The 1,074,896-nt window shown below is 36.3% G+C and overlaps 41 protein-coding genes, 12 long non-coding RNA genes and 1 pseudogene across 89 annotated transcripts; 40 read left to right on the forward strand and 14 right to left on the reverse strand.

The window, feature by feature from the left end:
- The first annotated feature begins 5,653 nt into the window (after positions 1-5,653).
- LOC147760083 (uncharacterized) lies at positions 5,654-6,202 on the forward strand. The gene is made up of 2 exons (XR_015331139.1): positions 5,654-5,914; positions 6,129-6,202. It is a non-coding gene; the product is annotated as an uncharacterized LOC147760083 (long non-coding RNA).
- Positions 6,203-10,179: 3,977 nt separating this feature from the next.
- LOC106160165 (uncharacterized) lies at positions 10,180-28,897 on the forward strand. Of its 3 annotated transcripts, none has more exons than XM_086995686.1 (16): positions 10,180-10,307; positions 12,404-13,574; positions 14,244-14,293; positions 14,616-14,786; positions 15,956-16,179; positions 16,442-16,608; positions 17,690-17,799; positions 18,036-18,138; positions 21,426-22,111; positions 22,447-22,623; positions 22,814-23,002; positions 24,221-24,405; positions 24,616-24,718; positions 24,885-25,043; positions 25,203-26,192; positions 26,518-28,897. In XM_086995686.1, the coding sequence occupies exons 1-16, from the start codon at positions 10,191-10,193 to the stop codon at positions 26,941-26,943; spliced, it is 5,028 nt and encodes a 1,675-aa protein (XP_086851812.1). In that variant the 5' UTR covers positions 10,180-10,190; the 3' UTR covers positions 26,944-28,897. The 3 variants fall into 3 exon arrangements, with proteins under 3 accessions (XP_086851812.1, XP_086851811.1, XP_086851813.1); XM_086995685.1 differs by having other exon boundaries at positions 15,956-16,175; positions 16,438-16,608; XM_086995687.1 differs by having other exon boundaries at positions 14,247-14,293; positions 15,956-16,175; positions 16,438-16,608.
- Positions 28,898-33,878: 4,981 nt separating this feature from the next.
- On the forward strand, positions 33,879-40,993 carry LOC147760084 (chloride channel protein 2-like). Its single transcript, XM_086996435.1, has 10 exons — positions 33,879-34,131; positions 35,229-35,313; positions 36,059-36,217; positions 36,530-36,599; positions 37,112-37,222; positions 37,744-37,841; positions 38,477-38,592; positions 39,428-39,561; positions 40,115-40,442; positions 40,792-40,993. The coding sequence occupies exons 1-9, from the start codon at positions 34,004-34,006 to the stop codon at positions 40,336-40,338; spliced, it is 1,125 nt and encodes a 374-aa protein (XP_086852561.1). The 5' UTR covers positions 33,879-34,003; the 3' UTR covers positions 40,339-40,442; positions 40,792-40,993.
- Positions 40,994-79,570: 38,577 nt separating this feature from the next.
- Positions 79,571-84,265, forward strand: LOC147760085 (uncharacterized). 4 transcript variants are annotated; one of them, XR_015331211.1, is made up of 3 exons: positions 79,571-80,437; positions 82,123-83,107; positions 83,570-84,265. It is a non-coding gene; the product is annotated as an uncharacterized LOC147760085 (long non-coding RNA). The 4 variants fall into 4 exon arrangements; XR_015331210.1 differs by lacking the exon at positions 79,571-80,437 and having other exon boundaries at positions 80,444-82,334; positions 82,544-83,107; XR_015331209.1 differs by lacking the exon at positions 79,571-80,437 and adding an exon at positions 80,444-82,060 and having other exon boundaries at positions 83,013-83,107.
- Positions 84,266-88,089: 3,824 nt separating this feature from the next.
- LOC147760086 (uncharacterized) lies at positions 88,090-94,392 on the forward strand. Its single transcript, XR_015331191.1, has 3 exons — positions 88,090-89,133; positions 89,348-89,398; positions 93,757-94,392. It is a non-coding gene; the product is annotated as an uncharacterized LOC147760086 (long non-coding RNA).
- Positions 94,393-96,656: 2,264 nt separating this feature from the next.
- Positions 96,657-112,224, forward strand: LOC106152255 (uncharacterized). Its single transcript, XM_086996325.1, has 10 exons — positions 96,657-96,767; positions 97,154-97,278; positions 101,872-103,042; positions 103,707-103,756; positions 104,079-104,249; positions 105,173-105,392; positions 105,656-105,826; positions 107,037-107,146; positions 107,383-107,485; positions 110,208-112,224. The coding sequence occupies exons 2-10, from the start codon at positions 97,162-97,164 to the stop codon at positions 110,237-110,239; spliced, it is 2,145 nt and encodes a 714-aa protein (XP_086852451.1). The 5' UTR covers positions 96,657-96,767; positions 97,154-97,161; the 3' UTR covers positions 110,240-112,224.
- A 7,359-nt stretch (positions 112,225-119,583) lies between these two features.
- LOC106176382 (uncharacterized) lies at positions 119,584-136,277 on the forward strand. Its single transcript, XM_086995313.1, has 18 exons — positions 119,584-119,837; positions 124,272-124,309; positions 127,989-128,295; positions 128,628-128,760; positions 128,966-129,019; positions 129,263-129,360; positions 129,503-129,790; positions 130,062-130,252; positions 130,439-130,772; positions 131,174-131,827; positions 132,078-132,213; positions 132,435-132,821; positions 132,961-133,029; positions 133,224-133,294; positions 133,468-133,609; positions 133,741-133,870; positions 134,062-134,313; positions 134,607-136,277. The coding sequence occupies exons 2-18, from the start codon at positions 124,272-124,274 to the stop codon at positions 135,124-135,126; spliced, it is 3,804 nt and encodes a 1,267-aa protein (XP_086851439.1). The 5' UTR covers positions 119,584-119,837; the 3' UTR covers positions 135,127-136,277.
- Positions 136,278-145,137: 8,860 nt separating this feature from the next.
- Positions 145,138-155,327, forward strand: LOC106165765 (uncharacterized). Its single transcript, XM_086995126.1, has 2 exons — positions 145,138-145,389; positions 152,682-155,327. The coding sequence occupies exon 2, from the start codon at positions 152,684-152,686 to the stop codon at positions 154,973-154,975; it is 2,292 nt and encodes a 763-aa protein (XP_086851252.1). The 5' UTR covers positions 145,138-145,389; positions 152,682-152,683; the 3' UTR covers positions 154,976-155,327.
- Positions 155,328-156,040: 713 nt separating this feature from the next.
- On the forward strand, positions 156,041-171,193 carry LOC147760087 (uncharacterized). The gene is made up of 2 exons (XM_086995128.1): positions 156,041-156,620; positions 170,364-171,193. Exons 1-2 carry the CDS (start codon positions 156,098-156,100, stop codon positions 170,753-170,755), a joined length of 915 nt encoding a protein of 304 aa, XP_086851254.1. The 5' UTR covers positions 156,041-156,097; the 3' UTR covers positions 170,756-171,193.
- An 11,306-nt stretch (positions 171,194-182,499) lies between these two features.
- LOC147760088 (uncharacterized) lies at positions 182,500-192,517 on the reverse strand. The gene is made up of 2 exons (XM_086995353.1): positions 190,840-192,517; positions 182,500-187,111 (listed from the first exon to the last, which is right to left on the reverse strand). Exon 1 carries the CDS (start codon positions 192,318-192,320, stop codon positions 191,088-191,090), a length of 1,233 nt encoding a protein of 410 aa, XP_086851479.1. The 5' UTR covers positions 192,321-192,517; the 3' UTR covers positions 182,500-187,111; positions 190,840-191,087.
- Positions 192,518-193,093: 576 nt separating this feature from the next.
- Positions 193,094-201,006, forward strand: LOC147760089 (uncharacterized). Its single transcript, XM_086995348.1, has 5 exons — positions 193,094-193,550; positions 196,871-196,995; positions 197,374-198,556; positions 199,293-199,325; positions 199,631-201,006. The coding sequence occupies exons 2-5, from the start codon at positions 196,879-196,881 to the stop codon at positions 200,386-200,388; spliced, it is 2,091 nt and encodes a 696-aa protein (XP_086851474.1). The 5' UTR covers positions 193,094-193,550; positions 196,871-196,878; the 3' UTR covers positions 200,389-201,006.
- A 539-nt stretch (positions 201,007-201,545) lies between these two features.
- LOC147760090 (DIS3-like exonuclease 2) lies at positions 201,546-203,985 on the reverse strand. Its single transcript, XM_086995374.1, has 3 exons — positions 203,882-203,985; positions 203,269-203,436; positions 201,546-202,459 (listed from the first exon to the last, which is right to left on the reverse strand). The coding sequence occupies exons 1-3, from the start codon at positions 203,957-203,959 to the stop codon at positions 202,427-202,429; spliced, it is 279 nt and encodes a 92-aa protein (XP_086851500.1). The 5' UTR covers positions 203,960-203,985; the 3' UTR covers positions 201,546-202,426.
- A 2,346-nt stretch (positions 203,986-206,331) lies between these two features.
- On the reverse strand, positions 206,332-213,103 carry LOC147760091 (uncharacterized). The gene is made up of 2 exons (XM_086996326.1): positions 212,505-213,103; positions 206,332-212,347 (listed from the first exon to the last, which is right to left on the reverse strand). Exon 2 carries the CDS (start codon positions 211,651-211,653, stop codon positions 206,332-206,334), a length of 5,322 nt encoding a protein of 1,773 aa, XP_086852452.1. The 5' UTR covers positions 211,654-212,347; positions 212,505-213,103.
- Positions 213,104-222,344: 9,241 nt separating this feature from the next.
- LOC106168600 (uncharacterized) lies at positions 222,345-570,812 on the forward strand. Of its 9 annotated transcripts, none has more exons than XM_086995335.1 (17): positions 338,738-338,844; positions 339,277-340,527; positions 343,202-343,450; positions 343,665-343,745; positions 343,966-344,031; positions 344,588-344,644; positions 345,033-345,107; positions 348,822-349,121; positions 349,560-349,699; positions 349,865-351,079; positions 351,221-351,269; positions 352,065-352,750; positions 353,083-353,259; positions 353,615-353,803; positions 566,681-566,929; positions 567,313-568,032; positions 568,365-570,812. In XM_086995335.1, exons 2-17 carry the CDS (start codon positions 339,585-339,587, stop codon positions 568,788-568,790), a joined length of 5,622 nt encoding a protein of 1,873 aa, XP_086851461.1. In that variant the 5' UTR covers positions 338,738-338,844; positions 339,277-339,584; the 3' UTR covers positions 568,791-570,812. The 9 variants fall into 9 exon arrangements, 8 of the variants coding, with proteins under 8 accessions (XP_086851456.1, XP_086851455.1, XP_086851461.1 ...); XR_015331025.1 differs by lacking the exons at positions 566,681-566,929; positions 567,313-568,032 and adding an exon at positions 354,337-355,443 and having other exon boundaries at positions 338,739-338,844; positions 568,365-570,452; positions 570,499-570,808; XM_086995330.1 differs by lacking the exons at positions 338,738-338,844; positions 339,277-340,527; positions 566,681-566,929; positions 567,313-568,032 and adding exons at positions 222,345-222,828; positions 236,961-238,268; positions 354,337-355,443 and having other exon boundaries at positions 568,365-570,809.
- LOC147760092 (uncharacterized) lies at positions 283,538-313,895 on the forward strand. Of its 2 annotated transcripts, none has more exons than XM_086995349.1 (6): positions 283,538-283,826; positions 284,225-284,349; positions 291,860-293,039; positions 310,312-310,383; positions 310,668-311,338; positions 312,786-313,895. In XM_086995349.1, exons 2-6 carry the CDS (start codon positions 284,233-284,235, stop codon positions 312,822-312,824), a joined length of 2,079 nt encoding a protein of 692 aa, XP_086851475.1. In that variant the 5' UTR covers positions 283,538-283,826; positions 284,225-284,232; the 3' UTR covers positions 312,825-313,895. The 2 variants fall into 2 exon arrangements, with proteins under 2 accessions (XP_086851475.1, XP_086851476.1); XM_086995350.1 differs by having other exon boundaries at positions 283,539-283,826; positions 310,312-310,344.
- Positions 313,259-458,533, reverse strand: LOC147760093 (DIS3-like exonuclease 2). 4 transcript variants are annotated; one of them, XM_086995369.1, is made up of 6 exons: positions 455,526-456,402; positions 454,764-454,911; positions 320,009-320,139; positions 319,577-319,681; positions 318,749-318,937; positions 313,259-313,946 (listed from the first exon to the last, which is right to left on the reverse strand). In XM_086995369.1, the coding sequence occupies exons 1-5, from the start codon at positions 455,526-455,528 to the stop codon at positions 318,815-318,817; spliced, it is 510 nt and encodes a 169-aa protein (XP_086851495.1). In that variant the 5' UTR covers positions 455,529-456,402; the 3' UTR covers positions 313,259-313,946; positions 318,749-318,814. The 4 variants fall into 4 exon arrangements, with proteins under 4 accessions (XP_086851495.1, XP_086851492.1, XP_086851494.1 ...); XM_086995367.1 differs by lacking the exons at positions 313,259-313,946; positions 455,526-456,402 and adding exons at positions 457,174-457,312; positions 458,025-458,533 and having other exon boundaries at positions 318,751-318,916; XM_086995366.1 differs by lacking the exons at positions 454,764-454,911; positions 455,526-456,402 and adding an exon at positions 321,020-321,826.
- Positions 323,673-328,544, reverse strand: LOC147760094 (hydroxysteroid 11-beta-dehydrogenase 1-like protein). Of its 2 annotated transcripts, XM_086995372.1 has the most exons (5): positions 328,373-328,544; positions 327,733-327,863; positions 326,192-327,572; positions 324,711-324,924; positions 323,673-323,998 (listed from the first exon to the last, which is right to left on the reverse strand). In XM_086995372.1, the coding sequence occupies exons 1-3, from the start codon at positions 328,461-328,463 to the stop codon at positions 327,426-327,428; spliced, it is 369 nt and encodes a 122-aa protein (XP_086851498.1). In that variant the 5' UTR covers positions 328,464-328,544; the 3' UTR covers positions 323,673-323,998; positions 324,711-324,924; positions 326,192-327,425. The 2 variants fall into 2 exon arrangements, with proteins under 2 accessions (XP_086851498.1, XP_086851499.1); XM_086995373.1 differs by having other exon boundaries at positions 323,694-323,998; positions 324,711-327,572; positions 327,733-327,922; positions 328,373-328,499.
- On the forward strand, positions 361,077-383,270 carry LOC147760095 (uncharacterized). Its single transcript, XM_086995528.1, has 2 exons — positions 361,077-362,649; positions 383,213-383,270. The coding sequence occupies exons 1-2, from the start codon at positions 361,115-361,117 to the stop codon at positions 383,268-383,270; spliced, it is 1,593 nt and encodes a 530-aa protein (XP_086851654.1). The 5' UTR covers positions 361,077-361,114.
- Positions 374,217-485,630, forward strand: LOC147760096 (E3 ubiquitin-protein ligase NHLRC1-like). 8 transcript variants are annotated; one of them, XR_015331032.1, is made up of 4 exons: positions 381,194-382,364; positions 383,213-385,015; positions 395,568-395,754; positions 396,099-396,379. XR_015331032.1 is itself a non-coding variant. In XM_086995359.1 (3 exons), the coding sequence occupies exon 3, from the start codon at positions 484,680-484,682 to the stop codon at positions 485,613-485,615; it is 936 nt and encodes a 311-aa protein (XP_086851485.1). In that variant the 5' UTR covers positions 374,221-374,299; positions 374,449-374,620; positions 484,300-484,679; the 3' UTR covers positions 485,616-485,630. The 8 variants fall into 8 exon arrangements, 3 of the variants coding, with proteins under 3 accessions (XP_086851485.1, XP_086851484.1, XP_086851483.1); XM_086995359.1 differs by lacking the exons at positions 381,194-382,364; positions 383,213-385,015; positions 395,568-395,754; positions 396,099-396,379 and adding exons at positions 374,221-374,299; positions 374,449-374,620; positions 484,300-485,630; XR_015331028.1 differs by lacking the exons at positions 381,194-382,364; positions 383,213-385,015 and adding an exon at positions 374,232-374,620.
- On the forward strand, positions 405,019-411,042 carry LOC147760097 (E3 ubiquitin-protein ligase NHLRC1-like). The gene is made up of 3 exons (XM_086995529.1): positions 405,019-405,970; positions 410,178-410,408; positions 410,861-411,042. The coding sequence occupies exons 1-3, from the start codon at positions 405,019-405,021 to the stop codon at positions 411,040-411,042; spliced, it is 1,365 nt and encodes a 454-aa protein (XP_086851655.1).
- On the forward strand, positions 411,300-419,529 carry LOC147760098 (uncharacterized). The gene is made up of 3 exons (XR_015330978.1): positions 411,300-411,355; positions 413,499-413,549; positions 419,278-419,529. It is a non-coding gene; the product is annotated as an uncharacterized LOC147760098 (long non-coding RNA).
- Positions 425,401-451,652, forward strand: LOC106166602 (uncharacterized). 3 transcript variants are annotated; one of them, XM_086995345.1, is made up of 4 exons: positions 425,401-425,528; positions 425,915-427,094; positions 427,848-427,880; positions 449,661-451,652. In XM_086995345.1, exons 1-4 carry the CDS (start codon positions 425,412-425,414, stop codon positions 450,428-450,430), a joined length of 2,100 nt encoding a protein of 699 aa, XP_086851471.1. In that variant the 5' UTR covers positions 425,401-425,411; the 3' UTR covers positions 450,431-451,652. The 3 variants fall into 3 exon arrangements, with proteins under 3 accessions (XP_086851471.1, XP_086851472.1, XP_086851473.1); XM_086995346.1 differs by having other exon boundaries at positions 449,664-451,652; XM_086995347.1 differs by lacking the exon at positions 427,848-427,880.
- Positions 463,777-467,883, reverse strand: LOC106179749 (uncharacterized). The gene is made up of 4 exons (XR_015331154.1): positions 467,334-467,883; positions 467,165-467,188; positions 464,740-464,814; positions 463,777-464,107 (listed from the first exon to the last, which is right to left on the reverse strand). It is a non-coding gene; the product is annotated as an uncharacterized LOC106179749 (long non-coding RNA).
- On the forward strand, positions 494,610-512,506 carry LOC147760099 (uncharacterized). The gene is made up of 12 exons (XM_086995530.1): positions 494,610-494,748; positions 500,479-500,655; positions 501,093-501,289; positions 501,543-501,756; positions 502,134-502,287; positions 502,747-502,943; positions 507,128-507,358; positions 507,793-507,948; positions 508,163-508,213; positions 511,029-511,079; positions 511,926-512,171; positions 512,484-512,506. Exons 1-12 carry the CDS (start codon positions 494,610-494,612, stop codon positions 512,504-512,506), a joined length of 1,836 nt encoding a protein of 611 aa, XP_086851656.1.
- LOC106162638 (uncharacterized) lies at positions 512,561-518,933 on the forward strand. 2 transcript variants are annotated; one of them, XM_086995351.1, is made up of 4 exons: positions 512,561-512,680; positions 514,901-516,083; positions 517,228-517,260; positions 517,570-518,933. In XM_086995351.1, the coding sequence occupies exons 1-4, from the start codon at positions 512,588-512,590 to the stop codon at positions 518,316-518,318; spliced, it is 2,058 nt and encodes a 685-aa protein (XP_086851477.1). In that variant the 5' UTR covers positions 512,561-512,587; the 3' UTR covers positions 518,319-518,933. The 2 variants fall into 2 exon arrangements, with proteins under 2 accessions (XP_086851477.1, XP_086851478.1); XM_086995352.1 differs by having other exon boundaries at positions 517,573-518,933.
- LOC147760100 (DIS3-like exonuclease 2) lies at positions 521,664-522,408 on the reverse strand. Its single transcript, XM_086995375.1, has 2 exons — positions 522,305-522,408; positions 521,664-521,846 (listed from the first exon to the last, which is right to left on the reverse strand). The coding sequence occupies exons 1-2, from the start codon at positions 522,380-522,382 to the stop codon at positions 521,715-521,717; spliced, it is 210 nt and encodes a 69-aa protein (XP_086851501.1). The 5' UTR covers positions 522,383-522,408; the 3' UTR covers positions 521,664-521,714.
- LOC147760101 (uncharacterized) lies at positions 569,699-785,644 on the reverse strand. The gene is made up of 3 exons (XR_015331036.1): positions 785,508-785,644; positions 785,252-785,421; positions 569,699-569,777 (listed from the first exon to the last, which is right to left on the reverse strand). It is a non-coding gene; the product is annotated as an uncharacterized LOC147760101 (long non-coding RNA).
- Positions 577,879-581,075, forward strand: LOC147760102 (chloride channel protein 2-like). Its single transcript, XM_086995531.1, has 5 exons — positions 577,879-578,429; positions 579,272-579,803; positions 580,055-580,124; positions 580,641-580,838; positions 581,041-581,075. The coding sequence occupies exons 2-5, from the start codon at positions 579,543-579,545 to the stop codon at positions 581,073-581,075; spliced, it is 564 nt and encodes a 187-aa protein (XP_086851657.1). The 5' UTR covers positions 577,879-578,429; positions 579,272-579,542.
- LOC106177565 (chloride channel protein 2-like) lies at positions 585,313-602,985 on the forward strand. Its single transcript, XM_086995718.1, has 5 exons — positions 585,313-585,452; positions 599,847-599,951; positions 600,287-600,373; positions 600,741-602,068; positions 602,229-602,985. The coding sequence occupies exons 1-4, from the start codon at positions 585,426-585,428 to the stop codon at positions 600,858-600,860; spliced, it is 339 nt and encodes a 112-aa protein (XP_086851844.1). The 5' UTR covers positions 585,313-585,425; the 3' UTR covers positions 600,861-602,068; positions 602,229-602,985.
- On the reverse strand, positions 602,873-610,038 carry LOC106155813 (11-beta-hydroxysteroid dehydrogenase 1-like). The gene is made up of 6 exons (XM_086995532.1): positions 609,863-610,038; positions 609,572-609,673; positions 608,752-608,965; positions 606,686-606,823; positions 603,262-603,389; positions 602,873-602,941 (listed from the first exon to the last, which is right to left on the reverse strand). The coding sequence occupies exons 1-6, from the start codon at positions 609,989-609,991 to the stop codon at positions 602,873-602,875; spliced, it is 780 nt and encodes a 259-aa protein (XP_086851658.1). The 5' UTR covers positions 609,992-610,038.
- Positions 620,557-626,186, forward strand: LOC147760103 (uncharacterized). The gene is made up of 2 exons (XM_086995354.1): positions 620,557-621,691; positions 625,915-626,186. The coding sequence occupies exons 1-2, from the start codon at positions 620,764-620,766 to the stop codon at positions 626,169-626,171; spliced, it is 1,185 nt and encodes a 394-aa protein (XP_086851480.1). The 5' UTR covers positions 620,557-620,763; the 3' UTR covers positions 626,172-626,186.
- Positions 626,465-632,627, forward strand: LOC147760104 (uncharacterized). The gene is made up of 3 exons (XR_015331034.1): positions 626,465-626,655; positions 629,080-629,130; positions 630,142-632,627. It is a non-coding gene; the product is annotated as an uncharacterized LOC147760104 (long non-coding RNA).
- Positions 632,568-639,164, reverse strand: LOC147760105 (uncharacterized). Its single transcript, XM_086995338.1, has 7 exons — positions 638,672-639,164; positions 637,848-637,934; positions 637,536-637,619; positions 637,075-637,161; positions 636,459-636,530; positions 635,665-635,880; positions 632,568-635,177 (listed from the first exon to the last, which is right to left on the reverse strand). The coding sequence occupies exons 1-7, from the start codon at positions 638,954-638,956 to the stop codon at positions 633,147-633,149; spliced, it is 2,862 nt and encodes a 953-aa protein (XP_086851464.1). The 5' UTR covers positions 638,957-639,164; the 3' UTR covers positions 632,568-633,146.
- Positions 639,220-646,757, forward strand: LOC106164006 (uncharacterized). 2 transcript variants are annotated; one of them, XM_086995356.1, is made up of 8 exons: positions 639,220-641,329; positions 643,349-643,515; positions 643,869-643,955; positions 644,334-644,387; positions 644,610-644,694; positions 645,063-645,268; positions 645,884-646,097; positions 646,420-646,757. In XM_086995356.1, exons 1-8 carry the CDS (start codon positions 641,140-641,142, stop codon positions 646,509-646,511), a joined length of 1,095 nt encoding a protein of 364 aa, XP_086851482.1. In that variant the 5' UTR covers positions 639,220-641,139; the 3' UTR covers positions 646,512-646,757. The 2 variants fall into 2 exon arrangements, with proteins under 2 accessions (XP_086851482.1, XP_086851481.1); XM_086995355.1 differs by having other exon boundaries at positions 639,233-641,329; positions 643,866-643,955.
- On the forward strand, positions 669,379-679,852 carry LOC106158520 (uncharacterized). Its single transcript, XM_086995533.1, has 14 exons — positions 669,379-669,412; positions 671,746-671,920; positions 673,282-673,310; positions 674,922-674,948; positions 675,423-675,478; positions 675,683-675,722; positions 675,940-675,994; positions 676,477-676,553; positions 677,037-677,098; positions 677,333-677,568; positions 677,778-677,873; positions 678,180-678,239; positions 678,449-678,546; positions 679,268-679,852. The coding sequence occupies exons 1-10, from the start codon at positions 669,379-669,381 to the stop codon at positions 677,498-677,500; spliced, it is 723 nt and encodes a 240-aa protein (XP_086851659.1). The 3' UTR covers positions 677,501-677,568; positions 677,778-677,873; positions 678,180-678,239; positions 678,449-678,546; positions 679,268-679,852.
- LOC106181119 (uncharacterized) lies at positions 683,540-732,159 on the forward strand. 3 transcript variants are annotated; one of them, XR_015331026.1, is made up of 10 exons: positions 683,540-683,690; positions 684,063-685,245; positions 685,992-686,024; positions 686,332-686,381; positions 695,856-696,040; positions 696,260-696,362; positions 696,529-696,687; positions 696,847-697,788; positions 698,025-699,464; positions 732,130-732,159. XR_015331026.1 is itself a non-coding variant. In XM_086995337.1 (9 exons), the coding sequence occupies exons 1-9, from the start codon at positions 683,574-683,576 to the stop codon at positions 698,448-698,450; spliced, it is 3,198 nt and encodes a 1,065-aa protein (XP_086851463.1). In that variant the 5' UTR covers positions 683,540-683,573; the 3' UTR covers positions 698,451-699,508. The 3 variants fall into 3 exon arrangements, 1 of the variants encoding a protein (XP_086851463.1); XM_086995337.1 differs by lacking the exon at positions 732,130-732,159 and having other exon boundaries at positions 698,025-699,508; XR_015331027.1 differs by lacking the exons at positions 695,856-696,040; positions 696,260-696,362; positions 696,529-696,687.
- LOC106157924 (uncharacterized) lies at positions 712,753-723,770 on the forward strand. 3 transcript variants are annotated; one of them, XM_086995362.1, is made up of 7 exons: positions 712,753-713,040; positions 713,355-713,556; positions 713,986-714,080; positions 717,673-717,762; positions 721,025-721,129; positions 721,464-721,550; positions 721,918-723,770. In XM_086995362.1, exons 1-7 carry the CDS (start codon positions 712,909-712,911, stop codon positions 722,035-722,037), a joined length of 831 nt encoding a protein of 276 aa, XP_086851488.1. In that variant the 5' UTR covers positions 712,753-712,908; the 3' UTR covers positions 722,038-723,770. The 3 variants fall into 3 exon arrangements, with proteins under 3 accessions (XP_086851488.1, XP_086851489.1, XP_086851490.1); XM_086995363.1 differs by lacking the exon at positions 717,673-717,762 and adding an exon at positions 719,162-719,197; XM_086995364.1 differs by lacking the exon at positions 717,673-717,762.
- On the forward strand, positions 734,680-787,545 carry LOC112041646 (uncharacterized). Its single transcript, XM_086995336.1, has 12 exons — positions 734,680-735,843; positions 748,086-748,334; positions 748,549-748,629; positions 748,849-748,914; positions 751,533-751,589; positions 751,978-752,052; positions 752,944-753,243; positions 753,700-753,839; positions 754,005-755,225; positions 755,470-755,518; positions 782,892-785,125; positions 785,474-787,545. Exons 1-11 carry the CDS (start codon positions 734,922-734,924, stop codon positions 784,265-784,267), a joined length of 4,536 nt encoding a protein of 1,511 aa, XP_086851462.1. The 5' UTR covers positions 734,680-734,921; the 3' UTR covers positions 784,268-785,125; positions 785,474-787,545.
- Positions 765,057-778,898, reverse strand: LOC147760106 (uncharacterized). Its single transcript, XM_086995534.1, has 2 exons — positions 777,680-778,898; positions 765,057-765,183 (listed from the first exon to the last, which is right to left on the reverse strand). The coding sequence occupies exons 1-2, from the start codon at positions 778,896-778,898 to the stop codon at positions 765,137-765,139; spliced, it is 1,266 nt and encodes a 421-aa protein (XP_086851660.1). The 3' UTR covers positions 765,057-765,136.
- A 4,461-nt stretch (positions 787,546-792,006) lies between the features above and the next one.
- LOC106166130 (uncharacterized) lies at positions 792,007-798,082 on the forward strand. Its single transcript, XM_086996328.1, has 6 exons — positions 792,007-792,229; positions 793,078-793,278; positions 793,556-793,750; positions 793,967-794,233; positions 797,048-797,257; positions 797,901-798,082. Exons 1-6 carry the CDS (start codon positions 792,007-792,009, stop codon positions 798,080-798,082), a joined length of 1,278 nt encoding a protein of 425 aa, XP_086852454.1.
- Positions 798,083-811,221: 13,139 nt separating this feature from the next.
- On the reverse strand, positions 811,222-816,541 carry LOC147760107 (hydroxysteroid 11-beta-dehydrogenase 1-like protein). Its single transcript, XM_086996329.1, has 5 exons — positions 816,292-816,541; positions 815,650-815,780; positions 815,388-815,489; positions 812,604-812,817; positions 811,222-811,454 (listed from the first exon to the last, which is right to left on the reverse strand). The coding sequence occupies exons 1-5, from the start codon at positions 816,380-816,382 to the stop codon at positions 811,222-811,224; spliced, it is 771 nt and encodes a 256-aa protein (XP_086852455.1). The 5' UTR covers positions 816,383-816,541.
- Positions 816,542-881,427: 64,886 nt separating this feature from the next.
- On the forward strand, positions 881,428-889,298 carry LOC147760108 (uncharacterized). The gene is made up of 3 exons (XR_015331033.1): positions 881,428-881,851; positions 882,066-882,116; positions 888,683-889,298. It is a non-coding gene; the product is annotated as an uncharacterized LOC147760108 (long non-coding RNA).
- On the reverse strand, positions 885,262-887,859 carry LOC147760109 (uncharacterized). 2 transcript variants are annotated; one of them, XR_015331202.1, is made up of 3 exons: positions 886,889-887,859; positions 886,360-886,429; positions 885,262-885,833 (listed from the first exon to the last, which is right to left on the reverse strand). It is a non-coding gene; the product is annotated as an uncharacterized LOC147760109 (long non-coding RNA). The 2 variants fall into 2 exon arrangements; XR_015331201.1 differs by lacking the exon at positions 886,360-886,429.
- A 229-nt stretch (positions 889,299-889,527) lies between the features above and the next one.
- Positions 889,528-978,265, forward strand: LOC147760110 (uncharacterized). 2 transcript variants are annotated; one of them, XM_086995340.1, is made up of 10 exons: positions 889,528-889,804; positions 890,207-890,331; positions 891,344-892,526; positions 962,430-962,479; positions 962,802-962,972; positions 968,537-968,756; positions 969,020-969,190; positions 970,407-970,516; positions 971,922-972,024; positions 978,060-978,265. In XM_086995340.1, exons 2-10 carry the CDS (start codon positions 890,215-890,217, stop codon positions 978,179-978,181), a joined length of 2,247 nt encoding a protein of 748 aa, XP_086851466.1. In that variant the 5' UTR covers positions 889,528-889,804; positions 890,207-890,214; the 3' UTR covers positions 978,182-978,265. The 2 variants fall into 2 exon arrangements, with proteins under 2 accessions (XP_086851466.1, XP_086851467.1); XM_086995341.1 differs by lacking the exons at positions 889,528-889,804; positions 890,207-890,331; positions 891,344-892,526 and adding exons at positions 956,200-956,327; positions 960,590-961,760.
- On the forward strand, positions 895,621-908,146 carry LOC147760111 (caspase-2-like). 2 transcript variants are annotated; one of them, XM_086995360.1, is made up of 6 exons: positions 895,621-895,821; positions 901,302-901,521; positions 901,784-901,954; positions 903,170-903,279; positions 903,516-903,684; positions 906,317-908,146. In XM_086995360.1, exons 1-5 carry the CDS (start codon positions 895,636-895,638, stop codon positions 903,663-903,665), a joined length of 837 nt encoding a protein of 278 aa, XP_086851486.1. In that variant the 5' UTR covers positions 895,621-895,635; the 3' UTR covers positions 903,666-903,684; positions 906,317-908,146. The 2 variants fall into 2 exon arrangements, with proteins under 2 accessions (XP_086851486.1, XP_086851487.1); XM_086995361.1 differs by having other exon boundaries at positions 903,516-903,618.
- On the forward strand, positions 920,017-922,383 carry LOC106154116 (putative nuclease HARBI1). Its single transcript, XM_086994791.1, has 2 exons — positions 920,017-920,271; positions 920,574-922,383. Exons 1-2 carry the CDS (start codon positions 920,087-920,089, stop codon positions 920,803-920,805), a joined length of 417 nt encoding a protein of 138 aa, XP_086850917.1. The 5' UTR covers positions 920,017-920,086; the 3' UTR covers positions 920,806-922,383.
- LOC147760112 (uncharacterized) lies at positions 927,513-929,214 on the forward strand. The gene is made up of 3 exons (XR_015331257.1): positions 927,513-927,719; positions 927,944-928,195; positions 928,355-929,214. It is a non-coding gene; the product is annotated as an uncharacterized LOC147760112 (long non-coding RNA).
- On the reverse strand, positions 931,118-932,475 carry LOC147760113 (hydroxysteroid 11-beta-dehydrogenase 1-like protein). Its single transcript, XM_086995535.1, has 3 exons — positions 932,216-932,475; positions 931,599-931,729; positions 931,118-931,294 (listed from the first exon to the last, which is right to left on the reverse strand). Exons 1-3 carry the CDS (start codon positions 932,304-932,306, stop codon positions 931,118-931,120), a joined length of 399 nt encoding a protein of 132 aa, XP_086851661.1. The 5' UTR covers positions 932,307-932,475.
- LOC147760114 (E3 ubiquitin-protein ligase NHLRC1-like) lies at positions 942,700-944,482 on the forward strand. Its single transcript, XM_086995536.1, has 2 exons — positions 942,700-942,803; positions 943,227-944,482. Exon 2 carries the CDS (start codon positions 943,535-943,537, stop codon positions 944,480-944,482), a length of 948 nt encoding a protein of 315 aa, XP_086851662.1. The 5' UTR covers positions 942,700-942,803; positions 943,227-943,534.
- An 11,794-nt stretch (positions 978,266-990,059) lies between the features above and the next one.
- LOC147760115 (fibrinogen-like protein 1) lies at positions 990,060-992,032 on the forward strand (annotated as a pseudogene).
- Positions 992,033-1,017,121: 25,089 nt separating this feature from the next.
- On the forward strand, positions 1,017,122-1,018,451 carry LOC147760116 (E3 ubiquitin-protein ligase NHLRC1-like). The gene has a single exon (XM_086995540.1). The coding sequence runs from the start codon at positions 1,017,122-1,017,124 to the stop codon at positions 1,018,064-1,018,066; it is 945 nt and encodes a 314-aa protein (XP_086851666.1). The 3' UTR covers positions 1,018,067-1,018,451.
- A 4,718-nt stretch (positions 1,018,452-1,023,169) lies between these two features.
- On the forward strand, positions 1,023,170-1,028,152 carry LOC147760117 (uncharacterized). The gene is made up of 2 exons (XR_015331235.1): positions 1,023,170-1,026,670; positions 1,026,885-1,028,152. It is a non-coding gene; the product is annotated as an uncharacterized LOC147760117 (long non-coding RNA).
- Positions 1,028,153-1,029,387: 1,235 nt separating this feature from the next.
- LOC106163440 (uncharacterized) lies at positions 1,029,388-1,054,737 on the forward strand. Its single transcript, XM_086995541.1, has 16 exons — positions 1,029,388-1,029,456; positions 1,030,287-1,030,551; positions 1,030,937-1,031,061; positions 1,037,173-1,038,343; positions 1,040,053-1,040,102; positions 1,040,451-1,040,621; positions 1,042,837-1,043,056; positions 1,043,319-1,043,489; positions 1,044,701-1,044,810; positions 1,045,047-1,045,149; positions 1,048,669-1,049,354; positions 1,049,678-1,049,854; positions 1,050,155-1,050,343; positions 1,051,994-1,052,251; positions 1,052,608-1,053,288; positions 1,053,669-1,054,737. Exons 1-16 carry the CDS (start codon positions 1,029,388-1,029,390, stop codon positions 1,054,050-1,054,052), a joined length of 4,830 nt encoding a protein of 1,609 aa, XP_086851667.1. The 3' UTR covers positions 1,054,053-1,054,737.
- Positions 1,031,909-1,034,376, forward strand: LOC147760118 (uncharacterized). The gene is made up of 3 exons (XR_015331215.1): positions 1,031,909-1,032,156; positions 1,032,887-1,032,961; positions 1,033,666-1,034,376. It is a non-coding gene; the product is annotated as an uncharacterized LOC147760118 (long non-coding RNA).
- Positions 1,054,738-1,074,896: the final 20,159 nt, after the last annotated feature.

Raw genomic sequence — 1,074,896 nt, forward strand, 5'->3', positions numbered from 1 at the left:
TGTAGCAATATTGTTTAAATTGAAACACCCTAGTGTTGCACGCTTCAAAATTGCGAGTGCTTGGCGTCGAGTTCACCTCGCGCTAAAAAAAATGGACAAAGCTGAATTTTCAATATATATATACTGCCAGAGACCCAGTTTAACCAGCTTTCATGATTTAGTTTTTAAAACTTTGTACAATTTAAACTTCTTATAGAGATCTTCAAATAGAAAATTTCGGACACCTGAAACGGGGCACCATTTGCAATCACCCGCGTGGATAAATCTTCCATTTTACCGTTCTGAATCTATTTTTTATGACAACTAACCTTAAGATTCCGAATCCCTAGATATCCCCGCTTCTTTTTATATATCTATCGTTTAATCACATCAACTGTTGACAAAACTACACATGAAAATACGAAGAGCTCAAAAGTCGTCCATTTTCACTCGATTTTGCTGAAAGTAGTGCGAAAATGGCCGTCGCTTCAGACAGTGTGCACGTGCAGCTCGGAATCTGCGGACAGACTGCTGGTCCAACATAAGTTAAAAGCTTAAAAAATGATGTTGGTCCTACGTTGGCCCAACGTTGGCCCCACATCGGATCAACGTCAACAAAATGACGTTGGCCCTACATTGGATCAACGACAAAAAAATGATGTTGGTCCTACGTTGGCCCAACGTTGGCCCTACATCGGATCAACGTCAAAAAAATGACGCTGGCCCGACATTGGCCCAATGACGGCAGACCAACGTCAACAGTGCCGACGTTGGCCCAACGTTGGCCCGATGGCGGCATGCCAATGCCGACCAAGTGCCAACGGTGCCGACGTTGGCCCAACGTCATCTTGCTATCTGGGGGTATAGCCTCATTTGATGTTCTTTTAACTAAGTAGGCCTACTGGTGCGTGCGACTGGGCAAAGCAGTTATGTAGCTGCACAAATTTTGTAGCTGTGTTTCTGTGGATAACACTGGATAAATTAATAAAATGTTTGTTAGAATCTTTACACCCCTGCGTCTTGTTGCTCTTGAATGTTATTGTTCCTTAGTCAAAGAAGTTATTGAGTTAGTTTTTACAAACCTACAGGGCCCTTTGCGCAATGCATTTGCTTTATTATCTTATGTACGTAATCACAAACTAATAAACAAATTATGTATTTCCTCTTCCTAAACATTTTAATGCAACCTTTGGGGGGGGGGGGGGGTATTTTATTTTATAAAAATTCACACATTTGCATCTTGAGTTTGACTCTCTTTTTTAATGCAATACGAGCGTTGGGACGGACAATCTCAAATATTCGTCGTGTTGATAAAAATAAGCTGTACATAGAAGGAAAAATAAGTGCAAGATTTCTCTCTTGTTTCAGTTTTTACTGCTGTTACTGTACAAACCAGCAACTAATCAGGTAACAAAAACAGGGGTGGATCCAAGATTATTTGAAGGTTGGGGGGGGGGGGGGGGAGTCCGCGGTAAGCGTGTCATTGTTGTAATATTATAATATATTAATATTTAACCTTTCAAAAAATTTAGATGTTCAAAAAACAGTCCTTGGATGCGAAGCCGACCCTCTGGCGTGGGTTTCGGGGCCCGCTGAAAGGCATTTTAGAGAGTACCATTTGGCATGGTTTACAACTATGATTCAGCTGGTGAAAATTCTAATTTCAAGAGGGGATCATTGGTGTGATATTTTTCATAAATCGAAAGGGGGGATGTCAGGATCCCTACATAAATCCGCCACCTAAAATGTTCACCAACCTGTATCGATCAACTGTATCGATCTTCTGAAGGAGTGAATGAGTATATCATCTAGTAAGGTCTTGACTTCCTAGCCCGTAGCTGTGTTTCAAGCATAATTAGATGTTTTGAAGGTACATTAAATGAATATGACATGAATAAAAAACTAAGACCTTTAGTTTAAGAGAAAGTCTCCCCCCCCCCTCCCCCCCCCCCCCCCACCCCCCTTAATCATAAAATGTTCCTGACGCCTTTTTGGCATTTGACAACCGTTTTGGTGGGTTTTTCTCTCTTAAAAATTTGCTTACAGCTAGGATAGACGATAATAATTTTGGTCCTAGCTTACAGATAGCCCCCCTACTCCCTTTCGGCCCTTTGACCGTAGATAACTGATCAGCATTTTCTGACCAAACTTTCAAATAAGAGGAAACACGTGCTGCGATAAATCATTAAACAATAAGACTGATTTTAAAGAAGTAAGACTGATCAAGGATGAGAACAAAGACAAATTGTTTAAGTTTTTAATCGTGCCGTTGAAGCTAAATGGTAGGCCTATATTATCTACAAATCAGCGGATCTACAATAAACAACAACAAAAATATGACAATAACCAAATACTTTATTAAAACCTAATTTTCCATGAAAGTTATTCACAGTGGATAGAGAGTTAAAACAGTCTGATTAGAATATATTTTCAGCACACAAACAGCTGGCACATGCACTGGGTGCAATAGGCCTATACCTGTCTGTTGCACAAAGTTGAACTCCCTTGTGCACACTAGTAATGGATCTCTGTTTCTGTTATGCCTTTAAGTGGAAGTTGTAGACCAACGTCAACAGCATATCCCAAATTCTGCATTATTTATAAAAATAATTCATTGCATTTAAGCTTTATCTGACAGTATTTAGTCACCAATAACTTGCAGCCATAAATCATTTCTCTGTCTGTGTGTCTGCACGTCCGTTTCTCCATTTTCATTCATAAAATGAAAATCAGAAAAACGAACGGACTTTCGTTTTTCTATTTGAATCGAAAATTGAATAATGAACACTTTTCGAGCCTGTCATTTCCTCAAAGACACGGATAAAAGGGTATTTTATGATTTATTTCACGTGTTAAACATTAGAAAAAATGAAAACGGTCGATATTTATATTTTTGTATCACATCGGGGATCTGTCGATATTGTATTCTGCATTTTATAGTAAAATATAAAAAACGAGGGCAATTTCCATTTTTCCATTTTTCATTTTAAATGGAAAAACGAAAACTGAGTTTCATTTTCCACTACATTTTGGCCATTTCTATAAAATGAAAATGAAAAACGGCCGTTTTTTCATTTTCTGACGAAATGGAAATCACTTTGCCCCCCCATACACTGACCGTATATGTATGCTGATTGCCATTTCAAGTCTAAATTAAACAAACATCAACGTTGCCTACAAAACTGATACAACTGCACCAAATATCTCTTGCTATATGAAATACTTGTTGAAATGATGTTTTCAATAGAACTTATATTTTGTTTCATTTTTTTATTTAATCATGAGAAAAACATTCTAAAATGTTTAATCCCATTTCTTAGTATTATCATTATGCTTCACATATATATCAAGGCTGTTGCAATGTTTTTTTTTTGTTTTTTTTTTAACTAGTAAGCAAAATCTCTTACACTGCTACAGCATATCATCTACTAGCTACAATTTTTACATCTGATGGTTTTTAAATTAAAACTTACTGTCCCTGTGATTCATCAGCTGAGATTTTTTTTTTTTTTTTTTTTTGAATAAGTCATATTGTGTAATATTATTCTGTGTTGTTGTTAAAGGGATAACAACTGTTTGTATGATATCCATATTTACTAATAAATATATTGTAAACAACTCATAAAAATATAACAAATTATGTTTTACCACTAAAATGGCAGTCAACACATTTATTAGTACCACCAGCCTGTAAGCTGTTGGTACTCCTAATTTTATTCCCGACCCGTCTCATACAGCTCCACTAGCTCCGCATTCTGGAGCTGGATACAAGTCACCATTCTCCTCCTAGACCCCAAGGACCCATGTCCCCATCTCTTGGATTTAGGTCACATATTATCTCAATTTGAACCCTTTTTTTTGGCTCAGTTGATGCATTATCCTGGGCATGACGTTCGTTGAAACGCACCCTTGTCAAAATTTTTGAAAATTCGATGCCAAATATCTCTCAAACCAAAGGAATTATCGGAAAAATTACTATAGAATTTTGACCGAAAGTCATATTTGTAGATTCCAGATATGCCCTTGGATTTGACAGTTGACCTTTATCTCAAGGTCAAACAGGCCAAAATCTCCAAAAAATGGGGATTTAAAAAAATATGTTTGTGCCAATTTTTAGAAACTACACCGACCTAAGTGGGGGGATTACAATTTGGGACTTCTTCGGGAGTTTGGGGTCAATAGGTGCATTTTCACAGGAGAGGCAGCCGTTAGATGCCAAAGCTGAAAACTCTCTATTAAACCAGAACCCTAAATACAAGAGACCTCTTGTTTTTTGCATTTCGTAGAGCTTGTCAAGCTCAATTGATACGTACTGGGGTTGGAATCCATTTTTTTGTTTGTTTTTGATATGTAGGTTAGGAGTTGTGCTATATAAAAAAGTACATTTCAATATTCAGTAGTGAAGCAAAATGTGAAATACTCAAAAACTGGCAGAGATACACCCATGGTTACTATTGACCTTGAATAAGAAGTCACATACTGGCAGCCAAACTGTGACCTTGAAATTGACCTTTGACCTACTTTTTCATCTTAAACTAAGTCTTGCAAATTTTTTGCCTCTTTTATCTGCAAAAATGGCAGAGATACACTTATAGTTACTATTGACCTTGAATAGGAAGTCATATACTGGCAATCTTACTCTACGCTGCTTTGTAATCTGGAACATAGTCGATCTTACACGTCAGACTTTGTGTGCAAATCGACTTTGTGATTTATGAAAAATGTCTGTATACTTCACTTTGTTCTTCAGCAGTGATTCAGTATCCAGATTACACACCCTTTTTATCTATCTGTCTATTTTACTCGAAGTTTGTTTTACCCTGATATAAATAACGCACCATAGTATTTTTGGGAATTTCTCAATTCAATTCAAAAATTTAATTAAGCTGCGATTTATCGACTTTTGTCATCGTGAAAATGTGAGATTTTACATAACACACTGTTACTCTCAAGCACATATGCAGGCATCCACCTCTCTAGATTTTCTCTCGCTTCCTCTCTGCTATCACTTCACAATAAATATAACGTCTGCAAACATCATCGTTCACCTTATCCATGAGTCCTTTTGTCAATCTGAAGCATAACATTTGTATTACCAGGTGAGTTTAATGAACGGCTTCGCCGATTGTGTGAAAGTGGTAAGATTCCAGTATACCGACAGCGAGTAGCTATTGTTGGACCTTACGGTGTGGGGAAGACTTATCTCGCCAAGCGCCTCATCCATGAGGAATATATCAAAGAAGAAGATGCAAATACAACTGGCGTGAATATATACCGCCATAGGTGTGTTGTCCATAAAGCTGGCCGATCCTGTTGGATCAGAGGAAAAGGTAAGCAGAATATAGGAAAACATTTGACACATATGGAATATGTTTATAAAGAATACAAAGAACAGAAGATAAGACATTTTCAATTTTACCACATAATTCACAATAAGGAATTATACATACGTGTACGTGTGGGTGTCGAAATGTGTCCTTCCCTATCTTAGTATGGTAGACGAGGGGCTGAGTGAAATAGTACCTAAATAAGTGGTGCCTTTGTATTGTTATCAATCAATTAACATACATGACACTTTACAATCTACTCCTACAGCCCATTGATTATTTTTTAACTGGGTACAAACACGATAATTTCATTCTCTGTAAAAACACCATGCTTTATTTTACTAAATATTGAATTGAATTTTTCAACGGTGTAGCCTGATACGTACACTCAGAAAGGGTACATTTAGATACAACGCTTGATCTACCTGTATGATCCTTCCAACTATTCTCAGATGATCCAAAAGACCAGTTTGCACAAAACATGGCAATTGGAGTACAGAATTCAGATACGTTTTGTGAGCCGGACTTAACAGTATTGGACCAAACGCCACTAGAGGAATCCCCACCAGATTCAGAAGAGAATATTAATAACATGCTGACAAATAGAGGTATTGTACATGATTGTCTCGAATAGTTCATCTTGGTGCAATTTAAACAGATATTTGTAGTTATTCTTCTTTTTTGCCAAGAGATTCCACCTTCTATGTGTTTTTCTTTGGCCATTCCACATATATGTGCCTTGAAAACATTTTTGTTTACTTCAAGGTTGATTCTTTTTCTGTTAGAATGTTGTTTGATATTATTCTTCTCTTTATTCTACAGCTGCTTCCCCTGATGACAGTGAATCACCTGCCTCTCCTGACAAAGCAGCAGGTAAGTAGTTCACATGTAGTAAAACAAAATTCTCGTGTGTTGCTCAGAATGTTCGAGAGTTTTTCTTAGCTTGTTGATAAGGTATGTGAGTTTCTATCTTCTTATTTTCATCATACTGGGACTTTGAACTCACATGGGCATGAAGCCTGGTGGTAATCAAATTTTCTTAATGTCCATGTTTTTAATAGAATATAATTAAAATTTTGTGGTATTTATACAGTTGACCATTATGTTATATTGCATCAAAAACCTACTTTGTGCACTATCACCATAACGTTATAAAAAGAAAACTGTTACCTATTTTATATTTACAAAAAATGATTCTTAGGATTGACAAATAGCTTAAATTAGAAAAACCAGCTCTTTTGAATTATCCTTTTTATCGAATTATGCATTTTTTGTGAAATTTTTATTTATCTCATTCTGGTGTGAGCTTGAACTCTCATGGGCCTGAAGCCTTATGCTTTTACTTACATCGTTATATACTGTTGTGCATAATTAAATTTTGGGGTTGACTGTGCAGTTAAGCATTGTATTACATTAGAACTGACAGCCTCCTATTTTGTGCATTATTATTTTCTGCTTTTTTAAAATTGTGACTTAGATATTTCATGGGCCTGAATACCGTTGCTAGTCACATTTGGGTGACAAGCCTCTAATCTTCCATTGGGTAACTACTAGCTAAATTCAGAGCTATAAGGTCACTTGCCTAAATTAAGTTTCAAGTGGCAATAAAATGAGATCATATAAAACACACATGTTGAGATTCCCTGTAAACTCCCATAGGTTAAGTTTTCTGCCAGATAACAGTGTCCATAATAGGGAAGCAGTGATAATTATGCAGATAAATGTTGTTTAATTTTGCAAATTAGTTTTCAAAAAATTATTTTGTATAATGCCAACATTAATGCTAGTTTTAAAAGCAGCTTTACTGAAATGTTTTGTTTTTAATTTTTTTCAAACACTGAGGGTTTCAACTCAATTTTTAACTCCCCTCCACCTGAAGCTCTGCACATTTTCTGTTTTCCCACAAAAGCAGTTGTATTGGTATTTATGTATTTCAGCATTATGTAACATTATATTATTCTATGCACTGCTTTCATATGTCAAATATTGTGATTTTCATTACTAGTATGTGAATTTGAACTTTCGTGGTCCTGAAACTGTAATCTTATCATAGGGGCAGATTGGGATCGTCCTCAAGGTTTTCAGGAAGACGGTCAGATTTTAAAGTTAACATTGACGGGTATCTAATTTTTTTGTTGGAAGACCATCTAAAATGGAGGGTGGATTAACAAAGATATTTTAAAATACTGTCAGAAAATACATTTGGATCCGCTCCTGTTATTGACCATGTTACCTGTTGTGCATGACTTAAATTCAGTGTCGATTGACCGTGCTATTACAAGTATTATTTATTATTGCATCAAAATGAGAAAATAACCTATTTTTTGCATCTTTATTTATTTATTTATTTATTTATTTATTTATTTATTTATTTTGTCTGTAGACTTGTCCTTCAAGAAATACATGCCTTCAAGAAATCGACGAAAACTGGAAGTGCATGTTTTTTGCACTGTTTTTCCTGTCATGCCCATCGTAAACACTGTGTTGTCAAGTAAAAGGAAGCATCTGATACAAAGTATCAAACGCGGCATTGACGTGCTTGCTTGCGATGTGTTCAGTACACTTTGTTTACACTGACAAGTCGAGGTCAGAAATGCACAATGTTTTTCTATGTAATTACGCAGTTTCAATTTTGATTAGTGAATTTTCTTTTATCTGCATGGTCATTTTCCGAACATTTGTATAAGCCACGAAATATTTCTCATCGGAAAATCACCCAGCAGCTTTCCAAGTACAAGCGAGTGACGTCATGACGCACTTCCGGTTTTCGTCAAGATCTTGAAGGGATTAGCGTTATGGTTTGCTGCACATTTAAAGCGTTCTGTCTCTAAATGTACTTGACTGCTTGGATTGAAATTTACAGAACTTATTCTTCACATGATATCACACATATGTGCTTAATTTGAGAGCTTTAGCTGTTATATATTTTCTACAGTGCCCATTCAAAATTGAAAAAGAGCTATTTTCCGTCAATTTTTCTTGAAGGGCAGGTCTACATTTGACAGATTTGCTGTCTTGTTTTATCTGGGTACAAACACGACAATTTAATTTTCTGTAAAATAAGTCTTCTTTATATGACTGAGGATTATTTTTCTTTTTGCCAAGGGATTCCACCTTCTATGTGTTTTTTGTTGGCCATTATACCTTATGTGCCTTGAAGACTGGACACTTGATACCAATTATACTTGATCTTATTAGATGCATTTTCGATGTAATTTATTTATTTTTATACAATATTTATAGACCAATATCCCAAAGTTATATGTTAAAATTTTGTAAAGAAATTCCTTTATCTTAGCCACATTTTTGTTTACTTTAAGATTGAGTCATTTTCTGCTAGAATGGTGTTTGATATTCTTCTTCTCTTTATTCTACAGCCGCTCCACCTGCCTCTCCTGACAGAGCAGCAGGTAAGTAGTGCACATGTAGTAAAACAAGATTCCGTCTTTTGCTCATAATCTGCAAGAGTTGTTCTTAGCTTGTCGATTAAGTATGTGAGTTCCTGCATTCTTATTTTCATCAAACTGTATTAATAATGTTATATTAAAATTGACTATACCTTACAATTTTAATTGATTTTAATGAATGTTAAAACATTCAGTATTTATCACCCAGTTATGTTTTGAGCTTACTCACTTGTATTCAACAGAGAGGATACATTTTTAAGAAAAAAATGTTTTTTTTTTGGAAATTGCCGATAAACCTTCAGAAACAGATGAAAGCTTCTAATTTATTTGATAACTGTTTCACAAAGTTAATTGACACTAAATACATTCAAATTTTGTCAATGATTACAATACTTTTTTATGCTAAAAAGTTTTATTTTAACCACACTGTTTATTGTACAGTCCTTTTCAAAGGTGAAAGTGGATCTCATACCTCTGGGGAAGAAAACATGAGTAGTATAAGAATGTTGACGATATGTCGATGTATGAACAGTCCCTGACAAATGAAATAAATTAGATTGAAAGCATGTCTATAAAGATTAAGGTCTAGTCTCTCACAACCCCCCCCCCCCCTTGAAGAAGGCACATCAGCTGAAAACTCAATTGGGCGCTTGATACCAATTATACTTATTACATGCATTTTCAATCTAATTTATTTATTTTTATACAATATTTATACAATATACTGCGGGATTAATACGATGATTTGGATAAATATGCACGCATTGCAATACATAACAATATGCATTATGCTAAAATCATTTAGTTTGGACATAGCTTATTGTATTCATTGCAGTGGCAGAAAGGAACCATCTAGATGATATTGACAAGGAGCTATTGGAAAAAATTGAGAAAATTGCCCGAGGGGAAGATGTGGAGCCAGAGAAACAGGTCACAATTTGGGATTTTGCAGGACAGGATGTCTACTACACCACGCACCAAACATTCCTCTCAGAGCGGATCATCTACTTGTTGGTATTCCGACTTGACCAGGACCTCGATGATAAAATCCGTGTATACAGGGGAGAGAAGACGCTGAAAGGTATTGTTGAGCTTTATATCTTTACATGTATAAGCTACTCAGGGCCCTCATGTAAATAATGGCCTGTCAACTGTGTGTAATTTCTTTATTAAAAGGTCCACATTTTTAAATCTCTCTATTGCTCTTAATATATATATATATATATAACATTGAGATTTTAGTAGCGTTAATTTTAAATGGTTCCGATGAGTGTTTTGGATTTTAATATTCTAGTGATTTTAAGGATTTTAGTTATATTTACCATTGTAAGCCGCCCAATAAGAAACATTATTATTATTATTATTATTATTATTATATTATTGGCGCTATTTTTTAGCAATGCTGAGGAGAAAACACTGATTAATATTCATCTTTGCATTAACATCAAGGCTTTGTATGTATTTTTCAGAGTTTATTATGTTTTGGTTAAACTCAATCCATATGCACACTATTGGAAAATTGAGGGAAGAAGACAAAAATGCCATGCCATACGTCTTGATTATTGGAACTCATAAGGACATGTTATGCCCACAGGTGAAAACGCTTTTCTTATCACAATTATTCAATTACTACCATACTTATTGTACCACCAGCGTAGGCGCTGGCGGTACACATGGTTTTAGTCCCGACCCGTATGTTCCGCCGGTTCCGTCGGCTCCTGCGGCTCCGCCGCCAAGTCACCGTTACCGCTTCTCCTCCTAGACGGTAAGGGCCTCCATACCCATCTCTTCGATTTAGGTCACCTATAATCTCAACATGTCCACGTAAAATTTGGGCTTTGTCGGTGTTGGGGTCTAGGTGTGGCACTTATTGCAATGCACTCTTGTCCAAAAATGGCAAAATTAAATGCATATTATCTCCTCTACGGAAGGAATTATGGGAAAAATTTCTACAGACAGCTTTCCAAAAGTCATATGTGTAGATTTCAAATATGCCCTTGGATTTGACCTTTAGAGTTTCGAGTTACGCTGTATCCAAAAGTACATATTGGTGGTGAAAGCAAAATGTGCAGTACGGTAATGGATAATAAATTTTGAACTCCGGAAAAATAAAACATAAGGCTTGGCAAAGCAGACAACTTGTGGTCAAAAATGATATTCTTTCATCAAATTTGAACATCTGGAACTTCAGAGCACCTCCCATTTCAAGAATTTTTACCAAAATGATGTTTTCTTTATTTAAATTAATCTTTTCTGTAGGAAATTTATGGCACATTATGGTAACTCAAAAATTATAACATTTAGTCCCTTATATCTCCAAAACTGGCAGAGATAGGTCCATAGTTTCTATTGAAGTTGAATAGGAAGTCATATACTGGCAATCTACATGTGACCTTAAAATTGACCTTTGACCTACTTTTCACCATGAACTAAACTTTGCAAATTTTAATTCCCTTTTATCTCCAAAACTGGCAGAGATAGGTCCCTAGTTTCTATTGAACTTGAATAGGAAGTCATATACTGGCAATCTACATGTGACCTTAAAATTGACCTTTGACCTACTTTTCATCATGAACTGAACTTTGCAAATTTTGCTTCCCTTTTATCTCCAAAACTGGCAGAGATAGGTCCCTAGTTTCTATTGAACTTGAATAGGAAGTCATATACTGGCAATCTACATGTGACCTTAAAATTGACCTTTGACCTACTTTTCATCATGAACTGAACTTTGCAAATTTTGCTTCCCTTTTATCTCCAAAACTGGCAGAGATAGGTCCATAGTCTCTATTGAAGTTGAATAGGAAGGCATATACTGGCAATTTAAGAGTGACCTTAAAATTGACCTTTGACATACTTTTCACCATGAACTGAATTTTGCATATTTTGCTTCCCCTTTATCTCCAAAACTGGCAGAGATAGGTCCATAGTTACTATTGAACGTGAAAGGAAGTCATATACTGGCAATCTAAGTGTGACCTTTAAATTGACCTTTGACCTACTTATTATCAAGAACTGAACTCTGCTAATTTCTTTCTCTTTTAACTCCAAATCTGGCAGAGATAGGCGAATAGTTACTATTGAAGTTGAATAGGAAGTCATATACTGGCAATTTACTGTGACCTTGGAATTGACCTTTGACCTACCTTACGATGAACTTAACTTTGATTGTACCATTTTTAGTTATATATATATTTTTTGCATAATTTGAAAATTCTTGTTGATTGCATTTTTACAGCTTGTTAAGCACAAGACTGGTGGCTGTGTTCCTTATTTTGTGTATGTGGGGGTCTATACGAATGCGCTTGCTCCAGCTGGTGGTACAATATTCAGAGGCGATATCGCCTCTCTGATCCTCTAATTCTATGTATAATTTGTATCCCTTCAACCATATCACGATTCCTGACGAGTGACTTAATTATTTAGAAACTTTTCACTATGTGACTATTTGTGGATGGCATGATTTAATGTTGGGGGAAAAGGGTGTCCCTTGCCCACTGACTCCATCCTAATTTTATAGGTTCATTGCAGCACACCCATTTTTCAACTTGAACGAAGTGGACTATATCATATACACATATATACATGTACATACACACACCCTGGTAGATGTTTTCTTTCGCTCTGACACTTAAGCATTATTATATAGTAGTGAAAAACTACAAAAGAATCTTAACATCTTTTCATTCATAGGGCGAGGTTGAAAAGATTTTTGATAAACTCAAGAAGTGTCTCGATGACAAGCAGGTACTCAAGGACCACGTCTATCGATATTTTGCCATAAGCAACTTGGCCGAAGACGATGAGGAGTTTGCTGAAATAAAAAGAGCGATCGAAGATTTGTGCGGTTATAGCAGCGACAGTGAGGCTACCGTTCAACATCTTCCAGTGAGTTGGATTAAATTGGAAATGAATTTGGCAAAGAAGAGTGAAGAAACACCCATCATAAGTATTGAAAAATTGATGGAAATGGCGCAAAGGGTAGGACTCCCTGATGGAGAATTACAAGAAAAATTCATTCCTTACCATCACCGTCAAGGCGACATCCTACACTTTAAAATTGATGGACTGGAAAGTGTCGTCATAATAGATCCACTTTGGTTAGCAGTTGTGTTTTCTGCCATCATGACCCCAGCCAGCATTCACTCTGGATGCAGTCGCGGCCATGTCCTGAAAGATGAGCTTGAAAGAGGAGTCCTAAAAGAGGAGGTATTTGATGAGTATCTAAAAGAATTCAAGATGGCCGAAAAAAAGACTGAAATCATTCGACTTATGCTGCATTTCGACTTGATGTTAGAAATATCCCAATCAGTTGAAAACCCTCTGCCTGGACATGGAAAAAGAAGATTCCTCGTACCCAGTATGCTGGTATCAAATAACAGTGCGAATGAGACAAATCCGCAGAAATATTTGCTTATCGCATTCCCTCATATTCTGTTTCCTACTGGGTTATTTCATCGTCTGACCATCCGTCTTCTAAGGAAGTATAAAGCTCAGCAATATAAAAATAACATCCCAGTTGTCGGGTTTGACAGCGCCTCCTTCCGCCTGGCTGATAAACAGTCGGTGCTGCATCTCGCCATTGAAAATAAGGCCATGAAGTTGTTTATAACTAACGCCACTGGACTCCCTCCAAGGACTCACGTGTATTCAGAAGCAAGAAAAACAGTTGAAAACGAGTTGACAGTCCTTCGGGATACATACTGCCCCAGGATGCATTTTGGCTACAGCATCAGGTTAACAAATGACGGACCCAATATTCCAATAAATGCACATGACGTCCAAACAGCCGATTCCATATGTGCGTATGTAGAGAACTCTGAAGTGTCGGTAGATTTAAGGCCATATCGCGTTTGGTTTTCCGGTAAGCAGTTTGAAATATCACGTAATGTTGTTGTGAATAGACATTAGGCCCTATGCTATTTTAACATAGAACATGCATTCCGTGTTAATTGGTTCACAGATCTTAACATTTTAAAAGATCCCTGATTACACAGCATGTAATATCTGAAACCAGATACCATTAGAAAATTTAGGTTTGATTAGTTTTAATTTTCAAAGTAATTTATCTGGAAAAAAGTATTAAGGATATTTCTGTTTTGTACATATATTTTTGAAAATATTGATTTTTTACACAAACACTAATGACATACAATGTTAGTTATTTCTTATGAATACTCAATTGTATATGCAATAGACTAAAAAATGCACAATTAGAAATTAATGGGAAAATTTATATTAATCTACCCTTCTTAAATGAACTAGGTACTTGTTTGTAACATTTTTATTAGAAACAAAAGGCAAGATATCGTATTCAGATTTTACTCAAACGTTGTGAATTAGCAACCTGTGATAACAAGTCATTAGAAACATGTCAGTGAGAGATAAACCCAAAATTAACAATCATTTCGGAATGACACTTGGATTTTGCAAGGAAAAGTACGGCGTATGATAGGACATAAAGTATTTTGATGGGGCCCTAGAGGCCAAGTACCAATATATAATATATATTAGGCCAATCTTACCATTTTAGCAGCCCCAGAGAATCAAGACCGTCGTGCAGCCAAGTGTCCTGAAAACGAGGCAAGTTATGAGCTTTTAAATACGTTTGTGTCTTAGTACTGCGCAGCAAACACATAACGTTATTATAACGTTACCATATCATATGTCCAAAAACATTTTGGTAACATTATAGTAACGTTCTGTGTTTGCTGACCATTATCCTCACTTGCACAAGTTTTAGTAAGACCATGAAATTAAATGTACTCGTATATACACAATCGTAAGAAAAATTGGATACACTTAGGCATAAATGCGCACTTTTCACTCTGTTACACTTGCTATACGACCTCCGATATTTCTAATGATAAATTTCACATAAAGACAGTGTATGTGTGCGTTTCAGTACAAGAACGATTCCGAACCGAGAGGTCGTGCACTCATTATCAACAACAAGACATTTTCCGTGGACTGGCTTCCAGAACGTGATGGTACCGAGGTAGATGTTGTTGCCTTGAGGAAACTATTCCATTACCTCCATTATGAGACAGACGTTATCAGTAACCTGACCGCAAATGTGAGTTCATTAATAAGATCATGGTGTGTTTGTAATAAAACGAACATCGTAAAAGCCAAATGGCTTTTAGGTTTCAAAGACTAACACACTTTTTGGTGATATCTAAATATATTTATCAGTGACACAAAGATGATACAATTGATACTTGAACCTTTTGGTTCAAAACAGGTGTTGTCAAACAAACTTTTCGGTCACATTTTATTATGTTTATCTATTTCACTGCAATGTATTTTTCTACCAAAATGAAGCTTTTCACTCGTTTCTGTTCATTGCATGTATTTGTATTTATATGAGAGACATATGGTACACTGTATAGTTATACAACATTGGTCAAAAAGGTTGTCCCACCCCTATTTCCATGTACTTCTATTTACAGGTGATCACCTTACAGCTATAAATTGTTAGAAATAGATCACTGAATTGGAGTGTGCAATGCAAAGGAGAACCAACCCCATAAAAACCTGGGCCAAATCCCCCAAATCTTGTTTAAGAAGAATCGGACAATATTCCACAAAGCAGAATTGTAACCCGTGTTGAAGGCTTGTCGCGCCGTCTACAGGAGATAATTGCAGTACGTGGTAGACGCACACGCTGTTAGGCACATGACCTTTAACGAGCATACACTAATGCTAATTGTGTGTGAATTTGGTGACATTTGATGCCGTCTTTTCAATTTTATAGACATTTCTTTACATCTGTAGAAGTCACAGAGAAACAGTCGATTTGAGGGGGTTCCTCTTATAAATTTTACTAAATGGTATAAAATATGTATATTTTCATCACTATTTTGTATTTTTAAAACCATTAATCACGTTAGACACGGTATCCGTAATAAAAAGCACTATTTCTAACAATTTATAGCTGTAAGGTGATCATCTGTAAATAAAAGTACATGGAAATAGGGGTGGGACAACCTTTTTGACCAATGTTGTATACAGACAGACATGGCGCACAATCTACAAATATACCACCATATGTCCGTCCTCGGTGGCTACTGCCTTTCACATTCTCTGTTAGCGTCAAGTATGAATTGATGCTGCCATTTTGCTTTACGCTGTCGTTGATAACCCAATTCCGTATGTACCACGTCTCTGCAGTCATTGCATGCTATTTCGTTTGAAGTACACTATGTTTTTATGTCACTACTTCTTTTATTTTAATATGTAAAGGAAATGAAGGAAGAAATAGAACAAGAAAGTCAAAGAGACGATCACAAGATCTACGATTCGTTCATCTTGTTTCTACTGAGCCATGGTACCGAGGGTGCTGTTTATGGAACGGATGGCTATCCTTTACCCTTCAAATATATCAAAGCCATTTTGAATAACAGGAAATGTCTTGGCCTGTCGGGCAAACCGAAAATGATATTTATTCAGGCTTGCCAGGGAAGTAAGTTATGGAATGTATTACACAAGCTTGAATACCTGTGATGAAAATAACATGCAAAATTATTAAACAAATGTATTGAGATATTAAACTGTATTAACAGTTTGTCTCCTTTAAATTATATTCAGCCACACGAAACGAATGACGCTTAGTATTATGTAATTGTTTAATTAGTTAATACTGATATCAATTCTAACTTATATGTAAACATGTAATCCACATAAGAGTGTATGGGGTATTTCATTTTTTTTCCATATTCACCCAGAGAGAAGGGACAGTGGGACACTCCTGGACGGACAAACAGTTCAACAACCACAGCAAGCACCACCTGCAGCAAACCTTGGCGATGAGGTACCCGATGCGCCACACGAGATTCCAAAGCCATCCAATGATCCGACGATGTCCGATTTTCTCGAAGTCCATGTGACTTCACCAGGTACTTTAACCGTGTTTCTTTGTATGCCATTTTACTTAGGCCTTACAAATGTGTTTTTCATCAGAAAAAAAAATCAAAATGATAAGGTGCACGTGGTGATGCTGGGATTATGGCATTTTGCCTCAGGTAGAAGATGGTGTGCATTTTGTGGTCTTTCGACATATTGTGGAGAACTGTATTGTACGTGTATACTTTAAAATGCGCACTACATTACTGCACCAGTAAATACTGAAAATGGTGCATGTATTTTTATACAGTATCAAATAAAATATATGTGCCAAATTTAATTAAAATTTACGTACATTTTTGCCATAATGCTTTTAAAAATGCGTTCAAGATCACTACGAAAAACGAAAGTGTGTCGAGACGTTACCTAATTGTATTTGGGAAGCTGTCAGACGATTTCTTTCGAAAAAAGACTTTGTAGCTTATGCAAATGTTGAGAAAAAAACATGCCGATTATGGAAAATTCAATTATCAAAATTTAAACTACGTAATTTGACAGATTTTAATTTAATTTAATTTAAAAATCGCTATCGTGTATTTTTGACATTGAATTCTCAGTGTGCACAAAGTGTAGGCATCGAAGGCATTCATGAATGTCGACACGTTTGATTCTTTGAATCAGACGTGTGGCAGGCATATCAGCAAAACAAAATGCATCGCCAAGGACCCGAATGCCATGGCAAAATGTTTTAAGTTTACTTTGTTATTTTGATACAAATAAGCTTCCGGTTGACATAGATTTGACTGGTCTCCAACTTTTCATGCTGCACTGTGCCTGACCGAAAAAAAAAAAACCCTTAAAATGAGTAGTGATTCAGTGTTCCAGTGATGCCTGCGATGGCTAGAAACGTGACCCGTATTATTGGCCTTTTGGAGATCATTTCAGGTCGGTTCACTGTAACACTATCGGCAAATATACTTTACTAATAGTTCCTCGATCTATGCGATTTATGAAATTTGCTTTTCCGCACTCTCAGTGAGACTAAGTACTGTTATATTAACAAAATAAAAATAAACAGTACCGTTGCATCTACGAGTAAATAATACATTAAGGCTTCAGTATTTTCTGTTTCAGATTACGTATCTTGGCGACACACGGGAAAGGGAACATGGTTTGTTCAATCCATTGTCGATACATTTTATCGTGAAGCACACAAATATGACGTTTTACAAATGTTGGTGAATGTAAGTACTGAAATAACATGAACTATATTATTTTACATTGAAAGTGTGTTAAATTCATTAGAACACCAATCAAATATAAAACATAGCTACCAGAAGAAGTGACATGTCGTAAGAGGTGACTTATGTAAATACAGTCCAACATGCACAGACTTTTTAAGAACCAGCGAAATGCTTTTCTGTATATTTTGACAGTTTAATCAGAACTGTTCACTTCATGTAATATTTTATTTCACCAGGTCAATCACGCGATCTCTCAAAAGCAAACAATAGAGGGCAACAAACAGGCACCAGAGATAGTTACCAGCTTACGAAAGAAAGTTTTCTTCAACATAACTCCAGGTAAGCAAAAAGAGTCGCATCTTCCCGAGGTGTATTCGGCCGAATAATAAAGACTCGAGATCAAAAGTAAGCAAAAACAACGAACCTGGAACGTGTTAAGGTACAAACAATGCTGCCAGTCCTGCTGAAGATCTCATCCTTTTATCAAATGTCTCAAATCTGCCACCCAGTTGCAGACCCTACCTACAAAATTGTTTCCCAACTTCAATAAATTATTCCCAACTAAAGCTGGAACTTCAAGGTTATGATCTTCATAAGGTTATTTTTCTCATCAATGTTATTTCTATGTGTTTCTACCTAAATTGCACCACAACTCCTAGCATTCACGCACCTCACATTCATTTATCAGTACTTACTCCTCCTGAAGTGATTTGGGACTACATTGAATCAGGTTATCCTTTGGGCGGATTACTGGCACAATTTAGTCTCCTTCTTACAGATTTCAAATATTCAATGTTACATGTTGTCCCTAAATCTGATCTTCACAAAACTCGTGTAATTTACGATCTTTTTTTTTATCCCAACCTGGTCTCGGTTGATTCTAACATTCCAAGAGAGTTCTCTGTGGCACAGTACGACTTCATTGATGCTGTTATCACGCAGGTCCAACATTTTGTTCGTGGTGCTCTTTTAGGTATATCTTATATTCAAGATGTTTTCCACATTTTACCGATTATCAACTGCGTCCATCCCTTAAAGGCCCAGTGGGTCACCTGTGACCTACACATTTGACACGTCCCCACCCACACCACACAAAATGAATCCACTTCATTTTGCCATTTCCTATTCCCTTTGACGTAGTTTATCTTTGTTGACCAATTAGAAGCTAGATCATTATCCTTCACTTCACTCAAATATGTCTGCTTCCATAAGAAGGAGTTAATGCTATTGTCTAGAGGGTTTTTATGTGTCTGTATTGTCATCTCAAGGTAAATAATAATTTCAATATTCTGGCTTTTCATTCTAAATACAATAGTCTTAAACCACACAGAAATGTTTTATACAGTTGTTAGCTAAGCTTCCAGGTTTAATTTTATTTTTTATGTTGTTATTGTAATAAAAAGAGGTTTGTGATATCTTGAAACTTAGTCCAGTGTGTCACCGGTGGAACATAACCAAAAACTAGGTCAGTTTTGCCCAAAACATTTTTTTTCAACATTTATTGATAAATATGCTTATTACAACCCTATTACCTAGGTATTAAACTTTTCATGCAAGAAAAACATGTCTTGGGCCTTTAAGGGTTTTTCCTGGATAGATCTGTTTTATTATGAGAAATGTTTGCCAATAGGTGCAAGTTGTTCATGCCAGATTTTTTAATCTATGAGTAAAGCTATGCAATGGATTATGTTGGAGAGATTTCATTATTCGGCCATGTCCCGTATACTAGATGATATCTGTTTCATTGGACCTCAAAATTCCAAGAAGTGTCAGGTTGATTTTTTTTTGTGTTATGCACATGGATAAACGTTTCCATTAACGCAGTAAAAACCTTTACTCTGACCACTTGTTTAATGTAAACAACCTTTACTCTGACCACTTTTCTTTATTTTATCTCATCGAAATAGATTCAATACAAATGAAACCTTGGATAGGCTTTTAGGGTTTAATCTGAAATAAAATTTCAGGCATCGGTCAAACGTGTCTAATTTGGTTCAGTTTTGTTGTGGGATATGGTTGATTGGGTGAGTAATGACCCACCCACTTATTGTCCATGTGGTTCAAGTATGGTGATTTTGATGATCAAGGTAACTGCTTACTCCCTTGTTTCATAAAGTTATCTGCTATTCGAGGTTCTCTGTTCGAACCAGTAATCTCATTGTGCAACCTCAAATTACTCCTAATGTGCCCCCTAGTCATGCGATTCCCAGATTATAACTTACTTTGATGTGTTTAGGATCTTATTATTTTTTTACTATAAAAAATGATAATTTTCAGTCATATGCACTTTACCTCATTTGCCTTTGAGCAAAAACAGAGCTGCGTTGTGCTAATGATCATTTGGCTACATAAAACAGCAATTTAGATAATTGTGTTTATGTAGGGAATGTCTACATCAGTGAGATTTAAGTCATCCAGCTCTTTAGCTGCTTGATATTTACCCACATTGTTACGTAGTGCAGTATAAGCAGCTACACTGGAAGATTACTTGCTTCATTATTTCATTTTTATTTGGACACATTCCACCTTCCCGCATCACCCGCCTTAGTCCTTTTGTTTTTCTCTATTTTTTTTCTTTTTTCACTAACCAGAGTCTCTATTTCTGCGCCAATAACTATAACTTTGTACATATAACCCTCACTGGGGTAGCGCTAACACTCGCCAGTTTAGCCAAATGCTAAAACTTGCTGAAATTGGCTAAAGAAAAAGGGCTTGATTTGACTTGTTGTAGTCAAATTATAACCATTTTGATAACAATTTGACAAAAAAGTGGTGATTTGCCTAAGAGAAAAAAAAATAGCTAGCGCTACCCTAGCCTCACCTGCCTTTGTCGCCACCGATGCTGATGCCATGTACTTTAACTCTGAGTGGAAAACCATATACACTTCTGTCTTTAAAGCTGCAGAACCAACGAAAAAAAAGGCCCAGCTGGCTTGATCAAATTATTCTTTCAAAACTGATGTTTTTTTTTTTTTTTTTACATGTTTTAAGAGATAATAACTCTTCGTTTTGGCAAAATAAATGAATTTTCCTGGAGTAAACAACACTTTTCCCATACTTACCAATGGTTAATGAATCCATTTTTACATTCAAAGTAAGTCCCTGTTTTTTTTTCTAAAAAGTTTGTTTTTTTTGTTAAAATCTCTTAAAAGATTATAACAGAGTACAGCTATCAATGGAAGTCACGTGATCTGAAGACAAGCTCAGATATCAGAATAATAGCTTTAACTGCTGTTTTTGTGGTAAAACAGAATAACACATTTCAAGGAAAACTGATAAGTGTACCTAAAGCACAGATCAAATGACTAAAATGCAGGTTGAGCTTCAAACTTTTGGGTTTGATAGACCTATCATAAATGATGTGCATGGGGACTTTGGATTTAAGTGGACCTGGGGATTTGGGCTGTGCCCGGGAGGAGGGATAAATAAATATTTCTACATTTTAATTTCTGCTATCTTCTCCTATACAATTAGAGGGATTGCATTTCAATGTTGATAGTCAACCAAACATCAGGGATGCATGTTTTTTTTTTCTTTTTTTTTTTTTTTTTTTTTTTTTTTTTTGATCAGGAGAAATATAGTTCTATCAATTGATTTGACAATTCTTTTTCAATACTTTGCTATAGGAGACAGAGATGACGGTATGTCTCAAGAAGAAAGAATTTTAAAATTACCTGCACCACCCCAGACCAGGCACTCTGCCTCACAAGGCAGGGAGGAGATCAGAACAGATGATCTCAAAGATACATTCCTGAGGAAATTCTCCATCACTCCAGAAGGTGGACATGTTCACCTGAAGGAAGTTGGAGTATTCCTATTAGTGCCTCCAGGAGCTCTGGCTGAAACTACACAAATGTTCATTGGTATTAGTTGGAGAGAAGAAGACATGCCACCGCTGCCACCGTGTCAGACTAGAGCAAGTCCAGTTGTTGTCTGCGGACCACATGGCCTGACATTCAGAAAACCAGTGTACCTGTCATTTTATCACTGCATATCAGGCACACGTCAAAGAAAGATGGGAAAGATCTGTCCTGAAAATGTAACTCAGAATTCAAGAATGGACAATCCATTTTACGTATGGCAGTCAGAAACTCACTTAAATGCCCCTTGTAAGTGGAAAGTATTGAGCAGTGATTCTGCTGTTTTGACAAACAACAAATGTGTCTTAATTGTGAACCAGTTCTGCAAACACAGTTTGTCATGTGACAGTAAGCGTCTTTCTGCCTTGGTGTTTGGGTCATTTCAGCCTGGATATGCCCCGTTGCTGCAACTGATGGTGTGCTGTGTCAATGACACCCCATATGAAGTTGAGGTGAGGCTTATTCTTCAAGCAGGTCTCTTTCTTTGTAAATGTTTGGACAATTCCTCACATACTGACATAATTTCAATGTAATAGCTGATTGTTAAAACTTTGTAAATTGTAATTAGTTACTTCGTTAAGTATTCTTAATTTATGCCAATTCTTTTAAATTGAAATATGCATTCTTTTTCAATTGAGCATTTTCGGGACAGCCCAACATGTCATATGTTTTCATATCTTTTGTGCTTATTTGTGGAGATTGGTTTTCGCTCCTTATCTTTTGATACCCCTGAAATGCTTGTATGTTGCTGCTGAATGGTAAATATTTTTTGTTGTAAATGTTGTAGAATGTGACAACTAAAACTAAGGAATCCCATGAAATGAAGATGTTAGCTTTGGAAAAGAAGTTTGAAATCTTGACGTGTAATCACAGTATAAGTGAAGGAAACGAGTCCTATGATGTCATCCTTTGGTTAGACGGGTTCGGGACAAAGTGGAACATGCATGAAGATTGCCCTAAAAAGGTTTGATTTTTTTTTTTTTTTCAATATTGTGTAACAAAGATATGTATACTATAATAAGAAGGCTATTTTAGGCATAAAGAGCATGTACTGTGATGATCATTGCTGATTGGTGTGAAAATATCAGTTTCTTAGATAATGATAGAGAGAGTGATCGATAGAATAAGTTTAAAAATACCGTTTTGCATTTTAGGTTATTAAGTATGTGAAATTGTTGAAAAACTACCCAGAATATATCACATATGCCCTGAGCCCTAAAATGGTAGACAGAATTGATGTGTTTGTCTGCAAGATACACATCAAGCAGGAAATAGCCGAGGCTCAGGACATGAAAATTAAAGACCTGACATCCACTGAGTTTAACATCCACTGGAAGTTACCGGTAAGTCAGTAGGCAGAGACATGCTGAAACTATTGGTCCGTTCGGTCATGACACCATGCACCATATGGTATGGAATGCTTGACATTGACCTGTTATAATGCATCTTGTATGATTTATATACCATAGTTTGTTCAAAGACTCATCTTCCTAGATACATGTATGTTTTAAATATCACCAGTTTTTGACTGATTTCTTTTTCCTTTTTCAACTGACCTTTCATAATACTACAGGGTTGCCAGTTAGTTCGGAAAATAAAATTCCCAGACTCTTTACTGTTCGAGATTTTTTTTTTTATTTGCTGCCTAATACCACCTAATTTTCCTGGCTCCACCTCACCAACAACCATCCAATTCATCCATAATTGTTTTTTTTTTTCATCAAACCAACTTTTATTATGTTACGCGTGCGCCATTACCTCCATCTCTTTTCATACACATGCCCCGAGTCCAAGCTTATGACCTATTTTAATGGTACATATTTTAAATCCTGATGTTGCCAAATAGACCTTTGAGTGGAGACCTGGCACATTGAGATTCAAGTCCTGCTCTCAAAACAATTGACTGGCCTTGGTATTATGATAATAGGTCTGCATATCAGGTTTTTCATGAATTTATGGCAACATTGTGAAATTTTTTTCTCATCTGGTGTTTTCATTGTGTGGATATAAACACTCATGGACCTGAAGCTTTATGCTAGTTACATATTCCAAATCTCCATGTTATAATTACCTACTGAGCAGTGTTTGCCACTTATACCCCCTTTACACTGGACGGCGTCCTTTCTGCGACCATGAAATTTGGCATCGCTGTGGTCTTAATAAGGAGGCAGGAGTATTGGTTTTGTATCAGAATGACTGCTCAATGATCGACCAGTTGTCAGCACGTAAAGTGTTATAATTTTTTAACTCTCAAATGGGGCTGAACTGCTGGATGCAGATAGGACGCCGTCCATTGTAAAGGGGGCTTTAGGAAAATAAGTTGGTGGACCGAAAGCTCAGCCATCTTGAAAATTAGCTGGATGGAATGCCTGCCGGGTGGGAAAACTCCTCTGCTCATTCTAAAAGTTGTCTGCCCCGGGCAGACGGTCCAGCCTTAATTTCTAACACTGCTACTGAGCATAATTAAACTTTGGTTTTGCTGTTGTTGCTTAAAAAAATCTATTGATTTCTCCTTTTTGTTTGCACATTTGACAGCAACCTTTTCATTTCTCTTCTTTAAGAGAAGGCAAGGAAGTCTTTCTGGCCCTTGCAGAAATGCAGAGGAGGATCACTTCAGCAATATCCCTGTGTTTGGAAAAATCCTGCTCAGTATGAAGTATGACTACAGCAAAGGTTGGCTGATTATACATATTTACCGATGCCAAGACCTTGCTCCAGCTGATGTGAAGAAGAATAGATCTGATCCGTGAGTTTTTCTTTTGCTGTGTTATTTGCAAGATACGGTATAATTTGAGATCTTAATACCATGTGAAAGCAAAACATGTCATTTGTAGCTTATCTCCAACAAAAACAAAATTCATGGTGTTATCCAAATGTGTCAAACTTAACTCATTCACCTAATTTTTACACTGTTTAATTTATGATCGTAATATTTTGAAATATCTCTGGGTTGCAGCTATGTCAAGACCTACCTCTTGCCAGATAAATCAAGAGGTGGGAAGAGAAAAACAAAGATAAAGAAGAATACATTTAATCCAACATTTGATGAATTGCTGCATGTAAGTTTCAGCATAAACTGTAAAGAAAATAAAGAAAATACTGTTCTTTTAGTTGGTGCAAGGCTAAGCATTCATGGTGAGCAATTCAGTGCATCAATAAATTGTTTTTTAATTAATGTACATGTTGTGATTTATCTGCTGACAGTCACCCACTATCCTGTTTCAGTACACCATCACTAAGAATGAGCTGGAAAGAAGAACCCTGTGGTTGTCAGTCTGGCACAGTGTCACATTTGGCCACAATGTGCTCCTGGGTGATGTTGTTTTGCCTCTTAATAAACAGAACTTCAATGACACCTCACCACAGTGGTTCCAGCTATCAGGAGTAAGTTGGAGAAGTTACAGTAGTATTCAAAGCAATGTTAAATATCAATTTTAAAAGCAGGTTGAAGCATATACAGCTACTTTTTAATGATGTTAATTATAATTTACAGACACATTGTGTTAATTTAGTTTGTGAATCCCAAGTTTTTCTGCAATACAGGACCATATGGCTGCTGGGGATCGAGACCAAGGCGTTACTTATGTTACTGACCCGCACAGCATCAAAACAACGAGAGGGCAAGTTCTAAACCAGGCTGATGTGGGCAACCAGTGGCAAAGGTCAACATTATTGGAGACATCATTACAACCCAACTTTGACAACCAGCAGGATGACTTCCAATCCCAGACAACAAGAAAGACTGTTGTATCAGACCAATACCAACAAAACCAACCATCATCACAACCTACCTTTGGCAAGCAGTCGTTGCAACAAGGCAGTTTCCAATCTCAGACACTACCTGGTGAGTCAGCAGGACCAAATATATCCTATCATCAACAAGTAGAATCCCAGCATAGCAGGCTACCTCAGGAACCTGTCACTGACCTCCACCTGCAGGAACAAGGTGGTGACCACATTCAAACAAGGAGGAAATCAAGCCATGACTTCCCATCTTTACCCCCACAACAGGACCCTGTGGCTGCTGAGGATCAAGACCAGCTTGCTACTGACCCTCAGACTATTAGAACAAAGGGAAGCCAAGTTCTTAACCAGGCCCATGGGGATAATCAGTTAGAAAGGTTACCTGCGGCAGTGACACATGAGATTGCTGGAGTTCTAAGACAGATTCCCACTAATACAAGCAGCATGCATATTACATTCAATGTTCAGCAGGTTTACCACAATTACTCAGAAAAGGAATCAATGACAAGCATGAAAGAGAAAGATGTAACAGCGTCATTTCATAAACATGTCCCTACAAGTGTGAAAAAACGACTGAATGAGACATTTTCTCAAGATGATGTATGGAACCAAGTAAAGAAGATGTATGGCATTTCAGATGAAACCCCATGTCCTCCTGATGTTGTGTCTTCTTTGTTGTCACAAGTTGATGGTTCCATTGCATCTTTCATCAGTGTGTTGTTAAAGTTAAAAGAACGCCACAGAGAAGGGCAGCAAGACATTCCACAAGACTTGATTAATGAAGTCAAGGTAATTGATAATATGGTCTAAAATATAGTCAAATAAAGTAACCAGTCTTTTAAATTTTAAAATGACAATGTTTTTTTTTTTTTTTTTTTTTTTTTTTTTTTTTTTTTTTTTTTTACTCCAAAACCATTTTTCAACGTATTCTTTCTCTGTAGTATAGTTCATTTCTTTATATTCCAAGTGAAAGAGTAAGAACTAGAACTAAATGTATGAGACAATGGGTTGGCTGTTTGGGATTGTTAAGTGAATTGTAAGTTGTTTATACAACGTCATGGTTTGAATGAATAGAAGTTGTAAATAAATGTGACCTATTATATTTCTCTTCTAGAAAGGACTTATGAGTGAAATGGAGTACAACAGACTGAGAGAGAAAGTGGTTGACTTTGCTGAGGAACTTTCGATTCATATAGAAAGAACTTTAGATTACCTGTATCAGTTTAGTGTAATACCAGATGAGGAGACAACAAAGCTTAAAAATGATGCAAAGAGAAATCCACAAGAAGCTTGTAGAAATTTGTTTAAAGCACTCCTTGCGACCAGTCCTAAAAAAGAGCCAATTAAACACCTGAAAGCTGCATTCAGGGATTGTGGTCTTGGGTATCTGGCAGATGAACTAGAAGTCAGCTACCAGGACGTAGAGGATGAAATACAGAAACATGGAAGTGGCCGACCTTCTTGTGAAGAGCCGTTGGCGATAGGAATGTCAGCTCCCCCCACACCTGCTACAGGTGAAAACCCTATTGGAGAACATTAAAACTATGTGTACAGTATTTGACAGTATGTGTCAAGATTGTTTATGCTATTTGGGTCACCGTGGACTAAGAACGTATGGTGTATTGCCACATATATTGACATCAGACAAATAAAGTGACTCTCTGTATTTACTGATTTTGAACAAGCTTGCTGTTAAACTATAGTGACGTTCATATTTGCAGTTCAGCATCAACTGTGACCCTAACTTTTAACAGGAAGATGACAGAAATTTTAAGCAAAACCCATTGGCCCATGAAACCATCAATACTGTTAGGGGACTTCAATGTTGATTTGTCTTACAGTAGATTTAGAGCTCCTACAACCTCTGTTTATGTTCCTCTTTTATAATACCACCAACAAGTTATTGTCTCACCAACATTGAGGTGTATCAAAGACACACTAGTGTTTTTGACCATTTTTTTATGTACAAGGTGTAAAACCAGTAGAAACAGGTACACTGCACCTATTACAGTGTCATGATCCTGTATATGCTATTATACCCATCTATGTACAAGGTGTAAAACCAGTAGAAACAGGTACACTGCACCTTTTACAGTGCCATGATCCTGTATATGCTATTATACCCATCTGTTTAAACTAGCTTATAAATTACTCCTTTAGTTCATTCCCACAAACAAAAATGGATATTTGTAAAAAGCACTGTATATATGTTAAAAAGCATCCATATGTATTTTATGTAAATATATTCTGATAATGTCAACACCATGTAATTTATGTAAATATATCCCCTTAAAGATGGCAACACTACAAATACGTGGGAAGGTGTTTTAATATGTAAAAGAATAGTTTGTAAAGTATAGTTTGATAATTTTACTAGTGTATGCATGTAAGTCCATTTATTATTTTGATATTATTCAAGGTGGATGTTTTTATATGAAGTACTGTATTAAATTATATTTACAAGAACACTGTATATATGTAGAAAGTTTTAATAAGCACTTTATGTTGATATATATTCCCTGAAAGAAGACAGCACCACAGATATTTATCAGGCCTACCCAACTACCAGACTCGGCACATAAGGTTCCTGAATTAACCGGTATATCGGACCACACTACCCGTTTTCAAAGGTGTGTGTCAGATCGCATTTCAGAGTATCAGTCAGAACACTGACAGGATGAGCCTGCAGTTGTCCTACAAAATTTGTTCTGGGGTATGATACTCCAAAATGCAATATGACACACACACCTTGAAAACGGGTAGTGTGGTCTGATATACTGGTTAATTCAGGATCCTTATCATGTGCCGAGTCTGGTAGTTGGGTAGGCCTGTTTATGTGTGCAGAAAGTTACAATATGTTTCATGTACAGGTATGATATTATAGTATACTTTGTTCTCATTCACAGAGTGTAGATTGACAGATATCTTAACTTGCTTGTTTATGTATATAAGTTCATCAATTAGTTTTACATTACCCATTGTAGATATTTGAATATTTAAATTTTTTTGTATTTTTTTAACACTGTATATGTGTAAAAAGTTTTAATATGTAAGTTAAGTAAATGTATTCAGTCAACAATATGAACATCATATATCATATCTTAATTCAGTATATTTATATATTCCCTCAAATATGTCAACAGCATATATATATATATATATGGAAAGATGTTACAATACGGAACATATTGAATGTATTTGATCTAATATGAACATACATGTACATTTATGTATATTAGTTCATTAATTAGTTTTAGATTATTCATGGCTTTTATTAAATCACCATAAATATATACGGAAAGATGGTTCAATATCCAGCATATGTTAAGATATTATAAGGTCACTTACAGAGAACTTAGATTGAAAGATGTTTTAATTTAATAGCTATTGTACGGGTGTGTATACGACTTCATTTATCAGTTTTAGGTTAATTATGTGTCTTTTGCAAAATTACCACAATATGGACCTTGCAAATAAACTAATTTCTAATTCAAGTTGTCTTACTTGTATCTTTAAAATATAGGCCTTTATTTCGCCTTTCTTTTATGATACTTTATAAAAGCAAATTTTATTATTTAAAGAAAGGGAGGGTTCCAGATGTCAGCCACTGAAAATTATAACACTTCAATACAACATAATAGTCAAAATTGCTGCCCAGATCACAGTGCTAAAACGTATTTTGATAGAAAACAATCCTCAGAGAGACCACTAGCCTCCAAAAGCATAACATGTTCACCGTGATACAGCTGCTATAAAAGGTAATTGAAATGCAGTCTAAGAGAATATCTTATTCCAATAAACTCTATATCTGGGTACCAATGTGTCATTTGCCCAATATCTAAAGTAGCCTCAATTCCCAGATATCTTCAGAGAGAGAGTAGAGCGTTTGCCTCTGCTTTATAAACACTGAAACCTCTTATTTTAACTTCTTCAAATTTTAGTTTCCTGTAAACAACACAGATACGGGGAATTTATATAAAATAATAATAAAAAAGAAACATAATACTCGCATAAATAAAAAATACATATTTGATGATCTGTAGAAAATATAGAGCCTAAAAGTGCATTTATCAACCTGAAATGTATTAAGTTGAAGCCGTTTGTTATTTTGTGTGTAAACATGCACATAAATACCCAGTACATCGACTGCGTATTCTTTTTGTCTCCCTACCGTGTGTTAATAGATATGTTTGAATTAGAATAATAAGATTGTCTTACTCAGTGGCGGATTTAGGGATGGGGTTCAATGGGGTCCTGACCCCCCCCCCCCCTCCTTCGGTTTCTGAAAAAAAAAATCATACTAAATATTACCCTTTTGAAATGAGATGTTTAAGTTGCTGATTTATAGTTCTTAACCGTTCCAAAAGGCACCGTTTGGCATTCAAAACACCAAAATATTTGGGGGCCCTTCAGCGGTCCCATAACCCCACCACAAGGAGGCTGAGGGTCGGCTTCGAATCCGAGGCCTGTCATTTGTAAAAGACACTGTCACCCCCTTCAAAACCTGGATCTACCCCTGTCTAACCACCTGTATAATGCGTTCAGGAGACAAAAATGGTATCTTCTTTGTAAAATTGTTTGGCAAATATGTTTTCTCAAAATTTGCATCGTTGCAATTGCTTTTACACGTTTGAACGTTTTGAAATTATTCTTTCTTTTTATAAGGGGTTGTTTAAACCAAAACCGCCCAAGTGTGGGTCACCTTTGATCCCATTGCGCTCCACTTCGTAATAAGTGAACCCAAACTTAAAGGGATAATAACTCTTCGTTTCGGCCAAAAAATTAATTTTCCTGGAGTAAACAACAATTTTCCCGTACTTACCAATGGTTAATGAATCCATTTAGACATTCAAAGTTAGTCCCTGTTTTTTTCTAAGAAAAGTTTTTTTTTTTTTTTTTGTTAAAATCTCTTAAAAGATTTTAACAGAGTATAGCCATCAATGGAGGTCACGTGGTCTAAAGACAAACTCAGATATCAGAATAATTAATAGCTATAACTGCCATTTTTGTGGTAAAACAGAATATATTATATTTCTATGAGTTATTCACAATGTTTTTATTGTGAAATATAGATTTCATACGAAGAGTTAATTTCCCTTTAATATAAGCACAAAACGAAGGCACAGGAAAAAAATTAACTAGGACCGCTCCGTGTCGGGTTCTCAAACAAGGCCTCGTGCACATCATCATGTTTGGAGACTGGCGTTGCGTAAGATGACATACATCTGTACGGCACCCGGGCTATCTATTGTAACTGTAGATGTAAACATATACAACCAAGCTGGTGTGATAAGGTAGAAAGTTTCCATTTGTTGTAAATGTTATCAACGAAGCTTCTGCGACTCCGTGGTAATTCCACTGTCTTAAACACACGTATTCCTTTGCACGTGGGTTCGAATGCTAGAGTTCTAAATGCAATATTTTTGCTTAATAAGATTTCTGAAAATCGCATTTTATTACTATAAGAAGTAAAACGTATACATGGTGGGCGGTGGGTCAGACACAGCGCTGTCGTTAACGTGCGCGGTTGCAATAAATAAATAAACAAATAAAAAATAAAAATAAATAAATAAAAATCCAAAACGGTCATCAACCGTGATAACAGAAAGTCACGAGTTTGAGTCCCGGATAACGCATATCAGTCCGTCACAACAACGACCTGGCCCTGCAATCAGGAAGTCACGGGAACGAATGCGGCCTCTTGTCGGTCTGGGCAAAAAAACAAAAAAACTTTTCTATAAGCCGGTATAGTTTAGACTATGTGATCAACTTAGCAACTTATTGCTTATCATAAAGTCTGCGTCGTCAATAATATTTCCTTTTACTTTACTTTAAGTCTTTTAAATGATGCTAAGGTGGGGATGGTCTTTGTTCTCTCCCCTTTACCTGCTACACCACAGATCAAACACGAATAAAGTCAGTAGGTAATGGCGGCATGTCATACTTCTCAGCAAGTTTTTTTTTTCAAAAGTCATGTCGCGTTATTACTTTACCCAATCATTTTGTTCTTCCATGTCCACCCCACTGGTTCCCTGCTTATCAGAACTGTTCATATGATCTTACAGTGCCTGGGGAAAATCCACAGTCGACATTTCAAAAGGCAAAACTACTCAAAACTTAAACCGCTTTCACAAGTGCGAAACGCTTTGGCTCTCATCGTGCTCTATAACGTCACAGGTGCAGACAAAATCAGTGTAATTTCAGTAATCTGTCATTAATCTCTCTTGAATTAGAAATTTCTTGTATCAATATCTGCGGGCCCCCGGACACAAGATATTGTTTTAAAACGCCTTAGGTTGTATTGTGCATAGCAATTGTACAGTAATTTTACAGTGGCTGATTTACTACATTACTATAGCTTTTGTAAGCAACGTGTTCAAATAAACCAAAAATAGTTAAGTTTTAGTCCAATTTTGTTCAATTTTCTTTTTTTTTAATCCCCAAACAATTTGGTTTAACATGGAGTCACCCAAGAGGAACATAACCTTTATTTTACATTCTCAGGTGAAGCAGAGCTTTTTGGGAGTTGTACTGAGATGGCTCCAAATCACAAGTCTACAGCACGGCCACTGAGAACCAACGTGCTGCAGGATGAGGTGACCGTTAGTGAGGACGCGGAAGTGACCATTACTGTGGACAACACAGAGTTCGTGTTCTCTGCCGCCAGCGAGGTGTCAGAGTTCCTGACGTCAAGTTATGACGTCAACGACACGTCATTAGTTGACACCATCCCGGACCCAGAACCAGAGATTTTCTACAGTAAGTCGTAATTTTATCAGTTGAATTCGTTCCAAATATGTGGGAAACTTATTTATACACATGAATGACACAAAACACACACATACACACGCGCGCGCACGCACACACACGCACACACACAGAAATAATAAAAATTAAACGTTCACTCGAGAAAAATGTTGGACCTTAAGTATGATCTCAAAATCATGGCGATGGTCGATCTTTACATCTACATGTATTTAACATACTTGTACAGTGTATCCACTCATTTTCTACAGTGTGATACATGTACTATCGAAAAAACTTGCCAAGTTAAATCATTATAAAATCATAATAATGGCCGTAGCGGGATCTCGCGGCTTCGCAGCCTAATGTTAAAGACACAGTTCACTCCAGGGAAATGACGAAGGCTTGTCATTGGAAGAGTTATGTACTGGGAGGGTGATTTAGTAAAAGGGCAAGTCACTGGAAAAGGGTCAGTCGCTTAAATAAGCAATTCACAGGAGGGATGAGGTGATTGCACATTTAGTTTTCATCATTTGTCTGTTTTATTATTGTGACATTCATTTTAGCTGAGCCTATAGTGTCTGAGTTGTAGAACATGTCATTTGCTTGATATGTTAATATCTGTGTCACTGTGATTGGATTATATGTGATTGGATTTATTTGTTGACTATAGCTCAGCATTTAATACTATTGTACCAAGCAAATTGTATTTTAAACTTTTGGATGATCTTAATTTTCCACTAGCACTCTGCGATTGGATTTTAGATTTTCTTTTAAATAGAAAACAGTCAGTAAAAGTCGGTTTTAACTTCTCGGACACTATAGTTTTAAACACTGGCACACCCCAGGGCTGCGTCTTATCACCTTGTTTATATACGTTATTCACCCACGACTGTGTGGCGAGGGAGGAAAATACATTTTTAATGAAGTTTGCCGATGACACAACTTTAGTCGGCTTGATACACCATAATGATGAGAGGTCATACAGGCAGTCGGTTACAAGTTTAGTAAATTGGTGCACAGACAATGACTTGATATTAAATGTGAGCAAAACAAAAGAAATGATCATAGACTTCAGAAGAAATCAGACAAGTAAAAATCCCTTGGAAGTTAACGGTAAAGCGGTCGAACAGGTTTCTAATTATAAATTACTAGGGGTTCAGCTGAATAATAGGTTAACCTGGGGCGATAACATCACGAAGCTATTGAAAAAGGCACGTCAACGAATGTATTTCTTAAGGAAATTGAAAGCTTTTACCAGAAATGTGTTTATTCTAACGAACTTTTACAGGTGTGTTTTAGAGAGTATTTTAACTTATTCAGTAACTGTTTGGTATGGACGTGCAACTGTGGAGGAGAGGAACAAGTTGGAAAAGATCGTCGAAACTGCAGAGATTGTAATTGGCACAGATCTAACTCCCGTCCATGCTATATATCTAGACAGGACTAAAAAGAAAACATTATCAATAATGACAGACAGTTCCCATCCAGCCCATACCCTTTTTAAATTTTTACCTAGCAATTCGAGACTCTTAGCTTTTAAGGGTAGTAAGCGATTTTTAAATAGCTTTTATCCTTCGGCAGTAACTATTTTTAACTCTAACATATAATTTTAATTCTCATTCTTTATATTTCAATGGCGCTACTACAGGGCAAAAGATTCCCGATTTTATACATTTGTATTTTATTGGCTTAATAAATTATATTATTATATTATTATTATATGAGGAATCACAAGTTTTGAATAATTTCAAAGCAGTTCTTAACAAATAAGAACTATGCTTGCAGTGCAGTTTATATAAAAGGGAGTATGTTTTCTATTGGTAAATGATGCATCAGGTTAAAATTATTGTCCGATGGTACCTTTTCTTTCCTTTTACAGATTGGTGTGTGGGTTTGGCGGTGCTCTGTTCATTTATTTCCACAGGAAAATTATCCACTTTATACGAAAACAGAGGAAATTGTCCTCCTTTCTCCAGAAGAAGTAAGTACCAGTTACAACAGGAGTCATCCACTGTATGTGACTTACAAGAGGGTAATTATATGACGGTGTATAGTACAAGTAAGTATCAGTTACAACAGGAGTCATCCACTGTATGTGACTTACAAGAGAGTAATTATATGACGGTGTATAGTACAAGTAAGTACCAGTTACAACAGGAGTCATCCACTGTATGTGACTTACAAGAGAGTAATTATATGACGGTGTATAGTACAAGTAAGTACCAGTTACAACAGGAGTCATCCACTGTATGTGACTTACAAGAGAGTAATTATATGACGGTGTATAGTACAAGTAAGTACCAGTTACAACAGGAGTCATCCACTGTATGTGACTTACAAGAGAGTAATTATATGACGGTGCAACTGATTTGCACATGTATATGTCACATACAATAGACCACAAGTGTTTGTAGAGCTGCTTCAAGCATTTATAGGATGATTACACTTGTATTTTGCTTACAACACAGTGAAGCATGTTAATATAGATGAGCGAGCAATTATCCCATTGTTGCTAACAGTAAATGTTTTTATGATTGTTATCACATAAGGAAATGTTTGGGATAATTATGTGAAAAGGACATAGTGAAGATACCTTTTATTAGCATTCAGTTTATTCCCATTTTTTTGTGTGATATAATGTGTAGTAAATATGACATGTTTTATTTATTTCAGTCGATTCATCTATCCAACTGTGATAACATTTTATGTGTAGATATAATGTGTAGTAAATATAACATGTTTTATTTATTTCAGTTGATTCATCTATCCTACTGTGATAACATTTTATGTGTAGATATAATGTGTAGTAAATATGATGTGTTTTATTTATTTCAGTTGATTCATCTATCCAACTGTGATAACATTTTATGTGTAGATATAATGTGTAGTAAATATGATGTGTTTTATTTATTTCAGTTGATTCATCTATCCAACTGTGATAACATTTTATGTGTAGATATAATGTGTAGTAAATATAACATGTTTTATTTATTTCAGTTGATTCATCTATCCAACTGTGATAACATTTTATGTGTAGATATAATGTGTAGTAAATATAACATGTTTTATTTATTTCAGTCGATTCATCTATCCTACTGTGATAACATTTTTGATATCCACTCTATCCTTTCCCTTGGGGCTGGGGCAGTATACAGCTGGAATGGTAAGTTTTCTGGAAACATTTTTCACAAGACAAGGGCTATCTCAATTGAAACAAACAAATGATTAGTTTGTCCGATTTTTCCAACACAACTTACCAAACCTTTTCTGCATTAGTAATAGATACCTCAAAATGTACTGAGATTATACTGGAGAAAACTGCAGTGGTATCAAAGCATAAATTACTTTCCACACACTTTCAGTTACATCATGGAGAAGTTCAGTGTACTTTCACTTCATACACCAAGAAGACCACTGTTCTTTTATTTGACTTACTTGAGAAGTCCACTGTACCTTCACTTAAATCACTGAGAAGTGCACTGCTTTTAATTTGGCTTACTGAGAGTCCAGTGTACTTTCAGTTAACTCACTAAAAAGCCCACTGTTCATTTTATTTGACTTACTGAGAAGTTTAGCGTACTTTCAGTTTTCTCACTAAAAAGTCCACTGTAATTTCACAGGCCTACCCAGCTACCAGACTAGGCACCAAATGTACACATTTCACAGTATGATACCCGGAACAAATTTTGAGATGAGATGCACCATTTTCCAACCCCCGATGCACACCTTGAAAACAGGTATTGTGGTCCAATCTACCGGTGAATTAGGGATCATTGGGTGCTGAGTCTGGTAGTTTGGTAGGCCTGTTTCAGTTAACTCACTGAAAAGTTCAATGTACTTTCAGTTAACTCACCGAGAGGTTCAATATTCTTTCAGTTAACTCACCAAGAGGTTCAATATTCTTTCAGTTAACTCACCGAGAAGCTGTGAATGAGTTGTTCAGTAACTTCACATGGTCCACAGGGAAAGCAGAGAACTTAGATCTGGACCAACTAGAGGTCCTCAGTCACTGGAATCACCCGGACACCAGCGTCTATGTCACACTGACTTTGTTTATTATTATACAGGTGAGATTTACTGGCTGTATGAGAAGACCAGATATCAACCCCAGTCTAATTGTATGAAGGTTTTAAGAGTTCCAAATTGGAAAATATATCAGTTTTAACTTAACTTTAAAATATGCCGTGTGTCAATGTAAGGTTTAAATATAAATATGGATATTTTAGATATATATAATTTTAAATCTTTGTGCACTGATTTTTATGGTGTGGTATGATCTTTCAGGTTCAGTAAGGTACAGTGTAATAATGGAGTGTTGTATAGAGTGATCTCACACAAACAGTTAACTTGTAATAATAATGGATTACATTTGTTTCCAGTTTGTGACAGCTGCTTTGGCTGGTTCTCTCCCCATTCCTGCTGGAGTGTTCATTCCTGTCTTCACTATAGGTAAGTTGTGTCATCATTTCAACACTTACTGTTGCCTTGTCAACTATTCCCCATGCTGCGGACTGCGCAATGACATATTAAAGGAAAGCTTTTTTAATAACATTTCATTTTGTTTTGTTGTGTTTGTTAAAATTGATAACATGACTGTTCAGCAGTAGGTATGAGCAGTTTGAGTTCAGGTACATTGATAATTCTTTATTCATTTGAATAATTTTCATCATCCTTGAATAATAATCTACTAATTAATTATATATGGGTGGAAACTGAATTTAAAAATGATGCAAATGAAAGAGAATTTTAATAATTATGCTGTTCCGTGAAAAGTTTAACTTGAAAAGCACTGACCTTGACCTACAGTGACCTTGACCTACAGTGACCTGTCCACTCTGGTCTCACAGTGTCACACCTGAAGATCGTGACAGCTGTTGTTGTGGCTGAATGCCCATTTTCCTTCACTATGCTGCCATCTTCAGGTTAAAATTAGCTAAGAGAATGTTCTTAATTATTCCCAGGTGCTGCCTTTGGTCGTTTTGTAGGAGAGTGTTTGGCTACGTGGTTCCCCAGTGGAGTGAGGATGGGGGATCAGGTGTCTCCTATAGTCCCTGGAGGATATGCTGTAGTAGGTAAGTGTATGACTACATGGTATCCCAGTGAAGTCAGGATGGGAGAGCTGGTGTCTCCTATAGTACCTGGAGGATATGCTGTAGTAGGTAAGTGTATGACTACATGGTATCCCAGTGAAGTCAGGATGGGAGAGCAGGTGTCTCCTATAGTACCTGGAGGATATGCTGTAGTAGGTAATATCATGTAACTCAGCAGTACTCTCTATCACTGTTAAGATTCATATTAGAGTCCTCTACAAACCCATGATAGTAACTACAGGTATGAAAATTGATCACTTCAATTATACTTGATCTAGTGTGTCAGGTATTTTAAATATTTGAAAAAAAAATGAAAATTATTATTCCAAAATGAGTTTTTCAGTACATTATTTATTAATAAGTCAGCTGTACATGTATCTTAATGCAGCAGCTATTGCTCTTTAAGCTGGCTGATATCGCATTGGAAAAAATGTCAGTAGTATGTTCCTTTCGATGTATTTTTGCTTACATAATCATAAAATATGCGTGTATCATTTGTGTAGGAGCTGCTGCTTTGGCAGGAAGTGTTACCCACACCATTTCCACCTCTGTGATAGTGTTTGAGCTGACGGGACAGATATCCCACATTCTACCTGCTGTGGTAAGACAACTGATTGTTTGATAAATGTGATAGTGGTTGAGCTAACGGGACAGATATCCCACATTCTACCTGCTGTGGTAAGACAACTGATTGTTTGATAAATGTGATAGTGTTTGAGCTAACGGGACAGATATCCCACATTCTACCTGCTGTGGTAAGACAACTGATTGTTTGATAAATGTGATAGCGTTTGAGCTAACGGGACAGATATCCCATATTCTACCTGCTGTGGTAAGACAACTGATTGTTTGATAAATGTGATAGCGTTTGAGCTAACGGGACAGATATCCCATATTCTACCTGCTGTGGTAAGACAACTGATTGTTTGATAAATGTGATAGTGTTTGAGCTAACGGGACAGATATCCCACATTCTACCTGCTGTGGTAAGACAACTGATTGTTTGATAAATGTGATAGCGTTTGAGCTAACGGGACAGATATCCCATATTCTACCTGCTGTGGTAAGACAACTGATTGTTTGATAAATATGATAGTGTTTAAGCTAACGGGACAGATATCCCACATTCTACTGGCTGACAAGATTGTTGGTCTTTGAAAAATTTTAATATATTTAATCAATTTTATAAAGCCAACACTTATTTTACATTTTCTATATATCATTTGTATACTCCAGATAGCAGTGTTGATAGCCAATGCAGTCGCCCACAGCCTTCAGCCGTCCATTTATGACAGCATCATCCAGATCAAAAGGCTGCCTTACCTGCCCGATATAATCCCCACCAAGTCCAGGTAATATGTGATATCATCCCCACCAAGTCCAGGTAATATGTGATATCATCCCCACCAAGTCCAGGTAATATGTGATATCATCCCTACCAAGTCAAGGTAATATGTGATATCATCCCCACCAAGTCAAGGTAATATGTGATATCATCCCCACCAAGTCCAGGTAATATGTGATATCATCCCCACCAAGTCCAGGTAATAAGTGATATCATCCCTACCAAGACTAGGTAATATGTGATATCATCCCCTCCAAGTCTAGGTAATATGTGATATCATCCCCACCAAGTCCAGGTAATAAGTGATATCATCCCTACCAAGTCTAGGTAATATGTGATATCATCCCCTCCAAGTCTAGGTAATATGTGATATCATCCCCACCAAGTCCAGGCAATATGTGATATCATCCCTACCAAGTCCAAGTAATATGTGATATCATCCCCACCAAGTCCAGGTAATATGTGATATCATCCCCACCAAGTCCAGGTAATAAGTGATATCATCCCTACCAAGTCTAGGTAATATGTGATATCATCCCCACCAAGTCCAGGTAATATGTGATATCATCCCTACCAAGTCCAGGTAATATGTGATATCATCCCCACCAAGTCCAAGTATTATGTGATATCATCCCCACCAAGCCCAGGTAATAATTTCAGTACAAAACATTTTTTCTGTACGTGAAATAATCCATGTCAAATGTGTTATCATATCCTTCTTGCAGCCCATATTATGTACTTGAGAAGGACTTCATGTGATATATATATATATATATATATATATATATATATATATATATATATATATATATATTTTTTTTTAATGTCTGGTGTCTTTGCAGCACTTACAATGTGTTTGTGGAGGACTTCATGATCCGTGACATCAGGTTTATCAGCTATATCGCCACATACCAGGATGTGAAGAATCTATTGGAGACATCCAAGTTAAGGACATTCCCATTGGTGGATGCCCCAGGTAAAGTACACAGACATGTGTGGTAGCACTGGTAAAGTTTTGATTCTTTCCTACCAATCAAATGGAGAAGTGCCTGAAATCCCAATCAGGAATCTCTAATGTGTTTTTAACCAGGGATGGAACCATGGTTCGTGGAAGCAGTGTTGAACCAGTAAGGTTTTTTGTTTAAAGCATAATATATGTATGAAAGCTCTTCTGTCTGCCCTTAATTTGTCCTGTCTGTTATACCTTGAACATAGCACTGGCATAACAGGAACTCTGCTAGATTCTAAGACATGAGATTTAATAACTGAACTATATGCACAGTTATGTAGTCTTCTTACTGAGTGTTATATTCTTGGATGTCAGTTTTACATGATATTATCAGGTTGTATTGATGTATTTCATTTTGGCACTTTCCTTTGATATTCTAATGAGCTTTTTCATCTAACAGCTTAAACTGAAACACATTAATTTTTAAGTTTTAGGACACTAATATATAGTTGGGTGTGTACGGTATAATGCTATGCCATTCAGAAGACAATCATATCCATTATGTTGTGTATATTTCCAGAGTCCATGATTCTCCTTGGGTCTGTACAGAGACTGGAGCTGGATCTGCTACTGGAGGCTCAGCTTGGAAACAGCGCCGCCTGGCAGCAGTGGAAGAGGCATTACATAAACGGCAACAGGAAGAGGAGGAGAGGAAGAGAGCCAAGGAACAGCTGGAGAAGAGGAAGTCCCAAGGCGATACCGAGGGGACGCGACCAATGGCGGCCTGCAGTGGAGATATGTTGAACGCTGTGAAGGTCCACCGTCAGCCGTCGGCCAGGTTTACGGTGACCCCTGCCGCCAGCAAGGTGGACAGTGGTGGACAGGTCCAGTTGAAGCTGGACTCCACGGTAAACAGTGTGTGTGTGTTTGTGGATTTGAATGATAATCATAGGGACCATTCCACAGATTTTTGGAGCAATCTATCTCCCAGGGGAGCCTCACTAAATTACTATCAACTTAACCGGCTTTAGTGTCTTTCAGGCCTAGTAAAGCTGTTAGGGGGTAATTATCTTTACCCCCTAGCTTATTTGGTGGCTGTGACAGACATTTAAGCCAGTTATTTTAAAGCAATTTATTAAGACTTCCCAGGGATGGACCGATCTAGGCATGAGAACCCAGTCTTAATCTTTATTAACCAGAGAGTTGTGATAATATATGTGAAATGATATTACTACATTATCTCTGCCATCATTCCAGCCACCAGAACAAACAGCTAATGGAGACACGCTGAAACCACACAAGTACACCAAGGCACCACAGAGAGGGATATTAAAGAAGAGTCCCCGTCCCAGCCCCCGGGCTAGTCCCAGGGCCAGTCCTAAAGGAAGTCCTCAGTCTTCACCTCGCTCTAGTCCACCAGGGTCTGCCAAGACAAGCCCCACACCCAGTCCACAGTTAGGTTAGCCAGCTCTGGGCAACTACACTGGTCTGAAAGTTAACTTTTGATGGATTAAGAATATGGCTAAGTTAAAGGACTGTCTAGAAAATATTCCAGTTTTTGTTAAAATCACACTGCAATTTCTCAGAAAAAAAAAGAATGGTAGGCCTATGGTGTATATAATTTGGTATAAAAAAACGAATGATCATGAATAATTATTTAAAATTACTGAATTAGAGTAATGTGATTATTAAGTAATCTTTACATTAGATTGATACAAGATGAGGTTAAAAATTGCTTACATTTAAAAAGATAATTTTAACCCTCTATAACAGGTACCTATATAGTATATACACCCTTAGGTTTATTTACCATCACACTATTGTTTTCCATGTACCTTTCTCTGTTTATTTTGATAATGAAGTTTAATTGATTTTGATTTTACAGAAAAGAAATTCAGCATTGGGCTGGCAAAGATTTTCAAATCTCGAAGTAAAGAAAATATCGCGGACAGTACGGCTTCCGAAGATGATGAAGCTCAGGTAACTTTGGCAACAAACTGATAAACAGCATGGAATATTTTAGTTTAAAAGTCAATATTTACAGGGTTCTGTATTCTACTTATGAAGGATTAGCAGTGTGAGGACTCAAGTATATCTACATTATATTATATTATACATAGCATCGTGATTATCATAAGAGACATATATATATATATCTATATCATATTATATATAGCATCGTGAGGGTAGTGGCTAAGTTTACATTTATCAATTTATCTGTGTTTAATATTATTTTTTATTTATTTATATCTTTTGCATGTGCTGTAAGTCTGCATACATGAAGTACCAGTTTGAAGTGAAAAGTTAATACTTGAAGATATATAATATATATATAGTAATAGAGTGACCATGATGTAAGGTTTTAGAGTATGATACTGATATTTAGGTCATCCAGCACTTGGGTTACACCATTAAAACTACCTGAAGGTCAACATACCTGTATCTACCAGGTTTGTCAACTGTTTGCCCTCTGAGTCAGTACAACAGTTAGTGTGTGGTATTACACCATTAAAACTACCTGAAGGTCAACATACCTGTATCTACCCAGGCTTGTCAACTGTTTGTCCTCTGAGTCAGTACAAGTGTCCTCCCAAGGAGGCTTGACATCATCGACTAGTAGCTAAGAAAAAAAGGACGTAAGCGACCTTTAAGATTCTTTGTGAAACTCGACTTAGTGACGTAATGACTTGGTAACCAAGGTCTTAGTTAGGGAAACCGACCTAAGTTTTTTTGTGAAACGGGGGCCTGAAGGTCAGCATACCTGTATCTGTCCAGGCTTGTCAACTGTTTGCCTTCTGAGCCAGTATAACAGTTAGTGAATGATATTCCCGTGCTTTAAAGTCAACTTCTGTGTGCAAGTTGCACTTAGTGATGCACTTAGTGATTCATTCTCATGGTCTGTCTGTTTTGGAGAAATGAACATCTTGACTGGAAATGAAATGGTCTTGGTATCATTTGTATGTATGCTATCATATTATATTTCACTATTGACAGGATTCCTCCCTGTATGAGTTGTATGTATGTTATCATATTATATTTCACTATTGCCAGGATTCCTCCCTATATGAGTTGTATGTATGTTATCATATTATATTTCACTATTGCCAGGATTCCACCCTGTATGAGTTGTATGTATGCTATCATATTATATTTCACTGTTGACAGGATTCCTCCCTGTATGAGTTGTATGTATGTTATCATATTATATTTCACTATTACCAGGATTCCTCCCTGTATGAGTTGTATGTATGCTATCATATTATATTTCACTATTACCAGGATTCCTCCCTGTATGAGTTGTATGTATGTTATCATATTATATTTCACTGTTGACAGGATTCCTCCCTGTATGAGTTGTATGTATGCTATCATATTATATTTCACTATTGACAGGATTCCTCCCTGTATGAGTTGTATGTATGCTATCATATTATATTTCACTATTGACAGGATTCCTCCCTGTATGAGTTGTATGTATGTTATCATATTATATTTCACTATTACCAGGATTCCTCCCTGTATGAGTTGTATGTATGCTATCATATTATTTTTCACTATTGCCAGGATTCCTCCCTGTATGAGTTGTATGTATGTTATCATATTATATTTCACTATTGACAGGATTCCTCCCTATATGAGTTGTATGTGTGCTATCATATTATATTTCACTATTGACAGGATTCCTCCCTATATGAGTTGGACCCTGAGTCAGACAGGTTCTTACACAGGCGTGGCAAACATGCCCATGTAAAGTTGGTAAGAAGATGGCTGCTGCTTAACAAACCACTTTTTATTTGATCATGTGACTTGTTATCTAGTCATGTGACCACAGCTTTTGACCACATGTTTTGCCATTGTTTCACAACTTTTGACTGCAGTGTGTAGGTAATTTAATTTTTGTAGCAGATTGCTGTGATTGTGTTTTATCATAACCCATTTTATGTTTGTAGTTTCAAGCAAGACTGTTGCCATTGTGTGGCTTAGTTTTAGTTTTCTTATATGGTAAAATTTTCAGAGCTGCCCTTGTGTCTGTAAGTATAGCTTGATGATTGCAGTTGTCAAAGTGTGCAGGTTGTTATCAATTTTCTGTTTGGATTTTGCTAAGAATAATATTGGAATGCTGTTGTTTTGCTGTGATCATTTTTGAGGATGAGACAAAGGCATGACTACAGGTAATGTTGTTATAGATAGACTTAGGAAACTATAGAGAAATACACTTATATAGCTGATTAAAAAGAACAGAACCCATTTGTCAAAATGTAATGAAAAGTACATTCTAATCATTTTGTAGGGGTGTTCTAACAAAAACAGCATCTGCACCAAAAGCTGCTTCTGTTTTGATATTTTTTTCTGCTCGCAGTGAAAACCAATATGTTTTGTCTACAAAATCATTTTCATTTGTATTGAAGCATATAATTTGAGACTCTGACTGCTTGGATTGATATACAGTTTTATTTTATAAAAAATTGTATTATTATTTTCTTTCTTGTCATCAATTAATAGTCTTCACATCCAAAAGAACTTCATAGCAACCAAGATGAGACACTATAAAACCTGGACTGGTTTTCTAACTGTTCATGTAGTTCAAACCCCATAAATGTGTCTGGCATATTTAATAAACGACACATGCAGATATCAAAGAATCGTCAAAAGTTGGAGCACATTTACTCTCCCTAAAGGTTGCCGCCTTAGTGCAGAGTATCAATTTGTGAAATTGTCCTCTCTTGTTGTTCACTGGCTGTGGTAATTGAGTTGTGTTATCTTGTAAACTGTTATGAGGGGAATTATGCAATGGCTGCTGCCCAGAAACCTATTAAATATATAGATAAACACTGATTTATAACATTCTCAACAGATGATATTGTGCAAACAATTCTGTTGGGAAGTATAAATTGGCATATGAACAAAAACCAGTTGAAAATCAAGATGAACATGCACTGATATTGACAGGGGTCAGCTGCTCTCTGCTTTCTCTGTGCACCAGTTTATAATTACTAGTTGTACATATTTGGGGAAGTTCCTTAACTGACTGCCACTCCCCCACCACTCCTTCACAATGGTGATCTTCATCTGAAATCTACTAATGAGACTATCATGTTTCTTACTACTATCTATACTTTCCTGTGTACATCATTAATACCTTGCATGTTGAGGCCTGGTGGCCTAAAATATCTTATGATTTATGGTGGTTCATCCATTGGCATGCTTTAATAATATGTCTTTATGTTTACTAACACCTTTATTATTTGATTTCAGTTGTCAAGAAATACCCTTCCTCCTTACTTTCTCTTTAAATTTTATAGTACAGGGATGGGAGCATCCTCCTTCAAATTTTGAATTACAGGGATGGAAATTTCCCAAGGTTTTAGCAGAAAAGACAACTACATTTTGTTAGAAATGCTACAAGAGTAGGAGACGTCAGTGTTGAAAAGTAGGTGCAGGTTCCTTTCTCTCCAAACATTGTTTGTTCCCATCCCTGTACATGATATGTAGCAGTTAAAACACCATTAAACCAGCACTTTGATGTGCAGCATATTTAAGACACCATTCCCAGAGCCTATCGCACTAACTTTGGATCGGTTCAGGGGGATTCCCACTAAATTGCTATCAAATTAAGCAGTTAGATGTCTCTCACACCCACTGAAGCTGTCAGGGGGTAATTAACTCATTAAGCAGCTTAAGTAGGTGTGCCAGACATCTAAGCTGCTTAAACTGAAAGCAATTTAGGGAGAAACCCCTTGGAGATAGTTCAATCTTCTAAGATCGATCTAGGCATGGTAACCCAGTCTTATACCTTATTAGTCAACTCTCACTAGTGGGCTAGATTTGGTCTTAAAGTGCAATTTAAGTTCACACGTGATCTTACATGATCTTAATCATTACTTTACAGCAGTAGTCTTGAAATGGACTGAATCTGCTTTTAAGACCAAAAATGATCTAACATCTACTTAAGTGGTCAAGCAGTTTCCTCCCCTCAATGGGGGATACACAATGGGGGATACCTCCCCTCACAAAAGAGGACACCTCTGCTCACAATAGGAGAATGTGTAAGGGGAGACAACTTAATTGGCTGTCAGACTAGAAATGGTCTTACTCATGTTTTAACATCATGTAAGACTATTTGTGTTCTTAAATTGCACTTTAAGACCAAATCAAGCCCACTAGTGTCTGTTATGTGCATGTGCAGCATATTTAATACCTTATCAGTCAACAATGTACCTTGATAGCATGTGCATGATATCCATACCCTTATATTTTCAGATCACATTATTGTCAAATACACAATTTTCCAAATATTTATTTTAAAGCAAGGCTTAAAGTGATGGATTGTCATATGCACATATTAATTGTTGATGTTTAAGGATGCCCAGTATGTAGAACATTATTATTAACAGTGGATTTCTATTAATATTGGGTTGAAAGTTACATTGCACTTGCTGTTTCTTAGATAGTTTAATTTGCAGTCAACAAATTTAGGTATTACACTCTCATGGATGTAATCAACATTGATACAATATTTATTTGTCAGAAAATTATTTATTTTTTATTAATTTTATTATTATTATTTTATTATATATATATATATATAATTTTTTTTTTTTTTTTTGGCTCAGAATGTTCTATTTCTTGGCTTGTACTGAAATGTGAGTGTAAACCTAGTATTTGTTGTCATGGTAATTCTTTCTGTTGCATGTTTTTCTTCATTTTCCTTTCCCTGCATTTTCTCCACTAGAGGTCTCTTCTAGATGATTTCCCCGAGCAATATACTGACTCTGTGCGAAGTGGCAAAAGTGTTCAATTTAATGTCATGGACTTACAAGAGGTAAGTTTAACATCAGGACTTACAGGCCTGAAGCCAGGGGGTTTGGGGTTCAAAGAACTCCCTTTTTGCTGGGAAAAGGTCCTCTCTGGGGAAAGTTTTATCTAGGTACACGGGGTTTCATGATTAAAGGTCCACTTTTTCATAAAAAAGACCCCCCCCCCCCTCCTCTTGAAATAGCTGGCTATGGGACTGACTTTCAAGAGGTAAGTTTCATGTAATAGACTTACAGGAGGTAAGTAATTGAATTATTCTTCTGAAACACTGTCACTACCCATGTCAGTAATTATCATTGCTGTTTTAAAAGTACTAAGAATTATAGTTATGTGACAGGCACTGCATCCAGGAGCTAATTAAATGATATCATGGTGGGTCAGAGGTGAAGTGAAGGTCAGGGAGGGTCAGAGGTGAACTGAAGGTCAGGGAGGGGTCAGAGGTGAACTGAAGGTCAGGGAGGGGTCAGAGGTGAAGTGAAGGTCAGGGAGGGGTCAGAGGTGAACTGAAGGTCAGGGAGGGGTCAGAGGTGAAGTAAAGGTCAGGGAGGGGTCAGAGGTGAACTGAAGGTCAGGGAGGGATCAGAGGTGAAGTGAAGGTCAGGGAGGGGTCAGAGGTGAAGTGAAGGTCAGGGAGGGGTCAGAGGTGAAGTGAAGGTCAGGGAGGGGTCAGAGGTGAAGTGAAGGTCAGGGAGGGGTCAGAGGTGAACTGAAGGTCAGGGAGGGGTCAGAGGTGAAGTAAAGGTCAGGGAGGGGTCAGAGTTGAACTGAAGGTCAGGGAGGGGTCAGAGGTGAAGTAAAGGTCAGGGAGAGGTCAAATGTTATAAAGGTCAGGAAAGAGGCAGGTGTCCATCACAGGGTCAGTTTTGGGTCAAAAGACCAAGAAACGTGTCAAGAAAAAAGTTGTATTGAGAGTCATTTAACAATTGGGCATATAGCAGTTGAGTTTCTTTACATGTAATAATATTTATTAATTATGATTTTATAGAGATAAACATTGTTTCCTTATTTTTTGAGATTTCCTAGGCTTACATAATATTTCATATTTAAAAGCTTATTTGAAGGTTGCTTTTTAGAGGTGACTGAGTAAAATGCTTTTCTTGCTAGCTTATAAATGTGTAATTATATTTTAGATGTTTAGCTTTCCTAAAGAATATTGTATCAGTTGTGGTGATACCCTAGTAGTATTATATCCCAGACACTGGTTTAGGGGTGTATGGACTACAGGTTTTCTGTCTTGTAATTTTGTCTGTCCAATAAAATTACTTCACTTAGTAAATGTATTACAAAACAATTGGTCAGCAGATTGTATTAATAACTAAAATTTTCAGACTTTTTTTAAGATGAAGAAAAGGTAAATGGTGTTAGTGAATATTATTGATATTACTTTGTATTATGGTAAGTTGATTTCAGGAATGTCTCTAGTATGGTGTGATGTGTGATATATTTGATATGTTTATCATGTGTGTGTGTTGTGTTTAGAATTTATTTTGTCATGATTATAGAACTTGCAGTGATGAGAGCCACAGTGTCTTCACTAGAACAGCTTGCAGTGAACTGACACATGGTTACTACTTTAGAGAGTATCTAGAACCAGTTTCAGAAAATGACTTAAAAGTTTGCTTTTCTTTGAAGTCTTTATTGCATTCAACATAAATTCTGAATTAAAGACGAGACTTTTAACTTAGCTGAAATCACCCTACCTGGTTAACAATAGAATGTTATTTTAAAACCCGATATTTTATTTGAAAGGTATAGGTGATGAGATCAATAACCTTTATAAAGATGTTGCGTAGTTTATGTATTAAAATGGCACATTTCTATACTTCAAAAATAACTGATTTCAAAAAGTTATCATTCTGTCATTGGATTATTTCTCTTCATTTGCAAGCCTCCACAGAGAGTGATAGATTTGAGTGAAGAAGAGGTAAAGTACCAGTAGCATGATGTGTGCTGTGTTCATTTATAAACTGACATCAGAGAAGACTTACATCCGCTGTGTTATGTTAGAACAATTAGGCTTCGTTCACATGCAATGTCTATTTTCTAAATTCTATTTTCTATTCGCGCTATCTTATGATCACGGTCTGTGCACTGAATATCCCGCGGCGTAATTACTGGCAGCGCGAGCCAGTTACTATAAGTTACTATAAGTAACTGGCTCGCGCTGCCAGTAATTACGCCGCGGGATATTCAGTGCACAGACCGTGATCATAAGACATACCGAAAATAGAAAATAGAATTTAGAAAATAGACATTGCATGTGAACGAAGCCTTAAGTAGTTTTTCTTCAATCAACAGCTAATATTTGGCAGCAAATATTGCCTCATTCCATGATGTAGATACTCATGAGAGACATTGAAATATTGGAGGTAATTATTAGCTGCCAGTATTCACTGGTCATTGAAGAAAAATGTCTTTATTCTTAAACTGACATATTGTTAATGTTGTTTAGTTCAGTCAAACCCAACCAAAGAATTTAAAACCATGTTCAGAAGAGGCAGATGAAGGCGGTTATTTTGACAGAAGCTTCGAAACCAGAAAGAAAGTGACCAAGTGTATAATAGGCCAATTTATCTGCTGCTTCTTTAAAAATATATGTTACATTTTGTTTACTTATTGATGTCAGGGGCATATAATAAGGGTTGAAATGTCAAATAATTGACATAAAGTGTGACCTATACCATCCCATCCCCAGGTACTCATAGTAGTTAAGATGTGAATTATGGTTTTATCCTAGATATTCAATATTAGTACTTGAACCTAACTCACACTGCTTCATTTTGACAGCCTTAAGTCATGCCAAAAACTATAAGTATAATAGTATAAATATTTCACAACTGTCACTATGAATGAAAATCATAATATTTAATCAATAACAAAAATAAAAAAAAAATAAGTCTTGAGATTCAATTTTGTAAGAAACTTACATAAAAGTGTATCACATTCTATTGAATTACAACTTTATAGGCTAAGAATTGGTTAAATTCCTTCTTGGATCACTATAAGGCTTTTGCAGTTAAGATGGAAGGCTTTATTATATGAAGCAGGGTCTGGCTCTGTAGATATTAATGACAACCTGTTTTATTGCTCTCTGTAGATGTAAAATGACACAGTTGTTATTACACTGGGTCTGGGTCTGTAAATTCCATTGCTGGTCAGTTTTATTTCTTCCAGTAGTCATAAAATAGCACAGCTCTCAGTGGCAGATATTAAGAGGGGTGTCAGGGGGGTCCTGACCCCTCCCCTCCCCTTTGATTACTGAGAAAAAAATCACACCTATAATTCCTCTTGAAATTATAATTTTGTGTAGCTTAATCATAGTTTTAAACTATACCAGATGTCACCATTCACCAAATAAAATACCAAAATATCAGTGTTTGGGTGTAGTGAGACATCTTTACAATGTTTTTTTTAAACATGGTGTGACATTGTTTTGACAGTGGTGTGGTATATTTGGACATAGTGTGACATTGTTTTGACAGTGGTGTGGTATATTTGGACATAGTGTGACATTGTTTTGACAGTGGTGTGGTATATTTGGACCTAGTGTGACATTGTTTTGATGTTAGTGTGATGTTGTTTGGATGTTTTGACATTTTTACAGTTTTTTTTTTCTCGGACATGGTGTGACATTTTTTGACAGTGGTGTAATATTTTTGACAGTAGTGTGACATTGTTTTGACACTGATGTTTTTTCTGTAGCAAAGACAGTGGGAGGAAGAGCAGTTGAAATGTCAGGTGAAGTTTGAAGAGGCTCAGATAGACCCCGCCCCCTTCCAGCTAGTGGAGAGGACTTCCTTACAGAAAGTAAGATGAAAAAAAAACAGAACATTTAGAAAATGCATGGCTGGTTTTCAAGAATGTTCATTTTATCTGCATCTCTGTCTTTTACATAAATAAAACTTTCCAAAATTCAATAATGACTGGGGAATTGAAAAAAGAGAGGATCATTTAATCAAAATAAAATTTAGCATCAATGCAGAGGAATCTGTCGAAGTGTTTCAGCTTATTCTTGGAAGAAATGGATCCATCATAATGGCATGGGAGAACTGAATTGTACATGCATTCTTTACAGTACCTAAGTAGTTAAGACTTCACCGTTTCACTTCTTTCTCACTATGTGGTTGTGGCTATGTTTCAGGTTCAGGTGGAAGTGAGGGAACGGTCGGATAGTGAGGCTTGAACTACATCAACTCATCAGATAGTGAGGCGTAAATAATAATTGCTCATGGTCAGTTTGGGACAGAAAGGAAAGTGAAGCACATGGAAACTGAAATATTTTATCAGGACATGAAATATGCCAGAAGACAGTGAAGAGAACATTACTAGGAGCTGTGTACCAGTAGAGAGAGAGGAGAGTATGAACTCTTTAACATTGGTGCTGTGGTCACAATACTTGGTGTTTACCATGTACCCCCCTCTCACTGCTGACATTATGCATTTAGGGAGTTATCAAAATAAAGAACAAAGAGATATGGCATGTCATGATAGTCCATGACTTGACAGTCAGTGTCATGGTAACCATTGCCATGACAATATGCCATGACAGTGCATGACCTGACATTCAGTATATGGTAATTGTTGCCATGACAATATGCCATGACAGTGCATGACCTGACATTCAGTATATGGTAATTGTTGCCATGACAGTCCATGACCTGACATTCAGTACCATGGTAACCATTGCCGTGACAATATGGCATGACCGTCCATGGCCAGACATTCAGTATCATGGTAACCGTTGCCATGGCAACATGGCATGACAGTCCATGACCTGACATTCAGTACCATGGTAACTGTTGCCATGACAACATGCCATGACAGACTATGTCGTCATATACAGTTACACAGTAACCATTGTTTCAGTTCATAATAATGCCAATATCATTTTATCCATGTTAAATTTATTTGGGTCCTTAAGTAAATAAATACATTGTAACTACTGGTGTATGGGGGTGGGGGGGGGGTTCATGCCAAGGCAGTCCTTTTGTACCCAGAGTTTAAGAGTCTACTGTAGACTGACCTGTGTAATCATCATGTCTTCCAGAAAGGGAGGGGAGACATGATGATAATACAGCTTACTGGTAGTTTACTGTAGACTGACCTGTGTAATCATCATGCCTTCCAGAAAGGGAGGGGAGACATGATGATGATAATAGAGCTTACTGGCAGTTTACTGTAGACTGACCTGTGTAATCACCATGCCTTCCAGAAAGGGAGGGGAGACAAGCTGATAATAGAGCTTACTGGCAGTCTACTGGAAACTCCAAAACTCTGGATGCCATTTTAGTCATATATTTGTATATATATATATATATAAACATTACCATATTTTTTATATCTCTTTTTGTACAGACTGCATTATGATTTAAATTAGCTTTTTGAATGGTCAAATGACCCCTTGTTTTCCTTGTTCTGTTTATTTCAGTCATTGGCATATTATCATTATTCATAAATTTCAATTATCACGAAACAGATACAACTGTAACAGTGAATTTCCCTCTTAGTCTGGATGACTGGTGCTATATTTTGGCCAAATTGCTCAAAATGTGGAAAAAGCATGAAACTTGGCACAAATGTTCTTTGGTCTATACTGATCATTTTCAAGGGCAGTGCCCAAAATTTCAAAGCGTTGCTTAGCAACCGTTGCTATGGAAGTGAATTTCCTTAGTAACAAGCTAATTAGACCTTTCTTGTCCAGTTTAAATGGTTTAGAAATGCTAATAACTATTTTACAGGGCATCAGAACTATCACTAGACTATTCAAAAGTAATTAAAACCCAAATTAACCTAAGCCATGATTGCTAGGCAGTATATTACCCTAGCAACAAGCATTTAAAGTTGCGTTAGTCTATTAAGTAAGGCAAATCTATAATACTAGCTAAGAACTATACTTTTGAGCAAGATATTCATACTTTTAATATACTTACATGCACACTAAACTTTACATGGCTTAAAAGACCTCTTTATGAAGAAAATAAGAGTAAGTGGAGAACCTATTTTCTCGGCGAAATGTCAGGAATTGGTAGTAACAAAAGGTGGATTAAAAATACTAAAAGCAGCTTCTTATCACTTTTGGCAAAGATGAATGGTTCTTTGAGTGAAGTTCAGGAAAATTGCATTTTAACCCCAGACGAAATCCTATCACAACCATTATGTCAAAACTCAAAAATTGAAAGAAATTGAAAAACTGTTTTCCATAAAAGATGGTGTAAAAATGTTTTCTTTTTTTACACATGATATTATTACAATGATATTATAAATGACATTTGAAATCCCCTTTGTCTAGAGGAACTCGACAAAAAATTAACCTTAACACCAACTTTCTGGGCTAATTCAGCATCCAAAAGAGCTTGCCATCTGAATGGCTATCTCTTCCCATGGAAGGAAATTGAGCATAGCAATCCAAGAAATAATTGACTCAATTAAACAAGTTACCAAACCATCCAGATATTTTTTCGCAAAAATCCTCCAAAGCCATATAATATCACTAGATAAAGGTGTAGGTGAATGGCAGAATATTTAAAAAAAAAACCTTGAGTACTGATAATTGGGAACTAACATTTAGGAAACAGATCACAAGAAATTGAAGTTTCTCCAATTCAGAATAAATCATAGAATATTCAATACTTATGCTTATCTTATGAATTTGAGAATTTTGCAATACTGCTAGGGAAAATATTCAGTTTCTGTTCGTTTTTTGGGATTGTCCACATGTAAAAAATGTTTGGATGTGCATCATTTGCCCAGCTAAAGATAATTTAGGTGTGGTCATTGATAGATCTCCAGAGATATTTGTATTTGGGTTTGTGCAAGCATACACTATTTATGTACCTATCTTAATAACTAAGAAACATGTGAGTATATGTAGAATGAGAACAGAAAGATGGGAAGGAACTGGAGGGTATGTAAAATGCTACAGAGATACCTGTAAATATATTATTAAATATATATTATTAAATATATATTATTAAATAAATAATGTTTAATACTTGTTGCTAGGGTAATATGCTGCCTAGCAACTGTTGCAATGGTTTACTTGGATTTTTAATGTCTTAAAATAATATAGTGATAGTTCTGATGGCTTGAAACATTATTAAGAGCCTTTTTAAATCATTTAAACTGAACAAGAAAGGTCCAATTAGCTTGTTACTAAGGTAAATCACTTCCTTAGCAACGGTTGCTAAGCAACGCTTTGAAATTTTTGGCACTACCCTTGAAAATGATCAGCATAGTCCAAAGAACATTTATGCCAAGTTTCATGCTTTTTCCACCTTTTGAGCAATTTTTGCACCAGTCATCTAGACTATCTGGGTTTTAACTGTTGTTTATATTTAACAAAAAGAAACAGCACTATGCTGTCAAGTGCAAGGAGCCAAGTTGTTTTAAAATAGGTTGTTCTGTTAAAATAGACCGAACTGTTTTTATACGCTGTGGTATACAGTGTTTGTCCACATAAATAGAATTCCTCTCTCTTCTTTAGAATGTCAATTTAATACTTTTGATTTACTGAACAGCTGTGGCCAACAAACATATATTATCTCTATCTTATAAAGTATAAGGGTGTGTGTATGTGTGTGATCATTTGTGGATATGTAACAGTATAAGAAACGTTGTGCAGCATAAAATTTGTTAAAACTACATAGTCATAGATAGCCTTGTGTATAAAGTTGGAGCCATGATATGTAAAAAATGAAGTCCTCCTTTTCAGATATTCTAGTCTTACATACAGTATGTACATGTAGTATTGGGCCAGAATATCACTTGGTTGTTGTGGGATTTTGTACTTTTTATTATTCAGTCAGAAAAATTTCATTAGCATGGTGGGCCTCATATAATATGCTTACAAACTTCAGCATTGGTCGATCAAACATTTACATTGTTTATGCATCAATTATGTGCATATGTTATTGTTTATACAGAATGAAGTTAATCCAAGCCTGATATGCGTATATATTAGTGTTATGCAAGGTGTATTTAATAATAACTAACAGCAGTATTAACTACAGACTTCAGTGCAGTGATTTAGATGGCATCATACCAGGAAGTTTATCAACACTTCTGTCTTCTCTGTACTGCTGAGATTTGAGACACAACTGTTGACCTTTGCAATTATTGAAAAATAAATATATTTTTCTTGAAATACAAGCTATTGTCTGTCTTGATTGACAGTAGACAAAGTTGTACATATATGCTTTAAAGAAGTTGGATGAAAATGACTACTACTGGTAAGATCCTAAAAACATTACTTTTCATTTGCAATTGAAAAACGATTCCGTATAAACTTTTGTAGTTCTAAGGTATAAGCTAGGGTGATATTTACAAGACTGAAAAGCTTTTAAGCATACTTTTATCAGCAAATTTTGGAAACAGTAACCTTAAAGATATGAAAATTTTGGATGGTATATCAGTGCTAGTGTATACTTCATATTGCCTAGTAACAGTTGCCTTGGTGATCTCCAAGGCAACAAGTTCTGGTTCTACTGGCTGTATGGTGTTGTGCCAGTCACTGCCAAACATGCCTACGAATGATTTCACCGCTCTCTCCGTCCCTGAAAAGATAACTTTAGGTCGGATTAACTGAACGCAGGTAGAAAGACCAAGGAAATATTTAGTTGTAATTAATTACTTATTGTTTTGAAATTGAAAAATGATGGATTTAAGTTGGAAATTAGGATTACTGGAAGAGGGCACTGAATAGGTGAAAATACAACCTCTTTCATATCAAATTCACATGATAGATATATTTTATGAATGTACATATGAACCAAGCATCGGTGGAGTGTGGATTCCCAGTAACACATAAACCACTTCTACTAGTTTCTTATACGGCTCAAATAAAATCAACATGTTAAGGGATAAACTGAATAAATCACTCGTTCTGCCAAAAAAGAGCTTTAGACTGCTCTTTTCTTTAAATTTTTGGTCAAAAACTTTATCTACTTTCCTGACCTAGTTTTCTGCCACATTGATATACAGCAGCAAATCCATTCAGATATGATTTTTCGGGTAAAATTAAAAAGTGTCTTTTGGTTATCATCTTAGTTATACTACTAAAAACTATATGCTGGCATTTTGGTTAGCTTTTATGGCAAAATGTGCCAGAATTTAAGACTGAAAGATTTATTTACTCCTTTATTCCATATGCACCTTTAAATCGTGGAACGCAACTTATTTTGTTCTATGTTCAGTAGTTTCAAAGCTCCAACAGCAAACATGAAGTATTTTATTATTACGTGTATAATATTGTAATGCTATCTGCATGTTTTGTACAACTTCAAAACGAACTGGAAATTTAGCAATAAAATAACATTTGTGTCATTACTAAAATTTTATCAGCATTCTTTGGTGGCACCAGCATTCCAATTACATGCAAGCACTGGTAAATATATATAGGTACTTTGTACGTGTGAAATAAGAATAATAATAATAAATACGATAACAATAACACATACAAATCACGCTGGACTACCAAAAATTACATAAATTTACTTGTACTTACGTGTAGCTCCTACCATACACAAGGCAACAGACACCCCAGAGTTATAGAGAGCCAGTTCCTGTACTTACGTGTAGCGCCCACCATACACAAGGCAACATACACTCCAGAGTTATAGAGAGCCAGTTCCTGTACTTACGTGTAGCGTCTATCATACACAAGGTAACAGACACCCCAGAGTTATAGAGAGCCAGTTCCTGAACTTACGTGTAGCGTCTATCATACACAAGGTAACAGACACCCCAGAGTTATAGAGAGCCAGTTCCTGTACTTACGTGTAGCGTCTATCATACACAAGGTAACAGACACCCCAGAGTTATAGAGAGCCAGTTCCTGTACTTACGTGTAGCGTCTATCATACACAAGGTAACAGACACCCCAGAGTTATAGAGAGCCAGTTCCTGTACTTACGTGTAGCTCCTACCATACACAAGGTAACAGACACCCCAGAGTTATAGAGAGCCAGTTCCTGTACTTACGTGTAGCTCCTACCATACACAAGGTAACAGACACCCCAGAGTTATAGAGAGCCAGTTCCTGTACTTACGTGTAGCTCCTACCATACACAAGGTAACAGACACCCCAGAGTTATAGAGAGCCAGTTCCTGTACTTACGTGTAGCGTCTATCATACACAAGGTAACAGACACCCCAGAGTTATAGAGAGCCAGTTCCTGTACTTACGTGTAGCTCCTACCATACACAAGGTAACAGACACCCCAGAGTTATAGAGAGCCAGTTCCTGTACTTACGTGTAGCTCCTACCATACACAAGGTAACAGACACCCCAGAGTTATAGAGAGCCAGTTCCTGTACTTACGTGTAGCGTCTATCATACACAAGGTAACAGACACCCCAGAGTTATAGAGAGCCAGTTCCTGTACTTACGTGTAGCGTCTATCATACACAAGGTAACAGACACCCCAGAGTTATAGAGAGCCAGTTCCTGTACTTACGTGTAGCTCCTACCATACACAAGGTAACAGACACCCCAGAGTTATAGAGAGCCAGTTCTTGTACTTACGTGTAGCTCCTACCATACACAAGGTAACAGACACCCCAGAGTTATAGAGAGCCAGTTCCTGTACTTACGTGTAGCTCCTACCATACACAAGGCAACAGACACCCCAGAGTTATAGAGAGCCAGTTCCTGTACTTACGTGTAGCGTCTACCATACACAAGGTAACAGACACCCCAGAGTTATAGAGAGCCAGTTCCTGTACTTACGTGTAGCGTCTATCATACACAAGGTAACAGAGACACCCCAGAGTTATAGAGAGCCAGTTTCTGTACTTACGTGTAGCGTCTATCATACACAAGGTAACAGACACCCCAGAGTTATAGAGAGCCAGTTCCTGTACTTAGGTGTAGCTCCTACCATACACAAGGTAACAGACACTCCAGAGTTATAGAGAGCCAGTTCCTGTACTTACGTGTAGCTCCTACCATACACAAGGTAACAGACACTCCAGAGTTATAGAGAGCCAGTTCCTGTACTTACGTGTAGCTCCTACCATACACAAGGTAACAGACACTCCAGAGTTATAGAGAGCCAGTTCCTGCCTGAGGACGCCAAAGGTGGTGGTGTGAATTAACAGCGTGGTGTGAATTAGTACATACGCTGTAGTGACTTATTACTTATTATTATTATATATACAGTCATCCAGAGGAAACAGTTCAAGTCTTATGATGTTTACTGCTATGAAATACGCACACTGGTCTGGAAGAAATACAACAGTGGTAGAAAAAGTTGTCCCACCCCCGGTTTCATGTGCTTTTATTTATAAATGATCACATCACAGGAGTTAATTGCTATAAATTGTGTTTTTCATTCCAGATACCATAGCTAACTTGATTAGTGGTAAAGAAAATACAAACTAGCGGTGAAGATACCAACATTTAATACCATTTATTCACATTTATTACGTGTACCCCTCAAATCCGACGTTTCACTGTGATTTTCACAGAGGTAAAGAAATGCATGTCCATTAAATTGAAATGACACCACGCGCTAGCGCTAGCACATGAAACCTTTTGACCAATGTTGTATATACCATAAAACTAAGAAGAGCTAGGTCGTGATTATTTCAAATGAATTCAATATTAAATCAAAACACTCAACCTGTCTGAAAAGGTCTTCTGCAAGAATGTTGTTCGAGACTGAACAAACGGTAATTTTTTTTTTCATCTTCTTGTTATTTGAGACGTTTTATTTCAAGTGATTGACAGGCAGACGACATACCCACCCGCAGTAGAGGAGACCACAGAAAGGTGACCACGACTATTAGTCAACAGAGGTAGTGCATGGGACGCCAGATGAACAAATGACCGGAAGTTAACGTCCATACTGGTGGTCAGTCTCGTGAAGTTATCCTCTGTCCCCAGCCACGGCTGGACGTTAGGCGATATAGCATGGTTCAAAATCAGTATGTCCAGCCCGCCGAGTTTGTTTTCCGTAAACTTGGTTTATGAAAAAAACAACAATGTTTTTATAATATTTAACCAATCGTTTGTTGCAATTCTAGAGACATTTTGCAGTTGTGCACACTTTAATTGCTGTACTGTTTTCACTGTTCGTTTAAAATTGCTTTCGTTTAGGTCACAAAAGTCGTCACGCTTGTTTCCATGAATATTATATTAATGATAAAAAACTAAACTTGGCATCCAATTGCTCATTATTCAGACATCTTCTTGTATATTTGACAATACTGTAATTCACAACGTTCACATTGTTCAGGACCCATATACTGTAACCCCTCTACCCATGATGACTGCCGAAATTGATAATGCCAAAAGTTTAGCTGGGTCCCCGATCTTAATTGCCCTGAGTTGGCAGACTTTGTCCAAACATATCATACTTCACAGTTCCTGACCACTTGTGTCAGTGAAGTTGAGTTATTTACCTGGTTGATTTCCATTACAGGCTTTTGTAATAAGCCGCTGCACACCTGGTTAAGAGATAAAATCGGCCTTAACTGCCGATCGTTATCTGTGATCGGGAATCTTACAGTGGTACGTAGATTGCAAAGACTCATTTGCTTACCTGGATGAGCATATTATTCACATCTCTTTGAAAAGAAAACCATATGGAAGCAACTGATAATATCAAGGAAGGTTTCAATTGTACTAATAACTGATGACGTTGCATATTGTTGACGTGCTGGTGCTGACAAGATATTGAATGAGTATATTATCTCTTCTGCCAGCACTATGATGCCAATCTATAAAAAATTATTTAATTTGGTATTAGATACTGGTATTTTACCAGAAGTATGGTTAATAGGCACTATAATCCCAATCTATAAGCAAAAGGGAAACATAAATGACCCAAAGAACTATAGGCCAATTACTTTACTCAGTTGTCTGGGCAAAGTATTCACTTCTATATTATGTAAAAGACTAACTGATTACTCTGACAACTTTATGCTGTTACAGGTGTAACGTTAGTAAGTGACAGCATGCAGCGAATAAGAGCGGGGAGTGTTTTGTAGTGTCACTTTAGTTGATTGACACGGCCTTATTGTACTTAAGCGAAGAATGTAATGTAGACGGGGAGAACGATGTAAGAGGTTGAACGATGAGGAACAAACTGTAGATAGCGTAGTTAGAAAGCGATAATAAAGAATATGGGAAAACATGGAATTGTTTAGTTATTACCTCGCGCCACCAAGACAAAGTCAGTAACGTCGTCACATATGGTGGAGGATGCAAAAAGAGGAAGAGACTTTCAACATGAATAATGTCAGATAGAGAGGGACCAGTCACCAGACAGACATCCAGAGGAGAACGTATTCTATCCGAAAAGAGGATGGCAACGGGACAAACAAAGGAAATGAAAGGTAAGGAAGAACCTTTTGATTTTTTAGATATTCGAGACCATTTAGAAGACATTCACATGAAATTAGATGTTATGGGCAAGGGTGACCCTCTTTTACAAGCAGTTCAGAGGCAACTTACAGAATTAAATGAAAAACCAACTTCCGTTTTTGCCGGTCCAAATATCGATACATTCTTTGGCTTTTCAACAGAAAACGCGCGGTTATGGCTTACGAGGTCTGAAAATTACTGCAATTTGAATAAATATTCCCCAGATCGGAAATTGCATGCCTTTATGCTATACATGAAAGGTCCAGCTGAAATATGGTTATCCGAATTGTCTGACGCAAGAAAATCGAGTTACGATGTTCTTAAAACCGAATTTCAAAACAATTTCGACAGACAAACGTCAAAATGGACTAGAGAACACGAACTCGGAGAAAGAAAACAAGCAGAAAATGAATCCATCGAGGTTTACATCGCAGATATGCGACACCGTTTTTCTCTGCTTAATAAAAGCGCGGACGATAGACTCGCGTATTTCGTGAGAGGGTTACGGAACGAAATAAAACGTTTTGTTATTGCGCAAAACCCATCTAATTTAGAAGAAGCAGAAAATCATGCACGATTAGGGTCAACAATTGCATCAATACCAGTTGAAAACGAAAAGCCGGAGATCGTAACATCTGTCTCTGGAATTGAGAAAAATCTCCAGCGAATAATGGAACAGCAGGAAAAACAAATTAATGACATTCGCCGGGAAATTAGACGCGAGCAAGTAGGAAAACAACACTTTGCGGGAACACCGTACTGTTCTTACTGTCGTAGGAACGGGCACACATATGCTGCGTGTCGGCGTCAAAAACAGACCACAGGGGGGCCCCGTTGTTTCAAATGCAACAGATTTGGGCATATACAGAAATTTTGCAGATCATTTCCAAATTCCCGACAACAAAATACTCGAGGGAGGCAAAACTTTTACAATGGGAACCGAAATTTAAACTAGAACGGCAAAAATCACAAATTGGAAAAGAACGGGGTGAATTTTGCCAACATATTTCTAGGGGCACCCGTTCGATCATGGCATGTGAAAAGGAAATAAAATTAGGGAAAAACAATTTTGTAGAACTGCTCATCAATGGAATCAAAATTAGTGCTTTGATAGATACAGGATCATATGTTACAATTGTGAATACCGACCTATTACGGAAACACGACACTCTAAAATCACTACGTATCATAACATCTACAGAAACGACAGCTGTGGCTGCAAATAACACACGAATCACATTGAAAGGGCAAGTGTCAGTAGATTTGCGTTTCCCTGGTGGATACAATTCTGTTAACACGTTAGTGCAAACAGCTGATAATATTGGGTATGATATGATTATTGGGAATGATTTCCTGAGAGAAAACAGAGCGATTATAGATTTCACTACCCGCACGAAAATGCAGTAGTATCGAAGTAGCAAAGAAGCATTAACGCAGTAGTGGTATGGAGCATATTTGCAGTAGAAATGCAGTATAGCCTACTGCAATTCTACTTCAAAAATTACATAGGGTTGTACAGAGGAGGAGCATTAATGCAGTAGATTAGCAGCATGATAGAAGCATGTTTCAAATATGCTAATTAGCTCCCACATCGAAGCAGATTTGAAGCATGTTTGCAGTATGATTGCAGTAGTCTACTGCGCTGGAGTATCTACTTCGTTTTCGTGCGGGTAAACACACGGTCAGACTTTCAAAGAAAAGTTACCCAGTCAAGGCTATTAAAAATGTTTTGATACATGCGGAATCAGAAGTTCTTTTTCTCTGTGCTATCCATGCGAATTTACCCAATGGAGTTGAAGGAGTTGTTTACAAAAACAAAAATTTATCACATTTGCCTTTTGAATGTGCGAGGGTTTTAGGTGTTACTAATCAAAATATGATCCTTGTGCGATGTATAAATACTGCGAAGTATCCTTTTCTCATCAGGAAAAGAACAAAATTAGGATGTTTTTCAATTTTGCCCCAAGATACAAAAATTACTGAATTTTCAAACGATACAGAAAAGTCGGGAAGAACTATAGCTCCGACGACGGTGAATGAAACAAAAAATGAAGTCCCTGATGTAGATTTCAGTGATTCAGATATCACTAGTGAACAAAAAGCAGAATTTGTTGATTTGTTGTCAAAATATGCGGACGTATTTAAACAACCTGGGGAGCCTTTGAAAATGACCCCAGTCATTGAACATGATATCAGAGTGGACCCAAATCAAATGCCCATTCGTTCGCAAATGTATCGAACGTCACCAAAACATCGGAAGATTATAGAGGAACAGGTAGGGAACATGTTACAAGAAGGTATTATAAGACCATCTGTCTCTCCGTGGAGTAGTCCGGTCGTTTTAGTACAAAAACCAGATGGCTCATATCGTTTTTGCATTGATTACAGAAAGCTGAATGCGGTTACAAAAGATGATGTTTACCCTTTACCGAGAATTGACGATACGATAGACGCGTTGGGGTCAATTAAACCGAAATTCATGTCAACGTTTGACCTTCAAAGTGGATATTGGGAAGTAGGGTTATCAGAAAAAAGTAAACCGATGAGCGCATTCGTTTGTCATGCCGGTCTTTTTGAATTTAACAGAATGCCGATGGGTCTTAAAAGTTCAGGCGCAACTTTTTCACGAATGGTAGAAAATGTGTTTCGAGGTTTATCATGGAAAACACTTTTCTTGTATTTAGATGACATTATAGTTGCGAGTCCCACTTTTGAAGATCACCTTCGTGATGTAGAAACTGTTTTCCAAAGGCTAAGAAAAGCGAACTTAACATTGAAGCCATCTAAATGTTTTATTGCACGAAAAGAAGTCAAATATTTAGGGTACATAGTCTCCAAAGACGGTGTTCGTGTTGACCCTATGAAGTGTAAGGCGGTGCAGGAATTCCCAGTCCCTTTAAATGTTAAACAAGTACGCGGATTTTTAGGATTGGCAAATTACTATCGGAAGTTTATAAAAGGCTACGCTGCCATAGTTAGACCTTTGACAGCTCTTACACAAAAGGGGAAAGAATTTAAATGGTCTGAAGAATGCCAAACGAGTTTCGATACCCTGAAGACTGCGCTTACATCTGCTCCAATTCTTGCGTATCCCAATTTTAATCTCCCGTTTATTCTTTACACCGACGCGAGTTCACACGCGTTAGGCATGGTTCTATCACAAATACAAGACGGTAAAGAAAGAGTCATCGCTTATGCCGGGAGAGGTTTAAAAAGACACGAGAAAAATTATCCCATTACGGAATTGGAAGGATTAGCAGTTGTACAAGGTATAAAATATTTCGATATCTACCTTAGGCATTCCAAATTCAAAGTTATCACAGACCACGATAGCCTTAAATGGTTATTGTCACAAAAACAACCGCGTGGAAGATTGTGTCGATGGATACTGACTTTATCCCCGTACAATTTTACTATTGAACACAGAAAAGGAAAAAACCACGCGAATGCAGACGCGCTTAGCCGCCGCCCTTACGACATGGAAAACGATGATGAAGAATTAGACTTGGGCAAACTTTATGACACAACGCAGAGTTCAATTCCAAGTGACGCGTGTTTGAACAAAATACAGATGTCAGACCCCATCTCAGGACAGGTACTTGACGATAACTCTAACAAGAGTGACAACATATCAGATAAGTGTGGAATGTTTTTAGCAATTAAAGGGAAGACAAAGAACACAAATCGTTTGTCAAAATGTCAAGACTATCAGTCATTTGTTTCAAAAGAAGAATTGCTAAAACTCCAGCGTGAAGATAAGAACCTTGCGTCAATTATCGCGTATTTGACATCAGATGAACTACCACTTGGTAGTAAAGAAGCTCGACGTTTGTTGTTAGAAATCGGAGATTACGTGATGATAGACGGTTTTTTACATCATATTTATGTCCCCAAAGGAAGGAAATCACCCCACTCAGAAGGTTATTTGCAACTTGTTATTCCCGACAAGTTGAAGTACAACGTTTTGTCTAGTTTACACGATGATATCACAATCGGTCATGGGGGCATTCAGAAAACATACTTAGCATTGCGGATGAAGTACTTTTGGAAAGGTCAATTCGCAGATGTGGTCGATTACGTGCGTTCTTGTGTTGAATGCTTGACAAAGAAAAACCCTCCAAAAGATTTCAGGGCTCCGTTGTTACCTTTGCCCGTGGAAGGTAGCTTTGATAGATTGTCTGTTGACTGCATAACATCTCTGCCAGTTACGAGTCGAGGGAATAAGAATTTGGTTACATTCATAGACAGTTTAACCGGATGGCCAGAAGCATTCCCGGTACCCGATATTACAGCACCTACCATTGCAAGATTGCTTTTTGATGAGATAATATGTAGGCATGGGGTACCCAAAACTTTGTTAAGTGATAGAGGCAGTAATTTCCTCTCAGACATAGTGATGGAGTTATGCAAATACACAGACATGTCAAAAATTCAAACCAGTTCGTACCATCCCATGATAAACGGTCAAGTAGAGAGATTAAATGGGTTGATTATGAAAACATTATCAAATTATGTTTCAAAGAATCAAAAAGATTGGGATTTATTTGTTAACTCAGCTCTGATGGGTATACGAGTTACACCTAACGCGAGCTCTATGATGAGTCCATTTTTCCTGTTATATGGCAAAGAGGCACGTTTACCAATTGATGTAGCTCTTCTGTCCCCAGTGATAAAATCTCCATCAATGAACTATCACATTCAAAATTTGATAAAGAAATTGAGTGTGGCTCAAGAGATAGCCCATGAGAATATAGAACAAGCAAAAGAGAGAATGAAAAGATTGTATGATAGGAAAGCTCAAGATGTGAAATATCAAATAGGCGATCGTGTATTCGTTTACAACCCAGCTGTCCCGAAAGGATGCACTAAAAAGTTAGCACGACTCTATCATGGTCCATTCACTATCATAGATATGCCTACACCCGTTAATGTGAAGTTAAGCCGTGTGTCAGACAATCATGTAGTGAAAACTCTTGTCCATGTGAATCGTTTGAAACTGGGGTACGACAGGAAAATGAGACCGCCAGATACTGAAATTCCCGATTTAAATAATGGTGACGATACACAATTACAAGAAGAAGATTTCCCAAGTGATAGTTTTATCACGGAGCCGGAAAATGAAGTACAACAAGAGAATGAGGCTGGAGGACAAGTTGATTTGCCCCAGACCACTGATGAACTATTTGAAGTAGAAAAAGTCTTACGTGGTCGAGTGAGGAAAAACGGTGAAACACAATACCTCATTAAGTGGAAAGGGTTTCCTCAAAGTCAGAATACTTGGGAACCCGTTGACAATCTCAATAAAGCCACATTGGATTACATTAAAGAGAATAATATTAAAGTGACGGGAAAGAAAATTAAGTAGGGGGTGTGTCAATGAAATAGAACACGCCCGTTTAAAATTTGTTGAACAGACGCAACTGACATTAATACGCTGTATGACGGACAGTAAGATGGGAGTAGCAAACGCGACGAAGTTGAATTCTAATTGGATAGAATTAAGATATATTCATAAAGAGACTATCTTAAAGTGATGTCATTAAACTTTTTATGGAAAATATTAAAAGATCCTCTTCAATGTCAATGCCATTGACGTTTGTTTTTTAAACATGTACGCTAAGTCTTTTCTAGGACAATACTATTAGGAGTTCAACGGCGATATGGTTGTCCCTCATTTTCCCTCGGAATCCGTAAAAGATTCACGTAAGTAAGTGTGAGTATTGATTAAAGAAATAATTTGAATTGGTTGTAGACTCGTTATAAAATTTGTTTGGTGAATATATTTTGTATGTCTTTTATTTCCCGATACCTGCTAATTTAGATAAATGTAAACATTATCCATCTTTTGATACGTCTAATGTTTATTAAGTAAATTCATTTCCGTTTACATTTTATGCATCTATTGACCTTAAGAATTTTACAGGTTGCGGAATGTTTGAAGAGATGCCAACAGCTGAGATATCTCACTTCACTGTTGAAAAATTCGTGACAAGACGGAGAACTGCATTTGAAAATATTTTTTCTGTTGACTTGAACAAAAATGTTGCACTAATCAATATTGATAAAATAGTTTATTTTTCCAGGTTAGCCAGGCAGCGAATGAATTTTTCGTTGTTCGCCTACTCTTGTAATTTTAATATCCATCATAACGAGTTTTTAATTTTCTTTTACAGGATACGACACTTAAATGGCATTCACTTTAATTTCAGGCAATACTAATTATTATTGCACCTTTTTTTCGGTTTAGGACTCTTGGACTTACAGTCTGCGTAATTTCAGATGATGAATCATAATTCTTTTCATAAGAATACCCCTTCTGTTTCGCCCACTACCCCCTTGCAATGTCAAACATCATTGACAGTGCGCATGCACCTTTGAAGGTGACAAGCAAATGTTAAGATTATGATTAATCTACGTTATTGGAAGTCCCTTCAATAAAATTATGTTTTCGGGTTGCGAAGAGTAAAATTGGAGAATAGTTTGAACTTTCTCGACAAATTGCCTTAATTAAAGTCCTAATCACTGGCATTTCGACGATCTTCTTAAAATGATCTTGTCAGTTGATAATGTGGTTATATTGGCAATCAAAAGATCGAGTGGAACAAATGATTTAATGAGAATAAATGATGCAAGGATAAATGACCTTATGTGAATTATATTTGATATATTGTGAGGAATAAAATGATTCATATGTGACATATATCAATGTGGTTATGGATAACTGAATATGTGGAGTTGAGGTATAAAAGTGTGCGCATGACGTCATATAAATACTAAAATCTGGGACGCCAGATAAATATTAGCATCTGGGACGCCAGATTGCGTTATTATTATTTTTATTATTAGCATAAGTATTATTGTTGGAAAAATTATCGTATTATTAGCATGGTTCCATATATGTTTTATTGTTATCATAGTCTTTTGGATGGATAATACTATGGCAAGTTAAAATCTTGCCTGTTAAATGTGACTGTATTCAAGTTTGATGATGATTGTTATAATATACGTAGTTAAGTTTTTCTTGACATGCATTTCTGCTTCATTCATTTTGGATATATTCGTAAACGCTGGACATAGACATTCGTGGATATAAAGGAAACTGTGAACATTTATCTACACGTATGCCAACGTGCGCGAATAAGACGTTTATCCATATACAATGAGTGGCAGATGACAATCGCTATGCACTGTCTAGAAGGACGGATTTGACATTATATGATAACTGAACTTTCGTGCTAAAATTCAAAAATGGAGGATATAACGGGCTATACCAAATGGAACTTTTCATTTGAGTGGATATGAACTTTAAATTTTAGAGTTAACTTTGATTTATATGTTATTGCATGTGGTTATAATGACACATTAAGTATTGTGTGTTGAATAATAAATACGTTTAGTATTTATAATATATCTATATTCCGTTTGTCGGTCTTATAATTATTAGTTATTGATATTTAACTATACAGTTATTGGTACAGGAACAGTGTACTTAACTTTTATAAAGATAGAGACGTGAAACTAATGATATGCATTATGGAAGATTCTTACTTAATTATTTTTCGGTATGTTTTTTTTGTTCAATCGTGGATTGGGTTTGATATAAAACGATTGTTTCTCTTATAGCCATCAAAAGAGAGCGCTACAGTGTGGACAAATATGAAGATGAACGGGTACTTCATCATGAACGATGCGCTGGTCACACCGTTGTGGTGAATGCTGCTCATTAGACAGGGAAGGTACCGCCCAATTGTCTCACTTGGTGCATTCCTACTAAATCTAAAATGACAACCAAGAAAAAGAGAGAAACCGTAGAAAATGTGTCAAAGCCATAATAAGAGAGTAACAGATTTAAACATCCGCGCGGAGAAAACAAATAAAAATATCTGTGCTCTTGGGCCGCACATTGGAAGGTGTAAATGCCATTACGAAATATATCCACGAACATTTGTATTTTCATAAAAATTTATCAATCTATCTTCCTTTAAGTTATATTTGGGGTTTCATGTCAATTGTATTTCTATCTTATCGTAGGTTTATAATACAAAATCTATGTACTTAGTTTTGTTTTGCTTGAATTTATGATAATAGACAAATGCAGTGTTTAAGAAAGTTTATTTTTAATTAAGGAATATTTTAATTTTAAATATGCCTGGGGACAGGCATATCGTCCCCGGGAGATAATGTAACGTTAGTAAGTGACAGCATGCAGCGAATAAGAGCGGGGAGTGTTTTGTAGTGTCACTTTAGTTGATTGACACGGCCTTATTGTACTTAAGCGAAGAATGTAATGTAGACGGGGAGAACGATGTAAGAGGTTGAACGATGAGGAACAAACTGTAGATAGCGTAGTTAGAAAGCGATAATAAAGAATATGGGAAAACATGGAATTGTTTAGTTATTACCTCGCGCCACCAAGACAAAGTCAGTAACGTCGTCACACAGGAAAACCAAGCTGGCTTCCGAGCCAACTATTCTACCATTGATCACATATTTACATTAAATACACTATAGACCTTTCAGTTGCATCAAAAAAGAAATTACCCCTGTATATTGTGCTTTCATAGATCTAAAAGCAGCTTTTGATAAAATATGGAGGGCAGGGTTATGGGGGAAGCTAATGAACCACAATGTAAATGGAAAATGTCTGAACGTTATTGTAAACATGTATAATGGCTGTAAATCTAGAATATCTTTAAATGGTATGTTATCGGAATATTTCCCATGCAAAACAGGAGTACGACAGGGCGAAAACCTATCACCCTTCTTATTCTCAGTATTTCTAAATGATCTTGAAGAATTTCTAAAGCAAAAAGATGTCACAGGCTTATCACATGTAACAGATGAACTAGAACATGAACTACACATATTAATGCAAAAAATGATCATACTATATGCAGATGATACGGTTCTCCTAGCAGATTCAAAAGAAAACCTACAATATCAACTTTATTGCTACTCCACCTACTGTCAGATATGGAAGTTAGAAGTAAATGTAGAAAAGACAAAAATCATGATAGTTTCTAAGGGCCGCACCCAAAAGAATATAAAATTTACTTTTAATAACCAAAATGTAGAAATAGTTAATTGTTTCAAGTACTTAGGAGTTTATTTCTCTAAAACGGGATCATTTTCAGAAACAAAAAAGTATTCAGCAAAGAAAGCAACTAAAGCTATGTATGGGATATTTAAGAAAGCAAGGCATCTAAATCTAAGCATTGTTGATCGGCTATATCTCTTTGATAAGATTATTGTTCCGATTTTATTATATGGATGTGAAGTATGGGGATTTGGTAATTTAGAAATCATAGAACAGGTGCACTTGAAATTTTGTAGATATCTATTAAATCTAAAAACCAGCACTCCCAAGATAATGATATATGGGGAATTAGGTAGAATGCCATTAAGTATTATTATAAAAGGAAGAATTGTATCATTCTGGAAAAACTTGCTCACAGGTAAACAAAGTAAATTTTCATATATATTGTATAAACTCGTTTATAACAAAGGATGAGTGCGAATAACCATTGGCAAAGTGCCCATCTTCAGAATTTAAAAATAATTTGCTATTATAAAGGTTATGCATATATTTGTTGCATGGAAAAATATTATTTGGTTTGAGGCATTGTAACTTAGTATTTTAATGAGTTATATGTGGGGGGGGGGGAGCTGGATTTACCTGTTGTATGCAGTCTAATGAATCAGAGCAACTTGTTTCAGCATTTACATGTTACAAAAACGATTTTTTTCTAATGAAACTTGTCTTGTGATGTAAAAAAGAGTTATATGTTAAATAATTGTGGTGTGGCAGAAGTAAATGGGAAAGTAATTATTGTTTCTTTTATTCTAGATAAAAGAGGGAGGGATGGTATATTACGGTATTTTCTCACAGAAGCCATCACTGAATTTACTTAACTGTATAAAAGTCTTGTTACTAGAAAAACTTGTTTCAGCGTATTTATTAATTTTATATAACTTTTCTCACAGACCAGCATTTGTTGGTCTAAATAATTGTATTTTTAACCAATACACATTTCTAAGGAATAGTAAAAAATGCTAAAAGCAAAAGGCTATTACAGTAACAACAAAAAAATGTGTAAAAGCACTCTAAACAGCTATTTGGAATGTTTCCATAAACCATAAAATAAACATGGTATAAATTGCACCAAAATAATGATAAGGTATAACTAAAAACTAAATGAAAATATAGTACACATAATAACAGTTATGGCCAATAATCTGTATGACAATGAAATTAAATCACCTAAAAAGTACTTCATATATGATTATGTAATGATAAAGACCTTGTATAGAATGCAATTCAAGAGTTATTTTATACAAAATATACAAATATGAGTATTAAAAATGTATAATGAAACAATAGATAATTAATTAGATGTGCTGTCCGAAACACATTTTGTCTTGCTAATACTGTCACCACTTGATGTTGGTAAATGTGAGGTATCCAAACAGCCTTCTCCACAACATAATTTTCGATTGTATCCCTGCCTCATGTCAAACCCCATATACCACAGGACTGAAGCGATATGTGCACAGCTTCCAACTGTCTATGAACCAGCTTTACACTGTCAGTACCCGCCACTGATGGGTCTAGTTTTGCTATGGGAGGTCTGAATCCATATTGTGTACTGGTGGCTATAGATGTGTGTCTTAATTAACTATTTTGGATCTGATTAAATCAGGTGCATTCTTGCATACACTGATTTCAAACTGGCCATCTAGCAAATGCTCATCAGTATATTGGCTAGCTTGCTTTATCTGGTAAGCTTCTGGTAATTATTATAGGCTGTTGGTCTCTTGTATGGACTATTTACCAAGTCAATAGGTTTTCACTGACAAATAAAGCCATTCATAGCATTTTGGTGAAAAAAAAGAAGAAAAAAAACTCTGCAAAGCTATTATGAATAGTGCTGGTGTGGAAGATTAGGTCATAAGTAAGAAAACTAGGGTGTGTGTGATGGAGCCTTTTATTTTACTTTTTATGCAAAATAGACATGAAAGAGGACATTTACACAACAATTTTGGTTGTACAAAATGTACTTTCATGCCCATTAGAGGGGGTTGGGTCATGCCACCCTTATGTGTAGAGGTCTATTACAGCATGCATGGGTCTCTATATAAAGTAGGAGCCACCACAATGTACATCTGCTATTATGATAATTAATATAACTTTGAATATCTGAAACACATTTTACATTTAATCTTTCTTTATCCTAAGAAATAAGAATGAAAGTAAGATATACTTACTGTATTTGGACTCGATTTCCTATCCATATTTCCTTTTTTTTTGATGATAGCATGCATTACATATATGAAAATGACTTTTTTTGGTTGTAATTGAAAATATTTTACTGACTCTAACCCCTATTTTCCTTTCAAAGACCTACATTTTATTTTGGGTTGTTCTTTTTGTACAAAAGTTTCACTGTATCTGCCTAGCCACCCTAAGTAAGCATGTGGCAGCTACCTCATGGCAGGAATAAACATGGCCGCCTGCTAGCATATGGACTGAAAATGTCCCTATTTAGTTTGAGTACATATCGAGCCCAACCCTCAGACAAGCTGATTTTCACATATATCTCACCTTATATTCATATCTTTTCAACCATGGATAATAAGCTTGTCTGAGGCAGGGGCTCATATAAAAAATGAACATCTTTTATCCTCAAGTCACTGTAAGATTCTTCTTTCAATTAGCACTACATGTATAAATAAAGCAATCAAAATATTGATCACAAACAATGATTGGCCACATGTTGCCTTACTTTTTTACATGGGCACCTTCTGTACCCAATTACAAAATTTCACAGTTGTCACCTTACTGTAGCTAAAGATACGTAGCATTGCAATTCAGACCCCCCCTAAAACACACATTTTCATGAATATCTGACAAGGTCATTTTGACATTAATTTTTCATATTTCAAATTCAATAAAAATAATTTTTTTAAGTGGATCATAAAAGTGTAAGACCCCAACTTTAATTTGGCATCAATTTTTTTCCATTCATTCACTATTTATTTTTCATGTACAAAAGTGGGCACTTTTACCCCCTTATTCGCACTCATCCTTTATGCAGGGATGTGAATGTAAGTGGATGGGAAATCTGAAATCCATTCTGGATAACTGTGGTTTAAGTAATATATTTAGCACACAGGACTTCTGTAACAAGGAATGGCTTATAAATTGTGTTAAACAGAAATTGCAGGATCAGTATATACAAGAATGGAATTCAGATTGTAACAACTCTAGTAAAGGGTTAAGCTATAGTATTTTCACAAACTCAGAGTTTAAATGCAGGAATTATATACTTTCTACTTTATGTACACACAAAATAATTACAATAGCTAGATTCAGAACAACAAATCATAGATTACCAATTGAAACGGGCAGATGGAAAAAAATACCTAGAAATTTGAGATTATGCAACTTGTGTAAAAATGAAATAGGGGATGAATTTCATTATGCCTTTGAAGAATCCTTTTTTGCAGAAAGTCGAAACTTATATATTCCAAAAAAAGCATGTATTAGACCGAATGTAATTAAAATGTATGAAATATTTTCAACGAAAAATAAGAAAAAACTGAATAATTTGTACAAATTCATTAGTATTGTGAATAAGGGGGTCAAGCCTTCAGGTTGATGTATATATATATATGCTCTCTAAACTGTAAATGTACAGTAAATGAGAATAAACTATTCTATTCTATTCTATTCTATTCTATTCTATTCTATATTGCTGACACATATGACGGGTAGATTTTCAAGCTTACTGAATATATTGAACCGGTACCGTTTAACTCTCAAGCACGCGTACAAAAGTGAAATGGTGGAAACTTGCTGTGCACCAGGTGACACTACCAACACATTAATAAAATCTTATGGTATTTGTTAAATTTCAAAGATCAACGGAAAAGTAAACGACTGTTGCAGGCTATAGGTCGTGCAAACGTGACTAAAGACGGGATTGTTGATCGAAACAAAATTTTGACGTATGTGTGTATAGTTCATTTTATTATAGATAAGGAGAAAGTCATTGTACCTTGTTTGGAATTTATGTTTGTCATTTGTTACATGAATAAATAAGTAGTATTTGCAAGGAATTGAGATTGCATCTTGTGCTGGCGTGTGTGACGGTATATCAATTCGTTTAGTTAAAATTAATGGACTAAAACGTCGGACTCTTTTGTTGTAAGTTCATTGAGGGCTTTATAAAGATAAGATAAGAAAAAAATAAACGTCAATATATTGACAAACCCGTGAGTTAATGTCTAAATCTTTAAGTATTCAAGTAAAATATAAAAAAGTTGTCATAAATAAAGCAACCTTAACTGGTAAAATAACATACAGCTTTATTACCGTATTTGCTATTCAATTTAATTTTAATTCTGTCTTCCATATATTTTGCCAATTTTCGTACCATAAAAGTGCACAATAAGATTGTAAACACTCAAAGACGCATAGCTGCAAAAATTAATACAGGTTACACCACGTGTCTTCTCTTCCAAAACGTTAGCAAGCAACTGTTTATGCTGTCCTTCCATGTACGGACCAAAGAGGCCATGGGACCGATGACATTGCCCCTATCACGTTCCCCTGGCTATTGCAGCAGCAGGTGATTTAATCACAATTTGTAGAAATCTTATTCTAATAACTTCTCAGTGTTGCACATTTTCGAGGCCTTTCTTACGATCCACGTTCTAAGAAGCCATTCCTATATCACCAACTTGTGTACATGTATATACTTAGGGTGGACATTTGCGTATGCAGTTAAGACCAATTTTATCCCGTAACAAGTTAAACAGTTGCTTATTACAAAGGCCTGCTAACTCAATAGTCCAGTTAAATTATTCAACCCGCCAGACACAAAAGGTCAAGCACTGCCTTTGCATAATCTTCTGCTGTAAACTTCCCGATCACAGATAACGATTAGATCGACAGTTATGTTAAGGCCGATTTTATCTCTTAACCAGGTGTGCAGCGGCTAATTACAAAGGCCTGTAAAAGAAATCGACCAGGTAAATAACTCATCCTTACTGACACAAGTGGTCAGGCACTGTGAAGTATGATATCTTCGGACAAAGTTTGCCAACTTTTACATAGAAGTCAATGCGATCCGCCATGTTGCCCGATTTGTTTTACCCCAGATGCCGGTTGCTAAGGCGCGTGACGTCAGCCCGACTGTCCCTATAGCCAGAAACGTATTATTCTCATCTAAATCGTTAACTTTAGGCAACTAACCAGAAATATCCGAAAGGCTAACCTTTCTCGCTGATAACAATACATCCATGGTCTAATAATTTTACTTGCTGTCAAAAATATCCAACAATAAACACGAGCATAAAAATCCCGCACACTACACTCTCTCCCCGAATGCGCATGCGTACAACTTTTCGTAGCGACTTACAACAAAACGATCGGACTTACGTGAAAAGTTACAATAATTTGTAAGTTACAACCTTTCGAGAATACGGCCCCAGTTGTTAATAGATGGCGCAGCGAGTAGTTTTTAGAGGACATTGTGTTTTTGGTGAAAAGATGAAAAACCACCTTCGTCGGGGTTTACAATTGTATTTTTTATGGATTATGCGATATAGGCCTATTTCTATTATTTTCTTTTTACCTACACAGTTTGGTAAAATGCTTTTTCTCCTTGATTATTTCGGTTTATAGAAATATAAATTTTAAAAAATTGTTTGAAAAAAATGAATGTAAATTTGAATTTTTACAAGTGTTAATTTCTATAAACATATACAGTAGGTTCAAGCTCTATTTAAATAAAAGAGAAAAATAACAGGAATAAAAGTTTAAGCAGAGTTTCGAATTGTTGATATCGAATATAAAAAAATAATGGGGGATATTTACTGGTCGTTGATGCTGTTTCCCCTCTCAAGCTCTGACTTAGCGTAGTGGAAACCAGATTTGAAGAGTGACAAGCCCCCGAGTGTCCAGACCCCGAGGCCCACGCTAAGGAGGCGAGGGCCATTCCCTAAAAACGCCCCCCCCCCCCCCAGCAAATAACCTGTATCGGTCCCTGCGTCCCCCCCCCCCCCTTCAATGAATCCTGGATCCGCGGGGAAGGGGGGCATGAATCTCTGTCAACTCCTGCCTTCGCTTTCTATAATGATCTCTTCACACATCTGGAACCAGTTACATTTAGGTGAAAACGGCACAGCAGGCCAAGAAATCTTTTAAGTTAATAATTTTGATATTGTCATTTTTTCATTCTTACAAAGATTTTTAAAAATACTGTCTCCTAGACATATCTGTTAAATATATCCCGACTTTTCTTTTCTTTTTTAAATTATATAATCTTATATAGAAATGAAAAAATGAGTTCAGGAATTAAAGCCGAAAAGTTATTGAATGATCAGAGAGAGAGAGAGAGAGAGAAAGAGAGAAAGTGTGTGTGTTTTGCCTTATAACTCCTACCTCCGCTTTCAAAAATAAACTCTCCAGCCGTGTGGTATACATTTGGGAGAAAAGGACACTACAGGTCAGGACATCTGGTACATTAATATTTTTGATACTTTTCTTTTTTCGCTTTTACAAAAATTTGTAAAAATTGTATCTCCTCGACATACATGTATCTGTTAAATATCCCACTAAAATATCCCCAAGTTATATAATCTTATAGGCCTATAGAAATTAATTAAATGATTACCCATGATATGATAGATTTTTGTAAGATACTGGGGGGGGGAGAGAGAGAGAAGCGGGGCGAAATTGTGCTGGAATTTTGGGTGAACTCGGACTGGCTGTGGTGTAAAAAAAATGGACATCGGACTCAGGTCGGACTTGAAGAACAAAACAAACAAGCACAAAACAAGCACGAACGTAATCTCCTCTCAACTCATCTAACACACTCACGTGGTCAAATACACCCCAGGTCAGCCTCCAGCGGTCATGTAGATACTCCCCCGCACCGATAATCCCCCTTAGTAATTTTTTGTATAGGCCTAATGCGCATCGATGCGGCCCCACACCGATAGATCCCCGCAACGGTACATCCCCTCAGTAGGCCTATATCTGTAATTGTGGGGATATAGGCCTACCGGTGCGGGGGAGTATCGGTGCGGGGACGTATCGACAAGTAACCCGCCTGCCAGATAACATGCCACCAGTGGGTCACCTGCGGCTATAAACAGCAAACAGCCACTGGTGGACCACTGGTGTAGGGTCTACTGCTCGTGGTTAGCTGGTGGCAGATTGCCGTTGGTAATGTAGCTGGTGACCGGTCCACCGGTGACCCATTCGCGATTTTCTCATCGTAATTGTTAAGTGTAGCTTTTTTTTTTTTCAAATACGCGTATGCGTATTGTAATAACGTCACCTCACTTCGGCGGAAGTGTTTTTTTACCTTTGTTCACTCATTTGGGAGTGCGCAATTTCCTAGCATTTCATTGGCCTATAAAATTTACGTGACGTAGACTTACTGCACGCGACGGCTGCACGTGACGTCTGCGTCGATCACTCTACTCCGCCTGACTGCTGCCACTGGGCTTTGATTTCACTATATTTCATGCAAAATAGGTAAGCCTAATAATATTTAAATACACTGATTGCCAGATCTTTTCAATGTAGGCCTACATGTAGGAAAAATGTTGATTTATAAAACAGCTTTTTAAAAAATAAATTCTGGAAATTAGTACATTGTTATTGAGTGGAAGAAACAAATCGCGAAAGCTCCACCTAGGCCTACTATAGCCCTATGAGATATAGGTATGAAAAAAATTGATTATAAGATTCGTCTTTTGTATTTGAAAGTTTGGTATTTTTGCCACTTGAAAAGATCGAGTCAATTAAAAGGTATACATTTTCAAAGTGTATATATTTTTAAAAAATAAAAATGTAGTTAATCAATGTGTTATGAAGGGTTTTCTGTGGCTTTTATTTACGTAAATTTCATTTTGATAACAATTAAAATGGAAAAGACCCATAATAGATTTATGAATTACATTGATAACAATTGGAAAAAGTAAAGTTTGCATGCATCTTAAAATAAACCTTGGAATATTACCAGTGAACATTGGCCCTTTTTCTTATGTGGTCTACCCTGAGTGTCAGAGCAACGTAAAAACTAGCTTGCTAAATATCCCTACCTTGTAGTGGAGTCGCTTTTACTAGTACCTGGTATTACTACTATGGGTTAGGCCTATATATGAAATCAAGATCGAGCTGGCAATACCGGAATCTAGAACCTAGGGTAATGTGGTCCCACCTAGCGGAATATTATTATTAAAATATCGGCAAAACGTCTGACATATGTAGGCCTACAATGACTTGAAAACTGCGCTGCACTCCAACGAGACAGATGCGGCTAATTGCTCATTCAATTTGGTAGTTGTGCCGCCACCTTTATTTCTTATTTCAATTTATTAAACCCTTGACCCCAACGGCTCATCAGAATGGAATACAGTGACAATATAAAGTCACATCAACGAACTACCACAACAACAAAAACTACTACTGATACAAATAATAATAATAATAACAATAATTCATTATACTGACGCTAATCTTAGCTCCGATGCACATTGTAGGTATTTCCCGAAGTTGTTTAATTGTGAGACATTGTTAAGTGATAATAATTTAATTAGTTTGAAGACTGCGAGCTTTTTGACCTTTTAACATATATATATATATATATATATATATATATATATATATATATATATATATATATATATATATGAAGCCAGGGATCTTCTCTTGAAATAGTATTTATTTCAAAACATTTAAACATCACGGTCTCCTCTGCATTCACAGCAGCGAGGCGGTCCGGCTTGCTAAAATTCTCAAGAGACTTGCTTAAATTTGTAAAAATAAATAAATAAATAACTCTCGCTGAGATAAATTACTACTAACAGTATTTTTTTATTCAGGTTAGCTAAAAATTATAAAGATGGTGAAGTAGCCATTCCTACGGATCATGTAGAAAGGTGATGAATAAGAAAATATATGGAAAAATTGGTCGTTTATAAATGACCAATATCTGAAGAAATAATACAGTTTACATTCAAGTTGTTTTGTGTTCTGACCACCAATATCTGGCATATGCATATTTGTCATATTAAGATTTTTCATGTTTTTTAAAAGGCAATTCGGTGTTAATTAAATTAAGACTAGCCATAAGGAAGTGCACATGGTGCATTTTGTGCGTTTTGGTAGTCATTTTAAGGTATTTTCATTAATTCCAATCAGATTTCTTTACCGATAAATTATTCGTGTTATGGTTTTCAGAGATCGTTTCATCTTCACCACCCTCCTGCAGATAAAAGCTATGCTGAAGAATAACATTATTGTTCTTACAAGGTTAGAGCAAAGATTGAAACAGAACAGAAGTCCTGATGACAATATTGTCTCAACTGACGAGTTTGCATTTCCTATGGAGACTAGAGAAGATGTGGCAAGGGTTGAAAACATACTTAAAGATAAGCATAATGAAATTACTGGTAAGTTAAAAAAAATAATAGTGTGATTAAAATTAATGTAGTGATTGTTGTGCTGAAGCTACATATGGAAAAATAATAAGTTGATTTTTAAAATAGTGGTTATTTGATAAATGATTAATATGACATTTTAATCTGAACACGTATCATTTGTTGTATGAATAGGGCCTATATAGAAATGTGCTTTACTTATTAAGAATATTTTATATTTATTTCAAAGGTCAAACCACCTTGCCACACTGGGAGGGTTTTCCTCCAAGGAAATGGTACAGTGTAGATAGAATCATGTCTACTATTTTTAAAACTAACATATTGCATGCCAGTGTAACTGGATTGGGAAGTGCGGAAAGGTTGCACTAAAAAACCTGGCCTTTACAAAAGCAATGGAATGTTTGCATTTCGTAATGATCAAATAATGTTTGCTCAGATATATTTTTACATATTAATTGTATTATTATCAGGTCAGCCTCCAGGGGTCATGTAGATACTCCCCCGCACCGATAATCCACCTTAGTAATTTTTTGTATTACGTGCATCGATGCGACCCCACACCGATAGATCCACGCAACGGTAGCCTACATCCCCACACCGATACTCCCCCGCACCGGTACTTACCCTCAGTAGGCCTATGTTTGTAATTGTGGGGATATACAGTAGGCCTACCGGTGCGGGGGAGTATCGGTGCGGGGACGTATCGACAAGTAAACCGCCTGCCAGATAACATACCACCTGTGGCTATAAACAGCAAACAGCCGCCGGTGGACCACTGGTGTACCGCTGGTGGTTAGCTGGTGGCAGGTTGCCGTTTATAGCCGCCGGTGGACCACTGGTGTAGGGCCTACTGCTGGTGGTTAGCTGGTGGCAGATTGCCGTTGGTAGGCCTCATGTAGCTGGTGACCGGTCCACCGTGACCCATTCGCGATTTTCTCATCGTAATTGTTAAGTGTAGCTTTTTTTTTTTTTTTTTTTTTTTTTTTTCAAATACGCGTATGTGTATTGTAATAATGTTACCTCATTTCGGCGGAAGTGTTTTTTTTACCTTTGTTAACTCGTTTGGGAGTGCGCAATTTCCTAGCATTTCATTGGCCTATAAAATTTACGTGACGTAGGCCTACTGCACGCGACGGCTGCACGTGACGTCTGCGTCGACCACTCTACTCCGCCTGACTGCTGCCACTGGGCTTTGATTTCACTATATTTCATGTAAAATAGGTAAGCCTAATAATATTTAAATACACTGATTGACAGATCTTTTCAATGTAGGCCTACATGTAGGAAATATGTTGATTTTTAAAACAGGTTTTTTAAAATAAATTCTGGAAATTAGAACATTGTTATTGAGTGGAAGAAAGAAAACGCGAAAGCTCCACCTACTAGGGCCTATAGCCCTATAAGATATAGGTATGAAAAAAATTATTATAAGATTCGTATTTTGTATTTGAAAGTTTGGTATTTTTTGCCTATTGAAAAGATCGAGTCAATTAAAAGGTATACATTTTCAAAGTGTATATATTTTTAAAAAATAAAAATGTGGTGTATCAGTGTGTTATGAAGGGTTTTCTGTGGCTTTTATTTACGTAAAATTCATTTTAATAAGAATTAAAATGGAAAAGACCCATAATAGATTTATGCATGATATTGATAACAATTGGAAAAAGTAAAGTTTGTATCTTAAAATAAACCTTGGAATATAACCAGTGAACATTGGTCCTTTTTCTTTTGTGGTCCCGCCTAGCTAAATATTATTATTAAAATATCGGCAAAACGTCTGACATATGTGATGACTTGAAAACTGCGCTGCACTCTAACGAGACGGAAGAGACTATAATTACTCACTCAATTTGGTAGTTGTGACCGCCACTTTTATTTCTTATTTCAATTTAATTTCAATTTATTAAACCTTTGACCCCAACGGCACATCAGAATGAAATACAGTGACATTATAAAGTCATATCAACGAACTACCACTACAACAAAAACTACTACTGATACAAATAATAATAACAATAATTTTAATCTTACACCCCATTTCCAGAGATTAGATCGATCTACTTTAGATCGACCTAACTCCCTGGGGGTTCACGCTAAATAGCTGTCAGCCGGACGGACACGAAAGTTAATTACATCCTTACAGCTTGTAGTAGGCCGGACGGACATTTTAGCCGGATTATCTGAGAGTAATCTAGTGAGACTCCCCGCGGGAATAGATCGATCTAAAGCTCTGGGAATAGAGCCTTAGCTCCGATGCACATTGTAAGTATTTCCCGAAGTTGTTTAATTATGACACATTGTTAAGCGATAATAATTTAATTAGTATGAAGACTGCGAGCTTTTTGACCTTTTAACACACACACACACACACACACACACACACATATATAGATATATGTAGGCCCTATTATATGAAGCCAGGGATGTTCTCTTGAAGTAGTATTTATTTCAAAACATTTACACAACACGGTCTCCTCTGCATTCACAGCAGCGAGGAGGCCCGGCTTGTTAAAATTCTCAAGAGACTCTCTTAAATTTGTAAAAATAAATAAATAAATAAATAAATAAATAAATTAACAACCCTCGCTGAGATAAATTACTACTAACAGTATTTTTTATTCAGGTTAACTGAAAATTATAAAGATGGTGAAGTAGCCATTCCTACGAATCATGTAGAAAGGTGATGAATAGAAAATATATGGAAAATTGGTCGTTTATAACTGACCAATATCTGAAGAGATATTACAGTTTACATTCAAGTTGTTTTGTGTTCTGACCACCAATATCTGACATACAGTGTATGCATATTTGTAATGTTAAGATTTTTCATGTTTTTAAAAAGGCAATTCGGTGTTAATTAAATTAAGACTAGCCATATGGAAGTGCACATGTGTAATGAACCTTTTACATATGCCTATGACGAATGTCCTAAACTTATATAATTTTGTACGCTTAATTCAAGCGTGGGCTCGGAATAGGACATTACGTTTTCGTCTAACTTAGTGGATAACGCGATCCAAAGACTCCACAGTTCGTGTCAGATTTACGTAAGGTCACTCAAAGAAAACCCAAGTCCACATAATGATCAGTTAAATGATTTATTCGTTGACGCTAGGTAACTACATATTCTAAATGAAGCCTGCAACTCTTAACTCGTCAGCTCCGTACTCCGTCGCTTCCAATCTCCTTCTCCGCTGCTTCCTTCTACGTGTCTCCCTCAATCTCCCCGTTCAAATCTCATCACTTACTTTAAATACTATTTTGTTATCTTTACATGGATCCAGTGCTGCACTAGTATGAGATTTACGTCAAACCTAAATACCTTTAATTGTGAAGTTAATTTCTTTACCTCGGCGTTATACAAAGAGGCAACCACATTACTTAATAACTATTGGACTAATATAACACATTACGTCATATGACTTCGTGTTAAGGTCCACTAAATGCATGTGATGAAATCACTCATTTACATATTATGTTTATACAATCAGGCAGCATATTATCATTCACCTTGCTTCAGTCTTGAATGAATATTTATCATCCTCTGTATTGGCATACCTGATAAGTACAACTGATATAACTTTCTCTCACTTGTTATCTATTGCATTGCAATTAGTATTTAAATGAGTTGCTGCCACTTCGGCATGCAGATAGATTCCCTGTAGATAATGTGTATAAATGCTGAATGCTTGGACTTAATAAAGGACTTTTAGACTTGGAACTGAATATGTGAGTCTGTGGTTATATTCCCTCTCCCATGTATCAGTGACAGGTAAAATATTAGAAGAACCTGGGTAGGGTGGAACATGGACCCCTACATTCGTACGATCTTTATGTCGGACCCGACACATGGTGCATTTTGTGCATTTTGGTAGTCATTTTAAGGTATTTTCATTAATTCCAATCTGATTTCTTTACCGATAAATTATTCTTATTATGGTTTTCAGATAACGTTTCATCTTCACCACCCTCCTGCAGATTAAAGCTATGCTGAAGAATAACACTATTGTTCTTACAAGGTTAGAGCAAAAATTGAAATAGAACAGAAGTCCTGATGACAATATTGTCTTAATTGACGAGTTTGCATTTCCTATGGAGACAAGGGAAGATGTGGCAAGGGTTGAAAACATACTTAAAGATAAGCATAATGAAATTACTGGTAAGTTAAAAAAATAATAGTATGATAAAAATTAATGTAGTGATTGTTGTGCTGAAGCTACATATGGAATAAATAATAAGTTGATTTTTAAAATAGTGGTTATTTTATAAATGATTAAAAAAACATTTTAATCTGAACACTTATCATTTGTTGTATGTATATATATAAATGTGCTTTACTTATTAAGAATATTTATATTTATTTCAAAGGTCAAACCACCTTGTCACACTGGGAGGGTTTTCCTCCAAGGAAATGGTACAGTGTAGATAGGATCATGTCTACTATTTTTAAAACTAACACATTGCATGCCAGTGTAACTGTATTGGGAAGTGCGGAAAGGTTGCACTAAAAAACCTGGCCCTTACAAAAGCAATGGAATGTTTGCATTTCGTAATGATCAAATAATGTTTGCTCAGATATATTTTTACATATTAATTGTATTATAATGATCCTGAAGTAAAGTTACAGTTCAAAATGTAAAGGTTGTTTCTTCTGAACAACTTTGTCTTTTTATGCTTTTTACATATATTCTCTTAAGGATAAACGCATATCAACCTATTTCTGTCCTTTGGCGAGACCATTCTGTTTTGTAACTCCTGTTTGAACCATTTTTGTTTACTGTCCAATTTAGCACTGTTAAGATAGGAGGATTAAGTTAAGTTTTTTATATTTTCACAGATGCAGGTAGATCGAGAGCTACGGAGGCTGAATAAGACATGCATCAAATTGTGGCTCAAAAATGCGCATGACAGGGATGGCGGCAGAAAATTGAGGTAAATCAAAACAAGGAAAAAAGGAGGTAAATAAACACACTGGACAAAAGAAGTGTCACCCCCTGCAGAGTAATGAAAGTTATAATGCCTGGGTCTACTCCTAATATGACTATTGAGTATAAAACCGCTGTACTATGGAATTGTAGGCCTATTCTCTTTTTTTTTTTTTTTTTTTTTTTTTGTGAATTTTGATGTTTATAAAATGATACCAGGAGCATATCATTCCAGAGTCATTTATCTCCCCCAAAGTATTGGTTCACTTCTATTGTCCAGTGTGTGTAACAAAAAAAAAAAAAAAATAATAAATAAATAAATAAATAAATAAATAAATAAATAAAAATAAAAGAAAAATAAATCAAAATAAAATAAAATAAAAAAACACTGTTACAGGTGATAATTGTGATGAGAAATATTAGTTTTACGCATATCTATTTTATCTGACATTAAATAATTATTTTCCAGTTACCTTTGTACGGCATTTCTTTTGCGCGTCTATAGTTTTGCTATGAAAAAAATACCGGAAGTCGTGTTGCGCAAAGGATTATGGTCTATATGAATGAGGCGCCATTTTCTTCAACAACCAGGAAGTAACAGGACGGAGATTGTGGGATAATGTTGAACATATTTGACAAAGAAAGAGATATGATCTGACCGACTTGTAGGTATATGGAGCAAGTGTTTATGTTACTGTGATCTCCAAGCTGCAGCACCAGAAGTAAACATAAAGTTTAGCAATCGCTGACAGAAATATTACAGGATCTACTGTCGGAATGGAAGCCATGTTAGGGCAGTCTAGACGAGGTGTAAATCCAAGATCAGGACAGGTGACAGTACAGACACAACCTCCATTAGCTGAACAGGAAACAAATACAACATTAGCTACACATCCTCATGTTTTCTTAGAGAAGGCAGAATGTGTGCGTTCCTTCAGTCCTAAACTGGAAGATGATAGAAGAGGAATATTCATAACTGGGTTAGCCATAGATAAGGAACACATGTTTGTTGTGGATAATAAAAACAACAGAACAAAAGTATTCACACATGGAGGACAATTTAAGTTTGACATTAAAGTAAACAATCCATATGATGTGGCTGTGTCAGAGACTGGTCACCTGTATATAACATCACTGGGTGACAGATGTGTCCAAGTGTACTCCACCAGAGGGGGAACACTGTGTACATGTGCTGTCACCTACTGATCATCTGTACAAGTATAAGGGCAGCAGAGAAGGCAGTGAACTGAGGTTTCCAAGTGGAGTGTGCACAGACAGCTATGGTCACATCTTCATTGCTGACAGTGGTAACAACAGGATAGTGGCACTGAGTCCACAGGGACAGTTTATCAGATACATTGTCACTGAGGATGATGGGTTGAAGTTTCCCATTGCAGTAGTCATCAACCCTGCTACTGGTCAGCTGGTGGTGGGAGAGGGGAGAGACAATGTTAAGACATTCCAGTACATTGAACTGAAACAAGGTAAGTAACATGTATTAACTGTGGATAGATATGATTATTATGTAAATATTTTGAAAGTTAATTAGTCTTACAATGTTTTTATCCATAAATATGTTTGCCTTTATTTCAATAAAAAACTTTTTAAGCATATTTAAATTCAGTGAGCACACAGCTGTGCTTTAGTAAAAATGTATGTAGAGTGGAGACATTTTCTATAGTTAATACTTTACTGTTACTGACCAATTTCCATGAACCCATTATAGTGATTAGGATTTTGAATAATGATGAAGAACTCTTTTTAATGGAATTTATAGTATGCTTTATTTGTATTTTTATTAAGTCAGAAGAAAAACATCTTACATTGTTTAATCCCTGAACTTCTTGTCCATTTGTCAGTGAAGAACAACTCAAATCTCACAACAGAACAGTCCAATTCTTCATATTCTTCATCTTGTAGCTGTTCATGAAAGCTTAGATATACCTAAATTCTCAAATGTACTTTGTCAAGTTTCTTGATGTCTTACCACTTCTAGATTCAAAGACATTTCATCACCAGTTTGTTGTTAACACACACAAATAAATTAAATGTTGAAGTACTTTGGATGATACCTTATTTTCCTGACTTTGTGGATTGTTCTTTGCAAATAAAACTAGCAGACGACCATTTTTCATGAAATGGAACTACATTTCACAGGAAGTAGTGTATTCATACACAACAGTGACCTTGGGTTTGGAATACAAAAAAATAGTACATGCATTCATACTGTCACAGCATGTAAATTATAATGAAATATACAAAACTAAACACATTTTTATGTAACACAAAAAGTTAAATGCATTTTATTTATTTATATATATATATATATATATATATATATATATATATTATTATTATTATACTGGATAAAAATGTTGATGAAATGGTTTTGACCACCTTTTTGGACTTTTTAAACTTCATGCTGATGGACCCACATATTTATGTCAAAGTCCCGGACCAAATCTAGTCCCATGCATAAAAAGCCCAGACCCCATGTTTATTACGCCCTGGCTGGGCCCATTCTTAATTGTGTTTGTTTTGTTAACAGCATAGCGGGCAAGTTAATTGACCAAGTTAATTGGCCAAGCTGCCAGTTTGTTTGTATGGCATGTGCAGGGGATGTCTTATAGAATAATAAAATCAGACAGAATATGCTGTGATTCCTAAATAAAATAGATGGGGGGGGGGGGGGGGGTAGGAGACACCAAGGGGCTCATGATTATAAATACCATATAGCATTAATAATGATGGTTACATCCCAGATATTTTGCTCCTATGAACAGTGTCTTTGATATCAGTCTATCGGCAATCTCCAATCATAAATTGTTAATTTATCAGACACTTGTAACATTAACCACATTTAATTGTTCACCCTGATTGTGAAACAGCCGTTTGCTCCAGATGTTCTTAGTCTTCTCCAAATTAAAAAAAATATATATGGATGTTGATAAAATTTATTCTGAACAGTCTATAAGCCAGGCAGATTCAGTACAATGGCATATGTATTTGTAGGTTGATAAGTTATTAAATAAAGAAAAAAAAAACTTCATGTAATAATCATAATAGTGATACATAATACATGTATGATGATACATTTCACCATGTAATGATGCAAACAACATCAAATGGAAACAAAAATAAACTTGTTATTAAACCAACTCAACAAATGTTTGTGCCAAGCAGATATTTAGCATTGTACAATGTACATGTATTTCAGGAACTGCTCAGAATTATGCTGATTGCCATTTCAATTCTAAATTAAACAAACATCAACGTTGCCTACAAAACTGATACAACTGCACCAAATATCTCTTGCTATATGAAATACTTGTTGAAATGATGTTTTCAATAGAACTTATATTTTGTTTCATTTTTTTTATTTAATCATGAGAAAAACATTCTAAAATGTTTAATCCCATTTCTTAGTATTATCATTATGCTTCACATATATATCAAGGCTGTTGCAATGTTTTTTTTTTTTTTTTAACTAGTAAGCAAAATCTCTTACACTGCTACAGCACATCATCTACTAGCTACAATTTTTACATCTGATGGTTTTTAAATTAAAACTTACTGTCCCTGTGATTCATCAGCTGAGATTTTTTTTTTTTTTGAATAAGTCATATTGTGTAATATTATTCTGTGTTGTTGTTAAAGGGATAACAACTGTTTGTATGATATCCATATTTACTAATAAATATATTGTAAACAACTCATAAAAATATAACAAATTATGTTTTACCACTAAAATGGCAGTCAACACATTTATTAGTACCACCAGCCTGTAAGCTGTTGGTACTCCTAATTTTATTCCCGACCCGTCTCATACAGCTCCACTAGCTCCGCATTCTGGAGCTGGATACAAGTCACCATTCTCCTCCTAGACCCCAAGGACCCATGTCCCCATCTCTTGGATTTAGGTCACATATTATCTCAATTTGAACCCTTTTTTTTGGCTCAGTTGGTGCATTATCCTGGGCATGACGTTCGTTGAAACGCACCCTTGTCAAAATTTTTGAAAATTCGATGCCAAATATCTCTGAAACCAAAGGAATTATCGGAAAAATTACTATAGAATTTTGACCGAAAGTCATATTTGTAGATTCCAGCTATGCCCTTGGATTTGACAGTTGACCTTTATCTCAAGGTCAAACAGGCCAAAATCTCCAAAAAATGGGGATTTAAAAAAATATGTTTGTGCCAATTTTTAGAAACTACACCGACCTAAGTGGGGGGATTACAATTTGGGACTTCTTCGGGAGTTTGGGGTCAATAGGTGCATTTTCACAGGAGAGGCAGCCGTTAGATGCCAAAGCTGAAAACTCTCTATTAAACCAGAACCCTAAATACAAGAGACCTCTTGTTTTTTGCATTTCGTAGAGCTTGTCAAGCTCAATTGATACGTACTGGGGTTGGAATCCATTTTTTTGTTTGTTTTTGATATGTAGGTTAGGAGTTGTGCTATATAAAAAAGTACATTTCAATATTCAGTAGTGAAGCAAAATGTGAAATACTCAAAAACTGGCAGAGATACACCCATGGTTACTATTGACCTTGAATAAGAAGTCACATACTGGCAGCCAAACTGTGACCTTGAAATTGACCTTTGACCTACTTTTTCATCTTAAACTAAGTCTTGCAAATTTTTTGCCTCTTTTATCTGCAAAAATGGCAGAGATACACTTATAGTTACTATTGACCTTGAATAGGAAGTCATATACTGGCAATCTTACTCTACGCTGCTTTGTAATCTGGAACATAGTCCATCTTACACGTCAGACTTTGTGTGCAAATCGACTTTGTGATTTATGAAAAATGTCTGTATACTTCACTTTGTTCTTCAGCAGTGATTCAGTATCCAGATTACACACCCTTTTTATCTATCTGTCTATTTTACTCGAAGTTTGTTTTACCCTGATATAAATAAAGCACCATAGTATTTTTGGGAATTTCTCAATTCAATTCAAAAATTTAATTAAGCTGCGATTTATCAACTTTTGTCATCGTGAAAATGTGAGATTTTACATAACACACTGTTACTCTCAAGCACATATGCAGGCATCCACCTCTCTAGATTTTCTCTCGCTTCCTCTCTGCTATCGATCACTTCACAATAAATATAACGTCTGCAAACATCATCGTTCACCTTATCCATGAGTCCTTTTGTCAATCTGAAGCATAACATATGTATTACCAGGTGAGTTTAATGAACGGCTTCGCCGATTGTGTGAAAGTGGTAAGATTCCAGTATACCGACAGCGAGTAGCTATTGTTGGACCTTACGGTGTGGGGAAGACTTATCTCGCCAAGCGCCTCATCCATGAGGAATATATCAAAGAAGAAGATGCAAATACAACTGGCGTGAATATATACCGCCATAGGTGTGTTGTCCATAAAGCTGGCCGATCCTGTTGGATCAGAGGAAAAGGTAAGCAGAATATAGGAAAACGTTAGACACATATGGAATATGTTTATAAAGAATACAAAGAACAGAAGATAAGACATTTTCAATTTTACCACATAATTCACAATAAGGAATTATACATACGTGTACGTGTGGGTGTCGAAATGTGTCCTTCCCTATCTTAGTATGGTAGACGAGGGGCTGAGTGAAATAGTACCTAAATAAGTAGTGCCTTTGTATTGTTATCAATCAATTGACATACATGACACTTTACAATCTACTCCTACAGCCCATTGATTATTTTTTAACTGGGTACAAACACTATAATTTCATTCTTTGTAAAAACACCATGCTTTATTCTACTCAATATTGAATTGAATTTTTCAACGGTGTAGCCTGATACGTACACTCAGAAAGGGTACATTTAGATACAACGCTTGATCTACCTGTATGATCCTTCCAACTATTCTCAGATGATCCAAAAGACCAGTTTGCACAAAACATGGCAATTGGAGTACAGAATTCAGATACATTTTGTGAGCCGGACTTAACAGTATTGGACCAAACGCCACTAGAGGAATCCCCACCAGATTCAGAAGAGAATATTAATAACATGCTGACAAATAGAGGTATTGTACATGATTGTCTCGAATAGTTCATCTTGGTGCAATTTAAACAGATATTTGTAGTTATTCTTCTTTTTTGCCAAGAGATTCCACCTTCTATGTGTTTTTCTTTGGCCATTCCACATATATGTGCCTTGAAAACGTTTTTGTTTTCTTCAAGGTTGATTCTTTTTCTGTTAGAATGTTGTTTGATATTATTCTTCTCTTTATTCTACAGCCGCTTCCCCTGATGACAGTGAATCACCTGCCTCTCCTGACAAAGCAGCAGGTAAGTAGTTCACATGTAGTAAAACAAAATTCTCGTGTATTGCTCAGAATGTTCGAGAGTTTTTCTTAGCTTGTTGATAAGGTATGTGAGTTTCTATCTTCTTATTTTCATCATACTGGGACTTTGAACTCACATGGGCATGAAGCCTGGTGGTAATCAAATTTTCTTAATGTCCATGTTTTTAATAGAAGATAATTAAAATTTTGTGGTATTTATACAGTTGACCATTATGTTATATTGCATCAAAAACCTACTTTGTGCACTATCACCATAACGTTATAAAAAGAAAACTGTTACCTATTTTATATTTACAAAAAATGATTCTTAGGATTGACAAACAGCTTAAATTAGAAAAACCAGCTCTTTTGAATTATCCTTTTTATCGAATTATGCATTTTTTGTGAAATTTTTATTTATCTCATTCTGGTGTGAGCTTGAACTCTCATGGGCCTGAAGCCTTATGCTTTTACTTACATCGTTATATACTGTTGTGCATAATTAAATTTTGGGGTTGACTGTGCAGTTAAGCATTGTATTACATTAGAACTGACAGCCTCCTATTTTGTGCATTATTATTTTCTGCTTTATTAAAATTGTGACTTAGATATTTCATGGGCCTGAATACCGTTGCTAGTCACATTTGGGTGACAAGCCTCTAATCTTCCATTGGGTAACTACTAGCTAAATTCAGAGCTATAAGGTCATTTGCCTAAATTAAGTTTCAAGTGGCAATAAAATGAGATCATATAAAACACACATGTTGAGATTCCCTGTAAACTCCCATAGGTTAAGTTTTCTGCCAGATAACAGTGTCCATAATAGGGAAGCAGTGATAATTATGCAGATAAATGTTGTTTAATTTTGCAAATTAGTTTTCAAAAAATTATTTTGTATAATGCCAACATTAATGCTAGTTTTAAAAGCAGCTTTACTGAAATGTTTTGTTTTTAATTTTTTTCAAACACTAAGGGTTTCAACTCAATTTTTAACTCCCCTCCACCTGAAGCTCTGCACATTTTCTGTTTTCCCACAAAAGCAGTTGTATTGGTATTTATGTATTTCAGCATTATGTATCATTATATTATTCTATGCACTGCTTTCATATGTCAAATATTGTGATTTTCATTACTAGTATGTGAATTTGAACTTTCGTGGTCCTGAAACTGTAATCTTATCATAGGGGCAGATTGGGATCGTCCTCAAGGTTTTCAGGAAGACGGTCAGATTTTAAAGTTAACATTGACGGGTATCTATTTTTTTTGTTGGAAGACCATCTAAAATGGAGGATGGATTAACAAAGATATTTTAAAATACTGTCAGAAAATACATTTGGATCCGCTCCTGTTATTGACCATGTTACCTGTTGTGCATGACTTAAATTCAGTGTCGATTGACCGTGCTATTACAAGTATTATTGTACCACCAGCATTAGTGCTGGCGGTACACATGGTTTCGGTCCCGTCTGGATCGTTCCGCCGGCTCCGCCGGACGGCTACCGTTACCGCTTCTCCTCCTAGACGGTAAGGGCCCCCGTACCCATCTCATGGATTTAGGTCACCTATAATCTCAACTCGTTCCACGTAAAATTTGGGCTTTGTCGGTATTGGGGTCTGGGTGTGGCACTCATTACAATGCACCCTTGTCTAAAAATGGCAAAATTAAATGCTAATTATCTACCCTATGGAAGGAGTTATGGGAAAAATTTCTATAGACGGCTTTCCAAAAGTCATATGTGTAGATTTCAAATATACCCTTGGATTTGACCTTTGACCTTTACTTCAAGGTCAAATGGGCCAAAATTTTCAAAAAAATGAAATTTTTTACGAAAAATTTTTTTTTTGCCCTGTTATTAAGACACTACACAGACTTAACCAATAATATTATTGGAAAGTGTTACCCTTCAGGTCATCTTTCATCTCCATGAATTTGTGGTCAATCGGTGCATTTTCACAGGAGTAGCGGCCATAAGATACCGAAACTGAAAACTGTCTCTAATTCGGGAACCGTTAATGCTAGAGACCCATTCTTTTTTGCATTTTGTAGAGCATGTAAAGCCCAACACTGAATGTGGTCTCGGGTTTTTTTGTATTCCATACGGTTTTCGAGTAACGCTGTATCAAAAAGTACATATTGGTGGTAAAAGCAAAATGTGCAGTACGGTAATGGATAATAAATTTTGGACTCTGGAAAAATAAAACATAAGGCTTGGCAAAGCAGACAACTTGTGTTCAAAAATGACATTATTTCATCAAATTTGAACTTATGAAACTTCAGAGCACCTCCTATTTCAAGAATTTTCACCAAAATGACATTTTCTTTATTTTAAATAATTTTTTCTGTACGAAATTTAAGGCACATTATGGTAACTCCAAAATTATAACATTTAGTCCCTTATATCCAAAACTGGCAGAGATAGGTCCATAGTTACTATTGAAGTTGAATAGGAAGTCATATACTGGCAATCTTACTGTGACCTTGAAATTGACCTTTGACCTACTTTTCACCATGAACTGAACTTTGCAAATTTTGCTTCCCTTTCATCTCCAAAACTGGCAGAGATAGGTCCATAGTTACTATTGAACTTGAATAGGAAGTCATATACTGGCAATCTAAATGTGATCTTAAAATTGACCTTTGACCTACTTTTCACCATGAACTGAATTTTGCAAATTTTGCTTTCCTTTTATCTCCAAAACTGGCAGAGATAGGTCCGTAGTTACTATTGAACTTGAATAGAAAGTCATATACTGGCAATCTTAATGTGACCTTGAAATTGACCTTTGACCTACTTTTCACCATGAATTGAACTTTGCAAATTTTGTTTCCCTTTTATCACCAAAACTGGCAGAGATAGGTCCATAGTTACTATTGAACTTGAATAGGAAGTCATATACTGGCAATATAAATGTGACATTAAAATTGACCTTTGACTTACTTTTCACCATAAACTGAACTTTGCAAATTTTGCTTTCCTTTTATCTCCAAAACTGGCTGAGATAGGTCCGTAGTTACTATTGAACTTGAATAGGAAGTCATATACTGGCAATTTACTGTGACCTTGAAATTGACCCTTGACCTATCTTACGAAGAACTTAAATTTGATTGTACCATATATATTTTTTGCAATAGTTTAATAATTCTTGTTGATTGCATTTTTACAGCTTGTCAAGCACAAAACTGGTGGCTGTGTCCCTTTTTTTGTGTATGTGGGGGTCTATACGAATGCGCTTGCTCCAGCTGGTGGTACAATATTCGGAGGCGGTATCGCCTCTCTGATCCTCTAGTTTATTATTGCATCAAAATGAGAAATTAACCTATTTTTTGCATCTTTATTTATTTATTTATTTATTTATTTTGTCTGTAGACTCGTCCTTCAAGAAATACATGCCTTCAAGAAATCGACGAAAACTGGAAGTGCATGTTTTTTGCACTGTTTTTCCTGTCATGCCCATCGTAAACACTGTGTTGTCAAGTAAAAGGAAGCGTCTGATACAAAGTATCAAACGCGGCATTGACGTGCTTGCTTGCGATGTGTTCAGTACACTTTGTTTGCACTGACAAGTCGAGGTCAGAAATGCACAATGTTTTTCTATGTCATTACGCAGTTTCAATTTTGATTAGTGAATTTTCTTTTATCTGCATGGTCATTTTCCGAACATTTGTATAAGCCACGAAATATTTCTCATCGGAAAATCACCCAGCAGCTTTCCAAGTACAAGCGAGTGACATCATGACGCACTTCCGGTTTTCGTCAAGATCTTGAAGGGATTAGCGTTATGGTTTGCTGCACATTTAAAGCGTTCTGTCTCAAAATGTACTTGACTGCTTGGATTGAAATTTACAGAACTTATTCTTCACATGATATCACACATATGTGCTTAATTTGAGAGCTTTAACTGTTATATATTTTCTACAGTGCCCATTCAAAATTGAAAAAGAGCTATTTTCCGTCAATTTTTCTTGAAGGGCAGGTCTACATTTGACAGATTTGCTGTCTTGTTTTATCTGGGTACGAACACGACAATTTAATTTTCTGTAAAATAAGTCTTCTTTATATGACTGAGGATTATTTTTCTTTTTGCCAAGGGATTCCACCTTCTATGTGTTTTTTGTTGGCCATTATACCTTATGTGCCTTGAAGACTGGGCACTTGATACCAATTATACTTGATCTTATTAGACGCATTTTCGATGTAATTTATTTATTTTTATACAATATTTATAGACCAATATCCCAAAGTTATATGTTAAAATTTTGTAAAGAAATTCCTTTATCTTAGCCACGTTTTTGTTTACTTTAAGATTGAGTCATTTTCTGCTGGAATGGTGTTTGATATTATTCTTCTCTTTATTCTACAGCCGCTCCACCTGCCTCTCCTGACAGAGCAGCAGGTAAGTAGTGCATATGTAGTAAAACAAGATTCCGTCTTTTGCTCATAATCTGCGAGAGTTGTTCTTAGCTTGTCGATTAAGTATGTGAGTTCCTGCATTCTTATTTTCATCAAACTGTATTAATAATGTTATATTAAAATTGACTATACCTTACAATTTTAATTGATTTTAATGAATGTTAAAACATTCAGTGTTTATCACCCAGTTATGTTTTGAGCTTACTCACTTGTATTCAACAGAGAGGATACATTTTTAAGAAAAAAATGTTTTTTTTTTGCAAATTGCCGATAAACCTTCAGAAACAGATGAAAGCTTCTAATATATTTGATAACTGTTTCACAAAGTTAATTGACACTAAATACATTCAAATTTTGTCAATAATTACGATACTTTTTTATGCTAAAAAGTTTTATTTTAACCACACTGTTTATTGTACAGTCCTTTTCAAAGGTGAAAGTGGATCTCATACCTCTGGGGAAGAAAACATGAGTAGTATAAGAATGTTGACGATATGTCGATGTATGAACAGTCCCTGACAAATGAAATAAATTAGATTGAAAGCATGTCTATAAAGATTAAGGTCTAGTCTCTCACAACCCCCCCCCCCCCTTGAAGAAGGCACATCAGCTGAAAACTCAATTGGGCGCTTGATACCAATTATACTTATTACATGCATTTTCAATCTAATTTATTTATTTTTATACAATATTTATACAATATACTGCAGGATTAATACGATGATTTGGATAAATATGCACGCATTGCAATACATAACAATATGCATTATGCTAAAATCATTTAGTTTGGACATAGCTTATTGTATTCATCGCAGTGGCAGAAAGGGACCATCTAGATGATATTGACAAGGAGCTATTGGAAAAAATTCAGAAAATTGCCCGAGGGGAAGATGTGGAGCCAGAGAAACAGGTCACAATTTGGGATTTTGCAGGACAGGATGTCTACGGTAATGTGCCAAGCATTTCGACCGGCCCAGTCAATCCGACCACAAAAATTATTTTATAAAATTAATTTTTCTGGACTCAAACAATTAGTCCATACGTCAAAATCATGGGACAGAATTTTTTTCTTGTTCCGATTGTTCGACCACATCGTCGACAAGACTCGGTAAATTTTCAAGCCAGTGAAATAGATGCTGCATGCCTCGGCCCTTTGTCAATTGTTGTCCTTTCTATAGCTCTCGTCAATGAGGAAGAAACAATTAATTGAAGATCTAATCTGGAAGCATGACGTACCTGTCTTTTCCTTTGTCCCCGATGACAATAATAGTGCTTATAGACATACAAATTTTGCTATTAAGCAGACTTGCCCTCGCTGACTGATTCATCACGCCCGTAACTGGGGCGAGGGGGGGGGGGGGTTAAAAAAAGGTCTATTCTGGATGAAACCAAATATCGACAGTGGGTAAAATACGTCGTAAACACCTTCATATAGACCATATATCGCGTTTGCTAGCAATAAAAAGTTTGGGAAGAAAAAGCAATTTATTTTCAAGTTCGATTGAAATATATATGCAGATGGGGAAACGTTCTTGAAGTCAACACAGCAAGATCTTACATTTACTACAATCGACCGAAAGATCAGCGGGATCGACCGCCCAGACTTCTTGGCGCCAAATACCACGCGCTGTCAAAATCTGACGAACACGTGTCGCTGTTCACCTACATGGATAACTGATTTGTCAACAATAAAAATGACGTCTTCCTTAACTCCATGGGAGCTTCATAGAGAGTTCCACTGGGTATTTACGTTACCTGTGAGTCACTTTCTATTTCCCTAGATGCATGAAATGTTGATAATATTTAGCGTAATCCACGACGAACTCCATTCCTGTGACCCCTCCCCCAAAATGGGACCGTCTTCATTAACATGTGGTTTGCGCTATGCTGGAACAGACCAGATAAAACCAGTCTCTCATTTCTGCATGTGCTCAATTCTCACGTCAAATTATAAATGCACCTGTTTTGTGAAAATTATGGCAAGTAAATGCTTTTTTTACGTTCGGGTTGTATCAGTGGGGTTTTCAATATGCACCGTGGTTTGTGCACAGCGAGAGCATATAAGTAAGAAAATCGGAAGAATGCCAGCAAAATACTGTATGTCTATCGGCACAGGTACGCTCCGTATTTTGCCTTTACTCAATATGTTTTTATATGACATGCTTTTTAAATAAGATACTTAATAGTAATTTGAAGTTACACTGATTTCCGTTTGAGTACCAGTTGGTATGCTTTGATACGGGTGATTGAATTTTCTTCGGAAGTACGTACGTCTACGCCTCGACGCTGAGCAAGCCTTGCGGGTTGAAAACAACTGATCTCAGACTGGTAAAAAATTTCAGTTCGGTTGATTTCAGTTGTCATATTAAAATTCAAATAGGGCGTACGTAGATCACATAACTAGTTAAAGTCCACTTAAGCTACCGGTTTCAAATATAAGTGACCGGCCTTTGTTTACAACACCCGTCTCCGGGGAAATACTCGTCCAACTTGTGAAGCGCATCATGAAAGTGATCGTAGGTGAGGGAAATGTATAATTAAAAATTATAATTGTCGTCTTTTTTAATGTTAAGTAATGTTAGCACATATTGTACACAGCAAAATAAGTTTTCAGGAGGATAAAACATGCCTGAAACACATGTTAGGCGAAAATTGCGGCTTATCTTGCGTAACACTTCCGGTAAAATGCAATACTTCCGGAAAGATGGACGTTTTGGCAGATGCCCCTAACAATCCGACGATATCAAAGGTTTCCATTTGCTGTATTTTAATCAATTCGACCAAACTGACATTTCCATGAAATTAATTAATTAATCTTGGTCGAATTGTTTGGCATATTACCGTACTACACCACGCACCAAACATTCCTCTCAGAGCGGATCATCTACTTGTTGGTATTCCGACTTGACCAGGACCTCGATGATAAAATCCGTGTATACAGGGGAGAGAAGACGCTGAAAGGTATTGTTGAGCTTTATATCTTTACATGTATAAGCTACTCAGGGCCCTCATGTAAATAATGGCCTGTCAACTGTGTGTAATTTCTTTATTAAAAGATCCACATTTTTAAATATCTCTATTGCTCTTAATATATATATATATATAACATTGAGATTTTAGTAGCGTTAATTTTAAATGGTTCCGATGATTGTTTTGGATTTTAATATTCTAGTAATTTTAAGGATTTTAGTTATATTTACCATTGTAAGCCGCCCAATAAGAAACATTATTATTATTATTATTATTATTATTATATTATTGGCGCTATTTTTTAGCAATGCTGAGGAGAAAACACTGATTAATATTCATCTTTGCATAAACCTCAAGGCTTTGTATGTATTTTTCAGAGTTTATTATGTTTTGGTTAAACTCAATCCATATGCACACTATTGGAAAATTGAGGGAAGAAGACAAAAATGCCATGCCATACGTCTTGATTATTGGAACTCATAAGGACATGTTATGCCCACAGGTGAAAACGCTTTTCTTATCACAATTATTCAATTACTACTGTACTTATTGTACCACCAGCATAGGCGCTGGTGGTACACATGGTTTTAGTCCCGACCCGTATGTTCCGCCGGTTCCGCCGGCTCCTGCGGCTCCGCTGCCAAGTCACCGTTACCGCTTCTCCTCCTAGACGGTAAGGGCCTCCATACCCATCTCTTGGATTTAGGTCACCTATAATCTCAACATGTCCACGTAAAATTTGGGCTTTGTCGGTATTGGGGTCTAGGTGTGGCACTTATTGCAATGCACCCTTGTCCAAAAATGGCAAAATTAAATGCTTATTATCTCCCCTATGGAAGGAATTATGGGAAAAATTTCTACAGACAGCTTTCCAAAAGTCATATGTGTAGATTTCAAATATGCCCTTGGATTTGACCTTTAGAGTTTCGAGTTACGCTGTATCCAAAAGTACATATTGGTGGTGAAAGCAAAATGTGCAGTACGGTAATGGATAATAAATTTTGAACTCCGGAAAAATAAAACATAAGGCTTGGCAAAGCAGACAACTTGTGGTCAAAAATGATATTCTTTCATCAAATTTGAACATCTGGAACTTCAGAGCACCTCCCATTTCAAGAATTTTGACCAAAATGATGTTTTCTTTATTTAAATTAATCTTTTCTGTAGGAAATTTATGGCACATTATGGTAAATCCAAAATTATAACATTTAGTCCCTTATATCTCCAAAACTGGCAGAGATAGGTCCATAGTTTCTATTAAACTTGAATAGGAAGTCATATACTGGCAATCTACATGTGACCTTAAAATTGACCTTTGACCTACTTTTCACCATGAACTGAACATTGCAAATTTTGCTTCCCTTTTATCTCCAAAACTGGCAGAGATAGGTCCATAGTTTCTATTGAACTTGAATAGGAAGTCATATACTGGCAATCTAAGAGTGACCTTAAAATTGACCTTTGACCTACTTTTCACCATGAACTGAATTTTGCATATTTTGCTTCCCCTTTATCTCCAAAACTGGCAGAGATAGGTCCATAGTCTCTATTGAACTTGAATAGGAAGTCATATACTGGCAATCTACATGTGACCTTCAAATTGACCTTTGACCTACTTTTCACCATGAACTGAACTTTGCAAATTTTGCTTCCCTTTTATCTCCAAAACTGGCAGAGATAGGTCCATAGTTTCTATTGAACTTGAATAGGAAGTCATATACTGGCAATCTAAGAGTGACCTTAAAATTGACCTTTGACCTACTTTTCACCATGAACTGAACTTTGCAAATTTTGCTTCCCTTTTATCTCCAAAGTTACGCTGTATAAAAAAGTACATATTGGTGGTGAAAGCAAAATGTGCAGTACAGTAATGGATAATAAATTTTGAACTCCGGAAAAATAAAACATAAGGCTTGGCAAAGCAGACAACTTGTGGTCAAAAATGACATTATTTCATCAAATTTGAACCTCTGGAACTTCAGAGCATCTCCCATTTCAAGAATTTTGACCAAAATGACCTTTTCTTTATTTTAATTAATTTTTTCTGTAGGAAATTTATGGCACATTATGGTAACTCCAAAATTATACCATTTAGTCCCTTATATCTCCAAAACTGGCAGAGATAGGTCCATAGTCTCTATTGAACTTGAATAGGAAGTCATATACTGGCAATCTACATGTGACCTTCAAATTGACCTTTGACCTACTTTTCACCATGAACTGAACTTTGCAAATTTTGATTCCCTTTTATCTCCAAAACTGGCAGAGATAGGTCCATAGTTACTATTGAAGTTGAATAGGAAGTCATATACTGGCAATCTAAATGTGACCTTAAAATTGACCTTTGACCTACTTTTCACCATGAACTGAACTTTGCAAATTTTGCTTACCTTTTATCTCCAAAACTGGCAGAGATAGGTCTATAGTCTCTATTGAACTTGAATAGGAAGTCATATACTGGCAATCTACATGTGACCTTAAAATTGACCTTTGACCTACTTTTCACCATGAACTAAACTTTGCAAATTTTGCTTCCCTTTTATCTCCAAAACTGGCAGAGATAGGTCCATAGTCTCTATTGAACTTGAATAGGAAGTCATATACTGGCAATCTACATGTGACCTTAAAATTGACCTTAGACCTACTTTTCACCATGAACTAAACTTTGCAAATTTTGCTTTCCTTTTATCTCCAAAACTGGCAGAGATAGGTCCCTAGTTTCTATTGAACTTGAATAGGAAGTCATATACTGGCAATCTACATGTGACCTTAAAATTGACCTTTGACCTACTTTTCATCATGAACTGAACTTTGCAAATTTTGCTTCCCTTTTATCTCCAAAACCGGCAGAGATAGGTCCATAGTTTCTATTGAACTTGAATAGGAAGTCATATACTGGCAATCTACATGTGACCTTCAAATTGACCTTTGACCTACTTTTCACCATGAACTGAACTTTGCAAATTTTGATTCCCTTTTATCTCCAAAACTGGCAGAGATAGGTCCATAGTTACTATTGAAGTTGAATAGGAAGTCATATACTGGCAATCTAAATGTGACCTTAAAATTGACCTTTGACCTACTTTTCACCATGAACTGAACTTTGCAAATTTTGCTTCCCTTTTATCTCCAAAGTTACACTGTATAAAAAAGTACATATTGGTGGTGAAAGCAAAATGTGCAGTACAGTAATGAATAATAAATTTTGAACTCCGGAAAAATAAAACATAAGGCTTGGCAAAGCAGACAACTTGTGGTCAAAAATGACATTATTTCATCAAATTTGAACCTCTGGAACTTCAGAGCATCTCCCATTTCAAGAATTTTGACCAAAATGACCTTTTCTTTATTTTAATTAATTTTTTCTGTAGGAAATTTATGGCACATTATGGTAACTCCAAAATTATACCATTTAGTCCCTTATATCTCCAAAACTGGCAGAGATAGGTCCATAGTCTCTATTGAACTTGAATAGGAAGTCATATACTGGCAATCTAAATGTGACCTTAAAATTGACCTTTGACCTACTTTTCACCATGAACTAAACTTTGCAAATTTTGCTTCCCTTTTATCTCCAAAACTGGCAGAGATAGGTCCATAGTCTCTATTGAACTTGAATAGGAAGTCATATACTGGCAATCTACATGTGACCTTAAAATTGACCTTTGACCTACTTTTCACCATGAACTAAACTTTGCAAATTTTGCTTTCCTTTTATCTCCAAAACTGGCAGAGATAGGTCCCTAGTTTCTATTGAACTTGAATAGGAAGTCATATACTGGCAATCTACATGTGACCTTAAAATTGACCTTTGACCTACTTTTCATCATGAACTGAACTTTGCAAATTTTGCTTCCCTTTTATCTCCAAAACTGGCAGAGATAGGTCCATAGTTTCTATTGAACTTGAATAGGAAGTCATATACTGGCAATCTACATGTGACCTTCAAATTGACCTTTGACCTACTTTTCACCATGAACTGAACTTTGCAAATTTTGCTTCCCTTTTATCTCCAAAACTGGCAGAGATAGGTCCATAGTTACTATTGAAGTTGAATAGGAAGTCATATACTGGCAATCTAAATGTGACCTTAATATTGACCTTTGACCTACTTTTCACCATGAACTGAATTTTGCAAATTTTGCTTCCCTTTTATCTCCAAAACTGGCAGAGATAGGTCCATAGTCTCTATTGAAGTTGAATAGGAAGTCATATACTGGCAATCTAAGAGTGACCTTAAAATTGACCTTTGACATACTTTTCACCATGAACTGAATTTTGCATATTTTGCTTCCCCTTTATCTCCAAAACTGGCAGAGATAGGTCCATAGTTACTATTGAACGTGAAAGGAAGTCATATACTGGCAATCTAAGTGTGACCTTTAAATTGACCTTTGACCTACTTATTATCATGAACTGAACTCTGCTAATTTCTTTCTCTTTTAACTCCAAATCTGGCAGAGATAGGCGAATAGTTACTATTGAAGCTGAATAGGAAGTCATATACTGGCAATTTACTGTGACCTTGGAATTGACCTTTGACCTACCTTACGATGAACTTAACTTTGATTGTACCATTTTTAGTTATATATATATTTTTTGCATATTTTGAAAATTCTTGTTGATTGCATTTTTACAGCTTGTCAAGCACAAGACTGGTGGCTGTGTTCCTTATTTTGTGTATGTGGGGGTCTATACGAATGCGCTTGCTCCAGCTGGTGGTACAATATTCAGAGGCGATATCGCCTCTCTGATCCTCTAGTTCTATGTATAATTTGTATCCCTTCAACCATATCATGATTCCTGACGAGTGACTTAATTATTTAGAAACTTTTCACTATGTGACTATTTGTGGATGGCATGATTTAATGTTGGGGGAAAAGGGTGTCCCTTGCCCACTGTACTCCATCCTAATTTTATAGGTTCATTGCAGCACACCCATTTTTCAACTTGAACGAAGTGGACTATATCATATACACATATATACATGTACATACACACACCCTGGTAGATGTTTTCTTTCGCTCTGACACTTAAGCATTATTATATAGTAGTGAAAAACTACAAAAGAATCTTAACATCTTTTCATTCATAGGGCGAGGTTGAAAAGATTTTTGATAAACTCAAGAAGTGTCTCGATGACAAGCAGGTACTCAAGGACCACGTCTATCGATATTTTGCCATAAGCAACTTGGCCGAAGACGATGAGGAGTTTGCTGAAATAAAAAGAGCGATCGAAGATTTGTGCGGTTATAGCAGCGACAGTGAGGCTACCGTTCAACATCTTCCAGTGAGTTGGATTAAATTGGAAATGAATTTGGCAAAGAAGAGTGAAGAAACACCCATCATAACTATTGAAAAATTGATGGAAATGGCGCAAAGGGTAGGACTCCCTGATGGAGAATTACAAGAAAAATTCATTCCTTACCATCACCGTCAAGGCGACATCCTACACTTTAAAATTGATGGACTGGAAAGTGTCGTCATAATAGATCCACTTTGGTTAGCAGTTGTGTTTTCTGCCATCATGACCCCGGCCAGCATTCACTCTGGATGCAGTCGCGGCCATGTCCTGAAAGATGAGCTTGAAAGAGGAGTCCTAAAAGAGGAGGTATTTGATGAGTATCTAAAAGAATTCAAGATGGCCGAAAAAAAGACTGAAATCATTCGACTTATGCTGCATTTCGACTTGATGTTAGAAATATCCCAATCAGTTGAAAACCCTCTGCCTGGACATGGAAAAAGAAGATTCCTCGTACCCAGTATGCTGGTATCAAATAACAGTGCGAATGAGACAAATCCGCAGAAATATTTGCTTATCGCATTCCCTCATATTCTGTTTCCTACTGGGTTATTTCATCGTCTGACCATCCGTCTTCTAAGGAAGTATAAAGCTCAGCAATATAAAAATAACATCCCAGTTGTTGGGTTTGACAGCGCCTCCTTCCGCCTGGCTGATAAACAGTCGGTGCTGCATCTCGCCATTGAAAATAAGGCCATGAAGTTGTTTATAACTAACGCCACTGGACTCCCTCCAAAGACTCACGTGTACTCAGAAGCAAGAAAAACAGTTGAAAATGAGTTGACAGTCCTTCGGGATACATACTGCCCCAGGATGCATTTTGGCTACAGCATCAGGTTAAAAAATGACGGACCCAATATTCCAATAAATGCGCATGATGTCCAAACAGCCGATTCCATATGTGTGTATGTAGAGAACTCTGAAGTGTCGGTAGATTTAAGGCCATATCGCGTTTGGTTTTCTGGTAAGCAGTTTGAAATATCACGTAGTGTTGTTGTGAATAGACATTACGCCCTATGCTATTTTAACATAGAACATGCATTCCGTGTTAATTGGTTCACAGATCTTAACATTTTAAAAGATCCCTGATTACACATCATGTAATATCTGAAACCAGATACCATAAGAAAATTTAGGTTTGATTAGTTTTAATTTTCAAAATTATTTATCTGGAAAAAAGTATTAAGGATATTTCTGTTTTGTACATATATTTTTGAAAATATTGATTTTTTACACAAACACTAATGACATACAATGTTAGTTATTTCGTATGAATACTCAATTGTATATGCAATAGACTAAAAAATGCTCAATTAGAAATTAATGGGAAAATTTATATTAATCTACCCTTCTTAAATGAACTAGGTACTTGTTTGTAACATTTTTATTAGAAACAAAAGGCAAGATATCGTATTCAGATTTTACTCAAACATGTTATGAATTAGCAACCTGTGATAACAAGTCATTAGAAACATGTCAGTGAAAAATAAAACCAAAATTAACAATCATTTCGGAATGGATTTTGAAAGGAAAAGTACGGCGTATGATAGGACATAAAGTATTTTGATGGGGCCCTAGAGGCCAAGTACCAATATATAATATATATTAGGCCAATCTTACCATTTTAGCAGCCCCAGAGAATCAAGACCGTCGTGCAGCCAAGTGTCCTGAAAACGAGGCAAGTTATGAGCTTTTAAATATGTTTGTGTCTAAGTACTGCGCAGCAAACACAGAACGTTATTATAACGTTACCATATCATATGTCCAAAAACATTTTGGTAACATTATAGGAACGTTCTGTGTTTGCTGACCATTATCCTCACTTGCACAAGTTTTAGTAAGACCATGAAATTAAATGTACTTGTATATACACAATCATAAGAAAAATTGGATACACTTAGGCATAAATGAGCACTTTTCACTCTGTTACACTTGCTATATGACCTCTGATATTTCTAATGATAAATTTCACATAAAGAGGGTGTATGTGTGCGTTTCAGTACAAGAACGATTCCGAACCAAGAGGTCGTGCAGTCATTATCAACAACAAGACATTTTCCGTGGACTGGCTTCCAGAACGTGATGGTACCGAGGTAGATGTTGTTGCCTTGAGGAAACTATTCCGTTACCTCCATTATGAGACAGACGTTATCAGTAACCTGACTGCAAATGTGAGTTCATTAATAAGATCATGGTGTGTTTGTAATAAAACGAACATCGTAAAAGCCAAATGGCTTTTAGGTTTCAAAGACTAACATACTTTTTGGTGATATCTAAATATATTTATCAGTGACACAAAGATGATACAATTGATACTTGAACCTTTTGGATCAAAACAGGTGTTGTCAAACAAACTTTTCGGTCACATTTTATTATGTTTATCTATTTCACTGCAATATATTTTTCTACTAAAATGAAGCTTTTCACTCGTTTCTGTTCATTGCATGTATTTGTATTTATATGAGAGATGTACGGTACACTGAATAGTTATACAACATTGGTCAAAAAGGTTGTCCCACCCCTATTTCCATGTACTTTAAAAACCAACCCCATAAAAACCTGGGCCAAATCCCCCATCTTGTTTAAGAAGAATCGGACAAGTCTTTTCAATTTTATAGACATTTCTTTACATCTGTAGAAATCACAGTGAAACAGTCGAATCGAGGGGTACCTCTTATAAATTTAACTAAATGGTATAAAATGTGTATATTTTCACCACTATTTTGTTTTTTTTTTAACCATGAATCATCTTAGACACGGTATCCGTAATAAAAAGCACTATTTCTAACAGTTCACAGCTGTGAGGTGATCATTTGTAAATAAAAGTACATGGAAATGGGGGTGGGACAACCTTTTGACCAATGTTGTATACAAACAGACATGGCGTACAATCTACAAATATACCACCATATGTCCGTCCTCGGTGGCTACTGCCTTTCACATTCTCTGTTAGCGTCAAGTATGAATTGATGCTTTACGCTGTCGTTGATAACCCAATTCCGTACGTACCACGTCTCTGCAGTCATTGCATGCTATTTCGTTTGAAGTACACTATGTTTTTATGTCACTTCTTCTTTTATTTTAATGTGTAAAGGAAATGAAGGAAGAAATAGAACAAGAAAGTCAAAGAGACGATCACAAGATCTACGATTCTTTCATCTTGTTTCTACTGAGCCATGGTACCGAGGGTGCTGTTTATGGAACGGATGGCTATCCTTTACCCTTCAAATATATCAAAGCCATTTTGAATAACAGGAACTGTCTTGGCCTGTCGGGCAAACCGAAAATGATATTTATTCAGGCTTGCCAGGGAAGTAAGTTATGGAATGTATTACACAAGCTTGAATACCTGCGATGAAAATAACATGCAAAATTATTAAACAAATGTATTGAGATATTAAACTGTATTAACAGTTTGTCTCCTTTAAATTATATTCAGCCACACGAAATGAATGACACTTAGTATTATGTAATTGTTTAATTAGTTAATACTGATATCAATTCTAACTTATATGTAAACATGTAATCCACATAAGGGTGTATGGGGTATTTCATTTTTTTTTCCATATTCGCCCAGAGATATTGGACAGTGGGACACTCCTGGACGGACAAACAGTTCAACAACCACAGCAAGCACCACCTGCAGCAAACCTTGGCGATGAGGTACCCGATGCGCCACACGAGATTCCAAAGCCATCCAATGATCCGACAATGTCCGATTTTCTCGAGGTCCATGCGACTTCACCAGGTACTTTAACCGTGTTTCTTTGTATGCCATTTTACTTAGGCCTTACAAATGTGTTTTTCATCAGAAAAAAAAATCAAAATGATAAGGTGCACGTGGTGATGCTGGGATTATGGCATTTTGCCTCAGGTAGAAGATGGTGTGCATTTTGTGGTCTTTTGACATATTGTGGAGAACTGTATTGTACGTGTATACTTTTAAATGCGCACTACATTACTGCACCAGTAAATACTGAAAATGGTGCATGTATTTTTATACAGTATCAAATAAAATATATGTGCCAAATTTAATTAAAATTTACGTACATTTTTGCCATAATGCTTTTAAAAATGCGTTCACGATCACTACGAAAAACGAAAGTGTGTCGAGACGTTACCTAATTGTATTTGGGAAGCTGTCAGACGATTTCTTTCGATAAAAAAGACTTTGTAGCTTATGCAAATGTTGAGAAAAAAACATGCCGATTATGGAAAATTCAATTATCAAAATTTAAACTACGTAATTCGACAGATTTTAATTTAATTTAATTTAATTTAAAAATCGCTATCGTGTATTTCTGACATTGAATTCTCAGTGTGCACAAAGTATAGGCATCGAAGGCATTCATGAATGTCGACACGTTTGATTCTTTGAATCAGACGCTTCATGTTACTTGATAGCGCAGAGGCATGCCAGGGAAAACAGAGGAAGAAAAACAAGTTCTGCTTTTTCTTGATTGAAGGCTTCGATTTGTTGAAGGGCAATTCTGTATAGCCTGGTTTTCAAAGATGTGGCAGGCATATCAGCAAAACAAAATGCATCGCCAAGGACCCGAATGCCATGGCAAAATGTTTTAAGTTTACTTTGTTATTTTGATACAAATAAGCTTCCGGTTGACATAGATTTGACTGGTCTCCAACTTTCCATGCTGCACTGTGCCTGACCGAAAAAAACCCTTAAAATGAGTAGTGATTCAGTGTTCCAATGATGCCTGCGATGGCTAGAAACGTGACCCGTATTATTGGCCTTTTGGAGATCATTTCAGGTCGGTTCACTGTAACACTATCGGCAAATATACTTTACTAATAGTTCCTCGATCTACGCGATTTATGAAATTTGCTTTTCCGCACTCTCCGTGAGACTAAGTACTGTTATATTAACAAAATAAAAATAAACAGTACCGTTGCATCTACGAGTAAATAATACGTTAAGGCTTCAGTATTTTCTGTTTCAGATTACGTATCTTGGCGACACCCGGGAAAGGGAACATGGTTTGTTCAATCCATTGTCGATACATTTTATCGTGAAGCACACAAATATGACGTTTTACAAATGTTGGTGAATGTAAGTACTGAAATAACATGAACTACATTATTTTGCATTGAAAGTGTGTTAAATTCATTAGAACACCAATCAAATATAAAACATAGCTACCAGAAGAAGTGACATGTCGTAAGAGGTGACTTATGTAAATACAGTCCAACATGCACAGACTTTTTAAGAACCAGCGAAATGCTCTTCTGTATATTTTGACAGTTTAATCAGAACTGTTCACTTCATGTAATATTTTATTTCACCAGGTGAATCACGCGATCTCTCAAAAGCAAACAATAGAGGGCAACAAACAGGCACCAGAGATAGTTACCAGCTTACGAAAGAAAGTTTTCTTCAACATAACTCCAGGTAAGCAAAAAGAGTCGCATCTTCCCGAGGTGTATTCGGCCGAATAATAAAGACTCGAGATCAAAAGTAAGCAAAAACAACGAACCTGGAATGTGTTAAGGTACAAACAATGCTGCCAGTCCTGCTGAAGATCTCATCCTTTTATCAAATGTCTCAAATCTCCCACCCAGTTGCAGACCCCACCTACAAAATTTTTTCCCAACTTCAATAAATCATTCCCAACTAAAGCTGGAACTTCAAGGTTATGATCTTCATAAGGTTATTTTTCTCATCAATGTTATTTCTATGTGTTTCCACCTAAATTGCACCACAACTCCCAGCATTCACGCACCTCACATTCATTTATCAGTACTTACTCCTCCTGAAGTGATTTGGGACTACATTGAATCAGGTTATCCTTTGGGCGGATTGCTGGCACAATTTAGTCTCCTTCTTACAGATTTCAAATATTCAATGTTACATGTTGTCCCTAAATCTGATCTTCACAAAACTCGTGTAATTTACGATCTTTTTTTTTATCCCAACCTGGTCTCGGTTGATTCTAACATTCCAAGAGAGTTCTCTGTGGCACTTCATTGATGCTGTTATCGCACATGTCCAACATTTTGTTCGTGGTGCTCTTTTAGGTATATCTTATATTCAAGATGTTTTCCACATTTTACTGATTATGAACTGCGTCCATCCCTTAAAGGCCCAGTGGGTCACCTGTGACCCACACGTTTGACACGTCCCTACCCATACCACACAAAATGAATCCACTTCATTTTACCATTTCCTATTCCTTATGTACTAGTTTATCCTTGTTGACCAATTAGAAACTAGATCATTATCCTTCACTTCACTCAAATATGTCTGCCTCCATAAGAAGGAGTTAATGCTATTGTCTAGTGGGTTTTTATGTGTCTTTATTGTCATCTCAAGGTAAATAATACTTTCAATATTCTGCCTTTTCATTATAAATACAATAGTCTTAAACCACACAGAAATGTTTTATACAGTTGTTAGCTACGCTTCCAGGTTTAAATTTATTTTTTATGTTGTTATTGTAATAAAAAGAGGTTTGTGATATCTTGAAACTTAGTCATTTGTTTACCTCTAAAGCCCAGTGGGTCACCGGTGGAACATAACCAAAAACTAGGTCAATGTTGCCCAAAACATTTTTTTCAACATTTATTGATAAATATGCTTATTACAACCCTATTACCTAGGTATTAAACTTTTCATGCAAGAAAAACATGTCTTGGGCCTTTAAGGGTTTTTCCTGGAATGATCTGTTTTATTATGAGAAATGTTTGCCAATAGGTGCAAGTTGTTCGTGCCAGATTTTTTAATCTATGAGTAAAGCTATGCAATGGATTATGTTGGAGAGATTTCATGATTCGGCCATGTCCTGTATACTAGATGATATCTGTTTCATTGGACCTCAAAATTCCAAGAAGTGTCAGGTTGATTTTTCTTGTGTTATGCACATGGATAAACATTTCCATTAACGCAGTAAAAACCTTTAGTCTGACCACTTGTTTAACGTAAACAACCTTTACTCTGACCACTTTTGTTTATTTTATCTCATCGAAATATATTCAATACAAATGAAACCTTGGATAGGCTTTTAGGGTTTAATCTGAAATAAAATATCAGGCATCGGTCAAACGTGTCTAATTTGGTTCAGTTTTGTTGTGGGATATGGTTGATTGGGCGAGTAATGACCCACCCACTTATTGTCCATGTGGTTCAAGTATGGTGATTTTGATGACCAAGGTAACTGCTTACTCCCTTGTTTCATTAAGTTATCTGCTATTCGAGGTACTCTGTTCGAACCAGAAATCTCATTGTGCAACCTTAAATTACTCCTTATGTGCCCCCTAGTCATGCGATTCCCAGATTGTAACTTACTTTGATGTGTTTAGGATCTTATTATTTTTTTACTATTAAAAATGATAATTTTCAGTCATATGCACTTTACCTCATTTGCCTTTGAGCAAAAACAGAGCTGCGTTGTGCTAATGATCATTTGGCTACATAAAACAGCAATTTAGATAATTGTGTTTATGTAGGGAATGTCTACATCAGTGAGATTTAAGTCATCCAGCTTTTTAGCTGCTTGATATTTACCCGCATTGTTACGTAGTGCAGTTTAAGCAGCTACACTGGAAGATTACTTGCTTCGTTATTTCATTTTAATTTGGACACATTCCACCTTCCCCCATCACCCGCCTTAGTCCTTGTGTTTTTCTCTATTTTTTTCTTTTTTCACTAACCAGAGTCTCTATTTCTGCGCCAATAACTATTGTGGTTTCATATCTATTTTATTCTGAATTAATCTTGGTTGCACCCATTAAACTATATTATTATTATTATTTATATTATGACATTTATATAGCATGGGGTGTATGATAATCCTCCATTTTTGTAAGGTTATATCTCATTATTCTTCGTCATTAATAAATGACAATTTTCAGTCATATGGACTTTATGCTATTTACCTTTGAGCAAAAAGCTGAGCTTTGTTGTGTTGGTGTGATTATTTGGCTACATGAATAGAATATTTCATCCACAGAGGTGTCTCTTGGCTGTAAGATAATATGAAATAATATTCAAATAAATCTGAACTGAAAAAAAAATTAATTAATTCTATAAAACTCAATATTTTGAAGAAACATGTTGTTGTAAAGAACAATTTTCTTGCTGCTGTCGTATCACCTGGTAATTGTTTGTTTTCTAGGTGAAGAAGAGTCAGTCCAAGACCAAAACTAAAGACAACTGTCGATGGTTTCATGCACAGAGAGCCCGCAAACGAAGTACACACACTGGACAATAGAAGTGTCACCCCCTAAATCAGAGTAATAAAAGTAGGCAGATCTTCGGTACTTATAATGTCTGGTCTACTTATAATGTGACTAATGAGTATGAAACCGCTATACCATGGAATTGTATTGTTGGTCTTGTACATGTACAGCAAATATTATTCCTGTCTTCCTCCAGTATGGCAAGATACAGGCAATTACATAACGGTTATATGCGTCAAGTTTTTAACCTGAAGAGACGGAATATAGGCAATGTCAGAATATCGACACAATTGAATTGTTCAGTCAGAATCGTGCAGAGGGTCTGGTCTCGGTATGGAAACACTGGATCAAGAGACAAATTGCCTCTGATGGGTTGTCCAAGAAAAACTACTGGTCGTGAAGACCGACGACTGATTTTGATGTCCAGGTTGTCAAAGTTTGACACTGCTTGTCAGTTGACAACACAGTGGAACAATTTCACACATAAGAATGTGTCTGTGAAAATTGCTATGCGTCGGTTAAATGCTCAGAGAGTGTATAACAGGGTAGCAAGACAAAAAAACTCTTATATCATTACAAAACAGGCAAGGTAGAGTGAACTAGGGTCAACAGGATCTGGAACTGGACAGTCCATGGCAATTGGTCCTATATATTTTTTTCTGGTGGGTTTCGCTTTGGTCTGACCTCTGATGACAGATGGGTACGATGCTAGCGAACTGCTGGTAAAGCATTTGAAGCACATGCACTGAATTTTTGAACCCGGAGCAGCATATTTATCATGGTGTGGGGCTGCATCAGCATCCATTGCGTAGGCGAATTGGTAGTGGTTGATGGAAACATGAATCACTAGAAATATATCGATGTTTTGGAGTCAGGCTTGCTACCATCTATTACTAACATGTTTGGTGACAGGAGTTATCCATTTGTTCACCAGGGTGACAATGCTCCTTGTCACAGGCCCAGAGCAGTTGATGATTGGTTTGAACAACAGGACATTCGCAGGTGATGTGGTCTGCCCAGAGTCCGGATGCACGACCAGATGCAAACATACCTGTAATAGAAAATGTGTGGAATGATATGTCAAAACTTTTGACAAATGTCCGTCTAACCAGTAGAGAATAATAGTTATATTATATAGAAAATAGTTATATTCAGTGTTTCACGCTTGGGCCAGCATAATCCCTGAACTCATCAGACAATTATATGAATCCTTGCCTCGTAGGCTGGCACCTATTATTAGGTCACTTGGCTATGCCACAAGGTACTGGACCTGAAAGTGCATATTTTGGTAGAATGTATACTTGGTTCTCATTTTGTGATTTTTTTTTGTGAAATTTGATGTTAATAAAATGATACCAGGAGCATAATATTCCACAGTCATTTATCTCCCCCATAGTATTGGTGCAGTAGGGGAGACACTGCTATTGTTCAGTGTGTGTACTTGCATTTTTTACTAGATTCTATTTTAAAATGGAGATATTAGGCAGTGCTCTATGAACATTTCATTCGCCTTTGGTGTAAATATTACAAAGGATTACGCAGTGCAGAGGTCAAATGTCTGATATTAGGGACATTCTGTCCAGCTCTTAAGGAATTTTGGGGTAACATTTCATTAAACAGACTTGTAATTATTTCTGAATATATGTCTCGCCGTCTACAGGGGACACATGCAGCACTTAGACATTAGCTTCTACATAACGCAGTCTGATGCGGATAAAATATATGCTCTTGTTGATAATGTACATAAATTTGGTGATAGTTGGCGGGGTCTTATCACTAAATGAATATTTTTACCTCTCTGGAAATCAATATAGAATATCAGATAAGATGGGCATGAATAATTTAAATCTGCAATGTGGTATAAGATATGGATTTTCACACTGGTATTTTGTTTTATGTACCTTAGCCCATGTTGATTACAGTGTCTGCAATAAAAATATTAGAGACAGTTAACAGGTCTGATGCGATCATTTGTAAACGAAAGCACATGCAATTGGAGACGTGAAAACCTTTTTGATAAGTGGGTATGTTATAATAGAAATATAAGGCCACACTTTTTTATTTTTATGGATGACATCCTCTGGGGACCCCAAAATCGGTGCGAGTGGGCGAAAAAAAAAAAAACAGTCTAAAAAAAAAAAAACCTGCTTAAGAAAAGTTATGTGTTCAGTACACAGCTGGAAACACTAATTTACCACAGAAACATGTATCAAACTAACAATATGTCTTTATCCATGTTCCCAAAATATTAAAGCATTGTGAATATGGCCTACTTCGTAGAAAGGTAAAAAGTCATGAATATACCTTCGTAGAAAGGTAAAAAGTCATGAATATATATGCTGCATATTACCAAATCTATTAAAGGTTATTTCATGCATTCTGTTGGTATAGCAATCAATAAAACAAATATAATAAAATATAATAGCGTGTCTTTATTTGTACTCTCAGAAAATTAAAGCATTGTAATCACTTCACAGAATTGTTAAAAAAAATGAAGCAAAGATAGGCCTATGCTTCCTACTACCAAATCTAAAAAAGGTAATTTCGGTCGATGCCATTTTGTCTACTTCGACTCACACGTAGCAGCCAACTATCAGGTGGCCTGTCTGACCTTCAGTCCACCAAATACCACGACGCTCTTGTCGACCCTTTTTTCGCTACAAAAAAACCTGGTATGTGCTGCTTTGGACAGAATGTCACTGAAATTTTCCGGGCGATGATCGCTGGCCGCGGCCAGCCTTTCGTATAATTGTAAAAGGGTGATATCTCCATGACAATATCAATGGCAAACCAGTCCAAAACGATGGCCCCGTTCTCTTTATGACTTTAATTGTCGTGTATTTTGAAATGAATGCTAGAGATGAATTTGACGACAAAGCTGCCATATTTCCACGTGGTGATAATACGCATGCGCAGAAAGCTCATTTTCTGCACTCGGAACTACTCAGATGTCTCCGCAGTCTACAAGACAGTATGGAGCTTGCGGAATAAGCCGAGGATTGCCGATTGCATTTTCCGGTAAATTCAATAAAGACGTTTGCGACAACCGACTTCCTTGGGGGGGGGGATTTTTTTTTTTTTTTTTTTTTTTTTTGGAGAATGGACGAAAATCAGTGCGCGCGCAGGATGTCATCCATAAAATTAAAAAAGTGTGGCCTAATATACGTACAAAGAAAATTTTGTAATAGACTTGCATAGTTGGTTCTGATTTTTATTCGAATATTAAAGGTAACAAATGTATTACAAAACATTTGTTTATTTATATAAGCTGTGAATACCTGTAGCTACGATGTAAATTCAAATGTCTGCCGGGCATTCTATTCATAGGCGTCCGATTTCCAACAACTGTACCAGCACAGCTTTTTCTGACCGTACCATTGGCGAATCCACTGGGGCAAAGTAAGCCCTCTCCCTCATTTCTTAGCGACGAAACCACATGTGGGCATGTATTATCCTTACCCCACTCTTTCCCTAACAGACAAAACCAGTCAATATTCCAATTCATGCGCTCTTTATTACAATAAAATTGTCCTGGGCTCGGAACCTCAAAAGGATCGCTATGTTGCGCACGCGCTATAGCATGGCTAGCGTGCGCTATCCCGTATCTCGAAAGCTTCGCAAATCCCGGCCGTGCGCTAATGTCCAAATCGCCATAAGTTTCGAGGCTATTATTTACGGCCATACAAACTAGACGCAAGTGTTTTTACGCATGCGTACTTGGTCATTATACTGAAATCGTCATGGCGGCTAGTTTTGTTGTTATAAGAGAAAAATGCCAGGAAAATGCTAAAAGAAGGTGTGTGAGACATAAAGATCCTATGGTAGAGTTCCAACCCCATATTTTTCATAAGAGATACTGCATGACACAGGAGAATGTGCTCAAACTGACCAATATTATTGAGGAACCTCTGAAAAGACCGACTACGAGGTCTTGAGCACTGTCACCCACTACCCAAGTTCTTGCTGCTTTACGTGTACTTGATACTGGGTCAGATCACAAGGTGGTCGGCGACAGCCTTGATCTGTCACCAATGTCGGTGTCCAGAAGCCTCCATGCTGTGGTAGATTCAATTTTAAACAGCCATGACCCAGCACTGCAGATCCAGTTTCCAACTGAAGAGGCAGATGTTAGGAGAGTGAAGAAGCAATTTTACGATATTGCAGGCTTCCCTAATGTCATCGGTGCCATCGATGGTTCTCTAATTCCAATAAAAGCTCCATCCCAAGATGAGAATTTGTTTGTGTGTCGTAAAGGCTTCCACGCTCTTAATATTCAAACAATAGTGGATGCCAAATTGAAGTAAGTTAATTAACATTTTAAAGGCATTCAGATATTAGAAAAGCCTTTAGATCTACCCTTTGGCTGTTTCATGTTTGTTTCTATAATTAACTTGTTAATTTCATTACATTATATAGGTAGTGTAATATACTGCATTATTATCCAATGTTATTTTATTACCACTTATCAAACTTATAACTTGAATTATTATTAATTTTAAATACCTCAGAGAAAATTAAATTTCAATGTACATTAGCTTAAAAATATTATTTATCTCTTTATATATATATATATATATATATTATTGTTATTTTTATTTTCATTATTTTTATTATTTCAGGTTTACAAATGTAGTTGCAAAATGGCCAGGTTCAACTCATGACAGCTTAATTTTCAATCAATGTGCTATACACGAGATGTACGAAGCAGGAATGCTGCCAAGGAGTTATCTACTCGGAGACAGTGCATATGCTCTGTCTCCTCTCATGATGACACCAATCCTGCACCCGATCACTGCAGAAGAAGAGGCCTATTCTGAGAGCCAAAGGAAAACCAGGAGTGTTGTTGAACAGGCACTTGGTGTAACTAAAGGCAGATTCAGGTATGTTTACCCTTTATGGTATATAAATCTAATCCCTATTGTGATAACACCCATTAACTAAGTTTGTGTATTTACTTTCATCAATCAGTTCCCAACCTACATTCAATAGGGTGACTCCCCTTTTCACCCACACCCACACATAATTATAAAACCTGGCAAATAATTTTGTTTCAAAAGTCTTGGTTATAAATCATAATAACGTTAACTAGTCAAAAAAAAAAGTCTTATAAATTTGTGATTTATTGTTTCCTGTAAGAAATATAATCAAATGTTCTGATACAATAATATCTTCTTTATTTTAGGTGTATATACAAGAATGGTGGCCATCTCTGGTACACCCCAGAGATGTGTGGGAGAATCATCATAGTCTGTTGTATCCTGCACAATTTTTGTCAGGAAAACAACGACCCGCACCATGAGGATGAAGATCCTGACATTGATGCAGGTGTTCATGACAATGTGTTCGTTGGTCCTGTACTTCCCTCTGGTCTCAGGACCAGGGAAGAAATAATCAGGAACTTCTTTACACATTAGTCATGTACACCTGCCTCGATGTCAGGATCTTCAACTCAGCAGCCACATGAATCTGCCTTATGGTACACCAAGAGCCTTTTCAACAACACCTCTGTATTTTGACTCTCAGAAAATGCCTCTTCCTCTCAATGATCGGCCCCAGGATTAATGACATCATGATTGGAGACAGTGGAAATACTGCCACTGAGTGGGTAGCCACGTGGCATTTCCTACCTTGTACATCTCTTGTATGGTACAGATATTGAAAATAAAGCTGTCGTGGGTTGTTAGCCAGCCCACCTTGGAACTACATTTCCACACTTCCATATTCTCCTGGTATTTTTCTCTAACTCTCAGTTGGATCATTTATGAATCATTGTGGGATGAATACGGATTATTGTTTCATTAAACAAAATAATGAAAACTGATGTTCTCTTTAAAATGTCATAATTTATTATATTTTGCATATAATACTAAGAACTGAAATTCAAAATAAGTGTACAAAATGACAAAAGTGTACAAATTTGATTTAATATAACAGCTAGTGTTCATGCAGGAAATTTAATAACAAATTCCAGGAATCAAAAAGACTGACACTTTAAGTCAATTACTTTTGAAGTACACTTTCAATGCAAATAGGGCAAAATAAAATCACTTTAAAGTTTATGTAAGAAACAAAACAGACGGTCAAGTTATGTTTTACATAATTTTTTATTTCATGAAATAATAACATTATGAAAATATAAAAATAATATTATAAACAATTTCCTAAATGTATATTCTTGTCTAAATTAAAGTTAATAAGTACAATATAAAAATAAAGTCCTTTTCAAGGACAAAAGCAAATGAAATCTATCCCTTCTAAAAGATTTGTAACAAATTCCAGTTCTTTGCCGAGGTCATAAACTTAGTTTAAAATACAGCACTGAATGATCAAACTGATTCACATATTTAAAATTTACTGAATGAAAAATACTCAAAATTATCAAAAATAAATTGCATAAATTAAAGGAAAAAAATAATACAGTCAAGTTGGCATGTATATCCTTATAATCATTCTTGTACGTAAAAAAATAAGTAACAAAGTTTTATTTTTCATTATATTTGTGGTGGCAGGGTCCACAACAGGGATTTTGACAATTTTGATTCAATATAACATAATACTCAACAGCATATTCACTACAAAATTAAAATAATATAAGTATATGTGAAAGTTCACAGTACAGGGATGATGACTGCAACAACAGATGCAACTAATGGCTAGTACAGTGATGTACAGTAACATACAGCTAGTATGTGTCTTGGCAAAAACATAAAATATCATGATCCCAATAAGATGCACTCACTGGTAAGTATCTACAAGAGACTCGCTCTTCAGTACATCCAACTTCATTTCACAGTATTCTGTTATTTTTTCAAATAACACTTAGTTACTTTTGTCAATTTCTAATCTCTCCCTTTCTAATTGTAAACGCTCTTTTTCTACTTTCAACCTCTCCTCCTCTAATGCTAAGCGACCCTTCTCTACGTTGTAAAGCCTTTCACTTACATCTGAAATTTGAAGATGTAATTAATAATTAAATATAAAAATGATATAATAAGAACTCAATCTTTTCAATATTCTAAATTTTACAGATACTGTACTTTTAAGTCAATGTGATAATTTTTCATAAATGAACATATTCCTGTTGAGTTGCAGCAACAAAAATGAAAAGCCGACCATCTGACAATGTTGAACGCTTTCATAAGCTATATGTTTGAAATTACCAATAAAGTTTCATTTGTTAATAGGTATAGAAATAATTAACTCATATGTTTCAACAAATTATAGACTGAAAAGCACACCTGGCTGCCCACATATGGTAATGCCTATCACAGCCCTCATTTCCCTGATGAAGTCTGGCTGTAAGCAAACACTATATACATAGGTATATACTCCCCGAACAAATGATTTAAGAGCATTACTTATTCAAACACAAATGTAAATATTAATGTTTATATACCTTGTGATGATGTATGCACCTTCTTCTTTCTACTGGATGAACCGGTTGCTGAAATCGGCATTTACATGTTAAAATTAGCTGATATAAATAATAATAATCAAAATGCATTTTGATCAAGTGATTATGTAATGTCCTAAATTCATGTGTTAAAATGGGTGATGTAATTATACATTAAAATATGCAAGTAATCAGAAGCAGTGAACATTGATTGGAAAACAAAATAAATACATATATTTTAATAAAATCTAAAATTAAACATAATAAATACCTCTTCTTTTAAATGGTACATGGCAGGAAATGTTCATAGCTAACAAAGAAAATAGCAATACTATATATGAACATATGATGATTACCTTTCCCTGATGTTAACAAATAATATATCTGTATAAGGATGGGTCCCACTCTACAGTGACTCTTGTAAAGTGTAATCTGCATAACTGAATGACATGCCTCCTCCAGCGGCTACAGGGTACTGAACTTGCATGTGTGCTCAGATTAATTACCTCCTAGGTGTTGAAGAAGGCAAGTCACACAGTAAAGGTATAAGGATCTCACACAGAGTTGTACCAACCCAACTCAATGTAATAGGCTGTGTTTCCCTGTATGGGGATCTAGGAGATTGCATTCTTTTAATTTTAATTTCAATGTTTCTCTCAATATGATAATTTATATTGTTTATATTGTTCATAATGTTCAAAAAGGGCAATAGAAAAGACATCAAGAATTACAGACCCATCTGCCTACTTTCTAACTTGTATAAGATTTACACCAAAATATTGACTGAAAGGCTAACAAGACAACTAGATGAAGCACAGCCAAAGGAACAAGCAGGTTTCAGAGACCAGTACACCACTACCGATCATATGCACACTGTCAACCAGCTCAAAGAGAAATGTCTCGAGTATAACATTCCACTTTGTGTAGCATTCGTTGATTATGAAAAAGCCTTCGACTCAGTAGAAACCCAGTATATACTGGCATCCCTGCAAGATCTAGGGATCGAAGATGGATACATAGACGTCCTCAGAGACATATACACCGATAGCTCTGTAACAGTCAAACTGCACAAAGACCACCAATAAGATCAGGATCAAGAAAGGTGTACGCCAAGGAGATACAATCTCTCCTAAACTGTTCACAGCAGCATTGGAACGTATATTCAGGGAGCTGGACTGGCAGGACAAGGGCATAAACATAGATGGTACCAAGCTCAATCACCTTAGGTTTGCAGACGACATCATAATAGTAGCAGATGATGCAAAAGACCTCGAAGAAATGCTGCAGGCGTTAGCAGATGAAAGAGCAAAAAGTGGGCTAAAGATGAACATCAGCAAGACAAAGGTGATGTTTGGACCACTAACCACCCCTTGCACAGTGAAGGTCAATACCAAAGAAATAGAAGCAGTAGAAGAGTATATATATACCTTGGGCAACGGTTCAGCCTTAGGGATCGAACACTGGAGAAAGAAATCAAACGAAGGATAAAAGCAGGATGGGCAGCATATGGGAAGCACAATGACATCTTCAAGAGCAACCTTCCTACCTGCCTGAAAAAGAAAGTGTTCAATGCATGTGTGCTGCCGGCAATCACCTATGGTTCAGAGACCTGGGCACTGAATGCCTCCATGGAACACAAGCTACAAGTAGCTCAGAGAAAGATGGAAAGGATTATGTTGAACATCAGTCCAAGAGAGTGGAAAACAAATGTATGGTTACGTGAACACACCAAAGTCAAGGACGTACTACTCACAGTTAAAGAAATGAAATGGAGGTGGGCAGGACATGTCAAAAGAATGAAGGACAATAGGTGGACAATCAGGCTTACAGAATGGACCCCAAGGTATGGACAAAGAAAAAGAGGAAGGCCGGTCAAACGATGGAGGGATGAATTAGATGACTACTGGAAGTCTTGGAAGAATTGCGCATTGGCCAGGCAAATCGGAGCCAAATTGGAACCCCCCTCGGCCAATCACGTCTCTTCGCTGGTTCCAATTTCACTGAAATTGGAACCTCGATTGACCAATCAGGTGGCCCCTACGTTCCAATTCTGACAACCGGCCTCGACCTCGTTTCGCGTCATGACACAGCTCGACTTTGGTAATGGTGGACGCTTTTCCTCGCTTCGCAACTTTTGACGGGCCGTGCAGCTAAACAAGAGGACGATCTCAAGGTAAATCGATCTCATTCGATAGAAAAATTAGGTAACAATGCCATTCGTACTCGAAAATTGCGTAATCAAGCGAATATCAAAAGTTACGGCGATTTTTAGAGTGGGCAGGGGCTTTCGGGAGGGGGGGCTCTCACTGACAGCTTAGGGTAGTGTGTGTGTGCGTGCGTGTTCATGTGCTGCGATATGCAGAAAGTAAGGCTAGAAAAAATAGAATATATGTATTTTCACATAGGTACATGTGTGCTTCGAAAGAATATATAATTAAAATCATGTGCACATGTGCTGTTTACGGTCACGGTAGCCTAAAAGCGGGGGGGGGGGGGTATTAACAATACCAATATTTACTGATGTCCATATTAACTCGGGTCAAGTGAAAGCAGAATATCATTTTTTTAACATCCATTTAGTGTGATGTTCCCTTGTTAAATTACCCCCTTACTATTAACCGATTACAGTGACGTCATATTTGCTCCGTAACACTCGTCCAGCGGCCATTCTGGAGGGAAAGAACGACGGGGAACAGTAGCGTAAATATAGGTGAACCAAATAAAATGAAATAATCTTCATATCGTGATCAAGTACACCAAAAGGAAAATAGTATATACATGTGAAAACTTCAGCTGATCAGCGTGATTGACCCATATAAACTCAAGACAGTCCAAAGACGTGAAATCCTGACCTACCCCTGTATCCCAACATCGTGGAATGTTGTCAGAAGCTACATGTAGTTCAGTTATCTTGTACTTCATTTTTCTTGTTCATTGGGTAATAAAAGTTATAGCTTTAGAGAGTTTACTGTGTAATCATAAGTTCAACCTTTCATAGAAGCAACTTTGTACATAAAGGATAGATATTAGGAGAAATTTGAGCTGACTATCGGGATCAACCCTTACGGACTCAAAGAAGAGAGTATGCAGGGTTGTGACAAGAAATATTGCTGTCAGATATGATTTAACTGTACATGAAGCTGTCAGAAATTATTTCAGCATTTTTGTGCTTCATTTTGGTTCATTAAGAAGTATTTGTAACATGACTGTTGTTTGAGAGTTCAATATTTTACCATGAATTCAACCATTCACAGTAGCAACATTGTTAGCATTTTATTATTAGTCCAGACCTTCACAGAAGCAATGTATTTTTCAAACTTATGACATTCAATGTAACATAACAACAAGTCAGTTCATGAATTGATCTTTATTTGATTGAAAATATAGGAATGCACATTTTGTATGGATAAAAGTAAACATGAAATGCAAAACATTGTTGCACAATTCAATGACAGATTATCAGGGTCCCTTTCCTTTTGGTTGATAACACTGACATGAAAAATATTTCCATACTTTTAATGATGCAATGCAACATGTACATGAGCATATTAAGTCGAATCAAGCCACCATAATTTGAGAAACCTGTTTAGTATATTTTTAATCTATGTCTAGAGAAATGCTTGATTGAAGACTCTCAATTGATATGTGCTGTGTGGGTATGTACATATTAGGCCTTAGATGGTGTTACTAAGCAGTTTGTAATTTTATTTAGGAGAATTCCACAACTGGTGGTCACAATTTAAAAATGCACAACAGTGACAACCTACATGTACAACAGCCATCTGTTTCTGCATATCAGACCATCTGTGGGAGGTGCACCATACAAAATTTTATATTTCTTGCAAACTTTTCCATTTAGCCTTTAAACATATGAGAAAGAAAAAAGTGTTTTCATTTCTTCTTGTGCTTCTGCTCACAATTCTAAATAAATAGAAAACCTGTCCTTGTTGTATGCAAGCTATCAGGATAACAACTTTAAAACAACAAATGAACAATGAAATAAATAAACAAATCCAATTAAATAACTCCTGTCATGCACTGAATTTCACTCTCCTGATGTTCAGATCCTGTCTCCTCAGCTGGTCACAAAGATATAAGAATATTTTTTCGCTGCTTCTACCTTGTGTGCCATCTAGCTGCCTTTTGTACCTGTCACCTTTTTTTTTTTTTTTTTTTTTTTGATAACCAAGATTTATTTGCACCCAATCATTCAGTGTGGCTTGGTGGGAAAATTTCAGATCAATTTCCTAAATGTAAATTAACAAAAAAAGGTAACAATAGTTATTTTTATTCATATTGTAACTTGCATCATAATACAGTAGGAAAACACAGAATTCAACATTTTTCAAATTCATTTCATAAGTTCATTCAATTAAATGGTACCTGAGCTAGAATATATACTTACAAAACAGATTTACTCTTAACACAACACTAAATCTAAAATCAAGCCACTAACTTCCAAATACACATGACACAGGTAATTGATTTAATTGGCCCAGCTGAGCTGTGTACATTGTACTGTAGCCTTGACACTAATTGACAATAATGCTAACCAGGTATTAAAGAGGTAGATGACAGCAGATAAAATCCAAAGAGCACCATAACTGATAACAAATTACACCCAAGGCAATAAGTGAGTCTTCATAATGAAAGTCAAAACCCTGCCTGGGTATTTCCACAGGTTTTTCTAACACACTCCTCACCAAGACTTTTTGGGCACTACTAATATGCAGTGTACGTGCGCTCATATCTTATACACCTCGGTCATTGGTTTTCAACTTTTTTTCTTTTATGGTAAAGGCTGCACAGCTGGGTCTTCATTCTTTGCTGTAAAATAAATTAGTTTTATCCTTTACTTGTCCGATGAGTCTTGATTCAAAGCCACTCCTCAGTCTCTCCTCCGTTTACGGTTTTGGTCCCTACACCTTGGATTGTTACCACTGCAGGCAGTCTGTGAACGCTTGTAAAGTTATTTATCTTCTCTCTATCATATACCCTGCAGTAAATCATCATTTTACTCTGTTTAATATCTAAGAAAACACAGAAATTAAATGCTAAATTGTACATGTAGACATGATCATGCGCAGCAGACGATTCCGGTCTCCCTCCAGTATGGCTGCCGTTTGTTTTGATGACGAGGGCTACAATGGGTTAATATTCACCACACTCAGTTTTGATTGACAGTGAGTGTTGTAATTTTTTTACTATTTATTTTTAATTTTGTTTATTGTTTCCTTATGTTATTGCTTTTTATTTTTTAAATTCTATTTAGTGAATGGCTTGTGCATGTTTAGTTATAGTTGAGCTTCTCTATACAGCATGTTTTTGAAAAAATCAAATTAATCATACTGATAATTTGGAGGGGGGGTGAACTATATAGGCTCATATGTAGTAAATCTCTTTCCTTATGTTATTGATTTTAAATATTCCAATTCTATTTAGTGAATGGCTTGTGCATGCTTAGTTATATTTGAGCTTCTCTATGCTGAAGGTTTTCGCAACTTAATCAAATTAATAATAATGAAAATTTGGAAGAGGGGGGGGGGGTGAGCTAAAGGCCCATATGTAGTACATCTCTTTCCTTATGTTATTGATTTTAAATATTCCAATTCTATTTAGTGAATGGCTTGTGCATGCTTAGTTATATTTGAGCTTCTCTATGCTGAAGGTTTTTAAAACTTTAATCAAATTAATAATAATGATAAATGGGGGAGGGGGGTCACAGCAATTTCCCACAATGTGTACATGGATTTGTTTTGGATAAGGTTGTTTCCTTCTTATGATTGCTCACATAGGGTCAATTAACCCTAGGGAACCATGCGGGAAAACACACTTTGTGTCTTCCCCATAGTTTTAATCCTTTGTAAGTACATCCCCTTGTTATGTTATCTGTTCATCTGCCTGTGACCCCCCTCCAAGTGCAGCTGCTGATGTGCTGGGAAATGTTTCAGGCAATGAAAAACAAACAATGGGTTTAAATTACATTGTGTGAGTAGGAGCCTTACTTCCTTCACATCTTGTGATCTTACAGTTGTTTAGTGGTAAATCTTGCACTGTGTGAATTTGTATATTGATGAATGGTGGCATATGTGTACAAGTGTGTGATCAATTACACCAGTCTATTGTGTCCCCCCCCCCTCTTCTGTATGGATAACACCTAATTATTGCACCCCAGAACTACCTGTTGACAGTTAATGGTCACCTGTGTGCCTTTCTTTTCTTAGAAGGGTGTTTGTTAATTGCTTTGTTAAGGTACCATCTCTTAATTCTATCTTGGCAAGGTGAACAGAGCCTATTCCTTGGATTTATTTAAATGTCCAGAGATTCAGTTAACTGCAGTGCCTTAATTTGAAATTTATATTATAGATTAATACTATAATTAAGTCACTATATGCCTTTTCTGACTCAACTTAAAATTGTTTGAAAGGATAGTCTTTTTCTTGCATATTTAAAATGAATATTTGTTATAATTGATATTAATGAATATAAATTATTGCTATGAATGAATAAATTGATAACATTACATTAGGGATAATTATGCTGGAACTGAGATTGAGTAATTTGTTTATGTGTTACTTAAGTAATTATATTTTTCTTTAAATTACAGATGAATCCAGTTTTTACTAGACTTAGCGATAGACGACTTACAGTAGTAATAAAAATTAAGTTTCCGTTGTACGACGTTTTAAAAACGTCAGAAAGGTTTTAATCCCTATACTATGAATAGAAGGGGGCGGACAAACAATGGAGAGCCGTCTAATCCCTTCAAAATTCGAACGCCAAAACACAATAGTTTAGACGTAATAACACACAATACCTTAGGCGAGTGAACCCCATGACGCCTGTTTCTGTGGTCCAGCGCGAGCACGACAATCCGCTGTGACTAGGTGTAATTAACAGCAGGATACATCAGCCAGAAAGTGCCCATTGTTTGTTGCGGCGATAGGATTATACTCCCGTGGCCACCTATCCTTTTGTTCACTAGCTTGGCACGCGCAGCTGATCATGTTTTAAGTGTTGCAAGAAAACTGCTAGTTTAATTTAGTATCAGTTTTTTAATTCAACATGAAGTGTTCTGTGGTCAAAAATTAAATTTGATAGACATGCATCAGCATCGTACATCAGCATGATCAACAAATCACCCCGTCTCAAAAAGTTTAAAGATGCTCCGTACACAAATTTCCATCATCGCTACCTGTGTAAAAATACATTACTGTTTAGAGATAACAAAGAAACATTATTAAAACAATTTATTCACATTACAAGCTGGCGTGTTGCCTCAATTACTACATTAAGTTACATTTAATATAAAATAATAGAGCGAATCCGTAAAAGGATAATAATAGAAAGTCTTAATAAATAAATATATAAACAGGCCCGCAGCCAGGGGGAGTTCGGGAGGTTCGAAAAACCCCCTTTTGCTTAAAAAAGGCCCACTCTGGGTAAAATTTGACATAAATACATGGGGATTTTTCGGTAAAAGGTCCAATTTTTCAGAAAAAGACACTCCCTCTTTAAAATTGCTGGCTACGGGCTTGATAAATAAATAAATAAAAATATTATTTAAAGAATAAAGTAAATAATTAGGTTACATTAAGAATCAAATAAAAAATAGATAAAAATTAGATGATTTAAATCATTAAATTAAATTAATAAATAATAAATAAATAATGATTTAATAATTGAATGAATTAATCGCTGTGAAGAAATAATCATTGTCGCAGCTAACGCGGTGAGTGTCAACCCACATAACTTATAACTCAACGTACTTTCATAAACATGTAGTGTGACCACACTGTCAGCCACCCCCCTTGTTGCACGTTGCAAGCGATTTGTCTCATAACTATGACAAGGCGTTCTTTTTTCTTGTTGTTGTTTAAAAACGGACCACTTTGTCAAGGCTAATTGCTTAGCTCCCTGCGCGTCATATGTACTTAGCTCTTTGCGCGACCTATGTAAACGCTAAGATATGAATGTTAGACCGGGTAGTTGATTGTTTTGCCCGGGCGCCGCACTTATGCTTTCTTACTAGAGCGATCTAGAACAAGTCGCTAGTTTGCCCTGTTTGTAACTAAAGCAAAATATGTTCGACATGCCGTTTCTGCACGACAGCCGGAGACACAGTAATTGTATAAGGCATGGTTTAAGCTTGTTCGAGAGATAATAACAGTCGCGTTTAACAAAAGATGGTAAGAACCCCTCCTCTTTAACTGATGTCTTACACTGTTAATATTGACCGCACTTTCATATATTATGTAATACACTGTCAGACTTTCCCCTGTTGCACGTTGGCGTTGGATTGTACTGGTGCCTCTGTCAATGCACCTCATTTAGTTTAAATATTTTTACCGCATAAACCTTTGTGGTTAAGAGTTATTAGTTTAGTAGTAGAAATAGGATGCTTGGACAAAACGCTTCTAGTCAACTCGCTAAGACCTAGGGTGTGATGCTGCTATCATCCGAGGAAACACCTACACTGAATCCTCTACCTGAAGTCCCCCTAGCTGAAACAAAAAATGCCCCTTGAACCGGTCCATTTTTAAAGCGTCGAATCATTTTTGATATCATTGAGCGTTAAAGCGTAGGTTTATTCAACATGACCTATTTTGTAAACAATACTTGCCTAGATTTTACTTGGATTGATCATAGTCACTGTTTGGCTACTCGCCTATAATGCGTGCTGAATGACAGACAACTTATAAATATTATCTGTGTTACTGTGTTTATGACCACGTTAAGTTAAAATAGAACGGTATCGGTGATTTAATCCATCCAACATATTTATATTTCTTCTTTTAAATCCAGTGTTAGGTTAACATCAAGTCAAAGCAAGCCTTGCAGATTGATTTTGTTTAAATTTTCGTAAATTAAGTAAAGCTAAGTAAAGCCTGTTTCTAGTTCATCCACACTATAAAACTGCATGAAGGATAACAAGTCTCTGAAGCCAATTAACTTTCACAATGCCCTGTGCTTTAGAGTCCCATGTTATACTGTACAATAAAATGAGTATGGCCTGAGAGAAATATAAATATGAGGCCGTGTATGAAGATGTTTCAAATAATAAAAATCAAGAATTTATACATGTTAGGTACATGCACATCACTTGATAAGCCATTTCACAAAAATGGCATCTAATTTTTCAGATAAACCCCCACTTTTATCGATCTCAACGCCTTGTCTGATGTTTAAATGTGGGCGTATACTCCAATATTAATTGCGAACAATATCAATAGCGACTCGAGATCGTTGCCTGTTTTTCACACTTTTACACAAACTCATGAAGGGTTAATAAAAGGATTCGCGTTGCGACATCTATCTCTTTCTTTCGAACAAGCAAATTAAGGGCTGACCCGAAGTAAGCTTTCATAACTAATTTCTCTTTGACTGTACAGGGGTATATTGTAATTACTCCACTTGGTCGCCTCCATTGTCTTGTAACATTGACAAAGAATGTGTTTTCACACGCTAGTTTACATAACTCCTTTGCCTTGTGTCTTTATCAAGGTTATAATCAGTTTGAATAGGTTGTCTTGCCTCACTTAAAAAGGGAGTTGTTCTTCACACTGGTTGTTGCCTACATTTGTGTAACTTATGCTAACCTACTTTGTACAAATATGGTTTTAATAAATCGCCAAAACTATGACACTAGTGAACATTGTGTATCAAACATTTTGATACGATTAAATAAATGTGCAAGAAGGATTACGGAATGAGTTACTATTTACCTCCCCCCCACGCGCCCTTCAAAAAATGCTCTTTTGATTTCGAAATGAATTTGTTTTTAACGCAAAGAAGTCCAATACCCCTTTCACGACTCAGTCATTGTACAGCATGTTATATTACTCTTTACCCTTTTTATTTGACACTGTCTCTGTTTCTCTCCCCTTTTACTTTCTCTTGTTAGAAGGAGGGCAAATAATTAAGCATTCAAAATATGCATCACCAATCTTCAGAAAAGAATGAGTGAATGAACCATTGGGCTGGCCCACAACGTCCGACACAGCAGAATAAATTCAATAACAGCTTTCACAGATTTAACTGCAGTTAGCTGTACAGCGTCACTATATACATAATCCGCTGCACGCGCGAAGCTGTTGAACAAAAGGGTAGTTCTCTAGGGAAGACCTTTTGTTTACATAAGTACTCTAAGGGGGCGTGCCTAACCAGGCGACAAGAGGATTAGGCTAGTCACTATATTCCGTCAAATTCGTTTAGCGACCCTATCATTATCACACTCCCTCTATTGTATTTTCTGACGTTATAATTGTATCTAATCTTCTTATGGTAGATGGAAAAAATGCACACATATATAATCTTATGACTGTAGACTAGCAGATTCAGTAGAAGCTAGATCAGTAGAAAGTAGGAACAAGATAGCACCTGTAGTGAAGAGCTTGAGTGGGAAAGAGGTGGCAGCAAAGGCGGAGGCATCTGTGAGGGAGAAGGGGGGTGATCCCAGGAATCGCACTGCTGTACTGGGGCAGCACGTGCTACAGTTTGGTAAATACAGGGGCCAGACCTTCCTTTGGCTGCTAGAGAACAGCCTTGGTTATGCTGCCTGGATTGTGTCCTCGACAGGCAGGGAAACCAAGACAGACACACCTCTCAGTGAGAATAAATTTAGTTTGAAGGTATGACAAAGAGACCTATGAAATGTTATTAAGAAATATATGTGATATTTTAAAATATAAGGTACCCAGTGACTGTAAATTTATGTTTAACTTAGCTAGGTGGATAGATATTGTTATTTGAAAATTGATTTTTTTTTTTGCATTTGTTTATTTGTCTTTGATTGATTGAAATGAGGATATGTTTAGTGACATATTGTGTATACTTTTTATTATGTGGAAATGAGGTGTAGATGGCCTCTAACATTTTAGAACTCTATATGGTTATGATTAATTTTTCTTATTATATGAACAGCATCATATCAGCACTTTAAACACTGAATCAATTTCTTTAGGAATACATGGAATCCTTTCCTGAGGGAAAAGAGGCAATTGAATTGAAGAAAGAAGAGCAGCTGAAGAGGCGTGCAGCAGTTAACCCAGGGGTTGTGAAGCTGCCACGCCTTGATACACCAAACATTGTAGAAGGTAATATTTAAAATTGTAAAAATTATTTTGATATGAGCCAACATTTTTCTATTATTAAGTAAGCTCTGTGAATAGGCAGATATTCTTATGTGTGAAATAATAATCTCCCAATAACACCTATTGTGATAAATAAAGGTTTTAAACATTGTTTCACTCGAATATTGTAAATATTTTTTTCATTTATTTGTATTATTTAATTTTGTAGAACAAGAGGTGACTGACGAGGAATTGCTGGCAATTCCAGAGCCACAGGCAACATGTATGTATTGCTGATTAATTTAAGCAGTCTCCCTGCAAGTTCTTTTGAATATTATAATCTTTATGATACAGTACTGTGTATACATATCCTGCCTGTAATTGGATTGAAAATTGGTAGTTTAGGATGTTTAAGACTCTGCTGAGCTGCTTTTTTTATCTAATTTGTTTAATGTTACATGTGTGTCATCCTTGATGCCAAGAATATATATATGCTTATTATTATTATTATATTTTTTTCTGTTAGCATCAGCTATTTCCACCTCCACGAGGGATTTACAAGCCATGACAGTCCGGCGCATGCAGGCACGTGCGTCGGCATCCCAGATGGAGGCAGAAACAGAGGTTAATAAGCATACAAAAATATCTTTGAAAATTATATGGATGAGATTTTTTAATTCATAATTTTGCCTTCGCAGATTACAGTACACACACACAAACACACACCTAATTGTTAAATATATAAAATCTGTTTTTTTCTTGTCAGGTGACCTTGCCTAAGGGATGGCAGAACACGCTGCCCCCCCCTGATCAGGCTTGGCTGGCCAAGGTCCTGTTCAGGGTAAATCCTGTCACTGGAAAGCGGGAGCTGGCTCCTAAGCTGACCATGTGGCATTATCCACCAGAGCCCCTGCAGGTCCACGGGGTTCCTCCATCTTCCCCAGATCCCTATTTTCTACGACCATTTTTCCTGTGGGCACCACTTCGTGTGTGGAACCTGAAGCTGAAATGCCACCCAGAGTGTGTTGCTAAGCAGGCAGCAAAGAAGACCACGGTTTGTTCACATCAGCATATTTTAATTGATGACTAACCTTAAACACTGCTTAAGTACAAACACAATTTGTTCTCGTTCTTTCCATCATTTGTATATAACATGTATATATTTGTTAAGGCTTATATTTATGAAAAATAAAGGTTGTATTTAATGAGATAGAAATATATTAAGTTGAATTTTTAAGGTTGAGTTAATCAGTGACTGTCCATTTTTTTTTTTTTTTTTTTTTCGAGCACTAAGAAATTACTTAATGTTTTATTTTGTGTTGCAGTATCACCTCACTCTGGCAGGGCTCTACCAAACAGTCAGAAAAGTACTAGATGTAGATGGCTGGTACTATATAGGATGCGAGTACCTAGAATGCAAATTCTGCAAAAGGAAGTTTGCAAGCTGGTCCCCCCTTGTCCTTGACCAGCTAGACCTGGGGCGTAGAAGCTACTTTCCAGCTATGCTGACATTTAGGTAAGATGAGAAGTAATTAGTTTTCTAGTTTAATTGTTATTTTGTCAGATTGCTCATCATAGGAAGCAGTAATAGTAACTTGCACTGTTTGTTTGTTGACAGTAATAGAAAAAAAACTCTAACCTATGAATGTTGGGCATGATTTAGACGCAATTTTTGCTGTAACAAAAATTATTTGGATTTCAGGTACACATGCGACTTAAAGGTGGTGCGACTCCTTAGACAGAGGACCCTGGGCAACTCGGCCACCAAAGTTATGCACCAGGTTGAGGAGCAACACCGAGAGGCACATGCTCTCCGGCAGCTAAGGTATCTGCAGGCTCGGGAGTCATTCCAGGCAGCTGGGCACATGGTGACGGTTTTCCCTCCCAGTGCTCAGCTTCCAGTGATGCCTCCTGTTCCCAAAGTGCCTTGGTTGCTGGGAGTATACCTCAAAGATGTTTTCACACGGCTAGATGACAACAAGGCCGAAATCACATCAACTTTTGGTGACGTATTAAAAATGGATTCAACTAAGAAAGTGGGTTATTTATTTTCCTTGTTTTACCTTCCACTAACATTTTTTGTAATGAAGTAAACTTGACCATGATAAGAGTTTAACCATTTTGTCAAAGCTCATTACTTTAAAGATGTTTCATACAGTATACATTTTTTTATTTGTTGTTTTTTAAAGGTGGTTTTGAAAGTTAAATAACTATGATCATTTAAGGCAGATATTGAAGTTTTTCTTAAAAGCATTTATTTTCTATCTTTTAGGAGACCAAAAAGCTTGCTGGACACACCCAGGGAACTGGTCTGCCTCTTAAACAGTATTGTAATATGTGCACCATGACAAACTGATTTGATAGTTGATGATAAGTAACAATATTTGTGTGCCTCTAGTAAATGGTTTACTGTAATGTCTTTATATTTTCCTTTTAGGTTGCCAAAAAGCTTGGTGGACATGCGCGTGGCACGGCATCTTGGGTGACCAATGTGGGGAATGAATTTGGCCAGGTCCTCATGTCTGTCCTTACCGATTCAGAAGGCATTGGCTTGGATGTGATGGCAGAGGGTCTTATGGGTAGGTATGCAGCAGCAGGAGTTCCACCTCCTTCACTGTTGTATGTAGATCGTGACTGTTGCTCTGAGAGACTTCGCTTGTCTTTCCACCAGTGGGAGTCACTCAACATTAGATTGGACATTTGGCACTTCATGCGTCGTATTGCAGCTGCCTGCACCTCTGAGAGTCATGCTCTATATGCCGCTTTCATGGGTCGCCTGTCAGGGTGTATATTTGAGTTTGATCCAGAGGATGTGGCGCGGCTTCGTGCGGCAAAGGAGGCTGAACTCCTCTCTAGTGGTGTGTGGCGTGCCTCTGAAGCTGATCTTGATCTTCATATTACCAAGAAAGAGCTTCAGTTGCACTGCAAGCGTAGAACTCGAGGGGTTGAACAGACTCGATCCCTCATAGACAACCTGCTGTCCTCCTTCTCCTCCGAGTCTGGCAAGGACACCATGGGTATACCTGTGCTGGATGCAGACCTAGCAAACCAGATCTGGGATGAGCAAAAACGCCATTTGGCGTGTATTCAGGTAGGATAAATTATTATTTGTGCACCATATACAAATTAATTGAAATATACCCTAGATTTTTCTTTCAGACACCAAACATGACTGTTATATCATATAAGTGGTTAAGTTTGAATTCTCTGCCATTTTTTCAAGTATAATGCATTTGGTTCATGTATTCATTTTATCTAGATCCTCATTAGTGCAGCTTTTAAAAACTTTGAAGTTCATCTGATGAATTTTTGTAATTCTTTTTCATATCATGATTATGAAGGATCTTGAGGGCAAGAACCTGTACACACAAATCAGGACAATAAAAAAGGGAGGCATTGAATTGCCCGTGTATCGATGTGCAAGAGGCTCTGTTTCCTTGGAGTCATTTCACAACCACATTGTCAGATTCATACCAGGTATGTTATAGGGAAATAAAATTTAAATAAATTCTTATTTTCGTATTATATTGTGTAGATATTGTTTCACTGAAATCAAAGGCATTCTTCCTATTTATTTGTACTTTTATTATTAGATTGAAAAAGTTTGAGAGAAACTTTTTGTTTACTTGATAAACTGTATATAAGATAATAAGATCTATAATGCCAGCTGCTTACATTCACTTGCACTATTCAAACAGGTACAGTCGCCAACGACAGCCATTTCCAAGCATACCTTTTGGAGGGCATTGTGCGTTGGAATAAAGACAGAGAGCAGGCTGCACAGGGGCGGGAATCTGGGCACTTCTATAACAGTGCTGTTCAGCTGGAACTGAACAGAGCCAGTGCACAGGTGTATGGTGAGCCTATCGACCCATCTTTCCATCCTCCTTTACAGTACACTGGGGAAATGATAGGGGTGGAGTACCTGTATAACCAAACTGGTAGACGGTGGACCTCCACAGTAGTCCTTGATCCTGACACAGTGGACGACATCAAGGAGGATGAAGAAGAGGAAGATGAGGGGTATGAGGAAGAGGAGGAGCAGGATCCCACTGTTGGGATCTTAGCTCAGAGGAGAAGGAAAGGTATGCATGATTTGTTTTTGTTGATTTTGATGATTGCAATTTGTTTTGTTATGCAGTCTATTTATCTTTTGTTCCCTGCATGCAATTGTTTTCAGATTGATAGTGCTGTCTCAGAGTAGCTTATACTATTTGCTTCTAGGTGATGACCCGGTGGAGGGGGAGAGTGGAGATACTCATGACCCAGAAGCAAATAGAGGGATGGATGAAGGTATGATGATGATAATCATACAGATGATACAGTGATTAAATGTTCACTTGATCATGTTTTGCTGTTAATGCTTTTTTCCCCGTTTGTCTACTGATTGGCTGATGGGTAATATACTATGCATGCTGTTGCTTATCACAGAAAACATCTTTAAAGTCAGAGGTCATAAAATAGGGCATATTTATTCTCATTTTCAGGTGATGTGCCACATTTGGAGGAAGTGGCTGGCCACGACCCTACCCATGAAACACAGAGCACAGAGCAATCAGTGAGTTTACTATCTTAACACAACTTATTTTCAGTTTGTTTTTGATAAATAAGAAACATAAATACAAACATGCTCTATTTTGGAAATTATTTGTGGAACTTTTTTTTTCATTTATCAATCTTTTATTTAGATTTATTTGTCTTCTTCTTATTATTATTGTTATATTTTTGCAGGAATCCATTGGACCAAAAGGAGTGGTGGGATGGAAGGCCATCCAAGATCTAGCAAAGGCCTTGTTTGCTCTACATAATGCACCAACTATGACAGAGGCTGCAGCAGACAACCTGATATCTCTCTGGGGGAAACTGCCTGCAGGTACATGTTGTTCATTTGAGATGGCATTTATAGGCATAAAACACATGATGGAAACAATGCATGTAATGTAGTATTAACATTCTCATGACTCTGATCTGGTTATGTGTACAGTAAACTTGTGTGATTTATAGGATTACGTGAAGAAAGGGTGCAGTACCCATCAAGATATAGAGCAGACACACAACACTCTGGTCGGTTCAGAAGAAAGAAGCCCTCCCCCAAAAAGCAGTCAGGACAACAGGGAATTGTGAGCTTGAGAAGGTAAGACTTTTTATTGCATTTTCTAAATTTCAACATGATGAAGTTATGCACGCAACTAGTTTAAATCCCTTAAAAAATAACTGCAAAAAACTGTCATTTGTGATTAATTTACTTCTTCAAAGAGCAAAATTAGGGACAAAATCTTTCCAAATGTGAAAGGAGGATAGTTTATTATTTCCATGTTTTTCCAGAGCAATGGTGGGAGCATCAGCAGGCCCTGCCACAGCAGTGGATGCTTCTCCACTGGTAGAAGCTTTATGTGTTCACCTTGAGCGTAACAGCCCATCGCCTAAAAAGCAGCGTGGACGACAGTCGGCATCAAGATGGAAAGTGATCCTGGATAAATACCACCACATCCGGAACCTTGTCACCTTGCATGATAGACTGATGAGCCAAACCAACATCCAGCTGTATGAAATCAACCAGACGACACTGCTGAAATGGTAATAATTTTAAGCATGTACATATTTCAGTTATTTTAAGTGTTTCTTCAGTTGATTTGTCAGTAAAAATACTACATATCAAAAGTGTAATGTGTGGGAACAAATATTACTACTGAAGAGATATTTCAATGCGTTTTTTTTTTTTTTTGTTGTTGTTGTTGTTGTTGTTGTGATTTTAAATATTTTTCCTTCAGTGTAGGACAGAGCAGTTAAAGAAGATTTTTTGTTATCAATCAATAATTTTGATAACATTCTTTCGTCAGTTTTGTAACTTTGATTAACCTTATTTCTAGGTGGAATGACAGGCAAAAGGGGCTCGAAAAAAAGGTCCTGCTGCAAGGCTTGCCTCCACCTCCTCCTTTGATGGCAAAGGAGAAGCTACTGCCTGCCCTCCGGCGTCCAGTGAGCCCAAAGGCAACACCACCAGCACCCACAGAGCTCCTTCCAAGGCTGTTGCCCCAGCCCAGTGCCCCTGTTCATGTCTTTGCCAGCATACCATCTGTAGCACCCCAGGTGAAGGTAACAACACCAAGTCCCCAGGGTGAAGAAAAGCTGCCAAAGTCCACACTGTTTTACCAGCGTAAGATGGCAGCAGCAGGAGAAGGGAAGAGGAGATACGCGAAACATGCTGCATTTACAAAATGCAAACGCTGCAACCAGGCAAAGCGTAAAGAAACTGGGCACAGTCGTCACCTTGGACAATTAGGTCTTGATGAGTTCTGTCCTGCCGTCGAGGGTACCCAGTATCCAAGTGTTCAGGCCTGGTTAGCAGCAAGGAAGTTGGTAAACCCTCCCAAGCCAAAGAAGACATAGGGCTCTGCAACTTTGGACTTATGTGTATAGATGTGTACATAATTTATTTTACTTATTTTTAAATTAATATCATGGTTCATTTCAAGGCATGTTTAAATATAAATTCATTTTGTTGATATTTGATTTATTTATTTATTAATTTTTTTGCTCATATAAATGTTCAGTAATTTTCATAAATTAAAAATTATCATGCACAAGCTACAAAATTTTATACTACCTTTATCTTATGGCCAACCTGGATGTAGGCCTCGTTTAGTAATGTATAATGTATTATGTATATTTATGTTGTACATTTGTATTTTCTGGCACATATCTGAGTACATTTTTACCTTGTGTATATTCTCTTTTATTTACTGTTGCATAGTTATTAATTAATTTATTTTTTGTACATATTTGTGCATTGTTACCTGTGTAATGTAGACTTACCTGCAGATGAAGGCAGAACGGCAAAACGGAGAGTAAACTCCACTTCAGCTGGACAGAGCATGGAAAAATCCTACCCCCCCCCACTTCCTTCCATACAATTCCCAACATTCATTAAGGGAGTGGGGTTGGGCAGCCCGCTCGCAGCATTTTCTTGCAGTCTGTCATTTTTTTTTTGTAAGATATTGTAATTTTCTTACTAAAAACTTGTAACTTTAATTGCATTTGTAGAATATATCACAGTCTTAGTACATACCAATTACAGTAGTATTTGTCAAGTATAGCATCAGTTGGCCTTTTTTTGTGTCTTTTATTTATTTTATTTATTTACTTTTAATTTTTTTTTTTGTAAATCTGCATAAATTTCATTCTTTTTTAAGTGAACAAATGAACTTTTGTGTTGGTAGAATACATGTTTATGTACTTACCTTATATTTCTTTTACATATTTTATTTCATAAGTCAGTCTTTTTGCTAGATATTTTCAATTTGGTTTTTAAAGAGTGGAAATATTTTTTTAAATGGAGGCCTATCAGTACTGTTATGCTGTACATAAAACTTGTTAATTTTTTTAGTGTAAGTACATTGTTCTTTTTGTATGAAGATAATTTTTTTTAGTTAGCCTACTAGTGAAAATAGTTTTGTTTGTTTGTTTGTTAAGTGCATGCATGCCACTGTAATATATGTTCTTTATTTGACTGTAATAAACGGTGTTTTTTGGGAAAGAAAGATGTTTGTTCAGTTGTTGCTCTTTTTCCTCCCTCTACTCTTCTTCCTTTCACTATTAACATATAAAAAATTAATTTATGTGGACTAGGGATTAATATCAATAAGTAGATTTTCTAACTAAAAATGAAAAAAATAATCATTTAAATTTTCTCAAAGTTAATGGATTATGCTTTATTTTATGAAATGCATTGCAGAAAGATCGTCTGTATAATTAACTAGAATTTTATATCAAAATAAAAGTTAAAAAAAATAAACTATATGCTTTTAGTTTAAATTTCTGCTCCAATCAGGTTACTTCAAATGCTGTTAAAAACTTTCAAATACCTTACTTAAGTTATTTAATAATTTTTAATTATTTTTTGGTGTGAGGAGCCTTTTTTAAAAAGTTTTTAAAACCTATTTATAACCTAGTGAGACCCCCCCCCCCCCACGGGGAGAGATCGGTCTAAAATCTGTGGGAATGCAGTCTTATTATTTTTTCAAATACGACTGCAGTACCTTTAAATTGTTTACCAAATGGTCAAACTACACCAGAATGTGGCAAATTCTATTATTTATCATAATTTTTTTTTTCTTCACTGTTTTTTTTTTTTTTTTCATTTTTTATTTTAAAAAATGAAAAAAAAAATCACCAGTTTTACGTAATAACTTCCACATAAGTACAACACTGTATCAGCGTTTGGTCAGTTTTGCTTTATTAGCGCATCATTTTCAGTTGTTTCTTATTTTTCTTTTTTTATTAAAAAAATACTCACCTGTTGTACCTTGGTATTTTGTACCTTGAAACTTCTTCTGTAATTTCATTAAATTGCAATCATTTCAGACACAAGAACAACACTGTATCAGGGTTCGTAATTTTTGCTTTATTAGCGCTTCATTTTCATTTATTTCTTACTTGGTTTTTCTCATTATTTATTTTAAAAAATCTTTTAAAAATCACCAGTTGTACTTTTAGACTTCCACTGTAATTTCTTTAAATTGCAATCATTTCAGTAACCAGAACAACACTTATCAGCGTTCGTATCTTTGCTTTATTAGCGTTTTATTTTCATTTATTTCTTATTAGGTTTTTCTCATTTTTTATTTAAAAAAAATCTTTAAAAAATCACCAGTTGTACTTTAAAACTTCAACTGTAATTTCTTCAAATTGCAATCATGTCAGTAACAAGAACAACACTGGTATTTTTGTATCAGCGTTCGTGTCTTTGCTTTATTAGCGCTTCATTTTCATTTATTTATTATTTTTTTTTCCTTTCAACTTTCGGTCTTTTCGGTACGTCATGCCCATTATCGCATAGGTCAAGGTCGCGTTAACCAATTAAGGCCCGTCGGGTGGATCGACCCCCAGGGGGTACTTTGGGGTACTTCTTTTTTTCTTGGGGGCCACTTTCATGGAATTTCCGACGTTACGGAGGCCCCTTTTTTCGCATTTTTTTTGCGTTTTTTGCGTTTTTTTCCTTCTTTTTTCGTATTTTCCTGGGCTCAAAGATTGCGTGGTATTTTCTACCCATGATGACTGCCGAAATTGATAATGCCAAAAGTTTAGCTGGGTCCCCGATCTTAATTGCCCTGAGTGCCAGAAACGTATCATTCTCATCTAAATCGTTAACTTTAGGCAACTAACCAGAAATATCCGAAAGGCTAACCTTTCTCGCTGATAACAATACATCCATGGTTTAATAATTTTACTTGCTGTCAAAAATATCCAACAATAAACACGAGCATAAAAATCCCGCACACTACACTCTCTCCCCGAATGCGCATGCGTACAACTTTTCGTAGCTACTTACAACAAAACGATCGGACTTACGTGAAAAGTTACAATAATTTGTAAGTTACAACCTTTCGAGAATACGGCCCCAGTTGTTAATAGATGGCGCAGCGAGTAGTTTTTAGAGGACATTGTGTTTTTGGTGCAAAGATGAAAAACCACCTTCGTCGGGGTTTACAATTGTATTTTTTATGGATTATGCGATATAGGCCTATTTCTATTATTTTCTTTTTACCTACACAGTTTGGTAAAATGCTTTTTCTCCTTGATTATATCGGCTTATAGAAATATAAATTTTAAAAAATTGTTTGAAAAAAATGAATGTAAATTTGAATTTTTACAAGTGTTAATTTCTATAAACATATACAGTAGGTTCAAGCTCTATTTAAATAAAAGAGAAAAATAACAGGAATAAAAGTTTAAGCAGAGTTTCGAATTGTTGATATCGAATATAAAAATATAATGGGGGATATTTACTGGTCGTTGATGCTGTTTCCCCTCTCAAGCTCTGACTTAGCGTAGTGGAAACCAGATTTGAAGAGTGACAAGCCCCCGAGTGTCCAGACCCCGAGGCCCACGCTAAGGAGGCGAGGGCCATTCCCTAAAAACGCCCCCCCCCCACCCCCGGCAAATAACCTGTATCGGTCCCTGCGTCCCCCCCCCCCCCCCCCTTCAATGAATCCTGGATCCGCGGGGAAGAGGGGCATGAATCTCTGTCAACTCCTGCCTTCGCTTTCTATAATGATCTCTTCACACATCTGGAACCAATTACATTTAGGTGAAAACGGCACAGCAGTCCGATATCTTTTACGTTAATAATTTTGATATTGTCATTTTTTCATTCTTACAAAGATTTTTAAAAATACTGTCTCCTAGACATATCTGTTAAATATATCCCGACTTTTCTTTTCTTTTTAAAATTATATAATCTTATATAGAAATGAAAAAATGAGTTCAGGAATTAAAGCCGAAAAGTTATTGAATGATCAGAGAGAGAGAGAGAGAGAGAGAGAGAGAGAGAGAGAAAGAGAGAAAGTGTGTGTGTTTTGCCTTATAACTCCTACCTCCGCTTTCAAAAATAAACTCTCCAGCCGTGTGGTATACATTTGGGAGAAAAGGACACTACAGGTCAGGACATCTGGTACATTAATATTTTTGATACTTTTCTTTTTTCGCTTTTACAAAAATTTGTAAAAATTGTATCTCCTCGACATACATGTATCTGTTAAATATCCCACTAAAATATCCCCAAGTTATATAATCTTATAGGCCTATAGAAATGAATTAAATGATTACCCATGATATGATAGATTTTTGTAAGATACTGGGGGGGGGGGGGGAGAGAGAAGCGGGGCGAAATTGTGCTGGAATTTTGGGTGAACTCGGACTGGCTGTGGTGTAAAAAAAATGGACATCGGACTCAGGTCGGACTTGAAGAACAAAACAAACAAGCACAAAACAAGCACGAACGTAATCTCCTCTCAACTCATCTAACACACTCACGTGGTCAAATACACCCCAGGTCAGCCTCCAGGGGTCATGTAGATACTCCCCCGCACCGATAATCCACCTTAGTAATTTTTTGTATTACGTGCATCGATACGACCCCACACCGATAGATCCACGCAACGGTAGCCTACATCCCCACACCGATACTCCCCCGCACCGGTACTTACCCTCAGTAGGCCTATGTTTGTAATTGTGGGGATATAGGCCTACAGTAGGCCTACCGGTGCGGGGGAGTATCGGTGCGGGGACGTATCGACAAGTAGGCTAAACCGCCTGCCAGATAACATACCACCTGTGGCTATAAACAGCAAACAGCCGCCGGTGGACCACTGGTGTACCGCTGGTGGTTAGCTGGTGGCAGGTTGCCGTTTATAGCCGACGGTGGACCACTGGTGTAGGGCCTACTGCTGGTGGTTAGCTGGTGGCAGATTGCCGTTGGTAGGCCTCATGTAGCTGGTGACCGGTCCACCGGTGACCCATTCGCGATTTTCTCATCGTAATTGTTAAGTGTAGCTTTTTTTTTTTTTTTTTTTTTTCAAATACGCGTATGTGTATTGTAATAATGTTACCTCATTTCGGCGGAAGTGTTTTTTTTACCTTTGTTAACTCGTTTGGGAGTGCGCAATTTCCTAGCATTTCATTGGCCTATAAAATTTACGTGACGTAGGCCTACTGCACGCGACGGCTGCACGTGACGTCTGCGTCGACCACTCTACTCCGCCTGACTGCTGCCACTGGGCTTCCATTTCACTATTATTTCATGTAAAATAGGTAAGCCTAATAATATTTAAATACACTGATTGACAGATCTTTTCAATGTAGGCCTACATGTAGGAAATATGTTGATTTTTAAAACAGGTTTTTTAAAATAAATTCTGGAAATTAGAACATTGTTATTGAGTGGAAGAAAGAAAACGCGAAAGCTAGAGCTCCACCTACTATAGCCCTATAAGATATAGGTATGAAAAAAATTATTATAAGATTCGTATTTTGTATTTGAAAGTTTGGTATTTTTTGCCTATTGAAAAGATCGAGTCAATTAAAAGGTATACATTTTCAAAGTGTATATATTTTTAAAAAATAAAAATGTGGTGTATCAGTGTGTTATGAAGGGTTTTCTGTGGCTTTTATTTACGTAAAATTCATTTTAATAAGAATTAAAATGGAAAAGACCCATAATAGATTTATGCATGATATTGATAACAATTGGAAAAAGTAAAGTTTGTATCTTAAAATAAACCTTGGAATATAACCAGTGAACATTGGTCCTTTTTCTTTTGTGGTCCTGCCTAGCTAAATATTATTATTAAAATATCGGCAAAACGTCTGACATATGTGATGACTTGAAAACTGCGCTGCACTCTAACGAGACGGAAGAGACTATAATCACTCACTCAATTTGGTAGTTGTGACCGCCACTTTTATTTCTTATTTCAATTTAATTTCAATTTATTAAACCTTTGACCCCAACGGCACATCAGAATGAAATACAGTGACATTATAAAGTCATATCAACGAACTACCACTACAACAAAAACTACTACTGATACAAATAATAATAACAATAATTTTAATCTTACACCCCATTTCCAGAGATTAGATCGATCTACTTTAGATCGACCTAACTCCCTGGGGGTTCACGCTAAATAGCTGTCAGCCGGACGGACACGAAAGTTAATTACATCCTTACAGCTTGTAGAAGGCCGGACGGACATTTAAGCCGGATTATCTGAGAGTAATCTAGTGAGACTCCCCGCGGGAATAGATCGATCTAAAGCTCTGGGAATAGAGCCTTAGCTCCGATGCACATTGTAAGTATTTCCCGAAGTTGTTTAATTATGACACATTGTTAAGCGATAATAATTTAATTAGTATGAAGACTGCGAGCTTTTTGACCTTTTAACACACACACACACACACACACACACACACACACACACATATATAGATATATGTAGGCCCTATTATATGAAGCCAGGGATGTTCTCTTGAAATAGTATTTATTTCAAAACATTTACACAACACGGTCTCCTCTGCATTCACAGCAGCGAGGAGGCCCGGCTTGTTAAAATTCTCAAGAGACTCTCTTAAATTTGTAAAAATAAATAAATAAATAAATAAATAAATAAACAACCCTCGCTGAGATAAATTACTACTAACAGTATTTTTTATTCAGGTTAACTGAAAATTATAAAGATGGTGAAGTAGCCATTCCTACGAATCATGTAGAAAGGTGATGAATAGAAAATATATGGACAATTGGTCGTTTATAACTGACCAATATCTGAAGAGATATTACAGTTTACATTCAAGTTGTTTTGTGTTCTGACCACCAATATCTGACATATGCATATTTGTAATGTTAAGATTTTTCATGTTTTTAAAAAGGCAATTCGGTGTTAATTAAATTAAGACTAGCCATAAGGAAGTGCACATGTGTAATGAACCTTTTACATATGCCTATGACGAATGTCCTAAACTTATATAATTTTGTACGCTTAATTCAAGCGTGGGCTCGAAATAGGACATTACGTTTTCGTCTAACTTAGTGGATAACGCGATCCAAAGACTCCACAGTTCGTGTCAGATTTACGTAAGGTCACTCAAAGAAAACCCAAGTCCACATAATGATCAGTTAAATGATTTATTCGTTGACGCTAGGTAACTACATATTCTAAATGAAGCCTGCAACTCTTAACTCGTCAGCTCCGTACTCCGTCGCTTCCAATCTCCTTCTCCGCTGCTTCCTTCTACGTGTCTCCCTCAATCTCCCCGTTCAAATCTCATCACTTACTTTAAATACTATTTTGTTATCTTTACATGGATCCAGTGCTGCACTAGTATGAGATTTACGTCAAACCTAAATACCTTTAATTGTGAAGTTAATTTCTTTACCTCGGCGTTATACAAAGAGGCAACCACATTACTTAATAACTATTGGACTAATATAACACATTACGTCATATGACTTCGTGTTAAGGTCCACTAAATGCATGTGATGAAATCACTCATTTACATATTATGTTTATACAATCAGGCAGCATATTATCATTCACCTTGCTTCAGTCTTGAATGAATATTTATCATCCTCTGTATTGGCATACCTGATAAGTACAACTGATATAACTTTCTCTCACTTGTTATCTATTGCATTGCAATTAGTATTTAAATGAGTTGCTGCCACTGTGGCATGCAGATAGATTCCCTGTAGATAATGTGTATAAATGCTGAATGCTTGGACTTAATAAAGGACTTTTAGACTTGGAACTGAATATGTGAGTCTGTGGTTATATTCCCTCTCCCATGTATCAGTGACAGGTAAAATATTAGAAGAACCTGGGTAGGGTGGAACATGGACCCCTACATTCGTACGATCTTTATGTCGGACCCGACACATGGTGCATTTTGTGCATTTTGGTAGTCATTTTAAGGTATTTTCATTAATTCCAATCTGATTTCTTTACCGATAAATTATTCTTATTATGGTTTTCAGATAACGTTTCATCTTCACCACCCTCCTGCAGATTAAAGCTATGCTGAAGAATAACACTATTGTTCTTACAAGGTTAGAGCAAAAATTGAAATAGAACAGAAGTCCTGATGACAATATTGTCTTAATTGACGAGTTTGCATTTCCTATGGAGACAAGGGAAGATGTGGCAAGGGTTGAAAACATACTTAAAGATAAGCATAATGAAATTACTGGTAAGTCAAAAAAATAATAGTATGATAAAAATTAATGTAGTGATTGTTGTGCTGAAGCTACATATGGAATAAATAATAAGTTGATTTTTAAAATAGTGGTTATTTTATAAATGATTAAAAAAACATTTTAATCTGAACACTTATCATTTGTTGTATGTATATATATAAATGTGCTTTACTTATTAAGAATATTTATATTTATTTCAAAGGTCAAACCACCTTGTCACACTGGGAGGGTTTTCCTCCAAGGAAATGGTACAGTGTAGATAGGATCATGTCTACTATTTTTAAAACTAACACATTGCATGCCAGTGTAACTGTATTGGGAAGTGCGGAAAGGTTGCACTAAAAAACCTGGCCCTTACAAAAGCAATGGAATGTTTGCATTTCGTAATGATCAAATAATGTTTGCTCAGATATATTTTTACATATTAATTGTATTATAATGATCCTGAAGTAAAGTTACAGTTCAAAATGTAAAGGTTGTTTCTTCTGAACAACTTTGTCTTTTTATGCTTTTTACATATATTCTCTTAAGGATAAACGCATATCAACCTATTTCTGTCCTTTGGTGAGACCATTCCGTTTTGTAACTCCTGTTTGAACCATTTTTGTTTACTGTCCAATTTAGCACTGTTAAGATAGGAGGATTAAGTTAAGTTTTTTATATTTTCACAGATGCAGGTAGATCGAGAGCTACGGAGGCTGAATAAGACATGCATCAAATTGTGGCTCAAAAATGCGCATGACAGGGATGGCGGCAGAAAATTGAGGTAAATCAAAACAAGGAAAAAAGGAGGTAAATAAACACACTGGACAAAAGAAGTGTCACCCCCTGCAGAGTAATGAAAGTTATAATGCCTGGGTCTACTCTTAATATGACTATTGAGTATAAAACCGCTGTACTATGGAATTGTAGGCCTATTCTCTTTTTTTTTTTTTTTTTTTTTTTTTTTTTTTTTTTTTTTTTTGTGAATTTTGATGTTTATAAAATGATACCAGGAGCATATCATTCCAGAGTCATTTATCTCCCCCAAAGTATTGGTTCACTTCTATTGTCCAGTGTGTGTAACAAAAAAAAAAAAAAATAAATAAAAATAAATAAAATAAAATAAAATAAATAAATAAAACACACTGTTAAAGGTGATAACTGTGAAGAGACATATTAGTTTTACGCATATCTTTTTTTATCTGATATTAAATAATTATTTTCCAGTTACCTTTGTACGGTATTTCTTTTGCGCGTCTAAAGTTTTGCTATGGAAAAAATACCGGAACTCGTGTTGCGCAAAGGATTATGGTCTATATGAATGAGGCGCCATTTTGTTCAACAACCAGGAAGTAACAGGACGGAGATTGTGGGATAATGTTGAACATATTTGACAAAGAAAGAGATATGATCTGACCGACTTGTAGGTATATGTAGCAAGTGTTTATGTTACTGTGATCTCCAAGCTGCAGCACCAGAAGTAAACATAAAGTTTAGCAATCACTGACAGAAATATTACAGGATCTACTGTCGGAATGGAAGCCATGTTAGGGCAGTCTAGACGAGGTGTAAATCCAAGATCAGGACAGGTGACAGTACAGACACAACCTCCATTAGCTGAACAGGAAACAAATACAACATCAGCTACACATCCTCCTGTTTTCTTAGAGAAGGCAGAATGTGTGCGTTCCTTCAGTGCTAAACTGGAAGATGATAGAGGAATACTCATAACTGGGTTAGCCATAGATAAGGAACACATGTTTGTTGTGGATAATTGGAACAACAGAACAAAAGTATTCACACATGAAGGACAATTTAAGTTTGACATTAAAGTAAACAAACCATATGATGTGGCTGTGTCACAGACTGGTCACCTGTATATAATGTTGTGATCGAAGTTTTTTCCTTCCTCCACCTGGTCTGCTCTTCATGTGCCAAGATAGGCCACCTCAGGTGAGTGAGCTAGGCCAGGTGGGGACAGCACGCCCCCTGCAGGAGATCGTCACTATTGTGACATCACAACTGTCACAGATCATTGTCTAATATTCTGCACTCCGTACCGGACGTGTCTAGATTGACGATCCATCTACAATTCTATCAAAGAGCATAACAATAGACAGCGATCACTCACCAATTCAGTAAGTAGACACAGTGAATACTTTATTGGCGACAAGGCATTCGTAACTTGTATATTTGCGGGCCTAAAGCTTAGTTTTCGCTGCGATCTAGCTGAAAGTAGTTTGCGCGGGAAATTCCTTTGTCTAACATCCATTTGAATAATTGGGTGGAGCGGCGGTCAAAATTGTTGTTTCAATTTTGGATCGTAAAGGTCACCGCATCAGGAGACACTGATTTTCCTGCACATCTACGTTATTTTTCAGTACTTACGTGAAAAGGTCGGTGATATAAAGGAGACGTTGGTCTCATTATCCTGTGCATTGTTACGATCTCTACCGAAATTTTCCAAGACTAAGGTGCACACGTAATACTTTGGTTTCTTTGTTTATTTAGTTTATTTAAAGAATAAAATACTGACTTCTGTGTTGTTGTTATTTATTCTTTTGTATTTTAGGCGGAATTCTGAACAGAATTTCTGTCTGATTTCAATTTATTGCGTTGTGTACCAAAGTCTTTGTTTTCCAAATTTGAACTCATTGTACGTTTTGGGAATCTATTTATAGCGAATTTCACTATAAGCTTGGTAGTGTATTGTGCTTTGATAAGTGAAATTATTTTGAATCAATTTATTTTTTGCTTTCAAATGTACAATGGCGAGTGCATCAAGGTTGCAGGTCAATCGTGCTACTTACGATGAGCTCGTTACGCTGCCAGGTATAGGTCCTAAACGTGCAGAAAGGATAATATATGCTAGAGAACATGGGATCCCCGTGACCAGATCCAACATTTTGGAGATTTGTGGATCCAATCTTGGATCAAATGTAATTGAAAATCTCTCTTTTGGCAGTACTCACAGAAGTGAATTTGAATCTGAAGTCGACGTGGGTGACCTCGATACTAGCACATTATCCACCGAAAAAAGTCAAAAACCCAAAATGAAAACTTCTAAAGTGACTTCCTACATTCATAATGAAGGAAGAGCGGCTGCTGAAAGCTATAGGGCAGAATTTGAAAGAATTCTCAAAGTGGGTGAGGAAATTAATCAACAAGAAAAAATTTCACGCAGTAAAAACATTCAAAAAGCTGCAACTTATTCTCCACCAACATATTTAAAATTAAAAGCTCGTTCAAAATCAACAACTGAGCAGCAATTTATCAAACCAAAAACAAAATTACGTTCTCACTCAGCTTTGGACCCCAGAACTTTCACTTCGCAGCCAGCCACTTTAGACCCTGAATACGATCTTTTTGCTCTGCCTATTGAGAGGCTGCGTGTCGATAACAAAGATCATACAACTTCTTCCGCGCATATAAAGCCTCCAGGCCGTGTCATAAATTCCGAGACTGTTACTACTTTACCGACTGGTAGGGAAAGTAGTCGGCGACCAGCTCCGTCTGTCCATCGGGTTGTTTCGAATTATGATCTGCCACAGATTCATGTTCCTACGCCCGGACGGCGGCAACTTAACGTTGAGCATAATGTTGCTGATACAGTCGAACGTAAACATGATTACCGGCCGAGTTCAATAGAGAAACATCATACGCGCCATAGAATTTCGTCTCCCGTTTTCCGCGACGAACCACTTCTTCCCGAAAGCGATGAAAGTGAAAATGAATATTTTACAGTACCAAAACCAGTACGTCCTAAACCTAAAAAGGACAGAGGGGACCCCAGTGATTTACCCAAAAAATTGTCTTTTGACGGAAATTGTGAAAACTGGGAGTCTTTTAAAAACAGATTTGACAGTTATCGCCAAGTGAAAGAGTGGTCGGAAAATGAGTGTCTAGATTACCTTTTATGGAGTCTGGAAGGCGAGGCTTTGGCTTTGTATAACACCAATCTCAGAGCAAATAAAAACATGACGTATTCAGCCTTAATGAGTGAAATGGATTCAGTATTCGGAATTAAAAAACATCCCGATTCAGCTCGTTTGGCATTTCATACAGCAGTTCAATCTCCCAACGAAACCTTGAATAAATGGCTGTGCCGTGTTTTGTTATTGGCCAAAGATGCTTATCCTGATGAATCAGAATCCTTTAGAACAAAAGAAACAATATCTAAATTTTGTCAGGGCTGCATTGATCAGGATGCCGGGCGTTACACTCGTTTAAAACATCCAGCAAGCATCAGCGAGGCAATGACCTACATGGTGGATTATCAGCAAGTCTACAAATCATCACATATTCAAAAACCAACACGAAAAAATCGTGATGAATTACAAATTAGTTCTCTAAATCTAACAGCTGATGAAAATCAGCAATTTCCAACTGAAAATGTAGAACAACTTGTTGAATCCATCGTGGAAAAACGCGTTAGCCAGTCACCTAAATTGAATACAATTCAGTTTAATTCAATGGCAGAGTTGGAATCTATGGTTGAACGCTTGGTCCGGAAATTCACACCTAAAACAACACCTGTGTGTTTTTTCTGTAAAGGAAAGGGCCATTTTAAACGAAATTGCCTAAAATATAAAAAATTCTTACAAAGAAAAAATGCTGAAAAACAACAAGCACGGGCTGATATAACGAATCCAACTCATTTAAACTAGAAGGGTCCAAGGGAAATGACCGTAACCTTGGAAACCCGACTGAAACCGGTCACAAAACGGGTGAAACCATCGTGACTTCATTGTCTCAAACACGAACCGTTGACAATACTATCCCCGTAATGGAAACATTGCATCGTCCTCATCATTCCGAGTTAGAATGTGGTCAAAATCCTGTAATTGATGAACTTGGGGTTTTTCGATCTTCATTCGTTCCTTTGGTAGTGGCGGGTGTACATGTAATGGCCAAAGTTGACACCGGTGCGCAAGTTTCTGTCATGGCTGAAAAAATATTCGAGCAAATAAAAAATAAACCATCGCTCAAGAAATATTACAGTCTTACTCTTGCGGCAGGGGATATACAAATCGAAACTCGTGTTTGTGAGCCAATTTCCATCGAACTAGATCGTTTCAAAATCAAGGAATCTGTTCTGGTAGCGCCGATACATGACGATTTTTTGTTAGGCCACGATCTAATTGCCCAGTTTAATGCGAGCGTGCATTGTAATTTGGGTTACATCCAAATAGAAGGGCGCGACATACCTATGCAGCAAACGGAGTCGCGTGCACAAGACATTAAAATAGCTCGGGTTAGCGTTTCACGAAATGTAGTAGTACCCCCAAATTCAGCACTAAGGATAACGTGCGAGATCGACGAAAAGTTAGAAAAATACGTCGTCGAGGGTAAAGAAGAAGAGGGACTACTAATACCGAGAACTGTCTTGTCCGAAAAATCAAAACCAGTCGTGTGCCTCTTAAATCCATCAGATCAATTTAAAAAATTAAAAAGGGGTCATGTGGTCGCTACGGCTTGCGAAGTTTCGGAAATTTTAGAAAACCCTGTTTCGCACTTCGGTTTACATCGAGTGGGAGGGGGGTCTACTAAAATTGACCAATCCAGCGCTCGTGTTGTCGGTACCACTGATGAGACAATGACTACCGATCTACTGGTGGGATTACCTGAAATTACTCGTGTAAAATCAGCCGTCCCTAGAACCGGTAGGGATTCTACAAACACACTTGTGGGATTCAATTTACCAGTGGAGCATTCAATTTACACTCCTAGAACTAGTAAAATCCCTAGAACAGGTGTGCACCCAAATATGACAAAGCTTGTGGGATTAAATTCTACTGGGGTTTGTGGTGTTAATTCCCCTAATTTTGAGAATATCCCTAAAACAAGTGCCCGAATTAAAAATGACATAAAAAGTAAACAACTTCTGAAGGTGGGTGGAAGTACTCAGGGCCCTTTAAGTGCCCCATCTGCCGGAAAGGGGTTCGTTGAAGAAAAAATTAACACCGAAATTTTCAAGTCACCTGTAAAGGGGTCACCTCAGGTGCGGAATTTTAAACAAATCGCTGGTGACGTTCACGCCGGACAAGATTCTTCTGGACGCGTCGCTAGCAAATCATCAGAAATTCCTGACCATGTTAATGTGGTTTATGAAACATCAAAGAGGAATTTAAACAAAATTCAGAGTAAAAAATTAAAGAATGTTCTATCTGAATTTCAGGATGTTTTTGCTAGAGACGAGTATGACCTTGGTCGGTTTAGTGCCATCGAGCATGGTATCGATACCGGGAATGCCAAACCTCTTAAAACGCGTATGCGGCGAACTCCCGCGTGTTTTATTCAAGAAGAGGAGGCATTATTAACAAAAATGTTAAAAGCCGGGGTCATCCAAGAGTCTACGTCAGAGTGGGCATCAGCACCAGTTTTAATTAGAAAACGTGACGGTTCCGTCCGATGGTGCATCGATTATCGCGCCTTGAACAATGTCACGGTCAAAGACACGTATCCATTACCCTTAATGGAAGATTGCAAAGATACTCTGTCGGGAAACATCTGGTTTTCGAAGTTAGATGCCAATTCTGCGTATTGGCAAGTCAAAATTAAACCCGAAGATAGGCATAAAACAGCTTTTATCACGAAATACGGATTATTCGAACATGTCCGTATGGGTTTCGGCTTGACCAATGCTCCTGCGACTTTCTCCCGAGTAGTCAATTTACTTATGAAGGGTTGACATGGAAAACAGTTTTGGCATTTTTGGACGATATTTTGGTAATGGGGAAGTCCTTTGAAAATCATTTAGAAAATTTGAAAGAGGCTTTGGGAAGATTTCGCCAGTTCGGTATCAAATTAAAGCCAAAAAAGTGCGTTTTGTTTCAAAAGGAGGTTGAATTCCTGGGGCGGATTGTTTCTAATAACACCATGAAAATGAGCCCTAAGGATATTGAAGTTGTAACTTCTTGGCCACAACCCACTTGTTCTAAGGACGTTGAAAGGTTCTTAGGATTGGCAAATTATCACCGGACATTTATAAAAAATTTTGCGGAAATATCCCATCCTCTGAGCAAAATTAAAGGTAAACATGCCTTTGAATGGGGACCAGATCAAGCTCAATCTTTCGAAGCGCTCAAAACGGCATTGACTACACCACCAGTCTTATCATTACCAAACGCAAACGATCCGTTTATTTTGGACACCGACGCTTCAAATCACTCGATTGGTGCAGAGTTAATACAAGTGCAAAACGGCGAGGAGAAAGTAATTGCGTACGGCAGCTACGCGTTAACTCCCGAACAAAAGAATTATTGCACCACGCGAAAAGAGCTTTTGGCTATCGTGAGATTTACCAGACAATTCAGGTATTATCTTTTGGGCCGAATATTTACCGTTCGCACCGATCATTCAAGTCTGACGTGGTTACTGAGGTTTAAGGAGCCTCAAGGTCAACTCGCGAGGTGGATAGAAGAGCTTTCGCAATTCAATATGATCGTACAACATCGTGCCGGAGCTAAGCATAGCAATGCCGATTCGTTGTCTAGAATACCCGACAATTTGGCACCGTGTAACGAGTATATTGCGGGAATAAAGCCGGAAAATTTACCTTGCGGAGGATGTAGTTATTGCGTCAGAGCCCATGAAAACTGGGGGAGTTTTTTCGGTGACGTCGATGAAGCGGTCAATTTAACAGAAAAGAAAAAATTGTCATCCAAATTTACTGGTAAATCTACAAAAAGTCAACGCGATCTGACATCCTCATTAAATACAGTCAATCTGGGACGAGAAACGGGTCCGGAACATCTTTTTTATTGTCTCCTAGATAAAATTGTAGCCCTCTCTACCGATGTAGCTCTGCAACCCGAGGAATCTCATGTAGAAATAAATGCGTGTGGTCCGGAGGCGAGGTCAAATCCAAACCCGGATATTCCTCAGTGTTGGGGTTTTTCTATGGAAAAATTAAAAACTGAACAAGCAAAAGACCCTGAGCTTAACATTTTACGAGAGTGGTTGTACAAAGGGAATACCCCAGATCAGGGTGCACTCTTCCGATCAAGCCCAATCTCCAAAACTTACTGGCTGAATAAAGAATTATTCAAATTACATCATGGAGTCATTTTCAAAACTGAAGAGGAAAGCAAAGATCTAAAATTAGTCATCCCAGAATCATTAAAAAATTCTGTTTTCAAATTACATCATGATATCCCTTCAGCTGGTCACCAAGGAGTGGCTAGAACAAAAACAAAAATCAAAGAAAAATTCTACTGGCCCCATATGAGCAAAGAAATAGCCAATTATGTCCTGAGTTGTGACATCTGTAATAAAAATAAGAAAAAAGGGTGTTACGGAAGAGTCCCCCTGACTGAATATGTTGCAGGTGCTCCGATGGAACGGGTTCATATTGATTTCTTGGGACCGCTACCTAAAACAGCAAAAGGTAATGAGCATTGTTTGGTCATGGTTGATCAATTCACAAAGTGGGTAGAGTGCGTACCGTTGCCTTCTCAAACGGCTGAAGTTACCGCGAAAGCAGCAATTGACTGTTTCTTTTCTAGGTTCGGTTATCCCTATCAACTTTTTTCTGATCAGGGACGGAATTTTGAAAGTCAATTGTTCGGGGATTTGTGTAGGGCTTTACATATACACAAATCACGCACTACTCCGTACCGACCGTCTGCAAATGGACAGGTTGAAAGGTTCAATCGTACCCTGATGGATGCCGTACGGTGTTTTTTGGGTAAAAATCAGGGTGAATGGGATAAATATGTCCAGCAAATTGCAGGCGCGTTGCGTGCTTCTGTAAACAGAAGTACGGGGTATACCCCTAATATGCTCATGCTTGGGAGGGAGGTCAGTACTCCAGCCCAAATTATGTTCCCAAATCTGAAATCAAAAGAAACTGACTATGGTGAATACATTTCAAAGTTAGTACAAAAAATGAAATTAGCTCATATTACAGCAAGAGCCAATTTAAAAACAACTTCAAAACGCATGAAACGTGACTATGACCTTAAAATCCTGCTTAGACCTTATGCTGAAAAGGATTTGGTTTATGTTTTGGATACAGCAACAACTAAAGGCAAATCACGAAAATTGTGTTCACCATGGAAAGGACCCGCCATCATTGTAAAGAAATTATCTGGCTATCTGTATCGAGTGAAGCTAAAAAATGCAATCTTTGTAATTAACCATGACAGGCTCATGCCCTGTAGGGACAGAAATGTACCCTCATGGATTACAGAATATTTAGCTTCTGATGAACAATTTCAGCACTCGAGTAACAGTGAGGAAGAAGATTTGACACCATACTGTATTTGCAGGGAGCCTTATCAGGGCAGATTCATGATTCAATGTGATTACTGTCATGAATGGTATCATGGATCCTGCGTCAATGTCACTTCTACCGAAGCGATAAACATTGATAAATACAAGTGTGTAAAATGTCAAATCAAATTATTATTTTTCATTGTTATTACAGATATGGCCAATACTATCACGGAAGTAGCACCTGTTGTGAAGGAGACTTCACTCAGATTACAGCATTGTTCACCTATAGATGTCCCTGGAACCCAGTTTGTCCAGGATTTGGCCCAGGCTCTGCCTGGGGAAGATCACAGCAGCTACTTCAAAACACTGGTGGCTGGGATGGCTACCATTTATAAAAAGGAGCTTCGTGCTCCCGGTAGGTATGCCATGTCTCTGGCATGGTTGCAGCAAGTGGCCTACCAACTACAATCTAGTGGGCTTGCGTCTAAAAACTGGATTGAGAAGAATGTTTGGCGCCTTCCCAAAAATTTCACCCCTCCTGCACGAGTTTTGAAATCTGCTCCCTCCGTGGAGTACGATGGACAAAAAACTCGTGATTTCAGGCTTGGGAAGGACCCAAACATTACACTCATAACCCAGGTGGTCGATGGGAGTGGCACGGTCCAGCCTATGGAGGTGGAATCGCAATTGGATGAGGCTGAACTTGGTGTGGGGTCAAGTAACATCGACCCCAACTCCAGTCTGGACTCCATTGAGGAGGACAGACTTCTTGGAGTCCCAAGGGAGGCCAAATGCAGCGTGAAACCTCCAGCTACTCCGGAAACTCCTATGCCAGGCGCATCACTGCTGCAAAATACCGCCATCCCTTTTAACTTTTCTATCTCCTCTTCTTCAGGTTCACACCTCCCTGAAGCTGCTGCTCCAACAGGGATCCAAGTTCCTGTTCCTGGGCCTGTACCATCTGAGCCCATGGGGGGCAGTAAGCGTAAGGGGAAGAAGAGAGCTCCTTGGTGGAGGCGTGGCAAGAAACCTGGCAAGGGGTTGGTTGCTGCAAAGTCTGGGGTGGATGGGCATGTTGAGTCAGCGGAGCTGTCTCATCCTACAACCAGGGAACCGAAAAGGTCTAGCCAGACACCATCCGGAGTGGTTGGACCTGACCCCAAAAGGGCCAGGAAAGATCACTCCGAGATGCAATGTGTGGTCCCTGGGTGTGGGGTGAAATTCAATGAGCAGATGCTCAGGCAGCATTCGCTGGGGCTGCATGTCCCGTCTATCTTTGATGAGCGCGCCAATCCTGAGCCCAACATCTTGGGTGTAATGGTTAAAGCACTGGAGATGCTTACTTTCTTCATTTTTGGTTTTAAAAAAGAACTGGACACTTTATACCAGTTCATTTCGGCTCTTCCAGATAAATTAAATTTAGCCCATGGCACTTTTTCTTCAATCCAAATTACTGCCATGGAAAATTTCTGTAAATTTCTCAATAAACCGGTCCCAGTGTGTTTCACCTTATACCCAGCTAACTCTGTCGGGGTCCTGGTGGATTGGAGAGTCCTGACACAGCTGTCTGCTTCTATAACGGAGCAGCAGAGGTCGTTGTGGATTCAAGGGTTCACCAGGCCAGAAACTTGTCTGGAGGCGGGGGAACAAAGTAAGTCAGGGAGGCAAGCTTTCGATAGTCACTATCATCTAGATAGAACCCTGGCTGCCTTTGGTCTTCCATACTCTGGCAAGTTAGAGGGTCTTAAGGGTTTGCTTCCTGTTTGCTCTGGGAAAGAGGTAGAGTTGGTGGGAACTGTAGCTATTTACTGCGATCCCAAGACATATCCTACTAAGGGGTATCTTTCCACTCTGTCTGGGATCGAGTATGTAGCTATTGGTTTTCACCCGAGGCTAGCCGGCAAGCTTTCTCAGGGCAATCTGGACCAGGCAATTAAGGCTTTCTCAGAGTTGGTTAAGATGCCGCTAGTAACAGCTTTTGGCGAGGTAGGTTTCGACCACACTGAAGCCATGTCTAAATGGCAGGATCAGGTTGAGTTGCTCCACAGACTTCTGCCTTTTCTAGAGGCCAGGCATGTCCTGGTTGTGCACTGTAGGGGAGTGAGGGGAGACTCTGGAGACTGTGAGTTCGCCATAAGATCTCTTTTGTTTCATCTGAAACTGTGTGGCGTTCCGCAGTCCCAGAGGATCCATTTTCACTGCTTTACAGGCACTAAGGCCCTTCTCGAAATTTGGGGAAGGCAGCAACCAAATACCTTTTTCGGTTTCACCCGGGTTGCTGCCACCTTTAACAAACACCAGTTGGCAGCACTTAGGGCGGTGCCCGACTCCAAACTTCTTTTGGAGTCGGATGCCCCCTATTTCGCTCGCAAAAAGGGGGGCCATTCAACACCCTTTACTCTCTATGAAACGGCAGAGATATTGGCGGGGCACAGAGGGGTGGATGTCTCTCATATTTTAAAAATCACTACACAAAATGGTACTTCCTTGTATAAAAGGGAGTAACCAGGAATTTGGAAAACAAAAATTGAAAATATGACAAAATTACTTCTTTTTTGGACAATTTAAAAATTTCTAGAAAATTATGAAAACTATTTCTTCTTAGTTCTTACTAAATTCAAATTTCACTGAAGCCCCTCTCCTCTTCCTGATCCGGGAGATCATCGGAGCTATGAAAGTTACCATCAGTGGGCCCATTTTCACCTTATTCATTTCTTTATTTGATTATCATTCATTATTTATTTATATATCATTTACAGATACAAAGATGCACAAGAGCACAATGGCACCTGTAGCACTTATATATATATCTATCACTTGTCAAGTTATGTACACAAATATGTGTATTTCAGAAGCACTATATTGCAGGACGCAATACAGCACCGCAGCACAGTTTATTACTCTGTACTAGGTACAGTGCACCAGCACAAGTGTTTATTTATTTCCATTTTATTATTTATTTAGTATTCTGATCTTCCGCCAAATCCTAGGAATGTCCCCAAATTTTTGATTTCATTTTTCGGCTTTCCAGTATTTATTTTTGTGGATAGACTATCACTGTATCAGTGATGTGACTAACTGCTGAATCAACAGTTGTCACAGTTTAATCCTATATTTTTTCTCGTCAGACTATCACTTCGGTGATGTCGTTAGCATTAACGTCAGTCTGATCGAGGCTGGAAGCCATTGTTATTGAAAAATATTTTTACATGTTTAAACATGTATTGCTATTACTGGGAAAAAACTTTACCTTTTTTCGGCTCTTTTTAATAAAAGTGGGGGGAATGTTGTGATCGAAGTTTTTTCCTTCCTCCACCTGGTCTGCTCTTCATGTGCCAAGATAGGCCACCTCAGGTGAGTGAGCTAGGCCAGGTGGGGACAGCACGCCCCCTGCAGGAGATCGTCACTATTGTGACATCACAACTGTCACAGATCATTGTCTAATATTCTGCACTCCGTACCGGACGTGTCTAGATTGACGATCCATCTACAATTCTATCAAAGAGCATAACAATAGACAGCGATCACTCACCAATTCAGTAAGTAGACACAGTGAATACTTTAATAACATCACAGGGTGACAGATGTGTCCAAGTGTACTCCACCAGAGGTCAGCAGGTGACAACCATGGGTCAGGGTCTACTGGAGTTACCACTGGGTATTACACTGAACAGACAAGGTCATGTGATGGTTTGTGACAGTGTAAAGAAGTCCATCTTCACATTCCATGCAGACAGTGGACAGCTCCTGAACACTATTCCACTCAGTATGTGTAGAGACCCAGCGTACATCACAGTGAACAGTGTGAATGATAACATTGTGATATCAGACATGGGGGGACACTGTGTACATGTGCTGTCACCTACTGGTGATCATCTGTACAAGTATGACGGCAGCAGAGAAGGCAGTAAACTGAGTTTACCACAAGGAGTGTGCACAGACAGCTATGGTCACATCTTCATTGCTGACTGGGATAACGACAGGATAGTGGCACTGAGTCCACAGGGACAGTTTATCAGATACATTGTCACTGAGGATGATGGGTTGCGGCGTCCCAGTGCAGTAGTCATCAACCCTGCTACTGGTCAGCTGGTGGTGGGAGAGTGGTGGGGCAATGTTAAGACATTCCAGTACATTGAACTGAAACAAGGTGAGTAGTTCATGTATTAACTGTGGATAAATATGTTTATTATGTAAAAATTTTGAAAGTTAATTAGTCTTACAATGTTTTTATCCATTAATATGTTTGCCTTTATTTCAATAAAAAACTTTTTAAGCATATTTATATAAATTCAGTAAGCACACAGCTGTGCTTTAGTAAAAATGTATGTAGAGTGGAGACATTTTCTATAGATAATACTTTACTGTTACTGACCAATTTCCATGAACCCATTAGTGATTAGGATTTTGAATAATGATGAAGAACTCTTTTTAATGGACTTTATAGTGTGCTTTATTTGTATTTTTATTAAGTCACATGAAAAACATCTTACATTGTTTAATCCCTGAACTTCTTGTCCATTTGTCAGTGAAGAACAACTCAAATCTCACAACAGAACAGTCCAATTCTTCATATTCTTCATCTTGTAGCTCTTCATGAAAGCTTAGATATACCTAAATTCTCAAATGTACTTTGTCAAGTTTCTTGATGTCTTACCACTTCTAGATTCAAAGACATTTCATCACCAGTTTGTTGTTAACACACACAAATAAATTAAATGTTGAAGTACTTTGGATGATACCTTATTTTCCTGACTTTGTAGATTGTTGTTTGCAAATAAAACTAGCAGACGACCATTTTTCATGAAATGGAACTACTTTTTACAGGAAGTAGTGTATTCATACACAACAGTGACCTTGGGTTTGGAATACAAAAAAATAGTACATGCATTCATACTGTCACAGCATGCAAATTATAATGAAATATACAAAACTAAACATTTTTATGTAACACAAGTTAAATGCATTTTTATTTATTAAAATAATTTATTTATATTATTATTATTATTATTATTATTATTATTATTATTATTATACTGGATAAAAACATTGATGAAATGGTTTTGACCACCTTTTTGGACTTTTTAAACTTCATGCTGATGGACCCACATATTTATGTCAAAGTCCCGGACCAAATCTAGTCCCATGAATAAAAAGCCCAGACCCCATGTTTATTACGCCCTGGCTGGGCCCATTCTTAATGGTGTTTGTTTTGTTAACAGCATAGTGGGCAAGTTAATTGACCAAGTTAATTGGCCAAGCTGCCAGTTTGTTTGTATGGCATGTGCAGGGGATGTTTTATAGAATAATAAAATCAGACAGAATATGCTGTGATTCCTAAATAAAATAGATGGGGGGGGGGGGGGGGGGGGGGGGGGGTAGTAGACACCAAGGGGCTCATGATTATAAATACCATATAGCATTAATAATGATGGTTACATCCCAGATATTTTGCTCCTATGAACAGTGTCTTTGATATCAGTCTATCGGCAATCTCCAATCATAAATTGTTAATTTATCAGACACTTGTAACATTAACCACATTTAATTGTTCACCCTGATTGTGAAACAGCCTTTTGCTCCAGATGTACTTAGTCTTCTCCAAATTAAAAAAAAAAAATATGGATGTTGATAAAATTTATTCTGAACAGTCTATAAGCCAGACAGATTCAGTACAATGGCATATGTATTTGTAGGTTGATAAGTTATTAAATAAAGAAAAAAAAACTTCATGTAATAATCATAATAGTGATACATAATACATGTATGATGATACATTTCACCACATTATGATGCAAACACCATCAAATGGAAACAAAAATAAACTTGTTATTAAACCAACTGAACAAATATTTGTGCCAAGCAGATATTTAGCATTGTACAATGTACATGTATTTCAGGAACTGCTCAGAATTATGCTGATTGCCATTTCAATTCTAAATTAAACAAACATCAACGTTGCCTACAAAACTGATACAACTGCACCAAATATCTCTTGCTATATGAAATACTTGTTGAAATGATGTTTTCAATAGAACTTATATTTTGTTTCATTTTTTTATTTAATCATGAGAAAAACATTCTAAAATGTTTAATCCCATTTCTTAGTATTATCATTATGCTTCACATATATATCAAGGCTGTTGCAATGTTTTTTTATGTACAGACACAGATGTGTCTGTACATATAGCCATCATCTGCGTCTGTCGTCGTCGTCGCCGTCGTCGCCGTCGCCGTCGCCGTGCACTTTTACCAATAACACGATAAGTGGAAAACCATTTTGCCTTTTGATTTGAAACTTGCAGAACTGATGAATATTCATAATACGCAGGTCAAGTTCGAAAATCAGCATGATCGGGTCACTCTTAGGGAATTTATGCTGTTTTTTCACTTTTTTCAACATATATGCAGCACCGATAACACAATAAGTGGAAAACCATTTTACCCTTTGGCTTGAAACTTACAGAACTGATGAATATTCATAATATGCAGGTCAAGTTCGAAAATCGGCATGATTGGGCCATTTTTAGGGAATTTATGCTGTTTTTTCACTTTTTCAGCATATATGCAGCACCGATAACACAGTAAGTGGAAAACCATTTTACCTTTTGGCTTGAAACTTACAGAACTGATGAAAATTCTTAATACGCAGGTCAAGTTCGAAAATCAGCATGATTGGGCCATTTTTAGGGAATTTATGCTGTTTTTTCACTTTTTTCAGCATATATGCAGCACCGATAACACGATAAGTGGAAAACCATTTTACCTTTTGGCTTGAAACTTACAGAACTGATGAATATTCATAATACGCAGGTCAAGATCGAAAAACAGCATGATTGGGTCATTTTTAGGGAATTTATGCTGTTTTTTCACTTTTTTCAGCATATATGCAGCACCGATAACACGATAAGTGGAAAACCATTTTACCTTTTGGCTTGAAACTTACAGAACTGATGAATATTAATAATACGCAGGTCAAGTTTGAAAATCAGCTTTATCGGGTCATTTTTATGGAAGTTATGCTATTTTTTCATTTTTTTAGCATATATGCAACATTGATACACGATAAGTGAAAAACTGTTTTACCTTTTGGCTTGAAACTTACAGAACTGATGAATATTCATATTACATATGCAAAGTTTGAAAATCAGCGTGATCGGACCAATTTTATGGAAGTTATGCTGTTTTTTTCACTTTTTTCAGCATGTATGCAATACCGCTAACGCATTTCAAGAAAAATCAATTGGCCAATTGTCTTGAAATTTACAGGGGAGATCAGTCTTACTGAAATACAGATGGAGTTTGAAAATGGTTCAGTTTTGGTGAAGTTATGCCTTTTTTTGTATATAAGTGTTTTTTTTTTTTTCCTTTGATTTAATTCTTAGGCATGTTAAGAATCTCCTCTGTGAACTAATTAAATATGTAAAGGTGTTCTTTTGACATTTTCTGCATCTTAACAATATTGTTAGTTGATTATATAAAAAAGATGGTTAACCTGTTATTGTGTATTATATAACAAAGTGTCAAAAATGGAAATAATAATAAACTCATATCTTTACAGTTTGTCAGATTCAATCATTCACCATGTTCAGAATCTCAGAATGGAGCAAAATGGCAATTTAAAATTGTTCTATTGATATTTTTCCTATGACAGCAATTTTCTTAGTTGTTCATTTAAAAATGACAGTAAATTGATTATTTTGTTATATGAAAAAAAGATGTTGAAAATGGAAAGAAAATCAATTCAATACAGTTATCTTTTGTTTACATTTTAGCATTTTGAAAGTGTGACTCTGAACTTCCATGGCCTTGAGGACATTTCCATGTCACATTTTCTGTAAATCCATGATACTTTTATTTTATTATTAAAAATTAATGGTCATTATATTATATTGCATAAAAGTTGAAGAAAACCCTAATTTTGGAAATGGCTGCCGGAATGACCACTAAGGAAAAACCATGTTACTCATGATACTCAAACTTACTGAAAAGTTTCGTAAATCAGTGTGATTGTTTTCCGTTTTGGAAGCAATGTAGCTCTATAGAGTGCTATATGGGGCTACTGTGTATGGATGGTGGTAATTGCCCCTTGGGATAGTCACAAGCTAAATTCAGAGCTATAAAATCATTTGCCTAATTGATTTCCAAGTGCCCATTAAATAAGATTACATAAAACACACGCTGAGACTTCCCAGTAAAGTCCCATAGGTTAAGCTCTCTTAACTGTGTCACATAATTAGGAATCTATGATAATTATGCAGGTAAATGTTGTTTAATATTGCAAATAAGTTAAAGCAATAATAACTCTTCCTTTGAGATTCAAAATTCCGCATGAAATACATTGTAAACAACGCATGGAAATATATTCTATTGTATTTTACCACTAAAACGGCCGTTATTGTAGTAAAACTAAAATCTGTGCTTGTCAATAGGGCTTTCGAAGCTTGCATCAAGGCATTCGTTGCTAATGACGTAATGGTGTCACGCGGATTCTCGCGTTCATTCGAGACCAAAATAACATATGGCGCCAAACGCATTAATGCGGACGCAGACGTAAGTTGCGAGTTTTTGTACAGTGCGTCGGATAACAAAAAGCCCAGAACGGCACACATTGTGGATATTATGTATTTTTAACAAAAAGACGAATATATCTCATGAATCTTATATAGTGTTGTTGTTGTCTGCTTTTCCCGCGGTTTTAAGTAGGTCAACAGTGACTATGCGATGTCAGAGAGAGCTCCGTCAGTTAAAATCTCTTAAGAGATTTTAACAAAAAACCGTACGTTTAGGAAAAAAACCCTGGATTAACTTTGAATGCAGGAATGGGGTCGCTGACCATTGGTAAGTACGGGAAAATTGCCGTTTACTCCAGGAAAATCCAATTTTTGGCCAAAATGAAGAGTTATTATGACTTTAACAAAACAAAACAAAAAAATAGATGAATAACAGTGTCTTATTATCCTCAAACACATTGGGGTTATTCATATCATGTTATTACAGCAAGATTAAAAGTTTGAATAGTAGCTTTAATGGGATATTTTTGTGTTTTCTTTTTAATTTTTTTTTTCAAACACTGGCATTTTCAGCTCCCATCCACCTGAAGCTCTTCACATTTTCTGTATTTCCACATAAGCAGTTGCATTGGTTTTTATGTCTTTAAACATTATGTAATATTATTTTATGCACTGTCATCATTATTTAGATATTGGGATTTTCATTATGTGAATTTGGTCCTGAAACTGTAATCTTATTGCAGGGGTGGATTGAGGCCATCTTCTGGGTCTTTCAGATTTTAAAGTTCACATTGATGGGCATCTCTTTTTTCTGTTGGAAGACCATCAAAAATGTAGGATGGATCAACAAAGATAATTTGGAATACTGTCAGAAAATATCTCTGGATCAGCTCCTGTTATTGACGATGTCACCTGTTGTGCATGATTAAATTTCAGCGTTGATTGACAGTGCTATTGTAGGCATCAAAATTGACAAAATGAACCATTTTCTGCATTTTTATTTTGTGTTTTTGTCTGTACATTTGACAGCTTTGCTGCCTTGTTTACTTTTTTCAGCATATATGCACCACCGATAACACGATAAGTGGAAAACCATTTTACCTTTTCCCTTGAAACTTACAAAACTGATGAATATTCATAATACGCAGGTCAAGTTCGAAAATCAGCATGATCGGGTCATTTTTAGGGAATTTATGCTGTTTTTTCACTTTTTTCAGCATATATGCAACCCCGATAACACCATAAGTGGAAAACCATTCTACCTTTTGGCTTGAAACTTACAAAACTAATGAATATTCATAATGCACAGGTCAAGTTCAAAAATCAGCATGATTGGGTCATTTTTAGGGAATTTATGCGTTTTTTTTCACTTTTTTCAGCATATATGCAGCACCGATAACACCATAAGTGGAAAACCATTCTACCTTTTGGCTTGAAACTTACAAAACTGATGAATATTCATAATACGCAAGTCAAGTTCAAAAATCAGCATGATTCGATTATTGTTAGGGAATTTATGCTGTTTTTTCACTTCTTTCAGCATATATGCAGCACTGATAACACAATAAGTGGAAAACTGTTTTTTCATTTGGCTTGAAACTTACAGAACTAATGAATATTCATAATACGCAGGTCAAGTTTGAAAATCAGCAAGATCGGGCAATTTTTATGGAAGTTATCCTGTTTTTTTTTTTTTTTTTTTTTTTCAATTTTTTCAGCACTTTTATAACACCAATAACATGATAAGTGTAAAAATGTTTTTCCTTTTGGAGTGAAATTTACAGAACTGGTGAATATTTATAATACGCAGGTCAAGTTTGAAAATTGGCATGATTGGACTAATTTTACAAAAGTAATGCTGTTTTTTTCCCTTTATTCAGCATACATGCAACACTGATAATGCATTTTAAGGAAAACCAATCAGCCTTTTGTCTTACAACTCACAGGAGTGATCAATCTGACCAGTATACAGATCAAGTTTGTAAATAAGCTTGATCAGTTAAGTTTTGATGAAGTTATTAGCCTTTTTGTATATAAGTGGTTTTTCTTCAGATTTAATTCTTAAGCATGTTAACAGTCTCATTACGGAACTAATTGGATATGTAAAAGTGTTGTTTTAACATTTTCTGCTTCTTAACAATATTGTTAGTTGATTATATAAAAATGACGGTAAACCTATTATCGTGCATTGTGTAATAAAGTATCAAAAATGGAAAGGAACTCATCATTGCAGTTCGTCAGATTCAATCATTCACTATGTTCAGAATCTCCAAATGGAGCTAATTGGACATTATAAATTGTTCTATTGATATTTTTCCTATGTCAACAATTTTCCTAGTTGATCATTTAAAAATGACAGTTAATTGATTATGGTTTTATGTAAAAAAGGTGTTGAAAATGGAAAGAAAATCATTTCAGTACAGTTATCTCTTGTTAACATTTTGGCATTTTGAAAGTGTGACCCTAACTTCCATGTCCTTGGAGACCTTTCCATATCACATTTTCTGAATATCCATGATACTTTTATTTTTTTATAAAAAAATTGATGGTCATTATGTTGTTAAGTATTATGTTATATTGCATGAAAGTTAAAGAAAACCCTATTTTGGACACTGCTGCCAGGATAGCGATTAAAGGAAAACCATGTTACTTATGATAATCAACCTTACTAAAAAGACTGAAGTGCAGCTTGTGTTTGAAAACCATCGTAATTGTTTTCTGTTTTGAAAGCAATGCAGTACAGTGCTATTTGGTGCAATAAATGTATATGGATAGTAGGCAGTTAATTCAGGGTTATAAAATAATTTGCTTAATTAATTTTTAAGTGGGCATTAAATGAGATTACAATGAAATCTCAATGTGTGTTTATGTAAAGTCCCATCGGTTTAGCTTTCTTAACTGTGTCACATAATTAGGAATCGATGATTATTATGCAGGTAAATGTTATTTAATATGGAAAATAAGTTTACAAAAAAAATTTTGTGTAACGCTTACATTAATGCTAAAGATGAATAACAGTGCCTTATTATTCTCAAACTCAATAGGGTTATTCATATCATTTTAGTAATTGTACAGCTAGATTAAAAGTTTGAAAAGCAGCTTTATTGGTATTTTTTGTTATGTTTTATTTTACATTTTCTTTTAATTTTTTATGCTGTTTTTTCACTTTTTTCAACATATATGCAACATTAATAACACAATATAAGAAAAACAGCTTAGCCAATTGTCATTATATTCACAGGAGTGGTCAATCTTACAAAAATGCAGGTTGAGTTCGAAAATCAGCGTTATCGGGCCATTATTTTAGAAGTTGTACTTTTTTTTCAAATTTCCTCAGATTCAATTCTTAGGCATGTTAACAGTCTCATTATTGAACTAATAAGATACGTAAAAGTGTTTGTTTGATATTTCCTGCATCTTTACAACATTGTTAGTTGATTATGTAAAATTGATGGTAAACTTGTTATCATGTATTGTAATCAAGTGTCCAAAACGGAAATAAACTCATATCATTGCAGTTTGTCAGATTCAATCATCCACATCTGCCATGATGACCATGATGGGAAAACCGTGTTACTTAAGATTGTCAAACTTTCAAAAAAGAAACACAGGACTAAAATGCAGCCCGAGTTGGAAAAGCAGTCTAATAGGCTTCTTTTTCTGGAAGTTATACATTTTAGTGAAATATTCATTATCTTTTTGGCATATTCATTGTGGGACTCGGAGCTCCCATGGACATGAAGCCGGATGGTAATCAAATTTTCTACATGTTCATGCTATTTATAGTCAATAATCAAAAATTGGTGATAATTATTCTATAATTTATTAGTACCACCAGCGTGTACGCTGGCGGTACTCATGGATTTAGTCTCGACCCGTCTCGTACGGCTCCGTAAGCTCCGCCGGCTCCGTTGGCTCCGCAGGGTGTCGTGGGATACAAGTCACCGTTACCGCTTCTCCTCCTAGACCGCAATGACCTGTGCCCCCATCTCTTGGATTTAGGTCACATATAATCTCAACTTGAACCCCCTGGTATTTTTGTCTCAGTCAGTGCTTTGGCCTGGGCGTGACGCTCGTTGAAACGCACCCTTGTCAAAATTTTGGAAAATTCAATGCTAAATATCTCCCAAACCGAAGGAAATATGGGAAAAATTACTACAGAAGTCTGACCGAAAGTCATATGTGGAGATTCCAAATATGCCCTGAGATTTGATTTTTGACCTTTATTTCAAGGTCAAACGGGCCAAAATTTTCTAAACATGGGACTTTTCTGCAAAAAAATATTTGTTTGTACCAATTTTCAGAAACTACACAGACCTAAGCTCTCATATTATGGCAAGGGGTTACAATCAGGGACTCCTTTCATCTTTGAGAGTTTGGGGTCAATAGGTGCATTTTCATGGGAGAAGCGGCCATTAGATATGAGACTGAAAACTCTCTCAAATTCTGGAACCGTAAATGCCAGAGACCTTTTGAATTTTGCAATTTTTAGGACTTGTCAAGCACAATACTGGAGGTGGTGTCAATGTTTTTGTTTTCGATACGGTTTAGGCGTTGCGCTATATAAAAAAGTACAACGCAATATTCAGTGGTAAAAATAAAATGTGAATTACTCCAAAATTAGCAGAGATATGCCCATAGTTCCTATTGAACTTGAACTGGAAGTCATATACTGACAATCTAACTGTGACCTTGAAATTGACCTGTGACCTACTTTTCATTATGAACTGCACTTTGCAATTTTTCTGATCTTCATATCTCCAAAACTGGCAAAGATACGACCATAGTTACTATTGAACTTGATTAGGAAGTCATATACTTGCAATCTAACTGTGACCCTGAAATTGACCTTTGACCTAATTTCCACCATGAACTAAACTTTGCAAATTTTCTATCCTTTATATCTCCAAAACTGGCAGAGATACATCCAAAGTTACTGTTGAACTTGAATAGGAAGTCATATAGTGGCAATCTAACTATGGCCTTGAAATTGAGCTTTGACCTACTTTTTATGATGAACTGCACCTTGCATGTTTTCTGGCATTTATATCTCCAAAATTGGCAAAGAAATTCCCATGGTTACTATTGACCTTGAATAGGAAGTCATATACTCTGACCTTGAAATTGACCTTTGACCTACTTTTTCACCTGGAACTTAACTTTGCATATTTTCTTGCCCCTTATATCTTCAAAACTAGCAGAGATATGCCCATAGTGTTGCCCAAGGTTTACTCTTTTGTCAGCATACTACAGATGCAACAATGATAACACATTTCAAGGAAAACCAATAGGTCTATTGTCTAGAAAATCACAGGAGTGATCAGTGTTAGGAAAATACAGGTCAATTCCAAAATCTGCATGATTGGACCATTATAGTTATGTTTTTTTTTTTTTTTCATTTTTTTTACATATTTTGAGAACTCTTGTTGATTGCATTTTATAGAGCTTGTTAAGCACAAGACTGGAGGTGGTGTCCCTTTTTTTTTTTGGTTTTCCATACGAATGCGCTTACTCCAGCTGGTGGTACAATATCCGGAGGCGGTATCGCCTCTCTGATCCTCTAGTTATGTAATGTTACATCAAAATTGACAATAATCTTTTTGCACTGCTACTGCAAACATTACGAAAAGAAAACTGTGTTATTTATTATTATATTTAACTTAAGAGTATGATTTTTAGGATTGGCATGCAGTTCAAATTAGAAAGCCAGGTCAATTTGGTTATCATTTATTATTGAATTTAATGCAATTTTGTGTGAAATTTCATTTTGCTCATTCTGGCACTTTCTAAGTATAAACTTGAACTCTGATGGGCCTGAAGCCTTATGCTTTTACTTTCGTCGGTGTTACCTGTTGTGCAAAATTAAAATTTGATGTTGACTGTGCAGTTAAACATAATGTATTATTGCATCAGAAGTGGTGGTCTCCTATTTTGTGCATATTGTTTTGTGCTCTTCTTAAGTTGTGACTTATGGGCCTGAAAGACCTTTGAGAGGGTCAGTCTATAAATTTCCCTTGGGTATCACTTCGCTAATTTCAGTTATAAAGTAATTTGCCTATTTGATAGGCTACATAAAGCACACTTGTGATTTGAGATTACATAAAGCACACTTGTTGATATTTCCCTGTAAACTCCCATAGGTTAAGCTCTCTGTTAGATTAATAATAAGGAAGCAGTGATAATTATGCAGGTAAATTTTGTTTAATATTGCAAATAAGTTTTTAATATATATATATATATATATATATATATATATATATATATATATATATATATATATATATATATATATATATATATCAAACTGAAAGATTAAAAGTTTGAATAGCAGCTTCATTGGAATTATATTTACCTCTGCCAAGGAGGTTATATTTTCACCCCTGTTTGTCATCAACATAACTCAAAAAGTTATGGACCGATTTTGCTGAAATTTTCAGGAACTGTCAGAAGTGGGCCAAAGAGGACAAAAATCAATAATAATCAACAATTGCTACCTTGGCAGAGGTCTGCACTCCTGGAGTGCTTTTCTAGTTTTGTTATGTTTTCCTTTATAATTTTTTCTCAAATACTTGCATTTGTGACTTTTAACTCTCATCCGCCTGAGACTCTGACATTTCTGTATTTCCACATAAGCAGTTGTATTGTTTTTTATGTCTTTAAACATTATGTTACTTATGTAATATTTTTTTATGCACTGTCATCATTTTTCAAATATTTAGACTTTCATCATGTGAATTTGAACTCTCATGGTCCTGAAACTGTAATCTTATTGAAAGGGTAGATTGAGACCATCTTCTGGGACTTCCGGAAGACAGTCAGGTTATTAAGTTTATATTGCCTGGTATCTATTTTTTCTTCTGTTGGAAGACCATCAAAATGGAGGATGGATCAAAATAGATACTTTGGAATACTGTCAGAGAATATCTCTGGGTCCGCTCATGTTATTGACCATGTTACCTGACAAAATGACCTTTTTTGCATCTTTATTTTCTGTTTTTTGTCTGTACATTTGACAGCTTTGCTGCCTTGTTTTAACTAGTAAGCAAAATCTCTTATACTGCTGCAGCACATCATCTACTAGCTATAATTTTTACATCTGATGGTTTTTAGAAGTTACTGTCCCTGTGATTCATCAGCTAATATTGTTTTTTTTTTTTTTTTATAAATCATATTGTGTAATATTATTCTGTGTTGTTGTTAAAGGGATAACTCATAAAAATATAACAAATTATGTTTTACCACTAAAATGGCAGTCAACACATTTATTAGTACCACCAGCCTGTAAGCTGTTGGTACTCCTAATTTTATTCCCGCCCCGTCTCATACAGCTCCACTAGATCCGCATTCTGGAGCCGGATACAAGTCACCATTCTCCTCCTAGACCCCAAGGACCCATGTCCTCATCTCTTGGATTTAGGTCACATATTATCTCAATTTGAACCCTTTTTTTGGCTCAGTTGGTGCATTATCCTGGGCATGACGTTCGTTGAAACGCACCCTTGTCAAAATTTTTGAAAATTCGATGCCAAATATCTCTCAAACCAAAGGAATTATCGGAAAAATTACTATAGAATTTTGACCGAAAGTCATATTTGAAGATTCCAGATATGCCCTTGGATTTGACAGTTGACCTTTATCTCAAGGTCAAACAGGCCAAAATCTCCTAAAAATGGGGATTAAAAAAAAATATGTTTGTGCCAACTTTTAGAAACTACACCGACCTAAGTGGGGGGATTACAATTTGGGACTTCATCTTTGGGAGTTTGGGGTCAATCGGTGCATTTTCACTGGAGAGGCAGCCGTTAGATGCCAAAGCTGAAAACTCTCTATTAAACCAGGGGCCGGTTTCACAAAGCAGTAGTTAGTTAGAACAACTAACTACTGAACTACCTCGCTAACGAGCAAACTTAGCGATTTTCGAGGGGTGTTTCACGAAGCAGTCGTTAACTCATTGCTAAGTTCAGTCATAAAGTTCGGTCGTTAGTTCTCTCGTTACTCACCGTAGTCTCGAAACCGTCTGCCGGAAGTGGAACTCTTGCGTAAAAGTGTCACGAAAGCACAAACTCTCCATTTTTTGGTGGCTGGAAATGCATTAGAACGTCTGCTTTGAGGTCGTCGTAAAGGATCTCCACCACCTTTTTGCCGCTCTTTTTGTCACAGCTAGGCGCAACCTCTCATAACTTGCATCATCGTGTGTATATTCTAATAGATTCTGCCTTTCATGAAAACGTCGTAGTCTACGTTGCCGTCTGGCGGTACGGATAGCAAGAAAAGTAGCCGCCATATTGGATACAAAGACAAACGACAGACAACGGTAACTAAGCAACCTTTTTATTTCACTCATTACGCATGCGTACAATGAAACTCTAGAGTTAGCGACTGGTCTGACCAGTCGTTAAATATCCAAGGCAACAACGAGACAATAACGAGCGAGAGAACTAGCGACTGCTTCGTGAAACGGCACTCTAACTAGCGAGAGGCTAACTACCGATCGCTAACTAACTACTGCTTTGTGAAACCGGCCCCAGAACCCTAAATACAAGAAACCTCTTGTTTTTTGCATTACGTAGAGCTTGTCAAGCTCAATTAATACTGGGGTTGGTATCCATTTTTTTTGTTTGTTTTTGGTATGTAGGTAAGGAGTTGTGCTATACAAAAAAGTACATTTCGATATTCAGTAGTGAAGCAAAATGTGAAATACTCAAAAACTGGCAGAGATACACCCATGGTTACTATTGACCTTGAATAAGAAGTCACATACTGGCAGCCAAACTGTGACCTTGAAATTGACCTTTGACCTACTTTTTCATCTTAAACTAAGTCTTGCAAATTTTTTGCCTCTTTTATCTGCAAAAATGGCAGAGATACACTTATAGTTACTATTGACCTTGAATAGGAAGTCATATACTGGCAATCTTACTCTACGCTGCTTTGTAATCTGGAACATAGTCCATCTTACACGTCAGACTTTGTGTGCAAATCGACTTTGTGATTTATGAAAAATGTCTGTATACTTCACTTTGTTCTTCAGCAGTGATTCAGTATCCAGATTACATACCCTTTTTATCTATCTGTCTATTTTACTCGAAGTTTGTTTTACCCTGATATAAATAACGCACCATAGTATTTTTGGGAATTTCTCAATTCAATTCAAAAATTTAATTAATCTGCGATTTATCGACTTTTGTCATCGTGAAAATGTGAGATTTTATATAACACACTGTTACTCTCAAGCACATATGCAGGCATCCACCTCTCTAGATTTTCTCTTGCTTCCTCTCTGCTATCACTTCACAATAAATATAACGTCTGCAAACATCATCGTTCACCTTATCCATGAGTCCTTTTGTCAATCTGAAGCATAACATTTGTATTACCAGGTGAGTTTAATGAACGGCTTCAACGGTTGTGTGAAAGTGGTAAGATTCCAGTATACCGACAGCGAGTAGCTATTGTTGGACCTTACGGTGTGGGAAAGACTCATCTCGCCAAGCGCCTCATCCATGAGGAATATATCAAAGAAGAAGATGCAAATACAACTGGCGTGAATATATACCGCCATAGGTGTGTTGTCCATAAAGCTGGCCGATCCTGTTGGATCAGAGGAAAAGGTAAGCAGAATATAGGAAAACGTTTGACACATATGGAATATGTTTATAAAGAATACAAAGAACAGAAGATAAGACATTTTCAATTTTACCGCATAATTCACAATAAGGAATTATACATACATGTACGTGTGGGTGTCGAAATGTGTCCTTCCATATCTTAGTATGGTAGACGAGGGGCTGAGTGAAAAAGTACCTAAATAAGTGGTGCCTTTGTATTGTTATCAATCAATTGACATACATGACACTTTACAATCTACTACTATAGCCCATTGATTATTTTTTAACTGCGTACAAACACGATAATTTCATTCTCTGTAAAAACACCATGCTTTATTTTACTCAATATTGAATTAAATTTTTCAACGGTGTAGCCTGATACGTACACTCAGAAAAGGTACATTTAGATGCAATGCTTGATCTAACTGTATGATCCTTCCAACTATTCTCAGATGATCCAAAAGACCAGTTTGCACAAAATATGGCAATTGGAGTACAGAATTCAGATACGTTTTGCCAGCCGGACTTAACAGTATTAGACCAAACGCCACTAGAGGAATCCCTACCAGATTCGGAAGTGAATATTAATAACATGCTGACAAATAGAGGTATTGTACATGATTGTCTCGAATAGTTCATCTTGGTGCAATTTAAACAGATATTTGTACAATGTAGTTATTCTTCTTTTTTGCCAAGAGATTCCACCTTCTATGTTTTTTTTTTTCGTTGGCCATTCCACATATATGTGCCTTGGAGACAGCATCCCAAATTTTATTTTATATGTTTAAATTTTGTAAAGAAATTCCTTTCTAAATTCTTTTATCTTAGCCATGTTTTTGTTTACTTTAAAGTTGAGTCATTTTCTGCTAGAATGGTGTTTGATATTATTCTTCTCTTTATTCTACAGCCGCTCCCCCTGATGACAGTGAATTACCTGCCTCTCCTGACAAAACAGCAGGTAAATAGTGCACATGTAGTAAAACAAGATTCTCGTGTATTCTTAGCTTGCCGATTAGGTATGTGAGTGTCTACATTCTTATTTTCATCAAACTGGGACTTAGAACTCACACGGGCATGAAGCTCAGAGGTAATCAAATTTTCTTAAAGCAATAATAACTCTTCGTTTTGGCCAAAAAATGAATTTTCCTGGAGTCAACAACAATTTTCCCACACTTACCAATAGTTAATGAATCTATTTTTATATTCAAAGTTAGTCCCTGGTTTTTTTTCAAAAAGTTTGGTTTTTAGTTAAAATCTCTTAAGAGATTTTACCACAGTATAGCCATCAATGGAGGTCACCTGATCTGAAGACAAGCTCAGATATCAGAATAATAGCTATAACGGCTGTTTTCATCGTAAAACAGAATATATTATATTTCTATGAGTTATTCACAATGTTTTTATTGTGAAATATAGATTTCATACGAAGAGTTATTGTCCCTTTAATGTCCATGTTTTTAATAGAAGATAATTAAAATTTTGTGGTATTTATACAGTTGACCATTATGTTATATTGCATCAAAAACCTACTTTGTGCACTATCACCATAACGTTATAAAAAGAAAACTGTTACCTATTTTTTTATTTACAAAAATGGTTCTTAGGATTGACAAACAGCTTAAATTAGAAAACCAGCTCTTTTGAATTATTGTTTTAATCGAATTATGCATTTTTTGTGAAATTTCTATTTATCTCATTCTGGTGTGAGCTTGAACTCTCATGGGCCTGAAGCCTTATGCTTTTACTTACATCGTTATATACTATTGTGCATAATTAAATTTTGAGGTTGACTGTGCAGTTAAGCATTGTATTACATTAGAACTGACAGCCTCCTATTTTGTGCATTATTATTTTCTGCTTTTTTAAAATTGTGACTTAGATATTTCATGGGCCTGAATACCTTTGCGAGTCACATTTGGGTGACAAGCCTCTAATCTTCCATTGGGTAACTACTAGCAAAATTCAGAACTATAAGGTCACTTGCCTAAATTAAGTTTCAAGTGGCAATAAAATTAGACATGTTGAGATTCCCTGTAAACTCCCATAGGTTAAGTTCTCTGCCAGATAACAGTGTCCATAATAGGGAAGCAGTGATAATTATGCAGATAAATGTTGTTTAATTTTGCAAATAAGTTTTCAAAAAATTATTTTGTATAATGCCAACATTAATGCTAGTTTGAAAAGCAGCTTTACTGGAATGTTTTGTTTTTAATTTTTTCAAACACTGAGGGTTTCAACTCAATTTTTAACTCCCCTCCACCTGAAGCTCTGCACATTTTCTGTTTTCCCACATAAGCAGTTGTATTGGTATTTATGTATTTCAACATTATGTAACATTATATTATTCTATGCACTGCTTTCATATGTCAAATATTGTGATTTCATTATGTGAATTTGAACTCTCGTGGTCCTGAAACTGTAATCTTATCATAGGGGCAGATTGGGATTGTCCTCAAGGTTTTCAGGAAGACGGTCAGATTTTAAAGTTTACATTGACGGGTATCTATTTTTATGTACAGACACAGATGTGTCTGTACATATTGCCATCACCTGCGTCTGTCGTCGCCGTCGCCGATGGCGATGGCGATGCCGATGGCGATGCCGGCGCCGTGCACTTTCCTTGTAAACACGATAAGTGGAGGGCAGTTTTACTTTTTGGCTTTATATTTACAGAGCTGATGAATATTCATAAAATGCAGGTCAAGTTCGAAAATCAGCATGATCGGGCCATTATTGTAGAAGTTATGCTGTTTTTTCACTTTTCAGCATATTTTTCACATTTCCTCAGATTCAATTCTTAGGCATGTTAACAGTCTCATTATTAAACTAATAAGATACGTAAAAGTTTTTGTTTGACATTTCCTGCATCTTTACAACATTGTTAGTTGATTTTGTAAAAATGATGGTAAACTTGTTATCGTGTATTGTGTAATTAAGTGTCAAAAATGGAAATAAACACATATCATTGCAGTTTGTCAGATTTAATCATCCACTATGTTCAGAATCTCATAATGGAAGAAATTGGACATTTAACACTGCTCTGTTGATATTTTTCCCATCTCATCAATTTTCTTAGTTGATCATATAAAAATGGCAGTAAACTGTTAATTTTGTTATATGTTAAAAATTGTTAAAAACTGAAAAAAAAAAACATTTCAGAACAGTGCTGTCTTGTTTACATTTTGGCATTTCAAGTTGTGACTTTGAAATTCCATGGGCCTGAAGACCTTTGCTAGTCACATTTTCTGAATATCCATGATACTAATATTTTATTATTAAAAATTGATGGTCATCATACTGTTAAACATTATGTAATATTGCATCAAAATTTGAAAAAACCTATTTTGGGCACTGCTCCCATGATGACCATTTAAGAAAAACCATGTCACTTACTGTTCTCAAACAGTACAGTAAATATATATAGATGTGTCTGTACATATTGCCATCACCTGCGTCTGTTGTCCCCGTCATCGCCGTCGCTGGCGCCGTGCACTTTCATTGTAAACACGATAAGTAGAAGGCAGTTTTACTTTTTATGTACAGACACAGATGTGTCTGTACATATTGCCATCACCTGCGTCTGTCGTCGCCGTCGCCGATGCTGATGCCGATGCCGATGCCGTCGCCGTGCACTTTCCTTGTAAACACGATAAGTGGAGGGCAGTTTTACTTTTTGGCTTTATATTTACAGAGCTGATGAATATTCATAAAACGCAGGTCAAGTTCGAAAATCAGCATGATCGGGCCATTGTTGTAGAAGTTATGCTATTTTTTCACTTTTCAGCATATATGCAACACTGTAAACACATTTTAAGGAAAACCGTTAGGCCTGTTGTCATGAAACTCACAGGAGTAATCAATCATACTAAAACAGGTCAAGTTCGAAAAATCAGCATGATCGGGCCATTTTTAGGGGAGTTATGCTTTTTATGTACAGACACAGATGTGTCTGTACATATTGCCATCACCTGCGTCTGTCGTCGCCGATGCCGATGCCGATGCCGATGGCGATGCCGTGCACTTTCCTTGTAAACACGATAAGTGGAAGGCAGTTTTACTTTTTGGCTTTATATTTACAGAGCTGATGAATATTCATAAAACGCAGGTCGAGTTCGAAAATCAGCATGATCGGGCCATTATTGTAGAAGTTATGCTGTTTTTTCACTTTTCAGCATATTTTTCACATTTCCTCAGATTCAATTCTTAGGCATGTTAACAGTCTCATTATTAAACTAATAAGATACGTAAAAGTTTTTGTTTGACATTTCCTGCATCTTTACAACATTGTTAGTTGATTTTGTAAAAATGATGGTAAACTTGTTATCGTGTATTGTGTAATAAAGTGTCAAAAATGGAAATAAACTCATATCATTGCAGTTTCTCAGATTCAATCATTCACTATGTTCAGAATCTCAGAATGGAAGAAATTGGACATTTAACACTGCTTTATTGATATTTTTCCCATCTCATCAATTTTCTTAGTTGATCATATAAAAATGGCAGTAAACTGTTAATTTTGTTTTATGTTAAAAATTGTTAAAAATGGAAAAAAAAAAAAATTCAGAACAGTGCTGTCTTGTTTACATTTTGGCATTTTCAAGTTGTGACTTAGAGGTTCCATGGGCCTGAAGACCTTTGCTAGTCACATTTTCTGAATATCCATGATACTAATATTTTATTATTAAAAATTGACGGTCATTATGCTGTTAAACATTATGTAATATTGCATCAAAATTTGAAAAAAACCTATTTTGGGCACTGCTCCCATGATGACCATTTAAGAAAAACCATGTCACTTACTGTTCTCAAACAGTACAGTAAATATATATATAGATGTGTCTGTACATATTGCCATCACCTGCGTCTGTCGTAGCCGTCATCGCCATCGCCGGTGCCGTGCACTTTCATTGTAAACACGATAAGTGGAAGGCAGTTTTACTTTTGGGCTTTATATTTACAGAGCTGATGAATATTCTTAAAATGCAGGTCAAGTTCGAAAATCAGCATGATCGGGCCATTATTGTAGAAGTTATGCTTTTTTTTCACTTTTCAGCATATATGCAACACTGTAAACACATTCCAAGGAAAACCGATAGGCCTGTTGTCATAAAACTCACAGGAGTAATCTATCTTACTAAAACGCAGGTCAAGTTCGAAAATCGGCATGATCGGGCCACTATTTTAGTAGTTATGCTGTTTTTTCATTTTTCAGCATATATGCAACACTGTAAACACAATATAAGAAAAACAGATAGGCCAATTGTCATTAAACTCACAGGAGTGGTCAATCTTACTAAAACGCAGGTTGAGTTCGAAAATCAGCATAATCGGGCCATTATTTTAGAAGTTATGCTGTTTTTTCACATTTCCTCAGATTAAATTCTTAGGCATGTTAACAGTCTTATTGTTTTTCTAATAAGATACATAAAAGTGTTTGTTTGACATTTCCTGCATCTTTACAACATTGTAAGTTGATTATGTAAAAATGATGGTAAACTTGTTATCGTGTATTGTGTAATAAAGTGTCAAAAATGGAAATAAACTCATATCATTGCAGTTTGTCAGATTCAATCATTAACTATGTTCAGAATCTCAGAATGGAGGAAATTGGACATTTAACACTATTCTATTGATATTTTTCCCATCTCATCAATTTTCTTAGTTGATCATATAAAAATTGCAGTAAACTGTTTATTTTGTTTTATGTTAAAAAAGTGTTAAAAATGGAAATAAACCCATGTCAGAACAGTGCTGTCTTGTTTCACATTTCCTCAGATTCAATTCTTAGGCATGTTAACAGTCTCATTATTTAACTAATAAGACATGTAAAAGTGTTTGGTTGACATTTCCTGCATCTTTACAACATTATTAGTTGATTATGTAAAAATGATGGTAAACTTGTTATCGTGTATTGTGTAATAAAGTGTCAAAAATGGAAATAAACTCATATCATTGCAGTTTGTGAGATTCAATCATTCACTATGTTCAGAATCTCAGAATGGAGGAAATTGGACATTTAACTCTATGCTATTGATATTTTTCCCATCTCATCAATTTTCTTAGTTGATCATATAAAAATTGCAGTAAACTGTTTATTTTGTTTTATGTTAAAAAATTGTTAAAAATGAAAAAAAAGAAAAAAAAACATTTCAGAACAGTGCTGTCTTTGTTTACATTTTGGCATTTTCAAGTTGTGACTTTGAAGTTCCATGGGCCTGAAGACCTTTGCTAGTCACATTTTCTGAATATCCATGATGCTAATATTTTATTATTAAAATTGATGGTCATTATGCTGTTAAACATTATGTAATATTGCATCAAAATTAAAAAAAAAAACTATTTTGGGCACTGCTCCCATGATGACCATTTAAGAAAAACCATGTCACTTACTGTTCTCAAACTTACAGGAAAGAAACATGGGACTAAAATACAGCTTCAGTAGGCAATGCAGTCTGTTTGGTAATTCTTACTGCCAGTTAAACGGTTTCACATATTGGCATTTTCAAAGTGTGACTTTGAAGTTCCACGGGCTTGTTTATTATTGCATCAAAATTGGCAAAATAACCTCTTTTGCATCCTTTTTTCTGTTATTTTGTCTGTACATTTGACAGCTTTGCTGCCTTGTTTTTTTCATTTTTCAGCATATATGCAACACTGTAAACACAATATAAGAAAAACAGATAGGCCAATTGTCATTAAACTCACAGGAGTGGTCAATCTTACTAAAACGCAGGTTGAGTTCGAAAATCAGCATAATTGGGCCATTATTTTAGAAGCTGTTTTTTCATATTTCCTCAGATTCAATTCTTAGGCATGTTAACAGTCTTATTATTAGTACCACCAGCGTGTACGCTGGCGGTACTCATGGTTTTAGTCCCGACCCGTCTCGTCCGGCTCCGCCGGCTCCGTTGGCTCCGCCGGCTCCGCGTACTGGCGCCGGATACAAGTCACCGTTACCGCTTCTCCTCCTAGACCGCAAGGACCCCTGTCCCCATCTCTTGGATTTAGGTCACATATAACCTCAACTTGAACCCCCAGGTTTTTTTGTCTCAGTCGCTGCATTGACCTGGGCGTGACGCTCCTTGAAATGCACCCTTGTCAAAATTTTTGAAAATTCAATGCCAATTATCTACCCTACGGAAGGAATTATGGGAAAATTTTCTACAGACAGCTTTCCAAAAGTCATATGTGTAGATTTCAAATATGCCCTTGGATTTGACCTTTGACCTTTATTTCAAGGTCAAACGGGCCAAAATTTAAAAAAAAATGAAATTTTTTAAGAAAAAAAATATTATTTGCCCTGTTATTCAGACACCACACAGACTTAACCAATAATATTATTGGAAAGTGTTACCCTTCAGGTCATCTTTCATCTCCATGAATTTGGGGTCAATCGGTGCATTTTCTTGGGAGTAGCGGCCATAAGATGCCAAAACTGAAAACTGTCTCTAATTCGGGAACCGTTAATGCTAGAGACCCATTCTTTTTTGCATTTTGTAGAGCATGTAAAGCCCAACACTGGAAGTGGTCTCCGTTTTTTTGTATTCCAAACGGTTTTCATGTTATGCTGTATTAAAAAGTACTTTGTGGTGGCACATTATTGTAACTCAGAATTGTAACATTTAGTCCCTTATATCTCCAAAACTGGCCGAGATAGGTCAATAGTCATTATTTAAGTTGAATAGGAAGTCATTTACTTGCAATCTAGATGTGAGCTTGAAATTGACCTTTGACCTACTTTTCACCATGAACTGAACTTTGCAAATTATTGTTCCCTTTTATCTCCAAAACTGGCAGAGATAGGTCAATAGTTACTATTGAACTTGAATAGGAAGTCACATACTGGCAATTTAACAGTGACCTTAAAATTGACCTTTGACCTACTTTTCACCATGAATTGAACTTTGCCAATTTTCGTTCCCTTTAATCCCCAAAACTGACAGAGATAGGTCCATAGTCACTATTGAACTTGAATAGGAAGTCATATACTGACAATTTACTATGACCTTAAATTTGACCTTTGACCTACTTTTTACCATGAACTGAACTTTGCAAATTTTTGTTCCCTTTTATCTCCAAAACTGGCAAAGATACGCCCATAGTTACTATTGAATTTGAATAGAAAGTCATTAGAGGCAATTTATTTTGACCTTAAAATTGACCTTTAACCTACTTTTCACCATGAACTGAACTTTGAAAATATTTGTTCCCTTTTATCTCCAAAACTGGCAGAGATAGGTCCATAGTTACCATTGAACTTGAATAGGAAGTCATATACTGGCAATCTAAGTGGGACCTTGAAATTGACCTTTGACCTACTTTTCATCATGAATTGAACTTTGCAGATTTTCTTTCCCTTTTATCTCCAAAACTGGCAGAGATAGGTCCATAGTTACTATTGAACTTAAATAGGAAGTCATATACTGGCAATTTACTGTGACCTTAAAATTGACCTTTGACCGTCTTTTTACTATGAACTGAACTTAGCAAATTTTCGTTCACCTTTATCTTCAAAACTGACAGAGATAGGTCCATAGTTACTATTGAACTTGAATAGGAAGTACACTAGCAATCTGTGACCTTGAAATTGACCTTTGACCTACTTTTTATGATGAACTGCTTTTTGCATGTTTTCTGGCCTTTAAATCTGCAAAATTGGCAAAGAAATGCTCATGGTTGCTATTGAACTTGAATAGAAATTCATATACTATGATATTGAAATTGACCTTTGATCTACTTTTTCACCATGAACTGAGCTTTGCATATTTTCTTGCCTCTCATATCTTTAAATCTAGCAGAGATGTCCCCATTGTTTCCCCTAGGTTTTATCTTTTGTCAGCATATATGCACCATTGACAACGTATTTCAAGGAAAACCAATAGGCCTTTTGTCTAGAGAATACAGGAGTGATCAAGGGTATGAAAATGCAAGTCAATTCAAAAATCTGCTTGATTGTATCATTTTTAGTCATATTTTTTTGCATATTTTGAGAACTCTTGTTGATTGCATCTTATAGAGCTTGTCAAACACCAGACTGGTGATGGTGTCCCTTTTAGGAGGGGGGCGGGGGGGTCCATACGAATGCGCTTACTCCAGCTGGTGGTACAATATCCGGAGGCGGTATCGCCTCTCTGATCCTCTAGTTTTACTAATAAGATACGTAAAAGTTTTTGTTTGACATTTCCTGCATCTTTACAACATTGTTAGTTGATTTTGTAAAAATGATGGTAAACTTGTTATCGTGTATTGTGTAATAAAGTGTCAAAAATGGAAATAAACACATATCATTGCAGTTTGTCAGATTCAATCATTCACTATGTACAGAATCTCAGAATGGAAGAAATTGGACATTTAACACTGCTCTATTAATATTTTTCCCATCTCATCAATTTTCTCAGTTGATCATATAAAAACGGTAGTAAACTGTTAATTTTGTTTTATGTTAGAAATTGTTAAAACTGGGAAAAAAAAACATTTCAGAACATTGCTGTCTTGTATACATTTTGGCATTTTCAAGTTGTGACTTTGAAGTTCCATGGGCCTGAAGACCTTTGCTAGTCTTATTTTCTGAATATCCATAATACTAATATTTTATTATTAAAATTGATGGTCATTATGCTGTTAAACATTATGTAATATTGCATCAAAATTTGAAAAAAAAAACTATTTTGGGCATTGCTCCCATGATGACCATTTAAGAAAAACCATGTCACTTACTGTTCTCAAACTTACAGGCAAGAAACATTGGACTAAAATACAGCTTCAGTAGGCAATGCAGTCTGTTTGGTAATTCTTACTGCCAGTTAAACGTTTTTTTTTTTTTTTTTGTGAAAATTTAATTTTTCACATATTGGCATTTTCAAGGTGTGACTTTGAAGTTCCACGGGCTTGAAGACCCATGCTAGTCACATTTTCTGAAAATTCTTGATACGTATATTTTATAATTAAAAATTGACGGTCATTATGCTGTTAACCATTATGTAATATGGCATCAGAATAGAAGAAAACACAATTTTGGGTGCTGCTGCCATGATGACCATTATGGGAAAACCATGTTACTTATGATTGCCAAACTTTAAAAAAAGAAATACAGGACTAAAATGCAGCCTGAGTTGGAAAAGCAGTCTAATTGGCTTCTTTTTCTGGAAGTTATACATTTTCAAAGTGTGAACTTGTTACACATTTTACTTACATTGGTATTACCTGTTGAGCATAATTAAAATTTGATGTTGAATTTGCAGTTTAACATAATGTACTTTTGCATCAGAATTGACAGTAGCCTATTTTGTACATAGTTATTTCCTGTTTTTTGTCTGTACATTTGACAGCTTTGCTGCCTTGTTTTTGTTGGAAGACCATCTAAAATGGAGGGTGGATTAACAAAGATATTTTAAAATACTGTCAGAAAATACATTTGGATCCGCTCCTGTTATTGACCATGTTACCTGTTGTGCATGACTTAAATTCAGTGTCGATTGACCGTGCTATTACAAGTATTATTTATTTTTTTATCAAAATGAGAAATTAACCTATTTTTTGCATCTTTATTTATTTATTTATTTATTTTGTCTGTAGACTCGCCCTTCAAGAAATCCATGCCTTCAAGAAATCGACGAAAACTGGAAGTGCGTGTTTTTTGCACCGTTTTTCCTGTCATGCCCATCGTAAACACTGTGTTGTCAAGTAAAATGAAGTGTCTGATACAAAGTATCAAATGAGGCAATGACGTGCTTGCTTGCGATGCGTTCAGTACACTTTGTTTACACTGAGAAGTCGAGGTCAGGAATGCATTATGTTTTTCTATGTAATTACGCAGTTTCAATTTTGATTAGTAAATTTTCTTTTATCTGCATGGTCATTTTCCGAACATTTGTATAAGCCACGAAATATTTCTCATCGGAAAATCACCCAGCAGCTTTCCAAGTACAAGCAAGTGACGTCATGACGCACTTCCGGTTTTCGTCAAGATCTTGAAGGGATTAGCTTTACGGTTTGCTGCACATTTAAAGCGTTCTGTCTCAAAATGTACTCGACTGCTTGGATTGAAATTTACAAAACTTATTCTTCACATGATATCACACATATGTGCTTAATTTGAGAGCTTTAGCTGTTATATATTTTCTACAGTGCCCATTCAAAATTGAAAAAGAGCTATTTTCTGTCGATTTCTTGAAGGGCAAGTCTACATTTGACAGATTTGCTGTCTTGTTTTATCTGGGTACAAACACGACAATTTAATTTTCTGTAAAATAAGTCTTCTTTATATGACTGAGGATTATTTTTCTTTTTGCCAAGGGATTCCACCTTCTATGTGTTTTTCGTTGGCCATTATACCTTATGTGCCTTGAAGACTGGGCACTTGATACCAATTATACTTGATCTTATTAGACGCATTTTCGATGTAATTTATTTATTTTTATACAATATTTATACAATATCCCAAAGTTATATGTTAAAATTTTGTAAAGAAATTCCTTTATCTTAGCCACGTTTTTGTTTACGTTAAGATTGAGTCATTTTCTGCTGGAATGGGGTTTGATATTCTTCTTCTCTTTATTCTACAGCCGCTCCCCCTGATGACAGGGAATCACCTGCCTCTCCTGACAGAGAAGCAGGTAAGTAGTGCACATGTAGTAAAACAAGATTCCGTCTTTTGCTCAGAATCTGCGAGTGTTGTTCTTTTTTTTTTTTTTTTTTTTTTTTTTTTTTTTTTTTTTTTATTGACATCACAAAACAAAACATACATTTTCACACTAAACACATATTACAACATATATGCAACAGACACAAACTAACATACAGTAGTCTCATTGGACATTAACAGCACAAGGGAGTGACAGAATACGTTGCACAAAGTAACAGTACACATAACACAAACTGATTAACATCGTTACAAATAAACAAACAAACAAACCAGCTTATTATCATATATGAGTCGCACCGGATTCTACATGTTACTACGTGCCATTTATACCACAGTCACAATATATGTTATTATGCCGATTTTCATAACAGAAAGCATCACTCACTTACATGATCATACAGAACAAATAAGCGTACAATAGTCTCCACTTAGCTGTGAACCCAAGTACACATAACAAGTTACTACACATGACACGATTAACATATAACGTAACATATAAACAAACAAACCAGCTTTTATCATATACAAGTCACACCGGATTCTACATATTACTAGCGTAACACAAAACACAAACTGATTAACATCGTTACATATAAACAAACAAACCAGCTTATTATCATATATGAGTCGCACCGGATTCTACATATTACTACGTGCCATTTATACCACAGTCACAATATATGTTAATATGCCTATTGTCGGGAATAACAGAAAGCATTACTCACTTACATGATCATACAGAACAAATAAGCGTACAGTAGTCTCCACTTAGCTGTGAACTCAGGTACACATAACAAGTTGCTACACATTACAAACTAACGTATAACAAGTATCCATGAACAATCTGGTGCAACACAAAAGACTTACAGTACGGACTATCGAGATGTGAACTTAGGTACGCAAAGATATTAGACATGCACAATTAGCTATGACTCCAAACAGTAAGAGGTTGTCATACCCTCGACACGTATTGTATCATTCTATGTAAGTCTAAGTATTAAATTGTGCAAGCATACGTACATGGCCTTAAGGTGGCCCAAATTCTGTACTGAGTCCAGATATTTTTTAGCAAATTCGACGAAAGAAATAAGTAATAATTGTTTGTTTCTGCACCTAAAGCTGTAGATATAGTATTTGATTAACATATTTAGGACATTATACGCATCTTTGTTATTTTCTTTTTTGTCAAGAATTCCAAATATAAATGTTATTTTCTCTAAAGTCATATTCAGCTTGTCTTTGATTACATTTAAAAAGGTCTCAGTTACAGAACAATCCCATAGTACATGAATAATTGTCTCCGTCTCTTTCTCGCACCTTTTGCAAAGGGGGGTGTTAACCAAACCAGTTTTTGCAAGATAACTATTTGTCGGTAATATATGTTGATTTATTTTATACTGGAACCATTTAAATTTAGGACTGATAGGAAGGTTGAAAGGCAGTTTATTTATTAGAGACCACTCTTTGTCATTAATATTAAACAATTTATTCCAATTAATTTTGCCCTTTGAAATAGAAGCATTCTTACTAAGTATTTTATAAAAATCTTGGCAGCCCTTCTTACTTTTAAAGAAGATACTTAAATATTCTGGGAGTTTAGGGAGCATTACTTCAGATTCGTTTATATCATGCAATTTCAAGTATCGCTTAATAATGCTTACCACCCCTTGATATTCTAGGAAGTTGGTCTGAATACCATATCGCTTATTTATTTCTTCTTGTGAGAAAAAGGTAATTGTTTTAGTGTCTTTTATAAAGTCCCTTATTGCAGATATACCTTTATTAAACCAGTGCTTATAGTATATTACCTTACTGTCTACTCTTAGGGCTTCATTATACCAGACAGGGGTGTCCAACACGGGCTTGTTTTTCCCCCTTAACTTGTCTTCCTTAACCCTGAGTTCTTTCCATGCAAGTAACACATCCCCCTAGAACCGGTTTTGGCAAACTTTTAGACATTTATTCAAATACTCATTACCACCCACTGACAAAAGTTCGAAATTTAGATATTTAGCTACGATAATTTGCCATTTTTTCCTTTTTGTATAAATACGTCTAATCCATGTTAATTTTAGTGATGATATCAGTGAAGGCAAGTGTATCATTTTGATACCACCTTCATCGTAATTTTTAATAATTATATCCCGCTTAACTTTATCGATCTTTGAGTTCCACAAAAAGTGGAAGAGGTCACTCTGAAGGTCATTGATAAACCTTTGACTAGGATTCGGTAAGGATATAAACAAATGATTTAATTGGGAAATTATTAAGGATTTTATAATTATACACTTGCCGATGGGGGTGATCATTCTTCTGTTCCATCCATTAAGAATAGACTTAATTTTTACTAATTTCTTATCAAAATTAAGTTTGGGGATTTGAAATAGATTAACATGAAATTCAATTCCTAAAAGATTAAACTGGTGCTTTCCCCAATCAAGATGCATATGTGGCAAAAATTTTAAATTACTGAACTTCATACGTCCTATCCATACTATTTTGGTTTTATCTTTGTTTATTTTCAACCCTGATATTTTTGAAAATTTATCTAATTCAATCATAAGTTCGGATAAAGACTTTTCTGAGCCATCAAGCATCACTGTCGTATCGTCTGCGTATTGAGTTAATAAAATGGGGGCGTCATCAATAGTGATACTTTTTATATTATTGTTATTCTTGAGTATTATTGAGAGTATTTCCGCACATAAAATAAACAAATAGGGGGCTATTGGGTCTCCCTGCCTGCAGCCTCTTTTAATGTAAAAGGACTCTGAGAGATTGCCTCCTTGATTTATTGCTGCTTGTGCACCCTTATTAAAAGTATTTATCCATTTGATAATACTTTCACCAAAGTTAAAAAAAACTAGTACCCTGTCAATAAATTTCCACGACACAGCGTCAAAGGCCTTTTCGAAATCTAATAGCACTAACATTCCAGGAATATCGTTATCTTCTGTGTATTGCATAATATCGTATACAGTACGGATACTTTCCCCAATGTATCTCCCGGATATAAAACCGCATTGATCGTCTGAAATAAGTTTGCCCAGGTATTTCTTGACTCTGGATGCTATGACTCCGGAGGCTATTTTATAGGTAACGTTTAACAAAGAGATCGGTCTCCAGTTTTTCAAGTATTGCTTGGGCTTTTCACCCTTAGGGAGACACGTAATTACACTTTGTCGCTGTGTAATTGAAAGTTGACCAGTCGAGTAACCCCAGTTTATGGATCTAACAACAAAATTGCCGAGCTGTGACCAGAATACCTTAAAGAATTCGACAGTGAACCCATCCGAGCCTGGACTCTTATTACTTTTCATTTTTTTTCAGAATTTGGGAGGCTTCATTTAGACTAATTATACCCTCTAGTTCACTTGACTCAACATCTGTGAGCCTCAATGGATAATTGTGCGGTAAAATTGTGCTTAAGTCAACATCAATCACTTCATTAGACTCTGCAAATATCTGTTCGTAGTAGCATTTAATTTCTTTTAAAATTAATGTTTGGGTAGTAATTTCTTCTCCGTTATCTTTAACTATCTTAGGTATTATTTTTGAAGTGAAATTTCGGTTTTCTAGGTTTAAAAAATATTCAGTGGGTTTTTCACCCTCTTCCAGCCACTTTGTCCTGGATCTTATCATACTACCCCTTATTTTATTTTCCCTGATGTATTTTAGTTCCTCTTGTAATCTCTCTATATTATTTGCGTTTAGATTGTAATTTCTCTCCAAATTACTTATTTCTGTTATCAATTTTTTTTCTCTGTCGCCAACTAATTTTTTCTTATAAGATGAAACGGAAATGGATTTGCCCCTGATCTCCATAAGTAGGGTCTCAAGAAAAAGTTGATCATTTACGGTAAACTGTATGTCAGAGTCCGGAATTGAGCAGATATTATTTAGGTTATAGACAGGAAGTGCATACTGGATTTTTATATTATTAATAAGTTGTTTTATATTGTCTATATATTCTATATCATCAAGCAGAGAATTATTGAATTTCCATAACCCTTTACCTTTCCTAAATGGGTTAAATTCAATATTAATCCCTACAATGGAGTGGTCGGATCTATAACTCGATTCGATAAATGAGTTTTTAATACTTCTTACAAGGTTTTCTGTCACAAGGAAAAAATCTAGTCTCGCTTGTTTAATGGGATTTTTTCTCCTCCAAGTATATCTCTTATAACATTCATGTTGTTCTCTATACACATCAACTAAATCATAAATTTCAATAAGTTCTAATACTTTTTTTCTTGCTTTTGGGTTGTTTATATGTCGATATGTCTGATCATAATCTATTTCTGGATTTAGAACCAAGTTGAAATCACCACAGATAATAGAGTACTCATTATCGGTATCCTGTAGCCCCAATTCTATCTGTTTATAGAAGTCGGGAGAATCAAGATTTGGACCATATATATTGATCAATGTCACTTTTCTATCTTCTAATAAACAATTTTGTAATAGAAAGTTACCCGCATCGTCTTTTTTTTCACTGATTACTTTAACATCGGCAGTGTTATTTAAAAGTATAGCGACACCCCTCGAGTTCGACCTGTACGAGCTAAAATAGGCCTTATATCCCCACTCAGACCTAACCCTTGATTCTATTTCAGACGTAAAATGTGTGTCTTGTAGGCATAGGATATCATATTTCTGTTGCCTTAAATAAGAAAATATGTCTTTCCTTTTTTGTCTATCCCCAAGGCCCTGGCAGTTAACGGAAACAATCTTAATACAACTTGTCATTTGAATATACGGCTCTAATAAATGTCGAGGTTAGCTTTTTCCCTTATTTTGCTTTTCATCGCTCTCACCTCAAAACAACTTTTTACCACCACCAGATTGGCACCGTTCTTCCAAATAGCTCCACCTATCATCAACATAAAAATATAATGCAATAAGTACACATTAATTCTACTAGTGGACGAGTATAAGAAAAAAGGTAAAATTAACATAATTTGTCATTGTAGGCTACCCAGACAGCCTCAATAATCTGGCCCACGTCTGGCCCAGATCTGGCAACGTCTGGCAATATCTGGGCCAGATTTTGCCAGACACTTGCCAGATCTGGGCCAAGTCTGGCAAAGTCTGGCATTTATGCCACATTTTGCCAGACACTTGCCAGATCTGGGCCAAGTCTGGCAAAGTCTGGCATTTACGCCACATTTTGCCAGATGCTGCCCAGACTTGGGCCAGATATAGTACTTTCATTTTCAATTTTTATTTTCTATTTATTTATTTTTTATTGACCAGTGAGCTGAATGCATTGAACTGACGTCATTTGATAAATTTTGATTTAATTTATCTCTCTCTTTTTTCTTCAAAGTCCCCTCCTAAGTGTGCTATTTGTTTAATTTGACTTGACATTTGAATGAATTCACTGATCTAAAACTTTTTTGGACTACTCGTTCCGCTGTTGTAAGATTCCGCTTTTTATGCTAAGCCGGTCAAGGACCCGGATGTAGCGTTTCTTAGAGTTATGGATATGAAAAAAGCACAAGCGTATCAAACTGAAACAATTTCGTTGAGTGATTTGATTCGTGGTGCGATTTATTTCGAAGGCATCAACACTGGCGACGAGGATAAACACTAGTGCAAAACTGTGAGTCAAGTTTCTTTGAAAAAAATGGAGAAAAAATGTGAAATTACGGAATTCGAACCGTACAGAAGTCCGGAGACATTGGGTCACGCTCGACGCGATGGCTAGACAGTTTAAACTTTTCGCTGACGGAAAAAGATTGATCTTTTCAAAACCAACGAACGGCATGAATAATGAACAAAGATAGAAAATTAAAAATACATGACAAAGGAGACGCGCGCTTATGTTGTATTCAGCAGGGACAGGTGTACAACTTACAAGATATTTTCAGGACTCTCCCAAACACAGGTTAGAAACATGAATATACATAAGACAGTTAATGCTTTGAATGAAATTGGAACACCAGAAACTGAGTATGATGAAACTGAAGTCATTTGACAAACCAAGCCAGTCTAAACATTACGAGTTTAGACATGAAAAACGAAGTAGAAACTCCCTGACTGAGAAAACATGGAACGTTGGATCACTTTGCAAAACTCTGCAAAACTGAAACTATTATTCATGTAAATGACAGCTTTGAACATGAAAATCCAGGAGTGCATATACATTTGGTGTGGGAACCAATGCACAGAAGACATGGAGGAAATAGAGGAGGTGTTAATCTCAGTGTATTACCAGATTCAGGTGCATATTGTAATATCATTGATGAAAATACATGGAGAATGCTGAAATCCAAGAAAAATAAATGTGGCTCTTGTGGAGGACCAGAAAACAAACAGTATTATTCATGTACACGTCTGAGAAACCTTTAAAAGTGAAGGGAACATTTGAATATGACGTAAAGGCAAGCAAAGGAAGAGACCAGTAGTAGTGAAAGGACATGGGATTTGATATGAGTTGATTAGTTTTGAGAATTTTCAGTGTGGTTTAAGGAATAAAAGTTGGAGTTCATATGCTATTCTGCAAATGTTAGAAAAGACATTTTAAAGACTGAACTGTCAATTAACATGTTTTGAAAGGACCGTTTCTCTCCAAGAAAGGAAGGGATGTTGTGTTTGGACTTGACATTTGAATGAACTTTTGTTAACTTGGTAGAGTTACTTGTTCCATTGTTGATTCCTTTAATAATTATAAGCTTGTCAAGGAGGCGGGTGTATCATTTCTTAGTGTTATGGATTTGAAAAAAGCGCAAGCATTGCAAACTGGTTCAATTCATTGAGTGATTTGATTCGTGATGTGATTTAATTCAAAAGCATTGATACTGGGGTTTGTTTTTGTGCACATGTAATTCTCTTTTAATTGTACATCTATATCTGTGCTGGAGTATACATATTTTTTTTTTTCAGAATTTACATGTATGTACAGTACTGTAGCCAGCATGCAAGTTGAATTGAAACAGTTACTGCATGGTTATTTATAATTTTGTTATAACTCTCCATCATCTAAAAAAGAATGTTTTTTCATTCATTATTCAAGATTTATTCATTACAAAACTATATTCATTAGTGATTATTATTATTAATGATATGTTTGAATTAGTTTAAAAATGACAATGTATAATATTATTTAGGTTGAGGTGTGCAAAAATATTTCCCCCTCAAATCCCCCCCCCCCCATGTACATGCATAATTAATTACAATTTTTGTAATTTGTGTTAATTCAGATTCGATGAGCAGCTTTGTGTTGAAAAAAAAATTGTTGTTATAACTGTTTTCTTTACATGTATGTAAGTGACATTTCCTCCTGTTAAGTGTCTGTATATTTGCCTTTTTGCAGTGTGGTTTTTTTTTTTTTTTTTTTTTCAAACATACAAATTGTTTTGTACAAAAAGACAAGGAGTGGCCCTTAATTTGTTGCATGTTAGTTGCCAGCAAGGTTATATAATGTGTAATAATTTTGTTTAGGCTTTTAGCACAGAATAAATACTTGAATCTTGAGTCTTGTATGTCTTTTTTTATAGTTATCTTATTGAATAATTAAAAATAATTAAAAAAAGAAAAAAAAAAACAATCTGGGCCATATGTGGTCCATGTCCGGCCCTAATCTGGCCCACATCCGGCATGCCATACCTTTGCCAGATATTGCCAGATCTGGGCCAGATCTGGCCACATGAGCAAATGTGAAATAATAAAAAAAAAAACAATCTGGGCCATATGTGGTCCATGTCTGGCCCTAATCTGGCCCATTTGAATATGATCTGGCCCATATCTGGCCCACATCTGGCATGCCATACATTTGCCAGATATTGCCAGATCTGGGCCGACATCTGGCCATATGAGCAAATGTGGACTGGGCCAGATGTGGCAATGTCTGGGCCAGATCTGGCCCAGACATTGCCACATCTGGCCCACATGTGGCAAGCCATACCTTTTGCCAGACATTGCCAGACGTTGCCAGATCTGGGCCAGACGTGGGCCAGATCACTGAGGCTGTCTGGGTATCTTATACTGTAGTGCAACAGCTTATCCGAGGTAAGGGCGTACGCCTTGAACCTCTCGCACTTACACTTGCTAGGTATTCCCTTTCACTTACACAGAATAACATGAGCTGTAAACTGTCCATTTTGACATACACACTTACACAAACGTTCACACACACACATATCCACAATACACGAGTCATCACTACAAAATACCTAGGACGTACTACGAGTCCTAGAAAAGACAAAGCAGCGGTAACACTCACGACGCTTGCATACATCAACTAGCCGTCGGTCACGTGCACAGACACGGTGATTGTATTGTTGTTACAAACTGTAAAATATCGGTATGTTCTATTTTACACATGTCGGCTGGGACGCCAAGGGGCCCTTTTTGCGTTTGTGACATGAGCGCATAATAATAGGAGTTTAGTTCCCCGTCATTGCCTATTAAGCAATATATATATTGAGCAATGTGCACATAATCGTAGCCAAATACTCCCAATAGGTACGATGTCCCCTTCTATTCGGAGCGTACGTATACCAACCGACAATGAAAATTGAGCATTGTTGAATACATCTTATATTTGCATGTATTGTCAATAGCTTAGCTAGTAGTACCACATGTATAACAGCATACCGTATCTCGAGAAACGAGAGTGTGTGGTCATCCGGTGCCCACATCAGCAAGACGCCCCGTGAATACCTGTATTATAAAAATACATGATCAATAACTCAAAACTATATACAATTATTACTATCAAGTAAACAACCGAGACACAGATAATCTGTACATATATTTACCATAGAAGCAGCTCACCCACACAGGCGTTTGACTATATATGTATATATACATCTTATCAAACAAACTAACCTAGCCTACACGATCTAATCTAATTGGAGAGCGTCAATTGCGGACTCTTGATAATAACTGAATCTCTCTGAATTTAAGTGCTGTCCAACCACCCTTGACACTACAATCAATCTATTTTCTACCCTCTTGGCTTCTAGGAGGTTGGCCAGTGTTTTGGCTACACTTACATCGTTATTGTCATTGTAATATACTGTCCAGGCACCGCCACTTTTTATTCTGTAGGCGTAAACAAGCGAGGCTCCGCTTACTTGGCCGCCTGCTATTATGGAGGCAAGCGCAGATTGTGCGTCTTCGACTGAATTCACTCTTGTAGAGATTCCCATAAAGGAGTTACCCTTTGCTTTAGTTTTCTTTTCAGAGAACTTTATTTCATGTCGATGGTTTTTCCTATGTGTTGGTAGGTTTTTTAAACAGTTATCGGGCTTGCGATCATCTGGGGTATATAAGGAGTTATTTATATAGAGTTTTTCGCCCACTAACCTGTGTTTGATATTTTTTGCCCTTAATTCTTTCATGACGGGATAGAGCGTTCTTCTTCTTTCTTCCACCTCCTTGGGATACTGGTCAGTTATCCTTATGTAGGTGCCCTTCAGATTTTTGGTATATTTCATAACAGTTCTTTTGTCATGGAATGTCGTACATTTTGCTATTATTGCCCGCGGTTTGGGTCCGTTAGTTACCGATCCAATGCGATGAACCCTATCAAAAGACACGGTTTCTTCCGCGGGGATCTTCATCTGTTGAATCAGCACCTGTCTCAGTGTATTCTCCACGTTTTCCTGCGGTCCAGTCTCGGGAATGTTATGAAATAGTAGGTTATCTCTCATGGATCTCGTTTGTAGATTTATCATTATCTGGTGATCCGTGTCGACTTGTCTTTGTAGGCTTTGTACTCTCTGCTCGCTAATATTGAGTTGTTCTCTTAGCACATTGTTCTCAGTTTCAAGAGCACTTACTTTCTCGTCCAGTTGGGTCATATTTTCATCGAGACTTTTAACCGAAATCTCAACTTGTTTGAGAGAATCTTTGAAGGTTTTTGTAATGGCGTCCAGTTTATCTTCGAACTTTGCCAAACAATCACTGATAATGTCCCTGATTTCGGTATTGTCTGTAATGAGATATTTGTCACCCTCTTTTTTTCTTGAGCTTTTATCCATATTGCTCTCTTTGATGTGGAGTTTGGCCAACGGTGTGTTTTCTGTACTGGATGATGAACTATGGGAAGTCCTTTGTCTTCCCCGTTTCATTGTTTCATTGGCGCGATTTTTAAACGCACAAAAAATTCTCTTTTATCGTCACAGTACCGGGAACCCTGCCCCTTTCCGCTGTCATTTCACTTTATATTCATCCTCACACAGTCAGCCACAGTCCAACTACAACCGATCATATATAATTTAAGTATTTTATCACCGTGGCCCCAGCTTGAGTTCTACACCGCCGCCATCTTGTTCTCGTTCCGAGTGTTGTTCTTAGCTTGTCGATTAAGTATGTGAGTTCCTGCATTCTTATTTTCATCAAACTGTATTAATAATGTTACATTAAAATTGACTATACCTTACAATTTTAATTGATTTTAATTAATGTTAAAACATTCAGTGTTTATCACCCCGTTATGTTTTGAGCTTACCCACTTGTATTCATCAGAGAGGATACATTTTTAAGAAAAAAATTTTTTTTCGCAAATTGCCGTTAAACCTTCAGAAACAGACGAAAGCTTCTAATTTATTTGATAACTGTTTCACAAAGTTAATTGACACTAAACACATTCAAATTTTGTGAATAATTACGATACTTTTTTATGCTAAAAAGTTTTATTTTAACTGCACTGTTTATTGTACAGTCCTCATACCTCTGGGGAAGAAAACATGAGTAGAATAAGAATGTTGACGATATGTCGATGTATGAACAGTCCCTGACAAATGAAATAAATTAGATTGAAAGCAAGTCTATAAAGATTAAGGTCTAGTCTCTCTCTCTCTCTCTCTCTCTCTCTCAAACCCCCCCCCCTTTGAAGAAGGCACATCAGCTGAAAACTCAATCGGGCGCTTGATACCAATTATACTTATTACATGCATTTGCAATCTAATTTATTTATTTTTATACAATATTTATACAATATACTGCGGGATTAATACGATGATTTAGATGAATATGCACGCATTGCAATACATAACAATATGCATTATGCTAAAATCAGTTAGTTCGGCCATAGCTTATTGTATTCTTCGCAGTGGCAGAAAGGGACCATCTAGATGATATTGACAAGGAGCTATTGGAAAAAATTGAGAAAATTGCCCGAGGAGAAGATGTGGAGCCAGAGAAACAGGTCACAATTTGGGATTTTGCAGGACAGGATGTCTACTACACCACGCACCAAACATTCCTCTCAGAGCGGATCATCTACTTGTTGGTATTCCGACTTGACCAGGACCTCGATGATAAAATCCGTGTATACAGGGGAGAGAAGACACTGAAAGGTATTGTTGAGCTTTATGTATATATCTTTACATGTATAAGCTACTCAGGGCCCTCATGTAAATGGCCTGTCAGCTGTGTGTAATTTCTTTATTAAAAGACCCACATTTTTAAATCTCTCTATTGCTCTTAATATATATATATATATATATATATATATATATATATATATATATAACATTGAGTTTTTAGTAGTGTTAATTGTACCACCAGCATTAGCGCTGGCGGTACACATGGTTTTAGTCCCGTCCGGATCGTTCCACCGGCTCCGCCGGCTCCTGCGGCTCCGCCGGACGGCTACCGTTACCACTTCTCCTCCTAGACGGTAAGGACCCCGTACCCATCTCTTGGATTTAGGTCACCTATAATCTCAACTCGTTCCACGTAAAATTTGGGCTTTGTCCGTATTGGGGTCTAGGTGTGGCACTCATTGCAATGCACCCTTGTCTAAAAATGGCAAAATTAAATGCTAATTATCTACCCTACGGATGGAATTATGGGAAAAATTTCTACAGACGGCTTTCCAAAAGTCATATGTGTAGATTTCAAATATGCCCTTGGATTTGACCTTTGACCTTTATTTCAAGGTCAAATGGGCCAAAATTTTCAAAAAAATTAATTTTTTTACGAAAAAAAAATTATTTGCCCTGTTATTCAGACACCACACAGACTTAACCAATAATATTATTGGAAGTTGTTACCCTTCAGGTCATCTTTCATCTCCGTGAATTTGGGGTCAATCGGTGCATTTTCACGGGTGTAGCGGCCATAAGATACCGAAACTGAAAACTGTCTCTAATTTGGGAACCGTTAACGCTAGAGACCCATTCTTTTTTGCATTTTGTAGAGCATGTAAAGCCCAACACTGGAGGTGGTCTCCGTTTTTTTGTATTCCATACGGTTTTCGAGTTACGCTGTATCAAAAAGTACATATTGGTGGTGAAAGCAAAACGTGCAGTACGGTTATGGATAATAAATTTTGAACTCCAAAAAAAAAAAATATATAAGGCTTGGCAAAGCAGACAACATGTGGTCAAAAATGACATTATTTCATCAAATTTGAACTTCTGGAACTTCAGAGCACCTCCCATTTCAAGAATTTTGACCAAAATGACCTTTTCTTTATTTTAATTAATTTTTTTCTGTAGGAAATTTATGGCACATTATGGTAACTCCAAAATTATAACATTTAGTCCCTTATATCTCCAAAACTGGCAGAGATAGGTCCAAAGTTACTATTGAAGTTGAATAGGAAGTCATATACTGGCAATCTTACTGTGACCTTGAAATTGACCTTTGACCTACTTTTCACCATGAATTGAACTTTGCAAATTTTGCTTCCCTTTTATCTCCAAAACTGGCAGAGATAGGTCCATAGTTACTATTGAAGTTGAATAGGAAGTCATATACTGGCAATCTAAATGTGACCTTAAAATTGACCTTTGGCCTACTTTTCACCATGAACTGAACTTTATGAATTTTGCTTCCCTTTTATCTCCAAAACTGGCAGAGATAGGTCCATAGATACTATTGAACTTGAATAGGAAGTCATATACTGGCAATCTAAATGTGACCTTAAAATTGACCTTTGACCTACTTTTCACCATGAACTGAACTCTGCTAATTTCTTTCTCTTTTAACTCCAAACCTGGCAGAGATAGGTCCATAGTTACTATTGAAGTTAAATATGAAGTCATATTCCGGCAATTTACTGTTACCTTGAAATTGACCTTTGACCTTCTTTTCACCATGAACTGAACTTTGCATATTTTGCTTCCCTTTTATCTTCAAAACTGGCAGAGATATGTCCATGGTTACTATTGAACTTGAATAGGAAGTCATATACTGGCAATCTTACTGTGACCTTGAAATTGACATTTGACCTACTTTTCACCATGAACTGAACTTTGCAAATTTTGCTTCCCTTTTTTCTCCAAAACTGGCTGAGATAGGTCCATAATTACTATAGAACTTGAATAGGAAGTCATACACTGGCAATCTAAATGTGACCTTGAAATTGACCTTTGACCTACTTTTCACCATGAACTGAACTTTGCAAATTTTGCTTCCATTTTATCTCCAAAGTTACGCTGTATCAAAAAGTACATTGGTGGTGAAAGCAAAATGTGCAGTACGGTAATGGATAATAAATTTTGAACTCCAGAAAAATAAATCATAAGGCTTGGCAAAGCAGACAACTCATGGTCAAAAATGACATTATATCATCAAATTTGAACATCTCGAACTTCAGAACACCTCCTATTTCAAGAATTTTGACCAAAATGACCTTTTCTTTATTTTAATTAATTATTTCTGTAGGAAATTTATGGCACATTATGGTAACTACAAAATTATAACATTTAGTCCCTTATATCTCCAAAACTGGCAGAGATAGGTCCATAGTTACTATTGAAGTTGAATAGGAAGTCATATACTGGCAATCTTACTGTGACCTTGAAATTGACCTTTGACCTACTTTTCACCATGAACTGAACTTTGCAAATTTTGCTTCCCTTTTATCTCCAAAACTGGCAGAAAGGTCCATAGTTACTATTGAAGTTGAATAGGAAGTCATATACTGGCAATCTTAATGTGACCTTAAAATTGACCTTTGGCCTACTTTTCACCATGAACTGAACTTTGCAAATTTTGCTTCCCTTTTATCTCCAAAACTGGCAGAAAGGTCCATAGTTACTATTGAAGTTGAATAGGAAGTCATATACTGGCAATCTTAATGTGACCTTAAAATTGACCTTTGGCCTACTTTTCACCATGAACTGAACTTTACGAATTTTGCTTCCCTTTTATCTCCAAAACTGGCAGAGATAGGTACTATTAAACTTGAATAGAAGTCATATACTGGCAATTTACTGTGACCTTGAAATTGACCTTTGACCTACCTTATGATGAATTCACTTTGATTGTACCATTTTAAGTTATGTATATTTTTTGCATATTCTGAAAATTCTTGTTGATTGCATTTTTACAGCTTGTCAAGCACAAAACTGGTGGCTGTGTCCCTTACTTTGTGTATGTGGGGGTCTATACGAATGCGCTTGCTCCAGCTGGTGGTACAATATTTGGAGGCGGTATCGCCTCTCTGATCCTCTAGTTTTAAATGGTTCCGATGAGTGTTTTAGATTTTAATATTGTAGTAATTTTAAGGATTTTAGTTATATTATCCATTGTAAGCCGCCCAATAAGAAACATTATTATTATTATTATTATATTAATTGGCGCTATTTTTTAGCAATGCTGAGGAGAAAACACTGATTAATATTCATCTTTGCAATTACCTCAAGGCTTTATATACATTTTTCAGAGTTTATTATGTTTTGGTTAAACTCAATCCATATGCACACTATTGGAAAATTGAGGGAAGAAGACAAAAATGCCATGCCATACGTCTTGATTATTGGAACTCATAAGGACATGTTATGCGCACAGGTGAAAACGCTTTTCTTATCACAATTATTCAATTACTACCATACTTATTCTATGTATAATTTGTATCCCTTCAACCATATCACGATTCCTGACGAGTGACTTAATTATTTAGAAACTTTTCACTATGTGACTATTTGTGGATGGCATGATTTAATGTTGGGGGAAAAGGGTGTTCCTTGCCCCCTGTACTCCATCCTAATTTTATATGTTCATTGCAACATACCCCATTTCTCAACTTGAACAAAGTGGACTATATCATATACACACATACACATACACACACCCCGGTAAATGTTTTCCTTTACACTGACAATTTAACATTATTATATGGTAATGAACAACAACTACAAAAATGTCTTAACTAGTTTTTATTCATAGGGCGACGTTGAAAAGATTTTTGATAAACTCAAGAAGTGTCTCGACGACAGGCAGGTACTCAAGGACCACGTCTACCGATATTTTGCCATAAGCAACTTGGCCGAAGATGATGGGGAGTTCGCTGAAATAAAAAAAGCGATCGAAGATTTGTGCGGTTATAGCAGCAACAGTATTGCTACCGTTCAACATCTTTCAGTGAATTGGATTAAATTGGAAATGAATTTGGCAGAGAAGAGTGAAGAAACCCCCATCATATCTATTGAAAAACTGAGGGAAATGGCAAAAAGGGTAGGACTCCCTGATGAAGAATTACAAGAAAAGTTCATTCCTTACCATCACCGTCAAGGCGACATCCTACACTTCAAAGTTGATGGACTGGAAAATGTCGTCATAATAGATCCACTTTGGTTAGCAGATGTGTTTTCTGCCATCATGACCAATGCCAGCAGTCAACCTGGAGGCAGTCACTTTGATCTCCTGAAAGACGATCTGAAAAGAGGAGTGCTCAATGAGGAGGTATTTGATGAATATCTAAAACAAATCAAAATGGCCGAAAAAAAGACTGAAATCATTCAACTTATGCTGCATTTCGACTTGATGTTAGAAATATCCCAAGCAGTTGAAAACCCTCTGCCCGGGTCTGGAAAGAGAAGATTTGTCGTGCCCAGTATGCTGGTATCCAATAACAGTGTAAATAACGCCTTGTCTGAGACGGATCCACAGAAATATTTGCTTATCGCATTCCCTCACATTCTGTTTCCTACCGGGTTGTTTCATCTTCTGATCATCCGTCTTCTTAGGAAGTATAGAGCTCAGGAATATAAACATAACATTCCAGTTGTTGGGTTTGACCATGCCTCCTTCCGTTTGGGAGACGAACAGTCGGTGCTCCATCTCGCCATTGAAGAAAGGGCCATGAGAATGATGATAACAAACGCTACTGGAAACAAACCAAAACCTGACATATACTCCAATGCACGGGAAACCGTTGAAAAAGAACTGTCAACTCTTCGGGACACGTACTGTCCCAGGATGCAGTTAGGCTTTTGCATTCGGTTAAAAGACAAAGGAAAAGATATTCCAATAAAAGCAGAAGACGTCCAAGAAAACGATGAGATATGTAGATCTGTAGAGGGCACTGAAATGCCAATCGATGTGACACCGTATCGTGTTTGGTTTTCAGGTAAGCATTAAAATTTTAGGTAGTTTTGCTGTGAACAGACATTGTTCCTGAATATAATTAGGGGTAATGTAGTCATTGAAATCGGTGTTAAACTGATGTAAATGCAACTAATCATATTGGGTGATGTACTAAGATTTACATGAAGAGAATTAATATTTCAAATTGTTGCCAATAAACCAAACTTTATATATTTTAAAATAATGTAACTTGATAAATACCCAAAGGTATTTTTTATAATCCCCGAAAATGATATATCAGCATTTTTCCCCTTGGCAAATTTTGCCCATCGCCTTTGTTAGAACAATATAAATATCTCCTACAAAATCATGCAATTTATATTTTAATCATTCCAACAATATGAGTTTTACATGGGCATCAACGTCTGTGTGAGGGTAAGACTGTTGCAATTCTATGTACCGAACATTTTTCATATAAACTGTCCCATATTAGATTTATTACCCAGCCATGCACGTGGCTAGAATTGTTTTAACTTCTAATTTAAAAACAAATGCCCAAGCATATTTGGAAAACATTTAATGACAAAAATAAATACTATGCCCTGGTCGTATTTTGAGAATTTACCTGCGGTGCAGAAGGTAAATGTACAGCAGGTTACCTTTTGCTCACAACACATATCTATTAATAAGTTTCTTCATACTTAAATTACATGTATATTATTAATTGCTAATTATGGTTCATCATGTGCATATTCTTGTAATCCTTCTTATTCTTACAGTGAGTGCACAGGCAGTACAAGCAAGTGATCCAGGTAATTTTGTATTTGGTAGTGCTTAGCTTAGGCTAAGAAGTACAAGCATTATTCTTATTTTTACTTCTATTTTTATCTTTTAACTTACAAATCTTCAATATAAAGAAATAGCGTATTGTTACTAGCATGTACCCCCTGTTCATATGACTACATTTCACTGACTACATATTTCTCCCATAATGCAGTGGTGGTTGCCGTATATTTTACACAAACACACACACACACACTAGTATACTACTCTATCTCTCTTTCCCTATAAAATTCTTGTTCAAAAAGCATTGATCATTATCATATGTTTCTATTAGTAGGTGCGAATGCCCCAGATGTGTCACAGAGGTTTGCAAGGCTGAGTTATCTCGTTGTTGAACTTGGAACAAAAGTCATAAGAACTTTCTTTCTCAAGGATGTTGTTAGGCCTAGCATCACTAATGGTGAGCACATCAGTGATAAAGATGCAGTGCTTCAGTTTTTTGGTAAGCATGACGTGATAAGGGAACTTGAGAAACTCAAGAAAACAAAAGTCATATATGCTTCTCAGTGGAATCTGTTGTACCCTGCCTCTGGTCATACAGATGTGGAAACGTTTGACATTACATTGCTGGTGTTATTGATAAGAAATCTTCACCCAGACAAAGCCAACCTGAAATGGTCAGCGCTCAAAGAAAATACCACTTTACCTTCCTCTCCACAAACAACACAAGGTTTCATCGACCACATCCAACGGCTTAAGAATGTCAGGAACTATATACAGCATTCCGCCACATTTGGGATCCAAGACATGGAGAAATTCTGCACAAATTGGGAAATCGCCTGTGTTTCTGTTCTAGCACTTGGTGCAGATCCAAAGGAAGTGAAAAAGATACAGGAATTCAACTTTAGCAAACAGGAGATAGATACAATAGTGTGCGAAATACGCAGCTCGGCCGAAGATAACAAACGGCATTTCGACAGCAGATTTGACAGGCTTGAATTACTAATATTTTCCTTTGTACGTGATGTTCGCTTTGCCATCTTCTTTGTCGTCCTCATTGCGTTAGCCATAAATTACCAGTGGTGGATTTAGGGGGCGGAGAAGGGGTCAGGGGGATCCTGATTTCTAAAAAAAATCACACTAGTATTCCCCTCTTGAAATTAGAATTTTGACTAGCTGAATTATAGTTCTAAATAGAACTGAATGACACTGTTCTCCCTATAAAGTATCAAATTTCTTCGGGGCCTTTTGTATCTCATGGAACTGAATCAGTTGCCAGTTTTTCATGTTACCCGTAGTGCATTATACAAGAGGGTAAGAGTGATTATGCTATTATGTAACAGTGCATCAAAATTGGCCAAAACATTATTTTGTGCACTTTTTTCTGTAGTCTGAATATTTCACAGTTTAACTTTTGCTGCCTTGTTTCTTGGTGTCTGTATATTTGCAAGCTTTGTATATTTTTTAATTGAAATGTTGAAATATAAGTAAAAGTAAAATGTCTGGATATTAGGTAAGATTTTTGAAAATACTTACCAGATTATACATAATATTGCTTATTGTAAAAACTTCCAAGTCTAAGATTTCATTCTAGAGTTTTATCATGTCTATTAAAAAGTTTTGAAGTGCAAAACTTGTTTGCCAAAAAAGTGAAGGTTATGTCAATGTAGTATTTTTAATAATTATCCATCCATCAACTATTATAGCATCGTTTTGTTTTTGTCGTTTCACATATTGATTGAATCATTTGGGAAGCAACCATGTGCTTCGCGCAGTCATTGCGTAAAAGATGTTATTACATACAATGTGTAACAGTGATTTCAGTATTTTTTATCTACAAATTACAAATTCTGAACATTCCGTGAATGGGACTCTGCACCAAACAGTTTCAAATAGTCACCCCAAGTTTGTAAAAGCTGCACTTGGTTGGGAAATTCAAGAATGAAAAAAAAAGTTCTATTCAAGTTAATCTTTTACTTCATATTGTATCTGAATACTGTATATTTAACATGGACATATCACTAATGAAAGACAGTTTCAAAGGCAGCCAAATGAATGTAATAACTTGCATTAATATATTATCAACAATTTCATTGTAATAAACCTAGGAAAACTGACAACTTTTTTTCATGCTGTCTAAGACCAACCTCTTCCTAGGGCATGGACACAGAGGGCCATGGAATAAATACTACAACAGCATGCTTATAAGCCATTACAATGTTCCAATAGTATTCAGTGAATGTAAGATAAAGTACAAAAAGCAGTAGGGCTCATAATTGTACATTAAATACATCTTCACCCAGAAATGTTACAAAATGCTGGTCATCAAGTACAGCTTCTTCAAGATTGCAGAAAACCTTGTTCTACTGAGTATGATTTGAATTTAACCTTTTTTTTTCATCTTATACTTTTTGCACTTAAACAACAACCGTTATTTTGCCAAATTGGTTATAAATATTGAATATACATTCATCTGGATAAAAATGACTCCTTTATCAAATGTACCATTCCACTGTTCTGCATTCATGTGTGCAATCATTTGACACTGTGACAGTAACTCCACTTTTCAATAACCAGTTCAATTTTTTTCCACCCAGCTGATAAAATAAATTTACATAGAAAAGCATGACAGTATCGACTGTGCAGCAACAAAATAATTACAATTAGAGGCATTTGACTCTACATCAAAATTTTACAGAAAAATTTCCACAGGTAAAGCACTAAAATGTAAAATTATTTTAAATAATTCAAACTTGCATTAAAAAACATTACAATTAAAATTAATACCTCTTTAGGTGTCAGAAACATTCACTGATAAAACATAAAAAACTAAAGATAAAAATACTGATGAACCAGAAGATACCAACTTCTCTCCACAGTCAACAAGAAATGTCAACTCTCACAACAACATACTGGAAATGTCTTCTAAATAATCAGAGTGGTTGCCTAGGCTGAAAAAAATTATCTGCTGTCTCAGTCCTGCAACTGTTTCACACCTTGACTGAAATGTACTCAAATTTGGTACATTTTTTCAAATTATCCCTCAACTGCTAAAGGAATTGGCATTTTCCACATGCTACTTGTTCAGTGAAATAAAAAAAAAGTCATCTCATTGGTAGCTGTGGATCTTCTAAATGGTCTCCACTGGTGTATGTACTGTGGCCTGGAAAGAGAATACCAAAGTCGTCAGCATGGTCATAGAGTGCTCGGCTACTTAATTTGCTTATACTGGTAACATTGAATCTATTTTATCGTAAGAATTGTAACAATGCAAACTTTAAACATAATTACAGTTGTCATTTGCATAAATGGAGATCAGTTGCAATAATTGACCTATTATATCAATTTGACAAGTATCTCAAGCAGTGCAGTGCATGTTGTACTATACTTGACTAACCAAACACACAATTTCCTGTACAAGGATTTGGAGTTACATTACATCTAAATTCTAAAATCTGAGTGACCTGACACCCACCATACAGAATTAAAGATATATTATAAATATTGATTCTTCCTGCTCACTTTCTTACTTATCCCCCCACCCCCCCACCCCCATTGAGAGATAGGAGATACAAATAACTTACAACCATTCTGGATGAGTTCCCCCCCCCCCCCCCCCCCCCCCCCATTGAGAGTTAGGAGATACAAATAGCTTACAACCATTCTGGATGAGTCCCCCCCCCCCCCCCCCATTGAGAGTTAGGAGATACAAATAGCTTACAACCATTCTGGATGAGTCCCCCCCATTAAGAGTTAGGAGATACAAATAACTTACAACCATTCTGGATGTGCCCCCCCCCCCCCCAAGGGCCACACATCCATCCACGGTTTCAGAAAATAACTGATACTTCCTATGCACTTTTTATTTGACATCTACCCCCTCCCCCTTAAGAACTACTTTATTTTCATGATCAACATTCCAGATGACCTCCTCCCCCCTCCCTCCCTACAGGCCTGAAAACAATTACTTACATTCCACTTCAGAGGCTGGTTATCAGCCTTAAGAATACACTGGACATGAGTGAAGATGGTCACTTTCTGGGTGACCTCCCTGCGGTGGTCATCATCTGGGGCCCACACCAGGGTCAGCTCAGGACATTTACGGACCTTCTGGTAGGAGAAACTGATCAGGGGAAGTTTCTGGAAACACGAAGCAATGGTCTTTATCATATAAAAAAGACGTACACAGTTTGCACATCAGCAATGAAACTGTTCAAAGGATGTCATCAAAATTTCCCTGAACTTTTTACATAAATTATGCTACAGAAAGTACAAGTAAAAACTATGAAGAGGACAGCAATATATTATGTATATATATAATATAAAGTGACTGAAAAAGTAAGCGATGGCAAACACTTAATACACAGAGACCAGGGGAAGATCCAGAGATATTTTCTGACAGTCTTCCAAATTATCTTTGGTGATCCATTCTCCATTTTTGATCATATTCTGACAGAAAAAAATCAGATCACCATCAATGTCAACTTGAAAAATTCTGACCATCGACCAGAATACACTTTAATTCCATCTGCCCCTATAGACAAGCATAGATAAAGTACCCCGACCCTCCACTTTCCATACTCACATCACAGTGCACTCTCTTCACCACTACAAGCTTTAGCACCAAAACATCAAAACCCTTGTCCAGGACTCCCATCACCATCCCTTGTCCCTCTAGTGGACCACATTCCTGGAAATAATAAGGTATGACAAAGTCATATATATCCTATAACTTGTTCCTCTAGTGGACCACATTCCTGGAAATAATAAGGTATGACAAAGTCATATATATCCTATAACTTGTTCCTCTAGTGGACCACATTCCTGGAAATAATAAGGTATGACAAAGTCATATAAATCCTATTACTTGTTCTTCTAGTGGACCACATTCCTGGAAGACATAAGGTATGACAAAGTCAGATATATCCTATTACTTGTTCTTCTAGTGGACCACATTCCTGGAAGACATAAGGTATGACAAAGTCATATATATCCTATAACTTGTTCCTCTAGTGGACCACATTCCTGGAAATAATAAGGTAAGACAAAGTCATATATATCCTATAACTTGTTCCTCTAGTGGACCACATTCCTGGAAATAATAAGGTAAGACAAAGTCATATATATCCTATAACTTGTTCCTCTAGTGGACCACATTCCTGGAAGACATAAGGTAAGACAAAGTCAGATATATCCTATAACTTGTTCCTCTAGTGGACCATATTCCTGGAAGACATAAGGTATGACAAAGTCAGATATATCCTATAACTTGTTCCTCTAGTGGACCACATTCCTGGAAATAATAAGGTAAGACAAAGTCAGATATATCCTATAACTTGTTCTTCTAGTGGACCATATTCCTGGAAGACATAAGGTAAGACAAAGTCAGATATATCCTATAACTTGTTCCTCTAGTGGACCATATTCCTGGAAGACATAAGGTAAGACAAAGTCAGATATATCCTATAACTTGTTCCTCTAGTGGACCACATTCTTTAGATATTCTCATCAGATAGATAAGGTGACTTCTGTTTCTAGTGATTTTGAGCAAACCTGCTGAAAATCTACAATGGGACAATCCATGATGCAATATAGATATTCCCCACATTTTATACTAATAGCATTATTTGTGTTGTGATACTCATCTGTACTAAAACAATTTAATGACACGTTTAGATGTGTCCTCAGAGAAGTATCTGCTGCTGTTTACCATCATCAGAGCCAGTGTAGACATTCCAGTACTTGTAAATATTTAGCTGACAATAATGACACATACTTAATTAAGACAATCTAGAAGTTGTAAAGTACTTGTATATATTTAGCTGAAAATAATGACACACATTTAACAAGACAATCTAGTAGTTGTAAAGAACTTGTATATATTTAGCTGAAAATAATGACATATATTAACCAAGACAATCTAGAAGTTGTAAAGAACTTTCAAATATTTAGCTGAAAATAATGTTATATACTTAATTAAGACAATCTAGTAGTGCTATATATATTGTAGCCACTTGCAATACTCACACACAACAACAACAGCTTTGCGTCGTTTTTACTGATTTATTAAACCTTAAACCGTCAACTGAAAAAAAAAAATAATTGAAATAAAATATGAAAATCATCTCATATTCTTGCCCTAGTTCTTTTATATAATGCTATTAAGTCACTTAAATAACATCTTTACTTAACAGTTGCATGTTATCCTATCTTTATCTCCAAAATATAAGTAACTCTTACTGACTTTGGGCTATTCTAGTGTAATGCAAGCGACTGGGTTCTAAATGATTGTGTAGTAAATCTCATCTGGCGCAACTAACACAATGAAAAAATACGCTTTTAAAAATAACATTGATTACGAACATAAAACAAACAATCTTTAACTCGCAACTAGTACAGCTACATTCTCGTTTCTAAACAATACACTACACTTTACTGAACTTTCTTTACTCCAATACTGAAAGGCACAGTGATTGTGTTACATGTACTGTGCATTGTACATCAGACCGGCATTTCTAACGCTACTCAAAGTTGCAGTTTACAATGGAAAACTAATTTTATCTTCTCGCAATTATCTTTAAATGAACTTTCATAACTTAAAATTAATTGCTAACCTTATGGGCCAGATTCCTGTTACAAAAACACTTGTAATTACGGCTGTCTCAGCATTTAATATCAGCCGATCTCATTCCACATGGAATCACATTCTATCCCATCATTATCATAAGCGCGCTAAAAACAATTGTTATTCAACACCGATGCGACAAACAAGTGAGTAGCGCGTCCGAAGTAAAGAAATAAGATTTATCTATAAAACACTGCTCTGGCAGTAACACTCCCCAGCCAAAATCTAATTGATTTTCTATACAAACAAACAAAACTAACTTTCACATGAAACAATGTAACTGGTAAACTGTAACTATTAACTCACTATACAATAGCTTTGGTACTCCCAAATACCATTAGATCTTCACTTATAAGTTCTTGAACATCATGTATCACAAAACCATACTCGAACCTTATTCTATGGGAAACTTACAACTTATCCCCTTCTAACAACAAAACTAGTTTATGGATTGGACGTTCTAATATAGTAGACGTAGAGGAGGGGATGCCTTTGGCAGAAAGATCACGATTCCCCAAATGAATCTTCACTCTGCGAACTAATCCGTCCTCATCTATGCTCGCCTCTGTCACTCTGGCAAGTCGCCAGTCTCCTCTGTATAATCCTTCATCTTTGAGCAAAACAATGTCTCCCACTCCTAGGTTTCTTCGTTTCCCATTCCACTTTGTTCGTTGTTGCTGATTAAGAAGGTATTCCTTCCTCCAGCGACTCCAGAAATTATCCGCTAACACTTGTACTTGGCGCCATCTTTGCCTTGCATACAGGTGCTCAGGTCCAAACTCTCCCAATGGCAATATTACCTTTGGCTTCATTGTCAACAAATGGTTCGCAGTAAGTGATTCTGGACCAAGTGGATCATGTAGGTTCTGTACGGTCAAAGGTCGACAGTTAATAATGGCCATGACTTCATATAGGAAGGTTCTTAAGGTGGTTGTGTCAATACGAGAACCATGTTGCTCCAACATTGCTGCTAGTATACTTCTGATGGTTCTAATGTGTCGCTCCCACACACCTCCCATATGGCTTGAGTGTGGGCTGTTAAACACAAAATCACACTTGTTCTCAATCATAAATTTCTTCAATTCGTCATTTTTGACCTCTTCTAGTGATTTATCTAAAAGCACTCTTGCTCCGATAAAATTTGATCCCTGATCACATCTGATTTGCCGTATGGGACCCCTCAAAGCCATCACACATCTTAAAGCATTTATGAAACTATCTGTCGTCATGTCATCCAGGCATTCGATGTGTACTGCTCTCGACGCCATGCAGGTCACTATCAATCCATATCGCTTAACTTCACGACGACCTTCTTTCACAGGGAAGGGGCCAAAGCAATCAATGCCGCAGTAACTGAATGGGGGTGAAGGTTCTGTTCGATCCCTTGGTAAATCTGACATCCTCTGTTCTTCACTTTTGCCCCTGTTTTTTCTACAGGTTACACATCTGTGTATTGCAGAAGCAACCGTCTTGCCTATACCAATGATATAGTACCCTTGGCAACGTATCTCATTCAGAGTAAAACCTCTTCCCTGGTGGGCTACCTTCTGATGGCAATGACGCACAATTAGGTCTACAATATGTCCTGACTTTGGCAAAATTACAGGGTGTTGTACTTCGTAAGACAGTGAGGATCGTGTCAGACGTCCTCCTACTCGCAGGGTTCCTTCTTCGTCAATATAAGGATCCAGCTTGGAGAGAGGGTTTTTCTTCGGAAGCGATCCATCTTTGATTTGCCTAATTTCGTCTTGGAACCGTTCAGCCTGAAGCAGCTTAAGAATAGTAAGTTCAGCCTTTCGTCGGTCAGCAGACAATGATGAACCCATTTTGAGTAGACGTTTTCTAATGGTTGTCACTGCTGTAATGGCATTGGTCCAGGATGAAAATCTATTGAACTTCTGTGTAAATGTTCCTGCCTTTTCTGTAGTCTCCACTGCATTTACTGTTGCTTTCTTCAACTCTGGATCATTTGGATCAACCTCTGGATTTTCTTCTACCATGCTTAGAACTGGGTTTCTCAGGAATTCTGGGCCTTTAAACCAATTTGATGCCATCAGTTCCTCTGGATACAGCCCTCTAGAAGCATGGTCGGCCGGGTTATCATTGGTTGGCACGTAGTGCCACTGACTAGGGTCAGAAGCGTTTTGAATCGTCTGAATCCTGTTGGCTACGAAGACATGAAATCTTCTTACATTGTTCTTCAAATATCCTAGCACTATCTTGGAGTCTGTCCAGAAATACTCCTTGAGGTTTTCATAGGTTATTTCAGACTTCAGCAGAGTACTCATCTTGGTCGACATTGTGGCTGCTGTAAGCTCTAATCTCGGAATTGTAGTAATCTTGAGTGGCGCGACTCGAGATTTGCCCAACATGATACAGCAGTGGCACTCGTTTTTGTTATTCACTACTCGAAGGTAGGAGCATTGGCCATATCCTCTGGTACTTGCGTCTGAAAAGTGGTGTATCTCTGCTGTGACAATTTTTCCAAAGTCTTGGGGAATATAGCATCTTGATAAATGAATTTCCGCTAGCTTTGGCAATTCACGCAGCCATTTCTCCCATCTTGGTCTGAGTTCTTCTGATATTGGATCATCCCAGCTGGCTTTGGACGCACACATCTCCTGCAGTATCTGTTTGCCTAATAGGATAAATGGTGCTATACAACCCAGGGGATCATAGACAGAGTCAACAGTCGAAAGAATTCCTCTTCTAGTCATCGGTCTTTCATTCAGTGTTAACTGAAAGCTGAGCTGGTCGCTATGGGTATCCCACTGAATTCCCAATACTCTCTCTGTGGCAGGTAAAGGCAAATCAACAGTGGTGCTCTGTGTCCCTCTTTCTGATACGGGAATACTCTCCAAAACTTCTTGGTTGTTGCTAATAAACTTGTGAAGTCTTATATTTGCTTTCTGAAATAGCTGACGTACGCCTTCAATAAGCTGCTTTGCCTCCTCAGCAGAATCAATGCTTAATAACAAGTCGTCTACGTAAAGGCAATTACCAGCTACCCAGCAAACCTTCTCATCAAATTCTTCTCCATGGTCTTCAACCAGTTGTTTCAAAGCAAAGTTAGCACACGCAGGGGAACTGGCAGCTCCAAACAGGTGAACTGTCATCCTAAATAGCTTAGGTGTGCCTTCTAGGTCTCCATCCCACCACAGGAACTGGAAGTAGTTACGATCTCGTGGGTCTACCTTGAACCGATAAAACATTCGTTCTATGTCTCCTACCACGGCTACTGATCCCTCTCTGAATCTCAGGAGACATCCTATCAGACTGTTGGTGAGGTCTGGACCTGAGATGAGGTTCTCATTCAGGTTAATGTTCTTATATCTCGCTGCGCAGTCAAATACTACCCTGAGCTTTCCTTTACGTTTATGGTAAACTCCATGGTGCGGCACGACCCATCTGTGTCCTCCAGCTACATCTTTGTCTGGAACAGGTTCAGCTTCTCCGCTTTCTATCATCGTGTCCATGAACTTCTTATATTCGGCGGCAAATTCTTTGTTTGCAAATTTCTTTCTCAGATGCTCAAGTCTTCTCATGGCCATGGGCATGTTGTCAGGCAACTGTGGGGCATCAGTTCTAAATGGTAGAGGCATGGTATAGAAATTGTCTTGGTCTTGATAGATTGTGTCTTTCATCTTCCTTAAGAACTTCAAGTCATCCTGGGACAAGGACTCTTCTGACTTGTGCTCATCCCTGAAGTCCGCTTCCAGTAACTGAATTATCTCTGGCTCAGTTACTGTCTCTTTAACCTTTGTTCTGTGGACAAAAGTCACTTCTCCTCTATCATCGACTCTCAAATCCTTTTGTATTTCTTTCCTCATCACTCTGTGACTGAGGTGATATTCATCTGTGTCTTCTCGTCCGGTCCTTCCCACGACGCTCCATCCCAGGGGTGTCTGTACTCCATAGGGTTCCTCGTTTGCTCCTACTCTGACACTAAGGGGTACCAATGCACGAGAGCAGTTGTAACCTATAAGTAAACCTGCGTCGCAATTCTGGAGCGGTGCAATTTGGCTCTGTATATTTTGCAGGTGATTCCATCTTCTCGCATCCGATGGTCTAGGTACATGTTTCTTGTTGAATGGTATGTTTTCTCTTGTATAACAGGTTGGTAGTGCTATAGTTTCTGTTAAGTTAAGACCTCTTACAGTCAATCCTGGAACCTTTGAAGTTTTGACTACATAGCTGGAGTTGACTGTTGAAATCCTGATACTTGTAGGTATGCTTTCTGCATTCAGCTTGGCTGCTAACTCGTCGCTAATGAACGTAACATCACTTTGACTATCTAGAAGAGCATATGTCAGGATTTCATTCCCGGAATTTCCTACAGATACATAGACTGGAATTGTCATCGAACTGATAGCTCCCTCTTGGCAAGTACTTGACAATGTTCTTACATGTTGATCTTCTGGGTGTAGGGCTTCGTAGTCCCCATGTAGTATGGCAGGGTGTTTACGACCACATCTACTGCATTGTTCCTTCCTTTTACACTCCTTGGCTAAGTGACCGTTTCTAAGGCAGCTTAGGCAAAGACCTCTTTTCTTTATAAACTCCATTCTTTCTTGTGGCGTTTTTCTTTCGAAGTTTCGGCATTCTCTGATGTCGTGTCCTATTTTCTCACAGAATGTACAGGCATTTTTCGTGACAGGAGGCGTTGGTATAGCTTGATCGCTCGTCTTCGTCATAAGGCTGGTGGAAGTGGGGGTTTTCTTGCTAAATGCAGTTTCAGCTGGTCTCATAACAGGGTTATTTACAATGTCGGATTCCTTTTTTACAAACTCTACAAACCTCTTGAAGCCTGGGAAACCTTGTGATTCTTCGACAATTCGGGCCCATCTTCGTGTGATCCATTCAGGTAGTTTCTGAAGTAACTTCCTATTTTCCCGACAGTCGTCCAGGATCTTCAACTCTCCTACATGACCTGTTGCTGCTAAACACTGCCTGAGAAAATCTGATAGTTTTCTAAGTCCCTTACTGTCTCTACTGTTAATCTTGGGCCACTTTTCTAATTTGTCTCTGAAAGCCTCTGCTATCAAAAATTTATCACCATATCTATCTTCAAGTATCTCAAGGGCTTCAATGTAAGCCTCTTCTGAATCTAAGTAAAACAAATGATCCACTGTCTCTTTAGCTTCTCCTCCGAGGTACCTCTTTAGGTAGTACAGCCTCTCACTGGGTGGGATATTTCTGCTTTCTATTAGAGTCTTGAATGCTAGTCGCCATGTTACATATGCTAGATAATTTCCCTCAAATACAGGTGGCTCTGGAATCGGTAATCTACTCAGGCTCAACTTCTCTAAGGCCCTCACAACATCATGGCTATAGCTGCTGTCTGACTCCTTCTTAGTAGTATCTTCACCTCCCAATGCTTTCCTAAAGATTTCTTCCCTTTTCTTGCTTTCATTCAGTTCTGATTCTAACAAGAGCCGCTTTCTTCTCTGCTCTAAACGTATCTGTTGCTCTTCTATTTCTTGCTGTGCTGTAAGGTACTTCAGCCTTTCCTTCAAAGCAGCCTGTCTAGCTTCTTCTTCTAACTGTCGCTCCTTAAAAGATACGTTTGAGCCGGCTTGACTGACGGAGTCATCTGGATCTAATTCCTCAATTAGTCTTCTTCTCAAATCATCTTTAGGCGATATGTTTCTGAATGTTACTTCTTGGTCAGTTGGTGCCTGAGAAGGAACTGTCCTAGTGCTGGGAGTCTTGGTAATGGTAGCTGCATCCATTTTTAATGTCAAGCAGTGAGCAGGTATTCTTAGAAAGGAGGGAGGGGGCAGGTGGTATGGGCAGCGTAACTTATTTGAATTCAAATAAACTTATCTACACTACACAAGACAAGTAAATTTCAAAATGTAGACAGTTTCTCTATAAGTAATAAGCTAGCTAAAACATTTGAACATCAACAGCAAACATGTAAAATTGCCGAGTATCTCAATCTTAACAAACAAATAAATTAATAATCATATGTATATTTAGATAGCCAATAATATATTCAGCTACTCTGAGATCTACTAGTATTTATAGTTATCTGTGGATATGAAATCAAGTGTCAACATATACTCGAGAAAGTCTCAATTTCAGCTTTATTGCAAGCTGCGGATTGGATCTTAGCTCAATTTCCTTAATTACAGTCCCACCAGTAACTGCTAGTACTTGACTGGGCCGGGTCATCTAAATAATGGCTGTTGACTGGCTCCAGGCATCTCAGATATCTAGAGTTACCACAGGTTGTAAGTAGGTCATAAATTCTGTTTTCTTGGTTCGGTTGTTCGGTACGGGCCGTCTCAGGGCTTTAGTTGCGGACTATTGGTATGGGCTATCTCAAATCCTAGTCGTTGACTGTAGCCACTTGCAATACTCACACACAACAACAACAGCTTTGCGTCGTTTTTACTGATTTATTAAACCTTAAACCGTCAACTGAAAAAAAAAAAAATAATTGAAATAAAATATGAAAATCATCTCATATTCTTGCCCTAGTTCTTTTATATAATGCTATTAAGTCACTTAAATAACATCTTTACTTAACAGTTGCATGTTATCCTATCTTTATCTCCAAAATATAAGTAACTCTTACTGACTTTGGGCTATTCTAGTGTAATGCAAGCGACTGGGTTCTAAATGATTGTGTAGTAAATCTCATCTGGCGCAACTAACACAATGAAAAAATACGCTTTTAAAAATAACATTGATTACGAACATAAAACAAACAATCTTTAACTCGCAACTAGTACAGCTACATTCTCGTTTCTAAACAATACACTACACTTTACTGAACTTTCTTTACTCCAATACTGAAAGGCACAGTGATTGTGTTACATGTACTGTGCATTGTACATCAGACCGGCATTTCTAACGCTACTCAAAGTTGCAGTTTACAATGGAAAACTAATTTTATCTTCTCGCAATTATCTTTAAATGAACTTTCATAACTTAAAATTAATTGCTAACCTTATGGGCCAGATTCCTGTTACAAAAACACTTGTAATTACGGCTGTCTCAGCATTTAATATCAGCCGATCTCATTCCACATGGAATCACATTCTATCCCATCATTATCATAAGCGCGCTAAAAACAATTGTTATTCAACACCGATGCGACAAACAAGTGAGTAGCGCGTCCGAAGTAAAGAAATAAGATTTATCTATAAAACACTGCTCTGGCAGTAACATATATATATATATATATATATATATATATATATATATATATATATATATATATATATATATATATATATATATAATTGAAAACACTAACAATACTTAATTGAGACACTATAGTTCTTGTAAATATTGAATTGAAAATATTCATAATAATTAAGATGCCCTAGCACTTTTATAGAAGTTGCCAATATTGAATCGAAAGTACTAACAATACTTAAATAAGACACTTAAGTAATTGTAAAATACTTGTAAATATTGAATTGAAATTACAGACAATGCTTGATTAAAGATGCATACAAAGTCAATTTTTTGTCACAAAAACCAACCAAATGCCAGCATATAGTTTCAAGTAGTATAACTAAGAGAATTACCAAAAGGCATTGTTTAATTTTACCCGAAAATGATGTTTGAACAGATTTTTCTGCTGGCATTCTAAGCTGTATGTCAATGGGGCAGGAAAGTAGGTCACAAATGTAGGTTAAATTTACAACCATAAATTTAAAGAAAGGAGCAGTCTGAAGGTCTTTTATGGCTGATTGAGTGATCTATTCAGTTTATCCCTTGGCATGTCGAATTTATTTGAGTCATATAAGAATCTAGTAGAAGTGGTTTACATGTGTTACTGGGAATCCATGCTCCACCGATGCTCGGTTCGTATGTACCTTTAAGACAGTGCTCTCGTACATGTACTTGTTAAGTAGTTGTAAAAATTGACTTAAATAGGCCTACTGACAATATGAAATGAAGACAGTCTAATACTTGTAAATATTGAATTGAAAATACTGACAGTACTTAAGTAATTGTAGAATACTTGTAAATACATAACTGAAAATACTGATAATACTTAATTGAAAGCCTCTAGTAAATATTTAGCTGAAAATTCCAACAAAACTTAAATAAGACACTCCTGTAAAGTACTTGTGAAGTACCAGTAAATATTGGATTGTAAAATACTGACAACAGATAGAAAAGTTTGGCGTAGTCAAACGACATTTTATGGCGACAACAATCTCCAGAGCTTATTTATGCACATGTCCATTCTGCACATGCTCAATTGTGCACTAGAGGGGTAATCTCCTTTGAGGCACATGTTGCTACTTATACCATGGGGCATCACTGCCTGGCCTCAGTTTGCTTGATTCATCTGTTCACGAGCATGATACAATTAAGCTACAAGTTATATCAAATCTGCAACTGAAATCTTCAGTTCAAAAAATTCCATTTTACCACAAATGAAATTTGTGCAAAATTGTTGGTAAATAATAACTTTTGCTGACTCGTCGCATCATAATTTTTAGGATGATGAGTCTCATTGAATATTTGATATATAATCTTTATCCCTAAGGCCATAACATTTAATACAGGCAACAATTTGCTACATTGTTATTATTGTAAAAACGATTAGGATAGAGGGGTTATATAATAAAAGCGGCCTGGTTTGGCTAAATCACGAACAAACAATATTCCTTGTTGCCTTCTTTCTTGCTATGAATGAGACTATAAAAGTTGGTGGTACACTGAGATGGAGGAGACATAAAGTTAAATATATATATATATAACTCTCAAAATAACTGATTTAATGTGGATATATAGATAATCCAGTTATTACAGTTATCACCTTAACATTCATATCTTTTGACATTTGTGTTTATTTCAATATATGAATTACACACCAGTGTATGTCTTGTTTTCCTTTTTATGGACAGACTCTGTCTGGACATTCACTCCTCAGCCGCATCTGCTTTTGTCTATAGTGCTGCCTATGCTGTACTTTCTTCATTAACACACAACATCAAATATGTTCATAAATATACGGGCAAGCCAAAGTCCCTACAGAATTTAATGCAGATGGAATTTAACCACGTTGAAAAGACGATAGATTGACACTCTCCATGATTAAGACAGTGCTCTAGTACTAGATAGTACTTGTTAAGTAGTTGTAAATAACCATTTTGGTAAAAAATTCATCACAGAAAACACTATGGGAACAGCCCTCTGATTCACAACACATAACAGTTTAAAGTTTGCATTTTAACATTGAGATATCAGGCTTGCTCAGTGACTGTGTACATGTGCTGCCACTTACTGGTGACCAATTGTACCAGCATGGCACAAGAGGCAGAGGTGCTGGTCAGCTGTATGTACCATGGGTAGGGTGTACAGACAGCTATGGCCACATCTTCATTGCTGACTGTTATAACAACAGGATAGTGGCACTGAGTCCACAGGGACAGTTGATCAGATACATTGCCACTGAGGATGATGATAGACTGGTGTATCCTACCTACAGCAGTAGCCATCAACCCTGCTGACCTATTGGTGGCGGCTGAGGCATAGAGTGAATTGAGGACCTTCAATACTCGAAATGAAACATATTGCTCAGATTTTACATATTGTAATACTGGGCTCATTAACTGGAAAGCATCGCAAATCGCTACTGAGTACAAGCATGGTGATTTGTTGCAATTCCATAACTCATAAGCATCACAATTTCCAACCGAGTGCTTATAGTAATAGTGGTATCACCTTTAGTCTGAGGTCATTATTTGTGGCGATTAAATCCCATCGCAAAGGCCTTTTGCACATACATGATTAGTCATTTTATGTGTCTTTCATGTAATTAAACATACAGTGTCTTTCATGTAATTAATTGGGTTTCTAGGGATAATAGCATATGTATAACAATGCATGAAAGCTAATGAAAGATGGAGTCACTCGGCACCTCTGATAGAAAAAAAAAAAAACTTGCGGTAAATTTTCATGTGCTAAAGTCATGTTTTGTCATGCATAAAAAATCAACTTTTAACATTTCATATATCATGTTATATTTTCTGATGACTGTTCATCTGTGTAGTCTTTCTATAATAATTATCTGTCAAACAATCAACAATCACAACAGGAAGGTCACTTTGTTAACACTGAAGTAAAATACTGAAAATACTTTATGAAAACGACATCCTTCTTTCAAAAACTGACGTGCGGGTTATCTTCTGTATGATCTCCCCACTAAAGCATAGACATATATGCAAAAGTCTTCACATTTATCGTGTAACATCTTTGATCTTGTAATATGTTCATTTCAATTAAAAATAATTAAAAAGAACGGCTGTTTGATGATATTCTTTTAATGAACTGGTAAATTTTTTCTGGGACTTATACGATTTTATAGTTAATTTTCATTTCTCCCATTTTTGTTTGTAAAGCACAAAAATGCACAGACTTTGTGTACATTTAAGATCAAGTATCCGTAAAAGGCGAGTAATTGAGAATTATTGTCGACATTTTAAAGTCAAAATTTGGGGTTTTTTTTCATATGGATCATTTGTTATGAATATTGGCATACAGAGATACAGAGACAAATAATTTTAAGTTTCAAAAATAATTCCAAAGTAAAAAAAAATACTTAGCAAAAGAAATTGGCACTGGCCCAACACAAAGTCTCAACAGTCAATACTGAGTAGGGCCTCGGAATGCTTCAATGCAGGCCGCGATCTGTTGGTGCCTGCATACTTCAGATAAAGCCCTCGTCACACTTATTCGGAATCAGCAAGAATGAAGAAGAATGAGCCTGAACGAAGAATTTTTAAAATTCGCACCACATTCGGGGAAAAATTCAAATTGACCTTAATAATTGTAAAAGTACCGTTGGAATACTCAGAATGCGATTGAATTCACCTGGAATGATGAGTGCACTTTCGACTGTATTATCTCTCAAAAGCAGTTCGAATGTAGTTGGAAAATTAGGAATATTTATAATGCTGTAAGAAGGCAGTAAGAATATTTTGAATATACTTTGAAAGGCGCACTAGTGCAGTTTGATTGCTGGCAACATTAATATTTCAGCTCATCCGAGGCACATTCGAAACATTCTGGCGGGATATAAAATCCCCGTCACACTAGAGGCGGAATGATTAAGAATGGCGTCTGAAATACAATTCTTTGTGCATTCCAGGATATTCAAAGAGCATTCTAAAACATTCTAAAAATTCTGAGTCCATTCCAAATATTTTTACCCTTTCTTGTGGCCGGGTTGAATGTTTTTGTCATGTCAAAAACTTTGGAAGTGCATTCCAAGAGGAAATTTATTGAATGACATTTGAACAGTATTCTAACTGCACTATGACTGCATTCTAAATATTATCACGGCATTCTTACAGCATTCGAAACATTATGACCAGTTACCATTCCTGTGGCATTATTTATACACTATTGGCATCGTGTTACATTCTAAACATGTGAGAAAGTAATTTTAATTAAGTATTTTAGGTATTTCAGCTGCGTTATGTTTAATTTTTTTTACATTTCAAACCATAATTGGCAGCCATACCGGGAGCAGTTGACTGCATTTGAGTTCGCTTCATGTATCATTCGAGGCACCTTCTAACATACATCTGCCTGCATTCGGCCAGCAGTCAAACCACACTCGTGCGGCATTTGAATTTCATTCGGAATATTCTGACTGCAATTTGAAATTTTTACTCCCGATTATGGCACGAATTTTTCAATTAATTCATTCTGGCTGGTTCTATCTTGATTCCTGCTGGTTCCGAATAAGTGCGACGGGGGTCTTAAGTCGCGTGCCAGTTCGAATATCCCTCGAATGTGATCAGAATGTTTCGAATGTTGTCGGAATGCTGTGAGAATATTTAGAATGTAGTCACAGTGCTGTTAGAATGCTATTCAAATGCCATTCGATAATTTTCCATTTGAAATGCACTTCGGAAGTTTTAAACATTCAGGCCGACCACAAGAATGGGTAAACCTATTTGAAATGCACTCGCAATTTTTAGAATGCTCTCTGAATATCCAGGAATGCACAAAGAATTGTCTTTCCGACGACATTCTTGTTCATTCTGCCTCTAGTGTGACAGGGGTATCAGGCGTCAGATGGCGTTCTTGGAATCGTATTCCACTTCTCTTGCTGTAGTGCATGGATCAGCTGCTGGCTTTTAGGCCACAGTGTGTGTGTGTGTCTGTGTGTGTGTGTGTGTGTGTGTGTCTGTCTGTCTGTCTGTCCGTCTGTCTGTCTGTGTGTGTGTGTGTGTGTGTGTGTGAGAGAGAGAGAGAGAGAGAGAGAGAGAGAGTGTCTGTGTGTGTGTGTGTGTCTGTCTGTCTGTGTGTGTGTGTGTGTGTGTGTGTGAGAGAGAGAGAGAGAGAGTGTGTGTGTGTGTGTGTGTGTGTTATAGTTGCCATGGAGATAATGTGATGTGCTATTTACACTTTACACTGTAATACAGTATGTGGTAGATTATCAATTGAGAGAGTAGAATCAAGGTAGACACCAAGATTTTTTGGCAGTCCGTATATGAACGATACTATCTCCAATCCTGATAATGAGATAATGAGATTTTGAGTTTACTTTATATTTTGTGGGGGAGAAATGGCCAGAAACTTGATTTCATCGTTCATTATCATTTCAATCAAAATTTGTTCCTAATTGTCCATACCTCAAGGTCTGAGCCAATAGGTCATCATTTGTTCTATGGCAGCTTCATGGTGCTAAATGTCACAGTGGATGTGTCACTGAGTGTCATCGGGATATGGTGATATCCTCGGTAAAACACGACAGTGGTGGTCTGTGGGGGGAAGAGATCTGTTACATCTTACGAGCAACGTATATATTATGGAATATACTGCCCTGTACAATTAGCATACATAAAAACGAGTTCGAGGCATGTATTTGCTATTTAATTTCAAATTGTCAGACAAAATCGCATAATCTTATAAGGATAATCTTGTTCCAGTTGGTTCAGCTACATACATAGGAAGTTAAGCTTCTCTACATCCATATCTTACAGTAATTTACACTACTTGACCGTGGATATATATACATTGTTCTGCTTTAATTATCTTACATAAAAACAATCCCTTAAACAATGCACGCTATAATGAATGTATCATAGAAATACTCCAAGAGATACTTAATATCTAAATAGACGCTGCTCTGAAACCTAAGCTATGCGTTATATTACAATTGTAATCTAAAGTATATTAACACACACATATATACATGTGACCAACATACATTTACACCAATAGTTAATTAACACACACATATATACATGTGACCAACATACATTTACACAAATAGTTAATTAACACACACACATATACATGTGACCAACATACAATTACACCAATAGTTAATTAACACACACATATATACATGTGACCAACATACAATTACACCAATAGTTAATTAACACACACATATATACATGTGACCAACATACATTTACACCAATAGTTAATTAACACACACACATATACATGTGACCAACATACAATTACACCAATAGTTAATTAACACACACATATATACATGTGACCAACATACATTTACACCAAAAGTTAATTAACACACACATATATACATGTGACCAACATACATTTACACCAATAGTTTATTAACACACACATATATACATGTGACCAACATGCATTTACACCAATAGTTAATTCCAATATTCACATTTCTCACTTTCATTTATTTATTTTGCAAGTTGTCAAACACTTTTTTGGGTCATAAAAGGGGACATATAATGCTACCAGCTATTTGCTTCTTTCTACATAAATCCTGTTAAAATAATATATAGCACGTACTTACCGTTGTCTTAGGTTATCAAAAATGCAAAATGTATACAACATGCAATATGATCGGCGTGTATTATCGTTTCCCTTCTTTATTTAACAACACCCGATCTTTTTGTACATGGAGTGTTTCATATTGACGATGCACACAGGTCTTGGACTTTCTTTAACCTGAAACACACAAACACAAACACATATATGTACTTATTGATAAGGTACGTACTATTTAAAAGTTTAATATAAAAATAAGTGATGTGCGTACATGTATGTCCATTTGTGTTTATATGTGTGTGTGTGTGTGTACACGAGAAAAAGACATATCTTGAATCGCGAGCAGCGGACACTTTTGTATTGGCCTTTACAAGCTGATAACAAGTTTGTAGAACACGACGCACAGGCTGCCCTGATCTTACACTCCTTGCGTTATATTCTGGACCTCTTTTACATGCCCCTCCCCCCCAATTTGGCAACTTGAATTTGAACACTGAAAATTACATTCAAATGAACATTTAACACTGACACGTTTTGTTCACTTTTAAAGCGGTAGTAATTTGAATAAAGCAAGTAGGAAATTCAAGAAACAATCACATGCATTCACGTCAAACTGGCATAGAGAAATGCAGTTTTCAGTTTCTTCCAAGTTTTTAGTTAGAAGGAACTTAATTTTCAATTAATAATAATAATAATAATAATAATAATAATAATAATATATTCTGATTTTTATGATTTAAACAGGTCATTTGACCTTAATTGAACTATATTATTTTGTTGGGTCATTTCATAAAATACACCTCTGCAAGGAGAATTCTTTATCAAACAAAAAGCAAGGTATATTAAATTACAGATGAGGCAAATAAAATCAAATAATGCAATGCTTTAGTAGACGCAGTTATTATGTCATAGTGCTCAGGTATTTCCAAGGACTTCTCAGGGATCCAAGCACCCCTTGTGGTCTCTGCATTACTTTAAATGAAGTTAAATTCTGAAGATATACATCTATGTGTATGAATTTATAAGGCTGGAGACATTGCCCTCAGTTCTTTTTTTTTTATTTATTTAATTAATTATTTTATTTCGCTGAAGTTCAGTGGTTAACAGTGTCTGTTTACATATAGGATAATGCTCTTCTGATACAAGTTGGGCCTTTGGGTTTTCTGTACACAATGATCACACCGTAAGTGTTTTAAGAAAAAGTCCTTACATGTAACAGCTCCTTGTACTTTATATATCATTTGTCTGAAGGGAACCTCCACCTTTCGGATCTCATTGCCTTAATGGTATGATTCAATCACCCGTCATTATGTCAACCATATATGAAATGGAGCGTGTGTATTGATTCCTGACTTTCATAAGGGGTCTTTCAACCAATTTCATATCAGATACTGGTAGAAAAGAATGAGAAGACCTTTGGTGGAGGGTATAACCACTGCACATGCTTGGCACGTTTACACTCACCACTAGAATAAAGCGCAGGGCGCTGCAACTCAAAAATGAATTAAAATATCCGACATTTACTGATGTTTGGGTAATAGGGCGCATTCCCATAGATTTTAGATCGATTTATCCCCGTGGGGAGTCTCACTAGATTACTGTCAGATAATCCGGCTTAAATGTCCGTCCCGCCTACTATATGTACAAGATGTAAGGGGGTAATTAACTACCATGCGCGCTCGGCTGACTGCAATATAGCGTGAACCCCCAGGGAGTTAGGTCGATCTAGTTGGATCGATCTAAATCTCTGGGAATGCCGTCATAGACGACGTGCAATTCTTCCTTTATGCAAGGTTAGGGAGACAACAGGGATTTATGGTTACAAACTGAAATAATATACCTGGAAACTTATCTGAAAACTTAGAGCAAAGATAAATTTAGCCTGCAAGTATATGATATCTTCAATATTATAAATCCATTACTCAATAAAAACGCCATTAGAATGAAAAGTATAATGGTAATAAAATTAAAACGCCACACAGGTTACACAAAGTGACAAGGAAACTTATCCGTGGCAATAACTGATATCTATGAATCAAGTCACAGAAGTACAACGAGTTATTTCAATGACAGTATCCTCTTTCAGCAGTCACTGTGCTGGTAGGTACACATGTATGCTAGTACCTGTTATACAACGAGTTATTTCAATGACAGTATCCCCTCTCAGTAGCTACTGTGCTGATAGGTACACATGTATGCTAGTACCTGTTATACAACGAGTTATTTCAATGACAGTATCTAGTACCTGTTATACAACGAGTTATTTCAATGACAGTATCCTCTTTCAGCAGTCACTGTGCTGGTAGGTACACATGTATGCTAGTACCTGTTATACAACGTGTTATTTCAATGACAGTATCCTCTCTCAGCAGCTACTGTGCTGGTAGGTACACATGTATGCTAGTACCTGCTTTAAACACATATGACATGGTTACTTGGATATTGAAAAAGGCCGGAACACATGGGACATCAGTAGAATTGAGAAAAAAATGTGTGTAATCGTAAATCATAATTTTCAACAACATTTTCTATTATAACATGTGCAGGTAACTTAAGTCACCTTGTTAAGATAATGGCACACAAAGAGCCGGTTGCCCGCCATTTCTTAAAAAGGGAAATCCCCGCCCTAATGTTGTAGATTGATAGTTTTCTGGCCAATAGATGTGTTTGTAACACTACATCCCAGACACATTTCCTGGCACATGTACCGTAGGTATGTGATTTTTTACTGGTCACAAATCCTCGAGCATCATCAAACCCCTTTAACCGTTTAACCCTGCAGGCAAACATGCAGCAGTTTATCAGAGGAAGGATGCGACAGTTGCTAAGGATCATATTTACCTTATGTGGGGACGTTTGAGATAACGGACATAAATGCAGAAAGTCAAAAGTGTGAGTGTTATTTAAACTGTATTTACTCGACCACACAGAGCACTTGTACTCGCTGATTAATTTCAGTTACAAAGCAACAACTGCGGCTATCAAAATAACAAGATGTAAGCCATATAGACAATCTGCGGGCTGTCATTCCTCGCTGAATCAGCGGCCTACTGGTCCTACAATAAATCTAAACCAGCTACGCCAAATACTTTGATGTTGTCACTTGGATATCGGTCGTGCTTGTTTTGGCAGTTATTAGTTGCTCCCCTATGGTAAGTAAAACTCGCCTCTGATATTTTGCAGGTAGCTTTGATAGAGCTTTTTATCCAGTTTCACCTATATTATTGAGGACATTAATCAGTGGCGGATTTAGGGGGTGTTAGGGGGATACTGACCCCCTTCTCTTTCGATTTCTGAAAAAAAATCACAACAATGGTCCCCTCTTAAATTTAACCAAGGGGGGGGGGGGGAGGGGTCGCCTTTGCACCTCCTTCAAATAATCCTGGATCCATCCTTGATTATGATGGAAATGATTGAAAACTCATTGATAGCTTCGATGAATCGAATTATGGAACAGATTCAGGAGCACAAAGGCACTGTAACGTGGGAGTATATGAAGTGATTTGTAGTCATATAGTAGTTGGAATTGTTTTAAAAGAGTATTAATTTCAGTCTTTTTTTCAAGGCTATGCTTCACAAGAGTGTCCTTAACAGAAGGAAAATCAGTTTTTCACTGCTTTCTTGGACTTTACTCTGAAAAAAAGATCGCAAGATTGTCTAGATTTCCGTAGGGATAATTCTTGAAGCCGAGTCATAAAAAGAAAACATAATATAATTTACTGCCGTATTTCAAGTTCAGTGTTATTGTTCAGTATGTCAGCTCAGCGTAGCAAGGACTGCATGTACATCGTGTGTACAAAGAAATAATTTTGGGTGACTATATTTAGAGAGAGCACATCGTAACCAACCGCTTATCGCAGGCAATACAAATAGTGATGTCGATTACCGTCATCACAACGTCAAAGCTGTTTCTGCTGGCAGAAATAGAAATTAAAACTAAGATGTATCTTTGAGAGTTCTGTTGACAACTGAGATATCTCTGTCTGATACACAGTTGTCTAACATATTCTCTTTTGTTGTTCTAAACTAAGGTTTTAACTGTAATGGTATAGGTCCTATACATACATGTATATTCTTCCATAATACACCACCGTACCATTCCACTATAGTTCTGCCTAAGTAACTATAGATGGGAGACATCTTCGGAGAATCCCATTTATGTAACCATCTATGTTACTCAGTGCTTACTGCATGGAGAAATTGTATGCAGGTACCACACTGTCCCGAAATTGACACGGGATGGACACAAGATATATAAAAACTTTAAATAAGGTTCTGATCGTGAAAAAATCAAAGAAAAGAAAAGGCACCACAAGCCGTTGACAAAAACATGTAATTCATTCAATGATAATTATAACATTCTGTTATGTGCATGTATAAAATACAAAATGTTAAACAATAAAAAGATAAAAAGGTAGAATTTGGTCAGATGACCGAATGTAATACAATGGAACATATTTCAAAATATGAAAGCTATGGGGAATATATATATCGCCGTTTTTACCCTCAAAATAATAAATAAATAAAATAAATAAATAATTAAATAACCAATTACAAATACAGAAACGGCACGTTCAGCCGACGCTGATGTTTCGTGCATATTGTGCATGATAGCAAGTTTTCGTCCAAAAACGGCTCAATTTTTTAAAGAAAAGAAACCTGCTTGTCAGTAGACCAGGTAAAGACATGATTCATGATGTTAATGTCACATCACCATAACACGATATCAGTTGATTATATTGCCAGAAAAATCCCCTCTGTTGTGTTCGACAGATGTATACAGTATCATAGTATCATAAATTACATAAAGAATCAATTTATAATAGAAAGATTTAATGCATTAAAAAAGCTAAATTTAACAAACTTTGAAAAAAAATGGGAAAATTGGTCAGACATGTTTGAATTTAATTAGCTTCAGCAAAATAATATATTCGCACTTTTTCTTGTTTAATAATCTATTGTAGTTTTGGTTGAATACATTGTGGTATCGATCTTTACTATTATTATTATTATTATTATTATTATTATTATTATTATTATATATATATATTTTTTTATTATTATTATTACACCTATTGTTCACGAGATTAAAATCTTATATTCGTGTGTGTGTGAGAGAGAGTGTGTGTGTAAGAGGAGAGTGAGTCTGCATTTACCATATTTGGGTATATGTACATTCTTACACTGAAAAAAAAAAAAGATGTATACAGTATCACTTATTACACAGTCCTGCGTTCTTGGCACTGGTTACACTAGAGTGCTGATTATATTGTCGTACTGCCAGAAAAAACCTCTCTGTTGTTCTCGACGGCTGTATATACATGTAGTATCACTTATCGCACGCCCTTTACTGCCTCTTTGCCAAACATATTTGATTAATTGCATTTCTTGTGAATTAAACATGTAACATTCACAGGGACTGATATCTATTATCCATCCCTTTTGTAAACTGTTGCATCCTGTACGCATTTTTAGCAACGAAAAAAACCCCGCTAACATTCGCCCATTATGTCGTGAAAGACATTGGAAACTTAAACAATTCTGTTCGTCAAAGTTCTCCTTTACCTGAACACCCACGAACACCGTTTTAACACCAACATACTGACACCATTTAGTACTCCAAAACCCTGTCAGCAATTTTTTCTTAAATTTTCATTTCGGATATTATTGTTGCTAAAGCAAAATAGTGCCTTTGTTTAGTTAAGATCTGTAAATAAAGGATCGTAACTCCATAACAAAAGGATTAACAAAAATATCGGCAAGCAATTGTAGCCCACTGACTCGTGGTCAACTATGCCAATTTTCGTGATACAATCTTATTTGTGGATAAAAGTATGCCCCAAACCGATTTCTATCCCACCGCAAAAAAGAAAGAAAAGAAAGGTTAAATTATAAAACTTTGAGCTGATTGCAACGAGAACTATAACGTCGATATTTTGTATTTTCGAGGGCATTTTTTTGTTTTAAATCAGCAAAGATAGATCCATAACTGAATAATTAGATGCAGGAAAATATCATTTTCGATATCTAGAGGATAACAAATGCTTAAAATACCCGTCAGCTTATTAATCCCTAACAATCTGCACACAGCTTATCAGACCGAGTCCTTGGGTGACGTCACCACTTATTCAGCAAGCGGGGACTCCGCCTGACGCAACACCAGCCCTATTTAAAAAATCTCTGAAAATTTTTGTTAATTAGGTATGACTTCCTTTTTTTCAGATACGTTTTAAAAATACGGTTTTGGTAATTTCCCTTCTCATAATAAACAAGGAAAGGTGCTTCAAGGGGGGGGGGGGGAGGGAGGGGGCACAAGTTCAACGTTCACCATTTGTATGAATAGTGCTTTTGTTGGCCAGCACCGCACCGACTTTTTGGAAATTTAAAATAATGAGAGAACTCTTAACTTGCACGCCTTTCTAAGGCGCCAATGCATTTTAAAGTCATGTGTCTGTCTACATAGGTTTATAACCCTGAGCTACGCAAACTTAGTTGAAGTTATAACAACAGTTAAATTATTTCCATCGATTGTTAACGCTGCATAGGGACTGCAGTGTTACAGAAAGGAAACTTGTACCGAAAAACGGGAAATTTGTCTTGAATAATTCCTCATTGTGTAACTCAAGTTCAACAAGGTCGTTACAAATACAGTCTTCTCAAGACAACTTCTCTACAGAGTATATTCAATGGACACTAAATCTAATTTCATTTAACTGACCCTGTCACCTGTATGTAAAGATATGCAAGCTATGATATCATTCTCTGTTTACCTGCAGACGCCATATCAATAAAGTTAACCTCTATAACCAAGATAAACTGATCAGGGCATGGGAATTCATTGACATCAGAGCTGGGTGCTGAGATATTACTGTTTGAAGAGATTAAATCTGTCTACTCTTGTGGACGCAGGCTGGCACTGTGACAGTCACTGTATGTTTAAGAGGGAGATAGGACACTGTCACCCGAGCAATATATACCAGCTCACCTTGAGCATCAGAGATGTTTTGGCATTTATCTTGAGAGAGTGGCTGTCTATCATGTCACATACATACTAGACTAGTAAACTGAGCGAAAAAAATGGCCTAACCCAGGACTAATTGCAAAAAAAATAAAATTGTAATAATGTTTTTTTAGAAAGCTAAATATCCAAATTTCAACATATTAAAAAACTAGAAAAATTTTAATAGTGGAAAATGTTTTTAAGGCAGTTTTCCAAGATGGCCGCCAATATATTAAGTCTCTATAGGCAAAGGGTAGCGCGCCTCGTTTTTGCCAGGTACGATATGGCGAGATGGTGTAGCCTTGTAACACCAGAGGAAAACTCTCACCATACATGCTTGCTCCGTCAAATGTGTCCGTCCCGGTAGCCATGAAAACCTTATTTAATCCCTGGTGCCGCGTCTGATACATGTACATGTACTTCAAAGCGCATAGTGATACACATCTTGAAAAGCGATAGCGCGATCCATTTATTTATTCTGGATCATTTGGTGCCGCGTCTGGTAGTTAGGTAGGCCTGACAAAGTAATCGGATGGCATTGTTTGTATCTGTGTTGAGAAAGTACCCGTCACTCATGTTAAAACGAGTTTTGATAGGTAACGATGCAGGATTGATTTCAATGATTTGGCACTTGTCAGGTCAACTGAATAATCCAGCGATTATTTTAGAAAACTCACCTTGCAAAATGTCATCTAAGTATATATCTGGTAGTAAGAAGGTGCTCAGCTGCACAACAAACAATGAGTCTATTGCAAAAAATGCATGTATTCATTTCTTTGTGTGTATGTAGAAGTTTCGTCAATTTTTATTAATTTTTTTTTCATTTTATTTTATTTTCTTGTAGATTAATTTTGTCTAAAACTACATAAATCGACTTTGTTTGTGTTTCCTGCTACATATCATTGGTCCCCTAGTTTGTATCATCTGGCGTTGTCTCTGGGCAGAAATGCCGAACAAAATGGCAGAACGCTGACAATCCTATCGCGCCATCGGAAAATGTTACCAAAAAACGATTTTTGACATCTCTAAGTCCTCAAAGATAGTAGACAATGAGCAAGGGTTCCATCGATCTAACTTTGCGGGAGTTCTTGCTAATATGACTTCGGTATAATCAGCTCAATTGCCTATATAGTGGCAAGCCCCGTTATAGCAGTAACTAGCAGCTTAATTAGGCGTGTGTTCATTTAAGTCTTCGGTATAATCAGTTCTATTGTCTATATAGTGGCAAGTCCCGTTGGGTAACTAGCAGCTTAATAAGGCGTGTCAACATTTAAGTCGCTTACACTGAATACAATTTAGTGAGAATCCCTACAGAGTTAGAACTTTATCCAGCAGTCACGGCTCCACTCCCGTGTACTTCCACCTAAAAATGAAAGCTTCACGTCTTACACAAAACAGAATCATAGAAACACTACTATGTTCTAATATGCAGTTTGAAAAAAATAATAACTTCCCAAAATTAAACAGAGATGCGTTTTGTCCAACAGTCGACGCTGTAGCTACATTTTGGGAAAAATTCGTTTTTGGTTTTAGGATTTTTTAAATATCGGAATCAAACTTATTTCAACGGCATCATTAAGCGGGATGAAAGATTTTTTTCAAATGATACTGGGAAACTTTCTTGTTTCCATAATCCTATCGTAATAGCTGGATCCATATAATTCCTCGGGGATTCTTACTAAATTGCATTCAGTTTAACTGCCTTAAATATCTGCCCCTCCCCCCTCGTAACTTGAAGTACTTGGATAAAGTCAGTTATGGGAACGCAGTTTTAAACAACTTCCTTCTGATTTTATGGTCTTTTACGTTAAATTTATCTTTACTTCATTGACTTCATTGGGCTTTTAACCTACAAAGACGGTAACTTTTAAATAAACAATTTCCTCCAAACTCCCTGATAACAATATGTAGGCCTAGTTCACATACTTCACAACAAGTTGCGTATTTTTGTAGGGATCAGTTCCTTATAGGGAGCTTTCCAACAGACGTTTTTCTTCTATTCTTTGAGGATTGAAAGAAGTGCAAAAGACTAGGACAAAGAGACCAAAGTCTGCCCTAGATTGATATGATCATACATGAGGCGTTTCAATATTTTAAGTCAGTTCGATAGCCGTCCTGGTATTAGAGAACATCCCAAAACCGAAAATGATATTTTTTTTTTCCCCAAAAATTAATTGGTCTTTTCGGAAGTTTGTTTATTTGTTAAAACCAAAACAGCAAATTAGAACAGGGATATTAATATTGACTCTACATCACAAAAAATAAAGCAATTATTCCCAATGCTATTGCCAAATTTATAATTTTCCGACGTCAACGATATTTTCAGATTATCCAGTTACAGCACATTTTAAAACTATTTTTTGCTGTCAGGGATCTCTAAGAGACCATCCCCACAGATATTTAGATCGATCTAGCCGCCTGGGGAGTCTCACTAGATTGGTGTCAGCTTAACCGGCTTAAATGTCCCGTCTACTGAAAGCTGTAAGGGGGTAAATGACTTTCGTGTGCGCTTGGCTCCTGGAACAGAAATTTAGCGAGTTATATAGCAATTTAGGGAGCAAGATCGATCCACTTGGATCGATCTAAATCTGTGGAAACCCAGTCTAAGACCCCATTCCCACAGATTTTAGATCAATCTATCCCCGTGGGGAGTCTCACTAGATTGGTGTCAGATTAGCTGGCTTCAATGTCTGATCAGCCTACTAAAAGCTGTAAGGGGGGGGGTAATTAACTATAGTGCGGCAGACAGCAATTTAGCGTGAATCCCCAGGGAGTTAGGTGGATCGATCTTAATCTGTGGGAACGCAGTCTAAGAGACCATTCCCAGAGATATCGTACTAACTTTGAATCGATCTATCTCTAAGGGGATTCTCACTAAATTGCTATCAACTTAGGCGGCTTAAATGTCTGTCACACCTACTAAAGATGTTAGGGAATAATTAACTACCAGAGGCCGAGCGTGCACGAAAGTTAATTATTCCCTAGTTGATTCGAAAGGCATGACAGACATTTAAGCCACTTAAGTTGGTAGCAATTTAGCGTAAACCCCTTTAGAGTTAGACTGATCCTGTTGGGTCGATCTAGACATGGGAACCCAGTCTTACACAGTGTTATAAATTAGGGAGTATTCAGATTCAAGTTAACATACATCTAGACATGGGAACCCAGTCTTACACAGTGTAATAAATTAGGGAGTATTCAGATTCAAGTTAACATACGTCTAGACATGGGAACCCAGTCTTACACAGTGTAATAAATTAGGGAGTATTCAGATTCAAGTTAACATACATCTAGACATGGGAACCCAGTCTTACACAGTGTAATAAATTAGGGAGTATTCAGATTCAAGTTAACATACATCTATACATGGGAACCCAGTCTTACACAGTGTAATAAATTAGGGAGTATTCAGATTCAAGTTAACATACATCTAAGCATGGGAACCCAGTCTTACACAGTGTAATAAATTAGGGAGTATTCAGATTCAAGTTAACATACATCTAGACATGGGAACCCAGTCTTACACAGTGTAATAAATTAGGGAGTATTCAGATTCAAGTTAACATACATCTAGACATTGGAACCCAGTCTTACACAGTGTAATAAATTAGGGAGTATTCAGATTCAAGTTAACATACATCTAGACATGGGAACCCAGTCTTACACAGTGTAATAAATTAGGGAGTATTCACATTCAAGTAAACATACATCTAGACATGGGAACCCAGTCTTACACAGTGTAATAAATTAGGGATTATTTAGATTCAAGTTAACATACATCTAGGCATGGGAACCCAGTCTTACACAGTGTAATAAATTAGGGAGTATTCAGATTCAAGTTAACATACATCTAGACATGGGAACCCAGTCTTACACAGTGTAATAAATTAGGGAGTATTCAGATTCAAGTTAACATACATCTATACATGGGAACCCAGTCTTACACAGTGTAATAAATTAGGGAGTATTCAGATTCAAGTTAACATACATCTAGACATGGGAACCCAGTCTTACACAGTGTAATAAATTAGGGAGTATTCAGATTCAAGTTAACATACATCTATACATCTATACATGGGAACCCAGTCTTACACAGTGTAATAAATTAGGGAGTATTCAGATTCAAGTTAACATACATCTAGACATGGGAACCCAGTCTTACACAGTGTAATAAATTAGGGAGTATTCAGATTCAAGTTAACATACATCTATACATGGGAACCCAGTCTTACACAGTGTAATAAATTAGGGAGTATTCAGATTCAAGTTAACATACATCTATACATCTATACATGGGAACCCAGTCTTACACAGTGTAATAAATTAGGGAGTATTCAGATTCAAGTTAACATACATCTAGACATGGGAACCCAGTCTTACACAGTGTAATAAATTAGGGAGTATTCAGATTCAAGTTAACATACATCTATGCATGGGAACCCAGTCTTACACAGTGTAATAAATTAGGGAGTATTCAGATTCAAGTTAACATACATCTAGACATGGGAACCCAGTCTTACACAGTGTAATAAATTAGGGAGTATTCAGATTCAAGTTAACATACATCTAGACATGGGAAACCAGTCTTACACAGTGTAATAAATTAGGGAGTATTCAGATTCAAGTAAACATACATCTAGACATGGGAACCCGGTCTTACACAGTGTAATAAATTAGGGAGTATTCAGATTCAAGTTAACATACATCTAGACATGGGAACCCAGTCTTACACAGTGTAATAAATTAGGGAGTATTCACATTCAAGTTAACATACATCTAGACATGGGAACCCAGTCTTACACAGTGTAATAAATTAGGGAGTATTCAGATTCAAGTTAACATACATCTAGACATGGGAACCCAGTCTTACACAGTGTAATAAATTAGGGAGTACTCAGACTCAAGTTAACATACATCTAGGCATGGGAACCCAGTCTTACACAGTGTAATAAATTAGGGAGTATTCAGATTCAAGTTAACATACATCTAGACATGGGAACCCAGTCTTACACAGTGTAATAAATTAGGGAGTATTCAGATTCAAGTAAACATACATCTAGACATGGGAACCCGGTCTTACACAGTGTAATAAATTAGGGAGTATTCTCATTCAAGTAAACATACATCTAGACATGGGAACCCAGTCTTACACAGTGTAATAAATTAGGGAGTATTCAGATTCAAGTTAACATACATCTAGACATGGGAACCCAGTCTTACACAGTGTAATATTTTAGGGAGTATTCAGATTCAAGTTAACATACATCTAGACATGGGAACCCAGTCTTACACAGTGTAATAAATTAGGGAGTATTCAGATTCAAGTTAACATAGATCTAGACATGTGAACCCAGTCTTACACAGTGTAATAAATTAGGGAGTATTCAGATTCAAGTTAACATACATCTAGACATGGGAACCCAGTCTTACACAGTGTAATAAATTAGGGAGTATTCAGATTCAAGTTAACATACATCTAGGCATGTGAACCCAGTCATACACAGTGTAATAAATTAGGGAGTATTCAGATTCAAGTTAACATACATCTAGACATGGGAACCCAGTCTTACACAGTGTAATAAATTAGGGAGTATTCAGATTCAAGTTAACATACATCTAGACATGTGAACCCAGTCTTACACAGTGTAATAAATTAGGGAGTATTCAGATACAAGTTAACATACATCTAGACATGGGAACCCAGTCTTACACAGTGTAATAAATTAGGGAGTATTCAGATTCAAGTTAACATATAAGCAGGATACATTCATCTCTGTGGGGATTCTCGCTAAATTTCAGTCAATGTAATCAGTTAAATAGTCTTACTGTAATACACGCCACCTCGAGAAGTTAATAGGAAAAGAAAAGTGATCACGCCAGCATGATGTAATGTGTATTTGTCTTTAACGTGTGAATGCAGCTGAACAATATGAATGCAGCCGAATATCATCTACACTTTATCACCTATCTTATATGTGTGTAAATAAAGGCTTAGTGCCAGGTTGACACTTGAAGTTTGGGATTTGAACACAGCAGTCGTGTTTGTCTCTACATGTCATGGCGGAGGGTAACCTTTGTGGATGTGATTTTCTACAAGTAGGAAGGTACAGTTTTATAGTAGGGCAATTTTTTTGGTCTTCATTTCGTTAATTTAATTGATTGCATGGTCGAATCAGGGTTAATTATTGCACTTTGTCGCGGTGAATCACTAAACGTTTTTCATTGGAGTTAGTGACCATTGTAGGTTGCTAGCGTGCCTTTTTGCATTTTAGTGACAGTCTTTAAAGAAATAGGAAAAACCCAGCAGGAAAAAACATGAAAGTAAAGCTTTCCATTCTGCTTGATGTAATCTGTTTACCAGATATCCTCTTTCGGTTTGGTAGCTTTAGTCCTTCTTGTGTTTGTCTAAAGAAGCGTGGACCAGTGTTGTAACAAATGGACAATGCTAATTAATTACAAGAAAACAATATGTGAACATTACAGGCCCAAACATAAAGAACGTACTGCAGGTTTTGTATGTTTTGGTGGTCACCATATAGAATGGGTTGATAAGTATAAATAGCTGGTGTCTTATGTAAAATATTTTTTTCAATAAACTGCAAAATTTCTATCTGAATCTGCTACTATAGCACTGGGTTTAATTACGGCAAAATGAAAAAAAAAAAACTTGATCAAATGGGATTCTACACATGCCTCAAATTGTTGAACAGCCGTGTGACTCTAAATAATTTTCGAGCATGGGTCGATATGTTTGGGTTTATTGGTAAATGAAAACCGTGGAAATGTTCTATATGACGACTCAGGTCGGATACCATTGAAAGTTGTCAAATGGCTGAACATACTCAGATTTGGAACAGTTTGTTACTCATCCAAAATGAATTAAATGCCTGTGAAAAAAATCTTGAAGATTATAAATTGGGGAAAATGGTGTTCCAAAGTTAGATTCTAAGATTGTGTGGTATGAAAATTCTTTTCTTTTTTTTCACAAATCAGTTGTTGATACAGAAAACATTTAGCACTTCTTCTCTGAAATGGTGTTCCAAAGTTAGATTCTAAGATTGTGTGGTATGAAAATTCTTTTCTTTTTTTTAACAAATCAGGGGTTGATACGGAAAACATTAAGCACTTCTTCTCTGAAAAATTCCTAATTTATTTTAAAAAAAAGACATTTTGAAATTCCCTAAATCTCCGAACATATTTGACATTTAGAAAAAGAACTAAAAACTGAAAAGTGCATACATAGATTTAAACAGGAAAGAAAAACATTATATACAGACACTATAATTGTCTGTATATATTCTGATCGGTCTCTCTGTCCGTGTCGTCGCTGTTGCTTACTGCCGCCCCTCCCTGGCATTTTGCTCAGGCTACGGCCCTGTTACGGTAATTATTTTTTTCACCATTTAGGTCACATTTGCCTCATATTTAAGTATTTTTGTTGATGTGTATTTTGTTGATGTTTCTTCTTTTTGTTGTCTGTATATTTACTAGCTTTAATGGTCTAGTTTATAACTTTTTGGGTTGGCACTTTACCTTTACCTAGAAACTGTACGTCACACAAACATGACCATTAATGAAATGATATCCCAACTATACAAAAAGGAATTACAAGATGAGAATCCTCTCTTACTTCGGTGCACTGCTTATATTGAGAAAAGATATAAATTTCATGAAAAAATGGGTATCTAAACAAATGGTATGAATGAAATATTTAAGGTTTAAGTGAGTGTGTGTGTGGGGGGGGGGGGAGTCAATTAGCAACATTTTTTGTCACGATTTTTGATATAAGGCAGAAAAAATGTATACAACAGGTGTGTTACGAGCCCGAAGGACTGGGTGTTCAATGCACATTACAAGTAAATAAAATGATTATGTTGATATGATAAACGCAAGGGGTTCAGTCATAGCTAACAATTAATAATAACACGATAACCCACAACAGCACTGCTGCATTACTTATTAACTCGAGTCTTCTTCCAGTCATGTTGTAGGCCTACTTTGGACTTATCTGCTGACAAACACGTGATGGGGCTAGAAACAGTGACAAGTAGATTTAGTACAATAATTATCCTTCACTTTGATATCATTTTTGTACCTCGTCTTACTTTATTCTATCAAGAAAAGGTGACTCCCGATTTCGCCACACAGAATAATTATTGAACACAGCTAATAAATTTTACCTACAGTTCTAACTCCCTCAATTCACAACAGATAACTTATTAAGACAAGAGAGAGAGAGAAAGAGAAAGAGAGATGAGACGGGGGGGGGGGGGGGGGTGTCAAGAAATAGCCTACCTTACTCATGTTACTGGGTATATCTTCTCACTGCGATATATCTTCTCACTGCGATGGCTTTCTGTAATACAGCTGATAGCAATTATCCCTGGCAGAAAACGGCACAACAGGTCAGGAAACAAGCCACCTTGATATAATTGATACTATAAAAACTTTTACAAAGCTTTTCAAATTATCCTTTCCTATATTTGTATTTAATGTTCAACAGTTTTTCTTTTGTTTTGTTTATTATGTCGTTTATTGAGAAATATGTTTCAATGATTGCGTGAGTTAGAGCAGATACATTGATAAAAGAAGAGAGAGAGAGGGAGAGGGGAGGGGGAGAGAGAGAGAGAAGGGAGGAGGGTAGCTTTATATGTTGCCATGCGCACGCCTTGTCACTCTCCAGATCTTGTTTCCAGGGCCGTAGCCTCCGGGGTGGGGGGGGGGGGGGAGGGGGGCAAGGAGGGCAGCTGCCCCTCCCCCTGGAATTTGGAATTTTCCACACCGTGATAGGGGGACACACACCCCCCTTGGGGGTTTCGCCCCCTCATGTCCGCTTACTGCCCCCCCCCCTGGCATTTTGCTCAGGCTACGGCCCTGGTTTCTATCAAGTTAGAGCAGGTAAATTGATGAAAGAAGATAGGAAGACAGAGAGAGAGAGAGAGAGAGAGGGAGAGGGGAGGGGAGAGAGAGCGAGAAGGGAGGAGGGAAGCCTTATATGTTGCCATTCGCGCGCGCCTTGGCACTCTCCAGATCTTGTTGCTATCACGTTTACTCAGAGCTTTCAAGCAAAACGACAAGCGACACAGAAATCGGTTACCCTATTTTTTGTATCCCTTTTTACCTTTTACAAAAAATTAGAAAAACGGAACTTTTTCATAATGATCTGCTCATACAGATAATTCCAGAAACAGGCCTACGCTTATTATAAATTCAGGGTTGGTCTTAGAAGCCATAGATTCTATTATCATTTCACCAGATTAAAAGAGAAGACTCTTTCCAGACCCCCCCATCTCCAGTCTGATACTGAAAAGCTAATCATGGTTACCTTCGCCTTCCTGTGGGTAGGGAAGATCATGATTTCTTGAAATTATTTTTCTAAAAGCGTACAGATGACATTCCCCCCTCCCCAACATACTGTTGTACATGTACTGGTAGATTTGCAAAAATGACACCTTAAAGACCAGGGCCGTAGCCTCCAGGGGGGGGGGGGGGGGGGGGGGGCAGGGGGGGGCAGGGGGGAGGGCAGCTGCTCCCCCCCAGGGCTGTGAGGTGCAAAAAAAAAAAAATAATAATCGCAAAGATAAAAAAAAAATATTAATAAATAATTGCTAAGTTGGTATCAATTCTGTGAGAAAATGCACTCATGGCCACTAGACAATCATTCAACAATATGTTTACAAAGGTGTACTGTTTACTTGTGTGTACTTAGCGGATTGGCTCTCTTGCTTGTCCACAGAGGAAGTTACGTTATTCCTGATCCTGAGACAATCTACGAAATGAAGTCCAATTGGCGTGTTGTGTTGAAAAAATGACTGTACTTATAGCAAAATGAACCCACAATTTCTGACTTCTAATTGAGCAATAAATAACAGTTAAAATGCACCAGAATGCAGTAGGCCTATTAGGGCCTATACATACAGTTTTTAAAAATTTTCCACACCGTGTATTATACATACAGTTTTTAAAAATTTTCCACACCGTGCTTCGCCCCCTCGTGTCAGCTTACTGCCCCCCCCCCCCCCCCTGGCATTTTGCTCAGGCTACGGCCCTGAAGACAGACGCGAATACTTTTAATCTTATGTCCCCCAGCCAGTTAGTCTGCAATCTCAAGATTATTATTATTATTATTATTATTATTATTATTATTATTATATTTTATTTTTTTATGTGAGGATTCTTGTGACCTTTGGTAATTACTAAGATGTCGGAGTCATACCATGATTCTTCTTCTTCTTCTTCTCATTATTATTATTATTATTATAGAACAATCCTTATTCCTTGCAGATACCTGTTTTAAAATTGACATTCTACTGGCACCTGAACTCGCTGTGTCATCTATTATCCACTGCTCTGTGATGCCGTTTTGTTTCTCGTGGACTGTGATGCCGTTGCCGCCATTCTGTGTCCTGTCCTGGCCTTTCTCCTAAGCGAGTCAGTGCTGTATGTGATAAATAGGCGCCATTTTCTTCAACAGCCAGGAAGTAACAGGACGGAGATTGTGGGATAATGTTGAACATATTTGACAAAGAAAGAGATATGATCTGACCGACTTGTAGGTATATGGAGCAAGTGTTTATGTTACTGTGATCTCCAAGCTGCAGCACCAGAAGTGAACATAAAGTTTAGCAATCGCTGACAGAAATATTACAGGATCTACTGTCGGAATGGAAGCCATGTTAGGGCAGTCTAGACGAGGTGTAAATCCAAGATCAGGACAGGTGACAGTACAGACACAACCTCCATTAGCTGAACAGGAAACAAATACAACATCAGCTCAACATCCTCATGTTTTCTTAGACAAGGCAGAATGTGTGCGTTCCTTCAGTACTGAACTAGAAGATGATAGAAGAACTGTCATAACTGGGTTAGCCATAGATAATGAACACATGTTTGTTGTGGATAATGAAAACAACAGAACAAAAGTATTCACACATGAAGGACAATTTAAGTTTAACATTAAAGTAAACAGACCATGTGATGTGGCTGTGTCACAAACTGGTCACCTGTATATAACATCACAGGGTGACAGTTGTGTCCAAGTGTACTCCACCAGAGGTCAGCAGGTGACAACCATGGGTCAGGGTCTACTGGAGTTACCATGGGGTATTACACTGAACAGACAAGGTCATGTGATGGTTTGTGACGGAGGAAAGAAGTCCATCTTCACATTCCATGCAGACAGTGGACAGCTCCTGAACACTGTTCCACTCAGTATGTGTGAATACCCACTGTACATCACAGTGAACAGTGTGAATGATAACATTGTGATATCAGACACGTGGGGATACTGTGTACATGTGCTGTCACCTACTGGTGATCATCTGTACCAGTATGACGGCAGCAGAGAAGGCAGTAAACTGAGGTTACCACATGGAGTGTGCACAGACAGCTATGGTCACATCTTCATTGCTGACACTGTTAACAACAGGATAGTGGCACTGAGTCCACAGGGACAGTTTTTCAGATACATTGTCACTGAGGATGATGGGTTCCTGTCTCCCACTGCAGTAGTCATCAACCCTGCTGGTCAGCTGGTGGTGGGAGAGGGGTGGGCCAATGTTAAGACATTCCAGTACATTGACCTGAAACAAGGTGAGTAACATGTATTAACTGTGGATAGATATGATTATTATGTAAAATATTTGAAAGTTAATTAGTCTTACAATGTTTTTATCCATGAATATGTTTGCCTTTATTTCAATAAAAAAACTTTTAAGCATATTTAAATTCAGTGAGCACACAGCTGTGCTTTAGTAAAAATGTATGTAGAGTGGAGACATTTTCTATAGTTAATACTTTACTGTTACTGACCAATTTCCATGAACCCATTATAGTGATTAGGATTTTGAATAATGATGAAGAACTCTTTTTAATGGAATTTATAGTATGCTTTATTTGTATTTTTATTAAGTCACAAGAAAAACATCTTACATTGTTTAATCCCTGAACTTCTTGTCCATATGTCAGTGAAGAACAACTCAAATCTCACAACAGAACAGTCCAATTCTTCATATTCTTCATCTTGTAGCTGTTCATGAAAGCTTAGATATACCTAAATTCTCAAATGTATTTTGTCAAGTTTCTCGATGTCTTAATTACCACTTCTAGATTCAAAGACATTTCATCACCAGTTTGTTGTTAACACACACAAATAAATTAAATGTTGAAGTACTTTGGATGATACCTTATTTTCCTGGGGCCGGTTTCACAAAGCAGTAGTTAGTTAGCGATCGGTAGTTAGCCTCTCGCTAGTTATAGTGCCGTTTCACGAAGCAGTCGCTAGTTCTCTCGCTCTTTATTGTGTCGTTGTTACCATGGATATTTAGCGACTGGTCAGACCAGTCGCTAACTCTAGAGTTTCATCGTACGCATGCGTAATGAGTGAAATAAAAAGGTTGCTTAGTTACCGTTGTCTGTCGTTTGTCTTTGTATCCAATATGGCGACAACCTTTTTTTGCTATCCGTACCCCCAGACGGCAACGTAGACTACGACGTTTTCATGAAAGGCAGAATCTATTAGAATATACACGCGATGATGCAATTTACGAGAGGTTGCGCCTAGCTGTGACAAAAAGAGCGGCTAAAAGGTGGTGGAGATCCTTTACGACGACCTCAAAGCAGACGTTCTTATGCATTTCCAGCCGCCAGAAATTGGAGAGTTAGTGCTTTCGCGACACTTTTACGCAAGAGTTCCACTTCCGGTAGACTGTTTCGAGACTACGGTGAGTAACGAGAGAACTAACGACCGAACTTTACGACTGAACTTAGCGATGAGTTAACTACTGCTTCGTGAAACACCCCTCGAAAATCGCTAAGTTTGCTCGTTAGCGAGGTAGTTCAGTAGTTAGTTGTTCTAACTAACTACTGCTTTGTGAAACCGGCCCCTGACTTTGTGGATTGTTCTTTGCAAATAAAACTAGCAGACGACCATTTTTGATGAAATGGAACTACTTTTCACAGGAATTAGTGTATTCATACACAACAGTGACCTTGGGTTTGGAATACAAAAAAATAGTACATGCATTCATACTGTCACAGCATGCAAATTATAATGAAATATACAAAACTAAATACATTTTTATGTAACACAAGTTAAATGCATTTTTATTTATTAAAATAATTTATTAATATTAATATTATTATTATTATTATTATTATTATTATTATTATTATTATTATACTGGATAAAAACATTGATGAAATGGTTTTGACCACCTTTTTGGACTTTTTAAACTTCATGCTGATAGACCCACATATTTATGTCAAAGGCCCAGACTAAATCTAGTCCCATGCATAAAAAGCCCAGACCCCATGTTTATTACGCCCTGGCTGGGCCCATTCTTTATGGTGTTTGTTTTGTTAACAGCATAGTGGGCAAGTTAATTGACCAAGTTAATTGGCCAAGCTGCCAGTTTGTTTGTATGGCATGTGCGGGGGATGTCTTATAGAATAATAAAACCAGACAGAATATGCTGTGATTCCTAAATAAAATAGATTGGGGGGGGGGGGGAGGAGACACCAAGGGGCTCATGATTATAAATACCATAGCATTAATAATAATGGTTACATATGCACAACTCCTTTCTTATGTTTAAGTCATAACATGGTAAATTGATCTGATTATCACGTAGGTGTAATATTTGGCCTTATCAAATATGTTTTTCATTGCATTAACAAAAATAAGTAAAATGTGTACAAAAGCCTGTTTCAGCAAAATGGTTTAAAATAATTTTTACTCAGAACATATCTTTGGAAGAACCTGCTAGGGGAGAAGACATATATGTTGTGGGAATTATACACCAATATCATATTCACCATAAATCATTGACATAAAGAGCTAGTGCATCATATTTATGACCTAAGTTGAAAATGACCCATCGTAACAGCTAGGAATAGGCACTTTTTGGACACATAGTTGGCCATATTTTTGTAAATTGTAGTCGGATTATTATAATTCTTTTTTTATTTTGCTCCTATGAACAGTGTCTTTGATATCAGTCTAACAGCAATCTCTAATCATAAATTGTTAATTTATCAGACACTTGTAACATTAACCACATTTAATTGTTCACCCTGATTGTGAAACAGCTGCCTGCTCCAAATGTACTTGGTCTGCTCCAAATTTAAAAAAAAATATGGATGTTGATAAAATTTATTCTGAACAGTCTATAAGTCAGGCAGATTCAGTACAATGGCATATGTATTTGTAGGTTGATAAGTTATTAACTAAAGAAAAAAAAAAAACTTCATGTAATAATCATAATAGTTATACATAATACATGTATGATAATACATTTCACCACAATATGATGCAAAATTAACACCATCAAATGGAAACAAAAATAAACTTGTTTTTAAACCAACTCAACATATGTTTGTGCTACAAAACTGATACAACTGCACCAAATATCTTTTGCTATATGAAATACTTGTTGAAATGATGTTTTCAATAGAACTTATTTTTTATTTTATCTTTTTATTTAATCATGAGAAAAACTTTCTAAAATGTTGATTCCCATTTCTTAGTATTATCATTATGCTTCACATATATATCAAGGCTGTTGCAATGTTTTTTTTAACTAGTAAACAAAATCTCTTACACTGCTACAGCACATTATCTGCTAGCAACAATTTTTACATCTGATGGTTTTTAGAAGCTACTGTCCCTGTGATTCATCGGCTAATATTGCTTATATCTCAAGGTCAAATAGGCCAAAATCTCCTAAAAATGGGGGTTTAAAAAACATATATATGTTTGTGCCAATTTTTAGAAACTACACTGACCTAAGTGGGGGGATTACATTTTGGGACTTCATCTTCGGGAGTTTGGGGTCAATCGGTGCATTTTCACAGGGGAGGCAGCCGTTAGATGCCAAAGCTGAAAACTCTCTATTAAACCAGAACCCTTAATACAAGAAACCTCTTGTTTTTTGCATTACATAGAGCTTGTCAAGCTCAATTGATATGTACTGGGGTTGGAATCCATTTTTTTGTTTGTTTTTGATATGTACCCAGACAGCCTCAGTAATCTGGCCCACATCTGGCCCAGATCTGGCAACGTCTGGCAAAAGGTATGGCCCACGTATGGCTTGCCAGATCTGGGCCAGATGTGGCAATGTTTGGGCCAGATCTGGCCCAGACATTGCCACATCTGGCCCAGTCCACATTTGCTCATGTGGCCAGATGTCGGCCCAGATCTGGCATTATCTGGCAAAGGTATGGCATGCCGGATGTGGACCAGAAGTGGGCCAGGTTAGGGCCGGACATGGACCACATATGGCCCAGATTGTTTTTTTTTCTTTTTTTTTAAATTATTTTTATTATTCAATTAAGATTACTATAAAAAAAAGACATACAAGATTCAAGATTCAAGTATTTATTCTGTGCTAAAACCCTAAACAAAATTATTACACATTATATAACCTTGCTGGCAACTAACACGTAACAAATTAAGGGCCACTCCTTGTCTTTTTGTACAAAACAATGTATGTTTGAAAAAAAAAAAACTACACTGCAAAAAGGCAAATATACAGACACTTAACAGGAGGAAATGTCACTTACATACATGTAAAGAAAACAGTTATAACAGCAATTTTTTTTCAACACAAAGCTGCTCATCGAGTCTGAATTAACACAAATTACAAAAATTGTAATTAATTATGCATATACATGGGGGGGGGGGAGGAGTTTGAGGGGGAAATATTTTTTCCTTGACAAGCTTATAATTATTAAAGGAATCAACAATGGAACAAGTAACTCTACCAAGTTAACAACAGTTCATTCAAATGTCAAGTCAAAACACAACATCCCTTCCTTTCTGGGAGAGAAACGGTCCTTTCAAAATATGTTAATTGACAGTTCAGTCTTTAAAATGTCTTTTCAAACATTTGCAGAATAGCATATGAACTCCAACTTTTATTCCTTAAACCACACTGAAAATTCTCAAAACTAATCAACTCATATCAAATCCCATGTCCTTTCACTACTACGTACTGGTCTCTTCCTTTGCTTGCCTTTACGTCACATTCAAATGTTCCCTTCATTTTAAAGGTTTCTCAGACGTGTATGAATAATACTGTTTGTTTTCTGGTCCTCCACAAGAGCCACATTTATTTTTCTTGGATTTCAGAATTCTCCATGTATTTTCATCAATGATATTACAATATGCACCTGAATCTGGTAATACACTGAGATTAACACCACCTCTATTTCCTCCATGTCTTCTGTGTATATTGCATTGGTTCCCACACCAAATGTATATGCACTCCTGGATTATCATGTTCAAAGCTGTCATTTACATGAATAATAGCTTCAGTTTTGCAGACTTTTGCAAAGTGATCCAACGTTCCATGTTTTCTCAGTCGGGGAGTTTCTACTTCGTTTTTCATGTCTAAACTCGTAATGTTAAGACTGACTTGGTTTGTCAAATGACTTCGGTTTCATCATACTCACAGTTTCTGGTGTTCCAATTCCATTTATGTATATTCATGTTTCTAACCTGTGTTTGGGAGAGTCCTGAAAATATCTTGTAAACCTGTCCCTGCTGAATACAACATAAGCGCGCGTCTCCTCTGTCATGTATTTTTAATTTTCTATCTTTGTTCATTATTCATGCCGTCCGTTGGTTTTGAAAAGATCAATCTTTTCCGTCAGGTTAAAACTGTCTAGCCATCGCGTCAAGCGTGACCCTAATGTCTCTGGACTTCTGTACGGTTTGAATTCCGTAATTTCACATTTTCCTCCATTTTTTCAAAGAAAGTTGACTCACAGTTTTGCACTAGTGTTAATCCTCGTCGCCAGTGTTGATGCCTTCGAAATAAATCGCATCACGAATCAAATCACTCAACGAATTGTATCAGTTTGATAAGCTTGTGCTTTTTTCATATCCATAACTCTTTAGAAGAAACGCTACATCCGGGTCCCTGACCGGCTTATCATAAAAAGCGGAATCTTAAAACAGCAGAACGAGTAGTTCAAAAAAAGTTTTAGAACAGTGAATTCATTCAAATGTCAAGTCAAATTAAACAAATAGCACAGTTATGAGGGGACTTTGAAGAAAACAGAGAGAGATAAATTAAATCAAAATTTATCAAATGACGTCAGTTCACTGCATTCAGCTCACTATAGTCCATAAAAAATAAATAAATAGAAAAAAAAAATTGAAAATGAAAGTACCATATCTGGCCCAAGTCTGGGCAGCATCTGGCAAAATGTGGCATAAATGCCAGACTTTGCCAGACTTGGCCCAGATCTGGCAAGTGTCTGGCAAAATGTGGCATAAATGCCAGACTTTGCCCAGATCTGGCAAGTGTCTGGCAAAATCTGGCCCAGATATTGCCAGACCTTGCCAGATCTGGGCCAGACATGGGCCAGATTACTGAGGCTGTCTGGGTAGGTTAGGAGTTGTGCTATATAAAAAAGTACATTTCGATATTCAGTAGTGAAGCAAAATGTGAAATACTCAAAAACTGGCAGAGATACACCCATGGTTACTATTGACCTTGAATAAGAAGTCACATACTGGCAGCCAAACTGTGACCTTGAAATTGACCTTTGACCTACTTTTCATCATGTACTAAGTCTTGCAAATTTTTTGCCTCTTTTATCTGCAAAAATGGCAGAGATACACTTACAGTTACTATTAACCTTGAATAGGAAGTCATATACTGGCAATCTTACTCTACGCCGCTTTGTAATCTGGAACATAGTCAATCTTACACGTCAGACTTTGTGTGCAAATCGACTTTGTGATTTCTGATAAATGTCTGTATACTTCTCTTTGTTCTTCAGCAGTGATTCAGTATCCAGATTACACACCCTTTTTATGTACAAACACAGATGTGTCTGTACATATAGCCATCATCTGCGTCTGTCGTCGCCGTCGTCGCCTTCGTCGCCGTGCACTTTTACCGATAACACGATAAGTGGAATACTGTTTTTTCTTTTGGCTTGAAACTTACAGAGCTGATAAATATTCATAATACGCAGGTCAAGTTCGAAAATCAGCATGATCGGGTCACTTTTAGGGAATTTATGCTGTTTTTTCACTTTTTTCAGCATATATGCAGCCCCGATAACACCATAAGTGGAAAACCTTTTGGCTTGAAACTTACAGAACTGATGAATATTCATAATACGCAGGTTAAGTTCGAAAATCAGTGTGATTGGGTCATTTTTAGTGAATTTAGGCTGTTTTTTAATTTTTTCAGCATAAATGCAGCACCGATAACACAATAAATGGAAAACCGTTAAATCTTTTGGCTTGAAATTTACAGAACTGATGAATATTCAAAATAGGCAGGTCAAGTTCGAAAATCAGCATGATCGAGCCACTTTTACGGAAGTTAAGCTGTTTTTTCACTTTTTTCAGCATTTTTGCAACACCGATAACATGATAAATGAAAAACTGTTTTACCCCTTGATTTGAAACTTACAGAACTGATAAATATTCATAATACACAAGTCGAGTTCGAAAATCAGCAGGATCGGGCCACTTTTTTGGAAGTTAAGCTGTTTTTTCCCTATTTTTTCAGCATACATGCAACACTGATAACACAATATAGGAAAAACAGATAGGCCAATTGTCATTATACTCACAGGAGTGGTCAATCTTACTAAAACGCAGGTTTAGTCCGAAAATCGGCATAATCGGTCCATTATTTTAGAAGTTATGCTGTTTTTTCACATTTCCTCAGATTTAATTCTTAGGCATGTTAACAGTGTCATTATTGAACTATTAAGATACGTAAGTGTGTTTCTTTGGCATTTCCTGCATCTTTACAACATTGTTAGTTAATTTTGTAAAAATGATGGTAAACTTGTTATCGTGTATTGTGTAATAAAGTGTCAAAAATGAAAATAAATACATATCATTGCAGTTTGTCAGATTCAATCATCCACTATGTTCAGAAACTCATAATGGATGAAATTGGACATATAACACTGTTCTATTGATATTTTTCCCATTTCATCAATTTTCTTAGTTTGTCATATAAAAATGGCAGTAAACTGTTTATTTTGTTTTATGTTAAAAATGGAAATAAACCCATATCAGAACAGTGCTGTCTTGTTTACATTTTGTAATTTTCAAGGTGTGACTTTGAAGTTCCATGGGACTGTAGACCTTTGCTTGTCACGTTTTCTGAATGTCCATGTTACTAATATTTTATTATGAAAATTTGATTGTCATTATGCTGTTAAACATTATGTAATGTTGCATCAAAATTTGAAGAAACCCCTATTTATGGCACTGCTTCCATGAAGACCATTTTAGGAAAATCATGTCACTTACTGTTCTCAAACTTACAGGAAAGAAACATGGGACTAAAATACAGCTTCAGTAGGCAATGCAGTCTGTTTGGTAAATTTTTCTGGCAATTAAAACAATTTTTTTGTGAAAATTTAATTTTTCACTTATTGGCATTTTCAAGGTGTGACTTAGTACCTCCACAGGCTTGAAGACCCATGCTAGTCACATTTTCTGAAAATCCATGATACTTATATTTTATTATTAAAAATTGATGGTCATCATGCTGTTAAGCATTATGTAATGTTGCATTAAAATAGAAGAAAACACAATTTTTGGTGCTGCTGCCATGATGACCATTATGGGAAAAAATTGTTACTTATGACTGTCAAACTTTCAAAAAAGAAACACAGGACTAAAATGCAGCCTAAGTTGGAAAAGCAGTCTGTTTAGCTTCTTTTTCTGGAAGTTATACATTTTAGTGAAATAATTATTATTATGTCTTTGGCATACTCATTGTGGGACTCGCGGCTCCCATTGACATGAAGCTGAATGGTAATCAACTTTTCTACATGTCCATGCTATTTATAGTCAATATTCAAAAATTGGTAATAATTATTCTGTAATTTTTTATGAAATGTTACATCAAAATTGACTAAAATCTTTTTGCACTGCTACTGCAAACAATATGAATAGAAAACTTATTATTATTTTTAACTTACAAGTATGATTTTTAGGATTGGCATGAACTTCAAATAAGAGAGCCAGCTCAGTTTTGTTTTCATTTTTCTCATTCTGTCACTTTCTAAATGTAATCTTGAACTCTGATGGGCCTGGAGCCTTGTGCTTTTACTTTCATCAGTGTTACCTGTTGTGCATAATTAAAATTTGATGTTGACTGTACAGTTAAACATATTGTGTTGTTGCATCAGAGTTGGCAGTCTCCTGTTTTATTTTGTGCATTATTTTTTCTGCTTTTCTTAAGGTGTGACTTATGGGCCTGAAGACCTGGGATAGACAAATTTGTGTGGTCAGTCTGTAAATTCCCTTTGGGTATTCACTAGGCTAATTTCAGTGCCACAAACTCATTCGCCTAATTAAGCAATTAAATTAAGCCATTAAATGAAATTTCATAAAGCACCCTTGTTGATATTTCCCTGTAAACTCCCAAAGGTTAAGCTCTCTGCCAGATAACATATCGTTCATAATAAGGAAGCAATGAATAGCAGCTTCATTGGAATTATATATATATTTTTTCTTTTTAATTATTTCTCCAACACTGGCATTTTTAAGATGTGATTTTTAACTCCCATCCACAGGGCCGTAGCCTCCAGGGGAGCAAGGGGGCAGTTGCCCCCCCTGGGATTTGAGGTGCAAAAAAAAAAAAAAAAAAATAATAATAATAATAATCAAAAAGGTAAAAAAAATAATTGCAAAGTTGATGTAAATTCTTTGAGAAAGTGCACTCATGGCCACTAGCCAATCATTCAACAATCTGTTTACAAAGGTATACTGTTTTTAGCAAACTCAGTTCATGCCAATGCACCAGAATGCAGTATTATACATATAGTTTTTAAAAATTTTCCACACCGAGGGAGGGGGACAATCCCTCCCACACCCTACCCCCTCGGGGGGCTTTGCCCCCTCGTGTCCGCTTACTGCCCCCCCTGGCATTTTGCTCAGGCTACGCCCTGATCCACCTGAGGCTCTGCACATTTTCAGTATTTCCACATAAGCAGTTGTATTGGTATTTATGTCTTTAAACACGCTGGAATATTATTTCATGCACTGTCATCTTTTTTCATATATTGGGACTTTCATCATGTGAATTTTAACTCTCATGGTCCTGAAACTGTAATCTTATTGAAGGGGTGGATTGAGACCATCTTCTGGGTCTCCTGGAAGACAGTCAGATTTTAAAGTTTATATTAACCGGTTTCTGTTGGAAGACCATCAAAATGGAGGATGGATCAACAAGGATACTTTGGAATACTGTCAGAAAATATCTCTGGATCTGCATCTGTTAGTGACCATGTTACCTGTTGTGCATGATAATAAATTAGCGTTGACTGACTGTGCTATAATAAGCATACATTATTGCATCAAAATTGACAAAATAACCTATTTTGCATCTTTTTTTTTCTGTTTTTTGTCTGTACATTTGACAGCTTTGCTGCCTTGTTATCTATCTATTTTACTCAAAGTTTGTTTTACCCTGATATAAATAACACACCATAGTATTTTTGGGAATTTCTCAATTCAATTGAATTCAAAATTTTTAATTTAGCTGCGATTTATCGACTTTTGTCATCGTGAAAATATGAGATTTTACATAACACACTAATACCCAATGCATTTTCCATTTGAAAAAAAAAAAAAAAAAAACATTTCCACCAATTTAGAGTAGGTATGAGGGAGTTTTTGTGCAGGGGCGGAGCGATAAGGGGGAGTATCGGTGCAGGAAAATATAAGTACAGGAAGTATTGGTGCGGGAAATTTAAACTGTGACGTACCTTATACACATGTAGGTACTGGGAATTGTCGGCGCGGGGGTTGTATAGGTATAATAGTACGGAGGAGTATTTGTGCAGGGACTTAAAGCACAGGGGAGTATCTATCAAGGGACATACACAGATAGGTACGGAGAGAATTGGTGCCGGGGTGTATAAGGTATGCTGCCGTTTAGTAGCAGTAGCAAAAGTGTACCAGTATTATGTTAAAAATTTGACGTTGTGACAGGAAAGGTAGTTTTAATGGGTGGATTCAAACATGGTCGTAGGCACGATCTGTATATATTTCTGTAACATACATTGAGCACTCCAATAACCTTTTCCCAGCCTATTTTGTCTTGATATAATCCTCTTCTGTGCTGCTCCTTCATTTAGAGCGCATTCTCAACGAATTAAGCCAGGCTTTACAAAGCCGGTGACCTAAAAATGGCGGACGTACATGAAAGAAAAACCGCCTAATCTTTTAATAGTCTCTCCGCCTCCTCACACGTCGTCCCTGCGGGGTACAGTAATTAAATCGCGTCTCCGTTCGCCATGTGGAAGCTACCTGAGAAATATTAAGTGCGCATGCTCATCAGTTAAACTCGTGGTGAAGAAAGCATGGCGGCTAAGGCGATCGAAGGAAAAAAGCTCTTCTGTTCTATTATCTTTGAAAACAGAGACGAAAAAGGAATAATTTGGCCAGTAGAGCAGCAATGAATCGACTATCTACGGAGATAATATCACCAGAGATATCCACGGAAATATTTATGTTCGGAGCCGAGATTTAATTACAGTACCCCGCAGGGACGACGTGTGGGGAGGCGTGTGAGAGGCGGAGAGACTATTAAAAGATTAGGCGGTTTTTCTTTCATGTACGTCCGTCATTTTTAGGTCCCCGGCTTTGTAAAGCCTGGCTTAATTCGTTGAGAATGCGCTCTTACTGTTTAAATTCACTTCCTTTCTTGATTGACACTCCTTCCATCATCTCATCATCATCATTTAGACATAGCTGTTCAGTCTTGCTACTACTCACCTCCATCCTGTTACTCTCAAGCACATATGCAGGCATCCACCTCTCTAGATTTTCTCTCGCTTCCTCTCTGCTATCGCTTCACAATAAATATAACATCTGCAAACATCATCGTTCACCTTATCCATGAGTCCTTTTGTCAATCTGAAGCATAACATTTGTATTACCAGGTGAGTTTAATGAACGGCTTCAACGGTTGTGTGAAAGGGGTAAGATTCCAGTATACCGACAGCGAGTAGCTATTGTTGGACCTTACGGTGTGGGAAAGACTCATCTCGCCAAGCGCCTTATCCATGAGGAATATATCAAAGAAGAAGATGCAAATACAACTGGCGTGAATATATACCGCCATAGGTGTGTTGTCCATAAAGCTGGCCGATCCTGTTGGATCAGAGGAAAAGGTAAGCAGAATATAGGAAAACGTTAGACACATATGGAATTTGTTTATAAAGAATACAAAGAACAGAAGATAAGACATTTTCAATTTTACCACATAATTCACAATAAGGAATTATACATACATGAACGTGTGGGTGTCGAAATGTGTCCTTCCCTATCTTAGTATGGTAGACGAGGGGCTGAGTGAAAAAGTACCTAAATAAGTGGTGCCTTTGTATTGTTATCAATCAATTGACATACATGACACTTTACAATCTACTACTACAGCCCACTGATTATTTTTTAACTGGGTACAAACATGATAATTTCATTCTCTGTAAAAACACCATGCTTTATTTTACTCAATATTGAATTAAATTTTTCAACGGTGTAGCCTGATACGTACACTCAGAAAAGGTACATTTAGATACAACGCTTGATCTAACTGTATGATCCTTCCACCTATTCTCAGATGATCCAAAAGACCAGTTTGCACAAAATATGGCAATTGGAGTACAGAATTCAGATACGTTTTGTGAGCCGGACTTAACAGTATTGGACCAAATGCCACTAGAGGAATCCCTACCAGATTCGGAAGTGAATATTAATAACATGCTGACAAATAGAGGTATTGTACATGATTGTCTCGAATAGTTCATCTTGGTGCAATTTAAACAGATATTTGTAGTTATTCTTCTTTTTTGCCAAGAGATTCCACCTTCTATGTGTTTTTTGTTGGCCATTCCACATATATGTGCCTTGAAGACAGCATCCCAAATTTTATTTTATATGTTTAAATTTTGTAAAGAAATTCCTTTCTAAATTCTTTTATCTTAGCCATGTTTTTGTTTACTTTAAAGTTGAGTCATTTTCTGCTAGAATGGTGTTTGATATTATTCTTCTCTTTATTCTACAGCTGCTCCCCCTGATGACAGTGAATTACCTGCCTCTCCTGACAAAACAGCAGGTAAATAGTGCACATGTAGTAAAACAAGATTCTCGTGTATTCTTAGCTTGCCGATTAGGTATGTGAGTGTCTACATTCTTATTTTCATCAAACTGGGACTTAGAACTCACATGGGCATCAAGCCCAGTGGTAATCAAATTTTCTTACTGTCCATGTTTTTAATAGAAGATAATTAAAATTTTGTGGTATTTATACAGTTGACCATTATGTTATATTGCATCAAAAACCTACTTTGTGCACTATCACCATAATGTCATAAAAAGAAAACTGTTACCTATTTTTTTATTTACAAAAATGGTTCTTAGGATTGACAAACAGCTTAAATTAGAAAACCAGCTCTTTTGAATTATTGTTTTAATCGAATTATGCATTTTTTGTGAAATTTTCATTTATCTCATTCTGGTGTGAGCTTGAACTCTCATGGGCCTGTTTTTACTTATAGTCCAAGAAATTGGTGCAGAAAAAAGGGTGAATTGTGCGTTTTTTACCTACAAGCATGAAATTTGCCACAGTTGTAGATAATGGAATTCTAAGCTTTTTTGGATATATGGGCATGTCTGAAAATTCCAGTATGGCCGCCAAATCCAATATGGCCACCACAAATACTCTTTTAAATTAAAACATCTAATATATAGTCCTAAAATGGTTTAGAATATCATTTTATAGCTGGAAAATATCATGCTATGAATGAATTATCAATATCCGCTTCTACAGGTGTATAGAATTCCAAAATGGCCTCCAAAAGTAAAATAAGCAGTTTACTTACGTAAAATATGCAGCAGTTTTGTAAAATCATCAAGCACTTACAATTACAAGCATAAAAATTGGCACAGTTATGTAGAACATGATTCTAAGCAACGTTGGATATAGGGGCATGTCTGAAAATTCCAATATGGCAGCCAATTTCAATATTGCCCCCAAAATACCCTTTCAAGGTGAAAGTTATTTGTATAGTCTTTTATAAAAATATCATTTAATGGTTAGAAAATACCATTGTATGTATGAAGTATCAGTATCTGCCACTTAACGTTTTAAAATTCCAAAATGGCCTCCAAAAGTCAGCAGACCACAACTATTGAATTGTAATCACTCGTAAATAGGCATGTGGGCTTTGCAAACTACCTGTATAATCAGCATATTCCTACCTGTGCAGGAGCTATTCTACAGAGTTAAAAAAAAAAACATCAAGCATGATACATTTATTATGTACTGAAAACAGTCCTTCTTTTGATAAACCAACATAAGTAGTTTGACTTTTTGCTCTTGATTCTCATTTAGATCAATTCCCAGTTAGCAATCTTCTTATATGGCACTCATGACTGACTCTCCCTTTCTAAGAAAAAAAGCATCGTGCAAAATTCATAAAATGTGAAAGAAACACCAGAATAACTTAGCCTTAAAGAGGCAAATATAAAAAACTTGGGGTGTACCAATTTTGTCTGTTGGTTATGATTCTTCAGCTAGATCAGTGCATGGCGCTTCATCAAATGCTCGTAAATATAAAAAAATGACAGCTAATCAAACATACAGGTCTCAACAATTTGGTGTTTTTTATTGGTAAAGTACTAAAAGCGGGGCACATTTGCACTCGATAATGTTATGATGTTATCTTGTGCTTTAAAAGTAAATTAGAAAAGCTTCTTATTTAAAAAAATTGGCTTTAGTACATTCGCAGTAATGGCTACCGAGAATTTAGTGAAAATTTATGAGCAAAGAAATACCTGTACCCCAAACAGAGGGCAGGTGTTGATACGTGCTGTATCAAAGAGTTGCACTGCAGACTTCACACTTCGTGCACTAAAAAAGAAGCACTGATAGGCGCCAAACTTTGGTTTTCATTTGATCATTTGGCAACTTGTTTAGTTACAAACTTATACTTTCAAAAAACTGACATGAAAATAAAAGAATTAAAATCCTCCAGACAGTTAATACATACAAAACTTCCAAAAACGATGTATTCTGAGGATTACACCAAGAAATTAGTGCAATATGGACTTTGAAAGGTAAATATTCATGAGATTTCCGGCATCATTGTCTCTGTGGGACAATCCAGAATGAAGCCATGAGGAGTATTCACTTACCCAGCTTACAAAATCTACCAGGTAGCTCCTACCACATCTGTTTGTGGTTATGTGTGCAGTTGCTAACTGTGGTGAGGGGAGTCAGAAGCATTGGAAGACTGGTGCTATAAGGGTTCACACTAGTAACCTACATCTACTAATATGCCCTACCACACTTTCATATTCCTATTGACCCTCATGCATGTAAACTGATGCTTTCTGGTGTTAAAAACGACCAATGCCTCTTGGTATTTTGTTGGGGAAAGTGGATTACATGTAGAAGCTTTAGCTTTAAGGAAATACTGGGAAAGCTGAGGGAAACACAACTACTAGTAAAGCTAGGCACACATTGATGAATGAAAATTATTTAACCAAATTAGTAGAAATTTCGGTGTAGCTAGCTGTTATCCTCTGTTGAGATATTGTCCATTTACTAAAGTAAAAGGTTGACCGCCCATAAAATGTGCAACTCTTACTTGATAAAATAACTTTCGTTAATTTGAAACTTATTTGTGAAAATACCTTGACATTTTCATATCCTTGACATTTATAGAATTGCTGCATGTGGTGTCACAACTAGACCAAAAGGAGTCCTGTTCCATTTTTATGTACAGACACAGATGTGTCTGTACATATTGCCATCACCTGCATCTGTCGTCGCCGATGGCGATGGCGATGGCGATGCCGGCGCCGTGCACTTTCCTTGTAAACACGATAAGTGGAGGGCAGTTTTACTTTTTGGCTTTATATTTACAGAGCTGATGAATATTCATAAAACGCAGGTCAAGTTCGAAAATCAGCATGATCGGGCCATTATTGTAGAAGTTATGCTGTTTTTTCACTTTTCAGCATATATTTCACATTTCCAAAGATTCAATTCTTAGGCATGTTAACAGTCTCATTATTAAACTAATAAGATACGAAAAAGTGTTTGTTTGGCATTTCCTGCATCTTTACAACATTGTTAGTTGATTTTGTAAAAATGATGGTTAATTTGTTATTGTGTATTGTGTAATAAAGTGTTAAAAATGGAAATAAACTCATATCATTGCAGTTTGTCAGATTCAATCATCCACTATGTTCAGAATCTCATAATGGAAGAAATTGGACATTTAACACTGCTCTGTTGATATTTTTCCCATCTCATCAATTTTCTTAGTTGATCATATAAAAATGGCAGTAAACGGTTAATTTTGTTTTATGTTAAAAATTTTTAAAAATGGAAAAAAAAACATTTCAGATCAGTGCTGTCTTGTTTACATTTTGGCATTTTCAAGTTGTGACTTTCAAGTTCCATGGGCCTGAAGACCTTTGCTTGTCAAATTTTTATGTACAGACACAGATGTGTCTGTACATCTTGCCATCACCTGCATCTGTCGTCGCCGTCGCCGATGCCAGCGCCGTGCACTTTCCTTGTAAACATGATAAGTGGAGGGCAGTTTTACTTTTTGGCTTTATATTTACAGAGCTGATGAATATTCATAATACGCAGGTCAAGTTCGAAAATCAGCATGATCGGGCCATTATTGTAGAAGTTATGTTGTTTTTTCACTTTTCAGCATTTATGCAACCCTGTAAACACATTTTAAGGAAAACCGTTAAGCCTGTTGTCATGAAACTCACAGTAGTGGTCAATCTTACTAAAACGCAGGTTGAGTTCGAAAATCAGGATAATCGGGCCATTATTTTAGAAGTAATGCTGCTTTTTCACATTTCCTCAGATTCAATTCTTAGGCAGGTTAACAGTCTCATTATTTAACTAATAAAACACGTAAAAGTGTTTGGTTGACATTTCCTGCATCTTTACAACATTATTAGTTGATTATGTAAAAATGATGGTAAACTTGTTATCGTGTATTGTGTAATAAAGTTTCAAAAATGGAAATAAACTCATATCATTGCAGTTTGTCAGCTTCAATCATTCACTATGTTCAGAATCTCAGAATGGAGGAAATTGGACATTCCGTCACTGTCACTGGCGCCGGCGCCGTTCACTTTCATTGTAAACATGATAAGTGGAAGGCAGTTTTACTTTTTGGCTGTATATTTACAGAGGTGATGAATATTCATAAAACGCAGGTCAAGTTCGAAAATCAGCATGATCGGGCCATTATTGTAAAAGTTATGCTTTTTATGTACAGACACAGATGTGTCTGTACATATAGCCATCATCTGCGTCTGTCGTCGCCGTCGCCGTTGTCGCTGTCGCCGTCGTCGCCGTCGTCGCCGTCGCCGTGCACTTTTACCGATAACACGATAAGTGGAAAACCATTTTGCCTTTTGATTTGAAACTTGCAGAACTGATGAATATTCATAATACGCAGGTCAAGTTCGAAAATCAGCATGACCGGGTCACTCTTAGGGAATTTATGCTGTTTTTTCACTTTTTTCAACATATATGCAGCACCGATAACACGATAAGTGGAAAACCATTGTACCTTTTGGTATGAAACTTACAGAACTGATGAATATTCATAATATGCAGGTCAAGTTCAAAAATCGGCATGATTGGGCCATTTTTAGGGAATTTATGCTGTTTTTTCACTTTTCAATATAAATGCAACACTGATAACACAATATAAGAAAAACGGATTGGACAATTGGCATTATATTCACAGGAGTGGTCAATCTTACTAAAACGCAGGTTGAGTTCGAGAATCAGCATAATCGGGCCATTATTTTAGAAGTTATACTGTTTTTTCACATTTCCTCAGATTCAATTATTAGGCATGTTAACAGTCTCATTATTGAACTTATTAGATGCGTAAAAGTGTTTGTTTGATATTTCCTGTATCTTTACAACATTGTTAGTTGATTATGTAAAAAAACATTGTAAACTTGTTATCATGTATTGTGTAATAAAGTGTCAAAAATGGAAATAAACTCATATCATTGCAGTTTGTCAGATTCAATCATCCACTATGTTCAGAATCTCAGAATGGAGGAAATTGGACATTTAACACTGTTCTATTGATACTTTTCCCATCTCATCAATTTTCTTAGTTGGTCATATAAAAATGGCAGTAAAATGTTTATTTTGTTTTATGTTAAAAAAGTGTTAAAAATGGAAATAAACCCATTTCAGAACAGTGCTGTCTTGTTTACATTTTGGCATTTTTATGTACAGACACAGATGTGTCTGTACATATAGCCGTCATCTGCGTCTGTCGTCGCCGCCGTCGCCGTCGTTGCCGTCGCCGTCGCCGTGCACTTTTACCGATAACACGATAAATGGAAAACTGTTTTTTCTTTTGGTATGAAACTTACAGAACTGATGAATATTCATAATACACAGGTCAAGTTCGAAAATCAGCATGATCGGGTCACTTTCAGGGAATTTATGCTGTTTTTTCACTTTTTTCAGCACATATGCAGCACTGATAACACGATAAGTGGAAAACCATTTTACCTTTTGACTTGAAACTTACAAAACTGATGAATATTCATAATACGCAGGTCAAGTTCGAAAATCAGCATGATCGGGTCACTTTTAGGGAATTTATGCTGTTTTTTCACTTTTTTCAGCATATATGCAGCACCGATAACACGATAAGTGAAAAACCAATTTACCTTTTGGCTTGAAAGTTACAGAACTGATGAATATTCATAATACGCAGGTCAAGTTCGAAAATCAGCATGATCGGGTCATTTTTAGGGAATTTATGCTGTTTTTTCACTTTTTTCAGCATATATGCAACCCCGATAACACGATAAGTGGAAAACCATTCTACCTTTTGGCTTGAAACTTACAAAACTGATTAATATTCATAATACACAGGTCAAGTTCGAAAATCAGCATGATTGGGTCATTTTTAGGGAATTTATGCTGTTTTTTCACTTTTTTTCAGCATATATGCAGCACCGATAACACCATAAGTGGAAAACCAATTTACTTTTTGGCTTGAAACTTGCAGAACTGATAAATATTCATAAAACGCAAGTCAAGTTCGAAAATCAGCATGATTCGATTATTGTTAGGGAATTTATGCTGTTTTTTCACTTTTTTCAGCATATATGCAGCACTGATAACACAATAAGTGGAAAACTGTTTTTTCATTTGGCTTGAAACTTACAGAACTAATGAATATTCATAATAAGCAGGTCAAGTTTGAAAATCAGCAAGATCGGGCAATTTTTATGGAAGTTATCCTGTTTTTTTTTTTTTTTTTCAATTTTTTCAGCACTTTTATAACACCGATAACATGATAAGTGTAAAAATGTTTTTCCTTTCCTTGGATTGAAATTTACAGAACTGGTGAATATTTATAATACGCAGGTCAAGTTTGAAAATTGGCATGATTGGACTATTTTTACAAAAGTAATGCTGTTTTTTTCCCTTTATTCAGCATACATGCAACACTGATAACGCATTTTAAGGAAAACCAATCAGCCTTTTGTCTTGCGACTCACAGGAGTGATCAATCTGACCAGTATACAGATCAAGTTTGAAAATAAGCTTGATCAGTTAAGTTTTGATGAAGTTATTAGCCTTTTTGTATATAAGTGGTTTTTCTTCAGATTTAATTCTTAAGCATGTTAACAGTCTCATAACGGTACTAATTGGATATGTTAAAGTGTTGTTTTAACATTTTCTGCTTCTTAACAATATTGTTAGTTGATCATATAAAAATGACCGTAAACCTATTATCCTGCATTGTGTAATAAAGTATCAAAAATGGAAAGGAACTCATCATTGCAGTTCGTCAGATGCAATCATTCACTATGTTCAGAATCTCCAAATGGAGCTAATTGGACATTATAAATTGTTCTATTGATATTTTTCCTATGTCAACAATTTTCCTAGTTGAACATTTAAAAATGACAGTTAATTGATGATGGTTTTATGTAAAAAAGGTGTTGAAAATGGAAAGAAAATCATTTCAGTACAGTTATCTCTTGTTAACATTTTGGCATTTTGAAAGTGTGACCCTAACTTCCATGTCCTTGGAGACCTTTCCATATCACATTTTCTGAATATCCATGATACTTTTATTTTTTTATAAAAAATTTGATGGTCATTATGCTGTTAAGTATTATGTTATATTGCATGAAAGTTAAAGAAAACCCTATTTTGGACACTGCTGCCAGGATAGCGATTAAGGGAAAACCATGTTACTTATGATAATCAACCTTACTGAAAAGAGTGAAGTGCAGCTTGTGTTGGAAAACCATCGTAATTGTTTTCTGTTTTGAAAGCAATGCAGTACAGTGCTATTTGGTGCAATAAATGTATATGGATAGTAGGCAGTTAATTCAGGGTTATAAAATAATTTGCTTAATTGATTTTCAAGTTATTTCAGGGTTATAAAATAATTTGCTTAATTAATTTTCAAGTGGGTATTAAATGAGATTACATAAACACACATTGAGATTTCATTGTAAAGTCCCATCGGTTTAGTTTTCTTAACTGTGTCACATAATTAGGAATCGATGATTATTATGCAGGTAAATGTTATTTAATATGGAAAATAAGTTTACAAAAAAAATTTTGTGTAACGCTTACATTAATGCTAAAGATGAATAACAGTGCCTTATTATTCTCAAACTCAATAGGGTTATTCATATCATGTTAGTAATTGTACAGCTAGATTAAAAGTTTGAATAGCAGCTTTATTGGTATTTTTTGTTATGTTTTATTTTACATTTTCTTTAAATTTTTTTATGCTGTTTTTTCACTTTTTTCAACATATATGCAACATTAATAACACAATATAAGAAAAACAGCTTAACCAATTGTCATTATACTCACAGGAGTGGTCAATCTTACAAAAATGCAGGTTGAGTTCGAAAATCAGTGTTATCGGGCCATTATTTTAGAAGTTGTACTGTTTTTTCAAATTTCCTCAGATTCAATTCTTAGGCATGTTAACAGTCTCATTATTGAACTAATAAGATACGTAAAAGTGTGTGTTTGATATTTCCTGCATCTTTACAACATTGTTAGTTGATTATGTAAAAATGATGGTAAACTTGTTATCATGTATTGTGTAATCAAGTGTCCAAAATGGAAATAAACTCATATCATTGCAGTTTGTCAGATTCAATCATCCACATCTGCCATGATGACCATGATGGGAAAACCGTGTTACTTATGATTGTCAAACTTTCAAAAAAGAAACACAGGACTAAAATGCAGCCCAAGTTGGAAAAGCAGTCTAATGGGCTTCGTTTTCTGGAAGTTATACATTTTAGTGAAATATTCATTATCTTTTTGGCATATTCATTGTGGGACTCGGAGCTCCCATGGACATGAAGCCGGATGGTAATCAAATTTTCTACATGTTCATGCTATTTATAGTCAATAATCAAAAATTGGTGATAATTATTCTATAATTTATTATGTAATGTTACATCAAAATTTACAATAATCTTTTTGCACTGCTACTGCAAACATTATGAAAAGAAAACTGTGTTATTTATTATTATATTTAACTTAAGAGTATGATTTTTAGGATTGGCATGCAGTTCAAATTAGAAAGCCAGGTCAATTGGGTTATCATTTATTATTGAATTTAATGCAATTTTGTGTGAAATTTAATTTTTCTCATTCTGGCACTTTCTAAGTATAAACTTGAACTCTGATGGGCCTGAAGCCTTATGCTTTTACTTTCATCAGTGTTACCTGTTGTGCAAAATTAAAATTTGATGTTGACTGTGCAGTTAAACATAATGTATTATTGCATCAGAAGTGGTAGTCTCCTATTTTGTGCATTATTGTTTTGTGCTCTTCTTAAGTTGTGACTTATGGGCCTGAAAGACCTTTGAGAGGGTCAGTCTATAAATTTCCCTTGGGTATCACTTCGCTAATTTCAGTTATAAAGTAATTTGCCTAATTGATAGGCTACATAAAGCACACTTGTGATTTGAGATTACATAAAGCACACTTGTTGATATTTCCCTGTAAACTCCCATAGGTTAAGCTCTCTGCTAGATTAATAATAAGGAAGCAGTGATAATTATGCAGGTAAGTTTTGTTTAATATTGCAAATAAGTTTTTAATATATATATATATATATATATATATATATATATATATATATATATATATATATATATATCAAACTGAAAGATTAAAAGTTTGAATAGCAGCTTCATTGGAATTATATTTATTTACCTCTGCCAAGGAGGTTATATTTTCACCCCTGTTTGTCATCAACATAACTCAAAAAGTTATGGACCGATTTTGCTGAAATTTTCAGGAACTGTCAGAAGTGGGCCAAAGAGGACAAAAATCAATAATAATCAACAATTGCTACCTTGGCAGAGGTCTGCACTCTTGGAGTGCTTTTCTAGTTTTGTTATGTTTTCCTTTATAATTTTTTCTCAAACACTTGCATTTGTGACTTTAAACTCTCATCCGCCTGAGACTCTGACATTTCTGTTTTTCCACATAAGCAGTTGTATTGTTTTTTATGTCTTTAAACATTATGTTACTTATGTAATATTATTTTATGCACTGTCATCATTTTTCAAATATTGAGACTTACATCATGTGAATTTGAACTCTCATGGTCCTGAAACTGTAATCTTATTGAAAGGGTAGATTGAGACCATCTTCTGGGACTTCCGGAAGACAGTCAGGTTATTAAGTTTATATTGCCTGGTATCTATTTTTTCTTCTGTTGGAAGACCATCAAAATGGAGGATGGATCAAAATAGATACTTTGGAATACTGTCAGAGAATATCTCTGGGTCCGCTCATGTTATTGACCATTTTACCTGTTGTGCATGATTATAAAATTCAGTGTTGACTGACAGTGCTATTATAAGCATTATTTATTATTGCATCAAAATTAACAAAATGACCTTTTTTGCATCTTTATTTTCTGTTTTTTGTTTGTACATTTGACAGCTTTGCTGCCTTGTTTTTCACTTTTCAGCATATATGCAACCCTATAAACACATTTCAAGGAAAACCGATAGGCCTTTTGTCATGCAGTGATTGCGAAAGCCGTCGGACCACGGCCATATGCCGGCAAAAGTTCTGTGGGCTGGAAAACCCTTTTAACTCATCGGCCCACATGTCCGACGGACTAAAGTCAGTTTCTTTAACAGACACCTCGCCTCATATTTGAATTTATCGTAAAGCTCTAAGTACGCACTATTCGCAAGTAAAACTTTAACTTGCGCCATACTGGCGCGTTTTGTAATAAAGCTCTACGTACATTATGATGTCGCTCGAAGTGTGCGTAGCCATGGTGTGAGGGCTGACATGTGACCCGTTTCACAAAAAAATGTATCGAAACTGAAACAACTACAGGTCAATGAAAAACGTACTGCTCAAGACTCTGAAAACAGGCCGCTCAAACTGCTTACGACTGGCCACGCGCGGACCTCTGAGAACACCTAACTACACGTGCTGGGTAAACAAGTATGGCTTCCGTCGGACTGCATGTTGAGTAAACGATAAGTGAAAAGGAGAAATATTCATTTGCTTTTTAGATGGGTGCTCTTAACTAATTTAAACGGATATTTTAAGTCATATTGCGCCTTTAGCGGTGCTATATGTCAAAATGAGGGACAACATCATTTTCCATGCGGAAAATCCGCAATGGCACAGTCAGGGTGCAAAACTGTCCATTACAGTATATTCATCTAAACTTTAGTCTTAGATATTGAATAAAAATTCTTTTCAGACTCTGGCCCGTAGCCAGGGATGGTTCAGGGGTTTCGAAAGAACCGCCTCTTATGCTGACAAAAGGTCCACTCTTGGTAAAATTTGATCTAGGTACATGGCGTTTTTATGGAAAAAGACCCTCCCCCCCCCTTTTAAAATTGCTGGCTACGGGCCTGCTATGAGAGCAATAGCTTTATTTTACAATAAAAATGGGATTTGTCTACCTTTTCCATGTAGTGCAATTATTTGGCATAGTGCAATTATCAATTCTGAAGATTTTTCCATTAAGTACTGTACAATTTTTCAGACAGTATGTTTATTTTTGAAGATTTTTCCACACACTACAATTATTTAGGACTTCAGAGTAGTAGCATTTAGCCTTTTTTCATTGATTTTAATCATATAAAAAATATTGAAATACAATGAATTTTCTTTAAATAATTCACGGCACACATTTTTAAAAAATGGCACACTTTTTTTGACCAAGTGGGCCAAAATGGCCCTACCAGATTTTGACCCAGGACAATCCCTGCTAACAGACAAGCATTTTTCCAAGAGTGAAAATCTAAAAAACGTTACAAAAGTTGGAAGCTCCACTTCACTATGACTTATGTTTTAATTTAAGTCAAAAATTGGAATAAAATTTACAAAGGATACATGATCTTGTGTTAAAAGATTAGAAATTAAGATAGGCAACCCAGATGTAAAAAGGATAAAACTTAAATGCCAGAAAGCAACCAAAATGAAAGACGTTTAAACTTAAACCTTTAAACATCCTATTACATCTGGCCTGAAAATTAAAAAGCAACGATTTAAAATGCCAGACAATAATATTCATCAAAAATGAAGTGAAAATATACAGCTTGATTATTTTGTTGTGGGCCGGTAAAAAAAGGTGTGGGCTGACAAAATTTAATTTGCTCTAGCCCACATGTCTGGTAAGTTTTCAATCTCTTTCGCAATCACTGGTCATGAAATTCACAGGAGTAATCGGTCTTACTATAACGCAGGTCAAGTTCGAAAATCGGCATGATCGGGCCATTATTTTAGTAATTATGCTTTTTTTTTTACTTTTCAGCATTTATGCAACCCTGTAAACACATTTTAAGGAAAACCGTTAAGCCTGTTGTCATGAAACTCACAGGAGTAATTAATCTTACTTAAATGCAGGTCAAGTTGGAAAATTGGCATGATCGGGCCACTATTTTAGTAGTTATGCTGTTTTTTCACTTTTCAGCATATATGCAACACTGTAAACACAATATAAGAAAAACAGATTGGCCAATTGTCATTAAACTCACAGTAGTGGTCAATCTTACTAAAACGCAGGTTGAGTTCGAAAATCAGGATAATCGGGCCATTATTTTAGAAGTTATGCTGTTTTTTCACATTTCCTCAGATTCAATTCTTAGGCAGGTTAACAGTCTCATTATTTAACTAATAAGACACGTAAAAGTGTTTGGTTGACATTTCCTGCATCTTTACAACATTATTAGTTGATTATGTAAAAATGATGGTAAACTTGTTATCGTGTATTGTGTAATAAAGTTTCAAAAATGGAAATAAACTCATATCATTGCAGTTTGTCAGCTTCAATCCTTCACTATGTTCAGAATCTCAGAATGGAGGAAATTGGACATTCCGTCACTGTCACTGGCGCCGGCGCCGTTCACTTTCATTGTAAACACGATAAGTGGAAGGCAGTTTTACTTTTTGGCTGTATATTTACAGAGGTGATGAATATTCATAAAACGCAGGTCAAGTTCGAAAATCAGCATGATCGGGCCATTATTGTAAAAGTTATGCTTTTTTTTCACTTTTCAGCATATATGCAACCCTATAAACACATTTCAAGGAAAACCGATAGGCCTTTTGTCATGAAATTCACAGGAGTAATCGGTCTTACTATAACGCAGGTCAAGTTCGAAAATCGGCATGATCGGGCCATTATTTTAGTAATTATGCTTTTTTTTTCACTTTTCAGCATATATGCAACACTGTAAACACATTATAAGAAAAACAGATTGGCCAATTGTCATTAAATTCACAGGAGTGGTCATTCCTGCTAAAACGCACGTTGAGTCAAAAATCAGCATAATAGGGCCATTATTTTGAAGAAATGCCGTCTTTTCACATTTCCTCAGATTTAATTCTTAGGCATGTTAACAGTTTCATATTTTAATTAATAAGATACAAAAAAGTGTTTGTTTGGCATTTCTTGCATCTTTACAACATTATTAGTTGATTATGTAAAAACGATGGTTAACTTGTTATCGTGTATTGTGTAATAAAGTTTCAAAAATGGAAATAAACTTATATCATTGCAGTTTGTCAGATTCAATCATTCACTATGTTCGGAATCTCAGAATGGAAGAAATTGGACATTTAACACTGCTCTATTGATATTTTTCCCATCTCATCAATTTTCTTAGTTGATCATATAAAAATTGCAGTAAACTATTAATTTTGTTTTATGTTAAAAATTGTTAAAAATGGAAAAGAAAACATTTCAGAACAGTGCTGTCTTGTTTTAATATAGATTTTTAAATATTTAAGACATTGCAGAAATCTTGAGTTTGGCAGTTTCTCCATGAAACACTGCTTTTTGGTCATAGCATCCTATAGTAAACTACCCCAAACATATACCCAAAACCCCCAAATCAAATGTCAAGTTTGACCTTGACCCTCATTTTCAAGGTCATTTGGCTATTTCATGGAGAAATATTGAAGTGGGCTAAAAGTGATGTTTAGTTGACCCCCCCTCCCAATTCGCACATGCTCTTTCAGAATATAGGGTCACATTTAACCCATGACCTTCACATGACCTTGTAAGAGCATTTTCACACCTATTTTGCAGGGGAATCCTCCGCCACTGGCTTTAGCCAGTTGCAGTCTAGTTAAAATTTGATGTTGAATTTGCAGTTTAACATAATGTACTTTTGCATCATAATTGACAGTAGCCTATTTTGTTATATCCTGCTTTTTGTCTGTACATTTGACAGCTTTGCTGCCTTGTTTATGGTCATTTGGGTCTAAATGTAACTAAAGGAGCGAAAAACCAAAAAAGAGTAAAGACTGTTGTCAGTCAGATTATATGGTAGTCTTTTTATGTACAGACACAGATGTGTCTGTACATATAGCCATCATCTGCGTCTGTCGTCGCCGTCGCCGCCGTCATCGCCGTCATCGCCGTCGTCGCCGTCGGTGCCGTCGTCGCCGTCGTCGCCGTGCACTTTTACCGATAACACGATAAGTGGAAAACCATTTTACCTTTTGACTTGAAACTTGCGGAACTGATGAATATTCATAATACGCAGGTCAAGTTCGAAAATCAGCATGATCGGGTCACTTTTAGGGAATTTATGCTGTTTTTTCACTTTTTTCAGCATATATGCAGCACCGATAACACGATAAGTGGAAAACCATTTTACCTTTTGACTTGAAACTTACAGAACTGATGAATATTCATAATACGCAGATCAAGTTTGAAAATCAGCATGATCGGGTCACTTTTAGGGAATTTATGCTGTTTTTTCACTATTTTCAATATAAATGCAACATTGTTAACACAATATAAGAAGTTAAGATGTGACTTTGAAGTACCATGAGCCTGCAGACCTTTGCTAGTCACATTTTCTGAATGTCCATGTTACTAATATTCTATTATTAAAAATTGATGGTCATTATGCTGTTAAACATTATGTAATGTTGCATCAAAATTTGAAGAAACCCCTATTTTGGGCACTGCTCCCATGATGACCATTTAAGGAAAATCATGTCACTTACTGTGCTCAAACTTACAGGAAAGAAACTTGGGTCTAAATTACATGTGTACAGCTTCTGTAGGCAATGCAGTTTGTTTGGTAATTTTTTCTGGCAATTAAACAGTTTTTTGTGAAAATTTTATTTTTCACTTATTGGCATTTTCAAGGTGTGACTTTGAAGTTCCACGATCCTGAAGACCTTTGCTTGTCACTTTTTCTGAATGTCCATGTTACTAATATTCTATTCTTAAAAATTGATGGTCATTATGCTGTTAAGCATTATGTAATGTTGCATCAAAATAGAAGAAAACACAATTTTTGGTGCCACTGCCATGATGACCATTATGAGAAAACCGTGTTACTTATGACTATCAAACCTTAAAAAAAGAAACACTGGACTAAAATGGACTAAGTTGGAAAAGCAGTCTAATTGGCTTCTTTTTCTGGAAGTTATACATTTGAGTGAACTATTCATTATCTTTTTGGCTCCCATGGACATGAAGGCGAATGGTAATCAAATTTTCTACATGTCCATGCTATTTATAGTCAATAATCAAAAATTGGTGATAATTATTCTACAATTTATTATGTAATGTTACATCAAAATTGACAACAATCTTTTTGCACTGCTACTGCAAACATTATGAAAAGAAAACTGTGTTACTTATTATCATTTTTAACTTCCAAGTATAATTTTAAGGATTGGCATGCAGTTCAAATTAGAAAGCCAGGTCAATTGGGTTATCATTTATTATTGACTTTATGCAATTTTGTGTGAAATTTTCATTTTTCTCATTCTGGCACTTTCTAAGTATAAACTTGAACTCTGATGGGCCTGAAGCCTTATGCTCTTACTTTAGTCGGTGTTACCTGTTGTGCATAATTAAAATTTGATGTTGACTGTGCAGTTAAACATAATGTATTATTGCATCAGAATTGGTAGGCTCCTATTTTGTGCATTATTGTTTTGTGCTTTCCTTAAGATGTGACTTATGGGCCTGAGAGGCCTTTGAGAGGGTCAGTCTGTAAATTTCCCTTGGGTATCACTAAGCTTAGTTTTGAGTTATAAATTCATTTGCCTAATTGATTATTAATAGGCCATTAAATCAGATTACATAAAGCACACTTGTTGATATCTCCCTGTAAACTCCCAAAGGTTAAGCTCTGCTAGATTAATAATAAGGAAGCAGTGATAATTATGGAGGTAAATTATGCAGGTAATTATATATATATATATATATATATATATATATATATATCAAACACGAAGATGAAAAGTTTGAATAGCAGCATCATTGGAATTATATTTACCTCAGGCTCTGCCAAGGAGGTTATATTTTCACCGTTTGTCTGTCATCAACATAACTCAAAAAGTTATAGACCGATTTTGCTGAAATTTTCAGGAACTGTCAGAAGTGGGCCAATGATTAGTTTTTGGTGGTGGTCTGGCTCAATTATCAATCAATAATCAATAATAATCAACAATTGCTGCCTTGGCAGAGGTCTGCACTCTCAGAGTGCTTTTCTAGTTTTGTTATGTTTTCCTTTATAGTTTTTTCTCAAACACTTGCATTTGCGACTCTTAACTCAAATCCGTTTGAGGCTCTGCACATTTTCTGTATTTCCACAGAAGCAGTTGTATTGTTTTTATGTCTTTAAACATTATGTAATATTATTTTATACACTGTCATCATTTTTCAAATATTGAGACTTTCATTGTGCGACTTTGGTCTCTCATGGTCCTGAAACTGCAATCTTATTGAAGGGGTGGATTGAGACCATCTTCTGGTTAGTCAGGTTATTAAGTTTATATTGACTGGTATCTATTTTTTTTCTGTTGGAAGACCATCAAAGTGGAGGATGGATCAACATAGATACTTTGGAATACTGTCAGAAAATATCTCAGGGTCCGCTCCTGTTATTGACCATGTTACCTGTTGTCCATGATTAAAATTCAGTATTGACTGACAGTGCTATTATAAGCATTATTTATTATTGCATCAAAATTCACAAAATGACCTTTTTTATGTACAGACACAGAAGTGTCTGTACATATAGCCGTCACCTGCGTCTGTCGTCGCCGTTGCCGTTGCCGTTGCCGTTGGCGTGCACTTTTACCGTAAACACGATGAGTGGAAAACCGTTTTACGTTTTGACTTGAAACTTACAGAACTGATGAATATTCATAATATTCAGGTCAAGTTCGAAAATCAGCATGATCGGGCCATTTTTAGGGAAGTTATGCTGTTTTTTCACTTTTTTCAGCATATATGCAATACCGTAAACACGATAAGTGGAAAACCGTTTTACCTTTTGGTTTGAAACTTACAGAACTGATGAATTTGTATAATACGCAGGTCAAGTTTGAAAATCAGCATGATCGGGTCATTTTTAGGGAAGTTTTGCTTTTTTTTTCACTTTTTTCAGCATTTATGCAACACCGTAAACACGATAAGTGGAAAACCGTTTTACCTTTTGGTTTGAAACTTACAGAACTGATGAATTTGTATAATACGCAGGTCAAGTTCGAAAATCAGCATGATTGGGTCATTTTTAGGGAAGTTTTGCTTTTTTTTCACTTTTTTCAGCATATATGCAACACCGTAAACACGATAAGTGGAAAACCGTTTTACCTTTTGGTTTGAAACTTACAGAACTGATGAATATTTATAATACACAGGTCAAGTTTGAAAATCAGCATGATTGGGTCATTTTTAGGGAAGTTATGCTTTTTTTCACATTTTCTCTGATTCAATTCTTAGGCATGTTAATAGTCTCATTATTGAACTAATAAGATATGTAAAAGTGTTTTTTTGACATTTCCTGCATTTTTACAACATTGTTAGTTGATTATGTAAAAATGATGGTAAACTTGTTATCTTGTATTGTGTAATGAAGTGTCAAAAATGGAAATAAACACATATCATTGCAGTTTGTCAGATTCAATCATCCACTATGTTCAGAATCTCAGAATGGAGGAAATTGGACATTTAATACTGTTCTATTGATATTTTTCCCATCTCATCAATTTTCTTAGTTGGTCATATAAAAATGGCAGTAAACTGTTAATTTTGTTTTATGTTAAAAAAGTGTTAAAAATGGAAATAAACCCATTTCAGAAAGTGCTGTCTTGTTTACATTTTGGCATTTTCAAGATGTGACTTTGAAGTTCCATGGGCCTGAAGACCTTTGCTAGTCACATTTTCTGAATATCCATGATACTAATATTTTATTATTAAAAATTGATGGTCATTATGCTGTTAAACATTATGTAATATTGCATCAAAATTTGAAGAAACCCCTATTTTGGGCACTGCTCCCATGATGACCATTTAAGGAAAATCATGTCACTTACTGTTCTCAAACTTACAGGAAAGAAACATGGGACTAAAATACAGCTTCAGTAGGCAATGCAGTCTGTTTGGTAATTTTTTCTGGCAGTTAAACAGTTTTTTGTGAAAATTTAATTTTTCACATATTGGCATTTTCAAGGTGTGACTTTGAAGTTCTATGATCCTGAAGACCTTTGCTTGTAACATTTTCTGAATGTCCATGTTACTAATATTCTATTATTAAAAATTGATGGTCATTATGCTGTTAAACATTATGTAATTTTACATTAAAATTTGAAGAAACCCCTATTTTGGGCACTGCTCCCATGATGAGCACTTAAGGAAAATCATGTCACTTACTGTTCTCAAACTTACAGGAAAGAAACATGGGACTAAAATACAGCTTTAGTAGGAAATTTAGTCTGTTTGGTAAATTTTTCTGGCAGTTAAACAGTTTTTTGTGAAAATTTCATTTTTCACATATTGGCATTTTCAAGGTGTGACTTAGAACCTCCACGGGCTTGAAGACCCATGCTAGTCACATTTTCTGAAAATCCATGATACGTATATATTATTATTAAAAATTGATGGTCATTATGCTGTTAAGCATTATGTAATGTTGCATCAAAATAGAAGAAAACACAATTTTTGGTGCTGCTGCCATGATGACCATTATGGGAAAACCGTGTTACTTACGACTGTCAAACTTTCAAAAAAGAAACACAGGACTAAAATGCAGCCTGAGTTGGAAAAGCAGTCTAATTGGCTTCTTTTTCTGGAAGTTATACATTTTAGTGAAAAATTCATTATTATCGTGTTGGCATATTCATTGTGGGACTCGGAGCTCCCATGGACATGAAGCAGAATAGTAATCAAATTTCTAAATGCCCATGCTATTTATAGTCAATAATCAAAAATTGGTGATAATTATTATATAATTTATTATGTAATGTTACATCAAAATTGACAAAAATCTTTTTGCACTGCTACTGCAAACATTATGAAAAGAAAACTGTGTTACTTATTATTATTTTTAACTTACAAGTATGATTTTTAGGATTGGCATGCAGTTCAAATTAGAAAGCCAGCTCAATTGGGTTATCTTTTATCATTGAATTCATGCAATTTTGTGTGAAATTTTCATTTTTCTCATTCTGGCACTTTCAAAGTATAAACTTGAACTCTGATGGGCCTGAAGCCTTATGCTTTTACTTTCATTGGTGTTACCTGTTGTGCATAATTAAAATTTGATGTTGACTGTGCAGTTAAACATAATGTATTATTGCATCAGAATTGGTAGTCTCCTATTTTGTGCATTATTGTTATGTGCTTTTCTTAAGATGTGACTTATGGGCCTGAAAGATCTTTGAGAGGGTCAGTCTGTAAATTTCCCTTGGGTATCACTTGGGTATCACTCAGAGTTATAAAGTCATTAATAGGCCATTAAATGAGATTACATAAAGCACACTTGTTGATATTTCCCTGTAAACTCCCAAAGGTTAAGCTCTCTGCTAGATTAATAATAAGTAAGCAGTGAAGTGAATTATGCAGGTAAATTTTGTTTAATATTGCAAATAATATTGCAAATAAGTTATATATATATATATATATATATATATATATATATATATATATATATATATATAAGATTAAAAGTTTGAATGGCAGCATCATTGGAATTATATTTACCTCTGCCAAGGAGGTTATGTTTTCACCCCTGTTTGTGTGTCATCCACATAACACAAAAAAGTTATGGACCGATTTTGCAGAAATTTTCAGGAACTGTCGGAAGTGGGCCAAAGAGGACAATGATTAATTTTTGGTGGTGGTCCGGATCAATAATCAATCAATTATCAATAATAATCAACAATTGCTGCCTTGGCAGAGGTCTGCACTCTCAAAGTGCTTTTCTAGTTTTGTTGTTTTCCTTTATAATTTTTTCTCAAACACTTGCATTTGTGACTTTTAACTCTCATCTGCCTGGGGCTCTGCACATTTTCTGTATTTCTACATAAGCAGTTGTATTGTTTTTTATGTCTTTAAACATTATGTAATATTATTTTATGCACTGTCATCATTTTTCAAATATTGAGACTTTCATAATGTGAATTTGAACTCTCATGGTCCTGAAACTGTAATCTTATTGAAGGGGTGGATTGAGGCCATCTTCTGGGTCTTCCAGAAGACATTCAGGTTATTAAGTTTATATTGACTGGTATCTATTTTTTTCTGTTGGAAGACCATCAAAATGGAGGATGGATCAACATAGATACTTTGTAATACTGTCAGAAAATATCTCTGGGTCTGCTCCTGTTATTGACCATGTTACCTGTTGTGCAAGATTAAAATTCAGTGTTGACTGACAGTGCTATTATAAGCATTATTTATTATTGCATCAAAATTGACAAAATGACCTTTTTTGCATCTTTATTTTCTGTTTTTTGTCTGTACATTTGTCAGCTTTGCTGCCTTGTTGCATCTTTATTTTCTGTTTTTTTGTCTGTACATTTGACAGCTTTGCTGCCTTGTTTTACTTTAAAAGGGTTTTAGTGGGCATATTAGAATATTCAGACATGTCCCTATATAACAAATTGCTTAGAATCCTGTTCTGTGCAATTGAGCCAATTTTCATGCTTGTAGTTTTAAGTGCATGATGAATTCACCATACTGCTGCTGTGAGTGGCCTTTTTTTCTTATTTTTGGATGCCATTTTGGATTTCTATACACTTAAAGAATCAAATATTGATACTTCATGCATACCATAGTCTTGTCTAACCATAAAAGTTATTATAGGATTATATATACTTGTTTTAATTTTTAACGGGTATTTGTGTCGGCTATATTGGATTTGGGGGCCATATATTGAAATTTTTAGACATGCTCATACATCCAAAAGTGCTTGGAATCCTGTTTTACAACTGTACCAAATGCAATGCTTGTAGTTTTTGATGAATTAACCACTCTGCTGGATATCTTGGATTAGTAGAGTGCTTTTTACTATTGACGGCCATTTTGGATTTAATACACCTAAAAAAGCAAATATTGATTCTGAATTCATACCGTGGTGTTTTTTAACATTTGTATGATATTTACGCCCTTAAAAGACTATATACTTGAAGTTTTAATTAGAAGCCGTATTTTTTGGAGGCCATCTTGGATTTGAAGGCCATTTTTAAATTTTCAGATATGCCCATACATCCAAACTTGCTCAAAATTTCATTTTCCACAAACCTGCCAAATTTTATGCTTGTAGTTTTAAGTGCTTGATGAAATGGATATCTTGAATAAATGGTCTGCTTTTTTTTACTTTTGGCGGCCATTTTGGATTTAATACACCTGAAGGATTCATACCATGGTGTTTTCTAATCTTTATATGATATTTTAAGTCATTAGAAGACTATGTACTTGAAGTTTTAATTTGAAAAGGTATTTTGGTTGCCATATTGGATTTGACGGCCATTTTGGAATTTTCAGACATGCCCATATATCCTAATTTGCTTAGAATTTTATTGTCCATAAGTGTGCCAAATTTCATGCTTGTAGGTAAAAAATGCACAATTTTTCACCAATTTCCTGGACTATTACATCGTTATATGCTGTTGTGCATAATTAAATTTTGGGGTTGACTGTGCAGTTAAGCATTGTATTACATTAGAACTGACAGTCTCCTATTTTGTGCATTATTATTTTCTGCTTTTTTAAAACTGTGACTTAGATATTTCATGGGCCTGAATACCTTTGCTAGTCACATTTGGGTGACAAGCCTCTAATCTTCCCTTGAGGAACTACTAGCTAAATTCAGAGCTATAAGGTCACTTGCCTAATTAAGTTTCAAGTGGCAATTAAATGAGATTATATAAATCACACATGTTGAGATTCCCTGTAAACTCCCATAGGTTAAGTTCTCTGCCAGATAACAGTGTCCATAATAAAATGAGATTATATAAAACACACATGTTGAGATTCCCTGTAAACTCCCATAGGTTAAGTTCTCTGCCAGATAACAGTGTCCATAATAAAATGAGATTATATAAAACACACATGTTGAGATTCCCTGTAAACTCCCATAGGTTAAGTTCTCTGCCAGATAACAGTGTCCATAATAGGGAAGCAGTGATAATTATGCAGGTAAATGTTGTTTGATATTGCAAATAAGTTTTCAAAAAAATACATTGTATATAATGCCAACATTAATGCTGTATATGAACAACAGTGCCTTATTATCCTCAAACTCAATGGGGTTATTCATAACATGCTTATACATTAAGACTAAAAGTTTGAAAAGCAGCTTTACTGGAATAATTTTGTTGTTTTGTTTTTAATTTTTTCAAACACTGAGAATTTCAACTGAATTTTTAACTCCCCTCCACCTGAAGCTCTGCACATTTTCTGTTTTTCTACATAAGCATTTGTATTGGTATTTATGTCTTCAAACATTATGTAACATTATATTATTCTATGCACTGCTTTCATTTGTCATATTGTGATTTTCATCATGTGAATTTGAACTCTCGTGGTCCTGAAACTGTGATCTTATCATAGGGGCAGATTTGGATCGTCTTCAGGGTTTTCCAGAAGACGGTCAGATTTTAAAGTTTACATTGACGGGTATCTATTTTTTCTGTTGGAAGACCATCAAAAATGGAGGATGGATTAACAAAGACATTATAAAATACTGTCAGAAAATACATTTGGATCCGCTCCTGTTATTGACCATGTTACCTGTTGTGCATGACTTAAATTCAGTGTCGATTGACTGTGCTATTACAAGTATTATTTATTATTGCATCAAAAGGAGAAATTAACCTATTTTCTGCATCTTTAGTCACGATCTTCTGCATGGTTTTAGTCACGACCTGTCTCGTACAGCTCCGCCGGCTAATGCGGCTCCGCCGGCTCCATAGTCGGGCGTCGGAAACAAGTCACCGTTACCACTTCTCATCCTAGACCGCCAGGACCTGTGTCCCCATCTCTTGGATTTAGGTCACATATAATCTCAACTTGAACACCCTGATTTTTTTGTCTCTGTCAGTGCATTGGCCTGGGCCCGGCGTGACACTTGTTGAAAGGCACCCTTGTAAACATTTTTGAAAATTCAAGGCTAAATATCTCCCAAACCAAAGGAATTATGGGAAAAATTACTACAGAAGTCTGACCGAAAGTCATATGTGGAGATTCCAAATATGCCCTTGGATTTGACTTTAGACCTTTTTTTCAAGGTCAAACAAGGTCTAAAAATGGGAATTTTCTGCAAAAAAAAATTTTGTTTGTGCTATTTTTTTGGAAACTTCACAGATCTAAGCTCTTCTGTTATAGTGAGGGGTCTCAATTGGGGACTCCTTTCATCTCTGGGAGTTAGGGGTCAATCGGTGCATTTTCACGGGAGAAGCAGCCATTAGATACCGAAACTGAATTCTGGAATGGTAAATGCCAGAGACCTTTTGTTCATCTCATTATGTAGAATATGCAAGTGCAATACTGGAGGTGGTGTCCATTTATTGTACCACCAGCGTTAGCGCTGGCGGTACACATGGTTTTAGTCCCGTCCGGTCCGTTCCGCCGGCTCTGCCGGCTCAGCCGCCATGTTACCGTTACCGCTTCTCCTCCTAGACGTTAAGGGCTCCCATACCCATCTCTTGGATTTAGGTCACCTATAATCTCAACTCCTTCCACGTAAAATTTGGGCTTTGTCGGTATTGGGGTCTAGGTGTGGCATTCATTGCAATGCACCCTTGTCCAAAAATGGCAAAATTAAATGCTAATTATCTACCCTACGGAAGGAATTATGGGAAAAAATTTCTACAGACAGCTTTCCAAAAGTCATATGTGTAGATTTCAAATATGCCCTTGGATTTGACCTTTGACCTTTATTTCAAGGTCAAACGGGCCAAAATTTTCAAAAAAAAGAATTTTTTTACGAAAAAAAAATTATTTGCGCTGTTATTCAGACACCACACAGACTTAACCAATAATATTATTGGAAAATGTTACCCTTCAGGTCATCTTTCATCTCCGTGAATTTGGGGTCAATCGGTGCATTTTCACGGGAGTAGCGGCCATAAGATGCCGAAACTGAAAACTGTCTCTAATTCGGGAACCGTTAATGCTAGAGACCCATTCTTTTTTGCATTTTGTAGAGCATGTAAAACCCAACACTGAAGGTGGTCTCCGTTTTTTTGTATTCCAAACAGTTTTCGAGTTACGCTATCAAAAAGTACATATTGGTGGTGAAAGCAAAATGTGCAGTACAGTATAGTCAGGAGGCTATGTCCAAATTTTATCCAGAATTGTGCAATAGATGATAAAAGCATGAAACAATAGATGATAAAAGCATGAAACTTTCCACGATGAATGACCATTGGGTGTTCGTCTATTTTGGATCGGGGGGTTGACAAACACCCAATGGTCATTCATCGTGGAAAATTTCATGCTTTTATCATCTTTTGCAGAAATCTGGATAAAATTTGGACATAGCCTCCTGACTACTTTTCAACATGAACTAAACTTTGCATATTTTGCTTCCCTTTTTTCTCCAAAACTGGCAGAGATAGGTCCATAGTTACTATTGAACTTGAATAGGAAGTCATATACTGGCAATCTAAATGTGACCTTGAAATTGACCTTTGACCTACTTTTCACCATGAACTAACCTTTGCAAATTTTGCTTCCCTTTTATCTCCAAAACTGGCAGAGATAGGTCTATAGTTACTATTGAACTTGAATAGGAAGTAATATACTGGCAATCTAAATGTGACCTTGAAATTAACCTTTGACCTACTTTTCACCATGAACTGAACTTTGCAAATTTTGCTTCCCTTTTATCTCCCAAACTGGCAGAGATAGGTCCATAGTTACCATTGAACTTGAATGGGAAGTCACATACTGGCAATCTAAGTGTGACCTTGAAATTGACATTTGACCTACTTTTCACCATGAACTAACCTTTGCAAATTTTGCTTCCCTTTTATCTCCAAAACTGGCAGAGATAGGTCCATAGTTACTATTGAACTTTAATAGGAAGTCATATACTGGCAATCCAAATGTGACCTTGAAATTGACCTTTGACCTACTTTTCGCCATGAACTGAACTTTGCAAATTTTGCTGCCCTTTTATCTCCAAAACTGGCAGAGATAGGTCCATAGTTACTATTGAACTTGAATAGGAAGTCATACACTGGCAATCTAAATGTGACCTTGAAATTGACCTTTGACTTACTTTTCACCATGAACTGAATTTTGCAAATTTTGCTTCCCTTTTATCTCCAAAACTGGCAGAGATAGGTCCATAGATACTATTGAACTTGAATAGGAAGTCATATACTGGCAATCTAAATGTGACCTTGAAATTGACCTTTGACCTACTTTTCACCATGAACTGAATTTTGCAAATTTTGCTTCCCTTTTATCTCCAAAACTGGCAGAGATAGGTCCATAGATACTATTGAACTTGAATAGGAAGTCATATACTGGCAATCTAAATGTGACCTTGAAATTGACCTTTGACCTACTTTTCACCATGAACTGAACTTTGCAAATTTTGCTTCCCTTTTATCTCCAAAACTGGCAGAGATAGGTCCATAGTTACTATTGAAGTTGAATAGGAAGCCATACACTGGCAATCTAAGTGTGACCTTGAAATTGACCTTTGACCTACTTTTCACCATGAACTAAACTTTGCATATTTTGCTTCCCTTTTTTCTCCAAAACTGGCAGAGATAGGTCCAAAGTTACTATTGAATTTGAATAGGAAGTCATATACTGGCAATCTTACTGTGACCTTGAAATTGACCTTTGACCTACTATTTATGATGAACTGCACTTTGCATGTTTCCTGGTCTTCGTATCTCCAACATTGGCAAAGAAATGCCCAAAGCTACTATTGAACTTATATAGGAAGTCATACACTGTGACCTTGAAATTGACCTTTGACCTATTTTTTTTACCACAAACTGAACTCTGCATATTTTCTTGCCCTTCATATCTTCAAAACTAGCAGAGATCGGCCCAGTGTTGTCCCTAGGTTTTCTCTTTTGTCAGGATACTGGTATATGCAATACTGATAATGCATTTCAAGGAAAACCAATAGGCCTATTGTCTAGAAAATAACAGGAGTGATCAGTGTAAGGAAAATACAGGTCAATTTGAACATCTCCTTGATTGGACCATTTAAATTGTTGTTTTTTATTTATTTATTTATTTATTTATTTATTTATTTTTTTTTTTTTTTTTTTTGCATATTTTGAGAACTTTTGTTTATTGCATTTTATAGAGCTTGTCAAGCACAAGACTGGTGGTGATGTCCAATTTGTTTTTTTTTTTTTTGGGGGGGGGGTCCAGCTTGTGGTACAATATCCAGAGGCGGCCATTATACTTTTTGTGCCTTGAAGACTGGGCGCTTGATAGCAATTATACTTGATCTTATTAGACACATTTTCAATGTAATTTATTCATTTTTTTACAATATTTATACAATATCCCGAAGTTAAATTATATGTTAAAATTTTGGAAAGAAATTCCTTTATCTTAGCCCTGTTTTTGTTTTCTTTAAAGTTGAGTCATTTTCTGCTAGAATGGTGTTTGATATTATTCTTCTCTTTATTCTACAGCCGCTCCCCCTGATGACAGTGAATCACCTGCCTCTCCTGACAAAACAGCAGGTAAGTAGTGTACATGTACTAGTAAAACAAGATTCTCGTCTATTGCTCAGAATGTTCCAGAGTTGTTCTTAGCTTGTCGATTAAGTATGTGAGTTCCTGCATTCTTATTTTCATCAAACTGTATGAATAATGTTACGTTGAAATTGACTATACCTTACAATTTTAATTGTTATGTACAGACACAGATGTGTCTGTACATATTGCCATCACCTGCGTCTGTCATCGCCAATGGCGATGCCGATGGCGATGCCGGTGCCGTGCACTTTCCTTGTAAACACGATAAGTGGAGGGCAGTTTTACTTTTTGGCTTTATATTTACAGAGCTGATGAATATTCATAAAACGCAGGTCAAGTTCGAAAATCACCATGATCGGGCCATTATTGTAGAAGTTATGCTGTTTTTTCACTTTTCAGCATATTTTTCATATTTCCTCAGATTCAATTCTTAGGCATGTTAACAGTCTCATTATTAAACTAATAAGATACGTAAAAGTGTTTGTTTGACATTTCCTGCATCTTTACAACATTGTCAGTTGATTATGTAAAAATGATGATAAATTTGTTATCGTGTATTGTGTAATGAAGTGTCAAAAATGGAAATAAACACATATCATTGCAGTTTGTCAGATTCCACTATCATCCACTATGTTCAGAGTCTCAGAATGGAGGAAATTGGACATTTAACACTGTTCTATCGATATTTTTCCCATCTCATCAATTTTCTTAGTTGATCATATAAAAATGGCAGTAAACTGTTAATTTTGTTTTATGTTAAAAATTGTTAAAAATGGAGAAAAAAAACATTTCAGAACAGTGCTGTCTTGTTTACATTTTGGCATTTTCAAGTTGTGACTTTGAAGTTCCATGGGCCTGAAGACCTTTGCTAGTTACATTTTCTGAATATCCATGATACTAATATGTTATTATTAAAAATTGATGGTCATTATGCTGTTAAACATTATGTAATATTGCATCAAAATTTGAAAAAAACCTATTTTGGGCACTGCTCCCATGATGACCATTTAAGAAAAACCATGTCACTTACTGTTCTCAAACAGTACAGTAAATATATATAGATGTGTCTGTACATATTGCCATCACCTGCGTCTGTCGTCCCCGTCATTGCCGTCGCCGGCGCCGTGCACTTTCATTGTAAACATGATAAGTGGAAGGCAGTTTTACTTTTTGGCTTTATATTTACAGAGCTGATGAATATTCATAAAACGCAGGTCAAGTTCGAAAATCAGCATGATCGGGTCATTATTGTAGAAGTTATGCTTTATTTTTCACTTTTCAGCATATATGCAACACTGTAAACACATTCCAAGGAAAACCGATAGGCATGTTGTCATGAAACTCACAGGAGTAATCTATCTTACTAAAACGCAGGTCAAATCCGCATGATCAGGCCACTATTTTAGTAGTTATGCTTTTTTATGTACAGACACAGATGTGTCTGTACATAAAGCCATCATCTGCGTCTGTCGTCGCCGTCGCCGTTGGCGTGCACTTTTACCGTAAACACGATAATTGAAAAAATGTTTTCCCTTTTGGCTTGAAACTTACAGAACTGATGAATATTCATAATACGTCACTTAAGTTCGAAAATCAGCATGATCGGGTCATTTTTAGGGAAGTGATGCTTTTTTTTTCACTTTTTTCAGCAGATATGCAACACCGTAAACACAATAATTGAAAAACCGTTTATATATATATAATCAAAGATTAAAAGTTTGAAAAGCAGCTTCATTGAAATTATATTTACCTCAGGCTCTGCCAAAGAGGTTATATTTGTACCACCAGCGTTAGCGCTGGCGGTACACATGGTTTCAGTCCCGTCCGGATCGTTCTGCCGGCTCCGCCGGCTCCGTTGGCTCCGCCGGCTCCGCCGGACGGCTACCGTTACCGCTTCTCCTCCTAGGTGGTAAGGCCCCCCGTACCCATCTCTTGGATTTAGGTCACCTATAATCTCAACTCGTTCCACGTAAAATTTGGGCTTTGTCGGTATTGGGGTCTGGGTGTGGCACTCATTGAAATGCACCCTTGTCCAAAAATGGCAAAATTAAATGCTAATTATCTACCCTACGGAAGGGGTTATGGGAAAATTTTCTACAGACGGCTTTCCAAAAGTCATATGTGTAGATTTCAAATATGCCCTTGGACTTGACCTTTGACCTTTACTTCAAGGTCAAACGAGCCAAAATTTTCAAAAAAATTAAATTTTTTACGAAAAAAATTTTTTTTGCCCTGTCATTCAGACACCACACAGACTTATAATATTATTGGAAAGTGTTACCCTTCTGGTCTTCCTTCATCTCCGTGAATTTGGGGTCAATCAGTGCATTTTCACCGGAGTAGCGGCCATAAGATGGCGAAACTGAAAACTGTCTCTAATTCGGGAACCGTTAATGCTAGAGACCCATTCTTTTTTGCATTTTGTAGAGCACGTAAAGCCCAACACTGAAGGTGGTCTCCGTTTTTTTGTATTCCGTACGGTTTTCAAGTTATGCTGTATCAAAAAGTACATATTGGTGGTGAAAGCAAAATGTGCAGTACGGTAATGGATAATAAATTTTGAACTCTGGAAAAATAAAACATAAGGCTTGGCAAAGCAGACAACTTGTTGTCAAAAATGACATTATTTCATCAAATTTGAACTTCTGGAACTTCAGAGCACCTCCCATTTCAAGAATTTTGACCAAAATGACCTTTTCTTTATTTTAATTAATTTTTGCTGTAGGAAATTTATGGCACATTAAGGTAATTCCAAAATTATAACATTTAGTCCCTTATATCTCCAAAACTGGCAGAGATAGGTCCATAGTTACTATTGAAGTTGAATATGAAGTCATATACTGGCAATCTTACTGTGACCTTGAAATTGACCTTTGACCTACTTTTCACCATGAACTGAACTTTGCAAATTTTGCTTCCCTTTTATCTCCAAAACTGGCAGAGATAGGTCCATAATTACTATTGAAGTTGAATAGGAAGTCATATACTGGCAATATAAATGTGACCTTCAAATTGACCTTTGACCTACTTTTCACCATGAATTGAACTTTGCAAATTTTGCTTCCCTTTTATCTCCAAAACTGGCAGAGATAGGTCCATAGTTACTATTGTATTGAATAGGAAGTCATATACTGGCAATCTTACTGTGACCTTGAAATTGACCTTTGACCTACTTTTCACCATGAATTGAACTTTGCAAATTTTGCTTCCCTTTTATCTCCAAAACTGGCAGAGATAGGTCCATAGTTACTATTGAAGTTGAATAGGAAGTCATATACTGGCAATCTAAATGTGACCTTAATATTGACCTTTGACCTACTTTTCACCATGAACTGAACTTTGTAAATTTTGCTTCCCTTTTATCTCCAAATTTACGCTATATCAAAAAGTACATATTGGTGGTGAAAGCAAAATGTGCAGTACGGTAATGGATAATTAATTTTGAACTCCAGAAAAACAAAACATATGGCTTGGCAAAGCAGGCAACTTGTGGTCAAAAATGACATTGTTTCATCAAATTAGAACATCTGGAACCTCAGAGCACCTCCCATTTCAAGAATTTTGACCAAAATGACCTTTTCTTTATTTTGATTAATTTTTTCTGTAGGAAATTTATGGCACATTATGGTAACTCCAAAATTATAACATTTAGTCCCTTATATCTCCAAAACTGGCAGAGATAGGTCCATAGTTACTATTGAAGTTGAATAGAAAGACATATACTGGCAATCTTACTGTGACCTTGAAATTGACCTTTGACCTACTTTTCACCATGAACTGAACTTTGCAAATTTTGCTTCCCTTTTATCTCCAAAACTGGCAGAGATAGGTCCATAGTTTCTATTGAAGTTGAATAGGAAGTCATATACTGGCAATCTAAATGTGACCTTAAAATTGACCTTTGACCTACTTTTCACCATGAACTGAACTTTGTAAATTTTGCTTCCCTTTTATCTCCAAATTTACGCTGTATCAAAAAGTACATATTGGTGGTGAAAGCAAAATGTGCAGTACGGTAATGGATAATTAATTTTGAACTCCAGAAAAACAAAACATATGGCTTGGCAAAGCAGGCAACTTGTGGTCAAAAATGACATTGTTTCATCAAATTAGAACATCTGGAACCTCAGAGCACCTCCCATTTCAAGAATTTTGACCAAAATGACCTTTTATTTATTTTGATTAATTTTTTCTGTAGGAAATTTATGGCACATTATGGTAACTCCAAAATTATAACATTTAGTCCCTTATATCTCCAAAACTGGCAGAGATAGGTCCATAGTTACTATTGAAGTTGAATAGAAAGTCATATACTGGCAATCTTACTGTGACCTTGAAATTGACCTTTGACCTACTTTTCACCATGAACTGAACTTTGCAAATTTTGCTTCCCTTTTATCTCCAAAACTGGCAGAGATAGGTCCATAGTTTCTATTGAAGTTGAATAGGAAGTCATATACTGGCAATCTTACTGTGACCTTCAAATTGACCTTTGACCTACTTTTCACCTTGAATTGAACTTTGCAAATTTTGCTTCCCTTTTATCTCCAAAACTGGCTGAGATAGGTCCATAGTTACTATTGAAGTTGAATAGGAAGTCTTATCCTGGCAATCTAAATGTGACCTTGAAATTGACCTTTGACCTACTTTTCACCATGAATTGAACTTTGCAAATTTTGCTTCCCTTTTATCTCCAAAACTGGCAGAGATAGGTCTATAGTTACTATTGAAGTTGAATAGGAAGTCATACTGGCAATCTAAATGTGACTTTGAAATTGACCTTTGACCTACTTTTCACCATGAACTGAACTTTGCAAATTTTGCTTCTCTTTTATCTCCAAATTTACGCTGTATCAAAAAGTACATATTGGTGGTGAAAGCAAAATGTGCAGTACGGTAATGGATAATTAATTTTGAACTCCAGAAAAATAAAACATAAGGCTTGGCAAAGCAGGCAACTTGTGGTCAAAAATGACATTATTTCATCAAATTAGAACATCTGGAACTTCAGAGCACCTCCCATTTCAAGAATTTTGACCAAAATGACCTTTTCTTTATTTTAATTAATTTTTTCTGTAGGAAATTTATGGCACATTATGGTAACTGCAAAATTATAACATTTAGTCCCTTATATCTCCAAAACTGGCAGAGATAGGTCCATAGTTACTATTGAAGTTGAATAGAAAGTCATATACTGACCATTTTTAATTATATTTTTTTGTATATTTTGAGAACTCCTGTTGATTGCATTTTATAGAGCTTGTCAAGCACAAGACTGGTGATGGTGTCCCTTTTTGGAGGGGGGGTCAATACGAATGCGCTTACTCCAGCTGGTGGTACAATATCCGGAGGCGGTATCGCCTCTCTGATCCTCTAGTTTCACCCCTGTTTGTCTGTCATCTACATAACTCAAAAAGTTATGGACCGATTTTGCTGAAATTTTCACGAACTGTCAGAATTGGGCCAAAGAGGACAATGATAAGTTTTTAGTGGTGGTCTGGCTCAAAAATCAATCAATAATCAATAATAATCAACAATTGCTGCCTTGGCAGAGGTCTGCACTCTCAGTGGTATTCTAGTTTTGTTATGTTTTCCTTTACAATTTTTTCTCAAACGCTTGCATTTGTGACTTTTAACTTTCATCCGCTCGAGGCTCTGCACATTTTCTGTATTCTTTTAATGAATGTTAAAACATTCAGTGTTTATCACCCCGTTATGTTTTGAGCTTACCTACTTGTATTCATCAGAGAGGATACATTTAAAAAAAAAATTTTTTTTTTTTCGCAAATTGCCGATAAACCTTCAGAAACAGACGAAAGCTTCTAATGTATTTGATAACTGTTTCACAAAGTTAATTGACACTAAACACATTCATATTTTGTCAATAATTACAATACTTTTTAATGCTAAAAAGATTTATTTTAACCGCACTGTTTATTGTACAGTCCCTTTCAAAGGTGAAAGTGGATCTCATACCTCTGGGGAAGAAAACATGAGTAGTATAAGAATGTTGACGATATGTCGCCGTATGAACAACACCTGACAGATGAAATAGATTAGATTGGAAGCATGTCTATTAAGATTAAGGTCTAGTCTCTCTCTCTCTTTCTCAAACCCCCCCCCTTGAAGAAGGCACATCAGCTAAAAACTCAATCGGGCGCTTGATACCAAATATACTTATTACATGCATTTTCAATCTAATTTATTTATTTTTATACAATATTTATACAATATACTGTGGGATTAATACGATGATATATATGAATATGCACGCATTGCAATACATAACATTATGCATTATGCTTAAATCAGTTAGTTTGGACATAGCTTATTGTATTCCTCGCAGTGGCAGAAAGGGACCATCTAGATGATATTGACAAGGAGCTATTGGAAAAAATTGAGAAAATTGCCCGAGGAGAAGATGTGGAGCCAGAGAAACAGGTCACAATTTGGGATTTTGCAGGACAGGATGTCTACTACACCACGCACCAAACGTTCCTCTCAGAGCGGATCATCTACTTGTTGGTATTCCGACTTGACCAGGACCTCGATGATAAAATCCGTGTATACAGGGGAGAGAAGACCCTGAAAGGTATTGTTGAGGTTTATGTATATATCTTTACATGTATAAGCTACTCAGGGCCCTCATGTAAATAATGGCCTGTCAACTGTGTGTAAATTCTTTATTAAAAGACCCACATTTTTAAATCTCTCTATTGTTCTTAATATATAATATATAATATATATATATATATAACATTGAGTTTTTAGTAGTGTTAATTTTAAATGGTTCCGATGAGTGTTTTAGATTTTAATATTGTAGTAATTTTAAGGATTTTAGTTATATTATCCATTGTAAGCCGCCCAATAAGAAACATTATTATTATTATTATTATATTAATTGGTGCTATTTTTTAGCAATGCTGAGGAGAAAACACTGATTAATATTCATCTTTGCAATCACCTCAAGGCTTTATATGTAATTTTCAGAGTTTATTATGTTTTGGTTAAACTCAATCCATATGCACACTATTGGAAAATTGAGGGGAGAAGACAAAAATGCCATGCCATACGTATTGATTATTGGAACTCATAAGGACATGTTATGCCCACAGGTGAAAACGCTTTTCTTATCACAATTATTCAATTACTACCATACTTATTACTACCACCAGCGTGTACGCTGGCGGTACTCATGGTTTTAGTCCCGGCCCGTCTCGTCCGTCTCCGTCGGCTCCGTAAGCTCCGCCGGCTCCGCGTTCTGGCGCCGGATACAAGTCACCGTTACGGCTTCTCCTCCTAGACCGCAAGGACCCCTGTCCCTATCTCTTGGATTTAGGTCACATATAACCTCAACTTGAACCCCCAGGTTTTTTTGTCTCAGTTGGTGCATTGACCTGGGCGTGACGCTCGTTGAAATGCACCCTTGTCAAAATTTTTGAAAATTCAATGCCAATTATCTACCCTACAGAAGGAATTATGGGAAAATTTTCTATAGACGGCTTTCCAAAAGTCATATGTGTAGATTTCAAATTTGCCCTTGGATTTGACCTTTGACCTTTATTTCAATGTCAAACGGGCCAAAATTTTCAAAAAAATGAAATTTTTTACGAAAAAAATATTTTTGCACTGTTATTCAGACACTACACAGACTTAAGCAAGAATTATATTGGAATGTGTTACCCTCTGCAGCCTGGGAGCCACCGGCTGATTTGACGGTTATTTTGGAAAATATTAGATTTGGCCTCGTTTTCAAAACGTGGAGTGGTAGCCCCAAAAATATTTGGCGGGAGACGAAGGCATGGAGACAGGTAAGTTGTACATGTGTTTGTGGAATGAACAGTAGATTTAAATACTAATGAATTTGACGGGACAATACAGTATATGCATAAGTTACATTTTATACACCGAATAAGTCTTTGTGTATCGATTTCACTGAGTATTCTCTAAAGTTACTGGCGATTAGCGAAATGGCTGCACACAAAACGTCATTGTAAACATTGACTTTTGAACTGTGCCAAATGCAGCTTAAGGGTTTTTTTCTTTATCTGTTCCTGTTTTTTCATAGTTTGGCAATATTTTTTGAACATATCAAATTTTTAAGATGTGCGATGGCCTGTAATTTGTAGAATTTCAACATTTCCAACAAGCTGTATATTCACCGTGCCGGGTACCTATCATTTAGTTGATCGAGTGATGGCAGTGGCTTTCTGGTCTCATGCATGGAATGAATGTCACCGTATAAGTGAAATGTTTGAATCTTGGCTTCTCATGCAATATCTTCGTGTTTTAATGTGAAAAGGATGAAGTGGATTGCGAAATAACATTGTCATCCAACCTGCATACACGTATACGTATGTGCATATCGTGGTGTACCAGTACTTGTTTGCAAAGCGGTGGGGAGGGGGGGGGGGATTGGTACCAGTAGTTGTGAAAGATACAGCAGGGGCGTAACTAGACCTTTTAAAATTGTACGCACAGAATTTTAAAATTCCCAGGTATAGCTAAATGTAGATCGACTTACGCAAAAGATGAAGGGCAGTTTAAATTATATGTGCCAAATATAATAGCTTAGTTTTCACCGTTTATAAAATCATTACTTAAAGTTCAAAATATTCCCTCAATATAATTAAGTTCCAGTAAATTATTTCACCCAGAACCAACGCTTTTTCCGGGATTGGGGTACAGGCCATACATAATTGCCATCTGTATCTTACTTCAAAATGTCAGGGCCTCAAAGTTTTCCAAAAGCCGTGAGCGGGGGTGGGGGTGGGGTAAAAATTAATGGAATCTTTTTTTAATAATAAATTTCATTGGGAAAGAGGGTTAAAAATAATTGATACCGATCTCCCGTCACGCTCTTCCACGAAAGAACGCCCTTGTATGAATATAAAAATTGCCTTCTCGTCTCGCTCGGATCGCGAACGATCTCTGGCTGACGATCTTCTGCGAACGAAGTCCATTGAACGAATGTGAAAATTGCTTTCTCTTTTCGCTCAGATCATGCTCGATCTCCTGCTGAAGATACGAAAATTGGCTTCTCATCTCGCTGCGGTCGGTAACTATCTCTTGTTCCCGATCCTCGGTTAACGAAGTCTCTTGAACAAATATGAAAATTGCCTTCTCGTCTCTTTCGGATTGCGAACAATCTCTCGCCGAAGATATAAAAATTGCCTTTGTTATGTATTAGCTTTGTCAGGTGCCATACGTATAAAGATCCGAAAGGTGTCCCCTTTCATAATTTGGCGGCAAGTTAGGTCATATTTCATTTAGGGCCTACACGTGTTTTGTACCGTATGTAGATCATTCTTGTCACTTCTGCATTATATATTTTAAAGTCAATGGAAACATTTTATTGTGTTTTGTAAGCTTTAGGAAGTAGTTACGTCGTGACTGAAAAACAGCGTGCACTACAAAGTAGTATAATATTCATACGTCAAATTACTGCAATGGATTTTCATACGACGTCCACAGCTACCCCGACAAGTCAAGACTTTTTTAATCGTAAGCCATCCAGCCTTCAAAATTTGAAAACATAGGCCGTCCAGTGATGACAGCGGCCGTTCAATTGGCAGCTGGAGGGCTCGCTGAAAAAAGCCTTGCTTAGAATGGTATATTTATTGAACTAGGGGCTTACTGACACAAACTTTGAAAACATATGCAAATTATGCCCGCTTGTATCAAGCTAAATTCTAAATAATGGTGAGGCACCTTTGTTCGATGTGGTTTGTTGCGGTTATCCCGAGTTGTCAGAAAATAATCTTAAGAACAGTTGATCGTTGTAGGATTCTTGCACCTTCTTGCTATCCATGGCAGGGCCGTAGCCTCCGGGGGGGCAGGGGGGGCAGCTGCCCCCCCCCCCTGGAAATTGGGGTGCAAAAAAAAGAAAATGATCGCAAAGGTAAAAAAAAAATAATTGCAAAGTTGGTATTAATTCTGTGAGAAAAGGCACTCATGGCCACTAGACAATCATTCAACAATCTGTTTACAAAGGTGTACTGTTTTTAGCCAACTCAGTTTATGCCAAAAAGCTCACCCTCCGTGTTGTGTTGAAAAAATGTACTTATGGCAAAATGAACCCACAATTTCTGACTTCTGATTGACCAATAAATAACATTTAAAATGCACCAGAATGCAGTATTATACATTAAGTTTTTGAAAATTTTCCACACCGTGGGAGGGAGGCACCCCCTCCCCCCTCGGGGGCTTCTCCCCCTCGTGTCCGCTTACTGCCCCCCCCCCTGGCATTTTGCTCAGGCTACGGCCCTGCATGGTCAGCTTAATGATGAATCTTCTAAAAGTTGAACTTATACATGGTATCGTCCAAAATCAAACAATTATATTACAGGATAAAGCTCTGTTTGTTTGTGAAAATTGCCCATATCACCCTGTTAGTTTAGGGGGTTAAGCTGGGTCAAGTCCGTGTCAAAATTCTTTAGAGCTTTGCAGGAAATATTTTTTTGTTTCTCTGGCTCCTTATAAAGCCCGTTGTCCAGATTTTATCTAGTGTCCCCAGGTTTGCTGGAACTGCTCTTTGAAAATAACACAGGTAGATTTTTATCTGAGATAAATCTCGCCAGCGAGTGTGCATTCGACACACTTAAGACAAAGGCTACCTGAGAGTTGAAGGGCATTCAAACCTTCAATTAAGAGGCAAAGGAAGTTCCAGCTAGATGGACGATTAAGATAGGACTTCTGGAGGTAGCTAGTATTGTTTATTTACCTCAGTTCTGTGAAAGCAAACGAGACGGGGGGCGTCAGAACAATGGTGCATATACGATTCATACAGAAGATTTGTACATTCAGGTGACTCTAACTTGCAATCGAAGAGGATTTTCGATTATTTTTCGTGAAAAATACACTAAATTTATAGAGAATAATATCATGATTGGCTAAAAAAATTGTACGCACAGTGCATCCGTGCGTATGCCTAGTTACGCCCATGTACAGTATTGTAAACTAACCATAGGCATGTTTTGAAATATATGAATCGTAAATTATGTCTTTTTTGCTGGGGGCGGGGGGGGGGGGGGGTTAAATGTATCAATTGTGTTAATTCTTTTAGAAAAAAAACATGTAAACACAAAATAAGTTTTATTGCATTGGTTGGGGGTTTTGAGGAGAAGAATGTCATAAAAATGCAAGTTTAAAAAAGGTGAATAATATATGTATGTGTGTATGTACATAAAATGAAACAGGCTCTTCAATGATGAGGGCATATGATAGTGACGTGGTGCTCTGACTTGCATGTGTTTTCTAATTTTTTCATGCCTTGATTCAAATTGGGTTTTTGAATTATGATGGGTGTGCAACTTTGCCCAAAGTTCAGTTTCAAATGTTTTTTTAATAATCACTGTTATGAATTAAGTATAAATAGTGCAGTTTAAGGTAAAAATTGTAAATATAGTGCTGTTTAAGATTGATTGTTACAGTTTACCTATTACAAAGATTGCAATAAATTATGATAAATTTCAGTGTGTATGTGTGTGAGCAATTGATAAATGTAGTTAGATTTTTTTAATGATATTCTTTTAAAAACTCTATTATTTATTCTAGGCTTGAATAGCATGAATGGGACCAGGATTATTCTTTTTGTCGTGCAATTATCATAACAAAAGCGCCCATCATTTCCAAATGCTGTGTGGCAATGAACACCACAACCTCTGGGATACTTCTAAGGGATGAAAAATATGTGCTCTTGCTAATATAAATAATTATTGGTTATCAGTACATAGAAATGCAGTTTGTGAAATCATTTTAGGTTTTAACCACATGAAGTTAGTTAAAAGTGTATGTGCAAATAAGTTAACAATACATTGTTTTATTTTTACTGTGCAGGTTTTTTTATATATGTGTAGCTTATAGATAATATCTACTTATCAGAATACAAGTAAAACAAGTTTATTCAAATGCAAATATGGATTGATACCTGGTATCACTGAAAGAAAATTAACATGACATCTTTGGGAAAATTTATGAAATTATATTATTTGTAAAAATTCTGGTCCACTGTGTAAAGGGGAATTGTGTGTTAGATGGTTAAATATATATAAATGTGTACCAATCAAGTAAAGTAGCATTGAATTATCACCTACTGGGTAATTAATGTACAATGTAATGTAAAATAACTATTTTGCAATGTACATGTCTCACTGGTAAAATATTTCAGGCTAGTTGAATTTTATGTAAAATTAAAATAAAATATATAGCAATGTGATTAAATGTAAATTGTCTTTCATTTGTTATTTTTCATATTTAATGAAAGGAATACCCTCATCAGTTGGCCTCATGTAATAAAAAGGTTTATCTACAATGAAAAAAATGTTAAAATTCATTTGTATTAGCACCGTGGTAAGTGCCAAGAAAAAAATTATTTCATTGTCCCCAATACCCAGTTGCTCTATATAAGTAATACTGTGTGAAGGAAAAACTAAAACGAGACTGAAGCCCATGAGAAAGCACTAAGTCAAAGCGAGGCTTATATGCGGATATCGTAAGTGAGAGTTTTCAGGCTGACATGGCCGTGAATTGATTTGTGCCATTCACAGCTTAAGGCAAAGTTCTTTACATGCTTACATTGACAGAAAGCTGAATAAATTTTCCACAACTTGTAGTAATTTCAAGTTGTGCGGAGGCCTCTATAGGTACAAAAATCAAAATCAAAAACCAACTTCCGTAATAGCTTTAATAAAATTTCGATTTCAAACTCATTTTTCAACATTAAATATGCTGTAGATCAACTTTTGGGTCATCTCACATTATTCGAAATTTATTTCTCAATATGACAATGTACATATTGTAACCCCAAGTACGTTAATAGCAGAGATAATACACCGTTTATGACACCCTATAAATCTCAAAAAATATTGCCCAATTCAAATTCTCAAACTTCCGGTTTGTTTAATAGCCACCTAGCGGCAGACCAGTGGCTCCCGGGCTGTGGGTCATCTTTCATCTCCGTGAATTTGGGGTCAATTGGTGCATTTTCATAGGAGTAGCGGCCATAAGATACCGAAACTGAAAACTGTCTCTAATTCGGGAACCGTTAATGTTAGCGACCCCTTCTTTTTTGCATTTTGTAGAGCATGTAAAGCCCAATACTGTAAGTGGTCTCCATTTTTTTGTATTGCATACGGTTTTTGTGTTATGCTGTATTAAAAAGTACTTTGTGGTGGCACATTATTGTAACTCAGAATTGTAACATTTAGTCCCTTATATCTCCAAAACTGGCGGAGATAGGTCAATGGTTATTATTTAAGTTGAATAGGAAGTCATTTACTTGCAATCTAGATGTGACCTTGACATTGACCTTTGACCTACTTTTCACAATGAACTGAACTTTGCAAATTTTTGTTCCCTTTTATCTCCAAAACTGGCAGAGATAGGTCAATAGTTACTATTAAAGTTGAATAGGAAGTCATATACTGGCAATCAAAGTGTGACCTTGAAATTGACCTTTGACCTACTTTTCATCATGAATTGAACTTTGCAGATTTCTTTCCCTTTTATCTCCAAAACTGGCAGAGATAGGTCCATAGTTACTATTAAACTTAAATAGGAAGTCATATACTGGCAATTTACTGTGACCTTTAAATTGACCTTTGACCTTCCTTTTACTATGAACTGAACTATGCAAACTTTCGTTCATCTATCTCCAAAACTGACAGAGATAGGTCCATAGTTACTATTGAACTTGAATAGTAAGTAATACACTAGCAATCTGTGACCTTGAAATTGACCTTTGACCCACTTTTTTATGATGAACTGCTTTTTGCTTGTTTTCTGGCCTTCAAATCTGCAAAATTGGCAAAGAAATGCCCATGGTTGCTATTGAACTTGAATAGAAGTTCATATACTATGATGTTGAAATTGACCCTTGACCTACTTTTTCACCATGAACTGAGCTTTGCATATTTTTTGCATCTGATATCTTTAAAACTAGCAGAGATGTGCCTATTGTTTCCCCTAGGTTTTCTCTTTTGTCAGCATATATGCACCATTGACAACACATTTCAAGGAAAACCAATAAGCCTTTTGTCTAGAGAATACAGTAGTGATCAAGGGTAGTAAAATGCAAGTCAATTTGAAAATCTGCTTGATTGTACCATTTTAAATTATATTTTTTTGCATATTTTGAGAACTCTTGTTGATTGCATCTTACAGAGCTTGTCAAACACAAGACTGGTGATGGTGTCCCTTTTAGTAGGGGGGGGGGGGGTCCATACGAATGCCCTTACTCCAGCTGGTGGTACAATATCCGGAGGCGGTATCGCCTCTCTGATCCTCTAGTTCTAATTTGTATCCCTTCAACCATATCACATTGCAATTCCTGATGAGTGACTTAATTATTTAGAAACTTTTCACTATGTGACTATTTGTGGATGGCATGATTAAATGTTGGGGGAAAAGGGTGTTCCTTGCCCCCTGTACTCCATCCTAATTTTATAGGTTCATTGCAACATACCCCATTTCTCAACTTGAACAAAGTGGACTTTATCATATACACACATACACATACACACACACACACCCCGGTAAATGATTTCTTTCGCACTGACAATTTAACATTATTATATGGTAATGAACAACAACTTCAAAATTTTCTAAACTAGTTTTTATTCATAGGGCGACGTTGAAAAGATTTTTGATAAACTCAAGAAGTGTCTCGACGACAAGCAGGTACTCAAGGACCACGTCTACCAATATTTTGCCGTAAGCAACTTGGCCGAAGATGATGGGGAGTTCGCTGAAATAAAAAGAGCGATCGAAGATTTGTGCGGTTATAGCAGCAACAGTATTGCTACCGTTCAACATCTTTCAGTGAGTTGGATAAAATTGGAAATGAATTTGGCAGAGAAGAGTGAAGAAAACCCCATCATAACTATTGAAAAACTGAGGGAAATGGCGCAAAGGGTAGGACTCCCAGATGAAGAATTACAAGAAAAATTCATTCCTTACCATCACCGTCAAGGCGACATCCTACACTTCAAAGTTGATGGACTGGAAAATGTCGTCATAATAGATCCACTTTGGTTAGCAGTTGTGTTTTCTGCCATCATGACCACGGCCAGCAGTCAACCCGGAGGCAGTCACTTCGATCTCCTAAAAGACGATCTGAAAAGAGGGGTGCTAAAGGAGGAGGTGTTTGATGAATATCTAAAACAAATCAAAATGGCCGAAAAAAAGACCGAAATCATTCAACTTATGCTGCATTTCGACTTGATGTTAGAAATATCCCAATCAGTTGAAAACCCTCTGCCCGGGTCTGGAAAAAGAAGATTCGTCGTGCCTAGTATGCTGGTATCCAATAACAGTGCAAATAACGCCTTGTCTGAGACGGATCCACAGAAATATTTGCTTATTGCATTCCCTCACATTCTGTTTCCTACCGGGTTGTTTCATCGTCTGATCGTCCGTCTTCTTAGGAAGTATAGAGCTCAGGACTATGAACATAACATTCCAGTTGTTGGGTTTGACCACGCCTCCTTCCGTATGGTTGACAAACAGTCGGTGCTCCATCTTGCCATTGAAGAAAAGGCCATGAGAATGATGATAACAAACGCTACTGGACACAAAACAAAACCTCACATATACTTAAACGCACGGAAAACCGTCGAGGAAGAGCTGTCAACTCTTAGGGAGACGTACTGTCCCAGGATGCTGTTTGAATTCCGCATTAGGGTAAATAACAAGGGAAAAGATATTGCAATAAAAGCAGAGGACGTCCAGGAAAACGAGATCTGTAGATCTGTAGAGGGCTCTGAAAATGCAATTGATATGACACCGTATCGCAATTGGTTTTCAGGTAAGCATTAAAATTTTACGTAGTTTTGCTGTGAACAGACATTAAGTTGCTATATAATTAGGGGTGATATAGTCATTGATATCGGCGATTCCTCAAACTGATGTAAATGCAACTAATAATCTTGGAAGATGTACTAAGATGTAGGTGTAGGGAATTTATATTTCAAATGTTTGCCAATAAACCAAGCTATATGTAATGCCATTCACGCAAAAAATGCAGAAGTCAATTCAACAATCTATCGGCACTATTTAACAGCCAAAACCTACTTTAAAGGGATAATAACTCTTCGTATGAAATCTGTATTTCACAATAAAAACATTGTGAGTGACTCATAAAAATATAATATATTCTGTTTTCCCACAAAAACGGCTGTTATAGCTATTATTCTGATATCTGAGCTTGTCTTTAGACCACGTGACCTCCATTGATGGCTATACTCTGTTAAAATCTCTTAAGAGATTTTAACAAAAAACCAAACTTTTTAGAAAAAAACCAGGGACTAACTTTGAATGTAAAAATGGATTCATTAACCATTGGTAAGTATGGGAAAATTGTTGTTTACTCCAGGAAAATTCATTTTTTGGCCGAAACGAAGAGTTATTATCACTTTAACTATCTAAACTTAATTCTACTAAATTAGTTTTTGTCATTTTAATCATTCGTCAAAATCTAACAATCAATAAATGATTCAAAAGTCAGTTACTGCAACTCAACAATTAGTCACCGCAACTCAACAATGTATTTTTGCGTGAATGGCATGAATGCATGGAACGCCATTCACGCAAAAAATGCAGAAGTCAATTCAACAATCTACTGGCACTATTTAACAGCCAAAACCTACTTAAACTATCTAAACTTAATTCTACTAAATTAGTTGTGGTCATTTTAATCGTTCGTCAAAATCTAACATTCAATAAACGATTCAAAAGTCAGTTACCGCAACTCAACAATGCATTTTTTGCGTGAATGGCGCGATGCATGGTGCGCCATTCACGCAAAAAATGCAGACGTCAACTCAACAATCAGTTACAGCAACTCAACAATCAGTTGTCGCAAATGGTCATTCGCGGACTTAACACCAGATGGCGCGCGCGCACCGTCAGCGATCTGAAACGTCCTTGACCTTTTTGCATGTTTTCAATTCCGCATATTATGCGAGTACATGTGGTTCATCATGTTCGTATTGTCATGATATAGTTAAGTATATATAGTAGGATTGCGTTCAATCACAACATACTGAAATTAGATATGGCAATGAACCACATGTACAGCCCGGGAGCCACCGGCTCATATGACGGTTATTTCAGAGAATATTAGATTTGGCCTCGTTTTCAAAACTTGATGCGGCGGCTTTACCCAATTTGGCGGGAGGAGCAGGCATAGAGACAGATAAGATGAACAGACGTTTATATGCTGATATGTTGATAATTTTACTAATGCACTTGACAGAACGATAAAGTATATTCTCAAGCTATATTTTTTATAACAAAGTAGTGTTCAAGTATCGGTTTCACTGAATCTTTTATCAAGTTACTAGCGTGTTCCAAAATGGCGGCACACAAAACCGAAATGTAAACACGTTCTTTTGAATTGTGCCAAATGCAGATGAAGGTGATTTTCCTTTGTCTGTTCAGTTTTTTTTTATAGTGTGACATTTGTTTTTGAATATGTTAAAATTTTAGGAAGGAACCTAACCTTCCTAAAATTTTAACATATTCAAAAACAAATGTCACACTATAAAAAACACATTTTTACTCCTTTGTCAGGAGACAAATGTATGATATCAATATGAGTGAATTTTTATGTACAGACACAGATGTGTCTGTACATATTGCCATCACCTGCGTCTGTCGTCGCCGTCGCCGATGCCGATGCCGATGCCGGATGCCGATGCCGATGCCGTCGCCGTGCACTTTCCTTGTAAACACGATAAGTGGAGGGCAGTTTTACTTTTTGTCTTAATATTTACAGAGCTGATGAATATTCATAAAACGCAGGTCAAGTTCGAAAATCAGCATGATCGGGCCATTATTGTAGAAGTTATGCTGTTTTTTCACTTTTCAGCATATATGCAACCCTGTAAACACATTTTAAGGAAAACCATTAGACCTTTTGTCATGAAACTCACAGAAGTAATCAATCTTATTTAAATGCAGGTCAAGTTCGAAAATCGGCATGATCGGGCCACTATTTTAGTAGTTATGCTGTTTTTTCATTTTTCAGCATATATGCAACACTGTAAACACAATATAAGAAAAACAGATAAGTCAATTGTCATTAAACTCACAGGAATGGTCAATCTTACTAAAACGCAGGCTGAGTTCGAAAATCAGCATAATTGGGGCATTATTTTAGAAGTTATGTTGTTTTTTCACATTTCCTCAGATTTAATTCTTAGGCATGTTAACAGTCTCATTATTGAACTAATAAGATACGTAAAAGTGTTTGTTTGATATTTCCTGCATCTTTACAACATTGTTAGTTGATCATGTAAAAATGATGGTAAACTTAATATAGTGTATTGTGTAATAAAGTCTCAAAAATGGAAATAAATTCATATCATTGCAGTTTGTCAGATTCAATCATCCACTATGTTCAGAATCTCAGAATGGAGGAAATTGGACATTTAACATTATTCTATTGATACTTTTCCCATCTCATCAATTTTCTTAGTTGATCATATAAAAATGGCAGTAAACTGTTTATTTTGTTTTATGTTTAAAAAATGTTAAAAATGGAAATAAACCCATGTCAGAGCAGTGCTGTCTTGTTTCACATTTCCTCAGATTCAATTCTTAGGCATGTTAACAGTCTCATTATTTAACTAATAAGACATGTTAATGTGTTTGGTTGACATTTCCTGCATCTTTACAACATTATTAGTTGATTATGTAAAACTGATGGTAAACTTGTTATCGTGTATTGTGTAATAAAGATTCAAAAATGGAAAAAAACTCATATCATTGCAGTTTGTCAGATTCAATCATTCACTATGTTCAGAATCTCAGAATGGAGGAAATTGGACATTTAACACTGTTGTATTTATATTTTTCCCATCTCATCAATTTTCTTAGTTGATCATATAAAAATGGCAGTAACCTGTTAATTTTGTTTTATGTTAAAAAAAATTGTTTAAAATGGGAAAAAAAACCATTTCAGAACAGTGCTCTCTTGTGTACATTTGGCATTTTCAAGTTGTGACTTTGAAGTTCCATGGGCCTGAAGATCTTTGCTAGTCACATTTTCTGAATATCCATGATACTAATATTTTATTATTAAAATTGATGGTCATTATGCTGTTAAACATTATGTAATATTGCATCAAAATTAAAAAGAAAAACTATTTTGGGCACTGCTCCCATGATGACCATTTAAGAAAAACAATGTCACTTACTGTTCTCAAACAGTACAGTAAATATGTACAAATTTTTGTGTACATATTGTCATCACCTGCATCTGCCGTCGTGGCCGTCACTGTCACTGTTGCCGTCGCCGTGCACTTTCATTGTAAACATGATAAGTGGAAGGCAGTTTTACTTTTTGGCTGTATATTTACAGAGCTGATGAATATTCATAAAATGCAGGTCAAGTTTGAAAATCAGCATGATAGGGCCATTTTTGTAGAAGTTATGCTGTTTTTTCACTTTTCAGCATATATGCAACACTGTAAACCCATTTCAAGAAAACTGATAAGCCTGTTGTCATGAAACTCACAGGAGTAATCAATCTTATTATAACGCAGGTCAAGTTCGAAAAACGGCATGATCGGGCCACTATTTTAGTAGTTATGCTTTTTTTTTTTCACTTTTCAGCATATATGCAACACTGTAAACACAATATAAGAAAAACAGATAAACCAATTGTCATTAAACTCACAGGAGTGGTCATTCCTGCAAAAATGCAGGTTGAGTTAAAAAATCAGCATAATCGGACCATTAAAGAAATGCTGTTTTTTCACATTTCCTCAGATTTAATTCTTAGGCATGTTAACAGTTTCATTATTTAATTAATAAGATACATAAAAGTATTTGTTTAGCATTTCCTGCATCTTTACAACATTATTAGTTGATTATGTAAAAATGATGGGAAACTTGTTATCGTGTATTGTGTAATAAACTTTCAAAAATGGAAATAAACTCATATCATTGCAGTTTGTCAGATTCAATCATTAAAATTTGATGTTGAATTTGCAGTTTAACATAATGTACTTTTGCATCAGAATTGACAGTAGCCTATTTTGTGCATAGTTAATTCCTGTTTTTTGTCTGTACATTTGACAGCTTTGCTGCCTTGTTTTTTTTCTCAAAAACAAGTTTTATATCTTACATTACATATTACAACCTTCATTTGTTGACCATTTTCAATAGATAAACACTTTGCATAATACAATGCCAGTATTACATTGTAAGTGTGTTTTCAAATTGCACATTTTTGCACGGCTTTACCCAATTTGGCGGGAGGAGCAGGCATAGAGACAGGTAAGATGAACAGACGTATGCTGATATGTTGATAATTTTACTAATGCACTTGACAGAACGATAAAGTATATTCTCAAGCTATATTTTTTATAACAAAGTAGTGTTCAAGTATCGGTTTCACTGAATCTTTTATCAAGTTACTGGCGTGTTCCAAAATGGCGGCACACAAAACCGAAATGTAAACACGTTTTTTTGAATTGTGCCAAATGCAGATGAAGGTGATTTTCCTTTGTCTGTTCAGTTTTTTTTATAGTGTGACATTTGTTTTTGAATATGTTAAAATTTTAGGAAGGAACCTAACCTTCCTAAAATTTTAACATATTCAAAAACAAATGTCACACTATAAAAAACACATTTTTACTCCTTTGTCAGGAGACAAATGTATGATATCAATATGAGTGAATTTTTTTTTCTCAAAAACAAGTTTTATATCTTACATTACATATTACAACCTTCATTTGTTGACCATTTTCAATAGATAAACACTTTGCATAATACAATGCAAGTATTACATTGTAAGTGTGTTTTCAAATTGCACATTTTTGTTATAAGGAAAAGTTTATTTTTGTTAAAAATCTCCCCTGCACAAACCTGCAAAAACATGGGTTATAAGTTTGTAAAGGAAAATTGTTTCATGAAAAAAGAACATTTGTAAAATTCTTTTGTTTTAATTTATAAATATTGTGGATTTTATGAAACAAAATGTACCAGTAGTTGTGTACACTCTAGTTTGTAGACTAAGATGTATTTCCTAAACTCTTCAGGGCTTCATCTAAATGGGATCTTAATTGATTTAAAGAAACGCATGTTTGCCACAGTTCAGCTTCTGATGATGAGCTTCATTTATCTATACTGATACACTTTAAGAGTAAAAAGTGCCATTTTAGATAATTCAGTTGTTACCAGCTTCCCTAATAAATTACCAAGATTGTGATTTATTATTTATATTGATTTTAGTGTGTATTGTTGTTTTGGTTGTGTGTGTGTGTGTGTGTGTGCGTGTGTGTGTGTGTGTGTGTGTGTAAAAAATATATGCAGTTACAAAAGTTTTCCTGTAAATTACTTTTTAAACCTTTTTAATATTTAATCTAATATTTTTCTAGGCTTGAAGAACATGAATGGGACCAGGACAAATGCGTTTTCCAATTCCTTGGCCTGCAGTTTTTATGACAGAATCACCTATCATTTCCAAATACTGTGTGGCAGTGAGCACCATCACAACCTCTGACATTCTTTTAAGGACTGATAAATATTTTGTGCTGCGCTAGCTGTTGCTTATAATAATATTTTTTGATCATCAGTATTACTACATTTGTCATATATTTTACAGTATATTTGAACCATGCACCATAGGTAACATATGCGAAGTTTAGCTTTTGCATAAATGACATGCCTTGTAGACAGAAACTTCTACTTATAAAAATAAATTCAAAGTATGGATTGGTACAGGACTAACTGGGCATCAGTGAAAACAACTGCTGACCCAAGGTAAATTTATAAAATAATATTATTATTAATATTGATCCTGTTTTTAAAAGGAGTGGTGTGTTCATTGGTTAACTGTATGTACTGATTAAGTAGTGTAAAATAATCGCCATATTGAAGTGTTGCTAAAATAAAAAATAATTTTTTTTGCCACAAATATACAATGTGTATTACATGTATGAAAATAAAATAAAGAAAATTGAATTGATGTTTCTTTTTTTCTTTTTTTTTCATAAAAAGGGACTCTTATCAGTTGGACTAAATAAATAAATGCTTATTTACAAAGAAAAAATATGAAATGTTTATTTTCCTCTATTTATCCTGTGCAAGCTTCATTTCACTATATAGACAATAATGAGCGGTGGAAAAAAACGAGGTCAGAATACCTACAGGATGTAATGAGTCAAAACGAGGCTGGTATACGGTTGTTGCAAGGAAGACATTTTTTGCATACACGGGTGTGAATTGATTTGTGCCATTCCTGGATGAAGGTAAAGTTCCGTACATGCTTACATTTACAGAAAGCTGAATAAATTTGCCACAACTTACTGGTAATTTAAAATTGGAACCTGTTCTCTAAGAATGCAAGCATTTGAGTCAAAGTTGAACTTCCGCTGTAGCTTTAGTAAAATATTTGGTTTCAAACTCGCTTTTCTACACAAAAAAGGGTTTAAATCAACTCGAGGAGCTTCTGACATGATTTGCAATTTACTTTTTAAAATGACAGTGTACATAACAAAACTTTTATACCCTTAATAGCCGAGATATTCCACCGTTTCTGACACCCTATAAATCTCAAAAAATTTCACCCAATTCAAATTCTTCAACTTCCAGTTTGGTTAAAAGCCACCTAGCGGCAGACCGGTGGCTCCCAGGCTGTGTAGTTCCTACTCGAATAATATGCGGAATAGCACAGGTCTCAAACTACTGCGCATGCGCGAAAAGTACGCTGTTTGAAATAAACAAATGCATTTATTTTCTCTTCACAAATAGGGTAATTTCTTTCGCATTTATAGTGTTATATGTGGCACCAAGGGGATTTTCCACCCCTCCCCCACTCTTGATTAATAAAATTATCCATCGGGAGGAATGAAAATTATATTGCAAAATACATTATAAAGCGTAGGAAGGTTAATTGCAGATAATACTGTGAGGATATTCTAGGGGGTCATGCCGATACTCCCCCGCACCGTAACTCCCCCGTACTAATACTCCCCCGCACCGATACTTCCCCTTAGTAAATTTTTGCATTATGCACATCGATACGACCTCACACCGATTGATCCCCGCATCGATAAATCCCCTCTAAAATTGCCGTTATACGCACACCGTTACTCCCCCGCAACGATACTCCCCGCATTATTACTCCCCCTATGCAATTTCCACGAAACTGAGGGTCTGGGTAATGGAGAGTCATCCCTTCATTTAATTATAGGCCTACAGGTTAGGGTCAATCGACGTAAGTGGGTCAAAATCTAGGGCGGGGCTGAATTACCTATGCAAATTGATGGGAACCGGACTGTCTATCATGGGAGAGTATGTCACCTTGCATCAATTTTTTTCACATATAGATTTGAAAAATTGGTCAACGCCTTGGAAGCACGGCCTGCATTGTATAAGAAATACTTTTTTCAAATGGAAAAACGCTTTGGATATTGGTGAGATGAGTAAAAAAAAAATGGCCACAGGGAGATCCTTGGTGATGTTGTTTTTATGCTATTGCGCAGTGCATACAATAATTGCTTACAATTGAACATCGAAGCCGTACAAAAGAAGCCGCAAAATTCCTAAAAAATCTTGGGCGACAACACATTAGTCTCATTCACAACCGGCCGCATGGACTCAACGACCCGTTTGAGTCCAAATTTTGCGGAGAATCTCACGTGCCACGCAAGTCCTGTATGCGAAATTATGAGTTCGCATGCACGTATGTAAGCACGTACGGAGGATACTAAACATTTCCAATAGATGCTACAAATAATCTTTGTTACGCTTTATTCTACAAATAATCTCAAGTTACGCTTGCGGCCTCGCTGTTTAAATAACCTTTAAACAGCGGGGCCGCAAGCGTAACTTGCTCCCTCCGCAAGGAGTTTGCGAGGAGTTTGCAAGTGAGACTTGCGTGGTCCAAGACGCACGTCGTAAGCAATGAGAGAGAAAGTGCCCTTTGCGTGTTGAGTACGGCGCACGCCCTCACATCTATGATGAAGTAAGTCGAAAACACGGCGGGACTGCGAGAATAATAGGTGTGCTCACGACGCATGCTCGTTGTCCAACAATTTTCAGAAATTTTGAATTTTGCTCAATTCAGATTCTAATGTGCCTCCAAAAGACAAGGGAAAGAAGTTTAAGAGCAGAAAAGAAGGTTGGAGGAAGATAACAGAAAACGAAGCGCTTTAGCACTGCTTTTTTATTATTTAATAATTTAACAAAATCATCGTTGCCTGAAGAAAAGACATAGCTGCGTCATCTTAGATTAAAACTAACGTTGCCTTAACTAAATAAATAAAAGGGCGTATAATATAAATACGGTAACTACAGTAGGAGAACAATATTTATTTTGCACAAACATTTCTCAAATTTACAAGGCATAGCTATAGGCCCAGGGCTCGACAGTAACGCTGGCCCGCTGGCCCGGGGCCACTGAAAACCGGTTACGGGCCAGTAAATCACATGTGTTACTGGCCCGAAGGGCAAGTGGGGTTTAATACGCCGAATAAACGTAATATTTGACGATACCTCGCTTCTCGGTAAAATCCCAAGTCCTAAAGTGCTAGCGATCGGACCTGCTTTTGCGTAAATAGCTGTGCCCCCCTTTCAATTGGCGCAAATCTGTTATTTGCAAAAACTATTTTGAGAGGGGGGGACAGTGAGGAACAGAAGAGCAGCTGACGTGTTTTGCATAATTTAATGCATGTGACTTGTTATAGCCAATCAGCTATTCGATTTTTGACCTCGCTGAGTACAATGCTAAAAGTTTGTGTGTCACTAACCACGCGCGCACTACGAGATCACGCAAGCTGGAAGCCATTATTGTCAAACATGAGACAAGCTAAATTGACTAATTTTTGGCCTAAAGTTTCAACGGACCCGAACTTGGAGCCCGTGCCGGAAAGTAGTGGGGTTACTTCAACCGAATTATCCACAGGCTTCAGTTATGAACAAAAACGCAAACGTGAATTCCAAACGCAATGGATAAAAGAATTCCCCGGAATTAATTGGACTGAAGAAAAAGGAATGACATGCACCACGTGCGTGGAGCATAGCAGTTGCAGAGCGAGCGTGTTTGTAACCGGGTGTACAAACTTCCGGAAGCATTCAATAAGATGTCACTTTGAGTCTTCTCAACACCTAGATGCAGAGAGGGTGAAGGCATGTGCACAGAGGGGCCATATAGGACCCTTAGACAGGATCGTGAGAAAAATCGGAGAAAAAAACAAACAGTTACTCACATATCTTTTCAACACTGCGTATTGTGTTATTCACGAGGAAATGGCTTTTACCACATACCCAGTTTTATTAAAGCTTCAAATAAAGAATGGATCGGACCTACGCCGTTGCCAAAGCTATGCCAGTGACAAGGCCTGCGCCAGGTTAGCGTACCTTTATGTATTAAATTATAAATACACAAAGAATCCGGTTCAAACTGCCTGTTGTTAATGATATTTTCAGTGAGGTAACTGACAACATTTTTGACAAGATTTAACCTTTCGTGGGTAACAAATGCAGTTACAATTCAATGTCATTGTCAATTTTTGTAATCTCTACTGTTTTGACGTTACTCATTAGGCTTTATTTATTTATTTATTTATTTATTTATTGTAGTGGATACATTAGTAAATTTAGTTACAGTTTTAGTAACAACTTTGTTCTTTATATCCAATAAGGTTTACCAAGTACATTGTGCAAGGGCTAAGAGAGCCATTCATTGAGGACATACGTGATACCGATGTGCTTCGCATAACTTTTGATGGGGCAACTGATTGCAGCGTTTCGGAAACTGAAATCGTGTATTGCAAGTATATGCAGCAACAAGCATAATGTGTATTATCTGAAAATATCACTTACATGAAATATAAAAGAAAAACCTTGAGTGAAACAATCATTCTTGAATATTTAATTAGTAATGCTGATATTGATTTAAACATATGTTTTAGATGTGTAAAAAGTGGAGAACCAAAAGAAGTTTTAGTTGCCTTGGAGGACCTGGAACATGCACACGCTGATGGTGTTATGAGTGCCATTTCAAGGGGTATGAATAGAATTGCAGGTAATGGTTTATAAAAATTACTGGAACGAGTGTAAATTTTAGAATGTCTTTATTCTCTGGCCAACAGATATGTTATTTTAAATGCAATAAAATTTTCGTAACAAGTCATTATAGAGGTTTTAAGCACTGGTTGCTTATAATGCACATAAAGGTTATTTCAAACGAACTGTTATGAATTTGTACTGATTCCATGTCTGTTCTCTCTTTCTTTCTATTAGATTTTTTTAGTTATTTTCATTGCATTGATTTATGTTCAATATTTGCTTTTTAAACTGTAGTAAATAAAAATTAATTTTTTTTATAAGGTGCAGACTGGCTCACCAAAGTTGTAGGAGCTGGATGTGATGGAGCATCAGTAAACTTAGGACCAAACAACAGTGTGGGTACTCGATTGAAAGATGGAAGGCCGTATATAACGTTGGTTCATTGTGTTGCACACCGTCTGGAACTGGCAGTGGTCAGTGCTATTAAGGAAAATGCTTATATGGCAACAGTTAATGATATTTTGAAGAAAATACACAAACATTATCACTATTCCCCCAAGGCACTGAGGGACTTACAAGCTATAGCCGTCTTCATGGAAGAAAAGGTTATCAAGCCAACTCGTCTGCAAGGAACCAGATGGGTCCCCCATGTTTTAAAGGCCTCAAAAGTCCTGATTTCAAGTTACCAAGTTATTACTACACACTTTGAGCATGTGGTGGAATCTCCACCTGGATCCCATTCCATAGAGGTGAAAGGAAGGGCAACATTTCTGGCCAAAAATCTGAAAGATTTTAGAGTGTTGAGATTTCTCTTTCACATTAGAGATATATTAGAAGTGGTATCTAATCTATCACTTGCAATGCAGTGCAGCAAAGCTACATGTGTTGATTTCCTGGACAGCTATGAAACTGCTCTCATGCTACTTACGGAGTTGCAATATACCCCTGGTATAGAATACAGCAGTTTCTTGGCTGAGGTCAATTCCCCTCCATATGGGATGTTTAGGGGGGTGCAGCTGGAGCATATTGAGCAAAATCCTGTGAGATACCAAGACCTTGCTGATGTTTGTGTTCTTGTACAAAATAAAGTCATCACCAGATTAGAAAACGAGCAGGATCCTTCCATGGCTGTGTTGAATGCAGGGCGTGTCTTTGACACTAAGGAGTGGCCTTTGGATCGCCAGAACTTAGCAGGATATGGGAATGACAGTGTAGGGTATCTTGTGAATCATTTCAGGCCTGTTCTTCAGAATCTTGGAGTGTATGATTTTCCCAGTATACGTAATGAGTGGGCTCGCATGAAGGCCATATTGGGAGTGAGACTGCAGAGAAATCCAAGACCGACTGTGCAAGAAATATTCATCACGCATGCAGATGATTTAAAGCATATTCTTAAACTTGTTGAAATAGTATTGGCAATCCCTGTTTCCAGTGCTAACTGTGAACGTGGATTCTCTGCACTGAAGAGAATCAAAAGTGATTGGAGGGCATCTCTTGCTACCGTACAAACCAATGATTTGCTTTTTGCTTCATTGGAAGGCCCTGACCTTGAGTCATTTTCTGCAGAAAGAGCCTTGCATCTCTGGTGGACAGAAGCTCAGAGACAGCGGCGCCCCCAGTTTCAGGAAGCACCCGTTGATGGAGATGCAGATGAACTGTTCAATTTCCTCTTGAACCACAATGATTAAAGGACAACTCAGTGGGTTAGATTAATGTATAGAAGCAGGTTCTATGTAAAACTTTGATCAGATTTGTGTTTTGGGAGATTGTTTATTATTATATGAATAAGTCTGGGTCACAAAAGTCCTGTTAAGACAACTAGAATAAAGAATTAGAAAACGAAAACTATTTATCATGATTTCGGAGCACAGCCAGAAGTACTTCAGGCTCAAGGTCACGACCTCGATTTTCCCATGCTTACGACCAATCACAGCAGGCTTCAGTCAGAATGAGATAGACGTCACGACTACACAGCGAAACTTGTCAGACATGTAAGTGCCGCCTGTCCATCTTTTCGGTACATGTACCGATCAAAAACAGAAAAAGTAAAGCCCAAAAACGCTCTTATACACGTAACCAACTTTGTATGAGCACAAATATTGCCATTTATTGTGAACGGGATAATATGATAATGAGACACACTTGAGACCTGTGAAGCGCATACTCACGTGTCGAGGAGTAGTTTTGCCATTGCCTCGTATGTGAGTCCTAACTCAGCTTTAAGTGTCCTCCACCGCCCCACCTCCCTCCCAACATACACAGTCTGACTGCTTCTTCGTCTGTCTCTAATTTCTTTCGTATCTTTCGAACAGGAGTGGCTATTTTCTTTCGCCCCCTTTTGTCGCTCTCCTCTTCAGACTTGACGCGCGTCTGAGCCATGTTTGCTGTTTTGGCGCCAAATAGTAACATCCGGGTCTCAGCCGTAGTACTTCATTCATAGTAAACCGCGAGACTTAGCGAGAAATTGCGCGTTCTGAAGCCGTACTGTGAGGTGGTAGCTGAGTATTTAAGACGAGTCGTCTTTTATTATTTAATGGAACTTAAAAACGGTATTAGGTAGCTTCATTTTCTGAATGGTTTTGGATAGGATATACCTTGGTCATTATGGGGAAATTGGTGAGTTTTCCAGGAAAATTCATTTTCGTGCTATTTTAAGGGTTTAACGCGCTGAGACTGTCTTTAAAAACTAATTTAATAAATAGGTTATGTGTTTAAAAGGATCAAACAATGTTTCCAAAAGTTTATTCTTAAATTGCCTGTAATAAATGAATAGTAAGCAAATAATAGTTGCGACTTCTGATGTCATGTTGGGCAAGTGGAAAGCTGAGTCGGGCCAGTGAGTTTCATGCCTCACTGGTCCAATGGGCCAGAAGAAAAAAAAGTTAGTGTCAAGCCCTGCAGGCCTACGTACTGTTAAGCTGCACGCAAAGTCTGAGATCGACTTTGAGCAACGCCCTTTTTTTCCCCAATATATTTCGAATAAATTGTGTCAATCCCCTATGTGTCCCAAGAGGGTGGTGCATCTTGAAAAAAAAAAATAGCATAATAGAAAGGGTTTTGAATCACGATTTGTGTTTACAAAGCCCAGGGAATTTTTTGCTTTGGGGGAGTAGTGTTTTTGCGGAGTATTGGTAGGCGGGAGCATCAGTGGGGGAAGTATCGATGCGAGGATGTAAAGAAGCTGGGGAGTATTGGTGCGGTGATGTAAAGAAGCGCGGGAGTATCGATGCGGGGACGTATAGGCATTCTAGTCAGGGGCGAACTCGGCCAATATAAAAATTTTAACTTCGTCTTACGATTTTGGAGCGCCTGTTCTAATTTTTAATAGCGAGGCAATGGAACCAAACAAAACGAATCTAAAAAGAATTGATATTTTTTAATAGAGGTTATAGCCGGGCGTATATCAAAAGGCGGCTCGTTTATTATTGTGATATGTAATAATAATTTATGTAAAAGATACGATATAATAGGTTCTTGTCGATTAGCTTTATTGATTTTTATGTACAGACACAGATGTGTCTGTACATATTGCCATCACCTGCGTCTGTCGTCGCTGTCGCCGTCGCCGTCGCCGATGCCGATGCCGTCGCCGGCGCCGTGCACTTTCCTTGTTAACACAATAAGTGGATGGCAGTTTTACTTTTTGGTTTTATATTTACAGAGCTGATGAATATTCATAAAACGCAGGTCAAGTTCGAAAATCAGCATGATCGGGCCATTATTGTAGAAGTTATGCTGTTTTTTCACTTTTCAGCATATATGCAACCCTGTTAACGCATTTTAAGGAAAACCGATAGGCCTGTTGTCATGAAACTCACAGGAAAAATCGATCTTACTAAAATGCAGGTCAAGTTCGAAAATAGGCATGATCGGGCCACTATTTTAGTAGTTATGCTGTTTTTTCACTTTTTAGCATATATGCAACACTGTTAACACAATATATGAAAAACAGAGTGGCCAATTGTCATTAAACTCATAGGAGTGGCCAATCTTACTAAAATGCAGGTTGAGTTTGAAAATTAGCATAATTGGGTCATTGTTTCAGAAGTTATGCTGTTTTTTCACATTTCCTCAAATTCAATTCTTAGGCAAATTAACAGTCTTATTATTTAACTAATAAGATACATAAAAGTGTTTATATGACATTTCCTGCATCTTTACAACATTGTAAGTTGATTATGTAAAAATTATGGTAAACTTGTTACCGTATATTGTGTAATAAAGAGTCAAAAATGGAAATAAACTCATATCATTGCAGTTTGTCAGATTCAATCATTCAGTATGTTCAGAATCTCAGAATGGAAGAAATTGGGCATTTAACACTATTCTATTGATATTTTTCTCATCTCATCAATTTTCTTAGTTGATCATATAAAAATGGCAGTAAACTGTTAATTTTGTTTTATGTAAAAAAATTGTTAAAGATGGGGGGGAAAACCCATTTCAGAACAGTGCTGTCTTGTTTCACATTTCCTCAGATTCAATTCTTAGGCATGTTAACAGGCTCATTATTGAACTTATAAGATATGTAAAAGTGTTTGTTTGACATTTCCTGCATCTTTATAACATTATTAGTTGATTTTTAAAAAAATGATGTTAAACTTGTTATCGTGTATTATGTAAAAAAGTGTCAAAAATGGAAATAAACTCATCATTGCAGTTTGTCAGATTCAATCATTCAATATGTTCAGAATCTCAGAATGGAAGAAATTGGACATTTAACACTGTTCTATTGATATTTTTCACATCTCATCAATTTTCGATGTTGATCATATAAAAATGGCAGTAAAATGTTAATTTTGTTTTATGTTAAAAAAGTGTTAAAAAGGGAAATAAACCATGTTGAAACGGTACTGTCTTGTTTACATTTTGGCATTTTTATGTACAGACAGAGATGTGTCTGTACATATTGCCATCACCTGCTTCTGTCGTGGCCGGTGTCACCGTCGTCGTCGGTGTCACCGTCGTCGCCGTGCACTTTCCTTGTAAACATGATAAGTGGAAGGCAGTTTTACTTTCTGGCTTTATATTTACAGAGCTGATGAATATTCATAAAACACAGGTCAAGTTTGAAAATCAGCATGATTGGGCCATTATTGTAGAAGTTATGCTGTTTTTTTTTCACTTTTCAGCATATATGCAACACTTTAAACACATTTCAAGGAAAACCGATAGGCCTGTTGTCATGAAACTCACAGGAAAAATCGATCTTACTAAAACACAGGTCAAGTTCAAAAATCGGCATGCAGCCTGAGTTGGAAGAGCAGTCTAATTGGATTCTTTTTCTGGAAGTTATTCATTTTCAAAGTGTGAACTTGAACTCCCATGGGCCTGAAGATTTATGCTTGTTACACATTTTACTTACATTGGAATTACCTGTTGAGCATAATTAAAATTTGATGTTGAATTTGCAGTTTAACATAATGTACTTTTGCATCAGAATTGACAGTACCCTATTTTGTTTTTTCCTGCTTTTTGTCTGTACATTTGACAGCTTTGCTGCCTTGTTTAAGTATTTGGAGACTAAAAACACAATTTAAGCTGAATGGTTTCAAATCGAGGCACCACGTATTTTAATACTGTTAAAACCACGGAAAAGGTCAAGGACGTTTCAGATCGCTGACGGTGCGCGCGCGCCATCTGGTGTTAAGTCCGCGAATGACCGTTTGCGACAACTGATTGTTGAGTTGCTGTAACTGATTGTTGAGTTGCGATAAGTGATTGTTGAGTTGCAGTAACTGACTTGAATCGTTAATGATTGTTAGATTTTGACGAATGATTAAAATGACCAAAACTAATTTAGTAGAATTAAGTTAAGATAGTTAAAGTAGGTTTTGGCTGTTAAATAGTGCCGATAGATTGTTGAATTGACGTTTGCATTTTTTGCGTGAATGGCGTTCCATAAATCTAAATGCAACCATATAAATATTAAAATAATATAGGCTTAACTTAGTAAATTCTTAGTCAAATGTATTTTCATAATCCCCGAAAAATGATATTTTACACATCTTATCAGTATTTTTCTGTACTTTATAACCATTGGTAATTTTCGCCCATCGACTTCGTTAAAACAATATGAATATTCTCCACAACACCATGCAGTTTATATTTTAATCAGGCTAACAATACGAGTTTTACATGGGCATCAAAGTCTTGGTGAGGGTAAGACTATTGCCATTCTGTGTTGCGAAAATTTTTCATATAAACTGTTGCATATTAGATTTATTACCCAGCCGTGTACAGTGCTAGAATTGTTTTAACTTTTGATTTAAAAACAAATGCCCAAGCATATTTGGAAAGCGTTTAATGACAAAAATTAATATCAGGCTATCCAACTACCAGACTCGGCACATAAGGATCCTTGAATTAACCGTTATATCGGACCACACTACCCGTTTTCAAGGTGTGTGTTAGGTCGCATTTCGGAGTATCATGCCCCAGAACAAATTTTGTAGCACGACTGCGGGCTCATCCACGCTCGGCTGAACAACCTTAAACTGTACTCTAGCTTTAGAGTACTCTATTTTATTGTCTCTTTGGGGGTATATGGGGACTTTACGACATTCGGTTTAAATGTTTTAACCACTTTTGATAGGGATTTTTGCATTGTATTAGATTAATGTGGCGGTCTAAGGTTCATCTAGGTGGCTTTCAAATTTATGCACCCGGTTTTAAAATCAAATAGCAATTTTACGACAATCGTTTACTATCCAATCAAGGTGACAGTCGAGCGTGGGCTCATCCTGTCGGTGTTCCGACTGATACTCCGAAATGCGATCTGACACACACCTTGAAAACGGGTTTTGCAGTCCGATATACCGGTTAATTCAGGATCCTTAGGTGCCGAGTCTGGTAGTTGGGTAGGCCTGAATATGCCCTGGTCGTATTTTGACATTTTACCTGCGGTGCGGCAGGTATACATGTGCAGCGGATTACCTTTTGCTCACAACACATATCCATTAATAAGTTTCTTCATACTTAAATTACACGTATATTATTACAATTGCTAATTGTGGTTCATCATGCGCACATTCTTAAAATCCTTATTTTTACAGATAGTGCACAGGCAGTACAAACAAGTGAACCAGGTAATTTTGTATTTGGTAGTGCTTGGGTTAGGCTTAGAGGTGCGTTCATTATTCTTATTTTTACTTTTATTTATTTTTTTTTACAAATCTTCAATATAAAGAAATAGCATAATGTTATTAGCATGTACCCCCTGTTCATATGACAGCACATTTCACTGACTACATATTTCTCCCATAATGCAGGGTGATTGCCGTATATTTTACACACAAAAACACGCACGCATGCACGCACACACACACACACTAGTATACTACTCACTCTCTTTCCCTATAAAATTATTGTACAAAAAGCATTGATCATTATCAGAATTTTCTATTTGTAGGTGCGAGTGGCCCGAATGTGTCATTGATCCATAAACAGAGGTTTACAAGGCTGCATTATCTCGTTATTGAACTTGGAACGAAAGCCATTAAAACCTTCTTCCTCAAGGATGTTGTTAGGCCTGGCATCACTGACGGTGGGGACATCAGTGATAACAATGCAGTGGTTCAGTTTTTAGGCAAGAAAGGCGTGAGAAAGGAACTTGAGAAACTCAAGAAAACAAAGGCCATATTCGACTCTCAGTGGAATCTGTTGTATCCTGCCTCTGGTCATACAGATGTGGAAACGTTTGACATTACATTGCTTGTGTTATTGATAAGAAATCTTCACCCAGACAAAGCCAACCTAAAATGGCCCAAAGCAAATGCCACGACAAGTACCCCTCCACAAACAACACAGGGTTTCATCGAACACATCCAACGGCTTAAAAATGTCAGGAATTTTTTACAGCATTCCGCCAAATATGGGATCCAAGACATGGAGAAATTCTGCACAAATTGGGAAATCGCCGGTGCTTCTGTTCTAGCACTTGGTGCAGATCCAAAGGAAGTGGAAAAGATACAGGAATTCAACTTTAGCTTACAGGAGATAAATACAATAGTGTGTGAAATACGCAGCTGGGCAGAAGATAACAAACGGCATTTCGACAGCAGATTTGACAGGCTTGAATTAGTAATTAAAAATATTTATTTCCCTCTGTATGTGCCGTTCTCTGTGCCGTCGTCATTGCGCTTGTCATAAATTGAAAGAGGCAGATTTTTTTTTTTTTTTTTTTTTTTGGGGGGGGGGGCGGGGGTCCTGATTTCTGAAAAAAATTGCGCTTACATTTCCCTCTTGAAATTAGAATGTTGACTTGCTGAATTACAGTTCTGAATAGAACCGAATGACACCGTGCACCCTCTAAGTATCAAAATTGTTTGGGGCCTAAAGCAGGCCTTCGAAACCCCACGGCAGGGTGGGGTGGCTTGGCATCTGTGCCCCTCCTCTTCAAATAATCCTGGATCCGTCCCTGAATTACCGTAAGTGAAAGGGTTAGTTGATGTTCGTCTTCAGTTGTACGTGGCATATGTGGATGGTCCAATGCCAGATTGAACCTTCACATTTTTACCTAGTGATATTTTTAAAACACAATTAAAGCCTACATATAGTTTACATTTACACCGGCCCGTGCGCTGAAATTGTCCATACTTTTTTTTTTTTTTTTTTTTTTTTTGAAATCGTCCGGAGCTAGGGTCTACGGCAAGTATGTCTACATTTAAATGGCCTAAAATCAGTACGATTTCGCACGGTCATCGTCTACCTCCTCTCAGACGCCGTATGATAAGGGTATTACGGGCAGTATACGTGCACCGTAGGGGAAGGGGGGTTAGTCCACCCTCGGGGCAAATTTGCACACACACACCCATATCTCGAAAGTGAAAAGTTGAATTCCGTCCTCCGCTATATTACACGTGGAAGTGCGCTATCAAAACAAAAATCGTGGGCTGTAAGACTACGTAGTGTTCTATTCCTTGTCAGTCAAAACTCAGTTTTATTACCTGGTAAAAAAAATCAGACTCTATTTACTGTCTTTTTTTTTTGTCGACAGAGTATTGATTTACATTAAGTTTGCATTAAGTTCTATTGAGGCAAGTCAGCTACTTTTGCACGGGGCTTAGCTAGTTCACTCCTGGGCGGACTTGCCTCATTACATAAAACCTCTTGTTAAACATATTTTCTAATGAAAGTTTATGTTTTTTTTAATGTTTTATTTTTTAACAGGTATTCTAAGAGCTTTGTCGTATTGACATGGTGACATTACAGTGGCGGATTTAGACGTGGGGTCAGGGGTTCCTCCCCCACCTCTTCGATTTCTGGTCCCAGCTTGAATTAGTATTTTGACTAGCTGAATCATATTTCTAAACCGCACCAAATTGCACCGTTTGCCCTCTAAAGTACCAACAATTTTCGGACCCCAAACCCCATGCCAGGTGGGGTGGAAGTGGGGGGGAATCAGGGCTTCAGTTTTGCATCAGCGCCCCCCCCCCCCCCCTTCAAATAATCCTGGATCCGCCCCTGTATTATATGTGTTATTACCAAACTAAATTGTTGATTCAAAGACATTGTATTTTATTTTCAGATGGTGGAGGAACGTATAAGAAAAAAACCTAAAGTATGATGTAGAGACAATAAAGCATGCCATACAACATTACAGACCCACCACTGATGGATATAGAAAAAACTTGACATTCCATGTTCAACCTTAAGAGATTATATTAAGAAAGTGCCTGAGTGGGAGTGCCTCAAACTAATATCATTTGATAATCAAAATCCAAAGAAAAAACTTTTACTATTTAGAAAATGCTGACAGTGAAGATAAATGTGTTTGCATGGAGTCATGGTCAAACAGTAAAGCACATGAAAAGTGGATGGTATGTTGTGCATGAAATATGTGGGCCCACGAGGAGTGTGCGGACTCCCTTGGCCTGCCTGACTTTACGTACGTTTGTCACAACTTTGATTCTGATTAATAACTGCCAAACCATAATTTTTACTTACAATTTACTCAGTGGCTTTGTTTGGTAAATAGGCAGGTTGCTTTTGAAAATCAGCATGATCAGTTTACATTAACTGTGATAATTGTTTTTTTTTTTCTTTTGTGAAATCTTCATTATTCACATATTGGCATTTTCAGTGGCTTTTATATCTCATGGAACTGACTCAGTAGCTAGTTTTTCATGTTACCTGTAGCGCATTATGTAAGAGGTTAAGAGTGATTATGCTATTATGTAACAGTGCATCAAAATTGGCCAAAACATCATTTTGTGCACTTTTTCTGCAGAATGTCTGAACATTTGACAGCTTTGCTGCCTTGTTTCTTGGTGACTGTATATTTGCAAGCTTTATTGTCTAGTTTTTAATTAAAATGTTGGAATAGAAGTAAAAGTAAAATGTCTGGATATTAGGTAAGATTTTCAAAATACTTACCAGATTACACATAATATTGATTATTGTAAAAACTTCTAAGATTTGGTTTTACAATAATATACTGGAAAATGCCTTCTTAATAATTAGAATGGTTGCCTAAGCTGGAAAAATGCATCTGCTGTCTCAGTCCTGTAACTGTTTCACACCTTGACTAAAATGTTCTCAAATTTGGTAAAATTTTTCAAAATATCCCTCAATTGCAAAGGGAATCGCCATTTTTCACATCTCTCTTGTAAGTGAAATAAAAGAATATGTCATCTCATTGGAAGCTGTGGATCTTCTAAATGGTCTCCACTGGTCTATGGACTGTGGCCTGGAAAGAGAACACCAAAATCGTTAGCATGGTTACAGAGTGTTCGGCTACTTAATTTGCTTATATTGGTAACATTGAATCTATTTTATCTTAATAATTGTAACAATGCAAACTTTATACATAATCACAGTTGTATATTGCATAAATGGTAATCAGTTGCAATAATTGACCTATTATATCAATTTGACAAGTATCTCAAACGGTGCAGTGCATGTTGTACTATACCTGAGGAATTGCTAACCAAACTCCCTGGGCACAACTCCCTGCACAAGGATTTGGAGTTACATTATATCCAAAGTCTAAAATCTGAGTGAGCTGACACCCACCATACAGAATTAAAGATATGGTATATTATAGATATTGATTCTTCCTACCCACTTTCTGACTTACCCCCCCCCCCTCCCCCTTGAGAGTTAGGAGATATAAATAACTTAAAACCATTCTGGATGAGCCCCCCCCCCCCCCCCCCAGGGCCACGCATCCATCCACGGTTTCAGAAAATAACTGATACTTCCTATGCACTTTTTATTTGACATCTACCCCCTCCCCAGTAAACGAGCATATTTTCCCCATTGAGGTTGGAAAAAATTGGTGACAAAGGTTTCTCAACTGATTCTGGTCCGTTGAAGGCTCAGTATAGCCCAAAAAAATTTCCCCATGAATCCCCCCACAAAAATCCAAAATGGTCGCCATTGAATTGGGTGGGTGGACTTGAAATCCACAACTTGGGAACCCAATGTCACAGAGACATGTTTTAAGTATCAACTTCTACTAAGTGAGGGATCCCCAATCTTTTGCAACTAGTCTCAAGGTCGCTGGAGGTCAAGGTCATGACCTTATTACAAGGTCAAGGCAATTTAAAGGAAAAAACCCCATAATGTCCAAATGACAGTTTCCCAATGTAACAGAAACATGTTTTAAGTATCAACTCCTACTAAGTGAGGGATCCCCAATCTTTTGCAACCACTTTCAAGGTCACTGGAGGTCAAGGTCATGACCTAATCATAAGATCTATACATTTTGTGAGCAAAAAAAATGATGTGCTGTCCATATATTGGTAACCTAATGTCACAAAACATATTTTAGTATCCACTATTATTGAATGATGCACCGCCAATCTTTTGCAAATTTATTCAGAGTCATTTGGGGTCAAGGTCATGACCCTGCAAGGACACTGCATTTTTCAAGCAGAAAATTCCCATATTATCTAAACCTTTGTAATTGGATGTCACAGAAGCATGTTTAAATATCATTTCCTACTAAGTGAGGTTCTGATAATAATATGCAATTGCTTTCAAGGCACCAGAGGTCAATGTTATGACCTTATTTTCAAGGTCATGGCATTTTTAGCTCGGACAAAATGCCATCATGTCTACATTTGGATAACCCGGCCAATGTCACAGAAACATGTTTAAAGTATTGATTCATACTAAGTGACATATTGCCGATCATTTGAAACTATTTCTAAGATCACCACAGGTCAGGGTCATATCCTTATAACAAGGTTGTCATAATATTTAAGAAAAATTGATTTTTCACTTATCAAATACAACACAGGTGATTGTTTAAAGAATATTTCATTACAGAAAAGGCATCGCTGCCACTGCATAGTACTCATTTAAATAAATGGCATTCAGTTTACAAGGCTTAAAGATATACTGTACCCATTTCAAAATCACTAGGGCCTATGTGTTATATCTATGTTTAAATAAAGCTGTGTGTTTTACATTTTACAGGAACTAAAAGTGAACTAAAAGCTTAATAACAAAATATAAACTTGTTTCATACTGGGCAAAGACAGCCTGTTATACAATTACCATTCTAGCCTCACATAAGACATGTAAAAAATTGGAATATTCAGAATCTTATTACAGCATTCTATACTACTGCAATGGGGGAATTATGTCATGTTGGGTATATATATATTTAGATAAAATATTATGGAATTAGAAATGGGGACGTTTTATATTGAACACAGGCTGGGGGTACAAACTGCCAGTAAAAAAAACAATCATACAACCGGTGGTGAGTTTACAAGGAATGAAACAACCACATCAGAAGTAGGTAAGCAGTTTCCCTGGGGAAATATAACCAGGTGGGATGGCACCTTTTTATGGTATTTACCTTCTTGCCCAGAAGTCAGATTGCTACACCATTTGAACATCCGTAACAAATAAGTTGGGTTTCTCTCCAGCTTTAAAAGAAATATCAAATGTTGATTTCTCAGATATTCACTTCCAATGCTTCTCTCAAATCTTCAAACTTACTAGCCACAAGTTTATCACAATTGCTAGCTGTGGGTCTTTAACAATAGGTCTACATGTATATGTGGCATAGCAGAGTTAGGTATGGGTCAATAAGAGTCCTTTTCAGAGAAGAAATGCATTTTTCTGGACAAATTTAAGGAGCAATTCGACTGCATGATGGACAGTGATTAAAAGGCAAATGTGTCCTCTGCAGATAAGTTGGACTATTTGCTTCAATACAACTTGTGGATTAGGTAGTCTGCATTAATGCACAACATTCGATAAGCATTTATTACCACCTGATTACTTAATATTTGTCAGAAGGTTATTTCTACGTGGTCAGCTTCAAACTGAAGGATACAAAGTCCTTTACATATGTGTTAGATCCTAGCCCACAGCTAGAACCGTTTGTACGTCCCTTGTCCTTGGTGCTTTGACCATCAAATACAGGCCTGTAGCCAGTGGTGTTCTGGATAAAATTTTATCTAATTACACAAATATTTCATGGTAGAAGGTCCACTTTTTTCAGAAAAAGCCCCCCTCCCCCTATTTGAGACCGCAAGCTCGACACAATGACTGTCAACTGAGCTGCAGCAAAGTAAACAAAGGATGATGACGAGAGCCTGTAGCCAGTTTCCTATCCTAACAGACCTGATAAAAACTTCCAGGTTGCAATCATGTCTCAGTACTAGTTCTCCAATCTGACAGGAGCTGGCATGATATGAAAACATGTAACTACTTTTGACACAGATGAGCACACCACGAAATAGCAGCTTTAAAGTTTATCGACCAAAACATACTACACCTTCTAGTAGAGTGTTCACTTGCGGTGAACAAGTTCTTCCCAGCAAATGACCTGCTTATTTCAGAATCCCACTGCAGGACCAAGAATTGGGATATTTAGGAAAAAGATGCTGAAATGACACTCAAAGTGCACCATCTACAAGTTTGTCTTCACACAAAAAAACTTATTAATTTCCCACTCAGCACATTAAAATTACCCAATTAACCCAAGTACAGACTTGTGTCAGCATGCTCAGTAGGCTTGGGAGAGGGTATAGCTTTTAGACCTCACCCATCCATGATGGAGCTAAAGGTTTGAATCGACCATTAAGAATCAACACACTTTACCATTGGCAATTCAGTAATGGCTGGCCTTTGGTTGTCATAAAAGCAACCAAATACAGATACTGATTAAATGGACAAATAAATATGCTTTATCCACTATCTCCTCTCTACAATGGCACACAGATACTCCAAAGTAGATCATACATAAAAAGGTGGGACAAGAAGGCTTTAGGTCAATCATTGGGCAGACAAGAAGAGAGCTTCTGCCTGTAGCACCTGTATTAAAAGTTAAAAGTATTTACATCAAACCACAATGGGCTCAGGTCGCTCTATAAAATGTAACATTTGTCATAAAAAAATGGAGATGCATATTTTGCTCTTAAACAATCTTATGTGTTGTATTTAGCACACCCTAGAATCAAATTTTCATTAAATTTCATGATGACCTTGCAATAAGGTCAAGCCTGTACCTCCTAGATTTTGGAAATAGTTGCAAATGATAAAGAGGGCCCCATTTAAAAGGCATTAATTGGCACGCTAAACGCGTTTCTGACACATTTGGTAATTGAGAAAGTATGGAATTTTGCTTGAAAACCTCATGACCTTGTAATTAGAGGTCAAAAACTTAATCTCTGGTGACCTTTAAATTAGTTGCAATTGATTGTTTACTTCTCATTTAGAAGGAATTGATACATTAAACATGCATGATTTAGTGACATACGGTTACCAAGATACAGATAATATGATATCATTCACTTGGAAAATACCATGACCTTGACATTTTTTAATAATATTGGCCTCTGCTGACCTTGAAATTAGTTGCAAGTGTTTGGCAGTGTCCCACTTGCTTGGTATTGTTTCTTATAACATGTTTCTATGACACTGGGAAACTGTCATATAGACATTAAGGGGTTTTTTTGCTCCAAAAATGCCTTGACCTTGTAATAAGGTCATGACCTTGACCTCCGGTGACCTTGAGACTAGTTGCAAAAGATTGGGGATCCCTCACTTCGTAGGCGTTGATACTTAAAACATGTTTCTGTGACATTGGGAAACTGTCATATAGACATTATGGGTTTTTTTTCTCCAAATATGCCTTGACTTTGTAATAAGGTCATGACCTTGACCTCCAGTGACCTTGAGACTAGTTGCAAAAGATTGGGGATCCCTCACTTAGTAGGAATTGATACTTAAAGCATGTTTTTGTGACATTGGGTTCCCAAGTTATGGATTTCAAGTCCACCCACCCCATTCAATAGCGGCCATTTTGGATTTTTGTGGAAAATCAGACTTTGCCATGGGGGGATTCATGGGGAAATTTTTTTGGGCTATACTGGGCCTTCAACGGACCAGAATCAATTGAGAAACCTTTGTCATCAATTTTTTCCAACCTAAGTTGTTTATTGAGAACTACTTTATTTTCATGATCAACATTCCAGATGACCTCCTCCCCCCTCCCTCCCCACAGGCCTGAAAACAATTACTTACATTCCACTTCAGAGGCTGGTTATCAGCCTTAAGAATACACTGGACATGAGTGAAGATGGTCACTTTCTAGGTGACCTCCCTGGGGTGGTCATCATCTGGGGCCCACACCAGGGTCAGCTCGGAACATTTACGGACCTTCTGGTAGGAGAAACTGCTCAGGGGAAGTTTCTGTATGCACAGAGCAATGGTCTTTATATATAAAATAAATAAAATATAAAAGATGTACACAGTTTGCACATCAGCAAAGAAACTGTTCAATAGGAGAATTCCATCAAAAATTTGCTAAACTTTTACGTAAATGATGCTACAGAACTAAAATCTCTGAAAAGGACAACAATATATTATGCATTTACATAATTTAAAATGGCTAAAAAAGTTAGCGAAGAAAAACACTAAGACCCCATTCCCATAGATTTTAGATCGATCTATCCCTGTGGGGAGTCTCACTAGATTACTGTCAGCTTTGCCGGCTTAAGCGTCTGTCCGCCTACTGAAAGCTGTAAGAGGGTAACCAACTAAGATGCGCGCTCGGCTGACTGCAATTTAGCGTGAACCCCCAGGGAGTTAGGTCGATCTAAATATAAATCTCTGGGAATGCACCCTAAATATACATCAAGGGTGGATCGAGACATTTTCTGACAGTCTACCAAATTATCTTTGGTGATCCATCCTCCATTTTTGACTTTCTTAAACAAAAAAACAAAACAAAACAAAATTCTGACCCTCTTCAAGACGACCCATGCTTTAAGTAGAACCAGAAAGGGCTTCCCCCACCCTTGTAAACAACCATGTACAAAGTACCCAGACCCCTCCACTTTCTATACTCACATCACAGTACACTCTCTTCACCACTCCAAGCTTTAGCACCAAAACATCAAAATCCTTGTCCAGAATTCCCATCACCATCCCTTGTTCCTCTAGTGGACCACATTCCTGGAAGACATAAGGTATGACAAAGTCAGATATTTCCTATCCTTTTTTCCTCCAGAGGGCCACACTCCTGAATTTTACTCCATTTCTGAGATACGTCCTATCCCTAGAAAATGATATTTGACAAAGTACATCTGCACAGTGGAAATGTGTTAAAAAACTAAAAAAAAAAAAAAAAAACACTTTACCATGGCGTTCTTCTTCAATCTCATTCGCCATTGCCTGCGTAAGAGGACAACTGGCAAAATACCCTTGGAATAATGATACCTAATATACACTAAACAGAACATATTTTTCAATTCCAGTATAAGATAAGCTGGCTATTTTCACCTTGACATATATGGCAAAGAACATGTCACTGCTGATTTCCTGGACCTGTTTGGAAGCATTCTTCCTGTCATCGCAGTGTTCTGCCTGTCTCTGTATGGACTCCTTGGACTTACTGGGAGGGTCACAGTAGCCTGGAATTATGAGTGTTCTGGTGATAAAAAGGTACTGGTTTAACATGATAAGTAAGCTGTAAAATATAAAATGACCCCCAGCAGTCTGTGTGGTATGACATAGAACACTTACCCAGAAAGACACCCAGCAGTCTGTGTGGAATGACATACTGTAGAACACTTACCCAGACAGGCATCCAGCACTCTGTGTGGTATGACATAGAACACTTACCCAGAAAGACACCCAGCAGTCTGTGTGGTATGACATAGAACACTTACCCAGACAGGCACCCAGCAGTCTGTGTGCTATGACATAGAACACTTACCCAGAAAGACACCCAGCAGTCTGTGTGCTATGACATAGAACACTTACGGCCGTACCCAGACAGGCATCCAGCAGTCTGTGTGGTATGACATAGAACACTTACCCAGAAAGACACCCAGCAGTTTGTGTGGTATTACATAGAACACTTACCCAGAGAGACACCCAGCAGTCTGTGTGGTATGACATAAAACACTTACCCATACAGGCATCCAGCAGTGTGTGTGGTATGACATAGAACACTTACCCAGAAAGACATCCAGCAGTGTGTGTGGTATGACATAGAACACTTACCCAGAAAGACATCCAGCAGTGTGTGTGGTATGACATAAAACACTTACCCAGAAAGACATCCAGCAGTGTGTGTGGTATGAGAATAGAACACTTACCCAGAAAGACACCCAGCAGTCTGTGTGGTATGAGAATAGAAAACGTACCCATACAGGCATCCAGCAGTCTGTGTGGTATGACATAGAACACTTACCCAGAAAGACACCCAGCAGTCTGTGTGGTATGAGAATAGAAAATTTACCCATACAGGCATCCAGCAATCTGTGTGGTATGACATAGAACACTTACCCAGACAGGCACCAAGCAACCTGTGCACAATGACATCAGCATATCTCCTAATGGGGGAGGTGAAGTGAGTGTAGAGAGGAACACTGAGGGCATAGTGTCTGAATGCGTCCTCATCATCAATACAGCCAGTGCAGAAATAACGGGCAGTCTGAAACACACGGTGGAAGGGAAATGTTTCACTCATTTCATTGAATAATACTTAAACATCCTACCTCTCTCTCTCATTAAAATTTGATGCCAAAAATATAGCAAACTAAGAGACAAGGCAGCAAAGCTGTCAAATGTACAGACAAAAAACAGAAAATAACAATGCAAAAAATTGGCTACTGTCATTTTTGATGCAAAAATACATTATACTAACTGCAAATTCAACATGAAATTTTAATTCTGGTCAACAGGTAATACCAATGTAAGTAAAATGTCTACCAAGCATAGGGCTTCAGGCCAATGGGAGTTCAAGTTCACACTTTGAAAATGTCAGAATGAGAAAAATGAAAATTTCACACAATATTCCATAACTTCAAAAATAAATGAGCTGGCTTTCTAATTTGAACTGCGTGCCAATCCTAAAAATCATACTTGTAAGTTAAAAATAATAAGTTACACAGTTTTTTTTCATAATGTTTGTAGTAACAGTGCAAAAAGATTTTTGTCAATTTGGATGTAACATTACATTATAAATTACAGAATAATTATCACCAATTGGACATGTAGAAAATTTGATTACCATATGGCTTCATATCCATGGGAGCTCTGAGTCCCACAGTGAATATGCCAACACGCTAAAAATGTACCCTCTACCAGGGCGAGTGATAGATTCTTTTACAGATACTCACAGATATGTCTCAAGCTAGACAGATAGTCACTCACAGTCGAACTCACCCTGTTGAGGAATCTCAAGGCTGATTACATGGCTAATAATCGTTTGCATAACTGCTCAGGCACTGCCACTTAGCAGGTCCAGTCTAAGTCTGTGTGACAGCAATCAAGACAGTTAATTTCTCTGACTTCAATCACTTGCTCTTCTGTGACAGATAAAAAAGCCTGGTTGTGTAACGAGCAGTTATCACATGGTTGTGAATCGAAGCTCATGCAGAGCAAGTACAAAGCCTTTGGCGCGAGGGCAGAGATAATTGCTCCCACATGTGATTCCTCAACAGGGTGGGTTCAGCTGAAAATGACCATCCAGCCAGCCAGAGACACATCTGTGAACATCTGCAAAAAATCCATCACTCACCCTGGTAGAGGGTACTAAAATGAATATTTTACTAAAATGCATAACTTCCGGAAAAAGAAGCCAATAAGACTGCTTTTCCAACTCAGGCTGCATTTTAGTCCTGCGTTTCTTTTTTGAAAGTTTTACAATCATAAGTAACATGGTTTTTCCATAATGGTCATCATGGCAGCAGCACCCAAGATTGTGTTTTCTTCTATTTTAATGCAACATAACATAAGGTTTAACAGCATAATGACCATCAATTTTTAATAATAAAATATGCGTATCATGGATTTTCAGAAAATGTGACTAGCATGGGTCTTCAAGCCCGTGGAGATTCTAAGTCACACCTTGAAAATGCCAATATGTGAAAAATTAAATTTTCACAAAAAAAAAAAAAAAAAAAAAAAAAAAAAAAAATTAACTGCCAGAAAAAAATTACCAAACAGACTGCATTGCCTAATGAAGCTGTATTTTAGTCCCATATTTCTTTCCTGTAAGTTTGAGAACAGTAAGTGACATGGTTTCCTTAAATGGTCATCATGGGAGCAGTGCCAAAAATAGGGGTTTCTTCAAATTTTGATGCAACATTACATAATGTTTAACAGCATAATGACCATCAATTTTTAATAATAAAATATTAGTATCATGAATATTTAGAAAATGTGACTAGCAAAGGTCTTCAAAGTCACACCTTGAAAATGCCAAAATGTAAACAAGACAGCATTGTTCTGAAATGTTTTTTTTTTTTTTCATTTTTTACAGTTTTTTAACATAAAACAAAATTAACAATTTACTGACATTTTTATATGATCAACTAAGAAAATTGATGAGATGGGAAAAATATCAATAGAGCAGTGTTAAATGTCCAATTTCCTCCATTCTGATTTTCTGAACATAGTGAATGATTAAATCTGACAAACTGCAATGATATGAGTTTTTTTCCATTTCTGACCTTTTATAACACAATACACGATAACAAGTTTATCATCATTTTTACACAATCAACTAACAAAATTATAAAGATGCAAGAAACACTTTTACGTATCTTATTAGTTCAATAATGAGACTGTTAATATGCCTAAGAATTGAATCTCAGGAAATGTGAAAAATGGGAGCAGTGCCAAAAATAGGGGTTTCTTCAAATTTTGATGCAACATTACATAATGTTTAACAGCATAATGACCATCAATTTTTAATAATAAAATATTAGTAACATGGACATTCAGAAAACGTGACCAGCAAAGGTCTTCAGGCCAATGGAACTTCAAAGTCACACCTTGAAAATGCCAAAATGTAAACAAGACAGCACTGTTCTGACATGGGTTTATTTCCATTTTAAACCCTTTTTTACCATACAGGTACGTATATAATATTGTAATCCTATCTGCATATTTTGTACAACTTCAAAACAAACTGGAAATTTAGCAATAAAATAAAATTAGTGTCATTATTATAATTTTATCAACATTCTTTGGTACCGCCAGCATTCCAATTACATGCAAGCACTGGTAAATAGGCACTTTGTACGTGTGAAATGAAAATTACAATAATAAATACGATAACATTAACAAATTCAAATCACGCTGGACTATCAAAAATTACATAACTTTACTTGTACTTACGTGTAGCTCCTACCATACACAAGGTAACAGACACCCCAGAGTTAAAGAGAGCCAGTTCCTGCCTGAGGACGCCAAAGAACCCCTGGAGAGCGTACTTAGTGGCGGTGTAAACGGCTGTATATGGAGTGGCGGTAACTCCTGAAATAACAGCGTGGTCTAAATTAGTACAGATACTGTAGTGACATCTTCAGTCATCAAAAGGAAATAGTTCAAGTCTTATTATGTTCATTGCTATGACATACGCCCACTGGGCTATAGGTACCATAAAACTAATACAAGTATAGTCGTGCTATTTTCAAATATATTATTTTATAAATATATTCATATAATTATAAATATATAATATTAGTTAGATTAGATTGACAGAATTGTAGGAAAATAAAATGATGGAGTTTGAAACACGTGACAGTAAACGTTTGAACATGTGTGACAGGAATGGAAGACCGGGCTCCCATATGATTAGTACAGGTTAGGGTTAGCGTTGTGACAGGAATGGTAGTCCTAGGAATGGAAGTCCAGGTTCACATATGATTAGTACAGGTTAGGGTTAGCGGTGTGACAGGAATGGTAGTCCTAGGAATGGAAGTCCAGGGTCCCATATGATTAGTACAGGTTAGGGTTATTTGGAGTTTTGGGGTTATTTTATTGGACTGTACAAAGTTGTGGAGAATGGACTACAGCTCGTGTCAAACTGACCACTTCTGACGCGTCTTCAATACCACAGCAACACATTCAACCTCTCTGAAACAGTATTCTGCTAGTGCATTTTATGGAATTGAACTTTTTAAAATTCTCTTGTTATTTGAAACTTTTTTGTTTGAAGTGATTGACAAGCATACGACCTACCCACCCGCAGTAGAGGAGACCACAGAAATGTGACCACAACTCTTGGTTAACAGAGGTAGTGCATGGGACGCCAGGTGAACATATGACCGGAAGTTAACGTCCATACTGGTGGTCAGTCTCGTGAAGTTGTCCCCTGTCCCCAGCCACGGCTGAACGTTAGGGAGTATGGCATGGTTCAAAATCAGTATGTCCAGCCCTCCGAGTTTGTTTTCCGTAAACTTAGAAAAAAACAATAACGTTTTTTTAATATTTAGCCAATCGTTTGTTGCAATTCTAGAGATATTTTGCAGTTGTACACACTTTTAATTCTCACTGTTAATTGACACTGTCCTCACTGTCCGTGCTTTCGTTAAGGTCGCAAAATTCGTCACGCTTGTTTCCATGAATATTATATTATATTTATAAAAAAAGAATAAGATTGGTATCCAATTCCACTTTATTCAGACGCCGTCCCGTACATTTGACAATACTGTAATTCACAGCGTTCACATTGTTCAGGACCCATATAACCCATCTACCAATTGTCGGGAGCGCACGTGGATCAAGAGACGCTTCCAATGACCTAATTACGTAAATAGACTTCATTAACTTTGTGCGCTGATTGGACATTGGTCCTCCAGCAGAAAATCCACCTAAGATCATAATGATAAAGGAAACTAGTATAAAAGATCATATTTGTTGTCCCCACAAAATGAAAAAGACACCTTTTAGACCTGGAAGACGGGCCCTTTTCTTCCCGGACCCTTTCCATAGGCTAAAGAAAGTTTGCTGGGCATACTCTAGATAATGAAAGAGATTTAGACTACCCTCCAACCTCTGTCTCCATTGCTATCCTTCGTTAACCGTAACGAAATTGTCCCTTTTTGCCCAATTCACTTCTTTCATTATATCTACAAACTTACCTCTAATAGTGACATTGTCCCATTGGGGTTTTTCAATAGTCACTAGGACAGTCCACTGAGCCTTCATGACTTTCAATGGCTGCCGTTCCATAAGGAGGACTCCGTCCGTTAACTTCGTGAACTCCCCGTGAACTCCCGATGAGAACAAAAAGATTAACAAAGTTAGTAGGAACCTACATGTACCTGCTAACTTACCTAGTGGGAAACTTCCATCTCCACTTCCTTTGCCACATCCTCGTGGTCTACAGCCTGTGCCACATCCTCATGGTCTACAGAACCGTCCTCCATTTCCTCTGCCGCTTCCTCGTGGCAGGTATTGCCTTTTTGCTCTGTCGCTTCCTCGCGACAGGCTTTCTTCTTTGGTTGCTCGTGAACCAAGTCCTCTGCTGTTTGCATGCATCTTTTTCTGTGTCTAGTGAAGTGTGAATGTTGGGGTACGGTGGCTGCCTGTATGCGCCTTTTCCTGTACCTGGTGTTGTGAGTGTGTAGGCACTGTGTTTCGCTTTGATGCTACTGGAGCTTCCCACTTGTGAACTGATTCAGTGTCTGAGTTGTCAGTGTCTGAGTTGTCGGAAACACTTACCGTATCACCTACCTGGCCCTTCGCAGGTCTGGCTACTTGGTCAGCAACTCTGTCCTCAGCTGCTAACTGCCCCTGCCTTGCGTTTGGAGTTCTTTTTAACACCCTCGGACGTCTGGCCCTCGGCGCTATGCCATCCCAGACTACACCTCTATCAACTAATCGGATCTTATCTCTATTAACTACTCTGGTCTTACCGGTCTGTTGGTTAATTAGCCAGAATAGGTTATTTCTTCGGCGCGTCACTGTCCATTGGGGGTCCCACTTTGATCCAAATGTAATATTATCAGGTGCATATATGATCACACTATCACCCACCCCAATCTTGTTCGCGTTTGCCTTTGCGTCATACCGTCTTTTCTAATCGGCCTGCTTGTAAATTGTCGCGCGCGGTGATCAGGGCGTCTGATAAGTCACTTCAACGGCCTTTTAGCGCGAGGGGGTCATTAGACACGTTAAAGGTTGCCGACAGCGGCATTCGCGGTCTTCTTCCGTACACTAGGAAGAATGGGGTAAAATTTGTGGCTACCGATACGCTGGTTCCATAAGCAAAAAGCGCGTTCGCGATGTTTTCCTCCCATGCTCTCGTGTTGTTATTTACAACTCTGGTTATCAAGCCCTTGAGTGTTTTATTGAATATTTCTACTTTCCCGTTACACCGCGGATTAAAACTCGTGGTTCTCCTGTGATCTATTCCCAGGCCTTGCAAATATGAGCGAAATTCGTGCGCGCTAAATTCACTGCCTCTGTCCGATATTATAATTTCGGGCACTCCGTGTCGTGGAAAAAATTCCGTAGCCAGCGCGGCTTGTACTGATTCGGATGTTTTATTGGGAATGGGAAAACTTTCGGCCCAGCCACTAAGGTGACAAACAAAGTTTAGACAATATTTGTTGCCTCGCGGAGACTCTTGGAAAGGACCGATTAAATCCATACCAATGTATCTGGAATGGGTACGCGGGTAAAGGTAACTCGCCCAAGGTGGTTCTTTGCGGTCGCGTTTTGTGTACCAGACTCGTGGGACATTGTTTTATCCATCGCGTCACATGCTTTCTCATTCCCGGCCAAACGTACGCGTGAGTGAAAGCTTCCTACGATTCAGTACGTTCAGTACACAATGATGACTGCCGAAATTGATAATGCCAACAATTTAGCTTGGTTCCCGATCTTAACGTCCTTTTGCGTGTGTGTACAGTGTACCTTGATAATCCAAGCTGTCTCCTCCATGTCTCCCAGGTCAATGTGTGCGTGTGTGTGTGTGTGTGTGTGTGTGTGTGTGTGCCTTGATAACCCTAGCTGTCTCCTCCATGTCTCTCAGATCAGCTACTGTGTACACATGGTTAGACTCAGGTGCCGGAGATAACTTTTTACACTCTGCGATGACCTGAAACCGTTATTATGGAAAGATGTAAATGACACCCAACTGATTATTCAAATAACAACCCCAATCTGTAAGTTATAGAGCAGCTTGTGTAAAGACAAATAAAATGTTAATAAAACACATTGCCTTAGATACGAAATGAGAAGTTATACCGGCAACTGACCTTTTTTAAGAGATTTTCCCTGCGCGCCGTCAAAACAAGGTTTGCTCCCATTTTGGCGAAATGATACGCCACCTGTTCTCCAATTCCAGAGGACGCCCCGGTAATGAGCACTCTCTTGCCTCTCACCATGGCTGTGATAAAACCGATATGCTTATATCAGCCTATTATCATTTTGATTTCTGTTACAAATCTGGAAATTTAATAAAGCACTGGTATTTTTTTTTTAATTCATGTGTAGTGGCAAAGTTTCATGTGGCTTTATCTTGGGCAGACGAAGTAGATTGTGGTTATGATTTTGAAGACAAGGAAAGATATGGTAGGCCTACATGTACGAAATTCATGCGTTAGCACTCCTTTTTTCGGCTTAATGTATGTGTTTTCTGGTTGTGTTTACGTTGTTTAGCGCGGAGAGTGAGAGAGAAAGAGAGAGAGAGAAAGAGAGAGAGAGTTGTACACAAAATATGAACGACTTGCGTTTTTGTCAGCATCACCAAACTAAGTTGATCTAACTAAAGTCATTAATCGTTTACGCACACAGATTACAAATATCAGTCCCATTTCAACCGTGTAGAGTACAGTAGACTATATGAACATGTACATCAGACTTAGATAAGGACCTGCAAAGACCGTTCATGCTCACCGGGATCAAAATCATCCACGTAGAGGGTGGCGATGTAGACGGCAGTCACAGTGAGGAGGACAGCAAACAGTGTTTTTGTCATGGAACCCATGTTGAAATATTTCTCACTTCCAGTTCTCAAACAAAGAGCATATAGGCCTACCAGTACGTGATACCCTCTGCATCCCTGAGTGACCTTTTAATGTATTCCCGGCCTACTCCCCGTTCTACCAGTAGCATTGAGACCTATCGTTATTAAACTATGAACATAACATTACTGATTAGGTACGCGATAGCCTCTGCATCCCCGAGTGACCTTTTAATGTATTGAGACCATTCATTAGAGACCTATCATTATTAAACTATGAACATAACATTACTGATTAGGTACGCGATAGCCTCTGCATCCCCGAGTGACCTTTTAATGTATTGAGACCATTCATTAGAGACCTATCATTATTAAACTATGAACATAACATTACTGATTAGGTACGCGATAGCCTCTGCATCCCCGAGTGACCTTTTAATGTATTGAGACCATTCATTAGAGACCTATCGTTATTAAACTATGAACATAACATTACTGATTAGGTACGCGATAGCCTCTGCATCCCCGAGTGACCTTTTAATGTATTGAGACCATTCATTAGAGACCTATCATTATTAAACTATGAACATAACATTACTGATTAGGTACGCGATAGCCTCTGCATCCCCGAGTGACCTTTTAATGTATTGAGACCATTCATTAGAGACCTATCGTTATTAAACTATGAACATAACATTACTGATTAGGTACGCGATAGCCTCTGCATCCCCGAGTGACCTTTTAATGTATTGAGACCATTCATTAGAGACCTATCATTATTAAACTATGAACATAACATTACTGATTAGGTACGCGATAGCCTCTGCATCCCCGAGTGACCTTTTAATGTATTGAGACCATTCATTAGAGACCTATCGTTATTAAACTATGAACATAACATTACTGATTAGGTACGCGATAGCCTCTGCATCCCCGAGTGACCTTTTAATGTATTGAGACCATTCATTAGAGACCTATCATTATTAAACTATGAACATAACATTACTGATTAGGTACGCGATAGCCTCTGCATCCCCGAGTGACCTTTTAATGTATTGAGACCATTCATTAGAGACCTATCGTTATTAAACTATGAACATAACATTACTGATTAGGTACGCGATAGCCTCTGCATCCCCGAGTGACCTTTTAATGTATTGAGACCATTCATTAGAGACCTATCATTATTAAACTATGAACATAACATTACTGATTAGGTACGCGATAGCCTCTGCATCCCCGAGTGACCTTTTAATGTATTGAGACCATTCATTAGAGACCTATCATTATTAAACTATGAACATAACATTACTGATTAGGTACGCGATAGCCTCTGCATCCCCGAGTGACCTTTTAATGTATTGAGACCATTCATTAGAGACCTATCGTTATTAAACTATGAACATAACATTACTGATTAGGTACGCGATAGCCTCTGCATCCCCGAGTGACCTTTTAATGTATTGAGACCATTCATTAGAGACCTATCATTATTAAACTATGAACATAACATTACTGATTAGGTACGCGATAGCCTCTGCATCCCCGAGTGACCTTTTAATGTATTGAGACCATTCATTAGAGACCTATCATTATTAAACTATGAACATAACATTAATGATTAGGTACGCGATAGCCTCTGCATCCCCGAGTGACCTTTTAATGTATTGAGACCATTCATTAGAGACCTATCGTTATTAAACTATGAACATAACATTACTGATTAGGTACGCGATAGCCTCTGCATCCCCGAGTGACCTTTTAATGTATTGAGACCATTCATTAGAGACCTATCATTATTAAACTATGAACATAACATTACTGATTAGGTACGCGATAGCCTCTGCATCCCCGAGTGACCTTTTAATGTATTGAGACCATTCATTAGAGACCTATCATTATTAAACTATGAACATAACATTACTGATTAGGTACGCGATAGCCTCTGCATCCCCGAGTGACCTTTTAATGTATTGAGACCATTCATTAGAGACCTATCATTATTAAACTATGAACATAACATTACTGATTAGGTACGCGATAGCCTCTGCATCCCCGAGTGACCTTTTAATGTATTGAGACCATTCATTAGAGACCTATCATTATTAAACTATGAACATAACATTACTGATTAGGTACGCGATAGCCTCTGCATCCCCGAGTGACCTTTTAATGTATTGAGACCATTCATTAGAGACCTATCGTTATTAAACTATGAACATAACATTACTGATCAGGTCAGGTTAGTACATAAGATAACAGGTACGTGTGAGGTACACTGGCTGGCAGGAGTCTAAAGTCGATAATACTGAGGGCTTGTACAGGGGGGGGGGGATAAGACTGGGTCTGCTGTGTTAAATCCTATATAGGCACATTCAACTGAAACACTTACCATACATATTATTTAGATATTTATATTTTTATAATGAATACTGCGGATATTAAGAGGACACGAGACATTCACTTACACTTAACATTTAAAAGGTTAAATAAATAAGACTGAAGTAGCCTATACATGTGGCTAGAAACAAACGGTGGTATGGAAGTGTTAGGTGATCATCATGTACGTGTTGCCTACACACAGACACTTGTCTTGTGCGTTCTTGTTTATGTTTTCTGGTTCAGACAGGACAGTCGGTAATTAAGGGGATATGTATAGACAGTTCAAAATAAGAGAACGATGTTATACACAGTCTCAAAGCGTTTGATTTTGAAGAACTATAAAACTTTTTCAAATTCATAACAATTTACCACTACACACACTGCTGGCAGCATTAAGTGTAATACCAGTACATATAAGATCAGCATTAGCATTCCTGCTTTGGCCAGGTCAGTACATATAAGACTAGGTTCCCATACCTAAATCGATCTAACAGGATCGATCCATCTCCACGGGGTTTCTCGCTTAAATTGCTTGCAGCTTAAACGGCTTAGGTGTCTGGGACCCCTCCAAAGCTGCTAAACAATAGTTAATTACCCCCTATCAGCTTCAGTAGGCGTGACAGACATTTAAGCCACTTAAGTTAATTGCAATTGAGTGAGAATCCCCATGGAGAAAGTTCGATCCAAAGTTAGTACAATAGGGTCTGGGAATGGTCTCTTATACCAGTACACAAACTCGATGGTTGTGTTGTAGCAAGTTCATTTTATTTGTATGCTATCATTACTGTGGAGTAAAATAAAATAAAGATGTTTTGGGTGATCTGTCTTTTCCTGATATGCGAGGTAGGTGATCAAAATCTTAAGGGAAAACAGAAGCTTTATTTGTTTTTCAACATTATTCAAGGTTGCCTACTAAATGTGACGATGGTATTGACTTCTGTCTTTTGCTGACAAATACCACTCAGTTATAGTCGTTCTTATTATTTATTTACTACTTCCCTGTTGTTACTCGTGCTGCTTCCAACATTTCTATTTCTACCTCTTGCAATCTTTAGCGGCCTTCTCTACGTTTACCTTACATTATAAATACCATAAGATCATGTCAATCAACTCAAGTTACTCTACAAAACACTCCCCGCTCCTGTCAATTACTAACATTACATAAATTGCATCAGTTATTCTAAAAGATCGAGGGTCTTGTAAATAAAAACGGCCATCAGCGGCTGAGTTTTGAAGATGAAACTTGTGTATGTCTTAGGAAGCATTCACATCGAGAAGAGCCGAGGTCTAACAAGGCCGCGACCTACATGAAAGGGAAATCGCTTAATCCTGTAATGTTATCTCCGCCTCTCACACGGCTTAGGACCACGCGTCGTCCCTCGACCGGTTGAAGTATGCCGAGATTGAATTAGAGTGCCCCTGCAGGGACGACGCGCGGGGAGGAGTGTGAGAAGGCAGAGAAACTATTAATGAATCAAGCGTTCTTCCTTTCATGTAGAACCGCCATATTTAGGTCGCAGCCTTACTAGACCTCGGCTCTTCTCGATGTGAAAGCTCCCTTAAATTGTTGCTTCTAGTGTGCATTAGGAGACATAAAGGACACATACGACATCAAAGGGATTTAATCTCGGCTCCGATGTTTAATTGCTAGGCCCCTGCAGCAACGGCGCATGTGGAGGCGGGGAGACCGTCGAGAATCAGCGGCAGCTCTTGTGAAGTGTGGTCGGCCATATTTAGTCGGCGGATCAGTTAATACTCGGATCATCTTTTCTGAATGGAGCCTTAATCTGTGTTTGTTATTCAACTTCTATTGAAGTGTCTACACTCATATTTTGTTACTTACATCATAAGATACAGTGGCGGATTTAGAGGGGAGGGTTAGGGGGACCTAATACCCCTTCCTTTTCTCAAAAAAATAACACTATTATTCCACTCTTGAAATTAGAGTTTTAACTAGTTGATTTATATTCCTTAAATATGCATACAAAGTCAATTTTTTGTCACAAAAACCAACCAAATGCCAGCATATAGTAACAAGTAGTATAACTAAGATAATTGCCAAAAGGCATTGTTTAATTTTACCCGAAAATGATGTTTGAATGGATTTTTCTGCTAGCACTCTATGCTGTATGTCAATGGGACAGAAAAGTAGGTCACGAAAGTAGGTTAAATTTCCAACCAAAAATTTTAAGAAAGGAGCAGTCTAAAGCTCTTTTTGGGCTGATCAAGTGATCTATTCAGTTTATCCCTTGGCATGTCAAATTTATTTGAGTCGTATAAGAAACTGGTAGAAGTGGTTAACATGTGTTACTGGGAAACCACTCTCCACCGATGCCCGGTTCGTATGTACTTTAACCGTTTCAAATGGAACCGTTTGACCTTCAAAACACCAAAATATTACGGCTCCCGGGCTATCGATTGTAATTGCAGATGTAAACATGTACAACCAAACTGGCCCTCTGCGTGATAAGGTAGAAGGTTTTTCATTTGATTTCAAATCTACCAATGAATCTTCTGCGGCTCCGTGTAATTCCGCTGTCTTAACACAGCTAGCTTACCGCGGTACATGTATAGCCTTGTACGCGGGTTTTTATGCAGTGATTTTTCTAGATTTTTTTTCCTGAAAATTGCATTAAGAAGAAAAACGTATATTAGGTGGGCGGGTGGGTCAGGCACAGTGCTGTCGTTGGCGTGCACGGGTGCAGGAAAAAACAGTCCGTTACAACAACGACCTGGCCCTGCAATCGAGAAGGCACGGGAAAAAGTCGATGGTTTAGAATACGAGGGTTGATTGATAAGTAGTGAGCCTCGTGTGGAAGGGCCGGGGTTAAGCAGGGATATCCCTTTTTAGCCCTTCTATTCCCTGACTATTTAAAGGTGTGTAGCCGAAGTTTGGTGTCATTTGGTTAGTTGATGTCGACGAGGTAGCACTCTCAAATAAGCAAGGCAAGTGACATTTGCAAAATGCCCCTGCTCACAAGCCTGTCATCGCCATGGCTGCAATCAACGAGTGTGGCTTTGAACTGATAGAACATCCACCTTATTCGCCTGATCTTGCTCCCTCTGACTATTATCTATTTCCCAAATTGAAAAAGGCCATTTCAGGTACTCACTCTGTGTCAGATGATGACGTCATACGTGAATTGGAGGGGTTTCTGAACAGCCAAGAGAAGGGCTTCTATAAAAGTTGCAAAGAGGCTCTCAAAACTCGCTGGAAAAATTGTATAGATACTCAAGGAGACTATGTTGAAAAATAAATGAAAAATATTTGTAAAATGTGTACCCCTTCTATATGAGGCTCACTACTTATCAATCAACCCTCGTAAGTGATCGATTTGACAACAAAATTTTTACTGGTCATTATCTTAAAGTATTCCTTTCTCTTCAAATTTTGCTTTAGAATATTAAAGTTTACTATTTAGATTGATTTAGATTCTTTGGAATGGTGCCTGATGACATCGGTATTATAGTTTCACAAGATTATTCCTCTCTCTTCACTTTTTTCACTTAAAAATGATGTTCAGGCGGGGATGGTGATAAGCCCCCGAGTGTCCGACCCCGAGTCCCACGTCAAGGAGGCAAGGGCCATTCCCTAAAAACGCCCCCCTCTCCTGCAAATAACCTGTATCCCTCCCTGAGCCCCCTCCCCCCTTTCAATGAATCCTGGATCCGCGGGGAAAAGGGGCATGAATCCCTGTCAACTCCTACCTTCACTTTCTATAATGATCTCTTCACACATCTGGAATCAGCTACATTTAGGAGAAAACGGCACAGCAGGCCAAGAAATCTTTTACGTTTATAATTTTAATTCTGTCTTTTTTCATTCTTACAAAGATTTTAAAAAATACCGTCTCCTAGACATATCTGTTAAATATATCCCGACTTTTCTTTTCTTTTTTAAATTGTATAATCTTATATAGAAATGAAAAAATGAGTTAAGGAATTAAAGCCGAAAACCTATTAAATGATTAATATTTATGATACTTTTCTGTTTTTGCTTATACAAAAATTTGTAAAAATTGTGTCTCCTCGACATACATGTGTCTGTTAAATATCCCACTACAATATCCCCATATAAGATAAGAGGGAGAGAGAGAGAGAGAGAGAGGCGGGGCGGAATTTTGCTGGAATTTTTGGTGAACTTGACCTGGGTGTGGTGTGAAAAAAATGGACATCGGCCTCAGGTCGGACTTGAAGAACAAAACAAACCAGCACAAAACAAGCACGAACGTAATCTCCTCTCAGCTCATCTAACACACTCACGTGTTCAGATGCACCCCAGGTCAGCCTCCAAGGGTCATGTAGATACACCCCCGCACCGATAATCCCTCTTAGTAATTTTTTGTATTATGCGCATCGATGCGACCCCACACCGATAGATCCCCGCACCGATACTCCCCCGCACCAATACTTCCCCTCAGTAGGCCTATATGTGTAATTGTGGGGATGTAGCCTACCGGTGCGGGGGAGTATCGGTGCGGGGACGTATCGACAAGTAACCCGCCTGCCAGATAATATGCCACCAGTGGGTCACCTGTGGCTATAAACAGCAAACAGCCACTGGTGGTCCACTGGTGTACCGCTGGTGGTTAGCTGGTGGCAGGTTGCCGTTGGTAATGTAGCTGGTGACCGGTCCACCAGTGACCAATTCGCGATTTTCTCATCGTAATTGTTAAGTGTAGATTTTTTTTCAAATACGCGTATGCGTATTGTAATAACGTTACCTCATTTCGGCGGAAGTGTTTTTATTTACCTTTGTTCACTCGTTTGGGAGTGCGCAATTTCCTAGCATTTCATTGTCCTATAAAAATTTACGTGACGTAGGCCTACTGCACGCGACGGCTGCACGTGACGTCTGCGTCGACCACTCTACTCCGCCTGACTGCTGCCACTGGGCTTTGATTTCACTATATTTCATGTAAAATAGGTAAGCCTAATAATATTTAAATACACTGATTGACAGATCTTTTCAATGTAGGCCTACATGTAGGAAAAATGTTGATTTATAAAACAGCTTTTTAAAAAATAAATTCTGGAAATAAGAACATTGTTATTGAGTGGAAGAAACAAAATGTGAAAGCTCCACCTAGGCCTTCTATAGCCCTATAAGATATAGGTATGAAAAAAATTGATTATAAGATTCGTATTTTGTATTTGAAAGTTTGGTATTTTTTGCCTCTTGAAAAGATCGAGTCAATTAAAAGGTATACATTTTCAAAGTGTATATATTTTTAAAAAATAAAAATGTGGTGTATCAGTGTGTTATGAAAGGTTTTCTGTGGCTTTTATTTACGTAAAATTCATTTTAATAAGGATTAAAATGGAAAAAGACCCATAATAGATTTATGAATGATATTGATAACAATTGGAAAAAGTAAAGTTTGTATCTTAAAATAAACCTTGGAATATAACCAGTGAACATTGGTCCTTTTTCTTTTGTGGTCCCGCCTAGCTAAATACTATTATTAAAATATCAGCAAAACGTCTGACATATGTGATGACTTGAAAACTGCGCTGCACTCCAACGAGACGGATGCGACTAATTTCTCACTCAATTTGGTAGTTGTGATCGCCACCTTTATTTCGTATTTCAATTTATTAAACCCTTGACCCCAACGGCTCATCAGAATGAAATACAGTGACATTATAAAGTCATATCAACGAACTACCACTTCAACAAAAACTACTACTGATACAAATATAATAATAATAATAATAATAATAATAATAATAATAATTCATTATACTGACGCTAGTCTTAGCTCCGATGCACATTGTAAGTATTTCCCGAAGCTGTTTAATTGTGAGACATTGTTAAAGGCCCAGTCACAATGTCGGCGATCTGTCGGGGATTAGTTTTGGCCGGGGGTCGTCGTAGAAAATAAAAAAAAATCCTTGAACAATCCTAGCAATAATCCTAATAAAAGTGGAGCAGTCACATTGTCTGAGATTTTGACCCGGTTTTGTCGAAAAATCGTGGGATTAGCCTCCGATTGCATCGGAGGCGATCGGAGACGATACCTGCGAGCGTCTTTTCTCTTAATTTTTTTCCCCCTGGGTATATGTGGTTATATATGGGTATATATCCGGAGGACGCCTCCGATTAATCGGAGGGCATCGTAGGTCATCGGAGATTGTGTCTGGGATGCCCAAAATGGGTGAAAAATCTTGCGAGCAATCTTAAAATTTTAAGTTCAAAGTTGGGGACCGCGACGGGTGTGGCGATGTCTAAAAAATCTGCGACAACCCGCAGGCGTCCGGAGAGCGCCTCCGACGGGTGCAAAATCGTGAGATCTGTCTCAAGATTTTGTTAAAATTTCCCGGGTTTTACCCATCCCCGACGCATCGCAACTGATTTGTGACTGGGCCTTAAGTGATAATAGTTCAATTAGTTTGAAGACTGTAAGCTTTTTTTACCCTTTAACATATATATATATATATATATAGATAGGCCTATATGAAGCCAGGGATCTTCTCTTGAAATAGTATTTATTTCAAAAGATTTACACATCACGGTCTCCTCTGCATTCACAGCAGCGAGGCGGCCCGGCTCGTTAAAATTCTCAAGAGACTCGCTTAAATTTGTTAAAATAAATAAATAAATAAATAAATAAAACCCTCGCTGAGATAAATTACTACTAACAGTATTTTTTTATTCAGGTTAACTGAAAATTATAAAGATGGTGAAGTAGCCATTAATTTCCTACGGATCATGTAGAAAGGTGATGAATAAGACAATATATGGAAAAACTGGTCGTTTATAACTGACCAAATATGTCTAGAGATAATACAGTTTACATTCAAGTTGACCACCAATATCTGGCATATATATGCATATTTGTAATGTTAAGATTTTTCATGTTTTTAAAAAGGCAAATAATTAAATTAAGACTAGACATAAGGAAGTGCACATGGGGCATTTTGGTAGTCATTTTAACGTATTTTCATTAATTCCAATCTGATTTCTTTACCGATAAATTATTCGTATTATGGTTTTCAGAGATCGTTTCATCTTCACCACCCTCCTGCAGATAAAAGCTATGCTGAAGAATAACATTATTGTTCTTACAAGGTTAGAGCAAAGATTGAAACAGAACAGAAATCCTGATGACAATATTGTCTTAATTGACGAGTTTGCATTTCCTATGGAGACTAGAGAAGATGTGGCAAGGGTTGAAAACATACTTAAAGATAAACATAATGAAATTACTGGTAAGTTAAAAAAATAATAGTGTGATTAAAATTAATTAATGTAGTAATTGTTGTGCTGAAGCTACATATGGAATAAATAATAAGTTAATTTTTAAAATAGTGGTTATTTGATAAATGATTAATATAACATTTTAATCTGAACACTTATCATTTGTTGTATGTATAGGGCCTATATATAAATGTGCTTTACTAATTAAGAAAATCTTATATTTATTTCAAAAGTCAAACCACCTTGCCACACTGGGAGGGTTTTCCTCTAAGGAAATGGTACAGTGTAGATAGGATCATGTCTACTATTTTTAAAACTAACATATTGCATGCCAGTGTAACTGGATTGGGAAGTGCGGAAAGGTTGCACTAAAAAAACCTGACCTTTACAAAAGCAATGGAATGTTTGCATTTCGTAATGATCAAATAATGTTTGCTCAGATATATTTTTACATATTAATTGTATTATTATGATCCTGAAGTAAAGTTACAGTTCAAAATATAAAGATTGTTTCTTCTGAACAACTTTGTCTTTTTAAGGTTTTTACATATATTCTCTTAAGGATAAACGCATATCAACCTATTTCTGTCCTTTGATGAGACCATTCCGTTTTGTAACTCCTTTTTGAACCATTTTTGTTTACTGTCCAATTTAGCACTGTTAAGATAGGAGGATTAAGTTAAGTTTTTTATATTTTACAGATGCAGGTAGATCGAGAGCTACGGAGGCTGAATAAGACATGCATCAAATTGTGGCTCAAAAATGCGCATGATAGGGATGGCGGCAGAAAATTGAGGGAAATCAAAACAAGGAAAAAAGGAGGTAAATAAACACACTGGACAAAAGAAGTGTCACCCCCTGCAGAGTAATGAAAGTTATAATGCCTGGGTCTACTCTTAATATGACTATTGAGTATAAAACCACTGTACTATGGAATTGTTTTTTTTTTTTTTTTTTTTTTTTTTTTTTTTTTTTTTTTTTTTTTTTGTGAATTTTGATGTTTATAAAATGATACCAGGAGCATATCATTCCAGAGTCATTTATCTCCCCCAAAGTATTGGTTCACTTCTATTGTCCAGTGTGTGTAACAACAAAAAATAACAATAATAAATAAATAAATAAAGAAAGAAAAATAAAAGAAAAATAAATCAAAATAAAATAAAATAAAAATCACTGTTACAGGTGATAATTGTGATGAGAAATATTAGTTTTACGCATATCTATTTTATCTGATATTAAATTATTATTTTCCAGTTACCTTTGTACGGCATTTCTTTTGCGCGTCTATAGTTTTGCTATGAAAAAAATACCGGAAGTCGTGTTGCGCAAAGGATTATGGTCTATATGAATGAGGCGCCATTTTCTTCAACAACCAGGAAGTAACAGGACGGAGATTGTGGGATAATGTTGAACATATTTGACAAAGAAAGAGATATGATCTGACCGACTTGTAGGTATATGGAGCAAGTGTTTATGTTACTGTGATCTCCAAGCTGCAGCACCAGAAGTGAACATAAAGTTTAGCAATCACTGACAGAAATATTACAGGATCTACTGTCGGAATGGAAGCCATGTTAGGGCAGTCTAGACGAGGTGTAAATCCAAGATCAGGACAGGTGACAGTACAGACACAACCTCCATTAGCTGAACAGGAAACAAATACAACATCAGCTACACATCCTAATGTTTTCTTTGACAAGGCAGAATGTGTGCGTTCCTTCAGTACTAAACTGGAAGATGATAGAAGAATACTCATAACTACTGACATAACTGGGTTAGCCATAGATAAGGAACACATGTTTGTTGTGGATAGTGACAACAACAGAACAAAAGTATTCACACATGAAGGACAATTTAAGTTTGACATTAAAGTAAACACACCATGTGATGTGGCTGTGTCACAGACTGGTCACCTGTATATAACATCACTGGGTGACAGTTGTGTCCAAGTGTACTCCACCAGAGGTCAGCAGGTGACAACCATGGGTCAGGGTCTACTGAAGTTACCACGGGGTATTACACTGAACAGACAAGGTCATGTGATGGTTTGTGACAGAGAAAAGAAGTCCATCTTCACATTCCATGCAGACAGTGGACAGCTCCTGAACACTATTCCACTCAGTATGTGTGAAGGCCCAGTGTACATCACAGTGAACAGTGTGAATGATAACATTGTGATATCAGACATGTGGGGAGACTGTGTACATGTGCTGTCACCTACTGGTGATCATCTGTACAAGTATGACGGCAGCAGAGAAGGCAGTAAACTGAGGTTACCATGTGGAGTGTGCACAGACAGCTATGGTCACATCTTCATTGCTGACAGGGTTAACAACAGGATAGTGGCACTGAGTCCACAGGGACAGTTTATCAGATACATTGTCACTGAGGATGATGGGTTGAGGTATCCCTGGGCAGTAGTCATCAACCCTGCTACTGGTCAACTGGTGGTGGGAGAGATGAGGGGCAATGTTAAGACATTCCAGTACATTGAACTGAAACAAGGTGAGTAACATGTATTAACTGTGGATAGATATGATTATTATGTAAAAATATTTGAAAGTTAATTAGTCTTACAATGTTTTTATCCATGAATATGCTTGCCTTTATTTCAATAAAAAAAAACTTTTTAAGCATATTTAAATTCAGTGAGCACACAGCTGTGCTTTAGTAAAAATGTATTTAGAGTGGAGACATTTTCTATTGTTAATACTTTACTGTTACTGACCAATTTCCATGAACCCATTAGTGATTAGGATTTTGAATAAGGATGAAGAACTCTTTTTAATGGAATGTATGGTATGCTTCATTTGTATTTTTATTAAGTCACAAGAAAAATATTTTACATTGTTTAATCCCTGAACTTCTTGTCCATTTGTCAGCAAAGAACAACTCAAATCTCACATCAATTCTTCATATTCTTCATCTTGTAGCTGTTCATGAAAGTTTTAGATATACCTCAATATATCTCAAATGTACTTTGTCAAGTTTCTCGATGTCTTACCACTTCTAGATTCAAAGACATTTCATCACCAGTTTGTTGTTAACACACACAAATAAATTAAATGTTGAAGTACTTTGGATGATACCTTATTTTCCTGACTTTGTGGATTGTTATTTGCAAATAAAACTAGCAGACGACCATTTTTCATGAAATGGAACTACTTTTCACAGGAAGTAGTGTATTCATACACAACAGTGACCTTGGGTTTGGAATACAAAAAAATAGTACATGCATTCATACTGTCACAGCATGCAAATTATAATGAAATATACAAAACTAAACACATTTTTATGTAACACAAAAAGTTAAATGCATTTTTATTTATATTATTATTATTATTATTATTATTATTATTATACTGGATAAAAACGTTGATGAAATGGTTTTGAACATGGTTTTTGGAACTTTTAAACTGCATGCTGATGGACCCACATATTTATGTCATACACACTAAACATAGATGAGAAAGAATATATATATATATATATATATATATATATATATATATATATGTATATATGGCCTAATATGTATGCACTACAGGTTCAATTCCAAATGTTTCTCTTAAAAAACATTTAAATAAAAACAATTTCCTAGAATGCTTGAAAGTGAAAATTTCTAAGTATGATTTATTTCAAACAGAACAACTTTATGGCTGTTGACACTTCTGGATAGTCCGATTATATAGCCAAAATTAACCATAAAGCAACCTACTATAGGAATAAATAACAAATCATAAATAAACATCAATGCTGTCATATCATACATAATACAAGAAAAGTGTATGTCTACATGCAAATGTACAGTGTGTATCTGTTAATTGCCAGAGTGTAGCGGCTAGTGGCTAGCTTCCAGCAACCCTGCGGCTTACCTCCGGCAACATGCACTGTATATAGCTGAGACAAGCTGCTAGCGGCTAGCCTGTGGGGATACTTTCCGGCAGCATTTTTATGTTGCTGGAGTACTCCTGCTATACTCCGGGAGTACTTCAGCAACATTTTACGTTCTGTAAGGGCATGCATTTTTAAGTTTTATAGTAAGCACACAGCTAGGTGTTAGTAAAAATGTATGTAGAGTGGAGAAACTTTTTACTGTTAGTGACCAATTTCCATTGAACCCATAAGAATTATGAGTGAGAAATAGACACCTGCCCATCAGGCAAGTACAATATGTCTGTAAATCTACCTGCCCTGTTCCAAATGTACTTGGTCTGCTCCAAATAAAAAAAAAATGGGTGTTGATAAAATTTTTCTGAACAGTCTATAAGTCAGGCAGATTCAGTACAATGGCGTATGTATTTGTAGGTTGATAAGTTACTAACTAAAGAAAAAAAAAAATTTCATGTAATAATCATGATAGTGATACATAATACATGTATGATGATACATTTCACCACATTATGATGCAAACACCATCAAATGGAAACAAAAATAAACTTGTAATTAAACCAACTCAGCAAATGTTTGTGCCGAGCAGATATTTAGCATTGTACAATATACATGTATTTCAGGAACTGCTCAGAATTATGCTGATTGCCATTTCAAGTCTAAATTAAACAAACATCAATGTGGCCTACAAAACTGATACAACTGCACCAAATATCTCTTGCTGCATGAAATACTTGTTGAAATGATGTTTTCAATAGAACTTTTATTTTGTTTCCTTTTTTTTTTTTATTTAATCATGAGTAAAACATTCTAAAATGTTTAATCCCATTTCTTAGTATAATCATTATGCTTCACATTTATGTAAAATATATTACAAGGCTGTTGCAATGTTTTTATTATTTATTTATTTATTATTATTATTATTTTAACTAGTAAGCAAAATCTCTTACGCTGCTGCAGCGCAGTCTGTTTGGTAAATTTATCTGGCAATTTAACAGTTTTTAGTGAAAATTTAATTTTTCACTTATTTGCATCTTTATTTTCTGTTCTTTGTCTGTACATTTGACAGCTTTGCTGCCTTGTTAATCATTTTCACACCATCTTTATCTTTTTCTTATTTGTTTATTTATTTATATATATATATATATATATATATATATATAGATTTTTTTTTGTGGATCTGAAATATTCCATTTTGAATATCCACTTTGTATTTGAAACAATATAATGATGTTTGGTTGAGTTTTGTAGCAGAACTATGACTAAAAGTGCAGCTATAATGTTTCAGGTCAGTTTTCAGAGGAAATCAATAGACAAGACCCACTACTGCAAGAAGCATATCAACGAGCATGTAAGGATGGCTTTGAAAGAGTGAAGAGGGCAAGGGTGATGCTACTGGGCCATTACGGTGCGGGTAAAACACACCTGAGAAAGAGGCTCCTCGGAAAGGAATATGATGAAGATAAAGATCCAATCACTAATGGTATAGAAACTGACTATGTTCTTGTACAGGAGGGTTGGAATTCAGATGAAGCTGGTAAGAATAACTAAACAAGAATTAAAAAGTGTTTCAATATTGAAATTCATTTACTTCATATATTTCAACTCTTAACATACGACTTGAAGATTTATTAATCTGCAAGGACAATTCTTTAAATTCCTCCTTGTTTATTATTTATGAACAGGAACTAGATCACCTCAGTCTCTTTTTGTTTCATGACAAATAATAAAATTATTATTTTAATTTATAGAGTGTCATGGGCCAGCAATTTCACGTTTGCTTGCTGTTAACACGAGAAAGATACATGAGGAAATCCGGGCAAGTCATGCAGGTAATTCCTGTGTGTACAACTAACTACTAGAACTAGAACATGTTTACAGTATATGTAAAGTGTCGAGATGATTAACTGCAGAAACATTTTCTTATATGAAACGAGAAAATAATTAATCATAAAAAACTTAAGATAATATTATAAATATATTATATGCATATTCTTAGAATAATTTTAATGAACATTTGATTAATTTGAATTTTTTAATGAATTATTGTAGAGTTACAACCCTTGGGTCAAGTTGTGGAGGCAACTAATGCACCAACATCAGAGAAAGTGGAGAAATGTAAGTACTGTGATACTCAAAATATAGAGATGTAGTGATATAAAAGTTGCGGGAGCATGAGATAGCTCAAGTCATTAGTTCCTATACATGTGATAAACAAAAAGAAGAAACAATTAGAAAAGAAGAAAAAAAATTGATCGAACCATATGTTTGTTAGTGTTCATTCACATGTTTCTTAGGGTTCTTTCTTTTAAAAAAAGGATATTATGACAAAACATCAGTCTAAGCAAATACTTTGGAGTGATCATGAATAATGTTATCTTGAAGTACTCTGTAGAAGAATCCCCATTGTGATGATATCTTTGTGTGTCAGAATGCCATTTAAAACAATCCTTAGTCTGTTTCCATTTTATATATTTATTTATTTATTATTACATTTTGTTATTTAACTATTACACCACAACCCACTTTTAGTACAAACAGCAGTGATGGATCAAAATGCATACTGATTGTAAGAAAAAATACTGAATATTTCATTTACCCACATCATCTTATCTCGTTATGTATATGTTGTACCACACAGATACATTAGTCCTTTACTTTTTTTCTTGAAAAGCCACATCGAAGTCTCCAGAAATGCAGTCTGATGTTATTCAAGAGAAAATTATAGCAGGTATATCAAACATTATACAAATATGAAGAAAAGAAAACCATTAAAAAATGGAGCACACCTCCCCTCACAATAGAGGACACCTCTGCTCACAATAGGAGAATGTGTAAGGGGAGACAACTTAATTGGCTGTCAGACCAGAAATGGCCTTACTCATGTTTTAAGATCATGTAAGACTATTTGTGATCTTAATTTGCACTTTAAGACCAAATCAAGCCCAATAGTGGCACATGAGTATTATGACGGAGCATAAAGATTACAAGTTGCATAGTTATATGAGATCTTAATTTTATAGGCTTTTGGTGGATTATGCATAAAGATGCACACTGCACAAGTAGAAAAGATCTAAACATGTATTTAATTTGCATTGTTTTTCTCTTTTTATGGCAAGTTTCTCCAAAACTTGAAGATGAGAACACTTTATCAACAGGTGGACAAATTTCGGCAACACAGGACAAGGAAAGGGGTACAGTAGGGTTTTTCACATCTTAGAAATTTGTTGCAATTATCCTAACCCATAATAAACTGCTATCAATATGTAATGACAGATCAGGATGCACAGTAAGGCAGGTAGTCTATTTTCTCTGAATCAAAAGTAGTATGACAATAAGACAAGACATATTACCATGCAGTTTTCTACTGGGTATCTATCTGTACTAGAAATTTTGTTAAAATATCCTTCCCAGACAGCCTCAGTGATCTGGCCCACATCTGGCCCAGATCTGGCAACGTCTGGCAATGTCTGGCAAAAGGTATGGCCAACGTATGGCTTGCCACATGTGGGCCAGATGTGGCAATGTTTGGGCCAGATCTGGCCCAGACATTGCCACATCTGGCCCAGTCCACATTTGCTCATATGGCCAGATGTCGGCCCAGATCTGGCAAATGTATGGCAAAGGTATGGCATGCCAGATGTGGGCCAGATCATATTCAAATGGGCCAGATTAGGGCCAGACATGGACCACATATGGCCCAGAATGTTTTATTTTTCTTTTTTTTTAATTATTTTTAATTATTCAATAAGATTACTATAAAAAAGACATACAAGATTCAAGATTCAAGTATTTATTCTGTGCTAAAACCCTAAACAAAATTATTACACATTATATAACCTTGCTGGCAACTAACATGTAACAAATTAAGGGTCACTCCTTGTCTTTTTGTACAAAACAATGTATATTTGAAAAAAAAAAAAAAAAAAAAAAACTACACTGCAAAAAGGTAAATATACAGACACTTAACAGGAGGAAATGTCACTTACATACATGTAAAGAAAACAGTTATAACAACAATTTTTTTTCAACACAAAGCTGCTCATCGAATCTGAATTAACACAAATTACAAAAATTGTAATTAATTATGCATGTACATGGGGGAGGGGTTTGAGGGGGAAATATTTTTGCACACATTGTCATTTTTAAACTAATTCAAACATATCATTAATAATAATAATCACTAATGAATATAGTTTTGTAATGAATAAATCTTGAATAATGAATGAAAAAACATTGTTTTTTTAGATGATGGTGAGTTATAACAAAATTATAAATAACCATGCAGTAACTGTTTCAATTCAATTTGCATGCTGGCTACAGTACTGTACATACATGTAAATTCTGAAAAAGAAATATGTATACTCCAGCACAGATATAGATGTACAATTAAAAGAGAATTACATGTGCACAAAAACAAACCCCAGTATCAATGCTTTTGAATTAAATCACATCATGAATCAAATCACTCAATGAATTGAACCAGTTTGCAATGTTTGCGCTTTTTTCAAATCCATAACACTAAGAAATGATACATCCGGCTCCTTGACAAGCTTATAATTATTAATGGAATCAACAATATGGAACAAGTAACTCTACCAAGTTAACAACAGTTCATTCAAATGTCAAGTCAAAACACAACATCCCTTCCTTTCTTGGACAGAAACGGTCCTTTCAAAACATGTTTATTGACAGTTCAGTCTTTAAAATGTCCTTTCAAACATTTGCAGAATAGCATATGAACTTTTATTCCTTAAACCACACTGAAAATTCTCAAAACTTATCAACTCATATCAAATCCCATGTCCTTTCACTACTACTGGTCTCTTCCTTTACGTCACATTCAAATGTTCCCTTCACTTTTAAAGGTTTCTCAGACGTGTATGAATAATACTGTTTGTTTTCTAGTCCTCCACAAGAGCCACATTTTTCTTGGATTTCAGCATTCTCCATGTATTTTTATCAATGATATTACAATATGCACCTGAATCTGGTAATACACTGAGATAAACACCGCCTCTATTTCCTCCATGTCTTCTGTGTATATTGCATTGGTTCCCACACCAAATGTATATGCACTCCTGGATTATCATGTTCAAAGCTGTCATTTACATGAATAATAGTTTCAGTTTTGCAGACTTTTGCAAAGCGATCCAACGTTCCATGTTTTCTCAGTCAGGGAGTTTCTACTTCGTTTTTCATGTCTAAACTCATAATGTTTAGACTGGCTTGGTTTGTCAAATGACTTCGGTTTCATCATACTCACAGTTTCTGGTGTTCCAATTTCATTCAAAGCGTTAACTGTCTAATGTATATTCATGTTTCTAACCTGTGTTTGGGAGAGTCCTGAAAATATCTTGTACACCTGTCCCTGCTGAATACAACATAAGCGCGCGTCTCCTCTGTCATGTATTTTTAATTTTCTATCTTTGTTCATTATTCATGCCGTCCGTTGGTTTTGAAAAGATCAATCTTTTCCGTCAGCGAAGAGGTTAAAACTTTTTAGCCATCGCGTCGAGCGTGTCCCTATTGTCTCCGGACTTCTGTACGGTTCGAATTCCGTAATTTCACATTTTCCTCCATTTTTTCAAAGAAAGTTGGCTCACAGTTTTGCACTAGTGTTAATCCTCGTCGCCAGTGTTGATGCCTTCGAAATAAATCGCATCACGAATCAAATCACTCAACGAATTGTATCAGTTTGACACGCTTGTGCTTTTTTCATATCCATAACTCTAAGAAACGCTACATCCGGGTCTTTGATCGGCTTAGCATAAAAAGCAGAATCTTACAACAGCGGAACGAGTAGTTCAAAAAAGTTTTAGAACAGTGAATTCATTCAAATGTCAAGTCAAATTAAACAAATAGCACACTTATGAGGGGACTTTGAAGAAAAGAGAGAGAGATAAATTAAATCAAAATTTATCAAATGACGTCAGTTCAATGCATTCAGCTCACTGGTCAATAAAAAATAAATAAATAGAAAATAAAAATTGAAAATGAAAGTACCATATCTGGCCCAAGTCTGGGCAGCATCTGGCAAAATGTGGCATAAATGCCAGACTTTGCCAGACTTGGCCCAGATCTGGCAAGTGTCTGGCAAAATGTGGCATAAATGCCAGACTTTGCCAGACTTGGCCCAGATCTGGCAAGTGTCTGGCAAAATCTGGCCCAGATATTGCCAGACGTTGCCAGATCTGGGCCAGACGTGGGCCAGATTACTGAGGCTGTCTGGGTTGTCTACTATAAATATGGCAATTTTTTTTTATTCTCAATGCGTCTCACCCACATTAGCATAGTATGTTATGGCATAAGGTAATGGCTTCATCATTTCAAACTTGGAATTAATGAATTTAGCAGATACTGTATTTTTTAAGTAACAAATTCTAAAATTAGAACATTCATATTTAATGGTAACAGCACAATTGAAAAGCAGACACCCTAATAGTTCTTTTCTATACAGTAGAAGCACCAAAATGCTACATTAGAAATTGTCAGTTATTTCAAAATTATAGGACCATTCCCAGTCCTTATCATACTAACTTTGGATTGATCTATCTCTTAGGGGATTCTTGCTAAATTGTAATTATTTAAAGTGGCTTAGAAGTCTGTCACACCTACTGAAGCTGACAGTGGTAATTAATTATCCCTGAACAGCTTTAGTAGGCATTCGAGACATCTAAGCTGCTTAAGCTTAAAGCAATATAGGGAGAAACCCCTTGGAGATGGACCAATCCTGTTAGATCGATCTAGGTATGGGAACCCAGTCTATGTCTCTGTTGAAATGATCAGCCATCACTGTGTAAACCCCTCTAGCTTTTATACTGTAGTTCATACAAGTAATTGATTAGATTTGTGTGTATTCATTTTTAATACTGAAATATGCAAACTGTGTACATTTATATTTTTAGAACATCAGCCCAGCCCTAGTAGTTCCAAGGAGGCTTTGTCCTATTTAAAAACAGAGGAGAGTATGGAGCTCCCGCCTGATGTCTTAACACATTTGACAGAAAGCTTGTACGACATTGAAAATCCACCAGCTCGTCTAGCAGTCTGGGATTTTGGAGGGCAAAGTGTGTATTACAATACCCACCACACATTCCTTTCTTCCAGAGCTATTTACATTCTTGCCATTGATATGAGCCTTGCTTTAACAGACAGGCTTGACGACCAATGGCATGGTGCTGAACACTTCTCAGGAACTATTCTTGGTAAGGAATCCACCAGCTCACAATTGTGCATCACTTAGTGAGTATATAATTAATATTCAGTTGTACAAGTGTTTCATCAAATCATTTTACTATCAATTGTGTTGCTGTATACCAGCTAGCAGATATGAAATGTTGATTGTAGTTAAAATTCTTAAATTGAATCTGGTTTGCTCAAAATTAATATATGCCTCAGTAAAATTTGGTCTTTTTTATCTATTTATATAATTGTTGTTTTCACGTAGCATTTTCAGGGCTTGCTTGGGAACAAAGCACTATTACTAGTAAATATTACTGGTATATATATATATATATATATATATTATCCATAGAATACTCATATTTCATCATTTTAGTGAGACAGCTTTCTATACTCAAACAGATCAAACAGCAAAAAGTGATAGTACAGTACATTTTGAAATGTGTCTGATATATTTCCAGACTTTACTTATTACTGGATAGATGCAATCCATACTTATGCGCAACAGCAAAACATGAGTGAAGATGGGGTATTGTCCCCCCGAATAATCATTGCTTGCACACATAAAGACAAATACCTGGAAAATGTTCCCAAAGAAAAGGTAGGCATTAGTACTAAAACAAACAAAAATAATAATAATAATAAATTAATTAATTAAATTAAACTGTTTGTTCTTAAAAAAAATAGTTATGACAATTGACTGATAAAATATGTGATTGAAGCTTGCTTGCAGTGTGTTGAAAAACATTCTCCCATTCTCTTACAGCATGAAGAAGAAATAAATGCGTACTTTGATAAATTGTGGCAGCATATACAACAGAAGAGAAGTGGTGTGCATGTTGATCCTCGCTTCTTTGCAATTGACAACACATGTCAAGATGAAGATCAAGAAATATCTGATCTCCGTCGATATATTATGAAAATTGCTGAAAGCCAAAAATCTTGGGGAGAGAAGAATCCAATAAGATGGTTTAGATTAGAAGAAGATCTTCAGCTGCGACGAGCACCTGAGAAACGAGGAAAAAGGTGGATAAGGTATGAGGAGCTGCAAAATTTAGCTCTTAAAGTTGGAATGCAGGATGCCATTGAGCTGAAGTCATTCCTCCAGTTCCATCATGACATTGGAGATCTTATGAACTTTCAGACTGATGATCTTTCAGACACTGTCATTTTGAATCCAACATGGCTGATAGATGCATTCAGGTCTATTATAGCAGTTGATAAACACCATGTCAAAGCCAAAGGGACTCCGTATTGGTCTGCATTAAAGAGGGGCATCTTAGATGAAAGACTTTTGGATGAGCTATGGGGAGTCGACAGCGAGTTGAAGCCCATTGTAATTGGTGTTATGGTACAATTCAACATACTGTTGGAACAGGATGTCAAGCCAGGTACAACAGAAAAGCCTTCTCGACAGTTCTATGTGCCCAGCTTACTCCAGATATGCAAGAATCCAGAATCTGGGGTTGGCAGTGAAGGAACACTATTCATACAAGGGAAAGAGAACTTTATGCCACATGTGCTTTTCAACCGGCTTACAGTGAAATTAGTTCAAAACGACACATCTGCAGGTAGGAAAGGATTAAGAAGAGGTGACTTTTTTCTCTTTCAAAATGAGTTGTACTACGATTATGCTGTATATGTAATCGATCCACTCAGAAGAGCTCGTTGTGCTTTGAGAAAGTCAACAAAATCCTCTTCCATCGAACTGATTCCCTTATATCCCCCAACGACAAAGTTTGACAGAACAATCCGAGGGGCATATGCTAAGTGGAAGAACCATGTTTCGATGCAAATTCAGCAAGTTAAGCAGACAATCTGCCCACATTTACATCTAGAATGGTGTGTCAGAAATCCAAGAAAGCCAAAGGTCAGAGATGAGCTGATGGCAATGGATCCGAAGGAGACTGATCTCACAGAATGTGGGCTACCTGAGGATTCAGTGTACAGACTATGGTTTATGCCAGACTCAAGTGAGAAGGTAAGTCATGTAAATATATTATGGAAGTGTGGCTCAGTTATAACTTGTACATGAATATTACATGTATCTTTGTGAAATATATTTGTTTTGTAAATAAATGAGTACTCTGAGTATCTGATCACTGTTTTTTTTATTCAACAGGAGGATAGTGTTACTCCATCTGCCACAACATTACCAAGTGTTACTGGAGGTAAATTATCATAGAACTCTACACACCCATGAAATATAAATGTTAAAAAGCATTATTTAGTTATTGGTGTTGTTTAAAAATTCTTTGATACCTTGATTTTGTTACAGTTGGATTTTCCACTGCGCAATTTCATTTGTTTGTTGTTTTGCTTCCAGTTTGAAGTCTTTTTATGAACAGACACGTTGTGATTGTACATATAACCCTCACCTGCTCTGTTTCTGCCAATGCCCATGTTGAGGTTGATGTCATGCACTTTAACTCAGAGTGGAAAACCAAGTAGACTTTTGTCTTTAAAACTGGAGAACTGATGAATTTTAGTAAAGGCTCAGTTCTAAAACTGACTTGATCATATCATTCTTCCAAAACTTTGGGATTTGATAGACAGATCATCAGTGATGTGCATGGGAATTTTGGAATTTTAGTGCACCTGTGGATTGTGCTCTGCTGTGCCGGGGGTCGGGGGGGGGGGAATGATTATTTTTACATTTTAATTTCTACTATCTTCTCCCATGCCATTGACGTGAAGACATTTTAACACTAATAGACCTAACATCAGGGATGTGCTGGGGTAATTCAGATTTACAATATACTTAGGTGTTGGGAATGCCCCAAATGTATTCTATTTTTTTTTTCACATCATAACTTTTGATATTTGGCCCAGACAATAGCAGTGAGGAAGTTGACATATTTATTTATTGAACCTGTAGGTTTTGTTCAGATAAATTACAGTTAAACAATGATCAGGAGAAAGACAGTTGTATTAATTTTACATTTTCTTTCAATACATTGCTATAGGAGACAGAGATGGCGGTATGTCTCAAGAAGAAAGAAAGTCAGAGTCACCTGCACCATCCCAGACCAGGCACTCTACCTCACAATGCAGTGAGGAGATAGGGACAGATGCTGTCAAAGACACGTACCTGAGGAGATTCTCCATCACTCCAGAAGGTGGACATGTTCATCTGAAGGAAGTTGGAGTATTCTTGTTAGTGCCTCCAGGAGCTCTAGCTGAAACTACAGAAATGTTCATTGGTATTAGTTGGAGAGAAGAAGACGTGCCACCGCTGCCACCGTGTCAGACTAGAGCAAGTCCAGTTGTTGTCTGTGGACCACATGGCCTCAGGTTCAGAACACCAATGTACTTGTCATTTTATCACTGCATTTCAGGCACACGTCAAAGAAAGATGGGAAAGATCTGTCCTGAAAATGTAACTCAGAATTCAAGAATGGACAATCCATTTTACATATGGCAGTCAGAAACTCACTTAAATGCCCCTTGTCGGTGGAAAGTATTGAGCAGTGATTCTGCTGTGTTGACAAACACCAAATGTGTCTTAATTGTGAACCAGTTCTGCAAACACAGTTTGTCATGTGACAGTAAGCGTCTTTCTGCCTTGGTGTTTGGGTCATTTCAGCCTCAACATGTCCCCTTGCTGAAACTGATGGTGTGCTGTGTCAATGATACCCGAGATGAGGTAGAGGTGAGAATTAATTTATAAGTGGTTTTCTTTTTTGATTGTTATGACTATTCCTGACATATTGGCATAATATTGGTGCTGTGGATGATTGCAAATAACTGTGTTAAGTTGTAATTGGTCACTGCATTAAGTGCCTTTGTTAATTTTAATTCTTTCGAATAATGATGTGCATTATTTTTTCAATTGTTTATTTGCATTACATAACCCAACAAATCTTTTTGTCATCATCTCTGTCGCATTTGTTTGTGGAGATCATTTTTTCTCTTTATCTTTTGATACCCCTAAAATGTTATGTTGCTATTGAAGGCTAAATACTTTTTGTTGGAATGTTGTAGATTGTGAGAACTTATGCTAAGGAATCACTCCTCATGGAGATGTTAGATCTGGCAAAGAAGTTTCAATTCTTAACTTGTGAGTACAGTGAGAGTGAAGATAAGGAGTCCTATGATGTCAGCCTTTTGTTGGACGAGTTTGAGACAGAGTGGGAGTTGCATACAGATTCTCAGGAAAAGGTAGGCTTTTATTACTTATATTTTCCAAAATTGTGCAACAAAGATAAGCCATTTAGGCGTAAAGGGCCTGTATTGTGATGATTATGGCAAAATTACTAAGAGAGCTATAACAGGCCCTTAGCCAGCAGTTTCAAGGGGGGTGGGTTCTTTTTCTGAAAAAGTGGATCTTTTACCATATAATTCCCATGTACCTAGGTCAGATTTTACCCAGAGTAGGCCTTTTTCCAGCAAAAAGGGGGGGTTCTTTCGAACTCCCCGAACCCCCCCCCCCTGGCTACGGGCCTGTATAATAATAGATAATGATAGAGAGAGAGTGATAGGAAATAAGTCTAAAAAAGACCCTTTTGCATTTTAGGTGATAAAGTATGTGAAATTGCTGAAAAGTGACACAGAGCATGTAACGTATGCCCTGAGCCCAAAAATGGCAGACAGACTTGATGTGTTTGTCTGCAAGATACACATAAAGCAGAAAGTATCTGAGGATCAGGAAGAGGACATCAAAGTGCTGACATCCACTGAGTTTGACATCCACTGGAAGTTACCAGTAAGTTAGTAGAAAACTTGGGCAATAATAATCTAATGGTACATCATCATATTCTCATTGTGCTGTTGTCTTTGTATGATATCACAGTTACTGTAACAATATACAATTATAGCACCTGTTATTCCACCTGAAGTTTCAGCATCGTTCAGTTATCCCAACTTCGGGTTGGACCTTATCCAGTAGTGACTTAAATGCAATGTCTGTAATTGTTTTGATTCGTGTTCACAAATTTAAAGATAATATACTTAAAACACATTGATAGCTTATTGATGACAGCTCAAACAGTGGCAGTGAAGATCCAAGGTAAAGATTGAGGTAAACTCACTAAAATTATGGCCTCAGGTGACTGCCTCTAAACCAGTTGGCTATCTTCAAAATCCATGATTATGTAAGAATTTTTAGTGACCACTTTAGTGTTGATTCATAGAACCACAATAGTTGGACACCTCCTTTATAGCATTTAAGTATTTAGTTAAAATATTTACTACTGCTAAGCCACTTACCTAATGCTTATTTCTTGTTATATTTTTCAGGTTGCCCCCCCTATGGACTTATACAATCTTGATAGTTATTCTGGTGGTCCAGCAAGCCTAAGATCTGCTCCACAATGGAGTTCACACCCATTGCCAGGAGATGAACTGCAGAGGCATGGTGGCAACCATTTTCAGTCACAACCAAACCAGCAGTATTACAAGCAAGAGCCATACCTACAGAATCAACCTAGGTTTCAATCCAACATTGGTGGTCAGCAGGAATACTTCCAATCTCAAACAGCAAGGGAGATGGCTGTACCAGGCCAATACCAAGCAAATCCACCACCATTTCTACCCAACTTTGGCAACCAAAGGTTGCAACTAGGCAATTTCCAATCTCAGACACTGCCTGGTGAGTCAGCAGGACCAAATATACCCTATCATCAACAAGGCAATTTCCAATCTCAGACACTGCCTGGTGAGTCAGCAGGACCAAATATATCCTATCATCAACAAGGAGAATCCCAGCATAGCAGACTACCTCAGGAGCCAGTCACTGACCTCCATCTGCAGGAACAAGGTGTTGACCACATTCAAACAAGGAGGAAATCAGGCCATGACTTCCCACCTTTACCCCCACAACAGGACCCTGTGGCTACTGAGGATCAAGACCAGGGGGTTACTGACCCTCAGGCCATCAAAACAATGGGAAACAAAGCTCTTAACCAGGCCCATGGGGATAATCAGTTAGAAAGTTTACCTACGGCAGTGACACATGGGATTGCTGGGGTTCTAAGACAGCTCCCCACTAATACAAGCAGCATGCATATTACATTCAATGTTCAGCAGGTTTACCACAATTACTCAGAAAAGGAATCAATGCCAAGCATGAAAGAGAAAGATGTGACAGCGTCATTTCATAAACATGTCCCTACAAGTGTGAAAAAACGACTGAATGAGACACTTTGTCAAGATGATGTATGGGACCAAGTGAAGAAGATGTATGGCATTTCAGATGAAACCCCATGTCCTCCTGATGTTGTGGCTTTTTTGTTGTCTCAAGTTGAGGGTTCTATTGCATCTTTCATCAGTGTGTTGTTAAAGTTAAAGGGATGCCACACAGAAGGAGAACTAGACATTCCACAAGATTTGATTGATGAAGTCAAGGTAATTGACCATTTGGTCTAATGAAGTAATCAGCTTTTTGTGGAATTTGTCACTTAAATAAACAGTATGACATGTTTTGGCTTCAGTGATTTTACACTATGGATACCTCTGAAATATCTGTACTCCTTGGCAAATTTATCTCTTCAAGATCTTCATAAAACGTTATTAAGACTTATATACAGAAAGAGAAAATAATGATATTTTGATTGTAACTTGTTTTAAATAGCAAACAATTGATTGTTGCCAGAAGTGAACTTTATGATAAGGTTTGAACAAGCATCTATCCACACAAACTACTAACTCACTTTATATTTCTTTTCTAGAATGGACTTAAGAGTGAAATGGAGTATAAGAAACTTAGACAGAATGGAATTCGCTTTGCTGAAGAAATTCATATTGACATTGGAAGAATTTTGAATTACTTTTATCAATATGATATGATACCCGATGAGGAGATTACAGTGCTTAGAAATAGTGCCAGGGAAAATCCACATGATGCCTGTAGAAAGTTGTTTGAAAGACTAATTGCAAGCAGTCCTGAAAAACGACCCATCGAATGCTTGAAAGATGCCCTCAGACAATACCAACATTCCCATCTGGCAGATGAACTAGAAGTTAGCAGCCAGTATGTAGAGGATGAATTACAGAAACAGGAAATTGGAAGTGATCGGCCTTTTTGTGAAGAGCCGTTGTCGTTAGGAATTTAAGCTCCACCCATACCCTATTGGAGCACATTAAAACTACTTGTGTACGGTGTTTGACAGTATGTGTTAAGATTTTTTATCCTGTTTGGGTCACCGTGGACAAGGAACCTATGGTGTATATCCACCATATTACTTGCATGCTTTAGATATTGTCATCAGATAAATAAAGTGACCGCTGTTTTTAGTGATTTTGAGCAAACTTGCTGAAAATCTACAATGGGACATTCCATGATGCAATATAGATATTCCCCACATTTCATACTAAGAGCATTATTTGTGTTGTGATACTCATCTGTTCTAAAACAATTTAATGACACGTTTAGATGTGTCCTCAGAGAAGTATCTGCTGCTGTTTACCATCATCAGAGCCAGTGTAAACATTCCAGTACTTGCAAATATTTAGCTGACAATAATGACATATATTAATCAAGACAATCTAGTAGTTGTAAAGTTCTTGTATATATTTAGCTGACAATAATATCATTAATAATTAAGACAGTCTAGTAGTTGTAAAGTACTTGTATATATTTAGCTGAAAATAATGATATATATATTAACGAAGACAATCTAGAAGTTGTAAAGTACTTTCAAATATTTAGCTGAAAATAATGTCATACGTATACTTAATTAAGACAATCTAGTAGTGATATATATATATATATATATATATATATATATATATAATTGAAAACACTAACAATACTTAATTGAGACACTATAGTTCTTGTAAATATTGAATGGAAAATATTCAAAATAATTAAGACGCCCTAGCACTTTTATAGTAGTTGTAAATATTGAATCGAAAGTACTAACAATACTTAATTAAGACACTTTAGTAATTGTAAAATACTTGTAAATATTGAATTGAAATTACAGACAATGCTTGATTAAAACAGTGCTCTCGTACTTGTTAAGTAGTTGTAAAAATTGACTTGAAAATACTGACAATATGAAATGAAGACAGTCTAATACTTGTAAATATTGATTTGAAAATACTGACAGTACTTAAGTAATTGTAGAATACCTGTAAATACATAACTGAAAATACTGATAATACTTAATTGAGAGCCCCGAGTAAATATTTAGCTGAAAATTCCAACAAAACTTAAATCAGACACTCCTGTAAAGTACTTGTAAAGTACCAGTAAATATTGGATTGTAAAATACTGACAACATAGTTAAATATATATACCTCTCTAAATAACTGATTTAATGTGGGTACATAAATAATCCAGTTATTACAGTAATCACCTTAACATTCATATCTTGTGACATTTGTGTTTATTTCAATATATAAATTACACACCAGTGTATGTCTTGTTTTCCTTTTTATGGACAGACTCTGTCTGGACATTCACTCCTCAGCCGCATCTGCTTTTGTCTATAGTGCTGTCCTATGCTGTACTTTCTTCATTAACTCACAACATCAAATATCTTCATGAATATACGTGCAAGCCAAGGTCCCTACAGAATTTAATGCAGATGGAATTTAACCACAGTGAAAAGACGATAGATTGACACTGTCCATGATTAAGGCAGTGCTCTAGTACTAGATAGTACTTGTTAAGTAGTTGTAAATAACCATTTTGGTAAGGATTTCATCACAGAAACCATAACAGCCCTCTGATTCGCAACACATAACAGTTTAAAGTTTGCATTTTAACATTGAGATATCAGGCTTGCTCACTGACTGTGTACATGTGCTGCCACTTACTGGTGACCAATTGTACCAGCATGGCACAAGAGGCAGAGGTGCTGGTCAGCTGTATGTACCATGGGTAGGGTGTACAGACAGCTATGGCCACATCTTCATTGCTGACTGTTATATCAACAGGATAGTGGCACTGAGTCCACAGGGACAGTTGATCAGATACATTGTCACTAAGGATGATGATAGACTGGTGTATCCTACGTACAGCAGTAGCCATCAACCCTGCTGACCTATTGGTGGCGGCTGAGGCACAGAGTGAATTGAGGACCTTCAATACTCGAAATGAAACCTATTGCTCAGATTTTACAATTGCAATTCCATAACTCATAAGCATCACAATTTCCAACCGAGTGCTTATAGTAATAGTGGTATCACCTTTAGTCTGAGGTCATTATTTGTGGCGAGTAAATCCCATAGCATTGTCAGGTACTGATGATATACAGAGGTCATATATTCCAGAATAAGTCATTACCACTGATTTATAGCTTTCATTTTTGTTTAATATGTTATTCATGAAAGAGTTCATGAAAGATTATTTTAATTTGTTAAATCGTGATCTTATTCTTTTTATATTCAAATAATTGAATACTGTGGGTAAAATTGGTCTTCCACTTCTTATTTGCATTTTTCCTTTACTACAAGATTATTTTTGAACAGTTGCAGCATTAAAAATTTAAATAAATAGCAATCTGAAAGAAGAATTTTGCATAATTATTAAATGATAATAGGAATTTTGGATTAAGAAATTAGTTAAATACTGAATAGTGATATGGTCAGTCAATTTATGTAGAATCTGATAATATGATTGAAAATACTGATTGAATTCTTGGCCTTGCACTGGGCAGTTTTACATTTGTGCCAAGTGCTCTTTTTGGACTCCATTGTACAATGGTATAAAATCTTCAATTGTCATGAAATTTTTTAATCAGACTCTGTATGTCACTGCCATCAGCTGGTGCTATCGGCAACGAATTAATTTCCCTTTGTTTCTGAGTGAATCTACCGTCTAAAATCACTATTACTGAAAATATTTGCGTTTTGCTGAGGGTAGTCTAGGCAGTATACGGCAAACTTCTTAGTGCGTGTGTACAACAGATTTTTTTATGTACAGACACAGATGTGTCTGTACATATAGCCATCATCTGCGTCTGTCGTCGCCGTCGTCGCCGTCGTCGCCGTCGTCGCCGTCGTGCACTTTTACCGATAACACGATAAATGGAAAACCATTTTTGCTTTTGGCTTTAAACTTACAGAACTGATGAATATTCATAATACGCAGGCCAAGTTCGAAAATCAGCATGATCGGGTCATTTTTAGGGAATTTATGCTGTTTTTTCCCTTTTTTCAGCATATATGCAGCACCGATAACACGATAGACTCGCCCTTCAAGAAATCGACGCCTTCAAGAAATCGACGCAAACCGGAAGTACGTGCTTTTTTTCGCTATTTTTCCCGGCATGCTCTGCGTAAACATACTGCGTAGTCAAGTAAGTTGTAGCGTCTGATACAAAGTATCGAACGCAACATTTAAACTTTTGTTTATAATACAAAAAGCGTTGATAACGACCTTACACATGTTGTAGAAGAAGTTAGTTGAACAGAAATAATGTTTACTTACATAAATTTCCGTGCTTTTATGCTCTTGTCGACGTCCTATTATTTGCGCATCCTTCGTATGAGTAAATTTAATTTATCATTATTTGTTGTCGCCGGTGAAACTTTGTAAGTTCAAATGAAGTAGAAAAATACCACATTCATCTGCTTTATATATTCTAGATTTTTAAAATTCTAACAGGTGCGTGTCCTTTGTAAGAAACGTTACTGGCTGATTGATGTTTTCCACATATTATCCCAGCCGTAATTCTCTATAGGGCTACCCTGGATGTTTATCACCTCCGTATTACCCGACGTAGTATTACAGGTAAAATGTACACGGCTTGTAAACACATTGCATCAAACTTAGTGATAAACACAAACCTTGAATAAAGGCATCTTAAGTATCCAAATGATGTCCTTTGTTTTTGTCTCCAATTCATCTCTCTTGTGAGTGTAAATAAAATCGTCCCGATCAATTGTAGTTAGGATTGTTTTCTTGTTTGAGTCAATAATGTGTGTCACAACATACGTACACATGTAGTAGTTTGGTGAATTGCCGCTAGAGACCCTTACAATAGTACTGTTACAAGACGGGTTACGTACGTAACTGATATTGAAGTTTAATTTAAAAAGAAATCCTTTAGAATATCCAACTTTAGCAAAGGATGGCCTAGTTCTGTTTGTTTATCTAAAATAAAAGCCCAAATTATGTGTGTTTACATTTTAAAACAACATTAATTAAACCAAAAATGTCAAATCAGTTTTCAGAATGCCACGGAAATATAACTTAGAACAATTAGATGCAGCTGTTTTGTCTGTGCAAGCAGGCACGTACACGTTGACTGAAGCGTCACGCGCTTTTGGTGTGCCAGTAACAACGATTGGTGACCATGTGTCAGGTACCGAATCTTAGAATATACAAGTAGTGACTATAAAAGTAATGAACCGGTGAACAATATACGTGAGCATATACGCTGGTAATGACGGTATGAGTTGCATTTTATGTTCGTATTAATAACAATAAAAACAAAGAAAAACTAAAACGTAAATTGGTTTGTAAATAAAAACGTTTTTATTTTAATTTTATGAGTATTTGTTGTTTAATTCTTGCCTTGGGCAAATTCTCTTTCCTGTCCTGCTCTTAAGGTATATCCTGTTTCACTTCATTTCTCTGTCTCTCTCTTATATGCGTCTATCACAAAAGGAAGACTGAAGTTTACACCTAAGAAAAAACCGTTAATGAACCCAGACGACGAGGAAGCCCTAATAGCCTATGCTATGCTTATGGCTGACTGGGGTTTTCCTCTGACAAGAGACCTGATGGGGCACTTTGCAAAAGGGATCATGAAAGAAAGGGACCCAAATGTGGAGTTTCTTGCATCGGATGGTTGGTGGTGGCGCCTTAGGCAAAGGCACCCCGAGCTCTCTCTAAGAAAGCCGGGATTAATCAATAGGTGTGCCTGTGACTGAAAATAATAATGATTGTGGTAATAATAATGATGGTCATTGCAAATTCAATTTTTTTACAACCTAAAATGTTCACATATGAGTGTGGGCTTTTTTCCTCCATTTAACAAAAGCATTGTGTTAAAGGTACTTAAAGGCAAAATCGCTGTGCTCTAACCGTTCTAGAAAATTATTTTTCAGAGGCAGAGCCGTCATGTCGCAGCCATCCGTTGCAGAATCGCATTTTGATTTACTAAAAGAAACCCTCGCACTGCACAACATTACCGATCCAAGTAAAATCTACAATGTAGATGAGACTTACTTTCAGTCTAAAGCAAGCTCGAAAGTTGTCGCCAAGAAGGGAAAACAGTTCCCATATGAAAGAGAGGTAACCAATGCCAACCATGTTACTGTCGTGGAGTGTGGCAGTGCCGTTGGCCAGCTGCTGCCACCGATGATTATATTCGAGGGCTGTCCCCCAGCACCTGAAGCCATACAGCAAGGGCCGGAAGACGCCCTTTATGGCTCCTCTGAGTCGGGGTACATAGACTCTGACATGTATTTGCAATGGTTTGTCAAAATTTTCTTGAAACACGCCCCCTCTGCCAGGCCCTTGATATTGTTGCAAGACAACTTAGCAGCCCATGCTTCCAAAGGTCTTATTGACAGTGCTAAGGAAAACAACATCATTTTATTTAATATCCCAGCCCACACTTCTCATTTTTTACAACCCCTGGATCAAATTTTTAAAGATCTAAAATTGGAGTATAGAAAAATTGCAAAATCCGCCAGTCTTTTACGGAAAAACCTTCTTATCACTAAAGCAACTTTTCCAGCAATTTTTAAATCTGCTCGAAGGAAAGCACTAACACCAGAAAAACTATCAGCGTCTTTCAAAACTACAGGGATATGGCCACTCAACCCAAAGGCTATAAAGGCAGATAAATACATAGAAAACGACAGAGCACATAAGAAGACAAAGACAAGTGGAGACGTGTGCTGCCTCATATTGGAGTGCAGCGGTGACGACGAAGAGAGAAAAGACCAAACCACTCAGACATATTACGATGACAATGGACAGCCGACAGACAAGACGGACTCGATGACGCAAACAGACTCTACTGACGCGACACCTGTCTGTTACTGTGGTCACATATGCAAGATTGAGCAACACCCAATGGTGAAGATGGGCATAGTGTCTCCAACCATCGCGAAAGTGCTGATTGTACCAGCAGAAGGGGCACCCATGAGAAAAAGAAGATTTGCAACAGATTATAGTAGATCGCAAGTACTGACGTCGGACGAAGTGATGGCAGAAAAAAGAAGAAAAGAGGAAGAAAGCCAAAGGATTGTTCAAGAAAAACAGAAGAAAAGGGAAGATGCCGCTAAGCGAAGGATAGAGAAGGAGGAGGAGAAGAAAAGAGCGGGCGAGGAGAGGGAGAGAAAGAGGGCTGAGGCACACGATCGAAAGGCACAAAAGGCCTTGGAAGTGGAACGGAGAAAAGAATTAAGAAGACAGGAGAAAGAGAAAAAGGAAGAAGAGAAAAGGAAAAGAGCATATGAAAAGAGGGCAAAAAGAATGGGCATCGTGGCAGGAAATTTCTTCATTGAAGAACCGCGGGAAGGAACCGTGGCACCAAGTAGACCTACACCCCGTCGGCCGGCACCGATATGTACCGTATGCAACGGTATGGAGCCACCAAGTACTAGCACAACTGAGTTGGTGGAAGAAGTGTACGAGTTTATTCGGTGTGTCGTTTGCAATGCGCAAGAACATCTTTCTTGCGCGAAAACACCCACATTTTTGGACGTTTTTTTATGCCATAACTGCTGGCAGGCATCAGAATAAAAGAGTATTGGTTTAGTTCTTTTCAACATGTATATTGTTTATTATTATAATTACAGTTTTTCAACGTATTAATATTACAGATAAAGTAATGTACATAAATTTGTGGCCCTTCATTTGCCCCTTCATGTCTGTTGTAAATTCTGTCGTCTGTGATTGTTTGTTTTCTGTCACATTGTTCATCTTGAAATGATAAAATGTGTGTGTATTCTTTTTTCCGTTTTGATTAAAATGGGGCGGTATACGTAATTAGGACTACCTCTGTATATTATAAGATTGTAGTGGAAATATAAGTGGTCTTTGAGAAAAGTAAAATCTTTTATGACCAAACACTATTTGTGAGTCTAGAGTTCGTTCTCAGTACGTTTACTTAAGTTCAATTTCTAATACACTTTCTATAAACATATATGACGCCTTACACGCTTCAGACATCATTAAAAGCCGAATTCGTGAATCGTTTGAACTTTCTTGAAATGCTATGAAAACATGAGACAACATTGAAATATAAATCGAAATAAAAAAACAAAACTTAGTCTTAAATAGCTTTTTTTACTTTAAAAAAAACTATATGCGTGGTTTGCAAAGTCATTTACTTAATATTTTGATAAAAAACGAAGTCCTTCTCAACAGAAAATCATCCAGCATCTTCCCAAGCACAATGGAATGACGTCACGACGCACTTCCGGTTTCCGTCGAGATCTTGAAGGCGTAAGTGTTATGGTTTGCAGTACATTCAGAGCGTTCTATCTCAAAATCTACACAACCAATTGTATTGAAATTTACAACATTTATTCTTTACATAATATCGCACCTATGTGCGAAATCTGAGAGCTTGAGCTTATATACTTTTTCAACAGTGTTCATTCAAATTTGAAAATGAGCTATTTTCCGTCGATTTCTTGAAGGGCAAGTCTAAGTGGAAAACCATTTTACTTTTTGGCTTGAAACTTACAAAACTGATGAATATTCATAATCCGCAGGTCAAGTTCGAAAATCAGCTTGATCGGGTCATTTTTAGGGAAGTTACGCTGTTTTTTCACTTTTTTCAGCATATATGCAACACTAATAACACAATATAAGAAAAACAGATTGGCCAATTGTCATTATACTCACAGGTGTAGTCAAACTAACTAAAACGCAGGTTGAGTTCGAAAATCAGCATAATCGGGCCTTTATTTAAGAAGTTATGCTGTTTTTCACATTTCCTCAGATTCAATTCTTAGGCATGTTAACAGTCTCATTATTGAACTAATAAGATATGTAAAAGTGTTTGTTTGATATTTCCTGCATCTTTACAATATTGTTAATTGATTATGTAAAAATGATGGTAAACTTATTATCGTGTATTGTGTAATAAAGTGTCAAAAATGGGAATAAACTAATATCATTGCAGTTTGTCGGATTCAATCATCCACTATGTTCAGAATCTCAGAATGGAGGAAATTGGACATTTAACACTATTGATATTTTTCCCATCTCATCAATTTTCTTAGTTGGTCATATAAAAATGGCAACAAACTGTTTATTTTGTTTTATGTTAAAAAAATGTTAAAAATGGAAATAAACCCATTTAAGAACAGTGCTGTCTTGTTTACATTTTGGCATTTTCAAGATGTGACTTTGAAGTTCCATGAGCCTGCAGACCTTTGCTAGTCACATTTTCTGAATATCCATGATACTAATATTTTATGATTAAAAATTGATGGTCATTATGCTGTTAAACATTATGTAATATTGCATCAAAATTTGAAGAAACCCCTATTTTGGGCACTGCTCCCATGATGACCATTTAAGAAAAACCATGTCACTTACTGTTTTCAAACTTACAGCTAGGAAAGAAACATGGGACTAAAATACAGCTTCAGTAGGCAGTGCAGTCTGTTTGGTAATTTTTTGTGGCAGTTAAACAGTTTTTTGTGAAAATTTAATTTTTCACATGTTGGCATTTTCAAGGTGTGGCTTTGAAGTTTCATGATCCTGAAGATTTTTGCTTGTCACGTTTTCTGAATGTCCATGTTACTAATATTTTATTAATAAAATTTGATGGTCATTATGCTGTTACACATTATGTAATGTTGCATCAAAATTTGAAGAAACCCCTATTTTGGGCACTGCTCCTATGATGACCATTTAAGGGAAATCATGTCACTTACTGTTCTCAAACTTACAGGAAAGAAACATGGGTCTAACATACAGCTTCAGTAGGCAATGCAGTCTGTTTGGTAAATTTTTCTGGCAATTTAACAGTATTTTGTGAACATTTAATTTTTCACTTATTGGCATTTTCAAGGTGCAACTTAGAACCTCCACGGGCTTGAAGACCCATGCTAGTCACATTTTCTGAAAATCCATGACACGTATATTTTATTTTTAAAAATTGATGGTCATTATGCCGTTAAGCATTATGTTATGTTGCATCAAAATAGAAGAAAATACAATTTTTGGTGCTGCTGCCATGATGACCATTATGGGAAAACCGTGTTACTTATGATTGTCAAACTTTCAAAAAAGAAACACAGGACTAAAATGCAGCCCGAATTGGAAAAGCAGTCTAATTGGCTTCTTTTTCTGGAAGTTATACATTTTAGTGAAATATTCATTATCTTTTTGGCATATTCATTGTGGGACTCTGAGCTCCTATGACATGTAGCCGAATGGTAATCAAATTTTCTACATGTCCATGCTATTTATAGTCAATAATCAAAAATTGGTGATAATTATTCTATAATTTATTATGTAATTTTACATCAAAGTTGACAATAATCTTTTTGCACTGCTACTGCAAACATTACGAAAAGAAAACTGTGTTACTTATTATTATATTTAACTTATAAGTATGATTTTTAGGATTGGCATGCAGTTCAAATTAGAAAGCCAGGTCAATTGGGTTATCATTTATTATTGAATTTTATGCAATTTTGTGAATTTTCATTGTTCTCATTCTGGCACTTTCTAAGTATAAACTTGAACTCTGATGGGCCTGAAGCCTTATGCTTTTACTTTCATCGGTGTTACCTGTTGTGCAAAATTAAAATGTGATGTTGACTGTGCAGTTAAACATAATGTATTACTGCATCAGAATTGGTAGTCTCCTATTTTGTGCATTATTGTTTTGTGCTTTTCTTAAGTTGTGACTTATGGGCCTGAAAGACCTTTGAGAGGGTCAGTCTGTAAATTTCCCTTGGGTATCACAAAGCTAATTTCAGTGTTATAAAGTCATTTTGGCCTATTGAATAGGCCATTAAATGAGATTACATAAAGCACACTTGTTGATATTTCCCTGTAAACTCCCAAAGGTTAAGCTCTCTGCTAGATTAATAATAAGGAAGCAGTGATAATTATGCAGGTAAATTTTGTTTAATATTGCAAATAAGTTTTTAATATATATATATATATATATATATATATATATATATATATATATATATATATATATATATATATATATATATCAAACTCAAAGATTAAAAGTTTGAATAGCAGCTTCATTGGAATTATATTTACCTCTGCCAAGGAGGTTATATTTTCACCCCTTTTTGTCTGTCATCAACATAACTCAAAAAGTTATGGACCGATTTTGCTGAAATTTTCAGGAACTGTCAGAAGTGGGCCAAAGAGGACAATGATCAATAAAAATCAACAATTGCTGCCTTGGCAGAGGTCTGCACTCTCGGAGTGCTTTTCTAGTTTTGTTATGTTTTCCCTTATAAATTTTTCTCAAACACTTGCATTTGTGACTTTTAACTCTCATCCGCCTGAGGCTCTGACATTTCTGTATTTCCACATAAGCAGTTGTATTGTTTTTTATGTCTTTAAACATTATGTTACTTATGTAATATCATTTTATGCACTGTCATCATTTTGAATGAGATTTTCATCATGTGAATTTGAACTCTCATGGTCCTGAAACTGTAATCTTATTGAAGGGGTGAATTGAGACCATCTTCTGGGTCTTCCGGAAGACAGTCAGTTATTAAGTTTATATTGATGTCTATTTTTTTTCTGTTAGAAGACCATCAAAATGGAGGATGGATCAAAATAGATACTTTGGAATACTGTCAGAAAATATCTCTAGGTCCGCTGATGTTATTGACCATTTTACCTGTTGTGCATGATTAAAATTCAGTGTTGACTGACAGTGCTATTATAAGCATTATTTATTATTGCATCAAAATTGACAAAATGATCTTTTTTGCATCTCTATTTTCTGTTTTTTGTCTGTACATTTGACAGCTTTGCTGCCTTGTTTAAAAACCCTAACGATATTTGGTAAGGAGTTGCTTGAAGCATAGCACAGCGTTGCTGTCTATCGGCATCAGGCCGTTAGTTTGTCAATTCTCACGAATTACCCACGAATCGCAAACCCATTCATTTTCCTATGGCAATCTAGCAACTCGTTAAAAATGCACGCATGCGCAGTGGGCTAGGTGTGACGTCATGCAGTGCATTTCTGGGGATGCTGGCGGGATATAAAATCCCCGTCACACTAGAGGCGGAATGATTAAGAATGGCGTCTGAAATACAATTCTTTGTGCATTCCAGGATATTCAAAGAGCATTCTAAAACATTCTAAAAATTCTGAGTCCATTCCAAATATTTTTACCCATTCTTGTGGCCGGGTTGAATGTTTTTGTCATGTCAAAAACTTTGGAAGTGCATTCCAAGAGGAAATTTATTGAATGACATTTGAACAGTATTCTAACTGCACTATGACTGCATTCTAAATATTATCACGACATTCCGACAGCATTCGAAACATTATGACCAGTTACCATTCCTGTGGCATTATTTATACACTATTGGCATCGTGTTACATTCTAAACATGTGAGAAAGTAATTTTAATTAAGTATTTTAGGTATTTCAGCTGTATTATGTTTAATTTTTTTTACATTTCAAACCATCATTGGCAGCCATACCGGGAGCAGTTGACTGCATTTGAGTTCGCTTCATATATCATTCGAGGCACCTTCTTACACACTTCTGCCTGTATTTGGCCAGCAGTCAAACCACACTCGTACGGTATTTGAACTTCATTCGGAATATTCTGACTGCAATTTGAAATTTACTCCCGATTATGGCACGAATTTTTCAATTAATTCATTCTGGCTGGTTCTATCTTGATTCCTGCTGGTTCCGAATAAGTGCGACGGGGGCCTTAAATCGCGTGCCAGTTCGAATATCCCTAGAATGTGATCAGAATGTTTCGAATGTTGTCCGAATGCTGTGAGAATATTTAGAATGTAGTCACAGTGCTGTTAGAATACTATTCAAATGCCATTCGATAATTTTCCACTTGAAATGCACTTCGAAAGTTTTTAACATTCAGGCCGAACACAAGAATGGGTAAAACTATTTGAAATGCACTCGCAATTTTGAGAATGCTCTTTGAATATCCAGGAATGCACAAAGAAATATCTTTCCGACGACATTCTTGTGCATTCTGCCTCTAGTGTGGCAGGGGTATAAGGCGTCAGATGGCGTCTTTGGAATCGTATTCCACTTCTCTTGCTGTAGTGCCTGGATAAGCTGCTGGTTATTAGGCCACAGTGTGTGTGTGTGTGTGTGTGTGTGTGTGTGTGTGTTTAAGTTGCCATGGAGATAATGTGATGTGCTATTTACACTTTACACTGTAATACAGTATGTGGTAGATTTACCTATCAATTGAGAGGGTAGAATCAAGGTAGACACCAAGATATTTGGCACTCCGTATATGAGAGATACTTGAACCACACTATTTCCAATCCTGATAATGAGATTCTGAGTTTACTTTATATTTTGTGGGGGAGAAATGGCCAGAAACTTAATTTCATCGTTAATTATCATTTAAGTCTAAATTTTTTCCTAATTGTCCATACCTCAAGGTCTGAGGCAATAGGTCATCATTTGTTCTATGGCAGCTTCATGGTGCTAAATGTCACAGTGGGTGTGTCACTGAGTGTCATCGGGATATGGTGATATCCTCGGTAAAACACGACAGTGGTGGTCTGTGGGGGGAAGAGATCTGTTACATCTTACGAGCAACGTATATATTATGGAATATACTGCCCTGTACAATTATCATACATAAAAACAAGTTTGAGACACGTCTTTTGCGTCTTTAATTTCAAATTGTCAGACAAAATCGCATAATCTTATAAGGATAATCTTGTTCCAGTTGGTTCAGCTACATACATAGGAAGTTAAGCTTCTCTACATTCATATCTTACTTACAGTACTTTACACTACTTGACCGTGGATATATATACATTGTTCTGCTTTAATTATCTTACATAAAAACAATCCCTTAAACAATGCACGCTATAATGAATGTATCATAGAAATACTCCAAGAGATACTTAATATCTAAATAGACGCTGCTCTGAAACCTAAGCTATGCGTTATATTACAATTGTAATCTAAAGTATATTAACACACACATATATACATGTGACCAACATACATTTACACCAATAGTTAATTAACACACACATATATACATGTGACCAACATACATTTACATCAATAGTTAATTCCACTATTTACATTTTTCACTTTCATTTATTTATTTTGCAAGTTGTTAAACACTCTTTTCTTGGGTCATAAAAGGGGACATATAATGCTACCAGCTAATTGCTTCTTTCTACATAAACCCTGTTAAAATAATATACACTACGTAGGGGAGAGCGGGGTTGGTTGGAACAGTTTTCACCTTTTTTGCGATATCTCAGCAGTCAAAGCTTTCGGGACAAAAATAAAAAATCTGATAGGGGAAAATTATATGCCGCACTTATCTATGAAATAAAACATCAAGTAGGTCTTTTTATTTTAGAGTAATAAATGCTCAAAGTTGGCTCCTAAAACGTTCCATCTCACCCCACCCGCGGGGTCAGTTGGAACAGGCAGTGGGGTGAGTTGGAACAAGAGGGCGAGTTGGAACGCTTGCATATAAATTCAAAGTATAATTCATTTTAAGAGTAGGTTTATCTATATTAATTTCCCAACAAGTACGTGTTACTTTGTATTCGTATCTCCATAGTTTGTAAGCATTTTTTACGTTTACAATTTGCTTTCAAATAGTCTTTTCGATGTATAAACCATATCCAGTTACACTTCATTTCATAATGATAACAAAAGTGGTGTAGTTTAAGAGAAAAGAAATTGAACTCATATAACTCAACCTATTAACAACAGTATGTTAGACCTACAAATGAAAACTGTATCTCTTTCAACTCAACAACTCAGAATCAAAATCGCAGTTCTGACATATGTAGGCCCTACACTTGGTCAACCTTTGTACAGTCTTCATGTGACCACTTTAGACAAACAATGCATTTAACCCATTGCTCTTTTGGTCGGCTGTTAATGAACGGCTCCCCACAAACCAGACATGGCCACTCTTCTTCTGACTCAGAATCGCTGGTCATCTTTAATTTCCCTTTTCTTGATTTTCTCTATTGACTAGAAATCTTAAACTGTTTTTTATTTTTGTTGCGCTTGTCCTTTTTAATTTTGTTGGGCTTGGCCTTTTCTTTTTCGAGTAGCTCATTTTCAGGTGTGTCAGTTAGTACTGCACTGCATTGTTTTCTTCTTTTAATCTTTGGAATGCGACGGTGAGCCTTTGGAAAGGGTCTAATTATTGCTGGACTTGAGCTGTTTGGGGTTTTTCTTAAGTGAGCTTTAGTGTGCTGTAGCACCTCTTCCGGTGAGGGCAACTGAGATTTCAACTGAATCTTTGTCTAAGTTACGAGGTGAATGTTTGTCCTTTCTGGCGGATTTTGTACCGTCGTTCACTAAACATTAACAGCAACCCCCAATCCATTACACAAAACATTTAAAACCACATCGGCAGAATTGGTGTTGTATAGTTTATCCATAACATAGGCTCTCAGCTAGAATATTTTCATTTTGCCGCGAAAAGCAGAGTAATAATCAACATTTCCTTCCACATCTAAAAGCAATTTATCGCAAAAAGCAACTGTGGGCATGCAGACCCCTTTCGACCAAACAGCTAGGAACTGCATTTAACAAGCAATGACCCCCCCCCCCCCTTGTATCTTCTACACGCATGTACATTCCGGCATCTTGGAGATGTTCTATCAGCTAGATTCCGTCTCCAGTTGGAGTTGTACTGGGTTACTACGTTACTACTCTCTTTAAAGTTGAAATTAAAACATTTAGAGAGGTTTAAAAAATGAAAAACACCGTGCGGGGTGGGTTGGAACACCCCTGACAGTGTTCCAACTGGCCCCATGTCAAATGTTCCGACCAGCCCCCATGACGTCATGGCCTACTTATGACACTGTATTTCTTTAACACGTGGGAAGTGATTAAAAAAAACAAAAGCCTTTTGAACATCAAGGTGGCCCTAAACGCTATGCACAATTTCAGTGATATAATCCTTATACTTTAGTTTACAGCACGATGAATGTCAAAAATATGAAAACTTACTTCGAGTAGCGAAAATAAGTTTTTTTCGCATAAAACTTTTACTGCATTTTCGAAACTTCCACAAGTTTACCGGATGAATGACCATGCCACGTGACATTTTTATGCTGAAGGAGCACATGATCGGTCTTGTGATTTAAGAAATAAAGCCAATGTTCCAACTTACCCGCGTTCCAACCCACCCCGCTCTCCCCTACTTACCGTTGTCTTAGGTGATCAGAACTGCAAAATATATACAAAATGCAATATGATTGGCGTGTATTATCATTTTCCTACTTTATTTAGCAACACTCGATCTTTTTGTACTTGGAGTGGTTCATATGGACGATGCAAACATGGCTCGGACTTTCTTTAACCTGAAACACACAAACACATACACATACATGTACTTATTGATAAGGTACGTACTATTTAAAAGTTTAATATAAAAATAAGTGATGTGCGTACATGTATGTCCATTTGTGTGTGTGTGTGTGTGTGTGTGTGTGTGTGTGTGTGCACGAGAAAAAGACATATCTTGAAATCGCGAGCAGCGGACACTTTTGTATTGGCCTTTACAAGCTGATAACAAGTTTGTAGAACACGACGCACAGGCTGCCCTGATCTTACACTTCTTGCCAGTATATCCTACCGCGCATGCGCTATATTCTGGACCTCTTTTACATGCCCCCCCCCCCACCCCAATTCGGCAACTTGAATTCGAACACTGAAAAATTACCTTCAAATTAAAATTTAACATTGCCAAGTTTTGTTTACTTTTAAAGCGGTTAAAAGTAATGCATAGTAATTTGAATGAAGCAAGTAGGAAATTCAAGAAACAATCACATGCATTCACGTCAAATTGGCATAGAGAAATGCAGTTTTCTGTTTCTTCCAAATTTTTAGTTAGAAGGAACTTAATTTTCAAATAATAATAATAATTATAATAATATAGTCTGATTTTTATGATTTCAACAGGTCATTTGACCTTAATTGAACTACATTATTTTGTTGGATCATTTCATAAAATACTCCTCTGCAAGGATAATTCTTTATCAAACAAAAAGCAAGGTAAATTAAATTACAGATGAGGCAAATAAAATCAAATAATGCAATGTTTTAGTAGACGCAGTAATTATATTATAGTGCTCAGGGATTTCCAAGGAATTCTCAGGAATCCAAGCACCCCTTGTGGTCTCTGTATTACTTTTAATGAAGTTATGTTATGAAGATATACATCTATGTGTATACATTTATAAGGCTAGAGACATTGCCCTCAGTTCTTTTTATTATTATTTAATTAATTATTTTATTTCGCTGAAGTTCAGTGGTTAACAGTGTCTGTTTACATATAGGATAATGCTCTTCTGATACAAGTTTGGCCTTTGGGTTTTCTGTACACAATCATCACACCGTAAGTGTTTTAAGAAAAAGTCCTTACATGTAACAGCTCCTTGTACTTTATGTATCATTTTTCTGAAGGGAACCTCCACCTTTCGGGTCTCATTGCCTTAATGGTATGATTCAATCACCCGTCATTATGTCAACCATATATAAAATGGAGCGTGTGTATTGATTCCTGACTTTCATAAGGGGTCTTTCAACCAATTTCATATCAGATACTGGTAGAGAAGAATGAGAAGACCTTTGGTGGAGGGTATAACCACTGCACATGCTTGGCACGTTTATACTCAACTCAAGAGTAAAGTGCAGGGCGCTGCAACTCAAAAATGAATTAAAATATCCGACAATCACTGATGTTTGGGTAATAGAGCGCATTCCCATAGATTTTAGATCGATCTATCCCCGTGGGGAGTCTCACTAGATTACTGTCAGATAATCCGGCTTAAATGTCCGTCCCGCCTACTACAAGCTGTAAGGGGGTAATTAACTACCGTGCGCGTTCGGCTGACTGCAATTTAGCGTAAACCCCCAGGGAGTTAGGTCGATCTAGTTGGATCGATCTAAATCTCTGGGAATGCCCTCATAGACGACGTGCAATTCTTCCTTTATGCAAGGTTAGGGAGACAACAGGGATTTATGGTTACAAACTGAAATAATATACCTGGAAACTTATCTGAAAACTTAGAGCAAAGATGTATTTAGCCTGCAAGTATGTAATATCTTCAAGATTATAAATCCATTACTCAATAAAAACGCCGTTAGAATGAAAAGTATAATGGTAATAAAATTAAAACGCCACACAGGTTACACAAAGTGACAAGGAATCTTATTCGTGGCAATTACTTATCTCTATGGATCAAGTCACAGCAGTACAACGAGTTATTTCAATAATTGTATCCCCACTCAGCAGCCACTGCATTGGTAGGTACACATGTATGCTAGTACCTGTTATACAACGAGTTATTTCAATGACAGTATCTTCTCTCAGCAGCTACTGTGCTGGGAGGTACACATGTATGCTAGTACCTGTTATACAACGAGTTATTTCAATGACAGTATCCTCTCTCAATAGCTACTGTGCTGATAGGTACACATGTATGCTAGTACCTGTTATACAACGAGTTATTTCAATGACAGTATCCTCTCTCAGTAGCTACTGTGCTGGTAGGTACACATGTATGCTAGTACCTGTTATACAACGAGTTATTTCAATGACAGTATCCTCTCTCAGTAGCTACTGTGCTGATAGGTACACATGTATGCTAGTACCTGTTATACAACGAGTTATTTCAATGACAGTATCCTCTCTCAGCAGCTACTGCGCTGGTAGGTACACATGTAGGCTAGTACCTGCTTTAAACACGTATGACCTGGTTAGTGGGATATTGAAATAGGCAGGGACACATGGAACATCAGTTGAATAAGTGTAGGCGTAAATCATAATTTCCAACAACATTTTCTATTACAAAATGTGCAGGTAACTCAAGTCACCTTGTTAAGATAATAGCACGTAAAGAGACCTTCCCGCCATTTCCTAAAAAAAAAGGGAATTCCCGCCCTAATGTCGTAGATTGATATTGATAGTTTTCTGGCCAATAGATGTGATTGTAACATTACATCCTAGACACATTTCCTGACACGTGTACCGTAGGTATGTGGGTTTTTACTGGTCACAATTTGTCGAGCATGATGAAATACCTTTAACTGTTTAACGCTGCAGGCAAACATGCATCAGTTTATCAGAGGTATGGTGCGACAATTGCTAAGGGTCATTTCTGCCTTGTGTGAGAACGTTTGAGATAAAGGACATTAACGCTAAGAGCCGAAGGTTTGTTTCATTTAAACTGTATATACTTGTCCACACAGAGCACTTGTACTCGCTGACTACTTGCAGGAACAAAGTAACCACAGCAGCTATCAGAATAGCTACATGTGAGCTATATAGACAATCTGCGGGTAGCCATTCCTCACCGAATCAACGGCATATTGAACCAGCTACGACATATTGAACGGCATATTGAACCAGCAACGGCATATTGAACCAGCTTCGATGTTGCCCCCTTCTGGTAAGTATATAATATGTCAATTTTCACAGTTAATTCCATCTCTCTTGTATTATAAGTATAGACTCCGGTGCGGATTATGGACCTATATTTGACTTTAATTAATTTATCACAGTCTGTGTATACAAGCGACTTAAAACTCGCCTCTGATACTCTGATACCTGCGTCTATGATAGAGCTTAACATGTTTCCCCTATATCATTGGCGTCATTTATCAGTGGCGGATTGAGAGGTTGTCAGGGGGATCCCTTCGATTTCTAAAAAAAGAAATCACACCAATGGTCTCCTCTTGAAATTAGCCAAGGGGTGGTTCGGTTTTGCGTGCCCGGATCCCCCCTTCAAATAATACTGGATCCGCCCCTGATTAAAGATGGAAAATGCTAAAATAATGGCTCACTTGTGGCGTACTTAGACCCCGGATTATGGGAGGAAACGAAAGTGCGTTGATAACGTTGCGTGAGGTACATCAGAAGAATGCCGAGCACAACAGAGGGGGTTTTTCTGACAGTACATCAACACAATTAGCTCATGTACTTGTACAATTACTTCAAATCTAGGTCTAACAGCACAATACAAATTGCACAATACAAAATGACGAATATGCTATGGGCCCGATAGTCGAATCCTTTGGTGTACTTTTCTGTAAGTGATAACTACAGAATGCATCCTTTAGCGTTAGAAAGGTAAAATTGACTTGGTTGCTACTTCCGAGACATTGAGCTTTTTCAATGTGGCCGTCAGTTTTGTGGGGAAAATAATAATAAAAAAAAAACAACCAGATATACTTTATTTGTAGCTATCGTCAATATATACCCTGCATTTTTTCCTATCAATGTGGTTAGTTGACCAGGCAATAGGAGCAGTCAAATCGACATCTATTCTCTTGTGACCTTGACCTCTACTGTCAGAGGAAAGGAAAATGACCCGCGTGAATATTTAACGGAGTCATTCCCTACCAACACGTTAAGGTCATGTGGGCCTTATTACATTTACACACACAACATCTTAAGGGTGACGTTATTTTTGCGATTTTGGGGTAAATTTGAAGAATCACGATTCTCAAATTTCTTCTTTACCTGAACAGCCATGAACACCGTTTTAACGTCATTTTAATGAAACATTGTAGTACTCCATAACCCTGTCAGAAAGTTTTATTCAGATATTATCGTTGATAAAGCAAAATAGTCATTTTTATTTAGTGAGCTTATGTAAATAAGGGCTTCTTATCACATTATAAACTATTTTTTAAAACCAAAATGATGGAAAGGGGATTGTAGGCCATTGACATGTGGTCAACTATGACAATTTTCATGATATAATTTTGTTCAGTGATAACGATACGCCCCAAACCGATTGCTATCCCACCTCAAAATAGAAAGGTGTTCGATTGAAGATTAAAGCTTAGAGTTGCCTTCTCTTAAGCACTGAAGAAAAAAGCTTTTAAGTTGCCTATGCTTAACACTTCTACGAGAAATATTACGCCAATATTCGATGACATTTTATTGCTTTAAATCATCAAAGATAGACGCGTAATTGAATAATTAAATGCAGGGAAAAATCTCATTGTCGGTTTCCAGATGTGCTTAAAATACCCCTAAGCTTCGTCAGCTTATTTTTCCCTAACATCCAGCATGCAACTTAACAGCCCGAGTCATATGTAGTGGCGTTACCACTTATTTAGCAAGCGGTGACCCCGCCAGACGCAACGCCTGCTCCATTAAAAAGCTCTGATTTTTTTTTTTTTTTTTTTTTTTTTTTTGTGAATTAGGTATGACTTCCTTTGTCCTTTCAGGTAAGTTTTCTAAAATATTTATAGGTTTGATAGTTTCCCTACACGCATAATAAACAAGGGAAGGTACTGCTACAGGGGGGGGGGGAACACAAGCTCAACGTTCACCATTTCTAGGAAAAGTGATCTTGAAGGCCTGGACCTCGCTGATTTTGAGAAAATGTTAAACAATGAAAGAACTATTAACTTAAACACCGTTCTAAAACGGTGGATATCCTTTTGTTCACAATGTTGTTTAAAGCCATGCGCTTGTCTTCAAACAGTTAAAACCCTGAGCTAAGAAAACTAAGTTGCAAATATAACATCATTTCCATCTATTGCTAATGCTGCAGGGACAACTTGTAATGCAAACAGGGAATTTGTTTTCGCTTATCTGCCATTGTGTTATTCAAGATCAACCAGGTCGTTGTAAAGGCAGTCTTCTAAAAATAAGTTCTCTTTTATTAAACATACCAAGGTACTTGTAGGTAAAGGTATGCGGGGTATGGTATTATTTTCTGCTTACCTGCAGACGGGGATAAAAAGAGAGTTAACCTCTATAACCAAGATACTTTGATCAGGGCATGGGAATTTTATTGACGACAGAGCTGGGTGTAGTGATGCTCTTTGCCTACGCCTCTTGATGCAGAATGGTATTGTGACAGTTAGTGCTCGTATGTTGAAGAGCGGCATAATACACTATCATCTGAGCAATATATGCAATATATAACACCTTGTGCATCAGAGATGTTTTGGCATATATCTTGAGAGGGTGGTTGTGTATCATGCCACATGCATAGCGAGTGAATGTACTATTAGACGCAATTAATCTACATCTGCGGCTTAATAAAAATAAAAGTAATGTCTACATACACAAAGATATTAATAGGTGCACCTTTTTTGCAATCGACATGGGGTTGGGAGACTCTTACTAACTCTTTTACTAGCTTCATAGATGGCATTTTGTAAGGCGAGTGTTCCAAAAAAAACAATGGGTTATTTTCAGCTGACCTATTACGAGCCACATCATTGATATCAATTCTGCACCATTGCCTGTCAAAATCAAAAATCACGGGTACTTTCTCAGCATAGATACAAAAGATATTATCTGATCTCTTTGCCAATAACAGAGAAAGAAGCTCCCATAGAAACGTCCAATTGCAACCTCACGCCCATTTACTGCAGTTACATATAATTACCTTTGGCTGCATTTAGAACAGGGGACTAACTAGTCCGTGGGTCAAATATGGCAACCCACTAAAAGCTTGCCTTCTAGTCCGCTTACAGACACTGAATAAATTTCCCGTGAGAAGTATTCAATTGAGCTGGTCATATTTGATCCGCTGTTGTGAATGCGACCTACAGTATATATATCTCCTGCTTTGCGTTATTAGGCGAGGGGATAACAGAAAAAATCTCAGCTAAGAAATTGACTAATATGCTCTGTTAACCTGCCTGCGAATATTTTCTGTCCTTTAACAGCTGTCCAGATCGCCGAGAAAGGTGAACTTTCCCCATCTAAGACTGGGTTCCCATCGTAATAGCTGGATCAATCTGAGTCTGCGGGACCTTTTTTCTAAAATGCTTTCACTGTAATAAGATTAATTGTCTGGCACGCCCGCATGGGTACCAATGGGATTATTAACTATGATTAATTACGCCCTAGCGGCATGATTAGGCGTATCAAATATCTTAGCCGTTAACACTTAAAGCAATAAAGTGAGAATTTCCCTGAGCTAGATCGTAGGATGGATTTGTGGGAATGCACCCTATAAGAAACAGATCGCTACAAAAATCACCCTATCTGTTGTAAAGTACTTAAAGGACAATGTTCATGTAAAAATCCATTTCTCGAATTTTGAAGATACAGCACTCAATCTATACACTAGAGGTATGTTTTAATCGATCCCCGCCATTTAAAAATTATGAAAACAATCTATTAGTAGAAAAAAAGCGTTTTAGTAAACCTCACCTCAATATGCAAAAATGAAGCAACAGATCTGGGTCACGTGGTACTGTGACGACAATCACGATAAAGGTCTATGAGACTCAACTGAGCTGCAGGTGCATACAGACGGAGAAGTTAAGGAAAGTTGTGTTGAACGGAGTTGAGGAATTTTCGTTATGCCTCGGTGTGTTGCCGTGGGATTCACCAAAATTGCAGCTCTCGCTGACAATCTTTCTTTGTCTGTGACGGTCTTCCGTGACTTACTTACTAACTTCGGTGACAATAGTTGCGATGCTCTAGATCATGGTCACCTCAGGTGGTTTAGATCATATCAAGAGCTGGTAGTCTTTCAGATTAACTGTCATCAGTTGGCAAACTTACTGATTGCTGATGCATTTTAAATGCATTGTAGTTGACCAAAAGCTCGTTTACAACAAACCTGTTAATTATGCACCGCTGCAATTCCCAAGCCAGGTAATAACAGGTAAGAAACTCGTCTTGGTGGGCTTTCATATTTTTCAATATATCTCATTTATTTCATGGGGTTATTTTATTGGTATTTGTAAATGACGTTAAATATCAATACTTAAACAATTAAGTTCAAACACGGTCGCGAACATTAATAAAAGAAATTGCTCTCAGGGTATCTTGAAGCTTCCGTGGAAGAAAACGTGTTGAGGAAAAACAGGAAAAAGAGCGTTATATTAAAGAAAAAATGGGAACTGCTATAATAAAATGGTTCGTTATCCTAATTCGTTTATGCTTTGAGGATTTGTTTCTGAAGATTATTTCATCTGAAATATTAAAGAATTTAAAAGATTGATTATTTTATAACTTGAAACGCAAATTCTGCGTCAGTACGCAATTTTTTTTTGCAAATTTGTAAGCTTATAACAACGTGCTATAAAGATCTACTCAAGAAAAAAATTTGCTTGGGTAAAATTGAGTACGGAATGAACTGGAGACACTTGGCTTGTCATTTAGTTTACACGAAAATATGTCAGGTAACTTTATACTGTCTTTGAAAGAGTAAAGATTGAAAGATAATTTTAGACAAACTTTGACGGGGGAAATACCTACAAAGAGTAATGGGCTATTTCGCCAACATCTTGTTAAAAATTTTACACTGCAATTCTATTCAAATAAGCTAAGGAACTAATTGCCAAATTAATACTCTCATCACATAACAGGGGGTCAACCAGACCTGCAAAAATTGTACGCACATATTTAAAAAGATTACAAGCACATACAGCAAAATGTAGACTTACGCAAAACATGAAGGACAGCGTAATCACAGCAAATGTACCTCATATAGTAGCTTAATTTCCATTAATAATAAAATCATCATTTAAGTCAAAAATATTCTTGCGATTTAATAACTATTTTAATTTACCCAGAACGGTATATTTATTTTAAAGGCGGTTAACTGAAATATAGTTTTATGATTTGTTTGTGAAAATTGCCCATGTCACCCTGTTAGTTTGGAGGTCTAAGCTGGATCAAGTCCGTGTTAACATTCCTATGAAGTTTTGCAGGAAAAATTCTTCCTTTCTTTCTCTAGCTCCTCGATAAACCTGGTGTTCAGATTTTATCTAGTACCCCCAGGTCTACGGGAGCTGCGCTTTGTAACTAACGCACAGGTAGATTTTTACCTGAGATAACTGGAGAAAAGCTTAGATAGAGAGTGCGTTCGATACAAGCAAGACAAATTGAATGCCATTTAACCCTCTAATTAAGAGGTAAAGGAAGTTCCAGGTAGATGGATGATTAAGATAGGACTTGTAAAGGTAACGGGCATTGTTTACCTCAGTTTAATAAAAGTATGCAAGACGGAGTGTCAGCGGTTTAATAAAATAAATTGAATTTCACAAATAACATGGACCTCATATGCAATAATCAACATTTCCCTTAACTCATTCAAATGCAGTGTTTTATACAACTTGGGATAACCATAATGAAATGCTTGTTAAAGAAATGACTAGACGGGAAATGGTTTTACACAGCTTCACGAGGATTTAGACCCCTCGGGTAAGAGATTTGAATGAGTATAAACTTTTATCAGAAGCCAGAGAAGTCATCTTACAGGTAGACAATGCAGCTCAGTTTGACAGCTAAGCACGCTCTGTTCTCCAGTGGCTCGATTGTCGTCATTGGACCACGTGACCACGTAGCTCATTAACTCCCAGGCCGAGCAAATAGGACGTTTTTTAAAGCCAAAAATTTACAAAATGAGCTTTTAATTTGTGTATTTGGATAAAGATATCGTTAGTTGGGCATGTTTTCTGAAGAATATGTTCCGTTCAGGCCATTCTGACGGCATGAAGCAAACCCTTTAAACTACAGATTGTTATCGGGGTGGGGGGGGGGGAGAAAATTGTTGTTTTTAAGTTAGTGTTTTGAAGTCAAATCCCAAATAACGTAAAGGCAAATTTAACGTAAAGGAAAAATAAAATCAGAAGGAAGTCATTTAATTGCGTTCCCATAATCTTGTCGTTCTAGCAGAACCGTTCCATCTCAGTAGGGATTTTCTCTAAGGCGAACTCAATTTAATCAGCTGGACCCCTCGCAAGGTAACATGAACAACATGATAGACCACAAAGTTTTCCCGACTTTACCATAATACTTTAAATTACGAGGTGGCGTGTCAGGCATTTTAGGCGCTTAAACTGAATGCAATTTAACGAAAATCCCCGAGGAGTTAGATTATTCCAGCTTGTACGATAGGGTTATAAAAGCACTTCCTGAGAGAATCTCCTGGTATAATTTGGAAGTGCCCCCCCCCTTTATGACGCCGTTTAAATCACTTTGACAGCTCTCCTGGCATTAGAGAAAATCCTGTAACCGAAAACTAATATAGCTGCAGCGTCACCATCTGGACAAAGCACATCTATGTAATTAATAGTATTTTTGGGATTTTTTTAAACAGCAATTTAGAACAGGGACATTATTTTTATGATTTTATCCGTTTCGCTGTCACCCACCTTATAGGGGGGAGGGATAACCAGTGGCTCACATGTGTCTATCGACATTAGTATTGTCTCTACACTGCAAAAAAGAAGGTACCCAGATAGCAAGCATACGTTGGGCCAACGTAGGGGAATCGTTGGTTTGTTGGCACATAGTTGGCGTTGGTAGTAATACGTTGGCCCAACGTTGGCCCAACCACATCATAATATGCACAACATAACTGCAATATGCTCACGTTGGCCTAACGTTGGGCCAACGTGTGCATATTTGTTGCATACGTTGGCCTAACGTTGGGCCAACGTATCCAATTAACAACTCAATAGAAATGAATAATGTTTCTGTTATAATAAAAATGTTTCTGTTCACAACTGAGAATCACATGTGCTTATGTATTGATCAGTAACATATAGTTTTTAGGATTAATTATTTTTTATTAAGAGTTTGTCAAATTCCTTGGGCTAAAAAACAGTGTTCTACTTTTATTTGTCTTCCAAGCTATATACTCTCATATATATATTTCATTTTGTCTTTTTTTCTGAATGGATATAGTATATAGTACATAGACTTCACCTATAAAAAAATCACTGAGTGAACAGGTTTATATTTTTAAATAATGCTGTGAAACATATTTATTATTATTGCTATTATCATTATTGTTATTGAAATCAGACAAATGATTGAAATCTTATTATAATGTACAATTGCACAATATATAAATTTTAAATTTTATAGTTAGCATCAATTGACTTTTGATTAAAGTACACTGGTAACTTTCACTGGACCAGATTCATTACAAGCCAGGTGTTTATCTTAACTGTCAGTTTGATATAAACAGTTTGCCTACTGCCTGCTCAAACAGGTCAAACAACTATACATAGCACAGTCTTAAGCGCGCTGACCGTTGAGCCAATTCAAAAATCTAAGCCAGAAGGTCAGAAATGTTCTAAGGAAGAGGCAAGAATTACGGCTGAAAGCATTGGTTTCTGGATATAAAAAGAAGACATCTTTTTGGAAATTAGAAAATGAATAGATAAAGAGACAGGATAAGAAGTGAGCATGTACTGGTAAGTGACTTTTTAATTGTGTATTTTCCCATTATTTACTGATGCACCAGGATCCATACAGCCTTGAAAAGTGTTCAAATTTAGTCCAGCACTTTGGACTAGTTTAAATGTAACTAGTTTAAATGGCTCTAGTTTAAATGTAACTTTGAAAAGTACTTGAAAATGCTATTATGCTTGAAAAAGGTTTGCATTTCAGCATTTTGTCTTTATAAAAATATTATTTAAAACTTTGTAGTTTATTGAGATGAATACAGACAGTAATTCACAGATGGGGGTAATACCTTTTAACACATCATTACTTGTACTTTTATTTTCAACTTTTCATCATCAATGTGTTACAAAGACAAAGTTTAAATGAAATGAGTCCTTTTTCCTTTGGTATGTACACTTTAATATAACTGTATTAATGTATAACTTGCCCTCATTAGTTAAAATCATTGAAAATGATTTGAATTAGAGCCTTAAAAGTCCTTGGAAGCCAATTGTTCTCATGTGTCTGTATGAATCCTGGCCAGTAAATTCTGTGATAGAGTTGTTGGAATGATTAAATGATGTGGAATTTAGTGGTACATTACAGTTGTCTAAAAACTGAATTCATGGTCAAGTATACACGTAAGAACTAATTTAAATAAATCACTATAAATTACTGCACACAAGACACACACTTTTAAAGTTAAGATATTGGCTTTTGCCTAACTTAGAAAAGGTGGGGAGATTATCATATAATACACACCTACTAGTACTAGTTTGTATATGAAATATGTAATGGGGGAAGAGGTACAGTCATGTTATGTATCATACCAATTCTAGCATTATATTTCAAGTGTTTTTAATATTTAAATTTGTAGGTGCAGCACACTCTTCTGTGACTGTTCAGAAAAAGATGTTGAAGATACACCTAACTAATCGTGCTTTGCCAAAGATCATGCAGGTGCAGGACAGGAAAGAGAGAAAAAAACACAAGATTGAACTCATATGACCACTGATTTGATTTTTAAATAGACAATGTCTGAGATTTTGCCTGATGGAGGAGACTGTGATTTTATAGACTTGACATATAACTTATGAAAGTTCCTATGAAAAGCATCTTACCTGACATTAACAAGGGTTTCAGGTTTAAAATTTAATTTACTGAAAATGTTTTTAAAAATTGAAATGGGGCAAAAAAAGACTTTACTAGTAGAAAATTGCCTTGACTCCAGGAATAAGGTGAAAAGTCATAGGACTGTTAAAATTTTTTTGATGTGAATCATGTAACAATTGATATAAGACACATTATTAATGTTTAAATTTAATATTATAATATCTATTAAAAATTTTCTTTGTTGTCTTTTTGTATTATATTTCAATTCACATATCATTATTTAGTTGGTGTAATGTATTTGTTTTATGTAATGTTATGAATTAATTAAACAGTTCAAAATATATCACTAATCTTTTTGTTTCAACTACAATTATTAATTGACAATTTTCCAGGTGTAGTGTAAATGATCACAGGCAGATCAAGTCCTCTGAAGGATTCATCCCTTAGAAACCTTGCCAATTTTTCAGCCATATCTTGCAGTTTGCAGATTTCAGATGCTCAAGATATTTCATCAGGACATTGATCTGCCTGTGCATCAGATGTGTAATTACAGTGCCCTACTACCTATGTGATTCCAAAAAAAAGATTTTGCCTTTAGCTCAATGTTGGGTTACTGTAAATCACTGTGCCCCTGGTTTTAGGTTGGGTCATAATTTGTTGTGCAAATTGCAGATAACTTGGTGACCAGTTGGCCTACCATTGGGCCAACGCGGATACATTGTTGGTTTGAGGTTGGGTAATTGTTGGACTGATGTTGGTTATTAGTAGAACCAACGTAATTGCACTGTTGGTTACAGGTTGGGTAATTGTTGGACCAATGTTGGTTATTAGTTGGCCTAATGTAGGGCCAACGCAGTTTGGTTGGGTAATCGTTGGACTGATGTTGGTTATTAGTAGGACCAACGTAAATGCACTGTTGGTTACAGGTTGGGTAATTGTTGGAGCAATGTTGGTTATTAGTTGGCCCAATGTAGGGCCAATGCAGTTTGGTTGGGAATACGTTGGCAATGCGTTGGCATTAAAAAGACGTTCAGCCAACCGTTGGCCAAAGTGAGCACTTAGATGGAAACCCAACGTTGGGCCAACGTTGCATGGTCAACCAAGGCAACGTTGGGCCAACGTTGGCCCAACGTATGCATGCTATCTGGGTATTGGCAAGCTATTGCAACATACGGTTTTCGCAACGTCAGCAATTATTTCATATTTTCAGATTACATCGCCTTTTAAAACTACCCTTTGCTATCAATGCAACAATGTGAGAAATTGGGGAGTAGGTATTCAGATTTGAGTTGTCTGACACGTCCCCACAGAAAGGGGAAAGAAAAGTGATCACGCCAACATGATGTGATGTGTATTTATCTTTAACGTGTGAATGCAGCTGAACAATGTGAATGCAGCCGAATATCACCTACATTATATCACCTATCTTATATGTGTGTAAATAAAGGCCGAGTGCCAGGTCGGCACTTGAAGTTTAAATTGGGATTTGAACACCGCAGTCGTGTTTGTGTCTACATGTCATGGCGGAGGATAACCCATGTGGATGTGATGAAATACCATTGGGGAGGTACAGTTTATAGCATTTATCTTTATTGGTCATCATTTCGTAAATATTGCTGAAATACAAGGTTGGAGTAACATTTTTATAGTACAATTATCTTTATTGGTCATCATTTCGTAAATATTGATCTCATGGTCAGGCCAGTGTGTATCATTGCGCTTTCTCGCCACTACAGTACAACCAACGATTCATGCAGGGTAGTCTCCGCTAAAAATCTGTCATTGGACCGTTTCCAATCGCGATCTGTCATTGTAAAATCAGTGATTCTCTTACAGCAGGTTCCGATTGCAGTCTGCCCTAAGAGAATTTACCGATTCGTTTGTTTCCTCAGCAAGTAAAAATGCAAAATAGATTATCTGCTTTTTAAATGTCCACTTTATTAAAAATGTCATACTGTCTGCAGGTTTTATTGTAATGGGTTTTAATATACATTGTAAATGTTGATCTTATGGTTAGGTCAGTGTTTATACCTGTAATTGCGTTCTGACGCAGAGTATTCCTTACGTTTTTCCCTTGAGTCCATGACAATTGTGTATTGCGATCCTTTATTTGTGTTAAAGGATTTGCTTCATACCGTCAGAATGGCCTCAACGGAACATATTCTTCAGAAAACATACCCAACTAACGATATCTTTATCCAAATACACAAATTAAAAGCTCATTTTGTAAATTTTTGGCTTTAAAAGTCCTATTTGCTCGGCCTGGGAGTTAATGAGCTACGTGGTCACGTGGTCCGATGACGACAATCGAGCCACTAGAGAACAGAGCGTGCTTAGCTGTCAAACTGAGCTGCATTGTCTACCTGTAAAGCCCCCTTTACAATAGACGGCGTCCTTTCTGCGTCCAGCAGTACGGCCCCATTTGAGAGTTAAAAAATTATAATACTTTACGTGCCGACAGCTGGCCGATCATTGAGCATTCATTCTGATACAAAATCAATACTCGTTCCTCCTTATTAAAACCACAGCGATGCCAAATTTCATGGTCGCAGAAAGGACGCCTCCCAGTGTAAAGGGGGTATAAGATTACTTCTCTGGCTTCTGATAAAAGTTAATACTCATTCAAATCTCTTATCCGAGGGATCTAAATCCTCATGAAGCTGTGTAAAACCATTCCCGTCTAGTCAATTCTTTAACGAGCATTTAATTATGGTTATCCCAAGTAGTATAAAACACTGCATTTGAATGAGTAAAGGGTACTGTGGATTATTGCATATGATTAATTTTATTAAACCGCTGACACTCCGTCTTGGATACTTTTCTTAAACTGAGGTAAACGATGCCCGTTACCTTTACAAGTCCCATCTTAATCATCCATCTAACTGGAACTTACTTTACCTCTTAATTAGAGGGTTAAATGGCTGGCGATATTTATCTCAGGTAAAAAAAAAAAATGCTTTAGTTTCAAAGAGCAGCTCCCGCAGACCTGGGGGTACTAGATAAAATCTGAACACCGGGTTTATTGAGGAGCTAGAGAAACAAAGGAAGAATTTTTCCTGCACAGCTTCATAGGAATTTTAGCACGGACTTGATCCAGCTTAGACCTTCTAATTAACAGGGTGACATGGGTAATTTTCAAATACAAAATAAACAAATAATAAAACTATATTTCAGTTAGCCTCCTCTTAAATAAATATACCGTTCTGGATAAATTAGAACATTTATTAAATCGACAGAAAATTTTTGACTTAAATGATTATTTTATTATTAATGGAAATTAAGCTACTATATGGGGCACATTTGCTGAGATTACGCTGTTCTTGATGTTTTGCGTTAGTCTACATTTTGCTGTGCGTGCTTGGAATTTTTTAATTTTTTATACTCACGTATGTAAAACTGCACATTTAGTAAACATTAAAGTAATGATTTTTCCCATGCTACTTATAGCAAACAATGCTCTTTTACCTTGATCTGCTACATGTTTTTGGGTTTGACAAAGCATACAAATTTGCAAAAAGTTTTGTGTACAGACGCAGAACTTGTATTTCAAGGTATAAAATGATAAGTCTTTTAAATTATTTTATACTTTAGATGAAATAACATTCAGAAACAAATCCTCAAAGCATAAACGAATTAGGATTACGAACCATTTTAGTACATAAGTTCCTATTTTTTTCTTTAATATACCGCTCTTTTTTCTGTTTGTTCTTCAACACGTTTTCTTCCACGGAAGTAATGCCTGGGCATACGCATGCTTCAAGTTACCCTGAGAGCAATTACTTTTATTAATGTTCGCGACGGTGTTTGAACTCAATTGTTTAAATATTGATATTAAACGTCATTTACAAATACCAATAAAATCACCCCATGAAATAAATGAGATATTTTGAAAAATATGAAAGCCCACCAAGACGATTTTGATACCTGTTATTACCTGGGTTGGGAAGTGCAGCGGTGCATAATTAACAGGTTTGTTGTAAACGAGCTTTTGGTCAACTACAATGCATTTAAAATGCATCAGCAATCAGTAAGTTTGCCAACTGATGACAGTTAAGCTGAAAGACTACCAGCTCTTGATATGATCTAAACCACCTGAGGTGACCATGATCTAGAGCATCTCAACTATTGTCACCAAAGTTAGTAAGTCACGGAAGACCGTCACAGACAAAGAAAGATTGTCAACGAGAGCTGCAATTTTGGTGAATCCCACGGCAACACACCGAGGCATAACGAAAATTCATCAACTCCGTTCAACACAACTTTCCTTAACTTCTCCGTCTGTATGCACCATGCAGCTCAGTTGAGTCTCATAGACCTTTATCGTGATTGTCGTCACAGTACCACGTGACCCAGATCTGTTGCTTCGTTTATGCATATTGAGGTGAGGTTTACTAAAACGCTTTTTGTCTACTAATAGATTGTTTTTATAATTTTTAAATGACGGGGATCGATTAAAACATAACTGTAGCGTATAGATTAAGTGCTGGATCTTCAGAATTCGAGAAATGGATTTTTATATGAATATTGTCCTTTAAAGTATTCACTGGTTCTACTTACTGAGTCAGATTGTATATCGCTGTGTATTGTCGTCTCTGTTATCCTACACGTCTGCACGGTAGCTGTATTAGGGTGTATTTCCAGAGATTTAGATCGATCCAAGGATTAAAATTTAGATCGACCTAACTCCCTGGGGGTTCAGGCTAAATTGCAGTCAGACGAGCGGGCACCAGAGTTAATTGCCCCCTTACAGCTTTTAGTAGGCGGGATAGACGCTTCAGCCGGCCAAGCTGACAGTAATCTGGTGAGACTCCCCACAGGGATAGATCGATCTAAAAATCTATGGAAATGGGGTGTTAGCGATAACTCACCCGGATAAGGCGGGGATATTGGGCTCTCCACCTGGTGGGCGCAGTACTTACCGTAATTGCGCACACGTTCTCTGAGCAGGGAAGAAGGGAAATACACACTGTTGTCTTTCAGTGACATTTTAAGTGAAATTCCAGATATGTCACTATAGTCGAGTAGCCAGAACGCTAACCCTGCAATGTTTTTCCTGTAACCTTTTTTCCAGAAATGCATTCTTTAGGCCGAGAGAAGAAAAATTAGCTTGGTTGCTATTTCCGAGACACTGAACATTTTTCAATACGGCCGTCACTTTGTGAGAAAATATAGAAAAACGACCAGAAGTCGCCGGGTATACTTTATTTAGAACTTCTATAAACATTTTTCATATCAGGAGAGCACAACATTACTAGTTTATACACTTACGCGCGAAACATTTAGCAAAAAGACAAAATGGCCGTCAAAATATATGGCAGAAAGTAAAAAAAAGTTGCAAATTCAGTTCGCTTTTTGCATATTTTGTCTTAATAAAAGCATATCCGCCTTTTCTATTCATGTTCATCGTGATCATTTGTTAGCCATGATCCGTAACTCTCAGAAACTGCTTATTTGACATTTATCAGATGGTGACAGGCGGTGTCATCTCCCGAGAGTCCATTTACCACTCCCACGAGCCCCCATAGTGAAAGCCTACTTTGTTATATCTTACAAGCTTTTTAAAAAGCAATCATTTCATCTGGGCTTTAAAACTTAGAAAAACTTATTAAGCTTGGCTTTCTATGCAAGTTTATACTTACGAGGCATTGATAGTTTTTCAAAATTCAAGATGGTCGTCAATCTGTTGTAAGAATAGCAAGAGCCATACATTCAAATCAAAATGTGTATGCTTCACTCCATTGCTCGCCATTGCATATTATGTGTACATCCATGCACATTGCGGTCATTTATTTGATTTCATTTCATAAATAATGGTCTCCAAAACATAATGGAAAGGGCAAAAAATTAAACAACCGTAAAACTACATGCCCTTTAACTGAAATTGACCTTAAATGGAACAAAACGATAAACCTGCGGTCAAGACATAGCACAGAATGAAACATATTTTAGGTTAAATAATACAAAAGAGAAAACCAATATGTCCGTCAATGCTACTTTATGATCAAACCAAACATTAATTGCGGATATCTTAGTTCTGACTACTAGTTTTTCATTCAAAATCAAATATTACATGGTGGATGAGGTCAGTGGATGTGGATGAGATGTGCAAGGTATTATCATCCCAGTGTGTGTAAACTAAATCATTCTGAAATTTAAAAAGGCGTCAGATCGTTTTTCTTAGGGTTGGATTATTTTTATCCTCTTTTTGGAATTTTTAAAATATTTTTAACACCTATGGGTTAAGGCATTTTTGTTGTATAATTATGAATTTGATTATAAATAATCAAGACCCAGGCGGCGGCATACAAACCCAGTGTATGGGGCACATGAGGTCAGCTATTCTTGACAACGTGGCATAATTCGGGGATATGATAGCTACCCATGTATTTGAAATGTTGTTTTTGCCAATATACACTTACAGCCTATGGAAGCTTTGAGATAGGAATGTATGCATATTTTTAATTGAAGGTGAGTTGTAATAATTCATTGTGGATTAATTGATGATTTAGTGCTCGGGTAGTTGAGATAATGATGAGCTGTCATGTCGTCATACCGTTGCACATGGTTTTGCAAAAGTGGACCAAATACACATTGAGCAATAATCAGTGGGCATCTGCACATTTTAAGGATTGGTTTTGGAGCCTATAAAGGCCCATAAAAGGCCAGCATTGTTGTTAGTCCAGTGAACGGAATCATGCCATATTGTCTATCATGTGAACAACGTACGTCTCTGGGCGCTGGGTGTGAGGGGAGTCTGATTTGGGCTACAGTGTATGGGCTGTTCCCAACCCACAATCAGGAACCTGGTTGAATGACACAACATGCCAGGCTCTGTTGGAGATAGACTGCAGCCAGGGCGAGAGAGTGTCAACTCCCGACCAGGATCGCTGCATCAGGTTGCATCACCTGCGGGACCAATTTCGCCATATCAGTTGTACAGCAAAAGAAGCACCCAGGAGGAAGAACAACCGGAGCAGCAGCCAGACTGTGCGTCGACGCTTGCCGGAGGTCAACCGTTGGTGGTCGTTGATTGCAACATACCAGTAACTTCTTGTCACAACAAAGATCAGATTCTGCTACCTCACATGACCTCGTTCAGCAAACTGATGTCACCGTTTCCCAACAGGACAAGACCCGTCCACATTCGGCACAAATGATCCATGCGTATCTGGAGACCCAAGGGTGGATTTCCTACCCCGGCCTGCCTATTCTCCGGATATGAATCCGATTGAACACTTGTGGTACTATCTTTGCCGTCCGTTGGCCATGGCAGCAGCTGATCCAGGCACTACGGCAAGACAGGAATAGGATTCTGCATGACATCATCCCATTTATAGCCCGAGAATGCGCCAACGGATCATTATTAATTTTACCCTCCCCCCGTCCCCACAAACGTACTTGGTTGGACTCTCTGTAAATTTAGGGTCCCGATTACAGATTAACATTTTGGACTCCCTGTACCACAAATCCTGCGGAAAGCCCTGCTGGCCCTTGAAAAAATTTCCATCAGACTGAGACTGTATTAAAAAGAGAATGTAACTGTCAGTCCTATCAATGACCCTCTTTTATAGAGTCTTAGTATAACTATACCTTACTAGGACACCTTGTCAATAAATAAATAGAAGGGTTTAATGTATATTATGGGCATTTTTACAATCCTGGGCACTTTTCAGATTTTCCCACATATTGCTAATTAACAAATTACATACATATGATCAAAAAATTCTTTTATCACTATGTTAGAGAGTGGTGTAAGTGAAGATAAACACTGAAAATAGAAACCAAATATCAACTCCGAGTCCAAAGTTATGCTAAAGCAAATCCCGAAAAATGACCAAACAAATATCCCGTTTTAGTCATATGAAATAAAAAGCAATCTGAAATAAATTAAAACAGTGTTTGAAATTGCATTTTTTAAATTATAAAACACTCAGTAGTAAGGTGGAAGCAAAAAAAGTTTAAATATTAACAGGAGAGAGGTGTATCCTAGAAAAAAAAGTATTTTAATGGCATGCTGGTATTTCCGTTAAACGAAATGTCCAAACCGAAACAAAAATATATTACTTTCAGAAAATATATCATAAAACATACAGTATAATTAACCATCCTAATCATTATTTGGATGTATTGGTATTGTTTGTATCAAATAATGAAATCTGCGCGATGATTCTGGAGCTTGACATAGAGTGCAAAATAACCCTACCGTGTTTTTCCGTTAAATTTGTCCATTCCGAAACATTGGGTTTCTCTTACATAAAAAGAACATGTTGATACCTAGCCTGTAACAATATATATTTCTCTAAAGCCCAGGACATGTGATATTTATTTTTATATAAGAAAACCCCAGTGCACAGAAACCCATTTAACTGTGGCCTTTTTTGAGATGCTTGTTAAAAATTGTCCATTCCGAAACAAAGTACCTTTACATTGCCAATGTTATAAATAGAGAGAATTCTGTCTTTTTAATGCTGTATTTTTCACTTGGCATGAGCAAATTACCGTTAGAGCATCATGCATATGACATAAAAATAATAGAAAAACATTTCTTTAGTGGCATCTTTTTAAATTTTTATATCTATCCTCAACAAAAAATTCATTTTTGCAAGTCAGCATCTTTTCTTTGGATCTACTAGAACTTCCATTGCATATTTCCCAAAAGTTCATGTATTTCAAAGTCAAATTAACAATTAATTGAAGAGATTATAACAGTATAAATAGAAATAAAGGCAATTTGGATGCTTTGTATCGGAAAGGACATTTTTAACACATTGTCTAAAACACTTGTTTACTCTTTGGTCTGCTCATCTATTTATTATTCCTGAGGAAGAGGATGATGGGAAGCACATCAATTTTATGTAGAATATAACTTTGAATAATATAGCTTACCTTACTTTAAATATTGCTTACTTATGATGTACTTAAAAGTATTAGAAAATAGTTATGAGGATACACATGTTAAAGTTGCGAGATTCAGTTCACTGGCAGGGTTTACGGAGGCACTTGCAGGCAGACACGTGCAGGTTATACTTAACTTCCTGTGATTATTTATAATATATACATACGTCAGTATATATATATATCATTTAAGCAGTTTCGTAAATGTTAAATAAATGTCTATTCCGAAACACAGGACATGCCAAAAAGGACATATTTAAAAATGCAATTACTAAATTTAAACCTGACCTTGTCAAATAATATTTTATACAGCTATGAGCTGTATCAAAAGGAAGTAGAATAGGGTATAATGGAGTGTGGAAGACTCTATTTAATGTCATGATCAAATACTAATGGAGAAACATTTCAAAAAAGAATCAAAAACTATCCAAAATGACCAATTAATGTAATAAAAACAGTTCAGTTTTAATCTAGTTAACTCATATTTTGTCCAATGATTGCTTCACCTGTACCTTGTAAACCAACATACTATGAGATCTTAAGGCATTTTCATAAATGTTAAATAAATGTCCATTCCGAAACAAGGACATGTCTAAAAGGACATATTTTTAAACATGTCTTTACTGTTGGTAAATCTGACATTGTCAAATAATATTTTATACAGCTATGAACTGTAACAAAAGAAATTGCAATAAGGTATAATGGCGTAAAGAATACCTGGAATATATCTTAGAATCAATATTTAATAAAATATCTCAAAATATCTCAGAATCGAAAACTTCATGGAGTCACATTTAATACTGAAACAGGAAAATTACAAAATATCATTGATTCGTCAAATTTTGGATATTTTCATCCATTTTTTTGCAAAAACATAAAAGAGCAATAGTCTCTGAGTAAAAGTAAGTGGTTTTTTGGAGATCAATACCTTAAATTATCATAAAAGTCAAACACTTCAAGGTTTAGCTTATGAAAATTAAAAAAATGATTTTCAAAATTCAAATAATCATATCTTTATACAAACACAAGGTTTTTATCTCGGGATTGTCATTTCTTATACCCTTCAGGTCTATACTTTCAAGAAAAGTACAAATTTCAACACAATAATGACTTCTATTTTTGACCCTTGGTGGGAAAAAAAGGAGCCCAGGATTGTAAAAATGCCCATATAACCTTGGGTTGTGTGATAGACATGTAACTTTAGTTTACAATCTGTGATAACTTTATTTTGTCAAGACGAATAAATCTCTCTACTGCATTGAGTAAATTCCAACATACCTTGAACCCTACTATGTAGAAACAGTTGTGATCAGAGGGGATAACAGAACAATTAAAACATCTTGACGCCATTTTTATTTACTACAAATATAGCGAAAGTCGACTGATTTTCTACAACATTCTTGAAAGAAAGAAGCACAGCGACCTAATATCCGCGACCAAATCGGCTATAATATTTGCTAATGACAATTGTGTAAAGAGACCAAATACATTTATATGTGTATGTTAGAAAAGTTTCTCTTTTGTATTTTGATTCATTACCACTTCTCCTTTTCCAAATCTGAAATTACTTAATATCCAATGAAGAAATACCCCTGTATCTAATGAGTTCATATAAGCAATATGGTCAGAATTAACCACAGATATGACAGTTTTATTTAGATCTACTAGTACCTAGCCACAACAACATTTCAAACTAAGGGCAACACAAACGTGGTCTTCATGTTTGTTGCATATTGTAAGGCAATGTTACATCCAAGCTGTAGTGACATTGTTGCTGCGTGGTTAAAGATGCTGTAAGCATATCCCAAAAAACTCCTTGTTTACTGCCTTGCGTACATTATAGTTGATAACAGATAAATCACCAGTATTCAGTTACTGTATTAATTAACTTTTATACACATCATCTTACGGGTGACGTCATTAATATGATTTTGTGGCAAAACTGAAAAAAGTGTTTCTCAAATTTCTCCTTTACTTGAAGAACCACGAACACCGTTTTAACGCCAATTTAATGACACCTTTGAGTACTCCAAAACACTGTCAGCAATTTTTCTTAAAATCATTATTCAGATATTATCATCGATAAGGCAACATAATCCCTTTCTTTAGTGAGGATCTGTATATAAGGGCTCGTTAACTCCATAATAAAAGTATTTAAACCAAAATGACGGAAAGAGATTGCAGCCTATTAACTTGTTGTCAGCTATGCCAATTTTCGTGATACAGTCTTATTCAGGGATACAGTTACGCCCCAAACCGATTGCTTTCCCACCTCAAAGTAGAATGGTGCTAAATTGACAAATAAAGGTTTTGGATTTGCCGATAATATATCGCCGACAATTTATATTTTTGAGGGCATTTTATTGTTTTATATCAGCAAAGATAGACCCACTATTGAATAATTAGATGCACGAATATCTCATTATCGCTATCGCGATGATAACAAAGGCTTACAATACCGTTAAGATTCGTCAGCTTATTTATTTCTAACAACCAGAACACAGCTTATCAGGCTGAGTACTATAGTGGCGTCACCACTTATTCACCAAACGGTGACCCCGCCTGACGCAACACCTGCTCTATTAAAAAAAATATCTGAACATTTTTGTGAATTAGGTGTGACTTCTTTTGTCTTTTCAGATAAAGTCTCTAAAATATTTACAGTCTTTGTAATTTCCCTTCACATAATTAACAAGGAAAGGTGCTACTACTGGGAGGGGGGGGAGTTAAACGTTCATCATTTGTAGGAATAGTGCCCTTGCTGGCAAGGACCGCGCCGATTTAATGAAAACTTAAGCACTCTTAACTTGTACACTATTCTATCTTAACTTGTACACTATTCTAAAAAGGTGGATTACGCTCTGTTGCCAATGTTCTGTAAAGTCATATGCCTGTCTACATAAGGCTTTAGCCCTAAACTACGTGAACTAATTATTTTGCAAGTATAACAACAGTTAGTTATATTTTACATTATTTCCATAAATTGTCAAAGCTGCAGGTGGACTGCAGTGCTATAAAAAGGAAACTTGCAACAAAAAAATTGGAAAATTGTCTTGGATAATTTGCCATTGAATAACTCAAGGTCAGAAAGGACGTTGCAAAGGCAGTCATCTCAAAATAACTTCTCTGTAGAGTATATTCAATAGATACTACATTTGGTTTTATTTTACTGACCCTGTCACCTGTACGTAAAGATATGCAAGGGATCATTTTCTGTTTACCAGCAAACGGGGATGAAAAGAAAGTTAACCACTATAACCAAGATAAACTGATCAGGGCATGGGAATTTATTGACATCAGAGCTGGCTGCAGCGATACTCTTTCGAGAGAACGCACCGTGACGGGTTAAATCTGTCTACGCTTATGGATGCAGAATGGTATTGTGACAGTCAGTGAATAGCTAAGAGCGAGGTAAGACCCTGTCACCTGAGCACTATTTGCTATATATATAACACCTTGGCATTCCAGTGCGCATTAGACCTGTATTCAGCATATTATTAGTAATTCTTGAATTTCCCACATCTTCCTGTAAATCACCAACACGCAACCATAAATGTTTTTGATCTGTATATCTGTTCTTGAGATGGCAATTGCTGATTTTTTGAGTCATTAAATTTATAATGTAGATTAAGACTGGCGATTTTCACATGTGGCGGTATTAAAGTAATAGTGGTTATAACTTGGTCTTCTCTTGTTTGTCTTTAGTCTTACTTGATCATCTGTATAAATAGTCTATCACCAAATTCAAACTTCAGTACTGGAATTGTTCGTTGACAAGGCCATTCAACTGTGGTAAGTGAAGATTTCCTTTTACAAGTTTAGTTGTAATCTATCTGTATACTGAAGTACTTTGTACCTTTCAGTGGAGATGCCTTGAGATGTTTTGTAGCCAGACAGTCGTTATTTTCAAATAGGCTTAGATTTCTGGCACGCCCACTGAAGCTGTTAGAGGCTAATTAACTATCGTTTAGCGACTTCAGTAGGCGTGCCAGACATAAAAGCCCTTCAAATTAAAAGCAATTTGGTAAAAAAAAAACTCCTTGGAGATAGGTCGATCTAGTTAGATAAATACAGGCATGGGAACCCAGTCTAAGAGACCATTCCCAGAGACTATCGTAATAACTCTGCTCGAACTGAAAGCAATTAGGCGAGGGACCCCGTGGATTTGGATGGGAACCCAGTCTAAGACTGTATTCCCATCGTAGTAGCCGGATCGATCTAACTTTGCGAGACTTGTCGCTAAAATGCTTTCACTGCTATCAGATTAATTTCCTCACTCGTTGAGTTACCAGGGGGAAATTAGTTATCAATAATTAACCCCTAGCAGCTTGATTAGGCGTGAAAGTTAGATTAGCCACACTGAATGCAATTTTGTGAGAATGTCTTTGAGTTAGATCGATAAAGCTAGCAAGATTGGGTTTATGGGAATACTCTCTACATGGAACAGATCGCAACAAAATCACGTGCCTTGTTGTGAAGTATGTGATCAACAGTTTGCTATCACGGATTGTGGAGAAAATTGTTTGAAGGTTACCGTCTTTTGAAGTGAAATCCCCAATGAGGTACTGTATAGACAAATTTAACGTGTAGGACAATTCACTCAGAAGGAAGTCGTTTAAGACTGCATCCCATAACCTTGTCGTAATTAGCAGGGCATTTCTATCTCAACAGGGATTCTCTTTAATACCCCCGTCACACTAGAGGCGGAATGAGCAAGAATGGCGTCGGAAAGACAATTCTTTGTGCGTTCCTGGATATTCGAAGAGCGTTCTTAAAGCCACTAGTAGCAAGACGACCAAAGGCATAGAAAGAATACCCTGGGCTTATAGGTTTTTATAAAAAAATTAAACATATTTCCCAAAAGGCCAATTAAAGACAGAGATTAAGTGCAGTGTCAAACGGCTGACGCTATAGCGCCAATTTGGGGGGAAAATGCTGTTTTCGGATTAGGGATTTTCTCCATAACCAAGACAGCTATTTAAGTGATTCAAACGGCCTCATAAAGATGGTTGAAAGCACTTCAAATGGGTGTGAGGGAATCGTCTTAGGTTGCGTTCACATGAAAAATCTAAATTCTAAAAACCTAAAAATCCATTGACGGCATCTAGTGATCACGGGCTGTACCCTGAATACCCCGCGGCGTAATTAACTAGCAGGCGGGGGTGGGGGGGGTGTTAACCAGCGGCTCATATGCGTCTATCGACATTAATATTGCGTCTACACCGCTAAAAATAAGTTTTAATTATTGGCAACGTTATTGCAACATATGATTTTTGCAACGTCAGAAATCATTTCATATTTTTACATTATCCAGTATTATCGCATTTTAAAAATACCCTTTGGTATCAGGGGTCTGCTATAATGTGAGAAATCAAGGAGTAGGTATTCAGATTCTTCATATTTCAGCTCATCCGAGGCACATTCGAAACATTCTGGCGGGATATAAAATCCCCGTCACACTAGAGGGGGAATGATTAAGAATGGCGTCTGAAATACAATTCTTTGTGCATTCCAGGATATTCGAATAGCATTCTAAAACATTCTAAAAATTCTGAGTCCATTCCAAATATTTTACCCATACTTGTGGCCGGCTCGAATGTTTTTGTCATGTCAAAAACTTTTGAAGTGCATTCCAAGAGGAAATTTATCGAATGACATTTGAACAGTATTCTAACTGCACTATGACTGCATTCTAAATATTATCACGGCATTCCGACAGCATTCGAAACATTGTGATCAGTTACCATTCCAGTGGCTTTATTTATACACTCTTGGCATCTTGTTACATTCTAAACATGTTAGAAAGTAATTTTAATTAAGTATTTTAGGTATTTCAGCTGCATTATGTTTGAATTTTTTTATATTTCAAACCATCACTGGCAGCCATACCGGGAGCAGTTGACTGCATTTGAGTTCGCTTCATATATCATTCGAGGCATCTTCTTACATACTTCTGCCTGTATTCGGCCAGCAGTCAAACCACACTCGTACGGCATTTGAATTTCATTCGGAATATTCTGACTTCAATTTGAAATTCCCTCCCGATTATAGCAGGAATTTTTCAATTTATTCATTCTGGCTGGTTCTACCTTGATTCCTGCTGGTTCCGAATAAGTGCGACGGGGGCCTTAAGTCGCGTGCCAGTTCGAATATCCCTCGAATGTGATCAGAATGTTTTGAATGTTGTGAGAATATTAAGAATGCAGTCACAGTGCTGTTAGAATACTATTCAAATGCCATTCGATCATAAAAATCCCGCAGACTACATTCTCTCCCCGAATACGCATGCATGCGTACATCTTTTCGTAGCGACTTACAACAAGTCGGAGGCAGTTGTAAATTTACGTGCATATTTACAAGAGTTTGTAACTTACAAAACTTCGAAAATACCAACTGACAAGAACGATCGGACTTACGTGAAAAGTTACAAGAGTTTGTAAGTTACAACCTTTCGAGAATACGGCCCCAGTTGTTAATAGATGGCGCAGCGAGTAGTTTTTAGAGGACATTGTGTTTTTGGTGCAAAGATGAAAAACCACCTTCGTCGGGGTTTACAATTGTATTTTTTATGGATTATGCGATATAGGCCTATTTCTATTTATTTCTTTTTACCTACACAGTTTGGTAAAATGATTTTTCTCCTTGATTATATCGGCTTATAGAAATATAAATTAAAATTGTTTGGAAAAAATAAATGTAATTTTGACTTTTTACAAGTGTTAATTTCTATAAACATGTATGTTCAAGCTATTTTTAAATAAAAGAGAAAAATAACAGGAATAAAAGTTTAAGCAGAGTTTCGAATTGTTGATATCGAATAAGAATTAAAAAAAAAATAATGGGGAATATCTACTTGTCGTTGATGCTGTTTCCCCTCTCTAGCTCTGGCTAAGCGTAGTGGAAACCAGAGGCCAATTCCATAAGAGCATTCTAATTTAGCATGATACTAGGTCTTAGAATGATTCTAAATCCCTAGGTGTATACTTGTTAGCAATCAACTAATTTCTCTTCCATAAAACCATACAAAGAATCATTCTTACTAGTAGTTTGCTAAGATTTGGCTAGAATGGTGTCTTCATAGGAAAACCACAAAACCACAGGGTCAGTTTCGCCAAACAGTAGGCAGTGACAGGGTGAAAGTTAAACTGAGTGCAGGCTGAGGGAAGTACTGGTCAAGGCATTCCCATGTATTCTATAAAAGCCCTATACAGAAAGTGGTCAAAATAGCAACTTCAGCTTCAGGGAAGATACAACGAAAGCCAAATTATTCGACACACGAAAATCTCTTTATAGCCAAATGCTATGAGGAATTTAAGGACTCATTAGATAATCAAAACAAGGATGCCAGCACCAATGCTAGGAAAAATAAAGCTTGTTAAAGCAAACTGAATCAGCACAAGGCAAGGTTTCCTAATGTTTCGAGATCTTTGGAAGACTTGAAGACAAAACTGCCCAAACTAAAAATGGAATCTCGTGCAAATTAATTAAGCAAGAGAATCCAAAGTTAAAACAAAAAATATTGAAATTGGAAATTGAACTTTTGGAACATAAACTTAATGCAAGCACACATAAAGATGACACTGACCATTTATTATCACTGTATTTAAGTTTGTGACCAATACCATTTATCCACTGTCTGTAAAATAATTCTTAATGTAAATTGTAGGACATTTGCCTAAAACATTAAATCTGGTGTCAGATCATTAAATACAATGTTCTTTCTTATTTCATTCTCTCAAGCAAGAGTAAAGTTTAGGATCTATTTTGTATAAGTAATGCACGTACTCTGTGTCTATTTAACTGTAATAAGGTAATAAGGCATGGTTTCTCCCGGTAGGGTGGGTAATGTCATTTTTTGACAATGTCAGTTTTCAGCAAAATGCCTTCTCTGGGAAATCTATATCTTTTTACAAGTTCCACATCATCAAAAATGTTCAACGTATTCCTTCTATCCCGAAACACTCTCCTAGACATATCTGTTAAATATATCCCGACCTTTCTTTTCTTTTTTAAATTATATAATCTTATATAGAAATGAAAAAATGGGTTAAGGAATCAAAGCCGAAAACCTATTGAATGATCAGAGAGAGAGAGAGAAAGTGTAGGTGTTTTGCTTTACAAATATCCCCAAGTAATATAATCTTATAGGCCTATAAAAATGAATTAAATGATTACCCATGATATGATAGCTATTTGTAAGATAAGAGAGAGAGAGAGAGAGAGAGCCGGGGCGGAATTTTGCTGGAATTTTTGGTGAACTTGACCTGGGTGTGGTGTGAAAAAAATGGACATCGGACTCAGGTCGGACATGAAGAACAAAACAAACAAGCACAAAAGAAGCACGAGCGTAATCTCCTCTCAACTCATCTAACACACTCACGTGGTCAAATGCACCCCAGGTCAGCCTCCGGGGGTCATGTAGATACACCCCCGCACCGATAATCCCCTTTGGTAATTTTTTGTATTATGCGCATCTGGTGGTTAACTTATTTCTGGTGTCAGGTTGCCGTTTATAGCCGCCGGTGGACCACTGGTGTAGGGCCTACTGCTGGTGGTTAGCTGGTGGCAGATTGCCGTTGGTAGCCCTAATGTAGCTGGTGACCGGTCCACCGGTGACCCATTTGCGATTTTCTCATCGTAATAGTTAAGAGTAGCTTATTTTTTTTTCAAATACGCGTATGCGTATTGTAATAACCTTACCTCATTTCGGCGGAAGTGTTTTTTTTTACCTTTGTTCACTCGTTTGGGAGTGCGCAATTTCCTAGCATTTCATTGGCCTATAAAATTTACGTGACGTAGACCTACTGCACGCGACGGCTGCACGTGACGTCTGCGTCGACCACTCTACTCCGCCTGACTGCTGCCACTGGGCTTCCATTTCACTATTATTTCATGTAAAATAGGTAAGCCTAATAATAATTAAATACACTGATTGCCAGATCTTTTCAATGTAGGCCTACATGTAGGAAAAATGTTGATTTATAAAACAGCTTTTTAAAAAATAAATTCTGGAAATTAGTACATTGTTATTGAGTGGAAGAAACAAAATGTGAAAGCTCCACCTAGGCCTTCTATAGCCCTATAAGATATAGGTATGAAAAAAATTGATTATAAGATTCGTATTTTGTATTTGAAAGTTTGGTATTTTTTGCCTCTTGAAAAGATCGAGTCAATTAAAAGGTATACATTTTCAAAGTGTATATATTTTTAAAAAATAAAAATGTGGTGTATCAGTGTGTTATGAAAGGTTTTCTGTGGCTTTTATTTACGTAAAATTAATTTTAATAAGGATTAAAATGGAAAAAGACCCATAATAGATTTATGAATGATATTGATAACAATTGGAAAAAGTAAAGTTTGTATCTTAAAATAAACCTTGGAATATAAACAGTGAACATTGGTCCTTTTTTCTTTTGTGGTCCCGCCTAGCTAAATACTATTATTAAAATATCGGCAAAACGTCTGACATATGTGATGACTTGAAAACTGCGCTGCACTCCAACGAGACGGATGCGACTAATTTCTCACTCAATTTGGTAGTTGTGATCGCCACCTTTATTTCGTATTTCAATTTATTAAACCCTTGACCCCAACGGCTCATCAGAATGAAATACAGTGACATTATAAAGTCATATCAACGAACTACCACTTCAACAAAAACTACTACTGATACAAATATAATAATAATAATAATTCATTATACTGACGCTAGTCTTAGCTCCGATGCACATTGTAAGTATTTCCCGAAGCTGTTTAATTGTGAGACATTGTTAAAGGCCCAGTCACAATGTCGGCGATCTGTCGGGGATTAGTTTTGGCCGGGGGTCGTCGTAGAAAATAAAAAAAAAATCCTTGAACAATCCTAGCAATAATCCTAATAAAAGTGGAGCAGTCACATTGTCTGAGATTTTGACCCGGTTTTGTCGAAAAATCGTGGGATTAGCCTCCGATTGCATCGGAGGCGATCGGAGACGATACCTGCGAGCGTCTTTTCTCTTAATTTTTCCCCCCTGGGTATATGTGGTTATATATGGGTATATATCCGGAGGACGCCTCCGATTAATCGGAGGGCATCGTAGGTCATCGGAGATTGTGTCTGGGATGCCCAAAATGGGTGAAAAATCTTGCGAGCAATCTTAAAATTTTAAGTTCAAAGTTGGGGACCGCGACGGGTGTGGCGATGTCTAAAAAATCTGCGACAACCCGCAGGCGTCCGGAGAGCGCCTCCGACGGGTGCAAAATCGTGAGATCTGTCTCAAGATTTTGTTAAAATTTCCCGGGTTTTACCCATCCCCGACGCATCGCAACTGATTTGTGACTGGGCCTTAAGTGATAATAGTTCAATTAGTTTGAAGACTGTAAGCTTTTTTTACCCTTTAACATATATATATATATAGATAGGCCTATATGAAGCCAGGGATCTTCTCTTGAAATAGTATTTATTTCAAAAGATTTACACATCACGGTCTCCTCTGCATTCACAGCAGCGAGGCGGCCCGGCTCGTTAAAATTCTCAAGAGACTCGCTTAAATTTGTTAAAATAAATAAATAAATAAATAAAACCCTCGCTGAGATAAATTACTACTAACAGTATTTTTTTATTCAGGTTAACTGAAAATTATAAAGATGGTGAAGTAGCCATTAATTTCCTACGGATCATGTAGAAAGGTGATGAATAAGACAATATATGGAAAAACTGGTCGTTTATAACTGACCAAATATGTCTAGAGATAATACAGTTTACATTCAAGTTGACCACCAATATCTGGCATATATATGCATATTTGTAATGTTAAGATTTTTCATGTTTTTAAAAAGGCAAATAATTAAATTAAGACTAGACATAAGGAAGTGCACATGGCGCATTTTGGTAGTCATTTTAACGTATTTTCATTAATTCCAATCTGATTTCTTTACCGATAAATTATTCGTATTATGGTTTTCAGAGATCGTTTCATCTTCACCACCCTCCTGCAGATAAAAGCTATGCTGAAGAATAACATTATTGTTCTTACAAGGTTAGAGCAAAGATTGAAACAGAGCAGAAATCCTGATGACAATATTGTCTCAACTGACGAGTTTGCATTTCCTATGGAGACTAGGGAAGATGTGGCAAGGGTTGAAAACATACTTAAAGATAAACATAATGAAATTACTGGTAAGTTAAAAAAATAATAGTGTGATTAAAATTAATTAATGTAGTGATTGTTGTGCTGAAGCTACATATGGAATAAACAATAAGTTGATTTTTAAAATAGTGGTTATTTGATAAATGATTAATATAACATTTTAATCTGAACACTTATCATTTGTTGTATGTATATATATGAATGTGCTCTACTAATTAAGAATATTTTATATTTATTTCAAAAGTCAAACCATCTTGCCACACTGGGAGGGTTTTCCACCAAGGAAATGGTACAGTGTAGATAGGATCATGTCTACTATTTTTAAAACTAACATATTGCATGCCAGTGTAACTGGACTGGGAAGGGCGGAAAGGTTGCACTAAAAAACCTGGCCCTTACAAAAGCAATGGAATGTTTGCATTTCGTAATGATCAAATAATGTTTGCTCAGATATATTTTTACATATTAATTGTATTATAATGATCCTGAAGTAAAGTTACAGTTCAAAATGTAAAGGTTGTTTCTTCTGAACAACTTTGTCTTTTTATGCTTTTTACATATATTCTCTTAAGGATAAACGCATATCAACCTATTTCTGTCCTTTGATGAGACCATTCCGTTTTGTAACTCCTGTTTGAACCATTTTTGTTTACTGTCAAATTTAGCACTGTTAAGATAGGAGGATTAAGTTAAGTTTTTTATGTTTTCACAGATGCAGGTAGATCGAGAGCTACCGAGGCTGAATAAGACACATGCATCAAATTGTGGCTCAAAAATGCACATGGCGGCAGAAAATTGAGGAAAATAAAAAAAGGAGGTAAATAAACACACTGGACAAAAGAAGTGTCACCCCCTGAATCAGAGTACTAAAGGTTATAATGCCTGGGTCCACTCTTAATATGACTAATGAGTATAAAACCGCTGTACTATGGAATTGTATTCTTTTTTTTTTTTGAAATTTCATGTTTATAAAATGATACCAGAAGCATATCATTCCAGAGTCATTTATCTCCCCCAAAGTATTGGTTCACTTCTATTGTCCAGTGTGTGTAACAAAAAAAAAAAAAAAAAAAAAAAAATAATAATAATAATAAATAAATAAATAAATAAATAAAAATAAAAGAAAAATAAATAAAAATAAAATAAAATAAAAATCACTGTTACAGGTGATAATTGTGATGAGAAATATTAGTTTTACGCATATCTATTTTATCTGATATTAAATAATTATTTTCCAGTTACCTTTGTACGGTATTTCTTTTGCGCGTCTATAGTTTTGCTATGAAAAAAATACCAGAACTCGTGTTGCGCAAAGGATTATGGTCTATATGAATGAGGCGCCATTTTCTTCAACAACCAGGAAGTAACAGGACGGAGATTGTGGGATAATGTTGAACATATTTGACAAAGAAAGAGATATGATCTGACCGACTTGTAGGTATATGGAGCAAGTGTTTATGTTACTGTGATCTCCAAGCTGCAGCACCAGAAGTGAACATAAAGTTTAGCAATCGCTGACAGAAATATTACAGGATCTACTGTCGGAATGGAAGCCATATTAAGGAAATGGAGAAAGTTTAGACGAGGTGTAAATCCAAGATCAGGACAGGTGACAGTACAGACACAACCTCCATTAGCTGAACAGGAAACAAATACAACATCAGCTCCACATCCTCCTGTTTTCTTAGACAAGGCAGAATGTGTGCATTCCTTCAGTGCTCAACTGGAAGATGATGATAGAGAAATACGCATATCTGTCATAACTGGGTTAGCCATAGATAAGGAACACATGTTTGTTGTGGATAATGAAAACAACAGAACAAAAGTATTCACACATGAAGGACAATTTAAGTTTGACATTAAAGTAAACAATCCATGTGATGTGGCTGTGTCACAGACTGGTCACCTGTATATAACATCATGGGGTGACAGATGTGTCCAAGTGTACTCCACCAGAGGTCAGCAGGTGACAACCATGGGTCAGGGTCTACTGAAGTTACCATGGGGTATTACACTGAACAGACAAGGTCATGTGATGGTTTGTGACAATAGAAAGAAGTCCATCTTGACATTCCATGCAGACAGTGGACAGCTCCTGAACACTATTCCACTCAGTATGTGTGTAGACCCAATGTACATCACAGTGAACAGTGTGAATGATAACATTGTGATATCAGACTGGGAGGGACACTGTGTACATGTGCTGTCACCTACTGGTGATCATCTGTACCAGTATGACGGCAGCAGAGAAGGCAGTAAACTGAGTTATCCACGTGGAGTGTGCACAGACAGCTATGGTCACATCTTCATTGCTGACTATGGTACCCACAGGATAGTGGCACTGAGTCCACAGGGACAGTTTATCAGATACATTGTCACTATGGATGATGGGTTGGAGTATCCCTGTGCAGTAGTCATCAACCCTGCTACTGGTCAACTGGTGGTGGGAGAGTATGGCAGCAATGTTAAGACATTCCAGTACATTGACCTGAAACAAGGTGAGTAACATGTATTAACTGTGGATAGATATGATTATTATGTAAAATATTAGAAAGTTAATTAGTCTTACAATGTTTTTATCCATGAATATGTTTGCCTTTATTTCAATAAAAAAACTTTTAAGCATATTTAAATTCAGTAAGCACACAGATGTGCTTTAGTAAAAATGTATGTAGAGTGGAGACTTTTTCTATAGTTAATACTTTACTGTTACTGACAAATTTCCATGAACCCATTAGTGATTAGGATTTTGAATAATGATGAAGAACTCTTTTTAATGGAATTTATAGTATGCTTTATTTGTATTTTTATTAAGTCACAAGAAAAACATCTTACATTGTTTAATCCCTGAACTTCTTGTCCATTTGTCAGTGAAGAACAACTCAAATCTCACAACAGAACAGTCCAATTCTTCATATTCTTCATCTTGTAGCTGTTCATGAAAGCTTAGATATACCTAAATTCTCAAATGTACTTTGTCAAGTTTCTTGATGTCTTACCACTTCTAGATTCAAAGACATTTCATCACTAGTTTGTTGTTAACACACACAAATAAATTAAATGTTGAAGTACTTTGGATAATACCTTATTTTCCTGACTTTGTGGATTGTTCTTTGCAAATAAAACTAGCAGACGACCATTTTTCATGAAATGGAACTACTTTTCACAGGAAGTAGTGTATTCATACACAACAGTGACCTTGGGTTTGGAATACAAAAAAATAGTACATGCATTCATACTGTCACAGCATGCAAATTATAATGAAATATACAAAACTAAACACATTTTTATGTAACACAAGTTAAATGCATTTTTATTTATTAAAATAATTTATTTATATTATTATTATTATTATTATTATTATTATACTGGATAAAAACATTGATGAAATGGTTTTGACCACCTTTTTGGACTTTTTTAAACTTCATGCTGATAGACCCACATATTTATGTCAAAGGCCCGGACTAAATCTAGTCCCATGCATAAAAAGCCCAGACCCCATGTTTATTACGCCCTGGCTGGGCCCATTCTTTATGGTGTTTGTTTTGTTAACAGCATAGTGGGCAAGTTAATTGACCAAGTTAATTGGCCAAGCTGCCAGTTTGTTTGTATGGCATGTGCGGGGGATGTCTTATAGAATAATAAAACCAGACAGAATATGCTGTGATTCCTAAATAAAATAGATGGGGGGGGGGGGGGGGGGGGGGGGGGGGGTAGGATACACCAAGGGGCTCATGATTATAAATACCATAGCATTAATAATAATGGTTACATATGCACAACTCCTTTCTTATGTTTAAGTCATAACATGGTAAATTCATCTGATTATCACGTAGGTGTAATATTTGGCCTTATCAAATATGTTTTTCATTGCATTAACAAAAATAAGTAAAATGTGTACAAAAGCCTGTTTCAGCAAAATGGTTTAAAATAATTTTTACTCAGAACATATCTTTGGAAGAACCTGCTAGGGGAGAAGACATATATGTTGTGGGAATTATACACCAATATCATATTCACCATAAATCATTGACATAAAGAGCTAGTGCATCATATTTATGACCTAAGTTGAAAATGACCCATCGTAACAGCTAGAAATAGGCACTTTTTGGACACATAATTGGCCATATTTTTGTAAATTGTAGTCGGATTATTATAATTCTTTTTTTTATTTTGTTCCTATGAACAGTCTCTTTGATATCAGTCTATCAGCAATCTCTAATCATAAATTGTTAATTTATCAGACACTTGTAACATTAACCACATTTAATTGTTCACCCTGATTGTGAAACAGCCGCCTGCTCCAAATGTACTTGGTCTGCTCCAAATTAAAAAAAAAAAATCTGGATGTTGATAAAATTTATTCTGAACAGTCTATAAGCCAGGCAGATTCAGTACAATGGCATATGTATTTGTAGGTTGATAAGTTATTAACTAAAGAAAAAAAAAAAAAAAACTTCATGTAATAATCATAATAGTGATACATAATACATGTATGATGATACATTTCACCATGTTATGATGCAAACACCAAATGGAAACAAAAATAAACTTGTTATTAAACCAACTCAACAAATGTTTGTGCCAAGCAGATATTTAGCATTGTACAATGTACATGTATTTCAGGAACTGCTCAGAATTATGCTGATTGCCATTTCAAGTCTTAATTAAACAAACATCAATGTCGCCTACAAAACTGATACAACTGCACCAAATATCTTTTGCTATATGAAATACTTGCTGAAATGATGTTTTCAATAGAACTTATTTTTTATTTTATCTTTTTATTTAATCATGAGAGAAACTTTCTAAAATGTTGATTCTCATTTCTTAGTATTATCATTATGCTTCACATATATATCAAGGCTGTTGCAATGTTTTTTAACTAGTAAACAAAATCTCTTACACTGCTGCAGCACATCATCTGCTAGCTACAATTTTAACATCTGATGGTTTTTAGAAGCTACTGTCCCTGTGATTCATCGCCTAATATTGTTTTTATCTCAAGGTCAAACAGGCCAAAATCTCCTAAAAATGGGGGTTTAAAAAACATATATATGTTTGTGCCAATTTTTAGAAACTACACTGACCTAAGTGGGGGGATTACATTTTGGGACTTCATCTTCGGGAGTTTGGGGTCAATCGGTGCATTTTCACAGGAGAGGCAGCCGTTAGATGCCAAAGCTGAAAACTCTCTATTATTCCAGAACCCTAAATACAAGAAACCTCTTGTTTTTTGCATTACGTAGAGCTTGTCAAGCTCAATTGATACGTACTGGGGTTGGAATCCATTTTTTTGTTTGTTTTTGATATGTAGGTTAGGAGTTGTGCTATATAAAAAATTACATTTCGATAAACAGTAGTGAAACAAAATGTGAAATACTCAAAAACTGGCAGAGATACACCCATGGTTACTATTGATTTTGAATAAGAAGTCACATACTGGCAGCCAAACTGTGACCTTGAAATTGACCTTTGACCTACTTTTCATCATGTACTAAGTCTTGCAAATTTTTTGCCTCTTTTTATCTGCAAAAATGGCAGAGATACACTTATAGTTACTATTGACCTTGAATAGGAAGTCATATATACTGGCAATCTTACTCTACGCTGCTTTGTAATCTGGAACATAGTAAATCTTACACGTCAGACTTTGTGTGCAAATCGACTTTGTGATTTCTGATAAATGACTGTATACTTCTCTTTGTTCTTCAGCAGTGATTCAGTATCCAGATTACACACCCTTTTTATCTATCTATTTTACTCAAAGTTTGTTTTACCCTGATATAAATAACGCACCATAGTATTTTTGGGAATTTCTCAATTCAGTTGAATTCAAAATTTTTAATTTAGCTGCGATTTATCGACTTTTGTCATCATGAAAATATGAGATTTTACATAACACACTAATACCCAATGCATTTTCCATTTGAAAAAAAAAAAAAACATTTCCACCAATTTAGAGTAGGTATGAGGGAGTTTTTGTGCAGGGGTGGAGCGATAAGGGGGAGTATCGGTGCAGGAAAATATAAGTACAGGAAGTATTGGTGCGGGAAATTTAAACTGTGATGTACCTTATACACATGTAGGTACTGGGAATTGTCGGCGCGGGGGTTGTATAGGTATAAGAGTATGGAGGAGTATTTGTGCAGGGACTTAAAGCACAGGGGAGTATCTATCAAGGGACATACACAGATAGGTACGGAGAGAATTGGTGTCGGGGCGTATAAGGTACGCTGCAGTTTAGTAGCAGTAGCGAAAGTGTACCAGTATTATGTTAAAAATTTGACGTTGTGACAGGAAAGGTAGTTTTAATGGGTGGATTCAAACATGGTCGTAGGCACGATCTGTACATATTTCTGTAACATAAATTGAGCACTCCAATAACCTTTTCCCAGCCTATTTTGTCTTGATATTATCCTCCTCTGTGCTGCTCCTTCATTTACTGTTTAAATTCACTTCCTTTCTTGATTGACACTCCTTCCATCATCTCATCATCATCATTTAGACATAGCTGTTCAGTCTTGCTACTACTCACCTCCATCCTGTTACTCTCAAGCACATATGCAGGCATCCACCTCTCTAGATTTTCTCTCGCTTCCTCTCTGCTATCGCTTCACAATAAATATAACATCTGCAAACATCATCGTTCACCTTATCCATGAGTCCTTTTGTCAATCTGAAGCATAACATTTGTATTACCAGGTGAGTTTAATGAACGGCTTCAACGGTTGTGTGAAAGTGGTAAGATTCCAGTATACCGACAGCGAGTAGCTATTGTTGGACCTTACGGTGTGGGAAAGACTCATCTCGCCAAGCGCCTTATCCATGAGGAATATATCAAAGAAGAAGATGCAAATACAACTGGCGTGGATATATACCGCCATAGGTGTGTTGTCCATAAAGCTGGCCGATCCTGTTGGATCAGAGGAAAAGGTAAGCAGAATATAGGAAAACGTTAGACACATATGGAATTTGTTTATAAAGAATACAACGAACAGAAGGTAAGACATTTTCAATTTTAGCACATAATTCACAATATTAAGGAATTATACATACATGTACTTGTGGGTGTCGAAATGTGTCCTTCCATATCTTAGTATGGTAGACGAGGGGCTGAGTGAAAAAGTACCTAAATAAGTGGTGCCTTTGTATTGTTATCAATCAATTGACGTACATGACACTTAATAATCTACTCTTGCAGCCCATTGATTATTTTTTAACTGGGTACAAACACGATAATTTCAATCTCTGTAAAAACACCATGCTTTATTTTAATCAATATTGAATTAAATTTTTCAACGGTGTAGCCTGATACGTACACTCAGAAAAGGTACATTTAGATACAACGCTTGATCTAACTGTATGATCCTTCCAACTATTCTCAGATGATCCAAAAGACCAGTTTGCACAAAACATGGCAATTGGAGTACAGAATTCAGATACGTTTTGTGAGCCGGACTTAACAGTATTGGACCAAACGCCACTAGAGGAATCCCTACCAGATTCAGAAGTGAATATTAATAACATGCTGACAAATAGAGGTATTGTACATGATTGTCTCGAATAGGTCATCTTGGTGCAATTTAAACAGATATTTGTAGTTATTCTTCTTTTTTGCCAAGAGATTCCACCTTCTATGTGTTTTTCGTTGGCCATTCCACATATATGTGCCTTGAAGACAGCATCCCGAATTTTATTTTATATGTTTAAATTTTGTAAAGAAATTCCTTTCTAAATTCTTTTATCTTAGCCATGATTTTGTTTACTTTAAAGTTGAGTCATTTTCTGCTAGAATGGTGTTTGATATTATTCTTCTCTTTATTCTACAGCCGCTCCCCCTGATGACAGTGAATTACCTGCCTCTCCTGACAAAACAGCAGGTAAATAGTGCACATGTAGTAAAACAAGATTCTCGTGTATTCTTAGCTTGCCGATTAGGTATGTGAGTGTCTACATTCTTATTTTCATCAAACTGGGACTTAGAACTCACATGGGCATCAAGCCCAGTGGTAATCAAATTTTCTTACTGTCCATGTTTTTAATAGAAGATAATTAAAATTTTGTGGTATTTATACAGTTGACCATTATGTTATATTGCATCAAAAACCTACTTTGTGCACTATCACCATAACGTCATAAAAAGAAAACTGTTACCTTTTTTTTTATTTACAAAAAATGGTTCTTAGGATTGACAAACAGCTTAAATTAGAAAACCAGCTCTTTTGAATTATCGTTTTTATCGAATTATGCATTTTTTGTGAAATTTTTATTTATCTCATTCTGGTATGAGCTTGAACTCTTATGGGCCTGAAGCCTTATGCTTTTACTTACATCGTTATATACTATTGTGCATAATTAAATTTTGGGGTTGACTGTGCAGTAAAGCATTGTATTACATTAGAACTGACAGTCTCCTATTTTATGCATTATTATTTTCTGCTTTTTTAAAATTGTGACTTAGACATTTCATGGGCCTGAATACCTTTGCTAGTCACATTTGGGTGACAAGCCTCTAATCTTCCCTTGGGTAACTACTAGCTAAATTCAGAGCTATAAGGTCACTTGCCTAATTAAGTTTCAAGTGGCAATTAAATGAGATTATATAAAACACACATGTTGAGATTCCCTGTAAACTCCCATAGGTTAAGTTCTCTGCCAATTAACAGTGTCCATAATAGGGAAGCAGTGATAATTATGCAGATAAATGTTGTTTAATATTGCAAATACGTTTTCAAAAAAATTATTTTGTATTATGCCAACATTAATGCTGTATATGAACAAAAGTGCCTTATTATCCTCAAACTCAATGGGGTTATTCATATCATGCTAATACAGTAAGATTAAAAGTTTGAAAAGCAGCTTTACTGGAATAATTTTGTTACGTTTTGTTTTTAATTTTTTCAAACACTGAGAATTTCAACTAACTCCCCTCCACCTGAAGCTCTGCACATTTTCTTTTTTTCCACATAGGCAGTTGTATTGGTTATCATGTCTTTAAACATTATTTAACATTATATTATTCTATGCACTGCTTTCATTTGTCAAATATTGTGATTTTCATTATGTGAATTTGAACTCTCGTGGTCCTGAAACTGTAATCTTATCATAGGGGCAGATTGGGATCGTGTTCAGGGTTTTCCGGAAGATGGTCAGATTTTAAAGTTTACATTGACGGGTATCTATTTTTTCTGTTGGAAGACCATCAAAAACGGAGGATGGATTAACAAAGATATTTTAAAATACTGTCAGAAAATACATTTAGATCCGCTCCTGTTATTGACCATGTTACCTGTTGTGCATGACTTAAATTCAGTGTCGATTGACCGTGCTATTACAAGTATTATTTATTATTGCATCAAAATGAGAAATTAACCTATTTTCTGCATTTTTATTTATTTATTTATTTATTTATTTATTTATTTATTTATTTATTTATTTATTTATTTATTTATTTATTTTTTTTTGTCTGTACATTGGACAGATTTGCTGCCTTGTTTTATCTGGGTACAAACACGATAATTTAATTTTCTGTGAAATAACAGTCTTCTTTACATGACTGAGGATTGAATCAAAATTTTCAACTGTGCAGTCTAATACGTACCCTCAGAAAATAGTAAATTTAGATACAACTCTAGGTCTGTGATCAGAGAATATTAATAATATGCTGACAAATAGAGTTATCGTACATGATTGTCTCGAATAGTTCCTCTTGGTGCAATTTAAACAGATACTTGTAGTTATTTTTCTTTTTTGCCAAGAGATTCCACCTTCTATGTGTTTTTCGTTGGCCATTATACCTTGAAGACTGGGCGCTTGATACCAATTATACTTGATCTTATTAGACCCATTTTCAATGTAATTTATTTATTTTTATACAATATTTTTACAATATCCCAAAGTTAAATTATATGTTAAAAGTTTGTAAAGAAATTCCTTTATCTTGGCCATGTTTTTGTTTACTTAAAGATTGAGTCATTTTCTGCTAGAATGGTGTTTGATATTCTTCTTCTCTTTATTCTACAGCCGCTCCCCCTGATGACAGTGAATCACCTGCCTCTCCTAACAAAACAGCAGGTAAATAGTGCACATGTAAAAAAACAAGATTCTCGTGTATTGCTCAGAATGTTCGAGAGTTTTTCTTAGCTTGCTGATTAGGTATGTGAGTTTCTACTTTCTTATTTTCATCAAACTGTCTGTGCAGTAAAATTGGCAATACCTTACAATTTTAATTAATTTTAATGAATGTTAAAACATTCAGTGTTTATTACCCCGTTGTGTGTTGAACTTACCTACTTGTATTCATCAGAGAGGATACATTTTTAAGAATAGTGGTTTCCCCCAAATTGCCAATAAACCTTCAGAAACAGACGAAAGCTTGTAATATATCTGATATCTGTTTCACAAAGTTAATTGACACTAAACGCATTGAAATTATGTGAATAATTACGATACTTTTTATGCTAAAAAGTATTATTTTAACCGCAATGTTTATTGTACAGTCCCTCTCAAAGGTGAAAGTGGATCTCATACCTCTAGGGAAGAAAACATGTAGTCTAGATGATTCGTGCAAAAATTGATTAATAGGTGGAAAAAAGCATGAAACTTGGCACAAATGTTTTTTTGACTATGCTGATTATTTTCAAGGGTAGTGCCCGAAATTTTAAATCATTGCTTAGCAACCGTTGCTAAGGAAGTGATTTACTTTAGTAACAAGCTAATTGGACCTTTCTTGTTCAGTTTAAATAATTTAAAATGGTTTTAATAATGCTTCAAGCCATCAGAACTATCACTATACTATTTTAAGCCACCAAAAGCCTAAGTAAACCATTGCAACATTTGCTAGACAGCACATTGCCCTAACAACAAGTATTTAATAATATATATTTGATAATATTTTATAATATATGTTCAGATATCTCTGTAGCATTTTTCATATCCTCCAGTTCCTTCCCGTCCTTTTGTTCCCATTCTACATATACTAACATGTTTCTTAATTATTAAGAAAGGTACATAAATATTGTATGCTTGCACAAACCCAAATACAAAAATATTCGGAGATCTATCAATGACCACACCTAAATTATAGCGGGGAAAATGATACACTCTAGCGCCCAAACATTTTATACATGTGGGAAAAAAAAAAAAAAAAAAAACCTACAGAATATTTTCCCTAGCAGTGTTGCAAAATTCATAAGATAAGCATAAGTATTGAATATTCTATGATTTATTCTGAATTGGAGCGACTTCAGTTTCATGTGATCTATTTCTTAAATGTTAGTTCCCAATTATCTGTACTCAAGATTTTTTAAACAGATTTGTCTGCCATTCACTTACACCTTTATCTGGTTATATTATATGGCTTTCAAGGATTTTTTGTGAAAAAATATCTGGATGGTTTGGTAACTTGTTTAATCAAGTCAATTATTTCTTGGAATGTTATGTGTAATTTCCTTCCATGGGAAGAGATAGCCATTCAGATGGTAAGCTCTTTTGGAAATAGCCTAGAAAGGTAGTATTTTAAAGTTGATTTTTTGTTGAGTTCTTCTAGAGAGAGGGGATTTCAAATGTCATTTATAATAAATATCATTGATGTAAAATAAGCCATTTATACAACATCTTTTATGGAATTTTTTTTTCCATTTCTTTCAATTTTTGAGCTTTGACATAATGGTTGTGATAGGATTTCATCTGGGGTTAAATTGGGATTTTCCTGAATTTCACCCAAAGAACCAATAATCTTTGCCAGAAGGGATTAGAAGTTGCTTTTAGTATTTAGAATTTTTATTACACCTTTTGTAACTGCCGATTCCTGACATTTCACCGAGAAAAACGCTTTCCACTTACTCTTATTTTCTTCATAAAGAAGTCTTTTAAGCCATATAAATTTTAGGGCCTTGGTAAAATTTTTATTTGCGGTACCTTTTACCGTCCATTTTAGTAATCAGATGCCATCTTTGCTCATTTTATTTTGGATCTTTTCCCATTGCTAATAAAGTTAAATATGATATTTGCATATTTTTAAGTATTGAGGGAAGGGGGGGGGGGGGGGCTGGAAGGAGAGTTTACACAGACTTGACATTTAATATGGAATATTTCAGTTTCGATGGTATGCCTAGGTAGAAATGTGGTCTTTTTTTTCAAAAAATTCCGATCTCATATAAAATATATGAATGGGGAAGTGTGTAATCAGGTGTGTCGCTTCCAATTAAGTGAATACCAGGTTTGTTGCGCTGCTGCATTATGTAATATGCAGTCATTTAATTTGGTAGTACGCCTTTGGGCAGGTCAAAGATTGGCTTTGGCAAAGCATGGTTCTGTCAAAAAAGTATACATATGTCGGCAACTTCTGCATAGAAAAATTTGAAATTTTGCATGCAAGTGGTCGGTTTTGCAGTGTGTAAAATGAGCTATGCAGTGCTTTACAAATTTTTATGTCTCCTTGATTGAAAAAAGTTCAATACGGTGTCAGAAAAAAAAAGCATTAAAGTGACAAACACAACTATGATGTTCGAAATTTGGCCGATGCCGGCCGCTTTTATTGTGAATCCTTCTACTAAAATGAAATGAAGTTATTTTAAAAAGCTAAAATTGAATAATTGTGACAGTGCCAAATTACGTACCTTTTATGCCTGAAAAGACTTTATTTCATATATAATTCCCAAACAACATAGTGCAGATGCTTTAATTTGTGGGGTTGCAAAGCTAATAACCATATATTTACTTGTTTGTCTTTCTTAAGATGCACTTTCAGTTGTAGTGCCCTAAGTATATAAGTAAGTGAACCCCAGTATTCGAGATGTGTGAAGGGTGGGGGTTGATAGACATTTTTTTACCTCCGTGGAAATGACAGTGGAACATCGGATTTGAGGGAGTACATGTAATAAATGTGAATAAATGGTATTAAATATGGATATCTTAACCGCTAGTTTGTATTTTCTGTACCACTTATCATGTTAGTTATGGTATATGGAATGAAAATCGCCATTCATGGCAATTGACTCCTGTGATGTGATCATTTATAAATAAACGCACATGAAACTGGGGGTGGGACAACCTTTTTGACCAATGTTGTATAAGAGTTGTCTTGCGAGATGAACATATCTGAATCAGCACTACGGTGCCATGTCATCAGATACCATGTGCTCACTCTGGTTGGACTTGTGTGGAACAGTGGACTCTTGTGGACACATTTGCCAGAATCTATTGTTCTGCCCAGAGTTGCTGCAGTGTGCACGTAGGAGCAGATGTAGAGGCTGACAATGTGCAAGGGCAAAATGCACTGTATATTGCACATGCAAGGGGGATTGTAACGCCTTAAATATTTCAAAGTTTATAAAGAGTTGTTAGGTGATAAAAACAAGGAAATGACTAGTTACTAACTTTGAACACGCTGCCTTGAGTATTTGCAGCGGCAATGCTTACGGGATTGAAAGTATGAATATCTTGCTCAAAATTGTAGTTCCTAGCTAGTATTTTAGATTTGCCTTACTTAATAGACTAACGCAACTTTATATGCTTGTTGCTAGGGTAATATACTGCCTAGCAACTGTGGAAAGGTTAATTTGGGTTTTAATTGCCTTAGAATAGTCTAGGGATAGTTCTGATGCCCTGAAGCATTGTTATTAGCATTTCTAAATCATTTAAACTGGACGAGAAAGGTCTAATCAGGTTGCGCAACAAGGTTATTTTCAGTTGCACCCTGAATTACGCTCGCTTGCTCCGCAAGGTGTCGCCTATGGTGGTGGGGCAGCACAGCACATATGGTAACTGTGGCGAAGGTGACAGGTACTTCAACGCATTTTTTCATAATTGTCATTATTCCTCATTCTATTCACAAATTTGATATTTACGGCAATGGAAAATGTGGCACTGGCAAAAGTGGGTCTTGGTGCGTTGACAGGCTGCACAGGTGTCCCCAATTAACCGCCGCCAGAGGAGAGACCCCAAGCATTAAACAACACAACCTGTAGATATTGGAAATTTGGCAAAAGTTAAGCAACTGAGGCTTTATTAGATATGGGCAGAAATGGAGAGGAATATCCAGTGACATGTTCAAGTCTTGGCCCTTGACACCAGTAACGCACCCCTTAGTCAAGAATCTGAACAAATCAATGTTGGGCAGGTATGCTCTATTTTCTACAGGCGTTTTGTGATTTTATCAACTTGATTGTCAAGTGCCAGACCTTTTGTTCCCAGGTACTACTTCTCCTAATAATAATAAGCAAACTTTATCAGATAGCAATCTGACACTAACCATGCTGCACTAACAGAGCTGTAAACCCAGTTATCAGTGCTGTCATCTTTACCTGTATCTCTACCGGTATTATGCCAATGGTACGTTTGATATATTTCAGTACGGAAATATGCTTTGATGCTTATATTTATTTGTAATACGTTAGCATCAACCTGTTTAAAAAAAAAACTCGGAACCTTTCAATGTTATTACAAAATAACAGTATAATGATGGGAAATGTTATAGTTAAATGCTTAGTTAGAAGAAATAATAAAAACATATTATGTGAAATATAAAAGGAATTGATTTTATTTGGGTTATTTATTTATTTATTTATTTATTTATTTATTTATTTATTTCAAACCAGCATAAAATTTGACTTTCTCTTGTTTAAGCATAGCCACTTTATCAAAATGTGCTTGAACAAATAATAACAAACAAACATGATGGAACATGGAGGTCAATTGCCACAAAACTAAGTTGATTTGTACTTGGTAGCTTGAGAAATAATATCAAGTATTAATTGAGCAGTAATAATACCACAGAGTTAACAAGGTCACAAGGATAGGGTGTTATGTAACAAAATTCATGCATAACTTCCTGTGGCAGTGTCCTCCCCAACCTATCGTGCACCGCAGGTTTTGATTTTTAATGTCATAATTTTTTTTTTTTTGTTAGTTTGATCTATGTATCTGCTATTCAAATAATATCGTTTGGAAAATAACTAATTTAATTATGCTTTTGCAACATGAAATTATCATTAACTTTGCTGGTTCACGTGTACACAGTACTTTGCTATCAGTGCTGCTCTTTTCTGCCCAACTCGCCAATGACGGGCTAACCACACCGTTTCAAAACAACATTGGTATGATCCTTTACTTTTGGTGTTGGTAGTTTCGTCCCAGGGACATCGTCTTCGGTTAAAAACAACGAATCGTTTTCACCCATTTTGCACTGCTCCTGTACAAAATGTCCGCTTGCTGCCCGCCCAGTTGAAAAATCGTAGCACGTGGGTAGTTACGCAAGATCTGTGACGTGTAACGCGCGCAAGGTTATTAGCTTGTTAGTAAGAAAATTCACTTCCATAGCAACGGTTGCTAAGCAACGCTTTGAAATTTTGGGCACTGCCCTTGAAAATGATCAGCATAGTCCAAAGAACAATTGTGCCAAGTTTTACGCTTTTTCCACATTCTGAGCAATTTGGCCAATATATAGCACCAATCATCCAGACTAATGGGTAGTATAAGAATGTTGATAGTATGTCGATGTATGAACGATCCCTGACAAATTAAATAAATTAGATTGAAAGCATGTCTATTAATATTAATATCTAGTCTTCCTCTCCCCTCCCCCCCTCCCGAAGAAAGCTCACAAGCTGAAAGCTCGATCAGGCGCTTGATACCAGTTGATGTTATTAGACGCATTTTCAATCTAATTTATGTATTTTTATAAAATATACTGCGTGGTTAATACGGTGAATATGATGAATATGCACACATTGCAATACATAACAATATGCATTATGCTAAAATCAGTTAGTTCGGACATAGCTTATTGTATTCCTCGCAGTGGCAGAAAGGGACCATCTAGATGATATTGAAAAGGAGCTATTGGAAAAAATCGAGAAAATTGCCCGAGGAGAAGATGTGGAGCCAGAGAAACAGGTCACAATTTGGGATTTTGCAGGACAGGATGTCTACTACACCACGCACCAAACGTTCCTCTCAGAGCGGATCATCTACTTGTTGGTATTCCGACTTGACCAGGACCTCGATGATAAAATCCGTGTATACAGGGGAGAGAAGACGCTGAAAGGTATTGTTGAGGTTTATGTTTATATCTTTACATGTATAAGCTACTCAGGGCCCTCATGTAAATAATGGCCTGTCAGCTGTGTGTAATTTCTGTATTAAAAGACCCACATTTTTAAATCTCTCTATTGCTCTTAATATATTGCTATATTCCTATATATATATATATATATATATATATATATATATATATATATATATATATATATATATATACACAGTGTTCTCCACAACTTGAAATTATAAGGTGGGGGAAGGGCAGTTATGGTGAGGGTCTCCGAAAGCGAGCGCCAAAGGCGCTCGCCATGCTAGGGGGGTCCGGGGGCATGCTCCCCCGGGAAAATTTTGAAAAATTGGTGCAAATACCTGCATTCTGGGCAATTTTAGAAGTCTAAAAGGTCATTTTTGTGGTAAGAGAATTCATCATTACTTTAATGATAACTATGATCATTTTGTAGAGGTTCCTGTGTCAAGTTTTACTTTATATAAACAATAGTCATGATTCTGAATTAAACTTCACTTTTATTTTTGAATAAATCTCTGAAACATAAGGCATTTCACATTGTTTTTATGGCTTCATTGACGTCGGGTTACAATGAAGTTAAGTTAATAAAATGCAGTGCACTCTTCTGAAACAATCTAGAATTTGTACTTGTGAGTTTAAAACTTATTTTACCTCTGGGATAAAATAAAATGTCTACAGGGCAATCATACACCATGATAGCCTTCACCACCAGTTGTAGTGCTAACTGTTGAAAGATGGAAGAAAGAGAATTTCACCTTCCAGCAACAAGTTTGGACTTTTATCATAATCATTGTACAGTCAGATACAGTTCAGCTGTCCAAAATTGTATGTTTTCCAGTATCAACTGCAGGTAATTATATTGATGGCACCAAATATTTCACATTTTAACATCACATTTAAACATCCAAAGAGATCTTTCTGTTTCTCATTTGGGACCAAAGCCTAGCTGCCTCCCTGTAGTCAAATTCTTCTAGAGGAGGACCTTGAATTGACACTAGAAGAAGTGCATTCAATACATCTGAAGTTAGTCTGTTCCTCAGCCTGGTTTTCACTCTCTTCAGAACAGAAAATCCTCTTTCACAGTCTGAAAATTTAAGCATAATTCTATTGGTAATCTATTAAACTAATAGGGTATTTGTGCCCAAGGGTAATATATCTATTACAGACACCATCTACTTAGAAAATTTAATTGTTATCCACCTTTTAATTGAAAAATGTTATTTCCGTCTTACCTGCAGTTGACACTGGCAAAACCATGCAAGCATGGGAAAAGTTTCTGAGTGCACAGTGACAAAACTTCCCAACACATCCTGGAAAGTGTATTTATCTCTCTTCCATTTTTGAAGAGTTGGAACTGCAGTGGTCCACTCACGGCACAGGCATTCACGGTCTATGATTGCCCTGTAGTGGTCTGCTATGAGCTGTGCCAGAAAATAAAATTAAAGTATAAATATCTGTAGTAATAATACAATAATATTAGAAGACCAACTTGGAAAGGTAAGTAATGGAATACAAACTTTTTTCAATTGGTAAAAAAAGGGTTTATTAAATCTTATATCCAGTTAAAAAAGAAACTTAATTCCTTATGTATTTATTGAATTGAATTGCTTCATGCTAGTAATAGATTATAATAAAAAAATATCTGTAATAATAACAAATCTAATAAAAAACAGTGGTATGATACCTCTATATCTTCAAGACCATAACTTTCATCCAATGCACCCAGGTCAACATTAGGCAGATTGTCAGGGTTAAAGATATTGTTCAGCAAGTGGAATATACCAACGTCTGGAAATCTTTTCTTTACCTGGTCTATAATGTTCTTAATTAATGTGTCATGGGTCTGAAAAAGCAACATACAGTAGGAATTGAAAGCTTTACTTATAATTTGGAGTCATATATTGATACCATATTTTTACTTGTATGTACAGTAAAAGACAAGTAATTTATCAAAACAAAGAGTGGCAGTATGGCATGAACTTACATTCTTCTTGAAATCATCCAAATCCTCTTTTTTGTATGGAAAGTGGAAACCATTATTGTTCAGATCATCAAGCTGCTGAGGAACGGATCTGAAGTTTTCACCAGGTCTTATCAGACGGGTCTCCAGCACCTCTACTGTAGTTTCAACAGATCTCTGGATTTCAGTAAAATCCACAGCTCTAGCCTGAAGGATTTCAACATAACTTATATCAATAAATAAAAACACTCACATTGGTAATAAGAGGTTGCTTTGAATCAATGTGTACTCAAAAATGCTCTAAACTTATGCCTGCAAATATAATCCTATATGCTTTGTTCCACGTAAACTATGGTATTAAATAGCAATAACAATCTAATAATGGTATAACTTGAGAATTATTTTAGTGTTCACTTACCTGAAATATTTTACTTAAGATTGTCAAGTGTGGCAGAATGTCACACATGGTGTGTAGAGTAGCGACAAACTGCCAGTCCTCAACAAATTTTGCTAGGCCAAGGCCTTGGGCACAGTTTCTTTCTGCAGCCTCCCTCTGCAGCCTCATGATGAGACAGGGGAGGATCTCCATGATCGTGTGTGTGGCGCTGTCATGGGACGTCCACCTGACAGCCTTGGCTTGTTTGGGCTTGAGTAGAGGCTGTTCCATGTTCTTCTGCATGAAAAACATTGTAATAACAAGCATCATTCACATGTACATTTGGCACCACATTACACATGAGTTTTCATTTCAAAAAATTCATTCTTAAGGTAAAGCCTGTGTTTTTTAAATACATTAAAAATAAATAAGTTACAGCTTAAATATTTACTAATATTAAGAGTGTCCCTATTATAACTGACATGATAAATCTATTGAAAAAAATGTAGGCATCTCCTTTCATATTTTTTTTTAGTTAATTATTATACAATAAAACCTTCACTGACCTGTATTTCTCTTAACCCATTTGTTCTTACTGGACTGTTTTCATAATAATAAAAAATGCTGTCCAAGATGTCATTGAACTTTCTGATATAAGGCAACTCCAAAGCTCCCTGACTAGCAGCAAGGGCCAAGCGATGAGCAACGCAATGGTTGGACACAAGAAAATCAGAGACTTCCTAAAAATAAAAGAATGGAAAACATCAATCTTAAATGGCTAAATAAACGCCAGAAACATACAAGCCAAGTCAGAAATGCATTTTACCAGATGGTTCAAAGTATACATACCCTCTTAAGTTTTGCAGCTACACCATTTTTTCTGCCAACCATCACAGCGGCACCATCACTGCCAACCCCTGCCAGTCTTCCAACCAAAGGGATGCTGCACCTAGCAAACTTGCCCATTATAGCATCTGTGATGGTGGCAGATTTTCCATCAGGGATCTGAACGCAGTAAATAAATATATAAATGCTAAGTTTTTTTGCACTGTTTCTTGAAATATGGGAGAGTCAAACAGAAATTTCAAGGATTGACAATGCTATTTCCTATCTTTCTTCCTGTAAATTTTACTGTTAATAAAATCAGTTAAGAAATACATGCTTTCCTTTATGATGTTATATTACAGATAAGAAAATAACATTTTTTAAATGAATACCTCTTCCATGCTGAGAAATGCAACCTCCATTCTCCTCACGCCATCTCCAAATTTCACATATATTACCAACTGCTTAGATACAGCAATATCTGTGGTTTCATCAATAAGGATACTGAAGAAAGGACTCCCAGAAATTCTCTGCAGGATTCCCTGGTGGATAACTTCACCTAATTAAAGTTGTTGAACATCTATTGAAATACTCCCAGTAAAATTGTGATCTTCCTTATTTGATGTTCTTCTTTGAAGTATAATAAGAAAAAAATTAATAAATACCACCCAAATGATGTTATAGCCTTTTTAAACTTTTTTACTTTTTCTGTTACATTTTACATTCAATTGTTTCTTATACCAAGTTAAAAAATCAAAACTTAAAGCTTTTTACAAAACTTACCACAACATAGCACCATCTCCTGCATAGTCCTTTCACTGGTGTAATTGCAGTTTTCTGCACACTCTGAGAGCTTTTGCAGGTACTGACAACCCATGAATTTGCACAACTCCAGGAGGTCTTTAAAATTAGTAGTGTGTGGGATTTCTTTCTTCATTAAAAAGTACATGCACTTCAGTGCACCAATGAAAGCCTCTGTTTCCACAGACACCACATCCTGCATAGCAGCTGCTATCCCTCCATCTACCTTTGATTGTCTGTATTCCACCTCCAAACTGTGAGACACCTGATGCATGGTGGACTGTTCATGTCTCTTAATGGTGTCTTCCCTGTACGTCTGGCACCCAACTTTGGTCTAGATGTCAGTGCCTTTCTTGGACCTTTGACCATGGCTTGAACACCAGGCACAAAACATACCTGAAACAATGCATTTCTATGGTTAAACAATGGTATTTGATGTTTATGTAGCTTTACATAATAATTTAACGACGCAACGATCTTCCGTCGGACAGATATACGATAGCATCGACGTTGCTGCCTTTGCCCTGCTCTAAATGACTGTGAATGAACCTTTATTGATGTTTAAATTAACAAATGGGTTCAAAGTCTCGTAAAGCTTCTCACATTTTAAAAATAATCTAATCATTCCGGATTAAAAACGTATGAATACATCATCTCATTGGGATTGCTCACGTTCAAGTGAATTGCGGGAAGGGCAGGTCTAATATTCAAGACTGTCAATCTACTTCCTTATACAAGCATAAAGGCGGGGTAAACGGAGCACGTGACAAAATCAGCCTATCGCTATGCAAGACTACTTTTCACAAACGTCATTCATGAAGAGCACATGGTCGAAACTGGCTAAAACTGCCTACGTGATCGGTAAATGTACAATGTATCTTTTCGATATATTAGCGGTCACGTTTTCTTGTAATACGAAAGAAATACATATGTATTTAAGCAACATCCCTGTATTAAAATGATTGGTTTGGTTTTATTTTCCAGTTGTATATAGATTCCAGTAAGTAATGAGGTAACAAACGCAAGATATGGTGAAATTTGTAAAATTTTATAACGATAATGATAAATCATGTAGTCTACTTACCTTCATCGGGTTCATGTCGAAGCCATGTATACTTTTTCAACCACGGAGCGTAAAACTCCGTCCTATGTTTGTTTTTTTTAGGTGCTGGTTCGCTGGTCGTTTCGTCATTTACCTGTACGGAATGTGACTCTCCGCGGGTTTTGAAAAAAGACGTCAACGTGCTCTGCTTTGACGCCATGCTTAGAGATCTTATTTTTGCAAAAAAATTCTGTAGATAAGGCGGGGTAAATGGAGCACGTGACAAAATCAGCCTATCGCTATGACTACTTTCCACAAACGTCACCCGTGACGAGCACATGGCCAAAATTGGCTACAACTGCGTACGTGAGCGGCAAATGTACAATGTATCTTTTCGATGTGTTAGTGTCAAAGGGATGCAAAAACGACAGTCAAGCTATGCAAGTTCAAGTTTAATATCTCACTTTTCTACAAGAAAATAATCTGAAGGTCTGCTCATTGCTCAAAATAAAGGTGGCGGGCCGTTTACATAAGGTGGCGCAAAACTCAATAAGGTGGCGCAGCGCCGAGATAAGGTGGCGCAGCGCCACCTAAAAACAGGTCGTGGAGAACACTGATATATATATAATAACATTGAGTTTTTAGTAGTGTTAATTTTAAATGGTTCCGATGAGTGTTTTAGATTTTAATATTGTAGTAATTTTAAGGATTTTAGTTATATTATCCGTTGTAAGGCACCCAATAAGAAACATTATTATTATATTAATGGGTGCTATTTTTTAGCAATGCTGAGGAGAAAACACTGATTAATATTCATCTTTGCAATTACCTCAAGGCTTCATTTACATTTTTCAGAGTTTATTATGTTTTGGTTAAACTCAATCCATATGCACACTATTGGAAAATTGAGGGAAGAAGACAAAAATGCCATGCCATACGTCTTGATTATTGGAACTCATAAGGACATGTTATGCCCACAGGTGAAAACACTTTTCTTATCACAATTATTCAATTACTACCATACTTATTCTATGTATAATTTGTATCCCTTCAACCATATCACATTGCGATTCCTGATGAGTGACTTAATTATTTAGAAACTTTTCACTATGTGACTATTTGTGGATGGCATGATTTAATGTTGGGAGAAAAGGGTGTCCCTTGCCCACTGTACCCTATCCTCATTTTATAGGTTCATTGCAACATACCCCATTTTTCAACTTGAACAAAGTGGACTATATCATATACACATATATACATGTACATACACACACCCTGGTAGATGTTTTCTTTCGCGCTGACACTTAAGCATTATTATATAGTAGTGAAAAACTACAAAAGAATCTTAACATCTTTTCATTCATAGGGCGAGGTTGAAAAGATTTTTGATAAACTCAGGCAGTGTCTCGATGACAAGCAGGTACTCAAGGACCACGTCTACCGATATTTTGCCATAAGCAACTTGGCCGAAGACGATGAGGAGTTTGCTGAAATAAAAAGAGCGATCGAAGATTTGTGCGGTTATAGCAGCGACAGTGAGGCTACCGTTCAACATCTTCCAGTGAGTTGGATTAAATTGGAAATGAATTTGGCAAAGAAGAGTGAAGAAACACCCATCATAACTATTGAAAAATTGATGGAAATGGCGCAAAGGGTAGGACTCCCTGATGGAGAATTACAAGAAAAATTCATTCCTTACCATTACCGTCAAGGCGATATCCTACACTTCAAAGTTGATGGACTGGAAAATGTCGTCATAATAGATCCACTTTGGTTAGCAGTTGTGTTTTCTGCCATCATGACCAAGGCCAGCAGTCAACCTGGAGGCAGTCACTTTGATCTCCTGAAAGACGATCTGAAAAGAGGAGTGCTCAATGAGGAGGTATTTGATGAATATCTAAAACAAATCAAAATGACCGAAAAAAAGACTGAAATCATTCAACTTATGCTGCATTTCGACTTGATGTTAGAAATATCCCAAGCAGTTGAAAACCCTCTGCCTGGGTCTGGAAAGAGAAGATTCGTCGTGCCTAGTATGCTGGTATCCAATAACAGTGTAAATAACGCCTTGTGTGAGACGGATCCACAGAAATATTTGCTTATCACATTCCCTCACATTCTGTTTCCTACCGGGTTGTTTCATCGTCTGATCATCCGTCTTCTTAGGAAGTACAGAGCTCAGGAATATAAACATAACATTCCAGTTGTTGGGTTTGACCACGCCTCCTTCCGTTTGGGAGACAAACAGTCGGTGCTCCATCTCGCCATTGAAGAAAGGGCCATGAGAATGATGATAACAAACGCTACTGGAAACAAACCAAAACCTCACATATACTTAAACGCACGGAAAACCGTTGAAAAAGAGCTGTCAACTCTTCGGGACACGTACTGTCCCAGGATGCAGTTAGAGTTCCGCATTCGGGTAAATGACAAAGGAAAAGATATTCCAATAAACGCAGAGGATGTCCAAGAAAACAAGATATGTAGGTCTGTAGAGGGCACTGAAATGCCAATTGATGTGACACCGTATCGTGTTTGGTTTTCAGGTAAGCATTAAAATTTTAGGCAGTTTTGCTGTCAGCAGACATTATGTTGCTGAATATAATTAGGGGTAATGTAGTCATTGAAATCAGTGATACTTAAATTGATGTAAATGCAACTAATCATATTGGGTGATGTACTATGATGTCCATGAAGATAATTAATATTTCAAATTGTTGCCAATAAACCAAACTTTATATATTTTAAAATAATGTAACTTGATAAATACCCAAAGGTATTTTCATAATCCTCGAAAATAATATCTTTTCAGATCTTATCAGCATTTTTCCCCTTGGCAATTTTTGCCCATCGCTTTCGTTAGAACAATATAAATATCGCCCACAAAATCATGCAATTTATATTTTGATCATTCCAATGATACAAGTTTTACATGGGCATCAATGTCTGGGTGAGGGTAAGACTATTGCAATTCTATGTGCCGAACATTTTTCATATAAACTGTTGCATATTAGATTTATTACCCAGCTGTGCACAGCGTTAGACTTGTTTTAACTTTTAATTTAAAAACAAATGCCCAAGCATATTTGGAAAACATTCAATGACAAAAATAAATACTATGCCCTGGTCGTATTTTGAGAATTTACCTGCGATGCAGAAGGTAAATGTACAGCAGGTTACCTTTTGCTCACAACACATATCTATTAATAAGTTTCTTCATACTTAAATTACATGTATATTATTAATTGCTAATTTTGTTCATCATGCGCATATTCTTGTAATTCGTCTTATTTTTACAGATAGTGCACATGCAGTACAAATAAGTGATCCAGGTAATTTTGTATTTGGTAGTGCTAAGCTTAGGCTAAGAAGTATGCACATTATTATGTACAGACACAGATGTGTCTGTACATATAGCCATCATCTGCGTCTGTCGCCGTTGTCGCCGTCGTCGCCGTGCACTCAGCGATAACACGATAAGTGGAATACCGTTTAACATTTTGTATTCAAATTTACAGAACTGATGAATATTCATAATACGCAGGTCAAGTTCGAAAATCAGCATGATCAGGCCATTTTTAGGGAATTTATGCTGTTTTTTCACTTTTTTCAGCATATATGCAGCACCGATAACACGATAAGTGGAAAACTGTTTTACCTTTTAGCTTGAAACTTACAGAACTGATGAATATTCATAATACGCAGGTCAAGTTCGAAAATCAGCATGATTGGGTCATTTTTAGGGAATTTATGCTGTTTTTTCACTTTTTTATGTACAGACACAGATGTGTCTGTACATATAGCCATCACCTGCGTCTGTCGTCGTCGCCGTGCACTTTCACCGATAACACGATAAGTGAAAAACTGTTTTACCTTTTGGCTTGAAACTTACAGAACTGATGAATATTCATAATACGCAGGTCAAGTTCGAAAATCAGCATGATCAGGCCATTTTGATGGAAGTTATGTTGTTTTTTCACTTTTTTCAGCATATTTATAACACCGATAACACGATAAGTGAAAAACCATTTTACCTTTTGGCTTGAAACTTACAGAACTGATGAATATTCATAATACGCAGGTCAAGTTCGAAAATCAGCATGATTGGGTCATTTTTAGGGAAGTTATGCTGTTTTTTCACTATTTTCAGCATATATGCAACACCGATAACACAATAGGTGAAATACTGTTTTACTTTTTGGCTTGAAACTTACAGAACTGATGAATATTTATAATACACAGGTCAAGTTCGAAAATCAGCATGATCAGGCCATTTTTAGGGAAGTTATGATGTTTTTTAACTTTTTTCAGCATATATGCAGCACCGATAACATGATAGTTGGAAAACCATTTTACCTTTTTGCTTGAAACTTACAAAACTGATGAATATTCATAATATGCAGGTCAAGTTTGAAAATCAGCATGATTGGGCAATTTTTATGGAAGTTATTCTTTTTTTTTTTTCAATTTTTTCAGCATTTTTATAACACAGATAACAAGATAAATGTAAAAACGTTTTTCCTTTTGGATTGAAACTTACAGAACTGATGAATATTTATAATACGCAGGTAAAGTTTGAAAATTGGCATGATTGGACTATTTTTACAAAAGTTATGCTGTTTTTTTCCCTTATTCAGCACATATGCAACTCTGATAACGCATTTTAAGGAAAAGTGTTGTTTTGACATTTTCTGCTTCTTAAGAATATTGTTAGTTGATTATATAAAAATGACGGTAAACCTGTTATCGTGCATTGTGTAATAAAGTATCAAAAATGGAAAGGAACTCATCATTGCAGTTTGTCGGATTCAATCATTCACTATGTTCAGAATCTCAGAATGGAGCAAATCAGACATTTGAAATTGTTCTATTGATATTTTTCCTGTGTTAACAATTTTCCTAGTTGATCATTTAAAAATGACAGTAAATTGATTATTTTATGTAAAAAAAGGTGTTGAAAATGGAAAGAAAATCATTTCAGTACAGTTATCTCTTGTTTACATTTTGGCATTTTAAAAGTGTGACTTCCATGGCCTTGAAGACCTTCCCATATCACATTTTCTGAATATCCATGATACTTTTTTTTAATTGATGGTCATTATGCTGTTAAGTATTATGTTATATTGCATGAAAGTTCAAGAAAACCCTATTTTGGACACTACTGCCAGGATAGCGATTAAGAGAAAACCATATTACTTATGATACTCAAACTTACTGAAAAGTTTAATAAGACTGAAGTGCAGCTTGTGTTGGAAAACCAGTGTGATTGTTTTCTGTTTTGGAAGCAATGCAGTTCTACAGAGTGCTATATGGTGCAATAAATGTATATGGATAGCCAGCAGGGTTATAAACTAATTTGCTTAATTAATTATGTACAGACACAGATGTGTCTGTACATATTGCCATCACCTGCGTCTGTCGTCGGCGATGGCGATGCCGTCACCGGCGCCGTGCACTTTCCTTGTAAACACGATAAGTGGAGGGCAGTTTTACTTTTTGGCTTTATATTTACAGAGCTGATGAATATTCATAAAATGCAGGTCAAGTTCGAAAATCAGCATGAGCGGGCCATTATTGTAGAAGTAATGCTGTTTTTTCACTTTTCAGCATATATGCAACCCTGTAAACATATTTTAAGGAAAACCGTTAGGCCTGTTGTCATGAAATTCACAGGAGTAATCAATCTTACTAAAACGCAGGTCAAGTTCGAAAATCGGTATGATCAGGCCACTATTTTAGTAGTAATGCTGTTTTCATTTTTCAGCATATATGCAACACTGTAAACACAATATAAGAAAAACAGATGGGCCAATTGTCATTAAACTCACAGGAGTGGTCAGTCTTACTAAAACATAGGTTGAGTTCGAAAATCAGCATAATCGGGGCATTATTTTAGAAGTTATGCTGTTTTTTCACATTTCCTCAGATTCAACTCTTAGGCATATTAACAGTCTCATTATTGAACTAATAAGATACGTAAAAGTGTTTGTTTTACATTTCCTGCATCTTTACATTTTTACATTTGTTTTACATTTTCTGCATCTGTAAATATGATGGTAAATTTGTTATTGTGTATTGTGTAATGAAGTGTCAAAATTTGGCATTTTCAAGATGTGACTTTGACGTTCTATGGTCCTGAAGACCTTTGCTAGTCACATTTTCTGAATATCCATGATACTAATATTTTATGATTAAAAATTGATGGTCATTATGCTGTTAAACATTATGTAATATTGCATCAAAATTTGAAGAAACCCCTATTTTGGGCACTGCTCCCATGATGACCATTTAAGGAAAATCATGTCACTCACTGTTCTCAAACTTACAGGAAAGAAACATGGGACTAAAATATAGCTTCAGTAGGCAATGCAGTCTGTTTTGTAAATATTTCTGGCATTTAAATAGTTTTTTGTGAAAATAAAATTTTTCACTTATTGGCATTTTCAAGGTGTGACTTTGAAGTTCCATGAGCCTGCAGACCTTTGCTAGTCACGTTTTCTGAATGTTCATGTTTCTAATATTCTATTATTAAAAATTGATGGTCGATATGCTGTTAAACATTATGTAATATTGCATCAAAATTTGAAGAAACCCCTATTTTGGGCACTGCTCCCATTGTGACCATTTAAGAAAAACCATGTCACTTACTGTTTTCAAACTTACAGGAAAGAAACATGGGACTAAAATACAGCTTCAGTAGGCAATGCAATCTGTTTGGTAATTTTTTCTGGCAGTTAAACAGTTTTTTGTGAAAATTTAATTTTTCACATATTGGGATTTTCAGGGTGTGACTTTGAAGTTCCATGAGCCTGCAGACCTTTGCTAGTCACGTTTTCTGAATGTTCATGTGACTAATATTCTATTTTTAAAAATTGATGGTCATTATGCTGTTAAACATTATGTAATATTGCATCAAAATTTGACGAAACCCCTATTTTGGGCACTGCTCCCATGATGACCATTTAAGGAAAATCGTGTCAATTACTGTTCTCAAACTTACAGGAAAGAAACATGGGACTAAAATACAGCTTCAGTAGGCAATGCAGTCTGTTTGGTAAATTTTTCTGGCAATTAAACAGTTTTTTGTGAAAATTTAATTTTTCACATAGTGGCATTTCCAAGGTGTGACTTCGAACCTCCACGGGCTTGAAGACACATGCTAGTTACATTTTGTGAAAATCCATGACACTTATATTTTATTATTAAAAATCGATGGTCATTATGCTGTTAAACATTATATAATGTTGCATCAAAATAGAAGAAAACACAATTTTTGGTGCTGCTGCCTTGATGACCATTATGGGAAAACCGTGTTACTTATGACTGTCAAACTTTCAAAAAAGAAACACAGGACTAAAATGCAGCCCGGGTTAGAAAAGCAGTCTAATTGGCTTCTTTTTCTGGAAGTTATACATTTTAGTGTAATATTCATTATCTTTTTGGCATATTCATTGAGGGACTCGGAGCTCCCATGGACTTGAAGCCAAATGGTAATCATATTTTCTACATGTCCATCCTATTTATAGTCAATAAACAAAAATTGGTGATAATTATTCTCTAATTTATTATGTAATGTTACATCAAAATTGACAACAATCTTTTTGCACTGCAAACATTATGAAAAAAAACTGTGCTACTTATTATAATTTTAAACTTACAAGTACGATTTTTAGGATTGGCCTTCAGCTCATGAGAAAACCAGATCTATTGGATTATCATGTTTATTGTATTTATGCATTTTTTGTGAAATTTTCATTTTTCTCATTCTGGCACTTTCTAAGTATAAACTTGAACTCTGATGGGCCTGGAGCCTTATGCTTTTACTTTCGTCTGTGTTACCTGTTTTGCATAAGTTGATGTTGACTGTGCAGTTAAACATAATGTATTATTGCATCAGGATTGGTAGTCTCCTATTTTGGGCATTATGGTTTTGTGCTTTTCTTAAGGTGTGACTTATGGGCCTGAAGACCTTTGAGTGGGTCAGTCTGTAAATTACCCTTGGGTATCAGTAGATTAATTTCAGAGTTATAAAGTCATTTGCTTTAATAGGCCATTAAATGAGATTACGTAAAGCACACTTATTGATATTTCCCTGTAAACTCCCAAAGGTAAAGCTCTCTGCTAGATTAATAATAAGGAAGCAGTGATAATTATGCAGTTAAATTTTGTTGAATATTGCAAATAAGTTATATATATATATATATATATATATATATATATATATATATATATATATATATATATATCAAAGATTAAAAGTTTGAATAGCATCTTCATTGGAATTATATTTACCTCTAGCTCTGCCAAGGGGGTTATATTTTCACCCCTGTTTGTCTGTCATGCACATAACACAAAAAGTTATGGACCGATTTTGCAGAAATTTTCAGGAACTGTCGGAAGTGGGCCAGAGAGGACAATGATTAATTTTTGGTGGTGGTCCGGATCAATAATCAATCAATTATCAATAATAATCAACAATTGCTGCCTTGGCAGAGGTCTGCACTCTCAAAGTGCTTTTCTAGTTTTGTTGTTTTCCTTTATAATTATTTCTCAAACACTTGCATTTGTGACTTTTAACTCTCATCTGCCCGGGGCTCTGCACATTTTCTGTATTTCTATGTCTTTAAACATTATGTAATATTATTTTATGCACTGTCATCATTTTTCAAATATTGAGACTTTCATAATGTGAATTTGAACTCTCATGGTCCTGAAACTGTAATCTTATTGAAGGGGTGGATTGAGACCATCTTCTGGGTCTTCCGGAAGACAGGCAGGTTATTAAGTTTATATTGACTGGTATCTATTTTTTTCTGTTGGAAGACCATCAAAATGGAGGATGGATCAACATAGATACTTTGTAATACTGTCAGAAAATATCTCTGGGTCTGCTCCTGTTATTGACCATTTTACCTGTTGTGCAAGATTAAAATTCAGTGTTGACTGACAGTGCTATTATAAGCATTATTTATTATTGCATCAAAATTGACAAAATGACCTTTTTTGCATCTTTATTTTCTGTTTTTTGTCTGTACATTTGACAGCTTTGCTGCCTTGTTTCACTTTTTTCAGCATATATGCAACACCGTAAACACGATAAGTGGAATACTGTTTTACCTTTTGGCTTGAAACTTACAGAACTGATGAATATTCATAATACGCCGGTTAAGTTCGAAAATCAGCATGATCGGGCCATTTTTAGGGAAGTTATGCTTTTTTTTCACTTTTTTCAGCATATATGCAACACCGTAAACACGATATGTGGAATACTGCTTTACCTTTTGGCTTGAAACTTACAGAACTGATGAATATTCATAATACGCCGGTCAAGTTCGAAAATCAGCATGATCAGGCCATTTTTATGTACAGACACATCTGTGTCTGTACATATTGCCATCACCTGCGTCTGTCGTCGCCGATGGCGATGCCGATGCCGGCGCCGTGCACTTTCCTTGTAAACACGATAAGTGGAGGGCAGTTTTACTTTTTGGCTTTATATTTACAGAGCTGATGAATATTCATAAAACGCAGGTCAAGTTCGAAAATCAGCATGATCGGGTCATTATTGTAGAAGTTATGCTGTTTTTTCACTTTTCAGCATATATTTCACATTTCCTCAGATTCAATTCTTAGGCATGTTAACAGTCCCATTATCAAACTAATAAGATACGAAAAAGTGTTTGTTTGGCATTTCCTGCATCTTTACAACATTGTTAGTTGATTTTGTAAAAATGATGGTTAACTTGTTATTGTGTATTGTGTAATAAAGTGTTAAAAATGTAAATAAACTCATATCATTGCAGTTTGTCAGATTCAATCATCCACTATGTTCAGAATCTCATAATGGAAGAAATTGGGCATTTAACACTGCTCTGTTGATATTTTTCCCATCTCATCAATTTTCTTAGTTGATCATATAAAAATGGCAGTAAACGGTTAATTTTGTTTTATGTTAAAAATTGTTAAAAATGAAAAAAAAACATTTCAGATCAGTGCTGTCTTGTTTACCTTTTGGCATTTTCAAGTTGTGACTTTCAAGTTCCATGGGCCTGAAGACCTTTGCTAGTCAAATTTTTATGTACAGACACAGATGTGTCTGTACATCTTGCCATCACCTGCATCTGTCGTCGCCGTCGCCGATACCGGCGCCGTGCACTTTCCTTGTAAACACGATAAGTGGAGGGCAGTTTTACTTTTTGGCTTTATATTTACAGAGCTGATGAATATTTATAATACGCAGGTCAAGTTCGAAAATCAGCATGATCGGGCCATTATTGTAGAAGTTATGTTGTTTTTTCACTTTTCAGCATATATGCAACCCTGTAAACACATTTTAAGGAAAACCGTTAAGCCTGTTGTCATGAAACTCACAGGAGTAATCAATCTTACTTAAATGCAGGTCAAGTTCGAAAATTGGCATGATCGGGTTACTATTTTAGTAGTTATGCTGTTTTTTCACTTTTCAGCGAATATGCAAAACTGTAAACACAATATAAGAAAAACAAATTGGCCAATTGTCATTAAACTCACAGGAGTGGTCAATCTTACTAAAACGCAGGTTGAGTTCGAAAATCAGGATAATCGGGCCATTATTTTAGAAGTTATGCTGTTTTTTCACATTTCCTCAGATTCAATTCTTAGGCAGGTTAACAGTCTCATTATTTAACTAATAAGACACGTAAAAGTGTTTGGTTGACATTTCCTGCATCTTTACAACATTATTAGTTGATTATGTAAAAATGATGGTAAACTTGTTATCGTGTATTGTGTAATAAAGTTTCAAAAATGGAAATAAACTCATATCATTGCAGTTTGTCAGCTTCAATCATTCACTATGTTCAGAATCTCAGAATGGGGGAAATTGGACATTCCGTCACTGTCACTGGCGCCGGCGCCGTTCACTTTCATTGTAAACACGATAAGTGGAAGGCAGTTTTACTTTTTGGCTGTATATTTACAGAGCTGATGAATATTCATAAAACGCAGGTCAAGTTCGAAAATCAGCATGATCGGGCCATTATAGTAAAAGTTATGCTTTTTTTTTTCACTTTTCAGCATATATGCAACCCTGTAAACACATTTCAAGGAAAACCGATAGGCCTTTTGTCATGAAATTCACAGGAGTAATCGGTCTTACTATAACGCAGGTCAAGTTCGAAAATCGGCATGATCGGGAATCTCAGAATGGAAGAAATTGGACATTTAACACTGCTCTATTGATATTTTTCCTATCTCATCAATTTTCTTAGTTGATCATATAAAAATTGCAGTAAACTATTAATTTTGTTTTATGTTAAAAATTGTTAAAAATGGAAAAGAAAACATTTCAGAACAGTGCTGTCTTGTTTTAATATAGATTTTTAAATATTTAAGACATTGCAGAAATCTTGAGTTTGGCAGTTTCTCCATGAAACACTGCTTTTTGGTCATAGCATCCTATAGTAAACTACCCCAAACATATACCCAAAACCCCCAAATCAAATGTCAAGTTTGACCTTGACCCTCATTTTCAAGGTCATTTGGCTATTTCATGGAGAAATATTGAAGTGGGCTAAAAGTGATGTTTAGTTGACCCCCCCCCCCAATTCGCACATGCTCTTTCAGAATATAGGGTCAAATTTAACCCATGACCTTCACATGACCTTGTAAGAGCATTTTCACACCTATTTTGCAGGGGAATCCTCCGCCACTGGCTTTAGCCAGTTGCAGTCTAGTTAAAATTTGCTGTTGAATTTGCAGTTTAACATAATGTACTTTTGCATCATAATTGACAGTAGCCTATTTTGTTATTTCCTGCTTTTTGTCTGTACATTTGACAGCTTTGCTGCCTTGTTAGGGAAGTTATGCTTTTTTTTCACTTTTTTCAGCATTTATACAACACCGTAAACACGATAAGTGGAATACTGATTTACCTTTTGGCTTGAAACTTACAGAACTGATGAATATTCATAATACGCCGGTCAAGTTCGAAAATCAGCATGATCGGGTCATTTTTAGGGAAGTTATGTTTTTTTTTCACTTTTTTCAGCATATATGCAACACCGTAAACACAATAAGTGGAAAATGGTTTTACCTTTTGGTTAGAAACTTACAGAACTGATGAGTATTTATAATACACAGGTCAGGTTCGAAAACCAGCATGATAGAGCCACTTTTATGGAAGTTATGCTGTTTTTTTTTTTTTTTTTCATTTTTTTCAGCATATATGCAACACTGATAACACAATATAAGAAAAACAGATGGGCCAATTGTCATTGTACTCACAGGAGTGGTCAATCTTACTAAAACATAGCTTGAGTATGAAAATCAGCATAATTGGGCCATTATTTTAGAAGTTATGCTTTTTTTTATACATTTCCTCAGATTCAATTCTTAGGCATGTTAATAGTCTCATTATTGAACTAATAAGATACGTAAAAGTGTTTGTTTGACATTTCCGGCATCTTTACAACATTGTCAGTTGATTATGAAAAAATGATGGTAAATTTGTTATTGTGTATTGTGTAATGAAGTGTCAAAAATGGAAATAAACACATATAACTGCAGTTTGTCAGATTCAATCATCCACTATGTTTAGAATCTCAGAATTGATATTTTTCCCATCTCATCAATTTTCTTAGTTGGTCATATAAAAATGGCAGTAAACTGTTAATTTTGTTTTATGTTAAAAAAGTGTTAAAAATGGAAATAAACCCATTTCAGAAAAGTGCTGTCTTGTTTACATTTTGGCATTTTCAAGATGTGACATTGAAGTTCCATGGTCCTGAAGACCTTTGCTAGTCACATTTTCTGAATATCCATGATACTAATATTTTATTATTAAAAATTGATGGTCATTATGCTGTTAAACATTATGTAATATTGCATCAAAATTTGACGAAACCCCTATTTTGGGCACTGCTCCCATGATGACCATTTAAGGAAAATCATGTCACTCACTGTTCTCAAACTTACAGGAAAGAAACATGGGACTAAAATATAGCTTCAGTAGGCAATGCAGTCTGTTTTGTAAATATTTCTGGCAATTAAATAGTTTTTTGTGAAAATAAAATTTTTCACTTATTGGCATTTTCAAGGTGTGACTTTGAAGTTCCATGAGCCTGCAGACCTTTGCTAGTCACGTTTTCTGAATGTTCATGTGACTAATATTCTATTATTAAAAATTGATGGTCGTTATGCTGTTAAACATTATATAATGTTGCATCAAAATAGAAGAAAACACAATTTTTGGTGCTGCTGCCTTGATGACCATTATGGGAAAACCGTGTTACTTATGACTGTCAAACTTTCAAAAAAGAAACACAGGACTAAAATGCAGCCCGGGTTAGAAAAGCAGTCTAATTGGCTTCTTTTTCTGGAAGTTATATATTTTAGTGTAATATTCATTATCTTTTTGGCATATTCATTGTGGGACTCAGAGCTCCCATGGACATGAAGCCAAATGGTAATCATATTTTCTACATGTCCATCCTATTTATAGTCAATAAACAAAAATTGGTGATAATTATTTTCTAATTTATTATGTAATGTTACATCAAAATTGACAACAATCTTTTTGCACTGCAAACATTATGAAAAAAAAAAAAACTGTGGTACTTATTATAATTTTAAACTTACAAGTACGATTTTTAGGATTGGCCTTCAGCTCATGAGAAAACCAGATCTATTGGATTATCATGTTTATTGTATTTATGCATTTTTTGTGAAATTTTCATTTTTCTCATTCTGGCACTTTCTAAGTATAAACTTGAACTCTGATGGGCCTGGAGCCTTATGTTTTTACTTTCGTCTGTGTTACCTGTTTTGCATAAGTTGATGTTGACTGTGCAGTTAAACATAATGTATTATTGCATCAGGATTGGTAGTCTCCTATTTTGGGCATTATGGTTTTGTGCTTTTCTTAAGGTGTGACTTATGGGCCTGAAGACCTTTGAGTGGGTCAGTCTGTAAATTACCCTTGGGTATCAGTAGATTAATTTCAGAGTTATAAAGTCATTTGCTTTAATAGGCCATTAAATGAGATTACGTAAAGCACACTTATTGATATTTCCCTGTAAACTCCCAAAGGTAAAGCTCTCTGCTAGATTAATAATAAGGAAGCAGTGATAATTATGCAGTTATATTTTGTTTAATATTGCAAATATATATATATATATCAAACTGGAAGATTAAAAGTTTGAATAGCATCTTCATTGGAAATATATTTACCTCAAGCTCTGCCAAGGGGGTTATATTTTCACCCCGTTTGTCTGTCATGCACATAACACAAAAAGTTATGGACCGATTTTGCAGAAATTTTCAGGAACTGTCGGAAGTGGGCCAGAGAGGACAATGATTAATTTTTGGTGGTGGTCCGGATCAATAATCAATCAATTATCAATAATAATCAACAATTGCTGCCTTGGCAGAGGTCTGCACTCTCAAAGTGCTTTTCTAGTTTTGTTGTTTTCCTTTATAATTTTTTCTCAAACACCTGCATTTGTGACTTTTAACTCTCATCTGCCTGGGGCTCTGCACATTTTCTGTATTTCTATGTCTTTAAACATTATGTAATATTATTTTATGCACTGTCATCATTTTTCAAATATTGAGACTTTCATAATGTGAATTTGAACTCTCATGGTCCTGAAACAGTAATCTTATTGAAGGGGTGGATTGAGACCATCTTCTGGGTCTTCCGGAAGACAGTCAGGTTATTAAGTTTATATTGACTGGTTTCTATTTTTTTCTGTTGGAAGACCATCAAAATGGAGGATGGATCAACATAGATACTTTGTAATACTGTCAGAAAATATCTCTGGGTCTGCTCCTGTTATTGACCATTTTACCTGTTGTGCAAGATTAAAATTCAGTGTTGACTGACAGTGCTATTATAAGCATTATTTATTATTGCATCAAAATTGACAAAATGACCTTTTTTGCATCTTTATTTTCTGTTTTTTTTTTTTTTTTTTTTTTTTTTTTTTTTTTTTTTTTTTTTTTTTTTTTTCTCTGTACATTTGACAGCTTTGCTGCCTTGTTCATATATAGGGATTTTCATCATGTGAATTTTAACTCTCATGGTCCTGACATTGTAATCTTATTGAAAGGGTGGATTAAGACCATCTTCTGGGTCTCCTGGAAGACAGTCAGATTTTACAGTTTATATTAACGGGTTTCTGTTGGAAGACTATCAAAATGGAGGATGGATCAACAAAGATACTTTGGAATACTGTCAGAAAATATCTCTGAATCTGCTCCTGTTATTGACCATGTTACCTGTTGTGCATGATTAAAAATCAGTGTTGACTGACTGTGCTATTATAAGCATTTATTATTGCATCAAAATTGACATAATGACCTATTTTGCATCTTTTTTTTTCTGTTTTTTGTCTGTACATTTGACAGCTTTGTTGCCTTGTTTCATTTTTTTTCAGCATATATGCAGCACCGATAACATGATAAGTGGAAAACCAATTTACCTTTCAGCTTGAAACTTACAGAACTGATGAATATTCATAATACGCAGGTCAAGTTCGAAAATCGGCATGATTGGGTTATTTTTAGGGAAGTTATGCTGATTTTTCACTTTTTATGTACAGACACAGATGTGTCTGTACATATTGCCATCGCCTGCGTCTGTCGTCGCCGTCGCCGGCGCCGTGCACTTTACTTGTAAACACGATAAGTGGAGGGCAGTTTTACTTTTTGGCTTTATATTTACAGAGCTGATGAATATTCATAAAACGCAGGTCAAGTTCGAAAATCAGCATGATCGGGCCATTATTGTAGAAGTTATGCTGTTTTTTCACTTTTTAGCATATATGCAACACTGTAAACACATTTTAAGGAAAACCGTTAGACCTGTTGTCATGAAACTCACAGGAGTAATCAATCTTACTTAAATGCAGGTCAAGTTCGAAAATCGGCATGATCGGGCCACTATTTTTGTAGTTATGCTGTTTTTTCATTTTCCATCATATATGCAACACTGTAAACACAATATAAGAAAAACAGATATGCCAATTGTCATTGTACTCACAGGAGTGGTCAGTCTTACTAAAATGCAGGTTGAGTTCGAAAATCAGCATAAACAGGGCATTATTTTAGAAGTTATGCTGTTTTTTGCACATTTCCTCAGATTCAACTCTTAGGCATGTAAACAATCTCATTATTGAACTAATAAGATACGTAAAAGTGTTTGTTTGACATTTCCTGCATCTTTACAACATTGTTAGTTGATTATGTAAAAATGACGGTAAACTTGTTATTGTGTATTGTGTAATAAAGTGTCAAAAATGGAAATAAACTCATATCATAGCAGTTTGTCAGATTCAATCATTCACTATGTTCAGAATCTCAGAATGGAAGAAATTGGACTTTTAACACTGCTCAATTGATATTTTTCCCATCTCAGCAATTTTCTTAGATGATCATATAAAAATTGCAGTAAACTGTTTATTTTGTTTTATGTTAAAAAAAGTGTTTAAAATGGAAATAAACCCATGTCAGAACAGTGCTGGCTTGTTTCACTTTCCTCAGATTCAATTCTTAGGCATGTTAACAATCTCATTATTTTAACTAATAAGACATGCAAAAGTGTTTGGTTGACATTTTCTGCATCTTTACAACATTATTAGTTGATTATGTAAAAATGATGGTAAACTTGTTATCGTGTATTGTGTAATAAAGTTTTAAAAATGGAAATAAACTCATATCATTGCAGTTTGTCAGATTCAATCATTCACTATGTTCAGAATCTCAGAATAGAGGAAATTGGACATTTAACACTGTTGTATGGATATTTTTCCCATCTTGTCAATTTTGTTAGTTAATCGTATAAAAATGGCTGTAACCTGTTAATTTTGTTTTATTTTAAAAAAATTGTTAAAAATGGAAAAAAAAAAAAAAACATTTCAGAACAGTGCTGTCTTGTTTACATTTTGGCATTTTCAAGTTGTGACTTTGAAGTTCCATGGGCCTGAAGACCTTTGCTAGTCACATTTTCTGAATGTCCATGATACTAATATTTTATTATCAAAAATTGATGGTCATTATGCTGTTAAACATTATGTAATATTGCATCAAAATTTGAAAAACACCTATTTTGGGCACTGCTCCCATGATGACCATTTAAGAAAAAACATGTCACTTACTGTTCTTAAACAGTACAGTAAATATGTACAGATGTGTCTGTACATATTGCCATCTCCTGCATCTGTCGTCGCCGTCACTGTCGTCTTCGCCAGCGCCGTGCACTTTCATTGTAAACATGATAAGTGGAAGGCAGTTTTACTTTTTGGCTTTATATTTACAGAGCTGATGAATATTCATAAAACGCAGGTCAAGTTTGAAAATGAGTATGATCGGGCCATTATTGTAGAAGTTGTGCTGTTTTTCACTTTTCAGCATATATGCAACACTGTAAACACATTTCTAGGAAAACAGATAGGCCTGTTGTCATGAAACTCACAGGAGTAATGGATCTTACTATAATGCAGGTCAAGTTCAAAAATCGGCATGATCGGGCCACTATTTTAGTAGTTAGCTTTTTTTTTTTTCATTTTTCAGCATATATGCAACACTGAAAACACAATATAAGAAAAACAGATAGGCCAATTGTCATTAAACTCACAGGAGTGGTCATTCCTGCTAAAACGCAGGTTGAGTTCAAAAATCAACATAATCTGGCTATTATTTTAAAGAAATGCCGTTTTTTTCACATTTCCTCATATTCAATTCTTAGGCATGTTAACAGTTTCATTATTTGATTAATAAGATACGTAAAAGTGTTTGTTTGGCATTTCCTGCATTTTTACAACATTATTAGTTGATTATGTAAAAATGTTGGTAAACTTGTTATCGTGTATTGTGTAATAAAGTTTCAAAAATGGAAATAAACTCATATCATTGCAGTTTGTCAGATTCAATCATTCACTATGTTCAGAATCTCAGAATGGAAGAAATTGGACTTTTAACACTGCTCTATTGATATTTTTCCCATCTCATCAATTTTTTTAGTTGATCATATAAAAATGGCAGTAAACTGTTACTTTTGTTTTATGTTAAAAAATGTTAAAAATGGAAAAAAAAAGCATTTCAGAACAGTGCTGTCTTGTTTACATTTTGGCATTTTCAAGTTGTGACTTTGAAGTTCCATGGGCCTGAAGACCTTTGCTAGTCACATTTTCTGAATATCCATGATACTAATATTTTATTATTAAAAATTGATGGTCATTATGCTGTTAAACATTATGTAATATTGCATCAAAATTTGAAAAAAACCTATTTTGGGCACTGCTCCCATGATGACCATTTAAGAAAAAACATGTGACTTACTGTTCTCAAACTTACAGGAAAGAAACATGGGACTAAAATATAGCTTCAGTAGGCAATGCAATCTGCCAGTTAAACAGTTTTTTTTTTGTGAAAATTTAATTTTTCACATATTGGCATTTTCAAGGTGTGACTTTGAAGTTCCACAGGCTTGAAGACCCATGCTTGTCACATTTTCTGAAAATCCATGATGCGTATATTTTATTATTAAAAATTGATTGTCATTATGCTGTTAAGCATTATGTAATATTGCATCAGAATAGAAGAAAACACAATTTTGGGTGTTGCTGCCATGATGACCATTATGGGAAAACCATGTTACTTATGCTTGGCAAACTTTCAAAAAAGAAATACAGGACTAAAATGTAGCCTGAGTTGGAAAAGCAGTCTAATTGACTTCTTTTTCTGGAAGTTTTACATTTTCAAAGGGTGAACTTGAACTCCCATGGGCCTGAAGCCTTATGTTTGTTACACATTTTACTTACATTGGTATTACCTGTTGAGCATAATTAAAATTTGATGTTGAATTTGCAGTTTAACATAATGTACTTTTGCATCAGAATTGACAGAAGCCTATTTTGTTATTTCCTGCTTTTTGTCTGTACATTTGAAAGCTTTGTTTCAAATATTGAGACTTTCATCATGTGACTTTGGTTTCTCGTGGTCCTGAAACTGTAATTTTATTGAAGGGGTGGATTGAGACCATCTTCTGGGTCTTCTGGAAGACAGGTTATTAAGTTTATATTGACTGGTATCTATTTTTTTCTGTTGGAAGACCATCAAAATGGAGAATGGATCAACATAGATACTTTGGAATACTGTCAGAAAATATCTCAGGGTCCGCTCCTGTTATTGACCATGTTACCTGTTATGCATGATTAAAATTCAGTGTTGACTGACAGTGCTTTTATAAGCATTATTTATTATTGCATCAAAATTGACAAAATGACCTTTTTTTGCATCTTTATTTTCTGTTTTTTGTCTGTACATTTGACAGCTTTGCTGCCTTGTTTCAGCATATATGCAGCACCGATAACATGATAAGCGGAAAACCATTTTACCTTTCGGCTTGAAACTTACAGAACTGATGAATATTCATAATACGCAGGTCAAGTTCGAAAATCGGCATGATTGGGTTATTTTTAGGGAATTTATGCTGATTTTTCACTTTTTTCAGCATATATGCAGCACCAATAACACGATAAGTGGAAAACCAATTTACCTTTTGGCTTGAAACTTGCAGAACTGATGAATATTCATAATACGCAGGTCAAGTTCGAAAATCAGCATGATTAGATCATTGCTAGGGAATTTATGCTGTTTTTTCACTTTTTTCAGCATATATGCAGCACTGATAACACAATAAGTGGAAAACTGTTTTTAGTACCACCAGCGTGTACGCTGGCGGTACTTATGGTTTTAGTCCCGACCCGTCTCGTCCAGCTCCGCCGGCTCCGCCGGCTCCGTTGGCTCTGCCGGCTCCGCCGGCTCCGCCGGCTCCGCGTACTGGCGCCGGATACAAGTCACCGTTACCGCTTCTCCTCCTAGACCGCAAGGACCCCGGTCCCCATCTCTTGGATTTAGGTCACATATAACCTCAACTTGAACCCCCAGGTTTTTTTGTCTCAGTCGGTGCATTGACCTGGGAGTGACGCTCGTTGAAATGCACCCTTGTCAAAATTTTTGAAAATTCAATGCCAATTATCTACCCTACGGAAGGAATTATGGGAAAATTTTCTACAGACAGCTTTCCAAAAGTCATATGTGTAGATTTCAAATATGCCCTTAGATTTGGCCTTTGACCTTTATTTCAAGGTCAAACAGGCAAAAATTTTCAAAAAAATGAAATTTTTTACGAAAAAAACATTATTTGCGCTGTTATTCAGACACTACCTAGACTTAACCAATAATATTATTGGAAAGTGTTACCCTTTGGGTCATCTTTCACCTCTGTGAATTTGGGGTCAATCGGTGCATTTTTATGGGAGTAGCGGCCATAAGATACCGAAACTGAAAACTGTCTCTAATTCAGGAACCGTTAATGCTAGCAACCCGTTCTTTTTTGCATTTTGTAGAGCATGTAAAGCCCAACATTGTAAGCCCAACGTTTTTTTGTATTTCATACGGTTTTCGTGTTATGCTGTATTAAAAAGTACATTGTGGTGGCACATTATTGTAACTCAGAATTGTAACATTTAGTCCCTTATATCTCCAAAACTGGCACAAATAGGTCAATAGTTATTATTTAAGTTGAATAGGAAGTCATTTACTGGCAATCTGAATGTGACCTTGAAATTGATCTTTGACCTACTTTTCACCATGAACTGAACTTTGCAAATTTTTGTTCCCTTTTATCTCCAAAACTGGCAGAGATAGGTCAATAGTTACTATTAAAGTTGAATAGGAAGTCATATACTGGCAATCTAAGTGTGACCTTGAAATTGACCTTTGACCTATTTTTCATCATGAATTGAACTGTGCAAATTTTCTTTCCCTTTTATCTCCAAAACTGGCAGAGATAGGTCCATAGTTACTATTGATCTTGAATAGGAAGTCATTAGAGGCAATTTACTGTGACCTTAAAATTGACCTTTGACCTTCTTTTTACTATGAACTGAACTTTGCAAATTTCTGTTCCCCTTTATCTCCAAAACTGACAGAGATAGGTCCATAGTTACTATTGAACTTGAATAGGAAGTAATAAACTAGCAATCTGTGACCTTGGAATTGACCTTTGAGCTACTTTTCACCATAGATTGAACTTTGCAAATTTTTGTTCCCTTTTATCTCCAAACTGGCAGAGATAGGTCTATAGTTACTATTGAACTTGAATATGAAGTCATATACTGGCAATTTACTGTGTCCTTAAATTTGACCTTTGACCTACTTTTCACCATGAACTGAACTTTGCAAATTTTTGTTCCCTTTTATCTCCAAAACTGGCAGAGATAGGTCCATAGTTACTATTGAACTTGAATAGGAAGTCATATACTGGTAATGTACTGTGACCTTGAAATTGACCTTTGACTTTCTTTTTACTATAAAATGAACTTTACAAATTTTCGTTCCCCTTTATCTCCAAAACTGATAGAGATAGGTCCATAGTTACTATTGAACTTGAATAGGAAGTAATACACTAGCAATCTGTGACCTTGAAATTGACCTTTGACCTATTTTTTATGATGAACTGCTTTTTGCATGTTTTCTGGCCTTTAAGTCTGCAAAATTGGCAAAGAAATGCCCATGGTTGCTATTGAACTTGAATAGAAATTCATATACTATGATATTGAAATTGACTTTTGACCTACTTTTTCACCATGAACTGAGCTTTGCATATTTTTTTGCCTCTCATATCTTTAAAACTAGCAGAGATGTACCCATTTTTGCCCCTAGGTTTTCTCTTTTGTCAGCATATATGCACCATTGACAACACATTTCAAGGAAAACCAATAGGCCTTTTGTCTAGAGAATACAGTAGTTATCAAGGGTAGGAAAATGCAAGTCAATTCGAAAATCTGCTGGATTGTACCATTTTTAGTTATATTTTTTTTTTTTGCATATTTTGAGAATTGTTGATTGCATCTTATAGAGCTTGTCAAGCACAAGACTGGTGATGGTGCCCCTTTTTGGAGGGGGGGGGGTCCATACGAATACGCTTACTCCAGCTGGTGGTACAATATCCGGAGGCGGTATCGCCTCTCTGATCCTCTAGTTTCTTTTGGCTTGAAACTTACAGAACTAATGAATATTCATAATACGCAGGTCAAGTTTGAAAATCAGCAAGATCGTGCAATTTTTATGGAAGTTATCCTGTTTTTTTTTTTTTTTTTTTTTTAATTTTTTCAGCACTTTTGTAACACCGATAACTTGATAAGTGTAAAAAAGTTTTCCTTTTGGATTGAAATTTACAGAACTGGTGAATATTTATAATACGCAGGTCAAGTTTGAAAATTGGCGTGATTGGACTATTTTAACAAAAGTAATGCTGTTTTTTTCCTTTATTCAGCATACATGCAACACTGATAACGCATTTTAAGGAAAACCAATCAGCCTTTTGTCTTGCAACTCACAGGAGTGATCAATCTGACCAGTATACAGATCAAGTTTGAAAATTAGCTTGATCAGTTAAGTTTTGATGAATTTATTAGCCTTTTTGTATATAAGTGGTTTTTCTTCAGACTTAATTCTTAAGCATGTTAACAGTCTCATTACAGAACTAATTGGATATGTAAAAGTGTTGTTTTAACATTTTCTGCTTCTTAACAATATTGTTAGTTGATTATATAAAAATGACGGTAAACCTATTATAGTGCATTGTGTAATAAAGTATCAAAAATGGAAAGGAACTCATCATTGCAGTTTGTCAGATTCAATCATTCACTATGTTCAGAATCTCCAAATGGAGCAAATTGGACATTATAAATTGTTCTATTTATATTTTTCCTATGTCAACAATTTTCCTAGTTGATCATATAAAAATGACAGTAAATTGATTATTGTTTTATGTAAAAAAAGGTGTTGAAAATGGAAAGAAAATCATTTCAGTACAGTTATCTCTTGTTAACATTTTGGCATTTTGAAAGTGTGACTCTGAACTTCCATGTCCTTGGAGACCTTTCCGTATCACATTTTCTGAATATCCATGATACTTTTATTTTTTTTATAAAAAAATTGACGGTTTATTGCTGTTAAGTATTATGTTATATTGCATGAAAGTTGAAGAAAACCCTACTTTGGACACTGCTGCCAGGATAGCGATTAAGGGAAAACCATGTTACTTATGATAATCAACCTTACTGAAAAGACTGAAGTGCAGCTTGTGTTGGAAAACCATTGTAATTGTTTTCTGTTTTGAAAGCAATGCAGTAGAGTGCTATTTGGTGCAATAAATGTATATGGATAGTAGGCAGTTAATTCAGGGTTATAAAGTAATTTGCTTAATTGATTTTCAAGTTATTTCAGGGTTATAAAATAATTTGCTTAATTGATTTTCAAGTGGCCATTAAATGAGATTACATAAACACACATTGAGATTTCATTGTAAAGTCCCATAGGTTTAGCTCTCTTAACTGTGTCACATAATTAGGAATCGATTATTATTATGCAGGTAAATGTTATTTAATATTGAAAATAAGTTTACAAAAGAAAAAATTTGTGTTACGCTTACATTAATGCTAAAGATGAATAACAGTGCCTTATTATTCTCAAACTCAATAGGGTTATTCATATCATGTTAGTAATTTTACAGCTAGATTAAAAGTTTGAATAGCAGCTTTATTGGTATTTTTTGTTGTTTTATTTTACATTTTCTTTTAATTTTTTTTTCAAACACTAGCATCTTCAAGATGACACTTTCAACTGTCATCCACCAGAAGCGCTGTGTATTTTGTTTTTCCACATTAGCAGTTGTGTTGGTTTTTGTCTTTAAACATTGTGTAATATTATTTTATGCACTGTCATTATTTTTCACATATAGGGATTTTCATAATGTGAATTTGAACTCTCACATATGGTCCTGAAACTGAATCTTATTGACCATGTTATTCTGTTGTATATATTTTTGAAATTTTTATCTTTTACCTACTGGCATTTTCAGTGTGGGACTTTTAACTCCCAAGGGTATGTAACAGTTCACTTTTATTGATACTACCTGTTGTGCAATATTTGCAACTTGATGATGATGATGACAAGTTCAGATATCAGATATCAGAATAATAGCTATGACTGCCCTTTTTGTGGTAAAACAAAATATATTATATTTCTGTGACTTGTTTACACTGTTTAAACTGAAGTTGGATGATTCATATCATGGTTATGCAGCTAGACTGAATTGAGCCTTAGTGGAATATTTTTGTAATTTTTTCTTTAATTTTTAATTTTTCAAACTGGCATTTTCAAGATGTGACTTATCACTCCCATCCACCAGGAGCCCTGTACTGTAACTTTGTAACACTTTCTGTATTTTTTTAACTTACAAGTATGATTATATATATATATATATATATATATATATATATATATATATATATATATATATATATATATAAAATTGAGTTTAAGCAATGAGTTTAAGAAATGTTCACTTTATCTCATTCTGGCATTTCCAAAGTTTAACTCTTATCAGCCTCAAGCCTTAGGGACTATTTCCAGACCCTATCACGCTAACTGTGGATCGATGTATCTCCAAGGGAATTCTCGCTAAATTGCAATCAATGTAGGTGGCTTAGCTGTCTGTCACGCCTACTGAAACTGGCATGCCAGAATCCTAAGCCACTTAAACTGAAAGCAAATTAGTGAGAAACCCCTTGGAGTTGGATTGATCCTGTTACATTGATCTAGGTATGGGAACTCAGTCTAATGCTTGTTACACATTTTACTTTCATCCTAATTCAATGTTATGCAGAATTAGAATTTGATGTTGGCTATGTAGTTACAGTAAGCATAATACATTAATGCATCAAAATTGACAGTATCCTATTTCCTGCGCTTTTTTCTGTTTTTTGTCTGTACATTTGACAGCTTTGCTGCCTTGTTCTTATTTTTACTTCTATTTTTTTTTACTTTTAACTTACAAATCTTCTATATAAAGAAATAGCATATATTGTTACTAGCATGTACCCCCTGTTCATATGACAGTACATTTCACTGACTACATATTTCTCCCATAATGCAGTGGTGGTTGCTGTATATTTTACACAAACACATACACACACACACACACTAGTGTACCACTCTATCTCTTTCCCTATAAAATTCTTGTACAAAAAGCATTGATCATTATCATATTTTTCTATTAGTAGGTGTGAATGCCCCAGATGTGTCATCTGTTTATACACAGAGGTTTGCAAGGCTGAGTTATCTCGTTATTGAACTTGGAACGAAAGTCATTAGAACTTTCTTCCTCAAGGATGTTGTTAGGCCTGGCATCACTAATGGTGAGCACATCAGTGATAAAGATGCAGTGCTTCAGTTTTTTGGTAAGCATGACGTGATAAGGGAACTTGAGAAACTCAAGAAAACAAAAGTCATATTTGCTTCTCAGTGGAATCTGTTGTACCCTGCCTCTGGTCATACAGATGTGGAAACATTTGACATTACATTGCTAGTGTTATTGATAAGAAAACTTCACCCAGACAAAGCCAACCTGAAATGGTCAGCGCCCAAAGAAAATGCCACTTTACCTTCCTCTCCACAAACAACACAAGGTTTCATCGACCACATCCAACGGCTTAAGAATGTCAGGAACTATATACAGCATTTCGCCACATTTGGGATCCAAGACATGGAGAAATTCTGCACAAATTGGGAAATCGCCTGTGCTTCTGTTCTAGTACTTGGTGCAGATCCAAAGGAAGTGAAAAAGATACAGGAATTCAACTTTCGCAAACAGGAGATAGATACAATAGTGTGTGAAATACGCAGCTCGGCCGAAGATAACAAACGGCATTTCGACAGCAGATTTGACAGGCTTGAATTACTAATATTTTCCTTTGTACGTGATGTTCGCTTTGCCATCTTCTTTGTCGTCCTCATTGCGTTAGCCATAAATTACCAGTGGTGGATTTAGGTGGGGAGGGGTCAGGGGGATCCTGGTTTCTGAAAAAAAATCACACTAGTATTCCCCTCTTGAAATTAGAATTTTGACTAGCTGAATTATAGTTCTAAATAGAACCGAATGACACTGTTCTCCCTATAAAGTATCAAATTTTTTCAGTGCCTTTTTATACCTCATGGAACTGAATCAGTTGCCAGTTTTTCATGTTACCCATAGTGCATTATACAAGAGGGTAAGAGTGATTATGCTATTATGTAACAGTGCATCAAAATTGGCCAAAACATTATTTTGTGCACTTTTTTCTGTAGTCTGAATATTTCACAGTTTAACTTTTGCTGCCTTGTTTCTTGGTGTCTGTATATTTGCAAGCTTTGTATATTTTTTAATTGAAATGTTGGAAAATAAGTAAAAGTAAAATGTCTGGATATTAGGTAAGATTTTTGAAAATATTTACCAGATTATACACATAATATTGCTTATTGTAAAAACTTCCAAGTCTAAGATTTCATTCTAGAGTTTTATCATGTCTATTAAAAAGTTTTGAAGTGCAAAAAAAGTGTTTGCAAAAAAAAGTGAAGGTTATGTCAATGTAGTATATTTAATAATTATCCATCCATCAACTATTATAGTAGTTTAACTTCATTTACAACATATTTACAATATATATATCCACTTACTGGTTGGAAAAGCTTACAAATTTAAGTGAATATTGCAATTTTATGTAATTTTTTAAGTTTTGAGGATGTCTGCCAAATGTGGGTTGAGCAATATTTTGCTCAAAAATTAGCTTTTAAGCTACAATATTCTTAAAAGGTAGCCATTGTGACTGAGCATTGTTTTGTTTTTGTCGTTTCACATATTGATTTGGGAAGCAACCGTGTGCTGCAGTCATTGCGTAAAAGAAGTTATTACATACAATGTGTAACAGTGATTTCAGTATTTTTTATCTACAAGTTACAATTTGTGAACATTCCGTGAATGGGACTCTGCACCAAACAGTTTCATATTGTCACCTCAAGTTTGTAAAAGCTGCACTTGGTTGGGAAATTCAAGAATGAAAAAAAAAAGTTCTGTTAAAGTTAATCTTTTACTTCATATTGTATCTGTATACTGTATATTCAACATGGACATATCACTAATGAAAGACAGTTTCAAAGGCAGCCAAATGAATGTAATAACTTGCATTAATATATTATCAACAATTTCATTGTAATAAACCTAGGAAAACTGACAACTTTTTTTCATGCTGTCTAAGACCAACCTCTTCCTAGGGCATGGACACAGAGGGCCATGGAATAAATGCTACAACAGCATGCTTATAAGCCTTCACAATGTTCCAATAGTATTCAGTGAATATAAGATAAAGTACAAAAAGCAGTAGGGCTCATAACTGTACATTAAATAATCTTCACCCAGAAATGTTACAAAATACTGGTCATCAAGTACAACTTCTTCAAAATTGCAGAAAACATTGTTCTACTGAGTATGATTTGAATTTAACCTTTTTTTTTATCATTTTATATTTTTTGCACTTAAACAAAAACCTTTATTTTGCAAAACTGGTTATAAATATTGAATATACATTCATCTGGATAAAAATGACTCCTTTATCAAATGTACCATTCCACTGTTCTGCATTAATGTGTGCAATCATTTGACACTGACAGTAACTCCACTTTTCAATAACCAGTTGTTCAATTTTTTTCACCTAGCTGATAAAATAAATTTACATAGAAAAGCATGACAGTATTGACTGTGCAGCAACAAAATAATTACTATTAGAGGCATTAAACTCTACATCAAAATTTTACAGAAAAATTTCCACAGGTAAAGCACTAAAATGTAAAATTATTTTAAATAATTCAAACTTGCATTAAAAACATTACAATTAAAATTAATACCTCTTTAGGTGTCAGAAACATTCACTGATAAAACATAAAAAACTAAAGATAAAAATACTGATGAACCAGAAGATACCAACTTCTCTCCACAGTCAACAAGAAATGTCAACTCTCACAACAACATACTGGAAATGTCTTCTAAATAATCAGAGTGGTTGCCTAGGCTGAAAAAAATTATCTGCTGTCTCAGTCCTGTAACTGTTTCACACCTTGACTGAAATGTACTCAAATTTGGTACATTTTTTCAAATTATCCCTCAACTGCTAAGGGAATTGGCATTTTCCACATGCTACTTGTTCAGTGAAATAAAAAAAAAAAAACGTCATCTCATTGGTAGCTGTGGATCTTCTAAATGGTCTCCACTGGTGTATGTACTGTGGCCTGGAAAGAGAATACCAAAGTCGTCAGCATGGTCATAGAGTGCTCGGCTACTTAATTTGCTTATACTGGTAACATTGAATCTATTTTATCGTAAGAATTGTAACAATGCAAACTTTAAACATAATCACAGTTGTCATTTGCATAAATGGTAATCAGTTGCAATAATTGACCTATTATATCAATTTGACAAGTATCTCAAACAGTGCAGTGCATGTTGTACTATACTTGACTAACCAAATACACAATTCCCTGTACAAGGATTTGGAGTTACATTATATCTAAAGTCTAAAATCTGAGTGACCTGACACCCACCATACAGAATTTAAGATATATTATAAATATTGATTCTTCCTACTCACTTTCTGACTTATCCCCCCCCCCCCCCCCACACATTGAGAGCTAGGAGATACAAATAACTTACAACCATTCTGGATGAGTCCCCCCCCCCATTGAGAGTTAGGAGATATAAATAACTTACAACCATTCTGGATGAGTCCACCCCCCCACCCCCCCCCCCCCACCCCCCAATTGAGAGTTAGGAGATACAAATAACTTACAACCATTCTGGATGAGTCCCCCTCCAAGGGCCATGCATCCATCCACCATTTTAGATAATAACCGGTACTTCCTACGCATTTTTGATTGACATCTACCCCCTCCCCCTTATAAACTACTATATATTCATGATCAACATTCCAGATGAGCTCCTCCTTCCTCTCTCCCCACAGGCCTGTTAACAATTACTTACATTCCACTTCAGGGGCTGGTCATCAGCCTTAAGAATACACTGGACACTGAGTTAAGATGGTCACTTTCTGGGTGACCTCCCTGGGGTGGTCATCATCTGATGCAGGGGCGGATTTAGGCCGTCATCTGGGTCTTCCGGAAGACGGTCAGATTTTCTAGTTTATATTGAAGGGTATCTATTTTTTTTCTGTCGGAAGACGGTCAAAAATGGAAAATGGATAACCAAATATAATATGGAAGACTGTCAGGAAATATTTCTGGATCCGCCCCTGTGGTGCCCACACCAGGGTCAGCTCAGGACATTTACGGACCTTCTGGTAGGAGAAACTGCTCAGGGGAAGTTTCTGGAAACACGAAGCAATGGTCTTTATCATATAATTATATTTGACAAAGTATATCTGCACAGTGGAAATGTGTTAAAAAAACTAAAAAAACACTTCACCATGGCGTTCTTCAATCTCATTCGCCATTGGCTGCATAAGAGGACAACTGGCAAAATACCCTTGGAATAATGATATCTTAGGGTGCATTCCCAGAGATTTAGATCGATCCAGAAATTTAGATTTATATCGACCTAACTCCCAGGGGTTCACGCTAAATTGCAGTCAGCCGAGCGCGCACCGTAGTTAATTACCCCCTTACAGCTTTTAGTAGGCGGGACAGATGCTTAAGCCGACTAAGCTGACAGTAATCTAGTGAGACTCCCCACAGGGATAGATCGATCTAAAATATATGGAAATGGGGTCTAATATACACTAAACAGGACATATTTTTCAATTCCAGTATAAGATAAACTGGCTATTCTCAAAGAACATGTCACTGCTGAGCTCTTGGACCTGTTTGGAAGCATTCCTCCTATCATTGCAGTACTCTGCCTGTCTCTGTACGGACTCCTTGGACTTACTGGGAGGGACACAGTAGCCTGGAATTATGAGTGTTCTGGTGATACATAGGTACTGGTTTAACATGATAAGTAAGCTGTAAAATATAAAATGACCCCCAGCAGTCTGTGTGGTATGACATAGAACACTTACCCATACAGGCACCCAGCAGTCTGTGTGCTATGACATAGAACACTTACCCAGAAAGACACCCAGCAGTTTGTGTGGTATGACATAGAACACTTACCCAGACAGACACCCAGCAGTCTGTGTGGTATGACATAGAACACTTACCCATACAGGCACCCAGCAGTCTGTGTGCTATGACATAGAACACTTACCCAGAAAGACACCCAGCAGTCTGTGTGGTATGACTTAGAACACTTACCCAGACAGGCACCCAGCAGTCTGTGTGCTATGACATGGAACACTTACCCAGACAGGCATCCAGCAATCTGTGCACAATGACATCAGCATACCTCCTAATGGGGGAGGTGAAGTGAGTGTAGAGAGGAACACTGAGGGCATAGTGTCTGAATGCGTCCTCATCATCAATACAGCCAGTGCAGAAATAACGGGCAGTCTGAAACACACGGTGGAAGGGAAATGTTTCACTCAATTCATTGAATAATGCTTAAACACCCTACCTCTCTCTCTCATTAAAATTTGATGCCAAAAATATAGCAAACTAAGAGACAAGGCATCAAAGCTGTCAAATGTACAGACAAAAAAAAAAAAAAAAAAAAAAAAAAAAAAAAAAAAAAAGAAAATAACAATGCAAAAAATAGGCTACTGTCAATTTTGATGCAAAAATACATTATGCTAACTGCAAATTCAACATGAAATTTTAATTCTGCTCAAAATGTAATACCAAGTAAAATGTCTACCAAGCATAGGGCTTCAGGCCAATGGGAGTTCAAGTTCACACTTTGAAAATGAAAATTTCACACAATATTCCATAACTTCAATAATAAATGAGCTGGCTTTCTAATTTGACCTGCATGCCAATCCTAAAAATCATACTTGTAAGTTAAAAATAATAAGTAACACAGTTTTCTTTTCATAATGTTTGTAGTAACAGTGCAAAAAGATTTTTGTCAATTTGGATGTAACATTACATTATAAATTACAGAATAATTATCACCAATTTTTGATTATTTACTATAAATAACATGGACATGTAGAAAATTTGATTACCATTCGGCTTCATATCCATGGGAGCTCTGAGTCCCACAGTGAATATGCCAACACGCTAAAAATGTACCCTCTACCAGGGCGAGTGATAGATTCTTTTACAGATACTCACAGATAGTGACTCACACCCTGTTGAGGAATCTCAAGGCTGATTACATGGCTAATAATCGTATGCATAACTGCTCAGGCACTGCCACTTAGCAGGTCCAGTCTAAGTCTGCGTGACAGCAATCAAGACAGTTAATTACTCTGACTTCAATCACTTGCTCTTCTGTGACAGATAAAAAAGCCTGGTTGCGTAACGAGCAGTTATCACATGGTTGTGAAGCGAAGCTCATGCAGAGCAAGTACAAAGCCTTTGGCGCGCGGGCAGAGATAATTGCTCCCATATGGGATTCCTCAACAGGGTGGGTTCAGCTGAAAATGACCATACAGCCAGCCAGAGACACATCTGTGAACATCTGCAAAAAATCCATCACTCACCATGGTAGAGGGTACTAAAAATGAATATTTTACTAAAATGTATAACTTCCGGAAAAAGAAGCCAATTAGACTGCTTTTCCAACTCAGGCTGCATTTTAGTCCTGTGTTTCTTTTTTTGAAAGTTTTACAATCATAAGTAACATGGTTTTTCCATAATGGTCATCATGGCAGCAGCACCCAAAATTGTGTTTTCTTCTATTTTAATGCAACATAACATAAGGTTTAACAGCATAATGACCATCAATTTTTAATAATAAAATATGCGTATCATGGATTTTCAGAAAATGTGACTAGCATGGGTCTTCAAGCCCGTGGAGGTTCTAAGTCACACCTTGAAAATGCCAATATGTGAAAAATTAAATTTTCACAAAAAAAAAAAAAAAAAAAAAAAAAAAAAAAAAAAAAAAAAAAAAAACTGTTTAACTGCCAGAAAAAAATTACCAAACAGACTGCATTGCCTAATGAAGCTGTATTTTAGTCCCATATTTCTTTCCTGTAAGTTTGAGAACAGTAAGTGACATGGTTTCCTTAAATGGTCATCATGGGAGCAGTGCCCAAAATAGGGGTTTCTTCAAATTTTGATGCAACATTACATAATGTTTAACAGCATAATGACCATCAATTTTTAATAATAAATTATTAGTAACATGGACATACAGAAAACGTGACCAGCAAAGGCTTCAGGCCAATGGAACTTCAAAGTCACACCTTGAAAATGCCAAAATGTAAAGAAGACAGCACTGTTCTGACATGGGTTCATTTCCATTTTAAACCCTTTTTTACCATACAGGTTGTATTTTGTACAACTTCAAAACAAACTGGAAATTCAGCAATAAAATAAAATCAGTGTCATTATTATAATTTTTATCAACATTGTTTGGTACCACCAGCATTCCAATCACATGCAAGCACTGGTAAATATATAGGCACTTTGTACGTGTGAAATGAAAATTACAATAATAAATACGATAACATTAACAAATTCAAATCACGCTGGACTATCAAAAATTACATAACTTTACTTGTACTTACGTGTAGCGCCTACCATACACAAGGTAACAGACACCCCAGAGTTATAGAGAGCCAGTGCCTGTACTTACGTGTAGCTCCTACCATACACAAGGTAACAGACACCCCAGAGTTATAGAGAGCCAGTTCCTGTACTTACGTGTAGCTCCTACCATACACAAGGTAACAGACTCCCCCAGAGTTATAGAGAGCCAGTTCCTGCCTGAGGACGCCAAAGAACCCCTGGAGAGCATACTTAGTGGCGGTGTAAACGGCTGTATATGGAGTGGCGGTAACTCCTGAAATAACAGCGTGGTCTGAATTAGTACAGATACTGTAGTGACATCTTCAGTCATCAAAAGGAAATAGTTCAAGTCTTATTATGTTCATTGCTATGACATACGCCCACTGGACTATAGGTACCATAAAACTAAAACAATTATAGTCGTGCTATTTTCAAATATATTATTTTATAAATATATTTATATAATTATAAATATATAATATTAGTTAGATTAGATTGACAGAATTGTAGGAAAATAAAACGATGGAGTTTGAAACACGTGACAGTAAACGTTTGTACATGTGTGACAAGAATGGAAGACCGGGCTGCCATATGATTAGTACAGGTTAGGGTTAGCGGTGTGACAAGAATGGTAGTCCTAGGAATGAAAGTCCAGGGTCCTATATGATTAGTACAGGTTAGGGTTAGCGGTGTGACAAGAATGGTAGTCCTAGGAATGAAAGTCCAGGGTCCTATATGATTAGTACAGGTTAGGGTTAGTCGGAAGTTTGGGGTTAGTTTATTGGACTGTACAACGTTGTGGAGAATGGACTACAGTTCGTGTCAAACTGACCACTTCTGTCGCGTCTTCAATACAACAGCAACACATTCAACCTCTCTGAAACAGTATTCTGCTAGTATATTTTACGGAAATGAACTTTTTTTAAATTCACTTGTTATTTGAAACTTTTTGTTTGAAGTGATTGACAAGCTGACGACATACCCACCCGCAGTAGAGGAGACCACAGAAATGTGACCACGACTATTGGTTAACAGAGGTAGTGCATGGGACGCCAGATAAACATATGACCGGAAGTTAACGTCCATACTGGTGGTCAGTCTCGTGAAGTTGTCCCCTGTCCCCAGCCACGGCTGAACGTTAGGGAGTATGGCATGGTTCAAAATCAGTATGTCCAGCCCGCCGAGTTTGTTTTCCGTAAACTTAGAAAAAACAATAACGTTTTTTTAATATTTAGCCAATCGTTTGTTGCAATTCTAGAGATATTTTGCAGTTGTACACACTTTTAATTCTCACTGTTAATTGACACTGTCCTCACTGTCCGTGCTTTCGTTAAGGTCGCAAAATTCGTCACGCTTGTTTCCATGAATATTATATTATATTTATAAAAAAAGAATAAGATTGGTATCCAATTCCACTTTATTCAGACACCGTCCCGTACATTTGACAATACTGTAATTCACAGCGTTCACATTGTTCAGGACCCATATAACCCATCTACCAATTGTCGGGAGCGCACGTGGATCAAGAGACGCTCCCGATGACCTAATTACGTAAATAGACTTCATTAACTTTGTGCGCTGATTGGACATTGGTCCTCCAGCAGAAAATCCACCTAAGATCATAATGATAAAGGAAACTAGTATAAAAGATCATATTTGTTGTTCCCACAAAATGAAAAAGACACCTTTTAGACCTGGAAGACGGGCCCTTTTCTTCCCGGACCCTTTCCATAGGCTAAAGAAAGTTTGCTGGGCATCCTCTAGATAATGAAAGAGATTTAGACTACCCTCCAACCTCTGTCTCCATTGCTATCCTTCGTTAACCGTAACGAAATTTTCCATTTTTGCCCAATTCACTTCTTTCATTATATCTACAAACTTACCTCTAATAGTGACTTTGTCCCATTGGGGTTTTTCAATAGTCACTAGGACAGTCCACTGAGCCTTCATGACTTTCAATGGCTGCCGTTCCATAAGGAGGACTCCGTCCGTTAACTTCGTGAACTCCCCGTGAACTCCCGAAGAGAACAAAAAGATTAACAAAGTTAGTAGGAACCTACCTGCTAACTTACCTAGTGGGAAACTTCCATCTCCACTTCCTTTGCCACATCCTCGTGGTCTACAGCCTGTGCCACATCCTCATGGTCTACAGAACCGTCCTCCATTTCCTCTGCCGCTTCCTCGTGGCAGGTATTGCCTTTTTGCTCTGTCGCTTCCTCGCGACAGGCTTTCTTCTTTGGTTGCTCGTGAACCAAGTCCTCTGCTGTTTGCATGCATCTTTTTCTGTGTCTAGTGAAGTGTGAATGTTGGGGTACGGTGGCTGCCTGTATGCGCCGTTTCCTGTACCTGGTGTTGTGAGTGTGTGTAGGCACTGTGTTTCGCTTTGATGCTACTGGAGCTTCCCACTCGTGAACTGATTCAGTGTCTGAGTTGTCAGTGTCTGAGTTGTCGGAAACACTTACCGTATCACCTACCTGGCCCTTCGCAGGTCTGGCTACTTGGTCAGCAACTCTGTCCTCAGCTGCTAACTGCCCCTGCCTTGCGTTTGGAGTTCTTTTTAACACCCTCGGACGTCGGCGCTATGCCATCCCAGACTACACCTCTATCAACTAATCGGATCTTATCTCTATTAACTACTCTGGTCTTACCGGTCTGTTGGTTAATTAGCCAGAATACGTTATTTCTATGGCGCGTCACTGTCCATTGGGGGTCCCACTTTGATCCAAATGTAATATTATCAGGTGCATATATGATCACACTATCACCCACCTCAATCTTGTTCGCGTTTGCCTTTGCGTCATACCGTCTTTTGTTTTCTAATCGGCCTGCTTGTAAATTGGCGCGCGCGGTGATCAGGGCGTCTGATAAGTCACTTAAACGGCCTTTTAGCGCGAGGGGGTCATTAGACACGTTAAAGGTTGCCGACAGCGGCATTCGCGGTCTTCTTCCGTACACTAGGAAGAATGGGGTAAAATTTGTGGCTACCGATACGCTGGTTCCATAAGCAAAAAGCGCGTTCGCGATGTTTTCCTCCCATGCTCGTGTGTTGTTATTTACAACTCTGGTTATCAAGCCCTTGAGTGTTTTATTGAATATTTCTACATTCCCTTTACACCGCGGATTAAAACTCGTGGTTCTCCTGTGATCTATTCCCAGGCCTTGCAAATATGAGCGAAATTCGTGCGCGCTAAATTCACTTCCTCTGTCCGATATTATAATTTCGGGCACTCCGTGTCGCGGAAAAAATTCCGTAGCCAGCGCGGCTTGTACTGATTCGGATGTTTTATTGGGAATGGGAAAACTTTCGGCCCAGCCACTAAGGTGACAAACAACATTTAGACAATATTTGTTGCCTCGCGGAGACTCTTGGAAAGGACCGATTAAATCCATACCAATTATCTGGAATGGGTACGCGGGTAAAGGTAACTCGTCCAAGGTGGTTCTTTGCGATCGCGTTTTGTGTACCAGACTCGTGGGACATTGTTTTATCCATCGCGTCACATGCTTTCTCATTCCCGGCCAAACGTACGCGTGAGTGAAAGCTTCCTACGATTCAGTACGTTCAGTACACAATGATGACTGCCGAAATTGATAATGCCAACAATTTAGCTTGGTTCCCGATCTTAACGTCCTTTTGCGTGTGTGTACAGTGTACCTTCATAATCCAAGCTGTCTCCTCCATGTCTCCCAGGTCAATGTGTGTGTGTGTGTGTGTGTGTGTGTGTGCGTGTGTGTACCTTGATAACTCTAGCTGTCTCCTCCATGTCTCCCAGGTCAATGTGTGTGTGTGTGTGTGTGTGTGTGTGTGTGTGTGTGCGTACTGTGTACCTTGATAACTCTAGCTGTCTCCTCCATGTCTCCCAGGTCAATGTGTGTGTGTGTGTGTGTGTGTGCGTGTGTGTACCTTGATAACTCTAGCTGTCTCCTCCATGTCTCCCAGGTCAATGTGTGTGTGTGTGTGTGTGTGTGTGTGCGTACTGTGTACCTTGATAACTCTAGCTGTCTCCTCCATGTCTCTCAGATCAGCTACTGTGTACATATGGTTTGGCTCAGGTGCCGGAGATAACTTTTTACACTATGCGATGACCTGAAATCGTTATTATTGAAAGATGCAAATGACACCCAACTGATTATTCAAATAACAACCCCAATCTGTAAGTTATAGAGCAGCTTGTGTAAAGAGAAATAAAATGTTAATAAAACACATTGCCTTAGATACGAAATGAGAAGTTATACCGGCAACTGACCTTTTTTAAGAGATTTTCTCTGCGCGCCGTCAAAACAAGGTTTGCTCCCATCTTGGCGAAATGATACGCCACCTGTTCTCCAATTCCAGAGGACGCCCCGGTAATGAGCACTCTCTTGCCTCTCACCATGACTGTGATAAAACCGATATGCTTATATCAGCCTATTATCATTTTAATTTCTATTATAAAGCTGGGCATTTAATAACGCACTGGTATTTTTTTTAATTCATGTGTAATGAATGTGTAATGAATGTTTCATGTGGCTTTAGGCAAACGACAGATTGTGTTTATGATTTTGGAGACAAGGAAAAAATGGTACGAAATTCTTGCAACAGCATTCCTATTTTTCGGTTTTAAATATGTGTTTTCTGGTTGTGTTTACGTAATGTAGTGCAGAGAGAGAGAGAGAGAGAGAGAGAGAGAGAGAGAGAGGTACACAATATATGATCGACTTGCGTTTTTTCAGCATCACCAAACTAAGTTGGTCTAACTAAAGTCATTAATCATTTACGCACACACAGATTACAAATATTACACATATCAGGCCCATTTCAACCGTGTAGAGTACAGTAGACTATATGAACATGTACATCAGACTTAGATAATGACCTGCAAATTAAGACCGTTCATGCTCACCGGGATCGAAATCATCCACGTAGAGGGTGGCGATGTAGACGGCAGTCACAGTGAGGAGGACAGCAACCAGTGTTTTTGTTTTGGAACCCATGATGAATTATTTCTCACGTCCAGTTCTCAAACAAAGAGCATACCAGTACGCGATATTCTGCATCCCTAAGTGACCTTTTAATGTATTCCCGGCCTACTCCCCGTTCTACCAGTAGCATTGAGACCTATCGTTATTAAACTATGAACATAATATTACTGATTAGGTACGCGATAGCCTCTGCATCCCCGAGTGACCTTTTAATGTATTGAGACCATTCATTAGAGACATACCATTATTAAACTATGAACAGAGCATTACTGATCAGGTCAGGTTAGTACATAAGATAACAGGTACGTGTGAGGTACGCTGGCTGGCAGGAGTCTAAAGTCGACAACACTGCTGGCTTGTACAGGGGGGGGGGGATAAGACTGGGTCTGCTGTGTTAAATCCTATATAGGCACATTCAACTGAAACACTTATCATACGTATTATTTAGATATTTATATTTTTATAATGAATACTGCGGATATTAAGAGGACACGAGACATTCACTTACACTTAACATTTAAAAGGTTAAATAAATAAGACTGAAGTAGCCTATACATGTGGCTAGAAACAAACGGTGGTATGGATGTGTTAGGTGATCATCATGTACGTGTTGTGTACACACACAGACACTTGTCTTGTGCGTTCTTGTTTATGTTTTCTGGTTCAGACAGGACAGCCGGTAATTAAGGGGATATGTATAGACAGTTCAAAAGGAGAGAACGATGTTAAACACAGTCTCCAAGCGTTTGATTATGAAGAACTATAAACCTTTTTCAAATTCATAATAGAAGTCGCATGATCTTATATACCATCAAATATAATGTTTATTTTTTACCGTCCCGAATCCAAAATCATCTCAGAATCCAATCCATCATTGTGATTATATTGATTAACTTTTCTCCGAATACATTCTGGCTGCGCAAAAAAATAGATTTGAACACCTTTTAGGACATGAGTTAACGCAGTATTTCACAATCAATATTATTTTAATAAAGTAGCTGCCGATAATTCCCATTACTCTAGCTCTGTTACTAATGAGAAATTCCATTCTGAATTTGATTTAAAAAATAATGGTTAACAGTACCCCTCATAAGATAGGAGTAATTTACATTCAAAAATAAGCTGTTTAATAGATTCTACCGCTTTCATACAAAAGTTACACAATTTACTGCATCATATACACGTCTTACTAACACCTGTACATATGATGGCCTTACTCAAAAAATCACCACAACAAATCACCGCTTCTTATTCACTCGTGACTGTTACTTACTAATATTACACACACACACACACATACACAGTACACACACAGTACACACACACAGTACACACAAACACACACACAGTACACACACACACACACACAGTACACACACACACACACACACACACACACATACACACACACAGTACACACACACACACACACAGTACACACACACACACACATACACACACAGTACACACACACACACACACACACATACACACACACAGTACACACACACACACTTTTATGTGCCCATCTGACAGCCGAAAAGCACTGTGTGTGTGTGTGTGTGTGTGTGTGTGTGTGTGTAGCGACAACATAGGTCACTTACGCTGTTGTGAATACAGTGTACTACTAGGAAATAATGGTGATGACGAAGGGGGGGGGGCACTTATTCCAAGGATCAGCAAGTGATGACGATCTAGAGGATGAACACCAAGAAAAGCAGCATCATCTTGTAACAAAAAAGTGCTAAATTTGTTAAATAAAACTATAAACACAAGTCGGGGTTCTTGAAGAGGCTGTTTAATATGTTTTGGCATTATGTCACACTGTAAGTAAGTTAAACAAAGTTAGGGTATAGTTTCAAATTCAGTACTTTTCGGTCAATCATATTGGACACGTGTACTCATTTCAGTTATGGACCAGGTGATGAATAGTTTGCTTCTTTCTCTCATTTGTAACAAAATTCAGGTCAAAACAAAGCTTCACAAATCCTTGCGATATCATTTATTGTTACTAGTAACAAATACAGTCATTGGACTCATGCCGGAGTCAATGTTGTACTTGTAGACCCGTGATTTGCTGGCTCAAGATCGTCATCATGATGAATTGCTGAAAAACAAGGAAAATGTATAGTATGAATATATATGTTCTTATAGTCACTAAGCAATTTAAAGAAACTATTTAAAAGGATAGCAGTTCTTAAAAATGTATATTAATTAATTGCTGCTGGAACAGAATGTTCTGAGGATAGTCTCTCATTGTTAAAAGAACTAATACGACTAATAAACAACAAGTTTAAACAAAATAAAATTGAAAGCATATCAGGAACGTGCCTGTATTTCGTGGTATAAGCATTAAACACGCTAAAACAATATTGAGAACACCAGTGGGATTGGTTAAGTGCAGTATTTCCTGTCAGCAATCAAATCCTCCGAAAGTAGAAATGTTTCCTCAAATGCAAATTGAGGATGCAAAAATATTTTTTTGGTAGAAATATTAATCTTTTGAATAAATTCTCTCTCCATTCAATTCCAGATAAATCATTTATGCGTTCTACTAAAACAATAAATATTCATCATAATCCCTGTGTTGATCTTGTTTTTAAAATTCTTAAATTAGGCTCAAATGCATTTATAAAGATCATCTAAAATTACACATGTAAATATAAAACACCCACGCTTTCAGCAAAGCGCCTTCTTCAGGGACTGTTTAAGCATAATTTTAACATTAAAGCCACCTACAGTCACAATCAACATCAAAATGGAAGGACCTCCTTAACTCTCGAGAATGCATAAATAAATATCCAAACAGCGCACCTGAAATTAAGAATACATAAGGCATGTTAGCGACTTTTTGATAGGCTCCAACAAAATGCTAGTGGCATTATGATAGGCTTATAAACATGTTAGCGACATTATGATAGGCTCTTACAAACATGTTAGCGACATTATAATAGGCTCTTACAAACATTATATTAGGCTCTAACGATTACTGGGAGGGTCTACAGTCTATCGGATATTTAGCTGCTATCCCCGATATTCAATCCGATCCAAAAGTAAAAACAAGGCAGCAAAACTGTCAAATGTACAGACAGAAATCAGAAAATAATAATTCACAACATTTTAATTTTAACAATAAACTATATGATTTCTATAAAAGTTGTCAGGTTTTTCAATTGTAGCTGTATTTTAGTCCTGTGTTACCTTTCTGTAAGTTTGAGAAGAGTAAGTGGCATGGTTTTCCTTTAATGGTCACTATGGGGGCAGTGCCCACTTAATTTTTGATGCAAAATTACATAATGCTTAACAGCATAATGACCATCAATTTTTAATAATAAAACAAAAGTATGGTGAATATTCAGAAAATGTGACATGGAAAGGTCTTCAAGGCCATGGAAGTTCAGAGTCACACCTTGAAAATGCCAAAATGTAAACAAGAGGTAACTATGATGAAATGAGTTTATTTCCATTTTCAACATCATTTTACATAAAACAAAATAATAATTTAATGTCGTTTTTAAATGATCAACTAAGAAAATTGTTGACATAGGAAAAATATCAATAGAAAAAAAATTAAATGTCCATTGCTGCATTCTGAGATTCTGAACATGGTAAATGATTGAATCTGACAAACTGCTATGATATGAGTTTATTTCCGTTTTTGACACTTTATTACACAATATACAATAACAGGTTTACCATCATTTTTATGTAATCAACTAACAATATTTTTAAGATGGAGAAAATGTCCAAGGAACACTTGTGCATATCAAATTAGTTAAAAAAATGAGACTATTAACATGCCTAAGACTTAAATCTGAGGCAGAAAACACTCCTGCCCCCCACCCCCCACCCCCCAAAAAAGGCATAACTTCACCAAAACTTTTTTTCAAACTGGATCTGTATTTCAGTAAGATTGATCGTTCCTATGAGTTGCAAGACAATAGGCTTTTCAGATTGCCTTGAAATGTGGTATCAGTGTTGCATATGTGCTGAAAAAAGAGAGAAATATATATATACATATAACTTTTGTAAAAATGGTTCGATCAAGCTGATTTTAAAACTCCACCTGTATTTAAGTAAGATTGTTCTCTCCTGCACTCCTGTGAATTTCAAGACAATAAGCCAGTTTAAAACCTTTGGCCTTTGGAATTTATTTGAGTCATACAAGATACTAGATACTAGATACCAGATACTTATATGCATTATTGGGAATCCACGCTTCCCCAAATAAATAAATCACTTCATCAACCATGAAATAGCTTTAAACTACTCACTTATTTAACTTTTCGGTCATAAATTTATCCTACTTGACAGTATCTGACCTTATTATCTACACTCTTCATATACAACAGAGAAAGCTAGCAGCAAAATCTGTTCAAATATCATTTTTCGGTGAATATTAAGCAATGTCTTTTGGTAATTTCTTATTTATACTATTTGAAATTATCTGCTGGTATTAGGTTGGCTTTTGTGGCAAAAATTGACTTTGTATATGTATGCATCTTTAGAAGTCTTTGCCTTCCTATAAATTGTGATGGTGCTTTGTAAGTTAATGTTTCATGAAATCTTTCCTTAAATACTTTGTATTGTGGTTGAAGGAATCTGTGACGGAACAGATTTATATAAACAATACTTTTATATATATTGTATTTCTGGTCTTAAATTCCCCGTTGGTGTCTATTATTATTATTATTATTATTATTGTTATAGATTTTCTTTCTGCTTTCGTCATGATAGACGCAAACGCGGTGCTCTGTTCCTGCGCCAAACCTGATAACCTTCCCCTTTACCGGCACTACCAATGTTGTCTACCTATATTTTCCATTCAAGTTTCGATCTGCTGTCGGGACCCACATCATGTTAAACCAGGCATGGTTCTTAGTAGTTCTATACATGTTTCCACATAACAAGGACTGAACACATGCTGATATACACTGTAGATCCTGTGGCACAACCATCTGTATACATGCATTTATGCATATTTTTATGTAACTGGGTGTTTATGTGAATCACTATCATTCAGTTCATGTACACTTTGGGTTAAAACACAAACTAATGCACACACGCACATACAAACACACACACACACACACACACAGAGAGAGAGAGAGAGAGAGAGAGAGAGAGAGAAGGTGGGGAGTGAGAGAGAGAGCATTACAATCACCTGTCCTCTTCTTCACTGGAGCAGCTGGAAAAAATGTGATAAACATTTTATAAAACAAAATAACTGTTGAATCGCTTCAAGAGATTCCAGTCGAAACTTTCTTTCTCTCTCTCTCTCTCTCTCTCTCTCTCTCTCTCTGTGTGTGTGTGTGTGTGTGTGTTTCACTTACCGGAAGATATCATAGCCAGGGTCAGGAGACAGGAGAGAATAATAACTGCAGTGACTTTCATCTTTATCTGATATTCAGAGTGCTGCATATGGAAACGTGGTACAAGATAAAATACACATCAACGTTTGCGTTACAGGCGACAGATGCAAACGGATTTTAAAAAAATGCTGGTGCACCTTAATGTAGTTTTCATGTCTCCATACTGGTATATATTTGTCATTTGTTGGGAAGTTAGCTTCAGTATAGAAGGTCTTGTATTGTAAATGTTTCTGTGGTCCTCCAATATCTACTGCATGTTGGCATAGTTGTGACACTACATTTTCAGTTGACTTTCACGGTCCACATTTCAGTCCGCTAAAAACTGGTTTTATCATTACAATGTGAATGTACCAATTTTGACACCACAGCCCTTACACCATAAACCATTTGGCCAAGAAGCAATCACTTTAAAAGGGAATATCAGTGAACAGTTCCACAGATTATCTATATTCCATAAACTCTATACTTATCTGGTGGCCGGCATGAAGAATAAATGTAATTTATAACGACAACAAAGATTACTGACACTGAGATGAAAACCACTAAGTACCTGCATCAAAAATAATATAAATTTGATCATATATATCAAATATAGGCCTACATTATATATATATCATGTTTCTGAAAACCTACATATTTTCAGTTGAACACATTTGCTAATATTATATATCTTCATGACGCTATAAAATAACTGAATCTGATTTGCATCTCTTAAATAGAGATGTTTAAATTTAAGAGGCGTTGATTTTTGTTTCAAAATAAATAGTTCCTGTTTTTATTACTCTAACATATTTCAATGTTAGAGTAATAAAAATGAAAAACTTCAGGCCTGTTGTCCAATTCATCCCGTTGAATATTTCAGTCTATGTATAGATTATTCCTCATAAGGTCTGTTGAGTATAATAATAATAATAATAATAAAACACTTCTTTAAAACCGCGCTACACATGCGTCTCAGCGCTGTTTACATAAAAAAATTAAAACTCCACAGATAAATTAAAGCCAGTATAAACTAAAACAGAAAACTTAAAAAATTTAAAAACTAAGAAGATGCTATAAATTAAAGTATTCTTTAAATAAAAAAGTTTTTAAATTCTTCTTAAAACAGTAATATGAGTCATCCAGAGACACATTAGATCTTGTGATAAAATTAGACCATAAAATCGGTGCACAAATCTCGAAACTTCTGTGTCCATATGTTTTAAGAGTCTTTTTGGTGTCTTTTCGCTTAAGTTGAAGTTGTCCACTAGATCGAAGTGATCTGATAGGAGTTAAAAGTTCTATGGTAGAGTTTAAGTAAAATGGACGGTCGTCCTTTAAAATCTTAAAAGTCAAAAGTAATATTTTAAAAACTATTAGTTGAGACACGGGTAGCCAGTGGAGGTTTCGCAGAATTGGTGTGATGTGTTCGGACTTCTGAGCTTTACAGAGGAGACGAGCAGCAGAGTTCTGAATTGATTGTAACTTTTCCATTTGATAGTTAGGTATTCCAAACAACAGGCTATTGCAATAATCCAGTCTAGAAGTTACAAATGCATGGATGAGTAATTCAGTTTGCTTGGTGTTAATAAGGTGACAGATCTTGGATATCCGTTGGAGACTATAATATGCTGTTTTACATACTTTGTTGATGTGTGATGTCATTTCACATTTGTTATTAAAAATAACACCCAAGTTCCTATATAACATTACAGGCACGTGTTGGAGACAAAGATTACAATACCGATGGCCATGCAAGGTAGGGGACGCAAAATAACACACACAATAACACACAATAACACAAAACTCGAAAGCATCGCGAATTGCGACCGCATGCAAGTATAGCGATCAATCGCTATTTGCGACGGCGATTGTACTCACCTGCCAACTCAAAGCCCTAGCAAACACAACGCCATTATAGCCTCGAACGCTACTAAAATTCGATTGCCGCATAAAGTGAAGACGCCATAACATAATTACACACATTGTAATTTTATTTCAGTATGGTGCTAACCAAGATAATTTATAAGAATATCACAATTACAAATACCGATCTTTGAAGTGTTTGACACCACTAAAATATCAAAAACAATTCAATAACCAAAGGGCACGTGTTTGGACTGATACAATTACTGATACATTGGTGAGCAGTGTTCAGTCTCAGCATCACAGGCACTGAGAAAGGTCTAAAGTTACAAAATAAATTTCATATTCAAGGTTTAAATATGATACACTTACACAAACTGATAACAACAAATATACCAGAAAGCACTGCACCATTGTGTTGAGATAGATAAAAACTTTTGAACTTGGCCGGCTTTTAGTTTTCAGTTTATTTAAACTTGCTGATACACGTTGTGGTATAGCCAATTAGCCAATAAGCAGATAAAACAATGAGCCAATAATCCGGTCACTAAAATTAAACACACACACACTATAACATATGCAAATAATGTTTAAAACAATAATTCTCATAAATTCATTAATTTTAATTTTAAATAGCAAACTTAAGCACTTACATAACTGTGGAGTCTATAAAGTTATAGCAGGGGAGCCATGTCCTTCTCCTTTCAGAGTCAAGTAGCAGTGTGTGATGTGCAGGCTAAACGTGTTTAGGAGTTCCATATGTCTAGCAGCCTCACGCGCTTAGCAGGGGATGTGCTTAGACAATGTGCTTAGCTTGCAATAGACATATACACATATATACATGTGTTCAACATACATTTTCAACAATAGCTAATTCCAGTATTTACATTTTTCACTTTCATTCATTTATTTTGCAAGTTGTAAAACACTCCTTTCCTGGGTCATAAAAGGGGACATATAATGCTACCAGCTATTTGCTTCTTTCTACATAAACCCTGTTAAAATAATATAAAGTACGTACTTACCGTTCTCTTAGGTGATCAAAACTGCAAAATATGTACAACATGCTCATTTTCCTTCTTTATTTAACAACACCCGATCTTTTTGTACATGGAGTGTTTCATATTGACAATGCAAACAGGTCTTAGACTTTCTTTAACCTGAAACACACAAACACACGCAAATACATGTACATTGTACTTATTGATAAGGTGCGTACTATTTAAAAGTTTAATATAAAAATAAGTAATGTGCGTACATGTATGTCCATTTGTGTTTCTGTGTGTGTGTGTGTGTGTGTGTGTGTGTGTGTGTGTGTGTGAACGAGAAAAGACAGAGATCTTAAAATCATGAGCAGCGGACACATTTGTACTGGCCTTTACAAGGTGACAACAAGTTTGTAGAACACGACACGGAGGCTGCCCTAATCTTACACTTCTTGCCAGTATATACTGCCATGCATACGTTATTTTCTGGACATCTTTTGCAATGCCCCCCCCCCCTCCCCCCAAGCTGTAAATTAATATTTTGAAGTTTTGTTCACTTTTAAAGCGGTTAAGGGCATGCATAGTGATTTGAATGAAGCAAGTAGGAAATTTATGAAATCATGACATATATTCACATCAAACTGGCAAAGGGAAATGTAGTTTTCAGTTTCAGCTTTCTTTCAAGTTTTTAGGTAGAATGTACTTAATTTTCAAATAATAATAATAATAATAATAATATAGTCTGATTTTCATGATTTTAACAGGTCATTTGACTTTAATTGAACTACATTATTTTGTTACAATATGATCGATCTATCAACATAAAACGTGTCACATCAAACTAAACTCCTTATTCAGGGAAAAATTAAAGTTAAAGCGTTGACAGCACGTCGTGTCCAGGTCCACTTCTGTATTTTCTTTTCTTGAGGACGCTCAGTGGCACTCCCAGAACACCCAGCTCTACTATCATTGCTGGACAATGGCATCTCATTGCCCTATATAAACATTATATTTGTAAGTTGGTGCGATACAACTGTTGCGTTTGCGAAATATATTCTGGAATTTGCTTCTCCCTGTGGGTCAAAATTTAGATCACACTTATTACTCCATAAAATAAAACAATTATCATTTAAATTCACAAACTAGTGTTGTTTGGGTCATTTCATAAAATACTACTCTGCAAGGAGAATTCTTTATCAAACAAAAAGCAAAGATGAGGCAAATAAAATCAAATAATGCAATGTTTTAGTAGACGAAGTAATTATATTATAGTGATCAGGGATTTCCAAGGACTTCTCAGGAATCTAAGCACCCCTTGTGGTCTCTGTATTACTTTAAATGAAGTTATATTCTGAAGATATACATCTATGTGTATAAATTTATAAGGCTGGAGACCTTGCCTTCAGTTCTTTATTTTTATTCAGTTTATTATTCTATTTCGCTGAAGTTCAGTGGTTAACAGTGTCTGTTTACATACACTGTATAGGATAATGCTCTTCTGATACAAGTTGGGCCTTTGGGTTTCCTGTACACAATGATCACACCGTAAAAGTTTTAAGAAAAAGTCCTTACATGTAACAGCTCCTTGTACTTTATGTATCATTTGTCTGAAGGGAACCTCCACCTTTCGGGTCTCATTGCCTCAGTGGTATGATTCAATCACCCGTCATTATGTCAACCATATAGAAAATGGAGCGTGTGTATTGATTCCTGACTTTCATAAGGGGTCTTTCAACCAATTTCATATCAGATACTGGTAGAGAAGAATGAGAAGACCTTTGGTGGAGGGTATAACCACTGCACATGCTTGGCATGTTTACACTCACCACTAGAATAAAGCGCAGGGCGCTGCAACTCAAAAATGAATTAAAATATCCGACATTTACTGATGTTTGGGTAATAGGGCGCATTCCCATAGATTTTAGATCGATCTATCCCCGTGGGGAGTCTCGCTAGATTACTGTCAGATAATCCGGCTTAAATGTCCGTCCCGCCTACTATATGTACAAGATGTAAGGGGGTAATTAACTACCGTGCTCGCTCGGCTGACTGCAATATAGCGTGAACCCCCAGGGAGTTAGGTCGATCTAGTTGGATCGATCCAAATCTCTGGGAATGCCGTCATAGACGACGTGCAATTCTTCCTTTATGCAAGGTTAGGGAGACAACAGGGATTTATGGTTACAAACTGAAATAACCTTGAAACTTATCTGAAAACTTAGAGCAAAGATGTATTAAGCCTGCACGTATGTGATATCTTCAAGATTATAAATCCATTACTCAATAAAAACGCCGTTAAAATGAAAAGTATAATGGTAATATAATTAAAACGCCACACAGGTTACACAAAGTGACAAAGAATCTTATTCGTGGCAATAACTGATATCTATGAATCAAGTCACAGAAGTACAACGAGTTATTTCAATGACGGTATCCTCTTTCAGCAGTCACTGTGCTGGTAGGTACACATGTATGCTAGTACCTGCTTTAAAAACGTATGACATGGTTACTTGGATATTGAAAAAGGCCGGAACACATGGGACATCAGTAGAAATGAGAAAAAAATGTGTGTAGTCGTAAATCATAATTTTCAACAACATTTTCTATTATAACATGTGCAGGTAACTCAAGTCACCTTGTTAAGATAATGGCACACAAAGAGCCGGTTGCCCGCCATTTCTTAAAAAGGGGAATCCCCGCCCTAATGTTGTAGATTGATAGTTTTCTGGCCAATAGATGTGACTGTAACACTACTTCCTCGATACATTTCCTGGCACATACACCATAGGTATGTGATTTTTTACTGGTCACAAATTCTCGAGCATCATCAAACCCCTTTAACCGTTTAACCCTGCAGGCAAACATGCAGCAGTTTATCAGAGGAAGGATGCGACAGTTGCTAAGGATCATATTTGCCTTATGTGGGAACGTTTGAGATAACGGACATAAATGCAGAAAGTCAAAAGTGTGAGTGTTATTTAAACTGTATTTACTCGACCACACAGAGCACTTGTACTCGCTGATTAATTTCAGTAACAAAGCAACAACTGCAGCTATCAGAATAACCAGATGTAAGCCATATAGACAATCTGCGGGCTGTCATTCCTCGCTGAATCAGCGGCCTACTGGTCCTACAATAAATCTGAACCAGCTACAACAAATAATTCGATGGTGTCACTTGGATATCGGCCGTGCCTGTTTTGGCAGTTATTAGTCGCTCCCTTCTGGTAAGTAAAATTCGCCTCTGACATAATTAACACCTTTCTATTTTGCGGTGGGATAGAAATCGGTTTTATATCCTGTTTCACCTATATTATTCGATCGTTGATCAGTGACGGATTTAGGGTATGCCAGAGGGATCCTGTCCCTCCCTCCCGATATCTGAAATTAATCACAACAATGGTCCCCTCTTGAAATGAACCAAGAGGGGGGGGGTCGCCTTTACATCCCGGAACCCCCTTCAAATAATCCTGGATCCACCCCTGATTAATGATGGAAAATGCTAAAATAATGTCTCAATTGTGGCGTGCTTAGGCCCCGTATTATGGAAGGAAACGGAAGTGCGCTGATAACGTTGCGTGAGGTAAAACAAATACAAAGACACAATATGGGTATCTAAAATGACGAAAGTGTGTAATAAAATGAATATCAGCGATAAAATGTCTAATATTATTCATATTGTTGACCTTTTTACGAGATTTTAAATATAAATGTTGTTCAAATCGTTAAATACTCATTAACAGCTTCATTGAATCGGATTATGAAACAAAACTAGGGGCAGAAAGACACTGTGACGTGGGAGTATTTGAAGCAATTTGTAGTCGTATAGTAATTGGAATTGTTTTATAAGAGTATTAATTTCAGTCATTGTTTTTTCTTCAAGACTATGCTTCACAAGAGTGTCCTCCAACATAACGAAAGTCAGTTTGTCACTGCTTTCTAGGACTTTACCTCTCGCCCTCTGAAAAAAAAAAAAAAAAAGATCGCACCCATAATTTTGTCTAGATTTCCGTAGGGTTAATTCTTGAAGCCCACTCAAAAAATTATCAAACCTTTGATGTAACTTGATTCAACCTCACTGCTGTCTGTAAATACCAGCACAAATTTAATACAGTTTTCGTAAGGGGAAACCCTCAGTCGCTCATGATGGGGCAGTAGTCGACTAGATCTGCCTCATCAGATTGACTTAGGGACAGCTTTCCATGCACACCTCCCTTCAGAAAACATATTGCAATTCACTGCCACATTTCAATTTCAGTGTTATTGTTCACTATGTCAGCTCAGCGTAGCATGGACTGCATGTACATCGTGTGTACAAAGAAATAATTTTGGGTGACTATATTTAGAGGGCGCACATCGCAACCAACCGCTTATCGCAGGCAATACAAATACTGATATCGATTACCGTCATCACAACCTCAAAGCTATTTCTGCTGGCAAAAATAGAAATTAAAACTAAGATGTATCTTTGAGAGTTCTGTTGACAACTGAGTTATCTCTGTCTGATACACAGTTGTCTAACATATTCTCTTTTGTTGTTCTAAACTAAGGTTTTGATTGTAATGGTATAGGTCCTATACATACATGTATATTCTTCCATAATACACCACCGTACCATTCCACTATAGTTCTGCCTAAGTAACTATAGATGGGAGACATCTTCAGAGAATCCCATTTATGTAACCATCTATGTTACTCAGTGATTACTGCATGGAGAAATTGTATGCAGGTGTCACACTGTCCCGAAATTGTTACAGAATGGACACACGATAAATAAAAACTTCAAATAGGGTTCTGGTTGTGAAAAAATCAAAGAAAAGAAAAGGCACCACAAGCCGTTGACAAAAACATGTAATTCATTCAATGATAATTATAACATTCTGTTATATGCATGTATAAAATACAATACAAAATGTTAAACAATAAAAAGATAAAAACGGAGAATTTGGTCAGATGACCGAATGTAATACAAAGGAACATATTTCAAAATATGAAAGCTATAGGGAAATATATATCGCCGTCTTTACCCTCCAAATAACAAATAAATAATAAATAAATAAATGAATAAACAATTACAAATACAGAAATGGCACGTTCAGCCGACGCTGAGGTTTCGTGCATTTTGTGCATGATAGCAAGTTTTCGTCCAAAAATGGGTTAAGTTCTCAAAGAAAAGAAACCTGCTTGTCAGTAGAACAGATAAAGACATGATTCATGATGCTAATGTCACATCACCATAACACGATATCAGTTGATTATATTGACTTACTGTCAGAAAAATCCTCTCTGTTGAGCTCGGCAGCTGTATATAGTATCACTAATCGTACACCCTTTACTGCGTCCTTGCCAAACATATTTGATTAAATTGCATTTCTTGTGAATATAATATGTAACGTTCACAGGGACTGATATCTATGATCCATCCCTTCTGTAAACTGTTGCATCCTGTACGTGTTTTTAGCAACGAAAAAAAAAAAACACGCTTACATTCCGCCCAATATGTCGTGAAAGTCATTGGAAACATAAACAATTCTGTTTGTCAAAGTTCTCCTTTACCTGAACACCCACGAACACCGTTTTAACACCAATATAATGACACCATTTAGTACTCCAAAACACTGTCGGCAATATTTCTTAAATTTTCATTTCGGATATTATTGTTGCTAAAGCAAAATAGTGTCTTTGTTTACAGAAGATCTGTAAATAAAGGATCGTAACTCCATAACAAAAGGATTAACCAAAATGTCGGCAAGCAATTGTAGCCCACTGACTCGTGGTCAGCTATGCCAATTTTTGTGATAAAATCTTATTTGTGGATAAAAGTATGTCCCAAACCGATTTCTATCCCACCGCAAAAAAGAAAGGTGTTAAATTATAAAACTCTGAGCTGATTGCAACGAGAACTATAACGTCGATATTTTGTATTTTCGAGGGCATTTTTTTGTTTTAAATCAGCAAAGATAGATCCATTACTGAATAATTAGATGCAGGAAAATATCATTTTCGGTATCTAGAGGATAACAAATGCTTAAAATACCCGTCAGCTTATTAATCCCTAACAATCTGCACACAGCTTATCAGGTCGAGTCCTTCAGTGACGTCACCACTTATTCAGCAAGCGGTGACTCCGCCTGAAGCAACACCTGCCCTATTAAAAAAAAATCTCTGAAAAATTTTGTTAATTAGGTATGACTTCCTTTTTTTCAGTTAAGTTTAAAAAATACGGTTTTGGTAATTTCCCTTCTCATAATTAACAAGGAAAGGTGCTTCAAGGGGGGGGGGGAGGGGGAGGGGGCACAAGTTCAACGTTCACCATTTGTATGAATAGTGCTCTTGATGGCCAGCACCGCGCCGACTTTTTGGAAATTTAAAATAATGAGAGAACTCTTAACTTGCACGCCTTTCTAAAGCGCCAATGCATTTTAAACCCATGTGTCTGTCTACATAAGTTTATAACCCTGAGCTACGCAAACTTAGTTGAAGTTATAACAACAGTTACATTATTTCCATCGATTGTTAACGCTGCATAGGGACTGCAGTGTTACAGAAAGGAAACTTGTACCGAAAAAGGGGAAATTTGTCTTGAATAATTCGTCATTGTGTAACTTAAGTTCAACAAGGTCGTTACAAATACAGTCTTCTCAAGACAACTTCTCTACAGAGTATATTCAATGGACACTAAATTTAGTTTTATTTAACTGACCCTGTCACCTGTATATAAAGATATGCAAGCTATGATATCATTCTCTGTTTACCTGCAGACGGCCATATCAAGAAAGGTAACCTCTATAACCAAGATAAACTGATCAGGGCATGGGAATTTATTGACATCAGAGCTGGGTGCTGAGATATTACTGTTTGAACAGATTAAATCTGTCTACTCTTGTGGACGCAGGCTGGCACTGTGACAGTCACTGTATGTTTAAGAGCGAGATAAGACACTGTCACCCGAGCAATATATACCAGCACACCTTGAGCATCAGAGATGTTTTGACATTTATCTTGAGAGAGTGGCTGTCTATCATGTCACATACATACTAGACTAGTAAACTGAGCGAAAAAAATGGCCTAACCCAGGACTAATTGCAAAAAAAAATAAAATTGTAATAATGTTTTTTTAGAAAGCTAAATATCCAAATTTCAACATATTAAAAAACTAGAAAATTTTTAATAGTGGAAAATGTTTTTAAGGCAGTTTTCCAAGATGGCCGCCAATATATTAAGTCTCTATAGGCAAAGTTTTTGCCAGGTACGATATGGCGAGATGGTGTAGCCTTGTAACACCAGAGGAAAACTCTCACCATACATGCTTGCTCCGTCAAATGTGTCTGTGCCGGTAGCCATGAAAACCTTATTTAATCCCTGGTGCCGCGTCTGATACATGTACATGTACTTCAAAGCGCATAGTGATACACATCTTGAAAAGCGATAGCGCGATCCATTTATCGGTGAATTCTGGATCATTTGGTGCCACGTCTGGTAGTTAGGTAGGCCTGACAAAGTAATCGGATGGCATTGTTTGTATCTGTGTTGAGAAAGTACCCGTCACTCATGTTAAAACGAGTTTTGATAGGTAACGATGCAGGATTGATTTCAATGATTTGGCACTTGTCAGGTCAACTGAATAATCCAGCGATTATTTAGAAAACTCACCTTGCAAAATGTCATCTAAGTATATATCTGGTAGTAAGAAGGTGCTCAGCTGCACAACAAACAATGAGTCTATTGCAAAAAATGCATGTATTCATTTCTTTGTGTGTATGTAGAAGTTTCGTCAATTTTTATTAATTTTTTTTTTTTCATTTTATTTTATTTTCTTGTAGATTAATTTTGTCTAAAACTACATAAATCGACTTTGTTTGTGTTTCCTGCTACATATCATTGGTCCCCTAGTTTGTATCATCTGGCGTTGTCTCTGGGCAGAAATGCCGAACAAAATGGCAGAACGCTGACAATCCTATCGCGCCATCGGAAAATGTTACCAAAAACGATTTTTGACATCTCTAAGTCCTCAAAGATAGTAGACAATGAGCAAGGGTTCCATATGATCGTTTAACTGATAACAGTTAAAACTCTGTTTTGACCAATATGCTCTGTTAACCTGCCTGTGGACATTTTTGTCATTTTTAAAACAGCTTTCTAGACTGCCGAGATAAGTGAATTTCTCCCCATCTAAATATATTGGATATATTCCCATCGTACTAACTGGATCGATCTAACTTTGCGGGAGTTCTTGCTAATATGACTTCGGTATAATCAGCCCAATTGTCTATATAGTGGCAAGCCCCGTTATAGCAGTAACTAGCAGCTTAATTAGGCGTGTGTTCATTTAAGTCTTCGGTATAATCAGTTCTATTGTCTATATAGTGGCAAGTCCCGTTGGGTAACAAGCAGCTTAATAAGGCGTGTCAACATTTAAGTCGCTTACACTGAATACAATTTAGTGAGAATCCCTACAGAGTTAGAACTTTATCCAGCAGTCACGGCTCCACTCCCGTGTACTTCCACCTAAAATGAAAGCTTCACGTCTTACACAAAACAGAATCATAGAAACACTACTATGTTCTAATATGCAGTTTGAAAAAAAATAATAACTTCCCAAAATTAAACAGAGATGCGTTTTGTCCAACAGTCGACGCTGTAGCTACATTTTGGGAAAAATTCGTTTTTGGTTTTAGGATTTTTTAAATATCGGAATCAAACTTATTTCAACGGCATCATTAAGCGGGATGAAAGATTTTTTTCAAATGATACTGGGAAACTTTCTTGTTCCCATAATCCTATCGTAATAGCTGGATCCATATAATTCCTCGGGGATTCTTACTAAATTGCATTCAGTTTAACTGCCTTAAATATCTGCCCCTCCCTCCTCGTAACTTGAAGTACTTGGATAAAGTCAGTTATGGGAACGCAGTTTTAAACAACTTCCTTCTGATTTTATGGTCTTTTACGTTAAATTTATCTTTACTTCATTGACTTCATTGGGCTTTTAACCTACAAAGACGGTAACTTTTAAATAAACAAATTCCTCCAAACTCCCTGATAACAATATGTAGGACTAGTTCACATACTTCACATCAAGTTGCTTATTTTTGTAGGGATCAGTTCCTTATAGGGAGCTTTCCAACAGACGTTTTTCTTCTATTCTTTGAGGATTGAAAGAAGTGCAAAAGACTAGGACAAAGAAACCAAAGTCTGCCCTAGATTGATATGATCATACATGAGGCGTTTCAATATTTTAAGGCAGTTCGATAGCCGTCCTGGTATTAGAGAACATCCCAAAACCGAAAATGATATTTTTCTTCCCAAAATGTCCATAATTAATTGGTCTTTTCGGAAGTTTGTTTATTTTTAAAACAGCAAATTAGAACAGGGATATCAATATTGACTCTACACCACAAAAAAAAAAAAAAAAAAAAAAAAAAATATATATATATATATATATATTGCCAAATATATAATTTCCCAAAGTCAACGATATTTTCAGCTTATCCAGTTACAGCACATTTTAAAACTATTTTTTGCTGTCAGGGGTCTCTAAGAGACCATTCCCAGAGTTATCGTACTAACTTTGGATCGATCTATCTCTAGGGGGATCCACACTACATTGCTTTCAACTTAAGCGGCTTAAATGTCTGTCACACCTACTAAAAATGTTAGGGAATAATTAACCACCAGAGGCCGAGCGTGCACGAAAATTAATTATTCCTTAGTTGATTCGAAAGGCGTGACAGACATTTAAGCCAGTTAAGTTGATAGCAATTTAGCGTGAACCCCTTTGGAGTTAGACTGATCCTGTTGGGTCGATCTAGGCATTGTATCATACCAGGAGGATGGCTTCATCTCTGAGGGGATTCTCGCTGAATTTAGTCATTGTAATCAGTTAAATAGTCTCACACGCCACCTCGAGAAGTTAATAGGAAAAGAAAAGTGATCACGCCAGCATGACGTAATGTGTATTTGTCTTTAACGTGTGAATGCAGCTGAACAACGTGAATGCAGCCGAATATCACCTACACTTTATCACCTATCTTATATGTGTGTAAATAAAGGCTTAGTGCCAGGTTGACACTTGAAGTTTGGGATTTGAACACAGCAGTCGTGTTTGTCTCTACATGTCATGGCGGAGGGTAACCTTTGTGGATGTGATTTTCTACAAGTAGGAAGGTACAGTTTTATAGTAGGGCAATTTTTTTGGTCTTCATTTCGTTAATTAAATTGATTGCATTACAAGAAAACAATATGTGAACATTACAGGCCCAAACATAAAGAACGTACTGCAGGTTTTGTATGTTTTGGTGGTCACCATATAGAATGGGTTGATAAGTATAAATAGCTGGTGTCTTATGTAAAATGAATCTGCTACTATAGCACTGGGATTTATTAAGGCAAAATGAAAAAAAACTTGATCAAATGGGATTCTACACATGCCACAAATTGTTGAACAGCCGTGTGACTCCAATTAATTTTAGAGCATGGGTCGGGATATTTGGGGATTTTCGGAAAATGAAAACTGTGGAAATGTACTATATGACGACTCAGGTCGGATACCATTGAAAGTTGTCAAATGGCTGAACATACTCAGATATGGAACAGTTTGCACAGCAGTCGGAGATCGGTACATTTCACTCGTTAGTTACGAACTACTTCCTTGTTTTCACAAGGTCCTTCAAGACCTCTAAAACTTCGTTCTAATTGCAGCTCATACACCCAAAAATACTTAGATATGGACATATCGGATTATATTAATGCCAAATTTCCACATGGCAACGATTTACAGCCTCCCGGGAATTATTTTCCATTTACACTCTTTGTCGCGCTGGCGGTCGACGCAGCATTTATTTCTAAACAAGTTGACCGCAAATTAAGCACGATTTTGCATCTTCAAGTTTCGTGTCACGTTTTCATATCATGCATTTATTATTTCTACAAGTTTTCTCTGCCCAAAATGCGAAAAAAAAAGAGAGTTATCTTACCATGTTGTTTAGAAAACTTCTTTTTCCTCCGACAACCCGTCTTCACTACCGTTCATCTCTATGTTAAAATGACCACTCAGCTTCGTTTTTAACACCACTGCAAGTCCCTTCCGGCACAATTCTGACCAATGCTGACCTTCTCCGGTTCCCTTTATTGTCTGTATATATTCTGATCGGTCTCTCTGTCCGTGTCGTCGCTGTTGCTTACTGCCGCCCCCCCCCCTCCCTGGCATTTTGCTCAGGCTACGGCCCTGTTACGGTAATTATTTTTTTCACCATTTAGGTCACATTGCCTCATATTTAAGTATTTTTGATGATGTGTATTTTGTTGATGTTTCTTCTTTTTGCTGTCTGTATATTTACCAGCTTTAATGGTCTAGTTTATAACTTTTTGGGTTGGCACTTTACCTTTACCTAGAAACTGTACGTTACACAGACACGACTATTAATGAAATAATATCCCAACTATACAAAAAGTAATTACAAGATGAGAGTCCTTTCTTACTTCGGTGCACTGCTTATATTGAGAATTTCATGAAAAAAATGGGTATCTAAACAAATGGTATGAATGAAATATTTAAGGTTTAAGTGTGTGTGTGTGGGGGGGGGGGGAGTCAATTAGCAACATTTTTTGTCACGATTTTTGATATAAGGCAGAAAAAATGTATACAACAGGTGTGTTACAAGCCCGAAGGGCTGGGTGTTCAATGCACATTACAAGTAAATAAAACGATTATGTTGATATGATAAACGCAAGGTGTTCAGTCATAGCTAACAATTAATAATAACACGATAACCCACAACAGCACTGCTGCATTACTTATTAACTCGAGTCTTCTTCCAGTCATGTTGTACTTTGGACTTATCTGCTGACAAACACGTGATGGGGCTAGAAACAGTGACAAGTAGATTTAGTACAATAATTATCCTTCACTTTGATATCATTTTTGTACCTTGTCTTACTTTATTCTATCAAGAAAGGGTGACTCCCGATTTCGCCACACAGAATAATTATTGAACACATTTAATAAATTTTACCTACAGTTCTAACTCCCTCAATTCACAACAGATAACTTATTAAGACAAGAGAGAGAGAAAGAGAAAGAGAGATGAGACGGGGGGGGGGGGGGGGGGTCAAGAAATAGCCTACCTTACTCATGTTACTGGGTATATCTTCTCACTGCGATATATCTTCTCACTGCGATGGCTTTCTGTAATACAGCTGATAGCAATTATCCCTGGCAGAAAACGGCACAACAGGTCAGGAAACAAGCCACCTTGATATAACTGATATTATAAAAACTTTTACAAAGCTTTGCAAATTATCCTTTCCTATATTTGTATTTAATGTTCAACAGTTTTTCTTTTGTTTTGTTTATAATGTCGTTTATTGAGAAATATGTTTCAATGATTGCGTGAGTTAGAGCAGATACATTGATAAAAGAAGAGAGAGAGAGAGAGGGAGAGGGAAGGGAGAGAGAGAGAGAAGGGAGGAGGGTAGCTTTATATGTTGCCATGCGCACGCATTGTCACTCTCCAGATCTTGTTTCCAGGGCCGTAGCCTCCGGGGTGGGGTGGGGGGGGGGGGGCAGGGAGGGCAGCTGCCCCCCCCCCCCCCTGGAATTTGGAATTTTCCACACCGTGATAGGGGGACACACCCCCCCCTTGGGGGCTTCGCCCCCTCATGTCCGCTTACTGCCCCCCCTGGCATTTTGCTCAGGCTACGGCCCTGGTTTCTATCAAGTTAGAGCAGGTACATTGATGAAAGAAGATAGAAAGACAGAGAGAGAGAGAGAGAGAGAGAGAGAGGGAGAGGGGAGGGGAGAGAGAGAGAAGGGAGGAGGGAAGCCTTATATGTTGCCATTCGCGCGCGCCTTGTCACTCTCTAGATCTTGTTGCTATCACGTTTACTCAGAGCTTTCAAGCAAAACGACAAGCGACACAGAAATCGGTTACCCTATTTTTTGTATCCCTTTTTACCTTTTACAAAAAATTAGAAAAACGGAACTTTTTCATAATGATCTGCTCATACAGATAATTCCAGAAACAGGCCTACGCTTATTATAAATTCAGGGTTGGTCTTAGATATATGCCATAGATTCTATTATCATTTCACCAGATTAAAGGAGAAGACTCTTTCCAGACCCCCCCCCCTCCAGTCTGATACTGAAAAGCTAATCCTGGTTACCTTCGCCTTCCTGTGGGTAGGGAAGATCATGATTTCTTGAAATTATTTTTCTAAAAGCGTACAGATGACATTCCCCCCTCCCCAACATACTGTTGTACATGTACTGGTAGATTTGCAAAAATGACACCTTAAAGACCAGGGCCGTAGCCTCCGGAAAGGGGGGGGGCAGCTGCTCCCCCCCCTGGGATTTGAGGTGCAAAAAAAAAAAAATTAAAATAATAATCGCAAAGATAAAAAAAAATAAATAAATAATTGCTAAGTTGGTATCAATTCTGTGAGAAAATGCACTCATGGCCACTTGACAATCATTCAACAATCTGTTTACAAAGGTGTACTGTTTACTTGTGTGTACTTAGCGGATTGGCTCTCTTGCTTGTCCACAGAGGAAGAAACGTTATTCCTGATCCTGAGACAATCTACGAAATGAAGTCCAATTGGCGTGTTGTGTTGAAAAAATGACTGTACTTATAGCAAAATGAACCCACAATTTCTGACTTCTAATTGAGCAATAAATAACAGTTAAAATGCACCAGAATGCAGTAGGCCTATTAGGGCCTATACATACAGTTTTTAAAAATTTTCCACACCGTGTATTATACATACAGTTTTTAAAAATTTTCCACACCGTGCTTCGCCCCCTCGTGTCCGCTTACTGCCCCCCCCCCCCCCACCCTGGCATTTTGCTCAGGCTACGGCCCTGAAGACAGACGCGAATACTTTTAATCTTATGTCCCCTAGCCAGTTAGTCTGCAATCTCAAGATTATTATTATTATTATTATTATTATTATTATTATTATTATTATTATATTTTATTTTTTATGTGATGATTCTTGTGACCTTTGGTAATTACTAAGATGTCGGAGTCATACCATGATTCTTCTTCTTCTTCTTCTCATTATTATTATTATAGCACAATCCTTACTCCTTGCAGATACCTGTTTTAAAATTGACATTCTACTGGCACCTGAACTCGCTGTGTCATCTATTATCCACTGCTCTGTGATGCCGTTTTGTTTCTCGTGGACTGTGATGCCGTTGCCGCCATTCTGTGTCCTGTCCTGGCCTTTCTCCTAAGCGATTCAGTGCTGTATGTGATAAATAGGCGCCATTTTCTTCAACAGCCAGGAAGTAACAGGACGGAGATTGTGGGATAATGCTGAACATATTTGACAAAGAAAGAGATATGATCTGACCGACTTGTAGGTTTATGGAGCAAGTGTTTATGTTACTGTGATCTCCAAGCTGCAGCACCAGAAGTAAACATAAAGTTTAGCAATCACTGACAGAAATATTACAGGATCTACTGTCGGAATGGAAGCCATGTTAGGGCAGTCTAGACGAGGTGTAAATCCAAGATCAGGACAGGTGACAGTACAGACACAACCTCCATTAGCTGAACAGGAAACAAATCCAACATCAGCTCCACATCCTCCTGTTTTCTTAGACAAGGCAGAATGTGTGCGTTCCTTCAGTGCTAAACTGGAAGATGATAGAGACATATACATAACTGGGTTAGCCATAGATAAGGAACACATGTTTGTTGTGGATAGAGGAAACAACAGAACAGAAGTATTCACACATGAAGGACAATTTAAGTTTGACATTAAAGTAAACATACCATATGATGTGGCTGTGTCACAGACTGGTCACCTGTATATAACATCAGATGGTCACAGTTGTGTCCAAGTGTACTCCACCAGAGGTCAGCAGGTGACAACCATGGGTCAGCGTCTACTGGAGGAACCACTGGGTATTACACTGAACAGACAAGGTCATGTGATGGTTTGTGACAGAAGAAAGAAGTCCATCTTCACATTCCATGCAGACAGTGGACAGCTCCTGAACACTATTCCACTCAGTATGTGTAGATACCCACAGTACATCACAGTGAACAGTGTGAATGATAACATTGTGATATCAGACTGGAGATACTGTGTACATGTGCTGTCACCTACTGGTGATCATCTGTACAAGTATGACGACAGCAGAGAAGGCAGTAAACTGAGTTTACCATGTGGAGTGTGCACAGACAGCTATGGTCACATCTTCATTGCTGACTGGGATAACAACAGGATAGTGGCACTGAGTCCACAGGGACAGTTTATCAGATACATTGTCACTAAGGATGATGGGTTGAAGTATCCCAGTGCAGTAGTCATCAACCCTGCTACTGGTCAGCTGGTGGTGGCAGAGTATGACGTCAATGTTAAGACATTCCAGTACAGTGACCTGAAACAAGGTAAGTAACATGTATTAACTGTGTGTAGATATGATTATTATGTAAAATATTTGAAAGTTAATTAGTCTTACAATGTTTTTATCCATAAATATGTTTGCCTTTATTTCAAGAAAAAACTTTTAAGCATATTTAAATTCAGTAAGCACACAGCTGTGCTTTAGTAAAAATGTATGTAGAGTGGAGACATTTTCTATAGTTAATACTTTACTGTTACTGACAAATTTCCATGAACCCATTAGTGATTAGGATTTTGAATGATGATGAAGAACTCTTTTTAATGGAATTTATAGTATGCTTTATTTGTATTTTTATTAAGTCACAAGAAAAACATCTTATATTGTTTAATCCCTGAACTTCTTGTCCATTTGTCAGTGAAGAACAACTGAAATCTCACAACAGAACAGTCCAATTCTTCATATTCTTCATCTTGTAGCTGTTCATGAAAGCTTAGATATACCTAAATTCTCAAATGTACTTTGTCAAGTTTCTTGATGTCTTACCACTTCTAGATTCAAAGACATTTCATCACCAGTTTGTTGTTAACACACACAAATAAATTAAATGTTGAAGTACTTTGGATGATACCTTATTTTCCTGACTTTGTGGATTGTTGTTTGCAAATAAAACTAGCAGACGACCATTTTTCATGAAATGGAACTACTTTTCACAGGAAGTAGTATATTCATACACAACAGTGACCTTGGGTTTGGAATACAAAAAAATAGTACATGCATTCATACTGTCACAGCATGCAAATTATAATGAAATATACAAAACTAAACACATTTTTATGTAACACAAAAAGTTAAATGCATTTTTATTTATATTATTATTATTATTATTATTATTATTATACTGGATAAAAACGTTGATGAAATGGTTTTGACCACCTTTTTGGACTTTTTAAACTTCATGCTGATGGACCCACATATTTATGTCAAAGGCCCAGACTAAATCTAGTCCCATGCATAAAAAGCCCAGACCCCATGTTTATTACGCCCTGGCTGGGCCCATTCTTTATGGTGTTTGTTTTGTTAACAGCATAGTGGGCAAGTTAATTGACCAAATTAATTGGCCAAGCTGCCAGTTTGTTTGTATGTGCAGGGGATGTCTTATAGAATAATAAAATCAGACAGAATATGCTGTGATTCCTAAATAAAATAGATGGGGGGGGGGGGGGGGGGGGGGTAGGAGACACCAAGGGGCTCATGATTATAAATGCCATTGCATTAATAATAATGGTTACATATGCACAACTCCTTTCTTATGTTTGAGTCATAACATGGTAAATTCATCTTATTATCACGTAGGTGTAATATTTGGCCTTATCAAATATGTTTTTCATTGCATTAACAAAAATAAGTAAAATGTGTACAAAAGCTTGTTTCAGCAAAATGGTTTAAAATAATTTTTACTCAGAACATATCTTAAGAAGAACCTGCTAGGGGAGAAGACATATATGTTGTGGGAATTATACACCAATATCATATTCACCATAAATCATTGACATAAAGAGCTAGTGCATCATATTTATGACCTAAGTTGAAAATGACCCATCGTAACAGCTAGAAATAGGTACTTTTTGGACACAGAATTGGCCATGTTTTTGTAAATTGTAGTCGGATTATTATAATTCTTTTTTTATTTTGCTCCTATGAACAGTGTCTTTGATATCAGTCTATCAGCAATCTCTAATCATAAATTGTTAATTTATCAGACACTTGTAACATTAACCACATTTAATTGTTCACCCTGATTGTGAAACAGCCGCCTGCTCCAAATGTACTTGGTCTTCTCCAAATTAAAAAAAAATCTGGATGTTGATAAAATTTATTCTGAACAGTCTATAAGCCAGGCAGATTCAGTACAATGGCATATGTATTTGTAGGTTGATAACTTATTAACTAAAGAAAAAACAAACTTCATGTAATAATCATAATAGTGATACATAATACATGTATGGTGATACATTTCACCACATTATGATGCAAACACCATCAAATGGAAACAAAAATTAACTTATTATTAAACCAACTTAACAAATGTTTGTGCCAAGCAGATATTTAGCATTGTACAATGTACATGTATTTCAGGAACTGCTCAGAATTATGCTGATTGTCATTTCAAGTCTAAATTAAACAAACATCAATGTCGCCTACAAAACTGACACAACTGCACCATATATCTCTTGCTATATGAAATACTTGTTGAAATGATGTTTTCAATAGAACTTATAATATTTTTTTTCATTTTCTTATTTAATCATGAGAAAAACATTCTAAAATGTTTAATCCCATTTCTTAGTATTATCATTATGCTTCACATATATATCAAGGCTGTTGCAATGTTTTTTTAACTAGTAAACAAATTAAAATCTCTTACACTGCTGCAGCACATCATCTACTAGCTATAATTTTTACATCTGATGGTTTTTATGTACAGACACAGATGTGTCTGTACATATAGCCATCATCTGCGTCTGTCGTCGCCGTCGTCGCCGTGCACTTTTACCGATAACATGATAAGTGGAAAACCATTTAACCTTTTGACTTGAAACTTGCGGAACTGATGAATATTCATAATACGCAGGTCAAGTTCGAAAATCAGCATGATCGGGTCACTTTTAGGGAATTTATGCTGTTTTTTCACTTTTTTCAGCATATATGCAGCACCGATAACACGATAAGTGGAAAACCATTTTACCTTTTGACTTGAAACTTACAGAACTGATGAATATTCATAATACGCAGATCAAGTTTGAAAATTAGCATGATCGGGTCACTTTTAGGGAATTTATGCTGTTTTTTCACTTTTTTCAGCATATATACAGCACCGATTACACGATAAGTGGAAAACCATTTTACCTTTTGACTTGAAACTTACAGAACTGATGAATATTCATAATACGCAGGTCAAGTTTGAAAATCAGCATGATTGAGCCATTTTTAGGGAATTTATGCTGTTTTTTCACTATTTTCAATATAAATGCAACACTGATAACACAATATTAGAAGTAAAGATGTGACTTTGAAGTACCATGAGCCTGCAGACCTTTGCTAGTCACATTTTCTGAATGTCCATGTTACTAACAGATATCTAAACCAAAACAAAAAGCTATATGCCTGTTTCATTGACATGAGAAAAGCCTTTGATTCAGTATGGCACAAGGGACTATTACTGAAATTGCTTAAACTAGGCATTAGGGGGAAATTCTACCGTGTCATAAAAAGCATGTATAGTAACACCAGATTAGGCATCTCGGTCGGTTTAGGTTACACTACCCCATTTCTATCAAGATTAGGAATCCGCCAAGGGGATAACCTTAGTCCCACTCTCTTTAATTTATACATGGATGACATCAAGGAGGCTTTCATTTCTTGTAACCAGCCCGGTGCAATTAACGGACTGAATCACATCTTGTATGCTGACGACCTTGTCCTTATATCGGCATCTAAAGATGGTCTTCAAAATAAACTAACGGCACTGCAAGCTTACTGTAAAAAGTGGAAACTAAACATAAATGAAAAAAAGTCCAAGATCATGATATTTAATAAAATAGGAAAATTAGACTCTGCAACAACATTTACAATAAATAATATAGCCATTGAATCAGTAAAAGAGTACAATTATCTGGGTTTAACTTTTACAAATACAGGTTCAATGAAAAAAGCAATTGAAAATTTAAAGAAAAAGGCTCTAAAAGCAACTTTTGCTCTTAAAGCAGCCCTGTCCTCAAACAAGATAACGTCTCCCACACTCAACTTAAAACTTTTTGACAAAATCATCAAGCCCATCTTACTATATGGGTGTGAAGTTTGGTCTGAAGAAATATTCAAGGAAAAACAAATGTCACTTACAAAACTAAATAAATTTCCTTTTGAACAACTACATCTAAAAATGTGCAAATGGGCACTAGGTGTACGAAAAAATGCTATGAACAATGCCTGTAGAGCTGAATTTGGAAGATTTCCACTCTATTCTGATATTGCAAAACGGACAAAGAGATACAGCGCCAGACTAAAAGAGCTACCTTCCAACAGATTGGTCAAAAACATTTATGAACAGGAGCAAAAAGAAAAAGGACCCTGTTGGTCTGAATCAATAAGAACATTTATACAGTGCTGGGGTCTGGGCCATAAAATTGATACAGAAACACTAGATAACTTTGAAAACCTAAGAGATGCTATCAACAATAAAATTGAGGAACTATTTTGGAAAGACTTGCAAAGTGAAAACTACAGTAAACTCAGGACATACAGATTACTTAAAAAAACTTACACCCCTGAAAAATACCTGTCAATGAAAGTCACACCATCAGAAATGAAGACTATTGCAAAAATGCGGATTAGTGACCACGAATTAGAAATTGAACGTGGCCGCTATACGTCCCCTAAAACCCCTACTGAAAATCGCAAGTGCCCCCACTGTAATGAAATTGAAACGGAGATCCACTTTTTACTGAAATGTGAAGAACATAGTGACAGAAGAATTAGATTGATGATACCCCCTGAGCAGAAGACAGATCATGAAAAAATTCAGTGGCTGCTCAGTCCAAAAAGTGAATCGTGTTTGAGAACATTATATCTTTATATAACTGAAAGTTTGAAAAAACGACACAGCCACCAATAGCAATAGTCGTTTTATTCTGTGCTGCATCCCAGTAAACATTCAATAAGTATTTGTATAGATATGTATAATTGTTGCTAAGTTGTTATGACTAGTGTAGAGAGCCTGTAAAATGTAATATATATGCATTTTAGTGCTCAATAAAGATTATAATATTCTATTATTAAAAATTGATGGTCATTATGCTGTTAAACATTATGTAATGTTGCATCAAAATTTGAAGAAACCCCTATTTTGGGCACTGCTCCCATGATGACCATTTAAGGAAAATCATGTCACTTACTGTCTCAAACTTACAGGAAAGAAACTTGGGTTTAAATTACATGTGTACAGCTTCTGTAGGCAATGCAGTTTGTTTGGTAATTTTTTTCTGGCAATTAAACAGTTTTTTGTGAAAATTGTATTTTTCACTTATTGGCATTTTCAAGGTGTGACTTTGAAGTTCCACGATCCTGAAGACCTTTGCTTGTCACTTTTTCTGAATGTCCATGTTACTAATATTCTATTCTTAAAAAATTGATGGTCATTATGCTGTAAAGCATTATGTAATGTTGCATCAAAATAGAAGAAAACACAATTTTTGGTGCCGCTGCCATGATGACCATTATGAGAAAACTGTGTTACTTATGACTATCAAACCTTTAAAAAAGAAACACTGGACTAAAATGCAGCCTGAGTTGGAAAAGCAGTCTAATTGGCTTCTTTTTCTGGAAGTTATACATTTGAGTGAGATATTCATTATCTTTTTGGCTCCCATGGACATGAAGGCGAATGGTAATCAAATTTTCTACATGTCCTTGCAATTTATAGTCAATAATCAAAAATTGGTGATAATTATTCTACAATTTATTATGTAATGTTACATCAAAATTGACAACAATCTTTTTGCACTGCTACTGCAAACATTATGAAAAGAAAACTGTGTTACTTATTATCATTTTTAACTTCCAAGTATGATTTTAAGGATTTGCATGCAGTTCAAATTAGAAAGCCAGGTCAATTGGGTTATCATTTATTATTGACTTTATGCAATTGTGTGTGAAATTTTCATTTTTCTCATTCTGGCACTTTCTAAGTATAAACTTGAACTCTGATGGGCCTGAAGCCTTATGCTCTTACTTTAGTCGGTGTTACCTGTTGTGCATAATTAAAATTTGATGTTGACTGTGCAGTTAAACATAATGTATTATTGCATCAGAAATGGTAGTCTCCTATTTTGTGCATTATTGTTTTGTGCTTTCCTTAAGATGTGACTTATGGGCCTGAGAGGCCTTTGAGAGGGTCAGTCTGTAAATTTCCCTTGGGTATCACTTAGCTTAGTTTTGAGTTATAAATTCATTTGCCTAATTGATTATTAATAGGCCATTAAATGAGATTACATAAAGCACACTTTTTGATATCTCCCTGTAAACTCCCAAAGGTTAAGCTCTGCTAGATTAATAAGAAGGAAGCAGTGATAATTATGGAGGTAAATTATGCAGGTAATTATATATATATATATATCAAACACGAAGATGAAAAGTTTGAATAGCAGCATCATTGGAATTATATTTACCTCAGGCTCTGCCAAGGAGGTTATATTTTTACCGTTTGTCTGTCATCAACATAACTCAAAAAGTTATTGACCGATTTCGCTGAAATTTTCAGGAACTGTCAGAAGTGGGCCAATAATTAGTTTTTGGTGGTGGTCTGGCTCAATTATCAATCAATAATCAATAATAATAATCAACAATTGCTGCCTTGGCAGAGGTCTGCACTCTCAGAGTGCTTTTCTAGTTTTGTTATGTTTTCCTTTATAATTTTTTCTCAAATACTTGCATTTGTGACTTTTAACTCAAATCCGTTCGAGGCTCTGCACATTTTCTGTATTTCCACAGAAGCAGTTGTATTGTTTTTATGTCTTTAAACATTATGTAATATTATTTTATACACTGTCATCATTTTTCAAATATTGAGACTTTCATTGTGCGACTTTGGTCTCTCATGGGCCTGAAACTGCAATCTTATTGAAGGGGTGGATTGAGACCATCTTCTGGGTCTTCCGGAAGACAGTCAGGTTATTAAGTTTATATTGACTGGTATCTATTTTTTTTTCTGTTGGAAGACCATCAAAGTGGAGGATGGATCAACATAGATACTTTGGAATACTGTCAGAAAATATCTCAGGGTCCGCTCCTGTTATTGACCATGTTACCTGTTGTCCATGATTAAAATTCAGTGTTGACTGACATTGCTATTATAAGCATTATTTATTATTGCATCAAAATTCACAAAATGACCTTTTTTGCATCTTTATTTTCTGTTTTTTGTCTGTACATTTGACAGCTTTGCTGCCTTGTTAGAAGTTACTGTCCCTGTGATTCATCAGCTAATATTGTTTTTTTTCTTTTTCAAATAAGTCATATTGTGTAATATTATTCTGTGTTGTTGTTAAGGGATAACTGTTTGTATGATGTCCATATTTACTAATAAAAATATTGTAAATAACTCCTAGAAATATAACAAATTTTGTTTTACCACTAAAATGGCAGTCAACACATTTATTAGTACCATCAACCTGTAAGCTGTTGGTACTCCTGGTTTTAGTCCCGACCCGTCTCGTACACCTCCACCAGCTCTGTGTTCTGGCGCCGAATACAAGTCACTATTCTCCTCCTAGACAGCAAGGACCCATGTCCCCATCTTTTGGATTTAGGTCACATATAATCTCAACTTGAATCCCCCCCCCCCCCCCGTTTTTATGTACAGACACAGATGTGTCTGTACATATTGCCGTCACCTGCGTCTGTCGTCGTCGCTGTGCACTTTCAGCGTTAACACGATAAGTGGAAGACAGTTTTACTTTTTGGCTTTATATTTACAGAGCTGATGAATATTCATAAAACGCGGGTCAAGTTTGAAAATCAGCATGATCGGGCCATTATTGTAGAAGTTATGCTATTTTTTCACTTTTCAGCATATATGCAACACCGTTAACACATTTCAAGGAAAACCAATAAGCCTGTTGTCATGAAACTTATAGCATGAAAATAAAAAATAAAAGACTGAAATACTCAAATAGTCTGCTATTCTATACCTGTCTACAAGACACTTAAAACCTAGCTCTTGGCAGCATTGTGTTAATTTGGACCTGTGCAGAAAAAGAGGAACTTAAAATTCCTTGCAATGCAGTATCTCCAAAGTTTCCCTCGTGTGCTTCTGTTTGCTAGTGCAATGTCAACAGGTCAACAGGGAGGTATACTGTACAACCTGACCGCCTATTTGGTCTGTCACCAAGGCAATAAACTGTTTGATGGAGTTCCTAGTCAGACTGGTGGGGTTCATGAGGGTCAACTGACTTAGGTCAATGAATTTTTAACTTAATGTACAGGTAATTGGGAATAACTCAGAATGTCATAAAAGAAGAGACCTCTTCTTTTAAATAGTCTCTGAAGATCATTGACAAATGTTGCAGCAGCCCCGCTTTTGACTGTTACGACTCTGTATTTGGCAGGTGCCATTTTTGTTTTTAAAAATGTTCTTGAAACTAAGGAATTTTGTTTTCGTAGGCCAATATCCTAAACAAGCGATTAATATGAAAAGAAATCCAGGGAGGGGTTTCAAAACAACAATTAATGTCGATAAATATGGCCTCAAATGTTTTAATGACTGTTAGTACACAGGTATAACCAAAAGATTTGTACCATGCTTTGGTTATTGACTCTAAGAAATTTAAAGTGAAAAATGCAGTGGTAAGACAAGTAGTAAGACGTTCCAATTTCAATAAAAAGAAGGGGATTTTTAAAGCTAAAATTTATTTACATACTGAATAAAGTTATTATAAAGATGTAAAATCTCTAAAATAGAGGTAAGTATGATCAATATAAAAACTAAAAAAATAAGGTTAATATTCTGATTATATATATATTCACAAAAAATAATACAGGACATTTACAACACAATGAGAGACAAAGACACCTTCCAACTGCCATTCACACACTGAAGTTCTTACAAATGTGGGTTAAAAATACATGTATAATTTTTTTAAATAAAAGAATCTCAGTACATAGTTACAAAAAACTTGTCTAGGCTTGATTGATCCAGCAGATGGCAGGCTGCTTGATATCCTAGCTGGCCAAAAGGTTAAACAAACATACTTTACTACAGTTGAATAGACGAAAAGTTATGAATGTAAGCCAAATGGAGCTTTTGTACCCCTTTGGGACTCCTTCCACAACTGTGGCATAAATGAATTGGATCTAACTCTCACAGTCATCTTGTTAAGAATATCACAACACTGAACCCAAAAGCCAGGTGGGACAATCCAACATTAACTGACAAGTCTATAAAAGTCCAGATAGGCAGAGTGAAGAAATACCGCAATATTTACATCTCCTATGCGGGAGCTGGTCTCACAGATCTATACAGAATTCCAGACCAGCTTTACAGAATTGAAATGTTTGTTGTTATCTCTGTCCCCACTCTACACCAGTGACAACTACAACAAGTTACTGCTTGTTCTACTTTATGCAGCAGGTAAGATGTGTACAAAGATAGCGTTTAGTTATGAAAAAGTACACATTTTGTTAGTGGAATGCAAAAGAAAACATAATATTGATAATAGAAATTAAGTTCATAAATAATTTATTCACCTCTGTTTGTTTGTCACCAGCGTAACACATGAAGGATATTGTCACTTTTCCCCAAAAACTCTTTATTTGCTGCCTTACATACACTTTCTTGGGAAATATATAAAACGTCAATGTTCAGCGACTAAATAAATTAACATGTACACCTACAGGTACAAAATCTAACGCATGGGCGTAACTAGGCATAGGCACGGATGCACTGTGCGTACAGTTTTTTAGGCAACCATGATATTGAATTATTTCATAGAAATTTAGTGTAGTTTTCACTGAATATAATGAAAAATCCTCTGCGAGTTAAAGTCACCTGTGTGTACATACCCTCTGTGTCAATTGTATGTATACGCATTGTACACCATTGTTCTGACACCCCATCATGCATACTTTTATTGAACTGAGGTAAACAATGCCTGTTACCTTTACAAGTCCTATCTTAATCTTCCATCTAACTGGAACTTCCTTTACCTCTTAATTGGAGTGTTAAGTGGCCTTTAACCCTCCTGTAGCCTTTGTCTTCAGAGTATCGAACGCACTCTCACTGGCGATATTTATCTCAGGAAAAAGTCTACCTGTGCGTTATTTTCAAAGAGCAGCTCCAGCAGACCTGGGGGCACTAGATTAAATCTGGACACCAGGTTTAATAAGAGGCTAGAGAAGCAAAGGAAGAATTTTTTCCTTCAAAGCTTCATAGGAATATTAACACAGATTTCCCAGCAGGCAAATTATGTTGTTTTGACGTTGAAACAACGTTGAACCATAACGTTGAGTAGACATTGAATAAACGTTGGATTTGAAAGTTGTGTCAACCTCAGATAACAACGTTGTATCAACGTCAGAAACCAATGTTATATCAACCCCACCCAGCGGGAAATTAGCCTGGATGTGTTTAGCAGTAGGACATGTTTGATGGCTATATATTATTATTATATATATAAACCTTGGAAATTTTAACTTAAAGGCCATACATAAATACCCTACATACATTTAGCCATCAAACATGTCCTACTACTAAACACATACAGGCTAAAAGGGTGTACCATGCTTAGGTGCAAAACATGCTTAGGAGCTAGATGCGTGGAAAATATCAGACAAAGCAGGCACTTGGATGTTTTTACAGTGTACGTTATAATTGTGTACCTGTGTTTTGTACCAAAAATAAAAACATTTCATGTCATTTTAATGTCTTTTCATCCAAGAATGTTGTCTAACAACTGGGGTTGATACAATGTTATTATGATATCTGACGTTGATGCAACATTGATATCTGAGGTTGAGTCAACTTTCAAATCCAATGTTAATGCAACGTATTATCAACGTTATGGTTCAACGTTGTTTCAATGTTAAAACAACATAATTTGCCAGCTGGGTAGTGTTTACTTATGAGCATGTAGACATAATGTTAATGGAATTTAAATAAAATATAATATTGATGGTAAGGATTTAGTGCACAAGTAATGCATTAACCTCCGTTTGTTTGTCACCAGAGTAACGCAGTAAGTAATCAGTATGGGTGGATTTTGTTGAAATTTTCATGATACATCAGAGATGGGTTTCCGTATAAGTTTTTATGTACAGACACAGATGTGTCTGTACATATAGCCGTCATCTGCGTCTGTCGTCGCCGTCGCCGTTGCCGTTGCCGTCGCAAACACGATAAGTGGAATACTGTTTTACCTTTTGGCTTGAAAGTTACAGAACTGATGAATATTCATAATACGCCGGTCAAGTTCGAAAATCAGCATGATCGGGCCATTTTTAGGGAAGTTATGCTTTTTTTTCACTTTTTTCAGCATATATGCAACACCGTAAACACGATAAGTGGAATACTGTTTTACCTTTTGGCTTGAAACTTACAGAACTGATGAATATTCATAATACGCCGGTCAAGTTCGAAAATCAGCATGATCGGGCCATTTTTAGGGAAGTTATGCTTTTTTTTTCACTTTTTCAGCATATATGCAACACCGTAAACACGATAAGTGGAATACTGTTTTTCCTTTTGGCTTGAAACTTACAGAACTGATGAATATTCATAATACGCCGGTCAAGTTCGAAAATCAGCATGATCAGGCCATTTTTAGGGAAGTTATGCTTTTTTTTCACTTTTTTCAGCATATATGCAACACCGTAAACACGATAAGTGGAATACTGATTTACCTTTTGGCTTGAAACTTACAGAACTGATGAATATTCATAATACGCCGGTCAATTCGAAAATCAGCATGATCGGGCCATTTTTAGGGAAGTTATGCTTTTTTTTCACTTTTTTCAGCATATATGCAACACCGTAAACACAATAAGTGGAAAACGGTTTTACCTTTTGGTTAGACCCATTTCAGAAAAGTGCTGTCTTGTTTACATTTTGGCATTTTCAAGATGTGACTTTGAAGTTCCATGGTCCTGAAGACCTTTGCTAGTCACATTTTCTGAATATCCATGATACTAATATTTTATGATTAAAAATTGATGGTCATTATGCTGTTAAACATTATGTAATATTGCATCAAAATTTGAAGAAACCCCTATTTTGGGCACTGCTCCCATGATGACCATTTAAGGAAAATCATGTCACTCACTGTTCTCAAACTTACAGGAAAGAAACATGGGACTAAAATATAGCTTCAGTAGGCAATGCAGTCTGTTTGGTAATTTATTCTGGCAGTTAAACAGTTTTTTTGTGAAAATTTAATTTTTCACATATTGGGATTTTCAGGGTGTGATTTTGAAGTTCCATGAGCCTGCAGACCTTTGCTAGTCACGTTTTCTGAATGTTCATGTGACTAATATTCTATTATTAAAAATTGATGGTCATTATGCTGTTAAACATGTAATATTGCATCAAAATTTGACGAAACCCCTATTTTGGGCACTGCTCCCATGATGACCATTTAAGGAAAATCATGTCACTTACTGTTGTCAAACTTACAGGAAAGAAACATGGGACTAAAATACAGCTTCAGTAGGCAATACAGTCTGTTTGGTAAATTTTTCTAGCAATTAAACAGTTGTTTGTGAAAATTTAATTTTTCACATATTGGCATTTTCAAGGTGTGACTTCAATACGCCGGTCAAGTTCGAAAATCAGCATGATCGGGTCATTTTTAGGGAAGTTATGCTTTTTTTCACTTTTTTCAGCATTTATGCAACCCTGATAATATGAAAAGTGAAAAACCGCTTTATTTTTTGGCTTAAAACTTACACAACTGATGAATATTTATAATATGCAGGTCAAGCTGAAAATCAGCATGATCGGGCCAATTTTATGGAAGTTATGCTGTTTTTTTTTCAATTTTTTTCAGCATAAATGCAACACCGATAACACGATAATCGAAAAAATCATTTTACTTTTTGGCTTATAAGTTACTGAAATGATGAATATTCATAATACGCAGGTTAAGTTCGAAAATCAGCCTGATCGGGCCAATTTAATGGAAGTTATTTAATGGCAGTTTTTTCGCAATTTCAGCATATGTGCAACATCGATAACACATTTCAAGGAAAATCAATTGGCCAATTATCTTGAAATTCACAGGGGTGATCAGATTTACTAAAATACAGATGAGGTTCGAAAATTAGCTTGATCAGTTCAGTTTTGGTGAAATTGTGCCTTTTTTTGTAAATAAGTCTTTTTTCCTTGGATTTAATTCTTAGGCATGTTAACAATCTCATTTGTGAACTAATTAGTAATGTAAAGGTGTTCTTTTGACATTTTCTGCATTTTAACAATATTGCTAGTTGATTATATAAAAATGATGGTAAACCTGTTATTGTGCATTGTGTAATAAAGTGTCAAAAATGGAAATAAACTCATATCTTTACAGTTTGTCAGATTCAATCATTCACCATGTTCAGAATCTCAGAATGGAACAAATTAGACATTTAAAATTGTTCTATTGATATTTTTCCTATGTCAACAACTTTCTTAGTTGATCATTTAAAAACAACAGTAAATTGATTTTTTTGATATATGTAAAAAAAGTGTTGAAAGTGGAAAGAAATTCATTTCAGTACAGTTATCTCTTGTGTACATTTTGGCATTTTGAAGTTGTGACTCTGAACTTCCATGGCCCTGAAGACCTTTCCATATCAAATTTTCTGAATATCCATGATACTTTTATTTTATTATTAAAAATTGATAGTCATTATGCTGTTAAGCATTATGTAATATTGCATCATAATTGAAGACAACCCCATTTTAGACAATGCCTCCATAGTGACCATTAAAGGAAAACCAAGTCACTTACTCTTCTCAAACTTACAGAAATGTAGCATAGCACTAAATTATAGCTTCAGTTGAAAAACCTGCTATATCAGTTAACTTTCTTGGAAATTATATAGTTTTTTGTTACAATTAAAATTTTCATATATGGACATTTTCAAGGTGTGACTTAGTCTTTGATCTTCCATTGGCTTGAATACCATTGCTAGTCACATCTTTTGAATAGCTATGATACATTTACTTTATTATTAAAAATTGATGGCCATTGTGCTGTTAAGCATTATGTTAAATTGCATAAAAGATGAAAAAAAAAAACTTTTTTGGACATCGCTGCTAGGATGACCATTAAGGAAAAACCATTTTACTTATGATATTCTAACTTACTGAAAAATTTCATAGGACTGAAGAGTAGCTTGTGTTGGAAATCAGTGTGATTGTTTTCTGTTTTGGAAGCAATGCAGCTCTATAGAGTGCTATATGGGGCTACTGTTTATGAATGGTGGTAATTGTCCCTTGGGATAATCACTAGCTAAATTCAGAGCTATAAAATTACTTGCCTAATTGATTTTCAAGTGCCCATTAAATAAGATTACATAAAGTACACGTTAAGATTTCCCATTCAAGTCCTATAGGTTAAGCTCTCTCAACTGTGTCACATAATAAGGAATTGGTGATAATTATGCAGGTAAATGTTGTTTAATATTGCAAATAAGTTTACAAAAGAAAAAAAAATTGTGTAATGCCAACATTAATGCTATAGATGAATAACAGTGCCTTATTATCCTCAAACGCATTGGGATTATTCATATCATGTTAATACAGCAAGATTAAAAGTTTGAATAGCAGCTATATTGGATTTTTTTTGTGTGTTTTCTTTTTAATTTTTTTTTCTAAACACTGGCATTTTCAACTCCCATCCACCTGAAGCTCTTCAGATTTTCTGTATTTCCACATAAGCAGTTGCATAGGTTTTTATGTCTTTAAACATTATGTAATATTATTTTATGTACTGTCAACATTTTTCAAATATTGGGATTTTCATTATGTGAATTTGAACTCTCATGGTCCAGAAACTGTAATCTTATTGCAGGGGTGGATTGAGGCCGTCTTCTGGGTCTTTCAGATGACAGTCAGATTTTAAAGTTTACATTGACTGGTATCATTTTTTTTTGTTGGAAGACCATCAAAAGTGGAGGATGGATCAACAAAGATACTTTGGAATACTGTCAAAAAATATCTCTGGATCTGCTTCTGTTATTGACCATTTTACCTGTTGTACATGATTAAAAATCAGTGTTAACTGACCGTGTTATTATAAGCATTATTTATTATTGCATCAAAATTGACAAAATGACCCATTTTGCATCTTTATTTTCTGTTTTTTGTCTGTACATTTGACAGCTTTGCTGCCTTGTCTTAATCTGTCAGGATCTGGTATAGCGGTGAGCACTGCTGCAGCCCCCACCCCCGTGCTGCAGCTGACCTCACCCCAGGGGATGATGGCTCCCGCCCCAGGGGTTGGATTAACCCCTGGGCTGATAACCGTACCCGGAGTTATCCCCACAGCTGTTATACCTGGTATGTGTGGGTAGAGCTTAGGGAGGGTGGGGGAGGTGGCATTGGTTGGGGGGAAGGTAAACAGCTAAGTAAGCCAAAAAGTTAATTGACAAAATTACTGTAACTTTTAGAGGCTTTATATTTTTCTTATCTATTTTATAAGCTTTCAAATAAATTGTTGAGTTAATTAAAGAAGGTATATGAATGAACCACTTATTTGTAGCATTTGTCAAAAGCATGAAATATTTTTCTCTGTTAGAATGGTTGGAATATACATGTACTATGTCAGTTGTATAAGGATTGGAAGGGGAAAGGTTGCAGGGAGGGGGGAAAGAAGGGACACATTAGGAAAATAGTGGACCATATACCAAATAATTTTTGATTTATGTTTATCAAAATAACAGCACATTTCAAATTCACATTTGCACTCTTCTCTTTTTCTTCTCACTGTCCACCAGGTGGTGCTGGAGCAGTGATGGCCCAACAGATGGTGCCAGTTAAAGATGCTCCAGTATTCCACAGAAAGTCAGATCCCACCACTGCCACCGCTGTCCGAACGCCACCTGGGGCAGGTGGAGATGGTCAAGTGTCCATGGCAAACACAAAAGAGAAAACCCCAATGTGCTTAATCAATGAGTTAGCCCGCTACAATAAGGTACCTGAATTGTCATGTAATTTAGTAGAGAGTCTTTGGAAAACTTTTCATCTTTTAAAAATCACACTGAGGTTTGTTCTTATGTTAAAAAAAAAAGATTTAATTTTGATTGTAATTTTTTAGATATTAAATCAGGTACATATTTTCTTTAATTGAATACTTGCATGTTTTCTAATATTGATATTTGTTTTTAAATCCAGGAAAAGAAAAAAAAATAAAAGTACTTATGGGTTTTGTTTCTTGTTTTCCTTAGATACTCCACCAGTACACATTAACTGACGAACAAGGCCCAGCTCACAAGAAAACTTTCTTCGTGAAGCTCAAGTTAGGTGACGAAGAGTACGCAGCAAATGGCGCCAGCATCAAAAAGGCGCAGCATGCAGCAGCTGACATTGCGTTAGAGAAGACACAGTACAAACATCCTCCGCCTAAACCAGCAAAGTATGTGGACGGTACAGGAGTCTGTGGTATGCTGAAAAAACTTTGTTACAGTTTTGATGATATTTTTATTTTGATTAACTAGCTTAGAAAAAGAATCATTGTATTAGAGGGTGGGGCTTACGTGAGCCTCTTATTATTTTTCATCATTGACATCTTGATATGAAGATGAATTATGAGTATGATGACAGAAACAATTTTCATTTCTTTTTCCAAATATTTTTCCTTTAAACTTTTCTTTATTGTTACTACTTATTCTATAGCAAACTGTCCAAAGATGAAATATAAAATAACTGACTTCACTTGACTTATTTTTCTTTTTAATCAGTATGTCAGATTATTATGTTATTCTGCCACCTTTTCAAAGGACATTTTCATGATATCATTCTGTTATTCTTTCCCCAAGATCCTTCTTCCTCCCGTACCATCACTCCCACAGTGGAACTGAATGCTCTGGCCATGAAACGAGGAGAACCTGCTGTGTACCGCCCCATTGAGCCTCCCAGACCTGCGTGCTATGGGCCACCTAACTTGGGCTTCAGGGGCATGTACAACCAAAGGTAAATAACATGTACAACCAAAGGAAGATAACATTTACAACCAAAGGTAAATAACATGTATAACCAAGGGTAAATAACATGTACAACCAAAGGTAAATAACAACCTAAAGAAAATTGATTTTTTTTTTTGGGGGGGGGGGGGGGGGGGTGCTTTTCAGTCTGAAGTGGCAACCCTTTTTCTCATTTTAAGGGTATTTCTTTTCATTATTTTCTTACAACCAAAATGCCTGGTAGGCATGTGAATACACATACAGGCTTGCTTTTGTGCTTCATTTGAAATCCATTTGCAAAGATCATTTTCTAAAGCAGAAATCCATGCCAGATTATTTCATACTATTGAGTGAGCTGTAGTCAAGCAGTGGCATGGGTGAGAAAATATCGCAGTGGAAGACTGCCAAATTGATAGACAAATTGACAACCGAGCCAGAAACCAGTTAACATTCAGACTTTCTATTCCAGATATCATTATCCAAAAGCACAGAAAGTGTTCTACGTGTCCCTGAAGGTGGGCAACCGAGAATTCATGGGTGAGGGCAACACGCGCCAGGCTGCTCGCCATTTTGCCGCTTCAAAGGCGCTGAAAACGCTGGCCGCTCTCCCTATGCCAAACCAAGACAAAACACCACTCCAAGTGAGCGATGGAGTGGGTGACGGTGGTAAGTATCCTGGAGATTTGCAGCACATGCAGTAGGTTACCAGACATGGGGGAAAAACTTTTAAGATGCTGAAGGTCTAGAGGACATACGCAAGAGGAGATCTGAAGGTTCTCACAACATTCTTCGGAGTTCAAACTAAGTAATTTATTTCTGTTAGACTATGTTTACATGTTAGTGATTATTATATGTTGTATTTTCACATAAACCTAGCTAGTCATAAAGACTTGGGATATTAAAAAATCTTGCAGGTCCTGTAGCATTTCAATTTGGTCATCTCCAGTGGGACAGGCAGTTTCCCCATGTCTGGATAACACTGGCAAAGTCACATGAAGTTACTTTCTCTTATACTATGCTGTCTTTGATGTAAGGCATAAATGTTAGATTTTATTGATTGAAAATAAGAAATGTTATATTTTAGAACTTGCGGGCAAACATATCTATATACATATGCATGCACACCCTTGTCTCTGTCACAACTAACACAATGTTTCTGTCACAACTAACACAATGTTTCTGTCACAGCTAACACAATGTTTCTGTCACAGCTAACACAATGTTTCTGTCACAACTAACACAATGTTTCTGTCACAACTAACACAATGTTTTTGTCACAGCTAACACAATGTTTCTGTCACAACTAACACAATGTTTCTGTCACAGCTAACAATGTTTCTGTCACAGCTAACACAATGTCTCTGTCACAACTAACACAATGTCTCTGTCACAACTAACACAATGTTTCTGTCACAACTAACACAATGTTTCTGTCACAGCTAACACAATGTTTCTGTCACAGCTAACACCATGTCTCTGTCACAGCTAACACAATGTTTCTGTCACAGCTAACACCATGTTTCTGTCACAGCTAACATAATGTTTCTGTCACAGCTAACATAATGTTTCTGACACAGCTAACACCATGTCTCTGTCACAGCTAACACAATGTTTCTGTCACAACTAACACAATGTTTCTGTCACAGCTAACACTATGTTTCTGTCACAACTAACACAATTTTCTTTTTATGTACAGACACAGATGTGTCTGTACATATTGCCATCACCTGCGTCTGTCGTCGCCGATGGCGATGCCGATGCAGGCGCCGTGCACTTTCCTTGTAAACACGATAAGTGGAGGGCAGTTTTACTTTTTGGCTTTATATTTACAGAGCTGATGAATATTCATAAAACGCAGGTCAAGTTCGAAAATCAGCATGATCGGGCCATTATTGTAGAAGTTATGCTGTTTTTTCACTTTTCAGCATATATTTCACATTTCCTCAGATTCAATTCTTAGGCATGTTAACAGTCTCATTATTAAACTAATAAGATACGAAAAAGTGTTTGTTTGGCATTTCCTGCATCTTTACAACATTGTTAGTTGATTTTGTAAAAATGATGGTTAACTTGTTATTGTGTATTGTGTAATAAAGTGTTAAAAATGGAAATAAACTCATATCATTGCAGTTTGTCAGCTTCAATCATTCACTATGTTCAGAATCTCATAATGGAAGAAATTGGACATTTAACACTGCTCTGTTGATATTTTTCCCATCTCATCAATTTTCTTAGTTGATCATGTAAAAATGGCAGTAAACGGTTAATTTTGTTTTATGTTAAAAATTGTTAAAAATGGAAAAAAAAAAAACATTTCAGATCAGTGCTGTCTTGTTTACATTTTGGCATTTTCAAGTTGTGACTTTCAAGTTCCATGGGCCTGAAGACCTTTGCTAGTCAAATTTTTATGTACAGACACAGATGTGTCTGTACATCTTGCCATCACCTGTATCTGTCGTCGCCGTCGCCGATGCCGGCGCCGTGCACTTTCCTTGTAAACACGATAAGTGGAGGGCAGTTTTACTTTTTGGCTTTATATTTACAGAGCTGATGAATATTCATAATACGCAGGTCAAGTTTGAAAATCAGCATTATCGGGCCATTATTGTAGAAGTTAAGTTGTTTTTTCACTTTTCAGCATATATGCAACCCTGTAAACACATTTTAAGGAAAACCGTTAAGCCTGTTGTCATGAAACTCACAGGAGTAATCAATCTTACTTAAATGCAGGTCAAGTTCGAAAATTGGCATGATCGGGCCACTACTGTGTCTGTGCATAAAAATTTGACTAGCAAAGGTCTTCAGGCCCATGGAACTTGAAAGTCACAACTTGAAAATGCCAAAATGTAAACAAGACAGCACTGATCTGAAATGTTTTTTTTTTCACTTTTCAGCATATATGCAACCCTGTAAACACATTTTAAGGAAAACCGTTAAGCCTGTTGTCATGAAACTCACAGGAGTAATCAATTTTACTTAAATGCAGGTCAAGTTCAAAAATTGGCATGATCGGGCCACTATTTTAGTAGTTATGCTGTTTTTTCACTTTTCAGCATATATGCAACACTGTAAACACAACATAAGAAAAACAGATTGGCCAATTGTCATTAAACTCACAGGAGTGGTCAATCTTACTAAAACGCAGGTTAAGTTCGAAAATCAGGATAATCGGGCCATTATTTTAGAAGTTATGCTGTTTTTTCACATTTCCTCAGATTCAATTCTTAGGCAGGTTAACAGTCTCATTATTTAACTAATAAGACACGTAAAAGTGTTTGGTTGACATTTCCTGCATCTTTACAACATTATTAGTTGATTATGTAAAAATGATGGTAAACTTGTTATCGTGTATTGTGTAATAAAGTTTCAAAAATGGAAATAAACTCATATCATTGCAGTTTGTCAGCTTCAATCATTCACTATGTTCAGAATCTCAGAATGGAGGAAATTGGACATTCCGTCACTGTCACTGGCGCCGGCGCCGTTCACTTTCATTGTAAACACGATAAGTGGAAGGCAGTTTTACTTTTTGGCTGTATATTTACAGAGCTGATGAATATTCATAAAATGCAGGTCAAGTTCGAAAATCAGCATGACCGGGCCATTATTGTAAAAGTTATGCTGTTTTTTCACTTTTCAGCATATATGCAACACTGTAAACACAACATAAGAAAAACAGATTGGCCAATTGTCATTAAATTCACAGGAGTGGTCATTCCTGCTAAAACGCAGGTTGAGTCAAAAATCAGCATAATAGGGCCATTATTTTAGAAGTTATGCTGTCTTTTCACATTTCCTCAGATTTAATTCTTAGGCATGTTAACAGTTTCAAATTTTAATTAATAAGATACGAAAAAGTGTTTGTTTGGCATTTCTTGCATCTTTACAACATTATTAGTTGATTATGTAAAAACGATGGTAAACTTGTTATCGTGTATTGTGTAATAAAGTTTCAAAAATGGAAATAAACTCATATCATTGCAGTTTGTCAGATTCAATCATTCACTATGTTCGGAATCTCAGAATGGAAGAAATTGGACATTTAACACTGCTCTATTGATATTTTTCCCATCTCATCAATTTTCTTAGTTGATCATATAAAAATGGCAGTAAACTATTAATTTTGTTTTATGTTAAAAATTGTTAAAAATGGAAAAGAAAACATTTCAGAACAGTGCTATCTTGTTTTAATATAGATTTTTAAATATTTAAGACATTGCAGAAATCTTGAGTTTGGCAGTTTCTCCATGAAACACTGCTTTTTGGTCATAGCATCCTATAGTAAACTACCCCAAACATATACCCAAAACCCCCAAATCAAATGTCAAGTTTGACCTTGACCCTCATTTTCAAGGTCATTTGGCTATTTCATGGAGAAATATTGAAGTGGGCTAAAAGTGATGTTTAGTTGACCCCCCCCCCCCCAATTCGCACATGCTCTTTCAGAATATAGGGTCAAATTTAACCCATGACCTTCACATGACCTTGTAAGAGCATTTTCACACCTATTTTGCAGGGGAATCCTCCGCCACTGGCTTTAGCCAGTTGCAGTCTAGTTAAAATTTGATGTTGAATTTGCAGTTTAACATAATGTACTTTTGCATCATAATTGACAGTAGCCTATTTTGTTATTTCCTGCTTTTTGTCTGTACATTTGACAGCTTTGCTGCCTTGTTTTAAAATTCTGGTGTTAATATGCAATACCATTTGCCCTCCACCTCTTTAGATATTCTTTCGCTTCTTCTCTGCTATCGCCTCACAATTAAATGTCATCCGCAAACATCATCATTCACGGGACATTTTCCATGAGTCATTTCGTCAATCTGAAGCAATATCATTCGTATTACCAGGTGAATTTAATGAACGGCTTCGCCGATTGTGTGAAAGTGGTAAGATTCCAGTATACCGACAGCGAGTAGCTATTGTAGGACCTTACGGTGTGGGAAAGACTCATCTCGCCAAGCGCCTCATCCATGAGGAATATATCAAAGCAGAAGATGCAAATACAACTGGCGTGAATATATACCGTCATAGGTGTGTTGTCCATAAAGCTGGCCGATCCTGTTGGATAAGAGGAAAAGGTAAGCAGAATATAGGAAAACATTTGGCACATATGGAATTTGTTTATAAAGAATACAAAGAACAGAAGATAAGACATTTTCAGTTTTACCGCATAACCCACAATAAGTGTATGTGTGGGTGTCGAAATGTGTCCTTCCCTATCTTAGTATGGTAGACGAGGGGCTGAGTGAAAAAGTACTTAAATAAGTGGTGCCTTTGTATTGTTATCAATCAATTGACATACATTACACTTAACAATCTACTACTACAGCCCATTGATTATTTTTAACTGGGTACAAACACGATAATTTCATTCTCTGTAAAAATACCATGCTTTATTTTACTAAATGTTGAATTGAATTTTTTAATGGTGTAGCCTGATACGTACACTCAGAAAAGGTACATTTAGATACAACCCTTGATCTACCTGTATGATCCTTCCAACTATTCTCAGATGATCCAAAAGACCAGTTTGCACAAAACATGGCAATTGGAGTACAGAATTCAGATACGTTTTGTGAGCCGGACTTAACAGTATTGGACCAAACGCCACTAGAGGAATCCCTACCAGATTCAGAAGAGAATATTAATAACATGCTGACAAATAGAGGTATTGTACATGATTGTCTCGAATAGTTCATCTTGGTGCAATTTAAGCAGATATTTGTAGTTATTCTTCTTTTTTGCCAAGAGATTCCACCTTCTGTGTGTTTTTCGTTGGCCATTCCACATATATGTTCCTTAAAGACGTTTTTGTTTACTTCAAGGTTGAGTCTTTTTCTGTTAGAATGGTGTTTGATATTATTCTTTTCTTTATTCTACAGCCGCTCCCCCTGATGACAGTGAATCACCTGCCTCTCCTGACAAAGCAGCAGGTAAGTAGTTCACATGTAGTAAAACAAAATTCTCGTGTATTGCTCAGAGATGTTCGAGAGTTTTTCTTAGCTTGTCGATTAGCTATGTGAGTTTCTATCTTCTTATTTTCATCAAACTGGGACTTAGAACTCACACGGGCATGAAGCCCAGTGGTAATCAAATTCTCTAAATGTCCATGTTTTTAATAGAAAATAATTAAAATTTCATGGTATACAGTTGCCCATTATGTTATATTGCATCAAAAACCTACTTTGTGCACTATCACCATAACGTTATAAAAAGAAAACTGTTACCTATTTTATATTTACAAAAAAAAAATGATTCTTAGGATTGACAAACAGCTCAAATTAGAAAACCAGCTCTTTTGAATTATCCTTTTTATCGAATTATGCATTTTTTGTGAAATTTTTATTTATCTCATTCTGGTGTGAGCTTGAACTCTTATGGGCCTGAAGCCTTATGCTTTTACTTACATCGTTATATACTATTGTGCATAATTAAATTTTCAGGTTGACTGTGCAGTTAAGCATTGTATTACATTAGAACTGACAGCCTCCTATTTTGTGCATTATTATTTTCTGCTTTTTTAAAATTGTGACTTAGATATTTCATGGGCCTGAATACCTTTGCTAGTCACATTTGGGTGACAAGCCTCTAATCTTCCATTGGGTAACTACTAGCAAAATTCAGAACTATAAGGTCACTTGCCTAAATTAAGTTTCAGGTGGCAATAAAATGAGATTATATAAAACACACATGTTGAGATTCCCTGTAAACTCCCATAGGTTAAGTTTTCTGCCAGATAACAGTGTCCATAATAGGGAAGCAGTGATAATTATGCAGATAAATGTTTAATTTTGCAAATAAGTTTTCAAAAAATTATTTTGTATAATGCCAACATTAATGCTTGTTTGAAAAGCAGCTTTACTGGAATGTTTTGTTTTTAATTTTTTCAAACACTGAGGGTTTCAACTCAATTTTTAACTCCCCTCCACCAGAAGCTCTGCACATTTTCTGTTTTCCCACATAAGCAGTTGTATTGGTATTTTATATTTCAGCATTATGTAACATTATATTATTCTATGCACTGATTTCATATGTCAAATATTGTGATTTTCATTATGTGAATTTAAACTCTCGTGGTCCTGAAACTGTAATCTTATCATAAGGGCAGATTGAGATCGTCCTCAAGGTTTTCAGGAAGACGGTCAGATTTTAAAGTTTACATTGACGGGTATCTATTTTTTTTTGTTGGAAGACCATCTAAAATGGAGGGTGGATTAACAAAGATATTTTAAAATACTGTCAGAAAATACATTTGGATCCGCTCCTGTTATTGACCATGTTACCTGTTGTGCATGACTTAAATTCAGTGTCGATTGACCGTGCTATTACAAGTATTATTTATTATTGCATCAAAATGAGAAATTAACCTATTTTTTGCATCTTTATTTATTTATTTATTTATTTATTTATTTTGTCTGTAGACTCGCCCTTCAAGAAATCCATGCCTTGAAGAAATCGATGAAAACTGGAAGTGTGTGTTTTTTGCACTGTTTTTCCTGTCATGCCCATCGTTAACACTGTGTTGTCAAGTAAAAGGAAGCGTCTGATACTTAAGTATCAAACGCAGCATTGACGTGCTTGCTTGCGATGCGTTCAGTACACTTTGTTTACACTGACAAGTCGAGGTCAGGAATGCACAATGTTTTTCTATGTAATTATGCAGTTTCAATTTTGATTAGTGAATTTTCTCTTATCTGCATGGTCATTTTCCGAACATTTTCATAAGCCACGAAATATTTCTCATCGGAAAATCACCCAGCAGCTTTCCAAGTACAAGCGAGTGACGTCATGACGCACTTCCGGTTTTTCGCCAAGATCTTGAAGGGATTAGCTTTACGGTTTGCTGCACATTTAAAGCATTCTGTCTCAAAATGTACTTGACTGCTTGGATTGAAATTTACAGAACTTATTCTTCACATGATATCACACATATGTGCTTAATTTGAGAGCTTTAGCTGTTATATATTTTCTACAGTGCCCATTCAAAATTGAAAAAGAGCTATTTTCCGTCGATTTCTTGAAGGGCAAGTCTACATTTGACAGATTTGCTGTCTTGTTTTATCTGGGTACAAACACGACAATTTAATTTTCTGTAAAATAAGTCGTCTTTATATGACTGAGGATTATTTTTATGTACAGACACAGGCTGGAAGACCCATGCTAGTCACATTTTCTGAAAATCCATGATACTTTTATTTTATTATTAAAAATTCTTGTTTTCTGTTGGAAGACCATCAAAATGAAGGATGGATCAACATAGATACTTTGTAATACTGTCAGAAAATATCTCTGGGTCTGCTCCTGTTATTGACCATGTTACCTGTTGTGCAAGATTAAAATTCAGTGTTGACTGACAGTGCTATTATAAGCATTATTTATAATTGCTTCAAAATTGACAAAATTACCTTTTTTTGCATCTTTATTTTCTGTTTTTTGTCTGTACATTTGACAGCTTTGCTGCCTTGTTCTTTTTGCCAAGGGATTCCACCTTCTATGTGTTTTTCGTTGGCCATTATACCTTATGTGCCTTGAAGACTGGGCACTTGATACCAATTATACTTGATCTTATTAGACGCATTTTCAATGTAATTTATTTATTTTTATACAATATTTATACAATATCCCAAAGTTATAGTTAAAAATTTTGTAAAGAAATTCCTTTATCTTAGCCATGTTTTTGTTAACTTTAAGATTGAGTCATTTTCTGCTAGAATGGGGTTTGATATTCTTCTTCTCTTTATTCTACAGCCGCTCCCCCTGATGACAGGGAATCACCTGCCTCTCCTGACAGAGCAGCAGGTAAGTAGTGCACATGTAGTAAAACAAGATTCCGTCTTTTGCTCAGAATCTGCGAGAGTTGTTCTTAGCTTGTTGATTAAGTATGTGAGTTCCTGCATTCTTATTTTCATCAAACTGTATTAATAATGTTACATTAAAATTGACTATACCTTACAATTTAAATTGATTTTAATTAATGTTAAAACATTCAGTGTTTATCACCCCGTTATGTTTTGAGCTTACCCACTTGTATTCATCAGAGAGGATACATTTTTAAGAAACTTTTTTTTTTTTGCGCAAACTGCTGATAAACCTTCAGAAACAGACGAAAGCTTCTAATTTATTTGATAACTGTTTCACAAAGTTAATTGACACTAAATACATTCAAATTTTGTCAATAATTATGATACTTTTTTATGCTAAAAAGTTTTATTTTAACCACACTGTTTATTGTACAGTCCTTTTCAAAGGTGAAAGTGGATCTCATACCTCTGGGGAAGAAAACATGAGTTGTATAAGAATGTTGACGATATGTCGATGTATGAACAGTCCCTGACAAATGAAATAAATTAGATTGAAAGCATGTCTATAAAGATTAAGGTCTAGTCTCTCTCTCTCTCAACCCCCCCCCCCCCCCCCCCCCCTTGAAGAAGGCACATCAGCTGAAAACTCAATCGGGCGCTTGATACCAATTATACTTATTACATGCATTTTCAATCTAATTTATTAATTTTTATACAATATTTATACAATATACTGCGGGATTAATACGATGATTTGGATAAATATGCACGCATTGCAATACATAACAATATGCATTATGCTAAAATCAGTTAGTTTGGACATAGCTTATTGTATTCCTTGCAGTGGCAGAAAGGGACCATCTAGATGATATTGACAAGGAGCTATTGGAAAAAATTGAGAAAATTGCCCGAGGAGAAGATGTGGAGCCAGAGAAACAGGTCACAATTTGGGATTTTGCAGGACAGGATGTCTACTACACCACGCACCAAACGTTCCTCTCAGAGCGGATCATCTACTTGTTGGTATTCCGACTTGACCAGGACCTCGATGATAAAATCCGTGTATACAGGGGAGAGAAGACGCTGAAAGGTATTGTTGAGCTTTATGTATATATCTTTACATGTATTAGCTACTCAGGGCCCTCATGTCAATAATGGCCTGTCAACTGTGTGTAATTTCCTTATTAAAAGACCCACATTTTTAAATCTCTCTATTACTCTTAATATATATATATATATAACATTGAGTTTTTAGTAGTGTTAATTTTAAATGGTTCCGATGAGTGTTTTAGATTTTAATATTGTAGTAATTTTAAGGATTTTAGTTATATTATCCATTGTAAGCCGCCCAATAAGAAACATTATTATTATTATTATTATATTAATTGGTGCTATTTTTTAGCAATGCTGAGGAGAAAACACTGATTAATATTCATCTTTGCAATAACCTCAAGGCTTTATATGTATTTTTCAGAGTTTATTATATTTTGGTTAAACTCAATCCATATGCACACTATTGGAAAATTGAGGGGAGAAGACAAAAATGCCATGCCATACGTCTTGATTATTGGAACTCATAAGGACATGTTATGCCCACAGGTGAAAACGCTTTTCTTATCACAATTATTCAATTACTACCATACTTATGGCGGTACTCATGGTTTTAGTCCTGACCCGTCTCATCCGGCTCCGCCGGCTCCGTTGGCTCCGCGTACTGGCGCCAGATACAAGTCACCGTTACCGCTTCTCCTCCTAGACCGCAAGGACCCCTGTCCCCATCTCTTGGATTTAGGTCACATATAACCTCAACTTGAACCCCCAGGTTTTTTTGTCTCAGTCGGTGCATTGACCTGGGCGTGACACTCGTTGAAATGCACCCTTGTCAAAATTTTTGAAAATTCAATGCCAATTATCTACCCTACGGAAGGAATTATGGGAAAAATTTCTACAGACGGCTTTCCAAAAGTCATATGTGTAGATTTCAAATTTGCCCTTGGAGTTGACCTTTGACCTTTATTTCAAGGTCAAACGGGCCAAAATTTTCAAAAAAAATGAAATTTTTTTACGAAAAAAATATTTTTGCACTGTTATTCAGACACTACACAGACTTAAGCAAGAATTATATTGGAATGTGTTACCCTTTGGGTCATCTTTCATCTCCGTGAATTTGGGGTCAATCGGTGCATTTTCATAGGAGTAGCGGCCATAAGATACCGAAACTGAAAACTGTCTCTAATTCGGGAACCGTTAATGCTAGCGACCCCTTCTTTTTTTGCATTTTGTAGAGAATGTTAAGCCCAACACTGTCAGTGGTCTCCGTTTTTTTGTATTTCATACGTTTTTTGTGTTATGCTGTATTAAAAAGTACTTTGTGGTGGCACATTATTGTAACTCAGAATTGTAACATTTAGTCCCTTATATCTCCAAAACTGGCGGAGATAGGTCAATGGTTATTATTAAAGTTGAATAGGAAGTCATTTACTTGCAATCTAGATGTGACCTTGATATTGACCTTTGACCTACTTTTCACAATGAACTGAACTTTGCAAATTTTTGTTCCCTTTTATCTCCAAAACTGGCAGAGATAGGTCAATAGTTACTATTAAAGTTGAATAGGAAGTCATATACTGGCAATCAAAGTGTGACCTTGAAATTGACCTTTGACCTACTTTTTTTCATGAATTGGACTTTGCAGATTTTCTTTCCCTTTTATCTCCAAAACTGGCAGAGATAGGTCCATAGTTACTATTAAACTTAAATAGGAAGTCATATACTGGCAATTTACTGTGACCTTAAAATTGACCTTTGACCTTCCTTTTACTATGAACTGAACTATGCAAACTTTCGTTCATCTATCTCCAAAACTGACAGAGATAGGTCCATAGTTACTACTGAACTTGAATAGTAAGTAGTACACTACCAATCTGTGACCTTGAAATTGACCTTTGACCTACTTTTTTTATGATGAACTGCTTTTTGCATGTTTTCTGGCCTTCAAATCTGCAAAATTGGCAAAGAAATGCCCATGGTTGCTATTGAACTTGAATAGAAGTTCATATACTATGATATTGAAATTGACCTTTGACCTACTTTTTCACCATGAACTGAGCTTTGTATATTTTTTGCATCTCATATCTTTAAAACTAGCAGAGATGTGCCCGTTGTTTCCCCTAGGTTTTCTCTTTTGTCAGCATATATGCACCATTGACAACACATTTCAAGGAAAACCAATAAGCCTTTTGTCTAGAGAATACAGTAGTGATCAAGGGTAGTAAAATGCAAGTCAATTTGAAAATCTGCTTGATTGTACCATTTTAAATTATATTATTTTGCATATTTTGAGAACTCTTGTTGATTGCATCTTACAGAGCTTGTCAAACACAAGACTGGTGATGGTGTCCCTTTTAGGAGGGGGGGGTCCATACGAATGCGCTTACTCCAGCTGGTGGTACAATATCCGGAGGTGGTATCGCCTCTCTGATCCTCTAGTTCTAATTTGTATCCCTTCAACCATATCACATTGCAATTCCTGATGAGTGACTTAATTATTTAGAAACTTTTCACTATGTGACTATTTGTGGATGGCATGATTAAATGTTGGGGGAAAAGGGTGTTCCTTGCCCCCTGTACTCCATCCTAATTTTATAGGTTCATTGCAACATACCCCATTTCTCAACTTGAACAAAGTGGACTTTATCATATACACACATACACATACACACACCCCGGTAAATGTTTTCTTTCACACTGACAATTTAACATTATTATATGGTAATGAACAACAGCTACAAAAATGTCTTAACTAGTTTTTATTCACAGGGCGACGTTGAAAAGATTTTTGATAAACTCAAGAAGTGTCTCGACGACAGGCAGGTACTCAAGGACCACGTCTACCGATATTTTGCCATAAGCAACTTGGCCGAAGATGATGGGGAGTTCGCTGAAATAAAAAGAGCGATCGAAGATTTGTGCGGTTATAGCAGCGACAGTGAGGCTACCGTTCAACATCTTTCAGTGAATTGGATTAAATTGGAAATGAATTTGGCAGAGAAGAGTGAAGAAACACCCATCATAACTATTGAAAAACTGAGGGAAATGGCAAAAAGGGTAGGACTCCCTGATGAAGAATTACAAGAAAAATTCATTCCTTACCATCACCATCAAGGTGATATCCTACACTTCAAAGTTGATGGACTGGAACATGTCGTCATAATAGATCCACTTTGGTTAGCAGTTGTGTTTTCTGCCATCATGACCAATGCCAGCAGTCAACCTGGAGGCAGTCACTTTGATCTCCTGAAAGACGATCTGAAAAGAGGAGTGCTCAATGAGGAGGTATTTGATGAATATCTAAAACAAATCAAAATGGCCGAAAAAAAGACTGAAATCATTCAACTTATGCTGCATTTTGACTTGATGTTAGAAATATCCCAATCAGTTGAAAACCCTCTGCCCGGGTCTGGAAAGAGAAGATTTGTCGTGCCTAGTATGCTGGTATCCAATAACAGTGTAAATAACGCCTTGTCTGAGACGGATCCACAGAAATATTTGCTTATCGCATTCCCTCACATTCCGTTTCCTACCGGGTTGTTTCATCGTCTGATCATCCGTCTTCTTAGGAAGTATAGAGCTCAGGAATGTAAACATAACATTCCAGTTGTTGGGTTTGACCACGCTTCCTTCCGTTTGGGAGACAAACAGTCAGTGCTCCATCTCGCCATTGAAGAAAGGGCCATGAGAATGATGATAACAAACGCTACTGGAAACAAACCAAAACCTCACATATACTTAAACGCACGGAAAACCGTCGAAAAAGAGCTGTCAACTCTTCGGGACACATACTGTCCCAGGATGCAGTTAGGGTTCCGCATTAGGGTAAATGACAAAGGAAAAGAAATTCCAATAAACGCAGAGGATGTCCAAGAAAACGATGAGATATGTAGGTCTGTAGAGGGCACTGAAATGCCAATCGATGTGACACCGTATCGTGTTTGGTTTTCAGGTAAGCATTAAAATTTTAGGCAGTTTTGCTGTGAGCAGACATTATGTTGCTGAATATAATTAGGGGTAATGTAGTCATTGAAATTGTCGATACTTAAACTGATGTAAATGCAACTAATCTTGGGTGATGTACTAAGATGTTCATGAAGGGAATTTATATGTCAAATTGTTGCCAATAAACCAAACTAAATGCCACCATTTATATTTTAAAATAATGTATCTTGATAAATACCCAAAGGTAATTTCATAATCCCCGAAAATGATATCTTTTCAGATCTTATCAGCATTTTTCCCCTTGGCAATTTTTGCCCATTGCCTTCGTTAGAATAATATAAATATCGCCCACAAAATCATGCAATTTATATTTTGATCATTCCAATGATACAAGTTTTACATGGACATCAAAGACTGGGTGAGGGTAAGACTGTTGCAATTCTATGTGCCGAACATTGTTCATATAAACTGTCCCATATTAGATTTATTACCCAGCCATGCACGTCGCTAGAATTGTTTAAACTTTTAATTTCAAAACAAATGCCCAAGCATATTTGGAAAGCATTTAATGAAAAAAATAAATATTATGTCCTGTTCGTATTTTGACAATTTACCTGCGGTGCAGCAGGTATGTGTGCAGCGGGTTACCTTTTGCTCACAACACATCTATTAAAGATCGATGCATACAAAGTCAATTTTTTGTCACAAAAACCAACCATATGCCAGCATATAGTTTCAAGTAGTACAACTAAGAGAATTACCAAAAGGCTTTGTTTTATTTTACCCGAAAATGATGTTTGAACAGATTTTTTTGCTGGCATTCTAAGCTGTAAGTCAGTGGGGCAGGAAAGTAGGTCACAAAAGTAGGTTAAAATTACAACCAAAAATTTAAAGAAAGGAGCAGTCTAAAGGTCATTTATGGCTGATCGAGTGATCTATTCAGTTTATCCCTTGGCATGTCGAATTTATTTGAGTCATGTAAGAATCAAGTAGAAGTGGTTTACATGTGTTACTGGGAATCCACGCTCCACCGATGCTAGGTTCGTACGTACCTTTAATAAGTTTCTTCATACTTAAATTACATGTATATTATTAATTGCTAAATATGGTTCATCATGCGCATATTCTTGTAATCCTTCTTATTTTTACAGATAGTGCACAGGCAGTACAAACAAGTGATCCAGGTAATTTTGTATTTGGTAGCTAGTGCTTGGCTTAGGCTAAGAAGTACGCGCATTATTCTTATTTTTACTTCTATTTTTTTCTTTTAACTTACAAATATTCAATATAAAGAAATAGCATATTGTTACTAGCATGTACCCCCTGTTCATATGACAGTGCATTTCACTGACTACATATTTCTCCCATAATGCAGTGGTGGTTGCTGTATATTTTACACAAACACAAACACACACTAGTGTACTACTCTATCTCTCTTTCCCTATAAAATTCTTGTACAAAAAGCATTGATCATTATCATATTTTTCTATTAGTAGGTGCGAATGCCCCAGATGCGTCATCTGTTTATACACAGAAGTTTGCAAGGCTGAGTTTTCTCGTTATTGAACTTGGAACGAAAGTCATAAGAACTTTCTTTCTCAAGGATGTTGTTAGGCCTAGCATCACTAATGGTAAGCACATCAGTGATAAAGATGCAGTGCTTCAGTTTTTTGGTAAGCATGAGGTGATAAGGGAACTTAAGAAACTCAAGAAAGCAAAAGTCATATTTGCTTCTCAGTGGAATCTGTTGTACCCTGCCTCTGGTCATACAGATGTGGAAACATTTGACATTACATTGCTAGTGTTATTGATAAGAAAACTTCACCCAGACAAAGCCAACCTGAAATGGTCAGCGCCCAAAGAAAATGCCACGTTACCTTCCCCTCCACAAACCACACAAGGTTTCATCGACCACATCCAACGGCTTAAGAATGTCAGGAACTATATACAGCATTCCGCCACATTTGGGATCCAAGACATGGAGAAATTCTGCACGAAGTGGGAAATCGCCTGTGCTTCTGTTCTAGCACTTGGTGCAGATCCAAATGAAGTGGAAAAGGTACAGAAATCCATCTTTAGCATACAGGAGATAAATACAATAGTGTCTCAAATACTCAGCTTGGCCGAAGATAACAAACGGCATTTCGACAGCAGATTTGACAGGCTTGAATTACAATTACTAATATTCTCTGTATGTGCCATCCTCATTGCGTTAGCCATAAATAACCAGTGGTGGATTTAGGTGGGGAGGGGGTCAGGGGGATCCTGGTTTCTGAAAAAAAATCACACTAGTATTCCCCTCTTGAAATTAGAAATTTGACTAGCTGAATTATAGTTCTAAATAGAACTGAATGAAACTGTTCTCCCTATAAGGTATCAAATTTCTTCGGGGCCTTTTATATCTCATGGAACTGAATCAGTTGCCAGTGTTTCATGTTACCCTAGTGCATTATGCAAGAGGGTAAGAGTGATTATGCTATTATGTAACAGTGCTTCAAAGTTGGCCAAAAATTATTTTATGTACTTTTTTTCTGTAGTCTGAATATTTCACAGTTTAACTTTTGCTGCCTTGTTTCTTGGTGTCTATATATTTGCAAGCTTTGTATATTTTTTAATTGAAATGTTGGAAAATAAGTAAAAGTAAAATGTCTGGATATAAGGTAAGATTTTTGAAAATACTTACCAGATTATACATAATATTGCTTATTGTAAAAACTTCCAAGTCTAAGATTTCATTCTAGAGTTTTATCATGTCTATTTAAAAGTTTTGAAGTGCAAAACTTGTTTGCAAAAAAAGTGAAGGTTATGTCAATGTAGTATTTTTAATAATTATCCATCCATCAACTATTATAGCATCTTTTTGTTTTTGTCGTTTCACATATTGATTGAATCATTTCGGAAGCAACCGTGTGCTGCGCGGAGTCATTGTGTAGAAGATGTTATTACATACAATGTGTAACAGTGATTTCAGTATTTTTTATCTACAAATTACAATTTCTGAACGTTCCGTGAATGGGACTCTGCACCAAACAGTTTCAAATAGTCACCTCAAGTTTGTAAAAGCTGCACTTGGTTGGGAAATTCAAGAATGAAAAAAAAAAGTTCTATTCAAGTTAATCTTTTACTTCATATTGTATCTGAATACTGTATATTTAACATGGACATATCACTAATGAAAGACGGTTTCAAAGGCAGCCAAATGAATGTAATAACTTGCATTAATATATTATCAACAATTTCATTGTAATAAACCTAGGAAAACTGACAACTTTTTTTCATGCTGTCTAAGACCAACCTCTTCCTAGGGCATGGACACAGAGGGCCATGGAATAAATACTACAACAGCATGCTTATAAGCCATCACAATGTTCCAATAGTATTCAATGAATATAAGATAAAGTACAAAAAGCAGTAGGGCTCATAATTGTACATTAAATACATCTTCACCCAGAAATGTTACAAAATGCTGGTCATCAAGTACAACTTCTTCCAAATTGCAGAAAATATTGTTCTACTGAGTATGATTTGAATTTAACCTTTTTTTTTCATTTTATACTTTTTGCACTTGAACAACAACCGTTATTTTGCCAAATTGGTTATAAATATTGAATATACATTCATCTGGATAAAAATGACTCCTTTATCAAATCTACCATTCCACTGTTCTGCATTCATGTGTGCAATCATTTGACACTGTGACAGTAACTCCACTTTTCAATAACCAGTTGTTCAATTTTTTCCACCCAGTGGATAAAGTAAATTTACATAGAAAAGCATGACGGTATCGACTGTGCAGCAACAAAATAACTACAATTAGCAGCATTTGACTCTAAATCAAAATTTTACAAAAAAATTTCCACAGGTAAAGCACTAAAATGTAAAATTATTTTAAATAATTCAAACTTGCATTAAAAAACATTACAATTAATCTCTTTAGGTGTCAGAAACATTCACTGATAAAAAATAAAAAACTAAAGATAAAAATACTGATGAACCAGAAGACCCCAACTTCTCTCCACAGTCAACAAGAACGTCAACTCTTACAACAATATACTGAAAATGTCTTCTAAATAATGGTTGCCTAGGCTGAAAAAATGTATCTGCTGTCTCAGTCCTGTGACTATTTCATACCTTGACTAAAATGTTCTCAAATTTGGTAAGTTTTTCAAATTAACCCTCAATTGCAAAGGGAATCCCATTTTTCACATCTCTCTTGTAAGTGAAATAAAAGAATATGTCATCTCATTGGAAGCTGTGGATCTTCTAAATGGTCTCCACTGGTCGATGTATTGTTGCCTGGAAAGAGAATACCACAATATAGCCACAAAATGCTCGGCCACTCAATTGGCTTGTACTGGTAACATTGAATCTACTTTACCTTAAGAACTGTAACATTAATTGCAAACTTAAAACATGATTATGGTTGTTGTAATTATATTTTCATTTGCATTGGGTGTACAAGAGTTGACCTATTTTACCAATTTGACAAGTATCTCAAACATTGCAGTGCAAGTTGTACTATACTTCAGGAATTTCTAACCAAATGTCCTGTACACAACTCCCTCCCAAAGGATTTGGAATTTCATAGTATCTTAAGTCTAAAATCTGAGCAGCCATACACCCACCATACAGAGTTAAATATATATTATAATTATAACTGATTCTTCCTACTCGCTTTCTGAATGAACTCCACCATTCCCCTCTCAAGAGTTACGAGTTACAATAAACTTTCACCCTTTCTTGATGACCCCCCCCCATGTACCCATCCAAGGTTTAAGATAATAACATACTTTCTGAATGACATCTACCCCCCTTTAGATTTTGGGTCAGCTCCCCACCCCTCACCTACTTCAACTGTTTTCACTGAATCTTAAAAAAATGTTCAAATGGTTAACCCAGTGGGCCTTATGATTGTACATAAAATGTATCTTTACACAAAAATATTACTGAAACAAATGGAGGTAAAGATCAAAGGTTTCAGATAATAACTGATGCTTCCTACATACTTTTTGATTGAAATCTAACCCCTTTAACATTATTAATAAACTGCATTATACTAACAATCATCATTCCAGATGACCCCCCCTCCCCACAGACCTGTTAACAATTACTTACATTATTAATAAACTGCATTATACTAACAATCATCATTCCAGATGACCCCCCCTCCTCACAGACCTGTTAACAATTACTTACATTATTAAGAAACTGCATTATACTAACAATCATCATTGCAGATGACCCCCCCCCCTCCTCACAGACCTGTTAACAATTACTTTCATTATTAATAAACTGCATTATACTAACAATCATCATTCCAGATGACCCCCCCTCCCCACAGACCTGTTAACAATTACTTACATTATTAATAAACTGCATTGTACTAACAATCATCATTCCAGATGACCCCCCTCCCCACAGGCCTGTTAACAATTACTTACATTATTAATAAACTGCATTATACTAACAATCATCATTCCAGATGACCCCCCTCCCCACAGGCCTATTAACAGTTACTTACATTATTAATAAACTACATTATACTAACAATCATCATTCCAGATGACCCCCCCTCCCCACAGGCCTGTTAACAATTACTTACATTCCACTTCAGGGGCCGGTCATCAGCCTTAAGAATTCACTGGACATGAGTGAAGATGGTCACTTTCTGGGTGACCTCCCTGCGGTGGTCATCATCTGGGGCCCACACCAGGGTCAGCTCAGGACATTTACGGACCTTCTGGTAGGAGAAACTGATCAGGGGAAGTTTCTGGAAACACGAAGCAATGGTCTTTATCATATAAAAAGATGTACACAGTTTGCACATCAGCAATGAAACTGTTTAAAAGGATGCCATCAAAATTTCCCTGAACTTTGTACATTTTAATGTAAAAATTAAAATAAAATTATGCTACAGAAAGTTCAAGTAAAAACTATGAAGAGGACAGCAATATATTATGCATATATATAATATAAAGTGACTGAAAAAGTAAGCGATGGCAAAAACAGAGACCAGGGGAAGATCCAGAGATATTTTCTGACAGTCTTCCAAATTATCTTTGGTGATCCATTCTCCATTTTTGATCATATTCTGACAGAAAAAAAATCAGATCACCATCAATGTCAACTTGAAAAATTCTGATCATCCACCAGAATACACCTTAATTCCATCTGCCCCTATAGACAAGCATAGATAAAGTGCCCCGACCCTCCACTTTCCTTACTCACATCACAGTACACTCTCTTCACCACTCCAAGCTTTAGCACCAAAACATCAAAACCTTTCTCCAGGACTCCCATCACCATCCCTTGTTCCTCCAGTGGACCACATTCCTGGAAATAATAAGGTAAGACAAATTCAGATATATCCTATATAACTTGTTCTTCTAGTGGACCACATTCCTGGAAAAAATAAGGTAAGACAAATTCAGATATATCCTATAACTTGTTCCTCTAGTGGACCACATTCCTGGAAATAATAAGGTATGACAAAGTCAGATATATCCTATAACTTGTTCCTCTAGTGGACCACATTCCTGGAAGACATAAGGTATGACAAAGTCAGATATATCCTATAACTTGTTCCTCTAGTGGACCACATTCCTGGAAGACATAAGGTATGACAAAGTCACATATATCCTATAACTTGTTCTTCTAGTGGACCACATTCTTTAGATATTCTCATCAGATAGATAAGGTGACTTCTGTTTCTAGTGATTTTGAGCAAACCTGCTGAAAATCTACAATGGGACATTCCATGATGCAATATAGATATTCCCCACATTTTATACTAATAGCATTATTTGTGTTGTGATACTCATCTGTACTAAAACACATAATGCCATGTGTAGAGGTGTCCTCAAAGAAGTATCTGCTGCTGTTTACCATCATCAGAGCCAGTGTAGACATTCCAGTACTTGTATATATTTAGCTGACAATAATGACGTACAATAATCTAGACAATCTAGTGGTTGTAAAGTACTTGTATATATTTAGCTGACAATAATGACATATATTAATCAAGACAATCTAGTAGTTGTAAAGTACTGTAATATATTAAGCTGAAAATAATGTCATATATTAAACAAGACAATCTAGTAGTTGTAAAGTACTTGTATATATTTAGCTGAAAATAATGACATATATTAACCAAGACAATCTTGAAGTTGTAAAGAACTTTCAAATATTTAGCTTAAAATAATGTTATATACTTAATTAAGACAATCTAGTAGTGATATATATATATATATATATATATATATATATATATATATATATATATATATATATATATATATATATATAATTGAAAACACTAACAATACTTAATTGAGACACTATAGTTCTTGTAAATATTGAATTGAAAATATTCATAATAATTAAGATGCCCTAGCACTTTTATAGAAGTTGTCAATATTGAATCGAAAGTACTAACAATACTTAAATAAGACACTTAAGTAATTGTAAAATACTTGTAAATATTGAATTGAAATTACAGACAATGCTTGATTAAAGATGCATACAAAGTCAATTTTTTGTCACAAAAACCAACCAAATGCCAGCATATAGTTTCAAGTAGTATAACTAAGAGAATTACCAAAAGGCATTGTTTAATTTTACCCGAAAATGATGTTTGAACAGATTTTTCTGCTGGCATTCTAAGCTGTATGTCAATGGGGCAGGAAAGTAGGTCACAAATGTAGGTTAAATTTACAACCATAAATTTAAAGAAAGGAGCAGTCTGAAGGTCTTTTATGGCTGATCGAGTGATCTATTCAGTTTATCCCTTGGCATGTCGAATTTATTTGAGTCATATAAGAATCTAGTAGAAGTGGTTTACATGTGTTACTGGGAATCCATGCTCCACCGATGCTCGGTTCGTATGTACCTTTAAGACAGTGCTCTCGTACATGTACTTGTTAAGTAGTTGTAAAAATTGACTTAAATAGGCCTACTGACAATATGAAATGAAGACAGTCTAATACTTGTAAATATTGATTTGAAAATACTGACAGTACTTAAGTAATTGTAGAATACTTGTAAATACATAACTGAAAATACTGATAATACTTAATTGAAAGCCTCTAGTAAATATTTAGCTGAAAATTTCAACAAAACTTAAATAAGACACTCCTGTAAATTACTTGTGAAGTACCAGTAAATATTGGATTGTAAAATACTGACAACAGATAGGAAAGTTTGGCATAGTCAAACGACATTTTATGGCGACAACAATCTCCAGAGCTTATTTATGCACATGTCCATTCTGCACATGCTCAATTGTGCACTAGAGGGGTAATCTCCTTTGAGGCACATGTTGCTACTTATACCATGGGGCATCACTGCCTGGCCTCAGTTTGCTTGATTCATCTGTTCACGAGCATGATACAATTAAGCTACAAGTTATCTCAAATCTGCAACTGAAATCTTCAGTTCAAAAATTTTCATTTTACCACAAATGAAATTTGTGCAAAATTGTTGGTAAATAATAACTTTTGCTGACTCGTCGCATCATAATTTTTAGGATGATGAGTCTCATTGAATATTTGATATATAATCTTTATCCCTAAGGCCATAGCATTTAATACAGGCAACAATTTGCTACATTGTTATTATTGTTAAAACGATTAGGATAGAGGGGTCATATAATAAAAGCGGCCTGGTTTGGCTAAATCACGAACAAACAATATTCCTTGTTGCCTTCTTTCTTGCTATGAATGAGAGTATAAAAGTTGGTGGTACACTGAGATGGAGGAGACATAAAGGATATATATATATACCTCTCTAAATAACTGATTTAATCTGTGTAAATAGATAATCCAGTTATTACAGTAATCACCTTAAGATTCATATCTTTTGACATTTGTGTTTATTTCAATATATAAATTACACACCAGTGTATGTCTTGTTTTCCTTTTTATGGACAGACTCTGTCTGGACATTCACTCCTCAGCCGCATCTGCTTTTGTCTATAGTGCTGTCTATGCTGTACTTTCTTCATTAACACACAACATCAAATATCTTCATAAATATACGGGCAAGCCAAAGTCCCTACAGAATTTAATGCAGATGGAATTTAACCACAGTGAAAAGACGATAGATTGACACTGTCCATGATTAAGACAGTGCTCTAGTACTTGCTAAGTAGTTGCAAATAACCATTTTGGTAATAATTTCATCACAGAAACCATAACAGCCCTCTGATTCACAACACATAACAGTTTAAAGTTTGCATTTTAACACTGAGATATCAGGCTTGCTCAGTGACTGTGTACATGTGCTGCCACTTACCGGTGACCAATTGCACCAGCATGGCACAAGAGGCAGAGGTACTGGTCAGCTGTATGTACCATGGGTAGGGTGTACAGACAGCTATGGCCACATCTTCATTGCTGACTGTTATAACAGGATAGTGGCACTGAGTCCACAGGGACAGTTGATCAGATACATTGTCACTAAGGATGATGATAAACTGGTGTATCCTACGTACAGCAGTAGTCATCAACCCTGCTGACCTATTGGTGGCAGCTGAGGCACAGAGTGAATTGAGGACCTTCAATACTCGAAATGAAACATATTGCTCAGATTTTACATATTGTAATACTGGGCTTTTTAACTGGAGAGCATCGCAAATCGCTACTGAGCACAAGCATGGCGATTCGTTGCAATTCCATAACTCATAAGCATCACAATTTCCAACCGAGTGCTTATAGTAATAGTGGTATCACCTTTAGTCTGAGGTCATTATTTGTGGCGAGTAAATCCCATCGCAAAGGCCTTTGCACATACATGATTAGTCATTTTATGTGCCTTTCATGTAATTAAACATACAGTGTCTTTCATGTAATTAATTGGGTTTCTAGGGATAATAGCATATGTATAACAATGCATGAAAGCTAATGAAAGATGGAGTCACTCGGCACCTCTGATAGAAAAAAAAACTTGCAGTAAATTTTCATGTGTTAAAGTCATGTTTCGTCACGCATAAAAGATCAACTTTCAACATTTCATATATCATGTTATATTTTCTGATGAATGTTCATCTGTGTAGTCTTTTGATAATAATTATCTGTCAAACAATCAAGAATCACAACAGCAAGTTCACTTTGTTACCATTGAAGTAAAATACTGACAATACTTTATGAAAACGACATCCATCTTTCAAAAACTGACGTGTGGGTTATCTTCTCTATGATCTCCACACTAAAGCAATAGTCTAGAAATATATGCAAAAGTCTTCACATTTATCGTGTAACATCTTTGATCTTGTAATATCTTCATTTCAATTAAAAAGAATTAAAAAGAACGACTGTTTGATGATATTCTTTTAATGAACTGGTAATTTTTTTTCTGGTACTTATACAATTTTATAGTTAATTTTCATTTCTCCCATTTTTATTTGTAAAATACAAAAGTGCACAGACTTTGCGTACATTTAAGATCAAATACCGTAAAAGGCGAGTAACTGAGAATTATTGTCGACATTGCTATTTTAAAGTCAAAATTTGTTTGTTTTTTTTTTTTTTTCATATGGATCATTTGTTATGAATATTGGCATACAGAGACAAATAATCTTAAGTTTCAAAAATGATTCCAAAAGAAAAAATACTTAGCAAAAGAAATTGACATTGGCCAAACACAAAGTCTTAACAGTCAAAACTGGGTAGGGCCTCGGGATGCTTCAATGCAGGCCGCGATCTGTTGGTGCCTGCATGCTTCGGATGAAGCCCTCATCACGCTTATTCGGAATCAGCAGGAATGAAGAAGAATGAGCCTGAACGAAGAATTTTTAAAATTCACACCACATTCCTCTCTCAGCAGCTACTGTGCTGGTAGGTACACATGTATGCTAGTACCTGTTATACAACGAGTTATTTCAATGACAGTATCCTCTCTCAGTAGCTACTGTGCTGGTAGGTACACATGTATGCTAGTACCTGTTATACAACGAGTTATTTCAATGACAGTATCCTCTCTCAGTAGCTACTGTGCTGGTAGGTACACATGTATGCTAGTACCTGTTATACAACGAGTTATTTCAATGACAGTATCCCCGCTCAGTAGCTACTGTGCTGGTATGTACACATGTATGCTAGTACCTGTTATACAACGAGTTATTTCAATGACAGTATCCTCTCTCAGTAGCTACTGTGCTGGTAGGTACACATGTATGCTAGTACCTGTTATACAATGAGTTATTTCAATGACAGTATCCCCGCTCAGTAGCTACTGTGCTGGTAGGTACACATGTATGCTAGTACCTGTTATACAACGAGTTATTTCAATGACAGTATCCTCTCTCAGTAGCTACTGTGCTGGTAGGTACACATGTATGCTAGTACCTGTTATACAACGAGTTATTTCAATGACAGTATCCTCTCTCAGTAGCTACTGTGCTGGTAGGTACACATGTATGCTACTAGTACCTGTTATACAACGAGTTATTTCAATGACAGTATCCTCTCTCAGTAGCTACTGTGCTGGTAGGTACACATGTATGCTAGTACCTGCTTTAAACACGTATGACATGGTTACTTGGATATTGAAAAAGGCCGGAACACATTTGACATCAGTAGAATTGAGAAAAAAAATGTGTGTAGTCGTAAATCATAATTTTCAACAACATTTTCTATTATAACATGTGCAGGTAACTCAAGTCACCTTGTTAAGATAATGGCACACAAAGAGCCGGTTGCCCGCCATTTCTTAAAAAGGGGAATCCCCGCCCTAATGTTGTAGATTGATAGTTTTCTGACCAATAGATGTGATTGTAACACTACATCCTAGACACATTTCCTGGCACATGCACCATAGGTATGTGAATTTTTACTGGTCACAAATCCTCGAGCATCATCAAACCCCTTTAACCGTTTAACCCTGCAGGCAAACATGCAGCAGTTTATCAGAGGAATGATGCGACAGTTGCTAAGGATCATATTTGCCTTATGTGGGAACGTTTGAGATAACGGACATAAATGCAGAAAGTCAAAAGCGTGAGTGTTATTTAAACTGTATTTACTCATCCACACAGAGCACTTGTACTCGCTGATTACTTTCAGTAACAAAGCAACAACTGCAGCTATCAGAATAACCAGATGTAAACCATATAGACAATCTGCGGGCTGTCATTCCTCGCTGAATCAGCGGCCTACTGGTCCTACAATAAATCTAAACCAGCTACAAGAAATACTTCGATGCTGTCACTTGGATATCGGCCGTGCCTGTTTTGGCAGTTATTAGTCGCTCCCTTCTAGTCTTCTGGTAAGTAAAATTCTCCTCTGACATAATTAACACCTTTCTATTTTGCGGTGGGATAGAAATCGGTTTTATATCCTGTTTCACCTATATTATTCGATCATTGATCAGTGACGGATTTAGGGTATGCCAGAGGGATCCTGTCCCTCCCTCCCGATTTCTGAAATTAATCACAACAATGGTCCCCTCTTGAAATTACCCAAGGGGGGGGGGTCGCCTTTACATCCCCGGAACCCCCTTCAAATAATCCTGGATCCACCCCTGATTAATGATGGAAAATGCTAAAATAATGTCTCAATTGTGGCGTGCTTAGGTCCCGTATTATGGAAGGAAACGGAAGTGCGCTGATAACGTTGCGTGAGGTAAAACAAATACCAGACACAATATGGGTATCTAAAATGACGAAAGTGTATAATAAAATGAATATCAGCGATAAAATGTCTAATATTATTCATATTGTTGACCTTTTTACGAGATTTTAAATATAAATGTTGTTCAAATCGTTAAATACTCATTAACAGCTTCATTGAATCGGATTATGAAACAAAACTAGGGGCAGAAAGACACTGTGACGTGGGAGTATTTGAAGCAATTTGTAGTCGTATAGTAATTGGAATTGTTTTATAAGAGTATTAATTTCAGTCATTGTTTTTTCTTCAAGACTATGCTTCACAAGAGTGTCCTCCAACATAACGAAAGTCAGTTTGTCACTGCTTTCTAGGACTTTACCTCTCGCCCTCTGAAAAAAAAAAAAAAGATCGCACCCATAATTTTGTCTAGATTTCCGTAGGGTTAATTCTTGAAGCCCACTCAAAAAATTATCAAACCTTTGATGTAACTTGATTCAACCTCACTGCTGTCTGTAAATACCAGCACAAATTTAATACAGTTTTCGTAAGGGGAAACCCTCAGTCGCTCATGATGGGGCAGTAGTCGACTAGATCTGCCTCATCAGATTGACTTAGGGACAGCTTTCCATGCACACCTCCCTTCAGAAAACATATTGCAATTCACTGCCACATTTCAATTTCAGTGTTATTGTTCACTATGTCAGCTCAGCGTAGCATGGACTGCATGTACATCGTGTGTACAAAGAAATAATTTTGGGTGACTATATTTAGAGAGCGCACATCGTAACCAACCGCTTATCGCAGGCAATACAAATACTGATATCGATTACCGTCATCACAACGTCAAAGCTTTTTCTGCTGGCAGAAATAGAAATTAAAACTAAGATGTATCTTTGAGAGTTCTGTTGACAACTGAGATATCTCTGTCTGATACACAGTTGTCTAACATATTCTCTTTTGTTGTTCTAAACTAAGGTATTGACTGTAATGGTATAGGTCCTATACATACATGTATATTCTTCCATAATACACCACCGTACCATTCCACTATAGTTCTGCCTAAGTAACTATAGATGGGAGTCATCTTCGGAGAATCCCATTTATGTAACTATCTATGTTACTCAGTGATTACTGCATGTAGAAATTGTATGCAGGTGTCACACTGTCCCGAAATTGACACGGAATGGACACACGATCAATAAAAACTTCAAATAGGGTTCTGATCGTGAAAAAATCAAAGAAAAGAAAAGGCACCACAAGCCGTTGACAAAAACATGTAATTGATTCAATGATAATTATAACATTCTGTTATGTGCATATATAAAATACAATACAAAATGTTAAACAATAAAAAGATAAAAAGGGAGAATTTGGTCAGATGACCGAATGTAATACAAGGGAACATATTTGATTAAATTGGATTTCTTGTGACTATAATATGTAACGTTCACAGGGACTGATATCTATTATCCATCCCTTCTGTAAACTGTTGCATCCTGTACGTGTTTTTAGCAACGAAAAAAACCCGCTTACATTCGGCCCAATAAGTCGTGAAAGTCATTGGAAACTTAAACTATTATGTTTGTCAAAGTTCTCCTTTACCTGAACACCCACGAACACCGTTTTAACACTAACATACTGACACCATTTAGTACTCCAAAACCCTGTCAGCAATTTTTTCTTAAATTTTCATTTCGGATATTATTGTTGCTAAAGCAAAATAGTGCCTTTGTTTAGTTAAGATCTGTAAATAAAGGATCGTAACTCCATAACAAAAGGATTAACCAAAATGTCGGCAAGCAATTGTAGCCCACTGACTCGTGGTCAACTATGCCAATTTTCGTGATACAATCTTATTTGTGGATGAAATAACGCCCCAAACCGATTTTTATCCCACCTCAAAAAGAAAGGTGTTAAATTGAAAATAAAAGTTTTGAGCTGCCTAGGCTTATACATTACAACGAGTGCATTTTATTGCTTGAAATCAGCAAAGATAAACCCATTCAATAATAATTAGACACAGGGAAAACTCATTTTCGGTATCTAGATGATAACAAATGCTTAAAATACCCCTAAGCTTCGTCAGCTTATTTATCCCTAACAACCAGCACGCAGCTTATCAGGCCGAGTACTATAGTGACGTCACCCCTTATTCAGTGAGCGGTGATCCCCTCCTGGCGCAACGTCCGCTCTATTAAAAAATTCTAACAAACGTTGTGAATTAGGTTTGACTTCCTTTGTCTTTTCGAATAAGTTTGTAAAACATGAATAATTTCGATAATTTCCTTTTACACACACATACACACACACAAAAAAAAATAAATAAATAAATAAATAAATAAAAGGAAAGGTATTGCTACAGGGGGAACACAAGGTCAACGTTCACCATTTGTATGAATAGTAACATTTAAGATAATGAGAGAACTCTTAACTTGTACAATACATCGCTCTAAAACGGTGGATAACGCTGTTACAAATGTGTTTCAAAGTCGTGCCTGTCTACATAAGGTTATGACCCTGAGCCAAGCACACTAAGTAACAAATATAACAACAGATACATCATATCCATCTATTGCAAATGCTGCGGGTGCATTGTTACAGAAAGGAAACTTGTACTGTAAAACGGAGAAATTGTCTAGGGTAATTTGTCGTTGTTTTACTCAAGATCAACCAGGTCGTTGCAAAGGCAGCCTTCCAAATATAACTTCTCTTTAAATAAACTGATCCTGACGCCTGTACGTAAAGATAAGCAGGGTATGATATCATTCACTGTTGACCTGTAGAAGGCGATTTCAAGAAAGTTAACCTCTATAACCAAGATAAACTGATCAGGGCATGGGAATTCATTGACATCATGCTGGGTGCTGAGATATTAATATATGAAGTGATTAAATCTGTCTACTCTTGTGGATGCAGGCTGTGCTGTGACAGCCAATGTATGTTTAAGAGAGAGATAAGACACTGTCACCCGAGCAATATATTGCATTCAGTTTAACTGGCGTAAATGTCTGCCCCACACTTAACATGAAGTACTTGGATAAAGTCGGAGAAACTTTAGGTCCACGATGATGCGAGGCTATGGGATCGCAGTCTTTAACGCCTTCCTTCTGATTTTTATTGCCCTTAAACTTCTCTATGCTTCATTGACTTAATTTTTTTACCCCAAAAGACGGTAACTTTTAAACAAACTTCACAACAAGTTGCGGAATTTTTCTAGGATTCGGTTCCTTAAAGAGAGCGTTTACACAAACAATTGCCTTCCATTGTTAAAGGATTTAAAGAAGTGAAATAGTGAGACTAAAAAAGACGAAACAAAAGTCTGTCATAGATTAGTATAATCATATATATGGAGGATCATGTCATAGATTAGTATAATCATATATGTGGAGGATCATGTCATAGATTAGTATAATCATATATGTGGAGGATCATGTCATAGATTAGTATAATCATATTTATGGAGGATCATGTCATATATTAGTAAAATCATATATGTGGAGGATCATGTCATAGATTAGTATGATCATATATGTGGAGGATCATGTCATATATTAGTATGATCATATATGTGGAGGATCATATCATAGATTAGTATGATCATATATGTGGAGGATCATGTCATAGATTAGTATAATCATATATTTGGAGGATCATGTCATAGATTAGTATGATCATATATGTGGAGGATCATGTCATAGATTAGTATAATCATATATGTGGAGGATCATGTCATAGATTAGTATAATCATATATGTGGAGGATCATGTCATAGATTAGTATGATCATATATGTGGAGGATCATGTCATATATTAGTATAATGATATATGTGGAGGATCATGTCATATATTAGTATGATCATATATGTGGAGGATCATGTCACAGATTAGTATAATCATATATATGTGGAGGATCATGTCATAGATTAGTATGATCATATATGTGGAGGATCATGTCATAGATTAGTATGATCATATATGTGGAGGATCATGTCATAGATTAGTATGATCATATATGTGGAGGATCATGTCATAGATTAGTATGATCAAATATGTGGAGGATCATGTCATATATTAGTATAATCATATATGTGGAGGATCATGTCATATATTAGTATGATCATATATGTGGAGGATCATGTCATAGATTAGTATGATCATATATGTGGAGGATCATGTCATATATTAGTATGATCATATATGTGGAGGATCATATCATAGATTAGTATGATCATATATGTGGAGGATCATGTCATAGATTAGTATAATCATATATTTGGAGGATCATGTCATAGATGAGTATGATCATATATGTGGAGGATCATGTCATAGATTAGTATAATCATATATGTGGAGGATCATGTCATATATTAGTATGATCATATATGTGGAGGATCATGTCATATATTAGTATGATCATATATGTGGAGGATCATGTCATAGATTAGTATAATCATATATGTGGAGGATCATGTCACATATTAGTATAATCATATATGTGGAGGATCATGTCATATATTAGTATGATCATATATGTGGAGGATCATGTCATAGATTAGTATAATCATATATGTGGAGGATCATGTCATATATTAGTATAATCATATATATGTGGAGGATCATGTCATAGATTAGTATAATCATATATGTGGAGGATCATGTCATAGATTAGTATAATCATATATGTGGAGGATCATGTCATAGATTAGTAAATAGTATGATCATATATGTGGAGGATCATGTCATATATTAGTATAATCATATACGTGGAGGACCATGTTATATATTAGTATAATCATATATGTGGAGGATCATGTCATAGATTAGTATGATCATATATGTGGAGGATCATGTCATAGATTAGTATAATCATATATGTGGAGGATCATGTCATATATTAGTAAAATCATATATGTGGAGGATCATGTCATAGATTAGTATTATCATATATGTGGAGGATCATGTCATATATTAGTATAATCATATATGTGGAGGATCATGTCAGCTTGATATTTTTACATTTACAAGCTTGTCACAATATTTTTAAAAATGTAAAATATTCAACAATGAACGTGGTTAGTAACTATTTAGTTGTTAATTGTGCTCTACTTTCTGGTTTAAGCAAGGTCCTTAAAGAACTCTTAAAAATCATTACAATTGCAGCACTTCCAATTAAACAGTAAACGATATTTGAATATGGGTAAATCAATAATTGCACATGACAACAATTTACAGCCTGGCATGATTTTCCCCGTTACGTTATTTGTTGCACTGTCGGTCGATACAGAAATTATTAGAAAACAATTTGACTAAAAATTAGAACAATTTTGCAACTTCAAGCTTCGTGACACGTTTTAATATACAACGTAATACACCCCATATTTCTACAAGTGTTCCCTCCTCAAAATGCCGAAAGACAAAAATATTATTTTACCATGCCGTCAGAAAATCGGCTTCAGCTTGGCACTCACGGCTCCAGTCCGGTGTACTTCCAGCTAAAAAAAGAGCAGGCAGCTTTACGTCTTACACCACTGGACGTCATATCATGTGCACTTCCGGCACAATTAGTAGGGGAGCCAAACTCCAAAAGCCTTCAAAAAAGGGTAGTAAAAAAATTTAATGATAGAAAATTTTTGAACATATCGTTGGAGAGCCTGATACCTGGGGTTTACGAATTTGCTTATTGGACAAATGGGCTCAATTGCAAAAGTGCCCAAAAATCCAAGATGGCCGCCAGCCATGGTGAATGCACAGAATTAGCATCAGTTATAAAAAGTGATTAATATTATTTATTTGCTAAAGTGTTGATTACTTTTATTGTGTATATTTTGTGGAAATATGTACTTCCTGGTGATCTGCAGCAATAATTTGTCAATTGGATACAAAATGGCCGCTTCATCCAAGATGGCCGACAATATTTCACTATTTGGCTGCCACACACCCATTACACACCCATTACCATTATGAGTCAGAAGCACAATGTATATTTTATTGGAAGTTGAAATACCTTATTAAATGAAGTACATTTTATTTTTATTTTACAATGTGCGGGTATATTGTTTCAATTTTAAAGGTAAATTTGAGATGGTGTCTTAACCCAAGATGGCTGCTTTATCCAAGATGGCGGCCAAAAATGTACCCATTTTTGCAATTAATTCATGTTTTATCTAATCTAGAATTACTTTCAATCATGATAGAAGCAACAAACCATCAAATATAAAATATGTACAGTTTAACCTGTATTCCTCTCTCTGTACAGTATGAAACTTTATGGTTAGAAAAAAATCCAACATGGCCACCATGCACGTCGTCCGTTATGGCCCAAAGGTGCGCACAGCATGCACCTTATTTGCAAAATCAAATATCTTCTTTAATGAAGTATATTTAATGTTTCCTTTGCAATTTATCGGTAAAGGACAATTGCTTATTTTTAAAGGTAAAGCTAAGACCATATCTTTTTTCAATATGGCTTCTTTATCCAAGATGGTTGCCATTATTTTACCATTTTTGCAACTGAGGCACATGTTCTATAATCTAGAAATTGTTTCAACCATGGTAAAAGCAATATTTCAAGAAATATTAATTCTCTTAAATATTTCCTACATTTTAATATCTGTAAAGAATATGATTAGGTATTTTTCATTAGAGAAAAATCCAATGTGGCTGCCATATACCCCTTACCTTTACAAATCAATGGTACCATGTGTACTTTACTGATAGTTGAAATCTCTTATTTAATGAAATATGTTTTTCAGGTGGTTGTGATAGAGATTTTATAGATGACACTTGTCATATCTAGATGGCATGTAATGAACTTTTCTTTATATATGGAGTGAATGTCATAAACTTTTAAAAATTAGGATGCTTAATTCAAGTGTGGGCTTGAAATAGTACATTACGATTTCGACTAACTTAGTGGATAATGCAATCTAAAGATTCCACGGTTCATGTCAGATTTACATAAAGGCACACAAAGAAAACCCAAGTCCACATAATGACCAGTTAAACGCTTTATTTGTTGAAGTTTTTAAGTCTCCAACTCCTAACTTCTTGAAAACACGTCTGCTCTGTCTTTCCCAATCTCCTCTCCTCTTTCTCCAATCTCTCCCAAAGGTATCAATTCTCATCAGTGGATAATGCAATCTAAAGGTTCCACGGTTCATGTCAGATTTACATAAGGTCGCACAAAGAAAACCCAAGTCCACACAATGACCAGTTAAACGATTTATTTGTTGAAGTTTTTAAGTCTCCAACTCCTAACTTCTTGAAAACACTTCTGCTCCGTCTTTCCCAATCTCCTCTCCTCTTGCATGTTACTATAATGTTGCCTTGGAACATTACTTTTAACTTTACAATTAATATTAAGTTGGGCTTATTTAGATGATGTGGACCTTTAAAACTTGATTTCAGAGATAAAACAAGATTACAAACATATTTCAAAGTATGTGGTAATTATCCTTCACGTGGTATATGAGAAATTTTGAAGCTTATTTTCAATATAAAGCACCTATCTAATGAAGGAATTACTAACTGCATTTTTTCTTGTATGAATTTTTTGGATCACAAATTGAAAAAGGCCTATGTTAATTTTTCATAACATCTCCTGTGTTTGACATTTTTGCTGTGGAATGTTCATCCATTATTCCTGACAAGTTCTCTCCAACTATAACATGTTTCTATACACTACATTGAACAATACTTCTTACCTGTATCTAGTACTGTTTAAAGGTCATGGAATAACAACCAAGGACAGTCTGTGGTCATGTGTGTAACCATCTCTGAACATTATGAATCCTTCACCTTCCTACTGCCTTGGAAGGATAAAATATGTTCCACAGGTTTCACCAGCTCAAATCAGCATAGTAGATACAGGGACAAGATCTGTGTGTCAAAATAATACATCTCGAGTACCTTATGTTATGGATCCTTCAGTACATTGCCCATGGGTGAAAAACCTTTTTGTGCATGGTGATCAGATTTTCTTTTCCCAAAGGAGAGTGGAAACTAAAGGACTCGACCCGTCTCAGATTCCTCCTAAGGAAACATGGTGTTACAGTGGATTGGAGACTTGGAGCATTCAGTACTTGGATATTTCATTAAGCATATTGGTAAAGAGGTCATGGGTATATTCCTCAGAAACTAGCCATACACATAGGTCACTGCAGGTTGCAAAAATTGGAAGGTTTCTTCCAATTCACACATTGATCTTTGTCTTACATGAAGCACTTATAGTCCACATGGATGTGATTTCAGTACAGTTTCTGAGCTTACTGGGCGTAGTTTCATCAACTCTCCTTATAAGCATGGGAAGTGCATATGCTTGGCATTTTGTAATCTTTTCCAGCATGGAGGGGAATGTCACCACCTTACAGTTACATGGTATTATGGAAGAGGCAAGCATTATTTTTGTACAGTTATATGGATTTTTGGGTCTTTAGATATGACCAAAGGCCCTGGATATTTGCTTCTTGCAAAGCAGATCTCAGGTTTCTCCTCCCAACTGAGGATGCTCTTCATTTCTATACTTTATGAGCTTTACCCTTACCAAAATATCAGGCCAGTTGCAAATTTACTGCAATATTGCTGCAAATCTACTGCAAATTGCAATTCATTCTTTCCAATTTGCTATAATATTCTGCAAATAAGTAGCAATAAAATTTACTAGACTTAATGATGTGGAACATAATAAACTGCTCAACAGCAAAATGCATAGTTGTGGCCACCATCTGTATTCCCAAAAATAAATTGCAACTCAAAAAGCTCACAGAGAGTGCAGACCTCCGCCAAGGTAGCAAAGTCTCCACCCAATGCTTTTTTACCCCTAAATTTTCATTCTATAATGATTTAGCTTTTTGATTCTTGATTATTGATTGATTATTGATCCAGATCACCACCAAAAACTAAACAGTTCTAAGTTAACCCATTTCTGAGCTACCCTGAAAATTCCATCGAAATTCATCCATAACTTTTTGAGTCATGTTGATGACAAACAAACAAGAAAAAAAAGCAAACGGGTGAAAACATAACCTCCTCGGCGGGCGTAACTAAAACACCAATGTAATAAATAAAACTAGTATCTATTGCAGAGTTCGATAAATGTTGTTTGAAGTTGCAATAAAATATGAGTTTGCCTTTGATTCCATGAAAAGAGATTTGCATGGAATCAGAATTGTTATTGTACAAAACCTTTAAGCTTCTTTTTGATAAACAAATAAATAGATAATGATGTTATTCTCGACATGTACTTTTTGACAACATAGTTGTTATGCTATAAAATACAATGGTCCAAGAACATGCATAGGAATGTGAAGAAACTTGTAAATAATTGACTGTGAATAAACATGTCATCTTAACTTTATCTGCAAAAAGAGAAAAACATTCTCATACACCCATATATTATAAAATAAAAATGAAATGTACTTCATCAAAGGAGATATTTTAACTTTTGATGAGATACGTGACTTTGTTTCATATGAGGATAATGATAAGGGATTTATGGTTGTCATTTTGGCTGTTTCTATAAGCATAAAGCCTTCATCTTGTATATAGATAGTGAAAATGCAGGAAGTTAGGGTAGAGTATCTATGTTTGATGACGTTTTGCTTCTAGAAGATTGAAAGAAATTCTGACGTAAAGAAAAAGGGATTCAATTGCAAAATTGGTCAACTTTTGGCTGTTGTCTTGGATAGAGTGGCCATATTGGATTAATAGGCAGTCTATAATTGACCTTTATAAAATTCAAAAACAAGTGTACTTTACCCATATGTTTTAAAATGAAAGTATAATATACTTCTTTAAAGAGATATACCAACTTTTGATATGATATATGTTTCAACTTTGACTCATATTGGTAAGGGGTGTATGGCAGCCATATTGGATTTCTCTCTAAGCTAAGAACGATTCCCAGTCATTTAACCTATACATCCATAAAAATAAATATGACTAACATTCTAAAAATTCTATTGAATCAGAAAACACAAGCCTCCAAGCATTCAGATAGCAAAAATGCACAGAGTATTGGAGAAATTCTATATTTGGTAAATTTTAGCTTTTTCTATAATTGAAAGTAGTTCTAGATTACAGAAACCATGACATCATTGCAAAAATTTGGCCGCCATCTTAGATAAAGTAGCCATCTTGGATTGAGATAGCTCTTTGAATTAAGCTTTAAAATATTGAAACAATTACCCTTTACCCAAAAATTGTAAAATAGAAATAACGTTTGCTCATTTAAGTAGATATATGAACTTTTCTATAAAAGACAGATGGTACCCTTGCCTCATATTGGTAAGGGGTGTGTGGCGGCCATATTGGATTTTTTTTTGCATTCACAAAGCCTCTATATTATACATAGATGGTACAAATGCAGGAAATAATAGAGGCAATATTTATTTGATAAATGTTCGCTGAAATCATTATTGAAAGAAATTCTAGCTCTAGATCAATGAAAAGAGGATTTAATTGCAAAAAATGTTGAAATATTGGCCGCCATCTTGGATAAAGTGGCCATTTTGAATCCAATTGACCAATTCCTGCTACAGATCAGCAGATAGTACATTTTCCCACAATGGACAATAAAAATATACACCCTGAAACAAACTGAAAATATCAACAATTTTTCATAATTTATCCATTTATTGCATATTCCTTAGGGGTGGCGGCCATCTTAGATTTTTGGGCACTTTTGCAATTGAGCCCATTTGTCCAATAAGCAGATTCATAAACCCTAGATATCAGGCTCTCCGCCCATGTGTTCGAGGATTTTATATCATTAAAATTTTTTTCATCCTTATTTTTTGCCTTGGCACCCCTACTAAATCTTTTGTCCTCCGTTTCCTTTATTACAACATATAATTTTTTTCAACGTTAACGGTCACTTAATATTTTCAGATTATCCAATAACAGCGCCTTTTGCTATCTGGGGTCACTAGAATAATGTAATAAATTAGGGGGTATTCAGCTTCATTATCATACCAACAGGATGGAGTCATCTCTGTGGGGATTCTCGCTGAAGTGCAGTCAATGTAATCAGTTAAATAGTGTAGCACGTCACCTTGCGAAGTTACAGTAGTAATAATAATTATGTTTTCCTTGTACGGCGTTTTAAAAACGTCAGAAATGTTTTAATCCCTATTATATCCTGTGAATAGAAGGGGGCGGACAAACAATGGAGTGCCGTCTCATCCCTTCAAAATTCGAAAGCAAAATCACAATAGTTTAGGCGTAATAACACACAATACATTAGGCGAGTGAACCGCATGACGCCTGTTTCTGTTGTCTAGCGCGAGGGCGACAATCCGCTGTAACTAGGTGTAGCAGGATACATCAGCCAGAAGGTCCCCATTGTTCGTTGCGGCGATAGGATTATAGCTTTAAGGGGCTAGAACCCATGCTAACGCGTGCCACTCCCGTGGCCAATTATCCTTTTGTTCACTAGCTTGGCAAGCGCAGCTGATCATGTTTTAAGTGTTGCAAGAAAACTGCTAGTTTAATTTAGTATCAGTTATTTAATTCAATATGAAGTGTTCTGTGGTCAAAATTTGAATTTGATAAACATGCATCAGCATCGTACATCAGCATGATCAACAAATCAAAGTTAAAAGATGCTCCGTACATAAATTTCCATCATCGCGACCTCTGTAAAAATAGATTACTGTTTAGAAATAACAAAGAAAGAAACATTATTAATACAATTTATTCACATAACAAGCTGACGTATTGCCCCAATTACTACATTAAGTCATATTTTATATAAAATAGTAGAGCAAATCCATAAAAGGATAAATAATAGAAAGTCTTAATAAATAAATAAATAAATAAATAAATAAATAAATAAATAAATAAATAAATAAATTATTTAAAGAATTACGTAAATAATAAGATGACATTAAGAATCAAATAAAAATAGATAAAATTAGATGGTATAAATCATTCAATAAAAGATAAGTTATTTCAAATAATTTAATAAATAAATTATGATTTTGTAATAAAATGAATAAATCGCTGTGAAGAAATAATCATTGTCGCAGCTAACGTGGTGAGTGTCTACCCATTATCAGGGCCGCAGATAGATTTTCACTAGTTACCAGTATAGACAGATATGTATCTGGTTATTTGGTGGGACTTTTTTGCACGCGCGTTAGGGGAACGTGCACATAAACTAATTACTTTTAAGATGATAGTGAGTGTCCTATCATTTGAAAGCCAACAAAATGTTTCATTCCACATTAGAGAAATAAGCCTCATAATTACATTTGTAATTTTATAACCGGGTGTATGTAACTCTTTGCCGTTCAGTAACAGTTATAAAAGAAAGTTAGATTTTGCTTGTATGAAACAAACTTTTTATTTTGATAAAATTCGACTGCGCATGGAGCATAATGATATTAGGCTTTCGATGATGATTGTGCATGAAACGTCAAGTCATTTTTCCTTTTCATAATAGTGCTGGGCACCCAGGTGTTGAATCTTTTACTCGACGTGTATCTCCTACTATTGTATATGCATGATATCAGGTTGTTCGGGAGCGATGACGATTGCGTTCAAAATGGGTTGTTTGCAGCATAAGGCCCTTATGCTTTGTGATATATGTGAATAAACATAGCTTACTAAATAACTATAACCAAAGTACGTAAAGTAGGGCTTTAGGTTTAACAGTCTAAGATTTATTCAATTTGGGCAGTTAACTTGGACCAGTCTTGTTTCATTAACTTTGCGAATGAAACAGTCTCCGTCGTCAACGTAAATTTCCAATATGATTTTACATCACTTATCTGATTTTACAATCTTACTGTTTAGGTTTGGTTTAAGGTTGTTTGAGAAAATATGATCGCGTTTAACAATAGATTGCGGGCTATAGTAAGCCCCCTCCTCTTTGAGCGATGTCTAAGACTGTTAATTCACCGTACATGTAGTGTGACCACACTGTCAGACATCCCCCTTGTTGCACGTTGCAAGCAGTTTGTCTCATAACTATGACAAGGCGTTCTTTTTCTCGTTATTGTTTAAAAACGGACCACTTTGTCAAGGCTAATTGCTTAGCTCTTTGCGCGTTGCACGCTAAGATATGAATGTTATAGTGGATTGTTTGTGCCCGGGTGCCGCACTTATGCTTTCTTACTAGAGCGACCTAGAACAAGACGCTAGTTTATCCTGTTTGTAACTGTAGCAAAATATGTTCGACATGCCGTTTCTGCACGACAGCCGGAGACACAGTAATTATATAGGCATGGTTTAAGCTTGTTCAAGAGATAATAACAGTCGCGTTTAACAATAGATAGTAAGACCCCCTCCTCTTTAACTGATGTCTTACACTGTTAATATTGACCGCACTTTCATATATTAAGTACTGCCAGACTTTCACCTGTTGCACGTTGGCGTTGGATTGTACTTGTGCCTCTGTCAATGCACCTCATTTAGTTTTGAATAGCTTTTGCCGCATAAACCTTTGTGGTTTAGGGTTATTAGTTTAAGTAGTAGGGATAGGATGCTTGGACAAAAAGCTTCTAGTGAACTCGCTTAGACCTAGGGTGTGATGCTGCTATCATCCGAGGAAACACCTACACTGAATCCTTTACCTAAAATCCCCCTAGCTGAAACAAAAATGCCCCTCGAACCTGTCCATTTTTAAAAGCGTCGAATCATTTTTGATATCATTGAGCATCTTTAAACGAAAGCTTTCAAGTGACAAAAACAGAACCGTGTGGTGAATATTTATTAAAGCCTAGGTTTATTCATCATAATCTATTTTGTTAACAATACTTACCTAGATTTTAATTGGATTGTTCATCGTCACTGTTTGGCTACTCGCCTACATGTATAATGCGTGCTGAACGACAGACAACTTATAAATATTATCTGTGTTACTGTGTAAATGACCACGTTAAGTTAAAATAGAACAATGTCATTGATTTAATCCATCCAACATATATATATATATATATATATATATATATATATATATATATATATATATATATATATAACTGTTCTTTTACAACCAGTGTCAGGTTAACACCAAGTCAAAGCAAGCCTTGCAGACTGATTATGTTTAAATTGTCGTAAATTAAGTAAAGCTAAGTAAGGCCTGTTTCTAGTTCATCCAAGCTACAATGTATAAAACTGCATGAAGGCTAACAAGTCTCTGTAGCCAATTAACCTTTGCTATGCCCTGTGCTTAAGTTTAACATGTAATACAATAAAATGAGTATGGCCTAAGAGAAATATAAATATGAAGTCGTGTATGAAAGATGTTTCAAATAATAAAAATCAAGAATTTAAACATGTTAGGTACATGCACATCACTTAAAGGTACATACGAACCGAGCATCGGCGGAGCGTGGATTCCCAGTAACACATGTAAACCACTTCTACTAGATTCTTATATGACTCAAATAAATTCGACATGCCAAGGGATAAACTGAATAGATCACTCGATCAGCCCTAAAAGACCTTTAAACTACTCCTTTCTTTAAATTTTTGGTTGTAAATTTAATATATATATATATATATATATATATATATATATATATATATTTTTTTTTTTTTTTTTTTTTTTTTTTGAGAAATGACATGGATTATGCGAGTGTACTAAGTTTCATCAGTTTGAAATGTTAGTTAAGCAAATGCTGTATGCTGAATATGTACCCCTGTAGTTCTACCCCGTTACATTACGAATAAAAGTGGACGGTTTTTACAACCAGTCATGAATTAGGCACTGCATGTTCACTCGAGGACGTCTGGGTACAAAATAACAGATGTGCTAAATATATGCAAATTTACTCACACTGTGCCAGAAATATCACCACTAGCACAAACACGAGGAGGGTCCCCGTTATGTAAAAGGCCACGGTGTATGGGTCCGATTTGCTGAAACCCGTTTTGACAGACAGGCAGGCGCTGTTTTCTTGAAACAAGTCAAATAGTTGGTGCGGAGACGCCGTTACTTCTTTGGAAGCGCCCTTACTTATTATACAAATGATGTACTGGACCATTCTGCCTTTTAAACCAGAGAGAGTTACTTCAGACACAGGCATTGTAGACGATGTGACGTTTCGTTCCATAATATCTGGTCTTGGTTTGTATTTTTCGTAGTACTTGAATACAAAATTATTGAAAGGAAGTGGTTCTGGTAAGTGTATTGTTATTGACGTACCATTCACGGTGTAGTCCACAAGATATAAGTGGACGAATTGGCAGAACGTCCCGTGAAAATATTTGCCTCATTCACACACATTCTTCAGCAAGATACACTGGCCCTGGTTACACATGTCGTCACAGACGCCAGCAGTTGTGGTTATTGATGATGTCATGGGCGGTTGTGACACTGGTGTCGTCACTGATGCAGTTGTCGTCGATTTCCTGACCGTGCTGAAAGCGGGAGTGCTGTGCTCACTGTTCTTTTTGTCAGACACCGATGTACTCTTGCCATAGATTGTTACTGTTGTTAGTTTGACAGTGTCAGATGTTATTTCAGTTGTGGTAATTGGCGATGTCATGGACAGTTGTGTTACTGGTGACGTCACCGATGTTTGTGTCGTCGATATCCCGACTCTGGTGGAATTGGGTGAAATGTACTTCCTCGTGCTTTTGTCCGACACAGGTTTAGACGTGTCGTAGGAAGTGGAATATTCCACTGTTAACTTGACAGTTTTAGAAGTAATTTCGGTAGTAGGAACTGAAACTGTACTACTTCCTGTGGCGTCCCCTGTGACGTAGTCATAATGAGTGTCCGTGGCGTAAGATGGGACGTCACGCGTGGCGTTGTGTTCTGAAGGGGTGATGGCGGAGGTAAACCTGTCTGTGGAGCTGTGTTTGTCGTCATATGTGTTGTTCTTTAACACTTTATCAGCGTAGCTTTTGGTGTCATTAGCCGTGGCATTCTGGATGAAAACTGTGACATCTTCATCCGCTGCAATAAGGCTCTGGAGGTCACCACTCTTAGCAACACTTTCAACCGTCGTGTTTTCTGTTTCTTGTTTTAAAGTTATTATTGGAAAATAACCGTTTTTCTTTTCTGGTAAATGCATCCTGAGATTTTTGTTTGCAGTTGCAAATTCATTTTTCGTAATATCATTTTAACCAGCTCTCCCAACGAGGCTGTCAGGCTCCTAAAAGCTTCCTTGTTATCTGCATAGTTGACGGCGAATTCGGCACTCTTGACAAAACTAGCTGTTGGTTTGTCGCCGTCTCCGAGGCGTCCGCCTCCTTTGCTGTTGCGAGACCTAAAAAACAAGCCAGAAACAGGCAATAAAATTTCGTGTTCGCCATTTGTTATTCAGCTGACGTAAAATGCATATTCTGTATGTTAAAAACAGAATGGTGATACACACACAGTCTATGTGGATCCAGCGGTAATCATATCACATTGTTATCCATGCCTAGTGCGATTTAATAATACAAATATACATCTGCTGATAGTCACATATCATGGTTAAGGGGTAATCTCAGTAGCATATCTTCTGGCTTGCAATTTTTGTCCTATACAGCAGTTTTGAATTACACCAGCTTCGCATTCATTAAGGCGTAAGAATGTCCTCGTGTTTTGAATCGTGTTGAGTGCAGTGCCATATTTCACGTCGTATCCAAGCCTGTTCGCGGGAGTGTTAAAGCGTGATGATGTGATTGACGATATAGCAAGATTAGATAATTCGTTATCTGTTGGTGGGGATTTAGATCATTGGAATGCATAGGAATGTGTGTGTGCGTGTGCGTAAGTACCTTTTATATAGAGCAAAAGCCTCTTATGGTTGACGTTATATATTACACCATGATTATATAATATCATATTTGGCTTTAAAAAGCGGACAGGAACCTTACACCAGCCTCATTTTGACTGATGTGGATAAATGGAGTAGGGGTGTCAATCCCCCCAAACTCACACCCCTCCCTCCGTGGCTTCTTTGCCTATACATGTATATACATGACTCATGGAATCCGGGGACCTTGCTTTCGCTAGGGGCAGATTTTTTGGAATGTCTTAGGGCCAAATGTGCCAATGTTTGCTTTTTATATAAATTACTATATATTTTGCCAGTTTTATATTAATTATTCCAGTCTGATTTTGGCTTAATTGTCATTTAACTTTAATCGAACATTAAGAAGTCTACATATGATATATCGACGTAAAACGTGACACAACAAACAAACCTCTTCTTTCACCATTCTAAATAAGGGTGCTAGCTGCATTGATCATAAATAAAATAATTACATGTCTATGTGCAAACGGAAAATTTCTGAAATTCAAGGCTCTACTGGAAACGACAGATGCAGGCTGATAATTTCGGTGAGTTCCCAGATGTCTTTTACCTACCTGACACTCCAGGGACATGTACTTCAGTTTAATCGTTGACAGCACGTGCTTGGTCAATTCCACATTCAATCTGACTTAGTCCAGGTCCATTGCTGTTCTTCTTTTCCTGAGGACACTCAGTTATGGAACGCCATCCACGCAAAAAATCAGACTTGCAATTTAATAGCCAAATGACATTCTAACAGCCTACAAGAAATCTAACAGTGGTCAAAATAATCTAATAGCCAACTCATAAAATTTAACAGTGTTAAAAAATCTAATAGCCAACTCATAAAATTTAACAGCGTTAAAAAATCTTACTCCCAACTCATAATCTTACAGCCAACTTCTCAAAACAGCCAAGTCAGCATCTAACGCTAGAGGTCACTGCTGTCAAGGGTTTATCTGTTTAGAACTTCACGAACTGATAACAATTCAAACGAGAATCCTGAAATTTTCAATTCCTGGCGATTCGTGGGATTCGTGGTCTGTGTGAAAAAGGGGCATCAACGTTTTTGCCACCAATTCCTGTTGGTCAAGAAGTGCAAGAACTGACTACGAATATATACGAATCTGTTAAGAACTTCACGAACTGATTACGATTCAACCACGAATCGTGAAATTTGTCAATTCATGGTCATTCGTGGATTCGTGGTCTGTGTGAAATAGGGGCATTACCATTGCAGCAGTTCTGTGTCATCCAGTTATCTCAACAAACGCAATGAACGGGGTGACGGTTGGAAAGTCCCATGTTGATTTAATTGAACAGTTAGTTATCATCTGTGAAAATAATGACACTACTGAATATCAAAACTAGAAAATACACCACACTCAAACACAGTGACAGTTTGATTTTGATATTGTTTATACATGTAGATTTGAAATCTTACTAATGTGATTTTACTTTGCTTACATAATCAATGGGGCATTAAATTATTTTCAACATTGGAGTGTCATTGGTTAATGTTCGATTCGATTCAAAACGTCTGGTTTATCAAAACACATATTGAGACAACGTATTATAATATTCTCACAGCCCGAATTGTTTTGAAACATGTGCAGTTTTCTTAATTTTATTAGTTTTTTTCGAAGCGCTTTGTAAGATATTGCTAAATGCTAAGATGGTAAAGTAGACACTCACTGCAAATGCTTTTGAAAAAAAATGTTATACTAGAAGTGGGACTTTCCTGTATGATGATTTTGGCCCAGAGTCAACCCTACCCTAAGTGAAAAGTAAAGTGAAACGTCATCAGTTAGCATTTGATGTGGATTGTTTACTTTTACTTCTGCATTTTTACCATTCGTTTATAGAAGCTGGAGTGAACGCATCACCCCTCATTACGCCCCGACCTAAGAGATAATGCTACTAGACCTTGAAATGTTTCTAAGGGGGAAATGCGTTTGACCAGCTGTCCACCTACTGGCTCAGCGATATGGTAACTTTGAAAACATTTCCGATTATGGAACTGTAGTCTTACAGGCACTTGATTCAAGCATCTATCCTCACCCATATATTATATCAATTTTAACTATAACTGATAATCTGTGTTTCCCCGTTTTAATCTTACTTCTATGCAAGATCAATATTTGCAATTACTTTGCGAGGATTTGTGTTGTTGAACTGAACACATATTTATGCACGACTCTTATGTATCTCGCTAAAATTCCGTACTCCATTTGAAAGAAGGTCCTGGCTGTACCAGTGAAATGGACCGCTGGATATGAAAAGAACATTAATTCTCCTGTTTGTGTTATTCTATCTTCCACTATAATCGTTAGTAAGAGATCACTGGTTCCCTTTATTCTCATGCAGTGAAATGCCCACACATCAATGTTTTCTCAACCACATGGGACCACAGAAAGTTTTTTCACTAGATTTTTATCTGGCTAAATGAATATACTTTCTGTATTGCGTTTCACCCTGCCGGTATGGATTATGTATGTACCCCGTATTTTAGGACAGAAAATTGATCTGGATGTTTTAAAAGGGCGAATGAATTACAGCAGATACATTATTGATACAAAACAAAACAGGCAGAGGCAAAGAGAAACTTATATGTTTCCTTGCTCACGGCTGGTCACTCTCCAGATCTGGTTTCTATCACCCTTATGGCCGCCTGGTGCAACGCATGCACTATTAGATAACTCTAAAACTCTAAAAATATGAATTAGGTATGACTTCTTTGTCTTTTCAGCCAGGTAAAGATATGCAGGCTATGATTTCATTTTCTGTTTACCTGTAGACGGGGATAAAAAGAAAGTTAATATATATAACCAAGATACACTGATCAGGACATGGGTATTTTATTGACCACAGAGCTGGGTGCAGTGATGCTCTTTGGAGAGAACGCACCGTGACAGATTAAATCTGTCTACGCTTATGGATGCAGAATGACATTGTGACAGTCGGTGAATGTCGAACATAACACTCTATCAACAGAGCAATAAATTCAAAGATGTTTTGGCATATAACTTGCTAGGGTGGTTTTGTATCATGTTACATGAAAGAAAGAACCTCAATTTCACAGAAAACACCCCTAAAACAGAATAAAGAGTATATCGCAACGGTAGCATAAGATCTCTGGGTATGCAAGGCATCTAGTGCGCAATAGACCTGTATTCAACATTTCATTAATTTTTCTGTAATTTTCCACATCTTCCTTTAAACCACCAAGAGACAAATTTACTTGTTTTGTGTTAATTGCTTACGTCTATATTAATATTATCATTTTATGATGAAATACTACGCCTTAAAGCTTAATCAGGCTTTGTGAATAAATAAGTAATTATCTCCAGCTTTAACCCACTTTAACATATCTAAGAAATGCACAGTATAACATATACATGAGGTAACTTGTTCTCTCCTTAACGCCTTAACAGCGGCAGTTGGGAAGTTTCCTCCACATATTTTCACACAAAGCAAAGCAAATACCTGCGTGTTTTTCTTCTCACCTGAGCGTAGGCCAGAGGGTTGATAAACACAATTCGTACAATTGCGTTAACAATATCACTTGCTGAATATTCTTTATGACCTGCTGGCTGCTTTTTAAGTCAGCTAAAATGGGATTTCAATACGTTTTACTTTTGATAATGTGGAAATAAACGTGGCTGTTTTACAAGATATGGCAACAGGATAAATTAGTGTATGCGAATCCAAGCCCCCCCCCCCCCCCCCCCCCCGGGGGTTCGGGCCCGGTGCTATTTGTCACGGTTTAGCATTAGTAAAAATTCTAATTTCAAGTGGGAGGCAGGGGGGCTATTGGTCTTTTTTTTTTCAGAAACAGAATGGGGGTGTTAGGACCCCCCTCCCCGTCGGCATCGACACCCCTCCCCTATATCCGCCACTGTTCAACACAAACAACTGTACGTACCAAGACTATATGACCTACGTACATTTAAGATCACTAGCAGCATGTATGATTGGTTCAGTGCTTGTCCATCCTTGGTGTGCGGTGTTTAACCTTTGTAGTTTGACAGTACCCTTGGCAAGACACAAGCACGGTTTGATGACGCTTTCTTGTGGCTGATCACAGCGTCTTAATTTTCAGTATATAACATGCAGGTCAATTGTTCAACGCGCTTTAATAACTTTCAATGGTCTGCGTTTATTTAGAACGTAATTTTATATTTATGAAAATCTTTATTTACACTCACATATTTTAACGAATTCAACTTTTGGGTTTCTATGATTTTATATGAAATTAGGGGATACCGGAGCTAGTTGGATCCAAGGGTAAGCCCCCCCATCAATTTATTAAAAAATAGCTATGGGGTAAAGAAGTTCATCACATCATTTTGTAAAGTGACCGTATCCAATAATACTAAGAAAGTGTCGGTCGTACAGAACTTTTATTTAGGCAGTGAGTCCACATGAAGGAATTTAGCATCTTAAAGTAACTATATTAAAGAGATTATAAAATCTATTTTCATAAGCTTTTGCTCGAATGTATATGTATAGGGCATCAAACTGAAGCTCATTGTTTCAAGTTTCACAGAAATATATCATCGTTGTTCATTCTAGCATCATAAATGGCTACAACCCTTATAAATTTAAATGTGCAACACATTCAGCGTAACAATTTATTTATCAAAGACTCTCAAAAATCAATTTAATAAATTCAAAATGTATTAAAATATTTTTCAAGGCGTTCAGATGGGATACTTAGTTCATTTTCGTATAGGGCGTCAACTTGCCCCGACCCTGGGGCCAACTTGCCCCCCCCCCCTGACGTCAAATACGTTTTTTGTCAAATTGTGGGCCATCTGGCATTATATTAATAAATAATGACGTTGCACACATAACTTAGTTCATGGGGCTTACTTTGAAACCGTTTTTGTTACTCTAAATCATTCCTAATGGGCTCTACAAGGCCAAAAGTGTCTAACTGGGCCAACTAGCCCAGGTTTCCCCTATAATTATTATTATTATTATTATTATTATTATTATTATTACATCTAGCCAACATCCACTCCTTACCAGGACCACAGATTGATTTTTGACACGATATTCACAGGTTATTCTCTGGGAAAAAGCATATAAATACCAAATGTAGGTATTTATAACGCATCAAACCATCCTCACATTTTTATACCTGTAAGTTGATGGCAGGTATAATTATACTGGATTTGACAAGTACTAAGTTAAAAAAAAATATTAACACAGGTGTGTCAGTAATTATGGATGTGTATTTCTATACAAAGCAAGGTACACCTATTTCTACAATATTGACCTGAACGTGAGAGTGAACACAATATGATACGTCACCAGACACCGAACAATGGGTATACCTATAAACCAGACATTTGCCAAGGTCAGGTCAGCGTCAGATAATAAACAGACACCATGTTTCTGTTTTACTTTTAAAGTTTTGGAAGGGAATAGAGGAAGGTTGCGGCTGTGAAGAGCTCAATAAAAGTATGCCAGAAAATCTGGCCTGACATTAACCTACGTTACGGATACACTGAGTGTGTACTAACGCCACTGTGGTCGCTATTAAGCAAAGCTATCGTGCGAGAGGAGTCAGTTAATTGAACAGCCATTAACACTTAAGTATACAGCAGTGATTATTTTGTGTTGACAAACACCAAAGGTGTCTTAACCATGAAACACAGTTTGTCATGTGACAGTAAGCGTCTTTCTGCCTTGGTGTTTGGGTCATTTCAGCCTCGACCTGCCCCCTTGCTGAAACTGATTGTGTGCTGTGTCAATGACACCCGAGATGCGATTGAGGTAAAGCTTTATTTATTCTTAAAGGGTTTTTTTAACATGTTATGACTATATCCATAATTGCTAGTCACTGTATTAAGTGCCTTTATTAATTTTAGTACTTTTGAATAACAATGTGTATTCTTTTTCAATTGTTCATTTTCAGGACATAGCCCAACAAGTCATTTTGTCCAAATATCTGTTGCCTTTGTTTGTGCAGATTTTTTTCATTATCTTTTGTTACACCCCAAAAGCTTGCTCCTGAATGGTCATTTTTTGTTGGAATGTTGTAGAATGTGAGAACAGAACTACACGAATCACTTCAAATGAAGATGTTATCCCCGGAAAAGACGTTTCAATTCTTAACTTGTGGGTACAGTGAGAGTGAAGAAAAGGACTCCTATGACGTCAGCGTTTTGTTGGACGGGTTTGAGACAAAGTGGAATATGCATGGAGATTGTCCTAAAAAGGTTAGTATTTATAAGATATATTTTTCAATATTGTGAAACAAAGATAAAAACACTTAAACTGTATGTATTGTAATGATCATGGCACACTGTTATGCTATATTATTTTTTCTTAGATAATGATAACAATAGTCATAATAAAAGAAGACTAAAAAGACACTTTTTGCATTTTAGATTATGAAGTATGAGAAATTGTTCAAAACCGAAACAGAATACATAAGTTATGCCCTGAGCCCTAAAATGGCAGATGAACTTGATGTACTTGATTGCAAGATACACATAAAGCAGGAAGTATCCAAGGATCAGGAAGAGGACATCAAAGTGCTGACATCCACTGAGTTTGACATCCACTGGTTTCCAGTAAGTTAGTAGGCAAAATCTGGGTTACTGTAATGTGATAAGACATTATATCATAAGACATTATGTGATTATGTGATAAGACATTATATCATACTTACTGTAACAAAGTACAATAAGTGCATGTTTTGGCTAGGTTCAAACCCAAACGTCATCATCCTTCAGTTATCCCACCTTCAGGTTGAATCTAGAAAATTGATGAACAAAATGCAAAGTATATGAGAGTGCAAAGTTAGACACGGTATCCGTAATAAAAAGCACTATTTCTAACAGTTCACAGCTGTGAGGTGATCATTTTTAAATAAAAGTACATGGGAATGGGGGTGGAACAACCTTTTTGACCAATGTTGTATACCCACAGGGTTTCTTTTATTTAACAGGAGCATGGTCCTTCCCCACCTGCCATGAAATTGTCAAGTTATGCTGAAGGTAACATGGAGCTTTACACTCTTGTAAATTTGAATTATTAAAATTAAAATTATCAAATAATTGATTTTCTGCATTAGTCTGATGTTGTTGGAAAAATCCACAATACCTTGGTTTTATTACAGTTGGATTTTGTGCTGTTTAATTTTTTGTTATTTTGCTCCAGTTTGCTATATTTTTATGTACAGACACATTGTGTCTGTACATACCGCCAAACCTCTTTAAATGCCGATGTAACAAACAACATTTATTTCTCCTCCATCCCAGTGTACCACAAACTTGCATAGTCCCATTCATAACAAAAGAGAAGGCTACAAAGACTATTGGTTGTTTGTGATTTGTCCAAAGAAGGCCGCTTTTATTATATAAACTCACTATCCTAAAAAATTTGACAATAATAACAATGTAGCAAATTGTTGCCTGCATTAATGTTATGGCCTTAGGGATAAAAATTAAATATGAAATATTAAATAAGACTCATCATCCTAATAATTATGATGTGACGAGTCAGCAAAAGTTATTATTTTTCAAACAATTTTGCACAAATTTCGTTTGTGGGGTTGGAAAGAGGCCATAACCTTGACTGGTGCCCAAGCGCACTGGGCAAGGAAGACCCAGCAGAGGAAAACAACGCAGAGGGCTGGAACATAAACACACAACCTGATGTTGAGATCGGGAATATATAGACACATACTCACCACTTACCATATACACATACTTACCACTTACCCCGACGACGCGGAGAGGAATATAAAGACACAAAACATGCCACTCACCCCGACGTAGTGGGGGGGGGGGGAACAAAAATGTTACAAAAATAAGGCATGACAAATTATGCCACTCAACCTGAGAAACAGCCGAGAATTAATAAGGCCCTACAGCTTTGTATAAGTAACTGGCTTGCGCTGCAAGTAATTACCCCGCGAGATATTAGGGCACAGACCTAATCATAAGAAACCGTAAATAGAAAATAGAATTTAGAAAATAGAATTCCCATGTGAATGAAGCCTAATAGTCGGCAGATGTATGGCTACTCCCTGCTTGAACTTGTACAGAATATTTTGCTGTCATAATATGTTGTAAACGAGCCAGAACGCTTTGAAATGTCAATTGAACTGCTGGAAAGGTCTCATGGAAGGAAAAGCGAATGAAATTTTCCAAACTGAAGATTTAAGTTGAGGGTTGGAGATAACTTGTAGCTTAAATGTATCATGTGGGTCAACATAATGAATCGAGCGAAAAATGGGTCAGGCAGTGACGCCCCATGGTATAAGAAGCAGCATGTGCCTCAGTTGGGACCACCACTCTAGGTAGAATTGAGCATGTAGAATGTGCACGTGTGCAAATAAGCTCTGGAGATTGTTGTCGCCATAAAATCTCGTTTGACTACGCCAAACTTTCCTTTCTATAGTTCGTGTTTGTACATATAGTCATCACCTGCATGTGTCGACACCAACGCCATCATTGCTGTCACCGTCATCATTATGCTCTTACACCAATAACACAACAAGGTAATGCAGGTCTTTTTCGGAAATCAGCATGACCGGGCTAATTTTTCTGAAAAGTAATGCTTTTTTTCAGCATACTTGCAACACTGATAACATGATAAGCAAAAAAATGTTTTATCTTTTGGCTTGAAACTTAAAGAACTGATGAATATGAATAAAATGCAGGTCGAGTTAAAATCAGCATGATTTTGGTCTATTTTTTTAAAGTTATGCAGTTTATTTTTTTCTCACTTTCAGCAAAGCTGCAACACATTTAATCAAGAAAAACGAACTTGCCTATTGTATTGAAATTCACAGAAGCGATCAGTCTTACTTAAATACAGGTCGAGTTTGAAAATGAACTTTTTATTTATTTATATATTTATTTATTTATTTTATTCACGAAAATTAACACAGAACATTTACAACACAATGAGAGACAAAGACACCTTCAACACGTCATTCGCACACTGAAAAAAAAGGTTCTTTACAAATGCTGATTAAAAATACATGTAGAATTTTAATAAAAGAATCTTAGTAGGCCTAGGCAATGACAAATGTTCTTTTCCATTCATAGAAATATTTTTCTATACTTTCCCATTTTTATCTCAGGTCGACTGCCTTTTGAGGACCCAGTAGGTATAGAGACCGTACATCTATTTTCTTTTGCTTTTCCAAATCCTTTTTGCAGGCATTCCAGAAATATTTCTTTATATGAAGAAATAGTAGTTTAATACCTGTCGTCCAGGATTCCAAATACCGGTATAAGCAGGCAAGGTGTTCTAATTTAACAGAGTACTGTGGTCGTATGTTCTGAATGAAACAATTCCAAAAGTTTGAAAATCAATTTGATCAGACCATTTTTTACCATATTCAAATATCTAGGATGACCAATAAGCCTATTGTTTTGAAAATCACTGGAGTAATCAGTCATATTTTCGTTGAAATGCTGAACTCTCCAAATGTCAACCCAATCAAATATGTGCATCAATTCAAAAACTTTATCTCTAGCTTTAGGATTATTCATATGTTTGTGATTAAAAGTGTCTCTTTTTGGGTCCATAACCATGTTTCAGTCTCCACATAGTATTACCAAATTGATCTATAATATCGTGCACTTTATCATAAAATTCTGGGGAACCTTGCCCACTTTATTGATAGTTAGACGAAAAGCCAGTAAGATTCCTGCTTCATCTGTTTCTATTGATTTTACCTTAAATTCAAAATTGTTATTCAAGGGTATCGCTACACTTCTTGATTGGCTACCGTTATCAAAAAAGAGGTAAAAACATATTTTGAGTTAATATTGGAGGATATTATAGAACATGGAAATTTGACAATTCTCTATTGTTTGAACAAGAATATCCAGTAATTATGAAACAATCATTAAATATGCGGCAATAACATATAATAGAGCAGCCATCACACAAGTTAATTAAAACGAACTTCAGTTTGTGATCAGTAATAATCTTTTCTTAGAAATTATATTAATCAAATGAAAATACGTGGAAAATCCATTGCATTTGCCTTAAAGAAAAAAAAAAAAAAAAGAATGAAATAGAAAGAATAAGAATAGTGATAAAGAAGAAAAATAATTCAAAGATCAAATAGGAAATTTGGAAAACATAGTGAACAATTTGCGTGATGATATAACTAGGCAAGAACTGATAAAAAAAAATTAGAACATTAAACAATGAATTATATTAGATGAATTCAAGAGGGGGAAGGCAACTATATATATATATATATATATATATATATATATATATATATATATATATATATATATATATATATATATATATATATATATATATATATATATCTTTTTTACAGTGGTAAATAGAACTTTCGTTAACAAGTCTATAGATAAGATACACAAAGATGATGGTGACGTGGACACAAATCAGAATGATATTATGCAAGAAGCAAACAAAAAAATATTATGAATATATTTTTTACAAAAAAAAGGACAGATGATGTTAATCCGAAAGATTAGTTAAGATCCTATGAAATGCCTAAGATGGATACTACCACATGCTTGAAGGGAAAATCACAGATGATGAATTACTACCATATGCTTGTCTATATAAAATGTTCAGGTTACCCCATGTTCACTGACAAATACCTCGCAGACGTAGTTATGTGAGATGTCTATATAAGATGATTACAACATATATTCAGGTACCACATTTTTTTTTTTTTTTTCAAAACAAAAAATAGGAAAACAACAATTAAAATAATTAACGTCTTCACATGCACAACACATGTGACTGCTAAAACTACAAACTCATGAGCGGTAATTAAATTGAATTAAGGTTATTTATCTCATGAAACGGACATTTTTTTGAGAAATGGCATTTGGTTTATAGATCACTTATTGTCAGAATTTTTAATGCTGACTAGTGCAAAGTATTTTTCACATTGTTTATATATATATACACTCTTGCCCAAAATGGTTGGTACACAGTAATTTTGGGATGCATATAGCCCTGTTTCTTTCATTATTATTGATATTATCAAATGAATACTTTTTATATTGTTAAATATGTGAAGCTGGAAGATTGGTAATGTCAAGGAGAAGCAACCAATGCAAATGTGAAAAAAGCGTTAATTTATTTAGGTTTTTTTTTTCTCATGCCCCAAAAAAGATTGCTTTTTTTACATAACAGTACCAAGTGAAAAATTAAACATACATTTATACTGTGATTGACAATTAATATGAAATGAGGGGAAATTATCAAGAAGCATCTTCAGAGTTCATTTTTAATCTAAATAGCGGGTATGCCCACCCTAGCTTGGATAATGGCCGCCAGACGGCGTGGCATACTGTAAACTAGAATTTCAGTTCTTTGGAGAGGAATTCTGGTCCATTCATCTTGATGGACATCTCGCAGTTCATCTAGATTTGCAGGGGGAGGGTTTCTCCTCTGAATAGCACGACCAAGTTCGTCCCACATGTGCTCAAATGGGTTTGCATCTGGGCTTCTTGCTGGCTGTGGCATCAGCTGAATGTTGTTTTGTCATGTTTAATTTTTCACTTGGTTCTGTTATGTAAAAATAGTACCCTTTGGAGGGCTTGAGAAAAATATTATATTATGTATGCTAGTAATCTGTGCAAATACAATTCAAAAGTTCTATATACTCTGATTAACAAAGACCAGAATGATTTTATGCCAGAAAGATTTCTAGGGGGAAATACAAGGGTTGTTTCTGACATTACAGAACACTGAGTCTTTCAAAAAAAAAAAAAAAAAAAAAAAAAAAAAAAAAAAAAACGGAACTTGCAATACAAATAGATCTCATGAATGTATTTGATTCTTAGGAATGGTACTTTATCTGAAAGACACTTGATTTTTTTTTTGTTTTTGGAAAATGAATGATTAAATGGGTAAATAATTTTTTTGACAGGTGTACAGTCAAATGAATGTATAAATGAATGAACATTCTTCTTCCTTTTTTAAAGTATCGCCAGGCTGTCGCCAAGGTGATCCCCTCTCAAAAAAAAAAAAAAAAAAAAAAAAAAAAAAAAAAAAAAAAAACGGAACTTGCAATACAAATAGATCTCATGAATGTATTTGATTCTTAGGAATGGTACTTTATCTGAAAGACACTTGATTTTTTTTTTTTTTGTTTTTGGAAAATGAATGATTAAATGGGTAAATAATTTTTTTGACAGGTGTACAGTCAAATGAATGTATAAATGAATGAACATTCTTCTTCCTTTTTTAAAGTATCGCCAGGCTGTCGCCAAGGTGATCCCCTCTCACCATACCTATTTATATTATGTGCTGAAATTATTTCTAGTATGTTAAGATAAAACGACCAAATGAACAGCATTAAATTCATAATGAAGAATTTTTTATATCCCAGTACCGTACTCGGATTAAGAATGTGTACATTTACCCCGTGGACTATTTGAAGATTACACTGCGATTAATGCGGTGGAAAATACAATAGAGAGAGTGTATAATGATAGGGTCGCTAAACGATTGTTGACGCCATATAGTAACTAGCCTAATCCCTTGGTCGCCTGGGTAGCCACGCCCCCTTAGAGTACTTATGTAAACAAACGGTCTCCCGTAGCGAACTATCCTTTTGTTCAACAGCTTCGCGCGTGCAGCTGATTATGTATGTAGTGACACTATAGCTAACTGCATATAAATTTGTGCTAGCTGTTATTTGATTCATTCTGCTGTGTCAGATGTTGTGGATCAGCCCACTGGTTCGTTGACTTCTGTTTTTCTGAAGATTGGTGGTGCAGATTTTGAGTGCTTAATTATGTACCCTCCTTCTAACAAGAGAAAGGGGAAGGGAGATAAAAAGAGAGAGTGTCAAATGAAACGGGTAATGAGTAATACATTACATTAAATAAAGGGACTCGCGGTGGAAGAAACGATAGACTGTTTTGCATCAAGGTATGTCATTATAATCCGACATGGCCCATAACATGATCCATAACATGACTCATTGTTGTATGCCTTATATTTGTGCCGACTAATATTTTACTCTCGTTCATTTCGTGAAACTATTTCCTTAAAATAAAGTTTTGCCTGTATAAATTAACTTTGTGACATGAAGTAATTAATAAAACGCGCCTGTTGAAAAGGGGGCTTTTCGTAACTAATAAAGGTTCACTATTCAGAAAAATATCGTCGCCGTTCGTCGCCGCTACCTTCAGGAAAGCGTACCCTCCGCGTGGATCACCGGCATTTTTGATTATCTGACAAATTAGGGCAATTTACGTTTTAGCTAATAATTCTGAATTTACTAATATTTTGGACTAAATTCGATGTCAGATTCATAGCAATGACGGAGAGCCGACAGAGTAACTGTTTAATTTTCTAAACTAATCAAACTAGAACGCGTGGCGATAAAATGTGTCGCTAGATCTTGTAAACACTCAGCGAAATGCACCTAGTGACTATATTCAATGTGCCGTCACTTAATTGCTTTCTCGATTTCATTAATTGACGATAGTAATTGCAGATAACAAGGAAGAGGAAATGCTGAAGACAAAACAACGTCGGGTCTTTGTGTGACTTTCTCCCTAAACACTTTTTATGTTGCTGTCAAAGAAAAAGGAGTCTAGATAGCGATTATTTAAACCACTGCTGCTGCTTTTGCAGGTAGACTTCCTCGTTTATCATTTAAATGCTCCCCTCCCCCAGCAGACCCAACTTGATGCATGTACGTCTTGGTAGCTATAGTACAGATCTTGGTTCAAGTAATGAAAGGTTTAAGCACAAAACGATAATTTGAGGCTATTTTTTCATTCAAGACAAAATAAAGTATCTATGGTGTGTGACAATAGGGACTTTACAAAGCTTAATTTGTCCTTAAATATATATTCCAGTAGCATAGGCGAGCGACGTAATTGTAACCTCAACTTGAGGTATCCTCGATGAAAGCGGAGTACAAAAATTAACTTTTTTAAATATCAATTACAACATGCTGTACAATGATATTGAGACTAAAGGGTTTAATGGACTTCTTTGCCTTAAAAGCAATTCATTTCAAAATTAAAAGAAACAGTTTTTTTCGGGGAGCGCGGGTAGACAGTTTACGTCAGGTGATTCGTTAAAGTCGAGGAGTGTTTCACTATCAAATGTGTAAATCATATATGTCATAAAACACTATAAGAAAGTTTTTTGTTACGATCTGCAACATTTGTTCTTTTATATAGCAGGGCGAAGTTAAAGCCAGAGGTAAATAGAACCTAATACCGTAATCCTCCTCGTCCATTTATTTAAATCGTATCAAAACGTTTGATACACAATGTTCATTAAATTAATAATTTTAGCGATTTATTAAAACCATATTGGTACATAAAAGTTTAAGATTAGCATAAGTTAAGCAACAACCAGTATGAAGAACAACACCCTTTTTAAATGAGGCAAGACACCCTCTTCACACTGATTATAACCTTGAGAAAGACATTATGCAACTTAAGGTAAAGGAGTTCTTTCATCTCGTGTGTGAATACAACACATTCTTTGTCACTTTTACAAGACAACGGAGGCGAGCAAGTAGAGTAATTACAATACACAATAAAAAGGACATTAGTATAGAAAGCTTACTTCGGGTCAGCCCTTTGCTTGTTCGAATGAAAGAGATACCTGTAGATATCGCGCCGCGACTCCCTTTATTAAACCTTCCTGTGTTTGTGTAAAAGTGTGAAAGACAGGCAACGGTCTTTAGTCGCTGTTGATATTGTTCGCGATTAATATTGAAGTATAACTCCTTCGCCTGCATGTAAACGTGTTACTTTTCCTCATGTTCTCTATATTTCTTTTAGGTGGTTGAGACAATGGGATGAGATCGATAAAAGTAAAGGTTAATCTAAACAATTAGATGCGATTTTTGTGAAATGACTTATTAAGTGATGTGCATGTACCTAGCATGTTTAAATTCTTGAATTTCTAATTTGTCAAATCTTTCATACACAGCCTCATATATGTATTACTCTCAGGCCTTCGATATTATTGTGTTACACGGGACTCCTGGAAACCTGAAGCACAGGTCTACGGAGTCTTGTTATCCTTCATGCAGTTTTATGGCTGGGATGAACACTGCGAAGTAGAAACAGGCTTTACTTAGCTTTACTTGATGCACGACAGTTTAAACAAAACCAGTCTGCAAGGCTTGCTTTGATTTGGCGTTACCCTTACACTGGTTTAAAAAGAACAAATATAAATATGTTCGATGGATTAGATGCCGGCTTTGTTATATTTTAACATTTGCATTTGCACAGTTACACAGATAATATTTTTTAGTTGTCTGTCGTTCAGCACGCATTATAGGCGAGTAGCTAAATAGTGACGGTGATCAATCCAAGCTCAATCTTGGCAAGTATCGTTTACAAAATAGATCATGTTGAATAAACTTAATTACGCTTTAATAAATAATCAACACATGGTTCGGTTATTGTCACTTGAAAGCTTTCGATCAAAGACGTTCAATGAAATCACAAATCATTTGACGATTAAAAAATGGACATGTTCAAGGGGCAGTTTTTGTTTCAGATAAAGGGACTTCAGGTTCAGGTAGAGGGTGCAGTTACGTGTTTCATCGGATGATAGCATCACGCCCTAGGTCTAAGCGAGTTGAATAGAAGCTTTTTATCCAAACATCCTATTCCTAACTACTGAGTTAGGACAAAGGTCTAGTAACATGCACTGTGCAATTACTATTAATGGATCAGACGCATACTTGATTGTTTTTCCTCTGGTGTCGCACGTATGCATCCTTTCTTGAGTGATCTAAAACAAGTCGCTAGTGTACCATGTTTCCCACTGTAGCAAAATACGTTCGACATGGTGTTTCTGAACGGCAGCCGGAGACACAGTAATTGTATAGGCATGCTTTAAGCTTGTTCGAGAGACAAGAACAGTCGGGTTTAACAATAGATAGCGACCATAGTAAGACCCCCTCCTATTTAACTGATGATTTACACTTTTAATTGACCGTACTTTCGTATATTGTATGATCATACAGCCAGACTTCCCCCTGTTGCACGTTGTAGTTGGATTGTCATTGCGCCTATGTCAATGCACCTCATTTAATTTCAATATTATAATATAAGCATAATATAAGTAATATGTTATTTCCTTATTCCTCTTTCATTATCATTCATGTTTTATAAATACTTGAACGCTTGAATGCAGATATTTCAAATTAAAACGTAAGTACATAAATAAATTATACATTTATAAATTAATGCAATAGGAATTTTTTGAGACAGATTGATGCTGACGCTCATGCATTTCAACCAAACAAACAATAATTAGTTCAATTTTTGACTGCGGAAATTTCATATAGGATGAAATAACTGATAACAAATTTAACTAGCAGTTTGTTAGCAACACTAAAAACCAGCTGCGCGTGCCAAACTAGTGAACAAAAGGACAGTTCGCTTCGCGTGGCACGCCTTAGCATGGGTTTAGCCTCTTCAAGCTATAATCCTATCGCCGCAACAAACAATAGGGACCTTCTGGCTGATGTATCCTGCTGTTAATTACACCTAGTTACAGCGGATTGTCACGCTCGCGCTGGGCCACAGAAACCGGCGTCATGGGGTTCACACGTATTAAGTATTGTGTTATTCCACCTAAGCTATTGTGTTTGTGCGTTCGAATTTTGAAGGGATTTATACGACCCTCCATTGTTTGTCCGCCCCCTTCTATTCACAAGATAGGGATTAAAACATTTCGAACGTGGTTACACCGGTGTACAACGGAAACAAAATTATTCCGACCACTGTATAAATGCACTTCAGTGGGATTTGATTTTTTTCTTAAAAAAGGATAATACCTGTTCATTTTGGTCAGATAATGGATTTTCCCAGGGTAAACAACAACTTTTCCATACAGTACTTATCAGTGGTTAATGAATCCGTTCCAATATTTAAAGTTGGTCTTAAGATATGATTACAAGGGTAGTCATCCATGGAGGTCACTTGGACCATTGGAATAAAAATATTTATAATTTGGACATTTTATGAATAGGAATAGTCTCTTGATAAGCTACACACACTGGACAAAAGAAGTGTCACCCCCTAACTCAGAGTAATAAAAGTAGGCAGATCTTGGGTACTTATAATGCCTGGTCTACTTATAATGTGACTAATGAGTCTAAAACCGCTATACCATGGAATTGTATTGTTGGTCTTGTACATGTACAGCAAATGTTATTCCTGTCTTCCTCCAATATGACAAGATACAGGCAATTATCTAACGGTTATAGGTGCAAGTTATTAACCTGAAGAGGCGGAATATAAGCAATGTCAGAATAGCAATACAATTGAATTGTTCAGTCAGAACCGTGCAGAGGGTCTGGTCTCGGTATAGAAACACTGGATCAAGAGACAAATTGCCTCTGATGGGTCGTCCAAGAAAAAATACTGGCCGTGAAGATAGACGACTGATTTTGATGTCCAGGTTGTCAAAGTTCGACACTGCTTGTCAGTTGACAACACAGTGGAACAATTTCACACATAAGAATGTGTCTGTGAAAATTGCTAGGCGTCGGTTACATGCTCAGAGAGTGTACAGCAGGGTAGCAAGACTGAAACCTCCTATATCGTTACAAAACAGGCAACGTAGAGTAAACTAGGGTCAAACGGAATCTGGAACTGGACAGTTAATGACAATTGGTCTTATATATTTTTTCTGATGAGTGTCGCTTTGGTCTGACCTCTGATGACAGACGGGTACTATGCTGGCAAACTGCTGGTAAAGCATTTGAACCACATGCACTGAATTTTCGAACCCGGAGCAGCATATTCATCATGGTGTGGGGCTGCATCAGCATCCATGGCTTGGGCGAATTGATAGTGGTTAATGGAAACATGAATCACTAGAAATATATCGATGTTTTGGAGTCAGGCTTGCTACCATCTATTACTAACATGTTTGGTGACAGGAATTATCCATTTGTTCACCAGGATGACAATGCTCCTTGTCACAGGCCCAGAGCAGTTGATGATTGGTTTGACCAACAGGACATTCGCAGGGTGATGTAGCCTGCCCAGAGTCCGGATGCAAACATAATAGAAAATGTGTGGAATGATATGTCAAAACTTTTTACAAATGCCCGTCTAACCAGCAGAGAAACTCTGTTATATTCAGTGTTTCATGCTTGGGCCAGCATAAGCCCTGAACGCATCAGACAATTATATGAAACCTTGCTTCGTAGACTGGCACCTATTATTAGGTCACGTGGCTATGCCACTTAGTACTAATTTTGGACTTGAAACTGCATATTTTGGTAGAATGTATATTTTGTTCTCATTTTGTGATTTTTTGTGAAATTTGATGTTAATAAAATGATACCAGGAGCATATCATGCCACAGTCATTTATCTCCCCCATAGTATTGGCTCAGCAGGGGTGACACTTCTTTTGTCCAGTGTGTGTATATAATTGAATAAGTGCAGGGGTGGATCCAGATGTATCTTCTAACGGCGTCCATATTTTCTTCATTGATCCATCTTCCATTTTTGACCATCTGACAGAAAAATGGCCCCATTCACAATGGACGATCCGTGTACTTAATGATCAGCCGAGTACATATGGCTGAACACAGTTCAAAAGCAATGCCGCTGATACCTGATGGTCTCCCTGACTAAACACATGCCTTTAAATGGATTAAATCTCTGCTCTGATGTTTAATTGTTAGGCCCCTGCAGCAACGGCATGTGTGGTATTTACTGTTTGTGTAAACTAATTAGACACAAAGAAAAATTTGCATACAAGCTAGGCACTCCAGCTATCAAATTTGGGCTTTGTTCATTGCATGTCTTACCTTAATTAACTATTTGTATACCCACTTAAACTAATAATGCACTGGAACAAACAAGAAAGCAAGCACTCTTACCAAAAGGATGACTGAAAATCAAAACAGACAAGATAGCATTTTCAAAATAAAGAAAATAATGTAATAAATAATTTTTAGAATTTTAATTAAAGGTACATACAAACCGAGCATCGGTGGAGCGCGGATTCCCAGTAACACATATAAACCACTTTACTAGTTTCTTCTACGACTCTAATAGATTAACATGCCAAGTGATAAACTGAATAAATCACCTGATCAACCATAAAAGAGCTTTAGAGTGCCCCTTTCTTTAAATTTATGGTTGGAAATTTAACCTACTTTCGTGACCTACTTTTCTGCCCCATTGACATACAGCATAGAATGCTAGCAGAAAAATCTGTTCAAACATCACTTTCGGTTAAATTAAACAATGCCTTTTGGTAATTCTCTGAGTTATACTACTTGAAACTGTATGCTGGCATTTGGTTGGTTTTTATGACAAAAAATTGACTTTGTATGTATCTTTAAGGCTAAAAAAAGAGAATTAAAAAGTGTTTGTTGCCACAGTCCCCCCCCCCCCTCCAGAAAGAATGTAAACAAACAAACAATCCACCCGTTAATCCACAAATAAAAAAGAACCCTACAGTAAAGTCTTGAAAATTTTGTCGGCAGACGATTTTCCGCCGACGTAATTTTTTCCCCTTTGAAAACTTTGTCGACCTTGAAAATGAGGTACTAGATAATTTTTGAAAAGTTCGTCACCAATATGGCCGCGCTGTCCAGCTCAAGCATGAAGGTAATGCGTCCGTTTATTCAAGACAATGATACGATCAGGATATCATTGCCGATAACACTCAATGGGAGATGGGAACAATAGTGCGCCCCTGAGGGGGTTACTCATAATATAGATGGTTTAAATGTGAATTCCTGGCCTTTTGTCTTTAGTTTCATTACTATTACCTGGCTCAAGGTGCGTTATCAAGCCGGCAAATAGAAGTCCCAGGCCGCACCTCTGTCATTTGTAACGCCGTTATTGTTATCGGCGGCTGTTCTAAATGAGGAAGACGCAATGAGAAAATCAAGATATTATCTTGAAGGGAAATGTACCCGTCACTTCTATTCATGTCTACGTTCTATTTAGGACCATTTAACGATTACCTGGCTCGTACATGGAGATCATTCGCAATGCAAATGGGACAAGATGTCAATTTTCATATCTTCTTATTCGTAGCGGACTCCGTTCACGTAAGATCATCTGCGGGATATCATTTGCGATTCGAGAGAGACAAAAAGGCAATCTTCATATCTTCAGCGGGAGATCGTTCGCGACATAGGCGAGAATAAAATGCACTTTTCATATTAGTTCAAGGGAACTTCATTCGTGGAAGATCGTCAGCAGGAGGTCATTATTTTAACCCCCCTCCCCCTTTGAATTTTGTAAATAATATATATTTTTCATTTTATCTATAACCCCCCTTCCCCCGCTCACGGCATATCTTCAGCGGAGAATCGTTCGTGTAAGATCGTCAGAGGGAGATCGTTCGCGTTCCGAGCGAGACGAAAAGGCAATTTCTATATCATCATCGGGAGATCGTTGCGATGTAAGCAAAAATGAAATGCAATTTTCATTTTGGTTCAAGGGATTTAGGGAACTTCGTTCGCGGAAGATCGTCAGTGGAGATCATTACTTAAACCCCCCCCCCCCACACACACACACACTATGGATTTTTAAAAAATATTCATTTTCATTTTATCTTTAATCCGCCCCCTCCCCCGCTTTGGGTATATCTTCAGCGAGGAATCGTTCGCGTAATATCCTAAGGACTTTGGGGTCATTTCTTAACTACTCATAATGTGACAGTTTTTTACTTCTGCATGTTCTTAGCAGAAATAGAAATAGATCCTAAAGTATCAGTTAATGAGTGGAGAAATTGGCTTATTTTAGGAATATTGGATATGGGTATATCCCATACATTAAACCAAGCTGTTTCATTTTTGTGGAAGAAGTGCCTAAATACATCATGGAAAAAGCGTTCGAGAAATTAAATTGGTTTCATGCATTCGCAATGGACAAAAACGGTTGAGTCTGACATTTTTTGTCTTTTGCTCTTTTTTTTTATGACACATCTCGTGTCTGTGCATAGAGACATTATTTGTCTTTTAACACCTTAGTTGATGTCAATGCTGTGGCTTTCAGAGATTACACTGCAGTTGGAAAACCATGTAACATTTTTGTGGATTTTTCCCTTTTTACATTTTGACATTCTCAAGGTGTGAATTTGAAGTGCAATCAGCATGAATATGTATACTAACTACATTTTCTGAATGTCCACATGAAGAGATAAATTTAGTATATTATTGAAATTATTGGTTTTATTTAATCACCACTAATTGTCTTAGGTTTATAATTCCAATCTACTATTTTTTATTTCTCCTGTACTTTTTTCTTACAGCGTCTGTTTAAAACATCCAGAGAAACTTCTTACTTGGGCCAGTCCAGCCAGTCCCGTGTTAAGACCACACAGAAGAAAAGGAAATACAGCGATGACGACAATGATGATGATGATGATGATGACAGCAGTTACCACCATGGCAACCCTTCAACATCAAAACAAATCAAGTTGACACCCAGCAATACCTCTCCTGCTAAAAGAAAAGGTGTTACATCAACTAAAAAATGGAAGACTTCCGATAATGAAGATGTACGCTCCTTTGAGTTACTTGTATTCGTACGGAATTCTCTTAAGAAGATTAAAGATTTCTTGAAAACATTATTTCACAATATGATGATATCGTATTTTACAAATGAAATCAGTGGGTTCCATGTATATTGAGAACCTATAATATGTGCACCTCTATCACCAACAATATTCAAGGAAAGCTGTGTCACTTAATTTTCTCTTACTAATAAATAATATTGCACCGAACTATGCACATCAATATTTTTTGCTTTTTGTCTGTATGTTTGACAACGTTGCAGTTTTGTTTGCCATTTTTTCTGTTTTTTTTCTTCTTTCATTTTATCTTTCTTTTTTGTTTTGTTTTGTTTTTATTATTCCTTATTATCAATATATCATTATTTCAGGACCTAAGACAGGGGCCAGTCTCTGGCCAGCAACAGGAGCAGCAAGGTGATGCCAACTTCCAAAGAAGTGACAATTTAGTTCACGAATCCCCATCTTTATCAGTCACTGAAGACCACCTGGAGGAACAAGCTGGCGTCCACTTTGAAACAAGGAGGAAATCAGGCCATGACTTGCCACCTTTACCACCACAACAGGACCCTGTGGCTGCTGATGATCAAGACCAGGGTGTAACTGATCCTCAGACCATCAAAACAATGGGAACCCAAGCTATTAACCAGGCCCATGGGGATAATCAGTTAGAAAGATTACCTACGGCAGTGACACAAGAGATTGCTGGGGTTCTAAGACAGGTCCCTGCTAACACAGGCAACACAAATGTTACCTTCAATTTGCAGCTGGTTTACCACAATAATAACTCAGAAAAGGCATCAATGACACACATGAAAGAGAACAATGTGACAACATCTTTTCATAAACATGTCCCTCCAAGTGTGAAAAAACGACTGAATGAGACACTTTCTCAAAATGATGTATGGAACCAAGTGAAGAAGATGTATGACATTTCAGATGAAACCCCATGTCCTCCTGATGTTGTATCTTTTTTGTTGTCAGAAGTTGAGGGTTCTATTGCATCTTTCATCAGTGTGTTGTTAAAGTTAAAAGAACGCCACAGAGAAGGACAGCAAGACATACCACAAGATTTGATTAATGAAGTCAAGGTAACTGATAATATGGTCTAAAATATAGTCAAATAAAGTAACCAGTCTTTAAAGTTTTAAAATGACATTGACAATTCATCTTGTGACTCTAAAACAATTTTTTTCCACATTTAAAACATTTTCTTTCTCTGTAAGTCCTAATTCAATTCAACAAAGTTTTTCATTTCTTCATATTCCAAGTGAAAGAGTAAGAATTAGAATTAAATGTATAAGACAATGGGTTGGCTGTTTGGGGTTACCAGTATTGCTAAGTGTATTGAAAGTCATTTACATAACATCATGGTTTGAAGGAGTAGAAGTTGTAAATGTGGCTTATTATATTTCTCTTCTAGGAAGGACTTCTGAGTGAAATGGAGTACAACAAACTGAGGGAGAAAGTGATTGAATTTGCTGCGGAACTTTCCATTTATATGGAAAGAATTTTAGATTACCTGTATCAGTTTAGTGTAATACCAGATGAGGAGACAACAAAACTTAAAAATGATGCAAAGAGAAATCCGCAAGATGCATGTAGAGATTTGTTGAAAGCACTTCTTGCAATCAGTCCTAAAAAAGAACCAATTAAACATCTGAAAGCTGCATTCAGGGATTCTGGTCTTTGGCATCTGGCAGATGAACTAGAAGTCAGCTACCAGGATGTAGAGGATGAATTACAGAAACATGGAGGTGGCCGGCCTATTTGTGAAGAGCCGTTAGCAATAGGAATGGCAGCTCCCCCCACACCTGCTACAGGTGAAACCCCTACTGGAGAACATTAAAACTACATGTGTACAGTATTTGACAGTATGTGTCAAGATTGTTTATGCTATTTGGGTCTCCGTGGACTAAGACATATGGTATTCCCACATATATTGACATCAGACAAATAAAGTGGTTGTCTGTATTTAATGATTTTGAACAAGCCTGCTGAAAAACTACAGTGATGCAGACATTTATCTATACTGTTCAGCATCAAATGTGAACCCTAACTTTTAACAGGAAGATGACAGAAATTTTAAGCAAAACCCAGTGGACTATGAAACCATCAATCCTGTTAGGAGACTTCTTTGTTGATTTGTCTTAGATCTCCTAAAACCTATGTTGTGTTCTTATTTTACAATACCAAAAACAACCTTAAGGTTGTCCCTCCAACCTTAAGGTGCGTCAGAGGACACTCTGTCCTCCTTTTTGACCATATTTATGTACAGTACAAGGTGTAAAACCAGTAGAAACAGGTACACAGTGCACCTATTACAGTGTCATGATCCTGTATATGTTATTATACCCATCTATGTACAAGGTGTAAAAACCAGTAGAAACAGGTACACTGTGCACCTATTACAGTGTCATGATCCTGTATGTGTTATTATACCCATCTATGTACAAGGTGTAAAACTAGTAGAAACAGGTACACAGTGCACCTATTACAGTGTCATGATCCTGTATGTGTTATTATACCCATCTATGTACAAGGTGTAAAAACCAGTAGAAACAGGTACACTGTGCACCTATTACAGTGTCATGATCCTGTATATATTATTATACCCATCTATGTACAAGGTGTAAAAACCAGTAGAAACAGGTACACTGTGCACCTATTACAGTGTCATGATCCTGTATATGTTATTATACCCATCTATGTACAAGGTGTAAAAACCAGTAGAAACAGGTACACTGTGCACCTATTACAGTGTCATGATCCTGTATATGTTATTATACCCATCTATGTACAAGGTATAAAACTAGTAAAAACAGGTACACTGCACCTATTACAGTGCCATTATCCTGTATGTGCTATGATAACTTATGCTATTATACCCATCTATTTAAACTAGCTTATAAATTACTCCTTTAGTTCATTCCCACAAACAAAAATGGATATTTGTAAAAAGCACTGTATATATGTAAAAAGTGTCAATATGCTCTATGTTAATATATTCTTCTGATAATGTCAACACCATGTAATTTATGTAAATATATCCCTTAAAGATGGCAACACCACAAATACATGTGGTAAATGTTTTAATATGTATACAAGGTATTATACTCTCAGTTTTGTCCCACACAGAGTATAGTTTGGTAATTTAACACACGTATACATGTAAGTCTATTTATTATATTGATATCAATATGTATACAAGGTATTATACTCTCAGTTTTGTCCCACACAGAGTATAGTTTGGTAATTTAACACACGTATACATGTAAGTATATTTATTATATTGATATCAATATGTATACAAGGTATTATACTCTCAGTTTTGTCCCACACAGAGTATAGTTTGGTAATTTAACACAAGTATACATGTAAGTCTATTTATTATATTGATATCAATATGTATACAAGGTATTATACTCTCAGTTTTGTCCCACACAGAGTATAGTTTGATAATTTAACACACGTATACATGTAAGTCTATTTACTATATTGATATCAATATGTATACAAGGTATTATACTCTCAGTTTTGTCCCACACAGAGTATAGTTTGATAATTTAACATGTGTGTACATGTAAGTCCATTTATTATTTTGATATTATTCAAGGTGGATGTCTTTATATGTAGTATTGTATTAAATTATATTTACATGAGCAGTGTATATATGTAGAAAGTTTTAATAAGCACTTTATGTTAATAAATATTCCCTCAAAGGAGACAACATCACAGATATTTATATGTGCAGAAAGTTAAACTGTGTTTCATGTAAGATAAAATATACTTTGTTCTCATTCACAGAATATAGATTGACAGATATCTCAACTTGCTTGTGTATGTACTGTATATAAGTGCATCAATTAGTTTTACATTACCCATGGTAGATATTTGAATATTTAATTTTTTTTTGTATTTTTATTTTTAAAAACCACTGAATATGTGTTAAAAAGTTTTAATAAGTAAGTTAAGTCAATGCATTCAGTCAACAATATGAACACCATATACCTTAACTTACTTCAGTGTATTTATATATTCTCTCAAAGATGTCAACAGCATATATATATATATATATATATATATATATATATATATATATATATATGGAAAGATGTTACAATATGGAACATATTGAATGTATTTGATCTAATATGAACATACATGTACATTTATGTATATTAGTTCAGTAATTAGTTTTAGATTATTCATGGCTTTTATTAAATCACTATAAATATATATGGAAAGATGGTTCAATATCTAGCATATGTTAAGATATTATGTGGTCACTTACAGAGAACTAAGATTGAAAGATGTTTTAATTTAATAGCTATTGTACGGGTGTGTATACGAGTTCATTTATCAGTTTTAGAAAAATAATGTGGCTTTTGCAAAATTACCAAAATACGGACCTTGCAAATAAACTAATTTTCTCTAATTTAAGTTGTCTTACTTGTATCTTTAAAATATAGGCCTCTATATCGCCTTTCTTTTATGATACTTTATAAAAGCAAATTTGTATTATTTAAGGCCTCTAGGATATTAAAAATACGTCTAAAACTCGATTTTTAGTTTTTTATACGTTAGAAATAATCAATATTGTATCTAGTACTCAATTAAGTTATATTTGTGAAACACGGACTAAAAATATACATTTGGACGAGTTTGTCTACCTGCCCTGACTGGTACGGGTGGCAGGCTTTAGGCTCCGCCTCCGTTGTCAAGCACCGTTACTATGTTGGGCGGGGCAAGAATGGTTGTCTAACTTCTTAAGCTGTTACGCGTGCCCTGGCAGCCCATAAGTCTTACGTCAGCTAAGCAGAACACAGTTATATACACAGTAATGGGAAGAAAGAAAGTTGCGAGAAAACGGATGAGCGAGGAAAGCAAGATAATTTTGAAAGATAGTACTTCTGGTGGATGGAGAAACCCCGCATGTCATGAAGGGGAGTCTTCGAGTATGCAGGGAGCCAGCGCTCGGAAAATCTTGAAGGACGATTTATCGTCGAGCTCCGACAGCGGGGTTGTCAGAAAAAATCGTTAGGCAATCATTTTATTCACAATAAAGATTGTAACAGCAAGCAAGTTTATAAGTAATATTGCCACGCAAAACATTTTCAAATTCGCATGTTACGGTCTTGGCACTATGTGGCATCATGGCTGATACGTACCCACATTGGGCCATTTCTCGGAGTAATTCTTTCTTTGCTTTCTCAATTTTCGCGTCTTGGTGTGTAGAGCGGCGTCCATGCACGACGGGTGGCATTATCATCTGCTTGCGCCTCAAGTGATTTTCTTTTTGTTTGTTAGCGCTTCCTTAGACACTTCCTAGACAGTGCACAGACTTCTACTGCGTCAGGCACAATTATGATTAATTACGTCAGTGAAACGAGAGTAGGTAGACCTACTCAGCTGTCAATCATTTCTCAGGGAATATCGGCTTACGTGGTGCGAATAAGTTTGCGTACAAAAGTAAGATTTTCTGACATCTAGATAGAAACAAACAACCCAATTTTAACACGTAATGGTGTATAGACCTTCCGATCAATAAGATGATAACAGGTAAGGCGGAGGTGCAATTAATTTGCTAAATTAGCCCAATTACCTGAGCCAAATGGTTTATGAGCGATTTCTCAGCTTTGAAGATTGATATTATAGTCTTTACTTCAATCCCCATATCTCATTCTTTAACTGTCAGATTGACATGAAATTTGATGTGTCTGTGTTTCAGTATAATATCTAGTGGACTGAGTCTTGGTTTTTGGATTGACCTTTTATTTTTGAAGTTATTAATACTGAAATTGGAAGGTCCATATATAATTCGTAAAATTCACGTTTTATCAAAATAAAATCAAAAGTAAAAATAATAAGAGAAAATCCTAACAGAGTTTGCTGGTTTTTGTGCTAACCTTTAGATAGCTATTTCAATCGTATTAATAGGTTTTTTTGTTGAAGAGAAAATCTTGATTAAAAAAATGACAATTTTAGCCCCAAAACGCTGATATTACGTCACTCGTGTTACACTGTGACTACAATCTTTGGAAAATTGTTTTGCTTGCTACACCATATCCTTTAGTTATTAGGAAATTTCATTAGCTGCATTAGTTTTGGACTTAATATTCTAGAGGCCTTAAAGAAAGGGAGGGTTCCAGATGTCAGCCACTGAAAATTATAACACTTCAATACAACATAATAGTCAAAATTGCTGCCCAGAACACAGTGCTAAAACGTATTTTGATAAAAAAGAATCCTCAGAGAGACCACTAGCCTCCAAAAACATAACATATGTTCACCGTGATACAGTTGCTATAAAGGGTAATTCAAATGCAGTCTAAGAGAAAATCTTATTCCAATAAACTCTATATCTGGCTACCAATGTGTCATTTGCCCAATATCTAAAGTAGCATACCCTAGGTTCTAGATTCCGGTATTGCCAGCTCGATCTTGATTTCATATATAACCCATATCAGCAATACCAATACTAGTAAAAATGACTCCAAGGTATATTGAATATTTACAAGCTAATTTTTACGTTGCTCTGACACTCAGGGTAAAGTAGCCTCAATTCCCAGATATCTTCAGAGAGAGAGTAGAGCGTTTGCCTCTGCTTTATAAACACTGAAACATCTTATTTTAACTTCTTCAAATTTTAGTTTCCTGTAAACAACACAAAAACGGGGAATTTATATAAAATAATAATAATAAACAAACATAATACTCGTATAAATAAAAAATACATATTTGATGATCTGTAGAAAATATAGAGTCTAAAAGTGCATTTGTCAACCTGAAATGTATAAAGTTGAAGCCGTTTTATTTTGTGTGTAAACTTGCACATAAATACCCAGTACATCGACTGCGTATTCTTTTTGTCTCCCTACCGAGTGTTAATAGATATGTTTGAATTAGAATAATAAGATTGTCTTACTCAGTGGCGGATTTAGGGAGGGGGTTCAGTGGAGTCCTGACCCCCCCCCCCCTCCTTCGGTTTCTGAAAAAAAATCACACTAAATATTACCCTTTTGAAATGAGATTTTTAAGTTGCTGGTTTATAGTTCTTAACCGTTCCAAAAGACACCGTTTGGCATTAATTCAAAACACCAAAATATTTTGGGGCCCTTCAGTGGTCCCCCAACCCCACCACAAGGAGGCTGAGGGTCAGCTTCGAATCCGAGGTCTGTCATTCGTAAAAGACACTCTCACCCCCTTCAAATCCTGGATCTGCCCCTGTCTAACCACTTGTATAATGCGTTCAGGAGACAAAAATGGTGTCTTCTTTGTGAAATTGTTTTGCAAATATGCTTAGGCGGGGATGGTTTTTGTTCTTTATCCTTTACCAGCTACGCCACAGATCAAACTCAAATGAAGTCAATAGGTAATCCGGCATGGCGGCATGAATGTCATACTTCTCAGCAAGTTTTTTTTTCAAAAGTCACGTCGCCCTTATCACTATCAGTGATCTCTCAGTAATCTCTCTTGAAATTAGAATTTTGGTCAGCTGATTCATAGTTCTCAACCGTACCAAACGGCACCGTTTGCCCCCCAAAACACTCCACGGAGGCCGAGAGTCGGCTTCTTATCGGAGGCTTGTCATTCCTAAAAAAAGGCGATCACGTAAGATTGCCACCTGACATTTGGGTGCCTTGTGGCCTGTGAAAGGGAATTCCCCCCCCCCCCGCCCCAGGACGAATAACCTGTAAGAACTCGGCAAAGTGGTACGGTGAACAGTAGCGGATTTAGGGGGTGTCAAGTGGTTCCTGACCCCCTTCGATTTCTGGAAAACATCAAACCAATGGTCTTCTCTTGAAATTAGAATTTTGACAAGCTGAATCACAGTTATCAACCGTACCAAATGGCACCGTTCGCCCTCTAAAATACCAAAATTTTTCCGGTCCCTTCAGCGGGCCCCTGACCACAGTCCAAAGGAGGGGGGGGCGTCGGCGTTGCATCCGCGGACCCCCCCCCCCCTCTCAAAAATCCTGGGTCTGCCCCTGTCCGACACCCATATTCTTTCTTAATTATATCATGAATTTGACTCTCGATTTATACCGCTCACTTAGCAGGTGACAAGATGATACAACGATTAGCGTAGCATTTATATAAGTAATGGATTAAGACAGACATGGAGTATTCGTTATATTCAATGGCAAAGTGTATCAACATTTTTGGGCAACAATGTTTTTCTTGTTACGTTTTATTAAACTTTATTATTGTGTTTTCAGATTTGAGGGTAATTATTTCCACGAATATGATTTCTCGCTTGAGAGAGTAAGGTGGTAGTGACATTATAAAGCCATCTCCGTGCGTTTTATTGAAATATCCCCTCTAACAACGCAGATTTTGCCCTCAGCGGTATCGGTTATCTGGACAACATATTGTAAAACAGTTTTCACAAAATTTGATAAGGGTGGTTCAAAGGAAGGAAAGAAATGATTACAAATTAAACAGGCTCTCGATCTTGTATTCTCTTATGCTTCATTACCATTTACATTTTGGTGAAGGTTTGCATTCAATTGTGGGGAGATCTGGAGTTTCATTGGTTTTATTGAGAAATACAGGATGAGGGTAAACTCTGCGTAGTCTTCAGTAGTAAAACTGGGATATTAAATAAAAAGAATCAAAAAACAACATACACGTTACCAGAGGAAAGTAGCCTGCAAGTTTGGTTCTTCTCCACCCTCACCTCTCCCCCTCTCTGTTTCTCTCCATCTCTCTTACTCTCTCCCTTTCCCCCTCTATATCTCCCTCTCTTTTTCTCTCTGTGTGAGTACTAGATTCTCTCTCTCTCTTTCTCTCAAACACTGTAATTCACATGTACAGTATATGTACACAAGATATTGTTTTAAAACGCCTTAGGTTGTATTGTGCATAGCAATTGTACAGTATTTTTACAGTGGCTGATTTGCTACATTACTATAGCTTTTGTAAGCAACGTGTTCAAATAAACAAAAAATAGTTAAGTTTTAGTCCAATTTTGTTCAATTTTCTTTTTTTTACTCTCCAAACAATTTGCTTTAACATGGAGTCACCCAAGAGAAACATAACCTTTATTTTACATTCTCAGGTGAAGCAGAGCTTTTTGGGAGTTGTACTGAGATGGCTCCAAATCACAAGTCTACAGCACGGCCACTGAGAACCAACGTGCTGCAGGATGAGGTGACCGTTAGTGAGGACGCGGAAGTGACCATTACTGGGGACAACACAGAGTTCGTGTTCTCTGCCGCCAGCGAGGTGTCAGAGTTCCTGACGTCAAGTTATGACGTCAACGACACGTCATTATTTGACACCATCCCGGACCCAGAACCAGAGATTTTCTACAGTAAGTCGTAATTTTATCAGTTGAATTCGTTCCAAATATGTGGGAAACTTATTTATACACATGAATGACACAAAACACACACATACACACGCGCGCGCACGCACACACACGCACACACACAGAAATAATAAAAATTAAACGTTCACTCGAGAAAAATGTTGGACCTTAAGTATGATCTCAAAATCATGGCGATGGTCGATCTTTACATCTACATGTAGGCCTATTTAACATACTTGTACAGTGTATCCACTCATTTTCTACAGTGTGATACATGTACTATCGAAAATACTTGCCAAATTAAATCATTATAAAATCATAATAATGGCCGTAGCGGGATCTCGCGGCTTCGCAGCCTAAGGCCACACTTTTTTATTTTTATGGATGACATCCTCTGGGGACCCCAAAATCGGTGCGAGCGGGCGAAAAAAAAAAAAAAAAACAGTCCAAAAAAAAAAAAAAAAAAATGCTTAAGAAAAGTTATGTTTTCAGTTCACAGCTGGAAACACTAATTTACCACAGAAACACGTATCAAACTAACAATATATCTTTATCCATGCTCTCAAAATATTAAAGCATTGTGAATAGGGCCTACTTCGTAGAAAGGTAAAAAGTCATGAATATATATGCTGCATATTACCAAATCTATTTAATGTTATTTCATGCATTCTGTTGGGATAGCAATCAATAATACAAATATCAAATAAACAGCGTGTCTTTATTTGTACTCTCAGAAAATTAAAGCATTGTGAACACTTCACAGAATTGTTTAAAAAAATGAAGCAAAGATAGGCCTATGCTTCCTACTACCAAATCTAAAAAAGGTAATTTCGCACGATGCCATTTGTCTACTTCGACTCACATGTAGCAGCCAACTATCGGGTGGCCTGTCCGACTTTCAATCCACCAAATACCACGACACTCTTGTCGACCCTTTTTTCGCTACAAAAAAAAACCTGGTATGTGCTGCTTTGGACTACCCTGAGTGTCAGAGCAACATAAAAGCTAACTAGCTTAAATATACCTTGTGATGGAGTCGCTTTTACTAGTAAAATTCCCGTACTAGTTTACCTGGTATTGCGACATTGGTTATATATGAAATCAAGATCGAGCTGGCAATACCGGAATCTAGAACCTAGGGTTCTTTGGACAGAATGTCACTGAAATTTTCCGGGCGATGATCGCTGGCCAGCCTTTCGTATAATTGTAAAAAGGTGATATCTCCATGTCCAATATCAATGGCAAACCAATCCAAAACGACGGCCCCCGTTCTCTTTATGACTTTAATTGTCGTGTATTTTGAAATTAATGCTAGAGATGAATTTGACAGCAAAACGGCCATATTTCCACGTGGTGATAATACGCATGCGCAAAAAGATCATTTTCCGCACTCGGAACTACTCGGATGTCTCCGCAGTCAACAATGACAGTATGGAGCTTGGAATTAGCCGAGGATTGCCGATTGCATTTTCAGGCAAATTCAATAACGACGTTTGCGACAACTGACTTCCTTGGGGGGGGGGATTTTATTTTTTTTTTTTGGAGAACGGACAAAAATCGGTGCGCGCGCAGGATGTCATCCATAAAAATAAAAAAGTGTGGCCTAATGCTAAAGACACAGTTCACTCTAGGGAAATGACAACGCTGGAGAAGGCGGAGCCAATTTGAAGGCTTGTCATTGGAAGAGTTATGTACTGGGAGGGTGATTTAGTAAAAGGGCAAGTCACTGGAAAAGGGTCAGTCGCTTAAATAAGCAATTCACAGGAGGGATGAGGTGATTGCACATTTAGTTTTCATCATTTGTCTGTTTAATTATTGTGACATTCATTTTAGCTGAGCCTATAGTGTCTGAGTTGTAGAACATGTCATTTGCTTGATATGTTAATATCTGTGTCACTGTGATTGGATTATATGAGGAATCACAAGTTTTGAATAATTTCAAAGCAGTTCTTAACAAATAAGAACTATGCTTGCAGTGCAGTTTATATAAAAGGGAGTATGTTTTCTATTGGTAAATGATGCATCAGGTTAAAATTATTGTCCGATGGTACCTTTTCTTTCCTTTTACAGATTGGTGTGTGGGTTTGGCGGTGCTCTGTTCATTTATTTCCACAGGAAAATTATCCACTTTATACGAAAACAGAGGAATTTGTCCTCCTTTCTCCAGAAGAAGTAAGTACCAGTTACAGCAGGAGTCATCCACTGTATGTGACTTACAAGAGGGTTTGCACATGTATATGTCACATACAATAGACCACAAGTGTTTGTATAGCTGCTTCAAGCATTTATAGGATGATTACACTTGTATTTTGCTTACAACACAGTGAAGCATGTTAATATAGATGAGCGAGCAATTATTCTATTGTTGCTAACAGTAAATGTTTTTATGATTGTTATCACATAAGGAAATGTTTGGGATAATTATGTGAAAAGGACATAATGAAGATACCTTTTATTAGCATTCAGTTTATTCCCATTTTATGTGTGATATAATGTGTAGTAAATATAACGTGTTTTATTTATTTCAGTTGATTCATCTATCCTACTGTGATAACATTTTATGTGTAGATATAATGTGTAGTAAATATAACGTGTTTTATTTATTTCAGTTGATTCATCTATCCAACTGTGATAACATTTTATGTGTAGATATAATGTGTAGTAAATATAACATGTTTTATTTATTTCAGTTGATTCATCTATCCAACTGTGATAACATTTTATGTGTAGATATAATGTGTAGTAAATATAACGTGTTTTATTTATTTCAGTTGATTCATCTATCCAACTGTGATAACATTTTATGTGTAGATATAATGTGTAGTAAATATAACATGTTTTATTTATTTCAGTTGATTCATCTATCCAACTGTGATAACATTTTATGTGTAGATATAATGTGTAGTAAATATAACATGTTTTATTTATTTCAGTTGATTCATCTATCCAACTGTGATAACATTTTATGTGTAGATATAATGTGTAGTTAATATAACATGTTTTATTTATTTCAGTCGATTCATCTATCCAACTGTGATAACATTTTTGATATCCACTCTATCCTTTCCCCTGGGGCTGGGGCAGTATACAGCTGGAATGGTATGTATCATGGGGGGTGGGGGTGTTATTCTTCCCCCTGGGGCTGGGGCAGTATACAGCTGGAATGGTATGTTTTCTAGAAACATTTTTCACAAGACTAGGAAGCCAACATATGATTAGTTTGTCCGATTTACCAACACAACTTACCAAACACCCCTTTCCTGCATTAGTAATAGATACCTCAAAATGTACAGAGATTATACTGCTGTGGGCATAAATCACTTTCCACAACTCATGACAGTCCATCTGTCCTTTCAGTTCTCATGGAGAAATTTAATGTACTTTCAGTTAACTCACCGAGAAGCTGTGAATGAGTTGTTCAGTAACTTCACATGGTCCACGGGGAAAGCAGAGAACTTAGATCTGGACCAACTAGAGGTGCTCAGTCACTGGAATCACCCGGACACCAGCGTCTACGTCACACTGACTTTGTTTATTATTATACAGGTGAGATTTACTCTTTGTATGAGAAGACCAAACATCAACCCCAGTCTAATTGTATGAAGATTTTAAGAGTTGGCAATTTGAAAATTTGTCTGTTATAACCTAACTTTAAAATATGCCATGTGTCTCTGTAATACTTAAATTTTTTGGTATATATAAATAATTTTGAATGGTTGTGCACTGATTTCAGTTGTACAGAGTGATCTCACACAAACAGTTTACTTATAATAATAATGGATTACATTTGTTTTCAGTTTGTGACAGCTGCTTTGGCTGGTTCCCTCCCCATTCCTGCTGGAGTGTTCATTCCTGTCTTCACTATAGGTAAGTTGTGTCATCATTTTACCACTTACTGTTGCCTTGTCAACTCTTCCCCAGGACTGCGGACTGTGCAATTACATATTATAGGAAAGCTTTTTTAATAACATTTCATTTTGTTTTGTTGCATTTCTTTGATATGTTAACATGTTCAGAAGTAGGTATGAGCATTTTGAGTTCAGTTATATTGATAATTCTTCATTCATTTGAATAATTTTCATCATCCTTGGCTAGTCTACTAATTATTATAAGGTCAGATGCTGAATTTAAAAAGAATACAAATTAAAGAGTATATGAGTATTAACACATGCTCCCTGTAAAGTCTGGTTTGGAGTGCACTGACCTCGACCTACAGTGACCTTGACCCACCGTGACCTTGACTTATAGTGACCTGTCCACACTGGTCTGATGGTGTGACACACTTGAAGATTATGACAGCTGTTTTTCTGCCTAAATTCTCCTGCACTATGCTGCCATCTCCAGGTTGAAATTAGCTAAGAGAATGTTCTTAATTATTCCCAGGTGCTGCCTTTGGTCGTCTTGTAGGAGAGTGTTTGGCGACGTGGTTCCCCAGTGGAGTGAGGATGGGAGAGCAGGTGTCTCCTATAGTCCCTGGAGGATATGCTGTAGTAGGTAAGTGTATGACTACATGGTATCCCAGTGAAGTCAGGATGGGAGAGCAGGTGTCTCCTATAGTACCTGGAGGATATGCTGTAGTAGGTAAGTGTATGACTACATGGTATCCCAGTGAAGTCAGGATGGGAGAGCAGGTGTCTCCTATAGTACCTGGAGGATATGCTGTAGTAGGTAAGTGTATGACTACATGGTATCCCAGTGAAGTCAGGATGGGAGAGCAGGTGTCTCCTATAGTACCTGGAGGATATGCTGTAGTAGGTAAGTGTATGACTACATGGTATCCCAGTGAAGTCAGGATGGGAGAGCAGGTGTCTCCTATAGTACCTGGAGGATATGCTGTAGTAGGTGAGTTTATGACTACATGGTATCCCAGTGAAGTCAGGATGGGAGAGCAGGTGTCTCCTATATAGGACTTGCATTATTCGAAAGGTGCGATGTGCGCATGACCAGAATTGTGCACTGCAGGGGTCAAAATAGTACCGGAAGCGTTGTTGACAGCGATAGGAACACATGATGGAAGCAGAAGACGCGCCGGGGGCGATATTAAACAAGCCATTTGAGCCGACAATGGTGCCGGAGTTGAAACGTTGGTTAAAATGTAGGTTGCCCACACATCAGGCAAAAAAGAAGAGCTGATAAAAAGGTATGTTACAAGATATTTTCTTAAATACACGACCAAAAACAAAACCCTTATGTGGTCATTATGTAATTATGTTCACCTGAGTCATTCATTGGGGAGATAAATTTGTCACCTGGTTCAGGCAATTATCTGATACAATCTCTGAGGTGGGCTAGTGCACTGTACAATAAAATTAGTACAAGCTCCCTGTCATTATTAGTGCATCTATCATTCGTTTCTTCATTATCCTTCTGTTGTGTATCCAAGTAGATTTCGGTTAAAAATTTTCTGTTTTGTCATCAGTCTAATATGTATGTATGTAAATAATCACTGTTATAGATGTATTGATGATGACTTTAATAATTATTTTCATGACTATTTTTTACTTGTTTTATAGGTGTAAACTGTACAGTGAGAATAGAGAGAGAAACAAAATATTGGATCCAGACAGTGGAGTTTGGAAGAGAAAATTAGAAGTAGGCCTACCAGATTGAAGTTTGAATCAAGACAGTGGAGAATGGACCAAGCCCTTGAAGGGAATGCCCAAACCGTTTTTTTTTTTTTTAATATTTGTCTTTTAATAAATACAATTCAAGATTTTGTTTCACAATTTTATTTTGCATAATAAAACCAATGATGTTGCCTTGGAAATATCTTTCCAAGGTACCTTATGATATTTCATGTTTTAAAATGCAATGTTTTAAACATTTTCTAGATATGTTCAAGTGCAATGTGATAATAAAAATGTGATATTTGGTAAAATTGTTCTCTTTTTTGTTATTTGCATAAGTAATATACGATTCAATACTCCTTCACAGTCAGGATTAAACCTGGTTTTAGTTTTACTGAGGTCTAAGCAATGGCGATAACAAAACTCTTAAACTAAAGTAAAACTAAAACCAGCTTTAACCTTGCTGTGAAATCAAACCAAAGTTTCACATGACAATTTTCATGCCATTTTTTATACTGAGGTAATGTCAGAGTATAAAAAGTCATGAAAATTTAAAATTCCTCGTAGGTTTCAAGACCGATGAAATATTTACCCATTTCAGGTTTGTTGTGCATAGACGTTATGCTGAAAGTGTGTTTGTCAACTTCCTCATGTGCTTTGGACAGTTATTCCAGCATTTTATGTACTTTTCCTCTGTCACACTATTTCTTCATGCATTTTTTTTTTTTTTTTTTTTTTTTTTTTGTTCATTGTAATTCCACCTTGTTTCCGAAAGTTCAATTTCTAAAGATCAGATTTTCTGTTCCATACTGAAAATAATGTCCTTTTTCCTTAACTGTCGTTAAAAGCGCATCTGAGCCTGCATATGATACAATGCAGTCTGCACATGTATTTGAGAAGCCATTTTCGTCCTCGATGTTCAACTTCCCAATCGCCGCCAGGTTCACTAAAATTTGTCTCAGAATTAGCTGTAGGCCTATCAACAGTTAAATGTCTAATAAATTTTCTTCGGGGCTTACAAACCTTCGTTTGCTTGAGTGAAAATATAATTGGTCTACCACCCAAATACGATTTATTTCCTCCTTCAAAATGAGCACTACACACAGGGTGATGCTTGGCGGGCTCGAACTTACTAAATTTGCTTTTATTTCCCGCTCGTCCAATATTGTCAATCCATATACCTCTCTCTTTTGGGTCCTTGGGGAAAGCATAAAATGAAAAATTTCGATCTCGCTTCGTGTTGTTGAAACAACAAGGCAAAAAACACATATAACCGCCGAGAGGCATTTTATTTCTTTGTACAGAAATGGCGGCAACGCAAGATGGGTCCCACTTTACCCACAATGCATTGCGCTCAATATCGAAAACGAGACGAATAATGCAAGTCGTATATAGTACCTGGAGGATATGCTGTAGTAGGTGAGTGTATGACTACATGGTATCCCAGTGAAGTCAGGATGGGAGAGCAGGTGTCCCCTATAGTACCTGGAGGATATGCTGTAGTAGGTGAGTGTATGACTACATGGTATCCCAGTGAAGTCAGGATGGGAGAGCAGGTGTCCCCTATAGTACCTGGAGGATATGCTGTAGTAGGTGAGTGTATGACTACATGGTATCCCAGTGAAGTCAGGATGGGAGAGCAGGTGTCTCCTATAGTACCTGGAGGATATGCTGTAGTAGGTAAGTGTATGACTACATGGTATCCCAGTGAAGTCCGGATGGGAGAGCAGGTGTCTCCTATAGTACCTGGAGGATATGCTGTAGTAGGTAAGTGTATGACTACATGGTATCCCAGTGAAGTCAGGATGGGAGAGCAGGTGTCTCCCATAGTACCTGGAGGATATGCTGTAGTAGGTAAGTGTATGACTACATGGTATCCCAGTGAAGTCCGGATGGGAGAGCAGGTGTCTCCTATAGTACCTGGAGGATATGCTGTAGTAGGTAATATCATGTAACTCAGCAGTACTCTCTATCACTGTTAAGATTCATATTAGAGTCCTCTACAAACCCATGATAGTAACTACAGGTATGAAAATTGATCACTTCAATTATACTTGATCTAGTGTGTCAGGTATTTTAAATATTTGAAAAAAAAATGAAAGTTATTATTCCAAAATGAGTTTTTCAGTACTTTATTTATTAATAAGTCAGCTGTACATGTATCTTAATGCAGCAGCTATTGCTCTTTAAGTTGGCTGATATCGCACTGGAAAAAAATGTCAGTAGTATGTTCCTTTCAATGTATTTTTGCTTACATAATCATAAAATATGCGTGTATCATTTGTATAGGAGCTGCTGCTTTGGCAGGAAGTGTTACCCACACCATTTCCACCTCTGTGATAGTGTTTGAGCTGACGGGACAGATATCCCACATTCTACCTGCTGTGGTAAGACAACTGATTGTTTGATAAATGTGATAGTGTTTGAGCTAACGGGACAGATATCCCACATTCTACTGGCTGACAAGATTGTTGGTCTTTGAAAAATTTTAATATATTTAATCAATTTTATAAAACCAACACTTATTTTACATTTTCTATATATCATTTGTATACTCCAGATAGCAGTGTTGATAGCCAATGCAGTCGCCCACAGCCTTCAGCCGTCCATTTATGACAGCATCATCCAGATCAAAAGGCTGCCTTACCTGCCCGATATAATCCCCACCAAGTCCAGGTAATATGTGATATCATCCCCACCAAGTCCAGGTAATATGTGATATCATCCCCACCAAGTCCAGGTAATATGTGATATCATCCCTACCAAGTCAAGGTAATGTGATATCATCCCCACCAAGTCCAGGTAATATGTGATATCATCCCTACCAAGTCCAGGTAATATGTGATATCATCCCCACCAAGTCCAGGTAATATGTGATATCACCCCCACCAAGTCCAGGTAATATGTGATATCACCCCCACCAAGTCCAGGTAATATGTGATATCATCCCCACCAAGTCTAGGTAATATGTGATATCATCCCCTCCAAGTCTAGGTAATATGTGATATCATCCCCTCCAAGTCCAGGTAATATGTGATATCATCCCCACTAAGTCCAGGCAATATGTGATATCATCCCTACCAAATCCAAGTAATATCATCCCCACCAAGTCCAGGTAATAAGTGATATCATCCCCTCCAAGTCCAGGTAATATGTGATATCATCCTCACCAAGTGCAGGTAATATGTGATATCATCCCCACTAAGTCCAGGCAATATGTGATATCATCCCTACCAAGTCCAAGTAATATCATCCCCACCAAGTCCAGGTAATGTGTGAACAAAATATCATGAATAATCATTTAAAATTACTGAATTAGAGTAATGTGATTATTAAGTAATCTTTACATTAGCTTACTTGATACAAGATGAGGTTAAAAATTGCTTACATTTAAAAAGATAATTTTAACCCTCTATAACAGGTACCTATATAGTATATACACCTTTAGGTTTATTTACCATCACACTATTGTTTTCCATGTACCTTTCTCTGCTTATTTTGATAATGAAGTTTGATTAATTTTGATTTTACAGAAAAGAAATTCAGCATTGGGCTGGCAAAGATTTTCAAATCTCGAAGTAAAGAAAGTATCGCGGACAGTATGGCTTCTGAAGATGATGAAGCTCAGGTAACTATGGCAACAAACTGATAAACAGCATGGAATATTTTAGTTTAAAAGTCAATATTTACAGGGTTCTGTATTCTACTTATGAAGGATTAGCAGTGTGAGGAGTCAGGTATATCTAATTATATTATATATAGCATCGTGAATATCATAAGAGACATACATATATATATATATCTATATTATATTATATATGTAGCATCGTGAGGGTAGTGGCTAAGTTTACATTTATCTATTCATCTGTGTTTAATGTTATTATTTTTTATTTATTTATATCTTTTGCATGTGCTGTAAGTCTCTGCATACATGAAGTACCAGTTTGAAGTGAATAGTTAATACTTGAAGATGTATATATATATATATATATATATATATATATATATATATATATATATATATATATATATATATATAGTAATAGAGTGACCATGATGTAAGGTTTAAAAGTGTGATACTGATACTTGGGTCATCCAGACACCATTAAACTACCTGAAGGTCAACATACCTATATCTGCCCAGGCTTGTCAACTGTTTGTCCTCTGAGTCAGTACAACAGTTAGTGTGTGGTATTACACCATTAAACTACCTGAAGGTCAACATACATGTATCCACCCAGGCTTGTCAACTGTTTGCCCTCTGAGTCAGTACAACAGTTAGTGTGTGGTATTACACCATTAAACTACCTGAAGGTCAACATACCTGTATCTACCCAGGCTTGTCAACTGTTTGCCCTCTGAGTCATTACAACAGTTAGTGTGTGGTATTACACCATTAAACTACCTGAAGGTCAACATACCTGTATCTACCCAGGCTTGTCAACTGTTTGCCCTCTGAGTCATTACAACAGTTAGTGTGTGGTATTACACCATTAAAACTACCTGAAGGTCAACATACCTATATCTGCCCAGGCTTGTCAACTGTTTGCCCTCTGAGTCATTACAACAGTTAGTGTGTGGTATTACACCATTAAAACTACCTGAAGGTCAACATACCTGTATCTACCCAGGCTTGTCAACTGTTTGCCCTCTGAGTCAGTACAACAGTTAGTGTGTGGTATTACACCATTAAACTACCTGAAGGTCAACATACCTGTATCTACCCAGGCCAGCTGCCATATGCACTGTACACTTAGTGTTATATACAGCATATAGTTTCATTCTCATGGTCTGTCTGATTTGGTGAAATGTAGATATTAACTGTAAGTGAAATGGTCTGGGTATTATTTGAATGTCTGCTTTTATTATATTTCACTATTGACAGGATTCCTCCCTGTATGAGTTGTATGTATGTTATCATATTATATTTCACTATTGACGGGATTCCTCCCTGTATGAGTTGTATGTATGTTATCATATTATATTTCACTATTGACGGGATTCCTCCCTGTATGAGTTGTATGTATGCTATCATATTATATTTCACTATTGACAGGATTCCTCCCTGTATGAGTTGTATGTATGTTATCGTATTATATTTCACTATTGACAGGATTCCTCCCTGTATGAGTTGTATGTATGTTATCATATTATATTTCACTATTGACGGGATTCCTCCCTATATGAGTTGGACCCCGAGTCTGACAGGTTCTTACACAGACGTGGCAAACATGCCCATGTAAAGCTGGTAAGAAGATGGCTGCTGCTTTACAAACCACGTTTTATTTGATCATGTGACTTGTTATCTAGTCATGTGACCACAGCTTTTGACCACATGTTTTGCCATTGTTTCACAACTTTTGACTGCAGTGTGTAGGTGATTTAATTTTTGTAGCAGATTGCTGTGAGTGAGTTTTATCATAACCCATTTTTGTTAGTAGTTCCTAGCAAGATTGTTAGTTGCCATTGTGTGGCTTAGTTTTAGTTTTCTTATATGGTAAAATATTCAGAGCTGTCCTTGTGTCTGTAAGTATAGCTTGATGATTGCAGTTGTCAAAGTGAGAAGGTTTTTACTTATTTTCTGTTTGGATTTTGCTAAGAATACTATCTGAATGCTGTTAGTTTGCTGTGGTCATTTTTGAGGATGAGACAAAGGCATGACTGCAAGTAATGTTATTATAAATAGACTTAGGATACTATAGAGAAATAAACTTATATTGCTGATTGAAAAGAACACAACCCGATTGTCAAAATGTAATGAAAAGTAGATTTTGATCATTTTGTAACGGTTTTCTAACAAAAATAGCATCTGCACCAAAAGCTGCTTCTGTTTTGATATTTTTTCTGCTTGCAGTGAAAACCAATATGTTTTGTCTACAAAATCATTTTCATTTGTATTGAAGCATATAATTTGAGACTCTGACTGCTTGGATTGATATACAGTTTTATTTTATAAAAAATTGTATTATTATTTTCTTTCTTGTCATCAATTAATAGTCTTCACATCCAAAAGAACTTCATAGCAACCAAGATGAGACACTATAAAACCTGGACTGGTTTTCTAACTGTTCATGTAGTTCAAACCCCATAAATGTGTCTGGCATATTTAATAAACGACACATGCAGATATCAAAGAATCGTCAAAAGTTGGAGCACATTTACTCTCCCTAAAGGTTGCCGCCTTAGTGCAGAGTATCAATTTGTGAAATTGTCCTCTCTTGTTGTTCACTGGCTGTGGTAATTGAGTTGTGTTATCATGTAAACTGTTATGAGGGGAATTATGCAATGGCTGCTGCCCAGAAACCTATTAAATATAAACACTGATTTATAACATTCTCAACAAATGATATTGTGCAAACAATTCTCTTGGGAAGTACAGTATAGAATGGCATATAAACAGAAACCAGTTGAAAATGAAGATGAACATGCACTGATGTTGACAGGGGTCAGCTGCTTTCTGCTTTCTCTGTGCACCAGCTTATAATTACTAGTTGTACATATTTGGGGAAGTTCCTTAACTGACTGCCACTCCCCCCCCCCCCCCCCCACCACTCCTTCACAATGGTGATCTTCATCTGAAATCTACTAATGAGACTATCATGTTTCTTACTACTATCTATACTTTCCTGTGTACAGCATTAATACCTTGCATGTTGAGGCCTGGTGGCCTAAAATATCTTATGATTTATGGTGGTTCATCCATTGGCATGCTTTAATAATATGTCTTTATGTTTACTAACACCTTTATTATTTGATTTCAGTTGTCAAGAAATACCCTTCCTCCTTACATTCTCTTTAAATTTTATAGTACAGGGATGGGAGCATCCTCCTTCAAATTTTGAATTACAGGGATGGAAATTTCCCAAGGTTTTAGCAGAAAAGACAACTACATTTTGTTAGAAATGCTACAAGAGTAGGAGACGTCAGTGTTGAAAAGTAGGTGCAGGTTCCTTTCTCTCCAAACATTGTATGTTCCCATCCCTGTACATGATATGTAGCAGTTAAAACACCATTAAACCAGCACTTTGATGTGCAGCATATTTAAGACACCATTCCCAGAGCCTATCGCACTAACTTTGGATCGGTCCAGGGGGATTCCCACTAAATTGCTATCAAATTTAACAGCTTAGATGTCTCGCACACCCACTGAAGCTGTTAGGGGGTAATTAACTCATTAAGCAGCTTTAGCAGATGTGCCAGACATCTAAGCTGCTTAAGCTGAAAGCAATTTAGGGAGAAACCCCTTGGAGATAGTTCAATCTTCTAAGATCGATCTAGGCATGGTAACCCAGTCTTATACCTTATTAGTCAACTCTGTTATGTGCATGTGCAGCATATTTAATATCCTATCAGTCAACAATGTACCTTGTACCTTGATAGCATGTGCATGATATCCATACCCTTATATTTGCAGATCACATTATTGTCAAATACAGAATTTTCCAAATATTTATTTTAAAGCAAGGCTTAAAGTGATGGATTGTCATATGCACATATTTATTGTTGATGTTTAAGGATGCCCAGTATGTAGAACATTATTATTAACAGTGGATTTCTATTAATATTGGGTTGAAAGTTACATTGCACTTGCTGTTTCTTAGATAGTTTAATTTGCAGTCAACAATTTTAGGTATTACACTCTCATAGATGTAATCAACATTGATACAACTTATCTGTTCGCCAGAATTTTTTTTTCTCAAGAAGTTAAGTTTCTTGGCTACTGAAATGAGAGTGTAAACCTAGTATTTGTTGTCATGGTAATTCTTTCTGTTGCATGTTTTTCTTCATTTTCCTTTCCCTGCATTTTCTCCACTAGAGGTCTCCTCTAGACGATTTCCCCGAGCAATATACTGACTCTGTGCGAAGTGGCAAAAGTGTTCAATTTAATGTCTTGGACTTACAAGAGGTAAGTTTAATGTCATAGGTTTACTAGAGAAAATGTTAAAGTGATGAACATGCAGGTGAGTCCTGAACCATGCTTTCATAAACAAAATAAACAGAGGCTGGCAGATCTGCTGCACTGTGGAAATTATACTTTTGAAATACTGCCACTACCCATGTCAGTAATTATCAGTGATGTTTTTAAAAGTAATAAATATTGTTATGTGTCAGTTACTGCATCCCAGAGCTAATAATATGATATCATGGAGGATACTGGGGTCTAGTCAGGGTCAGGGGGAAATCAGAGGTGAAGTGAAGGTCAGGGCAAGGTCAGAGGTGAAGTAAAGGTCAGGGAGAGGTGAGAGGTAAAGGTCAAGAAATTGTCATTTGTCCATCACAAGATCAGTCTTGGGTCAAGAGACCCAGAAATGTGCCAAAAGAAGTTATATTGAAACAGTCATTTGACAACTGGGATGTAAAGCAGTTGTTTCTTTATGTATAATATTATTTATTAATTATGATTTTATCGATATGAATATTATTTCTTTAATTTTTTGGAATTTTATAGGCTTACCATATATTTCATAGTTGAAGGCTAATTTTAAGGTTGCTTTTTAGAAGTGACTTAGTAGACATGCTTTTCTTGCTAGTATACATGTATATATTTTAGATGTCTAGCTTTCCTATGGAATATTGTATCACTTGTGGTGATACTCTAGTAGTATTATACCCCAGACACTGGTTAAGGGGTGTATAGACTACAGGTTGGCTGTCTGTTAAGTTTGTTCATTAAAATTGCTTGACTTGGTGAAAACATCACATAAGAGGTCAGCAGATTGTATAACTGAAATTTTCAGACTTTTTTAAGATGAAGAAAAGGTAAATGATGTTAGTGAATTTTATGGATATTTCTTTGTATTACGGTAAGTTGATTTCGGAAATGCATCTAGTAAGGTGTGATGTGTGGTATATTTGATCTGTTTATCATGTGTGTGTTGTGTTTAGAATTTATTTTGTCATGATTGTAGAACTTGCAGTGATGAGAGCCTTAGTGTCTTCACTAGAACAGCTTGCAGTGAACTGACACATGGTTACATACTATATAGACTTTAGAGAGTATCTAGAACCAGTTTCAGAAAATGACTTAAAAGTTTGCTTTTCTTTAAAGTCTTTATTGCATTCAACATAAATTCTGAATTAAAGACGAGACTTTTAACTTAGCTGAAATCACCCTACCTGGTTAACAATAGAATGTTATTTTAAAACCCGATATTTTATTTGAAAGGTATAGGTGATGAGATCAATAACCTTTATAAAGATGTTGCGTAGTTTATGTATTAAAATGGCACATTTCTATACTTCAAAAATAACTGATTTCAAAAAGTTATCATTCTGTCAATGGATTATTTCTCTTCATTTGCAAGCCTCCACAGAGAGTGATAGATTTGAGTGAAGAAGAGGTAAAGTACCAGTAGCATGATGTGTGCTGTGTTCATTTATAAACTGACATCAGAGAAGACTTACATCTGCTGTGTTATGTTAGAACAATTAAGTAGTTTTTCTTCAATCAACAGCTAATATTTGGCAGCGAATATTGCCTCATTCCATGATGTAGATACTCTTGAGAGACAGTGAAATATTGGAGGTAATTATTAGCTGCCAGTATTCACTGGTCATTGAAGAAAAATGTCTTTATTCTTAAACTGACATATTGTTAATGTTGTTTAGTTCAGTCATACCCAGCCAAAGAATTTTAAACCAAGTTCAGAAGAAGGCAGATGAAGGCGGTTGTTTTGACAGAAGCTTCAAAACCAGAAAGAAAGTGACCAAGTGTATAATAGGCCAATATATCTGCTGCTTCTTTAAAAATATATGTTACATTTTGTTTACTTATTGATGTCAGGGGCAGATAATAAGGGTTGAAATGTCAAATAATTGACATAAAGTGTGACCTATACCATCCCATCCCCAGGTACTCATAGTAGTTAAGATGTGAATTATGGTTTTATCCTAGATATTCAATATTAGTACTTGAACCTAACTCACACTGCTTCATTTTGACAGCCTTAAGTCATGCCAAAAACTATAAGTATAATAGTATAAATATTTCACAACTGTCACTATGAATGAAAATCATAATATTTAATCAATAACAAAAATAAAAAAATAAGTCTTGAGATTCAATTTTTTAAAAAACTTACATAAAAGTGTATCACATTCTATTGAATTACAACTTTATAGGCTAAGAATTGGTTAAATTCCTTCTTGGATCACTATAAGGCTTTTGCAGTTAATATGGAAGGCTTTATTATATGAAGCAGGGTCTGGCTCTGTAGATATTAATGACAACCTGTTTTATTGCTCTCTGTAGATGTAAAATGACACAGTTGTTATTACACTGGGTCTGGGTCTGTAAATTCCATTGCTGGTCAGTTTTATTTCTTCCAGTAGTCATAAAATAGCACAGATCTCAGTGGCAGATATTAAGAGGGGTGTTAGGGGGGTCCTGACCCCTCCCCTCCCCTTCGATTACTGAGAAAAAAATCACACCTATAATTCCTCTTGAAATTATAATTTTGTGTAGCTTAATCATAGTTTTAAACTATACCAGATGTCACCATTCACCAAATAAAATACCAAAATATCAGCGGGCCCCGAACCCCACGTCAGCAGGGGAAGGGGAGACTTCAATTCCATGGACCACCCCCTTCAAATAATTCTGGCTCCGCCCTTGGCTCTTATTGCACAGTAATGCACTGCTTGTAGTGCTCTAGATGTGGTTAGTCTCTTCCTCCATGTAGTGTTGCCATTTTGTATAGCCTGATTAAAGCTCATCTTATATGACAATGGCAATGAACAGTTTCCTAAATTTGAATGATTCTTGATAAGTTTAGTCTTGTTCTGCTTACTGCTAACATTAGATTGGATTGCTGTCTTAATTTTGGAGAGCACTGTAGATGGTCATGATAGTGTCATTGTTTTGACATGGTGTGACATTTGTTTGACAGTGTTGTGACATTGTATTGATGATAGTGTAATGTTGTTTGGGTGTAGTGAGACATCTTTACAATGTTTTTTTTTATGTACAGACACAGATGTGTCTGTACATATAGCCATCATCTGCGTCTGTCGTCGCGGTCGTCGCCGTCGCTGTGCACTTTTACCGATAACACGATAAGTGGAAAACCATTTATCATGTATTGTGTAATAAAGTGTCAAAAATGGAAATAAACTCATATCATTGCAGTTTGTCAGATTCAATCATCCACTATGTTCAGAATCTCAGAATGGAGGAAATTGGACATTTAACACTGTTCTATTGATACTTTTCCCATCTCATCAATTTTCTTAGTTGGTCATATAAAAATGGCAGTAAAATGTTTATTTTGTTTTATGTTAAAAAAGTGTTAAAAATGGAAATAAACCCATTTCAGGACAGTGCTGTCTTGTTTACATTTTGGCATTTTCAAGATGTGACTGAAGTTCCATGGGCCTGAAGACCTTTGCTTGTCATGTTTTCTGAATGTCCATGTTACTAATATTTTATTAATAACATTTGATGGTTATTATGCTGTTAAACATTATGTAACGTTGCATCAAAATTTGAAGAAACCCCTATTTAGGGCACTGCTCCTATGATGACCATTTAAGGGAAAACATGTCACTTGCTGTTCTCAAACTTACAAGAAAGAAACATGGGTCTAACATACAGCCTCAGTAGGCAATGCATACTGTTTGGTAAATTTCTCTGGCAGTTTTTTGTGAAAATTTAATTTTTCACTTATTGGCAATTTCAAGGTGCAACTTAGAACCTCCAAGGGCTTGAAGACCCATACTAGTCACATTTTCTGAAAATCCATGACATGTATATTTTATTATTAAAAATTGATGGTCATTTTGCTGTTAAGCATTATGTAATGTTGCATCAAAATAGAAGAAAACACAATTTTGGTGCTGCTGCCATGATGACCATTATGGGAAAACCGTGTTACTTATGATTGTATATATATATATATATCAAACTCAAAGATTAAAAGTTTGAATAGCAGCTTCTTTGGAATTATATTTACCTCTGCCGAGGAGGTTATATTTTCACCCCTGTCTGTCTGTCATCAACATAACTCAAAAAGTTATGTACCGATTTTGCTGAAATTTTCAGGAACTGTCAGAAGTGGGCCAAAGAGGACAATAATAATAATCAACAATTGCTGCCTTGTAGCTTTAAACCTACAGAACTGATAAATATTCATAATATGCAGGTCAAGTTCGAAAATCAGCATGATCTGGCCATTTTTTAAAAAATTACTTGTTTTTTCACTTTTTCAGCATATATGCAGCACCGATAACACAATAAGTGGAAAACCATTTTACCCTTTGGCTTGAAACTTACAGAACTGATGAAAATTCTTAATACGCAGGTCAAGTTCGAAAATCAGAGCTATCGGGTCAATTTTATGGAAGTTATGCTGTTTTTTCATTTTTTTTCAGCATATATGCAACCCCGATAACATGATAAGTGGAAAACCATTTTACCTTTTGGCTTGAAACTTACAGAACTGATGAATATTCATAATATGCAGGTCAAGTTCGAAAATCAGCATGATCAGGCCATTTTGAGGGAATTTATGCTGTTTTTTTCCCTTTTTTCAGCATATTTATAACACCGATAACACAATAAGTGAAAAACCATTTTACCTTTTGGCTTGAAACTTACAGAACTGATAAATATTCATATTATGCAGGTCAAGTTCGAAAATCAGCATGATCGGGCCATTTTTATGAAAGTTATGCTATTTTTTCATTTTTTTCAGCATATATGCAACACCGATAACACGATAAGTGAAAAACCGTTTTACCTTTTGGTTTGAAACTTACAGAACTGATGAATATTCATAAAACGCAGATCAAGTTCGAAAATCGGCGTGATCGGAGCAATTTTATGGAAGTTATGCTGTTTTTTTCAGCATATATGCAATACCTATAACACATTTCAAGGAAAATCAATTGGCCAATTGTCTTGAAATTCACAGGGGTGATCAGTCTTACTGAAATACAGATGAAGTTAAAAAATAAGTTCGATCGGTTCAGTTTTGGTGAAGTTATGCCTTTTTTATGTCGTCGCCGTTGTTGCCGTCGTCGCCGTCGCCGTGCACTTTTACCGATAACACGATAAGTGGAAAACCATTTTACCTTTTGACTTGAAACTTGCAGAACTGATGAATATTCATAATACGCAGGTCAAGTTCGAAAATCAGCATGATCGGGTCACTTTTAGGTAATTTATGCAGTTTTTTCACTTTTTTCAGCATATATGCAGCACCGATAACACGATAAGTGGAAAACCATTGTACCTTTTGACTTGAAACTTACAGAACTGATGAATATTCATAATATGCAGGTCAAGTTCGAAAATCAGCATGATCTGGCCATTTTTTAAAAAATTACTTGTTTTTTCACTTTTTCAGCATATATGCAGCACCGATAACACAATAAGTGGAAAACCATTTTACCCTTTGGCTTGAAACTTACAGAACTGATGAAAATTCTTAATACGCAGGTCAAGTTCGAAAATCAGAGCTATCGGGTCAATTTTATGGAAGTTATGCTGTTTTTTCATTTTTTTTCAGCATATATGCAACCCCGATAACATGATAAGTGGAAAACCATTTTACCTTTTGGCTTGAAACTTACAGAACTGATGAATATTCATAATATGCAGGTCAAGTTCGAAAATCAGCATGATCAGGCCATTTTGAGGGAATTTATGCTGTTTTTTTCCCTTTTTTCAGCATATTTATAACACCGATAACACAATAAGTGAAAAACCATTTTACCTTTTGGCTTGAAACTTACAGAACTGATAAATATTCATATTATGCAGGTCAAGTTCGAAAATCAGCATGATCGGGCCATTTTTATGAAAGTTATGCTATTTTTTCATTTTTTTCAGCATATATGCAACACCGATAACACGATAAGTGAAAAACCGTTTTACCTTTTGGTTTGAAACTTACAGAACTGATGAATATTCATAAAACGCAGATCAAGTTCGAAAATCGGCGTGATCGGAGCAATTTTATGGAAGTTATGCTGTTTTTTTCAGCATATATGCAATACCTATAACACATTTCAAGGAAAATCAATTGGCCAATTGTCTTGAAATTCACAGGGGTGATCAGTCTTACTGAAATACAGATGAAGTTAAAAAATAAGTTCGATCGGTTCAGTTTTGGTGAAGTTATGCCTTTTTTATGTCGTCGCCGTTGTTGCCGTCGTCGCCGTCGCCGTGCACTTTTACCGATAACACGATAAGTGGAAAACCATTTTACCTTTTGACTTGAAACTTGCAGAACTGATGAATATTCATAATACGCAGGTCAAGTTCGAAAATCAGCATGATCGGGTCACTTTTAGGTAATTTATGCAGTTTTTTCACTTTTTTCAGCATATATGCAGCACCGATAACACGATAAGTGGAAAACCATTGTACCTTTTGACTTGAAACTTACAGAACTGATGAATATTCATAATACGCAGGTCAAGTTCGAAAATCAGCATGATCGAGTCACTTTTAGGGAATTTATGCTGTTTTTTCACTTTTTCAGCATATATGCAGCACCGATAACACAGTAAGTGGAAAACCATTTTACCTTTTGGCTTGAAACTTACAGAACTGATGAAAATTCTTAATACGCAGGTCAAGTTCGAAAATCAGCATGATCGGGTCACTTTTAGGTAATTTATGCTGTTTTTTCACTTTTTTCAGCATATATGCAGCACCGATAACACGATAAGTGGAAAACCATTTTACCTTTTGACTTGAAAATTACAGAACTGATGAATATTCATAATACGCAGGTCAAGTTCGAAAATCAGCATGATTGGGCTATTTTGAGGGAATTTATGCTGTTTTTTTCACTATTTTCAATATAAATGCAACACTGATAACACAATATAAGGAAAACGGATTGGCCAATTGTAATTATACTCACAGGAGTGGTCAATCTTACTAAAACGCAGGTTGAGTTCAAAAATCAGCATAATCGGGCCATTATTTTAGAAGTTATACTGTTTTTTCACATTTCCTCAGATTCAATTATTAGGCATGTTAACAGTCTCATTATTTAACTAATAAGATGTCTAAAAGTGTTTGTTTGATATTTCCTGCATCTTTACAACATTGTTAGTTGATTATGTAAAAAACATGGTAAACTTGTTATCATGTATTGTGTAATAAAGTGTCAAAAATGGAAATAAACTCATATCATTGCAGTTTGTCAGATTCAATCATCCACTATGTTCAGAATCTCAGAATGGAGGAAATTGGACATTTAACACTGTTCTATTGATACTTTTCCCATCTCATCAATTTTTTTAGTTGGTCATATAAAAATGGCAGTAAAATGTTTATTTTGTTTTATGTTTAAAAAGTGTTAAAAATGGAAATAAACCCATTTCAGAACAGTGCTGTCTTGTTTACATTTTGGCATTTTCAAGACGTGACTTTGAAGTTCCATGGGCCTGAAGACCTTTGCTAGTCACATTTTCTGAATATCTGTGATACAAATATTTTATAATTAAAAATTGATGGTCATTAAGCTGTTAAACATTATGTAATATTGCATCAAAATTTGAAGAAACCCCTATTTTGGGCACTGCTTCCATGATGACCATTTAAGGAAAATCATGTCACTTACTGTTCTCAAACTTACAGGAAAGAAACATGGGACTAAAATACAGCTTCAGTAGGCAATGCAGTCTGTTTGGTTTTTTTTTTTTTTTTTTTTTTTTTTTTTTTTTTTTTTTTTTTTTTTTGGGCAGTTAAACAGTTTTTTGTGAAAATTTAATTTTTCACATATTGGCATTTTCAAGGTGTGACTTTAAAGTTCCATGATCTTGAAGACTTTTGCTTGTCACATTTTCTGAATGTCCATGTTACTAATATTATTAATAACATTTGATTGTCATTATGCTGTTAAACATTATTTAATGTTGTATCAAAATTTGAAGAAACCCCTATTTTGGGCACTGCTCCTATGATGACCATTTAAGGGAAATCATGTCACTTACTGTTCTCAAACTTATAGGAAAGAAACATGGGACTAAAATACAGCTTCAATAGGCAACGCAGTCTGTTTGGTAAATTTTTCTGGCAATTTAACAGTTTTTTTGTGAAAATTTAATTTTTCACTTATTTGCATCTTTATTTTCTGTTCTTTGTCTGTACATTTGACAGCTTTGCTGCCTTGTTTGTATATATGTGTTTTTTATTCAGATTTAATTCTTAGGCATGTTAACAATCTCATTTGTGAATTAATTAAATATGTAAAGGTGTTCCTTTGACATTTTCTACATCTTAATATTGTTAGTTGATTATATAAAAATGATGGTAAACCTGTTATTGTGCATTGTGTTATAAAGTGTCAAAAAATGGAAATAATCTTATCTTTACAGTTTGTAAGATTCAATCATTCACCATGTTCAGAATCTCAGAATGGAGCAAATTGGACATTTAAAATTGTTCTATTGATATTTTTCCTATGTCATCAATTTTTTTAGTTGTTCATTTAAAAATGACAGTAAATTGATTATTTTGTTATATGTAAAAAAAGTGTTGAAAGTGGAAAGAAAATCATTTCAGTACAGTCATCTCGTTTACATTTTGGCATTTTGAAGGTGTGACTCTGAACTTCCATGGCCTTGAAGACCTTTCCATGTCACATTTTCTGAATATCCATGATACTTTTATTTTATTATTAAAAATTGATGATTATTATGTTATATTGGATAAAAGTTGAAGAAAACCCTATTTTGGACATCGCTGCCGGAATGACCATTAAGGAAAAACCATGTTGCTTATGATACTCAAACTTACTGAAAAGTTTCACTGAAGTGCAGTTTGTGTTGGAAAATCAGTGTGATTGTTTTCTGTTTTGGAAGCAATGCAGCTCTACAGAGTGCTCTATGGGGCTACTGTTTATGGATGGTGGTAATTGTCCCTTGGGGTAGTCACAAGCTAAATTCAGAGCTATAAAATTACTTGCCTAATTAATTTCCAAGTGCCCATTAAATAGGATTACATAAAACACACGTTGAGATTGCCCAGTAAAGCCCCATAGGTAAAGCTCTCTTAACTGTGTCACATAATTAGGAATTGGTGATAATTAATATTATGCAGGTAAATATTGTTTAATATTGCAAATAAGTTTACAAAAGAAAAAAAAATTGTGTAACGCCAACATTAATGCTGTATTATCCTCAAACACATTGGGGTTATTCATATCATGTTAATACAGCAAGATTAAAAGTTTGAATAGCAGCTTTATTGGAATATTTTTGTTGTGTTTTTTTTTTAATCATTTTTCAAACACTGGCATTTTCAGCTCCCATCCACCTGAAGCTCTTCACATTTTCTGTATTTCCACATAAGCAGTTGCATTGGTTTTTATGTCTTTAAACATTATGTAATATTATTTTATGCACTGTTATCTTTTTTCGGATATTGGGATTTTCATTATGTGAATTTGAACTCTCATGGTCCTGAAACTGTAATCTTATTACAGGGGCGGATTGAGGCCGTCTTCTGGGTCTTTCAGAAGACGGTCAGATTTTAAAGTTCACAATGATGGGTATCTGTTTTTTCTGTTGGAAAACCATTAAAAATGGGGGATGGATCAACAAAGATGATTTGGAATACTGTCAGAAAATACCTCTGGATCTGCTCCTGTTATTGACCATGTTACCAGTTGTGCATGATTAAAATTCAGTGTTGATTGACAGTGCTATTATAGGCATTATTTATTATTGCATCAAAATTGACAAAATGACCCATTTTCTGCATTTATATTTTCTGTTTTTGTCTGTACATTTGACAGCTTTGCTGCCTTGTTTAAAAACATGGTGTGACATTGTTTTGACAGTGGTGTGGTATATTTGGACCTAGTGTGACATTGTTTTGATGTTAGTGTGATGTTGTTTTGATGTTAGTGTGACATTGTTTTGATGTTAGTGTGATGTTGTTTGGATGTTTTGACATTTTTACAGTTTTTTTTTCTCGGACATGGTGTGACATTTTTTGACAGTGGTGTAATATTTTTGACAGTAGTGTGACATTGTTTTGACACTGATGTTTATTCTGTAGCAAAGACAGTGGGAGGAAGAGCAGTTGAAATGTCAGGTGAAGTTTGAAGAGGCTCAGATAGACCCTGCCCCCTTCCAGCTAGTGGAGAGGACTTCCTTACAGAAAGTAAGATGTAAAAAAAAACAGAACATTTAGAAAATGCATGGCTGGTTTTCAAGAATGTTCATTTTATCCGCATCTCTGTCTTTTACATAAATAAAACTTTCCAAAATTCAATAATGACTGGGGAATTGAAAAAAGAGAGGATCATTTAATCAAAATAAAATTTAGCATCAATGCAGAGGAATCTGTCGAAGTGTTTCAGCTTATTCTTGGAAGAAATGGATCCATCATAATGGCATGGGAGAACTGAATTGTACATGCATTCTTTACAGTACCTAAGTAGTTAAGACTTCACCGTTTCACTTCTTTCTCACTATGTGGTTGTGGCTATGTTTCAGGTTCACTCTCTGTTCTCACTGCTAGGCCTGAACCATGCCTATGTCACCAATACAGGGAGATTGGTAGGAGTGGTTGCACTTAAAGAGGTAAACACACATCAACATGTTACTATCATAACTATATAACACTGTAAACTTGAACCATGCCTATGTCACCAATACAGGGAGGTTGGTAGGAGTGGTTGCACTTAAAGAGGTAAACACACATCAACATGTTACTATCATAACTATTTAACACTGTAAACATCAGAATTGCTGCTATTTGGCACTAGAAAAGTAAATGCTTAATGTGTTTAAAAGTTGTTACAGTATTACTCAGCCTTTGTTAAATCTTGTGTGACCCAAGTCTTGTGTAAGGTGTTACACTCTCAAAGTATAGGTCAGAGAATGATGGAACAAGTTTAACAAATCACAGCATGGGGTAATGCAATCAGCCTGCATTTTGTGCTTGCAGGTGAGGAGGGCCATTGAGGGCCAGGTAGAAGAAGACCATGAACTGATGCGGACACACAAGCATGGCAATACTGTGGAACTGGAGATGGAAGTGCGGGAACGGTCGGATAGTGAGGCTTGAACTACATCAACTCATCAGATAGTGAGGCGTAAATAATAATTGCTCATGGTCAGTTTGGAACAGAAAGGAAAGTAAAGCACATGGAAACTGAAATATTTTATCAGGACATGAAATATGCCAGAAGACAGTGAAGAGAACATTACTAGGAGCTGTGTACCAGTAGAGAGAGAGGAGAGTATGAACTCTTAACATTGGTGCTGTGGTCAGAATACTTGGTGTTTACCATGTACCCCCCTCTCACTGCTGACATACTGCATTTAGAGAGTTATCAAAATAAAGAACAAAGAGATATGGCATGTCATGATAGTCCATGACTTGACAGTCAGTGTCATGGTAACCATTGCCATGACAATATGCCATGACAGTCCATGACCTGACATTCAGTACCATGGTAACCATTGCCGTGACAATATGGCATGACAGTCCATGGCCAGACATTCAGTATCATGGTAACCGTTGCCATGACAACATGGCATGACAGTCCATGACCTGACATTCAGTACCATGGTAACTGTTGCCATGACAACATGCCATGACAGACCATGTCGTCATATACAGTGACATGGTAACCATTGTTTCAGTTCATAATAATGCCAATATCATTTTATCCATGTTAAATTTATTTGGGTGCTTAAGTAAATAAATACATTGTAACTACTGGTGTATGGGGGTGGGGGGGTTCATGCCAAGGCAGTCCTTTTGTACCCAGAGTTTAAGAGTTTACTGTAGACTGACCTGTGTAATCATCATGTCTTCCAGAAAGGGAGGGGAGACATGATGATAATACAGCTTACTGGCAGTTTACTGTAGACTGACCTGTGTAATCATAATGTCTTCCAGAAAGGGAGGGGAGACATGATGATAATACAGCTTACTGGTAGTCTACTGGAAACTCCAAAACTCTGGATGCCATTTTAGTCATATATTTGTATATATATATTAACATTACCATATTTTTTATATCTCTTTTTGTACAGACTGCATTATGATTTAAATTAGCTTTTTGAATGGTCAAATGATCCCTTGTTTTCCTTGTTCTGTTTATTTCAGTCATTGGCATATTATCATTATTCATAAATTTCAATTATCACAAAACAGATACAACTGTAACAGTGAATTTCCCTCTGGGGTTTAACTGTTGTTTATATTTAACAAAAAGAAACAGCACTATGCTGTCAAGTGCAAGGAGCCAAGTTGTTTTAAAATAGGTTGTTCTATTAAAATAGACAGAACTGTTTTTATACGCTGTGGTGTACAGTGTTTGTCCACATAAATAGAATTAAAATAGGTTGTTCTATTAAAATAGACAGAACTATTCTTATACACTGTGGTGCACAGTGTTTGTCCACATAAATAGAATTAAAATAGGTTGTTCTATTAAAATAGACAGAACTGTTTTTATACGCTGTGGTGTACAGTGTTTGTCCACATAAATAGAATTCCTCTCTCTTCTTTAGAATGTCAATTTAATACTTTTGATTTACTGAACAGCTGTGGCCAACAAACATATTATCTCTATCTTATCAAGTATAAGGGTGTGTGTATGTGTGTGATCATTTGTGGGTGTGTAACAGTATAAGAAACGTTGAGCAGCATAAGATTTCTTAAAACTACAAAGCATCTCTGTGCGTCTTGATAGCCTTATGTATAAAGTTGGAGCCATGATATGTAAAAAACGAAGTCATCTTTTTCAGATATTCTAGTCTTACATACAGTATGTAGTATTGGGCCAGAATATCACTTGGTTGTTGCGGGATTTTGTACTTTTTATTATTCAGTCAGAAAAATTTCATTAGCATGGTGGGCCTCATATAATATGCTTACAAACTTGAGCATTGGTTGATCAAACATTTATATTGTGTATGCATCAATTATGTGCATATGTTATTGTTTATACAGAATGAAGTTAATCCAAGCCTGATATGCGTATATATTAGTGTTATGCAAGGTGTATTTAATAATAACGAACAGCAGTATTAACTACAGACTTCAGTGCAGTGATTTAGCTGGCATCATACCAGGAAGTTTATCAACAATTCTGTCTTCTCTGTACTGCTGAGATTTGAGACACAACTGTTGACCTTTGCAATTAATGAAAAATAAATATATTTTTCTTGAAATACAAGCTATTGTCTGTCTTGATTGACAGTAGACAAAGTTGTACATATATTCTGTAAAGAAGTTGGATGAAAATGACCACTACTGGTAAGATCCTAAAAACATTACTTTCCATTTGCAATTGAAAAACGATTCCGTATAAACTTTTGTAGTTCTAAGGTATAAGCTAGGGTGATATTTACAAGACTGAAAAGCTTTTAAGCATCATTTTATCAGCAAAATTTGGAAACAGTAACCTTAAAGATATGAATACTTTGGATGGTATATCTGTGCTAGTGTATACTTCATATTGCCTAGTAACAGTTGCCTTGGTGATCTCCAAGGCAACAAGTTCTGGTTGTACTGGCTGAATGGTGTTGTGCCAGTCACTGCCAAACATGCCTATGAATGATTTCACCGCTCTCTCCGTCCCTGAAAAGATAAGATCGGATTTATGAAACGTAGGTAGAAAGACCAAGGAAATATTTAGTTGTAACTACTTATTATTTTGAAATAAAAAATAATGGATAAAAGTTGGAAATTAGGATTACTGGAAGAGGGCACTGAATAGGTGAAAATACAACCTCTTTCATCTCAAATTCACATGATAGACGTAATTATAAAGGCCGGTACATATGAACCAAGCATCGGTGGAGTGTGGATTCCCAGTAACACATGTAAACTACTAGTTTCTTATACGGCTCAAAAAAAAAATCAACAAGTCAAGGGATAAACTGAATAAATCACTCGTTCTGCCATAAAACAGCTTTAGACTGCTCCTTTCTTTAAATTTTTGGTCAGAAATTTTACCTACTTTCGTGACCTATTTTTCTGCCCCATTGATATACAGCATACAACTCTTGCAGAAAATCCATTCAAATATCATTTTTCGGGTAAAACTAAAAAGTGCCTTTTGGTTTTTCTCTTAGTTATACTACTAAAAACTATATGCTGGCATTTGGTTAGCTTTTATGGCAAAATGTGCCAGAATTTAAGACTAAAAGACTTCTTCACTCCTTCATTCCATATGCACCTTTCAATCGTGGAACGTAACTTATTGTACCACCAGCGTTAGCGCTGGCGGTACACATGGTTTTAGTCCCGTCAGGTCCGTTCCGCCGGCTCCGCCGCCATGTTACCGTTACCGCTTCTCCTCCTAGACGGTAAGGGCCTCCATACCCACCTCTTGGATTTAGGTCACCTATAATCTCAACTCGTTCCACGTAAAATTTGGGCTTTGTCGGTATTGGGGTCTAGGTGTGAAACTCATTGCAATGCACCCTTGTCCAAAAATGGCAAAATTAAATGCTAATTATCTACCCAACGGAAGGAATTATGGGAAAAATTTCTACAGACGGCTTTCCAAAAGTTATATGTGGAGATTTCAAATATACCCTTGGATTTGACCTTTGACCCTTATTTCAAGGTCAAACAGGCCAAAATTTTCAAAAAAACGAAATTTTTTACGAAAAAAAATTATTTGCGCTGTTATTCAGACACCACACAGACTTAACCAATAATATTATTGGAAAGTGTTACCCTTCAGGTCACCTTTCATCTCCGTGAATTTGGGGTCATTCGTTGCATTTTCACGGTAGTAGCGGCCATAAGATACCGAAAATGAAAACTGTCTCTAATTCAGGAACCGTTAATGCTAGAGACCCATTCTTTTTTGCATTTTGTAGAGCATGGAAAGCCCAACACTGAAGTTGATCTCCGTTTTTTTTGTATTCCATACGGTTTTCGAGTTACGCTGTATCAAAAAGCACATATTGGTGGTGAAAGCAAAATGTGCAGTACGGTAATGGATAATAAATTTTGAACTCCGGAAAAATAAAACATCAGGCTTGGCAAAGCAGACAACTTGTGGTCAAAAATGACATTATTTCATCAAATTTGAACATCTGGAACTTCAGAGCAGCTCCCATTTCAAGAACTTTGATCAAAATGACATTTTCTTTATTTTAATTTATTTTTTGTGTACGAAATCTATGGCACATTATGGTAACTCCAAAATTATAACATTTAGTCCCTTATATCTCCAAAACTGGCAGAGATAGGTCCATAGTTACTATTGAAGTTGAATAGGAAGTCATATACTGGCAATCTTACTGTGACCTTGAAATTGACCTTTGACCTACTTTTCACCATGAATTGAACTTTGCAAATTTTGCTTCTCTTTTATCTCCAAAACTGGCAAAGATAGGTCCATAGTTTCTATTGAACTTGAATAGGAAGTCATATACTGGCAATCTAAATGTGATCTTAAAATTGACCTTTGACCTACTTTTCACCATGAATTGAACTTTGCAAATTTTGCTTCTCTTTTATCTCCAAAACTGGCAGAGATAGGTCCATAGTTTCTATTGAACTTGAATAGGAAGTCATATACTGGCAATCTAAATGTGATCTTAAAATTGACCTTTGACCTACTTTTCACCATGAACTAACCTTTGTAAATTTTGCTTCCCATTTATCTCCAAAACTGGCAGAGATAGGTCCATAGTTACTATTGAACTTGAATAGAAAGTCATATACTGGCAATCTTACTGTGACCTTGAAATTGACCTTTGACCTACTTTTCATCATGAATTGAACTTTGCAAATTTTGCTTCCCTTTTATCTCCAAAGTTACACTGTATCTGAAAGTACATATTGGTGGTGAAAGCAAAATGTGCAGTACGGTAATGGATAATAAATTTTGAACTCCGGAAATATAAAACATAAGGCTTGGCAAAGCAGACAACTTGTGGTCAAAAATGACATTATTTCATCAAATTTGAACATCTGGAACTTCTGAGCACGTCCCATTTCAAGAATTTTGATCAAAATGACCTTTTCTTTATTTTAATTAATTTTTTCTGTAGGAAATTTATGGCATATTATGGTAACTCCAAAATTATAACATTTAGTCCTTTATATCTCCAAAACTGGCAGAGATAGGTCCATAGAAGTTGAATAGGAAGTCATATACTGGCAATCGTACTGTGACCTTGAAATTGACCTTTGACCTACCTTACGATGAACTAAACTTTGATTGTACCATTTTTAGTTATATATATTTTTTGCATATTTTGAAAATTCTTGTTGATTGCATTTTACAGCTTGTCAAGCACAAGACTGGTGGCTGTGTCCCTTATTTTGCATATTTGGGGGTCTATAGGAATGCGTTTACTCCAGCTGGTGGTACAATATTCGGAGGCGGTATCGCCTCTCTGATCCTCTAGTTTTGTTCTACGTTCAGTAGTTTCAAAGCTCCAGTAGGAAACATTAAGTATTTTATTATTACGTATATTATACAACTTCAAAACAAACTGGAAATTTAGCAATAAAATAAAATTAGTGTCATTATTATAATTTTTATCAACATTCTTTGGTACCATCAGCATTCCAAAAACATGCAGGCACTGGTAAATAGGCACTTTGTACGCGTGAAATGAAATTTACAATAATAAATACGATAACATTAACAAATACAAATCACGCTGGACTATCAAAAATTACATAAATTTACTTGTACTTACGTGTATCGCCAACCATACACAAGGTAACAGACACCCCAGAGTTATAGAGAGCCAGTTCCTGTACTTACGTGTATCGCCAACCATACACAAGGTGACAGACACCCCAGAGTTATAGAGAGCCAGTTCCTGTACTTACGTGTATCGCCTACCATACACAAGGTAACAGACACCCCAGAGTTATAGAGAGCCAGTTCTTGTACTTACTTGTAGCTCCTACCATACACAAGGTGACAGACATTCCAGAGTTATAGAGAGCCAGTTCCTGCCTGAGGACGCCAAAGAACCCCTGGAGAGCGTACTTAGTGGCGGTGTACACGGCTGTATATGGAGTGGCGGTAACTCCTGAAATAACAGCGTGGTCTGAATTAGTACATACGCTGTAGTGGCTTATTACTTATTATTATTATATATACAGTCATCTAATGGAAACGGTTCAAGTCTTATGATGTTTACTGCTATGAAATACGCACACTGGTCTAGAAGAAATACAACATTGGTCAAAAAGGTTGTCCCACCCCCGGTTTCATGTGCTTTTATTTATAAATGATCACATCACAGGAGTTAATTGCCATAAATTGTGTTTTTCATTCCAGATACCATAACTAACATGATAAGTGGTAAAGAAAATACAAACTAGCGGTGAAGATATCAACATTTAATACCATTTATTCACATTTATTACGTGTACCCCCTCAAATCTGACGTTTCACTGTGATTTTCACAGAGGTAAAGAAATGTCCATTAAATTGAAATCGACACCACCAAATTTCACCAAATTTACACACATTTAGCATGAGTGCGTGCTATGTGTCTAATAGCGTTCATGTTAACCGCGTACTGTAATTACATCCTGTAGGTGGCGCAGCCCGCCTTCAACAAGGGTAACAATCCTTTTTTTGGGATATTGTCCCATTCTTCCGAAAGAGCTTGGAAGAGTTGGTCCAGATTTATCAAGAGTTACGTTTTCCTTTGCACTGCACACTTCAAACCACGTCACAGATGTTTAGCAAGGTTAATAACATGGCTCAAAGATGGTTGCTCCATTGGGTTTCTGCAACCAATCACTCATCAGACGAGAGTTGTGAGCAAGTGCATCTCCACGATGACGCCCACAGTATCCCTGGAGTCACCTCTTGCAAATGAAATGAATTCAGTGAATTGCCCCAGTATCGTTCTTTTCCGGAAAGAACAATGCTCTTAAACCATGGGCTTGGAATTCTCTCCAAACGTGGACTGACCTGACACCTCAGGCGATATCATCCTGCACAAACCTACCAAAAGGCATTCTGCAACATGTGTACAGACCCTAGTTTGACCATCGAAATCATTCATGAAATACCTTGATTCTTCAGCAAAACCAATTGTTTCTAGTGATGGTTGACCAAGCTCTGGTAGTTCTGGGATCACTGAACCTAGCATTCTTAACTGATACCTCATTCCATCTGCAAGAGGGGACTTCGGGGGTGATTCAGGCATCATCATGACAGCACACTTGCACACAGTTCTCATGTGGTGAGTGATTTGTTGCAGAAACCCAATGTTCTGAGGCTGGAGACACCATCTCTGAATCCAGATAATAAACCTATTGAGCACACGTGGCATGAATTGAAGTGTGCAATCCAGAGGAGAACCAAACTCCAAACAGTCCGGACAATATCCCACAAAACAGAATTGTTACCTTTGTTGAAGGTAATGGCGCCGTCTACAGGAGATAATTACAGAACGAGGTAAACACACACGCTAATAGACAAGTGACCTTTAACAAGCACACCTTAATGCTAAATGTGTGTAAATTTGGTGACATTTGGTGGTGTTAATTCAATTTAATGGACATTTCTTTGCCTCCGTGGAAATGACAGTGGAACATAGGATTTGAGGGGGTACATGTAATAAATGTGAATAAATGGTATTTAATGGTATTAAATATGGGTATATAGTTTTTATTTTCTGTGCCATGAATCATGTTAGTTATACTATCTGGAATGAAAATCACCATTTATAGCAATTAACTCCTGTGATGTGATCATTTATAAATAAAAGCACATGAAACTGGGGGTGGGACAACCTTTTGACCAATCTTGTATATACCATAAAACTAAGAAGAGTGATTATTTCAAATGATTCCAATATTAAATCAAAACACTCAACCTGTCAGAAAAGGTCTTCTGCAAGAGTGTTGTTCGATACTGAACAAACGGTACATTTTTTTCATCTTCTTCTTATTTGAGACGTTTTATTTCAAGTGACTGACAAGCAGACGATATACCCACCCGCAGTAGAGGAGACCACAGAAATGTGACCACGACTATTGGTCAACAGAGGTAGTGCATGGGACGCCAGGTGAACAAATGACCGGAAGTTAACGTCCATACTGGTGGTCAGTCTCGTGAAGTTATCCCCTGTCCCCAGCCACGGCTGGACGTTAGGCGATATAGCATGGTTCAAAATCAGTATGTCCAGCCCGCCGAGTTTGTTTTCCGTAAACTTGGTTTATGAAAAAAACAACGTTTTTATAATATTTAACCAAACGTTTTTTGCAATTCTAGAGACATTTTGCAGTTGTGCACACTTTAACTGCTATACTGTTTTCACTGTTCGTTTAAAATTGCTTTCATTTAGGTCACAAAGGTCGTCACGCCTGTTTCCATGAATATTATACTAATGATAAAAAGCTAAACTTGGCATCCAATTGCTCATTATTCAGACATCTTGTATATTTGACAATACTGTACGTAATTCACAACGTTCACATTGTTCAGGACCCATATACTGTAACCCCTCTACCCATGATGACTGCCGAAATTGATAATGCCAAAAGTTTAGCTGGGTCCCCGATCTTATTTACCCTGAGTGTCAGCGTCACTGTGAAGCCAGTTTTGCTGATATGGGTTATATATGAAATCAAGATCGAGCTGGCAAAACTGAAATCTAGACCCTAGGGTAGATCTTAGCGTCCTTCTGTGGAAAATCCTTCTGTGGAAAATCCTTCTGTGTGTGTGTGTGCTCTGTACCTTGATAACCCTAGCTGTCTCCTCCATGTCTCCCAGATCAATGTCTGTGTGTTGGTGTGTGTGCGTGTGTACTGTATACCTTTATAACTCTAGCTGTCTCCTCCATGTCTCTCAGATCAGCTACTGTGTACATATGGTTAGACTCAGGTGCCGGAGATAACTTTTTACACTCTGCGATGACCTGAAATCGTTATTATGGAAAGATGCAACTGACACTCAACTGATTGTTCAAATAGCTAAATTATAGAGCAGCTTTTGTAAAGGAAAATAAAATCGTTAATAAAGCATATTGTCTAAGTCACGAAGTTCGAAGCTGTTATTTGAAGGTTGACCCTCCCTCACTTCTCTTAATTTATTACCGGCAACTGACCTTTTTTAAGAGGTTTTCTCTGCGCGCCGTTAAAACAAGATTTGCTCCCATCTTGGCGAAATGGTACGCCACCTGTTCTCCAATTCCAGAGGACGCCCCGGTAATGAGCACTCTCTTGCCTCTCACCATGGCTGTGATAAAACCGATATGCTTATATCAGCCTATTATCATTTTGATTTCTGTTATAAATTTGGCAATTTAATAACACAACGGTAGGCCTGATTTAATCCATATGTAATGACAAATATGTGGCTTTATCTTACGCAGACAACGTAGATATTGTGGTTATGGCAATTTCATATATATTTTTAAAAATATCATATGCCATAACAAAGTTCTATGTGGCTTTATCTTGGGCAGACGTCGTAAATATTATTTTGGAGACTAGGAGAGAAATAGCACGAAATCCATGCGTTATCTCTCTTCTTTTTGGATACTGATATCCAATGGTTGTGTTAGCAGGTTACAGCCAACACGTAGGCCATTAAAATGGAATGCTAACGCATGGATTTCATACTTAAGGAGAGAAAGAGAGAGTGGTACACAAAAATATGATCGACTGGCGTATTTTCAGCCTCACCAAACTAAGTTGGTCTGCCCTAAGTCTTTAATCGTTTACTCACATACTGATCACAAGTGTCAGTCCCGTTGAGTACAGTAGACTATACGAACATGTAGCACATCAGACTTAGATAGGGATCGGCAAAGACCGTTCATGCTCACCGGGATCGAAATCATCCACGTAGAGGCTGGCGATGTAGACGGCAGTCACAGTGAGGAGCACAGCAACCAGGGTTTTTGTCTTGGAACCCATATTGAATTTTTTTTTTATTTCTGAGACGCGACGACCTCTGCAAACCCCACTGACCTTTTAATGTCCCCACTGCACACACTGCTGGCAGCATTAAGTGTAATACCAGTACATAAGGTCTGCATTAGCATCCCTGCTTTGGCCAGGTCAGTACATTTAAGACTAGGTTCCCATACCTAAATCGATCTAACAGGATCGATCCATCTCCACGGGTTTTCGCTAAATTGCTTACAGCTTTCATTGCTTAGATGTCTGGGGCCCCTCCAAAGCTGCAAAACGATAGTTAATTACCCCCTATCAGCTTCGGTAGGCGTGACAGACATTTAAGCCGCTTAAGTTAATTGCAATTGAGTGAGAATCCCTATGGAGATAGTTCAATCCAAAGTTAGTACAATAGGGTCTGGGAATGGTCTCTTATACCAGTACACAAGCTCGATGGTTGTGTTGTAGCAAGTTCATTTTACTTGTATGCTATCATTACTGTAGAGTAAAATAAAATAAAGATGTTCTGGGTGATCTGTCTTTTCCTGATATGCGAGGTAGGTGATCAAAATTAAGGGAAAACAGAAGCTTTATTTGTTTTTCAACATTATTCAAGGTTGCCTACTAAATGTGACGATGGTATTGACTTTTGTCTTTTGCTGACATCCGAGGTAGCAAATACGACTTAGTTATAGTCGTTCTTATTATTTATTAACTGCTTTCTTGTTGTTACTCGCGCCGCTTTCAACATTACTATTTCTACCACTTGCAAACTTTAGCGGCCTTTACCTTACATTATAAATACCATAAGATCATGTCAATCAACTCGAGTTCCACTGCAAAACACTCCCCGCTCCTGTCAATTACTAACATTACATTATAAATACCATAAGATCATGTCAATCAACTCGAGTTCCACTGCAAAACACTCCCCGCTCCTGTCAATTACTAACATTACATTATAAATACCATAAGATCATGTCAATCAACTCGAGTTACACTGCAAAACACTCCCCGCTACTGTCAATTACTAACATTACATTATAAATACCATAAGATCATGTCAATCAACTCAAGTTACTCTACAAAACACTCCCCGCTCCTGGGCCAATACCTATAAACGCCCCCCTCCCCTGCAAATAACCTGTATCCCTCCCTGCGCCCCCTCCCCCCTTTCAAAGAATCCTGGATCCGCGGGGAAGGGGGGCATGAATCCCTGTCAACTCCTGCCTTCGCTTTCTATAATGATCTCTTCACCCATCTGAAATCAGATAGGCCTACATCAAGGAGAAAACGGCACAGACCAAGAAATCTATTACGTTAATAATTTTGATTCTGTCTTTTTTCATTCTTACAAAGATTTTAAAAAATACCGTCTCATAGACATATCTGTTAAATATATCCCGACTTTTCTTTTCTTTTTTAAATTGTATAATCTTATATAGAAATGAAAAAATGAGTTAAGGAATCAAAGCCGAAAACCTATTAAATGATTAATATTTATGATACTTTTCTGTTTTTGCTTATACAAAAATTTGTAAAAATTGTGTCTCCTCGACATACATGTATCTGTTAAATATCCCACTACAATATCCCCATATAAGATAAGAGAGAGAGAGGCGGGGCGGAATTTTGCTGGAATTTTTGGTGAACTTGACCTGGGTGTGGTGTGAAAAAAATGGACATCGGCCTCAGGTCGGACTTGAAGAACAAAACAAACCAGCACAAAACAAGCACGAGCGTAATCTCCTCTCAGCTCATCTAACACACTCACGTGTTCAGATGCACCCCAGGTCAGCCTCCAAGGGTCATGTAGATACTCCCCCGCACCGATAATCCCTCTTAGTAATTTTTTTGTATTATGCGCATCGATGCGACCCCACACCGATAGATCCCCGCACCGATACTCCCCCGCACCGATACTTCCCCTCAGTAGGCCTATATCTGTAATTGTGGGGATGTAGCCTACCGGTGCGGGTTAGTATCGCTGCGGGGACGTATCGACAAGTAACCCGCCTGCCAGATAACATGCCACCAGTGGGTCACCTGCGGCTATAAACAGCAAACAGCCACTGGTGGACCACTGGTGTAGGGTCTACTGCTCGTGGTTAGCTGGTGGCTGGTTGCCGTTGGTAATGTAGCTGGTGACCGGTCCACCAGTGACCCATTCGCGATTTTCTCATCGTAATTGTTAAGTGTAGATTTTTTTTCAAATACGCGTATGCGTATTGTAATAACGTTACCTCATTTCGGCGGAAGTGTTTTTTTACCTTTGTTCACTCATTTGGGAGTGCGCAATTTCCTAGCATTTCATTGGCCTATAAAAATTTACGTGACGTAGACCTACTGCACGCGACGGCTGCACGTGACGTCTGCGTCGACCACTCTACTCCGCCTGACTGCTGCCACTGGGCTTTGATTTCACTATATTTCATGTAAAATAGGTAAGCCTAATAATATTTAAATACACTGATTGACAGATCTTTTCAATGTAGGCCTACATGTAGGAAAAATGTTGATTTATAAAACAGCTTTTTAAAAAATAAATTCTGGAAATTAGAACATTGTTATTGAGTGGAAGAAACAAAACGCGAAAGCTCCACCTAGGCCTACTATAGCCCTATAAGATATAGGTATGAAAAAAATTGATTATAAGATTCGTCTTTTGTATTTGAAAGTTTGGTATTTTTGCCTCTTGAAAAGATCGAGTCAATTAAAAGGTATACATTTTCAAAGTGTATATATTTTTAAAAAATAAAAATGTAGTTAATCAATGTGTTATGAAGGGTTTTTCTGTGGCTTTTATTTACGTAAATTTCATTTTAATAACAATTTAATAACAATTAAAATGGAAAAAACCCATAATAGATTTATGAATTATATTGATAACAATTGGAAAAAGTAAAGTTTGCATCTTAAAATAAACCTTGGAATATTACCAGTGAACATTGGCCCTTTTTCTTATGTGGTCTACCCTGAGTGTCAGAGCAACGTAAAAGCTAGCTTGCTAAATATACCTTGTGGTGGAGTCGCTTTTACTAGTAGGCCTACCTGGTATAGACCTTTTTCATCTTTTGCGGAAATACGAAGTGCGCATGACAGGAACCGCGCGCCACAGGGGTCATGGTGGTACACTGCTGTTTCCAGCATGGCAATGCTAGGTGTAAATGATGTACAAGGTGCGCATATAAAAAGGCCGTATGAAGCGTGCATTGCTTTCTGTCAAACTAAAAAGGTGGCTGAAGCACAGAAATGCGTAAACTGTAGGCAAGAAACAGCTATTTGGACGGAGAATCTAGCAATTAAATGTTTTCTTTCTCAGTATAAATACGATGCGCTGTACAACTAGACTTCACTTAAGCGTCCGAGCCTTGGCTGCACTTTCAATAGTGATGACGAACTAACGCTTCAGAGTTGACGAACTAACGCTTCAGAGTTCTTTTAAATGCTTCCGATAATAAAGATATGCGAAAGAGACTCGTTATTTTTTTATATATAAAATCAAAATGGCCAGTAGACTCGTACACAGCTTTCAAGAGTGTGGACAGGTGCGTAGGCCTACGTCTTCACAATATTACATGTATATATGCAAGCAGTGGCGATATCACCTCATTTACCGGCAGTGTCAATTCTTTACGATTTTTATGTCTTGTTTGAAGGATGTCTTAAGGGGACTTATAGTAAAAGGACCAAAGTCATAGAAACAAAGCCCTGGGATTGTAAGTTTTAATAAAAAATTAAAACAAACTTCCCAAAAGGCCAATTAAAGACGGGGATTAAGTACAGTGTCCAACGGATGACGCTCTGGCGCCAATTTGAGGGGAAAAATGCCGTTTTCGGTATTGGGATTTTCTCTATAACCAAGACAGCTATTCAAGTGATTCAAAAGGCCTCATAAAGCTGGGTGAAAGCACTACAGCGCGGTACCAGGAAATTGTCTTTAACTATTTACTTTTGATTTTATCATCTTTTACGTTAAATCAGCCCATATTTCAATGGGTTATTCACTTTAAAAGGCGATAACTTTCAAACAAACAATTTCCTCTTAAACCCCTGATATCATGCTGTAGTCCACATTCCTAACAACAATAGGTGCAACTTTTGTAACGATCGGTTGCTCAGATAGTGAGATATACTCGGCAGCGATTCACTTATCTCGTCAATATAGAAAGCTGTTAAAACAGCCAAAAACGTTCACAGGTTGGTTAACAGGGCTTATTAGTCAAAATGCTTAGCTGGCAAATTTACCTGTTATCGGTTATACGATCAGATGGAACCATTGCTTATTGTCATCTAAAAATATTTTGTTTGGGTGCTTTGAAGGGGCAGAAAATCGTGCTTTTGTTACATTTTCCGACCACTCGTTAGGCATGTAAGCGTGCCGCCACTTTGATTGACAGCTCTGGAGAGGGTCCTAGCCTAGTGATGCCCCGTAGGGCGTCAAGGATATGTAGAAGGAAGCGCTAACAAAGGCGATTACGTTTAACCGCAATTAAGAGGTGTGAAGTTGCATTTGATCGTTTCAATGGCTCTTCCTCGGCAATCGAGTAATTTTACCTGAGATATTCCTTCTTTGTTATCGGCAAAGTGATCAGATAAAACTGTGTCGAGAGCAAGTGTCCGTCACTTGTGTTAACACGAGTTTTTTTGACGGGTAACGCTGCAGGATTATTTTGCACGACACTTGGTAATCGTCAGATCAACGGAAAAATCCAGCGATTATCTCATAGCAGTATTTCTCAAAATGCCAGCTAAGATAAAGGGGAGACGCTCAGCTGCACAAGAATCAGCGATAAAAGTGGCTGAGAGAAGGCTTTTGAGTGAAATGGCTGAGTGTGGGTGAGTTTTGAAACCACGAACGTGTTGATTGTAAAAAAGTATCTATTCAAATCTTTTGAAGCATGTAAAAGTTGCGTCGGCATTTTACCGTGGATTGCGTCTAATACTAGATCACACAGGGCACTGAATGAAGTTATCTTATGAATAAGTCTGATGTGTTGAGGTACCACGTGCGTCGTATTTATCATACCTTCCTTTTATTTTTAGGTTTGATGGGAAAGAGTTCGCAAAAGGATTAGATCATACTAGTCCCCCACCTGATACGAATAAAAGCGTTTAGAAAAGCTCTTTCCTTCAATATGTGATGTGGCCAAACAATTTTCACGGTGCATGAAGATAAACAGTTGAAGAATATCCACAATAAAATTCGGCAACACACGACTTGTTGACACTTTCTAACAACTGTCCACTGTGCCAAAGCCTGTACCCAGTAGCTACGGTTTCTTCCTCGCGATCACTGTCTGAAGACTCCGAGGGCTGTTCTAAGTCCTTCAGTATCTTACGAGCGCTCGCTCCAGGTAGATTCTCTCTCTCGTCATCCGACTCAACAAATACCGGTTTTCCCCAACCGCCGCGCATACTCTCTTTCAAAATTTTCTTTCTTTCCTCTGGAAATGGCTTTTTAACACGAACTTTTCTCTTCCCCATAGCGTACTCGACTTCTTCACTGCTTAGCTGATGTAAGACTTATGACCTATTACCGCACACGTAATCGGCTTATAACTCATTACCTATGCTCCGCCCCCCTCATGGCAACGGCCCTTAGCAACAGAGGCGTGGCTTAGTTGTCAGCCTGACTGGGGCGCGTGCCGGTTGAAAAACTCATCAAAAGACACATTTTGCGGTGCAAATTCAAAATAATTATTACAGCCAACGTTAGATACTTTTTTGATTAATAGAAACACACAAAAAACTCAAAAACATGATTTTAAGCGTAGTTAACCCTATCTGTCCCCTTAAGAGATTTTTGAAGTGATAAAATGAAAAGATTCCCTGCATTGTTTGACTCGTACCTGTATACTGTGTATACAGGTAAAACTGACACGCAGATCGTCCGTCGGTGAACTGATTAAATCGTTTGGTACCTGATAAGGCATCAGGTGTTACTTGTTCAATTGTTCGGTAAGGGGGGCGGCCACAACTACGACCTTTCCCCTGTAATTAAAACCTTCTAATTTTAACTGTTAAATAGGTGAGACAGGAATATTCGAGTCTTTCCCAGAAGATAATCAAAGTTTACCGTGTCTTACTCTAGTATATGTACAAAATTTACGACAGGTAAAAATGTCAGACTTTCGGTCTGACATGTGAAAATTTTGTCAAACTGAAACAAAACCGTCAGGTAAAAACAAAATTATAGCAAGAGGCCAAATTATTTGATTTTTAAATGTTTTCGTGCGTATTTTCATCGTTTTCAATCAAAGACAATAAAATCATTCAAATAAAGTGTTTTCCACACATTTCATACTTTTCAACTATCTAAGACAGTTAAATATACGTAGGCCTACTTTAATACTAAGCATATTTGTATTACTTTACAAATACGATTATTTTTATTATCCATTTTGTCTTTACCATACATGTATTATGTACGTGTAGCTTACAGAAAGGCTTTTCTGCATTTTTTTTGGAAATATATGCCCATTGAATTTTCCAATTCTCTTATCATTGAGTTCAGAAATAAATAACTTTTTATTTTGCCGATAACGCGTTCAACAAGAGCCGATGTAATTTCTTCTTCGTATGTCTCTGTTGATCTTGATAATATGAGCCCAGTTTGTACAAATCAGTAATACGTATACGGGACTGGATACATAATAATAAAAATTTTATTAACGTCTCACGTTAAAAAAATAGAACCTACCCTACAAAGCGTTATGAGAGACTAAAACCTGTGATAGGCTTACTACATTTAAAATGATCACTTATCAATAAAACACACACAAAAAGGATATTACATACAAAACTTTTCAAACCTCTTTGTTGTTACACAAAAAGTCGTGAAAATTCTTGATTTTTTTGTAAGTAGAATCCCCGTGTAAAACTTCACAGCTTTTACTTTCTTTTTCCATAATCTCATGCTTGAAGTATTTTCTTTATTTTTAGGGCCGGCCGGCCTATTCTTCAATTTTTTCTTCAGATCTTTATGTTTTTTTTTCTCACATTGTTTACCCCCGAGTTCTAATTGCCGATAGTTCGTTATATCCGTTGATTAACTAAGCATTTCTGTTTTTTATTAAAGCACCGTTGATCTCCTAATATTATAGTTTTTCTTCCCGCCTTCAAAGTGTTCAGCGCAAACGTGGTCCCCTGCTTTTGATCCAAACCTGCTATATTTTCCTTTCTTTCTACCATATTTTTCATTCTTACGGGTTTGTTGGGAACTTATTAAACCTCATGTGTCGATCTCGCTTACTGTTATTGTAGCAGCGGGACAAAAAGCACGTAAACCCAGCCATGGTTTTTAGCACCGCTCTAAGTGTTTCGACGTAGCTGGGCTCCCCTACCCACAATGCAATTTCCATTTCCGGAAAAGATGAAAAAGGTCTATTGCTACTATGGGTTATATATGAAATCAAGATCGAGCTGGCAATACAGGAATCTAGAACCTAGGGTAATGTGGTCCTGCCTAGCTGAATATTATTATTAAAATATCGGCAAAACGTCTGACATATGTAATGACTTGAAAACTGCGCTGCACTCCAACGAGACAGATGCGACTAATTGCTCACTCAATTTAGTAGTTGTGATCGCCACCTTTATTTCGTATTTCAATTTATTAAACCCTTGACCCCAACGGCTCATCAGAATGGAATACAGTAACAATATAAAGTCATATCAATGAACTACCACTACAACAAAAACTACTACTGATATAAATATAAATAATAATAACAATAATTCATTATACTGACGCTAATCTTAGCTCCGATGCACATTGTAGGTATTTCCCGAAGTCGCTAAATTGTGAGACATTGTTAAGTGATAATAATTTATTTAGTTTGAAGACTGCGAGCTTTTTGACATTTTAACATATATATATATATATAGATATGAAGCCAGGGATCTTCTCTTGAAATAGTATTTATTTCAAAACATTTGCACATCACGGTCTCCTCTGTATTCACAGCAGCGAGGCGGCTCGTTTAAATTCTCAAGAGACTCGCTTAAATTTGTTAAAATAAATAAATAAATAAAACCCTCGCTGAGATAAACTACTACTAACAGTATTTTTTTATTCAGGTTAACTGAAAATTATAAAGATGGTGAAGTAGCCATTAATTTCCTACGGATCATGTAGAAAGGTGATGAATAAGACAATGTATGGAAAAATTGGTCGTTTATAACTGACCAAATATGTCTAGAGATAATACAGTTTACATTCAAGTTGACCACCAATATCTGGCATATGTATGCATATTTGTAATGTTAAGATTTTTCATGTTTTTAAAAAGGCAAATAATTAAATTAAGACTAGACATAAGGAAGTGCACATGGCGCATTTTGGTAGTCATTTTAACGTATTTTCATTAATTCCAATCTGATTTCTTTACTGATGAATTATTCGTATTATGGTTTTCAGAGATCGTTTCATCTTCACCACCCTCCTGCAGATAAAAGCTATGCTGAAGAATAACATTATTGTTCTTACAAGGTTAGAGCAAAGATTGAAACAGAACAGAAGTCCTGATGACAATATTGTCTCAACTGACGAGTTTGCATTTCCTATGGAGACTAGAGAAGATGTGGCAAGGGTTGAAAACATACTTAAAGATAAGCATAATGAAATTACTGGTAAGTAAAAAAAATAATAGTGTGATTAAAATTAATGTAGTGATTGTTGTGCTGAAGCTACATATGGAAAAAATAATAAGTTGATTTTTAAAATAGTGGTTATTTGATAAATGATTAATATGACATTTTAATCTGAACACTTATCATTTGTTGTATGTATATATATAAATGTGCTTTACTTATTAAGAATATTTTATATTTATTTCAAAGGTCAAACCACCTTGCCACACTGGGAGGGTTTTCCTCCAAGGAAATGGTACAGTGTAGATAGGATCATGTCTACTATTTTTAAAACTAACATATTGCATGCCAGTGTAACTGGATTGGGAAGTGCGGAAAGGTTGCACTAAAAAACCTGACCTTTACAAAAGCAATGGAATGTCTGCATTTCGTAAAGATCAAATAATGTTTGCTCAGATATATTTTTACATATTAATTGTATTATTATGATCCTGAAGTAAAGTTACAGTTCAAAATATAAAGGTTGTTTCTTCTGAACAACTTTGTCTTTTTAAGGTTTTTACATATATTCTCTTAAGGATAAACGCATATCAACCTATTTCTGTCCTTTGATGAGACCATTCCGTTTTGTAACTCCTTTTTGAACCATTTTTGTTTACTGTCCAATTTAGCACTGTTAAGATAGGAGGATTAAGTTAAGTTTTTTATATTTTCACAGATGCAGGTAGATCGAGAGCTACCGTCGTACCGAGGCTGAATAAGACACATGCATCAAATTGTGGCTCAAAAATGCGCATGATAGGGATGGCGGCAGAAAATTGAGGGAAATAAAAACAAGGAAAAAATGAGGTAAATAAACACACTGGACAAAAGAAGTGTCACCCCCTGCAGAGTAATGAAAGTTATAATGCCTGGGTCTACTCTTAATATGACTAATGAGTATAAAACCGCTGTACCATGTTTTTTTTTTTTTTTTGTGAATTTTGATGTTTATAAAATGATACCAGGAGCATATCATTCCAGAGTCATTTATCTCCCCCAAAGTATTGGTTCACTTCTATTGTCCAGTGTGTGTAAAAAATAAAATAAAATAAAATAAAATAAAATAAAATAAAATAAAAATCACTGTTAAAGGTGATAACTGTGAAGAGAAATATTAGTTTTACGCATATCTATTTTATCTGATATTAAATTATTATTTTCCAGTTACCTTTGTAGGGCATTTCTTTTGTGCGTCTATAGTTTTGCTATAAAAAAATACCGGAAGTCGTGTTGCGCAAAGGATTATGGTCTATATGAATGAGGAGCCATTTTCTTCATCAACCAGGAAGTAACAGGACGGAGATTGTGGGATAATGTTGAACATATTTGACAAAGAAAGAGATATGATCTGACCGACTTGTAGGTATATGGAGCAAGTGTTTATGTTACTGTGATCTCCAAGCTGCAGCACCAGAAGTAAACATAAAGTTTAGCAATCGCTGACAGAAATATTACAGGATCTACTGTCGGAATGGAAGCCATGTTAGGGCAGTCTAGACGAGGTGTAAATCCAAGATCAGGACAGGTGACAGTACAGACACAACCTCCATTAGCTGAACAGGAAACAAATACAACATCAGCTACACATCCTAATGTTTTCTTAGACAAGGCAGAATGTGTGCGTTCCTTCAGTCCTAAACTGGAAGATGATAGAGGAATATTCATAACTGGGTTAGCCATAGATAAGGAACACATGTTTGTTGTGGATAATGAAAACAACAGAACAAAAGTATTCACACATGAAGGACAATTTAAGTTTAACATTAATGTAAACAATCCATGGGATGTGGCTGTGTCACAGACTGGTCACCTGTATATAACATTACGGGGTGACAGATGTGTCCAAGTGTACTCCACCAGAGGTCAGCAGGTGACAACCATGGGTCAGGGTCTACTGAAGTTACCACTGGGTATTACACTGAACAGACAAGGTCATGTGATGGTTTGTGACAGTGAAAAGAAGTCCATCTTCACATTCCATGCAGACAGTGGACAGCTCCTGAACACTATTCCACTCAGTATGTGTGGAAACCCAATGTACATCACAGTGAACAGTGTGAATGATAACATTGTGATATCAGACTGGGGACACTGTGTACATGTGCTGTCACCTACTGGTGATCATCTGTACCAGTATGACGGCGGCAGAGAAGACAGTGAACTGTGGTATCCACGTGGAGTGTGCACAGACAGCTATGGTCACATCTTCATTGCTGACTATTATAACCACAGGATAGTGACACTGAGTCCACAGGGACAGTTTATCAGATACATTGTCACTGAGGATGATGGGTTGAAGTATCCCACTGCAGTAGTCATCAACCCTGCTACTGGTCAGCTGGTGGTGGTAGAGGTGAGAGGCAATGTTAAGACATTCCAGTACATTGAACTGAAACAAGGTGAGTAACATGTATTAACTGTGGATAGATATGATTATTATGTAAAATATTTGAAAGTTAATTAGTCTTACAATGTTTTTATCCATAAATATGTTTGCCTTTATTTCAATAAAAAAAACTTTTAAGCAAATTTAAATTCAGTAAGCACACAGCTGTGCTTTAGTAAAAATGTATGTAGAGTGGAGACATTTTCTATAGTTAATACTTTACTGTTACTGACCAATTTCCATGAACCCATTATAGTGATTAGGATTTTTAATAATGATGAATAACTCTTTTTAATGGAATTTATAGTATGCTTTATTTGTATTTTTATTAAGTCACAAGAAAAACATCTTACATTGTTTAATCCCTGAACTTCTTGTCCATTTGTCAGTGAAGAACAACTCAAATCTCACAACAGAACAGTCCAATTCTTCATATTCTTCATCTTGTAGCTGTTCATGAAAGCTTAGATATACCTAAATTCTCAAATGTACTTTGTCAAGTTTCTTGATGTCTTACCACTTCTAGATTCAAAGACATTTCATCACCAGTTTGTTGTTAACACACACAAATAAATTAAATGTTGAAGTACTTTGGATGATACCTTATTTTCCTGACTTTATGGATTGTTCTTTGCAAACAAAACTAGCAGACGACCATTTTTCATGAAATGGAACTACTTTTCACAGGAAGTAGTGTATTCATACACAACAGTGACCTTGGGTTTGGAATACAAAAAAAATAGTACATGCATTCATACTGTCACAGCATGCAAATTATAATGAAATATACAAAACTAAACACATTTTTATGTAACACAAGTTAAATGCATTTTTATTTATTTATTTATATTATTATTATTATTATTATTATTATTATTATTATACTGGATAAAAACATTGATGAAATGGTTTTGACCACCTTTTTGGACTTTTTAAACTTCATATGCTGATGGACCCACATATTTATGTCAAAGGCCCCGACCAAATCTAGTCCCATGCATAAAAAGCCCAGACCCCATGTTTATTACGCCCTGGCTGGGCCCATTCTTTATGGTGTTTGTTTTGTTAACAGCATAATGGGCAAGTTAATTGACCAAGTTAATTGGCCAAGCTGCCAGTTTGTTTGTATGGCATGTGCAGGGGATGTCTTATAGAATAATAAAATCAGACAGAATATGCTGTGATTACTAAATAAAATAGATGGGGGGGGGGGGGGGGGGGGGGGTAGGAGACACCAAGGGGCTCATGATTATAAATACCATAGCATTAATAATAATGGTTACATATGCACAACTCCTTTCTTATGTTTAAGTCATATCATGGTAAATTTATCTTATTATCACGCAGGTGTAATATTTGGCCTTATCAACTATGTTTTTCATTGCATTAACAAAAATAAGTAAAATGTGTACAAAAGCCTGTTTCAGCAAAATGGTTTAAAATAATTTTTACTCAGAACATATCTTTGGAAGAACCTGCTAGGGGAGAAGACATATATGTTGTGGGAATTATACACCAATATCATATTCACCATAAATCATTGACATAAAGAGCTAGTGCATCATATTTATGACCTAAGTTGAAAATGACCCATCGTAACAGCTAGGAATAGGTACTTTTTGGACACATAATTGGCCATATTTTTGTAAATTGTAGTCCGATTATTATAATTCTTTTTTTATTTTGCTCCTATGAACAGTCTCTTTGATATCAGTCTATCAGCAATCTCTAATCATAAATTGTTAATTTATCAGACACTTGTAACATTAACCACATTTAATTGTTCACCCTGATTGTGAAACAGCCGCCTGCTCCAAATGTACTTGGTCTGCTCCAAATTAAAAAAAAAATCTGGATGTTGATAAAATTTATTCTGAACAGCCAGGCAGATTCAGTACAATGGCATATGTATTTGTAGGTTGATAAGTTATTAACTAAAGAAACAAAAAACAACAAAAACTTCCTGTAATAATCATAATAGTGATACATGATACATGTATGATGATACATTTCACCATGTTATGATGCAAACACCATCAAATGGAAACAAAAATTAACTTGTTATTAAACCAACTCAACAAATGTTTGTGCCAAGCAGATATTTAGCATTGTACAATGTACATGTATTTCAGGAACTGCTCAGAATTATGCTGATTGCCATTTCAAGTCCTATTTCAAGTCTTAATTAAACAAACATCAATGTCGCCTACAAAACTGATACAACTGCACCAAATATCTTTTGCTATATGAAATACTTGTTGAAATGATGTTTTCAATAGAACTTATTTTTTATTTTATCTTTTTATTTAATCATGAGAAAAACTTTCTAAAATGTTGATTCCCATTTCTTAGTATTATCATTATGCTTCACATATATATCAAGGCTGTTGCAATGTTTTTTTAAACTAGTAAACAAAATCTCTTACACTGCTACAGCACATCATCTGCTAGCAACAATTTTTACATCTGATGGTTTTTAGAAGCTATACTGTCCCTGTGATTCATCGGCTAATATTGTTTTTATCTCAAGGTCAAACAGCCCAAAATCTCCTAAAAATGGGGGTTTAAAAAATATATATATGTTTGTGCCAATTTTAAGAAACTACACCGACCTAAGTGGGGGGATTACATTTTGGGACTTCATCTTCGGGAGTTTGGGGTCAATCGGTGCATTTTCACAGGAGAGGCAGCCGTTAGATGCCAAAACTGAAAACTCTCTATTAAACCAGAACCCTTAATACAAGAAACCTATTGTTTTTTGCATTACGTAGAGCTTGTCAAGCTCAATTGATACGTACTGGGGTTGGAATCCATTTTTTTGTTTGTTTTTGATATGTAAGTTAGGAGTTGTGCTATATAAAAAAGTACTTTTCAATATTCAGTAGTGAAGCAAAATGTGAAATACTCAAAAACTGGCAGAGATACACCCATGGTTACTATTGACCTTGAATAAGAAGTCACATACTGGCAGCCAAACTGTGACCTTGAAATTGACCTTTGACCTACTTTTCATCATGTACTAAGTCTTGCAAATTTTTTGCCTCTTTTATCTGCAAAAATGGCAGAGGTACACTTATAGTTACTATTGACCTTGAATAGGAAGTCATATATACTGGCAATCTTACTCTGCGCTGCTTTGTAATCTGGAACATAGTAAATCTTACACGTCAGACTTTGTGTGCAAATCGACTTTGTGATTTCTGATAAATGTCTGTATACCTCTCTTTGTTCTTCAGCAGTGATTCAGTATCCAGATTACACACCCTTTTTATCTATCTATTTTACTCAAAGTTTGTTTTACCCTGATATAAATAACGCACCATAGTATTTTTGGGAATTTCTCAATTCAATTAAATTCAAAATTTTTAATTTAGCTGCGATTTATCGACTTTTGTCATCGTGAAAATATGAGATTTTACATAACACACTAATACCCAATGCATTTTCCATTTGAAAAAAAAAAAAAACATTTCCACCAACTTAGAGTAGGTATGAGGGAGTTTTTGTGCAGGGGCGGAGCGATAAGGGGGAGTATCGGTGCAGGAAAATATAAGTACAGGAAGTATTGGTGCGGGAAATTTAAACTGTGATGTACCTTATACACATGTAGGTACTGGGAATTGTCGGCGCTGGGGTTGTATAGGTATAATAATATGGAGGAGTATTTGTGCAGGGACTTAAAGCACAGGGGAGTATTTATCAAGGGACATACACAGATAGGTACTAGTACGGAGAGAATTGGTGCCGGGGTGTATAAGGTATGCTGCCGTTTAGTAGCAGTAGTGAAAGTGTACCAGTATTATGTTAAAAATTTGACGTTGTGACAGGAAAGGTAGTTTTAATGGTTGGATTCAAACATGGTCGTAGGTACGATCTGTACATATTTCTGTAACATAAATTGAGCACTCCAATAACCTTTTCCCAGCCTATTTTGTCTTGATATTATCCTCCTCTGTGCTGCTCCTTCATTTACTGTTTAAATTCACTTCCTTTCTTGATTGACACTCCTTCCATCATCTCATCATCATCATTTAGACATAGCTGTTCAGTCTTGCTACTACTCACCTCCATCCTGTTACTCTCAAGCACATATGCAGGCATCCACCTCTCTAGATTTTCTCTCGCTTCCTCTCTGCTATCGCTTCACAATAAATATATATAACATCTGCAAACATCATCGTTCACCTTATCCATGAGTCCTTTTGTCAATCTGAAGCATAACATTTGTATTACCAGGTGAGTTTAATGAACGGCTTCAACGGTTGTGTGAAAGTGGTAAGATTCCAGTATACCGACAGCGAGTAGCTATTGTTGGACCTTACGGTGTGGGAAAGACTCATCTCGCCAAGCGCCTCATCCATGAGGAATATATCAAAGAAGAAGATGCAAATACAACTGGCGTGAATATATACCGCCATAGGTGTGTTGTCCATAAAGCTGGCCGATCCTGTTGGATCAGAGGAAAAGGTACGCAGAATATAGGAAAACGTTAGACATGCACATGTGGAATTTGTTTATAAAGAATACAAAGAACAGAAGATATAACATTTTCAATGAAAAAGTACCTAAATAAGTGGTGCCTTTGTATTGTTATCAATCAATTGACATACATAACACTTTACAATCTACTACTACAGCCCATTGATTATTTTTTAACTGGGTACAAACACGATAATATCATTTTCTGTAAAAACACCATGCTTTATTTTACTCAATATTGAATTAAATTTTTCAACGGTGTAGCCTGGTACGTACACTCAGAAAAGGTACATTTAGATACAACGCTTGATCTACCTGTATGATCCTTCCAACTATTCTCAGATGATCCAAAAGACCAGTTTGCACAAAATATGGCAATTGGAGTACAGAATTCAGATACGTTTTGCCAGCCGGACTTAACAGTATTGGACCAAATGCCACTAGAGGAATCCCTACCAGATTCGGAAGTGAATATTAATAACATGCTGACAAATAGAGGTATTGTACATGATTGTCTCGAACAGTTCATCTTGGTGCAATTTAAACAGATATTTGTAGTTATTCTTCTTTTTTGCCAAGAGATTCCACCTTCTATGTTTTTTTTTTCGTTGGCCATTCCACATATATGTGCCTTGAAGACAGCATCCCAAATTTTATTTTATATGTTTAAATTTTGTAAAGAAATTCCTTTCTAAATTCTTTTATCTTAGCCATGTTTTTGTTATGTACAGACACAGATGTGTCTGTACATATAGCCATCATCTGCGTCTGTCGTCGCCGTCGCCGTCGTCGCCGTCGCCGCCGTCGCCGTCGCCGTGCACTTTTACCGATAACACGATAAGTGGAAAACCATTTTACCTTTTGACTTGAAACTTGCAGAACTGATGAATATTCATAATACGCAGGTCAAGTTCGAAAATCAGCATGATCGGGTCACTTTTAGGGAATTTATGCTGTTTTTTCACTTTTTTCAGCATATATGCAGCACTGATAACACGATAAGTGGAAAACCATTTTACCTTTTGACTTGAAACTTACAGAACTGATGAATATTCATAATACGCAGGTCAAGTTCGAAAATAGCATGATCGGGTCACTTTTAGGGAATTTATGCTGTTTTTTCACTTTTTTCAGCATGTATGCAGCACCGATAACACGATAAGTGGAAAACAATTTTACCTTTTGACTTGAAACTTACAGAACTGATGAATATTCATAATACGCAGGTCAAGTTCGAAAATCAGCATGATCGGGTCACTTTTAGGGAATTTATGCAGTTTTTTCACTTTTTTCAGCATATATGCAGCACCGATAACACGATAAGTGGAAAACCATTTTACCTTTTGACTTGAAACTTACAGAACTGATGAATATTCATAATACGCAGGTCAAGTTCGAAAATCAGCATGATCGGGTCACTTTTAGGGAATTTATGCTGTTTTTTCACTATTTTCAATATAAATGCAACACTGATAACACAATATAAGAAAAATGGATTGGTCAATTGTAATTATACTCACAGGAGTGGTCAATCTTACTAAAATGCAGGTTGAGTTCGAAAATAAGCATAATCGGGCCATTACTTAAGAAGTTATACTATTTTTTCACATTTCCTCAGATTCAATTATTAGGCATGTTAACAGTCTCATTATTTAACTAATAAGATGCCTAAAAGTGTTTGTTTGATATTTCCTGCATCTTTACAACATTGTTAGTTGATTATGTAAAAAACATGGTAAACTTGTTATCATGTATTGTGTAATAAAGTGTCAAAAATGGAAATAAACTCATATCATTGCAGTTTGTCATATTCAATCATCCACTATGTTCAGAATCTCAGAATGGAGGAAATTGGACATTTAACACTGTTCTATTGATATTTTTCCCATCTCATCAATTTTCTTAGTTGATCATATAAAAATGGCAGTAAACTGTTAATTTTGTTTTATGTTAAAAAATTGTTAAAAATGGGAAAAAAATTTTCATCTCATCATACTTAGTTGGACATATAAAAATGGTAATAAAATGTTTATTTTGTTTTATGTTAAAAAAGTGTTAAAAATGGAAATAAACCCATGTCAGAACAGTGCTGTCTTGTTTACATTTTGGCATTATCAAGGCGTGACTTTGAAGTTCCATGGGCCTGAAGACCTTTGCTAGTCACATTTTCTGAATATCTGTGATACAAATATTTTTTAATTAAAAATTGATGGTCATTAAGCTGTTAAACATTATGTAATATTGCATCAAAATTTGAAGAAACCCCCATTTTGGGCACTGCTTCCATGATGACCATTTAAGGAAAATCATGTCACTTACTGTTCTCAAACTTACAGGATAGAAACATGGGACTAAAATACAGCTTCAGTAGGCAATGCAGTCTGTTTGGTATTTTTTTTTTTTTTTTTTTTTTTTTTTTTGGCAGTTAAACAGTTTTTTGTGAAAATTTAATTATTCATTTATTGGCATTTTCAAGGTGTGACTTTAAAGTTCCATGATACTGAAGACTTTTGCTTGTCACATTTTCTGAATGTCTATGTTACTAATATTTTATTAATAACATTTGATTGTCATTATGCTGTTAAACATTATGTAATGTTGCATCAAAATTTGAAGAAACCCCTATTTTGGGCACTGCTCCTATGATGACCATTTAAGGGAAATCATGTCACTTACTGTTCTCAAACTTACAGGAGAGAAACATGGGTCTAACATACAGCTTCAATAGGCAACGCAGTCTGTTTGGTAAAATTTTCTGGCAATTTAACAGTTTTTTGTGAAAATTTAATTTTTCACTTATTTGCATCTTTATTTTCTGTTCTTTGTCTGTACATTTGACAGCTTTGCTGCCTTGTTTACTTTAAAGTTGAGTCATTTTCTGCTAGAATGGTGTTTGATATTATTCTTCTCTTTATTCTACAGCCGCTCCCCCTGATGACAGTGAATCACCTGCCTCTCCTGACAAAACAGCAGGTAAATAGTGCACATGTAGTAAAACAAGATTCTGGTGTATTGCTCAGAATGTTCGGGAGTTTTTCCTAGCTTGCTGATTAGGTATGTGAGTGTCTACATTCTTATTTTCATCAAACTGGGACTTAAAACTCACACGGGCATGAAGCCCAGTGGTAATCAAATTTTCTTAATGTCCATGTTTTTAATAGAAGATAATTAAAATTTTGTGGTATTTATACAGTTGACCATTATTGCATTAAAAACCTACTTTGTGCACTATCATCATAACGTTATAAAATGAAAACTGTTACCTATTTTTTTATTTACAAAAAATGGTTCTTAGGATTGACAAACATTTTAAATTAGAAAACCAGCTCTTTTGAATTATTGTTTTTATCGAATAATGCATTTTTTGTGAAATTTTTATTTATCTCATACTGGTGTGAGCTTGAACTCTCATGGGCCTGAAGCCTTATGCTTTTACTTACATCGTTATATACTGTTGTGCATAATTAAATTTTGGGGTTGACTGTGCAGTAAAGCATTGTATTACATGAGAACTGACAGCCTCCTATTTTGTGCATTATTATTTTCTGCTTTTTTAAAATTGTGACTTAGACATTTCATGGGCCTGAATACCTTTGCTAGTCACATTTGGGTGACAAGCCTCTAATCTTCCCTTGGGTAACTACTAGCTAAATTCAGAGCTATAAGGTCACTTGCCTAATTAAGTTTCAATTAAATGAGATTATATAAAACACACATGTTGAGATTCCCTGTAAACTCCCATAGGTTAAGTTCTCTGCCAGATAACAGTGTCCATAATAGGGAAGCAGTGATAATTATGCAGATAAATGTTGTTTAATATTGCAAATAAGTTTTCAAAAAAATTATTTTGTATAGTGCCAACATTAATGCTGTATATGAAAAACAGTGCCTTATTATCCTCAAACTCAATGGGGTTATTCATATCATGCTAATACAGTAAGATTAAAAGTTTGAAAAGCAGCTTTACTGGAATATATTCTACAGCCGCTCCCCCTGATGACAGTGAATCACCTGCCTCTCCTAACAAAACAGCAGGTAAATAGTGCACATGTAAAAAGCAAGATTCTCGTGTATTGCTCAGAATGTTCGAGAGTTTTTCTTAGCTTGCTGATTAGGTATGTGAGTTTCTACTTTCTTATTTTTATCAAACTGTCTGTGCAGTAAAATTGGCAATACCTTACAATTTTAATTAATTTTAATGAATGTTAAAACTTTCAGTGTTTATTACCCCGTTGTGTGTTGAACTAACCTACTTGTATTCATCAGAGAGGATACATTTTTAAGAATAGTGGTTTTCCCCCAAATTGCCAATAAACCTTCAGAAACAGACGAAAGCTTGTAATATATCTGATAACTGTTTCACAAAGTTAATTGACACTAAACACGTTGAAATTATGTGAATAATTACGATACTTTTTATGCTAAAAAGTTTTATTTTAACCACACTGTTTATTGTACAGTCCCTTTCAAAGGTGAAAGTGGATCTTATACCTCTAGGGAAGAAAACATGTAGTCTAGATGATTCGTGCAAAAATTTATTAATAGGTGGAAAAAAGCATGAAACTTGGCACAAATGTTTTTTTGACTATGCTGATTATTTTCAAGGGTAGTGCCCGAAATTTCAAATCATTGCTTAGCAACCATTGCTAAGAAAGTGGTTTACTTTAGTAACAAGCTAATTTGACCTTTCTTGTTCAGTTTAAATTATTTAAAAGGGTTTTAATTATGCTTCAAGCCATCAGAACTATCACTATACTATTTTAAGCCACCAAAAGCCCAAGTAAACCATTGCAACATTTGCTAGGCAGCATATTACCCTAACAACAAGTATTTACCCTTACGAAAATTTCCTATAGGATCCTATAGGATTCCTATAGGATCCTATAGGATCCTATAGGAAATCTTATAGGATCCTATAGGGCACATTTCCTATAGGATTTCCTATAGGATCCTATAGGATCCTATAGGAAATTTTTGTAAGTTAAAATCTTGAGAAAAATGCATATCTTATAAACAAATATCAATCTAAACAATAGATATTTGATATAGGTCAATTTTATCAGTTGAATTGGCAATTATATATCACTATTAAAGCAAAAATGCTTTTTATTGTTTATGATGTGCAGAGCTTATAGTCTTCTATAGGATTCTATAGAAATTCTTAAATTTCTATTTTAAGATATCTTTAAAAAAATGATCATTTGTAAAGTAATCTAATATTTTTCATGAAGAATGTTTTTTTTTACCAAATCATTGAAGCTAGATTTTTTTAGATATTATGATCAGAGAATTACAGAAATTCCTATAAGATCCGATAGGGATTCTTATAGGCATTTCTATAGGAAATTCTATGATAATTCATATAGGGAATTTTTATAAGGTTTGAATGAAAAATAATGAATCTGGTCTAAACATCTGCTTAATTAAACCTTGAAATAATAAAATATTTCATTACAGTTCAAGATTAAATAGAAAATGTCATCAATGTCATGAGTTTTCAGATTATTCATGTCTCAGTTATATCTGGACTACTTACCTTCTACTATATTCTTTGAAGTAACAAGCAATCTTTGAATAGGAATATTTTATCATTTGAAATGTTATTTGTACAGGATCAATGAAGCTGAAAAAATGTTTTGCTCTTATAATATCATTTAAGAAATCTTATAGGATCCTATAGGAAATCTTATAGGATCCTATAGGAAATCCTATAGGATCCTATAGGAAATCTTATAGGATCCTATAGGAAATCCTATAGGATCCTATAGGAAATCCTATAGGATCCTATAGGAAATCTTATAGGATCCTATAGGAAATCTTATAGGATCCTATAGAAAATCTTATAGGATTTCTTATACAATTTCATATGAACAAGTTGTGGCTTAATTGGCTGGCTTTAATTATTTTAAAGGCATTGAAATCTTGCATGTAAGGGAGTGTTAGGAACACCTTGCTTGTTCACACTATATCCATTAGAACATCTTGAGGAAAATGTTTTCTTCAGAGATTTATTTACTCTACATACAAACAACACCACAAAAATTATTTAAATGTTATTCCTGCATCATTATTAGTCCCTTTTTTATGAAAAGTAGTAAAATTGTTAAAAAGAGGCAGCCAAGCTGTAAAATGTACAGAAAAAAAGAAGAAAATAACAAGACAGAACTGTACTGAAATGGGTTTATTTCCATTCCATAGTAATTTATAAAATATAAAATATTTTGGATATCTTGTTTATTTTGTTTATGAATAAATTGTTGTACAATTTACAACACATTATATAAAATTCCAATTTCAAAATGTTTTTCCAGCATCAGCAACTTACTTTTTTTGGTAAATAATATTTAATACTAATTTAACAGAAAATACCATTCAATTTCATAGGAAAACTACTAAGGTAACTAGAGTCCTTATTGTTTGTAAACAGCATGTGCTTCACTTTTATTTTTAAATAAAAATCCAAAAAGCAAGTATACTTTAATTCAATTTATTACATACATGAGTATAGACATGATTGTATACACTGGCCAGAAGTGAGGGTGATAGCAACATTCAGAAGAAATATTCCAATACAGTATACAACCATGATATATAAGACATTACATACAAATATCCAAACATACATAAGATAAATAATATGAAGAACATAACAAAAGACGTTGCAGACAAGAAATCACATATGAACTAATCCAATACAGAATACATATTAATAAAAATATTACATACAATGTAATATGCAGGTAGACTGCATATAATATTTATATAACAGGTACTGCAGGAGTCACCAAGACTAGACTATCGCATACATGTTTGCTCTCTCTGCAATAGTGCTTGAGCCGAAAATTCAATTGGTATCAGTTGTCACATTTGAGAGTGCAAAGAAAAGCATCAATTAGGTAACAATCTTGAAAGCCTAACCCCATTATATACAGATAAACATGCAAAACATAAAACAAATTGTTTCAAAACTTACTTATTTCATTTATCAATTAGTTGTCATACAATCTACATGGCAACTCACAAAAATATACTTTGCCTCTAATTTGCAATTTTATACACTTCTTTGTTATCTCACTTGGAAAAATGGCAACAATTTGGTTACATTCATACACCTCACAGAGAAAGTTTGATTCAGCTCCAAGATCTACATCTTTGTACATACAGCTGTTAATACGCTTCCATATTTTGAGCAGAATGATGTTATAAGTGTCACACAGGCAATACTGAATTGCTTCAACTGTGCAAAGACAACGTGGCTTTACAGCATAAAGACCCAAAATTCTCCCATATGATCCATTTTCCAATTTGACATAGGAGTCATTGTGCTTCAAAGCACGGGTGTAATATTGGCTAGAAAATAACACATTGTTGTGGGTGAATTTATGATAGATGATGGCATTACGGTTTAAAATATCAAACTCTAACAGATTAATGAGAGAAATTATCTCTGGCACAGTCAAAGTCATTGGTTTACCCTTACCCAAGCAGAAAAGACCATTGTCCAAAACCTTTCTTCTACTTGACAAAGAGATACCATTTGTCAATTGGTGAAAAACGGCAAGAGCATCTACGTTTGCAGTGCTAAGACTATTTCTAGCCAGTATAGGCAGTTTTCTCATGAGATTGAAAGAGGAACATATTTGTTGAGGGACACTCTGCGTCCCTGAGAATAATTTCAACAGATCTCGGTTCTTGGATTCAAAGGTAAAAGCAGATGTTGCCCACAGTGGCCCACACATTTCCACACCACGTGCCAGGTGCACTAGCTGATGTACATTAAATGTACATGCAGCTATACCGTAAAGTTCCTCCATCTGGAGGACAAACTTTGACAGACAAGCATCTGCTACGGCAACTGAAGTTGAAGTAATATTCTCCCCTAGTAGTGTAAATATACTAAATGTCAGCAGAAAAAAATGTTGCAGGTACCTGGTTGGCAATATTCCAGTGAAAACTACTAATCCATACAACAGTAAGGCCCTCCACTCAGATGCTTTCCAAAACTTTCTGTCTTGCAACGATCTTGGTGCTCGGCTGATTTCTGAGGGGGGGCTAATTGCTGCAAGCCTTAGGTCAATGTCGGCCTTCATGCGTCCTATATAATAGGGCTCTGTGTGGTTCGGTGAGTCCATCCAGAGTGAAACCAACTGCTTGGTAACTCCCTGGCACACACTGTGCATGTACTCAGGTGTCATGCCATCTACAACATTAAAAGTTGGGAGTTGTTGTATAATGGAGAGTCCTTTTACACCTTTAACTGCCTCATTTGTAGCTTCAGCTTCCAACGCATACTCTGCTTGTTTAGTGGCAGTCCGTAATGGTACCTCTCTGTAGAGATAGTTTCTTGTTGGAGGCCCCCTTTCCCTCAAAATGGTATCACCTTGGTGCTCGCACCAGTCGCATCCAAAATTGCCATTAAACTGTTTACAGTTTCTTATCATAGCCCGAGCAGGACTATCGGCACAACATATTAGCGTGAAAACTTTACGCTGGACACCTTCAAATTCGAATCCAATTTCCTCTAGCTCTGTGCACTCGTCAATGAATGGCCTTAAAAAAGTGTTCATGTTGCTGGGCTTACTGTTGCCAAACCACAATCCAGTGAGCAGAATGTTGTCGGCACGAAGATGGGGGGGCAGTTCATTCACGAAGCACTGTATTGGCCAAATCTGATATCCCGAAGACTTGAAAATTGGGATTCCGTCAGTGTTCCAAGTTAATGTTAAGTCATTTCCAGACAAATTATGATTCCTGATGAGATCTTTATATAGTGAAGAAGTTGTGATGTCTGTTATACAATTAGCTGCCAACAATTCATCTACATGACGATCTGTTAAGTGGGGAAAGAGCTTTGCATTGTTTAAAATGTCTACTAGCTGCTCCTTAATGGGAATATACAAGAAAAAGGTCCCGTCTTTAATGGCTTGTTCATTATCACATTCTGCTCCACATGACTGACAGGTCTGTCTCATATTTTCTCTTCCTAAGTAGGATGTACACAAGGGGCAATAAAAGTGAACCTAAAAATCAAAATGTAAACATATGAATTTCAATACAATGGAGTGAACTTAAGCTGCAATAAATTAGTACAGTAAATAATGTTCTTGGAGTTTATTTGCCATTACTTTTGAATAGATGCCATCACTATTTACAATACCTGCCTTGGAACTGCACCTCTAAATTTCCTAAGTATACCGTTCATGAAACCTAAAGATCTATCAAGCCACTTTAAAGTTCAATATTTGCAATTCAGATCTAGTCATACTGCAACAGTCTGTGCATGGTGATTCCTGGACGGTTATTAAATTTCAAGAATTTCATTTTACTATTTTTTTCTAAATGAATGTCTGCTGCAGAAAGTATACCACTCCCCAGCAGACCCCTTAGGTTGAAAATCTTAAAAGTTCAAATCGAGAGTCATCTAAACAATAATGAATTTAGAAACAAATCCAAAAAAAAGGTATAGCCTTTAAATAATTATATATTACAAATTATACTCTAAAATACCTGGGTCTCTCCATTCTCAAATGCTTTGTGGAACTTGTATTTTGTATCTGGAAAAGCGTTGGGCAGCAATACTCCCAGGATGCTCAACAAGTCACTCAATGCCACATCTGTCAGATGATGCCGAAGTAAGAATGCAAGAATCAACAACAAACCCTGGGCTTTGCTCACTGTAGCACCTGTGTATAATGGGTCATTTCCATCCTCAATGTTCCATCCCTTAGAAATACATTAATGATAAATAATGAATTCACACCAATTATACAGTCAAATGCACATTTGGGGAGTATATATACAAAACGGAAAGTTTGTAATCAATATTAATTTACAAATAACATTTTCTCCTGTCAAACACCTCTTAAGAATGCTTTCATGTGCCATGCTATGTTCGAATCACCATAAATTGTTCTTGCAACACTGAAATATATAGCTTCACATCTATAAAATGTCATTTCAAACAAATCAAAGAAAAAATTTATGAGTAACTCTCTCCCCTGCAGAGAATGGGTGTTACAAGGGTGAGTATCTGTACTTTTAGTATGATACCAATATATATGTCCATAAAGTATTTAAGTCACCTGAAAGAGTCTTAACTTAACATTTGTGGCCCAATACAAGTGACCTGAACGTATCTTAAATGAGTATATAGGCATTAGTACATTTGCCATACAAGATAAATGCAAAACATCATGATTCAACTTCTTGTCTCTTGGTAATGCTGAAGTTAATATCTATAGATCTAAAGAGTTGTTAATAATATAACACTGTTACTTGCCACAAACTAACACATATCTTACCCCCTGGTCATCTTTCTCGTCCTGCACTATATCTTCATTTTCGTCATTTCTGCTCTCTTCAGAAAATGCAGTCTGCAAATATCATTTATTCAATTTTATAATATGCAAAAGACTACAGATGAGAAGGGCCAATTGAATAAGTAATTAATCGATCTCCTTAAGTCAAACTTGAAAAACTGTTGGGAATAATGTGCAACATGTACTCCTTAATTTGACTCTCATATAATTTTTCCCATTCAAATGCCATATGCACATATCCAAAAAATTTTCTTAATCAGTCATCAACAAGTAAACAGATTACCAGTATGCCATTTTGCTTTTAATACATATGATTAATTATAGTTATTCCCATGTTACTTGTGTGCAGATTTGTGGAAAACTATATTCCTCACCTAAAAAAACATTGGCTTTCAAAAAAAAAAAAAAAAAAAAAAAAACAGCCTAATTTTACATCCCACTTTCCTGATAACATAGCAGCCGAAAACATATTTGGCACATACTTTTTTGTGTATAATTCCTGTCTCAAGGGACATATTTGGTATGGCAGAGCTATTGTCTATCTTCAACTTTACAGTTTGACAATGACAAGAGCATAAAATTAGATTGTAAATCATACCTGATCATCATCATTTTCAGTTTCTTCATTTCCTGCTAACAAGCAAGCATCTGACCCCTCTGCAAAGTTGACTTCATACGCCAAAGCCTGTTGAAAATGGAGAGGGAAAATATTTCATTTAAACAAAGGAACTTACAGCCAAGAAATGCGCGCTTGCAATCTTGATTAATACAGTAGACCGATTTAAAAATTAGCCGAGTGAAATATACAACAAGCTGCATTAAAGATAGTCAGCTTAATGAAATCTAAGTAGCCTACCTGCTTCTGTCTAACATAAAAGAAAAAAAAAAAGACTACTTTGAAGTTCCAAATAATTGTACTGTCTGAATGATCGTACTGTGTGGAAAAATCTTCTCAAATTAAAAGTTGTAAATTATCAAATCATTTTAAAATTATTAAAATATTAAAAATTTGTAAACTCAATTATCAAAGCACTTCTATATTTGAGTTCTCAAATTTACCTGATCTATAATGGTACCTGGGATGATTTCATTCTCAAGACACAACAAACCATCTGCTTCATATGCATGAACATCCGACAATACCTATAAATAAAATAATCAGAAATAATAAAATAATTTTTAAAAAATAGATTCAATTTAATATGATGATTGAAAAATCAGAATTTTGCCATCCAAATGCTTTTTTAAAAAAAGTTGTATGTTAAAGAATCCAAGTCAATTAAGTGTCCTACTGAGAGACTCATTATTTTCACTACCTATTTAATTTCCTTTGGTTCTGCATTAGTCTGAATTATTAAAATTCACATTTACCTGGTCGCCAGTGGTTACTGGGAGGATTTCATTCTCAGGGGAAACAAGTTCACTGACTTCATCTTCGTAAACATCATTCACCGGTACCTACAAGTAAACTATACTATGAACATGCATGCATCAAATCCTATAATACAACTAAATTTCTTTTAAAGAAGAATATCAAAATTCACCGGTACCTACAAGTAAACTATACTATGAACATGCATGCATCAAATCCTATAATACAACTAAATTTCTTTTAAAGAAGAATATCAAAATACTTTTGTCAATGCTTATCAATTATTTCTCCTTGGTTATAAACAACTTCTGAATTATTGAAAGCAGTTATATTGTATAAAAAAAAAAAAAAAAAAAAAAAAAAAAAACCAATGTTTAAAGCGATTAAGTAAAGCCATCATAATTACTTTTGGCTTCATATCGTTCACATTAATTTTAGGCTAGCCAGCGTCTCAAATGTAGAAATGGACAAAATGGAAACGAAAAGGAAACCCAATATCACTCGAAACTCGCTTCAAATTGTATATTAAATGATTTGCCACCATTAAAAATGGTTGATTTATCTTGGCTGTGGTTTAAAGTTCTAATATTTAGGTTAAAAATACGATTATTGTTGAAAAATAAATTCTGGCGAGGGCGGCGCCATATTGATTCCGGTTTCTAAGATTTGGAAAAAAACGGAAAAATAAGATTGCAACGGCCAAGCAAAAGTCCACGAAGACTATATACACGTTTTCATCACATGTCTGAATAGCGTTGACTTTATTTAGGTCGCTCAACTAGCCGTGCCTCGTGATATGATATTAAAACAAGCGTTAGCTCACCTTTTCCGATCCAGATGTCCGATCCAAGAGAATCCTTCTCTTCATTCTCGTAACTGTTTTTCCTGGGATATCCGCCACACAGGCATACCGCTTATACGGGCGTCCTTTGTTCATGTTACTAGATCGTATTGCAGAAAATAATACAGACGGTCTTGCTGGTACTTGCGTACGTACTTTTTCAAATTTCGTCTTCAATGTACTCCACAAGATGGCGCCGATCTCGTTTGTGAACGTGATTATTAGCACACAGCACACGTGCTGCCACCCTAGGACGTCATTAAACATAAAAAGTACAGTGATCGAAATCACGTGGTGTCACAGTGCCTCGTTTCCCTTGATCTGCTTTGTAGGGTCATTTCCATATTTTGTTAAATTTCATCCAACATCACAAACAAGACACAAACAAAGAAAATAACTGACAATGTTCAGTGCGGGTGTAAATTAACATAGGTAAGGCAAACTGTCACATGTCACAGCCACGATGTATTTTCCCTCGGACCCCCCCCCCCTCCCCCGAAAAAACAGATTTTTCGAAATGTTAGCCGTCTTAAAAAATTAATGAATGCGTGATGTCATCACAGATTTAGCTATTTAGAAAAGTGATTTTTTCATTTTAATCATTTTAATTATTTTATATTATTTATTGCTTTCTTTTTCTTGCTAAATACAACAACCACTTGGGCCGGGCCCCTCGATCGGCTTTCGGAGGGAGGAGCTATATTATAGTGTCGCGTGGGATGACCTTAGAGGACAATCTGTTCGACTGGACAGTTTCCATGCTACTGTCGCTGACGTCAGAACATGCAATATGGTAGCAGAGTTCTGTCAATCATTAACTGAGGTAGCGCAAAATTGCTTAGAAGTCTTCAGAAAGTACAGAATCTCTCACAAAAACCAAGATTTCTGCTAACTGATGCTATGGCATCAGGTTGTTTACACCTTCCATTTACTAAGCGACCACGTTGATCAACGTATCGATAACAGGTTCTGTTAATATTGATAAATTGTCAGTTTTACCTTTTGAAGTAGCCCTACCTTTACAAGCAGTCAATCAGATAGCAATCGGTGCTAACCGTAACTGCGTCACTGTTGTAGATTAAATCACCGATTAGCAAGGCTCGACGATCGCTTTATCGCTAGCTTGCTTGTCAAAAGAACTCATCTCCCGCCTGCGACAGATAACCACAAAAGAAGGCGTTTTTACACCTACCTTATCTAGAGCCTATCTTCAAATCTAAATCGACCCAGGTATTGAGTCAGTAACAAAAAGTGAGCTAACTAGCTAGTTGATGTCAGGTAAGCCGCGATTAACAATGCATCCAAGACGCTTGACACCATCTAAATCTGTAATCAACCAATTGTCAGGAACCGTCTTTTCAGCTGTTCAAATAATTAATTTGCTATTTTTGCAGGTAAACATGGTATTAGAGTCGTTATCCTACATTGCATTATTTCAGTTTCCTCAAATCGTAAATATAAATCACTAAAAATTCACACCTATACCTTACCAAAACGGCGGTTATCGCGATGATCTGTCAAAAAGAATCATATAGGCTATTTAACGGCCCTTTTTACATGTGCATTTTTACAATGGTTATCCCCACATTTAAAGCTATGCCCTGAACTTTATCTGAAAAAAAAGCTTTTTTCGTTATAATCATTTCATAACAGTGTATAGGCCCTATAACCATATAGACCGATTACCTAGGGAAAGCCGTTTTTGATCGTTTTTGGCCAAAATAAATGGTTGTTACATGTAGGCCTATCCTTTAAGGTTATTTGGCTAAGCAAAGAACTTAACTCATCTGCTTGATCGGTTGATTATACTCTAAGTTATTTTATACAACCAATAAATTACATATTTTTGTGGAATAAATATTTCGATCAGCACAGTCCTTTAGCTTAATTATTTATTTTCATTCATTTGCTAGCTTGGAAATATTTTAAATAATATTGCAACACAATAATTCACGGAAACAGAGCTAGGTCTTGACTGAAAGTTCCTTAGTTTTTATAACCTTTCCTTTTCTTAGAAAAGACGGTGATAAAGATCTGAAAGGGGAGAGGGGGAGATAGTAGGCCTACAGACAGCCAGCGGTAGGTCGCACATAGCCTACGCTGGGTGCCGGAAGGAAGGTTCACGAATACACTCGGAAACTACCGATGTGATGACGCCGGAAACATCCGAACGAATTCATTTGATATTAAACGGCATTTTTATGCATGTTTTTTACCTTTACATTCATAAGAAATGGATAATATATCTTTTAGCTTCTTTTATCGTTATTTTATGTCTAGTGTTTTGTTTTTTTACGACACCTGTACATTATGGAATTGAATACGGGATTGTCCGATGTTTGTCGAGTGGTCTCGTTTTGACATGTATTCAATTATAAATGAGGAGGTAGGTGCCGGCAGTAAGTATTCTGACTTAGGTTTTGAGTAAATCAACACGTACTTGTACAATAATGATGTTTGCAATCTTCGAATTTACAAGTGACCTCAGCTGTGCAGTTGGTGAATGTAGGTGGATATGTGGAGAAGATGGTTTGGATCCGGAGGAATGGGATTTCGACAAAGAAGTTGTTGTAAGATGGCCTAGCAGTCGAAAAAACCAACCAGGAGAATACCACGGGGCGAAGATAGTGAAATTTGGAGGTACGTATCGCCGTTGAATGTAAGCAACCGCTTGGATGAGATTTGAAAAATTAAATGCGTTTCCAGTTTGTTGGCTTTTAGTTTTACAAAGCCATTGGCTCACAATTAATGCTTGAGAATGGCCTGATCGTATTAGTACGTATTACACTGTTTACAGATTTAAAAATGTTGCAGTAACGCTGGCGATGTTGAGTTTTTTCCATTTCATTTTTTACCTGTTTTACTCGTCGTAAAAGCTCCATTTTTCGCGTTTTAGACCTTAACAGAGCAAAACGTGGATTTGCCTGGAAATTTAAACGATACTGAATTCCTAAATCTATGTATCCTACCCAGCACTGTTGGGAATTTGCACAATATAAATTGCCACACATATTAATAGTCACTTTATTCTTATCTGTATGGGTCATTCTGTGGAATTTTTGACTGTTTTTGAAGGATATTTGACAATTTAAAAAGATTGAGGCCCATTTTTGATATTTTTATTTCTCCAAACATTATTAAGATTTAGGCTGAAAATTTGGATTAAAAAATGATAGTTTAGTAACTTTTTGAAAATTAGTAAGTGTCTGGGTAGGATGTGAAAGGGACATGGTATTTTAACTTAACTTTTAACCTAACTTTTAACTTTGATTTAAAACACAAAAACTCTGCCTCATCTGTGGACATTTTTTTTTTAAATCAAAGCAAGTAAACTATATTCCATGTCCTCATAAAATTATAGGTGTCATAACATAATGATGCTTAATTTCAATTTAATATCTATTAATATGTTTCTAATCAAATTGTCTTTCAACAGTTGTTGACCCAGATCATGCGTGAGGAGAATGTTAAGTAAAAAGGTTTTAGCTTTTGTAGTTACTGAGAAAACTTAGGTATAAAAATCATCTGGGAAGGACAGATTGATATTGATTATTATGGAATTTCCAAATTAAATGAATTTTCATCAACTGCACTTGGCCAAATGTTGGAAATAACCTACATTTTATGTCTTGAGCCCTTAATTGTAAAAATTATCAATATTTTGAAGACCTTTGCAAAACTATTTAATGATTTTTCCAGATAAAAGTGTTAATAAAATCATAATTAATCATCAAAACCTGCACTTCCTTTGGATTATGGTGTCTTGTGGGGTCAATTTGTTTTAAGAAATCACAAGTTTGATAAGTAGGAGTCTTTTTAAGGTCCGCGTACCAAACACCTTGGAATAGCCTTAATGTCTTAAGCAAAAAGTGCCTTATATTAATAGACTATGGAACATAGCCCCCGCCAAGGGACCATCCTTAATATAACTGAGCAAGACCCATGCTTATAAATAACAAATATTTAACATGTAAGTGGGGCTGTCAGGGCAAATTTTATTCTAATACATGTTCTTAATGTTTATTTGCTAAGTTTTCATTCCTTTAATTTCTTTTCAACCCTAAATGTGAGGTAAACACCATAGTTTATTATTAGTTTTTTGCTAACCTATACATATACTATACTATACTAGTATACATATACTATACTATACATATACTATACTATAATGTTAATGAAATGTGCATTGTAAAAAACTGTTTTGCTTAAACAAAAGCTGTAAATTTTAATTTGGATGTTGCTTTTGTTTGGTTTACCATTAAAATTAGTTTTTGGAGCTTTTTTTGGTCCTGACGGCACTGTTGTGGCTAAATTGCATATATAACCAGAGACGAGATTACTCCACTGCGGATTTCCAGATTTTAAAATTCATTTCTGATTGTTCCTGTGAGTTTGGTCCTACAAAATATGAACCATGGCTCATCTCTGCTGACAGGGATTTTTCTATTTTTGGTGTATTTCTTCTTTATTTGTGAATGTGATTTTCAAAATTAGTTGCTTTCTTTTGTGAAATGATATAAAGGGGTAAAAGGCATAATAATAAATAATAAACATAAGCTAAGATGGGAATATAGTCCATTTAACATTGATTGAGGGGCATGTCTCTATTTGACACATTGTATGATATATGTATAATAATTTAACACTATCTATTTTTAGATGATAGAAACACACTAAGCAAGTACATGGACAATTATATTGAGACAGGATCCTCAACCACACCCACAAGAGGCAGGGAAGGCGGCAAGAGCCATAGGACAGTAAAGAAAAATGCCAAGTACATTAGTGTTCAATCAGATGAGGAAGAAGACACCATGACAAGAAAGGTAAAACATTTTGCATTTACTGTTATAATTGAGGTATTAGATAACTATTTGTTTAATGTTTAAATTTGCCATGTAATTCAAAATATGATTTTTTTTTTCAATGGAGCTTTAGAATCTGTAATTTTTAATGAATGATGTACATGGTGACAGACTACATTTTAATATTCCGGTATAGGCTCAATGTTGACATATTACTATTAGATGCATTTGTCATTTCTGATGTCCACAATATTTTTAAGACTTCATGTTACATACTTAATGCATGTAGATGTCACATGGCAGATCCTGATCCAGCCCAGTTACACATATGTATGTGAATGTCTTTTAATAAACATTTCTACACATTTTAGCAGCCTCCGCCAAAGAAAAGGCGCATTTTGGACTCTTCTTTGGCAGCAATAAAGGAAAAGTTGAAGGGAAAATTGGCAGATAAATTTGAGGTATGAAGTGCACCTACAAAAACGAACATGAAATGGGTGTTACTGTTTTTTTTTTATAAATTTCCAAATGAGCTCACAGCGTTTATGGTTTGGGTTGAAATTGTTCTTAATATAAGTTATTTTAAAAACAATTTTTTGCCAACCTTTACAAAATATTTATGATGTGTATGTTGGGGGGAATTTGACAGTTTTGTTCTAGCAGAAGTTTTCAATTCCAATGCAATATTTGAAATTGAGTATTTAGGTCAACCAAGTGCTATTTACAATTTACACGAGGTGCACACATTTTTTATGTGCTGGCCTTTCTGACCTGAACATTACTAGAAATGTGTTACCATGGTAAAATTTATGATTTTGCATTATCAAATTTTTGCTTAGGTCGAAGTTGGGGAAGATGATGACATGTACAAGGAGGAGGAAAACACGTACCAGGTATGTATGCATTGCTATATGTGAAGCAAGTGGTTATTAACAGTATGGCTGCACTGTATTGATATCACACAGTCTTAATGCTATTAAAATTGATCTTTATAATTACATTTTGGTTTAATTTTTATCCTCTGTAATTGTTACATGTGATCTTTTTATTGGTTTCCACTTCCTTTTTTTTTTAGTTAAAGGTCATCAGTGTTATTGTTATTTTATATTTATAAGGTGGAGCTGAAAAAACTGAGAGAAAGGAACCTCAAACTAGAAGAAGAGGTTTCAACTCTACGGAGTGTAATAGCTAACATGAGAGGTGACTTTTTTTCCTGATCTGTGTGTACTTTTAACATATGAATTGTGACACCTTTTGTTTTGAAAAAGCACTTATGATGAAATCTTGAATCTACATTTAAAGCCATGGCAAGTTGCTTAAGAATATTTCTGCCTATCCAGTTTTGAAAAGACATTGTACCAAAGTGCTTTTTATCAATGAATCTATTTCTTCCTTTTATGATATCAAAAATTAAAATCATTTGTTAAGAAATGTGCTTTTTAATTACACAATTCATAGAATACTGCCTATGTGGATTATTTGAAATATATTTATTCTTAACTTGTTATTAGCTTATTATTTAAATGACTCTGTGAAATGTCTACATAAAGATTGATTTTACTTATCAGGATTGGTATCAGTAGAAAAGCTCGTGAAAGATCTATCCACAACTGTGAGTAGGGTGCAGGCGTTTAGAAGGTCAGAGTCACCCACGCCATCACCCACTCCATCAACATCTGGCCAGTCCCATTTCTCAACACTATTTGGTCAAAAATCAAGAGTAAGACAAGAATCCTCCAGCTCGGGATCCTCTGACAATGAGGATGAACACATGGTAAATTTTGATTTCATCTATATAAATAAATTTGTAGTGTACATATTACAGAAAATTCTTTCAATGAAAAGGCTGATAAGTCATGGCTTAGGTATGGTGAACAGTAGATAAAAAGAAAATCTGAATCCTGTAATGCTTTCTCTGCCTTTTTACATTGGAGCTGAAATTTAAGAACTGTGCCCCTGCAAGGAAAATGCTGGTTGAGGCACATTCTTCTTTTCATTTACTGTTGAAAATATTTGAGCCATGGCTTAGCTGAGCTGCTGGCTATCTTGATGAGAACGTGGTCTAGGATTTGGCAAATTGCATTACCTTATTTTTGAAACAATTCATCAGTGGAATGGGCCTTTCTTACCTTTTTACTTCACAGACATAAATTCACATAAACTGTTCAAATTGATTAGTAAAATAGTAAAAATGCTTCCTGTATTTTATGGGGAATCAGTCTGTACATTTGACAGCTTTGCTGCCTTGTTTGTATTTAGAATTATTTTTGATAGAATTTTTTACATGTTAATTTGGTAGTTGAATATGTATCTATATTGTTGCTGCTGTTAATCCAGCCTACTTATCCATAAAGGTGTAAGTGATATATATTTTCTGTTGTCTTTGTAGGTGCTGCTTCACCCAGGATTAAAGATCAGAAGAGAGGAGAAGCAAGTGTTAGATTTAAATAGGGATCCTAGGAAATTTGTTTATGTTTTAATGGACATGATTTGGACTAGAGAAGTCCTAGCAACCCATTCTCTGACTGGGAGGAGTTCCAATGCGCACAAAGAAAAAATGGTTAAGCCACAGCTTGACCAGACGAAGGTGGTGGCACTGTGTGGTAAGCATGATTATAAGTTATGGGTGATTTCTACAAAAGCTGACAAAACTTATTGTTTCAGAAATCCTAATGTTTCGATAATAATTTAGATTGTGCAATAATAATGGGTTCCATTTGCATAAAATTCTAGCAGCCAGTATCACTTTTAAACATTACTTTAATCCCTCGTCTTTGATAAAATGCTGTTAATTGATAAAGGCAATGAATTGCTTGAAATAGAATTGGTGCAATTATTATTTATCTGATTTGAAAAATTTTCCTCCTTATTTTGCATTTTTGTAGACAGAAAACTGAACTTCACATTGTTTTTTTTTTTTTTCAGAATACGTCTGCAGACGGTTTAACATGTCATCTACAGAAGTAAAGAAAGCAATCACTGCGAAGCTAAACAATGTTCAAAAGACTTATGTTTAAAATTCTTGGTACATAACTCAAGGGATGAACTACTACCCTAAATCAGAATTATATGTTGTATGTTGAAGATGTACATACATCTACAGAAGTAAAGAAAGCAATTACTGCGAAACTAAACAATCTACAAAAGACTTATGTTTAAAATTATTGGTACATAACTCAAGGGATGAACTACTGCCCTAAATCAGAATTATATATTGAAGATGTACATACTTTGTACTTATTGAATAAAAGATATAAACATGATACTCTCTTTTGTTTTGAAGGACCAGAGCTACCAATTTTGCCACTTACTTAACAATATATAAAGAGCTGTAAAAATATTTTTAGCAGTTAATAAGATTTCCTATAAAATTTCCTATAAGATTTCCTATAGGATCCTATAGGATTTCCTATAGGATCCTATAGGATTTCCTATAAGATTTCCTATAGGATCCTATAAGATTTCCTATAGGATCCTATAAGATTTTCTATAGGATCCTATAAGATTTCCTATAGGATCCTATAAGATTTCCTATAGGATCCTATAGGATTTCCTATAGGATCCTATAAGATTTCCTATAGGATCCTATAGGATTTCCTATAGGATCCTATAGGAAAAAGGGACAATTTCCTATAGGATCCTATAGGATTTCCTATAGGATCCTATAAGATTTCCTATAGGATTTCCTATAGGATCCTATAAGATTTCCTATAGGAAATCTGTGTCTGTACATATAGCCATCCTCTGCGTCTGTCGTCGCCGTCGGCGCCGTCGGCGCCGTCGTCGCCGTCGTGCACTTTTACCGATAACACGATAAGTGGAACACCGTTTTTACTTTTGGCTTGAAACTTACAGAACTGATGAATATTCATAATACGCAGGTCAAGTTCGAAAATCAGCATGATCTGGTCACTTATAGGGAATTTAGGCTGTTTTTATGTACAGACACAGTCTGTACATATAGCCATCATCTGCGTCTGTCGTCGCCGTCGTCGCTGTCGTCGCCGTCGTCGCCGTCACCGTGCACTTTTACCGATAACACGATAAGTGGAAAACCATTTTACCTTTTGACTTGAAACTTGCAGAACTGATGAATATTCATAATACGCAGGTCAAGTTCGAAAATCAGCATGATCGGGTCACTTTTAGGGAATTTATGCTGTTTTTTCACTTTTTTCAGCATATATGCAGCACCGATAACACGATAAGTGGAAAACCATTTTACCTTTTGACTTGAAACTTACAGAACTGATGAATATTCATAATACGCAGGTCAAGTTCGAAAATCAGCATGATCGGGTTACTTTTAGGGAATTTATGCTGTTTTTTATGTACAGACACAGATGTGTCTGTACATATTGCCATCACCTGCGTCTGTCGTCGCCGTCGCCATCGCCGATCATGTCGCCGTCGCCGTGCACTTTCAGCGTTAACACCATAAGTGGAAGACTGTTTTACTTTTTGGCTTTATATTTACAGAGCTGACTAATATTCATAAAACACAGGTCAAGTTCGAAAATCAGCATCATCGGGCCATTATTGTAGAATTTATGCTGTTTTTTCACTTTTTAGCATATATGCAACACTGTTAACACATTTCAAAGAAAACCGATAGGCCTGTTGTCATGAAACTCACAGGAGTTATCAATCTTACTAAAATGCAGATCAAGTTCGAAAATCGGCATGATCGGGCCACTATTTTAGTAGTTATGCTGTTTTTTTTCACTTTTCAGCATATGTGCAACACTGTTAACACATTTCAAGGAAAACCGATAGACCTGTTGTCATGAAACTCACAGGAGTAATCAATCTTACTAAAACGCAGGCCAAGTTCGAAAATCAGCATAATTGGGCCATTATTTTATAAGTTATGCTGTTTTTTCACATTTCCTCAGATTCAATTCTTAGGCATGTTAACAGTCTCATTATTTAACTAATAAGATTAGTAAAAGTGTTTGTTTGACATTTCCTGCATCTTTACAACATTGTTTGTTGATTATGTAAAAATGATGGTAAACTTGTTATCATGTATTGTATAATAGAGTATCAAAAATGGAAATAAACTCAGATTCATTCATTCATTCATTCATTCACTATGTTCAGAAACTCAGAATGGAGGAAATTGGACATTAAACACTGTTCTATTGATATTTTTCCCATCTCATCAATTTTCTTAGTTGATCATATATAAATGGCAGTAAATTGTTAATTTTGTTATATGTTAAAAAATTGTTAAAAATGGCAAAAAAAAAAAAACACATTTCAGGACAGTGCTGTCTTGTCTACATTTTGGCATTTTCAAGGTGTGACTTTGAAGTTCCTTGGGCCTGAAGACCTTTGCTAGGAACATTTTCTGAATATCCATGATAGTAATATTTTATTATTAAAAATTGATGGTAATTATCCTGTTAAACATTATGTAATATTGCATCAAAATTTGAAGACACCCCTATTTTGGACACTGCTCCCATGATGACCATTTAAGGAAAACCATGTCACTTACTGTTCTCAAACTTACAGGAAGAAACATGGGACTTAAATAAAGCTTCAGTGGGCAATGCAGTCTATTTGGTAAATTTTTTTGACAGTTAATCAGTTTTTTGTGAAAATTTAATTTTTCACATATTGGCATTTTCAAGGTGTGACTTAAGAATCTCCACCGGCTTGAAGACCCATGCTAGTCACATTTTCTGAAAATCCATGATACGGATCTTTTATTATTAAAAACTGATGGTCATTATGCTGTTAAGCATTATGTAATATTGCATTAAAATAGAAGAAAACACAATTTTGGGTGCTGCTGCCATGATGACCATTATGGGAAAACCATGTTACTTATGATTGTCAATCTTTAAAAAAAAAAAAAAAGGACTAAAATGCAGGCTGAGTTAGAAAAGCAGTCTAATTGGCTTCTTTTTCTGGAAGTTATACATTTTAGTGAAATATTCATTTTTATCATGTTGGCATATTCATTGTGGGATTCGAAGCTCCCATGGACATGAAGCCAAATGGTAATCAAATTTTCTACATGTCCATGCTATTTATAGTCAATAATCAAAAATTGGTGATAATTATTCTGTAATTTAATATGTAATGTTACATCAAAATTGACAAAAATCTTTTTGCACTGCTACTACAAACATTATGAAAAGAAAACTGTTACTTATTATTATTTTCAACTTACAAGTATGATTTGTAGGATTGGCATGCAGTTCAAATAAGAAAGCCAGCTCAAATGGGTTATCATTTATTATTGAATTTAAGCAGTTTTATGTGAAATTTTCATTTTTCTCATTCTGGCATTTTCAAAGTGTGAACTTAAACTCCCATGGGCCTGAAGCATTATGCTTGTTACACATTTCACTTACATTGGTATTACCTGTTGAGCATAATTAAAATTTGATGTTGAATGTGAAGTTAAGCATAATGTACCGTATAGCTAAAAAAAAACACGACTATTGGTACGCGTATGATCGATAACTGATTTAATTCTCGTAAGATTACCATCCGCCCCCTTCCTTATGAATAGGTATTACTTTATTAATACAATGCAACCGTCGTGTAGCCGCATGTTAGAAGACAATGTTTGATTACGCACAGCAGTAGGAGGCCGCTACCCCTTCCCAGCAAGGAGTCAACACAGCAGCGCGTAACCCGGGGTTAATTAGGGGTTATTAGCTGTCCACTTATGATCGGTATTGTTCGTCTTGATTGCAGCCCACTTCCTACTCACTATTGGTTCGACCGCCTCTTCTTTAAATGCTCTCTCAAACCTTTCCTCAGTCAGCCGAGAATGGAAACACGTTTATCTGCCGATAAACTACGTCGTTGATGTATTATTCGGCATCATTCTACAGTGGGTCATAAGGCTCTTTCTATCATTTTTTTCGTCTCGCATTTTACCAGATTAAGCTGACGCTCGAAAACTAAATTTAATGAATAATTTTCTCACGTGCACCGTATCCAGCTAATTTTACGACAATAACTACCACGGCACCTCCGCCATTTGCAATTGTAGACGAACCACGTGTTTCCAACTGATAGGCCAATACAACTATACCAGACCCATTGTACGAGAAAAGACCGTTTATATTTAATGAATTAAAAAACATTTGAGGATTGCGATTTTCTATTGATATACTATCGATGGTATCCCTGTATTAAATCATCCACTGCTACCCCCTCTTTTGTAGTGTAGCATGACTCGTATCACAAGATGGCCTTAGAAATGAAGTAAGACAGGCCTACACTCTGATAGTTTTTAGTCTATTATTAACCCTAATGTCGTTGCTTGTCATTCATTCTAGAACTCTCTGAGCCATCGCAAAATTATTTGCCAGGACATTTAAAGGCTACTTCTTCACGGATTTTTTTTTATTTGCACTGAGTCCAAAATGTTCGAGGACGTCTCTGTCGTTATCGCCGTTTCTCGGACGCAGTCCCAGACAAAGGATCGGAAAGTTTCTAAATAAAAGAACTTATAAATGCTGCCACTAGCCATCCTTATTGTTCCTAAGTAAAGAGAGGCGATAATGATCTTTTCTTTCTTCTAGCTTAGTCTGTCGACTAAAATGAACAAGGTTAGGCCTACAATGCAACCACCTATTATTACGACCATTAATGAGGTTCTTTGCTACACTCCCTTTCTTCATGATCGCGAAACCAGTGGGGTGCTGTGTTTTAAATATATAAAAAAGGGTCTCGCGAGGTGAAGCTATAATAATGAAATAAAAAAATCCAATGATTAGGCCTATCTAATAAACCATGAAGCACGTAGTCTAGGCCTCTTCTTTGACCGACATCACATTTTTACATTCTTTGTTTTAATAAGAGGACGAACGTGGTCTAATTTGTCTTTTGGTGGCGTGTGATTTTGCTCGAAGTAGCGGAGTCAAGTAAATTTAATAAACATTTAATAAACCACGAAGCACGATATTTGGAAGGCCGCTCTTTTGTTGTTTATATCAAAGGAAAACTATTTGATACCCATCGTATCAATCATTATACCATGATAAGAGATTAGCATACTAATTTATGTCCCCAGTAATAATAACTTTAACAATAACAACAAACCTTCCTACTGTGCTTTCCGTTGCAAAAACAATTAGCCACGACTGTTTTATATATTAATAGATATTTATAATAATGACAATTTCAAAATCTTCAAAAGTACCGACAGGGACACGAACTCCCGTCGGGTAGGTTACAGTCGACTCAACGACGTTAACCGTTGTTCCACCAATTCTATTGTTCACGCGCACAGGTATCGACAGCTCTGTATTGCCGCGCATGCCGAAGCTTTGCGGAAATTGCCGAAGGCTAGGAAAATTCTTCAAAATATACTTTTATTACATTTAATCAAATCCAGACTATCTCCTACTGCCCTGAGGTATGGCTAAAGGCTTTCAGTTGTCATCAGACTTTGTAATTTGGGAGAAAAAAGTGAAACAGTAACTTCTGGTGATGAATAATAGGTAATAGTGCTGCAAGGTGTTGTTTTTATCCCTGATGTACGAGTAGCTTTTTCTACAGTTTCTTTAATTCTCTTAACGTATGAAAATATGCAGGTTTTCTGATATAATAAGACTTTGATAAAATCAAAACCAATAATACTTTTAAAGTCGAGAGTCGGGATAAATATCGACAAGGTGGAGATATGTCCCGCCGGCGCTTCCGCAACAGCAAGACTGAAGGACGCAAGTTACAAAGCAAAACATGTTTAGTCAAGTTAAAGACTTAATTACCGGTTTAACTTCGGCGGCAGTGCCTACTGCTGTGAGCAACATGCGCTGTCCATCGTAATCCCCCTATCATTAACACTGTCAGGGACGTGCGCAATAGCGCGTCTGATGTAGACAGCGTGTGCTATTAAAGTGACCGGGGACTTATTAGCTATAGTGTACTTTTGCATCAGAATTGACAGTAGCCCGTTTTGTTATTTCCTGCTTTTTGTCTGTACATTTGACAGCTTTGCTGCCTTGTTCACTTTTTTCAGCATGTATGCAGCACCGATAACACGATAAGTGGAAAACCATTTTACCTTTTGACTTGAAACTTACAGAACTGATGAATATTCATAATACGCAGGTCAAGTTCGAAAATCAGCATGATCGGGTCACTTTTAGGGAATTTATGCTGTTTTTTCACTTTTTTCAGCATATATGCAGCACCGATAACACGATAAGTGGAAAACCATTTTACCTTTTGACTTGAAACTTACAGAACTGATGAATATTCATAATACACATGTCAAGTTCGAAAATCAGCATGATCGGGTCACTTTTAGGTAATTTATGCTGTTTTTTCACTATTTTCAATATAAATGCAACTCTGATAACACAATATAAGAAAAACGGATTGGCCAATTGTAATTATACTCACAGGAGTGGTCAATCTTACTAAAACGCAGGTTGAGTTCGAAAATAAGCATAATCGGGCCATTACTTAAGAAGTTATACTGTTTTTTCACATTTCCTCAGATTCAATTATTAGGCATGTTAACAGTCTCATTATTTAACTAATAAGATGCCTAAAAGTGTTTGTTTGATATTTCCTGCATCTTTACAACATTGTTAGTTGATTATGTAAAAAACATGGTAAACTTGTTATCATGTATTGTGTAATAAAGTGTCAAAAATGGAAATAAACTCATATCATTGCAGTTTGTCAGATTCAATCATCCACTATGTTCAGAATCTCAGAATGGAGGAAATTGGACATTTAACACTGTTCTATTGATACTTTTCCCATCTCATCAATTTTCTTAGTTGGACATATAAAAATGGCAGTAAAATGTTTATTTTGTTTTATGTTAAAAAAGTGTAAAAAATGGAAATAAACCCATTTCAGAACAGTGCTGTCTTGTTTACATTTTGGCATTATCAAGGCATGACTTTGAAGTTCCATGGGCCTGAAGACCTTTGCTAGTCACATTTTCTGAATATTTGTGATACAAATATTTTATAATTAAAAATTGATGGTCATTAAGCTGTTAAACATTATGTAATATTGCATCAAAATTTGAAGAAACCCCCATTTTGGGCACTGCTTCCATGATGACCATTTAAGGAAAATCATGTCACTTACTGTTTTCAAACTTACAGGATAGAAACATGGGACTAAAATACAGCTTCAGTAGGCAATGCAGTCTGTTTGGGTTTTTTTTTTTTTTTTTTTTTTTTTTTGGCAGTTAAACAGTTTTTTGTGAAAATTTAATTTTTCACATATTGGCATTTTCAAGGTGTGACTTTAAAGTTCCATGATCTTGAAGACTTTTGCTTGTCACATTTTCTTAATGTCCATGTTACTAATATTTTATTAATAACATTTGATTGTCATTATGCTGTTAAACATTATGTTATGTTGCATCAAAATTTGAAGAAACCCCTATTTTGGGCTCTGCTCCTATGATGACCATTTAAGGAAAATCATGTCACTTACTGTTCTCAAACTTACAGGAAAGAAACATGGGTCTAACATACAGCTTCAATAGGCAACGCAGTCTGTTTGGTAAATTTTTCTGGCAATTTAACAGTTTTTTGTGAAAATTTAATTTTTCACTTATTTGCATCTTTATTTTCTGTTCCTTGTCTGTACATTTGACAGCTTTGCTGCCTTGTTTCACTTTTTTCAGCATATATGCAGCACCGATAACACGATAAGTGGAAAATCATTTTACCTTTTGGCTTGAAACTTACAGAACTGATGAATATTCATAATACGCAGGTCAAGTTCGAAAATCAGCATGATCGGGTCACTTATAGGGAATTTATGCTGTTTTTTCACTTTTTTCAGCATAAATGAAGCACCGATAACATGATAACTGGAAAACTGTTTTACTTTTTGGCTTGAAACTTACAGAACTGATGAATATTCATGATACGCAGGTCAAGTTCGAAAATCGGCATGATTGGGTCATTTTTTAGTGAATTTAGGCTATTTTTTATGTACAGACACAGATGTGTCTGTACATATTGCCATCACCTGCGTCTGTCGTCGCCGATGGCGATGGCGATGGCGATGCCGATGCTGATGCCGATGCCGATGCCGGCGCCGTGCACTTTCCTTGTAAACACGATAAGTGGAGGGCAGTTTTACTTTTTGGCTTTATATTTACAGAGCTGATGAATATTCATAAAACGCAGGTCAAGTTCGAAAATCAGTATGATCGGGCCATTATTGTAGAAGTTATGCTGTTTTTTCACTTTTCAGCATATTTTTCACATTTCCTCAGATTCAATTCTTAGGCATGTTAACAGCCTCATTATTAAACTAATAAGATACATAAAAGTGTTTGTTTGACATTTCCTGCATCTTTACAACATTGTTAGTTGATTTTGTAAAAAAGATGGTAAACTTGTTATCATGTATTGTGTAATAAAGTTTCAAAAATAGAAAAAAACTCATATCATTGCAGTTTGTCAGATTCAATCATTCACTATGTTCAGAATCTCAGAATGGAAGAAATTGGACATTTAACACTGCTCTGTTGATATTTTTCCCATCTCATCAATTTTCTTAGTTGATCATATAAAAATGGCAATAAACTGTTAATTTTGTTTTGTGTTAAAAATTGTTAAAAATGGAAAAAAAAAACATTTCAGAACAGTGCTGTCTTGTTTACATTTTGGCATTTTCAAGTTGACTTTGAAGTTCCATGGGCCTGAAGACCTTTGCTAGTCACATTTTCTGAACATCCATCATACTAATATTTTATTATTAAAAATTGATGGTCATTATGCTGTTAAACATTATGTAATATTGCATCAAAATTTGAAAAAAAACCTATTTTGGGCACTGTTCCCATGATGACCATTTAAGAAAAACCATGTCAATTACTGTTCTTAAACAGTACAGTAAATATATATAGATGTGTCTGTACATATTGACATCACCTGTGTCTGTCGTCGCCGTCATCGCCGTCGCCATGCACTTTCATTGTAAGCACAATAAGTGGAAGGCAGTTTTACTTTTGGGCTTTATATTTACAGAGCTGATGAATATTCATAAAACACAGGTCAAGTTAAAAAATCAGCATGATCGGGCCTTTATTGTAGAAGTTATGCTTTTTTTTTTCACTTTTCAGCATATATGCAACACTGTAAACACATTTCAAGAAAAACCGATAGGCTTGTTGTCATGAAACTCACAGGAGTAATTGATCTTACTAAAACGCAAGTCAAGTTCGAAATCGGCATGCAGCCTGAGTTGGAAAAGCAGTCTAATTGGCTTCTTTTTCTGGAAGTTATACATGTTCAAAGTGTGAACTTGAACTCCCATGGGCCTGAAGCCTTATGCTTGTTACACATTTTACTTACATTGGTATTACCTGTTGAGCATAATTAAAATTTGATGTTAAATTTGCAGTTTAACATAATGTACTTTTGCATCAGAATTGACATTAGCCTATTTTGTGCATAGTTATTTCCTGCTTTTTGTCTGTACATTTGACAGCTTTGCTGCCTTGTTCTCTTTTTTCAGCATATATATACAGCACCGATAACACGATAACTGGAAAACCGTTTTGGCTTTTGGCTTGAAACTTAGAGAACTGATAAATATTTATAAATCGCAGGTCAAGTTCGAAAATCAGCCTGATCGGGTGACTTGTAGGGAAGTTATGCTGTTTTTTTAACTTTTTTCAGCATATATGCAGCACCGATAACACGATAAGTGGAAAACAGCTTTACTTTTTGGCTTCAAACTTACAAAACTGATGAAGATTCATAATCCGCAGATCAAGTTCAAAAATCAGCATGATCAAGCCATTTTTAGGGGAGTTATGCTATTTTTTCACTTTTTTCAACATATATGCAACACTGATAACACTATATAAGAAAAACAGATAGGCCAATTGTCATTATACTTACAGGAGTGGTCAATCTTACTAAAATGCAGGTTGAGTTGGAAAATCAGCATAATCTGGCCATTATTTTAGAAGTTATGCTGTTTTTTCACATTTCCTCAGATTCAATTCTTAAGCATGTTAACAGTCTCATTATTTAACTAATAAGATACGTAAAAGTGTTTGTTTGATATTTCCTGCATCTTTACAACATTGTTAGTTGATTATGTAAAAATGATGGTAAACTTGATATCGTGTATTGTGTAATAAAGTGTCAAAAATGGAAATAAACTCATATCATATCATATTGCAGTTTGTTAGCTTCAATCATCAACTATGTTCAGAATCTCAGAATGGAGGAAATTGGACATTTAACACTGTTCTATTGATATTTTTCCCATCTCATCAATTATCTTAGTTGGTCATATAAAAATGGAAGTATACTGTTTATTTTGTTTTGTTTTAAAAGTGTTAAAATGGAAATAAACCCATTTCAGAACAGTGCTGTCTTTTTTATAGTTTGGCATTTTTAAGACGTGACTTTGAAGTTCCATGAGCCTGCAGATCTTTGCTAGTCACATTTTCTGAATATCCATGATACTAATATTTTATGCTTAAAAATTGATGGTCATTATGCTGTAAAACATGTAATATTGCATCAAAATTTGAAGAAACCCCTATTTTGGGCACTGCTCCCATGCTGACCATTTAAGGAAAGTCATGTCACCTACTGTTCTCAAACTTACAGGAAAGAAACATGGGACTAAAATATAGCTTCAGTAGGCAATGCAGTCTGTTTGGTAAATTTTTCTGGTAGTTAAGCAGTTTTTTTGTGAAAATTTAATTTTTCACATATTGGCATTTTCAATGTATGACTTTGAAGTTCCATGATCCTGAAGACCTTTGCTTGTCACATTTTCTGAATATGCGTTATACTAATATTTTATAATTAAAAATTGATGGTCATTATGCTGTTAAACATTATGTAATGTTGCATCAAAATTTGAAGAAACCCCTGTTTTGGGCACTGCTCCCATGATGACCATTTAAGGAAAATCGTGTCAATTACTGTTCTCAGACTTACAGGAAAGAAACATGGGTCTAAAATACAGCTTCAGTAGGCAATGCAGTCTGTTTGGTAAATTTTTCTGGCAATTAAACAGTTTTTTGTGAAAATGTAATTTTTCACATATTGGCATTTTCAATGTATGACTTTGAAGTTCCATGATCCTGAAGACCTTTGCTTGTCACATTTTCTGAATATGCGTTATACTAATATTTTATAATTAAAAATTGATGGTCATTATGCTGTTAAACATTATGTAATGTTGCATCAAAATTTGAAGAAACCCCTGTTTTGGGCACTGCTCCCATGATGACCATTTAAGGAAAATCGTGTCAATTTCTGTTCTCAGACTTACAGGAAAGAAACATGGGTCTAAAATACAGCTTCAGTAGGCAATGCAGTCTGTTTGGTAAATTTTTCTGGCAATTAAACAGTTTTTTGTGAAAATGTAATTTTTCACATATTGGCATTTCCAAGGTGTGACTTAGAACCTCCACGGGCTTGAAGACCCATGCTAGTCACATTTTCTGAAAATTCATGACACTTATATTTTATTATTAAAAATCGATGGTCATTATGCCGTTAAGCATTATGTAATGTTGCATCAAAATAGAAGAAAACACAATTTTGGGTGCTGCTGCCTTGATGACCATTATGGGAAAACTGTGTTACTTATGACTGTCAAACTTTCAAAAAAGAAACACAGGACTAAAATGCAGCCTGAGTTGGAAAAGCAGTCTAATTGGCTTCTTTTTCTGGAAGCTATACATTTTAGTGTAATATTCATTATCTTTTTGGCATATTCATTGTGGGACTCAGAGCTCCCATGAACATGAAGCTGAATGGTAATCATATTTTCTACATGTCCATACTATTTATAGTCAATAAACAAAAATTGGTGATAATTATTCTCTAATTTATTATGTAATGTTACATCAAAATTGACAACAATCGTTTTGCACTGCTACTGCAAACATTATGAAAAGAAAACTGTGCTACTTATTATCATTTTTAACTTACAAGTACGATTTTTAGGATTGGCCTTCAGCTCATATGAGAAAACCAGCTCTTTTGGATTATCATTTTTATGTACAGACACAGATGTGTCTGTACATATTGCCATCACCTGCGTCTGTCGTCGCCGTCGTCGCCATCGCCGATGCCGATGCCGTCGCCGATGCCGGCGCCGTGCACTTTCAGCGTTAACACGATAAGTGGAAGAAAGTTTTACTTTTTGGCTTTATATTTACAGAGCTGATGAATATTCATAAAACCCAGGTCAAGTTCGAAAATCAGCATGATCGAGCCATTATTGTAGAAGTTATGCTGTTTTTTCACTTTTCAGCATATATACAACACTGTTAACACATTTCAAGGAAAACCGATAGGCCTGTTGTCATGAAACTCACAGGAGCAATCAATCTTACTAAAACGCAGGTCAAGTTCGTAAATCGGCACGATCGGGCCACTATTTTAGTAGTTATGCTGTTTTTTCACTTTTTAGCATATATGCAACACTGTAAACACAATATAAGAAAAACAGATAGGCCAATTGTCATTTAAACTCACAGGAGTGGTCAATCTTACTAAAATGCAGGTTGAGTTTGAAAATTAGCATAATTGGGCCATTATTTTAGAAGTTATGCTGTTTTTTCACATTTCCTTAGATTCATTTCTTAGGCATGTTAACAGTTTCATTATTTAATTAATAAGAAATGTAAAAGTGTTTGACATTTTCTGCATCTTTACAACATTGTTAGTTGATTTCGTAAAAATGATGGTAAACTTGTTATGGTGTATTGTGTAATAAAGTGTCAAAAATGGAATTAAACTCATATCATTGCAGTTTGTCAGATTCAATTATTCAGTATGTTTAGAAACTCAGAATGGAAGAAATTGGACATTTAACACTATTCTATTAATATTTTTCCCATCTCATCAATTTTCTTAGTTGATCATATATAAATGGCAGTAAATTGTTAATTTTGTTATATGTTAAAAAATTGTTAAAAATGGAAAAAAACACATTTCAGGACAGTGCTGTCTTGTCTACATTTTGGCGTATTCAAGGTGTGACTTTGAAGTTCCTTGGGCCTGAAGACCTTTGCTAGGAACATTTTCTGAATATCCATGATACTAATATTTTATTATTAAAAATTGATGGTAATTATCCTGTTAAACATTATGTAATATTGCATCAAAATTTGAAGACACCCCTATTTTGGACACTGCTCCCATGATGACCATTTAAGGAAAACCATGTCACTTACTGTTCTCAAACTTACAGGAAGAAACATGGGACTTAAATAAAGCTTCAGTGGGCAATGCAGTCTATTTGGTAAATATTTTTGGCAGTTAATCAGTTTTTTGTGAAAGTTTAATTTTTCACATATTGGCATTTTCAAGGTGTGACTTAGAACCTCCACGGGCTTGAAGACCCATGCTAGTCACATTTTCTGAAAATCCACGATACGTATATTTTATTATGAGGCCACCTGCGTCTGTCGTCGCCGTCGCCAATCATGTTGCCGTCACCGTCGCTGTGCACTTTCAGCGTTAACACCGTAAGTGGAAGACAGTTTTACTTTTTGGCTTTATATTTACAGAGCTGATGAATATTCATAAAATGCAGGTTAAGTTCGAAAATAAGCATGATCGGGCCATTATTGTAGAAGTTATGCTATTTTTTCACTTTTCAGCATATATGCAACATCGTTAACACATTTCAATAAAAACCGGTAGGCCTGTTGTCATGAAACTCATAGGGGTAATCAATCTTACTAAAACGCAGGTCAAGTTCGAAAATTGGCATGATCAGGCCACTATTTTAGTAGTTATGCTGTTTTTTTCACTTTTCAGCATATGTGCAACACTGTTAACACATTTCAAGGAAAACCAATAGACCTGTTGTCATGAAACTCACAGGAGTAATTAATCTTACTAAAACGCAGGTCAAGTTTGAAAATCAGCATAATCAGGCCATTATTTTATAAGTTGTGCTGTTTTTTCACGTTTCCTCAGATTCAATTCTTAGGCATGTTAGCAGTCTCATTATTTAACTAATAAGATTCGTAAAAGTGTTTGTTTGACATTTCCTGCATCTTTACAACATTGTTAGTTGATTATGTAAAAATGATGGTAAACTTCTTATTTTAGTAGTTATGCTGTTTTTTACACTTTTCAGCATATATGCAACACTGTAAACACAATATAAGAAAAACAGATGGGCCAATTGTCATGAAAGTCATAGGAGTGGTCAGTTTTGCTAAAATGCATGTTGAGTTTGTAAACCAGCATAATCGTACCAATATTTTTGAAGGTATTCTGTTTTTTCACATTTCCTCAGACTCATTTCTTAGGCATGTTAACAGTCTCATTATTAAACTAATAAGATACGTAAAAGCGTTTGTTTGACATTTCCTGCATCTTTACAACATTGTTAGTTGATTTAGTAAAAATGATGGTAAACTTGTTATCATGTATTGTGTAAAAAAGTGTCAAAAATGGAAATAAACTCATATCATTGCAGTTTGTCAGATTTAATCATTCACTATGTTCAGAATCTCAGAATGGAGGAAATTGGACATTTAACACTGTTCTATTGATATTTTTCCCATCTCATCAATTTTCTTAGTTGATCATATAAAAATGGCAGTAAACTGTTAATTTTGTTTTATGTTAAAAATTGTTAAAAATGGGGAAAAAAACATTTCAGAACCGTGCTGTCTTGTCTTTATTTCCACGTAAGCAGTTGTATTGTTTTTTATGTCTTTAAACATTATGTAATATTATTTTATGCACTGTCATCATTTTTCAAAAATTGAGACTTTCATCATGTGAATTTGAACTCTCATGATCCTGAAACTGTAATCTTATTGAAGGGGTGGATTGAGACCATCTTCTGGGTCTTCCGGAAGACGGTCAGGTTATTAAGTTTATATTGACTGGTATCTATTTTTTTTCTGTTGGAAGACCATAAAAATGGGGGATGGATCAACATAGATACTTTGGAATACTATCAGAAAATATCTCTGGGTTTGCTCCTGTTATTGACCATGGTACCTGTTGTGCATGATTAGAATTCAGTGTTGACTGACAGTGCTATTATAAGCATTATTTATTATTGCATCAAAATTGACAAAATGGCCTATTTTGCATCTTTATTTTCTGTTTTTTGTCTGTACATTTGACAGCTTTGCTGCCTTGTTATTGAATTTATGCATTTTTTGTGAAATTTTCATTTTTCTCATTCTGGCACTTTCTAAGTATAAACTTGAACTCCGATGGGCCTGAAGCCTTATGCTTTTAATTTCGTCTGTGTTACCTGTTGTGCATAAGTTGATGTTGACTGTGCAGTTAAACATAATGTATTATTGCATCAGGATTGGTAGTCTCCTATTTTGGGCATTATGGTTTTGTGCTTTTCTTAAAGTGTGACTTATGGGCCTAAAGACCTTTGAGTGGGTCAGTCTGTAAATTACCCTTGGGTATCACTAGATTAATTTCAGAGTTATAAAGTCATTTGCCTTAATAGGCCATTAAATGAGATTACATAAAGCACACTTGTTGATATTTCCCTGTAAACTCCCAAAGGTAAAGCTCTCTGCTAGATTAATAATAAGGAAGCAGTGATAATTATGCAGGTAAATTTTGTTTAATATTGCAAATAAGTTTTAAATAAATAATATATATATATATATATATATATATATATATATATATATATATATATATATATATATATATATATATATATCAAACTGGAAGATTAAAAGTTTGAATAGCATCTTCATTGGAATTATATTTACCTCAAGCTCTGCCAAGGAGGTCATATTTTCACCCCCGTTTGTCTGTCATCCACATAACACAAAAAGTTATGGCCTGATTTTGCAGAAATTTTCAGGAACTGTCGGAAGTGGGCCAAAGAGGACAATGATTAATTTTTGGTGGTGGTCTGGAACAATAATCAATCAATTATCAATAATAATCAACAATTGCTGCCTTGGCAGAGGTCTGCACTCTCAAAGTGCTTTTCTAGCTTTGTTATGTTTTCCTTTATAATTTTTTCTCAAACACTTGCATTTGTGACTTTTAACTCTCATCTGCCTGGGGCTCTGCACATTTTCTGTATTTCCACATAAGCAGTTGTATTGTTTTTTATGTCTTTAAACATTATGTAATATTATTTTATGCACTGTCATCAATTTTCAAATATTGAGAGTTTCATAATGTGAATTTGAACTCTCATGGTCCTGAAACTGTAATTTTATTGAAGGGGTGGACCATCTTCTGGGTCTTCCTGAAGACAGTCAGGTTATTAAGTTTATATTGACTGGTATCTATTTTTTTCTGTTGGAAGACCATCAAAATGGAGGATGGATCAACATAGATACTTTGTAATACTGTCAGAAAATATCTCTGGGTCCGCTCCTGTTATTGACCATGTTACCTGTTGTGCAAGATTAAAATTCAGTGTTGACTGACAGTGCTATTATAAGCATTATTTATTATTGCATCAAAATTGACAAAATGACCTTTTTTGCATCTTTATTTCTGTTTTTTGTCTGTACATTTGACAGCTTTGCTGCCTTGTTTTCCATTTCTTTCAATTTTTGAGTTTTGACATAATGGTTGTGATAGGATTTCATCTGGGGTTAAATTGGGATTTTCCTGAATTTCACCCAAATAACCAATAATCTTTGCCATAAGGGATAAGAAGTTGCTTTTAGTATTTTTATTCCACCTTTTGTAACTACTGATTCCTGACATTTCACCGAGAAAAACACTTTCCACTTACTCTTATTTTCTTCATAAAGAAGTCTTTTAAGCCATGTAAATTTTAGGGCCTTGGTAAAATTTTTATTTGCGGTACCTTTTGTCATCCATTTTAGTAATCTGACACCATCTTTGCTCATTTTATTTTGTATCTTTTCCCATTGCTGATAAAGTTAAATATGATATTTGCATATTTTTAAATATTGAGGGAAGGGGGGGGGGGCTGGAAGGAGAGTTTACACAGACTTGACATTTAATATGGAATATTTCAGTTTCGATGATATGCCTAGGTAGAAATGTGGTCTTTTTTTTTTAATTCCAATATCATATAAGACGTATGAATGGGGAAGTGTGTAATCAGGTGTGTCGCTTCCAATTAAGTGAATACCAGGTTTGTTGCGCTGCTGCATTATGTAATATGCAGTGATTTAATTGGGTAGTGCACCTTTGGGCAGGTCAAAGATTGTCTTTGGCAAAGCATGGTTCTGTCAAAAAAGTATAAAATTTACATGGCTTAAAAGACTTCTTTATGTCGGCAACTACTGCATAGAAAAATTTGAAATTTTGCATGCAAGTGGTCGGTTTTGCAGTGTGTAAATGAGCTATGCAGTGCTCTATAAATTTTTATGTCTCCTTGATCAAAAAAAGTTCAATACAGTGTCAGAAAAAAAAAGCATTAAAGTGACAAACACAACTATGATGTTCGAAATTTGGCCGATGCCGGCCGCTTTTATTGTGAATCCTTCTACTTAAATGAAATGAAGTAATTTTAGAAGCTAAAATTGAATAATTGTGACAGTGCCAAATTACGTTACTTTTACGCCTGAAAAGACTTTATTTCATATATAATTCCCAAACAACATAGTGCAGACACTTTAATTTGTGGGGTTGCAAAGCTAATAACCATATATTTACTTGTCTGTCTTTCTTAAGATGCACTTTCAGTTGTAGTGCCCTAAGTACACTATAGCTAATAAGTCCCCGGTCACTTTAATAGCACACGCTGTCTACATCAGACGCGCTAATGCGCACGTCCCCGACAGTGTTAATGATAGGGGGATTACGATGGACAGCGCATGTTGCTCACAGCAGTAGGCACTTCTGCCGAAGTTAAACCGGTAATTAAGTCTTTAACTTGACTAAACATGTTTTGCTTTGTAACGTGCGTCCTTTAGTCTTGCTGTTGCGGAAGCGCCGGCGGGACATATCTCCACCTTGCCGATATTTATCCCGACTCTCGACTTTAAAAGTATTATTGGTTTTGATTTTATCAAAGTCTTATTATATCAGAAAACCTGCATATTTTCATACGTTAAGAGAATTATAGAAACTGTAGAAAAAGCTACTCGTACATCAGGGATAAAAAACAACACCTTGCAGCACTATTACCTATTATTAATCACCAGAAGTTACTGTTTCACTTTTTTCTCCCAAATTACAAAGTCTGATGACAACTGAAAGCCTTTAGCCATACCTCAGGGCAGTGGGAGATAGTCTGGATTTGATTAAATATAATAAAAGTATATTTTGAAGAATTTTCCTAGCCTTCGGCAATTTCCGCAAAGCTTCGGCATGCGCGGCAATACAGAGCTGTCGATATCTGTAAACGTGAACAAAAGAATTGGTGGAACAACGGTGAACGTCGTTGAGTCGTCTGCAACTTACCCGACGGGAGTTCGTGTCCCTGCCGGTACTTCTGAAGATTTTGAAATTGTCATTATTATAAATATCTATTAATATATAAAACAGTCGTGGCTAGTTGTTTTTGCAACGGAAAGCACAGTAGGAAGGTTGGTTGTTATTGTTAAAAGTTATTATTACTGGGGACATAAATTAGTATGCTAATCTCTTATCATGGTATAATGATTGATACGATGGGTATCAAATAGTTTTCCTTTGATATAAACAACAAAAGAGCGGCCTTCCAAATATCTTTGCTGAATGTTTATAACGTAGGTACTATTATGCGCAAAAATATTGATACATGACGCAAACGACATTTACTAATTTTGGTAATATCAATTTTAATTAAAATTAAATTTAATTGAAATTAAAATTAAAATTTGTCTACACGTGCAAATTACCATTCACCTTGTTTAAAGGGTTCGCAACACTTTACATTCTAATACATTTTGCCAATTTTCATGTTTGCTAGTTTATTTTGATTTGAGAGAAAACGAGAGAAGACCCTCTACTAGGGCCGCAAATTAATTATGAGTATTTTTCTTCAGTGCAAGAGACTGTGTAATGAAAAATCAATCTGTAACTCTGGTATAGGGTGGCCTTGTGTGTGTAATAATATACAAGTAGGGGCAGGGGTACAGTTATATAGTACAAATAGTCATTTTATACATCTTATTGATCTCATCGTCGGGTCATTGTTTACAATAGCGCTTTGTCGCTGTGCGTACCTTTTTGCATTTGAGTTAGACTCAGTCAGTAACAGCTGGTGATTTTGTCTTTTTTGCGTTTCATTGACAATATTTTGGCCACCTAAGTAGGGAAATGTGGCTCTTTGTTTTGAAATGACATTTCCATTGTTCCTTTGAACATGCAAAAGTCAACACACTTACGTCAACATACTTACTTTGTAATACCAACCAAGGGGAAGAAACAAAAGCCTCATAAGGTGTCGTCATTCACACTGTAAAAGGTGTTAATTTCATGCTTCTATTGTTTGCCCATGAATCATTATGACAAATTTGTAGGGTTGCCAGATCACTGGCGCTTCATTCAATTCTCTATATCTGCCCTGCAGCCTGGGATGAGTGATACTTGACTGACCTTTGTTTACATCTGGAGATTTTCTTTATAATTCGATCAGTGTGCATAAATTATGATATTTTCCATCAGGAAAAATACGTGATAATGTTACGATTCTTATTTTACGGATACATAATTACAAAAATTAATTCCTGATTTAATACCCCTTATTTCAGCGCCTATTCCTGGCTGCGTTAATTATGGGGGGTTGGAAAGTAATCCGTTAGAACGCAGGAGTGATGATTGCTACTCTTACCAACGGTGCATCACCGATCAACTAATCTCAGCCACCTGAAGCAGAATCACCAACAAAAGACAAATTGGACTACATCTGCCTTCTTGTTGAGACATCTTATGTAAAAAAGGCGATAACGGTCAAAACATACGTGCTTCGTGGTTTATTAAATGTTCATCGTATTTTTTCGTTCGTTATTCTTATGAGTTAAGCAGCTTCACCTCCGTGACACCCTTTTTATTTATTTAAACCATTGTTAGATAAACCATGGGTTTCACTCCAGATTTCACGATCGAGCAGCTGATCATGAGGAGAGTGTAGCATGCTATAGTAAACTACCCCAAATATATATACAACACCTCCAGGGTTTCACGATCGAGCAAGTGATCATGAGGAGAGAGTGTAGCAGAGAACTTCATTAATGGTCGTCATAATTGGTGGTTGCCTTGGGAAAATGAGTTACATGATTACATAATACAGATACATAATAACATAAGATTAATACTAAAATTTTCCCTGATACAAAGACCCCTATTTGAGCGCTTATTCCTGACTGCGTTAATTACGGGTGATTAGAAAGTAGGCCTAATCTATGAGGACGCAGGAGCGATGATCGCTACTCTTACCAACGGTAAATCACCGATTTACTTGACTCCGCTACTTCGAGCAAAATCACACACCACCAAAAGACAAATCAGACCACGTTCGTCCTCTTATTAAAACAAAGAATGTAAAAATGTGATGTCGGTCAAAGATGAGGCCTAGACTACGTGCTTCATGGTTTATTAGATAGGCCTATTCATTGGATTTTTTTATTTCAATATTATAGCTTCACCTCGCGAGACCCTTTTTTATATATTTAAAACACAGCACCCCACTGGTTTCGCGATCATGAAGAAAGGGAGTGTAGCAAAGAACCTCATTAATGGTCGTATAGGTGGTTGCATTGTAGGCCTAACCTTGTTCATTTTAGTCGACAGACTAAGCTAGAAGAAAGAAAAGATCATTATCGCCTCTTTACTTAGGAACAATAAGGATGGCTAGTGGCAGCATTTATAAGTTCTTTTATTTAGAAACTTTCCGATCCTTTGTCTGGGACTGCGTCCGAGAAACGGCGATAACGACAGAGACGTCCTCGAACATTTTGGACTCAGTGCAAATAAAAAAAATCCGTTAAGAAGTAGCCTTTAAATGTCCTGGCAAATAATTTTGCGATGGCTCAGAGAGTTCTAGAATGAATGACAAGCAACGACATTAGGGTTAATAATAGACTAAAAACTATCAGAGTGTAGGCCTGTCTTACTTCATTTCTAAGGCCATCTTGTGATACGAGTCATGCTACACTACAAAAGAGGGGGTAGCAGTGGATGATTTAATACAGGAATACCATCGATAGTATATCAATAGAAAATCGCAATCCTCAAATGTTTTTTAATTCATTAAATATAAACGGTCTTTTCTCGTACAATGGGTCTGGTATAGTTGTATTGGCCTATCAGTTGGAAACACGTGGTTCGTCTACAATTGCAAATGGCGGAGGTGCCGTGGTAGTTATTGTCGTAAAATTAGCTGGATACGGTGCACGTGAGAAAATTATTCATTAAATTTAGTTTTCGAGCGTCAGCTTAATCTGGTAAAATGCGAGACGAAAAAAATGATAGATAGAGCCTTATGACCCACTGTAGAATGATGCCGAATAATACATCAACGACCTAGTTTATCGGCAGATAAACGTGTTTCCATTCTCGGCTGACTGAGGAAAGGTTTGAGAGAGCATTTAAAGAAGAGGCGGTCGAACCAATAGTGAGTAGGAAGTGTGCTGCAATCAAGACGAACAATACCGATCATAAGTGGACAGCTAATAACCCCTAATTAACCCCGGGTTACGCGCTGCTGTGTTGACTCCTTGCTGGGAAGGGGTAGCGGCCTCCTACTGCTGTGCGTAATCAAACATTGTCTTCTAACATGCGGCTACACGACGGTTGCATTGTATTAATAAAGTAATACCTATTCATAAGGAAGGGGGCGGATGGTAATCTTACGAGAATTAAATCAGTTATCGACCATACGCGTACCAATAGTCTTGTTTTTTTTTTAGCTATACGGTATATAAGTAAGGGAACCCCAGTATTCGAGATGTGTGAAGGGTGGGGGTTGATAGACATTTTTTTAAACCTCCGTGGAAATGACAGTGGAACATCGGATTTGAGGGAGTACATGTAATAAATGTGAATAAATGGTATTAAATATGGATATCTTAACCGCTAGTTTGTATTTTCTGTACCACTTATCATGTTAGTTATGGTATATGGAATGAAAATCGCCATTCATAGCAATTGACTCCTGTGATGTGATCATTTATAAATAAAAGCACATGAAACTGGGGGTGGGACAACCATTTTGACCAATGTCGTATGAGAGTTGTCTTGCGAGATGAACATATCTGAATCAGCACTACGGTGCCATGTCATCAGATACCATGTGCTCACTCTGGTTGGACTTGTGTGGAACAGTCGACTCTTGTGGACACATTTGCCAGAATCTGTTGTTCTGCCCAGAGTTGCTGCAGTGTGCACGTAGGAGCAGATGTATACAGTAGGCTGACAATGTGCAAGGGCAAAATGCACTGTATATTGCACATGCAAGGGAGATTGTAACGCCTTAAATATTGCAAAGTTTATAAAGAGTTGTAAGGTGATAAAAACATGGAAATGACTGGTTACTAACTTTGAACACGCTGCCTTAAGTATTTGCAGCGGCAATGCTTACGGGATTGAAAGTATGAATATCTTGCTCAAAATTGTAGTTCCTAGCTAGTATTTTAGATTTGCCTTACTTAATAGACTAACGCAACTTTATATGCTTGTTGCTAGGGTAATATACTGCCTAGCAACTGTGGAAAGGTTAATTTGGGTTTTAATTGCCTTAAAATAGTCTAGGGATAGTTCTGATTCCCTGAAGCATTGTTATTAGCATTTCTAAATCATTTAAACTGGATAAGAAAGGTCTAATTAGGTCGCGCAACAAGGTTATTTACAGTTGCACCCTGAATTATGCTCGCTTGCTCCGCAAGGTGTCGCCTGTGGTGGTGGGGCAGCACAGCACATATGGTTACTGTGGCGAAGGTGACAGGTACTTCCACACATTTTTTCATAATTGTCATTATTCCTCATTCTATTCACAAATTTGATATTTACGGCAATGGAAAATGTGGCACTGGCAGAAGTGGGTCTTGGTGCGTTGACAGGCTGCACAGGTGTCCCCAATTAACCGCTGCCAGAGGAGAGACCCCAAGCATTAAACAACACAACCTGTAGATATTGGAAATTTGGCGAAAGTTAAGCAACTGAGGCTTTATTAGATATGGGCAGAAATTGAGAGGAATGTCCAGTGACATGCCAAACCCTTAAGTTCAAGTCTTGGCCCTTGACACCAGTAACGCACCCCTTAGTCAAGAATCTGAACAAATCAATGTTGGGCAGGTATGCTCTATTTTCAACAGGCGTTTTGTGATTTTATCAGCTTGATTGTCAAGTGCCAGACCTTTTTGTTCCCAGGTACTACTACTACTACTACTACTACTAATAATAAGCAAACTTTATCAGAAAGCAATCTGACACTAACCATGCTGCACTAATAGAGCTGTAAACTCAGTTAGCAATGCTGTCATCTTTACCTGTATCTTTACCGGTATTATACCAGTGGTACGTTTGATATATTTCAATATGGAAATATGCTTTGATGCTTATATTTATGTGTAATAACCTGTTAAAAAAAAAAAAAAAAAAAAAAAAAAAAAAAAACTCGGAACCTTTCAATGTTATTACACAATAACAGTATAATGATGGGAAATGTTATAATTAAATGCTTAGTTAAAAGAAATAATAAAAACATATTATGTGAAATATAAAATGAATTGATTTTATTTGGGTTATTTATTTATTTATTTATTTATTTATTTATTTCAAACCAATTAATTATCAAACATGAAGCTTATTTTTAGAAACATTAACAGATATTACTGCAATATAACCCTGCTGGTACAGCTTCAGGGACAAGATCACACCAACTACCCTTGCTGTGATGATGGATCTACTAGTACATTATCTATGTTTTTTTCCGCCCAGTTTCTCTAATACCATTTCCCCTGATCTATGCTCACATCAATCTCTACAGCTTTACCAACAGCTACACAGTTTTCACATCTGAAAGTATAAAGCAAAAATTGTAATAAAGCACTATCAATTTACTTGTTATTTATTGAATTGAGGGCAAGAGAAAAAGGCAGAAACCTCATATCATAATCAAGATAATTGAAAATCAAATATGCATAATCAAATAGCTTTAACTGTACATACTACTGATGATTTAATCTTTTAAACTTCAGCATAAATTTTGACTTTTTCTTGTTTTAGCATAGCCACTTTATCAAAATGTGCTTGAACAAATAATAATAAACATGATGGAACATGGAGGTCAATTGCCGCAAAACTAAGTTGATTTGTACTTGGTAGCTTGAGAAATAATATCAGGTATTAATTTGAGCAGTAATAATACATGTACTACAGAGTTAACAACGACACAAGCATATGGTGTTATGTAACATAATTCATGCATTACTTGCTGTGGCAGTGTCCTCCCCAACCTATCGTGCACCGCAGGTTTTGATTGTCATCAATTTTTTTTTGTTAGTTTGATCTATGTATCTGCTATTCAAAAAATATCGTTTGGAAAATAACTAATTTAATTATACTTTTGCAACATGAAATTATCATTAACTTTGCTGGTTCACGTGCACACAGTACTTTGCTATCAGTGCTGCTCTTTTCTCCCCAACTCGCCAACGACAGGCTAACCACATCGTTTCAAAACAACGTTGGTATGCTCCTTTACTTTTGGTGTTGGCAGTTTCGTCCTGGGGACATCGTCTTCGGTTAAAAACAACATATCATTCTCACCCATCTTTGCGTTGCTCCTGTACAAAATGTCCACTTGCTGCCCGCCCAATTGAAAAATCGTAGCAAGTGGGTAGTTACGCTAGACCTGTGACATGTAACGTGCGCAAGGTTATTAGCTTGTTAGTAAGAAAATACACTTCCATAGCAAAGGTTGCTAAGCAATGCTTTGAAATTTTGGGCACTGCCCTTGAAAATGATCAGCATAGTTCAAAGAACAATTGTGCCAGGTTTTACGCTTTTTCCACACTCTGAGCAATTTGGCCAATATATTATATAGCACCAATCATCCAGACTAATGGGTAGTATAAGAATGTTGACGGTATGTCGATGTATGAACGATCCCTAACAAATTAAATAAATTAGATTGAAAGCATGTCTATTAATATTAATATCTAGTCTTCCTCTCCCCCCCCCCCCCCACCCCCCGAAGAAAGCACACAAGCCAATTGATGTTATTAGACGCATTTTCAATCTAAATTATTTATTTTTATAAAATATACTGTGTGGTTAATACGATGAATATGATGAATATGCACACATTGCAATACATTACAATATGCATTATGCTAAAATCAGTTAGTTTGGACATAGCTTATTGTATTCCTCGCAGTGGCAGCAAGGGACCATCTAGATGATATTGACAAGGAGCTATTGGAAAAAATCGAGAAAATTGCCCGAGGAGAACATGTGGAGCCAGAGAAACAGGTCACAATTTGGGATTTTGCAGGTCAGGATGTCTACTACACCACGCACCAAACGTTCCTCTCAGAACGGATCATCTACTTGTTGGTATTCCGACTTGACCAGGACCTCGATGATAAAATCCGTGTATACAGGGGAGAGAAGACGCTGAAAGGTATTGTTGAGCTTTATATCTTTACATGTATAAGCTACTCAGGGCCCTCATGTAAATATAATGGCCTGTCAGCTGTGTATAATTTCTTTATTAAAAGACCCACATTTTTAAATCTCTCTATTGCTCTTAATATATTAGTATAGGCATTGTTATTATTATTATATTATATATAATATTATATATATTATATTATATATTAGTATAGGCATTGTTATTATTGTTAAAATTATTAGGATAGTGAGTTTATATAATAAAAGCGGCCTTGTATGGCCAAATCACGAACACCCGATAGTCTTTGTTGCCTTCTCTTTTGTTATGAACTGGACTATGCAAGTTTGTGGTGCACTGGGATGGAGGAGACGTAAACGTATTTACACGCCACATGGTTACTATTTTCATTGGTTGTCTTTCGTTTTGTGCGCCAACACTTATGTCTTAATGTTACATTAAAATAAAAGAAAACGAGACAAATAAAATTTCTTGCCTTCAACTATCTGTGAAAATTGTTCATATGATACATACGTTACCGATATATACATGGCCAAATAATATGAAGGTGTTGTTTTCTGATTCCATTGATTGTTTTCTGTTGTCACGGCTTTGTTTGTGCGTGCGACTTTGTATATGTGCGCACGTTTGTACGTTACCGATACATACGTTACCATGAAGCGTGTTAATAATCATTTTTCTTTGTTACGTTAAAATGATACATACGTTACCATATATATAGTCCTGCTTCCAGCAATAGGTAGACCATTCGCACTTAAACGCCAGCATTACGCAGACCGGAATTTTAGGCAGACCGCAGCCGGTCTGCCTAACATTTTCCCCCCTTCAAAAATGTAGATAAAAGCAGATTGAAAAAGTAATCTGCTGTCAGTTACTAAAGGGTACACCGATGTTATTGTTTACATTGATTATATATTGTTTGCGAAGCCCATTTAAAAATAAATCAAATGTATTTTTACAACCGTGTATATTTACGATGTATATCAAAAACTTATGAGACACGCTAGCTACGGCAGACCGTTGGAAAATCGACGATAATTTTCAAGATACGCTATATATCGAAATTATCTCTTTGCTTCTGTGTTATTTAGCCACATAGCTATCCCTTCGCACAATCAGTTTCTTACAACGCAGATTTTTTACAAGATCGATATTTGACATGCCACCTTTTTCTCCTTCTGAGAGAGAAAGTCAGCAATGACCTTGACCTTTATGATATAGGTCACTGGCGCGCAATGCATTAGATGGCATGGCTACCGGTACGTGACTGTGCTGCACAAGATATGTCACTTCTGAGAGGAAAACAGTTGGTAAGTTTACGTTTTCATCGTATCTTTATAATTAGAGAATGTTGTGAGGAGATTTACTGCGTGTTAATGATCGACTTCCGGGAAAAAATCGTAGTATAAGATATGAAATTATAATATTCCTTGATGCACATATGTAACTTGCACCCCATTTCCATAGATTTTTAGATCGATCTATCCCTGTGGGGAGTCTCACTAGATTACTGTCAGCTTGGTCGGCTTAAGCGTCTGTCCCGCCTACTAAAAGCTTTAAGGGGGTAATTAACTATGGTGCCCGCTCGGCTGACTGCAATTTAGCGTGAAACCCCAGGGAGTTAGATCGATCTAAAACTTATAAAGCTCTGGGAAAGCACCCTAAGTTTTATTGCCATTTCACGCGTTTTTTTTTTTTTTAATTTGGTCATGATGGTTATATAAGCAAATGCAATTTATGCAAATTTACAGATCTTTAGCTTATTTTGTGGCTAAGTTAAACAGAATATGGTGGGGTTTGTCAGCTTTATATACATTTTTATTATTTATTTATTATCCTTAAACAAATTTTGAGACTTTGTTTTGAGAGTGCCCAGAATTTCCAACACTTAAGGATTGCCACTCCAATTTTTTCAACCAATTTTAATTCAGTAAAAAGACCTACTGGATACAGTGTACAGAATGAAGCAAAATGTGATGTATTGAAAGCCAAAGCATATATTACTGGCCATTGGAACTTCTACTTTAGCATCCTCTGTATTAGGTTCTCAAAATACTAGTATATACTCCCACCTTCAAATTTATCATGTGTATTAGATTTCTGATCTTCATCCAGCACTGATGTAGTCTCTAACACAGTTTGTTTCAGGATAATAGTTATAACTTTAATTTATTCCTTCTTTAATATTCATCTTTTAAGCCAATAGCCTATGCATAAATAATCTTTTATATAACCTGTTTCAACTGACTCAGAAATTTAATTTCCCATATGAGGCAGAGATTAATTGTAGCGTAGGGTGGGAGGGGGGTCTCTGTTTGCCCAGAATACTGGACTAAGAGTGCATTCTCAACGAATTAAGCCAGGCTTTACAAAGCCGGTGACCTAAAAATGGCGGACGTACATGAAAGAAAAACCGCCTAATCTTTTAATAGTCTCTCCGCCTCTCACACGCCTCCCCACACGTCGTCCCTGCGGGGTTCAGTAATTAAATCTCGGCTCCGAACATTAATATTACCGTGAATATCTCTGGTGATATTATCTCCGTAGAAAGTCGATTCATTGCTGCTCTACCGGCCAAATTATTCCTTTTTCGTCTCTGTTTTCAAAGATAATAGAACAGAAGAGCTTTTTTCCTTCGATCGCCTTCAGCCGCCATGCTTTCTTCACCACGAGTTTAACTGATGAGCATGCGCACTTAATATTTCTCAGGTAGCTTCCGCATGGCGAACGGAGACGCAATTTAATTACTGTACCCCGCAGGGACGACGTGTGGGGAGGCGGAGAGACTATTAAAAGATTAGGCGGTTTTTCTTTCATGTACGTCCGCCATTTTTAGGTCACCGGCTTTGTAAAGCCTGGCTTACTTCGTTGAGAATGCGCTCTAAGATGATTCTTTCATACAGTATTGAATTTCCTTTCAGTTAAGACTTGCTATGCACAGGGTGCAGGTTAGCATTAATTTATAATGTTATATTTATCAATTGTATCTTAATGACTTTTTATTATGGAAGATTATTGTATAGTTTTAAAAATATAGATATCATATTAAAGTCAAAGGGATTATTTATATTTTCCAATAATATAGTGAAATAGTGTTCCTGTTGAACTGCATGAAGTATGCAGGGATGTATAGGATAAAGCATGCTGTCTCAGTCTGTTTCTCCTTGAATGTTTTGCTTATATATGATAGATAGAAATGAAGCATATATATATTATGATGATGGGAGCGACAGTGGTAAGTTTTTTTTTTTCTTACTTTTACTGAAGCCAGGGGCTTGTGGGGGGGGGGGCTTGAGACACATCATCACTCCCCACACACCCCATTTTAACACCTACTACTAATTTTTGTAACATAGTATGCATTTGTACATAGTGAGAAGCAATGCTTAGTTCAGTACACTGATAAGGTAATTTTCTTTCAGAGTATGATCCTTATCTCTTTGATTCTGATGAAGGACCTGTTGACAAAAGAATCAAGGTAATGGATACATGAAATCGAAATACTTTAAAGTTATCGCTTTTTTAATATAATATATGTAAACTATCCAAAAGATGACATAAGCAACTGAATCTGTTAAAAGCTTGGTACTTGAGGGATTTATTGTACATTAAGCATGAATTGCTGTTTGGAACATCTTGTAACTACAAGCCTTTTGCTTGATTAGGTGTGCTTTACTTTCAGAAAACAAAAGAGCCTGAGGAGATTGTAGAAAACAGTTATGGTAAGCCTATTATAAATTCCCTAAAAAATTCTGGCTGTAAAATGCTTTACATGAGGTTACATGAGGATAACAGTGAGTTTGCTAGGTGTAAATACAGTGGGTATACATACGCAAAGGTACATGTATATCAAGTGCATCTTTATTTTCGTAATTACTTTACACAAGTGGGATTTATGTTTATTCAGTCATTTATATATGTATTTATTTATTTATTAAGGTGATGGCAGTAGCAGTGTTGTAGATCAATTTCCGTCCTTACAAAAGTACATAAGGTAAGCAGATCTGCAAATTTTCATTTTGCTAATAGTTTTAAGGCTGTATGGTATATGCATTTTGTCTCCCACTGCAGTTTGTGAGAAGAAAATGATGCATTGTCCTGTAATTTGTAAATACCTAACATTTTTTGGTCTCTGATAATATTATCATTATATTATCATTATATATGCATGCAAGGTAAAGTTACACTTCTGTATGGGATAATAAAAAGTAGAGGGAATAGTTGATTTTAATGAAGCCTTACATAATTTATTAAAGAAATGATCCATGCATTGATTCAACATAAGAGAGAGACATGTACTAGTACATTTATATATATAAATGTATATAGTTGTGCAAAACCTCCTGTTGGTAGGAAGCAATGCAATATGTTCATTTGCTTGTTCTTTCGGGTGGTATTTAGGTATAAATTACTATTTTGATTACTTTCCATGTGCATGAAACAATCTATTAGAATGTGCTCTACTTCCAATTATAGACCTTCATTGGACAAGGGTGCTGAGTTAATTACTAGTGGTGAACTTGTCTCTAGTGGCATCGAATGGGAAACCCAGGGTGAGTTATACTGTTAAATAAAAAGAAAGTTAAATTGACACTTGGTTATTTCCATTTTTAATTTTTTTTAAACATAGTCAAATTACTACTGGATATAACTGCTCAGAGCCAGTTCTTGTAAACCTGTGCTGGAGAATACAAATATATTATACAATAGTGTTTTTCTGAATGCTGTTTTAATGTAAGGTCTGCTTATTACTGGTGCAATATCCAATTCTAAATTGATATTTTTTTTCTGTGGAACATTACACAGTTCAAATTATGTTTTCAAATTCAAATTATTTACTCATGTATGTATACATATATATACAATATAAATGCATATCTTATAATTAACTTCTACATTTCACAACATTATTAATATAAATGCTTTGTAACTCACTAATCTAAACTGAAATATACATATTTATTCTTGTATCTGAGGAAAATAGTCCTATGTGCCTGCAATTGTGTGTGAGGTTCAGTCTTTGGCTACTTTTACAGAGAGTGACCTTCAAGATTCTTCAGAGCTTTCACCAGAAGATGTTATTAGATTTGGCGATAAGGTATTTGTTATAAGTGGAAATATTTGCTTTTAGATGGCAAGATGTATGTACATACCGGTACAGATATAATTCCATTCCCCTTCCTCAAAAAAAAAAAAAAAAAAAAAATTAGTCATACATACTGGTAAAAAAATTACCACTTAGTCAAGAAGGATTTGTTGAGTCTACTGTTTGATAACCCTCTTTGAAGTAACTTGCACAGATACTGGAACTCTGTTACTTTATCTGTTATAGCACAAGCTCCAGGCTTTGGAAGAAACTGTGATTGGAAGGTGTCACAGTCAATGCCACAAAGAACAGACATTATTTGTCAACTGTATATGCAAGTCTGGACATGAGCCCAGCAGATCAGCAGGTCTTTTTAGATCATATAGGTCACGAAAAAAACATCAACAGAGATAATTACCAATGTCCAATTGGACTCAGGGAGGTCAAAGTAATGGGCCGCATGTTGGGAGATCTTGAAAATGGTAATTGTGTTCATTTCATAATTACATGTTTACTTAAAATAAGCTTAATTTCTTCATGACTATTTTAAACATTTTTTTTTTTTTTTTGTATTTGAAAATATGTGTCATTTAATCCAAACAGATATTTCTATGCATTAGATATCCATGATCTGTAAAGGACAAGATGCAGTCACTAAAATGAGTAAACATTGATTTGTTTTTGTTCTCAGTACCAGAACCAGCAACGGATTTAACCACTATACAAACAGTTGAGGCAAGTGCAACTGAAACTAAAGAGATTGGTAAAAATGAAGAACTTCAGTGAGGTAATAACATGCATACCTTTACCAAATAATCATATTATTTGCAAAACATTTTTAGTGGTTAAAACACAGTGACAGTTTTACAACTACACTGAATATATATTCCCTTTTATGTTTTTAACATTGTTTTGCAGAAATTGTTTATATTAAATAAAAAATAAAGTATAATATTTCAGACATAACAGCATGTGCATGGTCCACCTCCAAATAAAATTAATGTTATTTTGGATATTTGTACATGAATGTGGTTAATTTGCTTTGCAGAGAGCTTCAATCAATAAAAGATGTGTACATATATTTTCTTTTCAGAATAAAATCTAACATGTAATCCTGTTACATTGATTGTAGAGGGCAAGAAATCTGTATCAGGTAATAACATATAAGAAAAGTAAACAATTGCTATCTTTTATTTGATAAAATGAAATGTAAGCTATATAAATTCAGAACAGCTATTTCTTTTTATAAGCTTCTAAAGTCCTATAGGCAAAACTAATGTCATCGAAAAAGGAAATTGTATCCATCACTTTGAAATAGGGGATTCAAATATGTTATAGATATATGTGCTTTTGTTCTTTCAGTGGCCTGGCCTGCTGAAGACACAAATATGTTGAGAGACCATTTTACGCCATATTAAGTACTCACCTAGAGGCTGCGGATAACAAAGGAAGCCTTCCAAGTAAGCATATTTTATTGACTAGATATTGTCATTTTCATGCATAGTACCTCTTAGATATAAGAGTCTGGTTTTTTTTTTTTTTTTTTTTTTTTTTTTTTTTTTTTTTTTGTAATGACTAGAAGAATTGGACAATATGGTTCAAGGTGAACTTGTAACAGAGTGCAGCCAACTTTTTTCGTTTGAAATCATACGTGCATTTTTATTGAATATCCAATTAGTACATTACATTGTTACATTGTAGTTGTGTACATTTAGAACTACAGGCATCATCCAATTTTTGTCCAAACTGTATATCTGTAGAGTTTCATGTACAAATATAAAATGGCATTTTTTAATAGTTATTGAAAAGATGACTCTTTTTTTTTTTTTCTTTAAACTGGAGGAGAAAATTAAAACTATGTTGCCACGAAAATGCAATTTTTGTGAAAATTTGTATTGCTTTTGGCAGAAGTCGTGTAAACAATACCAGATGGACAAAAAACATTGTGTACTTAAGGAAAATGAATATCTGTATCTAAGTGGAAATAACTTACTTTTAAAATCCAGGCCCACAAACTAAAATAGTAAATTGCACATAATTTTTCTAACATCTTATTTTCCAAAAGTGTAACGGGGATGTAAGGAGGTCAACCAATGACATCATTCAGCCTAACAAAACTGAATTTTATGATTCATGGAGGCTTTGCTAATGATATTAATATATTTTTTATTTACTTTGAAGGTAAAAAAGAAATAATGACATTTCTTGAGGGCCACATGCCACACTGCCTCAAGAGTTTGGAGTTACAAGAAGCCTACAAAAAGACCAGGATAAAGATATTCAATGAGAGAAAAACAATGAGGGAAAATGTTAATAAAAAACTTCAAAGAATATAGTGCAACTGTTGGAGGATGACTGTTCTTGAAATGGAACACCAATGTTTCTTCAAACAACAGCAAAGTATATAAATATTACCTCCAATATTTCAGTTGATGAAATTCTTCTCAAAGTTTGTTCTCCAAAATATTGGAGATAATATTTCACATACTTAACTGTTGCTTGGAGAAACAATGCATTCCATTTCAAGTTCATTTTACAGTTGACTAAGTTTTTCACAGAGATTGCTCTCCAAAATATTGGAAGTAATATTTCACACATTTAACTGTTTGAAGTAACAGTGAAGTTCCATTTCTTGAAGATTGTTCAATGATGCAATGTGCTTGGTGGCAGACAAGTTACACTTAAGACTATGCTTATGTAGATTGGTGCATGTTATTCATCCAGACTGTTCAATGATGTGACCTCAATAAATATATTAAGACCTTACATATAGTTTATGTTAGTTGTTTTTCATGTCACACAAAAAATCCAATAACGGGTAACATTAAAATAAAGTGTGGGATTAGGTCATAATTTTATTTTGCTGAAATTATCCTTGCTCTTTGGTTGAAAAGGAATGATATGTTACAGCACTCATAAATTATACTCATAAATTGTAAAGTAAAAATATACAATATACTGTCCCACAAATGACAAAAAATAGATAACATGAATAATTAAAATGTGCCAAAGTGTTGATTGTTCTGAGTGGTAAGCACTTTGTGTTGCAACATAGTGCAAAAATAAGTTAAAATGTAGTTTGATATAAAGTCTGCCTAATGCTGGTTTTTTTTATATATATATAGTGTAAATGGTCTGCTTATTGCTGTTTAGTTACATGTATGCCAAATAAATTGTGGTTTGTGCTCAAAACTAAGTGTTGATTTGCTAAAATTATCCTGGCTTTTTGGCTGTGAAGACATTGCTCTTTAAAACAATCCCATTAATTATAAACGCACAAATGTATACAACATATTGTCTCCCAAATCACACATAATAGCAAGATTGCATGAACAAGAATAATTACTCTGCTAAACTGTTGGTTGCTGTGAGTGGCAACATTATGCAATAATTAATAGCAAACAAATGTATACTTTAATATAGTCTGCCTAATGCTGGTCTTTGATATATTTATACAAGTACATGTGGTCCACTTACTGCTGCTAAAATATGCATATATATATATATATGTATATTTCTGGTCTGCCTAATGCTTGTCTGCCTAATGCTGGTTCTGTCCTTACAGAAACTTAAGCAGACCAATTTTTTTGTATATTTTTTGTTGTTTATATCTGTGCCTCTATAATCATAGCATGTGCATAATATTCATTAAGTGTTATAATAAAGTTATTTTTTCAATTATAAATGATCATCTAATACCTACCCAGACAGCCTCAGTGATCTGGCCCACGTCTGGCCCAGATCTGGCAACGTCTGGCAATGTCTGGCAAAAGGTATGGCCCACATATGGCTTGCCACATGTGGGCCAGATGTGGCAATGTTTGGGCCAGATCTGGCCCAGACATTGCCACATCTGGCCCAGTCCACATTTGCTCATATGGCCAGATGTCGGCCCAGATCTGGCAATATCTGGCAAAGGTATGGCATGCCAGATGTGGGCCAGATCATATTCAAATGGGCCAGATTAGGGCCAGACATGGACCACATATGGCCCAGAATGTTTTTTTTTTCTTTTTTTTAAATTATTTTTAATTATTCAATAAGATTACTATAAAAAAGACATACAAGATTCAAGATTCAAGTATTTATTCTGTGCTAAAACCCTAAACAAAATTATTACACATTATATAACCTTGCTGGCAACTAACATGTAACAAATTAAGGGTCACTCCTTGTCTTTTTGTACAAAACAATGTATATTTGAAAAAAAAAAAAAAAAAACTACATTGCAAAAAGATAAATATACAGACACTTAACAGGAGGAAATGTCACTTACATACATGTAAAGAAAACAGTTATAACAACAATTTTTTTTTTCAACACAAAGCTGCTCATCGAATCTGAATTAACACAAATTACAAAAATTGTAATTAATTATGCATGTACATGGGGGAGGGGTTCGAGGGGGAAATATTTTTGCACACATTGTCATTTTTAAACTAATTCAAACATATCATTAATAATAATAATCACTAATGAATATAGTTTTGTAATGAATAAATCTTGAATAATGAATGAAAAAACATTGTTTTTTTAGATGATGGTGAGTTATAACAAAATTATAGGTCAAGTCAAAACACAACATCCCTTCCTTTCTTGGACAGAAACGGTCCTTTCAAAACATGTTTATTGACAGTTCAGTCTTTAAAATGTCCTTTCAAACATTTGCAGAATAGCATATGAACTCCAACTTTTATTCCTTAAACCACACTGAAAATTCTCAAAACTTATCAACTCATATCAAATCCCATGTCCTTTCACTACTACTGGTCTCTTCCTATACGTCACATTCAAATGTTCCCTTCACTTTTAAAGGTTTCTCAGACGTGTATGAATAATGCTGTTTGTTTTCTAGTCCTCCACAAGAGCCACATTTATTTTTCTTGGATTTCAGCATTCTCCATGTATTTTCATCAATGATATTACAATATGCACCTGAATCTGGTAATACACTGAGATAAACACCGCCTCTATTTCCTCCATGTCTTCTGTGTATATTGCATTGGTTCCCACACCAAATGTATATGCACTCCTGGATTATCATGTTCAAAGCTGTCATTTACATGAATAATAGTTTCAGTTTTGCAGACTTTTGCAAAGTGATCCAACGTTCCATGTTTTCTCAGTCAGGGAGTTTCTACTTCGTTTTTCATGTCTAAACTGGTAATGTTTAGACTGGCTTGGTTTGTCAAATGACTTCGGTTTCATCATACTCACAGTTTCTGGTGTTCCAATTTCATTCAAAGCGTTAACCGTCTAATGTATATTCATGTTTCTAACCTGTGTTTGGGAGAGTCCTGAAAATATCTTGTACACCTGTCCCTGCTGAATACAACATAAGCGCGCGTCTCCTCTGTCATGTATTTTTAATTTTCCGTTATTCATGCCGTCCGTTGGTTTTGAAAAGATCAATCTTTTCCGTCAGCGAAGAGGTTTAAACTGTCTAGCCATCGCGTCGAGCGTGACCCTAATGTCTCCGGACTTCTGTACGGTTCGAATTCCGTAATTTCACATTTTTCCTCCATTTTTTCAAAGAAAGTTGGCTCACAGTTTTGCACTAGTGTTAATCCTCGTCGCCAGTGTTGATGCCTTCGAAATAAATCGCATCACAAATCAAATCACTCAACGAATTGTATCAGTTTGATACGCTTGTGCTTTTTTCATATCCATAACTCTAAGAAACGCTACATCCGGGTCCTTGACCGGCTTAGCATAAAAAGCGGAATCTTACAACAGCGGAAGGGGTAGTTCAAAAAAGTTTTAGAACAGTGAATTCATTCAAATGTCAAGTCAAATTAAACAAATAGCACACTTATGAGGGGACTTTGAAGAAAAGAGAGAGATAAATTAAATCAAAATTTATCAAATGACGTCAGTTCAATGCATTCAGCTCACTGGTCAATAAAAAATAAATAAATAGAAAATAAAAATTGAAAATGAAAGTACCATATCTGGCCCAAGTCTGGGCAGCATCTGGCAAAATGTGGCATAAATGCCAGACTTTGCCAGACTTGGCCCAGATCTGGCAAGTGTCTGGCAAAATGTGGCATAAATGCCAGACTTTGCCAGACTTGGCCCAGATCTGGCAAGTGTCTGGCAAAATCTGGCCCAGATATTGCCAGACGTTGCCAGATCTGGGCCAGACGTGGGCCAGATTACTGAGGCTGTCTGGGTATATACACGATGGTCTACCTAACACTGCTTTTACGGGTAGTGTCTGCATAAGTCTGGAACTAGTCTTATATATATATATATATATATATATATATATATATATATAATAACATTGAGTTTTTAGTAGTGTTAATTTTAATATTGTAGTAATTTTAAGGATTTTAGTTATATTATCCGTTGTAAGGCACCCAATAACAAACATTATTATTATTATATTAATTGGTGCTATTTTTTAGAAATGCTGAGGAGAACACTGATTAATATTCATCTTTGCAATTACCTCAAGGCTTTATATACATTTTCAGAGTTTATTATGTTTTGGTTAAACTCAATCCATATGCACACTGTTGGAAAATTGAGGGAAGAAGACAAAAATGCCATGCCATACGTCTTGATTATTGGAACTCATAAGGACATGTTATGCGCACAGGTGAAAACGCTTTTCTTATCACAATTATTCAATTACTACCATACTTATTCTATGTATAATTTGTATCCCTTCAACCATATCACGATTCCTGACAAGTGACTTAATTATTTAGAAACTTTTCACTATGTGACTATTTGTGGATGGCATGATTTAATGTTGGGGGAAAAGGGTGTTCCTTGCCCCCTGTACTCCATCCTAATTTTATATGTTCATTGCAACATACCCCATTTCTCAACTTGAACAAAGTGGACTATATCATATACACACACACACACACCCCGGTAAATGTTTTCTTTTGCACTGACAATTTAACATTATTATATGGTAATGAACAACAACTACAAAAATGTCTTAACTAGTTTTTATTCACAGGGCGACGTTGAAAAGATTTTTGATAAACTCAAGAAGTGTCTCGACGACAAGCAGGTACTCAAGGACCACGTCTACCGATATTTTGCCATAAGCAACTTGGCCGAAGATGATGGGGAGTTTGCTGAAATAAAAAGAGCGATCGAAGATTTGTGTGGTTATAGCAGCAACAGTATTGCTACGGTTCAACATCTTTCAGTGAATTGGATTAAATTGGAAATGAATTTGGCAGAGAAGAGTGAAGAAACACCCATCATAACTATTGAAAAACTGAGGGAAATGGCAAAAAGGGTCGGACTCCCTGATGAAGAATTAAAAGAAAAATTCATTCCTTACCATCACCATCAAGGCGATATCCTACACTTCAAAGTTGATGGACTGGAAAATGTCGTCATAATAGATCCACTTTGGTTAGCAGATGTGTTTTCTGCCATCATGACCAAGGCCAGCAGTCAACCTGGAGGCAGTCACTTTGATCTCCTGAAAGACGATCTGAAAAGAGGAGTGCTCAATGAGGAGGTATTTGATGAATATCTAAAACAAATCAAAATGGCCGAAAAAAAGACTGAAATCATTCAACTTATGCTGCATTTCGACTTGATGTTAGAAATATCCCAATCAGTTGAAAACCCTCTGCCTGGGTCTGGAAAGAGAAGATTCGTTGTGCCTAGTATGCTGGTATCCAATACCAGTGTAAATAACGCCTTGTCTGAGACGGATCCACAGAAATATTTGCTTATCGCATTCCCTCACATTCTGTTTCCTACCGGGTTGTTTCATCGTCTGATCATCCGTCTTCTTAAGAAGTATAGAGCTCAGGAATATAAACATAACATTCCAGTTGTTGGGTTTGACCACGCTTCCTTCCGTTTGGGAGACGAACAGTCGGTGCTCCATCTCGCCATTGAAGAAAGGGCCATGAGAATGATGATAACAAACGCTACTGGAAACAAACCAAAACCTGACATATACTCCAACGCACGGGAAACCATTGAAAAAGAACTGTCAACTCTTCGGGACACGTACTGTCCCAGGATGCAGTTAGGCTTTCGCATTCGGTTAAATGACAAAGGAAAAGATATTCCAATAAAAGCAGAAGACGTCCAAGAAAATGATGAGATATGTAGATCTGTAGAGGGCACGGAAATGCCAATTGATGTGACACCGTATCGTGTTTGGTTTTCAGGTAAGCATTAAAATTTTAGGTAGTTTTGCTGTGAACAGACATTATGTTCCTGAATATAATTAGGGGTAATGTAGTCATTGGAATCGGTGATACTTAAACTGATGTAAATGCAACTAATCATATTGGGTGATGTACTATGATGTACATGAAGAGAATTAATATTTCAAATTGTTGCCAATAAACCAAACATTATATATTTTAAAATAATGTAACTTGATAAATACCCAAAGGCATTTTCTATAATCCCCGAAAATGATATCTTTACAGATCTTATCAGCATTTTTCCCCTTGGCAAATTTTGCACATCGCCTTTGTTAGAACAGTATAAATATCGCCCACAAAATCATGCAATTTATATTTTAATCATTCCAACAATACGAGCTTTACATGGGCATCAACGTCTGTTTGAGGGTAAGACTGTTGCAATTGAACATTTTTCATATAAACTGTCACATATTAGATTTATTACCCAGCCATGCACGTTGCTAGAATTGTTTTAACTTTTAATTTAAAAACAAATGCCCAAGCATATTTGGAAAGCATTTAATGACAAAAATAAATATTATGCCCTGGTCGTATTTTGAGAATTTACCTGCAGTGCAGAAGGTAAATGTACAGCAGGTTACCTTTTGCTCACAACACATATCTATTAATAAGTTTCTTCATACTTAAATTACATGTATATTATTAATTGCTAATTATGGTTCATCATGCGCATATTCTTGTAATCCTTCTTATTTTTACAGATAGTGCACAGGCAGTACAAACAAGTGATCCAGGTAATTTTGTATTTGGTATTGCTTAGCTTAGGCTAAGAAGTACGCGCATTCTTATTTTAACTTCTATTTTTTTTACTTTTAACTTACAAATCTTCAATATAAAGAAATAGCATATATTGTTACTAGCATGTATCCCCTGTTCATATGACAGTACATTTTACTGACTACATATTTCTCCCATAATGCAGTGGTGGTTGCCGTATATTTTACACAAACACACACACACTAGTATACTGTTCTATCTCTCTTTCCTTATAAAATTCTTGTACAAAAAGCATTGATCATTATCATATTTTTCTATTAATAGGTGCGAATGCCCCAGATGCGTCATCTATTTATACACAGAGGTTTGCAAGGGTGAGTTATCTCGTTATTGAACTTGGAACGAAAGTCATTAGAACTTTCTTCCTCAAGGATGTTGTTAGGCCTAGCATCACTAATGGTGAGCACATCAGTGATAAAGATGCAGTGCTTCAGTTTTTTGGTAAGCATGATGTGAAAATTGAACTTAAGAAACTCAAGAAAACAAAAGTCATATATGCTTCTCAGTGGAATCTGTTGTACCCTGCCTCTGGTCATACAGATGTGGAAACGTTTGACATTACATTGCTAGTGTTATTGATAAGAAAACTTCACCCAGACAAAGCCAACCTGAAATGGTCAGCACCGAAAGAAAATGCCACGTTACCTTCCTCTCCACAAACAACACAAGGTTTCATTGACCACATCCAACAGCTTAAGAATGTCAGGAATTATATACAGCATTCCGCCAAGTATGAGATCCAAGACATGGAGAAATTCTGCACGAAGTGGGAAATCGCCTGTGCTTCTGTTCTAGCACTTGGTGCAGATCCAAATGAAGTTGAAAAGGCACAGAAATCCATCTTTAGCATACAGGAGATAGATACAATAGTGTGTGAAATACGCAGCTCGGCTGAAGTTACAAACGGCATTTCGACAACAGATTTGACAGGCTTGAATTATTAATATTCTCTGTATGTGCCATCCTCATTGTGTTAGCCATAAATTACAAGAAGTGGATTTAGGTGGGGAAGGGGTCACGGGGATCCTGGTTTCTGAAAAAAATCACACTAGTATTCCCCTCTTGAAATTAGAATTTTGACTAGCTGAATCATAGTTCTAAATAGAACCAAATGACACCATTCGCCCTATAAAGTATCAAAATTTTCCGGGGCCTAAAGTGGGCCTTTGAACCCCATGCCAGGGTGGTGTGGCTTGGCATATGCGCCCCTCCTCCTTCAAATAACCTTGGATCTGCCCCTGAATTACCGTAAGTGAAAGGGTGAGTTGAGGTCCGTCTTAAGTTGTACGTGGCATATGTGGATGGTCCAATGTCAGATTGAACCTTCGAATTTTCACCCAGTAATATTTAACACAATTAAAGCCTAGATTACATTTACACGGGCGCCGTGCGATGAAATTATCTGTACGATATTTTTTTTTTTTTTTGAAATTGTGAAGAGCTTGGGCCTACGCCGATTATAATGTCTACATTTAAATGGCCTAAAATCAGTAAGATTTCGCAGGGTCATCGTCTACCTCCGCTCTGACGCCATACGGAAAGTGTATTACGGGCAGTATACGTGCATTGCACGGACATCACATTTCAAATGTAATTTATGCTTAAAAAGGGTAAAAAAAATCATGGTATTTAGTGGAATTGTGAAAAGAAAAACGGTGTAAGTAGGATGATGTGAGTATAAAAATTGATATGTCCAATTTATAGGTAAATTTATTTAATCATAGTCATTCAAATCAACAGTTTTGAGGATATATTATGTTAAGTCTTTTCCAGTACTATGGAATGCATCTCTTGATACAAATGGCAGATCACTTACGTGAAAGGAAATTTAGGGGAAAAAAATAGAAAAGTTCAATTACAATTATAATTATATGCAGACACATGTATATGTTTTGAGCACTCTGTCTGTTGTGACTGTCGCTGTCCAACACATGACATTGGCCCCATAACTGCCAAATCACATTTTTGTTTTACTTAAATTTTAATCAGTGGCTTAGTTTGGTAAAGAGGCAGATTGCTTTTGAAAATCAGCATGATCGGTTTACATTTACGGTGATATTTTTTATGTACAGACACAGATGTGTCTGTACATATAGCCGTCATCTGCGTCTGTCGTCGCCGTCGCCGTCGTTGCCGTTGTCGCCGTCGTCGCCGTGCACTTTTACCGATAACACGATAAGTGAAAAACTGTTTTTTCTTTTGGCTTGAAACTTACAGAACTGATGAATATTCATAATACGCAGATCAAGTTCGAAAATCAGCATGATCGGGTCACTTATAGGGAATTTATGCTGTTTTTTCACTTTTTTCAGCATATATGCAGCACCGATAACACGATAAGTGGAAAACCGTTTTACCTTTTGGCTTGAAACTTACAGAACTGATGAATATTTATAATACTCAGGTCAAGTTCGAAAATCAGCGTGATTGTGTCATTTTTAGTGAATTTAGGCTATTTTTTCTCTTTTTTCAGCATATATACTGCACCGATAACACCATAAATGGAAAACCATTTTACCTTTTGGCTTGAAACTTACCGAACTGATGAATATTCATAATACGCAGGTCAAGTTTGAAAATCAGCATGATTGGGTCATTTTTACTGAATTTATGCTATTTTTTCACTTTTTTTCAGCATTTTTGCAACACTGATAACACAATAAATGAAAAGCTGTTTTACCCTTTGGCTTGAAACTTACAGAACTGATAAATATTCATAATACACAGGTCGAGTTTGAAAATCAGCATGATTGGACCACTTTTATGGAAGTTAAGCTGTTTTTTTCACTTTTTTCAGCATATATGCAACACTGATAACACGATAAGTGAAAAACAGATAGGCCAATTGTCATAATACTCATAGGAGTGGCCAATCTTACTAAAACGAAGGTTGAGTTGGAAAATCAGCATAATCGGTCCATTATTTTAGAAGTTATGCTGTTTTTTCACATTTCCTCACATGCAATTCTTAGGCATGTTAACAGTCTCATTAGTTAACTAATAAGATATGTAAAAGTGTTTGTTTGACATTTCCTGCATCTTTACAACATTGTTAGTTGATTTTGTAAAAATAATGGTAAGCTTATTATCGTGTATTGTGTAATAAAGTTTCAAAAGTGGAAATAAACTCATGTCATAGCAGTTTGTCAGATTCAATCATTCACTATGTTCAGAATCTCAGAATGGAAGAAATTGGCTATTTAACACTGCTCTATTGATATTTTTCTTAGTTGATCATATAAAAATGGCAGTAAACTGTTAATTTTGTTTTATGTTAAAAAAAAAAACATTTCAGAACAGTGCTTACATTTTGGCATTTTCAATTTGTGACTTTGAAGTTCCATGGGCCTGAAGACCTTCCCATATCACATTTTCTGAATATCCATGATACTAATATTTTATTATTAAAAATTGATGGTCATTATGCTGTTAAACGTTATGTAATATTGCATCAAAAAAACTATTTTGGGCACTGCTCCCATGATGACCATTTAAGAAAAACCAGGTCACTTACTGTTCTCAAACTTGCAGGAAAGAAACATGCGACTAAAATACAGCTTCAGTAGGCAATGCAGTCTGTTTGGTAATTCTTACTGCCAGTTAAACAGTTTTTTCTGTGAAAATTTAATTTTTCACAAGATATGCTTGAAGACCTGTGCTAGTCACATTTTCTGAAAATCCATGATACGTTTATTTTGTTTTCAAAAGTTGATGGTCTTTATGCTGTTAACCATTATGTAATATTGCATCAGAATAGAAGAAAACACAATTTTGGGTGCTGCTGCCATGATGACCATTATGGGAAAACCATGTTATTTATGATTGCCAAACTTTCAAAAAAGAAATACAGGGCTAAAATGCAGCCTGAGTTGGAAAAGTAGTCTAATTGGCTTCTTTTTCTGGAAGTTATACATTTTCATAGTGTGAACTTGAACTCCCATGGGCCTGAAGCCTTACATTGGTATTACCTGTTGAGCATAATTAAAATTTAATGTTGAATTTGCAGTTCAACATAATGTACTTTTGCATCAGAATTGACAGTAGCCTATTTTGTGCATAGTTATTTCCTGTTTTTTGTCTGTACATTTGACAGCTTTGCTGCCTTGTTTTTTTTTTTTTTTTTTTTTTTTGTGAAATTTTCATTATTCACATAGTGGCTTTTTCAGTGCCTTTTTATATCTCATGGAACTGAATCAGTTGCCAGTATTTCACCTGTAGTGCATTATGCAAGAGGGTAAGAGTGATTAGGCTATTATGTAACAGTGCATCAAAATTGGCCAAAACATTATTTTGTGTACTTTTTTCTGTAGTCTGAATATTTCACAGTTTTGCTGCCTTGCTTCTTGGTGTCTGTATATTTGCAAGCTTTGTCTAGTTTTTAAGGGCCATTCCGTGGTATTTGGTCCGCAGACCTCAAAATTTGAAAAAGGAATCCTACTTATAAAACTTATAATTTCTGAAACCAGACACCATAAGACACCAGAATCCAAAAGAAATTTTAGGTTTTGATGACTAATTATGATTTTATTGACACTTTTATCTGGAAAACTTATAAAATAGTGTCACGGAAGGACATTTTTATTTTTGATATATTTTTATGTACAGACACAGATGTGTCTGTACATATAGCCATCACCTGCGTATGTCGCCGTCGTTGCCGTCTTTGCCGTTGCCGTGCACTTTTACCGATAACACGATAAGTGGTAAACCGTTTTTTCTTTTGACTTGAAACTTACAGAACTGATGAATATGCATAATACGCAGGTCAAGTTCGAAAATCAGCATGATCGGGCCATTTTTAGGGAAGTTATGCTGTTTTTTTTTCACTTTTTTCAGCATTTATGTAGCACCGATAACAGGATAATTGGAAAACTGTTTTATCTTTTGGCTTGAAACTTATAAAACTGATGAATATTCATAATACGCAGATCAAGTTCAAAAATCAGCATGATTGGGCCATTTATATGGAAGTTATGCTGTTTTTCACTTTTTTCAGCATTTATGAAACACCAATAACACAATATTTGAAAAACCATTTTATCTTTTGGCTTGACACTTACAGAACTGATAAAAATTCATAATATGCAGGTCAAGTTCGAAAATCAGCATGATAGGAATATTTTTATGGAAGTTATGCTGTTTTTTCACTTTTTTCAGCATATATGCAACCCTGATAAAACAAAAAAGTGAAGAAAACACTTTACTTTTTGGCTTGAAACTTACAGAACTGATGAATATCTATAATACGCAAGTCAAGTTCGAAAATTGGCATGAGCAGGGCATTTTTATAAGTTTTGCTGTTTTTTTCACTTTTTTTCAGCATATATGCAACACCTATAACACATTTTAAGGAAAATCGATTGGCCAATTGTCTTGAAATTCACAGTAGTGATCACTGTTACTCAAATACAGATTAAGTTTTTAAAATAAGCTTGATCAGTTAAAGTTTGGTGAAGTTATGCCTTTTTTATGTACAGACACAGATGTGTCTGTACATATAGCCGTCACCTGCGTCTGTCGTCGCCGTCGCCGTGCATTCAATGATAACACGATAAGTGGAATACCATTTTACATTTTGTATTCAAAATTACAGAACTGATGAATATTCATAATCCGCAGGTCAAGTTCGAAAATCAGCATGATCAGGCAATTTTTAGGGAAGTTATGCTGTTTTTTCACTTTTTCAGCATATATGCAGCACCGATAACAGGATAAGTGGAAAACCATTTTACTTTTTGGCTTGAAACTTACAAAACTGATGAATATTCATAATACGCAGGTCAAGTTCGAAATTCAGCATGATCGGGCCATTTTTAGGGAAGTTATGCTGTTTTTCACTTTTTTCAATATATATGCAACACTGATAACACAATATATGAAAAACAGATTGGCCAATTGTCATTATACTCACAGGAGTTGTCAATCCTGCTAAAATGCAGGTTGAGTTCGAAAATCAACATAATTGGGCCATTATTTTAGAAGTTATACTGTTTTTTTCACATTTCCTCAGACGCAGGTCAAGTTCGAAATTCAGCATGATCGGGCCATTTTTAGGGAAGTTATGCTGTTTTTCACTTTTTTCAATATATATGCAACACTGATAACACAATATATGAAAAACAGATTGGCCAATTGTCATTATACTCACAGGAGTTGTCAATCCTGCTAAAATGCAGGTTGAGTTCGAAAATCAACATAATTGGGCCATTATTTTAGAAGTTATACTGTTTTTTTCACATTTCCTCAGACGCAGGTCAAGTTCGAAATTCAGCATGATCGGGCCATTTTTAGGGAAGTTATGCTGTTTTTTCACTTTTTCAGCATATATGCAGCACCGATAACACGATAAGTGGAAAACCATTTTACTTTTTGGCTTGAAACTTACAAAACTGATGAATATTCATAATACGCAGGTCAAGTTCGAAATTCAGCATGATCCGGCCATTTTTAGGGAAGTTATGCTGTTTTTCACTTTTTTCAATATATATGCAACACTGATAACACAATATATGAAAAACAGATTGGCCAATTGTCATTATACTCACAGGAGTTGTCAATCCTGCTAAAATGCAGGTTGAGTGCGAAAATCAACATAATTGGGCCATTATTTTAGAAGTTAAACTGTTTTTTTCACATTTCCTCAGATTCAATTCTTAGGCATGTTAACAGTCTCATTATTGAACTAATAAGATACGTAAAAGTGTTTGTTTGGTATTTCCTGCATCTTTACAACATTGTTAGTTGATTATGTAAAAATGATGGTAAACTTGTTATTATGTATTGTGTAATAAAGTGTCAAAAATGAAAATAAACTCATATCATTGCAGTTTGTCAGATTCAATCATCCACTATGTTCAGAATCTCAGAATGGAGGAAATTGGATATTTAACACTGTTCTATTGATACTTTCCCCATCTCATCAATTTTCTCAGTTGGTCATATAAAAATGGCAATAAAATGTTTATTTTGTTTTATGTTAAAAAAGTGTTAAAATGGAAATAAACCCATTTCAGAACAGTGCTGTCATGTTTACATTTTGGCATTTTCAAGATGTGACTTTGAAGTTCCATGGACCTCAAGACCTTTGCTAGTCACATTTTCTGAATATACGTGATACTAATATTTTATAATTAAAAATTGATGGTCACTATGCTGTTAAACATTATGTAATGTTGCATTAAAATTTGAAGAAAACCCTATTTTGGGCACTGCTCCTATGATGACCATTTAAGGGAAATCATGTAACTTACTATGCTCAAACTTACATGAAAGAAACATGGGTCTAACATACAGCTTCAGTAGGCAATGCAGTCTGTTTGGTAAATTTTTCTGGCAATTTAACAGTTTTTTGTGAAAATTTAATTTTTCACTTACTGACATTTTCAAGGTGCGACTTAGAACCTCCACGGGCTTGAAGACCCTTGCTAGTCACATTTTCTGAAAATCCATGACACGTATATTTTATCATTAAAAATTGATGGTCATTATGCTGTTAAGCATTATGTAATGTTGCATCAAAATAGAAGAAAACACAATATTTGGTGCTGCTGCCATGATGACCATTATGGGAAAACCGTGTTACTTATTACTGTCAAACTTTCAAAAAGAAACACAGGACTAAAATGCAGCCCGAGTTGGAAAAGCAGTCTAATTGGCTTCTTTTTCTGGAAGTTATACACTTAGTGAAATATTCATTATCTTTTTGGCATATTCATTGTGGGACTCTGAGCTCCCATGGACATGAAGCCTAATGGTAATCAAATTTTCTACATGTCCATGCTATTTATAGTCAATAATCAAAAATTGGTGATAATTATTCAATAATTTATTATGCAATGTTACATCAAAATTGACAGTAATCTTTTTGCACTGCTACTGCAAACATTATGAAAAGAAAACTGTGTTACTTATTATTATATTTAACTTATAAGTATGATTTTTAGGATTGGCATGCAGTTCAAATTAGAAAGCCAGGTCCATTGGGTTATCATTTTTATTAAATTTATGCATTTTTTGTGAAATTTTCATTTTTCTCATTCTGGCACTTTCTAATTGAAAACTTGAACTCTGATGGGCCTGGAGCCTTATGCTTTTACTTTCATCAGCGTTACCTGTTGTGCATAATTACAATTTTATGTTGACTGTGCAGTTAAACATAATGTATTATTGCATCAGAATTGGGCAGTCTCCTGTTTTTGTGCATTATTGTTTTCTGCTTTTCTTAAGGTGTGACTTATGTGCCTGAAGACCTTTGATAGACAAATTTGTGTGGTCAGTCTGTTTATTCCCCTTGGGTATTCACAAGGCTAATTTCAGTGCTATAAACTCATTTACCTAATTAAGTAGCCATTTATTGAAATTTCATAAAGCACACTTGTTGATATTTCCCTGTTAAGCTCTCTGCTAGATAACATAGTGTCCATAATAAGGAAGCAGTGAATAACAGCTTCATTGGGATTATATTTTTGTTGTTTCTATTGAATTTTTTCTCCAACACTGGCATTTTTAAGATGTGACTTTTAACTCCCATCCACCTGAGGCTCTGCACATTTTCAGTATTTCCACATAAGCAGTTGTATTGGTATTTATGTCTTTAAACGCACTGTAATATTATTTTATGCACTGTCATCATTTTTCATATATTGGGACTTTCATCATGTGAATTTTAACTCTCATGGTCCTGAAACTGTAATCTTATTGAAGGGGTGGATTGAGACCATCTTCTGGGTCTCCTGGAAGACAGTCAGACTTTAAAGTTTATATTAACGGGTTTCTGTTGGAAGACCATCAAAATGGAGGATGGCTCAACAAAGATACCTTGGATTACTGTCAGAAAATATCTCTTGATCTGCTCCTGTTATTGGCCATTTTACCTGTTGTGCATGATTAAAAATCAGTGTTGACTGACTGTGCTATTATAAGCATTATTTATTATTGCATCAAAATTGACAAAATGACCTATTTTTCATCTTTTTTTTTTTCTTTTTTTTTTTTTGTCTGTACATTTGACAGCTTTGCTGCCTTGTTTATGATTTATATACCATTGTTTGTACAAAGACTATCTCCCTAGATGCATGTATGTTTAAAATATCACCAGTTTTTGACTGACTGCTTTTTTCTTTTTTTGACTGACCTTTAATGATACTACGGGGTTGCCAGTTAGTTGGGAAAATAAAATTTCCAGTCTCTTCACTGACCAAATTTTTTTATTCGCTGCCTAATACCACATAATTTTCCTGGCTCCACCTCACCAACAACCTTCCAATCCATCCATAATTGTTTTTTTTTTTTTTTTTCTTAATCAAACCAACTTTTATTATGTAACGCATGCACCATTACCTCCAGCTCTTCTCATACACATGTCCCGAGTCCAAGCTTGTGACCTATTTTAATGGTACATGTTTTAAATCTTGATGTTGCCATATAGGCCTTAGAGTGGAGACTTGGCACATTGAGGTTCAAGTCCTGCTCTCAAAACAATTGACTGGCCTTGGTATTATGATAATAGGTCTGCATATCTGGTTTTTCATGAATTTATGCCAACATTGTTCATTTTTTTCTCATCTGGTGTTTTCATTGTGTGGACATAAACACTCATGGGCCTGAAGCCTTATGCTAATTCCATATTCCAAATATCCATTTTACCTAGTAACTGAGCGTAATTAAATTTTGGTGTTTATTTTGCTGTTATTGCTTTAATACTAACAAAATAACATATTTTTTGCATCATTGTTTCCTGCTTTTTGTCTGAACATTTGATAGCAACCTTTTCATTTCTCTTCTTTAAGAGAAGCCAAGGAAGTGTTTCTGGACCTTGCAGAAATGCAGAGGAGGATCACTTCAGCAATATCCCTGTGTTTGGAAAAATCCTGCTCAGTATGAAGTATGACTACAGAAAAGGTTGGCTGATTATACATATTTACAGATGCCAAGACCTTGCTCCAGCTGATGTGAAGAAGAATAGATCTGATCCGTGAGTTTTTTTTTTTTTTTTTTTTGCTGTGTTTTTTGCAAGATACGGCATAATTTGAGATCTTAATACCATGTGAAAGCAAAACATGCCATTTGTAGCTTATCTCAACAAAAACAAAATTCATGGTGTTATCCAAATGTGTTGAACTTAATTCATTCACCTAATTTTTACACTGTTTTATTTATGATCGTAATATTTTAAAGTATCTCTGGGTTGCAGCTATGTCAAGACCTACCTCTTGCCAGATAAATCAAGAGGTGGGAAGAGAAAAACAAAGATAAAGAAGAATACATTGAATCCAACATTTGATGAATTGCTGCATGTAAGTTTCAGCATAAACTGTAAAGAAAGTAAAGAAAATACTGTTCTTTTAGTTGGTGCAAGGCTAAGCATTCATGGTGAGCAATTCAATGCATCAATAAATTGTTTTTTAATTAATGTACATGTTGTGGTGTATCTGCTGACAGTCACCCACTATCCTGTTTCAGTACATCATCAATAAGAATGAGCTGGAAAGAAGAACCCTGTGGGTGTCAGTCTGGCACAGTGTCACATTTGGCCACAATGTGCTCCTGGGTGATGTTGTTTTGCCTCTTAATAAACAGAACTTCGATGACACCTCACCACAGTGGTTCCAGCTATCAGGAGTAAGTTGGAGAAGTTACAGTAGTATTCAAAGCAATGTTAAATATCAATTTTAAAAGCAGGTTGAAGCATATACAGCTACTTTTTAATGATGTTAATTATAATTTACAGACACATTGTGTTAATTTAGTTTGTGAATCCCAAGTTTTTCTGCAATACAGGACCATATGGCTGCTGGGGATCGAGACCAAGCCGTTACTAATGTCACTGACCCTCACAGCATCAAAACAAAGAGAGGCCAAGTTCTAAACCAGGCTGATGTGGGCAACCAGTGGCAAAGGTCAACATTATTGGAGACATCTTTACAGCCCAACCTGGTTGTTCAAGGAGAATACCAACAAAACCAACCATCATCACAACCTACCTTTGGCAAGCAGTTGTTGCAACAAGGCAATTTCCAATCTCAGACACTACCTGGTAAGTCAACAGGAACAAATCAGCGCTGTCATCATGAAGGACAATCCCAACATAGCAGACTACCTCAGGGGCCAGTCACTGACCACCACCTGCAGGAACAAGGTGGTGACCACTTTCAAACAAGGAAATCAGGCCATGACTTCCCACCTTTACCCTCACAACAGGACCCTCTGGCTGCTGAGGATCAAGACCAGGGTGTCACTGATCCTCAGTCCACCAGAAGAATGGGAAACCAAGCTCTTAACCAGGTCCATGGGGATAATCAGTTAGAAAGTTTACCTACGGCAGTGACACATGGGATTGCTGGGGTTCTAAGACAGATCCCCACTAATACAGGCAACATGCACATTACATTCAATGTTCAGCAGAATTACCACAATTACTCAGAAAAGGAATCAATGACAAGCATGAAAGAGAAAGATGTGACAGCGTCATTTCATAAACATGTCCCTCCAAGTGTGAAAAAACGACTGAATGAGACACTTTCTCAAAATGATGTATGGAACCAAGTAAAGGAGATGTATGACATTTCAGATGAAATCCCATGTCCTCCTGATGTTGTGTCTTCTTTGTTGTCTCAAGTTGAGGGTTCCATTGCATCTTTCATCAGTGTGTTGTTAAAGTTAAAAGAATGCCACAGAGAAGGACAGCAAGACATTCCACAAGATTTGATTAATGAAGTCAAGGTAATTGATACTATGGTCTAAAATAAAGTCAAATAAAGTAACCAGTCTTTTAAATTTAAAATTGACCATGTATTTCTTCATATTCTAAGTGAAAAAATAAAAGCTAGAACTAAATGTATAAGACAATGGGTTGGCTGTTTGGGATTATTAAGTGAATTGTAAGTTGTTTACACAACCTCATGGTTTGAATGAATAGAAGTTGTAAATAAATGTGACCTATTATATTTCTCTTCTAGAAAGGACTTCTGAGTGAAATGGAGTACAACAGACTGAGAGAGAAAGTGGTTGACTTTGCTGAGGAACTTTCGATGCATATAGAAAGAACTTTAGATTACCTGTATCAGTTTAATGTAATACCAGATGAGGAGACAACAAAACTTAAAAATGATGCACAGAGAAATCCTCAAGACGCTTGCAGAAATTTCTTCAAAGTACTGCTTGCAACCAGTCCTAAAAAAGGACCAATTATATATCTGAAAGCTGCATTCAAAAATTCCGGTCTTGGGCATCTAGTAAATGAACTAGAAGTCAGCTATCAGGATGTAGAGGATGAAATACAGAAACATGGAGGTGGCCGACCTTCTTGTGAAGAGCCGTTGGTGATAGGAATGACAGCTCCCCCCACACCTGCTACAGGTGAAAACCCTATTGGAGAACATTAAAACTATGTGTACAGTATTTGACAGTATGTGTCAAGATTGTTTATGCTATTTGGGTCACCGTGGACTAAGAACATATGGTGTATTGCCACATATATTGACATCAGACAAATAAAGTGACTCTTTGTATTTACTGATTTTGAACAAGCTTGCTGTTAAACTACAGTGAGGAAGACGTTCATATTTGCAGTTCAGCATCAACTGTGACCCTAACTTTTAACAGGAAGATGACAGAAATTTTTAAGCAAAACCCAGTGGACCATGAAACCATCAATCCTGTTAGGGGACTTCAATGTTGATTTGTCTTACAGTAGATCTAGAACCCCTACAACCTCTGTTTGTGTTCCACTTTTATAATACCATCAACAAGTTATTGTCTCACCAACATTGAGGGATATCAAAGACACACTAGTGTTTATGACCATTTTTTTATGTACAAGGTGTAAAACCAGTAGAAACTGGTACACTGCACCTTTTACATTGCCACATGTGATCCTGTATATGCTATTATACCCATCTGTTTAAACTAGCTTATAAATTACTCCTTTAGTTCATTCCCACAAACAAAAATTTGTAAAAAGCACTGTATATATGTTAAAAAGCATCCATATGTATTTTATGTAAATATATTCTTCTGGTAATGTCAACACCATGTAATTTATGTAAATATATCCCCTTAAAGATGGCAACACTACAAATACGTGGGAAGGTGTTTTAATATGTAAAAGAATAGTTTGTAAAGTATAGTTTGATAATTTTACTAGTGTATACATATAAGTCCATTTATTATTTTGATATTATTCAAGGTGGATGTTTTTATATGAAGTATTGTATTCAATTATATTTACAAGAACACTGTATATATGTAGAAAGTTTTAATAAGCACTTTATGTTAATATATATTCCCTGAAAGAAGACAGCACCACAGATATTTATCAGGCCTACCCAACTACCAGACTCGGCACATAAGGTTCCTGAATTAACCGGTATATCAGACCACACTACCCGTTTTCAAAGGTGTGTGTCACCTTTGAAAACTAATTTGCAAATAAACTAATTTCTTATTCAAGTTGTCTTACTTGTATCTTTAAAATATAGGCCTTTATTTCGCCTTTCTTTTATGATACTTTATAAAAGCAAATTTTATTATTTAAAGAAAGGGAGGGTTCCAGATGTCAGCCACTGAAAATTATAACACTTCAATACAACATTATAGTCAAAATTGCTGCCCAGATCACAGTGCTAAAACGTATTTTGATAAAAAAGAATCCTCAGAGAGACCACTAGCCTCCAAAAACATAACATATGTTCACCGTGATACAGTTGCTATAAAAGGTAATTCAAATGCAGTCTAAGAGAATATCTTATTCCAATAAACTCTATATCTGGGTACCAATGTGTCATTTGCCCAATATCTAAAGTAGCCTCAATTCCCAGATATCTTCAGAGAGAGAGTAGAGCGTTTGCCTCTGCTTTATAAACACTGAAACCTCTTATTTTAACTTCTTCAAAATTTAGTTTCCAGTAAACAACACAGATACGGGGAATTTATATAAAATAATAATAAAAAACAAACTTAATACTCGCATAAATAAAAAATACATATTTGATGATCTGTAGAAAATATAAAGCCTAAAAGTGCATTTATCAACCTGAAATGTATTAAGTTGAAGCTGTTTGTTATTTTGTGTGTAAACATGCACATAAATACCCAGTACATCGACTGCGTATTCTTTTTGTCTCCCTACCGTGTGTTAATAGATATGTTTGGATTAGAATAATAAGATTGTCTTACTCAGGGACGGATTTAGGGAGGGGGGTTCAGTGGGGTCCTGACCCCCCCCCCCCCCTCCTTCGGGTTCTGAAAAAAAAATCACACTAAATATTACCCTTTTAAAATTAGAATTTTAAGTAGCTGATTTATAGTTCTTAACCGTTCCAAAAGGCACCGTTTGGCATTCAAAACACCAAAATATTTTGGGGCCCTTCAGTGGTCCCCCAGCCCCACCACAAGGAGGCTGAGGGTCGGCTTCGAATCCGAGGCCTGTCATTTGTAAAAGACACTGACACCCCCTTCAAATCCTAGATCTACCCCTGTCTAACCACCTGTATAATGCGTTCAGGAGACAAAAATGGTGTCTTCTTTGTAAAATTGTTTGGCAAATATGCTTAGGCGGGGATGGTTTTTGTTCTTTATCCTTTACCAGCTACGCCACAGATCAAACTCAAATGAAATCAATAGGTAATCCGGCATAGCGGCATGAATGTCATACTTCTCAGCAAGTTTTTTTTTTCAAAAGTCACGTCGCCCTTATCACTATCAGTGATCTCTCGGTAATCTCTCTTGAAATTAGAATTTTGGTCAGCTGATTCATAGTTCTCAACCGTACCAAACGGCACCGTTTGCCCCCAAAACACTCCACGGAGGCCGAGAGTCGGCTTCTTATCGGAGGCTTGTCATTCCTAAAAAAAACGATCACGTAAGATTGCCACCTGACATTTGGGTGCCTTGTGGCCTGTGAAAGGGAATACCCCCCCCCCCCTCCGCCCCAGGACGAATAACCTGTAAAAACTCGGCAAAGTGGTACGGTAAACAGTAGCGGATTTAGGGGGTGTCAAGTGGTTCCTGACCCCCTTCGATTTCTGGAAAACATCAAACCAATGGTCCTCTCTTGAAATTAGAATTTTGACAAGCTGAATCACAGTTATCAACCGTACCAAATGGCACCGTTCGCCCTCTAAAATACCAAAATTTTTCCGGTCCCTTCAGCGGGCCCCGGACCACAGTCCAAAGGAGGGGGGGGGCGTCGGCGTTGCATCCGCGGACCCCCCCCCCTCTCTCAAAAATCCAGGGTCTGCCCCTGTCCGACACCCATATTCTTTCTTAATTATATCATGCTAGTTTCCAGAATTTGACTCTCGATTTATACCGCTCACTTAGCAGGTGACAAGATGATACAACGATTAGCACAGCATTTATAAACATTATTGTAAAACAGTTTTCACAAAATTTGATAAGGGTGGTTCAAAGGAAGGAAAGAAATGATTACAAATTAAACAGGCTCTCGATCTTGTGTTCTCTTATGCTTCATTACCATTTACATTTTGGTGAAGGTTTGCATTCAATTGTGGGGAGATCTGGAGTTTCATTGGTTTAATTGAGAAATACAGGATGAGGGTAAACTGTGCGTAGTCTTCAGTAATAAAACTGGGATATTAAAAAAAAGAATAAAAAACGACATACACGTTACCAGAGGAAAGTAGCCTGCAAGTTTGGTTCTTCTCCACCCCTTCTCTCTCCGTTTCTCTCCCTTTATCTTACTCTCTCCCTTTCCCCCTCAATATCTCCCTCTCTTTTTCTCTCTGTGAGTACTATTCTCTCTCTCTCTCTCTCTCTCTCTCTCTCTCTCTCAAACACTGTTAAAGGGTGTATTTCACATGTACAGTATATGTACACAAAATATTGTTTTAAAACGCCTTAGGTTGTACATGTACTGTGCATAGTAATTGTACAATAATTTTACAGTGACTGATTTCTTTACTACATGTACAGTAGCTTTTGTAATCAACGTGTTCAAATAAACAAAAAATAGTTTAGTTTTAGTACAATTTTGTTCAATTTTCTTTTTTTTTAACCGAAAAACGTCATTAGTTGACACCATCCCGGACCCAGAACCAGAGATTTTCTACAGTAAGTCGTAACTTTATCAGTTGAATTGTTTCCAAATATGTAGGAAACACACACACACAGAGAAATAATAAAAATTAAACGTTCACTCGAGAAAAATGTTGGACCTTAAGTATGATCTCAAAATCATGGCGATAGTCGATCTTTACATCTACATGTATTTAACATACTTGTACAGTGTATCCACTCATTTTCTACCGTGTGATACTATCGAAAAAACTTGCCAAATTAAATCATTATAAAACCATAATAATGGCCGTAGCGGGATCTCGCGGCTTCGCAGCCTAATGCTAAAGACACAGTTCACTCCAGGGAAATGACAACGCTGGAGAAGGCGGAGCCAATTTGAAGGCGTGTCATTGGAAGAGTTATGTACTGGGAGGGTGATTTAGTAAAAGGGCAAGTCACTGGAAAAGGGTCAGTCGCTTAAATAAGCAATTCACAGGAGGGATGAGGTGATTGCACATTTAGTTTTCATCATTTGTCTGTTTTATTATTGTGACATTCATTTTAGCTGAGCCTATAGTGTCTGAGTTGTAGAACATGTCATTTGCTTGATATGTTAATATCTGTGTCACTGTGATTGGATTATATGAGGAATCACAAGCTTTGAATAATTTCAAAGCAGTTCTTAACAAATAAGAACTGTGCTTACAGTGCAGTTTATATAAAAGGGAGTATGTTTTCTATAGGTAAATGATGCATCAGGTTAAAATTATTGTCAGATGGTACCTTTTCTTTCCTTTTACAGATTGGTGTGTGGGTTTGGCGGTGCTCTGTTCATTTATTTCCACAGGAAAATTATCCACTTTATACGAAAACAGAGGAAATTGTCCTCCTTTCTCCAGAAGAAGTAAGTACCAGTTACAACAGGAGTCATCCACTGTATGTGACTTACAAGAGAGTAATTATATGACGGTGTATAGTACAAGTAAGTAGCAGTTACAACAGGAGTCATCCACTGTATGTGACTTACAAGAGAGTAATTATATGACGGTGTATAGTACAAGTAAGTACCAGTTACAACAGGAGTCATCCACTGTATGTGACTTACAAGAGAGTAATTATATGACGGTGTATAGTACAAGTAAGTACCAGTTACAACAGGAGTCATCCACTGTATGTGACTTACAAGAGAGTAATTATATGACGGTGCAACTGATTTGCACATGTATGGCACATACAATAGACCACAAGTGGTTGTAGAGCTGCTTCAAGCATTTATAGGATGATTACACTTGTATTTCGCTTACAACACAGTGAAGCATGTTAATATAGATGAGCAAGCAATCGTTCCATTGTTGCTAACAGTAAATGTTTTTATGATTGTTATCACATAAGGAAATGTTTGGGATAATTATGTGAAAAGGACATAGTGAAGATACCTTTTATTAGCATTCAGTTTATTCCCATTTTTTGTGTGATATAATGTGTTGTAAATATGATGTGTTTTATTTATTTCAGTCGATTCATCTATCCAACTGTGATACATGTAACATTTTTGATATCCACTCTATCCTTTCCCCTGGGGCTGGGGCAGTATACAGCTGGAATGGTACGTATCATGGGGGGTGAGGGTGTTATCCTTTCCCCTGGGGCTGGGGCAGTATACAGCTGGAATGGTACGTATCATGGGGGGTGAGGGTGTTATCCTTTCCCCTGGGGCTGGGGCAGTATACAGCTGGAATGGTACGTATCATGGGGGGTGAGGGTGTTATCCTTTCCCCTGGGGCTGGGGCAGTATACAGCTGGAATGGTACGTATCATGGGGTTGAGGGTGTTATCCTTTCCCCTGGGGCTGGGGCAGTATACAGCTGGAATGGTACGTATCATGGGGGGTGAGGGTGTTATCCTTTCCCCTGGGGCTGGGGCAGTATACAGCTGGAATGGTACGTATCATGGGGGGTGAGGGTGTTATCCTTTCCCCTGGGGCTGGGGCAGTATACAGCTGGAATGGTACGTATCATGGGGGGTGAGGGTGTTATCCTTTCCCCTGGGGCTGGGGCAGTATACAGCTGAAATGGTACGTATCATAAGGGGTGAGGGTGTTATCCTTTCCCCTGGGGCTGGGGCAGTATACAGCTGGAATGGTATGTATCATGGGGGTGAGGGTGTTATCCTTTCCCCTGGGGCTGGGGCAGTATACAGCTGGAATGCTATGTATCATGGGGGTGAGGGTGTTATCCTTTCCCCTGGGGCTGGGGCAGTATACAGCTGAAATGGTATGTATCATGGGGGGTGAGGGTGTTATCCTTTCCCCTGGGGCTGGGGCAGTATACAGCTGAAATGGTATGTTTTCTGGAAACAATTTACAGTAGGCAAGGGTTATCTCAAATGAAGCAAACAAATTACTAGTTTGTCCGATTTACCAACACAACTTACCAAACACCCCTTTTCTCTATTAGTAATAGATACCTCAAAATGTACAGAGATTATGTTCAATCAACTCACTGACAAGTCCATTGTATTTTCAGTTATCAGATAAATTCATCTCTTTCCACAACTCTTGATAGTGCACCTGTCCTTTCAGTTAACTCACCTAGAAGTTAAATGTAATTTCAGTTAACTTACTGATGAGAAGTCCAATGTAGTCAGGATGGGAGAGCAGGTGTCTCCTATAGTCCCTGGAGGATATGCTGTAGTAGGTGAGTGTATGACTACATGGTATCCCAGTGAAGTCATGATGGGAGAGCAGGTGTCTCCTATAGTCCCTGGAGGATAAGCTGTAGTAGGTGAGTGCAGGCCCGTAGCCAGCAATGTCAAAAGGGGGGTTCTTTTTCTGAGAAAGTGGACCTTTTTCTTTAAAAACTTTATGTACCTAGATCAAATTTTACCCAGAGTGGACCTTTTCCCAGCAAAAAGGGTGGTTCTTTCGAACCCCCCGAACCCCCCCTGGCTACGGGCTTGGAGTGTATGACTACATGGTATCCCAGTGAAGTCATGATGGGAGAGCAGGTGTCTCCTATAGTCCCTGGAGGATATGCTGTAGTAGGTAATATCATTTAACTCAGCAGTACTCTCTATCTGTTAAGATTCATATTAGAGTCCTCTACAAACCCATGATAGTAACTACAGGTATGAAAATTGATCACTTGGTCTAGTGTGTCAGTTATTTTAAATATTAGGGGAAAAATGAATATTATTATTATTATTCCAAACTGAGTTTTTCGGTTCATTATTTATTAATAAACCAGCTGTACATGTATCTTTATGCAGCAGCTATTGCTCTTTAGGCTGGCTGATATCGCATTGGAAAAAATGTCAGTGGTATGCTTGTTTCAATGTATTTTTGCTTTCATAATCATGAGGTGTGTGTTTATCATTTGTGTAGGAGCTGCTGCCTTGGCAGGAAGTGTAACCCACACCATTTCCACCTCTGTGATAGTGTTTGAGCTAACAGGACAGATATCCCACATTCTACCTGCTGTGGTAAGACAACTGATTGTTTGATAAATGTGATAGTGTTTGAGCTAACGGGACAGATATCCCACATTCTACCTGCTGTGGTAAGACAACTGATTGTTTGATAAATGTGATAGTGTTTGAGCTAACGGGACAGATATCCCACATTCTACCTGCTGTGGTAAGACAACTGATTGTTTGATATATGTGATAGTGTTTGAGCTAACGGGACAGATATCCCACATTCTACCTGCTGTGGTAAGACAACTGATTGTTTGATAAATGTGATAGTGTTTGAGCTAACGGGACAGATATCCCACATTCTACCTGCTGTGGTAAGACAACTGATTGTTTGATATATGTGATAGTGTTTGAGCTAACGGGACAGATATCCCACATTCTACCTGCTGTGGTAAGACAACTGATTGTTTGATAAATGTGATAGTGTTTGAGCTAACGGGACAGATATCCCACATTCTACCTGCTGTGGTAAGACAACTGATTGTTTGATATATGTGATAGTGTTTGAGCTAACAGGACAGATATCCCACATTCTACCTGCTGTGGTAAGACAACTGATTATTTGATAAATGTGATAGTGTTTGAGCTAACGGGACAGATATCCCACATTCTACCTGCTGTGGTAAGACAACTGATTGTTTGACAAATGTGATAGTGTTTGAGCTAAAGGGACAGATATCCCACATTCTACTGGCTGACAAGATTGTTGGTCTTTGAAAAAATTTAATCAATCAATTTTAATAATTAATTAATTAATCAATTTTATAAAACCAACACTTATTTTACATTTTTATGTACAGACACAGATGTGTCTGTACATATAGCCGTCATCTGCGTCTGTTGTCGCCGTCGCTGTCGTCGCCGTCGTCGCCATGCGCTTTCACCGATAACACGATAAGTGGAAAACTGTTTTTTATTAAAACTTGAAACTTACAGAATTGATGAATATTCATAATACGCAGGTCAAGTTTGAAAATCAGCATGATCGGGTGACTTGTAGGGAATTTATGCTGTTTTTTCACTTTTTTCAGCATATATGCAGCACCGTTAACACAATAAGTGGAAAATAATTTTACTTTTGGGCTTGAAACTTACAAAACTGATGAATATTCATAATACGCAGGTCAAGTTCGAAAATCAGCATGATCGGTCCATTTTTAGGGAAGTTATGCTGTTTTTTCACTTTTTTCAACATATATGCAATATTGATAACACAATATAAGAAAAACAGATTGACCAATTGTCATTATACTCACAGGAGTGGTCAATCTTACTAAAACACAGGTTGAGTTCGAAAATCAGCATAATCGTGCCATTATTTTAAAAGTTATACTGCTTTTTCACATTTCCTCAGATTCAATTATTAGGCATGTTAACAGTCTCATTATTTAACTAATAAGATGCCTAAAAGTGTTTGTTTGATATTTCCTGCATCTTTACAACATTGTTAGTTGATTATGTAAAAATATTGGTAAACTTGTTATTATGTTTTACGTAATAAAGTGTCAAAAATGGAAATAAACTCATATCATTGCAGTTTGTCAGATTCAATCATCCACTATGTTCAGAATCTCAGAATGTAGGAAATTGGTCTTTTAACACTGTTCTATTGATACTTTTTCCATCTCATCAATTTTCTTAGGTGGTCATATAAAAATGGCAGTAAAGTGTTTATTTTGTTTTATGTTAAAAAAGTGTGAAAAATGGAAATAAACCCATTTCAGAACAGTGCTGTCTTGTTTACGTTTTGGCATTTTCAAGATATGACTTTGAAGATCCATGGGCCTGAAGACCTTTGCTATTCACATTTTCTGAATGAATATAATAAAAAGAAGTTAAAATCCTCAATTTTAGCCAAGGGACCATGAGGCAGTTCAGCCCCTGTTATGTGACTGGATTAAATTTAATGTTTAATTATATGTTTAATTATAAATTTTAATATTTTACAATTAAAAATTGTTGGTCATTATGCTGTTAAACATTATGTAATATTGCATCCAAATTTGAAGAAACCCCTATTTTGGGCACTGCTCCCATGATGACCATTTAAGGAAAATCATGTCACTTACTGTTCTCCAACTTACAGGAAAGAAACATGGGACTAAAATACAGCTTCAGTAGGCAATGCAGTCTGTTTGGTTTTTTTTTTCTGGCAGTTAAACAGTTTTTTGTGAAAATTTAATTTTTCACATTTGGCATTTTCAAGTTGTGACTTTGAAGTTCTATGATCCTGAAGACCTTTGCTTGTCACGTTTTCTGAATGTCCATGTTACTAATATTTTATTAATAACATTTGATGGACATTATGCTGTTAAACATTATGTAATATTGCATCAAAATTTGAAGAAACGCCTATTTTGGGCACTGCTGATATGTAATGTTGCATCAAAATAGAAGAGAACACAATTTTTGGTGCTGCTGCCATGATGACCATTATGGGAAAACCGTGTTACTTATGACTGTCAAACTTTCAAAAAAGAAACACAGGACTAAAATGCAGCCTGAGTTGGAAAAGCAAATTATTCTGTAATTTTTTATGAAATGTTACATCAAAATTGACGAACATCTTTTTGCAGTGCTACTGCAAACATTATGAAAAGAAAACTTATTATTATTATTAACTTATGAGTACTTATGATTTTTAGGATTGGCAGGCAGTTCAAATTAGAAAGCCAGGTCAATTGGGTTATCATTTATTATTGAATTTTATGCAATTTTGTGTGAAATTTTTATTTTTCTCATTCTGGCACTTTCTAAGTATAAACTTGAACTTTGATGGGCCTGAAGCCTTATGCTTTTTACCTTCGTCGGTGTTACCTGTTGTGCAAAATTAAAATTTGATGTTGACTGTGCAGTTAAACATAATGTATTATTGCATCAGAATTGGTAGTCTCCTATTTTGTGCATTATCATTTTGTGCTTTTCTTAAGTTGTGACTTATGGGCCTGAAAGACCTTTGAGAGGGTCAGTCTGTAAATTTCCCTTGGGTATCACTTGGCTAATTTCAGTGTTATAAACTCATTTGCCTAATTGATAGGCCATTAAATGAGATTACAGAAAGCACACTTGTTGATATTTCCCTGTAAACTCCCAAAGGTTAAGCTCTCTGCTAGATTAATAATAAGAAAGCAGTGATAATTATGCAGGTAAATTTTGTTTAATATTGCAAATAAGTTTTTTATATATATATCAAACTCAAAGGTTAAAAGTTTGAATGGCAGCTTCACAGCTTCATTGGAATTATATTTACCTCTGCCAAGGAGGTTATATTTTCACCCCTGTTTGTCTGTCATCAACATAACTCCAAAAGTTATAGACCAATTTTGCTGAAATGTTCAGGAACTGTCAGAAGTGGGCCAAAGAGGACAATAATCAATAATAATCAACAATTTCTGCCTTGGCAGAGGTCTGCACTCTCGGAGCGCTTTTCTAGTTTTGTTATGTTTTCCTTTATAATTTTTTCTCAAGCACTTGCATTTGTGACTTTTAACACTCATCCCCCTGAGGCTCTGACATTTCTCTATTTTCACATAAGCAGTTGTATTATTTTTTATGTCTTTCATCATTATGTTACTTATGTAATTGACTGTACAGTATTGACTGGTATCTATTTTTTTCTGTTGGAAGACCTTCAAAATGGAGGATGGATCAAAATAGATACTTTGGAATACTGTCAGAAAATATCTCTGGGTCCGCTCCTGTTATTGACCATGTTACCTGTTGTGCATGATTTAAATCAGTGTTGACTGACAGTGCTATTATAAGCATTATTTATTATTGCATCAAAATTGACAAAATGACCTTTTTTGCATCTTTATTTTCTGTTTTTTTTTTGTTTTTTTTTGTCTGTACATTTGACAGCTTTGCTGCCTTGTCTATATATCATTTGTATACTCCAGATAGCAGTGTTGATAGCCAATGCAGTCGCCCACAGTCTCCAGCCGTCCATTTATGACAGCATCATCCAGATCAAAAGGCTGCCTTACCTGCCCGATATCATCCCCACCAAGTCCAGGTAATAAGTGGTATAATCCCCACCAAGTCCAGGTAATATGTGATATAATCCCCACCAAGTCCAGGTAATATGTGATATCATCCCGAACAAGTCCAGGTAATATGTGATATGATCCCTACCAAGTCCAGGCCCCCGTTTCACAAAGAATCTTAAATCCCTAGTCGACTAAGCTCGACTAGGAGTGTTTCACAAAGAATCTAACATCTTAGCTTGGGGTGCTTACCGTAGTCAACGTGCACGGGAAACTCTTCAAGAAAAGGAGGTGTAAAATTTCAAAACTTTCACAAGACATGATGTTTCATGGCCTCTTTCGGCCGAGAATGATCGCTTAACAATTAAAGTCAGCCAAAACACAAACAAAGTTTGTTTTTGAACTTTATTGATTAGTTTACTTCGATACAACTTCAAAGCAACAGTAAAACATTATCTTGTCTTGGAACACCGCTGTTGCACATCTAGCGGTCAAAAACATAAACAAAGGGGCCGTAGGGATAGTCCGAAGGTTCAATAGTCTGAAGGTTCATTGGTCCGAATGTTCACTATAGAACCTTCGGACCAATGAACCCTTGATTAAAAAATCGATGAAAATGTTACCACTTTTTGGACCAATGAACCTTCGGACCAATGAACCTTCGGACTATCGAGACGCCCCCTAAACAAACCCACGATCGGCTGGATGAAGGTGTATTTTATTTTTTATTTAAATGTTCAATAAATGTCGGTGCAATTCAAGGACATTATAACACTATATCTTGAAGGAGGTATGTTCTTTCCAAATTTTTGTTGTTTATGCTGTAATTTACCGAGTTTTAGTTGAGCTTGCCGACTTAAGTCTCCTTCTGAGGAGGCTAGACATCGTCGACTAGCAGCTAAGAAAAAAATGACGTAAGCGACCTTTTAGATTCTTTGTGAAACGGGACTTAGTGACGTAACGAGTTAATTACGTTGGTAACCAAGTTCTTAGTCAGGGGAACAGGCTTAAGTTTTTTTGTGAAACGGGGGCCAGGTAATATGTGACATCATCCCCACCAAGTCCAAGTAATATGTGATAGCATCCCCACCAAGTCCAGGTAATAAGTAATATCATTCCTACCAAGTCTAGGTAATATGTGATATCATCCCTACCAAGTCCAGGTAATATATGTTATATCATCCTCACCAAGTCTAGGTAATATGTGATATCATTCCCTCCAAGTCTATGTAATATTTGATATCATACCCTCCAAGTCTAGGTAACATGTGACATCCTCCCCTCTAAGTGTAGGTAATATGTGATATCATCCCTCCAGGTCTAGGTAATATGTGATATCATCCCCTCCAAGTCTAGGTAATATGTGATATCATCCCTACCAAGTCTAGATAATATGTGACATCATCCCCACCAAGTCCTGGTAATATGTGATATGATCCCCACCAAGTCCAGGTAATATGTGATATCATCCCCACCAAGTACAGGTAATATGTGATATCATCCCTACCAAGTCTAGGTAATATGTGATATCATCCCTACCAAGTCCAGGTAATATGTGATATCATCCCTACCAAGTCCAGGTAATATGTGATATCATCCACACCAAGTCTAGGTAATATGTGATATCATCCCTACCAAGTCTAGATAATATGTGACATCATCCCCACCAAGTCCAGGTAATATGTGATATGATCCCCACCAAGTCCAGGTAATATGTGATATCATCCCCACCAAGTACAGGTAATATGTGATATCATCCCTACCAAGTCTAGGTAATATGTGATATCATCCCTACCAAGTCCAGGTAATATGTGATATCATCCACACCAAGTCCAGGTAATATGTGACATCATCCCTACCAAGTCCAGGTAATATGTGATATCATCCCCACTAAGTGCAGGTAATATGTGATATCATCCCTACCAAGTCCAGGTAATATTTGATATCATCCCTACCAAGTCCAGGTAATATGTGATATCATCCCCACCAAGTCCAGGTAATATGTGATATCATCCCTACCAAGTTTAGGTAATATGTGATATCATCCCCACAAAGTCCAGGTAATGTGTGATATCATCTCCACCAAGTCCAGGTAATATGTGATATCATCCCTACCAAGTCCAGATAATATGTGACATCATCCCCACCAAGTCCAGGTAATATGTGATATCATCCACACCAAGTCCAGGTAATATGTGACATCATCCCTACCAAGTCCAGGTAATATGTGATATCATCCCCTCCAAGCCCAGGTAGTATGTGATATCATCCCTACCAAGTCCAGGTAATATGTGATATCATCCCCTCCAAGTCCAGGTAATACTTTCAGTACAAAACATTTTTCTGTACGTGAAATATTCCATGTCAGATGTGTTATCATATCCTTCTTGCAGCCCATATTATGTACTTGAGAAGGACTTCATGCGATATATATATATATATATATATATATATATATATATATATATATATATATATAATGTCTGGTGTCTTTGCAGCACTCACAATGTGTTTGTGGAGGACTTCATGATCCGTGACATCAGGTTTATCAGCTATATCGCCACATACCAGGATGTGAAGAATCTGTTGGAGACATCCAAGTTAAGGACATTCCCATTGGTGGATGCCCCAGGTAGGGTACACACACATGTGTAATGGCACTGGAGAAAGTTTGATTTTCTTCCTACAAATCAAACAGAGGCATGTCTGAAATCCCAATCAGGATGTGTTTTTATCCAGGGATGGAACCATGGTTCGTGGAAGCAGTGTTGAACCAGTCAGATTTTTAAAAATCAAAATATATGTGTGAAAACTCCTCCTCTAACCCTTATTTTGTCCTGTCTGTTATACCTTGAACATAGCACTGGCATATCAGGACCTCTGTGAGATTCCAAGACATGGGATTTATTAACTGAACATTGTACACTGTTCTGTAGTCTTCTTACTTAGTGTTATATTCCAGTATGTCAGTTTTACATGATATTATCAGGTTTGAAAGCACCTTTCCTCTGATATTCCGATAAACTTTTTCATCAAACAGTTTATAACAGTTATATATAAGACATTTATTTTTAGTATTTAGACCACTAACATATTGTTATATGTATACAATATAATGATATGTCATTCAGAAGACAATCAAATCCATTATGTTGTGTATATTTCCAGAGTCCATGATTCTCCTTGGGTCTGTACAGAGACTGGAGCTGGAACTGCTACTGGAGGCTCAGCTTGGACGACAGCGCCGCCTGGCAGCAGTGGAAGAAGCATTACATAAACGGCAACAGGAAGAGGAGGAGAGGAAGAGAGCCAAGGAACAACTGGAGAAGAGGGAGTCCCAAGGCGATACCAAGGGACGCGACCAATGGCAGCCTGCAGTGGAGATATGTTGAACGCTGTGAAGGTCCACCGCCAGCCATCGGCCAGGTTTACGGTGACCCCTGCAGCCAGCAAGGTGGACAGTGGTGGACAGGTCCAGTTGAAGCTGGACTCCATGGTAAACAGTGTGTGTGTTTGTGGATTTGAATGATAATCATAGGGACCATTCCACAGATGTTTGGAGCAATCTATCTCCCAGGGGAGCCTCACTTAATTACTATCGACTTAACTGGCTTAAATGTCTTTCAGGCCTAGTAAAGCTGTTAGGGTGTAATTATCTTTACCCCCTAGCTTATTTGGTGGGCTTGACAGACATTTAAGCCAGTTATTTCATAGCAATTTATTGAGACTTCCCTGGGAGTTAGACCAATCCAGATGGTGTGATAATATATGTGAAATGATATTACTACATTATCTCTGCCATCATTCCAGCCACCAGAACAAACAGCTAATGGAGACACGCTGAAACCGCACAAGTACACCAAGGCACCACAGAGAGGGATATTAAAGAAGAGTCCCCGTCCCAGCCCCCGGGCTAGTCCCAGGGCCAGTCCTAAAGGAAGTCCTCAGTCTTCACCTCGCTCTAGTCCACCAGGGTCTGCCAAGACAAGCCCCACACCCAGTCCACAGTTAGGTTAGCCAGCTCTGGGATACTACACTGGTCTGAAAGTTAACTTTTGATGTATTAAGAACATGGCTAAGTTAAAGGACTGTCTAGAAAATATTCCAGTTTTTATTAAAATCACACTGCAATTTCTCAAAAAAAAAAAAAAAAAAAAGAAGGGTATAGTGTTTATAATTTGGTATAAAAAAATGAATGATCATGAATAATTATTTAGAATTACTGAATTAGAGTAATGTGATTATTAAGTAATCTTTACATTAGCTTGATGCAAGATGAGGTTAAAAATTGCTTACATTTAAAAAGATAATTTTAACCCTCTATAACAGGTACCTATATAGTATATACACCCTTAGGTTTATTTACCATCACACTATTGTTTTCCATGTGCCTTTCTCTGTTTATTTTGATAATGAAGTTTGATTAATTTTGATTTTACAGAAAAGAAATTCAGCATTGGGCTGGCAAAGATTTTCAAATCTCGAAGTAAAGAAAGTATCGCGGACAGTACGGCTTCCGAAGATGATGAAGCTCAGGTAACTATGGCAACAAACTGTAAACAGCATGGAATGTTTCAGTTTAAAAGTCAATATTTACAGGGTTCTGTATTCTACTTATGAAGGATTAACAGTAAGAGGACTCCAGTATATCTAGTTATATTATATTATGTATAGCACCGTGAATATCATAAGAGACATATATATATATATATATATATATATATATATATATATATATATATATATATATATCATATTATACATAGCATCTTGAGGGTAGTGGCTAAGTTTACATTTATCTATTCATCTGTGTTTAATGTTATTTTTGATTTATTTATATCTTTTTGCATGTGCTGTAGGTCTTTGCATACATGAAGTACCAGTTTGAAGTGAATAGTTAATACTTGAAGATGTATATATATATATATATATATATATATATATATATATATATATATATATATATATATAGTAATAGAGTGACCATGATGTAAGGTTTAAAAGTGTGATACTGATACTTGGGTCATCCAGACACCATTAAACTACCTGAAGGTCAACATGTCAACATACCTGTATCTACCCAGGCTTGTCAACTGTTTGCCCTCTGAGTCAGTACAACAGTTAGTGTGTGGTATTACACCATTAAAACTACCTGAAGGTCAACATACCTGTATCTACCCAGGCTTGTCAACTGTTTGCCCTCTGAGTCAGTACAACAGTTAGTGTGTGGTATTAAGCCTGGGCTAACAGCCAACTGCCGTATGCACTGTACACTTAGTGTTATATACAGCATATAGTTTCATTCTCATGGTCTGTCTGATTTGGTGAAATGTTGATATTAACTGTAAGTGAAATGGTCTGGGTATTATTTGAATGATTGTCTGCTTTTATATTATATTTCACTATTGACAGGATTCCTCCCTATATGAGTTGTATGTATGTTATCATATTATATTTCACAATTGACAGGATTCCTCCCTGTATGAGTTGGACCCTGAGTCTGACAGGTTCTTACACAGGCGTGGCAAACATGCCCATGTAAAGCTGGTAAGAAGATGGCTGCTGCTTAACAAACCACTTTTTATTTGATCATGTGACTTGTTATCTAGTCATGTGACCACAGCTTTTGACCACATGTTTTGCCATTGTTTCACAACTTTTGACTGCAGTGTGTAGGTAATTTAATTTTTGTAGCAGATTGCTGTGAGTGTGTTTTATCATAACCCATTTTATGTTTGTAGTTTCAAGCAAGTCTGTTGCCATTGTGTGGCTTAGTTTTAGTTTTCTTATATGGTAAAATTTTCAGAGCTCCCCTTGTGTCTGTAAGTACAGCTTGATGATTGCAGTTGTCAAAGTTGCAGGTTGTTATCAATTTTCTGTATAGATTTTGCTAAGAATAAGATTGGAATGCTGTTATTTTGCTGTGATCATTTTTGAGGATGAGACAGAAAGGCATGACTACAGGTAATGTTGTTATAGATAGACTTAGGAAACTATAGAGAAATACACCTTTACTGCTGATTGAAAAGAACAGAACCCAATTGTCAAAATGTAATGAAAAGTAGATTCTAATCATTTTGTAGGGGTGTTCTAACAAAAATAGCATCTGCACCAAAAGTTGCTTCTGTTTTGATATTTTTTTCTGCTCGCAGTGAAAACCAATATGTTTTGTCTACAAAATCATTTACATTTGGATTGAAACATATATTCTTGAGACTCTGACTGCTTGGATTGATATACAGTTTTATTTTGTAAACAATTGTATTATTATTTTCTTTCTTGTAATCAATTAATAGTCTTCACATCCAAAAGAACTTCAGAGCAACCCAAGATGAGACACTAAAAAAACTGGACTGGTTTTCTGACTGTTCATGTAGTTCGAATCCCATAAATATGTCTGGCATTTTAATAAATGACACATGCAGATATCAAAGAACCATCACAAGTTAGAGCACATTTACTCTCCCTGTAGGTTGCCACCTTGGTGCAGAGGATCGATTTGTGAGATCATGTCCTCAGTTGTTGTTCAGTGATGGTGGTAATAGTATAGGGGTGGTGTTATCATGTAAACTGTTATGAGGGGAATTGTCCAATGGCTGCTGCCCAATTGAATTCAATGGATGAACACTGATTTATAACATTCTTAACAGATGATATTGTGCAAACAATTCTGTTGGGAAGTATAAAATGGCATATGAACAAAAACCAGTTGAAAATGAAGATGAACATGCACTGACGTTGACAGGGGTCAGCTGCTATCTGCTTTCTCTGTGCACCAGCTTATAATATTACTAGTTGTACATATTTGGGGAAGTTCCTTAACTGACTGCCACTCCCCCCCCCCCCCCCCCCCCCCCCCCCCCACTCCTGCACAATGGTTATCTTCATCTGACATCTACTAATGTGACTATCATGTTTCTTCCTACTGTCTATACTTTCCTGTGTACAGCATAAATACCTTGCATGTTGAGGCCTGGTGGCCTAAAATCTTATGATTTATGGTGGTTCATCCATTGGCATGCTTTAAAAATATGTCTTTATGTATACTAACACCTTTATTATTTGATTTCAGTTGTCAAGAAATACCCTTCCTCCTTACATTCTCTTTAAATTTTATAGTACAGGGATGGGAGCATCCTCCTTCAAATTTTGAATTACAGGGATGGAAATTTCCCAAGGTTTTAGCAGAAAAGACAACTACATTTTGTTAGAAATGCTACAAGAGTAGGAGACGTCAGTGTTGAAAAGTAGGTGCAGGTTCCTTTCTCTCCAAACATTGTTTGTTCCCATCCCTGTACATGATATGTAGCAGTTAAAACACCATTAAACCAGCACTTTGATGTGCAGCATATTTAAGACACCATTCCCAGAGCCTATCGCACTAACTTTGGATCGGTCTAGGGGGATTCCCACTAAATTGCTATCAAATTTAACAGCTTAGATGTCTCGCACACCCACTGATGCTGTTAGGGGGTAATAAACTCATTAAGCAGCTTTAGCAGATGTGCCAGACATCTAAGCTGCTTAAGCTGAAAGCAATTTAGGGAGAAACCCCTTGGAGATAGTTCAATCTTCTAAGATCGATCTAGGCATGGTAACCCAGTCTTATACCTTATTAGTCAACTCTGTTATGTGCATGTGCAGCATATTTAATATCCTATCAGTCAACAATGTACCTTGTACCTTGATAGCATGTGCATGATATCCATACCCTTATATTTGCTGATCACATTATTGTCAAATACACAATTTTCCAAATATTTATTTCAAAGCAAGGCTTCAAGTGATGGATTGTCATATGCACATATTTATTGTTGATGTTTAAGGAGGCTCAGTATGTAGATCAGTATTATTTACAGTGGTTTTCTATTAATATTGGGTTGAAAGTTACATTGCACTTGCTGTTTCTTAGATAGTTTGATTTGCAGTCAACAATTTTAGGTATTACACTCTCATAGATGTAATCAACATTGATACAACTTATCTGTTCGCCAAAATTTTTTTTTTCTCAAGAAGTTAGGTTTCTTGGCTACTGAAATGAGAGTGTAAACCTAGTATTTGTTGTCATGGTAATTCTTTCTGTTGCATGTTTTTCTTCATTTTCCTTTCCCTGCATTTTCTCCACTAGAGGTCTCTTCTAGACGATTTCCCCGAGCAATATACTGACTCTGTGCGAAGTGGCAAAAGTGTTCAATTTAATGTCATGGACTTACAAGAGGTAAGTTTAATGTCATGGGTTTACTAGAGAAAATGTTAAAGTGATGAACATACAGGTAAGTCCTGAACCATGCTTTCATAAACAAAATAAACAGAGGCTGGCAGATCTGCTGCACTGTGGAAATTATACTTTTGAAATACTGCCACTACCCATGTCAGTAATTATCAGTGATGTTTTTAAAAGTAATAAATATTGTTATGTGTCAGTTACTGCATCCCAGAGCTAATAATGATATCATGGAGGATAAAGGGGTCCAGTCAGGGTCAGGGGGAGATCAGAGGTGAAGTGAAGGTCAGGGCAAGGTCAGAGGTGAAGTAAAGATCAGGGAGAGGTCAGAGGTAAAGGTCAAGAAATTGTCATTTGTCCATCACAAGATCAGTCTTGGGTCAAGAGACCCAGAAATGTGCCAAAAGAAGTTATATTGAAACAGTCATTTGACAACTGGGATGTAAAGCAGTTGTTTCTTTATGTATAATATTATTTATTAATTATGATTTTATCGATATGAATATTATTTCTTTAATTTTTTGGAATTTTATAGGCTTACCATATATTTCATAGTTGAAGGCTAATTTTAAGGTTGCTTTTTAGAAGTGACTTAGTAGACATGCTTTTCTTGCTAGTTTATACATGTATATATTTTAGATGTCTAGCTTTCCTATGGAATATTATATCACTTGTGGTGATACTCTAGTAGTATTATACCCCAGACACTGGTTTAGGGGTGTATGGACTACAGGTTGGCTGTCTGTTAAGTTTGTCCATTAAAATTGCTTGACTTGGTGAATACATCACATAACAGGTCAGCAGATTGTATAACTGAAATTTTCAGACTTTTTTAAGATGAAGAAAAGGTAAATGATGTTAGTGAATTTTATGGATATTTCTTTGTATTACGGTAAGTTGATTTCGGAAATGCATCAAGTAAGGTGTGATGTGTGGTATATTTGATATGTTTATCAAGTGTGTGTTGTGTTTAGAATTTATTTTGTCATGATTGTAGAACTTGCAGTGATGAGAGCCTTAGTGTCTTCACTAGAACAGCTTGCAGTGAACTGACACATGGTTACATACTATATTGACTTTAGAGAGTATCTAGAACCAGTTTCAGAAAATGACTTAAAAGTTTGCTTTTCTTTAAAGTCTTTATTGCATTCAACATAAATTCTGAATTAAAGACGAGACTTTTAACTTAGCTGAAATCACCCTACCTGGTTAACAATAGAATGTTATTTTAAAACCCGATATTTTATTTGAAAGGTATAGGTGATGAGATCAATAACCTTTATAAAGATGTTGCGTAGTTTATGTATTAAAATGGCACATTTCTATACTTCAAAAATAACTGATTTCAAAAAGTTATCATTCTGTCATTGGATTATTTCTCTTCATTTGCAAGCCTCCACAGAGAGTGATAGATTTGAGTGAAGAAGAGGTAAAGTACCAGTAGCATGATGTGTGCTGTGTTCATTTATAAACTGACATCAGAGAAGACTTACATCCGCTGTGTTATGTTAGAACAATTAAGTAGTTTTTCTTCAATCAACAGCTAATATTTGGCAGCGAATATTGCCTCATTCCATGATGTAGATACTCTTGAGAGACAATGAAATATTGGAGGTAATTATTAGCTGCCAGTATTCACTGGTCATTGAAGAAAAATGTCTTTATTCTTAAACTGACATATTGTTAATGTTGTTTAGTTCAGTCAAACCCAACCAAAGAATTTAAAACCATGTTCAGAAGAGGCAGATGAAGGCGGTTATTTTGACAGAAGCTTCGAAACCAGAAAGAAAGTGATGAAGTGTATAATATGCCAATTTATATGCTGCTTCTTTAAAAATATATGTTACATTTTGTTTACTTATTGATGTCAGGGGCAGATAATAAGGGTTGAAATGTCAAATAATAGACATAAAGTGTGACCTATACCATCCCATCCCCAGGCACAAATAGTAGTTAAGATGTGAATTATGGTTTTATCCTAGATATTCAATATTAGTACTTGAACCTAACTCACACTGCTTCATTTTGACAGCCTTAAGTCATGCCAAAAACTATAAGTATAATAGTATAAATATTTCACAACTGTCACTGTGAATGAAAATCATAATATTTAATCAATAACAAAAATAAAAAAATAAGTCTTGAGATTCAATTTTTTAAAAAACTTACATAAAAGTGTATCACATTCTACTGAATTACAACTTTATAGGCTAAGAATTGGTTAAATTCCTTCTTGGATCACTATAAGGCTTTTGCAGTTAAGATGGAAGGCTTTATTATATGAAGCAGGGTCTGGCTCTGTAGATATTAATGACAACCTGTTTTATTGCTCTCTATAGATGTAAAATGACACAGTTGGTATTACACTGGGCCTGGGTCTGTAAATTCCATTGCTGGTCAGTTTTATTTCTTCCAGTAGTCATGAAATAGCACAGCTCTCAGTGGCAGATATTAAGAGGGGTGTTAGGGGGGTCCTGACCCCTCCCCTCCCCTTCGATTACTGAGAAAAAAATCACACCTATAATTCCTCTTGAAATAGGAATTTTGTGTAGCTTAATCATAGTTTTAAACTATACCAGATGTCACCATTCACCAAATAAAATACCAAAATATCAGTGGGCCCCGAACCCCACGTCAGCAGGGGAAGGGGAGACTTCAATTCCATGGACTACCCCCTTCAAATAATTCTGGCTTCGCCCTTGGCTCTTATTGCACAGTAATGCACTGCTTGTAGTGCTCTAGATATGGTTAGTCTCTTCCTCCTTGCAGTGTTGCCATTTTGTATAGCCTGATTAAAGCTCATCTTATATGACAATGGCAATGAACAGTTTCCTAAATTTGAATGATTCTTGATAAGTTTAGTCTTGTTCTGCTTACTGCTAACATTAGATTGGATTGCTGTCCTAATTTTGGAGAGCACTGTAGATGGTCATGATAGTGTCATTGTTTTGACATGGTGTGACATTTGTTTGACAGTGTTGTGACATTGTATTGATGATAGTGTGATGTTGTTTGGGTGTAGTGAGACATCTTTACAAGGTTTTTTTTTAAAAACATGGTGTGACATTGTTTTGACAGTGGTGTGGTATATTTGGACATAGTGTGACATTGTTTTGATGTTAGTGTGATGTTGTTTGGATGTTTTGACATTTTTACAGTTTTTTTTTTCTCGGACATGGTGTGACATTTTTTGACAGTGGTGTAATATTTTTGACAGTAGCATGACATTGTTTTGACACTGATGTTTATTCTGTAGCAAAGACAGTGGGAGGAAGAGCAGTTGAAATGTCAGGTGAAGTTTGAAGAGGCTCAGATAAACCCCGCCCCCTTCCAGCTAGTGGAGAGGACTTCCTTACAGAAAGTAAGATGAAAAAAAAACAGAACATTTAGAAAATGCATGGCTGGTTTTCAAGAATGTTCATTTTATCCGCATCTCTGTCTTTTACATAAATAAAACTTTCCAAAATTCAATAATGACTGGGGAATTGAAAAAAGAGAGGATCATTTAATCAAAAAAAAATTTAGCATCAATGCAGAGGAATCTTTCGAAGTGTTTCAGCTTATTCTTGGAAGAAATGGATCCATCATAATGGCATGGGAGAACTGAATTGTACATGCATTCTTTACAGTACCTAAGTAGTTAAGACTTCACCATTTCACTTCTTTCTCACTATGTGGTTGTGGCTATGTTTCAGGTTCACTCTCTGTTCTCACTGCTAGGCCTGAACCATGCCTATGTCACCAATACAGGGAGGTTGGTAGGAGTGGTTGCACTTAAAGAGGTAAACACACATCAACTTGTTACTATCATAACTATATAATACTGTAAACTTGAACCATGCCTATGTCACCAATACAGGGAGGTTGGTAGGAGTGGTTGCACTTAAAGAGGTAAACACACATCAACTTGTTACTATCATAACTATATAACACTGTAAACATCAGAATTGCTGCTATTTGGCACTAGAAAAGTAAATGCTTAATGTGTTTAAAAGTTGTTACAGTATTACTCAGCCTTTGTTAAATCTTGTGTGACCCAAGTCTTGTGTAAGGTGTTACACTCTCAAAGTATAGGTCAGAGAATGATGGAACAAGTTTAACAAATCACAGCATGGGGTAATGCAATCAGCCTGCATTTTGTGCTTGCAGGTGAGGAGGGCCATTGAGGGCCAGGTAGAAGAAGACCATGAACTGATGCGGACACACAAGCATGGCAATACTGTGGAACTGGAGATGGAAGTGAGGGAACGGTCGGATAGTGAGGTTTGAACTACATCAACTCATCAGATAGTGAGGCGTAAATAATAATTGCTCATGGTCAGTTTGGGACAGAAAGGAAAGTAAAGCACATGGAAACTGAAATATTTTATCAGGACATGAAATATGCCAGAAGACAGTGAAGAGAACATTACTAGGAGCTGTGTACCAGTAGAGAGAGAGGAGAGTATGAACTCTTAACATTGGTGCTGTGGTCAGAATACTTGGTGTTTACCATGTACCCCCCTCTCACTGCTGACATACTGCATTTAGAGAGTTATCAAAATAAAGAACAAAGAGATATGGCATGTCATGATAGTCCATGACTTGACAGTCAGTGTCATGGTAACCATTGCCATGACAATATGCCATGACAGTCCATGACCTGACATTCAGTACCATGGTAACCATTGCCGTGACAATATGGCATGACAGTCCATGGCCAGACATTCAGTATCATGGTAACCGTTGCCATGACAACATGGCATGACAGTCCATGACCTGACATTCAGTACCATGGTAACTGTTGCCATGACAACATGCCATGACAGACCATGTCGTCATATACAGTGACATGGTAACCATTGTTTCAGTTCATAATAATGCCAATATCATTTTATCCATGTTAAATTTATTTGGGTGCTTAAGTAAATAAATACATTGTAACTACTGGTGTATGGGGGTGGGGGGGGTTCATGCCAAGGCAGTCCTTTTGTACCCAGAGTTTAAGAGTTTACTGTAGACTGACCTGTGTAATCATCATGTCTTCCAGAAAGGGAGGGGAGACATGATGATAATACAGCTTACTGGCAGTTTACTGTAGACTGACCTGGGGCCGGTTTCACAAAGCAGTAGTTAGTTAGAACAACTAACTACTGAACTACCTCGCTAACGAGCAAACCTAGCGATTTTCGAGGGGTGTTTCACGAAGCAGTCGTTAACTCATCGCTAAGTTCAGTCGTAAAGTTCGGTCGTTAGTTCTCTCGTTACTCACCGTAGTCTCGAAACCGTCTGCCGGAAGTGGAACTCTTGCGTAAAAGTGTCACGAAAGCACTAACTCTCCAATTTTTGGTGGCTGGAAATGCATAAGAACGTCTGCTTTGAGGTCGTCGTAAAGGATCTCCACCACCTTTTTGCCGCTCTTTTTGTCACAGCTAGGCGCAACCTCTCGTAAATTGCATCATCGTGTGTATATTCTAATAGATTCTGCCTTTCATGAAAACGTCGTAGTCTACGTTGCTGTCTGGCGGTACGGATAGCAAGAAAAGTAGCCGCCATATTGGATACAAAGACAAACGACAGACAACGGTAACTAAGCAACCTTTCTATTTCATTCATTACGCATGCGTACGATGAAACTCTAGATTTAGCGACTGGTCTGACCAGTCGTTAAATATCCAAGGCAACAACGAGACAATAACGAGCGAGAGAACTAGCGACTGCTTCGTGAAACGGCACTATAACTAGCGATAGGCTAACTACCGATCGCTAACTAACTACTGCTTTGTGAAACCGGCCCCAGTGTAATCATAATGTCTTCCAGAAAGGGAGGGGAGACATGATGATAATACAGCTTACTGGTAGTCTACTGGAAACTCCAAAACTCTGGATGCCATTTTAGTCATATATTTGTATATATATATTAACATTACCATATTTTTTATATCTCTTTTTGTACAGACTGCATTATGATTTAAATTAGCTTTTTGAATGGTCAAATGATCCCTTGTTTTCCTTGTTCTGTTTATTTCAGTCATTGGCATATTATCATTATTCATAAATTTCAATTATCACAAAACAGATACAACTGTAACAGTGAATTTCCCTCTGGGGTTTAACTGTTGTTTATATTTAACAAAAAGAAACAGCACTATGCTGTCAAGTGCAAGGAGCCAAGTTGTTTTAAAATAGGTTGTTCTATTAAAATAGACAGAACTGTTTTTATACGCTGTGGTGTACAGTGTTTGTCCACATAAATAGAATTCCTCTCTCTTCTTTAGAATGTCAATTTAATACTTTTGATTTACAAACATATATTATCTCTATCTTATAAAGTATAAGGGTGTGTGTATGTGTGTGATCATTTGTGGGTGTGTAACAGTATAAGAAACGTTGTGCAGCATAAGATTTCTTAAAACTACAAAGCATCTCTGTGCGTCTTGATAGCCTTATGTATAAAGTTGGAGCCATGATATGTAAAAAATGAAGTCATCTTTTTCAGATATTCTAGTCTTACATACAGTATGTAGTATTGGACCAGAATATCACTTGTTCTAGTCTTACATACAGTATGTAGTATGGATCAGAATATCACTTGTTCTAGTCTTACATACAGTATGTAGTATTGGTCCAGAATATCACTTGGTTGTTGCGGGATTTTGTACTTTTTACTATTCAGTCAGAAAAATTTCATTAGCATGGTGGGCCTCATATAATATGCTTACAAACTTCAGCATTGGTTGATCAAAATTTATATTGTTTATGCATCAATTATGTGCATATGTTATTGTTTATACAGAATGAAGTTAATCCAAGCCTGATATGCGTATATATTAGTGTTATGCAAGGTGTATTTAATAATAACGAACAGCAGTATTAACTACAGACTTCAGTGCAGTGATTTAGCTGGCATTATACCAGGAAGTTTATCAACAATTCTGTCTTCTCTGTAATGCTGAGATTTGAGACACAACTGTTGACCTTTGCAATTAATGAAAAATAAATATATTTTTCTTGAAATACAAGCTATTGTCTGTCTTGATTGACAGTAGACAAAGTTGTACATATATTCTGTAAAGAAGTTGGATGAAAATGACCACTACTGGTAAGATCCTTAAAACATTACTTTCCATTTGCAATTGAAAAACGATTCCGTATAAACTTTTGTAGTTCTAAGGTATAAGCTAGGGTGATATTTACAAGACTGAAAAGCTTTTAAGCATCAATTTATCAGCAAAATTTGGAAAAAGTAACCTTAAAGATATAAATATTTTGGATGGTATATCTGTGCTAGTGTATACTTCATATTGCCTAGTAACAGTTGCCTTGGTGATCTCCAAGGCAACAAGTTCTGATTGTACTGGCTGTATGGAGTTGTGCCAGTCACTGCCAAACATGCCTACGAATGATTTCACCGCTCTCTCCGTCCCTGAAAAGATAGGGTTTGATTAATAAAATGTAGGTAGAAAGACCAAGGAAATATTTAGTTGTAATCAATTAATTATTGTTTTGAAATAGAAAAATGATGGATTTAAGTTGGAAATTAGGATTACTGGAAGAGGGCACTGAATAGGTGAAAATACAACCTCTTTCATATCAAATTCACATGATAGATATATTTTATGAATGTACATATGAACCAAGCATCGGTGGAGTGTGGATTCCCAGTAACACATAAACCACTTCTACTAGTTTCTTATACGGCTCAAATAAAATCAACATGACAAGGGATAAACTGAATAAATCACTCGTTCTGCCAAAAAAGAGCTTTAGACTGCTCCTTTCTTTAAATTTTTGGTCAAAAACTTTATCTACTTTCCTGACCTAGTTTTCTGCCACATTGATATACAGCAGCAAATCCATTCAGATATGATTTTTCGGGTAAAATTAAAAAGTGTCTTTTGGTTATCATCTTAGTTATACTACTAAAAACTATATGCTGGCAATTTGATTAGCTTTTATAGCAAAATGTGCCAGAATTTAAGACTGAAAGATTTATTTACTCCTTTATTCCATATGCACCTTTAAATCGTGGAACGCAACTTATTTTGTTCTATGTTCAGTAGTTTCAAAGCTCCAACAGCAAACATGAAGTATTTTATTATTACGTGTATAATATTGTAATGCTATCTGCATGTTTTGTACAACTTCAAAACGAACTGGAAATTTAGCAATAAAATAACATTTGTTTCATTATTAAAATTTTATCAACATTCTTTGGTACCACCAGCATTCCAATCACATGCAAGCACTGGTAAATATATAGGCACTTTGTACGTGTGAAATAAGAATAACAATAATAAATACGATAACATTAACACATACAAATCACGCTGGACTACCAAAAATTACATAAATTTACTTGTACTTACGTGTAGCGCCTACCATACACAAGGTGACGGATACCCCAGAGTTATAGAGAGCCAGTTCCTGTACTTACGTGTAACGCCTACCATACACAAGGTAACAGACACCCCAGAGTTATAGAGAGCCAGTTCCTGCCTGAGGACGCCAAAGAACCCCTGGAGAAAGTACTTAGTGGCGGTGTACACGGCTGTATATGGAGTGGCGGTAACTCCTGAAATAACAGCGTGGTGTGAATTAGTACATACGCTGTAGTGACTTATTACTTATTATTATTATATATACAGTCATCCAGAGGAAACAGTTCAAGTCTTATGATGTTTACTGCTATGAAATACGCACACGGGTCTGGAAGAAATACAACAGTGGTAAAAAAGGTTGTCCCACCCCCGGTTTCATGTGCTTTTATTTATAAATGATCACATCACAGGAGTTAATTGCTATAAATTGTGTTTTTCATTCCAGATACCATAGCTAACTTGATTAGTGGTAAAGAAAATACAAACTAGCGGTGAAGATACCAACATTTAATACCATTTATTCACATTTATTACGTGTACCCCCTCAAATCCGACGTTTCACTGTGATTTTCACAGAGGTAAAGTAATGCATGTCCATTAAATTGAAATGACACCACGCGCTAGCGCTAGCACATGAAAGCTTTTGACCAATGTTGTATATACCATAAAACTAAGAAGAGCTAGGTCGTGATTATTTCAAATGAATTCAATATTAAATCAAAACACTCAACCTGTCTGAAAAGGTCTTCTGCAAGAATGTTGTTCGAGACTGAACAAACGGTAATTTTTTTTCATCTTCTTGTTATTTGAGACGTTTTATTTCAAGTGATTGACAGGCAGACGACATACCCACCCGCAGTAGAGGAGACCACTGAAAGGTGACCACGACTATTAGTCAACAGAGGTAGTGCATGGGACGCCAGATGAACAAATGACCGGAAGTTAACGTCCATACTGGTGGTCAGTCTCGTGAAGTTATCCTCTGTCCCCAGCCACGGCTGGACGTTAGGCGATATAGCATGGTTCAAAACCAGTATGTCCAGCCCGCCGAGTTTATTTTCCGTAAACTCGGTGTATGAAAAAAACAACAATGTTTTTATAATATTTAACCAAACGTTTATTGCAATTCTAGAGACATTTTGCAGTTGTACACACTTTAATTGCTGTACTGTTTTCACTGTTCGTTTAAAATTGCTTTTGTTTAAAGGCAAGGAGTTATGTTTAGGTCACAAAAGTCGTCACGCCTGTTTCCATGAATATTATATTAATGATAAAAAACTAAACTTGGCATCCAATTGCTCATTATTCAGACATCTTCTTGTATATTTGACAATACTGTATGTAATTCACAACGTTCACATTGTTCAGGACCCATATACTGTAACCCCTCTACCCATGATGACTGCCGAAATTGATAATGCCAAAAGTTTAGCTGGGTCCCCGATCTTAATTGCCCTGAGTGTCAGAGTCACTGTGAAGCCAGTTTTGCTGATATGGGTTATATATGAAATCAAGATCGAGCTGCAAAACTGAAATCTAGAACCTAGGGTAGATCTTAGCGTCCTTCTGTGGAAAATCCTTCTGTGGGAAATCCTTCTGTGTGTGTGTGTGTGTGCTATGTACCTTGATAACCCTAGCGGTCTCCTCCATGTCTCCCAGGTCAATGTGTGTGTGTGTGTGCGTGTGTGCGTACTGTGTACCTTGATAACCCTAGCTATCTCCTCCATGTCTACCAGGTCAATGTGTGTGTGTGTGTGTGTGTGTGTGTGTGTGTGTGTGTGTACCTTGATAACTCTAGCTGTCTCCTCCATGTCTCTCAGATCAGCTACTGTGTACATATGGTTAGACTCAGGTGCCGGAGATAACTTTTTACACTCTGCTATGACCTGAAATCGTTATTATGGAAAGATGCAACTGACACTCAGCTGATTGTTCAAATAGCTAAATTATAGAGCAGCTTTTGTAAAGGAAAATAAAATCGTTAATAAAGTATATTGTCTAAGACACGAAGTCCGAAGCTGTTATTTGAAGGTTGACCTTCCCTCACTTATAATTTATTACCGGCAACTGACCTTTTTTAAGAGGTTTTCTCTGCGCGCCGTTAAAACAAGATTTGCTCCCATCTTGGCGAAATGGTACGCCACCTGTTCTCCAATTCCAGAGGACGCCCCGGTAATGAGCACTCTCTTGCCTCTCACCATGGCTGTGATAAAACTGATATGCTTATATCAGCCTATTATCATTTTGATTTCTGTTACAAATCTGGCAATTTAATAACGCACCGGTAGGCCTGATTTAATCCATATGTAATGACAAATATGTGGCTTTATCTTAAGCAGACAACGTAGATATTGTGGTAATGGCAATTTCATAGATATTAAAAAAATCATATGCCATAACAAAGTTCTATGTGGCTTTATCTTGGGCAGACGTCGTAAATATTATTTTGGAGACTAGGATAGAAATAGTACGAAATCCATGCGCTATCACTCTTCTTTTCGGATACTGATATCCACTGGTTGCGTAAGCAGGTTACAGCCAACACGTACCAGCCATTAAAATGGAATGCTAACGCATGGATTCCATACGTTAGGATCGAGAGAAAGAGAGAGTGGTACACAAAAATATGATCGACTGGCGTATTTTCAACCTCACCAAACTAAGTTGGTCTGCCCTAAGTCTTTAATCGTTTACTCACATACTGATCACAAGTGTCAGTCCCGTGTCCACATGGTAGAGTACAGTAGACTATATGAACATGTACATCAGACTTAGATAAGGACCGGCAAAGACCGTTCATGCTCACCGGGATCGAAATCATCCACGTAGAGGCTGGCGATGTAGACGGCAGTCACAGTGAGGAGGACAGCAAACAGTGTTTTTGTCTTGGAACCCATATTGAATTTTTTTTATTTCTGAGACGCGACGACCTCTGCAAACCCCACTGACCTTTTAATGTCCCCACTGCACACACTGCTGGCAGCATTAAGTGTAATACCAGTACATAAGGTCAGCATTAGCATCCCTGCTTTGGCCAGGTCAGTACATTTAAGACTGGGTTCCCATACCTAGACTGATCTTACAGGATCGATCCATCTCCACGGGGTTTCTCGCTAAATTGCTGCTAAACAATAGTTAATTACCCCCTATCAGCTTCAGTAGGTGTGACAGACATTTAAGCCGCTTAAGTTAATTGCAATTGAGTGAGAATCCCCATGGAGATAGTTCGATCCAAAGTTAGTACAATAGGGTCTGGGAATGGTCTCTTATACCAGTACACAAGCTCGATGGTTGTGTTGTAGCAAGTTCATTTTATTTGTATGCTATCATTACTGTAGAGTAAAATAACATAAAGATGTTCTGGGTGATCTGTCTTTTCCTGATATGCGAGGTAGGTGATCAAAATCTTAAGGGAAAACAGAAGCTTTATTTGTTTTTCAACATTATTCAAGGTTGCCTACTAAATGTGACGATGGTATTGACTTCTGTCTTTTGCTGACAAATACGACTCAGTTATAGTCGTTCTTATTCTTTATTTACTACGTCCCTGTTGTTACTCGCGCCGCTTCCAACATTTCTATTTCTACCTCTTGCAATCTTTAGCGGCCTTCTCTACGTTTACCTTACATCATAAATACCATAAGAGCATGTCAATCAACTCAAGTTACTCTACAAAACACTCCCCGCTCCTGTCAATTACTAACATTACATAAATTGCATCAGTTATTCTAACAGATAGAGGGGCTTGTAAATAAAAGCGGCCGTCAGCGGCTAAGTTTTGAAGATGAAACTGGTGTATGTCTTAGGGAGCATACACATCGAGAAGAGCCGAGGTCTAACAAGGCCGCGACCTACATGAAAGGGAAACCGCTTAATCCTGTAAGGTTCTCTCCGCCTCTCACACGGCTCCCCACTCGGCGGCCCTCGACCGGTTGAATTAACCCGAGATTTAATTAGTGTGCCCCTGCAGGGACGACGCATGGGGAGGCGTGTGAGAGGCAGAGACCATTAATGGATCAAGCGTTCTTCCTTTCATGTAGAACCGCCATAATTAGATCGCGGCCTTACTAGACCTCGGCTCTTCTCGATGTGAATGCTCCCTTAAATTGTTACTTTTGGTGTGCATTAGGAGACATAAAGGACACACACGTCATCAAAGGGATTTAATCTCGGCTCCGATGTTTAATTGCTAGGCCCCTGCAGCAACGGCGCATGTGGAGGCGGGGAGACCGTCGAGAATCAGCGGCAGCTCTTGTGAAGTGTGGTCGACCATATTTAGTCGGCGGATCAGTTAATACTCGGATCATCTTTTCTGAATGGAGCCTTAATCTGTGTTTGTTATTCAACTTCTATTGAAGTGTCTACACTCATATTTTGTTACTTACATCATAAGATACAGTGGCGGATTTAGAGGGGAGGGTTAGGGGGACCTAACATCCCCCTTCCGTTTTTCAAAAATAACACTATTATTCCACCCTTGAAATTAGAGTTTTAACTTGCTGATTTATAGTCAACCTTTTCAAATGGAACCGTTTGACCTTCAAAACACCAAAATATTTTGAGGCACTTTAGCGGGCCCAAACTAAATCTCAGCACAAAACGAAGTCACAGAACGTTCCGCGCTGTCTTCTAAAACAAGGCCTCGTGTACGTCGTTAACTTCAACGCTGCGAGCATAAGACCATGCTCGGGGACTAGCGTTGCGCGAGATGAAATAATACGGCATCAGGGTTATCGATTGTAATTACCAATGTAAACATGCGCAACCACACTGGCCCTCTGCGTGATTAGGTAGAAGGTTTTTATTTGATTTCAAATCTACCAATGAATCTTCTGCGGCTCCGTGTAATTCCACTGTCTTAACACAGCTAGCTTACCGCGGTACATGTATAGCCTTGTACGCGGGTTTTTATGCAGTATTTTTTCTAGACTTTTTTCCTGAAAATTGCATTAAGAAGTAAAACGTATATTAGGTGGGCGGGTGGGTCTGGCACAGTGCTGTCGTTGGCGTGCACGGGTGCAGGTTACAACAACGACCTGGCCCTGCAATCGAGAAGGCAAGGGAAAAAGTCGATGGTTTAGAATAAGTGATCGATTTGACACTGACAGCAAAATTATTACTGGTCATTATCTTAAAGTATTCCTTTCTCTTCAAATTTTGCTTTAGAATATTAGAGTTTACTATTAAGATTGATTTAGATTCTTTGGATGGTCATAGTCAGGGCCGTAGCCCCGGGGGGTGGGGGGGGGGCATGCGCAGGGGCAGCTGCCCCCCCCCCCCCCCGGGATTTGAGGTGCAAAAAAAAAAAATAATCGCAAAGGTAAAAAAAAAAAATTGCAAAGTTGGTATAAAATCTGTGAGAAAATGCACTCATGGCCACTAGACAATCATTCAACAATGTGTTTACAAAGGTGTATTGTTTTTAGTCAACTCAGTTCATGCCTAAAAGTCCAATTGGCGTGTTGTGTTGAAAAAGTGGCTGTACTTATGGCAAAATGAACCCACAATTTCTGACTTCTGATTGAGCAATAAGTAACAGTTAAAATGCACCAGAATGCAGTATTATACATACAGTTTTTAAAAATTTTCCACACCGTGGGAGTGGGACAGCCCCTCCCACACCCTCCCCTCTCGGGTGCTTTGCTCCCTCGTGTCCGCTTACTGCCCCCCCCCCCCTCAGGCTACGGCCCTGATAGTTCTCTATCCTTGACCAGCTACGCCACAGATCAAACTTGAATGGAGTCAATAGCTAATCCTGCATGGCGGCATGCATGTCATACTGCCCTTTCAACAAAAGCAAGAAGTGTTCTTATTTTTTTCAAAAGTCACCCCCCCCCCCCCTTCAAAAAAATCCTGGAGCCGCCCCTGTCATAGCAAAAAAGTAATCTATCTTGGAACGCTCCGTTTTCGGATTTTCAATACAGGCCTTCCCAACTACCAGACTCGGCACATAAGGATCCTGAATTAACCGGTATATCGGACCACACTACCCGTTTTCAAGGTGTGTGTCAGATCGCATTTCGGAGTATCACACCCCAGAACAAATTTTGTAGGACGACCGCGGGCTCATCCACACTCGGCTGTCGCCTTGATTAGAGCTCGTGTACAAGATGAACTTTAACAACGATGATGAAAATACTATGTTTGCAGACTGGCGATGCGCGGGTTGGCGGGTCAGTCACGGCGCAGTCGGTAGCGTGCTTGATTGCAAAAAAAAAAAATAATAATAATAATAAATAAATAAAAATAACAGCAAACCATGGTAACGGCAAGTCACGAGTTCAAATCCCAGATGACGCATGTCAGTTCACCACAATGTTCAACGAGCTGGCCCCGCAATCGAATACGAATGCAGGTTCTCGTGGTCTGAGATGTCGTTTTTGTTTCCAACTTCTTTCCCATCTCGACGCTTTTCCTAATCATAATGCCTCGCTTTAGAAGAAACGGCAGGACAGGTCAGAAAATGGCACCACAGGCCACAGGTACTACAGGCCAGTTGTTAATAGATGGCGCAGCGAGCAGTTTTTAGAGGACATTGTGTTTTCGGTGCAAAGATGAAAAAAACCACTTTCGTCAGGGTTTATAATTGTATTTTTTATGGATTATACAATATATTTCTATTTTTTTTCTTTTTACCTACACAGTTTGGTAAAATGTTTTTTCTCCTTGATTAAATCGGCTTATAGAAATTTAAATTAAAATTGTTTTGAAAAAATTAATGTAATTTTGAATTTTTACAAGTGTTAATTTCTATAAACATGTATGTTCAAGCTCTATTTAAATAAAAGAAAAAAAATAACAGGAATAAAAGTTTAAGCAGAGTTTCGTTTTGTTGATATCGAATAAGAATTAAAAAAAATTATGGTGGATATTTACTGGTCGTTGATGCTGTTTCCCCTCTCTAGCTCTGACTTGAAGAGTGACAAGCCCCCGAGTGTCCAGACCCCGAGGCCCACGCTAAGGAGGCGAGGGCCATTCCCTAAAAAGGCCCCCCCGGAAAATAACCTGTATCCGTCCCTGCGACCCCCCTTTCAATGAATCCTGGATCCGCGGGGAAGGGGGGCATGAATGCCTGTCAACTCCTGCCTTCGCTTTCTATAATGATCTCTCTACCCATGTGGAATCAGTTACATTTAGGAGAAAACGACACAGCAGGCCAAGAAATCGTTTACGTTAATATTTTTGATACTGTCTTTTTTTCTCTCTTACAAAGATTCGTAAAAATATTGTCTCCTAGACGTATCTGTTAAATATCCCGACTTTTCTTTCTTTTTTAAATTATATAATCTTATATAGAAATTAAAAAATGAGTTAAGGAATTAAAGCCGAAAACCTATTGAATGATCAGAGAGAGAGAGAGAGTGTGTGTGTTTTGCCTTACAACTCTTACCACCGCTGTCAAAAATAAACTCTCCAGCCGTGTGGTATCAATTATATTTGGGAGAAAAGGACACTACAGGTCAGGACATCTGTTACATTAATATTTTTGATACTTTTTTTCGCTTTAACAAAAACTTGTAAAAATTGTGTCTCCTTGACATACATGTATCTGTTAAATATCCCACTACAATATCCCCAAGTTATATAATCTTATAGGCCTATAGAAATGAATTAAATGATTACCCATGATACGATAGCTTTCTGTAGGCCTAAGATAAGAGAGAGAAAGAGAGAAGCGGGGCAGAATTTTGCTGGAATTTTTGGTGAACTTGGCCTGGATGTGGTGTGAAACAATGGACATCGGACACATTTCATCGGACTTGAAGAACAAAACTAACAATCACAAAGCAAGCACGAACGTAATCTCCTCTCACGTGGTCAAATGCACCCGCCGGTGGACCACTGGTGTAGGGCCTACTGCTGATGGTTAGCTGGTGGCAGATTGCCATTGGTAATGTAGCTGGTGACCGGTCCACCGGTGAGCCATTCGCGATTTTCTCATCGTATTGTAAAGTGTAGATTTTTTTTTTTTAAATACGCGTATGCGTATTGTAATAACGTTACCTCATTTCGGCGGAAGTGTTTTGTGTTTTTTCCTTTGTTCACTCATTTGGGAGTGCGCAATTTCCAAGCATTTCATTGGCCTATAAAAAGTGTCACCCCCTGCAGAGTAATGAAAGTTATAATGCCTGGGTCTACTCTTAATATGACTATTGAGTATAAAACCGCTGTACTATGGAATTGTATTCTTTTTTTTTTTTTTTTTTTTTTTTGTGAATTTTGATGTTTATAAAATGATACCAGGAGCATATCATTCCAGAGTCATTTATCTCCCCCGAAGTATTGGTTCACTTCTATTGTCCAGTGTGTGTAACAAATAAATAAATAAATAAATAAATAAATAAATAAATAAATAAATAAAAATAAAAGAAAAATAAATCAAAATAAAATAAAAGAAAAATCACTGTTACAGGTGATAATTGTGATGAGAAATATTAGTTTTATGCATATCTATTTTATCTGATATTAAATTATTATTTTCCAGTTACCTTTGTACGGCATTTCTTTTGTGCGTCTATAGTTTTGCTGTGAAAAAAATACCGGAACTCGTGTTGCGCAAAGGATTATGGTCTATATGAATGAGGCGCCATTTTCTTCAACAACCAGGAAGTAACAGGACGGAGATTGTGGGATAATGTTGAACATATTTGACAAAGAAAGAGATATGATCTGACCGACTTGTAGGTATATGGAGCAAGTGTTTATGTTACTGTGATCTCCAAGCTGCAGCACCAGAAGTGAACATAAAGTTTAGCAATCGCTGACAGAAATATTACAGGATCTACTGTCGGAATGGAAGCCATGTTAGGGCAGTCTAGACGAGGTGTAAATCCAAGATCAGGACAGGTGACAGTACAGACACAACCTCCATTAGCTGGACAGGAAACAAATACAACATTAGCTACACATCCTAATGTTTTCTTAGAGAAGGCAGAATGTGTGCGTTCCTTCAGTGCTAAACTGGAAGATGATAGAATAACTGACATAACTGGGTTAGCCATAGATAAGGAACACATGTTTGTTGTGGATAGATATAACAACAGAACAAAAGTATTCACACATGAAGGACAATTTAAGTTTGACATTAAAGTAAACATACCATGGGATGTGGCTGTGTCACAGACTGGTCACCTGTATATAACATCATGGGGTGACAGATGTGTCCAAGTGTACTCCACCAGAGGTCAGCAGGTGACAACCATGGGTCAGGGTCTACTGGAGTTACCACGGGGTATTACACTGAACAGACAAGGTCATGTGATGGTTTGTGACAGTGTAAAGAAGTCCATCTTCACATTCCATGCAGACAGTGGACAGCTCCTGAACACTATTCCACTCAGTATGTGTGAATACCCAGAGTACATCACAGTGAACAGTGTGAATGATAACATTGTGATATCAGACTTGGACTGTGTACATGTGCTGTCACCTACTGGTGATCATCTGTACCAGTATGACGACAGCAGAGAAGGCAGTGGACTGAGTTCACCACGTGGAGTGTGCACAGACAGCTATGGTCACATCTTCATTGCTGACTTTAGTAACCACAGAATAGTGGCACTGAGTCCACAGGGACAGTTTATCAGATACATTGTCACTATGGATGATGGGTTGAAGGATCCCAGTGCAGTGGTCATCAACCCTGCTGGTGAACTGGTGGTGGGAGAGGATGACGGCAATGTTCATGCATTCCAGTACATTGAACTGAAACAAGGTGAGTAACATGTATTAACTGTGGATAGATATGTTTATTATGTAAAAAATTAGAAAGTTTATTAGTTTTACAATGTTTTTATCCATGAATATGTTTGCCTTTATTTCAATAAAAAAAACTTTTAAGCAAATTTAAATTCAGTGAGCACACAGCTGTGCTTTAGTAAAAATGTATGTAGAGTGGAGACATTTTCTATAGTTAATACTTTACTGTTACTGACAAATTTCTATGAACCCATTATAGTGATTAGGATTTTGAATAATGATGAAGAACTCTTTTTAATGGAATTTATAGTATGCTTTATTTGTATTTTTATTAAGTCACAAGAAAAACATCTTACATTGTTTAATCCCTGAACTTCTTGTCCATTTGTCAGTAAAGAACAAATCAAGTCTCACAACAGAACAGTCCAATTCTTCATATTCTTCATCTTGTAGCTGTTCATGAAAGCTTAGATATACCTCAATATATCTCAAATGTACTTTGTCAAGTTTCTCAATGTCTTACCACTTCTAGATTCAAAGACATTTCATCACCAGTTTGTTGTTAACACACACAAATAAATTAAATGTTGAAGTACTTTGGATGATACCTTATTTTCCTGACTTTATGGATTGTTGTTTGCAAATAAAACTAGCAGACGACCATTTTTCATGAAATGGAACTACTTTTTACAGGAAGTAGTGTATTCATACACAACAGTGACCTTGGGTTTGGAATACAAAAAAATAGTACATGCATTCATACTGTCACAGCATGCAAATTATAATGAAATATACAAAACTAAACACATTTTTATGTAACACAAGTTAAATGCATTTTTATTTATTAAAATAATTTATTTATTTATATTATTATTATTATTATTATTATTATTATTATTATTATTATACTGGATAAAAACATTGATGAAATGGTTTTGACCACCTTTTTGGACTTTTTAAACTTCATGCTGATAGACCCACATATTTATGTCAAAGGCCCGGACTGAATCTAGTCCCATGCATAAAAAGCCCAGACCCCATGTTTATTACGCCCTGGCTGGGCCCATTCTTTATGGTGTTTGTTTTGTTAACAGCATAGTGGGCAAGTTAATTGACCAAGTTAATTGGCCAAGCTGCCAGTTTGTTTGTATGGCATGTGCGGGGGGGGGGGGGGGGGGGGTCTTATAGAATAATAAAATCAGACAGAATATGCTGTGATTCCTAAATAAAATAGATGGGGGGGGGGGGGGGTAGGAGACACCAAGGGGCTTATGATTATAAATACCATAGCATTAATAATAATGGTTACATATGCACAACTCCTTCCTTATGTTTAAGTCATAATATGATAAATTCATCTTATTATCATGTTGGTGTAATATTTGGCCTTATCAAATATGTTTTTCATTGCATTTAACAAAAATAAGTAAAATGTGTACAAAAGCCTGTTTCAGCAAAATGGTTAAAATAAATTTTTACTCAGAACATATCTTTGGAAGAACCTGCTAGAGGAGAAGACATATGTTGTGGGAATTATACACCAATATCATATTCACCATAAATCATTGACATAAAGAGCTAGTGCATCATATTTATGACCTAAGTTGAAAATGACCCATTATCAGCGGGCGATGTCGATGAGCCAGAAACAACAGAAATGCCGTTCAGTTCCAAAATCAGAATAGTTGCTTTATTGAATTTCACTTAGATTTTTATTACAGATTACTAGTCAAAATAACATTGTTTCATGTTTATTTCTTTGACTTTCCACTGAGAAACTCTGGAAGATAACTTTCACACACACCTAATGCATGCCAGCACATCTTCAGCTTTTGACTTCATTCAAGTATGTGTGAATAGAATACTTCCACAGTCCCTCAGCTTTACACCTAAATAACCTTATCATAATTAATCTCCTGCTCAAATAAGTTTTGCGCCTCAAAACTTTCACAATTAAAATTAAATAATCTATTTCCAATAAAATTCTATATCATAACAGTTAAATCATTTTATTTAAAATCATGCTTAATTAAAGATACCTAAACATTATTTAATCATATCATATTCTGTTTATATAAAACTTCTCATTACTGTTAGTATGCACACACAAAAAAAAAATTTGAATTAATAAAAAAATTATAAAGTAACATTACATAATACTCATTCCCTACAGCAAATATACTAAAATTTAACATAACATATCTTAGTTGTATTAATTGGCTATATACTTCTAATTAATACTCCTTCAGTCCTTTAATACATATCTCTAAAAAAAATTAACACTAGTTAATCAATTATGATTACTTCCATCTTGTAATCATTATCTTATTTTAAGATAAAATTTATAATCCATTAAAATATTTTTAAGCATACATATAAATATATTGTTTATATTAATAAGTTGTCATTCAGTCAATATTTCAGCACAAATAATCATTTAATGTTTATGTAGTATGAAGCAACATAACATTTTCACTTAATAAAAAATGTTAATCATTTGCTTACTTATATATCCATATCAGTATCATACAATAAAACTATCATTTAAACTACTCAATTTATTAGTAACACTTAAGTATCTTCAGTTCATTCTGTTAAATTGTACCATTTAATATATATTATCCGTTATTGATCAAGGATATTTACTCTTCAACTAATAATATTCACTTCCCATTTCAATAACATTTTAATGATTCCTGTTACAAACAAACCAAAAAAAAAAAAAATGAAAATTATATATATATATATATATATATATATATATATATATATACAAGTGAAAATACATGCAAAAATATGTGGGTAAATAAAGAAAAATGTTAGTTATAACATTGATAAGCTCATTAAGTTCTATTTAAACTGAATAATAAATTTATAATTCATTACTTGTTATAAATGTTGTTTAATAGTGAAATAAAACAATTATATAGAAAGTTTAAAAAAATACTAAATCTACTTAATTCCTTAACATGACATTAAACAAAACAATATGGCACAATTAAATTTGACTAAATGTAATATATATTTATTACAAACAAAAGCTAGGCATAACAAAACAAGTGCAGATGAAGCAAGTATTTGAGTAAACCATCCTCCTTTTGTTTATTTACATTAAAACAATCTAATATTGGCACAATGCTAATTTCTCTCCTCTCTTAAAAAAATATTTATTCAATGATAAACCAGAAATTGATCATGCAGAAAAATGATTCTGGCATCAAAATTTTCTTGGAATATTTTCATTATTTTAAAGTATTTCCAGCAGTTTATTTGAAACTAAATGGCAAGATAAGAACTTTTTTTTTTTTTGTTGACTTGATTGATAATTTTTATGTACAGACACAGATGTGTCTGTACATATAGCCGTCATTTGCGTCTGTCGTCGCCATCGTTGCTGTCGTCGCCGTCGCCGTGCACTTTTACCGATAACACGATAAGTGGAAAACTGTTTTTTCTTTTTGTTTGAAACTTACAGAACTGATGAATATTCATAATACGCAGGTCAAGTTCGAAAATCAGCATGATCGGGTCACTTATAGGGAATTTGTGCTGTTTTTTCACTTTTTTCAGCATATATGCAGCACCGATAACACAATAAGTGGAAAACCATTTTACCTTTTGGCTTGAAACTTAAAGAACTGATGAATATACATAATACGCAGGTCAAGTTCGAAAATCAGCATGATTGGGTCATTTTTAGTGAATTTAGGCTATTTTTTCTCTATTTTCAGCATAAATACAGCACCGATAACACGATAAGTGGAAAACCATTTTACCTTTTGGCTTGAAACTTACAGAACTGATGAATATTCATAATACGCAGGTCAAGTTCGAAAATCAGCACGATCGGGTCACTTATAGGGAATTTATGCTGTTTTTTCACTTTTTTCAGTATATATGCAACACTGATAACACAATATAAGAAAGACAGATTGGCCAATTGTTGTAGAAGTTATGCTGTTTTTTCACATTTCCTTACATTCAATTCTTAGGCATGTTAACAGTCTCATTATTGAACTAATAAGGTACATAAAAGTGTTTGTTTGACATTTCCTGCATCTTTACAACATTGTTAGTTGATTTTGTAAAAATGATGGTAAACTTGTTATCATGTATTGTGTAATAAAGTGTCAAAAATGGAAATAAACTCATATCATTGCAGTTTGTCAGATGCATTCATCCACTATGTTCAGAATCTCAGAATGGAGGAAGTTGGACATTTAACACTGTTCTATTGATACTTTTCCCATCTCATCAATTTTCTTAGTTGGTCATATAAAAATGGCAGTAAACTGTTTATTTTGTTTTATGTTAAAAAAGTGTTAAAAATGGAAATAAACCCATTTCAGAACAGTGCTGTCTTGTTTACATTTTGGCATTTTCAAGATGTGACTTTGAAGTTCCATGGGCCTGAAGACTTTTGCTAGTTACATTTTCTGAATAACCATGATACTAATATTTTATAATTAAAAATTGATGGTCATTATGCTGTAAAACATTATGTAATATTGCATCAAAATTTGAAGAAACCCCTATTTTGGGCACTGCTCCCATGATGACCATTTAAGGAAAATCATGTCACTTACTGTTCTCACACTTACAGGAAAGAAACATGGGACTAAAATACAGCTTCAGTAGGCAATGCAGTCTGTTTGGTAAATTTTTATGGCAATTAAACAGTTTTTTGTGAAAATTTAATTTTTCACATATTGGCATTTCCAAGGTGTGACTTAGAACCTCCACGGGCTTGAAGACTCATGCTAGTCACATTTTGTGAAAATCCATGACACTTATATTTTATTATTAAAAATCGATGGTCATTATGCTGTTAAGCATTATGTAATGTTGCATCAAAATAGAAGAAAACACAATTTTTGGTGCTGCTGCCTTGATGACCATTATGGGAAAACCGTGTTACTTATGACTGTCAAACTTTCAAAAAAGAAACACAGGACTAAAATGCAGCCTGAGTTAGAAAAGCAGTCTAATTGGCTTCTTTTTCTGGAAGTTATACATTTTAGTGTAATATTCATTATCTTTTTGGCATATTCATTGTGGGACTCGGAGCTCCCAAGGACATGAAGCCAAATGGTAATCATATTTTCTACATGTCCATCCTATTTATAGTCAATAAACAAAAATTGGTGATAATTATTCTCTAATTTATTATGTAATGTTACATCAAAATTGACAACAATCTTTTTGCGCTGCTACTGCAAACTTTTAATCTTCCAGTTTGATATATATATATATATATATATATATATATATCAAACTGGAAGATTAAAAGTTTGAATAGCATCTTCATTGGAATTATATTTACCTCAAGCTCTGCCAAGAGGGTTATATTTTCACCCCTGTTTGTCTGTCATCCACATAACACAAAAAGTTATGGACCGATTTTGCAGAAATTTTCAGGAACTGTCAGAAGTGGGCCAAAGAGGACAATGATTAATTTTTGGTGGTGGTCCGGATCAATAATCAATCAATTATCAATAATAATCAACAATTGCTGCCTTGGCAGAGGTCTGCACTCTCAAAGTGCTTTTCAAGTTTTGTTGTTTTCCTTTATTATTTTTTCTCAAACACTTGCATTTGTGACTTTTAACTCTCATCTGCCTGGGGCTCTGCACATTTTCTGTATTTCTACATAAGTTGTATTGTTTTTTATGTCTTTAAACATTATGTAATATTATTTTATGCACTGTCATCATTTTTCAAATATTGAGACTTTCATAATGTGAATTTGAACTCTCATGGTCCTGAAACTGTAATCTTATTGTAGGGGTGGATTGAGACCATCTTCTGGGTCTTCCGGAAGACAGTCAGATTATTAAGTTTATATTGACTGGTATCTATTTTTTTCTGTTGGAAGACCATCAAAATGGAGGATGGATCAACATAGATACTTTGTAATACTGTCAGAAAATATCTCTGGGTCTGCTCCTGTTATTGACCATGTTACCTGTTGTGCAAGATTAAAATTCAGTGTTGACTGACAGTGCTATTATAAGCATTATTTATTATTGCATCAAAATTGACAAAATGACCTTTTTTGCAACTTTATTTTCTGTTTTTTGTCTGTACATTTGACAGCTTTGCTGCCTTGTTATATCTCCCCATTCAAAAATTAATTGTTGGAAAATCTCCTATGTCAATATGGTTTCATATGTGACATTGTAATTGTTTGGCTAAAACGTTTTGATGGGCAAAATAATGAACTGCTCTTCTATAGTCAATTCAATAGCAAGACAATTCTTTGAACTTTTCTTCCTTTTACATACCCCAATCAAGACGGCAATAAGTAAAATAAACTGAGAAACTCTGGAAGATAACTTTCACACACACCTACCCAGCGGGCAAATCAACATTGAATCAATGTTGAATCAACGTTGATGGTCAACGTTGAAACTATGTTGATATGACGTTGACTATGAAAGTTGACTCAATGTTGAACCATCAAGGTTGAATCAACCTTGGTCTCAATGTTGAATCAACGTTGATGGTCAACGTTGAAACTATGTTGATATGACATTGACTATGAAAGTTGACTCAATGTTGAACCATCAAGGTTGAATCAACCTTGAGGTCTCAATGTTGAATCAACGTTGATGGTCAACGTTGAAACTATGTTGATATGACGTTGACTATGAAAGTTGACTCAAGGTTGAACCATCAAGGTTGAATCAACCTTGCGGTATCAATATTGAATCAACGTTGACGGTCAACGTTGAAACTATGTTGATATGACGTTGACTATGAAAGTTGACTCAAGGTTGAACCATCAAGGTTGAATCAACCTTGAGGTATCAATGTTGAATCAACATTGACGGTCAACAAGTTGACTCAACGTTGAACCATCAAGGTTGAATCAACCTTGAGGTCTCAATGTTGAATCAACGTTGATATGACGTTGACTATGAAAGTTGAATCAACGTTGAACCATCAAGGTTGAATCAACCTTGAGGTATCAATGTTGAATCAATGTTGACAGTCAACATTGAAACTATGTTGATATGACGTTGACTATGAAAGTTGAATCAACGTTGAACCATCAAGGTTGAATCAACCTTGAACCATCAAGGTTGAAACAACCTTGAGGTATCAATGTTGAATCAACATTGATGCCTCAATGTTGAATCAATGTTGAAATAAAGTTGAATTTGAAAATTGAATTAACGTTGATATATCAATTAGGCTATCAGGATATTTGATTGAAATTTGCCTGATGGCTGAAGGTGTTCTCCAAGATATCAAGTATTTCTTGAAATAAAAAGACTCAGATCTGAAAAGGGGGGGAAATTAGGAAAATTACCTACAAAAAAAGGTAATTTCGGAAGAAAAGGGGGGGGGGGGTCCAGACCCCGGGGCCGGCCCCTGTCTCCACCTATGGGTCGTCAGATTCTTTTTAAACTTTCCAGTTTGATGCTCAGTGTTACGGACCAAAACAGCCCGAACATAAAAAAACACAAACAACAACTAACTTAACTATGAATATAATATATTACAAACAATGAACATACACTACATAAACTAACTACATGTAATACTATCATGTTGCATAAACTTTAACATTTGTCAAATACAGTTAAATTCTAACAGATTCGTAGACAGTTAAGTTTTGAAGACGCAATGTCACAGTTTTACGAGTCCTTTTCTGTTAAACGTTCCTCCTGATAGTGTGGGGTTTTGAAGACACAATGTCACCATTTTCCATGTCCTTATCTGTTGAACGATCCTCCTGATAGTGTGGCCTCACAAAGTACTGTTAATAAAGTACAGTTTTTGTACTGTAAAAGTGTTACACACTGTCCACACTCACGTGTTGCATCAGTTCATGTTATCCGGAGTCTCGCACTTAATAACAGTCCCGCACTTCATTTACATTATACAAGTATGCAGGCACATACGATAATTCCTCATAAAAATTAAACAACAAATTAGCTTTACTAAAATAATTATAACGTCACATCAGGTAGTTAAGATAATTTTAAGAATACAAAAACAAAGGGTCACCAGTCTAATTTTTTTTCTCACAGCTAACTTAAATTTCCAGAAAAACAGGCATTTTTGGCTTTTTCAAGCTTTTTCTTCAACCTTGAGTAAAATTTTGTCAATTTGCCATAAAGTAAGGCTGGTGACCCTATGTTTTTTTTTCTTTTTCTTAAAGATAACCTGTGGAAAGTTTAAAAAAAAAACTGACGACCGCTTTTTTCACAAAATTAATTTTAATGAAAAAGGGGTAAAACAAGCGTTTTATGAGGGGTAATTACCCCTATGCATACCTCTCTAGTGAGATAATCATTTAAAACTATTATCAAGGTTATGATTAAGGTTATAAAGTTAAGGTTGGCCCAATGTTGAGATCCAGTTGATATGTCAACATTGACAAAGGGTTTACAAACACAGGTTGATTCAATGTTGAAATCCTGTTGATCTATCAACATTGAAAACTGATTGACAAAGAAAGGTAAAATCAATGTTGAGACCCTGTTGATCTATCAACATTGACAATTGGTTGACAAGAAAAGGTTGATTCAATGTTGAAATCCTGTTGATCTATCAACATTGAAAATTGATTGACAAAGAAAGGTTAAATCAATGTTGAGACCCTGTTGATCTATCAACATTGACAATTGGTTGACAAGAAAAGGTTGATTCAATGTTGAGATCTTGTTGATCTATCAATATTGATGGATCAACATCATCTCAACCTATCCTCAATGTTGAATCAACGTTGAGTGCCCGCTGGGTAATGCATGCCAGCACATCTTCAGCTTTTGACTTCATTCAAGTATGTGTGAATAGAATACTTCCACAGTCCCTCAGCTTTACACCTAAATAACCTAATCATACCATCGTAACAGCTAGAAATAGGTACTTTTTGGACACATAATTGGCCATATTTTTGTAAATTGTAGTCTGATTATTATAATTCTTTTTTTATTTTGCTCCTATGAACAGTGTCTTTGATATCAGTCAATCAGCAATCTCTAATCATAAATTGTTAATTTATCAGACACTTGTAACATTAACCATATTTAATTGTTCACCCTGATGGGTAAGTATGGAAAAATTGTCCTTTACCCCAGTAAATTTTTTTTTTTTTTTTTTGGGGGGGGGGGGGGGGGAGGGCAAAATAAACAGTTGTTATCTCTTTAATTTGAGGATGTTATTGTACAATAACAGTACAATTTACAACATCTGCACAGTGCATGTGTCCTGCCAGATACCAGTAATGATACATTACAGATGTGTATGCCACTGATAACTACCATGTAAAACTAAAATAGAAAAATAATTATTTTGGAGATTTGAGGACATAAGAAGTTCAACTTGGAACCAGCTATGGGAATGATAGTCCGGTGGCTTAAGGAAAAAATCGTGACACGGCGGATAAAAGCACCAAATTTGGCATGTAGTTACCTTTTGACAGTATAAATCAAATTAGAGCCGTAGCCCTCTCAAACAGTTTACCGTTTGGTCAAAAAATCCAAAATGGCCGCCAATTTATAGAATTCTATAGAAATATGTACATACCTATGTTGATTTTTATCAAATAAATTATTTCCCCAGAGTTTTCCACACCCTTATTACCCATTTTATTCATATATGTCTGATAGCAAACAAGTTCCCTTGGACTTTTTGAAAAAATCCAAGATGGCTGTCATATGCCATACAAACAGCCATAGGAATACTAGTGCACAACTAATACCAGCTAGAAAGACACGTTGTCCACTATCAAATTAAGTCTGTTTCTCAGATTTTTGTTACCCATATGTTTTGTTACCACATATGTTTGTGGTGAGTAACTACGAAGTGTTCTTGGGCATTTTGGAAAATCCAAGATGGCTGCCATGTGCCACAAGAATTCTAGTATACGGGGGATTTAACTAATGGCAACTGAAAAGATTAATTTTCCACTATCAAATTAAGTTTGTTTCTGAGTTTTTTCCACATCCATCCACACAATATGTATGTGGTGAGGAACTAACATGTATTCTTGGGCATTTAGAGAAAATCCAAGATGGTCGCCATATGTCATAGGAATACTGCTAGTATTACAAAGGGTTGGAAATAATGCCAGCTAGGAAAAACATAATTCATTATCAAGTTCAGTTTATTTTTTCAGTGTTTTACACATTATTATTACACTGTGATACATATCTAGCAGGTAATAAATGTGCATAAGATGGCTGTCATTAGCCATAGGAATACAACTGGAATAACAAGTACTACCAGGGTGAAATTGTGTTTGCTTATCAAGTTTTGCCCATCCTTATTAGTCCTATGATATATATCTGTTGGGTAAATAGTGTGCATCCTTGGATATTTTGAGAAAATCCAAGATACATGTATCTTCAATTTGACATGGGAATACTAATGGGTGGGTTTCAATTGCTGCTAGAGAGGCATATGGTTCACTATACAATTACATTCCCATGGGTTTGTTTTAAAAATAATATATTTTTTTCATTCCATTTATTATTACCCCTATGATGTATACCTGGTCTGTAGCATGTGTGTATCTTTGGGTATTCTGAAAAAAAATCAAGATGTCTGCCTTTTGTCATTAGAACATTCGTACACATAATCAAATAATGCCAGAGACACACTTAGTACAATTTAAATGTAGTTAACTTTAGATCGTATTTAAATGTTTTTCATATCCTATTTATCCTTATGAAAGGTTCTGTGTGTGTAGAAAGTGTATGTATCCTTGAGTACTATTCGGAGAAAACCCAAGATAGCTGCCAGTTGTCATAGGAATATATCATTCAAATGCACATAGGTGTCAATTAATGGAACAGTTCAGACATTGATTCCAACATGAAATAAAGCCGTTCAAACATGTTGACATCCTTATTAACCTTACTCTATATAAATCTGGTGTGTAGCAAGTGTGCATCTTGCGTATTAAAGAAAATTCAAGATTGCTGCAATTCACAATAGGATTAGTAGGCCTACAGTCAACTACTTCGGGTTCAATATAAAATGAATTTTGTTTCTTGGTATTTCCCACATTCTTTTTGGACTCTGAGATATCTATCTGGTGGGTAACAAGTGTGTACCCTTAAGTATTTTGACAAAATATCATGATTACCCTCATTTGCCTTAGAAGTGCCTAAAATCCAATGCACCAGCTTTCCTATGGGGAAAAGAAGGCCATCTTGGATTTCCCCAAAATGATCAAATATAGACATTAATTACCTAACAAATATGTATCATGGGTTAATGATAATAATAATAACAATAATAAAAATAATTAACAGAATAACAACTGAATTCAGCTTCATTTTATATGGAAGCCTATCTCTCCCAGGTATTAACTGAACCCCACCTTCTATGGCTAGTGGCAGCCATTTTGTTTTGTTTTGTTTTCAAAAAGGACACATATAACATTCTCATCACATATATTATGTGGATTAAAAAGATGTGGAAAATACTCAGAAACAAACTTAATTTATTAATTGATATCATATCTCCATTGCAGAAGAAGTCCTATGTGTATACTAGTATTCCTTTGATATGGCGGCCATCTTGAGAATAAACGTTAGTTACTTACCACAAATATATTATTTGTGTAATAAGTCACTCAGAAACAAAATTAATTAGATAGTGGGCAATGTATCTTCCTATAGTTGGCATTAGTTGAAAACCCTTGTACATGTTCTAGTATTCCTATGCCATACAGCGGCCATCTTGGATTTTTCAAAAAGTCCAAGGACACTCGTTTGTTATCTGACATAAATGCATAATATGGGTAATAAGGAAGTGGAAAACATTGAGAAAATACTTTATTTGATACAAATCAACATAGGTATGGATATATTTCTACAGAATTTCATAAATGGCGGCCATTTTGGGTTTTTTGGCCAAACGGTAACTTTTTTCCGTGGGCTACGGCTCTAATTTGATTTAGTATGTCAAAAGGTACCCACATGCAAAATTTGGTGCTTTTATCCGCCGTGTCACGATTTGGTCATTTTTTTACCCTAAGCCACCGGACTATGACAGATGCATGGCTGTGTACTGCATTTCTTGTTAAACATTTTTAATCATTCTCATACCATCTTTATTTTTTTCTTATTTATTTATTTATTTATTTATTTATTTATTTACTAGGTATTTTTTTCTTTTTTTGTGGATCTGAAATATTCCATTTTAAATATCCACTTTGTATTTGAAACAATATAGTGATGTTTGGTTGAGTTTTGTAGCAGAACTATGACTGAAAATGCAGCTTTAATGTTTCAGATCAGTTTTCAGAGGAAATCAATAGACAAGACCCACTACTGCAAGAAGCATATCAACGAGCATGTAAGGATGGCTTTGAAAGAGTGAAGAGGGCCAGGGTGATGCTACTGGGCCATTACGGTGCAGGTAAAACACACCTGAGAAAAAGGCTACTGGGAAAGGAATATGATGAAGATAAAGATCCAATCACTAATGGTATAGAAACTGACTACGTTCTTGTAAAGGAGGGTTGGAATTCAGATGAAGCTGGTAAGAATAACTGTACAAGAATTAAAAAGTGTTTCAATATTGAAATTCATTTACTTCATATATTTCAACTCTTAATATATGACTTGAAGATTTATTAATCTGCAAGGACAATTCTTTCAATTCCTCCTTGTTTATCATTTATTAACAGCAACTAGATCACCTCAATCTCTTTGTATTTCATGACAAATAATAAAATTATTATTTTAATTTATAGAGTGTCATGGGCCAGCAATATCACATTTGCTTGCTGTTAACACGAGAAAGATACATGAGGAAATCCGGGCAAGTCATGCAGGTAATTCCTGAGTGTACAACTAACTACTAGAACTAGAACATGTTTACAGTATATGTAAAGTGTTGACATGATTAACTGCAGAAACATTTTCTAATTTGAAACAAGAAAGTAATTAATCATAAAAACTTAAGATTGTATTATAAATATATGATATGCATATTCTTAGAATAATTTTAATGAACATTTGATTAATTTGAATTTTTGAATGAATTATTGTAGAGTTACAACCCTTGGGTCAAGTTGTGCAGGCAACTAATGCACCAACATCAGAGAAAGTGGAGAAATGTAAGTACTATGATACTCAAAATATAGAGATGTAGTGGTATAAAACTTGCGGGAACATGAGATAGCTCAAGTCAGTAGTTTCTATACATGGGATAAACAAAAAGAAGAAACAATTAGAAAAGAAGAAAAAAATTGATCGAACCATATGTTTGTTAGTGTTCATTCAAATGTTTCTTAGTGTTCTTTCTTTTAAAAAAAGGATATTATGACAAAACATCAGTCTAAGCAAATACTTTGGAGTGATCATGAATAATGTTATCTTGAAGTACTCTGTAGAAGAATCCCAATTGTGATGATATCTTTGTGTGTCAGAATGCCATTTAGAACAATCCTTAGTCTGTTTCCATTTTACAGTGTACGAAATAAGGACCGACCGGCAGCCCGGGACGGCTCAGTTATCACCCGGGCGGTCTCTTTCCAAAAGTTGCCAGTCCGTCGGTCTGGCCATTTTCTGGCCTCTAAAATAATTGTAAATCAAAATGCAAGTTCATATTAAGCAGATTTGGTTGAAATAAAACGAAAACAATGAGGCTTACCCTTCAAGAAATCGACACTCGCAACAAATGAACGAAAACCGAAAGTACATGCTTATTCACCGTTTTCCCGACATGCCTAGCGCAAAGACCCTTCACCGTGTTATGAAACGTCTGATACAAAGTATCAAACGCGTCATTAATATGCTTGTTTACGAGACAAGTTACGAACGATGTGTGGTCATTCAAGTTCATACAATCTCGTCTAATTACGCAGTTTAATGTTTGCTTCTTCTATAATCTGTAATTATAATTGTACGATGTCTTTCTCATAAAAAAATTTAATTGAATGACGTCACAACGCACGTGGATTGCGCCTAAGTCGTAGTCAGGATTACCCCTGTCGCAGTCTACCCTCTGTAGGCCTAAGTATTTTGGTGCTAATAATGAATGTGATGCACCAGCACGTAAGAAAAGAACACAGGAAGGTATCACACAATCAAATAAAGTGTATGATGACACCAAAGCAGGGCTCCATAGGTAAAAATTCAGTTCGGACAAGAGAATTGGCAGGGTGAGCTGTCCGACGGACAGGTTATGTTTTATTAGAACTTAAGAACAAAAATCTTGAAAAATAATTTTTTGCTGCATACTAACGTCTTCTCGTCTCTTCCTGGATTGCATTGAAAAGAGTGACCTACATTTGGTACAAAACACGTGGTCCCAAAACGAAGTCTAGCAAACTTACCGCCAAATTATGAAAGTGAACACCTTCCAGGACTTCACAACTTCAAGACAAAATTTATTCACATAACAGGCTGACTACTGAATATTTATTTGTTTAAAAATCAACGTGCTCTAGTAACAAAGACCGTTCCTAAAATAGAAACTACACAAGTACTGGGTACAAAAGCCAGATTGGACTGGATGTATCTAGTTTGTTGTCAAGGCAACATACTGCCTGTCAATCAAATGTGTTGCACGCTATCTCCTTACAACTATTTTAATTTGGAGAGTCAAACTTTGGGACTGAAGATCTTGTTGAACTGTTGTTTATTTGCATAACCTGAAATTTTGTCAGATGTTTAATTTAATGACTCTAGCACCACCTGTGTTATTTACAGTTCAAAATTTAGTGCTGGAATTTGATAAATTAGCAATGCTATTACATACCAGTGTGGTATTGATGCAAGGAAGAAAATTAGTAATAAAAATATGAGAATTTATATAAATAAGAAGGGGGGATCTTTTAAAGACTGATTTTATTTAATTCAATCTGTATATTTAAAAAATCAAACACATGTTACCCCTAAAGAAACCAAATTGTTATTATAAATAACAATTTAAAAACTTTAAAATTAGTGATATTTATATAAGTAAACTATTGTACAATGAATATTCTTCAATTTTAAATAAAATTTATTCAAATATAAATTTTGAATATTTTAATAAAAAAATATAACACTGCCCCCCCCCCCCCCCACCTCCAGCTCAGTATTTTTTTAAAGACTTAGTTAAACTTCATGTGATAAGACTGATAGTTAAAAGGTCAAACTTTTTTGCAAGACCTATCGAAGTGTATTTGCACCATTGGTTTCTAGTCAACAACCAGAAAGATTTCATAAGTATGCCCATGGAACATTTGTAACAAGCGGTTCATGCAACTAGACTGATTATGACAGTCACAGTGAATCAGAATTTTCTGATTTGGGTTCAGAGCATAACGTTTCAGATGCTGTCAGGGAAGAATCTACTTGAATAAATTCACATTGAGACTAAGAGTCCTTGTTTCAATATCGTTCTTGCCTGCAATTGGTTTAATCAGGTAATTTTCAAAAAAAATTCAGGACTGGCTACTTTTGGTCAGGGCTGGCTACTTTTCAAGTTGCCAGCCCTGCTGTCCGGCTTCAAATTTATACGAATTTCATACCCTGCATTTTATATATTTATTTATTTATTATTACATTTTGTTATTTAACTATTACACCACAACCCACTTTAAGTACAAATGGCAGTGATGGATCAAAATGCATACTGATTGTAAGAAAAAATACTGAATATTTCATTTACCCACATCATCTTATCTTGTTATATATATGTTGTACCACACAGATACATTAGTCCTTTACTTTTTTTCTTGAAAAGCCACATCGAAGTCTCCAGAAATGCAGTCTGATGTTATTCAAGAGAAAATTATAGCAGGTATATCAAACATTATACAAATATGAAGAAAAGAAAACCATTAAAATACGGGGCACACCTCCCCTCACAATAGAGGACACCTCTGCTCACAATAGGAGAATGTGTAAGGGGAGACAACTTAATTGGCTGTCAGACCAGAAATGGCCTTACTCATGTTTTAAGATCATGTAAGACTATTTGTGATCTTAATTTGCACTTTAAGACCAAATCAAGCCCACTAGTGGCACATGAGTATTATGACGGAGCATAAAGATTACAAGTTGCATAGTTATATGAGATCTTAATTTTATAGGTTTTTGGTGGATAATGCATAAAGATGCACACTGCACAAGTAGAAAAGATCTAAACGTGTATTTAATTTGCATTGTTTCTCTCTTTTTATGGCAAGTTGCTCCAAAACTTGAAGATGAGAACACTTTATCAACAGGTGGACAAATTTCGGCATCACAGGACAAGGAAAGGGGTACAGTAGGGTTTTTCACATCTTAGAAATTTGTTGCAATTATCTTAACCCATAATAAACTGCTATCAATATGTAATGACAGAACATTATGCACAGTAAGGCAGGTAGTCTATTTCCCCTGAATCAAAAGTAGTATAACAATAAGACAAGACATATTACCATGCAGTTTTCTACTGGGTATCTATCTGTACTACAAATTTTGTTAAAATATCCTTGTCTACTATAAATATGGCAATTTTTTTTTATTCTCAATGCGTCTCACCCACATTAGCATAGTATGTTATGGCATAAGGTAATGGCTTCATCATTTCAAACTTGGAATTAATGAATTTAGCAGATACTGTATTTTTTAAGTAACAAATTCTAAAATTAGAACATTCATATTTAATGGTAACAACACAATTGAAAAGCAGACACCCTAACAGTTCTTTTCTATACAGTAGAAGCACCAAAATGCTACATTAGAAATTGTCATTTATTTCAAAATTATAGGACCATTCCCAGACCCTATCATACTAACTTTGGATTGATCTATCTCTTACGGGATTCTTGCTAAATTGTAATTAGCTAAAATGACTTAGAAGTCTGTCACACCTACTGAAGCTGACAGTGGTAATTAACTATCCCTGAGCAGCTTTAGTAGGCATTCGAGACATCTAAGCTGCTTAAGCTTAAAGCAATATATAGTGAGAAACCCCTTGGAGATGGACCAATCCTGTTAGATAGATCTAGGTATGGGAACCCAGTCTATGTCTCTGTTGAAATGATCAAGCCATCACCGTGTAAACCCCTCTAGCTTTTATACTGTAGTTCTTACAAGTAATTGATTAGATTTGTGTGTATTCATTTTTAATACTGAAATATGTAAACTGTGTATATTTATATTTTTAGAACATCAGCCCAGCCCTATTAGTTCCAAGGAGGCTTTGTCCCATTTAAAAACAGAGGAGAGTATGGAGCTCCCGCCTGATGTCTTAACACATTTGACAGAAAGCTCATACGACATTGAAAATCCACCAGCTCGTCTAGCAGTCTGGGATTTTGGAGGGCAAAGTGTGTATTACAACACCCACCACACTTTCCTTTCTTCCAGAGCTATTTACATTCTTGCCATTGATATGAGCCTTGCTTTAACAGACAGGCTTGACGACCAATGGCATGGTGCTGAACACTTCTCAGGAACTATTCTTGGTAAGGAATCCGCCAGCTCACAATTGTGCTTCAGTTAGTGAGTATATAATTAATATTCAGTTGTACAAGTGTTTCATCAAATCATTTTAGTACCAATTGTGTTGCTGTATACCAGCTAGCAGATATGAAATGGTGATTGTAGTTAAAATTCTTAAATTGAATCTGGTTTGCTCAAAATTAATATATGTCTCAGTAAAATTTGGTCTTGTTTATCTATTTATATAATTGTTGTTTTCACGTAGCATTTTCAGGGCTTGCTTGGGAACAAAGCACTATTACTAGTAAATATTACTGGTATATATATATATATATATATATATATATATATATATATATATTATCCATAGAATACTCATATTTCATCATTTTAGTGAGACAGCTTTCTATACTCAAACAGATCAAACAGCAAAAAGTGACAGTAAAGTACATTTTGAAATGTGTCTGATATATTTCCAGACTTTACTTATTACTGGATAGATGCAATCCATACTTATGCGCAACAGCAAAACATGAGTGAAGATGGGGTATCTTCCCCCCGAATAATCATTGCTTGCACACATAAAGACAAATACCTGGAAAATGTTCCCAAAGAAAAGGTAGGCATTAGTACTGAAACAAACAAAAATAATAATAATAATAAATTTATTAATTAAATTAAACTGTTTGTTCTTAAAAAATAGTTATGACAATTGACTGATAAAATATGTGATTGAAGCTTGCTTGCAGTGTGTTGATAAACTGTTTCTCCCATTCTCTTACAGCATGAAGAAGAAATAAATGCATACTTTGATAAATTGCGGCAGCATATACAACAGAAGAGAAGTGGTGTGCATGTTGATCCTCGTTTCTTTGCAATTGACAACACATGTCAAGATGAAGATCAAGAAATATCTGATCTCCGTCGATATATTATGAAAATTGCTGAAAGCCAAAAATCTTGGGGAGAGAAGAATCCAATAAGATGGATTAGATTAGAAGAAGATCTTCAGCTGCGACGAGCACCCGAGAAACGAGGAAAAAGGTGGATAAGGTATGAGGAGCTGCAAAATTTAGCTCTTAAAGTTGGAATGCAGGATGCCATTGAGCTGAAGTCATTCCTCCAGTTCCATCATGACATTGGAGATCTTATGCACTTTCAGACTGATGATCTCTCTGACACTGTCATTTTGAATCCAACATGGCTGATAGATGCATTCAGGTCTATTATAGCAGTTGATAAACACCATGTCAAAGCCAAAGGGACTCCTTATTGGTCTGCATTAAAGAGGGGCATCTTAGATGAAAGACTTCTGGATGAGCTATGGGGAGATGATAGTGAGTTGAAGTCCATTGTAATCGGTGTTATGGTACAATTCAACATTCTTTTGCAACAGGATGTCAAGCCAGGTACAACAGAAAAGCCTACTTCTCGACAGTTCTATGTGCCCAGCTTACTTCAGGTATGCAAGAATCCAGAATCTGGGGTTGGCAGTGAAGGAACACTATTCATACAAGGGAAAGAGAACTTTATGCCACATGTGCTTTTCAACCGTCTCACAGTGAAGTTAGTCCAAAATGACACTTCTACAGGAAGAAAAGGTTTAAGAAGAAGAGGTGACTTTTTCCTCATTAAAAATGAGCTGTACTATGATTATGCTGTATATGCAATCGATCCACGCAGAGGAGCGCGTTGTGCTTTGAGAAAGTCAACAAAAACCTCTTGCATTGAACTAATTCCCTTATATCCCCCAGCAACAAAGTTTGACAAAACAATCCGAGGGGCATATGCTAAGTGGAAGAACCATGTTTTGATGCAAATTCAGCATGTTAAGCAGACCGTCTGCCCAAATTTGCGACTAGAATGGTGTGTCAGAGACCCGAGAAAGCCAAAAGTCAGAGAGGAGCTGATGGCAATAGATCCGAAGGAGTCTGATCTCACAGCATGTGGGCTACCTGAGGATTCAGTGTACAGACTGTGGTTTATGCCAGACTCGAGTGAGAAGGTAAGTCATGTAAATATATAATGGAAGCGTGGCTCAGTCATAACTTCAACATGAATATTAAATGTATTTTTGTGACAGAAATATATTTGATTTTAAATAAATGAATGCTCAAAGTATTTGATCACTGGGTTTCTTTTATATTGGATATTTTAATATTTAAAAATGTATCTTTGTGAAATGTATTTTGTTTGTAAGTAAATGGGTAGTCTATCTATCTGATTACTGGTTTTCTTTTATTCAATAGGAGCATGGTGTTACTGAACCCTCCATGAGATTACCAAGTGATGCTGGAGGTAAATAAGATGTTAAGAACATAAAACTATTCTAACACTCTAAAAATAATAAAAAAACATCCTTTTTTATGTACAGACACAGATATGTTGCTGTCTGCCTTTGCTGCTGCAGTTAAGGACAGTGACCATTGAAGTTAAACCATGTCACTTACTGTTCTCATACTTACAGGACAGAAACATAGGACCAAAATGCAGCTTCAGTCTGGAAGTTATACAATTGTTTGCGAAATTTCATTTTTCACATGTTGACATTGTCAGGATGTGACTTTGAACTTCCATCAGCTTGAAGACCGTGCTTTCTGAAGACTCACACTTTCTGAATATTCATAACAAATGCATTTTATTATTCAAAGTTGATGGTCATTATGTTGTTTATCATTATGCAATATTGCATCAAAATTGAAGAAACCCTATTTTGGGCACTGCTCTCATAATGACCATTAAGGAAAACTATGATTCATATTATTTTCAAACTTACTGAAAAGATTCATCCGACTGAAACGTAGCATGATTGGGAAAACCAGTCTGATTGCATTCTTTTCTGGAAGCAACGCAGTTCTTTATGAAATCTTCATTTTTCATATCTTGGCATTTTTAGCATGGGGTTTGTAACTCCCACGGGCATGTAGACGACTATTAACCAAACCTCCAAATGTATAGTAGATAATCAAAATTTGGTGTTGATTATGCTTTTAATTATTATGTAATATTGTATCAAAATCAACAAAAAATACTTTGTGTACTGTCACCACAAATGTTAGAAAAAGAAAACTGTTATTAAGTTTTACCTTACAAAAATAATTCTTAGGATTGATATACAGCTCAAATTGGAAACCAGCTTTATTGGATTATCATTTTTATTGAATTAATGCAATTTTTTTTTTTTTTTTTTTTATGCGTTTATTCACTCAAAGAAAAAAAAAAGAAAATATACATATATAATGAAATATTTAAACAGATAATCAAAGATTGAATGCATGTAAAACAATGCTGATGATAATTACGGTAGTTAAATACTAATAGATAAATAAAAAGAGCGTAAATATATAGAAATACTCTCACTCACTCATCCATCCATGCATACTACGCGTGAGCTACGTATCGGCAACTATAACATATTTAATGAAATGTTTAGACAGGTAATCAAAGATTAAATGCATATAATACTGATGGTAATTACGGTAATTAAATACTGATAAATAAAAAAGAACATAAATATATAGACATACTTTCACTCACTCATCCATCCATACATACTACACGTATACATGCTTGTTGTGAACTACATAGCGGCAACTATAGCGTACTAGAGGTGAAAATTTTAACACGTTATGGTAGGAATGCGTTTCCATTTTGTATTAAACCTATCTTCTTTTCCTGTCTTTATAGCAATGTATTTTTCTATTTTTTTCTTCTGGCTAAGAAAATGCAGAAACAGTTCAAAATCATAGACTGATGGATTTTCTGAATTTTTGTTTATGAATTGTTTAGCCACAATAATACAGAAATTTAAAGCTTTTACGCGCTGGTCGCTTGACAGACACCCGTGCATTATAGTTTTTTCATTTTTTCTGAAGTGTATGGTATTATTCGGAATGTTCCACCAGTTTTCAAATGCAATCCAAAAATTTCTTGCGCGTACACATTCCACAAAACGATGTATTATTGTTTCTTTCATATGGCAGTTAGTACATCCTGGGCTAGTAACTATTTTCATTTTGAACAGTGTAGAATTTGTGTACAGCACATTGTGAATTATTCTGTATTGCATTACTTGTAGTTGAGTTTCTTTGACAGACTCAAATGGTATTAAGAAAACTCTCTGCCAATCATTTTCACTTATGCCTGATTTGATAAGATGCAAACTTGCTGTGGGTAGATTTATTACATTTCTTTCTATTAGCTTATCGTAAATGGTTTTTGTAGAGGCAAGAGTCCATACTATCTCATCTGAGTCTGTGTTGTCAACTGTTTCTGCATTTTCCCGAAGTTTACGTAACCATGATATCGGAATTGATTTTTTTACTTTTTCGTATTCTAGAAAATTCAGCAGCTTAATGGCGAAGTTGTGTTGATTTATTATTTCTTCTAATGATATAAATTCACCATTAATATTTATGATATCTTGAATATAATTTACTCCGGCTTTTGACCAATGCCTTAGATATATTGACTTTTTATTTACAAGTATGAATCTATTATTCCATATTATCTGTTTCTTTATATCGGAGGCATTATTAGGGTCTGTTTGTATTAAATCACTCCATGCATCTAGCATGGCTACGTAATAAGGTGGCATGTCCGAAATGTTAATATTCTTAAGTTCATAATTACAACTGAAAATGAGTTTTCCTCCCACACTTCTTAAATATTTCAGTATGTTTATAACCCACGGATCATCGTTGTCAGCTAACATTATGCGCTTAACCATTGAGGCCTTCAGAGACCGCACGTGCGATGGCACATGTGTCAAATTTAAACCACCTTTACTCTTTGGGGCTATTAATGTATTCTGCTTTAATTTTGTTTTTTTGTCATTCCATAGAAATTTTTTGAATAAAGCATCTATCCTCAAAATAATATCATTTGGGGTCTCAAGAACTGTATTAGCATAAACCAGTTTAGCCAGACCCAATGTTTTCAGTATTTGTATCTTTCCAATCCATGTGAGGTCTCTGCTGGACCAAAGGTTAAGCAGCTTTTCAATTTGATCAACTTTACTATCGAAGTCTAGAAACCTACAGCTTTCGTAATCATAAGAGAAATGAATTCCGAGAGCTTTTATTGGTCTATCTGGCCATAGCAACCCGAGGGGCTTTTCGTTGTTGAATCTATTGCTTCCAAGCCACAGGGCTTCGGACTTGCTCAAGTTTAGTTCTAAACCAGAAATTTGTTTGAATTCAGATATTAATTTCAATGCGTTTTTAGCGGACCTAACATCATTTAGAAATAGCGTTGTATCGTCGGCATATTGGCATAATTTGTGTTCATGACGATCAATAGTGATTCCCCGTATGGATGGATCTGCGCGTATTGCGCAGGCTAGTATTTCTACGGCCAGCACGAATAGAGGGCCGGACAGTGGGCACCCTTGTCTTACACCTCTTGTAATTGAAAAGAATCGCGAGGAATATCCGTTGTTTGTAATACAACTGGAAGCATTGGCGTACATAATGTCAAACCACTGAATGAAGTCAGGGCCAAAGTTAAATATTTTTAGGCATTTTTTTATAAATTCCCATTCAATGCAATCGAACGCTTTTTTAAAATCTAAGAAAATCGCCATCCCTTCTTTATTTTGCCTTTTTGTTGAGTACATAAGATCCCAGATGAGTCTTATATTTTCACCGATATATCTTTTTTTAACGTACCCGGTTTGGTTTTTGTTGATAATGGTTGGTAAAGTCGTTTCCATTCGTTTTGCAAGTGCTTTTGCGGCTATTTTGTAGCTTACGCTTAGCAAAGAAATAGGTCGCCAGTTTTCCAAACGGTGTCTATCCTTGTCTTTTTTGGGAATTAGTGTTATTATGCCCTGTCGTTGGCTAATATTTAACTGACCAGTTTCAAAAGCAAAATTTAAACAGTCTGCAATTTCTTCTCCTAATTCTTCCCAGAATTTCATGTAAAATTCTGCGGAGAGCCCATCAACACCCGGGGTTTTATTCTTCTTTTTTGTAAGTTCTTTGAGTGCGTTTTTGCACTCGTTGATGGTTAGCTTTCCTTCACATGAGATTTTTAGGTCGTTTGGAATTTGGGGTATGTTTTGTACATTGAAAAATTTGTTTGAGATTCTCTCGTTAATGGTAGTGTTCTGTGAGGTGTACAAATTTTCATAAAACTTTTCCTGTTCTTGTAGAATATCTTTATCATTAGTTACTGTTAGTGTATCACTAATTTCCAGTTTTGTAATTGTATTTCTGACTCGATTCCGTTTTTCCAAGTTGATAAAGTAATTTGTATTGCGTTCGCCCTTTTCGTACCATCTCACTTTACTACGCATTATTGCACCTTCAGTTTTAGCTTCTAAGATTAAATCATGTTCAGTCTTAAGTTTTTCTAATTCTTTAGCTTTTTCTTTATTAAATTGATTGTCTATCTCGGCCTGTAGCACGTTGATTTTTTTCCAAATGTCTCTTTCATTTTCTCTATGTTGTTTAGATTTTTGCTTTGAAAATTTTATTGAAAACTGCCGTATTTCCATTGTTATCATATCAAATGCTAAACCACGGTCCTCTAAGTAATTGTATCTGTTTTTTGCTTCATTAATTACATTTTTCATTTCGTTAATATATCTTTCGTCTCCTAGTAAAGTATTATTGTGTTTCCAAAACCCTCGCCCTCTAACTGTCACATCTTTTGTCTTTAAAAACAAAGATATTGCATCATGATCAGTGTAAGGTGCGTAAGGAATTAATGCAATATTTGTGACTTTTTCATTTTTTATTCTGGTGTTTTCAAAGTTTTTACTTGAACTCTTATGGGCCTGAAGCCTTTTGCATGTTACAAATTTTACTTACATCAGTATTACTTGTTCTGCATAATTGTGCCACTAGAGATACACAATTTAGGCTTTGTAAGTCCTCCGGTCTAGGTGTGGCCATCGTTACAATACACCCTTGTCCTTGCAATATTAAATGCTAAATATCTCCAAAACCAAAGGAATTATGGGAAAAAATTATATAAATGGCTGACTGAAAGTCATATGTAGAGATTTCAAATAGGCCCTTGGATTTGACCTTTTACCTTAATTTCAAAGTCAAACATGCCAAACTTTTCTAAAAATGATAATTTTTTACAAATGAAAATTTTATTTGTGCCAATTTTTGGAAAAAACTACACAGACACAAGCTTTAATATTTATGGGCAGGTGTTCCACTTAGGTCATCTTTCATGTTCTTGAGTTTGGGGTCAATCGGTGCATTTTCATGGGAGAGGCAGCCTTTAGATACTGAAACTGACAACTAATCCTGTATCCATAAATGTTAGAGACCTCTGTTTTTTCAGAGCTTGTCAAGCGCAACATTGAAATTAATTTTCCTTTTTTGTTTGTTTCCATACAGTTTACAAGTTACACTTTATCAAAAAATGCAAGGTCGCAATATTCAGTGGTGAAAATAAAATGTGATATAACTCCAAGACTAGAAGAGATACGCCCATAATTACTCTTGAACTTGAATAGTAAGTCATTTACTGGCAGTCTAAATGTGACATTGAAATTGACCTTTAACAAACTTTTCACCATGAACTGAACAAGTTATCCATCGCATAATATTTGATATATCTCCATCAGTAGGACACATACTGTTGAAAAGTGGTGTACTTTAAAATTTTAGCACGTCATGATTGTCCTTTTGTTACGTCTGCATAACAAATTAGCCTGGGAATGGCGACTTACTGAAAATGAGTACATGTACGTTGCAGGTACATGTAAATTTCTATTGAAAAATATTTACTGTGGCTTGAACTTGTATATTTTAGAAAGTGAATAAGCATTTGTTCTTCTGTCCAAAAGAGAGCATGTTTTACCAATTTGCTGTCAAGAATTCTTACCACCACAGCCTGAATACAGGACACAATTTTTAACAAAACCAAAAATGCATATGCCTAGGGATGGACTATAATGCGAAAAATTCATTTACAAATACAAAATTCGCTTAATTGAAAAATGATGGTCAGTGTATCATGGTTTTTATTTTCAATTGTCAGTCTCTGTGAAAAATCTGGGAAGTTGGTAGCGCAAATTTACTCCCATGAAGCACAATCTAATAACTTTTAATGTTCATTTTTGCCCTCCTTCAAGCAAATAAATGCCCTCGTTCACTCTAAAAAGTTTCAAATTAAAATTAATATTCACATTAGGTTCTATGGTCCATCATTTCTACCTACCTTAAACTGGTGGTTACATCCCTATATGTCCCTGCACCAATATTCCCCCACACCAATACCCCCCCCCCCCCCACCAAGGGCGCATTCCCATAGATTTTACATCGATCAACCCCCGTGGGGAGTCTCACTAGATTACTGTCAAATAATCAGGCTTAAATGTCCGTCCCGCCTACTGCAAGCTGTAGGGGGGTAATTAACTTTCGTGCCCACTCGGCTGACAGCTATTTAGCGTGAACCCACAGGGAATTGGATCGATCTAATCTCTGGGAATGGGGTCCAATATTCTCCCGCATTTTTGATAGGGGAAGCAATGATATGGGGGAGTAGCGGTGCGCCTACATCGGCAGTTTTACTGGGGATGTATCGATGCGGGGATCCATCAGTGTGAGGGGATTATTGGTGTATGTGTGTGTGTGTGGGGGGGGGGTATTGGTGCAGGGGAGTATCGACATGACCCCGAACTGGTTTGATTCATGAATATCATGTGAACAAATGATACATGTCTTAAGTTCAGTGTGATCACAAATAAGGTTTTCAGTTTATTGAGGCAACGATTGTATGGAAAAAAATATAGCTTAAATTAGACGCGAGACTTCGCCTGACCTATTTCATTGGAAATCCCGCCATTTTATCACGACGGTAAAAGACAGTTGGAGTGAATTGTGCGGCCAGTTTCAAATTGCATCAAAACTGGGGGTAAACTATATTTGAGGATAATCATGAGGTAGGTATAGATTTTCAACAAAAGTCAGAAATTATACTGAATACATTTTTTGTCAAAAGTGTACACTTTCCCCTCCAACATCAAGATCAAGACCACATGTATACATACGGTAAATATCTAAGTTGCAAGTTATGGTACATACAGTGTATCATGTATATACTAGTAGTTTTGTTAATAGGGGTATTGTTTATTCTGCACTGTGTGACCTACCCCAACTCATTCACATCAGTTCTGTCAATATACATACTTAATTTTGGCAAGTCTGAATAATGATACGAAGGCAGTTTAACAGCACGAACACCTGCCAAGATTCATTTGATAAGTATACTGGGCACATGCTTAATCTTCAGTGACACTCTTTTAATTGTTATACAGGTACATATCAAAGTAATTTAATTTCACCATGCAAATCTGCAGTAGAAAAGAATTGGGAACCATCATGGTTTCCTGGAAAGCATCATTATGTAATTCATTGTAAACTTTGTTGTAACGGTACCTTACGTACCATAAATATATGGATGAGTGGTGGTCTACTGTAGTATGTCTTGACAAGTGAAAATGTTTATCTTTAACCATGGTCCCCAATAATTTATGTTGTAGTGGTGATTTTTTTCCATTGCAGGTAAAAACGAAGAGTTTCATGCAAGTAACAGAGAAAATGGGTGCTACATAATTTGAAAGTGATCATGGTGATATCAATCAACCTTTCAGATATTGTTGTTTATGTATTTGTTTCCGTATTTCTGTTGATAGAGATATAAAATATATATTTACTGAGTATTTGGACAGGACTAAGGACACTAAAGGTACATACTGTATACATATTCATATGTAATGTATACATATATATACTTTATGGTCACTATAATTTTTCAATAATAGTTGATTATTGCTGCAAACCAGTAGCCGATGGTTTACCACTTAATTGTTGGCTTATAATATTCAAACAGAAGGACAGATAAAAGAAAGAAAAGGGAAACGGGCATTTTGTAGTCTTGTATGTATTAAGCATGCCCTCTCAAAGATTTATGAGCAAAATGTTGTAAAAGAACTAGGCAAAATAATATTGTGAGTAATGTTGAAAATGACACTTCATTTTGAAATTATATACCTTATCAGACTTGATCACAAAGCTTCAATATGTTTTTGACATTTTTATTTTCATTTCATTTCATATAGTAGAACTAGTATTCACTGTGACAAACAAAGTACATTTGTTTTTAAAAAGCTGGTTGTACTTGATAATCAATGCAAATTAAATATACTGGTACTGGTACATTTGTTGAAATATTTTTAATTTGCCAAATGTCTATAGTCATTCTTTAACATAAAACAAACATGGTGCATTTAAATCATTGATGATACAATATATGGAATAGATTATAAAAACATGATGCCTTGGTTTTGAAGGTAGATATATTACTATAATCATGTTAATTTTAATTATCATTTTTCTACTATTATAACTTTTATATAATTGATCAACATGTTTCAATATGTTGTATATGTTGAATAAAGAATTTTTAAGAAAGATATATTCATTAAAAATACTTCTATGCCAATGAAAATGAAGTAAGCAGTCCACTTACCTCATCAATCTCACATGTCACACAGATAACATATGGTATATACAAGCCAATTTTACTTTGCTCATTTACCACTGAAAATTTGGACCAAATCCTTAGGTACTGTTTTTGTACAAATATCAGTCATAACACAGTACATTAAATTGGAACTAAAACTAAATTGTGAAGGAAACCTAAACAGAAAGTATCATATATCATTATAAAAAAAAGAATTGACGACCATGTTTAAAACAAGTAGTCGCCAAAGTGGAAATAGATGAAAATGTAATAAATATTCAGCTGGGCTTGTCTTGACGGATGCATGAATTTGACACCATTTTCCCACTAAAACAGCTGAAGCATTTGTTTAAGAAGATAGATTTGAATAAAAATTTAGCCACACAATTTTTCTAGTTTGGGAACTTTAATGAAAGTTATGATGTTGTCCAGGAAAAATGCCACCTAAACTGGGTCAAATCAAACATTCCCAAATGAAATATTACATGGATATGAAGCTTAAATACCCAATTAATATACCATCTGATTGGAAGTATTAGATATTTACTTCTGCTGATAATATTATTTTCGGTTAAATTTTGATAGTTTTTACAAAACAAATGCTTTGATTTTACGCCGTGACAGTGTGTGTCCTACTGTGAAACTGGCAATCTTACTGTGACCTTGACATTAACCTTTGGCCTACTATTTCCATGAACTGAACTTTGCTAATTTTTCATCCCTTATATCTCCAAAACTTACCCAGATATGCCAATAGATACCACTGAATTTGAATAGGAACTCATCCCAGACAGCCTCAGTAATCTGGCCCAGATCTGGCCCAGATCTGGCAACGTCTGGCAATATCTGGGCCAGATTTTGCCAGACACTTGCCAGATCTGGGCCAGATGAAAAAAGCACAAGCTTATCAAACTGATACAATTCGTTGAGTGATTTTATTCGTGATGCGATTTATTTCGAAGGCATCAACACTGGCGACGAGGATTAACACTAGTGCAAAACTGTGAGCCAATTTTCTTTGAGAAAATGGAGGAAAAATGTGAAAATACGAAATTCGAACCGTAGGCCTACAGAATAAAGTGTTTATGCGAGCTATCTGTCTTCCGTTCGAGGCTCGGGTGTCCTCTCCTCGCACCGAGTGTCCTTATTTAGCTCTGCTCTGCGTCGCCAGATCCGCTCTCCGTGTTCACAGGTCGAAGCTCCTTGTGTAACTGTGTGGGTATATGGTCGTAGAAAGGTGTGTAGGTGAGTCCGCACCCTCTCACGTCGTGGCTCGAACTGCTCTTAGTCTACTAATATACTGCACTCCCGCCAGGTGGTGTAGACTCATCTCCGTAGTTCGGGGAGTGCTTCCGGCACAATCACAACACTCCTCCCCTCTTTATTTGAAAGAGATGAGTTTACTTCAAGTTTTTCCTGATAGAATCATTCAAGCAGTTCCTTAGCAATTCCAGCGGTGCTCACCTGAAATTCTTGAAATATATACAAGTTTAAAAGATATTTACACAAAGAAACGGTACATGTACAGATTTACAAGGGAGTCCCCAAAAACAAAACAAATGACTCCAATATGAACAAAGTTACTTTACATATTTACAAAGACTGAGTCTACAAAAACAAAAATGACTCCAGCATGGACAAAAATAATTATTTACACAGGAATCCACAAAAACAAAACAAAAGATTCCTGTAATTCAGAGAACACAATTGACAAATTCTGAGAATGACGTCTCATGGCTTCAGCCATTCCAGCATGACAATATTATAACTGTCACACAGGCATCACTCTTGATTCATCACTGTGACTGTGACTCTGGGAATATTTACAATCCAAGTGAATGATCATTAGAGGATAAAGTCAAAGACAGTTAAGGACCAATATCTGTCGTATGACAATTATCTGCATGACATACGCGTCACACACTCTTGATCTATCACTAAAGATTGAAGCTCAGTAACGATATAATATCTGTCACTATGAGCTAAGTGTAGTGATGTAAAATCTCCTACACTGTTCTTTAGAGTGCAACAATATAAATCTGTTACACTATACGGTAACCACAGTACAGATGTTGCCCATATAGGTTAAGATCACTGGTTAGATAACCGTTTAGTCTCTTTCTCTGGCTACAACCAAACCATGCAACTAGACATTATCCCAGTGGCTGCAGCATGTCCTTACAGTACCATCATCCAAGTTCACTTCACACATAAAGAGACAACCAGTATCCCTACCCCTTTAAATAAAAAGTAAGGCCAAATGTACATATAGCTACCAGACAGAGATAACAGTCAACTAATCAAAATCCATTCAATCTCCAGGGTTTAGATTGTAATTCTATTTCGTTTCTATACAAATGAGGTCATACGAGATTCCCGTTTTATGCGAGAGCACATGCGCACTTGCGCATATCTTCACTTCCGGTTTCTTGTCGAGCGAGCACAGCACGTGAGGCCAGAGAGCGGCACAAAACTCAATGAATACTATGGCTGATAAGGTCGGAAATAGACCAAAAGTTACAAAATGCCGCAGGGCCACAAAAATCTTCCGACGGGAAGTCAAAAGAAGTGGTGACGCATCACAATTTCTAACACGGAATCAAACATTGACGCAGAATAACGTTAATGAGAGAAATGAAAATGGCGTGTCAACGAGTACCGATAATGCCACGACTGTGGTGGGAAAATCAGTGCAGCATTAGAATAAATAACTGGCTCACTGAAGAATATGAAACGTAATATTTAGAAGCAAATGGAGGATTTTACAAAACAAAATCAGGTATGAATATCCTTCTCATGTTTATTAAGAAGAGTAAATGTCTGACGACACGTCTGTGTTTACTAGTAGTGAAGAGTAAATCTCTGACGACACGTCTGTGTTTACTAGTAGTGAAGAGCAAATCTCTGACGACACGTTAGTGTTTACAAGTAGTGAAGACCAAATCTCTGACGACACGTCTGTGTTTACTAGTAGTAGAAAATATCTGACGACACGTCCGTGTTTACTAGTAGTGAAGAGCAAATCTCTGATGACACATCAATATTTACTAGTAGTGAAGTGCAGAATTCAGATTACTGGTTGATATGGCAGACGCTGCCCATGAAGTTGATACATGTAAGATAAATGATAATAATGAAAATAAATTAGAGGAATAATTTTACCAGGAAAATGATGAAAAATTGTCTCCTTCTAACTGTGATGGTTTGAAACCAATAATAATAAATGAGGGAAAAATGGCCTAGCATCTGTCGTGATGCTGAATCATAAGATTGAAGGTTTCACAGAGTGAACATTTAGTTAAAAGGGTGATTCCTCCTTGACACTTGAAATAAACAAAAAAGAAAGAAGTTCATAAAGAAAAGATTGATGTTTTTATAACAAGAGATGACGCATCTATTAGAGACACAGCAAAAATATTAGAAAAATATCAATGTCAAGTTTGCACGAGTCTGTTATGGACAGTTGCATTATAGGAACTAGAGAGAGGAAAAATTAAAGCATTAAAAGAAAATAAAGATGATTATGAAGCTGTAATGGATTTTACAGATAAAGGAAGTAGACCTAGAATGGCGGTCTAGAAATATTTTTATATGCAACATGTAAAATTAATCATGGCAATGCACAGATTGAAATTCAATCGAATGCTACTCCTTTAGCATGGTTAGATGAATGTAGAAATATGAGAATTGGTGGATTCTTTACTGAAGAATTTTATTCTGTCATGATAATTTTAATGCATTTGATTTGCTTGTTATAAAATGGCATTACATGCCTTAATTCAAAATATCGAAGGAAAGATATGATAATACTACTGCAGTTGCATATATTACACGTGAGGTTTTGAAATCCTCATGATTAATTTGTGATGAAATAGTATCACAAATAGAGGAAAAAAAAATCATTACATTGAAAATGATATATGGCTTACTGCTAATTATTTGCCTGGAATATAAAATGTAAAGGCATATAAGGAATCAAGAAATGTGAATATTACAACTGAATGGTCACTAAATATTATGTATTTAAAAAGTGACAGATATATTAGCTATGCCACATATAAATTTTATTAGATCAAGATCAAATAGCAAATGAGGAATATTTGCTGCTTGGAAACCAGAACCTGGTACTGAATACAACAATGTTTTTGATATCTTAGGAGAATGTATTCCTCCTTTTCAGTCTGATGCTCAGGATAATCAAGAAGTTCTGGGAAAGATCAGGCAGATGCTTAAGTTGTGATACCTTTATGGTTGACGCAAGCATGGCTCAATTAATTTAAAGGAAATATTCACTAGAAGATATTCCTATTCTTTTACTGCCAGCAACAACAGTATTAACATCTTTTCTCACCAGAAAGGGGTGACACACCCAATAGGAGACTGTATGAAATTTTTGGCATGCAATGTATCACGAAAACTGTCAAGTCAGATAGAATTACAGAGAAAGCTATTGAAGTCATATTTAAAGCATGTAAAATCATATTTAAAGCATGTGCAAAAAACCACTATTCAGTCTATATTAAAAAATGAAGAATGTTTTCAAATAAAGTGAAGGTCGTTTTGAGTATAGACCAACTACAGCAATGTGCTAGACTTTTAAGTACATCTCTATGAAGATGGCTCAAATAACAGTGCTATAGACACTGATAGATATGCATTATCAACAACTATTGGCATTGTTGCTTCGACGGTTGGGAGACATCCTTAGATTATATGGTTCTTGAAAGGAGTTTTTAACACTGACCCAGTGCACCCAGATATCAGAAAGTTTGACATGTATCAATTGATTAACATAACTTAAGAAAACTGTCACCAGTAAGACAGTTATCATTGAAAGATTTTTTTTTTTTTTTTTCAATGAAGTTTATCATCCTCATGTCTCTTACATCTGCGCAAAAAGATTTTGTGCATTTATTGAAGTTCAGAGAGTTAGAACTTCACAAAAACTGTTTTATTTAAAATCAAAGAAACTTTGAAACAGTTCAAGACCAGGTGTTGGTACAACAACATTTACATTTTTATGGTACCCCCTAAATAGGGGATTGCATACATTGATATGTGTTAAAGAATATTTGAAAAGAACAAAACCATTAATAAATGGACAAAACCATTAATAAATGGCAAAGTAGGAAAAAAAAAAAATATTAGTTATTGAAAGCCTTAATTCATCCGTTTCAAGAGATACAATATCAAGATGGATTCGGATGTTGATGCACCAAGCATGTGTATAAGAATCATTTAAGGCTCATTCAACCCAAGCTGCAGCAGTGTCAGCAGCATAATTTTCCCATATATGATATTCTTAAAAGCAGCTTGATGATTTTCAAGCAAAGCTTGCTAAGTACTACAATAAACCTGTTTAAGGGAAAGAATTTTCTAAAGCAGGTTGAATAATTGGAAAAGTTATGTAGTATTATATTTTGAGCTAAACTTGCTCTCGTGACCAGCAAGCTTCGAACTGTGAAGATATGCGCAAGTGCGCATGTGCTCTCGCATAAAACGGGAATCTCGTATGACCTCATTTGTATAGAAACGAAATAGAATTCAAAAATTAAATGAGATTTATTGAAATTTAATTGAAATTCTATGAAGTTTCTAATACAAATGAGAGGTCATACGCCCACCCACCTCCCCTATTCCACAGCAAAAAAGGGGGAGGGGGGGAGTGCCTGGTTTACATAGAAACATGTAAAACCACAATTATGGGTTGATATTTATAATGAACCTAAGATAACTTATGTTATCATGTAAAAAATCATAACCATATTTATGGGTTGATTTTTATGTACAGACACAGATGTGTCTGTACATATAGCCATCACCTGCGTCTGTCGTCGCCGTTGCCGTTGCCGTTGCCGTTGGCGTGCACTTTTACCGTAAACACGATAAGTGGAAAACAGTTTTACGTTTTGACTTGAAACTTACAGAACTGATGAATATTCATAATATTCAGGTCAAGTTCGAAAATCAGCATGATCGGGCCATTTTTAGGGAAGTTATGCTGTTTTTTCACTTTTTTCAGCATATATGCAACACCGTAAACACGATAAGTGGAAAACCGTTTTACCTTTTGGTTTGAAACTTACAGAACTGATGAATTTGTATAATACGCAGGTCAAGTTTGAAAATCAGCATGATCGGGTCATTTTTAGGGAAGTTTTGCTTTTTTTTCACTTTTTTCAGCATATATGCAACACCGTAAACACGATAAGTGGAAAACCGTTTTACCTTTTGGTTTGAAACTTACAGAACTGATGAATTTGTATAATACGCAGGTCAAGTTCGAAAATCAGCATGATCGAGTCATTTTTAGGGAAGTTTTGCTTTTTTTTTCACTTTTTTCAGCATATATGCAACACCGTAAACACAATAAGTGGAAAACCGTTTTACCTTTTGGTTTGAAACTTACAGAACTGATGAATATTTATAATACGCAGGTTAAGTTCGAAAATCAGCATGATTGGGTCATTTTTAGGGAAGTTATGCTTTTTTTTCACATTTTCTCTGATTCAATTCTTAGGCATGTTAATAGTCTCATTATTGAACTAATAAGATATGTAAAAGTGTTTTTTATGTACAGACACAGATGTGTCTGTACATATTGCCATCACCTGCGTCTGTCGTCGCCGATGCTGATGCCGATGCCGATGCCGATGCCGGCGCCGGCGCCGTGCACTTTCCTTGTAAACACGATAAGTGGAGGGCAGTTTTACTTTTTGGCTTAATATTTACAGAGCTGATGAATATTCATAAAACGCAGGTCAAGTTCGAAAATCAGCATGATCGGGCCATTTTAAGGGAAGTTATGCTTTTTTATGTACAGACACAGATGTGTCTGTACATATAGCCATCATCTGCGTCTGTCGTTGTCGCCGTCGTCGCCGTCGGTGCCGTCGTCGCCGTCGTGCACTTTTACCGATAACACGATAAGTGGAAAACCGTTTTTGCTTTTGTCTTGAAACTTACAGAACTGATGAATATTCATAATACGCAGGTCAAGTTCGAAAATCAGCATTATCGGTTCATTTTTAGGGAAGTTATGCTGTTTTTTCACTTTTTTCAGCATATATGCAGCACTGATAACACGATAAGTGGAAAACCATTTTACTTTTGGGCTTGAAACTTACAAAACTGATGAATATTCATAATCCGCAGGTCAAGTTCGAAAATCAGCATGATCGGTTCATTTTTAGGGAAGTTACGCTGTTTTTTCACTTTTTTCAGCATATATGCAGCACTGATAACACAATATAAGAAAAACAGATGGGGAAATTGTCATTATACTAACAGGACTGGTCAATCTTACTAAAACATAGGATGAGTGCGAAAATCAGCATAATCGGGCCATTATTTTAGAAGTTATGCTGTTTTTTCACATTTCCTCAGATTCAATTGTTAGGCATGTTAACAGTCTCATTATTGAACTAATAAGATATGTAAAAGTGCTTGTTTGACATTTCCTGCATCTTTATAACATTGCTAGTTGATTATGTAAAAATGATGGTAAACTTGTTATTGTGTATTATGTTATAAAGTGTCAAAAATGGAAATAAACTCATATCATTGCAGTTTGTCAGATTCAATCATCTACTATCTTCAGAATCTCAGAATGGAGGAAATTGGACATTTAACACTGTTCTATTGATATTTTTCCCATCTCATCAATTTTCTTAGTTGATCATATACAAATGGTAGTAAACTGTTTATTTTGTTTTATGTTAAAAAAGGGTTTTAAAAATAGAAGTAAACCCATTGCAGAGCAGTGCTGTCTTGTTTCAGCATGTATGCAGCACCGATAACACGATAAGTGGAAAACCATTTTACATTTTGCCTTGAAACTTACGGAACTGCTGAATATTCATAATATGCAGGTCAAGTTCGAAAATCAGCATGATCGGGTCATTTTTATGGAAGTTATGCTGTTTTTCACTTTTTTGAGCATATATACAACACTGATAACATGATAAGTGAAAAATCATTTTACCTTTTGGCTTGAAACTTGCAGAACTAATGAATATTCATAATACGCAGGTCAAGTTTGAAAATCAGCATGATTGGGTCATTTTTAGGGTAGTTATGCTGTTTTTTTTTTCACTTTTTTTAGCATAGATGCAGCACCGATAACACGATAAGTGGAAAACCATTTTACCTTTTGGTTTCAAACTTACAGAACTGATGAATATTCATAATACGCAGGTCAAGTTTGAAAATCAGCATGATCGGGTCATTTTTAAGGAAGTTATGCTGTTTTTCACTTTTTTCAGCATATATGCAACACTGATAACATGATAAGTGGAAAACCATTTTACCTTTTGGCTTGAAACTTGCAGAACTAATGAATATTTATAATACGCAGGTCAAGTTTGAAAATCAGCATGATCGGGTCATTTTTAGGGTAGTTATGCTGTTTTTTTCACTTTTTTCAGCATGTATGCAACACCTATAACACCTTTGTGCTATATGATGGTACTGTATGAAATTGTCCCTTGGGTTATCCCTAATTAAATTAAGGTCTATAAAGTCTTGCCTAGTAATTAATTTTCTATTGGCCATTAAATGAGATTACATAAAACACTCGTTGAGATTTCCCTGTAAAGTCCCATAGGTTTAGCTCTGTTAACTGTGTCACAAAATTAGGATTTGGTGATAATTATGCAGATAAATAGTGTTTAACATTGCAAATAAATTTACAACAAAAAATGTGTTATGCCAACATGCTATAGATGAATAACAGTGCTTTATTTTTCTCAAACTTGGTGGGGTTATTAATATCAATTTAATACAGCTAGATTAAAAGTTTGAATAGCAGCTTTATTGGAATTTTTTTACGTTTTATTAATTTTTTTTTAAATTTATTTTTCAAACACTAGCATCTTCAAGATGTGATTTTTAACTCCCATCCACCAGAAGTGCTGTGCATGTTCTGTATTTTTGTATATAATCGTTATTTCTTCAGATTTAATTCTTAGGCATGTTAACAGTCTCATTATGGAACTAATAAGATATGTAAAAGTGTTGTTTTGACATTTTCTGCTTCTTAACAATATTGTTAGTTGATTATATAAAAATGACGGTAAACCTGTTATTGTGCATTGTGTAATAAAGTATCATGAATGGAAAGGAACTCATCATTACAGTTTGTCAGATTTAATCGTTCACTATGTTCAGCATCTGCAAATGGAGCAAATTGGACATTGAAAATTGTTCTATTGATATTTTTCCTATGTCAACAATTTTCCTAGTTGAACATTTAAAAATGACAGTTTATTGATTATTTTGTTTTAAAGAAGGTGTTGAAAATGGAAAGAAAATCATTTCAGTACAGTTATCTCTTGCTTACGTTTTGGCATTTTGAAAGTGTGACTCTGAACTTCCATGGCCTTGAAGACCTTCCCAAACCACATTTTCTGAATATTCATGGTACTTTTATTTTTATTTTTTTAATTTGATGGTCATTATGCTGTTAAGTATTATGTTTTATTGCATGAAAGTTGAAGAAAACCCTATTTTGGACACTGCTGCCAGGATAGCGATTAAGGCAAAACCATGTTACCTACGATACTGAAACTTACTGAAAAGTTTCATAAGACAGAAGTGCAGCTTGTGTTTGAAAACCAGTGTGATTGTTTTCTGTTTTGAAAGCAATGCAGGTTTATAGAGTGCTATACTGGCATTTTCAAGTTGTGACTTATCACTCCCATCTGCCAGGAGCCCTGTACTCTTACTTTGTAACATTTTCTGTATTTTGTTAAGTTAATGATTCTTAGGAGTCAAGAATGATTCTTAGGATTGACATACAGCCCCCCCAAAAAATAATAAATTATATATATATGTATAGATATATATTTTTTTAATGAGTTTAAACAATTTTTTGTGTAATTTTCACTGTACCTCATTCTGGCATTTCCAAAGTTTAACTCTTATCAGCCTGACACCTTAGGGACTATTTCCAGACCCTATCACGCTAACTGTGGACCGATCTATCTCCATGGGAATTCTCGCTAAATTGCAATCAATGTAAGTGGCTTAGCTGTCTGTCACGTCTACTGAAATTGGCATGCCAGAATCCTAAGACTCTCAAACTGAAAGCAATTTAGTGAGAAACCCCTTGGAGTTGGATTGATCCTGTTAGATTGATCTAGGTATGGGAACTCAGTCTAATGCTTGATACACATTTAACTTTCATCCTAATCCAATGTTATGCAGAATTAGAATTTGATGTTGGCTATGCAGTTACAGTAAGCATAATACATTAGTTCATCAGAATTGACAGTATCCTATTTCCTGCGTTTTTATTTTCTGGTTTTTGTCTGTACATTTGACAGCTTTGCTGCCTTGTTATAATACACCTTAGATAATTTTTATATTATCTGAGAAACATATAAGGAATTTATATTCCTTTTGTTGTATAGTGGTATTATAATTGCAACAAATTTCTGAGTTGCAATGCTGGTCACTCGAGATAGTGACTATCGTGCGCATGTGCTCTCGCAAAAACGGAAATCTCGTATGACCTCTCATTTGTATTAGAAACTTCATAGAATTTCAATTAAATTTCAATAAATCTCATTTAATTTTTGAATTAACAGAAATGAAACACCTTTCAGAGATATAAACTTTCATAAAACAACCTTCTGAAATTAAGGTTACCTGCTACCGCATGAGCAATTAGACCACTTTAGATGCACCTGTCATTCACCTTAAGACATCCTTAAACCATCTAAATTTTAGTCCCTCAATGCTCTAATCCAGCAGTAACATACAAACGGTATCCCCTTTTTACAGATCATCCAGAAACATTCCAGATAGACACTTGCACTAAACATGGTAATAAGGATTCCGGATTCCAATATATACCATACAGCTTGAATAATAAGCTTTCAAATACAAACCAAAACGTTCACGTCACTTATAATTGTTATCTCTGCACTTGCCAAAAGTTAAGTCCTATCACTGGAATTTCATTGCACAATGTATAAACCAAGATCAAGAACTATACAAAGGCAAGATTTTTTAAATGAAGACCCAGAATAATACTTGTTAGAGTGATCTTTATAACAGTTAACAAGACAACGATGATGAATAAAGTCCATATTGCAGATTTCCAGCAATAGCAACTTCAAAGATATGACTTTCGTTACCAAGGCTACCAAACTCCAATTAACCGTAATGCCTTGTTAAGGGACTTTATCATTCAACTTTATTTGCAGAAAAATATCAACATGAATACCTTTTCTTCACCACAGTGACTGTAATATCCGCCAAAACACAGCAGCAATAATCACTTCAGCAAGTGAACCAACTAGAGCAGAAACATTACAACTTAACTGTTCAAAAGACCATGGCAAACAAATATCGATAGGAAATCTGGGATGTCAAAGATGAAAATAACAAATACATCTTTTGAGTCTGGAATTTTTCCTGACCTCTGTAAAACTGCTGTTGTAAAGCCTCTCTTAAAGAAGAGCAGTCTTGAAAGAAACGAGCTGAAAAACTATAGACCAATTTCCAATTGCTCTTTCATTAGTAAATTTCTGGAAAAAATGGCATTCTCGCAACTGAACAACTACTTAACAGCACATTCTCTGTATGGTAAATTCCAATCAGCCTACAGAACTGGTCATAGTACTGAAACAGCCCTGCTAAAGGTTCAAAATGATATCATGCTCTCATTAAACAATCACTGTGATGTCATCTTGGTCCTCTTGGATCTTTCTGCTGCTTTCGACACGATTGACCATGATATTTTACTACAACGTTTGCAGTGCAGGTTTGGCATTACAGGAATGGCGATTGATTGGTTGAGCTCTTACTTAAAGGGAAGAACACAAAAAGTGGAAATTAATTCCCTTCTTTCTGCCCCTGAAACCCTGAAATATGGTGTTCCGCAGGGATCGGTGTTAGGCCCACTACTTTTTTCACTCTATATGGTGCCTCTTGAGGAGATCATTTCTAAGCACAATCTTCAGACCACAATTTTTGCTGATGATACTCAGATTTATGTAACTTGTGATAGTCGGTGTGATTATTCTGTAGTGTCAGACATAGAGAAATGTATTGATGAGATCGGGGTGTGGATGCTTTCAAATAAGCTGGCTCTAAATGACACTAAAACGGAAATAATCTGGTTTTCATCTGAATTTAAAGATAGAAAGGACTGTGCTACTAACACTAATGTTCGCATTGGCAATGTGTCTGTGAAAGCATCTGTCAGTGCTAGAAATTTAGGTGTGTTTTTTGATTCAGCTGGGATCTTTGACAAGCATATAGACAGTGTTTGTAAGTCGGCATCTTTTTCACTGTGGAGAATAGGGAAGATTCGGAATTTACTAAATATAGAAACAACTACAAAATTAGTTCATGCTTTTATTACATCAAAATTAGATTATTGCAACAGTATTCTTTTTGGGGTGAGTGACAGCAAATTGAAAAAAATCCAATTGATTCAAAATTCAGCGGCCAGATTAGTTAAAAAGATAAGGAACCAGAGCTTAGATCATATCACTCCAGTGTTAAAGGAATTGCATTGGCTGCCAATCAAACAAAGAATTTTATTCAAAGTGTTGTGCATAATTTTTAGAGCTTTTAAAGAAAACGCACCTTGTTATATTGCACATCTTATTCAGTCATCTGAACCTCGCAGGTTAACAAGAAACTCTTTTGAAAACAATTTTATACTCAATCACTGTGAAATAGACAGAAAATGCAACAAATTCTATGGAGACCGGGCTTTTACTGTTTATGCTCCAAAATTGTGGAACAAATTGCCTTTTAGTATCAGAGCTGAAAGTGACTATAATACTTTTAAAGCCTGTCTTAAAACTCATCTTTTTAAAGAATTTTATGGTTAGTGTTCCTTTAAGCCTTTTAGTTGTTTATCATTTATTAAGAGTGAGCTTGGGTTAATTTTAGTAGTATTTTAAAGTTATATCAATAAATTTTCTCTGCTTTCTCTAATTAATTAATTTTATCAGTAAATGTTAAAAGTATTTTAGTATTGTTATTTTTAGACTTTTTTAATTATTTGTAAAGTGCATTGAAATGTAAAAAATGGAATGCGCTATATAAGAAATAAATATTATTATTATTATTATTAAAGTCAAGTTATGGTAAAACAGAGCATGGATTTGATTAACAAAATGAAGTAAGAGCAACAAAATATAAAGAAATGACGACTGTAAATTTGACAAACGAATATTAAGATACAAATGATACAGCCCAGACACACCAATGTCAGACAATAAATAGAACTTAAAGGAATATAAGATAACAATGACGGAAACAGACTGAAGAGATAACAATACATCTGATAAAGTCTAGACACACCAGCATCTGACCATAAAAAAGACATTAAACTAAAAGGAAACAATCTCACAAGCAGCATCATCTTGAAGCTGAAATTGTGTTACTATCATTTAATTGCAATCAAGAAACTTGCTCCGTCTTGTGCTGGCAGAATGACCCCTGTCACCTGTGAGTGTCAATTGTCATTATCCAAACACAAGGTCTGATTCTGACGACAAATGTCACAATTTGCTGCAGAAGCCCTGAAAGATCAATGCAGACAAAGACATCTTACAACAAAAAGAACAGACAAAAACCCACCAGGATCATAAGGCCAATTGCTAACATTTGAGAAAATTGATTGTACAGTACTAAATGATTGTCCCGTCCCTCTGTAGCTATGTGTAGCACCTAAAAGTGTTTGCAAAACGTGCAATGACCACTTTGCCTCCAACATGACCACCAGTTTATCTAATCTACCCTTCCCTTTAGGATAGCCCATTTCTCTGAAAACTTGAAACCTCCCTAGTTTCCCTTTAAATACAAAACAACTGATGTCATTGTGATCACAAGCACCACTGACAATGTTCACTTTATCAGACATAGCTTCACCAGCCAGGAATTTGTCATCAGCAGGTACAGGTTTTTCGCCAGAATAGAGGGACTTTCTATTTTGATCTTTACCTGGGACGTTGGTTTTATCATGTAACTCTTCAAACAAACCTGGTATCCTTTTACTCCCTTTCACTTTTTTGATTTGGTCGATGGAATTGCCTGAAGAAAATTCAAAATGTGACACATTGCTTAACCTGGAATGATTTTCAAAATCCCTTAGCCCTACCCTTGCTATAATTGGTTTTTGATCTTTATTTGGCATTTCTGTCATTTTCATCATTTCACCCCTTACTACAAGAGTACCAGCTTTGATATCAATGATCACCCCCAAATTTTGTAAAACGTCATGACCTAAAATCATTTCATCATGAATGGGAGCTATGTACTGTGTTTGGAAAGTACTGGATCCAAGTTTCATTTTCAGAGAATCGATGAAATAACCCTTCAGTACTGCATTGTCACTTGCCAGACTCATTGCAACATCTCCCAATATTGATGGTTTTCTTTTCAATTTTTCGTAAACTTTTGTGGAGAGAATGGTGACCTCCGACCCAGTATCAACTCGGGCATGGATTGGTAAACCTCCAAGCTTAAGTTTTACGTAAGAATTTGAAGCAACAGTCTGTTGAATAGGAGCTTTTGGTGTTAAATTTTGATCTCTCTTGTTAATTGGTTTTTTCCTTGCACACTCAGCTGGGTTAGGTGTTTTAGTGACAGCTTCTAGAAGATCTAGTTCACTTTCACTTGTTTGTGTAGAAATGTTACAGGTGCTTGTTGACAACTGAGGTACAGGATTGCCAATTTTGTGATTGTATTCAAGTGGATTAGTAATCTCACTTATACTGTTAACATGCACATCCATTTGTGCAGCAACATGGCTGTTAGGCTGGTGAGGTTGAGTAAAATTTCTCAAAGCATTCTCCTTATTTTTCTTCAACCAAATTTTGTGTTTTTCACAATCCCTTTTAAAGTGATCTGGACTATGACAGAAGAAACAGGTTTGTCTTCTACTCAAAATTGGTGTTGCTAATTTCAACACAGTTTCCACTACTTTTTCAAGGTTGTGCACAGGTGGAACTTCAGCAGATTTAACACTTTCTTTCTTTCTGTTTTCGAAGAGCAAAGAAACATGCTGATAATATTTCACTTTGTTTATAGCAGCCTCTATGCTTTTTGGTAGTTCTAAACAAGCATACTTTCCAGCCTCCCAGTCTGAACAACCTAAACAAAATTGTGTTATTGCCTCTTTATTGATGAAAGATTCTGGCAGATCCACATAGGCTGACATTGCTAGAGAAAGGACCCTTGCTGCCCAATCACCGAGAGATTCATTTGGTTGTTGGTAAGAGTGTTGAAATTCTACCCGGGCAATTTCAGGCAAAACTTCATCACTAAACCGAGTTTCCAACTTCTGCAAAATTTCCAAATATGAGAAGTCTTTACCCGATTTTGTAAGGCGTGTGTAGTAGTCTAGAGCATTTCCTTCTAGACTCCATGTTAGATAGTCTTTTGATTGAATATCGGACCAACCATACACTTCTTTATAGCTCTCAAATTTTTGTTTGAATGATTGCCAATTACTTTTCCCATCATATTTAAGAGAATTTGGAAGATCACTGGGATTTCCCCTCTCTTCCCTCGAAAAGTTGGAGTTTTTTCTTAAATTTTTTGAATTTACAGCTTGATGGTTTTTGTAATGGAGCAGGATGTTTTAAAGAATGTGTAAAGTGATCCTTCGATGTTAGTTTGCTATCCCATTCACACTCCTCCTCAGAAGATGATGTTATTCTTCTAGGGTTTAAACAAGATCTAGGACAATTGTTAGAAAGGTTTTCCTCATCTCCACTGCTACGAAAACAAGCAGCTTCAGAATGAGTATAAGCCCCCTGAATGTCATTGTTAGCACTACTGTATGGTGTTTTAGCAGCATGTAATTCTGTTTTAAAATGAGACCTAGATCGAGAAGTATCTTGTTCCTCATTGGAAGAACAAGCATGGGAAGAAAGTCTAGACTTCAGCTCACTTAATATTTCGCTTGATGGTTTTAGATGTTTTTGCGAATTTAACCGAAAATGGCCAGTTTCCGATTGACATTTAGAAGATAGTTTTTCTCTTTGAACTGATTTAGAATCAACTTTGGGCACTGAAGCCATAGCCCCTTCATCTGATTTTTCCATAGCAGCCAACCTGGCTTTTTCCTTCTTCAGTTCTGAAAGAGTTTTCCTTAATTGTAATAATTTGGCAAAGTTTTCCGAAATATGTTTTTCTAAATGTTTATTGGAGAGCTGTTCTCTAGAACTTTCGTTTTCCTCCAGTTTAGCATGACTGAGAGTAGTTGCATTGGTGTACATTGAAGCAGGTGATCTCCACTTTCTCCTATCATCCATAACTGCAATGAGTATATGAACAATAATAAGTCCAAAATAAAACAATATATACAAACTTACAATGGAGAATGTGATAATGAGATACTTGTTGAACCTGAAACAATTTCCAGCAGACCACAAACAGCACACCTAAGACCAAAAGTTGCTAGGCTTAAGTGAGACTAATTAACAGTGCATTAAAAGCTCCTGAAATATAATCAGTTCACTGCAATAATATCAACTGAATAAAATTGCTAAGCCAATGTGAAACAAGTCCCAGTGCATTAAAAGCTCCTGGATTTGACCAGTTCACAACAACAATTGAAAAGCAGTGTGAAACACACCTGATTTCAACTTGGTCCCAATAAACTAGAGTAATGTAAGGTTAAAAGGGTAAAAGTGGTTGAACAGTTCACAAGAAATTTCACAAGGCGTGTACTCAAGTGTATGAAACAGAGTTGCCGGCTATGAGCTTCTAAGATGATAACAGCTCACCTGTGATACAGTTGAGTGAGTTTGTCATGGAGAACGAATAAAGCGAGTATGTGGTGTTATTATTTTCAAAAAACTTGTCAAAATTTCTTTATTTATCCTAAACAGATTCCTTATGGGCCCTTGCAAACTAAACTTCATTGAAATGAATTCAGTTACCTGATGCACCTGCCCCTCCCTTAAAAAAAAAAAAAACAAAGAAATTTCTGACCTCAAGTTTTTGAACTTCCCGCGTAATTTCTTAGGATCCTCGTCGCCAATAAAGTGTTTATGCGAGCTATCTGTCTTCCGTTCGAGGCTCGGGTGTCCTCTCCTCGCACCGAGTGTCCTTATTTAGCTCTGCTCTGCGTCGCCAGATCCGCTCTCCGTGTTCACAGGTCGAAGCTCCTTGTGTAACTGTGTGGGTATATGGTCGTAGAAAGGTGTGTAGGTGAGTCCGCACCCTCTCACGTCGTGGCTCGAACTGCTCTTAGTCTACTAACATACTGCACTCCCGCCAGGTGGTGTAGACTCGTCTCCGTAGTTCGGGGAGTGCTTCCGGCACAATCACAACAAGAAGTCCGGAGACATTAGGGTCACGCTCGACGCGATGGCTAGACAGTTTTAAACTCTTTGCTGACGGAGAAGGATTGATCGTTTCAGAACCAACGGACGGCATGAATAATGAACAAAGCTAGAAAATTAAAAATACATGACAGAGGAGACGCGCGCTTATGTTGTATTCAGCAGGGACAGGTGTACAAGATATTTTCAGGACTCTCCCAAACACAGGTTAGAAACATGAATATACATAAGACAGTTAACGCTTTAAATGAAATTGGAACACCAGAAACTGTGAGTATGATGAAACCGAAGTAATTTGACAAACCAAGCCAGTCTTAACATTACGAGTTTATAGACATGAAAAACGAAGTAGAAACTCCCCGACTGAGAAAACATGGAACGTTGGATCACTTTGCAAAAGTCTGCAAAACTGAAACTATTATTCATGTAAATGACAGCTTTGAACATGATAATCCAGGAGTGCATATACATTTGGTGTGGGAACCAATGCAATATACACAGAAGACATGGAATAAATAGAGGAGGTGTTAATCTCAGTGTATTACCAGATTCAGGTGCATATTGTAATATCATTGATGAAAATACATGGAGAATTCTGAAGTCCAAGAAAAATAAATGTGGCTCTTGTGGAGGACCAGAAAACAAACAGTATTATTCATACACGTCTGAGAAACCTTTAAAAGTGAAGGGAACATTTGAATGTGATGTAAAGGCAAGCAAAGGAAGAGACCGGTAGTAGTGAAAGGACATGGGATTTGATATGAGTTGATTAGTTTTGAGAATTTTCAGTGTGGTTTAAGGAATAAAAGTTGGAGGTCATATGCTATTCTGCAAATGTTTGAAAAGACATTTTAAAGACTGAACTGTCAATTAACATGTTTTGAAAGGACCGTTTCTCTCCAAGAAAGGAAGGGATGTTGTGTTTTGACTTGACATTTGAATGAACTGTTGTTAACTTGGTAGAGTTACTTGTTCCATTGTTGATTCCTTTAATAATTATAAGCTTGTCAAGGAAAAAATATTTCCCCCTCAAACTCCTCCCCCCCCCCCCCATGTATATGCATAATTAATTACAATTTTTGTAATTTGTGTTAATTCAGATTCGATTAGCAGCTTTGTGTTGAAAAAAATGCTGTTATAACTGTTTTCTTTACATGTATGTAAGTGACATTTCCTCTTGTTAAGTGTCTGTATATTTGCCTTTTTGCAGTGTAGTTTTTTTTTTTTTTTTTTTTCAAACATACATTGTTTTGTACAAAAAGACAAGGAGTGGCCCTTAATTTGTTACATGTTAGTTGCCAGCAAGGTTATATAATGTGTAATAATTTTGTTTAGGGCTTTAGCACAGAATAAATACTTGAATTTTGAATCTTGTATGTCTTTTTTTTATAGTAATCTTAATTGAATAATTAAAAATAATTAAAAAAAAAAAAAAAAAAAAACAATCTGGGCCATATGTGGTCCATGTCTGGCCCTAATCTGGCCCACATCTGGCCCAGATCTGGCAAGCCATACGTGGGCCATACGTTTTGCCAGACATTGCCAGACGTTGCCAGATCTGGGCCAGACGTGGGCCAGATTACTGAGGCTGTCTGGGATATATTGACAGTCTTCTTGTGACCTTGTATAATAGGAACTCATATATTGACAGTCTTCCTGTGACCCTGTATTTGACTTTTGACTTACCTTTTGTCATGCACTATATTTAAAAAAATTGGCTTTGACCTTTTACTTTTCCCTTTTATTTTTGTAAAAAGAGACAAAAACTGTTTGTGTCTAGCTCAAAAGCTCAGTTATTTTATTGAGTTTTTTAAATACCATATGGTTTGCCATTTCATACAACCCTTTGTTGTTTACAGATGCCATTGAAACAGCTTGTGAGGCATTCCCACGTGAACCTGGCATTGTGACCGTCTTCCCAGCATACAAAGCAAATGAACAGAGTCCACCAATTATAGCAGTGCTTGTGAGATTTCCATTCCGTGGACATAAAATGACAGAATATAGGGGATTCACTGTCGATTACTGCTCTTGGGACATGCCAGATATGGAGGCTCAGAGGGCCATGTTCTCCAAAGAAGCTGAAGAGAATCCAATTCCACCCGAAAAGTCTGCTGAAATTGGACAGGTCATACAACATGAGTCTGAAGAACTTTTTAATAACCACAAGAACCTGACAATTATTTCAGCATCGCCAGTAAAAGTAACAAGGGGTAAAATAACATGTACACCTTGCATAGTATTATTTTGCCGTGCAAAAGGTGTTGTGCCGTTAGGCAATTCTTTGTTTCCAAAGTCAATTCAAGGTATTCCAGTAGATGTCCGTGAAGGTTATGCTTTGTTGTCCATGAACAGAAGTCAGCCTCAAAACCCACGTGAAGTACACTTTGGTCAAAATCCTGGATTTTACAGTAACCCACTAAGGATGGGATGCGGTATTGGACCTAGAAGTTCAAATTTGTCAGGGACCTTAGGCATGTTTGTACAACATGAGGGGTCAACATGTTTCCTCACATGCTCTCATGTGTTAGGCATTCCACCACCTGCCATAGGGACTGAAGTCTGCCAACCTTCGGATGTAGATCAGGAAACAAACTACTACTATCAGCAAGCCAGTGAGACTGCAAACAGTTCAAGCAATGCTAGAGTTTGTGGTGTTGTCAGAAAATACATGTTTGGGAATTTTGATAATGAAGATAAACAATATGGAATTGATGCGGCTCTGGTCGAAGTCAAGAATAGAAGAATCCATGGGATTCCAGCAGGGTTAGTTCCACAAACAATGCGGGATCTTGTTCTGACACAAAACGAATTAGACTTTAAAAATGCATGTCTTGGATCCATTGAAGATTTGAGTCCCCGTACAGGCCTTATGTACAAGTGTGGCAGGCAGACAGGTTTCACGCAGGGCATTGTCAGGTTCAAAGATGGCGTGGCTTGCCGACCAGACACTGTACAATATGAGACGGGACAGACGGGTGCACCTGTTCATTTTCAAGAAAGGCTTTTATCAATGGTAGAGATATGTGGACTTAGAACTGGAAACAATGACAGCTTTGCTGTCTGTGGAGACTCTGGAGCTGCAGTGTTCTATTTAAAGGACGGGAAACCCCACATAGTGGGGATGGTGGTGGCAAAGACCTCCTATTCTGCTGCTTTAATATCACCCATTTGGCCAATATTCAAATTGTTTAACATTGAACTAGCAAGAATAGAGGAGGATATGGAAACTTAGCCATCAATGCCTGAAATGCTGTACACGACGGATCCTTCTGAAAACATGGCGTAATTTATGGACCATGCACTGAATCATAATTTATCATTAGTTTTGAAGTAGAATGAATAATCATACATTCATTATAAAGAATTTAAAGTGATATGGAAACATATTCAAATTTTTTGAAAAGTAAAACTTGTTATATCAGTAAGAGGGATTAGCAGGATTGTTAAAACTGAAGTTAAATATCTGATTGAATTCTGCACAGTCATGGAAAGTAGTCAACAAACAGCATGAGGGAATATATGATTTGTATTTGCTACATGTGCCTCCTGCAACAGCAGATGACAACAACTTTGTCACAGATATATTGACCCCTCAGTTTTCTTTCTACGACAAAATGTTGGTCCTTTTGAGCCAATTTAAGAAATATTGTGAATATTTTTTTTTTCTTATAAATAATGTAAATTTCACAATCAAAGTTACAAGAAGCAGATTATCCTGTGATATATGTCAATGTTAAGATCCTTCAATGCGATATAATACAAAATAACAAGCTTATGCTTTAATGCTGTATTAAAGGGGAAAAAAGATATTCATGTAGATATTTTTTTTAAATAATAAGCACATTACACATACTATTTACTGTTGTGAAAACATAAATGCAGTTGTATATTGAAAAATTCCACATAACATTTCTAATGGTTGAAACAATTAAAGTGAAAAATGTATTAAAGAAGACTTAAACCCAGAGTACTATGCAAATGAATTACTATATTAGGCTCAAAAATCCAATAACAAGAAGTGTTCTGAATTATATTCAAGTTCTGTTTAACAACATTTGGATAATAATTATGAGTATTTTTGACCATATTTGTGTACAAGATGTAAGACCAGTAAAAACAGGCACACTGCACCTATTCATTGTCATGATCCTGTATATGTTATTATACCCATCTATGTACAAAGTGTGAGACCAGTAGAAACAGGTACACTGTGCACCTATTACAGTGTCATGATCCTGTATATGTTATTATACCCATCTATGTACAAGGTGTAAAACCAGTAAAAACAGGTACACTGTGCACCTATTACAGTGCCATGATCCTGTATATGTTATTATACCCATCTATGTACAAGGTGTAAAACTAGTAGAAACAGGTACACTGCACCTATTACAGTGTCATGATCCTGTATATGTTATTATACCCATCTATGTACAAGGTGTAAAACCAGTAGAAACAGGTACACTGTGCACCTATTACAGTGTCATGATCCTGTATATGTTATTATACCCATCTGTTTAAACTAGCTTATAAATTACTCCTTTAGTTCATTCCCACAAACAAAAATGGATATTTGTAAAAAGCACTGTATATATGTTAAAAAGCATCCATATGCATTTTATGTAAATATATTCTGATAATGTCAACACCATGTAATTTATGTAAATATATCCCCTTAAAGATGGCAACACTACAAATACGTGGGAAGGTGTTTTAATATGTAAAAGAATAGTTTGTAAAGTATAGTTTGATAATTTTACTAGTGTATGCATGTAAGTCCATTTATTATTTTGATATTATTCAAGGTGGATGTTTTTATATGAAGTATTAAATTATATTTACAAGAACACTGTATATATGTAGAAAGTTTTAATAAGCACATTATGTTAATATACATTCCCTGAAAGAAGACAGCACCACAGATATTTATCAGGCCTACCCAACTACCAGACTCGGCACATAAGGTTCCTGAATTAACCGGTATATCGGACCACACTACCCGTTTTCAAAGGTGTGTGTCAGATCGCATTTCGGAGTATCAGTCAGAACACTGACAGGATGAGCCTGCAGTTGTCCTACAAAATTTGTTCTGGGGTATGATACTCCAAAATGCGATATGAAACACACCTTGAAAACGGGTAGTGTGGTCTGATATACCAGTTAATTCAGGATCCTTATCATGTGCCGAGTCTGGTAGTTGGGTAGTGTGTTCTGATATACCGGTTAATTCAGGATCCTTATCATGTGCCGAGTCTGGTAGTTGGGTAGTGTGGTCTGATATACCGGTTAATTCAGGATCCTTATCATGTGCTGAGTCTGGTAGTTGGGTAGTGTGGTCTGATATACCGGTTAATTCAGGATCCTTATCATGTGCCGAGTCTGGTAGTTGGGTAGTGTGGTCTGATATACTGGTTAATTCAGTATCCTTATCATGTGCCGAGTCTGGTAGTTGGGAAGTGTGGTCTGATATACTGGTTAATTCAGGATCCTTATCATGTGCCGAGTCTGGTAGTTGGGTAGTGTGGTCTGATATACTGGTTAATTCAGGATCCTTATCATGTGCTGAGTCTGGTAGTTGGGTAGTGTGGTCTGATATACTGGTTAATTCAGGATCCTTATCATGTGCCGAGTCTGGTAGTTGGGTAGTGTGGTCTGATATACTGGTTAATTCAGGATCCTTATCATGTGCTGAGTCTGGTAGTTGGGTAGTGTGGTCTGATATACCGGTTAATTCAGGATCCTTATCATGTGCCGAGTCTGGTAGTTGGGTAGTGTGGTCTGATATACTGGTTAATTCAGGATCCTTATCATGTGCCGAGTCTGGTAGTTGGGTAGGCCTGTTTATGTGTGCAGAAAGTTACAATATGTTTCATGTACAGGTATGATATTATAGTATACTTTGTTCTCATTCACAGAGTATAGATTGACAGATATCTTAACTTGCTTGTTTATGTATATAAGTTCATCAATTAGTTTTACATTACCCGTTGTAGATATTTGAATATTTAATTTTTTTTGTATTTTTTAAACACTGTATATGTATAAAAATTTTTAATATGTAAGTTAAGTAAATGTATTCAGTCAACAATATGAACATCATATATCATATCTTACTTCAGTATATTTATATATTCCCTCAAAGATGTCAACAGCATAAATATATATGTATATGGAAAGATGTTACAATACGGAACATATTGAATGTATTTGATCTAATATGAACATACATGTACATTTATGTATATTAGTTCATTAATTAGTTTTAGATTATTCATGGCTTTTATTAAATCACCATAAATATATACGGAAAGATGGTTCAATATCTAGCATATGTTAAGATATTATGTAATCACTTTTCACTTACAGAGAACTTAGAGTAAAAGATGTTTTGATTTAATAGCTATTGTACGGGTGTGTATACGAGTTCATTTATCAGTTTTAGGTTAATTATGTGGCTTTTGCAAAATTACCACAATATGGACCTTGCAAATAAACTAATTTCTAATTCAAGTTGTCTTACTTGTATCTTTAAAATATAGGCCTTTATTTCGCCTTTCTTTTATGATACTTTATAAAAGCAAATTGTATTATTTAAAGAAAGGGAGGGTTCCAGATGTCAGCCACTGAAAATTATAACACTTCAATACAACATAATAGTCAAAATTGCTGCCCAGATCACAGTGCTAAAACGTATTTTGATAAAAAAAAAAAAAAATCCTCAGAGAGACCACTAGCCTCCAAAAACATAACATATGTTCACCGTGATACAGTTGCTATAAAAGGTAATTCAAATGCAGTCTAAGAGAATATCTTATTCCAATAAACTCTATATCTGGGTACCAATGTGTCATTTGCCCAATATCTAAAGTAGCCTCAATTCCCAGATATCTTCAGAGAGAGAGTAGAGCGTTTGCCTCTGCTTTATAAACACGGAAACCTCTTATTTTAACTTCTTCAAATTTTAGTTTCCAGTAAACAACACAGATACGGGGAATTTATATAAAATAATAATAAAAAAAACAAATATAATACTCGCATAAATAAAAAATACATATTTGATGATCTGTAGAAAATATAGAGCCTAAAAGTGCATTTATCAACCTGAAATGTATTAAGTTGAAGCCGTTTGTTATTTTGTGTGTAAACATGCACATAAATACCCAGTACATCGACTGCGTATTCTTTTTGTCTCCCTACCGTGTGTTAATAGATATGTTTGAATTAGAATAATAAGATTGTCTTACTCAGTGGCGGATTTAGGGATGGGGTTCAATGGGGTCCTGACCCCCCCCCCCCCTCCTTCGGTTTCTGAAAAAAAATCATACTAAATATTACCCTTTTGAAATGAGATTTTTAAGTTGCTGATTTATAGTTCTTAACCGTTCCAAAAGGCACCGTTTGGCATTCAAAACACCAAAATATTTGGGGGCCCTTCAGCGGTCCCATAACCCCACCACAAGGAGGCTGAGGGTCGGCTTCGAATCCGAGGCCTGTCATTTGTAAAAGACACTGACACCCCCTTCAAATCCTGGATCTACCCCTGTCTAACCACCTGTATAATGCGTTCAGGAGACAAAAATGGTATCTTCTTTGTAAAATTGTTTGGCAAATATGTTTTCTCAAAATTTGCATCGTTGCAATTGCTTTTACACGTTTGAACGTTTTGAAATTATTCTTTCTTTTTATAAGGGGTTGTTTAAACCAAAACCGCCCAAATGTGGGTCACCTTTGATCCCATTGCGCTCCACTTTGTAATAAGTGAACCCAAACTTAAAGGGATAATAACTCTTCGTTTCGGCCAAAAAATTAATTTTTCCTGGAGTAAACAACAATTTTCCCGTACTTACCAATGGTTAATGAATCCATTTAGACATTCAGAGTTAGTCCTTGTTTTTTTTCTAAGAAAAGTTTTTTTTTTTTTGTTAAAATCTCTTAAAAGATTTTAACAGAGTATAGCCATCAATGGAGGCCACGTGGTCTAAAGACAAACTCAGATATCAGAATAATTAATAGCTATAACTGCCATTTTTGTGGTAAAACAGAATACATTATATTTCTATGAGTTATTCACAATGTTTTTATTGTGAAATATAGATTTCATACGAAGAGTTAATTTCCCTTTAATATAAGCACAAAACGAAGGCACAGGAAAAAATTTACTAGGACCGCTCCGTGTCGGCTTCTCAAACAAGGCCTCGTGTACATCATCATGTTCGGGACTGGCGTTGCGTAAGATGACATACATCTGTACGGCACCCGGGCTATCTATTGTAACTGCAGATGTAAACATGTACAACCAAGCTAGCGTGATAAGGTAGAAAGCTTCCATTTGTTGTAAATGTTATCAACGAAGCTTCTGCGACTCCGTGGTAATTCCACTGTCTTCAACACACGTATTCCTTTGCACGTGGGTTCGAATGCTAGAGTTCTAAATGCAATATTTTTGCTTAATAAGATTTCTGAAAATTGCATTTTATTACTATAAGAAGTAAAACGTATATACGGTGGGCGGTGGGTCAGACACAGCGCTGTCGTTAACGTGCGCGGTTGCAATAAATAAATAAACAAATACAAAATAAAAAAATAAAAATAAAAATCCAAAACGGTCATCAACCGTGGTAACAGAAAGTCACGAGTTCGAGTCCCGGATAACGCATATCAGTCCGTCACAACAACGACCTGGCCCTGCAATCAGGAAGTCACGGGAACGAATGCGGCCTCTTGTCGGTCTGGGAAAAAAAACAAAAAAACTTTTCTATAAGCCGGTATAGTTTAGACTATGTGATCAACTTGGCAACTTATTGCTTATCATAAAGTCTGCGTCGTCAATAACATTTCCTTTTACTTTACTTTTAGTCTTTTAAATGATGCTTAGGCGGGGATGGTCTTTGTTCTCTCCCCTTTACCTGCTACGCCACGAATCAAACACGAATAAAGTCAGTAGGTAATGGCGGCATGGTGGCATGCATGTCATACTTCTCAGCAAGTTTTTTTTTTCAAAAGTCATGTCGCGTTATTACTTTACCCAATCATTTTGTTCTTCCATGTCCACCCCACTGGTTCCCTGCTTATCAGAACTGTTCATATGATCTTACAGTGCCTGGGGCAAATCCACAGTTGACATTTCAAAAGGCAAAACTACTCAAAACTTAAACCGCTTTCACAAGTGTGAAACGCTTTGGCTCTCATCATGCTCTATAACGTCACAGGTGCAGACAAAATCAGTGTAATTTCAGTAATCTGTCATTAATCTCTCTTGAATTAGAAATTTAAATTTGATAAGCTGATTCATAGTTCTAAACCGTACCAAACGGCACCGTTTGCCCCCCCCCCCCCCCCAAAAAAAAAAAAAAAAAAAAAAAAACACTCCATGGGGGCCGAGAGTCGGCTTCTTATCGGAGGCCTATCATTCCTAAAAAAAACGATCACGTAAGATTGCCACCTGACATTTGGGTGCCTTGGGGCCTGTGAAAGGGAATCCCCCCCCCCCCCCCCCCCCCCCCGCCCCAGGACGAATAATCTGTATGAACTCTGCAAAGTGGTACGGTGCACAGTAGCGGATTTGGGGGGTGTCAAGTAGTTCTTGACCCCTTCGATTTCTGAAAAAAACATCAAATCAATGGTCCTCTCTTGAAATTAGAATTTTGCCAAGCTGAATCACAGTTATCAACCGTACCAAGTGGCACCGTTCGCCCTCTAAAATACCAACATTTTTCCGGTCCCTTAAGCGGGCCCCGGACCCCAGTCCAAAGGAGGGGGGGGCGTCGGCGTTGCATCCGCGGACCCCCCCCCCTCTCAAAAATCCTGGGTCTGCCCCCGTCCGACACCCATATTCTTTCTTAATTATATCATGCTAGTTTCCAGAGTTTGACTCTCGATTTATACCGGTCACTTAGCAGGTGACAAGATGATACAACGATTAGCGTAGCATTTATATAAGTAATGGATTAAGACAGACATGGAGTATTCGTTATATTTAATGATATATTCACACATGGAAAAGTGTATCAACATTTTTGGGCAACAATGTATTTCTTGTTACGTTTTATTAAACTTTATTATTGTGTTCTCAGATCTGAGGTTAATTATTTCCACGATATGATTTCTCGCTTGAGAGAGTTATCTTAGGTGGTAGTGACATTAGGAAGCCATCTCCGTGCGTTTTATTGAAATAACCCCTCTAACAACGCAGGTTTTGCTCTCAGCGGTATCGGTTATCTGGACAACATATTGTTTTCACAGTTTTCACAAAATTTGATAAGGGTGGTTCAAAGGAAGGAAAGAAATGATTACAAATTAAACAGGCTCTCGATCTTGTATTCTCTTATGCTTCATTACCATTTACATTTTGGTGAAGGTTTGCATTCAGTTGTGGGGAGATCTGGAGTTTCATTGGTTTAATTGAGAAATACAGGATGAGGGTAAACTGTGCGTAGTCTTCAGTAGTAAAACTGGGATATTAAATAAAAAGAATCAAAAAAACGACATACACGTTACCAGAGGAAAGTGGCCTGCAAGTTTGGTTCTTCTCCATCCTCACCTCTCTCCCTCTCTGTTTCTCTCCATCTCTCTTACTCTCTCCCTTTCCCCCTCTATATCTCCCTCTCTTTTTCTCTCTGTGTGAGTACTAGACTCTCTCTCTCTCTCTCTCTCTCTCTCTCTCTCTCTCTCAAACACTGTATTTCACATGTACAGTATATGTACACAAGATATTGTTTTAAAACGCCTTAGGTTGTATTGTGCATAGCAATTGTACAGTATTTTTACAGTGGCTGATTTACTACATTACTATAGCTTTTGTAAGCAACGTGTTCAAATAAACAAAAAATAGTTAATTTTTAGTCCAATTTTGTTCAATTTTCTTTTTTTTAATCTCCAAACAATTTGCTTTAACATGGAGTAACCCAAGAGAAACATAACCTTTATTTTACATTCTCAGGTGAAGCAGAGCTTTTTGGGAGTTGTACTGAGATGGCTCCAAATCACAAGTCTACAGCACGGCCACTGAGAACCAACGTGCTGCAGGATGAGGTGACCGTTAGTGAGGACGCAGAAGTGACCATTACTGTGGACAACACAGAGTTCGTGTTCTCTGCCGCCAGCGAGGTGTCAGAGTTCCTGACGTCAAGTTATGACGTCAACGACACGTCATTAGTTGACACCATCCCGGACCCAGAACCAATGATTTTCTACAGTAAGTCGTAATTTTATCAGTTGAATTCGTTCCAAATATGTGGGAAACTTATTTATACACATGAATGACACAAAACACACACATACACACGCGCGCTCACGCACACACACACGCACGCACGCACGCACGCAAAAATAATAATAAATAAACGTTCACTCGATAAAAAATGTTGGGCCTTTAGTATGATCTCAAAATTATGGCGATGACGTCGATCTTTACATCTACATGCATTTAACAAACTTGTACAGTGTATCCACTCAATTTCAACAGTGTGATACTATCAAAAAAAGTTGCCAAATAATATTATTATAAAACCATAATAATGGCCGTAGAAGGTCAAAGTTATTGGTCACGATTACTTCATCGCTGTAATTACTAGCGGGATCTCGCGGCTTTGCAGCCTAATGCTAAAGACACAGTTCACTCCAGGGAAATGACCACGGTGAGCTGATAAAGGTAGGGTTCTTTGATGCCAGTTCGTTTGAAAACTGAGTCGTTCGTCTCAAAACGCAGCCGTTGTTTTGTACCCTTGTAGATAAAATATCTCCAGTTCCTTTTGGTCCTGATATATTGAGACTGTAAGATATCCGTGGATGGATACCGCATCAGTTCAGATTGTTCTCCGGGACGTCTTGATAACTTAGTTCGGTTTACCCTTTCAAAGTTTGGCCTTCCAAACATGGGCACCTATCTCGTCTTAGAATAAGAGTTTTTTTTTCGATTTATATCCATAATAAAATATATATATTAAAAGCCGACCAAACGACCACTCTCAGTACCATCAAATGAATAACGACTGCATTTAAAAAACCATTTTCTCACACCGGATTGTTTTATCACATCCACAGCTGTCCCAAAGTGTAAAGTACCTTACGGAATTCTACCGGATCCATCCGACTGTGGTAGATTTATCACTTGTGTCAACGGAGAAGTGGCCAATGCACAGTTTTGTCCTGATGAAAACAACTTTGACTCCATCACCAGCGTGTGCAAGCACCCACGGGAGGCCATCTGTGAGAAAATGGAGGAACCGCTTAGAAACGTAACCGGTAACGAATTATGTATTGAATTTCCATCGTTGTCAAATAAAAAATCATTTCTTTTCATTTATGAATTAATATCAAATATCTAAAAAGCTTTCTTTTTCCATGGAAGACAATGCGGTCAGTTGCAAAATGGCTATATACAATATGATTTCCAACAGAGACAGTCTCTCTCTCTCTCTCTTTCTCTCTCTCTCTCTCTCTCTCTCTCTCTCATCAGTGTCTGAATCAGTTTTTAAGTGGTTTCTAAAGGATTCTTCTTTTTGTCACTTTTGCCATGTAGCTAATTCGACGTGTGAGAAGTTGACGGACCCCACCAGGTGTAACACATACATAGTGAGGTGCAATAAAGGACCAGAGTACGGAAACCGGACGTACGACATGTACTACGCATGCCCAGGAAACATGATATGGGATGAAGAGAAACTGGCATGTGACGCGCCGAGGAAAGTGAAATGTAATAACAGGACACATTATGGTGAGGATTTTTCCTCTCTCTCTCTCTCTCTCTCTCTCACTCTCTCACTCACTCTCACACACACACACACACACAGTGAAATAAAATAACAAAGATATTATAACACGACGTCTCTTATTCTCTCTCTCTTCTTTCATCTCTCTCTCTCACTCTCTTTCTCTTTCACACATATGTAAAAACGATGACTTAACTAAGGCAGAAGGATTTGTTTTGCAGCCACCCCATTGTGTAAGAAACCCAGCGGGAACTTTGAAGAGCCAGCAGACTGCCACAAGTTCCTCTCCTGCTATTTATACCGCGTTGTCCGCCACAGACCGTGTCCCGCTGGTCTCTACTACGACCAGGCATCAGACAGATGTGATTATCATTTTAACGTCAATTGTCATAAGCGGCCCGTGATCGATGTCGTCTTGATGCCAAGGAACACCACTACGGAAGCAGCGCCATCTATGGTCATGTCAAACACCTCAGATGTCGCGGCAGGTATTCAGCATCATTGTGCAATTACTTCACATTTCATTAATTTCTTGTTTCTGAAACCAATACCCAGAGGCATTGATTTTAAAGATGTATGGGATAAACGGTGGAGAGAATTGCACCATTAGAACGACATACTAACTTTTTTGACATTCTTTCACTCAGATTAATTAAAAAGTCTGTTTAGTCTAGGTTATAATAACCACTTAATATGGAATATTATTTTTTGGCGAGTAAATTTACGACAAAATATTTAATTTCTCTCAAACTACTTTAAATCCAAAGCTGAGGTGTCACTCCATGTGTAGCCTGGCCCCCGTTTTACAAAAAAACTTAAGTCGGTTTCCCTGACTAAGAGCTTGGTTACCAACATAATTAAGTCGTTACGTCACTAAGTCCCGTTTCACAAAGAATCTAAAAGGTCGCTTACGTCGTTTTTTTTCTTAGCTGCTCGTCGACGATGTCTAGCCTCCTCGGGAGGAGACTTAAGTCGGCAAGCTCAACTAAAACTCGGTAAATCAGAGCATAAACAACAAAAATTTTGGAAAGAACATACCTCCTTGAAGATATTGTGTTATAATGTCCTTGAATAGCACTGACATTTATGGAATATTGAAATAAAAAATAAAATGCCACTTCACCCAGCCGATCGCGTGTTTGTTTATGTTTTTGACCGCTAGACGTCCGTCAGCAGTGTTCCACGACAAGCTAATGTTTAACTGTTACTTTGAAGTTGTATCGAAGTTAAACTAATCAATAAAGTTCAAAAACAAACTTTGTTTGTGTTTTGGCTGATTTTTATCTTTGATAAACGATCGTTCTCGGCCGAAAGAAGCCATGAAACGTCATGTCTCGTGAAACTTTTGAAACTTTACACCTCCTTTTCTTGAAGAGTTTCTCGTGCGCGTCGACTACGGTAAGCACGCCAAGCTAAGACGTTAGATTCTTTGTGAAACACTCCTAGTCGACTTCAGCGTAGTCGACCTAGCTATAGGTCACCTAGCTCGAGCTAGTCGACTACGGATTTAAGATTTTTTGTGAAACGGGGGCCAGGTGTGTTACCTAATTACCACACAACTCTCGAAACAATTGATGCATGCAGTTGCATGTTCTGTGGTCAGAAAAGTGAGGGGTGGTCTTTTCGGCAATTTCTGCCCTTTTATAAAAACGCATGGGTTTGGTCAATCTTTGGAGTGTGTTTAGAGAAGCAACAAAGGGATCGCTCTGAAACTTGACAGGTACCTTAGTGAAGATATGGTTCGACAGCTAAGCAACGCAGCTTACTATGGGATTCTTGCTCTCAGAGAAAATGGCCAGAAACGGACAGCCATTGCCAGATAATTCAACATTTATCAGGAACCGTTTGTGAAGTCCTCCAAAGAAATGCTGCAACAGGGGCACCTACTCCAATACCTCGACCAGGGTGTCCGCGTATCACACCAAGAAGACAGGATCGCCTTCTCCTTAGAGGACGCCGTGCTGGTCGTACAAAGACAACCAGTGTCCTCAGAAAAGAGAGGAAGAATGTCATTCAAACGCCCGTTTCAAGGTCCCTCGTGAACAAGAGATTACTGCAAGCCGGTTATTTTGCACGAAGGCCAGTAGGGAAACCACTGTTAACAGCAGGTCATATACAGCGACGTCTGCAATAGGCTGGGGACCACGTGCGTTTGCAGCCAAAACACTGGAATCACGTCGTTTTCAGTGATGAGGCAGATATGGATTTTTTAGGGTTGATGGTCGAATCCGTGTCCACCGACGTGTACGAGGGTCATAAAACGATGATTGTGTACTGCCTAGGGTGCAAGCATGGGATGGTAACGCCTCTGTTTGGGGAGCATTTCTTGTCGGTGCCCAGAACCAGTTGGTTTTTCTAGGAGGCAACCTCATCCAGGATTCCTACAGAGACATTCTACAGCAAACAATGCTTCGATTGGTAGGAGTCATCTTCATCTTTGTGTACCAAGACTACTGCGCAACCCCACATCGAGGCCGCAGAATCACTGTTTTTCTTCAAAACCAATGGGTTCAGCAACTGCCCTGGCCTGCAAACTCTCCAGGTATGAATCCAATTGAAAATCTGTGGGCGGAAGTAACTCAAAGAATTAATAGCTATGGTCCTCGGCCGGTAAATAGTGATGAACTGCGACAGGCAAATATCACTGCGTGGAATGACATCCCCACCCAAACTCTAAAAAACGTGTCACAGGGTATGCCATGTAGAATGAGGGCGCTGCAAGCGGCTGCTGGAGGTCATACCCGCAATTACTGACTTTTCATGATTTACTGTAGTGAGTTCTTTGATTGTGTAACATATCAATGTCCGGAGGCTATCATTTTCTTTAATATCTTATCTTAAAATTTATACTGACATCAAACTGTTGATATGGTTTTCTGGGGGTGTTCCTTTCTTTTGAATGGCATCTTATGTCAGTTTTGATATTATTGACCAAAATATCTCTCAGCAGAAGACTGGATGTTATTATCACTCAGTGACATATTTTTCAATGACTCAAGCCAAAAAAATAATAATCAGCACTCAAAAATAACAATGATAAAAAATATTCCATATTAAGTAGCAACCCTGTACGTTGAGTTATTACTGTTGATTAAACTTAATGGGCCACGTTTAGAAAAGATGATCCGAGTACTAACTGATCCACCTACTAAATATGGCCGACACCACTACAAAAGAGCTGCCGCTGATTCTCTATGGTCTCCCCGCCTCCACATGCGCCGTTGCTGCAGGGGCCTAGCAATTAAACCTCGGGCCGAGATTAATTTCGTTTATGGTGTAATTCGTTTAATTCCATATTCCAGGCGTTCCTTCTTGTCTGGGTCCAGACGGCCTGTTCCCACACCCGCTTCACTGTAACCAGTACATCGCCTGTTATGGCGGCGTTCCCATGGAGACGTTCTTCTGCCCAGAGAACCAGAACTTCGACTTCAGGGACGGTCATTGTAAGAGGAGAGATAACGTCACCTGCGTCCAGCGTCCGTGGTTGATGCGGGAAGGTCCTGTACCTGTAGGTAAGGTCAAAACATAGTCTCTGAAGACAGGGGCCGCAGTACTTAGTCTCTGAACACAGGGGCCGCAGTACTTAGTCTCTGAACACAGGGGCCGCAGTACTTAGTATCTGAACACAGGAGCCGCAGTACTAAGTCTCTGAACACAGGGGCCGCAGTACTTAGTCTCTGAACACAGGAGCCGCAGTACTTAGTCTCTGAACACAGGGGCCGCAGTACTTAGTCTCTGAACACAGGGGCCGCAGTACTTAGTCTCTGAACACAAGGGCTGCAGTACTTAGTCTCTGAACCCAGGAGCCGCAGTACTTAGTCTCTGAACACAGGGGCTGCAGTACTTAGTCTCTGAACACAGGGGCCGCAGTACTTAGTCTCTGAACACAGGGGCCGCAGTACTTAGTCTCTGAACACAGGGGCCGCAGTACTTAGTCTCTGAACACAGGGGCCGCAGTACTTAGTCTCTGAACACAGGAGCCGCAGTACTTAGTCTCTGAACACAGGGGCCGCAGTACTTAGTATCTGACGAAGGGGGAAATGAAGTATTTCTTAATGAGTGGGGACAATGGTCCATCAATTCAGGCACGCACGTAAATTATATTACAATAAGAACCGAGTCAAACAATTCCCAAATTTTTTTACTTTTTTTCAGTGGGTAATGGCAGTTGCATGTTTTCACAGGACGACACCAACTGTGGAGGCTTTGTCCTCCACTGCCTCAACTCCACAGTGAACTACTCCTGTCCCGGGGAACTGAGGTACGACGAGAACACCGCAGAATGCAAGATGGCCGCCTGTCGGAGACATTTAATATTTCATAGACGATGTCAATAATTTCAAGTCATAACTTTTATTGTATTCTCTATAATACGTTGTGTCAATTTTGAAGAGGCTGAGTAGGGCTTGTTTACCTGTCGCATTAAGAAGCCAGTGATAAGGAAGTGTATGAAGCCATTGGCTGGAGTACGTACTAAATGTTGTAATATTGAATAGAGAGTCAGGATGTACCTGAGCAGGCAACGAGTTCACATTAAACGATAGTCACATTAAACGATGGTCATTTTTGTCAGTGTGGATTTCCTCTGTAGCGTCTAGACGTAAAAATTTCGACCGCGAATCTGGAAGGCTATATACTAAAGCGTTATCCTAACTAAAGTATCCAACGGTGTCCGCATTTCGAGCTCAAGTCTAAATTACGTTTATATCTAAAATTGCGTGGTTCCGGACACGTTTTGGCGTCGCTCGCCAGTTAAAATTTTTACGTTTCGCAAGAGGAATATCTGAGCTTACACAATGGCCGAGGGGATGCAGCAACTCGTGGAGACGCTGCAAATAATTGCACAGGACATTCAAGGAGGGCATGTGCGTTCTATCAAAGAGAGGAGAATAGAAGAGGCGGCTAAAGGTATAACAGTCTGCGACGGAGCAGTGGTGTCGGAGGTAAGGTCGTACTTAGACGACCTAGAGGTAATGTATGCTTCTTTACATGATATTGTCGGGGGAGCAGTTAAATTGGTAACGAAAACGTCAAGGGGGGCCCTTAGGAGGGAGATAGAAAGGTTTTTACAAACGCAGCCGGCAAGGCTAGAAACCCCGTGGAGAGTAATTAAAGAACACATACAACGATCTTTCTTATCGGCGAATGAATCCGAGCGCCTTAAATCGGAATTGGAGGTTTTACGACAAGCATCGTTCGAGACGTTGCTGGAATTTAATAGAAGGTTTAGGGAGGCGGCAAGCCGCGCGTACGCCGCTCCACGTGGCGCGGATACGGAGAGATTTATCGTGAGAGCATATACGCGCGGGTTGTTGGATCAGAGATTGGCTGAGGAATTAATAGTCAGGGGTCGACCTGAAACTCTGGAGGCAGCCATTCAGTGGACTGAAAACGAAAATTGCGGGAGAGAAATTTTTCGACAAATGACCACGCAAGGTCATCACGCGCCGCAGACTAACGTCATCGCACAAAACAAATTTGCCGCGACGGTTGTTTCACCAAGGGTAGAGGAAGATATGGATATATCTTCTATGAACGCGATTAATAAAGATACGGCATTACTTTTATCCCAATTACAAGAGACCTCCAAAAGCATACAACAAGCACTTAAAGCGCAGGAGCGCATGCAAACGCGTATCGCAAAAGTGGAAACGCACGTGTACAACTCTCCAGACCACACTCCTACGGCGCGAAATCGTATACAGAAGCCACACCAACAATCGCGTAAACAGAAAGGTTACGGTTCACCGCGGGCTTACCGAGATATTGCAGGTTGGCGCGAAGACGGTACGTTATTATGTTTTCACTGCAACAAACCGGGGCATAAAAAAGCGGAATGTTATCAATTAAAACGTCAAAGGAATCATTTAAACTAGTTACCGCAGGCGCTATGACCAGACCACAGAGTTATAGATTAGGCGTAGCACTATCCGTTAACGGAGTGCAGTGTAAAAGCTTGATTGACAGTGGTGCCAGTTGTAGTTGCCTGCGTTTAGACATGTTTTTGAAAATCTGCAAAGCAACGGGTAGAACGTGTTTTTTAGAGAAGACCAATGAAATTTACAGTGTGTCGGGAGAGAAACTCGAGGTCAAAGGCAAGGCAAGAATAAAAATTGACGGGGCCGGTATTTTTGAGGTCGTGGTGATCGCGAACATCGGGCATGAAATGATACTGGGGATCGATATTTTAAAGAGCGGGAATGCGGAAATAAATTGCGTACAAAAGACAATGGTCTTCTTCGACAAAGAATGGCCCTTGACCGACTATGGACGGCCAGGTCTGATCGCGGAAATAGTTCAGTTGCCACCGTCATCGGGAAATGACGATATTGACGCGATGATCAACGAATACCGCGACGTATTTAGTTCGACCGAGAATCCCCTAGGCAAATGCGACCTGTTGCCAATGATTATCGACACCGGAGACAATAGACCCGTTCAACAACGAGCTTATCGCGCACCGCTGGCAAAAAGAGAACTCATAGAAAAGGAAATACAAAATTTGCTCGATAATGACGTGATAAGGCCGAGTCAGAGTCAGTGGAGTTCCCCGGTACTTCTTACGCCGAAATCAGACGGTTCCATGAGATTTTGCGTCGATTATCGCAAAGTAAACGAGATAACAAAGGTCGATAGGTATCCGTTGCCACTTATCAGCGACATTTTTGACAACATGGGAGGAGCGGCGTATTTTAGCGTCCTGGACCTGAAACAGGGGTTTCACCAGTGCACGTTAGACGAGGCAGATATGCACAAAACCGCTTTCATTTGTCACAAAGGCTTATTTGAATACAAACGTGTCCCGTTTGGTTTGGTTAACGGACCTAATCACTACCAGAAGCTGTTAGATCGCGTTTTAAACGGCCTTATTGGGAAGTCGGTGTACTGTTACATTGACGACTGCGTGATTTTCTCGAAAACAATGGAGGAACATGTCGAACATGTGCGTCAGGTGTTAGAAAGATTCCGCGAAGCTAACCTCAAAATCCATCCAAAGAAATGCGAATTTGCCAAAAGTGAAGTACATCTCCTCGGTTACATCATAAGCAAAGACGGGATTCGCAGCAATCCCGACAAATTACAACCAATTAAAAACATGCCGACGCCGCGAAAAGCGAAAGATGTTAGGTCCTTTTTAGGCACATGTAACTATTATGCGCGTACGGTCCCTGATTTTGCAAGAGTAGCAGCCCCATTGTACAAACTAACGAAGAAAAACGAGCGATTTGAGTGGAGGGAAGAGCATCAGAGAAGTTTCGACAGATTAAAAGAACTGCTTATGTCCAACAAAGTGATGGCGCACCCGCGAATAAACGAGCCGTACAAACTCTACACGGACGCTTGTAATCACGCGATAGGCGGTGTTTTGGTGCAGACAGACGAACAAGGGAAAGATAGAGTGGTTCAGTATGTCAGCCACAAATTGTCACCCAGTCAACAACGGTACTCGACCATCGAAAAAGAAGCGTACGCGGTCATGTACAATGTCAACAAATTGCGACCGTATTTGTGGGGGGCAGATTTGACCATTTACACCGACCATAAACCCCTGAAAGCGCTATTTTCTTCTAAACTGCAAAATGCAAGGTTGCAAAGATGGGCGGCAATTTTAGCTGAATATAATCCTAAAATTGAATACATAAAAGGCGCGAAAAACGTGTGCGCGGATTTTCTGAGTAGACTCCCATCAGAGCGCGAGGAAGTAGCCATTATCGACACGGAAGAGGATTGGGTGGATCCGAGGTCATTTCCTGATAGCATGGCTTTACATAACATCCCGATAGAAGCCGATGGATTAAATGTTGATGACATACGACAACATCAAATCGCGGAATTTCCGGCGGAGATAGCCGAAGCTCAAAACGAAGACTCGGATTACGAAATTCTTCAAGGGATTCTTTACTCGGTCAGACCACCTAATCCGACAGAACCCGATTATCCGCGTCTAGTGCTACCCAAACAGTTCAGAAACAATATCATTGCCCGTTGCCATAAAGATGTTGGACACATGTCCGTGTATAAGACACTCTGCCGAGTCAGGGAGTGTTATGTTTGGAAAGGGATGAGAAAACACATCTCTAAATGGGTAAAAAGATGTCCAACTTGTCTAGCCCATAAAAGTACTCCCCAAAGAACCACCTTAGGCGAATTGCCAATGCCCGCTTACCCCTTTCAAGTTGTGGGTATGGACCTGATTGGCCCGTTTCAAGAATCACCAAAGGGAAACAGGTATTGTTTGAATGTTATTTGTTATTTAACGGGTTGGGCCGAAAGTTATCCCATTCCGGACAAGTCTTCAAAAGCAGTTGAATTGGCTTTAGCTACAGAATTCTTTCCCAGACATAGCATACCAGAAATTATCATCACAGATAGAGGTAGCGAATTTAGCGCGGGGGAATTTCGCAATTATCTTCAAACAATGGGTGTAGATCATAGGCGGACCACAGCTTATAACCCCAAATGTAATGGCAAAGTTGAAAAGTTTAATCAATGTTTCAAAGGATTATTGGCCCGCCTTGTTAACAACAATACTCGCACATGGGAAGAGCAGATAGCTAATGCTTTGTTTGCTTACAGGAATAGTGTTTCCTCAGTGACCGGGTACACACCATTTTTCCTAGTTTATGGCAGGAACCCTAGAATGCCACTGTCGACGTTGGTAGGTGCATCAAATAACCATCATCCTTTGAAAGGTCGGCTCAGTGATCTGTCTGACGCTCTAACGGCAGCCCGAGATAATCTTCAGGCAGCTAGATTAGAGAACAAAAGACGTTTCGACGCTAAGGCGAACGCTAACAAAATTGAGGTAGGTGATTCAGTTATTGTTTTCGCACCTGATAACGTGACTTTTGGATCAAAATGGGACCCAGTCTGGACAGTGACCAGACAAAGAGGGAACGTCTTCTGGGTAAGTCATCAGCAAACAGGTAAGTCGCGTGTAGTGAACAGGGACAAATTACGACTTGTGGACAGAGGATTAGCCTGGGATGAGATCAGACCACGTGCGCGTCGAGTTTTCAGGAGACGACCCAACCCAATAAGAGCTGAGTTGCAACTTGGTACCACACCAGTCAACGCCAACGCTCCAAGGGCAGAGGTCAACCAGCGCGCAGCGGTAAGTAACTCCAACGGGCGTAGCCAGGTAGCGGAGAGGATCGAATCCGAGATGCCGGTAAGTGTTGGAGGTGAGTCACAGGCAGCTTCACGCAGGCCAACATTGCATGCAAAACGTAAGCATAACACCATAACACGACACCACACGCCCACGCACTCACATAATACAAGGTTTAGGAAAAGATGTATCCAAGCAACGGAACAGGAAGATGCGCTGTTGTCGCAGATTGAAGGGGACGAACTAGACGGTCCCCAGCCTGTCAAGGCGTTAAGGATAACCGACAGTGGGTCGGGAGAGAATATGGAAGTGGACTCCATGCATAGATAGGAGCATGGGTAAGTAAAATGGCGGTTTTAAGCATATTGCTTGGTATTTTAGCCCCAGGGTGAAATGGGGGTGGCAGCAGCTACCTGATGGCGTCCTAGTGACCCAGAGGCAGCTCTTTGGCGGTGACAAAGGCCGTATGGACGGTAGAAGTCACCAAGGAGAAACCGCTGGTAGTCTAAGAGGAGACTGGTAGTCTCAGGGTAGACTATGGATACGGATCGCCGTAGTAACACGGGATTACGTAGAACAGACTGAGGGAGGTGTACATAACCTCAGTGGACAGGGAACAAGGGCGAAAGGGATAACGGTTAACTTTAACCCTTTCTGCAGGTAAAATGACTCTCAAACGGCTGTACCAGCCTTGGCCAGGGCGGGTCCAGTCGGTTCGAGCGAAGGTGCACATTCGTCTCGGACAAAACTACGAGGGTTATTTGACTTTGTAGGATGGGCGGCTAATGTTCCTTTTGGTATCGGCATATTCTAAAGTGCTGACCAGTGTCGCCAGGTTGTTCAAGAACGACATGTTCATGATAATACTAGGGAGTTACCTAGTGAGGTGTTCTTTGTTTCTTTTTTTCTGGTACTTGGGTTATCCCACGAAATTATATTCGCTAATTTCATGTAAAACTTGTATTTTTCAGAAAAAGTAAGAGCCTACTAAGGTGACCATCCAAGAAGCCACGCCGAGCAAGACGAGCATTTTATCCCAGAATCCACTGGGAGTCTTGAAATATAATGATATTGAATTTCATTTAGTTTGTAAAGATTTATTTTTTCTTTACATGGCGAGCTCAAATTTGGATTCAAAATGTGTTCATAAAGAATGAGGAGGGTGATGTCATACCTAGCAAGGGCAGGTATACATACCCCATATTTTTGTCACTTGATTCTATGAACTATGATACAATTAATGTGGATATAGGGTTATTTTCGATATAGCACTTATGTTTTTTCTCATTTTTCTGGTAGACAGCGCATGACCCAAGGAAGCATGGAAATGTACAAGTAATTTTGGTTTCCAATATTATTGTAGATAGATAATGATTTTCGTATACTACCCTAATGATATTTTTCTTTTTCTTCTAGAGAGCACATAGCCCAGTGGACGGAGTAAAAGGATAAAATATTAACGCTTATAACAATTTTTTTTCAATTAACATGAATTCTTTTTCAGAAAATCCGCATTTTGCGTTTTAAGTGTACTTTCAGTTTCAGAGCGAATTCCGTAGCAGTGTCAAATAGGGCGCGGCTACAACCATTACCGGGCCGTCTTCGATTTGTGATCTACGACATGTTAACACCAGCGGGGAGTGATAGCTGAGAGGGTTCCACCTATGGAGGCATCGCCCTTTTCCATCCTACGAGTTGTCTGTAATCTACACAACGCACGGGCGGCCTTCACTCTCCGACGCTATTATCATCGGCGCTCCGATCGTCATGGTGGGCTACGAATCGTTTGGGTTTACTGGTGGATGTAGTCACTTCGCATTGGCTACGCACAAGATATATGGACTCTAACTAGAGAACAAATGACTCATATATTAAAAAGAAAGAAATATTAAAGCAAATGGTCGAGAGACAACTCGATTTTTTGTTTTTTTTTGTGCTGTCTGAGCAATTGGGTAAACCTATGTCCCTCTTCCTAAAGAAAAAAATAGGGAGAGGCTGGCGCAGCCGGCTCTCAGCACCGTTTTACATTTGCTTATTCAAGGTGTTGCTTGCTCAGAATTATTATTATTATTACTATTGCTAACTTTTTGATGCATATAATATGTTCCTTGGTGTTGTTTTAATGACTATAATTTTCCTGGTGCTAATAGCAAAGTGCATAATACTTAGTGTGTAGCGTACATTATTATTATTATTATTAGATTAAAATAATCTGGTAAATAGGGTTTCCATGGTAATGCTTGCAGGGTTTAATTGAGATTCTCATTTTAAGTAAGGCCGTATAATTATTTGAACGTCTACAAAGTAAGAAAAATTTCATATATATATTCCATTTTTCTTTGTTTGGGAAAGGGAGGAATATGTCGGAGACATTTAATATTTCATAGACGATGTCAATAATTTCAAGTCATAACTTTTATTGTATTCTCTATAATACGTTGTGTCAATTTTGAAGAGGCTGAGTAGGGCTTGTTTACCTGTCGCATTAAGAAGCCAGTGATAAGGAAGTGTATGAAGCCATTGGCTGGAGTACGTACTAAATGTTGTAATATTGAATAGAGAGTCAGGATGTACCTGAGCAGGCAACGAGTTCACATTAAACGATAGAAACTGGTCATTTTTGTCAGTGTGGATTTCCTCTGTAGCGTCTAGACGTAAAAATTTCGACCGCGAATCTGGAAGGCTATATACTAAAGCGTTATCCTAACTAAAGTATCCAACGGTGTCCGCATTTCGAGCTCAAGTCTAAATTACGTTTATATCTAAAATTGCGTGGTTCCGGACACGCCGATGTTGACTGTAACGGCAGACCAGAATATAGTAGGTCAAATCTATATTCAACCTGAGATATTTAGTTCAATGAACTGTCACTATGCGGTTGGTATGAAACCAGTTCTGGTGCAGTTTTACATACGTCATCGTTTAGACTCTATAAACAAGTACTATCTGACCACAGGGGGCGCTGGCAGTCTGTCACAGAAATATTGAAAGCGACACAGTGTAAATCATCTCATAGAAATTATAGCTTTTGTATAGTATTCTTGTGGGGCCCTGATTTCAGAGGGTAAGAAACAGGCCACATCCGGTCAGGGTTAGACCACTTCTTGCTAATCAAATTGCATATCGAGATCATGCATGCCCCCGGTAAATGTCCATGTACATACCCAGGTTTGGGGGGGGGGGGGGGCAAAGGGAACGTAATGAAGATTGACGACAGTAATTTATAATTAAGATTATAGTATTGGGTTTTTGTAAATGTATACTGGACTTATTGTTGCCTTGGTTTTCATGTACTGTACACAGGGTTACAGAGGCAGACACTTAACATGCCTTGGTTTTCATGTACTGTACACAGGGTTACAGAGGCAGACACGACGGGGGTTAGTGGTAGTGGTAGTGGTGGTGGTGGTGGTGGTGGTGGTGGTGGTGGGGGTACTACATGTGGGGAGGTGGGGTGGGGGGGGGGGCATTATCAAATGTGGAGAAAAGACTGTTGACACCTAAAAATGTAATGAAATATGTCTCATAATTGCACCGTATTATCCAAACAAATTTCCTGAATGGGAAGAGGTCAAACATTGTAAATATCCCACCTTGTTCCTTGAATATTACTTATCACTCGTAATTGAAAAAAATGAAACTGAAAAAAATTAAAACGGGTGTTAGAGTAGTCGAAAGTTTAAATGCCTACAAAACATACATGTAAGAAGCGATAGATTAATTCTTATGAAAAAAAGTTGAAATTGTCACTGATGACAACAGAAGGGAGATAGTTTCCAGTTCTCAAATGCAAGCTCTTGGTTTATGTTACCTTTTTCATCGCACGTTAAACGCTTATGCTTTGAATAAACACGGGTATGTAAACCTTAAATGTAAGTATTGCTGTTGGAGCAACATAGTACCATTACAGCTGAGAAGGCATATTGCTACAGGTGAGATGACACAACACATTCATCACCACCTCTTTTCCTACTTTCAGAGGCCATTTGCAATCGTCACAATGGAAACTTTGAGGAACCCACCAACTGCGGGGAATTCGTCTCTTGCGCGTACAACCGGGTCTTCCGCCACCGTCGATGCCCCGCCAGCCTTAATTTCAATCTGGAACTCAACAGTTGTGATTGGCCATTTAGAGTCACGTGCGGGGACCGTCCCACAAAAGAACCAAAAGGTGCACTTGTCAAAGACAAAGATTAATTCTTTCGCAATTTTGAAGGTCAACCAGTTCGAACGCGCCACGTTGATTATTTAATAATTCTATGACATCGGGTTCTCATTGCCTCTTGTGTTATGATATAAGAATGTAACTTGTGTTATGATATAAGAATGTAACTTGTTCTCAAGAATTTTAATTTGATTTCTAGCTACGAGACGCAACTTTTCGACCCTTCCTTGGATGACTTTCCTCCCTCATAACGCCAATACCTTTGAGGAATGGTTGAAAACTATGCCGTAAAATCAAAAACACCTTTATTCTCCCTAGTTACCTTTTGTTTTCATCATATGTGACTGTTTAAGTTCAACATAATTTACTGATCAAAAGAAAAATAAAGTATAAACATGTTTATATGCATACATTTGATCCCATGGTGCAAAGTGCTTGATAAGCTCAGAAGTAATTGATACATTCAAGTTGTTCAAGGAGCGGTTACTGTCTGTAAGCAGGGTCGGCAACCCAATTTTTTTTGACACGAATAATTTGAGTAGGCATGGCGCCTGAAGCTTTTGATCGGTTATTTTCTTTAAAAACGAATTTACAGCATAATAATTACACAACAGGTCGGTAGATCAAATAAAAATGCCATTATGATGGTGTGACTGAATCACAATATTTAAACAGGATTATAACTAAATGGCCAGTGCATATTAACAGTACAGAGAACGGCACTAGAATCATACTTGAGCGACAAATACATGTGATATTGGAAATATTGGACTTACGTGTTACCTTCTGAAGTTATATACCATCCGTTTTAGATTCGTTTTAAATTCATCCTCAGAGAGACCCCTGCCTCAGAAAACACAGAACATTTTCATCGTGATTTTATTGTTGTGGAAGGAAAAACCAGTCAACAGGCCTCCAGCATACTTTAAATGCTTGGAAGTATACTGTGGCAATTAATTATCTGCAAATTAACAAAAGACAAAAGTTGATATTTTCAATAGCAAAGACAACATTTTGATTACACTGTTGGAAATAAAGACTTTATATTGCCATAACCAGTTGGTATGGATAGCAACGAGCTACCTATACACAGGCGTTCTCTTCACAAGGCTGGATACGCTAGCCCTTGCACAGCAAATTTTACAACTACTATTCATTTTAGTATCAGAAGACCTTAAGTGAACGGATTATATAATGTTGCAATGTTATATGGTCCAAACATAAGACTTTTGAGTCTTACATGTACATGTACCCTAATGCATGAGTGAACCGTGATAACGCTGAAACACTCGGTGGAAGCTGCCAAAAGTGATTCTTGGAATCTATGCGATTTCTAAATGGAGATTTAGTCAGAAATTATTATCAGCAATCCCGAGCGACCCCTTGCGGTGGACAGCGAGTGAAGAAGACAAGGAATGGGTTGGGGTGTCTAACGCACCTTTTTCTAAAACTGCTCCGGGTGAGCAAGGACCGATGCAGATAAAAGTGCGTTTCGTGAAACACTCGTGAAACAGCAATTTTCTGTCTGTATAAAACATCCTTACAGGAAAATAATGAGTCACATGTTGATTATTATTTCTGGATTGGCACAAACTGCACACGTTTTGCATATGAATGAGGACAGACTGTTTTATACGGAAAAGATTGCTACGTGTATCAACCCATGACCTTGAAGCTCTTTATTCTGGGATGGAAGGAGTTATTTGTTTCGCAAAGCGTACAAAGGCCATGTATATACATTGAAAATCAAGTAGATAAGATCCGCGGAATAGGAGTCCATATTAACGCACCATGATGATGTTCTTCTTTCAGCGGAAACTGATAATGATCCTGCACTCCTAGAAGGACGTGTACTAGACGATCTCTGAGAGACGAAAATAAAGCAATTCTACAGTATTATTTAAATGCCTTTCATAAACTACAATTTATACGGACTACAATAATTTGTTTTGAAAAACTACGCTGAATACAATCCTTGCTTAAGGTCATAATGGAGGTCTCCTAAACTTATGGAATCTTATGATCTTATGTCATTAAGTGCCATAACTATTCTACAGTATATCATATTACTCCTAAAAGATGCCCGTCTTTCAGAATACTTTTTAATTCCCTTTTAAGGATTTACATAAATGTAATATTTCACAACCATATATAGTACGTTTATTAGCCTCTTAACACTGTTCCTAACGAAATGTCTAGCTCTGCCTTAATTAAAAAAAAGCAAGACGGCTCTATCCCTTAAGGCACCACCGCAGTACTTTGCATTCAAATAAAAGGTGTGCACTTGATTGTACCCTACCATGACATACATGTAAGTTATACATTTCAGGTTCAAGGTTGATATATGATTAACCTATATAAAATAAAATGTGAGCACTTGATTGTACCCTACCATGACATACATGTAAGTTATACATTTCAAGGTTGATATATGATTAACCTATATAAAAATCACCAAAACATGTTTATCCCTCAGAAATCGCTGTGTCATATATATATATATATTTTTTTGCTGGGTTCGCAATTACCACACGTGTTAACACATGCACGTTTCCGAATTGTCTGGTATCACGCCGTGCTCAGTTCTGAATTGATTACCAGAGCGTGTCAAAGGATATTCTTTTAACTCGTATTGTACCAGGAAGTTAACTGAGACTTCTGTCTTCTCAGGACTGTGGGTATTTGACACACATATGGCCCGTGAAGTTATCCAAATAAAATATATTTCCCTTGAAATACAAACTGTTAATGTGTCTTTCCTAAACTAAACGGTATTATACACATTTTGTTTAAACATGGTGGATCGAACTGACTACTACTGGTTTAATTCCGAGCTAACAGATACATTCTGAAGAAAGTTAAAGCACCCAAACTAGGATGATATCTACAAGACTAAAAAGCTTTTTAGCATCATTTTATCAGCAAAATTTGGAAACAGTAACCTTAAAGATATGAATATTTTGGATGGTATATCTGTGCAAGTGTATACTTCATATTGCCTAGTAACAGTTGCCTTGGTGATCTCCAAGGCAACAAGTTCTGGTTCTACTGGCTGTATGGTGTTGTGCCAGTCACTGCCAAACATGCCTACGAATGATTTCACCGCTCTCTCCGTCCCTGAAAAGATAAGGTTCAATAAATAAAACGCATCTAGAAAGACCAAAGAAAACATTTGTTTTTGATTCTTGTTTATCATTTTGAAAGAGAGAAAAAGTAAAGAATTAAGGTTTGATTTTGGAACCATCGGAAATGCCATTAAAACGTCAAGTTGAAGTTATACAAATATTTTTTCCACATTCACATGATTTCACCCTGAGCTTCAGAGATAACTTGACACTAACCTCTTCACAATAGCCTATCTTCATCGTGTCAAGTTACCTCTGACGAAAATAGTTTGACCTAGTTTATATAAGCCAATCGAATCCAAGTTTCAAAATTTTTCACCAAAGTTTGGTGAAAACGCTGATTGGTTGACCGTCAATCGGTAATCCTCGGCTGATTCCGCAAGCTCCATACTAACAACAAAGTTACTGTCGAGTGCGGAGACATCCGAGTAGTGCCGAGTGCATAACCGTACACAAAGAAAGCATGGCGTCTTCTACGAGTGACTACGTAAAATAATGTGTTATCTCTTGATTCTTTGCATAATATGAGTATATCGGAATTGAAACCAGAGCAGTTTGAGGCCCTGCATCATTATCTACTGAGGGATGATGTATTTTGCGTGCTGCCCACAGGTTACGGCAAGTCCCTGATATTGAGCCTTATCTCTGATTGGTCCGGATTTGAACAAAGCGCGCTTTGACTCGTTCGCGTTCATTGGCTAGATCGTTCAATGAGTCATTGAGTGCGCGCTTTAAATTTGATTGGCGGGCGGCGGGGGCAATCGAATGTGGTCAGAGGTAACTTGACACGATGAAGATAGGCTATTGTGAAGAGGTTAGTGTCAAGTTATCTCTGAAGCTCAGGGTGCATGATTTACATAATGTGCAAAAATCAAAGACACTATGTACTGCCAAATACAAATAACAATAATAAACACAATATCACACTTGACTATAAACGATGGCATCGCTATACCTGTACTCACGTGTAGCGCCTACCATACACAAGGTAACAGACACCCCAGAGTTATAGAGAGCCAGTTCCTGTACTTACGTGTAGCTCCTACCATACACAAGGTAACAGACACCCCAGAGTTATAGAGAGCCAGTTCCTGTACTTACGTGTAGCTCCCACCATACACAAGGTAACAGACACCCCAGAGTTATAGAGAGCCAGTTCCTGTACTTACGTGTAGCGCCTACCATACACAAGGTAACAGACACCCCAGAGTTATAGAGAGCCAGTTCCTGCCTGAGGACGCCAAAGAACCCCTGGAGAGCGTACTTAGTGGCGGTGTAAACGGCTGTATATGGAGTGGCTGTAACTCCTGAAATAACAGCGTGGTCTGAATTAGTACAGATACTGTAGTGACATCTTCAGTCATTAGTACTTAGTGGCGGTGTACACGGCTGTATATGGAGTGGCGGTCACTCCTGAAATAACAGCGTGGTCTGAATTAGTACAGATACTGTAGTGACATCTTCAGTCATTAGTACTTAGTGGCGGTGTACACGGCTGTATATGGAGTGGCGGTCACTCCTGAAATAACAGCGTGGTCTGAATTAGTACAGATACTGTAGTGACATCTTCAGTCATTAGTACTTGGTGGCGGTGTAAACGGCTGTATATGGAGTGGCAGTAACTCCTGAAATAACATTGTTCATTGCTATGACATACGCCCACTGGACTATAGGTACCATAAAACTAAAACAACTATGGTCGTGCTATTTTAAAATACATTTTTTATAAATATATTTATATAATTATAAATATATCATATTAGTTCATAATGAGATTGACAGAATTGTAGGAAAATAAAACGATGTAGTTTGAAACACGTGACAGTAAACGTTTGAACATGTGTGACAGGAATGGAAGACCGGGCTCCCATATGATTAGTACAGGTTAGGGTTAGCGGTGTGACAGGAATGGTAGTCCTAGTAATGGAAGTCCAGGGTCCCATATGATTAGTACAGGTTAGGGTTAGCGGTGTGACAGGAATGGTAGTCCTAGGAATGGAAGTCCAGGGTCCCATATGATTAGTACAGGTTAGGGTTAGCAGTGTGACATGAATGGTAGTCCTAGGAATGGAAGTCCGAGGTACAATATGATTAGTACAGGTTAGGGTTAGCGGTGTGACATGAATTGTAGTCCTAGGAATGGAAGTCCAGGTTCCCATATGATAAGTACAGGTTAGGGTTAGCGGTGTGACAGGAATGGTAGTCCTAGGAATGGAAGTCCAGGCTCCCATATGATTAGTACAGGTTAGGGTTATTTGGAGTTTTGGGGTTATTTTATTGGACTGTACAAAGTTGTGGAGAATGGACTACAGTTCCTGTCAAACTGACCACTTCTGACGCGTCTTCAATACAACAGCAACACTTTCAACATTTTATGGAATTGAACTTTTTTTTAATTCTCTTGTTATTTGAAACTTTTTTGTTTGAAGTGATCGACAAGCAGACGACATACCCACCCGCAGTAGAGGAGACCACAGAAATGTGACCACGACTATTGGTTAACAGAGGTAGTGCATGGGACGCCAGGTGAACAAATGACCGGAAGTTAACGTCCATACTGGTGGTCAGTCTCGTGAAGTTGTCCCCTGTCCCCAGCCACGGCTGAACGTTAGGGAGTATGGCATGGTTCAAAATCAGTATGTCCAGCCCTCCGAGTTTGTTTTCCGCAAACTTAGAAAAAAAATAATAACGTTTTTTTAATATTTAGCCAATCGTTTGTTGCAATTCTGGAGATATTTTGCAGTTGTACACACTTTTAATTCTCACTGTTAATTGACACTGTCCTCACTGTCCGTGCTTTCGTTAAGGTCGCAAAATTCGTCACGCTTGTTTCCATGAATATTATATTATATTTAAAAAAAAAGAATAAGATTGGTATCCAATTCCACTTTATTTAGACACCGTCCCGTACATTTGACAATACTGTAATTCACAGCGTTCACATTGTTCAGGACCCATATAACCCATCTACCAATTGTCGGGAGCGCACGTGGATCAAGAGACGCTCCCGATGACCTAATTACGTAAATAGACTTCATTAACTTTGTGCGCTGATTGGGCATTGGTCCTGCAGCAGAAAATCCACCTAAGATCATAATGATAAAGGAAACTAGTATAAAAGATCATATTTGTTGTCCCCACAAAATGAAAAAGACCCCTTTTAGACCTGGAAGACGGGCCCTTTTCTTCCCGGACCCTTTCCATAGGCACCTTTAACGGGCTAAAGAAAGTTTGCTGGGCATCCTCTAGATAATGAAAGAGATTTAGACTACCCTCCAACCTCTGTCTCCATTGCTATCCTTCGTTAACCGTAACGAAATTTTCCCTTTTTGCCCAATTCACTTCTTTCATTATATCTACAAACTTACCTCTAATAGTGACATTGTCCCATTGGGGGTTTTCAATAGTCACTAGGACAATCCACTGAGCCTTCATGACTTTCAATGGCTGCCGTTCCATAAGGAGGACTCCGTCCGTTAACTTTTGTAACTCCCCGTGAACTCCCGAAGAAAACAAAAAGATTAACAAAGTTAGTAGGGACTTACCTGCTAACTTACCTAGTGGGAGACGTCCATCTCCACTTCCTGTGCCACATCCTCGTGGTCTACAGCCTGTGCCACATCCTCATGGTCTACAGAACCGTCCTCCATTTCCTCTGCCGCTTCCTCGTGGCAGGTATTGCCTTTTTGCTCTGTCGCTTCCTCGCGACAGGCTTTCTTCTTTGGTTGCTCGTGAACCAAGTCCTCTGCTGTTTGCATGCATCTTTTTCTGTGTCTAGTGAAGTGTGAATGTTGGGGTACGGTGGCTGCCTGTATGCGCCTTTTCCTGTACCTGGTGTTGTGAGTGTGTGTAGGCACTGTGTTTCGCTTTGATGCTACTGGAGCTTCCCACTCGTGCACTGATTCAGTGTCTGAGTTGTCAGTGTCTGAGTTGTCGGAAACACTTACCGTATCACCTACCTGGCCCTTCGCAGGTCTGGCTACTTGGTCAGCAACTCTGTCCTCAGCTGCTAACTGCCCCTGCCTTGCGTCTGGAGTTCTTTTTAACACCCTCGGACGTCTGGCCCTCGGCGCTATGCCATCCCAGACTACACCTCTATCAACTAATCGGATCTTATCTCTATTAACTACTCTGGTCTTACCGGTCTGTTGGTTAATTAGCCAGAATACGTTATTTCTATGGCGCGTCACTGTCCATTGGGGGTCCCACTTTGATCCAAATGTAATATTATCAGGTGCATATATGATCACACTATCACCCACCTCAATCTTGTTCGCGTTTGCCTTTGCGTCATACCGTCTTTTGTTTTCTAATCGGCCTGCTTGTAAATTGTCGCGCGCGGTGATCAGGGCGTCTGATAAGTCACTTAAACGGCCTTTTAGCGCGAGAGGGTCATTAGACACGTTTAAGGTTGCCGACAGCGGCATTCGCGGTCTTCTTCCGTACACTAGGAAGAATGGGGTAACATTTGTGGCTACCGATACGCTGGTTCGATAAGCAAAAAGCGCGTTCGCGATGTTTTCCTCCCATGCCCGCGTGTTGTTATTTACAACTCTGGTTATCAAGCCCTTGAGTGTTTTATTGAATATTTCTACTTTCCCTTTACACCGCGGATTAAAACTCGTGGTTCTCCTGTGATCTATTCCCAGGCCTTGCAAATATGAGCGAAATTCGTGCGCGCTAAATTCACTGCCTCTGTCCGATATTATAATTTCGGGCACTCCGTGTCGCGGAAAAAATTTCGTAGTCAGCGCGGCTTGTACTGATTCGGATGTTTTATTGGGAATGGGAAACCTTTCTGCCCAGCCACTAAGGTGACAAACAACGTTTAGACAATATTTGTTGCCTGGCGGAGACTCTTGGAAAGGACCGATTAAATCCATACCAATTATCCATACTTATTATTGGGTACGCGGGTAAAGGTAACTCGCCCAAGGTGGTTCTTTGCGGTCGCGTTTTGTGTACCAGACTCGTGGGACATTGTTTTATCCATCGCGTCACATGCTTTCTCATTCCCGGCCAAACGTACGCGTGAGTGAAAGCTTCCTACGATTCAGTATGTTCAGTACACAATGATAACTGCCGAAATTGATAATGCCAACAATTTAGCTTGGTTCCCGATCTTAACGTCCTTTTGCGTGTGTGTACAGTGTACCTTGATAATCCAAGCTGTCTCCTCCATGTCTCCCAGGTCAATGTGTGTGTGTGTGTGTGTGTGTGTGTGTGTGTGTACTGTGTACCTTGATAACTCTAGCTGTCTCCTCCATGTCTCTCAGATCAGCTACTGTGTACACATGGTTAGACTCAGGTGCCGGAGATAACTTTTTACACTCTGCGATGACCTGAAACCGTTATTATGGAAAACTGTAAATGACACTCAACTGATTATTCAAATAACAACCCCAATCTGTAAGTTATAGAGCAGCTTGTGTAAAGAGAAATAAAATGTTAATAAAACACATTGCCTTAGATACGAAATGAGAAGTTATACCGGCAACTGACCTTTTTTAAGAGATTTTCTCTGCGCGCCGTCAAAACAAGGTTTGCTCCCATCTTGGCGAAATGGTACGCCACCTGTTCTCCAATTCCAGAGGACGCCCCGGTAATGAGCACTCTCTTGTCTCTCACCATGGCTGTGATAAAACCGATATGCTTATATCAGCCTATTATCATTTTGATTTCTGTTACAAATCTGGAAATTTAATAACGCACTGGTATTTTTTTTTAATTCACGTGTAATGGCAAAGTTTCATGTGGCCTTATTTTGGGCAGAAGACGTAGATTGTGGTTATGATTTTGAAGACAAGGAAAGAAATATATGCATGGTACGAAATCCATGCGTTAGCACTCCTTTTTTCGGCTTTATGTATGTGTTTTCTGGTTGTGTTTACTTTGTTTAGCGCGAAGAGAGAGAGAGAGAGAGAGAGAGAGAGAGTTGTACACAAAACATGATCGACTTGCGTTTTTTTTTCAAGTTTTTTCAAGCGTTTTTAGAAACTAAGTTGGTCTAACTAAAGTCACTAATCGTTTACGCACACACAGATTACAAATATCAGACCCATTTCAACCATGTAGAGTACAGTAGACTATATGAACATGTACATCAGACTTAGATAAGGAGCTGCAAAGAGCGTTCATGCTCACCAGGATCGAAATCATCCACGTAGAGGGTGGCGATATAGATGGCAGTCACAGTGAGGAGGACAGCAACCAGTGTTTTTGTCTTGGAACCCATGTTGAATGATTTCTCATGTCCAGTTCTCAAACAAAGAGCATAGGCCTACCAGTGCGCGATAGCCTCTGCATCCCTAAGTGACCTTTTAATGTATTCCCGGCCTACTCCCCGTTCTATCAGTAGCATTGAGACCTATCATTATTAAACTATGAACATAACATTACTGATCAGGTCAGGTTAGTACATAAGATAACAAGTACGTGTGAGGTACGCTGGCTGGCAGGAGTCTTAAGTCGACAACACTAAGGGCTTGTACAGGGGGGGGGGGGTAAGACTGGGTCTGCTGTGTTAAATCCTATATAGGGCACATTCAACTGAAACACTTATCATACATATTATATCTTTATTATGAATACTGCGGATATTAAGAGGACACGAGGCATTCACTTACACTTAACATTTAAAAGGCTAAATGAATAAGACTGAAGTAGCCAACACATGTGGCTAGAAACAAACGGTGGTATGTAAGTGTTTGGTGATCATCATGCACGTGTTGCGTACACACAGACACTTGTCTTGTGCGTTCTTGTTTATGTTCAGACAGGACAGGCGGTAATTAAGGGGATATGTATAGACAGTTCAAAATGAGAGAACGATGTTATACACAGTCTCCAATCGTTTGATTTTGAAGAACTATAAACCTTTTTCAAATTCATAATAGAAGACTCGTGATCTTATATACCATCAAATATAATGTTTATTTTTACCGTCCCGAATCCAAAATCGTGTCAGAACCCAACCCATAATTGTGATTATATTGATTAACTTTTCTTTGAATACATTCTGGCTCCGCAAAAAAAAAAAAAAAAAAAAAAATATATATATATATATATATATATATATATACGTCACACGTGAATATTCTGTGTGCGACCTCTTACACTGACCGTTTATTACCATAGTCTTTTTTGTAATTCGTTTTGTTTTCGCCCCTGACGAGGCCTCAGGGGCCGGTTTCACAAAGCAGTAGTTAGTTAGCGATCGTAGTTAGCCTCTCGCTAGTTATGAGTGCCGTTTCACAAAGCAATCGCTAGTTCTCTCGCTCGTTATTGTCTCGTTGTTACCTTGGATATTTAACGACTGGTCAGACCAGTCGCTAACTTAGAGTTTCATCGTACGCATGCGTAATGAGTGAAATAAAAAGGTTGCTTATTTACCGTTGTCTGTCGTTTGTCTTTGCATCCAATATGGCGGCTACTTTTCTTGCTTTCCGTACCGCCAGACGGCAACGTAGACTACGACGCTTTCATGAAAGGCAGAATCTATTAGAATATACACACGATGATGCAATTTACGAGAGGTTGCGCCTAGCTGTGACAAAAAGAGCGACAAAAAGGTGGTGGAGATCCTTTACGACGACCTCAAAGCAGACGTTCTTATGCATTTCCAGCCACCGAAAATTGGAGAGTTAGTGCTTTCGTGACACTTTTACGCAAGAGTTCCACTTCCGGAAGACGGTTTCGAGACTACGGTGAGTAACGAGAGAACTAACGACCGAACTTTACGACTGAACTTAGCGATGAGTTAACGACTGCTTCGTGAAACACCCCTCGAAAATCGCTAAGTTTGCTCGTTAGCGAGGTAGTTCAGTAGTTAGTTGTTCTAACTAACTACTGCTTTGTGAAACCGGCCCCAGGGCCGAAACGGCCGTAGGGCATTTTTTTTAATAAAATGCAGAGGAAGGTCTGATTTGTTCACATCCTTGATTTTATATATATATATATATATATATATATATATATATATATATATATATATATAAAATAAATTAAAAAATAGATTTGCACACCTTTTGGAACATGAGTTAACGCAGTATTTCAAAATTATTATTTCAATAAAGTAGCTGTCGATAATTCCCATAACTCTAGCTCTGTTACTAATGAGAAATCAAATTTTGAATTTGATAACAATAATGGTAAACAGCACCCCTCATAAGATAGGACTACTTTACATTCAAAAATAAGTTGTGTAATAGATTCTACCGCTTTCATACAAAAGTTACACAATTTACTGCATCATAGACAAGGCTTACTAATACCTGTACATATGATGGCCCTACTCAAAAATCACCACAACAAATCACCGCTTCTTATTCACTGGTGACTGTTACTTACTAATATTACACACACACACACACACACACACAGTACACACACACACACACACACACACATACACACACACAGTACACACACACACACACACACTTATATGTGTCCATCTGACAGCCGAAAAGCACTGTGTGTTTTGTGTGTGTGTGTGTGTGTGTGTGTGTGTAGCGACAACATAGATCACTGACGCTGTTGTGAATACAGTGTACCACTAGGAAATAATGGTGATGACGATCTAGAGGATGAACACCAAGAAAAGCAACATCATCTTGTAACAAAAAAGTGCTACATTTGTAAAATAAAACTAAAAAATCATGTCAGGGTTCTTGAAGAAGCTGTTTAATGGGGTTTGACATTATGTCACACTGTAAGTAAGTTAAACGAAGTTAGGGTATAGTTTCAAATGCAGTTCTTTTCGGTCAATCATATTGGACACGTGTACTCAGTTCAGTTATGGACCAGGTGATGAATAGTTTGCTTCTTTCTCTCATTTGTAACAAAATTCAGGTCAAAACAAAGCTTCACAAGTCCTTGCGATATCATTTATTGTTTCTAGTAACAAACACAGTCATTGAATTCATGCCGGAGTCAATGTTGTACTTGTAGACCCGTGCTTTGCTGGCTCAAGATCGTCATCATGATGAATTGCTGAAAAACAAGGAAAATGTACAGTATGAAATATTATGAATATATATATTATGATAGCCATCTTGCTGTTTAGAAAAACTATATAAAAGGATAGCACCAGTATTGAGAACACCAGTGGGATTGGTTAAGTGCAGTATTTCCTGTCAGCAATCAAATCCTCCGAAAGTAGAAATGTTTCCTCAAATGCAAATTGAGGACGCAAAGATATTTTTTGGTAGAAATATGAATCTTTTGAATAAATTCTCTCTCCATTCAATTCCAGATAAATCATTTATGCGTTCTACTAAAACAATAAATATTCATCATAATCCCTGTGTTGATCTTGTTTTTAGAATTCTTAAATTAGGCTCAAATGCATTTATAAAGATCAACTAAAATTACACATGTAAATATAAAACACCCACGCTTTCAGCAAAGCGCCTTCTTCAGGGACTGTTTAAGCATAATTTTGACATTAAAGCCACCTACAGTCACAATCATCATCAAAATGGAAGGACCTCCTTAACTCTCGAGAATGCATAAATAAATATCCAAACAGCGCACCTGAAATTAAGAATACATGAGGCATGTTAGCTACATTATGATAGGCTCCAACAAACGTGCTAGTGGCATTATGATAGGCTCTTACAAACATGTTAGCGACATTATAATAGGCTCTTACAAACATGTTAGCGACATTATGATAGGCTCTTACAAACATTATAATAGTCTTTTACGATCACTGGGAGGGTCTACAGTCTATCGGATATTTAGCTGCTATCCCCGATATTCAAACAGATCCAAAAATAAAAACAAGGCAGCAAAGCTGTCCAATACACAGACAGAAATCAGAAAATAATTCACAACATTTTAATTTTAACAATAAACTATATAATTTCCAGAAAAATTGACAGGTTTTTCAATTGTAGCTGTATTTTAGTTCTATGTTACCTTTCTGTAAGTTTGAGAAGAGTAAGTGACATGGTTTTCCTTTAATGGTCACTATGGGGGCAGTGCCCACTTAATTTTTGATACAAAATTACATGATGCTTAACAGCATAATGACCATCAATTTTAAATAATAAAATAAAAGTATCATGAATATTCAGAAAATGTGACATGGAAAGGTCTTCAAGGCCATGGAAGTTCAGAGTCACACCTTGAAAATGAAAAAAATGTAAACTGTGATGAAATGAGTTTATTTCCATTTTCAACATCTTTTTACATAAAACAAAATAATAATTTTACTGTCATTTTAAATGATCAAACAAGAAAATTGTTGACATAGGGAAAATATCAATATTAAATGTACATTGCTGCATTCTGAGATTCTGAACATGGTAAATGATTGAATCTGACAACCTGCTATGATATGAGTTTATTTCCGTTTTTGACACTTTATTACACAATATGCAAAAAACAGGTTAACCATTATTTTTATGTCATCAACTAACAATATTTTTAAGATGGAGAAAATGTCAAAGGAACGTGTCACTTGTGCATATCTAATTAGTTAAAAAAATGAGACTATTAACATCCCTAAGACTTACATCTGAGACAGAAAAAAAAAGCATAAATATATATAACTTTTGTAAAAATGGTTCGATTAAGCTGGTTGTTTTAAAACTCCACCTGTATTTAAGTAAGATTGTTCACTCCTGCACTCCTGTGAATTTCAAGACAATAAGCCAGTTTAAAACCTTTGGCCTGTGGAATTTATTTGAGTCATACAAGATACTAGATACTAGATACCAGATACTTATATGCATTATTGGGAATCCACGCTTCCCCAAATAAATAAATCACTCCATCAACCATAAAATAGCTTTAAACTACTCATTTCTTTAACTTTTCGGTCATAAATTTAACCTACTTGCCAGTATCTGACCTAATTATCTACACTCTTCATATACAACAGAGAAAGCTAGCAGCAAAATCTGTTCAAATATCATTTTTCGGTGAATATTAAGCAATGTCTTTTGGTAATTTCTTATTTATACTATTTGAAATTATCTGCTGGTATTAGGTTGGCTTTTGTGGCAAAAATTGACTTTGTATATGTATGCATCTTTAGAAGTCTTTGCCTTCCTATAAATTGTGATGGTGCTTTGTAAGTTAATGTTTCATGAAATCTTTCCTAAGATACTTTGTATTGTGGTTGAAGGAATCTGTGACGGAACAGATTTATATAAACAATACTTCAATATATATTGTATTTCTGGTCTTAAATTCCCCGTTGGTGTCTATTATTATTATTATTATTATTATTATTATTATTATTATTATTATTATTATTATAGATTTTCTTTCTGCTTTCGTCATGATAGACGCAAACGCGGTGCTCTGTTCCTGCGCCAAACCTGATAACCTTCCCCTTTACCGGCACTACCAATGTTGTCTACCTATATTTTCCATTCAAGTTTCGATCTGCTGTCGGGACCCACATCATGTTAAACCAGGCATGGTTCTTAGTAGTTCTATACATGTTACCACATAACAAGGACTGAACACATGCTGATATACACTGTAGATCCTGTGGCACAACCATCTGTATACATGCATTTATGCATATTTTTATGTAACTGGGTGTTTATGTGAATCACTATCATTCAGTTCATGTACACTTTGGGTTAAAACACAAACTAATGCACACACGCACATACAAACACACACACACACACACACACACACACACACACACACATACAAACACAGAGAGAGAGAGAGAGAGAGAGAGAGAGAGAGAGAGAGAGAAGGTGGGGAGTGAGAGAGAGAGCATTACAATCACCTGTCCTCTTCTTCACTGGAGCAGCTGGAAAAAATGTGATAAACATTTTATAAAACAAAATAACTGTTGAATCGCTTCAAGAGATTCCAGTCGAAACTTTCTTTCTCTCTCTCTCTCTCTCTCTCTCTCTCTCTCTCTCTGTGTGTGTGTGTGTGTGTGTGTGTGTGTGTGTGTGTGTGTTTCACTTACCGGAAGATATCATAGCCAGGGTCAGGAGACAGGAGAGAATAATAACTGCAGTGACTTTCATCTTTATCTGATATTCAGAGTGCTGCATATGGAAACGTGGTACAAGATAAAATACACATCAACGTTTGCGTTACAGGCGACAGATGCAAACGGATTTTAAAAAAATGCTGGTGCACCTTAATGTAGTTTTCATGTTTCCATACTGGTATATATTTGTCATTTGTTGGGAAGTTAGCTTCAGTATAGAAGGTCTTGTATTGTAAATGTTTCTGTGGTCCTCCAATATCTACTGCATGTTTATAACAACTGCCTTGTTGTCAGAACACGTGTTTATTAGAATCAGCCCACTGAGATACACAATGACCTCCCAGGTCAATACACACATCATATAGGTGGCGCGCTGCACAATATGTGACATCTCCCTTTTTATGAAGAAACAGGCACCGTACAAGACTTTAACTTTAAACTTTAACTTTGTTAGAAATAGTGGCTTGTGTGAACCATTCAAAGCAGTGCCTGACTAAAGAGCAACAGTGAAACATTAACTTCATTAACAAACTGCATAAATCACTGTTCAAAGTTTTCAATAAACAACGTGCATAAAGTCACTGTTCAGTTTTCAATAAACAAACTTTCAATAAACAGTCTTTTCAAAACACACACAAAGTTTAACTTACTAGTCTACAAAATACAACACCCAAAGGAATAACTGATTATAAGTGTCAATGTTCCTTCTGTTGATAAACTGTCAACTTTGTAACTCCAGACTAGTAACTTTTCACAGAAACATAGACACAGTTTAGGTTAATGAACCATGAAAGTACACATGCACTGAGATGTCATCAAAACAAACATAACAAAACAAAAGGCAGAGGTTGCTAGCACATGCCTTATTTATAGATTAAGCCTATCTGGAGGTTTACTAAGCCTTCCGGACCTGGTATATTTCTCACATTGAACTCCAGATTTCTCAGTGCTTTCCTGGTGTTTCTTTTGATGATATTTTTTAAGTGGCGACTCAGATTTACAGTCCTGATTGACTGGTGACTCGGGTTTACTTGTTTCATGGAGATAAGGTATTTCCTGCAAATCATTGGAAAATTTGAAGTTCCCTTTTCTGAGGTGTCTTCTGTTCCTCCTGAATGAATGACCATTGTAGCTTACTACATAAGACCGAGGATGTGCGTCCCTCTTTACAACTGATGCGGGCTTCCATTCTCCCTGGCACTGAAGACCGACTGATTCTCCTGGAGTTAACTCGGGCAACTCCTTTGCTTTTCTGTCATATATTCTCTTGTACCTCTGCTGTTGTCTATGTAGCTGCTGCTTTGGAAACACTACTTGTGGTTCAAGTAGCTTGGTAGCTGTTGGAATCTTAGAACGTAAAGCTCTGCTCATTAGCATCTGGGCTGGGGAAAAATCCATTCCTGAGATTGGAGTATTACGATACTCCAGCAAGGCAATGTATGGATCTCTTCCATCACTCATGGCTTTCTTCAGGATTTTCTTAATAGTCTGAACTGTTCTCTCGCTCTGTCCATTTGACTGAGGATAGTGAGGACTCGAGGTATCCTGGTTTATTCCCCATTCTCTTGCGAAGTTTTTAAAGTCATAACTCCCAAATGGCATATTGTCAGAGACAATTGTCTCAGGAATTCCATGTCTAGCAAATATAGACTTTAAGTGTAGTATCACGGTCTTGGCCGTTTTGTCCTCTAAGTAAGAAATCTCTGGGTATTTGGAATAATAATCTACCACAACCAGGTAGTCTTTACCCTTCAAAGTCATAATGTCCGCTCCAACTTTCTCCCATGGCCTGTGTGGTATCGCGTGCGGAATCAAGGGCTCCTTTCCGTTGCTTGGACGAAATTTACTGCACACCGAGCACTGGGCAACTATCAATTCTATGTCCGCTGACATTCCTGGCCAGTATAGTGAAGATCTTGCCCTTGCTTTGCATTTGTCAGCACCCAAGTGGCTTTCATGAATTAGAGACAACATGTCTGATCGTAACTTGGCGGGAATTACGATGCGCTCTCCCCGAAGAACGAGGCCTTCTGCTATGTGTAACTCATCCCTTACATCCCAGTAGGGCTGGACGTTCACTGGCAGCTCAGACTTCCTGTCAGGCCAACCGCGTTTTATAACTGACTGAAGTCTTAGTAACGTGTAATCATCAGCAGTGGCTGCTTTAATCTCCTCCAGTTTGTCTGTAGAAGCAGGGAGACTGGTAACTAGGCTGTGTACCATAACTTCAATATCCTCTGGAGCACCACACTTGGACTCATCCTGAATATACGCTCTAGAAAGCGTATCAGCTACATGCATGTACTTTCCTTTTATGTATCGGACAGAAATGTTGTATCTTTGTAGCTGTAACATCATACGCTGCAGTCTTGGAGATGCCTTAACAATAGGCTTCTTCAGAATAATCTCCAATGGGCGGTGATCAGTGTGAATCTCCACTTCTTTGCCATACACATACTGGTGGAATTTTTCACAGGCAAAACAAATAGCTAGAAGCTCCTTTTCTATTTGAGAATAATTTTGTTCTGCTGAAGTAAGAGCTCTCGAGGCATATGCAACAGGTTTGTTTCGTTGGAGTAAGCATGAACCCAACCCACCTTGAGAGGCATCTGTTTGAATGGTGACTGGCTGTGTCACATCATAAAACTGCAGAACGGGCTGCTTGCTTAGAGCTTCCTTTACTTGCTGCATAGCATGATCCTGCTCTGGTCCCCAGTGCCATTCAATATCCTCTTTCAGCAGCAATCTGAGAGGAGCAGTTAGGCTTGACTCATTGGCTATATATGGTGACAGATATTTCACCATTCCCAAGAAACGCATCATTGAAGCTCTGTCTGTTGGCTGGGGCATGTTAATGATTGCATCGACTTTGGCAGGATCAGGTTTAAGTCCTTCTTCAGATACAGTATGACCCATGTAGTTGACTGACTTCACTTTGAATTGGATTTTATCCTTGTTGAACTTGACATTCTGTTCACGTGCTCGCTGCATGACCTTATGAACTATACTATCATGCTCTGCCTCACTGCTACCTGCAATGATCATGTCGTCTGCTATGACGTGCACCCCTGGAATGTCACCAAATGCTTCCTCATTACGCTTCTGCATCACTTCACTAGCAGAGGATATTCCGAAAGGCATGCGCTTAAATCTCTTTCGGCCCCATGGGGTGTGGAAAGTGCAAAGATATGATGATTCTTCAGATAGTTTCACGTGCCAGTAACTATCCTTCATGTCAACAACTGTGAAGATGCATTTACCTGCTAGTCGGCTCTGAACATCAGCTGGCGTAGGTATCTCATATCTCTCACGCTTTATGGCCTGGTTGAGTGGCTTGGGATCGAGACATAGCCTAATGCTACCATTGCGTTTCTCTGTAATCACTAAATTGTTCACCCAGTCAGTTGGTTTGTCAACACTTGCAATGACATCTTGCTTTTCTAGCTGAAAGAGAGCCTCCTTCAACTTGTCATGCTTAGCAAAGGGTATCTTACGAGGAGCTTGCACCACTGGGGAAACACTTGGGTCAACAACAATATCATATTCTCTCTTATATTGTCCAAGTCCAGTAAAATTGTCACCATACTCACTCAATAGCTTGTCTTGGGTCAAAGGTACATTCGTAGACTGGACTATGTTCACAGGTACACGTTGTATAAGCCCTAGTGAAGCACATAACTGACGTCCAAGAATGGCTGAATAATCTCCTTCAGTCACATAGAAAGTAGCTGGCTGAGGCATAAGAGAGGGCTTGGTTGAGACTGACAGCTGTGCTTGACCCACTGGTTTTATTGTAGCATTTCCAAATGCTGTCAGAACAGCTTTAGTGACACGGAGAGGTGTCTGGCATACTTGCTTATAGGTACCCCATGGCAGCACATTGACATCAGCTCCAGTATCCAACTTAAATGTCACTGGCTTCTTGTTAATATACAGAGTCTCAGAATACTGCGTAGAACAATTGCTGCTTGTGAGACTGCCAACGAACAGCCTCTCACCTTCATCACTGCCAACAACCTCCGTGTCTAGCTGGTGTATCTTCTTTGATGATAATGGTTTCTTTCTGAAGCCTCCACCCAGACAAACAACGGCAAAATGATTTAACCCCGAACATTTCTTGCACTTCTTACCATAAGCTGGACATCGTTTCGGAAGGTGTGAAGTTCCACAGTACTTGCATTTAGATGTGACTTTGGCGATACGCTGTTTGCTCTTAATAGCATTGACTTCAGGTAAACTTGCCGGGACTGTCATGGCGGCCATTTGCGCTCTGCTTACTTCTGCTGCACGTGCAATGTCAAGCGCTTTTTCTAACGTAAGAGAGGTTTCCCTTAGCAATCTTTCTTTGACTTTAGGAGCCAATACACCAAATACGAGTTTGTCTCTGATTAACAAGTCTTTTTGTTCACCAAACTCACATTTGTCGCTTTGCCTTCTCAGCTCCGTTATCCACGTGTCTACGGATTCCCCTTCTTGCTGACTTCGGCTCCAGAATTGGTATCTCTCAAAAACTACATTGCGCCTGGGCTCACTGTACTGTCTAAATTTTGTCAAGACCGCGTCTACATCTTGTTTCTGTGAGTCATCTTCAAAAGTGAACGTGTTAAAAATATCTTGCGCCTCCGGGCCTGCAGTGTGAAGCAAGATGGCGACTTGCGTCGCGCCAGACTTTTCTCCTAATTCGCATGCATTATAGTACACCTTGAATTGCTGCTCCCATTTACGCCAGTTTGTAGCCACATTTCCACTCTGGAAATTAACGTGTGCAGGTGGTTTCAAGGTTTCCATTGAGAATCCCGCTTCTAGACACCATATAACAACTGCCTTGTTGTCAGAACACGTGTTTATTAGAATCAGCCCACTGAGATACACAATGACCTCCCAGGTCAATACACACATCATATAGGTGGCGCGCTGCACAATATGTGACAATGTTGGCATAGTTGTGACACTACATTTTCAGTTCACTTTCACGGTCCACATTTCAGTCCGCTAAAAACTGGTTTTATTATTACAATGTGACTGTACCAATTTTGACACTACAGCCCCTTACACCATAAACCATTTGGCCAAGAAGCAATCACTTTAAAAGGGAATATCAGTGAACAGTTCCACAGATTATCTATATTCCACAAACTCTATACTTATCTGGTGGCCGGCATGAAGAATAAATGTAATTTATAACGACAACAAAGATTACTGACACTGAGATGAAAACCACTAAGTACCTGCATCAAAAATAATATAAATTTGTTCATACATATATATATATATATATATATATATATATATATATATATATATATATATATATCATGTTTCTGAAAAATTCTTCTAGGCCTGTTGTCCAATTCATCCCGTTGAATATTTCAGTCTATGTATAGATTATTTCTCATAAGGTCTGTTGAGTATATAACATTACAGGCACACAACTCGAAAGCATCGCGAATTGCGCCCGCACGCAAGTATAGCGACCAATCGCTATTTGCGACGGCGATTGTACTCACCTACCAACTCAAAGCCCTAGCAAACGCAACGCGATTATAGTAGCTTTCGAGGCTATAAACGCAACGCGATTATAGGCTCGAACGCTACTAAAATTCTATTGCCGCATAAAGTGAAGACGTCATAACATAATTACACACAATGTAATTTTATTTCAGAATGATGCTTATCAAGACATTGTTTTAATTCATAGGAATATCACAATTACAAATATTTATGTTTGAAGTGTTTGACACCAATAAAATGTCAAAAACAATTCAATAAGCAAAGCGCACGTGTTTGGACTGATACAATTATTGATACATTGGTGAGAAGTGTTCAGTCTCACTTTAACAGACACTGAGGAAAGTCACGGTGTGATGGAATTCTTTGTTTCTGCTTTTTCATTTTGTGAAGCAAATGACATTTTTAAACTTATGGTTATTATCAATAGACTACTCAAATGAATATTCATCAGAAGATATAAAATGATATATGAAATATTTAATTTTGAAAAGATATGCAGAATAAAACATGAATTTGGCATTCATCACGTGAAAGTTACGCAGGTTTTTTTTTTTTTTTTTTTTTTTTCAGAAGTACAGAGTGACTCATTCTTTTATAAGCTCTCATGTTTTGTAATATGCTATTAAGACTGGCAACCCAAACTTGCCGCCATTATTAATTACACCAAAGACTCTATAAAAGGGAAATGTATGCATGCGCAAAGGCCATCATACGTAATGGGATTTACTCGTCACAAATAATAGCCTGTAAACTAAAGGTGATGTCGCTATTAGCGCTCGGTTGTGATTTGCGATGCTTTCGAGTTAAGGGATAGCGACAATCACCATACTTGTGCTCGGTCGCAATTTGCGATGCTTTACAGTTACTGACCCATGATCTACAAAATGTCTAACAATTATCATTTATCAATTGTAATAAATACTACAAATATTAAGAGAGCATATGGTATTCACTTACAGAAGATAGAAACAATTGTTTCATTTGAAGAACTATAAACCTTGCTTAAATTCAAAACAGAAGTCTTATGATCATATACCACCAATTATTTTCCGTATATCATCCAAACGGATTACAATCTATCATTGGAATTAGATTTCTTAACATTTTTTTGAAAAGATACCATTTTTCAGATTACATTCTAACTCCGCACATATTAACCCTATAGGTTCAAGATTTCAGTTTTGCCAACTCGATCTTGATTTCATATATAATGTTTTTATATCTTCAGAAGCAAATGTTTTTGATAAGCAAAAAATGCAAAAACATCCGGTGTATCTTTTTCTTTTAAAATGTATTTATTTTTCAATTTACATCTTACATACAGTAAATGAAATTAAATAAAGCAAAATTAAATCTGATTTACGTTTCATATTGGACTATGTGTGTGTGTGTGTGTGTGCACGAGAAAAGACAGAGATCTTGAAATCATGAGCACATTTGAACTGGCCTTTACAAGGTGACAACAAGTTTGTAGAACACGACACGAAGGCTGCCCTAATCTTACACTTCTTGCCAGTATATACTGCCATGCATACGTTATTTTCTGGACCTCTTTTGCAATACCCCCCCCCCCTGTAAATTAATATTTTGAAATTTTGTTCACTTTTAAAGCGGTTAAAAGACATGCATAGTGATTTGAATGAAGCAGGAAATTTAAGAAATCATCACATGTATTCACATCAAACTGGCAAAGGGAAATGTAGTTTTGAGTTTCAGCTTTCTTTCAAGTTTTTAGGTAGAAGGTACTTAATTTTCAAATAATAATAATAATAATAATAATAATAATAATAATATAGTCTGATTTTCATGATTTTAACAGGTCATTTGACTTTAATTGAACTACATTATTTTGTTACAATATGATCGATCTATCAACATAAAACGTGTCACATCAAACTAAACTCCTTATTCAAGGAAAAATTAAAGTTAAAGCGTTGACAGCACGTCGTGTCCAGTGCCACTTCTGTACTTTCTTTTCTTGAGGACGCTCAGTGGCACTCCCGGAACACCCAGCTCTACTATCATTGCTGGACAATGGCATCTCATTGCCCTATATAAACATTATATTTGTAAGTTGGTGCGATACAACTGTTGCGTTTGCGAAATATATTCTGGAATTTGCTTCTCCCTGTGGGTCAAAATTTAGATCACACTTATTACTCCATAAAATAAAACAATTATCATTTAAATTCACAAACTAGTGTTGTTTGGGTCATTTCATAAAATACTACTCTGCAAGGAGAATTCTTTATCAAACAAAAAGCAAAGATGAGGCAAATAAAATCAAATAATGCAATGTTTTAGTAGACGAAGTAATTATATTATAGTGATCAGGGATTTCCAAGGACTTCTCAGGAATCCAAGCACCCCTTGTGGTCTCTGTATTACTTTAAATGAAGTTATATTCTGAAGATATACATCTATGTGTATAAATTTATAAGGCTGGAGACCTTGCCTTCAGTTCTTTATTTTTATTCAGTTAATTATTCTATTTCGCTGAAGTTCAGTGGTTAACAGTGTCTGTTTACATACACTGTATAGGATAATGCTCTTCTGATACAAGTTGGGCCTTTGGGTTTCCTGTACACAATGATCACACCGTAAGTGTTTGTCAGGAAAAACAACAGCGCTTAGAACGCTTCCAAAATTATTTATTCTATATTCATACAGTACTACATCTCATGTAAACCTACTGTCACAGGTGCATGTTGTGAACTAGTAACTCTCGGTATTTCAGAGGTAAATCTTTTATCCTTGCGTAATCGTGTTTCCCCGATACGTCCTTGAACTGTCCCGGTCCTAGGTCTGAATTACAATGCACTTCATTATGATAACAAATAAGTGCATAAAGGGTCCTAAAGCAAAGTGGTGTCATTGAACAATACTGCCAGGAAAGACAACAGCGCCTAAAACTCCTCCACAATCATCCGAAACAGCCATGCCGCATGGCCCCGATTTTTCTTCTCCCCCCCTTTTTTGTGATCTCCCAACCCAGGAGAGCTTAATTCTCTGACAACTACCCCCTACTAAGAAAAACATTTACTGTTTTTCAATTAATAAATGGTTAAGGTTACAAACACGGTAATAACCCTTTTACAACTCTATATAAAACGTCAACATGTTCATCTACACAACCAAATAAATTAATTAGTCTGACGACAACCCCTGAACTGTGTAACACCTTCAAAGAATCTTAACTATATATATAATAACAGTAAACAGCTTAACTACTTAAGTTACACAAGAACTCTTACTAATAATAAACTTAGTAACTACAATGGAACTCTTGAAACAACTTGACCACTTCTTCACTTACAAATGTGAAACTTAATATAACATCTAGCACAAACTTCATATTTAACACAACCTACTGAGGTAATCTGCACCCACATTATCTGATCCTTAATAGCTTCGACTCTGAAATTATTCTTCAGATAAAGTGCCCATCTCATCAATCGACCGTTTTGTCTTTGACTTCTGGAGGTAGGTTAACGGTTCATGATCAGTTTGCACTGTGAACTCCTTCCCATACAAGTAATTTTGAATTTTTTTCACACCAAACACTACACCAAGACATTCTCGTTGAAACTTTGTGTCAAGTTCTTGCTTTTCATTTCTAATTCATGGTTTAATCTTAACACTTCTAATTCCTGTTTCTTTCTTTCATCCTCACGTACCCGCGCCCTCTCTTCACGCTCTAGGTACTGCTGTTCACATTTTGCAACATACTCTCTCAACTGTTCAGCTTCATACCCTAACTTTTGACCATCACTGATGTATTTACTCGTATCCATGCTGTAGGATGTTTTCTAGCTGTCTATAGGTAAAACGAATATCTACTCAACTAAAGAGTGCTACACACTACTCTACGTACAACAGTGCTTTACTAAATCACTTAAGTACACTTAGCACTCTACAGTTCTATGTTACCACACTGTATCACTACAGCAGACTACCACCTACATGTACTGTTACTACACTTCACTTAATTACACTCCTGTAATGTAACACTGTTGAATATATCCACGCACTGTACTTCTTGTAATGTAGACACAACTAAAGGTAACACGAAATCATCATACCAACACATTACACACTTTTGTAATGCACAACACCGCTATAGGGTACAACTGTATTACTGCTAACCACTGTTAGACAGAACCAACACATTACACACTTTTGTAATGCACAACACCACTATAGGGTACAACTGTATTACTGCTAACCACTGTTAGACAGTACCAACACATTACACACTTTTGTAATGCACAACACTACTATAAGGTACAACTGTATTACTGCTAACCACTGTTAGACAGTACCAACACATTACACACTTTTGTAATGCACAACACTACTGTCACTGATAACATTTAAGTGTCAGTTGATCAACCTGAATAAACACTGTCAGCTGCATGGGCTATAACGTTCATAACACCAGTCCACTTCTAGTATCACACGGCACACAACTGTAGCTAACGGTATGATAGCATATGTTCCAGTCAGTTCGTTTCACTACACCGAGCATCACACAGTTATTATAGTTATCAAGGCTACAACTCACGTCACACGTTGATATCGGTTGTTCCACAGTCAGCATCGTTCCGCTGTCTTTATTCAGCTCCCGGACGAGCCCCCAAATTGTCAGGAAAAACAACAGCGCTTAGAACGCTTCCAAAATTATTTATTCTATATTCATACAGTACTACATCTCATGTAAACCTACTGTCACAGGTGCATGTTGTGAACTAGTAACTCTCGGTATTTCAGAGGTAAATCTTTTATCCTTGCGTAATCGTGTTTCCCCGATACGTCCTTGAACTGTCCCGGTCCTAGGTCTGAATTACAATGCACTTCATTATGATAACAAATAAGTGCATAAAGGGTCCTAAAGCAAAGTGGTGTCATTGAACAATACTGCCAGGAAAGACAACAGCGCCTAAAACTCCTCCACAATCATCCGAAACAGCCATGCCGCATCGCCCCCATTTTTCTTCTCCCCCCTTTTTTGTGATCTCCCAACCCAGGAGAGCTTAATTCTCTGACAGTGTTTTAAAAAAAGTCCTTACATGTAACAGCGCTCGGCTGACTGCAATATAGCGTGAACCCCCAGGGAGTTAGGTCGATCTAGTTGGATCGATCTAAATCTCTGGGAATGCCATCATAGACGACGTGCAATTCTTCCTTTATGCAAGGTTAGGGAGACAACAGGGATTTATGGTTACAAACTGAAATAACCTTGAAACTTATCTGAAAACTTAGAGCAAAGATGTATTTAGCCTGCACGTATGTGATATCTTCAAGATTATAAATCCATTACTCAATAAAAAACGCCGTTAAAATGAAAAGTATAATGGTAATATAATTAAAACGCCACACAGGTTACACAAAGTGACAAAGAATCTAATTCGTGGCAATAACTGATATCTATGAATCAAGTCACAGAAGTACAACGAGTTATTTCAATGACAGTATCCTCTTTCAGCAGTCACTGTGCTGGTAGGTACACATGTATGCTAGTACCTGTTATACAACGAGTTATTTCAATGACAGTATCCTCTCTCAGCAGCTACTGTGCTGGTAGGTACACATGTATGCTAGTACCTGTTATACAACGAGTTATTTCAATGACAGTATCCTCTCTCAGTAGCTACTGTGCTGGTAGGTACACATGTATGCTAGTACCTGTTATACAACGAGTTATTTCAATGACAGTATCCTCTCTCAGCAGCTACTGTGCTGGTAGGTACACATGTATGCTAGTACCTGCTTTAAACACGTATGACATGGTTACTGGGATATTGAAAAAGGCAGGGTCACATGCAACATAGCACGTAAAGAGACAGTTTCCCGCCATTTCCTAAAAAAGGGAATTGCCGCCCTATTGTCGTAGATTGATATTGATAGTTTTCTGGCCAATAGATGTGATTGTAACATTACATCCTAGACACATTTCTTGACACGTGTACCGTAGGTATGTGGGTTTTTACTGGTCACAATTTGTCGAGCATAATGAAATACCTTTAACTGTTTAACGCTGCAGGCAAACATGCAGCAGTTTATCAGAGGAAGGGTGCGACAGTTGCTAAGGATCATTTCTGCCTTGTGTGAGAACATTTGAGATAAAGGACATTAACGCTAAGAGCAGAAGGTTTGTTTCATTTAAACTGTATATACTCGTCCACACAGAGCACTTGTACTCGCTGACTAATTGCAGGAACAAAGCAACCACAGCAGCTATCAGAGTCGCTACATGCAAGCCTTATAGACTATCTGCGGGTAGCCATTCCTCACCAAATCAACGGCGTATTGAACCAGCTACGACAAATACTTCGATGTTGTTACTTGGATATCGGTCGAGCTTGTTTTGGCAGTTTTTAGTTGCCCCCTTCTGGCAAGTATATTATATGTCAATTTTCACGGTTAATTCCATCTCTCTGGTATTTTAAGTATAGACTGCGGTGCAGATTATGGACCTATATTTGACTTTATTTAATTTATCACAGTCTGTGTATACAATCGACGTAAAACTCGCTTCTGATACTTTGCATGTACCTGCGTTTATGATAGAGCTTAACATCATGTTCCCCCTATATCATAATATTGGCGTCATTTATCAGTGTCGGATTTAGAGGTTGTCAGGGGGATCCCTTCGATTTCTAAAAAATAAATCACACCAATGGTCCCCTCTTGAAATTAGCCAAGGGGTGGTTCGGTTTTGCGTGCCCGGATCCCCCCTTCAAATAATACTTGACCCGTCCCTGATTAAAGATGGAAAATGCTAAAATAATGGCTCAATGTGTGCCGTACTTAGACCCCGGATGATGGGACGAAACGAAAGTGTGTTCATAACGTTGCGTGAGGTAACTTTCCTCCCTGCTGTCTGCAAAAACCAACACAAAGTTATGAACTGAATGTTTCATAAGGGGAACCTCTCAGTCACCCATGATGAGGCAATAGTCGACTAGCCTGCCTCACGAGATAGACTGAGGGACAGCTTTCCGTGCACACCTCCCTTACGAAAACATATTGTTTATTTAGTGCCGTATTACAAGTTCAGTGTTATTGTTCACTATGTCAGCTCAGCGTAGCAAGGATTTGCATTCACATTGTGTGTACAAAGAAATACTTTCTGGATGGCTATATTTAGAAAACGTACATAGTAACCAACCATTTATTGCCTGCCAAATGCTGTCCTTTGGGTGTTCCAATAACTTCTGTCAAATTGTTTTGGATTTGTTTATAAGAATATGCCATATTGTTACGAATGTTATGAAAGTAAGAAAAAAAGGTCAATTAAGAAGGCGAAATATGGACGCTAACAGAACCACAGACAACCTTCTATACGACACTAGTGGACTGCAATATTTTGTGAGGTCAAATGACACTTATCAGTATGACAAAGACGCAGAAGAATGCACGTAGTATATACAGCCGCCGAGCACAACAGAGGGTTTTTTTCTGACAGTACATCAACACAATTAGCTCAAGCACTTAAGCAATAACTACAAATGCAGGTCTAACAGCAAAGGTGGCCTTATACAAGGGTTCTTTTTAATGTTCCTCTAAGTGATAAATAAATGACATATTAACCAAAATGACGGCACGGGATTGAACACCATACACTTCTCGCCACCTGTGTAAAACTTGGTCAAGATCTCATTTAAGCCTAGGTCCCAAATGCTTTTTGGACGCACGGATTTTAGGTTCCTTGCGTCTGGCTAGGACGTAACTAGATCGCACGTACACTGTAAAAACAGTGTTTAGCATTTAAATACAAACAACACACGTTAGACACCTATACGCATTTAGAAATCTGTGTAAATGCTAAACGAGTATAGCTTTTCAAACGTTTCACAGAAGAAAAAGCTAGACACGTTGGCATTGTTACACGTTTAGCTATGTGTTTAGCTTCACCGGCATATGATTCTATAACAAGTCTATCACAAGCTAAGCACATTGGCTAAGCACTTCCCCTGCTAAGCGCGTGAGGCTGCTAAACATATGGAGCTGCTTTAGGTGTGGAATTCCTTAACGCGTGGAGCTGCTAAACAACATGTTTAGCTTTTCAAGCTCGTCACAGAAAAAAATGCTTCACAATCCCATATATACGATCCCATAACAAGTTTATTACAAGACTCAACAATTTTGCTTAACACTTCCCCTTGTAAACATATGGGGCTGTTGGAGGCGAGAAGCAGCCTGCTCGAACGGGTTGTGTCCTTCCTTGCAGTAACGTGTGATTATTTAAAATAGGCCTATTAAGTAATAATCCAAATAACAAATAACGTTTTCACGACGTTATCAGCTGGTTACATGATGGTGATGGTATAGAATAACGTCATGGTAACGTTATGGGTGGTTTTAACTCCATGCAAAATGATGCCCTTGCAGTTTTATAAGCGTTTTATAACATTCTGGTAAAACATTATTTAATGTTTTGAAAACTTTTTTTTATTAATCACCAAAACACGTCTTATGCTGTATGAACTATAGTTAGCGGTTAATTCCAAAATGGGCTTGGGTTAGTCGGCGACTAGAGCGGTGCGATTTGAAAAATATTCGGACTATCGTTACCAAAATAACCAGCATGTGATGAAAGCTTAAATAAACCATTATAATGAATACCCCACCATCATCCTGATGTTCTATTGTTCATTACTTCCGGAAAAAATAAATGAACATCAATACCTTAACGCATTTTATCAAAATATGAAAAAAAATGTTTTAAAGTAAAAGTGATAGTTGTTTCTTGTCTTTAGTAAACTAGTGAATTTTCCTAACTTGTTTTTCAGAAATATATTCCAATTAACTTCCTCGCAAGGTCAGCTAACACAAGGATGAATAAGTCCCGCTGTAAAGATGATGGTGTGAATCAACTATGTTGACAGTTCACGGTACCCTGTTGTAGATAGAGATAGCTATAGCAGTTAAAGGTGACCGTGACTTCGCGCGCACTCGCGAGTGTGTGTGTGAGAGAGTGACTGAAACAGTTGAAAACGTTACAACCTTAAAGTTAAACAAATACACCCTACATTTATTAGGCGTCAAGCACGTCAAAGCGTGTAACATGTTAATAGGCTAAACGTGCTTAGGTGCTAAACGCGTGGAAAAAATGAGACAAAACAGGCGCTTAGAAATGTGTCTCCGAGCTAAACACTGTCTTTACAGTGTAGCGGCTGTTGAACATGTCGTTAAGTTTCTACGTGCTGTTTGCGTCCTCCAAAAGTCGCACGATGGACGTACTCCTCACGCACGAACTCCTACGTTTTCCCCATTTTTCGGCCGTAGAAAACTCGTAGCAGCCCGTACGTTCGGTTGGGACCTAAGCTTTAGGGATGATGTTACACTGCACGCCCCATACGCAGGTCTCATAAAAGATAAATTATAATTGCCGTTTTTTGACACGGTCCTTAGACCAGAGTGTATCAATAACGCCACTGGAATGGTAACTGATCAGAATGTTTCGAATGCTGTCGGAATGCCGTGAGAATATTTTAAACGCAGTCATAGTGTAGTTAGAATACTATTCAAATGCCATTCAATAATTTTCCACTTGAAATGCACTTCTAAAGTTTTTAACATTTAGGCGGACCACAAGAATGGGTAAAAATATTTGAAATTCACTCGGAATCTTTAGAATGCTCTTTGAATATCCAGGAATGCACAAAGAATTGTCTTTCCGACGGCATTCTGGCTCATTCTGCCTCCAGTGTGACGGGGGTAGAAGCAGATAACGCAGTCATAGTGTAGTTAGAATACTATTCAAATGCCATTCAATAATTTTCCACTTGAAATGCACTTCTAAAGTTTTTAACATTTAGGCGGACCACAAGAATGGGTAAAAATATTTGAAATTCACTCGGAATCTTTAGAATGCTCTTTGAATATCCAGGAATGCACAAAGAATTGTCTTTCCGACGGCATTCTGGCTCATTCTGCCTCCAGTGTGACGGGGGTAGAAGCAGATATCATTTGCAGTGAGGCAAATCAACTACTGCGGTTATTATAAACACTGCAGCAGCTATATAAGGCCATTGCTTTATGGATCACAACGATCCAATTTTGTTTTGTCAATATGTGATACGTCAGAAGGGAAGGGGGTGACGTACGACATAACCAACATAGTCCACAGGTCTATGACATATTCCGAAACGATTTCATAGAAATTATAAGAACATCTGACCGAGAGTAAAAGTTTTAAAATACCCGCACTATAAGGGGGTTTTGGTAATTAAAATGTATTGTTGCCAATGAAAATTATCAAAACCGTGTATGTTAGACGGTTCATTTGGCCTAAAGGAAGCGTGAGAAAGGCAATCGGTTATCTCGAGAGGACATTTTATTGCATGCACCCCTTTCTTCTCGAACCCCACACAGTATGGTGGTTATCTATATTTCTTCTTGATGTCTATTAGGAATTGTAAAGTCTAAAGTCAGGCGGCTTAGCCCAAATATTTTGCAAAAGTTGATAAAATCATGAAACTTTTCACGATGAATGATGCATGAACTTTTCATGATGAATGGTGGGGGGGGGGGGGGGGGGCATCTCTGAAATGTATTAGTACCTGGGTAAGCGGCTTTGTTAAATATGATGACGTTTTAGTGGGTCCAAAATTCACGTATACGAGGCCTTCCTATAAGTTAGAAGGTATAAATTGTTCCCAAAAGACAAAGAGGTATGCCTTTTTCTTACGAAAATTTGGCACATGTAGTGTGGCCAGCGGTTTTCAATATTTATTAACTTATAATTCTTTTAGCAAAAATAATAAAAAAAAATACACTCTCAAAAATGGAAATGGTTTGACGCTATATTGTTGGACACGTTATAGACTAGAAAAGAAAAGATGTACATATAAACATATTCATAATTTATGACGTGTCGGCAACACTAACATCATACTAGAAGGAAAGTAAAAAGCACAGCAACAAAATCAGCTACAATAATTGCTACTGACATTTGTATAATTTGAGTCAATAAATTTGTTGGTTATTTAATAATTTCAGATTTATAACTGATAAAACTGTTATCAAAGTCTCTCGTATCCCACCGTGTTCAGGTCTGTTAAAACCATTAGTGTTCGCTTACTGAATTCATTAACATTTACGCACACAACATCTTAAGGGTGACGTTATTATTGCTATTTGGGGTAAATTTGAAAAATCCTGTTTCTCAAATTTCTCCTTTAAATGAACAGCCATGAACACCGTTTTAACGCCAATTTAATGACACAATTTAGTACTCCAAAACCCTGTCAGCAATTTTTCTCAACAGTTTTATTCAGATATTATCTATTATCGTTGATAAAGCAATATAGTCAATCTGTTTAGTGAGGATATGTAAATAAGAGCTTCTTATTCCATTATAAAACTCTTTTTTAAAACCAAAATGATGGAAAGGGGATTGTAGCCCATTGACATGTGGTCAACTACGACAATTTTCGTGATATTATTTTGTTCACTGATAACGCTACGTCCCAAATCGATTTTTATCCCACCTCAAAATAGAAAGGTGTTAAATTGAAGATTAAATCTTAGAGTTGCCTTCGCTTTAGCACTGCTACGAGAATTATTACGCCAATATTAGATGACATTTTATTGTTTTAAATCAGCAAAGATAGACGCGTTATTGAATAATTAGATGCAGGAAAAATATCATTTTCGGTTTCTGAATTATAACAAATGCTTAAAATACCTCTAAGCTTCGTCAGCTTATTTTCTTAACATCCAGCATGCAGCTTAACAGGCCGAGTCCTATATAGTGGCGTCACCACTTATTTAGCAAGCGGTGTCCAAGACTGACGAAACGCCTGCTCTATTAAAAACCTCTGCATTTTTTTTTTTTTTTTTTTTTTTTTTTGTGAATTAGGTATGACTTCCTTTGTCCTTTCAGATAAGTTCAGCTAAAATATTTATGATTTTGATAGTTTCCCTACATGCATAATAAACAAGGCAAGGTACTGCTACAGGGGGGAACACAAGTTCTATAAAAAGTGATCTTGAAGGCCTGGACCTCGTTGATTTTGAGAAAAATTAAAACAATGAGAGAACTATTAACTTAAACACCGCTCTAAAACAGTGGATAACGTTTTGTTAACAGTGTTCTCGAAAGCCATGCGCTTGTCTTCAAACAGTTATAACTCTGAGCTAAGCAAACTAAATTGCAAATATAACATCATTTCCATCTATTGCTTATGCTGCAGGGACAGCTTGTAATGAAAACAGGGAATTTGTCTTGGCTTATCTGCCACTGTGTTGTTCAAGTCAACCAGGTCGTTGTAAAGGCAGTCTTCTAAAAATAAGTTCTCTTTTATTAAACATACCAAGGTACTTGTAGGTAAAGGTATGCGGGGTATGGTATTATTTTCTGCTTACCTGCAGACGGGGATAAAAAGAGAGTTAACCTCTATAACCAAGATACACTGATCAGGGCATGGGGATTTTATTGACGACAGAGCTGGGTGTAGTGATGCTCTTTGCCTACGCCTCTTGATGCAGAATGGTATTGTGACAGTTAGTGCTCGTATGTTGAAGAGCGGCATAATACACTTTCACCCGAGCAATATATCCAATATATAACAGCTTGTGCATCAGAGATGTTAATGTCTACATACACAAAGATATTAATAGGTGCACCTTTTTTGCAATCGACATGGGGTTGGGAGACTCTTACTAACTCTTTTACTAGCTTCATAGATGGCATTTTGTAAGGCGAGTGTTCCAAAAAACCAATTGGTTATTTTCAGCTGACCTATTACGAGCCACATCATTGATATCAATTCTACACCACTGCCTGTCAAAATCAAAAATCACGGGTACTTTCTCAGCATAGATCCAAAAGATATCATCTGATCTCTTTGCCAATAACAGAGAAAGAAGCTCCCATAGAAACGTCCAATTGCAACCTTACTCCCATTTACTGCAGTTACATATAATTACCTTTGGCTGCATTTAGAACAGGGGACTAACTAGTCCGTGGGTCAAATATGGCAACCCACTAAAAGCTTGCCTTCTAGTCCGCTTACAGACACTGAATAAATTCCCCGTGGGACGTATTCAATTGAGCTGGTCATATTTGATCCGCTGTTATGATTGCGACCTACAGTATATATATCCCCTGTTTTGCGTTATTAGGCGAGGGGATAACAGATAAAATCTCAGCTAAGAAATTGACTAATATGCTCTGTTAACCTGCCTGCGAATATTTTCTGTCCTTTAACAGCTGTCCAAATCGCCGAGAAGGGTTAACTTTCCCCATCTAAGACTGGGTTCCCATCATAATAGCTGGATCGATCTGAGTCTGCGGGACTTTTTTTTCTAAAATGCTTTCACTGTAATAAGATTAATTGTGTGGCACGCCCGCATGAGTACCAAGGGGATTTTTAACTATGATTAATTACGCCCTAAAGGCATAATTAGGGGTGCCAAATATCTTACCCGTTAACACTTATAGCAATAAAGTGAGAATTTCCCTGAGCTAGATCGTAGGATGGATTTGTGGGAATGCACCCTATAAGGAACAGATCGCTACAAAAATCACCCTACTTGTTGTGAAGTACTTGAACTACACATTGTTATCGGGGGTGGGGGGGGGGGGAATTGTTGTTTTTAAGTTAGTCTTTTGAAGTCAAATCCCAAATGACGTAAAGTCAAATTTAACGTAAAGGAAAAATAAAATCAGAAGGAAGTCATTTAACTGCGTTCCCATAATCTTGTCGTTCTAGCAGAACCGTTCCATCTCAGTAGGGATTTTCTCTAAGGCGCAGTCAATTTAATCAGCTGGACCCCTCGCAAGGTAACATGAACAACATGATAGACCACAAAGTTTTCCCGACTTTACCATAGTACTTTAAATTACAAGGGAGCGTGGCAGCCCCGCCCCAACAGCCCCGTGGTATGTATGGTGCATATATTGCTCGGGTGATAGTGTATTATGCCGCTCTTCAACATACACTAACTGTCACAATACCGTTCTGGCAGACATTTTAAGCGCTTAAACTGAATGCAATTTAACGAAAATCCCCGAGGAGTTAGATTATTCCAGCTTGTACGATAGGGTTATAAAAGCACTTCCTGAGAAAATCTCCTTGTATCATTTGGAAGTGCCCCCCCCCTTTATGATGCCGTTTAAATCACTTTAATAGCTCTCCTGGTATTAGAGAAAATCCTGTAACCGAAAACTAATATAGCTGCAGCGTCACCAGTTGGCCAAAGCACATCTATGTAATAAATTGTATTTTTGGGATTTTTTTAAACAGCAATTTAGAACAGGGACATTATTTTTATGATTTTATCCGTTTCGCTGTCACCCACCTTATAGGGGGGAGGGATAACCAGTGGCTCACATGCGTCTATAGCAGTATAGACATTAGTATTATCTCTACACTGCAAAAAAGAAGGTATTGGCAAGCTATTGCAACATACGGTTTTTGCAACGTCAGCAATTATTTCATATTTTCAGATTACACCGCCTTTTAAAACTACCTTTTGCTATCAATGCAACGATGTGAGAAATTGGGGAGTAGGTGTTCAGATTTGAGTTGTCTGACACGTCCCCACAGAAAGGGGAAAGAAAAATGATCACGCCAGCATGATGAAATGTGTATTTGTCTTTAACGTGTGAATGCAGCTGAACAATGTGAATGCAGCCGAATATCACCTACACTTTATCACCTATCTTATATGTGTGTAAATAAAGGCCGAGTGCCAGGTCGGCACTTGAAGTTTGGGATTTGGACACCGCAGTCGTGTTTGTGTCTACATGTCATGGCAGAGGATAACCCATGTGGATGTGATGAAATACCATCGGGGAGGTACAGTTTATAGCATTTATCTTTATTGGTCATCATTTCGTAAATATTGCTGAAATACAAGGTTGGAGTAACATTTTTATAGTACAATTATCTTTATTGGTCATCATTTCGTAAATATTGATCTCATGGTCAGGCCAGTGTGTATCATTGCGCTTTCTCGCCACTACAGTACAACCAACGATTCATGCAGGGTAGTCTCCGCTCAAAATCTGTCATTGGACCGTTTCCAATCGCGATCTGTCATTGGAAAATCAGTGATTCTCTTACAGCAGGTTCCGATTGCAGTCTGCCCTAAGAGAATTTGAACGTTTCAATGGATAGAAAAAATGCCAAGTCGATATATGATGCATTAGCGAATCAAATAGACAGTTTGTGTAATACAATGGATGCTCAGATAAGTGACCCCGTAGAACTAAACAATCGGGTAGATGAATTTAGTAGCATGTTAAGAGATACTGTGTTGCCTTTTTGCAAAGTAAACAAGGTAGATAATCATTCCTTCATAAAGCAGTATGAGAAGAAATATTTACAGACTGCCAGTAGAAAATTGGATAAACCATGGTTTGATGAAAATTGTAAAGAAAAGCTAAAATACTATAAGACCGCTCTACATGAGTTCAATATGGAAAAAGCACCAGATAAGCATAAAATCCTCTTAGACAAAAAATCAAGTTAGAAGAATATTTGCAAACAGCTAAAAAGAAAATAAAGTCGCTTTGAAGGTGATATGTTAGAATATACCAGAAAGCACAATCCGCGTGTTTTTTATAAGCAGTTCTCACGTAAAAAGAGTGTAAATGTTAATTCGGAGCTTACTATCGATAAACTCTATGATTATTTTAAGAACGCGACGAATGGTGGAACAGATTGTGACATACGCGAAGTAGACTCCAATGTAGGCTTATACACCGAGACAGTTTTCAATGAATTAGATAGTCCTGTGAGTGACGGTGAGATCATAGGCGCAATTAAAACAATAAAAGCTAACAAGAGCTGTGCCGAGGACTGTATGATAAATGAAAATTTTATACACTGTAAAAATGTTTTACTACCGGCGTTAAGAACTTTGTTTAATTCTGTACTAGATTCGGGGCACTTTCCAGAGAATTGGTGTAAGGGTTGTATTATACCTTTACATAAAAAGGGAAATGTTGATGATCCTTGTAATTATAGGGGAATTACGATAACTAGTTGTTTAGGCAAGCTGTTTACTTCCATACTTAATAAAAGGTTAGAAGCTTGGGATAATTAGGATAATAGTGTTACAACCGACGCACAATTTGGATTTAAAGCGGGACATAGTACCGTAGATGCTATCTTTGTGCTACAGCACGTGATAAATCGTACTTTAAGGAGTAAGAAGAGATTATATTGTGCGTTTGTGGATTTTAAACCCGCTTTCGATTCCATCGATAGGTAAAGTTTATGGAAGAAATTAAATAAACTCGGTGTCCAGGGTAAATTGCTCCAAATTTTAAAAAAGTCTTTACAGCAAAGTAAAGGCTTGTGTTTTAACAGTTTAACTTAAAATTTTAAAGGTCAGCTATCTGAATACATCCAAATACACACCGGTCTATTACAAGGAGAGGTAGTGTCCCCGCTACTTATTTCTTTATATGTTAATGATTTTGAAACTTTTTGCTTATCGGAAAATTTTGAAAGTATTGAAATACGGGGCATAAATCTTTTTTTTTACTTATGTACACAGGTGATACGGTACTTCTATCGGAAACCCCTCAAGGACTACAAAAACTTTTGGATACTCTGAAATTATACTCACAAAAGTGGAATTTAACGGTCAATACAGCAAAAACAAAAAAATGGTCTTTAGAAATGGGGGTAAGTTAAGGGCTGAAGAGAAATGGAAATATAACGGTGTTGTCTTAGAAAGGGTGAATCAATTTAGTTATCTCGGATTACTTTTTAATTTTAATGGAAAGTTTTGTCAAACCCAAAAACATATAGCAGAACAGGGTAAAAACGCATTATTTGCTATTAGTAGCATGTTAAAAAACCATAACTTTAACCCTCAAGTGACCGAGTGGGGTCATTTACGACCCCAGCCATATGATTTAATGTGCCATCTCTTTATTTTTTATTCGAATTTTCTTTCCTTGTATGAGTTTGTCAGTCTACTAATCCTACACACTTTCACAGTTTTTTTGTAGGGATCAATCAATTAGTATGGTGTATACACCACAAACTCTTGTGGGGTCATTTATGACCCCAAAGAGAAGCATTGGCTTTTAAATATTAGTTTTTAAATTTTATTCAAATGTTTTGCCCAAGCAACACTGACAGGGAAATATCACATTCATGTGATTCATGCAACCAGCCAATGTGCCCAAAACATAGGCACAAATAAGTGGTTTGTGAAGACTGTGCTTGAAGTGTTACTAACAGTGCATCGCTGAATCTAATTTCAGTAGCTTTGTTGGAACGTGTTCTCATAATTGGGGCTCTCATTTTGACGGTTACAATTTTCGGGTATTTTGGAAATATAAAGAATTCTGTCAACATCATATTATACATATATTAACAAATTGTTGGTGTGGATTTTGTTTTATACAAAGATGTGATAGTAACATACATGTAGGTTGGTTGAATGTGTTCTGAGTAATATGACTTCCTTACCAGCATTAGGGTATTCCCTACTCAGCAAGTCAGCTAATTATTCTTATTGCAGTTAGTAGGATGCTATCTCAACATAAGTCAAAATATTTTTACTCAAAGTAATTTTGTAATGTACTTTTTTCATTTAGTGTGGCAAATAAAAAGAGAAATATTTCTGCAAGTAGAAACTGACAAGGACTGTCTAAATACCGGTGTAATGTTGTTCTTAAAATCTGTGCTTGGTTATTCCATGCAATAAAAGTATTATTACCGAATACTTATTACATTAGATCATTATAAAATACTTGTCTTAAATCCTGGGAGTAGTACAGGTGTGATAAACCATCAACAGCCTTTTATAATAAGGATCCCTGTATAGAGCATAATGGGGTCATAGATGACCCCACTTGGTCATTTCAGTCGGTAAAATAGCTTGGTCTCTTGAGGGTTAATGCGTCCACCAGGTGTGCAGTATTTGATACGTACGTTGGTAGTATTTTAAATTATGCATCAGAAATATGGGGATATAATAAGGCAAAGGATATAAGAAAGGTACATACCGATTTTTTGAAAAGAATGCTGGGTGTTAAAAGAAGCACTAGTAATAACTTAGTATATTATGAAACCGGACGATATCCACTTATTTTAAGTAGAAAACTAAGAATTTTTAAATATTGGCTGAAAATCCGCTCTTCAAAAAACTGTATTATACAAACATGCTATAAAGATATCTTTAACAATGATTTTGAGTGGATAAATTGTATACGGATGACCTTGAATTAATGGCCTGTCAGTTACTTTTTATGAAAACATGTCGGATGTTTGTATACTGTCTTTGATAGAACAAAATTGAAGGATCAATTTAGACAAGTACTGACAGGAGAAATATTCACAGCCAGTAAAGGGCTTCTGTACCAACACCTTGTCGATAATTTCACAATGCAATTATACTTGAATAAGCCAATTTCACAGAAAAGTAAGGAATTTATAGCAAAATTTAGGCTTTCATCACATAATCTAGCTGTAGAGACTGGCCGATACACAGATACAAATAGGAAATTAAGAATCTGTAAGTTATGCAATTTAAACGATGTAGAGAATGAATTTCATTTTATTCTTAGATGCCCTCACTACAATACGTTTAGGCAGAAATATATTAAGAAAATTTATTTTACAAAGCCAAGTGTCTTTAAATTAATCGAATTACTATCACTTAACAATGTATCACAATTAAACAATTTGGGAAAATACCTGAAATGTGCATCGGAACTAAGATTAAGGTCAATCTGATGAATCATTACTATTATTATTGTTTGTATCAGTAGTAGTTATTGTAGTCATAGTAGTTGATTAGATATAACTTTATATTGTCACTGTTTTATATTCTGATGACCCATAGCCCGCACGAAAATGCAGTAGTATCGAAGTAGCAAAGAAGCATTAACGCAGTAGTGGTGTGGAGCATATTTGCAGTAGAAATGCAGTATAGCCTACTGCAATTCTACTTCAAAAATTACATAGGGTTGTACAGAGGAGGAGCATTAATGCAGTAGATTAGCAGCATGATAGAAGCATGTTTCAAATATGCAAATTAGCTTCCACATCGAAGCAGATTTGACGCATGTTTGCAGTATGATTGCAGTAGTCTACTGCGCTGGAGTATCTACTTCGTTTTTGTGCGGGAGGGCTTAAAGGTTCAATAAATTTAATCAATGGGTCTTCCTCGGCAATCGAGTAATTTTACCTGGGAAATTCCTTCTCTGTTATCGGCAAAGTGATCAGATGAAACTGTCTGTCGAGAAAAAGTGGCCGTCACTTGTGTTAATACGAGTTTTTTACAGGTAACGCTGCACGATTATTTTGTACGGCACTTGGTAATTGCCAGATCAATGGAAAAATCCAGTGATTACGTCAGAGCGGTATCTCTCGAAATGCCAGCTAAGATAAAGTGGAGACGCTCTGTTGCACAAGAATCAGCGGTAAAAGTGGCTGAGAGAAGGCGTTTGAATAAAATGACAGAGTGTGGGTGAGTTTTGAAACCACGAAAGTGTTGATTGTAAAAAAGAATCTATTCATATCTTTTGAAGCATGTAAAAGTTGCGTCGGCATTTTACTGTGGATAGAGTCCAATACCAGATCAATTACCGTACTTAAGGATAACATGAAGTTATTAATTATTTTATGAATAGGTCTGATTTCTCACATTATTGCAGACCCCTAATAGCAAAGGGTATTTTCAAAATGCGATGTTACTGGTTAATCTGAAAATATGGAATGATTTCTGACATTGCAAAAATCAATTGTTGCAATAGCGTTGCCAATAATTATAACTTATTTTTAGCGGTGTAGGCGCAATATTAAATGTCGGTAGACGCATATGAGCCACTGGTTAACAACCCGAGCTATGTGAATGCAGCCGAATAAAACCTACACTATCACCTATCTCATTTGTGTCTAAATAAAAGCCGAGTGACAGGTTGGCACTTGATGTTTGGGATTTGAACACCGCAGTCGTGTTTGTCTCTACGTGTCATGGCGGAGGATAACCCATGTGGATGTGATGAAATACCATTGGGGAGGTACAGTTTATAGCATTTATCTTTATTGGTCATCATTTCGTAAATATTGCTGAAATACAAGGTTGGAGTAACATTTTTATAGTACAATTATCTTTATTGGTCATCATTTCGTAAATATTGATCTCATGGTCAGGCCAGTGTGTATCATTGCGCTTTATCGCCACTACAGTACAATCGCCGATTCATGCAGGGTAGTCTCCGCTCAGAATCTGTCATAGGACCGTTTCCAATCGCGATCTGTCATTGTAACATAAGTGATTCTCTTACAGTCTGCCCTAAGAGAATCACCGATTCGTTTGTTATCTCAGCAAGTAAAAATGCAAAATAGATGATCTGCTTTTTAAATGTCCACTTTATTAAAAATGTCATACTGTCTGCAGGTTTTATTGTAATGGGTTTAAATATACATGGTAAATATTGATCTTATGGTTAGGTCAGTGTTTATACCTGTAATTGCGTTCTGACGCAGAGTATTCCTTACGTTTTTCACTTGAGTCCATGACAATTGTGTATTGCGATCCTTTATTTGTGTTTAAGTATTCACTGGTTCTACTTACTGAGTCAGATTGTATATCGTTGTGTATTGTCGTCTCTGTTATCCTACACGTCTGCACGGTAGCTGTATTAGGGTGTATTTCCAGAGATTTAGATCGATCCAGGGACTTAAATTTAGATCGACCTAACTCCCTGGAGGTTCACGCTAAATTGCAGTCAGACGAGCGGGCACCAGAGTTAATTACCCCCTTACAGCTTTTAGTAGGCGGGACAGACGCTTAAGCCGGCCAAGCTGACAGTAATCTAGTGAGACTCCCCACAGGGATAGATCGATCTAAAAATCTATGGAAATGGGGTGTTAGCGAAAACTCACCCGGATAAGGCGGGGATATTGGGCTCTCCACCTGGTGGGCGCAGTACTTACCGTAATTGCGCACACGTACTCTGAGCAGGGAAGAAGGGAAATACACACCGTTGTCTTTCAGTGACATTTTAAGTGAAATTCCAGATATGTCACTATAGTCGAGTAGCCAGAACGCTAACCCTGCAATGTTTTTCCTGTAAACTTTTTTGCTGAAATGCATTCTTTAGGCCGAGACAAGAAAAATTAGCTTGGTTGCTATTTCCGAGACATTTAGCATTTTTCAATATGGCCGTCACTTTGTGAGAAAATGTAGAAAAACGACCAGAAGTCGCCGGGTATACTTTATTTAGAATTACTTTAAACATTTTTCATATCAGGAGAGCACAGCTGTACTAGTTTATACACTTACGCGCGAAACATTTAGCAAAAAGTCAAAATGGCCGTCAAAATATATGGCAGAAAGTTTAAAAAAAGCTGCAAATTCAGTTCGCTTTTTGCATATTTTGTCTTAATAAAAGCATATCCGCCTTTTCTGTTCATGTTCATCGTGATCATTTGTTAGCCATGATCCGTAACTCTCAGAAACTGCTTATTTGACATTTATCAGATGGTGGCAGGCGGTGTCATCTCCAGAGAGTCCATTTACCACTCCCACGAGCCCCCATAGTGAAAGCCTACTATGTTATATCTTACAAGCTTTTTAAAAAAGCAATTATTTCATCTGGGTTTTAAAACTTAGAAAAACTTATTAAGCTTGGCTTTCTATGCAAGTTTATACTTACGAGGCATTGATAGTTTTTCAAAATTCAAGATGGTCGTCAATCTGTTGTAAGAATAGCAAGAGCCATACATTCAAATCAAAATGTGTATGCTTCACTCCATTGCTCGCCATTGCATATTTATGTGTACATCCATGCACATTGCGGTCATTTATTTCATTTCATTTCATAAATAATGGTCTCCAAAACATAATGGAAAGGGCAAAAAATTAAACAACCGTAAAACTACAAGCCCTTTAACTGAAATTGACCTTAAATGGAACAAAACGATAAACCTGCGGTCAAGACATAGCACAGAATAAAACATATTTTTAGGTTAAATAATACAAAAGAGAAAACCAATATGTCCGTCAATGCTACTCTATGATCAAACCAAACATTAATTGCGGATATCTTAGTTCTGACTACTAGTTTTTCATTCTAAATCAAATATTACATGGTGGATGAGGTCAGTGGATGTGGATAAGATGTGCAAGGTATTATCATCCCAGTGTGTGTAAACTAAATCATTCTGAAATTTAAAAAGGCGTCAGATCGTTTTTCTTAGGGTTGGATTATTTTTATCCTCTTTTTGTAATTTTTAAAATATTTTTAACACCTATGGGTTAAGGCAAATTTGTTGTATAATTATGAATTTGATTATAAATAATCAAGACCCAGGCGGCGGCATACAAACCCAGTGTTTGGGGCCAATGAGGTCAGCTATTCTTGACAACGTGGCATAATTCGGGGATATGCGATAGCTACCCATGTATTTGAAATGTTGTTTTTGCCAATATACACTTACAGCCTATGGAAGCTTTGAGATAGGAATGTATGCATATTTTTAATTGTAGGTGAGTTGTAATAGTTCATTGTGGATTTATTGATGATTTAGTGCTCGGGTAGTTGAGATAATGATGAGTCATCATGTCGTCATGGTCCGTTTCACATGGTTTTGCAAAAGTGGACCAAATACACATTGAGCAATAATCAGTGGCATCTGCACATTTTAAGGATTGGTTTTGGAGCCTATAAAGGCCCATAAAAGGCCAGCATTGTTGTTAGTCCAGTGAACGGAATCATGCCATATTGTTTATCATGTGAACAACGTACGCGCTGGGTGTGAGGGGAGTCTGAATTGGGCTACAGTGTATGGGCTGCTCCCAACCCACAATCAGGAACCTGGTTGAATGACACAACATGCCAGGCTCTGATGGCGATAGACTGCAGCCAGGGCGAGAAAGTGTCAACTCCCGACCAGGATCGCTACATCAGGTTGCACCACCTGCGGGACCAATTTCGCCATGTCAGTTGTACAGCAAAAGAAGCACACAGGAGGAAGAACAACCGGAGCAGCAGCCAGACTGTGCGTCGACGCTTGCCGGAGGTCAACCGTTGGTGGTCGTTGATTGAAACATACCAGTAATTTCCTGTCAAAACAAAGATCAAATTCTGCTACCTCACATGACCTCGTTCATGCAGCAGCAAACTTATGTCACCGTTTCCCAACAGGACAAGACCCGTACACATTCGGCACAAATGATCCATGCGTATCTGGAGACCTAAGGGTGGATGTCCTACCCCGGCCTGCCTATTCTCCGGATATGAATCCGATTGAACACTTGTGGTACTATCTTTGCCGTCCGTTGGCAAGGCAGCAGCTGATCCAGGCACTACGGCAAGACAGGAATAGGATTTTGCATGACATCATCCCATTTATAGCCCGAGAATGCGCCAACGGATCATTATTAATTTTACCCTCCCCCCGTCCCCACAAACGTACTTGGTTGGACTCTCTGTAAATTTAGGGTCCCGATTACAGATTAACATTTTGGACTCCCTGTACCACAAATCCTGCGGAAAGCCCTGCTGGCCCTTGAAAAAATTTCCATCAGACTGAGACTGTATTAAAAAGAGAATGTAACTGTCAGTCCTATCAAGGACCCTCTTTTATAGAGTCTTAGTATAACTATACCTTACTAGGACACCTTGTCAATAAATAAATAGAAGGGTTTAATGTATATTATGGGCATTCTTACAATCCTGGGCACTTTTCAGATTTTCCCACATATTGCTAATTAACAAATTACATACATATGATCAAAGAATTCTTTTATCACCATGTTAGAGAGTGGTGTAAGTGAAGATAAACACTGAAAATAGAAACCAAATATCAACTCCGAGTCGAAAGTTATGCTAAAGCAAATCCCGAAAAATGACCAAACAAATTTCCCGTTTTAGTCATATGAAATAAAAAGCAACCTGAAATAAATTAAAACAGTGTTTGAAATTGCATTTTTTTTTTATTATAAAACACTCAGTAGTAAGGTGGAAGCAAAAAAGTTTAAATATTAACAGGAGAGAGGTGTATCCTAGAAAAAAAGTATTTTAATGGCATGCTGGTATTTCCGTTAAACGAAATGTCCATTCCGAAACAAAAATATATTACTTTCAGAAAATATATCATAAAACATACAGTATAATTAACCATCCTAATCATTATTTGGATGTATTGGTATTGTTTGTATCAAATAATGAAATCTGCGCGATGATTCTGGAGCTTGACATAGAGTGCAAAATAACCCTACCGTGTTTTTCCGTTAAATTTGTCCATTCCGAAACATTGGGTTTCTCTTACATAAAAAGAACATGTTGATACCTAGCCTGTAACAATATATATTTCTCTAAAGCCCAGGACATGTGATATTTATTTTTATATAAGAAAACCCCAGTGCACAGAAACCCATTTAACTGTGGCCTTTTTTGAGATGCTTGTTAAAAATTGTCCATTCCGAAACAAAGTACCTTTACATTGCCAATGTTATAAATAGAGAGAATTCTGTCTTTTTAATGCTGTATTTTTCACTTGGCATGAGCAAATTACTGTTAGAGCATCATGCATATGACATAAAAATAATAGAAAAACATTTCTTTAGTGGCATCTTTTTAAATTTTTATATCTATCCTCAACAAAAAATTCATTTTTGCAAGTCAGCATCTTTTCTTTGGATCTACTAGAACTTCCATTGCATATTTCCCCAAAGTTCATGTATTTCAAAGTCAAATTAACAATTAATTGAAGAGATTATAACAGTATAAATAGAAATAAAGGCAATTTGGATGCTTTGTATCGGAAAGGACATTTTTAACACATTGTCTAAAACACTTGTTTACTCTTTGGTCTGCTCATCTATTTATTATTCCTGAGGAAGAGGATGATGGGAAGCACATCAATATTATGTAGAATATAACTGTGAATAATATAGCTTACCTTACTTTAAATATTGCTTACTTATGATGTACATAAAAGTATTCGAAAATAGTTATGAGGCTACACATGTTAAAGTTGCGAGAGTCAGTTCACTGGCAGGGTTTACGGAGGCACTTGCAGGCAGACACGTGCAGGTTATACTTAACTTCCTGTGATTATTTATAATATATACATACGTCATGATATATATATATATATATATATATATATATATATATATATATATATATATATATATAATTTAAGCAGTTTCGTTAATGTTAAATAAATGTCTATTCCGAAACACAGGACATGCCACAAAGGACATATTTAAAAATGTAATTACTTAATTTAAACCTGACCTTGTCAAATAATATTTTATACAGCTATGAGCTGTATCAAAAGGAAGTATAATAGGGTATAATGGAGTGTAGAAGACTCTATTTAATGTCATGATCAAATACTAATGGAGAAACATTTAAAAAAAGAATCAAAAACTATCCAAAATGACCAATTAATGTAATAAAAACAGTTCAGTTTTAATCTAGTTAACTCATATTTTGTCCAATGATTGCTTCACCTGTACCTTGTAAACCAACATACTATGAGATCTTAAGGCATTTTCATAAATGTTAAATAAATGTCCATTCCGAAACAAGGACATGTCTAAAAGGACATATTTTTAAACATGTCTTTACTGTTGGTAAATCTGACATTGTCAAATAATATTTTATACAGCTATGAACTGTAACAAAAGAAATTGTAATAAGAATCAATATTTAATAAAATATCTCAAAATATATCAGAATCGAAAACTTCATGGAGTCACATTTAATACTGAAACAGGAAAATTACAAAATATCATTGATTCGTCAAATTTTGGATATTTTCATCCATTTTTTGCAAAAACATAAAAGAGCAATAGTCTCTGAGTAAAAGTAAGTGGTTTTTTGGAGATCAATACCTTAAATTATCATAAAAGTCACACACTTCAAGGTTTAGCTTATGAAAATTAAAAAAATGATTTTCAAAATTCAAATAATCATATCTTTATACATACACAAGGTTTTATCTCGGGATTGTCATTTCTTATACCCTTCAGGTCTATACTTTCAAGAAAAGTACAAATTTCAACACAATAATGACTTCTATAATGACCCTTGGTGGAAAGAAAAGGAGCCCAGGATTGTAAAAATGCCCATATAACCTTGGATTGTGTGATAGACATGTAACTTTAGTTTACAATCTGTGATAACTTTATTTTGTCAAGACGAATAAATCTCTCTACTGCATTGAGTAAATTCCAACATACCTTGAACCCTACTATGTAGAAACAGTTGTGATCAGAGGGGAGAACAGAACAATTAAAACATCTTGACGTCATTTTTATTTACTACAAATATAGCGAAAGTCGACTGATTTTCTTGAAAGAAAGAAGCACAGCGACCTAATATCCGCGACCAAATCGGCTATAATATTTGCTAATGACAATTGTGTAAAGAGAGCCAATACATTTATATGTGTATGTTAGAAAAGTTTCTCTTTTGTATTTTGATTCTTTACCACTTCTCCGTTTCCAAATCTGAAATTACTTAATATCCAGTGAAGAAATACCCCTGGATCTAATGAGTTCATATGAGCAATATGGTCAGAATTAACCACAGATATGACAGTTTTATTTAGATCTACTAGTACCTAGCCACAACAACATTTCAAACTAAGGGCAACACAAACGTGGTCTTCATGTTTGTTGCGTATTGTAAGGCAATGTTACATCCAAGCTGTAGTGACATTGTTGCTGCGTGGTTAAAGATGCTGTAAGCATATCCCAAAAACTCCTTGTTTACTGCCTTGCGTACATTATAGTTGATAACAGATAAATCACCAGTATTCAGTTACTGTATTAATTAACTTTTATACACGTCATCTTACGGGTGACGTCATTAATATGATTTTGTGGCAAAACTGAAAAAAGTGTTTCTCAAATTTCTCCTTTACTTGAAGAACCACGAACACCGTTTTAACGCCAATTTAATGACACCTTTAAGTAATCCAAAACACTGTCAGCAATTTTTCTTAAAATCATTATTCAGATATTATCATCGATAAGGCAAAACAATCCCTTTCTTTAGTGAGGATCTGTATATAAGGGCTCGTTAACTCCATAATAAAAGTATTTAAACCAAAATGACGGAAAGAGATTGCAGCCTTTTAACTTGTTGTCAGCTATGCCAATTTTCGTGATACAGTCTTATTCAGGGATACAGTTACGCCCCAAACCGATTGCTTTCCCACCTCAAAGTAGAATGGTGCTAAATTGACAAATAAAGGTTTTGGATTTGCCGATAATATATCGCCGACAATTTATATTTTTGAGGGCATTTTATTGTTTTATATCAGCAAAGATAGACCCACTATTGAATAATTAGATGCAGGAATATCTCATTATCGCTATCGGGATGATAACAAAGGCTTACAATACCGTTAAGATTCGTCAGCTTATTTATTTCTAACAACCAGAACACAGCTTATCAGGCTGAGTACTTTAGTGGCGTCACCACTTATTCACCAAACGGTGACCCCGCCTGACGCAACACCTGCTCTATTAAAAAAAATATCTGAACATTTTTGTGAATTAGGTGTGACTTCTTTTGTCTTTTCAGATTAAGTCTCTAAAATATTTACAGTTTTGGTAATTTCCCTTCACATAATTAACAAGGAAAGGTGCTACTACTGGGAGGGGGGGAGTTAAACGTTCATCGATCATTTGGAGGAATAGTGCCCTTGCTGGCAAGGACCGCGCCGATTTTATGAAAACTTAAGCACTCTTAACTTGTGCACTATTCTAAAAAGGTGGATTACGCTCTGTCGCCAATGTTCTGTAAAGTCATGTGCCTGTCTACATAAGACTTAAGCCCTAAACTACGTGAACTAATTATTTTGCAAGTATAACAACAGTTAGGTATATTTTACATTATTTCCATCTATTGTAAAAGCTGCAGGTGAACTGCAGTGTTATAAAAAGGAAACTTGCACCGTAAAGATGGGAAAATTGTCTTGGATAATTTGTCATTGTGTAACTCAAGGTCAGAAAGGACGTTGCAAAGGCAGTCTTCTCAAGATAACTTCTCTGTAGAGTATATTCAATAGATACTACATTTAGTTTTATTTTATTGACCCTGTCACTTTTACGTAAAGATATGTAAGGTATGGTATCATTTTCTGTTTACCAGCAGACGGGGATAAAAAGAAAGTTAACCACTTTAACCAAGATAAACTGATCAGGGCATGGGAATTTGTTGACATCAGAGCTGGGTGCTGCGATACTCTTTCGAGAGAACGCACCGTGACGGGTTAAATCTGTCCACGCTTATGGATGCAGAAAGGTATTGTGACAGTCAGTGAATAGCTAAGAGCGAGGTAAGACCCTGTCACCTGAGCACTATTTGCTATATATAACATCTTGGCATTCCAGTGCGCATTAGACCTGTATTCAGCATATTATTAGTAATTCTTGAATTTCCCATATCTTCCTGTAAATCAACAACACGCAACCATAAATCTTTGTGATCTGTATATCTGTCCTTGAGATGGCAATTGCTGATTTTTTGAGTCATTAAATTTATAATGTAGATTAAGACTGGCGATTTTCACATGTGGCGGTATTAAAGTAATAGTAGTTATAACTTGCTCTTCTCTTGTTTGTCTTTTGTCTTACTTGATCATCTGTATAAATAGTCTATCACCAAATTCAAACTTCAGTACTGGAATTGTTCGTTGACAAGGTCATTCAACTGTGGTAAGTGAAGATTTCCTTTTACAAGTTTAGTTGTAATCTATCTGTATACTGAAGTACTTTGTACCTTTCATTGGAGATGCCTTGAGATGTTTTCTAGCTGGCCAGACAGTCATTATTTTCAAATCGGCTTTGATTTCTGGCACGCCCACTGAAGCTGTTAGAGGGTAATTAACTATAGTTTAGCGGCTTCAGTAGGCGTGCCAGACATAAAAGCCCTTCAAATTAAAAGCAATTTGGTAAAAAAAAAACTCCTTGGAGATAGGTCGATCTAGTTAGATAAATACAGGCATGGGAACCCAGTCTAAGAGACCATTCCCAGAGACTATCGTAATAACTCTGCTCGAACTGAAAGCAATTAGGCGAGGGACACCGTGGAGATGGATGGGAACCCATTCTAAGACTGTATTCCCATTGTAGTAGCCGGATCGATCTAACTTTGCGAGACTTGTCCCTAAAATGCTTTCACTGCTATCAGATAAATTTCTTCACCCGTTGAGTTACCAGGGGGTAATTAGTTATCAATAATTAACCCCTAGCAGCTTGATTAGGCGTGAAAGATAGATTAGCCATTTACACTGAATGCAATTTTGTGAGAATGTCTTTGAGTTAGATCGATACAGCTAGCAAGATTGGGTTTATGGGAATACTCTCTATATGGAACTGATCGCAACATAATCACGTGACTTGTTGTGAAGCATGTGATCAACAGTTTGCTATCACAGATTGTGGAGAAAATTGTTTGAAGGTTACCGTCTTTTGAAGTGAAATCCCCAATGAGGTATAGACAAATTTAACGTATAGGACAATTCACTCAGAAGGAAGTCGTTTAAGACTGCATCCCATAACCTTGTCGTAATTAGCAGGGCATTTCTATCTCAACAGGGATTCTCTTTAATACCCCCGTCACACTAGAGGCGGAATGAGCAAGAATGGCGTCGGAAAGACAATTCTTTGTGCTTTCCTGGATATTCGAAGAGCGTTCTTAAAGCCACTAGTAGCAAGACGACCAAAGGCATAGAAAGAATACCCTGGGCTTATAGGTTTTTATAAAAAAATTAAACATACTTCCCAAAAGGCCAATTAAAGACAGAGATTAAGTGCAGTGTCCAACGGATGACGCTATAGCGCCAATTTGGGGGGGGGGGGGGGGGAATGCTGTTTTCGGATTGGGAATTTTCTCCATAACCAAGACAGCTATTCAAGTGATTCAAACGGCCTCATAAAGCTGGTTGGAAGCACTTCAAATGGGTATCAGGGAATCGTCTTAGGCTGCGTTCACATGAAAATCTAAATTCTAAAAACCTAAAAATCCATTGGCGGTATCTAGTGATCACGGTCTGTACCCTGAATACCTCGCGGCGTAATTAACTAGCAGGCGGGGGTGGGGGGGGTGTTAACCAGTGGCTCATATGCGTCTATCGACATTAAAGGACAATGGTCATGACGTCAGAATGACCTGAACGGAACATATTCTTCAGACAACATGCCCAACTAACGATATCTTTATCTAAATACTCGAAGTAAAAGCTCGTTTGGTAAATTTTGGACTCTAAAAACGTCCTTTCTGCTTGGCCTGCGAGTTAATGAGCTAAGTGGTCACGTGGTCCGATGACGACAATCGAGCCACCGGCGGAGCTGTCAAACTCAGCTGTATTGTCTACCTGTAAGATTAATTTTCTGGCTATACTTATTCAAATCTCTTATCCGAGGGGTCTAAATTCTCGTGAACCTTTCATTTGAATAACTTAAGGGTACTGTTGATTATTCAATATGAGCTCCATGTTCTTTGTGAAATTCAATTTATTTTATTACGCTGACACCCCGTCTTGCATACTTTTATTAAACTGAGGTAAACAGTGCCTGTTACCAAGTCCTATCTTGATCATCCATCTAACTGAAACATCCTTTACTTCTTAATTAGAGGGTTAAATGGCATTCAGTTCTCCTGTAGCCTTTGTCTTGCACTCTCGCTGGCAGTATTTATCTCAGGTAAAAATCTACCTGTGCGTTAGTTTCAAAGAGCGGCTCCCGCAGACCTGGGGGTACTAGATAAAATCTGAACACCAGGTTTATTGAGGAGCTAGAGAAATAAAGGAAGAATTTTTCCTGCACAGCTTCATAGGAATATTAACACAGACTTGATCCAGCTTAGACCTCCAAAATAACAGGGTGACGTGGGCAATTTTCACAAACAAAAAATAAAACTATATTTCAGTTAGCCTCCCTTTAAATAAATTAGAATAAATTGGGTAAATTAGAATATTTATAAAATCGCCAGAATATTTTTGACTAAATGATTATTTTATTATAAATGGAAATTAAGCTACTTTATGTGGTACACGTGCTGTCCTTGATATTTTGCGTTAGACTACATTTTGCTGTACGTGCTTGGAATTTTTTTAAAATTTTTTATAATAACGTACGTAAAACTGCACATTTAGTAAACATTCAAGTAATGACTTTCCATGCTACTAATAGCAAACAATGCTCTTTTACCTTGACCTGCTACATGTTTTTGGGTTTGATAAAGCTTACAAATTTGCAAAAAGTTTTGCGTACAGATGCAGAACTTGCTTTTCAAGTTATAAAATGATAAATCTTTTAAATTATTTAATATTTCAGATGAAATAACCTTCAGAAACAAATCCTCAAAACATAAACGAATTAGGGTTACGAACCATTTTATTACAGAAGTTACCGTAAATTTCTTTAATATACCGCTCTTTTTCCTGTTATTCCTCAACACGTTTTCTTCCACGGAAGTAATGCTTGGGCATACGCATGCTTCAAGATACCCAGAGAGCAATTACTTTTATTAATGTTCGCGACGGTGTTTGTACTCAGTTGTTTAAATATTGACAATTAACGTCATTTACCAATACCAATCAAACGAAAAAAATGAGATATATTGAAAAATATGAAAGCCCACCAAGACGGTTTTGATTTTTCAATTTATTTAAAATTTTAGCCCTACGGCTCATCAGACGATTTTGATACCTGTTATTACCTGGGTTGTGAAGTGCAGCGGTGCATAATTAACAGGTTTTATTATAAACGAGCTCTTGGTCAACTACAATGCATCAGCAATTAGTAAGTTTGCCAACTGATGGCAGTTAATCTGAAAGACTATCAGCTTTCGATATGATCTAAACCACCTGAGGTGTCCATGATCTCGAGCATCACAACTATTGTCACCAAAGTTAGTCAGTAAGTCACGGAAGACCGTCACAGACAAAGAAAAGATTGTCAACGAGTGCTTCAATTTTGGTGAATCCCACGGCAACACACTAAGGCATAACGAAAATTGCTGAACTCCGTTCAACACAACTTTCCTAAACTTCTATATCTGTATGCACCATGCAGCTCAGTTGAGTCTCATAGACCTTTATCGTGATTGTCGTCACAGTACCACGTGACCCAGATCTGTTGCTTCATTTATAATGCATATTGAGGTGAGGTTTACTACATCGCTTTTTGTGTACTTATAAATTGTTTTTATAATTTTTAAATGGCGGGGATCGATTAAAACATAACTGTAGTGTATAGATTAAGTGCTGGATCTTCAGAATTCGAAAAATGGATTTCAATATGACTATTGTCCTTTAATATTGCGTCTACACCGCTAAAAATAAGTTTTAATTATTGGCAACGCTATTGCAACATATGATTTTTGCAACGTCAGAAATCATTTCATATTTTTACATTATCCAGTAACATCGCATTTTAAAAATACCCTTTGGTATCAGGGGTCTGCTATAATGTGAGAAATCAAGGAGTAGGTATTCAGATTCTTCATATTTCAGCTCATCCGAGGCACATTCGAAACATTCTGGCGGGATATAAAATCCCCGTCACACTAGAGGGGGAATGATTAAGAATGGCGTCTGAAATACAATTCTTTGTGCATTCCAGGATATTCGAAGAGCATTCTAAAAACATTCTAAAAATTCTGAGTCCATTCCTCTGGCGTTATTTATACACTCTTGGCATCGTGTTACATTCTAAACATGTTAGAAAGTAATTTTAATTAAGTATTTTAGGTATTTCAGCTGCATTATGTTTGAATTATTTATATTTCAAACCATCACAGCCATACCGGGAGCAGTTGACTGCATTTGAGTTCGCTTCATATATCATTCGAGGCATCTTCTTACATACTTCTGCCTGTATTCGGCCAGCAGTCAAACCACACTCGTACGGCATTTGAATTTCATTCGGAATATTCTGACTTCAATTTGAAATTCCCTCCCGATTATGGCAGGAATTTTTCAATTTATTCATTCTGGCTGGTTCTACCTTGATTCCTGCTGGTTCCGAATAAGTGCGACGGGGGCCTTAAGTCGCGTACCAGTTCGAATATCCCTCGAATGTGATCAGAATGTTTTGAATGTTGTGAGAATATTAAGAATGCAGTCACAGTGCTGTTAGAATACTATTCAAATGCCATTCGATCATAAAAATCCCGCAGACTACATTCTCTCCCCGAATACGCATGCATGCGTACATCTTTTCGTAGCGACTTACAACAAGTCGGAGGCAGTTGTAAATTTACGTGCATATTTGCAAGAGTTTGTAAGTTACAACCTTTCGAGAATACGGCCCCAGTTGTTAATAGATGGCGCAGCGAGTAGTTTTTAGAGGACATTATGTTTTTGGTGCAAAGATGAAAAACCACCTTCGTCGGGGTTTACAATTGTATTTTTTATGGATTATGCGATATAGGCCCATTTCTATTTATTTATTTTTACCTACACAGTTTGGTAAAATGATTTTTCTCCTTGATTATATCGGCTTATAGAAATATAAATTAAAATTGTTTGGAAAAAATAAATGTAATTTTGACTTTTTACAAGTGTTAATTTCTATAAACATGTATGTTCAAGCTCTTTTTAAATAAAAGAGAAAAATAACAGGAATAAAAGTTTAAGCAGAGTTTCGAATTGTTGATATCGAATAAGAATTTAAAAAAAAAATAATGGGGAATATTTACTTGTCGTTGATGCTGTTTCCCCTCTCTAGCTCTGGCTAAGCGTAGTGGAAACCAGAGGCCAATTCCATAAGAGCATTCTAATTTAGCATGATACTAGGTCTTAGAATGATTCTAAATCCCTAGGTGTATACTTGTTAGCAATCAACTAATTTCTCTTCCATAAAACCATACAAAGAATCATTCTTACTAGTAGTTTGCTAAGATTTGGCTAGAATGGTGTCTTCATAGGAAAACCACAAAACCACAGGGTCAGTTTCGCCAAACAGTAGGCAGTGACAGGGTGAAAGTTAAACTGAGTGCAGGCTGAGGGAAGTACTGGTCAAGGCATTCCCATGTATTCTATAAAAGCCCTATACAGAAAGTGGTCAAAATAGCAACTTCAGCTTCAGGGAAGATACAACGAAAGCCAAATTATTCAACACACGAAAATCTCTTTATAGCCAAATGCTATGAGGAATTTAAGGACTCATTAGATAATCAAAACAAGGATGCCAGCACCAATGCTAGGAAAAATAAAGCTTGTTAAAGCAAACTGAATCAGCACAAGGCAAGGTTTCCTAATGTTTCGAGATCTTTGGAAGACTTGAAGACAAAACTGCCCAAACTAAAAATGGAATCTCGTGCAAATTAATTAAGCAAGAGAATCCAAAGTTAAAACAAAAAATATTGAAATTGGAAATTGAACTTTTGGAACATAAACTTAATGCAAGCACACATAAAGATGACACTGACCATTCATCACCAGTGTATTTCAGTTTGTGACCAATACCAGTTATCCACTGTCTGTAAAATAATTCTTAATGTAAATTGTAGGACATTTGCCTAAAACATTAGATCTGGTGTCAGATCATTAAATACAATGTTCTTTCTTATTTCATTCTCTCAAGCAAGAGTAAAGTTTAGGATCTATTTTGTATAAGTAATGCACGTACTCTGTGTCTATTTAACTGTAATAAGGTAATAAGGCATGGTTTCTCCCGGTAGGGTGGGTAATGTCATTTTTTGACAATGTCAGTTTTCAGCAAAATGCCTTCTCTGGGAAATCTGTATCTTTTTACAAGTTCCACATCATCAAAAATGTTCAACGTATTCCTTCTATCCCGAAACACTCTCCTAGACATATCTTTTAAATATATCCCGACCTTTCTTTTCTTTTTTAAATTATATAATCTTATATAGAAATGAAAAAATGGGTTAAGGAATCAAAGCCGAAAACCTATTGAATGGTCAGAGAGAGAGAGAGAAAGTGTAGGTGTTTTGCTTTACAAATATCCCCAAGTAATATAATCTTATAGGCCTATAAAAATGAATTAAATGATTACCCATGATATGATAGCTTTTTGTAAGATAAGAGAGAGAGAGAGAGAGCCGGGGCGGAATTTTGCTGGAATTTTTGGTGAACTTGACCTGGGTGTGGTGTGAAAAAAATGGACATCGGACTCAGGTCGGACTTGAAGAACAAAACAAACAAGCACAAAAGAAGCACGAGCGTAATCTCCTCTCAACTCATCTAACACACTCACGTGGTCAAATGCACCCCAGGTCAGCCTCCCGGTTTATAGCCGCCGGTGGACCACTGGTGTAGGGCCTACTGCTGGTGGTTAGCTGGTGGCAGATTGCCGTTGGTAATGTAGCTGGTGACCGGTCCACCGGTGACCCATTCGCGATTTTCTCATCGTAATAGTTAAGAGTAGCTTTTTTTTTTTTTTTTCAAATACGCGTATGCGTATTGTAATAACCTTACCTCATTTCGGCGGAAGTGTTTTTTTTTTTTTACCTTTGATCACTCGTTTGGGAGTGTGCAATTTCCTAGCATTTCATTGGCCTATAAAATTTACGTGACGTAAGCCTACTGCACGCGACGGCTGCACGTGACGTCTGCGTCGACCACTCTACTCCGCCTGACTGCTGCCACTGGGCTTTGATTTCACTATATTTCATGCAAAATAGGTAAGCCTACTAATATTTAAATACACTGATTGACAGATCTTTTTCAATGTAGGCCTAGATCTACATGTAGGAAAAATGTTGATTTTTAAAACAGGTTTTTTAAAATAAATTCTGGAAATTAGAACATTGTTATTGAGTGGAAGAAACAAAACGCGAAAGCTCCACCTACTATAGCCCTATAAGATATAGGTATGAAAAAAATTATTATAAGATTAGTATTTTGTATTTGAAAGTTTGGTATTTTTTGCCTATTGAAAAGATCGAGTCAATTAAAAGGTATACATTTTCAAAGTGTATATATTTTTAAAAAATAAAAATGTGGTGTATCAGTGAGTTATGAAGGGTTTTCTGTGGCTTTTATTTAAAATTCATTTTAATAAGAATTAAAATGGAAAAGACCCATAATAGATTTATGCATGATATTGATAACAATTGGAAAAAGTAAAGTTTGTATCTTAAAATAAACCTTGGAATATAACCAGTGAACATTGGTCCTTTTTCTTTTGTGGTCCTGCCTAGCTAAATATTATTATTAAAATATCGGCAAAACGTCTGACATATGTGATGACTTGAAAACTGCGCTGCACTCTAACGAGACGGAAGAGACTATAATCACTCACTCAATTTGGTAGTTGTGACCGCCACTTCTATTTCTTATTTCAATTTAATTTCAATTTATTAAACCTTTGACCCCAACGGCACATCAGAATGAAATACAGTGACATTATAAAGTCATATCAACGAACTACCACTTCAACAAAAACTACTACTGATACAAATAATAATAACAATAATTTTAATCTTACACCCCATTTCCAGAGATTAGATCGATCTACTTTAGATCGACCTAACTCCTTGGGGTTCACGCTAAATAGCTGTCAGCCGGACGGACACGAAAATTAATTACATCCTTACAGCTTGTAGTAGGCGGGACGGACATTTAAGCCGGATTATCTGAGAGTAATCTAGTGAGACTCCCCGCGGGAATAGATCGATCTAAAGCTCTGGGAATAGAGCCTTAGCTCCGATGCACATTGTAAGTATTTCCCGAAGTTGTTTAATTGTGACACATTGTTAAGCGATAATAATTTAATTAGTATGAAGACTGCGAGCTTTTTGACCTTTTAACACACACACACACACACACACACACACATATATATATATAGGCCCTATTATATGAAGCCAGGGATCTTCTCTTGAAATAGTATTTATTTCAAAACATTTACACATCACGGTCTCCTCTGCATTCACAGCAGCGAGGCGGCCCGGCTCGTTAAAATTCTCTCTCTTTAAGAGACTCTCTTAAATTTGTAAAAATAAATAAATAAATAAATTAATGAATAAATAAATAAACAACCCTCGCTGAGATAAATTACTACTAACAGTATTTTTTATTCAGGTTAACTGAAAATTATAAAGATGGTGAAGTAGCCATTCCTACGAATCATGTAGAAAAGTGATGAATAGAAAATATATGGAAAAATTGGTCGTTTATAACTGACCAATATCTGAACAGATATTACAGTTTACATTCAAGTTGTTTTGTGTTCTGACCACCAATATCTGACATATGCATATTTGTAATGTTAAGATTTTTCATGTTTTTAAAAAGGCATTTCGGTGTTAATTAAATTAAGACTAGCCATATGGAAGTGCACATGTGTAATGAACCTTTTACATATGCCTATGACGAATGTCCTAAACTTATATAATTTTGTACGCTTAATTCAAGCGTGGGCTCGAAATAGGACATTACGTTTTCGTCTAACTTAGTGGATAACGCGATCCAAAGACTCCACAGTTCGTGTCAGATTTACGTAAGGTCACTCAAAGAAAACCCAAGTCCACATAATGACCAGTTAAATGATTTATTCGTTGACGCTAGGTAACTACATATTCTAAATGAAGCCTGCAACTCTTAACTCGTCAGCTCCGTACTCCGTCGCTTCCAATCTCCTTCTCCGCTGCTTCCTTCTACGTGTCTCCCTCAATCTCCCCGTTCAAATCTCATCACTTACTTTAAATACTATTTTGTTATCTTTACATGGATCCAGTGCTGCACTAGTATGAGATGTACGTCAAACATAATTACCTTTAATTGTATAATTAATTTCTTTACCTCGGCGTTATACAAAGAGGCCACCACATTACTTAATAACTATTGGACTAATATAACACATTACGTCATATGACTTCGTGTTAAGGTCCACTAAATGCATGTGATGAAATCACTCATTTACATATTATGTTTATACAATCAGGCAGCATATTATCATTCACCTTGCTTCAGTCTTGAATGAATATTTATCATCCTCTGTATTGGCATACCTGATAAGTACAACTGATATAACTTTCTCTCACTTGTTATCTATTGCATTGCAATTAGTATTTAAATGAGTTGCTGCCACTGTGACATGCAGATAGATTCCCTGTAGATAATGTGTATAAATGCTGAATGCTTGGACTTAATAAAGGACTTTTAGACTTGGAACTGAATATGTGAGTCTGTGGTTATATTCCCTCTCCCATGTATCAGTGACAGGTAAAATATTAGAAGAACCTGGGTAGGGTGGAACATGGACCCCTACATTCGTACGATCTTTATGTCGGACCCGACACATGGTGCATTTTGTGCATTTTGGTAGTCATTTTAAGGTATTTTCATTAATTCCAATCTGATTTCTTTACCGATAAATTATTCTTATTATGGTTTTCAGATAACGTTTCATCTTCACCACCCTCCTGCAGATTAAAGCTATGCTGAAGAATAACACTATTGTTCTTACAAGGTTAGAGCAAAAATTGAAATAGAACAGAAGTCCTGATGACAATATTGTCTTAATTGACGAGTTTGCATTTCCTATGGAGACTAGGGAAGATGTGGCAAGGGTTGAAAACATACTTAAATATAAGCATAATGAAATTACTGGTAAGTTAAGAAAATAATAGTATGATAAAAATTAATGTAGTGATTGTTGTGCTGAAGCTACATATGGAATAAATAATAAGTTGTTTTTTAAAATAGTGGTTATTTTATAAATGATTAAAAAAAAACATTTTAATCTGAACACTTATCATTTGTTGTATGTATATATATAAATGTGCTTTACTAATTAAGAATATTTATATTTATTTCAAAGGTCAAACCACCTTGCCACACTGGGAGGGTTTTCCTCCAAGGAAATGGTACAGTGTAGATAGGATCATGTCTACTATTTTTAAAACTAACATATTGCATGCCAGTGTAACTGGATTGGGAAGTGCGGAAAGGTTGCACTAAAAAACCTGGCCTTTACAAAAGCAATGGAATGTTTGCATTTCGTAATGATCAAATAATGTTTGCTCAGATATATTTTTACATATTAATTGTATTATAATGATCCTGAAGTAAAGTTACAGTTCAAAATGTAAAGGTTGTTTCTTCTGAACAACTTTGTCTTTTTATGCTTTTTACATATATTCTCTTAACGATAAACGCATATCAACCTATTTCTGTCCTTTGATGAGACCATTCCGTTTTGTAACTCCTGTTTGAACCATTTTTGTTTACTGTCAAATTTAGCACTGTTAAGATAGGAGGATTAAGTTAAGTTTTTTTTTATGTTTTCACAGATGCAGGTAGATCGAGAGCTACCGAGGCTGAATAAGACACATGCATCAAATTGTGGCTCAAAAATGCACATGATAGGGATGGCGGCAGAAAATTGAGGAAAATCAAAAAAAGGAGGTAAATAAACACACTGGACAAAAGAAGTGTCACCCCCTGAATCAGAGTACTAAAAGTTATAATGCCTGGGTCAATATGACTCTTAATATGACTAATGAGTATAAAACCGCTGTACTATGGAATTGTATTCTTTTTTTTTTTTTTGAAATTTCATGTTTATAAAATGATACCAGGAGCATATCATTCCAGAGTCATTTATCTCCCCAAAGTATTGGTTCACTTCTATTGTCCAGTGTGTGTAACAAAAATAATAAATAAATAAATAAATAAATAAATAAATAAATAAATAAATAAAAATAAAATAAAAATAAATAAAAATAAAATAAAATAAAAATCACTGTTACAGGTGATAATTGTGATGAGAAATATTAGTTTTACGCATATCTATTTTATCTGATATTAAATTATTATTTTCCAGTTACCTTTGTACGGCATTTCTTTTGCGCGTCTATAGTTTTGCTATAAAAAAAATACCGGAAGTCGTGTTGCGCAAAGGATTATGGTCTATATGAATGAGGCGCCATTTTCTTCAACAACCAGGAAGTAACAGGACGGAGATTGTGGGATAATGTTGAACATATTTGACAAAGAAAGAGATATGATCTGACCGACTTGTAGGTATATGAAGCAAGTGTTTATGTTACTGTGATCTCCAAGCTGCAGCACCAGAAGTGAACATAAAGTTTAGCAATCACTGACAGAAATATTACAGGATCTACTGTCGGAATGGAAGCCATGTTAGGGCAGTCTAGACGAGGTGTAAATCCAAGATCAGGACAGGTGACAGTACAGACACAACCTCCATTAGCTGAACAGGAAACAAATACAACATCAGCTACACATCCTCATGTTTTCTTAGACAAGGCAGAATGTGTGCGTTCCTTCAGTCCTAAACTGGAAGATGATAGAGAAATACCTGACATAACTGGGTTAGCCATAGATAAGGAACACATGTTTGTTGTGGATAATAAAAACCACCGAACAAAAGTATTCACACATGAAGGACAATTTAAGTTTGACATTAAAGTAAACTATCCATGGAATGTGGCTGTGTCACAGACTGGTCACCTGTATATAACATCACTGGGTGACCGATGTGTCCAAGTGTACTCCACCAGAGGTCAGCAGGTGACAACCATGGGTCAGGGTCTACTGAAGTATCCACAGGGTATTACACTGAACAGACAAGGTCATGTGATGGTTAGTGACGGAGGAAAGAATTCCATCTTCACATTCCATGCAGACAGTGGACAGCTCCTGAACACTATTCCACTCAGTATGTGTAAATACCCAGAGTACATCACAGTGAACAGTGTGAATGATAACATTGTGATATCAGACGTGTGGGGACACTGTGAATATGTGCTGTCACCTACTGGTGATCATCTGTACCAGTATGATGGCAGCAGAGAAGGCAGTGAACTGAGGTATCCACGTGGAGTGTGCACAGACAGCTATGGTCACATCTTCATTGCTGACTATGGTAACTACAGGATAGTGGCACTGAGTCCACAGGGACAGTTTATCAGATACATTGTCACTAAGGATGATGGGTTGTGGCGTTCCAGGGTAGTAGTCATCAACCCTGCTACTGGTCAGCTGGTGGTGGCAGAGACAGCGGGCAATGTTAAGACATTCACGTACATTGAACTGAAACAAGGTGAGTAACATGTATTAACTGTGGATAGATATGATTATTATGTAAAATATTTGAAAGTTAATTAGTCTTACAATGTTTTTATCCATGAATATGATTGCCTTTATTTCAATAAAAAAAACTTTTTAAGCATATTTAAATTCAGTGAGCACACAGCTGTGCTTTAGTAAAAATGTATGTAGAGTGGAGACATTTTCTATAGTTAATACTTTACTGTTACTGACAAATTTCCATGAACCCATTAGTGATTAGGATTTTGAATAAGGATGAAGAACTCTTTTTAATGGAATTTATAGTATGCTTCATTTGTATTTTTATTAAGTCAGAAGAAAAACATCTTACATTGTTTAATCCCTGAACTTCTTGTCCATATGTCAGTGAAGAACAACTCAAGTCTCACAACAGAACAGTCCAATTCTTCATATTCTTCATCTTGTAGCTGTTCATGAAAGCTTAGATATACCTATAAATTCTCAAATGTACTTTGTCAACTTTCTCGATGCCTTACCACTTCTAGATTCAAAGACATTTCATCACCAGTTTGTTGCACACAAATAAATTAAATGTTGAAGTACTTTGGATGATACCTTATTTTCCTGACTTTGTGGATTGTTCTTTGCAAATAAAACTAGCAGACGAGCATTTTTCATGAAATGGAACTACTTTTCACAGGAAGTAGTGTATTCATACACAACAGTGACCTTGGGTTTGGAATACAAAAAAATAGTACATGCATTCATACTGTCACAGCATGCAAATTATAATGAAATATACAAAACTAAACACATTTTTATGTAACACAAAAAGTTAAATGCATTTTATTTATTATATATATATATATATATATATATATATATATATATATATATATATATATATATATATATATATATATATATATTATTATTATTATTATTATTATTATTATACTGGATAAAAATGTTGATGAAATGGTTTTGACCACCTTTTTGGACTTTTTAAACTTCATGCTGATGGACCCACATATTTATGTCTAGGTCCCAGACCAAATCTAGTCCCATGCATAAAAAGCCCAGACCCCATGTTTATTACGCCCTGACTGGGCCCATTCTTAATGGTGTTTGTTTTGTTAACAGCATAGTGGGCAAGTTAATTGACCAAGTTAATTGGCCAAGCTGCCAGTTTGTTTGTATGGCATGTGCAGGGGATGTCTTATAGAATAATAAAATCAGACAGAATATGCTGTGATTCCTAAATAAAATAGATGGGGGGGGGGGGGGGGGGTAGGAGACACCAAGGGGCTCATGATTATAAATACCATATAGCATTAATAATGATGGTTACATCCCAGATATTTTGCTCCTATGAACAGTGTCTTTGATATCAGTCTATCGGCAATCTCCAATCATAAATTGTTAATTTATCAGACACTTGTAACATTAACCACATTTAATTGTTCACCCTGATTGTGAAACAGCCGTTTGCCCCAGATGTACTTAGTCTTCTCCAAATTAAAAAAAAAATATGGATGTTGATAAAATTTATTCTGAACAGTCTATAAGCCAGGCAGATTCAGTACAATGGCATATGTATTTATAGGTTGATAAGTTATTAAATAAAGAAAAAAAAAACTTCATGTAATAATCATAATAGTGATACATAATACATGTATGATGATACATTTCACCACATTATGATGCAAACACCATCAAATGGAAACAAAAATAAACTTGTTATTAAACCAACTCAACAAATGTTTGTGCCAAGCAGATATTTAGCATTGTACAATGTACATGTATTTCAGGAACTGCTCAGAATTATGCTGATTGCCATTTCAATTCTAAATTAAACAAACATCAACGTTGCCTACAAAACTGATACAACTGCACCAAATATCTCTTGCTATATGAAATACTTGTTGAAATGATGTTTTCAATAGAACTTATATTTTGTTTCATTTTTTTATTTAATCATGAGAAAAACATTCTAAAATGTTTAATCCCATTTCTTAGTATTATCATTATGCTTCACATATATATCAAGGCTGTTGCAATGTTTTTTTATGTACAGACACAGATGTGTCTGTACATATAGCCATCATCTGCATCTGTCGTCGCCGTCGCCGTTGGCGTGCACTTAACCGTAAACACGATAAGTGAAAAGCCATTTTACCTTTTGGCTTGAAACTTACAGAACTGATGAATATTCATAATACGCCGGTCAAGTTTGAAAATCAGCATGATCGGGCCATTTTTAGGGAAGTTATGCTTTTTTTTCACTTTTTTCAGCATATATGCAACACCGTAAACACGATAAGTGAAAAACTGTATTACATTTTGGCTTGAAACTTACAGTACTGATGAATATTCATAATACGCCAGTTAAGTTCGAAAATCAGCATGATTGGGTCATTTTTAGGAAAGTTATGCTTTTTTTTTCACTTTTTTCAGCATATATGCAACACCGTAAACACGATAAGTGAAAAACTGTATTACATTTTGGCTTGAAACTTACAGTCCTGATGAATATTCATAATACGCCGGTTAAGTTCGAAAATCAGCATGATCGGGTAATTTTTAGGGAAGTTATGCTTTTTTTCACTTTTTTCAGCATATATGCAACACCGTAAATACGATAAGTGAAAAACTGTATTACATTTTGGCTTGAAACTTACAGTACTGATGAATATTCATAATACGCCGGTTAAGTTCGAAAATCAGCATGATCGGGTAATTTTTAGGGAAGTTATGCTTTTTTTTCACTTTTTTCAGCATATATGCAACACCGTAAACACGATAAGTGAAAAATTGTATTACATTTTGGCTTGAAACTTACAGAACTGATGAATATTCATAATTCGCCAGTCAAGTTCGAAAATCAGCATGATCGGGTAATTTTTAGGGAAGTTATGCTTTTTTTTCACTTTTTTCAGCATATATGCAACACCGTAAACACGATAAGTGAAAAATTGTATTACATTTTGGCTTGAAACTTACAGAACTGATGAATATTCATAATTCGCCAGTCAAGTTCGAAAATCAGCATGATCGGGTAATTTTTAGGGAAGTTATGCTTTTTTTTCACTTTTTTCAGCATATATGCAACACCGTAAACACAATATAAGAAAAACAGATAGGCCAATTGTCATTGTACTCACAGGAGTGGTCAATCTTACTAAAATGCAGGTTGAGTTCAAAAATCAGTATAATAGGGCCATTATTTTAGGAGTTATGCTGTTTTTTCACAATTCCTCAGATTCAATTCTTAGGCATGTTAATAGTCTCATAATTGAACTATTAAGAAATGTAATAGTGTTTGTTTGATATTTCCTGCATCTTTACAACATTTTTAGCTGATTATGTAAAAATGATGGTAAACTTGTTATCGTGTATTGTGTAATAAAGTGTCAAAAATGGAAATAAACTCATATCATTGCAGTTTGTCAGATGCATTCATCCACTATGTTCAGAATCTCAGAATGGAGGAAGTTGGACATTTAACACTGTTCTATTGATACTTTTTCCATCTCATCAATTTTCTTCATTGGTCATATAAAAATGGCAGTAAACTGTTTATTTTGTTTTATGTTAAAATAGTGTTAAAAATGGAAATAAACCCATTTCAGAACAGTGCTGTCTTGTTTACATTTTGGCATTTTCAATATGTGACTTTAAAGTTCCATGGGCCTGAAGACTTTTGCTAGTCACATTTTCTGAATAACCATGATACTAATATTTTATAATTAAAAATTGATGGTCATTATGCTGCAAAACATTATGTAATGTTGCATCAAAATTTGAAGAAACCCCTATTTTGGGCACTGCTCCCATGATGACCATTTAAGGAAAATCATGTCAATTACTGTTCTCAAACTTACAGGAAAGAAACATGGGTCTAAAAAACAGCTCCAGTAGACAATGCAGTCTGTTTGGTAAATTTTTCTGGCAATTAAACAGTTTTTTGTGAAAATTTAATTTTTTACTTATTGTCATTTCCAAGGTGTGACTTAGAACCTCCACGGGCTTGAAGACCCATGCTAGTCACATTTTCTTAAAATCCATGACAGGTATAATTTATTATGAAAAATGGATGGTCATTATGCTGTAAAACATTATGTCATATTGCATCAAAATTTGAAGAAACCCCTATTTTGGGCACTGCTCCCATGATGACCATTTAAGGAAAGTCATGTCACTTACTGTTCTCAAACTTACAGGAAAGAAACATGGGGCTAAAATACAGCTTCAGTAGGCAATGCAGGCTGTTTGGTAAATTTTTCTGGTAGTTAACCCTCAATCACCTTTCAGGGGCCTCGCAGGCCCGGACCCATGTATCTTTTGCTCTCTCTTCGTTCGCATGAGGTTTTGAGCCTGTTCCTTTCATGTAATCCTGAAGCAACTTATATCCCATCAATGGATAAATAATTAGTTTTGAAATAATTTACAACATATGTAGAAATTAACTTTTCCAAAAGTTAGTCCCATTTCCTGGAAACCGGGCCTCTGAGGCCCGGTCCCTTGATAATTTTACTTCCACATGGGATAAATAAGTCCATGTTACCTCAAATAGCTTTACTATAAAATGTTTTACACAAGCAATATCATGTGTGCTATGACTATCAGTATGGTCAATGAAATCTGCCTGTGAAAGATTCAAGACCTGGAGAAATTATTATTTATGAGTAATCGGTCACCTGATATGCAGATATCAGTTTAAATCTATCATTATTACATACCTGATAGACTGCGCTACCTTTGCGAAACTTTCCATTTTGAGAAAAAAAAAAAAAAAAAAACACTTTTCTGCATTTTCCATACACAGTGTATACTCATGCACCCAGGTGGAGGTAAAGGGAGCAAGGGACTGGTGTAACATGAAAATCTGACTCCCCCAGTCAGATTTTCATAATGAAAATCTGACTCCTCATGAAAATTTGACTCCCCCACCACAAATGTTCATAAATCTTATTTTATTTGAGTATATGACTGTGATATTGTAGTATGTAAAATGGAGGATACTTTGGCACTTTTTTTAAGTTTGCAGGTGAATATTTTCATGAAAAAAATATGAAAATTTAAAATGTGCACTTAACCGCCCATTGTCTCCCCTTTGAAAAAGCTATTTATTTGATATTGGATGATCATTTCTACATCTTTCCTTTAAATTTACTTTATGAAGATTATATTGGAAATATTTGAAAGTTTGATGGTAAACTATTGGGTGAAAAAACTAAAAACAAACATGAAAAATGGAAAATTAAAAATGTGCATTTTATCACCCAATAGCTCCCCTATGAAAAAGCTATTTATTTGATATTTGATGATCATTCTGACATCTTTTCTATTAGGATACTTTATGAAAAATATATTGGAAATATTTAAAAGTTTGATGATAAAATAGTGAGTGAAAGAATGAAAAATAAATCATGAAAATCTCCATTTTTATACCCATGAGATTTGGATTCCCATAAAGAAAAGGACCTATTTTATATTCAGTCACCATACCATTGTTTTCTACATAGTTTGCACAGAGATGTACATTTTGTTATTATTTGAAAGTTTGGTGGTGAAAACTTTGGTGAATATTTTTAAAACAAGTATTCATCTTAATACCTGTAGGTTTTGCACTTCCATGTCAAAATGCTACATTTTTAACTCAAGAAATTGGCCCCATCGCCTTTTTACTGAATTCTTCTTATATAGCATACCCAGTGTTTTACCATTCAAACTTTCAAATATTTCCAATATATTCTTCATTAAGTATCCTTAAAGAAAAGATGTCAGAATGATCATCAAATATCAAATAGATAGCCTTTTCATAGGGGAGTCATTGGGTGTTAGAATACAAATCGTTAATTTTTCTTATTTTTCATGTGTTTTTTTTATTATTTTTTTCACCCAATTTTTTAACCATCAAACTTTCAAGTACTTTCAATATATTCCTCATAAAGTATCCTCAAAGAAAAGATGTCAGAATGATCATCAAATATCAAATAAATAGCTTTTTCATAGGGGGGTCATTGGGTGTTCTAATATAAATCTTTAATTTTTCTTATTTTTTAATGTGTTTTTTATTATTTTTTTTTCACCCAATTTTTTAACCATTAAACTTTCAAGTACTTTCAATATATTCCTCATAAAGTAACCTCAAAGAAAAGATGTTGAAATGGTCATCAAATGTCAAATAAATAGCTTTTTATAGGGGAGTCCTTGGGTGGTAAAATACAAATCTTTAATTTTTTTTTTATTTTTTCATGAAAATTTTCACCTGCAAACTAACAAAAAGTGCCAATGTGTCCTCCATTATGCATACTACAAGATCATAGTCATTTACTCAAATTAGATTAGATTTTTGAATGTTTTTTGATGGGAGTCAGATTTTCATGGTACACCGGGCCTCTGAGGCCCGGTTTCAGGGTTTACGTAGGGTTCCATTTCCTTGTGGATGAGGGTTAAGCAGTTTTTTTGTGAAAATTTAATTTTTCACATATTGGCATTTTCAATGTATGACTTTGAAGTTCCATGATCCTGGAGACCTTTGCTTGTCACATTTTCTGAATATGCGTTATACTAATATTTTATAATTAAAAATTGATGGTCATTATGCTGTTAAACATTATGTAATATTGCATCAAAATTTGAAGAAACCCCTGTTTTGGGCACTGCTCCCATGATGACCATTTAAGGAAAATCGTGTCAATTACTGTTCTCAAACTTACAGGAAAGAAACATGGGTCTAAAATACAGCTTCAGTAGGCAATGCAGTCTGTTTGGTAAATTTTTCTGGCAATTAAACAGTTTTTTGTGAAAATGTAATTTTTCACATATTGGCATTTCCAAGGTGTGACTTAGAACCTCCACGGGCTTGAAGACCCATGCTAGTCACATTTTCTGAAAATTCATGACACTTATATTTTATTATTAAAAATCGATGGTCATTATGCCGTTAAGCATTATGTAATGTTGCATCAAAATAGAAGAAAACACAATTTTGGGTGCTGCTGCCTTGATGACCATTATGGGAAAACTGTGTTACTTATGACTGTCAAACTTTCAAAAAAGAAACACAGGACTAAAATGCAGCCTGAGTTGGGAAAGCAGTCTAATTGGCTTCTTTTTCTGGAAGCTATACATTTTAGTGTAATATTCATTATCTTTTTGGCATATTCATTGTGGGACTCAGAGCTCCCATGGACATGAAGCCGAATGGTAATCATATTTTCTACATGTCCATCCTATTTATAGTCAATAAACAAAAATTGGTGATAATTATTCTCTAATTTATTATGTAATGTTACATCAAAATTGACAACAATCTTTTTGCACTGCTACTGCAAACATTATGAAAAGAAAACTGTGCGACTCATTATCATTTTTAACTTACAAGTACGATTTTTAGGATTGGCCTTCAGCTCATATGAGAAAACCAGCTCTATTGGATTATCATTTTTATTGAATTTATGCATTTTTTGTGAAATTTTCATTTTTCTCATTCTGGCACTTTCTAAGTATAAACTTGAACTCCGATGGGCCTGAAGCCTTATGCTTTTAATTTCATCTGTGTTACCTGTTGTGCATAAGTTGATGTTGACTGTGCAGTTAAACATAATGTATTATTGCATCAGGATTGGTAGTCTCCTATTTTGGGCATTATGGTTTTGTGCTTTTCTTAAAGTGTGACTTATGGGCCTAAAGACCTTTGAGTGGGTCAGTCTGTAAATTACCCTTGGGTATCACTAGATTAATTTCAGAGTTATAAAGTCATTTGCCTTAATAGGCCATTAAATGAGATTACATAAAGCACACTTGTTGATATTTCCCTGTAAACTCCCAAAGGTAAAGCTCTCTGCTAGAATAATAATAAGGAAGCAGTGATAATTATGCAGGTAAATTTTATTTAATATTGCAAATAAGTTTTAAATAATATATATATATATATATATATATATATATATATATATATATATTATTATATATATCAAACTGGAAGATTAAAAGTTTGAATAGCATCTTCATTGGAATTATATTTACCTCAAGCTCTGCCAAGGAGGTCATATTTTCACCCCCGTTTGTCTGTCATCCACATAACACAAAAAGTTATGGACTGATTTTGCAGAAATTTTCAGGAACTGTCGGAAGTGGGCCAAAGAGGACAATGATTAATTTTTGGTGGTGGTCTGGAACAATAATCAATCAATTATCAATAATAATCAACAATTGCTGCCTTGACAGAGGTCTGCACTCTCAAAGTGCTTTTCTAGCTTTGTTATGTTTTCCTTTATAATTTTTTCTCAAACACTTGCATTTGTGACTTTTAACTCTCATCTGCCTGGGGCTCTGCACATTTTCTGTATTTCCACATAAGCAGTTGTATTGTTTTTTATGTCTTTAAACATTATGTAATATTATTTTATGCACTGTCATCATTTTTCAAATATTGAGAGTTTCATAATGTGAATTTGAACTCTCATGGTCCTGAAACTGTAATTTTATTGAAGGGGTGGACCATCTTCTGGGTCTTCCTGAAGACAGTCAGGTTATTAAGTTTATATTGACTGGTATCTATTTTTTTCTGTTGGAAGACCATCAAAATGGAGGATGGATCAACATAGATACTTTGTAATACTGTCAGAAAATATCTCTGGGTCCGCTCCTGTTATTGACCATGTTACCTGTTGTGCAAGATTAAAATTCAGTGTTGACTGACAGTGCTATTATAAGCATTATTTATTATTGCATCAAAATTGACAAAATGACCTTTTTTGCATCTTTATTTTCTGTTTTTTGTCTGTACATTTGACAGCTTTGCTGCCTTGTTTTTTTTTTTAACTAATAAGCAAAATCTCTTACACTGCTACAGCACATCATCTACTAGCTACAATTTTTACATCTGATGGTTTTTAAATTAAAACTTACTGTCCCTGTGATTCATCAGCTGAGATTTTTTTTTTTTTTGAATAAGTCATATTGTGTAATATTATTCTGTGTTGTTGTTAAAGGGATAACAACTGTTTGTATGATATCCATATTTACTAATAAATATATTGTAAACAACTCATAAAAATATAACAAATTATGTTTTACCACTAAAATGGCAGTCAACACATTTATTAGTACCACCAGCCTGTAAGCTGTTGGTACTGGGGCATTCCGTGGTATTCGTTTTGCATTATGGACGGAATTTTGACACTTTAAAAATAAATTCTACAAAAACTATAATACATACATTGTTCAAATTTGGCAGGAATATTGATTAGTGCAAGCCTAAACTTGTGACCAAAAAACTTGAAATAACATTTATTAGTTTAGGAGAAATATTGGTTATTGATCACCATTACGGACGGAAAAAAATGGACAAGCGTTTTTATTAATCAACTTCAACTTCAAAACTCTGCTCTGTTTGTGGCTTTTTAAAGATAAAACTGCATTGACATGACAATTTCATTATTCTAGTTACTAGAAATGTAAAAGGTTATTGAAAAAAAATTTTTTTTTGTTATGAAATTTTGAAGTTTAAAAAATCATGTCAGATTACGGACGGAAAATTACGGACGGAAAATTTGTCCACAGTGCAAAACTTACACAGAAGCCATTAAAAAAGTACAATTAATCATTTATTCATGGTTAAAGTTAACTATTTACTAATTACACACATAATAGAAAGTTATTTTTGATGTCAACTCAAATATTTTTGTGAGCTATTTCAAATTACAAAAATCAACTACAGTGTACACTTTCAGGAATAAGAGATTCCTGATATAGTCATTGTTTAAAATGCTGTGTTGAATGCTCATTCAGAATAGCTACATTTTAAAAGTCTTTTTTTTTTTTTTTCATGCTAAAGTTTAAACAGTTTGTTTTTATTCTGACACATTAAGATCAACAGAGAATTTGTATCTCTGGCGTTGGTCCATCACAGGGAATGGTAAAAGTTTGATAATTTGGTCATTGGAAATCCACGGTCTTCTTGAGAAGGAAAAGCAAATAGTGTTTTTGACTTGTCCTTTGCTCGGAGAAAAGTTACTTCTATATCACCTCCATCTATGAATATAATTTGACCTAAATAATCTTTACTGTTAATCTCTGAACCAGGACATAGGATACTTTCAGGTAAGTGGCATGTTGCCAAAACAAAGGCCTGGCCTCTAGTCATCTTTGATTAATTGCGGTCAGTAATTATCTTAACTGCTTATCTCCCAGGTATATGCAACATGTATATGACAGGTAAGTGATCAGAAGCACATTTTATCTTCAAATTGCAATCAAAGTAACTGAAAATATCCAGGAGAAGCCATGATCATAAGTGATCCTTAAGGTGCAATTCAAATGCCACTAATTGACAAGTGAGACAGATGTTTACAAGTCTTGCCAGGTAAGAAAAAGCACTTTTTGACTTTAAATCCTGCATTTTTGAATAATCTTTTTTTTTAAATTAACCTTTATAAGGGAAACAGTTCTTCTTTAGTTTTAAAATTCATAAATCTATTTCTTGAGTATGCCACATGAAACCACTCAGTAGAAATGTTATAGCCAGGTAGCTATGCCTTTCCGTCCGTAATGCTAATTTTCCGTCCGTAATGATTTTTTATTATGAAATTACTTTGTCATCAAACATGTTTAAAACAATTTTTTTGGATATTTGGTAAACATAGGACTAGTGTGAGGAGAATATGAAAGGAAATTTTTTTTTGCCAAGTAGTCTTTAAAAAAAACCTAAAAAATAGAGCCCAAATCATTACGGACGAAAAAAAAAACGACTTTGGATTAATGATTAATTAACTATTTTTTAAAGATTTCACTTGGTTTTTTATGTGTTTACCTCAAGGAATTGCTGTAATTTATGTCTCAATTGAAAGATATTGATTAAAATTTATTTTGAGTGTTACATGCAAAACATAAAAAATTCCGTCCGTAATGCTAATTTTCACATTTTTCAAGTTTAACGTGCTATAAAATCATGAATTCAAAAAATACAGGTAAATCTTTTACAAATTCTTATCCCCTGAAGTCTCTTCTTTCAGAAAATCCAACTTTTGATTGATTTTTGTACATTTGAAAATTTTATGCCCAGGACACAAATACCACGGAATGGCCCTACTCCTAATTTTATTCCCGACCCGTCTCATACAGCTCCACTAGCTCCGCATTCTGGAGCTGGATACAAGTCACCATTCTCCTCCTAGACCCCAAGGACCCATGTCCCCATCTCTTGGATTTAGGTCACATATTATCTCAATTTGAACCTTTTTTTTTGGCTCAGTTGGTGCATTATCCTGGGCATGACGTTCGTTGAAACGCACCCTTGTCAAAATTTTTGAAAATTCGATGCCAAATATCTCTCAAACCAAAGGAATTATCGGAAAAATTACTATAGAATTTTGACCAAAAGTCATATTTGTAGATTCCAGATATGCCCTTGGATTTGACAGTTGACCTTTATCTCAAGGTCAAACAGGCCAAAATCTCCAAAAAATGGGGATTTAAAAAAAATATGTTTGTGCCAATTTTTAGAAACTACACCGACCTAAGTGGGGGGATTACAATTTGGGACTTCTTCGGGAGTTTGGGGTCAATCGGTGCATTTTCACAGGAGAGGCAGCCGTTAGATGCCAAAGCTGAAAACTCTCTATTAAACCAGAACCCTAAATACAAGAGACCTCTTGTTTTTTGCATTTCGTAGAGCTTGTCAAGCTCAATTGATACGTACTGGGGTTGGAATCCATTTTTTTGTTTGTTTTTGATATGTAGGTTAGGAGTTGTGCTATATAAAAAAGTACATTTCAATATTCAGTAGTGAAGCAAAATGTGAAATACTCAAAAACTGGCAGAGATACACCCATGGTTACTATTGACCTTGAATAAGAAGTCACATACTGGCAGCCAAACTGTGACCTTGAAATTGACCTTTGACCTACTTTTTCATCTTAAACTAAGTCTTGCAAATTTTTTGCCTCTTTTATCTGCAAAAATGGCAGAGATACACTTTGTGTGCAAATCGACTTTGTGATTTATGAAAAATGTCTGTATACTTCACTTTGTTCTTCAGCAGTGATTCAGTATCCAGATTACACACCCTTTTTATCTATCTGTCTATTTTACTCGAAGTTTGTTTTACCCTGATATAAATATTAATAACGCACCATAGTATTTTTGGGAATTTCTCAATTCAATTCAAAAATTTAATTAAGCTGCGATTTATCGACTTTTGTCATCGTGAAAATGTGAGATTTTACATAACACACTGTTACTCTCAAGCACATATGCAGGCATCCACCTCTCTAGATTTTCTCTCGCTTCCTCTCTGCTATTGCTTCACAATAAATATAACGTCTGCAAACATCATCGTTCACCTTATCCATGAGTCCTTTTGTCAATCTGAAGCATAACATATGTATTACCAGGTGAGTTTAATGAACGGCTTCGCCGATTGTGTGAAAGTGGTAAGATTCCAGTATACCGACAGCGAGTAGCTATTGTTGGACCTTACGGTGTGGGGAAGACTTATCTCGCCAAGCGCCTCATCCATGAGGAATATATCAAAGAAGAAGATGCAAATACAACTGGCGTGAATATATACCGCCATAGGTGTGTTGTCCATAAAGCTGGCCGATCCTGTTGGATCAGAGGAAAAGGTAAGCAGAATATAGGAAAACGTTTGACACATATGGAATATGTTTATAAAGAATACAAAGAACAGAAGATAAGACATTTTCAATTTTACCACATAATTCACAATAAGGAATTATACATACGTGTACGTGTGGGTGTCCAAATGTGTCCTTCCCTATCTTAGTATGGTAGACGAGGGGCTGAGTGAAATAGTATCTAAATAAGTGGTGCCTTTGTATTGTTATCAATCAATTGACATACATGACACTTTACAATCTACTCCTACAGCCCATTGATTATTTTTTAACTGGGTACAAACACTATAATTTCATTCTCTGTAAAAGCACCATGCTTTATTCTACTCAATATTGAATTGAATTTTTCAACGGTGTAGCCTGATACGTACACTCAGAAAGGGTACATTTAGATACAACGCTTGATCTACCTGTATGATCCTTCCAACTATTCTCAGATGATCCAAAAGACCAGTTTGCACAAAACATGGCAATTGGAGTACAGAATTCAGATACGTTTTGTGAGCCGGACTTAACAGTATTGGACCAAACGCCACTAGAGGAATCCCCACCAGATTCAGAAGAGAATATTAATAACATGCTGACAAATAGAGGTATTGTACATGATTGTCTCGAATAGTTCATCTTGGTGCAATTTAAACAGATATTTGTAGTTATTCTTCTTTTTTGCCAAGAGATTCCACCTTCTATGTGTTTTTCTTTGGCCATTCCACATATATGTGCCTTGAAAACATTTTTGTTTACTTCAAGGTTGATTCTTTTTCTGTTAGAATGTTATTTGATATTATTCTTCTCTTTATTCTACAGCCGCTTCCCCTGATGACAGTGAATCACCTGCCTCTCCTGACAAAGCAGCAGGTAAGTAGTTCACATGTAGTAAAACAAAATTCTCGTGTATTGCTCAGAATGTTCGAGAGTTTTTCTTAGCTTGTTGATAAGGTATGTGAGTTTCTATCTTCTTATTTTCATCATACTGGGACTTTGAACTCACATGGGCATGAAGCCTGGTGGTAATCAAATTTTCTTAATGTCCATGTTTTTAATAGAAGATAATTAAAATTTTGTGGTATTTATACAGTTGACCATTATGTTATATTGCATCAAAAACCTACTTTGTGCACTATCACCATAACGTTATAAAAAGAAAACTGTTACCTATTTTATATTTACAAAAAATGATTCTTAGGATTGACAAACAGCTTAAATTAGAAAAATCCGCTCTTTTGAATTATCCTTTTTATCGAATTATGCATTTTTTGTGAAATTTTTATTTATCTCATTCTGGTGTGAGGTTGAACTCTCATGGGCCTGAAGCCTTATGCTTTTACTTACATCGTTATATACTATTGTGCATAATTAAATTTTGGGGTTGATTGTGCAGTTAAGCATTGTATTACATTAGAACTGACAGCCTCCTATTTTGTGCATTATTATTTTCTGCTTTTTTAAAATTGTGACTTAGATATTTCATGGGCCTGAATACCGTTGCTAGTCACATTTGGGTGACAAGCCTCTAATCTTCCATTGGGTAACTACTAGCTAAATTCAGAGCTATAAGGTCACTTGCCTAAATTAAGTTTCAAGTGGCAATAAAATGAGATCATATAAAACACACATGTTGAGATTCCCTGTAAACTCCCATAGGTTAAGTTTTCTGCCAGATAACAGTGTCCATAATAGGGAAGCAGTGATAATTATGCAGATAAATGTTGTTTAATTTTGCAAATTAGTTTTCAAAAAATTATTTTGTATAATGCCAACATTAATGCTAGTTTTAAAAGCAGCTTTACTGAAATGTTTTGTTTTTAATTTTTTTCAAACACTGAGGGTTTCAACTCAATTTTTAACTCCCCTCCACCTGAAGCTCTGCACATTTTCTGTTTTCCCACAAAAGCAGTTGTATTGGTATTTATGTATTTCAGCATTATGTAACATTATATTATTATATGCACTGCTTTCATATGTCAAATATTGTGATTTTCATTACTAGTATGTGAATTTGAACTTTCGTGGTCCTGAAACTGTAATCTTATCATAGGGGCAGATTGGGATCGTCCTCAAGGTTTTCAGGAAGACTGTCAGATTTTAAAGTTAACATTGACGGGTATCTATTTTTTTTGTTGGAAGACCATCTAAAATGGAGGGTGGATTAACAAAGATATTTTAAAATACTGTCAGAAAATACATTTGGATCCGCTCCTGTTATTGACCATGTTACCTGTTGTGCATGACTTAAATTCAGTGTCGATTGACCGTGCTATTACAAGTATTATTTATTATTGCATCAAAATGAGAAATTAACCTATTTTTTGCATCTTTATTTATTTATTTATTTATTTATTTATTTATTTTGTCTGTAGACTCGTCCTTCAAGAAATACATGCCTTCAAGAAATCGACGAAAACTGGAAGTGCATGTTTTTTGCACTGTTTTTCCTGTCATGCCCATCGTAAACACTGTGTTGTCAAGTAAAAGGAAGCGTCTGATACAAAGTATCAAATGCGGCATTGACGTGCTTGCTTGCCAGTAGGACACATACTGTCGATGCGGAGTGATATAACGTCGTTTTCTCGCGCCAGGACGTAACGTCGGGCTCAAATTTTGTAAAAAATTAAACTTGGTCGAAAAATGGCTATATACTTTAAATAAATGCATACTTAGCAAGTCTAATACGATATTATGATTGTGGGGTATGTAGACTTCATATTCACGTAGCCTTCTACTGAAATTTTGTCGTTTAGAGTGAGCTTGCGTTCGTCAAAGTCGCACTGAGCGGCAAAATTTGGCAACACTGTTGTGCATAATTGGCATAATTGGCAACATCGTAACTTTGGCCACTATTCCTCAACTAGAGAGTGTGCGGGAAATTCCGGATAAGAGATAACGTATCTTTTAATCAATATTGTATGTATAAAAAATCATTAAAATCCATCTTTGGAAAAAATTGTTGCAGAATTTTTTGTACCAAAAATCGTGCAAAATCCAGGTTTTTGCGTCATCCATGACTCAAGACGGGCCCAACTCGGCGTTTGTTTACATTTGCAGATGTACTTAATTTTGGCGCTTATCACCGGTTATTTTGGATATTATTACAGTTTTCAATTGAAAGTCAAACAATGCGTGTCAGTTTTATATGTAACTTGTAAATTTAATATTGTTGCACCTTCTTTTTCTATGCCCTACTACCGATACATGTACCTTGCATATGTTTCAATGTTACTTGTGAAATTATGTAGGTAATTGGACATTTCTGAGTCCAAAACTTCAGTTTAAAATAAAACAAAATTGTTTTTCTTTATTTTGCACAGACAAATTCATCGTTTCTTAAATGAATATTTTAAAGGGTTAACAACTGTTTTTATGAGATTCACATTTAAGAATAAATAGTGTAAAGAACCCATAGGAATACAATATATATTCCATTTTACCACCAAAAGGTAGTTTTCACAATTATTTTGGAAACTGTTCTTGCCATCCAATCACATGGTGGCTGCACTCTATAATAATCTTTTGAAATATTAAAATTAATTAAAAAATTACAGTACAGACTAATTTTGAATGTCAAAACTGATTCAGTACCCCAGTAACTATTGGTAAGAAGGGGGAAATTGTCATTTACTCCAGGAGAATCCATTTTGGGCTGATATGAACAGTTACCTCTTTTATATTCAATAAAAAATAGAGGGTAAAAAAACAACAGGACATAATTTTATTTTCAAAACAATGGTACAAGTATACATGCACAGGAAGTCCATATGCATGGGCGCTAGTAAGAATTCACAAAGTGTGTAAAAATGTAAAAAATACATAAATAAAAATTTCCAAAATTAATATAAAATATCCACTTTCATTGCACTAGGTTGAACTTAATGACTTTCCTATCTTTTTTTTTTTTTTTTTTTTTTTTTTTTGCTGAAGAAATTTTCATACATTTTCCATCTTCAAATGCATTATCTCAAAATACATTAGCTATCCTTTTAAGACTTAAAATAAGAGAAAAATATGCTGATCACCAAGGACAATTTATGTCTTTATTCAAAACAGTTTCATATGCTTGTATTTGATATCTGATATTAAAATATGGGAATACACTGTATGTAACTTGCTTCCTAAAAGGGCTCTACCTGTATTTGTGAACACCAGGCATTATATACTGGATATAAATGGATGTGGACTGTAAATATATTCAAAATACCTCTTTTACTATTCTGACATTTTTTTTCTTTTTAAATTCTTGTTTGAATGTGAAAAGCAGCCTGGCTCCTGGGAGTCCAATTAGAAAAAATGTGTCCATAATAACACTTGTTTGCAACACTGCCATCCAATTATCTTAAAGAAATACCACCAAAGTCATATTTCTTTTAAAAAATTCAATTTTTTATGTTTCAAAAAATGTAAGTGCTGCCAAAGAATACTTTGATAACCAATTTTCACTAAGGGCTTGGTGACAGTTTTTTTAATATGACTAATAGGAATGCATGATAATGCTGCAGCATATCATCGTGAACACTTTTCAGGGCACTTCAAAGCCTGTCAGAGATTCTGTAATATCTGAAAAAACTGTTCTTCTTTTATCTGGAAAAGAAAATCAGAATAAATTCAGAATTTACAATTCCATGCAACTAAAAGTAAAAACAATCTGTTTACACCCCTTTTCAATATATAGGTCAATTTAACATGAAAAAAAAAATTGACTAACAATGAGTGAGGGTCGGAAGATATGTCCAAGTGGTACTTAACTAACACAAGTCTAGGAACTCACATAATAAAATAATAGATACTGGCTTTATCTTTTTTTCATACAGAAAACAGAAAATGGATTATATTTTAAACCTTTATTACTGTTGCTCTTAGAACCATATGACATTCTCCAATAGATCTACTTCATTTTAACTTAAGTAAAAAATCTACAACTTCAACAGTAAGCGAGTATGGTGTATAAATGTCTCAACTTTCATTTTTATACCTGTGCTAGCAAGTCACTGATTTTGAAATTTTCAACGATTTATAAAATAAACCCTACACTTTCAAATGGACCTTTATACTAAAAATGAGTGTTAACTGATCATGAAAAAAGCTCATAGTACATAAATACTTTTACCATTCTACATGTATATCCAAACATCTTTTTCCTTACATCAATGTTAGAAAGTTTTTAGATTTTTATCAGCCTGAAAAAAAGACAAGGGAAATGTTAAATCTTGCCAAATACTCCCCTGATCTATTGCTAATTATTACAAATAAAAGGTGATGTATTCATAATTCAATCAATATATACAACTCTCAAGCACATTATCTATGCTTCACATGACAGGTGCTCGCAATGCTACGTTATACAGCTACAGTACACGTACGTACTAATTAAGGCACATATGTCGTTATGTAATATTAGTATTCTAAATAACACTAGATCAAAAGTTATTATTAAACTGAACTGTAGTCGGAGTTAGATTACTCTGAATGAGCCTGCGTCGGTCACACGGTGCACATTTTAACAACAAATCTACAAGATACAATGTATAACAAATGTGTTTGATTATGTACAGTATGTAGTGGAGCGAAACTAGCACATTTCTCGTAATAAAAAACATTTATATATATTTTAAAATCTAAATAATTTGCATACGTACCTGATAATGAGTCTCTGACATGCTATAAATATGTGGGTTCCATATTTCAGCAAGGATAAAAATCATAACTTGCCGCACAACCTACTTCACCTGTCCCTGCCTCGTTGTAAATTGCGGGGTTTCGTTGGAAAGCACCTCAGTTCACCTCTCGTTTAGTGGGCGGGATTTCGGTAAATTTACTAAATTTGTATTAAGTTTTTGGTCTTTGATAAAAGAAATGTTTATTCTGTTTCTTAAACTTATATTTGACTCAATATGGGTCTATAAAGGTGCATTTTAGCACCCAAATCTGCGCGTCACATGATTTGTATCACATGACTTTTTTGAACTTCCACAGTTCAAGGTCAAAAAAATACTGTCGAAGCAAGTTATGGAACATCATTGCTTTGCGTGAAAATTGAGGTTAGTCACTAACTTTTTTGGATGAATAAACGTAATTTTAAGTTCGGGAAATGAATGAGATGTGCACTCTTATCGGAGGTGCCTCAGGGGAGAAATTTTGCTCTGTTTTTTCACAACTTTTCGGATTTTCTGTCGAGACTTCTTAACCAGAGAGTGTGCGGGAAATTCCCTTCAAAATCGAAAACCTGGATATATATTCGACCATTTTATTAATTTTAAGCCAATTTCGTATTTGGAAACAATTTCCTCGCAATATAGTCCCTCGCTATACAAAAGCATTTTCGGACACGTAAAATTTTCAGTTTTCTTGATTCGGAGAGAAATAATTGTAACTCTGTACAGTGCATTGACAAAAGCTTACAGTTTTTCAATAGACGGATAACTCCTCGTTTAGTCTCTAAAATATGGAAAGTCAATTCACTGTAGTTTTTTCGCAAAGTTTATTTATTTCAGACGTACGCATTTTTCATCGCGCCGCTTTTTTGGCGCTATTTCGTGACGCGGATGTACCAAAAAATCCATGACGTTTCAAATCACACCTAAATCCTGACAGTATGTGTCCTACTGTTGCAATGTGTTCAGTACACTTTGTTTACACTGACAAGTCGAGGTCAGAAATGCACAATGTTTTTCTATGTTATTACGCAGTTTCAATTTTGATTAGTGAATTTTCTTTTATCTGCATGGTCATTTTCCGAACATTTGTATAAGCCACGAAATATTTCTCATCGGAAAATCACCCAGCAGCTTTCCAAGTACAAGCGAGTGACGTCATGACGCACTTCCGGTTTTCGTCAAGATCTTGAAGGGATTAGCGTTACGGTTTGCTGCACATTTAAAGCGTTCTGTCTCAAAATGTACTCGACTGCTTGGATTGAAATTTACAGAACTTATTCTTCACATGATATCACACATATGTGCTTAATTTGAGAGCTTTAGCTGTTATATATTTTCTACATTCAAAATTGAAAAAGAGCTATTTTCCGTCGATTTCTTGAAGGGCAAGTCTACATTTGACAGATTTGCTGTCTTGTTTTATCTGGGTACAAACATGACAATTTAATTTTCTGTAAAATAAGTCTTCTTTATATGACTGAGGATTATTTTTCTTTTTGCCAAGGGATTCCACCTTCTATGTGTTTTTTGTTGGCCATTATACCTTATGTGCCTTGAAGACTGGGCACTTGATACCAATTATACTTGATCTTATTAGACGCATTTTCGATGTAATTTATTTATTTTTATACAATATTTATAGACCAATATCCCAAAGTTATATGTTAAAATTTTGTAAAGAAATTCCTTTATCTTAGCCACGTTTTTGTTTGCTTTAAGATTGAGTCATTTTCTGCTAGAATGGTGTTTGATATTCTTCTTCTCTTTATTCTACAGCTGCTCCCCCTGATGACAGGGAATCACCTGCCTCTCCTGACAGAGCAGCAGGTAAGTAGTGCACATGTAGTAAAACAAGATTCCGTCTTTTGCTCAGAATCTGCGAGAGTTGTTCTTAGCTTGTCGATTAAGTATGTGAGTTCCTGCATTCTTATTTTCATCAATTTGTATTAATAATGTTACATTAAAATTGACTATACCTTACAATTTTAATTTATGTTTTGAGCTTACTCACTTGTATTCAACAGAGAGGATACATTTTTAAGAAAAAAATGTTTTTTTTTTTTTTCGCAAATTGCCGATAAACCTTCAGAAAGAGACGAAAGCTTCTAATTTATTTGATAACTGTTTCACAAAGTTAATTGACACTAAATACATTCAAATTTTGTCAATAATTACGATACTTTTTTATGCTAAAAAGTTTTATTTTAACCGCACTGTTTATTGTACAGTCCTTTTCAAAGGTGAAAGTGGATGTCATACCTCTGGGGAAGAAAACATGAGTTGTATAAGAATGTTGACGATATGTCGATGTATGAACAGTCCCTGACAAATGAAATAAATTAGATTGAAAGCATGTCTATAAAGATTAAGGTCTAGTCTCTCTCTCTCTCTCTCTCTCTCTCTCAACCCCCCCCCCCCCCCCCCCCCCCTTGAAGAAGGCACATCAGCTGAAAACTCAATCGGGCGCTTGATACCAATTATACTTATTACATGCATTTTCAATCTAATTTATTTATTTTTATACAATATTTATACAATATACTGCGGGATTAATACGATGATTTGGATAAATATGCACGCATTGCAATACATAACAATATGCATTGTGCTAAAATCAGTTAGTTCGGACATAGCTTATTTTATTCCTCGCAGTGGCAGAAAGGGACCATCTAGATGATATTGACAAGGAGCTATTGGAAAAAATTGAGAAAATTGCCCGAGGAGAAGATGTGGAGCCAGAGAAACAGGTCACAATTTGGGATTTTGCAGGACAGGATGTCTACTACACCACACACCAAACGTTCCTCTCAGAGCGGATCATCTACTTGTTGGTATTCCGACTTGACCAGGACCTCGATGATAAAATCCGTGTATACAGGGGAGAGAAGACGCTGAAAGGTATTGTTGAGCTTTATGTATATATCTTTACATGTATAAACTACTCAGGGCCCTCATGTAAATAATGGCCTGTCAACTGTGTGTAATTTCTTTATTAAAAGACCCACATTTTTAAATCTCTCTATTGCTCTTAATACATGTATATTGCTATAGGCATATATATATATATATATATATAACATTGAGTTTTTAGTAGCGTTAATTTTAAATGGTTCCGGTGAGTGTTTTAGACTTTAATATTGTAGTAATTTTAAAGATTTTAGTTATATTATCCATTGTAAGACACCCAATAAGAACAATTATTATTATATTAATGGGCGCTATTTTTAGCAATGCTGAGGAGAAAACACTGAATAATATTCATCTTTGCAATTACCTTAAGGCTTTATATACATTTTTCAGAGTTTATTATGTTTTGGTTAAACTCAATCCATATGCACACTATTGGAAAATTGAGGGAAGAAGACAAAAATGCCATGCCATACGTCTTGATTATTGGAACTCATAAGGACATGTTATGCTCACAGGTGAAAACGCTTTTCTTATAACAACTATTCAATTACTACCATACTTATTCTATGTATAATTTGTATCCCTTCAACCACATCACGATTCCTGACGAGTGACTTAAAGCAATAATAACTCTTCCTTTGAGATTCAAAAATCCGCATGAAATACATTGTAAAAAACGCATGGAAATATATTCTATTGTATTTTACCACTAAAACGGCCGTTATTGTAGGAAAACTAAAATCTGTGCTTGTCAGTAGGGCTTACGATGCCTTTTTTCCGGTCGACAAGTGCATTCGTTGCTAATGACGTAATGGTGTCACGCGGATTCTCGCGTTCATTTGAGACCAAAATAACATGGCACCAAACGCATTAGTGCAGACGCAGACGTAAGTTGCGAGTTTTTGTACAGTGCGTCGGATAACGAAAAGCCCAGAATGGCACACATTGTGGATATAAATGCATTTTTAACAAAAAGACGAATATATCTCATGAATCTTATATAGTGTTGTTGTTGTCTGCTTTTCCCGCAGTTTTAAGTAGGTCACCAGTGACTTTGCAATGTCAGAGAGAGCTCCGTCAGTTAAAATCTCTTAAGAGATTTTAACAAAAAACCGTACGTTTAGGAAAAAAAAACCTGGATTAACTTTGAATGCAGGAATGGGGTCGTTGGCCATTGGTAAGTACGGGAAAATTGCCGTTTTTTCCAGGAAAATCCAATTTTTGGCCAAAACGAAGAGTTATTATGACTTTAATTATTTAGAAACTTTTCACTATGTGACTATTTGTGGATGGCATGATTTAATGTTGGGGGAAAAGGGTGTTCCTTGCCCCCTGTACTCCATCCTAATTTTATAGGTTCATTGCAACATACCCCATTTCTCAACTTGAACAAAGTGGACTATATCATATACACACATACACATACACACATCCCGGTAAATGTTTTCTTTCGCACTGACAATTTAACATTATTATATGGTAATGAACAACAACTACAAAAATGTCTTAACTAGTTTTTATTCATAGGGCGACGTTGAAAAGATTTTTGATAAACTCAAGAAGTGTCTCGACGACAGGCAGGTACTCAAGGACCACGTCTACCGATATTTTGCCATAAGCAACTTGGCCGAAGATGATGGGGAGTTCGCTGAAATAAAAAAAGCGATCGAAGATTTGTGCGGTTATAGCAGCAACAGTATTGCTACTGTTCAACATCTTTCAGTGAATTGGATTAAATTGGAAATGAATTTGGCAGAGAAGAGTGAAGAAACCCCCATCATATCTATTGAAAAACTGAGGGAAATGGCAAAAAGGGTAGGACTCCCCGATGAAGAATTACAAGAAAAATTCATTCCTTACCATCACCGTCAAGGCGACATCCTACACTTCAAAGTTGATGGACTGGAAAATGTTGTCATAATAGATCCACTTTGGTTAGCAGTTGTGTTTTCTGCCATCATGACCAATGCCAGCAGTCAACCTGGAGGCAGTCACTTTGATCTCCTGAAAGACGATCTGAAAAGAGGAGTGCTCAATGAGGAGGTATTTGATGAATATCTAAAACAAATCAAAATGGCCGAAAAAAAGACTGAAATCATTCAACTTATGCTGCATTTCGACTTGATGTTAGAAATATCCCAAGCAGTTGAAAACCCTCTGCCTGGGTCTGGAAAGAGAAGATTCATCGTGCCCAGTATGCTGGTATCCAATATCAGTGTAAATAATGCCTTGTCTGAGACGGATCCACAGAAATATTTGCTTATCGCATTCCCTCACATTCTGTTTCCTATCGGGTTGTTTCATCGTCTGATCATCCGTCTTCTTAGGAAGTATAGAGCTCAGGAATATAAACATAACATTCCAGTTGTTGGGTTTGACTATGCCTCCTTCCGTTTGGGAGACGAACAATCGGTGCTCCATCTCGCCATTGAAGAAAGGGCCATGAGAATGATGATAACAAATGCTACTGGAAACAAACCAAAACCTGACATATACTCCAACGCACGGGAAACTGTTGAAAAAGAACTGTCAACTCTTAAGGACACGTACTGTCCCAGGATGCAGTTAGGCTTTTGCATTCGGTTAAATGACAAAGGAAAAGATATTCCAATAAAAGCAGAAGACGTCCAAGAAAACGATGAGATATGTAGATCTGTAGAGGGCACTGAAATGCCAATCCATGTGACACCGTATCGTGTTTGGTTTTCAGGTAAGCATTAAAATTTTAGGTAGTTTTGCTGTAAACAGACATTATGTTCCTGAATATAATTAGGGGTAATACAGTCATTGAAATCGGTGATACTTAAACTGATGTAAATGCAACTAATCATATTGGGTGATGTACTATGATGTATATGAAGAGAATTAATATTTCAAATTGTTGCCAATAAACCAAACTTTATATATTTTAAAATAATGTAACTTGATAAATACCCAAAGGTATTTTTTATAATCCCCGAAAATGATATCTTTACAGATCTTATCAGCATTTTTCCCCTTGGCAAATTTTTGCCCATCGCCTTTGTTAGAACAGTATAAATATTGCCCATAAAGTCATGCAATTTATATTTTAATCATTCCAACAAAACGAGTTTTACATGGGCATCAACGTCTGTGTGAGGGTAAGACTGTTGCAGTTCTATGTGCCGAACATTTTTATGTACAGAAACAGATGTGTCTGTACACATAGCCGTCACCTGCGTCTGTCGTCGCAGTTGCCGTAGGCCGTCACCATTGTCGCCGTTGCCGTGCACTCAGCAATAACACGATAAGTGGAATACCATTTTACATTTTGTATTCAAATTTGCATATATGCAGCACTGATAACACAATATAAGAAAAACAGATGGGCAAATTGCCATTATACTCACAGGATTGGTCAACCTTTCTGAAACGTAGGACGAGTTTGAAAATCAGCATAATCTGGCCATTATTTTATAAGTTATGCTGTTTTTTCACATTTCTTCAGATTCAATTCTTAGGCATGTTAACAGTCTCATTATTTAACTAATAAGATACCTAAAAGTGTTTGTTTGATATTTCCTGCATCTTTACAACATTGTTAGTTGATTATGTAAAAATGATGGTAAACTTGTTATCATGTATTGTATAATAAAGTGTCAAAAATGGAAATAAACTCATATAACTGCAGTTTGTAAGATTCAATCATTCACTATGATAATGTTCAGAAACTCAGAATGGACTAAATTGGACATAAAACACTGTTCTATTGATATTTTTATGAAAATGGCAGTAAACTGTTAATTTTGTTATATGTTAAAAATTTGTTAAAAATGAAAAAAAAATGCATTTCAGGACAGTGCTGTCTTGTCTACATTTTGGCATTTTCAAGGTGTGACTTTGAAGTTCCATGGGCCTGAAGACCTTTGCTAGTCACATTTTCTGAATATCCGTGATACTAATATTTTATTATTAAAAATTGATGGTTATTATCCTGTTAAACATTATAATTCATTCCTTACCATCACCAGCAAGGCGACATCCTACACTTTAAAATTGATGGACTGGAAAATGTCGTCATAATAGATCCACTTTAGTTAGCAGTTGTGTTTTCTGCCATCATGACCCCGACCAGCATTCACTCTGGATGTAGTCGTGGGAGTCCTAAAAGAGGAGGTATTTGATGAGTATCTAAAAGAATTTAAGATGGCTGAAAAAAAGACTGAAATCATTCGACTTATGCTGCATTTCGACTTGATGTTAGAAATATCCCAATCAGTTGAAAACCCTCTGCCTGGACATGGAAAAAGAAGATTCATCGTACCCAGTATGCTAGTATAAAATAACAGTGCAAATGAGACAAATCCGCAGAAATATTTGCTTATCGCATTCCCTCATATTCTGTTTCTTACTGGGTTATTTCATTGTGTGACCGTCCGTCTTCTATGGAAGTATAAAGCTCAGCAATATAAAAATAACATCCCAGTTGTCGGGTTTGACAGCGCCTCCTTCCGCCTGGCTGATAAACAGTCGGTGCTGCATCTCGCCATTGAAAATAAGGCCATGAAGTTGTTTATAACTAACGCCACTGGACTCCCTCCAAAGACTCATGTGTACTCAGAAGCAACAAAAACAGTTGAAAATGAGTTGACAGTCCTTCGGGATACATACTGCCCCAGGATGCATTTTGGCTACAGCATCAGGTTAAAAAATGACGGACCCAATATTCCAATAAATGCGCATGACGTCCAAACAGCCGATTCCATATGTGTGTATGTAGAGAACTCTGAAGTGTCGGTAGATTTAAGGCCATATCGCGTTTGGTTTTCCGGTAAGCAGTTTGAAATATCACGTAGTGTTGTTGTGAATAGACATTAGGCCCTATGCTATTTTAACATAGAACATGCATTCCGTGTTAATTGGTTCACAGATCTTAACATTTTAAAAGATCCCTGATTACACAGCATGTAATATCTGAAACCAGATACCATTAGAAAATTTAGGTTTGATTAGTTTTAATTTTCAAAGTAATTTATCTGGAAAAAAGTATTAAGGATATTTCTGTTTTGTACATATATTTTTGAAAATATTGATTTTTTACACAAACACTAATGACATACAATGTTAGTTATTTCTTATGAATACTCAATTGTATATGCAATAGACTAAAAATGCACAATTAGAAATTAATGGGAAAATTTATATTAATCTACCCTTCTTAAATGAACTAGGTACTTGTTTGTAACATTTTTATTAGAAACAAAAGGCAAGATATCGTATTCAGATTTTACTCAAACATGTTATGAATTAGCAACCTGTGATAACAAGTCATTAGAAACATGTCAGTGAGAAATAAAACCAAAATTAACAATCATTTCGGAATGACACTTGGATTTTGCAAGGAAAAGTACGGCGTAGGATAGGACATAAAGTATTTTGATGGGGCCCTAGAGGCCAAGTGCCAATATATAATATATATTAGGCCAATCTTACCATTTTAGCAGCCCCAGAGAATCAAGACCGTCGTGCAGCCAAGTGTCCTGAAACGGAGGCAAGTTATGAGCTTTTAAATACGTTTGTGTCTTAGTACTGTGCAGCAAACACATAACGTTATTATAACGTTGCCATATCATATGTCCAAAAACATTTTGGTAACATTATAGTAACGTTTTGTGTTTGCTGACCATTATCCTCACTTGCACAAGTTTTAGTAAGACCATGAAATTAAATGTACTTGTATATACACAATCGTAAGAAAAATTGGATACACTTAGGCATAAATGCGCACTTTTCACTCTGTTACACTTGCTATACGACCTTCGATATTTCTAATGATAAATTTCACATAAAGACAGTGTATGTGTGCGTTTCAGTACAAGAACGATTCCGAACCAAGAGGTCGTGCACTCATTATCAACAACAAGACATTTTCCGTGGACTGGCTTTCAGAACGTGATGGTACCGAGGTAGATGTTGTTGCCTTGAGGAAACTATTCCGTTACCTCCATTATGAGACAGACGTTATCAGTAACCTGACTGCACATGTGAGTTCATTAATAAGATCATGGTGTGTTTGTAATAAAACGAACATCGTAAAAGCCAAATGGCTTTTAGGTTTCAAAGACTAACATACTTTTTGGTGATATCTCAATATATTTATCAGTGACACAAAGATGATACAATTGATACTTGAACCTTTTGGTTCAAAACAGGTGTTGTCAAACAAACTTTTCGGTCACATTTTATTATGTTTATCTATTTCACTGCAATATATTTTTCTACTAAAATGAAACTTTTCACTCGTTTCTGTTCATTGCATGTATTTGTATTTATATGAGAGACGTATGGTACACTGTATAGTTATACAACATTGGTCAAAAAGGTTGTCCCACCCCTATTTCCATGTACTTTTATTTACAAATGATCACCTTACAGCTGTAAATTGTTAGAAATAGTGCTTTTTTATGTACAGACACAGATGTGTCTGTACATATAGCCATCATCTGCGTCTGTCGTCGCCGTCGGCGCCGTTGTCGCCGTCGTGCACTTTTACCGATAACACGATAAGTGGAACACCGTTTTTGCTTTTGGCTTGAAACTTACAGAACTGGTGAATATTCCTAATACGCAGGTCAAGTTCAAAAATCATCATGATCGGGCCATTTTTAGGGAAGTTATGCTGTTTTTTCACTTTTTTCAGCATATATGCAGCACCGATAACACGATAAGTGGAAAACCATTTTACTTTTTAGCTTGAAACTTACAAAACTGATGAATATTCATAATCCGCAGGTCAAGTTCGAAAATCAGCATGATCGGGCCTTTATTTTAGAAGTTATGCTGTTTTTTCACATTTCCTCAGATTCAATTCTTAGGCATGTTAACAGTCTCATTATTTAACTAATAAGATACGTAAAAGTGTTTGTTTGATATTTCCTGCATCTTTACAATATTGTTAATTGATTGTGTAAAAATGATGGTAAACTTGTTATCGTGTATTGTGTAATAAAGTGTCAAAAATGGTAATAAACTCATCATTGCAGTTTGTCAGATTCAATCATCCACTATGTTCAGAATCTCAGAATGGAGGAAATTGCCTTACAATAATGGCTAATATACTAAAATCATTAAAATGACTACAATATTTTAATCATAAACTCTCATTGGAAACCATTTAAAATTTACACTACTAAAAATCAATCTTATTAAAAAAAACATATATATATTAAAATAAAATCTAAGAGATATAGACAGAATTAAAAAAGTGGGTCTTTAAAAGAGATTTAAAATTGTCAAAGTCTTCTGTTTTCCTAATAAAATTTGGTAGACCATTCCACACTCTTGGGTCGTAGATTATAAAAGCACGATCTCCATAACTTTTTAGGCACCCCTTCTCTAAAACAGAATGTTCTAAAATAAAATCATTCTCAGTATTAAAACGTGTGGACCGCCGTGGTAAGTTAAAACAGATAAGATCAGATAAATATAATGGTCCTTGTGAATGGATCGCCTTAAAAATAATACAGAGTACTTTAAAATCAATCCTCTGCTTCACAGGCAGCCAGTGTAATTCTTTCAGAATGGGAGTGATATGGTGTGTACTATTGTACTTAATTTGACAAACCAGTCTTGCAGCTGAGTTTTGAATAACTTGTAACTTTTTAATCTGATAGTCACAAATACCAAAGAGGAGACTATTGCAGTAATCTAATCTTGATGATATAAATGCATGTACTAATTTTTCAGTGGTTTTGTTATCTAACACTTTCCTTATTTTTCCAATGCGCCATAGTGCATAAGATGCTGATTTACACACTTCAGATACACGCTTGCCCATAGTGCCATTTTCATCATTTACTATCATTTAAAGCCAACATGTTCACTTTCATCCATTCTCGAATCTCTGCAAGACAAGTCTCCATAGAAGTGATTGTTGCAGACTGGCTGCTCTTGCATGTAATATATACTTGTGTATGGGACTGTCAAACCTTTAAAAAAGAAACACAGGACTAAAATGCAGAATGAGTTGGAAAAGCAGTCTAATTGGCTTCTTTTTCTGGAAGTTATACATTTGAGTGAAATATTCATTATCTTTTTGGCATATTCATTGTGGGACTCGGAGCTCCCATGGACATGAAGCCGAATGGTAATCAAGTTTTCTACATGTCCATGCTATTTACTGTCAATAATCAAAGATTGGTGATAATTATTCTATAATTTATTATGTAATGTTACATCAAAATTGACAACAATATTTTTGCATTGCTACTGCAAACATTATGAAAAGAAAACTATGTTACTTATTATTATTTTTAACTTACAAGTATGATTTTTAGGATTAGCATGCAGTTCAAATTAGAAAGCCAGGTCAATTGGGTTATCATTTATTATTGAATTTATGCAATTTTGTGTGAAATTTTCATTTTTCTCATTCTGGCACTTTCTAAGTATAAACTTGAACTCTGATGGGCCTGAAGCCTTATGATTTTACTTTCGTCGTTGTTACCTGTTGTGCATAATTAAAATTTGATGTTGACTGTGCAGTAAAACATAATGTATTATTGCATCAGAATTGGTAGTCTCCTATTTTGTGCATTATTGTTTTGTGCTTTTCTTAAGATGTGACTTATGGGCCTGAAAGACCTTTGAGAGGGTCAGTCTGTTAATATCCCTTGGGTATCACTTAGCTAATTTCTGAGTTATAAAGTCATTTGCCTAATTGATAGGCCATTGAATGAGATTACATAAAGCACACTTGTTGATATTTCCTTGTAAACTCCCAAAAGTTAAGCTCTCTGCTAGATTAATAATAAGGAAGCAGTGATAATTATGCAGGCTATTATATATATATATATATATATATATATATATATATATATATATATATATAATCAAAGATTAAAAGTTTGAATAGCAGCTTTATTGAAATTATATTTACCTCAGGCTCTGCCTAGGAGGATAATTTTCACCCTTGTTTGTCTGTTATCAACATAACTCAAAAAGTTATGGACCGATTTTGCTGAAATTTTCAGGAACTTTTAGAATTGGGCCAAAGAGGACAATGATTAGTTTTTAGTGGTGGTCTGGCTCAATAATCAATCAATAATCAACAATAATCAACAATTGCTGCCTTGGCAGAGGTCTGCACACTCGGTGGTTTTCTAGTTTTGTTATGTTTTCCTTTACAATCTTTTCTCAAACACTTGCATTTGTGACTTTTAACTCTCATCCGCTCGAGGCTCTGCACATTTTCTGTATTTCCACATAAGCAATTGTATTGTTTTTTATGTCTTTAAACATTATATAAAATTATTTTATGCACTGTCATCATTTTTCAAATATTGAGACTTTCATCATGTGACTATATTCTCTCATGGTCCTGAAACTGTAATCTTATTGAAGGGGTGGATTGAGACCATCTTCTGGGTCTTCTTGAAGACAGGTTATTAAGTTTATATTGACTGGTATCTATTTTTTTCTGTTGGAAGACCATCAAAATGGAGGATGGATCAACATAGATACTTTGGAATACTGTCAGAAAATATCTCCGGGTCCGCTCCAGTTATTGACCATGTTACCTGTTGTGCATGATTAAAATTCAATGTTGACTGACAGTGCTATTACAAGCATTATTTATTATTGCATCAAAATTGACAAAATGACCTTTTTTTGCATCTTTATTTTCTGTTTTTTTGTCTGTACATTTGACAGCTTTGCTGCCTTGTATTACGGATACCGTGTCTAACGTGATTAATGGTTTTAAGATTACAAAATAGTGGTGAAAATATACATATTTTATACCATTTAGTAAAATTTATAAGAGGTACCCCCTCAAATCGACTGTTTCACTGTGACTACAGATGTAAAGAAATGTCTATAAAATTGAAATGACGCCATCAAATGTCACCAAATTCACACACAATAAGCATTAGGGTATGCTCGATAAAGGTCATGTGCCTAACAGCATGTGCGTCTACCGCGTACTGCAATTATCTTCTGTAGATGGCAACAAGCCTTCAACACGGGTTACAATTCTGCTTTGTGGGATATTGTCCGATTCTTCTTAAACAAGCTGGGGGATTTGGCCCAGGTTTTTATGGGGTTGGTTCTCCTTTGCATTGCACACTCCAATTCATGTCACAGTTGATTAGTAAGTTTAATATCAGGGCTCAAAGATGGTGGTGCCATCCTTAGGCCATTGTGTTTCTTCAACAAACACTTGCCAGGCGAAAGGTGTGAGCAAGTGTGCAGTCATGATAAAGCCTGAAGTTAACCTTAAAGTCAGTTCTTGAAGATGGAATGAGATATCAGCTGAGAATGCTACGTTCAGTGATCCCACAGGCACCTGAACCTGGTCATCCATCACTGGAAGGAAGTCGATTTTTGATGCAGAATTAAATTATTACTTGTATCCCATCGATGGTCAAAAAGGGTCCATAAACATGTTATGAAATATCTCTAGGAAGGGTGTGTGTAGGGTAATATGGCCTGAGGTGTCAGATCAATCTGCATTTGGAGAACATTCCAAGCCCATGATATAAGTACATTGTTCCTTTTGGAACAAAACGTAACAGGGACATTTTTATGTAACATTCTCAACAGAAATCTCATTCTATTTGCAAGAGGTGACTTCAGGGATGCAACTGGCCCCATTATGACAAGGCGCTTGTTCACAGCTCTCGTCTGGCAAATGATTTGTTGCAGAAACACAGGGCTCTGAGGATGGGACAACCGTCTTTGAGTCCGGATATTAATCCTACTGAGCACCTGTTGCATGAATTGGAATGTGCATTGCAGAGGAGAACCAATTCCTAAATAATCTTGACCAATTCCGCCACACTCTTTAGGCGGAATGGGACAATATCCCACATAACAGAATTGTTGCCCATGTTGAAGGCTTGTCGCGCCATCTACAGGAGATAATTGCAGTACGCGGTAGATGCACACGCTGTTAGCACGTGATCTTTAACGAGCGCACCCTAATGCTAATTGTATGTGAATTTGGTGACATTTGATGGCGTCTTTTAAATTTTATAGACATTTCTTTACATCTGTAGAAATCACAGTGAAACAGTCGAACTGAGGTGTACCTCTTATAAATTTAACTAAATGGTATAAAATGTGTATATTTTCACCACTTTTTTGTATTTTTTTAACCATGAATCATGTTAGACACGGTATCCATAATAAAAAGCTCTATTTCTAACAGTTCACAGCTGTGAGGTGATCATTTGTAAATAAAAGTACATGGAAATGGGGGTGGGACAACCTTTTTGACCAATGTTGTATACAGACAGACATGGCGTACAATCTACAAATATACCACCATATGTCCGTCCTCAGTGGCTACTGCCTTTCACATTCTCTGTTAGTGTCAAGTATGAATTGATGCTGCCATTTTGCTTTATGCTGTCGTTGATAACCCAATTCTGTACGTACCACGTCTCTGCAGTCATTACATGCTATTGCGTTTGAGGTACACAATGTTTTTATGTCACTTCTTCTTTTATTTTAATGTGTAAAGGAAATGAAGGAAGAAATAGAACAAGAAAGTCAAAGAGACGATCACAAGATCTACGATTCTTTCATCTTGTTTCTACTGAGCCATGGTACCAAGGGTGCTGTTTATGGAACGGATGGCTATCCTTTACCCTTCAAAGATATCAAAGCCATTTTGAATAACAGGAACTGTCTTGGCCTGTCGGGCAAACCGAAAATGATATTTATTCAGGCTTGCCAGGGAAGTAAGTTATGGAATGTATTACACAAGCTTGAATACCTGCGATGAAAATAACATGCAAAATTATTAAACAAATGTATTGAGATATTAAACTGTATTAACAGTTTGTCTCCTTTAAATTATATTCAGCCACACGAAACGAATGACGCTTAGTTTTATGTTATTGTTTAATTAGTTAATACTGATATCAATTCTAACTTATATGTAAACATGTAATCCACATAAGGGTGTATGGGGTATTTCATTTTTTTTCCATATTCACCCAGATAAATTGGACAGTGGGACACTCCTGGACGGACAAACAGTTCAACAACCACAGCAAGCACCACCTGCAGCAAACCTTGGCGATGAGGTACCCGATGCGCCACACGAGATTCCAAAGCCATCCAATGATCCGACTATGTCTGATTTTCTCGCGGTCCATGCGACGTCACCAGGTACTTTAACCGTGTTTCTTTGTATGCCATTTTACTTAGGCCTTACAAATGTGTTTTTCGTCAGAAAAAAAAATCAAAATGATAAGGTGCACGTGGTGATGCTGGGATTATGGCATTTTGCCTCAGGTAGAAGATGGTGTGCATTTTGTGGTCTTTCGACATATTGTGGAGAACTGTATTGTACGTGTATACTTTAAAATGCGCACTACATTACTGCACCAGTAAATACTGAAAATGGTGCATGTATTTTTATACAGTATCAAACAAAATATATGTGCCAAATTTAATTAAAATTTACGTACATTTTTGCCATAATGCCTTTAAAAATGCGTTCACAATCACTATGAAAAAAGAAAGTGTGTCGAGACGTTACCTAATTGTATTTGGGATGCTGTCAGATGATTTCTTTCGATAAAAAAGACTTTGTAGCTTATGCAAATGTTGAGAAAAAAACATGCCGATTATGGAAAATTCAATTATCAAAATTTAAACTACGTAATTCGACAGATTTTAATTTAATTTAATTTAAAAATCGCCATCATGTATTTCTGACATTGAATTCTCAGTGTGCACAAAGTGTAGGCATCGAAGGCATTCATGAATGTCGACATGTTTGATTCTTTGAATCAGACGCTTAATGTTACTTGATAGTAGCAGAGGCATGCCAGGGAAAACAGAGGAAGAAAAACAAGTTCTGGTTTTTCTTGATTGAAGGCTTCGATTTGTTGAAGGGCAATTCTGTATAGCCTGGTTTCCAAAGATCGTGTGGCAGGCATATCAGCAAAACAAAATGCATCGCCAAGGACCCGAATGCCATGGCAAAATGTTTTAAGTTTACTTTGTTATTTTGATACAAATAAGCTTCCAGTTGACATAGATTTGACTGGTCTCCAACTTTCCATGCTGCACTGTGCCTGACCGAAACCCCCCCCCCCCCTTAAAATGAGTAGTGATTCAGTGTTCCAATGATGCCTGCGACGGCTAGAAACGTGACCCGTATTATTGGCCTTTTGGAGATCATTTCAGGTCGGTTCACTGTAACACTATCGGCAAATATACTTTACTAATAGTTCCTCTATCTACGCGATTTATGAAATTTGCTTTTCCGCTCTCTCAGTGAGACTAAGTACTGTTATATTAACAAAATAAAAATAAACAGTACCGTTGGATCTACGAGTAAATAATACATTAAGGCTTCAGTATTTTCTGTTTCAGATTACGTATCTTGGCGACACACGGGAAAGGGAACATGGTTTGTTCAATCCATTGTCGATACATTTTATCGTGAAGCACACAAATATGACGTTTTACAAATGTTGGTGAATGTAAGTACTGAAATAACATGAACTACATTATTTTACATTGAAAGTGTGTTAAATTCATTAGAACACCAATCAAATATAAAACATAGCTACCAGAAGAAGTGACATGTCGTAAGAGGTGACTTATGTAAATACAGTCCAACATGCACAGACTTTTTAAGAACCAGCGAAATGCTCTTCTGTTTATTTTGACAGTTTAATCAGAACTGTTCACTTTATGTAATATTTTATTTCACCAGGTCAATCACGCGATCTCTCAAAAGCAAACAACAATGGGCAATAAACAGGCACCAGAGATAGTTACCAGCTTACGCAAGAAAGTTTTCTTCAACATAACTCCAGGTAAGCAAAAAGAATCACATCTTCCCGAGGTGTATTCGGCCGAATAATAAAGACTCGAGATCAAAAGTAAGCAAAAACAACGAACCTGGAACGTGTTAAGGTACAAACAATGCTGCTAGTCCTGCTGAAGATCTCATCCTTTTATCAAATGTCTCAAATCTCCCACCCAGTTGCAGACCCCACCTACAAAATTGTTTCCCAACTTCAATAAATTATTCCCAACTAAAGCTGGAACTTCAAGGTTATGATCTTCATAAGGTTATTTTTCTCATCAATGTTATTTCTATGTGTTTCCACCTAAATTGCACCACAACTCCCAGCATTCACACACCTCACATTCATTTATCAGTACTTACTCCTCCTAAAGCCATTTGGGACTACATTGAATCAGGTTATCCTTTGGGCAGATTGCTGGCACAATTTAGTCTCCTTCTTACAGATTTCAAATATTCAATGTTACATGTTGTCCCTAAATCTGATCTTCACAAAACTCGTGTAATTTACGATCTTTTTTTTTATCCCAACCTGGTCTCGGTTGATTCTAACATTCCAAGAGAGTTCTCTGTGGCACTTCATTGATGCTGTTATCGCACATGTCCAACATTTTGTTCGTGGTGCTCTTTTAGGTATATCTTATATTCAAGATGTTTTCCACATTTTACCGATTATCAACTGCGTCCATCCCTTAAAGGGCCAGTGGGTCACCTGTGACCTACACGTTTGACACGTCCCCACCCACACCACACAAAATGAATCCACTTCATTTTACCATTTCCTATTCCTTATGTACTAGTTTATCCTTGTTGACCAATTAGAAACTAGATCATTATCCTTCACTTCACTCAAATATGTCTGCCTCCATAAGAATGAGTTAATGCTATTGTCTAGTGGGTTTTTATGTGTCTTTATTGTCATCTCAAGGTAAATAATAATTTCAATATTCTGCCTTTTCATTATAAATACAATAGTCTTAAACCACACAGAAATGTTTTATACAGTTGTTAGCTACGCTTCCAGGATTAAATTTATTTTTTCATGTTGTTATTGTAATAAAAAGAGGTTTGTGATATCTTGAAACTTAGTCATTTGTTTACCTCTAAAGCCCAGTGGGTCACCGGTGGAACATAACCAAAAACTAGGTCAATGTTGCCCAAAACATTTTTTTCAACATTTATTGATAAATATGCTTATTACAACCCTATTACCTAGGCATTAAACTTTTCATGCAAGAAAAACATGTCCTGGAGTGATCTGTTTTATTATGAGAAATGTTTGCCAATAGGTGCAAGTTGTTCGTGCCAGATTTTTTAATCTATGAGTAAAGCTATGCAATGGATTATGTTGGAGAGATTTCATTATTCGGCCATGTCCCGTATACTAGATGATATCTGTTTCATTGGACCTCAAAATTCCAAGAAGTGTCAGGTTGATTTTTCTTGTGTTATGCACATGGATAAACGTTTCCATTAACGCAGTAAAAACCTTTACTCTGACCACTTGTTTAACGTAAACAACCTTTACTCTGACCACTTTTCTTTATTTTATCTCATTGAAATAGATATAATACAAATGAAACCTTGGTTAGGCTTTTAGGGTTTAATCTGAAATAAAATATCAGGCATCGGTCAAACGTGTCTAATTTGGTTCAGTTTTGTTGTGGGATATGGTTGATTGGGCGAGTAATGACCCACCCACTTATTGTCCATGTGGTTCAAGTATGGTGATTTTGATGACCAAGGTAACTGCTTACTCCCTTGTTTCATTAAGTTATCTGCTATTCGAGGTACTCTGTTCGAACCAGAAATCTCATTGTGCAACCTTAAATTACTCCTAATGTACCCCCTAGTCATGCGATTCCCAGATTGTAACTTACTTTGATGTGTTTAGGATCTTATTATTTTTTTACTATTAAAAATGATAATTTTCAGTCATATGCACTTTACCTCATTTGCCTTTGAGCAAAAACAGAGCTGCGTTGTGCTAATGATCATTTGGCTACATAAAACAGCAATTTAGATAATTGTGTTTATGTAGGGAATGTCTACATCAGTGAGATTTAAGTCATCCAGCTTTTTAGCTGCTTGATATTTACCCGCATTGTTACGTAGTGCAGTTTAAGCAGCTACGCTGGAAGATTACTTGCTTCGTTATTTAATTTTTATTTGGACACATTCCACCTTCCCCCATCACCCGCCTTAGTCCTTGTGTTTTTCTCTATTTTTTTCTTTTTTTTACTAACCAGAGTCTCTATTTCTGCGCCAGTTACTATTGTGGTTTCATATATATTTTATTCTGAATTTATCTTGGTTGCACCCATTAAACTATATTATTATTATTTATATTATGACATTTATATAGCATGGGGTGTATGATAATCCCCCATTTTTGTAAGTTTATATCTCATTATCTTCGTCATTAATAAATGACAATTTTCAGTCATATGGACTTTATGCTATTTACCTTTGAGCAAAAAGCTAAGCTTTGTTGTGTTGGTGTGATTATTTGGCTACATGAATAGAATATTTCATCCACAGAGGTGTCTCTTGGTTGTAAGATATATGAAATAATATTCAAATAAATCTGAACTGAAAAAAAAATTAATTAATTCTATAAAACGCAATATTTTGAAGAAACATGTTGTTGTAAAGAACAGTTTTCTTGCTGCTGTCATATCACCTGGTAATTGTTTGTGTTCTAGGTGAAGAAGAGCGAGTCCAAGACCAAAACTAAAGACGGCTGTCGACGGTTTCATGCACAGAGAGCCCGCAAACGAAGTACACACACTGGACAATAGAAGTGTCACCCCCTAAATCAGAGCAAGGAGTTATCTCTTATAACTCCTTGATCAGAGTAATAAAAGTAGGCAGATCTTCGGTACTTATAATGTCTGGTCTACTTATAATGTGACTAATGAGTATAAAACCGCTATACCATGGAGTTGTATTGTTGGTCTTCAACTTGTACATGTACAGCAAATATTATTCCTGTCTTCCTCCAATATGGCAAGATACAGGCAATTACATAACGGTTATATGCGTCAAGTTTTTAACCTGAAGAGACGGAATATAGGCAATGTCAGAATATAGATACAATTGAATTGTTCAGTCAGAACCGTGCAGAGGGTCTGGTCTCGGTATGGAAAAACTGGATCAAGAGACAAATTGCCTCTGATGGGTCGTCCAAGAAAAACTACTGTCCGTGAAGACCGACGACTGATTTTGATGTCCAGGTTGTCAAAGTTCGACACTGCTTGTCAGTTGACAAGACAGTGGAACAATTTTACACATAAGAATGTGTCTGTGAAAATTACTAGGCGTCGGTTAAATGCTCAGAGAGCGTATAACAGGGTAGCAAGACAAAAAAAACTCTTATATCGTTACAAAACAGGCAAGGTAGAGTGAACTAGGGTCAACAGGATCTGGAACTGGACAGTCCATGGCAATTGGTCCTATATATTTTTTTCTGGTGGGTTTGGCTTTGGTCTGACCTCTGATGACAGATGTGTACGATGCTAGCGAACTGCTGGTAAAGCATATAATGAATTTTCGAACCCGGAGCAGCATATTTATCATGGTGTGGGGCTGCATCAGCATCTATTGCGTGGGCGAATTGGTAGTGGTTGATGGAAACATGAATCACTAGAAATATATCGATGTTTTGGAGTCAGGCTTGCTGCCATCTATAACTAACATGTTTGGTGACAGGAGTTATCCATTTGTTCACCAGGATGACAATGCTCCTTGTCACAGGCCCAGAGCAGTTGATGATTGGTTTGAACAACAGGACATTCGCAGGTGATGTGGCCTGCCCAGAGTCCGGATGCACGACCAGATGCAAACATACCTGTAATAGAAAATGTGTGGAATGATACAGTGGTCGGAATAATTTTGTTTCCGTTGTACATCGGTGTAACAGCGTTCGAAATGTTTTAATCCCTATCTTGTGAATAGAAGGGGGCCGACAAACAATGGAGGGCCGTATAAATCCCTTCAAAATTCGAACGCACAAACACAATAGCTTAGGTGGAATAACACAATACTTAATACGAGTGAACCCCATGACGCCGGTTTCTGTGGTCCAGTGCGAGTGCGACAATCCGCTGTAACTAGGTGTAATTAACAGCAGGATACATCAGCCAGAAGGTCCCTATTGTTTGTTGCGGCGATAGGATTATAGCTTTAAGAGGCTAAAACCCATGCTAACGCGTGCCACGCGAGGCGAACTTTCCTTTTGTTCACTAGTTTGGCACGCGCAGCTGGTTTTTAGTATTGCTAACAAACTGCTAGTTAAATCTGTTATCAGTTATAATATAATTATTTGATCCAATATGAAATTTCCTCAGTCAAAAATTGAACTAAGTATTGTTTGTTTGATTGAGATGCATGAGTGTCTCAAAAAATCTTATTGCATTAATTTATAAATGTATAATTTATTCATGTACTTACGTTTTAATTTGCAACATCTGCATTCAAGTATTCAAGTATTTTTAAAACATGAATGATAATGAAAGAGGAATAAGGAAAGAATATATTACTTATACTATGCTTATATTATACTATTGAAATTAAATGAGGTGCATTGACATAGGCGCAAGGTCAATCCAACTCTAACGTGCAACAGGGGGAAGTCTGGCTGTGTGATCAGACAATATACGAGAATACGGTCAATTAACATTGTAAATCATCAGTTAAAGAGGAGGGGGTCTTACTATAGCTCGCAATCTATTGTTAAAAGCGACTATTATTATCTCTCGAACAAGCTTAAACCATGCTTATACAATTACTGTGTCTCCGGCTGCCGCTCAGAAACGCAATGTCGAACATATTTTGCTACAGTGAGAGACATGGTACACCAGCGACTTGTTTTAGATCACCCAAGAAAGAATGCATACGTGCGACACCTAAGGAAAAACAATCAAGTATGCAAGTGATCTATTAATAGTAATTGCACAGTGCATGTTACTAGACCTTTGTCCTAACTCAGAAGTTAGGAATAGGATGCTTGGATAAAAAGCTTCTATTCAACTCGCTTAGACCCAGGGCGTGATGCTACTATCATCCGATGAAACACGTAACTGAACCCTCTACCTGAACCTGAAGTCCCTTTAACTGAAACAAAAACTGCACCTTGAACCTGTCCATTTTTTAATCGTCAGATGATTTGCGATTTCATTGAACGTCTTTGATCGAAAGCTTTCAAGTGACAATAACCGAATCGTGTGTTGATTATTTATTAAAGCGTAATTAAGTTTATTCATCATGATCTATTTTGTAAACAATACTTGCCTAGATTGTGCTTGGATTGATCATCGTCACTGTTTAGCTACTCGCCTATAATGCGTGCTAAACGACAGACAACCTATAAATATTATCTGTGCCACTGTGCAAATGAACACATTTAGTTAAAGCAATAATAACTCTTTGTTTCGGCCAAAAAATGAATTTTCCTGGAGTAAACAGTAATTTTCCCATACTTACCAATGGTTAATAATTCCATTTTTACATTCAAAGTTAGTCCCTGGTTTTTTTCTAAAAAGTTTGGTTTTTTGTTAAAATCTCTTAAGAGATTTTAACAGAGTATAGCCATCAATGGAGGTCACGTGGTCTAAAGACAAGTTCAGATATCAGAATAAAAGCTATAACTGCTGTTTTTGTGGTAAAACAGAATAAATTATATTTCTATGAGTTATTCACAAGGTTTTTATTGTGAAATATAGATCTCATACGAAGAGTTATTATCCCTTTAAAATATAACGGATTCGGTGATTTAATCCATCCAACATATTTATATTTGTTCTTTTAAAACCAGTGTCAGGTTAACACCAAATCAAAGCAAGCCTTGCAGACTGGTTTTGTTTAAACTGTCGTATATTAAGTAAAGCTAAGTAAAGCCTGTTTCTACTTCGCAGTGTCCCTCTCAGCTATAAAACTGCATGGAGGATAACAAGACTCCGTAACGAATTAACTTTCACAATGCCCTGTGCTTCAGGTTTCCAGGAGTCCCTTGTAACACAATAATATCGAAGAGTATGGCCTGAGAGTAATACAAATATGAGGCCGTGTATGAAAGATTTTACAAATTAGAAATTCAAAAATTTAAACATGCTAGGTACATGTACATTACTTTTAAGTAAAATAAGTCATTTCAATAAAATTGCACTTAATTGTTTAGATTAACCTCTACTTTTATCAATCTCATCGCCTTGTATCAACCACCTAAAAGAAATATAGTGAACATGAGGAAAAGTAACACGTTTACATGCAGGCCAATGAGTCATACTTCAATATTAATCGCGAACAATATCAACAGCGACTCAAGACCGTTGCCCGTCTTTCACACTTTTACACAAACAAACGAAGGTTAAATAAAGGGAGTCGCGGCGCGATATCTATCTCTTTCATTCGAACAAGCAAAGGGCTGACCCGAAGTAAGCTTTCTAAACTAATGTCCTTTTTATTGTATATTGTAATTACTCCACTTGCTCGCCTCCATTGTCTTGTAAAAGTGATAATGAATGTGTTTATTCACACACGAGTTGAAAGAACTTTGCATAACTCATTTGCCTTAAGTTGCATAATGTCTTTCTCAAGGTTATAATCAGTGTGAAGAGGGAGTCTTGCCTCATTTAAAAATGGTGTTGTTCTTCATACTGGTTGTTGCTTAACTTATGCTAATCTATTATGTACCAATATGGTTTTAATAAATCGCCAAAATTATGACATTAATGAACATTGTGTATCAAACGTTTTGTTACGATTTAAATAAATGGACGAGGAGGATTACAAAATTAGGTTCTATTTACCTCTGGCGTTAACTTCGCCCTGCTATATAAATGAACAAATGTTGCAGATCGTAACAAAAAACTTTCTTATAGTGTTTTATGACATATATGATTTACACATTTGATAGCGAAACACTCCTCGACTTTAACGAATCACCTGAAGTAAACTGTCTACCCACGCTCCCCGAAAAAACTGTTTCTTTTAATTTTGAAATGAATTGCTTTTAAGGCAAAGAAGTCCATTAAACCTTTTAGGACTCATTGTCATTGTACAGCATGTTGTAATCGATATTTAAAATGTTAATTTTTGTACTCCGCTTTTATCGGGGATACCTCTGGTTGAGGTTACAATTACGTCGCTCGCCTATGCTACTGGAATATATATTTAAGGACAAATTAAGCTTTGTAAAGTCCATATTGTCACACACCATAGATACTTAATTTTGTCTTGAATGAAAAAATAGCCTCAAATGATCGTTTTGTGCTTAAACATTTCATTACTTGAACCAAGATCTGTACTATAGCTACCAAGACGTACATTCATCAAGTTGGGTCTGCTGGGGGAGGGGAGCATTTAAATGATAAACGAGGAAGTCTACCTACAAAAGCAGCAGCAGTGGTTTACATAATCGCTATCTAGACTCCTTTTCTTTGACAGCAACATAAAAAGTGCTTAGAGAGAAAGTCACACAAAGATCCGACGTTGTTTTGTCTTCAGCATTTCCTTTTCCTTGTTTACAGCAATTACTATAGTCAATTAATGAAATCGAGAAAGCAATTGAATATAGTCACTAGGTGCATTTCGCTGAGTGTTTACAAGATCTAGCGACACATTTTAAATATCGCCACGCATTCTAGTTTGATTAATCAGGGGCCGTTTATGCTGAATCGGGGAATGAAGAGATATGTCCCTAAATGGGGAGATTCTCGAGGAGACCAGTAGTGTTGAAAGGTCTGAATAATTTTGTCTGATAAATGTGGAAACTAGCTTAGATTATCATACAATGAATGGTATCATACGTGCCTTAGATCGTCAGTGTGTGCAACAACAAGTGACGCAAAAACGGCAAATTGTTAGCAAAGAGGCGTGTGTTTGTTTATGGGGGGGGGGGGGGGGGGGGGGGGCAGCTAGTGATATTTTATATGTGTAGTTGGATAAAATAAAATTGTCCAGAATAGCGTACGTACAGGTTTGAGAAGTTGAATATGAAAACATTTTCGACAAATAATAAAAAAATTCAGGAAAAAAACGAAATATAATGTTTTGAAAATTAAACAGTTACTCTGGCGGCTTTCCGTCATTGCTATGAATCTGACATCGAATTTAGTCCAAAATATTAGTAAATTCAGAATAACTAGCTAAAACGTAAATTGCCATAATTTGTCAGATAATCAAAAATACCGGTGATCACGCGGAGGGTACGCTTTCCTGAAGGTAGCGGCGACGAACGGCGACGATATTTTTCTGAACAGTGAACCTTTATTAGTTACGAAAAGCCCCCTTTTCAACAGGCGCGTTTTATTAATTACTTCATGTCACAAAGTTAATTTATACAGGCAAAACTTTATTCAAGGAAATAGTTTCACGAAATGAACGAGAGTAAAATATAAGTTGGCACAAATATAAGTCATACAACAATGAGTCATGTTATGGATCATGCTATGGGCCATGTCGGATTATAATGGCATACCTTGATGCAAAACAGTCTAACATTTCTTTATTTAATGTAATGTATTACTCATTACCCGTTTCATTTGACACTCTCTCTTTTTATCTCCCCTCCCCTTTCTCTTGTTAGAAGGAGGGTAAATAATTAAGCACTCAAAATCTGCATCACCAATCTTCAGAAAAAAATAAGTCAACGAACCAGTGGGCTGATACACAACATCCGACACAGCAGAATGAATCAAATAACAGCTAGCACAAATTTCTATGCAGATAGCTATAGTGTCACTACATACATAATCAGCTGCACGCGCGAAGCTGTTGAACAAAAGGATAGTTCGCTACGGGAGACTGTTTGTTTACATAAGTACTCTAAGGGGGCGTGGCTACCCAGGCGACCAGGGGATTAGGCAAGTTACTACACTATAGCTAATAAGTCCCCGGTCACTTTAATAGCACACGCTGTCTACATCAGACGCGCTAATGCGCACGTCCCCGACAGAGTTAATGATAGGGGGATTACGATGGACAGCGCATGTTGCTCACAGCAGTAGGCACTGCCGCCGAAGTTAAACCGGTAATTAAGTCTTTAACTTGACTAAACATGTTTTGCCCTGTAACTTGCGTCCTTCAGTCTTGCTGTTGCGGAAGCGCCGGCGGGACATATCTCCACCTTGCCGATATTTATCCCGACTCTCGACTTTAAAAGTATTATTGGTTTTGATTTTATCAAAGTCTTATTATATCAGAAAACCTGCATATTTTCATACGTTAAGAGAATTATAGAAACTGTAGAAAAAGCTACTCGTACATCAGGGATAAAAAACAACACCTTGCAGCACTATTACCTATTATTAATCACCAGAAGTTACTGTTTCACTTTTTTCTCCCAAATTACAAAGTCTGATGACAACTGAAAGCCTTTAGCCATACCTCAGGGCAGTGGGAGATAGTCTGGGTTTGATTAAATGTAATAAAAGTATATTTTGAAGAATTTTCCTAGCCTTCGGCAATTTCCGCAAAGCTTCGGCATGCGCGGCAATACAGAGCTGTCGATATCTGCATGCGTGAACAATAGAATTGGTGGAACAACGGTTAACGTCGTTGAGTCCTCTGCAACCTATCCGACGGGAGTTCGTGTCCCTGTTGGTACTTTTGAAGATTTTGAAATTGTCATTATTAAAAAATATCTATTAATATATAAAACAGTCGTGGCTAATTGTATTTGCAACGGAAAGCACAGTAGGGAGGTTTGTTGTTATTGTTAAAGTTATTATTACTGGGGACATAAATTAGTATGCTAATCTCTTATCATGGTATAATGATTGATACGATGGGTATCAAATAGTTTTCCTTTGATATAAACAACAAAAGAGCGGCCTTCCAAATATCTTTGCTGAATGTTTATAACGTAGGTACTATTATGCGCAAAAATATTGATACATGACGCAAACGACATTTACTAATTTTGGTAATATCAATTTTAATTAAAATTAAATTTAATTGAAATTAAAATTAAAATTTGTCTAAACGTGCATATTACCATTCACCTTGTTTAAAGGGTTCGCAACACTTTACATTCTAATACATCTTGCCAATTTTCATGTTTGCTAGTTTATTTTGATTTGAGAGAAAGCGAGAGAAGACCCTCTACTAGGGCCGCAAATTAATTATGAGTATTTTTCTTCAGTGCAAGAGACTGTGTAATGAAAAATCAATCTGTAACTCTGGTATAGGGTGGCCTTGTGTGTGTAATAATATACAAGTAGGGGCAGGGGTACAGTTTTATAGTACAAATAGTCATTTTATACATCTTATTGATCTCATCGTCGGGTCATTGTTTACAATAGCGCTTTGTCGCTGTGCGTACCTTTTTGCATTTGAGTTAGACTCAGTCAGTAACAGCTGGTGATTTTGTCTTTTTTGCGTTTCATTGACAATATTTTGGCCACCTAAGTAGGGAAATGTGGCTCTTTGTTTTGAAATGACATTTCCATTGTTCCTTTGAACACGCAAAAGTCAACACACTTACGTCAACATACTTACTTTGTAATAACAACCCAGGGGAAGAAACAAAAGCCTCATAAGGTGTCGTCATTCACACTGTAAAAGGTGTTAATTTCATGCTTCTATTGTATGCCCATGAATCATTATGACAAATTTGTAGGGTTGCCAGATCACTGGCGCTTCATTCAATTCTCTATATCTGCCCTGCAGCCTGGGATGAGTGATACTTGACTGACCTTTGTTTACATCTGGAGATTTTCTTTATAATTCGATCAGTGTGCATAAATTATGATATTTTCCATCGGGAAAAATACGTGATAATGTTACGATTCTTATTTTACGGATACATAATTACAAAAATTAATTCCTGATTTAATACCCCCTATTTCAGCGCCTATTCCTGGCTGCGTTAATTATGGGGGGTTGGAAAGTAATCCGTTAGAACGCAGGAGTGATGATTGCTACTCTTACCAACGGTGCATCACCGATCAACTAATCTCAGCCACCTGAAGCAGAATCACCAACAAAAGACAAATTGGACTACATCTGCCTTCTTGTTGAGACATCTTATGTAAAAAAAGGCGATAACGGTCAAAACATACGTGCTTCGTGGTTTATTAAATGTTCATCGTATTTTTTCGTTCATTATTCTTATGAGTTAAGCAGCTTCACCTCCGTGACACCATTTTTATTTATTTAAACCATTGTTAGATAAACCATGCGTTTCACTCCAGATTTCACGATCGAACAGCTGATCATGAGGAGAGTGTAGCATGCTATAGTAAACTACCCCAAATATATATACAACACCTCCAGGGTTTCACGATCGAGCAAGTGATCATGAGGAGAGAGTGTAGCAGAGAACTTCATTAATGGTCGTCATAATTGGTGGTTGCCTTGGGAAAATGAGTTACATGATTACATAATACAGATACATAATAACATAAGATTAATACTAAAATTTTCCCTGATACAAAAACCCCTATTTGAGCGCTTATTCCTGACTGCGTTAATTACGGGTGATTAGAAAGTAATCTATGAGGACGCAGGAGCGATGATTGCTACTCTTACCAACGGTAAATCACCGATTTACTTGACTCCGCTACTTCGAGCAAAATCACCACCAAAAGACATATTAGACCACGTTCGTCCTCTTATTAAAACAAAGAATGTAAAAATGTGATGTCGGTCAAAGAAGAGGACTAGACTACGTGCTTCATGGTTTATTAGATAGGCCTATTCATTGGATTTTTTTAGTTCATTATTATAGCTTCACCTCGCGAGACCCTTTTTTATATATTTAAAACACAGCACCCCACTGGTTTCGCGATCATGAAGAAAGGGAGTGTAGCAAAGAACCTCATTAATGGTCGTGATAATAGGTGGTTGCATTGTAGGCCTAACCTTGTTCATTTTAGTCGACAGACTAAGCTAGAAGAAAGAACAGATCATTATCGCCTCTCTTTACTTAGGAACAATAAGGATGGCTAGTGGCAGCATTTATAAGTTCTTTTATTTAGAAACTTTCCGATCCTTTGTCTGGGACTGCGTCCGAGAAACGGCGATAACAACAGAGACGTCCTCGAACATTTTGGACTCAGTGCAAATAAAAAAAAAAATCCGTTAAGAAGTAGCCTTTAAATGTCCCGGCAAATAACTTTGCGATGGCTCAGAGAGTTCTAGAATGAATGACAAGCAACGACATTAGGGTTAATAATAGACTAAAAACTATCAGAGTGTAGGCCTGTCTTAGGCCTACTTCATTTCTAAGGCCATCTTGTGATACGAGTCATGCTACACTATGATTTAATATAGGGATACCATCGATAGTATATCAATAGAAAATCGCAATCCTCAAATGTTTTTTAATTCATTAAATATAAACGGTCTTTTCTCGTACAATGGGTCTGGTATAGTTGTATTGGCCTATCAGTTGGAAACACGTGGTTCGTCTACAATTGCAAATGGCGGAGGTGCCGTGGTAGTTATTGTCGTAAAATTAGCTGGATACGGTGCACGTGAGAAAATTATTCATTAAATTTAGTTTTCGAGCGTCAGCTTAATCTGGTAAAATGCGAGACGAAAAAAAATCATAGATAGAGCCTTATGACCCACTGTAGAATGATGCCGAATAATACATCAACGACGTAGTTTATCGGCAGATAAACGTGTTTCCATTCTCGGCTGACTGAGGAAAGTTTTGAGAGAGCATTTAAAGAAGAGGCGGTAGAACCAATAGTGAGTAGGAAGTGTGCTGCAATCAAGACGAACAATACCGATCATAAGTGGACAGCTAATAACCCCTAATTAAGCCCGGGTTACGCGCTGCTGTGTTGACTCCTTGCTGGGGAGCGGTAGCGGCCTCCTACTGCTGTGAGTAATCACGCATTGTCTTCTAACCTGCGGCTTAGTTGACTCCTTGCTGGGAAGGGGTAGCGGCCTCCTACTGCTGTGCGTATTCAAACATTGTCTTCTAACATACGGCTACACGACGGTTGCATTGTATTAATAAAGTAAAACCTATTCATAAGGAAGGGGGCGGATGGTAATTTTACGAGAATTAAATCAGTTACCGATCATACGCGTACCAATAGTCGTGTTTTTTTTTAGCTATACGGTATATGCCGTCAACAATCGTTTAGCGACCCTATCATTATACACTCTCTCTATTGTATTTTCCACCGCATTAATCGCAGTGTAATCTTCAAATGGTCCACGGGGTAAATGTACACATTCTTAATCCTAGTACGGTATGTCAAAACTTTTGACAAATGTCTGTCTAACCAGTAGAGAATAATAGTTATATTATATAGAAAATAGTTATATTCAGTGTTTCACGCTTGGGCCAGCATAATCCCTGAACTCATCAGACAATTATATGAAACCTTGCCTCGTAGGCTGGCACCTATTATTAGGTCACTTGGCTATGCCATAAGGTACTGGACCTGAAAGTGCATATTTTGGTAGAATGTATACTTGGTTCTCATTTTGTGATTTTTTTGTGAAATTTGATGTTAATAAAATGATACCAGGAGCATAATATTCCACAGTCATTTATCTCCCCCATAGTATTGGTGCAGTAGGGGAGACACTGCTATTGTTCAGTGTGTGTACTTGCATTTTTTACTAGATTCTATTTTAAAATGGAGATATTAGGCAGTTCTCTGTGAACATTTCATTCGCCTTTGGTGTAAATATTACAAAGGATTATGCAGTGCAGAGGTCAAATGTCTGATATTAGGGACATTCTGTCCAGCTCTTAAGGAATTATGGGGTAACATTTCATTAAACAGACTTGTAATTATTTCTGAATATATGTCTCGCCGTCTACAGGAGACACATGCAGCACTTAGACATTAGCTTCTAAATAACGCAGTCTGATGAGGATAAAATATATGCTCTTGTTGATAATGTACATAAATTTGGTGATAGTTGGCGGGGTCTTATCACTAAATGAATATTTTTACCTCTCTGGAAATCAATATAGAATATCAGATAAGATGGGCATGAATAATCTAAATCTGCAATGTGGTATAAGATATGGATTTTCACACTGGTATTTTGTTTTATGTACCTTAGCCCATGTTGATTACAGTGTCTGCAATAAAAATATTAGAGACGGTTAACAGGTCTGATGCGATCATTTGTAAACGAAAGCACATGCAATTGGAGACGTGAAAACCTTTTTGATAAGTGGGTATGTTATAATAGAAATATAAGGCCACACTTTTTTATTTTTATGGATGACATCCTCTGGGAACCCCAAAATCGGTGCGAGCGGGCGAAAAAAAAAAAACAGTCAAAAAAAAAAAAAAAAAAAAAAAAACCTGCTTAAGAAAAGTTATGTGTTCAGTACACAGCTGGAAACACTAATTTACCACAGAAACACGTATCAAACTAACAACATGTCTTTATCCATGCTCTCAAAATATTAAAGCATTGTGAATATGGCCTACTTCGTAGAAAGGTAAAAAGTCATGAATATACCTTCGTAGAAAGGTAAAAAGTCATGAATATATATGCTGCATATTACCAAATCTATTTAAGGTTATTTCATGCATTCTGTTGGTATAGCAATCAATAAAACAAATATAATAAAATATAATAGCGTGTCTTTATTTGTACTCTCAGAAAATTAAAGCATTGTAAACACTTCACAGAATTGTTTAAAAAAATGAAGCAAAGATAGGCCTTTGCTTCCTACTACCAAATCTAAAAAAGGTAATTTCGGTCGATGCCATTTTGTCTACTTCGACTCACACGTAGCAGCCAACTATCGGGTGGCCTGTCCGACCTTCAGTCCACCAAATACCACGACGCTCTTGTCGACCCTTTTTTCGCTACAAAAAAACCTGGTATGTGCTGCTTTGGACAGAATGTCACTGAAATTTTCCGGGAGATGATCGCTGGCCGCGGCCAGCCTTTCGTATAATTGTAAAAGGGTGATATCTCCATGACAATATCAATGGCAAACCAATCCAAAACGATGGCCCCGTTCTCTTTATGACTTTAATTGTCGTGTATTTTGAAATGAATGCTAGAGATGAATTTGACGGCAAAGCTGCCATATTTCCACGTGGTGATAATACGCATGCGCAGAAAGCTCATTTTCCGCACTCGGAACTACTCGGATGTCTCCGCAGTTGACAATGACAGTATGGAGGTTGCGGAATAAGCCGAGGATTGCCGATTGCATTTTCCGGTAAATTCAATAAAGACGTTTGCGACAACCGACTTCACATTAAGCACAACATACCATACAATCTAGCTCGAAGACTATGCACAATTGTCTCAAAGGAAACCACATTAAAACAAAGGCTCAAAGAGCTGGAAGGATTCCTATTAAGGAGACAATACCCAAGACAACTGATACAAACTGGGATTAAAAAGGCAAAACAGATACCGAAGAATGACCTGAGGACCACCAAAGACAAAATTAAAATTAAAAAGGAAGCCATACCGTACATATCAACATATAATCCAAAAAATCCGGAAATACACAAGGTCATAACTGGAAACTTACCTTTGGTAAAACAAGATGACAAAATGAATGAGATACTAACCGAAATGCAGATTATAAAGAGTAAGAGACAAAGTCCATCACTAAAGCAAATTTTAACAAAAGCAAAAATTGAAAACAATTCCAGGACATATGTGGAAACCTCAACAATACGAGTACAGAAATGTGAGGTACCCAGGTGTGGCACCTGTCCACTAATTAAGCCATATAACATTTAAAAATGGACTTACATTCAGAATCAAACACCCATTCACCTGCACTAGCTCAAATTTAATCTATGTATTAACTTGCAGTGGATGCGGTGAGAACTATATAGGACAAACTGGAGACACTCTCTGACATAGAATAACCGTTCACAGACAACAAATAACACAACCTAAATATCAGTGCACGTCTGTGAGTGGGCACATTAGGGAATGCTCTATGAAAGAACTATTTAGGACAAACTGGAGACACTCTCCGACATAGAATGACCGTTCACAGACAACAAATAACACAACCTAAATATCAGTGCACGTCTGTGAGTGGGCACATTAGGGAATGCTCTATGAACAAATACAAGGATTTTACGGTATTCCCATTTTATAAATTCACCAGGGAAACAACCCAAACAGAAAGGGAAATAAAAGAAAATCTATTCATTAATAAGTATAAACCTACATTGAATAGATAAAAGCATTGGTAAAAGTAACAATAAACACTCATTGTTAAAGACGTCACACTTAAGCCTTTATGACATCACCTAGTAACAAATAAACAAAACCCCCTGAAGAAAGAAAGAAACCGGTCGGGGCAAGAAAGTTGCTGTTCTTCTTTTTCTTTTATTATATATAATATTACTCGTACAGGAAAAACGTTTTCATTTTTAATATATATATATAATTGTTATTTTTATTTTCATTATTTTTATTATTTCAGGTTTACAAATGTAGTTGCAAAATGGCCAGGTTCAACTCATGACAGCTTCATTTTCAACCAATGTGCTATACATGAGATGTACGAAGCAGGAATGCTGCCAAGGAGTTATCTACTCGGAGACAGTGTGTATGCTCTGTCTCCTCTCATGATGACACCAATCCTGCACCCGATCACTGCAGAAGAAGAGGCCTATTCTGAGAGCCAAAGGAAAACCAGGAGTGTTGTTGAACAGGCACTTGGTGTAACTAAAGGCAGATTCAGGTATGTTTACCCTTTATGGTATATAAATCTAATCCCTATTGTGATAACACCCATTAACTAAGTTTGTGTATTTACTTTCATCAATCAGTTCCCAACCTACATTCAATAGGGTGACTCCCCTTTTCACCCACACCCACACATAATTATAAAACCTGGCAAATAATTGTGTTTCAAAAGTCTTGATTATAAATCATAATAACGTTATCTAGTCAAAAAAAAAAGTCTTATAAATTTGTGATTTATTGTTTCCTGTAAGAAATATAATCCAATGTTCTGATACAATAATATCTTCTTTATTTTAGGTGTATGCACAAGAATGGTGGCCATCTCTGGTACACCCCAGAGATGTGTGGGAGAATCATCATAGTCTGTTGTATCCTGCACAATTTTTGTCAGAAAAACAACGACCCGCACCATGAGGATGAAGATCCTGACATTCATGCAAGTGTTCATGACAATGTGTTCGTTGGTCCCGTACTTTCCTCTGGTCTCAGGACCAGGGAAGAAATAATCAGGAACTTCTTTACACATTAGTCATGTACACCTGCCTCGATGTCAGGATCTTCAACTCAGCAGCCACATGAATCTGCCTTATGGTACACCAAGAGCCTTTTCAACAACACTTCTGTATTTTGACTCTCAGAAAATGCCTCTTCCTCTCAATGATCGGCCCCAGGATTAATGACATCATGATTGGAGACAGTGGAAATACTGCCACTGAGTGGGAAGCCACTTGGCATTTCCTACCTTGTACATCTCTTGTATGGTACAGATATTGAAAATGAAGCTGTCGTGGGTTGTTAGCCAGCCCACCTTGGAACTACATTTGTACACTGAAAACTTTCCACAAACAAACATATTCACATCAAAGGAATCAGGATGGAACTTTTATTGGAGCTAGAATAGCACTGATGGCACTGATGACCTTCTGGAAGCCGAATATATGTTTAACTCTCCTAACATCTCCCTCTTTACTTGGGAACTTGATATGCAGTGCATGGACACAGCATGGATACCGACAATGATGCCAGATCAAGGTTGTCTCTCTGCCACCACTTTGATCTGACCCAGTAGAGACTACATGTAAAGCAGCAATAATTGGTGTAGCAAGCACTTGTGACAGTGTTTAAGACCTCGTGGTCAGTCTTCTTTAAGGTTCTTCATTGATCCCTTGAGTCAGTTTGAGCACATTCTCTGAAGTCATGCAGGATCTCTTATGAAATAGATGAGGTTGGAACTCTAGCATAGGATCTCTGAGCCTCACACACACACTTCCATATTCTCCTGGTATTTTTCTCTAACTCTCAGTTGGATCATTTATGAATCATTGTGGGATGAATACGGATTATTGTTTCATTAAACAAAATAATGAAAATTGATGTTCTCTTTAAAATGTCATAATTTATTATATTTTGCATATAATACTAAGAACTGAAATTTAAAATAAGTGTACAAAATGACAAAGGTGTACAGGTTTGATTTAATATAACAGCTAGTGTTCATGCAAGAAATTTAATAACAAATTCCAGGAATCAAAAAGACTGATACTTTAAGTCAATTACTTTTGAAGTACACTTTCAATGCAAAAAGGGCAAAATAAAATCACTTTAAAGTTTATGTAAGAAACAAAACAGACGGTCAAGTTATGTTTTACATAAATTTTCTATTTTATGAAACAATAATATTATGAAAATATAAAATATAAAAATAATATTATAAACAATTTCCTAAATGTATATTCTTGTCTAAATTAAAGTTAATAAGTACAATATAAAAATAAAGTCCTTTTCAAGGACAAAAGCAAATGAAAACTATCCCTTCTAAAAGATTTGTAACAAATTCCAGTTCTTTGCCGAGGTCATAAACTTAGTTTAAAATACAGCACTGAATGATCAAACTGATTCACATATTGAAAATTACTGAATGAAAAATACTTAAAAATTATCAAAAAGAAATTGCATAAATTAAAGGAAAAAATAATACAGTCAAGTTGGCATGTATATCCTTATAATCATTCTTGTACGTAAAAAAATAAGTAACAAAGTTTTATTTTTCATTATATTTGTGGTGGCAGGGTCCACAATAGGGATTTTGCCAATTTTGATGCAATATAACATAATAATCAACAGCATATTCACTACAAAATTAAATAATATAAGTATATGTGAAAGTTCACAGTACAGGGATGATGACTGCAACAACAGATGCAACTAATGGCTAGTACAGTGATGTACAGTAACATACAGCTAGTATGTGTCTTGGCAAAAACATAAAATATCATGATCCCAATAAGATGCACTCACTGGTAAGTATCTACAAGAGACTCGCACTTCAGTACATCCAACTTCATTTCACAGTATTCTGTTATTTTTTCAAATAACACTTTGTTACTTTTGTCAATTTCTAAAACCTCCCTTTCTAACTGTAAACGCTCTTTTTCTACTTTCAACTTCTCCTCTAATGCTAAGCGATCCTTCTCTACGTTGTAAAGCCTTTCACTTACATCTGAAATTTGAAGATGTATGTAATTAACAATTAAATATAAAAATGATATAATAAGAACTCAATCTTTTCAATATTCTAAATTTTACAGATACTGTACTTTTAAGTCAATGTGATAATTTTTCATAAATGAACATATTCCTGTTGAGTTGCAGCAACAAAAATGAAAAGCCGACCATCTGACAATGTTGAACGCTTTCATAAGCTATATGTTTGAAATTACCAATAAAGTTTCATTTGTTAATAGGTATAGAAATAATTAACTCATATGTTTCAACCAATTATAGACTGAAAAGCACACCTGGCTGCCCACAGATGGTAATGCCTATCACAGCCCTCATTTCCCTGATGAAGTCTGGCTGTAAGCAAACACTATATACATAGGTATATACTCCCCGAACAAATGATTTAAGAGCATTACTTATTCAAACACAAATGTAAATATTAATGTTTATATACCTTGTGATGATGTATGCACCTTCTTCTTTCTACTGGATGAACCGGTTGCTGAAATCAGCATTTACATGTTAAAATTAGCTGATATAAATAACAATAATCAAAATGCATTTTGATCAAGTGATTATGTAATGTCCTAAATTCATGTGTTAAAATGGGTGATGTAATTATACATTAAAATATGCAAGTAATCAGAAGCAGTTAACATTGATTGGAAAACATAAAATAAATACATATATTTTAATAAAATCTAAAATTAAATATAATAAATACCTCTTCTTTTAAATGGTACATGGCAGGAATGTTCATAGCTAACAAAGAAAATAGCAACACTATATATGAACATATGATGATTACCTTTCCCTGATGTTAACAAATAATATATCTGTATAAGGATGGGTCCCACTCTACAGTGACTCTTGTAAAGTGTAATCTGCATAACTGAATGACATGCCTCCTCCAGCGGCTACAGGGTACTGAACTTGCATGTGTCAGATTAATTACCTCCTAGGTGTTGAAGAAGGCAAGTCACACAGTAAAGGTATAAGGATCTCACACAGAGTTGTACCAACCCAACTCAATGTAATAGGCTGTGTTTCCCTGTATGGGGATCTAGGAGATTGCATTCTTTTAATTTTAATTTCAATGTTTCTCTCAATATGATAATTTATATTGTTTTACTTACAACTTTAAACAGATGCATTAGAATATATATGCAATAAGCACCTGTTCTTAAGCCCGTTTCATGACTAGAATCTGTAGCTTGCACGTCTTCATGCCTAGTATAGATGGAGGTGGATTCTGCATTACTATCATTCCTAGTATAGATGGAGGTGAATTCTGCATTACTATCATTCCTAGTATTCATGGAGGTGGATTCTGCATTACTATCATTCCTAGTATTCATGGAGGTGGATTCTGCATTACTATCATTCCTAGTATAGATGGAGGTGGATTCTGCATTACTATCATTCCTAGTATAGATGGAGGTGGATTCTGCATTACTATCATTCCTAGTATAGATGGAGGTGGATTCTCCATTACTATCATTCCTAGTATAGATGGAGGTGGATTCTGCATTACTATCATTCCTAGTATAGATGGAGGTGGATTCTGCATTACTATCATTCCTAGTATAGATGGAGGTGGATTCTGCATTACTATCATTCCTAGTATTCATGGAGGTGGATTCTGCATTACTATCATTCCTAGTATTCATGGAGGTGGATTCTGCATTACTATCATTCCTAGTATTCATGGAGGTGGATTCTGCATTACTATCATTCCTAGTATTCATGGAGGTGGATTCTGCATTACTATCATTCCTAGTATTCATGGAGGTGGATTCTGCATTACTATCATTCCTAGTATTCATGGAGGTGGATTCTGCATTATTATCATTCCTAGTATAGATGGAGGTGGATTCTGCATTACTATCATTCCTAGTATTCATGGAGGTGGATTCTGCATTACTATCATTCCTAGTATAGATGGAGGTGGATTCTGCATTACTATCATTCCTAGTATAGATGGAGGTGGATTCTGCATTACTATCATTCCTAGTATTCATGGAGGTGGATTCTGCATTACTATCATTCCTAGTATAGATGGAGGTGGATTCTGCATTACTATCATTCCTAGTATTCATGGAGGTGGATTCTGCATTACTATCATTCCTAGTATAGATGGAGGTGGATTCTGCATTACTATCATTCCTAGTATTCATGGAGGTGGATTCTGCATTACTATCATTCCTAGTATTCATGGAGGTGGATTCTGCATTACTATCATTCCTAGTATTCATGGAGGTGGATTCTGCATTACTATCATTCCTAGTATTCATGGAGGTGGATTCTGCATTACTATCATTCCTAGTATTCATGGAGGTGGATTCTGCATTACTATCTTTCCTAGTATAGATGGAGGTGGATTCTGCATTACTATCATTCCTAGTATTCATGGAGGTGGATTCTGCATTACTATCATTCCTAGTATTCATGGAGGTGGATTCTGCATTACTATCATTCCTAGTATAGATGGGGGTGGATTCTGCATTACTATCATTCCTAGTATAGATGGAGGTGGATTCTGCATTACTATCATTCCTAGTATTCATGGAGGTGGATTCTGCATTACTATCATTCCTAGTATTCATGGAGGTGGATTCTGCATTACTATCATTCCTAGTATTCATGGAGGTGTATTCTGCATTACTATCATTCCTAGTATAGATGGAGGTGGATTCTGCATTACTATCATTCCTAGTATTCATGGAGGTGGATTCTGCATTACTATCATTCCTAGTATAGATGGAGGTGGATTCTGCATTACTATCATTCCTAGTATTCATGGAGGTGGATTCTGCATTACTATCATTCCTAGTATAGATGGAGGTGGATTCTGCATTACTATCATTCCTAGTATTCATGGAGGTGGATTCTGCATTACTATCATTCCTAGTATTCATGGAGGTGGATTCTGCATTACTATCATTCCTAGTATAGATGGAGGTGGATTCTCGTTACTATCATTCCTAGTATAGATGGAGGTGGATTCTGCATTACTATCATTCCTAGTATTCATGGAGGTGGATTCTGCATTACTATCATTCCTAGTATTCATGGAGGTGGATTCTGCATTACTATCATTCCTAGTATAGATGGAGGTGGATTCTGCATTACTATCATTCCTAGTATAGATGGAGGTGGATTCTGCATTACTATCATTCCTAGTATTCATGGAGGTGGATTCTGCATTACTATCATTCCTAGTATAGATGGAGGTGGATTCTGCATTACTATCATTCCTAGTATTCATGGAGGTGGATTCTGCATTACTATCATCTACATAAGAACAAATACATGTACTTTATTACCAAACATTACATTTAAACCACTTTCAAGAACTAAGTTGAATAACTTGGTCACATATTTCTTCCAAAGCAGTTATTACAATTTCATACATCAAATTCATACACTGTACATTGTAGCTATATCATTTGACCTTTACTAGACTAATTCATTATAATTAAATTTCATACCTATGAACAACTGGCTGTCGTTTCCAGCCAATTCTTTGATACCCTCTACTGCAGTTTCTCCAATTATCTCTATTACCTGATCAGTATAAACATACAGAGATATATGTATATATAAAATATGCCTCCTGGTGATTGGACATTCCAATAGGGCATGTCTGTGAAACTCAGTGTTGACGTATTCATATTCACAGAGTCAGTCTAAGTTAATTACTCTACTTAATATCATCTTGATGTTCTTAAAGCAATTAAATATAAAACGAAGTTAACCATTGTGCAATTTAATATACAAATTCATTTTTTTAAAATAAATAACAAAATAACACCTTCTTCTTCCACTCTGACAGTGGACTGGGCCCCACACCACCACCTGTCTGCCGCATTGCTGCACGGCGTTTGGCCTCTTTGCGCTTAGTGCGAGACGTGAGGTCATGCCATTTTTTCCTGACCTCTCGGAAACTCCTCTTTATATGTGAAACACTGTTAACTCTAAAAGGAAAGCATTCATAATTTTAATAAAAAAAATATATATATAAGAATCACCACTTTATTGCTTCATCATACTGTGCATGACCATGTCAAGATGTGTTAATAGAGAGCAATTACAATTACTTTTATTGAATAACTACAACAACATACCAAACTAAATCATCAATAAGCAATAATTAAATATAATGGATATAATTTTAACATGGCAAAACAGACTACGATTAACAGAAAAGGACTGTTAATCATAATTATTCAACTTACTTTTCGGCAACTTTAGCCCATTGTTTTTCTTTGGACTTTAGAGTCACGGTGTTGGTGAAGGGGCTAAATACTGTAGGTCTACACGAGACCTCCTCCACCAACACCGCGAGCTCATCGGTTTTATAACGCTCCCTGCTGTGTTTCTCCATTTCACGTGCGATTTACTATCGTCCCTCAAAACAAAAAAGAACCGCTAGGCGTATGTATGCGTGTGTTCGAGACTATAATTGTACTTCCGGACAGGCATTTATTGCGTTGCGTTTGCTAAGGCTTCGAGATATCAGGTGGGTGCAATCGCACTAGCAAATAGCGCACGCTAGCTATGCTATAGCGCGTGCGCAACATAGCGATCCTTTCGAGATTCTGAGCCCAGCTCTCTCCAACACTACGGTCCTGGCAACAAACACAGCAGACACATCAAAGCCGAATACGTCCTCACCTGTCCCGATGGCAATCACAGTGCTATCCCCGGGACAAAGTCCAATCCGGAGACCAATGGGGAATACCCGCTTTAAGGGTCTGCCGCTAGATGGCGTGGGGGTGAAAGCAGTCCTTCTTAAATCTCGCAGAATCTCGCTCACGGCTTTACACCAAAGTTTAACATGGAGCGTGTGCATGCGTCGCTGACAGTGAACCAACTCAAACGCAATTTACTTGAATGTGGTGCCATAACATCTGGATGAAAATGTGAATTGACTGAAAGGTATGTGTTTTCTTTTCATTTAGTGCTTGAAAAACACGAATGCTAACTATTTTCCTTGAAAAAAAATCGAACATTAGTCGAGGTGTGTGTGTCAAATCTGACATGTTATGTACATGTAGACTACTGTAGGTACGAGTAGGCCTACGCTCATATTTTGTTTTAGTAGCACGAAAGACGAAGATTTTTTATACTTTGTAAATGTACTTATTTATTTTCTTTATAAGGTTACCCAAAGAAGGTCCATATATTGGGGGCAAAGCCTGAAACTGTCGATTTCAGGACCCCCAGGACAGCCAACTTCAAGAGCAGGATAAAATGATTACTTCAGGAATCTTACCCGTCACTTCACATCAGCGGCAAAGAATGATGTAGCCACCAGTTATGCCTGCCCTAAAGCTGACTTACAGGCGGCTGTGATGGACAACAACTATTGCCAAGTGCCATGAAAACAATAATGCATGGATAGAGGGAATGATGTAAGTGAAAACAGAGGTCTAATATTAAGAATCAGGCCCAAATATGAGAAAGAATTATCTAACTAGGTGATGTGTGACATCATAGAAATATAATACTGTATGTTAACTATTTAATGCTGTAACCATCTACCATGCTTTAATGGGATATGAATATTTCAGGTTGAGGAACAAACAGCGAAGGACACTGAGCATAGCAAGTTATAACAAGGAAAGAGCGCAATCTGACACAAGGAGAGACAATGGCAGATCACTGCTTCCAGGTTTGGAGAGATAATTGCAGCTACAGAGAAGAAGTATATAAACAAACTGTATGAATCATTGTTGTGTCCAAAACCATTGCAGACACATGACAGTTGGACCCGGACCCGATTTCCCCTTTTTGGAATGTGTATCTCGTGCACGAATCTGGGCCTAAAGAAAACCCGCGAATACTATACTAAGTTAGAAGGCCAGATGTTCATTACAAATTGCCCATTCTGCTATTTTGTTGTGTTTACATTCAAAGAACTGTTTGTGGGATTGATTCATTCTGACGCTGGGTATTTTTCTACATGTATTTTGCCCAGGATAACTTTTTTTAATGAAAAACACTATAGGAAGTATGTGTCAACTAGTTTATAGAAAGTACCCCTGTATGAGATGGTTTTAGCTGCAATCATAATTTTGAAGTGCAATTTTAAAAAATGTTTTAACTAAAATGAAATAATTTGGTGGTGCTATATTCTTTACAAAAAGTACTTATGTGTTTATGCTGTTTTTAATAATATTTAACTGTAATGAAAAAAAAACTATGATGCAATTTTGTAAAGTATTTCAGTGGGATGAAATAAATTGCTAGTTGTATTTACAGCAAATAATTTGGTTTTTCTGCTTTTTAAAGAATTTTCAAAGTGATGACATAATGTGGTGGTTCTATTCAAGTAAAATAATTCATAAGTACTATTTTGTAAAAAGGAACAAAAAACTGTGTTAATTTGTAAAATGTTTGCTTTCTTTAATTTTTATTTCTTAAACCGTTACAAAAAGTTTTCCATACCTACAGTAATCCATTGGCTGAAAAATTGCAGCTATATATTCAGGAAAGTTATAGCACAAATAAATTATCTAAGTATTACATGGTTTCATGGTTTTTACTATGGACTGAATAATTATTTTGTTTAAATATTTGGTTTTGCTGCTTTTTAATGAATTTTCAGAGCGATGAAATAATATGGTGTTTCTACTCAAGTAAAACAATTGAGAAGTGCTATTTTGTAAAAAAAAAAAGAACAAAAACTGTTCATTTATAAAATGTTTTCTTTCTTTAAATTTTATTTCTTAAACTGTTACAAAAAGATTTCCAAACATGCATTAATTATTCCATTGGCTGAGAAATTGCATCTATACATGAACAAATAAATTATCTAATTATACCTAGTTTTATGATTCTTACGAGGTACTGAATAATGATTTTAAATAAAAATAATTATTTAATTAATATTACCGGTCATGCTCAATACACCAATAAAAAAGGATATTACTTAATAACACAACCTTATGCAGGTAGTAGGCTACCGGCACTTATATATATTTACTGACAACTCTTCTGAAATTACGGACATAAGAAAACGCACTTTGATAAATCATACTTCCTAGGGGCACTTTCTTGCTATGGAGCTCTCTTTCCAAAACTTCATAAGTTTTGCCAAGATCAATTAACCTTTTTACGTGTATTCTTTTTGAGGCAACTCGTCTATCTTTAGGGGCCTAATTACTGTGCCTGGGTCAAGTTGTAACTGTCCCTTTAACATGGAAGGTGTTTTGACATGGGCAACCCTTCACTTCAAACGAAGCCCTGAATCCTCAAGAAAATTATGCCCACCTTGCCGACTTTGACATTCAGGTACACAACAATACTGAGGCATGTTTATTAAGGCCAGTACCACAGTCCAACGTATATAATATCCAACATGGCGACTGTGGAAGGACTGAATTCACACTAGCGACACCTGGCGCCAAGCGGGCTGGTATTCCTCATTGCAACGAGCAAGGCTCACTCAAGACGATCGACACAAATGTCTCTCTAACGAAGCCTAATAAGCACTTTGTGTATCTTTACGTACAGGTAACTATCAGTCGTTACGATGATAAATTGACGATTACTTTGAGATCTCACCTTGTAGAAGGGTGTGACTGGTTGAAAATCCGTTCCCTCCCATACGGTGGATGGAATGTGCTATTGTTCAACTGAGAAGTACAGTCACCGTTTGTTTGCTATCTACCCAAGATCTCCGTAAAGTTCAAAAGATCGTCAATATCGTTGAAAACAGGAAAAGCTGAATCCTGTCGACTGCGCCATTTGTAACCGAGTATCACAACAAACATCGACTGAATCTCAGAAGAATCAGCTTCTTTATATATTCCTGTACATACATACATGCCAACGTGACAGTGTGAGTAAAAATAACTCAAGAATACTGTTGGGCGGGTAATTTATATTTCCCGCTCACGTGACTAACAAAGCTCACGTGACCGCCAAAAGGGCAGTGTTGTAGATAAAGTAATAAAACTTGCTGGTTCAATTTTTTTTATTATTATTTCACAGTTTTACATTACTTCCACGTGTGTGTATCACAACTCCGCATGGATTTCCCTCTCTAACATGGAAAACACGTGTGCCAATAAACATGTTAGAACTCCGCATGGAGTCCACACTCTCCAACCTTTTAGAACTACTCAATTTTTTTACACTAGAGGGACCCACTGTATAGTCACCTCTAACACAATTGGTTTCACCATACAACAATATTTGACAGGCGGGAATGCTTTCGTAATGTTTCACCCTATTACATGTGTACTGTGTACTTTGATAACCCTAGCTGTCTCTTCCATGTCTCCCAGCTCAATGTGTGTGTGTGTGTGTGTGCGTACTGTGTACCTTGATTACCCTAGCTGTCTCTTCCATGTCTCCCAGCTCAATGTGTGTGTGTGTGTGTGTGTGTGTGTGTGTGTGTGTACCTTGATAACCCTAGCTGTCTCCTCCATGTCTCTCAGATCAGCTACTGTGTACACATGGTTTGGCTCAGGTGCCGGAGATAACTTGTTACACTCTGCGATGACCTGAAGCCGTTATTATGGAAAAAATGCAACAGACACTCAACTGTTCAAATTGCAATACCAATAAGTAAATTACAGAGCAGCTTTTGTAAAGGAAAATAAAATCGTTAATTTTTTAAACAATGTTTATTCGAAAGAAATGGAGGCAAAGCGCTAAAAGCATTAGATTCAAAGATTTCAGTATTGGAACAATACAAAATGCAATGCAAAATCGTTAATAAAGCATATTTTCTAAGATACGAAGTTCAAAGCTGTTATTTGAAGGTTGACCTTCCCTCACGTGTCTTAATTTATTACCGGTACTGACCTTTTTTAGGAGGTTTTCTCTGCGCGCCGTCAAAACAATGTTTGCTCCCATCTTGGCGAAATGATACGCCACCTGTTCTCCAATTCCAGAGGACGCCCCGGTAATGAGCACTCTCTTGCCTCTCACCATGGCTGTGATAAAACCGATATGCTTATATCAGCCTATTATCATTTCGATTTCTGTTATAAATCTGGAAATTTAATAAAGCACTGGTTTTTTTTTTAATTCATGTGTAATGGCAAAGTTTCATGTGGCTTTATCTTGGGCAGACGAAGTAGATTGTGTTTATGATTTTGAAGGCAAGGAAAGAAATGGTACGAAATTCATGCGTTAGCACTCCTTTTTGCGGTTATAAATATGTGTTTTCTGGTTGTGTTTACGTTATTTAGTGCAGAGAGAGAGAGAGAGAGAGAGAGAGAGAGAGTGGTGCACAAAATATGAACGACTTGCGTTTTTTCAGCATCACCAAACTAAGTTGGTCTAACTAAAGTCATTAATCGTTTACGCACACACAGATTACAAATATCAGACCCATTTCAACCATGTAGAGTACAGTAGACTATATGAACATGTACATCAGACTTAGATAAGGACCTGCAAAGAGCGTTCATGCTCACCGGGATCGAAATCATCCACGTAGAGGGTGGCGATATAGATGGCAGTCACAGTGAGGAGGACAGCAACCAGTGTTTTTGTCTTGGAACCCATGTTGAATTATTTCTCACGTCCAGTTCTTAAACAAAGAGCATACCAGTACGCGATAGCCTCTGCATCCCTAAGTGACCTTTTAATGTATTCCCGGCCTACTCCCCGTTCTACCAGTAGCATTGAGACCTATCATTATTAAACTATGAACATAACATTACTGATCAGGTCAGGTTAGTACATAAGATAACAGGTACGTGTGAGGTACACTGGCTGGCAGGAGTCTAAAGTCGATAATACTGAGGGCTTGTACAGGGGGGATAAGACTGGGTCTGCTGTGTTAAATCCTATATAGGCACATTCAACTGAAACACTTATCATACATATTATTTAGATATTTATATTTTTATTATGAATACTGCGGATATTAAGAGGACACGAGACATTCACTCACACTTAACATTTAAAAGGTTAAATAAATAAGACTGAAGTATATGTCAGTAAGCCCCTAGTTCAATAAATATACCATTCTAAGCAAGGCCTTTTTTCAGCGAGCCCTCCAGCTGCCAATTGAACGGCCGCTGTCATCACTGGACGGCCTATGTTTTCAAATTTAGAAGGCTGGATGGCTTACGATTAAAAAAGTCTTGACTTGTCGGGGCAGCTGTGGACGTCGTATGAAAATCCATTGCAGTAATTTGACGTATGAATATTATACTACTTTGTTGCACGCTGTTTTTCAGTCACGACGTAACTACTACCTAAAGCTAACAAAACACAATAAAATGTTTCCATTGACTTTAAAATATATAATGCAGAAGTGACAAGAATAATCTACATTCGGTACAAAACACGTGTAGGCCCTAAATGAAATATGACCTAACTTGCCGCCAAATTATGAAAGGGGACACCTTTCGGATCTTTATACGTATGGCACCTGACAAAGCTAAAACATAACAAAGGCAATTTTTATATCTTCGGGGAGAGATTGTTCGCAATCCGAAAGAGACGAGAAGGCAATTTTCATATTTGTTCAAGAGACTTCGTTAACCGAGGATCGGGAACAAGAGATAGTTACCGACCGCAGCGAGATGAAAAGCCAATTTTTTCGTATCTTCAGCAGGAGATCGAGCATGATCTGAGCGAAAAGAGAAAGCAATTTTCACATTCTTTCAATGGACTTCGTTCGCAGAAGATCGTCAGCCAGAGATCGTTCGCGATCCGAGCGAGACGAGAAGGCAATTTTTATATTCATACAAGGGCGTTCTTTCGTGGAAGAACGTGACGGGAGATCGGTATCAATTATTTTTAACCCTCTTTTCCAATGAAATTTATTATTAAAAAAAGATTCCATTAATTTTTACCCCATCCCCACCCCCGCTCACGGCTTTTGGAAAAGTTTGAGGCCCTGAAATTTTGAAGTAAGATACAGATGGCAATTATGTATGGCCTGTACCCCAATCCCGGAAAAAGCGTTGGTTCTGGGTGAAATAATTTACTGGAACTTAATTATATTGAGGGAATATTTTAAACTTTAAGTAATGATTTTATAAACGGTGAAAACTAAGCTATTATATTTGGCACATATAATTTAAACTGCCCTTCATCTTTTGCGTAAGTCGATCTACATTTAGCTATACCTGGGAATTTTAAAATTCTGTGCGTACAATTTTAAAAGGTCTGGTTACGCCCCTGTTTATTGAACTAGGGGCTTACTGACACAAACTTTGAAAACATATGCAAATTATGCCCGCTTGTATCAAGCTAAATTCTGAATAACGGTGAGGCACCTTTGTTCGATGTGGTTTGTTGCGGTTATCCCGAGTTGTCAGAAAATAATCTTAAGAACAGTTGATCGTTGTAGGATTCTTACACCTTCTTGCTATCCATGGCAGGGCCGTAGCCTCCGGGGGGGCAGGGGGGGCAGCTGCCCCCCCCCCCCTGGAAATTGGGGTGCAAAAAAATGATCGCAAAGGTAAAAAAAATAATTGCAAAGTTGGTATCAATTCTGTGAGAAAAGGCACTAATGGCCACTAGACAATCATTCAACAATCTGTTTACAAAGGTGTACTGTTTTTAGCCAACTCAGTTTATGCCAAAAAGCTCACCCTCCGCTTACTGCCCCCCCCCCCCTGGCATTTTGCTCAGGCTACGGTCCTGCATGGTCAGCTTAATGATGAATCTTCTAAAAGTTGAACTTATATATGGTATCATCCAAAATCAAACAATTATATTACAGGATAAAGCTCTGTTTGTTTGTGAAAATTGCCCATATCACCCTGTTAGTTTAGAGGGTTAAGCTGGGTCAAGTCGTGTCAAAATTCTTTAGAGCTTTGCAGGAAATATTTTTTTGTTTCTCTGGCTCCTTATAAAGCCCGTTGTCCAGATTTTATCTAGTGTCCCCAGGTCTGCTGGAACTGCTCTTTGAAAATAACACAGGTAGATTTTTATCTGAGATAAATCTCGCCAGCGAGTGTGCATTCGACACACTTAAGACAAAGGCTACCTGAGAGTTGAAGGGCATTCAAACCTCCAATTAAGAGGCAAAGGAAGTTCCAGCTAGATGGACGATTAAGATAGGACTTCTGGAGGTAGCTAGTATTGTTTATTTAACTCAGTTCTGTGAAAGCAAACGAGACGGGGGGCGTCAGAACAATGGTGCGTATACGATTCATACAGAAGATTTGTACATTTAGGTGACTCTAACTTGCAATCGAAGAGGATTTTCGATTATTTTTCGTGAAAAATACACTAAATTTATAGAGAATAATATCGTGATTGGCTCAAAAAATTGTACGCACAGTGCATCCGTGCGTATGCCTAGTTACGCCCATGGATGTTATACACAGTCTCAAAGCGTTTGATTTTGAAGAACTATAAAACTTTTTCAAATTCATAACAATTTACCACTACACACACTGCTGGCAGCATTAAGTGTAATACCAGTACATAAGGTCTGTATTAGCATCCCTGCTTTGGCCAGGTCAGTACATTTAAGACTGGGTTCCCATATCTAGACTGATCTTACAGGATCGATCCATCTCCACGGGGTTTCTCGCTTAAATTGCTTACAGCTTAAACGGCTTAGGTGTCTGGGACCCCTCCAAAGCTGCTAAACAATAGTTAATTACCCCCTATCAGCTTCAGTAGGCGTGACAGACATTTAAGCCGCTTAAGTTAATTGCAATTGAGTGAGAATCCCCATGGAGAAAGTTCGATCCAAAGTTAGTACAATAGGGTCTGGGAATGGTCTCTTATACCAGTACACAAACTCGATGGTTGTGTTGTAGCAAGTTCATTTTATTTGTATGCTATCATTACTGTGGAGTAAAATAAAATAAAGATGTTTTGGGTGATCTGTCTTTTCCTGATATGCGAGGTAGGTGATCAAAATCTTAAGGGAAAACAGAAGCTTTATTTGTTTTTCAACATTATTCAAGGTTGCCTACTAAATGTGACGATGGTATTGACTTCTGTCTTTTGCTGACAAATACCACTCAGTTATAGTCGTTCTTATTATTTATTTACTACTTCCCTGTTGTTACTCGTGCTGCTTCCAACATTTCTATTTCTACCTCTTGCAATCTTTAGCGGCCTTCTCTACGTTTACCTTACATTATAAATACCATAAGATCATGTCAATCAACTCAAGTTACTCTACAAAACACTCCCCGCTCCTGTCAATTACTAACATTACATAAATTGCATCAGTTATTCTAAAAGATCGAGGGTCTTGTAAATAAAAACGGCCATCAGCGGCTGAGTTTTGAAGATGAAACTTGTGTATGTCTTAGGAAGCATTCACATCGAGAAGAGCCGAGGTCTAACAAGGCCGCGACCTACATGAAAGGGAAATCGCTTAATCCTGTAATGTTCTCTCCGCCTCTCACACGGCTTAGGACCACGCGTCGTCCCTCGACCGGTTGAAGTATGCCGAGATTGAATTAGAGTGCCCCTGCAGGGACGACGCGCGGGGAGGAGTGTGAGAAGGCAGAGAAACTATTAATGAATCAAGCGTTCTTCCTTTCATGTAGAACCGCCATATTTAGGTCGCAGCCTTACTAGACCTCGGCTCTTCTCGATGTGAAAGCTCCCTTAAATTGTTGCTTCTAGTGTGCATTAGGAGACATAAAGGACACATACGTCATCAAAGGGATTTAATCTCGGCTCCGATGTTTAATTGCTAGGCCCCTGCAGCAACGGCGCATGTGGAGGCGGGGAGACCGTCGAGAATCAGCGGCAGCTCTTGTGAAGTGTGGTCGGCCATATTTAGTCGGCGGATCAGTTAATACTCGGATCATCTTTTCTGAATGGAGCCTTAATCTGTGTTTGTTATTCAACTTCTATTGAAGTGTCTACACTCATATTTTGTTACTTACATCATAAGATACAGTGGCGGATTTAGAGGGGAGGGTTAGGGGGACCTAATACCCCTTCCTTTTCTCAAAAAAATAACACTATTATTCCACTCTTGAAATTAGAGTTTTAACTAGTTGATTTATATTCCTTAAATATGCATACAAAGTCAATTTTTTGTCACAAAAACCAACCAAATGCCAGCATATAGTAACAAGTAGTATAACTAAGATAATTGCCAAAAGGCATTGTTTAATTTTACCCGAAAATGATGTTTGAATGGATTTTTCTGCTAGCACTCTATGCTGTATGTCAATGGGACAGAAAAGTAGGTCACGAAAGTAGGTTAAATTTCCAACCAAAAATTTTAAGAAAGGAGCAGTCTAAAGCTCTTTTTGGGCTGATCAAGTGATCTATTCAGTTTATCCCTTGGCATGTCAAATTTATTTGAGTCGTATAAGAAACTGGTAGAAGTGGTTAACATGTGTTACTGGGAAACCACTCTCCACCGATGCCCGGTTCGTATGTACTTTAACCGTTTCAAATGGAACCGTTTGACCTTCAAAACACCAAAATATTACGGCTCCCGGGCTATCGATTGTAATTGCAGATGTAAACATGTACAACCAAACTGGCCCTCTGCGTGATAAGGTAGAAGGTTTTTCATTTGATTTCAAATCTACCAATGAATCTTCTGCGGCTCCGTGTAATTCCGCTGTCTTAACACAGCTAGCTTACCGCGGTACATGTATAGCCTTGTACGCGGGTTTTTATGCAGTGATTTTTCTAGATTTTTTTTCCTGAAAATTGCATTAAGAAGAAAAACGTATATTAGGTGGGCGGGTGGGTCAGGCACAGTGCTGTCGTTGGCGTGCACGGGTGCAGGAAAAAACAGTCCGTTACAACAACGACCTGGCCCTGCAATCGAGAAGGCACGGGAAAAAGTCGATGGTTTAGAATACGAGGGTTGATTGATAAGTAGTGAGCCTCGTGTGGAAGGGCCGGGGTTAAGCAGGGATATCCCTTTTTAGCCCTTCTATTCCCTGACTATTTAAAGGTGTGTAGCCGAAGTTTGGTGTCATTTGGTTAGTTGATGTCGACGAGGTAGCACTCTCAAATAAGCAAGGCAAGTGACATTTGCAAAATGCCCCTGCTCACAAGCCTGTCATCGCCATGGCTGCAATCAACGAGTGTGGCTTTGAACTGATAGAACATCCACCTTATTCGCCTGATCTTGCTCCCTCTGACTATTATCTATTTCCCAAATTGAAAAAGGCCATTTCAGGTACTCACTCTGTGTCAGATGATGACGTCATACGTGAATTGGAGGGGTTTCTGAACAGCCAAGAGAAGGGCTTCTATAAAAGTTGCAAAGAGGCTCTCAAAACTCGCTGGAAAAATTGTATAGATACTCAAGGAGACTATGTTGAAAAATAAATGAAAAATATTTGTAAAATGTGTACCCCTTCTATATGAGGCTCACTACTTATCAATCAACCCTCGTAAGTGATCGATTTGACAACAAAATTTTTACTGGTCATTATCTTAAAGTATTCCTTTCTCTTCAAATTTTGCTTTAGAATATTAAAGTTTACTATTTAGATTGATTTAGATTCTTTGGAATGGTGCCTGATGACATCGGTATTATAGTTTCACAAGATTATTCCTCTCTCTTCACTTTTTTCACTTAAAAATGATGTTCAGGCGGGGATGGTGATAAGCCCCCGAGTGTCCGACCCCGAGTCCCACGTCAAGGAGGCAAGGGCCATTCCCTAAAAACGCCCCCCTCTCCTGCAAATAACCTGTATCCCTCCCTGAGCCCCCTCCCCCCTTTCAATGAATCCTGGATCCGCGGGGAAAAGGGGCATGAATCCCTGTCAACTCCTACCTTCACTTTCTATAATGATCTCTTCACACATCTGGAATCAGCTACATTTAGGAGAAAACGGCACAGCAGGCCAAGAAATCTTTTACGTTTATAATTTTAATTCTGTCTTTTTTCATTCTTACAAAGATTTTAAAAAATACCGTCTCCTAGACATATCTGTTAAATATATCCCGACTTTTCTTTTCTTTTTTAAATTGTATAATCTTATATAGAAATGAAAAAATGAGTTAAGGAATCAAAGCCGAAAACCTATTAAATGATTAATATTTATGATACTTTTCTGTTTTTGCTTATACAAAAATTTGTAAAAATTGTGTCTCCTCGACATACATGTGTCTGTTAAATATCCCACTACAATATCCCCATATAAGATAAGAGGGAGAGAGAGAGAGAGAGAGAGGCGGGGCGGAATTTTGCTGGAATTTTTGGTGAACTTGACCTGGGTGTGGTGTGAAAAAAATGGACATCGGCCTCAGGTCGGACTTGAAGAACAAAACAAACCAGCACAAAACAAGCACGAACGTAATCTCCTCTCAGCTCATCTAACACACTCACGTGTTCAGATGCACCCCAGGTCAGCCTCCAAGGGTCATGTAGATACACCCCCGCACCGATAATCCCTCTTAGTAATTTTTTGTATTATGCGCATCGATGCGACCCCACACCGATAGATCCCCGCACCGATACTCCCCCGCACCAATACTTCCCCTCAGTAGGCCTATATGTGTAATTGTGGGGATGTAGCCTACCGGTGCGGGGGAGTATCGGTGCGGGGACGTATCGACAAGTAACCCGCCTGCCAGATAATATGCCACCAGTGGGTCACCTGTGGCTATAAACAGCAAACAGCCACTGGTGGTCCACTGGTGTACCGCTGGTGGTTAGCTGGTGGCAGGTTGCCGTTGGTAATGTAGCTGGTGACCGGTCCACCAGTGACCAATTCGCGATTTTCTCATCGTAATTGTTAAGTGTAGATTTTTTTTCAAATACGCGTATGCGTATTGTAATAACGTTACCTCATTTCGGCGGAAGTGTTTTTATTTACCTTTGTTCACTCGTTTGGGAGTGCGCAATTTCCTAGCATTTCATTGTCCTATAAAAATTTACGTGACGTAGGCCTACTGCACGCGACGGCTGCACGTGACGTCTGCGTCGACCACTCTACTCCGCCTGACTGCTGCCACTGGGCTTTGATTTCACTATATTTCATGTAAAATAGGTAAGCCTAATAATATTTAAATACACTGATTGACAGATCTTTTCAATGTAGGCCTACATGTAGGAAAATGTTGATTTATAAAACAGCTTTTTAAAAAATAAATTCTGGAAATAAGAACATTGTTATTGAGTGGAAGAAACAAAATGTGAAAGCTCCACCTAGGCCTTCTATAGCCCTATAAGATATAGGTATGAAAAAAATTGATTATAAGATTCGTATTTTGTATTTGAAAGTTTGGTATTTTTTGCCTCTTGAAAAGATCGAGTCAATTAAAAGGTATACATTTTCAAAGTGTATATATTTTTAAAAAATAAAAATGTGGTGTATCAGTGTGTTATGAAAGGTTTTCTGTGGCTTTTATTTACGTAAAATTCATTTTAATAAGGATTAAAATGGAAAAAGACCCATAATAGATTTATGAATGATATTGATAACAATTGGAAAAAGTAAAGTTTGTATCTTAAAATAAACCTTGGAATATAACCAGTGAACATTGGTCCTTTTTCTTTTGTGGTCCTGCCTAGCTAAATACTATTATTAAAATATCAGCAAAACGTCTGACATATGTGATGACTTGAAAACTGCGCTGCACTCCAACGAGACGGATGCGACTAATTTCTCACTCAATTTGGTAGTTGTGATCGCCACCTTTATTTCGTATTTCAATTTATTAAACCCTTGACCCCAACGGCTCATCAGAATGAAATACAGTGACATTATAAAGTCATATCAACGAACTACCACTTCAACAAAAACTACTACTGATACAAATATAATAATAATAATAATAATAATAATAATAATAATAATTTATTATACTGACGCTAGTCTTAGCTCCGATGCACATTGTAAGTATTTCCCGAAGCTGTTTAATTGTGAGACATTGTTAAAGGCCCAGTCACAATGTCGGCGATCTGTCGGGGATTAGTTTTGGCCGGGGGTCGTCGTAGAAAATAAAAAAAAAATCCTTGAACAATCCTAGCAATAATCCTAATAAAAGTGGAGCAGTCACATTGTCTGAGATTTTGACCCGGTTTTGTCGAAAAATCGTGGGATTAGCCTCCGATTGCATCGGAGGCGATCGGAGACGATACCTGCGAGCGTCTTTTCTCTTAATTTTTTCCCCCTGGGTATATGTGGTTATATATGGGTATATATCCGGAGGACGCCTCCGATTAATCGGAGGGCATCGTAGGTCATCGGAGATTGTGTCTGGGATGCCCAAAATGGGTGAAAAATCTTGCGAGCAATCTTAAAATTTTAAGTTCAAAGTTGGGGACCGCGACGGGTGTGGCGATGTCTAAAAAATCTGCGACAACCCGCAGGCGTCCGGAGAGCGCCTCCGACGGGTGCAAAATCGTGAGATCTGTCTCAAGATTTTGTTAAAATTTCCCGGGTTTTACCCATCCCCGACGCATCGCAACTGATTTGTGACTGGGCCTTAAGTGATAATAGTTCAATTAGTTTGAAGACTGTAAGCTTTTTTTACCCTTTAACATATATATATATATATATATATATATAGATAGGCCTATATGAAGCCAGGGATCTTCTCTTGAAATAGTATTTATTTCAAAAGATTTACACATCACGGTCTCCTCTGCATTCACAGCAGCGAGGCGGCCCGGCTCGTTAAAATTCTCAAGAGACTCGCTTAAATTTGTTAAAATAAATAAATAAATAAATAAAACCCTCGCTGAGATAAATTACTACTAACAGTATTTTTTTATTCAGGTTAACTGAAAATTATAAAGATGGTGAAGTAGCCATTAATTTCCTACGGATCATGTAGAAAGGTGATGAATAAGACAATATATGGAAAAACTGGTCGTTTATAACTGACCAAATATGTCTAGAGATAATACAGTTTACATTCAAGTTGACCACCAATATCTGGCATATATATGCATATTTGTAATGTTAAGATTTTTCATGTTTTTAAAAAGGCAAATAATTAAATTAAGACTAGACATAAGGAAGTGCACATGGGGCATTTTGGTAGTCATTTTAACGTATTTTCATTAATTCCAATCTGATTTCTTTACCGATAAATTATTCGTATTATGGTTTTCAGAGATCGTTTCATCTTCACCACCCTCCTGCAGATAAAAGCTATGCTGAAGAATAACATTATTGTTCTTACAAGGTTAGAGCAAAGATTGAAACAGAACAGAAATCCTGATGACAATATTGTCTTAATTGACGAGTTTGCATTTCCTATGGAGACTAGAGAAGATGTGGCAAGGGTTGAAAACATACTTAAAGATAAACATAATGAAATTACTGGTAAGTTAAAAAAATAATAGTGTGATTAAAATTAATTAATGTAGTAATTGTTGTGCTGAAGCTACATATGGAATAAATAATAAGTTAATTTTTAAAATAGTGGTTATTTGATAAATGATTAATATAACATTTTAATCTGAACACTTATCATTTGTTGTATGTATAGGGCCTATATATAAATGTGCTTTACTAATTAAGAATATCTTATATTTATTTCAAAAGTCAAACCACCTTGCCACACTGGGAGGGTTTTCCTCTAAGGAAATGGTACAGTGTAGATAGGATCATGTCTACTATTTTTAAAACTAACATATTGCATGCCAGTGTAACTGGATTGGGAAGTGCGGAAAGGTTGCACTAAAAAAACCTGACCTTTACAAAAGCAATGGAATGTTTGCATTTCGTAATGATCAAATAATGTTTGCTCAGATATATTTTTACATATTAATTGTATTATTATGATCCTGAAGTAAAGTTACAGTTCAAAATATAAAGATTGTTTCTTCTGAACAACTTTGTCTTTTTAAGGTTTTTACATATATTCTCTTAAGGATAAACGCATATCAACCTATTTCTGTCCTTTGATGAGACCATTCCGTTTTGTAACTCCTTTTTGAACCATTTTTGTTTACTGTCCAATTTAGCACTGTTAAGATAGGAGGATTAAGTTAAGTTTTTTATATTTTACAGATGCAGGTAGATCGAGAGCTACGGAGGCTGAATAAGACATGCACCAAATTGTGGCTCAAAAATGCGCATGATAGGGATGGCGGCAGAAAATTGAGGGAAATCAAAACAAGGAAAAAAGGAGGTAAATAAACACACTGGACAAAAGAAGTGTCACCCCCTGCAGAGTAATGAAAGTTATAATGCCTGGGTCTACTCTTAATATGACTATTGAGTATAAAACCACTGTACTATGGAATTGTTTTTTTTTTTTTTTTTTTTTTTTTTTTTTTTTTTTTTTGTGAATTTTGATGTTTATAAAATGATACCAGGAGCATATCATTCCAGAGTCATTTATCTCCCCCAAAGTATTGGTTCACTTCTATTGTCCAGTGTGTGTAACAACAAAAAATAACAATAATAAATAAATAAATAAAGAAAGAAAAATAAAAGAAAAATAAATCAAAATAAAATAAAATAAAAATCACTGTTACAGGTGATAATTGTGATGAGAAATATTAGTTTTACGCATATCTATTTTATCTGATATTAAATTATTATTTTCCAGTTACCTTTGTACGGCATTTCTTTTGCGCGTCTATAGTTTTGCTATGAAAAAAATACCGGAAGTCGTGTTGCGCAAAGGATTATGGTCTATATGAATGAGGCGCCATTTTGTTCAACAACCAGGAAGTAACAGGACAGAGATTGTGGGATAATGTTGAACATATTTGACAAAGAAAGAGATATGATCTGACCGACTTGTAGGTATATGGAGCAAGTGTTTATGTTACTGTGATCTCCAAGCTGCAGCACCAGAAGTGAACATAAAGTTTAGCAATCACTGACAGAAATATTACAGGATCTACTGTCGGAATGGAAGCCATGTTAGGGCAGTCTAGACGAGGTGTAAATCCAAGATCAGGACAGGTGACAGTACAGACACAACCTCCATTAGCTGAACAGGAAACAAATACAACATCAGCTACACATCCTAATGTTTTCTTTGACAAGGCAGAATGTGTGCGTTCCTTCAGTGCTAAACTGGAAGATGATAGAATAACTGACATAACTGGGTTAGCCATAGATAAGGAACACATGTTTGTTGTGGATAGATATAACAACAGAACAAAAGTATTCACACATGAAGGACAATTTAAGTTTGACATTAAAGTAAACATACCATGGGATGTGGCTGTGTCACAGACTGGTCACCTGTATATAACATCATGGGGTGACAGATGTGTCCAAGTGTACTCCACCAGAGGTCAGCAGGTGACAACCATGGGTCAGGGTCTACTGGAGTTACCACTGGGTATTACACTGAACAGACAAGGTCATGTGATGGTTTGTGACAGTGTAAAGAAGTCCATCTTCACATTCCATGCAGACAGTGGACAGCTCCTGAACACTATTCCACTCAGTATGTGTGAATTCCCAGTGTACATCACAGTGAACAGTGTGAATGATAACATTGTGATATCAGACTGGGGCAGTGACATGCGGAGGTACTGTGTACATGTGCTGTCACCTACTGGTGATCATCTGTACCAGTATGACGGCAGCAGAGAAGGCAGTAAACTGAGTTTTCCACGTGGAGTGTGCACAGACAGTTATGGTCACATCTTCATTGCTGACCATGGTAACGACAGGATAGTGGCACTGAGTCCACAGGGACAGTTTATCAGATACATTGTCACTTGGGATGATGGGTTGTTGTTTCCCAGTGCAGTAGTCATCAACCCTGCTGGACAACTGGTGGTGGGAGAGAACAAGGGCAATGTTAAGACATTCCAGTACGTTGAACTGAAACAAGGTGAGTAACATGTATTAACTGTGGATAGATATGTTTATTATGTAAAAATTTTGAAAGTTTATTAGTCTTACAATGTTTTTATTCATGAATATGTTTGCCTTTATTTCAATAAAAAAACTTTTAAGCATATTTAAATTCAGTAAGCACACAGCTGTGCTTTAGTAAAAATGTATGTAGAGTGGAGACATTTTCTATAGTTAATACTTTACTGTTACTGACCAATTTCTATGAACCCATTAGTGATTAGGATTTTGAATAAGGATGAAGAACTGTTTTTAATGGAATTTATAGTATGCTTTATTTGTATTTTTATTAAGTCACAAGAAAAACATCTTACATTGTTTAATCCCTGAACTTCTTGTCCATATGTCAGTGAAGAACAACTCAAATCTCACAACAGAACAGTCCAGTTCTTCATATTCTTCATCTTGTAGCTGTTCATGAAAGCTTAGATATACCTAAATTCTCAAATGTATTTTGTCAAATTTCTTGATGTCTTACCACTTCTAGATTCAAAGACATTTCATCACCAGTTTGTTGTTAACACACACAAATAAATTAAATGTTGAAGTACTTTGGATGATACCTTATTTTCCTGACTTTGTGGATTGTTGTTTGCAAATAAAACTAGCAGACGACCATTTTTCATGAAATGGAACTACTTTTCACAGGAAGTAGTGTATTCATACACAACAGTGACCTTGAGTTTGAAATACAAAAAAATAGTACATGCATTCACACTGTCACAGCATGCAAATTATAATGAAATATACAAAACTAAACACATTTTTATGTAACACAAAAAGTTAAATGCATTTTTATTTATTTATTTATTTATTTATTATTATTATTATTATTATTATTATTATTATACTGGGGCCGGTTTCACAAAGCAGTAGTTAGTTAGCGATCGGTAGTTAGCCTCTCGCTAGTTATAGTGCCGTTTCACGAAGCAGTCGCTAGTTCTCTTGCTCGTTATTGTCTCGTTGTTACCATGGATATTTAACGACTGGTCAGAGCAGTCGCTAACTCTAGAGTTTCATCGTACGCATGCGTAATGAGTGAAATAAAAAGATTGCTTAGTTACCATTGTCTGTCGTTTGTCTTTGTATCCAATATGGCGGCTACCTTTCTTGCTATCCGTACCGCCAGACGGCAACGTAGACTACGACGTTTTCATGAAAGGCAGAATCTATTATAATATACATACGATGATGCAATTTACGAGAGGTTGCGCCTAGCTGTGACAAAAAGAGCGGCAAAAAGGTGGTGGAGATTCTTTACGACGACCTCAAAGCAGACGTTCTTATGCATTTCCAGCCACCAAAAATTGGAGAGTTAGTGCTTTCGTGACACTTTTACGCAAGAGTTCCACTTCCGGCAGACGGTTTCGAGACTACGGTGAGTAACGAGAGAACTAACGACCGAACTTTACGACTGAACTTAGCGATGAGTTAACTACTGCTTCGTGAAACACCCCTCGAAAATCGCTAAGTTTGCTCGTTAGCGAGGTAGTTCAGTAGTTATTTGTTCTAACTAACTACTGCTTTGTGAAACCGGCCCCTGGATAAAAACCTTGATGAAATGATTTTGATCACCTTTTTGGAAATTTTAAACTGCATGCTGATGGACCCACTTATTTATGTCATACACACTAAACATAGATGAGAAATAATATATCACCATGAACATAAAGTAACTTGTATATAAATATATATATTTATATATATCATGCCTAATATGTATGCACTACAGGTTTAATTCCAAATGTTATTCTTTTAAAAAAACCATATAAATAAAAACAATTTTTTAGAATGCTTGAAAGTGAAAATTTCTGAGTATGATTTATTTTAAACAGAACAACTTTATGGCTGTTGACACTTCTGGAAAGTCCAATTATATAGGCAAAATAAACCATAAAGCATCCTGCTATTGGAATTAATAACAAATCATAAATAAACATCAATGCTGCCATATCATACATAATACAAGAAAAATGTACGTCTACAGTGTTTTATTTACAATTTGGAACTAGAGAGTCAGATCACTCACTGACACTACAGAATACGAGTAATTTTTTACTTTCAGAAGTCAAATTTTTCCCACCTTTTTTGAAAGGGAATTTTAACTAGTAATGATGTGTACAACCATATATTATGTAAATAAATTGTATATGAATTGGTGTTGTTTATTAGTACCACCAGCGTATACGAGTAATTTTTTACTTTCAGAAGTCAAATTTTCCCCGCCTTTTTTGAAAGGGTAATTTTAACTAGTAATGATGTGTACAACCATATATTATGTAAATAAATATGAATTGGTGTTGTTTATTAGTACCACCAGCGTATACGCTGGCGGTACTCATGGTTTTAGTCCCGACCTGTCTCGTACGGCTCCTGCGGCTCCGCCGGCTCTTGCGGCTCCGCAGTCGGGCGCAGTCGGAAACAAGTCACCGAAAAAAAAACATAACAGTTAAAATGGTCCAATCAAGGAGATGTTCAAATTGACCTAATTGACCTGTGTTTTCCTATCACTGATCACTCCTTTGATTTTCTAGACAATAGGCCTATTGGTTTTCCTTGAAATGCATTATAAGTATTGCATATTTTTATGACTTTCCAGCAGCATTTTTATGTTGCTGGAGTACTCCTGCTACACTCCGGGAGTACTTAGGCAACATTTTACGTTCTGTAAATGCATGCATTTCTAAGTTTTATAGTAAGCACACAGCTAGGTGTTAGTAAAAATGTATGTAGAGTGGAGAAACTTTTTACTGTTAGTGACCAATTTCCATTGAACCCATAAGAATTATTAGTGAGAATGAGGCACCTGCCCATCAGGCAAGTACAATATGTCTGTAAATCTACTTGCCCTGCTCCAAATGTACTTGGTCTGCTCCAAATTAAAAAAAAATGGGTGTTGATAAAATGTATTCTGAACAGTCTATAGGCAGATTCAGTACAATGGCGTATGTATTTGTAGGTTGATAAGTTATTAACTAAAGAAAAAAAAAACTTCATGTAATAATCATAATAGTGATACATAATACATGTATGATGATACATTTCATCACATTATGATGCAACCACCATCAAATGGAAACAAAAATAAACTTGTTATTAAACCAACTCAGCAAATGTTTGGGCCAAGCAGATATTTAGCATCGTACAATATACATGTATGCTGATTGCCATTTCAAGTCTAAATTAAACAAACATCATTGTCGCCTACAAAACTGATACAACTGCACCAAATATCTCTTGCTATACGAAATACTTGTTGAAATGATGTTTTCAATAGAACTTATTTTTTATTTTATTTTTTTTTATTTAATCATGAGAAAAACATTCTAAAATGTTGATTCCCATTTCTTAGTATTATCATTATGCTTCACATATATATCAAGGCTGTTGCAATGTTTTTTTTTAACTAGTAAACAAAATCTCTGACATTGCTACAGCACATCATCTACTAGCTACAATTTTTACATCTAAGGTTTTTAGAAGTTACTGTCCCTGTGATTCATCAGCTAATATTGTTTTTATCTCAAGGTCAAACAGGCCAAAATCTCCTAAAAATGGGGGTTTAAAAAATATATATATATGTTTGTGCCAATTTTTAGAAACTACACTGACCTAAGTGGGGGGATTACATTTTGGGACTTCATCTTCGGGAGTTTGGGGTCAATCGGTGCATTTTCACAGGAGAGGCAGCCATTAGATGCCAAAGCTGAAAACTCTCCATAAAACTGGACCTGGAATAAGAAGTCACATACTGGCAGCCAAACTGTGACCTTGAAATTTACCTTTGACCTACTTTTCATCATAAACTAAGTCTTGCAAATTTTTTGCCTCTTGAAAAAAAAAACAAAACATTTCCACCAATTTAGAGTAGGTACGAGGGAGTTTTTGTGCAGGGACGGAGCGATAAGGGGTAGTATCAGTGCAGGAAAATATAAGTACAGGAAGTATTGGTGTGGGAAATTTAAACTGTGACGTACCTTATACACATGTAGGTACTGGGAATTGTCGGCACGGGGGTTGTATAGGTACGGAGGAGTATTTGTGTGGGGAGTATCGATCAAGGGACGTACACGGAAAGGTACTGAGAGAATTGGTGCTGGGGCGTTTAAGGTACGCTGCAGTTTAGTAGCAGTAGCGAGAGTGTACCATTATTATGTTAAAAATTTGTCGTTGTGACAGGAAAGGTAGTTTTAATGGGTGGATTCAAATATGGTCGTAGGCACGATCTGTACATATTTCTGTAACATACATTGAACACTCCAATAACCTTTTCCCAGCCTATTTTGTCTTGATATTATCCTCCTCTGTGCTGCTCCTTCATTGTACCACCAGCCTAGGCGCTGGTGGTACACATGGTTTTGGTCCCGACCCGTATGTTCCACCGGCTCCGCCGGCTCCTGCGGCTCCTGCGGCTCCGCCGCCAAGTCACCGTTACCGCTTCTCCTTCTAGACTGTAAGGGCCTCCATACCCATCTCTTGGATTTAGGTCACCTATAATCTCAACTCGTTCCACGTAAAATTTGGGCTTTGTCGGTATTGGGGTCTAGGTGTGGCACTCATTGCAATGGACCCTTGTCCAAAAATGGCAAAATTAAATGCTAATTATCTCCCCTACGGAAGGAATTATGGGAAAAATTTCTACATACAGCTTTCCAAAAGTCATATGTGTAGATTTCAAATATGCCCTTGGATTTGACCTTTGACCCTTATTTCAAGGTCAAACGGGCCGAAATTTTCAAAAAAACAAAATTTTTGCGCTCTTATTCAGACACCACACAGACTTAACTAATAATATTAATGGAAAGTGTTACTCTTTGGGTCATCTTTCATCTCTGTGAATTTGGGGTCAATCGGTGCATTTTCAAGGGAGTAGCGGCCATAATATATCAAAACTGAAAACTGTCTCTAATTCGGGAACCGTTAATGCTAGACACCCATTCTTTTTTTGCATTTTGTAGAGCATGTAAAGCCCAACACTGAATGTGGTCTCCGTTTTTTTTGTATTCCGTACGGTTTTCGAGTTACGCTTTATCAAAAAGTACATATTGGTGGTGAAAGCAAAATGTGCAGTATGGTAACGGATAATGAATTTTGAACTCCCGAAAAATAAAACATAAGGCTTGGCAAAGGAAGTCATATACTGGCAATCTAAATGTGACCTTAAAATTGACCTTTGACCTACTTTTCACCATGAACTGAACTTTTCAAATTTTGCTTCCCTTTTATCTCCAAAACTGGCAGAGATAGGTCCATAGTTACTATTGAACTTGAATAGGAAGTCAAATACTGGCAATCTTAAAGTGACCTTAAAATTGACCTTTGACCTACTTTTCACCATGAACTGAACTTTGCAAATTTTGCTGCCCTCTTATTTCCAAAACTGGCAGAGATAAGTCCATATATAGTCTCTATTGAACTTGAGTAGGAAGTCATATACTGGCAATCTAAGTGTGACCTTTAAATTAACCTTTGACCTACTTTTCACCATGAACTGAACTTTGCAAATTTTGCTTCCCTTTTATCTCCAAAACTGGCAGAGATAGGTCCATAGTCTCTATTGAACTTGAATAGGAAGTCATATACTGGCAATTTACTGTGACCTTAAAATTGACCTTTGACCATCTTTTTACTATGAACTAAACTTTGCAAATTTTCTTTCTCCTTTATGTACAAAACTGACAGAGGTAGGTCCATAGTTACTATTGAACTTGAATAGGAAGTAATACACTAGCAATCTGTGACCTTGAAATTGACCTTTGACCTACTTTTTATGATGAACTGCTTTTTGCATGTTTTCGGGTCTTTAAATCTGCAAAATTGGCAAAGAAATGCCCATGGTTGCTATTGAACTTGAATAGAAATTCATATTCTATGATATTGAAATTGACCTTTGACCTACTTTTTCACCATGAACTAAGCTTTGCATATTTTCTTGCCTCTCATATCTTTCAAACTAGAAGAGATGTGCCCCTTGTTGCCCCTAGGTTTTCTCTTTTGTCAGCATATATGCACCATTGACAACACTTTTCAAGGAAAACCAATAGGCCTTTTTTCTAGAGAATACAGGAGTGATCAAGGGTAGGAAAATGCAAGTCAATTCGAAAATCTGCTTGATTGTATCATTTTTTTTTTTTTTTTTTTTTTTTGCATATTTTGAGAACTCTTATTGATTGCATCTTATAGAGCTTGTCAAGCACAAGACTGGTGATGGTGTCCCTTTTTGGAATGTGCTTACTCCAGCTGGTGGTACAATATCCGGAGGCAGTATCGCCTCTCTGATCCTCTAGTTTACTGTTTAAATTCACTTCCTTTCTTGATTGACACTCCTTCCATCATCTTATCATCATCATTTAGACATAGCTGTTCAGTCTTGCTACTACTCACCTCCATCCTGTTACTCTCAAGCACATATGCAGGCATCCACCTCTCTAGATTTTCTCTCGCTTCCTCTCTGCTATCGCTTCACAAAAAATATAACGTCTGCAAACATCATCGTTCACCTTATCCATGAGTCCTTTTGTCAATCTGAAGCATAACATTTGTATTACCAGGTGAGTTTAATGAACGGCTTCGCAGTTTGTGTGAAAGTGGTAAGATTCCAGTATACCGACAGCGAGTAGCTATTGTTGGACCTTACGGTGTGGGAAAGACTCATCTCGCCAAGCGCCTCATCCATGAGGAATATATCAAAGAAGAAGATGCAAATACAACTGGCGTGAAGATATACCGCCATAGGTGTGTTGTCCATAAAGCTGGCCGATCCTGTTGGATCAGAGGAAAAGGTAAGCAGAATATAGGAAAACGTTTGACACATATGGAATATGTTTATAAAGAATACAAAGAACAGAAGATAAGACATTTTCAATTTTACCGCATAATTCACAATAAGGAATTATGCATACATGTACGTGTGGGTGTCGAAATGTGTCCTTCCCTATCTTAGTATGGTAGACGAGGGGCTGAGTGAAAAAGTACCTAAATAAGTGGTGCCTTTGTATTGTTATCAATCAGTTGACATACATGACACTTTACAATCTACTCCTACGTCCATTAATTATTTTTTAACTGGGTACAAACACGATAATTTCATTCTTTGTAAAAACACCATGCTTTATTTGACTCAATATTGAATTGAATTTTTCAACGGTGTAGCCTGATACGTACACTCAGAAAGGGTACATTTAGATACAATGCTTGATCTACCTGTATGATCCTTCCAACTATTTTCAGATGATCCAAAAGACCAGTTTGCACAAAACGTGGCAATTGGAGTACAGAATTTAGATACGTTTTGCGAGCCGGACTTAACAGTATTGGACCAAATGCCACTACAGGAATCCCTACCACATTCGGAAGAGAATATTAATAATATGCTGACAAATAGAGGTATTGTACATGATTGTCTCGAATAGTTCATAGTTGGTGCAATTTAAACAGATATTTGTAGTTATTCTTCTTTTTTGCCAAGAGATTCCACCTTCTGTGTGTTTTTCGTTGGCCATTCTTCCTTGAAGACTGCATCCCAAATTTTATTTTATATGTTTAAATTTTGTAAAGAAATTCCTTTCTGAATTCTTTTATCCTAGCCATGTTTTTGTTTACTTCAAGGTTGAGTCATTTTCTGCTAGAATGGTGTTTGATATTATTCTTCTCTTTATTCTACAGCCGCTCCCCCTGATGACAGTGAATCACCTGCCTCTCCTGACAGAGCAGCAGGTAAGTAGTTCACATGTAGTAAAACAAGATTCTTGTGTATTGCTCAGAATGTTCGGGAGTTTTTCTTAGCTTGCCAATTAGGTATGTCAGGGTCTACATTCTTATTTTCATCAAACTGGGACTTAGAACTGAAACGGACATGAAGCCCAGTGGTAATCAAATTTTCTTAATGTCCATGTTTTTAATAGATGATTAAAATTTTGTGGTATTTTTACAGTTGACCATTATTGCATCAAAAACCTACTTTGTGCACTATCACCATAACGTTATAAAATGAAAACTGTTACCTATTTTTTTATTTACAATAAATGGTTCTTAGGATTGACAAACAGCTTAAATTAGAAAACCAGCTCTTTTGAATTATTGTTTTTATCAAATTATGCATTTTTTGTGAAATTTTTATTTATCTCATTCTGGTGTGAGCTTGAACTCTCATGGGCCTGAAGCCTTATGCTTACATCGTTATATACTGTTGTGCATAATTAAATTTTGGGGTTGACTGTGCAGTTAAGCATTGTATTACATTAGAACTGACAGCCTCCTATTTTGTGCATTATTATTTTCTGCTTTTTTAAAATTGTGACTTAGATATTTCATGGGCCTGAATACTGTTGCTAGTCACATTTGGGTGACAAGCCTCTAATCTTCCATTGGGTAACTACTAGCTAAATTCAGAGCTATAAGTTCACTTGCCTAAATTAAGTTTCAAGTGGCAATAAAATGAGATCATATAAAACACACATGTTGAGATTCCCTGTAGACTCCCATAGGTTAAGTTCTCTGCCAGATAACAGTGTCCATAATAGGGAAGCAGTGATAATTATGCAGATAAATGTTGTTTAATTTTGCAAATTAGTTTTCAAAAAATTATTTTGTATAATGCCAACATTAATGCTAGTTTTAAAAGCAGCTTTACTGAAATGTTTTGTTTTTAATTTCTTTCAAACACTGAGGGTTTCAACTCAATTTTTAACTCCCCTCCACCTGAACACTGCACATTTTCTGTTTTCCCACAAAAGCAGTTGTATTGGTATTTATGTATTTCAGCATTATGTAACATTATATTATTCTATGCACTGCTTTCATATGTCAAATATTGTGATTTTCATTACTAGTATGTGAATTTGAACTTTCGTGGTCCTGAAACTGTAATCTTATCATAGGGGCAGATTGGGATCGTCCTCAAGGTTTTCAGGAAGACGGTCAGATTTTAAAGTTAACATTGACGGGTATCTATTTTTTTTGTTGGAAGACCATCTAAAATGGAGGGTGGATTAACAAAGATATTTTAAAATACTGTCAGAAAATACATTTGGATCCGCTCCTGTTATTGACCATGTTACCTGTTGTGCATGACTTAAATTCAGTGTCGATTGACCGTGCTATTACAAGTATTATTTATTATTGCATCAAAATGAGAAAATAACCTATTTTTTGCATCTTTATTTATTTATTTATTTATTTATTTATTTATTTTGTCTGTAGACTTGTCCTTCAAGAAATACATGCCTTCAAGAAATCGACGAAAACTGGAAGTGCATGTTTTTTGCACTGTTTTTCCTGTCATGCCCATCGTAAACACTGTGTTGTCAAGTAAAAGGAAGCGTCTGATACAAAGTATCAAATGCGGCATTGACGTGCTTGCTTGCGATGTGTTCAGTACACTTTGTTTACACTGACAAGTCGAGGTCAGAAATGCACAATGTTTTTCTATGTAATTACGCAGTTTCAATTTTGATTAGTGAATTTTCTTTTATCTGCACGGTCATTTTCCGAACATATGATAAGCCACGAAATATTTCTCATCGGAAAATCACCCAGCAGCTTTCCAAGTACAAGCGAGTGACGTCATGATGCACTTCCGGTTTTCGTCAAGATCTTGAAGGGATTAGCGTTATGGTTTGCTGCACATTTAAAGCGGTCTGTCTCAACATGTACTTGACTGCTTGGATTGAAATTTACAGAACTTATTCTTCACATGATATCACACATATGTGCTTAATTTGAGAGCTTTAGCTGTTATATATTTTCTACAGTGCCCATTCAAAATTGAAAAAGAGCTATTTTCCGTCAATTTTTCTTGAAGGGCAGGTCTACATTTGACAGATTTGCTGTCTTGTTTTATCTGGGTACAAACACGACAATTTAATTTTCTGTAAAATAAGTCTTCTTTATATGACTGAGGATTATTTTTCTTTTTGCCAAGGGATTCCACCTTCTATGTGTTTTTTGTTGGCCATTATACCTTATGTGCCTTGAAGACTGGACACTTGATACCAATTATACTTGATCTTATTAGACGCATTTTCGATGTAATTTATTTATTTTTATACAATATTTATAGACCAATATCCCAAAGTTATATGTTAAAATTTTGTAAAGAAATTCCTTTATCTTAGCCACATTTTTGTTTACTTTAAGATTGAGTCATTTTCTGCTAGAATGGTGTTTGATATTCTTCTTCTCTTTATTCTACAGCCGCTCCACCTGCCTCTCCTGACAGAGCAGCAGGTAAGTAGTGCACATGTAGTAAAACAAGATTCCGTCTTTTGCTCATAATCTGCAAGAGTTGTTCTTAGCTTGTCGATTAAGTATGTGAGTTCCTGCATTCTTATTTTCATCAAACTGTATTAATAATGTTATATTAAAATTGACTATACCTTACAATTTTAATTGATTTTAATGAATGTTAAAACATTCAGTATTTATCACCCAGTTATGTTTTGAGCTTACTCACTTGTATTCAACAGAGAGGATACATTTTTAAGAAAAAAATGTTTTTTTTTTTGGAAATTGCCGATAAACCTTCAGAAACAGATGAAAGCTTCTAATTTATTTGATAACTGTTTCACAAAGTTAATTGACACTAAATACATTCAAATTTTGTCAATGATTACAATACTTTTTTATGCTAAAAAGTTTTATTTTAACTGCACTGTTTATTGTACAGTCCTTTTCAAAGGTGAAAGTGGATCTCATACCTCTGGGGAAGAAAACATGAGTAGTATAAGAATGTTGACGATATGTCGATGTATGAACAGTCCCTGACAAATGAAATAAATTAGATTGAAAGCATGTCTATAAAGATTAAGGTCTAGTCTCTCACAAACCCCCCCCCCCCCCCCCCCCCCCTTGAAGAAGGCACATCAGCTGAAAACTCAATTGGGCGCTTGATACCAATTATACTTATTACATGCATTTTCAATCTAATTTATTTATTTTTATACAATATTTATACAATATACTGCGGGATTAATACGATGATTTGGATAAATATGCACGCATTGCAATACATAACAATATGCATTATGCTAAAATCATTTAGTTTGGACATAGCTTATTGTATTCATCGCAGTGGCAGAAAGGAACCATCTAGATGATATTGACAAGGAGCTATTGGAAAAAATTGAGAAAATTGCCCGAGGGGAAGATGTGGAGCCAGAGAAACAGGTCACAATTTGGGATTTTGCAGGACAGGATGTCTACTACACCACGCACCAAACATTCCTCTCAGAGCGGATCATCTACTTGTTGGTATTCCGACTTGACCAGGACCTCGATGATAAAATCCGTGTATACAGGGGAGAGAAGACGCTGAAAGGTATTGTTGAGCTTTATATCTTTACATGTATAAGCTACTCAGGGCCCTGATGTAAATAATGGCCTATCAACTGTGTGTAATTTCTTTATTAAAAGATCCACATTTTTAAATCTCTCTATTGCTCTTAATATATATATATATATATAACATTGAGATTTTAGTAGCGTTAATTTTAAATGGTTCCGATGAGTGTTTTGGATTTTAATATTCTAGTGATTTTAAGGATTTTAGTTATATTTACCATTGTAAGCCGCCCAATAAGAAACATTATTATTATTATTATTATTATTATTATATTATTGGCGCTATTTTTTAGCAATGCTGAGGAGAAAACACTGATTAATATTCATCTTTGCATTAACATCAAGGCTTTGTATGTATTTTTCAGAGTTTATTATGTTTTGGTTAAACTCAATCCATATGCACACTATTGGAAAATTGAGGGAAGAAGACAAAAATGCCATGCCATACGTCTTGATTATTGGAACTCATAAGGACATGTTATGCCCACAGGTGAAAACGCTTTTCTTATCACAATTATTCAATTACTACCATACTTATTGTACCACCAGCGTAGGCGCTGGCGGTACACATGGTTTTAGTCCCGACCCGTATGTTCCGCCGGTTCCGTCGGCGCCTGCGGCTCCGCCGCCAAGTCACCGTTACCGCTTCTCCTCCTAGACGGTAAGGGCCTCCATACCCATCTCTTCGATTTAGGTCACCTATAATCTCAACATGTCCACGTAAAATTTGGGCTTTGTCGGTATTGGGGTCTAGGTGTGGCACTTATTGCAATGCACCCTTGTCCAAAAATGGCAAAATTAAATGCATATTATCTCCCCTATGGAAGGAATTATGGGAAAAATTTCTACAGACAGCTTTCCAAAAGTCATATGTGTAGATTTCAAATATGCCCTTGGATTTGACCTTTAGAGTTTCGAGTTACGCTGTATCCAAAAGTACATATTGGTGGTGAAAGCAAAATGTGCAGTACGGTAATGGATAATAAATTTTGAACTCCGGAAAAATAAAACATAAGGCTTGGCAAAGCAGACAACTTGTGGTCAAAAATGATATTCTTTCATCAAATTTGAACATCTGGAACTTCAGAGCACCTCCCATTTCAAGAATTTTGACCAAAATGATGTTTTCTTTATTTAAATTAATCTTTTCTGTAGGAAATTTATGGCACATTATGGTAACTCAAAAATTATAACATTTAGTCCCTTATATCTCCAAAACTGGCAGAGATAGGTCCATAGTTTCTATTGAAGTTGAATAGGAAGTCATATACTGGCAATCTACATGTGACCTTAAAATTGACCTTTGACCTACTTTTCACCATGAACTAAACTTTGCAAATTTTGATTCCCTTTTATCTCCAAAACTGGCAGAGATAAGTCCATAGTTACTATTAACCTTTTTCATCTTTTGCGGAAATACGAAGTGCGCATGACAGGAACCGCGCGCCACAGGGGTCATGGTGGTCCTCTGCTGTTTCCAGCATGGCAATGCTAGGTGTAGATGATGTACAAGGTGCGCATATAAAAAGGTCGTATGAAGCGTGCATTGCTTTCTGTCAAACTAAAAAGGTGGCTGAAGCACAGAAATGCGTAAACTGTAGGCAAGAAACAGCTATTTGGACGGAGAATCAAGCAATTAAATATTTTCTTTCTCAGTTTAAATACGATGCGCTTTACAACTAGACTTCACCTAAGCGTCCGAGCCTTGGCTGCACTTTCAATAGTGATGACGAACTAAAACTACGGAGTTCTTTTAAATGCTTCCGATAATAAAGATATGCGAAAGAGACTCGTTATTTTTATATATATAAAATCAAAATAGCCAGTAGACTCGTACACAGCTTTCAAGAGTGTGGACAGGTGCGCAGGCCTACGTCTCCACAATTTTGTACATGTTGTATGCAAGCTGTGGCGATATCACCTCATGTACTGGCAGTGTCATTTCATTACGATTTTTATGTCTTGTTTGAAGGATATCTTAAGAGATTTTTAAAGAGATAAAATGAAAAGATTTCCTGCATTGTTTGACTCGTAAATACTGTGTATACAGGTAAAACTGATACGCAGATCGTTCGTCGGTGAACTGATTAAATCGTTTGGTACCTGATAAGGCATCAGGTGTTACTTGTTCAATTGTTCGGTAAGGCGGGCGGCCACGACTACGACCTTTCTCTGTAATTAAAACCTTTTAAGTGTTAAATAGGTGAGACAGGAATTCTTGACTCTTTCCCAGATGATAATTAAAGTTTACCGTGTCTTACTCTAGTATATGCACAAAATTTACGTCAGGTAAAAAATGTCAGCCTTTCGGTCTGACAAGTATGAAAATTTTGTCAATCTGAAACAAAAACAAAATTATAGCAAGAGCCCAAATTATTTGATTTTTAAACATTTTTATGCGTATTTTCATCGTTTTCAATCACAGACAATTAAAACATTCAAATAAAGTGTTTCCCACACATTTCATACTTTTCAACTATCTAAGACAATTAAATATACGTAGGCCTACTTTAATACTAAGCATATTTGTATTACTTTACAAATACGTTGTTGGATTATGTTTATTATCCATTTTGTCTTTACCATACATGTATTATGTATGTGTAGCTTACAGAAAGGCTTTTCTGCATTTTTTGTAAAAATATGCCCATTGAATTTTCCAATGCTCTTGTCATTGAGTTCAGAAATAAATAACTTTTTATTTCGCCGATAACGCGTTCAACAAGAGCCGATGTACTTTCTTCTTCGTATGTCTCTGTTGATCTTGATAATATGAGCTCCGTTTGTACAAATCAGTAATACGTATACGGGACTGAATACATAATAATAAAAATTTTATTAACGTCTCACGTTAAAAAAATAGAACCCACCCTGCTAAGGGTTATTAGAGACTAAAACCTGTGATGGGCCTACAACATTTAAAATGATCACTTATCAATAAAACACACACAAAAAGGATATTACATACAAAACTTTTCAAACCTTCTCTTTGTTGTTACACAAAAAGTCGTAAAAGTTCTTGAATTTTTTGTAAGTAGAATCCCCGTGTAAAACTTCAAAGCTTTTACTTTCTTTTTCCATAATCTCATGCTTGAAGTCTTTTCTTAATTTTTAGGCCCCGGCCTATTCTTCAATTTTTTCTTCAAATCTTTATAATGTTTTTTTTCTCGCATTTTTTACCCCGAGTTCTATTTGCCGATAGTTCGTTATATCCGTTGTTTAACTAAGCATTTCTGTTTTTTATTAAAGCACCGTTGATCTCCTAATATTATAGTTTTTCTTACCGCCTTCGAAATGTTCAGCGCAAACGCGGTGCCCTGCTTTTGATACAAACTTGCTATATTTTCCTTTCTTTCCACCATATTTTTCATTCTAACGGGTTTGTTGGGAACTTATTAAACCTCATGTGTCGATCTCGCTTACTGTTATTGTAGTAGCGGGACAAAAAGCACGTAAACCCAGCCATGGTTTTAAGCACCGCTGTAAGTGTTTCGACGTAGCAGGGCTCCCCTACCCACAATGCAATTTCCATTTCCGGAAAAGATGAAAAAGGCTAATTGAACTTGAATAGGAAGTCATATACTGGCAATCTAAATGTGACCTTAAAATTAACCTTTAACCTACTTTTCACCATGAACTGAACTTTGCAAATTTTGCTTCCCTTTTATCTCCAAAACTGGCAGAGATAGGTCCCTAGTTTCTATTGAACTTGAATAGGAAGTCATATACTGGCAATCTACATGTGACCTTAAAATTGACCTTTGACCTACTTTTCATCATGAACTGAACTTTGCAAATTTTGCTTCCCTTTTATCTCCAAAACTGGCAGAGATAGGTCCATAGTCTCTATTGAAGTTGAATAGGAAGGCATATACTGGCAATCTAAGAGTGACCTTAAAATTGACCTTTGACATACTTTTCACCATGAACTGAATTTTGCATATTTTGCTTCCCCTTTATCTCCAAAACTGGCAGAGATAGGTCCATAGTTACTATTGAACGTGAAAGGAAGTCATATACTGGCAATCTAAGTGTGACCTTTAAATTGACCTTTGACCTACTTATTATCAAGAACTGAACTCTGCTAATTTCTTTCTCTTTTAATTCCAAATCTGGCAGAGATAGGCGAATAGTTACTATTGAAGTTGAATAGGAAGTCATATACTGGCAATTTACTGTGACCTTGGAATTGACCTTTGACCTACCTTACGATGAACTTAACTTTGATTGTACCATTTTTAGTTATATATATATTTTTTGCATATTTTGAAAATTCTTGTTGATTGCATTTTTACAGCTTGTTAAGCACAAGACTGGTGGCTGTGTTCCTTATTTTGTGTATGTGGGGGTCTATACGAATGCGCTTGCTCCAGCTGGTGGTACAATATTCAGAGGCGATATCGCCTCTCTGATCCTCTAGTTCTATGTATAATTTGTATCCCTTCAACCATATCACGATTCCTGACGAGTGACTTAATTATTTAGAAACTTTTCACTATGTGACTATTTGTGGATGGCATGATTTAATGTTGGGGGAAAAGGGTGTCCCTTGCCCACTGACTCCATCCTAATTTTATAGGTTCATTGCAGCACACCCATTTTTCAACTTGAACGAAGTGGACTATATCATATACACATATATACATGTACATACACACACCCTGGTAGATGTTTTCTTTCGCTCTGACACTTAAGCATTATTATATAGTAGTGAAAAACTACAAAAGAATCTTAACATCTTTTCATTCATAGGGCGAGGTTGAAAAGATTTTTGATAAACTCAAGAAGTGTCTCGATGACAAGCAGGTACTCAAGGACCACGTCTATCGATATTTTGCCATAAGCAACTTGGCCGAAGACGATGAGGAGTTTGCTGAAATAAAAAGAGCGATCGAAGATTTGTGCGGTTATAGCAGCGACAGTGAGGCTACCGTTCAACATCTTCCAGTGAGTTGGATTAAATTGGAAATGAATTTGACAAAGAAGAGTGAAGAAACACCCATCATAAGTATTGAAAAATTGATGGAAATGGCGCAAAGGGTAGGACTCCCTGATGGAGAATTACAAGAAAAATTCATTCCTTACCATCACCGTCAAGGTGACATCCTACACTTTAAAATTGATGGACTGGAAAGTGTCGTCATAATAGATCCACTTTGGTTAGCAGTTGTGTTTTCTGCCATCATGACCCCGGCCAGCATTCACTCTGGATGCAGTCGCGGCCATGTCCTGAAAGATGAGCTTGAAAGAGGAGTCCTAAAAGAGGAGGTATTTGATGAGTATCTAAAAGAATTCAAGATGGCCGAAAAAAAGACTGAAATCATTCGACTTATGCTGCATTTCGACTTGATGTTAGAAATATCCCAATCAGTTGAAAACCCTCTGCCTGGACATGGAAAAAGAAGATTCCTCGTACCCAGTATGCTGGTATCAAATAACAGTGCGAATGAGACAAATCCGCAGAAATATTTGCTTATCGCATTCCCTCATATTCTGTTTCCTACTGGGTTATTTCATCGTCTGACCATCCGTCTTCTAAGGAAGTATAAAGCTCAGCAATATAAAAATAACATCCCAGTTGTCGGGTTTGACAGCGCCTCCTTCCGCCTGGCTGATAAACAGTCGGTGCTGCATCTCGCCATTGAAAATAAGGCCATGAAGTTGTTTATAACTAACGCCACTGGACTCCCTCCAAAGACTCACGTGTATTCAGAAGCAAGAAAAACAGTTGAAAACGAGTTGACAGTCCTTCGGGATACATACTGCCCCAGGATGCATTTTGGCTACAGCATCAGGTTAACAAATGACGGACCCAATATTCCAATAAATGCACATGACGTCCAAACAGCCGATTCCATATGTGCGTATGTAGAGAACTCTGAAGTGTCGGTAGATTTAAGGCCATATCGCGTTTGGTTTTCTGGTAAGCAGTTTGAAATATCATGTAGTGTTGTTGTGAATAGACATTAGGCCCTATGCTATTTTAACATAGAACATGCATTCCGTGTTAATTGGTTCACAGATCTTAACATTTTAAAAGATCCCTGATTACACAGCATGTAATATCTGAAACCAGATACCATTAGAAAATTTAGGTTTGATTAGTTTTAATTTTCAAAATAATTTATCGGGAAAAATATATTAAGGATATTTCTGTTTTGTACATATATTTTTGAAAATATTGATTTTTTACACAAACACTAATGACATACAATGTTAGTTATTTCTTATGAATACTCAATTGTATATGCAATAGACTAAAAAATGCTCAATTAGAAATTAATGGGAAAATTTATATTAATCTACCCTTCTTAAATGAACTATGTACTTGTTTGTAACATTTTTATTAGAAACAAAAGGCAAGATATCGTATTCAGATTTTACTCAAACGTTGTGAATTAGCAACCTGTGATAACAAGTCATTAGAAACATGTCAGTGAGAGATAAACCCAAAATTAACAATCATTTCGGAATGACACTTGGATTTTGAAAGGAAAAGTACGGCGTATGATAGGACATAAAGTATTTTGATGGGGCCCTAGAGGCCAAGTACCAATATATAATATATATTAGGCCAATCTTACCATTTTAGCAGCCCCAGAGAATCAAGACCGTTGTGCAGCCAAGTGTCCTGAAAACGAGGCAAGTTATGAGCTTTTAAATACGTTTGTGTCTAAGTACTGCGCAGCAAACACAGAACGTTATTATAACGTTACCATATCATATGTCCAAAAACATTTTGGTAACATTATAGGAACGTTCTGTGTTTGCTGACCATTATCCTCACTTGCACAAGTTTTAGTAAGACCATGAAATTAAATGTACTCGTATATACACAATCGTAAGAAAAATTGGATACACTTAGGCATAAATGCGCACTTTTCACTCTGTTACACTTGCTATACGACCTCCGATATTTCTAATGATAAATTTCACATAAAGACAGTGTATGTGTGCGTTTCAGTACAAGAACGATTCCGAACCGAGAGGTCGTGCACTCATTATCAACAACAAGACATTTGCCGTGGACTGGCTTCCAGAACGTGATGGTACCGACGTAGATGTTTTTGCCTTGAGGAAACTATTCCGTTACCTCCATTATGAGACAGACGTTATCAGTAACCTGACTGCACATGTGAGTTCATTAATAAGATCCCAGACAGCCTCAGTGATCTGGCCCACGTCTGGCCCAGATCTGGCAACGTCTGGCAATGTCTGGCAAAAGGTATGGCCCACGTATGGCTTGCCACATGTGGGCCAGATGTGGCAATGTTTGGGCCAGATCTGGCCCAGACATTGCCACATCTGGCCCAGTCCACATTTGCTCATATGGCCAGATGTCGGCCCAGATCTGGCAATATCTGGCAAATGTATGGCATGCCAGATGTGGGCCAGATGTGGGCCAGATCATATTCAAATGGGCCAGATTAGGGCCAGACATGGACCACATATGGCCCAGAATGTTTTTTTTTCTTTTTTTTAATTATTTTTAATTATTCAATAAGATTACTATAAAAAAGACATACAAGATTCAAGATTCAAGTATTTATTCTGTGCTAAAACCCTAAACAAAATTATTACACATTATATAACCTTGCTGGCAACTAACATGTAACAAATTAAGGGTCACTCCTTGTCTTTTTGTACAAAACAATGTATATTTGAAAAAAAAAAAATCTACACTGCAAAAAGGTAAATATACAGACACTTAACAGGAGGAAATGTCACTTACATACATGTAAAGAAAACAGTTATAACAACAATTTTTTTTTCAACACAAAGCTGCTCATCGAATCTGAATTAACACAAATTACAAAAATTGTAATTAATTATGCATGTACATGGGGGAGGGGTTTGAGGGGGAAATATTTTTGCACACATTGTCATTTTTAAACTAATTCAAACATATCATTAATAATAATAATCACTAATGAATATAGTTTTGTAATGAATAAATCTTGAATAATGAATGAAAAAACATTGTTTTTTAGATGATGGTGAGTTATAACAAAATTATAAATAACCATGCAGTAACTGTAATTCAACTTGCATGCTGGCTACAGTACTGTACATACATGTAAATTCTGAAAAAAAAATGTATACTCCAGCACAGATATAGATGTACAATTAAAAGAGAATTACATGTGCACAAAAACAAACCCCAGTATCAATGCTTTTGAATTAAATCACATCATGAATCAAATCACTCAATGAATTGAACCAGTTTGCAATGTTTGCGCTTTTTTTAAATCCATAACACTAAGAAATGATACATCCGGCTCCTTGACAAGCTTATAATTATTAATGGAATCAACAATATGGAACAAGTAACTCTACCAAGTTAACAACAGTTCATTCAAATGTCAAGTCAAAACACAACATCCCTTCCTTTCTTGGACAGAAACGGTCCTTTCAAAACATGTTTATTGACAGTTCAGTCTTTAAAATGTCCTTTCAAACATTTGCAGAATAGCATATGAACTCCAACTTTTATTCCTTAAACCACACTGAAAATTCTCAAAACTTATCAACTCATATCAAATCCCATGTCCTTTCACTACTACTGGTCTCTTCCTTTACGTCACATTCAAATGTTCCCTTCACTTTTAAAGGTTTCTCAGATGTGTATGAATAATACTGTTTGTTTTCTAGTCCTCCACAAGAGCCACATTTATTTTTCTTGGAGTTCAGCATTCTCCATGTATTTTCATCAATGATATTACAATATGCACCTGAATCTGGTAATACACTGAGATTAACACCGCCTCTATTTCCTCCATGTCTTCTGTGTATATTGCATTGGTTCCCACACCAAATGTATATGCACTCCTGGATTATCATGTTCAAAGCTGTCATTTACATGAATAATAGTTTCAGTTTTGCAGACTTTTGCAAAGTGATCCAACGTTCCATGTTTTCTCAGTCAGGGAGTTTCTACTTCGTTTTTCATGTCTAAACTCGTAATGTTTAGACTGGCTTGGTTTGTCAAATGACTTCGGTTTCATCATACTCACAGTTTCTGGTGTTCCAATTTCATTCAAAGCGTTAACTGTCTAATGTATATTCATGTTTCTAACCTGTGTTTGGGAGAGTCCTGAAAATATCTTGTACGCCTGTCCCTGCTGAATACAACATAAGCCCGCGTCTCCTCTGTCATGTATTTTTAATTTTCTATCTTTGTTCATTATTCATGCCGTCCGTTGGTTTTGAAAAGATCAATCTTTTCCGTTAGCGAAGAGGTTAAAACTGTCTAGCCATCGAGTCGAGCGTGACCATGTCTCCGGACTTCCGTACGGTTCGAATTCCGTAATTTCACATTTTTCCTCCATTTTTTCAAAGAAAGTTGGCTCACAGTTTTGCACTAGTGTTAATCCTCGTTGCCAGTGTTGATGCCTTCGAAATAAATCGCATCACGAATCAAATCACTCAACGAATTGTATCAGTTTGATACGCTTGTGCTTTTTTCATATCCATAACTCTAAGAAACGCTACATCCGGGTCCTTGACCGGCTTAGCATAAAAAGCGGAATTTTACAACAGCGGAACGAGTAGTTCAAAAAAAGTTTTAAAACAGTGAATTCATTCAAATGTCAAGTCAAATTAAACAAATAGCACACTTATGAGGGGACTTTGAAGAAAAGAGAGAGAGATAAATAAAATCAAAATTTAACAAATGATGTCAGTTTAATGCATTCAGCTCACTGGTCAATAAAAAATAAATAAATAGAAAATAAAAATTGAAAATGAAAGTACCATATCTGGCCCAAGTCTGGGCAGCATCTGGCAAAATGTGGCATAAATGCCAGACTTTGCCAGACTTGGCCCAGATCTGGCAAGTGTCTGGCAAAATGTGGCATAAATGCCAGACTTTGCCAGACTTGGCCCAGATCTGGCAAGTGTCTGGCAAAATCTGGCCCAGATATTGCCAGACGTTGCCAGATCTGGGCCAGACGTGGGCCAGATTACTGAGGCTGTCTGGGATCATGGTGTGTTTGTAATAAAACGAACATCGTGAAAGCCAAATGGCTTTTAGGTTTCAAAGACTAACATACTTTTTGGTGATATCTCAATATATTTATCAGTGACACAAAGATGATACAATTGATACTTGAACCTTTTGGTTCAAAACAGGTGTTGTCAAACAAACTTTTCGGTCACATTTTATTATGTTTATCTATTTCACTGCAATATATTTTTCTACTAAAATGAAGCTTTTCACTCGTTTCTGTTCATTGCATGTATTTGTATTTATATGAGAGATGTACGGTACACTGAATAGTTATACAACATTGGTCAAAAAGGTTGTCCCACCCCTATTTCCATGTACTTTAAAAACCAACCCCATAAAAACCTGGGCCAAATCCCCCATCTTGTTTAAGAAGAATTGGACAAGTCTTTTCAATTTTATAGACATTTCTTTACATCTGTAGAAATCACAGTGAAACAGTCGAATCGAGGGGTACCTCTTATAAATTTAACTAAATGGTATAAAATGTGTATATTTTCACCACTGTTTTGTTTTTATGTACAGACACAGATGTGTCTGTACATATTGCCATCACCTGCGTCTGTCGTCGCCGATGGCGATGCCGATGGCGATGCCGATGGCGATGGCGATGCCGGCGCCTTGCACTTTCCTTGTGAACACAATAAGTGGAGGGCAGTTTTACTTTTTGGCTTTATATTTACAGAGCTGATGAATATTCATAAAACGCAGGTCAAGTTCGAAAATCAGCATGATCGGGCCATTATTGTAGAAGTTATGCTGTTTTTTCACTTTTCAGCATATATGCAACACTGTAAACACATTTCAACAAAAACCGATAGGCCTGTTGTCATGAAACTCACAGGAAAAATTGATCTTACTAAAACGCAGGTCATGTTCAAAAATTGGCATGATCGGGCCACTATTTTAGTAGTTATGCTTTTTTTTCTTTTTTCAGCATATATGCAACACTGTAAACACAATATAAGAAAAACAGATAGGCCAATTGTCATTTAACTCACAGGAGTGGTCAATCCTGCTAAAACGCAGGTTAAGTTCAAAAATCAGCATAATCAGGCCATTAATTTAGAAGTTATGCTGTTTTTTACATTTCCTTAGATTCAATTCTTAGGCATGTTAACAGTTTCATTATTTAATTAATAAGATATGTAAAAGTGTTTTTTTGACATTTCCTGCATCTTTACAACATTGTTAGTTGATTTTGTAAAAATGATGTTAAACTTGTTATTGTGTATTGTGTAATAAAGTTTCAAAAATGGAAATAAACTCATATCATTGCAGTTTGTCAGATTGAATCATTCACTATGTTCAGAATCTCAGAATGGAAGAAATTGGACATTTAACACTATTCTATTGATATTTTTCCCATCTCATCAATTTTCTTAGTTGGTCATATAAAAATGGCAGTAAACTGTTAATTTTGTTTTATGTTAAAAAAGTGTTAAAAATGGAAATAAACCCATTTCAGAAAAGTGCTGTCTTGTTTACATTTTGGCATTTTCAAGTTGTGGCTTTGAAGTTCCATGGGCCTGAAGACCTTTGCTAGTCACATTTTCTGAATATCCATGATACTAATATTTTATTCTTAAAAATTGATGGTCATTATGTTGTTAAACATTATGTAATATTGCATCAAAATTTGAAAAAACCTATTTTGAGCACTGCTCCCATGATGACCATTTGAGAAAAACCATGTCACTTACTGTTCTCAAACAGTACAGTAAATATGTACAGATGTGTCTGTACATATTGCCATCACCTGCGTCTGTCGTCGCCGTCATCGCCGTTGCCGGCACCTTGCACTTTCATTGTAAACACGATAAGCGGAAGGCAGTTTTACTTTTGGGCTTTATATTTAAAGAGCTGATGAATATTCATAAAACGCAGGTCAAGTTCGAAAATCAGCATGATTGGGCCATTATTGTAGAAGTTATGCTTTTTTCAACATATATGCAACACTGTAAACACATTTCAAGGAAAACCAATAGGCCTGTTGTCGTGAAACTCTAAGGAGTAATCCATCTTACTAAAATGGAGGTCAAGTTCGAAAATCGGCATGCAGCCTGAGTTGGAAAAGCAGTCTAATTGGCTTCTTATTCTGGAAGTTATACATTTTCAAAGTGTGAACTTGAACTCTCATGGGCCTGAAGCCTTATGCTTGTTACACATTTTACTTTCATTGGTATTACCTGTTGAGCATAATTAAAATTTGATGTTGAATTTACAGTTTAACATAATGTACTTTTGCATCAGAATTGACAGTAGCCTATTTTGTGCATAGTAATTTCCTGCTTTTTGTCTGTACATTTGACAGCTTTGCTGCCTTGTTTTTTTTAACCATGAATCATCTTAGACACGGTATCCGTAATAAAAAGCACTATTTCTAACAGTTCACAGCTGTGAGGTGATCATTTGTAAATAAAAGTACATGGAAATGGGGGTGGGACAACCTTTTGACCAATGTTGTATACAAACAGACATGGCGTACAATCTACAAATAAACCACCATATGTCCGTCCTCGGTGGCTACTGCCTTTCACATTCTCTGTTAGCGTCAAGTATGAATTGATGCTTTACGCTGTCGTTGATAACCCAATTCCGTACGTACCACGTCTCTGCAGTCATTGCATGCTATTTCGTTTGAAGTACACTATGTTTTTATGTCACTTCTTCTTTTATTTTAATGTGTAAAGGATATGAAGGAAGAAATAAAACAAGAAAGTCAAAGAGACGATCACAAGATCTACGATTCTTTCATCTTGTTTCTACTGAGCCATGGTACCGAGGGTGCTGTTTATGGAACGGATGGCTATCCTTTACCCTTCAAATATATCAAAGCCATTTTGAATAACAGGAACTGTCTTGGCCTGTCGGGCAAACCGAAAATGATATTTATTCAGGCTTGCCAGGGAAGTAAGTTATGGAATGTATTACACAAGCTTGAATACCTGCGATGAAAATAACATGCAAAATTATTAAACAAATGTATTGAGATATTAAACTGTATTAACAGTTTGTCTCCTTTAAATTATATTCAGCCACACGAAATGAATGACACTTAGTATTATGTAATTGTTTAATTAGTTAATACTGATATCAATTCTAACTTATATGTAAACATGTAATCCACATAAGGGTGTATGGGGTATTTCATTTTTTTTTCCATATTCGCCCAGAGATGTTGGACAGTGGGACACTGCTGGATGGACAAACAGTTCAACAACCACAGCAAGCACCACCTGCAGCAAACCTTGGCGATGAGGTATCCGATGCGCCACACGAGATTCCAAAGCCATCCAATGATCCGACGATGTCCGATTTTCTCGAAGTCCATGCGACTTCACCAGGTACTTTAACCGTGTTTCTTTGTATGCCATTTTACTTAGGCCTTACAAATGTGTATTTCATCAGAAAAAAAAATCAAAATGATAAGGTGCACGTGGTGATGCTGGGATTATGGCATTTTGCCTCAGGTAGAAGATGGTGTGCATTTTGTGGTCTTTCGACATATTGTGGAGAACTGTATTATACGTGTATACTTTAAAATGCTCACTACATTACTGCACCAGTAAATACTGAAAATGGTGCATGTATTTTTATACAGTATCAAATAAAATATATGTGCCAAATTTAATTAAAATTTACGTACATTTTTGCCATAATGCTTTTAAAAATGCGTTCAAGATCACTACGAAAAACGAAAGTGTGTCGAGACGTTACCTAATTGTATTTGGGAAGCTGTCAGACGATTTCTTTCAAAAAAAGACTTTGTAGCTTATGCAAATGTTGAGAAAAAAACATGCCGATTATGGAAAATTCAATTATCAAAATTTAAACTACGTAATTCGACAGATTTTAATTTAATTTAATTTAAAAATCGCTATCGTGTATTTCTGACATTGAATTCTCAGTGTGCACAAAGTGTAGGCATCGAAGGCATTCATGAATGTCGACACGTTTGATTCTTTGAATCAGACGCTTCATGTTACTTGATAGCGCAGAGGCATGCCAGGGAAAACAGAGGAAGAAAAACAAGTTCTGGTTTTTCTTGATTGAAGGCTTCGATTCGTTGAAGGGCAATTCTGTATAGCCTGGTTTCCAAAGATCGTGTGGCAGGCATATCAGCAAAACAAAATGCATCGCCAAGGACCCGAATGCCATGGCAAAATGTTTTAAGTTTACTTTGTTATTTTGATACAAATAAGCTTCCGGTTGACATAGATTTGACTGGTCTCCAACTTTCCATGCTGCACTGTGCCTGACCGAAAAAAAAAAAAAAAAAGCCTTAAAATGAGTAGTGATTCAGTGTTCCAATGATGCCTGCGATGGCTAGAAATGTGACCCGTATTATTGGCCTTTTGGAGATCATTTCAGGTCGGTTCACTGTAACACTATCGGCAAATATACTTTACTAATAGTTCCTCGATCTATGCGATTTATGAAATTTGCTTTTCCGCACTCTCAGTGAGACTAAGTACTGTTATATTAACAAAATAAAAATAAACAGTACTGTTGCATCTACGAGTAAATAATACGTTAAGGCTTCAGTATTTTCTGTTTCAGATTACGTATCTTGGCGACACCCGGGAAAGGGAACATGGTTTGTTCAATCCATTGTCGATACATTTTATCGTGAAGCACACAAATATGACGTTTTACAAATGTTGGTGAATGTAAGTACTGTAATAACATGAACTACATTATTTTACATTGAAAGTGTGTTAAATTCATAAGAACACCAATCAAATATAAAACATAGCTACCAGAAGAAGTGACATGTCGTAAGAGGTGACTTATGTAAATACAGTCCAACATGCACAGACTTTTTAAGAACCAGCGAAATGCTCTTCTGTATATTTTGACAGTTTAATCAGAACTGTTCAATTCATGTAATATTTTTATGTACAGACACAGATGTGTCTGTACATATTGCCATCACCTGCGTCTGTCGTCGCCGTCGCCGTCGCCGATCATGTCGCCGTCGCCGTGCACTTTCAGCGTTAACACCATAAGTGGAAGACAGTTTTACTTTTTGGCTTTATATTTACAGAGCTGATGAATATTCATAAAACACAGGTCAAGTTCGAAAATCAGCATGATCGGGCCATTATTGTAGAATTTATGCTGTTTTTTCACTTTTCAGCATATATGCAACACTGTTAACACATTTCAAGGAAAACTGATAGGCCTGTTGTCATGAAACTCTAAGGAGTAATCAATCTTACTAAAAAGCAGATCAAGTTCGAAAATCGGCATGATCGGGCCACTATTTTAGTAGTTATGCTGTTTTTTCACTTTTCAGCATATATGCAACACTGTTAACACATTTCAAGGAAAACCCATAGGCCTGTTGTAATGAAACTCACAGGAGTAATCAATCTTACTAAAACGCAGGTCAAGTTCGAAAATCAGCATAATCGGACCATTATTTTATAAGTTATGCTGTTTTTTCACATTTCCTCAGATTCAATTCTTAGGCATGTTAACAGTCTCATTATTTAATTAATAAGATATGTAAAAGTGTTTGTTTGACATTTCCTGCATCTTTACAACATTGTTAGTTGATTACGTAAAAATGATGGTAAACTTGTAATCGTGTATTGTGTAATAAGGTGTCAAAAATGGAAATAAACTCATATCATTGCAGTTTGTAAGATTCAATCATTCACTATGTTCAGAAACTCAGAATGGAGGAAATTGGACATTTGACACTGTTGATATTTTTCACATCTCATCAATTTTCTTAGTTGATCATATAAAAATGGCAGTAAACTGTTAATTTTGTTTTATGTTAAAAAAGTGTTAAAAATGGAAATAATCCCATTTCAGAATAGTGCTGTCTTGTTCTTATTCTGGCACTTTCAAAGTGTGAACTCTCATGGGCCTGAAGCCTTATGCTTGTTTCACATTTTACTTACATTGGTATTACCTGTTGAGCATAACTAAAATTTGATGTTGAATTTGCAGGTAAGCATAATGTACTTTTGTATCAGAATTGACAGTAGCCTATTTTGTGCATTGTTATTTTCTGCTTTTTGTCTGTACATTTGACAGCTTTGCTGCCTTGTATTTCACCAGGTCAATCACGCGATCTCTCAAAAGCAAACAACAATGGGCAATAAACAGGCACCAGAGATAGTTACCAGCTTACGAAAGAAAGTTTTCTTCAACATAACTCCAGGTAAGCAAAAAGAATCACATCTTCCCTAGGTGTATTCGGCCGAATAATAAAGACTATTGAACGCCATTCACGCAAAAAATGCAGAAGTCAATTCAACATTCTATCTGCACTATTTAACAGCCAAAACCTACTTCAACTATCTAAAGTTAATTCTACTAAATTAGTTTTTGTCATTTTAATCATTCGTCAAAATCTAACAATCAATAAACGATTCAAAAGTCAGTTACTGCAACTCAACAATCAGTCACCGCAACTCAACAATGTATTTTTGCGTGAATGGCGTGAATGCATGGAACGCCATTCACGCAAAAATTCAGAAGTCAATTCAACAATCTACCGGCACTATTTAACAGCCAAAACCTACTTTAACTATCTAAACTTACTTCTACTAAATTAGTTGTGGTCATTTTAATCATTCGTCAAAATCTAACAGTCAATAAACGATTCAAAAGTCAGTTACCGCAACTCAACAATGCATTTTTTGCGTGAATGGCGCGAATGCATGGTGCGCCATTCACGCAAAAAATGCAGACGTCAACTCAACAATCAGTTGCCGTAACTCGACAATCAGTTGTCGCAAACGGTCATTCGCAGACTTAACACCAGATGGCGTGCGCGCACCGTCAGCGATCTGAAACGTCCTTGACCTTTTCCATGTTTTCAATTCCGCATATTATGCGCGTACATGTGGTTCATCGTGTTCGTATTGTCATGATATAGTTAAGTATATAATAGTATGATGTGATTGAACGCAATGCTACTATTATATACTATTATATAGTTAAGTATATAATAGTAGCATTGCGTTCAATCACATCATACTGAAATTAGATATGGCAATGAACCACATGTAGTTCCTACTCGCATAATATGCGGAATAGCACAGGTCTCAAACTACTGCGCATGCGCGAAAAGTACGCTGTTTGAAATAAACAAATGCATTTATTTTCTCTTCACAAATAGGGTAATTCCTTTCGCATTTATAGTGTTATATGTGGCACCAAGGGGATTTTCCACCCCTCCCCCACTCTTGATTAATAAAATTATCCATCGGGAGAAAAGAAAATTATATTGCAAAATACATTAAAAAGCGTAGAAAGGTTAATTGCAGATAATGCTGTGAGGATATTCTAGGGGGTCATGCTGATACTCCCCCGCACCTTAACTCCCCCGTACAAATACTCCCCCGCACCGATACTTCTCCTTAGTAAATTTTTGCATTATGCACATCGATACGACCTCACACCAATAGATCCCCGCATCGATAAATCCCCTCTAAAATTGCCGTTATACACACCTCGCAACGATACTCTCAGCATTATTACTCCCCCTATGCAATTTCCACGAAACTGAGGGTCTGGGTAACGGAGAGTCATCCCTTTATTTAATTATAGGCCTACAGGTTAGGGTCAATCGACGTAAGTGGGTCAAAATCTAGGGCGGGGCTGAATTACCTATGCAAATTGATGGGAACTGGACTGTCTATCATGGGAGAGTCTGTCACCTTGCATCAATTTTTTTCACATATAGATTTGAAAAATTGGTCAACGACTTGGAAGCACGGCCTACATTGTATAAGAAATACTTTTTTCAAATGGAAAAACGCTTTGGATATTGGTGAGATAAGTAAAAAAAAAAATGACCACAGGGAGATCCTTGGTGATGTTGTTTTTATGCTATTGCACAGTGCATACAACTCTTAATTGCTTACAATTGAACATCGATATTGTACAAAAGAAGCCGCAAAGTTCCTAAAAAATCTTGGGCGACAACACATTAGTCTCGGTCACAACCGGCCGCACGGGCTCTTACGACCCGTTTGAGTCCAAATTTTGCGGAGAATCTCACGTGCCAAGCAAGTCCTGTATGCGAAATTACGAGTTCGTATGCACGTATGTAAGCACGTATGGAGGATACTAAACATTTCCAATAGATTCTACAAATAATCTTTGTTACGCTTTATTCTACAAATAATCTCAAGTTACGCTTGCGGCCTCGCTGTTTAAATAATCTTTAAACAGCGAGGCCGCAAGCGTCACTTGCTCCCTTCGCAAGGAGTTTGCAAGTGAGACTTGCGTGGTCCAAGATGCACGTCGCAAGCAATGAAAGAGAAAGTGCCCTTTGCGTGTTGAGTACTGCGCACGCCCTCACATCTATGACGAATTAAGTCGAAAACACGGCGGGACTGGGAGAATAATAGTTGTGCTCACGACGCATGCTCGTATCTCTACAATTTCGTTGTCCAACAATTTTCAAAAATTTTGAATTTTGCTCAATTCAGATTCTAATGTGCCTCCAAAAGACAAGGGAAAGAAATTTAAGAGCAGAAAAGAAGGTTGGAGGAAGATAACAGAAAACGAAGCGCTTTAGCACTGCTTTTTTATTATTTAATAATTTAACAAAACCATCGTTGCCTGAAGAAAAGACATAGCTGCGTCATCTTAGATTAAAACTAACTTTGCCTTAAGTAAATAAATATAAGGGCATATAATATAAATATGGTAACTACAGTAGGAGAACAATATTAATTTTGCACAAACATTACTCAGCTGTAGGCCTACGTACTGTTAAGCTGCACGCAAAGTCTGAGATCGACTTCGAGTAACGCCCTTTATTTTCCCCAATATATTTCGAATAAAATGTGTCAATTATGTGTCCCAAGAGGGTGGTGCATCTTTAAAAAAAAGTAGCATAATATAAAGGGTTTTGAATCACGATTTGTGTTTACAAAGCCCAGGGAATCTTTGCTTTGGGGGAGTAGTGTTTTTGCAGAGTATTGGTAGGCGGGAGCATCAGTGGGGGGAAGTATCGATGCGAGGATGTAAAGAAGCGGGGGAGTATCGGTGCGGGGGAGTATTGGTGCGGTGATGTAAAGAAGCGCGGGAGTATCGGTGCGGGGACATATAGGCATTCTAGACGGGGGCGAACTCGGCCAACATAAAAATTTTAACTTTGTCTTACGATTTTGGAGCGCCTGTTCTAATTTTTAAAAGCGAGGCAATGGAACCAAACAATACGAATCTCAAAAAAATTGATATTTTTTAATAGAGGTTATAGCCGGGCGTACATCAAAAGGCGGCTCGTTTATTATTGTGATATGTAATAATAATTTATGTAAAAGATACGATATAATAGGTTCTTGTCGATTAGCTTTATTGATTTTTTAAGTATTTGGAGACTAAAAACACAATTTAAGCTGAATGGTTTCAAATCGAGGCACCACGTATTTTAATACTGTTAAAACCATGTAAAAGGTCAAGGACGTTTCAGATCGCTGACGGTGCGTGCGCGCCATCTGGTGTTAAGTCCGCGAATGACCGTTTGCGACAACTGATTGTTGAGTTGCTGTAAAGCCCCCTTTACACTGGACGGCGTCCTTTCTGCGTCCAGCAGTCCGGTCCCATTTGAGAGTTAAAAAATTATAATATTATACATGTCGACAACTGGCCGATCATTGAGCATTCATTCTGATACAAAATTAATGCTCGTGCCTCCTTTTTAAGACCACAGCGATGCCAAATTTCATGGTCGCAGAAAGGAAGCAGAAAGGACGCCGTCCAGTGTAAAGGGGGTATAACTGATTGTTGAGTTGCGATAACTGATTGTTGAGTTGCGGTAACTGACTTTTGAATCGTTTATTGATTGTTAGATTTTGACGAATGATTAAAATGACCAAAACTAATTTAGTAGAATTAAGTTTAGATAGTTAAAGTAGGTTTTGGTTGTTAAATAGTGCTGATAGATTGTTGAATTGACCTTTGCATTTTTTGCGTGAATGGCGTTCCATAAAAGACTCGAGATCAAAAGTAAGCAAAAACAACGAACCTGGAACGTGTTAAGGTACAAACAACGCTGCCAGTCCTGCTGAAGATCTCATCCTTTTATCAAATGTCTCAAATCTCCAACCCAGTTGCAGACCCCACCTACAAAATTGTTTCCCAACTTCAATAAATTATTCCCAACTAAAGCTGGAACTTCAAGGTTATGATCTTCATAAGGTTATTTTTCTCATCAATGTTATTTCTATGTGTTTCCACCTAAATCGCACCACAACTCCCAGCATTCACACACCTCACATTCATTTATCAGTACTTACTCCTCCTGAAGTGATTTGGGACTACATTGAATCAGGTTATCCTTTGGGCGGATTGCTGGCACAATTTAGTCTCCTTCTTACAGATTTCAGATGTTACATGTTGTCCCTAAATTTGATCTTCACAAAACTCGTGTAATTTACGATCTTTTTTTTTTATCCCAACCTGGTCTCGGTTGATTCTAACATTCCAAGAGAGTTCTCTGTGGCACAGTACGACTTCATTGATGCTGTTATCGCACATGTCCAACATTTTGTTCGTGGTGCTCTTTTAGGTATATCTTATATTCAAGATGTTTTCCACATTTTACCGATTATCAACTGCGTCCATCCCTTAAAGGCCCAGTGGGTCACCTGTGACCTACACGTTTGACACGTCCCCACCCACACCACACAAAATGAATCCACTTCATTTTGCCATTTCCTATTCCTTATGTACTAGTTTATCCTTGTTGACCAATAAGAAACTAGATCATTATCCTTCACTTACTCAAATATGTCTGCCTCCATAAGAAGGAGTAAATGCTATTGTCTAGTGGGTTTTTATGTGTCTGTATTGTCATCTCAAGGTAAATAATAATTTCAATATTCTGGCTTTTCATTATAAATACAATAGTCTTAAACCACACAGAAATGTTTTATACAGTTGTTAGCTATGCTTCCGGGTTTAAATTTATTTTTTATGTTGTTATTGTAATAAAAAGAGGTTTGTGATATCTTGAAACTTAGTCATTTGTTTACCTCTAAAGCCCAGTGGGTCACCGGTGGAACATAACCAAAAACTAGGTCAATGTTGCCCAAAACATTTTTTTCAACATTTATTGAAAAATATGCTTATTACAACCCTATTACCTAGGTATTAAACTTTTCATGCAAGAAAAACATGTCTTGGGCCTTTAAGGGTTTTTCCTGGAATGATCTGTTTTATTATGAGAAATGTTTGCCAATAGGTGCAAGTTGTTCGTGCCAGATTTTTTAATCTATGAGTAAAGCTATGCAATGGATAATGTTGGAGAGATTTCATGATTCGGCCATGTCCCGTATAATAGATGATATCTGTTTCATTGGACCTCAAAATTCCAAGAAGTGTCAGGTTGATTTTTTCTTGTGTTATGACATGGATAAACGTTTCCATTAACGCAGTAAAAACCTTTACTCTGACCACTTTTCTTTATTTTATCTCATTGAAATAGATATAATACAAATGAAACCTTGGATAGGCTTTTAGGGTTTAATCTGAAATAAAATTTCATGCATCGGTCAAATGTGTCTAATTTGGTTCAGTTTTGTTGTGGGATATGGTTGATTGGGCGAGTAATGACCCACCCACTTATTGTCCATGTGGTTCAAGTATGGTGATTTTGATGATCAAGGTAACTGCTTACTCCCTTGTTTCATTAAGTTATCTGCTATTCGAGGTTCTCTGTTCGAACCAGTAATCTCATTGTGCAACCTTAAATTACTCCTTATGTGCCCCCTAGTCATGCGATTCCCAGATTATAACTTACTTTGATGTGTTTAGGATCTTATTATTTTTTTACTATTATCTTGGTTGCACCCATTAAATTATATTATTATTATTTATATTATGACATTTATATAGCATGGGGTGTATGATAATCCCCCATTTTTGTAAGTTTATATCTCATTATTCTTCGTCATTAATAAATGACAATTTTCAGTCATGTGGACTTTATGCTATGTACCTTTGAGCAAAAAGCTGAGCTTTGTTGTGTTGGTGTGATTATTTGGCTACATGAATAGAATATTTCATCCACAGAGGTGTCTCTTGGCTGTAAGATATATGAAATAATATTCAAATAAATCTGAACTGAAAAAAATTAATTAATTCTATAAAACGCAATATTTTGAAGAAACATGTTGTTGTAAAGAACAATTTTCTTGCTGCTGTCATATCACCTGGTAATTGTTTGTGTTCTAGGTGAAGAAGAGCGAGTCCAAGACCAAAACAAAAGACGGCTGTCGACGGTTTCATGCACAGAGAGCCCGCAAACGAAGTACACACACTGGACAATAGAAGTGTCACCCCCTAAATCAGAATAATAAAAGTAGGCAGATCTTCGGTAGTTATAATGTCTGGTCTACTTATAATGTGACTAATGAGTATAAAACCGCTATACCATGGAATTGTATTGTTGGTCTTGTACATGTACAGCAAATATTATTCCTGTCTTCCTCCAATATGGCAAGATACAGGCAATTACATAACGGTTATATGCGTCAAGTTTTTAACCTGAAGAGACGGAATATAGGCAATGTCAGAATATCAACACAATTGAATTGTTCAGTCAGAACCGTGCAGACCCAGATAGCAAGCATACGTTGGGCCAACGTTGGCCCAACGTTGCCTTGGTTGACCGTGCAACGTTGGCCCAACGTTGGGTTTCCATCTAAGTGCTCACTTTGGCCAACGGTTGGCTGAACGTCTTTTTAATGCCAACGCATTGCCAACGTATTCCCAACCAAACTGCGTTGGCCCTACATTGGGCCAACTAATAACCAACATTGGTTCAACAATTACCCAACCTGTAACCAACAGTGTATTGACGTTGGTTCTACTAATAACCAACGTCAGTCCAACGATTTCCCAACCAAACTGCGTTGGCCCTACATTGGGCCAACTAATAACCAACATTGGTCCAACAATTTCCCAACCTGTAACCAACAGTGCATTTACGTTGGTTCTACTAAAAACCAACATCAGTCCAACAATAACCCAACAAATAATACAAAAAGACAACAAAGAAAATTTTTATAAAATGTTATAATATTGTATTTAAACATTAATAAGTGTGTCTTATATCAATTGTTATTTTACATGATTCACATCAAGAAAAAATATCAACAGTCCTATGACTTTTCACTTATTCCTGGAGTCAAGGCATTTTTCTACTAGTAAAGTCTTTTTTTGCCTCATTTCAATTTTTAAAAATATTTTCATTAAATTGAATTTTAAACCAGAAACCCTTGTTAATGTCAGGTAAGATGCTTTTCATAAGTTACATGTCAAGTCTATAAAATCACAGTCTCTTCCTTCAGGCAAAATCTCAGACATTGTCTCTTTAAAAATCAAGTCAGTGGTCATATGAGTTCAATCTTTGTTTTTTCTCTCTTTCCTGTTCTGCACCTGTGTGATCTTTGGCAAAGCACAATTAGTTGGATGTATCCTCAATATATTTGTCTAACCAGTCACAGAAGAGTGTGCTGCACCTACAAATTTAAATATTAAAAACACTTGAAATATAATGCTAGAATTGGTATGGTACATAACATGACTGTACCTCTTCCCCCATCACTGTTTTCATATACAAACTAGTGCTAGTAGGTGTGTATTATATGATAATGTCCCTACCTTTTCTAAGTTAGGCAACAGCCAATATCTTAACTATAAATGTGTGTGTCTTGTGTGCAGTAATTTATAGTGATTTATTTAAATTAGTTCTTACGTGTACACTTGGCAATGAATTCAGTTTTTAGACAACTGTTATGTACCACTAAATTCCACATCATTTAATCATTCCAACAACTCTATCACATAATTTACTGGCCAGGATTCATACAGACACATAAAACAGGTTCTGATTTCAGCTGGCAATCATTTAGTCATTTGGCCAACTAAACATAAACTCCTTGAGAGTGTGCATCTGGGTACTCTATCAGATTTAATTGCATAATGCAATGAAACCTAATCTCCAACTATTTAATTCAGGTTAGTACAGAGATGATTGACACTGACTTCTGCCAAGTTTTCCTCTCAGCTAACTTTATCCATAGATAAAGTTAGCTGAGAGGCCCAAAGCAGGAAACTGTGTCAGAAACTCAAACCAGGTAACTCTATCTACAGATAGAGTTACCTCAGACGCATTTTTAAAGGAATTAAAGCCATTACACTTTGACTATCCATGGGTTGGTTCCAGTGTTCAAACTCAAAAAATAAACATTATCTCTGAAATATCTTGAAGTATCATAGTCTTTATTTTGAAGGGCCCAAAATAAAGATTTAACCTCTGTATAATTATATATGGTACTTGGTATTTTCAACTAATGAATGGCACAGTAATGCCAATTGTAAATGAAAAATATTAATTACTTAATTCTTTCAACTTGTAAAAAAATATTAATTATGAAATTTTCATTTAAAAAGATCTTCTACATTTACTGGGGGGGGGGGGCAGCTTTTCAATTACAAGGGTACTACAGTGTACTGTTGTATTTATGCTAGAATTAAAAATCAAGTAACCTAAGTCTTAGGTCAAATATGGCAGAATACACACTTGAGATGAAACTGCTACTCAAGTAAGTGGTTGTTTATTACATAGATAAAATTACTGTAGTGTGATTTCCTTTCAGTTTGATTTATTTCAAACAGGCTTAGTAAACAATATATCTAATCTTTCTAAAGCAAGGGGGTTGAAGGGGAGGGCTGGGGATGGGGATGGGGACTGCATCACTCCCTCATATATTAACACCTTACTACTGGGTATTGTAGCATTGCATATATTTGTGCCTGGTGAGTATGTAGGTCAGGAATTTGTCTGAGGTATTTCACTGGGATTTGCATTATGCAAGATATCAATTACATATGGCTGAGAAGATAACAGACTTGTTGTATGTTAGGTCTTAACACAGCTTTAATAGGACAAGTGATAGTGATTAATTTACATAAGCTTCTTATTATTTATAGCATCTCATTTTCAAATGACATTCACTCTAATACCTTATAATAATTAAGACATGTTTCCTATACATACTTTTATTATGTATGTTTTCATTCTAAAGAATTATATTGTGCTAAACATCAATAAAAGTGCACTTGATCATTCAAAAGTGCACTTGATGATCTGAAAGGTAAAGCCATGAAGGCGGTTTTGCAGTTAAGCAGGCGGGCCCAAGCAGGCTTCACAGTCCACCACCAACAATATGACCCAGACACATTTAAAACTCTCCGATGCCCTTTTATAAAACCCATACTGATGTACAGATGCGAAATCTGGGGACCATCAATCAAATATAACAGCCAAAAAAACCTTAAATACATGAATATTTTGCCATTCGAAGTAGTACGAAATAACTATTGCAAATACATTTTAGCATAAGACGCAATGCCAGTAATATAGCAGCTAAAGCAGAACTAGGCAGATTCCCAATTACGCATGACATAAGTGGTCATGCTACATCCTATTGGCAAAGATTTTCTGAAATGCCAAAGCAGCGCATGGCAAAAACAATGTATGCATACGAAACAAAACATGACACACAGGTAAAAAATTGGTCAAGCAAAATTCAATACATTACTCAAAATCTAATCAAAACATCAACTAATACTCCCTCGAAAGCAGAAGTAAAACATGCACTGGAAAGTCACTATACCTTTTTGTTTCTCAAAGAAACAGAGTGAGCATATAGCATACTACGTACATATTGATTATTTAAAACAAATTATGAAAGGAAAGCATACACAACAGCTAGCACCTATACCAAAACATGAAATGCAAAATTTGGTAAAATTTAGGACAGGGGCACACAAATTAGCAATCCAAAGAGGCAAATACCGAAAACTAAAATCAATATCCCCTGAACAAAGTATCTGCAAAATATGCTCAGCTGAAGTCGAAAATAAAATACACTTCTATTAAAATGCCCCTCACACCAAACACAGGGAGATCCTAAAACCAGATCCTACACAAATAATCAGTAAATGCGTAATTAGATAGTTAAAACAGTTTAAGTGCAGCTATGTTTTCTTTCAAAACAGCGGAACTTGGGACTAAAATTCATAAGGAATACCGGGCCCTCTAACTATTGTAATATAGAATCCTCAGAACAGCAGTCGATTTTTTAACTTGACTCCTACAATTTTCATATTTTCGGATCCTCTGAACAACAAACCCATAGAATATAAGGCATACCCGCAAAATTAAGAGCCCTGTGCCTGGTTGTTCAATGCATCAAATTGAGATTAATTTTAGACCATTTATGATGCAAAATGAACTAGCAATCCCTCTCTCTCTCTCTCTCTCTCTCTCTCTCTCATTTTGATCTTTTCACAGGGGAAAATTAGTATCACTTGGTAAGAAAAATGTGAGACACTTTTGTAAGTTAACTGATTTTGTGGCAGTAATTTAGCTAGATGGCTGTGATAGCTTTGCCTCAGACTTGATGCCAGTTGAAATTGTCTTGGGCACCTCCAGCTAGGACCCAGGCTAAGAATATTTTGTATTCTGGCCTCCAATAAGCAACCCATGGGGAATCATCTGATGTCAGTTGACCTTAACCAATTAATCAGCATATAATCCTAATATAAGCATCCTCAGCAATGCCAGAGGCCTCTGAGCTCACTGATTACTCCTCCTGAGGAAAACTTGATTCATCTTAAATTACCTATGGTACATGCAGGGTGTCCCAGTACAAATATAACCCAAGAATGTGAACATAATTTATTTTCTGATAACATACGATATGCAGCCCATACACTGTATACTAAAGATTAAGGTTCCAGGATGCAACCCCCTTACCAGAGCTAAAGGCAGCAAACACTTAAGAAATCTCGGAGCTTTACCAAAAGAAGAGTGCATACTAATGTAATCATGTATCCATAGACTGTTCCCTTGTGACCTTGTACCAGGCCACAAGGGGAATGAACCAATGATAAAATGGAATCACTGTTCCCATAGACTGTACCTGTGGAGTATGTGGCCTTGGGTAGGGAACTAGTGGCCTGTGTCTAGGGAACAGAGGGAATGGACATGTTCATTCTTTGGTGGACTCCACAACGGAAAGCAAGCAAACGTTGCACTGATTTTTCTTCAAATTTTGTTCTCATACAATGTTCATACAAATTAATAATAATAAAATATGATAAAAAATATGAAAAATACAAAAAAGCTCGATCCATCACATTCACACAGATTGACAGCATACCTGAAACGTTAGAAGCGGTAATTCATAATTTGGGTGAAAATATTTACCAAAATGAACGACATTAAGAGATAATTCTGCACCATGTTCTGTATAAAACACAAAAGTACATTTGGAAATTAACAGAACCTGATAGTACTTGCAAAGGTAACAAATAAAGATTTTAGTACTGTTGTTCAGTACACGGCTGCGCTTCGCTATGCCGAAGGTTCGCTGTGCCGAGGGTTCGCTATGCCGAAGGTTCGCTGTGCCGAGGGTTCGCTATGCCGAAGGTTCGCTGAGCCGAAGGTTCGCTATGCCGAGGGTTCGCTATGCCGATTGTTTTTATTTTGTGCCGAAAGGTTCGCTGCGTCGACGGCTCGCTATGCCGAAGCCATCGTAGAGTTAGATAGCCCATACTTTGAAGAAAATATTTTGAAAAAAATACCTTTTTTTCCCGGGAAATTTTCACAAAATCTTGAGACAGATCTCACGATTTTGCACCCGTCGGAGGCGCTCTCCGGACGCCTGCGGGTTGTCGCAGATTTTTTAGACATCGCCACACCCGTCGCGGTCCCCAACTTTGAACTTAAAATTTTAAGATTGCTCGCAAGATTTTTCACCCATTTTGGGCATCCCAGACACAATCTCCGATGACCTACGATGCCCTCCGATTAATCGGAGGCGTCCTCCGAATATATACCCATATATAACCACATATACCCAGGGGAAAAAAAATTACGAGAAAAGACGCTCGCAGAAATCGTCTCCGATCGCCTCCGATGCAATCGGAGGCTAATCCCACGATTTTTCGACAAAACCGGGTCAAAATCCTTGAAAAAATCTCTGTGACAATGTGACTGCTCCACTTTTATTAGGATTATTGCTAGGATTGTTCAAGGATTCTTTATTTTCTACGACGACCCCCGGCCAAAACTAATCAAATATAAAACTATATGTCATTAAATAAATAATAAATAGTAATTAAATAGATAATAACAAAAATACGAAGCTAAAATAACTGCATGTGACAATAACGACTACTAAAAGTATAATGATAATAAATAAAAAGATGTTAATTTTACACACACCCAATAACTACAAGTTCGCCAAAAATAATTAGAGAATGTTTTCTTTCAGTAATTTCCTAAAGTGGGTGACGCCCATAGTGCCAAAAATAATTAATAAATTAACTTACAGAACTGATTATTTAAAGCGATTTAAGATGTTTATGTCCATTAGGATTAACTTTCAATGCGCAGTTTTAACAAATTCAAATGGTACGGATGGAAGAAGAGAACTTTTTAAACTCGTTTATTTTAAAAAAAGGCCACTGCTCGTCACGTTATATAACAAGCACAATGGGTGATGGGTAGCCGACTTTTTCGGCGCAGCGAACCCTCGGCACAGCGAACCAGATCCTTTCGGCACAGCGAACCTTCGGCATAGCGAACCTTTGATTTTGGGGCTCCGGAAAACTTAGCCGATTTTAGACCAATTTTCCGGTTTTGTCGGCACAGCGAACCCTCGGCACAGCGAACCCTCGGCACAGCGCGCTGTCCCCCAGTACACAAGCCGTGGGGAATATAGGTACAGTAATTAGGAGGAGATATAATGTAAACTGTCTTGGATTAATGGGTAGCACACATTATCAAGAAATTTAATCATCTAGATTGTAAAGGTAGAAACTATGATATGATTACTAACTGCAACAAAGATTCCTGCTCCTGCAACTTTATCTTACAGTTTATTATAGAAGTTTTTTTTTTACTTTATTAAATGTGCTTACTGGAATTCCCATTGCTAAAGGTGATATATCTGAACTTTGATTTTTCCCTTGTTTTTGTGTTCTGTTCACAAGTTTATTTTCCCAAAATTAAAAAATCTATTGTTCCCCTCCCAAGTGACATCAGCGACACACTGGTTATTCTAAAGCTGTCAGTTGCACAGTGGGTCCCCGGGTGACAGAGCTTTCACCCCTCCTGTTATATTTCCATGGTTAAGCCACCTAACCCCTAAATCATTGTAAAATGGTGGTACATATTTGAGAAAATCACACTGCAGTAATCTGCTTAATAAACAACCTACTTTTGTGCTGCAATTTTCTTTCATTCGTATCTCCATTTTTGCCATGTTATTATTCTATTTGTAGTTATTTTTGAAGGCTCCTTATTAGTATCTCATTATGTTAAAAGAAATTAGCCTACAATATTAATTATTTAGATTTAGATATGCCTAGTCTATTTTAAGAATCATATTTTATAATAATAATATCACAGGTTTCATTATTGTTGAAACCCATTACTGATAAGCACACCACACTGTAGTAAAAAAGTATGAAATACACAAAAATGTTTGTATCCCAGTATTATATAAAACACTCAAACAAACCTAATAAAAGTATAAAAAACATGTTTTAATTATTATATGGTATAAGAGTGAATGGCAATTGAAAATGAGATGCTACAAGTAATAAAAAGTTTATGTAAATTAATCACTATCACTTGTCCTATTAAAGCTGTGTTAACACCTAACATACAACAAGTCTGTTATTTTGTCAGCCATATGTAATTGATATCTTGTGTAATGCAAATGCCAGTGAAATTCCTCGGACAAATTCCTGACCTACATACTTTAATCCTTGATCTTCAGCACACTCTCAGCAAAGAGGAATAGTATAATGTTCTTGTTGCATTGAGTCGATTTATTTTGGAAAAGTAAGGCTTTAGACATGATCAGCCATTTTGAGCTGCAAATTTTATAGGCAGTTTAATTTGGGCCAGATTCAAAACCAAGTTGAGTTACCTAATTAAGTCACTGGTCAGAAATGTCAGAACACACAAGGAAATCACACTACAGTAATTTTATCTATGTAATAAACAACCACTTACTTGAGTAGCAGTTTCATCTCAAGTGTGTATTCTGCCATATTTGACCTAAGACTTAGGTTACTTGATTTTTAATTCTAGCATAAATACAACAGTACACTGTAGTACCCTTGTAATTGAAAAGCTGCCCCCCCCCCCCCCAGTAAATGTAGAAGATCTTTTTAAATGAAAATTTCATAATTAATATTTTTTTACAAGTTGAAAGAATTAAGTAATTAATATTTTTCATTTACAATTGGCATTACTGTGCCATTCATTAGTTGAAAATACCAAGTACCATATATAATTATACAGAGGTTAAATCTTTATTTTGGGCCCTTCAAAATAAAGACTATGATACTTCAAGATATTTCAGAGATAATGTTTATTTTTTGAGTTTGAACACTGGAACCAACCCATGGATAGTCAAAGTGTAATGGCTTTAATTCCTTTAAAAATGCGTCTGAGGTAACTCTATCTGTAGATAGAGTTACCTGGTTTGAGTTTCTGACACAGTTTCCTGCTTTGGGCCTCTCAGCTAACTTTATCTATGGATAAAGTTAGCTGAGAGGAAAACTTGGCAGAAGTCAGTGTCAATCATCTCTGTACTAACCTGAATTAAATAGTTGGAGATTAGGTTTCATTGCATTATGCAATTAAATCTGATAGAGTACCCAGATGCACACTCTCAAGGAGTTTATGTTTAGTTGGCCAAATGACTAAATGATTGCCAGCTGAAATCAGAACCTGTTATAAGAACAATTGGCTTCCAAGGACTTTTAAGGCCTTAATTCAAATCATTTTCAATGATTTTTAACTAATGAGGGCAAGTTATACATGAATACAGTTATTTTAAAGTGTACATACCAAAGGAAAAAGGACTCATTTCATGTAAACTTTGTCTTTGTAACACATTGATGATGAAAAGTTGAAAATAAAAGTACAAGTAATGATGTATTAAAACGTAAGGTATACCCCCATCTGTGAATCATTGTCTGTATTCATGTCAATAAACTACAAAGTTTTAAATAATATTTTTACAAAGACAAAATGCTGAAATGCAAACCTTTTTCAAGCCTAATAGCATTTTCAAGTACTTTTCAAAGTTACATTTAAACTAGTACAAAGTGCTGGACTAAATTTGAACATTTTTCAAGGCTGTATGGATCCTGGTGCATCAGTAAATAATGGGAAAATACACAATTAAAAAGTCACTTACCAGTACATGCTCACTTCTTATCCTGTCTCTTTATCTCTTCATTTCCAATTTCCAAAAAGATGTCTTCTTTTTATATCCAGAAATCAATGCTTTCAGTCGTAATTCTTGCCTCTTCCTTAGAACATTTCTGACCTTCTGGCTTAGATTTTTAAATTGGCTCAACTGACCGCGCGCTTAAGACTGTGCTATGTATAGTTATTTGACCTGTTTGAGCAGGCAGTAGGCAAACTGTTTATATCAAACTGACAGTTAAGATAAACACCTGGCTTGTAATGAATCTGGTCCAGTGAAAGTTACCGGTTTACTTTAATCAAAAGTCAATTGATGCTAACTATAAAGTTTAAAATTTATATATTGTACAATTGTACATTATAATAAGATTTCAATCATTTGTCTGATTTCAATAACAATAATAATAATAGCAATAATAAAAAATATGTTTCACAGCATTATTTAAAAATATAAATCTGTTCACTCAGTTATTTTTTTATAGGTGAAGTCTATGTACTACATATGAGAGTATATAGCTTGGAAGACAAATAAAAGCAGAAAACTGTTTTTTAACCCAAGGAATTTGACAAACTCTTCATAAAAAAAAAAAAAAAAAATTTAATCCTAAAAACTATATGTTACTGATCAATAGATAAGCACATGTGATTCTCAGTTGTGAACAGAAACATTTTTATTATAACAGAAACATTATTCATTTCTATTGAGTTGTTAAAACAACTCAATAGAAATGAATAATGTTTCTGTTATAACTAAAATATTTCTGTATTAATTAAAATTGGATACGTTGGCCCAACGTTAGGCCAACGTATGCAATAAATATACACACGTTGGCCCAACGTTGGGCCAAGGTGAGCATATTGCAGTTATGTTGTGCATATTATGATGTGGTTGGGCCAACGTTGGGCCAACGTATTACTACCAACGCCAACTATGTGCCAACAAACCAACGATTCCCCTACGTTGGCCCAACGTATGCTTGCTATCTGGGGAGGGTCTGGTCTCGGTATGGAAACACTGGATCAAGAGACAAATTGCCCCTGATGGGTTGTCCAAGAAAAACTACTGGCCGTGAATACCGACGACTGATTTTGATGTCCAGGTTGTTAAAGTTCGACACTGCTTGTCAGTTGACAAGACAGTTGAACAATTTTACACATAAGAATGTGTCTGTGAAAATTACTAGGCGTCGGTTAAATGCTCAGAGAGTGTATAACAGGGTAGCAAGACAAAAAAAACTCATATATCGTTACAAAACAGGCAAGGTAGAGTGAACTAGGGTCAACAGGATCTGGAACTGGACAGTCCATGGCAATTGGTCCTATATATTTTTTTCTGGTGGGTTTTGCTTTGGTCTGACCTCTGATGACAGATGGGTACGATGCTAGCGAACTGCTGGTAAAGCATTTGAAGCACATGCACTGAATTTTCGAACCCGGAGCAGCATATTTATCATGGTGTGGGGCTGCATCAGCATCCATTGCGTGGGCGAATTGGTAGTGGTTGATGGAAACATGAATCACTAGAAATATATCGATGTTTTGGAGTCAGGCTTGCTACCATCTATTACTAACATGTTTGGTGACAGGAGTTATCCATTTGTTCACCAGGATGTCCGATGACAGTGCTCCTTGTCACAGGCCCAGAGCAGTTGATGATTGGTTTGAACAACAGGACATTCACAGGTGATGTGGCCTGCCCAGAGACCGGATGCAAGACCGGATGCAAACATACCTGTAATAGAAAATGTGTGGAATGATATGTCAAAACTTTTGACAAATGTCCGTCTAACCAGTAGAGAATAATAGTTATATTATATAGAAAATAGTCATATTCAGTGTTTTTTTTTTGTGAAATTTGATGTTAATAAAATGATACCAGGAGCATAATATTCCACAGTCATTTATCTCCCCCATAGTATTGGTGCAGTAGGGGAGACACTGCTATTGTTCAGTGTTTGTACTTGCATTTTTTACTAGATTCTATTTTAAAATGGAGATATTAGGCAGTTCTCTGTGAACATTTCATTCGCCTTTGGTGTAAATATTACAAAGGATTACGCAGTGCAGAGGTCAAATGTCTGATATTAGGGACATTCTGTCCAGCTCTTAAGAAATTTTGGGGTAACATTTCATTAAACAGACTTGTAATTATTTCTGAATATATGTCTTGCCGTCTACAGGAGACACATGCAGCACTTAGACATTAGCTTCTAAATAACGCAGTCTGATGCGGATAAAATATATGCTCTTGTTGATAATGTACATAAATTTGGTGATAGTTGGCGGGGTCTTATCACTAAATGAATATTTTTACCTCTCTGGAAATCAATATAGAATATCAGATAAGATGGGCATGAATAATCTAAATCTGCAATGTGGTATAAGATATGGATTTTCACACTGGTATTTTGTTTTATGTACCTTAGCCCATGTTGATTACAGTGTCTGCAATAAAAATATTAGAGACGGTTAACAGGTCTGATGCGATCATTTGTAAACGAAAGCACATGCAATTGGAGACGTGAAAACCTTTTTGATAAGTGGGTATGCTGTAATAGAAATATAATATACGTACAAAGAAAATTTTGTAATAGACTTGCATAGTTGGTTCTGATTTTTATTTGAATATTAAATGTAACAAATGTATTACAAAACATTTGTTTATTTATATAAGCTGTGAATACCTGTAGCTACGATGTTAATTCAAATGTCTGGCGGGCATTCTATTCATAGGCGTCTGATTTCCAACAACTGTACCAGCACAGCTTTTTCTGACCGTACCATTGGCGAATCCACTGGGGCAAAGTAAGCCCTCTCCCTCATTTCTTAGCGCAAAACCACATGTGGGCATGTATTATCCTTACCCCACTCTTTCCCTAAGGGCCCCTTTACACTGGACGGCGTCCATTCTGCGTCCAGCAGTACGGCCCCATTTGAGAGTTAAAAAATGATAATACTTTATATGCCGACAACTGACCGATCATAGAACATTCATTCTGATACAGAATCAATGTTCGTGCCTCCTTATTTAGATCACAGTGATGCCAAATTTCATGGTCGCAGAAAGGACGCCGTCCAGTGTAAAGGGGGTATAACAGACAAATCCAGTCAATATTCCAATTCATGCGCTCTGTATTACAATAAAATTGTCCTGGTCTACAAAACATTTTTGTCCTTGACCTCCCCCCCCCTGCTCCCACGTCCTTAGCATTACACTTGCCCCCAATGGGTAGCTACAGATAATACGCCGTCCCTCCCATCCACTCAAATTGCATTTACTGTTACATTGCTTAATTCCAAATTTCCATACTGACACAATACACATCTATCATATCTAGTAGGTGTAGTTTCATAGTGTGACTTGTCACAACTATAGCGCACTCGTGTTAGCAACGGACAAAATCTCGAAAAGATAGACGCGGGTACGATTCTTCATTTTCATGTTTCCTTGCAAGCCAGGTTGTTGTGTCTCAGCTACAAGTGCATTTGTTTGAAGTTTACGGCGACAATCACAAATGTTTGACAGGCTTATTAAGTACGTCACAAAAGAGTTCTCAACAAGAGAGTTCCGAAAAGGCGTAGACCTGTTGTATAAAAGACATTAACAATCGCTATAAAATAACGCTCGTATTCAGTACGTAACAAAACAAAACGTAAAATGAATGTGTCGAGTTATGAAACGTTTCTGTCAAATGTTTTTAGGAACCATGAAACTCGAATAACTAAATTCTGTTTTTGATTGGCGAGGTGAAATTGACGGTTCATGTCAGATTCTGGCCAGCGCACTTGAAGGTTGGAAAAAGAGCGGATTTCGATGCACATATGATCCGCAAGTAAAATTTCATAATCCTTCCCCCTCTCTCTCTTTCTCCTTCAAGTGACCCTGGCTATGCAACCCGTGGGGTTCCCGAGAGAATTCAAAGCCAGATGTCGCGGGAAGTGGTTGGTCATTCAAAGCCACAAGGTCGGAGATCTCTTCTTCAACAGAACATGGACAGCTAGAGTATGAGAAAGGGTTCGGAAACCCAGTCACTGGGGACTACTGGATCGGAAATGACGTCATTTCTTACATTACTAATAGCGGAAACTACAGACTTAAGGTTGAGTTCACAACTTGGGATGGCACACAACATGTGTTTAAGTACACTTCGTTTCGAGTCGGTTCCTCCTCGGATGGAAAACGCCTCTTCTTGCAAGATTTTAAGGGGTTCTGGGCTACAACTAACTTCACCTCAAACGACTCGAGCTGCCCGTCTGCGGACACGTGTTCCAGCGGGCAGACGTTCTCCACCTGCGACTATGGCGGCGAGTCGCACTGCGCATGCGCCAATGGTGGAGGATGGTGGTACGGCCCCAACTGCACAGAGCTGGGTCTGAACTCCTGGTATCCGGGCACTGGGCATTGTGAACTGAACTCAGGGCAGTATGAGCGCTGTATGAAGTACGCCGGAATGGGAGGGGAGAACTGTGGACTAAACTGTATGTTAGGGAAAGTAGAGATGATGATTGCTAAATAAGCAAAGAATAAATAAAAATAATTAAAAGGAATTGAACATTAATTTTCAAAATGAAGTTCGGCCTTACTGCTTTATAAGAGTTTAGAGTTTTAATTTTTCACAAAGTAAAATAAATAACTAAATATCTGCGGACTTAATATGCATGGCCAGCTCCACTTAAAAACAATGCTGCCTAATCCCATAATAGTCTCCCTACCTCTACATGTGCCATCTGTACAGGGGCCTAGCTATTAAATCTTAGCCAAATTCTAATCTGTTTAATTGCTAGGGTCCTGTGGTAAACATATTTTTATTTTGACAAATTAAAAAGTCCATCAGAATTGACTTCTCTGTTTTAGTACTTGCCCTATGCGTCCATTTATCAAAATAAGAAAATAAGTGAATAGAAGAAAGTTCCAGTACAAACATGTTATCTTTCGTCTCTTTGCTACTGTGCTTTAGAATAAAACTTACAAAAAATATTTGTCTAATTTTCTGTTCTTAATGGTCTCTTAGTTGATTCCCAAACCAAGCTGAAGAGCACAGTGCATGCATCTCAGCAAGACAAGTCCCATTACTAGTTTCCACATTTAGCAGCAATAAAGTGAGTTGTTAACCTACACTTTGTCAGCTGCTACAGAAAAGATTGTGCCTTAGTTACAATGCAAGTTGTTCCTTTTGTTTTTTGTTTAGTTTTTAGTTCCGCTGAGATTCTTTTGTATTGCCGCGGTCTTAAGATTTAGGAAAACACTGTGCACAGTATACGTAGCAGCAGCTGCATTAAAAAAAGAGTAAATACAGTGAATTACCTTTTGTCGAACTAGGGCTATTTTCATAATGCGTCCAGCTAAGCGTAAATCATACCTTTGCAAGTTTTGCATAGTAAGAAACAGCTAGACTCGCCCTTCAAGAAATCCACGCCTTATTGCATCAAAATGAGAAATTAACCTTTTTTTATGTACAGGCACAGATGTGTCTGTACATATTGCCATCACCTGCGTATGTCGTCGCCGATGCCGTCGCCGATGCCGATGCCGGCGCCGTGCACTTTCCTTGTAAACACTATAAGTGGAGAGCAGATTTACTTTTTGGCTTAATATTTACAGAGCTGATGAATATTCATAAAATGCAGGTCAAGTTCGAAAATCAGCATGATCGGGCCATTTTTATAGAAGTTATGCTGTTTTTTCACTTTTCAGCATATATGCAACGCTGTAAACACATTTTAAGGAAAACCGTTAGGCCTGTTGTCATGAAACTCACAGGAGTAATCAATCTTATTTAAATGCAGGTCAAGTTCAAAAATCGGCAAGATCGGGCCACTATTTAAGTAGTTATGCTGTTTTTTCATTTTTCAGCATATATGCAACACTGTAAACACAATATAAGAAATACAGATAAGGAAATTGTCATTAAACTCACAGGAGTGGTCAATCTTACTAAAACACAGGTTGAGTTCGAAAATCAGCATAATCGGGGCATTATTATAGAAGTTATGCTGTTTTTTTCACATTTCCTCAGATTCAACTCTTAGGCATGTTAACAGTGTCATTTTTGAACTAATAAGATACGTAAAAGTGTTTGTTTGACATTTCCTGCATCTTTACAACATTGTTAGTTGATTATGTAAAAATGATGGTAAACTTGTTATCTTGTATTATGTAATAGAGTGTCAAAAATGGAAATAAACTCATATCATTGCAGTTTGTCAGATTCAATTATTCACTATGTTCAGAATCTCAGAATGGAGGAAATTAGACACTTAACACTATTCTATTGATATTTTCCCCATCTCATCAATTTTCTTAGTTGATCATATAAAAATTGCAGTAAACTGTTTATTTTGTTTTATGTTAAAAAATGTGTTAAAAATGGAATAAACCCATGTCAGAACAGTGCTGTCTTGTTTCACATTTCCTCAGATTCAATTCTTAGGCATGTTAACAGTCTCATTATTTTACTAATAAGACATGTTAAAGTGTTTGTTTGACATTTCCTGCATCTTTACAACATTATTAGTTGATTATGTTAAACTGATGGTAAACTTGTCATCGTGTATTGTGTAATAAAGTTTCAAAAATGGAAATAAACTCATATCATTGCAGTTTGTCAGATTCAATCATTCACTGTGTTCAGAATCTCAGAATGGAGGAAATTGGACATTTAACACTTGTATTGATATTTTTCCCATCTCATCAATTTTCTTAGTTGATCGTTTAAAAATGGCAGTAACCTGTTAATTTTGTTTTATGTTAAAAAAATTGTTAAAAATGAAAAAAAAAAAAAAAAAAAAAAAAACATTTCAGAACAGTGCTGTCTTGTTTACATTTTGGCATTTTCAAGTTGTGACTTTGAAGTTCCATGAGCCTGAAGACCTTTGCTAGTCACATTTTCTGAATATCCATGATACTAATATTTTATTATTAAAAATTGATGGTCTTTATGCTGTTAAACATTACGTAATATTGCATCAAAATTTGAAAAAAACTATTTTGGGCACTACTCCCATGATGACCATTAAAAAAAAAAACAATGTCACTTACTGTTCTCAAACAGTACAGTAAATATGTACAGATGTGTTTGTACATATTGCCATCACCTGCATCTGCCGTGGTCGCCGTCACTGTCGCCGGCGCCGTGCATTTTCATTGTAAACATGATAAGTGGAAGGCAGTTTTACTTTTTGGCTGTATATTTACAGAGCTGATGAATATTCATAAAACGCAGGTCAAGTTCTAAAATCAGCATGATCGGGCCATTTTTGTAGAAGTTATGCTGTTTTTTCACTTTTCGGCATATATGCAACACTGTAAACACAATATAAGAAAAACAGATTGGCCAATTGTCATTAAACTACGTACGGATAAAATTTAGTCCCAAAATATTACATGTCCCTATACTCCCGTTACCGATAGATACATAAAGGAAAAACTGAAAAAACGTCCTTTTAGATTTAAATACCGATAGATCCGATTTTTTACTGCTGTCCTATATATTTGCGTTCCTATAGTTACGACGTCCTCATAAACCCACGGCCTTTAAATCCGCATACCTATAGATCCACGTATTTTGAGATCCAAAAACCGATAGATCCATTACAGGTATGCTTTTGCTCAAAATGGTTGGTATAGGCCTACTACTCAGTACATAAAATGCACTTCTTTAAAACGACAGTACACATATTAATCATTTTAGCAATTTATATTCTACTAGATCGTTTTCACACAATACTCAGTGAAAGAACATAAAAAGAACATTAAAAATGTGTTCTATATATTTCACAACGCTTAGGCCCTACTGTTCTAGCGTCAGAACACTGTTAAAAGCGTTCTCAAAATGTAACATTTGAACACGTAAAAAGTGTTCTGAATTTACATGTAAATGTGTTCTAAAAAAAAAAAAAAAAAAAAAAAAAAAAAACATAAAAATGTGTTCTATATTTCACAACGCTCAGTGTTCTGGCGCAGAACACTGTTTTTATAAAAGCGTTCTCAAAATGTAACATTTGCACACTTAAAATGTGTTCTGTTTCATGTTTGCGACGCGTTCCCGAACTTTAGAGTGTGATAGACGTGTAGACGCGAACGTACATTGTAGGCCCTACATGTATGTCTTGTTTGAAAACCTAATAAATATATAAATACATAAAAATGAATAAATAATAAATATAAGGTTGTAATTAAGTCAGATCACTAAGTGGATCAGTATGTATGTATTCGCAGCCAGACTATCACTCGAAAGCCTCATACCTGTATCACAAGTTGATATCGGCCTTAGGCGAGTACGATGTCAGATAGATGGATCTAGCGGTACCTGGATCTAAAGATACACACCATACGTGGGTTTATAGGAATCTGTTGGTGGATCTATCGGAACGTAAATTTAACGAGACGTAAATCTATTGAGACGTGTATGTATAGAGGCGTATCTATCGGGACGAATATTTATTGGGACGTTTATCTATATGGCGGACCCCGTGACTCACAGGAGTGGTCATTCCTGCTAAAACGCAGGTTGAGTTAAAAAATCAGCATAATCGGGCCATTATTTTAAAGAAATGCAGTTTTTTCACATTTCCTCAGATTCAATTCTTAGGCATGTTAACAGTTTCATTATTTAATTAATAAGATACTTAAAAGTGTTTGTTTGGCATTTCCTGCATCTTTACAACATTATTAGTTGATTATGTAAAAATGATGGTAAACTTGTTATCGTGCATTGTGTAATAAAGTTTCAAAAATGGAAATAAACTCATATCATTGCAGTTTGTCAGACTCAATCATTAAAATTTGATGTTGAATTTGCAGTTTAACATAATGTACTTTTGCATCAGAATTGACAGTAGCCTATTTTGTGCATAGTTATTTCCTGTTTTTTGTCTGTACATTTGACAGCTTTGCTGCCTTGTTTGCATCTTTATTTATTTATTTATTTATTTATTTATTTATTTATTTTGTCTGTAGACTCGTCCTTCAAGAAATACATGCCTTCAAGAAATCGACGAAAACTGGAAGTGCGTGTTTTTTTGCACTGTTTTTCCTGTCATGCCCATCGTAAACACTGTGTTGTCAAGAAAAATGAAGCGTCTGATACAAAGTATCAAACGCAGCATTGACGTGCTTGCTTGCGATGCGTTCAGTACACTTTGTTTACACTGAGAAGTCGAGGTCAGAAATGCACAATGTTTTTCTATGTAATTGCGCAGTTTCAATTTTGATTAGTGAATTTTCTTTTATCTGCATGGTCATTTTCCGAACATTTGTATAAGCCACGAAATATTTCTCATCGGAAAATCACCCAGCAGCTTTCCAAGTACAAGCGAGTGACGTCATGACGCACTTCCGGTTTTCGTAGAGATCTTGAAGGGATTAGCGTTACGGTTTGCTGCACATTTAAAGCGTTCTGTCTCAAAATGTACTCAACTGCTTGGATTAAAATTTACAGAACTTATTCTTCACAAGATATCACACATATGTGCTTAATTTGAGAGATTTAGCTGTTACATGTTTTCTACAGTGCCCATTCAAATTTGAAAAACAGCTACCCAGATAGCATGACGTCGTCGGCCCGACGTCGATTTCGAGCTACGCATATAGACCTCGACCCCACATTATGGAACGACCCCGGATTATGGAACAAAACCGGAAGTTTGCCCTTTTTACCCAGCATGCAGAGCGTAAAAAATCCCCGTTGCCACGAAAGTTTCGAGCGTCTGCTACAATGTATCAAACGCGCTATGCAGACGCATGTTACGACCTGATACAATAGAAGTGTTAGCGTTTGAAAGTTCGTTGTTCTCAAATTTGATAAAATTATTAATGAACTTACGTTTATTCAAGCACGTTTTAAAGCCGTTTATCGTCCGCTTTCGTCTGCACGTGTTACTGTCAGTTTCCGATCTCGATTTTTAACTTTTTCATACTGGTTACGGGTAGGTACATCGATCGCTGTGGACGTAAACACGGCCGTCTTTTACTGCTATAAGTATTGTAGCCTAACTTGTCTCATCCCTTAGCCTATTGTTTGTAGGCCCCTATTTCTTGTTCTCGGCTTAATGAAATTATTTTAAAACATCCACTTTCAAGAGGTTGAAGTATTCCAAGATCTCATAAAAATGGCTTTGGTTGGTCATTGCTGTGGGTGTTTTCTGCTCACTGTAAACTGTCGCTAGAGAACGCTACGAGCGCTATTAGACTCAAGCGACTTGTGAAATAAATAAATTTGTTCTCACAAAATAACACTTTGTATTGACATTATGAGAGAAAAAATCGTTACTGACCTTTTTCATGCTCGATAAATTTCGGCATGTCAAAGAGGAAATTATAGGCCCACTTTTATTCAATATCAGAGGCGGCACGTAGGCCTATAGGGCCTATTTGAGGTGCCAAAGACGATCATTTTAAATCATATTTCAGGTAGGCCTACACAAATGACACATGATTGATCTTTGTTGTGATGAAAAAAAAAAAAGACTTATGAATCATTTAGGGCCTACTAGGTTTGCGCCTTTTGCTGGGAGTTTTATCTTTAAAACTTCTTATTTCAACTATCTCTATCCAGTATCTTCTTCTTCTATTTTTCTTAAATATAGGCCTACCACAGGTGCTCTCAAGGGAGGTGGTTATGGGAAGTTGGCCCTCAGTCACTCTGATGAGGCAGCTCTAGTCCACTACTGCCTTATTATGAGTGACTGGGGGTTTTCCCTCACCAAAGACTTGGAGTCTGCAAGTTTTTTCTGGCGGTGGGAAAACAAAGGGATAGGCCTATGGGCTTTTCAGCGTCGAACGGCTGGTGGGATCGGTTCATGAATCGACATCCCGAGTTGTAGGCCTACCTTAGAAAACCGGGAAGGATAAATAGGTGCGATATAGTGAAATAAAAAACATGCTAAATAAATGAAAAATAATGAGAAAATGAATTTTGTCTTCAAATAAAGATTTGTTCGGATATCGGATAATAAGAAAGCATTATTTAAAGACTTGGAAGAAAGAAAGAAAGAAAGAAAGAAAGAAAGAAAGAAAGAAAAGAAGAGCTGTAAAAAAAATGAGATAAGCCGAAGATGGCGCTAAGCGAAAAATGGAGAAAGAGGAGAAGAGAAGAGCGGGCGTGGAGAGGGAGAGGAAGAAGGCTGAGGTACGAGAGCGAAAGGCACAGAGGGCATTGGAGGTGAAACGTACGTAGAAAAGATAAGAATGAAGAAGAGAGAGAAAAAAAATTTACGTTGCGTTGTTTGTAAAGCCTAGGTCCCAACCGAACGTACGGGCTGCTACGTGTGGTCTACGGCCAAAAAAAAAAATGGGACAAACTTGGGAGTTCGTGCGTGAGGAGCACATCCATCGTGCGACTTTTGGAAGACGCACACAGCACGTAGTAACTTTTCGACATGATCAACAGCCGCTACGTGCGATCTAGCTACATGTACGTCCTAGCCGGACGCGAGGAACTAAAAAACCGTGCGTCCAAAACGTATTTGGGACCTAGGCTTAACGCGCAAGAACATTTCACTTGCGCTTAAACCAGTACATTTTTGGACGTTTTCCTGTGTTAGGCCTATATCTGCTGGAATTTATCTCAGTAAAGGAGAAACATTGGTTGAGTTCTTTTGTTTTATATATTTTTTTAAGATTTATATTTTTTTTCTTACTTATACCGCAAAAGTACATGGGCCTACAAGTGATATGTTCTTGTGCGTTACAAACGTAAAAATAAACATACATACGTACATGTCACCAATACAGGGAGGTTGGGAGGAGTGGTTGCACTTAAAGAGGTAAACACACATACATCAACGTGTTACTATCATAACTATATAATACTGTAAACTTGAACCATGCCTATGTCACCAATACAGGGAGGTTGGTAGGAGTGGTTGCACTTAAAGAGGTAAACACATATCAACATGTTACTATCATAACTATATAACACTGTAAACATCAGAATTGCTGCTATTTGGCACTAGAAAAGTAAATGCTTAATGTGTTAAAAAGTTGTTACAGTATTACTCAGCCTTTGTTAAATCTTGTGTGACCCAAGTCTTGTGTAAGGTGTTACACTCTCAAAGTATAGGTCAGAGAATGATGGAATGATGGAACAAGTGCAGGTGAGGAGGGCCATTGAGGGCCAGGTAGAAGAAGACCATGAACTGATGCGGACACACAAGCATGGCAGTACTGTGGAACTGGAGATGGAAGTGAGGGAACGGTCGGATAGTGAGGCATGAACTACATCAACTCATCAGATAGTGAGGCGTAAATAATAATTGCACATGGTCAGTTTGGGGCAGAAAGGAAAGTGAAGCACATGGAAACTGAAATATTTTATCAGGACATGAAATATGCCAGAAGACAGTGAAGAGAACATTACTAGGAGCTGTGTACCAGTAGAGAGAGAGGAGAGTATGAACTCTTAACATTGGTGCTGTGGTCAGAATACTTGGTGTTTACCATGTACCCCCCTCTCACTGCTGACATTATGCATTTAGGGAGTTATCAAAATAAAGAACAAAGAGATATGGCATGTCATGATAGTCCATGACCTGACATTCAGTATATGGTATATGTTGCCATGACAATATGCCATGACAGTGCATGACCTGACATTCAGTATATGGTAATTGTTGCCATGACAGTCCATGACCTGACATTCAGTACCATGGTAACCATTGCCGTGACAATATGGCATGACCGTCCATGGCCAGACATTCAGTATCATGGTAACCGTTGCCATGGCAACATGGCATGACAGTCCATGACCTGACATTCAGTACCATGGTAACTGTTGCCATGACAACATGCCATGACAGACTATGTCGTCATATACAGTTACACAGTAACCATTGTTTCAGTTCATAATAATGCCAATATCATTTTATCCATGTTAAATTTATTTGGGTCCTTAAGTAAATAAATACATTGTAACTACTGGTGTATGGGGGTGGGGGGGGGGGTGGGGGGTTCATGCCAAGGCAGTCCTTTTGTACCCAGAGTTTAAGAGTCTACTGTAGACTGACCTGTGTAATCATCATGTCTTCCAGAAAGGGAGGGGAGACATGATGATAATACAGCTTACTGGTAGTTTACTGTAGACTGACCTGTGTAATCATCATGCCTTCCAGAAAGGGAGGGGAGACATGATGATGATAATAGAGCTTACTGGCAGTTTACTGTAGACTGACCTGTGTAATCACCATGCCTTCCAGAAAGGGAGGGGAGACAAGCTGATAATAGAGCTTACTGGCAGTCTACTGGAAACTCCAAAACTCTGGATGCCATTTTAGTCATATATTTGTATATATATATATATATAAACATTACCATATTTTTCATATCTCTTTTTGTACAGACTGCATTATGATTTAAATTAGCTTTTTGAATGGTCAAATGACCCCTTGTTTTTCTTGTTCTGTTTATTTCAGTCATTGGCATATTATCATTATTCATAAATTTCAATTATCACGAAACAGATACAACTGTAACAGTGAATTTCCCTCTTAGTCTGGATGACTGGTGCTATATTTTGGCCAAATTGCTCAAAATGTGGAAAAAGCATGAAACTTGGCACAAATGTTCTTTGGTCTATACTGATCATTTTCAAGGGCAGTGCCCAAAATTTCAAAGCGTTGCTTAGCAACTGTTGCTATGGAAGTGAATTTCCTTAGTAACAAGCTAATTAGACCTTTCTTGTCCAGTTTAAATGGTTTAGAAATGCTAATAACTATGTTACAGGGCATCAGAACTATCACTAGACTATTCAAAAGTAATTAAAACCCAAATTAACCTAAGCCATGATTGCTAGGCAGTATATTACCCTAGCAACAAGCATTTAAAGTTGCGTTAGTCTATTAAGTAAGGCAAATCTATAATACTAGCTAAGAACTATACTTTTGAGAAAGATATTCATACTTTTAATATACTTACATGCACACTAAACTTTACATGGCTTAAAAGACTTCTTTATGAAGAAAATAAGAGTAAGTGGAGAACCTTTTTTCTCGGAATTGGTAGTAACAAAAGGTGGATTAAAAATACTAAAAGCAGCTTCTTATCACTTTTGGCAAAGATTAATGGTTCTTTGAGTGAAGTTCAGGAAAATTGCATTTTAACCCCAGACGAAATCCTATCACAACCATTATGTCAAAACTCAAAAATTGAAAGAAATTGAAAAACTGTTTTCCATAAAAGATGGTGTAAAAATGTTTTCTTTTTTTACACCAATGATATTATAAATGACATTTGAAATCCCCTTTGTCTAGAGGAACTCGACAAAAAATTAACCTTAACACCAACTTTCTGGGCTAATTCAGCATCCAAAAGAGCTTACCATCTGAATGGCTATCTCTTCCCATGGAAGGAAATTGAGCATAGCAATCCAAGAAATAATTGACTCAATTAAACAAGTTACCAAACCATCCAGATATTTTTTTCGCAAAAATCCTCCAAAGCCATATAATATCACTAGATAAAGGTGTAGGTGAATGGCAGACATATTTAAAAAAAAAAACCTTGAGTACTGATAATTGGGAACTAACATTTAGGAAACAGATCACAAGAAAATGAAGTTTCTCCAATTCAGAATAAATCATAGAATATTCAATACTTATGCTTATCTTATGAATTTGAGAATTTTGCAATACTGCTAGGGAAAATATTCAGTTTCTGTTCGTTTTTTGGGATTGTCCACATGTAAAAAATGTTTGGATGTGCATCACTTGCCCAGCTAAAGATAATTTAGGTGTGGTCATTGATAGATCTCCAGAGATATTTGTATTTGGGTTTGTGCAAGCATACACTATTTATGTACCTATCTTAATAACTAAGAAACATGTGAGTATATGTAGAATGAGAACAGAAAGATGGGAAGGAACTGGAGGGTATGTAAAATGCTACAGAGATACCTGTAAATATATTATTAAATATATATTATTAAATATATATTATTAAATAAATAATGTTTAATACTTGTTGCTAGGGTAATATGCTGCCTAGCAACTGTTGCAATGGTTTACTTGGATTTTTAATGTCTTAAAATAATATAGTGATAGTTCTGATGGCTTGAAACATTATTAAGAGCCTTTTTAAATCATTTAAACTGAACAAGAAAGGTCCAATTAGCTTGTTACTAAGGTAAATCACTTCCTTAGCAACGGTTGCTAAGCAACGCTTTGAAATTTTTGGCACTACCCTTGAAAATGATCAGCATAGTCCAAAGAACATTTATGCCAAGTTTCATGCTTTTTCCACCTTTTGAGCAATTTTTGCACCAGTCATCTAGACTATCTGGGTTTTAACTGTTGTTTATATTTAACAAAAAGAAACAGCACTATGCTGTCAAGTGCAAGGAGCCAAGTTGTTTTAAAATAGGTTGTTCTATTAAAATAGACAGAACTGTTTTTATACGCTGTGGTATACAGTGTTTGTCCACATAAATAGAATTAAAATAGGTTGTTCTATTAAAATAGACAGAACTGTTTTTATACGCTGTGGTGTACAGTGTTTGTCCACATAAATAGAATTCCTCTCTCTTCTTTAGAATGTCAATTTAATACTTTTGATTTACTGAACAGCTGTGGCCAACAAACATATGTTATCTCTATCTTATAAAGTATAAGGGTGTGTGTATGTGTGTGATCATTTGTGGATATGTAACAGTATAAGAAACGTTGTGCAGCATAAAATTTGTTAAAACTACATAGTCATAGATAGCCTTGTGTATAAAGTTGGAGCCATGATATGTAAAAAATGAAGTCCTCTTTTTCAGATATTCTAGTCTTACATACAGTATGTAGTATTGGGCCAGAATATCACTTGTTCTAGTCTTACATACAGTATGTAGTATTGGGCCAGAATATCACTTGTTCTAGTCTTACATACAGTATGTAGTATTGGGCCAGAATATCACTTGTTCTAGTCTTACATACAGTATGTAGTATTGGGCCAGAATATCACTTGTTCTAGTCTTACATACAGTATGTAGTATGGATCAGAATATCACTTGTTCTAGTCTTACATACAGTATGTAGTATTGGGCCAGAATATCACTTGTTCTAGTCTTACATACAGTATGTAGTATTGGGCCAGAATATCACTTGTTCTAGTCTTACATACAGTATGTAGTATTGGGCCAGAATATCACTTGTTCTAGTCTTACATACAGTATGTAGTATGGATCAGAATATCAATTGTTCTAGTCTTACATACAGTATGTAGTATTGGGCCAGAATATCACTTGTTCTAGTCTTACATACAGTATGTAGTATTGGGCCAGAATATCACTTGTTCTAGTCTTACATACAGTATGTAGTATTGGGCCAGAATATCACTTGTTCTAGTCTTACATACAGTATGTAGTATGGATCAGAATATCACTTGTTCTAGTCTTACATACAGTATGTAGTATGGATCAGAATATCACTTGTTCTAGTCTTACATACAGTATGTAGTATTGGGCCAGAATATCACTTGGTTGTTGTGGGATTTTGTACTTTTTATTACTCAGTCAGAAAAATTTCATTAGCATGGTGGGCCTCATATAATATGCTTACAAACTTGAGCATTGGTTGATCAAACATTTATATTGTTTATGCATCAATTATGTGCATATGTTATTGTTTATACAGAATGAAGTTAATCCAAGCCTGATATGTGTATATATTAGTGTTATGCAAGGTGTATTTAATAATAACGAACAGCAGTATTAACTACAGACTTCAGTGCAGTGATTTAGCTGGCATCATACCAGGAAGTTTATCAACAATTCTGTCTTCTCTGTAATGCTGAGATTTGAGACACAACTGTTGACCTTTGCAATTAATGAAAAATAAATATATTTTTCTTGAAATACAAGCTATTGTCTGTCTTGATTGACAGTAGACAAAGTTGTACATATATTCTATAAAGAAGTTGGATGAAAATGACCACTACTGGTAAGATCCTAAAAACATTACTTTCCATTTGCAATTGAAAAACGATTCCGTATAAACTTTTGTAGTTCTAAGGTATAAGCTAGGGTGATATTTACAAGACTGAAAAGCTTTTAAGCATCATTTTATCAGCAAAATTTGGAAAAAGTAACCTTAAAGATATAAATATTTTGGATGGTATATCTGTGCTAGTGTATACTTCATATTGCCTAGTAACAGTTGCCTTGGTGATCTCCAATTAAGGCAACAAGTTCTGATTGTACTGGCTGTATGGAGTTGTGCCAGTCACTGCCAAACATGCCTACGAATGATTTCACCGCTCTCTCCGTCCCTGAAAAGATAGGGTTTGATTAATAAAATGTAGGTAGAAAGACCAAGGAAATATTTAGTTGTAATTAATTAATTATTGTTTTGAAATAGAAAAATGATGGATTTAAGTTGGAAATTAGGATTACTGGAAGAGGGCACTGAATAGGTGAAATTACAACCTCTTTCATATCAAATTCACATGATAGATATATTTTATGAATGTACATATGAACCAAGCATCGGTGGAGTGTGGATTCCCAGTAACACATAAACCACTTCTACTAGTTTCCTATACGGCTCAAATAAAATCAACATGTTAAGGGATAAACTGAATAAATCACTCGTTCTGCCAAAAAAGAGCTTTAGACTGCTCCTTTCTTTAAATTTTTGGTCAAAAATTTTACCTACTTTCCTGACCTAGTTTTCTGCCACATTGATATACAGCAGCAAATCCATTCAGATATGATTTTTCGGGTAAAATTAAAAAGTGTCTTTTGGTTATCATCTTAGTTATACTACTAAAAACTATATGCTGGCATTTTGGTTAGCTTTTATGGCAAAATGTGCCAAAATTTAAGACTGAAAGATTTAATAGTATTTAGTCCTTTATTCCATATGCACCTTTAAATCGTGGAACGCAACTTATTTTGTTCTTATTTTATTATTATTATATATACAGTCATCCAGAGGAAACAGTTCAAGTCTTATTATCTTTACTGCTATGAAATACGTACACTGGTCTGGAAGAAATACAACATTGGTAAAAAAGGTTGTCCCACCCCCAGTTTCATGTCAGGAAATGACGTAACCGCAGAGGTCGCATTGTCCAATGGCATGGCTTCTTTTTATGTACAGACACAATATAAGAAAAACAGATTGGCCAATTGTCATTGTACTCACAGGACTGGTCAATCTTGCTAAAATGCAGGTTGAGTTCAAAAATCAGTATAATCGGGCCATTATTTTAGGAGTTATGCTGTTTTTTCACAATTCCACAGATTCAATTCTTAGGCATGTTAACAGTCTCATAATTGAATTAATAAGAAATGTAAAAGTGTTTGTTTGATATTTCCTGCATCTTTACAACATTTTTAGCTGATTATGTAAAAATGATGGTAAACTTGTTATCGTGAATTGTGTAATAAAGTGTCAAAAATGGAAATAAACTCAAATCATTGCAGTTTGTCAGATGCATTCATCCACTATGTTCAGAATCTCAGAATGGAGGACGTTGGACATTTAACACTGTTCTATTGATACTTTTCCCATCTCATCAATTTTCTTCATTGGTCATATAAAAATGGCAGTAAACTGTTTATTTTGTTTTATGTTAAAATAGTGTTAAAAATGGAAATAAACCCATTTCAGAACAGTGCTGTCTTGTTTACATTTTGGCATTTTCAGTATGTGACTTAAAAGTTCCATGGGCCTGAAGACTTTTGCTAGTCACATTTTCTGAATAACCATGATACTAATATTTTATAATTAAAAATTGATGGTCATTATGCTGCAAAACATTATGTAATGTTGCATCAAAATTTGAAGAAACCCCTATTTTGGGCACTGCTCCCATGATGACCATTTAAGGAAAGTCATGTCACTTACTGTTCTCAAACTTACAGGAAAGAAACATGGGACTAAAATACAGCTTCAGTAGGCAATGCAGTCTGTTTGGTAAATTTTTCTGGTAGTTAAGCAGTTTTTTTGTGAAAATGTAATTTTTCACATATTGGCATTTTCAATGTATGACTTAGAACCTCCACGGGCTTGAAGACCCATGCTAGTCACATTTTCTGAAAATTCATGACACTTATATTTTATTATTAAAAATCGATGGTCATTATGCCGTTAAGCATTATGTAATAGATTAATAATAAGGAAGCAGTGATAATTATGCAGGTAAATTTTGTTTAATATTGCAAATAAGTTTTAAATTATATATATATATATATATATATATATATATATATATATATATATATATATATATATATATATATATATATATCAAACTGGAAGATTAAAAGTTTGAATAGCATCTTTATTGGAATTATATTTACCTCAAGCTCTGCCAAGGAGGTCATATTTTCACCCCCGTTTGTCTGTCATCCACATAACAAAAAGTTATGGACTGATTTTGCAGAAATTTTCAGGAACTGTTTGAAGTGGGCCAAAGAGGACAATGATTAATTTTTGGTGGTGGTCTGGAACAATAATCAATCAATTATCAATAATAATCAACAATTGCTGCCTTGGCAGAGGTCTGCACTCTCAAAGTGCTTTTCTAGCTTTGTTATGTTTTCCTTTATAATTTTTTCTCAAACACTTGCATTTGTGACTTTTAACTCTCATCTGCCTGGGGCTCTGCACATTTTCTGTATTTCCACATAAGCAGTTGTATTGTTTTTTATGTCTTTAAACATTATGTAATATTATTTTATGCACTGTCATCATTTTTCAAATATTGAGAGTTTCATTTTATTATTAAAAATTGACGGTCATTATGCTGTTAACCAATATGTAATATTGCATCAGAATAGAAGAAAACAATTATGGGTGCTGCCACCATGATGACCATTATGGGAAAACCATGTTACTTATGATTGCCAAATGTTCAAAAAAGAAATGCAGGACTAAAATGCAGCCTGAGTTGGAAAAGTAGTCTAATTGGCTTCTTTTTCTGGAAGTTATACATTTTCAAAGTGTGAACTTGAACTCCCATGGGCCTGAAGCCTTATGCTTGTTACTCGTTTTACTTACATTGGTATTACCTGTTGAGCATAATTAAAATTTGATGTTGAATTTGCAGTTTAACATAATGTACTTTTGCATCAGAATTGACAGTAGCCTATTTTGTGCATAGTTATTTCCTGCTTTTTGTCTGTACATTTGACAGCTTTGCTGCCTTGTTCGTAATGGTAGGTTAGAGAGGACTGATATAAACATCAGAGGTGGAATTTGGATATACGGTTTGATTGTGCGTATGCCATGCACGGAATTTACAAACGAGCGACGGGATGATGTAGCCTGCAGTATTAGCGGTAAGCGTGCCAAGTTTTAGGCCGCTCCGATGCCCGGCAGTATTTTATTTCGATTATTATTAGGGGTGGGCAAATGAAAGCTTTTTTGGGAAATTTAATTTCAGACAAGTGGATTCTATGGCCATTTTGGCTGCTGAATACAAATCTAATAAGTATTTTCATTTTAAATTACATCTGATATTGGTATCAGGTGATTTTTCAAAATGGCCACCAAACGCTCCCTCAAATCACATATTTCTCATGTAAATCTTTAAATATCAGTTCAAACATGGCTTTTTATATGTCTAACCATATGATTTCATGATCAATGAGCATAAATAGATACATCATTTTGGTTGGGTCACTTCATTTTGGGTTAAAAAGAGGATTTTTTGGTCAATTTGAGGTAAAAATCACCCCAAAATCACCATTTCTGTGTACATAAATACAAATGTTTATATGCAACTGTGGCTTTTAAATTAGGAAAAACAATAATACAACAAATGTGGTCAGTATTGTTCAAGGATCACATGAAACTGAAAAGTTTTGACATAAAGAATAGCATAATGTTAGTTACATATGGGAATATTTACAGTAGAACACTCAGTAGCAGAGCATTAAGGATATTGTTACTCTTTATTACCATCCAGATACCGAAAATGAGTTTTTTCCTTGCATCTAATTATTCAATAATGTATCTGTCTTTGTGCTGCTTTGAAACAATGAAAAAACTCTTGAAAATATGAAATAATGGCGTTTATATTTTTTCGTTGCAATGTATAAGCATAAGCAACGCAAAGCTTTAATCATCTATTTAACAGCTTTCTTTTTTGAGATTAGTTAGCAATGCATATGGGGCATAACTTCATCCCTGAACAAGATTTTATCACAAGGATTGGCCAATGGACCACAAGGGCATGAGCTACAATCCCATGCCAATGTTATGGTTTAAATGCTTTTGTTATGGAGTCATTAGTCCGTAATGACCGATCTTCTAAAAAAACAAAGGTATTATTTTGCTTTATCAACGATCAAATCTGAGCTAAGGTTTTTAAAAAATCGCTGGCAGGGTTTTGGGGTACTAAATGGTGTCATTAAATTCGCTTTGAAATAGTGATCACGGGTGTTCAGGTAAAACAGACATTTGAGAAACCGATTTTTCAGTTTTTACCCCCAAACTGCAATTATACCATCCACGTAAGATAATGTGTAAATGTTAATTGATGTAATCACTGAACACTGAAAATTTATTTATCACCGAAAAGAATGTATGTAAGGCAGTGAATAAGGAGTTTTGGGTGAACGGTGACAATATCCTTATTGTCTTCATTTATAACCTAGTCACACTATAGGCGGAATGAGCTAGAATGTAGTCGGAATAAAAAATTCTTGTTTGTTCCTGGATATTTGAAGTATCTTAAAATTCTAAGCGCATTATAAATGTTTGGGTCCATTCTTGTGTCCTGTTAAAATGTTTTGCTCATTCTCAAAACTTTCGAAGTGCATTGCAAGTGGAAAAATATCGAATGGCATTCAAGTGTATTCTAACTGCACTATGAGCGCATTCTTAAAATTCTTACGAAATTCCAACAGCATTCGAAACATTTTGATCACATTCGAGGGAGAACCGAAATGGCAAGGCGCTTCAAATCTTGTCAGAATGTTCCACATTGTGCCTCCAATGAGCAGGGATGCAACTCGAATGCATCTTGATTGCAGGCTGGGATTCAGCCAACAATGAAACCACACTTGTATGGCATTTGAAGTGCATTCTAAATATTCTCACTATATTTAGGGTGAACGGCATTAGCATTAACGATATTCCTAATGTGTTCCAACTACATTCGAGCTGCATTTGAGAGCTAATACAATACAACCGAAATGCGCAAGAATCATTCCAGTTGGGTTCGAAGCGCATTCTGAGGTATTCTTGCTGGAATTAAGGTCAATTTGATATTACCCAACAAATGTGGCGCGAATTTTGAAAATTCTTCATTATGGCTCTTTCTGCTTGATTACTTCAGATTCCAAATAAGTGTGACAGGGGGCTTTACAGTGCCTTCTGGTCTCAGTGTATTTCTTGTTGATGCTTTCATGGTTGTGGTGAGATACTCTTAAACTACACAACTGAAACTAAGTACTATTCCAAGGTCAAGAGCTTAGAGGTTGTAAGAGGTTGATGTCACCTGACAAAGTTTTAGCTGTTCTGAAGAAAAGAAAAATTATACAGCATAAAATTTGTTGGTACACATCCATAAAGGTATTTTCAGCATTGTTTTTATACCAAACTGTAATCCATGAATTCAGTATGTACATAATGGCCATTATTTATATTTATCTTAGGCTCGAAGTGTGTTTTTTATGTATATGTTTGTTTTAAATAACATATTTTTACAGATGTCACCCTAACAATATTGCCAATGTCTTGAATATGCTCATATTTGAACTCAGCAACCCTCAAAACATATAGAAAGACATATTACACATCATTTTTATGTACTTTACTGTGAAAATATGGCCAAAAAGCCATTTCCCACCTTTTTTCACAAACAAATAGCAGATACCGATATAAATCTTTAGCTTTGGTAAAAAATATTGTCAGATTTGTGTTCAGCAGCAAAAATAGCCATAGAATCCACCTGTTTTAAAAAAATTTTGTCATTTGCCCACCCCTATTATTATGTTGGAACTGGTTCTTTTTTGTTTCACAAGCTCATTCTATTTTATTGTCTCTATGGAGGTATATGGGGACTTTACGACATTCGGTTTGAAGGCTTTAACCACTTGTTATAGTTTATTTTTGCATTGTATTGGATTAATGTGGCAGTCTGAAGTTGTCCTAGGTGGTTTTCAAGTTTATGCACCGGGTTTTAATATCATTTAGCGATTTTACGACAACCGTTTACTATCCAATCAAGGTGACAGCCGAGCGTGCTTTTGACCAATGTTGTATATACCATAAAACTAAGAAGAGCTAGGTCGTGATTATTTCAAATGAATTCAATTATTAAATCAAAACACTCAACCTGTCTGAAAAGGTCTTCTGCAAGAATGTTGTTCGAGACTGAACAAACGGTAATTTTTTTTCATCTTCTTGTTATTTGAGACGTTTTATTTCAAGTGATTGACAGGCAGACGACATACCCACCCGCAGTAGAGGAGACCACAGAAAGGTGACCACGACTATTAGTCAACAGAGGTAGTGCATGGGACGCCAGATGAACAAATGACCGGAAGTTAACGTCCATACTGGTGGTCAGTCTCGTGAAGTTATCCTCTGTCCCCAGCCACGGCTGGACGTTAGGCGATATAGCATGGTTCAAAATCAGTATGTCCAGCCCGCCGAGTTTGTTTTCCGTAAACTTGGTTTATGAAAAAAACAACAATGTTTTTATAATATTTAACCAATCGTTTGTTGCAATTCTAGAGACATTTCGCAGTTGTGCACACTTTAATTGCTGTACTGTTTTCACTGTTCGTTTAAAATTGCTTTCGTTTAGGTCACAAAAGTCGTCACGCTTGTTTCCATGAATATTATATTAATGATAAAAAACTAAACTTGGCATCCAATTGCTCATTATTCAGACATCTTCTTGTATATTTGACAATACTGTCATTCACAACGTTCACATTGTTCAGGACCCATATACTGTAACCCCTCTACCCATGATGACTGCCGAAATTGATAATGCCAAAAGTTTAGCTGGGTCCCCGATCTTAATTGCCCTGAGTGCCAGAAACGTATCATTCTCATCTAAATCGTTAACTTTAGGCAACTAACCAGAAATATCCGAAAGGCTAACCTTTCTCGCTGATAACAATACATCCATGGTTTAATAATTTTACTTGCTGTCAAAAATATCCAACAATAAACACGAGCATAAAAATCCCGCACACTACACTCTCTCCCCGAATGCGCATGCGTACAACTTTTCGTAGCTACTTACAACAAAACGATCGGACTTACGTGAAAAGTTACAATAATTTTTAAGTTACAACCTTTCGAGAATACGGCCCCAGTTGTTAATAGATGGCGCAGCGAGTAGTTTTTAGAGGACATTGTGTTTTTGGTGCAAAGATGAAAAACCACCTTCGTCGGGGTTTACAATTGTATTTTTTATGGATTATGCGATATAGGCCTATTTCTATTATTTTCTTTTTACCTACACAGTTTGGTAAAATGCTTTTTCTCCTTGATTATATCGGCTTATAGAAATATAAATTTTAAAAAATTGTTTGAAAAAAATGAATGTAAATTTGAATTTTTACAAGTGTTAATTTCTATAAACATATACAGTAGGTTCAAGCTCTATTTAAATAAAAGAGAAAAATAACAGGAATAAAAGTTTAAGCAGAGTTTCGAATTGTTGATATCGAATATAAAAAAATAATGGGGGATATTTACTGGTCGTTGATGCTGTTTCCCCTCTCAAGCTCTGACTTAGCGTAGTGGAAACCAGATTTGAAGAGTGACAAGCCCCCGAGTGTCCAGACCCCGAGGCCCACGCTAAGGAGGCGAGGGCCATTCCCTAAAAACGCCCCCCCCCCCCCCCCCCGGCAAATAACCTGTATCGGTCCCTGCGTCCCCCCCCCCCCCCCCCTTCAATGAATCCTGGATCCGCGGGGAAGAGGGGCATGAATCTCTGTCAACTCCTGCCTTCGCTTTCTATAATGATCTCTTCACACATCTGGAACCAGTTACATTTAGGTGAAAACGGCACAGCAGGCCAAGAAATCTTTTACGTTAATAATTTTGATATTGTCATTTTTTCATTCTTACAAAGATTTTTAAAAATACTGTCTCCTAGACATATCTGTTAAATATATCCCGACTTTTCTTTTCTTTTTTAAATTATATAATCTTATATAGAAATGAAAAAATGAGTTCAGGAATTAAAGCCGAAAAGTTATTGAATGATCAGAGAGAGAGAGAGAGAGAGAGAGAGAGAGAGAAAGAGAGAAAGTGTGTGTGTTTTGCCTTATAACTCCTACCTCCGCTTTCAAAAATAAACTCTCCAGCCGTGTGGTATCAATTACATTTGGGAGAAAAGGACACTACAGGTCAGGACATCTGGTACATTAATATTTTTGATACTTTTCTTTTTTCGCTTTTACAAAAATTTGTAAAAATTGTATCTCCTCGACATACATGTATCTGTTAAATATCCCACTAAAATATCCCCAAGTTATATAATCTTATAGGCCTATAGAAATGAATTAAATGATTACCCATGATATGATAGATTTTTGTAAGATACTGGGGGAGAGAGAGAGAAGCGGGGCGAAATTGTGCTGGAATTTTGGGTGAACTCGGACTGGCTGTGGTGTAAAAAAAATGGACATCGGACTCAGGTCGGACTTGAAGAACAAAACAAACAAGCACAAAACAAGCACGAACGTAATCTCCTCTCAACTCATCTAACACACTCACGTGGTCAAATACACCCCAGGTCAGCCTCCAGGGGTCATGTAGATACTCCCCCGCACCGATAATCCCCCTTAGTAATTTTTTGTATTACGTGCATCGATGCGACCCCACACCGATAGATCCACGCAACGGTAGCCTACATCCCCACACCAATACTCCCCCGCACCGGTACTTACCCTCAGTAGGCCTATGTTTGTAATTGTGGGGATATACAGTAGGCCTACCGGTGCGGGGGAGTAGGCCTATCGGTGCGGAGACGTATCGACAAGTAACCGCCTGCCAGATAACATGCCACCAGTGGGTCACCTGTGGCTATAAACAGCAAACAGCCGCCGGTGGACCACTGGTGTACCGCTGGTGGTTAGCTGGTGGCAGGTTGCCGTTTATAGCCGCCGGTGAGCCACTGGTGTAGGGCCTATTGCTGGTGGTTAGCTGGTGGCAGATTGCCGTTGGTAGGCCTAATGTAGCTGGTGACCGGTCCACCGGTGACCCATTCGCGATTTTCTCATCGTAATTGTTAAGTGTAGCTTTTTTTTTTTTTCAAATACGCGTATGTGTATTGTAATAACGTTACTTCATTTCGGCGGAAGTGTTTTTTTTTACCTTTGTTCACTCGTTTGGGAGTGCGCAATTTCCAAGCATTTCATTGGCCTATAAAATTTACGTGACGTAGACCTACTGCACGCGACGGCTGCACGTGACGTCTGCGTCGACCACTCTACTCCGCCTGACTGCTGCCACTGGGCTTCGATTTCACTATATTTCATGTAAAATAGGTAAGCCTAATAATAATTAAATACACTGATTGCCAGATCTTTTCAATGTAGGCCTACATGAAGGAAAAATGTTGATTTATAAAACAGCTTTTTTAGAAATAAATTCTGGAAATTAGAACATTGTTATTGAGTGGAAGAAACAAAACGTGAAAGCTCCACCTAGGCCTACTATAGCCCTATAAGATATAGGCTAGGTATGAAAAAAATTGATTATAAGATTCGTATTTTGTATTTGAAAGTCTGGTATTTTTTGCCTCTTGAAAAGATCGAGTCAATTAAAAGGTATATATTTTCAAAGGGTATATATTTTTTAAAAATAAAAATGTAGTTAATCAATGTGTTATGTAGGGTTTTCTGTGGCTTTTATTTAAGTAAATTTCATTTTAATAACAATTAAAATGGAAAAGACCCATAACAGATTTATGAATTATATTGAAAACAATTGGAAAAAGTAAAGTTTGTATCTTAAAATAAACCTTGGGATATAACCAGTGAACATTGGCCCTTTTTCTTATGTGGTCTACCCTGAGTGTCAGAGCAACGTAAAAGCTAGCTTGCTAAATATACCTTGTGGAGTCGCTTTTACTAGTGCCTGGTATTGCTACTATGAGTTATATATGATATCAAGATCGAGCTGGCAATACTGGAATCTAGAACCTAGGGTAATGTGGTCCTGCCTAGCTAAATATTATTATTAAAATATCGGCAAAACGTCTGACATATGTAATGACTTGAAAACTGCGCTGCACTCCAACGAGACAGATGCGACTAATTGCTCATTCAATTTGGTAGTTGTGCCGCCACCTTTATTTCTTATTTCAATTTATTAAACCCTTGACCCCAACGGCTCATCAGAATGGAATACAATGACAATATAAAGTCATATCAACGAACTACCACTACAACAAAAACTACTACTGATACAAATAATAATAATAATAATAACAATAATTCATTATACTGACGCTAATCTTAGCTCCGATGCACATTGTAGGTATTTCCCGAAGTTGTTTAATTGTGAGACATTGTTAAGTGATAATAATTTAATTAGTTTGAAGACTGCGAGCTTTTTGACCTTTTAATATATATATATATATATATATGAAGGCAGGGATCTTCTCTTGAAATAGTATTTATTTCAAAACATGTAGGCTTTACACATCACGGTCTCCTCTGCATTCACAGCAGCGAGGCGGTCCGGCTCGCTAAAATTCTCAAGAGACTTGCTTAAATTTGTAAAAATAAATAAATAAATAACTCTCGCTGAGATAAATTACTACTAACAGTATTTTTTTATTCAGGTTAACTAAAGATTATAAAGATGGTGAAGTAGCCATTCCTACGGATCATGTAGAAAGGTGATGACTAAGAAAATATATGGAAAAATTGGTCGTTTATAACTGACCAATATCTGGAGAAATAATACAGTTTACATTCAAGTTGTTTTGTGTTCTGACCACCAATATCTGGCATATGCATATTTGTCATATTAAGATTTTTTATGTGTTTTAAAAGGCAATTCGGTGTTAATTAAATTAAGACTAGCCATAAGGAAGTGCACATGGTGCATTTTGTGCGTTTTGGTAGTCATTTTAAGGTATTTTCATTAATTCCAATCAGATTTCTTTACCGATAGGCCTAAAGTATTCGTATTATGGTTTTCAGAGATCGTTTCATCTTCACCACCCTCCTGCAGATAAAAGCTATGCTGAAGAATAACATTATTGTTCTTACAAGGTTAGAGCAAAGATTGAAACAGAACAGAAGTCCTGATGTCTCAACTGACGAGTTTGCCATTCCTATGGAGACTAGAGAAGATGTGGCAAGGGTTGAAAACATACTTAAAGATAATCATAATGAAATTACTGGTAAGTTGAAAAAATAATAGTGTGATTAAAATTAATGTAGTGATTGTTGTGCTGAAGCTACATATGGAATAAATAATAAGTTGATTTTTAAAATAGTGGTTATTTGATAAATGATTAATATAACATTTTAATCTGAACACTTATCATTTGTTGTATGTATAGGGCCTATATATAAATGTGCTTTACTAATTAAGAATATTTTATATTTATTTCAAAGGTCAAACCACCTTGCCACACTGGGAGGGTTTTCCTCTTAGGAAATGGTACAGTGTAGATAGGATCATGTCTACTATTTTTAAAACTAACAGATTGCATGCCAGTGTAACTGGATTGGGAAGTGCGGAAAGGTTGCACTAAAAAACCTGGCCTTTACAAAAGCAATGGAATGTTTGCATTTCGTAATGATCAAATAATGTTTGCTTAGATATATTTTTACATATTAATTGTATTATAATTATCCTGAAGTAAAGTTACAGTTCAAAATGTAAAGGTTGTTTCTTCTGAACAACTTTGCCTTTTTATGCTTTTTAGATATATTCTCTTAAGGATAAACGCATATCAACCGATTTCTGTCCTTTGATGAGACCATTCCGTTTTGTAACTCCTTTTTGAACCATTTTTGTTTACTGTCCAATTTAGCACTGTTAAGATAGGAGGATTAAGTTAAGTTTTTTTATATTTTCATAGATGCAGGTAGATCGAGAGCTACGGAGGCTGAATAAGACATGCATCAAATTGTGGCTCAAAAATGCGCATGATAGGGATGGCGGCAGAAAATTGAGGGAAATCAAAACAAGGAAAAAAGGAGGTAAATAAACACACTGGACAAAAGAAGTGTCACCCCCTGCAGAGTAATGAAAGTTATAATGCCTGGGTCTACTTTTAATATGACTATTGAGTATAAAACCGCTGTACTATGGAATTGTATTCTTTTTTTTTTTTTTGTGAATTTTGATGTTTATAAAATGATACCAGGAGCATATCATTCCAGAGTCATTTATCTCCCCCAAAGTATTGGCTCACTTCTATTGTCCAGTGTGTGTAGGCCTAAAGAAAAAAAAATTACTGTTAAAGGTGATAACTGTGAAGAGAAATATCAGTTTTACGCATATCTTTTTTATCTGATATAAAATTATTATTTTTCAGTTACCTTTGTAGATCTACGGTATTTCTTTTGTGCGTCTATATATATAAAAAAAAAAATACTTTAACGGATGCAGGTACATGTAGATCGAGAGCTACCGAGGCTGAATAAAACCGCTGTGCTATGGAATTGTATTCTTTTTTTTTTCTTTTGAAGAAGAAATATTAGTTTTACGCATATTTATTTCATATGAAATTAAATAATCATTTTATTATTTTTCAGTTACCTTTGTACGGTATTTCTTTTGCGCGTCTATAGTTTTGCTATTAAAAAAATACCGGAAGTCGTGTTGCGCAAAGGATTATGGTCTATATGAATGAGGCGCCATTTTCTTCAACAACCAGGAAGTAACAGGACGGAGATTGTGGGATAATGTTGAACATATTTGACAAAGAAAGAGATATGATCCGACCGACTTGTAGGTATATGGAGCAAGTGTTTATGTTACTGTGATCTCCAAGCTGCAGCACCAGAAGTGAACATAAAGTTTAGCAATCACTGACAGAAATATTACAGGATCTACTGTCGGAATGGAAGCCATGTTAGGGCAGTCTAGACGAGGTGTAAATCCAAGATCAGGACAGGTGACAGTACAGACACAACCTCCATTAGCTGAACAGGAAACAAATACAACATCAGCTACACATCCTCATGTTTTCTTAGACAAGGCAGAATGTGTGCGTTCCTTCAGGGCTAAACTGGAAGATGATAGAGAAAAAACCTTCATATCTGGGTTAGCCATAGATAAGGAACACATGTTTGTTGTGGATAATAATAACAACAGAACAAAAGTATTCACACATGAAGGACAATTTAAGTTTGACATTAAAGTAAACAAACCATGGGATGTGGCTGTGTCACAGACTGGTCACCTGTATATAACATCATGGGGTGACAGATGTGTCCAAGTGTACTCCACCAGAGGTCAGCAGGTGACAACCATGGGTCAGGGTCTACTGGAGTCACCATGGGGTATTACACTGAACAGACAAGGTCATGTGATGGTTTGTGACACAGTAAAGAAGTCTATCTTCACATTCAGTGGACAGCTCCTGAACACTATTCCACACAGTATGTGTAGATACCCAATGTACATCACAGTGAACAGTGTGAATGATAACATTGTGATATCAGACTGGGGCAGTGACATGTGGAGACACTGTGTACATGTGCTGTCACCTACTGGTGATCATCTGTACAAGTATGACGACGGCAGAGAAGGCAGTAAACTGAGTTATCCACGTGGAGTGTGCACAGACAGCTATGGTCACATCTTCATTGCTGACTTTAGTAACCACAGGATAGTGGCACTGAGTCCACAGGGACAGTTTATCAGATACATTGTCACTAAGGATGATGGGTTGTGGTATCCCTGGGCAGTAGTCATCAACCCTGCTACTGGTCATCTGGTGGTGGGAGAGAGGTTTGGCAATGTTAAGACATTCAAGTATACTGAACTGAAACAAGGTGAGTAACATGTATTAACTGTGGGTAGATATGATTATTATGTAAAAAAATTGAAAGTTTATTAGTCTTACAATGTTTTTATCCATGAATATGTTTGCCTTTATTTCAATAAAAAAACTTTTAAATTCAGTGAGCACACAGTTGTGCTTTAGTAAAAATGTATGTAGAGTGGAGACATTTTCTATAGTTGATACTTTACTGTTACTGACAAATTTCCATGAACCCATTATAGTGATTAGGATTTTGAATAATGATGAAGACCTCTTTTTAATGGAATTTATAGTATGCTTTATTTGTATTTTTATTAAGTCACAAGAAAAACATCTTACATTGTTTAATCCCTGAACTTCTTGTCCATATGTCAGTGAAGAACAACTCAAGTCTCACAACAGAACAGTCCAATTCTTCATATTCTTCATGTTGTAGCTGTTCATGAAAGCTTAGATATACCTAAATTCTCAAATATATATATATTTATGTACTTTGTCAAGTTTCTTGATGTCTTACCACTTCTATATTCAAAGACATTTCATCACCAGTTTGTTGTTAACACACACAAATAAATTAAATGTTGAAGTACTTTGGATGATACCTTATTTTCCTGACTTTGTGGATTGTTCTTTGCAAATAAAACTAGCAGACGACCATTTTTCATGAAATGGAACTACTTTTCACAGGAAGTAATGTATTCATACACAACAGTGACCTTGGGTTTGGAATACAAAAAAATAGTACTTGCATTTATACTGTCAAAGCATGCAAATTATAATGAAATATACAAAACTAAACACATTTTTATGTAACACAAAAAGTTAAATGCATTTTTATTTATTTATTTATTTATTATCTATCTATTTATTTATTTATTTATTATTATTATTATTATTATTATTATTATTATTATTATTATTATTATTATTATTATTATACTGGATAAAAACCTTGATGAAATGGTTTTGACCACCTTTTTGGAACTTTTAAACTGCAGGCTGATGGACCCACATATTTATGTCATACACACTAAACGTAGATGAGAAAGAATATATCACCATGAACATATATATATATATATATATATATATATATATATATATATATATATATATATATATATATATATATATAATGCCTTATATGTATGCACTACAGGTTCAATTCCAAATGTTATTCTTAAAAACAATTTTATTCTTATAAATAAAAACAATTTCTTAGAATGCTTGAAAGTGAAAATTTCTGAGTATGATTTATTTTAAACAGAACAACTTAATGGCTGTTGACACTTCTGGATAGTCCAATTATATAGGCAAAATAAACCATAAAGCATCCTGCTACAGGAATAAATAACAAATCATATAAATAAACATCAATGCTGCCATATCATACATAATACAATTTGGAAGTAGAGAGTCAGATCACTCACTGACACTACAGAATTTGAGTAATTTTTTACTTTCAGGAGTCAAAATTTTCCCGCCTTTTTTGAAAGGGTAATTTTAACTAGTAATGATGTGTTCAACCATATATTATGTAAATAAATTGTATATGAATTGGTGTTGTTTACGCTGGCGGTACTCATGGTTTTAGTCCCGACCTGTCTCGTACGGCTCCTGCGGCTCCGCCGGATCGTGCAGCTCCGCAGTAGGGCGCAGTCGGAAATGAGTCACCGTTACCGCTTCTCCTCCTAGACCACCAGGACCTGTGTCCCCATCTCTTGGATTTAGGTCACATATAATCTCAACTTGAACACCCTGATTTTTTTGTCTCTGTCAGTGCATTGGCCTGGGCGTGACACTTGTTGAAACGCACCCTTGTCAAAAATTTTGAAAATTCAAGGCTAACTATCTCCCAAACTAAAGGAATTATGGGAAAATTACTACAGAAGTCTGACCGAAAGTCATATGTGGAGATTCCAAATATGCCCTTGGATTTGACTTTTGACCTTTTTTTCAAAGTCAAACAAGCCAAAATTTTCTAAAAATGGAAATTTTCTGCAAAAAAATATTTGTTTCTGCTATTTTTAGGAAACTACACAGATCTAAGCTCCCCTGTTATAGTGAGGGGTTACAATTAGGGACTCCTTTCATCTTTGGGAGTTTGGGGTCAATTGGTGCATTTTGACGGGAGAAGCAGCCATTAGATACTGAAACTGAAAACTTGCTTGTATTCTAGAATGGTCAATGCCAGAGACCTTTTGTTAATCACAAGTTGTAGAACTTGTCAAGTGCAGTACTGGAGGTGGTGTCCATTTTTTTGTTTTCGATATGGTTTAAGGTATTGCGCTATATCAAAAATTACAACATTGCAATATTCAGTGGGGAAAATGTTAAATATTCCAAAATTAGCAGAGATATGCCCATATTTACTATTTAACTTTCATAGGAAGTCATATACTGGTAATCTAATTGTGACCTTGAAATTGACCTTTGACCTACTTTTCATGATGAACTGCACTTTGAAGTTTTCTGATCTTTATATCTCCAAAACTGGCAATAGTTACTTTTGAACTTGAATAGGAAGTTACCGGGTATAAGTAATCTAACTGTGATCTTTAAATTGACCTTTGACCTACTTTTCACCAAGACTGAACTTTGCAAATTTATTAGCCCTTATATTTCCAAAACTGGCAGAGATACACCCATAGTTACTATTGAACTTGAATAGGAAGTTATATACTGGTAATCTAACTGTGACCTTTAAATTGACCTTTGACCTACTTTTCACCATGAATTGAACTTTGCAAAATTTGGTTCCCTTTAATCTCCACAACTGGCAGAGATAGGTCTATGGTTACTATTTAATTTGGATAAGCAGTCATATACTGGCAATCTATATGTGACCTTGAAATTAACCTTTGACCTACTTTTCATCATGAATTGAACTTTGCAAATTTTGGTTCCCTTTTATCTCCAAAACTGGCAGAGATAGGTCCATAGTTACTATTGAACTTGAATAGGAAGTCATATACTGGCAATCTTACTGTGACCTTGAAATTGACCTTTGACCTACTATTTATGATGAACTGCACTTTGCAAATTTTCTTTCCCTTATATCTCGAAAACTGGCAGAGATAGGTCCAAAGTTACTATTGAACTTGAATTGAAAGTCATATACAGGCAATCTGACTGTGACCTTGAAATTGACCTTTGACCTACTATTTATGATGAACTGCACTTTGCATGTTTCCTGGCCTTCATATCTCCAATATTGGCAAAGAAATGCCCATAGCTACTATTGAACTTAAATAGGAAGTCATATACTGTGACCTTGAAATTGACCTTAGACCTACATTTTTACCACAAACTGAACTCTACATATTTTCTTCCCTTCCTTCTATCAATCTGCAGGACCTGAAGAATACAAAAACAGCTTTTGTATAAGTAACCAAAGTTTATTCAACATATGACAACAAACACACTAACAGTCATACAACTTCAAAATGATATAGACAAAAGTATGCATTTTGTTTTTTCTTTTCTTGATATTTTTTTGCATCAATTTTAGGATTCATGCGTATTGTACACATGACGCAGAGGTAAATAAAACACTGTGTCTACATGCAAATGTTCAGTGTGTATATGTTGCCAGAGTGTAGCCACTAGCGGCTAACTTCCAGCAACCCTCCGGCTTACCTCCGGCAACATGCTCTATATGTAGCTTCAGATAAGCTGCTAGCGGCTACCTTGTGGAAACATACAAGGCATGTTGCCAGAATGTAGCCGCTAGTGGCTAGGTTCCGGGAACCCTGCGTCTTACCTCCGGCAACATGCCCTGTATATAACCGCAGACAAGACGCTAGCAGCTAGCCTGTGGGGATACTATCCAGCAGCATTTTTATGTTGCTGGAGTACTCCTGCTACACTCCGGGAGTACTTCAGCAACATTTTAAGTTCTGTAAGGGCATGCATTTCTAAGTTTTATAGTAAGCACACAGCTAGGTGTTAGTAAAAATGTATGAAGAGTGGAGAAACTTTTTATGTATAGACACAGATGTGTCTGTACATATAGCCATCATCTGCGTCTGTCGTCGTCGCCGTCGTGCACTTTTACCGATAACACGATAAGTGGAAAACCGTTTTTGCTTTTGGCTTGAAACTTACAAAACTGATGAATATTCATAATCCGCAGGTCAAGTTCGAAAATCAGCGTGATCGGGTCATTTTTACGGAAGTTACACTGTTTTTTCACTTTTTTCAACATATATGCAACACTGATAACACAATATAAGAAAGACAGATAGGCCAATTGTCATTTTACTCCCAGGGGTAGTCAAACTTACTAAAACGCAGGTTGAAATAAAAAATCGGCATAATCGGGCCTTTATTTTAGAAGTTAAGCTGTTTTTTCACATTTCCTCAGATTCAATTCTTAGGCATGTTAACAGTCTCATTTTAATGTGTTTGTTTGATATTTCCTGCATCTTTACAACATTGTTAGTTGATTATGTAAGAATGATGGTAAACTTGTTATCGTGTATTGTGTAATAAAGTGTCAGAAATGGAAATAAACTCATATCATTGCAGTTTGTGAGATTCAATCATCCACTTTGTTCAGAATCTCAGAATGGAGGACATTGGACATTTAACACTGTTCTATTGATATTTTTCCCATCTCATCTTTGGCATTTTTAAGAAGTTCCATGAGCCTGCAGACCTTTGCTAGTCACGTTTTCTGAATGTTCATGTTACTAATATTCTATTATTAAAAATTGATGGTCATTATGCTGTTAAACATTATGTAATGTTGAATCAAAATAGAAGAAAACACATTTTTTTGGTGCTGCTGCCATGATGACCATTATGGGAAAACTGTGTCACTTTTAACTGTCAAACCTTTAAAAAAGAAACACTGGACTAAAATGCAGAATGAGTTGGAAAAGCAGTCTAATTGGCTTCTTTTTGTGGAAGTTATACATTTGAGTGAAATATTCATTATCTTTTTGGCATATTCATTGTGGGACTCGGAGCTCCTGTTACTGTCTTCAAACTTACAGGAAAGAAACATGGGTCAAAAACTTATATATATATATATATATATATATATATATATATATATATATATATATATATATATATATATATATATATATATATATATAATCAAAGATTAAAAGTTTGAATAGCAGCTTCATTGGAATTACATTTACCTCAGGCTCTGCCAAGGAGGTTATATTTTCACCCCTGTTTGTCTGTCATCAACATAACTCAAAAAGTTATGGACTGATTTTGCTGAAATTTTCAGGAACTGTCAGAATTGGGCCTAATAGGACAATGATTAGTTTTTAGTGGTGGTCTTTGTCAATAATCAATCAATAATCAATAATAATCAACAATTGCTGCCTTGGCAGAGGTCTGCACTCTCGGTGGTTTTCTAGTTTTGTTATGTTTTCCTTTACAATTTTTTCTCAAAAACTTGCATTTGTGACTTTTAACTCTCATCCGCTCAATGCTCTGCACATTTTCTGTATTTCCACATAAGCAATTGTATTGTTTTCTATGTCTTTAAACATTATGTAATATTATTTTATGCACTGTCATCATTTTTCAAATATTGAGACTTTCATCATGTGACTTTGGTCTCTCATGGTCCTGAAACTGTAATCTTATTGAAGGGGTGGATTGAGACCATCTTCTGGGTCTTCCGGAAGACAGCCAGGTTATTAAGCTGATATTAACTGGTATCTATTTTTTTCTGTTGGAAGACCATCAATATGGAGGATGGATCAACATAGATACTTTGGAATACTGTCAGAAAATATCTCAGGGTCCACTCCTGTTATTGACCATGTTACCTGTTGTGCATGATTAAAATTCAGTGTTGACTGACAAGTATTATTATATACATATATATAAGCATTATTTTTTATTGCATCAAAATTGACAAAATTACCTTTTTTGCATCTTTATTTTCTGTTTTTTGTCTGTACATTTGACAGCTTTGCTGCCTTGTTTACTGTTAGTGACCAATTTCCATTGAACCCATAAGAATTATTAGTGAGAATGAGGCACCTGCCCATCAGGCAAGTACAATATGTCTGTACATCTATTGCCCTGCTCCAAATGTACTTGGTCTGCTCCAAATTTTAAAAAAATGGGTGTTTATAAAATGTATTCTGAACAGTCTATAGGCAGATTCAGTACAATGGCGTATGTATTTGTAGGTTGATTAGTTATTAACTAAAGAAAAAAAATTCATGTAATAATCTTAATAGTTATATACATAATACATGTATGATGATACATTTCATCACAATATGATGCAAGCACCATCAAATGGAAACAAAAATAAACTTGTTATTAAACCAACTCAACAAATGTTTGGGCCAAGCAGATATTTAGCATTGTACAATATACATGTACATGCTGATTGCCATTTCAAGTCTAAATTAAACAAACATCAATGTCGCCTACAAAACTGATACAACTGCACCAAATATCTCTTGATATATGAAATACTTGTTGAAATGATGTTTTCAATAGAACTTATTTTTTATTTTATTTTTTTATTTAATCATAAGAAAAACATTCTAAAATGTTGAGTCCCATTTCTTAGTATTATCATGATGCTTCACATATTATATATATCAAGGCTGTTGCAATGTTTTTTTAACTAGTAAACAAAATCTCTTACATTGCTACAACACATCATCTACTTGCTACAATTTTTACATCTGATGGTTTTTAGAAGTTACTGTCCCTGTGATTCATCAGCTAATATTGTTTTTATCTCAAGGTCAAACAGGCCAAAATCTCCTAAAAATGGGGGTTTAAAAAATATATATATTTGTGCCAATTTTTAGAAACTACACCGACCTAAGTGGGGGATTACATTTTGGGACTTCATCTTCGGGAGTTTGGGGTCAATCGTGCATTTTCACAGGAGAGGCAGCCGTTAGATGCCAAAGCTGAAAACTCTCTATTAAACCGGAACCCTTAATACAAGAGACCTCTTGTTTTTTGCATTACGTAGAGCTTGTCAAGCTCAATTAATACTGGGGTTGGAATCCATTTTTTTTGTTTGTTTTTGATATGTAGGTTAGGAGTTGTGCTATATAAAAAAGTACATTTCGATATTCAGTAGTGAAGCAAAATGTGAAATACTCAAAAACTGGCAGAGATACACCCATGGTTACTATTGACCTTGAATAAGAAGTCACATACTGGCAGCCAAACTGTGACCTTGAAATTGACCTTTGACCTACTTTTTCATCTTAAACTAAGTCTTGAAAATTTTTTGCCTCTTTTATCTGCAAAAATGGCAGAGATACACTTATAGTTACTATTGACCTTGAATAGGAAGTCATATACTGGCAATCTTACTCTACGCTGCTTTGTAATCTGGAACATAGTCGATCTTACACGTCAGACTTTGTGTGCAAATCGACTTTGTGATTTATGAAAAATGTCTGTATACTTCACTTTGTTCTTCAGCAGTGATTCAGTATCCAGATTACACACCCTTTTTATCTATCTATCTATTTTACTCGAAGTTTGTTTTACCCTGATATAAATAAGGCACCATAGTATTTTTGGGAATTTCTCAATTCAATTCAAAAATTTAATTAAGCTGCGATTTATCGACTTTTGTCATCGTGAAAATGTGAGATTTTACATAACACACTGTTACTCTCAAGCACATATGCAGGCATCCACCTCTTTAGATTTTCTCTCGCTTCCTCTCTGCTATCACTTCACAATAAATATAACGTCTGCAGACATCATCGTTCACCTTATCCATGAGTCCTTTTGTCAATCTGAAGCATAACATATGTATTACCAGGTGAGTTTAATGAACGGCTTCGCCGATTGTGTGAAAGTGGTAAGATTCCAGTATACCGACAGCGAGTAGCTATTGTTGGACCTTACGGTGTGGGGAAGACTTATCTCGCCAAGCGCCTCATCCATGAGGAATATATCAAAGAAGAAGATGCAAATACAACTGGCGTGAATATATACCGCCATAGGTGTGTTGTCCATAAAGCTGGCCGATCCTGTTGGATCAGAGGAAAAGGTAAGCAGAATATAGGAAAACGTTTGACACATATGGAATATGTTTATAAAGAATACAAAGAACAGAAGATAAGACATTTTCAATTTTACCACATAATTCACAATAAGGAATTATACATACGTGTACGTGTGGGTGTCGAAATGTGTCCTTCCCTATCTTAGTATGGTAGACGAGGGGCTGAGTGAAATAGTACCTAAATAAGTGGTGCCTTTGTATTGTTATCAATCAATTAACATACATGACACTTTACAATCTACTCCTACAGCCCATTGATTATTTTTTAACTGGGTACAAACACTATAATTTCATTCTTTGTAAAAACACCATGCTTTATTCTACTCAATATTGAATTGAATTTTTCAACGGTGTAGCCTGATACGTACACTCAGAAAGGGTACATTTAGATACAACGCTTGATCTACCTGTATGATCCTTCCAACTATTCTCAGATGATCCAAAAGACCAGTTTGCACAAAACATGGCAATTGGAGTACAGAATTCAGATACGTTTTGTGAGCCGGACTTAACAGTATTGGACCAAACGCCACTAGAGGAATCCCCACCAGATTCAGAAGAGAATATTAATAACATGCTGACAAATAGAGGTATTGTACATGATTGTCTCGAATAGTTCATCTTGGTGCAATTTAAACAGATATTTGTAGTTATTCTTCTTTTTTGCCAAGAGATTCCACCTTCTATGTGTTTTTCTTTGGCCATTCCACATATATGTGCCTTGAAAACATTTTTGTTTACTTCAAGGTTGATTCTTTTTCTGTTAGAATGTTGTTTGATATTATTCTTCTCTTTATTCTACAGCTGCTTCCCCTGATGACAGTGAATCACCTGCCTCTCCTGACAAAGCAGCAGGTAAGTAGTTCACATGTAGTAAAACAAAATTCTCGTGTATTGCTCAGAATGTTCGAGAGTTTTTCTTAGCTTGTTGATAAGGTATGTGAGTTTCTATCTTCTTATTTTCATCATACTGGGACTTTGAACTCACATGGGCATGAAGCCTGGTGGTAATCAAATTTTCTTAATGTCCATGTTTTTAATAGAAGATAATTAAAATTTTGTGGTATTTATACAGTTGACCATTATGTTATATTGCATCAAAAACCTACTTTGTGCACTATCACCATAACGTTATAAAAAGAAAACTGTTACCTATTTTATATTTACAAAAAATGATTCTTAGGATTGACAAACAGCTTAAATTAGAAAAACCAGCTCTTTTGAATTATCCTTTTTATCGAATTATGCATTTTTTGTGAAATTTTTATTTATCTCATTCTGGTGTGAGCTTGAACTCTCATGGGCCTGAAGCCTTATGCTTTTACTTACATCGTTATATACTGTTGTGCATAATTAAATTTTGGGGTTGACTGTGCAGTTAAGCATTGTATTACATTAGAACTGACAGCCTCCTATTTTGTGCATTATTATTTTCTGCTTTTTTAAAATTGTGACTTAGATATTTCATGGGCCTGAATACCGTTGCTAGTCACATTTGGGTGACAAGCCTCTAATCTTCCATTGGGTAACTACTAGCTAAATTCAGAGCTATAAGGTCACTTGCCTAAATTAAGTTTCAAGTGGCAATAAAATGAGATCATATAAAACACACATGTTGAGATTCCCTGTAAACTCCCATAGGTTAAGTTTTCTGCCAGATAACAGTGTCCATAATAGGGAAGCAGTGATAATTATGCAGATAAATGTTGTTTAATTTTGCAAATTAGTTTTCAAAAAATTATTTTGTATAATGCCAACATTAATGCTAGTTTTAAAAGCAGCTTTACTGAAATGTTTTGTTTTTAATTTTTTTCAAACACTGAGGGTTTCAACTCAATTTTTAACTCCCCTCCACCTGAAGCTCTGCACATTTTCTGTTTTCCCACAAAAGCAGTTGTATTGGTATTTATGTATTTCAGCATTATGTAACATTATATTATTCTATGCACTGCTTTCATATGTCAAATATTGTGATTTTCATTACTAGTATGTGAATTTGAACTTTCGTGGTCCTGAAACTGTAATCTTATCATAGGGGCAGATTGGGATCGTCCTCAAGGTTTTCAGGCAGACGGTCAGATTTTAAAGTTTACATTGACGGGTATCTAATTTTTTTGTTGGAAGACCATCTAAAATGGAGGGTGGATTAACAAAGATATTTTAAAATACTGTCAGAAAATACATTTGGATCCGCTCCTGTTATTGACCATGTTACCTGTTGTGCATGACTTAAATTCAGTGTCGATTGACCGTGCTATTACAAGTATTATTTATTATTGCATCAAAATGAGAAATTAACCTATTTTTTGCATCTTTATTTATTTATTTATTCATTTATTTTGTCTGTAGACTCGTCTTTCAAGAAATACATGCCTTCAAGAAATCGACGAAAACTGGAAGTGCATGTTTTTTGCACTGTTTTTCCTGTCATGCCCATCATAAACACTGTGTTGTCAAGTAAAAGGAAGCGTCTGATACAAAGTATCAAATGCGGCATTGACGTGCTTGCTTGCGATGTGTTCAGTACACTTTGTTTACACTGACAAGTCGAGGTCAGAAATGCACAATGTTTTTCTATGTAATTACGCAGTTTCAGTTTTGATTAGTGAATTTTCTTTTATCTGCATGGTCATTTTCCGAACATTTGAATAAGCCACGAAATATTTCTCATCGGAAAATCACCCAGCAGCTTTCCAAGTACAAGCGAGTGACGTCATGATGCACTTCCGGTTTTCGTCAAGATCTTGAAGGGATTAGCGTTATGGTTTGCTGCACATTTGAAGCGTTCTGTCTCAAAATGTACTTGACTGCTTGGATTGAAATTTACAGAACTTATTCTTCACATGATATCACACATATGTGCTTAATTTGAGAGCTTTAGCTGTTATATATTTTCTACAGTGCCCATTCAAAATTGAAAAAGAGCTATTTTCCGTCAATTTTTCTTGAAGGGCAGGTCTACATTTGACAGATTTGCTGTCTTGTTTTATCTGGGTACAAACACGACAATTTAATTTTCTGTAAAATAAGTCTTCTTTATATGACTGAGGATTATTTTTCTTTTTGCCAAGGGATTCCACCTTCTATGTGTTTTTTGTTGGCCATTATACCTTATGTGCCTTGAAGACTGGGCACTTGATACCAATTATACTTGATCTTATTAGACGCATTTTCGATGTAATTTATTTATTTTTATACAATATTTATAGACCAATATCCCAAAGTTATATGTTAAAATTTTGTAAAGAAATTCCTTTATCTTAGCCACATTTTTGTTTACTTTAAGATTGAGTAATTTTCTGCTAGAATGGTGTTTGATATTCTTCTTCTCTTTATTCTACAGCCGCTCCACCTGCCTCTCCTGACAGAGCAGCAGGTAAGTAGTGCACATGTAGTAAAACAAGATTCCGTCTTTTGCTCATAATCTGCAAGAGTTGTTCTTAGCTTGTCGATTAAGTATGTGAGTTCCTGCATTCTTATTTTCATCAAACTGTATTAATAATGTTATATTAAAATTGACTATACCTTACAATTTTAATTGATTTTAATGAATGTTAAAACATTCAGTATTTATCACCCAGTTATGTTTTGAGCTTACTCACTTGTATTCAACAGAGAGGATACATTTTTAAGAAAAAAATGTTTTTTTTTTTGGAAATTGCCGATAAACCTTCAGAAACAGATGAAAGCTTCTAATTTATTTGATAACTGTTTCACAAAGTTAATTGACACTAAATACATTCAAATTTTGTCAATGATTACAATACTTTTTTATGCTAAAAAGTTTTATTTTAACCGCACTGTTTATTGTACAGTTCTTTTCAAAGGTGAAAGTGGATCTCATACCTCTGGGGAAGAAAACATGAGTAGTATAAGAATGTTGACGATATGTCGATGTATGAACAGTCCCTGACAAATGAAATAAATTAGATTGAAAGCATGTCTATAAAGATTAAGGTCTAGTCTCTCACAACCCCCCCCCCCCCCCCCCCCCCCCCCCCCTTGAAGAAGGCACATCAGCTGAAAACTCAATTGGGCGCTTGATACCAATTATACTTATTACATGCATTTTCAATCTAATTTATTTATTTTTATACAATATTTATACAATATACTGCGGGATTAATACGATGATTTGGATAAATATGCACGCATTGCAATACATAACAATATGCATTATGCTAAAATCATTTAGTTTGGACATAGCTTATTGTATTCATCGCAGTGGCAGAAAGGAACCATCTAGATGATATTGACAAGGAGCTATTGGAAAAAATTGAGAAAATTGCCCGAGGGGAAGATGTGGAGCCAGAGAAACAGGTCACAATTTGGGATTTTGCAGGACAGGATGTCTACTACACCACGCACCAAACATTCCTCTCAGAGCGGATCATCTACTTGTTGGTATTCCGACTTGACCAGGACCTCGATGATAAAATCCGTGTATACAGGGGAGAGAAGACGCTGAAAGGTATTGTTGAGCTTTATATCTTTACATGTATAAGCTACTCAGGGCCCTGATGTAAATAATGGCCTATCAACTGTGTGTAATTTCTTTATTAAAAGATCCACATTTTTAAATCTCTCTATTGCTCTTAATATATATATATATATATAACATTGAGATTTTAGTAGCGTTAATTTTAAATGGTTCCGATGAGTGTTTTGGATTTTAATATTCTAGTGATTTTAAGGATTTTAGTTATATTTACCATTGTAAGCCGCCCAATAAGAAACATTATTATTATTATTATTATTATTATATTATTGGCGCTATTTTTTAGCAATGCTGAGGAGAAAACACTGATTAATATTCATCTTTGCATTAACATCAAGGCTTTGTATGTATTTTTCAGAGTTTATTATGTTTTGGTTAAACTCAATCCATATGCACACTATTGGAAAATTGAGGGAAGAAGACAAAAATGCCATGCCATACGTCTTGATTATTGGAACTCATAAGGACATGTTATGCCCACAGGTGAAAACGCTTTTCTTATCACAATTATTCAATTACTACCATACTTATTGTACCACCAGCGTAGGCGCTGGCGGTACACATGGTTTTAGTCCCGACCCGTATGTTCCGCCGGTTCCGTCGGCTCCTGCGGCTCCGCCGCCAAGTCACCGTTACCGCTTCTCCTCCTAGACGGTAAGGGCCTCCATACCCATCTCTTCGATTTAGGTCACCTATAATCTCAACATGTCCACGTAAAATTTGGGCTTTGTCGGTATTGGGGTCTAGGTGTGGCACTTATTGCAATGCACCCTTGTCCAAAAATGGCAAAATTAAATGCATATTATCTCCCCTACGGAAGGAATTATGGGAAAAATTTCTACAGACAGCTTTCCAAAAGTCATATGTGTAGATTTCAAATATGCCCTTGGATTTGACCTTTAGAGTTTCGAGTTACGCTGTATCCAAAAGTAAATATTGGTAGTGAAAGCAAAATGTGCAGTACGGTAATGGATAATAAATTTTGAACTCCGGAAAAATAAAACATAAGGCTTGGCAAAGCAGACAACTTGTGGTCAAAATTGATATTCTTTCATCAAATTTGAACATCTGGAACTTCAGAGCACCTCCCATTTCAAGAATTTTGACCAAAATGATGTTTTCTTTATTTAAATTAATCTTTTCTGTAGGAAATTTATGGCACATTATGGTAACTCAAAAATTTTAACATTTAGTCCCTTCCCAGATAGCAATGAGCGGTCGGGCCGACGTCGGCATTGGTCGGCACGGTCGCTGTCGGCAGTCGTTGTCGGGCCGACGTCGGGCCACTACTAGTGACCCGACGTCGGGCCGACGACTGCTTCACACCGTCGGCCCGACGTCGGTATAACGGTGGCTCATCAGCTGTGCGTCGGGCCACTACTGGTGACCCGACGTCGGGCCGACGACTGCTTCACGCCGTCGGCCCGACGTCGGTATAACGGTGGCTCACCAGCTGTGCTCGATTTGCACTAAGCGGCCAATTTCAAATCGAGGTCACCCACACTAAGCGGCCATAGATCGTTGCAAGTGCACTTGACGGTTATTTCATATTTTCCGTATTTTGCACCAAATTGTTAGGTAAGTATTTACTTTAAAGTGTTTATGTTTTTCGTACTATAGGTGGAGATTTATTTGTTGTAGATGAATTAACGAAAACAAGCAAATCTGTCAATAATTTGTTAGTCGTAGCTGCAGGCAGTTGGCGCGCTGCATGCCACCTTTGAACCAACGTCGGGGCGACGTTGGGTTTCCGGCGGCCAAAAAGATTTTCCCGCTCAAATTCTTTTATGCTTTGAAAGACATTTCAATTACCACATTTCATGTATAGACAATTTATAAATGTGAATGAGCAACGTTCTAGTACTTTTTTTTTGTACTTAGGAGTATATATTGTTTATATTTTCTCTAGTTGAATTTGAAATGCTTATATAATAGGGGTATATAGCAAGGCTGCATGATACTAACATGTAAACTTATAATGTCAGCATGGGTTTAACAATGGATAAACCTTATGGCATACATTCCAAACTGAGTTTAGCATTAAGGGGTATAATGTCCACTCAGATTTTCACAGGTTTTCTGTTCAAAAATGGACCTCAGTAGGCTAACCTAAAATATCCAGAGGTGGTTCTTTTAGGAAGGGGGGGGGGGGCAAGTTTAAATTGAATTTTTTTCAAGATGTTTAGTCAAATACCCACAGGGTATGATATAATAATGTTTCTTTTTTGGTTTAGGCTCATAATTAGACAAGGCATTTTGTGCACATTACAAAGCCACACTTAATATGTATCTCATATTTCTCTTATAGTCTTCCATCATGCATTACTACCTATTTGTCGCCTGTGTTGAGCAGTCAATCCTCACAAGAAAATACACTTGAAAGGTATGTGTGTATATAGTTAAAGTGCTTCAGTGTGTCATTGCCATGGTAAGATGCAGTAGTTTAACTTATATCATCACTATCAATGGATTAAGTAGTAAACAACTAAGAAATTAATTTAGCCTACTTCTTGCCTGCGACTCTCTTCTGGAATTTAGTACATTATTCTTCTTAAAATACATGTAAGTGACAGGGATGGGGGTAGGAGGAGGAGGCTGGAGAAGAAGAAGGGTAATATATTTAGCAGAGTAACCACTTCCCTGGAAAATAATTACATTATTTCGTCTACATTTCAAAGTATACATTAACAACTTCATTTTTAAACGCAACATTACGAATAAGCGCGGGTGGATTGGATGCGAACTAGGAAATAAGTCATTAGAAGACAACTGAAACCAACGGTTCAATAATACGATAGAGAAACATGGATTGTTGATTCGTTGCGGCCAAAATGGAGCGTACAAAACTAACCTGTCTGTCCCTGACCTCATAAAGTTTAGAACATTTCACATCGCAAATAGAAAAAATAATAGTTAGAGAAACGTGGATCAGTATCATGCTAGATTCCTTAAGCTTGGTTTCAGTTGTCTTCTTAGCCGTTTTTTATTTTGCATATCAGTGAAATAACATATGATATTAACGGTGAATTTTGTATGTTTTATTAGATTAAGTGTGAGTTTTTAAATTTTTTTCTATTCTCTTCACAGAGAGAGAAGCAGCCCAGGCGCCGCAGCAGAGTTCCTCAGATGAATCTTAGTCATCATCATCATTCCTCTTCGTCCCGTGTGGGAATTAAGGCCACAGTCACTTCTTTCCAGCGTAGTGTCGTAGTCAAAGATATGCTGCAAATCTTGCGACTCACAGAGCGTCATCTATTTGATATGATGTTAACAATGCCATCAAATGTACGTCGGGGAAACGAGGCAGAAATTAAAAGACAGAATTAGACACCACCGCTGCCCTTTAAACAACAAAAACCTCTTCGTGCCTGTGGGACAACACAACACTCAGCTAAAGACATCACGTCACCGTCTTAAAAGGAAACGACACTAGGCAAAGACGGATCGTCGTACAGAAATGTATTAGAACACTAAACACCCTGAATAATGGACTCAGTAGGGACAATAGTTTCTTAAATGAATATTGATTTTTTATATGTTACGTTTAGCGTTTAGGACGCTTTTGCAGCATCGCGTGCCTTTAACACATCATCGACGCCACATACCCCAGGAGTTTTTCTTCACCATTTTTTAAATGTCTCTGAAGAAGGCCTAGGGACCGAAAGCTTGGATTATATATGACATCTGTAAAGTAGATCTTTAGAGATGCATCAGTAATAATATTTATTTTCAATAACTAATTGAATTATCGTTATTAACTCACTCAGATTTATAAAGATGTTTCTTCACAAAACATGATTCACGTTGTTATTATTATTATCTTTTAGGCCAACGGGACTTTTTCACTTCAGTGAGAGGGTTATTACGAAGAAACGCCGCTGCTACCCTATTGCCAACGTTCGCCAATTGAGTCATAGCTGGCTGACCATGGAGAGTCCATAATAACATTGGCTAATTAAAGAACGGCATTATTTGCATAACGGTGGTAAAACGATGGTTAACTACGTTGGCGCGAAGTTGGCAAGAAGGTGGCACCGTTGGCATAACAGCGGCTAACCGCCGATAGTAATAGCTCATAACGACATTGGCCCAACGTTGGCGCGACGTCGGCAAAAGGTCGGCATTATAGTGGCTGACTGCCGGTTATCGATAATAACGTTGGCGCGACGTCGGCAAAAGGTCGGCATAACAGCGGCTAACCGCCGATAGTAATATAGCTCATAACGACGTTGGCCCGACGTTGGCGCGAAGTTGACAAATTGTCGGCATGACAGCGGCTGACCGCCGTTTATCCATAATGACGTCGGCCCAGCGTCGGTGCGACGTTGGCAAAAAGGTGGCAGACCACCGGTGGGCCAACGGCGGGCCGCCGGACACGCCGACTTAGAACCGACGTCGTCTGCCAACGTTGGCCCGACGGAGGCAAAGTCGTCGGGCCGACGTTGGCGCGACCACTCTTTGCTATCTGGGTTATATCTCCAAAACTGGCAGAGATAGGTCCATAGTTTCTATTGAAGTTGAATAGGAAGTCATATACTGGCAATCTACATGTGACCTTAAAATTGACCTTTGACCTACTTTTCACCATGAACTGAACTTTGCAAATTTTGATTCCCTTTTATCTCCAAAACTGGCAGAGATAGGTCCATAGTTTCTATTGAACTTGAATAGGAAGTCATATACTGGCAATCTAAGAGTGACCTTAAAATTGACCTTTGAACTACTTTTCACCATGAACTGAACTTTGCAAATTTTGCTTCCCTTTTATCTCCAAAGTTACGCTGTATCAAAAAGTACATATTGGTGGTGAAAGCAAAATGTGCAGTACAGTAATGGATAATAAATTTTGAACTCCGGAAAAATAAAACATAAGGTTTGGCAAAGCAGACAACTTGTGGTCAAAAATGACATTATTTCATCAAATTTGAACCTCTGGAACTTCAGAGCACCTCCCATTTCAAGAATTTTGACCAAAATGACCTTTTCTTTATTTTAATTAATTTTTTCTGTAGGAAATTTATGGCACATTATGGTTACTCCAAAATTATACCATTTAGTCCCTTATATCTCCAAAACTGGCAGAGATAGGTCCATAGTCTCTATTGAACTTGAATAGGAAGTCATATACTGGCAATCTAAATGTGACCTTAAAATTGACCTTTGACCTACTTTTCACCATGAACTGAATTTTGCATATTTTGCTTCCCCTTTATCTCCAAAACTGGCAGAGATAGGTCCATAGTTACTATTGAAGTTGAATAGGAAGTCATATACTGGCAATCTACATGTGACCTTAAAATTGACCTTTGACCTACTTTTCATCATGAACTGAACTTTGCAAATTTTGCTTCCCTTTTATCTCCAAAACTGGCAGAGATAGGTCCATAGTTACTATTGAAGTTGAATAGGAAGTCATATACTGGCAATCTAAATGTGACCTTAAAATTGACCTTAAAATTGACCTTTAACCTACTTTTCACCATGAACTGAACTTTGCAAATTTTGCTTTCCTTTTATCTCCAAAACTGGCAGAGATAGGTCCCTAGTTTCTATTGAACTTGAATAGGAAGTCATATACTGGCAATCTACATGTGACCTTAAAATTGACCTTTGACCTACTTTTCATCATGAACTGAACTTTGCAAATTTTGCTTCCCTTTTATCTCCAAAACTGGCAGAGATAGGTCCATAGTCTCTATTGAAGTTGAATAGGAAGGCATATACTGGCAATCTAAGAGTGACCTTAAAATTGACCTTTGACATACTTTTCACCATGAACTGAATTTTGCATATTTTGCTTCCCCTTTATCTCCAAAACTGGCAGAGATAGGTCCATAGTTACTATTGAACGTGAAAGGAAGTCATATACTGGCAATCTAAGTGTGACCTTTAAATTGACCTTTGACCTACTTATTATCAAGAACTGAACTCTGCTAATTTCTTTCTCTTTTAACTCCAAATCTGGCAGAGATAGGCGAATAGTTACTATTGAAGGAAGTCATATACTGGCAATTTACTGTGACCTTGGAATTGACCTTTGACCTACCTTACGATGAACTTAACTTTGATTGTACCATTTTTAGTTATATATATATTTTTTGCATATTTTGAAAATTCTTGTTGATTGCATTTTTACAGCTTGTTAAGCACAAGACTGGTGGCTGTGTTCCTTATTTTGTGTATGTGGGGGTCTATACGAATGCGCTTGCTCCAGCTGGTGGTACAATATTCAGAGGCGATATCGCCTCTCTGATCCTCTAGTTCTATGTATAATTTGTATCCCTTCAACCATATCACGATTCCTGACGAGTGACTTAATTATTTAGAAACTTTTCACTATGTGACTATTTGTGGATGGCATGATTTAATGTTGGGGGAAAAGGGTGTCCCTTGCCCACTGTACTCCATCCTAATTTTATAGGTTCATTGCAGCACACCCATTTTTCAACTTGAACGAAGTGGACTATATCATATACACATATATACATGTACATACACACACCCTGGTAGATGTTTTCTTTCGCTCTGACACTTAAGCATTATTATATAGTAGTGAAAAACTACAAAAGAATCTTAACATCTTTTCATTCATAGGGCGAGGTTGAAAAGATTTTTGATAAACTCAAGAAGTGTCTCGATGACAAGCAGGTACTCAAGGACCACGTCTATCGATATTTTGCCATAAGCAACTTGGCCGAAGACGATGAGGAGTTTGCTGAAATAAAAAGAGCGATCGAAGATTTGTGCGGTTATAGCAGCGACAGTGAGGCTACCGTTCAACATCTTCCAGTGAGTTGGATTAAATTGGAAATGAATTTGGCAAAGAAGAGTGAAGAAACACCCATCATAAGTATTGAAAAATTGATGGAAATGGCGCAAAGGGTAGGACTCCCTGATGGAGAATTACAAGAAAAATTCATTCCTTACCATCACCGTCAAGGCGACATCCTACACTTTAAAATTGATGGACTGGAAAGTGTCGTCATAATAGATCCACTTTGGTTAGCAGTTGTGTTTTCTGCCATCATGACCCCGGCCAGCATTCACTCTGGATGCAGTCGCGGCCATGTCCTGAAAGATGAGCTTGAAAGAGGAGTCCTAAAAGAGGAGGTATTTGATGAGTATCTAAAAGAATTCAAGATGGCCGAAAAAAAGACTGAAATCATTCGACTTATGCTGCATTTCGACTTGATGTTAGAAATATCCCAATCAGTTGAAAACCCTCTGCCTGGACATGGAAAAAGAAGATTCCTCGTACCCAGTATGCTGGTATCAAATAACAGTGCGAATGAGACAAATCCGCAGAAATATTTGCTTATCGCATTCCCTCATATTCTGTTTCCTACTGGGTTATTTCATCGTCTGACCATCCGTCTTCTAAGGAAGTATAAAGCTCAGCAATATAAAAATAACATCCCAGTTGTCGGGTTTGACAGCGCCTCCTTCCGCCTGGCTGATAAACAGTCGGTGCTGCATCTCGCCATTGAAAATAAGGCCATGAAGTTGTTTATAACTAATGCCACTGGACTCCCTCCAAAGACTCACGTGTATTCAGAAGCAAGAAAAACAGTTGAAAACGAGTTGACAGTCCTTCGGGATACATACTGCCCCAGGATGCATTTTGGCTACAGCATCAGGTTAACAAATGACGGACCCAATATTCCAATAAATGCACATGATGTCCAAACAGCCGATTCCATATGTGCGTATGTAGAGAACTCTGAAGTGTCGGTAGATTTAAGGCCATATCGCGTTTGGTTTTCTGGTAAGCAGTTTGAAATATCACGTAGTGTTGTTGTGAATAGACATTAGGCCCTATGCTATTTTAACATAGAACATGCATTCCGTGTTAATTGGTTCACAGATCTTAACATTTTAAAAGATCCCTGATTACACAGCATGTAATATCTGAAACCAGATACCATTAGAAAATTTAGGTTTGATTAGTTTTAATTTTCAAAATAATTTATCGGGAAAAATATATTAAGGATATTTCTGTTTTGTACATATATTTTTGAAAATATTGATTTTTTACACAAACACTAATGACATACAATGTTAGTTATTTCTTATGAATACTCAATTGTATATGCAATAGACTAAAAAATGCTCAATTAGAAATTAATGGGAAAATTTATATTAATCTACCCTTCTTAACCCTCAAGTGACCGAGTGGGGTCATTTACGACCCCAGCCATATGATTTAAAGTGCCATCTCTTTATTTTTTATTCAAATTTTCTTTCCTTGCATGAGTTTGTCAGTCTACTAATCCTACACACTTTCCCAGTTTTTTGTAGGGATCAACCAATTAGTGTGGCGTATACATCAAAAACTCTTGTGGGGTCATTTATGACCCCAAAGAGAACCATTGGTTTTTACATATTAGTTTTTAAATTTTATTCAAATGTTTTGCCCAAGCAACACTGACAGGAAAATGTCACATGCATGTGTTTCATGCAACCAGCCAGTGTGCCCAAAACATAGGCACAAATAAGTGGTTTGTGAAGATTGTGCTTGAAGTGTTACTAATAGTGCATCGCTGAATCTAATTTCAGTAGCTTTGTTGGAACTTGTTCTCATAACTGGATCTCTCATTTTGACGGTTACAATTTTCGGGTATTTCTGAAATCTAAATAATTCTGTCGATATCATATTATACATATATTAACAAATTGTTTGTGTGGATTTTTTTTTATACACAGCTGTGGTAGTAACATACATGTAGGTTGATTGAATGTGTTCTGAGTAGTATGACTTCCTTACCAGCATTAGGGTATTCCCTACTCAGCAAGTCAGCTAATTATTCTTATTGAAGTTAGCAGGATGCTATCTCAACATAAATCAAAATATTTTTTCTCAAAGTAATTTTGTAATGTACTTTTTTCATTTAGTGTGGCAAATAAAAAGAGAAATATTTCTGCAAGTGGAAACTGACAATGACTGTCTAAATACCGGTGTAATGTTGTTCTTAAAATCTGTGCTTGGTTATTTCATGCAATAAAAGTATTATTACCAAATACTTATTACATTAGATCATTATAAAATACTTGTCTTAAATCCTGGGAGTAGTATGGGTGTGATAAAGCCTCAACAGCCTTTTATAATAAGGATCCCTGTACAGAGCACAATGGGGTCATAGATGACCCCACTTGGTCATTTCAGTCAGTAAAATAGCTTGGTCTCTTGAGGGTTAAATGAACTATGTACTTGTTTGTAACATTTTTATTAGAAACAAAAGGCAAGATATCGTATTCAGATTTTACTCAAACATGTTATGAATTAGCAACCTGTGATAACAAGTCATTAGAAACATGTCAGTGAAAAATAAAACCAAAATTAACAATCATTTCGGAATGACACTTGGATTTTGAAAGGAAAAGTATGGCGTATGATAGGACATAAAATATTTTGATGGGGCCCTAGAGGCCAAGTGCCAATATATAATATATATTAGGCCAATCTTACCATTTTAGCAGCCCCAGACAATCAAGACCGTCATGCAGCCAAGTGTCCTGAAAACGAGGCAAGTTATGAGCTTTTAAATACGTTTGTGTCTAAGTACTGCGCAGCAAACACAGAACGTTATTATAACGTTACCATATCATATGTCCAAAAACATTTTGGTAACATTATAGTAACGTTCTGTGTTTGCTGACCATTATCCTCACTTGCACAAGTTTTAGTAAGACCATGAAATTAAATGTACTCGTATATACACAATCATAAGAAAAATTGGATACACTTAGGCATAAATGCACACTTTTCACTCTGTTACACTTGCTATACGACCTCCGATATTTTATATATGATAAATATATGATAAATTTATATGATAAATTTCACATAAAGACAGTGTATGTGTGCGTTTCAGTACAAGAACGATTCCGAACCGAGAGGTCGTGCACTCATTATCAACAACAAGACATTTTCCGTGGACTGGCTTCCAGAACGTGATGGTACCGAGGTAGATGTTGTTGCCTTGAGGAAACTATTCCGTTACCTCCATTATGAGACAGACGTTATCAGTAACCTGACTGCAAATGTGAGTACATTAATAAGATCATGGTGTGTTTGTAATAAAACGAACATCGTAAAAGCCAAATGGCTTTTAGGTTTCAAAGACTAACATACATTTTGGTGATATCTAAATATATTTATCAGTGACACAAAGATGATACAATTGATACTTGAACCTTTTGGTTCAAAACAGGTGTTGTCAAACAAACTTTTCGGTCACATTTTATTATGTTTATCTATTTCACTGCAATATATTTTTCTACTAAAATGAAGCTTTTCACTCGTTTCTGTTCATTGCATGTATTTGTATTTATATGAGAGATGTATGGTACACTGTATAGTTATACAACATTGGTCAAAAAGGTTGCCCCACCCCTATTTACATGTACTTTTATTTACAAATGATCACCTTACAGCTGTAAATTGTTAGAAATAGTGCTTTTTATTACGGATACCATGTCTAACGTGATTAATGGTTTTAAAAATACAAAATAGTGGTGAAAATATACATATTTTATACCATTTAGTAAAATTTATAAGAGGTACCCCCTCAAATCGACTGTTTCACTGTGACTTCTACAGATGTAAATGTCTATAAAATTGAAAAGACGCCATCAAATGTCACCAAATTCACACACAATTAGCATTAGGGTATGCTCGTTAAAGGTCACATGCCTAACAGCGTGTGTCTACCGGGTACTGCAATTATCTCCTGTAGATGGCGCGACAAGCCTTCAACACGGGTTACAATTCTGTTTTGTGGGATATTGTCCCATTCTTCTTAAACAAGTTGGGGGAGTTGGTCCACGTTTTTATGGGGTTGGTTTTCCTTTGCATTGCACACTCCAATTCATGTCACAGTTGATTAGTAAGTTTAATATCAGGGCTCAAAGATGGTGGTTCCATCCTTAGACCATTGTGTTTCTTTAACAAACACTTGCCAGGCTAGAGGTGTGAGCAAGTGTGCAGTCATGATAAAGCCTGAAGTAAACCCCAAAGTCAGTTCTTGAAGATGGAATGAGATATCAGCTGAGAATGCTATGTTCAGTGATCCCACAGGCACCTGAACATGGCCATCCATCACTGGAAGGAAGTCGATTTTGATGCAGAATCAAATTATTTCTTGTATCCCATCGATGGTCAAACAGAGTCCATAGACATGTTTAAAAATGCCTCTCGGAAGGGTGTGTGTAGGGTAATATCGCCTGAGGTGTTAGATCAATCCGCATATGGAGAACATTCCAAGCCCATGGGAATAATACATTGTTCCTTTTGGAACAAAACGTAACAGGGGTATTTTAATGTAACATTCTCAACAGAAATCTCACTCCATTTGCAAGAGATGACTTCAGGGATGCTACTGGCTTTGTTATGACAACGCACTTGCTCACAGCTCTCATCTGGCAAACGATTTGTTGCAGAAAGACAGGGCTCTGAGGATGGGACAACCATCTTTGAGTCCTGATTATATCCTACTGAGCACCTGCGACATAAATTGGAATGTGCATTGCAGAGGAGAACCAATTCCTAAATAATCTTGACCAATTCCACCACGCTCTTTAGGCGGAATGGGACAATATCCCACATAACAGAATTGTTGCCCATGTTGAAGGCTTGTTGCGCCATCTACAGGAGATAATTGCAGTACGCGGTAGACGCACACGCTGTTAGCACATGATCTTTAACGAGCGCACCCTAATGCTAATTGTGTGTGAATTTGGTGACATTTGATGGCGTCTTTTCAATTTTATAGACATTTCTTTACATCTGTAGAAATCACAATGAAACAGTCGAATTGAGGGGTACCTCTTATAAATTTAACTAAATGGTATAAAATGTGTATATTTTCACCACTATTTTGGATTTTTTAAACCATGAATCATGTTAGACACGGTATCCGTAATAAAAATCACAATTTCTAACAGTTCACAGCTGTGAGGTGATCATTTGTAAATAAAAGTACATGGAAATGGGGGTGGGACAACCTTTTTGACCAATGTTGTATACAAACAGACATGGCGTACAATCTACAAATATACCACCATATGTCCGTCCTCGGTGGCTACTACCTTTCACATTCTCTGTTAGCGTCAAGTATGAATTGATGCTGCCATTTTGCTTTACGATGTCGTTGATAACCCAATTCCGTACGTACCACGTCTATGCAGTCATTGCATGCTATTTCGTTTGAAGTACACTATGTTTTTATGTCACTTCTTCTTTTATTTTAATGTGTAAAGGAAATGAAGGAAGAAATAGCACAAGAAAGTCAAAGAGACGATCACAAGATCTACGATTCTTTCATCTTGTTTCTACTGAGCCATGGTACCGAGGGTGCTGTTTATGGAACGGATGGCTATCCTTTACCCTTCAAATATATCAAAGCCATTTTGAATAACAGGAACTGTCTTGGCCTGTCGGGCAAACCGAAAATGATATTTATTCAGGCTTGCCAGGGAAGTAAGTTATGGAATGTATTACACAAGCTTGAATACCTGCGATGAAAATAACATGCAAAATTATTAAACAAATGTATTGAGATATTAAACTGTATTAACAGTCTGTCTCCTTAAAATTATATTCAGCCACACGAAACGAATGACGCTTAGTATTATGTAATTGTTTAATTAGTTAATACTGATATCAATTCTAACTTATATGTAAACATATAATCCACATAAGGGTGTATGGGGTGTTTCATTATTTTTCCATATTCACCCAGAGAGATGGGACAGTGGGACACTCCTGGACGGACAAACAGTTCAACAACCACAGCAAGCACCACCTGCAGCAAACCTTGGTGATGAGGTACCCGATGCGCCACACGAGATTCCAAAGCCATCCAATGATCCGACTATGTCCGATTTTCTCGAGGTCCATGCGACGTCACCAGGTACTTTAACCGTGTTTCTTTGTATGCCATTTTACTTAGGCCTTACAAATGTGTTTTTCATCAGAAAAAAAAAATCAAAATGATAAGGTGCACGTGGTGATGCTGGGATTATGGCATTTTGCCTCAGGTAGAAGATGGTGTGCATTTTGTGGTCTATCGACATATTGTGGAGAACTGTATTATACGTGTATACTTTAAAATGCTCACTACATTACTGCACCAGTAAATACTGAAAATGGTGCATGTATTTTTATACAGTATCAAATAAAATATATGTGCCAAATTTAATTAAAATTTACGTACATTTTTGCCATAATGCTTTTAAAAATGCTTTCAAGATCACTATGAAAAACGAAAGTGTGTCGAGATGTTACCTAATTGTATTTGGGAAGCTGTCAGACGATTTCTTTCGAAAAAAGACTTTGTAGCTTATGCAAATGTTGAGAAAAAAACATGCCGATTATGGAAAATTCAATTATCAAAATTTAAACTACGTAATTCGACAGATTTTAATTTAATTTAATTTAAAAATCGCTATCGTGTATTTCTGACATTGAATTCTCAGTGTGCACAAAATGTAGGCATCGAAGGCATTCATGAATGTCGACACGTTTGATTCTTTGAATCAGACGCTTCATGTTACTTGATAGCGCAGAGGCATGCCAGGGAAAACAGAGGAAGAAAAACAAGTTCTGGTTTTTCTTGATTGAAGGCTTCGATTTGTTGAAGGGCAATTCTGTATAGCCTGGTTTCCAAAGATCGTGTGGCAGGCATATCAGCAAAACAAAATGCATCGCCAAGGACCGGAATGCCATGGCAAAATGTTTTAAGTTTACTTTGTTATTTTGATACAAATAAGCTTCCGGTTGACATAGATTTGACTGGTCTCCAACTTTCCATGCTGCACTGTGCCTGACCGAAAAAAAAAAAGCCTTAAAATGAGTAGTGATTCAGTGTTCCAATGATGCCTGCGATGGCTAGAAACGTGACCCGTATTATTGGCCTTTTGGAGATCATTTCAGGTCGGTTCACTGTAACACTATCGGCAAATATACTTTACTAATAGTTCCTCGATCTATGCGATTTATGAAATTTGCTTTTCCGCACTCTCAGTGAGACTAAGTACTGTTATATTAACAAAATAAAAATAAACAGTACCGTTGCATCTACGAGTAAATAATACGTTAAGGCTTCAGTATTTTCTGTTTCAGATTACGTATCTTGGCGACACACGGGAAAGGGAACATGGTTTGTTCAATCCATTGTCGATACATTTTATCGTGAAGCACACAAATATGACGTTTTACAAATGTTGGTGAATGTAAGTACTGAAATAACATGAACTACATTATTTTACATTGAAAGTGTGTTAAATTCATTAGAACACCAATCAAATATAAAACATAGCTGCCAGAAGAAGTGACATGTCGTAAGAGGTGACTTATGTAAATACAGTCCAACATGCACAGACTTTTTAAGAACCAGCGAAATGCTCTTCTGTTTATTTTGACAGTTTAATCAGAACTGTTCACTTTATGTAATATTTTATTTCACCAGGTCAATCACGCGATCTCTCAAAAGCAAACAACAATGGGCAATAAACAGGCACCAGAGATAGTTACCAGCTTACGAAAGAAAGTTTTCTTCAACATAACTCCAGGTAAGCAAAAAGAATCACATCTTCCCGAGGTGTATTCGGCCGAATAATAAAGACCCGAGATCAAAAGTAAGCAAAAACAACAAACCTGGAACGTGTTAAGGTACAAACAATGCTGCCAGTCCTGCTGAAGATCTCATCCTTTTATCAAATGTCTCAAATCTCCCACCCAGTTGCAGACCCCACCTACAAAATTGTTTCCCAACTTCAATAAATCATTCCCAACTAAAGCTGGAACTTCAAGGTTATGATCTTCATAAGGTTATTTTTCTCATCAATGTTATTTCTATGTGTTTCCACCTAAATTGCACCACAACTCCTAGCATTCACGCACCTCACAGTCATTTATCAGTATATACTTACTCCTCCTGAAGTGATTTGGGATTACATTGAATCAGGTTATCCTTTGGGCGGATTGCTGGCACAATTTAATCTCCTTCTTACAGATTTCAAATATTCAGTGTTACATGTTATCCCTACATCTGATCTTCACAAAACTCTTGTAATTTACGATCTTTTTTTTATCCCAACCTGGTCTCGGTTGATTCTAACATTCCAAGAGAGTTCTCTGTGGCACTTCATTGATGCTGTTATCGCACATGTCCAACATTTTGTTCGTGGTGCTCTTTTAGGTATATCTTATATTCAAGATGTTTTCCACATTTTACCGATTATCAACTGCGTCCATCCCTTAAAGGCCCAGTGGGTCACCTGTGACCCACACGTTTGACACGTCACGACCCACACCACACAAAATGAATCCACTTCATTTTACCATTTCCTATTCCTTATGTACTAGTTTATCCTTGTTGACCAATTAGAAACTAGATCATTATCCTTCACTTCACTCAAATATGTCTGCCTCCATAAGAAGGAGTTAATGCTATTGTCTAGTGGGTTTTTATGTGTCTTTATTGTCATCTCAAGGTAAATAATAATTTCAATATTCTGCCTTTTCATTATAAATACAATAGTCTTAAACCACACAGAAATGTTTTATACAGTTGTTAGCTACGCTTCCAGGATTAAATTTATTTTTTCATGTTGTTATTGTAATAAAAAGAGGTTTGTGATATCTTGAAACTTAGTCATTTGTTTACCTCTAAAGCCCAGTGGGTCACCGGTGGAACATAACCAAAAACTAGGTCAATGTTGCCCAAAACATTTTTTTCAACATTTATTGATAAATATGCTTATTACAACCCTATTACCTAGGCATTAAACTTTTCATGCAAGAAAAACATGTCCTGGAGTGATCTGTTTTATTATGAGAAATGTTTGCCAATAGGTGCAAGTTGTTCGTGCCAGATTTTTTAATCTATGAGTAAAGCTATGCAATGGATTATATTGGAGAGATTTCATGATTCGGCCATGTCCCGTATACTAGATGATATCTGTTTCATTGGACCTCAAAATTCCAAGAAGTGTCAGGTTGATTTTTCTTGTGTTATGCACATGGATAAACGTTTCCATTAACGCAGTAAAAACCTTTACTCTGACCACTTGTTTAACGTAAACAACCTTTACTCTGACCACTTTTGTTTATTTTATCTCATCGAAATAGATTCAATACAAATGAAACCTTGGATAGGCTTTTAGGGTTTAATCTGAAATAAAATTTCAGGCATCGGTCAAACGTGTCTAATTTGGTTCAGTTTTGTTGTGGGATCTGGTTGATTGGGCGAGTAATGACCCACCCACTTATTGTCCATGTGGTTCAAGTATGGTGATTTTGATGATCAAGGCAACTGCTTACTCCCTTGTTTCATAAAGTTATCTGCTATTCCAGGTTCTCTGTTCGAACCAGTAATCTCATTGTACAACCTTAAATTACTCCTAATGTGCCCCCTAGTCATGCGATTCCCAGATTATAACTTACTTTGATGTGTTTAGGATCTTATTATTTTTTTACTATTAAAAATGATAATTTTCAGTCATATGCACTTTACCTCATTTGCCTTTGAGCAAAAACAGAGCTGTGTTGTGCTAATGATCATTTGGCTACATAAAACAGCAATTTAGATAATTGTGTTTATGTAGAGAATGTCTACATCAGTGAGATTTAAGTCATCCAGCTTTTTAGCTGCTTGATATTTACCCGCATTGTTACGTAGTGCAGTTTAAGCAGCTACACTGGAAGATTACTTGCTTCACTATTTCATTTTTATTTGGACACATTCCACCTTCCCGCATCACCCGCCTTAGTCCTTTTGTTTTTCTCTATTTTTTTTCTTTTTTCACTAACCAGAGTCTCTATTTCTGCGCCAATAACTATAACTTTGTACATATAACCCTCACTGGGGTAGCGCTAACACTCGCCAGTTTAGCCAAATGCTAAAACTTGCTGAAATTGGCTAAAGAAAAAGGGCTTGATTTGACTTGTTGTAGTCAAATTATAACCATTTTGATAACAGTTTGACAAAAAAGTGGTGATTTGCCTAAGAGAAAAAAAAATAGCTAGCGCTACCCTAGCCTCACCTGCCTTTGTCGCCATCGATGCTGATGCCATGTACTTTAACTCTGAGTGGAAAACCATATACACTTCTGTCTTTAAAGCTGCAGAACCAACGAAAAAAAAGGCCCAGCTGGCTTGATCAAATTATTCTTTCAAAACTGATGTTTTTTTTTTTTTTTTTTTTTTTTTTTTTTTACATGTTTTAAGAGATAATAACTCTTCGTTTTGGCAAAATAAATGAATTTTCCTGGAGTAAACAACACTTTTCCCATACTTACCAATGGTTAATGAATCCATTTTTACATTCAAAGTCCCTGTTTTTTTTCTAAAAAGTTTGTTTTTTTGTTAAAATCTCTTAAAAGATTATAACAGAGTACAGCTATCAATGGAAGTCACGTGATCTGAAGACAAGCTCAGATATCAGAATAATAGCTTTAACTGCTGTTTTTGTGGTAAAACAGAATATATTATATTTCTATGAGTTGTTCACAATGTATTTATTGTGAAATAAAGATATCATACAAAGAGTTATTATCCCTTTAACTATATGCAATACAGCTAACACATTTCAAGGAAAACTGATAAGTGTACCTAAAGCACAGATCAAATGACTAAAATGCAGGTTGAGCTTCAAACTTTTGGGTTTGATAGACCTATCATAAATGATGTGCATGGGGACTTTGGATTTTAAAAGTGGACCTGGGGAATTGGGCTGTGCCCGGGAGGAGGGATAAATAAATATTTCTACATTTTAATTTCTGCTATCTTCTCCTATACAATTAGAGGGATTGCATTTCAATGTTGATAGTCAACCAAACATCAGGGATGCATGTGCAGGGGAAAATAGGATTTTCAATACACTTGGGGGTTGGGCTGTCCCTGAGGGTGGTTTATACTAATTTTTTTTCACATTATAATTTTTGATATTTATCCCAGACAATAGCAGTGAGGAAGTTGACATATTTATGTATTGAATCTGTTTTTTTTTTTTTTTCTTTTTTTTTTGATCAGGAGAAATATAGTTCTATCAATTGATTTGACAATTCTTTTTCAATACTTTGCTATAGGAGACAGAGATGACGGTATGTCTCAAGAAGAAAGAATTTTAAAATTACCTGCACCACCCCAGACCAGGCACTCTGCCTCACAAGGCAGGGAGGAGATCAGAACAGATGATCTCAGAGATACATACCTGAGGAAATTCTCCATCACTCCAGAAGGTGGACATGTGCATCTGAAGGAAGTTGGAGTATTCCTGTTAGTGCCTCCAGGAGCTCTGGCTGAAACTACAGAAATGTTCATTGGTATAAGTTGGAGAGAAGAAGACATGCCACCGCTGCCACCGTGTCAGACTAGAGCAAGTCCAGTTGTTGTCTGCGGACCACATGGCCTGACATTCAGAAAACCAGTGTACCTGTCATTTTATCACTGCATATCAGGCACACGTCAAAGAAAGATGGGAAAGATCTGTCCTGAAAATCTGACACAGAGTTCAAGAATGGACAATCCATTTTACGTATGGCATTCAGTAACTCACTTAAATGACCCTTGTAAGTGGAAAGTATTGAGCAGTGATTCTGCTGTGTTGACAAACACCAAATGTGTCTTAACCGTGAACCAGTTCTGCAAACACAGTTTGTCATGTGACAGTAAGCGTCTTTCTGCCTTGGTGTTTGGGTCATTTCAGCCTCGACATGTCTCCTTGCTGAAACTGATGGTGTGCTGTGTCAATGACACCAGAGATGAGGTAGAGGTGAGAATTAACATATAAGTGGTTTTCATTTTTGAGTGTTTATGACTATTCCTGACATATTGGCATAATATCCGTGCTGTGGATGATTGCAAATAACTGAGGTAAAGTTGTAATTGGTCACTGCATTAAGTTCCTTTGTTAATTTTCATTCTTTTGAATAATAATGTGCATTGTATTTCAGTTGGCTATTTGCATGACATAACCCAATAAATCATTTTGTCATCATGTCTGTTGCATTTGTTTGTGGATATCATTTTTTGATACCCCTAAAATGCATGTGTGTTGCTATTGAAGGGTAAATACTATTTGTTTGAATGTTGTAGAATGTGACAACTAAAGCTAAGGAATCTCTCCAAATGGAGATGTTAGATCTGGAAAAGAAGTTTCAATTCTTAACTTGTGAGTACAGTGAGAGTAAAGAAAAGGAGTCCTATGATGTCAGCCTATCGTTGGACAGGTTTGAGACAAAGTGGAACATGCATGAAGATTGTCCTAGAAAGGTTGGTATTAATGAGTTATATTTTTCAATATTGTGCAACAAAGATGTGTACACTATAATATGCAGGCCATTTTATGCACTGAAAAAGGTGGGCTTTTATTGCTTATATTTTACAAAGATATTGTGTAACAAAGATATCCCATATAGGCGTAAAGGGCCTGTAGTGTGATGATTTTGGCAGATTAGTGTGAAAATATCAAAATTAGTTTCTTAGATAATGATAGAGAGAGCTATAATAATAGATAATGATAAAGAGAGAGTGATAGTAAATAAGTCTAAAAAAGACCCTTTTGCGTTTTAGGTGATAAAGTATGTGAAATTGCTGAAAAATGAAACAGAACATGTAATATATACCCTGAGGCCTAAAATGACAGAGGGACTTGATGTGTTTGATTGCAAGATACACATAAAGCAGGAAGTATCTGAGGATCAGGAAGAGGATATCAAAGTGCTGACATCCACTGTGTTTGACATCCACTGGATGTTACCAGTAAGTATAGACAGGGAATTGGGTTACTATGAAGTGAGGAGACATTATCTTATGTTCAGTGTGATATTGTCTTTGTATGATATCATAGTAAGTAAAACATTATATTGTTGTTGCATCTATTGGCAATAATCAACCCCAAGCTTCAGCATAGTAACTATAACATTATACTTTTGTTGCATCTATTGGCGAGGTCCAACCCAGAGCTTCAGCATCATTCAGGACCTAGATTAGTAATGACTAAAATGCAATGTCTGTAACTGTCTTGTTTCTTGTCCACACATTTAAAGGGCCAAGAGCTCTCCGTATGAAATCAATATTGCACAATAAATACATTGTAACTGCTCATACAAATATAATATCATTCCATTTTACCACAAAAACGGCAGCTATAACAATAAATCTGAAATCTGTGCTTGCCATCTGACCATTTGACCTCCATAATAGACCGGTGGCTTAGGGCAAAAAAATGGGCAAATCGTTACACGGCAGATACAATCACCAAATTGTGCATGTGGGTACATTTTGACATACTAAATCAAATTAGAGCCATAGCCCACGGGAAAAAAAAATACCGTTTTGCCAAAAAATCCAAAATGACCGCAAATTTGTGAAATTCTGTAGAAATGTATACAAGTACATACCTATGTTGATTTTTATCAAATTAAGTATTTTCTCAATGTTTTTCACACCCTTATTACCCATATAAGGTATATGTGTCAGATGACAAACGAGTGTCCTTGGACTTTTTGATATATCCAAGATGGCCGCCTTATGGCATAGGAATACTAAAAACATGTACAAAGGTTTTCAACTAATACCAACTAGGAAGAAGCATTTCCCTCTATCTATTAAATTGTGTTTCTGAGTGCCTTATTACACAAATAATATATTTGTGGTGAGTAACTAACCTTTATTCTCAGGCATTTCGAGAAAAATCCAAGATGGCCGCCATATCAAAGTGATACTAGTATACACATAGGGCTTCTTTTGTCATGGAGATATAATATTAATTGATAACTTAGGTTTGTTTCTGAGTATTTTCCTCATCTTTTTAATCCACTAATAAATAAGTGTTGAGAATGTTATGTGTATCCTTTTTGAAAACAAAACAAAACAAAACGGCTGCTATTGGCCATTGAAGGTGGGGATCAGTTAATACCTGCGAGAGATAGGCTTCCATATAAAATGAAGCTAAATTCAGTTGTTTTTCTGTTGTTGTTATTATTATTATTATTATTATTATTATTATTATTATTATTATTATTATTATCCCATGATACATATGATAGGTAATTAATGTCCATATATTTGATCATTTTGGGGAAATCCAAGATGGATTGGATTTTATAGGCACTTCTAAGGCAAATGAGGGTAATTATGATATTTGTCAAAATAATTAGGGGTACACACTTGTTACCCACCAGATATATATCTCAATGTCACATTTTGGTATTTTTAATGTGTGAATTTCAACTGCAAACAGCCTGAAGCCATTTACTAACTAAGAATTCTGAATGCCTATATACAAAGAGAAACATAGAAATATTATTATAATTGCTGGTTTTTATGTTGATCATCATAGTCACCGCCAATTGACTGAAGACTAATGATGCCAATATATTTATATATTATTATTATTTGTTCTTACAGCACCTGTTTAAAACATCCAGAGAAACCTCTGACTTGGGCGAGTCCAGCCTTATGGATGGCAAGTCCATTGTTAAGAATATACAGAAGAAAAGGAAATACAGCGATGACGATGATGATGATGATGATGATGACAGCAGTTACCATCATGGCAACCCTTCAACATCAAAACAAATCAAGTTGACACCAAGCAATACATCCCCTGCTAAAAGAAAAAATGCTACATCAACTAAAAAATGGAAGACTTCAGATGATGAAGATGTACGTTCCTTTGAGCTACATGTATTCCTAGGGACTTTTCTCAAAATAATTAAAGATTTCCTTAAAACATTTTTTCACAATCTGATGATTTCATATTTTACGAATGAAATCGGTGGGTTCCATGAATATTGAGAACCTATAATTTGTGCACTTCTATCACCGACAATATTCAAGGAAAGCTGTGTTAGCTATTTTATTCTCTAATAAAGAATAATATTGCACCGAACTATGTACATCAGTATTTTCTGCTTTTTGTCTGTTCGTTTGACAGTTTTGCAGAATTGTTTGTATTTAACTTGTGTTCTTCTTCTTTTTTCTGTATTTATTATTGTTTATTATTAATACCATTATTTCAGGACCAACTAAGATGGGGGCCAGTCTCTGGCCAGGAACGGGAGAAGCAAGGTGACGCCAACTACCAAACAAGTGGCAATTTAGTTCACGAATCCCCACCTTTACCAGTCACTGCCCACCGCCTGGAGGAACAACGTGGCGTCCACTTTCAAACAAGGAGGAAATCGGGCCATGACCCTGTGGCTACTGGGGATCAAGACCAGGGTGTCCCCAGAACAATGGAAAACCAAGCTCTTAACCCGGCCCATGGGGATAATCAGTTAGAAAGGTTACCTGCGGCAGTGACACATGAGATTGCTGGAGTTCTAAGACAGATCCCTGCTAATTCAGGCAACACAAATGTTACCCTCAATTTGCAACTGGTTAACCAATATTATAACTCAGAAAAGGCATCAATGACACACATGAAAGAGAACGATGTGTCAACATCTTTTCACAAACATATTCCTCCACGTTTGAAAAAACAACTGAATGAGACACTTTCTCAAGATGATGTATGGGACCAAGTAAAGAAGATGCATGGCATTTCAGATGAAGCCCCACGTCCTCCCGATATTGTGGCTTCTTTGTTGTCTCAAGTTAAGGGTTCTATTGCATCTTTCATCAGTGTGTTGTTAAAGTTAAAAGAACGCCACAGAGAAGGACAGCAAGACATTCCACAAAATTTGATTGATGAAGTCAAGGTAACTGACAATTTGGTCAAATGAAAGAATTAGTTTTTTTTTTCAAATTTTACACGCAAGCATACAGAATGATATCATGTTTTGGCTTCAGAGATTTTATATTTTGCAAACATCTGTAGTATTTGTTAAGATGCTCCTCAGCAAATCTATATCTTCAAAATCCAAGTGAAATATCATTAGAAGGTATAAAAAGGAAAACTTAATCTACATGTTGCATATTATATTTTTTATATATTTTTAAACAATTAAAAAAATTTAAAAATGCAAATATCTGCTTGCTTCCAGCAGGGTGCTCTTTCAAAATTGAAGTTTATGATAAGGTGTAAAAATGCACTTGTCTACACAGACTACTTACTTGGCTTCTTATATTTCTTTCCTAGGATGGGCTTAAGGGTGAAATGGAGTATAAGAAACTAAAACAGAATAAGATCCACTTTTCTGAAGAACTTTATATTGATATTGGAAGTATTTTAGATTACTGTAATCAAGATGACATGGTACCAGATGAAGAGATTACAGTGCTTAAAAATACTGCCAAGGAAAATCCACGAGATGCCTGTAGAAAGTTGTTTGAAAGACTAATTGCAAGTAACCCTGAAAAACAACCAATCAAATATTTAAAAGATGTCCTCAGAAAGTGCCAACATTGGCATCTGGCAGATGAACTAGAAGTTAGCCACCAGGATGTAGAGGATGAATTACAGAAATATGAAGTTGGAGGTGATCGGGCTACTTGTGAAGAGCCATCAGCGATAGGAATTTAAGCTCCCCCACACCTGTTACAGGTGAAAACCCTATTTGACCACTTAAAACTACATGTGTACAGTGTTTGACAGTATGATTTTTATGCTGTTTGGGTCACTGTTGACTAGGAACCTATGGTGTTTTTCCACCATATTACTTGCATGCTTTAGATATTGTTATCACATAAAATAAAGTGACTTTCTATTTCTAGTGATATTGAACAAACCTGCCGAAAATCTACAATGGCACAGTCCATGATGCAATATAGATATTTCCCACATTTTTTACTAAGAGCATTATTTGTGCTGTGATACTCATCTGTACTAAAACACATAATGCCATGTGTAGAGGTGTCCTCAAAGAAGTATCTGCTGCTGTTTACCATCATCAGAGCCAGTGTAGACATTCCAGTACTTGTAAATATTTAGCTGAAAACAATGACACATACTTAATTAGGACAATCTAATAGTTGTAAAGTACTTGTATATATTTAGCTGAAAATAATGACATATATTAAACAAGACAATCTAGTAGTTGTAAAGTACTTGTATATATTTAGCTGAAAATAATGACATATATTAAACAAGACAATCTAATAGTTGTAAAGTACTTGTATATATTTAGCTGAAAATAATGACATATATTAAACAAGACAATCTAAATGTTGTAAAGTACTTGTATATATTTAGCTGAAAATAATGACATATATTATACAAGACAATCTAGTAATTCTAAAGTACTTGTATTTATTTAGCTGAAAATAATGTCATATACTTAATTAAGACAATTTAATATATATATATATATATATATATATATATATATATATATATATATATATATATATATATTAAACACACTAACAATACTTAATTGCTACACTAGTTCTTGTAAATATTGAATTGAAAATATTCAAAATAATTAAGATGCCCTAGCACTTTTATAGTAGTTGTAAATATTGATTTGAAACTACAAACAATACTTTATTAAGACACATTGGTAATTATTAAATACTTGTAAATATTGAATTGAAATTACAGACAATGCTTGATTAAGACAGTGCTCTAGTACTTGTTAAGTAGTTGTAAAAATTGACTAAATACTGACAATACGAGATGAACAATATAATACTTGTAAATATTGATTTGAAAATATTGACAATACTTAAGGCTCTCTAGTAATTGCAAAATACTTTTAAATACATGACTGAAAATACTGATACCACTTAACTGAGAGCCTCCAGTAAATATTTAGCTGAAAATACCAACAATACTTAAATAAGACACCCCTGTAAAGTACTTGTAAAATACCAGTAAATTTGGATCAAAAATACTGACAACAGATAGTTAAATGTACATCTCTCTAAATAACTGATTTAATCTGGGTAAATAGTCCAGTTATTACATTAATCACCTTAACATTCATATCTTTTGACATGCATGTTAATTTCAATAAATAAATTACACACCAGTGTTTGTCTTGTTTTCCTTTTTATGGACAGACAATGTCTGCTCTTTAGTGTTGCCTTTGCTGCACTTTCTTCATGTACATTATAAATACACGGGGAATTCAAAGTTCCTTCAGATATTAGTGCAGATTGGATTTAACCACAGTGAAAATAATTTTGAGCTGTTTGTTAATTATCTGCCAAGCAATGAAGTATCACAACAGCAAGGTCAATTTGTAAACAACGAACTAAAAAACTGACAATACTGTATACTTAATGAAATGAATATCCATATTTCAAAAACTTATATTTGTGGGTTATCATTTTACATGACCTCCCCACAAATAAATATATGAAAAATTTCATCACATTCATCATGTAAAATCTTTGATCTTGTGGTATGTTCATTTCAGTACTAATAAAAAAAGAAGTTGGAAAAAATCTGCTGTTTTTATGTACAGACACAGATGTGTCTGTACATATAGCCATCATCTGCGTCTGTCGTTGCCGTCGTTGCCGTCGTCGCCGTGCACTTTTACCGATAACACGATAAGTGGAATACTGTTTTTTCTTTTGGCTTGAAACTTACAGAACTGATGAATATTCATAATACGCAGGTCAAGTTCGAAAATCAGCATGATCCGGTCACTTTTAGGGAATTTATGCTGTTTTTTCACTTTTTTCAGCATATATGCAGCCCCGATAACACAATAAGTGGAAAATCATTTTACCTTTTGGCTTGAAACTTACAGAACTGATGAATATTCATAATACGCAAGTTAAGTTCGAAAATCAGTGTGATTGAGTCATTTTTAGTGAATTTAGGCTGTTTTTATGTACAGACACAGATGTGTCTGTACATATAGCCGTCACCTGCGTCTGTCGTCGCCGTTGCCGTTGGCGTGCACTTTTACCGATAACACGATAAGTGGAAAACGGTTTTACCTTTTGGCTTGAAACTTACAGAACTGATGAATATTCATAATACGCAGGTCAAGTTCGAAAATCAGCATGATTGGGTCATTTTTAGGGAATTTATGCTGTTTTTTCACTTTTTTCAGCATATATGCAACCCCGATAACATGATAAGTGGAAAACCATTTTACCTTTTGGCTTGAAACTTACAGAACTAATGAATATTCATAATATGCAGGTGAAGTTCGAAAATCAGCATGCTTGGGTCATTTTAAGGGAATTTATGCTGTTTTTTCACTTTTTTCAGCATATATGCAACACTGATAACACAATATAAGAAAAACAGATAGGCCAATTGTCATTATACTCACAGGAGTAGTCAAACTAACTAAAACGCAGGTTGAGTTCGAAAATCAGCATAATCGGGCCTTTATTTTAGAAGTTATGCTGTTTTTTCACATTTCCTCAGATTCAATTCTTAGGCATGTTAACAGTCTCATTATTTAAATAATAAGATAAGTAAAAGTGTTTGTTTGATATTTCCTGCATCTTTACAACATTGTTAATTGATTGTGTAAAAATGATGGTAAACTTTTTATCGTGTATTGTGTAATAAAGTGTCAAAAATGGAAATAAACTCATATCATTGCAGTTTGTCAGATTCAATCATCCACTATGTTCAGAATTTCAGAATGGAGGAAATTGGACATTTAACACTGTTCTATTGATATTTTTCCCATTTCATCAATTTTCTTAGTTGGTCATATAAAAATGGCAACAAACTGTTTATTTTGTTTTATGTTAAAAAAAGTGTTAAAAATGGAAGTAAACACATTTCAGAACAGTGCTGTCTTGTTTACATTTTGGCATTTTTATGTACAGACACAGATGTGTCTGTACATATAGCCATCATCTGCGTCTGTCGTCGCCGTCGCCGTGCACTTTTACCGATAACAGGATAAGTGGAAAACCATTTTGCCTTTTGATTTGAAACTTGCAGAACTGATGAATATTCATAATATGCAGGTCAAGTTCGAAAATCGGCATGATTGGGCCATTTTTGGGGAATTTATGCTGTTTTTTCACTTTTTCAGCATATATGCAGCACCGATAACACAGTAAGTGGAAAACCATTTTACCTTTTGGCTTGAAACTTACAGAACTGATGAAAATTCTTAATGCGCAGGTCAAGTTCGAAAATCAGCATGATTGGGCCATTTTTAGGGAATTTATGCTGTTTTTTCACTTTTCAATATAAATGCAACACTGATAACACAATATAAGAAAAACGGATTGGCCAATTGGCATATATTCACAGGAGTGGTCAATCTTACTAAAATGCAGGTTGAGTTCGAAAATCAGCATAATCGGGCCATTATTTTAGAAGTTATACTGTTTTTTCACATTTCCTCAGATTCAATTATTAGGCATGTTAACAGTCTCATTATTGAACTAATTAGATGCGTAAAAGTGTTTGTTTGATATTTCCTGCATCTTTACAACATTTTTAGTTGATTATGTAAAAAAACATGGTAAACTTGTTATCATGTATTGTGTAATAAAGTGTCAAAAATGGAAATAAACTCATATCATTGCAGTTTGTCAGATTCAATCATCCACTATGTTCAGAATCTCAGAATGGAGGAAATTGGACATTTAACACTGTTCTATTGATACTTTTCCCATCTCATCAATTTTCTTAGTTGGTCATATAAAAATGGCAGTAAAATGTTTATTTTGTTTTATGTTAAAAAAGTGTTAAAAATGGAAATAAACCCATTTCAGAACAGTGCTGTCTTGTTTACATTTTGGCATTTTCAAGATGTGACTTTGAAGTTCCATGGGCCTGAGGACCTTTGCTTGTCATGTTTTCTGAATGTCCATGTTACTAATATTTTATTAATAACATTTGATGGTTATTATGCTGTTAAACATTATGTAACGTTGCATCAAAATTTGAAGAAACCCCTATTTAGGGCACTGCTCCTATGATGACCATTTAAGGGAAAACATGTCACTTGCTGTTCTCAAACTTACAAGAAAGAAACATGGGTCTAACATACAGCCTCAGTAGGCAATGCAGTCTGTTTGGTAAATTTTTCTGGCAATTTAACAGTTTTTTGTGAAAATTTAATTTTTCACTTATTGACATTTTCAAGGTGCGACTTAGAACCTCCACGGGCTTGAAGACCCTTGCTAGTCACATTTTCTGAAAATCCATGACACGTATATTTTATCATTTAAAATTGATGGTCATTATGCTGTCAAGCATTATGTAATGTTGCATCAATATAGAAGAAAACACAATATTTGGTGCTGCTGCCATGATGACCATTATGGGAAAACGGTGTTACTTATTACTGTCAAACTTTCAAAAAAGAAACACAGGACTAAAATGCAGCCCGAGTTGGAAAAGCAGTCTAATTGGCTTCTTTTTCTGGAAGTTATACACTTAGTGAAATATTCATTATCTTTTTGGCATATTCATTGTGGGACTCAGAGCTCCCATGGACATGAAGCCTAATGGTAATCAAATTGTCTACATGTCCATGCTATTTATAGTCAATAATCAAAAATTAGTGATAATTATTCTATAATTTATTATGTAATGTTACATCAAAATTGACAATAATCTTTTTGCACTGCTACTGCAAACATTATGAAAAGAAAACTGTGTTACTTATTATTATATTTAACTTATTAGTACGATTTTTAGGATTGGCATGCAGTTCAAATTAGAAAGCCAGGTCAATTGGGTCATCATTTTTATTAAATTTATGCATTTTTTGTGAAATTTTTTATTTTTCTCATTCTGGCACTTTCTAATTGAAAACTTGAACTCTGATGGGCCTGGAGCCTTATGCTTTTACTTTCATCAGCGTTACCTGTTGTGCATAATTAAAATTTTATGTTGACTGTGCAGTTAAACATAATGTATTATTGCATCAGAATTGGGCAGTCTCCTGTTTTTGTGCATTATTGTTTTCTGCTTTTCTTAAGGTGTGACTTATGGGCCTGAAGACCTTTGATAGACAAATTTGTGTGGTCAGTCTGTTAATTCCCCTTGGGTATTCACAAGGCTAATTTCAGTGCTATAAACTCATTTACCTAATTAAGTAGCCATTAATTGAAATTTCATAAAGCACACTTGTTGATATTTCCCTGTTAAGCTCTCTGCTAGATAACATAGTGTCCATATTAAGGAAGCAGTGAATAACAGCTTCATTAGAATTATATTTTTGTTGTTTCTATTTAATTTTTTCTCCAACTCTGGCATTTTTAAGATGTGATTTTTAACTCCCATCCACCTGAGGCTGTGCACATTTTCAGTATTTCCACATAAGCAGCTGTATTGGTATTTATGTCTTTAAACACAATGTAATATTATTTTATGCACTGTCATCATTTTTCATATATAGGGACTTTCATCATGTGAATTTTAACTCTCATGGTCCTGACATTGTAATCTTATTGAAAGGGTGGATTAAGACCATCTTCTGGGTCTCCTGGAAGACAGTCAGATTTTACAGTTTATATTAACGGGTTTCTGTTGGAAGACTATCAAAATGGAGGATGGATCAACAAAGATACTTTGGAATATTGTCAGAAAATATCTCTGAATCTGCTCCTGTTATTGACCATGTTACCTGTTGTGCATGATTAAAAATCAGTGTTGACTGACTGTTCTATTATAAGCATTTATTATTGCATCAAAATTGATATAATGACCTATTTTGCATCTTTTTTTTCTGTTTTTTGTCTGTACATTTGACAGCTTTGCTGCCTTGTTTTAATTTTTTTTCAGCATATATGCAGCACCGATAACACAATAAATGGAAAACCATTCAACCTTTTGGCTTGAAATTTACAGAACTGATGAATATTCATAATACACAAGTCGAGTTCGAAAATCAGCAGGATCGGGCCACTTTTATGGAAGTTAAGCTGTTTTTATGTACAGACACAGATGTGTCTGTACATAGCTTGAGTATGAAAATCAGCATAATTGGGCCATTATTTTAGAAGTTATGCTTTTTTTATACATTTCCTCAGATTCAATTCTTAGGCATGTTAATAGTCTCATTATTGAACTAATAAGATACGTAAGTGTGTTTGTTTGACATTTCCTGCATCTTTACAACATTGTCAGTTGATTATGTAAAAATGATGGTAAATTTGTTATTGTGTATTGTGTAATGAAGTGTCAAAAATGGAAATAAACACATATAATTGCAGTTTGTCAGATTCAATCATCCACTATGTTTAGAATCTCAGAATTGGACATTTTACACTGTTCTATTGATATTTTTCCCATCTTATCAATTTTCTTAGTTGGTCATATAAAAATGGCAGTAAACTGTTAATTTTGTTTTATGTTCAAAAAGTGTTAAAAATGGAAATAAACCCATTTCAGAAAAGTGCTGTCTTGTTTACATTTTGGCATTTTCAAGATGTGACTTTGAAGTTCCATGGTCCTGAAGACCTTTGCTAGTCACATTTTCTGAATATCCATGATACTAATATTTTATGATTAAAAATTGATGGTCATTATGCTGTTAAACATTATGTAATATTGCATCAAAATTTGAAGAAACCCCTATTTTGGGCACTGCTCCCATGATGACCATTTAAGGAAAATCATGTCACTCACTGTTCTCAAACTTACAGGAAAGAAACATGGGACTAAAATATAGCTTCAGTAGGCAATGCAGTCTGTTTTGTAAATATTTCTGGCAATTAAATAGTTTTTTGTGAAAATAAAATTTTTCACATATTGGCATTTTCAAGGTGTGACTTAGAACCTCCACAGGCTTGAATACCCATGCTAGTCACATTTTCTGAAAATCCATGATACATATATTTTATTATTAAAAAATTAATGGTCATCATGCTGTTAAGCTTTATGTAATGTTGCATCAAAATAGAAGAAAAGACAATTTTTGGTGCTGCTGCCATGATGACCATTATGGGAATACCTTGTTACTTATGACTGTCAAACTTTCAAAAAAGAAACACAGGACTAAAATGCAGCCTAAGTTGGAAAAGCAGTCTGTTTAGCTTCTTTTTCTGGAAGTTATACATTTTAGTGAAATAATTATTATTATGTATTTGGCATACTCATTGTGGGACTCGCGGCTCCCATTGACATGAAGCTGAATGGTAATCAACTTTTCTACATGTCCATGCTATTTATAGTCAATATTCAAAAATTGGTAATAATTATTCTGTAATTTTTTATGAAGTGTTACATCAAAATTAACTAAAATCTTTTTGCACTGCTACTGCAAACAATATGAATAGAAAACTTATTATTATTTTTAACTTACAAGTATGATTTTTAGGATTGGCATGAACTTCAAATAAGATAGCCAGCTCAATTGTGTTATCATTTTTATTAAATTCATGAATTTTTTGTGAAATTTTTATTTTTCTCATTCTGTCACTTTCTAAATGTACTCTTGAACTACGATGGGCCTGGAGCCTTATGCTTTTACTTTCATCAGTGTTACCTGTTGTGCATAATTAAAATTTGATGTTGACTGTAAAGTTAAACATATTGTGTTGTTGCATCAGAGTTGGCAGTCTCCTGTTTTATTTTGTGCATTATTTTTTTCTGCTTTTCTTAAGGTGTGACTTATGGGCCTGAAGACCTTGGATAGACAAATTTGTGTGGTCAGTCTGTAAATTCCCTTTGGGTATTCACTAGGCTAATTTCAGTGCTATAAACTCATTTGCCTAATTAAGCAATTAAATTAGGCCATTAAATGAAATTTCATAAAGCACCCTTGTTGATATTTCCCTGTAAACTCCCAAAGGTTAAGCTCTCTGCCAGATAACATATCGTCCATAATAAGGAAGCAATGAATAGCAGCTTCATTGGAATTATATATATTTTTTTCTTTTTAATTTTTTCTCCAACACTGGCATTTTTAAGATGTGATTTTTAACTCCCATCCACAGGGCCGTAGCCTCCAGGGGGGCTAGGGGGCAGCTGCCCCCCATGGGATTTGAGGTGCAAAAAAATAATAATAATAATAATAATAATAATCAAAAAGGTAAAAAAATAATTGCAAAGTTGATGTAAATTCTTTGAGAAAATGCACTCATGGCCACTAGACAATCATTCAACAATCTGTTTACAAAGTTGTACTGTTTTTAGCAAACTCAGTTCATGCCAATGCACCAGAATGCAGTATTATACATACAGTTTTTAAAAATGTTCCACACCGTGGGAGGGGGACAATCCCTCCCACACCCTTCCCCCTTGGGGGGCTTCGCCCCCTCGTGTCCGCTTACTGCCCCCCTGGCATTTTGCTCAGGCTACGCCCTGATCCACCTGACCTGAGGCTCTGCACATTTTCAGTATTTCCACATAAGCAGTTGTATTGGTATTTATGTCTTTAAACATGCTGCAATATTATTTCATGCACTGTCATCTTTTTTCATATATTGGGACTTTCATCATGTGAATTTTAACTCTCATGGTCCTGAAACTGTAATCTTATTGAAGGGCTGGATTGAGACCATCTTCTGGGTCTCCTGGAAGACAGTCAAAATTTAAAGTTTATATTGACCGGTTTCTGTTGGAAGAACATCAAAATGGAGGATGGATCAACAAGGATTCTTTGGAATACTGTCAGAAAATATCTCTGGATCTGCATCTGTTAGTGTCCATGTTACCTGTTGTGCATGATTATAAATTAGCGTTGACTGACTGTGCTATAATAAGCATACATTATTGCATCAAAATTGACAAAATGACATATTTTGCATCTTTTATTTTTCTGTTTTTTGCCTGTACATTTGAAAGCTTTGCTGCCTTGTTTATATCCTTCCATGAACAGCTATCATTTTTACGTACAGATGTGTCTGTACATATTGCCATCACCTGTGTCTGTTGTTGCCGTCGCCGTGTATTTTCAGTGTAAATACGATAAGTGGAAGACAGTTTTTTTTTTTTTTTTTTTTTTTTTTTTTTTTTTTTTTTTTTTTTTTTTTTATGCGTTTATTCACTCAAAGAAAAAAAAAAAGAAAATATACATATATAATGAAATATTTAAACAGATAATCAAAGATTGAATGCATGTAAAACAATGCTGATGATAATTACGGTAGTTAAATACTAATAGATAAATAAAAAGAGCGTAAATATATAGAAATACTTTCACTCACTCATCCATCCATGCATACTACGCGTGAGCTACGTATCGGCAACTATAACATATTTAATGAAATGTTTAGACAGGTAATCAAAGATTAAATGCATATAATACTGATGGTAATTACGGTAATTAAATACTGATAAATAAAAAAGAACATAAATATATAGACATACTTTCACTCACTCATCCATCCATACATACATGTACTACACGTATACATGCTTGTTGTGAACTACATAACGGCAACTATAGCGTACTAGAGGTGAAAATTTTATCACGTTATGGTAGGAATGCGTTTCCATTTTGTATTAAACCTATCTTCTTTTCCTGTCTTTATAGCAATGTATTTTTCTATTTTTTTCTTCTGGCTAAGAAAATGCAGAAACAGTTCAAAATCATAGACTGATGGATTTTCTGAATTTTTGTTTATGAATTGTTTAGCCACAATAATACAGAAATTTAAAGCTTTTACGCGCTGGTCGCTTGACAGACACCCGTACATTATAGTTTTTTCATTTTTTCTGAAGTGTATGGTATTATTCGGAATGTTCCACCAGTTTTCAAATGCAATCCAAAAATTTCTTGCGCGTACACATTCCACAAAACGATGTATTATTGTTTCTTTCATATGGCAGTTAGTACATCCTGGGCTAGTAACTATTTTCATTTTGAACAGTGTAGAATTTGTGTACAGCACATTGTGAATTATTCTGTATTGCATTACTTGTAGTTGAGTTTCTTTGACAGACTCAAATGGTATTAAGAAAACTCTGCCAATCATTTTCACTTATGCCTGATTTGATAAGATGCAAACTTGCTGTGGGTAGATTTATTACATTTCTTTCTATTAGCTTATCGTAAATGGTTTTTGTAGAGGCAAGAGTCCATACTATCTCATCTGAGTCTGTGTTGTCAACTGTTTCTGCATTTTCCCGAAGTTTACGTAACCATGATATCGGAATTGATTTTTTTACTTTTTCGTATTCTAGAAAATTCGGCAGCTTAATATCGAAGTTGTGTTGATTTATTATTTCTACTAATGATATAAATTCACCATTAATATTTATGATATCTTGAATATAATTTACTCCGGCTTTTGACCAATGCCTTAGATATATTGACTTTTTATTTACAAGTATGAATCTATTATTCCATATTATCTGTTTCTTTATATCGGAGGCATTATTAGGGTCTGTTTGTATTAAATCACTCCATGCATCTAGCATGGCTACGTAATAAGGTGGCATGTCCGAAATGTTAATATTCTTAAGTTCATAATTACAACTGAAAATGAGTTTTCCTCCCACATTTCTTAAATATTTCAGTATGTTTATAACCCACGGATCATCGTTGTCAGCTAACATTATGCGCTTAACCATTGAGGCCTTCAGAGACCGCACGTGCGATGGCACATGTGTCAAATTTAAACCACCTTTACTCTTTGGGGCTATTAATGTATTCTGCTTTAATTTTGGTTTTTTATCATTCCATAGAAATTTTTTGAATAAAGCATCTATCCTCAAAATAATATCATTTGGGGTCTCAAGAACTGTATTAGCATAAACCAGTTTAGCCAGACCCAATGTTTTCAGTATTTGTATCTTTCCAATCCATGTGAGGTCTCTGCTGGACCAAAGGTTAAGCAGCTTTTCAATTTGATCAACTTTTCTATCGAAGTCTAGAAACCTACAGCTTTCGTAATCATAAGAGAAATGAATTCCGAGAGCTTTTATTGGTCTATCTGGCCATAGCAACCCGAGGGGCTTTTCGTTGTTGAATCTATTACTTCCAAGCCACAGGGCTTCGGACTTGCTCAAGTTTAGTTCTAAACCAGAAATTTGTTTGAATTCAGATATTAATTTCAATGCGTTTTTAGCGGACCTAACATCATTTAGAAATAGCGTTGTATCGTCGGCATATTGGCATAATTTGTGTTCATGACGATCAATAGTGATTCCCCGTATGGATGGATCTGCGCGTATTGCGCAGGCTAGTATTTCTACGGCCAGCACGAATAGAGGGCCGGACAGTGGGCACCCTTGTCTTACACCTCTTGTAATTGAAAAGAATCGCGAGGAATATCCGTTGTTTGTAATACAACTGGAAGCATTGGCGTACATAATGTCAAACCACTGAATGAAGTCAGGGCCAAAGTTAAATATTTTTAGGCATTTTTTTATAAATTCCCATTCAATGCAATCGAACGCTTTTTTAAAATCTAAGAAAATCGCCATCCCTTCTTTATTTTGCCTTTTTGTTGAGTACATAAGATCCCAGATGAGTCTTATATTTTCACCGATATATCTTTTTTTAACGTACCCGGTTTGGTTTTTGTTGATAATGGTTGGTAAAGTCGTTTCCATTCGTTTTGCAAGTGCTTTTGCGGCTATTTTGTAGCTTACGCTTAGCAAAGAAATAGGTCGCCAGTTTTCCAAACGGTGTCTATCCTTGTCTTTTTTGGGAATTAGTGTTATTATGCCCTGTCGTTGGCTAATATTTAACTGACCAGTTTCAAAAGCAAAATTTAAACAGTCTGCAATTTCCTCTCCTAATTCTTCCCAGAATTTCATGTAAAATTCTGCGGAGAGCCCATCAACACCCGGGGTTTTATTCTTCTTTTTTGTAAGTTCTTTGAGTGCGTTTTTGCACTCGTTAATGGTTAGCTTTCCTTCACATGCGATTTTTAGGTCGTTTGGAATTTGGGGTATGTTTTGTACATTGAAAAATTTGTTTGAGATTCTCTCGTTAATGGTAGTGTTCTGTGAGGTGTACAAATTTTCATAAAACTTTTCCTGTTCTTGTAGAATATCTTTATCATTAGTTACTGTTAGTGTATCACTAATTTCCAGTTTTGTAATTGTATTTCTGACTCGATTCCGTTTTTCCAAGTTGATAAAGTAATTTGTATTGCGTTCGCCCTTTTCGTACCATCTCACTTTACTACGCATTATTGCACCTTCAGTTTTAGCTTCTAAGATTAAATCATGTTCAGTCTTAAGTTTTTCTAATTCTTTAGCTTTTTCTTTATTAAATTGATTGTCTATCTCGGCCTGTAGCACGTTGATTTTTTTCCAAATGTCTCTTTCATTTTCTCTATGTTGTTTAGATTTTTGCTTTGAAAATTTTATTGAAAACTGCCGTATTTCCATTGTTATCATATCAAATGCTAAACCACGGTCCTCTAAGTAATTGTATCTGTTTTTTGCTTCATTAATTACATTTTTCATTTCGTTAATATATATTTCGTCTCCTAGTAAAGTATTATTGTGTTTCCAAAACCCTCGCCCTCTAACTGTCACATCTTTTGTCTTTAAAACCAAAGATATTGCATCATGATCAGTGTAAGGTGCGTACAGTATCTCCGCCTTTTCTATAAAACAATTTTCTATAAGTTCGTTAGATGTTATCCAGTAGTCTAGTCTGCAGGAGATGTTTGATTCGGAGTTTTTCCATGTGTATCTTCTTTCTGCACCATGGAACTTTCTCCATGTGTCATTTAAATGATATTTTTCCATAATAGTTTGTATTTCATGTATAACTTTATCTTTAATGTGTGTGGACAGTCCACCATGTTTATCTATAGCTTGGACAATGTGCAGTTGAAGTCACCCCCTATAATTACATAATCAGATTCATATTTAGCTAGTTCTTTATAGAGAAATCTATAAAATTCAACTTGTTCATTTATTTGATTTGGGGCATATATATTACACATAAGAAAAGTGCTCGTACCAATTTTAATTTTCACGCCTAGAAGACGACCATCCGGGTCTGTAACTGTGTCTATAATGTCATATTCTATGTTATTTTTAAATAAAATCATCACCCCTTTGCTATGCCCAGTACCATGATTATACCAAACCTTTCCACCCCACTGAGCGCGCCATAATTTTTCGACTTTCTGCGAGCTGTAGGTTTCTTGTAGGAGGAAAACATTTTCAGGCCTTTTATGTAACCACCTAAATACTCCCTTTCTTTTCTTAAAATTATTTAGCCCCCGGACATTTAAGGATAATATACTAAAATCAAAACTCATAATAGCATTTTAATGAATTGACAGACATAACGTTTTCGTTGATATATATGTATGTACGACAATGAGCCTCACCATTCTTTTCATCGCTTAACATACAGACATGTACCACGTGCACACTTTTACTTTCGCACACAATCTCAGTCCAAGAAGTTATAATGCTCAGTCTTACGCACGGCCATTATGCACTTACTCACCTCATTTAAACACAAACATACACTCACACAATATACTACATATAAGAAAACGCACATGGGAGAGCGTTCAGTTTTGTGCAACAATTGGTTTTATGTGCAAAATTAAAGCAAGAGGAAAATGGAAAAAGGAGGAATAAAGTTCAAGCTCAAGCGTTTCTTATCTTTAAATTAATATCATCGTGCAGGTCAAATTTCACCCTTTTTGTGCTGTCTTTCGGCCGACCATAGACTGACCCATTAAAGTACCATGCTTGATCAATTTCAGGGTGGTTAACGAGGCGCTGGATAAGTTGTGCGTTCTTTTTTGTGACGTCATCTGCCAGTCTCAAGTTTTGCCTCGAGGTTTTCATTGCCCTTCTGCACCTCATGATTTTGGCTTTTGTCTCCGTGTTATTCACTCGTAAAATTATAGGTCTCGGTTGTTGTGTTTTTGCCCCAGGTATACGATGTACTGCTAGAATGTCATCATCCCGGAGTGTTATCTGTGCTACTTCCTTCAATGTGTCGCGTACGACGGACTTGGTGTTCTCCTTTGTCTCTTCCTTTATCCCGTAAATTTTAATATTGTTCTTACGTGAATACTGTTCATTGTAGTTTGATCGTTTGTCCGCCTCAAGACTCAGTTTTGTGAGATCTTTTATCTCCTCTTTCAATTTAAGTAAATCTTTGTCTTTCCTTGCAATGTTTTCTGTAAGGTTTTTATTTTCAAATTCCAGGAAGTCTAATTTCTCTCGCATATTGTTGATTTGTGAACCCATTTCTTTTTTCATTTCTTTTAACATTTCTGTAACTAAGGTGGTTACTAGTTCTTTCAGTTCGTCTTTGTTTATCATGTCTTTCATATAAGATTTTATTTCTTCTAGTTCCGCTAAGATAATGCTACTATTTTCTTCAGCACTTGTATTGGAGACTTCGCTGTGCGTACGTTTGGGTGTAGGCTCACCCTTTTTAGTGTTTTTTGTGTGTTTGGATGACATGCTGAAAGGTTGACAGCACTGCGTGAAATTTAATGTAGTCAGTATGTATCATCCACTATGCGACGTTCGCGCAGACTATGTCTATGTGATAAGGTTAAAAAATATCAGTGATTCACCTTATTTGTACTTTCTCCACCCGATCAGCTCGTTCACGGATGTACACTTGTTCAGTATGTATCACATCAGACGTTGGGTTCACTTGTCTATGTCAAGAAAGACCAATTTATGTCCCGTGTCCTAGAGTTCGTGTCAACCTCTACGCCATCTTGTCTCCCCGCTCCGTGGAAGACAGTTTTACTTTATGGCTTTATGTTTAGAGCTGATGAATATTCAAAAAACACAGGTCAAGTTCAAACATCAGCATGAACGGACCTTTATTGTAGAAGTTAAGCTGTTTTTTCACTTTTCAGAATATATGCAACACTGTAAACACATTTCAAGGAAAACTGATAGGCCTGTCATGAAACTCACAGGAGTAATCAATCTTACAAAAACGCAGGTCAAGTTCGGTCAGTACGTCAATACAAGCGTGCGAGGCAAGTGTGAAGCAAAAGGAAATTACTTTCGCCCTGCGTAGCATTCTCTTCATAAGTGGTGAGTGCGTGCCAGGTATGCAGGTAGCGAGACAAACTCGAGAAATGAGTACATCGCACCTTGAAATAGAGGCTGTCCGGGTTCTCAACGAGAAGACCCAGGTTCCCCGTGATTTTACGAGATCTGCTTTGAGGTGGGGTTAAAATATGGAGACCACAAGGAAGTAGAGCAGCGATTTCTTTACTTGAAAAATAGCTGAACTTACACATTTTTGGAGCTACAGGCTTGTTCTTTTTTCACTTTATAAAGAAAAAGTATTGATATTATTGATACGTACAACTGACATGTTGAATTTGCCAAGCTAAGAGCCGATGACGCTTGCAAAGCAAAATTCGCCCGGAGGACGTACTACGCAGCAAAGGTCGCGTTAAACAGGCTACATCACCAGATACTTGCTTGTAGTACAGGAAAATGACATTAGAGCGCATTCTCAACGAATTAAGCCAGGCTTTACAAAGCCGGTGACCTAAAAATGGTGGACGTACATGAAAGAAAAACCGCCTAATCTTTTAATAGTCTCTCCGCCTCTCACACGCCTCCCCACACGTCGTCCCTGCGGGGTACAGTAATTAAATCTCGGCTCCGAACATTAATATTTCCGTGAATATCTCTGGTGATATTATCTACGTAGATAGTCGATTCATTGTTGCTCTACGGGTCAAATTATTCCTTTTTCGTCTCTGTTTTCAAAGATAATAGAACAGAAGAGCTTTTTTCCTTCGATCGCCTTCAGCCGCCATGATTTCTTCACCACGAGTTTAACTGATGAGCATGTGCACTTAATATTTCTCAGGTAGCTTCCGCATGGCGAACGGAGACGCGATTTAATTACTGTACCCCGCAAGGACGACGTGTGGGGAGGCGGAGAGACTATTAAAAGATTAGGCGGTTTTTTGTTTCATGTACGTCCGCCATTTTTAGGTCACCGGCTTTGTAAAGCCTGGCTTAATTCGTTGAGAATGCGCTCTATAAGTTACCATGCCCGTTGATACGCATGCCTTTTAGATGAAAGTGGCTAAGATTGAATGAGAATCGGACGGATGATGCCCCGGCAGCTTCCAATTGTTCATGTGGCCAATGTGTTCATTTTTGATTGTTCTTCATTGACTGGTCATTTCATGAGATCCGTTTGAACAACAAAAGCTTTATAACTACAACTAATTTTTCTTTATAAATGTTTTACTATTAAACTTTATTTATAAAGAAGTAAAAAAAATCATTTGACATTTCATTTACTGATGGATGGCATATCAGAACATTAGACTTGCCTGCATCTTTGTTTTAATTTCACTAAATTTATAGTAACTAATTCAAAAGGATCTAGTTTGATCATAAAGTTTATTTTCTTCATATAATTACTTGTGAAAATGATGCTATAGAAACTAATGGATAGCATTCACAAAATGTAAGTTTCATTGTGATCAGATCCGACTTAAATGACAGGAAAGATGACAAAATAAAGTATTAAAATGGACAACATATAAGTTGAAATTTTCACAAAATCATTGCATTTTATTGACAGTTATACACAAATGCAACAAATAAACACGACAAGCGAATTTGTATTTGTGATCTGAGTAAATGATATGAAAAACAGGTGTCATATAGTTATTAAAAAAGTCACTACAGTAACATAAGAATGATACTAGCAAGAAAAATAATTTTCTTCATTAAATCACTAGTGCAGTACAATTCATAGGCATATATATATATATATATATATATATATATATATATATATATATATATATATATATATATATATATATATATATATATAAAACCAAATATTTCATTTTAAAGTAATAAAGAAAATGCCTGATACTGTAAGTGACACCCAGACAAAAATACCACCTGTTGACTCCTGATATAATTAAGTAAACAACATAATAACTAAGGACATAAGAGATTAATATACACTGAACAATCTTCAACATCTGATTATCCTGACCACATGACTCTCACAGTTCTTGCCTGGTCCAATAACATGTGCTGTGTCTTTCATGCTCTAAAATAAATAAAAAATAACTCAGTTTTCTGAAATATACATCATCATGTGATAAACGTTGTTGTAAAATACCAACTATAATTTCTATTTTACTCGCAATTATCATAACTGACCACCCGGCATGGAATGTTACAAATGCAACTGAACATTGTGTATGCTTAATAGGTGTGGAAGGTTCACCAGTATTTCATAATCAGGTACACGTTATATGATTGGAGATAGGAATGGTACAAGCAAATTTGTCTGATATACATGTAGTTACCGTAAAAGACTATTAATCACAAGTACTAGGGCTGTATTACATAAATAAACCATGGTGTCCTGTAAACTACACAAAAAACTTACTTATTAATATGCCCCTCGACCGTTGATGATACAGTCTATACGGTGATGCCATGGAGCCAGTGACGTGCTGGGTGCGAGTTGTCTGCAGTTGGTCTATTTCTTTCTACAAAATACTGCGACCTGATATGTACTTAAAACATGTCGGCACTTAGTCCTTTTAATCTAATCAAGCCCAACTTCTCTTTCTTCACTTCACTTCTCTCGCCAGTCGTGTCCGTCATCCATGGTCATTTTCCTGTTTTTTTCGCTTAACTTTAACTGCAATGCACCCTACGACACAACATTAGCAATTCGCCATTGCGTTGCTCTATCTCAAATTACATGACAACGCCAAATTTTACTCAGTGCAATCCTATAAGTATAACATAGACTTGTGCCCGACCGCGAGAGAAGTTTTAATGGCAGATTTTAACCCCACCTCTCGTGAAATCTCGCTCCAAGACAGATCTCGTTTGACGTCATCTGCTGCGCAGATGTTCAAAATAGGCTATCCCGGACATTCCCTATTAGCGTCCCTGCTTCATACATGGACCCTGCGACTCGCAAGGCAGACTTGCGCCTCCACTGAACCCAAAATTCGCAGGGGCCGTACGATCCTAAAATTCGTGCGTACGGTTGTGACCAAGGCTTCAGTAAGGGGGAGGGAGAGGGATCCAAGCTGCCGCTGGTTCAAAGTCACCTTACTCCTGAGTAAGCAAATGAATTTTACAGAGGTGAATACAGAAGCAGGTCGAGTTATATAATCAATACTGTATATACGGTATATACCAAAAATAGACGCTCTTATATACAATGAATTTACACATGAAAGGACACACGTTTCATTACAACACGTGTCATTTATTTCATCTACTTCAATTTGCGATCTAACCCAGATAGCATGTCGCTGGTGGGCCGACGTGGGGCCACCGACTCCAACTACGTCGGCCCACCAGCTACTGTCGCCGGAGGGACTACATTGGCCTGACCGCCCGTCCAACATTGGCCCACCAGCTACTGTCGCCGGAGGGACTACATTGGCCTGACCGCCCGTCCAACATTGGTCCACCAGCTACTGTCATCGGAGGGACTACATTGGCCTGACCGCCCGTCCAACATTGGCCCACCAGCTACTGTCGCCGGAGGGACTACATTGGCCTGACCGCCCGTCCAACATTGGCCCACCAGCTACTGTCGCCGGAGGGACTACATTGGCCTGACCGCCCGTCCAACATTGGCCCACCATTGGCAGTTAGAGCCTGGCAGCCGTTAAAGCTGGACAGCGTGTAAGGGCGCTCGAGCCCATTTTGCTTCAATTAAAATCGGCTTAAGCATAAGCGTCGAAGATTTTTTTGTTCTTTTATCCCTGACAATGGCTGAAGAATTCCAGTCTTGGGTGAAGGCTAACGAGCTCTCGGAAGACACGGTAGATATCTTAAAGGATGCAGGATTCTTCTCACTCAGGAGTTGCAAGAAACTCACAGAGCCACTCATTCAAAGACATTTCAGTAAATCTCTACCGCTGGCTCAGATCCTCCTTCTCCAAGATGCGGTGCTTACCCTACAACAAGAACATAGTTCTCAGCTACAGAACAACCAGAGTCCAGCTACGTCTAACAGTGTGTCTGCTGCAACCTCTACTCCCGAAACTGGAGACAAGAAAACCCAAGACGAGGCCCCAGCCATCTTGCCAGGGACATCCGGGACCCCTAATATGGCGGCTCCCAGCGCGCAAACTGAAACAGGAAACACCGGGGACCTCGATTACACCAGGTTATCCCAACTACTAGACATTGGGAACGGGAATGGGAATCAACCCAACAGAGTTCATCAGAGAAAGCACGACGGTAAGGGGATATTTGATCCTTTTTCAACTTCTGATAGACAAAGAAAACTTAACAAGCATCGCGACATACGTAGCTATGTAATGTTTGCAGACAAATTTGAAGCGAAAAGTGACACACCAGTCCGTATTGGCGATTTACAGCTTTCCCTCTCCGACAGAAAACTTCCCCTGGAGCGCATTTCCCCACTGCAATACACAGAAGCGTCGATGAAAATATTAAGGGAAATGGTGGCCGACGACGGCGCGGACATTCAAACAGTCATGGACTACACCAGCTACGTGACAAAAGTGGCATGCATGGGACAATCTTTTAATTGGCAATCAGTCTTACGCTTCGACGCAGAGTATAGGAAATCTCAGAGCGAGATGGGATTTCCATGGGGAACCGACAGCCCCTTTCTCATGCAGGTGTTGTTAAAACCGAATTCAACCCAACCAACAGCCAGAGGGAAACAAACAAAATTGGACACAGCGACGGGTCGACCCATTTGTATGAAATTTAACGGTCGCCAGGGCTGCTCTTTCCCGAACTGCCGTTATGCTCACGTGCGTGTAGCCTGTTCCAGTACTACTCATGGGGAATACACGCACAAGCAGCAAGGGACCAGTGCCACAGCAAGAAATCCTTCGCATTGACAAACGCACACCGCAAAAGAATCTCCGCTGCACAAAAACATTGAAAAATGGGAAAAGGAACTACAAGGAGATACAGACTATGATTTAATAATTAATGGTATTCGGGAGGGCTTCCGAATTGTCGACGATTTGGTCCTGGATCGCATCACGAGAACTGAAGTAGAAAACAGTAGATCCGCCACTTGCGAAGCTTTCAAGCATAAAGTTGAGACTCAAATAAAAACAGAAATGGAGGAGGGTCACTATATTGAACCAGAACTCCAGCCTACGATTATTAGTGCAATTTCCGCAGTGCCAAAACCAGACGGCGGCATCCGTCTTATTCATGATTACAGCAGACCTGAAGGGGCAGCAGTAAACGATTACGCAACAAAACAAACATTTCGATACGAGACTATACGGTCGGCACTGGATAAGATTAAACCAGGATACTTTCTCAGCAAAGTTGACCTCCACTCAGCTTATAGAACTGTCGCGTTACACCCTTCCCAGTTAACCCTTACTGGGCTTAAATGGAACTTTGCTGGTTCAACTGAGCCAAGGACGTTAGTGGACACGAGACTCCCATTCGGGGCCCGCAAAAGCCCCGAAATTTTCCACCGGTTAACACAAGCGGTAAACCGGATGATGGAGAAACGAGGCTTCCACGTCGTAGTTTATTTAGATGACTTTTTGGTTATAGGAGAGACATTTGAACGATGCACGCAGGCTTATAGCACATTAA

The sequence above is a fragment of the Lingula anatina genome, chromosome 9 (genome assembly GCF_051362555.1).
Source record: "Lingula anatina isolate TDL-2025a chromosome 9, LinAna3.0, whole genome shotgun sequence".
Taxonomy (NCBI): Eukaryota; Metazoa; Brachiopoda; class Lingulata; order Lingulida; family Lingulidae; genus Lingula; species Lingula anatina.

What these genes read in the sequence shown, in the direction of transcription:
- LOC147760110 (XM_086995340.1), top strand. Translation starts at nt 890,215, where the DNA reads ATGTTTTGGTTAAACTCAATCCATATGCACACTATTGGAAAATTGAGG. An exon ending in GTATCGTGTTTGGTTTTCAG is followed by an intron (nt 892,527 to 962,429) that starts GTAAGCATTAAA and finishes TTACCATTTTAG; the next exon opens with CAGCCCCAGAGAATCAAGAC. An exon ending in TTTCTTCAACATAACTCCAG is followed by an intron (nt 972,025 to 978,059) that starts GTAAGCAAAAAG and finishes TTTGTGTTCTAG; the next exon opens with GTGAAGAAGAGCGAGTCCAA.
- LOC147760100 (XM_086995375.1), bottom strand. Translation starts at nt 522,382, where the DNA reads ATGGTGATGGGAGTCCTGGAGAAAGGTTTTGATGTTTTGGTGCTAAAG. An exon ending in TGAAGAGAGTGTACTGTGAT is followed by an intron (nt 521,847 to 522,304) that starts GTGAGTAAGGAA and finishes TCGTGTTTCCAG; the next exon opens with AAACTTCCCCTGATCAGTTT.
- LOC112041646 (XM_086995336.1), top strand. Translation starts at nt 734,922, where the DNA reads ATGGAAGCCATGTTAGGGCAGTCTAGACGAGGTGTAAATCCAAGATCA. An exon ending in TTGGAATTCAGATGAAGCTG is followed by an intron (nt 748,335 to 748,548) that starts GTAAGAATAACT and finishes TTTAATTTATAG; the next exon opens with AGTGTCATGGGCCAGCAATA. An exon ending in ATTACCAAGTGATGCTGGAG is followed by an intron (nt 755,519 to 782,891) that starts GTAAATAAGATG and finishes TGTTGTTTACAG; the next exon opens with ATGCCATTGAAACAGCTTGT.
- LOC106166130 (XM_086996328.1), top strand. Translation starts at nt 792,007, where the DNA reads ATGGCTCCAAATCACAAGTCTACAGCACGGCCACTGAGAACCAACGTG. An exon ending in TAATAACAGGACACATTATG is followed by an intron (nt 793,751 to 793,966) that starts GTGAGGATTTTT and finishes TTTGTTTTGCAG; the next exon opens with CCACCCCATTGTGTAAGAAA. An exon ending in GGAAGGTCCTGTACCTGTAG is followed by an intron (nt 797,258 to 797,900) that starts GTAAGGTCAAAA and finishes ACTTTTTTTCAG; the next exon opens with TGGGTAATGGCAGTTGCATG.
- LOC147760099 (XM_086995530.1), top strand. Translation starts at nt 494,610, where the DNA reads ATGCGGGAGCTGGTCTCACAGATCTATACAGAATTCCAGACCAGCTTT. An exon ending in GGACGGTACAGGAGTCTGTG is followed by an intron (nt 501,757 to 502,133) that starts GTATGCTGAAAA and finishes TCTTTCCCCAAG; the next exon opens with ATCCTTCTTCCTCCCGTACC. An exon ending in GGGAGAGAAGACGCTGAAAG is followed by an intron (nt 512,172 to 512,483) that starts GTATTGTTGAGC and finishes GCTATTTTTTAG; the next exon opens with CAATGCTGAGGAGAAAACAC.
- LOC147760116 (XM_086995540.1), top strand. Translation starts at nt 1,017,122, where the DNA reads ATGGAAGCCATGTTAGGGCAGTCTAGACGAGGTGTAAATCCAAGATCA.
- LOC106155813 (XM_086995532.1), bottom strand. Translation starts at nt 609,991, where the DNA reads ATGGTGAGAGGCAAGAGAGTGCTCATTACCGGGGCGTCCTCTGGAATT. An exon ending in AGACAGCTAGAGTTATAAAG is followed by an intron (nt 608,966 to 609,571) that starts GTATACAGTACA and finishes TCATAAACCAAG; the next exon opens with TTTACGGAAAACAAACTCGG. An exon ending in TGTGGTCTCCTCTACTGCGG is followed by an intron (nt 606,824 to 608,751) that starts GTGGGTATATCG and finishes CTGTTATTTCAG; the next exon opens with GAGTTACCGCCACTCCATAT.
- LOC106166602 (XM_086995345.1), top strand. Translation starts at nt 425,412, where the DNA reads ATGTTTTGGTTAAACTCAATCCATATGCACACTATTGGAAAATTGAGG. An exon ending in AGGACATGTTATGCCCACAG is followed by an intron (nt 425,529 to 425,914) that starts GTGAAAACACTT and finishes TTTCATTCATAG; the next exon opens with GGCGAGGTTGAAAAGATTTT. An exon ending in AGTACAAATAAGTGATCCAG is followed by an intron (nt 427,881 to 449,660) that starts GTAATTTTGTAT and finishes TTTTTCTATTAG; the next exon opens with TAGGTGTGAATGCCCCAGAT.
- LOC147760102 (XM_086995531.1), top strand. Translation starts at nt 579,543, where the DNA reads ATGTACAGAGATTATACTGCTGTGGGCATAAATCACTTTCCACAACTC. An exon ending in CTTTGTTTATTATTATACAG is followed by an intron (nt 579,804 to 580,054) that starts GTGAGATTTACT and finishes ATTTGTTTTCAG; the next exon opens with TTTGTGACAGCTGCTTTGGC. An exon ending in TGGAGGATATGCTGTAGTAG is followed by an intron (nt 580,839 to 581,040) that starts GTAAGTGTATGA and finishes ATGGTATCCCAG; the next exon opens with TGAAGTCAGGATGGGAGAGC.
- LOC106157924 (XM_086995362.1), top strand. Translation starts at nt 712,909, where the DNA reads ATGGCAGCCTGCAGTGGAGATATGTTGAACGCTGTGAAGGTCCACCGC. An exon ending in AGAGGACTTCCTTACAGAAA is followed by an intron (nt 721,130 to 721,463) that starts GTAAGATGAAAA and finishes GCTATGTTTCAG; the next exon opens with GTTCACTCTCTGTTCTCACT. An exon ending in GAGTGGTTGCACTTAAAGAG is followed by an intron (nt 721,551 to 721,917) that starts GTAAACACACAT and finishes TTGTGCTTGCAG; the next exon opens with GTGAGGAGGGCCATTGAGGG.
- LOC106158520 (XM_086995533.1), top strand. Translation starts at nt 669,379, where the DNA reads ATGGAAAATGTGGCACTGGCAGAAGTGGGTCTTG. An exon ending in TCAGAACGGATCATCTACTT is followed by an intron (nt 671,921 to 673,281) that starts GTTGGTATTCCG and finishes GTGCTGCACAAG; the next exon opens with ATATGTCACTTCTGAGAGGA. An exon ending in TTATTAGATTTGGCGATAAG is followed by an intron (nt 677,099 to 677,332) that starts GTATTTGTTATA and finishes TATCTGTTATAG; the next exon opens with CACAAGCTCCAGGCTTTGGA.
- LOC106165765 (XM_086995126.1), top strand. Translation starts at nt 152,684, where the DNA reads ATGGCCAATACTATCACGGAAGTAGCACCTGTTGTGAAGGAGACTTCA.
- LOC147760092 (XM_086995349.1), top strand. Translation starts at nt 284,233, where the DNA reads ATGTTTTGGTTAAACTCAATCCATATGCACACTATTGGAAAATTGAGG. An exon ending in GTATCGCAATTGGTTTTCAG is followed by an intron (nt 293,040 to 310,311) that starts GTAAGCATTAAA and finishes TTATTTTTACAG; the next exon opens with ATAGTGCACAGGCAGTACAA. An exon ending in GATTTGACAGGCTTGAATTA is followed by an intron (nt 311,339 to 312,785) that starts GTAATTAAAAAT and finishes TTTTATTTTCAG; the next exon opens with ATGGTGGAGGAACGTATAAG.
- LOC147760097 (XM_086995529.1), top strand. Translation starts at nt 405,019, where the DNA reads ATGGAAGCCATATTAAGGAAATGGAGAAAGTTTAGACGAGGTGTAAAT. An exon ending in GTACATTGACCTGAAACAAG is followed by an intron (nt 405,971 to 410,177) that starts GTGAGTAACATG and finishes TTGTATTACCAG; the next exon opens with GTGAGTTTAATGAACGGCTT. An exon ending in CTGTTGGATCAGAGGAAAAG is followed by an intron (nt 410,409 to 410,860) that starts GTAAGCAGAATA and finishes AACTATTCTCAG; the next exon opens with ATGATCCAAAAGACCAGTTT.
- LOC147760093 (XM_086995366.1), bottom strand. Translation starts at nt 321,203, where the DNA reads ATGAGTGAAACATTTCCCTTCCACCGTGTGTTTCAGACTGCCCGTTAT. An exon ending in TCTTTGCCATATATGTCAAG is followed by an intron (nt 319,682 to 320,008) that starts GTGAAAATAGCC and finishes TATGTCTTCCAG; the next exon opens with GAATGTGGTCCACTAGAGGA. An exon ending in TGAAGAGAGTGTACTGTGAT is followed by an intron (nt 318,938 to 319,576) that starts GTGAGTATAGAA and finishes TTATATATAAAG; the next exon opens with ACCATTGCTCTGTGCATACA.
- LOC106154116 (XM_086994791.1), top strand. Translation starts at nt 920,087, where the DNA reads ATGTACGAAGCAGGAATGCTGCCAAGGAGTTATCTACTCGGAGACAGT. An exon ending in GTAACTAAAGGCAGATTCAG is followed by an intron (nt 920,272 to 920,573) that starts GTATGTTTACCC and finishes TCTTTATTTTAG; the next exon opens with GTGTATGCACAAGAATGGTG.
- LOC147760091 (XM_086996326.1), bottom strand. Translation starts at nt 211,653, where the DNA reads ATGGATGCAGCTACCATTACCAAGACTCCCAGCACTAGGACAGTTCCT.
- LOC106177565 (XM_086995718.1), top strand. Translation starts at nt 585,426, where the DNA reads ATGGCTTCTGAAGATGATGAAGCTCAG. An exon ending in AGAGGACTTCCTTACAGAAA is followed by an intron (nt 599,952 to 600,286) that starts GTAAGATGTAAA and finishes GCTATGTTTCAG; the next exon opens with GTTCACTCTCTGTTCTCACT. An exon ending in GAGTGGTTGCACTTAAAGAG is followed by an intron (nt 600,374 to 600,740) that starts GTAAACACACAT and finishes TTGTGCTTGCAG; the next exon opens with GTGAGGAGGGCCATTGAGGG.
- LOC147760106 (XM_086995534.1), bottom strand. Translation starts at nt 778,898, where the DNA reads ATGTCAGCCTATGTGGATCTGCCAGAATCTTTCATCAATAAAGAGGCA. An exon ending in TGATAAAACCAACGTCCCAG is followed by an intron (nt 765,184 to 777,679) that starts GTAAAGATCAAA and finishes ATATATTTCAAG; the next exon opens with AATTTCAGGTGAGCACCGCT.
- LOC147760113 (XM_086995535.1), bottom strand. Translation starts at nt 932,306, where the DNA reads ATGGGTTCCAAGACAAAAACACTGGTTGCTGTCCTCCTCACTGTGACT. An exon ending in CGTGGATGATTTCGATCCCG is followed by an intron (nt 931,730 to 932,215) that starts GTGAGCATGAAC and finishes GTTTTATCACAG; the next exon opens with CCATGGTGAGAGGCAAGAGA. An exon ending in GAGAAAACCTCCTAAAAAAG is followed by an intron (nt 931,295 to 931,598) that starts GTCAGTACCGGT and finishes TAACGGCTTCAG; the next exon opens with GTCATCGCAGAGTGTAACAA.
- LOC147760088 (XM_086995353.1), bottom strand. Translation starts at nt 192,320, where the DNA reads ATGAAACGGGGAAGACAAAGGACTTCCCATAGTTCATCATCCAGTACA.
- LOC106181119 (XM_086995337.1), top strand. Translation starts at nt 683,574, where the DNA reads ATGTTTTGGTTAAACTCAATCCATATGCACACTGTTGGAAAATTGAGG. An exon ending in AGTACAAACAAGTGATCCAG is followed by an intron (nt 686,025 to 686,331) that starts GTAATTTTGTAT and finishes TTCTATTAATAG; the next exon opens with GTGCGAATGCCCCAGATGCG. An exon ending in ATACACAGAGGTTTGCAAGG is followed by an intron (nt 686,382 to 695,855) that starts GTGAGTTATCTC and finishes CTCTTCTTTAAG; the next exon opens with AGAAGCCAAGGAAGTGTTTC.
- LOC106168600 (XM_086995327.1), top strand. Translation starts at nt 339,585, where the DNA reads ATGGAAGCCATGTTAGGGCAGTCTAGACGAGGTGTAAATCCAAGATCA. An exon ending in ATCAGAGAAAGTGGAGAAAT is followed by an intron (nt 344,032 to 344,587) that starts GTAAGTACTGTG and finishes TTTCTTGAAAAG; the next exon opens with CCACATCGAAGTCTCCAGAA. An exon ending in AACACAGGACAAGGAAAGGG is followed by an intron (nt 345,108 to 348,821) that starts GTACAGTAGGGT and finishes TTATATTTTTAG; the next exon opens with AACATCAGCCCAGCCCTAGT.
- LOC106176382 (XM_086995313.1), top strand. Translation starts at nt 124,272, where the DNA reads ATGAATCCAGTTTTTACTAGACTTAGCGATAGACGACT. An exon ending in AAATGGATTCAACTAAGAAA is followed by an intron (nt 130,773 to 131,173) that starts GTGGGTTATTTA and finishes TTTTCCTTTTAG; the next exon opens with GTTGCCAAAAAGCTTGGTGG. An exon ending in CTGGGGGAAACTGCCTGCAG is followed by an intron (nt 133,610 to 133,740) that starts GTACATGTTGTT and finishes TGTGATTTATAG; the next exon opens with GATTACGTGAAGAAAGGGTG.
- LOC147760095 (XM_086995528.1), top strand. Translation starts at nt 361,115, where the DNA reads ATGTCGCAGCCATCCGTTGCAGAATCGCATTTTGATTTACTAAAAGAA. An exon ending in GAAGTGTACGAGTTTATTCG is followed by an intron (nt 362,650 to 383,212) that starts GTGTGTCGTTTG and finishes TTAAATTTGTAG; the next exon opens with GTGCAGCACACTCTTCTGTG.
- LOC106164006 (XM_086995355.1), top strand. Translation starts at nt 641,140, where the DNA reads ATGATGTTTGCAATCTTCGAATTTACAAGTGACCTCAGCTGTGCAGTT. An exon ending in GAAGATAGTGAAATTTGGAG is followed by an intron (nt 641,330 to 643,348) that starts GTACGTATCGCC and finishes ATCTATTTTTAG; the next exon opens with ATGATAGAAACACACTAAGC. An exon ending in TGTAATAGCTAACATGAGAG is followed by an intron (nt 644,695 to 645,062) that starts GTGACTTTTTTT and finishes TTTACTTATCAG; the next exon opens with GATTGGTATCAGTAGAAAAG.
- LOC147760111 (XM_086995360.1), top strand. Translation starts at nt 895,636, where the DNA reads ATGTGTGCGTTTCAGTACAAGAACGATTCCGAACCAAGAGGTCGTGCA. An exon ending in TCAGTAACCTGACTGCACAT is followed by an intron (nt 895,822 to 901,301) that starts GTGAGTTCATTA and finishes TAATGTGTAAAG; the next exon opens with GAAATGAAGGAAGAAATAGA. An exon ending in TATTCAGGCTTGCCAGGGAA is followed by an intron (nt 901,522 to 901,783) that starts GTAAGTTATGGA and finishes ATATTCACCCAG; the next exon opens with ATAAATTGGACAGTGGGACA.
- LOC106160165 (XM_086995686.1), top strand. Translation starts at nt 10,191, where the DNA reads ATGTTTTGGTTAAACTCAATCCATATGCACACTATTGGAAAATTGAGG. An exon ending in CCAAGTGTCCTGAAAACGAG is followed by an intron (nt 14,294 to 14,615) that starts GCAAGTTATGAG and finishes TGTGCGTTTCAG; the next exon opens with TACAAGAACGATTCCGAACC. An exon ending in ACTTGATTAATGAAGTCAAG is followed by an intron (nt 26,193 to 26,517) that starts GTAATTGATAAT and finishes TTTCTCTTCTAG; the next exon opens with AAAGGACTTATGAGTGAAAT.
- LOC147760089 (XM_086995348.1), top strand. Translation starts at nt 196,879, where the DNA reads ATGTTTTGGTTAAACTCAATCCATATGCACACTATTGGAAAATTGAGG. An exon ending in AGGACATGTTATGCGCACAG is followed by an intron (nt 196,996 to 197,373) that starts GTGAAAACGCTT and finishes TTTTATTCATAG; the next exon opens with GGCGACGTTGAAAAGATTTT. An exon ending in GTATCGTGTTTGGTTTTCAG is followed by an intron (nt 198,557 to 199,292) that starts GTAAGCATTAAA and finishes TTATTCTTACAG; the next exon opens with TGAGTGCACAGGCAGTACAA.
- LOC147760114 (XM_086995536.1), top strand. Translation starts at nt 943,535, where the DNA reads ATGGAAGCCATGTTAGGGCAGTCTAGACGAGGTGTAAATCCAAGATCA.
- LOC147760096 (XM_086995359.1), top strand. Translation starts at nt 484,680, where the DNA reads ATGGAAGCCATGTTAGGGCAGTCTAGACGAGGTGTAAATCCAAGATCA.
- LOC147760105 (XM_086995338.1), bottom strand. Translation starts at nt 638,956, where the DNA reads ATGTTTAATGACGTCCTAGGGTGGCAGCACGTGTGCTGTGTGCTAATA. An exon ending in CAGGTACCATTATAGATCAG is followed by an intron (nt 637,162 to 637,535) that starts GTAAATTTGAGA and finishes CATTTTCAACAG; the next exon opens with GCTTTGGCGTATGAAGTCAA. An exon ending in CTGAAAATGATGATGATCAG is followed by an intron (nt 636,531 to 637,074) that starts GTATGATTTACA and finishes TGATATTTGCAG; the next exon opens with ACTGCATTTTCTGAAGAGAG.
- LOC147760094 (XM_086995372.1), bottom strand. Translation starts at nt 328,463, where the DNA reads ATGGGTTCCATGACAAAAACACTGTTTGCTGTCCTCCTCACTGTGACT. An exon ending in CGTGGATGATTTTGATCCCG is followed by an intron (nt 327,864 to 328,372) that starts GTGAGCATGAAC and finishes GTTTTATCACAG; the next exon opens with CCATGGTGAGAGGCAAGAGA. An exon ending in GGGAAAATCTCTTAAAAAAG is followed by an intron (nt 327,573 to 327,732) that starts GTCAGTTGCCGG and finishes TAACGGTTTCAG; the next exon opens with GTCATCGCAGAGTGTAAAAA.
- LOC106162638 (XM_086995351.1), top strand. Translation starts at nt 512,588, where the DNA reads ATGCACACTATTGGAAAATTGAGGGGAGAAGACAAAAATGCCATGCCA. An exon ending in AGGACATGTTATGCCCACAG is followed by an intron (nt 512,681 to 514,900) that starts GTGAAAACGCTT and finishes TTTTATTCACAG; the next exon opens with GGCGACGTTGAAAAGATTTT. An exon ending in GTATCGTGTTTGGTTTTCAG is followed by an intron (nt 516,084 to 517,227) that starts GTAAGCATTAAA and finishes TTATTTTTACAG; the next exon opens with ATAGTGCACAGGCAGTACAA.
- LOC106163440 (XM_086995541.1), top strand. Translation starts at nt 1,029,388, where the DNA reads ATGGTGTTTGATATTCTTCTTCTCTTTATTCTACAGCCGCTCCACCTG. An exon ending in ACATCCACTGGATGTTACCA is followed by an intron (nt 1,050,344 to 1,051,993) that starts GTAAGTATAGAC and finishes TTGTTCTTACAG; the next exon opens with CACCTGTTTAAAACATCCAG. An exon ending in AGACTTCAGATGATGAAGAT is followed by an intron (nt 1,052,252 to 1,052,607) that starts GTACGTTCCTTT and finishes CCATTATTTCAG; the next exon opens with GACCAACTAAGATGGGGGCC.
- LOC147760103 (XM_086995354.1), top strand. Translation starts at nt 620,764, where the DNA reads ATGGAAGCCATGTTAGGGCAGTCTAGACGAGGTGTAAATCCAAGATCA. An exon ending in GTACATTGAACTGAAACAAG is followed by an intron (nt 621,692 to 625,914) that starts GTGAGTAACATG and finishes TTGTATTACCAG; the next exon opens with GTGAGTTTAATGAACGGCTT.
- LOC147760087 (XM_086995128.1), top strand. Translation starts at nt 156,098, where the DNA reads ATGGGTCAGGGTCTACTGGAGTTACCACTGGGTATTACACTGAACAGA. An exon ending in GTACATTGAACTGAAACAAG is followed by an intron (nt 156,621 to 170,363) that starts GTGAGTAGTTCA and finishes TTGTATTACCAG; the next exon opens with GTGAGTTTAATGAACGGCTT.
- LOC147760090 (XM_086995374.1), bottom strand. Translation starts at nt 203,959, where the DNA reads ATGGTGATGGGAGTCCTGGACAAGGGTTTTGATGTTTTGGTGCTAAAG. An exon ending in TGAAGAGAGTGCACTGTGAT is followed by an intron (nt 203,437 to 203,881) that starts GTGAGTATGGAA and finishes TCGTGTTTCCAG; the next exon opens with AAACTTCCCCTGATCAGTTT. An exon ending in ACCAGCCTCTGAAGTGGAAT is followed by an intron (nt 202,460 to 203,268) that starts GTAAGTAATTGT and finishes TTCTCTTTCCAG; the next exon opens with GCCACAGTACATACACCAGT.
- LOC106152255 (XM_086996325.1), top strand. Translation starts at nt 97,162, where the DNA reads ATGTTTTGGTTAAACTCAATCCATATGCACACTATTGGAAAATTGAGG. An exon ending in ATATCGCGTTTGGTTTTCTG is followed by an intron (nt 103,043 to 103,706) that starts GTAAGCAGTTTG and finishes TTACCATTTTAG; the next exon opens with CAGCCCCAGAGAATCAAGAC. An exon ending in TATTCAGGCTTGCCAGGGAA is followed by an intron (nt 105,393 to 105,655) that starts GTAAGTTATGGA and finishes ATATTCGCCCAG; the next exon opens with AGATATTGGACAGTGGGACA.
- LOC147760084 (XM_086996435.1), top strand. Translation starts at nt 34,004, where the DNA reads ATGGTACCTTTTCTTTCCTTTTACAGATTGGTGTGTGGGTTTGGCGGT. An exon ending in GGCAGTATACAGCTGGAATG is followed by an intron (nt 35,314 to 36,058) that starts GTAAGTTTTCTG and finishes ATATTCTTTCAG; the next exon opens with TTAACTCACCGAGAAGCTGT. An exon ending in CCCATTGGTGGATGCCCCAG is followed by an intron (nt 39,562 to 40,114) that starts GTAAAGTACACA and finishes GTATATTTCCAG; the next exon opens with AGTCCATGATTCTCCTTGGG.
- LOC147760107 (XM_086996329.1), bottom strand. Translation starts at nt 816,382, where the DNA reads ATGGGTTCCAAGACAAAAACACTGGTTGCTGTCCTCCTCACTGTGACT. An exon ending in CGTGGATGATTTCGATCCTG is followed by an intron (nt 815,781 to 816,291) that starts GTGAGCATGAAC and finishes GTTTTATCACAG; the next exon opens with CCATGGTGAGAGACAAGAGA. An exon ending in GAGAAAATCTCTTAAAAAAG is followed by an intron (nt 815,490 to 815,649) that starts GTCAGTTGCCGG and finishes TAACGGTTTCAG; the next exon opens with GTCATCGCAGAGTGTAAAAA.